This window comes from Acartia tonsa, chromosome 5 (genome assembly GCF_053477335.1).
Source record: "Acartia tonsa isolate MP-2025a chromosome 5, ASM5347733v1, whole genome shotgun sequence".
In the NCBI taxonomy this organism is placed as follows: Eukaryota; Metazoa; Arthropoda; class Copepoda; order Calanoida; family Acartiidae; genus Acartia; species Acartia tonsa.
Window position 1 is genome coordinate 32430633 of NC_137264.1, and position 1078967 is coordinate 33509599.

At 33.5% G+C, this 1078967-nt stretch overlaps 37 protein-coding genes, 12 long non-coding RNA genes, 1 other non-coding gene and 2 pseudogenes across 106 annotated transcripts in view; 23 read left to right on the top strand and 29 right to left on the bottom strand.

The window, feature by feature from the left end:
* Nucleotides 1-19900: 19900 nt before the first annotated feature.
* LOC145319309 (tetraspanin-17-like) lies at nt 19901-22330 on the bottom strand. Its single transcript, XM_080161382.1, has 4 exons — nt 21919-22330; nt 21654-21705; nt 20655-20735; nt 19901-20260 (listed from the first exon to the last, which is right to left on the bottom strand). The coding sequence occupies exons 1-4, from the start codon at nt 22009-22011 to the stop codon at nt 20211-20213; spliced, it is 276 nt and encodes a 91-aa protein (XP_080017508.1). The 5' UTR covers nt 22012-22330; the 3' UTR covers nt 19901-20210.
* Nucleotides 22331-23091: 761 nt separating this feature from the next.
* Nucleotides 23092-29942, bottom strand: LOC145319310 (CD151 antigen-like). Its single transcript, XM_080161383.1, has 11 exons — nt 29896-29942; nt 29429-29506; nt 28783-28817; nt 28258-28303; nt 27713-27770; nt 26325-26378; nt 25720-25809; nt 25286-25353; nt 24937-24985; nt 24468-24530; nt 23092-23486 (listed from the first exon to the last, which is right to left on the bottom strand). Exons 1-11 carry the CDS (start codon nt 29916-29918, stop codon nt 23400-23402), a joined length of 651 nt encoding a protein of 216 aa, XP_080017509.1. The 5' UTR covers nt 29919-29942; the 3' UTR covers nt 23092-23399.
* A 10304-nt stretch (nt 29943-40246) lies between these two features.
* Nucleotides 40247-41317, top strand: LOC145320313 (uncharacterized). Its single transcript, XR_013880157.1, has 4 exons — nt 40247-40317; nt 40774-40859; nt 41047-41143; nt 41246-41317. It is a non-coding gene; the product is annotated as an uncharacterized LOC145320313 (long non-coding RNA).
* Nucleotides 41318-43920: 2603 nt separating this feature from the next.
* Nucleotides 43921-44962, top strand: LOC145320314 (uncharacterized). The gene is made up of 6 exons (XR_013880158.1): nt 43921-43961; nt 44033-44086; nt 44418-44489; nt 44565-44588; nt 44684-44717; nt 44795-44962. It is a non-coding gene; the product is annotated as an uncharacterized LOC145320314 (long non-coding RNA).
* A 1455-nt stretch (nt 44963-46417) lies between these two features.
* On the bottom strand, nt 46418-54625 carry LOC145320111 (sushi, von Willebrand factor type A, EGF and pentraxin domain-containing protein 1-like). Its single transcript, XM_080162551.1, has 12 exons — nt 54458-54625; nt 54211-54371; nt 52685-52805; nt 52505-52611; nt 52327-52438; nt 51807-51885; nt 51460-51572; nt 51280-51343; nt 50611-50682; nt 50452-50516; nt 49107-49232; nt 46418-46524 (listed from the first exon to the last, which is right to left on the bottom strand). The coding sequence occupies exons 1-12, from the start codon at nt 54591-54593 to the stop codon at nt 46418-46420; spliced, it is 1263 nt and encodes a 420-aa protein (XP_080018677.1). The 5' UTR covers nt 54594-54625.
* A 1289-nt stretch (nt 54626-55914) lies between these two features.
* Nucleotides 55915-66079, bottom strand: LOC145320112 (uncharacterized). The gene is made up of 19 exons (XM_080162552.1): nt 66034-66079; nt 65480-65550; nt 65041-65182; nt 64811-64933; nt 62267-64717; nt 61167-62186; nt 60228-60345; nt 60031-60131; nt 59577-59741; nt 59329-59511; nt 58823-58897; nt 58620-58734; nt 58373-58424; nt 58209-58296; nt 57735-57871; nt 57486-57583; nt 57166-57403; nt 56211-56412; nt 55915-56108 (listed from the first exon to the last, which is right to left on the bottom strand). The coding sequence occupies exons 2-19, from the start codon at nt 65540-65542 to the stop codon at nt 55915-55917; spliced, it is 5565 nt and encodes a 1854-aa protein (XP_080018678.1). The 5' UTR covers nt 65543-65550; nt 66034-66079.
* A 329-nt stretch (nt 66080-66408) lies between these two features.
* Nucleotides 66409-72001, bottom strand: LOC145320113 (uncharacterized). The gene is made up of 6 exons (XM_080162553.1): nt 71981-72001; nt 71440-71538; nt 70702-70787; nt 70495-70624; nt 69815-69891; nt 66409-66511 (listed from the first exon to the last, which is right to left on the bottom strand). Exons 1-6 carry the CDS (start codon nt 71999-72001, stop codon nt 66409-66411), a joined length of 516 nt encoding a protein of 171 aa, XP_080018679.1.
* Nucleotides 72002-73455: 1454 nt separating this feature from the next.
* On the bottom strand, nt 73456-76722 carry LOC145320315 (uncharacterized). The gene is made up of 4 exons (XR_013880159.1): nt 76629-76722; nt 76486-76563; nt 74539-74695; nt 73456-73553 (listed from the first exon to the last, which is right to left on the bottom strand). It is a non-coding gene; the product is annotated as an uncharacterized LOC145320315 (long non-coding RNA).
* Nucleotides 76723-76772: 50 nt separating this feature from the next.
* Nucleotides 76773-94394, bottom strand: LOC145320114 (uncharacterized). The gene is made up of 20 exons (XM_080162555.1): nt 94319-94394; nt 93841-93859; nt 93180-93231; nt 92269-92330; nt 91359-91406; nt 90523-90639; nt 90038-90101; nt 89852-89954; nt 85620-85635; nt 83782-83845; nt 83431-83506; nt 80820-80850; nt 80610-80691; nt 80219-80295; nt 78064-78123; nt 77867-77917; nt 77709-77727; nt 77380-77499; nt 77024-77247; nt 76773-76795 (listed from the first exon to the last, which is right to left on the bottom strand). Exons 1-20 carry the CDS (start codon nt 94373-94375, stop codon nt 76773-76775), a joined length of 1365 nt encoding a protein of 454 aa, XP_080018681.1. The 5' UTR covers nt 94376-94394.
* Nucleotides 94395-106670: 12276 nt separating this feature from the next.
* LOC145319311 (uncharacterized) lies at nt 106671-127141 on the bottom strand. The gene is made up of 9 exons (XM_080161384.1): nt 127000-127141; nt 119776-119869; nt 117243-117398; nt 115825-116090; nt 112557-112656; nt 112039-112105; nt 109868-109930; nt 109527-109595; nt 106671-107199 (listed from the first exon to the last, which is right to left on the bottom strand). The coding sequence occupies exons 1-9, from the start codon at nt 127103-127105 to the stop codon at nt 107161-107163; spliced, it is 960 nt and encodes a 319-aa protein (XP_080017510.1). The 5' UTR covers nt 127106-127141; the 3' UTR covers nt 106671-107160.
* Nucleotides 127142-155415: 28274 nt separating this feature from the next.
* Nucleotides 155416-164244, top strand: LOC145319312 (sialin-like). The gene is made up of 15 exons (XM_080161386.1): nt 155416-156265; nt 156931-156999; nt 157540-157601; nt 158058-158186; nt 158399-158502; nt 158832-158948; nt 159642-159700; nt 159844-159964; nt 160121-160177; nt 160442-160579; nt 160904-161026; nt 161279-161340; nt 161642-161761; nt 162220-162340; nt 163511-164244. Exons 1-15 carry the CDS (start codon nt 156229-156231, stop codon nt 164061-164063), a joined length of 1872 nt encoding a protein of 623 aa, XP_080017512.1. The 5' UTR covers nt 155416-156228; the 3' UTR covers nt 164064-164244.
* A 13532-nt stretch (nt 164245-177776) lies between these two features.
* LOC145319313 (uncharacterized) lies at nt 177777-211415 on the top strand. Its single transcript, XM_080161387.1, has 26 exons — nt 177777-177994; nt 189980-190140; nt 190439-190576; nt 191431-191553; nt 191846-191926; nt 192793-192945; nt 196464-196628; nt 199279-199919; nt 200686-200758; nt 201183-201605; nt 202408-202494; nt 202677-202859; nt 203005-203117; nt 203503-203569; nt 203821-204007; nt 204410-204586; nt 205130-205306; nt 205693-205754; nt 206053-206555; nt 206701-206823; nt 207356-207518; nt 207826-207906; nt 208396-208482; nt 208698-209174; nt 209846-209884; nt 210665-211415. The coding sequence occupies exons 1-26, from the start codon at nt 177967-177969 to the stop codon at nt 210860-210862; spliced, it is 4710 nt and encodes a 1569-aa protein (XP_080017513.1). The 5' UTR covers nt 177777-177966; the 3' UTR covers nt 210863-211415.
* Nucleotides 184408-185291, bottom strand: LOC145319314 (uncharacterized). Its single transcript, XR_013879806.1, has 2 exons — nt 185189-185291; nt 184408-184566 (listed from the first exon to the last, which is right to left on the bottom strand). It is a non-coding gene; the product is annotated as an uncharacterized LOC145319314 (long non-coding RNA).
* Nucleotides 211416-212988: 1573 nt separating the features above from the next.
* Nucleotides 212989-214003, bottom strand: LOC145320316 (uncharacterized). The gene is made up of 3 exons (XR_013880160.1): nt 213898-214003; nt 213336-213397; nt 212989-213093 (listed from the first exon to the last, which is right to left on the bottom strand). It is a non-coding gene; the product is annotated as an uncharacterized LOC145320316 (long non-coding RNA).
* A 15793-nt stretch (nt 214004-229796) lies between these two features.
* LOC145320115 (uncharacterized) lies at nt 229797-243352 on the top strand. The gene is made up of 14 exons (XM_080162556.1): nt 229797-229925; nt 232395-232456; nt 232767-232840; nt 233216-233262; nt 233919-233969; nt 236833-236929; nt 237694-237743; nt 239015-239080; nt 240560-240602; nt 241653-241707; nt 241978-242043; nt 242481-242540; nt 243023-243065; nt 243278-243352. Exons 1-14 carry the CDS (start codon nt 229863-229865, stop codon nt 243350-243352), a joined length of 852 nt encoding a protein of 283 aa, XP_080018682.1. The 5' UTR covers nt 229797-229862.
* Nucleotides 243353-245296: 1944 nt separating this feature from the next.
* LOC145320317 (uncharacterized) lies at nt 245297-252036 on the top strand. Its single transcript, XM_080162727.1, has 8 exons — nt 245297-245442; nt 246565-246632; nt 247450-247507; nt 248996-249082; nt 249713-249797; nt 250613-250667; nt 251061-251150; nt 251621-252036. The coding sequence occupies exons 2-7, from the start codon at nt 246568-246570 to the stop codon at nt 251128-251130; spliced, it is 420 nt and encodes a 139-aa protein (XP_080018853.1). The 5' UTR covers nt 245297-245442; nt 246565-246567; the 3' UTR covers nt 251131-251150; nt 251621-252036.
* Nucleotides 252037-284228: 32192 nt separating this feature from the next.
* LOC145320116 (uncharacterized) lies at nt 284229-299994 on the top strand. Its single transcript, XM_080162557.1, has 16 exons — nt 284229-284337; nt 285493-285726; nt 286141-286193; nt 287331-287381; nt 287832-288004; nt 288732-288835; nt 289135-289224; nt 290151-290232; nt 290665-290797; nt 291126-291228; nt 291653-291703; nt 294944-295032; nt 295390-295490; nt 295939-296001; nt 296661-298693; nt 299396-299994. Exons 1-15 carry the CDS (start codon nt 284229-284231, stop codon nt 296764-296766), a joined length of 1542 nt encoding a protein of 513 aa, XP_080018683.1. The 3' UTR covers nt 296767-298693; nt 299396-299994.
* Nucleotides 299995-313234: 13240 nt separating this feature from the next.
* LOC145319315 (uncharacterized) lies at nt 313235-323182 on the bottom strand. 2 transcript variants are annotated; one of them, XM_080161389.1, is made up of 4 exons: nt 323124-323182; nt 319454-322383; nt 317625-317699; nt 313235-316695 (listed from the first exon to the last, which is right to left on the bottom strand). In XM_080161389.1, the coding sequence occupies exon 4, from the start codon at nt 316692-316694 to the stop codon at nt 313839-313841; it is 2856 nt and encodes a 951-aa protein (XP_080017515.1). In that variant the 5' UTR covers nt 316695; nt 317625-317699; nt 319454-322383; nt 323124-323182; the 3' UTR covers nt 313235-313838. The 2 variants fall into 2 exon arrangements, with proteins under 2 accessions (XP_080017515.1, XP_080017514.1); XM_080161388.1 differs by having other exon boundaries at nt 319400-322383.
* Nucleotides 323183-323487: 305 nt separating this feature from the next.
* On the bottom strand, nt 323488-326717 carry LOC145319317 (uncharacterized). Of its 2 annotated transcripts, none has more exons than XM_080161391.1 (3): nt 326660-326717; nt 324797-326175; nt 323488-324175 (listed from the first exon to the last, which is right to left on the bottom strand). In XM_080161391.1, exon 2 carries the CDS (start codon nt 326137-326139, stop codon nt 324844-324846), a length of 1296 nt encoding a protein of 431 aa, XP_080017517.1. In that variant the 5' UTR covers nt 326140-326175; nt 326660-326717; the 3' UTR covers nt 323488-324175; nt 324797-324843. The 2 variants fall into 2 exon arrangements, with proteins under 2 accessions (XP_080017517.1, XP_080017516.1); XM_080161390.1 differs by having other exon boundaries at nt 323488-324459.
* Nucleotides 326718-327545: 828 nt separating this feature from the next.
* On the top strand, nt 327546-332557 carry LOC145319318 (uncharacterized). Of its 6 annotated transcripts, none has more exons than XM_080161395.1 (3): nt 327546-330895; nt 331204-331554; nt 331975-332557. In XM_080161395.1, exon 1 carries the CDS (start codon nt 328309-328311, stop codon nt 330823-330825), a length of 2517 nt encoding a protein of 838 aa, XP_080017521.1. In that variant the 5' UTR covers nt 327546-328308; the 3' UTR covers nt 330826-330895; nt 331204-331554; nt 331975-332557. The 6 variants fall into 6 exon arrangements, with proteins under 6 accessions (XP_080017521.1, XP_080017522.1, XP_080017523.1 ...); XM_080161396.1 differs by having other exon boundaries at nt 331215-331554; XM_080161397.1 differs by having other exon boundaries at nt 331231-331554.
* LOC145319319 (uncharacterized) lies at nt 332497-338316 on the bottom strand. Its single transcript, XM_080161399.1, has 6 exons — nt 338236-338316; nt 337545-337595; nt 334952-335053; nt 334030-334047; nt 333582-333665; nt 332497-332636 (listed from the first exon to the last, which is right to left on the bottom strand). The coding sequence occupies exons 1-6, from the start codon at nt 338311-338313 to the stop codon at nt 332562-332564; spliced, it is 408 nt and encodes a 135-aa protein (XP_080017525.1). The 5' UTR covers nt 338314-338316; the 3' UTR covers nt 332497-332561.
* A 2381-nt stretch (nt 338317-340697) lies between these two features.
* Nucleotides 340698-352635, bottom strand: LOC145319320 (uncharacterized). The gene is made up of 10 exons (XM_080161400.1): nt 352465-352635; nt 351979-352025; nt 351155-351192; nt 350128-350204; nt 349679-349758; nt 348639-348712; nt 347452-347493; nt 341993-342064; nt 341443-341494; nt 340698-340800 (listed from the first exon to the last, which is right to left on the bottom strand). The coding sequence occupies exons 1-9, from the start codon at nt 352488-352490 to the stop codon at nt 341447-341449; spliced, it is 504 nt and encodes a 167-aa protein (XP_080017526.1). The 5' UTR covers nt 352491-352635; the 3' UTR covers nt 340698-340800; nt 341443-341446.
* A 3041-nt stretch (nt 352636-355676) lies between these two features.
* Nucleotides 355677-365725, top strand: LOC145319321 (uncharacterized). The gene is made up of 18 exons (XM_080161401.1): nt 355677-355790; nt 356322-356366; nt 357114-357171; nt 358256-358306; nt 358509-358604; nt 358971-359034; nt 359604-359644; nt 360273-360381; nt 361045-361133; nt 361436-361469; nt 361861-361891; nt 362612-362659; nt 362906-362991; nt 364174-364330; nt 364435-364513; nt 364953-365040; nt 365249-365335; nt 365600-365725. Exons 1-18 carry the CDS (start codon nt 355769-355771, stop codon nt 365648-365650), a joined length of 1236 nt encoding a protein of 411 aa, XP_080017527.1. The 5' UTR covers nt 355677-355768; the 3' UTR covers nt 365651-365725.
* Nucleotides 365726-373702: 7977 nt separating this feature from the next.
* LOC145319323 (uncharacterized) lies at nt 373703-387229 on the top strand. 2 transcript variants are annotated; one of them, XR_013879807.1, is made up of 5 exons: nt 373703-373879; nt 374186-375030; nt 376167-377488; nt 385107-385236; nt 385551-385681. XR_013879807.1 is itself a non-coding variant. In XM_080161402.1 (5 exons), the coding sequence occupies exons 2-5, from the start codon at nt 374187-374189 to the stop codon at nt 386188-386190; spliced, it is 1206 nt and encodes a 401-aa protein (XP_080017528.1). In that variant the 5' UTR covers nt 373703-373879; nt 374186; the 3' UTR covers nt 386191-387229. The 2 variants fall into 2 exon arrangements, 1 of the variants encoding a protein (XP_080017528.1); XM_080161402.1 differs by lacking the exon at nt 376167-377488 and adding an exon at nt 386090-387229.
* Nucleotides 387230-392643: 5414 nt separating this feature from the next.
* Nucleotides 392644-396401, bottom strand: LOC145320318 (uncharacterized). The gene is made up of 8 exons (XM_080162728.1): nt 395678-396401; nt 395266-395465; nt 394984-395087; nt 394479-394628; nt 394283-394306; nt 394144-394176; nt 393699-393769; nt 392644-392896 (listed from the first exon to the last, which is right to left on the bottom strand). The coding sequence occupies exons 1-8, from the start codon at nt 395742-395744 to the stop codon at nt 392775-392777; spliced, it is 771 nt and encodes a 256-aa protein (XP_080018854.1). The 5' UTR covers nt 395745-396401; the 3' UTR covers nt 392644-392774.
* A 1405-nt stretch (nt 396402-397806) lies between these two features.
* LOC145319324 (carbohydrate sulfotransferase 11-like) lies at nt 397807-409907 on the bottom strand. Its single transcript, XM_080161403.1, has 12 exons — nt 409680-409907; nt 408978-409015; nt 407885-407967; nt 406861-406965; nt 406393-406449; nt 405887-405981; nt 405540-405638; nt 405053-405142; nt 404388-404469; nt 403306-403358; nt 400849-400955; nt 397807-399379 (listed from the first exon to the last, which is right to left on the bottom strand). Exons 1-12 carry the CDS (start codon nt 409766-409768, stop codon nt 399231-399233), a joined length of 1047 nt encoding a protein of 348 aa, XP_080017529.1. The 5' UTR covers nt 409769-409907; the 3' UTR covers nt 397807-399230.
* A 2-nt stretch (nt 409908-409909) lies between these two features.
* Nucleotides 409910-411867, bottom strand: LOC145319325 (mannose-P-dolichol utilization defect 1 protein pseudogene; annotated as a pseudogene). Its single transcript, XR_013879808.1, has one exon. The product of XR_013879808.1 is annotated as a mannose-P-dolichol utilization defect 1 protein pseudogene (transcript).
* Nucleotides 411868-422289: 10422 nt separating this feature from the next.
* LOC145319956 (uncharacterized) lies at nt 422290-434371 on the top strand. The gene is made up of 11 exons (XM_080162355.1): nt 422290-422344; nt 422504-422602; nt 423058-423118; nt 423554-423589; nt 424164-424266; nt 428619-428698; nt 431408-431485; nt 431798-431858; nt 432638-432692; nt 433205-433267; nt 433916-434371. Exons 3-11 carry the CDS (start codon nt 423070-423072, stop codon nt 433955-433957), a joined length of 567 nt encoding a protein of 188 aa, XP_080018481.1. The 5' UTR covers nt 422290-422344; nt 422504-422602; nt 423058-423069; the 3' UTR covers nt 433958-434371.
* Nucleotides 434372-452985: 18614 nt separating this feature from the next.
* On the top strand, nt 452986-507806 carry nompB (intraflagellar transport protein 88-like protein nompB). 8 transcript variants are annotated; one of them, XM_080162358.1, is made up of 37 exons: nt 452986-453122; nt 453905-453980; nt 454638-454726; nt 455508-455580; nt 460032-460136; nt 461870-461956; nt 462667-462714; nt 463243-463310; nt 463576-463632; nt 467292-467392; nt 468010-468058; nt 468676-468746; nt 471012-471081; nt 473179-473250; nt 474254-474335; nt 475297-475385; nt 476450-476519; nt 476957-476989; nt 477248-477339; nt 477884-477929; nt 478221-478312; nt 479249-479328; nt 481002-481089; nt 484229-484295; nt 484702-484804; nt 485984-486055; nt 486742-486805; nt 493643-493730; nt 495969-496072; nt 496908-496986; nt 497946-497997; nt 502657-502735; nt 503667-503714; nt 504015-504156; nt 506341-506393; nt 506811-506871; nt 507179-507806. In XM_080162358.1, the coding sequence occupies exons 5-37, from the start codon at nt 460040-460042 to the stop codon at nt 507247-507249; spliced, it is 2475 nt and encodes an 824-aa protein (XP_080018484.1). In that variant the 5' UTR covers nt 452986-453122; nt 453905-453980; nt 454638-454726; nt 455508-455580; nt 460032-460039; the 3' UTR covers nt 507250-507806. The 8 variants fall into 8 exon arrangements, with proteins under 8 accessions (XP_080018484.1, XP_080018485.1, XP_080018482.1 ...); XM_080162359.1 differs by having other exon boundaries at nt 453905-453976; XM_080162356.1 differs by lacking the exon at nt 452986-453122 and adding an exon at nt 453157-453311.
* Nucleotides 507807-511288: 3482 nt separating this feature from the next.
* Nucleotides 511289-539313, bottom strand: LOC145319966 (tRNA (adenine(37)-N6)-methyltransferase). Of its 2 annotated transcripts, none has more exons than XM_080162379.1 (14): nt 539241-539313; nt 538747-538801; nt 537753-537791; nt 536578-536627; nt 533767-533793; nt 533495-533570; nt 530862-530915; nt 528140-528213; nt 527281-527494; nt 526112-526212; nt 525798-525826; nt 519286-519321; nt 514120-514194; nt 511289-511407 (listed from the first exon to the last, which is right to left on the bottom strand). In XM_080162379.1, exons 1-14 carry the CDS (start codon nt 539295-539297, stop codon nt 511350-511352), a joined length of 945 nt encoding a protein of 314 aa, XP_080018505.1. In that variant the 5' UTR covers nt 539298-539313; the 3' UTR covers nt 511289-511349. The 2 variants fall into 2 exon arrangements, with proteins under 2 accessions (XP_080018505.1, XP_080018504.1); XM_080162378.1 differs by having other exon boundaries at nt 528125-528213.
* A 22-nt stretch (nt 539314-539335) lies between these two features.
* Nucleotides 539336-577450, bottom strand: CLS (cardiolipin synthase). 5 transcript variants are annotated; one of them, XR_013880069.1, is made up of 15 exons: nt 577402-577450; nt 576560-576596; nt 569555-569664; nt 569060-569266; nt 565736-565776; nt 563043-563115; nt 561592-561649; nt 554830-554932; nt 553275-553388; nt 548813-548949; nt 548330-548446; nt 547759-547841; nt 547234-547414; nt 540553-540663; nt 539336-540424 (listed from the first exon to the last, which is right to left on the bottom strand). XR_013880069.1 is itself a non-coding variant. In XM_080162371.1 (13 exons), the coding sequence occupies exons 1-13, from the start codon at nt 577446-577448 to the stop codon at nt 547348-547350; spliced, it is 1194 nt and encodes a 397-aa protein (XP_080018497.1). In that variant the 5' UTR covers nt 577449-577450; the 3' UTR covers nt 546247-547347. The 5 variants fall into 5 exon arrangements, 1 of the variants encoding a protein (XP_080018497.1); XR_013880068.1 differs by having other exon boundaries at nt 539336-539410; nt 540014-540663; XR_013880067.1 differs by having other exon boundaries at nt 539336-539434; nt 540014-540663.
* Nucleotides 572401-574986, top strand: LOC145319968 (uncharacterized). The gene is made up of 2 exons (XM_080162381.1): nt 572401-572898; nt 573484-574986. Exons 1-2 carry the CDS (start codon nt 572536-572538, stop codon nt 573760-573762), a joined length of 642 nt encoding a protein of 213 aa, XP_080018507.1. The 5' UTR covers nt 572401-572535; the 3' UTR covers nt 573763-574986.
* A 4-nt stretch (nt 577451-577454) lies between the features above and the next one.
* On the bottom strand, nt 577455-589837 carry ScsbetaG (Succinyl-coenzyme A synthetase beta subunit, GDP-forming). Its single transcript, XM_080162366.1, has 10 exons — nt 589355-589837; nt 589189-589263; nt 588883-588963; nt 588361-588503; nt 586900-587012; nt 586457-586620; nt 586166-586303; nt 585703-585831; nt 583048-583182; nt 577455-578344 (listed from the first exon to the last, which is right to left on the bottom strand). The coding sequence occupies exons 1-10, from the start codon at nt 589532-589534 to the stop codon at nt 578210-578212; spliced, it is 1293 nt and encodes a 430-aa protein (XP_080018492.1). The 5' UTR covers nt 589535-589837; the 3' UTR covers nt 577455-578209.
* Rrp45 (exosome complex component Rrp45) lies at nt 589510-939759 on the bottom strand. Of its 10 annotated transcripts, none has more exons than XR_013880064.1 (15): nt 939719-939759; nt 597804-597854; nt 597413-597462; nt 594993-595068; nt 594340-594431; nt 593909-594026; nt 593547-593647; nt 592767-592944; nt 591841-591903; nt 591195-591286; nt 590787-590965; nt 590456-590550; nt 589994-590144; nt 589744-589776; nt 589510-589649 (listed from the first exon to the last, which is right to left on the bottom strand). XR_013880064.1 is itself a non-coding variant. In XM_080162369.1 (14 exons), the coding sequence occupies exons 2-13, from the start codon at nt 597849-597851 to the stop codon at nt 590019-590021; spliced, it is 1218 nt and encodes a 405-aa protein (XP_080018495.1). In that variant the 5' UTR covers nt 597852-597854; nt 939719-939759; the 3' UTR covers nt 589510-589776; nt 589990-590018. The 10 variants fall into 10 exon arrangements, 3 of the variants coding, with proteins under 3 accessions (XP_080018495.1, XP_080018494.1, XP_080018496.1); XR_013880065.1 differs by having other exon boundaries at nt 589990-590144; XR_013880063.1 differs by having other exon boundaries at nt 589744-589790; nt 589960-590144.
* LOC145319970 (uncharacterized) lies at nt 595228-596859 on the top strand. The gene is made up of 4 exons (XR_013880091.1): nt 595228-595775; nt 596127-596305; nt 596441-596606; nt 596811-596859. It is a non-coding gene; the product is annotated as an uncharacterized LOC145319970 (long non-coding RNA).
* LOC145319969 (uncharacterized) lies at nt 597863-599434 on the top strand. The gene is made up of 2 exons (XR_013880090.1): nt 597863-598847; nt 599359-599434. It is a non-coding gene; the product is annotated as an uncharacterized LOC145319969 (long non-coding RNA).
* LOC145319967 (uncharacterized) lies at nt 601667-876325 on the bottom strand. Its single transcript, XM_080162380.1, has 10 exons — nt 876307-876325; nt 659211-659308; nt 658344-658443; nt 657911-657951; nt 603656-603706; nt 603481-603548; nt 603342-603403; nt 603023-603163; nt 602694-602850; nt 601667-602278 (listed from the first exon to the last, which is right to left on the bottom strand). The coding sequence occupies exons 2-9, from the start codon at nt 659299-659301 to the stop codon at nt 602742-602744; spliced, it is 663 nt and encodes a 220-aa protein (XP_080018506.1). The 5' UTR covers nt 659302-659308; nt 876307-876325; the 3' UTR covers nt 601667-602278; nt 602694-602741.
* LOC145319959 (uncharacterized) lies at nt 603779-718304 on the top strand. Of its 4 annotated transcripts, none has more exons than XR_013880057.1 (24): nt 603779-603804; nt 692227-692324; nt 692925-692981; nt 693475-693759; nt 696375-696464; nt 696786-696866; nt 697116-697227; nt 697664-697790; nt 705819-705920; nt 706298-706353; nt 706816-706863; nt 707228-707311; nt 707545-707700; nt 708011-708120; nt 708407-708543; nt 709101-709183; nt 709438-709678; nt 709924-709966; nt 710458-710528; nt 711007-711232; nt 711371-711440; nt 711715-711902; nt 714880-717523; nt 718057-718304. XR_013880057.1 is itself a non-coding variant. In XM_080162365.1 (24 exons), the coding sequence occupies exons 2-23, from the start codon at nt 692280-692282 to the stop codon at nt 714958-714960; spliced, it is 2493 nt and encodes an 830-aa protein (XP_080018491.1). In that variant the 5' UTR covers nt 603779-603804; nt 692227-692279; the 3' UTR covers nt 714961-715000; nt 718213-718304. The 4 variants fall into 4 exon arrangements, 2 of the variants coding, with proteins under 2 accessions (XP_080018491.1, XP_080018490.1); XR_013880058.1 differs by having other exon boundaries at nt 714880-715083; nt 718107-718304; XM_080162365.1 differs by having other exon boundaries at nt 714880-715000; nt 718213-718304.
* LOC145320416 (small subunit ribosomal RNA) lies at nt 623697-625487 on the top strand (annotated as a pseudogene).
* On the top strand, nt 625903-629225 carry LOC145320417 (large subunit ribosomal RNA). Its single transcript, XR_013880202.1, has one exon. It is a non-coding gene; the product is annotated as a large subunit ribosomal RNA (ribosomal RNA).
* LOC145319963 (uncharacterized) lies at nt 673437-675091 on the bottom strand. Its single transcript, XM_080162372.1, has 2 exons — nt 674355-675091; nt 673437-673969 (listed from the first exon to the last, which is right to left on the bottom strand). The coding sequence occupies exons 1-2, from the start codon at nt 675019-675021 to the stop codon at nt 673650-673652; spliced, it is 987 nt and encodes a 328-aa protein (XP_080018498.1). The 5' UTR covers nt 675022-675091; the 3' UTR covers nt 673437-673649.
* On the top strand, nt 718303-820003 carry LOC145319964 (ELMO domain-containing protein 2). Of its 21 annotated transcripts, none has more exons than XR_013880086.1 (14): nt 718303-718504; nt 745914-745996; nt 749331-749560; nt 766317-766394; nt 766833-766923; nt 778523-778617; nt 782454-782522; nt 785081-785113; nt 790329-790400; nt 795167-795226; nt 815383-815491; nt 815857-816452; nt 816720-816922; nt 817191-820003. XR_013880086.1 is itself a non-coding variant. In XM_080162373.1 (12 exons), the coding sequence occupies exons 2-12, from the start codon at nt 745916-745918 to the stop codon at nt 815905-815907; spliced, it is 969 nt and encodes a 322-aa protein (XP_080018499.1). In that variant the 5' UTR covers nt 718303-718504; nt 745914-745915; the 3' UTR covers nt 815908-820003. The 21 variants fall into 21 exon arrangements, 3 of the variants coding, with proteins under 3 accessions (XP_080018499.1, XP_080018502.1, XP_080018501.1); XR_013880089.1 differs by having other exon boundaries at nt 816720-816918; nt 819028-820003; XR_013880073.1 differs by having other exon boundaries at nt 815857-819497; nt 819833-820003.
* On the top strand, nt 821609-828616 carry LOC145320319 (uncharacterized). The gene is made up of 11 exons (XM_080162729.1): nt 821609-821736; nt 821992-822088; nt 822199-822265; nt 822964-823104; nt 823468-823537; nt 824422-824536; nt 825364-825411; nt 825900-826012; nt 826354-826448; nt 827961-828034; nt 828478-828616. The coding sequence occupies exons 1-11, from the start codon at nt 821649-821651 to the stop codon at nt 828497-828499; spliced, it is 930 nt and encodes a 309-aa protein (XP_080018855.1). The 5' UTR covers nt 821609-821648; the 3' UTR covers nt 828500-828616.
* Nucleotides 846047-854551, bottom strand: LOC145320321 (uncharacterized). The gene is made up of 9 exons (XM_080162730.1): nt 854447-854551; nt 853653-853746; nt 852647-852725; nt 852100-852167; nt 851591-851632; nt 849445-849518; nt 848950-849003; nt 848207-848252; nt 846047-846456 (listed from the first exon to the last, which is right to left on the bottom strand). The coding sequence occupies exons 1-9, from the start codon at nt 854488-854490 to the stop codon at nt 846445-846447; spliced, it is 513 nt and encodes a 170-aa protein (XP_080018856.1). The 5' UTR covers nt 854491-854551; the 3' UTR covers nt 846047-846444.
* On the bottom strand, nt 910785-912371 carry LOC145319326 (uncharacterized). 2 transcript variants are annotated; one of them, XR_013879809.1, is made up of 4 exons: nt 912211-912371; nt 911921-911970; nt 911272-911671; nt 910785-911021 (listed from the first exon to the last, which is right to left on the bottom strand). It is a non-coding gene; the product is annotated as an uncharacterized LOC145319326 (long non-coding RNA). The 2 variants fall into 2 exon arrangements; XR_013879810.1 differs by having other exon boundaries at nt 910800-911021; nt 911531-911671; nt 912211-912328.
* LOC145320322 (uncharacterized) lies at nt 920281-926851 on the top strand. The gene is made up of 6 exons (XM_080162731.1): nt 920281-920362; nt 924050-924188; nt 925316-925424; nt 925606-925651; nt 926302-926390; nt 926694-926851. The coding sequence occupies exons 1-6, from the start codon at nt 920331-920333 to the stop codon at nt 926789-926791; spliced, it is 513 nt and encodes a 170-aa protein (XP_080018857.1). The 5' UTR covers nt 920281-920330; the 3' UTR covers nt 926792-926851.
* A 12579-nt stretch (nt 939760-952338) lies between the features above and the next one.
* On the bottom strand, nt 952339-953830 carry LOC145319328 (uncharacterized). Its single transcript, XR_013879811.1, has 2 exons — nt 953780-953830; nt 952339-953399 (listed from the first exon to the last, which is right to left on the bottom strand). It is a non-coding gene; the product is annotated as an uncharacterized LOC145319328 (long non-coding RNA).
* A 5333-nt stretch (nt 953831-959163) lies between these two features.
* LOC145319327 (transcriptional enhancer factor TEF-1-like) lies at nt 959164-969449 on the top strand. 3 transcript variants are annotated; one of them, XM_080161405.1, is made up of 11 exons: nt 959164-959416; nt 959717-959911; nt 960326-960390; nt 961038-961100; nt 962055-962114; nt 965169-965406; nt 965867-966147; nt 966376-966542; nt 967135-967230; nt 967518-967656; nt 967864-969449. In XM_080161405.1, exons 1-11 carry the CDS (start codon nt 959299-959301, stop codon nt 967975-967977), a joined length of 1536 nt encoding a protein of 511 aa, XP_080017531.1. In that variant the 5' UTR covers nt 959164-959298; the 3' UTR covers nt 967978-969449. The 3 variants fall into 3 exon arrangements, with proteins under 3 accessions (XP_080017531.1, XP_080017532.1, XP_080017533.1); XM_080161406.1 differs by having other exon boundaries at nt 962055-962096; XM_080161407.1 differs by lacking the exon at nt 962055-962114.
* A 2204-nt stretch (nt 969450-971653) lies between these two features.
* On the bottom strand, nt 971654-973739 carry LOC145319971 (uncharacterized). The gene is made up of 4 exons (XR_013880092.1): nt 973627-973739; nt 972873-972946; nt 972355-972804; nt 971654-971876 (listed from the first exon to the last, which is right to left on the bottom strand). It is a non-coding gene; the product is annotated as an uncharacterized LOC145319971 (long non-coding RNA).
* A 78813-nt stretch (nt 973740-1052552) lies between these two features.
* Nucleotides 1052553-1078967, bottom strand: part of LOC145319972 (uncharacterized) — a 172549-nt gene continuing 146134 nt past the window's right edge. Inside the window, exons 19-45 of the mRNA XM_080162382.1 lie at nt 1077720-1077818; nt 1077176-1077314; nt 1076739-1076847; nt 1073187-1073232; nt 1072442-1072530; nt 1072044-1072137; nt 1069279-1069332; nt 1068811-1068889; nt 1068326-1068443; nt 1067480-1067566; nt 1067264-1067346; nt 1062687-1062733; nt 1062171-1062313; nt 1061364-1061474; nt 1060674-1060808; nt 1060028-1060243; nt 1059565-1059655; nt 1059067-1059133; nt 1058374-1058471; nt 1057724-1057821; nt 1057196-1057280; nt 1056447-1056543; nt 1055867-1056008; nt 1055390-1055523; nt 1054901-1055050; nt 1053504-1053570; nt 1052553-1052759 (exon numbers count right to left, since the gene is read on the bottom strand). Of these exons, the coding sequence (XP_080018508.1) occupies nt 1052692-1052759; nt 1053504-1053570; nt 1054901-1055050; nt 1055390-1055523; nt 1055867-1056008; nt 1056447-1056543; nt 1057196-1057280; nt 1057724-1057821; nt 1058374-1058471; nt 1059067-1059133; nt 1059565-1059655; nt 1060028-1060243; nt 1060674-1060808; nt 1061364-1061474; nt 1062171-1062313; nt 1062687-1062733; nt 1067264-1067346; nt 1067480-1067566; nt 1068326-1068443; nt 1068811-1068889; nt 1069279-1069332; nt 1072044-1072137; nt 1072442-1072530; nt 1073187-1073232; nt 1076739-1076847; nt 1077176-1077314; nt 1077720-1077818 (2746 nt within the window). The 3' untranslated portion in view covers nt 1052553-1052691. The remainder of the gene's footprint in view (nt 1052760-1053503; nt 1053571-1054900; nt 1055051-1055389; nt 1055524-1055866; nt 1056009-1056446; nt 1056544-1057195; nt 1057281-1057723; nt 1057822-1058373; nt 1058472-1059066; nt 1059134-1059564; nt 1059656-1060027; nt 1060244-1060673; nt 1060809-1061363; nt 1061475-1062170; nt 1062314-1062686; nt 1062734-1067263; nt 1067347-1067479; nt 1067567-1068325; nt 1068444-1068810; nt 1068890-1069278; nt 1069333-1072043; nt 1072138-1072441; nt 1072531-1073186; nt 1073233-1076738; nt 1076848-1077175; nt 1077315-1077719; nt 1077819-1078967) is intronic.
* On the top strand, nt 1066492-1067119 carry LOC145319329 (uncharacterized). Its single transcript, XR_013879812.1, has 2 exons — nt 1066492-1066865; nt 1067068-1067119. It is a non-coding gene; the product is annotated as an uncharacterized LOC145319329 (long non-coding RNA).
* Nucleotides 1074704-1075779, bottom strand: LOC145320323 (uncharacterized). The gene is made up of 3 exons (XR_013880161.1): nt 1075545-1075779; nt 1075172-1075221; nt 1074704-1074868 (listed from the first exon to the last, which is right to left on the bottom strand). It is a non-coding gene; the product is annotated as an uncharacterized LOC145320323 (long non-coding RNA).

The following is a 1078967-nucleotide window of genomic DNA, read 5'->3' on the forward strand; positions in this document are numbered from 1 at the left end:
CTGACTCACTAAAATTAGTGGGACTCGCTAAATTTTTTTGTGAAAAATCATCAAAAATCGCAAAAAATCTACAAAAATTAAATAAAATCATAAAAGGTTTATTAACATAAGATTTTGTTTAATTTTTGTAGATCTTTAATGCGATTTTTCACAAAAATTTTTATAGCGAGTCAAAAAGTTTTTTAAAAATCCACATCAGAATGACAACGTCCATGAAAAAGCTCAAAAAATCTGAATAACAAACGAGCATTACCAACTATTAAGTAACAAAACATTCATTTCAATATGCACATTATTTAATTCCATAAATCTATTAAATATGTTAATTATATCATACGAAAAATGCATTTAAAAAAGTAAAAAAAATGTACATGTTTATAATTGATAACAGAAGACTTATCTGATAATACTCGTAGAGTTGCGACGTTTAAAAATGTACCTTATGGTTACAAGAACTATAATGTAAATTTTGAAATCGATAGGACAATTCTAACATTAACATATCAAAGCTATTCGTTAAGAACGGACCAACTCTTATTTTAGAAAAGCTTCGCTTTTTAAAACTGTGAGGCTTAACTTTATCTTGGAAATCTAAATGGATAAAATCATTCTATTGTTCTCAAGTTTGAAGCTGTTATTCCTAGGACATATAAGGCTTTTTGCTTCAGTAAAATGAAAAATAAATTTTAAAGATTCTCATCTTGAGTCTTTTTCATTATATTCAAAAATATTCATAGGCCTAACTCATACTGACGGACGAACCCTAATTGTAAATTAGCTTCGATACTGAAAACAAAAACACCTTTATTTAGTTATGCAACCATGCTAAATATGCCAAAAAAGAGAGAAAATTCAATATTTACCATAATTATAACCAAAGAAAACCAAATTTCTAGGTTAAAACGCCCTTTTTTATTTTCCTAATATGTGACACTTTAAAGAAGGGCGGCTCACAGGGGGTATTAGCCTTACCCGGGGATCTAAAGGGATAAGACAATAGCCGATAAATTGATGTACGTAACAAATGATGATACACAAAATTACCCCTTCTGTAGATTAAAATTAGTGGTTTAAACGTTTAAACACTCAACTTAATTAACCAACCAATCAAAATTCAATAAAGTCGTTAAGCCAACTAATAACAAAACTTATTATAAAACTTTAGGGGCTAGTGTAATAAACAGTCCCTCTCTCTCAGGGCCAAACCACACTTAAAAACATCCTTAAAAAAAGCTTTAATATCAAAGGGTTAATTTACGCTATTTTAAAAAATATCTGAAAATTTAAATGTAAATACAGATGCTACGCTCATGACACCATTCCTAATAGTCATATTAATCACAAAATATAATATTATCTAATAATAAGATCAGGAAGGGACTGGACAATTTCATTTTAATTTATACTTTATAACTTCAAAAGGCAGAATCTAATTATTTTGAAGAACCAATCCCCTTTTTTAAAAGCGAAGCTTTTCTATAAGTAGGATCGGTCCGTCCGTACGTTCGTCCGTAACGGATAGCTTTTTTCGTTAATTTAGGCATGTTAGAATTGTCCTATCGATTTCAAATTTTGCATGGTGATTCCTTTAATAGTTAGGTACGATTTAGAAAGCGTAGCAACTCTATTATCATCACCAAATTGTCCGTACGTCCATTATAAACATGTTGATTTTTTTTTATAGTCCTAAGTATGTCCATAAACATTATCCTGAATCAAGCAGTTTTTCAACAAATTTACTTACAATTTTGCTTCGACTCTTATACATTTATATTATGATTATTAAGTTCTGACACTATACAAGTGTTAATGTTCGTTTGTCCTACCGTTTAAGTGCTTCGCTTTTATGGATGTTGTCATCCTTGTTTAATGTTCAACTATCTCAAATGGGGTATATTAAAATAAGAACATGTATTATTTTGTGGGGGGTGGGGGTTGGGGAGGGGAGTGGTTGTTCACCTTCACTAATATTTTTTAGGAATAAAAACCTCTCATTTTTGTTTTAAGATCCACTGATTTTACAAACTAAGGGCTATGAATTAGCTGGGGCATAGAGGAAGCGCCACAAATTTTAATTTAAGAAGAAAAGCTAGTTGCAGATAATTTTTACAAAGTGTTAAGTGTAATATATTTCTAAAAATATTTACGGGTATTACCCCTTAATAAACCTGTCATAGATAGTCAGTTTTAAAAGTTAAATTAGAAATATAAATCTTTTTAAAGTTTCGATAAGAAAAAATATATGTGCATAAGTAGTGCAGTAATAACGGACTATCTAAATTTTAAATCAAATGATCTAGGAAAACTTCCCGATATATTAAGAATCATTTAGTAAAATATTTAATTTAGAAGCGCAGCAATAACAATGTAATTTATGTAAACGCTTGTCAAAAAAAACCTTTTCTTTCATAAAACTTTTTACATTCTTACATGGAAAATAGGCCTAATTTGTTATCGCTGCGCTACATAGATTCCTTTAAACGATACTCACATATTCAGCGTTAAAGTTCAACTAAAAGTCCTTCTCCGTAAACCAATAAACATTTAGAGCGGTTCCATATTTCTTGCAAACTATAACAGCTCACTAGCAAGACACCTAAGGGGTTGGATTCTATTGTTATTTGGTGGTTTTTAATTCTAGGATTCGTTGTTTTGGGCGGGAGTCAATTTTCACAAAGTCACAAAAATATCTCATGCAATGTAGCTAAAAAAAAAATCATGAAAGAGTAGCTACAAATATACCAGGGCTCGGCAGCAGTCTGGCTGATAAAAATGATGTATATTCCCATTGATTATACATAAAATTACCCCTTTTGTAGATCACGGTTGAATCTCTTAGACACTCAACCTAATAAACCAACCAATCAAAATTCATTAAAAGTTCCCAAAGTTGTTAGGCCGAAGAACAAGAAAACTTTATCATAAAACTTGGGGACTAGTGTAATAAACAGCAAAATTTTCCACCCTCACTGCATTATAGGCCTAAGTTTCATATTTTTAAAGATGCATATTTCCAATTTTTGCGTTAATTTGTTTGCATGTTCATAGGTTCAGGGATGGTTTACTACTATTTTTCAGCAAACTTTAAATCATGAGTTTTGCTACTAAAACTTTAACCTTTTTTGATTAAATGAACGTTTTTGTTAACATTGACGCCAAAAGTTACGAAGTTACGCATTTTTGTTATTGTACGCGTTCTTTAAGAGATGCGTCACTGTTTGTGTGTCTGTGTGTGTGTGTTTGTGTGTGTGCGTACTGTAATTTCAGTACACATTTTATTTGTATATAATGTAATAATATTTAGAATAGAGCAAATGTTATTAAATTTATAGATTTTTAAAAGCGAAGCTTTTCTATAATTAGGGTCGGTCCGTCCGTATGTCCGTTCGTCCGTCCGTAACGGATAGCTTTTTTCTTTTTCGGTTCCACGACAAACGTAAGAGTCCCAAACGTCAGAGTGGAAAAACATCAGAGTGGACAAACGCAAGAGTCCCAAACGTCAGAGTGGGACAAACGTCAGAGTGGACAAACACAGGATTTTTGGGACAAACGTCAGAGTGGACATTTTATAAGTAAAACGTATGAGTCTCGATTTTATAATCATTACCATATAAAAAAAACATTTATATTTTTACTTTTTTTCATATTTATTTAACAACTGTGTTAGAACGAAAATTTTACACCCTTTCAAATATATCACATATATATTATAAAGTTTAAATATTGGCATACTCAAATTTTTAACAAACATAATTTTTGTGCAGTGGAATATTACTCATTAATAACGTCATGGTTGTAGTATCCCACAATTGTTTGCATAAATATGACAGGGCTGACATCCTCGTCATATTTCTCTACTATGCTTGCCAGCTCCTTCCTTCGCATATTTGTGTAGGTGTTTCTTGCACTGCTTTTGGTTGTCTCGTTATTTTGAGGTCCTAGTAGCGCGTCCCTGAGCTTTAAATTGGCTGTTGCTTCTTCTGCTTGCAAACGAGCTACTACAGTCCAAGTACCTGAATTTGCAGGCAATGCTGATGATAAACCATAGTTATATCCTTCAGCAGAATTTGTAGTAAGAAACTCATCATTGATGACAGCATCATGCTTGTTCCATAAAGTATGTGGGAATCTTGGTTGGTTTCTTATTCCGGTCCTCCCATTTATGGCTCCAACGAAATTCTTGTCAAAGTACTCAATAAATTCATCAACTTCGTCTTTTTCTTCTGGCCAAGCTGGTTCAAGTTCTTTAATCTTCTTCTCTACAACAGTATCACGAATCTAAATAAATATAAATTTGAGAAAAAAAATTAAATGTAAATTTAAAACTATCTTATTGGTTATGCCTAACATTGTTTTGCGCCCCCCCCCCCCCCCCAAACATAACAATGACTCTGGACAAGCACAATATTTTCTTTATAATTAGGTTAGGTTAGGTTATAGGCTAGGGGGCCGAGCGCCCGCGGCTAGGCAGGCTAGGGGGCTGAGCGCTGCGGCTAGGTAGGCCAGGGTGCTGAGTGCTGCAGCCAGAGTCATTTTCTTTATGATTAGGTTAGGTTAGGTTATAGGTGTGATGTATAGTCCCTTTCTTCCTGACTTGAGAGCAATGTATGTATTTTGTATATTAGCTTTTAGTTCTTGTGTCAACTGTTTCGGAGCAAGACATTGCTCTGCAACTCGGCACGAACATAAAAGTGAATACTTGCTATCTTATTTAATATTATTATTGTATGTTTAACTTGTCTTGAATTAATACACTTTATTAGAATATTTAGCTGTTTGTTCTTGCTATTACTACACGTCATTTTGGCGCAGTAGTGTAGTACGAATCTACGGCTCAGATTTTCTTTTAATTGTATTATTTCTTTTCTTTTTAGTTTGTTCAGGTATTTTTTGTATTGAAACAATGGGCTTGACCATTGATGAGTGGAGGAAGTTGTCTCAGGATGAGAAGGACATGTATTTGATTAATGAGGTTCATGCTCTTGGGACTAGAATTGATAATGTGGCGGCGGAGCTGGGTGGGCGTATGGCGCCGCTGGAGAAGAAAATTCAGGAGTTGACGGATAATGTTGATACTAATAGTGCTGCGGTTACTGGACTGGCTACTCGGATGGACGATTTGGAAGATCGTCTTAATAAGGTGGTGGTGCCTAGTGTTGATAATGATATCAAAACCGAGAATGTGACAGTTGTGGATGAGTTTATGACTGGCCAGCAGCGAATTCTGGAAAAGATTGCCCAGCAGAATAGTTTGAATGACCAGCAGAATGGTTTGAATAACCAGCAGAATGGTTTGAATAACCAGCAGAATGGTTTGAGTAACTCTATGCCGTGGCAGAGGACGGCTGGAGGATCTGGAGGATCTGGAGAATCAGAGGAGAAGCCTAAATTGTTTGCTAGTGGTTCTCGAACTATTTTTGGTGGAATGCAAGATAATGAAGATAAGATCATAAAACTTTGGGAGTTGTCTAGGGTTGATGCTGTGGATAATATCTACAATGGAGTTCTCATGTGGTGGCCGGCCCTTTCTGAGGTTAAAGCGGAGGATTTTAATACGCTCAATTTTTTTGAAGCTGGACTGAGTGAATCGCAGGTTAGTTGGTGTAAATCTCTTGTTTATGTACCAGATAGATCTTTGTATGTTTCGCAGGGGGAGGAGAATGTTCATAGGTACAATGAAACGTGTGCTAAGCTTGATGATCAGTTCAGAAAAAATGCGCCTGAATTTTTGGTAGACGATGATGTGATTTTCTTTGATGATTATTTGGAGAGGTTTTGGATGACTACTAGACGGTACCATATGACTAATCATCAAGTGTGTAAGGAAATTCTGTTTGATAAGTGTGTGGGTGTGAGAACCGCTTGTGGTTATACGCTAAAACCTGCTGATATGGAGAATAGACGATTAACATTAAAGGGGTACTTGTGTAAGATGCGAGAGACATTTTTACCACCCGACATGAAAAATGTGTGTAAAGATGCGTATTTGTGTGTTAAGCAACATGAGAATGATAAGATTGATGCATTTTTTGATAAGATATTATCATTCTGGAAACGTGCGTATCCGAAACCAACTGATGATATGTTTATGGATTTCTATTCTCAAGTGTGTAATGTGATCTTATCTCCACTTTTGGCTAATCAGATGCGTCAATTTTCGTTGGATTTGGAGCGTGACGGACAAGTGCGAATTATAACGAAGTTTCGGACAGAGTTAATAGTTAAAGCACAACTGATTGTTAAAGGGCTACAATTTAACCAAATTTCAGGGTCAATGGCTAGAGGATGTACAACAAACCAGATGGCTTTGGCTAAAACGATGGTTGGTGGCATTGGTTCCAAGTCAAATCCTGTAACTATTGATCAGGTTAGTGATGAAGATAATTTGTCATACGAAATAAATCAATGTGAAATTGATTTAGCTGATGAATTTGGCGGACCTACTGAACTTATTCCTTTAATTGGCGCAATTCAAGGTGGTTTTATTTGTTATTATTGCAATAGAAAAGGTCACATGATGAGGGATTGTTTTGATATTAGAGATAAAAAGTTGCCTAATCCTAAAGGAAAATACTTTTTGCGGTGGGGAAACAAGCCTTTCGTTCCTTATAAGACGGGGCAAAAGAGTTTTAAAAAGAATGAAAATAGTATTGATAAAAAGAAATTGGTTGGTGAAATTGAAGGAGAGGTGAAAGAAGAGGAAGATACGAAGGAAGTGGCGTACGTTGATGGTTTAGGGGCACGCGATTATGAAGATGATCTTGTAGCGGAAGTCGAGGCATGGAATAATGCTATTATAGATGACATTTTATGGTATTAATGTTTTGTATGTATTATGATCATTAAAACCTTATTCCATTTTCTACTTGTTACGCGGCATTGTTTTGATTTATGCGCATTGTAAATAAACAACAACAAAACAAAATTAATGATAAAGAGTGAACGAAGCAACTCTAATATTGTGATAATTTATTTTGATGGTTTATTTTGAATTATGAAAAGATAACATATTGTTTATAACTGTATATGAAATTATGAGATTACAGTCGGTTATCATTGTTATAATAGAAATCAAAATAATTAATTTAGTTTTTGATTATGTTTTGTTGAAATTAGAAAAATTCATTTTTGTTTCAGACTGTTGTGGAGTCTAACAGAGATAAGAATAATAAAAAAGTGAAAATGGAAAAACGAATTAGGAATACAATTTTGTAAAATTGCTATTGAAAGAATATTAATTTGAATTTAGAATTGAATTAAATTTGATAAAAATGTGAAATTAGATATTTGAAAAGTATTAAATTTTGATGAAATGTGGAAAATTGTTTTAAAAGTTGAGTCAGTTATTGTGGTTTTAAGTATTTAATTTTAAAACAATTATATTGCGATTTAGTAATGTTGATTCAGCAAAATTTTTTATGAAGCTTAGAATTTCATGAAGCAAAATTGTTATAATGCATTAGATATAATTGTGGACTAGTCTCTCTCTATGAAGGAAGGGAGGGGTTGTCTCTCGGAGTTGGTATGCGCAAATATGGTGGAGCTGTCTCTCTTGTTTGAGGAGAAAGGGGGAGTGAACATATTTGCAAAGAAGTTTGCACTATCTCTCAGAGCTGGTATGCGCAAAATGGGGTGGTGTAGAGAGGTAGCTGCAATGATTATCAGGCGTGGGGCGTTCCATGCGCAGAAAGTTGAGCTGCGCACAGAAGCTGAGCTGCGCAAGAAGGTGCTCTCAGATTGGTCGAGAAGAGTATTTGTGGTGGTGGAGAGATACTGTTATCATTATTTATTTGATGATTGGCCGGAGAGAAGTTTTGTTGATTGTGGATTAAGAGATATTTTGGACGTTTCTGTTGGTGGAGGAAATTTTGTCGGTGAGTGATTTGTTTTATTCCGTTATTCTGTTATTTGTTGTAAACAGATAGATAGTTATTTGATAGAAAATTGGATAGTTACAACCTCATAACTGCTGGTGTTGGTTAGATAGCTGTTTTATAAGTTTCATGATGATTCTGAGATGGCGGCTGGAGCGGCTGAAGTCTACGTTCCAACAAAGATTGGTGGCATGGAAATCCTGACTTTAATTGACAGCGGAAATGCAAGAGGCTGCCTGATATCTCAAGTGTTGGCTAGAAAGCTTGATTGTAAAATTGAAGAGACGGATTCGAAAGCAACAGGCGTGCAGGGTTCCAGCATCAAGATTGATGGTGTTGTTCGGAATGTTGAATTTCAGATTGGAGGCCACAGTTTTCAAGAAGATTGCTTTGTGATTTCTGGCATGACTGTACCTATGAATCTAGGCAGTCATTGGCTGAACAAAAATCACGTGAAGACGATATTTGCCAAAGATGGCAACAGGATTGAGATGCATGGAATCAGTGTGAATTTGGTAGCTAAACGAAAAATTGTAGTGAAGAATTTGGTTCATACGGTTCTGGAGAAACTGGAGAAGGCAAGAACTAAGAAACCTGAGATTAATGTAGCTGAGTTACAAGACCAAAAATGGATTTGTTCATTGAAAAATCGAATAGATATTCCAGCATTAAGTACAGTGGTGGTAGAAGTTTCAACTAAGGGAAATATGTCTGAAGGACAGTTGTGTTATATAGCTCCTAGACAAGGTTACTGTAGCCGGAATAACTTGTTGATAAATGAAGGAATTACGGAGGTGGGAAAGAACGGTAAAATTATGACTAAAATTACGAACTTTGAAACTGTTAAGAAATCTGTTCCTGCTGGTACTTTGGTTGGAAATTTGTTTTTAGCAGAGAAGATAGCGATGTTGCAAGAGAATAGAGTTAAAGAAGATGTGTCAACAACATTAAAGAAGATTCGTTTTATTAAAGATAAATTGAAGTTGGATAAAGTTCCGTTTTTAAAAGATAATGTCTCTTTGAAAGGTAGAATAGTTGGTTTGTTTTTAAAGAATTTTAAGGCGTTATCGATTGATCCTACGGATATTGGATCTTGTACTTTGGAGGAGTATGACATTCAGTTAGTTCCTGGAGCTCAACCTTTCAAAAATAGAATGATTAGACTTAATCCTCATCATGCAGAGAAACTAAAAGAACAGATTGATTTATGGTTGGAAACAGATGTGATAGAAGAATGTAATTCACCGTTTAATTCTGGAATCTTTGCTGTTAAGAAGAAAGTGGGAAACACTAACGAGGTGAAAGTCAGGTTTGTTCTGGACTACCGCTCGTTAAATGAGATAACTGAGAAGATATGTTACCCTTTGCCTAACATTGGTGAGCTATTTGACAAACTTGGAGGAAAGAAGATTTTTACGTCTATTGACCTTACTTCGGCGTATAATTCAATGCACTTGAAGGAATCTGTCAGGAAATATACAGCATTTTGTTCTAATGGACGGCAGTATTGCTTCAAGAGGCTACCATTCGGATTAACCAATGCTCCAAGTGCGTTTGTAAAATTGATGGATAGAGTAATGGATTTGAGTCCTGAATTAAGAGCATTTTGTCTAGTTTATTTGGACGATGTTCTTGTGTATAGTATGAATGTGGAGGAACATCTGGAGCATCTGAATACACTACTACGAACATTCTGTGAAGCAGGCCTCAAGATTAATCTTGGAAAATGTACATTGTTTGCAGAGGAAGTGAAATTTCTGGGCCATATTATAAATGCAGAAGGCATATTCATGGACAAAGCATATATTGAAAAAATTAAGAATTGGCCAGTACCTGAAACAGGTAAAGATATTCAAAGATTTACTGGTTTCATAAATTATTATGGTTCATATTTCAAGACTTTTTCTGATATTACGGCACCATTGAACAAATTCAGAAACAGTAGTAAAATAGAATGGGATGAAAAAAGTATGGAAGCTTTTATAAAGACTAGAGAATTGTTCTGTGAAGAAATAAGTAAATCATTTCCAGATTGGAGGATGGAGGCTGAACCATTTGTGTTGGATACAGATTGGTCATCTACAGCTATGTCTGCAGTGTTAAGTCAAAAACAAAATGGTCAAGAGAAAATGATATCGTGTTGGTCACGTGTTTGTTCAACTCATGAAGCCAATTATGCAGCGCATAAAGGAGAATTATGTGCATTAGTAAATGCTGTTGAAAGATTTGAATGTTATTTGAGACACAAGAAATTTATCGTGAGAACTGATTCAGCTGCACTGAAACATCTATCTACTTGGAGACAGAACGGATATTTTGTTGGCCTCACCATAAGGTGGATAAATTTTTTATCCACCTTCAGTTATGAGGTTGTACATAGGCAGGGCAAGATGCATACTAATGTTGATATATTGTCACGTACTGCATTAGAGGATAGTAAAGATAGGATATCTAGATTATCGACGGACGAACAAGGAGAGTTAATATTGGATACTGTATATCAATTAGAAGATCCTAAATTATGTCTTATTGCAGGAATTGGAGCAAAGACGGCCAGTCAAATAGCGTCCAGATTGAAGGCGAGAGAATTCAGTCGTAGTCTGGAGAAGGATCCTGTTCTAGTTGAGGTGAGGAAATTTATTGTAAATAATGTCAAACCCACGTCCAGAGAATTGTCTCAAATGCCTTATCGTGGTAAACAAATATTAAGGTTTTTCGAACATTTGAGTTTTAAAGATGGTTTAATTATTTTGACTTCACCTATGCGGCTCCAGAAGGAATTTCAATTTATTGAACGGGTAGTGGTACCTATTGGAATGTACAATAAAGTTTTTTTGTTAGCTCATGCAGATGTTACAGCGGGACATAGGGGTTATCTGGAGACTTTGAGCAGGATTAACCGTCACTTCATTTTTCCCTATGTGTCTAATATGTAGCGGCGGCAGTTGCAAATTGTGTTATTTGTTTGAATAGACGTAAAAAACCAAAACATAATCATAATATAGAATTTTCTCCTTTGGCTGGGGAGGCTATGGCAGAGTTGGCCATAGATGCTATAGGTCCTTTGAATGAGTGTGAATATAATGGAGTCATTTGTAAGCATATTTTAATAGTAGTTGACAGTTGTACTAGATATGTGTGGTTGTTTGCTATTGAAGATGTTAAAGCTGAAACAATTATTGAATGTTTGAAGTTTAATTTATTTTCTGTTTGGGGATTGTGCGAGAGAATCAGGACTGACAATGCACAAAGTTTCAAATCGAAAGTTTTTAGGGAAGTTTGTTTAAGGTTGGGAATTGAACAAATTTTTATTCCTCCCAGATCAGCTAATTCGAATTTTAGTGAAAGATACAACCAATCGGTGTATTCGTTTCTTAAGACTGATTTACGTTTTCAAGATGGAGATTGGGCTCATAAACTTAAAGCTACACAATTTTGTATGAACACTTCTTTTAATCGGAGGTTAGGATGTTCCCCGTTTTTCAAGATGTTCCTACGAAACCCTAAACTTCCGCTTGACGTATTTGATCCTTTAACACGCACGAAAATTAAACATATGAATTTTTCAGAGTTATTGGAGTGTCTTGATAGAAATTGGAGAACTGGACAAGAGAGGACTGAGAAGTATTTACAGGTAGAAAATACAGAAAGGATAGGTAGGCCGATAGCTATAAATTCCTATTGTTATATGTATTATGACGTCACAACGATTGGTGTAGCTCGTAAACTCTGTTCGTTATGGGTGGGTCCGTGTCTAGTGACAAAAGTAATTTCTGACAGTTTGTTTGAGGTTCAACCCCTAGAAAAGTGTAGATTGAAAGACAAAGGGGTAAGAATTGTGCCAAGGGATAAAATATATGTTATTGAGAGTACTCTAGACTTGACTCCAGATGAAAAGATTGACTTAGTGATTACAGATGAGTTTTTCTCTGTGGACAATAACTTGAAAATAAACTATGACTTTCCCAATACTTTAAGAAATTTATCTTGTTCAGGCGTTTCTGAAGAGGAGAATAGTTGTGGCGCTAGTCCAGAGGTGGTTGGAAGGCGGAAGGATGGACAGGTAACACCAGATTTTTTGGAGAAATCTTTTTTGGGTGTTGGGTTGTCACAGCAAAGGTCAAATGTATCTCAGGATAATGAAAATTTAGATGATTTAGTTGAGGATCTTAGTGATACTTTGGAGAGTACTCATATTTCTGACAGTGTAGATACGAATGATACGACTGACAAAACTAAGTTAGACTCTACATATTCTACTATTAGTAAAGATAGTGTTTTTCATGGAGATTATGCGTCTGATAATAGTTTAATTGACAACAGTTTGGGTGTAGAGGATATTAACATGGAATCTGCTAGAGAATTAGAGTCTCGAATGAGTATTTTAGAGGACACTTTTCCAAAACTTCAGAGTAAAATTGTAAACTTGGAGCAAAGAAGGGGAAGTGTTAAACGAGGTAGGGATGTTGAGGAGGATGAATTAGATAGATCGTTAGATAATGCAAAATCGCAAAAAATGTCTGAAACTATTCCTGTGAAAGGTCGTCCTAAAGGTTCTACAAATGAAGTACAATTACAAAAATTGGATGAGGATAGACAGAATAGAGATAAAGATAGATTAGAACGTTATTCTGTAGCAGATGTAGTAACTCGGAACCTCGCAAAATTGATTAAAAAATAATATTTGTAATAATTTGTATAATATTTGCAGGAGAAGAGATTACCATGATAACCGTCGGGAGCGTGACGACAAGCGAGGAGGCGGCGGTGGTGACAAACATGACCGGAATAGACGAGATGGAGATCGTATGCGAAAGAGGTCACCTGACGCCTGTAGTTCAAAAAGTGGACGTTCTGGACCAATACCTGTGAAGAAATCCAAGGATGATAGAGGAGTCAGGTATTTGGATATTTTGTTATTTGTTGTTGTGATGCAAACCTATTGTTGTATTATTGTTGGTGGTATGTATACGTCACAGGATCCACGGTTAGCGGCTTATGATTGTTCTCAAATAAGTGATGTTGAACTTAGATCAGCTGCCTGTTTGCATGATAGGATGGAACCGGTCAGATCTGTGGAATTACTGGGGTTAGCAGAAACCGATTTTATACTGTCGGAGGCTATTAGTTGTGAGGTTAGGCTAAAATTGGAGCGCTGGTTTTGCGGCACTGCGAGTCATGTGCACGTATTAGACGTGCCACATGAAAAACAGGTAGAGTTGAGTATGGATGAATGTAGAAGGGTTTTCCATTCTGGCAAGTATCAGCATGATGGTATTAGTTTCAAAGTGAACATAGATTTGCCAACTGTTCACAGCTTTACAGTTAATGGAACATTGTCACCTTTCTGGGATGTTGGTGGTGAAAATATCCAATGCAAGACACTGGGAGTATACGCGCATAACATGTGGTTCAACTTAGGTTTTGCTATTGGGACTTTGCATATTCTAGTAAAAAATACTCCAGTTTTGATCAAGGGAAATGTTGTTATGGATTATGATAAAAAGACGATTGTGGCGAACTTTGAAGAAAATCATTTGTGGGCAACATCAACTTCACCTTATTTTCCGTATGTAGTACGAAAACCGGCCAGTAATTTTAAGGTAGTTTTTCAAGATACATTCAATTTAACTACGTGGAATGATCAACTTTTTGTTTCTAACTCGGAAAGAAATATTTTAGTTAAAGTTATGGGAACAGAGAAACTTACTTTGCAGCATCTGGATTTTAATATTTTTGTAACAGAATTGGAGGGTATCAAGTTTTTGGAGGAACCGAAGGCAGCTGTTAGAAGTTATTTTGGGGATTTGTTAAAACAGGAGGCCAGGTTTGATTTGAATGCTATGTTTTTAGCTAGTAGAGAAAGGAATGAGAGAATGATTGAATTTTTTAGTATTTCTAGATGTGCTCAAACAGAAGTTAGATCAAATGTACAGTTGCATCATGGGTTCAGAATTATATACCTAGGAGAGATTGCTAAATATGAAAAATGTACAGCGGTTGAAATTCCAGTAAAGTTAGGTGTGGATTATGGATGTGCAGTAGGACATTTGTTGGTGGAATATAAAGGTGAGACAGTTGGGATACAAGAATATAGTAGAATGATTGTTACAGAAGAGGACATAAAATTGTTGAATTGTTCGCAAAGTCCGGTATTTTTGAAGTTGACAGCTAATTTGTTCATTGGGAATCAGGGGCAGGGACTCGAAATTCTTCACATTGCCAATGAGAAATCTGAACATGTGGGACAAAAGATTTTTCTGAGTGATGAAAAGGTGTTTATTGCTGATTTTAATAAGACTATTAGATATCAGGGCTTAGAGGATTTTGAGGATTTTAATGGACAAGCTTCTAAGTTGGATTTTGTTGATCATAAGTTGTCATTTTTCGAACAGGTTACAGGTTCTTGGTTTGGCTTAGAACATTTGTTTAAAGATATACTACCATTGTTTGCTAAGTTTGTATTGATTGTTTTAATGTTGTTGTTGGGTATAATTCCCATGTTGGTAGTTTTGTATTGTTGTTGCTCATGGTGTTATAAAAAAAGATTTACTGAGGAAGAATTTAATGCTAGATTTTAAATTCTTATGCTGAATTTTAATTATATTGTATTTTTTGCAGGTTGGTTACGGCGGCAACAATGAATTAAAAGTTATTGAGCAACGAAGAAAATGGTCGCCACAAACAATCTGCGAATGAAGGAAATCAAGTCAAACCTGGTCTACCGGTATCTGCGTTGGTCAGCAACTCTGCATCCCGGCTGGTGTTGGTAATGTCGCGCGTCGAGCTGCCGACGTTGAGTGTGGGCAGATCGACGAGGAATGTGTTTTTGAGCAGTGAGGACATGCCACTTGCAGATTTAGCTCGTCTCATTGATAATGAACCAAGGTTTAAATTGAACTTAATAAACATGCTTTCGTTGCAGTTAGAGATGGGGAGATGCATCAACTCAATAGACTGGGCTGTGGACAGGATCCCTATCTTCACCAGCCAGAACTCAAGACACTTAAACCTGATGGCGGCTGGTGAGCATTCTAAAGCTATAAACAGAAAGTTGTCCTGGAATGAGACAACTAGTTTGAATAAATTGAGTGCAACTATATTTCTCTCTAAGCTTGTTTGCGAAATGTTACCAAGTTTGGTGTTGCTTGCCAAGATTGAATACCTGGATGGAGATGAGAGAAAAAGCTGCCAAACGTTGGGAGAATTGTTACCCATAATCAAACATATGGGGGAACTAGATGATTGGCATCAACTTTCAAAAATTGACGTCATACCTGCAGATGGTCGAATGAGTCTTCAGACGGTGCTGAGAACGGTGGGTAATAGCATTGATGCGCGGTTGAAAACGCAGGTTGTGTCAGCTATCCGGCTCCTGGCACATTGGAGAGACGTTGTGAATAAAGTCTCCTTTATTCTGAAACAGATGCCATCCACAACTTTGTTCGAGTTACAAAAAGATTGGCTTGAAGGAAAGTCTGAACAGGATTTAAGTGCTAAAGTGTTTATTGACTCTATTCAGGTGAATGAATACATGAACTTATCGGTTTTCATTCCCCGCATCGTTAACGTGAATTCGGTGAGTTTAATCACCAGTGGAGAGATGCCAGCTGAGATACGTTATGTTAGATTGGATGGACAAAGAGACATAATTGAAAATCTTGTGAGTGCTACATATACGGGTAGTTTGGTGAATGATAAAGTAGACGCCAGAGTTTTGACCTGGGAAATGCAGATGCGCTGCAAACGTCTCCGTCCGACTCTAGCCAAGCAGATATTGTTATGTGATCCAGATACTACTTTAGAGAATGTAGTAAAGGAACTTAGATTGGAGTTGGATGGAAAAGTTCATACAAGTTTGTTGACAACCAATCTTGAGTGGAAGTTTAATCCTGAACACAAAGTAAATGAGTGGTTTGAGGGTGATTTCAAGTTGGTTACTCGGTTTGGGGGTCCTGTTTGTGTTCAGCAGGATCAGCCTTTGGATCCGAACATTCCTGTTTGTCTGGACCTTGAATTGTCAGGTCAGCAATGGCGTGTTGATGAACAAGCGATGGAGGAAATGAGGATGGAGCACACGCCTGGAATATTGATGATGCTTGATAAATTTGGGGAGGAGGTTAGTCGTAAGCATCAAAAGATTTTGGATAATCAGGAGGAGGTTGATAACGTTGCAACCTCGATTTCAGTTGCGGTTAATACCGGATTTGAAAGATGTTTACATATGCTTGGTGATACTGAGGCAAGGATGCCTCAAGACGGCTTGTGTGATGAGACCGCAAAACTTGGAGTGAATGATGATGAAGCTATCATGCCTATGGACATTGAAGAATCTGGCAAGAAAAGCAGAGCGTCTGGAAAAAGAAAGTAATAATTATAGTTTACTGTGTATTAATTCATATTCATTTTATTTTATGTATTAAATATTTGTTGAGGCAGTAGTAGTCTCGAAAAGGTTTAAAATTAATGCTTTATATTAATGCTCTATAATGCCATGTTTTAAATCTGATGGTTATATGTTAATCAGTGTTTTTATATCATGCATTTATAATAACTATGTTAATCAATGCATTTCAATGTTTGTATGTTAATCAATGCATTATATGTTAATCAATGCATTTTCAATGATTATATGTTAATCAATGTTTTTTTTAAAAAAAAATAGTAAAAAGAAAAAAAAAAAAAACACATAAAGAAAAAAGGAATATAAAAAAAACACAAAAGAGTTCTAAGGAACCAAAATAATAAAAAAATGATTATGAAGTGTTTAAAGATCTGGAAATAAAAAAAAAAAAAAATAAAAAAAATATGGCAGGTGTCATACCAGATCAATTATTATCTATTTTAATAAGCATTCAATGCTACTTATAATATATATATGATAATTAACATGTAACAAACATATTGTTATATTCAATCTGAAATATTACAGTTTCGAAATCCATGTGCATGTTAAAGCCAGGGAGAAATGTGATGTATAGTCCCTTTCTTCCTGACTTGAGAGCAATGTATGTATTTTGTATATTAGCTTTTAGTTCTTGTGTCAACCGTTTCGGAGCAAGACATTGCTCTGCAACTCGGCACGAACATAAAAGTGAATACTTGCTATCTTATTTAATATTATTATTGTATGTTTAACTTGTCTTGAATTAATACACTTTATTAGAATATTTAGCTGTTTGTTCTTGCTATTACTACACGTCATAGGCTAGGGGGCCGAGCGCCCGCGGCTAGGCAGGCTAGGGGGCCGAGCGCTGCGGCTAGGTAGGCCAGGGTGCTGAGTGCTGCAGCCAGAGTCATTTTCTTTATGATTAGGTTAGGTTAGGTTATAGGCTAGGGGGCCGAGCGCCCGCGGCTAGGCAGGCTAGGGGGCCGAGCGCTGCGGCTAGGCAGGCTAGGGTGCTGCAGCCAGAGTCATAGTTTTGTCAGGAGGTTGGGGGGGGGGGGGAGGGGTAGGGTGGTATTAAAATTTTTTTTTTTTTTCTTTTGTTCAAATAAATTGAGGTCAATATATTGAAATTAATTGTTTACACCTAAATTACTTTGTTTATAAATTCAATACTGTATAACTTTACCTTATGAATATCATCTATTGGCACCAGAGAAAGAGCCCATATGTACCGGATTAGTATCTGCTTATTTTATAAAATATTTGAAAGATTTTTTGCAAAAAATTAGAAGATTTTTTGTCATATAATTAAAATAGCATAGACTCTGATGTTTTACTTAAGCAATGTCCACTCTGACGTTTGTCCACTCCGACGTTTGTCCCACTCTGACGTTTGTCCACTCTGACGTTTGGGACTCTTGCGTTTGGGACTCTTGCGTTTGTCCACTCTGACGTTTGGGACTCTTACGTTTGGGGTAGGACCTTTTTTTCGTTAATTTAGGCATGTTAGAATTGTCCTATCAATTTCAAACTTTGCATGGTGATTCCTTTAGTAGTTTGGTATGATTTAGAAAGCGTAGCAACTCAATAATCATTAACAGAATGTCCGTTCGTCCATTTTAAACATGTTGATTTTTAAAAATTTTTAACAACAAATTTTAACCCTTTACAGTCGGGCCCCTAGCCGCACCTTAATCGGTCGGGGGGGGGGGGGGGGCGTTCAACGCCCCCCCTTATTATCTCAGTTCCTATTAGAGCTAGAGGGCTAAATTTTTTTGTGCAAGTCCCTTGTTTGATAATGAATTTCCGACCTTTTATAAGTCTAAGTCAATTTTCGCTTCCTTCACCCTTTTATTTAACAACCTTTGTTTTTAGGTCTTTTTTTACCTAAAAATTTCAAACGGCTGTAATTTTCTTATTTTTGAAGCTAGAAGAAAAATTTTTTTCCAGAAAATGTTTAACTTTATGTAAATTTTACATTTGAAATATCAAAATATAAATTTCAGCGGCCGCAGCTGTACTTGGCAGCTGCCAGCCGCCGCAGTCGGCGGTCGGCAGGAAAACGGCGGCGGATCTTCATGAAATTTTGATACGTTATGTACACATGCAAGAAAAGCTTAAGTTTAAAATTTGAAGTCTCTAAGTCAAAAATTGCGGCCACTGGAGCCTTTTAAAGATTTCTGGAGACCTGGAGGATCAGGACCTGCAGGATCATACCTGGAACCTGAAATTGACTTGAACACCTGTATTTCATATTAGGATGTACTACTAGAGGATTTTTTAGTATTTTGGTATGATAAAATGCTTTGTTTTAGTCAAAAAAATATTTTTGCTCTTTACCTGGATGACCCTGCCAGGTTTGCTGGCATCCTGTGCCCGCCAGGATGGAGATATTCAAAAAATTCCAACTCTCAGTTATGTGTCATACCCATACTTAAAAAGTAAAGCAGTTTGGGCTCTTTTTCTTTCACACACAGAAAATGAGATAGAAAAAACCGGATGGGGGGGCGTTCAACGCCCCCCCCCCCCGACCGTTAAGGGTTAATGAGATCTAATTATCCGATTTATCAATTTTTTTGCATATTGACTCCTGGAACACAACAAAGTATACTGTTATAAGCGAAGCAACTCTATAATCAAGTCCTAAAAATGTAAGTATGTTCATAAACATTATCCTGTATCAAGCAGTTTTTCAACAAATTTACTTACAATTTTGCTTCAAATCTTATACATTTATATTCTGATTATTAAGTTCTGACACTATACAAGTGTTAATGTCCGTTTGTCCTACCGTTTCAGTGCTTCGCTTTTATGGATGTTGTCATCCTTGTTTTGAAAAAATTAAAATAAAAACCTAGAGAAACATTGAAAAAATAACATTAAAAAAACATTGAAAAACGCGAAAAACATTAAATAACTCTCAAAAACAATGAAAACATTTGTTTAGAAGTCCTAACTGTGCATGGTTTAGGTCAAGGCATTCCCCCTACTCGTCCTATTAATGCCGAAAATCTTACATAGTTGCACTTGGTACAACTTTTTAAGTCTTTACTTATGTCACAGCTTGTGCTGAAATTCGAACCTGTTACTTCCCAACGACGAGCAGAATCGCTAAGTGTTTCACTACAATCGCTGGTTAGAGCTTTATGATGACAAACATGGACATTTAAACCCTGATGACTTATATCTTTGTCATTCTAATTGTTGTAATTTAGAATCTGTTTTACCATCATCCCAGGTCGGGTCGGGTCATGAGAAAATTGAGTTTGTGCATGTATCTTTATGTGTGTGTGTGTGTGTGTGTGTGTGTGTGTGTGTGTGTGTGTGTGTGTGTGTGTGTGTGTGTGTGTGTGTGTGTGTGTGTGTGTGTGTGTGTGTGTGTGTGTGTGTGTGTGTGTATGTTTGTGTGTGTGTGTGTGTGTGTGTGTGTGTGTGTGTGTGTGTTCGGCCTAGAAATAAGGTTGTGAGATAAAAAGTAATTGAAAAATAATTTTTGCTCTAACAAGAACGATAACATATCAACAAAACGTAACGCATCCTATAGATATAGGAACATATATTGTAAGAGAAGATGGAATGCCTTAGCCCAAAACAGTTGAAACTAATTTCCATGCTTATGTAGAGCCTAAAGACAATATGATAATATAATATATATTTGAACATTTTACAAGTATCGTACATAAAAAATAACTAAATTTAAAACAAGAAGGACAACATACATAAGTAGCAAAGTACAAAAACAGATGGATGGACACACGGTAAAAGTGAATTAGAGAGCAAATGTTCAGTGGTCATTAAACAAGAGGAAAAGAAAGGAAGAGAAGGATATCTTGACAAAAAGCAGAAATATTAAAAAACAGCAGAAAAAAACACATTATATGAGTCAAAGATATAATTTTTTTGTTGGATTGATTTTGTGGTAAGTTATTTGAAGAGCAGCTACGCTTCTAGAAATTGAGATAATTTTTTCTCAGCAAAGTCCATGTCAAAACAACACCTAAAATAATAAATGTATTAATAGTTATTTCTCGCATCTTATTATAAACAGCTTTCCGCGGATATAAAATGTAAAATTACAAGATTAAACCAGTTTTTTTTGTGAATATAATACTCACATTTAAAGTTATAAAGGGATAAGACAATCGAGAAATTGATGTTTTCATTAATAATGAGAAGCAAATCTCTCTGTCTTTAGGTTGAACAGTGTGGGTACTACTAATTTGAACCAATCAATCAAGATTTAGTAAAAGTATCCAAAGTTTGAGAGAGCATATCCATAAAACATTGATAACCAATATAATTTACAGTGAAATGACCCCTCCGTTCTTAAAACTTCGTATATTTGGAATTTTTTAACAATACTAAACAAAAAGTACATTTTTATTTTTTACCTATAACATGAAGAAAAAGAGAACCAATCGCAATACCCCCGTACCCAAGTAACTGGTGGGACACCCATTTCATCAGCTTGTCTAAATATAAAGTTGTTAAATAGAACTCAATAAAATGGTGATTTCTATGTTGATAAAGAATATTTCATTTCTACACTATGACTCAATACACGTTAATTTTAATTAATATAGCTAAAAAATTGTAAAATTAATAACAATATTTTTTAGATTTTAGAATAGTGTTCTGTTTCTTTAGTTGGTGATCTTAAGAGAAAGGATAATGGACTAAAAAATTCATACACCCAATTATGTAAAAAAAATTACACCTGTTAGTTTGTCCAAACCATTAAATTTTCAAGGTGACGAAAAGCAAAATAAGTTTATAAAATTTTGGAATCATTATGATTTACAGTCAGGTTTATATGTGTGATTTGTTGGGATTCGCGTTTATAGATATTTTAATCCTATTTTTTTTAGAAATTGACCTAAACATCCAATTTTTATTCATATTACCACGTATAACGTATCCTATAAAGCTTGGAATCCCTCACACTGTCTCTATTTGTGATTGTTTATCATTAATGAGTTACATGTAACCAGTGGCATGCACAGCGATAAAATAGGGGGTATGAAACCTTGAAGGGGTGAAAAAAGAGAAAGCCAGGCCTTCTCAATTTTAATCTAAATGGGGGTGTTGACACCAAGGGCGTTCAAGCTTTTTGATTGTGGATGGGGGGGGGGGGGGGCTAAAAAATTGAAAAATTAAATATTTGGGGGGGGGGGGATGGGTAATCTTTATATCATAGAGGGAAAGACGTCCAAGCTTTTTTAATTGAGGAGGGGGGGGGTGAAAATTAAAAATCAAATTCATTTTTTTTGTGGGAGGGGGGTAATCATCTCTTTACCCCCCATCCACCCCCCTATTGGACGTCCCTGGTTGACCACCCCTACTACACCCTTCTGGATGCTTATGCATGTAATGGTTTTTTCATAAAATACCTGAACATCCAATTTCATTTCTATACATGCCAGATATTGAACTTTCGGAACTCTAAAATACATAAAAGATATAAAGGTAAGGGTGAAACCACTGCTATTAAATGACCCCTGAAGCGAGAACTAGTTTATAAGAATTAATTAATTAATCTTATCGGCTGATGTTCAAAATAGACAGAATGTTTTATTTGTGAATATTTCTATGAACAAAACGGATCTATTGTATATATCAATATGTACGTCTGTACGTATGTTTCAACTTATTTACCTGACATTTTGCAGCGTTAGATGGCCTAGGATCCAAATATGCTTTTTCATCTTTATCATTGAGAAGTATACAGCAACTTTTTGGTACATTCATAACTATTTCCTCTACATAATACAAAACTATTGTTTTTTTTTTTTAAAAATAGGGGACCTCTCTTTTTTACAAAAAGGATGAAAGCGTACTTTTATTATCAGAACGACTTTGTGATATTAATGTTCATATGCCCGTTATAAACGTTCTTGGGGAAACATAATTTTCTCAGCTACTATTTAAGGTGAATGGCTGATTCTTTTTTTTGCAAAGATTCCCTTTGTCAATTTTGTATTTGAATTACTTGGTCAATTTGTCTTTCAGAGGCAATGGAGTATTTACTACCAGCGGCTACGCCCCTAGAGGCCTCTAGGGGCACTTGTGGGGGGGGGAGTCGAATTTAATAACCCAATTTCTTATTTTCGATTTTAAAAGAAAAAGTAGAAATTTTTTTTTTTTTTTTGGGGGGGGGTATTTTCATTTTTTGGGGGGTTGGGGGTGTCCCACCTTCCAAGAAAATAGTTATAAACCTTCCCGGGACCTATGAGAAGCTACCCTGTAAAGGAGAACCCGATCGGTTCAGCGGTTAACGAGATCCTTCGGTACAAACAAACACACAGACACACAAACAGACAAACAGACATCCTTTAACGTTAGTATAAGGATTTGAAGGTTTTGATATTATCTCTTTATTTATCATCCCCTTTTCTCCTTTTTTCTCCATTTCTGTTTTATTTCTAATGATATACAAAAAAACATCTGAACAGAAAGACAGATTTCTTACTGATATTTATATTTGGTTCTTTCCCACAAGTTAAAATTCTCTTTCCCCCCCCCCCCTCATCATTACACTTTATTTCATACTGGCGGCTAAGCCCCTAGAAGCCTCTAGGAGCACTTAAGGTTGGAGGGGGGAAAGTGGACCCCATCCCACTTTAGATTTAAATTTCAAAAGAGCAAAAAAAAATTTTAGGGGGGAGGGGGGTGAAGACACCCTCCCCAAAAATAGTTTAAAACGGTCCCAGGACCTATAAGAATCTTCACTGTAAAGGAGACCAATATCGGTTCAGCCGTTAGCGAGATCCTTCGGGTCAGACAAAAAACACTTACTACTTTATATAATAGGAGGATTTAGGAGGGGTTGAAGTTATCATAAGTGCTTAAGAGGGTACTTTGTGTAATAGCGCCCAATGATTTTTCAGTATCGCTTCGAAACCGATCAATATCCGGTCGATTAGTACCGGTTTTCAGTTCTGAAAAATTATGTATAGAATCGTATCATATCCAGTTTTCAACGAATAAAAAAATGTACAATCAGGCTAACCAAACTGGTTTTAATCTTATAATTGTACATCTTTATATCCGCGGAAAGCTGTTTATAGTATGATGCGATAAATAATTATTACTTCGTTTGTTTATGATAAAATCTTTCAGTTGTCCTAATTGTCATATTATGTTTTGTATCCTGAATTAGTATTAACATTTAACCAGGTTGAATTTTTATAATCATCTGATGAGATAAACCCACAACAATCAAACTAAATAGATAAATATAGATAGACATATGGGTTGATTTATAAGGGATACTAGCAGCTGCGCTCCTAGCATCTAGGATCTCTGTATTCTAAGGAGTTAGGAAAGTAGGAAAATAGCCTAAAACCAAACTTTGAAGGAAAACTAAATAGCCTAAAACTTATAGGGACCTATAAGAATCTTCCATAAAATAGAAACTCAACCAGTTCAGTAGTTCTTAAGCTACAGACAAAAAATCGTACTACTTAAATATTAGGATATATGTATCTATAGTTAAAAGGAGCGGGTTCTTTGCACGAGGAGGTATTATAAAGTAAACCGTGATAAATGAGTTATTTTATCAAACAAAATTTAGCATAAATGAATTTTTAAATCCCATGGTAATAAATGATTGAGCGATAGCTCATCATTTAATACCGAATATTAAAACTTGAATTTCTTTTTTCACAGATTGAATTTTAAAAACCGGTCTGACAGTTTTTTCCAAAGTTGGTATGATCTATCAAATGGAAAAGGTTTGAAACCGATAGAACATTTCTTTATACTAAAACATATTTTTTCTCCTGTTTTTTCCCACAGTTCCAAAAAATGAAATTGAATGAAAATTAAATGGTTCTCATGGTCAAAAAATTTCCCCACGGGTTAAAAATATGAAATTAAATGAAAAATAGATGTGCCTTTTAAATAAAATTCGAAAATTTTTCCCACATTATCAGTTAAATCACAATGTTTGAAAAAGGCTATATAAATGAATATGTGAAATATCGCCTTTTTTTTGCAATGGAATGATTATTTAAACCCTATATTTGCAATAACTCTTACTATACAAAAACTGCCAAAAAGATCCCCTTTTGGACGGGTTTAAATATGTAACATCCAACATTCTATGGTTGATGAGCTATGAGAGACACAAAGAATTATTCGGAAAAAGATAGATTATTCAATATTTTAAAGTGATTAAATTAGGTTTATTGTAAAGATATTACCTTAACTTGCATTAAATCTATGGCTCTTGTATATGATTCTTTATACACAGAATTATAGTTTTCCTAAAATTGTTTGAAAAAGTAAAATTTAAATTTAAGTTAATTTATAGCAAATCTATCCTACATGTGATTTCTTTGTTCGATTAGAGTAGTGAAGCTATACAAAAGTATGTCAGTCAGTAAGTATAAACTATATATCTTTATTACTACGACAAAGTATTTTAGCTTACAAGGTTTCGTGATTTTTGAAGTACTCATATTTAATGATTACATATTTAATTTTTAATTTAAATAACTTCCTTTGAAACAATAGATTATTGTACCTTTTTATCCAAGATATTGTTACTTACACTTTCTAAAACTAAAATTTAAGGTTGGTTTGGTAAATTTAAATGGATATCCTTAGTTGCAGACAGACTCACAAACATCCTGTTACTTTTAATAAGGATATTAAATTTGTATTGTGTACCTTTAGATTTGTTTGGTATTCAGAAATCTTTACACTCGGCAATTCAGTTCTAAAATAAAGAACTGAATTAAATTATTGAAAAGTACACATTTGTGAAATGAATTGAAAATAAGGATAGTAAGAGGTGGGGGGGGGGGGGGGTATTCTTTTGTTTGTTTACCTCCTAAGATCAGTTTAGGATAGGCTATGTTGAGTACTCCGTAGGTATATTCCGCTTAAGTTTTGGGCCCCCTGCAGGGATTAGCCATAAAAAAAAAAACTATGCCACCCTATTTTAAATTTATTAAAGAAATCATATAGGGGAATCAGTGCTCGATGGACACTTTGAAGGAAAGCATGGTAAATTTACCTGATGTGGATGATCAAAATTCCAATGAAAGCTTCTGTAGCACACAGTATCAACAAAAGTATCAAATACTTAAAGAAAAGAAAATGTTGTTATACAAGGTTTATCTATTACATTATGTATGTTTCTTTGTACTATTATTAGATTTTGATTGGTTTGTTCTAATTTTTTCAACCAATAATGTTACTCATCATTGAGGACCATAGACGTCCAAGGTGATTATGATTATCCCCTTCAAGCCTCTAAAAACCATAAAAATTAAGTAAAACACATAAGATTACCCCTCTTCAAACCATAGAAACCCATTATTTTAACCCCCTTGGACATTAAAAAAAACCTTGGACGACCCTGTTGGGAACGTCTATCAAGTTATCGTCCATTGTCTTATCCCTTCAGATTCTTGCTTGCAAATATTTTTTCAAAATTCATATACTTACAGACTTTGTAACATTTCTGTTATATTGGAGAGAAGTCCAACAGCCAAGGAAACCAGTTAGAAACACTATTCCACCATGCGTTAACAAAAACTAAAGTAAGTAGAGGTTGAAACTAACGGTACTTTCCCTCTAAATGCCTAGCGAGCACAGAAACAATAAATAATTGAGGGGAGGAAATGGTTTATTTTATTTTCTCAATGCCCAACACCTTCATTACCCAAACCCCGTGGTTCTTCCCTGTACCCAATGTAAACTAAACCAACAGGGGTCACTGTGCTCACTAGGCACTCTCAGGGTAACCAACACAATAAACATGTTTGCATTACAAGTTCACTTTTTAATCCTTTCTTTGAAAAAATCACACTATGACGTCAGATCCTTAAATTCAATTCATATTTCGCCTTTTCTAAAATAAAGAAATGCGTTTGACGTAGAGAATATCTGAAGGGTGATTTTAATGTGCTTTGTATAGAATTTGTTTGGAATGATTTTATGCTATTGACCATGCCCCTTCCTGTAGTTGCTACTATATAAGCTAGGGGCGTATCCGCTAATAAAATATTAATGCTTTAATAACATTGTATTGACAACAATTAAAAATTAACCTGGTTTAACCAGAACAATACAGGAAATGGTGGATTATAGGCTGTCAAACTTATCTAGGAAATTAAGATAGTATCAACCTTTTATTCACTTAAATCTTTCTTTTTAATTAAAAAGGTTCGAAGCCTAGCAGAATATAAATTATCTAAGAAAAATAGGATTTTTTTGTTTAGTTCCAAGAAATTTTCAAAAAAATAGCCTGACATTCTTAATTTTAGTTTTATAAAAATAAAAAGGAAAAGAACATTTTTTCTAGGGGAGATTTTTCTTCAGGGTGGATGTACCCTCCATTAAAATATCATAAACATTCCTAGACTTATGAGAAGCTACATTAAAACAGGAGAACCATATCTATTCAGTTATATCCTTCGGTACAGACACACAAACACACACACATACAGATAGACATCCTGTTACTTTTATATAAATGAATGAATTAATCAGGGATAAGGGATAGGAAACCTGGCCATTAATTAGGTCCCGGCCTAGATTCTAAAGGGATATTGCAACTATTACAAATTCCTATCAAACTGGCGGACGCTCCCAAGTAGCTATCGCTCTAAACCAATAAGAATCGGCCTGTTTTTAACAACCAATCACCAATTGGAGGAAATTTTAGAAGCAGACAATTCTAGAAAAATAATGATTTCGTCTGCTACTAAAAAATAAATATAAATGGTGTTAGATCACATTAGCTTAATTATTAAATCTGCTTAGAGTTAAACATTAAAAAAGGGCCATATAGAAAAAACAAAAATAACGGGATTACTTTTTGGAAAGAAGGTAGCTACGAATTTTCATTTGGTAGTTTATAAATTAGATGTTGTATTTTGAATTTTAAAAATTTTATACGGAATTGATACAACACCTTAACCCTAATATATGTACAATACAACACAGTACAAATATATCACTACATAATAGTATCCAAAGAACTTGATAGAATGTTACCCAAGTGCATATTAATTTATTTATTTTGAATTTTAATTAGCAATGAAATTTTCAAATAAAATTTTTACTCATTAATAAAAATGCAAATAATACAAACTAAAATCTGTCTGAGGGAAACCCAACGATAGCTTTCTGACAGTTCAAATTACCAAAGTAAAAAATAAAAAAAATTTTGGGAGGGAAAAAACTTCATTTTAACAAAAGCAATTAATATATAGGTTTATAAAAAGTTATGTTTTTTACTTTAAACTAGCTACCTGAATTTGATTCTATACTTTATCTACACACACACTTAGCGTTTTATACGAACGACTGCACCATCCCAAAACTGGTTTATTAGGCTAGAAATAGGCCTAGGCTTGAAATAGGCCTGAAAAAATATTTTCCTACGTTTCCCGTCCCTTATCCCTGGAATTAATGAAAAAATGTAAAGAATTACCTTAACTAGTTGTGATAATTCTATGGCTGCTGGCTCCAAATAGTTGATGATTCCAGTGCTAACAATAAAAAGTAAAACAGCTAATTTATTTACAGGAATGAAATAATAGAAGATAAATTGACCTTCCCTGTCAAATGAAGTAATTGTATGTATGTAGCTCTGATTCTATGTATATGAGAATCATTATGCCAATCTTAGATTGATAAGCTTCACGCACAGCTGATTGTATTCTATATTACATTACAAGCTGACCCACAATTGTCATAAGAGCTACTTAATTATTACATCACCCTGACCTAGAGTTTTGGTAGTAGTACTATATCATGCCACCCTAATCAATTAAACTCTCATTTGAATGAAGAGAATGGAAAGTGGCCTCATAAGTAACAACCAATAAAAAATCATTAAAGTCCCCAAATGTGTTAGACTAACGAACAAGAAAACATTATTATAAAACTTTGGGGACTAGTGTAATAAACAACCCTTTGTCCCATCTCTCTCTGGAGCTAACCACTATTTTGTTATTTATACATTATTCTTTTTACCTTAATACGGCTGCGCCACAAATCCAAAATATCACATTATAAAGTCCTGCACAAAACAAAGAAAATCAATTTATAAACAAGAATAACAAAATTCATAGGTAGCGAAGTTGTGTCATATATAAGATAATTTACCATTTCAGCCAAGCAGATGGGGGGGGGGGGGGGAAATGTAAAATAAGTAATGGAGTAATCGCATGGGCAATAAAAATATTAACATTAAATTTGAGACGTTTCTCTTTAATAGCAGCCGAGTATATAGATTAGATAAGGAATAATGTATAGCATTAGCCAACAAGCACAATAAAGCTGAAATAATATTTGGGGGCAGATGAAAAGGTCGTCAATTCTAGTGTTGCCCCCCTCCCCCTCCCCCCTTTTGCATTAATTTCTTTGTTGGTATAAGCTGATGATATTACATGCTCAATATTCATGAGAATCTTTACAAGAAATTGCAGACATTAATTATCTTTAGTAGCAAACTAGAAAATATATTTTTATTGCCTCAATGTATCACTAAAATATTACCTATTAAAGCCCTTAAAGTTTTATTCTCTGGTTTCCTAATAAAAAAATATTATTAGAAAAATTATGATCTCGCTAACCGCTGGACCGATATGGCCTTTTTTACCAAAAGAGATTCTTTAGCAGAAAAAAAACACTTTACAAAAAAATGTGATAGGATATCTTATGTTTGTTTTTTTACTTTATGTCAGGTTAGGTTACGTTATATTGTATTTGGTTACACCGCAGGGTTAAGGCACTGCAGGTATAGGCCCTGCGTGGTTAGTTCCCCCCGAAGGGTTAGGATATAATGTACCTCAATCTTAAACTCAGAGAAAAAAAAACTTAATACCTTTAGTAATATGACAGAGAATTCAGATTTTTTTTTAATCAGTTACAACCTCAGTAGCTTTAAGAAGAATACTATTATATTAAAGTAACAAGATAAGTTTGTGTCTGTCTGTCTGTACCGAAGGATCTAGCTATTCGCTGAACCGTTATTGATCTCCTTTACAATGTAGCTTCTAATAGGTCCTTGGAAGGTTTATAACTATTTTGGAGGAGGGTATGACCACCCTCATAAAGAATACTTTTTCTTTTAAAACTAACTTCAACTTCCCCCACCTCAAGAGCTCTAGAGGCTTCTAGTGCTTGATAAAATAAAAGTTACATTTGATAATGGCTGCACGGCCTGATGGTTTGAGTATAATGGTTGGAGATATTGTGCTCATATTTTCCAGTTTTACACCTAGATAAGAAGCTCTTTATGGTGTCTATAACAAATAATGACGTCATACAATATAAATGACTGACGATAGGACAAATACACAGTCTAAATTACCAATGGCAGGCCAGTATATATTTCAATTGACCAATGGTAGGCCAGTATGACGTCATTTTTTATAGGCACCATATAAAGCTTCCCTAAATAAACACAAATATTTTTTCGGTATTATTTTACCCCGGATGGGGTGGGGGTGGTAAAAAAATAGGGATGTCAAACATCCAGGGGTAAATTAAATTGGGGTAGGAGATGGAGTAATATTATAAATTAACACCTCCAACACTGAAAAAAACTGGAGATTCAAATCGCAATAATAAAACATATCTTTTTTTAGATAATAGTATAAAAGATACCTTTTTAATTCTTTTGATGCCATTGTTCATTTTTCATGCTGAAAATATTAAAAAATATATTAATGGGTTTATCTAGATCTAGTGGAGTTCACGGGAAAAGTTCTTAGCAACGATTATTTCCGAAAGGGTATGTATGAACTTTAAAGGCTGCTAGCTGCCAAACGCGGAACGCACATGTCATGTCACATCGTGTTAGGCGGTATAAAAAGTCTTACAAATAATCTGGAATAGCCAAGATCCTAGGTGTACCTGAAAAGCTTCTCTGAAGAAAAAAATGCGTAAACAAAGATGACAACATACTTAACTATAAAAAGAAGCTCTAAAATCAGAAGGTAGGACAAACGAACATTAACTCTTGTACATTATTATAACTTAATAAGCAGAAAAAGCATACAACCAACGCTTTGATTGCACGACTGTAAGTCCTAACTGTACATAGTAATAGCAATAATAAAAAACATTTTTAGTTATGACAATGTTGAGATTCGAACCTAGATTCTACCCGACAACAAGCGGACTCGCTACTTGTTATGACACAGCCGCTGGCTAGACAGATAAACTTAGTTATAGAGTATACACATTAAAATTGTTTATATTAAGAGAGTTTAAACAATACTAACATTCAAAGACAAAATAAGATATCTAATTATAGAAACAAGGATCACAAAATGCAAAGAATAAAGAAAATTGTAAAAAAACCTACATTCTAAAGTGTGTGTGTGTTTATGGATTCCCAGTTAGATCATGTAAACGACTAAATCGATCGCTTTTAATTATCAGGAAAGTTTTAGATTGGTCTTTCACTTTATATACTATTTCATTTGGTGTTGAGTGTGTGTGTGTGGGGGGGGGGAGGTGAAGTTTTCATACCATCCTAAAGTTAAGGCCCAAGGAAAAAATTCACCCTCTAATTTAAAAGAAATGTGAAGGGTTACAATTGAAATTATTGAGTTTTTTCCCCCTAATAATGATATTACTAATATACATATGTACAGGGTGCACCACATAAATCCGGACTTTTTCTTATTTTTAAACAAATAAACATAAAATCGTCAATTTTAAAGATTTCATTGAATTTTAAAAACTGGGAAGCAACCTAGGTATATGAATATTAGATTATTTAATAAAATCGCCGCCAGCCTCAATCACCGTCTCTACCTGCCTCCTGAACCGCCCGCCGACCCTGGTCACCATGTCCCTGTTCAAGCAGGCGAAGTTCTCCATGATAAGAGCAATGAGAGAGGTCTTTTTGGTATGGGCGCGTCTATTGGTTCATGCTTTAATGGCGCTCCAGACCCAAAAGTCCATTGTATTAAGATCGGGGCTGCTGGGAGGCCACTTCTCCTTAAGGAGTGAGTAACAGCAGGATCCAAATTAACCCATCTTTCAAGCTACCCTTTGACACGGCGGCTCTCATTTGGGCCATAGTTAAGCTAGAACAACGTTTTATACCTTTTTAAAAGTGGCACGAAGATTAAGATAGGGTTATCAGCGCACTACATAGTCTAAAACGAGTTTCAAGTTTCCATATGGGCCCCTGAAGTCAAGAACCGAGAAATTTTCAAGATTTTTGACGTTTTTGACATCTTAAAATCTACCACAATCCACTTTGTCAGAGTACTACAGCCAAGTCAGCTGGAATAGAGAGCTCTAGTCTTTTCTAGTGTTTTCACTAGGTATCTGATAGTATCTCCAGCAAGTTTCATTAGTCCATCTCACCTACAGATGGGTTGAGGTCAGATTTAGTAGGCCCAAGTCATAAATCCACGGTAATTTATCTGCGCGATTTGAATCTGCCTTGTTGAACATATGTGCGGCCAGCTTGGAGTACTCGTCCTCCATCGTCAAAAGATTTTCATGGGCAAAAAGGTCATTACCTAAGCTTTTTATAGTGGGGTCAAACGTCCTGATTGGTCAAGTAGTTTTGGCGCTATGGCCGTTTAAAACAAGTCCGGATTTATGTGGCGCACCCTGTATATAGAGTTGCTACGCTCTAGATAGTTTGATAAATTATTATTTCCACGCTTTAAACATCTTCTCAGAGAAACACAGATAGATAGATACGAACATAGGTTATTAAGGTAGATAGATTGATAAGATAGATAGATTGATAAGATAGATAGATTGATAAGATAGATAGATTGATAAGATAGATAGATTTATAGGATAGATAGATTGATAAGATAGATAGACTGATAATTTAATCAAACTGAAATAGGGAAGTACTGAAAATTTGAAGATACACAACGAATCTATTAAGGTGGGAATTGGGGCCCGAGCTGTAAGGGTTAAACCTCTAAAGTATACTTTTTAAAAGCGAAGCTTTTCTATAATTAGGGTCGGTCCGTCCGTACGGCCGTCCGAGATAGATAGCTTTTATTCGTTAATTTAGGCAGGTTAGAATTGTCCTATCGATTTCAAATTGATTCATGGGACAACAAAGAACAATAGTATAAGCGAAGCAACTCTATAATCAAGTCCTAAAAATGTAAGTATGTCCAGAAACATTATCCCGTATCAAGCAGTTTTTGAACAAATTTACTTACAATTTTGCTTCGACTGTTTCGATTCTTTTATATTCTGATTATTCAGTTCAGACACTATACAAGTGTTAATGTCCGTTTGTCCTACCGTTTCAGTGCTTCGCTTTTATGGATGTTGTCATCCTTGTTTTGATATCTGTAATTAGATTTTAAATCTAAAGCAGACGGACTAAAATCGTATGTCAGAATGAAAAAATCAACTGTGAAAAGTTATTTCACTAAAAAACTCTTTATAAAAATCTTACTTTAATAGCATAGCAAATGTGTAAAATCTTAAAATAATTAATTGATCTACAATTATAGGAAATACGTTCATACAAAAAAACATCAATCTGTAATTTTTTAGAAAATTTACTTTTTTTAAGAATTAATATTTACAGTTAATTAATCGTTCTTCTGTTATGGCTATGACCGTTAGAAAAGTCTAATTGGTTTTAAACCTCGTATTAAATTATCAACAAACAGTATGATTTGAAAGTTTGGCTACTCTATAACCATTACCAGAAATTCGACATTTCTTTTTTAAATCTAAGTCTTTAAATTTTTTTGGCCTCTTTCAGTCTCCCCCCTCTCTCTTAAAATTCAGAACCTGAACCAGAAAAGATAGGGGCACAGCCACAAATAAATCAAAACAGATTTTTATTTATTTTTTACTTTATTTTATTTAGGAGTATTAAAGAAATACCCTCAGCATTTATATGAAGATTTTTTTCCCACCCTTGAAATTTAGCCAATAACTCTCTAATCAATATTTAGATGTAAAGATACTCTATAGTGAAGTTCCAACATTAACAAATTTTTACAACAAAATCCAAAAAAGCATAGTCATGGATCATTAGTGATAAGACAATGGAAATTAATTTTGCACACCATCATGATTCACACTTCTAGTATGTACAATCAAAAGTCTCAAAAGTTTTAAAGTCAAGGAAAGACATACCTTGTTTTTAAAACATTAGAGTCAAAATTTTAAAGTACAAATGGACGGATTGATTTGATATCTGTTCTTTAAAACCATAGCAGAAGTCTTCATGAAGAGATAGTAAAGTTCAAGTAAAAAAATTATGACAATATTAATAAAGAAGAAGCTTAATACAGGATGTCTATATATTTTCAGGCTTAATTGAAGCACTGCTTCGCTTTCAACATTGTGTCTTATCATCCTGTGAATCACCATTAAACAAATCCTAGCTAACTAATAATATGTTGATGTCAAAAAAGCTAAAATACAACATAATTAAATGGTGGGTACTTTCATAAAAGATTAAAATTGATAGGACTATTCTATCATGCCTAAATAAAAGATGTGGGCTACACGTTAAGGACACAACATATAGAAAGTTTTTGCTTTTTACTAATTATTGTTAATGCAAACAAATTATTTAACAAATTCAAACTGAATGTAAAAAATACACCAAAAAATATTTTTAACCTTGATTAGAGAAGTACTCATTAAAAAAACAATCACATTTTGGTACCATACCTAAGTTAATCAAAATGTGGAGAAACGAACTATTGTTAAATACATTATTTTGGCCTGGTAACTTTTTTCCTTTTTTTTTTTGGGGGGGGGGGAAATTGACATTCCCTCTTCCTTCCGCTTTCACCAACAAATTGCAGGGGCTGTTATTCAGCCAATTAATTTCATTTGAAATTGCAGAAAATTAAACATTTTGTTGGCGTATAGTTGGCGTGAAATTTTATTTTTATGTAACTGAAGGAAAGTGGGTAAGAGGGAGAAATAAGGAGATAGTGTTGTGGGGAGATTTTCACTCAGAATTGTTTGTCAGAATCAATTTCCCTTTTCCTTTTATTTTTAGATTTTAATTTGAAAAGGAGAAGTAAAGGAAATTGTTTTATGGAGTGTGCATATTTTTTGTTGATTTTTCTTTTGAGAGAACCGGGTTGGTACCATCCCCCTTTTAGTAAAAAACTGTTCAGTTACCTATAACAAGCTCTACTTTAAAGGGGAGCCAACAATTACCGAGATCTTTTGCTGCAAACAGATAAACAGAGAGAAAAATATGCAGTTAATTTTATAAAAGGATAATTGTTTTATACTCATTTTTGGTACCAAAATCACAATTAGATCAAATATGAATCATATATTTTTCATATTTTTTTGTGAAACAACTTTTACTTTTGCTGCAGTTACTTTTATAAAAGGATAATTGTTTTATACTCATTTTTGGTACCAAAATCACAAATAGATTAAATATGAATCATATATTTTTCATATTTTTTGTTAAACAAACCCCGCCCTAAATATTGTCAATGAAAACGTGAAATTATATTTTTTTTTGTTTTTTCGTTTTTTTGCAGCATTGATTTTAGGTTTGAATGAATTGTCTAATTATAATGAAACTTAGTAGAATTATTTGTAAGGTGATATGTCACAACGTAATTTTGTAAGCAAATCTTCTCACTAATTAAAAATGATCAAAGTCGGATCTAAGCCTGGCACTAATTAACAAATTGGAGCTTATTTTACCCTTTATAACTGTAATCAAATCTGCATTTTTATGCTTGCTTTTAGCATAGAAAGGCTTTAATCCTTATGGCAGGTGCTTCAAACATAAAAACTAGGTCCTAAAAAGCTCATCAGAAAGACTTTTTATTGACTTAGACCTTTCATGATTCAAAATATTTTTTTAACATCACATTTTATTGTTACTAAATATTTCATATACAAATCATAAAAAGGAAATATCATAACTGACTATAAAGGCCTACCTAAGGTTTATAAAGTTATTTTTTTCCGTAATATAACATTACAGTTGCAGTCTTCTCTAAATAATAACTATATTGTGAAACCTGAAATTGAATAAATCTAGGAACCTTATATAAACAAGGTTGACTACATCCATAAAAGCGAAGCTCTGAAAGGGAAGGACAAACGGACATTAACACTTGTATAATGTCAGAACTGAATAATCAGAATGCGAATGTATAACAGTCAAAGCAAAATTGTAAGTAAATTTGCTGAAAAGCTGCTTGATACAGGATAATGATTATGGACATACTTACATTTTTAAGACTTGATTATAGAGTTGTTTCGCTTATAATGTTGTACTTTGTTGTCCCAGGAATCAGTATACCAAAAATCAGACCAATCGGATAATTAGGTCACATACAAATTTGTTGTTAAAATGTAAAAAAAATCAACATGTTTAAAATGGACGTACGGACATTCTGGTAATGATTATAAAGTTGCTACGCTTTCTAACTCGTGCCTAACTGTTACAGGAATCACTATGCAAAATTTGAAATCGATAGGACAATTCTAAAATGCCTAAATTAACGAAAAAAGCTATTTAAAAAAGTAAAAAAATCAACATGTTTAAAATGGACGCACGGACATTTTGGTAGTGATCATAGAGTTGCTACGCTTTCTAAATCGTACCTAACTACTAAAGGAATCACCATGCAAAATTTGAAATCGATAGGACAATTCTAACATGTCTAAATTAACGAAAAAAGCTATCCGTTACGGACGGACGGACGTACGGACGGACCGACCCTAATTATAGAAAAGCTTCGCTTTTAAAAAGGAAGTAAGGACAAGTGATTTACTAAAACAGAGATTTATATCATTAGGCCTGTCCACAATTATCTGTTAGCATGGATCAAATATTTTGTATGATATAATCATTCTATATACATGATTATTAAATTCTTAGTACCATTAGATAGAATATTATAAGGGAATTGATTAACAAGGATGACAACACCCTAAAAGTGAGCTCTAAAATCAAAATGAAGGACTAACGAATAACTCTTATATAGTGTCAAAAAATGATAAGTAGAACATTTATTTCTAAGTCTAAACGAAATTATACATAAATTTGTTTTCAAATTGCATAAATATAGTATACAGTAAAAGGACATACTTTTATTTTTAGGATTTGAAAATAGAGTTGCCTCGTTTTAATACTTTACCTCGTTGTCCTAAAAATCATTAATCCAAAAATCAGATGACTATGATAATCATATTAAACAAAAAAATGTTGTAAAAATGTTGAAAAACAGAATGTTTTAAATGGATGTATGGACTTTCTGGTAATTATTATTGAGTTGCTTAGCTTTTAAAAATGTAAGTATGTCTATATTAAGCATCTTAATTAAGTTATTTAAGTATAGATTTATTCTAAACAATATTGAATATTAAATGCGGTGTTACTTAATTTGTTTAGATTCCTTTCTATGCCTTTCTGATTCTTTGTTTTTTTTTAAAACTTTGCCTTTAAAATTAATCTCTTTAACATAAACGATTGGTTTTGCACCCCCCCCCCCCCCTCCTACGCTTTAACACCCCCCCCCCTCTACGCTTTAACCCCCCCCCTACGCTTTAACCCTCCCCCCTACGCTTTAACCCCCCCCCCCCCTACGCTTTAACACCCCCCTGACTGTTTTGGTTTTATTATTGGAACCATATATTTAGAACAAAAAAAACATTTCATTTTATTAGTATCAAATGTAAATCTAGTTACCTTTCGAAAAGATACAAAAGATACAGAATTTCTTTGATAATAAAGAAAACACGCTTCCCTATAACATGTGACTCCCCAATTTTCCCCCTTTCCATGCGGAAATACTGCAAAAGTAAGATGGTAAGAAAGCTCCCTAGTATACATATGTTCATACAATAATTTAATTATTTGAATAAAATTAGCAAAATCTTAGATTTAATGTCTATTTCATCGGCCACTTCAGAAAGCCTCTAGTGTAAAAGTAGGAAATAATATTTCTCAATTTCGGAGGACAATTGTCTAAAATACGATAACAGAAATACACAATTTTATATAAGAGAGGGTTAGGTTTTTATTTGACCGTTAAGATCTTGCTAACTTATTAATTTCTATAATTAAGCTCTTCTATAAAAAAGGTGATAAATTTAATAGCTTTTGGCCAAAGTAACCCGAATCTATTATTCTAATATGACGTTAATTGGAAAATTTCGGCCTAAAGTTTTCAAATTTGTTCTCTTTTTTAATAGACTATGACCATAACTATAAAGATCTTTTTCAAAGAAAGACTCACATAAGATCGTAGATGGTTTTTGTATTAAGTCTTGGTTGATTTTACTCTAATTAAGATGAGTTTTTTAAACAGCAAAACTTTTTATGTTAATATCAGTGAACACTTGCAGCCTCCAGAGCTGTTCTGTCCTCCCGTCCAATTTCCAGGCCTTTTCCCCCAATTTTGTACACATAGCCATCATCAGAGGTTTTCAAATAATAAACCTTTTTATTTCAGCATAGCAGCACACCTTACTTTACAATTTTCACTGTGATACCATACGTCAATTGCTGAATTAGTTTTGAGTTTTTAACACTATCATTTTCACTAAATTTTAACACTATTTTCTATTCTAATGTCATTTAAAAAAGAAAAAAAGTTTCTTATCTCACTTTAGGTCAGGTTAGGATAGGTTTTATTGGGTATCCCCGCAGGGCCCCACAAAGGTTTGGCATATAAAGAAAAAAAAACCGAACCCCATATTTTTATTTATAACTTTTAGATTTAACACTAATAAAACTAATTTTAAAATTAATCAAAATTTTACTTCTTTTGTGTAATTTCATTCTTGTTCTATCTTTTCTTAGACATAATTTTCCCCACTTTCTGGAAATTTTTCTATGCCTTTTTGCTCTTCAAATTTCCATAAAAATTGCTATTCCTTTGATCTTAAAAATAATTTAACAAAATGCGATTGCTTATGCGATATTCTTTCTCTAAATCTATATTATTCCATTTTTATATTTATCCAGCATCAATCTGTTAATCTATACATATATGTTTTCATTTTCCATTTACTATAATACAAAGTAGAATGATGTCTGTACGTCCGTCTGTCTGTCTGTCCGTCTGTCCCTTAAGATCTCGGTAACCACTGAACCGATCGGATTCTACTCTTCAGGGTATATACCTATTGGTCAAGTGGTGGTTTTAAGCTATTTCCTAAGGGGGTGGAACACCCCCAACCCACCAAAATGAAAATCCCCCCCCCCAAAAAAAAATTCACACTTCACATAAATTATTGGCAGCAGCACCAGAATTTTTTTATTTTTTATTTTTTTTAAAATTACCTAATGGGGCAAAGCCCCTAGAGGCTAGGGGCGAATCCGCTAGTGTTTTTATAAGATGCCTGGCTGTTTAATAAACTTAACAGGACTCATTTTTGATCTATCTATCTATCTATCTGTCTGTCTGTCTGTCTGTCTGTCTGTCTGTCTGTCTGTCTGTCTATCTATCTATCTATTTCCTCCTGAATGAAAATTTCAACTTTCACTTGTGAACCGAGCGCAATGCTTCCCAGAGACAACGGAGAACAGAACAGTGTCGGAGGTTTTGTGAGAGGCATAGAAGTGTTATGTGTGTGTGTGTGTGTGTGTGTGAGAGTGTGTAAGCATTTGTTTGTCTGTGTGTTCTTTTATGAGAGTGGGCGTACATGATTTCATTCTTATTTTTCTATAGGAAGGAGCTGCTTATAAATATTCTATTTACTTTACACTTAAACTTAATGTTTGGTAAAAATCATATTTCCCTTTTTTGTTTGTTTTTAGTAGCAAAGTTTCAATTCATTTTTTCTATTTGTCTGTTTCTTAGTTGGTTTTAAAGATAGACAGATGTAATGTAATATTTATCTTTAGTTATTTCATCATTCACTCCTATAGAGTTCATATATCTAGGGAGTAGTAGTAGGGACTAGTAAAGAAAGGCGTAAATTTCTCAGCTGCTATTAAGGATAAACGACTTAATCTATTTTTGGCTATTCTCTTATGGGTAATAATGAATATTGTCATCCTTGTTTTTATGAAGATTAACCCATTATATAAATAGATATTATATTCCCTTATTTAGTAAGAAAAGGGAAACATTAGAAATATTTTATTTTTAAACAAATTTTAGGAAGAATTTTTTTTTCTTGTAGTTTTGATAAAATGGCATTGTACCTGACTAGCTAAAATCACGAAAAGAAAAAAAGAGGGTTACCAATAATCAAAATAATGTACAAGAGCACTTGGATGGTAAAAAATTCCCCACTTTTGTTGTTAATATTCATATTGAGTGGTTAATGTATTGAAGCTGCTTTTATATTTTATTTTGGGAAATACTTTAGGACAGTGTAGTCTATCTGAATAATAGTTCGAAATTTCAATTTCAATAAATATTTATGTACAGTTAATCAAAAAAGATAGTTACAATATGAACAACTAGCGGCTTCGCCCCTAGCCTCTAGGGGCTTTGCCCCAAGAGGTAATTTAAAAAAAAATTGGAAATGCAACCACTTATTTCGAACATATTTAAAAAAAACAACATATTTTGGTGCTGCAAACCATAATTTATGGGTTTCCCATAATGCTTTCTTTTCAATCTTTTAATAATTTTTTTTTTTGAAGGGGGGAGTTGGGGGTGTCCCACCCCTCATGAAAATAGCTTAAAACCACCACAGGACCAATAGGTATATACCCTGAAGAGTAGAATCGGATCGGTTCAGTTGTTACCGAGATCTTAAGGGAAGGACGGATAGACGGACAGACATCAAGCTACTTTGTATAATAGATAAGAGTGTCTCTTTCTTGTTTATGGACAGCTTTTGAAATTATGTTCAGTTTCACACTTTCTAAAAAATGTCAAACTCTCTTTATGTAAATACACAATTTTCCCTCTTTAAGTGTAAAAAATGTACAATACTGATTGACTTTAAAATCCGAAGTTTGTGTTTCCAGATGGAACAAACAAAAATAATATATACATGATATATATATGTAAAGTACTCAAATATTATATTATAAAAAAGGTGGATAATCAAATCAGTTTTGTTGAATATTATCATGAACACAGTTATAGACACTGCTAGCTTTGTTAGAAAGGGGTAAGATTTTATATAAATAGTTGAAATAAATTATTTTTTTTCCAATTGAAATAAAAAAAAAAGGATAACAACATCAATAAGTAGCAAAGCTTAAAAAATATCTTTAACAGGAGCCGGGAAAATCACATTTTCCCCATAGTGTTATTGACTGACTGACAGACAGACATGTGAAATATAGAAATAAAGGTAGAGAAGGGGTGATCAGTTTTATCCAAAGATTCTTAACAAAAACCTTTTTAAGTGGCAAATGTAGACAATTAAAAATATTCATTTGTATCCAACCATCTTGTCAGAGAAGTCCCAAAAGTATAATATCAAATAGTTTTTTGTTTGTTAAATAGACAGGAAGGTTCTGAAATTATAAATTAAAAATGCAAAATTATGGATTACTTGTTAGTTGTTAGATTTGAATAAAAAATGCAATCTAACGGCTAATAACATTTTATCTAATTTTAGTGGTAAGAAGCATGGTAACAATTTTATTTATGAAGAAATGAGAAGATTAATAAAACAAAGAGAGAAAAGAATTAAGATATTATCAAGTAAGAATTTTTATTTAAGTTTTATTATTTAAACCTTTCCATGAGATAACATGAATTTTAATGCATCCTAACCTACACGATTAAAAAATATAGTCTTATTTTAAAACTATCTATATGTGAAAATCTTTAATTATATTTTGTTAATCATTTTTTGATGTAAATTATGACAAGTCAAAAAAATATTTAGAGAGTAAGCATCAGCCAATGGACAATCTATATGTTGACAAAGATAGGTGTATAGCCATCAAAACAGTTGCTGATGTTAAGGATATTGCAAAAGAACAGTAAGTCATTTGCTTCAAAGAAGTTTTAAAAAAATTACCATTAAAGCTTAATGTTTTAATGGATCTAAACGATTTCAAACATGATAAATATAACATTTTAAGAGAGAAAGCCAAAAAGGATCTAATGAAGTCTGATCATTTTGTCAAGGAAATCATATACATTAGCATTTGATTTTGAATTTTTTTATAAAAAAAAACTATTTTTTGAAATTTTAAATAAATTAAAAATGGAAGTAGTTGGGCTAAATCTATTTTTAAATAGCTTAAATAAGGAAACAATAATGTAGTGTTAATACATAATAATACAACATTAAATAGTTGCATTACAATTTAGATATTGTATTTTCCATGTACTTATGTGTACTTATGTTATAGAAAGTTCTTGATTTATAAGTTTAAAATAATCTATTATTTGTTGAAAAACTATAGGTAAAATAACTGTCTTAACCTCTTTTCGAGGAAGCTTTGTGTTTATCAAGATCGAAATTAATTTCCTTATTCACAATTCCAATTCAGCGCAAATGTCGTCTTTGTTTGACTTTCCTTTCCTAAAGAGACGCGGCATGGAATGTTGTTTATGTTTTGATGTCTCCACGTTCTTTACTTTTGAATGATATGTGAGTGGATGAAGATGTCGGAGAATAAAGTCGGGCCTATCATTGGTCTCATAGTGCGTGAACAACCCTAGTATACCAGGTGCTTTAACCATAAGAACTTCAGGTAGAATTTCTTCGTTTTATTTAAATTGAATGGCGTATAGGACGGATTTATTAAGTTTAAAAGCCTTAGCCAGCTACACATGAAACTTTATTATGATTCAATTATTATGTTTTAGTAATTTTTATGTGCCTTTATTTTTGCATTTAACAATGATCTATTAAACCAAATAATTTTCCTTTAAAGCCAAAGTACCCAAAGATTCTTAACCGTAGAAAAAAAGATTTTAAAAGCAAATAATATTACGTGGTTATAAAAACTGGAATTTTGTATTAATTGATTTTGTAATTTCAGGACTTTGAAATAGTTTGTGTCAATAAATCTATACTCAAACCTGCTGTTGAAACTTGATGGTTCCTGGTGTTGGGGGATTTGTCCGTATGATTAAGATCTCTAGAACTTCCCACAAATTCGGAAGTCATACTTAACCAAAGTGTTATGGTTAAGACAATAACAAAATATACTATTTCTAGGTAATAATATACATATAAAGTATATACACGTATTAAAAATTTAAATTTTTATTTTTGTTTAATCCAGCTGAATGTGAATTTCCACCGAAGTTTTCAGCTATATAATTATACAACTATACAAAATTAAAAGATTTAAAGCTATCTTTTTGCATTACTTAATGTAGGAAATGTATCTGTTTTCTTTAAATATGAAAAATAGCAAAATAATAATGACTTTTTAAAAATAATATGAATTAAATTAACAGATTAAAGTTTGCTATTATACTGCCTTAAAGTAAAAAAATAATTAATGCTATTTTATTTTTTGTTAGATTGATAGAAACTATTTAAGAATAATTTGAATATTTCATGATAAACCACATTTACAACAGGATTACCTTTCTTTTTAATATCATAAATATTAACAACCTATATCATTGCAATGCTTTCAATAAATATAATTTTATAACTTGCATTAAAGATGGATGTTAACTGAAATAAATGATTTTTATCTACCAACTTATAAAGAGGTATAAAACAGAGAATATTTCAAAACATATTACAGTTAGGGAGTTGAATCCATTTTTATAGAAGCAGAAATATAATCTATGATTATGGTTTGGACCCTCTAAAACTGTAATCTACCCTTCCACTTTCCCCTCTCTTGGTGAAGATATCTTTAACACCGATACGAATTTTGAAATATAAGATTCCACTTTTGTCTCTCTTGTTGAAGATATCTTCACCAAGAGAGGCAAAAGTGGAATCTTAAATTTCAAAAATCGTATCGGTGTTGAAGATATCTTCACCAAGAGAGGGGAAAGTGGAATCTTACATTTCAAAAATCGTATCGGCGTTGAAGATATCTTCACCAAGAGAAGGGAAAGTAGAATCTTACATTTCAAAAATCGTATCGGCGTTGAAGATATCTTCACCAAGAGAGGGGAAATTGGAAAGGTAGATTACAGTTTTAGAGGGTCCAAACCATAATCATAGATTATATCTCTGCTTCTATAAAAATGGATTCAACTCCCTAACTGTATTAGAAAACTGTTTCCTTAATATTTTTGTTTAATGTATATGATTTGCCCAAAGGGATACTTAACCCAGGCAAGTAATTGTAATAAAAATAAGAAAAACATATTTTTAATAACTTTTATTAAAAAACCTTGTACAAATGTCTAATAAATAAATTTCAAATTTGTTAGATAAGGCTTCTAAAACTGAAAAACAAGCCAGACCTTGCCCTGAAAAGATTATTCAACTTGTTACAGTAAGTTTATTTAATAAATTTTCTCAAAATAACTATATTAATTATCTTAAGCAAATATAAAGCTACTCTATAATTTACTATGTCTGTGTGTCAGTCAGTCTGTAATGCTATTGGGGAAATGTGATTTTCTCAGATGTTAATTAATATAGGAGGCTGAAACTTGTCAATATTCCTATCGTTATATAAACTAAGCATAAATAACTATAAAACATGACAGTCTGACTGCTTTTTAAGAGGTTTTTGATTTCAACAAATGGTCCATAAATCTCCTTTTACGTTTTCTTATCTATGTTTTTTATATGCTGTACTAATTATGGATGTTGTTATCCTTGTTTTTAGATATGATATGAGTAAAGATCTGAAAATACAACTTCAGGTTAATTATCAAGCAATTAAATTTACTTTTAGGACAAAAAATGTATGATGATAAGATAGAACTATTTTTAGATTGAGCTTGCTCAAGCATATTTCCAACAAAGTAGATGGATGTTTACTCTTAGAGTAAGATTTAATTTAATCATCAAAAAATAATAAATAAATATTGAAATGAATAATGTAACAAATAAATTTATGTTTGATTAAATCTTTTACAAAAAAATTACTAATTTTTATTTCTATATGGATCCATGAATAAGACAATCAAAATAGATAAATATTTTCCCATTGTTGTACAGTACAAAAAATATTGGAGGAAAAGTTTGCAGATTGTTTCTTTTTAAATTCTAATAAGGAGCTTCCCCTCAACAATTTTAAGCTAACAAATAGCAGAACGTGTATATGGAGTTTATTTTCTTCTCTCTTAAAACACAATGACCAAATACAAGTTATTTAGGTAACAGAAGATTTACTAAGAAAGAAGAATAGTATTCCTTCTCAAACAGTATGTAGCATAATGTTTTTGAAGGTAATTGTAAATTTTCTTCCTAAACATCCTCCAATTGTAATCTAATATAATTAATAATTAATGTCCATTATTTAGGCAGAATGTTACTGGCAAATGAAGGTATATTTTTTACTGCAATTTTTTTTGAGATAAAATACTAAGAAAATCTTGTACAATAATTTGGTTTAGTTAATCTATTACTTTTTTTCTAATAGAAGATTGAAACATCTCTTATGTGGTACTACAGAGGTAAGATTATACCCAGTAATTATAGCAGGATTAAATAATTTTTTTATGTATATCTTTTATTTATACATGAATATCAGGTTTACAGCAAGCACCTAATTTTGAAAAGGAGTCCTTCAAGCAAGGAATTAACAGGTGAAATAAGAAAACAAATTTGGAATGTCAATTATTATTCCTTCAAAAGATTTCATAATTCAATCATTGAAAATTTATTACCTCTGTCATTTTTTAACATAACTCTGCAGGGCATCTATTCTTAACCTAAACAAAGAGAATCATAATGAATATATATTCATATTAGAAAAAAAAGTCAAAAGAAATTAATATTATGTGATCAACCTTTTGTCTTCATAGAAATATAGAAGTTATAATAAATTTCAAAGGTCTTAAAAGAGTATTTTGAATAATAGAATAAACTATTGATTGAAAATTTAAATTTCAGATGTATGAAAGAAATAACAAATATTCTAAATAATTTTACTTTTCCTGCTTGTAATTACAAACAGCTATATCTTATTTCTAAATAAATGTATATTGATTTAATGTGTCATTCCATAACGTGTAAGTATTGTCTTTCATATTCCATTTCCCCTCATCTGAAGTAAGAATTTTTATGAATAGAAGCTCAGCAAATCTTTTAAATGGAAAATTAATTCACATTAGTTATTTATGATTTTTTTTCTTCATGTAATTAAATTTACAAGCTATTAAAAAAAATAATAATAGTTATAGAACTATTCTTAATTTTTTTTTGCATAAAAGCTTAAAACTAATTTATTTAAAGATCCTTAATTTGCATAAAAATTTTATTTACATAGAGTGATCAACACAGTTTAATTAAACATGTTATTTTTATTTTAAAAAGAAATTACATTTACTTATTAGGGTTAATTTTAGATTTAAATTTATTTGAAGTTTTAATTCATTGTAGACTTATTTAGGGAAATGTTAAAAGTTTAAATTTAACTTTTGGTGTGATATCTGCTGATTTATCCCTTACACTGAAGATCTTGAATACACCTTTAATTTCGTCTTAAAAAAAAATAATAAATATCATTTGAAATCTAAAAGAAGATCCTAATATTTTCGTTTTGTTTCATTAAAGGTTTTTTTTCATTTCCAGCACATCACAATTTACTTTCCATAAAATGAGGTCCTTTTTATAGTTTAATATTCACTGTACTGACAAACATGAAAGTTCAAAAGAAAATTAAATTTACAGTGTTTATCTTTTCTTTTATTATGTTTTGCATTCAGCTTAGGATTGCTATAATGAACTTGATAGATCCACCTTTGGTTGATAACACCTATGAAAAAGAAATAACTAGAAATGACATGCCTCTGATTACTATCTGCCCAAACAACCAAACTAATGTTGCAAAGCTAAAAGAAATTGGATATAAACTAACTGATAAGATGATGGTAGGAGAGATGAGTAAACACCTATGTTCTGAGAATTCAAGCTGTATCACATCCTGGGGTATACATATGAATCTTACCTTCAAAGATATCATAAGTATAGTTTATGATAAGAAAATGATAACATCCTTGTGGATTAAAAGTGAAGTAAAAACAGTATTTTTGCCAATGATGGGACTCTGTAAAGAAATTTCAAGTTTTAAATCTAGCTATCAAGTTCCTATTTTTAAAGCAGTAGATAATGATGAGATGACAATGTTTGTTACAGATAAATCTTACAGAAGCTATTTCTTGCCAGATCTTTCATCACATGTTGGTAACAAAACTATCCAGAATTCAGCTAGAGCCCAGTTTTTCAATGTAAAAGTGCGAATAATATCATCTTGCACTCCTAAGGAAATAAAATTTTCAAATTCTGATTATATCAAATGTATTGAAGATAAGATTGAAAATAAGATAAGAAAAGTCTTGGGTTGCAATCCTCCTTGGATGAGTCCTGAAAATCACTGTAGTAATGTCTATTCAAAAGACTCTCTTGATATCATTCCCAACTTCTTTGAGAAATTTGCTAAGCCTATTTTTACATTTAACAACATCAAACTTGAGGAAGAGTGTAGAAAAACCTGCCTAACTACAAAATATTTTGTAAATGAAAGAGGTGTCTTACCTGCTGGTATGATTTTACATTTGATCAGAAAGTACTGGCTACAGAAAGAGTTGCTAATTGCAGCATTTTCCAGTTTGTTATTGATGTTGGTAGTAGCCTTGGACTCTGGTTAGGATTTTTAGTGCTTGGGCTTCATAATCTGGCCACTGAGATTGTCAACTTTCCAAAGAATAACATGAATTCATTTTATTGAATTACCTTATTGTGACAGGATATTTTGTCCTTAATCTAAATTGCTTATATATTAATAGTCCTGAGATATTGGTCAATTCGTTCCTCCATAGTCAGGGGATTGGATTGGATAAACTCATAAAGGGGATGGGGAATTACATTAGCCAGCTTGGAGCAACATTTTATCAGGGTAGGCGAGAATATCTCACAATATTGCAAATTCTATATCCATTATTAGTGATATTTTCTTTATTATAATCTAAAAATGTTACATGATAAATGCAATTAATTTAACATAATTCATATGATAAAATTACAAAAAAGCAGTATAAGATATATAAGTAGTACATCATTGTAATATAAATGTAATATAAAATCATACTATGATTAACATAGATTATTGATATACATATTTTCTTCAATGTTTTTTAAACTTTTGAAAATATATTAGTCATGTGTAACAAATTGATTTATAATACTTGAACATTAATACATTACTTACAATGGTCATTGGAAAATGGTTAAGGATACATGGACTGGACATACTTTATATTTTAATTACTTTTACCTTTTATTTCGACATTTTATTATGGTTGTGAATTGTTGTAATGGAACAGAATAGAAAAGTGAGTATAAGTGAAATAGTAATTATAAGATAAACTTGTTTGATTCAAACATGTTTATTTAGTTGATTATATACACAGTAAATAAAATGCCTCTATAATGTTTTCAATTGTTTAGTTAGGTAGAAATTAACTTAAATAATGAAAAAATAGTAATACATACCTATTTAATTAAAGTATACACCAGCTTTCTAACCTAAATTCTTTAGCATGCTTTTGTGTAAAACACTTTATTAAAAATGAAGAAATACAACAGCCAACTCATGATTATGTGAACAAACTAATAGGGAGTTAGTTAGGTAAAGTGAAATGGGGGGGGGGGGGGGGGGGGTATGGGTCATGTGAAATATTGATGCCTAAAAAATAAACAAAAAATAATAATGTCATTCAGCAGTTCTTTATGTATTAAATGTTCAGTGAAGGGGAAGAGAAGGGAAAAAGGGAAAAGGGAGGGAGGGTACAGTAATTGGTCCAATTTAAACAATTATTTATTCATTACTAAAAAATAATATCAATTTGATACCAAAATTTTTACAGGGTGCGCCACATAAATCCGGACTTTTTTTAAACGGCCATAGCGCCAAAACTACTTGACCAATCAGGACGTTTGACCCCACTATGAAAAGCTGAGGTAATGACCTTTTAGACCATGGAAATCTTTGGACGATGGAGGACGTGTACGCCGAGCTGGCCGCGCATATGTTCAACAAGGCAGATTCGAATTGCGCAGATAAATTACCGTGGATTTATGACTTGGGCCTACTAAATCTGACCTCAGCCCATCTGTAGGTGAGATGGACTAATGAAACTTGCTGGAGATACTATCAGATACCTAGTGAAAACACTAGAAAAGACTAGAGCTCTCTATCCCAGCTGACTTGGCTGTAGTACTCCGACAAAGTGGATCGTGGTAGATTTTAAGATGTCAACAACGTCAAAAATCTTGAAATTTTCTCGGTTCTTGACTTCAGGGGCCCATATGGAACCTTGAAACTCGTTTTAGACTATGTAGTGCGCTGATAACCCTATCTTAATCTTCGTGCCATTTTTAAAAAGGTATAAAACGTTGTTCTAGCTTAACTGTGGCCCAAATGAGAGCCGCCGTGTCAAAGGGTAGCTTTAAAGATAGGTTAATTTGGATCCTGCTGTTACTCACTCCATAAGGAGATGTGGCCTCCCAGCAGCCCCTATCTTAATCCAATGGACTTTTGGGCCTGGAGCGCCATTAAAGCATGGACTAATAGACGCGCCCATACCAAAAAGATCATTCTCTTTGCTCCTATCATGGAGAACTTCGCCTGCTTGAACAGGGACATGGTGACCAGGGTCGGCGGGCGGATCAGGGAGCGGGTAGAGGCGGTGATTGAGGTTGGTGGCGATTTTATTAAATAATCTAATAGTCATATACCTAGGTTACTTCCCAGTTTTTAAAATTCAATAAAATCTTTAAAATTGACGATTTTATGTTTATTTGTTTAAAAATAAGAAAAAGTCCGGATTTATGTGGTGCACCCTGTATTAGTCTTTCATTTAATTTAATTTGACCTGTACAGTCCATTATTTCATTAGGCATCCAAACCATAGAATCGTTGTATCCATTTGCAAGATCATGGATCCAGGTACATGTTACTATTTGGTCTAAATAGATAAATCATCTTTTAGAATACCTCTGATTAAACTGTTTTTAACCTATTTTTGAAAGGTATATCAAAAATATACTCTGACACTAGTAGAATCATACTGCAGAGCTAAAAATTATAATAATAGCCCACATCGATTTTTATTAGGATTTTAAAGTTTTTTTTTTACTATGAATTAAGTAAATTTTACTGAATCTTGATGTGTCTTTTCTTTTTGGGTAATATTCTTGCTTACAAATAATTTTTTCTTCATAATATGATAAAAGATAATGATAGTAAAAAATAGCACTTTTGATTTTATATTTATAGTATTTCATTAAAAGTTAAAGATGTAGGAAATATCTTTGAATAAACATAAAAACTATGAGGATTCAGCATTAACCAATGACAAAACTAGAAATCTTTAAATTTTAAATATAGTGTTTTAACAAAGTGACTTATTTCCTATATAATAGAATAATTTTTATTTAATTAAAATGAAAAGAATGAAAACTATACACATTAAAGATACATACTTTTTAAAAATATTTAAAAAAATAAGTTTGAATAATCTTATTTTATATCATATTTGTAAATGCGATAAAGATAAATTTGTTGTATTGCATAATACATTTACTTTCAAATTACAGATTTAGCCCTCTACAGCTGACTTATATGTGTTTTAAATAGATAATAGACATAAAACATTTTTATGTTAATTCATTGATATATTGTAAAGAAATAATTTTTAATTAGTTTTGATAGATGAAATCAAAAGACCTAATTTTTCTCTATACTAGCATACAATATTTATGAAGAAAAACACTCTAAAAGCTGAGAATTTCTCCTACAAAGGAAAGACACATATCATCACAATTCAGCAAAATTTACTTAATCCACAGTAAAAAATGAACTTTAAAATCCTAATAAAAATCGATGTGGGCTATTGTTCTCATTTTTAGCTTTGCAGAATGATTCTACAGGTGTCAGAGTATATTATTGATATACCTTTCAAAAATAGGATAACAGTTTAATTGAATAATCCTCTAGAGAGATATTGATCCCTTCATGGGGGGTAGTAAGGGGGGGGGTGTTACTAACTCTACAAGGCTCTTCTAAGGCTAAATAACATATTGTTTAAAAGTGTATTAAAAGTATATTTGTAAAAATGACTTTTTTTTGTCTTTGGCACTCATTAATTAAAAATAAATATAAATAAATAATAAACTGCATCTAACCTCTTTGTGGATGTTCTTTAGTACCATATTCAGACCAAGACTTTCCATCTAATGGTTCCCAACCCCTAAAAATTCATGCTATTGAAGATTACAAATATGATAAAAAACTGCTTAAAATAAGAAAAAATGTTACAGAAAGGCATGTAAAAAAACTAGTACCATGGTAATGGAATTTCAAGCATTTTACCAGCAGGACATCTGTACAACACAGAGTCATCCAACTCATTCACTCTGGAAATTAAGTAAAGATAAACTATAGACATACTGTCAAATCAGCCAATAGGAAAATACTAAAGGTACATTCAAGACATCTCATTGGTGAAAACAGATCTTGGTATCAAAGGGGAAAATTTTAAATTTTGTTTGCATTATGAGTCAGATATAAATTGTCGCTTTAGGATAAAGCTTTCTTTGGGTAAATTAATTTGTGTAAAACATTATTCCCTCATATAATGTGAAGCATAAAACAAATCATACAATAAGCTTATTATGAATAATAGAGTTTCTTTAGAGTAAAGTTAAATTTTTAAAAATTATATTGTTAAAATTTTTCTTAAATTAAGTACAAAAAGTAAACAAATGTTTTTATCTGCAAAAAATTCCTTATTAAGTTTAATAAAAAAAGGGGTCGGATGGACAATCTGAATATGTTATGGCTATGGGAAATAACAAGAAATAAAGAATTAGCACAGCTTTACAGAGCCTCACTTTCAGACATTCCCAGGTTCACAGCACAAGATCAACACATTTTCTTCTGCTAAACTCACCAATATAGTTGTTATTAGTCAACTTTGCAGAAAAGGAAGACATAATTGTAACCAACTTTACCTGTAAGGCCAAATAACCTCCATTTTAGGGTCAGCAAATGGAGGTGGGTCTAGACATCTTCTCTCTAAAATTCAAATTTAACTAGGTTAGTTAAAAGTGTAGTCTTCATAAATGTATACACTACTATTTCAACTTTAAAAAATTTGGATGTAGATTTATTTTAATAATTTAGTATCTTACTTTTGCATGGTACAATTTCATCAGGTTCAGCCCATTGTCTGTTTGGTCTGCACTCATTGTACCAATAAGGAAAGTCATCATTTTCAAACATGTATCCATTTTGACATCTATACCTACAGTTTAAAAAAAAAATAAAATGAGATTTTACCTTTTTAAGAGCCTTAAAATCTAAATCTTTATGTAGTGAAAAAAGGTGAGTGAGGTGTGGCTGGAGTAATAATAATCACAGGAGTGTTATATTTTTTAAAATAAGTACATGGCTCTGCAAAGCCAAAGTTGGCTGGGGATAAGGGAGGGTTTTTCTTGATCCATGAAATATTTCATAAACTTGAATATATGGATATTACCTTGTAGCCAGTAATCCATATTTCCTGGATGCACCTGGCCCGTCTGGGGCTGGTGGAGGTTGGTCTGGACAGTCTAGCTCTAAAAGTTCTTATGTATTGTTCTTGTCACATTAAATAAAAAGCCAAATAAAAAACAGGTTTTCCCACAGTATCCTAACTAGTTGGTCTAAATTTCAAATACCTGCAGTATTAATTTAGAAAAGAAATATATGTAATATACACTCCACAACTATGAATTAAATATTAGGAAGCAGATTGTTTTTGACAATAAAAAAAGAAACTTAGATTAAGCCCTTTGATTATGGTAGGGGATTTTTATCCCAATATTTCTATTTAAAATTGTATTGTAATTTTCATCTGATAAGCAAACTTTTCTGATTTGTCTTGGTTCTACTATTTTCAAAAAGCTACCAAATTAAGTCATCTATATATATTAATTTAAGGAGACATCTGATTGATATATAGAAAGTGTTCAGAAAGTCCATAAGTACATAGTACAAGTAAGCATATAAATACTTACTAACACACATTTCTACAGTTGGAACACTCCATTTTCCATTACTCTGACACTTATTGATGGTTGTATTTAGTCCGGACGAGGGGTAACCCCATCCTTCTCTTGAGCAAGAGTACTGAAATAATAATTCACTTTATTTCAAGTATTTATTGAATAACCCTTTTTTGTATTTTTATTATACCTGAATGAGTGTATTAAATGGACGAGCCATACCAACTTCTTCAGTCCAATTCATTAAAGATAATCCAGTGGAATCAACTTGGAAGGGGGCATCAGTGCAATTGATAGCTAAAATAGAGAAGGGTTTATAAAATTTTCTTGCAATATTTAAATAATGAAAAATTTTTATTAAGATTATTACCTATGCATCTTGGCATTTGTGGAGGATCTGGATATGGATTGTGTGGAAGAACAGGTCTCCAGTGTTTATCTGCATCACATCTAACCATGAATTCTGTTTCAGCTGTTGTTTGCTCTCCAAACTGAAAAATAACATAACTTTGAACAAGAAAAAGTTTCTTTGGTAAAGGAATAGTTATTTTTTTCATTGTATTATTAACAGCTTTCCGCGGATATAGAATGTACAATTATAAGATTAAAACCAGTTTTTCAGCCCCGAAGTGCCGAAGGCATGGGCTAAAAAACTGGTTTTAATCTTATGATTGTACATTTTTATATTCACAGAAAGCTGGATATAATACTATGCTATACACAGTTATGGAATCTCGACCACAAAGATTTTTTTATCCAATCTTGACAAGTGAGGAATTTTTGGAAAGAGGAATATACATAGAAAACGCCTATGTAAATAAGAAAATCCGCAGAAATCATATTTGCAAGTTATTTGCAAAAATCTGCAATGTTAATTTGCAAAATTAATTTCTTGCCTTAAATGACTTATTTATAAATAAATCTTTTATGAAATATGTTTATCTATAAGTTTAGAACATACTTAAGGCAAAAAAGTTTTCTTTAGTGTTACTTTTTTCACCCTATGTATGAAAAAAGCAGTTTCTCACAATTTATGATAAAAAGAGGTATAGGAACAAAAAATGTGTTTTTTCTTGATGTAAACACAATAATTGGCATAAAATCTATCATCCTGAACGTAAAAATCATATATAGAATCCTTTTTAGAGGAAATATAGTTCAAAAAGTAACCAAGACATTTTTGCAAAGTATGAAAATCTTTAGAAAATAGTTCTTTTTGATTTTGATATACATATCAGATAAATGGATATAAAATTAGTGATCAAAAACTATAAAACAAGTTAAAACTTTTTTCAACCCTATCAATAATTAAAATGCACTTTTAGGTTTACTCATTACCAAAGTTGCACATAAAAACTCTTTTTATTAAGTTATTAAACAAAATAGATTCAAATCAACAATTAGGCGTTTTTTATAATGCAGTAGACCATTATATAGTTGGTTTTTTGCCCTTTATTTTGTTTAATTACTTCATAAAAAGAGTTTTTATGCACTACTTTGGTAATATGAGAAACTGTTTTTTTCAGATATAGGGTGAAAAAAAAACACTAAAGAAAATTGTTTTGCCTTAATTACGTTGTAAACTTATAAATAAACATGTTTCATAAAAAGATTTTTTCTTAATCTGTCATTTAAGGCATAAAATTAAATTTGCTAATTAACATTGCAGATTTTTGCAAATAACTTGCAAATATGATTTCTGCGGATTTTCTAATTTACATAGGCGTTTTCTATATATATTCCTCTTTCCAAAAATACCTCACCTGTCAAGATTGGATAAAAAAATCTTTGTGGTCAAGATTCCATAACTGTGTATACATAGTTTTATCGTATGGATGACAACTGGTTCCTATCCACCGGATTTGATTGAATATGAGAAAAATATTTTATTGATACCTCATTAGGATACTCTAAAACTGTTCCTTCAGGACAGGTATACTTTATAACCCTTGAGAAACTGTTCCAGTCTGTGTCATTGGCAGCTCTTTCTTCAGCATCATGCAGAGCTTCAATAGAATCTTCTGGAGAAGTGGGAACTGTTCGGCTGCAATACACAGCTAAAAATATAATTTCAATCAATATAAAAATTTAAATACAGGCTAAAATTATATTTTAAAAAGTGTTTAAAATTCTCTGTACTTACGTATACATTGCTTAGTTTCATCAAATTCATAAATCCAAGTTTTGTTATAACATGTTGCTTTGAATATGATATCATGGGTTCCATTGAAAATATATCCATCATCACAAGTATAGGTTACATTGTCTCCTTGATACATTATTGGATACAAAGCAGATATGTCTTCAGCATTACTCTATCAAAGATAAATAAAATTTATTATTTCAATACATTTAGACTTAAACAAGGATGACAACATCCATAAATAGCAAAGCACAAATAATCATGGATGGGAATACGTACAAGTAGATTTAAAGTGTATTTGTTAAAATCAAGAATAAATTTATTGGAGAAAATAAACATGAAACCTTGTTTTATTTTGTATAATGATGACGGTCAAAGTAAATTTGGTAGGTACATAAAAGATGCTCATAACAATGGAAAAAATTAGTTTGATACTGGTATCCTAAAAAGTTTTAAAATTGGACCAGAAATACCAAAGATATGGGGAAATAAGTAAAAAATATAAAAATAGCCAAATACCTACTAAAAGTCGGACTATATACATAAGCGAAATGGAAAAATAAGGGAAAAATCTAAGAATAGCCAGGAAACTACAGGAAATTTAATTTGATATCTATAATTGAAAATAATATCGGACCATAAGCATCAAAGATATGAAGGAAAATGTGAAAAATACAAAAATAGCCTAAAACCTGCTTAAAGGCAGTCTGACAGTCATAGTTGTTTTCTTTAAACAAGAGGAAATTTGATTTTGATATCTATAACTGAAAAAATTTTGGAAATCGGACCATACACACCAAAGATATGGAAAAAAATGTGAAAAATACAAAAATAGCCTAAAACCTGCTGAAAGGCAGTCTTACCGTCATAGTTATTTTCTTTAAATGACAGGAAATTTAATTTTGATATCTATAGCTATAAAAAATTTGAGAAATCGGGCAATATACACCAAAAATATGGAGAAAAATGTAGAAAATACAAAAAATAGCCTAAAACCTGCTAAAAAGCGGTCCGACCGCCATTGATGTTTCATAGTTAATTGTGCTCCTTAATAATAGGAATGTTGTCAAAAAATTTCAGCATTTTATCATTTATAGGAGCTGAGTAAATCCCATTTCCCCCATAGTGTTACGGACTGACTGACGGACAAAGTAAATTATAGAGTAGCTTCGCTACTAAAAACTAAATGTTTTTTAGTTTAAAAGTTGAACAGATTTACTCAAATAGCAGCTAATTTATAAATATTTTCCTTGATTAGTATTTCGATATCATCTGTAGAATTGGCAGGATCATAAGTCCAGGTAGGATAGTGAAGTCTTTCTCTTGTGTTCCACAATCTGTACCAGGGTTTCCTACTTTCAATTTCAAACCAACTTGATGTAAAGTGAACCTGTGCACTGAACATTTTAAATATTGCTGATCATACTTTACATGAAGCTTTAATATTAAACATTTATTTATAGGCTTTCAAATATAACAAAATTATATTCATTTTTTAAGCAGTAAAGAAATAGCAATAATTTCCTATCAAAAAGAGGAAAATTTGGAATTGGTGGTGGAGTTTCACAAGCAGGAATAAAATCTTCAACTGGACAGTCCTTCAGACAAGATCCCCACTTTATTATATCAGTACCAGTTGTTCCTCCTAATTCTAAATTATACATTTAATAAAAATCATTTAACATATAACAAAATTTACAAAATATTATTTAAAGACAAATGATATAACATTATAAAATTGCTTAATAATAACCTGTAGGGCACCAAGGGTGAAACACATCATCCATGATACAATTTTTAAATTCAACTCCTTTGTATGTAAAAGGAAATATACACTCTCTTCCTTCAATAGTATAACACGCTTGGAATTCACATAACACATGGTTTGTATCATCTTTACACCTTTTACCATCTACAGCAACAATTCTTCCATTTGAACCAAGTTTTAGACAACTCTAGATTTATAAAAATAGTTATTTAATCATATTGTATCGACAGGGAAGCTGTTCTTGTGTACTTTGTGTTGTGTACTATTGTGAAAAGTCCTATGCCCATTAATCCTTATTCCAGAGGTGGTAACAACGACATCTCCTAACCACCAGAGAAATCCTAAGTGCGGCATTGCTAGCATATGCGCGTGTGGCTCCTTTGAGCGCCTTTTCCCTTGTTGATCAGAGAATCCGTGCGCTGTGAGATGTATGTTGATTGTTGATGAAAGAATCATACTTTTATGCTAAAATTCACCTGTAAGACTGTCATGCTTGCACGGATATTGACCAGGTAACAATTTATTCCATGCATGATGAATATAGGGCTTTAATCGCAAAGTGTTTTAATTTGGCAGAGAAAAAGCACATTATTTTCTTTTGTTTTGTTTAATAAAGACCAACCATCTATGTAATATGTTAATTATTTTGTATTACACTTAAATGACCTTTTTTTTATTCGTCAAAACAATTTATGATTTTATTACGCTAAACCAAAATTGATTATTGCATTTGTATGTATTTCTTATCTCTTGTTATTTTTATTTTTTATGCAAAAAGTTTTCATTCTTTGAAAAAACAAATTTGTAATCCCCGTGTCATTCACTCCATCGGACAGTGCTAAGGTGCTTTTCTGTCGCCAGTTCATTGCTGATACAATAAGATCTCTATTTCAGTCGCCTGCTGAAGCACATAAACTTATAAAATTGCTTTATTTATTACCTCCTCTCCAGTAAATCCTGCAGATAATATATCAATACTTCCAAGAACTTGAACTTGTTCTGTGTTACCAAGTAATGTAGGATCATAGTTTATCTCAGCTTCATCAATGTCATCAAAAATTACTTTGAATTTGTTTGAATTCTTTGTACATTGGATCTTTACATTGAATGGTAGAGTAAGATCTGTAAGATTGGTAAGGGATTTTTCAATCTCATCTAATGTTTGTTCATCAGCAACTCTGAAATTAAAAATGTTTTGAATCATTTACAGTTCAATCATAATATAACTAAAAAATTATGAAAATCTGATAAATTAGATACCTAGATAATGTAAAACTGTGTGGCTGCCCATCTTCACCTGTCATTCCATTCATATGAAATGTCCATTTTAAAAGAGCATTGGAATTGTCAATCTTCATCTGAAAAAATAAAGTATTGTTTACTTAAATAAAGTCAGGGGTGTATATTTTTAAACCAAAAATAATCAAACTGTTAAATGATATAATTTATAAGCAGTAAGTTACAGATTGATTATTGTATAAATTTATATGTTTAATTTGTAACTATTACCTTGATAACAGGTTTTTTAGAGGATAATCTTCTAGTACCAAAGAGACCAAACAATGCAAACATTTGTTTATCATCCTCACAAATGTTGTGTTTAAAAGTTACTTTAGCAGGTGTTTTCTCATCTTCTAACAAATATCCTAAAATACAATTGATTATAAACTTTTATATTAATATAACCATCAATATAACTATTGGTTATTTTCTTTTTTTAATTCATGTTTTTAAAACTAATATATATGAATCCATTAAGAAAGAGATATTTGTATTTAAAAAAAAATAAATATGTTGAATTCTTTCATAGATTAACTTTTAAAGATACATTAGTTTATAGAGTAATAGCTTCATATTTGTCCATAGATAACTCATTAAATCTCTGTAGAGTAATAGCTTTTTGCACAGATTTTATTACATATTCGAACAGTTATTGCCAATTTTTGACAGTTTTATGCCATTTTTAAATAGCCTATTACTTACCGATACTTTTCAATCCTGCTATCCAGGATCTTTCTTTTGATGTGTCAACAATTTCATTTGGTATATTAAATGAATACTCTCTTGCTACCTGAAGCAATTTTATAAATTAGATTTATTTCTCAAATATTTTTTGAAAAATATAAATAAACTAGAATTTATCTCACCTCAGGTTCATAATCTAAAGATCCCTTAGCACTTGCATCAATCCAAATATCCCTAAATCTTGTGAAAAAGATGTTACATTTGTTAATTATTAGTTATTTTATATTCATAAAACCTTTTATCCACAATTCTCAATGGGATTTTTGAAGCAACATAAGGGTAAAATTACATTTTATCTTTTACTAAATTCCTGTGATTATCATAAAAAAATCCCAAACTTCCATTCACTTTGCAAAGATTAAATTTTACCTATCACTCAGTTTCATAGCCTCAATATCAGTTAATGTTCCAGGTAACACTGGTCTAACCAAATTGTGTTCATTGATCTTGCAGGTTGTTACAATGTCAGAAAATTTAACAGGAGCTATATAAGTAAATAGTTGATATAATTTTAGAAAATTATAATGAACAATACTAACCCTATTTTTGAGCTACAGTTAAAAATTAGATACCTAATGATAATCCATAGCATGTTCTTCCATCCTCCTCATGATTTGCCAATAAATAATTTGTAGGACAACTAGGAGCTGAATTAATCAGAGTATGATTTTTAAAGTTTAGTTTTACATTTTATCAGAATAACAAAATGTGAGTGGGTAAAATTATTTCTCGTATTCATTCGAATCTGGTGGATAGGAACCAGTTCTTATCCATACGAAAAAACTATGTCTAGCATCATATTATATCCAGTTTTCTACGAATATAGAAATGTACAATCATAAGATTTAAACCAGTTTTTTTAGCTGGTGCCTTTGGCACCACGGGGCTAAAAAAACTAGTTTTAATCTTATAATTGTACATTCTATATCCGCGGAAAGCCGTTTATAATACGATGCGAGAAATAACTATTCCCTACTCTTTATAAATATGTATATGTATCAAATTATATATATAATAATTATAAATGGTATATATATGTATGTATAAATATAATTTTATTGATTTACTAAAAACTTACGGTTCCAAAGGCAATAGTAATTCATGTTTTCTGTACATGTAGTTCCTCTTGGTTTAAATCCTATTCCTCTTTTGGCATATACACAATCTTTGCCAACAAATTTGATGTTATCTCCATCAAAATCATAGCTATCAGTATTGTATTCAGAATCATCAGAATATTTTGATGTAGACATATTTATACCTTAAATAATATATGTAGTTAAAACCTTAAAATAGTTTTTTTTTAAATTTTAGTAGACACTTTACCTATGTGGAAATCAAACATTTTTGTAGATACAGCATGTGATTTCAAAAAGAAGAATAATTCTGTTGACTTGATTGGTACAACTAAACCTCCTTTAAATGCACATGATTCTTTTGCTTCTGTGATATTCACTAACTCCTGTGGGCTACTTGCATAAAAACACTTTCCTAAAATACAAAATAATAACTAAACCCTTGACTTTTAGAGTATAGGAGTTCTATTATGTCAAAAAATCATTGTATTAATGATTTTGTTTAATAAACTTATACACAAATAAGTGCCGCACACAAAATTGATATCATTACATTGATTTCTACACTGTGTTAAGTATCACAATATCTTTTTTTTCACATAAAATTTAACCTTGTTACTATATTTGATTCCCAAAACTTTTATAAAATTGAAAATTGTACTTACATATATTTAAATTTAGAATTGCAGTAATTTTGATATTACCTTTATGATAGAAATAATTGATTGGACAAAGAGATTTTTCTTCTTGAGGAGTTCCACAGTAGAAATAAAATTTCTCATTACAGTCAACACTTCTCAACATACTTCAGTATAATATTCAGATATTATATAGTATTAGCTGCATATAATGTATTTAATAAAATCTAAATATATATCAAACTGAAAATGAAAATGTTTACTTGTCAAGATTATAGTCAATAACAGCACAGTTTCCAGATGATGGTTCATTTTGGGCCCATGCAATCTTCTCATGAATATTTCCATCATTATCAATCCAGTTACCTCCAACTGGTTGCTCTAGATATATTCAATGTTTATACTTTTTTGATGTCATATCCTTATACTAAAGTAACAGGATGTTTGTCTGTCTGTGTGTACTGAAGGATCTCGCTAACCGCTGAACCGATCGGGTTCTCCTTAACAGGGTAGCTTCTCATAAGTCCCGGGAAGGTTTATAACTATTTTGGGGGAGGGTACCACCACCCTCCCAAGAGAAATGACAAAAAAAATCGAAATTTTTTAAATTTAGGGGAGACTTCAACGTCAAATAAGGTGGTATCGTACATAAAAAATTAACTTTAACAAACAAAAACATTTAAAGTGCCACTAGAGGCCTTTAGGGGCGTAGCCGCTAGTGTAATCTAAAGTAATTGTAAGAAAAGAGTGCTAACTGCTACAAGAAATACATCACTAGTTTTTTTTCAATAGAAAATATCATTTTTGTGTTATTTATGGTTTAGGAACTAGTGCAAGAAAAGTTGAAAAATAAAAAAAATTGTTCAGTTAATTTAGAAATTTTATGATATGAAAATTTGACTCAACAAAGTCAACATTTAAGAATATATTAAAGTTATAGAATTAGGAATAATTGTACTAAATCTGATTTTATTTTAATTTTCAGATAAAACAAAACCATAAAAAATAGTAATATATTGTAGAAGTTTTTCACTGCATTTTATTTCAATAACACAAGCTGCACATTTTAAAATTGTAAATATATACTTCGATCACTCATTAAAAATAAATTTTTTTTTGTGTTATTATACTCAACAGTCAATAACCAGCCATGATGCAAATACAGTTGTAAATTGAATAAGAGTAACGTATTAATCAATTACCTGACATTCTGTCAATTCCAAGGAAAATAGATTCAACATCTTTGGATCTCTTTGCTAAAATCAGTAAACTTTGCTGAAGCTGATACTTTGTCGGATATGCAAATCTGGTTATTTGAATACTATTAGGAGGAGATGTACACGTTAACTGTGCTTCAGAATAGGTCATAGGTTTATCTGATAGTTTGTAACATGTGTCATCTATATCAAAGAATTCTTCAGGACATGATTTTGCTCTCTTAAAGTCTTGAGGTACATGGCAAACTTTAGACATCTGATATATCTGTGATTTTGTCAATGGTTTATTGTAATATTGGAAACATGACATTTTACCAACAAATGGCTTGTCTCCATCTTTATTTTTACCAAACAATATTGTAGGAGAACTGTTTTCATATTCAATATGGAAATCAATATCTTGTTTAACATTGAAGGAACTTTCACCTTTATCTTCTGTTCCATAGGTTTCATTGACAGTTATGAATGTTCTGTTTGTATTTGAATCAAACACAAATGCTAGAAATTGCCAGGACTTAAGTTTTAATTCTATATCTACAATTTGATTTTTGCAGGGAACTAAATTAGTTGCATCAAATGGACAATATATAAAGTTTGGTTTCTTATTTAAGATAACAATATGTAATATATTATCTATGCTTAGCACATATGGATTACCATCAAGTGTTCCAGGATTTAACCATAAACCCATTGTGAAACCTTTAACTGTTGAAAAACCTATAGGTAGGATAACATCAGTCATATATGAAAAGATATCACCCATGAAATTAGCAGATGAAGGAAGTTCTGTTTCTTTTACAGCAATGTTTGAGAAACCAACTAAAGATTCAGAGCCAGTCAATGTTACATTGTTTAAAGGGTGAACATAAGTAGGCAATTTCATTTGTTCAATTTTATCAGGATGTGGTTCCTGTTTTACTTGACAAATAAACCCCAATTCATTTGAACATGGAGCAAATTTTATATCTGATGTTGTTTTGTCAATAGCTAAACATTCCCCTGAACCTAAAATAACACAAAAAAATATTTACAAATTACCATTCAAATTTCTTTTCAAAATTTAGTTGACCTTTAAAAAAATTTACCTGAAGCAGAAGTAAATGTAGCTTTGTCATACAAAGTAGAATGATATATCTGATCAGCATCTGTAGCAAAGTTAGCTGGATCTTTTCTATATCCAGTCCATATCTCTGTAATTTCATTATTCAATTTTTTTATTATTTCTAGGAGAAAAAGCTTGTGAAAGTCAGTGGAAACTTCAGTTAAGACACCCCCTTCATCTCGGCAATGAATCAAGGCATCACTAAACTTTGAAGGTGTTTCAAATAGTTTGTAACAATCCTCTTGAAACATGAAGTAACCTTTTGGACATACCCAATCAAACTCTTCTTCACAAATATATCCTCTCTTATCTGGTGTATCTAGACTAGCATGCTTTAGTGTCATTGTTGGTTTAACATACTCAAAGTATCCAATTTCAGCATCAGTGCCTGCTGAATCTGGTAGACTTGCACAGTCTTTTATAGATGCATATCCATCTGATCTAATAACAGGGCGAGACATTTTTGTTTGTTTAGTAAGTCTTCTTGGGAAAAGATTATCTAAGCCATTTGAAAACAAGCCAATCCAATATTCATCTGACTTTTGGGTCAACATTCTTTTTAAATCTCCAGGAAGGTTAACTGATTCATTGCAGGTTTCGAATTTTACTAATCTAGAATTCAGTTTAGAGCATTGATAAAAGGCATCTGATATACTAGCTTGAGCCTTCTTTCCAACAACCTTTAAACATTTTTCTGCTCTCCTAAACCATAGAAAACCTGATTGACACTTGGATTCACATATATATGGTTTCTCTATATTCTTATCTGCTGCTTTCCATGCATACTTTTTATTTACATCAAGCATAAGCCTGTAGTTGTCTGTGCATTTATTCAGAAGACAACCTTCATTTTCTTTCTTGTCTAACCAATCTGAATACAGAGAAAAGTTTTTGCCATTTGACTCCCAAGTCCAAAGTGAATTTTCAACAACTCCACCCACCCAATATGTTGAAATATCTGGAGAATAATTTGGAAGAAATTGAACCCTGCTATTTGAAATGATATCAATGTGTGTTTTTAATTGTGGAATAATTGTATTATCAAGAATTGTCAACAAGTAGGAACCCTCAGATCTACATTTGTCAGAAGCAGCTTGGAAACTCTCAGCAAATGGAGAAACTCTTACACACTTTCCTCCAACAAGATCATAATTAGCATTACAATTTGGATTCGAGCTTGCCAGGTATCCAGTGCAATAGCCATATTCATCATTTTCTTCATCAAACATTCTATTTGTATCTGATAAAATAGTTGGACACCAAATTTCCTCCCTTGGATCAATAGCACATTGGTCATACCACACTCTGTCAGATAAAAATGGCAGGTAACATTGTTTTCCGCCTCCTGGTCCATCATAGGTTATTTCTCTTTCATCGGGACAGATACCAGTCTTGTGAGTTATGCCAATATTATCAGTATCAAGTTCAGTAAAACACCAAGAATACCTTGCAGTTTCATTGTAGATACAAGAATGATAAAGATCTGATTTGTCAGCTTTTGTGTGAAAAGGAAAATGACAAGATTTGCCAATTTCATTGCCATCAATTGTAATTAAAGGTTTAGCTTCACAAATATATCCTAATGGTGTGTCTCTTGTATAATCATTACATTTTTCAGCCTGAATAACACCTTTGTTAGAAAGATATATACAAAGTGTGTCTGTAGTAGCAGAGAGATCTGCAATAGTACCCGACTGAAGATTTCCTTGAGCAGTAATTTTAGATTCCAAGAAATAAGCTCTTGTCCCATCATTGTAAAACACTTCACCTGTTGTAGGATAATTTGTAGTTTTAGCACCAATTGCTATGAATTTTGGTGTGCTTGTTGCATAGTTTAGAAATAAATTCACAAAAAAGTTATTTTCAGACTGCATAAAATCACCATCAAGGTTATAATCTCTTGGCTGATACAATCTGGATCCAAGGTCATTGCATATTTTTTCAGCTTCTTCTTCATTGCTGACCATGTCATGTCTTGTCATGGCTGATATGTGATAACAATTTACATTTTGATGAAAGAATCCAATTGGACAGTTGGTGACAAGGCAAGTTTCCTGACATTCTCCTCGACTGGTTCCATCATCAATATGAGTTTCATTGTCATCTGTGTTTAGACTACACCATGTGTAATCAGAATCAAGTGTAATACAGGAAGAGTATAATCTTCCTTTGTATCTGAAGGGAAATCTACACAATTTAGAGTCAGTGGTTCTACACTCAGCCACATGACATGCAATGCCTTTATTAGAATCGTCACTCCTTGGGTTACCCCTTGACATAAATACTACATTACCAGATTGTGAATTTTTAGTAACTGACATTGAAGGATGTGTAAGCTTAAGGGAATTTATGACCTCAGACTCGTCCCAAGTTTGACTAGTACTACTTGTACTGTAGTAGATTGAACCATTCTTTCTTTCTGATCTTTTCCATCCTAATTATGAAGAGAATATTGGCTCGTTTAAACAGATAAAATTTCTTCTTTACTCAAATTTATATGCCTTATAATATTAATTCCATCAAATACCTGTTATAACATGATATTCATGAGGAAGAAAAACTGTCATGAAATTAAGAATAGCATCAAAATATTCTTGTTCAGGTGAAACATGAAGCAGTTTAGCATTTTCTCTCATACAAATCTTTTCATCTTAAACATGATTTTTGAATTAAAAGATGTTTACATGTATTACCTGAAATTTTAATTAAAAAATATATAAAATTAAATAAGATAAAGATTTCAACAATAACTTATACCTGAGTACATGCTAGCAAACTTGCGTACAACATCATTTCCATTTTCTGGTTTAATTTTATCATGAAGTATGGCTACACATGATCTTGTAGGGGGCATCCAAATAAAATCTTCTTCACATATTGGTCCTAACTTACAATATGCCTGCAATATGAATTATTGTAAGATTGAATTTCTGAAATGGGTTTTAGTTTTACTAATCAATTATATTTATTCTGTCATCTTTTTATTGAACAGTAAGGTAATAATGTCTTAGAGATAGCTGAATAAGAATGGTGTAAAATATTAGGAAATTTAAATAGGGAAGAAGAAGGCCTGCTGATAAGTACATATACCTATTCAAAAATGAGTAACACACTCTTGTATTTAGTTGTATAAAGATATTTCTTTATTTATAATGTTAATTTAAAATAATATTTTCAAAAAGAGCAAAACTTGTACCTTTACTTTTGTATTACAAGGCACAATTTTGCCTTTAAATAAGTTATTTCCATCAGCTATCATACAATCTCCTATTAATAAAAGTAGCAATTCAAAATTGTTCAAGATCACAAACACCTTTTAACACTAAATGCAAAATGTTTGAATAAATTAATCTACTTAATTAGTCTGGTAGATAAATTACTGATTAAAACATATATTTAAACTCAGATATTTTAGATGAAAGGCCCCTCTTTATTCATCAGCTTATCAGCCATCAGCCCAATCGATCTGTTTCTCAGTAAATATTGGCTGGGGAATTAAAATCTCAATTCTATTTAAATTTCCCAATCATTGTAGGTATACATAAACATATTTAAATTTTTGAAACTTTCCCACTATAATCAAAAATCATCAATCCATTACTGGGGTTCCAGGTTTGAGAGATTTGTTAGTTTATCTAAGAATTATCATTTTTGATTCTTATAATTTATGTAAAATTAATCATATCTCTTAAATCATAGTTCTTTAGAATAAATGACATATCTAGCTAATTTAATATTTGTAAAAATAACCTGTATCTTCAGGATTTATAATTTCTACATCAACAGGATGAAGTATTTTTCTAATTTTAACAACAAAATTTAAACAAATTGCAAATATCTGAAGTTTTTGTTAGAGTGAGATTATTTCATTTATTCTTAGTGACCAAAAAATTTGAACTTCTCCCTTTTTATTTTTTTGTTGAAATTTGTCTTGTGTGAGGTTATATTTTCTCAAGGAGCAGGAGTTTCAGCCCCCACTACATTAAACCTTAATCAATGAAAAAATCCCTGAAAATTGTAGAATAATGTTTTTAGCTGTTTTGAAGATCTTAGTTGACATATAGTAAAAAAAGATATTCTGTGACTATTAAAAGAATGTAGAAAATTGATAATTATGTTCACAAATTAGTAGAAAATTATGTTGTTCCTGTCCAATCTTCTCCATTCACCATTTATTTTTCTTACTCCTAGCCAAAATGATCCCAATGATGAATGAATAGAGTAAGAACTAAAATAAAATTTAGAAAAATAGAAATAATCACAATTTATTTCAAAATGTTGCATGATAATATTAATACCTGCAACGTTTAGGCATAATTTAAAATGGAAGAAATTCTATCAGCTTTTCCTTTTGTAAGCATTTTTTATTTCATTTTAATTCATTAATCATTTACTAAGTATATTTGCGATTACTTTTATTTAATGAAATCTTCCAATTTTTAACATGTACAAAACGGCCTGTGGTATTGCATCAAGATCCATGACAGATCTATATAGGAAATAAACGTCTATAATCGAGCTCGAATCTTCCAACCTTATGGTGTATAAAACTCATAGTGCTCCAATAATCCCTATTAAATTCTCATTGACCAGAACGTTAAGACCCATTATTCTACTTTTAGCATCATAAATTCAGTTTTTTAATTCATGTTGCTATTTAAATAACATTGAAGTATTTGATTTCTATTCATAAAACAGAAAACTTAAATTTATAATTGAGTAAATCTAAGAAAACTTAGTTTTAAAATGAAATGATTCATGCGACACTCCCATAATATGGTCAGATATTAAACTAAACATTTCAACCCTTTGAGGATGATAAATTGAAATGAAGAATATTAGGATTTCAATCTTTAAAATAAGGTAAAAAAATGGAGCAAAACGTTAAATCATGTATTGTTACATTGGGTGTAAATTTAGAACTAATAATTACTGATTAAATATATATTAAACAGATATTCTAACGTAAAATGTTAAAGTCGAATCATTATGTGTAATCTATAATACAAAGTAGAATGATGTCTGTCTGTCTGTCTGTCTGTCTGTCCGTCTGTCTGTCTGTCCGTCTGTCTGTCCGTCTGTCTGTCCGTCTGTCTGTCCGTCTGTCTGTCTGTCTGAAGCTTAAGATCTCAGTAACCACTGAACCGATTGGGCTCTACTCTTCAGGGAATATACCTACTGGTCCTGTGATGGTTTTAAGCTATTTTCCTGGGGGGGTGGGACACCCCCAACCCCCCCAAAAATGAAAAATAACCCCCCCAAAAAAATTTTTTTTACTTTTTCTTTTTCAATTTAAAATACTAAAAATTAGGTTGATCAAACCTCTAGAGGCTAGGGGCGAAGCCGCTAGTGTATATATGAAGAGAGAGAAAAAGAGAAGGAGCAAGAGAGATAGAAAGAGAAAGGGGGGAGACCGAGAGCGAACGGGGGAATGAGAGAGAGAGAGACAGGTTGGGGGGGGGGGGGGGGAGTGAGAGAAAGAAAGAGAGAGAGAGAGAGAGAGACGGGGGGGGGGGGTGTACATAATGAATCATAGGCATTCTAATTTTATTACAAGCTGAATTTGAAGAGATGCTAAAATGAACATTTAATTGAAGAATAAGAGAATAAAATTTGTAAGGCATAGAGCGATAGTATTTAAAAAGAGTTATTATCTCTGATAATTAATAACATTAACAAGGATGACAAAATCCGTAAAAGAGAAACATTAATCAATTCTACTAAAGAACATTTAGATTTCAGCAAAAATTTAAGTAAATATGTCATTTAATAGCTTAAATAAAAGTTATTTTATTTGGACATACAAACGTCATGGTGATAGGGCTATCAGAACTATTTGTTAGGGACGTACGGATGGACAGATCAACCCCCACTGTAGAAAAGTTTGGCTTTTAACAAGAAATAGATCATTAACATTATACAACCCTTTTACCCCATTTCCTTCCCTCTTACTGGATGAATTAACTGACCAATAAATGAGGTCCATACTGTCAAGCTATAAAGGGAATATTAACACAATTTTCAGCCATTGAATAGCAAATGAGAAAATTACTTTTTCCTCTAATCCTAGCCAACAGACGAATGGACGGACATTTTGAATTATAAATAAGCAATAAGCAATTATAATAACAAATGTCTATTATAATCTTGATTAAAAATTTAAGCCATCTAATTTTTAAAGCAGCTGAGAAAACAAATATTTTAGAGTGAATTATAGAGTAAGAAGGATAATTTCAATTCCAAAATTTTTTTCCTCAGGGAAGGAGGTAACATATGACTGTAAATTACACTGTTAACCAAAGTTTAGTAACCACTTTGACTAAAAAACTTAAGCAGTGTTTAGTCAGTTCTAAACAAGAAGATCCCTGAGTTTAAAAATCATCAACAAGGATGATAATATCCATAAGTAGCAAAAATCCTAATTGTAAAAGTAAAAACACAAAAGCAAAAAGAAGAAAACGCGGCATAACCGACAGACAGACGAACGATGATCAGTGCAGTGGTCATACAAATCTTCACACAAAATATTAGTAGTCTATAGACAGAATAACGGACTAAGTAAGGAATAAAACTTTTAAAGTTTAAATTAATTGACTTCGCTACTAACACTTAACAGGTAAATAAGGATGACAACATCCATAACTATAGAAGCTCTTGAATTTAAAAAAAACAAAAGGCAAAGCAAATAAAAGCAAAAAGGGTGCACAACAGACAGATATATAAAGTAATGATGCATAGTGAATCTTTACACAAAAAAGATCTTTGATAAAAGCTGGGAAAATTATTTAAGAGCATTACCGATAGACCGACAGACAATGTTATTTTTAGAGTAGAGGTGCATTGGTCAGCAAACATAAAATAAGTCTTTTGTCTAAACCCTGAAAGATCGGGCCCTCTACAAATTCTTAACTGATCGGATTTTATACCTTAATAATTGCATTAGCCTTCTACCTTTCCAGTACGGATATTTAATATTCTCAAGAGCATTACAGACCAGCGAACAACGTGAGCTGTAGGCTAGTAATGTTATATGCAAAACGTCTATATAAATAAGTCTTAGGATTTACTTACAGTATCAAAGTTCAGATTCTCAAATAATAAATGATTTGTTAATATTCATTTGTTCAGTTTTACTTTTATGTATGTTGTCATCTGTGGTATATGTGCAACTACAGTTTATAAGAAAGTAAGGGGAAAGTCCGACTACAAAAATAGAACTTCACACAGAATTTCCCAAAAGTGTTTAAACATGCATTGTTTCGCTGCGATTGAGGTTTACGAGATCTTTTAAGCAATCTCACAAACAATCCAGTACTTGCTGTCTAATAAGAGTATCGGGATAAATTGTTTTTAAACGAATGCAAACATTATTTTTAAACGGATGTTGCGTGCACTCTGGGAGGTACCTCTGGGGTAAAATGTCGTCGTCTCTGATTTTGGAGTAAGGATTAAGAGACTTAGGATTTTTTCATTTAGTGCATGACACAAAGACTCAAAGGACGCTCATGCGGCTATACATGCATATCTTTACCCATATGATGCAAGCATAAGGTCTCCATGAGGTACAGGAATATGAGCTAGATCTTTATCACATTCAGTTACAGCTTCCTAAAAATTTTAACTTTTTATTTATTAAAAGCCCATTTCACAAAAGGCAAAGGTCGACCTCTAGAAGCTTTAGGTTGACCGATTTTATAAAGGTATTTGTGGCTTCTACTTGTTTAGGTTGACCTATATAAAAAATCAGTCGACCTTTAAACATTATTTGTGAACTGGGCAAAAATCCATGTTTACTTTAAGTGTTTTTTTCCTATTGGTTTTCATTGAATCAAGAAATGTGTAAATTCCAATTATACATAAAATTAACAGGAAATGCAAACCAGTCAGAAACATTCTAGCAGTTTTAGGGCTAGTTGCATTTAAAGTTTTTTAGTCAGAATAATTCTTGGATTTTTCCAAAATCATATGCTATTGAAAAACAAGAGGCATAATGTTGAAAACTGCTAAATATTTTTTTATCCAAAACTCCCATTAAAGAAAATAGGGTTCTGTTTATTAATTTCTGTGATTGGTGAGTGAATTAAATTAAGCAATACTTTTGTTCCACTAAAAAAAGCACTGTAATATGCCTTTGATAAAATAAATAACAGTCAACTTGATATTTTGAGATATTTAGTGGATATATATATTTTACTCAGTATACCAACTTACATCAAAAGTCATCTCTGTGTTAATTAGTTTGAGACAATGATGTTCTATACCCACAACTGCAGGATCATCTGGACAAACTGTTTTAGAATCTGGTAAAACTGGTTGGTTATGCTGGTCCCTCCAATAATTCCTAAATAATGAAATAACAAATAATATATTCAGAATCAAAGAATAGAAAAGATATAATTCTAGTCCAATTGCTCTTACCAATGAACATGAGCATGATTACATTTCAGGTTGTTTGTAACAGTTCTGTGGCAAACAACATTTGGATGTCCTTCTACTACTTTTATCTGAATTATAATTAGGGTATATGATAATCATTATTCATTTGTGATTACATAATAAACACTATGAAACCTACCTTGTTTGGTGTTTTTTCATAGAGCTGAATTATTTTGTATAGTCTCTCGAGGCCAAAAATACAGGATGAATCAGCTAAATCATCAGATAAAGATATTAATAAAAATCAAAGAATTTTTCTAAAAGTATAATGTGATACTTTTATGTGCTTAGCCTAATTACTAACCTCTACATCCAATCCAATGCACAGCAAAAGTATCCCCAACTGGAACAAGCGGTGTATAGCTTTTTCCTACAGAGTCAAGGACCCATTCCTTAAAAAAATTATGTTATGCTTTATATAAAACTAGCGACTACCCCCCTAGGGAAATGTAAAATTGTCTCGTTTAATCTATTTTAAAATCAGCTATTTACCAAATTCTATGGGAAGGGCGGTGGTACCCTACCCCAAAATAGTTATAAACCTTCCCAGGACCTATGAGAAGTTACAATGTTAAGGAGAACCCAATCGGGTTAGCAAGATATTTTGTTACAAACAAACAAACAACAGACAGAGATACATCATTCTACTTTGTATTATAAATATAATTTTTTAAAAACTTTGAATTTCAATATTAATTAAACTTAGTAAACTGCATTTACCTTGGCAATTGTGGGATCAAAAGATATATCTACAGATCCTACAGATGGAGCTGATCCTGTGTGAGCTACAGTTCCAATCAAATTGTTTTCAAAGTAAATCTATGAATATAAAATTTTAGCGTGACATTATATCATGATGTTTACTAGAACTAATTACAAATCTAATACCTTAAAATCAGCCAAGGAGCATTTAATATGAAGATGAACAATTCTAGATTTTGTATCAAGAATAGCATCAGCATAATTTGATTTTGTTCCATCAATATTGAACTTAAGATTATTACCACTACCAGGATATTCAAATGATATTTCAATTAAGTTAGATCCATCTTTGTCCTTGATTACAACTTTTAGACCTTATTAAAATAATAAAATATTTAACTACTTAAAATCTATATTCTTTTAATTTTAAAAATTACAAGTTGTGTTTACCCTCTGTTGCAGTAGCTGGAAGATTTTGGAGAATTGAGCCTAACAATCAATGTTAATTATTATACAAATTGTAATTGTTAAAAAACAATCTATTAGTTATGTTTCATACCTGATAAATGAACTCCCCCATTTTGACAAATATCATTTAAAGCAGTTGTAGTTGTTGCAGTGTTTAGTATCGTTTCTAGAAAATTTACAAATTAAGATTTGAATTCTAATTTGATTTATATATAAGATTTAAGAAAAATTAAAAATACTTGTTGTCAAAGGCAGGGCATGCACATTTTTCTTATCTACAAGATCTGATAGCAGAGCACCATACATTTCAATTCTGATATCTGTTTCAACAGGTCCATAAATTGTTAACTCCAACCTTTAATTTTACTGGTATAATAATAAATCTTAGGAATTTTCTAAATTTTTATTAACATAGAACTGATATGAAATTGCAATAGCTGTTCATATCACTATCATCATATTTGCAAACTTTATAAAATACCTGTGAGTTACATATGGAGTTTTAGTTCTATGTTTTACTGTAATTGTGTCATCATTACTTGTGTCATGGTCTATAGTTTTCCAATCTACCCAATAACTAGATCTGTGGTCTGGATTTGATGGTGAGAAAGCAGGAATATGATACAGAATTCCCCAAACTGGCTTTGACTATGATTAATACAATTTGGATTAATTTCACGGTGTAAAGTAATCAACAATACTAAAGTTACAATAGGCTACCTTACTGTAAACAAACTGAAATCCTTCCAGTACAACTGCCTGATCAAGTTGAAATTTCAATGTAATAGTTTCATCATTTCCCCTAGTTAAAAACAAAATAATAGACCATTTAAGATTATTAAATTAAATCATAATAGATTAATTTTGATATTAACTTACTTTGTTCTTCTTATTCTGAATGGTACACCTTGATGACCTAATTTAATTAATTATTATAATTAAATAAAATTTTGTTAAAGTCAACACAAAATTTTTTTTATTGTGTAATAGTTTGGTTTACCTGGAATTATATTTTCATCATTGACATAATATTCCAAGTTTGATTTACGGTCAAACTTGTATTTAATCACACCAGAGGAAAGTAAAGGTTTTCCAATACCTTCTCCTGATACTAGAAAAAGTTAAATTAAATATGCAAATTTTGTTACATTATTTACGAAATAAAAATATACCTATTGGCTTTTCACATATTACTTTTCCAGTTGTAATTGGTCCAAAGGCCAATGCACCATTTTCAAGAACATATCCATTACCATTATTCTAATTAATTTATATTTATGTGGTTTTCACAAAATATGAAAGAAATATATTAGTCTAATCACAATTAAAAATATCCTATACTTACCACATTAGCAATTTGATTCCAACCAATAGGATTTGGAGATGGACTTTCATCCCTTACAAAAGGAATTGAGTCTAAAGTAAATAAAAGTTAAGTTGAAATTGTTAGCATTAAACAAAAAGCAAGTTGTATGAGTATTTAATATAAAAAATTCATATTATTGTAAAAATCTTTCTAATCAAATATCTACATTTTAAAAAATAAATTATTTATATTCTTACAATAGAAGGGACTATAGCCAGGTATAGCTTCTTCATCTATGAAGTAAACACCCTGATTATTTATGTTGGAAATACCAAGGATGTACTTTGCAGCAGTATCACTGAAAAAACATTCGATAACAATAATTAAGACCTTTTATTCTATTTTTATTTTTTAGATGGTTTTTTCAGAAGCTGTAGATTTACTAATTTGCACAGCTTTGGCTGACAAATCTGCAGATGCAGGGCTGCTTTGAGAAGGCTAAGCAGCTTGGAGAAAGGATCAGCTGCGCTAAGAAGCTGTCACCATTACATCAGCCATGATCAACCATGATCGGCTGCCACACTTAGTTGCAGCTGCTATATTTGAATTTAGACATGTAGATTCGTGGAGGTATAGCTAATAAAGCTTTTTATATTCTTTCTTTATCACACAATTACCCTATGCAATTATAAGATTAGGACACATATCGTGAATTTTTCTTTAAGTAAGTTTCAGATTATTATTATCTATAATACAAAGTAGAATGATGTCTGTCCGTCTGTCTGTCCGTCCGTCCGTCTGAAGCTTAAGATCGTGGTAACCACTTAACCGATTGGATTTAACTATTCAGGGTATATACCTATTGGTCCTACGGTGGTTTTAGGCTATTTTCTTTTTTAAAAAATTTCTTATTTAAATTTTTTTTATGTTTTTAAATATTTTAATACATTTTTATATTTTTTATATTTTTTTAGGTATATTTTAAATTTTTTTCTTTTTAAATCTCTTTTCTTCTTTAAAACTTTGTTTTGTGAAATTAAAGAAATTGTGAAACCTTCCTTCTCCTGTAGGGGCGAAGCCCCAAAAAGGCTAATGGCAAAGAAATTTTTAAAAACATTAAAAAAGAGAAAAAATTCGAAGGTTTTAAAAAATATAAATCAATATAAATAAATATAAAAGGTTATAAAAAGTTATAAAGAGTTTAAAAATGTTATAAAATGTTATAAAAAACAGAAAACAGAAAAAAATGTAAAAAAAATTTAAATTCTCTCCTGAACCTTTAGGGAAAAAAAGCCCCTAGAGGCAAGGGGCGAAGCCGCTATATTATATAAAGAACAACTTACCCAAAAATTTCCGGAATGGCTACTTCATCTCCTTGTCTTCGTGGTGCCCACAAAATATCTCCATTTGTTCTGCATACCCTTACAGCATCTGCCAGAGAACTGTCTGTTTCTGACTTGTAACAACTTCCACCATATCTGGTGTAGCCATTTTCACATTCTGAATATTTTAAAGAACTTTGATTTGAAATGTCATCTACTTGGGTTGTAGCACATTTCATAAAATATGTCATAATGATTACACTAAAAGCCTGCAAGCATTCCAAGAACTTCAATTGTTATCCTTCTACTAAAGTAACAGGATGTCTCTCTGTCTATGTGTTTGTATGTTTGTAAGAAGGATCTTGCTAACCGCTGAACCGATCAGGTTCTCCTTAACAGGGTAGTTTCTCACAGGTCCTGGAAAGGTTTATAACTATTTTAGGGGAGGGTACCATCACTATGTTAAGAGAAATCACAATAAATCGAATTTTTTTTCATGCTAAGAGATTCTAACACAACATAGCTAGGTATCGTAGTGACTTTAAAGCAACATAGTTAGGTATCTAAGAGACTTGAACCAAAAAAAAAACATTTAAAGTGGCACTGGAGGCCTCTAGGGGCATAGCCGCAAGTCATTAATATTTCTAGGTAAGTTTGGTCAATAAAAACCGTGTTAGAATTACACAACATGGGATTTATTGAATGCATTGCTGACTGATGATCTTTTGTGATCATAGCAAAGTAATCTTTAATACAAAGTAGAACGATGTCTGTCTGTCCGTCTGTCTGTCTGTCTGTCTGTCTGTCCCTTAAGATCTCAGTATTCACTGAACCGATCGGATTCTACTCTTCAGGGTATATACCTATTGGTCCTGTGGTGGTTTTAAGCTATTTTCTTGGGGGGTGGGACACCCCCAACCCCCCCAAAACAAAAAATCCTTTAAGGAATTTCGCCTTAATTTTTTTTATCACCTCTTGGGGCAAAGCCCCTAGAGGCTAGGGGCGAAGCCGCTAGTCTATAATACATAGTAGCTTGATGTCTGTCCGTCTGTCCGTCTGTCTGTCCGTCTGTCTGTCTGTCCCTTAAGATCTCGGTAACCACTGAACCGATCGGATTCTACTCTTCAGGGAATATACCTACTGGTCCTGTGGTGGTTTTAGGCTATTTTCTTGGGGGGTGGGACACCCCCAACCCCCCCAAAAATTAAAAAACCCAACCCCCCAAAATTTTTTTTTTTACATTTTTTGTAAAATCTCAGTAACTGCTGATCAAATTGGGCTCTACCCTTCTGGGAATATACCTACTGGTCCTCTGGTGGTTTTAAGCTATTTTCTTGGGGGGTGGGACACCCCAACCCCCCCAAAAATAAAAAATCCCCACTTCCAAAATTTTTAATTTTTTTAAATTTTTGTAAACGAAAACCAGTAATTGGGGTGGGGGAACCCCACTGCAACATGGGGCGAAGCCCCCATGAATCCACCCCCCAAAAAAATAAAAATATATTTTTTTAATTTAAATTTTTGTGTATGTGAACAACCTAGGTTTAATTTTTACGAATTGAAATTTTTGTGTATACGGCAAACAAATTTGGTTAAATTTGTACAAATCAAAATTTTTGTGCATAAAGCGCACAACCTGGGTTTAATTTTACCACAGAGTAATTAAACAAAGAATATTTTTTTTGAATATTTCTATTAAGAAGGGTTGACTTCCCATAACTACATAGGGCGAAGCCCCTAGAGGCTAGGGGCGAAGCCGCTAGTTGATTAAAATAGCAAGACTTGAAACACCCCTAAGATATATGTAATGCATTTAAACTTTGTCTTGGAATTGATATTGGTAAATTATATGATTTATTTTTACAACCAATATAAATTATTGTGTAATTAGCTGAAATAAATGCAAATCAACAGATGTACAACATTTTACTACTTACAGAAATATAAATGAGGTAATCAATACTCAACCTGCAACATATGCTGAAAATGTGGTTTCACCACCACACAGTTGAGAATCTATTCCGGAGCAAGGAAGATTGCATTTGGCTGGAAACAAAAAATTATGTTCCTATTTTAGTATTTGAATTAATATTTTTAAAAAAATTTCTTACAATTAGGGATATTTTTCAATTGCAATGGATTAAACTCATTTCTACACGAACATTTTCTTCCACCAGTTATCAGAGCCAGTCTTTTACCATTTTCCTAACAAAACAATGATTAGTGTTAATATTACAATTTTTCTTGTCTATTTTTCATCTGAGTACCTTGCAGTGGACTAAACAATCAACAGATGAAACAACATCAATTTCATGTTCTCCTTTTTCTGTTTCATAACACCCGAGGTAGTATGGGACATCTATGTAAATTGTAAATGAACAGAGAAGTAAAATATTTAACTTTCTATTATTATATTAAAGATTTTTAATCAAAAGTTTTTATTTTTATTTAACATGTATTATCATATTTAATTTTCCATAAATATTTTTTAAAAATAGCTTTTTACCTATATTGTATTCTATAGGAGAGAGAAATACATAGCCCCAAACTTTTCTTTTACTTTCTACTTTAATATTAATTGGAAAATTTGTTGGCATGGGTTTTGTAGCCATAAATGGTAGGCTTTCAGCATTTATATTTCTTCTAAATTTCTTTTCAGCAACAAGATCATCTTTCATGTAAACTTGTACTGTATTTACATCTTCATTTTCATAATTCTTGTAAGTAAATCTTAAAAGAAAAGAAAAATACACCAATAAGCCATTACAAGGTAAAAAAATGAAATTCTACCTCCAAAATGTTAGTTAGAGCCGTGTCATTCCTATGGGCTTCCTTCAATCAACTTTATTTGTATCGTAATACCTGTGCCAGAATTTGATCATTCCATGAGGTTGAAATAAGTCAACATATTTTTGAGTTAATCCTATGTCTTCAGGGCTCGCTATACTGGTCTCAATTGTCATGGTGGGGATTGGGTCTGCCCTGCAATATCAATTTGATAGAATCTATTTCAGTTTTAAGTTGATATAGGAAATTGGATTTTTAGTTTCAATAGTTTATTTTTTAGTATTTAATATTGTATTTTCTAAGTTTTCTAATTTGATTGGGATAGAGTAAGTTTGAAATTTTAAAAACTTTAAAACCAACATTGCAGCATTGTAAAATTAAGATTAATTAATTTGTAAACAAACCCTTCAACTTCACAATATCCTAAAAAAAGGTAAGATTATCATTTATAAAAATACAGGATAAGATAAGCATGAAAACAAAATATCTGAAAATTTTATAAAATGATTTTAAATAAAATAAATTAAATCAAGAAGAGCAGAAGGAATAAGTATATGATTACCAATATGTTCAACATAGTATCCATCCACCATTCCCCCTAAACCTACACTGTCTGAAATGATTATATTTGCAGAATTAGTTTAAAGGGAGAAATATTTAATGATCTTTTCAAAAGGTTATGGTAGATGATTCAGATATAAACAAATTTTAATTATATTTTTATTATTTTAAAATGCTTTGTAAAACTTGATCACACACCTCTTTTACCCTGACACAAAATTCTTCTTTGACTACGACAACTATAGTCAAACAGTTTGTCTGAAAATATGTGGTAAATTTTAAGTATAGGGTAACGATAGTTGACTCTCTTTAAACAAAATTAATGTAATGAATAACAAAAGTAACAGGATGTATGTTTATCTTTATGTTGTGCGTACAAAAGGTTTGGACTAATTACAGAACCAATATGGTTCTCCTTTACAATGTAGCTTTTCATGGGTCCTGGGAAGGTTTATAACTGTTTAGGATACTACCACTTTCCCAAAAGAAATAGCACCCAGAAAGAAATGCCACCAAATCCCCCAATCTTAGGTCCTTATAAAGTAGCAAGCTCTTTGTCTATTTGTTAGGATCTTGCTAGGCATTAAAGGGCGAATATAGGTTGAATATGATATGGGCTCAAAAAAACCGTGCCATTCCATAGATTATATATAACTAAAAGATATTGACATATCTAATTGTATAAGTCTGTTTATAGCTTAAAACCTGTCAAACTCAAGATAACATTATGTAATTAGTGTGGTTCCCTAAGAACTCAAACACCCTAGCATCACACAAGGCTTCATGGCAAGGTTGAATTAAAAAGCTTTCGTTAAAAGATAGTCGTAATAACTTGGAAACCAATTAATCAGGGGTAAATATACCCATCTTCTACCTTCATACAAATTATATAAAGTAAAATATTCAAAAATTTAAAAAAAACATCAAATAATGTAAAAAGTAAAAAAAAATAATCGATAAAATTTTCTTGGAGAAAGAATGATTTCAAATCCCTGTTTTTTTAAGGTTAGTGTGTGTGTGTGTGTTGAAAATGCGTACTTCAGGATATTTATATTTTCCAGAATTAACCAATGATCTTTGTACAGAAAATAAACTTTAAGACGTATTATTTACCCTAGTCAATACTATCGGCGCACTTTTACGCAAATTATTTTTACGCTTTTTAAAAATTTAATTAAAGAGTATATAATCTAAAATAATAAACATTTAAATTATCATTTAAGATGCGTGCCATTGTAATAGTCAATCAAACTTAAGCAAAATAGTCAAAAAAAAGTCTTGTAAAGGGCTAAAATAAATGGTTTGTCGTCAATCTGATTTATCATATGTTCAATTGAAACAGAAAATTGCAAAATCTACTTAAGGATTTTTTTGAATTTTTAAATTTGGCATAGATATTCTAAAAGTATGAAATGGCACCTTTTATATAAGCTCATATCATATCGAACCTATATTCGCCTTTTAAACTAATTAATTATGGGTCCCAGAATAATTTTCTGTCCACTTTTCCCTACATGCTAGAATCACAGCCGCTATCTATAATACAAAGTAGCTTGATGTCTGTCCGTCTGTCCGTCTGTCCGTCTGTCTGTCTGTCTGTCCCTTAAGATCTCGGTAACCGCTGAACCGATTGGATTCTACTCTTTCGGGTATATACCTATTGGTCCTGTGGTGGTTTTAAGCTATTTTCTTGGGGGGTGGGACACCCCCAACCCCCCCAAAAACAAAAAAAATTCCCCCCATTTTTTTTTTTTTTTTTTTTTTTTTTTTTTTTGTAGAAGAATTCTTTTGTAGAAATATTCTTTTGTAGAAGAATTCTTTTGAAGAAAATTTCTTTTGTAGAAGATTTCTTTAATTCTTCTAATTTTTTTTTTGAATTTTTTGTTGTTGTCATCTCTTGGGGCAAAGCCCCTAGAGGCTAGGGGCGAAGCCGCTAGTCTATAATACAAAGTAGAACGATGTCTGTCTGTCTGTCCCTTAAGATATCGGTAACCACTGAACTGATCGGATTCTACTCTTCAGGGAATATACCTACTGGTCCTGTGGTGGTTTTAGGCTATTTTCTTGGGGGGTGGTACAACCCCAACCCCCGCAAAAATAAAAAAAATCCCACCCAATTTTTTCTTTTCTTGCGTAGGTACCTATTTTTCTCCAATTTTTTTTTTCTTATGGGAAAGTTAGTTCACATTTAACTACTGGCAGCACCAGTAGTTCTTAATTACCTCTTAGGGCAAAGCCCCTTGAGGCTAGGGGCGAAACCGCTAGTATTATATAAGGTAGAAAAAAAACACATTTTTGTAAGATAACCTAACTTTTTTCAAAAAATTAACTTAAACATTAAGCTTTTACTTACTTTGATAAAAGCAAACACATTGTTCATGTTCACCCCGATGACGAGCATTATTCGGCTCACCTGGATGCCACCATTCACTGGAATTTTATAAAAAATGAAACACACCTTTTTTCCTGGGTATCTATAAAACAAGCAATGTCCCTTCATAAAACTTATCTTATATTCATAAAATGATAATAAGCATTTTTTTCTTTAAAAATACTAAATTATAAGATTAATATCAGTTTTGGTAGCCTCAAGGGTCTATAAAACTGGTATAAATATTAATATTTTTTTATTTGTAGAAAGTTTCTTTAATACAAAACAATACATGATTTTTCAGTTTGGCTGACAACCGGATCTAACTCGGTGGATATTAATCGGTTGCAAAGTTGTACTAGCTGGAAAATACCTTTTCCATCTGTCATCATACGAAGGTGTCCAATACCATAGATCATACATAAAGTAGAATTTAAAGTTCTGGACATCGTTTGCTAAGACATAAAATTTATTAAATATCATTTTGATTAACTACAAAAATTTGTTGGTTTTCTTAAATGAAATATTTCTTAATGATTATGAGATATTAACAAAACAAATCAAAAAAAAAATGTTTACTTACATCCTTTATCATTCAGACCTACGTGGTAATCCTAGAAATACGAAAAGCCACAATTATTGATATTTCTAAAGTGTGAGAGTCTTATTGAGATATTATCCCACACAAATAAATAATATTTTCTTTTTTTCAAATGATTTTGTTTAGAATTTAAGGTTGGGCCAGATATATATTTGGCCGGATAACGTATGCCGGATACCCGGCCAATTTCTAATGTCAGATAACCGGTTATTAAAGTAGCAAAAAATGTTGATCATAGACTGGTGTTTTGATATATAAAATCAGGTTAAAACTTAAAAATTAAGTAAATACTTATTAAGTTGCCCTTTCTTGAAAGCAATATTGTAATGATCTATTATTACTGTCAATCTGTAATATTTACCCTCAATGGTTGTTTTTTTTCTTTCTCATTTTCTGTGTATGAAAGGTAGAAGACTGTAACTGAGTGACTTTTTAAATATGGGTATGACACATAACTGAGTGAAAAGCAATACTATATTTTTACTTAAACAAAGCATTTTATGTTACCAAAATACTGAAATATCCTATACTAGTACATATTCATATGAAATATAGGTGTTCAAGTCAATTAGAGGTTCCAGGTATGATCCTGCAGGTCCTGACCCTGCATGTTCCCAGAAATCTTTAAAAGGCTCCTGTGACCACATTTTTCTTTACATAAACTTAAGCTTTTTTTAATATGTCTCCATTACATATTAAAAGAAGTTGTATCAACTTTTTTGCTTTTTATTTAAGATAGCTAGCCGGTTCTTTCAGTAAGTAGTAGATGTAAAATTTTTCATAGAATTCAGATATGCAATCGGTTTTTTTTGTAGACCTCTTATTTTTTAAGTAATTTAAGTTTTTTAAAAAAATAATTAAGTCGGTTTTAAGGTACTAAAACGCAACAAAATAAAAGAAGAAAATGGCCAGTATGAACAAAAATAGTAAGATCTTTAATTTGACACCTTACTTTTAAAATTCTGTTGAGTAATTATTGAAAAAATCTATTTTTTTAACCTCAGTTTAATAAAAACTTTAGACCTAAATATTTTCTCAAACAGACATAAAAAACATGGGTTCATATATACCTTTAGAATCAGAAAAATATTATGAATCTATTCTAAGCAAAATTGAAAAAGTTTTATAAAACTATAATAAAAAAATAAGTTTATTTTAAGAATCATAATTTTCGGCTTTAAAGGGTTAGCTTGAACTAAACCTGAACAAAACCTAAACAAAAGACAATGCAATGTAGCAGATATTTTTTAAACACAAGAAACAATAATGTATTTTTAACGGCATTGTTTTGAAGTTTATAAACAGACTGATGCATATTTGTTCATAATTTTTCATTCTTTACATGTTCTTTAATATCACTATATTTATTGTAGTATCTATTGTATATATTGTATGAACGTTCTCCTTTTTTTCTGGCAATTCTATAGGTTAGTTTTATAGGTTAAGCTTCCCGATTCGTCAATTTTTGCGATTTGTGATTGGCTAGTTTAGTAGTTACAATTCTTAAAATAAACTTTTTATTTTTTCTATTTTTTATTACAATTTTTTAAAACTTTTTCAATTTTGCTTAGAATGGATTCATATTATTTTTCTCATTCTAATGGTATATATGAACCCATGTTTTTGATGTCTGTATGAGAAAATATTTAGGTTTAATGTTTTGATTAAACCGAGGTTAAAAAAATAGATTTTTTCAACAATTACTCAACAGAATTTTAAAAGTAAGGTGTCAAATTAAAGATCTTACTATTTTTGTTCATACTGGCTATTTTCTTCTTTTATTTTGTTGCGTTTTAGTACCTTAAAACCGACTTAATTATTTTTTTAAAAAACTTAAATTACTTAAAAAATAAGAGGTCTACAAAAAAAACGATTACATATCTGAATTCTATGAAAATTTTTACATCTACTACTTACTGAAAGAACCGGCTAGCTATCTTAAATAAAAAGCAAAAAAGTTGATACAACTTCTTTTCAAAAAAATACGTCAGCATTTACCCGCCAGCCGTAGTGGCTGGCAGCTGCTAAGTACAGCTACCGCCGCTAAAATTCATGTTTGTGATTTGTAATATAAAATTTACATGAGATAAACATTTTCTGAAAATATTGTTCTTCTAGCTTCAATAATAAAAAAATTTAGCCATATAAAATCTTAAAAAGCCCAACCCTAAGATTACCCCAATTTCATCCAGCAGGGCTCCATGATTTTAAACTTACCTTGACAAGAACCCCTCTTTATCTAACACTAGAGGAAACGACTGATAGATGACTTTAGGGGCACTTGAGGAGGTTTTTATTTTATTAAAATTAAAAGAAGAGAGATTAAAATTTGAGGGTTTTTTTCAGGGGGAGGGGGAGTCGACCATCCTCTATTAATATTAATGGGAAAATAAAAAATATTTTTGGGTGGTTAATTTTTTTCTTGGGGCGATTTCTCTTTGGTGGGTGGTGGTACCCTTCTCCCAAAATAGTTATAACCCTTTCCAGGACCTATCAGAAGCTACCATGTACAGACAGAAAGACAGAATCCTGTTACTTTTATATTAGGATAGAAATATCTATATGATGATAAATTAATGTAAAAAAAACATACCCCAGATCCAAATGTTGATACAATCCATTGAAATTTTTCATTGTTCTCAAAGTTTGCAGGTTGTGAATGTTGCATACTAAAGTTTTTATTTATTTATTTTAAGATTAGTAGGTACTATGATGACATTCATGTTTAAAAATCAGGATATGTTAATTTACCTTGTTTTACAATGAGACCAATTACTATCACCATCTAGTTTTTCACTAAAGAAATACAAAATCATTTAATGTTGATAATATTTTGGAGTGATTTATATTTCAAAATCTAAAATGCAAGAATATTTAATTATGGTAAAATTTTGGAGAGGTTATATTTTAGATTTGAACATGCGAAAAAATGTTATTGTCTTACCGATTTGCATTTGACAATTTAAGACATTGTTTTCCATCATAATCTTTCCAATCTCCTGGACAAGCTAAAACAAAACAGGTTAAACAAAAGTTTCTTTGGGTAAGAATCAATAGATTTATTATTCCAGTTTGGCTACGAATTAATATCCGTTGGATTATAACCAGTTCTGATAAATTATGTATAGCATCTTATCATATCCAGTTTTCTACAAATTTAAAAATGTACAATCATAAGAATAAAAACTAGTTTTTTAGACTGTGCATTAGGAATCTTGGGGCTAAAAAAACTGGTATTAATCTTATAATTGTTCATTTTTATATCCGTGGAGAGCTGTTTATAATATGATGCAATAGATAACCATTATTGCATTTACAATTGGCACATACCTATTTTTTGGATCAAATGTTTAAATTAGAATAATGAAAACCTGGGAAATTATTATCATAATATTTAATCTGTCTTGTGCTGATGTAGGTATCCGTTTTCATTGTTGATGTACTATAAAACAAGGATGACAAAATCCATAAGTAGCGAAGCAAAAAAATATGAATGGATATCAGGAAAAAATTACTATAAAGCAGTGACATAGTAATACAATAAACATTTATCTTGGTGAAATAGGGAAATCATCAAACCTTTAAAATCACGCAACCTTATAATCATGAAAACTTGAAAATCTAGGAATCGATCTAGCACCGCAATTAATAAACAAATATTAATGAAAGTTGATGGAAATATGTAAAACACGAGCATATCCAATAGGGTGGGTCGATTTTGGAATTTCACATTAGTAGACATTGGCAAGGGTTACTGGGCCAATATAAAACCCTGTGAAACTTGAAAAAGGTTTTTTAATCCAAAAACAACGGTCGCGCTGGGGGTATAAAATGTGCCCGCCCCCTTATAAAACCAAAAATTGAAATTCCTTCAAATACAGGCATGTTGCACATCAAAAGGACCGCATTGAAATGCTGATATCAGATCTGAAAACCGTTTCGAATATTGATTAAGTCTGAAATGATTTTTAAATAACCTACCAAAATGAACAATTTTGGCTAAATCAGCTGTGTTTAGGTACTTAATGAGATTTTATTCGAACTAGGAGAAATATTTTTCAAAACGGTTTTCATATTCGTAATCAGCATTCCAATGCGGTCATTTTGATATGCAACATGCCTGTGTTTGAAGAAATTTCATAAGAGCCATACGAGCCAAGTCACTTTTGAAACTTGAATTGGACTTATCATACATATATATGACTTCCACAACTTAGGACAACAGTAAAATCTAAAAAAAAGGGGGGAAATGGACCCACCCTAATATCCAATCTCTGATAATTTCAGTCGTCAATCCTAAATAGGAATCGAGAAAACCATAAAAACCTAAAAGTCTAGGAATCGATCTAGCACCCCAATTAATAGAAAATCTTAATCTTTGCGAAAATATGTAGAATATTAAATTAATTATTCTCTGAAAATTTCAGCCCTGTATCTTGAAAAAGAGTTGAGAAAATCACGAAAACTTGAAAATCTGGGAATCGATCTAGCACTCCAAATAATAGACAGTTGGACTAAACAATGTAAAGATTAGATGGGCATAAGTAATGAGAATATTCACTAAAATTTCAGCTGTCTATCTTGAATAGGAGCAGAGAAAATCACGTTTCTTCCATAGCGTTACGGACTGACTGACTGACGGAAAGACAAAGTGAATTATAGAGTAGCTTCGCTACTAAAAATATTGTATTTATCAAAATTTACATTGATCTAACTTTAATTTAAAAAAAAAGTTTTTTTACCATGTTTGAGTTAGTGTCCAGGAGGGAGGAGGATTTGTACCTGGCCAATCATTATCCTTAACATTAACAATTCAACCTTGACAACAATATTTATAAAAAGGGGTGTAGCCCCATCTCCAATTTTTTAAAACTGAAATTAAAAGTGGGAGATGGGTCTACATATATCTCTTTGGAGGGTGGTGGTACCCAAAATAATTGTAAACCTATTCAGGATCCATGAGGAGAGGAGCTACATTGAAAAGTAGAACCATATTCTGCCCAGCAGTTCGCGAGATACTTCGGTACAAAGAGACAGACAGACAGACTATAAGACATCCTGTTACTTTTATATAAGGATAGAATTAGGTAATTTTGAAAAAATATACATTACAAACCTTTAAAATATTTGCTTGGCTTTCATCACATTCCAGAACATATGTATTTAGGTTGTGACTGATGAATGTCTTAAATATAAAACAAGGATGACAACATCCATAAGTAGCAAAGGTCAAAAATTACAAATGGATATTAGGAAAAAAATTACTACAGAGCAGTGTCATACAATAAACATTTAACATGATAAAATAGGTAAAACAAGAAACCTTTAAAATCACGCAACCATTAAAATCACGAAAACTTAATAATCTAGGAATCGATCTAGCACCCCAATTAATAGACAAATCTTAATAAAACTTGGTGGAAATATGTATAATATGAGATATTCATAATTCAATCCCTGATAATTTCAGCCGTCAATCCTGAATAGGAATGGAGAAAATAAAGAAAACCTAAAAAACTAGGAATCGATCTAGCACCCCAATTAATTGAAAAATATTATCAAAACTTCATGAAAATAAGTAGAATCTATAATTAATTAATCCCTGAAATTTTCAGCCCTCTATCTTGAAAAGAAGCTGAGAAAATAACGAAAACTTGAAAATCTAGAAATTAATCTAGCACCCCAAGTAACAGACAGATGGACAAAACAATGTAAAGATTAGATGGGCATATGTCATAGGAATCTTCACTAAAATTCCAGCTGTCTATCATGTATAGGGTATAGGAGCAGAGAAAATCACGTTTCCCCCATAGCGTTACGGACGGGCTGACTGACGGACGGACAAAGTGAATTTTAGAGTAGCTTCGCTACTAAAAATAAAATGTATAACTTTGCACAAATTTTCTAAAACATATTATTATGATGGCAGGCAAATTTGGAAAGAACGTGTCCTAACTTTTGTGATTTTTAAAATTAGCTAGTCGGTGTTTTTAGAATAGATGTAAAATGATCCATACAGAATTTAGATAAACAATCGTTTTTTGTAGACCTCTAATTTTTGAAGTAATTTAAGTTTTAAAAAAAAATTAAGTTGGTTTTAAGGTACCAAAACGCAACAAAAGAAAATTGCCATTATAAACAAAAATAGTAAGATATTTAATTTGACACCTTACTTTTTTAATTCTGTTTAGTAATTATTGAAAAAATCTATTTTGTTGGACTCCGGAGAATCAAACCTTTGAGAGCTCGTCACGAATGGTTTAAATAAAAATCACAAAAGTTAGAACAACTTCTTTAAGGACTTATCTTATCGTACTTAAAACATGTAAAATAATGTATGTATTACTAAATACTGAAATAATAAAATATATAATCGTAATGATTCCTCATAATCTTATATATTCATTTTTGTTTAAGATACGACAAATTGTATATCACAATTTTGTAATTTTGCACTAATGGAAATAGGTTGGGAAAATATTATTTAAATGTAGTGATCACAACAATTTCTACCCCCTTTGTTCATGAAGGGTAGAGAGAAATTTTAAGTTTTGCTAAGTGATCACACCAGTGGCGTGCGAACCGAAGGGGGCATTTGGGGCAATCGCCCCCCCCTAGCGACCAAAACGCCCCCCCCTGCCCCCCCCTAGCAACCGCCCCCCCTGCCCCCCCCTAAATGTTAAAAAATGCCCCATTTTGCCCCCCCCTGGTCAACAAAAATGCCCCTTTTTGCCCCCTACCCTACAAAAAGCAAAACTATCCCAGTTTCCAAAAAAAAGATCAAGAAATACTCAAAAAAACAGACAGTTACTATTCATTTAACCTTACCAAATTTTTTAATTAGTGTACAAATTAGGTTATAATCTTATTTCACTGAACATAACAAACCAGGTTATAGGAAGTATTTTATTTTGTATAATATAAACTTTTTACCAAAGAAATTTTGTACATCCCCAATGATGATACACAAAATTACCTTATATAGATTACAATTAGTGGATGAAATGTATTGAAACTCGACTTTATTAACCAACCAATCAAAATTCCATTAAAGTCCCCAAAGTTGTTGAAATTTTATATGAAATATTGGGGACTAGTGTAATAAATAGCCCAAAAACCCCTCCCTCCTTGCATATTTGAAGAAAAAAATTTGCGCTTCGCTCCCTTCCAAATGGTTTCTGCTATGAAATATTGGGGACTAGTGTAATAAATAGCCCAAAAACCCCTCCCTCCCTGCATATTTGAAGAAAAAAATTTGCGCTTCGCGCCCTTCCAAATGGTTTCTGCTATGAAATATTGGGGACTAGTGTAATGAATAGCCCAAAAACCCCTCCCTCCCTGCATATTTGAAGAAAAAAATTTGCGCATTGCGCCCTTCCAAATGGTTTCTGCTATGAAATATTGGGGACTAGTGTAATAAATAGCCCAAAAATCCCTTCCCCCATGCATATTTGAAGAACAAAATTTGCGCTTCGCGCCCTTCCAAATGGTTTCTGCTATGAAATATTGGGGACTAGTGTAATAAATAGCCCAAAAATCCCTTCCCCCATGCATATTTGAAGAAAAAAATTTGCGCTTCGCGCCCTTCCAAATGGTTTCTGCTATGAAATATTGGGGACTAGTGTAATAAATAGCCCAAAAACCCCTCCCTCCCTGCATATTTGAAGAAAAAAATTTGCGCATTGTGCCCTTCCAAATGGTTTCTGCTATGAAATATTGGGGACTAGTGTAATAAATAGCCCAAAAATCCCTTCCCCCATGCATATTTGAAGAAAAAAATTTGCGCTTCGCGCCCTTCCAAATGGTTTCTGCTATGAAATATTGGGGACTAGTGTAATAAATAGCCCAAAAACCCCTCCCTCCCTGCATATTTGAAGAAAAAAATTTGCGCATTGTGCCCTTCCAAATGGTTTCTGCTATGAAATATTGGGGACTAGTGTAATAAATAGCCCAAAAATCCCTTCCCCCATGCATATTTGAAGAACAAAATTTGCGCTTCGCGCCCTTCCAAATGGTTTCTGCTATGAAATATTGGGGACTAGTGTAATAAATAGCCCAAAAACCCCTCCCACCTGCATATTTGAAGAAAAAAATTTGCGCTTCGCGCCCTTCCAAATGGTTTCTGCTATGAAATATTGGGGACTAGTGTAATAAATAGCCCAAAAACCCCTCCCTCCCTGCATATTTGAAGAAAAAAATTTGCTCTTCGCGCCCTTCCAAATGGTTTCTGCTTTTTATCACAATGAAAGGACAAGTAATATTCTTTTTATTTTTTACACAGTTCATTATATCCTTGGTTTTTATGGTACAATAGATTTTTTTGTGGATTATAATATTAAAAAAAATAAAATTTCTTGCTGTTTTTTTTAATGGGGTTATTCATCCTTCCTGCTGAGATTTTATAACATCCCCTTCCACCCATTAAAAATGTTTTGTGGTGGAGGGGGGGGGGGAAAGGTTAATTTATCTTCTGTACTATAATTTCGAAGATGCTTTCTAGCTCCCTTATCTTCGGTCATTGCAGGGTGGGGAGAAGGGATGGGGGAGAGGAGATGGGGGGAAGAGATGAGGGGGGGAAGAGAGGGGGGGGGGAAGAGATGAGGGGGGGAAGAGATGGGGGATATAAATGGGAAATAGGGATGGGGGAAGGGATGGGGAAGAAGGGATAAGGACTAGGAGGCCCATAATCAAATTATCCCACCCCTTAAAACGCCCTTACTTAAAATTAGTAAATATGATCAAAATGCCCCCCCCTAAAGCAAAGTGCCCCCCCGGGGCACTTTGATTTAGGGGGGGGCAAAATTTTACAAAATCTTCAAAATGCCCCCCCCTAGACAAAGTGCTTTGCACGCCACTGGATCACACATTACAATCTTCGGAATGTTCATTACAGCATGATCGATATTATGAAAATAAGATAAATAACTATTACGATCTTATTTAATTCTATTGATTTTCATGAAACAAGACAAATGTAAACTATTTTTCAGACTAACTAAATAATTTAATACTACCTGATGTATATATTTTCCCTTTTGTGCTGAATATGGATAAAAGAAGCAATAAACCCCATACCACATGTGAAACATATCACATGCAGGGCTAAGAAGGCATCTCCTAGGCATTTGAAAATTAGGATTTACATTTTTCAACAAATTATTCAGGTTTTCATTGCTGTTGTCAGTTATTATTGAACTAACCTTGCACAGTCATCAATATCCTTCATTGTATACATGTAAGCAACATTTGCAAGAGCATTGTCACCTACAAATTTTAAGGTCATTATGAAACGATGTGAACATCTCAATTGATTATCTCTATTAGCGTAACAACCGAATTTACGGTAACAAAGACACACACCACACACACACATACACACACACACACACTGACAAACTTTTAAGCTACTTATATCAAATAAGTCCTCAAGGCCATAGAAATAACGAGAAAGCATTAAATTTTTTTAATTGGTGGAAGAAGTGAACACTAGATGACTTTTTTTCAAAAAGGCATTAAAATATGCGAGAAAGTTTACATGATTTTTTTCTCCAATATTTTTGGTTTTAACAAATGCTATATACATATCTTTGTTCGAATACAGGTTTTTTTTATGCTTTACTGCTGATAGATGTTGTCATCCATGTTAGAAATTTTATTATTAAACAAGTTATTCTAAAGAACTTACGAACATCATAGTCGACACAGCCCAGATTGACACAATTACAGTCACTGGTGCACACATTATCAGCTGAACAACATTTCTTTCCAGCTGATTGATCACAGCTAGCAGGAATTTCAGTGCCTGATTATATTTTAATGCTAAGTTTTTTCATTCTTTGCTGAAGGAAAATTAATCAAAACAGTGGCGTGCACAGGGTTACAACCTTGCAATTTTTGATACAACAAAAAATCTAGGGGAAGAATTAGCGACAACTAGAGGGGTGCAATTTTATGGTCAGAGGGGTCTGAGTTGCTATTAGGGTATTTTTATGTAAAGTACTGAAAATTTGTCTGGTGGTTCGTGGAATATACAACAACAGTATAAATAATAGGATATACTTAAGAAGATGATTAAAGTCCCTCCACAAATTATGACGTCATACGATAGAATAGCCAATGAGAGGTCAGTATACACTATAATTGACCAATGGTGAAATTTATGCTGGCTTCTCATTGGTTATTTAATCGTCTGACGTCATAATCTTTAAGGGACTTTTATCATCTTCTATACTTACATATGGTGATTTATTCAGAAGAACCGATAGTTGTGAGGAAAAAAATAGATAAATGTTCAGACTTTCAGAAACGGATTGGTATAACGGCGGGGAAAAAACGTTCAAATATTTTTATTTACACATCTTTTATTTCAATGGGGGGTGGTGGAATGTTTTACTTGATAACCACCTTAGATGCATCAAGGGGGGGGGGGAGTGTAGATGGGTGTATCAACTTACCTTTAGTTTGTCAGGGGGGTGGATGCACTCCCCTACTGCACGCCTGTGCTGTGACAAAGAATTGTACCTGGAACGGGAAACCCATATCCACATCTGCCATCATCTCTGTACATTCCTGGACAAACAAAGATGACAATATCCATAAAAGCGAAGCTTGGAAACGGTAGGAAAAACGAACATTAAAAATTGTGTGTCATAATTCAATGAGCAGAATATAAATTTATATAAAGTCTAAACAACATTGTAAATAAATTTGTTGCTAAACTGCTTAATTAAAGAATACTGTTTAAGGGCATTATATGATTATAGAGTTGCTAGTTGCTACGCTTTTTTAAATGCACTAACTGTTATAGGATTCATCATGCAAAGTTTGAAATCTTTATGACAATTCTAACATGTATAACTTAAAGAAAAATGCTAACCGTAAGACGGACGGACAAACGGACGGACTGACGATTATTTTAGAAATGCCTAGCTAATAACAACATATTCAAAATGAAAGGTATTTATTAAACAAAATTTCTTTTATTCTATGAACGAAAAGACCCTTTAGAATGTTGTACTGATCGTTCAATTATTTTTAGGAAAGTTTTCCTTTGGTAGAGTAAAGGTATAAGGCTATTAAAGAGGAGGGGGCTGGAGTACGACACCTCTTCTTGAAGATATAGTACTCAGAAAAAAATGATTCTATTTTTAAAAACAAAAACAATCTAAGGGGGGGGGGAGACAAAGCTACTAGTTTATTTTGAATGAATAATAAAGTTGGAGACAAAGCTACTAGTTTACTTTGAAATAATAATGAAGTCTGTCTTTCTGTCTGTCCATTTGTCCATTCGTTTGTCCCTTAAGATATCATTAACTGTTGAACTGATTTTTTCTTCAACTTATTCTAAATTGGGTTCAGTTACAAAGCCCCTACCGGCTAGGGGCAAATTTATTGGTCTAATATAAATTGTAACCTATAAAAAGAAACTTACTTTGTTTAGCCTGAAAGTTGAACTGTGTAAGGCCATGCCAGTACAAACTTATTCCAGGTAAACTGAAACATTTTTTAAAAATAAGAGTTTTTACACATTTTTTGGGTTTTAAAATGACAAAACTACCTATATTTTATGTTTTATGAAAAGATTATCAGCAATTAAATTTTAAAACTTAATAAATATTCGAATTTAGATTTTCTTTATAAAATTTTTTTGTGAATAAGTTGCTGACATTTTTACACCTGTATTGTGTTTTTTATCAATTTTAATATTAGTTAGTCATATATTTTGCATTATTATTTTTCTTTAAATCAGCAAAAACACAAATATTTCATTAGTATATTTTTTAGTAGCGAAGCCGTTCTATAATTTACTTTGTCTGTCCGTCAGTCAGTCCGTGACGCTATGGGGGAAACGTAATTTCTCGTCTCCTATTTAAGATTGACAGCTAAAAATTTTTGTGAATATTCCTATGACATTTGCTTATCTAATATATACTTTCTCTGTCCATATATCTGTCTAGATTGAGATCCTAGATCGATTCCTAGATTTTTTCGTTTTGTAATTTCTCAACTACTTTTCAAGACAGATGACTGAAATTTTCATTCTACATATTTTCTATAAGTTTCTCTAATATTCCTATATTGATTGGTGGGCTAGATTGATTCCTACATTTTAAGTTTTCGTGATTTTTTCGAACCTTATTTAAGATAGACGGCTGAAGTTTTCAGGGATTGAATAAGTTTTGCGAGAAATCTAAAAAAAACATAACTAACCCCATCTAGCGGCGAACAATTTTTTTTGTAAACAACTGATCTTAACATAGATTGAAATGAAAACGTTTTCTTGCCCCTAGAGGCCTCTAGTGTCGTAGCCGCTGGTAGTGCATGTAAAGTGCATAAGCTTACTTTCTCCATTTAGGTTTACATCTTTGTGTCTGTGGTGGATATCCAACATAACCTGAAATCAATTAACTAAATATTTATAAATCAATTAATACATTGGTATAAGCTTTAATAGTTGAAGAATGGTCATTATCGCATCATATTTTAGACAGCTTTCCAATATTACTAAAATAAAAAGTTGTAAGGTGAAAAACAGTTTGGTAGCCACAAGACACTGTGGAAAAACGGTATTAATCAGTTTGGATGCCATACTGGAGTAGTTATTTATCGCATCGTAACAAAAACAGTTTTATATAAAATGTACAATAATAAAATCAAAACTAGTTTTGTTAGCCCCGAGTTGCTAAAGGTACAGGCTAACAAAACGGGTTTTAATATTATAATTGTAAATATTTATATTAGAGAAAAAATTAGATATAATACGATGCTAGACATAATTTTTCTGTATGGCTGAAAACAAGCGGATATTAATCGGTTTCATAGCCATACTGGAAAAACTGCTATAGAAGCTAATCAAGCATCTTTAATTTAAAAACAAATTTGTATTACTGGCCAACAAAAATTTAACATGTTCTAATTTTTATTTTCACAATGGCTGAGAACCAGTTTCGATCCAGGGGAATAGCAACAGATTCGGAGCCATAGTGGATATCAAAATAAATACCTTGTCCAAGAAGATCTTCCTAAAAAACAAATTTTTATCAATAATATGTCATAATAATTTTGAAATATGCGGGATGCTTTTAAGATAGACAGCTGAAATTATAAAGTAATGATCCCTTTAAATTTGTGTACTCTTTATAATAAAGTAACAGGATGTCTATCTGTCTGTTTGTTTGTACCGAAGGTTCTCGCTAACTATACTGAACCGATATGGTTCAGCAGTTAGCGGGTAGCTTTTCATAGGTCCTGGGAAGGCTTATAACTATTTTTCGGAAGTGTATACCATTCCCCCCCCCAAAAAAAATAAAATATTTTTTTAAAACTAAAACTTAAATTGAAAATTGAATTTTAAAATTTTTTTTACTTTTTCTTTTAAAAATCTAAACTAAAAAATCGAGTTAAACTTCCCTCTCCTCAAGTCCCCCAAAGGGCCTAGAGGGGGCGTAGCCGCTAGTTATAAATATTATAAAAACTGTCACCTGAAGCATATAATCAAGATTTGAGGCAGATTGGTTGATCATTATTCCAATAGACATTATCTCATCATATGCATAATGGTCGTCCCATAAACTAACATTTGAAAAAAAAATTTTATTTTTTGTTTGAGGAGTTTTATTGAATTTCGTTGAAAATTGAGAAAAAAAATTATTCAAAGTATTCGCTGAAAGCAAGATTATCTTAATAGGGTCCTTCTCTTTAAAGCACTTTTTTCATACTAAAAACGTAGATAGTTAGAAATGTGAAACTTACCCATCCTTTCTAGAACCTAGTTCTAGGGGAGAAAAATGAAAGCTCCCCGCCAAACAAAGACCAATTAAGGTCCATATTATTAAAAATATTTTAAACATTGTCTTTTTATATCATTTTTACATTTTTTTCAGTCCATCTTCTAAAAATGTATGGATGAAATATTCATTTCATTCCATGTTAAAAATCATTAAAGTTTTTATATAAAAAAACGATTCAAACTTAACTATCTCACCAATAAGAGCAATAGTATTTAATACACATTATATTCATAACTCTAATAACTCTTGTACCTAACAGGATTAGAGCTGTCTGCTATAAAAAAATACATGTCCCTGCCCCCTCCCATCTTTATTCAGTCTGCATATATCTTTTAAAATAATGGTGAAAGATACTTATAATAGAGGTTTTACACAAGGGGCGTCAAGGGGGGGGGGTGTAAAGATAGTCTAATAAGTTTTTTTCAGAAGCTGTAACTTCCTTTGTTTTTTAGCTACATTGACGGGAATCAAAAGATATTGCACAACCCAATTAACACTGTTTGTTAACCCTTAACGGTCTGGGAGGAAGAAATAAAAAGGTATAATAGTTCAGATAAAAGCTTAGACATTAATGGATAATTTTTTATTTGATTTTAAAACTTTTCTTTACTTTAAGTTTAATTGAATAGGTGTTTTCAATAATAAGAAATATATATTACTTTTATGTCTTAAAAAATAGTAATTTTTTTGGTTGACCCTAGTTACTTAGGAGCTTAAAAAAACAAACTTCTGAAGATTTAGGAAGAATAGGCTAAAGTTCTTTTTTATTATACATAGTTCTAATTTACTCATACGAGAGGATATTATTGCCATTTTTAGTTCTGGACCCAATCGTAAATTTTTCATTTTAAGAAAATTGTTTATCTTACAAGAAAAAGATATGTCTAGAAAAGTACCTACAATTACAACAAAAAATAAAGATTTTACTTCTTTTAAAGGTTAAACGTTTAAAGCATTGCATATCGAATCCAAAAATGTATAATACTTAACAATAGCTTAAAAATTGAACCGTCCACGCTTATTTGAAATGTAGTTTAGTTGACCGAAAAAATAGTAGTCTGCTATGATGCAAAGGAACTTAATTCCAAACCTCTGGTATAATTACACATAAAATTCTTATTTTTTATCGTAAAGACGTAATTCTTTCGGTTTTATTTCAAAAAACTTGTGTATATATATTACTAACCAATTGTTTAAAAGCGTATTTTCCAAAATGTAAAAATCAATTTTTTTTCACTGTCTGGAACATAGTGTGCCAAGCACACCTAAAATTTATGCTTTTCTCTCATTGGTTATTTTTATCGTATGACGTCATAATCTATTGAGGGACTTTAATCATCTTCTCTTAAATGTAATCCATTATTTTCTAGATGCTTTAAAGAGGACGGGACGAAGAGAATGCCACAAGATGTTCAACTTAAGTTTATAGGGTGAATACCTAGGTAAGGGACCAGTCGATAATGATCCTTCATTTATTCTCTGGCGACCCTTGTACCTAACAGGTTTAGAGCTGTCTATTGTCAACATACCTGTCCCTGCCCATCCCATCTTTAGCCTGTCTGCCAAGCACATGGTAAGATGTAATCCATTACTTTTTTGGAGGCTTTTAAGATGTTGGACGAAGGGAATACCACCGGATGTGGAAATCGGTTTTTAACCAATATAAGTTTTAAAGGCGAAGCTTTTCTATAATTAGGGTCGGTTCGTACTTCCATCCGTCGGAAACGAATAGCGTTTCCGAGCTTCGCTTTTATGGATGTTTTCATTCTTGTTAAATATTATTTATATTATATGTGTACAAAAACAATTTTTGTCAAACTAGAATATTTTGTATTACTTTTAAATTAATAGTGTTATAATATCTCTGTAAATACTTAAGATGTAAACTATTTATGTAAAAAATTAAGGCAAACAAAGAATCAAATAATAATAATAATGTTTCTCGTATTCATTCGAATCCGGTGGATAGGAATCGGTTCTCATGTCTAGCATCGTATTATATCCAGTTTTCTACGAATATAGAAATGTACAATCACAAGATTAAAACTAGTTTTTTTTAGCCGGTGCCTTCGGCACCACGGGGCTAAAAAAACTAGTTTTAATCTTATAATTGTACATTCTATATCCGCGGAAAGCCGTTTATAATACGATACGAGAAATAACTATTCTTGTATTCATTCAAAATTGGTGGATTAGAACCGGTTCTCATCCATACGAAAAAAATATGTCTACCATCGTAATATATACAGCTTTCTACGAATAGAATGTACAATCATACGAAGAAAACTCGATCACTTCTTTAGCTTTTGAAATCTATAGATTCAGATAAAAACCTGATTTTTTTTATAATATAATGAAGGAAGGTAATAGTTATTTCTCGCATCGTATTATAAACAGCTTTCCGCGGATATAGAATGTACATTCATAAGATTAAAACCAGTTTTATTTAGCCCGTGCTTTCGGCATCTCGGGGCTAAAAAAACAACTGGTTTTCAAAAGCTTTTAGATTTCAAAAGCTAAAGAAGTTATCAAGTTTTCTTCTCAGGAAAGCTTTATAAAGGTCGCTAGATAGTTTCGGCTATTGTATTTTTGGGAATGGGGACAAAACACCTAATTTAAAAATGCCTAATTTTAAAAATGCCTAATGTGACAAAACACCTAATTTTAAAAATGCCTAATTTTATAAATACCTAACTATAAATACCTAAGTTTAAAAATACCTAATTTTAAAATACCTAATTTTAAAATACCTAATTTAAAAAAACCTAATTTTAAGAATATCTTTAAACTGTTGTGTTAAATGTATTAAACTGGCGGCTACGCCCCCTAGAGACCTCTAGGTGCTATTGCAGTGCAGAGGGGAATTTAATTTAATTTTAGTCTTGAGGTGGGGGGGGGGGGGTTACAACCCCCCCTACACAATTTCAAAATATAGTTAATTTGCAATTTCAATGTTTACGATGACTAAACTGACTATAACAAACAGTGATTATAAAAAAAAAAATTATGATTAGTTTGTGGCACTTGAGAAATAAATTAATTAGTAAAATCAAAGGTTGAAGGACAAAGAAAACAAATTAATTTTTATTTTTTATTGGTTTCTTCCCTAACCTAAGTAGCCGAAGCGTCGCTTTAAAAACTCGTCAAGGGGATGGTCAGTCAGGGTTAATGGAGGGAAAGGTAAGAGTAGGTTGATTTTTTGGGGATGGTAGTTGACCATCCCCCATTTTAATGGCGTTGCTACAAAAGACCAACTTTACAAAACACCAACGCCTACAAAAGACCAACAAATATATATTGTTATATAAACATCAAATTTATTAATAAAATAATACATAATCAATACATGGCTGCAGCGCTCGGCCCCCTGGCCTGCCTAGCCGCGGGCGCTCGGCCCCCTTGCCTTTAACCTAACCTAACCTTACCTTAATATTATAGAAAAATATTAAAAATTTGAGAAAAAAATTAACCAACCACTTTTGGTAAAATCAACAAAATTCTAAACTATAAATTAGTTAATGTACATTAAAAATTCATACGTAAGTTAGGTTAGGTTAGGTTATAGGCAAGGGGGCCAAGCGCCCGCGGCTACGCAGGCCAGGGGGTCAAGCTCTGCGGCCATGACCTTCTAGCATTACGATTTTTTGAATGTTGGTCTTTTGTAGGCGTTGGTCTTTTGTAGAGTTGGTCTTTTGTAGGCGTTGGTCTTTTGTAGAGTTGGTCTTTTGTAGCAACGCCATTTTAATTCTAGTTTTATAAAGAATGATTGAAGAGATATAAAAAAAAATAGAGGGGAGGAGGATTTTTTCAAAGGGCAATTTCTCATTGGAAGGTGTTGGTAACCTCCCTAAAAGCGTTATATACATTATCGAGCTCCTTCAGCAAGAATCATTAGCTAATTGTATTAATGTTATCAAAATTTTAGGTATTTTAGTGAAAAAATTATATATTCTAAAATTAGGCATTTCTAAATTAGGCGTTTAGATAGTTTAGAATTAGGTATTTTTAAATTAGGCATTTTTAAAATTAGACATTTTTAAAATTAGGTATTTTTAGTTAGGCATTTTTAATTAGGCGTTTTTAAATCTCTTAGAATTAACGTAATTAGACAAAATAACTTCTGATGAGTCATGCATTACATACATTTTGACAGTATAAAAGAAAAAAACACAAATTGAAGAAATTAGTCCTAAATAATTCTAGTTGAAGTCAAGATTTTAGTTTTTATTTGTTTGTTTTTTAATCAACATTTAAGAAGACAGTAAGAGGAAACATGTTTTCACCGGTTGCCACCGGCTAAAAAAACAATATTTGATTACCCAAAGACATATTTTAATCGCCAGTATTGGTTTCTTTTACCCCCCCGCGCCCCCGTAGGAGTTTTTAGCCCGTTTTCTGAACGTGGGTGCACGAAAAGCTTGTAAGAAAAGGCGTTTAAATGCGCTTTTAAAGTCAAAACTTAAGATATAATTCAAATAAATAAAAGACACAAAAACATAGACATATTGGGAAATATTTATTCTGACTTAGAATTAAAGTTAATATTAAATATTTTCAAGTTCTATTGCACTAAATGATGGTGAGGAGAGGGGGGGGGGGGGCTAAACCTAAATCTAAACCTCTTTATGTTTGATGTTTTAATGTAACTAAATAATCGTTTCTATAGATTATTACAAATTTAAGGGATCTAAAGGGATAAGACAAAGGTCAATAAATTGTTGTACATCCCCAATGATAATACACAAAATTACCCCTTGTGTAGATTAAAGTTAGTAGTTAAAACGTTTGAACACACAACTGTAAAACTTTGGGGACTAGTGTTATAAACAGCCCAATGTCCCCAAATAACGTGAGGTTCTTATAATCATTCTAAATTGGAATTAGCAAGTAGTCTATCTGTCTGTCTATTGGTAATGCTTTGTTTTTAAATTATGTAGTTACAGGGTATTCATGTTTAAAGTCAGCAGTTTTATTTAGAAAGGGAGGGGACTGTTAATTACACTAGTCCCCAAACTTCAAAGTTTTATAATAACGTTTTTATATTCGTTAGCATAAGAACTTCAGGAAATTTAATTGATTTTTTATTGGTTGATTCATTAAGATGAGTGTCAACACTTTTCAACCACTAATTGTCATCTACAGACAAATAATTTTGTAATATAATTTATTAAATATGTATTTATTAAATATGTATCATTATTGGGGATGTACATATTAATCGGTTATTGTTTTGTTCCTTAGATCCCTAGGTGTTAATATATAATACAAAGTAGCTTGATGTCTGTTTGTCTGTCCGCCCATCCCTTAAGATCTCGCTAACCACTAAACTGATTGAATTCTACTCTTCAGGGAATATATCTACTGGTCCTGTGGTTGTTTAAAGATCTTTTTCAAAAATAAAAATTCCCCTCAATTTTTTCATATTTCTATAATTAGGGTCGGTCCGTCCGTACGTAAGTTACAGTTAGCTCTTTTACTTAACTTAAACAGACTAGAATTGTCCTATCGATCTCAAACTTTTTATGCTGATTTCTACAACAGTTAGGTACGACTTAGAAAGCACAGCAACTCTATAATCGTTACCAGAAAGTCCGTATATCCATTTATAACAAGCTGATTTTTACTTTTTTGACAACAAATAATGGTTTTGAATGTTAAAAATATCCTATTCATCTGATTTTTTTTAATACTGATTCCTATTTCAATAACGTCTATTGTTATAAGCGAAGCATCTCTATAATCAAGTCCTAAAAACGTCAGTATGTCCTTAAACAGTAACATGTATTTAATCAGTTTTAATTACAATTTTGTATAGACATGCATTAATATTCAGTTCTGACACTTCACAAGTGTTAATGTTCGTTTGTCCTTCCATTTCAGAGCTTCGCTTCTTTCATGGATGTTGTCATCCTTGTTTAATTACCTCTTGGGGCAAATCCCCTAGAGGCTAGGGGCGAAGCCGCTAGTATACATATAAACAGTAAACAAGAATCATAATATCATTATAAATATAGATATTAGTTAATAAAAATTTATGTTAATCATGCCCACTTTTATAATGAATTTATTAAACATAAAAATAAAGTGAAACTTGTAGCTTGCTAAAATAAGGATCCCCATCCACCCTTATTTACACCATCCCCTCCCCTCCTACTGAAATGAATTCCATGACCCCAAATTTGACACTTTGAACACTAAAATCGGACTACAATTAACCTAGTTACACTTTAAAGGGCCCAAAAAGCTAGTGATAGGGTAGCTGCGCTACTAAAAAATTCTCATATTGCTCTGATAACCAAAACCCCTAATTAGACATTTTAAACACGAAATTCAAGATAGTTGATGGATAGATAGATGGATAGGTAGATGAATAGATATATGGATAGATAGATGGATAAGTAAATGAATAGACAGATGTATAGATAGAGGGATAGATTGATGGATGGATAAATTGATAGTTGATGGATAAAGAGATGAATAGTTGATGGATAGATAGATGGATCGATATATAGATGGATAGAGAGATGGATAGATAGATGGATAGATAGATGGATAGATAGATGGATAGATAGATGGATAGATAGATGGATAGATAGATGGATATAGATGGATAGATAGATGGATAGATAGATGGATAGATAGATGGATAGATAGATGGATAGATAGATGGATAGATAGATGGATAGATAGATGGATATATAGATGGATAGATAGATGGATAGACAGATGGATAGATATATGGATAGATAGATGGATAGATTGATGGATAGATAGATGGATAGGGTATGGGGGGGCCATTTTCGGGAGGGGTTAATCTGGTAATTTTCTATCTACCTTCATAAAATGACCTTTATCTCCATGTTCCTTTCAAATGACAGAAAAAAACATAAAAGCGAATTTGTTTGTTGTTAAATTACCTACAAAAAAGTATAAAATGAAATTTTTGTGAGATGAATTTTAAGGGTACTAAATAATTAAATCCCCTTTTTGGTTGATTTGCCCCAATGTGCGTAGGTGTTTTTAACATTAGGTATTTCTAAACTTAGGTGTTTTTAGTTAGGCATTTTTAAATTAGGTGTTTTGTCCCCACTCCGTATTTTTGTAAGTCTTGGGTTGGTTTGAGGCTATTTTTCTGCCTATCTCTCCCCCCCCCCCCCCTTTGAATATGAAATGACGCAGCCGCTAGTATCTTTCTAATTTGGACTGTAGACATCCGAGACCTAAAACTGAGGTTGCTAAAAAATGGGATGTAGGCAGCAAAAATTTACTATTACTATTATTCCTTATAAAACAAGGATGACAACATCAATAAAAGCGGAGCTCTGAAACAAACATTAAAACTTGTGAGTGTTAGAACTGAATAAGTCTAAACATAATTGTAAGTAAATTTGTTGGGAAAAATTGTTAAATACAGATATTGTTTAAGGACATATTTACATTTTTAGGAGTCGATTATAGAGATGCTTCGCTTATAACATTGTAACTTATAATAATGGGAATCAGTATTCCTAATATTAAATAAATAGGATAATTGTAACAAACAAAAATTTGTTGTCAAAGAAGTAAAAAATTTAATATGTAATAAATGGACGTATGAACTTTTTGGCATAGATTATAGAGTTGCTAATTGTTACAGGAATCATTATGCAAAGATTGAAATTGATAGTATAATTCTAACCTGTTTAAATTAAAGGAAAGAGGTATCTGTTCGTGACGGACGGACCAATCCTAATTATAGAAAAGCCTCGCTTTCACAAAGAAAACCAAATCAAAAACTTGTAGCCTTAAAGCTCTATCAGAAGATTAAGGGGATTTTTTATATGTATCAAATATAGGATGAATAGATTATTAAAGACCATTCCAACATGAACTTTCAGTAAAAACTAATCAGACTGTACAATGTACAATCTATACGTTAAGAAAGTGTCAAGAAAGTTTTCAACAAGTAAAAACAAATATTTGAACAGCAAACTTATTGATTATTATTTTACAGTAAAAAAAACCGCGATTGTGGCTCAACTCGTTGCGCATCAGCTTGTTGTCGGGGAGGTGATACATTTGAATCTCGGCTTACCACCGCGTCATAACTAAAGACGTTAAAAATTGTTCCTACTGATACTATGTCAGGTGCACGACATCAATAGTTATGGTAGGGGGAATGCCTTGGCCCAAAACAGACGCAATTCAATTCACTGCACAGTTATGACTTCTCAGACAAAGGTTTTTCAATCAAATAGAGTTGGTTGTCTGATGATTGTTACCTAACTTAATACAGAAAAGAGTCATGGACGGCATCCCCGCCCCAATGAGGTAATTGATTACAGTAAAAAAAAAATTGTGAAACAGAGGTTGGAATAGATATTTCATAGAAATTCTGTTTGCAAGATCATATTAGAAGAGTACATATGTATATATATATATATATATATATATATATATATATATATATATATATATGTATATATATACATTATACAAACTTTTTAGCTTTTTTGAACAATTTTTATTTTGGCTAGAATGAATGAAATATTTTTTAACGAATTAATTCATTTATATTTTATGAATAATTTTTTAATACAATCAAACAGTCAAACTTATAAAAAGTACTTTGGGACTTCATGCACTGGTCAGTTGTGGTTGAAATTATCTTGAAATTAAGCCTATTAAGTAGTTTGGATACTCAATAATTAAAACTACCCTCATTCCAAGCTCCTCTTCAAAGAGTTTCATTCATGGTGGTGACATGATTTGGACACCTGCCATTCTCGGCGAGGGTGAGGCAATAATGAGGAGCTCTCATGCTATAGCAGGTCAAGTCATAATGTGCTTGAAGCAGCCCTAGGGGCTGTACAAATGTGTCTTAATCTACCATATGACACCTTAGGGCCTAAGAAAAAGAAACTTAATTAATCAATCAAGTTTAATGCTGCTCTACTTATGGACATTCCTGTCCTTTCTAATAATGTATTAAATTATTTCATTATATATTCATTAAAAGAATGATTAAAGTTATTGATACGTTTAGCAGTCAATATCTAATTAACAAGGACAGTTATGTCGACAACAATTAGCACAGCAATGATCGAAAATTTTTGAAATATTTAAAATTTATACAGGAAATTAAAGTAGGCTGCAATAAAGTAATAATATTGTAAATTAGATGAGAGGTGGTGAGATTTTATTTAGAGTCTTAACTGTGTAGATGCTAAATAGAGTTTTAAACTTATGGTAATGATTAGACAGTTAGATGGTAGATATTATTTTCCAGTATGGCTTCGAAACCGGCTAAAATCCGCTGGATTAGAACCGTTTCTCAGCCACACCGAAAAATCATGTATAGCATCGTATTACAGACTATTTTCCACGAGTTTAAGAAAACTGGTTTCAATCTTATATTAAATATTCGCGGAAAGCGGTCTGTAATACGATGCGATAAACAATTATTTCATAATTTAAGGAAAGCTTTGCTCTTATAAAAACAAATACACATTAAAAGAAATTGAAAAGGTCAAAAGGAATTTATAATAAAAATGAAAAAATTACAATAAAACATAAAACACAGAATATCAGGATTAAAGTGGTGAATGGGGATAGTTTATTCAACCCTATAATCTAGCTAATATTTTTTTTAAGCGAAGCTTTTCTATAATTTGGGTCGGTCTAACCCAGGTATAAGGTATAACCAACAAGCGAAATAAATAAAAAAATAATATTTGAGGGGCAAATTGAGAGGTCGTCAATTTTACGATGTGTTGCCCCCCAACGACAGCTGAAAAACAATATAGGTTTCGTGATTTTTTCCCGAATTAATTTTATTGTAGGTATAAGCTGGGTCTAACCGTCCGTATGTCCGAAGCGGATAGCATGTTAGAATTGTCCAATCGATTTGCAATTGCAAGGTGATTTTTAGTTTACTGATTCATAGGACAACAAAGTACAATGTTATAAGCGAAGCACCTCTATAATCAAGTCACAAAAATGTAAGTACGTCCTTAAACATTATCCTGTATTGAAGCAGTTTTTCAAAAAAAATTACTTAAATATTGTTTCGGCATTTATACATTTGTAATCTGATTATTTGGTTCTGACACTCTACAATTGTTAATGTTCGTTTGTCTTTCCGTTTCAGAGCTTCGCTTTTTTGGATGTTGTCATCCTTGTTTTATACAAAAAGGCATACATATTGATTTCTCTACAAGACTTTTGCGTTATTTTGGTATGTAAAATAGTTGTGTTAGCCTATAAATTTGAAATAATTACTAGTTTTATGACAGACCCTGATGAACAGGAAAATATATTATAAAACATAAATAATTGGCGTTAAAAAGGTTAAAAATCAAGGGCGTTATCCTTTTAGAAATTTTTTTTATATTTTGAAAATTTTAGTACCCCCCTCCCACTCCCCCCGACGACGAACGAACAATTATTTTAGGTTAGGTTAGGTTTTATGCTAGGGAGCCGAGCGCTGCGGCTAGACAGGCAAGGGGGCCGAGCGCTGCGGCTAGACAGGCAAGGGGGCCGAGCGCTGCGGCTAGGCAGGCAAGGGGGCCGAGCGCTGCGGCTAGGCAGGCTAGGGAGCCGAGCGCTGCGGCCAGAGTTCATAGTTCGCTGTGGGGGGGGCCGGGGGGGGGGGGTACTCAAATTTTCAAAATTGAAAAAAAATAAGAGGATAATACCAAATCAAGATGTTTTATATGGACGTACGGACTTTCTTGTAACAGTTACAGAGTTGCTACACTTCCTACGTCGTACATGACTTTCTAAAGAATCATCTTGCAATTTTTGAATTCGATGGGACAATTCTAACATGTCTAAATTAACCGTTACGGAAATACGGACGTACGAAATTATACAGTAATTATAGAAAAGAATTATAGAAAAGCTAGGCTTTTAAAAAGAATATTCTCAGGGCCTCCTTGGAAGATTCTGTAATTAAAATGTATAACTTATGCAAATTACATGCTCCATAAATTATTTTTTGGCCCTTCATTTAAAAAAATAATTGTTACGTTTAGTTGTGTAACAAATCTTTTAGAGGTATATAATTTGTCAGGATTTATCTACCCATAATGAAAACCTAAAAGTTAGGGGATCAATTCATTCTACTCATCAGAAACGATTATTTTGTCGTTGGATAGTACGTACAATTTTTTAAGTATCTTGTATGATGAGCTTTCGGCATTTCTTCAGACATTCAAATTATTTTTAAATATTGATTAAGATTGATTTGTATGGAATATCTAATTCGTTTTTAATTACATATCAAAAAATACAAAACAATAAAAAGAAAATAAAACAGGTAGAGCAAAAGAAATAAAATAAATTTTTTATTGAATTTTAGGTTTAGTATTTTTTCTAAAAATACTGGAAATTATAAAAGTACAGATATAGTTATAAAAAAAGCCTTAAAGCAAAGCAAACTTATAATTTTTATGTCAAGAATTAAGAATCAAATTAGATTTTGAAAAGCGATTTAGGCCTTTATTTAGGCCACTCTAATGTTCAGGTTTAAAATTGAATAGAAAAAAAAATAATTTTCTTTAATTAAAAATGTATAGAAAAAAAAACAAATTGACATTGAATAGTACATATTCAATCTATAGAAATCATATTTTTTATTGGTTTCTAATTTTATAATTTCTTTGTCAGGTAATATAAGATTTAATAAACGTCTTGGCTGTTAAATCATAATTACTCAATAAAGCATTAAAATAAAACTGGATTATTTAATATTTAAATTGCTTAATATTGCATATTTTAGGAGATTTATAATTATATAGTGACTTCGCCACTAGCCTTTAGGCTCTATAGCCGCAATAATATTATCTTTTTGGGGGTCGGAAGGGAAGGGTAAGTGTCATACCCCCCAAAAAAATATTCCCTGAAAAGCAGATCCCAATCAGTACAGTGGTAAGCGCTTTATCCTGGCAGACAGGCGGGTAGACATCATTCTACTTTACTTTGGTTTTGTTATGAGAGCTTATTATTACTGCGCTACTTTTGAAGTTGATCCTACGCTTGGTTACAAATAAATAACATAAAATTGGATAAATAAATATATTTAGTAATTTAGTTACATTTTAGATTATAAATCATAATAATTTCCATGGCTAGCCTAAGAGTTAGAATATGATATTCCTTTATATCTATGTAAGGCTAATACATATTAAAAATCTCCAAGCTAGCTTATGAAATTTCATAGGATTTTGCCTATTATATTTATTCAAATAAATCTACAAACATAATCTAATTATTGGCAATGAATTAGGTATTACGATATAATAGTCCATGAAAATAGGTAGTAATTTAATTTAATTTAAAGTTTCCTTTTGAGAACTTTGATTTCTTCTTTGAGCAAATACAATTAAAATAACATTAATTAAACAATAATAAATATGATATAAAATAAAATAAGTTCTATAATACTAAAATTGACAACCATTTAAACACTTACATTTATAGGTGAAAAAGTTGTTTAAAATATTTTATTGAAAACGGCAGTTTTTATATTAAAACAAAATATGTTTGTTTGTTTATAGTTTGATTGTGATTCTTTCTGGTACCGCAAATCCCTAAAAAAAATAACATACATTTTAGTACTAATCTAAGATACAAAACATGGATGACAAACGGAAAAAATGAAAGACAAAAGCATGACCGATAGACCAGCAGACAAAGTATTTTCTACACCGGATACAAAAAAAATCAAGTAATTCATCTTGAAACTTGACTTACAAGCAACCATAAATCATTTCGCTTAGGTGAAAGGGTGTTTTAATTTGACTTTAAGTTGTAACTTCTTATACTTATGGATGGTTTTGCCTTTTTGTCTTTGAGTGTGAAAATATAAACAAAAACAAGAATGGCAACATTCATTAGTAGCGAAGAACAAAAAAACAATAATCATAAATATTATAGATAATCTTAAACAGCAACTAAGAAGGTCACATTTCCCCCATAGCGTAACGGACGGACGTTCAGACAAAGTGAATTATTAAGTAGCCTACTACTAAACAAGGATGACAACATCCATAAAAGCGAAGCACTGAAACGGTAGGACAAACGGACATTAACATTTGTATAGTGTCAGAACTAAATAATAATTATAATATAAATGTATAAGAGTCGAACCAAAATTGCAAGTAAATTTGTTGAAAAAATGCTGGATATAGGATAATGTTTATGAACATACTTACATTTTTAGGACTTGATTATAGAGTTGCTTCGCTTATAACATTATACTTTGTTGTCCCAGGAATTAATATACCAAAAATCAGATCAATCGGATGATTAGATCACATGAAAATTTGTTGTTAAAAAAAGTAAAAAAAAATCGACATGTTTAAAATGGACGTACCCGGACATTCTGGTAATGATTATAGAGTTGCTACGCTTTCTAAATCGTACCTAACTACTAAAGGAATCACCATGCAAAGTTTGAAATCGATAGGACAATTCTAACATGCCTAAATTAACGAAAAAAGCTATCCGTTACAGACGTACGGACGGACCGACCCTAATTATAGAAAAGCTTTGCTTTACAAAATAGGGTACGCTTCGTAGAAATAGTTTTCTTTACAAATTTCTTCATTTTAAGTTTTTTGCACAATTTTTTTTCTGGAACAAGGTGAAAGTCATTAATCTATTTAACAGGCTATATATCTGTCTATCTATCTTATAATATTCATATCTTACTATTTATCTATACTAGCGGCTTCGCCCCTAGCCTCTAGGGGCTTTGCCCAAAGAGGTTTGATCAACCTATTTTAAAAATTTAAATTTAAAAGAAAAAGAAAAATATAAAAAAAAATTTTGATTTTATTTTTAAAAAGTAACTTTTTTGGGGGGTGGGTATTTTTCATTTTTGGGGATGGTTGGGTGTGTCCCACCCCCCCAAAAAAATAGCTTAAAACCATCACAGGACCAGTAGGTATATTCCCTGAAAAGTAGAGTCCAATCGGTTCAGTGGTTAATGAGATCTTAAGCATCAGACCCGCGACCGTGGCTCAACACGTAGCGCATCCGCTCGTCGTCGGGAAGGTGAGTGGGGGGAATGCCTTGGCCCAAAACAGGCGCAACTCGCTACCATGCACAGTTAGGACTTCTCAGACAAAGGTCGTGCATCTCAGAGAGTTGGTTGTCTGATGGGTAAATGGACGCCTTACACCGCAATCATAAGTATTGTATGTATGTTTCAAGGTGCGTGGAGAGAGAGGTCTAGTTATCTAGTACCCGAAGCGACACCTAGCCCCCTAGAGTCTTAACTCTTTAAGCATCAGACAGACATCGTACTACTTTGTATTATAGATATACATTTTACTATCTACATAACCAACTACTATCTATCTAATCATTTATTTATCTGAGTATCTATAAATTAAATTATTGAAAATGTTCTAATATGTCTTTCTAAATTTTATAAACATAAATTCCATTAATGATAGACCTAAAGTTAATACAATTTTTAGTTAATTATTTAAACCATCTTGAAATGCATTACTAAATTTATGGGTATTTTAAATTCGTGGCATAGCCCTGAACAAATACGTCCAAGCTTTTTTATTTGGGGTTGATTAAAAATTTTAAAGGGGGATTGAGGGGTAGGGGTAAAAAGGCACAGTAAAATTTTTTACCCTGGAGTAAAATTTGTTTGGTGTGAGGGTAATTCCCCCTTCAAATCTATTTGGGGGGGGGGGGGGTAAATACCCCCCATGATCTGTTGGGAGGGGTAATGGTTCAAAACTGTTTTTATCTGGTGGAACTATACTGTATTTGATCAAGAGCATCTAAGATTTTTTAATTTTTCGGGGAATGGGGTTAAAAATCTAAATATATATACCTTTCCTATTTATGGATGTTGTCATCCTTGTAAGAATATGTATCTATCTGGCCCACCCACCTGGTATTCAATGTCTTTGATCATGGAGACAACTTTCTTCAAGGCATCGCTGTTCATATCGCCACCATCCTTTAAAGGTTTTTGTGTGTTTTGTATGCTTATTATTAGTAGCAAAGCTACTCTTTAATTTCAAATGTCTGTCTTTATGTCCTTTTGAAGCGGTATTTCTGGGGAAACTACATAAAAAATTTTGTGATAAAAATTTGACTAATTCAGCTGCTAGTTTGGATAGAAGTCTAGCGTTTATTGTACTCTAAAATTCACTTGGTCTGTCTGTAATCTTTTCTTTGGAAAAGAGGTCTTATAACCAGAGAAACATTTCTAAACACAAATATCCTCGCCTCTGGCATTATTTTCCATCCTTTTCTTGATCCAAGAGACCTCTTGATTATGAAGGTTACCTCCTAAATGGATAAAAATATAAATATGATAAATGCCATTGAGTATTATTATGGATAGATAATAGATATGTAGAATGTAGATAGTCAATTAGATATCTGAACCTACTAGCGGCTGAGAGATAAAGAAAAGGAGAGGAAAAAAGCTAAAGATATAAAAATGAAATAGCATAAAACCTTCCCAGGACCTATATAAGCTTCCTCAAATGGAGAAGGCATTAAGGTCTCTGATTAGCGATATATTAACGGACAACCCAAAAAAAATTAGTTATGACTAATATAATATCATAACAGGATTAAGAATTAATTTTGGAAGAGTTAAGCTTAGAGCTAAGTTAGAGACTTGGCAATAATTTAAATCCTAAGTTGGCTGAATACCAGAGTAGTTATTTATCGCATCGTATTATAAACAGCTTTCCGCGGATATGAAATGAACAATTATATGATTAAAACCAGTTCTTATATTCGTAGAAAACTGGATATAATACGTTGCTAGACACAATTTTTCAGTATGACAGAGAACCGGTTCTAATCCACCGGACATTTATCGGTTTCGAAGCGATACTGAAATAACTAAAACACGCCCCTTAAAGTAACCTTGGATTGTTTTGAGCATAAATGAAGCATTCATTTAGCAAGAAACAAACATAACAAAACATTTAAAAGAATAGAAAATAAATCTTCCATATCAATATCTGTCCATCCAGAACTAATAGATAGATAGATAGATAGATAGATAGATAGATAGATAGATAGATAGATAGATAGATAGATAGATAGATAGATAGATAGATAGATAGATAGATAGATAGATAGATAGATAGATAGATAGATAGATAGATAGATAGATAGATAGATAGATAGATAGATAGATAGATAGATAGATAGATAGATAGATAGATAGATAGATAGATAGATAGATAGATAGATAGATAGATAGATAGATAGATAGATAGATAGATAGATAGATAGATAGATAGATAGATAGATAGATAGATAGATAGATAGATAGATAGATAGATAGATAGATAGATAGATAGATAGATAGATAGATAGATAGATAGATAGATAGATAGATAGATAGATAGATAGATAGATAGATAGATAGATAGATAGATAGATAGATAGATAGATAGATAGATAGATAGATAGATAGATAGATAGATAGATAGATAGATAGATAGATAGATAGATAGATAGATAGATAGATAGATAGATAGATAGATATAGATAGATAGATAGATAGATAGATAGATAGATAGATAGATAGATAGATAGATAAATAGATAGATAGATAGATAGATAGATAGATAGATAGATAGATAGATAGATAGATAGATAGATAGATAGATAGATTTATACATTTTTGTCTTGATGCTAAACTTTAGCCTCAACATGTGAAACTAATAAAAGCTATAGAACACAGTGAGTTTTATTTTTCACAATAAAAACTGACATTGCTACTGCGATAAAAAGATAGATGGAATGAGATATATATTTTTTTATCAAACTGAAACGTAATTTCAAATTGAAAAGATAAAATTTGCAAAAAAAAATTTATTTATAGTTTTTTTTAAAGATATACAACAAGCACAAAATAAAAAAAAATAGAAAGATAGATTTAAGTTTTGAGTATTAAATTTCTGTAATATAAAACATGCATGAAAAAAATTCCAGGAAAAAATTTGGGTGTGAGACAACTTGACCTTTTTTACCAGCGTAGCTATTCTACAATCAAGTTCTTGATTCATTTTTTTGTAGATGCATGTTCTGTTTTTTTGAAAAAATTTTCAGGGATCAAAGGATAAGCCAATGGATGATAAATAGATGTACTACATCACCAAAAAGTTTGGACACTTCTAGTTGGAAACCAACCAATTTATACTCAATAAAAGCCTTTGAGCCAAGAAAAAAATTTACCGTCTCCACCCTCCTTGCAATTATTTTTCAAATTGAAAAGATCTAACTAGTGGCGTACACAGGAATTAACAGTGTTTTTAGGAGGTGTAGACCCTTGTCAAGGGAGATTATGAGAGGTGTACGGGTTGACACCTAGGAAAGGGGTGTATCCACCCCCCCCCCCCTCCCTCCCTTCGGCACGCCTCTGGAACTACCTTATTAATGTTGGTGTTGATTTTGATTGGATTTACGTTTTCAATTTCAGGTTCAGGGCTTCCACATCTGAAAAAATCCAAGAATAGTTATTTATCGCACCATATTAGAAACAGCTTTCCACAGTTATAAAAATGTACAATTACAACCCCGAGATTCCAAAGGCTCGGGCTAAAAAAACTGGTTTTAATTTTATACTTGTACATTTTTATATTCATAGAAAACTGGATATAATATATTGCATAAATTTTCAGTATAACATACATATCTGTGTGTGTAGAAAACGATCTTGCTTACCGCTGAGCCGATAGGGTTCTCCTTTACATTGAAGCTTCTTATAGGTTAATCGAAAATTAACAACTATTTTGTATGATTGTATTCCACTCCCAAAGATAAATCGCCCATTGAAAAAATGCCTAGTTTAGGGACATAGCAGATAGTAGTGAATAGTGTATTTACTTATTTACAATGCGAAAGAGATTATTTAGACCACCCAATCGAATAATCTATTTATCTGTACCTGGAATTAACTCTGGAGCTATTCCTGGAGTTATTTCTGGAGCAGGATCTCTCTCTCTGCGCGCGGAAGCTACGTGCACGCAATAGTTCTTTAGTGAAACTCCTGATTGGCCAACCAAGCAAATTATTTTTATTCCCGAAGCTATTCTATAATTCAAAATGTCATTCTGTCTGTCCGCAATGTTTTTGGGGAAACTAATTTTTTTGTTCAGCTGCTATTCAAGATTGACTGCTGAATTTTGTGAAAATTTCCATTATCAATGTGCATCTTAATAGTATATAACTATATGACCTACATGGTCGATCTATTGGTCATAAATATATAAATGTTTTTATAACCACTGAGCAATAAGCATCTGCCGTATAACTCTTTTGTCCGTTTGTCCATGATAATCTTTTGATTCTTATTCCAAAAATAACCAAAATATATCAGAAAATTTGATAAAATATTGATTCCAATAAAACGGACACAATGTATATTGTGTATGTTTAGAATATTTAACATTTTATTTATAGAAATTGCAAAATTTAATTGGTTTAAATTGAGCTAAAATGAAATTTATTTAAAACAGCAAAAAAAAAATTTATACAGCAAGAATTTAGTCTGTTTCTTTTGATAAAATAGCTTTTTTGGATAAAATATTTAATTTGATTACAATGATTTAACGCATCGCATTATAAACAGCTTCCCGGCCGCGGATATAAAATGAACAAATATAAGATTAAAACTAGTTCTTACATTCGTATAATACGATGCTAAACATAATTTTTCAGTATTGCTGAGAACCGGTTCTCATCCAACGGATCTTAATCAGTTTTGAAGCGATTCTGTAAAGCATATTCTTGACATGTGTAATCACAATTTTTTTTAAATACTATATCATGGCAAAGTTGTGGGGATAATTTTAAAACTGCAATCCATCATCAATTTGCTAAAAATATGTTCAAATTAAATATAATTAATTTTTAGCTGAAATCCTTGCATTAGCACAAAAAGGTGATTTTAGTTTTGGTAGACCAGCATCGTAACTATTCTATAACTAAGAAATTTCTGTTATTCTATTATTTTGATTTTCTCTGCTGCTATTAAAAATACTAGCAGCTACGCCCCTAGGCCCCTAGGCCTCTAGTGGCACTTCAAATGTTGTCTATAATTTTCTAATAATTGTCTATTTTGCGTTCAAGTCTCTACGTAAATTTGTTTCTCGATCTTTTTGTGATATCTCTTGGGAGGGTGGTGGTACCCTCCCTAAAATAGTTATAAAACCTTCCCTACCCTGTTAATGAGAACCCGATCTGTTCAGCGGTTAGCGAGAACCTTCGATACAAACAGACAGACAGACAGACAGACATCGTTCTACTTTGTATTATAGATATATTACTTTTTTTGTTTTGCTTTATCTCATTCCCTTAAGCATCTAGAATTACTTTGTCTGTCAGTCCGTCGGTCATGAAACAAATATTTTTATGACGGTTTTGAGTTGTCCTTCTTTTTTTTATTTCTTGCTGACTACTCAACATTTCAATGATAATTTACTTTGTCTGTGTGTGCTTTGCTATTTATTGATGCAATCATGCTTGTTTTTATTTATAGATAGTATAGAACGTATAAAAATGTACAAATATTACCGGTATAAAACCAGAGTGGGTTAAACGTGATCATTATAATTATTGATCATGTGACATGAAAAAAAATTCCTTTCGCGTGGAGATATTGGTCATTCAAATTTTCATTCAGTGGTTGGTTGGTCTGTACAAATCATGCACATTTGTGAGAGAGGGGACAATGGAATGTTTATTACACTAGTCCCCAAAGTTTTATAATAACGTTTTCTTATTCGTTGGATTTACAACTTTGGGTAATCAAGTGAATTTTGATTTGTTGTTTCATTAAGTTGAGTGTTCAAACGTTTCAACCACTAATTTATATCTACATAAGGGGTAATTTTGTGTATCATCATTGGGGATGTACATTGTCTTATCCCTTAAGATTCGAAATATATTTGCTTATACCCTTCAATTTCAATTAAATTTATTTCTTACCATATTCCGTATTTTAATAATCTACTATAGGCCTATCTTACTATCACTAAAACTCAGGGATATTAAGGGATAGGACAAACAGCCACTTCTTTCACAAGCTGAATTTCAATTTAAATTGGGTGTCCCATAGTGTAGTGGTTAGCGCACTACGCTGTGGTTGGGAGAATTTGAGTTCAAGTCCCCACATAGACTTTGCAATTGGTTGACAAATGCTGTCGCAATTTGTCAGATTATGATCACGCAACCTTCCCTAAGATGCCCTAGGGTTGTAGGGGGGAGATTTGTAGGAAGTTAGGATTCTACAAATTAAGCATCTCTAAATATGCTTTCCCTCATCCATGCTCCTCCTATGAGAGTGTCATTAATTAGGGTGGCTTAATATGGAACACCTGCCAAAACTCTAGGCCAGGGTGATGTAATAATTGAGTAGCTTCCACGAGAATTGCGGGTCAGCTTGTAATGTAACATAGAATACAATCAGCTGTGCGCGAAGCTTACCAATCTAAAATTGGCCAAAGGATTCACACTTCCAGTCTCCGTGTGCATCTGAGTCCTAACTTCAGAGAATCATGGCTACAACAACAACAAGCTGAATTACTGTGTGACTTCTCACAAATTCTCAATTCTTAAGAAGAACCTCTATAAGTATTGTATGTATGTAGCCCTGATTCTCTGAAGTTAGGCTTCAGATGCGCACGGAGATTGGAGGTGAGAATTCTTTGATTGGTAAGCTTCGCGCACAGATGGATGTATTCTATGTTACATTATAAACTGACCCTGTCCCAGAGTTTGGACAGGTGTTCCATATTGAGCCACGCTAATTAATGGCACACTCAAATGAATGAGGAGCATGGTCAAGGGAAAACTTGGTATAAGTTGATTTATAGAATCCTAACTTTCTACAATTCCTCCACCTTACAACCTTAGGGCATCCCAGGGAAGGTTGCGTGATTACAATCTGACAAATTGCGACAGCATTTGTAAACCAAATGCATAGTCTATGGAGGGACTTGAACTCGGTTTCTCTCAACCAAAGCGTAATGCGCTGACCAATACACTGTGGGACACCCTTCTCTATAAGTATTCACATCTCTCGCTCACTCCATCCCTAAGGAATACAGCATTTATACTTATACATACATAAGGAATCAATATGCCTACAGTAAACACAGAGTTTGATGGTATTCTATTCAATAAATCAATCAATCAATAATTTGCTTGAATTTTCCTAGCACGCTTCTGTGCGGGGCTTATAGCGACGGGGGACAGAAGGGGAGAACCAGGGGGAATGGGGGAACCACACAGGGGCCGGGGAGAGGGGGATCTGTTGATATTCAAAGGGGCAGGGGACGGGGAACGGTTGATGTTCAGAGCGCAGGGGGAAGGGGATCGTTTGAAAGGAGAAGGGGAAGGTGTTCTGGCGGGGGAGTCCTTGGGCGATGTGGCTGGGGTGGAAAGGGGAGACAGCTCTTCGATATCATAGAATTCCAACCTAAAATAGAAACAAAAATAAGCTAAAATAGTAGAAAAGAAAAAAGGTTAAATAATGTGCAGTTTGCCGTTTGTTTACCCAGCATTTGATAGCCCGACTTTTATTGAAGTAGGTCATTAAATGCTACGCACTTAAAGTTAACTAAAATATTTCTACAGTAAAATCATAGTAAAAATAATCAATCTTAACTTGTCATTCAAAATTTAGAACATTTTTGAGATATGATATCACAAAAAAAAATTTTATGCACTTCAGGAAGAGATAGTACATCAGAAAATATTTATTCAAGGAGGGAAGGGCATTGAACTTGAAATGATACTGGTATCCAAAGTTTTAAAGGCACGTTTTCTAATTCATTATCTAATTATTGGTCCTTTTATTAAAAATTTTTAAGTTGGTATAAACTATTTGTATTCAAACTTTTCAACCGATATTCTACAGGAGTGTTTGTTAATAACTCATGTAATTATTGTTGATAAGAGGCTGTACTACTAAATTATATTTGAATATTTCAGCTGCTGTTTGATGTACTTGTCCTTGTTTTCACTTAATGACACTTTTTTCAAGGTGATAAATGTAAGTTTAAAGATTTTCACTATTTTTGGAATTATAAAAATTCAGGAAAATGTTCAACTTTTTTGTCAATTATTTTGACACTTAACCCAATTATGAAAAAACAAGGACAGATTTGTTGAAGCATCAAATAAAACATTACGTCATACAAAACAAATGACCAATGATAGTCCAGTCAGTATACATTTATATTGACTAATGGTAAAAAATAAGAAATTCGAAGAAAGTTTGAAAATATATTTAATATTTTGCATATAACTTTGAGATAAAATGCTTGAAATTAATCTGAGATAATCCAGAACAAATTTTAAAATAAATCAACTTTTTTTCGATTTTATCTGTCATTTTATTTGATTTTGATAAAAGTCAATGTCTATTCATATTAAAGTAAATCTTTAACTCAAGGTCTTTTCTTTCAGTTAAATATAACATTATTATGAAAGGCTAGAGGTTTCGTCCCTAGCCACTTTAAAGAGAATTTTTTCGGGGAAAGAGGATAAGTTTATAATATATTAGCGGGTAAATTTTTTATCATCGTAGGAAATATTATTGTTCATTGTCTTATACATTAAAACCTACCTAATATCAGGTGTAGAAGCTTTGCTGTTGTGTCCATCTGTGTGTCCATCACTGTGTCCATTATTGTTAATGATGTTAGCCACGTTGTCCAGGGCAATCTTGGCAGGCTCCAGGGCTCGAACTGGGGTACATCTGTTGGATATGGGAGGTGTCATTCTGAAAAAAATGTAGTTGTCTATAGTGCCCTAGGAAATTGGGGATAGATGTAACTGCTTTTGGCCTACCTATTAAATTGACGCCAGGAAATACCCTATACCCAAAATCATTTCTGAGGGGTTTCTTTCTCTCTTCCCTTTCAATTTCCCTCTACTATGACGTTAATAGAATAAGTAGGCCAAAAGCTGTGTCATCTATCCCCATTTTCCTAGGGTACCAAACACAACTAATAAAAAACACTACATATAGTATTCTCTTTAATTTTCATTGTTAAAATCTACATTAGATCCTTTTTTTCTTAAATTTTAATCACTAATTGGAGCGTGATGAAACCCTCCATCGAAAATAGTTATAAACCTTACATGGACCTATGAGAAGATTTACTGTAAAGGAGAACCATATACTTTAAGTAGTTATCGAGATCATTCGCTACACACAAAGATATTATATAGACACATAGACATGTTGTTATTTTTATATGACGAGAGTTCTTTGTAAATTTAAAAGATGTAAAATCGTATGTGTAATAGTTATTTCTCGTATCGTATTATAAACGGCTTTCCGCGGATATAGAATGTACAATTATAAGATTAAAACTAGTTTTTTTAGCCCCGAGGTGCTAGTCATAGTTTTTTCGTATGGATGAGAACCGGTTCCTATCCACCGGAATCGAATGAATACGAGAAAACTTATTCACGTATTCATTAGAAACCTATTATTAATATCCGGTGGATTAGAACCGGTTCTCATCCATACGAAAAAGGTATGTCTAGCATTGTATTATATCCAGTTTTCTACGAATATAAAAATGTACAATCATAAGATTTAAACCAGTATATTAGCCTTGAGCATCTCTGGGCTAAAAAAATGGGTTTCTTACAATTGTACATTATATATATGCGGAAAGCTGTTTTTAATACCAGCGAAAAATAACTATTAAATAACGTTTATTCAAGGTTTACTGTGTAATATAACTGACTTTAAATGTACTCTGATCTGTACTTGAACTATGACATATATGTACATTTAAAACATCTTAAACAAAAAGTTGGAAACATAAAAAAAGTAAAAAATATTCAATTATTTAATCAATTACCCTCTTCCTTATTTTCAATTTATTAAAAAAATATGGGGGGGGGGGGGGATACTGTGCTCGACAAGGCACTTTTGCTAATTAACCTCTCAATTTACATCATTGGCTGTTTGAATTTTTTGCTGACTTATCTTTGTACCCGCATGTAAAAGGCTGAATGTATTTAGTAAATTAGGTATGTAAATACATCTGACATATTTAGAATACACTGTCATTAACAATTAACACTCAATAATGCAATAATATACAAGAGTGGCTTCGCCTTTACCGTAAACTTAATTTTGTATAAGGATAGAGTTTTTTGAGATTGTCCGACAGCCTTAGTCACAGCAATTTAACCTAATCTTTGTAACCAATTTTAAACCTGAGCAACAATCAGTCACAACCACCCTTAGCCGCAGCAAGCCTAAATCACCATCAGAAGCTGCTATTTAAATCCGCAGCTGCCGATTCATTGTATTTGTAGTTTCTTATGAAAATGAATCACAAAAAGTCAGAAATCTAAAACTTTTTGTGTTTTTGACATAGAGAAAAAAATAAAAGAGAAGAATCGAAGCAACTAGAAGACGAAAATAGGCAGTGGGCCTAGAGGCCTACTTAGCGCTGTTGAAATTTATTGCTATTCCACTACTTTTCAAATGGGAGGATTAAAAATTATTTTTAAAAAATATTTTTTTACTTTTTACTATTTCCATATTTAGGGCAAGAATATTAGATTAGATATTTTCGTTTTAATGTTTTAATTAAAAATTACATAGAATTTTATTTCTATTTAAAAAAAATTGTTCATGAAAGATGAATCCTTCTATTTCTAAAAAGGGAGAATTTTTTTCATAATGAACATTCAGCTGATTCTGACCGCCCACGGCTGTTTGCTAAATATCGCTTTTCTTTTTATTCACATTATTATTTATGATTGACTTACAAAAAGCCCTGGGCGGTTTTTGATTTTCGTCTGCTTCTAAATTTAGGGATGGGGAAGTAGTATTTTACCATGAAAAAGGGGTGAGTATTCATCCTCTCATCCTTTTTCCTTATGGTTTTTGAAGATTAAATCTATCCCTTGAACAATTTAATCCAATCCATGTAAAGTAGCTATAGATAAAAACTAGCTAAAGTTTCCACAGAAATAATTTAGGTATAACTTTCACAAGAACGGAAATAATATTTCGTAGTTTAGATTAAATTATATTCAGTAGTCGTAATCTTAACATAACAACATTTAGCTTATCTGCACATAAAAATTATAAAATGTAGCTACGAATATAATGTACTGAAACCTACCTGGGCGGAGTGAAACCTTCCCTTCTTGGAGGAGTTAGACTGTCTCTCTTCTTCAGAATATTGGGTACCACACGGCTTGGCGGATTGGGAAAACCTAAAAATCATCAAGATAATTGGAGGTTTCACCTGAAGTGCCTAGTCAAGCAAAGACGCCCTCTTTAATTTAAAATGTACTGAAAATAAGGGGGTAGGGTGGATATTTTTTGTTTCTTTTTACTTTGGGTAAGGTTGGGCTAATTTTTGTTTAAGACTGGTTAATCTTGTAGAGAAAGGGGACCGCAGACATAAAAAATCACCCCCCCCCCCCTTCTTATTTTCAATTTATTTGAAAAATAATTTAAAGGAGTGGGGTGGTTCTATGCTCACTTAGACAAAGTATCAGATGGTAGGCAACAAAATAATTTACTAAATAGACTAAAAATGCAATGTTAATTGATGAAGAATATACAAAGATATTATTACAGAAAAAAAAATTTCGCCAATTTAGGTTGCTATTTACCCTATAATTTATTGGTCAGTTCGTTTATGCAGTAGGAGGGTAGGGGTTGGGTTAGAGGAGGGGGGGGGGAGATATATATTTTAGCACGCTACTAAGTTCACTATAATAGAGAAAATGAAAATCTGGTGCAAGATCCAAGTAATAAAAAATCCATTAAATGTTATCATTTAACTGTAATGTATATAAATTTGACCATTTTGTATCTTAAGTCAGTTTGAACTTAACAAAACGTTTGATTAAATAAATATTTTTACATTTGATTATTCAAGAGACCATGGGTTATAAATCTGAAAACGTTTAGAGAATCTTTTTTGCAGAATTTTCGTATTTATATAAAAAAAAATTAAAAGTGAACTACCTTTATTTTTATTAAAATTAACACAATTATAAAACAACTATATCACTTTTTATAGTTAACAAGTTTGTATTACATGCACTTCTACTTGAATTAGACTATTAGACATGCACAATATAGCTAATCATATCAGACTGACGAATAGATAGATAAATATCTAGATAGATAGATAGATAGCTAGAAATATCTGCATGCGCGCAGAGTAGGCTAATCATATTATACTGGGACTGCATATGTGTTTGTGTATGTGTGTGTGTTTGTGTGTGTGTGTGTGTGTGTGTTTGTGGGTGTGTTTGAGTTTGTTTTTTAGACAAACATATGAAGGTTTAGCCCTAAGAAATTTGGTGGATCAAAATTTATCATAAAGTTAAAACAATAATGTAATTTAACAGATTTTTGTCTGTTTATCCGGTAATATCTAGCTTATCAATGAACAGATTGAATTAATCATTTATTAGAAGCTGTATAATGGTCATGGGATGGCTTTTTTTAGTCTTGGGATGGTTTTAGGTCATTTTATTCCCCCCCCCCCCCACTTTCTCACTCCAAAGCCAAAGCCCCTAGATGCGATGGGCGTCTCCACAAATAAGTCCAAAACTTATTGAGAAAAATAAACATATTTTTTTATTTCATCAATTTAAAAAAAATCAACCAAGAGGGTAAAAAATGAAAAGAAAAAAAGAAAAGTTATAGTGAAAAAGAGATAAAAAAAGATAGTATTGTATGCGAACTTTTCTAATGTGTTTGTATGTCTTTATGTACAGCATGAAGATTTCATAAGCTATAGAACCAAACGTTTCACATATATATTTTAACGAAGCTCAGTAAAGACTATTTTTTTAGGTAGTAGGTAAACCTTCGGCACCTCGGGGCTAAAAAAAAACTGGTTTTAATCTTATAATTGTACATTCTATATCCGCGGAAAGCCGTTTATAATACGATGCGAGAAATAACTATTCCCGTATCGCTTCGAAACCGATTAATATCCGGTGGATTAGAACCGGTTCTCAGCCATACTGAAAAATTACCTATTATATGATCGTATTATATCCGCGGAAAGCTGTTTATAATACGACGCGAGAAATAACAATTCCCCTGTATTGTCTAGGTCGAGTTTAGTTCGAGAAATGTAGATATATTATTTTCCAGTGACTTTCTTTCGCTCCACCCAGGCTTGGGATTTGAATATAACGTGCTTCATGTTTTTGTCGCCGCCCAGTCTGACCGAAACTAACAAAGTATGCCAACATATTCGCCAATTATTTAAAGCCTATATTTAGTTTTGCTTAATTGTAGGAAAGTTGCGCTGACTATGAGTGCAAGGACGTCCAAGCTTTTAATATTTTGGAAGGGTGAATTTAACTTCTAGGTGTAGAGGTTAAGAAATTTTTTTTTTAAATTATTAAATAATTCAAAATTAATTACAAATGCATCACTTTTTAATTCAAATTTAGTTTTTAATCTTTTAAATATACAGCTAAAGACAACAGTTCAAGTGTATTTTTGCTCAATTGTTCTTATTTATAGTTTTTATAGCACATGTTTATACCCATACTTAGTCTATTTTCTATTAGACCAAACAATTTTATGCTTTGCACTTCTATTCCCTTCCTATTCTGTAATTTGAATTTGTAGTCTTTTTTATTGCCATACTCTATAGGCAGTGTTGCAACGATAAGAAAGCTCTTTCTTCCTTCTTTATCTATAATTTCTTATTCCTTTTTGTGAACCTACCCTTTTAGAGCCTATCCCACATCCATACTCCCCCCCCCCCTTTTTTTTAGACGTTGATTTTTTCCAAGCGATATTGTTAAAATAGCAAATTTATTAAAAACGCAGCTTTTCTACATTTATGAATCAAAATGAATGTTCAAAATCGTACTTTATATTTCTTACTTTACAAAATTGTTCCTGTAAATTTAGGTATTTAGGTATTACTTGCATGGCTTAGAAGCAGCGCGTCAGCCGCATGTAAGCTAAAGGAAAATCAACTTTTTAGAATTTAAAAAAAGCTGGAAGTCTAAACCTGATCCATTTATGGCAATTCCCTTGACGCGCGGCTGCCGAGCCCTGATAATTAGTAATTAGAAGAGGGAGAAAAAAGGGAAGGTGGTTGAGGGTAAATTTTCTCTTACAATTGTTTGTCAGAATCTCCTTCCTTTTTCACTGAATAAAGTTAAAGGATGTATGTGTGTACCGAAAGATCTTGCTCAACTCTGAACCATTATGGTTCTCCTTCACAGTGTAGCTTCTCATAGGTCTTTGGGAAGGTTTAAAGCTATTTGTAGGAAGGGTACCACCAACCTTCCAAGAGAAATCGCCAAAAATAAAATTAATCGCCGCCCAGTGGATATTTTTGGTTAACGGCTGATTTTAACAAAGATTGAAAAGAAAACATTTTACGTGTCCCCAGAGGTATCTATGGGCGTAGCCACTAGTATTGAAATTATGGAGGTACTTAATAAATTTTGGAATATTGTAAAAACTTCCCCCCAAGTTTACCTTGACCTGTACTAGTGCAGTTTCATTCGACAACGAGATTTTTTTCAAGAATTTTACACCAAAAATTATAGAAAAATAACAAAACGTTTTTAAGTAGCAAAGGTACTCTATAATTAATTTTTTCCATCCTTCCATCCATGATCTGTCAGTCCGTTCGCCAGTATGTCCGTTTGAGGGAAATACAATTTTATCGGTTACTTTTTTTTTGTGAAAATTTCTCTGTCCATAGAGAATACAGTTGACAACTTACTTGGACAGGCAGTAGGATATATAAGTTGGAAAGAATTTTAATGTTAGGGGGAGATTTGAAATCTGCATCAAATTTTAAGGATTTTTTTTATAAACTTTGTTTTTTGTATAATTCCTTATCTAAAAGCGGAAATTCAATTTAAGTTAAATAATTTTGACCAATAGGATAGGTGGATTGGAAACTACCTGCGCTCTAATTGGGTGAATGATGTACGACACTTTAGCTTCTCCAATCAGAGTGCAGATTTTTAAAATCCACTAATTACATATGTCAAAATTGATTAACATAAATTATATTTCCGCTTTTAGATAAAGAATTATACAAAAAACTAATTTTATAAAAAATCATTAAAATTTGATGCAGATTTCAAATCTCCCCCTAACATTAAAATTCCTTCCAACTTATATATCCTAACCGTCAGTCTGTCGGTCATACTACAAAAGACATTACTATATATTGTTGTAGTTTCGTGATTTTTTATTTTTGTTATTAGTGATGTAAAGAAGAAAAAATTATAATTTTCTCTGCAAAAACATTAATTTATAGGTAATGCTCTACCGTTTTAATAATTTTTTTATTGCAATACAGTTAGTACAGTTTACTGTTCTTTTCTCATTTTTGCTATACTACTAAATAACCATATTATTCTTGTTTTATTTTATTAAAAACAAATATCTCTATCATCTGCAAAAGCACATGCTGTATACATCTTTCAAATAAATCTTGTTCATCTTTTCACCTATATGCCCACTTTTTTCAAGACTTGGATTTTTTACACATGTTATTAATGTACTTTGGGAATACAAAATTAATAGGAAGACTGGGAGCGCGCCGTGCACGTTAACGCGCAAAAAAACGCTTCCTGTGTATTTTTAAATCTAATTTCTTGATGGGTAGAGAGTATTTTTTAATATTTCCAATGCAAAGTTTAATGATGGCATTTATTTAGTTCGACTGTCTGCTCATAAAATTGTCTTATAAATTCTTTTTTCTGTCTAACAAGGATTTAATGAAATGATAGTTATAACAGTTAATTTAAGTAAAATAAGTCATTAAAAAAAATAAAATGATAACATAAATGATATTAAAAGCCTTAGAATTCTTTTTTGATGCATCTATAGACTATGGTAAAGAAATAAATGTCATATTCGATAAATATTTATAGGATTTAACTTTTGAGTAAATAAAATAAAGCTTGCTTAAGCAAAAATCACAAAACCTTCAAATCTTTTTTATGAATTTCTGAAATAATTCAAAGCTTTGCTGCTTTATATATTTTGGGTAAATATTTTGAAAGTACAATGAATTCTTAAATTTCTTAGTATTTTAAATGCATTATACACTTTTGGAAAGAAACATATTTGAGAAAAACAGATAAAAAGGGACACATAATATTTGTGCACCATTAGGGCCAAACCTTGATAGTAAAGTGATTGAATATAGACAACCAACACTTTGATTGTCCGACCTTTGTCTGGAACTTGTAAATTCGCATTGTAATGAGTTTCGCTAGTTTTGGGGCCAACCTGTTATAAATATAATTGTCGAGCACCTATCTTAGCAGCTGTAGAGGGGCGTCCAAGCTTTTATATCTGGGGGGGGGGAGTAAAAATTTTTTAAGGGGGGGGGGGGGTAAAAGTGCGTCGCAAATTTCCCCTCCCCCCAAAATTTTTACTCCGGGGGTAAAATTTGCTTGGGGGAGGGTGTAATTACCCCCCTAAAATCTGTTGGCAGGGATAAATTTTTTTACCCCTCCCAAAATTTACCCCCGGGTAAATTTATTGGGGGGTAATAATGTAAAAAGATACCTACCTACTATTGATAGGGATTTTTTTATTTCGGGTGGGGGTATTTACTCCCTTAAAATTATTTGGGGGGGTTATTACCCCCTCCTAAAAGGTTGGTAGGTTAGGGGTAAATTTTACATGGGGGGGAGTTAAAATTAAAAATATTTTTTTTTTGGGGGGGGGGGGGGTAATCACTCCTTTACCCTCCCCACCCCTTGGACGTCCTTGCAGCAGTAAGTACCTCTTAACGTCTTCAGTTATAACGTTGTGTTGTACCGATATTCGATCCTTCCCGATAACAAGCAAATGAGCTACGTGTGATTCCAAAGTCGCGGCCACAATTTAAGGATGAGTTGTCCCTAGGATCATGTACTTACTTAATCAAATATGATTATGCATAAGAATACCAAAATAAGATCTAGTGTTGTCCTTTGATTGACAATTTTTAAAATTGCATTGTGATTCCTTTAACAATTAGGTAAGATTTAGGAAGCGTAGCATTTCTAAAATCGTTACCAAAGAGTCCGTGTGTCTATTTAAAACTTATTATTTTTTTACTTTTTTTGACAGCAAATTTTTGCATGTTATAATTATCCTATTTATCTGATTTCTATAATTTGAATTTCCATTATCACAAGGTACAATGTTTAAAGCAAAGCATCTCTGTAAAAGTACGTTCTTAAACAGTATCCTTATTTTAAGAAGTTTTGCAACAAATTTACTTACAATTTAGTTTAGACTTATGCATTGATATTCTTACTATTCAGTTTTGACACTCTACAAGAATTAATGTTCGTTTCTCCTACCGTTTCAGGGCTTTCATTTTTTTACATCCTTGTTAAGCTGTATATTGATACAGTCTTACCAAAAGAAAATATTATCACACTTTGAATTAATATTGAAATAAATCTAAATCTTCGTAATTCTGTTTTAATATTAATTTTGATCAAGAAGGAAACACAAAGGAGAGTTTCTAGGGACTATTTTGAAGGCTGCTTAGCCATACGGCTAAACGACCATCAACGTCATTAGAAAAGACACAAACTGATATGAATTAGAACTGCTTGGCTAAACAAAAACAAAACAAAAACGCGCGAAAAACGGGCAATTTTCGCAGATTTAAATAAACTTTAAGTTTCATTTGTAGAAAACTTATTCAAATTTGTGCATTTTGCACTAAATATTTGAATGTTGAAAACCTCAATAAACTTTCAGTGTTATGTTTCTATAGTATACATATAGAAATATTTTCACCTAATTTTAGAAGAAACAAGGATGACAACATCCATAAAAGCGAAGCACTGAAACGGTAGGACAAACGGACATTAACACTTGTATAGTGTCAGAACTGAATAATCAGCATATAAATGTATAAGAGTCAAAGCAAAATTGTATGCAAATTTGTTAAAAAAGTGCTGGATACAGGATAATGTTTATGGACATACTTACATTTTTAGAACTTGATTATAGAGTTGCTTCGCTTATAACATTATACTTTGTTGTCCCAGGAATCAATATACCAAAATTCAGATCAATCGGATGATTAGATCACATAAAAATTTGTTGTTAAAATATTCTTAAAAATCAACATGTTTAAAATGGACGAACGGACATTCTGGTAGTGATTATAGAGTTGCTGGGTCTTAGTCTTGCGTAAGGATAAGCAGCTGTTTATTTAACTAGTGGTTCCGGCTATAGTGATAAACGTATTCTATTGGAGAGGGGAGAGAGAGGTGAAACAAATAGCCATAAACCATCCCTAGAACTATTTGTTATTGGCGTACAGACCTATCCTAATTATAAAAAGCTTCGCGCTCAAAAATGGTCCGACCTGTTTCAGTGATAGAATTTCTCTTCTCAATCTTAGTGGCGGAGAGACGCCTTTTCTGGTTTTTAATTGCCGTCCTAAAACTCTCCTCTCGCTGAATATCCGCCATTTTTATCTGTTTTAAAATTTCTTTAATTAACTCAGAAATATAAATTTGAAATATCCAATAATATAAAGTAGTAAGGGTTTTTTCTTGTATGAAGCTTAAGATTTCAATAACTTCTGAACCGATTGAGTTCATTTTTTTGGGAAGCTTCACCTAGGTCCCAGCATGGTTCTAGACTATTTTATTTATAGATACAAGAATTTGTGCGGTTTTCGCAATTTTTTACACCTTTCTTACCCCTTCGAATACAGCACCTCTAGATACCAGGGGTGCAGCTACTTTATATCTATTGTAAATTAATAATTAAAGTCCAGTGTTCATCCTTCGTTTCTATTGACAATAAAAGCAAGTAGACCCTCAACTTTAACAGGGAAAGTAAAAAATGGAAAGGGGGGTATTTTTTCTAGATGTGATTTTTATTTTATGGACGAAAGTAAAAAAAAGGTATAAACCTAAACTGCTTACATAAAAGCTGTAAAGGAGAATCCTATCAGGTCAATAGTTAGCGAGATCCTCTGCTGTAGACACACATATAGACATTAACTTTTGTATAAGGATACTTTTCATGGTTTATAGTTTATTGTCGTTTTTCTTTTTTAAAGTAAGCTATGATTGTTAGTACTACTCTTCTAATGTAGAGAAATATGATTTTAAATTAATGTAGAGAAATATGATTTTAAATTTTTTTAACAACTAGGCTTCGAAACCGATTAAAATTTGAACCGGTTCTCATCCACATGATGAAAAATCATTTATAACATTTATATTTAGGACAATTTTCCCAGATATTAAAATAAAAAGTCCTAAAATTAATACCAATTTTGGGCATTTGTATACCTCGGATAAAACTGGTTTAAATCCTATAATTTTTTATTTTAATATCCACGGAAAGCTGTCTATGATGCGATGCGATAAGTAACTATAACATAATTTAAAAATCAAAAAACCTAGAAGAATATAATTTTATGTTTCTGTGATATTAAATGACAACTTGACCTTTGCGTCGCATTTGAAAAATCTAACATTTTATTTCAAAGCTAAGACTTATTAAAAGTGTCCTATCAATACCAAACTTTGTAAGGGGTTTGTCTTAAACAAATTTTTATAGATAATTAATACAATAATAATGCTAAATAAATATATGAGTTTAACAACCCAGCTTTCAATTTAAAATCTTTAATGGAGTAATAAAAATTGACAATTTTAAAAATGGCCTTGAAATTTGCTAATCAACCTTAAAGTTGCAGTATTTTATCAGGGAGTAGAGGGGAGGGACAATGGACAATGAAATCTTAATACCCCCTAAAAATTAATTAACTCGTTCTGCAATTAGAAGCTTAAAAATTAATAAAAGAATAAATCAGTGTGGAAGCTTTTTATAGTGCCTATAAAAATATCGTCATAATGTTCTACCATTAGTCAATTAAAATGTATACTATCCTGCCATTGGTAATTTAGTCTGTATATTGGCGTATCATTGGTCATTTATATTGAATGAAGTCATTTTTATAGGCACTATAAAGAGCTTCAACAGTGTGTAAAGTTTTCTACCAATAATCTTAATATTCATTAAGCCATCTGGCTGCTAATGTTATTAAATGGTCCGTTTAGAAAAATCATACCTATAGCGTTTTTAACCCCCACGAAAATCCTAAAAGAGCAAAAGAGTGAGATTTGCGAGATCTTTATAATCTAGAAGGAAACTGTTGTCATGTCATGTCTGCATATTTTTGCTTTCATCTTTCTCCCACAAGTGCAAATATGTCGGCTCAGAGGACAAGTGTTCAATAAAAAATATCAGAAATAGAATAAGAAGCTCTTTATAGTGCCTATAAAAGCAGGATAAATCTGATTAACTTTTGGCCGAAATATCCGAATGACGTCATATTAGAATAATGTATTATTATAATAGGACGTAATTCGGGATACTTTGGACAAAAGTTTTTAAACTTATCCCCTTTTTTTAGGCACTATAAAAAGCTTCTTAGAATAATGTTTTGTTCATTAATACGCCAACCTTCTAATCTTTTTTTTATTAAAGTCGTTTATAGCACACTGCAGGGCTCCAGGAATCCAAACATCCCCAATGATGATACACAAATTTACCCCTTCTGTAGATTACAAGTTTTGGATGAAATGTTCGGACACCCAACCAATCAAAATTTAATAAAAGTTGAAAACATAATTATAAAACTTTCGGGACTAGCGTTATAAATAGCCCAATGGCAGGGCTCTTCAATCCTAAATTAAGCATAAACAATATTGTTTGTTTAATTCCTTCATCTTACCATCCTATATCATAAATTAACTGGATGTTTATCTGTCTGTCTGTAAGTTTGTATGTGTAAGAGGTTCATAAAATTTAGCAGAATAGAAACCCTGCGGGCCTACCAAGTATCAACAAACAAACTAAAAAAACTATCCCCCTACTGCCATTATTTTCAATTTATTTAAAACATGAAGAATGTGGGTTGGGGTTTTGTGCCTGATAGAAGGGAATAATCCAGATTCATATTACTAAGCTATTCAATTTACGTCCAATCTAATCCAAGAAAACTATAATATTATGAGTCATTTGTATTGGAATTGTTTTTCTTTACAGTACTTTTAGAAATAGTTTACATGTAAATCTAATTTTCTAGATGCTGTGAGTATTGGTGCAAAAAATATGACGTAACAAAAAAAATAGCCAATGAGAGGCCACTATAAATTTTACCGTTGGTCAATAACGGCCTCTCATTGGCTAATTTTTTTTGTTACGTCATATTTTTGCACCAATACTCACAGCATCATTTTCTAGAATACATATCCATACCCTGCAAGGGCAAATATTTGAACATTTTTGATGATTTTCACAAAATTTTTACAATTTTTAATCTTAAATTTGTTGTCTAGTTTTTTAGCATTCTTGACCTATGGAATATAATAGCTATTTTTGGATTTCTTATATCTTACAAGAGAAGCTGCTCTATAATTCATTTGTGATGGTTAGTTGGTCAGTAAAGCACTTGAAATGTCGCGATACCGGATACACAATTATAAAATATTAAGATAAGGTTACTTTTAATAATAAAAAAAGGATGGTAACATCCATAAAAGCGCAGTTCAGAACATTTTTAAACGAAAATATCCCTCCAAAATTTATTATGTTTCAATTAACATATTTATTTTCTGGTAATTAATTTGACCGTATTATTTCACAATACATGAAGAAATAAGTATTGTTTGTTGAAGAATTTACATAAATAGATGCTGTGAGTATTGGTGCAAAAAATATGACGTAACAAAAAAAATTAGCCAATGAGAGGCCGTTATTGACCAATGGTAAAATTTATAGTGGCCTCTCATTGGCTAATTATTTTTGTTACGTCATATTTTTTGCACCAATACTCACAGCATCACATAAATAACCACGCAAGTTTTCTTTATTTCATAGACCTTGTTATAACGTATTTCAAATCTAAATAGTCCAGTTGTTGCTTCGCTATTTGTTGATATAATTGCCCTTGTTGTTTTACATTTTGGCCATTTTTCTTGTTCTTGTGTATTTATACATATCTTATACTTTTTTTTGTAAAAAAATTAATATGTTTTTAGACCATAATGAATTTTATGCTAATAAATGAAATATATTCTCTATTTTTTATAACAAATAAAAATTCCAATTGTCAATGGCGAACTATAGAAAAGTTGTTTTTAATATAAAAAGTATGCTAATACTTCTATTGGGCTAGCCATAGCAAAATAGATGAAATCCTACCCAAAATCAATATAAAACGCATCTAAAAATAAATTGTAATGAAGTCAAACAAAATATAAGAATAGTGGTATATTACAATAACAATATCATATTTAAAATTCATTCAATTGTCACTAACGTGCATGTTAGTTGCGCATTTCTATGTGGCGCGCCCCTTTCCCTGCCGTCACTAATGTTTACAAGCAACTACTTACTTTACTTCTTTCTTGACCCACACAGCCGACTATTAGAGACCTGTTTCAAAATCTTTTTTGGAAGCGTAATCACAGTACAATTTCACGTTGATGTAGTTTTATATTCTAGTGTAATATTTTTATATTCAATGACTTCAAATACTAAATTTTGTCTGAAAATAGGTGTTGTTTCATTGTAGAAAAAATGGCAGAAAATTAAATCATCAGAAAGTTGTCATAACATTTGTCTTAAGAGATAAGACAATGGACGATAAATTGATGTACATCCCCGATGATGATTAACTAAATATATAACTGAATATTACATAATTGGTTGAAAAGTGTGAACACTGCTTGTTTGGAACAAACTAATCACAATCCAATAAAAGAACCCTAGTTTTTAAGCCAACGAATAAAATAACGTAATTTAAAACTTTGAGTACTAGTGTAATTTAAATTCAATGACTCCAACCTCAGAGCATAACAATGAATTAAATTTAAAAGGGAATTTTTAGGGTTGGGAGTTTTGAGGCCAAAAAAAGAAAAAAATAAACAAAAGTTGTGCAATCAAAGTGCTTTCAATATTTTTTTCCTTTTTGGCTCACAAGATATTTTTTTGCCGTAAACATTTTATAAAAATTTGTTATTTTGTGAAAGTACCGTATCATTAAGGCATGAACGGGGGGAAGAGCATCTACCTATACACAGCGAGCGGTCAATTTCTAAGCTACATGTCTGTAAGTATGTGTGTATGTGTTTGTGTGTTTTAATGTATTTTATCCTATTATGTAAAGTTGTAAGGCTTTTTGTCTGAAGCTTTGGATTTCAATAACTACTAAACCGTTTGATTTATTAATTTTCAGGTAGCTTTGTATAGATATAGGGAAGGTTTTATGCTATTTTAAAAACTCCTTACTCTCCCTTTTTAATATAGAACCCCTAATTGATAGGGGTTCTATATTCGTTGGAATATGGAAGGACAGAAGAATAGCCTAAAACCAAACTCAGCTATTCTATAAAATAAGATATCTTAGAGCCATCTTGGGAAAATATAAGAAGCTAAAAGATAGATAGATAGATAGATATATTTATCTAAATATTTTGACAACAGAAGACAAACCTTGGTAATATTTTAAAGAAAAAATCATTAGTGAACAATACTTCTTATTATTCACTGTGTTCGGCGGTTTCCCTTAAAGTGCCCAGACAAGCCCCCCTCCACCCAGCCCCCCATTATTTTGAAAAAAATTGAAAATAAATAGGATAGTTTTTTTTTGTTTTTCTGTTTTTAATTTAGGTCATAGGTTAGGTTATATTGGCGGTATTGGGTAGACCCACAAGGTTATGGCACTGCAGGTATAGGCCCCAGAGGGTTACAGCCCTCGGAGGGGTTCGTCAAAGGGAAAAATACATCCGTTATTTTCAATTTATTTAAAAATGAAATAAGATTCAGTGCTTGATGGATATTTTAAGGGGAAAGACCCTATGTCCTGACAAGGATTGTTTTATTCAAAAGTAGAGCTGACTTAACTTAAAAATTAACAATATGGATCTAGAATAGTATTTTAAAATAACATAAAGAAAACTCCAAGATTTGACAAGGTTGTAAAGAATGAGGCGCGCACATTGTCTTCGCTTCCTTACACAACAAGAATAATAACATTCAAGCCATCCTAAGAATCCTACATTCATTGTATATAGATTTAAAGTTACCTTTCAGTCAACTGCCAAACCTAAGATTTTAGTTTTCGAGATTTATTCTATGGATTGTTAATAGTGACTGCGTCCCTAGAGGCCGCCTGGGTCTCTTTAAGGAGGTAGGTGATTTCACCTACCTCCATCTTATCAAATGGGTACCCGCTGAATTTTAAAGCCAATGAAATATAAATATTCATCAGCATCAATTTGAAATGAATTTAAGAGCATCTTTGCTCGATTTAAAAGACAGAGCATTAGCCTTATTTTCTTTTTACAAAAAAAAGAATTGTTAAATATATGTTTCTCTAACACCAAAGCTTTGTAAGCTTCAATTTTTCAACCTTAATGCTATACAAACAGATCCATAAATAGACAGATAAAAATTATTGCCTTGCAAATCCTATTATATAAAGTAGTAAGCTTTTTTTGTCTGTCCCGAAGGATCTCGCTAACCGCTGAACCGATATTGTTCTCCTTTACAGTGAAGCTTCCTATAGGTCCTGGGAAGGTTTTAAACTATTCTATGGGAGTATGTTTTCACCCCCTCCCCCCCCCCCAAATTTTTTTTTATTCTCCTGAAACTCAAATTTAAACTGGGATGATATCAACTTTTCCCCTAGAGGCCTCTAGGGGCGTAGCCGCTAGTACTTATATAAAGTAACAGAATGTTTGGCTGTCTGTAGCGTAGGATCTCGCTAACCAATAATCAATTAGGGTTCTTCTTTACAGTGAAGCCTCTTATAGGTTCAGAGAAGTTATATAACTATTTATTGAAAAAAAATATCCGTTTAAAACTAGTGTATAAAACGTAGGGGAGGGGGGATGCTTTTATATTGATACTTAAAGGGAGTACATGTATATTAGTTCAAACATAAATTTATAAGGATGTTTTACTTTTTGTCTGTAGCAAAAGATCTGGATAGCTATCATTTACCAAAAAAAGCTTACTTTGAAAAAAAATAGCGGCTTCTCCCCTGGCCTCTAGGGGAGAGTGGAGGAGATTAGTAAAATAGACTAAAATAGACTAAAAGCATCCCAGGGCATTTATAAAGCTTCACGGAAAGTATATCCAATTTTGACCAGTTTCTTCCGAGATCTTTAGCTTCGGACAAAAAAAAACATTATATTACAGATACCAGACAGATTTATTATATTGGAGGTGGATTGACCTCCCAGCCCCGTTACTAACCACATAAAGGTGAACCTAGGGGTATATCAACCAGTTGATAAATAAAGTAAAAACAATAATAAAATTGCTAGTTAGATAAATTGATAAAATTTCAATATTGTTGTTGAATCTGGGACATAAGGATGCAAAATTGCACATTCCAACAAGAAAAGCAATGACAGGTATACGAGAAAACAGGATGATTTTTATAAGGGCTCGGCAGTCAGTATAAAACTTTAAAATTCAGCTTGATATATATTTAAACCTGTTCCAAAACAGACAATCCATCCATCCAAAGCAAGCAGCTAACTCATAACGGTTATCTATAATACAAAGTAGAATGATGTCTGTCTGTCCGTCCGTCTGTCTGTCTGTCCGTCCGTCTGTCTGTCTGTCTGTCTGTCTGTCTATCTGTCTGTCCGTCTGTCTGTCTGTCTGTCTGTCTGTCTGTCTGTCTGTCTGTCTGTCTGTCTGTCTGTCTGTCTGTCTGTCTGTCTGTCTGTCTGTCTGTCTGTCTGTCTGTCTGTCTGTCTGTCTGTCTGTCTGTCTGTCTGTCTGTCCGTCTGTCTGTCTGTCTGTCTTTCTGTCCCTCTGTCCCTTAAGATCTCGGTAACCACTGAACCGATCGAATTCGACTCTTCAGGGAATATACCTACTGGTCCTGTGGTGGCTTTAGGCTATTTTCTTGGGGGGTGGGACACCGCCAACCCCCCCAAAAACAAAAAATCCCCCCGCCATTTTTTTTTTAATTATGTAAAATAGTGGTGGAGTGGGGGATATTCAGGTAATAAAAGATGTAATTTTACCTCTTTGGGCACAGCCCCTAAAGGCTAGGGGCTAGGCCGCTAGTAAATGTATTATTGTAGAAGATAAATTGCATTTAAACTTACAATGTTTGGAAACTATAAACACATGCACTATTTACTATTTCTATGTTAAGACTACTTGTCCCACCTCTTTGGCATGCAAAAATTTGCACTAATCCTTTTCACAATGTTGTTAATAGCGGTATTTTCTTTCCAGCTTTACAAGAAGAAGGGGTGTATACACTTGAATGCAACCTACATTTTACTTAAAACTTCATCTCTGTGTGGATATTGTCAGAGAGAGAGGGGACAATGGGATGTTTGATACACTAGTCCCTAAATTTTTATAATTACGTTTTCTTATTGGTTGTCTAAACAACTTTGGGAACTTTTACTGATTATTGATTGGTTGATTTATCAAGTTGAGTGTTTAAACGTTTCAATAACTAATTTTAATCTACAGAAGGGGTACTTTGTGTCTCATCATTGGAGATGTATATCAATTTATCAGCCATTGTCTTTTCCCTTCAGGTCTCTGCGAATTTAATCATAATTCGATAGATTTTTTGTCATAATGTTTGTAAAGCAGCTACTTATAAATGAAATATTCAATTGTAATAAGTTTGTAGTTTTCCTCAAACTACCTAGCGAGCACTTAACCCTACTCCCCATATTTTTTAATAAAAAATTATGGAGGTATTTTTTCTATATGGCATACCCCTGCGGTGCTGCCCTTTATATAATACTACGCTCATTGAGGCCTCTAGTGGCACTTTAAATGTTTGTTTTTTATTTCAAATCTGTAATTATTTTCTATGTTTCGTTCAAGTCTACGTTTTTTTTTCAATTTTTTGTGATTTCTCTTGGGATGTTGGTGGTACCCTCCCCCAAATTAGTTTTAAACCTTCCTGAGACATATGAGAAGCTACCCTGTCAAGGAGAACGCGATCGGTTCAGCGGTTAGCGAGATTCTTTGGTACAAACAGATAGACAGACATACATCGTTCGGGTATACTCCTTTTCACGACATCCCTCCATATGGAGCGATGATTTTCTATAGCTCCTTCAAGGAGCTATAGCATAGCCTCTCATCATATGGAGTGATGTGAAAGCCCCTTTTAAGGAGCGTTCATATCGCCCCTTATGATAAGAGGCTATGCTATAGCTCCTTCATAGCCTCTTAATAGCTCCTTTAAAGGGGCGTTCATATCGCCTCTTATGATAAGAGGCTATGCTATAGCCCCATGATGGCTCCTTTATAGCCTCTCCATCGCCCCTCCGTAGTCCCTTACCTTTATTTATATAACAACCCACTTGATGGCCCCTACATCGCTCCTCCATCGCCCCTTCTCCAAATTTATATTACATTGTACTTTGATGGCCCCTACATCGCTCCAACATCGCCCCTTCATCGCTCCTACATCGCTCCTTCATCGCTCCTTCTCCAAATTTATATTAAATTGTACTGTGATGGCCCCTACATCGCTCCTACATTGCTCCTTCATCGCTTCTACATCGCCCCTCCATCGCTCCTACATCGCTCCTTCATCGCTCCTTCATCGCTCCTTCTCCAAATTTATATTAAATTGTACTGTGATGGCCCCTACATCGCTCCTACATCGCTCCTTCATCGCTACTACATCGCCCCTTCATCGCTCCTTCTCCAAATTTATATTACATTGCAACTTGATGGCCCCTACATCGCTGCTACATCGCTCCTTCATCGCTCCTACATCGCCCCTCCATCGCTCCTACATTGCTCCTTCTCCAAATTTATATTAAATTGTACTGTGATGGCCCCTACATCGCTCCTACATCGCTCCTTCATCGCTCCTACATCGCCCCTTCATCGCTCCTTCTCCAAATTTATATTACATTGTACTTTGATGGCCCCTACATGGCCCCTCCATCGCTCCTACATCGCCCCTCCATCGCTCCTTCATCGCTCCTTTTCCAAATTTATATTACATTGTACTTTGTAGCCCCTACAACGCCCCTCCATCGCTCCTACATTGCCCCTCCATCGCTCCTCCATCGCTCCTTCATCGCTCCTTCTCCAAATTTATATTAAATTGTATTGTGATGGCCCCTATATCGCTCCTACATCGCTCCTTCATCGCTCCTACATCGCCCCTTCATCGCTCCTTCTCCAAATTTATATTACATTGCAACTTGATGGCCCCTACATCGCACTACATCGCTCCTCCATCGCTCCTTCATCGCTCCTTCTCCAAATTTATATTACATTGCAACTTGATGGCCCCTACATCGCTCCTCCATCGCCCCTTAATAGCCCCTTACCTTAATTTATATAACAAAGCTCCTATATGGCCTCTCTATCGCCCCTTAATAGCCACTTAATTTAATTATATAACATTGCCCCTACATAGCCTCTCCATCGCCCCTTAATGGCCCCTTACCTAAATTTATATAACAAAGCTCCTATATAGCCTCTCCATCGCCCCTTAATAGCCCCTTACCTTAATTTATATAACATAGCCCCTACATAGCCTCTCAATCGCCCCTTAATAGCCTCTTACCTTAATTTATATAACATAGCCCCTATATAGCCTCTCCATCGCCCCTTAATAGCCCCTTACCCTAATCTATATAACATAGCCCCTACAAAGCCTCTCCATCACCCCTTAATAGCCCCTTACCTTAATCTATATAACAAAGCTCCTACATAGCCTCTCCATCGCCCCATAATAGCCTCTTACCTTAATTATGTAACATAGCCCCTACATAGCCTCTCCATCGCCCCTTAATATCCCCTTACCTTAATTATATAACATAGCTCCTACATAGCCTCCCCATCGCCCCTTAATAGCCCCTTACCCGAATTTATATAACATAGCCCCTAAATAGCCTCTCCATCGCCCCTTAATAGCCCCTTACCTTAAATTATATAAAATAGCCCCTACATAGCCTCTTCATCGCCCCTTAATAGTCCTTTACCTTAATTTATATAAAATAGCCCCTATATAGCCTCTCCATCGCCCCTTAATAGCCAATTTATATAACATAGCCGCTACATAGCCTCTCCATCGCCCCTTAATAGCTCCTTACCTTAATTTATATAACATAGCCTCTCCATCGCCCCTTAATAGCCCTCCATCGCCACTTAAAAGCCCCTTACCTTAATTTATATAACATAGCCTCTACATAGCCTCTCCATCGCCCCTTAATAGCCCCTTATATCCTCCTTCAAAACAGTTATACACCTTCCCAGGATCTATTGGAAGCTACCCTATAAAGGAGAAACATATCGGTTCTGCAGTTAGCGATCTTCTTTGATACATACAGACAATGATCCTGTTACTTTTTATAAGGATTAAAAATAAAATGGCCTAAAGCCATCTCATTACCCATAGGAAACTTCACTGTAAAGGAGAACCATGTCGGTTTAGTGGTTAGCAAGGTACAGACAGACATACATACAGACAAAGATCCTGTTACTTTATTATAAGGATTAAAATAAAATAGTTATTAACCTCCCCAGGACCTATGAGAAGCTACCCTATTAAGGAGAACGATCTCAGGACCTATAGGAATCTTCACTGTAAAGGAGAACCATATTGGTTCAGCGGTTAGCAAGATCCTTCGGTACAGACAGACATTCATACATACAGACAAAGATTCTGTTAATTTATTTTAAGAAATACAGATAAAATTGTTATAAACCTTTCCAGGCCTAAAACCATCTCAGGACCTAATTTCTGCCGTTGACAACTCGAGTTAAGTTACTATATTATTTTTACAATGTTTAACTTATCTGTTATTATTGGCTGACGAAAAGTTCGGGCAAAAAAAAAGATTTATTCTTCAATGAAATATCTCTCCAGTATAATTTTGGCAAGTGCTAATTTATTAAGAATAAAGTTTGCCACAAATTTACCAAAAAATCTCATTGTCATTTCGCCAGGGAGGATTGGGATAGTTCCCAAAGTGTTATAAGTTGGCTTATCCAAGAGTGCTGTCTAGTCTCCAAAGTTTTATAATACCGTTTTCTTATTCGTTAGATTAACAACCTTGGGGACTTTTTATTGTTTTGTGATTGTTTAGTTCATTAAGTTGAGTGTCTAAATGTTTCAACCACTAATTCTAAACTAAAGAAGGGGTAATTTTGTGAATCATCAATGGGAATAATTAATATATAAACATACATATATATACAGTGTTTTTTTTTATGAGAACATTTTTGAAAGCAATTTTACCCTACTTATAGTTATCAGAATTTAATGATTAATGGCTTATTCTCTTCGTTTTTTATAACCATTAACAGAAAAGCAAAAAATATTTCAGTTTTTATTTAAAAAGTACAGTAAATTCAAAATTTCAAAACATGGGTGTCAACATCTAAAATAGTTATTTCTCGCATCGTATTATAAACGGCTTTCCGCGGATATAGAAAGTACAATTATGAGATTAAAACTAGTTTTTTTAGCCCCGAGGTGCCGAAGGCACCGGCTAAAAAAACTGGGTTTAATCTTATGATTGTACATATCTATATTCGTAGAAAGCTGGATATAATACGATGCTAGACATAGTTTTTTCGTATGGATGAGAACCGGTTCCTATCCACCGGATTCAAATGAATACGAGAAATGGTTTTAGCGCATTTTTCTTATGCTCAAATCTTCTACCCTTTCCAAGAATGGAGGGAGTACATTGGGGGGCCAGTATTCCCTCCCTGGTTGAGATATGGCCTTCAAATTTCAAAATGTTCTAGTACATGTCACAAATAGTATCTATATAAATTTTTAGCTCTATATCTCAACTTTGAAGCGTTTTGCAGCCATTCTTGCAAAGGTAGATTATAAGAAAAATGCACTAAAACCATTTTTAGATGTTGACACCTAAGTTTTAAATTTTTTAATTTACTGTACTTTTTGAATAAAAACTGAAATATTTTTTGCTTTTCTATTAAAGGTTATAAAAAAAGAAGAGAATAAGCCATTAATCATTAAATTCTGATAACTATAAGTAAGGTAAAATTGCTTTCAAAAAAGTTCTCATAAAAAAAACACTGTATATATGTATATATATCATTTTATCGACAATCGTCTTATCCCTGTAGATCTCTGATTATCAGAGCATTTTTGAAATATTTGCTGCTTATTTTTTGGCTGCCTTTGGCAAAATAATTTTTTTTCATAAAAAATGTATACAAAATTATCGTATTAATTTGGTAAATATATCATTGCACTTGAATTATTTTTAAGTCACTAACGGCTAATCCCATAGATGACCCTAGGAGTACTTTAATGAATAGATGTGGTGGAGAGGGGGGGGGGAGGGGGAAGGTTAAGAATTTAAGGGAAGTGATACCTTCCGGGGGCTGAAAGTGTTGGTCCCCTCCCCAAAATGAAAACTTTTCCTGCGAGTAAAATAAGCTTCAATGTAAAGGAGAAGCATATCGGTCAGGGGCGTCCAAGCTTTTTTTTTTGGGGGGGGTAAAAAATTTTAGGGGGGGGGGTAATTCGTGTTTGGGGGGGGTAAAATGGCGCGCAAAGCGCGCCGAAATTTTTTTTTACCCCCCCCAAAATTTTTACCCCGGGGGTAAAATTTGATTGGGGGGGGTAATTACCCCCCCTAAAGTCTGTTGGGGGGGGTAAATACTCCCCCCAAATCTGTTGGGGGGGGGGGTAATTACCCCCCCCAAACTAATTTACCCCGGGGGTAAAATTTTTGGGGGGGGTAATTTAATTATGTAAAAAAAGCACCTACCTAATCTATAAGTACTATCCTATAACATAAAGTAGTAAGTAAGGTTTATTTGACTATAGCTTCAGATTTCATTACTTTTAATACTGAGTTCTCCTTTTTAGGAAAGCTTCACATAGATCCCATGATGGTTCCACACTTATATAGGTCAATCCTTTGAGTGGTTTTAGGCTATTTTTCTCCTCCCTTTTTACCCTTTAGAAAACACGAGTTCTTAGATGCTAAGGGCGCCACTACTATTCAAATATATAGTAGTATCTCATTCTTTAGAACATAAAAATACAATAATTAACTCACTAACCAATTAACTAATATGATTATACTTTAAAGTGAAGCGTCTTTTAGGTCCTGGTAAGTTTTATAACTAGTTTTGAGACACCCTGACATCCTCCCAAAAGAAATCGCCTATAGAAATTCTTTTTCATTATTTAATGAAATATTTAATTAAGTTAGGTATCTATTTTATGGAATCTTCAGTGCTTTACAATTACATCATAGATCCCCGGGATGGTTTTAGCCCTTATAAAGGCCCAAGCAAATAAAACATGATCAAACTATTAAATTTTTTGTTATCATGGTTAAGAACTGTTTTAACTGGTTGGACTATATTGGGGTATAGTCCCTTTTGTGGCAACGCTCTTTAAGGGGCGTTTCTTCGTTTTTTTCACACAAGCTTCTCTCCTATTTCTAGCCCCTGCGGGGCGCCAATTGCTTAACCATGTGGGGCAATCACCTAAACCAATATAACCTATCCTAAAATAAACTATCAAAAGCCATTTAGGATATACTTTTCATTAACTATTAGGAGACCAAACGAGGAACATAAAATATATTACACCTCAAGGCTCGAGTCACACTATGACTTTTTTTAGGGGGGGGCGGGGATTACTCCCTCCCCCCCCCCAAAAAAAAATTTTCAGTAAAATTTTTTTTAAAGAACATTCAATTTGGGGGGGGGTAAATACCCCCCCAAAAATTTTTTTTTAAAGAACATTTATTTTGGGGGGGGTAATTACCCCCCCCAAAATGGTTTGGGGGGGGGTAAATACCCCCCCCAAAATCGTTGGGGGTGCCTATGGCACCCCCAAGGTAGGGGTAATTTTTTTTTGGGGGGGGTATTGTTCACAAAATTTTGGGGGTGCCTACGGCACCCCCAAAATCGTTTGGGGGTGCCAAATGGCCCATTACCCCCCCCCTTGGACGCCTATGATATCGGTTCAGTTGATACTGATAAACATCCTGTTACTTTAATGTAAATATTAGTTTAAGGATAGTCTGTATAATCTCAGGGAGAAAGGAAACATTAGGCAATTTTTACAATAGTCTCCAAAGTTTTATAATGAAGTTTTCTTATTCGTTGGCTCAAAACTTTGGGGACTTTTGTCATATTTTGGTTGTAGTGTTGCAATTTTGTGTATCGTTATTAGGGATGGATAAAAATTTATCGGCCATTGTCTTATTCCTTTAGATCCTTGGTATAATCAACTGAATAACAGTTCCAACAACAAAAATTAAGATATTGCTTCGCTTCTTATGGACAAATATCCTGTTATTTTATTATAAGGAAAAAAAATAAACTATCTTAAAATCATCTCAGGACTCAGCGGGTAGCAAGATCCTACGGTATAGACAGACAGACATACATCATATCGGTTTAGCACCAAACGAGATCCTTTGCTACAGACAAAAAAAACCTTTGTATATCGACTAGCGGCTACGCCTCCAGCATCTATTGGCTCTGTATTCAAAGGGGAATGAATAAAAGCCTAAAACCTTCCCAGGACTTAAAATAGAATAGCCTAAAACCATCCCTCGACTTAAAATAAAATAGCCTAAAGCCATTACAAGACAAATATTAAGCTTACCTGAAATAGAAAGCCCAATCTGTTTAGTAGTTATTGAGATCTTAAGTTTCAGAACAGAAAGCCTTACTAACGTGGACAAACGCAGGATATTTCGGACAAATGTCGGAGTGGACATTATATAAGTAAAACGCAGAAGTGTCTATAATATCTTAAAAATTAGGTTTCAACAACATTTGTTTAGTTATTTCTACACAGGTTAGGTTAGGTTAAGATATAAATATACAAATAAGCCCCCTGCAGGGGTTAGGCATATAAAAAAACATATTTGACAGTTGTAAACAATGTGAGAAAAAAATATGTTTTAGTTTAATGAAATGTTCTATCTGTTTCAAACCTTTGCCTTTCGATAGAACTTACCTACTTTGGAAAACTGTCAGACTGATTTTAAAATTTCAGTCTGTGAGAAAAGATATTCAAGATTTTTTTTTTGTTTTGAAAGATTTTTATCTTATAAATAAAATAAAAGACACTCCTGCGTTTTACATAAGCAATGTCCACTCCGACGATTGTCCCATTCCTAGGTTTGTCCACTCCAACGTTTGTTTATGTTTTACTACTTTATATAATAGGATAATATGTATTCTTCTTTTATATTTCTCTTTTCTTATTCACTTGCAGCTGCGCTCTTTTTAATGTAAGGAGGCAGAAAAATAGCCTAAACCAATTAGGGGCTTAAATCTGAAAATGAAAAAGCAAAAAACCATCCCATGACCTATGTGAAGCTTCCCTTAAATGGAGAATTTAGTCAGTTTATGAAATTTTTAAGCTTCAGACCAAAAAAAATACTTTTTTTTGTTAAAAGAGAAACTTTTCTACAATTAGGGTTAGTCCTTTCGTCATTGCTCTTCTCATTAAGTTAAGCATGTGGTTTTCTCTGCTATTGTTAAAGATAGACTGTTGAGATTTTTAGTGAATATTCCCATGACATATGTATATCCAGTCTATAAATTATTTTGTCTGTCTCTCAATTATGCTTCAAAAGACTTAGGTTTCGTGATAATCTTTGAGTAATAGCATATTCTCTTAAAGTCTGCTCTATAACTTACTTTGTCTGTTTGTCCATTATATGATCCTTATTCAATATTCTATTTAACTAAAAAATTTCATTCTCTTAGTTTATTTTTTTTTCTTTATTTCATTATGTTATTATATTATTTATATTTATTTTATTAATTCATTATATTTTCATTATAATTTTCCTTTTTAAATGCGAAACTTTTCTATAGTAAGGATTGGTTTGTCCGTACGTCCAAACGGTTAGACGACATTTTCTTTAATTTAGACATGTTATAAATATCCTATCGATTTCAAACTTTGCAGAATGATTTCTATAACAGTTGGGTACAATACTATATTCATTACTAGAAAGTATGTACATCCATTTTTTTGTATAATATCATTGTCCCATTCATCTGGGTTTTGGAGTAATGTTTCTTAGGACAACAAGGTTTAGTATTATAATCAAATACTAAAAATAAAATTATGCCCTTTTACTATATTCTATACTAGCAGATTCGCCCCTAGCCTCTAGGGGCTTTGCCCCAAGAGGTGATAAAATTTTTTTTTGGCGAAATTCGTAATAGGACAAAGAAAATCTTCAGCAAAAAAAAAAAATGGGGGGGGGATTTTTTTGTTTTTGGGGGGGTTGGGGGTATCCCACCCCCCCAAGAAAATAGCCTAAAACCACCACAGGACCAGTAGGTATATTCCCTGAATAGTAGAATATAATCGGTTCAGTGGTTACCGAGATCTTAAGGGACTGACAGACGGACAGACAGACGGACAGACAGACAGACGGATGGACAGACATCATTCTACTTTGTATTATAGATTTACGCTAATTCTAACAAAATTTATGTTTGACCTCCTGATTTTAGAGCTTTGCTTTTGTGAATGTTGTTATCTTGCTTTTTTTTCCTTTTTCATAACCTATTATATAAAGTAGTAATCTTTTTTTGTCTGTAGAAAAGCTAACCGCTGAACCTATATGGTTCTCCTTTACAGTGAAGCTTCTTTTAAGTTCATAGAGGGTTTATAATTATTTCGAGGGAGGGTATCTTCACCCTCCCAGAAAATTCACCCCAAGAAAAATATTACCCCATCCCCTCAAAAAATCTTTTTAACTTTTTAAAAGCAAAGCTTTTCTATATTAAGGATATGTGATTCCTGTAGTAGAAAGGTACGATTTAGAAAGTCTATAATCATTATCAGAATATCCGTACGTCCATTTTAAGCATACTAATTATTAACTTACAACAAATTTTTATGTATCAAAATTATCCGATTAATCTGATTTCTGGGATACTGATTCCTAGGACAACAAAATAGAATGTTATAAGCGAATCATATCTATAATCAAGTCCAAAAAATGTGAGTACGTCCTTGGGCATTTTCCTGCATGTAAGCAATTTCTCAATAAATTTACTTACAATTTTGTTTCAAATTTTAAATTTATGTTCTGACTATTCAGTTCTGACACTCTACATTATTAATGTTTATTAAACTTTTTTCTACCGTTTCAGAGCTTTGCTTTTATAAATGTTGTCATCCTTGTCATCCTTTTAAAACTTAAATTTAAAACTGTAGAGGGTCACATTCCTTCCTTACCTTAATGCCCTACCTTCTATAATGAAGGGGCAATACAATTACAGAGGCTGTACAGGAGCCATAAAGGGACTATGTTATATAAATTAAGGTAAGGGGCGATGAAGAGGCTATGAAGGGGCTATGTTATATAAATTAAGGTAAGAGGCTATTAAGGGGCGATGGAGAGGCTATGTAGGGGCTATGTTATATAATTAAGGTAAGGGGCTATTAAGGGGCGATGGAGATGCTTTGTAGGGCCTATGTTATATAAATTAAGGTAAGAGGCTATTAAGGGGCGATGGAGAGGCTATGTAGGGGCTATGTTATATAAATTAGGGTAAGGGGCTATTTAGGGGCGATGGAGAGGCTATGTAGGGGCAATGTTATATATATTAAGGTAAGGATTATATAAATTAAGGTAAGAGGCTATTAAGGGGCGATGGAGAGGCTATGTAGGGGCTATGCTATATAAATTAAGGTAAGGGGCTATTAAGGGGCGATGGAGAGGCTATGTAGGGCTATGTTATATAAATTAAGGTAAGGGGCTATTAAGGGGCGATGGAGAGGCTATGTAGAGGCTATGTTATATAAATTAAGGTAAGGGGCTATTAAGGGGCGATGGAGGGGCGATGGAGGGGCTATGTTATATAAATTAAGGTAAGGAGCTATTAAGGGGCGATGGAGAGGCTATGTAGGGGCTATGTTATATAAATTAAGGTAAGGGGCGATGGAGAGGCTATGTTATATAAATTAAGGTAATGGGCTTTTAAGGGGCGATGGAGAGGCTATGTAGGGGCTATGTTATAAAAATTAAGGTAAGGGACTATTAAGGGGCGATGGAGAGGCTATGTAGGAGCTTTGTTATATAAATAAAGGTAAGGGGCTATTAGGGGCGATGGAGAGGCTATGTAGGGGCTTTGTTATATAAATTAAGGTAAGGGGCTATTAAGGGGCGATTGAGAGGCTGTGTAGGGGCTATGTTATATAAATTAAGGTAAGGAGCTATTAAGGGGCGATGGAGAGGCTATGTAGGGGCTTTTTTATATAAATTAAGGGGCGATGGGGCGATGGAGGAGCGATGGAGGAGAGATGTAGGGGCCATCAAAGTACAATGTAATATAAATTTGTGGAAGGAGCGATGAAGGGGCGATGTAGGAGCGATGGAGGAGCGATGTAGTAGCGATGTAGGGGCCATCAAGTTGCAATGTTATATAAATTTGGAGAAGGAGCGATGAAGGGGCGATGGAGGAGCGATGTAGGAGCGATGTAGGGGCCATCAAGTTGCAATGTAATATAAATTTGGAAAAGGAGCGATGAAGGGGCGATGTAGGAGCGATGTAGGAGCGATGTAGGAGCGATGTAGGGGCCATCAAGTTGCAATGTAATATAAATTTGGAGAAGGAGCAATGAAGGGGCGATGTAGGAGCGATGAAGGAGCAATGTAGGAGTGATGTAGGGGCCATCACAGTACAAATTAATATAAATTTGGAGAAGGAGCGATGAAGGGGCGATGTAGGAGCGATGAAGGAGCGATGTAGGAGCGATGTAGGGGCCATCACAGTACAATGTAATATAAATTTGAAGAAGGAGCAATGAAGGGGCGATTTAGGAGCGATGGAGGGGCGATGTAGGAGCGATGGAGGGGCGATGTAGGGGCCATCAAAGTACAATGTAATATAAATTTGAAGAAGGAGCGATAAAGGGGCGATGTAGGAGCGATGGAGGGGCGATGTAGGAGCGATGGAGGGGCGATGTAGGGGCCATCAAAGTACAATGTAATATAAATTTGGAGAAGGAGCGATGGAGGAGCGATGAAGGGGCGATGTAGGAGCGATGTAGGGGCCATCAAGGGACTAAGATATATATAATAGTGAAGGGGCCATGAAGAGGCGATATTTAATTAAATAGCCCCTTGGGATAAGAGGACATATCATCTCCTCTTTAGAAGGGGCGATAAAGGAGCGATAAAGTATCATTTAATCGCCTCTTAGGGCAAGGGGCTATTAAATCGCTCCTTTCAAGGAGTCATAACATCGCCTCTTGTTATATGGGGCTATTAAATCGCCCCTTTCAAGGAGCCATTACAACGCCCCATGTCATAAGAGGCGATCAATTAAAATCATCGCTCCATATGGAGGGATGTCGTGAAAAGGAGTATACCCCATCGTTCTACTTTGTATTATAGATAACCTAATCTAACCGTAACAAAAGTAAATAAAAAAAGAAGCAGCTTATTTTGCCTATACAAAAATGTATCATATACAATACAAATTATCAATTCTAAACCAGTATACTTTTCGATTTGCCAATTACAATGTATACTGGCCTATCATTGGGCATTTTTATTGTATGGCGTCATTTTTTTATAGCACTATATGCTGCTTCAAAAAACACAGAAAACTACCCTCCCTCCCCCATTTTTAGTTTATTTTTTTGTTCTACAAGCGTATTTAGGGAAACTGCACACATTTTTTAATGCCTCTTTTCCCTTCTCCCTGAAGTAAATGCAATATCTTTGATAGAACAATGGCCGCAGCTTTTTTTGTAAATTCAGATATTTTTAGCGTAGCTACCCTAGTACTTTGTTTCTATGAGTCTGTTCGTCTGTCAGGCCATTTTAGGGTAGATTTTAAAACCATTTTTCGGGGTGGGAGGTGACAATGGACTATTTGTTAAAGTAGTCCCCAAAGTTTAACGATGACGTTTTCTTATTCGTTGGCTTAACAACTTTGATGAATTTTGGTTAGTTGGTTCATTAGGATGAGTGTCCAAACGTTTCAACCAATTAATTGTAATCTACAGAAGGGGTAATTTTCCATATTTTTAGTGAAGTCTTTCAATAGATTAATGGGCATTTTGCTTTTATTTCATATCTTTGCAGTTTTACATCAAAGGGACAAACGGACAAAGGGAATTATGTGATGAATATGCCATAGTTCATATAAATCACTAATCCTTTCTGATTTTTTTCTTAAAAATTATTCTCTTTTGTTGCATGACCGACAGACCGACGGACTCAGTAAATTTTATCATGAATGATCATTAATACAGAGAATTTTCACAAAATATTTCAGCCGTCTATCATCAAAGGCATCCAAGAAAATCTCATTTCCCAAAAGGCGTTACGTACGGACTGACGGACGAAAACAATCTGGTTAATATAGTTTAATTCAGCAGCTTGAACTATTATCAAAAATAACTATTTCTAAAGCATTCTATTTATCTATTTAATCCCTTTCACCTTTAAATATTTTATTTATCTATAAATTCTTATCTAATTGAGACATTAGAATCAGATAGAGAGGGGACAATGTGCTGTTTATTACACTGGTCTCCAAAGTTTTATAATAACGTTATCTTGTTCGTTGGCTTGACACCTTTGGGACTTTAGTGAATTTTGATTGGTTGGCTTATTAAGTTGAGTTTTAAATGTATCTACCACTAATTTTAATCTACAGAAAAAAATTTTGTGTCATCATTTTGGATGTATATTAATTTATCGGCCATTGTCTTACCCCTTTAGATCCCTGTATTAGAATGCAATTTTCCTGATATTGTCTATCTACATATCACAGTGCGTATGAAGGTGCTTTGACTTTTGTGTCAGAACATAAATTGGGACATAGTGCATTTCATTACCCTAGGTTAGGTAACCTAATTTCACTTTTCAAAATAATCTAAAATGCAGCCGTTTTTGAGAAAATTAGATTTGAAAATTTCAAGTTAAATTTTTATCCACTAGGAGTTACCGCATAATCATGACAAGAAAAGCAAAGATTATTTTTTTTTAAATTTGAACAACTTTGATTTTATAAAGTCTGTCATAAAACCTCTCTGTATATGATTGATTTAAGGCTGAATTTCCGTGACCTTAGCAAAGCAACTGATAAAAATGGCCATGAATCAACTCACTTAAGGAGTGGTTTTATGAAGAACTTTATAAAAGCAAACTTGTTCAAAATTTTAATTAAAAAATCTTTGCTTTTCTTGTCATGAATATGTGGTAACACCTAGTGGATGAAAATTGAACTTGAAATTTTCTCCAAAACGGCTGCATTTTAGATTTTATTGAAAAGTGAAATGAAATGCACTATGTCCCAATTTAGGTTCTGACACAAAAGTCAAAGCACCTTCAAACGTACTGTGATATATTTATAAATATTTTCATGCATCTGTCTATCCATATTTATACAACGTAAATAGACTACGATACAACACGAGATATGATTTTGGTACATTTCTAAACCAAATCTTGCTTAAAAGCTGTGCATGATTATATGGCCACATGCCCTTTTGACAAAATACCCTTTGATTGTATGAACTTTGTATGGAAGTCCTGTATGATAATAAATTGCGCCTGTTTTGAGCCAAGGCATTCCCTCCAATTCAACTATTTATGTCGCGCACCTGACATTGCAGCAGTAGGAACCACATAAACCTTAACTGGACCTGTAACAAGCTACCCTGTAAAGGAGAACCATATCGGTTCAGTGGTTAGCAAGATCCTTCGGTACACACGCACAGACAGAGATTCTTTTACTTTATTATAATGATATTCATATTTATCTTCCTGTCTGTCTGTCCGTCCATCTTTAGTCTACATGTCTATCTGTCTATCTATCTATCTATATCTATTAATGAATAATTAAAAAAATGGGTCCAAGGCCACGAGGACAAATATTAGGACAATCTATTTTCTAGTTGTTAACTCAAGTTATTTGTTCTCAATAATTGACATTACAGCGACATTAAAAGAGTCAATCACCCCCCCCCCCCCACAATTGAAATAAAAATCCGTAGATATTGAGCTTCGAGAAAGCGGGGACGGGAGGTAAATTGTTATTGCTGGGGTGATTTATCTTGATTTACTCCCCAAATTAGTAATAACCCATTCCTGGATCTATGAGCGGAGAACCATATCGGTTTAACGGATAGCGAGATTCTTTGCTACACACAGTAGGGCACACTGACAGACATCCTTTAGTCTTTAGTTTGATACAGTTTTCCAGCATTTTATCATTCCTCTGTTCGAAATACGGGCGGTACTATTGAAAGACAAAGTTTCCTAATGGGATACTAAATAATGTTTGATCTCTTGTGTTGAAATCTGAAAAATATTCCAAATTCTTTCACATATCTAGGACACATAATCAATTATAGATAGATAGATAGATAGATAGATAGATAGATAGATAGATAGATAGATAGATAGATAGATAGATAGATAGATAGATAGATAGATAGATAGATAGATAGATAGATAGATAGATAGATAGATAGATAGATAGATAGATAGATAGATAGATAGATAGATAGATAGATAGATAGATAGATAGATAGATAGATAGATAGATAGATAGATAGATAGATAGATAGATAGATAGATAGATAGATAGATAGATAGATAGATAGATAGATAGATAGATAGATAGATAGATAGATAGATAGATAGATAGATAGATAGATAGATAGATAGATAGATAGATAGATAGATAGATAGATAGATAGATAGATAGATAGATAGATAGATAGATAGATAGATAGATAGATAGATAGATAGATAGATAGATAGATAGATAGATAGATAGATAGATAGATAGATAGATAGATAGATAGATAGATAGATAGATAGATAGATAGATAGATAGATAGATAGATAGATAGATAGATAGATAGATAGATAATGTGAGGAGGAGAGAAAGAGAAAGAGAGAGAGAGAGAGAGAGAGAGGGAGCAACGCTACATTATTTAATAGTCAAACAGGCCCAAAAAAAGAAAATCAAATATGTATCTTTAAAGCCTTTTTTGTTTTTTTTTACTTACTTTGTTTTACTTTTGTTTTAATTACTACTAAAAATTACTTTAAAAACAAAGAATGGGCGGGACCGAAATTGGCGTGGCCATGGAGGATGGAAAATCCACAAATCTGGGAGGGTTGGTTAAAGGGGGGGTTAATTGGGAGGAGTTAACCATTCCCTTTATTCCTTTTTTCTAAGAATATCAAGATTGAGTGTTATTAATTCACGGTTCTATTTTGTACAGTATATATAATTTGTGCATACATTAATTACACTTTCAGAAGCCAGGGATCTAAAGGGATAAAACAATGGCCCATAAATTTATGTACATTTCCAATGATGATACAGAAAATTATCCCTTCAGTAGATTACAATTTGTGGTTGAAACGTTTGGACACTTAACTTGATAAACCAACTTATCAAAATCCGTCAAATGTACCGAAGAGAAAAATATTTTTACTATATGCAATTCGTGATTAAACACCTAATTGAACAAAAAAAGGCAAGATAGACTAGGGATAACGCCCCCTAAAAGCCTCTAGGTATTTTTAATAAGGTGGGAGGGGGATAAGTCAACCGCCCTTCTACTTTTTATTTTAAGTTTGAATAAGGATGAAGGGTAATAAATATCTGAAAATAGAAATGACGCAAATGATACGCAAATTCTCATGTTTATCTAAAAATGCAACATATAATAATAGCTATTAAAACAATTTTCAAGCATAACTTTTATCTTATTAGGATAACAATTAAATAAGAAAAATATTTTTACCATATAAAATTCGTAATCAAACACCTAATTGAAAAAAAATGCAAGACATAGCTTTTATTTTAAGAAAGACTAGGGGCAACGAACGCCCCCAAGAAGCCTCTAGGTGTTCTTAAGGTGGGAGGGGGATAAGTCAACCGCCCTTCTACTTTTTAATTTGAGTTTTAATAAGAAATATTCAGAAAAAAAATTTGGGGGGGGATTTTAAAATGGGAGAGTGGAGATACGCTCTCCCAAAATAGTTAAAAACCTTCCCTGTACCTAAAAAAAAGCTTAACCCATTAGTGCCGAGCGCCACTTTTATGGGCCGATCAAGCTGAAAATCTCAGGGAAGCTTTATAATGGTCAAAACAGAATTCCAATTTTTTTGTTTTGCTCTAGTGGTGTTCACAGGAAAGTTGCAAAAAAACCCGGTTCGGCATGGCCATAAATGCCCTACGGGCATTTAGACCCGTTTTGGGCAGTTTCCATCAGTATTAAAACCCGGTTTTGTAGTAAAAACCTGTTTTTTTCGACAAAAAAATTAAAAATGTAATTTTTGAACGTCCAAAGTGAGATGAACAGTTTCTAATACTACGATACGATCCGTAATTGAAAACTACATAACCTCATGTAATCTATAGAGCTACAAGTAATATACGCAACGATTTATATCACATTTAGTGTTTTGGCTATAGGTACCACCCTTTTCGGTTAAAAAAGCCCATTTGTCAAAGTTTTAAAACACACACACTACAAAAAAAGAACATATAAAATTTGGGTGATACATATCAGAAAAAGAGCATAAAAACATTGGAGGACACATATAGAGATTACTAGGGTATACTTATTAGGGTGGCTCAAGAATAATAAATCATAAACAAATATTTAATGGTTGAAAAGTTAAAACCGGGTAATAAAACCAAAGCCGAGCCGGGTTTTAAAACTGTCAGGCATTTATGGCCATGCAGAACCGGGTCATAACAGGGCGTAAAAAAATGATAAAAAAATCATATAAAAAATAATAATTTGAATAAAACAAATTCACAAATAGATGTACTTGTCAATAAACTTTAGATTTCACGAAAAAAATCAGCAACTTTACTATAAAAACAAAAAAGTTAGAAGGGGTATTTTAAATTCACCAAAATTTTCGTGGTTTTCAAATTTTGTTGAGCTATACTGGCAAACGGAAGTAAGCAAAACTGCCTGCTCCAGGGGGAAATGAAAACCAGGGTAGTAGAGGGGGGATTTATACTGAGAATGATGCAATTATGAAGCTGGAAACCGGTTATTTTTGTGATTTTCTGGAACCGGGCTTTAAAACCTGGTTCGGCACTAATGGGTTAATTGCAAAGGAAAACCAAACAGATGTCATTTTTTAACAATTTTATAATAAAAAAAACATTGGCACACTTGTATAAACACCTTATCACATAATAGATAATCCAGAATTATCCACTTCAAAGGGAATGTAAAAAGAGAGGGGGTAAATCAAGTTTGAAGATATCCGAAAATAGTTATGATCACCATCTTCTACCATCTTGAATAAGAAATATTAAAAGATTTTTTGAGGGGGGGGGATTTTAAATTGGCGCATTTATTTGTATAAACACTAGTTAATGTAGAAATAAAAAGGGGAGGAAAAAAACAAGTTTTAAAAATTCCGAGAATCCAAACTTCTTCTAATAAAAATAGGGGTGGGGGGTGAATAATTTTTATTGTCATGGAACGTTTGAGAGTATTACCCATTTACCCTTTAGACCATACACATTGTATAAAGAACAAGACATCAGTTTCTAGTAATATCATATTATACATAATTATGATAATCTATATCTATTGCCCGATATATTTTTTTGCAGGAAATTAATTTCGTTGTTGGTATAAGCTGTATCTTTTGTTGCAATTAATACATATATAATTATATACAGATTTATTTCGAAGCGCACACAAAATTTTGACGCCTCCCTTCAAATCAAAATTAATAGGGTTTGAGCTGTAGGAAAGTGTAATAACGACAATGAGGGGAGTGATTTTTAAGTGTCCTTCCTCCTCCCCCCCCCCCCCTTACACACACTTTTCTAATGTGCTTTTTTTTTACTTGACACCCTCCTTGGCTGTTTTAGGGGGGTGTAGTAGAGGGATAGACAGCTAGTGGGGTGTATCCACCCTCTATAATTTTTTCATGGGGTGGTGGAAACCCCCCCTTACATCACGCCTTTGTGTATATATAAATATATCCTTAAAGCAAAGTAAACAAGTAACAGAGTAGCTTTTCATAGGTCCCGGGAAGGTTTATATCTATTTTGGGTGAGGATACCACCACACTCCCAAGAGAAATCGCCCCTAGAAAATAATTAACCTAAAAAAAAAAAATTTCCCCCACCCCAAATTTTTTTTATACTTTTTCTTTTAAAATCTAAAATAAGAAATTGGGTTATCAAATTCGACTTCCCCCTCTTCAAGTGCCCCCTAGAGGCCTCTAGGGGCGTAGCCGCTGGTTTAATATAATGTAGATTTTACTAATTGGAAAGTAGAAATCAAAACTATATCTTTATATGATCCAGCTGATTATAAGATCTTAAAGAACATACTCACATACCTTACATACGATTACTTTTAGTAAAGGAAAAGTAAAGTTAGTTAGTAGCATAAATCATATAAAAGTTATGTATGCATAATAACTTATAAGGGGAAAATTACTAGGTATAATTGAGATATCTATATAAATACTTAAAATACAATATTCTAACTTTTACTACAATTAAATTTTTTTGAAATTCTAACTCTTTCCTTTATTGAGTGGGTTAAATTAACCATAGAGGAAGAACGAAAAAAGGGAAGGGAAGTGGAGTGGTACAAATGCTAGTATATGTAATGTTAACCCAAGCATCTATGTAGAGGGGTAGGGGAGGGGGGGACGCAAGGTCAGTATGACTTAGTGTAAAATGTTAATCCGGATTGAGCAAGAAATTTCTGGCTTTTATATAGTTTTGTGGGGGGGAGGAAAGCTCCACAAGTTTCGGGGATTTCAATGATGATCACTGCATGGTTAAATACGTTCTTGTATGTTCGCAAAAAATCCTTTGAAATTTTAATATTTCTATAGAGAAGCTTAAAGCTCTTTGAAAATTTATAGAGAAAAATTAGACCCAATTGGACCAGTGTAGCATACAGACAGTCGTAAATATTAAACATCTTACATATTTTGTAATTTAATGCCTATAAACACCTATAAGAACTTAATAAGCAGAACATTAATTTGTAAGTCTTAGCAAAATTATACAAAAATTGTGTAAATACAGGATACACTAAAAGGACATACTTTTGCTTATAATATTGTAACTTGTTGCCTAGGAATCACCATTCCCAAAATCCTATAAATACTGATATTATATAACACAAAAAGTTGTTGTCAAAGATCAGCATGTTGTAAATGGACGTACGAACTTTCTGGTACAGATTATATAGTTGGAACGCTTTCTAAATCGTACATATCTGTTACAGGAATATTCATGCAAAGTTTTGATTCTAAAGGACTATTATAACATGTCTAAATTAACTATAAGAGCTAACGGACGGATGGACCTACCTTAATTATAGAAAAGCTACGCTTTTAAAAATAGAGTGGAAATTATAATATAAATGAAAATCAGTAGAATCGCTGGAACAACCATCCATAGTAAATGGGTAGAAAAATTAAGAGAGAGGACAAACAATGAAATTTGTCGATGGTTAAATGGGGTAGGGGATGTGGGGATTGACGTCAATGCAAAATACCGGTCAATTTTGGGAATCCAGATTTTTCTAGAAAATTCGAGAAGTACCTATAACTTATAATTTTAAAGAAATATGTTTCTATGGAATTACAAATGCCCCTAAAATTTAAAAAAAAAAAAAATAAATAAATTCGAATTATGAGCACCATAAACCAATAATTTTGATATTATAATGTAAAGGTTTTGCATTTTTCGATATTTTACCCTACAAACCACTTAAGTATTCAGCAGTACGAATAAAAACGATCTTTGAACTTTAAAACAGCACTTGAAACGTATTTTATTTAAAAGCTTTTGTAGCCGTTGTTAGAAGCGATGTTACCTTATTTTACACATTACACATGTCTATTTTATTTATCAGAGAGGTAAAAGAGGAAATTTTACTGGCACCCAAATCTTTATGAACAAGCTCTATCATTCGTTGGCTTATAACATTGGGTACTTTTATAAAATATTAATTGGTTTGTTTAAACTTTTACCAATAACTATTCTAATGTGCAGGTGGAGTAATTTTGTTTATCTTCATTAGGGATGTACATCAATTTATCACCCATTGTATAAAAACATGAATAATTTAGCTATTTTTATATAATTTTGGTTATTATAAGAACAAAGCTGGGATAACTGATGCAATAACCAACCCTCTTTTTGTAGTTCAATAGTAAATTTAAATAATGTATAACAATATAATTACAGTTGAAGTATACTGTGACATTAGCCTCAAAAGCTTTAAGGAATCCCCAATAACCAACTCCCCTAAAGGGTGTAAATGTCAATAACTTGGGCCGATAACCAAAATATGTTCAGTAGTTAAACGTCTGCAAAGGAGCAAAGTCATCTTTCGGGGTGTAAATACCCTATTATAGGGTCCGGTCAACTTAGACCTAAACTGACATTATACTTTTAGTGGTAGCTAGTCAAATATAAAAACTAATAGTTTTTTATATATTTTTAGTGAAAACTTTTGGTTTTAAAACTTAATAAATTTTGTTGGTCTACTTGTCAGGAAGGAAAAATGAAGATTTTGTGTAGATATATTTTGGCTATAGCAGGTAATTTATTATTTATTTTCAATTGTATTTTTAAAACCAGAGCTATTCTAAATTTAAGATAGGTCCGTCGATCTGTGATGTATAGTTGTACATAATATGTTCGTATTGTCCTAAATATTTTAAACTTATGACATCTGTAACTAATTTAGAACTAATTTATGAACAGCGCTATTACAATATGTTTTAGCTAGTATGTGTGATAATTGTTCAGGACTTTCTCTTTAAAACGTTTTTAGATCTTTATTTAAATATTTAATTTATTATTATCTTGGGATGGTTAATCTAATGAAAACTTGTTTGCATTTTTAATAAATTACATTTATGATATTATTAATTTTCTGTTGGTTGGTAAAAAAAAAAATTCAATGTCAGATAAACCATCCCGAGTCCCTGACGATAGTATTCATCATATGATGTACGAATTTTCAGTATGGCATCGGAACAAATTAATATCAGATGGATTAGAACCGGTTCTCGGAAATACTGAAAAATTCTGTATAGCATCTTATTACACACTATTATTCAAGAATATTTAAATAAATATTAATGTCAGTTTTGGAAGACCAGGCCTTTGGGTGGTTGGGTTAACTAAACTGGTTTTAAGCTTAAAATTTTTCATTTTAATATTCGCGGAAAGCTGATTTATTAAAACAATCATATTTCAGGATTTTTCTCCATTGCTTTGGATTATCTGTGTAGAATCAACATTTCTATGGCCCTTGTTCCTATGCTAGGCAATTACAAACTTTATTTTATTGGGGGAAATATTTTAATGTTTGCAATTGACATTTCCATACATTCCTTTGTATATCATCTGATAAAAAAGAAATAACATGATATATATTTGTGTGTCTGTATGTAGCTTAACTGTACGACTGATTGGACTCTCCTTTATATGGAATCTCCTTAGAGGTCCAGGGTCGGTTTTTGGGGAGAGCACCTCCACCCGCCTGGAAAATAATCTCTGCCCAAAAAATGAAATTATTATTCTCCATTAACCCATCTCTAAACCCTTGGGTTTCAAATATTGAAACTGATAATATAAAATTTAGTTTATCAAATTAGCTGTAAGTGTTTCTTATAGGATCTCAGAAACGGTTCGACTATTTGTCTTCAATATCCGGGAACGTTGAACTCTATGGCAAGTTTTAGGCAATTTGATTGATGAGGGCTTAGGTTATCCCAGGGGAGGGAGGCGAATCCCATAGAAAACTAGTTTCATAAGTAATTAATCTATTAAAACTCATTTTATAAAGTTTGTAATTTAATTGAAGGAGATAATGGAAAAAATGTTAATCAGAGCAAAGCCCTCTTTCCAAATTTTAATGAGACAATAGTAAGTACATTTTATATCTTTAAGCAATTTTTGTACTAAGTAGTGCAGCTACTCTTCTATTAAAACAATTACGTACGTCTTTGAGTCCGAGCATTCTAGATAGGTAAATAGTAGGTAAAGTGTTTTTTAGTCTAGTGTTTGAATTAAATGACATTATCAACTAAAGAAATAATCCTCATAAAGTAACAGGAAGTCTGTCTGTCTTTTTGTACCGTCCTGGGAAGGTTTATTCCTATTTTGGGGAAGGGTACAACCACTCTTACAAGAGAAATCACCAAGAAAAATTACCCCCCCCCCAAAAAAAAAAAAAAATATTTTTTTTTATGAATATAAATTTAAAAATTTGATTATCGATTTTAACTCTTCCCTCCTTTAGGTACGTAGCCGCTAGTATATTAATAAATTGGTTTAAATTTAGCAGGAATAGATACATTTTAGATACATACTTTTCTTTAGGATTTAGAAGAATTGGGGTGCAACGGAACTGAGGACCTAACCTATACCAAAACTGTAACATTTGATTGGACTCCGCAGGAAAGAGGGTTGATTCTAGGAGCTTATTACTATGGATATACATTCTTTACGGTAAGATATCTTATTCATGTATATTTTTTTATAAACCTTCATCGATCGATGAGAAAGGAGAGCCATATAGGTTCAGCGGTTACCAAGTTCCTTCGCTAAACACACACACACAATATCTTTTAGTATTTATCTTGCTATTTCATTTTCTATTTGCATTTACAGCAAATTGAAATTTTCTATCCATCTTGCTATCCCCTTTTCTGTCTGTTTAGATACCGGCAGCATCTGTAGCCAGCAGATATGGATTTAAGAGGACGTACGGCTTCTCTATGTTTGTAGCTTCACTACTCACCTGTCTTTTCCCTACATTAGTCAAGTAAGTGGATCTTAAGTATTTCTTGGTGCTTTACTTTCAAGTTCCTATTGAGCACTGACACGTCCCCTCACCCCTATTTTTGGACTAAATTTATAACATTTGAGTGGTAGTTTTTTCTTATGCCCAACCCCTTCGGGGCCTTCACCTGCTATACCCAGCATTTTGGAGCTACCATGTACCTAATATTGCCCAAAGGGAAGGGAAAATGTCAAACTGAAATATACATTATTCCGCATGAAAGCAAATGTTAAGGATGGTTGTGCCTATTTTGAAGGAAGGGGTATTAACTTTTTCCTGCGCTTCCAAAATTAGTATATTAATCTTTTTAGGTTAAATTTATATCTGGGTGTAGTTGCCAGAGCTTTGCTGGGCGTCTTTCATGCTGCTGGTTTTCCAAGTATGGTTGGGGCTATGGGTATCTGGGCTCCTCCAGGAGAAAGATCCAGGTATAGATATTATTTCCAAGTATGGTAGGAGCTATGGGTATCTGGGCTCCTCCATGAGAAAGATCCAGGTATAGATATTATTTCCAAATAAGGTAGGAAATATGGGTATCTGGAATCCTCCAGGAGAAAGATCCAGGTATAGATATTATTTCCAAGGATGGTAGGAGCTATTTTTAATTGGACTCCTCCATGAGAAAGATCCAGGTATAGATATTATTTCCAAGGATGGTAGGAGCTATTTGTAATTTGACTCCTCCAGGAGAAAGATCCAGGTATAGATATTATTTCCAAGTATGGTAGTAGCTATGGGTATCTGGAATCCTCCAGGAGAAAGATCCAGGTAAAGATATTATTTTCAAGTATGGTAGGAGCTATGGGTATCTGGAATCCTCCAGGAGAAAGATCAAGGTATAGATATTATTTCCAAGGATGGTAGGAGCTATTTGTAATTTGACACCTCCAGGAGAAAGATCCAGGTATAGATATTATTTCCAAGTATGGTAGGAGCTATGGGTATCTGGAATCCTCCAGGAGAAAGATCCAGGTATAGATATTATTTCCAAGTATGGTAGGAGCTATGGGTATCTGGACTCCTCCAGGAGAAAGATCCAGGTATAGATATTATTTTCAAGGATGGTAGTAGATAAGTTTTTTATTTTAACAAAATTCAGAATAATATTTTATCATTTTCAGACTGATTGGTATAACAATCTCTGGTTTGAGCTTTGGCTCTTGTATTATATTTTTCATAGGTAAGACATTTTTTATTCATTTCACTAATGTCAAAGTTTTGATTTTTTATACTTTTTATCATTCTTTAACATTTATTATGTTAATTGTCTGTTGGGCATTATGACTTTTCGAAATTTTATTTTATCTATTATTATTTTTATAGCTGGTGGAGTAATTAAGCACTTTGGTTGGGAGGCCATCTTCTACCTGACAGGAGCTCTGTCCTTTATTTGGGTCAACTTCTGGTTCTACCTGGTCTATGACTCTCCTGAAGTGCATCCCAGGTAAAAATCTTTGGTTCCATCTGTTTTTTAGTAGAATTGCTGGTTAATCTATTTGAGATTATGCTTTTTTTTAAATTAGTGTGTTTTTATTGATTAATTTATCTTTATTTCTAGTTATATTATTTAAGTTCTGTATCCTATTATTTGTTTTTTTAGAATCTCCACTGAAGAAAGAGAATATATATTAAAGAGCTTGGGTCAGAATGGAGAGAGGTTGGAACAATTTTATCACTCCTATTAAAACTCAAACTAGTTTAGATATATATATTTATATTTTTTTGGAAAGAATGGTTGTTTCCTCCCCCAAAACTTCCCTGGAAGATCAATAAATTATTAGTGAAAAATTTGAATTTTGATATTTTTAAAAACCATCAGATAGACGTCTAAAGTTTTCAACTGTGAATGAATTAACTTACCAATATAATTTCCATTTCAATACCTTATCTCCTGAGTTTTATAGAATTAACTTTTATTCAGGAAACGTCTGTGCGTACCATGGAAAGCAATCTTGACCTCAGTGCCAGTGTGGGGCATTGTGCTGGCTCACACAGCTTTCAACTGGGGCAACTACACCCTCAATCAACAATTGCCCACATATTTTACCAGCATTTTAAGGTAATTTAACCGATAAACAACCCTTTACACACGCGAGATATTTAAATTCAGGTTTTTAAAGAAGTGCCTGTTACATTTTAAATAAATTGGAAACAAGGGGGCCTTTTCCTCCTTTGTATAACCCCTTTGGGGGCACAAACATTGTGGCTACACCTAACCTGAGATAAAGTAATAAACAAGGAACCTAAAAATAAGCCCTCCATTATTTTTTTTATGTTTAAATCCTAACTGCTTTTATGATACATTTAGAATATTTATTATTAAATTTTTCTTTGCAGCTATGATTCGGCTTTTTCATTTGCTTATGGTTTATATCTTGTTTAGATTTGATCTTGAGATGACTGGGTTGTTGTCCTCCATGTGCTACGTGCTGCAGTGGATAGTGTGCATAGTTGCCAGCTGCGCTACAGACTGGCTCATCAAGAAGCAATACTTCTCTACAATCAGGTAAAACCTTAGTATTTCTTTGAAGGAATGTAGGATAATCAAGGATGACAACATTAATAAGCATAAAAATACAGAGAATTAAGGATGGACAACACTGTGAAATTGAGCAGATGTTTAGTTGTTATAAGAAAGACTATCACGAATCTTTTATAAAATAATAAGTATTTATGTAATTTAAAGATGTCTATCTTAAATAGAAGCTAGGAAAATCACATTTCCTCATATGTTGTATATAACCTAAATTTATTTTAGAATTAGGAAAGCGAACACAATGATTGCTATGTGGATTACTGGCGTTTGCTTTGTTTTGGCAGGTATAAACATTTAATTTTCTGTACACAAATCCGTGTTATTTGTAAATGTTCTGCTGCTATGTCAGATGTGCGACATTAATAGTAAGACTAGGTGGTGAAGCCTTGGCCCAATACAGGTCATGATTTATTACCATGACTTCCAGGAACAATCAGGAAGGGTTGAATAATTTAATGATTGGTTTTCTAGATTAGTAGTGATGTTAGTTACTTCTGACGTTATTATCATGTATATTAATCTATCTGTCTACTTATTTGTTATGACCGTAGCAAGTTTCATTTATGTATTCATTAATCTATTTAGGTTATGCTGGTTGTAACACAGCCCTGGCCATATTTATGTTGCTGGTAACCTCTGGTTTGAACATCCTTGTTACTCCTGGGTGTAAATCTAATGTTGTAGATATTGCTCCAGCCTATTCAGGTATATATTTTCCAGTATGGATTCAAAAAAGATTAATATCCGGTGGATAAGAACCGGTTCTTAGCCACTCTAAAAAATCGGGCATCCTATTTTATCAGTTTTCTACGAATATGAAAATATATGATCATAAAATTAAAACCAGTTTTGTGGTATCCGCGGAAAGGTATGATACGATGCGATAAGTAACTGTCCTTATATTTAGTTACAAATCCAGGGATCTTAGGGGATAAGCCAATGACGTACTAATCAAATTACCTCTCTAGTAGATTGAAATTAGAAGTGGGTAACTTTGGACAATTAAGAGTTTTCCGTAAGTTTTAAACAACGAATTTGAGATCATGTTTTTATAACTTTAAAGGCTAATATCTACTACTTTTACTTATTATACTGTAAAGTCTGCTGGTGTTTGATATTGTTCTGTGTTATTAATAAAAAAAAATTCAAATTATACATTTTAGGCATCGTGTTCGGACTGTCCAATACAATTGCCAACATCCCTGGGTTTGTGGCTCCGCAGGTCGCGGGTTTTATCCTCCAGGAGAACAGTGTGACTGAGTGGCAATATGTCTTCTGGCTCAGGTATACATAGATAGATACTCACAGATATATACAGTAGGGCGAGTTGATTTCCAACTTTTTTGGAATTTCATTTTTTCACATTGGCAAGGGTTTTTGGGCCAATATAAAACCCTATTGAAATTCCTTCAAACACAGGCATGTTGCATATCAAAATGACCGCATTGAAATGCTGATTACAGATCTGAAAACCGTTTTGAAAAATATTGATTCAGTCTAAAATGATTTTCGAATAACCTACCAAAATAAAATTTTTTGACTAAATCAGCCTTTTTAGGTACTTGATGAGCTCTTATTCGAACTAGAAGCAATATTTTTCAAAACGGTTTTCAGATTCATAATCAGCATTTCATAATTTTTGGTTTTATAAGGGGGTGGGCACTTTTTATACCCCCCGCGCGCCCGTCGTTTTTAGATTAATAAACATGTTTCAAGTTTCACAGGGTTTTATATAGGCCCAGTAACCCTTGCCAATGTAAAAAAATGTGAAATTCCAAAAAAGTTGGAAATCAACCCGCCCTAATATACAGTATTTAGATAGTAGGCAATAGACTTATATCTAATTACAAATTATAGCCAGAAACATGCATGTAAACCAAGACATAGAATAGAATCAATTTGCATTCTGGCAGACTTTAACAATATTAAGATATAATAAGAAATCAGATATATGATTACACATAGATAGAAATAATCAAAATTTTCTTGACCAAAACTTACAATATAGTTTTGATTTTCAAGATCTTTAAATAATTAAATTTAGAATAAGATAGATTAATATAAAGATATTAGTTATTTATCGCATTGTATATATTGAAATTGAAAATTGAAAGCTGTCTGAAATACGATGTTATACATGATTTTCGAACACAGTAATAGTGTCTGACTGATTATGACGTAACAAAAAAAATAGCCAATGAGAGGCCGTTATTGACAAATGGTAAAATTTATAGTGGCTCCTCATTGGCTAATTTTTTTTTGTTACGTCATAATCAGTCAGACACTATTACTGTGTTCATGATTTTCAATATTGAAGAGAATCGGTTTTAATCCTGCTGATTTTAAACTGTTTCAAAGCTATATTGAAAATATTATCTTTTTTCTCACTTTCCCTTCTCGCAATATCATTTTTTTACAGTTTAGTTTCTTTCCTAATGTTCATTTATATTATAGTGCTGGTGTTCAAGTACTTGGATCTCTGCTCTTTCTAACAACTGGTACTGATAAACTTCAAGAATGGGCCAAGGTTGAAAACCAGAAAGTTGCTGAGAAAGAAATCACCAAAGAGGAGAGTGGATACAATACTGATAATATTATCCCCAATAATTCAGCTGATTATAATGCTTCTCCTGAGTTTACCAAAGATAACGGAGATACTATTACTAGCCAAGAGAGTGGATATTTCACTGCTACACAAAATACTCTTCATAATCTTAGCAACATTATTCTTGCTAATGATGGAGAAATTAATAAAACCTTTACTGGAGAAGATGTTGAAAGTCAAGTTTGTGTTCAGGATCTATTTGAAAATGTTGACTCGACTGAACTGCCTGCAGTTACCCACGCAAATGCTCCTAATATTGATTCGTCTGAACAAATTAATGCAGACCATTCTAATATTTCTAATGTTCCAAATGAAACTAGTAAAATTTTTGAAGTAACTGAAATTATTGAAGATGAAAAATTTGACAATGTAAATAAAAAAAAATTATTGAAATTATTTTAACAGATTCTAATGATAGAGAAAAAAGTATTTAAAATCAAATTATTCTTTATACAATAACTAATGTAAATAGAAATATTGTGTTTTTATGTGAATACATATAATTTTTTTATAATTCTTAATTATCCTAATTTTAAATTCATTCTGATATCAAATATCAAAAAATATTGTTTATCACATTGTTTTTTACTTTGTTAATAAAAATAAAAAAAAACATATATTTTATTTACTTTTTAATCATTTACGTAAGATTTATTATTAAAGAAATAATTATCAATAACATAGTTTTACAGATCACAATTAATTCGCTTGATGGTTTTGCCTTTAACCTGAATATTCGTAAATGATAGTTTACAACTGAAAAATATTTAAACTTATGCCTAGCTTATATATTTATCTAGCGTTAACGACTCTAGAGGCCTCTAGGGGCTATCACAGGGTGAAGGGGAGGAAGTCGGCCCATCCCCACTTTTAATTGTAGTTTTTATAAAGAAAAAGTTAAATAAAAATTGTTTTTGCAATTTTTGGTTACACTCTCCCAAAATAGTTACAAACCTTCCTATAACCTATTAGAAGCTTCCTGGAAAGGAGAACCATATCGGTACACACATGCAGTTCCTTTTACTTTATTACAAGGATTCTCTCGGGTCAAAAAATTGCACAAAAGGTGTTCTTAAATTGGGTTGCAGTACATTACATTATGCTAACTCCAAGTTTCTAAACAATTCTAACTTTTGTTGACTTTAGTTGTCTTATCCCTAAAGACAAAGTTTTGTTTAAAATTGCGGAAAAATACATAACATAACCTTTATTTAACTTCGTTCACAAAAAAAAATAATTCTTTTATACGCACAAACCTGTAAAAAAAAGCTTCACTTATCAATTTAAATAAATTACGTGACGAGACAAACAACTATTTCACCTACTTTCAAATAATTCTTAGACAAGTAGACAACAAGTATTTTTTCAATTAATTTTAAGAATGTTAATGAGTTTTACATAGAATAAATTCTTTCTTACGTTCTTTTAAATCAATAACAAGCTAGAATTACAGAATTTCCTAAACATTTATTTATTTAATGAATTAACAAAAAAATTGTTGCAAATTTGCGTAAACACACGATATGGTAAACGAACGAGCATTGTACCTTGTTGTCATAGGAATCATTATTACAAAAATCAGATAAGAAGTATAAATAATAAATATATCATACATAACTTCGCTGTCAAAAAAGCAAGTTTTAAATGGACGTACTGGCTTCCTGGTAACGATTACAGAGTTGCTACGCTTCCTAAATCGTGTCAAAGGAATCATCATGCAAAGTTTGAAATCTGTAGGACAATTCTAACATTCATAAATGATAAGCGCTATCTGTTACAGACGTACGAATGGACCGATCCTAGTTGTAGAAAATCTTCGCTTTTAAAAATTAACTCTAAGCATGGTTTAATATAAAAAATGTGTATTAGACAGTAGTTACCAAAAAGGTGTTAATTACAAAAAAGAAATGAATTAAGATTGTCTTAGGACAACTTGATATTTTTATAACTTTTTTCACCTTCTATCTTTCACGTATGCTGATTTTGAGTTTAGCTGATTATTTCACTTCTATTGGATGTAATTGTTTACTTTAAATTATCTATTACTAGCGGCTGCGCCCCTAACACCTAGGGGCTTTATATTCGAAGGACAGAAAAATAGCCTAAAACCCTACCCATTTAAAAAAATAAATAGCCTAAAACCATCTCAAGGCCTATAAGAAACTTTACTGTAAAGATGAACCATATTGGTTCAGCGGTTAGCAAGATCCTTCGCTACAGACAAAAAAAGCTTATTACTTTATATTATAGGATGTGTTACTGTACATTTCAATTAAATTGTACAAGAATAATAACATATGTGAGCAGAGTAGCAAGAATACTGAGTAACAGCCTCTTATTGATATCAAAGAATCCTGCAGCGTTTATAGGTCGAGCTTCTCTCAATCTCTTTATTTGAGGTTTTAGATAACATTTTATCCCTCTGGAAAGTCCAGAGTAATTATTCCTAAAACATTAAAATACATAAATTTACAAAAAAAAATTTAATTTTCTAACATTCAAATTAGATTATTAATATGTCAATAAAAGTTCAGCTAAGAAACTGTAGTGGGACTGACCGAATTATAGAGTAGCCTTGCTCCCATGGATTATAATGTTCTTGTATATAATTTGCTTGAATTCATTATGCTTATTTGAATGTAATCTTTTTTGTAATTCTCCCAATTTCTTCCCCAAAAATCTAATTAAGGGAAGGAACCATTATTATTCTGTTTAACCCATCGTAAATATTTCAATCAGTATTGTTTTACTTTTATTTGCCCATAAACGTATATAGTGACTCTGTGTTATTGGAGATTGAAGCAAAGCTTCTCTGCAATTTTTTTTACATTAGTGAATAAATCTGTCGTTTCCACCGCTCATGGCCTGTACACTAAAAACCACCAACCACTTACCAAAGATCGTCAACAAATTGAATTCTTTCTTCATTAACATCATCATGGACAAGAGCAATGTAGATCAGAATGGCTATATTGTTCAAATTCCAAAATAACATTTCAAGGTTTCCAAGATGGGTTATGTTCAGATAGATAAATACTGCCAAGTTGACTGTTTGTAAGGAGAAAATGATAAACAGGCCAATATTGACTGAATTTTGTATAGATTGATATTCTTCAACTGCAAGTTTGACAGAAAAAAATGATAACATCATCTCTGTCAGTAGCAATTTCTTTCAAATATAATTTGTAATGAGTGATAACACATCCAAGCATAAATAAGAAGGATAAGATTTGTAGTTCTGAGATAACAGAACATAAGATTTCACAAACCAATCCAACTATTTTCAGTGGAGGAGTTTCATATCCTTGTAGTTGAAGAAGCAAATATATAACCAAATACATAGAAAAACAAAAGAATGCCATCAATATCATATAACTTTTGGTTGGACCCTTTAATAGATTGTTTGAAAAAATATGTTGAAAGTGGGTGTATAATTTTGTATTCATAAAAATGCATGTGAAACCGGTTGTACTGAAGGTAAAATTTGTGAAAACAGCTCCCCATCCCAGGGCAGTAGGGCCCAAACCAAAGTATAATATGAAGGATGAACCAGCAATAATGAATAATAAGATAGCAGAGAGGATTAAGTTTAGCCACTTGCTTCTTCTTGATGAGGGAATTAGACCAACATATTTGAGAACAAGAAATAAATTATATGAAACAAAATTTTTCATATTATTATTTAAGGTATATGCACAATCACATGCAGGGATCTAAAGGGATGAGACAATGGCCGATAAATTGAAGTATCTCACCAATTATGATACACAAAATTATCCATTTAATAGATTACAATTAGTGGTTGAAATGCATTAACACTCAATTTACTGAACCAACGAATTAAAATTTAATGGAAAAGTTGTTAAGCCAACAAATAAGAAAACTTTATTATAAGACTTTAGTGACTATAGTATAATATACAGCTCAATGTCCTCTCCCTTCCTGGGTATATTTGTATGACTGAAAACTATAATTTTAAGTATATGATACTTTCTATCAACTCAATGTACATACACAAACTGTGTAATATATTATTGTACCATAATATCAGTGTCATTCATAAAAAAAGGCATAGGCTTTTAGTAGGGTTGTGGGGAATAATCCCTTTGTGGCAACGCCTCTTAAACTGTTTTTAACCTATTTTTTTATCATATATCAAAAATATACTATGACACCAGTAGAATCAGACTGCAGAGCCCAAATTTGAATTAAGTCCCCAATAAACTTTTTTTGGGGGATTTAAAAATCAATTTTATATGTTGCTGTGATCATTTTGATGGAAGCAAAAGCATTTTTTAGTTTAGGGTTAAATTGTTTCTTACAGAACAATTTGATGTGATTCAGATTATATCAATACAATAATAAAAACTCTACTCTGTTCGATGCAATTAATTTTTTTCTAAAACAATAATTTATAAAGAAGAAATTTAACATTAAAATAAAACATATTATTCTGAAGTCTGAACCAATTAGAAGCCTTGTTTCATTTCAGTTTTTTACAATTCAAAAAAGAGTGTTTTCACAAAGTGACTTATTTCCAATGTAGTTAAATAATTTTTATTTAATTAAAATGAAAAGAATGAAAACTATACACATAAAAGTTACATGCTTTTTAAAAATATTTAAAAAAATAAGTTTGAATAATCTTATATTTTATCATATTTGTATATGTGACAAAAAAAAATTTGTTGTATTGCGTAAACGTTTGTTGTCATCTTTCACTATTTAACCCTTTACAGCCAATTTTTTGTGTTTTAAATAAGTGATGGAAAACAAGCACGATAAAGTTAATTCATTGATATATTGTAAAGAATTAAGTTTTTAATGAATTAATTTAGATGAAATCAAAAGGCCTAATTTTACTCTATACCAGAATACTATATATATGAAGCAAAACACTCTAAAAGCTACGAATTTTACCCAAATAAAAAAAGACCTTTTGCTCTGATCAAAAATGACCACAGCAACAGTAAAATTAATTTTTAAATCCCCTCAAAAAAGTTTATTGGGGACTTAATTCAAATTTAGGCTCTGCAGTTTAATTCTACTGGTGTCATAGTATATTTTTGATATATGTTTTAAAAATAGGTTAAAAACAGTTTAAGGGACGTTTCATCGTATTTTCACAGTAGCTTTTGACAGGTTATTTTAGGTAAGATTAGGTTATGTTTGGTAAGGTGACGGGTTAGAGCCCCCTGCAGGGGATAGAAATAGGAGAAAATTTACTGTGAAAATGCAAAAGAATACCCCTCATGAGGCGTTGCCACAAAAGGGACTATTTCCCACAACCCTACTAAAAGCCTATGCCTTATCATATTTGTACAACTCAAAGCAATACATTCATATTTTATAGCCAGGGAGTATTTTATTACCCTATATTTGTTAAAGGTACACAAAGTAAATGTCTATTAAAAATGGTTTAAGTAAATATTGAAAAACTGTGACATTTATTAAAGCTTTCAAATCATATATATATATATACATTTTTCATGAAAATTTAAGTATTTTATTACACATTGCTAAATTAATGTTCAAAAATAAAATTATTATTTTACTGTTAATAAAGAAAATTATAGGAAAATTGCTGATAATTTAGAAATTTTGCAATCTAATAGGAGGTTGTATAATATCACAGACAGGGGCATACTCAGAATTTATTCGTCTATCAATGCAACAGCTTATTGAATATGTTTAGAATGGGGATTAGAACATATATGAGACTTAAATGAAACTCCTATTAAAAGCTTTAATACAAACTTGAGTCACTTAAAGGATATTCTGTTTCACAGGAGGTAGGTTGTGCTAAAATTCCGTAAAGGTGTGAGTTTTAAGGCTTAAAAACAGTAGCAGAACGATAATATTCACAAAATATAAATTTATAAAAACTTTTGTCTATGGTTTTTCAATAAGGAATACACATAATTAGTGAATATTATCGTTCTACTTCTGTTTTTAAGCATTAAAACTCACAACTTTGCGGAATTTTAGCACAACTTACCTCCCCCTTTTTATTGTGCTTTGCACATTCCTCTTGTAAAGACCTGTGTACGCCACTGAATATGCAAATTAAATTAGTTATCCAATAACAATTTAAATTTTCGGATTATCTAATAATACAAAGTAGCTTGATGTCTGACTATCTGTCCGTCTGTCTGTCTGTCCGTCCGTCCGTCCTTTAAGATCTCGGTAACCACTGAACCGATCGGATTCTACTCTTCAGGGTATATTCCTATTGGTCCTGTGGTGGTTTTAAGCTACTTTCTTGGGGGGTGGGACACCCCCAACCCTCCAAAAATGAAAAATGAAATTTTTTTTTTTTTTTAAATTACCTCATGGGGCAAAGCCGCTAGTAAGAATAAAAAGAAGGTAAACACTAAAGTATTTTAATAGATAGGGGTTAGCAGGACATCAAATTGTGCAATTCACTCACACACCTTGTTAAAATTCTTTTCTTTTCTCTACACATCATTTTTGGAGTACAAAGAATAGTCATTAATCGCATTGTATTATAGACAGCTTTCAACGTATATTAAAATAAAAAATTATAAGATTAAAACCAGTTTTGTAAGCACGGGGGGAGGGCCGAAGGCACAGGCTAACAAAACGGGTAATAATCGTAAGATTTTTCATTTTAATATTCATGAAAAATTGTCTGTAATATGATGCTAACATTATTTTTCAGTATGAATGAAAACCAGTTCTAGTCTACCAGTAATCGGTTTCGAAGCCATACTAGAAAAATAAAAGCTCAATTGTTGGACAAATCATTCAAGACCATTGGGACAGATCGAGCCGTACTTATGTGTGTACTAGAGGTGGCGGGCTATAACTATTCCGCAATTGGCTAGATTTATTTATTGTTTATTTACTTTTTTTTGGTTTTACAATATAAAAAAACCTTAATCTTCAATTAAATGTTAGTTTTTTTTATCTCATTCAATTGCTTATTCACATTTCTCTCTATTTTAATTTTTAATTGATATATTAAGAAGCTGTTTCATTTATTAAATATGTATATTGCACTTTTTTATTCTGTGTAAATTGTGATAACTTATATTTTTACATTTTTGGAATTTGATATTTTCTTCCCCAAAGGGTTAAATTGTTTATTTTCCGTAGCTGCCGCAAAAGACTTGTGTCGCTACGGTCTACTTCTTCAAAATATCTGTTTCTTTAAAATTACATGATTAAATACTAATAAATTTTTTTAAAAATAATCAAAATCATATTCATTAGGTCATTTAAAATAGCAACATAAAATTAAAAACTTTATCTAGTCCGTGGTAAATAGTATAATTGGATTTAAATAAGCAGTCAATGAGAGTTATAACAGAATTTTATTTTTAACCACTATGAGTTTTTAACACTAATCCTTTGGAAAATTTGAGCTCATTTATAGACATTTATTTCCAATATAGATCTGTCATGGATCTTGAAGCAGGCCGTTTTGTACATGTTAAAAATTGGAAGATTCTATAAAACAAAAGTAATCGCAAATATAGTATAGAATGATGAAGCTCTTTAAAGTGTCTATAAAAATGACGTCATATTAGAATAGTCCATTTTTATGTCATATTAGAATAATTCGGGATTTTTCAGCCAACAGTTTTTTAAGATACTGATTTTGAAAAATTTTGGCAGAAAAATCCCGAATTACGTCATATTAGAACAATGAACTATTCTAATATGACGCCATTAAAATAGGCACAATAAAGAGCTTTGGCCATGATTAATGATTATGCTTAATTTAATTAAATAAGTTACAAAAGACAATGTGCATTAATCACGTACTGAATAGACTAACTTGTATCTTTAGTAGCAAAACTACTCAACTATTAAAAATGTTCGTCAGTCCGTCTATCTGAAAAATGGGATTTAGGAAAAAATAATTCATCAGCTGTTATTTAAGATATACAGCTAAATATTTTTGTGAAGATTTTCTGTACTAATTTCTTTGTCAGTCGATCTCTCGGTATCGCCAGAAAATACATATACAATACATATTATATATAAAAAGGTTCCGTGATTATCTACTATCAGTAGCCAGTACCTTTGGCACCTCGGGCCCAAAAAAAACTGGTTTTAATCTTATAATTGTACATTCTATATACGCGGAAAGCTGTTTATAATACGATGCCAGAAATAACTATTATTATCTGTTCTATAAATACTCATAAAAATGGATGGTGTCAAGTCATCCTTTTTGAACAGATTGTTCGAATATTTTTTTATGATGTTGTTTACAATTTTAAGTTTGGTTTGATAGAACGATTTATAGATAAGATAAAGACTGATAGATAGATAGAAAGACTGATAGATAGATAGAAAGAAGGATAGATAGATAGAAAGACTGATAGATAGATAGAAAGAAGGATAGATAGATAGAAAGACTGATAGATAGATAGAAAGAAGGATAGATAGATAGAAAGAAGGATAGATATATAGAAAGGCTGATAGATAGATAGAAAGAGGGATATATAAATAGCAAGATAGATAGATAGACAATGCCTAACCTCTGTCTAGCCATGCGTCAGTGAGATCATTGTAAATTGTAAAATGTTTTACACTTTTAAGTAGCATTTTGTCCTCGACACATGGCACTCATGTCTTGTTAATGAGTGATTTCCTCAAATTTTGTTAGTAGTACTATTATCCAGAGATCTCAAGAAATAAGACAATTGCCGATAAATTGATGTTCGTCCATATAAATTACCTAGTGAACCAATCAATCAAAATTCAATTAATGTCCCTAAAGTTGTTAACCCAACGAATATGAAAACGTTACTATAAAACTTGAGGGACTAGTGTAATAAACATCCCAATGTCCCCTCCCTCCTCCATGTTTATTATCGCGGCAAAAAGCTTTTTTTGTAGTTAAGGGAGAGAGGGGGGGGGTAAAAAAAGGGAGGGAGGGGAGGGTGGAACCCTAAAATTTAAGACCATAATAAGTAACTTTCATAGGCGGATTTTGATATGAACTTCTTTAAATAAATTTATTGACAATTATTTGAAAATAAATTTTTGTCATGATCCCAAAACAGACTTGCTTTAATAAAACTATGAAAGAGAGAAATAATAGCGAAGAGGGATAAAGTTTAGGGGGAGCAAGGACAATTGTATCCATAAGAGGAGTAGAGAAAGCGAAATTTTTTTGTTGAAAATAAGAAGAAAAAAAAGAAAAACCATACAGACAAAATTACATATTATAGTACAAGACATTTAATTAGTAGCTTGGAATTGATAAGAAACAAATGTATTTTGTTATAATAAAATCAAGAAAATCTGAAAAATTGGGTTAAGAGAAATGTATAAGCGTAGAGGTTGTTTTCATTCCAATTTGAAATACAGGCCTATCTTTAAACCTATTTTTAAATCTTACAGAATAACCTAAGTTTGGATAAGTCGTGCTACTAAAGAGGAAAGGAAACAAGGATAACACCATCCAAAAAAGGAAGCTCAACAAATCAAAGAGTCATAAAAAAACATTCAAAAATTACGTAAATACAAGATTTTTTATATGAGTTTACTTACATATAAAACATATTTATAGAGATGCTTCGCCTGATCGTTCTGGGAATCAAAATTTCATAAATCTTAACCCTTACAGATCGGGCCCCAATTCCCACCTTAATAGATCGGGGGGGGGGGTCATATTGACCCCCCCTCTATCTCAGCTTCTGTTACAGATAAAGACGTAAAATTTTTTTCTGGTGGTTCATGTGTATTTTTAGAGAAAATTACTTTTTCTAGTCATAGCGGCCAGGCCGCTCCTTAGCCGCTTTTTAGTGGCCAACCGCTAAATTTTAAAACAGCTGTAGAGCGGCCAATTTTGCAGCTAGGATGACCAAATTTTAGGACGAACTTTTATTTTTCATAACAAAAAAATTACTTTTTCTGATCATCGCCGAAAAACGGCAAATAACGGAAACCGCCATTTTCGGCGGTTACGGCGGTAAAACGGCGGTTGGCGGCGCCAATTAATATTTTTATCTGTTTATTGTTGCTCAAGAATTTACCAAAAAAAATTTCAGGTCTCTAGCTGTAATAGAAGCCACGATATTCAGGATATATGTCTGTAGTAAAAGCCGGACAAAAATCGGTCATAAAGTCGGTCAGGGTGCGGTCAAACGGTCATAACACCACTTTTCTCATAAGGTCATTGATATCTTAGTATTCACCAAAAAAAATATAGGTTTCTACCTTATACACAACACTATTTAGAATTTTTTTTAAATTTTGGTGCTACCCAACCGACTTTGACCGGACACCACGACCGACACAGACCAGATATCCTAATAAAATCAACTCTTGCCGACGCATAATTACTAAACTTAAAAAGTCATGAAGTCACAGCTCTCCATCTTACCTACAAAAAAAATGACATTGAAAAAAATAGAGGGGGGGTCAATATGACCCCCCCCCCCCGATCTGTAAGGGTTAAGTTAATGGGATAATCATATCATAAAATTTGTAAAATATTTACAGGGTTGTAAACTAATAAGCTTGGAATTGAAGAAAATATTCTACATTGTCGTAAATTTTTTTTTGTAAGTTTGTTGAAAAACTGCTTAGATACAGGATAATGTTTAGGAACTTGGACATACTTACATTTTGATTATACTTGATTATAGAGATGGATCACTTTTAATATATTATACTTTGTTGTCCTAGGAATCAGCGTGCCAAAAATCATACCAATCGAATAATTTTATCACATACATACCTATAAGGTTGCAGTAAAAAAAAGTTAAAAATCAACATGTTCAAAATGGACGTACGGAAAGTATCAATTATAGAGTTGCTACGTTTCTAAATCATACCTAACTCCTATAGGAATAATCATGCAAAGTTTGAAATCGAAAGGACAATTCTAACATGCCTAAATTAAAGAAAAGAGCTATCCGTTACGGACGGACCCTGATTATAGAAAAGCTTTACTTTTAAAAATTGAGAGAAACAAGAAAAAAATGTATTTCACAAATAACTGGGTAAAAATTTCAAGGTTAAAAAGTGACAATTAAAAACACTGCTTGTGTCAAATTTGTCTGTTTCACTTTGTAATATAGACAGAAGACAAACTATGGATTTACACATACAGATGGCTAAATGTTATCTATCTATTTCTTTAAACATATTTATCTATCTATTTATTCATCTATATATCTATTTAACTACATATTTATCTAACTAAACATTTCTAATGATCTATCAATCTATATGCTTTATTTCTATCTAGCTATCAATCTGTCTTTTTATCTCTATCTATTTATCTATCTATAAGTCCATCTATCTATTTATATACATCTATCTTTCTAAATTCTATTTAACAAAATAAAGTAAGAAATACTAGATAACAAATTTTCTTAATTATTACCTAAAGCAAAAAAGTTGGAAGAAATATTTAAAGAATTGAAACTTAACAAGAAGTATTTCAAGAATTGTGTTAAAATGAATAATGAATTAAAATTTTAATTTACATGTAAACAAGTAAGATAGAACAACAGAGTAGATATTTTATATAAGTGCTTTACATTAACTTTCATTTTTACAGCAATGATATATTTTTGAAGAATAAGGAAAAGCTTTCATCTTCTCTCATCCGCCTCCGACCCCCTCCCAAAATACAAACAAACTACAAACCACGTTTAGGTTTAGTCCAGGGAAAAGGGAATGATATTCTGACAAACAATTCTAAGGGAAAATTTTCCCACAACCACCTTCCCCTTTTCCTCCCCCTTCTTACCCACCCCTCTTTAGTTACATGAAAAAAACAAGATATACCCCCAGCTAAATTCCAATGGTTTCGTGATTTTTTGTGTAATTGATTGTTACAATAGCTAGGCCTGGGTTTAGTCTATAAGTAGGTTTGTCTGTCCAAACTTTTCCACCAATAATCTTTAATCCTTAAATATCCATGAAATAATTATTTAAATGTTGACATTCTAATTATATTGGGGAAGGGGGGGGGGGAAGAGGAATGCAGACATTTTCAAAGAAATAGATAAATATTCCATTAAACAATTTTCAGCTAAATTATAAGTCTTAAAAGCTTCTAAATATTTACATTATAATAGCATGTATGACAGTAGAATTCCTGTTTGTTAAAAATTAACAATAAAAACTCCTTATTATTATATATTAAACTAGAGGCTTCGCCCCTAGAAGCCTCAAATGACACTTGAGGGGAGAGTTGAATCCCAAACCTCATTTTTTGGAGGGGGCTGCCCCCTTCCCCTCCAACCACATTTTCTAATTTTAGTTTTTTTTTAATATTATTTTTTTTTTTTGGGGGGGGATACTTTTTTTTCTAGGGTTGATTTCTCTTGGGAGGGTTGTGGTTCCCACAAAGTAATTATAAACCTTCCAGGGATCTATGAAAAGCTACCCTGTTAAGGAGAACCCGATCGGTTCAGTTGTTAACGAGATCCTTCAGTACAATCAAACAAACAAACAGACAGATATCATCTACTTTGTATCGTTGATTACCTATTCTTAAAATTAAAGTTCTTGGTAAGTTCTTGTAAGGTTGAACACTACTAGTTTAAAAGTGTTGTAACTTATCAAGATTTGATAAAAGTACCGATAAATTTAAGCTAACTATTGCTAGAACGTGTTTCTACAACTTTGGATTATGGAATAATTTACGGTTTTATATCTTCTCCTCCAAGCATATTCTATAATCTAATTATATTCTATGGGTACTTAATCTAACAAAGTGCCTATTGAACATTGAACCGAATTCTCCTATTTTGAAAAGTAAAAATGAGAGGAAAATTTGCTATGCATAACCCCTCCTCAACCCTGTAGGGCCTATATACCTGCTGTGGACTAAACCATTGGGGCCCAGTACCCAATTATATAACCTTTTCTATCTGACCTAAAGTGATAAACAAACAAAAGACAAGGATGACAACATCCATAAAAGCGAAACTCTAAAACGATAGGACAAACGAACATTAACATTTGTAGAGTGTATAACTGAAACATCAGAACATAAATGTATAAACGTTAAGTAAAAAAAATTATATTTAAATTTGTTGAAAACTACTCAAATACAGGATAATGTTTAAAGACATACTGATGTTTTTAGGACTTGATTATAGAGATGCTTCGCTTTAAACATTGTACTGTGTTGTCCTATGAATCAGTATTCCAAAAATCAGATCAATCGAGTTAAAAAAGTAAAAAAATCAACATGTTTAAAATGTACGTACGGACATTCTGGTAATGATTATAGAGTTGCTACGCTTTCTAAATCGTACCTAACTACTATAGGAATCACCATGTAAAGTTTGAAATCGATAGGATAATTCTAACATGCCCAAATTAACAAAAAAAGCTATCCGTTCCAGACGGACTGACGGGTGGACGGACTGACCCTAATTATAGAAAAGCTTCGCTTTTAAAAAAGAATAACACCCTCCCCCCCTCCTCTCCAGTTTCAGTTTTGTCTCTCCTACATTTTTTTTACAGTATTTGTCTTTGCAGAAGAATTATTTCTGTGCCTTGTTAGGTTTTTTTGTGAGGAGAATTTACAATTAAAAATAAATTAAAATGCATCGAATCTATCATAAAATTGTTCTTTTTGTGATATTAGAGGCTTCGTCTATAGCCTTTAACGCTTTGTCCAAAGAGGAACATGGGAGTATATACTATAGTCGCTATGATTTTATATTTAAACAAAAAAATTCATGAAAAGACAGAAATTTTTTTTTACATAAAGTTTCATGCGTGTATCTAGTGAATAGCATAGCTTTGTCTCTTGCGGACGGACGGACAATTGTAATTATGAAATTAAAGTAGCTTCACTACTAAAATGATAGTATTGATGTATAGAACATAGAATGCTAAAAAAACATATAAATAAAGCAACAAGAAATATTTACTTTTCCTTATTAATATTCTTTTAGCCAATCATAAGAAAGTAGAATTTTCTTCGACCAATAAGAATCCTTAAAACTATAAAGTGTAGCATTCCTTGTAAATACAAGTTGCCAACTTTAAAAAAAATATATATTTATATTTTAAATAAAAAGAAATTGTATTTGTTTTGCTTATCGAAAAAATTTAATTTAAAATTATTTAATTTCTAAACTTTTAATATTTATATTTTATTTGGCAACCTTGTTCTATTTTTGAGAGATGTTACCAACGCCATATTGAAATCAAATTGCACCACGACTACAACTTACTTTCCAAACATTCGTAAAATTAATGCAATAATTTCACAAGAATGTGCAATTTTGAGGGCAATATGAGATCTTGAGACTTGCAGGGAAGCCTCTGGGTGTTGTCCTGTACGGTGATGGCCGTGAAAATGCAGGCCAAATTAGGTAAAGTTTTATTCTTGAAATTGTAACGTATTTGACTTATAATATTTCAGAGTTTATTGAAATTTTTTGGACATCTTACCTGGATTTTGACTGTTCTTCGTACTTCTAAGGTTCACTGGCAGTCTCCTAACCCTAGCTGATACAATTTGGCTGAAAATCAAATGTTACTTGCTTCGAAAACGAATAAGAAATAACCTAAACTAACTTACGGATTAGGGAGGAAAAAAGTGCGACGCCCTTGTGGCGTATAAATTAATTCAATTGTCTATACCATTATTAATGGTATTTAATCTAAAATTTCTTTAAATTTTTTCCTCCCTGATCTAATTCTTTAATCCCACTAACAGGGTGGGCGGGTATGGGTCATTTTGACTCGTTCAGAATAAAATCTGGAATTATTAAATTACACCTTTTGAATATATTGGAATTCACTACATATAAAGGTGAATCTAATACGTGTGATGATCACTAGTCAAAATCCAGGAAATCCCCAACCTCCTTGAAACATTATTGGTCCCAAGCAGGCCATGGACATCTTACCTGGATTTTGACTGTTCTTCGTACTTCTAAGGTTCACTGGCAGTCTCCTAACCCTAGCTGATACAATTTGGCTGAAAATCAAATGTTACTTGCTTCGAAAACGAATAAGAAATAACCTAAACTAACTTACGGATTAGGGAGGAAAAAAGTGCGACGCCCTTGTGGCGTATAAATTAATTCAATTGTCTATACCATTATTAATGGTATTTAATCTAAAATTTCTTTAAATTTTTTCCTCCCTGATCTAATTCTTTAATCCCACTAACCAAAATTGCGAAGCATCCCCTTCTTTTATTAGTTTAGGTCTAAATTACCGAAGCAAGTATTCCCGTAGTTGGATTCTTTCTTTTTGCAGCCTTCAATTGAAATAAGCATATTTTTTTACATGTTACATGTTACTTTTTTTCTTGTGTTAAAATGACCAACAATTCAGGTGGTGACATTTTTATAAATATATATAGATAATACTGAAGAAACTATTTACGAGATTTATGCTTTAAGTTTACCCGTAATGGATAAAATCACAACTACCTCATTGTTATGTTTTGTAAAAGTTAAAAATACAAGGTATAGCTTGTTTTGAATTTGAAGGTATTGCTATTTTTTCCTAAAATCATCAAGTATAGCAAAGCATCAATTGTAGTTGTCATTTCCTCATTTACAAGATAAAGGTCTTAGCTCTGATAAAGAACAATAGCTTTAATTGCATGTTTAATAATATTCTAATAAGATGTGCTATACATCCCGGTGGTCATGGGACGCTATAATCTATGCTAAGACATTAAAATATATAAATATATATAAATATATTGTTATGATCATTAGTCCCCACATGAAACTTTGGACAGTCCTTGTGACTTGATTTTTTAAAACTTTGAATTTCTAGCATTGTTTTATTGTTTTTTTTTTACATTCACAACCAATTTCCTACAAACGTTTGGCTGTTGGTTGCTAATTACTTGAAAGTAATTCAAGTCTTGAAAATTTTGATAAACAAAATGGTTTTGGGAAACTTATAATATTTAAATTAACAATTATCTATTATTGCTAAGGTTATAACTTCGATGAATAACATAAATCTAAAATATTAACTTATTTATTATTAAGCTAAGTACTTCGAATTATTGAGATTTGCAGGAAGAATGAATTTTAACAATAATATTGAAAATTTCATTTATCTATATCCAAGTAATATTTGTGCCTTTTAGTATCAACTGCGAGAAAAGAAACTTTTCGTCAATGTTTGGTGTAAGATTTACTAGTTTTTTAATTTTTTACTTTGTTCGCTTTACTAAAAGGCCTTACTATAATTAAGAAATGTCTGTATGTCCTTCCGTTACGGTTTGCTCTTTAGCTGAAACTTGTTATAAGTTGTCCTCTAGATTCAACTTTACATGATCAGTTCTGTAACAGTTTCGTTTAGACAGAGTAGCAACTGTATAATCAATACCACAAAGTCTGTACGTTGATTTAAAACATGCAGATTTTTTACTTTTTAGCGACATTTTTCTTCTTATATAAGTATTTATCCTATTTCTTTTTGAAAATGATTCCTAGAACAGCTAGGTACAACATTATAATCACAGAATCTCTATAATTAGGTCCTACAAAAAATAAGCATGCTCTTAAACAGTATTTGATATTTCATCAATTTCAATACATACAATTTATTTTTGACTATTGAGTTTTCAATTTTAAGGATGCATCCCGTAGGTAATGGTATAGTTTATAGGTATTATATTTAAAAAGATCTAAGCGTTAATTTTTTTTTTGTACGACAAAAATCCTCAAAAACAAAGAACTCCTGCATTTTGAAATGAAGGACGGAATTTAAGATATAATTGAAGTGTCCTATCTGTTTAAAACTCTGTGTGAGAATTAGTAAAAGGCAAGTAGATTATACATAGGTAATCTGACAGGGGAAAAATTGTTGACAATTTAAATTGTTAACATAGATATCATCTTTTGGTCAGATCGTTCATCCAATAGGAAGGGGGGGGGGGGAAGGTTATTGTCATTTTAGCCAGCTACTACTTTTAATTTTGTTTCTGTTGCAAACTTTAATTTATCAGAGTGCATGATAATCTGGTGTAAGATCCAAATAAAAGGTAACTTCATAAGCATTAAAAAGTACTATACACAAAGAATAAGGCAATAAATTCGTACAGTGTCTAATATTTTGTCTTATAGTAATATACTTCTGTTATAAGCTTCTTGCATACTAATCAATTTAACTCGACTTATTGTTAATATGGTAGAGTAATATCTATGGTTTAAGTTTCATTTCCAGAGATATTCTGCAGTCTAAAATTCACAGACATCAAGATTTTACAAATCGTATTTATAGGGTGTATGCAACAATTAATTTTGTCTAAACATGTTTCTATTAATTCCTTACATCATACTTAGTGCTGTAATAATACTACATGTTCCTCTTTTTAATGTGAGTTTAATTAAAACTGGGATGAAAACCAAAATTCATGTGTATTTCTGAAAAGATTATGATAGTTCTCAACTTATCTACATTCTGATATTAAAAAGTTGATCTACAGCTATATTTACTAAATGATTTTAGAAACTTGGATATCTATTAAATTTTGTGGGATTTGCCGTCTATATAATAGAGAATTAGACAGATAATTAATTACCTATACAAAATAGAATCCGAAGAAAAATCTAATAACTGCTCGAAAATTAGGTTGTACTTTTTAGGGATAAACTACCAGTCCTCTTATGATATTAACTGATGGTATTGGTTAATATTAATATATCCCTTTATAGACATATGACTTCAAATTAATATTATACTGCATTAACTTTGTTCTAAATACAAGAAAATAAGCCTTTCCGGCCAATATATTATTTCGGGTTATGGACTTACATATTACCTGTAACATAAGTTAAAATTCTACCAGTATAGAATATATTCTAAGGTAGTTAGAAGTAAGTCTTTAAAGACATGCAATATTTATCTATTTCCAAAAGAACAATACTTCACGTGAAATGAATTAATCTTAATAGGGTAAAGGTTATCATTATCCAAGTGTCTATAAATAATTTATATTGCCAAATAATGAAGTTTTTTTATAAACTTCATAAATTTAAGAAAAATTGACAGCCTGCATATCAGTGGTAATTAGTCGATAAACAGGCAAAACTAAAACAATATGCATATTTAGGTCAAGGGACCTTCAAGCTTTTATGTTTAGGGTTATTTATTTGCCAGTATTGTCCTAATGTGTCATTGTGTTTTGATCATTTTAAATGTTTTGATTTATCTTAGAATACAGGATATTAGGAGTGACTATGCACTTAATATTTGTAGCATCATACTGAGACGTTCACCAGATACCTATATTTCCGTACCAAAATCTCATCCTAATATGGGCTTAAAAATTAAAGTAGATAAAACCAAAACTTATGAAGCATCAGGTTAGTTGTAAAAAGAGTTCTTTATGAAAAGGCAAAATATTTCTATACTTAAATTGGAAGGTGCTGGAAATATATATTTTTAATAACTTAAAATAAAGGGAGAGGCAAAGGTTTTCCAACAAAAGATAAGGCAAAATTCATCGATATTTAGTAACTAAGCTACCCTATATCTCGAATAGTTCGTCCTTATTTCTTTCCATAAGAAACGAGGAGGGGAAACATTACTTTTTTTAAAAATTTCCTATTTAATATAGGAAAATTCTTGTCTCATAATCATGAACAATATTTTAGTTAAAAAATATCAATTGCACATCTTTAATGTTTTTTATCCCATTATGTGGAGAAAAGTTAGGGGGAAAAAATTTACTTTCAACAACAGAACTTAGCTCTAGTTATTTTCAGAGTTGTTTTTTATTACATAGGAATTTTTGTCACAAATTATTTTGAATAATGTTTTTTTTTTTGTGTTTTGACTTTTATGGGCGCTTTTATCCTTGTTTATATCATATTCTGGATGAAACATTTAAGGAAAAATGACCTTGCTCTAAATTGTTACCCACCTTCCTAAACAATAGGTACACATCTTGCCATTATCCAAATCAGTCAAATAAAGGTTTCTTCTAAAAATACTTATTATCGATCTTTTGTAAATATTAGTATAGGATGCATATCAATAATTTAAGGTATCCGGTCTACCAACAAGTAAAAAACAATAATATTTGTGGGGGCCAATGGATAGGTCGTCAATTTTACTAGGTTGACCCCCAACAACAGCTGAGAACCACGTATTGGTTTTATGATTTGAAAGAAAAAAAAATCATTTCGTAATTGGTATACCTAATTGATCCATTTATCAATATTTCATCGCTTATTAGCAGTTATTCGAATAACTTCCAATCATCAAATTAGAATCCTTATTTGAAAAATTTGTTTTCAATAAATGGTCAGTAAAAGGATCTGATCCCAAGAATAAATAGAGCAGGAAACTATTTCCTGAATAGTAGGTACCTACCTAATGTGTACAATAATTTATGAATTACCTAATGCAATTCTAAGTGAGAAAAGAATATAAGCGATTGCCATTAATCACTAAATCTTAATATCTTCCAAAAAGTCAGAAGTTTTGTTTGTATATTTTATTGATTGCTATCAGAAAATTCACCCTAAGATTGTATAGGTAAATACTAGTAGGAGGAAGCATATATTTAAAAAAAAACAAAATCGGAAGGGGGGGGGGGGAATGGGTAAACTTGGATTTATTTAATGTGGATAAAGAAAATAGTGACATTGAGGAATCTTCTAATTACTCAACTATCAAAAATTTGTTAGCTTAGTAAAAACAAAGCTTTTCTTTAAGTCGGGTCCTTCCGTCCGTACGTCCTTCCGTACGACTGGAACGGATAGCATCTTTTGGTAGGTAAATTAGCATGTTAGAATTTTCCATCAATTTCAACTTTTGCATGGTGATCTATTAGATTAGGTATAATTTAGCCGACGTAGCGACTCTATAATCGTGACCAGAAAACCCGTATGTCCATTTTAAACATATTGATTATTTACTTTCCAACACAAAATCCATGTGATATTATCATCCGACTGATCTGACTTTATGGAACTGATTCCTAGGACAACACAGTAAAACGTTATAAGCGAAGCATCTCTATATCAAGTCCGCTAAAATGTAAGTATGTCCTCAAAATTTATCCTATATTTAGCAGTTCTCAGCAAATTAATTAACACTTTTGATTAGACTTTTAAAAATTCATATTCTGATAATTCTCAGTTTATAAACAGTACGGGTGTTAATGTTCGTTTGCCTATCGTTTTGGAGCTTCTCTTTTATGGAGGTTGTCATGTTTGATTAATTTTTGTAGGAAGAATTTCTCAATGATAAAGATTTGTAATGCTTAGAATCTTTAATATCTACAATTGCAGTTTCTCTATAATTGGATCTCTGTGAATATCTGACTGAATGGAAGAAACCACAAAATAATTGGGAGTTTCCAGTGGTCCTTTAAGAGTAGACCGTAGCGTATTTATTACTATAGATGCATTTAGCTCTTAATAAGGAGAATTCCTAAGCATTAACTTTTGGTTGATTATATTTCATGTGCTATTTCGGTATCATGTTTCATAGAAACTGGCATTTTCAAGTTATGAGTAACTCATTGTTACAGCATTATCAATCTAGGGGGGGGGGGGGGAATCATTTTAAATTATATTTGATTCAAAATCCAGAACTTTATAATTTAAAACCAATAGGTAAGTCTCGAAAGGCACTGTACTTAATAATTGTCTTGATACCTTTTGTTTCCATAAAGATATTACAAGATGGTAAATATTGCAACCAAAATTCAACAAAAACAATAATGGTACTTACTCTGAGGACTTTCAACTTGATAAAAGAAATTTAATTTTACTCAAATTTTGAGAAAAATGTGACTAGTAACGGGGGAAAGCCAAATCCTTAAGTGGTGGTTTGAAGATCATATTGCGGGTTTTTAACTCTATCTCCGTGAAATATAACTGAGAGCCAATTATCTCCTTCCATTTCTGAGTCATGGAATCTCGTTGTTCATTGATACATCTCTCCATATGATCTAGTTTCCAAAATAAAATTCTTTTTCTTTGATGAATTAAGGAAACCATAAAGGGGTAGATTCCCAAAGTGCATTTAAACTGGAATCTAGTGAACTGCATATTATTATTTTTTTTTTTTTAATTGTTTAAACTACCTCTATAAGCCTAGGTATGGTTTTAGTCTATTTTTCTGACCTTCCATATCCCTACTAATATAGAGGCTATAGATGCTAGGGGCACAGCCGTTAGTGCAACATAAATGGCTGTCTTGTTTCCATGATGACTTTTTTGGTGGTGTCTATTTGATTGCTATTTGTTGTAATATAAAATTATTTATGTTAAATGGCATTCTAGTAAAGTATGCATGCAAACAAACTTTTTAAATGCGCTTTATGCAACTATCCCTATATTTTATCTGGATAGTATGGATACTTAGTTTAAACTATGAGTAGGGTCTTGAAATTTAACTAAAAATTATTAAGGGAATATTCAGACATAAAGGAAATTGCTTTCCAGAGGAAAAATAAAACGAGATAAATAAAGAAGGGGTGAGGGAAGGTAAGGGGGGGGGGGTTTCAAGGGTTGTATTAAATTGGGTATTACCAGATAAAACAAACCAAATTACAGCAATAGAATTTAAACCTGAGAAGTGGCTTAAATCAAAGAATCATTCCTTGTTCTGATAGAATAGGCATTATCTTTACCCAGTCTTTCTGGGTATCCATAGATTTCGGCTTGAAAGTTGGTCATCCTTGCTTTAGGTTATCTCCAGATTTCGTCATATCTAGAATAATAGAATGAATGTAAGGTAGCTTGTCTTAAACTGGCATCTGACAATACAGGTGATTTAAACAAAATATCAATGTGCTTTGAAAATTATTATTTCTTTATTGATATCACTCAATGAGGTCCATAAATTAAAATGTAAACAAAATACTTTTAAGGGTAAACAGAATAAAAGAGGGAATGTATTGGGGAGGGAAGGGGGCTCTAATAGACCTCCAGAATATTACAACAGTCCAATCATTGATTAAAAATAAAATTGTCATCCTAATGCCAGTTTTCAGGTATAAATTGTCATTTTCGGGAAGTCCCTTCCCTTCATTTTAGGGATGTCATTTCCCTTCATTTTAGGGAAGTCACTTCCCTTCATTTTAGGGAAATCACTTCCCTTCATTTTCGGGAAGTCACTTCCCTTCATTTTAGGGAAGTCACTTCCCTTCATTTTAGGGAAGTCACTTCCCTTCATTTTAGGGAAGTCACTTCCCTTCATTTTAGGGAAGTCACTTCCCTTCATTTTAGGGAAGTCATTTCCCTTCATTTTAGGGAAGTCACTTCCCTTCATTTTAGGGAAGTCACTTCCCTTCATTTTAGGGAAGTCACTTCCCTTCATTTTAGGGAAGTCACTTCCCTTCATTTTAGGGAAGTCACTTCCCTTCATTTTAGGGAAGGCACTTCCCTTCATTTTAGGGAAGGCACTTCCCTTCATTTTAGGGAAGGCACTTCCCTTCATTTTTGGGAAGTCACTTCCCTTCATTTTGGGAAGTCACTTCCCTTCATTTTAGAGAAGTCACTTCTCTTCATTTTAGGGAAGTCACTTCCCTTCATTTTAGGGAAGTCACTTCCCTTCATTTAGGGAAGTCACTTCCCTTCATTTTAGGGAAGTCACTTCCCTTCATTTTAGGGAAGTCACTTCCCTTCATTTTTGGGAAGTCACTTCCCTTCATTTTAGGGAAGTCACTTCCCTTCATTTTAGGGAAGTCACTTCCCTTCATTTTAGGGAAGTCACTTCCCTTCATTTTAGGGAAGTCACTTCCCTTCATTTTTGGGAAGTCACTTCCCTTCATTTTAGGGAAGTCACTTCCCTTCATTTTAGGGAAGGCACTTCCCTTCATTTTGGGGAAGTCACTTCCCTTCATTTTAGGGAAGTCACTTCCCTTCATTTAGGGAAGTCACTTCCCTTCATTTTAGGGAAGTCACTTCCCTTCATTTTAGGGAAGGTACTTCCCTTCATTTTAGGGAAGGCACTTCCCTTCATTTTAGGGAAGGCACTTCCCTTCATTTTAGGGAAGTCATTTCCCTTCATTTTAGGGAAGTCACTTCCCTTCATTTTTGGGAAGTCACTTCCCTTCATTTTGGGAAGTCACTTCCCTTCATTTTGGGAAGTCACTTCCCTTCATTTTAGAGAAGTCACTTCTCTTCATTTTAGGGAAGTCACTTCCCTTCATTTTAGGGAAATCACTTCCCTTCATTTTAGGGAAGTCACTTCCCTTCATTTTAGGGAAGTCACTTCCCTTCATTTTAGGGAAGTCACTTCCCTTCATTTTAGGGAAGTCACTTCCCTTCATTTTAGGGAAGTCACTTCCCTTCATTTTGGGGAAGTCACTTCCCTTCATTTTAGGGAAGTCACTTCCCTTCATTTTCGGGAAGTCATTTCCCTTCATTTTAGGGAAGTCACTTCCCTTCATTTTTGGGAAGTCACTTCCCTTCATTTTTGGGAAGTCACTTCCCTTCATTTTAGGGAAGTCACTTCCCCTCATTTTAGGGAAGGCACTTCCCCACATTTTAGGGAAGTCACTTCCCTTCATTTTTGGGAAGTCACTTCCCTTCATTTTGGGAAGTCACTTCCCTTCATTTTAGAGAAGTCACTTCTCTTCATTTTAGGGAAGTCACTTCCCTTCATTTTAGGGAAATCACTTCCCTTCATTTTAGGGAAGGCACTTCCCTTCATTTTAGGGAAGTCACTTCCCTTCATTTTAGGGAAGTCACTTCCCTTCATTTTAGGGAAGTCACTTCCCTTCATTTTAGGGAAGTCACTTCCCTTCATTTTAGGGAAGTCACTTCCCTTCATTTTAGGGAAGTCACTTCCCTTCATTTTCGGGAAGTCATTTCCCTTCATTTTAGGGAAGTCACTTCCCTTCATTTTTGGGAAGTCACTTCCCTTCATTTTAGGGAAGTCACTTCCCTTCATTTTAGGGAAGGCACTTCCCCTCATTTTAGGGAAGGCACTTCCCCTCATTTTAGGGAAGGCACTTCCCCTCATTTTAGGGAAGGTACTTCCCTTTATTTTAGAGAAGTCACTTCTCTTCATTTTGGGGAAGTCACTTCCCTTCATTTTAGGGAAGGCACTTCCCCTCATTTTAGGGAAGGCACTTCCCCTCATTTTAGGGAAGGCACTTCCCTTCATTTTAGAGAAGTCACTTCTCTTCATTTTAGGGAAGTCACTTCCCTTCATTTTAGGGAAGGCACTTCCCTTCATTTTAGGGAAGTCACTTCCCTTCATTTAGGGAAGTCACTTCCCTTCATTTTAGGGAAGGCACTTCCCTTCAGTTTCGGGAAGTCATATCCCTTCATTTTAGGGAAGTCACTTCCCTTCATTTTTAGGAAGTCACTTCCCTTCATTTTTGGGAAGTCACTTCCCTTCATTTTGGGAAGTCACTTCCCTTCATTTTAGGGAAGTCACTTCCCTTCATTTTAGGGAAGGCACTTCCCCTCATTTTAGGGAAGGCACTTCCCCTCATTTTAGGGAAGGCACTTCCCTTCATTTTAGAGAAGTCACTTCTCTTCATTTTAGGGAAGTCACTTCCCTTCATTTTAAGGAAGTCACTTCCCTTCATTTTAGGGAAGGCACTTCCCTTCGTTTTAGGGAAGGCACTTCCCTTCATTTTAGGGAAGGCACTTCCCTTCATTTTAGGGAAGACACTTCCCTTCGTTTTAGGGAAGGCACTTCCCTTCATTTTAGGGAAGGCACTTCCCTTCATTTTAGGGAAGACACTTCCCTTCATTTTAGGGAAGTCACTTCCCTTCATTTTAGGGATGTCACTTCCCTTCATTTAGGAAAGTGACATCCCTTCATTTTAGAGAAGTCACTTCCCATTCTTGGTGTACTTTGGTCCACTGAGGTTTTGTTTTAGGGAAATCACTTCCTTTCCCTAGTGGACTCTGGTACATCAAATCCCCAGCTTTGTTTTGAAAGGGGTAAATTAACAAAATTTCTAACTTTTGAATTTAAGAGTTGTGAGAAGATTCCTTGATTGAAAACATTTTGCGATTATATATGAAATCCATTTAAATGGGTTTATTATAGGACAACATAGTAGGGTATATGTATAAAATTATTTTACATAGACGACAAAGCTGCAGATTTTAAAATCAATTTTGGAGAAATATCTTAGGTACCTTATTTAGGGGACTCAGGTCCACCAAGATATTGAGATGAATACTTACTTTCCTTGGAGAGCCCAAAGATTTGCAATGGTTTTAAATTAAAATCGGGTTCATTATATATATATATTCATATCACAGTTTCATTATATTCCTCGATTTCAGTTTACTACCACTGCATTTTAAATTAATATTAATCCGTATATATTCTGCGTGGCCCGCCGGCTTCTATTCATAATAATTTTTTTAAAAATAAAATACCTACGTGACTTCTTCTTGTCCTCTTTCTCGACGCATTCCAGTCCCTCTCTATCCCAGGCGCGCGGGGCATGCAGACACTCATTTTGACTCGTTCAGAATAAAATCTGGAATTATTAAATTACACCTTTTGAATATATTGGAATTCACTACATATAAAGGTGAATCTAATACGTGTGATGATCACTAGTCAAAATCCAGGAAATCCCCAACCTCCTTGAAACATTATTGGTCCCAAGCAGGCCAATCATTTCGTTCCTATTTTAATATGATAAAGCTACAACTACAGTATTGTTAATGTTATTTTATTGTATTCAGTATTGCTTGAATATTCAATTCTACAAAATATGGATAACAAAACTAGATTTTGATCCTAATAATTTTTTACCGCTATTATGAACTTTCTTTAATTCGAATTGATGGACGGACGTACAAAATATGTTATTGCACAGATGTAGAAAAAAGGTCTTAAAATAGAGGAAAATAAAGATATAGAAAGGATGGACGACAAATATTTATATCTGATCGAAACTAAGAAACTTTCACAATTATAGATTTCTTGATTTGTAATATTTGTCTTTATAGCATGCATAATCCATCTGACAGACCGATGGACTTAGTAAGTCATATAGATGATGCATATTGTGATTGGGTAGCTGCACTGTAGAGGAGAACCATATCGGGTTGCGTTTAGTGAGATCCTGATTCCTTCGGTTCAGATCTTTTTACTTTATTATAAGTAAAATAGCTCAAAAATTTACACGTTTGCCTATAAGAAACGTTTCTAACGCGACGGACTTAACGATTCTCAAGAATTGCCTATCTGCTAACCTTTGACTTAAAACTTTTAAAGTTAATTTAGTATTCGTCGTAGGCTTTATTTGTAATAGGTTTAACATGTCCAATCTACTCAACAACTCCTTTCAAGAAGAAATAGAAATTATAGTGAAATTAATTTGGGATGGGTTTTTAATAAACTACATTAGCTATATATGTTAACATATGTTTCAGGAATGGCAGATCAAAGTAATTTTACCCGCAACTATGAGAAGGAGTTGTCGAGATTGATGGGCAATGACAAGAACGTCATCAACGCCCTGACGGAGCTCGCCAACGTGAACAAGCCACGGGCCAACGAGATTGTCGGAGTGATTGAGAGCACAATCAGAAAGGTGAACATGATATAGTTTAGTACAGTTTTTAATATAGGTGAAAATCAAAGGATGGTATTAGACTTTAAAGTTTCATAATGCAACCAGGGAGGAAGGGATAATGGTCTGTAAATTACACAGGTATCCGAAGTTTATAACCACGTAGACTTTAAAACTTTGGGTACTAATATTAGCTTGATTGGTTGATACAAAATATTTTATCCAATAATTTAAATTAATAGAAGGGGAAGAGTTAATTTTGTTTTATCATCATTTTAAAGATGTATACCCATATAATCTTACCTTTTTTATAATTAAGATTCCAAAAGAACGGCATCTGTCCCACATATACTTGATGGATTCAATCTGCAAGAACCATGGAGAACCTTATATCACTTACTTTGGTCAAAATATAATTCAAACTTTCTGCTTTATCTTTAAATATGCAGATGAAGAGGTAAGGTTTTTATTAAATTGGACCATTAATAAGAATACAGTGTAGAAACAATCCGGACATACTTTGAATAGAAGATTTATTCTTTTTGACGAAAGAACGTTATAATTTCAATTCATCAATATATAAAAAGTCAGCTATAAATAGTTGAATTTCGTAGTATATAGTATAAATCTAGCTTTCGGGAAATAATTTAGCGAAAAAATTATGTTGCTCTTATTATTGAAATGATTCAGTGTGCTCTATTAGTTCCTTATGAAGTTGGACGATTTGACTTTTCAGCGCATCTAGGGTGACAAATCTATTCGGATATATTCAAGTCACTTTTGTTACATCGCCGCTTGAGGGGCGTTTCGCCGTATTTCTAACCCTTTCGCGGGGAGCTCTACATCTGCGAGATATTTACCTATCAAAGCTACTGTGAAAATATGAAGAAACGCCCTTAAGAGTCGATGTCACAAAAGGGACTATACTTACCCATCTATACTTTTATTCAGTGTTTCGGAGCCGTTTGATTTTGGTGCGGCTCCAGCTCTGGCTCCGGCTCCAACCTAAAATCAAGAAAAACTCTGACATATTTTTCCCCATAAAAGAAAAATTTTATTTTTTACTTTTGAAGGTTTTAAAAGTTCAATTTTTGATAAAAATGGACTTGAAAAACTTAAAAGGGGCATTTGCACATGACAAAACAGAGTTACTAAATTATAATTCTTAAAAAAATCTCTTTATTTATCTAGTCCGGAGCCGGAGCCGTTTTTTAACGAAAATTACGGCTCCGGCTCCAGCAAAATATGGCGGCTCCGGCTCCGAAACACTGTTTTTATTCATTTTGATAAAACAACCTAAAATAATTTCAGATTCGCAAGAGTCTGTACAAACTGCGGATGACCTGGAACGATGCTGAAATGTTTCTGGACAAACTTCACGATCTTGATACAAAAGTAAAGAGTACGATAGACCCGGCATGGCCGATACTAAAGGTAATCTAATAAGGTTAAAAAAAACATACAACGAATTAGGTAACAGAAGAGTAACTTTACTTTTAATAACAAGAATTACAACATCCATAAAAGCGAATCTCAACAAATCAGACGGACAGACATAAAAAGATTAAGTAACCACTCATTTCATTTTCAATCAACGTTAGGTATTCAGAAGTCTGAACGAAAATTCCGTACAAATCTATTGTGTGTGTGTAGCCATTGTACGTACAGACCTACCCTAAGTATTGAAATCTTCGCTTTTGATTTGACAATACTTTTTTGATTGTAGGTAAAACCAAGATCAAGCACGAATAATAAAATCATAATCAATCCAAAGAAGCTTCCCGGCGGTATGAACAGTATACCACAGGTACAATTAACGTTTCTTTCCCTCAAATGCCCACCGAGCACAGAAATCCACTCCCCTTATTTTTATTAAATATGGTAGGGGGTTAATTTTATGACTAACCCCTGCAATGGCTCCCCCCCCCCCCCCCGGGCCCCTGTCAACTGACCTGTACGACTTTATGTTAATTCTATTACGTCCTATAGTAGCATAGCCTTTTAATAAAATGGGTTAAAGTTTAAACAAACATTGGGAAACTCGAGACATGATAAGTCCTAGCTTCTAAGCCTTAATAATCAAACAATACCTCTTTTTTTTTTTATTTTCATCGATTTTTCTGATATTCTTTACGCTTGATTGATTTTATGACACATCTAATCAGTTGTATGCCAGACAACAAACGTTTTTTATTAATAATTTATTATTATAAAGAAAATTTACATTGTACATCTGGAAAATGCGTAATAAATGTCTTTTATAGAAAATAAAGAATCGCAGCTATTAAACATTAATTAAGTGTTTCAGTTAAGTTTATTTGATATTGGCATAAAAAGTAAAGAAGCAGTCTTTGTGTGTGTGTGTGTGTGTGTGTGTGTGTGTGTGTGTGTGTGTGTGTGTGTGTGTGTGTGTGTGTGTGTGTGTGTGTGTGTTTGTTTGGTTTGTTTGTAACAAAGGATCAAACCTGCCCCTGGTGAACAGATATTGTTCTTCTTTACAATGAAGGTACTTATGGGTCCAGTGAAGGTACATTCCTTTTCTAAATGAGGGTTCTACAAGCCCATAGAAAAAATACCCATCTTCCACCTTCCGTTAAGTAACCCTAGGTTCCCTATGTGTGTAGCCGCTAGTTTAACAATAACAATAAAATAAAATAACTAATACGTTTCTAGGGTACCAGAAAGTCTGCAGATAGAGACAGACAGAAGGAAGCAGAGGAAGAGACAGAAAGAATAAGAATGGACTTATTAAGAAAAGAAAAAGAATTATTAGAGCTTAAGAGAAAACAATTGGATAAAGAACTCCACGAACAAAGGAATAAAGAGGTAATGTTTGAGATGTTAAATAAAGGGGGCGGGTGGTGATTACGTCTCGTAAAATAAAGTATATTTATTCAATTTGTGTATAGGGAAACATTTAAAGATTATTCTTTTTATTTGACCTCGGAATACCCAGGGATCTAAAGGGATAAGCAGGGTTTCGGATCCGCATTGATTTTATGCGGATCCGGATCCTCAAAATTTGGTCAGTGCGGATCCGGATCTTTGACAATAAAAATAAAATCACCAAATTTTTCAAAAATATTTATTCTTTAATTCGAAGTCAAAAATACTTTAAGTTTTCAAGTCTGAACCTAAACCTTAAAGATTGGCTCTCATCAAGAGAATGTCTGAGATTTTATATAAATTTAGGTAGATTTTTCCATTTTTTCCGCATTTTTTGGAGTCTAAGGATCCGGATCCTTGGACTCAAAAATATGCGGATCCTTGCGGATCCGGATCCGAAACCCTGGGGATAAGTTAATGGCTGATAAAATTTTGTACATCCCGATGACGAAACTCAAATTATCCCTTCTGTAGATTAAACTGAGTCTTTAAAACATTTGGACACAAAACTGAATGTATCAAACTAATCGATATTCAATAAAAGTCCCCAAAGTTGTTAGGCCAATGAATAGGTAAACGTTATTATATTATGGACTAATGTAATAAACAGCCCAATGTTCCCTCCCTCCTTGCGTAATACATATGATTTCTAGGAAGTGCTCCTATACCCTGATTACATGATATTTACATTATAGGCTGTCAGACTTACGAATATACCTATTTAAAAGTAGTTTTTATTAGGGTTGGCAATCCGTCTAATTTTTTACAAGAATCCGCCCATAAATCACAGCTATCTTAAGCCAGGTACAGGTTTACCTGAGCATACCAAAGAAACTGACTAGCAGAAGTGTTCTAGGAAGGTATTGTGAGTTCATAACCATTCTTACTTAAATCGTAGCTGTAGCTTCCCTACTATGATTTTTTTTCAAAATACATTTTCTTGGCTGCTGGGTTTAAATTTTTCTTTCTACAAGAATTATGAAATGGTTTGTTTGTTTCAGCAAGCTAGTTTACAAATATTAAAGAGTAAATCTGACTATTAACTGGATATTTCAATCATATAATTCAATCCACCAATGAAAAATAATTAAAAAATTCATATTCTTTTACTAATTATAAAATTTTAAAGTAGATACTTTCAAAGTTATATAATCTACATTTAGGCTAATAAACCATCCTTATCTTTCATTTAATTGATGAAAGCAATGATAAAAGCCTGGTGAATCTGTATCAGATTGTCCCAGAATATTTCTGAGACAATTCTGAAACACCAAGTCTATTTTTCATTTCTTTAGTGCAAATTATATCTTTGAAGTCAAAGATAAATACGATTATTTTAAACTTAATCATCTAAACTATAATATGTCTGAAACAAGTAAACTGAAATAATCCTTACACTAACATTCAAATATGGCATGGTCTGTGTCCATTGTGGCAAAAAATATAAGGAGAGTAGGTGATACTGAAATAGTTTACATAGTATATTTAATTCTCAAAAAAAGCGCGGTTAGAGCTATACTACACAACTAGAACAAACTTCTTGATAGAAAATATATTTCACTTTATTCAAGCCTTCTCAATTTTAATCATTTGATAGTTTCTGTATATTTAATGAAGTTGAACTATAACATTAACAATCCTGTGTTTCCAACTGGCACATGCAGTACTGCCAAAAAAAATACTGGTAATTTAACTAAATTACTTGCTATGCTTAATTATGAAGATCTTATTCTGCAAAGAAATACATGTTCAGGTGATAAAATAGAGCAGAAATGCAATTGTAATATTTGTTTGATTGCAAGATCCCAAAGATTGAAAAAAAATACAGGTCTGTATAGATCATCTGAATTAGTATATCAGATTCTAAATAATAAAACACCTTAAAAAAAGAAGAGACCTTCTTTAATAATTTGTTCAGCAAACAAGAAAAAGGTTCTGGTATCAATCATAAATGTAATTTGTGTCAATTATCTGATCATATTGTTAAACATGTACTGATATCACCTGTCAGAAACTCTTAAATGATTAAAATTGAGAAGGCTTGAATAAAGTGAAATATATTTTCTATTAAGAAGTTTGTTCTAGTTGTGTAGTATAGCTCTAACCGCGCTTTTTTTGAGAATTAAATATACTATGTAAACTATTTCAGTATCACCTACTCTCCTTATATTTTTTGCCACATTGGACACAGACCTTGCCATACTTACCTGATAGTGTAAGGATTATTTCAGTTTACTTGCTTCAGACATATTATAGTTTAGATGATTAAGTTTAAAATAATCTTATTTATCTTTGACTTCAAAGATAAAATTTGCAGTAGAAAAATTAAAAATATACTAGGTGTTTCAGAATTGTCTCAGAAATGTTCTGGGACAATCTGATACAGATCAAAAAGGCTTTTATCATTGCTTTCATCAATTAAATGAAAGATAAGGATAGTTTATTAGCCTAAATGTCTATTATATAACTTTGAAAGTATCTACTTTAAAATTTTATAATTAGTAAAAGAATATGAATTTTTATTATTTTTCATTGATGGATTGGATTATATGATTGAAATATCCAGTTAACAGTTAGATTTGCTCTTTAAACTTTGTAAAATAGATCGCTGAAACAAACAATTTATTTAATAATTGTAGAAAGAAAAATTGAAACCCAGCAGCCAAGAAAATGTATTTTGAAAAAAATCATAGTAGGGAAGCTACAGCTACGATTTAAGTGAGAGTGGTTATGAACTCACAATACCTTCCTAGAACACCTCTGCTAGTTAGTTTCTTTGGTATGCTCAGGTAAACCTGTACCTGGCTTAAGCTAGCTGTGAAATAAAACGGATTCTCCGCGGATTACGGATTCTTAATTTTTGACGGATTCCGGATTTTAGCAATATTTTAAAATGTTTGAATAAATAAGGGATTAAATTATACCGGGTACTGCGTTTTTTCATATTTTCTGATCTCTCCACTTGATGGTGTAGGTGGGGAGAGAGGGAGGGTGGTGATCTTTGCCTTCAAAGAGGGGGGGGGGGGGGTGAAAGAAAAAACTCAAGACACTAGTTTTAGCCTAACAATTAACTATTAAGAATCCGAATCCGCTATAAAAAATACGGATTCCGGATTCGGATTCTGGATTCTAAAATTGACCAAAAATTGGACGGATCTAGTTTTTATACTTACATTTATTTCTAAACTTTAGTAATTTTTATGTAATGATTATTTCACAATTGTGGTTAGAAACTTTAAAATGAGAAGTTATCAGTAAGGAAGAGGGCATTTATCTTAAATAACAAATCAACAACTCTTTCTTTCCCTCATCTACATTGGTTAAAATTTAATTTGAAATTTAAAAATAAAGTGGGAGAGGCAGATTTGGTTTGGTTCAAAAATAGATTTGAGTAAAAGCACCAGAAGTTTCATAAATCAATCCATTACAATAAATCTAATAATTTTTATATCTTTCAGAGGAACAAACGAGCAGAGTCGGCTGGGGTGACCAATAGCAGCAGCAGCGGCGGCAAATCAACGAGCAGCTCCACCTCCTCGCACCGCGACAGCTCATCCAGCAACCACAAATCTGAACGAAAATCTGAACCGCCTCCACAAACATCGTCGACGGAAAGTGAGAAGGTTCGAGCCAGAATACTGAACGAAATTCCTTACTTGATTAGTATTAAGTATTTTTCACCTCAAATATACAACTTTAGTTGTAATTATAATTCTTTCTTTTTAATAATTAATCCTTTTAATAATGATAACTATTTATGTTATGATAAAAATAAACTGTTACATAACCCAGAGAATGTAACCTATGCTATATTATGGAAGTTAGATGATCAACTACACAGCTTAAAATTAATGTTAATAATTGCGCTATCTAATTTGATGATGATGATTGTTAATCTTGCATTAATTCTGACTGCCAATAAATATATATTTTTACCTTGGCAGTTGGTGACGGTTATGCAGTTAACTTATTGTTTTTCTTTTTAACATTGATCATAATAGGAGAAGAATAGTAATGGGTAATTTAAGTATTTGATTGCCCCTAAAAAGGATATAAATCCTTATAAAAGTAACTGGATGTCTATATTTGTCTGTTTGTGCCAAAGGGTCTCGCTAACCGTTGAACCGATATGATTATCCTTTACATTGAAGCTTCTCGTAGGTCCTAGTTTAACCTCCTTAATGAAATTCCCCCTGAAAAAAATACCCCCCCCCCAAAAAAAAAAAAATACTAGGTATTCTTTTTTAAACTAAAAGGGATAGTTTCACGAAATGCATTTGAACTTAATTTAGTGAACCGCATATTTTATCCTGGTTAAATGGTTAAACTACATTTATATGGCATATATTTGAAAAAATTTCAATTTTCTACCACGTAGTTTTTAAAATATCAAGACTTGATAATCGTCTTTTTAAATTGCATATATCACAAAAAGACAATTTTCAGGTCTTGATATTTTAATAACTATGTGGTAGAAAATTAAATTCATTTCAAATATATGCTATTTAAATGTAGTTTACCCCATTAACTAAGAAAAAATAGGCGGTTCACTAAATTAAGTTCAAATGCATTTCGTGAAACTACCCCTTTAAAGTAGAAAGGTCATAGAGGCCTCCTCCATCCCTATGTGCCTCTAGTGGCGTAGACGCTATTAAATACTAAAAATGGTTATTCTTTATAAGGGATCTCTGTATTTAATTCCTATTACTTATTCTTAACTCCTATGTAAGATGGTTCCTTTTAGATAGAGAAAATTTAGAAATGGTTTTATGTAGCAAGAAGGTCGGCTCGATTAATGTCCCTAGTTGTAGTTTAGGTTTCAACATACTAAAGATATTGAAAAGGAATATTTTGCTGCTGTGTCAGAATAAAATCAGTTGAATTTAAACGTTGCCGTTTTGACAACATACAAGTTTTTTATAACTTTGGTTCAATTAAGATTCATTGAGGAATTAAAGTAGTTGTTTGTATTCAAAGTAGTTTAATGTCTGTCAGATTGGAGCTTAAGATCTCGGTAACAGCTGGATGTGGTTTTCCTTTTCATTGAATATACCTAATGGTTCAGTGGTTGTGTTAAGCTAGTTTCCGAAAAGTTGTAAAATTCACCTCGTATAAATTGTCCCCACGACAAAAATGTGTTTAAATTGGTTGGGGTTTTCATTAAAAATTATGGAGGGGGGGGGGGGAGCCACTAGAAGTTTAAATAGATTAAGGGGGAGGGGGGTGTAAGTAAGGATATATCTATAGGTAACAATAATGCACGAAAATGTAAAGTTGAATAAAAGGTTAGGTATGTAGTAATGTACTGTTAATTTTGAGCGTGTTTTACTAGGTGTTGGAAGTAAAAATTCGTTTAATATTCATCCTTATGAATATAAAGCATCTCTACAAGTGTCGCTTCCCTGGCTCACTGTTAGTCTTCCTTGAACGGTTTGGCTCTTGAGTTATTTTTTATAGATGTAAATCTAGCTTTTATATTATGTTTATAATTTCTTTATTTTATCTTTTGTTCTGTTTCACAAATCTCAAGTTATAAATCCCCAAATATTTATGTTACAAACGAAAGTAGATATCCATGTTTTGTTGGGGCTAAAAAAAAGTTTTAACAAGGGGCTCGGCAGCTTTGGGATATTTTTGAATACTCATATTTTCTTTTTTAGCGTCTATCTTGCCTTGTTGCGACAGTAAATATGTGTGGTCGTTTACGTCCTTGTCCTATAATGTAGATTGTCCTTCCTTATGGAAAAGTAACTGGATGTCTGTTTGTTAAAGGATCTCGCTTAACCCAAAAATTATCCACAATACGACGTACCCCGAGGAAAAAATATTTTTTTGAAACTCTTGTTAAAAGTAGGGGGGTTAATTTCCCATCTTGAGCGCTCTAGGGGCGTAGGCGCTAGTTGATGTGAATTTAATTATCATAAATGGGACGTAAATTAATACAAGCCGTGTCATACACAAGATAGATATTTTATTAAATAGTAATTTCTCTTGTTTGTTATGGATTTAAAAACTATTTTATTGTTTTTTTTAATGCTTTATTTATTAAATACAGAAATTGTAAATCGAAATTTGACACCAAAGAAATTAATCAATGTTCGAAATCTATTTTAAAAATATTTATAGAAGATTATATTATTATGTTGGTTAGGTTAAGAATAGGTTTTACAACGAAAGATTTTTTCCAAATAAAACCACAAATTTTTTTAGATACTTTCGTTAATACAAAAATTTACAAGTACAGGAATAAACAAAGCAACGGATTAATTTTAGGAGTCCACCGAAATTAGAGACCCAAGAAGACGCAAAAAGCATTCCTCCGACGATAAAGAACAGTCTAAATCGAGCAGCGGCCATCATTCATCCTCGTCAAGTAGCAGCAGCCGTAAAAAATCCACCAGCGATAAAAGCAGTCCCAAAAAATCGTCCAAATCTGACAAAGACAAAGATAAGAAGAGTAGCAGCAGCAAATCTAGCAGCTCAAAAAGTAGCTCCAGAGATAAGGATAGGGACAAAAGCAGTGGCAGCAGCTCTAAACGGTCATCTGGCAGCCACAACGACGAGGTTAAGAAAGATGGCACAACCGCCAAAAAACGGGAGCGTGAGTCTAGCCCCAAATTTTCTCGAACTCCAAGTCCTGTCCCACAGAATAGTAGCCAAGAATCGTCGCAAGACAAAAAGAAATCGCCGGTTGCAGTTGATGGTGATGGTGGTCGAATTTCGCCGCTACCACAACCACCCGCCAAAAAGATACCCAAAATCCCAAAGAAAGTTGAACAAGACCGAAGGGGAGAGAAACGTGCCCAAGAGGCGGATTCCTGGGGGGATAAGGAAAATGTTGGCGGGGACAATAAACAGGAGGGGGTAGAGTTCACCCCGCCGCCAGATAAGAGACCACGCCCCTTGATGATTGAGTAAGTATCTTATCAAAAGTATAGTTTTGTTAAGCGAAGGTACTTAATAACTATTGTCTGTTCATTCGTCAATAACACCACAGAGTCAATGTCATAATAAATCCTTCAAAGGGATGGTTCCACGAAATACATTTTAGTGATTCACATATTTTTCATATTATACATTTTGGTGGGGTTTTAGGTTATCATATTGCCCCTTGTGTGAGTTTGTGTGTGTGTGGCCATTGTTTCTTAGTGTTTGGACCTAAGAAGTCGTTACTTATAAAATACCGCAAACCGTTAACGCTTTGGTTAACTGTTCATATTTTTTTCTAGATGTCAGGGGTGTATATTCTACATGGGATCCCCTGCTCAGGGGGGGGGTTGGGGGGTTAATAGAAAAATAAATGGTTGGAGGTAAAAAAAATGAAAAAATTAAGAAAACTGAAAACATTTTTTCCATTTCCCCCCCTCCTTGGTGAAAAAAAACTTTTAAAAATGTGTGGTAGGAGGGATAAAATAAATAAAATATAGAGTTCATTAAATATTTTTCCATTTTCTCCCTACTTGGTGAGGAAAAACTAGGGGGGGAAGAAAAATAAAAAATTTTGTAGCAGGGGAAAAAATAAATCTTGTGCAGAATATACACAACTGCTAGATGTTTCTAAATGTAATTTATAATTAATTTACTAGATTTCTTTAAAACCGAATAATATCCGCTGGATTTGAACCGGATTTTTAGTATACTATCCGCGGAAAGGTGTCTATAATACGTTCCTATTTCTAGTGTTAGCCACCGAGACGGGGAAGGGGATGGGAAGCACCTGAGTCCTGTGGTCGCTGGATGGGCCAAACACAAGGTAGGAACAATAACTCATGCCTAGGGAAAGGGGGGGGGGCTGGCACATTGGCGACTGTAAATTACACTGGTACCCAAAGTTTATTTGTCGCCTCAAAGACTTTAGGTACTTTTAAGAAATTGTGATTGGTTGGTTCAAAATTAGTATTGTCAAATCTTTCCAACCAATTTCATTATTCATTATCGGGATGTTTTTATCCTTTAAGATTCTTGGGTATTAAAAGATTTCATGATATTAGAACTAAGGCAAATATAATTTCATTAGTTTTAATAATATACACATAGAAAGTTATTTTTTAAAAACTATATAGGTAATAATGAATAGTGCAGTGCTAAATAATATACTTGAAACGATTATAAAAAGTTCAAAGTAAAAGGTTTTAATCGATGACTTAAAAATGTTCCTAATACAAATTCATTTTTAGGAATCAAATCCTGATCAGTTTCGCACCCCGATTAAGGAGAACGAAAACTTTTTTGGCGACCAACAATATCCAATGCAGCAAGACGAGGGCTTCAACAACCGTGGGCCACACTTCAACAATCACCCGCACCACAGATACAACCGTGATCGGTGGGGCAGCTCGCGTGGCGGAAGCTATCGCCGAGGCGAACGCGGCGGACGAGGAAATGGTCCTCCAATGCCGCCAGGAGCTATGCGTGGCGGTTTTCATCCCGGGCCATGGGCAGATAATGTTCGGTTTGGCGCCCCGCGTGGCGGCAGGGGTGGCGGATTTGATCACCGTGGTGGGGGTGGCCGTGGCGGTATGGGAGGCCCTGGTGGCGGAAATATGAGGTTTGACCAGGAGTTTAGTCTGCCAGGTCTTCCTGGCCTCGATTTCACTCAGGTATTTATATATTTTACTATTCATGAACCTGTGATGAATTAAACAAGCTCTTACATTTATTATCGTGTTAGCAATTCAAATTCGAATCAGATTGGGTTGGCATCTCTGATTCTATTCTAAGCAGGGAAAGAAGGGACATAGGAATTTTTATTACAATTGCATTAAATATTTTACCCGCGTTATTGTATAACTTAGCTAAAATATGTTGGGTACTTAATTGTTTGTTCCTAACAAGTATATTCTAATTTTTTCAACCACTAATCATCAGAATGGGTAATTCAATTTTATCAATATTATCAACGTAAGGGTGGTTTATCAATCTGCCGAATTTTTGGGTCGTATTCGGATTCTTACAAAAATCCGCCAAAAAGTAAATCTGATTAATCCGTTGATTGCGGATTCTTTTTTTTTGGTGGATTGCGGATTCTAGCAATATTTTAAAATCAAATGTCTTTTTTAGCCCCTACAGCTGACATTTTATAACACTTACTTAACCTAACCTAAACTAAGCATGAAAAGCTACTGTAAAAATAAAATATAAAAAAATCTTTGTTTCCGCCATTTTACTTGTAAATAAGAAACAATAAAATACTTTGTTTGGGTTTTTGTCTGTCACATTTTAAATTAAAAAATGTAAAGTGCTACAAAAGTCATAAAAATTATCAATCCGAATCCGTTATTTTAATTGCGGATTTTGATTCTGGGCTCAAAAATTGGAAGGATTGCGGATTGCCAACCCTAGTTTATCATTTTTGTCTTATCCCTTAAAATCCCAGATTCTAATAATGATTTTATTTCCTAGGCTGATCCTGAATATATCCGCAACGAGGTTGTCCCAAAGTTGACCAACCTGGCACATGAGTGTCTCAAACAAGGATCCATCAACCAGGTAGGAGTTCTATTTCTTACTGTGTCTGTTGGTCTGTCTCTCCTTTTGTCTGTAATGCAGCCATATATTAGGTTCTTAATATATAAAGATTATAAAGGAAATACAAGAGAAATCTAGTAAAAGTAGAAATAACATAATTTTGCACAAACACACAATCAAGTAAATTAATTTTTACTTTTTAGGTTCAATTTAACGAGTTTGTTAGCAAGCTGGAGGCCATGAAGGGCGAGCAGGATGGACCAGGATCACGTAGACCTCCCGGTCCTGACGGACCACGTGATAACTTGGCGCCAAATGCTGACCGTCCGCCTGGCTTTGGTCCGCAGCAGAAACAGCACAAGAACGACCTCCCGTTCGCGGACCAGGTATGTATGATTTTAAAATAACAATAAAACTAAGACACTAGTGGAGGTAATCTTCTCCCAAATTGATATACAAAATGATTTGTTATCATATATTAAATGAATTTTATGGAACATTAATAATAATCATGGTATTACCTGCTTCTAGGGCGAACTCGAGAAGATCAAGATGGACCCCACGGTCTCCCTAGAGATTGACGAGGTGCCCAGGGACATCAGGTGGTATGGATACACAGCAACTATCACTCAGGATGATAACAAGTAAGTATATGATATCCTGGGATAACAGGGGTATGGATACACAGCAACTATCACTCAGGATGATAACAAGTAAATATATGATCTCCAGGGATAACAGGGGTATGGATACACATCAACTATCACTCAGAATGATAACAAGTAAGTATATGATCTCCAGGGATAACAGGGGTATGGATACACAGCAACTATCACTCAGGATGATAACAAGTAAGTATATGATCTCCAGGGATAACTGAGATAAGCAAATATAAATTTGGAATGAATCCTTCGGTATTTGAGCTAGATTTATGATGGGAAGATACCAAATTTACCTAGGTATTAATAAATTCTTAAGCAAAAAAAAACATTTCTTTAACAAAAATCCACCTATTTTTTTGTTATTTAGATTGTATGAAATCTCATTCCGAAAAGAAATGGACACAAGATGTATTCTCATCGATGATCATATAAAGGTAGGCAATTCAAAATTTTTACAATAATCTTTTCAAGCATTCTGTACGTCACATTTTAAAATTTTTGGGTGGTGTAATTTTTTGAGTGATTTCTCTTTGGAGGTTTGAGGTACCTTACCCCAAAATAGTTGTAAATCTCCCCACTAAGCTTTACAACCATTTCGTAACAGCGGTTAGCGGGATTCTTAGACACAAACTTAGATAGACAAACATCCTGTTACTCTTATATATTAATATAAGATTATCTATAGGTTTTCTGTGGTGTGGGTGCTCCCAACTGGACAGATTTCCGGCTAGACAACAAAGTTTACAAGCTGCGCATCGGTGGACCCACAAGGGAGATTTTTATCGACAATACGCACCACTGGCACAACCTGCAGTTCAACAGTATGAAGAAAATTATGCTGGGCGGCAGGATGCATACAATCTACCTGCCAGGTAATGTAATAAAATATTTGCAGTATCCTACCTATGGCGGTTTCCCACGCATTCCCTCCCCTTTATTTGTAAGCGAGCGAAATGTAAGTTAACTTTATCCTAAAAAAAAACTCAACTATTTAGGTATTGCTTATTAAATGGATGAAATGAAACAATCAATTTCTACGTACCAAAATTTGTATAATTTCTTACCATAAATATGATCGGATTGTTCGTACTATTGGTCCAAATAAAGAATTACAGGGTTATATTATATTCTGCACAAGATTCATTTTTTTTTTCCTGACACCAAAAATGTTTCATCCCCCCGCCCACATATCTTTAGCAGGGGATCCAATGCAGAATATACACCCCTGAAGAATTAAGGATCTAGACTTTCTATATTTATTTCTAAACTTATAGGTGACCCCCCAAATGTGGACATAGGACAGGAACGCAGCGACCTCTGTCTTGGCAAGGTAGAAGTCAGCATCTATAATTCCCAGAATGGACCTGAGAAGAAGAGCAAACTATTTCTGGATGAGAGAGCGCAGCTTCTCATAATTGATAGAAAACCGCATGTCTGCAAGTTTGTTGAAAGTAAGTTGGATTTGCATCCTTCATTAATATTCTGTTTTATAGATTAGCAAGGTTATTTTTTGCCCGTTTAGGTCTCTGGAAAGTTTTAGGCCTTTAATTTACTTAGGTCTTGAGATGGTTTCAGACTATTTTTTGGGGCCTCTATTAACATTGATGCTAGGGGTGCAGCCACTTCAAGTATATTTATAATTTACATGAAGTATGATATTTTACCAAATCAAATAAAGAAATTAATCACGTTTCAAATTAAAATCGTGCTAGGTATATTTTGATATATCATGATATGAGTTTAGTTCAGATAGATTTTGTGTTTTTAAAAAGATTGCATAGTTAGTTATTTAAGGCATCGAATTATAGACAGCTTTCTGCGGATAGTAAATCGAAAAATTATATTGTAAATTCCAGTTATGATGGTTAAAGTTTGATTTATTCGTGGAGGATTGTCTATAATACGGTTCCATACATGATTTTTCAGTATGGCCAAGAACAGGTTATAATCAATCGGATATTTTTCGCTTTCCAAGACATAATGGTTGTTTTTAGATTATTCAACACTTCTGATCAACGGCCACCCGTTTAAAACAAATTTTGGCGGATTTCCGATGGTTATCTCCGTGAATGGTAACAAACATTTTGTCAAGTTGCATCTACCTCCCGAGGGTGTGTATATCAGTAATATCACCCGCCCCGCCTCCGTCAGACCGCCCTCAAGCAACAAAGGTTTTATTTGTTTTTGTTAAAAATTAAGCTTTTCCACATTTAGGGTTGGTCCGTTCGTTGTATCGTTAAGTTAATCATGAAATAATTTTCCTATAGATTCCAAATGTTACATAATGATTCCTGTATATATCAGTTAGGTAGGTACAAACTAGAAAATTTAAAATTCTAGCCAACAATCTTATTTTTTTTTAACATTTATTTTCTAGGATTAATAATTTATATGATGTTACATTTATTTTAATTAGTTGAATTTGTAGTACAATTTGATCTCTCTTTCTCTATTTATATTTATCTAAAAATGGATCTCGATATAGCTTTAGTTAAATATGATAACAACAAAAATAGAATCTGCCAAATCTTAAATTGTATGTAAATATTTAATTTAGAAGGATTTGCAGTACCTCCGGCCCCCGCAGGACCAAAGCTTAACCTAAACAGTGACACTCAGGTAAAACTTAATATATTTGTATATCTCTCTGGAAGAAAGGGGTCAATAGACTGTAAATTACACTGATACCAAATGTTTTTATATCACGTTTTTCGTTTACCTAAAAATGTGGATACTTTTAATGAAAATTGACATGTTGGATCCAAACTTACTCACTAATAATTTAAATCTACAGAAGGTGTAACTTATCATAATTTGGAATGTGCACCAATTGATATTCCATGGTCTTATCCCCTAAGATCCCTGCATTAACTAGGAGGACTTAAAGCTCAAACATAAACATTTTTTTATTGTTTAGGATGCCGGAACCACCCATGACAATGAAACACCTCCCCGCATGGCATCAACCCCTCTACCTCCCCAACACAGTATTGAAGACCCCACTTCTACACCAAAATCAGCCAAAGTTGATGAGCCGTCGCCAGTAGATCAATCCGCCAGTGAGCCGTCACCACCACCAGCTGCCGAAACAGCAGCACCCGCGCCGGACATTAACGACTTGTGGGCAAAGCTACAAGATTCTGGCGTCCTATCCATGTTTGCCAACACAACGTCTGGCAACACTAACGGCGCAGCTGCAGGTTTCATACCTGGACTGGATCCAGTGCTGGCAAGTGCTATTCAGCCGCAGCCAGCGGCTTCCTCAAACCTGCCAATGATGTCCGTTCCTCCGCCCGGCTTTCCCACTCACCAACAGCAACACGAGTTGGAACAGCAGAAAAATAGGGCTTCGCGCCTGCGCAGACATTCCGTTGGCATTAAAGATGTTGTGCTCAAATCTCATGATCCCTCACTAAAAGAGTAAGTTTTCTTTTAAATAACTATTGATAAAAATTTTTAAAAATTGATAATTGATATTTAACTATTTTTTAGGAAATACAGACAATGATTTTACCTTATTTCGACTTTTTTTCCTGATAAATTGTAAAAAAATTTCTTTGTTTAGACGTCAACAAGGTATTGTGGACAGTCTGTACGGACCTAACGACCTTCAATGCAAATCCTGTGGCCACAGGTTCACTAGGGAAGAAATGAACAACTACTCTTCCCATCTTGATTGGCATTTCAGGTAAGCTTCATAATTTATTGTGGCATTTGTGCACACATTTTCTGCCAGATCTAAACTAACAATGGTCTCTTTTCCGGACATTTTGAATAACTAAAACCAACTTTTCATAAATTCTTTAGGAATACGGTAAAACCATCAAGCAAAATAAATAGGAAATAATATTTTTGGGGAAGATAAAAAGGTCTTCAATTCTTCTATTGTGTCCCCCCCCCCCCCTCCCCCCCAACGACAGCTGAAATTCACGTATTGGTTTCGTAATTTTTGCAAATTAATTTCGTAGTTGGTGTAAGCTGTAAATTCTTACACAGGATGATTTTTTTGGTTTTGTTACATATAACAACCTTTCTTTTTACAAAACTATTTGTTTATATCTTAATTTTGAAAATTACTTTTACTGTTAAATGATTTGTTTATACCCTAGTTCAAAGCTGCTTTCAATTTCATGAATTATGAAAAATTTGTAAATAAAACAAAGCCTTATAAGCAAAATAATATGTATGATTATTGATTATTGATTATTTTATTTTTTTAGAGCAAAGCGTCGTGAACGTGATAACGCCAGAAAGGCGCAGAGCCGACGCTGGTACTACGAGAAGGCTGACTGGATTGTCTCCGATGAGATTGAGGACGACGAGCTCGACCTTTCGGAGGAGGAGGTCATCCTGGAACAGAGCCTCGAGGTTCCTACAGTTAAGGTAGACAGAGTTTTAAAAATAACAGCAAAGCAAAACTTTTAGTGGCGCAATATTGTTTATTATCTACTTACCTATGAAATACTAATGTATTTTATGATTAATGCCTGCAATCATTTTTCGGAAATTGTAACCTAAACAATCACAAATTCCCAATTTTTAAGTGTATCCCAATACCTGTCTGGTAAAATTAAAGATATTTTTGAAACATCTTTATTGCCAACCCGTAACCAAATATTCTACAAAAAATGATAAGGTTCACTAAAGAAAATGTCTTAGGTGGAGTTTTACTTCAATTTATCTTGTCTAGGTTGTTGCTAAGGATTCTGGTAGTAATGAACATGAGACCTGTCCTGTTTGTATGGAACAGTTCAACCAAGTGTTTAGACAGGTAATATTTTATAATTGCGGCACTTCCCCCATACCCCCCGCCCAATATTTAAAATAAGGGGGGGTGGGATTTTTACTTCATCTGAAGCTATGATTATTAAATGAAGTAACACCCTTTAGTAAGATAACAAACTTGATTGCACTAACTTTTCTGTAAGTCCTTACGTAGCAATTAGTTGATTCTGATGGCATTTTTACTCATATGGAATAGAATTTTACTCAATGGAATAGATTTGATACTCCTGGTGATCAATTGACTGACAAGCCAACATAAAAAAAAATTTAGCAGACTAAGATTTTTACTCAACGCAAAGCTTTAACGAATTTATTTTTTTATATATGACTCATTGCACGAATGAAAAAAAAATAACTGTTCTTTCGTATGGCTGTAGAAATTTTAACCAATAACATGGTCATATTTTTCCAATATGTGTTCCTATTTGTACAATAAATAAATTGAGGATCTATTCTTTATATATTTATTGTTCAGGGCGAGGAGGAAGAGGAGGGTGCCTGGCATCTCCACAATGCAATGAGAGACCCCAACGGGGTTCCATACCATCCTGAATGCTTCAAGGTTAGAACTTTTCAGTTTTATTGAAAGTTTGAATTCTAAGTTTCACATTTTTTGTATTACAAACTGTCATAGAAACTGTGTATTGTGTCTTGTTGTTCACAGAGAAAAATGTACAGTAATGGCATTTTTAACGGACGGCCGGACATAAATTAGATTTACAATAGCTGCACTGCTGGAATAAGAGATATTTTCTTAATAAAGATAAACTGTTTCAGGACAAGGAACTACAAGACTCCAAGTGGGAGGATGACTCTATGGACACCTCAGCTACTGACATCAAAGTTGAGGCGGAGGGCATCGTACCACCATCCACTGACACTGTCAACCTTGATGACGACACGGAAATGACCGAGGTTAAACAGGAGGAATCATCTGATGGCGGTGACACCAAACCTGCTGCAGCCATTGAAAACGACATGGCTAAAGTTAAAATTGAATCCTCAGAAAATGGCGCTGAAACCGTCGTAAAAACCGAATCTTGTGACAACAGCGAGACAGTCCAAGTTAAAACTGAGCCGCCAAGTGGTGCAGAAATTAAAGAAGAAAAGGCTGATGGTGATGATTCTACTTCTGGAGAAACCACTGGAGATACGGAAGATGCCAAAGAAGGAGATACTGAGGATGGTAATAAGACTGTGAATCTTGATTCCTCTGACCAACAACCAGCACCTGTACAAATGCCAAAACCTAAGGCAAGCTTTTTTTTTAATCATGTGAAAAAATAAAAGTTTTTTTGCAATGGGGAGGGGGGGGGCAAAAATGTCGCAATCCAAGTTTATATTACACACTAGCGGCTACGCCCCTAGAGGCCTTTAGGGACACTTGAGGAGGGGAGAGTCGGATTTGATAACCCAATTTATTATTTTAGATTTCAAAAGAAAAGTTGCCCCCCACCTCATTTTTAATTTAAGTTTAAAAAATTGGGGGAGGGTAATTTTTTTCTAGGGGTGATTTCTCTTGGGAGGGTGGTGGTACCCTCCCCCAAAATAGTTATAAACCTTCCCGGGACCTATGAGAAGTTACCCTGTTAAGGAGAACCGGATCGGTTCAGCGGTTAGTGAGATCCTTCGGTACAAACACACAGACAAACATCCTGTTACTTTAGTATAAGGATAGAAACATCTAATTCTAGACAGCTATATTTAAATATCATATGGAGCAAACCTTTCAACTCATTTATTTATTAAAGGAATAGAAATAAGGTAATTGATTGTTTTTCAAGGATCTCAATTGATAAGACAATGCATGATAAGTACATCCCTAATGATAGTAAACTAAATTACACCTTGGACATTCTTCAGGGTTTGAAATAAAGTAGTAAGCAATGAGGTATATTAATAATATTTTAATATTTATATTTCAGATTGATATCAAAGTGTCTATAACAACATCGATGAAACAGGTAAATTTACATTTTTTACACACAATAATTTAAAAAGTTTGATCATGGAAAGAAAACGAAGTTGCGGGTTTCTTTTTATTTTTACAGTAGCTTTTCTCCTATTTGTATCATTAACACTCACTTAACCCAACCTAAATTGACCTTTCAAAAGCTACTGTGAAAATACGATGAACCCCGCAACTTCGTTTTCTTTCCATTGCCCAAAAAGTTAAATTGAATTAACATTTTGTTATTAAACTTTTAGCCAACACGTAAAAGTTATCTTATGATAGTCAAGCGGTTTGTATATTTGATTAAAATTCATAATCACCCTGTAATATAAAGTTCCTTGTAAGGTTTTTTTTGTCTGAAGCTAAAGATCTTTGGAGGATACTTGTTTGTATGAAAGTAGCTGGATGTTATTCACATTTTATGAGACGATGATAATACACCCTAATTAAAAAAACTTGGCTTTTATACACCAAGGGTTGGTCCGTAGGTCCGTCCGTAACGGATAGTTCTTATTAATAATTTATGCATGTTAGAATTGTCATATTGCTCGTTTAAACTTTGTCTGATTTGATGTTTTAAACCTTTATCTTATTCGTTGTCTCTAAAAATGTGGGTAATTTTATTAAATCTTAATTGGTATGTTCCAAACTTTTTAAACTAATAACTTTGAACAGTAAGTGAGATTTTGTTTTTCATACTTGTTAATATACATCAATTTATCGGCCATTGGATTATCCCTTAATCAATAACCCCCGTCATTTTTTCCAAACCTAATAATTATCTGAGTAGGAGGTGACTCGTCAAGAGAGCCAGGCGTCTTCGACAACTGACGAGGAGACGGAGTTCGACAAGGACAGCATCGTGACCAAGTGTCCCAGCCAGGAGGAGATAGACAAGGCCAAGCCGAAGCTCAGGGGAAAGGCGTTGAACGTGGTGCCAATGGCCTGCAAGGACCAGGGCATCTCTGGGCTCTGCAGTATTATGTAGAAACAGTAGCTGCGCTACTTGTAAAAAAAACATTGACTTTGTAGGTAGTTTCTAAAGTTATTTAATACCTTATTGTCACAGTAATTTCTGTGGCAAATAAAACGGTAACAAAATGACCTAAGAAACAGCCCTATCTAAAAGTGATCTTGGAATTAGATTATTAAAGAGTTGATCTAACTCAAATGGTGAAAAATTTACGTTAATTAAATGGGTAATTAAATTAATAATAATGTCAGCTTAATATATTAAAAATATAAGTGTCACATTTCAAAGATTGTAAAACGAACAAACATCTGTGATCTTTTTCAATATTTTTAGTTAAATTGTTCATATAAATTGCTTGAAATTCAACAAGAATTTAAAAACAGAAATGCGAGAAAGAAATATAAATTCATCCAGCTCGCTTAAAAAAAAAACATAATACGGCCTGCATAACTTTAATGTTATTAATTTGATAATATTTATAAATTCTATTAATTATTGTATTAATGTATAATTATTATTATTATTATAATTATCTCTGTGCACACTAAATACATTCTGCTGTTGAAAAGAGAATATTCAAGATTCGAATAGCAGTTGTTTAGTTCATTTCATGTGTTGTTGTTTATAGACAACGGTTGTGGTTTATTTTTATGAAGAATTGCGCAATTTTAAGAAATCGAGGTATTGATATAAATAAATTCACGTAGGTATATTTATTGTTAAGGATAAGGTTATAAATAAGTGGTTGAAAAGTTTGAGGCATAATTAATTTCTGTCTTTAAAAAAAGGTTTTATATTTATTGTAAAATTTACTGGTTGGTATTTAAATACGGTTAGGTTATAGGTTGTGCTATTGCCTCAAGGTATTAAATTTAGAAAGAAAAAAACGAAAAATCGTCAAAAAAATATTTTAAGTGGTAGATGGAAAAAATATCGTGAATCCGTAAATTGGACGTTCGTTGTTGCGACATTCTTAAATACCTTATAAGTTTTTGTGTTTCATCATTTTAATTCAAATGGAAATTTAAGGTTTTTTCTAATAAATTATGAAATATTAAAATGTGTTTTTAATTTTAGTATTTTAAAAAGCGAAGCATTTCTATAATTAGGGTCGGTCCATCAGGGACAGATAGCTTTTTTTATTATTTAGACATGTTAGAATTGTCCTATCGATTTCAAACTTTGCATGGTGATTGCTGTAGTAGTTCGGTACGATCTAGAAAGCGTAGCAACTCTATAATTACGAATACAAGAATATCCGTACGTCCATGTTAATTTTTTACTTTTTTAACAAAAACATTTTATGTGATCGAATTATCCGATTGATCTGATTTTTGGTATTCTGATTCCTGGGACAACAAAGTACAATATTTTAAGCGAAGCAACTCTATGATCAAGTCATAAAAATGTAAGTATTTCCTTAAACATTATCCTCTATCAAGCAATTTTTCATCAAATTTTCTTTCAATCCTGAAACCACTTGAACCATAAAGATACTTTGGACTTAGGCTTTTCTGGGTATAAAGAAACTATTGTTGAAAATTTATGTTAGGTTCATTTAACGATAAGAGGTATCCGTTACGAACAAACGGATTTTATTAAAAGCTTCGGTTATCCAAGATTTTCATAAAATCTAATATAAGTGTATAATACTAACAAATCCCAGGCTCCTCTGGGGAGAGTGTCCTTCATTAGGGTTACTTAATCTGGTACGTCTGCCATATTCAAAATCGGCAATGGCGAGGTAATAACGAGGAGATACCATAAAACAGCATGTTAAGTCATAATGTACTTGAACGTGGAGCATAAGCTGGCCCTAGTGACTATACAAACCCTAGGACTCTTAGGTCCAAACTCTAAGAAACTATGGCTAATCGCACATACTTATGAACAAACCAATGTTATTAGCTAGCTGTGCTGTTAAAATGATAAAAGTCAAATAATATTTATTTTCATAATTTTATAATAAGCTAATTAATAAATTCTACTTGTTCGATATCAACCTGTATTCTAACATCCCCTAAACATAAAAAAAATGGATTTAATTAACAAGAATGACAACATACATAAAATGACAATAAAAAAATGGACAAACGGATGAAATGAATTAAAGGGTTTTTTAAACTCTCTTCTCTGCTTTACCTGAAGATTTACTTTTCATTCTGATTCTTTCTTCCGTCGGTATTATCTTTAAGGTGCATTCTGAGGAATCTGCTTCAAAAGTAAAAGCATTACATACATTAGGCCTGATAAGAAAACATTCATCATTAAGATTTAGTTTTGAAATTTAATTTACTACTTTGATACAGTGGACTAGCGTCCTTCTAAGGCCATAGAAAAAGGGTAGGACTTTTAATATTTTACCTAACACCCCTTAAGTTAAGAATTTTGGATCATGGAAAGAAAACCAATTATTGCGTTTCGTCTTTTTTTCACTAGCTTTTCTCCTATTTCCTCTCCCTCCCTGCAAATATTCTGCAATGATTACCGTCCTCCAAAAGAATTTGCCAAGGCCAGACATCTCTCAGCGCAATCTTCATCATTATCAGTCTTAACAATAGATGGGGAATGGGTTAAATAACTGTATGTATGTCTCTACCCCGAAAACCCTGTGCCTTTCAATTGGACCTTTGAAAATTAACCAATAGCGTCAGAAATATTAACACAGCCAAGTCGCCACAATAGAGCAGAAAGCAATTTGCCAGCAGACGAAAAAGGTCCCCAACAGTGAAATCCAGGTATAGTTATCTGGTAATACATTTATATTTATAGATTTACTGTCATAACGAAGTTATCTATATAGCTCAAAATAGTATGACTGTCTCTTGAGTTTACCACCCACTGGTTCTACGGAGGTTTTAAGCTATTTTCTTAAAAATTTTAAAAGATATTTTAATAATTTTAATGAATTGATTGTTAAAAAAACACAAATTCGGAAGGGGGTTGGTGGGTGGGTGATTGACTTAAACCAAGTATTTAAAACATCCTGTCACTTTAGTTTTTTTAAAAATAATGCCTCCCCCCGCATTCCTCTATCCTAAAGAAATTACCTTAAAAGATTTCCACGCTCTAAATCTCCTATCTTCGCCTATGGATACATATGTAACCACAAAATTGGTTGACCGGATATGGGCTTCCAAGAACAACACACTAAAACATGTATTAAAAGTGATTACGCCACTACAGGCCTCAAAGTTCACTTAGGGAAGGGTTGGGTACTGGTGTAATAAACAGCTCAACTCAATGTCATCTAACTCTCTGATTTTATAAGCATATAAAGTTTGGTTATTTTCATTTCACAAGAAAACAATTTTGAATTAAATCCTAAACTAATAGAAACAGTACAATAGATTTAGATTTAGCCTATCTTATCCAATTGACTATGAAACGCTTGAAGAAATATTCAATTTCTAGTAGCGATACTGCGTTATAATTCACTTTGGAAGTTATTCTGTTAGGCCACCGTCTTTAACTCTATAGGGAAAATCATACTGAAGATAGACGGCTGAAATTTTGATGAAGATTCCTGTATATAATTTACTTGGTCCTTCGTTCTATTTGTCATGAATCGAAAGACTTTATTTCATAACATTTCTATGTTTTATTGCATGATCGCTTTCTTTTTATCATCTGAGCATCTTCTCTATTATTGACTTTGTCCTTTCGTCCATAGACGTCCAAGGGGGGGGGGGGGGTAAAGGGGTGATTACCCCCCACCCAACGAATTTGGGAGTGCCGTTCATTTTACCCCTCCCATTTTCAAAGTTACCCCAAACCATTTACGAGGGGGTATTTACCCCCCCCCCCAAATAATTTTAGGGGGGGAATACCCCCAAAAATAAAAAATCCCTAACAAAAAAAATTTGGCGCGCTTCACGCGCATTTTTACTTTTAAATATTAATATATTATCAAATTACCCCCCCAAAAAATTTTACCCCGGGGGTAAATTTTAGGGGGGGGGGTAAACAAAATTTACCCCTGCCAACAGATTTCACGGGGGTTAATTGCCCCCCCCTTTTTAAAAAAAATTTTACTCCCCCCAAATAAAAAGCTTGGACCACCGATTAATTTTTGTGCTTCGCTACTGAAGGATGTTGTCTTCCTTGAGTATTTTTTACTTTAAAATAATGAAGAAGATTATTTTGAAGTGCTTCATTTTTAATTGGTTTTTAAAGACTGAGCACAATTTCAATTTCTTTCTAATTTTATATTAATTAAATTAACTTCTTTCTAATTTTATATTAATTAAATGTAAATAATTTTCTTTGCATTTATGCAAATTTAAATAAATTCTAAGAAAAATTCAGCTTGGGACTAGAAATTGGACTATGAATTATAAATCTACCCAAAGTTTAATAGCAATGTTTTCTTATTCGTTGTCTTTCTGGTATGGTTGTTGAATTTTATTTATTTTGTTCCAAACTAGTAGTGTTCAAACTTTTCAACTAATAATATAATTCTGCAGAAGGAATCATTGAGAGGATGTCATCAATTTAACTCCATTCTCGTATCCCTTCCTGAGGTATTGCAAATTTCGGATCAAAACCAGTTCACGGTAAAATATTCCTGGTAACGAATATTTCCAAAAATCTATGAATTTTAAAGACTGCTAGCTGCCATACGGCTGAACGTACAGATCATGCCCACACACTGTTTTAAGTGGCATAAGAAGGCCTACAAATAATCTTGAAATCAATAATGCATAATTATCTTGCAGTGCAGAGAAATGCGCGATAAAGACCTATTTTACGCGTTTTTTTCTTCAGTGAAGCTTTCCCTGTGCATCATTGGATCTTGGCTATTCCAGATTATTTGTAGGCCTTCTTATGCCGCTTAAAATGGTGTTCGGGTATGATCTGTACGTTCAGCCGTTTGGCAGCTAGCAGTCTTTAAAATTCATAGATTTTTGGAAATATTCGTTACCAGGAATATTTCACCGTGAACTGCAGTTGATCCTAAATTTCAAACATAAAATCACCTGGTTTTTCCATTCGTTGGCTAAAAAAAATCTTTTTTAGAATATTGATTTGTTAGTTCAAATTATCAGTGTCTTAATTTTTCTACCAATAATTTATGCCCACAAAAGGAGCAATTATTTATAAATCATTGAAGGTATGTACATCAATTTAAAGTCAATTGCCCTATCCCTTAAGATCCCTGAAATGATTCTTTCTGAGAATTAAAAAAGTATTTTTATTGCACAGCTGTTCTACAATTTACATATAGGTTGTTTAAAACGACGAAGCCCAATCGGTACCACTTTAACTTTTGCACCACTTTAATTCCTGTTACGTCATAAAATGAGGGAGATCAGAGGAGAAGTGGGAAAGAAAACCCCTAGAAAAGAGATGGAGAATATGACGTCACAGGAATCAAAGATGGTAGAGATTGGGCTTTGTCGTTTATACAACCCTTGACTTAAATAATATGTGCCATTTACATCTATACTGAAGCCTCTAAAGTCAACAAGGATGAAAAAATCAATATAATGGAATCTTAACAAATCATAAAGGGTGTTAAAAAAAACCGATCGCTTCACACTTTTCATTATAAACCCTACAGTTTTGGTCAAAAAATAACAAAAAATGAACCAAATCATGTCCAAGCAATGACAATTAGAAAGCATTATTGATTTTGATTTCTACTTACCTCTCCTAAGCACTACAGCTCGATTCCTAGCCCTCGTGGAGAATTTTGCCTTACAGATAAAATGGGCATATATCATAGGAATCTTCACTAAAATTTCAGCAGTCTATCTTGAATAAAAGCCGTGAAAATCAAGTTTACCCCTTTCCGTGTCTGACGGACAGACAGCTGGACGGACATTTGGAATTATAGAGTAGCGTCGCTACTAAAAAGGGAAGCAATAGAATATTTTAATTTATATTTGTTAACGTTAAGTGGTTTTGTGCAGGGAACTAAAGGGATAAGACAATGGCCAATAAATAGCTGTACATTCCACATAATGATACATGAAAATTACCCAAAAATACCCAAATATGTTAATAAATTAGAAAATGTTATTCTAAAACTTTGGGGACTAGTGTAATAAACAGTCCAATGTGCCCTTCCATCCGTTGGTTTTGTGACTTTTTGCTCACATTTTATCCCTCATCCCTGTAAGTGAGTTACATTGTTTTGACTAAATATTTATTGGAAATTATACAATATCAAATATTTATATTGCTAATAAATCTCATTAAATCACAAATTCCTTTTTGAATTAATAATTGAAAATATATAAATTTGCGGAAATTAGTAGAATCAAAATTATGAAAAGTACATACAATTATCAAATTTTTCAATATTTTGTTTATTAAAGCGAAGCTTTTCTATAATTAGGGTCGGTCCGTCCAACCTTAACGGTTAGCTTTTTTCGTGGAACGGATAGCTCTTTTCATTGATTTAGGCATGTTGGAATTGTTCTATCGTTTTCAAACTTTGCATGGTGATTCCTGTAGCCGTTATGTTCGTTTTAAACAGCATAGCAACTCTATAATCGTTACCCGAATGTCCGTACGTTCATTTTAAACATGTTTCAGAGCTTCGCTTTTATGGATGTCGTCATTTTTGTTTACAATTGCTCTCTCTTATGTTCAACTAAAACTTTCAAAATGGCTTGCTGATATTGAACATAATGGTTCCATTTAATCTTACCAAAGCAAAGATGTCTAAAGAACACAGGTCTCCTTAACAAAACCTTAGATTTTAAAAAATCTCCAAAGAAACGGACAACGGGGCCTTCAAATAGGGTACAGTGGTGGTCAGAATCCGTTGGAGATTAAATCTTAGCTGCTCCTTCTTGCCAGATATTGCAATTTGAAGTTTTGTGGTAAAAATGCCTAAAATTCCAAGGATATATGCATAAGTGAATACCTTAATTCATCAAATAAAAAGGGTGAGTTTAACTTTTGAGGAGTTTATATGTCTCTGCATATGTAAACTACACAGTCCCTCCCCATTTAGAAAATTTAAAGACTTTAAAGAAATTATTTAATGAAAAAGGTACATAGTCCAGTTTACAACTTTAAGCTAGAGGCTGTTACCCTGTAACCAGTAGAGATATTTTCAATCCAAGTTTACATATACCTTAAGTTAATTTTTAAAATACTCTCAACACCCCCCCCCCCCCACCCCTTCAACCCCCCCTTGCAACCCATAAATTCTAGGGGGAAGGGGTTGGGCAAAGTAATAGTATTATGTTTTACTCAAAACTACTTGAAGTATTGTGAGAAAAAATTATATGTAAGATTCTGAGGCCTAAAGTTTCTGGAAATATTGTTGACTACCCCCTCCCCCCCTCCTAATGAAATCTAATTAGAAGGTGGTGAAGAGGCAGACAAGTTCTTTAGATATCATTAAAGAAATATATAAGCTTTAGTACTTAAACTTTAGAAGGCATCAAAATCTCTTACAAATATTGCTGCACCCAACCCCCTCCCCAATGGAAAATACTCAGTAATATCCTCTTAGAAATTTTGAAAATTAAGTACACCCCCCCCCCCCTATCCCCCAACAACGCACAACTCTGGTTGCAGCGCTCAGCTCCCTAGCCTGCCTAGCAGCAGCGCTCAGTCCCCTTGCCTGCCTGGCTGCAGCGCTTGGCCCCCTTGCCTGCCTAGCCACAGTGCTTTGCTCCCTAGCCTATAACCTAACCTAACCTAAATTAGTTGTTTGTTGTTGGGGGGGGGGGGGGACTCAAATTTTCAAAATTGGAAAAAAAGTTCCCAAGAAGAGAATACCAAATACTCTTGTGTTACTTTGAAATCAATGTTTTTTATAAAGCAAACTTTGGATTTAAGCTTTTTTAGGATACTTGTCACTTTTACAAATACTAGCGGCTTCGCCCCTAGCCTCTAGGGGCTTTGCCCCAAGAGGTGATAAAAAAAATTAAGGCAAAATTTTTTGTTTTTGGGGGGGTTGGGGGTGTCCCACCCCGCAAGAAAATAGCTTAAAACCACCACAGGACCAATAGGTATATACCCTGAAGAGTAGAATCCGATCGGTTCAGTGGTTACCGAGATCTTAAGGGACAGACAGACAGACGGACAGACGGACAGACAGACACCGTTCTACTTTGTATTATAGATTGCTGAATCCCCCCCCCCCCCACCCTCCATCTGTTGGTAATAGTAGCTAGTGGCATAGGTAAATAATATTGTATATTATTTAGAAACCTCTGGAGATATTCAGGGTTAATATTTTAACTTACATAGGCACATATTTACTTTTATAAATATCTATTCCAACTACAACCCTCCCAATCTAATACAATTATTTTGCTGCATAATCTCCTCCAACCTATTGAACTAATAAAAGAAATATTGTCAACCCATTGCTCCTTCCCCAAACATTGAATAGGTAATACATATAAAGTAATTTGGAAATCTAAGAGCTTTATTCCAAAGTTTGCTTCTTATTGCTATAGTGGTTCCTGAGTAAAACACAGGTGGTGAGGTTGTAAGGAGGGTAGCTGGAGGGGGAGGGCAATCAATATTTCAATATTTTTTATGGGGATAGAGGAAATTGAGCAGCAATATAATTTTTCTGGATTGGGTTGGTTCAGGTTGGGAAAAGGTCAGCAATATTTGTTCAAGTATGAAGTAATTATGGACCTACTAAAGTTTAAATCCAAAAGCCCTCTATATCTTAAGTAATCTCAAAGTAAATCACATCGGTATTGCTGTACTCCCTTCTATTACTTAATTGGAGGAAGGGGGGGGGGGATTGTAAAGCAATAGGGAGGGAAAGGGAGGATGGAGGGAGGATTCAGCAAAATTTGTAAAAGTTACTTTTAACTTAACAAAGCATATCTCAAAGGTTTGCTTTGCTGCTATAATTCTATTGGTTTTTTAGTAACACACCATAGTATTGCCCTTTCAACTGCAATTCCCAGGGGAAAATGGGTCAGCAATATTTGTAAAAGTGCTTTGGGTCCCACAACAATACAAATCCAAAAGCTTATATAAATAGTTTCTTAAAACACATTTGAATGATATTCTGCCAACCCCCCCCCCCCCCCAAATTTGTTAGGACCAGGGGGGGAGAAGAAGGTGGTCAACATAATTTCTACAAAATTTTGGCCTAAAAACCTTACATAAAAATTTTCCCACTATACTTCAATTAGTTTTTGAGAAACACATAATAGTATTACTATGCTCCCCCCCCCCCTCCACCCTAAAGTTTGCAGGTTGTGAGAGTATGGGGGGGGGGGGGCAGAACTACTAAAAGTAACTTGGGCCATATGTAAACTTAAACTGAAGTTTTTCCTACTGGTTCTAGGGTAACAGCCTTTATGATCAAGTTGTAAATTGGGAAAACCTCTTTAAACTTATAGTACCTTATTTATTACTCTTATTGGAGTTAAAAACATCACTTATAGAAGTAAAAATTGTTCTAAATGAGGATGAAGTGTGTACTTTACATATGAAGAGATATCTAAACTCCTCAAATGTTAAACTCACCCTTTTTATTTGATGAATTAAGGTGTTCCCTTTTGCATATATCCTTGGAATTCTTGTAATTTTAGGCATTTTTACCACAAAACCTCAAATTGCAATATCTGGCAAGAAGGAGCAGCTAAGATTTAATCTCCAACGGATTCTGACCACCACTGTACCCTATTTGAAGGCCCCGTTGTCCGTTTCTTTGGAGATTTTTTTAAATCTAAGGTTTTGTTAAGGAGACCTGTGAGAATTCAAGGAATGATGTGATGGGACATTAAGCTGAAAATTACACGGGTGCCCAGAGTTTTTTAATTAATCTTATTCGATATCTTAATGATTTTTAATTGGTTGGTATGAAACTAATAATGTTTAATTTTAACTATTCAACCAATGATTTAAATAAAGCAAAGATGTTTAAACTTTAAAGAAATCAATGGGACATAAGACTGAAAATTACACGGGTACCCTGAGTTTTATAACCACGTTATCCTATTCACTAGCTTAAGATATTTTTAATTGGTTGTCTTGAAACTAATAATATCCAAACTTTTCATCCAGTTATTTGAATATCATCATTGTCTTTTCCTTAAGATCCTTGGAAGAAACAGATTTTCAATTCAAAGTTTTTGTACAAATAACCAAATTGTACCTTGCAATTTTGTTTCAAATTGCCCAACGATATTAAAGGATAGAACAATGGACAATGAATTGATATACGTACCTAATAACCAATCTAACCAATCAAAATTCAGTAATAGGACTCAGGGACGTATAAGAGGGGGGGGGGTGTAAATAAGTGATACCCCCCCCCCCCCTCCCAAATAAAAAAGCTTGGACGTCCTTGCCTCTATGATATAAAGATTATTCCCTCCCTCCAAAAAAATCTTGGACTTCCTTGAAAGAATACAAGGCTTTTGGTAACGGGGTTTTAAACTTTGGGTACAGCCCAATATTCCCTCTATCCCTTGAATAACTTGTATTATTTGCCATTTTATAAATATTAATTTTAATTTAGATTGCCTAATTTATTAATGGGGAGGGGGGTGGAGTAATGCAATCTCGTAATCAATGCGCAAGTGGCACCGAATTCCATAGAAATGTCAAAAGCCCTATCTACAAATCATACTCTTGGCCTCTCCCAGCCGCTTTCAGCCGGTAGCGGCTGGTACTAGAAATTGAAGAAAAAAATAGTAATTGTTATCATTTAACATGAAAAAAAAGCAAAAATATGTATGAAAAATTGATTCCTATGTAATAAATGATGCATTTGCCCTAAAATAGCCAAAAAAAAAGACTAAACGGCTAAGCCACCTACCGTTACTTTTAAAACTTTTTATTCAATTTAGGAAATAACTAACTCAATATCAATAATCAAATCTAAATATTGAAAGTATGTCCTTTTATATACTCTATCCTATGTTTATGTGGTAATACGACAACCAGACGGACAGGCAGTTTACAGAATTGCTACGCTGTGACTTATCATAACAAACCCTCTGCACTAATCTTATTATATCACCATTTATCTCATGACCGATGTTGACCCCGCTATCCAGCGGTCAAACTGGCCTGCCTAAATGTGGGGAGGGACTCAAACACGCAGCTATCACGCGCCCCTCACGCGATTATACAACCGGGAGGCGCTGCCTCCCCTTTTACCACCGCTGCCCCCACAGCCTGTCTACCGCCGTGAGCTAAGCCCTTGCGTCCCACACCCCCTTCAAACCTAACCATTGTTATAATCTGTTGTATATATATAGTAAACATTCATTGTAAATATTATTCAGTTAAATATATAATTTCTGTATGACTAAATCCTGCTAGTTTGTTTTGGTAGAATAATTCAAGGCTAAGGCTCGTTGAACTCGAACTCGCAACCCTGTGAGCTGAAACGTTCGGCTTACCATAACTTGGTGTCAGCGTGTTTCAATCGAGCCTTACAGAAATTAGCCTATTCTACCTCTGATTGGACCCTTTGGCAAGTAAGGGGACAATCAGCTGCCAACTGAGAAGCCAACTGACCCGTGAGACGGCCTTTTTAGGTCGAATTTCCATCATTTTGAACGCAATATGTGGGCCTTTGGCCTACGGCAAGCAAATTTAGCCTGCTAAAAGCGCCAGTTAAGACGCTTTTTCCGTACCGTGTAGGAGTAGCGCTAGGTGCGCAGCCACGGTAATCGGACAATTTAGATCAAACGGCTACAGAACTGAGTCTAAATTGGCAAGTGTAGCTGGGACAAGCCCCAGGACACCCAGGCCAAACCTACGAGACGGACAGCTAGGTGCTGGTCTCCCTGAGAAGGCAATGTGTGGCTGCGAAGCTTCAGCACACAAGTAAGGCCTACCACTGCGACGGATAGCAGAATTTGAGCCACAGGCACGGCAGGACGGGACATTCCCTGCCGCTGCCTTCCAGGATTCGAACCCGAGGCGCTGTAGGACGGGCCATTCCCTGCCGCCATCTTTCGGGATTCGAACCAGCGGCGCTGCAGGACGGGACATTCCCTGCCGCCGTTACCCCTCTGAACCTTGCAGGACGGACATTCCCTGCTGCCAGTGCTTCCAGAATCACACCTAGAGCTCCTAGTGATAACAACACAAAAGTGTGTATAAATGTCAACCAAGTGATAAAAGAAATATAAAATTGTTGACCCAGTGATAATTAATAAGCTCTAGTGATTCGAAGCTACAGTCTAAGCCACCATGGTAAGCGATACCACCATAGCTGCGGTTCGGCCACCACCAACGTTTCTGCCAACCCCAGCCGAACGGGAGGCCCCCTTGTCTCAAGGGCAGGACCTCCACTTCCCCTGCCATATCAGGGTGAGGTTTCCTACTCCTGACCCTGCCCAGCATGTACAGGTTGATGCCATGATCGATTCTGGCAACCGTGTACCAGGGTCTGCTGTAATTTCTGAACACCTCATGCACGCAATGGGCGTGCAACGCATGTTGATTCCGGACAACACCCAAATCCTGACTGCTAACGAGGAAGGCCAGCCCCTCCAGGTAATAGGAAAATTGAAAGAATTATATATGGCAGTCTCACACACCCTTATACTCCATCTGTACCACGTGACTGTGGTCCGGAATCTCTCACACCCTCTGAACTTAGGAGGGTATTTTCTCAAGGAGTTCGGAACTAGGCTCTGTTTTGACATGCAACCACCTTGCTTGTGGGTGCGTGGGGAGTTTATCCCACTCCGTGGCGTCCCCATTGACCGGGAGACAGCCGAGAGAGAGTTGAGTTACGAGGGGCCTCTGCCAGGCCCACTGCCAGAGCAGCCGCGTGTGGTCGAGAAAGGCACGCACTGGGTGGACACTGCGCTCAACGCCCATAGGGGGACCAACCTGCTAGCCATGGGGTTGCCCCCAGTGCCCAAGGTGCCGCTGGAGAACCTGCCAACAACGTTCCCTGAGATTGCCAGCCCTCCAGAACCAATCTTCTCCGCCGACACCTTTATCAACGGCCAGCCGTGTCCACCTGGCCCCCTCTACCTGGGACCCCCAGCCAGTCAGCCAGCCAAGTCCGAGTCCAGACCCGTCAAGTCGCGGTCTGATGCACCCGGAGCCACACTCAACTCCCAGGAATCAGCCTCTCCCGGCGCCGTGCCCGTCAAGTCGTGGCCGGCCGCCTCCGGAGCCACGCATGGCTCCGCTGCCTCAGCCTCTCCTAGCGCCGAGCCCGTCAAGTCGCGGCCGGACGCCCACGGAGCCCAGGCTGGTCCCAGCGCCCCGGCCTATCCCAGCACCGAGCCCGTCAAATCGTGGCCGGACGCCCTCGGAGCCACACCTGGCTCCGACACGTCAGCCCCTCCCGAGGCCGAGCCCGTCAAGTCGCGGCCGGTGGGTCCCGGAGCCGAAGCTGACCCCGCACCAGCCACGTATAGGCTAAGCGCTGTCACTCCAACTGACGGCCAGCCACCCCAACTCCGCACGGCCAAGCGGGTGGTCTTGCCTGGCCGCGGTGTCATGGCTGTCCCTGTTGAATTAGTAGGACACCGCACCAAGGATGCCATCCAACTAGCTGCCCCAGAACAGAGGTTTGGGGAGGATCTTGTCATCCCAGAAGGCCTGTATGCCCACAGGCCTGGCTCCGCCAGTGTGTTTCGAGTGCTGGTGGTAAATGAAGGGGAGATGCCCCTCCTGCTGGACGCTGGCCTCCCAGTGGCTGGGGAGCTAGTCAAGCCAGACATTTTAGAGGTTTCGGATAAGCCTCCCCCGCGTCTCCACTCGTTCCAAGAGCCTGTTGAGCCCCCAGATATGCAGGAGTTGTGGGAGGCCCTTGAGATGGAAGACAACGAGTTCCTGCGCAAGGACCCCTTGCTCAAGAAGGAGGTTTGGACCCTGTTATCAGAATACAGGGACGTCTTCTCCAACTCTACCCCCGGCTGCACGGACGTAGTTGAGCTGCAGCTGCGCCTCAAGCCAGGGACCCAGCCGATCCGCCAGAGATTTAGGGATCAGGAGGCTGAGCTGGAGAAACAACTGGACACCTGGCTACAAGAAGGAGTCATAGAGCCGTCAGACTCCGCCTGGAGCAGCCCCCTGGTGCCCATCAAGAAGAAGGACGGGAGCACCCGCTGGGCCGTCGACTACAGAGCCCTCAACAAGTGCCTGGAACTGGATAGCTACCCTCTGCCCAGGATCCAGCAGTTGGTAGAACGAGCTGGAGGACACCGCGTCTACAGTGCCCTAGACGCGGTGGCCGCGTACTACACCATCCGTGTGTCCGAGGACAGCCGGCCCTGCACCGCCTTCACCACCCCCAGGGGCTTGTATCAATGGAAAAGGATGCCCTTTGGCCTGGCTACGGCACCGTCTGTCTATTCCAGGTTTATTGCAGGGGTCCTAAACCCACTAGGCACAGCCAACCTCCAGTCATACCTTGACAACGTCCTGACCTTCCACCAGGATACCTGGGCCCACCTGGCTAGGCTCCGGGAGGTCTTGGAAGCCCACCGCAGGGGAGGAATCCGCCTCAAGCCAGCTAAGACCAAGCTGTTCCGAGCCAAGGTGGATTATCTGGGCCACACCCTCAGCCGTGAGGGGATAGCCATGCAAGAGGATTATATTGACCGTATCCTGGACTGGCCGGCCCCCAGCACCCCCAAGGATTTGCTGGCGCTTCTGGGGTTCTTTGGATACTACCGCCTGTTCATCCCAGAGTATGCCGACCTCACCTACGAGATGAATCGGCAGAAGACGGCCAAGACCCTAGCCTGGACGCCTGAGATGGAAGCCCAGCTGCTACAGCTCAAGGACAAGTTCCGTCAAGCCCCCATCCGAGCGCCGCCCAGGTTTGACTTGCCGGCAGTATTCCAGCTCACCACAGATTTCAGCAGCCGCGCCATCTCTGCCATTCTGAGTCAATGCCAGGACGGCAAGGAGAGGCTGATTGCCGCCGTGGGGCGCAAGACAACCGACCCCGAGACTCGCTACCCGTCCTGGAAGGGAGAGATGGCCGCCATTATGTATGGAATCCGGAAATTTCACGGCATCTTGTCCTACCGCAGCTTCCAGATCAACACTGATTCCTCAGCCTTGCTGCAGATGAAGTCGCTGAACACATCCACAGGGATGGTGGCCCGCTGGCAGGAGGAGCTAGCGGCCCTAGATTTCACTGTCTGCCACCACCCTGGCACCCAGAACACCAACGCCGACGCCCTCAGCCGCCGGGAGGACGCCAACATGCCTACGGCTACCGCCGAAGAATTAGCAGAGCAGGCTGAGTATATCCACAACCTTTGCCAGCTAGGGGAGTCCGCAGCTAGCCGGCCCCCTGCCGCACGACTGGACCCAGCTAGAGTATTAGAAGCCCAGACACAGGACCCTCTCCTGCTCCGTGTCCGCCAGTGGGTGGCTGATGGCAGAGCCCCAACTAAGGCTGAGCTGCGCGGCAAGGAACGAGACGAGCAGCAGTACGCCAGCCGCTTCCCAGCCCTGGGACTTGACGAGCATGGCTGCCTCACCACCACTGACCAGACCCTGACAGGGGAAAGAACCAGATATCTGCTGCCTTCGGCCCTCCTTCTCGTGTCCAGAAGGTTACCAAGGAAAGGTTGAAGCAAGGGATACATGTGCCCTCCCGCCAGGGGTATCCCCAGCAAGTCCTGTTTATTGACCTGGTGGGGCCACTGCAAGAGACCCCAGCCGGGAACCACTATATCCTCACCTGTCAAGACGGGTTCAGCCGGTTTGTCAGCCTCTACGACATCCCCAACAAGCGCACCCTCACGGTGGCTGAAGCCCTGCTGCACCGCCACCTGGCCACGTTCGGATGCCCCCTGAAGATCCACTCCGACAACGGGATGGAGTTCACCGGCCAGGTATTCCAGGAGCTGGCCTCCAAGCTTGAGATTGGCCTGACACATCCACCACCCTACAACCCGCAGTCCAACCGAGTGGAAAGGTTCCATCGGACGCTCAACACAGGCATGCGTCTGTTCTTAGACAGAGACGACAACAACTGGGAGCCACACTTGCCTGCCATTGCCTTCGCCTACAACACCAAGGCCTGCAGATCCACCGGCGTGACCCCGTTCCTGGCCTACTTTGGGAGAGAGGCCAAACTTCCGGTGGACATGGTGCTCCGGCTGCCAGACACAGAATATGCCTCGGTTCCAGCCAACGTCCAAGCTCTCCTGCAACGCTACCATGCAGTGTATGACGCCATCCAGCAGAAAGAGGAGGGAGCCATCCGGAGGAGCGCGGCAGCCTACGAAGGCACGGCCAAGTACGAGGTTGGAGACTTGGTCTGGTACCTGGCCCCCCGCCTGGTGCCAGGGAAGGCAGCCAAGATTACCAAGAGATGGACTGGCCCCTGGAAGGTAGTGAGGCAAGCTACAGAAGTCCATTATGTCATCAAACCTGCCTCTCCAATCGCCAGGATCTCGGAGGTTACCGCGCATGTAGGCCGACTGCGCAAATATACTGGAGATGTGACTGCCCACCAGATTCCAACAGACATTCAAGGCGACCTGGACGGCGACGAGGATGCCACCGAGCTGCCGGTTGGAGCTGCAGCGCCCCCAGCTGGTGACCCAGGACAGTTCCCAGTGTACCAGCCGACCGCAGCCGCCCCACAGCCTAGCGGCCAGGATCGTGACCCAGTAGAAGAGAACCTGCAGGAGCAACCCAACGAACCACCGCCGCCGCCGCCAGCTCCAGAGCCACCCAGAGATGCCATCTGGAATCCTGATACGGACATGGAGAACCTGCCGGCCAGCAGCGAGCCTGTAGGAGGAGAAGCGGCCACTGCAATGGAAGAGGCAGCCCCAGAGGACGAAGCTGAAGCCATGTGCCCCCTGTTGATGACAGCCATCCCTATCCGGGTAGGAGCTAGGAGGCCAAGCAACCTGGATCAAGCAGGCGCCCCCATGGAATTTTATGCGCCTTCCTCCATCATCATTCCCCCCTTGGGAACCACCAGAGTTAGCCTAGGCCTCCGTGTTCAGCTACCCGCTGAGGCAGAGTTAGTCCTGCAGACGAGGCAAAATTTCCAGCGGCGGGGCTTGGCCGTCGCCAACCCATGCCTGGAAGCCAACCAGGAGCTGACAATGCTGATATCCAACCACAGCCAGACAGAGCAACGAGTGTCCCGTGGAGCCTGTGTAGCCCGAGCTGTCCTCCATCGAGCTGTGCCCCAGGAAGAGCCTGTCCTGCGCAGACATAGGTTGTCGTATCCCCAGGTTCAAGGCCTGGTGGCTCGAGAGCCCCGCAACCCTTGAAGGGGAGGTTGTGGTAATACGACAACCAGACGGACAGGCAGTTTACAGAATTGCTACGCTGTGACTTATCATAACAAACCCTCTGCACTAATCTTATTATATCACCATTTATCTCATGACCGATGTTGACCCCGCTATCCAGCGGTCAAACTGGCCTGCCTAAATGTGGGGAGGGACTCAAACACGCAGCTATCACGCGCCCCTCACGCGATTATACAACCGGGAGGCGCTGCCTCCCCTTTTACCACCGCTGCCCCCACAGCCTGTCTACCGCCGGGAGCTAAGCCCTTGCGTCCCACACCCCCTTCAAACCTAACCATTGTTATAATCTGTTGTATATATATAGTAAACATTCATTGTAAATATTATTCAGTTAAATATATAATTTCTGTATGACTAAATCCTGCTAGTTTGTTTTGGTAGAATAATTCAAGGCTAAGGCTCGTTGAACTCGAACTCGCAACCCTGTGAGCTGAAACGTTCGGCTTACCATATTTACGTAATTTTGCTACAAAAAATATGTACACTTTCGTTTCGACTTAGAAATGAATGTTTTGTTTATTAAGTACTGACACTCTAAAATAGTATTTTTTGTTTGTTTTTTCTGTCCTTTAGATATTATAGCTTCGCTTTTATGGATGTTTTCAATCTTGTGCTTTTACTTCCACTAAGATATGGGTAATTCAAATTAATTTTAAAACTACATATTAGATTTAATTGAAAGATTAATTACATGCACAATATATTGATATACAGTGATGGAGGGATGGGCCAATGATAAATTATTTTACTACCAAAGTTCAATAATTTTCCAACCATAGGAAATAATTATAAGTGGAAAGAAAGAGGGGCGTAAATTAATTGAACCACCATTGCCACATCCCTCCCTGGTAAATAAGAATCGGTAGGCACTAAGAATAAGGCACTAAGGTGAAGCAACTTATAGTGCTTAATAAAAAATGACCAAATGACGAAAAACAGGCCATTGTATATTTTACTATTGATCAATATAAATGAATACTAGGCTATCTTTGGTTATTAGTATTATATGACGTCATTTTCTCTTAGGCACTATAATTCGACAACTTAAAAAGGGATTCCAAGAAGACGAACCTCTTTTGTTTATCTCTAGTTATTAACGATTCATTCCAATAATATCGAGAGAAAATTTGTTGATGATATACATTTTAATCAAGCTTATTCCTAGGCAATTGACTATTCATAGCTGACTTATTATGCGAAAGCAGCGAAAAAATAAATATCTAAATCTGTACACTTTCTAACCAATAATATGGCCGAACTGTTGCTCCACTGTTTTCCTATTGGCAGATTTAGAGAGTATGTATCTATATTTTCTATACCTATTTTAATATGTATGTTGTATAATTGATATTGCAATGTTTATATATTGTTTTCCAAAACTAACAACTATGTCATTCTATTCAGAGACATTGCCACGGTCAGATATTTGTGTTTGTTTCTATTCCTTCTATAAAAGCAGCAGGATGTTGGGCTGTCTTTGTGTTTGTACTACTGGTCCAATATGGTTCCCCTTTACAATCAAACTTCTCATAGGTACAAAAATAGTTTATATCTATTTTGGGGAAGAGTAACCAAAAAAACACAAAAACAAACGTTTTAATACTTTCAAATAAATTATTGAGTAAATATCAGCGCTTTTACTAATACACAGGTATCTGGAGGGGTAAAGTCCCCCACAGGGGCTAGGCATAGGGGAAAAAACTCCTACCCTTTTTTTATCAATGCTCAACCAGCAATTTGCAGTAAAGCTTTGTATTAGTCCTAGGAACCAAAAAATATCAGTTCTAGATGTAAGAATGTTGCCCACAGAACAAACATCTGCAAGGGAAAGATTTCAAAACATATCTTTCATTGAAAAGGTAAATAAAATAGATAGATAGATATATATATAGATAGATAGATAGATAGATAGATAGATAGAAAGATAGATAGATAGATAGATAGATAGATAGATAGATAGATAGATAGATAGATAGATATAGATAGATAGACAGATAGATAGATAGATAGATAGATAGATAGATAGATAGATAGATAGATAGATAGATAGATAGATAGATAGATAGATAGATAGATAGATAGATAGATAGATAGATAGATAGATAGATAGATAGATAGATAGATAGATAGATAGATAGATAGATAGATAGATAGATAGATAGATAGATAGATAGATAGATAGATAGATAGATAGATAGATAGATAGATAGATAGATAGATAGATAGATAGATAGATAGATAGATAGATAGATAGATAGATAGATAGATAGATAGATAGATAGATAGATAGATAGATAGATAGATAGATAGATAGATAGATAGATAGATAGATAGATAGATAGATAGATAGATAGATAGATAGATAGATAGATAGATAGATAGATAGATAGATAGATAATGATGAAAATTGAACAATAAACTGTAAATATAAATAATTAATGAGGTAAAATTAGAATTATTAGTATTACCAGGAATCTAGTGGGACAAGACAATAAATTTAATTACATCCACAATTTTGATAATCATAATTACCCCTGAAACCAAAAGTATAAGTAAAAAAGTCTTATAGCCAACCAAGCAGAAGTTGTGTTTATAAAACTTTGGGTACTATTGAAATTAACAGTGTAATGTCCCCTCCCTCCCTGTTTATTACCTTGTATTACTGACTTTGAATACTTACCAGTTCCAACTAAACTTTATAGTACTCAATAATACTTTTTTTGGTCAAATTTTAACTTTTTTTCTAAAGCGAAGCTTTTCTATAATTAGGGAATTAGGGTCTTTTCATCAGTACGTTCGTAACGGATAGCCCTTATCGCAATATATATGCAGGTTAGAATTGCGATGTCGATTTTTAACGTTGCATGATGATTCCTATAACGGTTAGGTACAATCAAGAAAACGTTACAACTTTTTAATCGTTACCAGTAAGTCCGTACATCCATTTAAAACATTATCAACCTATATATTTACTAGCGGCTTCACCCCTAGCCGCTAGGGGCTTTGCCCCAAGAGGTAATTAAAAAAAAAATTAAGTATTTCCTCTGCTGCCACATATTTTAAAATTACTGCCTAAATAAAATAACTGCATAAAAAAATGGTAGGGGGATTTTTTTGTTTTTTTTCGGGGAGGGGGGGGGTGTCCCACCCCAAAAAAATAGCCTAGACCACCACAGGACCAGTAGGTATATCCACTTAAGAGTACAATCCAATCGGTTCAGTGGTTACCGAGATCTTAAGGGACAGACATCATTCTACTTTGTATTATAGATCAACAAAGTTCTCTGTATTCTCTGAATTCAAGTTCTAACAAGGATGACAACATCCATAAAAGCGAAGCTGTGAAACGGTAGGACAAACGAACAGAACTGAATAATCAGAATATAAACGTATAAAAGTCGAAGGAAACAAAATTGTAAGTAAATCTGTTGAAAAACTGCTTAAATACAGGATATTGTTTTGAAGGACATACTTACATTTTTAGGACTTAACAATTGAGATAATGTACTTTGTTGTCCTAGGAATCAGTATTTCAAAAATCAGAGCAATCTTATAATTTAATTTTATCACATAAAAATTTGTTGTTAAAAATTTGAAAATCAAATTGTTTAAAATGAAGCACGGTCTATCTGGTACCGGTTATAGAGTTACTTTGCTTTCTAACTTTTACCTAACTGCTATAGGAATCATCATGCAAAGATTGAAATCGATAGGACAATTCTAACATGCCTATAATAACGAAAAGAGCTATCCGTTACGGACGTACGGATTAATTTTCAGAAAGTGAATTAGAATGAATAATAGTTCAGATTCAATTAAGAATTCAGCTGTTAAAAATGTAAAGATTTTTCGGTGATTAGATAGGATATACCCTCTATTATATTTAAATTTTTTAATGAACTATCATTTCTTTGTCAGTTTATTTTTCATTTTTGAGGGTTGGGGGTGTACCACCCCGAAAGAAAATAGCTTAAAAACAATCACAGGACCAGTAGGTATATTCCCTAAGGAGCAGAGCCCAATCGGTTCAGTGGTTACTGAGATCTTCAGACAGACAGACGGACAGATGTATATTTTCATGCCGTCCAATTACGATGTCAGAATATTTGCAGCTCTGTATAATTGGGCGCTTTCACAACCAGTGCCGTTTACTGATAACCTACCGCTTGAAAAAAATGTTTGTTCATTACTTTATGTCAGGTTAGGTTTGGTTATAAAGGTTACTTGGAAATCCAAAAAGGTTACTCGGAAAGGTTATGGCACCGCAGGGTTAGGGTGTGCTAAACCGGCCATTTCTGAAAAAGCATCCATGATTGTTCTTGTTTTAGTGCAAGAGCGGAAAGATTTTTGACTTCTCCAACATGGTAGGAGAACCCTTGTCTCCTGAAAGGTATTGGAACTGCAGGTTTACGAAAGTCAAGCTAATCTATAAGTCTGTATGTATGTATGAAGCTCGATATCTAATTTCCCATCCATTTAACCACATTGTGACTTTTGTTTTTTTAATGTAAACCCTGAACTTATTACAGTTGTAAAATGATAAGGATCTACGCTTCCATAATTTCTACCAGAGTTGGAGAGGCAGGCCTACAGACTTATCCTACAGATAGAAAAGCTTTACGTTAAAAATCAGACGATGGCTCAAAAACTTTAATTTTCAATAAAATTTTTATGAATTGTAATTCCAAATTTTGTTTTAGAGAAAGACAGTATAGGAGTAGAATTAACCATCTATCCTTCCTGAAATCTGCTCAGTACGGCCTTTTCCTCTCAGGTAAGTTGTTAAGGTACAGTACGGACAAGTACTATTTAAAGGATAGCTAAATACCAGGGTTCGGCAGCCGTGCGTCAGCTGCTTGTAAGGCCCAGGGAAATTTACAATTATTTAAAATCAGCTGAATGCTCGACCTGACCCATTGCTGAGAAATTGTTAAAACCGCCGTGCTACCTCTTATCTGTTTATTTTTTAGAGGCCAGGCTAGTTAGCCAGTAGAGATAGAGAGATAAAATTTTGTACATACATTTCTAGGCTCCTAAAGAAATTTTTTAGGTCAGCAGAAGAATTAATATCGAAAAAGTGTATATTGAGTAACACGTTTATTATATAATAAACATATTTCAATTACATATCTATATTATTGTTTTGCAGTACTGTTGTTGATAACTGTTATACAAGTCTATCATTGTATTTCAAAGGTAAAATTAATTTACATATATTTTCAACTGGGTGCAAACCGGCTTTTGGCCGTGAAAAAATGTCATAGGTTGAAAGGAATAAAAGCAGGGATCTAAAGGGATAAGACAATGGCCGATGAATTGATGTACATCCCCAATGCTGATATACAAAATTACCATTTCTGTAGGTTAAAATTAGTGGTTGAAACGTTTGAACACTTAACTTAATGATCAAACCAATCAAAATTCATTAAAGTCCCCAAAGTTGTGAAGCTAACAAATAAGAAAACGTTATTATAAAACTTTGGGGACTAGTGTAATAAATAGCCCATTGTCCCCTCTCTCTCTCTGAAAAAAAGGAATTTAGCTGATTAAGGACACAATAAGATCCTAATAAATAGAACAATATACAGTTTACCACAAAGTGTCTAGCGAGTACAGAACCCACTTTATTTTGTTTTTAAATAAATTCAAAATAAGGGAATAAGGGTTAATTTTTGTACGATTAAGGTTCCTTATATTCCATTCATTTTCAAACAAGATAGAGGGGGGGGGGGGGTTCTGGGCTTGCTATGCTCTTTGAGGGAAAGCATAAAAGTATAAAATACATGTATGTATAATGTATATTGTATGTTGATTTATTATCTTGAAATCTATTTTAAATTTTTTACTTTTAGTATTTTGCTGAGCCGACATTTATTTCAAGCAGAATCTCAGATCAAAATGATGTAAGTTTTTTTTATAGTACCGTAGCTTCTCTATAACTCAATTTAGATGCTGTCTAAAATGGTGCAAAAAATGGGGACAAATTTCAAATTGATTTGACGGGGCTGTTTATTTACGTCACAAGTGAGGGAAAAGAAAAGGGAAGGAGGAAAGAAACCCCCTAGAAAAGAGATGGGGGTATGACGTCACACGCCAAAACAATTTGAAATTTGTCCCCATTTTTTGCACCATTTCAGACAGCATCCTCAATTTAGTAATTTCATTAGTGTCTGTACGTCCGTCACTAAAAGATCGTTACCCAACACAACTAAAACAGTCTGTCTGAAGCTTACGATTTCAGTAACCATTGAACCGATTGGGCTCTTCTCTTCAGGGAATATAACTACTGGTCCTGTGATGTTTCTAAGCTATTTTTTTTTTAATTTTTCAAATCAAATTAAAAAAGGGGGTGGCAAAAATTTTGTCAAGGAGGGGGAATTCCCATTACCTCTTTGGGTTAAGCCTCTAGAGGCTAGGGGCGAATCCGCTAGTTAGTTGTGAAGTAGCTTCGCTACTAAAAAGACAAAAAGATTTAGAAAAAAAGGGAGAAAAAAGGGAAAACCTAAACAGGAGGGAATGCATTACAAAATCTTATTTTGGTATATCTATGAAATAAATCTTGATAATGAAGTTCATGATTATACGGTCAAACGCCATTAGGATAACAGAGCCTTTAATTGCACGCGCTTTATGCCTGGGCATGGTAATGGGTTACGTCTGTTTTGGGCCAAGGTATCCCCCTGCACATCCGACATAGCAGCAGAAGGAACCATTTTGAACGTCTTTAGTTATTGCTCGATGTTGAGCCAAGATTGGAACCTATCACTGTTAAACCAACGAATGGAATTTGTTATGCTAGAGTCGCGGATTGTGTGTTAATATATCTATGAGAATAGTTAAAATTTTATTTATAATTATATTTATCTTTATTCAAAGTATTGCGTACACAAATTATGATAAATTATCAAATGCTTTGCTCTATTCAAAAAGACATTAACTACTTTGTTTCTATTCTATTCATATATTTTGATTTTGATAGATTTTTGTTGTCATTGTATTACTATTCCAGTTTACACTACAAAATATAACATGTATGAAAAATAATTAATCAAGAACTGTAAAAAGGATAAAAGCAAGTGAAACACTTAAAATTACTTTCAGTACAGTTACCCATAAAGGAAGTACAAGGGTTCAAGTCCCCCCCGAAAATTTTGATTTATAAACTTTAACCCCCAAGTTAGGGGTGTCTAAGAGCCCTCCAAAACATTTTTTTAAGTGGACACCATTTTACCGTCTCCCCTAAATTTGAATCAACACCTTTTTATAGCTTTTTTACCCCCTTGCCAAAAAACTATAAGCTTGGACGTCCTTGAACTGTGAACCCAAAGCCCTAATTATCCTTATAATAAAATAACAGAATGTTTGTCTGTCTATTTGTCTGTTCCGAAGGATCTTGCTGAACCACTGAACCGACATGGTTCTCCTTTACAGGGTATCTTTTCATAGGTCCCGGGAAGTTTTATAACTATTTTGGTTGAGGGTACCGCCACTAGGGTGGGTCGATTTTGGACATTTTTTTCTGAGGCCAAAGCGGGGATCTGCAAATGATTTGTATGAGTATAATACACCTCTGGATGATTTAAAATTTATCCTAAGTCTTAAAACCACTGACGACCAGACATTCAATTGTATTGCTATTTGTAAATGGGAGTCAAAAATTTATTGAATCAGAACTATGGCTTCATGGTGCTCCCAGGAAAGGCATTGACTGTTTCAAAATATCTCGTTCCTAGCCTGAGAAAATCTAAAAAAACTCTATAAATTAGACAATTCTCAATAAACCTTAAAAAAATGTGTTTTTTAGTGATTTTTAAGGCTAGGAACAAGATATTTTGAAACGGACAAAAGTTCCTGATTCAGCTCCTCGAGGCCTTTCCAGGGAGCACCATGAAGCCATGGTTCTGATTCAATAAATTTTTGACTCCCATTTACAAATAGCAATACAATTGAATGTCTGGTTCAAAAAATAATTTGAATGTCGTCTTTGCATATTAATAAGTAATCAAATAAATTTTTTAGTGGTCGCGTTCGAAAACTCAATTTTTTAAAATTCTTTTTCGGTCATAAATGTTTTAAAGGTTAATTTTATCTGTTGCATATCCCCTCTTTGTCTAATTCCGATATGAACCCGCCCTAACCGCCACCCTCGAAAGAGAAATCGCCCCTAGAAAAAAACTATATTTTTTTTGAAAAACGAAAATCAAAAAACTACGATTTAAAAAATTCTAAAAAAAAGAGTTGGGTAATCGAATTCACATCCCCCCTTCTCAAATGCTCATAATAAGAGGCCTCTAGGGGCATAGCCGCTAGTTTTGCATAAAAGAGTACAATAGCAATGTTCTTAGCATAATAAAAAAATCTTCAAAAAGAAAAAAAATACAATGATAACCCTGAAAAGCAAAATTCAATCCCAAGTTGTAGCAGAGATCTTTTGCTTTAATCGGACACACAGACAAACATCTTATTACTTTGTTTTATAAATATATCTATAATACAAAGTAGAATGATGTCTGTCCGTCTGTCTGAAGCTTAAGATCACAGTAACCACTAAACCGATTGGATTATACTCTTCAGGGTATATACATATTGGTCCTGTAATGGTTTTAAGCTATTTTCTTGGGGGATGGGACACCCCCAACCCCTCAAAAAACAAAAAAATCCCCCTCCATTTTTTTGTGTATGGGAAAGTTAGTTTTTTTTTAAATTACCTCTTTGGGCAAAGCCCCTAGAGGCTAAGGGCGAAACCGCTTATATATATATATTTAGGCTGAATTTCCCGAGATTACTGTCTGTATTGAGGGTGGTGGATTCAAAGAGAATGTTCTTTATCAACATGGATTTATAAAAGAGGGCGACTATAGAAGTATTATTTCTTTTCTTTATATAAAACAAGGATGACCACATTCTAAGTAGCTGGAAGGGAAGTTTACAATTTAGATACAAAAAATAATATATCACGTGTACCTGCCTGGCGGACATCCAAAATTCTTCTGGGAAATATAAAACCTGCACAATTAATTTAAATTTTATTACCTGTGGCATTAAAATCAGTATTCTATAAGTAAAAGTAATAAGAATTCTGCCTGTTTATCTGTCTGTAGCTTACAGATTTGCAAACCGCTAAAGTTCTCCTGTAGAGTGAAGCTCTATATAGGTACAGGAAAAATGTGCATTTATTTTTGTTGTTGAGGGGGGTCGGATATCTCCACCGTCCTAACAGAAATTTGTCCTAAAAAAACAGTCAACATCAATCAAGTCATAAGTTTCATTTTTAGAAAAATTTTTAAAATCTTTACTGAACTACCCTACTCAGTGATTTAAGTTGTTGCTGTAATTTAAACTAGCGGCTTCGCTCCTATAGGACTATACGGGCACTTGATGTGGGGGATCGGAAGTGAGTCGAGCCCCTCCTCACTTTCAATTTTAGTTTTTAAATGAAAATGTACAAAACATTGTAAGGGGGGGGGGGGAGGGATGTCTTTTTCTCGAATTTTTTCGTGAGGGTTGTGGTACCATTCCCCAAAATAGTTATAAACATTCCCAATATCTAATACAAGCTACACTGTAAGAGGAAACTATAATGATTCAGCGGTTGGAGAGATTCTTTACATTTAAATTTTATTTTAGATAGAGGAAATCATACCTGGCAATCCAACGACACCTCAGTTACTCCTCAGGTAATAATATTTCCAGTATGGCTTCAAAACCAATTAATATTCGCTGAATTAGAACTGGTTCTTATCCATACTTAAAAACCATGTAAAGCATAAAGATATAAAAAGTTTTCCACGAATATTAAATTTTGTTAGCCCGGGCCTTTATCCCCTCAGGGCTAACAAATCTGGTTTTAATCTTTTATTTTTTCATTCTAATATCCACAGAAAGCTGTCTATAATACGATACCATAAATAACTATTACTTTTCCTTAATCCTTAGCTTTTCTATAATTAGGGTCTGAACGTCAGTACATCCATCCGTAAGTAACGGATAGCTTTTATCGTTGATTTAAGCTAGAATTGTCCTAATAATTTTAAACTTTCCATGAGGATCCCCATAACAGTTATGATTTAAAGTTTATAATTGTTATTAGAAATTCCCCATGTCTTTTAAAAACTTGAGAATTTTTTTGACATCAATTTTTTGTACGATATAATTTGATTATGTTAAGGAACTATTTGATGAAGCTACCTATACAGCAACAGATATTATCAAATATAATTATGTTAAGGAACTATTTGATGAAGCTACCTATACAGCTACAGATATTATCAAATATAATTATGTTAAGGAACTATTTGATGAAGCTACCTATACAGCAACAGATATTATCAAATATAATTATGTTAAGGAACTATTTGATGAAGCTACCTATACAGCAACAGATATTATCAAATATAATTATGTTAAGGAACTATTTGATGAAGCTACCTATACAGCAACAGATATTATCAAATATAATTATGTTAAGGAACTATTTGATGAAGCTACCTATACAGCAACAGATATTATCAAATATAATTATGTTAAGGAACTATTTGATGAAGCTACCTATACAGCTACAGATATTATCAAATATAATTATGTTAAGGAACTATTTGATGAAGCTACCTATACAGCTACAGATATTATCAAATATAATTATGTTAAGGAACTATTTGATGAAGCTACCTATACAGCTACAGATATTATCAAATATAATTATGTTAAGGAACTATTTGATGAAGCTACCTATACAGCTACAGATATTATCAAATATAATTATGTTAAGGAACTATTTGATGAAGCTACCTATACAGCTGCAGATATTATCAAATATAATTATGTTAAGGAACTATTTGATGAAGCTACCTATACAGCTACAGATATTATCAAATATAATTATGTTAAGGAACTATTTGATGAAGCTACCTATACAGCTACAGATATTATCAAATATAATTATGTTAAGGAACTATTTGATGAAGCTACCTACTCAGCTGCAGATATTATCAAGTCACTGCGTATAAGAACAATAAGGAATTGTCAATAGTAAAATATTCAACTTTTCCCTTTTTTATATAAAAAATTTAATCGTCATAGGAATCATAGACGTCCAATTTTTTTTTTTTGGGGGGGGGTAAAATTTTTTTAAGGGGGTGATAATTCGCTTTGGGGGGAGGTAAAATGGCGCGCGACGCGCGCCGCAAATTTTTTTACCCCCCCCCCAAAAAATTTTTTTTTACCCCGGCGGTAAAATTTACTTGGGGGGGGGGTTAAATGGTTGGGAGTGAATACGGCACCCCCAGGGTAGGGGTAAATTTTAAATGGGGGGGGGGGGGGGGTGATCGCCCCATTACCCCCCCCCCTCCTTGGACGTCTATGATAGGAATAAACAAACTAAATAATTATTGATTATTCTATATCAAAATCGGGTAATGTCAAATTATGCTTAAAAGCACAAATAATTCAAAGTAGATTGATGTCTGTCTGTCCACCTGTCTGAAGCTTAGATCTCAGAAACCACTAAACCACTTGAGTTTTACTCTTTAGGGAATATATATCTACTGGTCCTGTTGTGATTTAAGCTTTTTTTCTTTTCGTTTTGTAAACAAAAACAAATAAGCGGGGTGGGGGAACCCCCAACGCACTATGGGGCGAAGCCTCCGCGAAAAATACCCCCCCCCCCCTTAATTTGTTTTTTCTCGTTTTTTTATTACGAATGAACGATTCTATATAGCATGGGGACTTTCCAATACCTCTAGGGGCGAAGCCGCTAGTATTCAATAAGACATCACCATACATAGTTCCATAATTATAAAGTTACATAATACACAGTTAGGGAGAGTAAGCTTTATAAAACACACATTGTAGGTTAAAACTCAATCTAAAGTCTATTTAAGTCTATTAATCAAGTCAATTGACTTTTTAAGTACATCATTAAATGACAACATCCATGAAAACGATAGCCCTGAAATGGTAAACAAACGTACATTAAAACTTTTATAGTGTCAGAACTGAATAAGCTGAATATTAATGCATAAGTCTAAACAATTTTGTAAGTAAATTTGTTGCAAAATACAGAATACTGTTTAGTGTTTAAGAACATTTTTAGGGCTTGATTATAGAGATGCATCTCTTATAGTAGTGTTCCTTAAATGGTAATAGCAATTAGTATTCTAAAAATCAGATGAATATAATAATAATAACAAACAAAACTTTGTTTTTTTTTAAAAGTAAAAAATCAGCACGTTTTAAAAGGACGTAAGGACTTTCTAGTAACAGTTATAGAGTTGCTTTGCTTCCTAAATCGTACCTAATTGTTATAAACATCATCATGCAAAGTTTAAATATTATCAATAGTACAATTCTAACATGTTTGAATTAAAGAAAATAGTTAACTGTCCGTGACGGAAAGACGTAAGGAAGGACCGATTATAATTATAGAAAAGCTTCGGTTTAAAAACAAGTCTAATAATGGTATGATTACTAAGCTATTGATAAATTAACTGTATGTAGGAGTAATGCGGAGGATAATTACAATTTCTATGCTAATCCAGGTATATGGTACAATCACAGGAATCTAAAGGGATAAGACAATGACTGATTTTTCGATGTACATCCCAAATGACACACAAATCTACACATTCGGTAGATTAAAATTATTGGTAGAATTTTTTGAAGACCCAACTTAATGATCCAACCAATCAAAATTCACTAAAGCCTCCAAAGTTGTAAAGCCAACGAATAAGAAAACGTTATTATAAAACTTTGGGGACTAGTAAACAGCTGATTGTCCCCTCTCTCTCTCTCTGGTACAGTCAAGTTATATCAGAGATAGGTAAATAAAGACAAAACTATAATAATCATTATTTGCATTAAAAATGTGAACAAAACTGGTATAAATTTTTATGATATTTAAACCAGTTTTCTTTTCTGTAAAACTATACGATACATGATCTTTCTGTATGGCTTATTGCATTGTTTCTCTTGCTTTCTTTTTTATATCTTTCTTTTTATTTCTTTTTTTCTCCTATTTCTTTGTTTAAAATGTTTTCTTTCTAATATTATTTTAACAACTTTTTTCTATTTCTTTCTTTTTTCTTTCGCGTTCTTTCTTTCATTTTCTCTTCCTTTCCCCTTCCTCCTCTTTCTTCCACTTTTTTTCTATTGCATTGTTTCTCTTGTTTTCTTTTTCTTTCTTTCTCTTGCATTATTCAACCTTACTTCTTTTTTCTTGATTCTAATTCTTTCGCTTTCTCTCTCTTTTCTTTTTTGTTTATCCATGAAAAGAAATTATTCATGATGTGGTAGAGTGAATGATTGACTTTGAATTTAATGATTTTATAAATAGTCATAATTGTTTAATTTTTTTAGTAGAAAAAACTGTACTGGGTTTTTAATGTATTTACAAACAATTATTTAGAAGCTATTTACCTATTAATACTTTTTTGTTTGTTTTGTTGTAAAAAAAATCAGTATGATAAATATAAAAATTTTAAAGGGAGTGCAAGCTTTATAGAACTCGTTTTGCATGTTAAAAATTATAATAAATAAATATATAACAAAAGAAATTTTAAAAATATTTGACCACATGATTATGACTATAGGTGTAAGCGATGAAGTAGCTGATTGGACGCCCCAATATCATCGAAGTTTTGGAAGGTAAAGGAATTTATTTTGAACAGTAAAACTTCTCTTCACATAAGTCTTATGTTTGGGTCTCTCTATCTACACAATCTATATCATTACTAAAAAATTTTTATTCGGCGTATTTGCTATTTAACTATATAATGTTTTAAAGAAGAATAGTTTTTCGGAAATAAGAATATGAAAAAAAGTTTTTCTGTTAGGAAAGGTAAAAATAAAAAATCTAAAACCTTTCCCTGTGTGTTTGTAATTTTAATTGTACTGATTTAATTTATCTGCTTGTAGGTGTCATTCTTTCTTTCCAGCAAAAGAATTGAGACAACTTGGAATATATTACATCAAGATGTATGGGTAAGTTTAAAAGGATCTTAACAATTTATAACTAACGGATACGCCCCTAGCGGCTTTTAGGAGGGGGAAATATCGACCCCTCCTCAGTTTCAATTTGAGCTTTAAAAATTAAATTTAAAAAAAAACTTTATGAGGGGGGGGGGTCTTCTTTTATTGGGAGGTGAAAATACCCTCCCCAACTATATTTAAAAACCTTCCCTAAACCAAAGTTAAATAGGTTAAACAGTATTTAATGAAAGGATGTACTTACTGTTATTTTACTGATAACACGAATATAATATCTTGTCTAACAGTCCAATAAATATCTCAATTTAAATATTTGTAGTTTTTTGGGGGGATGAACAAAGAAAAATACCTAACTCTCATTTTATTGGGGAAGAGGGGGGAATGAGACCCACTTTCAGCACGCTATTTTACAAAAATATAATTTTACTCAGATACGAAGATTTGAAAGTATATCTTCATCACCCAGGACAATGGCTAGATCTTTCTGGCAGGTAATTTATATAGATAGATATATAGATGTTCACCTCTTGGGGTCTCCTCTCCACGTCACCTTCAACATGCTCTGCGTTTGGAATTGCAGTGTAACGCTCAATTGCCCAGGGTATTAAGTAAGGTAACACCCATTAGACAACCAACTCTTTGATTGCAAGACCCTTTGTCTAAAAGTCCTAACTGTGCTGGGTAATGCGTTGCGTCTGTTTTGGGCTAGGGCATTTCCCCTGCTCTAACTAATCATGAACAACACCTGAAATATTTAACGTCTTAGACATGGTGCGGTGTCTGGACAAGTTTTAAACCTATCACCTTCCCGACAACGAGCGGATGCTGTCTTACGCCACCGATAGATAGATAGATAGATTTATATATATAAATAGATAGACTTTAGATGTAACTTAATAGATGCATTGTAAATTATCCTGACCTAAAAGATGCATATAGAGATACAATGACCTATAAATTTGAATTCTTATAGAATGGGATACAAGATATACAAGAACGATGTTATACAAATGCAGGTAACCAGTGCAGTGGCGTACACAGCGATTCACTAAATTGTACCTTATTGTTACAGAAATCACCATGCAAAGATTGAGTGCGATATGACAATTATAATATGCCTAAATTAACGATAAGAACTATTTGTTACAGACGAACTTATGGACCGGCCCTTGTTATAGAAAAGCTCTGCTTTTTAAGATATTTTCCATGAAACTAAAAATATTTTTAGGTTACATGGCAATCTGTTAAAATGTTGGATGAAGATACTAAGACTATTGAAAAGGAAAATATTTTTAGCATTTAAACGTAATTATAAAAATAACAGAGTACAAACAAATCTAAATTTAGATTTTAAAGAAGTTTATCGTTTATCATTTTCATTGGTTTAAAAGTATTTGAAAATTATCTATTAATCATATAAAAACAAGGATGATAACTTCCACAAAAGCAAAGCACTGAAACGGTATGACAAACGGACATTAACACTTGTATAGTGTCAGAACTGAATAATCAGAATATAAATGTACAAGAGTCGAAACAAAAATTGTAAGTAAATTTGTTGAAAAACTGCTTGATACAGGATAATGTTTATGGACATACTTACATTTTTAGGACTTGATTATAAAGTTGCTTCGTTTACAACATTATACTTTGTGTCCTAGGAATCAATATACCAAAAATCAGATCAATCGGATGATTAGATCACATAAAAATTCGTTGTTAAAAAAGTAAAAAAATCATCATGTTTAAAATGAACGTACGGACATTATGGTAATGATTATAGAGTTGCTATGCTTTCTAAATCGTACCTAACTACTAAAGGAATCACCATTCAAAGTTTGAAATCGATAGGACAATTCTAACATGCCTAAATTAACGAAAAAAAAGCTATCCGTCACGGACGGAAGTACGGTCGGACGTACGGACCTAAGAAATTACGGAAAAGCTTCGCTTTTAATTATTATACACTTATTGTCTTCAGCCCCAAACCCCTTCCCCCATAAAAGGACTATACTTTAAAATGAAAATAAAAACTGCAATTTCTCATTAAAAGTTTACCAAACTATTTTAACTTAATTTAACTTGTTTTCATTATTGTTGAAAGCACATTAATATGTAAACAGTCATTTAAAATTTATTGAACTTAACTTTAAAATTCAGTACTGAACAAATACGTATAAATTAGGCAATATTTTATAGGGTTCGTATACATATTTGGCCAGAGTCCGGATATCTGGCTGATTTCTAATACCGGATATCCGGCTGAATAACCAGGTATTGTCATATATAAAAACAAGGATAACAACATGTATATAAACAGCACAAAAAAATTGAAAATCACGAAACCTTTTTAAAAGATGTCTTTTATAGCAGGACTGACAGACGAAGTAAGTTATATTCTGGATACCCCAATGAAAATGAAAATAAGCAATCTATCTTAAATCGCAGCACATTTCCCACATAACGTTACAGAATGATATAAATACAAACAGACAAACTGAATTATGCAGTAGCTTTGCTACTAATCAAAGTGTTCTTACTTATGGTTATGTCACTTTGAGTTTTCACGCCGGGAGAGTTATGTTTTGCCTCAAGGAGCTGGATACACGTTTGATTAAAATTATAATGCAAGAGGGGTCATTTGGTGTTTACTAACAAAATTAGGGATTTTGCTACAAAACTTTAAAAGATTTTGTTGCAAAGATTCTGGCTATGAAATAAAATTAGGCGCTAAATTTAATCAAAAAAGTTGAGGACTAAAATTATAAAAAAAATACTCTGTTGGTAATGCAGAAAAATCAAAAATTCAATTTATAAAATAAATATCATTTATTATTAACAGAGCTATAACGTAATTTTGCATAATTATAATGATATTTACAATTAGAAAAAATGTACAGTTCTTTATTTTGTTTCAAGGCGTGCGGAAATGGGAAAGGTGTAGACACCCACCTGACAAAACGGACATTACGTACGTACAGTAGAGTGTCAATAAGTTTTTCTCTTACCATAATTAAAAATTCTTTAACTTACTAAAAGTATTTTTTTATATACCAAATGTACCAAAGTTTATAAGTCAACAAATAATAAGAGATTGTGTTAATTTAACTTTGGGTCCTATATAATTTAAAATCTTATGCCCCCTCTTTCCAGGAATAATCAATAAATATAACAACGTCCAAAATAAAGATAACAAAACTAGGTTTCCGTAAGAACCCTTATAATTTTATAAATACATTAGTTTACTCTCCCCCCCCCCCTTCTTGGACGTCCTTGTTCAATACAGAACCATCATCTACAATCAAAAGCAAAAATGTTTTTTTTTGTAAAAAGGGATTTAAATGCAGCAGAAAAGAGAGGTACAACGATTGTATCTACAGAAAACTTCATCAGGTGACTTTTTTTTAAGGCTCAGTAGCCGCGAGCCTGCGACTGGGGCTAATGGTTATGGTTGCGTCTGGTTGTGACTTAGGAATAATTAAAATTAGTTGTCTGTGGCTGCCGAGCCCTAATTTTCAAAACTTAACATATCTTCTCTACAATAACCTAACATTTTCATATCTAATTTCTGCACATCTGCCGCGTGTAAGCCTCAAATTTAAAGCCGCTGGTGAGACAAATTTTTGTTTCAAAAAGATTATTGTCTGCGTAGGAACAGTTTTAGACATTCAATTGAATTTTAAAGTTATGAAATGACGATTGCATTGAGGCTAACACGCGGCTGCCGAGCCCTGGTTTCATGGAATAATCTAAAATTAAATATCTATAATGCAAATAATTTTTATTTTTAAAACATTAGCAAAAATATTGTATAGATTTGGTGATTATTTTAAAAATATGAACACAATGATTCACAGCTTTTCTACCTATAATGAAGCTAGTAAAAGTGACTGACTCAGATTATGACGCCAAAAAAATTAACTAATGAGAGGCCAGTATACACTGTAATTGACCAATGGTAAAATTTATAGTGGCCTCTCATTGGTTAATTTTTTTGGACGTCAAAATCTGAGTCAGCCTCTTTTACTAGCTACACATTATCACAATGATTCAGAGCTTTTCAAACATTTTAACATCTAATTTCATATACGCCATTTCCCTATAAATATGTCTCAAAGGGTAAATGTGGTTTCTTTATTGCTATTGTACGTTTGTTTTTTGCCCAACCAAGATGAAATTACCATAATGGGCCAAATTCTAAAAAAATACTTAGGCTATACTAAGAGTTAGAGTTTCCTTAGCCTTACATAGATATAATTTGTCTATGTAAGGCTTAGGAAACCCTAACTTCAAGGCTAGCTAAAACCCGCGACCGAGGCTTTTGATGTAACGGATTAGTTATTAGTCGGAAAGATTATTGGTACGAATCTCGGCTCATCATCTTAGTTATCCTTGTTGAGGGACTAGACGTTAAAGTGTCGTGGACAGCAGCCTCGCCTGTGTGTGATAATTTATTTGGTAGGCATGCATAAAAAAGTTTTATAGAATATGGCCATTATATAATGATTATTGTAGAGAATGGTTGATGAAACAAAGAGTAAGTGCACTGTACCCTACCTTCCTGATAATACCCAGATTTGCAGGTAATGGCATTTAATGGAAAAAAATCTAACCTGAGCGGGAGGGAGTTGTTATTTGATTAAAACTTAAGCTGGTACCCAAAGCTTTATTAAACCTACACTTGAATTGGATCAAAAACTTTGGGTTCTTTTGTTAAATCTTGTTTGGCTGGTAGAAATTTGTTTAGATTATATAAACACTAGCGGTTTCACTCCTAGCCTCTAGGGGCTCTGCCCCAAGAGGTATAATTTCATTTTCTATTACCTACCCAGCTGAAAAAAATACGAATGAATCGGAAATTTTCGCGAATAAATAGCAAATTCGTAAAAATTTGGGGGGGGGGGGGTGTCCCATCCCCCAAGAAAATAGGCTAAAACAATCACAGGACCAGTAGGTATATTCCCTAAAGAGTAGAATCGGTTCAGTGGTTACCGAGATCTTAAGGGACGGAAGGACAGACAGACGGACAGACATCAAGCTACTTTGTATTATAGATTTAAATCAATAAAAAAAATGATAATCTGGCGCTTTCACACAAAGGGAGCACTGACACCGCCAACCCCACCTCTGTATTTTAAAAAATATTTAAGAATGGAGGGAAGGGGGATAGTATTTAGTTGGTTTGTTAATTAAATTAGTTCACAATAAGTTGGATTATATTGAGTACTAGGTATCCCCCGTGCGGTGGTTAACACTGCAGGTATAGGCCCCGCAGGATTAGAGTATATTTTTAAAAAAACTTTTGCCTCCCCCCCCCCTTTTTATTTAAAAAATAGGTGGGTGGATGGGGAATGTCAGTGTTCAACCAGCACTTTGTGTGAAAGCACCAAAAATATTCAGTGCTGAAGAGGAAAGAGATATAGTTTTTAATATTCACTATACAAGAGTTACTAATCAGGTATTTATTTGCACCCTACTATAGACACTTTTCCATGGATATAGTAAAATAAAAAAGATACATAAGATTGTTTCCAATTTCTCTTTTCTCTGAGGGGCCACAGGCTCTGGCATTGATTTTGTGACTATTATTTTATTATTCGTGGAAATTTGATTGTAATACGATGCTAGTAGTTTATCGCATCATATTATAGTCAGCTTTCCGTGGATATTTAAATGAAAAATTATAAGATTAAAAAACCAGGCTAGGCCCATTATTTTATGATTTTTATTTTAATATTCGTGGAAAATTTTCTGTAATACGATCCTATACATGCATTTTCAGTGTGGCTGGGAAATGGTTCTAATCCAGCGGATATTAATCGGTTTCAAAGCCACAGTTGAAATAATTTTTCAAATTGGTTTGGAAGCCGAACTGGAAAAAGATTTTCTGAAAATTACATGAGATATGTAAGCGCAAAATAGATTGTGGTTGGAGGAAACTTTTTATAGTGCCTATACAATATGACGTCATACTGGCATACTACCATTGATCAATTAAAATGTATACTGGCCTGTCATTGGTAATTTAGTCTGTGTATTGGCCTATCATTGGTCATTTCTATTGTATGACGTCATTTTTTTAGGCACTATAAAGAGCTTCTGGTTGGAGATAGAGATAAACATATAGAAATATAGATTTAAATTCAAATTGATAGATAGATCTTTTGATCAAACATTGATGTCTCCCAAGAGAAATCACCCTTAGAAAAAACACCTCACACTTAATCTTTTTCAAACCAAGATTTTAACTGGTGTGTCGATTTTATTCTCCTTTCAATGGCACCTAGACTCCGGTAGGGGCATCGCCGCTAGTAAATAATGAAATATCAAAATGATAGATAGATAATGAATGGATGGTTACAGTAATAACAAGGATGACAACATTCATAAAAGCGAAGCTCTGAAATGAAAGGACAAACAAACATTAGCACTTGTAGAGTGTCAGTACTAAATAAGCAGAATATTGATGCATAAGACTTGATTATAGAGATGCCTCGCTTATTACATTGTACCTTATTGTAAGAGGAATCAGTATTCAAAAAATCAGACGAATAGGATAATTTTAACATACAAAAATCTATTGTCAAAAAGTAAAAAATCAACTTGTTTTAAATGGACGTACGAACGAGTTGCTGCGCTTTCTAAGTCGCGTCTAACTGTTATAAGAATCAGCATGCAAAGTTTGAAATTGGTAGGTAAAATCAAATTAGATTTAAATTAACGGAAAATGCTAACAATTATGGACGTACAGACGGACCCACCCAAATTTAAAAAGATATTTATCCTTATATAAAAGTAACCGGATCTGTGTCTGTCTGTCTGTCTGAACTGATATGATTTTCCGTTACAATGTAGCTTCTCAAAGGTCCCAGGAAGGATTATAACTATTTTGGGGATCCCATTACATCAAACTAGCGTATGACTAAAATAGATAGATAATATTTAGATGGGTGATTGTCCAAATCCTTGTGATTTTCTCATCATTAATCTAAGCGGACAAAACAGGAAACAAGATACTTCAAACAATTCATTGGTAAGCAAAAATATTCAAATAAAAAAGAAATTTCAAATCCTTAAAAAAACGTAACAGGATATCTATCTATCTTTCTGATGTGTGTACCAAAGGATCTCGCTAACTGCTTTTTTCGTTACAATGTAGTTTCTCATATGTTTTAACTATTAGGGGGGGGGGGGGGTACAACCATCCTCCCAAGTGAAATAGTCCCTAGAAAAAATGACCCCTCCCCCCTAAAAAAGTACTCTCTTTCTTTTACTTTTAGAACTAAAATTAAAAATGAAGGGTCAACTTCCCTCACACCACTATCCCTCAAGCCTATAGGGGCGTAGCCGCTAGTTAAAAGGCAAAGAATAGTTATTTCTTTCACCGTATTATAAACCGCTTTCCGCGGATATAGAATTTACAATTATAAGATTAAAACCAGTTTTTTAGCCCCGAGGTCTTCACCCCCCTCCCCCCCCAAATTTTTTTTTACTCTTTTGAAACTCAAATTTAAAATGGGATGAGGTCGACTTTTCCCCCTCCTACCTTATGTGCCCCTAGAGGCTTCTAGGGGGCGTAGCCGCTAGTATACAATATAGCCGCAATCTTTCACTAGTTTTCTTCTGAAACTAAATCCCTGAATCTGTTATATGAATATTTCAGTTGTATTTCTACTTTCAATCTCGAACAATGACCAGCGAAGAAAACCTCCTGTATACGCCACTCAGTTTGTTTGCTGAAATTGGAGGTAATTATGGGGGGAGGGTGGTAGTAAAGGGGTGATTATCCCCCTCCAAATTAAAAAATACATAATAATATTTCATATTTCACCCTCCCCCCCTCTTGCAAAAAATGTTACCCCCAATTTGAGATAGGGTTTAAAATATTGCCACGGTCGTAGTGCAGTCATGCGTTTTGCGTTTTGCGTATGGGTGACGCAAATTTCCGTTTGATTTACTATTTTTCTCTATAAGATAAAAGCGATGCTTGCTAGATTATCTAATTTGCTATAATATAAAGATAAAATTTTCTCAAATCGCCAAATCTGGGGTCTGAAATTTGCGTCACCCTTTCAATCTGAAAGTGGGGAAGAGAATAAGGGATGGGGCAGAACCGGTTATCAAAATGTTTTATTGTCTTGACTTTAATTTAAACTTCACCCAATTTGACCTCCAATTTTGGGAAAAGGGGGCAATTACCACTCAAAAATCTTGAAACACAAAAACGAATTATAGAGTTGCCACGCATCCTTAAACGTTCCTTACTATTGAAGGAATCATTACGTCCAGTTGAAAATCGATAGGACAATTCTAACATGCCTGAATAAACGATACTAAATGAATACACTTATTTTTTTTCTCATTTTATTTATGGAATACAATTGTTTCACTAATCAATAGATTATCAGTTCCAATTAAGATGTTAAAAAATAAGAGTTAAAAAATATAGGGGGTAACCATATGGACTGACAGACCCATCTCATAGAAAAGCTTTGCCTTTAAAAAGAGGGGATAGACAGACCGTCACACCCATTTTTTTTTTATTATATTTGTTAATATCTAGGTTATGTTGGCTTGTTAATGGGATTCTCAATTTTTCATTTGGCGGATTTCTTCAGGTTAAAAACAGTATTTATGTAAAAACCACGAAACCTCTTATTTCATTATACAAGGATTAACGATGTTTTTTTGTCAACCTGGGATAAGTAAAATAAGGAATTTCAAAGTTTGAAGGGGAAAACATCCATTTAACCCCACCCTTGGACGTCTATGCACTTGCTTTCAGCTGTATGTTCTGTCCGTATGTTTGACTGTCTTAATGATCACTGAACAATATAATATAATAACTGTTACTGTATACAGATAGGATTCTGAATTATTTGTGCTGATTTCTCAAAACAAACATAACATTGATGAACAACAATGTGAATTTATTAGCATAACCTACAGACTTAGACAAATTAAAAATTGATGTTTACCTTAAATAACAGCTGAGAAAATGCCTTTTTCAGTGCCTTGGTTGACCGGAGAATTGTCAAGTATCAGAGAATTCTGGATAGGAAAGTTGTTGCTACTCAGTAAAAGGCAAATCTTGAAAAAAGGTTCTGTTTGTTTTGTTAATATTAGTAATCCTTATACAAATGGGGAAATGACTTCGCCCAAAACAGGCGCAGCTCATTACCATGCACAGTTAGGACTTCTAAGTCATGGGTCGTGAAATCAAAGGGTTGGTTGTCTATACGGCGAATTGACGTTTTACACCGCAATTAAGACACGGAGTATGTTTAAATGTGCGTATAGAGGTCTGGAACGTGAAGCGACACCAAGCCTCCAAGTGGTCAACCAATCCTTATAAAATAGTAACAAGATGTCTTGGTCTGTTTTTTTACTTCTCCTTTAAAAAATGAAATTGAATGTGGAGGGTCGACTTTCTACAATTGTCCATCGTATTCTTAACTGATATTAATAGGATGTCTTGTATCAATCTGTCTGTAGCAAAAGATCTCGCTTCCCGCTGAAAGCTCCAAAAACTTGACAAAATTTTTATCCAAATAAGTTTTCTTTTTTTCAGAGATGGAGAGAATAAATATGATTTTTACATGAAATATCTAGATATTTTATAATATTTAAGAGTGTTTTATTTATATTAAATGTAATCCAGGGAGGGAGGGGACATTGTGCTGATTATTATACACTAGTCCCCAATTTACATTTTTTAATCGTTCACTTATCAACCTTGGGGACTTGGATTAAATTTTGATTGGAGGGTTCATTTAGTTTGGTGTCCAAACGTTTGTGATCTACAGAAGGTATAATTTTGTCTTTGTGTATCATCATTGGGGATGTACATGAACTTATCGGCCATTGTCTTTTCCCTTTAAATCCCTGTAAAAAAAAACAATATTACAGTTTTATTCTTTTTTTGCACTTCTGTCTTTAATAAATTATGTACAAAGAAATAAAATAAATTTTAATAAAACCCTGAAATATTTTCAATCTTATTATAAAAAGTAGTGAGGTTTGTTTTTGTCGTAATCTTAAGATTTCAATTATATACATCTACAACAGATGGAGGTCTGCTTTAGGAACCTTCACATAGGTCCTGGGATGGTTTTAGGCTATTATCATAAATTGCATTCTTCATTTCTTTCTTATCTCTTTTCCCCTTTTGAATGCAAATCCCTCTACGCTAGGGGTGAAGCAGCAAGTCTTCTTACACAGTATTATAAAGTACTGTAGTATTCCAATTTAGTATTGTAATTATCCTCCTAATATATAAAGAAGTAAGCGTTTTTTGTTTGTCCCGAAGGATCTCGCTAACCGCTGTACCAATATTGTTCTCCTTTACAGTGAAGATTCTTATAGGTCCTGGGAAGGTTTTAAACTATTTTTGGGGTGGGTGTCTTCACCTCCCTCCCCCAAAAAAATATTTTTAAAAATCTGTTACAACTTTTAAAATAAGATGAGGTCGACTTTTCCCCCTCCTACCTTAAGTGCCCCTAGAGGCTTCTAGGGGGCTGTATCGGAACGCAATCCTAGCCGTTCTCGATATCTTAATCTCAAGCCCTCCGAATGACCAACATGTGAAGTTTACAAATGTGTATTTATTACCATGAAAACAGTGAATCTAAAACAAAAATATAAAAATTAATTACATAATATTAATGGTTTATTATTTTTGTAGATCGAGGTTGCGTGATTTCAATTTAATTAAAAATATAAAATTTCTAAAAAACTTTAAATTGGCACGAAACATATTAAATAGCATCAGAAATTGATAATTTTAGATTCAAATGATCAATAAAATTAAGGAAAATATTCGTATGTCAAAAGTTAGCAGTTAAATGGTCTATTTGTTGAAAAATTAATGTTTTAAATTTCTTCGTAAAAAATATACCATACTACACTTATTATTAAGAATTAAAGATAAATTCTTACCACATTATGATGTCAAACTAAGCAGAAGGCTTATTTGAGATATTCCACACATCAGAGCGCATGTATATTCAAGCAATACATTATTTTCAATCACGTAGCTCCTCATGTGGGACTAATCAAAGGAAAAGTGCGCGTTTCTTTTGTCCGTTTACAAGCCACGCGCCGCGCGGAGATAGTTAGGAATGCCGCGTAACACACTCATTCTCTAGGAAATTTGGTGTAAGGAAACAGGGATTAATGGGTTCGAACTTGCCAGGGAATACAAGAAATACATACCGAAACAGGGGCGAAGCCTCTAGTATTTTATAATTCACTAGCGGCTACGCCCCTAGAAGCCTCTAGGTGCACTTAAGGTAGGAGGAGGAAAAGTCGACCTTATTCCATTTTAAATTTAAGTTTCAAAAGAGTAAAAAAAATATTTTTTGGGGGGAGGGGGATGAACACACCCTCCCCAAAAATAATTTAAAACCTTCCCAGGACCTATAAGAAGCATCACTGTAAAGGAGAACAATATCGGTTCAGTGGTTAGCGAGATCCTTTGGGACAGACAAAAACGCTCACTACTTTATATAATAGGATAACATATGATATAATTGAATGAGAGAGGAGGGTGGGGGGGGGGGGGTGGGGAAGTTTACTTGTTAATTACACTAGTACCCAAAGTTTTATTATCACCTTTTCTTATTGCATTGCTTAAAAACTTTGGGTACTTCTATTAAATTTTGATTGGTTGATTGAGTAAATTACTAAACATAATATTGTCCTGGAATATGTTCTAATGAATGCCATTGAAGGAATGGGTTTATTATTATTAATTATATCCAAGGGCAATTTTAATGCAACAGTAACTTTACATTTGTTGTGGCTTCAATACCAATTGATATAGAAAGCCTTGATCCACAATTATTTGTTTATCAACAAAATTTGGTTACAAAATTCTGTATTCCAAAACTCTATTGCTTAATATTATTTAGGAATTTAATTATATACGAATAGATAGAAATAATACTTATGAAGTTATGATCAGCAAGAAAATGTACGGAAAATGTACGGATTGTTGTGGTAATTTATCATCTATGGTAATAGATTTACTTTGAACATCCAGTAATATAAAAGTGGACGGACACTTACATAGAAACGGGGGAGAGCGGCAGAGAAAGGGAAGTGGTGAATTGTTAAGCATAGAGTAAAAAGAAAATGTACACTAGATCTTTTCATGAAAATACCCTTTCTCGAATTTCATTCTTCTGCTAACCTAAAAAGTTACTTTAGGGGCCTAGAAATACATGTACAAAATTTCAGCTCTTTATCTCTACTGGCGACCTAGCGCCAGGCATGTAAAATATCAACAGATAACGGTAGCACGGCGGTTTTAACAATATCTCAGTAATGTGCAGGTTTTAAGCTCTTCTGCATATTTCAATTTAAACACATAAGGCCAAAGATATTATATCCAAAAAATCTTTTGTCAAAGTCTACTCTACACCTAGCGCCAGTCAGTTTTCTAAAATCATGCATTTTATACCTGTGAAAAATGAAATCGCCAGCGCTAGGTGTAGAGTAGACTTTGACAAAAGATTTTTGGGATATCATATCTTAGGCCTTATGTGTTTAAGTTGAAATATGCAGAACACCTAAATTCACCTTCCAAGCCATTCTCTATGCATTTTAAAATTTTTAATGAATAACGGGATTTCAAAACTGCCTTTTGAAAAGGCCTAAAAAGTATCTTTTTTTGTCCCTTTTTTCACTGTTTATAGTTACAACTTATTTAGATATTATTCTCAGTTAAAAAAAAATTGGCGCTTCCAGCACCAAAACCGGCAAAAACAGGCAGTTAAACTTCTGTACCCCTACTTAACCCCCTAACAGGCCCCCCCTCTATTTCGGCTCCTGTTACAGATAGAAACGTAAATTTTTTTTCTGGTGGTTATGTCTATTTTTAGAGAAAATTACTTTTCTATTCATAGCGGTCAGACCGCTCCTTATCCGCTTTTTTAGCGGCCAGCCGCTAAATATTAAAACTGCTGTAGAGCAGCCAATTTTGAAGCTAAGAAAACCAAATTTAATGACGAACTATTATTTTTTATAACAAATAAATACCTTTTCTGACCATCGCCGAAAAACGACAAATAATGGAAACCGCCAATTTTGGCGGTAAAATGGCGGCGCTAAATAATATTTTTATCTGTTTATAGTTACAATTTATTAAGGTATTATTCTCAGTTAAAAAAAAAATTTGCTCTTCTAGCACCAAAACCAGCAAAAACAGGCAGTTAAACTTCTGTACCCCTACTTCTAGTCATAGCGGTCAGACCGCTCCTTATCCGCTTTTTAGCAGCCAGTAGTTAAAACTGCTGTAGAGCAGCCAATTTTAAAGCTAAGAAAACCAAATTTTATGACAAACTATTATTTTTTATAACAAAAAAATACCTTTTCTGACCATCGCCAAAAAAGACAAATAATGGAAACCGCCAATTTTGGCAGTAAAATGGCTGTTGGCGGTGCTAATTAATATTTTTATCTGTTTATGATCACTATAAAAGACTTCATACAAAAATTGGCTTGTTAAGGTCCAGAAAGGGGCAACACAGTTAATTGTTGAAACTAATGTAACAGATTTTTATTTTAGTCAGATGCCAGACGCAGGCAATTAAATAAATTAACATTTAGAAATAGGAAAGAAAACAAAGTCATTCCTAATTAGGACAGAAGTCACTGGAAATTGATCTAATTGATCTAAGGAAGGCTACTTATGTCCTTCATCTAACAAAATCTAACTTAAGGGAGGTGACTTATGTCCTTTGTCTGACAAATTCTTACATTAGGAAGGCTGCTTATGTCCTTCATCTTGCAAAACTTAGCTTTTCTGTCCTTCACATAGCAAAACCTCACAAAACATAGCTTTTCTGTCCTTCACATAGCAAATTCTTGCAAAACATAGCAAATTCTTGCAAAACATAGCAAATTCTAGCTACAAATAGCAATTTCTTGCAAAACAGAGCAAATTCTTGCAAAACCTAGCAAATTCTTGCAAAACATTGCAAATTATTGGAAAACTTAGCTTTTCTGTCCTTCACATAGCAAATTCTTGCAAAATATAGCAAATTCTTACAAAACATAGCAAATTCTTGCAAAACATAGCAAATTCTTACAAAACATAGCAAATTCTTGCAAAACATAGCAAATTCTTGCAAAACATATCAAATTCTTGCAAAACATAGCAAATTCTTGGAAAACTTAGCTTATCTGTCCTTCACATAGCAAATTCTTGCAAAACATAGCAAATTCTTGCAAAACATAGCAAATTCTTGCAAAACATAGCAAATTCTTGGAAAACTTAGCTTTTCTGTCCTTCAAATAGCTAATTCTTGCAAAACATAGCAAATTCTTACAAAACATAGCAAATTCTTGCAAAACATACCAAATTCTTGCAAAATATAGCAAATTCTTGGAAAACTTAGCTTTTCTGTCCTTCACATAGCTAATTCTTGCAAAACATAGCAAATTCTTGGAAAACTTAGCTTTTCTTTCCTTCACATAGCATAGAATTTGCTATGTTTTGTAAGAATTTGCTAAGTTTTCCAAGAATTTGCTATGTTTTGTAAGAATTTGAAAATCTAGGAATTAATCTGATTTGACACACAAAAAGTGTAGAAAAGTATGAATAAATATATATGATTGATCACATGGTACCTTCTGATTAAATTTAGACAAATAAAATAAAAATGAGGGACAACAAAACTTATGTAGTACAATAAAAAAATATGGATTTTTTTGTTATAAAAAATAATAGTTTGTCATAAAATTTGGTTTTCTTAGCTTTAAAATTGGCTGCTCTACATCAGTTTTAATATTTAGCGGCTGGTCACTAAAAAGCGGATAAGGAGCGGTCTGACCGCTATGACTAGAAAAGTAATTTTCTCTAAAAATACACATGAACCACCAGAAAAAAGTTTTATGTCTCTATCAGTAACAGGAGCCGAGATAGAGGGGGGGGGGTCTGTTAGGGGGTTAAGTAGGGGTACAGAAGTTTAACTGCCTGTTTTTGCCGGTTTTGGTGCTGGAAGCGCCAATTTTTTTTTTAACTGAGAATAATATCTTAATAAATTGTAACTATAAACAGATAAAAATATTATTTAGCGCCGCCATTTTACCGCCAAAATTGGTGGTTTCCGTTATTTGTCGTTTTTCGGCAATGGTCAGAATAGGTATTTTTTTGTTATAAAAAATAATAGTTCGTTGTTAAATTTGTTTTTCTTAGCTTCAAAATTGGCTGCTCTACAGCAGTTTTAATATTAGCGGCTGGCCACTAAAAAGCGGATAAGGAGCGGTCTGACCGCTATGACTAGAAAAGTAATTTTCTCTTAAAATACACATAACCACCAGAAAAAAGTTTTATGTCTCTATCTGTAACAGGAGCCGAGATAGAGGGGGGGGTCTGTTAGGGGGTTAAGTAGGGGTACAGAAGTTTAACTGCCTGTTTTTGCCGGTTTTGGTGCTGGAAGCGCCAATTTTTTTTTAACTGAGAATAATATCTAAATAAGTTGTAACTATAAACAGTGAAAAAAGGGACAAAAAAAGATACTTTTTAGGCCTTTTCAAAAGGCAGTTTTGAAATCCCGTTATTTCATTAAAAAATTTAAAATGCATAGAGAATGGCTTGAAAGGTGAATTTAGGTGTTCTGCATATTTCAACTTAAACACATAAGGCCTAAGATATGATATCCCAAAAATCTTTTGTCAAAGTCTACTTTACACCTAGCGCTGACGATTTCATTTTTCACAGGTATAAAATGCATGATTTTAGAAAACTGACTGGCGCTAGGTGTAGACCCAGCTAACATTTTCATTGAAATTCATCTAATTTTCATCTTTTTCGCTTACATCTATTCATTTAAAATCATCATGCCAGAAAAATGAAAATCAGGGATATTTCAGAATCAACTCCCTTCTAAAATGGCACCGATTTTGATGATTATAGAAATGAATTTTAAATGACAATCATTTTTGTGGAGACCTGACTTTTAAATGACAGTCATGTTTGTAGAGAAATGAAATTTACATGCCAGGTCATCTTTTAACGGAAATAATATATAATGTAAAGCAGCATCCAAGGACTAGCCACATGTACCTAAGTATGATGGCCAAAGATATTACTAAAATAAATAATGTGTTGTAGTCGAAGTCGACACTGAATTTAGTCGTTTATATGACTAATTGAAATTGTAATTCAAATAAGATTTTTTTATTTTAAATGAATGTTAAAAATTCCTTTCATGTTAAAAAATATTTCCGTTATATTTTCTAATAACATAATAATTACTCAATTTTAATTAAATTTATTTTTACTTAACTTTTCCCACTTTTAAAATTTAAATTTGAGACCTCTAGCGGGATTTTTTCTAACAATGTAATATAGAAAAAAAGAATATCATGAAAATTAAATGAAAATCATTTAGATGAAAAAAAGATGACAGGAATGTTTTTTTCATGAAAAAAATGAAAAGTAAATGACCAGCATTTATTTTTCATCTCTTAATGATATGAAGATTCTTGGCATAATTTGGAAAAAGTCAAACATGAAAATTTAATGCCAGGTCATTTTTCGGAAAATTACAAAAATGAAAAATAAATGCTGGTCATTCACTTTTCATTTTCAATGAAAAAAACATTCTTTTCATTTTTCTGGCATTTCGGGGAAAAATACAAAAATGAAAAAAAAATGATTGTCATTTATTTTTCATTTTTAATGAAAAAAAGATTCCTATCATTTCTATGAATTTGAAATTGTAATTTTATTTTTTTGGAGAGATGACGCATGTTTGACTGGGGAGTAGACTTTGACAAAAGATTTTTTGGATATAATATCTTTGGCCTTATGTGTTTAAATTGAAATATGCAGAAGAGCTTAAAACCTGCACATTACTGAGATATTGTTAAAACCGCCGTGCTACCGTTATCTGTTGATATTTTACATGCCTGGCGCTAGGTCGCCAGTAGAGATAAAGAGCTGAAATTTTGTACATGTATTTCTAGGCCCCTAAAGTAACTTTTTAGGTTAGCAGAAGAATGAAATTCGAGAATGGGTATTTTCATGAAAAGATCTAATGTACACAGTAGTACCCTCAAGCGTTGTGAGGGACGCGAGAGGGGGAGGAGGTATTCAAGCAAGTGTACTCAATAGTTGCCAAATATAAATAAATGTAAAATAACATTTTTAAAAATATTCTACAAAAATGATGAATATTCATCTTGAACTAAAAAGAATAACATTAAAAATCTACATAATATATAATAAAAATTATTTAAAATTGATTAAATAAATCTGGGAACCATGCCTAATGTTTACTCTTGAAGCTGCGTAGTGAGGCGTGTGTGTGAGTAAGAGCGAGAAAGGGAAGAGGGTTATGCGATAGCTTCACAGTAAGAAAAAAATTCTAAAAAAGGAAATTTTAAAGAATATAACATATTTTTAATTGAACTAGTATTTTTTTCGTAATTCAAAGAATGATAAATTGATATAAAAGATTTATAATACTTATATTTTAAACTCGAACTTTATCTAACTGTGTTCAAGCCGATTTGAGAGAGAGAGAGAGAGAGAGAGAGAGAGAGAGGGGAGGGGGGGTAATGAGAGATGAGTTTTACTTCTAGTTGCTTTAAGTTTAAAGTTTAGTGTTTATTTATCTCTGGACGAAAGATAATTTGACAAAGCTATATTATAAGGCCTAATATTCAAAATTACGTTTTTTTCTTCAAAATTCATGTATTTACGCTGATATTAAAAATGATTTATTTATAACAGTGATCCAAATCCAATATATTTCTTAATATAAGTGACTTCAATTATATATAGTGATTAAATATCAATATTGAATATTTATAATACGCTATAAAAACAAGTTTAATTTGTACTTATATTCTCAGTGATATTTTGAAATATAAATGTTTTCAGTTGAATTAAAGTTATGTGTGTTGTTAAATGATTAAAAGCTCCCAATAAAGCGAAGCTTATTAATTCAGCTATCCTATTTATAATAAGTAACAGGATGTTTGTTTATATATATGTGTAACGAAGGTTCTCGCCAACCGCTAAACCGATATGGTTCTCCTTTACAGTGAAATTACTTAAAGATCCTGGGAATTTTGTAATTAACCATTTTGGGGAGCATACTATCACCCTCTCAAGAGACATCACTCCTAGAAAAATGCCCCCCTTCCCAAAAAACAAAAAAATTCTTATATTTTTTTGATTAAGATTAATAGTGGAATGTCTCGAAAAACCTTAATATACCAAGGACTAGCAGCTACGCCCCTAGAAGCGCGCGATTACACGGCCGTTAAGATCTGGCTAGCTAACCACTGAACCGATTTAGTTCCCCATTATAGGCTAAAATCATGCAAGGAGGAACTACGTAAAGCTTCCCGTAAATGGAGAACTCAAACTGTTCAGTGATTACCTAGATCTCATTTTTCAGTAGAGATTTATCTGGGGGAGGGTGGAGGTACTCTCACCAAAATAAGGGGGGGGGAAGTTTTGACACATTTGCGTAAACAGTGAGTATAGGCTTTATCTTTGGACTGAGAGGATAGGTTATTGGGGATAAAATCATTCTTATATGATGAACTTCCCCCAGATTTAAGATTTTTTGGATAGGCCTCCAGGTTCCAGAGCTCCAGGCCTCCAGGTCCTCTCTGTACAGGTAAAAAAAAAAAAAAATTTTTTTTTTGAAGAGTTAGAAGTCAACCTATGAAACAAAATATGTATATTTTTGAATGTTATTCACATATTTGAAGAAAAAAAAGAATATTTTGTTTCATAAGTTGACTTTTAACTATTCAAAAAAAATTTTTTTTTTAAGTTTTACCTGTACAGAGAGGACCTGGAGGCCTGGAGCTCCGGAACCTGGAGGTCTATCCAAAAAAATCTTAAATCTGGGGGAAGTTCATCATATAAGAATGATTTTATCCTCTCAGTCCAAAGATAAAGCCTATACTCACTGTTTACGCAAATGTGTCAAAACTTCCCCCCCCCCCCTTATAATCCTTCCCAAGGTCTATAAGAAACTTTTAAATAAAGGAGAACCATATCGGTCCAGCGGTCCAGGCAATCTGTTACTCTTACTTATGGATACCTAATAATGAAAATTTAGCTTAGCAACCGCATTTTTTTCGTATCGTTTTGTATGACTCATTAAAAAAAATGAGCACGTTGAATCTAGTTTAATTTTTCACACTTAATTTATGTGAATTTTTAAACCGAAGCTATCCTTATTTTGGTTAGGTTGTCTAGCTGATCCTTCTTAACGGACAGCTTAGATTGCTTATTGGGCATGTTAGAATTATCCTAACAATTTAAAATTTTGTATCCTATAATGTTGTAGCTGTAGATTTCGATAACAACTGAACCGATTGAGTTCTATATTTTATTAAAGCTTCATTAAATCTGGAGATGGTTTTAGGCTATTTTTAGTTATTTTTCCAACCCTTTGAATACAGAATGATAGGGGCACAGCGACTAGTTTATTATAAAGCAGCTTACTATTCTCTTCCTTTTTGTATATCGCTATTTATTGATGTTTACATCTTTGTTAGAAGGGAAGCTACTTTATAATTTACATTGTCCGCACGTCCATAAATCTTATCAGTGCGTAACGCTATGGGGGGAAGTTTATGCTTTGCTACTCGTGGATGGTGCCATGCTTTTTTGTTGTTGATAACAACATTGTTTCTTATCAATATACATACAAATTTTGCATTATAATCTTTTTTAGAGTTATTTTTTTCCTTCTAGCAATTGTAATTCAGTTAGGTTTTTTTGTAGCACAGCTGCTCTATAATACGCCGGAATTTATATATTTTTTAGAGATAACTTTAAAAAGCTTAAAAAACGACTGCTTGCTAACAACCAACAACGAAATTAATTCGAAAAAAATCATGAAACCTATACGTATTTTCAGCTGTCGTTGGGCAACATATAGTAGAATTTATGATATCTCCATCTGCCCCCAAATATTATTTTAGATTTATTTCACTTGTTGGTTTTAACTTATTCCGGGCACCCAACTCTGGAGCACTAATGTCCACCACACCCTCCTCAATTTTTAACAAAATTTAAAATAAGGTGGGGGATTGAAGTGCAGCCATGGTCATGAAGGTCGCCTACACGTTTGCCAATAAGGTGGTTATGAAGTCCAATAAGCAAGTCCATAAACTTTCTTGCTGAAAATAAGTTTTATTTTTCGTTGGGTATTTCTTAGGGGAGATTTGTATCTACCCTACCCCAACATAGTTATAAACCTTTGCTGGACTATTAGAGTAAAACACTAGAGAAAGAAAGAGTTAAATAACTGTATCTCCCCATCGCATCAACCTTGTGCAACCTTTCTATTGGGTCATGGAAAATCAACTAATGGTTTCACTTATATTAACAGTAACACAGCCAAGTAGCAAAAAATAATTTAGTAGCAGACGAAAAGGGTCGTTGAAATAGGAAGGGAGGTAGTTGTCAGTATATAAATCTATACTCTGGATCTGTTACTGGACCTGTAAGATTAAGTAGAACCATATTGGTCCATCGGTTAGCAAGTATTTATGCTAGAGTCAGACAAACATCCTATTACCATAGACTTTCTAAGAAGTTTCACTGAAAAGTACAAACCAAATAGGTAAACCATAAAGGTTTGACTATTTCAAAATTATTTTTTTTTCTTCAGATATTTTGAAATGAACATTGAATGCTATACTAAAGTTGTTTAAGAAAAAGTACCACTAAGAAATTAGAAATGGCAGCGGTTAAGGTAAGACATACTTTTTATTGCAGCGAAGCTACGCTTACAATTTTTCATTAAGTCTGTCAGTCAGTCAGTTCCTTTTTCGTCTCTCTTCATTTCATTAATTTCTTAATTGCTTAATAACACAGCAATTCCTACAAATTAAAGGATTAATTGCAACTTTCAAAAAGTTTTTGCTCATATTTGAAATAACAAGACGTTGCAAAATTCAACAACAGTAAATAGTTTTATGGCATGAAAGGAAAGAAATCTGAGGGGATAAGACAATGGACGATAAATTGATGTACATTCCCAATGATGATAATCAAAATGATTCCTTCTTTAAATTATGATTTAATGTTTATGCCACTTTACATTTGTTTTTCCTTAAATTTCCTAGTCTAGTCAGGATAGGTTAGGTTAGGTTATATTGGGTACTGGATAGCCCCGCGGTGTTAGGACCCCATAGGGGTTATAAAAAAACTCCCCTTTCTCTTTTTTCACTGTACAAAAATAGGGAGGTGGCCTGGGTTTCGGTGCATATAAGACACTTTGAGGGAAAGAACCAGTGAATCTAAAATACTTATTTGATAGTCACAGTTGGGTAGAGACAATATTCTAGGTTTAGTTTTTGCTAAATTTTTTTAGAGAACAAAGATGACAACATCTTTAAAAGCGAAGCTCGAAAACCATTTGGTAGGATAAACGAACTTGTGAAGTGTCAGAAAACTAACATATTTTAAATGCACGTGCAATTTTTATAGAGTTGCTACGTTGTCTTAATTTTACCCATCTGTTACAGGAACCATAATTAAAAGTTTAGATGGATGGGACAATTCTAACATGCCTAAATTAACGATAAGAACTATCCGTTATAGACTGGCGACGTACAGCCGAATAGACCAATCCTGAATGTAGAAAAGCAATGCTTTTAAAGAGAAGGATTGACAATGGCGTCTAAATAATCTCCAATTTTTTTTGTCCTTTTTTTGTCCTTTTTTTACCCTTTAATCCCTGATATTTCAATAATTTGCTTGTGAAAAATAGATATAGAATATACGTGGATATTATATCAAAGGGGAAAAATAGTCGTAAATTTAAAATGCTAACTTGGTCAATTATTTAAATCTACAGAAGAGGTTATTTTGTTTATCATCATGGGGATACCAAATTGTAGAGTAACACTTGGATTGCTTGAAAAGTAGTTGTATAAATACAAAAAAACAACGCTGCATGGTCTAATGGTTTCATAACGTATTATTACAAACACTTTTTTGCAATAATAATTTGTGATCGTTTATAATTATTTCAGCTTTCTACATTTTTTGCCACCCCCCTCTCCTCTCATTGGGATATTTACATACATTTTGGCTAAATTAGGAGAGAGAGAGATAATTGTTTTACAACAGGGAGTTGCTAGAGAAATGTCTTTTTTAAAAACTTAATTATGCACATCAAATAACACAATTATATAAAATGCTTTAGGTATATATTTGGAACCTTTATGTTTCAAATATTTAAAAAAGATTATTTCAACAAATTATACCTTAAAAACCGGTGTTTCCAAAGGCCTTATTTTTGAAGATTTTTAGATTTAAAGGTTGTGCAAAAAATGCGCACATTTTTAAAATTCAAATTGCGCGGCTTGTATTAATAGTAGAAGAATGTTATGCATACTGTTAGAATCTTCATAAATGTGAAAGAAGGTTGAAGAAAAGTTGGAACATTTTGTAGAACCAAGGAGTAAATTTCAACATTATCTAAAATTATTAATGTTTTTTCACCATTTGACCCCAAAATTATTTATTTAGCTGTTCCGCTCCTTGCTTGGGATAAGCTACTTTTATTTTTTAACCCTTGATGTTCATTAAATGTACACCATAGACTAAAGGTCAAAAGTTACCATTACTTACCATATATAGCTTTATGTACTTGCCATTCTCATAAATCGAAAACTTTCCCTTTATGTTGTTGTAAAATTGCAGGGTTATTGTATGCTCAATATTTGCATCCCAACTTAATATAATTCCAGCAGTTTGTACGGTTACGTCTCAGAATAATGGTCATTATCAAGTGTGCTTCCCATGGATGCAAAAACATGGCAAACAGAAGGGTTAGTTAATTTTTAAAAAAGTGTTTTCCAATAATCTCTGTAATCTCAATAACTTTAATTTTATAAATAGACATGTTGTACCCAATACAACCAACTTATATACAATAAATTGCAATGAAAAAAAAACAGGAAATTTTGAATCATGATTTTAAAAGTTCGCCTGTAAGTGACTGTGCTGAGTAAAAGATAGTCCTTTTAGTGAAAACTAGACCTCTCTGTAATAAAATAATCTAGTTTTAGAATGTTTAGCAAAAAATGCATATTTTTAGGATTGTAACATAGGAATAATGATAGAATGGCCAACTTTGAATAATATAACAATGCTTTGAAATTAAAGCAGTGATAATTAAGTGTCAGAATCGCCAATTCCGTAAAATATCGCCGTAAAAAACACTCAAAATATCGTTTTTTCTTTAATTATTTTTTTTGTAATAATTTACTCCACGCAAAATTTCGTGAAAAAAGACTAAAAACATTGTTTTTTTCATAACTAGTTGTTTGGCAAGAATTTATACTAAAAGCTCCTAATCGAAATAAATGGCTGAAATATTTTTAACATTGCGATCATTATAGAGTATTTATAATTAACCTAAATTTCGTCCATGGAGGTCGGACTACTTTTAAGCTGATTTTCACATATATTTTGACATATTTCCCCATATCGGGTGCTTTAGTCCGATTTTAAACATTTTTTTAGTTAAGGATTTCAAAATTTTCCATTGTTCTAAGGGATTTTTGTGTCTTCAAATAAAGGACAAGTATTTTTGTTTTATTTTTACAGATTTCTCCATATTTTTGGTGTTTTTGTTCCGATTTATTTTTTTTCTTAGTAAAAGCATGAACATTAAATTTCCCGTTGTGCTACGATACTTTTGTGTCTATAGGAAAAAAGAGAAGTAGCTATTTTTAAAGTATTATTATGTTTTTTGGTCCGGTTGTTAAATTGTAGATAAGAGGGCCGGTAGCTTTATTGAAGTATTAAATAAGCTTCTGGAATTATTTCAGATGGTTGATCTGATTTATTATCATCCAATCTACATATATGTTACTTTGTTATTCTGTTTGTTTTCTAGACGCTACTTGTGAATGTTTTTGTTTTTGTACAGAGCTCTAAATTGAATGCGCAGTATAATTATTTGATTTTTACGAACCCTTTGAAAGATGGGTTGGGGCGAAGTTGCAAGGGGCTCACATTAATACTAAATCTCTACAAAAGCTCCCCTCCACGCCTCCACCCTTTTAATTTACAGAAATTTGCAAAACAGTCCACATTTGTAGATGTATTAGTGCATTAAAAGCCTACGTAACTTTTCATTTATTCCCTAGTTGCTACTCTATAATTCACTTAGTCTGTCCGTTAGTCCATCAGTCCGTATTTTATTGATATGATTTTGAAATATTGATTCCTAGGATAAGGAGGTAAATAATTTGATGAGTACAAGAAAGTTAAGAACAATATTGTAAACGAATCCCAACAAGGATCTAACATCCACAAAATAGAGCCGAAGCTTTATTATTAAAACTTTAAAAAACTAATTGCACTGCCTAAAAGTGGCCATAATTAATTATATTTCTTTTACTAATGCAATGCATAAAACTTTAATTAAAATTCTTTAATTTATATAAATTTTATTTATCAAAACTGCATTTCTTTAATTGTCTACGAAACAATAATGACAATATCCATAAAAGTGAGGTTCTAAAATCAGACGATAGGACAAACAAACACTGGTAGATATAAAGTAGTAACAAGAGTAGGGGAATGCCTTGGCCCCGAACAGGCGCAACTGGTTACTATATATGTACAGTACATTTGGGCCTTCTAGACAAAGGTCTTTACAATCAAAGGATTGGCTGTCAATAATTGTTATTGCCATTGGAACAACGTTAAAAGTCTTACCTTATGTCTTTATCAACTTTCACTATGCCTGTCTTCCCGTTTGTAAGTCCGTAACGCTATGTGACAAATAATATTTACTTAGCTGCTATTTAAGCTAGGCCTGAGTTTTCTTGTCCACATTCCCATCATTCTAGAGCATATAATAGTATATAACATCTATGGCAGCTTGACTGCTTTTTAGCTCTTTATCCGCTTTTATTCATACTATAACTTTTATTTCAGCCTTATCCAGAAATAATCCTGCCAAACCAGACTCCATCAGTGATAACCAACTCTGTGGCCATAGGACACCATCAAAACAACTATGAAACTATTTCGGTCATCAAGTCTGGCGGTCAACAACGAACGATCAACAGCCGCAGCGGCCCATCGGCGATTGTCACTAGTGCCGCCCCCGTTATCGCCAAAAGAAGTGTTATTAATACTACACAAGGAATTAAGAGTTAACTTTTGGATTTGATAGAAAACACTTTTAAGAATATTATAAATATGGGATTTAAGTTTAAGCTGTTTACGTTTATATATATTCCAAATAAATTGTGAATTAAACGGGTACTTTTCCTCAAAGTTACTTAAGAGTACAGAACTCCCCCTACCCTGTCATTTAATGATTGAACCCTGCGGGGCAGTAACTACGGTGCCTTAACTCTGCATGTCTATTCTGCATAATATAGCCTAACCTAGCCTAGCAATTATTATTTAGGGGGCAGATGGAAAGGCCGTCAATTCTTCTATGTGTTGCCATCCAACGACAGCTGAAAAACACGTATAGGTGTCGTAATTTTTTCCTGAATTAATTTTGTTGTCTGTATAAGCTGCAAAAAAAACATCAGTTATCTTACTATGAATTTGAAGTGGGAAGCAATTCTTCATCTGTATTTTCCTACGGTGGAAATGGACAACAACATCAACAACAAGGACAAGCACAAACCCAACAACAGCAGGCAGTTGTAGTGGGTCAGCTGGCAACCACAAATGCCAAGGGAGAAATGGTCCTGGCAAATCTGGACCTGAACAGCCAACCTGTGTCTTACCAGGTTAGTCCATATGTTCTAATATTAAAGTAACAGTATGTTTGTCTGCCTTTTGTTTGTTTGTACCAAAAGGATCTAGCTAAACCGTTATGGTTCATCTTTACAGGAGAGGTTCTCATGGGTCCTGGAAAGTTTATAACTATTTTGGGGGAGGGTACCACCAACCTACCAAAAAATTGCCCATAGAAAAATTACCTCCCTGTAAGGGCATGGCCGCTATTATAATACAAAAGTTATATAATTTTGTCTGTTTAAGCTTTCAAAGACTTCGCTTGAGTTCTCAGTTTAGGGGGGGGGGGGGGGTGTTGGAGGGAGGATACACAGTTGGAAACAAATTTTGACATAAAAAAAACTTGAATTTCATCACATATTGTTTTTAAAATACAAGGGAATCCCATTTTTCTGTTAGATACAGAAACATGATTTTTTTGTTTATTTATTTTTCATCATACGTACATTCAATTTAAGTTCATGTTATCGTAGAAAAAGGATTCTTAAAAAAACAAAAAAATCTTAGGTTTTTTTGGTTCGTTGAGATCTTTGGGAAGCTCTCTATAGAATCTGGGTTGGTTTTAGCCTATTTATCTATAAATGTTAGCCTTGGATTAAATTTTTGTTTGAAAAGATAAAATATTTTTACGATATTAAGAAATTCATTCAAAAAATTTTATCTCTTTACTTCTTTTCTTAATGGTGATTCCTGTTACAAACATGCACAATTTTTTCACTAGCATAACTATTTGTTTATCCCATATTTCGCTTTGACGTCATAAGTAAACATGTTCAAAACATTTCAACTCACGGAGGGAGGGGGACATTGGTCTGTAAATTTCACTTGCACCTAAACTAACTCCACTATCTTATTTGCTGGCTCCCAAAATTTGGATCTTTTTATTTAATTTGTAATTGGATATTCCAAACTTGAAATGTCTAATTTTTCAAACAATACTTTTAAACTCCAGACATGGTTATTTCGTTAAACATAATTGGGATTTATATAAATTAGTCTTCCATTGTCAGATCCCCTAAGATCCTAGGTTTTAACTTAAACTAAAGCCCACGTAAAAATGGGTTGATAAGAAAAACTTAAATTACGCTTTTCGCAGATATAAATATCAAAAATATCCACATAGATCAAATTAAAGTAACAGGGCGCTTGACTGTATGTTTACTAGATAAGATTACTTTAAAGAAAAAAAAGTCGAAGAAAAAACACAAAACCCAATGCAATTATTTTGTCGGTCAGTTCTTTTGATTCCTTTTCCAGCATGGCTTGCAAACAAATTAATATCCAACTGGAATAGAATCGGTTCTCAGTCAAACTGAAAAATCATGTATAGCATCGTATTTCCAATCAATGTTAAAATAAAAATTTTAAAATTAATTATTTAATTTTCATTTCATTATCCGCGAATAGCTGTCGGTAATTTGATGCGATACAAAACTATCATAGCTTTAATCTAGGACTAGAAAATTAGACTTGACATGTAAAATATGTAGATTTGATACTATTAAAATGGTAAGTACAGGAAGAGAATAAATGCATATTTGATACAAGCTTAACCAAATGGTTGTAAACTTGGGAAACGCATGAACTCACAAATTATACAACCGGATATTTAATGGAGTACGTACAGCTACTCTATACAATGGTATGTTATTGAGTGAAAGTGGTTGAAAAGTTTAAATACTACTGGTTTAGCACAATTCAAACAGTACCCACAGTTTTTTAATCCTCGAATAAGGTGACAAGGTTACTAAACTTGAGGTATCAGAGCAATTTATAGTCCATTGATTTCTCCCTCCCTGGTTAGGTTTATAATTGCATTGTCTGCTAAAATAATTGGATGTTTTTTTTAAAATCCTATTGTTTTAGAATTCGAAATTTTTAGATATGTTTAAAATTAATTCTTGTAATCTTTTATTTAATTTTGTTAAAAAAAAGGCTTTTAAAGAAAAAAGTTCATCCAACCCCCCACCCTCCTTCCTTGGAACTTTCTAAGTACATTTTACATAAAAGAAGGCGTCTTAACTTTTTTGCTTTTTATTTAAGATAGCTAGCCGGTTCTTTTAGTAAGAAATAGATGTGAAATGGTCCATAGAATTCAAATATGCAATCGGTTTTTTTGTAGACCTCTTATTTATGTAGACCTTTTGTAGTTTTAAAAAAAAAATAATTATATCAGTTTTAAGGTACTAAAATGCAACAAAATAAAAGAAGAAAATTGCCAGTATGAACAAAAATAGTAAGATCTTTAATTTGACACCTTACTTTTAAAATTCTGTTGAGTAATTATTGAAAAAATCTATTTTTTTAACCTCGGTTTAATAAAAACTTTAAACCTAAATATTTTCTCAAACAGACATAAAAAATATGGGTTCATAAATACCTTTAGAATCAGAAAAATATTATGAATTCATTCTAAGCAAAATTGAAAAAGTTTTATAAAACTATAATAAAAAATATAAGTTTATTTTAAGAATCATAATTTTCGGCTTTAAAGGGTTGACTTGAACAAAACCTGAACAAAACCTAAACAAATGTACATACACTGTAACAGATATTTTTTAAACACAAGAAACAATAATGCATTTTTAACTGCATTGTTTTGAAGTTTATAAACAGACTGAAGCAAATTTGTTCATACTTTTTCATTCTTTACATGTTATGTAAGTATCACTATTTTTTATTGTAGTATCTATTGTATATATTGTGTGAACATTATCCTTTTTTTTTTTGTCAATTCTATTGGTTAAGTTTTGAGGTGAAGCTTCCTGGTTCGTCAATTTTTGAGATTTTTGATTGGCTAGTTTAATAGTTAAAATTAAGTGTTGCCTGTAAAAATATAATATTTTAGGCCATTTTTATTTTTTTTAAGTTTTAACTTTTTTTCAATTTTGTTTAGAATGGATTCGTAATATTTTTCTGATTCTAAAGGTATATATGAACCCATATTGTTTTTGTCTGTTTGAAAAAATATATAGGTTTAAAGTTTTTATTAAACCGAGGTTAAAAAATAGATTTTTTCAATAAGGGGGGGGGGGGAAGTTCTGACACATTTGCGTAAACCTGGTGTATAGGCTTTATCTTTGGACTGAGAGGATAGGTTATTAGGGATAAAATCATTCTTATATGATAAATTTCCCCCAGATTTAAGCTTTTTTGGATAGGCCTCCAGGTTCCGGAGCTCCAGGCCTCCAGGTGGTCTCTGTACAGGTAAAAATTAATAATAAGATTTTTTTTTGAAGAGTTAGAGGTTAACTTATAAAACAAAATATGCTTCTTTTTGATTGTTATTCACATATTTGAAGAAAAAACATACATATTTTGTCTCATAAGCTGACATCTAACTCTTAAAAAAAAATTTTTTTTTTCATTTTTACCTGTAGAGAGACCACCTTGAGGCCTGAAGCTCCGGAACCTGGAGGCCTATCAAAAAAATCTTAAATCTGGGGGAAATTCATCATATAAGAATGATTTTATCCCTAATAACCTATCCTCTCAGTCTAAAGATGAAGCCTATACACCAGGTTTACGCAAATGTGTCAGAACTTCCCCCCCCCCCCCTTACTCAACTGAATTTTAAAAGTAATTGTCAAATTAAAGATCTTACTATTTTTGTTCATACTGGCAATTTTCTTCTTTTATTTTGTTGCGTTTTAGTACCTTAAAACCGACTTAATTATTTTTTAGAAAACTTAAATTACTTCAAAAATAAGAGGTCTACATAAAACCGATTGCATATCTAAATTCTATGGACAATTTTACATCTACTACTTACTAAAAGAACCGGCTAGCTATCTTAAATAAAAAGCAAAAAAGTTAAGACGCCTTCTTTAGAAAATTTTCATGAAAAGTGCACTTGTTTAATTTACATACATACCAGGTTATATGTTCTCTTTTAGAAAATACTAGCGGCTACAAGAGGACTCTAGGGGCAATAAAAGATTGGGTGGAAGGGGGTAAGTCGACCCTCAACATAATTATAGTTTTAAGACGAAAAATTAAAAAAAAATTTGGGAAGTTCTCTTTCCCAGGGGCGATTTGTCTTTTAAGTGGTGAGAGGTACACTCTCCAAAAAATAGGTTTAAACCTTCTTTGGACATAAAGAAGAAACTATAAAGGTTCATCAGTTTTCGAAATCCTGGGATACACACAATCTTACAAACATCTTGTTACTTTTTATTAAATTATCGGCTACGCCCCTAGAAGCCTCTAAGGGCACTTAAGGTAGGAGCGGGAAAAGTTGACTTCATCTAATTTTAAATTTGAGTTTCAAAAGTAAAAAAATAGTTTAAAACCTTCCCAGGACCTATAAGAAGCTTCACTGTAAAGGAGAACAATATCGGTTTAGCGGTTAGCGAGATCCTTCAGGACATACATAAACGCTTCTTTATATAATAGGATATATATCATTTTAAAACGTGATTTTTTTTCTATAAATAATAATAATATTCCTTGCCAAGGCATTTTTTCAAACATGAAACAATCGTTTACTTATTAATGTAAATGATTATAAGCAGAAGCGGAAAAAATAAAATTTTCTATGAGAAAAATATCATTTTCTCATAAACTTCGTGAGAATAATTGGTCTTATTATTATTTTAAAAATATACCGTTGACAATCAGGTAGATATTTTTAGAAATTATAATTTATTTTAATCTTGAATGTTTGTCTTTTTAATCTCTCTTCTCTTCTACCCTAAAAATAGGGTATGAATCCTAAGAAACCATGATTCCTTCTAAAAAAGTAACAGGATGTCTACCTGTCAGTGTGAAGCGAAGGATCTTCAAACCCCCCACCCTCTTAGCCCTTCTTTATGTGTCTAAAGTAAGAAAAAGTATCTTTCTATTTTATAAAGTAGAAAGTTGTGTGTATATTTGCTCAGAAAGATCTCATAAACGGAATGGCTGATATTAAAGAGACTGCGCATCATCTCATTTATGATATCACAAAAAAGTGGCTAAACGGTATCTCGTTTCCTTAAAAAACGGCTTTTCCGCCTATTTTTACCAAAGCAAAGATTGGAAGAAATTTTTCTGGAGTATATAAATGAGAAGTTAATTGTTTTTTTTTCGTTCTATAGCTATCTTCACCACCTTTTTAGCGAAGCTACAAATAAATATAAAAAAATACCATCGTAGGCTAAACTTTCACTGATCTATCTACATACTTTTTAAAAATAATGTAAGCCATAAACCAGCCTCATAAATTAAATGCAGCTATACGCTCATAATAATGCAGACAAAGTTTTCAGACATTTTTACAAACAAAAAGTATAAATATTACAAAATTATACTCACAAAAGCCTGAATATAAAGTCAATTCACATATTTTTAAAGTAATTTTTTAGTGAGAGAGAAATGTTTTCTTATTTAGAATGTTTATTTAAAAATGTTAAAAATATTCATACCTAAGTCAAATGGAAATTTAAAAAAAAAAATCTAATGAAATATTTTTTATATTGAGACATCTTTTACTGATTTTGAAAATCTATTAGTACGTGCAATTTGAAATTGCTAAAATGATAAAATACCTAAATTTTATTTTAAAAATGTTCAGACTAGCCTATTACAAGTTTTAGTGAAACCAAGTAATTCTCAACACCCCCCCCCCCCCTTTAAGTTATTTTTCCCTCGTTCAGAACACTTTTCTATATGGATTAGTATATAATACAATGAATTAGAATTCTTGACAAAGAATAGCAAACATAAAACTTCATCGCGTGTTTTTTTTTTAAATTTGAATTCTGATTAAAAAGTTCACATTATATTCATTTAAATAAAAATTAGGTAATTTTTATTTAAAAGAATATAATTTTTTGACATTTTTTTATCATGTGCTGAAATGTAGGGGAACCTACGTCACTTCTAAAGCCTCTTCCCCCTTACTTGAGTACATGATGAAGCCACTGATTTTTTTAAATTTTAATTCTGATTAAAAAGTTCACATTATATTCATTTTAATAAAAATTAGGTAATTTTCATTTAAAAGAATATAATTTTTTGACATTTTTTTATCATGTGCTGAAATGTAGGGGAACCTACGTCACTTCTAAAGCCCCTTCCCCCTTACTTGAGTACATGATAAAGCCACTGATATTTAAGAAAGACAGATTCACACACCCTCACACACACAAACACACACACACCCTACACACACACATAACTATCTTGTGTTGGTTGCATACCAATAGCTAGAGGTCAATGCTCTGGCTCTAGTTACCCATAGACATCCTAAACATTTGATTCCCAGGAACCATTTTCTTAGGTTTCCACCCCATTTTTTCATTTTTTCTTAATATAATATTTTTTAAATGCTTCTAAGGATTTATTTTAATAAAATAGAAATAAACTTTCATGCAAAAATGTGGTAAAAATGAATATTTTACAATAAATGCTTAGTCACATAATGCTAGCTAAAATTGATTATACGTAAGGGTAGGGTCAGGCAGCCTGATGGTATATTGAGAAATAACCTGTATCAACTAACTTGATAATTTCTCTTTTTTCAACCATAAGCTTGGTAAACAACAGTTTTATCGTTCACAGAATATTTTAAAATTTCACGATTGCGTTATATACAATGTTATAGACATACACAAATTCTAATTTTTAGGAAGGAAACAACAATAATGCAATTTAAGTAAAATTTTACTTTATTGCAATACATAATTTTCACATAAAAAGTTTAGTAATAATAAACTACCCTAGTAACAAAGTTTTATATTAATGTTTTCTTATTCGTTGGCTTAACAACTTTGGGGAATGTAGTGAATTTTTATCGGTTGATACATTAAGTTGAGTATTCAAACGTTTCAACCACTATTTTTTAATCTACAGAAGAGGTAATTTTGTGTATTATCATTGGGGATATACATAAATTTATTATCCATTGTCTTATCACTTTAGATCCCTGAATAAACTAAATGATCTCAATACAACTATTTTCAATGTCTGGATTTATTATGTTTCTTAGATCCATATATCTAATTTCTATGCCTCTCAAAAAAATGAAACATATTTAATAATTCAATTTAACAACTATAATCTTTTTAAAAATTTGAAAATGATGACAGCAGTCGTAAAAGCTAAGCTCTAAAATTAAAAGGAAGGACAAACAAACAATAACTCTTGTCAGAACTTGATAAACAGAACATTTGTAAGTCTAAACAAAATTGTAAATAAATTTATTGGAAAATTGTGTAAATATGGTTTGTTTATAATATTGTTCTTTGTTGTTCTATAAATCATTATTCTTAAATCAGATGAATAGGATTATTATATCATACAAAAAGTTGTTGTCAAGAACCATAATGTTATAAATGGACTAACAGTCTTTCTGGTAACTGTTTAAGTGTTGCTACGCCTCCAATATCGTACCTAACTGTTATAGAAATCACCATGAAAATTTTAAATCAATATGATAATTTTAACATGTCTATATTAGCTAAAAAGAGCTATATGTTATGGATGAACCTACCCTAATTATAGAAAAGATTCTCCTATAAAAATTCGTAAAAACGCTATTAAAACAAGAAAGCAGAAGGCGAAATTTAATTTCTTTATTTTAAGCAGGGAACTTAAGGGAGATGACAAAGGAAGATAAATTGATGTTTATTCCCAATGATGGTGAACAAAATTACCCCTTCTGTAGATTTAAAATTTTAACACTGCTAGTTTGTAGAAGGAACGGACAGACAGACAGCCGGACAGACATCTAGCTACTTTGTATTATAGATAAAAAATGGTAAAATTGTAGGTTTTGGAAATTTCTTATTCTTTATTTCTTAAAATTGCAAAAAATGTTAGTTTCAAAAGCTATAAAAGTAAGAATTTCAGACTTGTACGCGATTTTATGATTTGAATACAAACATTTTCTGTGGTTACAAAGAGTTATCTTCTATTAGCTAACCTACTCAACAGGTCTGTCCAGGTCTGTCATGTCTGTCAACGCTAAATTGATATTATTTATCGCGTTGCACGTAGGAAAGAGGATGGGGGGGGGGGGGGACAATGGGCTTATTTTTCACTGGTACACAAAGTTTTTTAACCACGTTATATTAAACATTGATTCAAAACCTTGGGGACTTTTACTGAATTTTGATAGTTCAAAACTGATAATGTCCAAATGTTTCAACCAATTAATTTAATCTACAGAAGGGTAATCTTGTTTGTTCTCATTGGGGATGTATATCACTTTATCCTCCATTGTCTTATCCCTGAAATTCCCTGCATGAAAAGCCTTCAATCCAAACTGGTATAGTTCAATTAAAAACAAAAGCTTAATTTTTGAGATGCTACGCTTTTAACGTTGTTCCTAATCATCATAGGAAACGTCAGTTAAAAAAAAATAATTCAGAATATGAAAATTAAGTATTAAAATACATAAAACAGATTAAAGACAATTCTTTGTCGTTTTATTAAAAATTCTACGCTGTCCGCAGTAAACCTTATCGTTTCGGGAATCTTTAAGATCTACAAGGGAATTTTAAAGTGCTTTAATTAAATAGTAATGATATACTAAACGTCACATGCGGACTGACACCTGCTAAATATAGAAACACCGTGCTACAATTGGACATTTTTATTATTATTGTTCTTGATTGTAAATTACTGGATTTAAGGGTGAATAAACTTTAAACGAATTCGCGTACTTTCTGCATTAAATCTATTTTTAATTGTCGCTAAAACTTGTAAACATAAGCTTGATCAAAATAATTGCTTTTATAAAAAAAAATATTAGTGCGGTTTGAAATAAAATTAGAATTGTTTTGCTAAAAGTGAAAACATTAATGTGGATATTTCGTAATCCAAGTATCTAATATACTAGCAGCTATGCACCTAGAGGCCTCTAGGGGGCATGTAAGGTAAGTGTGGGGATGATGAGGTAGATGGAAAGCCGACCCTCTACTTTTATTGTTAGTTTTAAAAGAAAAAGGAAAAAAACTTCTCTTGGGAGGATGATTTTACCCTCCCCAAAAGAGTTAATAACCTTCCCAGGACCCATGAGAAGCTTTACTGTAAAACAAAGAGCCATAAGGGTTTAGTGGTTACCAAGATCTTTTGCTACACTCTCACGCATAGACATACTGTTACTTCTATAGATAAAATTTAGAAACACTTTTCAGCAAAACATTTGATACAAATTTGATGAAATTAAGGAAAAAATAGACAAATTAAAATATTGTAAAGGCATCTAGGGGCTTGGTCGTTAGTCAAAGATATTACAATAAGAAATTTTAGATATAATTCACCAAGTTCAAATGTTCAACGATGCGTTGATTTTACAGTGGTATTTATATCAATTTTCTTAATCTTCAATTTATTGTTAATTGAAAAGGGGAGAAAATGTCCAATTTAGCAAAACGTTCCGCTCTGTAACAATAGGAATTAGATTATTATTTAATTCTTTGAAAAGACATAAATTTTTTTCTAGTACCTATTCATTCGAATCCGGTGAATAGGAACCGGTTCTTATCCATACGAAAAAACTATGTCTAGCATCGTATTATATCCTGCTTTCTACGAATATAGAAATGTACAATCATAAGATTAAAACCAGTTTTTTTAGCCGGTGCCTTCGGCACCTCGGGGCTAAAAAAACTAGTTTTAATTTCATAATTGTACTTTCTATATCCGCGGAAAGCCGTTTATAATACGATGCGAGAAATAACTATTCTAGTATTCATTTGAATCCAGTGGATAGTAACCGGTTCTCATCCTTATAAAAAAAACTATGTCTAGCATCGTATTTTATCCAGATTTCTACAAATATAAAAATGTACAATCATAAGATTGAAACCAGTTTTTTTAGTTAATAATTGTACATTCTATATCCGCGGATAACTGTTTATAATACGATGTGAGAAATAACTATTTTCAAATGGTTGACTTATCTGTCTCATACAATAGAACTTGAAAACATTATTATGACCCATATTAAGATTCCCTGATATTTTTAATCATTTTGTTGTTTGTGAGATCTTTTGATACAGATATAAAGAAAGCATATTTTTTCAGTTTCAATTTAATACACACACACATTATTCGCACAAAAGCAATAAAAATCTGTATTTCTTCCTGTTGATGTTAATTAATATTCCCCAATAGAAGAACTCACTAGCGGTTAACGAGATCTTGATTGGTGGATTGAAAACTACAAGGGGGGGGGGGGGGTAGGTTGTGCTAAAATTCCATAAAGGTGTGTGTTTTAAGGCTTAAAAACAGTAGTAGAACTATAAAATTTATACAAACAAAAAAAAGTTATCTATATTTTTAAAATAAGGAATACACATATTTAGTGAATATTATTATTATTATTTTTTACTTTAGTATACGATTAGGCAGTAAGGTGTATTGGAATGTAAATTATTCTGGTACCCAAAGTTTATCATCATTGAGAATATATATTAAACTATCGTCCATTGTCTTGTCCCATAAGATCACTGGCAATAATATTTTTTGTTTATTTAGATTCTTGAAGTACCAGTAACCAGTGGTGGCGAGGTCAAAAATTTTCAAATATTAGCCGAGGTACTTTTTAGATATTTTAATTTTCACAATTTTTCATTGATTTGGTTCAAACAGTTCAAATTAAGATCAAATTATTGTCCCTAGATCCAAAGCTACCTCCGCTCCATCAACGCCTCTCTTTCTCTCAACTTCCCATCCTGCCCCTACAATCCCACCCCTGAAACTATCTCAACAGTATAATCCCATTGACCTCTGGCAAAATCCCAACCTTGTAGCTGCCTTCCTTTCCTCTCACCCAAGTTTTAACAGCCTTGTTCCTTTTTAACGCCCACCTTCAGAGCCCTCGTCAAAAGCCTTCTTCCCCTGAAGCTTCTGATGACGACCCCGGATACGAAAATATTGATTACGAGCAGCAAATACAACAACAACAACAAACAGTGGTGGTATTATAACTTACATAAATTGGATAACCACTTGCTAATGAAATGTCTGATTATACAGCCTAATGTCATACAGACCCTTTAATTGCACAACCTTTGTCTGGAAGTGCTAACTGCGCAGTGCATGGTAATGAGTTGCACCTGTTTTGGACTTAGATATTCCCCCTACTATCAATGTTGCCCATTTGACCTGGCATTAGTAGGAACCATTTTTAATGTCTTTAGTATCACCTCCCCAACGACTAGTTGTTGGGATAGGGTGAAGCCAATGTGATTGTTAGCTCTCTAGCTTCTCTAGCGGTTTTCGAGATATTTTTGACACATTGACAAATTAATTAAACACCTTTTGTTAGTCTATAAAAGTCAAATTAGATCATTAGCCATTAGATCATTTAATTTTTGAAATTTGACAAAAAAGCAGTTTTGATTGTCATAAATTAAATGTGTTTTATTTAAAAAGATAATAAAATTTTAACATATGCCGCACTATTTCTTAAAAATAAGAAATAAAACAATAAACAAGTTTTAAAAAAAAGATGTTTATTCATATAATAAATAAAAAAATTTATTTAATAATTTAAAATATTATTTAGAATGTTTCCTTGCAATCAACTGATGGTGGAATTTCTGTTAATGTGGACAGTAACTCACAGGTGCGTTTCCAACTCATGCAGGTGGTTTCCTCATAAGCGCCTGTTGAGCAATGGCACCCTACTACCTATTTGGAAATATTTGAAACCAAGGCGAGGGGTGGGGGGTTGGGGCGGGTTATTACTTTAGATCAGGTTAGGGTACAGGGTACTGGGTAGACCCGCAGGGTTGGACAATTTGCAGTTTTTAAAAATAGAAAAGAAAAAATGTACTCCTTTCCTTATTTCCAATTTATTAAAATGTATTGGGTGGGGTGGGGGGGGGGGGGGTTGTTTGCTTAGTAGGCAATTTAAGGGAAAGTACCCTAATGCATTTTAATCGAGAAGCTACTCTACAGGTCTAATACTAAGTTTTTAAAAGCAATCTATCTGTACTCTTAACCAATTTGATAAGACTCTTTTTTTTTCTTAATTCCTTTTATTTTATGCTTCTTATGTTCAGTTAATAATTTCCTCGCTACTGGATGTAATTATCCTTGTAAACGATAAAAGCGACAAAAGCATGGAATTTTACCATTATTTTTTATGATGAGCTTATTTTCCATTAATCATACTTAATCGTCCTAGCTAGTTTCGACTATTGTTTTAAGAAAAGAATTTTTTTTTGCATATTGTAACTAAGAAATAATTAAATAGCCAGTCTTGTGCGGTTAATTATTATAGTGCATTTAGGGACTTCTGTTCATAAAAATAAAAGGACTCAAAATTTTCATTAATGTGCATATTTTATTGGTATATGGTTGGAGTAAACTTTTTAGGGGTTTCAAGAAAAGATATTTTGGGTGCTTTCCCTCCTAGTGCAAATTCGAGAACTGAACTTCCCCCCCATCCCACCCATTATTTTTGGGAAAAATATAAAGTTTTTTTCCTATGCCTAACCCCTGCGAGGCCCTAAACCTTTCGAGGTTCCCGATATCCAACATACCCTAACTTAATTTCAATAAACAAACACACAAAGAACATCCCCAAGTTATTTTCAATTTAATTCAAAGTAATAAAAGTGGGGGGGGGGTTCTGTGCTCGGCTAGGCCCTTTGAAGGAAACGACCCCAGTTATTGACATGAAGGAGAGAAAAAAAGGTAGGAGAAAATCCGGCTACTCAATAAAATATCTGAATTCCCGTACCTATCCCCGAATGCATCAATCAATTTAAAAGATAAATAGAATGCTTTATTTTTCCTCTGGGCTAAGAAAGTAAGAAATTTAAATAAATTTAATTTTATACAGCAGATATTTGTATCTAACGAAGGTGCAATAAGAAAATTAACTGCCTTGGTTTCGGTTCAAATGATAGGTAATCCATGTATGATAGGGGAGAATTAATGGCGAATATGCCAATTTGCCAAAAAATCGGCAGTGGTTTAACTATCATCTCTTTCATAATGATGGTTCCATGCAAAACCTTCAGAAATTCTCATATGGGCAACTTCCTTTGTGTGTTAAGTTTCGGTTTGATAAGTTATTATTATTTGATTCTTTATTTGATAAGTGATAACTGACTTATTTCTCTCCCATTGTACTGTCTTACATTTTTTGATTACAAATTCAGAGATTGTAAGGGACAAGACAATGACCCCAATGATGATAAATAATTTCCCTTTATGCATATTAAAAAGAGTTGTTGGAACGTTAGGACTTGATAAGTAACCAAAGCTTTTATACAAATGAAAAATTAAACGAACTTTGCAAACATGTGTAAATATTAATTAACAGTCCAATGTCCCCTCCATCCCTGGTAATTATCGTATTTTGATTTCAGGGTACAATTTCCTCAGACGAGAACTCACAGGACACGGATAGTTTAGATCTGGAGGTTGTCACCAGTTCTGTTGATAGTGTTCTACTCAGAAACATTAAGAATGGTGCTCTATACAGGTACATACTAGAGAGAGAGGGGGGACAATGAACTGTTTATTGCACAAGTTCCCAGAGTTTTATAATAACGTTTTCTTGTTCGTTGGTTTAACACCTTTTGGGACTTTAATGAAATTTGATTGGTTGGTGTTCATACATTTCAACCAATAATTATAACATACACAAGGGGTAATTTTGTGTATTGACAATGGGGTTGTACATTAATAAGGCGGCCATTGTCTTATCCCTTTATATCCTGTTATAATATCCACGTATATTCTATATCCATTATAGAGACAAACTGATAGTTTTTAGTATTTAATTGAAGATTGATTTTTCTTTCACTAAGCTCTGTTTTCTATTACAAGCGGAACGCTTCTTGAGGCCTTTGGGGCTCTTGTGGAAGGAAGGAAGGAAGGGGGGGGGGGGGAGTAGGTTTACCCGCCACTTTCTATTTTAGTTTTAAAAAGAACTTATTTTTTGGGAGGGGGGGGGGGGAGTTTATTTTAAGAAGCTTCTCAAGCGGTCAGCGAGATTTTAAGCTACAGAAAGACACACAGAAGACAAACATCCTGTAACTTTTTATATTAGGATACAACAAAGAAAAGTTAGCCATTAAAAATTCCATTTAGAACTGAAGTGATAAAGACTATGGTATCTGCAAACGGTCACGTGCTTAAAACAGTGAAGGGCAAAGCTATTGGAGAGGTTCAGATTGTAGATGATAAAGCTAATGTTGCTGTTGAAAGAGGTGACAAGGTTTTTTTTAATCCGTTGCCTTATTTATCACACAAACACATATTTTGCAATTTAGATCTCCCTTTTGATATACGCAGGAAAAAAATCCAAAAATGGATGTAGAATACGTAGAATTTGTAAGAGATTCTCGCATAAAGTGATAAAATGTTTCTCTCAACTGGCTAATATACTCCCATCCCACCTCCTTATGAATTTATCCTATCACCTACCCTGACCATAGAGGAACGTATTGATCCATATCTCATTTCTTCTATATTCATTACTAGCGGCTACGCCCCTAGAGGACTCTAGTGGCACTTTAGATGTTTTTGTTTATTAAAGTCTCTACGTTACTTCTTTATGTTACGATTCTCTTTCTGTCACGTTGAAGTCTCCCGTATATTTAAAAAATTTTCGATTTTTTTGTCATTTATCTTGGAAGGGTGGTTATACCTCCCCCCAAAATAGTTATAAACCTTCCCAGAACCCATGAGAATCTACCCTGTTAAGGAGAACCCGATCGGTTCAGCAGTTAGCGAGATCCTTCGGTACAGACAAACAAACATCCTGTTACTTTAGTATAAGGATTCCAAAATCTTTTGTTTTCTTCATTGTCTAGCGGCTACGCCCTTGATTTAGGGGGGGGGGGTACAAACAGACACAGACATCCTGTCACTTTTATATAAGAATATTTTGTTGTTGTTTTGACTTAAGTCGTCTTGGAGTAGGTCTATGTTCGTCTGTTAATTATGTCAATTTTATTAGCGTTTAATAATTGGACTTTATCAATGTTATTTACGTAGGACAAAATAATGAAAACATGTTTGAATTATTGCACCATGTCTAAGTAATTTTATTATTTTCTAAGTATATTTGCGATAACTTTTATTTAATGAAATCTTCCAATTTCTAACATGTACAAAACGGCCTGCCTAATTGCTTCAAGATCCATGTCAGATCTATATAGGAAATAAATGTCTATAAACGAGCTCAAGTTTTCCAAGGAATATTTGTTTAAAACTCATAGTGCTCCAATAATCCATAATAAACTCTCATTGCCCAGAACGATAAGACCCATTATTTTACTTTATTAAAAATAAATTCCTTTTTTTAATTTCATGTTGCTATTTACCTTATATCAATGTATTTAATTTCTAATCATAAAAAAGAAAATTTAGATTTATAATATAATAAATTTAAGAAAACTCTGTTTTAAAAGAATTCGATTGTGGCGACACTTTGTGTGTTCAAATATTAAACTAAAATTGTAATCATCATCATTAACCCTTTGGTGATGGTAATGTAAAGAAAAAAATATAATTTAAAAAATCTTTTTAAAATCATTTAGATTATTAAATATTTACTTTCTTTTAGATAGTAATGCCGGGTGAGGAAAATAGATTTATTGAGAAATAGATATGCATATAGAAAACTAGCCAATAGGGAGATAACTATATCGAGCCAACTCTAGTATTTTAAATTCATGTGTTTTTAATGTTCATTCAAACTATTTAGCTAAATAAATACATAGAAATTTTTTTGTCTAGTTTTAAACACAAGACTAGTCTAGCCCCGATCTAACAAAACTGGTATTAGTCTTGTGAATTTTATTTAATAATTAGTGGAAAATTGTCTTTGCTACGATGCTATACATGACTTTTCAGTATGGCTGGGAACTGGATCCAATCCAGCGGATATTAATCGGTTTTGAAGTCATACTGGAAAATGTATCATAATTTTTTTTTTTACATAATTTATGTTTTTTAGCACACCTTGAGGCCAAGAAGAGACAAAAGACAGGTAAAATTATTTTGTAGTTATTTCTTGCATCGTATTATAAACATTAAACAGCTTTTTGCTTTAAGTCTTATGAGTGTACTTTTTAAGAATTGCAATTGACTTTTTTTATAATTTAAGGTCAAACCTCGAGTATCTTCAGCCATACCAGTCAGCAGCAACAATTTAATGGAACACCCACCATAACCTCCATCAGTCAGTTGTCGCAAGATGGAACAGCTGTTATCACCTCTCTAAATCAGCTGATAACTAACAGTGGATCAGCTGATCAGAATACAACTATCAGCACAGCTGCCATGAATAATCTCAGTTTGACTACTCTAGATCCAGGGATGCTTACAAAGTTTTTATTCTCTTTATTTATACAAGTTCAATTATGTTTTAAAAAAACCAATGAATTTCTTAAACAGAAAAAGTCCTTGAAAGTGATTCAATTTAAAAGAAAATTAATATTGTATGTATATGTGTAAAACAGTGAACCTTGATTTGCCTGTGTTTACAACGCTTACACCATCAACTACTACAATAGAGTCAGATACAGCTTTTGTAACAGTCACTGTGGGTGCGGCAGGTATGCTCACAGTTAGATAGGTAAACTTACAGAAACAAACAGTATTCCTTAAAGCTTAAAACAGTTAAATATTTAAAAAGCTCAGTCTACTATCTAGGTATGAATTATGTTTTTCTTTTCAATCTAAAAAAAGGATGGAAGAGACATTGCCAACATAAATGAACCCGTTAAAAATAGTAGATTAGTAAAACCCAGAAATCTAAAGGGATAAGAGAATGGACGATAAATTGATGTAAATCCCCAACGAGGATATAAAATTAACCTTTCAGAAGATTAAACTTATTGGCTAAAAGGTATGGACACTGTTAGTTTGAACCAACATTAAAGGAACTTTGCAAGAAATACCTCGCTTTAATTGCTGAAAGCTTGCCACAAGTAGACCCAATACCCAAAATTTGAAGCCTCCAACTTCAATAACAAAAAAGTTACAGACACATGAAAAATGATTATTTTAGTACAATGAAAATTTTGAAAGATTTTCATTCCTTATGATGGAAATTTCAATATTAAATTACGTCGTCTGGAAGCAAAATTAAAAGCTTATCTTTGTCAGAAACTTAGACTGCCAGTAACTGATAACATTTTTACAATAAAAACACCCCCTTTTATAGTCAAAATGTCTTTTAAAAATTCGGTTTAAATTGCGTTTGAAAGCGTAAAATCATAGCGGGGAAAAATTAAACTAATGTAAGTAATACAGATGCTCAGCTGTGATTGGTTGTTCAGCGGACTTAGCGTGGACTCAGACTTATGATTGGCTGGAAATCCTAAAGGCTGGCATTCTCACGCTACAGTGCTCTCAATACAACGCAAATTAAACTGATTTTTTAAAATGATTTTGACTATAAAGAAGAGTGTTTTTATTGTAAAAATGTCATCAGTTACTGGCATCCGAAGTTTTTGCCAAAAATAAGCTGAAAATTTTGGGTATTGGGTCTACTCGTGGCAGTCTTTCAGCAGTTAAAGCGGTATATCTATTACATGGTTCCTTTAAGAAGTAAATTTTTTTAGGCCAATGAATAAAATACTGTTAATAAAATGATTTGGGCAGTTTACAGTCCAAATGTCGTCACTTCTACCCTACTAAAGTCACAAAGACAAACTGACATCAAGCTTCTAAAAAAAAATAATTGTAAAACAAAAATGTTTATTTAGGTGATACATTAATGCAGCCCTCTGTGCTACACCACACAGCTGACATCCAGAACGACGACATACCTGAGAGTCACGTGACCTCTGATGATACCAGGCTAGCCACCCCCTCCCTACCCTTGAATCTCTCCATGGGGGGAATGAATAGTGTGGAGAGCCCCATAGTTCAGTTTACTTACCACCAGGAGGATGGCAGTGTTGTCCTCACACCTTCGGTTAATTTTCATGGACCTGAAGGTAAATTATTATTAGCTTATTATAATGAACCTTGTTGTTATATGAATCATCATACAAAGTTTTAAATCGATAGGACAATTATACTATGTATACATTAAAAAAAAGAACTATCTGTTAAGAACAGACGTACGGATGGACCGACCGTAATTATAGAAAAGCTTCAGTTAAGTAGTAATTTAAATAAAAGATATTATCTCTTCTTTTTACCTACGTGTTCAGGTTTGACATTACTTTTAGTAGGGAAGCTACTCTATAATTTACTTTGTCCGTCAGTCCGTAATGTTATTCTATATGCTATCCCCTCCCATCTACATGAACGATCTGACAAATAATTGATGTTCATGTTAGCAACCTAACTTGAAGACAATTTTCCTCAGTCAAAATATCCATGTATATTCTTTATTTATATTTTAGATGATATAGCTGCAGACATGTCCCCGGCTGTGAGCCCAGTACCTGTACCTAAGGTAAGTGTTGCCATGCAAATATGTCCTTGGCTATGTGCCCAGTACCAGTACCCAAGGTAAGTGTTACCATGCAGACATGTCCTCGGCTATGAGCCCAGTACCTGTACCTAAGGTAAGTGTTGCCATGCAAGTATGTCCTTGGCTATGTGCCCAGTACCAGTACCCAAGGTAAGTGTTACCATGCAGACATGTCCTCGGCTAAGAGCCTAGTACCAATACTTAAGGTAACTGTTGCCATGCAGACATGTCCCCGGCTATAAGCACAGTACCTAAGTTAATTGTTGCCATTCAGACATGTCCCCGGCTATGAGCACAGTATCTAAGTTAATTGTTGCCATACAGACAGGTCCCCGGCTGATAGCCCAGTACAAGTACCTAAGGTAATTGTTGCCATACAGACATGTCCCCGGCCATGAGCCCAGTACCCAAGTTATGTCACGTGTTGCCATGGAAATATGTCCCTGGCTGTGAGCCCAGTACAAGTACCTAAGGTAAGTGTTGCCATATAGACATGTCTCCAGCTATGAGCCCAGAATAAGTACCTGAGGTAAGGGTTGCCACGTAGCCTGGAATAAGGTATAGCAAACGAGCAAACTAAATCTAAAATAATATTTGGTGGACAGAAAATGAAGGTACTCTGTGTTGCTACCCCTGTTTATAGCAGGGATAAGATTATGAACGATATAATGATGTACACACCAATTATGCTAAACCAATTAAACCCTTTAGTAGATACAAATTGTTGGAAAGTTTGTACTACCTATCAAATCAAGATTTAATCAAAAGTCCCCATTAAAGTAAATAAATGAGACATAAAATAACTTCGACACAATCAGAAAAGACTACGGTCTAAATAATTTCCAGCATTGCTTCGAAATAAAATAATATCCGGTGGACTAGAAACTGTTCTCAGCCATACTGAAAATGATGTATAGAATCGTATTATATCCAGTTCTCTTAAATATATAAAAATGTACAATCATGACATTAAAACCAGAATTTTTAGCCTATGCCTACAGCATCTCGGGGCTAAAAAAACTGGTTTTAATCCTATAATTGTACATTTTTTAATCTGCGGAAAGCTGTTTATAATACAATGCGATAAATAACTATAATAATACTCATAATTTTATTCAGGCCAAGAAGAAAAGAAAGAGTGATGAAGATAATACAAGCAGAGAATGTCAGGTAATATATTCATAAACAAAGACACAGAATTATGAAACAATGTAGCATTATGATTTACTCAAAAATGTGTTGTGTATTGCTTAATTTTGAACCCTATTTTTGCTATGTAGGACCTATTATAGGTAATTTTTGTTAGAATATATATCATTCTTTCCAGTATTGTAAACCGATTAATATCCGCTTAATTAGAACCGGTTCTCACCCATCCTGGAAAATAATATTAAAATAAAAACTATAATAATTACCAACAAATTCCAGCTTCGGCCCCTCGGGGCTAAGACAACTGGTTTTAATCTCATAATTTTTTATTTTTATATCAATGGAAAAGTGCCCACTTTCAGTTATATGATAGTGTCCTAGGTGTATGTCTTTACACTAAGCGATAGTCCATAATAATTTTTATTTAAAAAAGACCTCAGTTTTCACAAAAACTAATCTTGTTTGTCCTAGGTTTGCAAAGGTGTGGCTGGAAGACATAGCTACTATGGAGGGCAGGCCTGTACATCCTGCAGAGCTTTCTTCAGGCGGTCAGTGATCTCTGAGTCCAGATACACTTACTTCTGTGTGAAGGAGGGCAAGTGTGAGGTCAATTTCAAGACTAGGAGACAGTGCCAATATTGCAGGTAACAACTTTTTAAAAAGACAAGTGGCTTTTTATAATATATCATCTATTTATCACTTGTTTTTTAAATTGAACAATAGCATACTTTCCTTCTATATAAAATTTCTTTTCATCTGCATTGTCCCTAAGACCTATAAAACAATTGTCTCCGAAAAATTTGCCTGTCTTGTTATAAATTCGCATTTCTTGGCCGAATTTCATAAAAAAAAAATTTTTGAGTGTTAAATGCATTTGGAAATAATTACCAGTCGTTGCTTGGATGTATTGTATAATTTATAATTATATCTGCCAAAGTAATATATATATTTACATATGTATATGACCATATTTCTTTGGATCTACAATTTTCTCAGCTTAAAGCATCAAAAAATAATTTGCAGTCATTTTCTGCTTTAATTAATATCAAAAAAGAAAAAGTTTACAAGAAAAATAATCTCGTAAATATTGATTGTTATAGTTTTTTTTTGTCCCTCATAGCTCACCAATAGAATGTTGAATACTTAACCAATATGCAGCAGGTTTAAACCTAATCGAGGGATCATTTACAATTGTTGAAAATTGGTATATAGTTCATGTTTAATATAAGTTGTCGCTAATATAGGTATTGCATAACAGAAAAAGGTTTTGGGTGGTCCACTATTATTACATGTGATTCTGCCTTTTTTCTAGATGCTTTTTTTCCGATTCCTCATTTAAACATGAGACCAACCTCCTAATTATTAATACAGGTTTAACCGTTGCCTGGAAGCAGGTATGCGTCCCAGCTGGGTGGATCCCAAGGTTGGAGATAAACCAGAGGATCCGGATGAACCTCCAGAAAAAAAGCCAAGAGGTAAGTGCAAATTTTACTTTTACATTTTTATCACCTAAAATTTTTAACTTAAAAAATGTTAAATGCATGTCTATTTCATTCTATTCAGTATTATTGTCAATTTTTGTACCAACTAGAGGCCTTTTTCGGTAATTGAGGGAAGAAGGGAAGGGGGTTAAGTTACCATCCCTTGAAATATAGTTATAAACCTACCCTGGTCCAGCGGTTAGCGAGATCCTTCACTAGGAATCACTACACACACACCCACATGCAGACAGATAGACAACCTGTTACTTATATATAAATATTTCCCTGTATAGGTACTGGTGGAGACTCTGAAGGAGATATGTCAGATGCTGAAGGCGGAGACAAATTAAAATTCATCACTGAGAGTGAAATCAATTTTATTGAGGAAATTTCAACATGTTAACTTTGTTTGCCACTATTCAAAGGGGTAGGGAAAGGCAAAAAATTGTCTAAAACTATTTCAAGCCTTACACTAAAAAATAGCTTGAAACCATCCCGGGGTGTATGTGAAGCTTCCTACATAGGGAGCACTGAATCGGTTCATTAATCGAAATCTTATACTTCAGAGCTTGATCTTTAAATCATTTTAGGGGTGATTTGGATCGGGGCGCGCCAATTTTTCAGCCAATCACATTGCTGCATTTTCAAAATGCAGCGCTGTGATTGGCTGAAATTTTGGCGCGCCCCGATCTGAATCGCCACTAAAATGATTTAAAGATCAAGCTCAGATAAAACATTATTATTTTATATAAAGGGTGTTTAAAAAAAAAACAATTGCTTCACTTTTTTCAATATAAACCCTACAGATTTGGTAAAAAACTAACAAAAAATGACCCAAATCATGTCCAAGCAATGACAATGAGAAAACACTATTGAATTTTGATTTCTACTCACCTCTCCTGAGCACTACAGCTCGATTCCTAGCCCTTGTGGAGAATTTTTCCTTACACGGAGATTAAAAATCAATTAATCGTTTTAAATACTAGAAATCTTGTAGGTAAATCACATAATGTTCAAAGTTATTGATGGGGCATAAAAAGACCTTTCTATAGACACCTTAACCAGGTTTCTAGCTCAATCCCAGCCAATTTGGTATGAAAAAGACAGACCCATCAAACATTGTGACATTGTCATTGTCATCGCTTGTACATGAATTGAGATGCTTAATTATGGCTGTTTTTTACATTCCTTAATCTATAAAAAGTATTTTAATATTGACAGGTTTCGTGATTTTCAACATGCTAATAAGTAAAAAATCTTCCAAAATTTAAATTAAAAATCGTAAAAGTTCATGTTGAAATTCTTAATCAGTCTCTTGTCCAATCTTGGGAATATTCAACGCCTAACAAAGCAAATGATATTGATACTGGACTTATCAGAGAAATTATTACGTAAGTATAGCAGTTTTTTTGTTGTTGTAAATTCAGGATCGTCTTGTATGTTTTTCACCCTTAATTTTGTAAAGATAAGGTTTTGTCCTTGCCTATTGAGAATTTACAATAAACAAATAACTTAAGGGATTTAGTAAAAGGACATGTCAATTGATGATAAACAAAATTATCCCTCCAGTTAAATAAAATATTTGGTCGAAAAGTTTGAACACTGCTAGCCAATGATCGACAAAACTTTTGGGATCAGTACAAATTGCAGTCCAATATCCGCTCCCTTCCTTCATGAAATAGTGAAACTAATTTTTTTTCAGTTACACACTAAAAACGAAGCAAATAGTTTTAATTTATTAAATAAAATTTGTAGGCTATCAACGGGAAATTCTAGGCATAATATAATTAAAATCAAATATACATCATTTTTTAACTTTTTAGATTAGTGGCATTCGATTACAACCTAAGCAAAGTTGGTTTTGAGCATCTGATTGGCACTCTAAAGCGCCGACTTAACAAAGCTGCAGCCAAAATAGGAGATATGAACAAGATCATTGAGAGGGATAGAGTAGAGGTAAGTTTTTTCCGCAAAAAATCCCATTTGACAAAATATTTTACCTTGAAATTAAAAAGTTGTCTAAATCCCAATAATCAGCGGATAAAAATTCGTAGGATATAAAAGTAACAGGATGTCGACTCTCTTTTACAGTGAAGCTTTTTATACGTCCAGGGAAAATTTATAATTATTTTAGGGAATGGTACCATCATGCTCCCACTAGAAAAGAATTTCCATCCACAAAATTAAAAGTTGAGGGTTTACTCCCCCCCCCCCCTTCACTAAAGTGCTTCTACCTAGGCGTAGCCTCGGGTGAAAGATATTTAAACAAAAAAAATCTTTTTAGATTTTGGAGCATAATGTTCCGTTGTTGGTGAAACTGTGCCTCTCCCTAATCATCAATCCAAACCTCACCTGGGATAAACAACTGGAAGGATTGTTAGGAACAGGTAACCTTTACTAGCTGCTATTATAAGAGTCACTTTTCTGGTATCATTTTAGTCTGTTTTGGCCAATGCCGTTCGAGGTGGGGAAAGTGTAAATACATTTAAAAAATTAGATTTAAAAAATTTTAGATTAACCCCCGGCCCCCACCACCACCCATCTATTGACATTTTAAACTTAACTAATAACAGATTTAGTTATTTAGTACCTAGAGGAATTAAAATATAAATGACTTAAATTTTTTAAATGTTTTTAAATTGTTTTGTTATAGTGATTTTGAATTTATTTTATCCCTGGCCCCAACCCCCTTCCTACTAAAGAGATAGTACACCTAACTAATACTTAGTGATTTGGTCATTTAGTAGAGCAATTAAAATATAAAGTTAGTTTTTGAGTTGTATTTTTATATTGATTTTGAATTTATTTTAGACGCAATTATCAAGCTAAAGGAGAGTTTCGCCCAAAAGAAGGGATATAAAGGTAAGTTTTTAAAAACTTTACAACTTCGTTGCATATGCATTGGGGTAAAGTAATAATCTCACATTTTTAAAAGCGAAGCTTTTCTATAATTAGGGTCGGCCCGTCCGTACGTCCTTCCGTAACGGATAGCTTTTTTCGTTAATTTAGGCATGTTAAAATTGTCCTATCGATTTCAAACTTTGCATGGTGATTCCTTTAGTAGTTAGATATGATTTAGAAAGCGGAACAACTCTATAATCATTACCAGAATGTCCGTACGTCCATTTTAAACATGTCGATTTTTTTACTTTTTTAACAACAAATTTTCATGTGATCTAATCATCCGATTGATCTGATTTTAAGTATATTAATTCCCAGGGACAAGGGAAGGCTATTCTGGCAAACAATGCTTTAGAGCTGATTTCATAGATTTCCAGTTAAAACTAGATGATGAGATTATGCAACTTTTGGCAGAATTTGATAAGAATCTCAAGCATTATTTTATTAGTTTTTGCTCACTTTACTACGAGCCATGCAAAAATGATAGTCAGAGATTAGTTCCATGTTCAGTTTTGAGATGAACGAGTTGAATAATGCTTTTTACAGATTTTATATATTTTATCTAAATCATAGACTACTCGTAAATTATATGTTTAATAGTGAATAAAATTTATTGAAAATCCCAAAGAGTGGATAGCTGTAATATTTTCAAAAATATTTAAGATTGTTTAGATATTTATCTCATCAGAAAATTTTACATAAAAAAAGTTTTTACGACACCTATCAATAAAATTCTGAACTACATAACTATTCTTTTCCAAATCCTAAATTTTATAATATATGTTGTGGTTTAATTTGGTATTTCTTGACAACATCTTGCCTCTAATTGCGAAACAAGTTGGAGGGAAGTGTCGAAATAGGAAATGTAAATAAGGAGCTTCCCTGAAATCATAAAATGATTTATCATGTCCTGCAATATTGAACATAAAAACAACTAATCTTCTCGAATATTAACAATTTACAAACTTATTACAGAATTTAAAAATGGGTAATTTTCCCCAAAGTGCCTTGTAGAGCACAGAATCCCCCCTTTCCCCACCATTAACTTAAAACAAATTGTAAACGATCAAAGGGGCGGGGTCCTTTTGGTAAAGCATTAAGGAAACCAAAAGATATAATCTTAATAAGGAGGGGGATCAGTGCTTAATAGGCAACTTTGTGGTAAGGCACCAATATATATATTTTTTATGCTTATTTGTTATTAAGGTGTTCGTCAAATAGAATTTAGTATTTTATGTTTATTTATTTTTTAAAAGCGAAGCTTTTCTATAATTATGGTCGGTCCGTAAGTCCGTACGTCTTTCCATTACAGTTAGCTGTTTCCGTTAATTTAAAAAGGTTAGAATTGTCCTATCAATTCAAACTTTACATGCTAATTCCTATAGCTGTTAGGTACCACTTAGAAAGCGCAGCAACTCTATAATCGTTACCAGAAAGTTCATTCGTTCATTTAAAACAGGCTTATTTTTTACTTTTTTTACAACAAATTTTTGTATGTTAAAATTATCCTAGTCATCAGATTTTTTGAATACTGATTCCTATTACAACAAGGTAAAGTGTTATAAGCGAAGCATCTCTATAATAAAGTCCTAAAAACGTCATTATGTCCTTAAACAGTAACATGTATTTAATCAGTTTTGCAACAAATTTACTCACAATTTTGTAGACATATGCATTAATATTCAGTTTATTCAGTTCTGACACTCTACTAGAGTTAATGTATGTTTGTCCTTCAATTTCAGCGCTTCGCTTATGAATGTTGTCATCCTTGTTTTAATAAGTAATGAACAATGAATTTTATTTTTGAGCTTTAAAGTAAGATGTATTTTAATCATTGAATCAATATGAAACTTTTGTCTTAACTTGCTTTAAGGGGTTAATAAAAGTGTTTAAAAATGCATCAAAGTAAAAATTTATTAAAATATTTTGTTTGTTGTCTTTAATCAGTTACAAATATTATGGAAAAGAAAAAAAATTAAAGATTTAAATTTTACGAAGTAATTAAAAATATTTTTTTAATCTCCCTACTTTTGAATTGTTTGGTAGGAATTCTTTTGTTTGTTTTGAAAAACGGTCTGCTAATTTCTTATCTAATAGTGAGGTTTAGTGATGAGATTTAGCGAATTTAAACCCTTATCTACTTTACTATAAACCCTTTTTTATAATAGTTGAATCATCCCAAACATTCAAAACTTTTAAAGGTTTCGTGAATTAGTTGCGTGATTTTAATAGAATTGTTGATCAGAAAGAACTTCCCTTGTCCCTGATTAATTCCTGGGACAACAAAGTAAAATGTTATAAGCGAAGCAACTCTATAATCAAGTTCTAAAAATGTAAGTATGTCCATAAACATTATCCTGTATCCAGCAGTTTTTCAACAAACTTACTTACAATTTTGGTTCGACTCTTATACATTTATATTCTGATTATTCAGTTCTGACACTATACAAATGTTAATGTCCGTTTGTCCTACCGTTTCAGTGCTTCGCTTTTATGAATGTTGTCATCCTTGTTTTATATGCTCTACCTCTATATAGCACTGAAATTTTTATCGGAATAATGTAAATAATAAGTGTAATAGAGGGGAGTTCTTCGGGGAAACCTAACCCTGCCAGGCCACCTAGTATCAAATATAAACTAAACTAATCTGACCTAAAGTATTATACATACAAACTTAAAACTACAAAAAGATACTGCTTTATAATATTAACTAGCGGCTTCGCCCCTAGCCTCTAGAGGCTTTCCCCCCAAGAGGTAGGTAATTATTAAAAAAATAAAAAATAAAAAAAATTGGAGGTGCCCTCGTTAATTTCAAACTTTTCGGGGAAAAAAATTTAGGGGTATTTTTTTGTTTTTTTTTGGGGGGGGGGTGGGGGTGTCCCACCCTCCAAGAAAATAGCCTGAAACCACTACAGGATCAGTAGGTATATTCCCTGAAGAGTAGAATCCAATCGGTTCTGTGAAATTTTAAGGGACGGACGGACAGACAACAAGCTACTTTGTATTATAGATAGCAAATCTCTTCTTGAAATCAATCGGTACATATCGTTCATGATTTAAGACTTAGTTTTTATTAGGTAGTTTTTTTATAAAAGTTCGGGTTTTAGCGGGCATGCTTAACGAAGAAGGAGAATCCTTAGTTGCATCCCTATCCCTCCCTTGTTAATCTCTGTGCACGCCTCTAATTTTACTTAATTCTAGACGTGATGAAGAAAAAGTTGAAGTATGAACAATTCTTTTCCTGCCTTGGTAGTGAACATGATATGGAGCGGGAAAAAGAATCTTTAAAGGTATTCAATAATCATCATCATCCTTTTATAAAAGTAACAGGTTGTCTGTCTGTGTGTAGCTGGCTGCTGTGCTAATTATGTATCCATGTATAATCAAGAATCCAGAAATAAAACAATTGACGTTAAATTCATGTACATCCCCAATGATTAATAACAAAATTACCCCTTCTGTTTGTTAAAATTAATAGTTAAATTTTTTGACACTTCTAGTAAGAACAAACCAATCATAATCTAATAAAAATACCTAAAATTTCTGAGCCAACAAACAACATAACGTGGTTTAAAACTTTGGGTACCAGTGTAATTTACAGTCCAATGTTCCCTCCAATTTATCTAACCTGTATAATGTACCTCTAGATAATGGAGAAGATAGCATCCTGGCCTGCAGATGAGAAAGAATTTGTTTTGATGTCCATGATGATTCTCTTCAACTCTCATTCACTAAGTTTACAAGACAGGTAGGGTTCAGGGATCTTTAGTAACAAGACAATAGCAGATAAATTTATGTACTCCCCCAATGATGCCACACAAAATTACCCCTTCTGTAGATTAAAATTAGTGGTTGAGACGTCAGAACACTCAATTAAATAAAACAACAAATCAAAAGTCCCTAAAGTTGTGAAGCCAATGAATAAGAAAACGTTATTATAAAACTTTGGGGACTAGTGTAATAAACAGCCTATTGTTCTCTTTCTCTCTCTCTCTGGGTATGATTAATTTTTAGGGTTAAAATTGACAGGGATAAGACAATGGGCAATAAATTGAAGTTCATCCCCAAATTATGATAAAGAAAGTTTATGAAAATTATTGGTGGATGATTTTAATATCACTGGTTTGTGCAACCTTAATACAAGTTTTTTCAAACAACGAATGAGAGAACGTGGTTATTTTATATTTTCGTTTTAGTTCCAGAATCGATGACATTCAAGCCTATATAGGAGAAGTAATGCACAACTATTTAAGTCACAGGTAACCATTTTGGTGCTTTGTCTCAGAGTGCCTGTTGAGCACTGAACTTCCCTTATTTTTAATATAAGAAGGGTAGTTTTTTCTTATGCCTAACATCTGCGTGGAGCCGTATCCCTGATGGGCCTATACCTGCGCGGCTACCCAATACACAGTTTAAGTGAATGGATTTCTGTGATTAATAGACTCTTTTAGGGAAAACGCCAACATTTTATTATGAAAACTCAGTTTTTTAATTCTTTGACATACGTACGAAGTAGTCATGAAGTAGGACAAGATAATTCTGTTTAGCCACTAGGGCCAGTTCAAGCTTAACGTTAAAGTTTTTTTGTGACTTGACACGCGACTATGACAGGTGTCCCAAATTTAGCCAACTTAATGAATAATGCTCTCATGGATGTATTGTAAATACATTACTAATAAATGTTCAAGTTACTAAATTATATCTCTTGTTGTTACATTACCAGTTCGATTAGTTAATATCCTGAAATGCTTTATCTGTTTGAAATGTTTCTAAGGAATTGATTTATTTTAACTGTTTGGTAGTTTTTCAAAAAATTATAAGAAATTATAAAAAACTTTAATTGTCATTCACTGTCAAACAATCGTTTTTATTATGTAGTTTTAAAGTCTTTTTAAAAGCTTTTTAACTTTTTTTTCAGATGTGGAAAGCTGGCAGGAAGATCCAAGTTTGTGACTGGTGTATACCTGATTAACAAATGCCAACACCTACACTCACTAACATATCATAAAATACTCATAAAATAAAGTATCGATAAAGAGTTGTAATAGGGGTGTATGTTTTTAAACTAGTTGAATTTTATTTAATTCGTCTAAACCCCCTTTCTATTTCTTTCCCCAAATTAATACAAATATAAATTGAAAATACGGAATATTTCCTTATTTTTGTGGTGAGGCGGGAACTTTGCATAATATTCACCCCTCATAAGTAATTCAAAAGGTTTTTACATAAAAGAGATTTGAAGAAAGATACTAAAACCAAAAATTATTTGAATTACTGCATGTTTGTAATAAAGCAATCTCTTTTATGAAATTCTTTTAATTAAAAAATGCATCACATTAGAAAATTCATTACTCTAGAATTATTGACACAAAAGACGGCCTTTTTATTAGATGTTAGTTGTATATCAAATACGTAAAAGAAATTAAACTAATTAAACAAAACATCACTTTTTTACTCAAGCGGACAGGGATAATAGACATTGTAACCAAACTTTTATAACTTCGTTATCGTATTCGTTGGCTAAAAACTGTTGGTTCTTTTAATAAAATTTGATTGCTGGGAACCAAACTTTTAAACACAAAATTTTAATCATCATTAGTGTTGTTTATTATGTATATTGTACATCAATTTATCGTCCATTGTCTTGTCCTTTTAGATCCCGATTTTATGTTGCGATGGTCCTGTAGTAATTAATGATAAATAAAAATTAAATTTTAAAATAAATGGATCATAATACTTTATAAAGGGAGGAGTAGGTTGCGCTAAAAATCTATAAAGGTGTGAGGAGTTTTAAGGCTTAAAAGTGGTATTAGAACGATAATATTCACTAAATATGTGTATTTCTTATTGAAAAGAACTATAGACAAATTTTTTTTTAAGTTAACATAATTTTTTATCGTTCTACTACCTACTGTTTTTAACTTAAAACTCACAACCTTTACGGATTTTTAGCGCAACCTACTCCTCCCTTTATTATTATATCAACTTTTTTTTCTAAATTTGTTATTATTATCCTAATCATGAATACCATTTTAGTTCAAATTATCATCCTGCTCACTTTTCCTTAATCACACTGAATTTCAGGTGCTTTCACAAAAAGTGCCGGGTATAGTCCTTTCCACGACATCCTTCCATAAGGAGCGATTCTTCGTATTTTTCACATTAGCTTTTCTCCTATTTCTAGCCCCTGCGGGGGGCTCTAACCCTGCGGGGCCAATTACCTAACCCTGTGGGGCAATCACCTAACACAATATAACCTAACCTAACCTAAAATAACCTATAAAAAGCCATTTTATAAATACGAAGAATCGCTCCTTATGGAGGGATGTCGTGGAAAGGACTATACCCAAAGTGCCTGTTGAGCACTGATAACCCACCTCCACTTTATTTTAAACAAGTTGAAATAATTGAATGGGTATTTTTTCCCATGTCTAATCCCTGTACCCAGTAGGTACCCAATAGAACCTAACCTAAGGTATAAACATTTATAAGAAGAACTACCCCGAACATTATTTTCAATTATTTATAAAACAAATTATTTATGGTGTTATCAGAGCTTAACAACAGAATACTTTGTAAATATAATGCGCCGAATTTTCGGTATTGTTAAGTCTCAAAATAATTTTTTTTACAATAAGCTTTTACAATGCAATAATGTTGATTTATCGTATGGTATTTCTAGTACGGGATTAATCCTATGATTTATACTTCTTTAAAACCATACTATTTATGTGTTTTCTGAATGGTGTGCAGAACCGGTTTTAATCCAGCGGAAAATAAATCCGATACTGAGCCATACGGAAAGTTGAACCTTGTCTTCCGAAACTTGTAAAACCAAATGCCTCAAACTTTCTGTTATTGTTATTCACTCTTTCTAAGCACTTTCTTGATGTATTTTTGTTTATAGTTAAGAGGGTGGAGCAAATGAAGAAGTCTCGTAATCCAATAAAGGTACTAATAAAGAGAGGTAATGTCTGATTGAGCCAATAGGAGAATCGCATCGGTACATACATTTAATCTCATTGGTTGAAATTGTGTACACATTTTGTTACTAACGCATGTTTTTTTTCATTTCATGCATAGCTAAAAGTCAGCTGTAAACAGTATATTTTCTTAGTAGAAAGCTTTGCGAAATCAGAATTAATTGCCCAAAAATTTCGTCTTCAATTTGAAGACTTCAAACAGAGGTGGATTCTTTAAAAAAAAGTTAGGCTGGCTACTCCCTGGTAAGGCAAAATTATTTTTGAGAAAAATCCTCCAAAATCGAATAAAAAAATTTACAAAAATTAAATAAAATCTTAAAAGGGTAATTAACATATGATTTTGTAGATTTTTATTGTGCTTTTGGATGACAAAAATAATTTTGCTTCACTATCGAGTAGCGAGTCTATCATTTTTTAAGAATCCACATCAGATTGAGTCGAAAGTAAACAATACTTTTGTCTGCTAGAAATGTTCTTTCTTAGATTTGACGAAAAAAGGGTTCAGAATATGCTTCTATTCTTATATTTCTATTCGTAATCCAAATCACATGACCCTTTTTTCTCTCGGGAACATACAAAAAAAAAATTTAATTATTAAGTTTTCATCGAATAAGAATATGTGATCTGATTTTTTACCACACTGATATGTTAAAGTTTCATAATTGTTCAGATTACGAGATCTCGACAAGTGTACCTACCTTCATTATTATTTTAGAAATATGTTCTAACTTGATTACTATTAAACAATTTTGCAAGGTTATACTACTTCAGCTGGGAATTTAAAACCGCTCCAAATTAAATCTATGATCATTTACAGTGTGTTAACAAATATTTGTGTTTATACTCCTAATACCAAGTGAGCACAGAAAAGCCCCTCCCGCAACCCCTGATTTTTAAAATATATTAAAATGAAGAGGGGAAAGTTTTCTAAACCTGCGGGTCTACCCTGTACCTAATGCAACCTTACCTAAACTACCTAAAAACTTACCCCCCCCCCCCACTTTTTTTTTCAATATATAGATGGGGAAGGGTTTCTATGCTCGACTAAGCACTGTGGGGGAAATCACCTAAATATTACATAATTAAAGTCACAAATTATTAAGTTTATTTTAATACTCTTGTTCCGAATTAGTTTATATGTTTTTGCATTATTTCTGTTGAAATATAAGTATTTTATGTATAACTCATGCCAGTTCAAAACAGTTTTATAATATATTGTATTAAATGTTATTGATTGAATTTAAAAATCTAATATATCTTTGAAACATATGTTGTTTAATTTTCTTTCTAGTCGAACATACCTAGATAGTGTAGGCGTGTGAAGATCTTAAAAAAAATTCATGGTTTTTATCGTAGCAAAGCGCTTTTATACCTGCCATTAAATTATTTATGAAAACTGATGCCCTTTTGATCTGAAAAAAGTACTATACTTTCATAAGATAAGATAAGATAAGATAAGATTTATTTTCCTCAAAGGTACAACATATTTTATTAGATATATATCATAAATTAGGTTACTATGCTTTGATTGGTTTGATTGTTCTGGTTTGTTATGTTTGATGCAGGTTTGAGAACAATTTACATAGTAACTATTATTAAGTACCTAGCATGGAATTGACCGAACTTCGTCTCCACCTAGTTACCAGGCCAGTTCGAATAGAATAAAGATAACATTTTACAAGAAAAATTCCATGCAACATTGTACCAGATAGTTGGCATAACCCTTTAAGGGTTGTGGAGCCACTGGTGTACTTTGACGCTTGCCAAGCCGATACAATGTTATATGTGTAAATAAATAATCTTAACAGTAATGATAATAAAATACAATATCTTGCTGTGTATTTCAGACATCCTCCTACTATCAGTTGCAACTTCTCCAAGCATAAATTCGGAACAATTAAGGAACCAAAACCTTCAAAAGAAGTCGCTATTCCCGTTGTGATCCTTTTTCAGCTCTACCTAGACAGTTTCCTTTGTAACAAATTATTCTCATTACAGAGTGGAGTTTGTCCGTGTATAAGGACATCTCCACACCAATAATTACAGGGTAACGATAAATATCGCGACAACGCTGGTCCAATCCAAAAATAAAATAAAATAAGATAAGATACTCCAATGATGTGTCCATAGATAATAAACCGTACCTATATAACGTATTTAGGTACCTAAGTGAACAAGGTGTAATGATTGGTTTCGATTCCTACGGAATCTGATTTTTATTTCTTGAGAATGGATATAATAATCCACTAATGTACAAAATAAAATAAAATATAGGTCATATGCGATTCCTACGGAATCTGATTTTGGTATTTTGAGGTAGTGGGAGTGTGTCCCTAAATGTGTAATGTTCGATTCCTCCGGAATCTGATTTTTATGTTTTGAGAACTTGTCACAGCATAGCTGTGTATGGGGCATCAATATATAGTGAGAAAGGAAGAAAATAGGGGGGGGGGGTGGGTGGGAGAGGGGAGGTGAGGGGAGAGTGGTTTGTGCTCAAAAAATGTTTATATTAGTCTCACTCTTTTTTTAAAAGAGAAGGGTGAAAGTGGGTCATGGTAAGATTAAAAAACTGTGGCGTGCTGTCGCGCGCTAAATTTTGGTCATAGCTTAGCTTTTAGTGGAGTTTTAATCCTACTATTGTTTAGACACGAAAATGTTCGGAGAGGAAGAATACCAACAAATGTGGCAGCCGCTACGCAATAGATTGACAATAACATATCAACGACTTCTCAATATAGTTAATGGTGACAATGTCAGTGAGGAAGTGCGTCGTGAGGTAGCCCGTCTACTATACCAGCAAGGTTATCTTGAATGATTAAAATAATATAAAAGAAACAAACTAAGGGTAAAAATGTAAAAACGATAAAATGGATAAAAAACAAACTATGCCAAGCTACTCTATACTTGGGTATGTGTGTCGGTTCCTACGGAACCTATTCGTTGTGATTTGAGGTTAAGGAAATGCTGTTTTATTGAATTTTAACAAAGAAGTTTAATGCTTACAGAAAGTCGTGGGCTAAAAAATAAGGAGTACGGATAGAAACTTGGTTTGAGCAAACAAAAAAAACTCAGAAAGAACAGAGATTTTTAGCATTAGCAAAACAAATGTTGAGTAAAAAGAAAGAAAAGTATTTGTATTTTAATTAAAACTCAATTTTGTTTATGTAATAAGTAAAACATTTTTTCTTAAAAATATTTTTATTATCAATTAATTTAATTTCAAGTGGAAGGTTGTTAAAGATAGTTGGAAAAGAGTTAAGAGGGGCGTGCAGGAGAAAGTTTCTATTGGTGCCCGGTTCGTAAGCAAAGTTGTTCCTGTTCCTTGTGCCATACGTATGTCTGTCTTGAACAAAGTTCCAAGTGTTTTCAAAGATTTTAGGAAAAGTGCCCAATTTATAGGCGTGCATGAATTTACAAACATTGAATTCAATTAATAGGTTGAATGGAAGTATGCCATTAGATTTAAAGAATTCAGCTGTGTGAGCTCTGCTTGGTAAGTTTTCAATTATTCTTATGGCTTGCTTTTGTAGTTTAATAATTGGTGCTAACAGATACATAGGGCAGGCAGTGAACAGGAGACAACAATATTCGATATTCGACTTAATGTAAGAAGTATAGAGTAGCTTTAGGTGTTTTTTGTCCAACAAATGACGCATTACTTTCATACTATAAATTATTTTAGAGACTTTGCTATAGACTTTTTCAAGATGATAAGAAAATTTCATTTTCTCGTCTATTTGAATCCCTAAGTGTTTGATACTACCCTCGTTGGTACCGCTAACAAGATCCAACTTAGTAATTTTTGACTCATCATTTTCATTGTTGTTGTTCATATTTACATAAACTTCGAAGTTGGTCTTAGCTGCGAGCTCAGCGGGGGTGAGTATCTCTCGGGGGGAGGAAAAGACCATACATTTGGTCTTGCGGGGGTGTATGAGAAGCTTATTGGCATTGTACCATTGGGTCAGTCTGGGGACAAGCTCCTTTGCAAGGTTTATTAATTGGATAATATTCTGCTTTTCAATGAAGCCCACTGCATCATCAGCAAAGAGATTGATTAGGATCTCTTCACTGCATGAAACAAGGTCATTGATGAAGATCAAAAAAAGAATTGGTCCCAGGACTGACCCCTGGAGTACGCCAATGATAATGAATTCAATAGTAGAGGAGAAAAGGCCCTTAAAAAATACACGCTGCTTTCTATTTGCATAGTAACTACGGAACCACTCGAGTGCAACCCCCCTTATCCCTGAATTCTCCAGTTTGCTAAAAAGGATGTCCCTATTTATCATGCCGAAACACTTTCTTATGTCCAAAAATATGGCCATACAGGAAGCATTTCGACTGAGTGCTTGGGTGATCATTGTACTTAAGTTCAATACATTATGAAAGGTTGAGATCCCTTTCATGAAGCCAAACTGGCGATTGCTAAAAAAAGACCGATCCTCTAAAAACTTGACCAGCGTATCACAGACATATTTTTCGATGGGTTTAGAAAAGTTATCAATGAGACTAATGCCTCGATGATTATCTGCCTCGCTGAGTGAACCTGATTTGTGAAGGACAACTATTTTGGAAGTTTTCATTTTTTCAGGAAAAATGCCATTTTGAAGTGATAAATTATAAACATGTGTTAGGGGAGTGGCAATGGTATCAGCACAGCGAGACAGAACAAACATCGAGACATCATTGATGTCTGTGGAACGCTTAGGTTTAATGCTACGGATAATATTAATAACCTTGAAGGGGTACAATGGTTCAAAAAAGAGGGAGTCTTGACATGGGGGTGGTAAGTATTCAAAAAAATTTTTGGGTGTGGAAGGAATTTCAGGCCTTAGGGAAGACCCAATTTGACTAAAATAACGATTGAATTCGTTAGCTATTTCTTGGTCATTTTCAATTTTGTTTGGGCCTACTTGAAGGTATGTGCACTCAGGGGAAGATTTATTAAAACCAATGACCTCTTTAAGAGTTTTCCAAAGTTTTTTCCCATCTCCATTTGCATCTCTTATTTGTTTTCTGTAATAATCAATCTTTGCTCTTCTCACTTGCCTATTATAATTATTCCTATAGACATTGTAAATACTTTCATTTTCAATTGTTTTGTCTTTTAAAAAGTTACTGTACAAAATGTCTCTATGCAATCTACAACGCAATAAGTAATCTGACATGAAAGGTTGCTGGGGCTGGGTGCGTTTGTTTTTACGTTTTTTCCTAACTGGACACTTTTCATTATAAAGTTTCAAAAAGGTTGAAATAAAGTTATCATAAGCAATGTTTGTGTTGTCCTGACTTAAGACATGATTCCAGTTAGTGTGGTAGAGTGCATAGTTTAAGGCATCAAAGTTTTCATCATTCAATTCTCTTTTTTCAAAAAAATCTGGAAGTTTGGGTTTATTTACTTTGTCTATTCGGAATGAATTAATAATTGGCAAGTGATCGGAGATTTTTGAAGTTAAAACAAAAGATGACATTAGGTTTTGAATAAAATTCCCCACCCCGAATAAATCAAGAAGGGTTGCTGTGGTTCTAGTAACTCTAGTGGCTCTGGTAACAGTATTTATGATACCGTTAAAAGAAAAGGATTCAATAATTCTCATGGAATTGCTATTTATGTTACTTATTTTGAAAAGGTCAAAGTTGAAATCTCCTACAATGAAGTATGGTATGTTTAGTGCTGCTATTCTATCAATCAAATCTAAAAAAAGCTCAAAAAATTCTTCGATTTCAGCATTACTTTGATTAGGTGGGCGGTAGCAGTTTAATAAACAAAACTTTAGACCATTGTAGGAAATTTTTAAGCAAATAGATTCAAGAATATTTTCTTTAAATGAGAACTTATCAAATAATTTATCTACTTTATAGTATCTGCTTACTAAAATACCCACCCCTCCCCCCCTATTATTTGCTCTAAGTTTAACATGCCAATCATAATTATTAATCCCATAGCAATCCATATTTACATCCTTATTTAGCCATAATTCTTGGAAGCACAGAACATTTAAGTGGATATCGTGTTGCTTGAAGAAGTCTACGGTTGAGACAATATCGTTATATTTAGAATGTAATGACTGACAATTAATACTAAAAATATTGAGAAGGTTTTCGTTGAATGTTTTCAGTTTTTGTACAATACCTTGTTCACTTGAAAAGACACAATTTATTCCGAATTCATTTTCGAAATCATTAAAGTAGTCACCGTAAATCGGATTCATAAGATTTAGACCAACGTTATCGTTCAAGTTACCGTTATCCTGGTTAATTTGTTCATTAGGGAGGTTTGTCATAGTAGAGCTGGTCCAGGAGCACCGCAGGAGGAGTCGCCTTAACGTCAAGTATGGACATCTGAAACACAGTAGATATTAATGAACAAATAAAGATAGTTAATATACAAAATATTATCGTTGAAACGAAAAAAAATACTATATTTACTATATTTATTCCGATTGCGTTTAGTTTATGTGTGTGTTGGGGGTGGCAACACATTTAAAAGCTAGTTTAGTTCCCCCTACTCATTTTCATACAAGTTCCATATATTTTATATGCTAATCAACAAAAAATAGAGATATGATTGAGACAATAGTTTAAGATTAATAGGCGACATTGACGTTCGAACAATTATAAGTTAGGTAATATATATATAGTATTATAAAGTTCACGTCAACTAAATAATAACTATGCTGAATGTCTTATGTTAGGTACCTTTTTTCGCCGTTCAAGATACTTAACTTCATGTTGAGATTACCGCCTTTGTTGCTATACGTTTTGTTTTATTGGCGGTGTCTCTCACTTCCTTGATTTCTCTGGATTTGGCCCTCGTGGCAACAGGATCAGAAGGTGCTGAGTCAACGGTAAATGTCCTCGTGGCAACAGGATCAGAAGGTGCTGAGTCAACGGTAAATGTCCTCGTGGCAACAGGATCAGAAGGTGCTGAGTCAACGGTAAATGCAGAAGATGCAGAACATGCGGCGGCAGATGCGGCGGCAGACGTGGCGGCAAGTGCGGCGGCGTGTGCGGCGGTAGGTGCGGCAGTAAATGCGGCAGGTACGGCGGCAGACACGGCGGCAATTGCGGCAGTAGATGCAGGTTCGGCGGCGGTCACGGCGGCAGGTGCGGCGGTGAGCGCGGCGGCAGGTGCGGTAGTGAATTCAGCGGCAGCGGCGGCGGCGGGTGCGGCGGCGGGTGCGGCAGGTGCAGACTGTGCGGCGGCGGCAGGTGCAACGGCGACATGTGCGGCACTAGGTGCGGCGGTTGCGGCGGTTGCAGTTGCGGCGTTACGTGCGGCAGAGTCTATGGGAGGGAACACAGCCAGGTCCTCAAGAGCTGGGGCAGAGGCAGACGTTGAATTATGTTGAACCGAGCTGGCTGGATGGGCAGTGATTGTGCTAAACTGTCTGGGGAAGTCATCCTCTGTTAAATCAGTTTGGTTCAAGAAGAATGTTTTCCTTTCCTCAGGCGTTAACTTGTTGAAACGAAGGATCGGCGGTGCTTCAGACAGAAAAAAATCCTCACTTCCAGGTATGGGTTGAGCCATTTCCTTCAGGTCTTTGCCGAACGGGTTAAGGCAGCGTATCCAGCGGCTGCCGTTCTTGAGCTGGAATTGTACATATTGGCCAGCGACTTTGGCCCTCGAAATCTGGTTGGTGGCATATACAAAGGTCATTGTCTTCCTGTTGAGGTCTGACATATCTTGTTTGGCTTGCACAAATCTGTTGGGAAAGAACGGGACCGGTGACGCGTTATTCCTGGGGTTGAACCTCTTGATCTCGGCGTTGTAGCGGTCGAGCACAGCCTTCTTATTGTTCATCCACGCGTCGAGGTAGGATCTAGACATAAAACGAAAGATAAAAACGGGGATCTGGCCCTTTGTATATGGGAGCATATGAGCACGCTCAACGATATCACTAAAATGTGAAGGGATATATTCTAATTCCCCTCGTTTAACGGCGGTTTCAAGGGTGGGCCTTATAATGTTTCTGAATATGACAAACTCAGTGATATTTTCACGGTTCCATGGCTGCTGAAAATTCACTATTCTACAACTCCAATCGCGACATCTTTGCTCTCTTATCGAGTTTTGTAGAAGTTGAAACTTTACGAAATTTTCTCTCGACGACTCGACAGAGTTTAAATAGTCCTTTTGTTGTGTAATCGTGGTCCTAATCGCTTTTTGCTCACTTGCGACTGATTTAGCGTCGACGAAATTTTCAATGCCTTCGATAGATTGTAATTTAACATTTAAATCTGAGACTCTCAATTTAATATCATTAATTTCGGTTTTATGACTGGCAAAAGTACTATGGATAAGCTCATCCCTTACCTTGGCTATATTCGCATCGTATTCACTAAACTTAACATCCAAAGCTGCGTCCAGATTTGTTTTAAATTTTGACCAATATTCTGGGTTGTCACACGTACTACAGGCCATGATGAAGTGAAGATGGCGGATCCGAGGGTGCTGAAAGAGTGTGGGTCAGCTGACCAATAGTGGGACGCGAAAAAATGTTAGCCAATGGGAGAGCTTATTTGTCGGGAGTACTTTGCGCCGGTAGAATGTTGCCAGACCGATAAATTATCAAAAAGTTTTAGAGAGTGTCTTCACTATAAATTGTTCATTAAAGCGATTAGGTTACACATAACATAAATTTTGATTTTTTAATTCATTTATTTAATGTTTTATTTTCACTTTTTGTGTTAACAATTGACCGATACGTTAACACAAACACATTGCCAGGCCTAAATACGAGGTGCCCTCTGGCTACAGTGTCTTCCCTTTCCTCCAACTGCGGAGTGACCACGGGCAGTGGGGAGAGGGGAACTAGTTGAGAGAGAGGGGGAGGGTAGAACTGAGCTTAACACATGGGGTAGGGCGGGGAGAGCTTGCAAAATGCGTGTTCTCAGCACGACTCTCTGAACTAAACTTGACAAACCTTGAAAATTTATAAATTATTTTCAACTAAAAAAAACTATGTCTAGCATCGTATTATAAAGTTTACTACGAATATAAAAATGTACAATTATTAGATTAAAACCATTTTTTAGCCCCGAGGTGCAGATACATGATTTTTCAGTACGGCTCAGCAGACATTAATTGGAGTTGATGCTATACTAGAATAAATATTTATTGCATTGTATTACAACTACTAACTAGTCAATGTGTCCCAAACTCAATGAGATCAGTAGTTATTAAAATCTTAAGCTACAGACTAAAAATCCTTATACTTTATAAGATTAGCTTTCTGCGGATATTAAATGTACAATTATAAGATTTAAACAAGTTTATTAGCACCGAGATGTCGAAGGCTTGGGCTTAAATAGTGATTTTAATATATTCGTAGAAAACTTTATAAAATATGATGATATACATGATTTTTCAGTATGTCTGAGAACCAGTCCTAATCCACCGGATATTAATCGATTTCCAAGCGATACTGAAATAGATTTTACAATAACTTTAAGCTTGCTACCTTCACTGCTTTATATAAACTAATCCAATTGGGTTTGCGTTGACAGAACAATTGATTACGTAGCTGGTTTTATCACTAAACACAACAATAGAACCCCGTTTTCATAAAATATATTAGCCCGTTTTCTTAAACAAGCTGCTAACTGATCTAAAATAAGTGTGGTTAGGTTACTAGACTCAGTTCAGTTACCAATGATAAAGTACGCAAAAGTTTTATTATGGTTTCTTAAATAAACTGATGTGGACAATGCGTCATTTTTAACATAGGTTATAAGCTGTCGCAGTTAACCGATGAAAGGCAGGGTTGCCATACTAAAATTCATTTAAATTAGCATAAAAGGCCTATTTGGGACAAATGTCGTCTTATAAAAAAACCATAATACATCTTGGTATTTATTTTATTAATGGTATAAGTAATGAAAATATGCAAAGAGTATAGAAAATAAAGAAAAAGTAAAAGGAAGAAATTTTTATTTAAGTTAAATAAATATAATATTATTTAGGATAAAACAATTTTTTTTTTAAAATCCCTTGTCAATTAAGATCTTCAAAATAGGCGCATGCTGAATTTTTTCAATTTTTTTTTTGGAGGAGTGGGGGCAGGCAGGGGTCTGGACGGACCCAACCGCAGTCCTTTATTAAGTAATTTTTAATGTTGAAGAGTATTTTTTATTTTTTTGGAAAGCTTTGTTTTGGTATGGTTTACAATTTAAGAAAAGAAAATTTTCTTCCTTCAAAAACTTTATTTTTAAATCTACAAAATCATCATAGCTATTTACTAATTTACAAAATTAATGCCACCCCATTTCTTATTTATTTTTATTTTTTTCTTCTGAAGTACAAATGCCCCGTACGAATTTCGACAGCTTGCTTTGGTTAAGCTGTTTTAATCACCTTCGGTTAAGTCTTAACTGATGTGAACATTGGTTTAGCTTTAACTTATGTTATGACGTCACACATCGGTTATCATGATCAGTTAAATTTACTTCAGTTTGGTCTATGAAACACTTAACAGCACCCTAAACTTATGTCTAAGCTGCTAACCGATGTCAATTTATTTTATGAAAACGGGGTATTGACATTGGTTAGCAGCTTAGACATAAGTTAAGGGTGCTGTTAAGTGTTTCATAGACCAAACTGAAGTAAATTTAACAGATCATGATAACCGATGTGTGACGTCATAACATAAGTTAAAGCTAAACCAATGTTCACATCAGTTAAGACTTAACCGAAGGTGGTAAAAACAGCTTAACCAAAGCAAGCTGTCAAAATTCGTACGGGGCATTTGTACTTCAGCCTATAAAAAATAACAACAAACAAGAAATGGGGTGGCATTAATTATGTAAATTATCAATTAGCTGCGATGCTTTTGTAGATTTAAAAATAATTTTTTTTAAGGAAGAAATTTGTTTTCTCCCATTACAAACCATACCAAAACAAAGCTTTCTCGGAAAATAGAAATTACTTTTATACCTAAAATTACTTAATGAAGGACTGCAGTCCCGTCCAGCCCCCTGCACCCCCCCCCCAAAAAAAAAAAAATAATAAAAAATTAGTAAAAATCAGCATGCGCTTATTTTGAAGATCTTAATTAACACGGGATTTTAAAAAAGTGTTTTATCATAAATAATATATTTATTTAACCTAAATTAAAAAATTTCTTTGTACTTTTTCTATATTTTCTATACTCTTTGCATCTTTTCATTACTTATACCATTAGCCCGTTTTCTTAAACAAGCAGCTAACTGATCTAAAATAAGTGTGGTTAGGTTACTGTACTCAGTTCAGTTACCAATCATAAAGGACGCAAAAGTTTTATAATGGTTTCATAAATAAACTGATGTGGAAAATGCGTCATTTTTAACATAGGTTATAAGCTGTCGCAGTTAACCGATGAAAGGCAGGGTTGCCGTTTTAAAATTCATTTAAATTAGCATAAAAGGCCTATTTGTGACAAATGTCGTCTTATAAAAAACCTAATACATCTTGGTGTTTATTTTATTAATGGTATAAGTAATGAAAAGATGCAAAGAGTATAGAAAATGAAGAAAAAGTACAAAGAAGAAATTTTTAATTTAGGTTAAATACATATAATATTAGTATGATAAAACAATTTTTTTTTTAAATCCCTTGTCAATTAAGATCTTCAAAATAGGCAAATGCTGAATTTTTCAAAATTTTTTTTTTTTTTTGGGTGGGGGCAGGGGGCTGGGCGCGACCGCAGTCTTTTAATAAGTAATTTTTAATGTTTAGAATTAATTATATTTATTGGATAGCTTTGTTATGGTATGGTTTGTAATGTGAGAAAAAAAATTTTCTTCCCTAAAAAAATTTTATTTTTAAATCTACAAAATCATCGTTGTTTGCTAATTTACTAAATTAATGCCACCCCATTTCTTATTTGTTTTTATTTTTTTCTTCTGAAGTACAAATGCCCCGTACGAATTTCGACAGCTGGCTTTGGTTAAGCTGTTTTTATCACCTTCGGTTAAGTCTTAACTGATGTGAACATTGGTTTAGCTTTAACTTATGTTATGACGTCACACATCGGTTATCATGATCAGTTAAATTTACTTCAGTTTGGTCTATGAAACACTTAACAGCACCCTTAACTTATGTCTAAGCTGCTAACCGATGTCAATTTATTTTATGAAAACGGGGTATTAATAAAAAATACCAAGATGTATTATGGTCTTTTATAAGACGACATTTGTCAGAAACAGGCCTATTATGCTAATTTAAATGAATTTTAAAACGGCAACCCTGCCTTTCATCGGTTTACTACGACAGCTTATAACCTATGTTAAAAATGACGCATTGTCCACATCAGTTTATTTATGAAACCATTAAAAAACTTTTGCGTACTTCATGATTGGTAACTGAACTGTGTCGAGTAACCTAACCACACTTATTTTAGATCAGTTAGCAGCTTGTTTAAGAAAACGGACTAGTGTTATTAGTGTAGATTAACAAATTCAAAACTTCCATAAATGAAGTTGTCAAATTTTGTTCGATAATAGAAAGGTATAACATAAAGAGAGAGGAGACAATGGGCTGCTATTACACTAGTCCCCAAAGTTTTACAGTTATAGGGAAACTGCAGGAAATTTTTATTTAATTTTAAAATTTTTTATATTGGTTACCTAATTTTTAGATGAATGCTATTTCTCGTAGAACTCCTTCTCATACTGTAACTTGAGTTTTCTACATTTGAAAAACATAGCACTTGCTATTTTCTTCAAATTTTCTGGATATGTTTGGTTTTAATGGCCTATCAGCATAAACTATTCAATTGAATTGTCCAGGGTGTCGGAGCCGTTTAATTTTGATGCGGCTCCGGCTCCTACCCCAGCTCCGGCTCCTACCTTAAAATTAATATATCAATTTTTGTTCATTATTGAATTTGATAAAATGGTACACCGACAAACGTCCTACTACGACAAACGTCCTAATGCGACAAACGTCCTAAACCTGAAAATGCGACAAACCTCCTAATGCGACAAACGTCCTACTGCGACATCTCTTAAGTAAAACCTCCTCAAATATTAAAGGTCGAATTTTGTAATGCAAGGATGCATCGGGTTCAAAACCATGCCATTGGATAGCCAACACAGACTTTGGAAAAACTGTCAGGACAGATTTTCAAAATTTAGCCTATGGATAAAGTTATTCAAGAAATAAATTTCAGTTAAAAATTATTTCCCTGTGTTTTAATCGCCATATTGGTTTTCATTGTTCAAATGTTTTTTTTGTTAGTGGATTTTGTTCTCAAATTTTAGAAGATTTTTTTATTTCATAATTTAAAAAAAAAAATTAGGACGTTTTACTTAAGAGATGTCGCATTAGGACGTTTGTCCCTTTAGGACGTTTGTCGCTTAGGACGTTTGTCGCTTAGGACGTTTGTCGCTTAGGACGTTTGTCGTTTAAGACGTTTGTCGCATTAGGACGTTTGTCGCATTAGGACGTTTGTCGTAGTAGGACGTTTGTCGGTGTACCGATAAAATAAAATAAATAATATAAAATATTTTGCTTTTATTTGATTAAAGCTATATAAAAGTAGAAGGATGTGTGTCTATTTGTTAAGTAACAATAGTTTTTCAGTTTATATTATGGAAATAAACCGTTGCCAAATTATAATATTACTTAAAAAAATAATTTTTAGCTAATCTGGAGCCGGAGCCGTTTTTAACGAAAAATACGGCTCCGGCTCCACCAAAAATGCTGCTGCTCCCGGCTCCGAAACACTGGAATTGTCCCATTACTGAATCCCTGATCAAGATTACTAAAGAAAGAGAAAACAGAAAAAGAAAGTTTTTTTTAACTCTGTCATTGATTAAATTAGGTTTAATAATAACTAAAGTAGTCAAAACTCATCTTAAGTAATTAAACAAATTAACGGCAAAAAAAAATGTCCACCGCATTATAAAACTCACCTGATTGTGGATTCGAGTTTATTTTGTTTAATTACTTTATAAAAATAGTTTTATTTGCTGCTTTGGTAATTAATAAACCTGAAAGTGAATTTTAATCAGTGATAGGGTTGAAAAAAAGTATAACTTGTTTTATAGTTTTTGATCACTATTATTATATACATTTATCTGATATGTATGTCAAAATCTAAAAGAACTTTTTTCTTTAGATTTTCATACTTTGCAAAAATGTATTAATTACTTTTTGCATTATATTTGCTCTAAACAGGATTTTATATCTGATTTTCACATTTAGGTTGATAAATTTTATGCTAATTATTGTGTTGACTTAAAAAAATCATCTATTTTGTTTCTATGTCTTTTTTTCATAAAATGTGAGAAACATAACTGTGCATGATAATGAGTTGCGAAATGACATTCCCCTTACACTAACAGTCAATGTCGCGCATCTGACATAGCATCAGTAGAAACCATATCTAACGTCTTTAGTTTTGACGCAGTGTTGAGCCGGGTCGATCCCATCACCTCCTCGACGACGAGCGGATGCGCTACGTATTAAGCCACTTTCGCGGTTTTTTTTCTTCATTATTATAGTGCAGGCAAACAATCAACATTTTATACATCAGCTAATATCTTTATTAACAATAAAATTAAATATTAACAATTTATTAGACATAATAAAATAATTACCATATTTATTCAGGTTTCTCATGATCATTAATTGCATTATTAGTGTAAGAAACAAATTAATATATTTCAAGCATTTTGTGTAAATAATATACATAATTAAATTATCATCATTAATAACTACTTTTTATTGAAACTTAGGTATACCTAATAACTTTGGTAGTTTGTAAAAAAAAGGATGACGAATGAATTAAATTGATGTTGTCTCACTCCTCACTTGAAAAAAAACATCATGTTATTGATGGATGTACTATTGAAATCTCAAACAATTCATTTTAGAGAGGTTGGCATAAAAATAGCTAAAAACCTGCCCCGGTATACTTTAATGCTATCTGACAATAGGATTTCAAATATAATTATACTTACTATGTATACTTATCATTTTATTTTATATTTTCATAAAAACAAAACCGAACAAAAAATTTTAATAAGAAAATAACTAGACAGGTCAAAACATAAGAAACACAAAATATTCTACATGAAAAATATAAAATTTTAATATCTTGGAATTATATATATGTGTAAAGATTTTATGATTGAGAATCATTATTTTCAGGTTTAAAGTCATTTGCAGAATGATAATCTCCGTTGATAGATGATTCTTCTTTCATGTCCAAACTTTCATCTGATTTTCCGTGGGAATTTATCAGCTTTCCGTGTCCAGAGGTTCTCAAGTGATAATTCAGTGCATTGGTTTGTTTATATGCTTTCAGGCAAATCTTACAAGAGAAAGGAGTTTCTCCGGTGTGAATTCTTCTGTGTGTCAACAGTACACTATTTGTTATAAATGATTTATTGCAGATATCACATGTATGCAGATTTTCTCCACTGTGAAGCCTTTTGTGAAGTGTGAGTTGGGCATTTGTGTTGAACGCCTTTTCACATTCGTCACACGAGAATTGCTTTTCCGCTGAATGGACATGCTTGTGGGAAAACAAGCCACTTCTAGTAACAAATGCTTTATGACAAACATCACAAGAGAAAGGCTTTTCTCCTGTATGAAGTCTTTTGTGTTCTTCCAAAGTTCTGGCCTGTGCAAATGATTTGCCGCATATTTCGCACGAGACTGGCTTTATACCCGAGTGAGTTCTACTGTGCTGTTTCAGTTTGTTACTTGTTATAAATGTTTTTCCACATTCCTCGCAAGAGTATGGTCTCTCCCCCGTGTGTATTCTTATATGCAGAACTAATCTATGGTTTGTGGTAAAGGCTTTCTCACACATGTGGCAGGCATGTTTCCGTTCAACTGTGCCCGTGTGTGTCTGAATGTGTGTTCTCAATGTTCTCAGGTCTGCATACGAGTTCCCACATTCTTCACATGAGAATGGCTTCTCCCCTGTATGCGATCTTCTGTGCCTTTCCAATAAACTAGGCACAGAAAAAGTTTTGTCACACAAGTCGCATTTAAGATTATTCTTGTGGACTTTACTCATATGACCCTTTAACAATTTTTCAAACTTAAATGACTCGCCACATTCACTGCAAACATGATCTACACAATAATGTCTCTTCAAATGAGTTTGATATAAAAACTTTTCATTACAATGTTCACATGAGAACTGATAATCTTCTTTTGGAATACTATCTTTGGGATCTTCCCACATGCCCAACTTTTTTAGATGCCATTTGGACTTTTCATGCCTTTTCAAGTCATTTGCCTCAATGAAAGATTTCTTGCAGATATCACAATGATAGGCTTTAACACCTTTGTGAATTTTTCTGTGCGCAAAAAGGTTACCCTTCTGTGAAAATTTCTTTTGGCAAACTTCGCATTGAAATGGTTTCTCTCCTGTATGAACTCTTATGTGTTGTCTCAAGTTCTTTCTTTTATAAAATCCTTTTCCACAATAGGAACATGAATGTGGCTTGTGTGGCTCCTTAATTTCAAGTTTAACCACTTCATCTAAATCAACCAATTGATCCACAAACTTTTCAACTTCATCTTCCTCTTTCTTTAGTTGAACAGCATTATAATGTTTATCATCTGTTGAATCATACATCTTCTCTGCAGTAGTTTCATTAGTGTCAGTCTCTTTTTTAACAGGTAAAGATTCATTTTTCAGGCTTATTTCTTCGTTTAGATTAGATTTATCTTGCTTTTCTTGCTTGACAATACTTGCAGCAGCATCATTCTCAAAGTTTTCAATATTTTCATCATTTTCTGTATAATCAAAACAGTCATTAACTTCATGGAATGAGAGAGAATCATCATAAGCTTCTCCTTTGATGTCTTGTTTGGAGTCAGCTGCAGCTGCTTCTGTGTCAGAGTCTTCATTTTCTCTCTCCGGAATTTCCACCTTAATACCTGCTGCCATATTATCTAAATGTCCATCTGTTTGCATGTGATTGTTCAAGTCAGCCAAATCACTAAATGTTTTATTGCATACGTCACATTTGAATATTGAAAAGTCACTTCCTGAGGTTTTCAAGTGTCCGAATGATTTTTTATGTCTGTTTAAAGTAGATATATCACAAAATGATTTGTTACATGTGTCACATTTAGGCAGCACTATCTCCCCCGAATGAATCTTTTTGTGCTTTGCCAAATCTTCTGCTTTGGCGCAAACCTTATCGCATTCGTCACAAGGAAACTTTTTCTCATGACACTTTTTTAACAGTTTATGTCTTGTCAAATTACTATTCTTTGTAAAAGCTGTTCCACATATATCGCAATTGAATGGTTTAACGCCTGTATGTGTTATAAAATGTTTGTCTAGAGCATACTTGAATAAAAATCGTTTATCACATAGCTCGCATGCAAACTGTAAATCTCCAGCATGTCGCTTCTTATGATACATCAATTGACTAGGTTCCCTGAAAGCCATTTCACACTCGTCACACTTGTGGGGCTTTTCTGTCGAGTGGGTTTTTATATGCACTGCTAACTTTTGTTTTATCTTAAACGCGCTGGGACAAACGTTACATTTAAAAGGTCTGACGTCCGAATGACACAATTTATGCCTCGTCAAATCACTATTATTCGTAAATGCTTTACTACATTTATCACATGCAAACGGCCTCTCGCCTGTGTGACTTCTTTTGTGTTTAATAAGATTGCCACTGTTTGTATATGACTTACCGCACAAGTCGCAATTATATGGCGTATCGCCCGTGTGCATCCGCATGTGTATTGTCAAATCATGTTTGCGAGAAAACAATTTTAAACAAATGTCGCAAAAGAATGGCTTTTCGCCCGAATGCACAATCTGATGTTTCATCAAGCCAGACTTGCTCGCAAATGACTTGTGGCAAGTATCACATGTATTGCCAGGCGGTTTTTCCTCAGTAGTTTCAGCTGTTGTTTGTACAATGTTTGTATTGGCAGGGTCAGGGCCTCCAGTTTGGAACTGGAGGAAAGCAGAAATGTAGCCAGGTTTCAAATCCATTCTGAATAATATTATTAATAATTAATTAATATTATTTAAAGATTTGACAGGTAATTATTAATTTTTAGATTGGGGAAGATTATAAATGTGATTTAATTATGATCAAAAAATATAAAGCCGGAAGTGACACTTTATAAAACCAAAACTAAAATTCAAAGGAACTCAACTAAATAAAAAGTTACAGCTCTGAGAAATGACATGACAGTTGCTTTGTGGAGGTACTATATCGAACTGTGAAGAAACGGCGGTGGAGCCGCCGCTCTCGCCGAAATTTATTTTTGCCTTTTCTCGCCAAATTAGACAATTTTCAATCATATGAGATAAACTTTTTTTCATAAAAATTTACCTTCTATTTTCATTTGAAACTTTTTTTATTTCAAACATTTCAATATTAAAGTAGCAAGTGTCAAGTGCAAATATATTGTACGGCATCATACTTCTAGTAAAACCGCACTTCTCTTCTCCTGCATTAGCAGCCTTCCACTTTCCTGTCGTTTCCTATATTTGCATTTGGCGAGAAAAATTCGAGGAAAAAAATTCGGCGAGAAACAGCGGTTTTAGGCGGGAGCGGCGGTTCCGCCGCCGTTTCTTCAAATTTCCATATTATACCTCTTTAAAGCAACTGCCATTTCAAATCTGAGAGCTGTAACACTTTATTTAGTCGAGTTCCTTTGACTTTTAGTTTTGGTTTCAAAAATTAAGTGTCACTTCCGCCCTTTAATATAGGCAATTCAATAAAAAGAAAATCCCGTAAAATCAGGGTCCGACAGGTATTTACATCCTATTACATAATTAGTATTTAGTAAGGTTATATCTTTGTGCGTTAAGATCTTATAAATGATTAAAACTTGTAATATTTATTGCCTAGTATGAAAATTTGGCATACACTCCCCCATCATTTTTTAAAGATATTAAAATACGAATAATTACCTGATTCTAACTATAAAGCAGAGACATACAAATACAATATTCTTGGGTCAACAATGGCGTTTCATTTCAAATTTTCTAAAATAAAAATACTTCATCAATTTATAGAAAATTAGCATTTTAACAATATAAAGATTGTTAAAATCAGGGATGCGGAGCCGGAGCCGCCATATTTTGCTGGAGCCGGATCGAGCCGTTATTTTTAGAACGGCTCCGGGGGTAGCCAAAAAAATATCTGGAAATTTTTTTTTTTTTATACCTTGATCAAACTATATGTTTAAGGGGGGGGGGGGGTAAAATGTGATGACTCGTGCCACGACATACCAGCAGTTTTATTTTGGATGCTACTCCCTTAGTTTTAGAGATAATTGGGTAAAATTTTTTGGGCTGGGTCACTAATTACCCCAAGTTTTGGTATCTTTCAAAAAAACGGCTGCGGGACCGCCGCTCCCGCCGTTCACCGCCGTTTTCCGCCGCCCCCAAAAATTTTTTTTATTGCATTTCTCGCCGAATTAGGCAATTTGGAATCATTTGAGACCATATGCGGAGCCGCATCTAAAAATAGTGGCTCTGGCTCCTACCTAAAATCAAGAAATCTCAAAAAAAAAATTAAGTCTATTTTTGAAGGTTTTAAGTTCAATTTTTGAGAAAAATGGACTTGAAACACTTAAAATGGTTTCCAAGTTATAAAAGGGAGGGGGGGGGGGAAATGTGGTGACTCGTGTCACGACATACCAGCAATTTTATTTTGGATGCTACTCCCGTAGTTTTAGAGATAATTGGGTAAAATCTTTTGGGCTGAGTCACTAATTACCCCAAGTTTTGGTATCTTTCAAAAAAAAACGGCGGCCGAATTAGGCAATTTGGAATCACTTGAGACCATGTTATTTTTTTCAAAAATTTTTTCCCTTATAACCAACCCTGCGTGGGGATTTTTTCAAATTCTCGTTTATCCAAATATCATTCAGTGCCTCTCCTAAGCTTTTAAAGATATTGGAACAAAATCTTTTTAGGTAGGTCAGTAAAAAATATTTGAATAAAAAAATGGCGGCGGTACCGCCGCCCACCGCCGTTTTCCGCCGCCGCCGCCAAATATTTTTTACTGACCTACCTAAAAAAATTTTGTTCCAATATCTTTAAAAGCTTAGGAGAGGCACTGAATGTAAGATATATTTGGATAAACGAGAATTTGAAAAAATCCCCACGCAGGGTTGGTTATAAGGGGAAAATTTTTTGAAAAAAATAACATGGTCTCAAGTGATTCCAAATTGCCTAATTCGGCCGCCGTTTTTTTTTGAAAGATACCAAAACTTGGGGTAATTAGTGACTCAGCCCAAAAGATTTTACCCAATTATCTCTAAAACTACGGGAGTAGCATCCAAAATAAAATTGCTGGTATGTCGTGGCACGAGTCACCACATTTTACCCCCCCCCCTTTTATAACTTGGAAACCATTTTAAGTGTTTCAAGTCCATTTTTCTCAAAAATTGAACTTAAAACCTTCAAAAATAGACTTAATTTTTTTTTGAGATTTCTTGATTTTAGGTAGGAGCCAGAGCCACTATTTCTAGATCCGGCTCCGCAACAAAAATCAAACGGGTCCGCATCCCTAGTTAAAATACACAAAAATAAAAAGTGCACTAAGTAAAAGTAGGTATGTACTTGGCTAATTATCATATCAATGACCCCTATACCCAGTTGTTACTGAAGTTCAGACAGACCGACATTTAGACCCTTATTAAATAAAAACTTTGCTTTGGATCATCTAACAAACCTACCAGTATTTTCCAGTTTCATTTTTTGTCATACATAATCTTTCCTAGTAAACATACCTAGTCATTTTATTATTTCAAGTTCATTTTCAAAATCTGAAAAAATATGTGAATTATTCAAGGAAATACGCAGTACAAAATTAGTTCTTTATATCTTATTTTAAAGATCTTAGTTAAAAGTTCATGAATTAAAAAGTTTTTAAAGATTTAGGTTTATGAAAGGTTTTGTATAATTATTAATTCTACCTAAATAAACGAAAATGAACTAAATTATTTTTGATAGGATATTTAGAAGAATCCTTATTTTCTATCATTTGATCATAAATATAACAAGGTTTAATAAAAATCACCTCCCCTTATTTTGCAGAATAAAGGAAAAATAAAACACAAAAGATCTCAATCAAAAAAGAGAAACAACATCAAAATTTTGAATAGCAGTTGCTTTAATGTAATATAAAATAACTCAAAAAGAAAAGGCGACCGAACCGCCGAAATTTTTGTTTGAATTTTGAATCATTTGAGACAAGCTTATTTTTTCCGTGAAATTATTCCTAACAATTCCACATTGTACATCATTAAAGCAACTGCAATGGCAAATTTCAGTTCTGTAACTCTTTTTGGGGGTTGGTTACAAAAAGTGTTTCATCCGCCTCTCATCTTTTTTCAATAAATTAGGAAACATAAAAAATATGATTATATATCTTTATTTTAGGAATTAAAATCTGTAACTGAACTATTATCACCACTGCTAGAGCAATCTGCTTTCATTTCTAAAACTTGGTCAATATACCCGTTGGTTTCCAGCTTCCCATGTCCAGAAGTTTTTAAGTGAAGATTGAGTGTAGATTTTTGTATAAATGTTTTATGGCATAACTCACAAGAGAACGGTCTTTCCTTTGAATGACTCCTTTTGTGTATATCAAGGACAGTGCTGTTTATAAATGCCCTGTTGCAGATATCACATGTGTATTTTCCTGAATGAATTGATTTATGCTTTGTCCGTTGTGCATTTGTGTTAAAAGTCTTATCACATTGATCACAGGGAAATATTTCAGCTGAGTGTATCTGTTTGTGAAGAGCCAAATTACTACTAGCTGCAAACTTTTTGTCACAAACATCACATGAGAATGGCATTTCTCCTGTATGAAGTCTTTCATGTTCTCTTAAAGTTTGGGGACTAACAAAACATTTGCCGCATATTCGACAAGAGAACGGCTTAATACCCAAATGAACACGTTCAATGTGGTTTTTTAGTACGTTGCTTGATATAAATGCCTTCCCACATTTCTCACAAGAGTAAGCTTTCTCACCTGTGTGCCTTTTTATGTGCAAAACCAATTTACCTTTATCGATAAATGCTTTTTCGCACAAATGACAGGCATATTTTTTTTCAATTGTTCCTGTGTGTGTCTGTATGTGTATTTTTAAAGACTTTGGGTATCTATATGAAACTCCACATTTGTCACAGGAAAATGGTTTCTCACCTGTATGAATTCTTTTGTGTGTTTCAAAGTCTGAAAGTTTTTTAAATGTCTTGTCACAAATCTCACATTTTAGTTTAGATGTGTGTACTTTATTTATATGTTTAATTAATTGTATTTTCTTAAGAAATCTTTCACTGCAATGTTCACATGAAAATGGATAATTTTCTTCTGGTATTTCGTGTATTTTGACGTGTGTGTTAAAATTTTTCAATGTAGAAAATGATTTTCCACATTCTTCACAGAAAAATGACTCCTCACTAATTTTGTGCATTTTTTTCATATGAAAATATAACATTTTCTCAAACTTGAATGATTCGCTACATTCACTACAAACATAATCTACACAATGATGTCTCTTCAAATGAGTTTGATACAAAAACTTTTCATTACAATGTTCACATGAGAACTGATAATCTTCTTTTGGAATACTATCTTTGGGATCTTTCCACATGCCCAGGTTTTTCAGATGCAATTTGGACTTTTCATGCCTTTTCAATTCAATTGCCTGTATGAATGATTTCTTGCAGATATCACAATGATAGGCTTTAACACCGTTGTGAATTTTTCTATGCGCAAACAGGTTACCCCTTTGAGAGAATTTCTTTTGGCAAACTTCGCATTGAAATGGTTTCTCTCCTGTATGAACTCTTAAGTGTTGTCTCAAGTTCTTTCTATTATCAAATCTTTTTTCACAGTAGTTGCAGGAATAAGGCTTTGGTAGTTCCTTTGCTTGTTGTTGTACAGTCTTATTCAACTCATATTTTACATCTTGTTTCACATTTTCTTCCAGCTTTATATCATCAATAACTTCGGCAAAGTTAAAATGATTTGATTTTAGATTTTCTTCTTCATTGTGATTATCAATGTCTTCAGAATTTTGATTAATATTTTGAAAGTCTACTTTATCATAAGAATTTTCTTCAATTTCATCACCAATGCCATCATCAAAACAATCATTATCTTCATTGAATGACAAAGTATCTTTGTTTCTTGAAATTTTTGTTATTTCCTCTTCAACGTAATCTAAATCAGTATCACAATCAAAAAAATTGTCCGCTTCGAAAAAATCCCATTTGTCAACTTCTTCTTTAATAGAAATAGAAGTATGAAATGAGTCATAATTACGAGAAGTTTCCATTGTTGATATATCTATCTTATTTAGCCGAACTTCCACAGCTCTAATAATAATCCTTTTTAAATAGGTCCAATGATCCAAACTTTTTTCAGCATTTTCAATCTTATAACCAATGTCATTTCTAGACAATTTCAAAGGTTTGATTGTTTTATTATTCATTGATTCTGAACTCTTATCACGTGAAAAGTTTTTCTTTTGGCAAGTTTTTGCTGACTTGTGTCGGGTTAAATTACCCTTTTTACTGAAAGCTGTTCCACATAAATCACAGTTGAAAGTTTTTGCGACATTTTGGGTTACAGTCTGGTGGTTAATCTTGTCAGTTTCACAAGCAACTGTAACAGAAGAATCCATCTTTATTGCAAAATTAAATCCTAAAATAAAAACAACCTATGAGTAAATTATACAGGCAAACCTTTTAAGGTAGTAAAATCTATTTATTTCACCATTCATGAGTAACAGAACCCCATAAACCCACACACCAAACAAATCTGATTTAATTAAGACAACATAAATAACAGAAAAGATAGACAAAGTCAGTTACTAGGCAGATGCTCTGGAAATTACACAAAAAATTTCAGATGATGAGTAGAGCATGCCTTTATAATAGAAATCCTGTTTCTCCCATTGACAGATGTACAGACTTTCTAACGTACAAAAGTGTTTTAGAGCAGATGCTTGTTGGTGAAATTATTTTTAAAAAAGCATTTCCACATCTAAATAGGTAGTTTTACGAAATGTATTTTATATTTTATCCTGGTTAAATGGTTAAACTACATTTATATGGCATATATTTGAAAGTATTTCAATTTTCTACCACGTAGTTTTTAAAATATCAAGACTTGAAAATCGTCTTTTTAAATTGCATATATCACAAAAGACAATTTTCAAGTCTTGATATCTTAAAAACTACGTGGTAGAAAATTGAATTTATTTCAAATATATGCTATATAAATGTAGTTTAACCCATTAAATATCTACGAAAAAATATGCGGTTAACTAAATTAAGTTCAAATGCATTTCGTGAAACTACCCCTTTGCTACTAACAACAAAGTTTAACATGACAGCATTGAATTTTTAAAAAGGTTAATAGTGAGTTATGTTGATTCTTACCTGAAATCAAATACTACAGCTGAGTAATGGTTTTTTGTCCTAATTTCTCATTTTTATCTGAAATCATTGCAGTGAATTTAATAAGTACCTAAATATTACACATAAATTTAAGAAACTAGATATACATACTTAATTAAAGACATTATTAAATATTTTACAATAATAATTTATATTTTCTAGGTATCTTTACAAAAAATAAGCAATAAATATCTTGTTATCAGTTGTACCAAATAAATTTCTTCTTAAAAATAAAGATATCTCGCTATATGTTTCGGGAAGGTTCTTTGTTCTTTGCCTATTTTTAGAAAGGATACAATCCCTGAGGAAAAATATTTCAGAGTTGGCGAGTTGGGGGGGGGGGGGGAGTTTTGACATATTTGCGTAAACCTGGTATATAGGCTTTATCTTTGGACTGAGAGGATAGGTTAAGTTTTAAGATTTTTTGGTTAGGCCTCCAGGTTCCGAAGCTTCAGGCCTCCAGGTGGTCTCTGTACAGGTAAAAATGAATTTTTTTTTTAAAGGGTTAGAGGTCAGCTTATGAAACAAAATATGCATATTTTTTCTTCAAATATGTGAATAACATTCAAAAAGATGCATATTTTGTTTTTTAAGTTGACCTCTAACTCTTCATTTTTACCTGTACAGAGACCACCTGGAGGCCTGGAGCTCAGGAGCCTGGAGGCCTATCCAAAAAATCTTAAACTTGGAAAAATTCATCATATAAGAATGATTTTATCTTTTATAACCTATCCTCTCAGTCCAAAGATAAAGCCTATATACCAGATTTAGGCAAATGTGTCAGAACTCCCCCGTCCCCCCCCCCCTTTTTTTTAAAAGTGAAGGTAGGTATCCTGTTCAGTAAAAGGTTAAAAACATTTACGAAACATATTAAGATATATCCTTTAGATTTTTCCTAGTGTGGATTTATAAAGTAAAGAATTTTAAGAGAAATAACAATTATCAAGAAATAGACATTTTAGGCAGTGTTTCGGATCCCCATTGTTTTTTTGCGGATCCGGATCCTCCAAATTTGGTCAGTGCAGATCTGGATCCTTGACAATAAAAATAAAATCACCAAATTTTTCAAAAATATTTATTCTTTAATTCGAAGTCAAAAATACTTTTAATTTTCAAGTCTGACCCTAAACCTTAAAGATTGGCTCTCATCAAGAGAATGTCTGAGATCTTATATAAATTTAGGTAGATTTTTCCATTTTTTCCGCATTTTTTTGAGTCCAAGGATCCGGATCCTTGGACTCAAAAATATGCGGATCCTTGCGGATCCGGATCCGAAACCCTGATTTTAGGTCATAAATATTGTTTTTCTTACAGATTCCTAGATAATTAAGATTTTGATATTTATTTGTGTATACACTACATATACATGTTCGTGGATGTGTGGAGTGTTTATGTGCGAGTGTAATGTAATAGTAAAGTGTTTGTGCAACATAACTTCATTGGTAACACTTTCACTTTTCCAAACTTTTATGAAACAAACAAAACAAAGAAAATGTTTTTCAAATTGATTCAAAATATCTAAAAATCTACTACATAAAACATTAATAATCAAAGTAAAAGAAGTAATCTTTAAAACAAAAGAAATATTCAATATTTCATTTGTTGAAAATTTAGAAACTTAGGTATTTTATAAAAGTAAAAATTATCTTAATTACCTAATCTTTTTTTTCAATTATGCAAAATCTAGGATAATGTTAGCAAATCAAAAATCTATTTCTTCCTTAATATTTATATCACACGTTATACTTTCATTTTCACTTTCATATTTCTCTAAATTATTTTCTTCTGTAATATTTTCCATAGAGGGATAATGAATATCAGGACTAACAGTAACATTCTCCATATTATCTCTGTCTGTTTCTTCTTTGACATAACCAAGAGAAAGATAATCGAAATTTTGTCTACCAGTATTGTTTTCACCACTAGAAATATCATTCTCTTGTTTGACATTTGTAATGAAGGGAAATTCAATATCTGGAGTAATAGTAAAGCTCTCAGTATTCTCATCATCTTTCTCAACTTTAATATTTTCTATAGATGGATAATCATTATCCATTATAACTTCAGTTTTTATAAAATTATTGACCGGCATTCTTTCATTACTGTCATGGCCTTCCTGTACTTCAGTATTTTCAATAGAAGGAAGCTTTAGATTCCCATTGCCTTCAGTTAATATCACACTAGGCTCCTCCTTGACTGAAGGTACATCATCCATTAATGTAGGATAATTGCTAGACATAGTTTCGTTTTCTATTTCTTGATTAGGATCAGGTTCATTTTCCAAAAATCCAATTTCATAATCGGACGGCTTTGTTGAATCATCTCTAACTTTATGGCCTGATCTTCTGGCGTGATTTGATAAGGCAGAGCTTGAAGTATAGGGTCTAAGACATTCAAAACAAGAGTATGGTTTTTCTCCTGTGTGAACCCTCATGTGATTTCTGTAGTGAACACCTTGATAAAATGTTTTTTGACAAAGTTCGCATGTAAACAGGGGGACGCCAGTATGCTTTCGTTTGTGTATTGCCAAAGAACTGCATTCTGTAAATTTACTATCACATACATCGCAAGTGTACAATCGTTCCCCTGTGTGACTTCTTTTGTGCCTTCTCAATGAACTACTGTCTGAAAAAGCTTTGTTACATTCATCACAAACATAGGGTTTCTCTCCAGTATGAATTCTCTTGTGCACAATCAATTGACCACTTTGGGAGAATCCTTTATGACAAAAGTTACAAGCATAAATCTTTTCACCTTTATGAGTTTTATTGTGTTCTGCTAAAGCTGGAATTCGCGCAAAAGTCTCCCCACACACCTTACATGGATATGCTGTCTCAATATTGTGTATTTTCCTATTATGTCTTGTCAATGTTGTTTTGTTTGAAAATGACTTGTCACATTTTTCACAATTATATGCTTCTCCCATGTGAATCTTCTTGTGATCTCGCAATACATAGATATTGCAGAATGCCTTGTTACAGATATCACAAGTTTCCATGTTTATTTTATATCTATCACAGCATCAGTTGGTCACCTGAAAATAAAACAAAAATATTAAATAAGTGTCAATAAGACAGAAATCAGTTTAAGGCTTCGCACCTATTATCTTGAGAATTCATCCCAAAATTAAAAGGGAAATAACCTCCACAGATTTGTAGATTTTTCATTATTCTTTCTCTCCACTTGGCGAAATAAATTACAAAAAGGAAATAGTCCGTATTTTTTAACATAAAAATTGGATAAGGGTGGGGGTAATAAAATTTAACTCGGTTGGAAATTAAAAATGCACCTCTATTCCACAGCTTCAATTTTAAACAAATTACATTTAAAAAGATGCATAAACAAAAGCAAAAAGTGATATTCCTTGAAAACATGACCCTCATCATTACAAAATCAAGATATCTTGAAGTAGCTTTATTCAAACAAACGGGCAAATAATGATACAAGAAAATAAGCTAAAACATTTTCTATTGGCAAAATCTTAACGTAAAACTATAATCTAAATCTGTTATTTTTACCTTTTTATAATTAAACTGAGTAAATTTACTGAATTCATACATGGAACATCGATATTCTGAATTAAAAAATAATTTAACATATAACAAAATTTACATTTTAAATGAAAATTTTTACCACCTTACAACATTGAGTAATGTTATTTATAATCTAATCTTAAGCAATGTTATTGGTAATCTAATCTAATATAAGAAAAAAAACTATTCGATAACATACTTTTCGCTGTCAAAATTATTCATATGTAAATCAATGAGGCTACAGCAGAGGTCATTAATTTTTACTGGCTAGAATTTGGCACAGAATATTATTATACTTAATATTTTGATTATATATTGATATTAAAATTGTGTTCTCTTCATGAAATTTTCTCTGGGTACAATTCATTAAATAAATACATTATTTATGTATAGAAATAGAATTATTTAATGAAAATCATAGAAACAACACCATAAAGAACATTAATAATAACTTAATTTAAGAAAATCGATAAATAATAGAAATATTATTTGGAAAGGAAGCTATTAGTAAACAATGCACAAATGCCCCACAACTTTTTACAAGACAAATGTCGTCGTTCTAATTTGTAATATATTTTCTCTTTACAAAACTTCCAATTTTTTGGAATAAAACTGTGTCCCTTTCAGAAATATAAGCTAAAATATAAACTAATAAATTATATTTCAATCTTAAATATTTTAAGGTATTTTTAAACATATTATATCAAACACAATAGGAAAAGTTGAAATAATAATTTTTTTGAGGGGACTTTGTATAGATAGTATTTGTCCAGTTGAAATCGGATTTTTTTATAAAACAAAGGCGACATTTATTATTTGAAAATCGGTGCGGCATTTGAGAAATACAAAACAAAATAGTTTTGTTAGAAATAATAATAAATAGACTTTCGTTCATTCATCTATGATAATCTAGTGACTTCTCTATAGTCTCTAAGTGCACTGTATTCAAAAGGAGCAGAAAAAGGCTTAAAACTATTCAAATACTTAATTATCCTTAACCATTTCAGGGGCTAAATTTAATTCCTAAATTGGAAAACTCGATATATAGAGTTAATTTAATTCAGGGGTAATCCAGATCTTAACAAACAGACAATAAATCTTAATACTTTTTATAATAGGATATGATGCTGGATAATATAAAAAAGTGTATTGAAAGCTTTTGCTATATAATACAACATGTATTGACTCCCAATTTTTTTCATACCTACGTTTTGATTTTGTATAGAGATGTTAGTAAAATATCATTTAAATTGTAAGTTATGTTTATAAACTATTGAACTTTAACTTTCATTTTTTATCCCAAGTACTTTGAAATTTACTTTAAAAGCAAATGCTTTAAATTTAGTTGTCATGTTTTCAAATTTATTTAAAATCTTGAACAATGTTGTTTTTATTTCAGATACACGAAAGCATGAAATTGACACAAAGGACAAGTAAACATTACAACTGTACTTGGAAGCTAACTGAAAGACATTCCTTAAAATAGATTTTATTTAGAATTTTAATCCTTTTAATCAAATAACATACATAAAAGAAAGTTGACTTTTGTAAGTTTTACAATCACTCCTTTCTTTTGATCTAGTTTAAAACATGAAAGTTAAACATTTGAACATTTAAACACAATTGTAACTAAAATGGAAGATATTAATGAAATGACACTGACTGTTGAAACTCCTATTGATTTTAAAGAAGAGAAATATGAAAGTGATAACATGTTTCCAAATAGTTATAATAGTGATTTGAAATGTAGATATTGTGGTAAGGAATGTAAAACAATAGACAATCTGATCAAACATGAAAAGACGCACATTTGTGATTTTTGTGGTAAGGCTTTCTCACAGAGTAGTTCTTTATCAGCGCATAAAAGAATTCATAACAATGAGATGCCATTTTCTTGCAATTTTTGTTCAAAGTTGTTTAGATCAAAAAGTAATTTAACCAAACATGAAAGAACACATACTGGAGAGAGGCCATATCCTTGTAATTACTGTGGAAAGCGTTTCTCTCAGAGCAGTATTTTAACTAAACATATAAGGATACATACCGGAGAGCGGCCATATGTCTGTTCTTTCTGTAATAAAGGTTGTAATTCCAGTTACAATTTGAAAGTGCATATGAAGGTCCACAAAGGTGAAATGCCTGCTCCAAATAACGAGAGTGATACAAATTTTTCAAATTATATAGTTTTCAATTCCGAAGAAAAACATGACTCTAGTGAGTTAGATAGCAATTCCCTTTATTTTGATCAAAATGAAATAGTTGAAAATAAAAACACTGCTGTACCTACTAGTGAGGTTACACATGTGATGCTCCAAGCTGAATATAGTGATGATATAAAGGAGGAGATAGATGAAATGCCACTTCAAAACATTTATAGCAAAGAAAAGCTTTCAAATTACGATGAACACTCTGGACTTCATTCTGTGGAAAATCCATACTCTTGTGAAGTATGTAACAAGTCTTTTTCTCTGGAATCAAATTTAAAGTATCACAATGAAACTACTGAGCATTTGAAGATGTGTGAAACAGTAATGAAAGATATGCTTCAGATACCTCTGGGCGTTGAGTGTAGTGTCGAGATAAAAGAGGAGGTAAATGAAAGACCTTTTCAAAGTAATGAAAGTGAAAAAATGTTTCCAATTATTAATGAAACAAGTGAACAATTTAAAGTCTCTAAAATTTTGAAGCTTCCAAAGAAATGTAGATTTTGTTTCAAGGAATGTACAAAAACTAACTTAGCTAAACATGAAAGAACGCACACGGGTGAAAAACCCTTTTCATGTAATATATGTGGGAAGTCATTCTCACAGAGCAGTCCCTTATCCATTCACAAAAGAATCCATACCAATGAGACGCCTTATTCTTGTAATTTCTGTACAAAATCATTCAGATCTAAAAGTAACTTAACTAAACACGAAAGGACACATACTGGTGAAAAACCTTTTTCTTGTAGTTACTGTGGCAAGTGTTTCTCACAAAGCAGCATTTTGACCAAACATAAAAGGATGCATACCGGTGAACGGCCATATGTATGTCGTTTCTGCAACAAAGGATGCTCGTCAAGTTACAATTTGAAAATGCATATGAAGGTTCACAGAAGTGAAATAGCCGCCCTTCAGGACGAGAACATTGTTCGCAATAAAGAGGACCTTAAAGAAAATCCGGTTCAAAGTGATGAAAGCGACTCATGGTTTTCAAATTCTGAAGAAACAGGTGACACTTCCCTTTCGCTTGATTCAAGTTTAAAACATGTTAACACAGTTGAAACTTCAATTGGAGACATGATTGAAATGGCCTCATCTCTTCACAACAGTGTTGACATAAAGGAAGAGCTTGGTGAGAATTCTTATGATTGTCAAGAAAAATCAAATAAAAGTAATTTAAATGAACACTCTAAAATTCACTCTGACAAAAATCCACACAATTGTGAATTATGTAATGTTTCTTTTTCGTCTGAGTCAAGTTTAAAATGTCACAATGAAACAGCTGACCATTTAAAAATGTGTGAAAACATAATGAAGGACATGATTGGAATGCCTCTAAACATTGAGTGTAATGTTGAAATAAAGGAGGAGCTTATTGACAAGCCTTCTCAACTTGATGAAAATGAAGAAATTTTATCAAATAACAATGATTTCAATCAAACATTTGAGCATTCAAATATGGGTAAAGCTCCAATAAAGTGTAGATATTGTTTTAAAGAATGTACAACAATCGACATTTTGAAGAAACATGAAAGAACTCACACGGGTGAAAAGCCATTTTCATGTGCTTTTTGTGGAAAGTCATTTTCACAGAGTAGTTCTTTAGCTATTCATAGAAGAATTCACACTAATGAGACTCCTTATTCTTGTAGATTCTGTTCAAAGACTTTTAGGTCTGGGAGTAATCTGACAAAACATGAAAGAACACATACGGGTGAAAAGCCATTTCGTTGTGATTACTGTGGTAAGACTTTCACACAAAACAGTAGTTTAACTAAGCACAACCGAATTCATACTGGAGAGAAACCATTTTCTTGTGATTTTTGTGCAAAGGCATTTTCATCAAAAGACTATTTGAAATCACACATGAAGACTCATAGAAATGAAATAGCTGCAGATGTTGAAAGTAATGTAGATGTTAAAGAGGAGCTTGATGAATTTTATTAATATTGATTTATTTTTTATTTTATTGAATGTTCAATTATTTTTTGTAACTCTTTAATAACATTTACAAAAGGTGTAATACATAAATCCGGACAAAACTTGGAAAGGATGCAAAAAAAACCTGGGATGAAATCTATTAAAGTGAAACATTAAAAAAAAACTATGACAGATAAACATAGAATGATTGAACGTTTATTACTAAAGTAACACTATTTTATTTCGTAATCGAAGCAATAGTTTATTTTTGATGCGAAATCGTCGTCAAATAGCCTAAATACTGGGATAATTAATATTAATTCAATAATAGAAGACTTTTATAGAAAGGTACCACATAGTTTCTTAGATTTTTATTTTGTTTGTCTAATGGTGACATTATTAAAGAAATCCAACAGCCAAAAACAAGTACAGGTTAATTTACATGAAAATGTTTTTTCTCATAATTTATGTTACCCCCTGTGTTTTAATTTACGATTAAATTGTGCTGCAAATAATATAGGATGTATGTATAGTTTTATGTTAGAAAAAGAAATTTAGTAAAATTTTTATCTGAACAAAATCAATGTTGCACTGTTTTAAAATTGGTATTATAAATTTTAATTTGTGTCTATTTTCAGATACAGATACACAGAAAGATGTCATGAGACATATCTTAGCCAATGTAATAATAGGTATAATGTCAAGATTTCAGAGAAAGTTTGGAATAGATAGGAGAGATGTTTGTTTTATCCTGAGGTAAAATAGCGTAACCCGTAGCGCTTACGTTCGTCGTTGGGATAGTTATGGGTTCAAATATTGACCCAAACCTCGTCATAAGTTACCTAAATAAAGGAGCTAAAATGTAGTGTTTTTTTATTCGACTGTTTTTTTACTTTAGTACTAATTAAGTAGGCCCGCAGGGTTAGGGCCCCCGGTATCGGTAAGGAAGGGGTAAAAAAAACTCCACCTAGTCCTACCCAACATTTTCAATTCATTTTCAAAATAGAGGGGGGGGGGGTAAGTGTACAATAGGCATTTTAAGGAAAAGCACTATAATTTTCTTAGTTATACAATACATACATCCTATGGTTGTATCAAACAGTATATTATGTAGTCAAATCAACAACAATTTATTAATAATTATTAGCTGTGCATTTTCTATTATTTTATTTTTAGGACTTATATAGAAGTAAATGAAAAAAAGAAGAACACAAAACTGTGAAAATAAATAGAGATCTGATAGTGTCTGAGAATGACACATAGAAAAACAACCACATAGACAATGTAAAATCTTTACAGAATCTTTATTCTTTCAAAATATGAGTATTAAAACAGTGATATAAACAGCCTTATAAATTGTTTGACTGCGCCCCTAGCGTCTAGGGGCTCTGTATTCGAAGGGGTAGGGAGGAAGTAGAACTACAGCCATCTAAAGCCAAAAATTTTAAATGAAATTGCCTGAAATCATGCTGGGATCTATGTGAAGCATCCTTTAAAGGGAGAACTTTTTCAGTTTTTTCGCTATTGAAATCAGTGATAGCATTTTCTCGCAGTAAAGTTTAGATAGACCTTAATTAAGTTACACGTGTGGAAAACCATTAAATTGTGATGTAAAAATTAAGATAAAATTACTATTTTTGATATGATTTGCTAACAAATGAAATTGTAATTGATACTTTTTATTAAATATTAGATAGGTATGTATATAAATTCTTAATTATATTAGTAACAAAAATAAATAAAAGTTAAGATTAGGTAATACGTTATTTTTCTTCAACATATTTTTGAATCCATTGCATTAAGTCTTTTATCGCTTGGTCTACAAATTCTGGTAAAACCTAAATAAGATACAGATTTTTTAATACGATACTTTTCTGAAATTAGGGTCGACTCGGTCCTGACGTCCGTCCATCTGTAAGGGTTAGCTCTAATCTTTAATTTTAGCATGTTAGAGTTGTCATATGGATTTCAAACTTTGCATGAAGATTATTGTATTCCTGTATTAAGTACGAAATATAGAAAGATTAACACCTCTATAATCATTAGATTATTGGATCTCAGTCTTCGAATAGAATAAAAGATTATAGTTTTTATTAGGGTTGGATTATTCGGATTCTTAATTGTTAGGCTAAAATTAGCGACTTGAGTTTTTTTTTGTCCGAATATATATTTTAATTTTTAACAGTCATTTTGGCCGCTGTAGGGTCTAGAAATAGAAGAAAAGCTATTGTGAAAATATGAAAAAACGTAGCTTTAGATTCTGCCCAGTACCCGGTAAAATTGAATCCTTTAATTTATTTTTTTATAAATATTGCTAGAATCCGGAATCCGTCAAAAATAAGTATCCGGAATTTGCAGAGAATCCGTTTTATTTCTGGATGGATTCTTGTAAGAATCCGAATCCGGTCCAAAAATTAGACGGATTGCCATTCCTAATTTTTATTCTTTATATTGGGTTTCTGAACCCAACCAATGGCGTTGGTTAGGTTTATTTTTAGTAGCGAAGCTTCTCTATAATAACATTTTCTATCGGCTGCTATATAAATTAGACTGCTGATTTTTTGGTGAGGGAACTCTAATCAAAGAGCATCCATTAAACAACTTACTTTATTTACCAGTGTGTTAGTCATGCAACAAAAAGACATGGATATTTTATTTTTTATCCTATTTTCTTTTTATGACCACAGAACATCTCTATAAATTACATTGTCTGTTTGTAAATCCATGATTTTATGTGCTTCGCTACTTATGGATGTTACTATCCTTGTTATTATTGTGTTTACCATATTGCCTGTGTCATTGCCTCCAGCAGGTCTATCTTGATCTGGATCGAAGTAATCATATTCATAGTCATATGTTTCTTCCTTCTGAGACAGATTAAAGCAGTAATAAAGACAGTTTAATAAACTAAAGTAACAGGATGTTTGTCTGTGTGTATGTAAGTTTAACTGCTAAGATCTCGTAAACAGATTAACCAGTCGTCCCGCAATTTCAGGGAAATTTTGCATTGGTCTGGGTTAGGTTTTATCCTATCAAGCCAAGAGGGAGTGGGGCTGTAACACCCCTCCCTCTGAGAAACCCCGATCCAAATTTATCAATTTGCCACTATTGAAACCGATAGCATAATCATAATGTGCCTAAATTAACCATCAAAGCTATCCGGTGTGATCGTACAGACTGACCTTAGTTATAGAAAAGCATTGTGGTATAATATTTATTTATTACTGAAACCTTGTTTGGACTTGGAGTCTGAAAAAAATATAAAAAACATCAGAATAGCAGAATGAAAAACATACCACTTTGTATTAAAGGTGATCCCAAATTTTAAAGTCATAACTGTAATTAATTTTACTTTCCACCTTCTTTTAATGAAAGATTTAGTTGGGTATAAGACAATGGACAGTAAATACCCCCCCAAAAATAGAAAATCTCTAACAAAAAAAATTTTTGCGCGCTTTGCGCGCATTTTTAATACTACATTTTTGATAAAATTTAAATTACCCCCCCAAAAATTTTACCCCGGGGGTAAATTTTGGGGGGGGGGAAACAAATTTGACCCCTGCCAACAGATTTCAGGGGGGGGGTAATTACCCCCCCAAAGCAAATTTTACCCTCGGGGTACAAATTTTTTTTGGGGGGGGGGGTAAAAAAAATTTGCTACCGCCATTTACCGCCGCCGCAAAAAAATTATTGCATTTCTCGCCGAATTAGGCAAATTGGAATCATTTGAGACCATGTTATTTTTTTCAACAATTTTTACCCTTATAACCAACCCTGCGTGGGGACATTTGAAATGTCGATTTGACCGCCGTTTTCAGCCGCCGCCGCCAAATTTTTTTTTTTTGCATTTAGGTGATTTGGAATCATTTGAGACAATGTTGTTTTTTTTTGTCGGCGGAAAATAGAATTGCTGGTATGTCGTGGCACGAGTCACCACATTTTACCCCCTCCCTTGATATACCCATCTCCAACAAGATTACTATTTCTGTATATTAAAACTATTTATTGAAAGGTTTAAATATTTTTAGTTTGGAACAAACCAATCACAATTCATTAAAGATGCCCAAAGTTTTGGAGCCAATGAAGAAGATAATGTTGGGTACCAATGTAATTTACAGTCCAATTTCCCCTCCCTCGCTGCAAATACTCTTACCAGATTTTTTTGGTAATTTTCATTTTCCTTTGGCTTCTTCTTTGTTTCTTGTTCTCCTCTGTAATCTTCTGTTTCTAGGTACTCGTAATCATCTCCATAATCCTACACCACGGCTGGACCCTCAGATGTCAAAACTTTATTTTAGTGTTTGGCCAAAATGACTTAGCAATTGTATCTGTAAGTACGTCTAATAACACCCTTTGCTATTTTTAAAATCCTAGAAAATTTTGTTTGCAAGAAAATTGCATAAATTCGCAACCTTTCTTAGAACCACTACATAACTCGAGTTTTAAAACTTTTTATATAAAATCCTTTTTACAAAAAATATCAATAATTACTTAAAATTAAACCTGAAAGAAAAAAAATCTCATTACACGTGTTAATTTGCATGTTTTAGGTCTTTTTTTGAGGAAAGTATAACTTCCACATTTTTGACAATAATATATTTTTTTAACATTTCAAAGTAAAATATAATAAAACTTAAATGATTTTTCTTGAATTATCAGTTGAAAATTTCATCAAACATGCAATTTAAGTGATGAAAATTTAATAAAATCATTTTTTGAATGTTTAGAATTACCAATTTTCTACATTTAAAACAAAATGTTAACAAAATTTAAAAACATTCTAATATATAACTTTAAAAATCAATAACATTTGATAAAATGATGTTTTAAAAAATAAATCATTAAAAGGTATTAAAATGCATTTTAAGTTGCTTAAAATTAAAACGAGAATATCTTTTTACACTTTATTCTTTGTAATAGAGATTAATCGTCATTTGCTGAAAATGAAACATTTAATAAACTAATTGAATCTTTTTGTGACCATGTTTAAACTTTTTAATTTTTACACTAAGGTGTTTTTTAATGAAAATCTTTGTTGAATTCTCTTTTGCGACAAAAAAAGAAAGGGAATTTTTTACTATTTCTAGGTTATCTTATGTAATTTAAACTATATAATATGAAATAATTTTTAATTGTCTTTCTTTTGAGCCACAAAACACTGTAAAATGTAACATATATGCAAAAATAACAATTTTTTTAATGAATATTATAATATCCTTATATGACATTGCGTCAGAGCTTATTCTTTAAATCATATGTTCATGAAAAGTAGTCATAAACTTGGAGGGTTGCGCTATTTATTAGAATATTAAATAAACTTTAATGGTAAAAATATTAGCATAGCCTTTGTCAATTCAAATGCTTCAGGTATATTATTCGGAAAGTTAGTTAAAAAAGAGAGAATTTGCTGTGTATACTGTTGAAAGACTTTCAAAAATGTAAATTACAAAGCAATCCTAAAAGATCGGGTCGTAGGCGAGTCTTAGTCGGGGGTTTTCTGATAGCAAATATTGCGTTATTGGTATACAATGTAAAAAAAAAAACATTTTAAAGAAATTTTTTAAATAAAACCCAACGTGTATTGGCAGTACAAACATCTTAATGCTAGCAGACATATGTTTATCAACATTTGCAGAAAACTATTTCCACAAGAAAAATTATTCAGGTTTCTACTTCACAATTTTAAATATTTCTTTCTGATAAAATGTTTGACATATATCGTATAATCATTTACCAAAGAAAATATTTTGATAATTTAGATTTCAGAGAAGATTAATCCTTTCAAAAAACTAAGACGACATTTTGCATCTTCTGTCATGACATTTTAGAAAAAAATATAAAAAAACAAAATTTAGTGTGAAAACTATTTTCATCGATTTTTCTGAAGGTATTATCGTATTCTGTGGCTTTGTTATTATCATTTACTTAAATCGAAAGTGCCAAACATTGTACCCTAACTTATTCATTTAATAAAAAACCAAGCGTGACACATATTTTAATAATAAAGTTGATGATTATGTTTTCCAAAGTCTTACAGATAGCCGACTTTTTGAGTTGGGCCTGTTTTGGGCATTACCCATACTAGTTCAGTGTAAATTGCAGAAATATTTGATAAAAGTGAACTTTTGGTGGTAGTTCAAGGAGGATATTTAACCATTGGATTGTGTTATAGAGGGGCGTCAACACCCCCTCTCCCCCTGTAAAATATTAAAGGTTTGTATCCAGGGATGTGGTGCCGTTTGATTTTGGTGCGACTCCGGGTCCGTCGAGCCGCCTGTGAAAATAACGGCTCCGGATCTGATCTAAAATCCAGAAAAGCTCAACATTTTTTTGGCCAAGTGTATTTTTGACTTTTGAAGGATTTAAAAGTTCAATTTTTGATAAAAATAAACTTGAAAAACTTTAAAAGGGCATTTGCACACTACACAACAGAGTTACCAAATTATTATTAATAAAAATTATTTTTTAGCTAACCCGGAGCCGGAGCCGTCTTTTAAAGAAAACAACGGCCTCAGCACAATATGGTGTCACCGCAACCATGTTTGTATCCCCTGGCAATAACCTGTTAACGCCACTGTATTTGGCTTACTGTGATTTTCCTTTTCTACCTAATTTTATAAAATTATGCATATTCGTCTTTTGTATTTCTCTCTTTAGTAGGTGGTAGGGTGTTCTAAGTGTCAAAGTAGTAGGTTGTCTGTATGTTTCTAGTAATGACGACATCCCCTCCAATGCAAAGTATTTACATGATTTGCAGGAATAATATCTCCATCCTCTTCCTGCCAGGCCCATTCTGATCCTGTTACAAGGTTTTAAACCAAAATTGGCGCTTTTCCTCAAAGTACTTATAGAACACTGCCCCCCCCCCCCCCCCCATTTGAAAGAAATAAAGGGTATAGTCCCTTTCGTGGCAACGCCCCTTAAGGGTTAGAGCCCCCCGCAGGGTCTAGAAATGGAAGAAAAGCTACTGTGAAAATACGAAGAAACGGCCCACAAGAGGCGTTGCCACGAAAGGGACTATACCCAAAAAAATTCAAAATATTAAGGGGGGGGGGGGAGATTTAAAATTTAATGGAATCACGATCAACACCACATTTATAATATAATTAGTCTTCACATAAAGAAATAGCGTTCTCCTCTATTTTAGGTTAGGTTAGGTTAAAGGCTAGGGAGCCGAGCGCTGCGGCTAGGCAGGCAAGGGGGCCGAGCGCTACGGGTAAGCAGGCAAGGGGGCCGAGCGCTGCAGCTAGGCAGGCAGGCAGGAGCCGAGCGCTGCGGCCAGAGTTGTTTGTTGTCGGGGGGGGGGGGGGGGGGGTACTCAAATTGGCAAAATTGAAAAAAAAAAATTTCTAAGAGGATATTACCGAAAACTTGGAGCTGATAGCTTTTAAATACTTTTGAAAATAATAATTAGATAAAATGATTTGTTTAAAATTTTCCTGTCCAGATGTATTCACTGAAGGCAGTTCTGTGGAGGATAAACATAATTAAAAGCCATAAGAATGGTATTCTCATTTTGATTCTGTAAAAAAAATTTTGGTGCTTTCCCAAAGGGTGTCAAACAATCCCAAGAAACATTAGATATTGTCATCCTTGTCTTTTTTATTTATTTTTCTCACTATACTTGTTAAAAGTTTAAAAGTCAAAGCAAGAATATTAACAATATATTGCAATTACTGTAAAAAATTTACTCAATGAAAAATGTGTAATGTTATATTTTTTTGTATTTATGTTGTATTTTAAATATATATAGTGTTAAAATACGACTAAATTATTATTTGTTTTACTTTTTGTTTGTTTGTCTGATTGTTTGTGCTTAACCCATTTAAAAACAAATGTAATAATACAGGGATGGAGGAGACATTGGGCTGTTTATTAAACTAGTTCCCAAAGTTTAATGATAAAGTTTTCTTATTTATTGGTTTAAAAACGTTGGGGACTTTTATTTAATTTTGAGTGGTAGGTTCATTAGGTGTAGTGTTTAAATGTTACAATCACTAATTGTAATCTACAAAAGGGGTAGTTTTGAGTATTATTGGTTATCAATTTAACGGCCATTGTCTTATCCCTTTTGATCCCTGAATAATTCATGCATAGTATGTGTTAGATAGTATGTTCTGTTTTTAGTAGCGAAGCTACTATGTATTAATCCAATTTGTCTGTCTGTTCGTCAATATCGTTGTGGACTGGAAATCTGATTATCTCGGCTGCTATGTAAGATGTACTAATTTTTTTAGAAATATACTCTTTACCTAGGAGAATCCAGTATACAACCTACTTGGTCCGTCAGTCTTTCGTTCATGCTATAAAACAAAATAACATCTGCTCCACAACTCTTGCTTTGTTCATTTGTCGATCCATGATTTATTTTGTGTTTCCCTCATAAAGGTTGTTGTCGGTCTTCTTTAATATGTGTTTGTGCAAAAGAACATCTTTTTACAATTCATTTTAAGCATTTTTGGCTCCTTTTATTTTTAATATTGTTTTTTTTTAATCTTTACTCGAAATTCTATGCCTTTTTAAAATTACTCCTCATTGTGTAAAGGGTTGCTTTATAATTGAGCTAAGATTCGAACTCATTACGACAGACGTCTGATCTTTTACTTCCTTTTTTCCTTGCAATATTGTAGATTAAGGTGTTTTATAGTAGCTGCAAGAGCTATAGAAAAAGTTGTATGGAGAATTTGTTCTTGAAGAACTGGGTCATATAATATCAAGTATTTTAGCTGGTTAAATGCGGATTCTTTGAAACAAGTAAAATCCCTTGCAACGTTAGTAAATCTTGTTGTAACCTCTAAGTAATATTATGAAAAATATTAGTCACGAAGGGAAAAAGGTTGGATTGTAAATTACCTAAGGTTGAATATTTTCTTAATTTAAATGAGTAGTACTTTCCAGGGAGGGAGGGGACATTGTGCTGTTTATAACACCAGTCCCTTAAGTTTTTATTATTCGTAGGTTTAACAACTTTTAGGACTTATATTGAATTTTGATTGGTTGGTTCATTAAGTTGAGTGTCTAAACGTTTCTACTGAAGAGGTAATTTTGTGTGTCATCATTGGGGATGTAAATCAAATTATCAGTCATTGTCTTATCCCTTTAGATCCCTGTGTACTTTCACTGAAAGTGAAGGCACCGCTTCTTTGTTGAATATTAATTGACTTTGAAGTCTAAAAAATTATTTAATTATCAGTAGACTTTGGGAATAAAGATTCCTCTACTTTTGACCTATGTTTCTTATCCTATGTAGTAGTATTTCATTATTTAAGTTTGTTTTATAAATGCTAATAAAGTATAAACACTGTAATGTAAGATAATGTATTTTTTAGGAAATGGAATTTCCAATTGGAATGTCGAAAATGAGCTAGGAAGTTCAGCCTCCTAATATGACATGATTTACAATAGAAATTATTCCCCTAACGTCAGTAAACTAAACTAAAATCTCTAAGATTATTGTGCAAAATTTTTGGCAACTTGCCATTTCATTAAAATAAAGACAAGAATACAAACATCAATAAGAGCGAAGTTTTATTTAAACCCTATATAGATTTCTTTGTAACTCACTACAGTGAATGCACCCCCAGATCCTAGGGGCTCATGATTCAAAGGGGACAGAAAAGTAGCCTCAAACCAGCCCAAGACTCAAATCTTAAAAGAAAATAGCTCAAAACCATTCTAGGACCTATATAAAGCTTCCCTGAAACAGAGAACTCTATTCAATTCAAGCTTCAGACAAAAACTTTTATTATTGAATGACAAAATATTAAATATATATATTAATTTTTTGTAGCTATAAGAATAATTTTCCTTATATATTTAGAATTATATTAAACATATGCTTATTCATGAAACATTGTCAGTACATATATTATACTATGTACAATTTAATTAAAATGAAATACTGAAAGGTCTAAAATTTATTCATGTCAAATAACAAAATTATTAATTTTAAAAATAATTTCTTCTATATATTTTTCCATTTTGTTTCAGATATGTAGAAATCTGAAGAAAAAAAATCTGATTTAAGTTATACACATATTAAAAAAGGATGAAAACATCCAAAAAGCGAAGCTCTGAAATGGAAGGCTAAACGAACATTAACACTTGTAGATTATCAGAACTGAATAAACTGAATATTAATGCATAAGTCTATATATAATTGTAAGTAAATTTGTCGCAAAACTGATTAGATACATGATACTGTTTAAGGACATACTTGCGTGTTTAGGACTTGGTTATAGAGTTGCTTCACTTAAAACATTGTTCCTTGTTGTAATAGGAATCACTATAAAAAAATCAGATGAATAGGATAATTTTAAGATACAAAAATTTGTTGTCAAAAAAGAAAAAATCAGCTTATTTTAAATGGACGTACGGAATTCTGGTGACGATTATAGGGTTTCTACGCTTTCTAAATTGTATCTAACTACTACATATATCACCATGCAAAGTTTGGAATCGATAGGACAATTCTAACTTGTTTAAATTAACGAAAAGAGCTAACTGTCCATAGAAAAGCTTCGCTTCTAAAAAAGGTAAAAACAGTGAATTTTGCACTTGTAAGAAATTGTGAGGGAGGTAGGGGACAGTAGACTGGCTGTGATTATCATTTAGAGTAGTTTTGCTTCTAAGATCAATAGTTACCTAATTATACACACTCAGGCAGAGAGGTGGAAATCAAAGAATTTTGGTATCCCTAGAAATAAAACAATCTTAAAAACCAAAAAAAATATATTTTTCTGTTATTATTATCAAAATGAGCACAGAAATCACCCCCGCCCTTTTTTTTGAAATAAATTGAAAATAATGGAGGGTGGTATTTTTGATTGTTTATAACATTAAATATGATTACCTTATTTTCAACTAGCAGCTACGCCCCTAGAAGTCTCTATGTGTACTTATGGTAGACGTCGACTTGACTTCCCTCCCTCCCATTTTCAATTTTAAGGCTTTAACAGTTAAAGTTAAGAAAAAATTTTGGGGGTGGGGGTTGAATTTCTACTTGTTGCGATTTTTCTTTGGAGGGAGAAAAATACCCTCACCAAAAATAATATGTGAAGGAGAACCATATCGGTTCGGTGGTTAGCGAGATTTTTCGCTACAGATAAGAAAATGCCTACTACTATATCCTACTTACTAATAGGATATATTTCAAAACTTTACGAACATGTCGAATCCATGTGTCATGACTAACCTGCCAATTTGGGAAGTATTGAGCAGCACAGTAAATAGCATAATCAGCAGAACCATTGTATCCAGAAATAAGCTGAATATTAACATTAATACATTTTAGTAGCGAGGCTATTATATAATTCGAAATGTTTGGGGGGAAACGTTCTTTGACACTTCTTGTCAACATTCCTATCTCTAAGGATTATATTAAACACATAATATGACGTATGATTGCATCTGAGCCGCTATTGTCAATTACATCTGACATAAATGTTTGTGTGTGATAATATCAAAATTTCATTCCCTGTCGTTTTCGTGGATTTTTATGTTTATACTGAAAGAAAAAGTAACATTATCTTAGATTCTTGGCACTTTCTGCTATTGAAGATAGATTGCTGTTTTTTTAGTGTAGGTTCGGCTATATTGGGCACTGGATGGACCCGCAGGGTTTGGCATAGGTTAAAAACTACTTAACCCTTTTTTTTCAATTTTATGTCAAATTGTAAAGTGCAGCAGGTACTTAGGAGTAGCCTGTTGTTCTATTGTATGTACTGCTACGATAGTGCCCGGCGAAATTTCGATCATTAATAGTGTTTAGTTCTCATCCTATAAACACATGCATTTGTAATTCATTTCCTATACAAGGGATCAAATTAACAAAATGTCAAAGTTTAACAACTTAAGTGTAGAAACTACAGTAACAGAAGATATTCGGGATATCAGGGATAGATTATCTAAATTAGAAGTAATTGAGAGTCTGTCTGCCCGTATTACTGCAAATGAAAATGAATTGGTTTCTCTTTCTAAAGCCATGAGTGATTTGCAGGACGCAAATACTGATTTGAAAGAGGAGATTAAGAAGCTTAATGATGATCTTGAGTCCAGGCCTAAAAAGGCAGATTTAGATGCTTTAAAAAGCGAGCTATCTGCATTTAAAGCAGAAATTAATGATAAGCATATACTTCCTTTAAAGGAAGGACTTGAGACTGTCAGAGAAGGAGTGGATGCTAGAGAGCAGGCATCAAGGAATTACTGTGTGCGAAAATGGTCTATTTGTTCCAGAGGCGCAAGCCAAAAATATCTCTGAATATGACCATGCTAAGCTTTGTATGGCTGCTGTGCATGAAGTGCTTGAGCCTGTGTTGATCAAAAAGAAAGATTCCATTGGGTTCAGCGTTGAACAACCATCAGATTACATTGAGACAGCACATATATTGCCCATCCCAAAGAGTGGTAACTATATGTGCCCACCTATTTTTGTGCGTTTCAAAAACCGCAACCTTCGAAATCTTATTCTTGCCAACAAAAATTTTGCCAAGGTTCGGAAAAATGATAGTGAAAAAGGCACAAAGAGCTATCGTATTGCTGCGGATTTAACCAAACGCCGCTATGCTGTCATGCAAAAATTGATCCAATCTGAGAAATTTGAAAAAGTTTGGCATCTAGATGGTAAAATTGTCAAATTTATTACTAAAAAGAGTGAGAAAGTATTTAAAGTAAAAATGTTTGAAATCACACCCAATCAAATAATTGAGAAATATTGTTAAGAGATAAATATATTACAAAGTGAATTTTATGTTAAATATCCTATCATATGTAATACTTTGATTTTTGACTAAGTTTTATCTTCTTACATTATATTTTATAATATTTAAATTATAGAGTAGCTACGCAACTAAAAATTGCTTCATGTAAATATAATTTTATACCCTTGTTATGAGATCTGTTTATGTCAACTAATAATACCCAATTTCCGTTTGTTTCATTCATTATATATAACCTATTTTCCCCTTCATTATACCTTCTTAATATGAGTCACACACTGTGTTGTAATTTTAATTTTCGATAGAGTGGGTAGCATCTGTCAGATTTTAAATAATATTGAATATGATTTCTTATCTAGATATAAAGATTCTACATTAAATGGTAATAATTATGAAAATCCGTATTATGAAATTGATCTGTCATGTTCATATTTTAATAACAAACAATTTATTGAAAAATGTAAGCAATTTCAAACATTAAAATTTCTTTCTTGGAACATTCAGAGTCTTAATAGTAAATTTATTCAGCTTAAAGAATATATAGATCATTTAAAAGAAAATAAAGTTACAATAGATGTAATATCTTTGCAAGAAGTCTGGACTATTTATGACCAAGATATATTTAAAATAGATGATTATATCTTTATCTATAAGTGTAGAAAGAATAAAGGGGGCGGCGGGATAGCTTATTATATTCATAAAAATCTAAAATTCAAAATATTCAATGAATTGTCAACATTTGAAGAAGGCTTATTTGAGTCACTCACAATTCAACTTGAATATAACAAAGAAAAATTTATTTTGAGTAATGTCTACCGGCCTAATACTTCTATAATGGGATTTACTGAATCTCAACAAATGGATTTTTTTATTGATAATTTTTCTAACCTACAAAGTAAATTAATGTCTTTTAAATGTGCCTCTTACATTTTCACAGATTCTAATTTTGACATTTTAAAGTATCATTCTCATGAAAAAACAAATGATTTCCTTGAAAATTGCATTGCAAATGGTTTTTTATCTTTGATAACGAGACCAACAAGAATTTCTAGGACATCAGCAACATGTATTGACCAAATTTTTACTAACGCAAAAGATAATAGTTTTCATTCAGGAATTTTATTAAATGATATATCTGATCATTTCCCAATTTTCACAATAACACCTTATTCATAAAAAGCAAGTAAAGAATCTTGTATTTTTACAAGAAATATTAATGAAGAAAAAATTACTGGGTTTATCAATCTATTAAGAAATGTTAATTGGGAAAATGTAACTAACAGTTTAGAACCTCAACGTTGTTTTAATAAATTTTATGAGCTTTTTAATGAATTTTATGAACTTTCTTTTCCTTTACAAAAGATTAGAATTAATAAGAACATACATAAAATTGAAAAATTTATGACTGATGGTTTAATGAGATGTAGAGATAAAAAATTTGAATTGTCAACGTTAAGTATTAATGAACCAACTGCTGATAATATTAGGATGTATAATAGATATAGAAATGTCTATAATCGTGCAATAAAAACAGCTAAAAAATTGTATTATTGTAATGAGCTAAAAAAATGTAAATCTGACTTGAGGAAAACTTGGGATATTATTAGAGATGCAATCCGAAAAACAAAAGATAAAGCAACATGTATCAATGAACTGAAGTTTAATGATGCTATATATTTAGATAATGCAGAAATTTCTGAGAAATTGAATGAACACTTCACTTCTGTAGCAAGCAAGATATCTTCTAAAATAAATCCTTCTAACATTGATCCGTGTAGCTATATACCTAATTATAATTCCAGTTTTAAAATGCATACAATAAACCCAAATATAGTCACAGATATTGTTAAAAAAATGGGAAATAAACAAAGCATGGACATTTTTGGCCTGTCAAATTCTTTTTTAAAGAAAATAATTTCTGTCATTGCCCTTCCTCTCTCTCATGTCATTAACCAAACTATTTTAACTGGAAAAATACCTTCTGAATTAAAAATTGCAAAAGTTATACCTATTTTTAAGTTAAAAGGGAATAATTCTAATGAAAAAGCTGATCCATCAAATTATAGGCCAATAAGTTTATTAGCTATTTTCTCAAAAGTTTTAGAAAAAGTCATTTATCAACAACTGTCGTGCTATTTGATTAGAAATAATATCATTTTTGAACATCAGTATGGATTTCAATCAAAAAAGTCTACAATACACCCTGTGAAATACACCTCTTAAATTATATAGCTGAAGCAAAAAACGATAATAAAACTGTAATTGGAGTCTTCTGTGATCTTGCAAAATGTTTTGATACAATTCCACACTCTATTTTAATTAAAAAGTTGTCAAAAATTGGCATTAATGGCGTTGAACTTGAATGGTTTAAAAATTATTTAAGTAATAGACAGCAATTTGTACATGTAAACAATACTGACTCAACAAAGCTGAACATAGATAGAGGTGTCCCACAGGGCTCTATTTTAGGACCAATTCTATTTTTAATCTACATAAATGATCTTAAAAACTGTACTGATTTATTTACCCTATTATTTGCTGATGACAGTAATTTTTTAATTTCTGGTAAAAACTTTACAGAGATTAAACTGAAATTAAACAATGAACTTAAAAAGATATCCGATTGGTTTAGGAGTAATCAAATGAGCTTAAATCCTGATAAAACTAAAATCATGATATTTAATAAAAATGAAAATACTATTGATTGGAATGCTCTTAATATTAAGCTAAACTTTAACAATGAAAATGAGTTTGATCCTGAGAAAATAAAAATCTTAAATTATGTCAATTCAATTAGCAATATTCCTGCAATTAAATTCCTAGGTGTATTTATAGATCCTTCTTTAAATTTTAAATATCATGTAGAACATTTACGTAAAAAGATTTCTAGTTCCTTATTTCTTATAAATAGAGCTAAACATATACTGAATTTAGATAGCAAAAAAATGCTTTTTCACTCACTTATAAATAGTCATTTACTTTACTGTTTACCTGCCTGGAGTTGTGGTATTAAATCTACTATGGAACCATTAATTAAATTGCAAAAAAAGGCAATAAGAATTGTTTTTAGTAAGAAACACATCTCACACACAATGCCTTTATTTAAAAAAATGAATGTCCTTCCTTTACATGAATCAGCTAATTATTTGAAATTATTATTTATGTATGATTTTATAAACAGTAAGCTACCAAGTTCCTTTCAAGGTACATGGCTTCGCCGTAATCAATTACATACCAGAAATCTTAGAAACTCTAATATGTTTGATGTTAAAAAACCGAAGTTTAAATCTATTGAAAGATTTCCTAAGTATCATTTTCAAGAATTATGGAATAACCATTGTAATAATGATTTATTAACCCACAATCAATCAAGAAAAAAATTTTTAAAAAATCTAAAAGAATCTTTGTTATCAAGCTTAACTTTAGTGTGTAACAACCCATTATGTCAAGAATGTAGATAAAATTATATTTCTTTTCAATATTGTTTGAAATCTGATAAATCAATCAAAATCTATTTGTTGAAATGTTTTTTTAAAATTTCTATTATTGCAATAATGGTGTGAGACTTGTATGCCCTAATCAATCCTTCCTATTATCATTCTTTCCTCTCCAATATGACTTTATTTATTGCTTATTATCTTTTTTCTATTTTTTTGTCTTATCTATATGGCCTGTATGAAAACAATGTGTGAATACACATTACTGCATACTTCCTAGTTTTTAGGAAACTGCCATTTGGGAAGAAAATTTTTTTTATAAATTAACCATATCAATAAAATTTGACTGTATATATAAATGTATATAATATTCATTTAATTCATTTATTATTTTGTTGTTTTTTTTTTCTATGTATGTACACCCAAGAATAATAAATCTAATCTAATCTAATTAACATTGGTTTCCTATATCTTGTAAAGTTGTTAATAACTTTCTTTACCTTAGGAGGATTACAGGTGTAAAGCACACTTGAACCAACCAACTATAATAAACAAATCATAATATATATATGTATAATAAAGTAAAATGATATCTGTCTGTCTGTGTGTATCGCAGGATCTCGCTTACCACTGAACCAATATGGTTCTCTTTGACAGGGTAGCTTTTTATAGGGTACCACCACCCTCCCAAAAGAAAAAAAACCCTAGAAAAAATAATCTTTCCCTAAACTTTTTCTTTTTAAAACTATAATGGAAAACAAGAAGGTAGATTTTATATCTGGCAACTAGAAAATCCAGCAAAATCTATTTTTTGAAAAATCTAAATTTGAAAATTTCTATTATGTATGATTATTTCTGTAAATCAAATAAATCATTTCATCAACAAGTTGAAATTTCATCCCCTAGGAGCTTACACTCAACCATGATAAGAAAAACAAATATTCACATTTTTCAATTCTTTACAACTTTTTTTATGAAGTCTTTCATAAAACCACTCTATATATGATTTATTTGAGGCTGATTTCCGTGACCTTAGCAAAGCAACTGATAAAAATGACCATTGATTAACTCCCTTCAGGAGTGGTTTTATGAAGAACTTTATAAAAGCAAACTTGTTTTAAATTTTAAATTAATAATCTTTGCTTTCCTTGTCATGATTGTGCCGTAACTCCTAGGGGATGAAAATTAAACTAGAAATTTTCAAATAAAATTTTCTCAAAAATTAGATTTCATTTGATTTTCTGGTTGCCAGATATGAAATCTATGCATCTTGTATGGCTATATGGAAGTGGTCTGGTTAAGATTAGGAATTTCAAACTAAATTTTTATAGTAATGAACTATGCCACATGAACGACCTCTAGGGGTGTAGCCGCTAGTATGTATTCAAAATAAACAAATTTCATTATATTTATGTGGGCGCTAATATTCGGCGCTTTATCCCTAAAATAAATCTTTTTAAAAGGAGGGAGATTTATTGGTCTATTACTTTATATGTTAGGTTATATTTTCTACCTATTGTTTAGCCCAAGAGGATTAGGCAATGGGTTTCATTGCTCTATAGGCACTTTGATAGAATGCACCAAAAAATTTGTGCAACCCCTGGCAAAACCCTGTGCACGCCACTGTGTAACATAGGAAAGACCGATAAAGATAAAGACTTGTAGAGTAGCCTGGCTACTTGAGTACCTGTGTACCATCCCAGGTCCTGCTGTCATATCCGAAAGTGGCATAGGCCGGGGGTTCAATACATGTGTTGGGAGCTACAATTAATAAAAAAAAGGATGACAATATACATAAATATTAAAGCACAAAAACAATGGATGGACAAACTGACAAAGTAAATTATCGATCAAAAGTTAAATGTACATATTAAGAAGAGAAAGAAGGATAGAAGATTGAAGAATGATTGAAAATCACGAAACCTTTAAATAATATATGTCTTTTGTAGCTTTATTGATGAACCATGTAAATTGTAAATAACATTTATCACATAAAATCGAAACTACAGAAGGGATAATTTTGTTTATTGTAATTTGGAATCCCATGGGATATAAAATATCATTAAAGTTTGCAGTCAACTAATCCAGGGAAAAGTTGGGGCGGGACAAGTGAAAGGTCTAAAACGGGAATAGAAGCGTGGAGAAATCCCACGACATCGGTAACATAATTGTACTGATCTCATTCTTGGAAACCCCGAAATTAGTTAGGTGGGTCAATTGTCAAGGGTATTTTAGCGAATATTATATTGTAGTATTTATTTATATGTAATTATAACTAATATTCATGCAAAATCCTATTATAAGCTTTGTCATGATTTGGTAAGCGCTGCAACGACACCTAGCAGTTCAACAACCCTGAAGGGTTAAGCCATCCACTCGTGTCACAGCTGTTCAGTGTTCATAGTTAAATAAATCATGTAATCCTATTTTTAAAATGTATGTGAATATAGGAGTAGAAGTAATGTTCAGTACAGCCCTGAGCTGGTACATAATTAAAGATAAATGTGTAAATGAACTAAACTGATATACTGATTAAGCCACATTCCTGAATATTAATCTGTAAACTATATTAATATTATATTAATATGTAATTATTATATAAACTGCTATCTTTTTCAGGAAAGAAACCATAGTAAAAACATTGTAAACCTTATCAGTAACTCGCCCTAGTTGTATGCACCTTAGGAAATAAATCTTATCTTATCTTATGTTTATCAATAGTGATACCTGTTTCGAAGCATTGTTGATATAAAATAGATCCAAGATTGTTTCCACATGAACGGATCATTTTTCCATTTTGATAATTCCTAGATTTATGGTTGAATTTATTTTAGTCAGGCATAGTAGCTCAATGGTAACGCACTTAGTTATAATGATGATAGTTCATGTTCAAGTCCTGTGGGACAACTTCAATTTCTCAGATACTATACGATATAATAAAACAATTTCTCCCTGATGGTCCTACCATTGAAAGGGGGGGGGGTGATTGGAATGTAACTGGTACCCAAAGTAATAAGTATAATTTTTTATCATCATTGTTAATATACATCAATTTATAGTCAATTGATTTTTCATTATGGCTTGTATTCAAAACTGGTTTTAATTCCAGCGGAAATGAATCGGATTCAGTGCCATACTGTAAAATCATTACATTAATGAACTGGTATTGTGCATACCTGTACAGACAGCCTCCAGTTTCCACTTCTGTACCCATAGTAATCCAAGTTCCAACAAAGCTTCCTGTCAAGATTGTCTAAAAAAAGATTGATTTGAAGGTTGTTGCTTCATAAGACCAACACTCATAAGACCTAATATGACAAAAGGCCTACACTCATAAGACCTAATATTACATAAGACCTACACTCATAAGACCTAAAGACATAGTACGTATAATTTATTATAAAACAAAATAAACAATTTAACAATGTCAAAAACGGACAAATGCTGGTTTCCGACAGCTTGTAGGGATCAAGTCTCTGCTGCCTGTGGAACTCCAACAAATCGGCAATCACTCTTCCATGGGTTTTAGTTGTTGCGGGAGCGCGCGCTTCTGCTATTAATTGTGAATCTCTAACTTGCTGCTGTGACAAGTTAAATTGGTCCAGAACAGTAATACTTCTCAGCGGACCGCGACGGTTTTTGAATGCATTCCCATTAAGTCTTATGAGATTAAGTTTTATGTCACATTAGGTTTTTTCAGGTCTTATGAGTGTAGGTCTTATGTCATATTAGGTCTTATGTCACATTAGGTCTTATGAGTATAAATCTTATAAAGGTTTGCAGGACTGTTTTTGTTGCTTCCATCGAAGTGCCTATCAAGTTAAGGATTCCCCCCCCCCCCAGTATTTTTTGAAGAAGGATAGTTTCTTGTTAGTTTGTTTATTACTTCAGGGCAGATTAGGATGGGTCTAATGAAATCCCTCCACTTTAAAATATTGAAAATAGGGGTAAGGGAAGTCTTTTATTTGTATGCTTCTTACTTAAGAATAGATTAGGTTTGGTTATATTTGATACTGGGTAGCCCCGAGGGGTTAGTGCATAGAAAAAAATAACCCCCCCCCCCCACAATTATCTTCAATTAATATTAAAAATGGGGGAGGCGGGGGGTGTTCAGGCTCGATAGACACTTTAAAGGAAAGCCACTTGGAATAGATTGAAAGATGCCTCATAGATAAAAAATGTTTAATCATGGTGTAATTATACCTGACAATCATAGCAAGTGCATCCAAACTGACTGTCACCTAGACAAACAGGCGCAACATGTTAGAAAACATAAAACAAGGATGACAACATCAATACGTAGCGATACACAAAAATATCACCAAATAACGGACAGGGATAAAGAGTAGAAGTGAGTGGCCATAATAAATAATTACGAGACCTACCTTCACATATACATATAAGTAAATAGTTATTTAGCATAACCGACAGACTGACGGATCAATTAAGTTGTATAAAAGATGCTGGTTGCAAAAAGGACAAAAAAAATATCAGTCTGCTTTTAAAAGCGGTAGAGAAAATCAAATTTATCCCAAAGCGATACAGACGGACAGACAAAGTTATTTATAGGGTTCCATTGAAGATTTGTATTAAAAATAGAAATCCAAGATGTTAAAACCATTTCATTTATTTATTTCCATATTTGAAACCCTTCTTCTGTTGATTATAAATACACAAAAACAAATCATAGCATTGAAATACAAGTTGATTTTAAATGCAAGAAAAGCACAGACAAATATTTATGTTTCCAAAGTTACGTTTTGTAAACACTAGACAAAATACTTCCCCGCCCCCTTTTTTTCGAATTAGATTGAATTGAAAGAGATGTGTGGGATTTTTTTTTCTTACAGGTTCACTTTAGATTAGGTTTTATTAGAGTAGCCCCATAGAATAGGCACCGTAGGTATAGGCCCTGCAGGGCGATTCCCCCTTCCTTTTTTCAATTAATTTTTTTGGTGTGGGTTGTCTCAGCATGCAAGGCACTTTGGGTGTAAGCACTTAAAAATTTGATTTGTTGTTAATCTTACCATGTTGAATTAAACAGAACAGTAGAATCACACCAAGCAGTGGAAAACTAAATAAAAAAATGGTTATGCTCTCTACTATAGCGTTTCACTGGAGGCTAGTGTGGAGAAAGGTAGGGGGTGTAGTCGATCTTCCTATTTCAATTTTAGTTTTAAAGAAAAAAAGTAAGAAAACATTTACGGCGGATTTTTTCAAGGAGCAATTTTTCCTGTGAGATTAGTACCCGCCAACAAAATAGTTATAAACCAATGCCATGGACCTATAAGAAACTTCACTAATTTATAGTAGATTCATATAGATTCAGTGGTCATTAAGATTCTTTGGTTTATTTTGTATAAAGATTAAATTTCAAATATAAAATAATTACACTATTAGTCTCTTGCTGAAAAAGTGCTATATTTTTTATGTTTTATTCTTTTATCATTATCAAAATTATTGATAAATTACCCAATTATTACATACAAAATTTATAATATGAAAAAATTTACCATATTTTGTTATTCAGCGCCTGCATGATGAATCCAACTAATTGAGTTGAAACACCTGTGCAAGTGTTAAAGCCTTTGTTTCAGTCTAAAGAACAATAATTTAAATCTTTAAAATTTTGGTTTTCCGTTTGATTTGAAATAGCCCCACTTTCGATGTGCCAATACTTTTCTTAATCGATAACATTTAATGGAAATTGTAGACTTTCATTCCATTAGAGTATCATTGCCAATATGGCTTCCAAACCGATTATATCCGCTGGATTAGAACTGGTTCTCCGCCATGCCGAAAAATCATGTAGTGCATCGTATTGCAGATAATTTTTCACGAATATTAAGATTAAAACCAGTTATGATAGCTCGGGCATTAGACCCCCCAGGGCTAACAAAACTGGTTGTATCTTATAATTTTTCTTTTAATATCTGTGGAGAACTGTCTATAATACGATGCGATAAACAACTATTCTCATACTTGTTACAAAAACTCTGTCATTCGTTGGTTTAAAAACTTTTTAAAAATCTTGATTGGAGGTCGAAGTTAATATAATTGGAAATATATAAGCCTTTTACTTTTTGCACTTATAACAACAAGGATGACAACGACAATAAAAGAGGAGCTTAAACAGACGGACAGACGCACATAAAGCAATAATTAGATATAAAACTTCCATTAAAGATTTCCAAATAGAGGATATTTAGGGTATAGTCCCTTTCGAGACAACGCCCCTTAAGGGGCCATTTGTCGTATTTTTAAAATAGCTTTTGATAGGTTATTTTAGGTTAGGTTATATTGGGTTATGTGATTGCCCCGCAGGGTTAGGCAATTGGCCCCGCAGGGTTAGAGGGTTAGAAATAGGAGAAAAGCTATTGTGAAAATACGAAGAAACCACGAAAGGGACCATACATGATATTTGGGCCACAGTAAAAGTGTCTGACTATGACGTCAGAAAAAATTAACAACTAACCAATTGTTAATTTTTTCTGACGTCATAGTCAGACACTTTTACTGTGGCCGATATTTGGTAATACTGTATTAAAAATCATGGTAATAAGATAATTTACACTCTAACATGTCAACGTGCTACAAATAAATATATGAACTTTTGGTAACCTATTATGAAAAGTAGTAAGGCTTTTTTTGTCTGAAGCTGTGGATATAACTGAACCGATTGAGTTCTCCATTTTCAGATAGCTTTACAAAGGTCCAGGGTGGCTTAAGACAATTTGATTTTTATATTTAAGTTTTGGGATGATTTAGCCTATTTTTCTGCTCCATACTTCTTCACTTGAATATAGATCCTTTAGATGCTAGGGACGAAGCCACAAGTAGATAATTTAGAGTATCTACACCTTAAAAAATGTTTCTAACTGCTGCTAAATGCAAAGTTTAAATTCGGTAGAGTAATTTTAACAGAACTATATCATCTACTAGCGGCTACGCCCCTAGAGGCCTCTAGTGGCACTTTAATTGTTTTTATTTATATTCAAAATATAGCTATTTAACGCTTGACGTTTATTTTTCGTTGAACTCTCTTTCTAAAATCGATAAATTTAAAAAAAAATTTAATTTCTCTAGGGAGGGTGGTGGTACCCTCCCCCAAAATAGTTATAAACCTTCCCGGGACATATGGGAATATACCCTGTTAAGGAGAACCCGATCAGTTCAGCGGTTAGCGAGATCCTTCGGTACAAACACACAGACACACAAACACACAGACACACAAACATCCTGTTACTTTATTATAAGGATGAGAAGTTTTCGTTGCGGATCGACTGACCATAATTATAGAAAAGCTTTAATTACAAATGTTATATTTTTACCGACGTATACAAAGCCATCAGACTAGGTCGTATAGACTAATCGGTATAATCCTCTTAGGAATTTTATACCTTGGCCCTTTCACCTGCCTAGCCGCGGTTGTTGTTGTTGTAGTAGCCCTGATTCTCTGAAGTTAGGATTCAAGTAGTCAACCCCCCCCCCCCTCTTTAATTATATTTTTAGTGAAAAAAGCATAAGTTTAAGTTGGCCCTTACCTTGAACATAAAGTTTACAACTCCAGTAGTCAGTAATACTCACTGAAAAGACATACATATTACATATATAAAGGTTTCGTCATTTTCTATAATTTAACATATTCTTTAAAATAATCCATACAAATAATTTGTACGGAACTTTTATCAAACAAATTATATATATTACATATATAAAGGTTTCGTCATTTTCTATAATTTAACATATTCTTTAAAATAATCCATACAAATAATTTGTACGGAACTTTTATCAAACTTTTAAATGATATTTGATAATAAATAAGATTTTACTCTATATTTGTTTATGTTAGTTTGTCGGACTTTCTGATTTGTTGCCATCCTTGTTTGATTTATTCTGAATATTAAGCATTAGAATGATTAATCCAATAACCTGTAAACTCTTGGTTATAGAAACTCTTCATAAAGAAAGATAATATCGTTTTAATTAAACAAGGATGACAACATCCATAAAAGCGAAGCACTGAAACGGTAGGACAAACGGACTTGTACACTTATATAGTGTCAGATCTAAATAATCAGAATATAAATGTATAAGAGTCGAAGCAAAATTGAAAGTAAATTTGTTGAAAAACTGCTTTATACAGGATAATGTTTATGGACATACTTACATATTTAGGACTTGAGTATAGAGTTGCTTTGCTTATAACATTATACTTTGTTGTCCCAGGAATCAATATACTAAAAATAAGATCAATCGTATGATTAGATCACATAAAAATTTGTTGTTAAAAAAGTAAAAAAATCAACATGTTTAAAATGGATGTACGGAAAATTTGGTAATGATTATAGAGTTGCTACGCTTTCTAAATCGTACCTAACTACTAAAGGAATCACCATGCAAAATCGATAGGACAATTCTAACATGCCTAAATTAACGAAAAAATCTATCCGTTACGGACGGACGGACGTACTGACGGACCGACCCTAATTATAGAAAAGCTTCGCTTTTAAAAAGAAACATAAAGTAAAATTTTATTTTGTGTTATTTAATGTTTTTTTTTGGACATTTCAAATAATCAAAATTAAAAGTTTTAATGAAGAAATTAATCCTGTTATAAAAGTAACAGAATGTCTGTCTGTATTAAAGCATTACAGACCATTGTACGACTTGTAAAGTAGCTACGTTATCTATATAAAGGAAGCTACAAAACTTAGTTGATAAGCTTTGTTATTGGACAGTAGTAACTATGAAACATTTTGATCATAAGTTATTTTTGTAAACATTTTGATAAAAAGTTAATTTTGTTTAATTAAAATGCCTCTCCCATTAAGAACTGGTAATTACTTTTTTTATATAGCTTAAGATATCATCCTCCTCCTCCTTTTTTTGTCTGTAGCGAAAGATCTCGCTAACCGCTGAACCGATATACAGTAAAGCTTCATATATTTTCTGAGATGGTTTTAGGTTATTTTTGTTTTTATAAATAAGTCTGGGTATGGTTTTAGGCTATCTTTCTGTCATTTCATATCCCTTTGAATATAGAGCCCCTAGATGCTAGGGGCAAAGCCGCTAGTATTATATAAAGCAGTACTATTTTTTTCCTTTAAGATCTTGCTAACAAGTGAACCAACTAGCTAGGGAAGCTTAACATATGTTCCGGGGTGCTTTTAGACTTTTTTTTATTTTTTGAGTGACAATTTACGTTCATCCCAAATAGCAGTCGAAAAAATCTCATAACCCTCATATCGTTACGTTACGTACGGAAAGACAAAGAGAATTAAAAAGTAACTTCGACATTAAAAATCAAGGAATCTTGTTTTGTTATCTAATTTAATGGATTAACAAAATAAAAAAAAAACATTTTCAGTTGAACCAGTTCATTTCCGACAAAATCGGATATTTGACGAATTTGAAGGAAATGTGTTTGAATATTACTACATCTATACAAGATACATCCATTTACAGGGGTCGGTCTGATTTTGAAAAACAGTTTTCCTCTTAATTTTCCACTAATGTTTTAATTTTCCTTAATAATGTTGTTTTATGGTAATGTGTTTGTAAGATATATTTTTTGTTTATTGCTTTTAGTCAGGTTAGGTAAGGTCATATTGGGAACTAAGTAGCCCCCTAGAGATGATTTGTAAGATTTGTTGTTTATTGTTTTGTTTATCATTTTATGACAGGTTAGGTTAGGCCATATTAGGTACTGGGTAGCCCCACTTGTTAGGAACCCCTAGGGTTTAGCAGTCATTAAGCAACTAGCAGCTGTTTGGCAGTTAGCAGCCTTTAAAAGTGCAGAAAAATGTTTTAAAATCATTTCAAGACTTTGATTAAAAGCTCTTAGAAGCTTTAGGCTCAGTCGCTAGTCTTCCTAATATATAAAGTATTAAGTTTTTTGATATATTCACTGATGCTAACAGAGATTTCTAGAGGCGTAGCCGCTAGTGTTAAATAAAGTAGTACGCCTTTGTCTAAAGCTAAAGATTTCTATAACTATTAAACTGATTGAGTTTTTTTTATAGGGAAGCTAAATAAAGGCCCAAGAATTATTTTAGGCTATTTTATCTTAAAATCAAAGTCTTGGAATGGTTTTGAGCTATTTTTTCTCCCTCTCGTGTTTGGTGCGTGACCGCTAATAGCAATATAAAACACATGGGTAAAGATGTTTCTGCTGCTCACTGTATTACACTCATCAGACAACTGGCAGATTTATCCAGGTAAATAACACTCATCAGACAACTGGCAGATTTATCCAGGTAAATAACACTCATCAGACAACTGGCAGATATAACAAGGTAAATAACACTCATCCAACAACTGGCAGATTAATCCAGGTAAATAACACTCATCCAACAACTGGCAGATTTATCCAGGTAAATAACACTCATCCAACAACTGGCGGATTTATCCAGGTAAATAACACTCATCAGACAACTGGCAGATTTATCCAGGTAAATAACACTCATCAGACAACTAGCAGATTTATCCAGGTAAATAATACTCATCAGACAACTGGCAGATTTATCCAGGTATATAACACTCAACAGACAACTGGCATATTTATCCAGGTAAATAACACTCATCAGACAACTGGCAGATTTATCCAGGTAAATAATACTCATCAGACAACTGGCAGATTTATCCAGGTAAATAATACTCATCAGACAACTGGCAGATTTATCCAGGTAAATAACACTTATAAGACAGCTAGCAGATTTATCCAGGTAAATAACACTCATCAGACAACTGGCAGATTTATTCAGGTAAATAACACTCATCAGACAACTGGCAGATATAACTAGGTAAATAACAACTGGCGGATTTATCCAGGTAAATAACACTCATCAAACAACTGGCAGATTTATCCAGGTAGATAACACTCATCAGACAACTGGCAGATTTATCCAGGTAAAAAACACTAATCAGACAACTGGCAGATTTATCCAAGTAAATAACACTCGTCAGACAACTGGCAGATTTATCCAGGTAAACAAAAATAATCATGTAACTGGCAGATTTATCCAGGTATATAACACTCATAAGACAACTAGCGGATTTATCCAGATAAATAACACTTATCAATTAACTAGCAGATTTATCCAGGTAAATAACACTCATAAGAAAACTGGCAGATTTTTGCAGGTAAATAACACTCATCAAAAAACTGCGGATTTATCCGGGTTAATAACACTCATCAGACAACTGGCAGATTTATCCAGGTATATAACAGTCATCAGACAACTGGTGTATTTATGTGAATGAATATGAGTACCACCCACCTAACAGTAAATATATTTTCAGGAAAGCTCAAGATATTTTCAATGTTCTTCAAAGTGAACTTTCATCGTACAGGTGAATTAAAAATATTTAATTCAAAAATACAAAAAATACGTTTATCTACGAGAATAAAGATAGAAAAATTAAGCAATTAATTGGTACTCAACATTTTTTTTATTTAAAAGGAATAGATGCATATATTTAACAAAGTTCAAATGCATTTCGTGCAACTAACCATTTCACCATACAGTTTTAATATTAAAAAACTTAATTTTAGTTCAAGATTTGAATCACTGAGTGGTCGTGTGAACAATCTTGAAGTTTTTATAACTTCTCCTGATGAATATATTCAGCCCAAACAAACCAATTATGTGTGAGTATTTCATACATCCATTGATTTATTGCATGATACTAATATTTTATTATTTGGATTAAACTATGCAGCTAAAAGAAGAATCTTTACGAAGTGTCTAAAACAATCTCCATAAAATTGAGGGATTATATATCTCTTTTTTAGGGATTTCTTTCCCACTTCTCCTCTCATACCTCATTTTTATTACGTAACATGGCGGATTTTTTTAGAAACTTTGTAAATAAGGGAAAAGCTACTGTGAAAATACGACAAAACGCCCCTTAAGAGGCGTTGGCACGAAATGGACAATACCCGGTTTTTTTTTTATAAAGAATAGAAATATAAATCAGTGAAATGGCAAACATGGTAATAGTTATGTAATTTTAGTGCCCCAAATATGCCCTTTGACAAAAACAACCGTCCAAAAGCTTTGTTAGACTTGTATGTTAAGGTAATATTCTTTTTATTTGTAAAATTTATGAATAGGGGGGACACGAACTTTTCAGAGATACCTTATGTAACGAAGTATGTTGTACATTTAGAAATATTAAGAAAGGTAAAAATTTATATATAGCTTACAATCATGTCAAAAAGATGCCGATTAATTGATAATGCCCCTGTAGGACGCACTGCCAGACATACTCAATTATAGTGTAGCTTAACTGTTGACAGAAATTGTGAATTATAGAGGACCTTTGTTACTTTAACAAGGGGTGATTTGGCATTCTTTAAAGGGGATGTAGAGTTGCAAATAGCAGGTATATAAGCAAGGATATAAGGATAAGATAGCTTTAACTCTGGGAGCACTCAAATAACAAATTGTATAACAGCGTTACACGAATTACAGACAGACAAAACCTAATGCATAACATAAAGTAATGAACAACAAACGAATTTTTGAAAATTAATTAAGGGAGGGGGAGAGGAGTAATTAGTACAGGTTACTTTGAGTAAAAGTGCCAATTTTTATCTTTCCCTAATTTTTACGAAGCTTATTATCGTTGTTTTTTTTATTTTTAGGCAGATCCTTTACCGAATGTTGGTCTTTGGAAAGATTATGGGTAAAATTTATTTTATTCTTGGTGAGAGGGGACATAAGACTGGTACCCATAGTTTTTATATAAACATGCTATCTCATGATAAATTAAAACTTTGGTTACTTTTTATACAAACTTAATTGGTTGGATTCAAACTAGCAGTGTCCAAACTTTACAACAATACGATTTTAATCTTGAGAAGCATGATTTCAGAAAGTTTTTACACTACATGGCCCTGTCACTACCCATAACACTTGCGCAATATTACTTAACCTAAACTAAGATACTTCCGTCTTTTCTTACAAAGTTTGATTGTGTTCTACTTTACTAGTAAGGAAGTTCAAAATCAGTTTCTTGAAACCTAGAAAGCTATCTACTATAATTCTTATTTTAAATGTATCATTGTCTACACCCCTAGAGTCCTCTAGGAGCATCTGAGGAGGAAGGAGAGGAGGTGGAGTTTTTGTAAAGGGAGGGGATTTTTTCTAGTGAATTTTTTAGATACCCTCCACAAAAATAGTTCTGAACCTTCCTTGCACCTATAAAAAGCTTTACTGTATAGATGAACCATGTATGTCAAGCGGTTAGCGAGATATAAGGCTACAGACAGACACATAAACATCCTGTTACTTTTCTACAAGGATTGTTTTAGATCGTATAAGAAGACTCCAGAAAGCCTGGTCTCTGATCCTGATTATTTCTTTGATGAATGGAGAATTCAAATTCTTGAGAAAGCCAGCAGAGAAGAAAAAGAATATAAGGTACATACACACAAATAGAGAAAAAATCCAGCCATGTGACGACATAAAAATGAAGGATTCGGATTATCAATCTTTTTTTCAGGGGTTTTCCTTCCCACTTCTCCTTAAATCCCTCATTTTTATGACGTTACATGGCTGATTTATTGATACACTTTGTAAAGCTTCCAAATAGATAATACATTTAGAAGCGAAACTACTCTATGATTATTTCCTTTGTCTGTCCGTTCGTCTGTCAGTCCGTGATAATATGTAGAAAAATGATTTTCTCGGTAGCAATTCAAGATAGAAAGCTAAATATTTTTGTGAAGATTCGCTATATCAATGCAGAGAAAGATGGGACAATGGACTGTTTATTACACTAGTCTCCAAAGTTTTATGATAACATTTTCTTATTCGTTGGCTCACCAACTTTGGGGACTTTAGTGCATTTTTTATTGATTGATTCATTAAGTTGATTACAACGACTAATTTTAATCTACAGAAGGGATAATTTTTTGTATCATCATTGGCGTTTTACATCAATTTATCAGCATCTCGGGGCTAGAAAACTGGTTTTAATCTTATAATTGTACATTTTATATCCGCAGCAAGCTATTCATAATAAGATGCGAGAAATAACTATTATAAATGAGGGTAATTCAATTTTAAAAGTATGAAATGTAGGAAAGAAAAAGTAAAAGCAAGAAACCCAAGAACAATGAAAGAAAGAATTTTAAAAAGAAAGCTTATGTTACTCATAATCAGAGATTAAGGTAATTATTAAGATACAATTTGAATTGACAATAGTAAAAAATTTAAAAATTGAATAAATAACACTTTAACCATGGATGACAACATCAATAAGTAGTGAAACATAAAAAATTATGGATTGACGGACAAAGTGATCTAAAGAGCAGATAACAAAGGTATCAATTTGAGAATTCATTTATATATAGTAAAAAGCAGATGAGAAAATCATATTTCCTCCATAGTGTTACTGACCGACTGAAGGACATTTACAGTGTATTAAAGATTAGCTTCGCTACTAGAAAAATATATATATTTTTTAATTTAGGGAACAAATGATGAATAAAGGAGTCATTTTTACGGTAAATTTAGTTATCATATCTTAATAAAAGCGTTTACGCCCCTATAGAGGCCTCTTGAGAGAAATGGCGGAGGGGAGATAGTCGACACTCCACATTTAATTTTACCTTTATTTTGGTCAAAAAGCAAGTGTTTATCTTTATACCTCTCCAAAATTAGTTATAAACCTTCCCTGGATCTTTAAGGACAAACATATCGTTCCAGCAGTTCCTGATATTTTGATAGACATCCTGTTACTTTTAAGATAAAAGTTAAACAACACGTGTTATCATCTTATACAGACAGTACAAAGGCCTGAATACTGTTAACTGTCCTTTTTCACCTACTCTAATATCGCTTGTTATGGATATAAATGTTCTTCTTATTTATATTTTCTAATTTTTATGCTTTCAGAATTTAAATGAAGAAGGCACTGAAGAAACAGGTTTTACACCATTAATTTTAAAATTTTCTAATTTTTTCCTGAATTTTTTTGGTTATAGTCTAAAAGGATAGAATAGAAAAAGATATCAGTTTATACATCCAAATAAACAAATAAAATAAAAAAAAACTGCTTTACTGATATGTAGGCTTTCTGAATCACATATTTGCCGCTTTGTAAATTTTCGTAAAGGTTTTGTGACTTTTGTGATATATATATATATATATATATTATCCATTTATTGTTAGTTTGACTTTAAAGAGGCCTTTGATAGGAAGATGACATTTTTTCATGGTTATTTAAAATAGAGAGCATTACGTCTGATTAGCGTGACAATAGATTATAAAGTCTAGATGAACACTCTCTTAATTGTACAAATAGTAACACTGTAAAAAGGAAAATTTGACTACGTTAGTTTTATCTGTCCGACAGTCCGCAATGATATGGAGAAAATGTGATTTTCTCGGCAGCTTTTTAAGATAGACGGCAAAAATTATATATCAATGAAATCTGCAGTATTTTATTTACTTTGTAAATCAGTCTGTCAGTCATGTAAAAAAATGTTAAACACTCCTAAAAAGGTTTCGTGATTTTCCCCGAATAAATATCTTAATTTATAAACACTGAACATCTGCTATCTAAATATGTATATCCATCCATGATTTTTTTGTGCTTTGTTACTTATGGATGTTGTCACTTTTGTTAATCTTTATTTGTTATGAGATGGAAACAAAGAAGAAAGAGTCCACTCCCCTGATATGAGCATTGAAGGTATTATTTTTTGGTGCTTTCCCTCAAAGTGCCATGTCCAATCTTCATTAAGATTCTACATTATATTTACCTATTCAATTATACCATAAAGAAATAAATAATATCCATGATGTAATGAACAGATTGACGGTTGGACGGACAGACATAGTGCATTATAGTGTAGCTTTGCTACTAAAAAGAAAAGTGTAATCCTTTAAAATTTCATGGGAGAAAGCTAAAACTAATACATTGATTTTATAATATTAGGATATCCCTCATCCCAAGCATCTACAGAGGATCTTCCTTCCATTCCTTTTCCTGCGCCAGAACAATCATTTTCATCCTTCATCCAGGTATATACAAGTAACAGGATGTCTGTCTGTGTGTCTGTCTGACTGTATCCCTCATCCCAAGCATCTACAGAGGATCTTCCTTCCATTCCTTTTCTTGCGCCAGAACCATCATTTTCATCCTTTATCCAGGTATATACAAGTAACAGGATGTCTGTGTGTGTGTCTGTCTGACTGTATCCCTCATCCCAAGCATCTATAGAGGATCTTCCTTCCATTCCTTTTCCTGCGCCAGAACAATCATTTTCATCCTTCATCCAGGTATATACAAGTAACAGGATGTCTGTCTGTGTGTCTGTCTGACTGTATCCCTCATCCCAAGCATCTACAGAGGATCTTCCTTCCAATCCTTTTCCTGCGCCAGAACAATCATTTTCATCCTTCATCCAGGTATATACAAGTAACAGGATGTCTGTGTGTGTGTCTGTCTGACTGTATCCCTCATCCCAAGCTTCTACAGAGGATCTTCCTTCCATTCCTTTTCCTGCGCCAGAACAGTTATTTTAATCCTTGATCCAAGTAACATGATGTCTGTCTGTGTGCAGGGAGGAAGGAGACATTGGATTGTATATTACACTGGAACTCAATTTTTGTATACATATTATCATATTCGTTGCCTCAATAACTAACTAATATTTTCAATATACAGGATGGGTTATTTAGTTTATAAGTATTGGAGTTGTACAATTATTTATCGTTCAATATCTTGTCCATTAAGATCCCTGGTTTGTTTGTCTTTTATTTGCCAAAGCGAAGAATCGTTTAAACCAGTGACCTGTATGGTTCTTCTTTACAGTGAAGTTTCATATAGGTCCAGGGAAGGCAAATATCATTTTTTTAAAATAAAATAGAAAGTTGTGGGTCACTCTTCCTTTAAACACCCTTATTACATAAAGTAGTTGGGTATAGAATAGATGTTCGATAAGATCTCTTTAACCACCAAACTGATTCCTTTTCATATTTGGGAAGCTTCAGGTTAGTTTTAAGCTATTTTATTTCAGAAGATCCTAGAGACAAAGCTAAATATTCGTAATATAAAACGTGCCAAGATCCTCTGGGAAGCTGAAAATCTATAGGATAGTTCTAACATGTCTTTGTGAAAAATAATAGCGGTACGTTACGGACAGACGTACAGACTGACCCTATTTATAGAAAAGTGTCGCTTTTAAAAAGTTATCTGTACAGGATGATCTGAAGGACTTATTACCCTTACCTCCACCCCCTTCCCCTCCCCCACCACCTCCTGCCCCCTTACCACCCCCTCCTCCCCCTTTCATTAGCCGCGTTATTGGGGAAGAAGATGGGGAGGATCTACCCCCACCCCCGATATTGGAAGTGTCAGGTAAGATTAATCCTTTCATTAAATAAAAAAAAGAGTTTATTTTTTTTAAATGAAACCTCTTACAAGAAAAAAAAATAGTTACTCACAAATTTAATTATTTTCAGGTGGCCTAGCATTGGATTGTTCTGCTTTATCAAATAAGAGAAAGTTACTCAAGAAAACAGAACCTGTTCAGAAAACAATGTAAAATTTTCAAAAACCTCTTATTTGCAAATTTTAATTAGCCACGGTCCCGGGATTATAAGTAAATGGTTTAGTTGTATATTACACAGCTAGCGGCTACGCCCCTAGAGGCCTAAGGGGTACGTAAAATGTTTTCTTTTCAATCTATGTTAGAATCAGTTGTTTACAATAAATATTTATTTCGCCGCTAGTTGGTTTTTTGATTATACCGAAAATATCCGCTAGGCGGCGATTTAAATTTATTTTATTTTAGCGATTTATCCCTACAGGAGGTGGTACCCTCCCCAAAAATAGCTATAAACCTTTCTAGGAATTAAGAAGATATACCGTAAAGGGGAACCATATTGGGTTAGCGGTTAGAGAGATCTTTTGCTACAGACAAAAAAGCTTACATCTTTTATAATAGGATATTATTATGATTACAAATTAATTTGTTTAGAAACCCAAGGGATGAATTAAACAGAAAAATTCAACAAGGAGCTTTTGGATTAAAGAAGATAAACTTAAGTGAAACCAAAGCAGCAAAAGTGAGTGAAATTTTTTGTCAAGATTTCTTATAATAATCAGTATCCAGTATATATTTCACTTTGTTCGTCGGTCTGTCAATCATGCTGCCAAAATATAAATGCAACAAATAAATATGAAATTTATCTTTTTTTTGTAACTCTTATTCATATCTAGATTTAATTTAAATTATTTGAAATTAAGTCCTGGTAATTTTAATTATGTCCCCAGGTAAGACGACCAACAGAGCCAGCGTCAGAGGCAGAAAAAATTCTAATTGATATGGAAAACAGAAGGCTGGCTTTTCAAGGATCAGAGGTCATTTCTACATTTCATTAGGCCTTTCCTCCAGCGAAACCACAGAATCCTCCCTCCCCCAAAATTATCTTAAATCAGGGGCTTTAACTCACCCAGTATCCAATATAAACTAACCCAACCTGACCTACAGTAACCCAAACACATAAAAAGCTACCCCTCCTTAATTTCAATTTATTTCAAAACAAGGGCAGGAGTATTGTTCTCAATTTGACTCTCTGAATAATTGTATTTGACGAATTTCACAAATTTAATTTTAATTTTCAGACTGATTCTTGGGACTCTTCAAGTGAATATCAATCTGAGTCGGATTTTTAGATCTTATTTTACTGTATAATATCATAATTTATATACACAGACAAGAAAAAGATTACAATTAAATAATCCAAAGAACATTTATTGTTGTTTTATAATAAATACAATATTTATTTTAATTTTAAAGAAGCTTCAATAATTTATCCAAAAAGAAGGATATTGTGATAATTTCTTGCACCAAACACTCATTAATTTATAAGTCTATTTTTCTACTTACAACTCATAGTACCTTTGCATGGCTGCAAGAAATCCTTCCATGACTATGTCAAAGATGCTGAGTGCAGACAGACCCAACCAAAGACCCAGTGCAGATCCAAGATCAACTATGAGACTAAATGCATCATAAGCATTGATGTCTGTAAGAACTACCACCTCATTTTTAGCTATGATTTCTACTTTTGAGTTGTCAGGCTTGTTGGAATAGTAGGCAGTTTTTCTCATGTCGACTCTCATTTTTGTGCAAGGTGGGAGACAAACCTTAAAGATATCCATATCCTGGCCATTCATGAAGGTTACAAATTCATCAGTGATGTTGGTTAGAATTGTTTTGTTAAGAATCATGTTGTCCTTGCACTCTTGTAGTTGAGATGAGGGGAACCAAGGAGGAGAACAGTTGTACCAATCCTTTAGTTTGTTTGCTAATGTATCTTCAATACAAGATCCATAACTGGAATGTTTATCATTAACATAATTTGTACAAGTAATACCATCGTGCAAATCAGAATTGTGCAGAGTAAATGCTAGTTCATACTTGTGTCCATCAAAAAGACCCTTTCCTGTTGGACCAAATGTGATCTTGGTATTGTCCATCTCAGAAATTCTTATTCTAGTATCAGTTTCAGGATCAACCATGAGAATACTGGTCTCCAGCATTGTTCTGAATATTACCTGCAATTTGGTTTCTTCCATTTTCTTGCAGTAGCCATAGTTGGAATCAAAAATTTCCTCTGTAACTGCAGGTTTAAGCTCAGAGATCCCAAAGGTACTGGAATCTTCAATTTTCAGTGATTTATAATCAACATCAAACAAATGTTCTTGGAGTTTGATAGCTGATCTATCATTGTTAAGTCCTGTCCAAGAAATGTTTTCTGTATCCTCTAGTTTTCCAATGGTATAGAAAGTTTTTCTTGTGTATCCATTTTCTATGGCTTTTGTATAGTTGAATTGATCTTCTTGGCAGATATAAATGACAGGTTTATCAATTTCACTGAAAGGCCTAGTAGACTTCTTTTGGATTACAGGTTTCTCAATATATTTTTGTATTGAGATGGACATTTGACAGATAAAACAGAAAAGTGCAATTCCTTGAACCAGCAGGCGTATAAGCTTTACTCCTGATATGTTTGGGCATAGTAAAGAACACCTTTTCATTTTATCAAAAAGAAACTACTAACATAAGTTTTACATCAACTAAAAATATAGGTTTATTGAAAATACTTTTGTTTGTTTTATCTTTAATAGAATTGGTTAAAATGTTCAAGTTACAAAGTAAGAATGATAAACCCGTTATGACTAATATCTCATTTAAATATCTTTTAAGTTAGGTGATCCTTACAAATTCTAGTTCAAAATTTTAGGTTTCAACTCCATTACCCTTGATGTCAGTAAAGCACCATGTAAATGACAAATACTTTATTGCATACAATTGAACTAATTTTTACCAATTAGAAGTAATAATACAGTTGCTAATTAAGTAATATTTATCATGTTGTTTGTGTTGCTACAATATTTCAAATGGTTATAATATTAAATTTAATGTTCAAGGGTTTTATTACAGTGTATGTACAATCATGAGAAATTGGAATACAATAAATGAAAGAGGAACATGTTTACTCAAGAAAAACATAAGTATTGGTGCTTACATATATATATGAGTGCACTCTTTATTTAATAAGGTAAAAGGTTATAATTCTATTTATTATATAATGAATCTATTAAAGTTCTGTTTACTTTGGTATTTAGTTCACTTCACTTGATAATATTAAAGTACTTTTAATATTCACACTTAAGTTAGTTCATATTTTATGTATTTTTCCACTTACTTTAGCCACATTCATTCTTCAGTTTTACAATTGATACACAAGAACTTATTTAATTGCTATGAAATGGAAAATATTTGCTCTTAGCAACGACAATTCCTTGGCTTATGTAATCAAATATACTCAGAGCAGACAGTCCTAACCATAATCCAAGAGCTGATCCAAGATCAACTATGAGACTGAATATATCATAGGCATATAAATCTGTAAGAACAAGTACCTCTTCTTTTGCAATAAAATTAATTTTAGCATAGTTAAGTCTGTTAGATATGTGAGCCGTTTCTCTCATTTCAACTTTCATCTTTTCACATGGAGGTAGGCATGCTTTGGATATTGTCATTTCTTGACCATCAAGAAAAGGTACAAACTCATCAGCTACTTGTGCCAACACTGCTCCCAATGGCCTAGTATTATCCGAATTACAAACGGCGCTTGACTCATTTTGTGGAAACCAAGGTGGTGTACATCCATACCATTCCAGAAGATGAGTTTTTAATACTTGCTCTAAACAATTTCCATAGCTAGAGCCTTGCTTTTCATAATTTGTACATCTTTTGCCATCATTAAAGGGACTGTGAACGTAAATTTTTCTCATCTTAATATCAAATCTTAACATTATCTCATTCATAATATCTCACAGATAGAGCAAAACGCACTTTTGTTTGCTTAAAAAACGGCTTTTTCCGACGATTTTTATAAGGTACGGGGAAAGGAAGAAATTTTTCGTATTATATAAAATGTGCATTAAATTGCTTTTTTCTCCTATTATAGCTAAAATTAAACTTTTTCACATAGTTCTAGATTTTTCCTAACAGTTAAGCTGACTTTTAACATAATCCTTGCTTTAATCCAATGTATAGTTACTTAGAAATTGATAAAATAAGCAATATTTTTTATTGAAAACCAAATACAATAAGAAAGCCAGAAACAGGTTTTTTATTAGTATCCAATTAACTTTAAATGGCCCATCTCTCGCCCACCTTTAATTACAAATTTGTAAATAATAAAGACGCAATATTTCTTTATAAACAGTCTGATAAAAGTGTAAACTAATTCTCCAAAGTGGGTTATTTATTGTTCAACACAATAAAAAAGGATATTATTATTTTATATAACCTATGAGATTCAACCCTTTGTAGACAGTGAGGTATTTTTTTTGTCAATAATACGAATTTAAAATATGTCTTTATTACCTAATTACTACGTTATAAAAAAACGAATTGGCAATTTTATAGCATAAAATAAATCCTTAACAGTAAGTAAATTGTTTCAACTATATATGACAAGTTAAATATCCCTACAAACATTATAAGAAACAAAAACGTTCAGATTTTCCCTGTTTTTTCCATTTTCCCTCTCAAAATACCATAAAATCAAGGCATTATTTCTGGATATTTTTGTGAATAGGACATTTTTGGTTGATCAGTGTAGTGAAATGTGCTTAGTAAATGTTAAGATTTGATAATCAGATGAGAAATTTTTACGTTCACACTCCCTTTAATGTTGGAGTTAATCAAAGTTATTTTTAGTTCATAGTTGGCCCCTTTAAACAGATTTTCTGTAGTTGGGCCAAATGAAATTTTTGTGTTGTCAATTTCTGTTATTTTTATGTTTGAGGTTGTTTGAGGATCAACTATAAATATATTCAAATTTACAGTTGAGTGAAATTGAACTTGCATTTTAGTTTCGATCAGCTTATGGCAAAATCCATGCATATTGGAATAAATACTTCCTCAGAATGAGAATGATTAAGACCAGAGATTCCTCTAAAATCAGATCCTTTGATCTCCAATGATGCATAATCAAACATATATACTGCTTTTCTGAGATCATCATAGGTTTGATTAAAATTTTTTCCATTCCAAGAAATATTTTCTGTGTCCATGAGTTTTCCCATGGTAAAAAAAGTTTTTCTGACATATCCATTGCTTTGGGCTTCGTCATATCTAAATTGGTCTTCCTGACATATATAGATAACTGGTTTCTTAGAATCAGCGTATGACTGTATATTTTCTTTTTGAAAAATTGGTTTTTCTATGTATTTTCTCAAAGAGTTGACCATTTGAAAAACAAAGATTCCAAATGCCAACACTTGTATTACAGTTCTTATAGATACTAAATCTCTGATATTCATTATAGATTATAAATTACCTGAAATAAGATATTTGTTAAAAAAAAATTCCAGTTAGAAAAAAATCACTTCTTTTGTTACTAACTTCCTCTTATTTTAACTTACTGTTGGTGTAACTATAACCATATATTATTTTACCACTACAAATAGCTTAATCCAGGGACAAGGTACAGGGATAATGAAAAACATCCAAGTGAAAATATTCCAACAACCCACTTCCTTTTTCCCCCCATTTCTTACCCACTTACTTTAGTTATAGCACAAAATAAGTGATGAATTACAGAACCTGACATAAACATACTTGTTTTATCATTATAGAAAAACATTAGCTTCATTAACTGTATGCTAATTATGGTAAATAAAATGATTAATGCTCGTAATAAAGTCTGTCTGTGAATAAAGACTAAACCAAATTTAAACTAATGCCAACAAAGTGCCATTTAATTGTTCCAGTAGTTACTAGTACTAATCAGAGAGTAAGGGAGGAGACAATGGGCAATTAATTCAATTTAAGAGTTTTCATTGAAAGGACATGAAATCCAGATTTATCCAGAAAATTTGAAGATAAATTTAAAGGGTGTGTTAATAAAATTTAGAAAACTATAAACTAAGTAAAGAGTTCCAAGAAAAAAAGCGTTTATTTGAAAGAATTAAATATTCGATCCATTGTCCCCTCCCTTACTCCCTGCGTACTAATGCCTTACAATGTGCAGTTTATCTACTAATAAAATATTTAATCTTTGGTCAAAACTATTTAGAAAGCCATCATAGAAATAATTTGAGTTTTTGCCAAATAAAACTTTTTATGTTTTTATAGTTTATCATAAATTCCAAATTTCAAAACAATGGCGAATTTAATTAAAAACTATGAATATGATATTCATAAAACAAGTTTTTGACTTAATGCTCATTTAGTTACCAAATAATTGTTTTTATGCAATCACTGACTTTACCCTACATATTAATTAACTGAATATTATTGTCTTGATGTCGAAGTTGGATCAAATAAGGGATGAAAGGATACTTTTTGAAAGGAATAGTGAAGGTTTTCAAAAATTATTATTTTTATATTTTTATTTACTAATAATTTATAATTCTATTTTTTTTAATATCTAAATTATTTTATTTTTTAATAACTCGAAAATTCTTTAATTTACATTGTTTGTACAGTACAAACAGTAGTTTTGAGTCATTTAATAATTCATAATTGAAATTATTGATGTACTATTGTAATTTTAGTTTAGTAATTTAATGGTTAATGATGTTAAATTTTTGTGTAAATGCACATTATAATTTAAATAATTTATTTGTATATCAAAGTACTTGGATTTTGTCATGGATAATTTAAAATAATTGAAAATTTATATGTTTTGATGTTAAAAACAAATTAGGTTTGCTTATGATTTGTTTTAAAAGAGAGAAAAAGAGGGTTTATCAAAATTTGTCCAATAATTGGAGTTCTAGATCGATTCCTAGATTTTTAGTCCAAGATAGACGGCTGTAACTTTCATGGGTATGTTCATATTCTACATATTTCCATCAAGTTTCATTGAGATTTGCTCATGGGTTGGGCTGCCAGATCGATTCCTAGATTTCGAAATTTTCATGATTTACTCTACTCCCATGGAAGATAGATGGCTGAAATTTTCAGCAATTTAAGTTCATATTCTACGTATTTCATTAAGATTAATGCGGTACTAGATCGATTCCTATATTTTTAAGTTTTCCTGATTTTAAAGGTCTTGTTATTATTAAGTTTTAAGTTCTTTTTTTATGACTCTAATAGTTAATTTTTTCCCGATATCCATTCATAATTCTTGAGCTTCGTCACTTATGGATGTTGTATAAAATGTTCTTGTGTTTGCAGCAAGGTAGGGAATATTGAACAAATTCTTTATTTTATAAAGGAATATTGTATCAAAGGTATATTATTATCCAGCTCTACCAGTATAAAGATAATTGTGATAAATTGCTAGTGAGTTAAAATAAAAAAAAGGAAATAGCAGCAACATTAATCATTTAATATGTTTTTCTATCATTTTCTCATCCATCCACTGTCTATGTTCATAATTTGTTTGTTATTCCAAAAAGATATTTAAATGGACATATAGGTCTTTATTAAATGCATGCCAATTAAACATAAATTTCTCTATATTCCTACTATAAACGAAAATTTAAAGCAAACCTTGTCTGGACATAACTAATTATATGAGAAAATAGCAAAAATAGTTAAAAATGTATCAAATGAATTTGAGTTTAATACTTTAGAATGTATTTCTTCAAAACAAAGCAAAAATGCAAATAAAACTATTATGACAATGTCATTTAATTCTCCTTCGATTTTTGCCCTTTATTTTAAGCAAATGCACAAGAAAAAGATTTGGTCAGCACATCCTTCTTTGAATTCACGAAAAATTGACAAAAAATGGTTTCCAGACATGGAAAGTTTTAAATATAGTTTTAATATTATACTTAACTTGCCCATAACTATGTATTTTAAGAGTTTTCTTTTTGAACAATTTACTCGTACATTAGTAAGCTCTAACAATTCTTTTAAATGGAATATTATAGAAAGCAATTTATGCAAATCATGCAAAGTTATAAATGAAACTGAGCATGCAATTTTTGAATGCAAGTTTGCAAAATATTTCGCTCATTGTATGGCCACATTTTTGGATAAAATATACAATAATGAATGTCCTGAATTTATTTTTCTAAAAGAAATTTTTTATTTATTTAATATTTATTATGATTGTTTTAAAGGGGATGACTTCACACAAATAACTTTACTTATACTTATAGCAAAGGATAGGGCTATAAAAGCAAGCAAGGAAGAATGCATTATAAGGTGGAATGAGGATAACTTTTTCTCACAAACTTTACTGTTGACACAATTTACCATAATGTAAACTTAAAGGAAGCCTGCAAGAAATACCCCGCTTTAACTGCTGAAAGACTGCCACAAGTAGATCAAATACCCGAAATTTGAAGCCTTCGGCTTCTATAACAAAAAAGTTCTAGGCATTTTAAAATGACATTTTATGTACAATGAAAATTTTGAAAGAATTGCAATGCTCATGTTGAAAACTTTGAAATTAAACTACGTGGCCTAGAAACAAAATTATAAGCTTATTTTTGTCATAAATTTAGGTTTCCAGTAACTAATTATATTTTTACAATAAAAATACCCATTTTTATAGTCAAAATCATTAAAAAAAATTAAGTTTTACTTGCGTTGTACCGAATGTACTGTAGCCAATCAGAAGGATGAATCAGCTTAACAACCAATCACAGCTAAGCTTGTATTAGTTTACCCCTTTGTTTCCGCCATGATTTTCGTTTAAAAATGCAATTTAAATCGAATTTTTTTCTTAGATTTTGATTATGAAATGTGGTGTTTTTATTGTAAAAATGTAATTAGTTACAGGCAATCTAAATTTCTGACAAAGATAAGGTTATAATTTTGTGTCTAGGCGACGTAATCTAATATTGTTTTTTCTTTTATGAGCATTGGAAATCTTTCAAAAATTCCATTGTACATAAAATGCTATTTTGAAATGCCTAGAACTTTTTTGTTATTGAAGCTAAAGGCTTTAAATTTGGGGTATTGGGTCTTCTTGTGGCAGTCTTTCAGCAGTTAAAGCGTGTTATTTCTTGCAGGCGTCCTTTAAGCTGCTCAATATTATGAATAATATTCAAGCGGTTAAGTATCTTAAGGATGTCGGCTGAGAAGGGCTAACCTACAATAAGAATTAAATTGAATATTTTTGAATTTAAAAAAAAGAACATATTGTCTCCCTCCTTACAATGATTAATTGTTATACATTTCCATTGTAAGAAATTATTTAAATAAATTTTTATTTTGGACAGTACAATTTTAGTATTGAAGGTTAAGGGGGAAAGGAAATGTATCCAAGGGGCTGGGGTGCATCAAGGGTGAATTGTAGGGGGGGGGGGAATAATGATTATTCTAATTGTACCCCAGTCGTAGAGAAATCTTTTAGCTGGACGCGTCTGTTAAAGAATATTTTATCATTTTATGTTTTGGTGAAAACTAAATAGGTAAGCTGTTAAGTGTTTTCTTTTCATATTTTATTTAATGTTGAGAGTATTATTTACTTAGCTTACTTGTTTACTTCCTTTTTCATATTTGCTGTTGCTATTTCAACCATTAATTGCTTTATAATCTGGATGCAATTGTTTTGTGTTTAAAATTTATGGAAATTTGATCAAATATTTAATATTAATTTAAAATAATAGGTGCACCCTTTAATTTGATGGGGTGACAATATAATAAGGAAAATAAATGATATCTCCTTTTCTCTTGTCATTAACTAAAAATTTTTTGATATAGAAAATTATTTATAGGATGCCTCCAATCCAAGGGACAAGCTTTAAACCCGTATCCCCGCTATCAAATGCAGAAATTATTAATTTGTGTGTGCCAGGCACAGGCAATGTAGCGGCAAGGGCGCTTCAAGAAAAAAAGTTATGGGATGCGTCACCAACGTTTTTCTTTTTCACACATCTGGGCTCTGATAACAAGAAAATTAACAGCTGCTATTTATCCATGTTGGGTTCTTGGCAGTCAGATATCATTGTATCTACCCACAGATTCTGCCCAGCGCTGGATGAAGAATCCTTTTTAACTATAAAGGATCTGGACCTTTCACAGTTCAGATTGGACGAGAACCTAGTGTCACAATGTATTCCCTTATCATCTCTAGAACCGGTCATCAACCTAGAGGGGGAAAAAGTTTCTTGGGAGGATTATGTGGAGCAAGGAGGAAGAGAAATGTGTATACGCGCGCATGTCACACCAACGACCGACCATTCTGCTAGGCTATCTCTTATGCTGGTCCCGGAATCGTTAGAAGTCTTGAATACCTTGTCCTGTGTAGCGGGTTTAGTACCTGGGTTTGCCTTTACTAGCAAAGAGCTGGCAATTTCACCAGCGGCAAGACTCCCTTGGGGCCTAGCTTTTGTAACATTGCTAATAAAAGGGGACACAACAAAGGACGTGGGGCAGATTGACCAACTTGAGCTAAGACGAGCAATTCACAAAGTGTTACAGGGGTCAATTGTCATCAAAGCATGCCGCCAGATGGAGTCTTACAAGAAAAGACTGGAGAAGCTAAAAAGTGGTGAAGTCAGCGATCCTATAGCTACAGAAGTATGGCCAGAAGTTCAAGGGGCTACTAATTACAATTCAGGTAAGAGTTTTAAAGGTTCTACTAGTAGTTAGTTTGCCGTCATAAGGTTACAACAATTTTCTAATATTTATGCTTGACTAACCCAATCACCTCTATTCAAACATGTGAGTTGCTAACTATTAAGTATAGTATTTTAATTTTATTCAAAAACAAAAGCTTTTATATATTTAGGAAAGGGTCATGTTTAATCATGTTGAAATTTGCCTTTCCAGTTATAACTTTGCAGGGTGATTCCTAGAGTAGTTAGGTGCAAATAAAAAAAGCCTAACAGCAATATAATTGTTATTTCAAGTTTAGTGTTGACTTGTATACACATATATCTTAATTATTCAGTTCTGACTCTACAAGTGTTAATGGGCGTTTGCTCTCATGTTTCAAGGCGTTGCTTTTATGGAGTTTGTTACCATTGTTTGTTTGTTTGTTTTGCTCTTTGGTATTTCTTTAATGAAACTATTTGGAAAGATAGAGTAGCTGCGCTAGGAAAGAAATATAGGGGGGAAAAACCTTGTGTTAGTAAAAACATATTTAAGTGCTGCATTTTGTTTACATAAGAATTGCGGAAATTTATATTTCTCATTATTTCTAAAAAGAATATTTTTTTTGTAAGAAGAGAAATGAGGTAGTTTTAAAGCTCTTTTCTAAGATTTGTTAAGTGGTAAATACTCGGCAGATGCATATAGGCACCTAATTATTTGTATTTTTATTTGGGACAAGTTATGTCTAAAATATTGGAATTGCCATATTTTCATATTGGTGGATTATTTAGAGCTACAACAGTGATGACTATAATCTAACAAGAATTTTTTTTTTTTTTTTTTTTTTTTTTTTTTTTTTTAATAGTTAATTTCATATTTGATTTATTGGCTAATTTTAACAAATTATTTATTTGTTATTTCAATATTTGATTTCTATGGAAATGTCACAGAACTTGACTCTGTTGAATTAATGTTATTTGATTTTATAAGAAAGCTATTAAAGAATTTGTTTTATAGCTACATATTATTTCTCACACATTTAGAAGTTAAAAAGACAATGTGTAAAATTATTAATCACATAAGGTTTACCGTTAAGGAATTCATCAATTTAAATCTATGCTTCATTTATTTATAATGCTATTTCATTGTTAATATTTACAGGGCGAAGAATTTATAAACCTGTGGCAATAAAGGGTAGCGCCAAGTACAATGGAAGAGGACTGTACACTAAAGAATCTTTTAATTTTGCCGGATTAAAGCCAGGCATTGCCTACATGTTGGCTAATGCAGCAAATCACAGCCTGAGCGTTAACACTTGGAAAACTTACTCAACTGTAAAAACCCATATTGAAAGTTGTAGCAGATTTTATAATAATCAATTTAAGTTTCCCATGGATCAAAATGACGTTATAAAATTTATTGGTTGGCTCATGCATGTAAGACAAGTAAAAGGTTCTACCATAGATGTGTATGTTGCTGCATTGCGACAAATTCACATGGCCAGCGGATATATAGTAAAGAATCTGCGACCGGACATAGTTTCGTCCATTATAAACGGCCAGAAGAATGTTGATTCATTAACTGTTAAAAAAAACGAAGCTAGGCTACCAGTGACTTTTTCTATCCTCAAACTGCTAAAAATAGAGATAAATAATCTAGAGCTTGATATTGGCGAAAAACGGCTAATTTGGGCTGTTTGCTCCATTAATTTCTTTGGAGCTTTGAGAGTTCACGAAAGTTTAGCCAAAAATAAAAGTTATTTTGATCCCATAAATACACTCTTGGGGAAAGATTTAGTATTAAAGAAGATTAAAATCAATAAAGAAGCAGTTTGGGTGATTCAAATGCGCATTAAATCTCCAAAAGAAAGCAGAGCTGTTAACAACCAAATTGTGGATATATACGAAAATAAGGGCCCTTTGTGCCCAGTAAGAGCTTTGAGGTTCGAACATTATGGATTATTTGTGTAGGCTATATGTTTATTTTATATATTAGTTTAATGTAAATTCAAGTAATTTCTATCTATTCAAGTTTAAGTTATTTTTTTGTATGAATGTCCGAACATTTCTCTATAGGAATTTTCTGTGTTTTTTATATTGTTGGGATATTTCTATGTATTGGTTTAAGAATTGATCAAAACTCCATAATGTTATCGATTCAGGAAATGGTTGGAAACCAACCCGCCCCGCAACCGTAACCTTCCTTTTTTCCGAAAGCAAGACGGGTCCCCCCTGACGGGAAAAGATTTGAACAAATTTCTTAGATTATGTCTAGGAAAACACATCCCTTACAGGAAGGGTTTTATTTCTTCTCATTCCTTCAGAGCTGGAATTGCCAGTCACATGGGTATTTTAGGCTATTCGGATAATGATATTATGGCTGTTGGCAGATGGAGCTCTAGGTGTTTTGAGCTTTACACGAAATTACCACGCACAAAAAGATTGGAAATGGCTAAGAAAATGGCCAATATTAAGTATTAAAAAGTGAGTCTGAAAATTTAGTTTTCTTTTAAACTTACATGGGTTTATTTCGTTTACTTTGGTTATCCTTTTTATTTAAAGTAGTGAGGCTTTTTCTTCTTAAGCTTAAGATATTGGAAACTGCTGATTTGATTTTATTACACTTTTCAGGGCAGTTTTATAAATGTCTTTGAGAAGTTTTAGATTATTTTCCTGATTTTCTTACACTGTCCCCGAGAGGCTAGGGGCGAAGCAACTAGTAGTAGATAGTGTAGATATTTATATTGCATATATTTCACATTTTATTTTCCCGACACGGAGTTCCTTCACACATAGTAAAAAGGGGGAAGGTGTATCAATAAAAAATATTTAATATGGAAAGCTTGAATTTATATCATAGGGGTACTGGGGCTGGGGGGGAGGGTGAGGGGGAGGTTTGGGTATCAATCTTAATGTGATTGTTTGAAAAAAAATGGGAAAATTGGAATCTAATTTGTAACCAAGCATAATTTCAAATTATTCATTCTAGTGTGGTATTCGGCAACCGTGAGCCATGCCTATGGCAACCCTGACCTGGGTTCGGGGAAGGGCCGAGGGCCCTCCCCCGAGTCCTGGGGAAGGGGTCTGCCGACCCCCTCCCTATGCCTAAAATTAATGATAGATTCTGACAGCCTTATTATGGTTAAGCTGTATTGTTAATTCCCCCCACCCTTTCCAGGGATGGGGGATCATTATTGCCCAAACTGACTATTGTATATGTATTATATTGATTCTGTTTATGATTATTTATTCCTATCTGTGTAATTATTGTTTGTTGTATATAACTTTAGTAAACCTTAGACCCTGAATAAAGGAACAACTGAATAGACTCTGTTTATTATTTAGTGATTGCTAGAGAAGCGTAGCTTCTCTATAGTATAGGTGTCCACGTCTGTTCACACTGCCGTAGTCATTTGAACTCTGGTGTCTGCCATTTGTCCTAGGCGGATACCACAACTTTTGGTGACAGCTGTGTGAGATTACGGCAAACCACAAGTGTAGAGCAGACGCGCAGCTGAGGCTAAGGTACTCCCAGCAGTGAAACTGGCAAAACTGACACAAGCAACCTGAATTACCCACCCTGGATAGCAAGGTCTAACTCTGCATCCGGCAGTTGTGGAAGCGAAACCTAGCGAAAGACCACTAAGTGTGGCGGAACCCGAGCTGCGGAGAGTAGCGAAATCGGACGAGAGACTGCGGAGAGCAGTGAAACTTGACGGAGAACCGCGAGAAGCGCCGACATCTAACGGAGAATTGAGCGCTCAAGGGCTGAAACAGGCCTGCAGACGGGCTGAAACAGGCCAAATAAGTGCAAACGGCTGAAAATAGGCCAACATTTACTGCAAGAGATAGCAGGATCCGAACCAGCGGCGCTGCAGGAAGGGACATTCCCTGCCGCCACCAGCCGGATTTGGTTACACGGCGCTGCAGGACGGGACATTCCCTGCCGCCGACAGGCTGAAACAAGCCAAATAGCTGCGAGCTGCGAGCGAAAATACGAGTGTAGTGTACCAAGCAGAAGAAAACTACGTTAACTCCAAGTATCCTGAGAGGCTACAGCGCAGCCACCCATCTAGAAAAACATATATTATATCACATTTTAGGGATTACCACCCTAGTGTGAAGGCTGAACAATAGATTTATGAGCAAGGCTTGGTAAACAAATTTGTTGTGTATTGTGATAAAGCTAAAAATAGAACAGGCTTGGTAAGCAAATCTGTTGTGTCTTGTGATAAAGCCAAAAATAGAACCTAGATGTAATATAACAATGCATTGATAAACAATCTAACCCCCCAAGCCTTCAGCACAACAAATACACCCCTTATCCCAACGGAAGGGGAGGGGCCCACCATCAATTGAAGAAAATACAATCGAGGTGACATAACAATAAGCTCAGGATTAAGGAAAGGGGCACAATTACCTCACCACACAGTTACTTCAAACCTACAGCACCCCCCCCTCCCCATAGGGGGGAACGGACGGTTTTACCCCGTCCCCTCACGCGCTCCCCCTTCCTACCCACACTTGAATAAGTCCGCCCACGGTGTGGAGATAGCGACCGGGAGAACAGCGCGCCATTTACGGGTCGCGCAGCAGAGCTCGGGACGCACAACAAAATTCAACGGACGAATAAGACAAAGCGGACCAATGAGAGAGCGGATTGAGGGATAGGTGCGCGTTTTACCTGTGTGCGCGAATCTGACGGTGCGTAAGCGCGTTGCAAGGAAAGGATATTTCACGCACACACACACACACAGGAGCGGAGCTACTCCATAGCATCCAACAGAGATATTTTTAGAAAAAAAGACTTGCAAGCTCCTCCCTCCTATCTATAGTGTGATAAGGAAAACCAAATCAGTTCCTGACAGCAGTTCAGACCCTCAACAGCTATCTACACCTACTAGCCTACTCTACAACTCAGACAACTAGTGACAAGTACTTTAGGTACACCTAATTTAAATCTTTGTAGTTAAACTACCAACCTAGTGATAAACAGTGTTGGCTGCTAGGCTAGAAAGCCTCAAGTGTAAACTATTTATAGTATTGACTTAAAAACTTCGTGTCCCGCCGCTGAACCTTTGACCCGATGGAGCAGCCACAAGCGCCAGGAGGCGACCAGCTCCAAGGATGGCTCCAGGATGATCCCCAGCCGAGTACCGCAAGCTGATGCTGAGTAACCTGCCGGAGTATCGAGGACCGCCCAAGCAATCCTGGAATTCCCACATCCGGAGACTCGAAATGTCATGGGCGGCTTACCGTGTGCCCCCCCATGACACACTAAACCGCCGCAACGCCCTTTTACTATCCCTGGCGGAGATGGCCTCTCATCTGTTTGGCGAGGCAGGCCAAGCCTTGACATACGAACAAGTCAAGGCCGAGTGTGAAATGTTATTTCGTCCAGCCTATGAATCCCAGACCCTGAAGCAAGCCTTCAGGGATTATAGGCAACACTCGACAGAACCTATACAAGCATACATATCCACAAAGTGTGCATTGTATAGGGAGGCCTATAGCCATGAGGACCTTGAATTATTGATAGACGAATTAAATCGTGGCATTCGTAACGCTAATGTGAAACGTGAAATGATGGGTCATGAGATCGCCTCGGTACCTGAGTACACGAGGCGAGCCATGTTTACCGTCACAATGATCACCAAGCAGCTGAAGGAGGGTGTGTGCCTAGTGGACGCCACCGACGGCTCACGGGATCCGCCAGCGTCCAGTTGCCCCAATATGACGAGTCGGAGCCAATGGAGATTGGCGCCTTGGCTCTGGGTCTCCACCAGATGGGGAAGGTCGCCCCAGATGACAAGATTCCAGGCCGCTGCTATCGCTGCCATGGGAAAGGCCACCGAGTCCGAGACTGTCCTACACCTATGGAGGTCAGCCTAGAAGAGAGACGCACCCAGCCACGCCGTGACCGTCCTGCCAAATGTGACCGTTGCCATTACGCAGGCCATACGGCAGCCGAGTGCAAGGCCGACTGGGACCAGGTAGCCGGCCGGAGACGCGTCGCTGACAAGGGCGCTCCCTCAGGAAAGCCCAGCAGAGTAGCCAACATGGAAGGGAGCGCGCCCCCAGCAACACTCCAGCAAGCAGCCGCCCCCAACGCAGCGGGCCGAGCCGACGGAATGCCGCAGTTTGGAACCGTCCCAGCTAGGATCAACGTGCTGGGAGGAGCGGCTGAACCCAACCGGGTTGGTCTGGGCTTCAGCCTCAATCACCTGGGGCTGGAGTTCGTGCAGCCCACCAACATTGCAGAGCCAGAAGTCCTGAGGCCTCAACCCTTCAGCCTCAACATGATGGGGCCTGCCAGACCGAGTCTACCCAGCAAGAGTGGAGGGGCGCTACCCAGCGCCACTGAGACGGTGTACGGGGAGGCCCTGGCGGCCGCTGAGCGAGAGAGGCAGGAGGCGCTAGCCAGCGCAACGGAGTCGATGTATGGGGCGCCATCCGGCGCCGCCACCTGGGAAGGATGAGAGGTGCGCCCCCGCACCCCCAAGCTGATGTCTGGGGCGGCAACCGCCGCCGCCACCTGCGATGATTGGGGGGTGCTATCCAGCGCCCCCACCCTGGTGCCTGGGGCGACAACCGTCGCCGCCACCGAGATACCTGGATCCTGGAACGAGCCAGCAGTCCCAGAGGGAGGGGTGACATCCGTCACCCCCAGTCAGCCAGCGCCACCAGCCAGCAGGGAGGGTCCAGCGATCCATCAGCCAGCGCCCCCTGCCAGCCGAGGGAACCCAGCTGCCCACCATTCCCAACCGAGCCAGGATAAGATAAATTTGACAAATGTATTGTATCCAAAGCATTGTAACCCTCCAGCCTTGCCTGTGCCTCCCGCACCAGAGTCTGGGGAGATTGAAATTTGGGGATATAAGGACTTGCCTGTGCCACATGCACCTGAGTTCCTAGGGCAGGGGAGGGACGTAATACAGGGCGAGCCTGTGCCACACGCACTCCAGCCCCATGCCACTGGGCATGCCATGGACAAGGGAAGGGACCCCTTGGGGCTAGGGGAGCCGACACCCAGGCAGGCGCCAGTCGCCTGTCAGTCTGTCATTGGGGAGGGTATCGGGATGCCCCGGGCACCCAAAGATAACGCTCAATGGAAATTTATATCTAGCCAGGAGCAACCTAGCAGTGTCCAGCCCCAAGAAGCAGCCGTGGCCCGAGCCGAGGATCCCCAGACCCGCGTGCGAGGTCGATGGCTGTCTGGTAGATTCTCACACTGGTGGATGGTTCTGTGGGGACTACTGCTCGCAGCCGTGTGGCCTACAACTAGCTACGTCCTGGTAGGGTGGGACTGTGCCAACCCCACCCATGTCACAGCCTACAACAAGGAGAAGATGTGTAGCACGGAGCCACTACACCAGGAGGTGCCCTTGGGCCATGAGGTACATGTCCTGCAACAAGTCAAGATTAGGGAAACAACGGGATATAGCTGTCAACTCACCGTGTCCCAGTGGACATTTAGGTGTGGAGTATGGGGCCACCTCAAGGTGACCTCGGTCCCCACCCTCATGCGGCCAACCAAGATTGATCCAGAAACGTGCCGAGACCTGGCCAGGAACCGAGTCTACACGCTGCCAGGCAAGACCCAGCCACTGACGTTTCAGCTGAACCATCCCCTGTTCTTCACCCTCGATATGGTGGGCGCCTTGGTCAACAGCCCCGAGGGGGTGGGTTGTGAAGGGGAGGACGTCCATTTCGAGGGCCAGCTGTACCGCAATGAATTAGTGCTCCAGGAGCGACGGCTGCTGGTCAAGGAAGAGACCTATGTAGTCGAGAATGGACGGGTGGAGTCCCAGTCTGACCACCTGACCCTAGAGTGTCCCCATTCTGAGCTGTCCTGCATCACTGGGGAGGCCACCTACGTGTGGGACCACCTGGGGAGAGATTGCCCCTTGAGGCTGATCCGCAGCCTCCAGCCTAGCCTGGTGATGGATGCGTTTCTGGTTGACCATCAAGCCCAATTCTTCATCAACATGACTACCCCCACCTCAATAGTGAACTGCGACTTTGAGGCCCATGCCACCAACCACCCAGCATTGTTCGTGGCAGCCGACCCGGCCGCGGCAGCGCTGCCCAGAGTATCGGCCAGGGACGTGGATGTCCCCCTGCAGGCCCAGATACATGCAGGTTACATCGGATTTACCCTGGAAACTCGAATGAGAAACACCGCAGCAGAAGAAGTAGCGGCCAATTGCTGGAAGCTCCAGCAACTAGACCCGGCCCATCCGGTGCGTGTCCAGGGGAGCACGTTCTCTGTGCTGAGGGGAGATGTACTGCTCCAGCTTACCTGCCAACGCAACAAATATGTTGTCAGGGAGAGCAATGAATGTTGGGACAAGGTGCCAAGGTGTATAGCGGCCACGCCACCAAAATTCCCTGCTCCTCCACCTACCCCCTAACTGTACACGCTGAGGAAGGCTGGATAGAGCTAACCCCCGCACCTAAGAAGAGGCCACCCCCGCTGGATACACCCAAGCAGCTGCTGACAGAGCCCTTGGATGACTTTAGTTCGGGAGGCTTGTATTCGCAGACTGAGCTGAACGACTGGCAGCAGCTGCTAGCGTTCCCAGCGTATAAGGCCGCCATGCTGACCGGCCTGTCATATGGCTCATGCGTTCAGCAAGGTAGCTGTTCAGCCACCGGAGACCATGGGATCGTGTCCTACGATATTGACCGACTGGCGGAGGAAGGAGAAGCAACCCTGGATGTCTGGGCTGGGTTCAGACAGGCTATTCACGAGTGGGGAGATGGCGCAGCCATACTGTCTTTGCTGCTGTTGATTCTCAAGCTGCTGGGAGACTTAACCATCATTTCCCTGGCAGCCGCACAAGGAGGTGTACGGGCCGCCATGAACGCGATGTCACAAGTGTTCCTGTACCACCCAACCTTGTATCGTAAGGCCTTGGCCAGAGCCAGGCTCACCCATGCCAAGTCCCGGGACTTTTCAGTAGACTGGGATGCCATTCCTATCGGCCGGGAAGCAGCCGAGGAAATGGTATCCATGCAATCAGCCGATAGTGGGAATGACCGCCCAGGCAGGCCTGGGCCACACTCTGGAAGGCCCCGCGGCCCCTCGGGAGGCCAGGCTGTCGCTCAGACGGTCAACCTGGTAGCCAGTGCCCCAGCCGCTGCCAACAACAACCAGAATGCCCCGCTACTGACCGGCCCCGCAGCGGCTGTGCCCCACGCCAACCTGACACCTGCTGGCGCCGAGCTACGTGTCCAACAAAAGCCAGCCTCTACCTTCTATCCCACGTTGGGAGCCCATCAGCCCTGAAAATCACCACTAGGATTCCATTGAATCATTATCGCTTGTATATAAATTAGCCCTAAGGAGCGGGCCGAAGGCCTCAACCACTGTCGGAAGTCTGGCAGGGAGACCCCCCTCCCAGCCTTCCGAGGGGAGAGTTGTGGTATTCGGCAACCGTGAGCCATGCCTATGGCAACCCTGACCTGGGTTCGGGGAAGGGCCGAGGGCCCTCCCCCGAGTCCTGGGGAAGGGGTCTGCCGACCCCCTCCCTATGCCTAAAATTAATGATAGATTCTGACAGCCTTATTATGGTTAAGCTGTATTGTTAATTCCCCCCACCCTTTCCAGGGATGGGGGATCATTATTGCCCAAACTGTGTAATTATTGTTTGTTGTATATAACTTTAGTAAACCTTAGACCCTGAATAAAGGAACAACTGAATAGACTCTGTTTATTATTTAGTGATTGCTAGAGAAGCGTAGCTTCTCTATAGTATAGGTGTCCACGTCTGTTCACACTGCCGTAGTCATTTGAACTCTGGTGTCTGCCATTTGTCCTAGGCGGATACCACACTAGCAGTAAATGATTTTGTTGTCATTGATTTGTTTGTCTCACATTTTAATGTTTTTTTATTATTAAAGAATTGCCAATTTTTATATAGAAACTTAGCAGGGGTGCTAGGTTTAATTCTACATTTTATTTTTAAAGCTGCGTAGTTTATAAGCACGATTAAAATTTAATTTGGATTTACCCATTTAATTATTTCATATTGAAATTAGGTAATTATACTTAATGGTTATCTGGCGGCATATAAATATTCATGGATTTATTATTTAGACCATGACAACGACAACGCAACCTCTAGCGACGAGGATCTCTCTGACCCGGGCCAAGATCAAGATTCTATTTTAAGACAAGTGGGGAATGATTTGGACTTGAATGACTCTTCTAACTGTATGCCTAAAAGGTGATGTTTATTTTATGTAGGGTAGCTAGTCTTCAAGCTTAATGTGGAAATTATCTAAGCTAATATGCAGATTTATAATCAAATGACATAAAGAGTAATTTTTTCCAGTTTAATAATTTTAACTTTATCTAAACTAGATATTAATCTAAATAAATTGGTCAAATGCATTCGGACAGGAGTCTTTAAAACTTATTTATATCTAATTTATCGTTGAAATTGAGAAAAATCAATTGTGTTAAAGATCAAATTGTTTGGTTATTTGTTTGTATTTACATACAATGTTAAATTTTGGTTTGAATATGATTTTTTTACAGGAAAGCTCTTTGCTCTGGTAGTTCAGCCACTCCAAGTGCGAAACACCACAAATTTTCCGAGTCAGCTGAAGTCTACTATGCTAACTGGGACCAGCTGGAATTGATTTGGCCTTTAGATGAGAGACCAGAAGGTATATTAAACATTTGGATTTATAATGTGCCTCCAAGGGCATTTTTTCGGAGTGGGTAGATTTTTTTATATTTTTTTTTGGGGGGGGGGGGGGGTGGAGTCATTTTATTGAACTAATAAAAAAAAACCTTCCCAAAACATATAAGAAGCTTCACTGTGGAGGTGAACCATATCGGTTCAGTGGTTAACAAGATACTACGCTACGGACAAAAAAAGCTTACTACTTAAATATAATAAGATATCATTAGGAAATTTATTGCATCAAAGGAGAAATTTTTATTCATAATTAGTTCTAGTTATTTAGATAAAAGATTTAATCTTATTTAGCTATAAGATATGGTCTTATTTAGTTTGCTTTCAAGTTGATAGGTGTCTCATTTATTGAAGAGTCATATATTTATTTATTTAGGGCATTTGAGAGACAAGAAGTGGATTAATTCTACCCCCCTTGATACAATTCTCCGATTTTATGAAATTTATGAAAAAAAAGCAGAAAGATTTGTCTTCTAATGATAGTATGCGAGAAGATAAGAAGCCGAGGACGGTTATGTTCGAAGCAGGAGAAGACAATTATTTTGATTGCTTGCATCCGGCCAGATTCTTGCGGTTTCCTCTTTGTACTTTAGATGACATCTGGAAGAAAGTCCCAGTTGAAATAATGGAGAAATATCGGAATCTGGATTTGGCTTCAGTTGGAGCAGATTATCAGCTCAGTGAGAAAACCATTGCTAAAATGCATTCTAGAAGAGAAATTTTACAACTTCGTTATTTTTACTCTGGCAACGCTGGTGTATCAAGAGGACCAATGGTAGAAACTAAAGTTAAAGATGGGAAATCTCTAGGGACTATTGCAGATTTTAATTGGTCTAACATTTCAAATATTAAGAACCTACAGGACAGCATTATCAACTACGGTTTGACGAAGCAGATGTTGTTTCCGTACGATCAGACAGGATATCTTTTTATGAAATTATACAATCACTACAACTGGCTTCAAGGTGCGGGTAATGACCTTAAAAGAATAAATTTAATGCAGGAACATTTTAATTATGTAATGGAGGCCAATGCATCGAGAGCAAGTAAAAAACAGTCTCCATTTGATTTTGATGAGTTGGAGAAATCTCTTAAAAAAATGTTAGACAACAAAGGATTACCAAATAGTCCTACAGCGTTATTTGAAAAGAGCACGGATATCGGATTTCAAAAGAAAGTTGTGAACAGTCAGAAGTCTAGCTCTAATAGTGGATTTGGTCTAAACAAGAACAAATTTAGTTCTCCTCAATCCAAATCGCGATTTATTTGTTATGATTTTAATAATCAAGGGAAGGGTTGTACGAGGTCCAAATCAGCTGGAGGTTGTAAAGATGCCAATGGGAAAGAATATGCCCACAATTGTTTATTTTATGATATGGTAAAAAAACAGTACTGCTATGGGCCACATATTCGAATCAGAATCAGAATCATGTTTAATCATTTTATCTAGTGATTATGTCGTAGTTTGTGATATATTGTTATGGAATGGAAATATATTTGATTTATAATTTTTAAATTTTTATTTTATTAAAGAGCTGTTTTTCTATGATTAAGAGTAAGGGTTTCGTCCGTAGTTTGTTAGATATGTCCTAAATATCCTTTTCTTTAAAACTTGGGGATTCCTGTAGTAGTTAGGTATGATTTTCAAACATTGTTACGCTATAGCTATTACAAGAAGTCTGCATTATAGATTTTATTTAAAGTACGTCATTTTTTGCGAACCATCTTTATAATAAAAAATTTGAGTATACACTTAAACATTACACTGCATTTCAGCAGTTATTTTTTGTGTTAGTAAATAATTTTTCAATTTCTAAATTTTTATTATATCCAGATAATTTTCTAACAATTTATTCACTTTAATAATTTTGGCATAAGGTTTATTTCTGAGTTATATATTGTTTAAAGCGAAGCTTTTCTATAATTGGGGTCCGTCTGTACGTCCATTTGTAGAGGATAGTTTTTCCGTTATATTAGGCATGTTAGAATTGTTCTACCGATTTCAAATTTTGAATGGTGATTCCTTTTGGTAGTTAGTTACGATTTAGAAAGCGTAGCAACTCTATAATCATTACTGCACGTACATTTAAACATGTTGTTTTTTTTGATTATTTTTTAACAACTAATTTTTTATGGGATCTAATCATCCGAGTGATTTATGTTATATAGATTCTTGGGACAACAAAGTATAATGTTATAAGCGAAGCAACTCTATAATCAAGTTATTAATGTGTAAGTATGTCCAAAAAACTTTATCCTATATAAAGCATTTTTAAATAAATTTACTTACAATTTTGCTTCGATTCTTATACACTTATGTTCTGATTATTCAGTTCTGACACTATATAAGTGTTCATGTCTGATTATCCTACCGTTTCAGTGCTTCGTTTTGATGGATGTTGTCATCCTTGTTTCATTTCTATTTATATGGGTAAAATAGTAAAAAATATGGAGGCCTCGATAATTAGTTAGTTATTAAAATGGTTCTGGTTAGAATATTTTGCTGGTATTTGCAAGTTTTATAAGCTTATTGATTTCCTATCAATTTAAAATTTGGGGTGAGGGGTTGCCATTATGTGAAGTAATTCTATAATTTGATTTATTTACTTTATCTATCTTAGTTTAGGTATACTATTTTACAGTTGTTTAGTAATATCATTCTGTCTTATAATTGTTGTAACCGAATTGTTGAGGAGCGATAGGTTTAGAGGATTTAAACAATTAGATTTACAGATATTTTCAGTATTTATTTTATATTTGTTTAATTAGTTTTGTAAATTAGGTTGGAGGAATTTGGATAGTGAAAAATCAGCTCTTTGGGGAATATTCTCAGACGTTTCACAGAAAGGAAGACCAGATCCTGTTAAGAAAAAACAATTTAAGCCAAAGTTTGATCTTCCAATATTAAACAATTATAAAGACAATCCTGGGAAAGATTTCTGGGATAAATTTCCTTCTAACTATAAATTTCCAGGAAAGTCTATGATTAATCACAAAATATTGCGAAGTCTTCTTATTGACAACAACATTACCCCTGATGAAACTGTTCTGAAAGATTTAGAATTTGGAGCTAGTATTGGTTGCACTGGTGATGCTAGGTTACCTTCTTACAGTTCTAATTCAAAATCTGCTTTAGAGTTTGGCCACCAAGTTACAGACGCAATTGCTGACTGGATATGCAAAAAATTAGCGTTTGGCCCCATAAGCAAAGAAAAAGTACCTAAAAATGCCAAAATATCTGGCATAATGTGCAGACAAAAACCAAATGGTTCTGCTAGAGTTATTCTAAATCTTAGTGCTCCTAAAGGATCATCTGTTAATGATGGCATTAACAGCGATGATTTTCCAACAGTAATGTCATCCACAGAAAAATGGCTTAAAGTTTTGAATAAAGCTGGACATCGTTGCCAAATTGTTAAAATTGATTGGAGTGATGCTTATAAACATATAGCAGTTTGCCCAGAAGATATTGAGTTACAGTTTTTTTTTTGGCTTGGCATGTATTTTGCTGAGCTATGCCTAATATTTGGTGCAAGCAGTAGTGCTGGCATTTACGATAGGCTTGCTAAATTAATTCTATCATTAGTCTTAGCCATATCTAAATTCCCTAAAGATATGGTCTGTCAACATCTTGATGATGTAGTAGCTGCTGCTCCAGAAGATTGTTCATCAATTTATAACTTTGATAAAACATACACAGATGTGGCGGATAAGATTGGAGTCAAATTGGCTCCTAGAGATGACCCTGATAAAGCTTTTGCGCCTAGATCTGAGGGGATAGTTCTAGGTATTCATTATGATACTATTTCCTGGAAGTGGAAAATACCAACAGAAAAACTCAACAACATGTTACTGTTGATCTATGATATTCTAGAAAATGATATAGTTGATGGGGATTTAATTGAAAGCTTGTCAGGGAAATTAATTCACATAAAAGCTTTGATTCCAGAGTGCAGATTTCATATAAGTGAACTAATGAAAGCAGTTAGAGAAGTGCGTGCTGGTTTGCAGAAAATTAAAATCAATGAAAAACTTAGACAGCAGTTGGACTATTGGAGACTTATGTTACCTGTATGTAATGGTAATATGAATATTCCCAATCCTGACTTACCTTTTCCAGTTTGGGCATTGGATTTCTATACAGATGCAGCTGGAGGTACTGACATAAGTCCCTGGAGAGGCCTTGGTATGGTTTTTTCTCAAGGGTGGAGCTACTTACCTTGGCCTAGAAATGTGAATTTTGGCAAACGTGATCACAATGGTAGGCAGTTGGGGAAAAATTATCATTTCTAGAGTTACTGGGACCTTTATTAGTACTGTGCTGTGCTCCAGACATATGTAGGGGTAACACAATAAAAGTCTGGATTGATAATATTGGAGGAGTTAAAATCTGGCAGAAAGGCTACAGTCCTACTTGCGAATTGTGTACTTCAGTAGTACGTGCTATAGCTTTTATTGCTAGTCATCTACAATGCAGGATAGACATTGTAAAGATTACTCGTTGTTCAAACAGACATGCACTGATGGCAGATTGTCTGTCCAAAGGAGACATGAAAGGATTTGTATCCATTTGGGGTGAAGGTCTCCCAGATTCACAACCAATCCCTCAAGGTCTGATTAAATGGATAAACAATCCCAGAACAAATTTTGAACTTGGTACTATGTTATGCAAGGAAATAGATAATAGAATGAAACTTTAATTACTCAAAATGTATGGTTTATAGTATTTAATTAATATACAAATGATATTATTTTGTTTTTGTTATTAGCAATTTATCATTAATAAAGAAATCATTTTACACACAGTGTTTTATTTAGGTCGTACATCTATTTATCATTAATATATAAATCATTTCACACACAGTGTTTTCTTTAGGACATACAGGACACTACGTTGACTAGGACTCTGCTATGCAGGTTTGGGGGGTTATAAGTTGTTTTTTTAAATTTTGCTACTAAAAATTTTTAAATATTTAAAGATATTTATAGGCTTTAGGAATTTGTATAGCCACCTGGTATGTAATATTGGGTGATAAGGGGAAATTAAGGGTTTGATATATTATTAGAATTCCAATAAAAAATAAACATTTTATTGGAAAAATTAAATTAAACTTTGCAACCTAGTCAGTTATCCACTAGTCCTTGTTTCCTAGTTAGTCTGGGTAAGTAGGGTTAAAAAGGGGAAAATAAATTATATGGGTTTTATATTAGCTGGGTAGGTATGTTAAGAAGTGGTTTCAGAAGTAAGGGGAATATTTTATAATTAGGTAAAATCTAGTGTAGGTTTGGTTCTGATCAGGTAGGACTGCTTATGTAAACTTAAGCTGCTCAATATTATGAATAATATTCAAGCGGTGAAGTATCTTAAGGATGTCGGCTGAGAAGGGCTAACCTACAATAAGAATTAAATTGAATATTTTTGAATTTAAAAAAAAGAACATATTGTCTCACTCATTACAATGATTAATTGTTATACATTTCCATTGTAAGAAATTATTTAAATAAATTTTTATTTTGGACAGTACAATTTTAGTATTGAAGGTTAAGGGGGAAAGGAAATGTATCCAAGGGGCTGGGGTGCATCAAGGGTGAATTGTAGGGGGGGGGGGGGAATAATGATTATTCTAATTGTACCCCAGTCGTAGAGAAATCTTTTAGCTGGACGCGTCTGTTAAAGAATATTTTATCATTTTATGTTTTGGTGAAAACTAAATAGGTAAGCTGTTAAGTGTTTTCTTTTCATATTTTATTTAATGTTGAGAGTATTATTTACTTAGCTGTCCCACCCACCTCTCCCATTTCTTCTTATTGATTTTTCGTGTATATTTATTTATTATTCTTATTCTTTTGGGGGTTATAAGTTGTTTTTTTAAATTTTGCTACTAAAAATTTTTAAATATTTAAAGATATTTATAGGCTTTAGGAATTTGTATAGCCACCTGGTATGTAATATTGGGTGATAAGGGGAAATTAAGGGTTTGATATATTATTAGAATTCCAATAAAAAATAAACATTTTATTGGAAAAATTAAATTAAACTTTGCAACCTAGTCAGTTATCCACTAGTCCTTGTTTCCTAGTTAGTCTGGGTAAGTAGGGTTAAAAAGGGGAAAATAAATTATATGGGTTTTATATTAGCTGGGTAGGTATGTTAAGAAGTGGTTTCAGAAGTAAGGGGAATATTTTATAATTAGGTAAAATCTAGTGTAGGTTTGGTTCTGATCAGGTAGGACTGCTTAAACTACTTAATTCCATTGGATTAAATTACAGTTTAGTAACTAATTTTATAGACTTTGTTTTAGGATATAAGGACAATACAAAATATTTTAGTTGTTAGATAACGTCCGATCTCCATTCTTTTTAAAAAAGTAAAATGATATCAAAATAAATCAAAATATAACATTATGTTTTAACATGTATATATATAAATATGTTTATAATATGTAATATTATCATGTTTAATTTATTTATGATTTGTCTAATAAGAACAATAAATCATTTAAAACACAATTCTCTTGGAGGTATGGTATTTATTTAGGTTTTAGGATATTTGGCGAATGGCTAGACCAACTGGACAAGAATTTTTTTTTTTAAAACCTTAATTACTAGATTTGATTTAGAAAGGTTAACAACTATGTAATTGGTACCAGAATGTCCTTACATCATCTGATTTTTAACTTTATAAACAAAGATTTTTATCTTCCATAATTTATCAATCTGATTTCTTGAACAAAAAAGTACAATTTTATAAGCAAGACATCTCTATACTCAAGTTATATAAATGTAATAAAAACATCTATATTTCGTTTATTAAGTTCTGAAACTGTAAAAATGTCAATGTTTGTTTGTCCTAACATTTTGGAGCTTCATCTTTATGGATGTTGTCATTCTTGTTAAATCTAGATTACTCAATAAGAAAAATACATGATGTCAGTTTGAATTAATGAATATTTAAAAATTAAAAAATTGAATGCATATAAAATTATCAATAACAACTTTCTGCATATCAAACAATAAAAATATCTATTTTTCTTTAAAATAATTATTTATAAATCTTCTAATTAATTGCAATAAATTCTGCATACAAATAATTGAGGTCTGTCTATTGGTACCCTTCCATAAGCATCCCATTGTTGTGAATACACCAAATATCTCCATCCGGGTTGGGAATAAACAAGTTTGTCTGAAATATACATAATTTTAAATTTGTTCAAATAAACAAAACTTTCTTTACAAAAATATTACATTAATAATATATTATACAACAATGATATAAATATGACTGCAATGTATCAGTGAGTGTTATACAGTTGGGGAGTTGAATCCATTTTTATAGAAGCAGAAATATAATCTAAGATTATGGTTTTGACCCTCTAAAAAACCTATTCTACCAGTCCACTTTCCCCTCTCTTGGTGATGATATCATCAACGACGATATGATTTTTTTGTAATCTGCTATTCCAATTTTGCCTCTCTTGGTGATGATATCATCAATACAGATACGATTTTTGAAATGTACCATTCCACTTTTAAGAGAGGCGAAACTGGAATGGTGGTTTATACTTTTAACATTGACATAATTGAAATCATAGATACTATTTTTAAATTATGTTAATCGTAGGAATGTATAAAATACTATTTATAATTGAAATTTTTTTATGTAAAATAAAAATAATAACTAGAATATACCATTACTATTATGTCGATTTAAATAAGGAAATCAATGTTTATGAATACGCTGATATGTAAACATAAATGTACCATTCAAGTTTTTCATGTATTGAAAGTGGAATAGTACATTTCAAAAATCGTATCTGCGTTGATGATATCATCACCAAGAGAGGGGAAAGTGGAATGGTAGATTACATTTTTTAAAGGGTCAAAACCGTAATCATAGATTATATTTCTGCTTCTATAAAAATAGTTTCAACTCCCCAACTTTTAAAGTTTGTTAACAAAAAGTTTTAATGAAAAAATATCCGTACTAGAATCTGCACCCCAGGTTAAAGCATGGTCCCAGGGACTTCCATCATTCCATTTCATCACTTCATGGTTTCTTAAATTAAAAACAATGCTAATTCTTGATCTGTTTAAATATTTTAAAGATATTTGATTTTTTATATATCCTATTATATAAAGTATTATGCGTTTTTTGTCTGTCCCGAAGGATCTCGCTAACCGCTGAACCGATATTGTTCTCCTTTACAGTGAAGCTTTTTATGGGTCCTGGGAAGGTTTTAAACTATTTTTAGAGAGGGTGTCTTCACCCCTCTTCCCCCCCCAAAAAATATTTTTTTTTACTCTTTTGAAACTCAAATTTAAAATGGGATGAATGAGGTCGACTTTTACTCCTCCTACCAGTGTCCCTAGAGGCTTCTAGGGGCGTAGCCGCTAGTATAATATATATATAAATTAAATAATAAAATTTACCCTTCTCCACCAAATGAGTAGTCCTGCCATGTCCTATAAAAGACTATATTTGGTTCAATAAAGTTTTTTAATTTATATGGCAGGTAAAATACATTAATTTTTAAAGAAGAATAAAAGTCAAAAATAAAAAAAAACTTACTTCACTTCATTCAGTAATGTTTCTCTAGAATAAAATAATGATATAGGTAATGCATGATATCATTAAAAAAATTTGTTTTAAGCATGTTTTATATTTAAAAAGTTTATTTTTTTCCTTTAGTACAATATCTTTTGGCCATTTTTAAAATCTCAAAACCCATTGTAAGGAATAAAATCTGTAAAAATTTAGAGCTGACCTAATCTTTTCTTCTTCCTCAGCAGAGTGTATAGAGGCCAGATGAGCTCCAAACCAATCCTTGCATTTTTGCTCTGCCTGAGCCCAACCAACCTTTTCAGTTGATATATCATCAGCAAAGTAAAATAATGAATCCTCAATCCTTTTCAACCTGAGAGAAGTAGATAACTATTTGATACATATCCTAAACATCATATTAAATACTTTCATGTAGTGATTTATTCAGACATACATAGTATACAGTTATGAAAAAGAGAAATGTTAAAGCTTTTTTAATTAGAATGGCATTTTGTACTCTTAATTTCATTTGGTGTAACTAATTTTCTTGACAGCACCTCTTGGCTGTAATAAGGGGGTTTAGACCCTGTCAAGGGTGTGTGGTCCTCTAGGAACAAGGGGTAAAACAACCCTCCTTAATTTTGCAACTTGATGGATACTCCCCCATTCTGCATGTCTCTTGTGGTACTAATTCATAAGTGCTTAAAAAAATATTCTTAATGATTTACCTTACAGTTTTAGTTCCATCTACAGTTTTGACTTGCTTAGGACAGAAACCATAGCAACCTTCACATGTTTGACATGTATCACATTCTATTATTTGATCACCAACCTAAATGTAAATTTAAATTTTATATTTGTGATTCTTGACCAAAAATAGTAAAAACAATCAAAAGAGTCAAATCAGAGAGATAAATCATCTAGAAATACATGACTTGTAAAGCAGCTTTTCTTCCAAACAGTTTTAACCTAAATTATCTTGTGTTCAATTAAGAATTGTATGCTCTTACCTGTGCATATTTGGTAGCTTCCCCTTCATTTCCATTCTTTGCTAAACCTTTCAAGTAATTGTGATACCAATACCAATATAATTGATTTGAAGGTTGCACTAGATGATTGGGAAACTGTGCATGATGACTGTGTGATGTTGATACAGACAGTGGATGATGTCTATTTTGCATCCATATAGAATTAAAACCTGATATTCTTCCTATAATTATCATGGTACAGATGAGATCATGATTGATAAAGTTGAAAGCTCTCCATGTTATTATCATATTCAACAATAATAAAAAAGTATCACTACTTAAAGTAACAAAGATGTTACAAACACTTCATGAAACTTTGATGTGATAACCCAAAAAAAGGTGTAGTATAAATCTCTTTGTGTATAACTTATGTTAAGAACTAAAAAAAACATACCTAAAGTAAAAGAGAATAGACAAACAATCTTCAGTATAATCTTGAAATTTAACCATTTTCGTATCATAATCCTGTAAATAGCCTGTAATTTATTATTAAACTCTTATATGACTCTTGTATGATGACTTTAAAACTCCTTCTAGATAATAAGCTTTGGCATCTAGTAGAATAACTTTCTATAAGCTATTGCCCAAAGTAAAAGAAGCCAAAAGTATGAATTTAGATCTTTGTCTCATTCTATATTCTTGTTTAATTCCTACTCTAAGCATTGGGGGAAAAATGAGCTTTTAAGCACTAGACTTAAAGAGTGGGATGTAATTGCCATGATTTTAGATTAGTAAACTAAAAATTTCACTTGAGTGTCAAAAAGACTAAACTTTTCTGTCACATAGCATTATCAGCGGCTACGCCCTTGAATTGGGGGCGAGGGAAGTGGATCCCCACTCCCTGCCATTTTTTAAAAGTAAAAATAATTTAAAGGGAGGGGAGAGAGGGTCATTTTTTCCAGGGGTGATTTCTCTTGGGAAGGTGGTGGTAACCTACCCAAAAATCGTTAACCTTCCCAGGACCTCTGTAAAGGAGAGCCATATCAGTTCAGAGGCTAGCGAGGTCCTTCAGTAGACATATACAGATTGACAGAAATAGATCCTGTTACTTTTACGTAAGAATGAATAAGAATAAAATTTTGTTTACAAAGTTACTTTATTAAAAGCTTGTAAATATGCAACTATATCAATGTTCTTACAGATATGTATTATGTAATCTGATCTTTCAAATTATAATCAAAATAAAATTATTTAAAATATCAAAGCATGTGATCGGACACATATATTTTAATAAGGATGAAGATGTAAGTGTATATGCTTTGTTAAAGGAGTCCTGCTAAAAATGCTCGAGTTTTAAAAACTGAAATTCAATCATTCATCCAAGAAGAAGACGAAGAAAGTAGCTCAAAAAATCAGCATGTGACGTCATAAAAATAAGGGATTATCCATCTCTTTTTTAGGGGTTTTCTAGTCCACACCTCCTCTCCTCATCCCTCATTTTTATGCCGTCAGAATTCGTCTTCTCCAAGAAGATTTTGTTAATTAAGTTCAAGGGTCTGCTGATGATTATAGCTTAGGGTTGGATTAGGCTTAGCAGTCCAGCTTTCTCGAATCCTGCTACTGCAACATAGGTATGGCTGCGAATTAAAGCGCGTGGATGAGGCTTATTGGGTGGCATCGCGCAGCCAACAGTAAGGCTTATTATACAGTTTAGTGAGCCGCGTGGCTGGTGGTTGAGGCAAATTCAGCGTCGCATCTGGATGACCCATCCAGGTTTGCTGGCATCCCGTGCCCGCCAGGATGGAGATATTCAAAAAATTTCAACTTTCAGTTATGTCTCATACCCACACTTAAAAAGTCAAGCAGTTTGGGCTCTTTATCTTTCACACACAGAAAATGAGATAGAAAAAACCGGATGGGGGGGCGTTTAATGCCCCCCCCCCCCCCCCCGACCGTTAAGGGTTAATAAAACTTGATGGAAATATGTAATATGTGAATTTATTTAATCCCTGAAAAATCCAGCCGTTTATCTTGAACAGGAATCGATAAAATTATAAAAACGTAAAAATCTAGGAATTGATCATGAACCTCAATTAACAGACAGACGGAAAAACCAATTTATAGATTAGATGAGCATATGTCATAGGATTTCTCACTAAAAATTTCTGCTGTCTATCTTAAATAGGAGCCGAGAAAATCACGTTTCCTCGTTACGGACTGACGGACGGACAGACAAAGTAAATTATAGAGTAGCTTCGCTACTAAAAATATAGTCGTAATATTTCTGTTTGACTAGCAATTTACAAATATATTTTCTTTTAAACAAGGATGACAACATCTATAAAAAACGAAGCACAAAAAAAAAAATAAAAGGAAAAACGGAATAGTTAGAGCAAATGTTCAGTTTTACTTGGACAAACCAACTAAACATGCCCACCCACTTGGTCCCTGCGCTCTTTATGGATGTTTTCATCCTTGTTTTTTTTGTAACCGTTCAGGTAAGGTATGACCTTTTCAAAACAACTTAGTCGTTTGTTTTAAAAGCAGCCGACTGCCAAACCCTGCATTAAGAAAAAAAAAGCATAAAAAATGTAATTTTATTTGATACTTAAAATCATTAATAACATGGAATGTAAATGAATGAAACAAATTTATTTCTATACAACTAAGTATCTAAATGTCACAGCTTTGAATCATTGTTACAGCTTAATAAATATTTTGGATCAAGTTAGATGGGCAAAGAAGGTTAATTTATCGTATTTAAAACGACAATGTATGTATTACTGTTTTAAAAACTAGAGGCTACGCCCCCTAGAAGCCTCTAGGGGTTCTTAAGGTAGGAGGGGGAAAAGTCGACCTCATCTCATTTTAAAAGTTGAACCCCCCCCCCCCCCTTAAAGATAGTTTAAAACCTTCCCAGAAATTCGTTTTAGCAACTTTCTCCAAAATTTTGACTATTTACAAAATATATACAATTTTTACGTACATTAAAACAAAAATTATTAATTTAAAACTAAATAAAAAAAACAATAAAGGTATTAAATATAAACATCGAAGTCAAAAGTTTAGTTTCATTTAATGATTGAGTTTTAAAGTTATTTGTGTGGATTTTATTGATCAGTATAGCCTCGAAACCGATGATTAGAACCAGTTTTGAACAATACTGAAACATCATATGTCATATCGTATTGTAGACAATTTTCCGCGGACAGTAAAATAAATAATCAAAGGATTAATTTTTATTTTACTATCTGCGGAAAATTGTCTATAATACGATGCTATTGTTAACCATTCTTTCAATATGAAAGTTTATGTTTTTTATTGTCTTTTGATGGCTAAATTAAACTAAATTATTAAATCGATTTTGTACAATAAAACAATATAAGAACAATTATATTCATAATCATTACATTAATATAAGTAAAGTAGCAGGTATTGTACATAAATCACATATTTAAAAAAAACTTTACAATAAAAATGGAAATCAAAGATAATTTTCTTCAGACAAATATACAGTTTTAGTTATAGAGTAGCTCTGCTCGTAATAACTGTATGAAACCTTTTTAACAGTATTTGTTTTTCAGTCTGGCTTTCTAACCGATTAATATCCGATGGATTAGAACCGGTATTGAGCCATAATTAGAAAAAATATTTTGTGTTATAGACAATTTTCTAGTAAATGAAATAAAAATCATAAAATCAATATTCTGTTGGCCCAGACCATCGTCCCCTTTGTGCTAACAAAACTAGAATTAATTTCTTACATTTTCATTTTCCTATTCGTAGAAAGCTGTCTTTAATACGATGGGATAAATAACTTATATCCTAAGCACAGAGACGGAGGAGACAATGAACTGTTAATTACATACAATTGTACCTAAAGTTTTGTAATGATGTTTTCTTATTTGTTGGCTTCATAATTTTCTTTTCAATCAATAATCTTAATCTACAGAAGATTTAATTTTGTTTATCATCATTGAGTATGTAATGAATTAATCGTTTAATACTTAAGCATCAAAAGCCAGATCATAATATATTTGTGGGTCATATCCATACAGCTCAAAATCAAGTTTATATTTGTTGTAGACTTTCTTCATTTCTGCCTGAGATAGCTGCCCATAATATTCCCGCTGTAAATCGCCGCTCTGGCCTGTTCCTGAACATTACACTTGGCTATTATTGGCGTTTATTAGAAGATTTTCATAGTGCCTATGAAAAATGACGTCATACAATACAAATGACCAATGATAGACAAATACCAATGCAGACTAAATTACCAATAACAGGCCAGTATACCTTTTAATTGACCAATGGGAGGAACGTATGACGTCATTTTTATAGGCACTATAAACAGCTTCGGTTTTTTACGTTAGACGCTTTCTGAGATAAGTGGTTTTTTTAAGGTGAGCGTTTTCTGAGATTATCCTTAAACTCCAGTATGGTTCAAAATTCGATTAATATCCGCTGGATAAAAACCGATTCTAAGCCATACTGAAAAATTCTTACATGAAATACTTTTGTTTGTCCATTAAGATCTCACTAGTTAATTGATTCTCCATTTCAGGGAAGCTTTAAGCCCTTGCAAGTTTTGTCTATTTTTTTCGAAATATAATATTTCCCCTAAAAGCTAGTGGCGTAGTTGCTAGTAATTATGTAAGTCTTTTTAGAAGCGAAGCTTTTCTATAATTAGGGTCGGTCCGTCCGTCTAAGACAGATAGTTTTTTTTCGTTAATTTAGGCAAGTTAAAATTGTCCTTTCGATTTCAAACTTTGTATGGTGATTCCTGTAGTAGTTAGGTAAGATTTAGAAAGCGTAGCAACTCTATAATCATTACCAGAATGTCCGTACGTTCATTTTAAACATGTTGATTTTTCTACTTATTTAAACAACAAATTTTTATGTGATCTAATTATTCGATTGATCTGTTTGTTGGTATATTGATTCCTGGGACAACAAAGTACAATATTATAAGCGAAGCAACTCTATAATCAAGTCATAAAATTGTAAGTATGTCCATAAACATTATCCGACACACAGAAAACTGTCCCGAATTCGTATTAATTTTGAGGAACAAGACTCCAGTGACGTCATATTTTTCTTTCCCGAAAAAGGGAAGAGGGGAAGAAAATCTCTTCAAAAGAGATGGGGAAAACCCCCTTTTCTCCCATCTCTTTTTTCTTCCCCCCTTCCCTTTTTTTCTTTTCCCCTTCCCTTTTTCGGGAAAGAAAAATATGACGTAACTGGAGTCTTGTTCCTCAAAATTAATACAAATTCGGGACAGTTTTCTGTGTGTCACATTATCCTGTATCAAGCAGTTTTTCAACAAATTTACTTAAAATTTTGCTTCGACTCTTCATTTATATTCTGATTATTCAGTTCTGACACTATACAAGTGTTAATGTCCGTTTGTCCTACCGTTTCAGTGCTTCGCTTTTATGGATGTTTTCATCCTTGTTTCTTCTAAAACTTTAAAATTTTGAATATTTTGGACTATTTGACCAATTGTTGAGCTGATATGTCAAATTTACCATATTCAGAGGGTGGGGGGGAGGAGTGAAAGTAAGATTTCGTGGTGCCGGGAAACAGAAAAAAATTGAAATGGAGGACAGGAAATGAATTGTATACCTGTATGATGCTTCCATTCCACCTGTAGTTCATCATCCAGACCTCCTTCCTCCAGGATAAACTGGGTGTCCACTGCAAAGCTTTCCATCTTTGCTATCACGTTGTACCTGTTTTTCATAGATTTCTCATAATTAGGATTTTTGTAGATGTTAATCATCCCATCAAATCAAATTAATTGTGATAAATGATACATATACTAGAGGCTGCGCCCATAGCATCTAGGCGATGTCGGGGAAATAGCTTAAAGCCACTTAAAGAAATGTATAAAGCTTCACTAAAGATTTAAATTCATTCTGACCAGCAATTTTCAAGATCTTTTGTTTTCAGACAAAAAAGCCTTGCTACGTACTTTATATTGAACATAATGTGTTTGAAGAGGAGGTTCCGTGATTTTTCACTCGTAACGAAAGTATCAGAACGACGTTATCTTATTCCTTGCTCCAAAAACTTTGGGTACATTTATTGATAGATTTATTATTACAAGAACCAGATTATCATTTACTATTGTCAGTGGCGTGCGAACCGAAGGGGGCATTTGGGGCAATCGCCCCCCCCTAGCGACCAAAACGCCCCCCCCTGCCCCCCCCCTAGCCACCGCCCCCCCTTCCCCCTCCCTAAATGTTGAAAAATGCCCCATTTTGCCCCCCCTGGTCAATAAAAATGCCCCTTTTTGCCCCCTACCCTACAAAAAGCAAAACTATCCCAGTTTCCAAAAAAAAGATCAAGAAATACTCAAAAAAAAATTTTTTGGCGCTTCGCGCCAAACAGACAGTTACTATTCATTTAACATTACCAAATTTGTTAATTAGTGTAGAAATTAGGTTATAATCTTTTTTCACTGAACATAACAAACCAGGTAAGAGGAAGTATTTATTTTGTATGGTATAAACTTTTTACCAAAGAAATTTTGTACATCCCCAATGATGATACACAAAATTACCCCTTATATAGATTACAATTAGTATTTCGAGCATCCAGTATGTAATTTACTTTGACTGTCATCACACAACACACAGGAAAAAGGATTTGTGTCTAAAATAAATATTTATTTCAACAGATGCTCTTTAAATCTACTTGTCTGTATTCTTATTAATGATTTTTTGTGCTTTGCTACTTAAAGATGTTGTCATCATAGACGTCCAAGGGGGGGGGGTAATGGGGCGATTACCCCCCCCCCCCAAACGATTTTGGGGGTGCCGTAGGCACCCCCAAATTTTTTTCTTTCATTTTACCCTCCCCATTTAAAATTTACCCCTACCCTGGGAGTGCTGTAGGCACCCCCAACCATTTAGGAGGGGGTATTTACCCCCCCAAGCAAATTTAACCCCCGGGGTAAAAATTTTTTTTGGGGGGGGGGGTTAACAAAATTTGCGGCGCGTTCTGCGCGCCATTTTACCCCCCCCCCCCAAAAAACGAATTACCACCCCCTTAAAAATTTTCTACCTCCCCCCCAAAAAAAGCTTGTCATCCTTGTTGTCATACAATAAAGAAACATTTATAATCAGTTTTACATATTAGGTTAATTTTTGGTAAATTATCTCCAAAATGAGTGTTTTATCTCCCCCCCCCCAAATTTTTTTTTATGGGGTTATTCATCCTTCCTTCTGAGATTTTATAACATCCCCTTCCACCCATAAAAATGTTTTGTGGTGGGGGGGGGGGGGGAAGGTTAAATTATCTTCTGTACTTTTTTTTCGAAGATGCTTTTTAGCTCCCTTCCCTTCGGTCATTGCAGGGTGGGGAGAGGGGATGGGGGAGAAGGGATGGTGAAGAAGTGATGGGGAAGAAGAGATGGGGGTGGGAAAGAGAGGGGGATATAAATGGGAAATAGGGATGGGGGAAGGGTTGGGGAAGAAGGGATAAGGACTAGAAGGCCCATAATCAAATAATCCCACCCCTTAAAACGCCCTTTTTTAAAATTAGTATATATAATCAAAATGCCCCCCCCTAGAGCAAAGTGCCCCCCCGGGGCACTTTGATTTAGGGGGGGGCAAAATTTTATAAAATCTTCAAAATGCCCCCCCCTAGACAAAGTGCTTCGCACGCCACTGACTATTGTTAAGTGAAACTTGTAGCTGGATAAAATAACGAATTCCCCAACTCCTTTCCCTCCTACTGTCTAAAGTAAATTACCAATTGACGACATTTTTCCCCCTGCCATGATATCCACGTTTGTTATATATATATTTGTATACACATTTCTAATCCATTGTCTTGTCTCTTGAGATCCCTGGATACTTACTTGATATTGCAAGGAGTATCCCTTGAGATCCCTGGGTACTTACTTGATATTGCAAGGAGTATCCCTTGAGATCCCTGGGTACTTACTTGATATTGCAAGGAGTATCCCTTGAGATCCCTGGGTACTTACCTGATATTGCAAGGAGTATCCCTTGAGATCCCTGGGTACTTACTTGATATTGCAAGGAGTATCCCTTGAGATCCCTGGGTACTTACTTGATATTGCAAGGAGAGCAAAGAGTCCATATTGGGATCCAGTGCTTGTCAAACTGAAATGTTTGTTAATAATTATTTTTTCTGTCGTATTATAACTAACGGTTACGTCCGGATATGCCTCTAGGGGCACTTGAGGGAAGTCTTCACCCCCCTCCCCATTTCTAATTTAGTTTTAAAGTAAAAAGGAAAAAAATGTTGGAGGGGGGTCATTAGTTTCTAGGGGTGATTTCTAAATAACCTTCCAAGGACCTATGAGAAGCTACATTGAAGAGAAGAAGCGGTTAGCTAAATCCTTCGGTACAACGAGACAGACAAATAGACTCTTAGACATTCTGTTACTTTTATATTAAAGATTAAAAAATTATATATAAAAACAGCCAAAAGTATTAATATATTGTTTTATGGACTCTTTTCTGTGAATATTGGGATCCGAATATTGAAATTAAAAATTTTAGACTTAATTTCAACAGTCATGACAACATCCCTGGTATGTTGGGAGGCTAAACAAAATTTGAAGATGATTAAAGCCCCTCAACAGATTTAGATGTCATACGATAAAATAACCAATGAGAGGCCAGCATATATTTTACCTTTGGTCAATTACAGTGTATACTGGCCTCTCATTTGCTATTCTATCGTATGACGTCAAAATCTGTGGAGGGACTTGAATCATTTTCCAAAATTTTAATCAAAAAAGGCAAAGTCGTGACGAAAAAGGGAAAATTATGAAATCTTTTTATATAAGATATGTACAGGTCTTTTTGTAGCATGACCGACAGATTGAAAACTAATTAAATTATGTGTAATGGATGCTCATCTTCACAAAAATTTCAGCTTTATTTTTTAATAATATTTTTTATCCATTTCTTACAGACAGACAGACGGAAATATATTTCAAATTCTGGAGTAGCTTTGCTACTAAATTTTTTTGACTAATTTTACCTTTGAAATGGGAGTATCAATAACATAAGCAATAAACTCTCTCCAACTTTTTTCTTATTTCATTTCTTGCGACAGGCAGACGGAAATATATTTCAAATTCTAGAGTAGCTTTGCTACTAAATTTTTTTGACTAATTTTACCTTTGAAATGGGAGTATCAATAACATAAGCAATAAACTCTCTCCAACTTGGTTCCTTTTTTTCTATCTCATCAGTGGGGTCTCTAAAACATCAGCAAAAGATCAAAATAATCCTATAAAAGTTATTTATCACATTATATTATAGACAGCTTTCCGCGGATATTAGAATATTAAGATCAAAACTGTTATTGATTTTATGATTTTTATTTTAATATTTCTGGAAAAATGTCTGAAATACGTTGTTAGACATGATTTTCTAATCTAGCGGATATCAATTGGTTTCTTGGAAAATTTACAGAATTTTGTCGAATATTTGTTTATTTAGGTAATTAAACATAATATTTTCAAAAATATTTTTTTTATGTATCAAAGTCAAACCAATAACTAGATATTATCAAAAAATAGCAAACATAACCTCCTCTCTTCCTCTAATTTTAAAATAAATTAAAAATAATTTTTCGTTTTGTTTGTTTATTACTTTAAGTAAGTTCAGGTTATATCAGCCTGCTATGGTTAGGACACTGGAGGATTACACCTAAGAAAAAAAACCACCCATTTTCAATACATTTAAAAATAGGATGGTGGGGTATCACTACTCAATATGAAATTTGAGGGAAAGCAGCAGTATGCATAATTTCTATAGGGAGATTATAATATTGACTATACCTGTATTTTTTAGCAATATATTTTCCAAAATGTTCATAGTAATATCCATCTCTGTATTCTTTATCTCGAGAGTAATCTTCCAATTTATCTCTAAAATAATTTTAAAAATTACATTTTTATTTTGTACATTAGTTATGTTACATGGACGGACATTAACCGTTATCCTCCTTCTAGTAGTAGCGAAGCTTCTTTTTTACTCACTATGTCCGTACGTCCGCCTGTCTGTGTGGCTTAGGGGAAACGTGATTTTCTTTCTTTGCGGCTACTTAAAATACAAAGCTGAAATTTTGGTATAGATGGCTATGACTACTTTGAGTGAACTTGAAGTGGGGCGACCCTCCAATTTTAATAATGGCGGGGTCATATATTCTATGTGCTATTTCTCTTGTGAGGATCGTGTACATAACCTAGGGAATCTTCACTGTAAAGGAGATCCATATCTACTTAGTGGTTACTAATGCTACTAAATTATATAAGGATTTCATACCTGTAAGCTGACAATATTCTTTCAAACGGATGTCTAACAACCATGAATTTAAAGGTTCCGCGAAAGACTGATTTGTTCTTCGGCTTCGGATAGTAATCCCTAAAAATTAGAATGAATAAGAATTCCAGGGATCTTTTAGGGATAATGAGAAAATGGATATAAACTAATATACATCCCTTATATTGATAAACAAAATTACCCCTTCTGTAGATTTAGATTATTGGTTAAAAGATTTGGACACTGCTAGTTGGGAAAAACCAATCAAAATACAATGAAAGAAAACCCAAAATCCTAGGCTAGAAAAGTTAATTTTTATAGATTTGGCCCATTTTTTGTATTTAGGGTACCTGAGAATCTTATGAATTTTTGTAGAATTGTTGGTTTCGGTGCCAGCCAGCTTTAGCAGGTTATAGGTCCAGGTGGATGAACCAGCTTTGGGAACCTGAACATTGGGGGAAACAATATATTATTGTACAGAAGTAGCGCAGCAAGAAGGATTTATTCTTATATAAAAGTAGTTTGATGTCTGTCTGTTTCTTAGGATCTTGGTAACCCCTGAACCTATATAGTTCTTCTGTACAATAAAGTTTTATAATATAGTTCCAGAGAACTACTTTTTTTTTGGGGGGGGGGGGGTCATAACCTCCACCCTCCTAAGAGAAATCTATGGAATCCCATCTTAATATAATGTTTTAAGATCTATTTTAATTGGACACAAAAAGTTTTCAGATTAGCTATTCTACAGAAAAGCGTATTGCATAACAAAGAAAACATGCATTTCATACATACAGACAGACATAAGGACATAGTAAGGAAAGCTTAAATATAATATTATAAATATCTTTAAACTTACCCCACACCAAACGAAATTCTGTTCCTTTGCATGGTAAATGTAAGGAAAATTCGGTGTCTAAAAATAATATAATAGTAAATACAGTATTTAAAGAAATATGATATTCATTTTGCATTGTTGGTTAAATTAATTTATATAAAATTAGAACTCATCAACAGAATAACATTTTAGGTGATTTAGATGTTATTAGAAACAATAACTAAATATTAATAAGATATGTAAAGGTGCTTTCGTTCATAGAGCATAACGACCACAGAATCCCTCCCGTCCCCTCCTTGAATTTAAATTTAAAATAAGGGAGGGGGAGGGAGTTTTTTTTTGGGGTAGGAAAACAACCAATAAGACTTGTATATGAGGCCATAAGGACGATAAACCATTTTTAATAAATTAAGTTTGTTGTGGCTTAATTCTTTAAAAGTTTCAAAAGAAAGAACATTTAGATAGGGATAATTAAATAAAAATATATACCTTTAACTTTGCTAGCTCATTTGGAGTCAAATCTAATGATTGAGATATTTGTTTCAGCTCTTTTTTAGATTTGTCAATCACATAGTCTTCACACACTTTCTTGATCTAAACAAGGATCACAACATACACAACAGTGAAGCTTAAAAAACAGTCAGAAGACAAACGAACATATATTAAATCTGTCTCAATACAGGATTTTTAAAACGGACATACATACAATTTAGGATTTGATGATAGAGTTGCTTCGCTTAAAGTGCTCAATTGTCATTGAATTATTCCAAAAATAACATAAATGTATCCTATATGAATTAAGATTAAATGATAAAGGGGGTAGGGGTTCAATAATTCACGTCCTCACTCCGTGGACACAGTGACGACTTTCAATTGGGTCTTTGAATATTGGCAAATAGCGTCGCAATTATTAACACAGCCAAGTCGCTACAAAAAGCAGAAAGCAATTTGATAGCAGACAAAAAAGGGCCTCTACACTGGATCCAGGTAGTTTTCTTGATTATTATCTAGACGTCTACATTTGTTATATAAAACACTAGCGGCTTCGCCCCTAGCCTCTAGGGGCTTTGCCCCAAGAGGTTTGATCAAACCAATTTTTCGTATTTTAGATTTTAAAAAAATTTTTTTGGGGGGGGATATTTTTTATTTTTTGGGGGGTTGGGGGTGTCCTACCCCCCAAGAAAATAGTAATATACCTTCCCGGGACTTATGAGAAGCTACCCTATAAAGGAGAACCCGATCGGTTCAACGGTTAGCGAGATCCTTTGCTACAAACAGACAAACAAACAGACAGACATCGTTCTACTTTGTATTATATAAAACATTGTAACAAAAGAATAAAAAAATTAACAAATTTTAAATAGACCAACGGGCTTTCTTTTAATAATAAATGAGTTGCCATACTTTTAACTATTACAGGAAACATATCAATAGGAAAATTCTAACATGACTGAATTAACAAGTAAAGCAGTGACTGTCGTACAGTATAACGGACAAATTATATTATACTTACATGTAATTTTCTATCATTTTGTTGATCTCTGATTGTATGAATATTATTTCTAACATATTCTGTAAGCTCGGCTCGGTACTTCTCTGAAAACAGTAAAGTGTTAGGGCAAGTTTCTTCAAAGTGCCTTGTTGATCAATGAACAGTACCCCTCCCCCTTTGTTTATACTAAAGGTCAGATGAAGTGCAGGACCCCACGCAGGGGTTAGGAATAGAAAGAAAGCTACCCCTTTCCTAATTTTTATTTTTCAAAATAATGGGGGGAAATCAGTGCTCAATAACCTCTATAAGTAAAAGTACCAATTTTATAAATCTGTAGACAAGTACGTCCAAGCTTTTTTATATAGGCTGGGGTGGGGGGGAGAGGTAAAAATTAAAAAGCTTTGAATGTACGTGCGGACTTTCCGGTTAACGATTATGGAGTCGCTACGCTTTCTTATTCTTACCTTGCTGTTGAAGGAATTATCATGCAAAGCTTGAAATCAATAGGGCAATTCTAACATGTATAGATTAACGAAAAGAGCTAACCATTGTGAACGGACGGACGCACTAACCCTAATTACAGAAAAGTTTCTCTTTTAAAAGGTTTACAAATCATGTAGTCATTTTAAATAAACGTTCTTTTTCCTCAAACTTATTGCCCACAGACTTCAAAACTAATTCATCATAAAGTTTATTATAAACAGCCCCTGAGCAAGATTTCTTTAGGGGCTAGATTTTGTAAGCGATGCTTCTCCATAATTAGGGTTGGTCCGACCAGAATGGTTAACTTTTTTAGGCATGTTAGAATTGTTCTATCGATTTCAAACTGCACATGATGATTCATTTAATAGTTAGGTACGATTTAGAAATCACAACAACTCTATAATCGTTACCAGAATGTCCGTACGTTCATTTTAAACATGTTAATTTTTAACTTATTTGACAACAAATTTTTATGTGATATAATTATCCCATTGATCTGATTTTTGGAATACTGATTCCTAGGAGAACAAAATAAAATGGTTAAATTAATCGGTTTAGAAAAGAACAGAATTTATTAACTAATGCATTACAGTTAAGTTTCGAAGCCATAATGGAAAGGAAAATGTATTACCTATATTTTCTGGATCCACTGATAGGTCGGAGTTAAAACTAAAATAAAAATAAAATATTTTTAAAATCAACGGATTTTATGTATGCGTTAGAACAATGGATGATAAATTGATGTACAAGTAACAAGTACATCCTAAATGATTACAAACAATATTATCCATTCTTAATATCAAGTTATTGGTTAGAATGTTGAACCAACGAATAAACCTGTAAAATATTTGGTTATCAGTATATTTTTGTCTGTAGCTTAAGATTTTGATATCTACTATATATGAAAGGGCATCAAGGTGCTTTTAGATTTCCCATTATTTTTTAAATAAAACAAAATTATTGGGATGTTAGTTTTTTTCCTATGCCTAACTCCTAGGTGAAATTTTACAGTACCCTTCCGTCCTGAGTATAATTGATAATTCGTGGTAACAAAGCTTTTAGAACACGCTTTGCGAGTGAAAATCTAATTTCCATTCTAAATACGAGACCGTTTAATATCCGGTGGATTAGAACCAGTTCTTATTCATACTGAAAATCATGTAAAGCATCGTACTCTATCCATTTTTCTACGAATATGTACAATCATAAGATTAAAACCAGTTTTTTAGCCCGAGTCGCCCTCGGGGCTGACAAAACTATTTTTAATCTTACAATTTTTATTTTAATATCCGTGGAAAACTGTCTATAATACGATTCGCTAAATAACTCTTACCTGACTAGACAAACTAGATAAACTAGAAATAATAGTGAATACGTTTTTATAAAATTCTTTATATGTAAACACTTTTTAAATATCTCCATGATGGGGCTGTGTGCAAAGCTTCTCTACAATTCTAGGTCCTCCTATGCACAATTCTTCACTTGAGACTAGCACACCGTTAAGTTCTAGATCAGGTTTTGGGATATTTTTCATTCTCACTACATCATATCATATCATTTTCTTTTCATTTTCTAAAATAGCAGTTTTAAGCAAATAAACATTTAAAATAAAAACATATATTAGATAATAATTTTTCTCGTATTCATTCGATAGGAACCGGTTCTCATCCATACGAAAAATCTATGTCTAGCATCGTATTATATCCAGCTTTCTACGAATATAAAAATGTACAATCATAGGATTAAAAGCATTTTTTAAGCCCCGAGGTGCCGAATTCTATATCCACAGAAAGCTGTTTATAATACGATGCGAGAAACAACTATTATGTCTCTAAGACTTTTATAATATTTTTATGATATAATTATAATATTATAAATGATATAATATGAAATAGATAAAATTATTAATAACAAGATTCTTTTTCCCTATGATTAAAATTTTATAATTTTATTGATGATTTTTATAAAAGCTCTTGTGACTAATAATATCATAAAAAAACATATAAAAATTGTCAACAATCGAGCAATTGTAAAAAAAATATTTATCACAGCCAAAATTGATTATTTCTAAAATGAATAACTAAAAAGACAATTTGAGAATACACCAAAGATTTTAACATTCAAAAGAAATGAAAAATAATACAATAGGTTCGAGACAACGCTGCGGACTTCAGAGGACAGGGGAAAATTTTAAAATATAATAAAATTTCTTAGGCCAGCTTGGGAGTTTCCTAAGTCTTACATTTACTTTATATGTATGCAAGGCTAGGTGGAAACTTCTAGGCTAGCTTCGAAAATTTGTATGGAACCCAGACAAAAAATATAAAATGCGAACAATATTGGTAAAAACGTATTTCTAATCATGTTGAAAACATTCCTCTTTTCAGGGATAAATAATTTTGCCTTCCATCAAAGTGCCTATCGAGTTATGGAAGGGGGGAGAGAAATTTTTCCTATATCTAATTTTAATGCCAATACCTGCAGTGGCTCAACCATAAGGGGCTACCCAATATCCACTACCCTAAACTTCTTATTTTCGATTTAATTCAAATCAGGATGTGGGGGGGGGGGGGTTATTCTCTGCTCAACCAGGCACTTTGAGGGATGACGCCTAAATAATTGTATAGATTGATGATGTTTGACTACTCTGTCTTGGTCTTGTTGGCCAGAGCCTTGTTAGTTTCCGACCAGTACCACATGACCTGCAGTGCAATCATACAATGAAGAATACTTGCCACGATGTAGGTAACAATAACAGCTTCGTCACCTGTCTCCATAATGCTGGTGAAGATCCTAGCGCAAGTGCCGAGGGCCACAAGAAAGGTTGTTATGGCGGACAGCTGACCGGTGTGGCCGTTGCTAAAGTTGGCCCATATCTGCATAGACTTGCCCACAACCATCATGGGGATGTTGATGGCTTGACCGTACCACAATACTTCTACAGGGCACAGATGAGGATCAAGACCTAGGAAGACACCAGCGCAATAGACAGCCAGAAAAACAATGGCGGCAAACCTTCCAGTTGAAAACCATAATACCATCATGGCAATCAGGGCAGTCTGGGCAGCAAGGAAAACAGATTCACCATAGGCAGAGAAGGGGAACTTCATGGCATAACTGTAGAGGCCAGCTATAGTGATGCCAAGCAACTCTAACAGGACGGAAGTGAAACTAATCCCCTCGGCGCTTTCTCCAAACATGATCTTAAAGAGCTGAGGTAGTTTAACCAGACTACTGCAGACAACCATACCTAGACCCATCACCTTGCTGATTAATGACGTCATACAATCCATGTTACCAAGATCTCCCTGCACAACCAGGCTCTCAAAACACTGCGGGGTCATGAGGTTGTATTGCTTGACTCCATCTCTTACGAGTTCAATGATATCATTCTTTTCCAAAAGTTTTCCAGCCATTTTGGATTCTAGATAATCACTTAGAAATAAATCATTTAGCAATATGTCTTAAAATTTAACCGGTCATTACCTCATTTAGCGGACAGACCTAATGAAGGCTAGCTTTGCTCCGATTAATAATGATTTTCTTGTAAAAATTTCCTAATGTTGAAACTATTTTGATTTGAATGTTGTATAAAGTTTGATTTCATATCCCAAAATACATAAAAGTTAGGAATCTGCTATTAGTGTACTTAACCCGCCCTAATTCTTTTAAAAATGATGCATTTTTGTGGGTGATCCCTCTCCCCCCCCCCTCCGAAAAAAAGGGGAAGGAATGTATTACATCATATTTTTACACACTCTAAATCTGAAAATGTAGTCTTTGTTTGATTCCTTCCCTATTGTTATCACTTTTAACCTACCCTATTAAAGCCTGACTATGTATATATTATAGTTAGTATTGTTTTGACCTTAGTTCAGAAACTTGTACATAGACCTTTCAGTTGTCCATCACACAAACTCCCTTACCTCCTGGGCTCCTATAAACTCAAGGATTATTTTTTTATGTTTAATTTGTATAAGGTCCAGGAATCCCCTAACGGAATGTTCTTCCGACGATAATATATGACAAGAGCGGATCAAGGATGACAACACCAATAAGCTGAGAAGCACAAAAATAAGTATTAATGGAAAAACGGACAAAGTCATTTATAGAGCAAAAAGGTTACAAAAGCTTTTTACATAAAATATGTGAAGGTCTTTTGTACCGACGGACTAAGTAAAATTATACACTGGTTGCTATAAGGGGCGTCGTAGCTCAGTGGTAACGCACTGAGTTACGGTGATGAGAGTTCGAGTTCTAGTCCCCATGTGACAACTCGATTCTCAGTTGAATACATTCACGCAACTTCCCCTGGTTGTGTAAGAAGGGGATTATTGAGTAAGTTTGGATACTTGATAGTCAAGTACATAATATCAGTACTACCCTTATCCCAAGCTTCTCTGCGGAGAGCGTCATTCATTACGGTGACTTAATTTGGGACACCTGCCATACTCGGCGAGGGTGAGGTAATAATGAGTAGCTCTCATGAGATAGCGGGTCAAGTCATAATGTGCTTGAACGTGGAGCTTGATAGCCCTAGTGGCTAGACAAAAGTGTCTCAGCCTACTCCATGACTACTTAGGTCCAAACCCTAAGAGACTATGGCTAATCAATCAAAAAATCAATACACTGGTTGCTCACTGGTGCAGGAAATCTACACAACAATTTTCAGCCGACTAATCTGAAAAGCAGCCGAGAAAATCACATTTCTTCAAATCTGTTTTTTACTAACGGACGAGCTTTTCGAATTATTATTGAGTTGCTTTCTCTAAAAAAACAGTGTATTTTCAAAGTTTTTCTTTTTCTAAATAAAGCTATCCTTATATAAAAGTAACAGGATGTCTATCTGTAGCTTAAGATCTCGGTGGACTTATATGGTTCTTAGTCACATTGAAACTTCTTATAATTAAAGGTGAGGATAGAACCACCCTTCTAAAAGATATCAACCCTGTAAAAATCACGCCCCTCGAATTTTTCTTCTTCATTTTTTTTCTCATAAAAACTAAATTACTAGAAATACCCTCTCCCTCTACACACAAGTGCCCTTAGAAACCTCTGGGGGCGTAGCCGCTAGTGTATGGATAAATTTTGTCATAACAAATGCATAGAAATGCGGAAAAATAAACTAAAAATGAGCTGATAAGGTCAAAAGATAATAAAATAAAAACTAGTTTGAAAAATACTCATTATTCAACTTTTTATATTTCACAATAAAAGAACACTTTTTCACTTAATCTATCCTAAAAATGTCTTTAAATTAAATAAACTTTAGTAATTAAATGGTATTTTTTAAATAAATAGATTATATTATTAAGATGAATTCAAACACTTTTAATGGCAACTAAAAGACTTCCTGCTTTGAAAATGTTAGGTCAATACTAAAAGTGCGTGTGCGTGTGTGTTACACGTTTGGTTAATGGTTGCTTGCGCGCTCGTGTGTATGTGTGGCGATTTGTCAGTGTGTATGTGTGCTTGTGTGTGTGTGTGTGTGTGTGTGTGTGTGTGCCCCTATGTGACCCAATATACGAGTTCAACCAAAAAAATTTCACTCTTATCAACTTTTAGCAGTATCCACTCATTTTAGCTAATTTTTTTTAATACAGTTTTTTTAAAATATGGCAAGACTGTAATATTGTCGAATAGCTAAAGCTTTATAAGAAAGAAAAAGTAAAGTTATTATAATATAAAAGTATTACAATTTCAAATAATACAACATAGCACGGGATAAAATATATATATCAAATAAATCAATATTGTAGTATAATGTTTACTAATAAATTTTACAGTTTTCTCAATTAATATTTAGATCGTAGCTGTTTTGCTGGGACACATTCCACATTCAACAACAAAAACCTCACTGCCCATTTCTCTCCCTTACACACACTCTCACTTTTTAAAAGCGAAGCTTTTCTATAATTAGGGTCGGTCCGTCCGTACGTCCGTCCGTCCGTCCGTCCGAGATAGTTAGCTTTTATTCGTTAATTTAAGCATGTTAGAATTGTCCTATCAATTTCATACTTTGCATGGTGATTTCTGTAGTAGTTAGGTACGATTTAGAAAGCGTAGCAACTCTATAATCATTACCCAAATGTCCGTACGTCCATTTTAAACATGTTGATTTTTTTACTTTTTTAAATAGCTTTTATTCGTTAATTTAAGCATGTTAGAATTGTCCTATCGATTTCAAATTTTGCATGGTAATTCCTGTAATAGTTAGGTACAATTTAGAAAGCGTAGCAACTCTATAATCATTACCAGAATGTCCGTACGTCCATTTTAAACATGTTGATTTTTCTACTTTTTTAACAACGAATTTTTATATGATCTAATTATCCGTTTGATCTGATATTTGGTATATTGATTCCTGGGACAACAAAGAACAATATTTTAAGCAAAGCAACTCTATAATCAAGCCCTAAAGATGTAAGTATGTCCATTAACATTATCCTGTATCAAGCAGTTTTTTAACAAATTTACTTACAATTTTGCTTCGAATCTTATACTTTTATATTCTGATTATTCAGTTCAGACACTATACAAGTATTAATGTCCGTTTGTCCTACCGTTTCAGTGCTTCGCTTTTATGGATGTTGTCATCCTTGTTTAGAAGCAAAGCATTTCTGTCTGACAGTCCGTACGTCCGTTTTTAGTGCTCTCGTCGTTAATTTAGGCATGTTAAAATTGTCATATCGATTTCAAACATTGGATAGTGTTTCCTGTAGCAACTTTATAATAGTTATCAGAAGTTCGTTTAAAATATGCTAATTTTAAACTTAAAAAAAACAGCTTTTTGTTTATATTATAAGGTTTCATGATTTTAAGTTTTCGCATTTTCTCCCTCTTTTCTTTGTTATGATAACAGATAACCTGCTCCATAACTCATTTTGTCTGTTTCTTCTGTTTCACAATAGATTTTGTTCTTCTTTACTTATGGATGTTGTCATCCTTGTTTATATAGAATTTTCTTGATTTTCATTACACTTTTAACTAAACATAATAGCTAATTCTTTTTTTATGAAATAACAAAATAAAACAATAAAAATAAACTAAAAATATATTCTCACATATAATTGTAATTTATAACGCTCGCAAAATAAGATGCATAACTATTGCGTAGCAACCATTATGAAGAACTAAATAAAGAAAAAATTCTGAAAGAGAAAACCAGCTCATATAATTGTAATTTACATCAGGGATTTAAAGAGATAAGACAATGGCTGATAAATTGATGCACATCCTCAATAATGATACAAAATTACCCTTCTGCAGATTGCAATTAGTGGTTGAAACGTATGAACACCCAACTTAATGATCAAAAATTCACTTTGGTCCCCCAAAGTTGTTGAGCCAACGAATAAGAAAACTTTGGGGACCAATGATTCTTCCCTCCCTGAATTCACATCATAAATCAAAATTTAATACGTTTCTTGTTTCTCATTAACTAATACACCCCTAGCATCTAGGCACTCTGTATTCAATTCGGCTAGAAAAATAGTCTAAAACCATCACACAGCATAAACCTTAAAGATAAAAAGCCTAAAACCATTCTAAAAAGACCAAGAGCTAGAAAGACAATTTACTTCGCCCCTAGCCTCTCGGGGAGAGTGATGGAGGTCAGAAAAAATGCTTAAAACCACCAAAGACATTAATAAAGCTTTCCTGAAAAGTACAACCTATTTGGACCTGCAATTTCCGAGGACTTTAGATTCAGACAAAAAACTTTACTTATTAAAGAGTTGCTACATTTTCTCAATTGTAATCATCATTCAAGGTTTGAAGTGTAAATTAATTAAAAAACAATCTTTTACGCCCGAATGGACAGAACTACCTTGATTGTATAATAAGCTTCGCAATTCAATAACTAAATGTAATTGAGCCTTTTTAAACGTGCAGTTACATAGAGCTACGCAAAAATACCTTTAGAACAGCCAAGCTGCTCGTTAATTACAAATTTTCGTTGTTATGTCCATATCTTTGTAGACAAATTTTGAAGAATTTGGATAAAATATTTATTATATTAACAAATAAACATTTATATCACATTTAATGTAAGTGTTACATATATACTTATCATATTAATAACATTAAGACACCAATAAATTTTTATTTTTAGTATTTAATTTACAACAGAAAATTACAAATATGATTTAATATTTTAGATTTAGGTATTTCAAAGTAGCATTACGTCATACTAATCTACCAATACACACACCTTTTAACTTTAAAAAGTAATGACAAAAATGAACACATCCATAAAAGCAATCATCAACCAACAATAAGACAAACAATCAAACATTATCATTAAAAGGATAACAATAAATTTTATATCAGCTCATAAAAAGAATATTGGTCTTTAGAGGCATTTAAGGGAAAAGGTGAAGTAGTTTATTTTAAAAAGAAAAAAGGTATTTGGGGTTCGGGGTAGAGGCGATATTGACATGGTGGTGGAAGATAACATCCCTAAAAATAGCTGTAAACCTTCCCTTGGGGGTAGGGGAGGGGGTAAATAACAAACCATTAATTATTTCTTTGTTCATTGAGGTGTTGTGTAAGTACGAAAATAAAAAAGATTAAGGATCCTTATGTTTGTCATCTTGATCAAAAATCTTGATGGCGTTGCCACTGGACTTGACAAGCTTGCCATACGTACCTGTGTTGATACAGGTTACATCAAGTAGATCTTTCTGTTTCCTTCTATCCTCAGCTTTAGCCTTGCAAGCCTTTGGTGTGACCGGAAAGCCAGCAGCACTTACAGGAAAAATAGACTTTGCTGATGATGCATCAGTTGGTGTTGACACTGTGCATGTCTTGGGTGGAATTTCAGCAGTCACAAAACAGGCGTCAATATGCATTTCACGTGCACTGGTGCAGGTTGTCTTGGCTACAATGGCCTGCTGGGCGCTGCTGGCTGTGGGGATTACTGACACACCAGTTGGCGTCACTGGAAAGGCTGGAAAATCACGTGAGGTGCTGGGGATAACTGGTCGGACGGGCAGTTTATGGGGCAAAACAGGGACGCCGTGTATACGCTTTTCATGGAGGTCAGATGAATTTTCTTTTATGACAGGCAATCCATGTATTTTTCTGCCAGGAGTAGGATGACTGTCTGACATCTTACGCTCAAGGATAGAAACAGGAACACATGGAATCTTATCTGATATGGTGTGTACACCAGGATGGACAGTAGTATCATCTTCATTCTTTGCAGAAGTGTCATCGAGAGTTGAGGGGTTGATAGAGGTAGCCGAGGATAGTCTGGCATGTTGGCCAGAGTTTTCTGTAGATACCTCCATCCTGTTTTCATCCTACTCAGCAAAAATTTAAAAAGCATATTTAAGAATTGTTTATTGTAAAGTACAAGGGGGTTAAGGGTTATTAAACCCCACTATTTTTAATGGTCCAAAACCCTTAGTTTTACAAATGAGGTAAATTTCTTCATTTCACACTCAAAATGATGGTTATTACCTCCAAAAAAAATCCCCCCCCCCCCCACCAATAAAAATACTTACAAGCTTTTTCTGTGGAGTAGTGGAACGATTAATCCTTCTGTTATTTATCTAAAACAAAACAAGAATTACCAATTTGATAGAAATATACAATAATTTAAATAAAACATCACGAAACCTTTCCTTAAAGATTGTGTTATTCTTTACACCACAACCGTAGATGTCTCTTGGGGCAATTGAGGACAGGAGGGGGGGGGGGGGGAGTAGATCCTACACTTTCAATTTGATTTTATAGAGATAAAGTTTTTAAAAAAAAATTTTGGGTGGAGGGGTATTTTTTTCTATTGCTATTCTTAGAGGGTGGAGGTACCTTCCATAGAATCTATATCGGTACACCGGATAGCGAGATCCTTCTTAACAGACATACAGACATATAGACATCCTATTTCTTTTATATTAGAACTACCTTGTTAAAACAGCAGACAATTGCAATAAATACAATGCACACAAGCACGATTATAAGAACTATTAAAACATGTCCCATTTTTAATTATCCTAAAATCAAAATACTTTATTTGATTGGACAAGGATGACAACATACACAAGTGGCAAAAAAATTGATTGATTATCTGAGTGAGTTATTTAACAGATATTCAGTGTTATAATAAATAAACATATACCTAGATAGTAAAAAATCAAAGTATAAGTTATGAATTGGTCTCTCATGACTGATAGACCGCTGGACCAAGTAAATCATACAATGGATGCTCATTAATACAGGGAATCTTCACAAAATTCTAGACGTCCATCTTGAATAGCTGCCGAGAAATTAATGTTTCCCCCTAATGATTTCTTACAGACGGACAAATGGACATTTCAAATTATAGAGAAGTTTCACTACTAAAGTATTGAAATAAAAAAGTATTGAATTGAAATAAAAATAGCACAAAGCTGCCATTAAGTTACACGCTATAACCAAATTTGCAATCTTAAAATTAGCTAAAATCATAAATATATTAATTTTACGTCAACCCATCTCTATAAATACATTTTTATCCATTAAAGGCTTGTCGACATTAAAGAATAATAATAATAATCTAAAAAAGAAAAAAGATAAACCAAAAAATGTAAAGAATTTAATTACTCTTTTTAATTAGATTAAGATAAAATGTTTCATGTTTTGTAACAGTGAATATTAAGCAAATGTAATTATTATAGAAGATTGTTTTTGACTGATCAGTAATTAATCCTATAAAAAAGAGAAGAATCATTATTAATTTCTTACAAATAATACAATAATATTTATGTAGGCACAACATGTCAATTATTTAAGGTAAAAAAGTCTAATTTGGAAAATATTTCTATTATTTGCTGAAAATATTATAGATAATTTTTAAAAAAAGAATTAAAAAATTATGCCTTTTTATAAAGTATATATAAGAAATAAGGTTGATTCATGAAAAGAATTTACACTCTTTACAAACAACAGAATTTATGTTATATGAGAAGTAAGAAAGTACTTACAATATGAGAAGGATTTCAGTTAGGAACATTAATAGGACTTTAACTAAAGTTGTTATAGTCAATTCAAAACGAGAGCCTAGAAAAAGCTAATTATGATATAATGATAAAATCATTTGATATCAGAAAGAAATAATTCAAAAATGTTTGTAATTGATTAAATAGTTAGTTCTTAATACCTATCATTAGGCAGGGTTTATAAGACACAGCTTTAGCTGCATTCAGATCAAAGAAGCTTTACAGTCAGCTTATATAAACTAACTACAGGGTGTTTCAAGAGAAATGCATTTTTTTAAAACTTAATTATGCATAGAAAATAAAACAATTATATAAAATGCTTTATAGCTTTGGAAAAACTGTTCTGGGACATTTATGTTTCAAGAAATTATGCCGGTTTTTTCAAAGGCCTTATTTTTGAAGTAGTAAACTATTTAAAGTAATATTTTTTGTAGTAAACTAAGCTGCATCCACCCTAGGCATCACTCACTAAGCCACAGCAACCCCAGACCTTATTCAAAGCCATTTGAGCTGCAGCCGCAATGCTTATTAGAAGCTGCAGCTGCACTCATTTGCTGTTAGATGATACATGCCAATACCTGTTTTTTTATTTGTTAAAATGATAGAGAGCAATTAAAAAATGTGAAAGGTATATCATCAAGGCAAAACTGAAGAAGACCCCTAATATAACCAAATAGTAGCTAATGCTGGTAAAAATGCAAAATAGATGATACTAGAAATACAAACTGTTACACAACTTAACCCATATTTTAATTCTTGAGACCCTATGCTTCAAACAAAATACTTACTACTTTACATTGTAGATAAATATATAAAAGAAAGTTTTTGAAACTCCAACTGTAATAAGATTATGTATTTAAAGACAGACTTCTCATTGTTGGATCCGGTATACATGACATACATTACAATATTTATTTTCATCATTATTAGTTTATTATCTGATATTTGTATTTTTTTTTTTTTTCATTTTCAAGGATCTTAAATTTTTCCTATACTGCCCAAAAAATATGCTTCTTTTTTATCCCAAAACTTTAATCAAATTACATAAAACATTCAAAATTTATTATTTTAAAAATATCAAGTTTTGTCAAGCTTTTCTGTTTTGAATCCATTAAAAGATTGCAAAAGTCATCAGTTTTTATTCAAAAGAAACTGCAAAAGTTTTTGAACTTCTTAACAAGTTAAACAAAATGTCAGTATAACAAGAATAAGAAAAGATACAAAAATGTGTCAATTCTTTTCTACATTTAAAAACTGCAATTCAAATATGACAGTCTTATTTAATAGGTTTTGCAAATATAAATATTATGTTTAAATATAAAAAAATCACAATAATTTTATTTTTAAGCTTAAATGCCAATTATTTATTAAATACATTAAACCACAATCTATATGATAACCATAAACTTTAAATAAAGGTTGTAAAAGTTAGTAAATGGCAACTCTGTGAAATGGCTCCCAATCCTTGTTAAAGGGATCTCTCTGATCAGTAAAGTTTTCCTTTTGATTAAAAGTTTTCTTTTTCCTTCCTTCCTCCTCTTTATTCTTCAACTACAAAAGATATAATGAAATATAGATGGCCAAGAAATATTAATTTGTCAATGATTTAAACGAACACAGTAATAGTGTCTCACTGATTATGACGTAACAAAAAAAATAGCCAATGAGAGGCCACTTTAAATTTTACCATAAGTCAATAACGGCCTCTCATTGGCTAATTTTTTTTTGTTACGTCATAATGAGTCAGACACTATTACTGTGTTCATTTAAACTTTCAAGTTTTTGTAGTCAAACATGAATGATTAATTACACTTTATAGAATTACTAGCGGCAACGCCCCTAGAGGCCTCTAGGGGCACTTGAGGACGGGGGTAGTTGAATCCCAAAACTTATTATTTTAATTTAGATTTTTTATTTTAGTTTTAAAAAAAATAATTTTCTCTTGGGAGGGTAGTGGTACCCTCCCCCAAAATAGTTATAAACCTTCCCTGGATCTATGAGAGGCTACCCTGTAAAGGAAAACCCGTTCGGTTCAGTGGTTAGCGAGATCCTTTGGTACAGACACACAAACAGAAATCCGGTTACTTTATTATAAGGATAATATTTTACAATGTAAGCAATTAAAAACTGTAAAATTAACATTGTTTTATCAAATTATACTCAACAATTGGCTATGCCCCTATAGGCCTCTAGTGGCACTTTAAATGTGTTTTTTTTATTTTTTTTATAATGCATTAAAGTCTCTTGAATATTAAAAATTTTCATGTCTATGTTTTGTTCAAGTCAAAGATTTTTTTGTGATTTCTCTTAGGAGGGTGGTGGTACCCTTCCCGAAAATAGTTATAAACCTTCCCTGTACCTATGAGAAGCTACACTGTAAATGAGAACCCTATCAGTTCAGCAATTAGCGAGATCCATTGGTACAAAAAAAAAAAACTCCTTTTACTTTATTATAAGGATAACATGTTTAAATTTCATAAAATCAAAAATCTTGTTATTTACAGATAGTTTTTCATCTAAATTGCCTTTTTGTAAAATGCATTTCAATTTGTTATATATATTTACATTGTACAAAGGGCAGAAATTCTCCGTTTATTTTGTCCACCTCGGAAAGGAGTTTTGGCACACTCTTAATCTGTCCGGAGCCAAGGGCCCATCATCATCTACCTCCGCTCATTTACCGGAGGATTATTCACACACCCAACTCTTCCGAGAGATATAGGGAGATCAGAGAAAAAGGGTATTGGAAGCTGGACGGGGGGGGGGGGGAGGGGGATTATTTTCAAGATTTTTTTATTTAAGATGGGATAAAGTGGGGATGATATGAGATTGGGGTGTTATAAGAGGAGAGGCCTGCTATACATATACATAATGGTTGATTGTTTAAGATTTTAAGAGGATGGAGGGGAGGGAAGGGGATTGAATCTTTGCCAATATCAACACTTTCAAAGTTATCTTAGTTCATGACAATACAGCCAGCTGTCAACACACAGACTAAACTGTTCTTGATACGGTATTCTCATGTTCATTTTAAGTGTTTCAGTGTGGTGTAATTTTAAAATCTTATATCAACTAAAAATCAAATAAATATATCATAACTAAATGTAAATTTTTTTAATTTCAAAAACATACACATAAAAAGTTCGATTTTTTCTATAATCTACTTTTTTAGATAATGCTGTGAGAAGCAATTAAAAGATCATTTCAATTAAACGTTTTATTTGTATGGTGTAATAAAAATGTGATCAAACTTAAACTTGAATTATTTAAGGTATGATATACTGTTATTTATATAAAAATAATTTTAAAATTTATTTGTAGCTTGGAGCTTTAAGGGCAGAAATATTATTATTAACAAATAGTTATAAATAGGGAGAGAGGGGGCATTGGACTTTAAATCATACTTATACCCAAAGTAAAAAAAACACAATTTCTCATTACTTTCTCTAAAAACTTTGGGTTTATATATTCAATGATCTATTTTATCATATAAACTAGTAGTGTCCGAATTTTCAACCAATAATTCTAATCGACAGAATCAATAATTTTGTTTATCATCTTTTGGGATGTACATTATTTTATCGTCCATTGTCTTATCTCTCAAGATCCCTGACTATAATATTTATGTACAAAAATAACCAAAAATATCAGCAAAAAAAACAATTATCTTAAATTCTATAAAAGTTTTTAAAAAATCTGTAAAAATCTATTCCATAAACTTTTTAGGCAAATGGCAACATGTTTAATTTAAAGGGCAGACTACTACAGCTTTGTGTTACTGACTTAGGTAAATTAATTATCCCTCTATAAAAGTAATAAGATGTTTGTTTTTGTTTGTGTAGCAAAGGATCTTGCTGACCGCTATAATGATATAGTTCTCCTTCAATGTGTAGCTTCCTATAGGTCCAAGAAAGATTTGATACCATCACCCTCCGAAGAGAAATTATTACTAGAAAAAGATGCAAAAAGAGGCCTCTAGTTGCATAACTCTTAGTATCATATCAAGTTAAGATTTAGATATCCTTTGAATTGATGGAATTTTACATTTTAGGAAAGCTTTCTATTGTTCCTAGACACATTTTTATTTATATCATAAATTTGGATATGTCCCTGGCTAAAAGTCAACTGCTAATATATTTTAATTTAATGTATAATTGCTAAAAATAAAATTTTCTTGTTGACACTTGTAAATAAAATATCTAATAATTAATTTGTATTTTAGAAAAGCTTTCATCAAAATCACATAATTATGAAAAAGGTAAGATTTCTTTCATCTGTAATAAGGTTATTTGATAAATAACATGGATGACAAAATCCCTAAAAGTGAAGCTCTAAAACACTAGGACAAACGAACATGAACTCTTGAAGTGTCAAAACTTAATAAGCAGAATATAAATGTATTTCACAAAATTGTACGTAAATTTGTTGCAAAAATGTTAAATACATGATACTGTTTAAAAGACATACACTTTTAGGACTTGATTTAGGCTTATAATATTGTACTTTGTTGTCCTAGGAGTCAGTATTCCAAATATCACATAAAGAATTAGGTCAAAAAAGATCAACATGACATTTTGGTAACGCTTTCTAAATCATACCTAACTGTTAAAGGAAACACTACGACAATTCTAATATTTCAATAAAAACGATTAGATCCAACTGTTACGGACGGACAGAGTTAAATACGGACTGACCCTAATTATATAAAAGCTTCGCTTTAAAAGATTTATTTTAAGGTTTTGGACTTTGTTACTGAAGAAAAATAAAAAAAAAGTAAGGGGGGGGGGGGTTATGTCTCTTGAATAATACACTACAAAGTACAAATTATATAGGTCAAGTAGTTGGTTATATTGACGACACAGTTGGTGAGAATGATTCTGGAACAGAAGATATCGAAGAAAATGAGTCTGATTATGATGCTTCAGAAAATGAAAGGTAAGAATTCTTTTAAATTAATATTTCTTAGTATAAATTATAAATTAATACTAAATTTATACTAGCGGCTACGCCCCTGAGGCCTCTAAGGCCACTTGAGGGAAATGGAAAATGACAGCTTTCCACCTTCAATTTTTATGAAACTTTGGGTACCAGTGTCAATGATAGTACCCTTTCTACCTGAACTTGGATAAATAATCTTTTTGTTGCATTTATCCTGGAAAAAAATAAGCCACCCAAATTCCATGTAAAGCCAATCATATTTCAACTTTTTAGAGGAAAAGCTGCTCCATAGTCTTTCCGTCTGTCCGCCTGTCTCTAAGAAATGCCAATTTCTCAGCTGCTGTTCAAGACAGACGACTGTAGAGATTCCCTGTCCTACAGAGCATTTTTTATATAATTTTATTGATCTGTCGGTCTGTTGTTCATGCTACAAAAAAAAATTGTTTAATATAAAAAGGTTTATAGGTATTTCATGATATTGACGTTTGTCCAGCGATATTTTTGTTTCTGCTTCGTTGCTTATGGATGTTTTCATCATTGTTAGAGGTGAAGTTGCTCTATAATGTTCCTTGTTCTGTACATTTTGGGCGGTGTTTCTGTGCTTGCGAGCCACTTTGAAGGAAAGCAACAGTGAATCTGTTCTAAATGGCTTATGTTCAATGGTCTGGAAATTTCAGCTGTACTTGAGAAATGTTATTTTTTCAGCTGTTATAATATTACTTTAGCCATTAAGTATCTCATCTATCTGTGGTCTTTTTAGATATTATGATATTTTCTTCCACTTGCAATGTTGTGCAACTTATAAATGTTGTTTATTTTATATTTCTAAATATAAATATGACAGAATAATCCTATGGTTTCTAATCTTTAAAGTTGAATAGCTACTCTATAACTCGAGTCTGTCTATCCGCACGCTTGCTAGGTATAGAAATCAGGGAGGGAGGGGACATTGGACTGTTAATTGTACTGGTAACCAAAAATAAAGAAACACGTCGGAGAAAATTATTCAATTTTGATGTTTTGATTCTGAACTAGCATTGTTAAAAAAATTTCAACCAATGATTTTAATCTACAAAAGGAGTAATTTTGTTTCTCATCATTGGAGATGTATGTTTATCAATTTATCGTGTATTGTCTCATCCTTTAGTGTTCTTTATTTTACCTTACTATAATTAAATTACTCTTTTAGCTACTGTATAATTTATCCTTTCTTGTATTTGCTGTGCTACTGATGTACAAAAGATTTACTAGTTATTTTTGTATCTAAGATAATTTTGCACAATCTAATTAGCCATGGCAGCAAGCTTATATGTAGATAAAAGGATAACTGCATCCATATGTAGCGAGGAACAGAAGTATAAAGTGAAAAATAATCAATTTGGAAAGCCATTCGTATGGACGAACAAAATAAGTTACAGAGTAGATTGTCATTTCAGACGAAATTATCTCATATTGAAAAAGTAATCATTTTTTTCAGCATTGCATTGCTTTGAAACATTTTAATATCCGCTGGATTAAAACCGGTTTACAGCCATTCGGAAAAATCCCGTGTAGCATAGTATTACAGAATATTTTCCACAAATATTAAATTAAAAATACCAGTTTTGTTATTTAGGGGCTTCGGCCCCACAATGCTCATAAAATAGTTTTAATCTTAAAAGTTTTAATTTTAATATCCGCGGAAGCTGTCTTTTATACGATTCAATGAATAACTATTTTTCTACAAAGTTTTATTCAGACAAAAACACAATAAGATATAGAATAGATGCTGAATTGTTATAAGAATCTTCATATGAAGTTTATCTTATATCAGAAGAAATCCGAGTGTTATGGATATACGGATGGAGTGTTAGGGTGCTACGGACATTTTGAATCATAGAGCACCTTGGCTCCTACTAAGGGCCGCCAATTGGACCATAATGAATCTATTTGATTTCCACTTATTTTTGTATAATCTTATCAGAAGCGCTGCTTCTCTATAACTAGGGTACTTAATAAGGTGTTATATGAACATCAAAGTTTCTATCGAGTAATGACTCCCTTTGTTATTGAAGAAATTGGAATCAGTGAAGGGTAGTTTGTTCATATATGTACCTGTGGAATGTCCCATACCCTGCGGGGCCTTTGCTTGTAGATTCATAATCCTACGGGGCTATAGCTAAACAGTACCGAAAATAAGTTAACCTGACCCAAAGTGATGACAAAAAAATGAAAAACTAAGGAGTGTTTCTGTGATAAACTAGGTATCTATATTTAGAATAAACTACAATTAGATAAAAATCGTCAAATATGTATTTGCTTATACCTAACTTCCTGTACGAATGCAAAAACCTTTTGAATTTAGCTTCGAGGGGCCAGGATTGATTAGGAACTACCCTTTTCATATACTTACACATCACATCCGCAATACATTACACATTTGCCATCAATAGAATAGCAATTCTTCAGAATGTCAAATATCAAAACATAAAACTTTTAATGCATATCAATTCACAAACAAACAAACAAATGATGATGAACATGTTAGCATTTTGAACAAGAACATAAGACGAAATTTATAGCACATATTTCCCATTCTATGCATAATCATAAGAAAGAAAGACTCTGTCCTATAAATTGATTAGTTTTAAGGTTATTCACATTAATTATGATTTTAACCTTAGCTTCTAATCAGTTGAGTATGTGTATTTATGTCAGTTAGTAACGCTAAAGGAAAAATGCTATTTTCTCGGCTGCTGTTTCGCCAGGCGGGCGAATGGAGATCTTATACTGCCAGCAACGTAGTGGCGATTCTTTTACAGATGAAAAACACACATCGTACCACGTTCTTTCTCCGATAGACAAAGAAGCTCGCTCCGGGAGACACGCACGCTTCCCAAACAATGCTGCACTTAGGATTTTGCTTGGTTCACCGGTTAAGGTCGTCGTCAAAACCTCTGTATTAGAGATTAAACAAGGAAAAGGATTTTCAAATAAGTGCACAACAAAAAGACACAAGAAACAGGTTCCCTGTCGATACAGCTACTATTTAAGATAAATTGCTGTTTTTTTTTGTAGAGATAACCCTTTCCTAATTGAGCATCCAGTGAACAACTTACTTCGTCCGTCGGTCTGTCGGTTATATGACAAAATGTGGAAGTGAATGCACATTAAAAAAGAAATGAATTCAGAAGATGAATAAAACAATATTTGCATTTCAGCAAAGTTTCAAAAATAAACTTTTAAAATTTGTCAAGTCTAAAATAACTTTTCTGTAAAGATTTCAACAATTGTTAGAAACTTAAAAACTGTACTTTATTTATATTTTTAAAGTAATTTAAATTTTCCGCATGGCTTCGAAATCGATTAATATCCACTGGATTAGAACCGGTTCTAAATTATACTTAAAAATAATGTATGGCATCGTATTACAGACAATTTGGCACAAATATTAAAAAAATATCTTAAAAGTTATACCAGTTTTGTTAGGACGGACCTTTGGCCCCTCAGAGCTAACAGATCTGATTTTAATCTTAAGATTTTTCATGTTAATTTCCGCGGAAACCTGTTTTTGATACGATGTGATATTATTATGCTGGGATCCTAATTTACAAAATGTTTTTATGATTTTTGAAAGTTAATATTAATGGAAATCAAATTAAGGAAAGTAAAACTAAAAACGTTTTGGTATAAAATCAAACTATTCTGGAGAAGCTTTTCATACAAATATATTTAAAATTTTAAAATATTTTTTTTATAAAATTCATCGTTGAGATATTTGGTAAGCATTAAATATTAATATTCGTTTTCTCTAAAATCTAAATTTAAAGAAAATTTTCTTGAGTTATTTAAATTTATTTTTTCTTTCAACTAATGGCTCTAATTTCAAAAAAAAACTAGTTGAATTTTTTGAGGGGGCTTTTATTTTTAAATAGTTATTTAGATATACTGACTTTCATCTAAAATATATATAACCTACCAATGATTAAAAAGATCCAATAAAATATTATAATTGGTCGGACTAAATGGATTTACTTTACTTGGATCTTACACCAGTTTATCATGTACTGCCACAAATCACTAAAAGCTAACAAAATACTAAAATATCTTATATGTAATAGTGAAATATAATACAGATTATAAGTGTTCAAGCCAGGTTTAATTTCCAGGTATGATCCTCCAGGTCTACAGGAAACTTTAAACGACCAGCGGCAGCCGGTGACTGCCTTATATCGCTGCCGCAGAAAATTAATGATCATGAAATTTTAGATAAAAGTTTTATCTAAAATAAGTTTAGGCATTTTTAAGGTTTACTGATTAATTTTTTATGCTTGCTAACTTTGGATATTATCTTTCTTGTTTTGTTTTAGTGAACGGCGCTACGTGCCCTGGAGGTCTCCGTGCATTGCCAGAAAAATCGTTCAAAATGTTAAATACAGTCCAGCTTTAGGTAATATTTAGTTTTCTCCATTAAAAAATTATAATTGGCGATTTCTCTCAATAAGAAACCCCCTTTCCCTTTTTTTCAAATAAATTAAAAATAAGGAGGACCGGGTTACTTTTTCATATTTTTGTTTTACTTCAAATCTGGGTTGGTTAGGCTCTGGTGGATCCTCGGTTACTAACCACTTCCCTTCCCCCCCCCCCCCCCCCCCACGCTTATGTCCAATTTATTTTAAAGATAAGGTATGAGTTTAGGGTGGCTTGGCACAAATAGGGAAAGCACCATATAGTTTTTATGTTAGATTCTTTAGAATCTGGAAATGTTTTGTATTAAATTTCGTATGTCCAAATTCATTGCATTTGGGATAAAAAAAAACATCATAAAAATGATCTTTTAAAAAACCTACAAAATAGATTAATTTTTTAACTTTTTAACCAATTATTTCAATCTACATAAGGGATAATTTTGCTTTTCATCATTGGGGATTTATGTGTATTATCTAATTCATTGTTACAACGTTTTAAGCATTTTTAAACATGTGTAACCATAGCCTTCATAAAAAATATCAAAACACGTTTTTAAAATGAGCACAAATCCCAAAGTTATGGACAATCCTGCATTTTGAGAGTAAGCTACACCACTAAATAAAGTAAGGGAAGATATTCCTGAATTGATTAGGTAAAGCAAAAATCAAGTTCTAATTAAATTAAAACTGTTAGTTTATTGTGTTAGGGCACTTGAGAGTATGACGTAGGGTCAATCCTCCACATATGTTTTCCAAGGACGATCGAAAGTTTGGATGTTTTTTTTTGGGTGGGGGGGGGGGGGGGTATTAAAACACCCGAGAAAAGGAAATTCTATCCAAATTTTGGTTGATTAATTTAACATTTCAATTTTAATTCTGAGCAAATTTGAATAAATTTAGAGTTCAAAAGTATTTCAACAAATTGACTAATATGTTCTAGCTTCAGGGAAAATATCAACCTCATAAGAAACTCTTAAAACCCCTTTGAATAGAAAGCCCCTAAATACTTGGGGCGCACCCGCTAGTAATCCTTTTAATAAATCAACAGGATATGTGTGTGTCTGTGTGAGTGTGTACCGAAGTATCTCGCTAAACACTGAACCGATATGGTTTCTCTTTTCATGGTAGCTTCTCATAGGTCGTCCTGGGAAGGTTTATAACTATTTTGAGGGAGGGTACCACCACCCTCGCCAGAGAAATCACCCATAGAAAAAAAATGACCCGTTCACCAAAAAAAATTTCTTCATTTTTTCTTTTTAAAACTTCAATTTAAAGAGGGGATCGACTTCCCACCCAACCCAAGGGCCCCTAGATGACTCTAGGGGCGTAGCCGCTGCAAGTATATAATATAAATGAGTATAACTATAATATAGTCAATTTATGATAATATAGGTTATATAATGAAATGAGAATATAATCAAGCCAGGATTATTTTTACATTTTTAGTCATAAAAGGGAAGCTTCTGTTTAATAAGGAAATGTGCGTACATTTTTAATTTTTCTAAATAAGATAATAAAATAAAAGTCTAATAGAAAAGTAAGACAATTTTTAATAGATTGTTTAATTTTTTACTATATTTTGAGCGCTTCTACTTTACAGCTATCTAAAAGTATTACATGTTAGAAATAAATATTGGTACAAACTCCAGGCTAGCCTACGAGATATAGTTTCCTAAGGCTTTTCCTTTATATCTTGGAAATATATCTAGGAAATTCCAAATCCTAGGCTAGAAATTTAATAAGATTTGGCCTATAGTCTCTTTTACTTGAAAAAATAGCCTAAAACCATTCCAAGACTTTGATCTAAAAACAAACAGCACAAAACCATCCTGGGAAATATGGTAGAACTCCATTGGCTCAATATCTATTGAAAGCTTCAGACAAATAAAACCTTAGGGATTTTACTCAAGAAATACTAGTAACGCCATTATTTATTTATTAGTTTCGCTATATATAATCAATAATCATACTTGTTTTGTTTACATATAACTACAATATGATATTCTTATTGATAACATTTACATTTATTTATACAATGTAATATACTAATATCTTACATATAGGTAATAGTGATTTACAAAATAATATATTTTCGGAAGCGAAGCTACTCTGTAATTTACGTTGCCTCTCTGTCCGCCATTCTTGAAGGATATGAAGAAAATAGGATTTTATCGGCTGGTCCGTCGGTATGTCATAATAAAAAAAGACATTTTTATGTCATGATTTTCTATTGTGTATCATATCATTCTTGTCATCATTTTACTCTCTTTCTTTACGATCACTGAACATCTATTCTAGTACTAGTCCTGTGCAACTTTTAGACTATTTAGCACCGAGATAAAAATCTCCCCCCCCCCCCAAAAAAAAAGAAAATATTTGGTGGTAAAAGCCTTTCCTCTTCTATAAATCTGTAACATTTATCTGAAGCCTAAGATTTCAATAACTACAGAATCGATTAGGTTTTCCAATTTGAGAAGCTTCACATAGGTCCAGTGATGGTTTTAGGCTAATTTATTTTTAGATTTAATTTTTTAAAGATGGGTTTTAACCATTTTTATAGCCCCTACGTACCCCTTCCAATGACGTATTCATCAAGATTTCTGACATACAATATCTTGTGTTGCAAAATCATTTATTATACCTTTGATTTGTTCTAAAGAATAAAATAAAAGTATTTTGTTTATTTGTAGTAAGAAAAGCTATCGAGCGACGAAGAAAAACTCCAAAAAAGAAGGAAAATTCCGTAGAAATATTTTCTTTAGCCTTAGGTAAATATCACAAACATTCTTTTCTTTAGATTATCTATAATACAAAGTAGAAAAATGTCTATCCGTCCGTCTGTCTGAAACTTAAGATCTCGTTAACAACAGGTCTATTTTGGTCATTCTTTATAGAAAAAATTATCTTAAGGACATGTAATAGTTTTCAGCTTTTTGACCCCCTTGAAACAAAATATTAAACAAAATAATATGCCGAAGGAGGTAGCCTCCATCACGCATGGAACTGAGCCCTTATGAGAAATTTTACCTAAAAAACTTCCACCAAAATAATAGAAATTTAATAATTGAATTATATTTTAGCTGTAGCTCACCATAGTGGCCATGCCCGCAGCCCTTTTCATACTGATAGAATAGATGCATGGTAACTTCTAATTTTATTATGCAATTTAACAAAGATGCCAACATCCAAAAAAAGCAAATCACAAAAAAATACTGAATGGACAAACGGACAAAGTGAATTGAAAAGCAAATCACGAAACAAAAACAAATGTTATTTCAAGTATGAACAACATACTGACGTACCAAGTAAATTATATAAATCAGGGTTCGGAAGCCGCGCCTCAGCCGCGCATAAGCCTCAGTTTTAAACCTGCTTGTGAGCAGAAAAAGAAATTTTTGAAAGAAGGATTGTCTACTAAAGAGACAGTTTTATACATCCAGCTAAATTTTATAGTGATAAAATGACGATTTCACTGAGGCTTACACGCGGCTTACGCGCGGCTTCCGATCCCTGTTATAAATGCCCTTTGGTAAGGGGTATCTTTACCAATAAAATAAGCTGTAAATCTTAAATAGCCGCTGATGAAAATACATTTTTGCCATAGCAATACGGACGGACGGATATTAGAGTAGCTTTGCTACTTACAAGAATGATAATAAGTCCCAAAATATAAAAAAATGGATGCAAAAACGAATATTATTTATAGAACATATTTTCGGTGGAGAGAGAGAGAGAGAGAGAGAGGGGGTGAGAGTGCGTTGTTGAACGGTAGATCTATTATATATAAGTTGTATACTAATAGCAGCTGAGGAAATGGCATTTTCATTGCGTTACGGACTGAATGACAGACTGACGAACGGACCGACAAAGTAAATAATAGCGCAACTTTGCAACCAAAATTTCCAAATTAATTTATGTAGGACAAGTATGGGAGAAGATATGCAACAATATTTATATGAAAGTAGTGATGAAGAGGTAAACATAATTTTTTATGGCGGTTTCTCTCAAGGTCCCCACTGGGGTTAGATAAAAAAAAAAGCTACTACAACCTCCGCCTCTATATACATTTCATTTCTTATAAAAAAGGGGAGGTCTGTGTTTGCAATTAACTATCTGATACTCAAATAATCATCTTAATCATCTTGAAATCAACTTTCCAAAAATTATAAGATAATTATATAGTTGTTGTAGAAAATCAAAGGAATATAAATTTAGTACAGGCGTCCTTATGCTAAATTCCAAGCCCTGAAATCCCAGTGTACCCCACTGTTTGTATCTCATCCCTAACCACCACAACCATAATTCAATACAATCTTTTAGTATATGAAATAGAACAAGATACTTTTAAAAAATACACCAAGCTACATAATTCATACATTCGGACATTCGTGCAGTTAAATGGATGAACTTAGGATGAACATAGTAGATGCTAGATGTCTAGATGCTGCGCTGCAAAAACTGTTTTGTTTTAATTGTCCTTGTTTTAGGATACTGATGAAGATAGTTGGTGCCAAGATGAAAATAGAAGTGATAACTTCAGACAATTAAAGGTATAGATAGATATTTATATAAAAGTAACAAGACGTTTGTCTGGTTGTTTCTTCCGAAGGATCTCGCTAACCGATGAACCGATCGGGTTCTCCTTTACAGGGTAGCTTCTCATGGGTCCCGGGAAGGTTTATAACTATTTTCTTGGGGAGTGGGACACCCCCAACCCCCCCAAAAAATGAAAAATACCCCCCTCAAAAAAAAATTGTAAAATTTTTTATCTAAAATTAAAAATGAGGGAGGGGGGCAGCCAAATTCTTTTTTTACTTTTCTTTTAAAATCTAAAATAAGAAATTGGGTTATTAAATTCGACTCTCTCCTCCTCAAGTGCCCCTAGAGGCCTCTAGGGGCGTAGCCGCTAGTTTAGATAAAAGTAACAAGACGTTTGTCTGGTTGTTTCTTCCGAAGGATCTGGCTAACCGCTAAACCTATATGGTTCTTCTTTACAGTGAAGCGCTTTGAAGGATAGACCATAAGTATTTTTTTTAAACGGTTCCACCACTCTCCGGCTCTAGTAAAAAGATATTTTTTCTTTTTGTAATCAAAATTAAGAGAGGAGGGTGTCTTCACCCCTCCTCGAAGTGCCTCAAGAGGGCTTAATCGCTAGTTTAACATAAAAAGTTTTATTTTAAATTTTCTTTTTTTCTTAGGAAGTAACAAGTGAGAGTGAGAACTCGGATAGTCCAGAATAACAAGAATTATAAAAATGCCAATAAACAAGAATTACAACACGCATAAAAAGCGAAGCTCAAAAGATAAGAAAATTGAGCAAATAAATTTCTGGGATTTTAAGGGATAAGACAAATGGCGATAACTGATATACATTTCCCAATGACGATGAACATAATTACCCCATTTTGTATATTAGATTATTTGTATGTGGTAAAGTTTGGACACTACCAGGTTGAAACTAGTCAAAATTCGTTAAAAAATTTTGAGCTAACGATAAGAGAATTTAGTTATACAAATTTGGAGGCAGTGTAATTTAGAGTCCAATGGCTCCTTTCTCAGTAAAAATAGCATTAATGAGAGAAATATTTTAAAATTGGTGTCCCAACATTCTGATAATACCTGTTAAATTATTACTATTCCATATCTACAGAGCTGTGGATGGACGGTCACACCATAAATGTAGAAATTATTACTATTCCATATCTACAGAGTTGTGGATGGATGGTCATACCATAAATGTAGAAGTTATTACTATTCCATATCTACAGAGCTGTGGATGCACAGTCACACCATAAATGTAGAAATTATTACTATTCCATATCTACAGAGCTGTGGATGGATGGTCACACCATAAATGTAGAAATTATTACTATTCCATATCTACAGAGTTGTGGATGGATGGTCATACCATAAATGTAGAAGTTATTACTATTCCATATCTACAGAGCTGTGGATGCACAGTCACATCATAAATGTAGAAATTATTACTATTCCATATCTACAGAGCTGTGGATGGTCATACCATAAATGTAGAAATTATTACTATTCCATATCTACAGAGCTGTGGATGGTCACACCATAAATTTAGAAATTATTACTATTCCATATCTACAGAGCTGTGGATGGTCACACCATAAATGTAGAAATTATTACTATTCCATATCTACAGAGCTGTGGATGCACAGTCACACCATAAATGTAGAAATTATTACTATTCCATATCTACAGAGCTGTGGATGCACAGTCACACCATAAATGTAGAAATTATTACTATTCCATATCTACAGAGCTGTGGATGCACAGTCACACCATAAATGTAGAAATTATTACTATTCCATATCTACAGAGCTGTGGATGGACGGGCACACCATAAATGTAGAAATTATTACTATTCCATATCTACAGAGCTGTGGATGGACGGTCACACCATAAATGTAGAAATTATTACTATTCCTTATCTACAGAGCTGTGGATGGTCACACCATAAATTTAGAAATTATTACTATTCCTTATCTACAGAGCTGTGGATGGTCACACCATAAATTTAGAAATTATTACTATTCCATATCTACAGAGCTGTGGATGGACAGTCACACCATAAATGTAGAAATTATTACTATTCCATATCTACAGAGCTGTGGATGCACAGTTACACCATAAATGTATAAATTATTACTATTCCATATCTACAGAGCTGTGGATGGACGGTCACACCATAAATGTAGAAAAGCTTCGCTTTTAATAAAAATAAACTTGTACATTCAATAGATCCTTTATATGAGATTAAAACATTGTGATTTATTCATATTTTAGCATTTTGAGCCTTTTTTGTTAGTAAAATACTTTTATAATTTCTATATATATTATCAAATGCCTTACTATAGTCAAACCTACATTCTTTTAGGGAGTTTTCCATAATAGTGACTTGTTGAGCACGTATAACCCCTTAATAATTTTTAAAATTTTAAATAAAGGGAAGGGATATTTTTTTCGTTTATTTGTTTATTACTGTAGGCCAGCACCTAATGGTTAGCCCCACATATTTTGGTTAGATATAGGGAAAAAATCTTCCCTCCACCCTTTTTTTAATGTACATATTCAAAAATCAGGGAAGGGTGTTTTTAGTGCTCGACAGGCACTTTGTGGAAAAGCCTCCATTTTTATGCAGAGCAATATTTTTAGAGTTTAGTTTATGATTAATTTTTGAAGTTTAATATTGTAAATAGAAATGTTGTATTACATTAAATTATACCTCTTTTATATGTTATAAAATATTATTAATTGATAATTGTGTTTTCCTTTGAAGATTAATAAACCCTTTTCTTACCTTAATCTTAATTGTTTTTTTTATTAGCGAAGCTACTCTATAATAGTTTGTGTCCTAATGTCTGTCGGTCATGATGGGGTTGTCCGATTTGTGGCATTGTCATAAAAAAAAATCATGTGGAATCGAATGTTTTTTAAAACCAGGTCGGTGTTTCTAACAAGTGGCGGTTGAGCCCCCTCCCTCACCCCCGTCTATTTTTGAAAAAAAAATGAATATCACTCTGTGGGAAACCAAAAAATAAGACTGCAACTAGTGGATGTATGTATGTATGAAATAAAAAAAAACTGAGTTTCTTTTCAAGTATTTACATGCATACTCTTAGTGGCCCTGACTAGGATAATCGGAACAATCCCGTAAATGGATCATTAAACAAACAATAACCCCTTCCTCCCCCCTCCCAAAAAAAATATAAATATAGATGGGGTATTAATAAATGCTAGTTTTTTTATACTAGCGGCTTCGCCCTTCACATCTAAAGGCCTTTTTCCAACAGGTTTAATGAGATTTTAAAGTTTTTTTTTTAAAAATTTATAATTTTTTTGTAGGTATCTTTAATAATTTTTATAAATTTTTATAAACTTTAATAATTTTTATAAAGGGGGGGTTTTTAATGCAACCATCTCGTAATCAATGTATAAATGGCACTTATAATTCGAATTTTGATCTAAAATTTTCCATGAGTTATCCTTGGTAGGTCTATTTTTCCTAAATCGAACAAAAAGTTGGAAAAGTAGCGGCTAACGGCTGGCGGCTCATCCGTTTAGCCATTTGTTGGGTATTTTCAAGCGAAATCCATCACGAAACCTCTCTCCACATAATGCTCTTTTCCGATCCAAAACGTTTTCAAACGGTTCTAGCCGGTAGTTGCTGGTACTAGAAATCTAAAAAATGTTTATTTTTATCATTTCACATGATTTAAAGCAAAAATTTGTTTCAAAAAGTTGATTTCTACGTAATTTATGACAGATTTGCCCTAAAAATAGCCAAAAAACGGCTAAACGGCTGAGCCGTTAGCCGTTACTTTTTCAACTTTTTTTTCGATTTAGGGAAAATAGACCTACCAAGGATTACTCATGCAAAATTTTAGATCAAAATTCGAATTTTAAGTGCCATTTATACATTGATTACGAGATGGTTGCATTAACCCCCCCATTTCTAAAACTTAGAAATTATAAAAGATATAAAAATATGTAATACATTTTTAAAATAAAAATATATTTTTTTGGGGGGGGATTTCTTTTTTGGGGAGGTTAGGGGTATCCCACCACCCAATAAAATAGCTTTAATCCATCGCAGGACCATTACCTATATTCCCTGAAGAGCAGAGCCCAATTAGTTAAGCGGATACTGAGATCTTAAGTTTCAGACGGACGGACAGACAGACATCAAGCTACTTTGTGTTATAGAAAATTACAAGTTTAAAAAGGTAAGTAATGTAGCCCGATTGTTAAATCAATAAGTCCAAACATTGCAGGGCTACTCCTCCTGCAATTTAACGACCTAACCAAAAACCAACAGCTAAAAATAATACATATGGCCAAATCCTATAAGGCTAGCCTATGAGTTAAAGTTTACAAAGTCTTACATATATACCTTTATACATATGTAAGACTAATGAAACCAAAAATCCTAGGCTTGATAACCTAAGCAAAACAATTCAAACAAATCTTCCGCCTCTGAGGGAATGATATTGATGGTTCACTATAGGTTTAAAGGATATTACCGGCTAATCTGTCTTATATTCACTTACAGATATGTAAGCACCGTTTACTAAGATATGGTTTAATATATAGTAGACTATAAAAGTTTGAAAGATTTTTAATCAATATAATAGATTTGAAATCTGCATAAAATTTTAAGGATTTTTTATAAAATTAGTTTTTTATATAATTCTGTATTTAAAGGCGCAAATACAAATTAAGTTAAATAATTTTGAGATCTGTGATTGGTGGATTGAAAACTATCTGCGCTCTGATTGGAGAAGCTTAAGTGACGTACATCTTTCAACCAATTAGAGCGTAGGTAGTTTCCAATCCAGCTATCCTATTGGTCAAAAATTATTAACTTAAATCGTATTTGCGCCTTTAAATAAAGAATTATATAAAAAACGAATTTTATAAAAAATCCTTAAAATTTTATGCAGATTTCAAATCTATTATATTGATTAAAAATCTTTAAAACTTTTATAGTCTAATATATAGTGCAGGTTTATATTTTTACTAGCGCAGCTACACTAATATCATCAGGGCCAACAAAACGCGAATTAATTTTACAAGTATTTGGTTTACTATTTGCGTAAAGCTGTCTATAATACGACGCAACAAATATCTAAAAAATTTCCTTATTTGAGCTTAGTTTTTTGCTGATTTTCTCAGCTTGTTTGTCCACCTGTCATTCTTGTTTTTTTTTGTTTGTACATGCTGTGCTTTTTAAAAAGAAAGTTTAAATGTTCAATTTATATATTTTACGCAAAAAAAGTGCATAAAAACTGAATTTATGTTATATTAATAGAAATTTGGCGCTTTTTGAAAAAACAGCTTTACGCGGTAAGTAAGGGTTATTCGTTTATCGTATGTTACCCAAGGTTAGTTTAGGCTATATTGGGTAAAAGGTAGCCCCAGGTATTGGGTATTGGGCCACTTGGGATTAGGGCCCTCTCTGAGGGTTAGTTATAAAGATTAAACCTCCCTCCTATGTATCTTTTTGTTACTAGGCACTTTGATGAATGGAATGTTTAAAAGTTGATTTTGTGCAGAAATTGACTATCCTGCAATTGACTATCCTGCAATTAGAATGGTATTAGTCTATGTTTTTTTTGTGTAGTTATGAATTTGAACTTTGTTTGCCCAAAAGCATAGTATGATTAGATATATATTTGATTAAGGTTTGTGCCAGCGGTCTGAAGAGATAAGAAAATGGACGACTTACAATTATGATAAACAAAATACTAAAAGTTTTAAAGCCAACGAATAATATAAAAATCTGGGTACCGGTGTAATTTACAGTCCAATGTCCCCTCCCTCCCTGGGTTTGTGCACGTAATTACCTTTATTTGGATCTAAGTGTATGAAATTACGAAAAATATTAATTACCTCACACAGAAGCAAAGCTTATTCATATTAATAGGTAGGCGTTTGAGAACTGAATAGACAAAAGAAAAAATGAATCAGGTTTTTGCATTTGAATGTTTTTTTTTAAATTAACCCATTTTGACATGGTGAAATTGGCCTATTTTATGAAGATGCCTACAAAGATAAGGTATAATCTATGAAGCGTTGCTACTCTATGTCCGTTGCACCCTTAAAACAAGTTTATTTTAAGCTAGTTGGATATCAAAGAATTATTTACTTTATTTTATAGTTAAAATTGTGAATTCTGAAATGATAAGGTTAGCATAATAACAAAAACTATTTTAAAAAGTAATTAAGATTTATTGTCTTGTTTTTGTACTCAAACACAACAAAATTCCGTGGATTCTTAAGTGTTTATAAGTATGTATTGTATATGATGCCAGGAATCTTAAGGTACAAGTTAAATTATTATACATCCAAGAACGTTCAGTGGGAGGGGGGGGGGGGTAAAGTGGTGATTACCCCCCCCCCCCCACCACCAACCAAACAATTTTGGGGGGAGAAATACCACCCCAAAATAAATAATCCTTACCAAAAACATTTTTGGTAAGGATTACGCGCATTTTTACTAGGGTAAGGGCGATCTCTGTGTCGAGGTGAAGTCGGTAATTTTTGACACACTTTCATTAAATGACATGTTCTAATCAACTGACAGAAAAAAACATCAAATCAAATTTGTTCCTTATTATAAACTAGCGGCTTCGCCCCTAGCCTCTAGGGGCTTTGCCCCAAGAGGTGATAAAAAAAATTAATATTTATTGTTATTAGTGAGAGAATGTTGCTATTCTTTCATTCAAAATAAATGCTGGAATAAAAAATAATAAAGGGCAGCCTGCGGCAGCCTGTAGCAGAGCAAAATAAAAAATAAGGGGGGGATTTTTTTGTTTTTGGGGTGGTTAGGGGTGTCCCACCCCCCAAGAAATTAGCTTAAAACCACCACAGGACCAATAGGTATATTCCCTGAAGAGTAGAGCCCATTCGGTTCAGCGGTTACCGAGATCTTAAGCTTCAGACGGACAGACAGACGGACAGACGGACAGACGGACAGACAGACGGACAGACATCGTTCTACTTTGTATTATAGAAGATTGCCTACAGAAAAGTATAAAATGAAATTTTTGTGAGATGAATTTTTAGGGTACTTATTGGGTCTCAAAGTCGGACGAAACAAATTTTTTTTTTTCGATTTTTTTTGGGTCGGAAAAAGAGTAAGTTGTACAAAAACTTGTTAGAGCTAGAGCTTAGACGTCTTCAGGGGACTTAATAAGCATCTAATGGGCTATCCATTTCCGTTTAAAACTTAAAAAAAGCTTGTATAGTGTTTTCACAAATTGACCTTTTCTGAAGCGGGGCGAACTCGGTTTTGGACTTTTTATACTAACTTTTTCAATTTTTTATAAAAAAAGTGAAATTTTCGAGAAAAAAGTCAAATTTCGCGTACTTCGGAAAAATTATTTTTTTCAGTAGAAAAATTGAAAAAAAATTTGTGCATGCTCTTTATTACATTTAGCAACTTTTACCTTTAGGGCATGCTGTAATAAAATCAATACGTTATCAATTTTTTGAACCTTGAAAATGCTATACTGACTTCGCCTCGAGGCGGGACGAAGTCTGTGCCGTTTTTTAGATCAATTTTGACAAATTTCCCAAAGTCCTACGATAACGTCCTTTTAGGACCTGTTAGACTTTTCCGAGATCTTTCTAATGGTCCTGGTCACATTTAAATATAACAATTTTTACCCCCATTTTTTTCAAAAAACCGAAAAAACACCCGAGTTCGCCCCGCCTTACCCTACTAAATATTTCATAATTAGGTAGGTACTTTTTACATTATTAAATTACCCCTCCCCCCCAAAAAAAAAATCCCCAATGATTATAGAAATATTACCCCTTATGTATATCAAAATTATAGGTTTGAAGGTTGGACACCACTAGTTTATAACCAATCAATTCAATAAAATAGCCTAGTGTTTTTTTAAGCTTACCAATAAGATTACGCGGTTATAAAACATTTGGTACTTTTGTTATTTACAGTTAACTATCCCCTACCTCCCTAATATATTGTATTACACATATATAGAATATAGATAAAGGAATCCATTACAATATACACTTGAGAGACAGAATGGGAAGAATAATCGGAATATACTTGATAAAACACCTTTCACTTAGGCATATATACACATTAGGCTTGTTCATTATTGTAGGTTTTCTGAGCTAGCATGTATAAACATTAGGCTTGTTCATTATTGTAGGTTTTATGAGCTAGCATGTATACACATTAGGCTTGTTCATTATTGTAGGTTTTCTGAGCTAGCATATGTACATATTAGGCTTGTTCATTATTGTAGGTTTTATGAGCTAGCATGTATACACATTAGGCTTGTTCATTATTGTAGGTTTTCTGAGCTATCATATATACACATTATGATTATTCATTATTGTAGGTTTTCTGATCTAGCATGTATAAACATTAGGCTTGTTCATTATTTTAGGTTTTCTAAGCTAGCATATATACACATTAGGCTTGTTCATTATTGTTGGTTTTCTGATCTAGCATTATAAACATTAGGCTTGTTCGTTATTGTAGGTTTCTGAGCTAGCATATATGCATTATATATATACATTAGGCTTGTTCATTATTTTAGTTTTTCTGTGCTAGCAGATATACACAGCAGGCTTGTTATAGATTTTCTGAAATAAATTATCCTTCCAGATTCCTACAGTACTATGACCCCCTCCCTTATGCTTTAATTTTTATAAACAATATAAACTTTTTAAATCTTCAACAGAAAAAAAATCTAACACTTAAATAAATACACATGCTCATTGCTCAAAACAGAATTCTTCAAAATATTTAATTTATAAATTATTATATTTTCTCAATAAAAACTATTATACATTTTAATTATAACCCTGTATCCATGGGCACAATACAACTTTCAAACATTTGATTTATATTGTTTTGTGAGATTGGATTTTTAAGGAGGTAGGAGCCATTGGACAGAATAATACGCTAGTTCCAAATTTTTTACATACAAGTTGTGATACTGTTTATCGAATCTTGATTTGTACAAATTACCAGCGTCCAAGCTTTTCAATAATTTTAGTTTACAAAAGTGGTAATTTTATTATTATTTATCTCAAATGTCTTATCCCTGAAAATCCTTGGGGTTTTTTAATATCTACTAACTGAATAACATTCAGCAGTTAAAAAATAAAGAATATTTTGATATGAGATTATGGAACAGATTTAATCTGTTCCAAATAGAACTGGGATATTAAACAAATATTTGAAATCTAAAATAATGCACACCTGGCTGGAGCAAGATTTAGGTTTTCAGGTGAGTAGATAAATATTTATTATAGAGTGTTTTACAGTTTTATTACATTGTTTGTGTTACTAATCTCTAATTATCATCTTTTACATAGATTTTAAATAATATACACAATATTTTTGAAGTCTAAATTTTTAAATTTCAGTAGAAAAAAAAATAAATTTTCTATGTTATTGTTCATATGCCTTTAGTAGGGAAATAATCAGCTTGATCTAACCATATTAATCAGAAAATTGAACAGATAATACAATGTTTAATAAATTAATACACGATACCAATTATGTCCAACTAAATTACCTTTTTTGTGGATTAATGTTATTTGTGGAAATGCTTGGACAATGCAGGTGGTAGGTACTATTCAAATAAGGTTTGATTAGATACAAGTTTTCAAACTAACAAATAAGAGAATTTCTTTAGATAACCTTGGCATGCAGTGTCCTATGACTTAACAATCTTTTATAGTTAGATTTAAATAAAAAATTTATAACTCTTAAAAACTACATTTGCTTTGAGGGGTGTGTGTTTATTCTCTTATGATATTCTCAAATCATATGCACACAAAGAACACAAAACTTGAAATTTAAATTTTGTTCTAAAAATATTAAAATTTGTTGAATGTTTGTGTAGACTGAGAACTGTGTTGTCAAGTTTCATAATAAGTGCTAATCATCATTGGTTGTGGGACCTTTGTCTGGAAGTACTTATAATCAGGGGATTTCTGCATTGTTTAGAGTTCATAGAACAAGGTATGTTCCAAATATGAGTATGATATATCTAGTTATATTAAAACTTAATAAAAAAAGAAAACATAAGACAAGGCTTCAAGCTTCTTTATAAGCAAAGCTCAATTAATTGGCCAGTCGGACAAATGAACACACCCACAAGTATAAGGTCACAACTCTTTGAATAATGAAGAAAGAGATTATGATAAAGAAGTCCGGATAAAAACTGATTGCATGTACAGTTGCTACGCATTTAATTGTTAATTATACTAAATTGTTACAGGAATCTTCCAACTTAGGCAGAAACGTGCTATAAATGTGAATATAACGTAACTGAAAAAACAGATTCATAAAAAGCAAAAAAGTGACAATGTATTTTCTTTAATATTATAGCAAAAAGCACTGAGAAAACTTTACCAGTTGTCAACTCTAAGATTCTAAAGTTTTATAAAAGTTAGAAAAGGGGTCCAGACTGAATGTTTAATATAGAAAATAAGATTTATTTGCGCCTAATATTTTTGAATTCAAACTTTTAAATTCAAAATTTTTTATCTAAAGACTATGTAGTTAAAAATATATTTCTTCAATATTTGAAAAGTATTAATATAATAGGTAAAATCTATTAAATTGTAAGCAAAACATTTTATTGCAATTAACAAAACCTTAAAACTAAAAACTGACATATTATTAAAATGTTTTTTGTTATTATGCCTTTCTTGCATTCAAAATTTAATTTTTTTTTTGTTAAAATACCACATAAAATATAAAATTGAGTAATTTTTTTTCTCATATATTTTAATCTAAATTCCCCTATTCTGGACATTAAATGAATTCACATATGATTCATACTAACAAAGGAATTGCAACAATTTAAAATTATTTATCTACTTAATTCACATTTCGAATACATAGCTCCAAGATGCTTGGAGCCCAGCCTCTACATAAAACATTATATGGTAGATGTAGGACAGTTTAGATAATGCTCTCATGTTATATTTTGCTGTTCTAATCGCTTATAAAAATGTGATATTAATATATTTGGGAATGGGATAGAACATAATGCTGGAGCAATGAATGTTTGTAAAAAGATGTACCATCATTTTCACCCAAATTTTATTTACTTCTAAAATCAGAATAAAAAACAGGGAGGAGGGAGGGGGAAATTGGACTGTAAATTAAACTTGTACCAAAAGTTTGCTAGACAAGTTCTGACTTTAAAACTTTGGATACTTAAAATAAATCTTAGTTGGTTGGTTTAAACTTGCGATGTCAAATGTTTCAACCAATAATTTTATTCTACATAAAGATTATTTTGTCTACCATCATAAAGTATGCACAGCAATCTATCATCCTTTGTCTTGTCCGTTAAGAACCACAGGTTCTGTGAAACTAGCTTTAATTGTGGGGAAATGATGGAATCCTTGTTGAATATGCTGTATAATCATATTTTATATTTTAACTATAAAAAGAAAACAGGTGATTTTCCTGAAAATGCGTGTCGAGCACTGAACCCCTCTCCCCAACTATTTTTTTAAAAATTCAAAATATGGCGGTCTATGCCTAATCCCTGCAAGGTGGGCCCTTATCCTGCCGGGCCTATGCTGCGGTGCCCCAACCCTGTGAAGTTTACCCATTACCTAAATTGACCTAACCTGAATTAACCTAAATTAATAAAAAAAAAGGAACGTTTGTCAGTCCGTGGATTTTTGTATTATATTGTGTTAAACCTATAGTATTCTTTGTGTACAAAAAATAGTTTATTAATAAATTCTTAATGCAATCTAATTATCATTTATAAATGTTGATATTAAATGTATATGTTGTTTTGTCCCAATAAATATTTGAATTTGAATTTGAAAAACTACCCTTCCCTTTTTTTTCAATTTCATTAAATAATGAGAGGGGTTTGGGTGTTCTTTGCTCAACAAGCCACTTTGAGGGAAAACGCCAGAAAACAACATGCTGTGGAAAGTGGAAAAATATAAGCTAAGGAATTTTGAATTTTGTAAAGAATTTAATTTTTTTCAAAGTATTGATGATATCTTACTTCAACATCCATATGTAGCGAAGCATAAAAAATCGTAGATGGGAATACGTACAAGTAGATTTAAAGTGTATCTTTTAAAAATAAAGAATAGATTTATCGGAGAAAATAAACATGAAACCTTTTTTTATTTTGTATGATGACGACGGTCAATAAATTACATAAAAGATGCTCACACAACAATAAGAAATTTTCTTTTGATACTGATATCCCCAAAAAATTGAAAATTTGACAAAAAACACCTAAAATATGGGGAAATATGTAAAACATATGAAAAAGCCAAAAACCTGCTAAAAGGAAGTCTGACCGCCATGTTTGTTTTCTTAAAAGGGCAGAAAATTTAATTTTGAATATCTATAACTTCAAAAATTTTGAAAATCGGACCATAAACACCAAAGAAATTAGGAAAAATGTGAAAACTATAAAAATAGCCTAAAACCTGCTAAAAGGTAGTCGGACCGTCATGGTTGTTTTCTTTAATCGGCGGGAAATTTAATTTTGATATCTATGACATGATTTTTTTAATCGGACCATAAACACTGAAGACATGGAGAAAAATGTTAAAATATAAAAATAACCTAAAACCTGCTAAAAAGCGGTCCAACCGCCATTGATGTGTTATAGTTAATTGTGCTCCTTAATGATGGGAATGTTGTCAAAAAATTTCAGCTGTCTATCTTTAATAGTAGCCGAGAAAATCCCGTTTTCCCCATAGCGTTACGGACTTACTGACAGTCTGACTAATAGAGTGAATTATAGAGTAGCTTCGCTACTAAAAATTTTGTAGTAGGCCTTCTATAACTATTTAAATTTAGACTGCGGATATTCGATTTTTTTTAAATGTTAGAAATTGGTAGCTATTTGAATTTGTGAATATTATATTACACTATAACGCGCAGGGATCTTAAACTGTTTTTAACCTATTTTTAAAACATATATCAAAAATATACTATGACACCAGTAGAATTAAACTGCAGAGCCTAAATTTGAATTAAGTCCCCAATAAACTTTTTTGAGGGGATTTAAAAATTAATTTTTACTGTTGCTGTGGTCCTTTTGGATCAGAGCAAAAGGTCTTTTTTTATTTGGGTAAAATTCATAGCTTTTAGAGTGTTTTGCTTCATATATATAGTATTCTGGTATAGAGTAAAATTAGGCCTTTTGATTTCATTTATTTTTTCACTTATTTAAAACACAAAAAAATTGGCTGTAAAGGGTTAAATAGTGTAAGATGGATGAACTGAAATTAGTTTCCGAATGTGAACACATTTTCCTAGGTGTTTCCCAATCCTATCTCAATATTTGCTACTAGCTAAAAAACCTTCAAACTTCAAAAAAAAATCAAAATTTGAATGTATTAACGATTTATACATTATACATTCAAAGTTTTAATTTTTCAAATTTAGATTTTTTTTTGGAAGTTTGAAGGTTTTTTAGCTAGTAGCAAATATTGAGCTAGGATTGGGAAACACCTAGGAAAATGTGTTCACATTCGGAAACTAATTTCAGTTCACCGTAAGATGACAACAAACGTTTACCCAATACAACAAATTTTTTTTGTCACATATACAAATATGATAAAATATAAGATTATTTAAACTTATTTTTTAAAATATTTTTAAAAAGCATGTATCTTTTATGTGTATGGTTTTCATTCTTTTCATTTTAATTAAATAAAAATTATTTAACTACATTGGAAATGAGTCACTTTGTGAAAACACTCTTTTTTGAATTGTAAAAAACTGAAATGAAACGAGACTTCTAATTGGTTCAGACTTCAGAATAATATGTTTTATTTTAATGTTAAATTTCTTCTATCTAAAATATTGTTTTAGAAAAAAATTATTTGCATCGAACAGAGTAGAGTTTTTATTGTTGTATTGATATAATCTGAATCACATCAAATTGTTCTGTAAGAAACAATTTAACCCCAAACTAAAAAATGCTTTTGCTTCCATCAAATGATCACAGCAACATATAAAATTGATTTTTAAATCCCCCAAAAAAAGTTTATTGGGGACTTAATTCAAATTTGGGCTCTGCAGTCTGATTCTACTGGTGTCATAGTATATTTTTGATATATGATAAAAAAATAGGTTAAAAACAGTTTAAGATATAAGATAATCGATAATAAATTGATAAACGTACTCAATCATGATGTACAAAAAAACATAATGTAGATAAAAATTATTGGTTAAAAAGTTGGGACATTACTAGTTTGGAATCAACAAATCAAAATCCAATACAGTATCCAAAGTTTTGAGTCAATGAATAAGAGAATGTGATTATAAACTCCTACCTCCCTGATAATGTGTTACAGTCAGGGATGAAAGGGACATTGGACTGTAAATCAAACTGGTACCCAAACAAATGATCGTCTCATTCCTTGAAATCCCTGATAACAGGACGCGTGTTGAGAAGAAAATGGATGATAACATAAAATATGCAAACCATGTACTATGGAATATTCAGAAAGAAAATTATTAAATTTTAGTTTGCGAAAAAAGTGTTTGGGAACTTCCTCCACGTTTAGCGGCATACGAAACATCCTGAAAATGAAAGCAGCTTGTAAAAAATTACCTCATGCAATACAATGACCAATGATAGGTTCGTTTGTTCTAGTGTTTGATTTCAAGGCTTCGTTTTAATTGATGTTGCTATTCTTGTTTTTAAAATCATTTTGAAAATCTTCCCTAAAACCAAACGGTAGCGGAACCAATTAGAGACGTTAGTCAATGGTCACCATAACTTTAAAAGCAAATAATGTTAGACTTTGAAAAAAATTTAAATTGGGGGAAAAAATTTAACATTTTGTCCTAGTGTGGTCTTCCACTTTGCTGACTAATGAAGTATAAAATTGTATAGGCCTGTGTTATATCTCAGGGATACAATATGTACAACTATAAACTAATACTATACTAATCAAGTATAATATCATATATGTGTTATATCTCAGGGATACAGGGATGTACAACTAGAAACTAATACTATACTAATCAAGTATAATATCATATATGTGTTATATCTCAGGGATACAGGGATGTACAACTAGAAACTAATACTATACTAATCAAGTATAATATCATATATATGTTATATCTCAGGGATACAGGGATGTACAACTAGAAACTAATACTATACTAATCAAGTATAATATCATATATGTGTTATATCTCAGGGATACAGGGATGTACAACTAGAAACTAATACTATACTAATCAAGTATAAAATCATATATATGTTATATCTCAGGGATACAGGGATGTACAACTAGAAACTAATACTATACTAATCAAGTATAAAATCATATATATGTTATATCTCAGGGACACAGGGATGTACAACTATAAACTAATACTATACTAATCAAGTATAAAATTATATATATGTTATATCTCAGGGATACAGGGATGTACAACTAGAAACTAATACTATACTAATCAAGTATAAAATCATATATATGTTATATCTCAGGGATACAGGGATGTACAACTAGAAACTAATACTATACTAATCAAGTATAAAATTATATATATGTTATATCTCAGGGATACAGGGATGTACAACTAGAAACTAATACTATACTAATCAAGTATAAAATCATATATATGTTATATCTCAGGGATACAGGGATGTACAACTAGAAACTAATACTATACTAATCAAATATAAAATCATATATATGTTATATCTCAGGGATACAGGGATGTACAACTATAAACTAATACTATACTAATCAAGTATAAAATTATATATATGTTATATCTCAGGGATACAGGGATGTACAACTAGAAACTAATACTATACTAATCAAGTATAAAATCATATATATGTTATATCTCAGGGATACAGGGATATACAACTATGTGCGTTCGTAACGGATAGCTCTTATTGTTAAATTAGACATGTTAGAATTGTCCTATCGATTTCAAGTGTAAAATGTTAGAACTTATACCACAATGTAATATAAACTATTTCTAATTCTTTCCCTATTTTACTATGATGATACTATGGGAACTATACAAAAATTAAATTGCACTATTTTTAATACCAGTTATATATCCATTTATCCCTTTTTCTCTCAACAAGAATATAAATTTATGCTCTATGAAAATTTATGATTTTCTCCCTTTTCGTACAAAACGGTTTATTAAAACCGCCGAACTTAAAATTGCAAATGATTACATAAAAAGGATAAATTATCCGGAGGGGGTGTTCCACCTTGTAGATTTAGCAGTTACTGAGATCTTAAGCTTCATATAGACTGATGTACAGACAGACAGTAGGACAGATAGATATCCTACTACTTAGCATTATTAATAGAAAGTCGATTTTAGCAATCTTAAGTTCTTAAGCTTTTCAGATTTTGGCGGTTAAATTAATTTCGTATGTTGCTGTTTAGGTTGAAATTATGGCACCCAAAAATTTAAACACATTTATTTTAAATAATCTCTTGGGAGTTTAATATTTCTTGTCAGCAGGCATCTACAGGCATCTTGTAACATTAAAGGTATCCTTATATAAAGTAACAGGATGCCAGTGTTTTATTTCGGAAAGATCTTGCAAATATGTGATTTTCCTTTACAGTAATGCTCTAGATGCCTCTATTCAAGGTAAAAAATACTTAATTTCAATAAGTAAATAAGTCTGTTTTTTTTTAAATATTTCTTAATTAAACCGATTACGGTTGAATTTTTATTTTCAGCTATTCTGAAAAATCGTGTATCATATTGTATTACAAACAATTTTTCACGAAAAATAAAATTGAAATAAATAACTATTTTGTGTTTTTCTATTATGTATTTGTTTTACATAATAGTATTTGTTTTGTGATATAACTAACCACTTTAGATAATATGCTTTTATGTTTTATATTGTATTTTTAAAAGCGAAGCATTTCTTTATTTGGGTCGGTCTGTAACGGATAGCTCTTATCGTTTTTAAACTTGGCCTGACGACTTCACGTATAACCAATACCAGAAAGGCCGTGTATCTTTTTTTATTTGATATTATTATCCCAGTGACTTTTTAGTAGCGAAGCTACTCTATAATTCACTTTGTCCGTCCGTCAGTCAGTCCGTCCGTCAGTCAGTCCGTCCGTCCGTAACGCTATGGGGGAAATGGGATTTACTCAGCTCCTATAAAAGATAGAATGCTGAATTTTTTTGACAACATTCCCATCATTAAGGAGCACAATTGACTATAAAACATCATTGGCGTTCGGACCGATTTTTGGCAGGTTTTAGGCTATTTTAATATTTTTCACATTTTTCTCCATATCTTCAGTGTTTATGGTCCGATTTTCAAAATTTTTTCAGTTACAGATATCAAAATTAAATTTCCCGTCGTTTAAAGGAACAACCATAAGGGCCAGACTGCCTCTTTAGCAGGTTTTAGGCTATTTTTATATTTTTCACATTTTTCTCCATATCTTCAGTGTTTATGGTCCGATTTTCAAAATCTTTTCAGTTATAGATATCAAAATTGAATTTCCCGTCTTTAAAAGAAAACAATCATGATGGCCAGACTGCCTTTTTAGCAGGTTTAAGGCTGTTTTTTATATATTTAACATTTTTCTCCATATCTTCAGTGTTTATAGTCCGATTTTCAAAATTTTTCAGTTATAGATATCAAAATTAAATTTCCCGTCTTTTAAACAAAGTAACCATGACTGCCAGACTGCCTTTTTGGCAGGTTTTAGGCTATTTTTATATATTTAACACTTTTTTCCATATCTTCAGTGTATATGGTCCGATTTTCCAAATTTTTTAAGTTAAGGATTTAATTTTTTTGTCGTTTTAATAAAACAACCATGACGGCCAGACTGCCTTTTATCAGGTTTTTGGCTATTTTTTATATGTTTTACATATTTCCCCATATCTTTGTTTTTTTTTTATGCAATTTTCAAACTTTTATGGGATATCAGTAACAAAATAATCTTTCCCATTGTTATGAGCATCTTTAATATAATTTACTTTGACCATCGTCATCATGCAAAATAAAACAAGGTTTCATGTTTATTTTATCCAATAAATCTATTCTTGATTTTAGTAAAAACCTTTTAAATCTACCTGTACGTATTCCCATCAACGATTTTTTGTGCTTCGCTACTTATGGATGTTGTCATCCTTGTTTGGAATACTAATTCCTTGAACCATTAGGTAAAATTTTGTAAGCAAACAAGTGTTAAATTGTAAATATTTTGATAATTTTTGAATAAATTTTAATAAAATTTTTGTTTAGACCACAAAATGTTAAATACTAATTGGGTTGATACTCTATATGTGTTATTAAATTTACTTGAATGTATTTTTTTTATCTTCGCTTTTATGGATGTAGTGAGTTGTCATCCTTGTGTTATATCAAATAAAAACAGAAGAAAGTGTACTTATTAGATAGCATAGCAACTCCATAAATAATTTTTATACCCGTGAGTTCACTCAAACATCTTTCAGTACAATTTAATGACATGATTTCTGGTTAATTGATAATATTAACATTGCCTTTTTTAAAAAGGATGACAACATTTCAAAAGGCAAAACTCTAAAATCAGACGGTTGGACAAACGAACATTAACACTTGTTCGTGTCAGAACTTAATAAGCAGAATATTAATTTGTAAATCTAAACAAAATTTGTTGCAAATTTTTCCACCAGTTGTCTTGTTTATTGTACTTGGCAATATTCATCAATTTATCATCTATGTCCTATTACTTAAGATTCCTGATATGAAAAGATATTAAAACTTTCAATAGTCCTCAAGTTTTTAATATGTTCAAATTTGTAGACCGATGCATTGCTAGTAAACGCGGTGCGTGCACAGGAATTTAAAGGGGGACTGTTAAAATCTAAGAGAGAGGGGAAATTGGGAAAAAAAAGTTTATTTCTGAAATGTTTTTCTCCATGGGGGTATTCAAAAATTCCCATTAATCCCCACACACACACAAGTTTTCCGTCTGGCTGTCTGTACTGAAGAAACTCTCTAACCACTAAATCTTTATGGTTAGCCTTTACAGTGAAGCTTTTGTAAGTCCGGGTGAGGTTTTGAACTTTTGGGGGAGAGTACCTCAACCCTTCCAAGAGAATTTGCTCTATAAAATATAAGAGCATGCCATATACAACAAGCTATTTAAACGAAAAGAAAAAAATTTAGATCAGACAACCCAAGGGCCTGAAAATAGCTAATTTGGAAAAGCATAAATATTAAACTTATGTCTATAATTTTTCTTAAAGGTCATTTTGTATAAATATTAGACATATATTATATAAAAGGATGATAACTTACATAAGAAGCTAAGCACAAAAATTATGGATGAACAAACGGAACAAAGCAGATGTTCAGTGATAAAAAAAGAGGAAAGGAATAATAAATATAATAGTATAAGTAGTAATTACCGACGGACTCACGTACAAAGTAAGGGTTATACTAGATGCTTTTTTTATTTTAGGAGTATTTTAACATAAAAAATCATCAATTTATCTTAAAAAGCAGCCATTAATGTCACATTTCCCCCATAGCGTAACGAACAAACTGACGGACGGACAAAGTGAATTATAGAGTTGCTTCGTTTCTGTTAAGGGAATTTACTAAGAACGTCTGTAAATATTATTAATAGAATTATTCGTCAATGCTAAAAAGAAAGGAAAGCCAGGTAGAAAACCAAATCTGTTTGAATGTAACTAATGTACATATAGTTGGTTTGTTGACAGCTTTCTAAATTCCATGCAATTATAGAGTAGCGGCTGCATGCTTCACAGTGATAAAAAGGAAATACTGGTCTAACTTACACACGGGTGCCTCATTCTATATACATAAACATAATTGGGCACTCTTATTAGTATAGGTAACTCTTACGTTTTCATACCAACTTATATTCTGCATTTTTAGGAAAGCTTATTAGTTTCAAGTGTTTAATGTAATGCGTAATGTCAATTTAATAAGTTAAAATGTAGTTTTAACGCAAAAATTATTTAACATGTTTGAGTATTTGAAAATGGTAACTAATGGTGTTTTACCCAGGTCTTATTCAAAGGTATTCTAAAAGGAATTATAATTTTATTATGATACATAAAACGTTCATTAGTAATCGAATGATTAAATATTGTATTATGTCAAAGTAATTTAATTTACGGTAATATGTTCCTAGTAACGATTATCTACACAAAAAAAAACTATGAACATTAAAGGTAGCTAATTGCCAACGCACAAAGTTTTAGGCATTAGACGGCCTGTAAATTATCTGGAATAGCTAAAATCCAATGAAGCACTGGGAAAGCTTCACTTTAGAAAAACACATAAAATAAGTCTTTTTCATGCATTTATGTGCACTGCGAGATTACTGTGCATTATTGAGTAATGACTATTCCAGATCATTTGTAGGCCTACCACCGTTTGGCCGTTAGCAGTTAATTTATTTTTGGAGATAAATGTAAACAGGAACTAGTAGTAAAAAGTCTATGTCTAGTTAATCTAAAATATTTTATATTATTTGTCTGAAAATATGTTTTTTTTTAAATGCAACTTTTTATCCTAGCCATAGTCTTTTTATAGTGATTATTTGTAAACCATATATATATATATAAACCATATGTCAATGAAAGGATTTAGATAGCTCATTATGTCTAGGAAACTGCCCGTAAGAAGCTCAAGAACAGAGATAACAGCACAGATTCAGAACCTGATATAACACAACCACAAGTAGGTAAGATAAAGAGTACATATAGTACATATTCAGAATATGATACAACACAACCACAAGTAGGTGAGATAAAGAGTACAGATAGTACATATTCAGAACATGATATAACACAACCACAAGTAGGTAAGATAAAGAGTACATATAGTACATATTCTGAACATGATACAACACAACCACAAGTAGGTGAGATAAAGAGTACAGATAGTACATATTTAGAACATGATATAACACAACCACAGATTCAGAACCTGATATAACACAACCACAAGTAGGTAAGATAAAGAGTACATATAGTACATATTCAGAACATGATATAACACAACCACAAGTATGTAAGATAAAGAGTACATATAGTACATATTCAGAACATGATATAACACAACCACAAGTAGGTAAGATAAAGAGTACATATAGTACATAAGCAGAACATGACATAACACAACCACAAATAGGTAAGATAAAGAGCAAATATAGTACACATGTCAATTACAGCATATAACCAACGCATTGATTGCACAACCTTTCTCAAAATATTATACGTGCAATAATTAATTGAAACTTTTTTGAGCCAAGGCATTCTTTCTAAACTAACTCTGTGTTACGCTTGATATAGCAGCAGTATATAAATTTTTTTTATTAAAAATCCATTTTTTTTTTCAGTCCAAGCTCGAACATACAAAAGGCCGAGCCTACCTCTATTCAACAGAAGTAAGAGTGAGAGCAAACAAGACAAGGACAATCATCTACAAAGGAAATTATTGACATTTTGAAAAACTTGAGTTCATCTAAATTCTTCTTATTACATGTTTTATTTCATATTCTTGTATGCAAATTTTCTTCATTAATTATCATTAATTTAAAATATTTAATCTTTTTAAGTTTAGGACATATGTGTAGATATATATTTTCAAAACATTTACAAAAAATTGCATTCATAATACAGTCAAAAGCCTTTGACAAATCGAACTAAATACAAATTGGTATTAAATATTCATCTATGCTATTTATGTTTGATTAAATAACTCATTTGAAATATGCTTGCTGATTTTAAAAAGTATTTAGAACAATTTTTTCATAATAAATTATTAAATTATAAATTAATTAAACTTGACTTTTTTGCACGGTGATACTTCGGATGATTAAGCATAAAACTAAAAAAAAGTTTATTTCCAATTCAGTTGATTACGTTTATGTTAGGCGTCCTGTGTTAGAGCAATTTTGCATTAGATTCAGAAAAAGTAGCTTAATTAGCTTCTAAATAATAATAATGTTTCTCTTATTTTTAATGTACTGACTTGTTGAGCTTCGTTTATATAAATGTTGTAATTCATGTTTTTTGTTACTTAAAATCAAATTTGCATAAAAAAACACTTGAGGAAAATTAATTAAAGATTTTTTTTTAAATAGAATAAAATTTTAAGTCATAATTCTTTTGGTCGAACTAACCTATAAAAATCTTGCATACAGTCATTTCTAACAGACTAACCAACATGAAAGACATAAAAAAATTCTCAATAATGAAGAGACTTTAGTCCGCTAGTTCTGGCAAATTCTGTTTCAGTTCCGGAATTTCAAGAACCAACACAAGCCGGGCAAAATCAAGGTTTGTTGAAAAGCGAAGCTTTTCTATAAATAGTTTCCGTCCGAACGCATCTTAGGATAGCTCTTATCGTTAATTTAGAATTGTATTATGATCGGTATCAAGCAGTGAGTAAGTCTATTTAAAGGATGTTGTTTGAAATCTTTTTGGAAAACCCCTTTTTTCTCTTTATTTAATTTTTCTAAAAAGGATTCCAAATAAAACAAAGCAAGGAACAACGTTATAAATGAAGCAACTTTATAATCTAGTGCTAGATATTTTTATCTTTTAATTTTTTGAACTAATAAGCTTTGATATGCTGGGTAGAAAATAATAAGAAAATAATGAGACGGCCTCAAATTCCAGTAAAATGATACAAATTTCGGTGTGAAATTGACTAAATTTAATATATTTTGAGCGAAGATCCCTCCACAGATTATAACGTCATACGATAGAATAGCCAATGAGAGTCCAGTATACACTGTAATTGACCAATGGAAAAATTTATGCTGGCCTCTCATTGGTTATTCTATCGTATGACGTCATAATCTTTGAAGGGACTTTAATAATCTTCATTTTGAGCGATTAAAAAAATTACATTTTCTGTTTATTCTAAGTTAGCACCTTTTGTTAATAATAACCCATTTCTCCTAATCTCGAAACCCCTAATAGATCCTAAAATAATAAGCGGGTTATAAAAATTAAAGTTATTATTTTCAGACTCTAGCAATATTTTAAATATAATATACATATGCTGCCATCTTCTCTGCTATTGTTCCATATTTTCTTGTCTATAAACTTTATTTCTTCTTCCCGATTCTTGCTGTCTTGCTAATTTTCCAGGGAGGCTGGGGACAATCATTCAATTAATCTAAAAATATCTACAGTTTACAGAGATTGTAAGGTATAAGCAATGGACGATAAATTGATGTAAAGGCAAAATGATGGATTTTCTTTAGGTAGATAAAAATTTTGGTTCAGAATTTTGACCACTGCTAGCTTCAACTAAGTATCCAATGTTTTAAACCGTCCAGTGTATGAGATGTTTATCAAAATATGTGTAATATATCATTTTACAGTCCAATATCCCCTCCCTCCCTTAATATTATCAGATATCAAGGCAGAATGTCAAACATTTCGTTGGTCCTACCGTCTGATTTTAGAGCCTCGCTTTCAAGGGTGTTGTCATCCTTGTTTTTCTATTGTTTAATTTTTCCTCGTCTAACAATTATAATTCTATCTGTGTTTTTATATATTCTTAATGTATTTTTAGTCTACTAATAATAGAGGTATCTTATCAATACATAGAGTGCTCAAAAACTAAATCATCTTGCAGGAGAAGGACAAGGACGTCCAAGGGTGGGGGTAAAAAAATGTTTAAATCAAAATTAATTGTCTAGCTTTAATAAAATTGATAAAATAACTTAATCAAACATTTCAGTTAATTTAAAAATCTTTTAATCTAGGGGCAATTTATCTTGGCAGGCTACCGGGGTGGTGGTACCCTCCCCATAAATAGTTAAAAACCTTACCAGGACCTATTTGAACCTACAATTTAAAGAAGAATCAAATTGGTTCATCAGTTAGTAAGACTTGTAATTTGATTATTGTGTTTTCATGTATAGGAATGAGATACTGTACTAAATATCTAATAGTACTTTATTATTAGGTAGGTACTTTTTTACATTATTAAATTAAAATTACCCCCCCCCCCCCACAACAGATTATGGGGGGTATTTAGCCATCCCAACAGATTTCAGAGGGGGTAATTCCCCCTCCACCAAGCAAATTTTACCCCTAGGGTAAAAAATAATATTGGAGGGGGTTAAACATTTTAAGAATTGACAGAATATTAATACCTAAATTACCCCCCCCCCCCCTCTAACAAAAAATTTACCCCCCCTCCAAATAAAAAATATTGGACGCCCTTGGATAAGGATATGAAAAATTGATGTACATCCACAATAAACAAAATTAATTTTATGTTGATACAAAAATTCATATGTAAACTAAATAATCCAATAATGTGCACGGATGTTCCTATATTATGTTCCTGTCGGCCCAATTAATGGATTGGCGGTTAAATTAAGTACAGGGTAGACCCTCAGGATAGGCATAAGGGAAAAAACTACCCCCTTTTTTATTTTCATTTTTTTTTTCTCCAAATAATGGTGGGATTGGGGTTGTTCTTTGCTAGCTAAGCACTTTGAGGGCAATCACTGCACCAATATGTTGAAATGATGATTTTATTTCTTATTTGTCTAATATTGGTAAAGAAATTATGTCTGAGTTGATAATAACTTTGTTATATCAAGGCTCAGGGTAATAGGTAAGGGTTGATTATATAAAATAGTACTAAATCTTTTTAAGTTTTTATTTGGTTGGAATGTAATTAAATGATTGTATAGCAATAAAGTAATTTTGTGTGTCATATTTTTAATAGCAAACCTACCCTTTAACTTACTTTTTCAATAGTAAACCTACCCTTTGAATAAGTTAGTCCAATGGTCTGGGTGTTATGCTGGTATTTTATCTACATTCTATGCCACACGCTTAAAGCTTATAGTGCATTTAAAAAAATTACGCCATACAATACAAATTATTAATAATAGGTCAGAATACATTTTACCATTGGTTAAATAAAATGTAAACTGGCCTATCATTAGTCATTTGTATGACGTCATCTTTTAGTCACTATAAGCTGCTTATTAAATCATATATCTTTCAGTCCATTTTCAGAATTGTTGAATACATGACTTAGAAGAAATGTATAACATAATGTAGATGCTAGGATTCCATCAAAACTTTGTGTAGCCATCACAATTAGTTACCCATACACACACACACACACATACACACAAAAAAAATACATCAACGAACACACACATAGACTTTGCCCCCCCACACACACAGACACACACATACACATACACACACACTCACACATCAACGAAGGCACACTTAGACTTAGCGGTTAGCCCCCCACCCCACACACATACACACACACACTCACGCTTAATTATCTTTATTTAGTTCAGGACAAAGCTAAACTAATCAAACAGATAAACGCACATTGACTTATTTTAGTAGCAATATCTTGAAGTAAAAACAGAAATTTCTTGTAGATCTATCCTAAAATTACCTGAATACAGGATGCTTAACATTAACATATTTACATTTATAAGACTTGATCATAGAGATGCTTTGTTGATAACATAGTACCTAATTGTACCAGTCATCATTCCCTAAAAATTAGATGAAGAGGATAGGAAAATTATGTTTTATAAAATATAATATAAAAATCAACATGGATCCAACGGACTTTCTGGTTATAATTATAGACTTTCTAAATTCTACCTAACTGTTACAGAAACCATCATACAAAGTTTGAATTAAATATTTCTAACACTTTTAATTTTCGGCTTGATATGAAAACTGGTATTTTTTGGTGGTATTGACGACTCAACGCTAATAGGGAAAATATAGTTTTTAATGTGAAATTGAAGTTGACATAAAAGTTATTTTTAGAAACATACAGATACAGTTACGTCGTAATCCTTATACTAAAGTAACAGGATGTCTGTGTGTCTGTCTGTGTGTCTGTGTGTACCGAAGGATCTCGCTAACCGCTGAACCGATCGGGTTCTCCTTAACAGGGTAGCTTCTCATAAGTCCCGGGAAGGTTTATAACTATTTTGGGGGAGGGTACCACCACCCTCCCAAGAGAAATGACAAAAAAATCGAAATTTTAAAAAATTTAGAGGAGACTTCAACGTCAAATAAAGAGGTATCGTCATAAAAATTAACTTTAACAAACAAAAACATTTAAAGTGCCACTAGAGGCCTCTAGGGGCGTAGCCGCTAGTTGAAAAATAAAGAGTCAATCGCAATAACCTTGTGAACTTGTAAAGGATAATGTTGACTGACAAATACAGTGTTTATATAGAACTAGGGGCTATGCCTCTAAAGGCATTTATGGTCTTTGAATAAAGGGGGAGGGTAAGTTAGTCCATTCATGACAAACCCCGAACTGTCCAGTTTTGAGGAAGACGTTCCAGTTACGTCATATACGTTTCGGGAAAGAAAAAGGAAAGGGGGGAAGAAAATCTCTCCAAAAGAGATGGGAGAAGGGGGAAGAGATTTTCTTCCCCCCTTCCCTTTTTATATGACGTCACAGGAATCGTCTTGCTCAAAACTGGACAGTTTGGGGTTTGTCCCATCCATATTTTATTTTAGTTTTAAAAACTAAAATAAAAAAGTTTGGGTTGGAAAACTATAGGAATTCTAAATCTAGGGGCGACTTATCATCTAGGGTAATAATTATATTTTCAGTATGGCTTCGAAACCAATTAATATCCGGTGGATTAGAAAAGGTTCTAAGCCATGCTGAAAAAAATTTTATTATATCTAGTTTTCTACGAATATAAAAATGTACAATCAATACGATGCGAAAAATAACTATTATAATTTGACAGGCGCCAAAATGATGGCAAACATCCACCTGGCAGGCATGGAGGAAGATCTTTACTCTGGGTATGACAAGGAGGATATGGCACCACAACTCAACACTGAAGATTTAGGTACAATTATATTCTTCTGTACATTCAGGGATTCTAAGAGATAAGACAATGGCCGATGATTATTATAAAAACTTATTGTGTAGATTACTTAATTGGTTCAAATACTTAATCTTATATAGGTGGATTTTTGTCAGGAAAACTGTTATATTTGACAGCCTCATTAAATTTCATGGATGTGAAAATAAAGTTGTGCTTATGACAGTGGTAAAAGTGTAATTTTGACAGTGGATAAAAATAATGCCTAAAATACAGGGAAAAAATTGACAAAAACACATCCACTCTGTGTCAAAAACACAGTAACAGTAATTTTGCTAGTGGTAAAAGTGCCAGTACCCCCCAAATATCAATTCTGTAGATTAAATATTTTGGTGGAAAATAATTAACACTTAAGGTTTGCAAAATGAATTTCTTGGCAAATTTATATATGGCAACTCTTTGTTTTATAAATTTGAGGGAGTGGGTGTGTTATTTCTATTTAATTGTTGCTTCATCTAATCATACTATATCCAAAACAGAAATTTTCTTCTATGGCTTTGGGTGTTTACAACACATTAAACCTTAAAGCTTGTTTTTAAAATATAAATGGATCAAGAGTTATTTTGATCTTTAATGTACCAACTCTGAAGAACTGTGAAATAATGATTCCCAATGCAATGAAGATATTAATGGCTAAACTCTGTCAAGGGCAAGAGGGTGAAATTGAGCAATGATTTTTATTGAATAAAGAAAGAACACAGTACATATATTATGTCTATCTAGTTATAAATTATAGAACATATGTTCATAATAAAAGCACATACCAAAAAAAATTTATTTTGATGACTGTCAAAAAAAGTTAGTAAAATCCCCTTTTAGAATTTTGGACCTTACAACCTCATCCCCCCCCCCTCCCATCGCCCCTACACTATATATACCTAAATTCGGTTTTGCTTAAAGTGCCCAGTTACCACAGAAAACACCGCCCGTCCCCCTTAATTTTGAATTCAAGCCAAAATATGGGGAAAGGTGGGGTTCTATACACGTTAATGAGGGAATGACATTTTATTTTAAAATCACACATCCATGAGAACCTCTAGCCCTCCGAGAACACTAACTTGTCCATACCTGATTTATTAGTCAATTAAAAGTTAGAAGGCGGGAGGGAATTTATTTGGTTCACTAACAATTCTGGGGAACTGCCAAATAAGTTTTTCTCATAGAAATAAGCAAAGGATTCTTTGTATTTACAAAACATATAATAGAAAGTTTAACTTAATGTAATAATGTAATATCTGTGTTCGAATAAGGATAGCAAAAAAAAGGAAGCTAAACTAATTAGGCAGTCGAACAAACAAACATTCTAGGGATAATAACTGAATAAAATTTTGCAGTGTGATAAAAATCGACACAAATAATTTTGAAAAATACTTGAATATATAAATTTTATACTTTGCATTTAAAATAATTTGGTGCTATACCTCAGCGAGCAAACCTTCCCCCTCTCCCCTTTATTTTTAAAATAACATGAACCTACAGAGCTCTGAACCTTCGGGACTACTAAATATCCATTCAAACCTAATCAAACCTGACTTAAAGTAATAAATAAACAAATTTAAAAACTATAATCATCTCCCATATTTTGAACAAAATAAGGGGAGGTTTCTCTACTCAACTAGACACTTTTAGGGGAACAACCAATCAATGTAAATTACTTGAATAGTGAATGTTTACTAATCATTGAAAGTATTTTGTAGAATATGATGAAAGGTTCCAGGAAGCAGTGAGAACTTCACATGGAAGACGACCCCCAACATCATCCAAAGGTGCAGCTGGATTTGCCGGTAATATTCTATATAGATCAGGGATAAAGGGATAGGACACTGGAGTGGACAAGAAATTCCTAACCCCTCTCTATTTTGCTTAATGATGAAATATTTATATAAAATGAAAAAATTTTATTAATAGTGCTTTATTTAACACTAACACTAACATTAGAGGCCTCTAGAGGCACTTGAAGTGAGAGGAGAAAAGTCAACACTGTAAACATATTGGTTAAGTGGTTTGCATCTTGTTACCTATAAAAGAACAAGATTTTCTTCATAACTACTTGTTATAGTGTCAATATTCTATTTTCATATTGTTATACTAGCGGCTTCGCCCCTAGTCTCTAGGGGCTTTGCCCCAAGAGGTAATTAAAATAAACAAAAATGTAGTACATGTAGTGGATCCTTATTTTCATCATCTGCATCATAAAAAAAATTGAGGATCTTCATCATCTGCATCATCAAAAAAACAAATAAGGGAGATTTTTTTAATTTTGGGGGGGGTTGGTGGTGCCCCACGCCCCAACAACATAGCCTAAAACCACCACAGGACATGTAGGTATATTCCCTGAAGAGTAGAATCCGATCGGTTCAGTGGTTACCGAGATCTTAAGGGACAGCCGGACAGACAGACGGACGGACGAGAGACATCAAGCTACTTTGTATTATAGATAAAATACGCTACTCACGATTGTGCCTATTTACATTTAAATTTTTGTAATATCTAGGACGCCTAGGCACAGCAATGACGTCAAGCATGGGACGACCAACTACAGGTAGGAATATTCACAAATTTATAATCAAGCACACAGTATTAGGGTAAAAATATATTAATAGGATGTTATTATTTGTAAGGCTAAATTATCATTTTTCGAGTCAGAGAACTTAACTTTCACTTTTTAGAAACCTTATAGTAAAATTTCCTTGAAAAATATATCTTTTGTAAAATTGAGAAATGATGTCCTAGTGTATTTGGCATTTATGTCAACATTGATGACATTTAAGGTTTAGTTAGTCGATGTTTAGGATAAGTTTTTGGCTACTCGCAGGATCTATGGGCTTAGGTGATCATCTTAGGCATTGATAAAATTACCCTTTATTGAGTTAAAAAAAATTCTGTTCTATTCTAAAATCCCGATGGGGGATTCTAAATAAAAAAAAATATTCTTTGTTTTAATATATAAATTGGGGAAAGACATAAAGAGAGGGGGGGGGAGAAATTGAACTAGGTTGGAAAATATACACCCCTGGTTTATAGCAGAATAAAATTTTAGTTTTACTAAAAAAATGTATTATGTCATCAGGCATGACTGATGGACCAGCAAGACCCATGACTGGAATAAAAGGCGCAGGATTTCCTGGAACTGCTCAGGTAGATAAACCTTTACAACTCATTTTAAACCAGAAGTGGACCCAAAGTACCCAAAGTTTTATAACAGCTTTGGCTTAAAAACTAGATCTTAATTTGTTTATACATACAATATATTGCCATTTTATTATCTTTAAATTTCTGATTTAAATCAAATATATAGAAAGTCAGAAAATTAGCTCCTCATCATATCAACATGTCTACTATCTATCTAATAGTCCTATGTTTTAAATAACAATATGCTAATAACATGGTTTGCTATATTAAGGGTAAGCGGGGGATGTTTGATCCTTTGAATCAGGCGGCTAAAACACCAGAAACACAGGTAATGAAAAATTACTGATGCTGCTATGTCAGATGCATGACATTTACAGTAAAAGTGTGTTAGTATTGTGGCCTTTTGTATGTCCGTTAAGATCTCAAAAAACACTGAAATGATCTAGTTTTCATTTTTATGAAAGCTTCACATAGGTCTTGCGATAGTTTTAGTGTATTTTATGTATAGATTAAAGACTGCAGAATATTTTTTCTACCCTTTTCTTAACTTTTTGAATACAGAGCCCCAAATGCTTGTCATTAGTTAAACATATGGAGTGGGGACAAAACACCTAATTTAAAAATGCCTAACTAAAAATGTCTAACTAAAAACACCTAAGTTTAAAAATACCTAATGTTAAAAACACCTACGTTAAAAACACCTTATTTAAAAACACCTAATTTATAAATGCCTAATTTAAAAACGCCTAACTAAAAATGTCTAACTAAAAATACCTAATTTTAAAAATACCTAATTTTAAAAACGCCTAATTTAAAAATACCTAATTCTAAACTATCTAAACGCCTAATTTAGAAATGCCTAATTCTAGAATATCTAATTTATTCACTAAAATACCTAAAAGTTTGATAACATTAATCCAATTGGCTTATTGTTTTTGCTGAAGGATCTCGCTATTCGGTGAACCAATATGGTTCATCTTTACAATGAAGCTTCTTGTAGATCATGGGTAGATTTATAACGCTTTTGGGGAGGTTACCAACACCTTCCAAAATGAGAAATCGCCCTTTGAAAAAATCTCCCCCCCACCCAATTTTTTATTTTTGTAATTTTTTCCACTCCTTTTCAAGACAGACGACTGAAATTTTGTATATTGATTGGGGTGCTAGATCGATTCCTAGTTTTTTCAAGTTTTCATGATTATTTCAACTCCCGTTCAAGATAAAGGGCTGGAATTTATAGGGAAAAATTATGTCAACATTCTACACATTTCTATAAAGTTTTTTTTTAAGATATGATAATTGGTTGGGGTGCTAGATCGATTCATAGTTTTTCAAGTTTTTATGATTTTTTCGACTCCTGTTCAAGATAAACAGCTGGAATTTTTAGGAATTAATTAAGTCAACATTATACATATTTTCACCAAGTTTAAGAAAGACTAGCTATTGGTTTTGGTGCTAGATCAATTCCTTTTAATTTTACATTTTGTTTCATAATGCTTAATGCTTCAAAAGGTATTATACATTTTTAAAAGGTTTCGTGATTTATTTCATTTATGTCTTTTTAACATTCTCAAAAGACTATTTTTTCCTGATGTCTATCAATAAATTTTGTGCTTTGCTACTTATGGATGTTGTCATCCTTGTTTTATTTTCATATGTAAAGAAAATTTTACATTATTAGCAGCCTAATGATTAGAAACTAATGATAATTAATTTTAAAAAATGGACACTTGAGTAGCTAATAATTTCTAAAAAACATGTATAACTTTTAAAAACCATAGGTCTTGGTATAATTTATTGTTTATGACTATTTGTGTAGAGATTAACACCACCTTCCTAAAAGAATTTTCTACTTCATTTTTGTTTTTCAAACTATATTTTGAAATTGTGGAGGGGTGGTTCTGAACCCCCCCCCCCCCCCCAAGACTAAATTGAATTTCCCTCCGCACTGCAATCGCCCCTAGAGGCCTACAGGGGGTGTAGCCGCCGGTTTAATATATTTAACAACAGTTTTAAGATATGCTTAAAATTAGGTTTTTTTAAATTAGATATTTTAAAATTAGGCATTTTTAAACTTAGGTATTTATAGTTAGGTGTTTATAAAATTAGGCATTTTTAAAATTAGGTGTTTTGTCACATTAGGCATTTTTAAAATTAGGTATTTTTAAATTAGACATTTTTAAATTAGGTATTTATAAATTAGGTGTTTTGTCATATTAGACATTTATAAAATTAGGCATTTTTAAATTAGGTATTTTTAAATTAGGTGTTTTGTCCCCACTCCAAACATATAGCGAGGAAAGCGAAGGCTTTAAAAACAGAAAAAAATAGAAAATATGAATTAAACTATAGAGTAACTTCACTACTAAAAATTTTTGATAATAGTGCAGCAAAGGAGAATTTATGTCTGTACTTTTATAATTCAGAGTTAAAACAATGAAAAACAACAATAAATTTTAAAACTTTCCTTCTTTAGAATTGTTTTGTAATGGGGTTTAGTAACATTTATCATACAAAATGTGCAATACAATAAGATAGTTTTGATAAACTTTTATAAAACAAAATTAGTCTTTATAAAAACTAATGCCTCTTTAAAATGAAAATAGTTAATTATCGCATCGCACTATAGACATCTTTCCGCAAATAGTAAGATAAAAAATTTTAAGATACCAATTTTGTTTTTGATGAAGGCCGAGCGATAAAAACTCAATATTGTTTTTTTTTATTTTAGTATTCGTGGAAAATTGAAAAAATACGATGCTATACATGATTTTTTAGTTCTAATCCATCAGAAATTTTTGAAGTCATACTGAAAATTATTTTGATGAAAAATGGCAAAGCTACGCAAAAATCGTTAAAAAGGATTCAATTGGTAAAGATCAGTAGAAAATACAGTGTTATTATATCTAAATTCCATGGATTGATAGAGTTTTTCCAGGGGTGAATTTCTTGAGGGGGTGAAAAAAGAGAATATCCCACCTTCCAATCTTTTATTGAGGTGATTATTGATACCCTACCACGCTTATAACCACATTATTTCATTTTGGGACAGTCTTTGCATGAAAAATTACGTCCGCCATTTCATTAAACTTTCACAAACTCGGAGAATAATTAATTTTCTTTCTAAAAGATAAAGAAATATAAAATAAACAAGGATGACAACATTCATGAGTTGAGTCTTGAGGCACATTTTGTGACTAAACATTGGTACCTAAAGTTTTATAAAATTAAACACGTTCAGTCAATCGTTGGCTACTTTTTGTCAAATCTTGACTGCTTATTGTAAACTTTTAGAGTGCAAACGTATCAACCAATAATTCACATCTTCACAAGGTTAAAAATCTTTCATAACCATGGTGCATTAAAATAAATTTTAATATCACTGCAAAGCAAAGAATTGCACTACACAGGGTTGATTTTCATGAGTTTGTGGAATCTTTGAAAGAAATATTAAAGGCTATTTTAAATAGCAGCCAAGAAAGATCATATTTCACTCACAGTGTTTGGGGACACTTAGATGCTAATTTTAGTTGTATAAAAACTATTAGCCAGGAGAATCTACTAAAGAATATCAGAAGCCTAAAGTTTTTCAAGTTGTTTCTTATTGGGAATCTTCACAAAAAAAGCTTGCATATTAGCCGAAGAAATAATGGACAGGCGGACAAATTAATCTATACAGTAGCGCTTTCGCTACGAATAAACTAAAAAGTTTAATAATTCTTTGAACAAATATTTATGATATATGCATAATGGGAAAAAATTTTGAAGTTGAATCTTTTCTCAATAAAAAAGATATTTTTGAGAATCTGTCTAGAAGTACATTTAAATAAAAGTACGAGTAGAGAAGAATCCCTTTAAGCTTTGTTAGATCATACCCATTTAGGGTTAGGATTTGATGCTGCAACCTTTGCCTTTAGGTTTCATTTCAGGATAGGCATGAGTATCGAGTCTTATCCCTTGAGATCCCTGCTAAATACATAAATTTAGGATTTGATGTTAAAACAAGAAGAGACACCTGAGGACAAAATCAAAGGTCTTGAACAGAAGGTGAACAAGCTGGTTGAGGAAAGCTGCATGGCAGCTTCCAGGTAAGGTGAATCATCTGCCTGAAGACAGCTGCATAGCAGATTAAAGTAAGGTGAACCAGCTGGTTGAATACAGCTGTATGGAAGCTTCCAGGAGAGGTGACCTCGCTGTTTGAAGACAGCTGAATGGCAGATTCAAGGTAAGGTGAACAATCTTGTTGAAGAAAACTGAATGGCAGCTTACAGGTAAGGTGAACCAGCTGGCTGGTGACATCTGCAAGGCAGCTTCCAGGAAAGAATGTATGGCAAGTTGGGTAGCCGACAGACAGCTGTAAGGGAGCTGCAAGGTTAGTAAACATAACTTGGCGGCTAACATACAGCTGCATTTTTTGGGTTTTTGTTGTAAATAGTCTATTTAAAATTTCGATTGTGGAAACGTTCTACTATGACAGGCGCCTTACGTAAAACTAGGAGCGGCCCTGACCAATGTATTTGATTACAATCAGCTACCGCACATTTTCATAGTAATAGCTTTCAATTAACGTTCTGCAAACAAAGGGTTGGTTGTCGTAAAACTACACAACAATGCAATTTGAAATTAGCTAATAACGCAAGAACTAACAATTCAGTAAGTTATATTTTTTACTTTATATTGTTTTAATAATCTATATTTTGTATAGGGGAGAGAAAAAGGTTGCGTTAGACAGAGCTAAAGAAGCATCGGCTAAGGTAAACTTAATTCCAAGGAAAACAAGAAAAAAGTGTCCATGAAGAGAGCAGCAATAACAGGCTAATACAATTTATGATGAGAAAAAAATTATGAAAGCGTGAGGCTAAAAAGGCATATAATTTTTACTTTTTCCACCAAGTAAAAATATTTTTTTAACGAAACGATATGGGACTTTCAAAACTGAAGTCCCCTAAATGTTTGTAAGTGTGTGTGTCACAATTTGGGGTGTTACAGGGATGTCTCCTTGGACCCGTGGTAATTGAACCAGTTACAAGATATAAACAAGTGAAACAAATCTCAAATAATATAGGGGATGGGGGGGGGGTGGAATGGAGAGGTCGTCAATTTTACTGCATGTTGCCCCCCCCCCCCCAACAACAGCTGAAAACCATGTATAGGTTTCGTGATTAAGCTGTAACTGACCTATTTGTAAGCTACTCTTTAACTAGAGTTGACCGTCTGTTCATAGAACACTACGACCTCTGCCTCTGGTCCATTCGTAAGTCAAATGTTATAGTAAAACTTATGTTATATACACTTTTTTTGAACAATTAAAAAATTTATAAAAACATATAAAATAAAATTTAATCATTAATTAATTTATAATTTTTTGTAGGAACGAAGTCTGATAAGAATGAGAGAACAAGCAGCTTTATCTGACACGCATAATCTTGACCTCACTTTCAGGTAATTATACAAAACAAACCTTTTCCCCAATGTTTTATTGCAGCTCTTCTTAACAACCATAACTGTTCTTGTTATGTCTTGGTTAACTTTAACTCTGGAACAAACCATATTTTTGGGCTAACTTCCCATTCAAAGTATTGGTTGTCTGCAATGGTTTGGATATTAGTGCCTTATCATCATCATCCGGCGAGTCAGAGAATACGGACACCCAGTTCCTCCATGAAGTCTCCTGTCCTTGGCATGTGCTTCAGCTTCTCCCCATGTCAGTTCCAATTTTATTAGGTCCTTTTCAGTCCTGTGCCTTATACGTTGATTTCAACCGTTCCCTGGCGGTTTATATGATGTGGATTTAATATATTTCATAACTAAAACATAAGATACTTTGTTTGCTTGGCATAATCCCTTCAATCACAAATAGAGTTTGCAAAACCCATTACCCTACACTAACAATTAATCAGTAAATCCATCTGAAAAAAATTATGTAATGCTTCTTTAATATAATATTAGGTAAGGTTAAGTTACGTAATGCTTGAGCTGGCCGCAGGGTATTCTAATTCAGAGACGTAGGGGTTGCATAATATGTGATCTCCAAAAGGGATTCTGCTGTTTGCTTTATGCATTAATTAATATTTTATCCATATGTAATAAATGTTTCTAAGATAATGTAATAGATAATAAGATGAATAGATTAGATTAGAGGAAAGATTTTTCCAGTATGGCTTCGAAACCGATAAATATCCGATGAATTTTGTAGGATTTGGTCCATTACCATAAAATCCTTATTTAAAAGTAGCAAGATCTTTGTATTTCTGCCTGTCCGATATGGTTCTCATTTACAGTGTAGCTTCTCATAGGCCCTAGGAAGGTTTACAACTATTTTTGGGGAGAGCATCATCACCCTCCCAAGAGAAAAGCCCCCCACCCACAAAAATAAAGTTTTGTTACTTTTTCTTTTTAAATCTAAAATAAAAAAAATGGTAAATTTGAAATTAACCCCACACTTCCCTCCTAAAGTGCCCCTAAAGGCAACTAGGGGCGTAGCCGCTAACATTATATATAGTATTTTCCTTTAATAAACTTTTCTGAGATCCTATGTTTATTTATTCTATTAATCTTTATTTTATTTTATTTCGGAACAAAAAAAGTTTTTAGAATATTAATTCAGTTTGTTGTCGCTAAAACTTTTGCTACAGTGCAGTGCAGTGTTAATACTTCTAAGCAACCTCTATTTTATTTTTCACTACCGGCTAAGCCTCTAGAGACCTCAAATAGCACTTGAGGAGGGAGGGGGATAGACGAAACAAAACCTTTAAAAAGGAAAAAATAAAAGAAAATTTTGAGTGGGATATTTTTTCCTAGGGGCATTTATCTTGAGAAAGCGGAGGTACCCTCCCACAAATAGTAACATCTGTTGCTTAAACTTTTTCTATAGTTTCTATTCATCGTCCACTTATCATATTTTTACTTTGACTTGATCTTAATCATATTTTATTTAATTGGTCTGCGGGGTATTCCTCTACCCAATGCAGTAACCTAACCTATCATAAGCCAAAACAATAATTCATTTAGGTCTTATATCTTTTGGTATCATTTCCAAACACATGTGAATCGATTAGCAAAGAAATAAGCAAATTATTTAAGATAAATCTTTAAAATTAAATTTGCTATTCAATTTTGTATAAATACCTTTTTTATACTCAGCGTGCGTTTTTTCAAATCAGGATTTTGTCTTTTCAACTTGTTTTCACCTTTTGGGGTTAAAACTAATAGCAATGCTACTTTTGGATACAAATGGTCCGTTATCTGCACGCACGACTGAAATATTTTGACGAAAACAACATCATATCAACTGCCATTTAAGATAGATTTCAAGGAATTTTTTAAGATTATTTTTTTTCTTCGCTACTTATTAAAGTTTTATTTTTGTGTTCTGTTTAATCAAGTACAAAAAATTAGACTTTAGTAAGATTCTTATCAATGTTACTTTATACTTTGTAAAAAGATTGCATAAAAAAAGTACTTTTTATACACTTGTTTGTGTAGCCACTGAAGGTCACACCAAGAACCGCTAACTGGTAGATATCTCTTCAGGTGATTCCCTCGTCAAGTTTTAAAAAGTTAGCGGCCTGATGTGGCGTTGTCCAGAGGCTGATGGGTGTTAGGTCAGTAGAATTTTCTGTACACTTGGATCATCTTGGCTTTTATTTGATAGATTAATGGTCCTCCAGCTATACTTGTGGATATTTTTATCCTTGTTTTTTTTAGTGTGCTGTTTAATCTTGCCATCCAGTACGAAAATAATGAAATGTATACAGAAGCTTTGAATACGTATCAGGTAATTAATATTCCAGTATGGCTTCGAATGCAATTAATATCCGCTGGAGGAGAACCGGTTCAGGGCATCTCGGGGCAAACAAAACTGGATTTGATTTTTGGATTTATATTTTTTTCTTTGTAAAAAAATTGTCTTTTAGACGTTAAGTTATATGATTTTTCAGTATAGCTCGAACCGGTTCTAACCCTGTGGATATTATTTTCATTTTACTATCCGTGGAAAGCGATAAATAACTATTCTTTGGTCATATTATGACAGTCCCAAATATAGGAGGGATATGACATTTGACTTTACATGAAACTGGTAAATAAATTTTAATAAACAAGTTTTTTTATCTGTTTACTTAAAAGCTTTGTTTACTTTTATTAAATATTGATTGGTTGGTTCAAACTTGCAATGTTTAAACTTTTCAATCAATACCTTGACTCTACAGAAGGGGGTATTTTTTTATCATCATTGTGTACGTGCATCAATTTATCTTCCATTGTCGTATCCATTAAGATCTTCGCATTTATAAAATAATTACACTAAGAATTTTGTCAGAAACTGTACATGAAAATTTATTGACATGCGTCTGACTTTGCATGACAAATATAAATCATCTTATAATCCTAAGTTATGACGCGATTTGAGCCGCTAATCACTAATCACTAATCAGAATCACCTTTTAATATGATATTAGTTGTTTAGCCCCTATCCTCTAGGATAGGGCAGGGGATGTCAGAAAAATAGCCTTAAACCACTCATGACAATTATAAAGCTTCCCTAAAATATTTAACCCATTCGGATTAGCTAAATCCAAGATCTTACGTTTCAGAAAAAAACCTTACTACTTATATAGTTAATTATCGGGTTTTAACTTCTGAGATAATACATAAAAATATTTTTTTTTAATTTTAAAAACTAAGAGAAAACTTTGTAATCTTTAAAAGTTTGGCAAGTTTAGAATTTTTGTGACAGCATCGATATTTGAAATTTAATATTGATTAGCAAACCAATATAGGATTTCTTATATACATAAAGGAATAGTTAAATTAGTATTTCTCTGCCGAAAGTGTCAAGGACGTCCAAGCTTTTTTTACTAAACACTTTCTTCTGGTGGTGAAAATAAAAAAATGTAATACTCCCCCTTCCCCCCCCCCCCCACAAAGGTGATAGGTGGATATTTGTCAATCATTGAAGTATTTTTCTTATCTTTTAAAAATGAGCAGATATAGTTTTTTCTTCAAACATACCTCTAGCTACCTTAGTGTCTTGGATAACAAAGAATTGACTTGTTACTCTATCCTTGAGTTTAATTTAACTAAATTGGATTTTTAAGTTTTGGCAGAATTTTGGTATTGATACAGTTGGTTGATATTTTATATTGACAAGGATGACAATTTTCTTGACTATGTAATAAAGAAAATTTATGAACACAGCCTTCGAAGACAAATCTAAAACGGACTCAAAATTTAAAAAGGCCATACAAAATGTTTGCCTACCTAAGAACGCATCTATATAGTAAGCACACTTTTTATATCGCTACATTTTCAGTTTTAGAACACATAAATTTGTTTATTTGAAGAAAAAAAGATTTACAAAGTTTTTATGCATTTCTGGAGGAAGGTATACAACAATTTATTCTTAATGAAAGTTTTAGAAAATAATTATATAAAAACTAATCTTATTAAAATATTATTTTTAAATTTTAATTATACACAGTGTTTTCATTAAATTATACAAAAAATTATAAATCATTATTCATTATCAACGGTTTATCAAAAAAACACATTAGTCAAAGACATTAATGCAAAAAAATATCTTTTTACATATCAATATCTTTACGATAAAAGTTGTTTTACAATGAGAAATATGCAGAGATCTAAATAGATAAGACAATGGGCAATAAAATGGCAAAATTACACTTTTGTAGAATAGAATTATTGAGATGGTTGAACACTAATAGTTTTGAACCAACCAATCAAAATGTTGTTAAAAGTATCTTTAGTTTTTAAGCAAATGAATAATATAAGAGGTTGATTAAACTTTGGATACCAGTGTAATTTACAGTCCAATGCCCCCTCCGTCCCTGGAAATATGTGTGTATGTGTTCAGGTTATAACCAAGAACCGGATGTTCAACAATGCTGGAAGATTAAAAGTCAACATGGGAAATATATTTTTCAAGGTAAATGTGAACATTAGACGGGATCACAATTCCAGTTTTTGGAACTACAGAATATTTAATTATTGGCGGTTTCCCTTCGAATGCACAGTCGAGAACAGAAACTCTAACACCCCCCCCCCCACTCTACATATTTTAAGACAAATTGAAAATAAGGAGAATGGTGAATTTTTCGTTTATAGTTTTAACTTTAGGTCGGGTTAGGTTAGGTTAGGTCAGATTAGCCCCGCATTGTTAGGGCACCCCAAATGTAGGCCCTGAGAAAAAAAAATAATCCAACCCCATCTTATCGACCGCCAACGTCAAACTAAACTCTAAATTATATAAGCAGTTTCTAATCCTAAAAAAAATTTTATTGTAATACTGTATTAAAGCTTATTGCTGTTTTTTTTTTAGATAAAATATTCTTCTCTTGTTGTTGAAACACTGCTTAAGGACATTATTGTTCTTGTATGTATATACAATAAAAACAATATACATAAATTATGTTAAAAAGATTTAACAAAAACAAAAATCTTTTTCTGTCTCCATCTAAAGTGTATTAAATATAAATTTCCTCTCCAACCTTCCTTAATTTTGCAACAATAGATGTAAGAAATTACTTAGAACCTATAAAATTTGGCTTTTTAACTATCGAACCCTGTGTATATAAGCGCTTTTTTGGAGCCTAGTTACTTTGTAATTTTAAATTTCCAAGTGTCTTTAGAGATTTTTATTCAACTAAATTCTTAGGGGAATAGAAAGTAATAAAAAGTAGCCTAAAACCATCCCACGGCTTAAATCTAAAACATAAAACAGTTTTAAACCATTCCAAGTCCTATTTCAGGTCCCCCTCCCCCCTGAAATGGAGAACCTGGTAGATTTTAGTTATAGAAATCTTAAGCTTTATTTGGCTCACATGCATTATATAAAAAGTGTGCATAGCTAACATAATATCGATACATCGACAATATATTACCATTGTAACTATGTTTTTTTAATGATTTGATTTGATATTTAAATTTAGACAGGAGAGTACAACAGAGCTATTAAATTTTATCGTATGGCCTTGGATCAAGTCCCAAACACACAGAAAAATCTTAGAATCAAGGAATTCATACTTTTTTTATTTAATTGATGAAGTATTTTTAGTTGCAAAGCTACTCTATATTTTACTTTGTCAGTCCATTAGTCCAGAAGGAGATATGTGACATTTGCTATTTTCAGGATTTAGTGCAGTTTTTTTAAATGAAGATACCACTTCTCATAAGCATCCAATATACAATGTACTTGGTCTGTCAGTTTGTCAGTGTGTTATTCATGCTACTAAAACATGTATGTATATTTAAATGTTTCGCGATTTTTATTTTAAATTGTATCCTTCTTTTACTGATAATGTACATTATAACTCACTTTGTCCGTTTGGCCATACATTATTGTTGTTCTTTGCTACTTACAGATGTTGTCATCATAGTTTTAGGTTAAGGCTGGAGTGAAAAATTATTCTTTTATATCTAAATTGTCAGTTAACACTTAATTGTACTTAGAAAAGAAATTATCTCAGATAAATTAATTGAATTGATTAACAATTTACTTTCTATAGGACCCACGCTTTTTGCCATGACGGAGTTTAGAAATCAGATTATATAAAATTATATTAAATATTTTTAAAGGATTTGAAATAATGTACATATATAAATCTTAAACACAGTTATTAATAATAAAAGAGTTAAAATTATTTGTAAGATAATTGCCGAAATTTGCAATTTACTACAAGATAAAAAGTGTGCAAAAATGCGTATTCACACATTGTTTCCATACAGGCAATTAAGTAACAGAGCTAATTTAGAAGCACTTTACTTAATTTTGGTTCCTTTCATATTTATATGGACTGCTTTATGTGCTTAAATATACTGAAATCTATGGTTCCTGTTTTAATTGCTTTTTGCCAATTGCAAATTGCAATCAATGTTTATAGAAATAATAAAGCTCATCATGCAATATTGAGGCAAAAATACAGTTGTTATTAATATTATTATTAAATGTGTTGAAAAGTGTGAATTTTTTCATAGATAATGCATAATATTGGAATACTATTTGTAAAGATGGGACAATATTCTGATGCCTGTACCTCATTCCAATGGATCATGTCAGAACAGGTACACAATTTTTTCATGTGAAAACTCAAACTTTCAAAGATTAGCTGGCCTGCATCTTCTCCTAATATATTAAATAATTTACAGGGTGATTATAGAACTGGCCTACATCTACTCCTAATATATTAAATAATTTACAGGGTGATTATAGAACTGGCCTACATCTACTCCTGATATATTATACTAGAGGTGGCGTTCTTAAATTATTCCGCTATTAGCTAGATTGAATATTAATCTTTTTCTTCCATTGTCCTATCCCTGTTTAAAGTATTTCCTCTTTCTTTAAAATATTGTAGGTTCCTAATATTTTTTATTTCAAATTATCGTCCTGAAAGGGTTAAAATGTTTTGTTAACTGTTAAATTTTAGTTCAATATCTGACCACATTACGCACGTATCGCTAGTATCAAATTATTTTAAAACTAAGTTTTCTTTTATTTACTATATTATAAATTTAAATTTTCTGTTTTATAAATATAAATTTAATACTTCAATATAATTCAAATAGCAACATGAAATAAAAAAAAGAATTTATTCTTCAAGCAGTAAAATAATGGGTCATATCGTTCTGGTCAATGGGAGTTTATTATGGATTATTGGAGCACTATGAGTTTTAAACATTTATTCCTTGGAAAACTTGAGCTCATATATAGACATTTTTTTCCTATATAGATCTGACATGGATCTTGAAGCAATAAAGCTGGCTGTTTTGTAAATGTTAAAAATTGGAAGAATCTATTAAATAAAAGTTATCGCAAATATACTTTAAATAATATCTACTACTATTATATTATATAATTTACAGGGTGATTATAGAACAGGTCTACATCTACTCCTAATATATTATATAATTTACAGGGTGATTATAGAACTGGCCTTCATCTACTCCTAATATTAAATAATTTACAGGGTGATTATAAAACTGGCCTACATCTACTACTATTATATTATCTAATTTACAGGGTGATTATAGAACTGGCCTACATCTACTCCTTATATATTATATAATTTATAGGGTGATTATAGAACTGGCATACATCTACTTTAATTATATTATCTAATTTATAGGGTGATTATAGAACTGGCCTACATCTACTCCTATGCTATTTTGCACTCGGGGATAAAGAGAAAATGATTCAGGAATTAATTCATTTTATTAAAGTTTTTTATCATTGCTACTCTATTATTTAACAGCGCACTTTTGTATGTCCGTCTGTTTGACTGCTTTAGTATTTTAACTGCTTTTAGTTAAGGATTATTTTAAGACAGAACCAGCCAAAGTTTCATGTTTTTTTCCCCAGCATGTTGACATAATTGTCCTAGTTATACATTTTATACTAGTGGCTATTCCCCTTGAGACTTCTAAGGGCACTATTTTAAATTTTTTAAATTGGGGGACCATTTTTTCTAGGGGATAATTTCTAGTGGAAGGTTAGTGGTATTCTACCCCCCAAAAAGTTATACACCTTCCTATGACCCATGAGAGGCTATATTGTAATTTGTAAGATCCTTCGGGAAACACACACACAGATGTTACTTTTATATAAAGATAGCTATAATGAATTACTACTTAATAGGGATTTCAACAACTTTTGGAGATTCCCTTAGGTGAGTAATTTCAAATATTTATTTTATTTCATTTAATTACTTTTTAAAATCATAATTTTTTAATATCTTATCTTTATTCGTTGGCTCAATATCATTAGGTACTTTATTGAATGTGTATTGGTTAGCTTTAACATATTACTGTCTAAACGTTTCAACCAATTATTTTAATCTTCAGAAGGGATAATCTTTTTAATCATTTCAAGATGTATATTAATTTATCGTCTATTGTTTTATTCTGGTTATCTGGTTTTATTTTAGACATAGAAGATGAGGATAAATATTTGGCAGTAAATGATGACCCTACTTCAAATCTTATTCTAGAAGCTATCAAAAATGATGAACTTAGAAAGGTAAAAAAACTGCTGAGAGGAAGGGGACTATAAAACTTACTGGTACCCCAAGTTTTAAACCACCTGACTTATATTAAAACTTTGAGTACTTTTATGGAAATTTTATTATATGGTTAGTTTCAGAATAGTGTGTCCACTTTTTGACTAATGATTTCAATCTACAAAAGTGAATATTCAGTTTATAATCATTAAGGATGTATAACAATTAATCGTCAATTGTCTCATCCCTTAAGATCATATAAAAAATATAATAATTAATGTTTGTTTGACTTTGGTAAAGTGTTTGATATTAAATGATGTCACCGCCCACCTAAAAAAAATATTAGGAAAGCCAGCTACCTTTCCCATTTTTCAACCCCCACTCCCTCATGGAAAATTACTCAATAATTTGCAACAAAAAGCATTATTACCTAACTTAAAACTATGTATATAATTGATTGTAATGTTTAATTGCTTCAATTTAAACAAAAATAACATCAATTACTTATGATTGGTTTACAGTAGTAATATTTAATATTTAATTATTCATTAAAACATTTTTTAGATTGAAAGACAAAAGAAGGCCGAAGCTGAACATTGTATTTTAATGGGTATCGTTTTAATCATTTTATGGTGCAAAAATAGATAATATTAAAATATACTTAATTTTTAAAACTATGCAAAAGAAGATTTTTTCATTTCATCATAAGGTTTACTTTCAATAGATTAAAATTTCTTCATAATTTTGATTTTTTACTAGCAATTGAATCCAATAGGACTCTACTACGACCATTAGTAATAAACACTAAGTAAAAGTGCATTCTAATGCTATCAATTCAGCTGAGTTTGAAAAATTAATATTAATCTGCCATTGTCCTATCTCTTTATCTCTACTTATTTAGGCGCCAAGCTAATATCCCCAGTTATAATGGATACATTTACAGCTGGTTACAATTGGTGTGTTGATACTATCAAGATGTCCACACATTCAGAGGTAGTAACTGATATAATTACTAATGATTATAGTAAGTGTGTTGATACTATCAAGATGTCCACACATTCAGAGGTAGTAACTGATATAATTACTAATGATTATAGTTAGTGTGTTGATACTATCAAGATGTCCACACATTCAGAGGTAGTAACTGATATAATTACTAATGATTATAGTAAGTGTGTTGATACTATCAAGATGTCCACACATTCAGAGGTTATAGTCATATCATTAATCGCTCTTAAGAACAGTTATAATTGAACATTTGAAAATTAGGAAAATGAGTTAGCTGGCTACAAATCAAGCCTTTTACCCTAATTTTCAAGCTACCAAATGACAGCTAATTGGTAGCTTTTGACAGCTTACAGGGGGCTAATAAAGCCGTTTAAATAATGTTTTACTATAAATGAAAAAAAAAACATTAAATATTTTCTCAGCTTAAATGCCATCGCTTAGCTAATTTGATTAAACGACCCTTGTCTTATGGTCGAAAATATTTAAAATGTGTTTTTTTTAGACTTATATTATGTTCATGTGTCTGGCATAGCAGCAATATGAATTATTTGTAACGTCAAATGAAAACCTGGCCTAAAAGCAAGAAAAAAAAAGCATTGTAATGAGTCGACGTGTACAAAAAATAACTTAACTCGAAATAATCCTTATATAAAGGAAAAAGACGTAAGTCTGTAGCAAATGATCTCGTTCACCGCTGAAACGATATCGTTCTCCTTTACAGTGAAGCTCCATATAGGTCCATGGAATATTTCTATCTTTTCTCAAGAGAAATACAGTAAGAAAAAATAACAATCCCCCAAAATATTTACGAAAAAACATTAATCATTAGAAGTGAAATGTTAACCTCCATCACTTATGAGTTTTTAGGCCTCTAACCGCCAGGAAATGCATACAAATATATATATTTTTTTTAATTTTTAGTTGGCGAATGATCTTGAGATCAACAAAGCAGTCATGTTCCTCAAGCAGAAAGATTTTACACAAGCTGTTGATACACTCAAAGGAATTGAACATTTTATAGTTTAGAATCGAACCGCTGAACCGATATGGCTCTAGTTTACAATGTAGCTCCTCATGGGTCCTGGGAAAGTTTATAATTATTGTTGTGGAGGGTACCACCACCATCCCAAAAGAAATCGCCCATAGAAAAAATGATCAAACTAAAGTTTGTATTAGGGTTGGTTCGACTTCCCCCCGCACCCTTTAAGTGCCCCTAGAGGCGTATTCTTTAATAAAGCAATACAGTTTGTCGGTCGCACGGACAGGCCATTATAATGGTGAAGCTATGTTATTAATAAAAATATACATTAGTGTATAATCTATTTCATTTAATCCATTTTAGCCAATTATATTTTTTTAATGTTAGACTCTTACATTATACGCTATAAAGCTGTTTCCACTTACAAGACAAATAAGTTTTATTAGCAAATATAATTTCTACGCCTTAAAACATTTCATCACTAATTTTTTTAGCAAAGCTTCTTTATTTTTTTCTTTGTCTGTTAGTCCGTCCTTCAAGAACGTGATTTTATCGGTTGCTATTTGAAAATTATTTGGAAAATAGTTCTTGTGTATTTCCTTTAATCTTCTTAATGCTGATGACAACTGAAAATCTGCTCTATAAGTTACTTTATCAATTGGTCCATCCATCATTTTTTTGTTTATTTTTCTTATGGAGATTGTTATCCTTTACAAGTTCACATAGACATTTCCATTTTTATTGCTTCGGCACGTACTTTAATTTTTTTGTCTTTTTTAAAATGAATACCAATTATATAAATTTAGCAAAGTAGTTTGTAGTAAAAATTCTATTTTATCATGAACACAAATTAATATTACAACTGAAGTAAAAAAAGCATATCGTAAAAAATATATGTATGTAATATTTTACTATTTATTTGAAATGGTAAAATTGTATCAGAATTTATCGTTTATAATAGTTAGCTATTCTGATTTTGAAATATGAAGTTATGCTGTTCAACTCTTTGCTATTGTTAAAGCACTAATTATTCTGATTTTTGCGATTGTAGTAAATGATTTTCATGCGGCAGTGATTTTTCAGCGCAAAGTTGAATATTTTCAGGGATATAGGGGTAAGAAAAATAATTCTTGCTAATTTGTCTTGAAAACAAAAAAATTAAGAAAATAGCCAGGAAAAAATTTATTAAATTTGAAGTTCAAAATGTTAAAATAGTTTACTGGAGTGAAAAAGCATGTAATATGGCCCAGTACCCAAAGTCAAAAGGCAACCAAAAGAATGATTTTTATATCCATTGCCTGATCCCTATATCCCTAGATATATTAAACTGAGAAACTGGAAGAAGTAGAGCAATAAAATTTAACAAGATTAGTCCCCCGTAGCATACAGATAGATTCAACTAATTTTTTGTTGTAAAGAAGTTACTTTATAATTCACTTTGTCTGTCTGTCAGTCCGTAACGCTATGGGAGATTTTTTTGGCTGATATTTTAGATATTCTGCTAATTTTTAAAAAAATATACATTTTATAGAAGAGTATTCAGTATACAACTTACTTAGTCCGCCAGTCTGTAGGTCAAAAAATTAGAACCCATTATCCCCCCCCCCCCCCCCCCACTGTAAGTGGATGCCCTACGCGTTTTGCGACAGTAACGGGTTATATAATTTAGAATAGAAAAATGTTTGATGTGACTGCAGGATTTGAGAAGCAGGATACAAAGGTTGCAAGCACTGCAGCTACAAACCTTTCTTTTCTCTATTTTCTACAAGGAGAAACTGATCAGGTAATAATATTTTTGTAATATCCCTCAGAGTGTATTGTCAAGCACTGAACTTCTCCCCCCTTACTTTAAAATTTTTAAAATAAGGGATGTGGGGGTATTTTTATATATGCCTGACACCACTGCTGAGGGCCTCTTTTTTTCAAAATAAGTAGGAGGGGGGGTTGCTCCACTAGACACTTTGAGGTAAACCGCACCTTAGGTGGTTGAAGAAGTAACTATCGTCTATTTACAGATTTCTTGAAGAAAATTTAGGATAAGTTTTAAATATTTTTTAAAGACTTTTTCTATTAGAGGGAAAGAGGTTGCTACCAACCCTTACTGTTATCCCCCCACCCCCATACTATAAATTTCGGACACAACCCAATCTTTCCCGATTTTGTATAATTTTTGAGGAACACGATTCCAGTGACGTCATATTTTTCTTTCCCGAAAAGGGGAAGGGGGGAAGAAAATCTCTTCAAAAGAGATGGGGAAAACCCCCTTTTCTCCCATATCTTTTTTTCTTCCCCCCTTCCCTTTTTCGGGAGAGAAAAATATGACGTCACTGGAATCGTGTTCCTCAAAAATTATACAAAATCGGGAAAGATTGGGTTGTGTCTAAATTTCGCGCATCTGGTATAACAACAGTACAAATTTTTTTTATTTTATCTGATGGCAAGCCGGTTTTGAGAACTTACTGACTAATGGTCAGACACACTCTGTGTTGTTTTTAATGGTGCGATAGCTTCTGTAAAGTAGTTTACTAACAAATCAATTTCAAATAATTTGCTTTCCTATTTTGAGCATTTTTTTTTTATTTTCATCTTTTTCTTTTTAGTGTATTCTCTTTCATTAATTCTGTTCTATTTATTATCAATATATTTACTATGTTTTTTTGAGTACAGAAAAAGAAAAGTTATAAAATGATTTTCCTTTAAAATCTTATTTTTTGCGGAAATGTGATAGGTATGTTTTCTGGCATGATATAATCTATCTTGTATTCACAGAAATAAGTGAAACTAGATATATTCCTCCGGGGCTCAGCAGCCTATCAGCGTTTAGTTGTTTAGTTTTTACTAGCTGCTTTGCTTCTAGATTTAGAGGCCCAGGAGGCTATACTCAAAAAACGCCCATCTCAGAAAACGCCTATCTCAAAAAACGCCTATCTCAGAAAACGCCTATCTCAGAAAACGCCTATCTCAAAAAACGCCTTTTTCATAAAATGCCTACTACATTTTTAAAAATTGTCTTGTAGTGAAACATGTCAGTCTAAGGTATTGTGAATATTGTACAATATGTACATTATAAATCTTCTTATTAAAATATCTATTCCTGAAGTATAATATCACTCTTACATTCCTTAGGCACTTTTTATTTATTAAGAATTTTGAGCAACAACATACTAAAGGTTTGCTGTTTGAAAATTGATCACAATTGAATACCTAACAAAAACTTTTACATAGTTAATTCATGTTTTAAGTTTCTTTTCTTCATATATCTACTGCAAACAACCCAGTTTACTTTTCAGTTATTACAATAAGATGAACAACCATTAGCTCTATAAAACATAATTCTTATTTATTATGTTATCATTTGACCTAATATCTTGAATTAACAGAATATCAGGTTGAAATGTTGTAAATATGACTAAGCCTAGTATATTTGTTAAGAGACATTCATAAAGATGTTGTGTAATTTTGTTCTAGTTTTTATTATGCTTAAAAGAAATTTTAGATTCATGTATATAAGGGGGGGGGGCGTAATGACATTTATTCCTAATCCGTGAGCAAAATGGTCTAAATATTTAGCTATACCCTTCAAACTTGGTATATAAGCCTAGTCCTATAGGTATTACATCTAAATGGCAAAAAAATCCAAAATTTTTTATTTTAAGGTTAACCCCATTTCCGCAGGGTTTTTCTTACCTAACCTAACCTTAAAATAAAAAATTTTGGATTTTTTTGCCATTTAGATGTAATACCTATAGGACTAGGCTTATATACCAAGTTTGAAGGGTCTAGCTAAATATTTAGACCATTTTGCTCACGGATTACGAATAAATGTCATTACGCCCCCCCCCCCTTATTAACATACACAAATAATATATAAAATATTTTTTGAGTATAATATGCTTTAAGATTATCAGAATTATATAGCTGTTCCTCAAAATAAAAAAAAATAGTTTAGAATAATTATCATAAATTATAAAGCAATTTAACATTTTGTTAAATCTTACTTTCCATAGATGATGAATTTTGGGGGGAAAATAGGGTGAGGGTATTTTAATGTCTTTTCCCTATATTCCTTCTTATTTTTATTAGATTCAAAAATGATGTTCTTTTGAATAAGCTTCAATAATTAAACCCTTTCCTTTAATGAGTTCTCCCTCCAATAATTTTCTCCAATCCCCCATTTTCCATTTATTTAAACCTTCTCTATTCTCTTAAAATAGCAGCTACTCTTAAGTTTACCATTTTACCCATCTTTCTACATATTTTATTGACTGGTTTAAATTAGGCTTTATTTTTTAAAAATGTAGTAGGCATTTTATGAAAAAGGCGCTTTTTGAGATAGGCGTTTTCTGAGATGGGCGTTTTTTGAGATAGGCGTTTTCTGAGATTGGCGTTTTTTGAGATAGGCGTTTTCTGAGATAGGCGTTTTTTGAGATGACCCGCCCAGGAAAATTGTCAAAAAAAGCATGAAACCACCCCAAAGACTTTTATAAAGGTTCTCTGTTAACAGCCATTTACGAGATCTTATCTTTAAACTGAAAAACCCTTTTTTACTACTTTTTATTAAACTAATAGTTTCGCCCCTAGCCTCTAAGTGCTTTATCCCTACAGGTTAAGGGGTTTTGAACAAACTTTTATTCAAGAGTTAAACCCTATCATAATTCCTAGTAAAATTAAACCGCAAAATAAAACACCAAGCGCAGCTTAGGCACATATTGATTTGTAATTTGTAGTTGAGTTAAGACTTATCCAAACACCGCTTTTTTTTCTCAATAACTTGTTGCCACAGCCATACTAGCATTTAATTCGCGTTTGTTAATCCCTGCAATGCAAACTTTCCCACAAACCTAAGATAGGAATTGTAGTATTATAGTTTTTGAACAACAAGTTTTGAACTGTGAAAAATTTTAACATGTATATTATTTTAGGCCGAAAAGTATGCAGAGATGGCAAGACAGGCAGATTCTTATAATGCTGCAGCTTTTGTTAACCTAGGTAAATATATTCACTAGCAGCTACGCCCCTAGAGGCCCCTTTAGGGACAATGGAAGAAAGGGGAGTGGGTCGATACTCCATTTATTTAGGGATTGGCGAGATCCTTTGCAACACACACATATACAGACAGATATCCTGTTACTTTACATAAAAACTTATGACTTAAATTTTTTTGATTCATCAATATATTAACAAACTAAATCGAGAAGAAAGTATACAGGGTGATTCAAATAAAACTGCGTTTTTTCGGTTTTCTGACACAACCATAAGGAATACAGAAAAAAAACAATTATAAGTACTAAATCTCTATAAAAACAACGTATAAAAGGTGTTTCTGAATATGATGGACCATTTAGATATATTTTGTCTATTTAATCTGGGTTTCAACCCAAAAAAAACTGTTCAGGAAACTGTTGTTTCAAGAAGGATGATATTGAGAAGGCCAAAGAGATTTACATGGTTGCTCTGGAGAATGATGCATCCTGTGTTGAAGCTCTTTACAATCTCAGGTACAAAAAGGCAGGGATATTAAAGGATAAGACAGTGGACGATAAATTGAATACATTTTGAAGCACCTTATGACATTTAATTCTTATTTTATTTTGTCCATTTTTGTCCTTTCTTTTTCTTCCCTTTTTTTTTATAGAATCTTTTAATTTTAATTGTATTTGATTAAAACACATTATGCAGTATGAATACTGTTGGGAGGAATTTAATGTCTTTTAGCTACACAGAATAGATTTATTACCCTAGATGGTCAATCAGCCACATTAATCCGCCAACATTTTAGCAAACGAAGAGTTTGTTCAAATTTAGAAACCAACATTTCCAGACAATTTGCTACTGTTGGTCCAAATAATATATTGATCATCTAGTCTTTCTATATATTTCGCATTGCGACTCTATAATAATGTCCTTACGCCAATATACGACGCGAAGGTTACTAATTTACTAAAAATGTTATCTACCAAAAATAAAACCAAAAGATGTTTCTTGGCTAGTGTACAGTGATTTTTTTTATTCCAATATTTTGCGAATTGATATTGATCGGCTGAATATTTTTTCAGTAGATTTGTTATTTGTGCATAAAGGGTAAAGTTGTTGTCGCCGGGCTATCTATGGATTAACTGTTCTTGTTTTATATGCATTGCTGTGTCATTGTCACTGTTTAATTAAAATGCACCATTCTTGCTTTGTTCTAATGAAAAAGTATTAAGATAAGCAAGGAGATGTAGGGGGGGGGGGGCTTTGAACCATTGATATGGTCGAGTCGAACCTCCACTTTAAATTTTTGTTGAATTATAGGGGGGGGGCCGGGGGGTACCTTTTTCTAAGGAAATTTTTTTAAAATGAGGAGTTATCCTCCACAAAAATATTTCTATATGATAGTTAGAGGCATCCTCTTAAGAACTCAATGGGCACTTGAGGTGGGTTTGGAGGAAGTCGACCGCCCCCCTTTAAATATCAAAACCTTTTTGGGGAGGGGATAATTTTCTTTCAGGGACGATTTCTCATGGAGGTTGGAGTTCCTTTCTCCTAAATAGTTTTAATCCTTCCCTGGACCTATAAAAGGCTTCACTGTAAAGTACAACCATATCTAGATCCTTTGCTACACATAGACAGATATCCTTTTTTATTTTTTTTTATTCTATGCGGTTATCTTTATTTATGAAAATAATTTGTTTTAGTCTTTGTAACAAGAGGTTAGGACTGTATGATGAAGCCCTGGAGGGTTTCTTCAAGCTTCACAGTATTGTCAGGTACATACCATTCATCGCAACAACAGGGATCTATAGGGATAAGACAATGGACTATACATTAATTTGTATCCCCAATGATAACACACAAAATTACCCCTTCAATCAATAAGCTTATTGGTATTAAGTTTTTCACTATAAGTTTGAATCAAGATTTTAAAAAGTACTCAATGTTTTTGAGCCATCCAATAAAATTAAGTGGCAATGAAACTTTGGGTACCAGAATAATTTACATTCCAATGTCATGTCCCCTTCCTCCCTGATCTTAAGTAGGTACAGCTTTAAAAAAATTGTTTTATGATTTTACAATCAAAATTTTTAATTATTAATTATAAGAAAATATATCAGAATTAGTCTAAAACTATCTCTGGACCTATGTAAAGCTTACATAACATGAAGAACTGATTGGGTACAGCAATTATCGAATTATCAAGCTAGAGACAAAAAAATACTTTTTATGATAGATATGAATTATTCACTAAAACAAAACAAAAAACTGTTATTATAGCAAAATAAGAACATAGTAATAGTGTCTAACTTTTTATCTTTGTGACGTAACAAAAATCGAAGGATGAGAGGGGAGGTGGGAAAGGAAAACCCTAAAAAGAGATGGATTTTTGTTACGTCACAAAGATAAAAAGTTAGACACTATTACTAGGTTCGCAAAATAAACATTCTTATTTATTTAGAAATTACAGCGAGGTTGTGTACCAAATTGCCAACATTTATGAGTTACTTGGGGATACGGATCAGGTGAATTTTAATTGTTCTTGTTTTAAAATTTTAGCGTTCCATTCTAACCAGTAACTTTAAACCTGGATTTGGTTTTATCTCTCAACAAAATCTATAGATAACCATACTCTAACTAGTTATGTCTTGCACCTTACATAGTAGCAGTAAATTTATACAAAAAGTGGGTCAGTAAATAATTAATAACTTAAATACATTAAATATACCTTTTAACCTTATTAAGAAAATAAAAAATGTATTTAAAATGAACTATATAATTTATCTATTCATAAAATTTTGGTACAAAATGTTTCTTTTATGTTTATAAAATTTCCAGATCAAGTAACAAATACGACGAAATGCTATTAATTCGGTAACTTTAAAAGCTGCAAAGCAATAGCACATCAACCATTACACCAAGGCGTACAAATAATCTGAAATAGCCAAGTGCACTTAAATGTGCAACCCATGGGGGGGGGGAATATGCATAGCATATATCCCCTGCAGGGAGTACTATCCTAAAAGGGGTCTCTTAAGTTCTAGGGTTGGGCCGGATATTTTTTTGGCCGGATACCGGATACCGGATATCCGGCTGATTTCAAATGCCGGATATCCGGTACCAGGCCGGATATCCGGCCAACGCCGGATATCCGGCAAATATCCGGTTATCCGGCCAAATTACCGGATATCCGGCCGGATAACCGGCCAAATTTCTACATAATAAAGTATCAAAAAAGGATATAGTCCCTTTCGTGGCAACGCACCTTAAGGGGCGATTCGTTGTATAGCAATAGGAGGAAAGCTACTGTAAAAATACGAATAATCGCTCCTTAAGGGGCGTTGCCACAAAAGGGACTATAGCCATAAAATTTTTTTTCTTCATAAACTGGTGTTTTATATTATACTAGCGGCTGCGTCCCTAGTATCTAGGAATATTAGAAGGGACATGAAACCTTACAACGACCTGTAAGAAGCTTCACTCTAAAGGAGAACCATATCGGTTCAGCGGTTAGCGAGATCCTTTGCTACAGACAAAAAAAGCTCACTACTTTATTTAATAGGATAAAATTAAGGTTAAAATTTAAAAATTAAGTAACTATTAAATAATCTTTCTTCTTAGCAAATAAATCTAATTAACTATTACTACCCTCAATCTGTAATATCAACCCCTAACGGTTGGAGGATGGGCGGGGAGGTGGCGTTGAATGCCTGCCCCCTTCCCCCCCCCCCTCTGTTTTTTTCTATCCCATTTTCTGTGTATAAAAGGTAGAGGGCTATAACTGACTGACTTTCGAAATATGGGTATGACACATAACTGAGAGTTGAATTTTTTTTAATACCTCCTTCCTGGCGGGCACAGGATGCCAGCAAATCTGGTAAGGTCATTCAGGTAAAAAGTAAAAATATTTTTTTACTTAAACAAAGCATTTCATGATATCTAATACTAAAATATCCTATAGTCGTACATCCTCATATGTAATATAGGTGTTCAAGTCGATTTCAGGTTCCAGGTATAATCCTGCAAGTCCTGAACCTCCAGGTCTCCAGAAATCTTTAAACGGTTCCTGTGACCGCAAATTTTTACTTGAAGATTTCAAATGTTAAACTTAGGCTTTTTTTATATATCTTTATGACATATTACAATTTCATAAAATCCGTTGCCGTTTACCTGCCAACCGTCGGTTTGCGGCTGGCAGCTGCCAAGTGCTGCTGCCACTGCCAAAATTTATTTTTTAAGATTTCTAATATAAATTTACATAAAGATAAACATATTCAGAAAAAATTGTTCTTCTAGCTTCAATAATAAGAAAATTACAGCCATTTAAGATTTTTAAAAAACTGATATTTTTGTTGTAAAATATTAAAGATTATATTGCCGGATATCCGGCAGGATAGTTTTAATATCCGGTATCCGGCCGGATATTGAAAATGGCCGGATATCCGGCCATACCGGATATCCGGCTCAACCCTACTCTTAACCCTTACTTACCCTAGCATAGCCTGAAATAAAATCTAAAATTGGTTAATATGCGAAATGAAGTAAACTGCACAAAAAAAAACTTTCTTTCTATTTTCGATCTCATCCAAATGTTTTATCCTTTACAGAGATCTTAAGGGATAAGTCAGCGGTCGATGAATTGATAAAATTACTCAATCTTGATAAGCATCTATTCTGTAGATCATAAGTATTTGTTGAAATTAAACAAATAAGATTCGATAAAAGTACTCAAAGTTTTTAAGCTAACAAATGAGATTACGTGGTTATAAAACTTTGGGCATTAATTTATTTTCCAGACCAATGCTCCCTCCCTCCCCTGAATCTTTATCATCCGTTTACATTATATGAAATATTAAATTGTGTAAATTTATAACTTTGCTGTTTCATATTTTAACAAGGATCGTTTTATACATAAGTAATAATGCAACGCAACAAAGAATGACAAAAAATGTAGCAAAGCAACAGCATCATAATAAAATGGACATCTGGCTATGATTTTTTGAAGATTATAGAGTTGCTACGCATTCTAGATTGTACTGAATGGTTTTTGGAATCATCTTGAAATTAAAAATGATAGGGCAATTATAACATGCTTTAATTAACAATCAGAGCTATCCGTTACGCACAGACCAACGCTAATTATATAAAAGCTTCGCTTTTAAAAATGGTATTACGACATACCTGTCATAGGATAAATGCTTTCTTTGATCCTGAAAATTATATTCCATTCCAACAGGATATTTACATAATGGATATACAATACGTGGATATTGTGACAGTGACATTTTTGTCGTCAATTTAGGTTGCTATTATAGTTCTCAGATATTGGTCATAAGGTTCCTCCATGGTCAGGGGATGGGATGGGACAAAGTCATAAAGGGGAGACAGGGGTTATCCATTTATTAGTATTGATTTGAAGAAACATTTTATCAGGGTAGGCGAGAATCTCACACAATATGCACGTATTTTTATCGACACAACCCAATCTGTCCCGATTTTGTATCACTTTTGAAAGTGCGATTCCTGTGACGTCATATAAAAAGGGAAGGGGGGAAGAAAATCTCTTCCCTTTTCTCCCATCTCTTTTGAAGAGATTTTCTTCCCCCCTTCCCTTTTTCTTTCCCAAAACGTATATGACGTAACTGGAATCGCACTTTTCAAAGTGATACAAAATCGGGACAGATTGGGTTGTGTCATTTTTATCCATCATTTACATATATGTAGGATAATATTAATTTTTGTATGCATGTTGCATATTGTCAATATCTGTTAGATGTTTGGTTTATAAAGAAATTGATGCCTACATGTCTAATTAGTGGAATGTATGTTAGTCTATCTTTAAAATAAAATTGCTTAATTTTTCCATTTTTCATTAGATCTTCAATTATTTGGGCTAAATGTATAAGAAATAATATCTATAATAAATTTAATAATTGTTCTATGCAGTACTAGGTTGTCTGTCTGTCAAAGGATCTATATTTGTCTGTTTAAATAAAATTTTGTCTTTTCTCTTTGACTCTCATTTTTTAGCTTGTTCCTCTTATAATATAAAGTAGTAAGGTTTTTTTCTAATGCTTAAAATCTTGGAAATCAATGGTCCGAATTGGTTTTACTTATCAGGGAAGCTTTATAAATGTCTTTGGATGGTTTTAGGCTTTTTTCCTAGACTCTCTTGGATTTAAATATAAATCCCCAAGTAAAGAGCAATGTTTCTGAAAGATATAAGCAGAAATTATAGATTTTATACAATTCACCTGAAGTAAACCTAGTCTTCATCATAGAATATATTAAATACAATTATACCATACAATATATTTTAGGAGAAAAGGAGAGGTTAAAACTCTCCCGAAAGTTTGAAATTACCTAAAAATATTACCTTAAGTTTTTTGATACTTAATCATTAAAAAGATATTTTGTTGAGGCCTTATTTTTAACAATTCAGGTATTTTTTAGCAATTTTCAACCACATTAAAATCGAAAGGCCAGTCCCAAAAATGCATTACATGTAAAATTTGAAATCGATAGGACAACTCTAACATGCTTAATTTAACGAAAAGAGCTATCCGTTCCGGACGGACGGACCGACCCTAATTCAAGAAAAGCTTCGCTCTTAAAAAAGAAAAACATATCTAATAAAATTTTGTAGTATTTGTTAATATGGTTTTACATGCAGTGTATGAGGTTTTTTAAGATCAAATATTCTTGGATAATAGATATAATCTAGATACATACTTTTCCTAATCAGCCAATAGGAAACATGGAAACAGTGGAGGAACAATTTTGACCTATTGTTGTTTTGGATTCAAAAGGGCTCGTATATTATTAGCCACTAGCGGCTTCGCCCCTGGCCTCTAGGGGCTGTGCCCCAAGAGGTTTGATCAAACTAATTTTTCGTGTTTTATTTTTCAAAGAAAATTTTTTTTTTAAATTGGGGGGGGGGGGGGTTAGTCGACCACACTATTTAAATTTTGTTTTTTTTTGGGGGGGTAATTTCATTTGGGGGGGGGTTAGGGGTGTCCCATCCCCCAAGAAAATAGTTATAAACCTTCCCGGGACCTATGAGAAGCTACCCTGTAAAGGAGAACCCGATCAGTTCAGCGGTTAGCGAGATCCTTCGCTACAAACAAACAGACAGACAAACAAACAGACAGACAAACAAACAGACATCGTTCTACTTTGTATTTTAGATAAATAGTTGCAATTATTTCAAGATAGAGTTTTGCTTTGGTAAATTATATCGTGAGAAAATGTCTTCCTTCGTTTATTGTGAAGCATATGCAATAAGTTAGCTGACAAAAAATCTCTTATAATTGGAATGAATCGTATATAAATAAACAAACGGGTTCGTCTGTCTGAATATTTCTTTTTAAGTTTGGAGGATATAAGTCCAGATTGACCATTTAGAAGGTCTTCTATATCTATTACTAGTGGCTTCGCCCCTAGCCTCTAGGGGCTTCGCCCCATGAGGTAATGGAAAGTCAATCCTCCAGAATAATTCTATAGTTATATTTTCAAAAAAGTTATTCTTTGCCGAATTACTCTTTGGTAAAATTAAACCCAGGTTGTGCGCCGTATGCACAAAAATTTATTCGTAAAAATTAAACCCAGGTTGTTCATCGTATATCTCGTACAGGGTGAGCATAAGCGAGTACCCTGTATGCGGCGCAAGCTCTGATAGTCCCACCGATTGGACCACATATACACAAAAATTGAAAACTTACCTCTGTAAATTTTATTTAATACCTATAATTGCAACAACTTTTTAAAGATGTCAATTCTTAAAAGTTACCAAAAGCCCAAAAAAATTTTTTGGTGACATTTTTTTTTTTTTTTTGGGGGGGGGGGTTCATGGGGTCTTCGCCCCATGGTGCAGTGGGGTTCCCCCAACCCAATTACTGGTTTTTGTTTACAAAAATGAAAAAAAAATAAAAAATTTGGAAATAGGGATTTTTTTATTTTTAGGGGGGTTGGGGTGTCCCACCCTCCTAAAAAATAGCCTAAAATCACCAGAGGACCAGTAGGTATATTCCCAGAAGAGTAGAGTCCAATTTGTCCAGCAGTTACTGAGATTTTACAAAAAATGTAGGGAAAAAAAATTGGGGGGGGCGGGGTGGTTTTTTTAGTTTTTGGGGGGGTTGGGGGTGTCCCACCCCCCAGGAAAATAGCTTAAAACCATCACAGGACCAGTAGGTATAATCCCTGAAGAGTAGAGCCCAATCGGTTCAGCGGTTACTGAGATCTTAAGCTTCAGACAGACAGACAGACGGACAGACGGTCAGACGGACGGACATCAAGCTACTTTGTATTATAGATAGGATAGTTATGTAAGATTACAAAATATGTTGCTTCAGTTTCTAAGTAACTTTAAGTACAACCTGGATAAAAACTTACATAAAAGCGAAGCTCAACAATAAGATTTTAGGTTAATATATTAGTTTTTTCGCCACTAACCTCTGGGGAAGATTATTAAACCACATCTATAAAGTTTACCTGAAAAGTAAAACAAATTAGTATTAGCATTTTCCGAGATCTTTAGCTTCAGACAAAAAATGATATTTCATAATAAAGGATAATTTTAGTATGTAATATGTATAGTATCTAATAAAATAATTATTGAATTATACTAATATTCATCAAAATGTAAAAGTTTTATTTTTCAATGAACTATACAGACAGACAAAATAAAATAAAAAAAGCGTTCATATTCTTTATCTTACAGGATTATTGTGTATATTTTATGTGGCATATTATGTATTTAATATGGACACAAATTTCATGTCTTGGCAGCCGCAAAAGCGGTCACATTTACTCATACCGTACCATACTATGCACATGCAGCCGCTTAAATACTATTAGTCTTATGTCGCTTGGCGATTTTTATCCAAAAATCCGCAGCTGTAGGTAAAATTTTCCTTGCTGGGAAGGTAAGAAAGCCGCCGAAGCTGCAAAAAAGTAGCAACAAAATTGCGCGGCTGCCAAGCCATCACAAAATCATAATTTTACAAATATCATGTTTTCTTCAATAAAATATAAATATCAGCGTAGCAATAACATTTTAAAGTGTATGTTAGTATTTCAAATAGACGGATTTTTACTGTCAAAAAACTTTGTCGGTATTAAATCAACATAGGTATGTTTGTAGTCAAAGCTGTTAATGTTTCGAAATTATGTCAGCCATGAACACTTTTTAATAAAGGCATATAGTCAACCTTAAATATTGAGTATCAATAAAATGACAACAGTATATCATAACTTTTTTTTCTTACATCTGCTTTATGTCCTTAGTTCATCAATAATTATTTTATTGCTTCGCCACTCATGTATGTTGTCATCCTTGTTAAAATTAATTTTACTTTAATTAGGCAACTGAATGGTATCTACAATTACTTGGCCTGGTACCAACAGATCCGACAATTCTTCAGAAAGTTGGCAACATATTTGATACTGAAGGTAAGATAACAGAACGGTGCTTTCCCTCAAAGTGCCTGGAGAGCACTGGACCCCCCCCCCCCACCATTATCTTTAAAAGAAATAAAAATTATGGAAAGTAGTTTTTTCCCCCAAGTAACCCCTGCGGGGCCTATGCCTGCAGCGCTACCTAGTAACCAATAAAACCCAATCTAACCTTCTATTTAAAAAGTAAAAAAACAACCGGCCTTATTTTCAAAATGTTTTAAAGATATAGGGGAGGAGAGTTTTGATGCTTAATAAACACTATGAAGGAAAATGCCAAGAGAACATTTGATAATAAACTTATCAATGAATAATTCCTTTTCTAAATAGATTGATTAACATATCTGCATATGATTATGAGCCTAAAAGTATTTTTTCAATTTGTCAATGCTCTTTGCTTTCTTCAACACTTAAAGTGAAAATATGTAAGCTTTTTCAATTTTAAAAAGTACGCAGCAAATTTCCGTATATATTTGGTAGTTAGGGGTACCTAAAAGTTAAAATTTCTTTACAAATCAGAACTTAATTTTTGACAGAATTACAAAGATAATTAAAAGTCAAGTTTTAATTGTATATCCTATAAAATAAGTAATAAGTTTATTTTCTGTCTGTATGTAGCTTAATATTTTGATAACTAGTGACCTGTTTGAGTTCTTCATTTTGGGGAGCTTCACACAGGTCTTTGTATGGTTTTAGGCTATTTTGTGCTCTTCTCTTCCCCTTCTCACGCCTATGATAGTAATCAATAATTTTGCCATTAATTCCAAATTATGTAGAGAAGAGATTGTTTAGTTTTTGCATAAATCCTGAATATCTTGGCACAAACTACATACTTTTAATACTCAAGGATAAAGGAATTAATAATAAAGAAATTTGAAGGGTGGGGAAAATGGACTGTAAATTATATTGATCTTTCAAAGTTTTTTTAATTAGTGGGTGTTTACTAAATTTTGATTGGGTTGTACAAAATAGCAGTGTCAAAACTTTTCCACAAATTTCTTTATAACAAACACTCATTCTACATGTTATTACCTCTCACGAGATTGTTTAGTCCTTTGACACTGTACATAATTATTATTTGATCTGTCCTTAATATTTTATTCATATTCAATTTTTTTGTTTGTATATGAATATTTAATACCTGTATTATAATACTGTTATCATTTTTACTTGCCATCTGACCTCATAAAAATAAGGGATTATCCATATCTTTTTTAGTGGTTTTCTTTTCCACTTCTCCTCTCATCTCCCTCATGTTTATGACGTCACATGGCTGATTTTTGAGTCACTTTGTCCCCCTACCTGGCAAAACCATTTGCATACACAAGAACTAATTTATATATCATTAAATTGTGAAATATTATTATGCATAAGAAAATAAAGCATTTTCCTCAAACTAATGCAAGAACACTTTGATTGGATATAATCAGGGATCTATAGGGATAAGACAATGGCCGATAAATTGATGTACATCTCCAATTATGATACACAAAACTACCACTTCCGTAGATAAAAATTAGAAGTTAAAACGTTTGAACACTGAACTGCACCAAACAATCAAAATTCACAAGTCTCTAATGTTATTAGGACAGCGAAAAAGAAAACGCTATCATAAAACTTTGGAGACTAATGTAATAAACAGCCCATTGTCCCCTTCCTCTCAGGATTTGTGAGGACAATAAACAAAAATTCTGCACTCCAATCATAATTATTTTTTTGGAAACTAGAAAATATTGGAGGAGACTTGAATAGATTTAAAATCTACTCTTTTCCCCCTAATAATTAAACAGAATTTGGAAAAGATTTAATTATGTTCTCGTCGTCCTTTTTGATAGACTGGGGAGGTTTTTTTTTCTCTTGGTAATTTCTATTGGGAGGGAGGAGATATAACCTCCCCAATTTAGTTAAAGACCTTCCCTGGACCCATGAAAGGCTTCACATTGTAGTAGAACATAACGGTTCAGCTGTATCGAGATACTTTGCTACACACAGACAGACACATGGACATCATGTAACTTTTATATTAGGATTAAAGTAAAGAATATGTTTACAATGATATAAAATTGGTGTTTAATATTAATTAAATTCCCTTAATATTTTTGTATGTTTAAAAAAGATAAAGAATCAAAATTAAACACGTATGTTGCCCCTAAAGACAGGTTTTGTGACTTTTTTAGAATTAATTTTGGTTTAAGCTGATCCCTATATATGTAGCTTAGTATTTGATATATTTAGGAGACAAACAGCAAGCATATCAATATTATTATGATTCATACAAAAACTTCCCATCAAATCTGGAAGCAATAGACTGGCTTGGATCTTACTTTATTGAGATGCAGGTACGTAACCAGGGATCTAAAGGGATAAGACAATGACCGATAAATTGTTGTTCAACCCCAATGATGATACACATTATTAATTTTTGGACAATCAACTAAATGGACGAGACAATCAAAGTTGTTAAGCCAACAAATAAGAAAACATTATTGCCAAACTTTCGGGACTAGTGTATTAAAAAGTCCAATAACCCCTCCCTCCCTATATGTAGCTTTGTATTTTGAACTGTTCGTTTTCTGACTGCTTTTCTAATAACAGACAAACTAACACACAATTCTTGAAAAGTAGCCTGTAAAAACGTTAAATTTCTATGAATCACTTTGTCTGTTAGTCAGTCCGTCTGTCTGTCCGTCAATCCCTAACACTATGTGGGAAAAGTAATAATTTTCTTGGCTGCGATTGAAAATAGACTTCTGTAATTTTAATGAAGATATCCCACTAAAGAGCAACCATTATAAAAATACAACAAATCCATAAGTTAATCGGTCAGGCAACAATAGACTTTACATTTAGATACGGAACTGTTTCATCATTATTTAACTTATTCTTCTCTTTTTTTCTTTTCGTCTCATTCTTTTTTATATCCACTGAACATCTGTTTTAAATATAACGTTGTCCGTTTGTCCATCCATGATTTTTCTTTGCTTCACTACTAATGCATTTGGCATCCTTGTCTTTTCAATCATATTCACAGTTACTTGGGGATTGGCCAGTCTGTACCAACCCAACAAAATTTGATAAAAGTCATTTTTGGGGCTCTATTAATCCTTTAATTTCTAATTTCCTTATCCACGGAAAACTATCTATAATACGACAAATAAATTTATAATTATGTAGGTGGCAGAGAAGGCAATTGTATACTTTGAACGTGCCGCTCTCCTCCAACCAGATGATGTTAAGTGGCAACTAATGATTGGTGAGTCAGTGAAAGAACTTGTTTATATATAGTTTTTAATTTTGACGCTAGAGCTCGCATTTTTATTCTTTTGTCATTTACAGCAAATACAAATGAATTAGGAATCACATATTTTAAAGTATATTAAAAATTTTATAAAGTTTCCGTGATGCTGTGATAAATAGAAATTTAAAATATATGCTTTATGAATCAAAATACTACTAAGTAATTAAATATAAATGTATAAATTGTATAATTTTGGCCCCATCAGTGTGATAACATGTCCCCTTGAGAACACACTATCTCATGTAACATGGCAGACCAAATGCTTGATGCTCCTCCAGTCTCGAGGGATTAGTTGGGCTTGTCTGCAATGTGCAGTGACAAAGTTGAATAAATGAACGATAATCTCATTGTTCCTTAATTCGTATGTTGTCGTTGCTTAATTTATTGCGCGTTCAATAAAGAACTCACTATCCTTATACTAATTAACAGGATGTTTGTGTGTACCGAAGGATCTCGCTGAACCGATCGGGCTCTCCTTTACAGGATAGCTTCTCATAGGTCCCGGGAAGATTTAAAAATTTTTTGAACTAAAATAAAAAATGAGTGGGGGAGGGGCACCTATGACCTCCCCCCCTTAAAAAAAAAATGTCCACCCTCCAAAAAATTTTTTTTTACTTTTTAAAAAATCTAAAATAAGAAATTGGGTTATCAAATTCGACCTCCCCTCCTCAAGTGCCCTTAGAGGCCTCTAGGGGCGTAGCCACTGGTATTACTAAAAACAATGAGAAGAAGTTTCAACTATTTTTAATGTTCTTTGTTCCTCATAGACTTAATTGCCATGGATAGATTTATGGGTGGGTTTCCTTCAATTCAGTTTTGGGTTACAACTGATATATAAAACTCCCTAAAACAGGCATTTTTATTAATTTGTGTGTTTTTGTAAATTGCTAGTGTATCATTTATATTTATTTCAGCAAGTTGTTATCGCAGATCTGGAAACTATCACAAAGCTTTGGAGACTTACAGGTAAAATTCACATCATATAAATTTTAATAATACTTTAACTTTTCTCTAAAAGGGACAAAGCACTCTCAGATATTTTAATCAGAACTGCCAAGAAAGTCAATAATCAACACAGCCGTTTCCAACCAGTTTACTAACCAAAATACACTTATTTGATTTTGGAGTATGTTGATTATGTAGGGGGGGGGGTGGAGCTACTTATAGTGGGTGGGGGATGTGTCGTCCAGCCCCCCCCCCCCCCCCCGATTGTTGTCTGTTTGTTTACACCTCCCTCGATTTTGGTTAAATGGAGTTGTCAAAATTTGCGGGTATGCTTCATGCTCCCTGAAAAAAAAACCTGTGAACGCCACTCTGATTATGATTTTAAATTTTGCATAATTTTCTGTTGAATAGTGAATGCTGTACTTTATAAACTTAAATAAAATTTGATGATGTGAAGGACATGGTCTCAAGTACCCATACTCAGGGACAAGGAACGTTAAATCAATCCTCCAACCCAAATCCAAACTAACTTGAGTAATTTCTGCCTTTGTTAGATAATAAGACACAAATAGATTAGAACGCTAGTAACCTCTTCCTTCCTGATTAAATATTTAAATGTTAACACATACAAGAAAATATTTTGTTGATAATAAGCTAAGCAACAAAAAGTTAAAAGTTTTTTATTTAAAAAGAGATTATGAGGGATAAAAACCCTCCTAATTTTAATAAACAAAATTAACCCCTATGTGGGAGAAAATTATTGGTGGAAAAGTTTAAACCTTCTGATTCGTACGAACTTTAGGATTTAAGGTTTCTGAACCAACTTAGGGGGGGAACAGGTGTAAAAAACTTTTATAATTTGTATAATTTAAATATAATGAACAACATCAGATGTAGAATGAGAAATAAAGAGCTTTACAAAGCGTATATTTTGTAGGTCTTTGAAATCTCTTAAATACTTTTATGAAGGACAGATGGATGTACATACATAATCAAATTCTTGAATATCAATTATACTAACTATTTTATTTATCTTGTGTGATATTGTATAAACATACTAGAACCTTGAACCAATCTTGAAGTATCCTTTTAAACTTTTTTACTCAGCACAAACCAACATTTAGGTGAAGTTCAAGCTTACAAATTTGCAGGGATGATGAGGATATTGGATTGTAAATTCAACTGGTACCCAATGTTTTCTAACAACGTTATCTTATTTATTGGCTTAAAAACTTTGGGTACTTGAATTGAATTGTGATTAGTTACTTCAAAGCTTATAAACCTATAATTTTAATCTACAATGGGGTTAATTTGTTCATTATTATTGAAGATTAATTATCTTCCATTGTCTTATCCCTTAAGGTCCCTGAAAAATTTTATTTGGGGAGTAATAGACAGTAAGCAAGCGCAACTCATTACCATGCACAGTTAAAATTTCCAGAGAAAGGTCATGCGATCAAAGGTTTGGTTGTCTGTTGGGTAATACTTAACATAATACCATTGGGGGATAATTCTAATAATAAAATATTTATTACATGAAATCAAATTGACAATATGTTTAAAAATAAAAATATTTTTATTAAGGGGGGGGGGGGGGAGTTTTGACACATTTGCGTAAACCTGGCACCTAGGCTTTATCTTTGGACTGAGAGGATAGGTTATTAATTATAAAATCATTCTTATATGATGAATTTCACGAATTTCTAAGATTTTTTAGATAGGCCTTCAGGCCTCCAGGTGGTCTCTGTACAGGTAAAAATGAAAAAAAAAAATTTTAAAGTTACAAATCAACTTATAAAACAAAATATGCATCTTTTTTCTTCAAATATGTGAATAATATTAAAAAAGATGAATATTTTGTTTTATAATTTGACCTGTAACTTAAAAAAAAAAAATTTTTATTTATTTTTACCTGTACAGAGACCACCTGGAGGCTAGGAGCTCCGGAACCTGGAGGTCATCCAAAAAATCTTAAAACTTCGTGAAATTCATCATATAAGAATGATTTTATCATTAATAACCTATCCTCTCAGTCCAAATATAAAGCCTAGGTGCCAGGTTTACGCAAATGTATCAAAACTTCCCCCCCCCCTTATCATTATTGTTGTATGTTGTAAATGATAATGATTATGGTCGGGTTCATAAAATGTAATCCCTTGGGGGATAGATTCAGTTTAAGTAAAATATACACAATAACTCCTCCCTCCTTGGAAATTAATATAGTCCTTCTGGTTCTACGTATAAAATATCAAATTATTGCCACTCATTTTTAGTAGCGAAGCTACTCTATAATTTGAAATGTCCGTCTGTCTGTATGTCCGTATGTCCGTATGTCTGTCTTAGTTTGGGGGAAACGTGATTTTCTCGGCGCCTATAAAAGATAAAAGGCTGAAATTTTTTGACAATATTCCCATTATCAAGGAGCACAATTAACTATAAAACATCAATTGCGATAGGACCGCTTTTTAGCAGGTTTTAGGCTATTTTTGTATTTTTCACATTTTTCTCCATATCTTTGGTGTTTATGGTCCGATTTCCAAAATTTTTTCAGTTATAGAATCAGAATTAAATTTTCTGTCGTTTCAAGAAAACAACTATGACGTTCAGACTGCCTTTAAGCAGGTTTTAGGCTATTTTTGTATTTTTTACATTTTTCTCTATACCTTTGGTGTTTATGGCCCAATTTCCAAAGTTTTTCAGTTTTATATATCAAAATTAAATTTCCTTTCATTTCAAGAACACATCAATGGCGGTCAGACTGCCTTTTTGCAGGTTTTTGGCTATTTTTGTATTTTTCACATTTTTCTCTATACCTTTGGTGTTTATGGCCCAATTTCCAAAATTTTTCAGTTTTATATATCAAAATTAAATTTCCTTTCATTTCAAGAACACATCAATGGCGGTCAGACTGCCTTTTTGCAGGTTTTTGGCTATTTTTATATTTTTCACATTTTTCTTCATATCTTTGGTGTTTATGGTCCGTTTTTTTTTAATTTTTGTAGTTAAAAATAGCAAAATTAAATTTCTCGTTGTTCTGAGCATCCAGTATTTACTTTGACCGTCAATTTGTTAGTCATAGTACTGAAATATAAATAAATATTAAGAAATTAAAAACAAATGTTGAAAAGGTTTCGTGATTTTTTCCTAATATACATGCTTTTGTCAACTAATATCTAAATTCTTATTTAATTGTTTATGCTTCGCTACTTATGGATGTTGTCATCCTTGTTTAATTATTTTGTAATAATGTTTTGGTTAGAATTCTCAGAAATTTTCCCTATTTCTTTATTAAATGGAAAAATTCATGTTTTTTTTTAGTCGCATTGCTTTCTGTCTTTGATGTATGATTATGTCGAAAATATGTCAGTTATGATAACTCGTTCATAGTAAAATAAGGACATACTTCATGAGCTATACTGTCGGGTATTGTCCCTTTTGTGGCGACGCCTCTTAAGGGCATATTCGTCGTATTTTCATAGTATCTTCTGAAAGGTTTTTTTTAGGTTGGTTTAGGTAAAGTTAGGTTAGGTGATTGCAGGGTTAGGCAATTGTCCCCACAAATTAGGGGCTAGAAATAGGAGAAAAACTATTGTTTAAATTCGATGAAACACTCCTTAAGAGGCGTTGCCACGAAAAGTATTTATAAATTGACATTTTTAAAAATTAATATAATATTCATTTTTACAATAAAATTTGCAATATTAAAATACTTTTATATTGTATTTTCCTTAAACTCAAATTAGAGTAAAACAAATTGCGGCTCTTTTTTATTTTTATCTTATGAATGTTTTCATCATTGTTATGATTAATTATTATGTTAATGAATTCTATAATGAAGAGTTAAGTATTCAAAATTACTCATTAACTTCACAAATATTCAGGGACCTTAAGGGATAAGACAATGAGAGATGAATTGATAAACGAATTACTTTCACAATGATAAATAAAACTACCCCTTCTCTAGATTAGAATTATTGGTTGACAAGTTTGAACACTACAAGTTTCAATTACCAATCAAGATTTGATTATAGTAATCCAACAAATAAAAAAAACAGTTTATAAAACTTTGTTTACCTTTGTATTTTAAAGGCCAATATCCCCTCCCTCCCTGTCAAATTTTACTATTAGTGTTTAGAAAATACAACCAATCAAAATATAAATTTATACCATTTTAACAAAGAGAAACTGTATAAAAGCTGACAAATTATATTATAGGCACATTAGATTTTAAGTTTTAACTTCGCGAATAAACAAGAAAGGTATATTTATGAATCATTAAAACCATGCCTTCTTAACGGACATACTTAGTTATAGAGTAGCTGCGCTATTGGTATTAGTTTTATCATGTTAATATTTGTTAAATCGAAGGCTATCTCAAAGTCAAACTTACAATAAGTTGCACACAACATTTCCCTTTACTCGATTCTGAAAGATTATGTTTGTAAATAAGGCATATGAAAGTAACATGATGTCAGTTTGCAAGGATCCTTTGAACCGAAATAACCCCTTATAAAAAATTTACTTTTTATTTTTAAAACCAAAAGTGAAAGTTAAGGTTCTTCTTACCGCCCACCTTTTGCTACACATAGACACACACAAATAAAGACATCTTGTTACTTCATAAGAATAACTAATTAAAAAGAATGAATCAAGAAAATCCACTAAATTATAAAATTTCAGGTCTGTTCACCGAAGATTCCCCGAGAATGTTGAATGTCTCAGATTTCTTGTAAAGCTTGCTTCAGATATGGGACTCAAGGTAACTATCAAACCCGATCAATATCCACAGGATTATAACCGCCGGTTCTGAGCCATACTGATAAATCATGTGTCGTATCGTTATATCGACAATTTTTTACAAATAAGAAAATAAAATATCATAAGATTAATAATAGTTTTGTTGACTAGGGATTCGGCTCTTCTGAGACAACAAAACTGGATTAGTCTTATGATACTTCATTTTACTATCCGTGGAAAGATGTCTATAATATGATACGATAGAAAATAATAAAGAAATTGTACCTTGTACTGTTACTTAAAACATTGAACAATTTATTACAAATTTATTTGCCGAATTCCCTATGGTATAATTTAATTTCTTCTTTATATAAAGAAAATATCTTAAATTTGTCCTGCGAGCTCAAGTATATAATACCAGAGGCTGCTTTCCTAGCATTTATGGGCTCATAACCTAAAATCACCCCTAGACTTTAAATTTAAAACATTTTAGGTACCACCCCTCCCTTATTTTTAATTTATTCCAAAAATAATATAAAGTGAGTTTTCTGGAGTTGCTTTGAGGCACTTTGAGGGAAACTGACAACAAAGATTTTCATCTACTCAAAAAAACATCAAAAAAAACCTGTTGTGAACCCCTGAAATAATAGGGATTAAGCTGATTATATCCAATGAGCTTTCCTTTAAAGTACCTGTCGAGCAAAAATGTGACCTCCCCCTTACTTTTAATTGAATAGTAAATAATAATAAGGGTTTTTTTCCTTTGCCTAACCCATACTGGGCCTAAAACTGCGGTTCCCCAACCCTGCGGGGCTACCCAGTGCACAGTATAACTTACCATAAATAATAATAAAAATCAAATAAATCCCTTCCTCCATTTCAATTTATTTAAAAATAAGGGGAATGGAAATGGATCCGTACCTTAAAAGGCAGTGAAATCTTTATTAATTTAGGAAGCTGCTGATTATGCTATGGAACTAAAGAAAGCCGAGAGAGCAAAGGTATTTTAAAGCATTTCATTATTAGGGTTTGTACGATAGTACACCCGTACGTCACTTGTCAATTACATTATAAAAAAACAAAAACGTTAAAAAACTAGGGAACTTTCTCAACTTTTTAAGTGTAAGCTTAATAAGAAAGCACAGAGATCAAAGATAAAATGCTAAAACTCTGGAATTACATGGGATAAATGATAAAATGGAATAATGCAACCTAACTTAAAAAAAAACATCGAAAATGTGTTTCAGATAGTTTAATCTTGTCCGGTAAAACATTTCTTTATTAATACTATTATGTTAAAGGATTTACATGAGCAAAGAGCCATGAGTTCGCGTCCCGGGTCCCGCCGTAGCTCCAGCAGAACCTCCAGGCAGGGGTCAGGTGCCAGCAAGTCAGAGGGTATCCACTCCGCAGGATCCACACCTCCGTCACGTGGAGGTACAGGTATTCAGGAAACACCTCTTTCTGCAACATGAGTTTGAGAACAGTGAAATGACCTGGGTAGATTTTATTTTTTTTTCAAGGGATACGAAGATAAATTGACGTACATCCTCAATGATATTAAACAAAATTACTCTTTTTGTAGATTAACATAAATAGTTTTAAAGTTTGGACTATGATTGGTTGGTTAAAACAAGCAGTGACAGATTTTAATCTTTAAGAGGGTAAATTTGGTATCATCATTTGGGATGTACATCAGTATATCGTTCATTGTCTTGTCCCTTAAGATACCTGGGTTTTCACTGTTTCTAAACTTAAATTCCAGAGGCTGGTATGAAACAGAAACAAGAGCTGGATCTTTAAATCGTTTTAGTGGTGCGCTAGATCATCGCGATCCAGAGGTGGTCCAGAGGTGGGCCACTGCTAAAAAACTTTGATTTTTAACAGATTTTTGGCGCGGTCCGATCCGCGCTTGTACAACTTTCTAACTTTAGCCGTGTCAGTACGATATTTTATATAAAACTTTTGGATCTAATGCAGTTTACGGTAAAATATTGCTGGTAACGAATATTGACAAAAATTTATGAATTTTAAAGCCTGCTAGCTGCCAAACGGCTGAACGTACAGATCATACCCGCACATCATTTTAAGCGGTATAAAGAAGCCTACAAATAATCTGGAATAGCCAAGATCCAATGATGCACTGGGAAAGCTTCACTGAAGAAAAAACGCGTAAAATAGGCCTTTTTCGCGCATTTCTCTGTACTGCGAGATAAGTATGCATTATTGATTTATGGCTATTCCAGATTATTTGTAGGCCTTCTTATGCTGCTTAAAACAGTGTGCGGGCATGATCTGTCCGTTCAGCCGTTTGGCAGCTAGCAGCCTTTAAAATTCATAGATTTTTGACAATATTCGGTACCAGCAATATTTTACCGTGAACTGCAGTAGATCCAAACTTTTATATAAAATATTGTACTGACACGTCTAAAGCTATAAAGTTATATATTGCTTTATAATAAACTAGCGGCTTCGCCCCTAGCCTCTAGGGGCTTTGCCCCAAGAGGTTTGATCAACCTAATTTTTCGTATTTTAGATTTAAAAAGAAAAAGTAAAAAAAAAATTTTTTTGGGGGGGTATTTTTTATTTTTTGGGGGGGGTTGGGGGTGTCCCACCCCCCAAGAAAATAGCTTAAAACGATCACAGGACCAGTAGGTATATTCCCTGAAGAGTAGAGCCCAATCGGTTCAGTGGTTACTGAGATCTTAAGCTTCAGACGGACAGACATTGTTCTACTTTGTATTATAGATAATATATAATTTATTTTAAAAATAACTATAAAAATGTTTTCACGATATTTTTGCAATAAAAAATTAAACTAATTGAAAAAAAATATTTATTTATTAAATACAGTTCACCCTAGTTTGGCGCGGCAATGACACTCGTTGAGTGCCATTGCCTCGCCAGTACTGCGCCACTGGGCGCGCTGATTCGCCCACGCCATTTTGATTTTAAGATTGAAATCTAATAATATCTAGGTGCGCCGAACTGGATCGCCCCGATTTAGCGCACCACTAAACGATTTCAAGATCCATCTAAGTATTCTGATAAACATAAATAGAAGAACAGCATGGCCACAATTGTTATTGCAAAATAAAGAGTATTTTCGGTGCTTTCCCCCAAAGTGCCTAAAGCACTGACAATCGCGTCCCGATATTTTGAAAATTATATAGAAAATAAGAGGGGTGTGGACTTTTTTATGCCTTTCTTATGCGAGGAACCTTAACCTTGCGGGGACTAAAAAATATAAGTTTATCAAACTAAAGAAAAACCATTGAAGTCATGTTACATTTTTTCAAATTGAATGCTCATTCTTGTTCCAACAGTTATTGTTCACGATAAATTAATATTTTATTTTCTAAACATTTTGTGGAAGAATTAACTGCAGAACATTATAAGCCTGTCCATACCAGAGCGCGGCAGCTGCGTGTAAGCCTTAGTGAAATCGTCATTTTATTACTTAAATTCAGCTGGGTATCTAAACCTGTTCCTAAACTCACAAGCAGCTTTAAATTTTAGGCTTATGCGCGTCTGCCGAGCCTTATATCACACCCTTTTCTATTGATTTGGAATCTCTTCATAAAAAGAATAACATTTTCTGTCTGATCTAAATAACTTTAATTTTAGGTATTCGAGGAATGGCACTAGATGAAGAATCTGGATATTCTCCACAGGCAAAGGTGAACAATGTTTACTAATTTTCATTACTTTAATACTAATAAATATAGTATATCTAGAATCTATATAGTATATACTTGATCATTAAATTAGAACAATAAGAACACAGTACAAGAACAATCCAGCTATAGTATTAGTTTGGACGTGTACATAATTTGTTACGAAAAGGCAGCCATTCTCTCATTTCATCAATTTAATAAGTCAGCTTTGGTTGGTTGATTTTTTTTAGACAAAGCTAGCTTTCAGGAAATTATATTTTTTAAGTTTAACGGATTATTGTGTTTAACAGCTCATATAGGGTATTAAACCTATAATAGTGGATTGTAGTTATATAATTTAATTGCCAGGCCTTAGTTTCTTCTTTCCTTTTCCCCTCCTAATGTCTTCATTATATTTCCTAACTATTCATAATTTGTCAGGAAATTGATGGAAGTTATTCCGACCCGCTTGGACCTATGCCAGAAAGACCAAAAACTTCAGGTAACCTCTCAATTCTTATGCCTTTTTAAAAAAAGGCATCTAGTGTTCACTTCTTCCATCAAATCATAAAAAATAAATTTAACCTTTTTTTAAAAATAAGAACTAGATTACATGATTAGGATAAAACTTTTGGTACCAGATTAATTTACAGTCCAATGTCCCCTCCCTTGATATCTAATATAAACAAATAGCTCATACTAAAAACATTGCTCTATTCCTGCTTTATTTTTGTATCCATGAAGATCTCGATAACAACCAAAACAACTGAGTTATCCATTTTAGGTAAGCTTCATTTATTATTATTTAGGTGCTGTTAGACCAGGTATTGATGATGGTTTTGATGATGAAGAAATTGGTGATGATCTCTTGCCAGAGTAAATCCTTTTCACCATGGTTACTCTTTTAAACAGTTGTAAACAAAAAATTGGAAGATTTCTAGCAAATCAAATCCATTTTAATCATATAAAATGTGTTATTTTATATTACTTGTTTTAAATTGAAAAGCATATTTAGGTTATTTATTTGATATAGTTAAAAACAAATCAATATTTGGGTATTACCAGTTTCTTGACATCGCCTCTTAAGTGGAGTTTCATCGTATTTTCACAGAAGCTTTTGAAATGTTATTTTAGGTTAGGGTTATGTTAATGATTGCCCCGCAGGTTCAGGGCCCCTCGCAGGGGCTAGAAATAGGAGAAAAGCTACTGTGAAAATACGACGAAACACCCCTTAAGAGGCGATGTCACGAAACCAAAAATACCCAATATTTTCTTGATTTAGATGTTACTTCTCAATTTGTGAATCTAAAGAATTTTTGCTGAAATTTATACAGTAAAATTCATTTAAAAATTAATAGTACTTATATGCATTGCTGTAATGTTTAAATTTATTATCCTTATAAAAATGACATTGAAATAGATTTTATGAACTACTTATATATTTATTACTAGAGTTGGGCTCGATATAATTATCTCGCTATTGGCTAGGTTTATTCAATGTTTTATTTACTTACTTTTGGTTATCTGAATTCTGACTATTAACCCTAAACTTCCATTTTCTTCTCCCTGACGATTTCTTTCTTTAAACTATTTAAGGATCTTAATATTTTTTATTTCAAATTATTCTCCTGAAAGGGTTAAAATGTTCTTTTAACTGTTAACAAATTTTAGTTCAATATCTGACCACATTACGCACGTATCGCTAGTATCAAATTATTTTAAAACTAAGTTTTCTTTTATTTACTATATTATTAATTTAAATTTTCTGTTTTATGGATAGAAATTTAATACTTCAATATAATTCAAATAGCAACATGAAATAAAAAAATGAATTTATTCTTCATACAGTAAAATAATGGGTCTTATCGTTTTGGTCAATGAGAGTTTATTACGGATTATTGGAGCACTATGAGTTTTAAACATTTACCGCTTGGAAGACTTGAGCTCATATATAGACATTTATTTCCTATATAGATCTGTCATGGATCTTGATGCAATAAAGCTGGCTGTTTTGTAAATGTTAAAAATTGGAAGATTTCATTAAACAAAAGTTCCCGCAAATATAAGTATTAAATGATGTATATTGATATTTTTTATCTCTGAAAATACTGGTTCAAGTTTGTTTTACTTTTCAATGAAGCTTTGCATATGTCCACCCAGTGATGGTAGTTTTAGTTTCTTGAACTTTCAAACCTAGGGAAGCAGCAACTAGTAAGTAAAATGACCACAACTTTGTAATTTTATGAATATTATTATTATTAATGATTTTTAAAGCAAAACAGACACATATAATATTTCTACATGAAAATAGCACAGAAAATTATATACATAATTAGCACAAAAAAGAACTGAAAAGTGTTTAATAGTAAAAAAAACCTGTTTGGCAGGTATTGTCAATAATCACTGAATATGAGATGTTATGCAAATTTATAATTATAACTTTGATTACATTGTTGGATGTTTGGTCTGTGGGACATACATTAGTTATATATTAGCTGCACTATAGGAATACCATGTTCAACAAATCCAAAGTTAGTAGAACCTTGAGGTTACACTTCAAATGCACCAACAAATTAACCAATATACCAAGCTACCACTCTTCAGGGTTCTATTAATTTCCAATCCGACAAGAAGGTTGCTTCATAACAGGGTTCAGCAGCCGCGCCTTTATCTGCGTGATTGAGAAAGGCAAGATCTTCTAAAAAAAGTGGCTGCGGCTAAGTGAAACTGCAGCTGATTAAGACTTATTGTGTGGTTTAGTAAGCCGCGCAGCTGAGACTGTCAAGCACTGCACTGGTTTAAAATACACACACTAAAATAAAATAAAGTTCTGAAGATTAAGAATTTATGATAGCCTAAACGAGTTTATACAAATTTTCACAGAATATAAAATAAAAATTTTAGGTTTGTAAAAGTTAATCTAGAAAATAGAATTTAATAAAAACCAGAGAAAATTGATTTTGTCCACACATCTCTGATTTCTTACAGGTACAATTGTTTTCACAAAACCAGGAAGGGAGGGAGGGGACATTCGTCTGTAGACAATTCTGGCCCCAAAGGATTATAAACACAAACTCTCATTCGTGATCTCAAAAACTTAGATTATCGACTGTTTTATTCTAGAGTAAGATACGGATTTGGAACCATCCTGGAAAATTAATGACATACAGTTTTACTTTTTAGTAGCGACGCTACTCTATGATTTGAGTTGTCCGTCGTGCAGTCTGTAAGATACGGAAAGAGAGAAAAGTAATTTGCTTGACTCTTATTCAATATAGACGGCTGAAACTTCTTGTCAATAATCTTTGTCTATACATCCATGGCGGTCAGGCTGTTATCTTATCTTATCTTTCGAAATATCTGTTTTTAGTTTAATACATTAAGTATTAAATCAAATTTCTCATAGTTATAAGGGCTTTAATATTTTAGTGTCATACTAATTATGGATGTTGTCGTCCTTGTTTGCAAAGTCAATTAAATGCTGAGTTCTGAGCTGGAGCACTAGAAAAAGTTTAATAAAGATAATGTAAAGAATAAAGATATATCTTTCACTCTTTCTCTACAGGTATAAATAGGATTTGGAATAATCAAATTAAGAGATTTTTTTTAATATTAGTAAAATAGAATACTAGGAAATTCCTGTATAAGTCTACGAATATTTAATTAATTTTTGCAGTTGATTGATATGCCTTACAAGAGCAATGTTCAAAACCACCAGAGAACCTGTAAGAAATCTTTGGAGGAAAAAAACTTATTTAGTTCAGTCATTTTTGAGATATTTTGCTTTATATGTACAGTCGTCAAAATACATACATTTAACTGCGCAATTAATTAAAATCAATGGTTCAAATAAAACAGTTTTTAAAAAGGCACATAGTGCCACCCCTGTTTGACTTTTAATAATGTGTGGGCTAATATACTTAGATGCGCTAGGCGCACCCTCTTAGCAAATCCTATACTCACCTCTGAATCTAAATGATCTGCTATGCAAAAGAATATTACCTTTCAAATTCTAATATTTTCAAAATACCTTATGCCCTGAACTAAGTACCTGGAGGGACTAAACTGAATGGTACTTAACAGCATAATAATGTGAAAATCATATTGTCTTTACACAGCAAAATTATATAACTTCCTTATGCTTGGCATTAAAAGAAGATGGATCTTAGAATGTCTGTCTTTTAGTATTTCTAGATTCTTCAAACCTAAGCAGGTTTTCATTTGTTTTTGGGACAGTCAGTAAGGAACATTCTCAATTAGCTTAAGGGAAGGTCTTAAACTGTTTTAAACCTATTTTTGAAAGGTATATCAAAAATATACTCTGACACCTGTAGAATCGAACTGCAGAGCAAAAAATAAGAATAAAAGCCCACATCGAATTTTATTAGGATTTTAAAGTTTATTTTTTACTATGGAATTTTACTGAATCGTAAACTGTCTTTTCTTTTTGGGTAAAATTTATGCTTCATAATATGATAAAAAGATAATGATAGTAAAAAAATAGCTCTTTTGATTTTATATATGTAATTATTCATTAAAAGTGAAAGATGTAGGATATATCTTTGAATTAATGTGCTTTCATTATCAGATATTAAAACTACAGAGAACGAATAGAAATTATATCCCACTCTGGCTTCGAAACTGATTAATATTCCATGGATAGAATCGGTTCTTAGCCATACTGAAAATTCACGCATAGTATCGAATTACACAAATTGAATATTAAACCATACCAGTTTTGTAATCTTGGTTTTAATCTTATTTTTTTAAATTTTAATATCTATCTATAATACGATGCGTCAAATAACTATTCTTAAGCTGTTAGCTACCTATATAAAAGGAATTAGTGGAAAAAGTAAAAACGGAAGTAACTTTTTAAGTTGCAAAATAAAATGAAACAGAAAAAAAACACACAGGGAAAAGATATTTCATATTTTATTGAAGAATCTAAATACTAGAACAAGTAACAAAAATAAATAGTTAAGAAACTTCATTTTCTGTTGTATTTCTGAGAGCAAGTACCTCCATCAAATCATGCCTAGAAATATAGATATATTTATACATAGATCTTACACCAGATTTTCATGTTGTCCGATAAAGTTTAACTTGCAGCGGGCTAAAATAATAATTCCCCCTCTTTACCCTATTCCCTTCCATCCTACTGGATGAACGAACTGACCAATAAGGGGTTCCATGTTGCAACCTAAATTGACGACAATTTTTCCCCTGTTATAATATCCGCGTATTCCCGGAGGGAAAATAACAATTTAAATACAATAGACATTGAATTTTTATTTATCCATTACTCAAAAGTCTAATTAATCAGGGAGAAAGGGGAAATTGGACTGTATATTTCACTGGTACCTAAAGTTTTTTTTAAGTTAGCTAATTCGTTAGCTTAAAAACTTTGAAGAAGTCCACTTGAACTGATTCTCTACATAGTACATACATCATAAAGAATTTTCCTAGGGGGATAGTTGCATGAATGCATTCAACAAGTTTGTTTACTTGTAAAAAAAAAAAGTTTACTAATTTACATTCAAATGTATTTCGTGCAACTATCCCTTTGTGCGTTTTATAAAATATTGTAACCATTACTTTTATCATAGGTATTGCAAAGCTGACAAAACTGCTGGAACCCACCCAGAGTAATCCTTTTATTATCCATGCTATAGGCTTTCTGATAGATACATTTATAATACACATACAAATATAAAATAACAAGGATGACAAAATCCATAAGTAGCAAAGTACGAAAAAAATCATGGATAGACACACAGAAAATGTGAGTTATAGAGCAGATATTCAATTGTAAAAAAAAATAAAAAATAAAACCAAAATATGAAAGAAAACGCATATAATAAAATTTGTTTTTAGGTCTTTTGAAGCATGATCGACAAGACATACGGACAAAATGTATAGACTAGATATGCACATTTAGGAATCTTCACTGAAAATTTCAGCTGTCTGTGTTAAATATTTAAAGAGAAAGTCACATTTCTCCCATAGCTTTACGGACTGACAGACAAACAGACAAAATCGATTATAGAGTTGCTACTTTACTAAAAAAAAACTTGTATCGTATGGACTATATGGCAGCGTAGATACTCTATACTTTACATTTTTATTGGATGTGTTAGTAGGTCCAACAGTAAGTCTAAGATCGTCAACAATACCTGCCAAAATTTAAAGTCTTCTCTTATGTTTACATAATAGTTGTTTGTTTAATTTGTTTGATTAGCCATAGTTTCTTAGGGTTTGGACCTAAGACTCCCGGAGTATGTTGATAAACTTTTGTATAGACTCCAGGGCCAGCTTAAGCTCCACGTTCAAGTATGACTTGACACGCTGAGTGAGAGCTCCTCGTTATTACCTCACCCTCGCCGGTTTTGAGTATGGCAGGTGTCCCAGATTAAGTCACCGTAATGAATGACGCTCACCTCAGAGGAGCCTGGGATTAAGGGAAGTGATGGTATTGTACACTTGATTATTAGGCATCCAAACTACCTAACAATCTTCCTTCCAACGCAACTGGGGGAGGTTGTGTGAATACACATTGGAGAATTCGAGACAACATGTTGTGATTGCAAAATGCATGGGTTTGAACTCGAATTCTCATCACCGTAACTCAGTGCAATACCACAGAGCTACGGCGCCCTCTTTCATAATAGTTTTTTTTATTGCTACGCAACTTATGTATATTATTGAAAAACTTTTATGAGCATAAAATACTTTTTTATTGATGGAAAACATTGTATACTTATAGTAATGAATATTTTATAAACACAGTATACAACATATAAGATAAAAATTATATTATGATATAGAAATTCTCTTTTTGTGTTTTTTGTTTATATATAATTTTGGGTTAAGTAGAGCTATTGTCCTTCAAATTGAGGGCAAATCACGGGCCAGCTAGCAACCTTCTACCTCAGCAACATCCATACAATAGAAATATAAGAATAGAAGCATATTCTGAACCCTTTTTTCGTCAAATCTAAGAAGGAACATTTCTAGCAGACAAAAGTATTATTTACTTTCGACTCAAGCTGTTGTGGATTCTTAAAAATGTTAGACTCGCTACTCGATAGTGAGACAAAATTATTTTGTGAAAAATCATCCGAAAGCACATTAAAAATCTACCAAAATTAATCAAAATCATAAGTTAATAACCCTTTTAAGATTTATTTAATTTTTGTAAAATTTTTAAATTCGATTTTGGAGGATTTTTCTCAAAAATAATTTTGCCTCACCAGCGAGTAGCGAGCCTAACTTTATTTTTTAAGAATCCACCTATATTTGAAGCTTTCAAATTGAAGACGAAATTTTTGGGTAATTAATTCTGATTCCGCAAAGCTTTCTACTAAGAAAATATACTGTTTACAGCTGACTTTTATCTATGTATGAAATGAAAAAAAAACATGCGTTCGTTTCAAAATGTGTATACAATTTCAACCAATGGGATTAAATGTATGTACCGATGCGATTCTCCTATTGGCTCAATCAGACATTACCTCTCTTTCTTAGTACCTTTATTATCCATATGATACGTCTGTCTATATTTCCTATATAAAGAGTTCCTATATATTCCTATATTTCATGTAAAACATTTCATCTACTTTGTTCATTTACAATTTTCAAAAACAAACACAAGAAAGAGTATTAATGTCTTTTGTGACCGACAGACAGAAGAACAAAACAAACTGACGTACAGACAAAGTGAACTATAAATTAGCTTCGCTACTTCTACCTTGAATCAAACCAGGCTGTGACATGAACATTATCCACAGTTGTGTAGTACAGACGGTCGGAACATCTATTCTTCCTAAACAAGAATGAAAACATAAATAAAAGCTAAGAAAAAAGATAAAATTATTCTATGTGCGGAAGGGGCCGGGGGTGTGGGGTATGTCAAAAACTCCCTAAAACAAGATATTGGAAAGAATAGGTAGTCTTCCACTTTAAAAGTATTACACCCCATTGGTGTATTGCTGTGAACTCTAATGTTTTAGATGTTGTGTTATTTCGAGTTTTTTTTTACTATTTAGAATTGTCTACTCTGGCGGTTAATGAATATTACTCTCAATTCTGTCGTACATCCTTTTATATAAAGTAGTAGGTAATTTTTTTTTTGTCTGAAGCTTAAGATCTCAATAACTACTGAACTAATCAGGTTCCCCAATTTATTTAGGCTTCAAATAGGTCCTGTGGTTTTAGGCTTTTTATTTTCAGACTTATTTATTTTAGCACCCCCCCCTCTTTGTCCCTAGATGCCAGCGGCGTAGCCGCTAGTAAATAGAATAAATAAATTACTTTCCTAAAATATAATCTTAAACATTTAGAATTAAACTGATAGAATATTAAGTAATGGCAAAACTGTTTAAACAATAAATATACAATATTGTGAAATGTTTTGCTAAATCAAATAAAAGAATGTTATCCAAGTATTATTTAATTTCTAACAAACAAAATAAACAAGATACCACAAAGAAAGAAAGAAAAACACACTTCTTAAATATAAGAAGAATTACGGGTAAATTTTCCTCCAAGTTCTTCGAGCAGACCCCATCCCCATCCCCCGCCCCTCATCTAATTTCAGATAAGTTGAAAATAGGGGAGGATGTTTGTTTCTTTAGGTCATTTTGGGTACTAGGTAGCTTTGCAGGAAGAACCCCGAAGGGTTATATCTTCCGCAGGGGTTAGAAATAAGAAAATAAGTAAACCCTCCTACCCTTATTTTCAATCAATGTAAAAAAGAAGGGTGGTGGGGAGTCTAGGTCAGTGCTCGATAGGCAATTTAAGAGAAAACGCCGACTTACGTTTTGCCAAGTTTATATAAGTGTTTATTTTTACAAATAAATTTGGCCATTGTGGAGTTTGGTTTCGCAAAAATAAGATATTCTAATACAGCATTATTATTTTATAGCTTTTTTCACTCATAGATAGGGATCTTAAGGGATAAGACAATGGACAATAAATTGATACAAAGTCATCCCTAATGATCTTAATCATAATGACCTAAAAAGATTATTTCTTGTAAACTGTCATTTTGAACCAAACAATAAAAAATCCTTAAAAGTACCCAAATTTAAAAGCTTACGATACATAAATAAATGTTCATAAAATAGCTTTGGGTACCAGTGTAATTTAAATTCCAGTGTCCAAATCCTGTTCAAAATTCAGTATTTGAAGTAGCAAAGCTATTCTGTAAGTTGAAATGACCTAGATTTTTTGGTCAGAAATTCTGTTCTAGTTATTAATTCTTCTAATTTGATTTTCTGTTTTATATTTATAAGAAAAATTAGTCATATTTAAACGCCTAAATTTAAATACCTCACCATCTTCCCCTTTTTTATTATGCAAAATCACCCCCCTCCTTACTCCTTTCTTACCTCAACTGTAGAAAAACAGTCTTGATTTAATAAGCAGAATATAATTTTGTTCATTTAAGCATCATGTCTTTTTATTTAAATTAACTAAACATTTTTAGATAAACTGTGTTGATCACTCTATGATTTTTCTATAGGGGAAGAAATAATACTTTCTTGGCAAATAATTTCCCTTTGAAAGCAAACCTTTGTTAAGTAGAGATAATTAGAGTGCTTGACAACTACAAACAGGTTTAAAACTTTCCTGCAAACTACACCTATTAATTTAATCTTATACTAGTAGCTACTATGGGGGTGGAGGTGATGGTATCCTCCCCCAAATTTAATTAGCTATAAACACGTTCACTAGACCTTTAAGAAGATAAACTCCCTTAAATATAAAACAATATAACTTTAGCTCAAATAAGAGCTTAAGAAAGAAACTGTTTTTATCCGAATAAGGTATGTAATATAAGGGTCTTATTGTCAAGTTTTATAATAAAACTTTGTTTTGGTCTGGAATATAGAAAAGCTGATCCGAATAGTCTTGAGATACTTTTCCGCATTGTTATAAGCGAAGCTACTCAACAATTCGCTCTGTACGTCCAACTCTGTTGGGAAATGAAGCTATTTGTTGGTTACGCGGCTATTTTTTTTGTGTGACATCTAAAGATATAGGTATATATTTATTTATTTTTAAAAAGATTGTAAATAATTACAAAAAAATAAACCAAATATTCCTTTTTTATGACCAATGAACATCAGCTCTATAGATGACTTAGTCCAGTTGTATGATTTTCCATTTGTTTTTTAGTGATACACTACTTATGAATACTATCATCCTTGTTCTTTTTTATATAGAAATACTATGCTTGCACATTTTTAAGCCAGGATAAATACACAGAAAATTAAGGGAATAAAAGCATTATTAAGACAACTTAAAATAATTTACATAAAAAACTAAGAGTCACACATTGTGATTTTTTGTATCCCTATATATAAATAGTAGAATCTATATATGTCTGTACATCTGTTTGACTACCGAAGGATTTTGCAAACCGCCAAACCGATATGGTTCTCCTTAGCTTTTCATAGAACCTGCGAATTATAAGGAAGTATAAGTATAAATTGATGTGCATCCCAAATGTAGATTAAATCTATATGTTGAAAAATTGGATAATACTTGCTTGGAGGTAACAAATCACAATTGAAAGACCCAAAGTTTTTGAGCCAATGAATAAGCTTTTGGCATCAGTATAATTTACTATCCAATGTCTCCTCCTTAAGATTTCAGAGTCCTAAAATAAAAATAAATCTAAGAAAGAGTACTGACTTTTAATTAACTTAAAATGCATTTCCGCTTTTAGATAAAGAATTATACAAAAAACGAATTTTATAAAATATCCCTAAAATTTAATGCAGATTTCAAATCTCCCCCTAACATTAAAATTCCGGAAAACTTATAAATCTTAATATTCATAGCTAATACAAATTATTACTACTGTATGTATAAATGTGTGCAATGAAAGGTTTTGACGATGATAAATAACATGTCAAAACCAAGTCATTTATTAACCTCAGGAGTGAGGAATACGAGTAAATTTGTGTATCATAATTGGGAATGTCTTTCCTTTAAGGTCCCGGGTTCTTTCCCATATTAGCCAATATTTATTTTCTAAATAAATTTGTTAGTTGAGAATTCCTTACACCTGGTTTGATTCATAAACAGAGGTGGGTTCTTAACAAAATAGATCATGAGAATCGGCTACAGGGTAGCTGCAAATTAAAAATAATTTTCTATTATCTTCTTAAAAATGCTCTAAAATTAAAGTATGATTAGAAATACAATTTTTAACGATTTTTTGGTATTATTTTAGAGCTTTTCTTCAAGTGGCCCATCAAGCACAGACACCCGCCTCCCCTGTATTTTTAAAATCAATTTAAAATAAGTAGCAGCATTTATTTTCTTTGTGCCTCACCCCTGCATGGGGCCCATGCGGTTCCACCCTATACCAAATATAACCTAACTTTAAAAAGATAAAATACAAACACATTAAAAACTACCCCTCCTATCCCCATTACTTACAATTAAGTTCATAATAAAAGGAGGAGGGGGTTGTGTTTTGTGCTCGACTAAGCCCTTTGAGGGAAACCACCAAATATTTGTGGGGTAAATAATAAGTTTTTTTTCAGTTTTTTTTCTTTTAAAAACTCACCTGAGGTAAATTACATTTCCTACACACAAAGCATCCAAATATAAACACAAATTAAATTTTATTTGAAATAACACAAAACTATGAAACTTCATGACCATTTCCAAAGTTAAGTTTTGATTAATTTAGAATAAAATTAAATTGAAAATAATCACAAACCTACAAAGTTAGGTAGTACCTTTTTGTGTTTAATATAATTTTTATTTATTGCACTAGTAAATAGTATAAAATAAAAGAGAATCGTTTAGAATATTTACATAATATGACGGTTTTCATCAAACAAACTTTTGAAGAAAAAGTATTTTTTATGATGCTTATTTTAGGTTAGGTTAGTTTAAGTAAGCGAAGAGCCCCGGAGAGATAGTTACAAGTGTTGAAATGTATCTTACAAAATATTCTAATTATCCTTATTTGAAAGATCTGTGTCTGCTTGTATGTACCGAAGGATCTCGCTAACCGCTCTGAACCGATATGGTTCTCCTTTACAATGTAGCTTCTCATAGGTCCTGGGAATTATTATAACTATTTCTGGGGTTGAGGGTTCTCACCACCCTCTAAAGAAACATAATTCCTAGAAAAAATCTCCCCAATGTTTTTTTTTACTTTATGTTTTTAAACATAAAATAAAAACAATAAAACAACAAATAAAATAAAATAAATAATAAGGGGGGTCAGATTAAACACCTCACATGTCACTTGAGGCCTCTGGTAGCTGGTATGTATATATCTTAATATTACTTACCCATAATTACAAAAAATTGTTGTGGGATCATTATTGCTGCGCTACTTATGAACATAAATATCTTTGTATTACTATTTTATTTTTAAAAGCGAAGCTTTTCTATAATTAGGGTCGGTCCGTCCGTCCGTCCGTCCGTAACGGATAGCTTTTTTCGTTAATTTAGGCATGTTAGAATTGTCCTATCGATTTCAAATTTTGCAAGGTGATTCCTGCAGTAGTTAGGTACGATTTAGTAAGCGTAGCAACTCTATAATCATTACCAAAATGTCCGTACGTTCATTTTAAACAAATTTTTATATGATCTAATTATCTGATTGATCTGATTTTTTGTATACTGATTCCTGGGACAACAAAGTACAATATTATAAGCAAAGCAACTCTATAATTAAGTCCTAAAAATGTAAGTATGTCCACAAACATTATTCTGTATCAAGCAGTTTTTCAACAAATTTACTTACAATTTTGCATCGACTCTCATACATTTATATTCTGATTATTCAGTTCTGACACTATATAGGTGTTAATGTCCGTTTGTCCTACCGTTTCAGCGCTTCGCTTTTATGGATGTTGTCATCCTTGTTATAATAGCTGACCTGTAAATTGAGCGTGGGTCTGATTTTAACACTTCTCTGGAAACCAAAACAAAATTATAAAAAGCAAAGATTTTTTTACATTTAAAGTGGACCCCTCCGTCCCTAACGGATAACTCTGATCGATTATTTAGGTATCTTTAAATTATTTTTTTTCGTAAACTTTAGAAATTATTACAATTTAGAAAGTATAGCTACTTGGGGGTTATATTTTTTTCTAGGGACGATTTCTCTTGGGAGGGTAATGGTACCATCGCCAAAAACATTTATAAACCTTTACAGGACCTATGAGAAGCTACCCTGTAAAGGAGAACCCGATCGGTTCAGCGGTTAGCGAGATCTTTCGGTACAGACAAACAGACAGACAGACATCCTGTTACTTTATTATAAGGATAACAGAAACTCCGTATGTCCATTTTAGACTTTTTGAACCAATTTAATATATTATAATATCTACTTCCTTTTTGGAATATTACGTATCATGTTTTATGCAAAGTTTCTTTATAATCAAGTACAAAAATGTAAGTATGTCCATTTTAAACATCCTGTATATAAGTAGTTTTTGAGAAAGATTTATGGATGTTATCCTCCTTGTTCTAACACATCAATAATTGGAAAAACAAACAAAAACAGTGTCCATACTAATGAGGATAACACAGGGATTAAAACATCTAATAAATGGGAAGCAGTTGAATTTGACGATTTTGATTTTTTATAAGAAACTTAGGCTAAACTTTAGGGCACGTAACCTACCTAACCGATTTTTTTTCCATAAACTAGATTTAAAATCGTAAAGTAGATTAGATTTAATCATAAAAATTATATTTCAAAAATCCTTATATATCTAACAGATTAAGTTCTTACTGACCGCTGGACAGATATTGTCCCCTTCACAGTGAAGCTTCTTATAGGTCAAGTGAAGGTTTGGAACTAATTGAGTAGGATACATCCACCATCTCTGGTGGTGTAGCTACTAGGAATATCCAAGCAAATATTTAAGAATTTAATCTTTTCATAAATTAAAAACAAAGAAACCTAATTTTCTTGAAAACAAAAATAAAACTTCCAGGTCTAAATATTTGAAGTCTGTGTTTTATTTGTTTTTATTTTCTGTTTTATGTGTGTAAAATGGGATGGGACATTGGATTATTAATTGCTCTTAGAAGTGTTATAATCACGTTTTCTTATTGGTGTTGGATTAAAACTTTAGGTAATTTATTAAAACTTATTGTATTTTTATTTTGGTTTATTATGCTGAGTGTCAATACGTTGTCAACAATAGTTTTGATCTAAGGAAGGGATAATTTAGTTTATCATCATTGGATATATATATTTTTATTGTCCTATCCCTTAAGATCCCTGGTATATAAAGTGGCCATTTTAGGTGAACAAACAATATTTAATTCTAAAACAGAGTTATTGAGATAAGTAAATTCAACAAGAACCAAACAGTAAAAAAAGGATGGAAGCATTTGCTCAATGAATCAGACGATCGAATATGAACAGAAATAGAATAGGATTAATATTGAACAAACAGAATAACATTTCAATAGATCTTAAACAGTAATAAAATTAATGCTTATTTTTAACACCTCGTTTAATTTTGATATGTTTCAACAAGGTTTTAAAACGACAAGAACATTCTAACATATATATGATGGAAGATACACTTTCAGTATACAAACACTTAATAAACATCTAATTTTAGCTCAACTTACATGTCCCCGAACTATGGAATTTAGTGGAAAAGTATCAGGGAGGAAGATAACGCTAAATTAAATCAATCAAAATTTACCAACAAGCCAAGCAATGACAAATATATACCACTAAGATTTCGGCAAAAAATTAATTTCTTTTCCAATATACAAACTCTAACACCGAGCAATTCTAGAGATGTTACTACTGCTGATATGTCTGGCATGTGGCACTATTTGCGAGATTAGATGAAATACCTTAGACTGTTAACAGGCGCAACTTAATATCATGCACAGTTAGGACTCTTAGAAAAATACTGTGCAATCATAGAGCTAGTTGTCTTTTTCTTATCCTAATATCCTATAGTGGGCGTTCGTGTATCGCATCCAGTTTTCTAGATGATGTCTTGAAATCTAAGGAAAATCAAGCCCCGACGAGATAATTATTTAACCAGTGATCTCTTTATATCCCTGAAAGAATAAATCCAAGAAGAGAACCAGACAGAATTTAATTTACAGTTTAGTGCTGACCTCAAACACACACAAATCAAAAACATTTTCCTTTCTTAGACCGGAGTGGAATATGAGTGTATTTCTGATTATTTGAGTGGCTATTTAGCAAATAAATTACCTACCCTAATTATCATTAACCCTAGAAATAGTAGAACATTATTTATCTTTAGAAATTGGGGCTTTCTTATTAAGCTTATTTTTGGAAGAGAGTGTAATATAGGTGTATTTCTGATTAATTTAAATACTTAACAAAAAATTTACTTGTATAGCCTTACCACTCAATAATAAAGGTTTCATTCATCTAAGGATGTTAAAGAGTGTTCGGTCAAATCTCCTAATAGTTTTAATCATATATCAGATTCTCAGCCCTGTAACAATTGTATCACTAAGTTGGAACTGCCATAAGTACCCCAAACTTATCATAGAAAACCCCCAAACTAAAATTAAAACTAAAATTTAAAGTGGATGGTTGACACACCCGTCCCCCTCCCCTTCTTATTTGAAGTGCCCCAAACAGGCATGTAGCGGCGTAGCCGATAGTATATAATAAAAGGTATGGATGTCTGTCCATTTATTTATTATAAGTATTAAGAATTCAACTCAGAAACCACACTAAAGATCTAAAATAAAATATAAAACAAATTGTTTTCTTTATTTTATGAGGAAAGCTTAAATTGGAATTAATGTATACATTATTTTCCTTTGTTTATGAATGAAATTTCAAACAAAATTTTGTACAGAAATGACCATCAAACTTGAGCTAGCATGTTCCAATGCATATCGAGTAATAACTAATTTACAATGAAATATTTTTTTTTCAGGAGCATATTTTCTGTCTACTATTCATTCAACAAGATAAACAAAGCTGGAATAACTTTTCTCGTATTCATTCGAATCCGGTGGATAGGAATTGGTTCTCATCCATACGAAAAAACTATGTCAATATCCGCGGAAAGCCGTCTATAGTACGATGCGAGAATAACTATTCCAAAATCGAGCTTTACCTATTCACAAACACATTTTGGACTTTAAGAAGAAATCGTACAATTAAAGACTGGTTATTTGTTTCTAGTTTTATTAGATATTTACCAGAGTTCTTTAATGGCCAATAATCATTTAACATATGGTTTTTTTGTTGAATTATTTTCTTTATTTTTTAAGAATAAACAAGAACTATATGAAAACAAAAAATTGAAGGTATTTTGCGTAGCAGTAAATACAAAATTCAAGGCCACAGCTTTGAACAGTTTTGGGTAAAAATTTCTTTTCTTGATAAAAGATGCATTTACTTGAACATATATTTCCAAATCCGTCATGTTCAAATATCAAATATAAAACTTTGTCATAAAGTCCAAAATGGATCATCACACAGGAATATTTACTTATTTATACAGGGGTGGTAAAAACTCAGAACTTTTAGGCCCAACCTGCAAAAAAAAAACCTTTGCTTTTTTGTTTCAATCCGTTTTTTTTGTGTTGGTTAAATAGAAATGTTAAATTAAAGGCTTTTAAATAGAGCAGTAATGAGTAAAACTGATTGTTTCAGGCGTGTTATGGCTTACTGACATACAATCAGATTTATGAGATACAAGGCTGACAACATCCATAAGTAGAGAAGCATAAAACAACATGGAATGAAATTCGAACAAGAGACTTAAAGAGCATTTGTTAAACTCAAATATTGATTTTTGTAGAAAAAAATCATGATACCTTTCACAATTTTAATTTTTTTGACATTTATATTTGTATGATGACTGACAGACCGCGCCGGTAAAATAAACAGTAAATTTAGTGTGTATCAATACCAAAAAGATTGAATTTATCAAGTTTTACTCTGTGTATGCATTTTTACTACATATTCCCTCACAAATCTTGCTGCATATCCACAGAGAAAACAATAAAAGAGAATACTTGAATTAGTTAATTAAATTAGATACATCATTTTTCAGTATGGCTGAAAACCGGTTCCAATCCAGAGGATATTAATCTGTATCGAAGTAATACTGGAAATTAATGCTCCTATTTCTAAAATTGACAGAATACAAAATCATGCCAATTAAGCTTAATCACGAGACTTTTTTTCAAGATTGTTTATGGTGATTCAGAAACATCCATTTTTTGTGCTCCCTTTTTATGGGCCTTCAACAAAAAATGGTGAGCTGATTAACCTCTTATTGTTTTTCCTCATAGGTATACCAGTATACCAGGACGAACAAACTTTTATGCTTTGTGTAAAATTTAACAAATATATTTATGCTATAGATCAGTTTACATAAAATTGCACTTTTTTTTTAAATTAAAAATAATGTTTAGGACATATATGTGACTAAATATAGACACAAAATTTCGTCTTCTAAAAATTCTTTTTAAATTGGCCAGATCATTTTACCCTTCAAGTAATTGTAATTGTCTGACAGCCCATTTAGGGGGTAATAAATCTATAAGCTTAATTAATTCTGGTTTCCTTCTTCTTTGCTTTGATCATCAAAAAATAATAATAATCATTGTGCCTACATCCACGGATATAAAGGGATAAGACAATGGCCAATAAATTGATGTACATCCCAAATGTCAATAAACAAAATTACCCCTTATAAAAATTACAATTAGTGGATGAAACGTTTGGACACTCAACTTAATAAACCAATCAAAACTCATTAGTCCCCATAGTTGTAAAGCCAACGAATAAAAACCGTTATTATAAAACTTTGGAGACTAGTGTAATAAACAGCCCATTGTCCTCTCTCTCTGGTCTACATTCTTACATTCATAAATAGGACACTCCAAGAGCAAAGAATAACGGACTGATTTGGTTCTTTTGGTATCTAGCTAACCATTAGTAAGACGCACGGATATTTTAGGATAGCACAATTGATGATAAATTGATTTATTAATGATGATTAACAAAATTTTCCAGGTATAGTTCCTTTCGTTGAAACGCCTCTTAAGGGGCGTTTCGTCGTATTTTATCAGTACTCTTTCCCCTATTTATAGCCCAAGAAAAAAGGAAAAAAACAAACCTCAATATTTTAATTAATTTTAAAAATATAAAAGAACGAATAATATACAGTAGGGTACATTTAATATATTTATTTCTATATATATGATATCAGCAGTTCTATTGTTTAATCAAGACAAGGTTAATTATACTTTGGGAATTTCCCTCAAAGTGCCTAGCAAGCATAGAATCACCCTCCCCCCTTATATTGTTAAATTAATTGAAAATATAAGGGGGACGAAGGCTATAGTTTTTGGTGCCATAACCCTCCTGTGCTAAACTGTATCCAATATAACCTAACCTAACCTAGCCTAAGGTATAATACAAACACACAAGAAAACAATCCCTTTTCCTTCTTTTCAATTTATTTTGAAACTAGTGGGGAGGGGCGGGGTTTTCTGTACTCGACTAGAAACTTTGAGGGAAACAGCTTTTACTTTTCATGTGAAACAACAAACGTCTGGGTCTACAGAATTTTACAGTCAAACTTTTCCTAATTTAGATTATGTCTGCCTGTCTGTACATAATACTTAATAGATGAAACGGATTGAAAATTAAGAAATGTTGTTCTAAGAATAGTCATTTCTTTCATCGTATTATAAACGGCTTTCCGCGGATATAGAATGTACAATTATAAGATTTAAACTAGTTTTGTTTAGCCCCGCGGTGCCGAAGTCACCGGCTAAAAAACTAGTTTTAATCTTATGATTGTACATTTCTATATTCGTGGAAAACTGGATATAATACGATGCTAGACATAGTTTTTTCGTATGGATGAGAACCGGTTCCTATCCACCGGATTTGAATGAATACGAGAAAGGTATTTACTTCATAATCATAACAAAATTAGTTTTTCTATATGAAACATATTGAATTAAACTATTTATGAAAAGTTCTTCAATTTCTTTAGAAATTTAAGAACTTATAAGTAACCATCAATATTAAATACTACTTACCAAGTAATTTTTTAAAATCCTTTCTTGAATTTTTTTCAAATAGTCTTTTAAAGAAATAGTTTTTACTTGTTTTATTTCATTCATCAAGTTAAAGGTAGTAAAAGTACAATTTAGATGAAATTGTTTATAAGAAAGAATGGTCTTTCAATGTTTAGTTTTTACAGAGACACTGTTTCGTTTTTAGAGGGGGGGGGGGGGGGGCTGTTAACTTACCCACTCGCATAAAACCTAAAAGCTGCCCTAGACGAATAAAATTTCTCTAAACTTTTAGAACGGTCTTTCCTACCATTAACGAGATCCTACTGGACATGCAGTATATCGCTTTATCATTTTAGAATTATAATAATTTTGTTCCTGATTATAGATTTCAACTCAGCTTTGTCCTAAAATAAATAATAAAAATCTAATAAAATAAGAGCAATTTGATTTTAGTAAAACATTTGATAGTAATTAGGTAGCCAATTCAAATTAACACAACAATTTATAAATCTGTTAAACTTTGGGTACCAGTATAATTTACAGTCCAATGTTCCCTCTCTCCCCACTGTCCTGGCTTACTTACCTTTACTAATTGAGACTCAGATATTTGTATAGTTTGTAAGTATGTTAAGCTTTGGGTACCAGTATAATTTACAGTCCACTGTCCCCTCCCTACCTGGCTTGCTTACCTTTACTAATTGAGACTCAGATATTTGTATAGTTTGTAAGTCTGTTAAACTTCTGTGTGTGAATGAAACTTGTAAATCATCTTCAGGGTCTCCTATCCAACCTAGATTTAAATGGTGTTCCATCATTGTAGCACAAGATTAGAATTTAAAAATCAAGGCTAGGGTAGGTCTATTCTAGTCTTTCAATTTTAATCTTAAAAAGAAAAAAAATATTTCTTATAAACCTTCCCCAAACCTTGAGAAGTTTCATGTAAAAGAGAACCATATACATTCAGCGATTAGCGAGATCCTTTGCTGTACAGACAGACATATATCTTGTTACTTTTATATAAGACATAAATTTGTTAACTAAAAGATGTATTGTAGGAACAGTTTATTTCAGGGATCTTAAGGGATAAGACAATAGATGATTAAACATCCTCAATGATGATAAGCAACAATTATTGGTTGGTTGAAACGTTTGAACACTACTAGTTCGGAACCAACCAATCAAAATTCAATAAAAGTACCTTCAGTTTTTGGGTCAACGAATAGGACAACGTCTTCATAAAACAAGGGTGCCAGTGTAATTTACAGTCTCCTGCTCCCTCCTCCCTGGTTTGTTTACACTGTGTGTTTCCAAAATAGTTTGTGCTTGGGTCTGACATCTAACAATAGTACTCACAGGGAGCCAAGGGATATAAGCGTCTGAATTGATCTACACCCTATCTTCTCCTCATTAATATAAGCTCCCAACGGTAGAATTTAGAGGGAAAGGAAAATGTCAGGAAAATTAAAACGACTAATTCTCCTAAATATCTAAATATTCACAATCTATTACATTTCATTTAGAAACTGATTTACTGTCCATTTTCCTATCCCTGCTACCAACAGAATTTTACACTTAAGACAAAGAAGGAAGATTTAATTACTCAATTATCCATCCCCATTCCTGAATTACTATAACTACATAGACTGAAGACATTGTCAGATAAAAGGCAAATAAGATAAGGCTTTGTAAATATTTATGAAATGCTTTTATTGGGAGGAGAAGGGTTAAATCCACATTTTGTAGATTAAAGATGAAATTTTTGCCCGATCTCTAAAAACTCAAAAAAAACATCCTACCTTACGGAGTCTTTAAATGAAGGGTTCCAACTTTTAATAATTGGAAATAAACAAAATCAAACCTGGCGTGAAAGAACTTTCTTGTAATCTTTTTTCAATACTGTCACGGGTAAATGATTTACTGATAGCATTAAGATTATCTGCCTCATCCTCACTATCATAATTTTCTTTCTGACTGGTGGGATCTTCAGTTTTATCGTTGACTTCATTTGTTGAGTTGGTATTATCTATTTCATCTTTTTCAACGTCTTGAAGGTCGTGTTCAACAAAGGAACTCTTAACAACTTCATGAATTGATTTATCTTATTTTAAACAATCAGAAGTTTCAAGTGTTGAAAATTGCAATTTGTATTGCATTTGTAATTAATCTATAATAATACTTCCCCCAAGTGCCTGACAGGAATTGCTCTCCCATCTCTTCTTATTTTGAAACAGAATTGAAAATAATGGGACTGGATATTTTTTTCCCTGTGCCTAATTTATACGGGAGGGTCCTATCCCAGCAGGACCTATACTGCAGAGTTTAATCCTGCAGGGCTAATCTGTACCCCAATATAACCTAATCTAACCTGACCTAAAATAATAAACAAACAAACGAAAATTTAGCTTCACCCCATAATCACCAATTTATTTCAATATAAAGGGGGAGGGGGATCTTTGCTTGACAAGACACTTGAGTGACAACACAAAAATGAGTCTGGAGGCAAAAATTAAATTAATTAGCCATCCTATTATTTTGGTAATCCGATGGAGCTGAGACCTGCTTGTGCTTAATAATTAGCTGCCTGTTAAATTTTTATCTTTTAAAGGAAATTCAATAATTTGGATAAGAAAATGTAAAAAATAAGTTTTCTTTAATATGAAGTAAATTCTATAAAACTGTGTAAATATTGATAAAACAATTACCAATTCATATTTTGCCTGGGATGGATTATCATAGATGGGAATATATGGTTTCACATCCAATATAGGAGTACCATCAATCATATCTACACCTAGTACAGGAATATAGAGATAAATAAATATATAGTTTCATATCTACCCCTAGTACAGGAATATAGAGATATATAGATATATAGTTTTATATCTAAAATAGGAGTACCATCAATCATATCTACACCTAGTACAAGAATATAGAGATAAATAAATATATAGTTTCATATCTACACCTAGTACAGGAATATAGAGATATATAAATATATAGTTTCATATCTACACCTAGTACAGGAATATAGAGATATATAAATATATAGTTTCATATCTACACCTAGTACAGGAATATAGAGATAAATAAATATATAGTTTCATATCTACACCTAGTATAGGAATATAGAGATATATAAATATATAGTTTCATATCTACACCTAGTACAGGAATATAGAGATAAATAAATATATAGTTTCATATCTACACCTAGTACAGGAATATAGAGATATATAAATATATAGTTTCATATCTACACTTAGTACAGGAATATAGAGATAAAAAAATATATAGTTTCATATCTACACCAAGTACAGGAATATAGAGATAAATAAATATATAGTTTCATATCTACACCTAGTACAGAAATATTGAGATAAATAAATATATAGTTTCATATCTAAAATAGGAGTACCATCAATCATATCTACACCTAGTACAGGAATATAGAGATAAAAAAATATATAGTTTCATATCTACACCTAGTACAGGAATATAGAGATAAATAAATATATAGTTTCATATCTACACCTAGTACAGGAATATAGAGATAAAAAAATATATAGTTTCATATCTACACCTAGTATAGGAATATAGAGATATATAAATATATAGTTTCATATATACACCTAGTACAGGAATATAGAGATATATAAATATATAGTTTCATATCTACACCTAGTACAGGAATATAGAGATAAATAAATATATAGTTTCATATCTACACCTAGTATAGGAATATAGAGATATATAAATATATAGTTTCATATCTACACCTAGTACAGGAATATAGAGATATATAAATATATAGTTTCATATCTACACCTAGTACAGGAATATAGAGATAAATAAATATATAGTTTCATATCTACACCTAGTACAGGAATATAGAGATATATAAATATATAGTTTCATATCTACACTTAGTACAGGAATATAGAGATATATAAATATATAGTTTCATATCTACACCAAGTACAGGAATATAGAGATAAATAAATATATAGTTTCATATCTACACCTAGTACAGAAATATTGAGATAAATAAATATATAGTTTCATATCTAAAATAGGAGTACCATCAATCATATCTACACCTAGTACAGGAATATAGAGATAAATAAATATATAGTTTCATATCTACACCTAGTACAGGAATATAGAGATATATAAATATATAGTTTCATATCTACACCTAGTACAGGAATATAGAGATAAATAAATATATAGTTTCATATCTACACCTAGTACAGGAATATAGAGATATATAAATATATAGTTTCATATCTACACTTAGTACAGGAATATAGAGATATATAAATATATAGTTTCATATCTACACCAAGTACAGGAATATAGAGATAAATAAATATATAGTTTCATATCTACACCTAGTACAGAAATATTGAGATAAATAAATATATAGTTTCATATCTAAAATAGGAGTACCATCAATCATATCTACACCTAGTACAGGAATATAGAGATAAAAAAATATATAGTTTCATATCTACACCTAGTATAGGAATATAGAGATATATAAATATATAGTTTCATATATACACCTAGTACAGGAATATAGAGATATATAAATATATAGTTTCATATCTACACCTAGTACAGGAATATAGAGATAAATAAATATATAGTTTCATATCTACACCTAGTATAGGAATATAGAGATATATAAATATATAGTTTCATATCTACACCTAGTACAGGAATATAGAGATAAATAAATATATAGTTTCATATCTACACCTAGTACAGGAATATAGAGATATATAAATATATAGTTTCATATATACACCTAGTACAGGAATATAGAGATATATAAATATATAGTTTCATATCTTATACAGTTTTACTTTATTTTGGCCCTATTATATAAACTTTTCTCCTTTCTTTGCAGACATTTAATATGTATCAAATCCACTTTTAAAAGAAGAGAAAATTTATATTTTATTTTATTTTGAACATGAGTAAATATTTGTATCAATAATATTAACAAGATAGTACAGTATATAAATGTAGAGGTTTAAAATAATCATAAAATTGTTTTTGAAATTTTGGTTATTACTGAGTTATCATTGAACATTGCAGGTAAGGAAAAATAGTAAAAATGAAGATAAACAAGGATGACAACATCCATAAGTAGCAAAGCACAAATAATCATAGAATGTTCAAACCGTCAAAGTGAGACATAAGGCAGAAACAAAGAAAATTAATAGAGAAAATAATAATTATTTATATCTTTAGAAGCATGACCAACAGACAGACGGCAAAAACAATGTATAGAAACAAATATGTCATGGGAATCTTCACTAAAAATTTATGCTGTCTATCTTCAAATATAATTTCTCCCATACTGTTACGGACGGACTGACAGACTAAGTGAATTATAGAGTAGCTTCGCTACTAAAAATGATTTAAAATTACCTAGAAGGTACAGGGTATCATCAACAATCTTCTCTACTCTTGCTAAAGACAATCCTGAAAATAAAATAAAACATTAAAACTTTTTCTGTGGATTGTAACTAGAGTAAAAAAAATTAGGGAGGAAGGGGACATAGGACAGTAAAGTACACTGGTAATCAAAGTGTTACAACCACATTATTGTGTTTTATAGGTTCAAACATTTAGAATACAAATATTTAAATAAATAATTTAATTACATATATTAGGGATATTTTAGTTTACCATCATTGGATAATGATATGTAAAATGTATAAAAATTTACAGAAAATCTCTTCAAAACATATTCTAAACATATATTGTTATGTAAATGTAAAGCATAATGCAGAAATTTTTGTATATTTATTGTATTGCAAATTATTAAAAAAAATGCAGCATCTACGTGCATAAATAAATGATTCAAAAGTTTAATGTCTTATTTTTTTGGTAGTGTAGCTACTATATTATTAGGAAATGTATGTACGCCTTTTAAATTCACAATTTTTAGCCCTTTAATTCTACAGTATCCACGCAGAATAGACTTTTACAGTAAAAATGCAGTTTTTTTTATACAAACAATAAGAAGTTTCTTATTCATTTTTATTTCTTTATATATTCACGCTTTATCATAGTTTATTATTATTTATCACTCTTGAAAGAAATTGTTAATTAATTTTCATCCCCCAAGAAATTAAAAATAAACCAGCAAAACTTGTGTAGGTAAACACTGAGAAAAAAAAACAATGAAATTGCACGCTCAAGAAATCTAACAAAATATTTAAAGTTGTGCAAAAAAAAAACTAACTTTATATTTTTGTTGTAAGTGTATTGTTCAATATTGTGTATGTGTATTTGTTTTCAGGGATAAAGTGCTTTAGTATACATGTAATTGTGAGAATAGTAAAAATCTAAATTATAAAAGAACTTTGGTACTAAGACCAACAAAGGAGTGAAAAATGTAGGATTTTAAAAACGTTGATATAGGACAAACACATGGGGGACAAACGCCAGAGTGAGTTAAATTCTAAGTTGGCAGCCGCGCGGCTGAGAGTGACTGAATTTAAATTTGCCTAATCAATTGAGGACGGCTGCGGTTTAGGAAGTTTAGTTCTTTCTTTAAGCTCCAAGACTTTCTGTTCATTCCATAAAAGGTGTATATGGGGGTTGCTTAGGCTGAGGTAAGAGTTCCTAAGGTTTTGAGTGGCTTATTTTCCACCTAAGGAGTGCTGCAGATACTTAGAGTGGCTTAATCTATCTCCATGCCATGTATTTGCGTCAGCTGAGACGCTGCTAAGCCGGCTAAGGCTACATCTGCCAAGCAAGCAATGTTAGAGTACATCCCGAAATTTATAACTTGTTATTTCTAGCATATCTATTTTTGCATGAGGTCTTGATGAGAAACTAAAATTGCAAAACTATATAAAAAATATTACATTGATAAATGTTTGCAGGTAAGATACGTATCCGCTATAAATTAGTTTTGATGAAAACTGATGCCTTTTTAAAATAAAAGTAAAAGATTACAGTTCCTTCACGAATAATAGAAACCCATGAAAGTCCCCTAAAATTTATACCGATGAAAATCAGCAAAGATATTTGAAAAGGTAAAAAAAAAAAAAAAATTCAAACCAACTTTTTTATTCATTGCCGACCTTTGTCTGGAATTCCTAAAGGTGTATGGTAATAAATTGGGCCTGTTTAGGGTCACATCTTAGTTAAAGAGGAGCTACGAAAATATTTCTAGGTAAAATGGTTAAATATTTATGTTTACAGCATAAATATGAAATATATTTGAAATATTAGACAATTGTACAATACTGCAATCCTTGTTTAACTGCAATAACATACCTACGAACATAAATTTTTGGATCATGATGAAAATAATATCTAGATGATGAGTTATATAAATGAATTGACAAATTGAAAAATAGAACTGAAAAGAACATTTGGGAGACAAGCGTTATTTCTCTTGTATAGTTGTCCCTTATGATGACCATTTTTAAAACAAAATCGTCCTTTTTACGCTTAGTGTCTTGATATTATACACACTTAAAAATGCCTTAAAATGTTTATTTTTATCATCGATTAAAAGTAAATCTAATTATAACGTGGGAATGGTTCTAAGAAAGAAAATAAAAAGCTCCTTATAACAATATTGGTAGCTAAAATTAGATAAGGCCATTTATGAAGATAGTTAACATGAAAATACAATAAACACAATCATAAAAAAGTACTTGTTTGTGAAAGTTATAAAACTATTTCATTAAGACTAGCAGCTACGCCCCTTGTTGAGGCCTCTATGTAAATGAGTAGAGGGGGGGGGGGGGGGTGAGGAGAAGTTTTAATAGAAAACGCAATCAAATCAGCTAGGCTATTGGCGTGATATTAAGGGGTGAGCATATGGAAAATCATACACACAAACAAACATTGTTCAACTTTGTATAATGCTAGAACTTCACCCCATGATAGGAGAAATCAAAGAAATTGCACCACATGATATCAGGACCAGTAGCTATATACCTGTAGAGTAGAGTCCAAACGGTTTAGCGGTTACCGAGATCTTAAACTACAGACAGACAGACAAACATTATTTAACTTTGTATTATTTGATGTGTTACCTATAGGATTTGGTCTGTGTGGAGATCTAGTTGAAAAGAGACCAACTCGCTTGCCTGACAATCTTGGTGGAGCTACCTGGAACAGTTGATAGTGCTTTCACTCAAAGTGCCAATAGAGCACTAATATCCCCGCCCCCCCCCATTTTAAAAATAATTTATAAATTTTTAAAGGGGAACCTGCAGGGGCCCTTACCTGCTGGGCTACATGTGCTAACAAAACCTGACCTAATAAGGGCTCTGTTCTATTTTACAAAATAAACATGTAAAATTACCTTTGCCTTTACTGCATCTTGTCCATTCTAAAATAAATATTATTACGAATTAGGGAGACGAATAATGAAAAAATCCTGTAAAACAGTAAAACAAAATGTTAAATTTTTTTTTAAACATCTTAGAAAGCTAAAAATTATACATAGCTTGCAAAACAACCCCCCTAAAAGCAGATAAGTAATAAACGTTAAATTGATATACATCCCTAATGATGATAAACAAAATTACCCCTGCTGCTGATTAAAATTATTAGTTAAAAAGTTTGAACTCTACTAGTTTGGAACCAACCAATCAAAGTTAGTAGAAGTACCCAAAGTTTTTGGGTCAACGAGTAAGACCATAATTAAGGGACATTAAGCAAGAAACATTATAGAGAACCCTCGCTCTAAAGCTTTATCTACTAAAATTTTAGAAAACCACTGAAAAGTTTAATTACTTTCCAACAATCTCTATTAAGTAAAATGTAAAAATTTAAGACTAACTATCCCAGTTAAGATTGAAAAGTTTGCAATTCTTGAGACCACTTTAAATAAGGGATAAATGGATAATTGTGGATTTTTAAATTCTCTAAATTTTTGTGTAAATTGATAATAAAGGTAATACATTTTTTAACACACTAAACATTTAGTCAGAAAAGTCATAAGTCTTCCTTAAAATATCTAAAAATAAGATTCATTTTCTTAAAAACTTAAAAAAGGTATGATTTAATGAAATAAAGAAAAAAAAGATTACTGTTAAAAGGCCTACAGACATTAAACCCAAAATACACTCTGAAATTTATGTTCTAAATGTTCCAGGAATAAAATTTAAATCTGGTGGAAAAACGCCAAGATATGAAACAGTTCAAATAAACAAACACAGATACATTCTAACTTCGTGATTTTTATTATACTCTAGGGGCACTTAAGTTAGAAGGGGAAAAAGTCGACCTCATCCCATATTAAATTTGAGTTTTAAAAAAATAAAAATAAATATTTTTTTTTTTGGGGGGGGGGAGGGGGGTGAAGACACTCTCATCAAAATTAGTTTAAAAACTTTCCAGGACCTATTAGAAGCTTCAATGTAAAGGAGTACAATATCGGTTCAGCAGTTAGCGAGATCCTTCGAGACAGACAAAAACACTTACTACTTTATATAATAGGATAAGTCAAAAACTATTGTTTTGGAGGTCACTTAGACCATACAAATTATACGATGCAATAAATTTTTTTTAAAGAAGTAAAAACTATAGGTATGCCTTTTTCTCGCTCAAGAAGGAATAAAAAAAAATTTATTCTATTCTCTAAGGGGAACTTGATATACCAATCCTTTCACGCCATATAATTCTCATCAGCAGTAATTAGGATTCCAGAAAATGTAAAACTTTTAAAGAGTATTTTATCATAAATTCAACTTACATAACCACCAAAGTTTATTAATAGAACTAGAAATATTTTCCAATTTTCATAAATAAACTCTCTAGTTTTAAATTAATAATAAATACGACACGCATTAAGATTCGTTATATTGAATGAATGAAGAAAATCAGCATGTTGTCGCTGTTTTAAATAAAACAATGATTGTCCTTGTTTGCTATCAAATTTTACACTTTAGGGAATTTGACTTTAAAAAATATATATATATAGTCTCTTTCGTGGCAAGAGGCGATTAGTAGGTTTTTGATAGGTTATTTTAGGTTAGGTTAGGTTAGGTTATATTGGGTTAGGTTATTGCATCGCAGGGTTAGAGCCCCACAGGGGCTAGAAATAGGAGAATAGCTACTGTGAAAATAAGAATAAACGTCCCTTAAGGGGCGTTACCACGAAAGGGACTATACCCTAAAGTTGTAACTAACCTATGTATCTAGCACGTTATACAATGCAAGGACAAGTTTTCAGAACAATAATTTTGTCAAGTCAGAAATGTGTAAAAAGAGCAACGAATTTGAATCATCGAAAAATTAGCTGCAGCTTAATGGAAAATTTAGAAAAATTTCATCAGGGAATGCGAAAATCTTTCACAAAATCCACGTATTCTATATCCTTTACTGTATAAAATCATTTTGTCCAAAAGGCTTATTACTGTCGCGGCGGTGAAACTTAAAGTTTTGAAAAGTAAACTTAAATTTATGATCATTAGACCGAAAATAATATTGTTTACACACAAATTTAGTTCGGGGATAAAAAGGTTAAGTACATTATAAATAAAAAGTTTAGTATGAATTATTTTATTTTAATTCCTTTTGAATGTCAAAAATGGCCAGAAAATGCCGTGTTTGACTTATGTTGATTTACTAACAGTATAGAACTTGATATAGTAATAGTTGCTACGCCTCTAGCTTTTAGTAGGGCTTCGTCCAAATAGATGGTAGGGTAAGTCCGTACATTCAATCTTTGTTGAATAAATCAATTTCATGAGCATCATGTGTTGGAAGAGCTTTTTCCGCATTTTTTCAGGGGGGGGGGGGGGTGTCAAACATCCCAACCCTCAGTTATGTAGCCTAAAACCATCACAGAACAAACAAACATAGTATTTTGTAAATTAGATATACCTACATTAGTACATTTTTCAGGTAGCAATCAATATATTTTTACTTGGATGTTGCACCAGATTTTCATGTACTCTAGTAAAGTGATACTCGCAGCTGGCTTAAATAACAATACCACATATCCATCCCCTTTTACCCCATACCCATACCTAATAATGAATAAACGAACTGACCAATAAATGAAGTCCATGTTAGTAACTTAAATTGACGTCAATTTTTTCCTTGTTAATATCCAGGTATATTCTATGTCCATTGATGTATCCATTAATGCTAGGAATAAGTTTACCTTATGGAAGACCCAAATAAGCCACACGTGAGAGAACTCTTCCAAGTTTTCTAAAATAGAAAATATTCTCAATCTCTAGATTGATTGATCACCCATCTACTCAAGGAGGGATATGTTATCTGGAGAAAACCATTCTACCTAAAAAATTTCTTACTCAAACGAATACCTAGTAATTTTTGTAGAAAATATTATTAAAAAATCATAATTAAACATAGATAGAAACTTCCATTAGTAACTTATATTATAAAAAAAAATGTAACCGTCAAATGGGCAAATAAAGTTATTGGGGTAGGCGGTCGTTGTCATACATGTCCAAGGGTGGGTGTAAAGGGGTGTTTACGCCCCTCAAAATAAAAAGCTTGAACGTCCCCGGTCATTGTTTATGGGATGCGCTCAAAAATTTCAGATGAACCGAAAAGTAGAAACACGTAAACCACTTGAATCTTAGCAAGCAACTTTTAAAATTCTTCTTATAATAGCATCCAACTCTATTATCCCTTTTTTTTCTTATTCGCTTCTTAATGTCTAATATAAAAATGTACATATAGAATAGGTACTAGGTTTGCTTCGCTATTTAAAGAAATATATAAATAGGTGCCGTTAGTACTTAGATGGAGGCAAAACAGTCTTTTCTAGATAAAATATCACATCTTTAAACCTATTACTCTAAATCAATCATATTATAAAATATAAAAATATTTGTACCTATACTTTAAGGTTGAAACAAGGATGACAACAACTAACGAGGCGATGTTTAAAATGTTATTGAAATGGGCATACGGAGTTTCTGGTTTTATACAAATTATATACAGGAATAAATATGCCAAGTTTAATCGATGAGACGATTTTAACATTGTTAAATTAACAATCAGGGCTATCCATCAGGCTAGAATGGACAGAACCTTAATGTAGATAAGGTTTTAATATCAGTCATTTAAAAGAAAACTTTTCTAGGTTAAGTAGGAAATGTTGAAATATTAAAATTTATGTTTTCTATTAACCCTGCGGGGCTACCCAGTAACCACTACAACTTAACCTAACCTAAAGTAATAAAAAACTAATCGAAAACTACTTAAACCAAATCTATTTTTACTTTATAGTAAATCAGGATATTGGGGGGGGGGGGGGTTCTGTGCTAAAATTGGTACTTTGAGGGAAAACACGCAACTACCTACCTAGGGCGTGCCCAGGATTATTGAGAACATTCTTGTTTATCCTGGAATCATAGAAATGTGGCCAAGGTCAGGCACCAATTTAGTTATGTACGTGTCACAGGAATAAGATTAATTAGGCATCAACCTCATCATTTTATTATATATTCTCAGAAATCTTAAGAGATATGACCATGAGCAATGAATTGATGTAAATACCCTTCGATGAAAAACAAAATTAATCCTTCCATAGATTAAAATATTTTTGTTGAAAGTTTAGACACTTTTAGTTTGAACCAGCCAATCCAAAATGAAAGAACCCAAAGTTTTTGTTTAACCAATGATAGAGAATGTTTACAAAACTTTGGTTAACATAATGATTTACAATACAATTTTCCCTCCCTGATTAAAACTCAATGGGGTAGAATTAATAGAAATAAGCCTTGAGCAGTAAAAGGAAATAAGTACTATTATTGACACTTTGATATTAGTAAAGCCTTTGATACTTATTAATTTGATGAGGTATGGAGGAGGCAGAAAAATAGCCTGAAACCTTAACAAGATTTAAATTTAATCCTAATGCCACCCTAAATGAACCTAATACAGAGAACTCCAACGGCATGGTGGTTAGTTAGATCTTAATGGTCAAAAAGAACTATTTTATGTTATAGGGCTAGCATCTTTAGGCTTATATTCAAAGGAATATGGAAGGGCATAAAAATAGCCATAAACCATATCCAGACTTATTTACAAAAAAAAAGCCTTACACCATCTCAGGATGATGGATCTATATGAAGCTACACCATATAGGTTCAGCCATTAGTGAGATCCTTCGCTACAGACAAGAAAAAGCTTACCTACCACTTTATATAATAATATTAGAAATATTCTGCACAGACTGCCCAAAAAAAGCGAAACAACAAAGTTATATTGATATTATATAAAATTACTGAAAATAAGTAACTATTAGAATTTTACACTAAATGATTCAGAGTGTCCTCATGACCAAGACCAAATTTCCTGAGTAAAGCTCTTCCTTGATTTGCTAGGCCACTTTGTCGAGGAGTTCCATTCTGGTCAATAAGAAATATTTGAAAATTGTAATGATTAGGTATAAAGTACGGTACACCGACAAACGTAATAGGGGGACATTGCATCTTCTAAGTAAAACGTTCAAGGACTATTTTCAAAAAATAGATTTTATTTTTATCGTTGGAAGTTTTTTTTCTTTCTTTCAACATAAATATTGGATAAAAAAAAATAATGTAAAAAAACTATTTATTGCATTAATGCTTGAAATATATATTATTTGCAAAAAAAATAACAATAAGCATTTTCATTTATACCCTGGACAATTGTTATGAAATATAAAGCATCCAATAACGTTTTTCTTCAGAGAGGTTCCCTATATTACAATAAAATGAGAACAGATTTTTGTTCTTTTAAAGGGGATAGTGGAGGGGTATTTCATTGTTTATTAGAGAAATATCAAACTATATTTTCTATGTTTTCCTTTGTCTTAAAAACAGACTGCAGATGACCAATCGGCTGCATTTTATATTCATCCATTTTAAATCTGAAATCATGTTTTTGAAAGAAAACAAAAATACGTTTGGTTAATTTATTTTTGTAAAAAATACATTAGTTAGTTACATTACATATTATAATAGACTTGACTATGCCTATACACAGTGCGTATGAAGGTGCTTTGACTTTTGTGTCAGAACCTAAATTGGGACATAGTGCATTTCATTACCCTGGGCTAAGTAACTTCATTTTACTATTAAATAAAATCTAAAATGCAGCCGTTTTTGAGAAAATTAGATTTGAAAATTTCAAGTTCAATTTTCATCCACTATGAGTTACTGCATAATCATGACAAGAAAAGCAAAGATTATTTATTTAAAATTTTGAACAACTTTGCTTTAGTAAAGTCTGTCATAAAACCTCTCTATATATGAATTCTTTAAGGCTGAATTTCCGTGACCGTAGCAAAGCAACTGATAAAAATGGCCATAAATCAACTCACTTCAGGAGTGATTTTATGAAGAACTTTAGGTATAAAAGCAAACTTATTCAAATTTTAAATAAATAATCTTTGCTTTTCTTGTCATGATTATGCGGTAACTCCTAGTGGATGAAAATTTCACTTAAAATTTTCAAATCTAATTTTCTCAAAAATGGCTGCATTTTAAATTTCATTGAAAAGTACAATGAAGTTACCTAACCTAGGGTAATGAAATGCACTATGTCCCAATTTGAATCTGACACAAAAGTCAAAGCACCTTCGAATGCACTGTGTATACCTATAAGGTTATGAAAGGGGACTATGTATAAACGAGAGCAAGTTATGTTAATCAACCTTCCAATTGTGATGTAAGACATGATTTTCTTACTTTTCTGGTAAATGAACGGTAAAATTTAAGGTGTACCTAAATTCAAATATCTAAAAACATAAAAGAAGTTTTAAATACACGTTGAACTCAACAAAACATTTAATAGGTACTATTTAAACAATAAATATCATTTTTGAATTTCTAGTTCATAAATTAAAAGTAATCTAGTAAACATGCTCAACATGTTCGCGCATAGTCCCCTTTCAACAAATCATAATATTTGTATCATATTTAGCCTTATTTAGTTTTCTAGTTTTATCACAGTTCTCTATAGAGTTAAGCAGACTTTCTTTTAATGGCCTATTATTATAGTGCGAAAAAATATGAAGCTTGTCAATATTTAGCTACAAAAAGAAGGCATTTTTATAAAAAGATTCTCTTAAATTATGCTTTAATTTTAACTTTAAACACGACACTTAAGTACCTACTACATGATTTTTCGTTCAACCATAATCTTATTTAATTTTTCTTTTGCATTTATGAATGTTGTCAACCTTGTTATTACTGAGGTTGCATTGGAAGAACTATTAATATTCTATCTAAAACAAAATTACATTTTGCATGAGTAATCCTTGGTAGGTCTATTTTCCCTAAATCGAACAAAAAGTTGGAAAAGTAACGGCTGGCAGCTGGCGGCTCAGCCGTTTAGCCGTTTTTTGCCTATTTTCAGGGCAAATTCATCATTAATTCACTGGTCGCCGGAAGGGAAAAGCAGTTTTTTGAAAGGGGCTATCTGAGATTATTACAGATTCTGATATATACATATACAGACTAATGAAAAATGCAAACAACGAAATTTAAAGCGTTCCTTCTTGGGAGAAAATCCGGGAAAATTTTTTTAGCTATTTTTAACCTAAAATTCACATTAGCAAGCCTGCAAAAAAATATACAGATATTTTAGACATGTCATTGCTCAGCACCTAGAAGTGGTAGAAAATTGTTATGCATACCATTTGAAAGCTCATAACCTCTAGCTTTTAAATTGGTATATAACGTTTTTGCACTATTGTTAGTTTTTGAGCTATCCTCTGAAGTATACACAAGTTTTAAAAATGCAGTTTTTTTTCTTGAATTTTAAGTTTGATACTTGTTACAAAACCTTTTTAAAATTGTATTGCTTAGCAACCAAGAGTTATATAATTATTTTATAGGTATATTTGTATATTTTGGGTACATTCAGCTTTAGCTTAATTAGAAATAGTCTTTGAAATGTGTACAGTTTGTAGTAAGAACCAAGGCGAGAGGGGGGGGGGAGGAGTATACACAATTATAGGCAATGAAATTCAGTATAAAATTTTGTCCTGGATATTTTTGGGCTTGTTGTTATAGTCATTAACCTGATTCTTTTTGTAAGATCTCTTATATAATTAAATCTACCAGTAAAACTTTGAAAATTGAATTTTGGCACTTTCCTTCTAGGGGCTAGTGGGTTAAAACAGCCCCCCAAAACACCAAAATTTAAGGTATGAGCTTGTTATGTTTAGAGATATCAAGCTAATTGTTTAATGTAAACTTTTTTTGCATAATTGAGCTAAGTAGCCACTAAAGATTTGATTTTAACACTTTCTTTCTAGGCGCTAGTGGGGTGAAACACCCCCAATTGTAAAGTTATAAGATCCAAGGATCCAAAATTGTAAGTAAATTTGTTGAAAAACTGCTTGATTCAGGATAATGGTTATCGACATACTTAATTGATTATAGAGTTGCTTTGCTTATTACATTATACTTTGTTGTCTTAGGAATCAATTTACCAAAAATCAGATCAATCAGATGATTAGATCACATAAAAAGGGATAGTTCTACGAAGTGTATTTAAAGAGTTAAGGTACTTAGAGTAGTGAACTTTTATATGTCTTAGTAGAATATATTAGGCATTGGATAGATATGATTATATGTTAAAGAATTTTTAACATTGACCAGACCAATTTTTTTTATTTGACAATATCTAAAAAGTTAAAGTGATTTGCCACATAAATTACAGTGTTCTTGCTAATGTGAATTTTAGGTTAAAAATAGCTAAAATCTTTTTCCCGGATTTTCTCCCAAGAAGGAACGCTTTTGATTTCGTTGTTTGCATTTTTCATTAGTCTTTATTTACTAAGTATATTTGCGATAACTTTTATTTAATAGATTCTTCCAATTTTTAACATTTACAAAACGGCCTGCATTATTGCTTCAAGATCCATGTCAGATCTATATAGGAAATAAATGTCTATATATGAGCTCAAGTCTTCCAAGAAATAAATGTGTAAAACTCATAGTGCTCCAATAATCCATAATAAACTCTCATTGCCCAGAACAATACGACCCAATATTTTACTTTATTAAGAATAAATTCATCTTTTTTTATTTCATGTTGCTATTTACATTATGTTGAAGTGTTTAATTACTATTCTTAAAACAGAAAATTTAAATTCATAATATAGTAAATTTACGAAAACTTAGTTTTAAAATAAATTGATTCTAGCGCCACTTTTAATGTGTTCAGATTTACAAACAAAAATTAAAAACATTTTAGCCCTTTCGTGACGGTTATATAAAAAAATATATATTGGAAAATAAATTCCATAATTCAAATTGCATTTTTGAAAGAATGAAAAAAACATTATTGTAAATACGTATCTGAAGATCAATTTAAAAAAATGGAAGAAAAAGCAAGTGTGAGAGAGAGGTTTAAAATAAAAGAAAACTCTAAGGCAGAATGTTATTACGTTCATAGTATCAAAGGCTTTTATTGTAAAATAAATAACTAAAATCAGCCGGACAGAATTTTTAACGTAAGTAGTTGAACTTGAAGTAATCTTTATGTGCAAGTTGATATATTTATATTTATTTTCTAATATTTCCCCTGTGAATATACAGTGAACCACCCGCCCCCCCCCCCAAAAAAAAAAGGGCATAGGAAATGTCAGGGAAATTTTAACAAAATCCATATTTCTAATTCTGAATAAAAAAATGCATACCTAGCGGATGCGTACCTAGCATCCAGGGGCTCTGTAATTAAAGGGGCAGAAACAGGCTAGAAAAAATAGCTTAAAACCATCTAAAAATGAAATAGCCTAATGCCCTCATGGGACCTATTTAAAGCTTACCTAAAATTGAGAACCCAATCGCTTTAGTAGTTATTGAGATTTTAACCTTCAGACAAAAAAAAACTTTATATATTATTAGCGTTTGCCCCTTTATTATCTACGGAATAGAGAAAAAGCTTAAACCCATCCCAAGACTTAAATCTAAAAATTAAATAGCCTAAAACCATCACGGGACCGATGTTAAGTTTATATAAAATAGAGAACCAAATCAGTTAAGTAGATTAGATATTAAGAATGAGACATTGAAATCAAATTGACAATATATTTACAAATAGCAGATGAAGAATTATGTTTTACCCTCAGACGGACATTTCTAATTATAGAGGTGCTTCGCGTAAAAAATATATTTAATAATAATTAAGCAAGTGAGGTTTAGGGTGCTTTCCCATATCGAGTACATATCAAGCATTGAAAATACACTCCAATATTTTATAAACTAGCGGCTTCGCCCCAAGAGGTTTAATCAAACCAATTTTTCGTAATTTAGATTAAAAAAAAATTTTTTTTTTAATTTTGGGGGGGAGGTATTTTACATTTTTTGGGGAGTTGGGGGTGTCCCACTCCCCAAGAAAATAGATATAAACCTTCCCGGGACCTATGAGAAGCTACCCTGTAAAGGAGAACCCGATCGGTTCAGCGGTTAGCGAAATCCTTCGCTACAAACAGACATACATCGTTCTACTTTGTATTATAGATAAATTGTAAATTAGAAGGGATAGGTTTTTCCCATAAGCCTATTTATGCAAGGGGTCCTAACCCACCGAGGTTTACACTTTATGTGCCTCTACTCTTGATAGGATTAATTAAAAGAATTTCTAAGAAATTTTAAAGCTTAACAAGGATGACATTATTTATAAGTTCTTAGTAAAGCTAAAAAACATGGAAAGGTTTACAATAGATTTATACAATATCTTTGATAGTAGATGCATATCAAAGCTTTCCAACAGACGGACGGACAAAGTAAGTTATATACTGGATGTTCATCAGTATGGGGATGTTTTTTTAATTCCAGCCATTTATCTTTAATAACTAAAGAGAAATTCACGTTTACTCCTTTACGGTTTCTTACTGACAGACAGACATTTCAATTAGAGTACAAAGAAACATATGATAACATCCATAAACTTTGTGAAGTTAATAAAAATCTAATAAGATAGACAATGTGGTTAAAACATTAGATTTCAATAGAAATATATACAGTAAACTTTAAACATACATCTCTAAAACCATAAAATCTAATTACTAAAACTTTAGCATAATGGACGGACGGACTGACAAAGATAATTGAATATATGATGCTTTTTAGTCAGCGAAATCCTCACAGACAAATGTGCTTTCTATTTTTATTTTAAAGTAAATCATGATTCTGATTGTGTACCAGACAGACATATAAAGTTCATGTAAGATTTTCTGCTAAAATATTTTTTAGTAGAGAAGCTACTCTATAATTTGAAGTGTCCTTCTGTTTTTTTCTAATAACTCGGACCCTAAGGCGGCCTAAGGCCGCTTTCGTCACTAGTATGTATATATCAGAATCTGTAATAATCTCAGATAGCCCCTTTCAAAAAACTGCTTTTCCCTTCCGGCGACTAATGAATTACGTAGGAATCAACTTTTAAAAACATATTTTTGGTTTAATTCATGTTAAATGATAGCAATAACCATTTTTAAAATTTCTAGTGCCAGCTGCTAAACGGCTAGAATCGGCTGAAAACGGCTCGGAGCCGCCAAGAGTATGATGAGTAGATAGGGCATGTGACATGTCTAGGGGTAAGTTTTTATAGTTGCTGAGCTCAAAAATGCTACCAAAAATAGTGGCAGCCCATCCATATGGCAGCTGGGTAACAGCTGCAGCTCAGCTGGTAGCGGCCAAGAGTAGAATAAATAGATGGGGCTTGTGACGTGTCTAGGGGTAGGTTTTTAGGGGTGCTGAGCTCAAAAATACTACCAAAAATAGTGGCCGCCCATCCATATGGCAGCTGGGTAACGGCCGCAGCTCACCTTGGAGTGGCCAAGAGTAGAGTGAGTAGATAGGGCTTTTGACATGTTTAGGGGTAGGTTTTTATGGTTGCTGAGCTCTAAACTGCTACCAAAAATAGTGGCGACTAATCCACGTGGCAGCTGGGTAACAGCTACAGCTCAGCTGGAAGCGGCCAAGAGTAGAATGAGTACATAGGGCTTGTGAGGTGTCTAGGGTTAGGTTTTAATGGGTGCTGAGCTCAAAAATACTACCAAAAATAGTGGTGGCCTATCCATATGGCAGCTGGGTAACAGCTGCATCTCAGCTGGGAGCGGCCAAGAGTATAATGAGTACATAGGGCTTGTGACGTGTCTAGCTGAGCTGTAGCTGTTACCCAGCTGCCCTGTGGATGGGCCGCCCCTATTTTTGTTAGTATTTTTGAGCTCAGCACCCCTAAAAACCTACCCCTAGACACGTCACAAGCCCTATCTACTCATTCTACTCTTGGCCGCTCTCAGCTGAGCTACAGCTGTTATCCAACTGCCATGTGGATTGGTCGCCACTATTTTTGTAGTAGTATTAAGCTCAGCAAACATAAAAACCTTCCCCTAGACACGGCACAAGCCCTATCTACTGATTCTACTCTTGGCCGCTCCCAGCTGAGCTGCAGCTGTTACCCAGCTGCCATAGGGATGGGCCGCCCCTATTTTTGGTAGTATTTTTGAGCTCAGCACCCCTAAAAACCTACCCCTAGACACGTCACAAGCCCTATCTACTTTTCATACTCCTGGCCGCTCTCAGCTGAGCTGCAGCCGTTACCCAGCTGCTATATGGATTGGCAGCTTCTATTTTTGGTAGTAGTATTAAGCTCAGCACCCGTAAAAACCTACCCCTAGACACGTCACAAGCCCTATCTACTCAATTTACTCTTGGCCGTTCCCAGCTGAGCTGCAGCTCTTACCCAGCTGCCATATGGATGGGCCACCACTAATTTTGGTAGCATTTTTGAGCTCAGCACCCATAAAAACCTACCCCTAGGCAATAGACATGTCACAAGCCTACCCCTAAACATGTCACAAGCCCTATCTACTCTTCATACTCTTGGCCGCTCTAAGGTGAGCTGCGGCCGTTACCCAGCTGCCATATGGATGGGCTGCTTCTATTTTTGGTAGTAGTATTGAGCTCAGCATCCATAAAAACCTACCCCTAGACACGTCACAAGGCTTATCTACTCATTCTACTCTTGGCCGCTTAAAGGTTAGCTTCGGCCGTTACCCAGCTGCCATATGGATGGGCGGCCACTATTTTTGGCAGTATTTTTGAGCTCAGCACCCCTAAAAACCTACCCCTAGACATGTCACAAGCTAAACCTACTCATTCTACTATTGGCCACTCCCAGCTGAGCTGCGGACGTTACCCAGCTGCCATATGGATAGGCTGCTTCTATTTTTTGTAGTAGAATTGAGCTCAGCACCAATAAAAACCTACCCCTAGACACGTCACACGCCCTATCTACTGGTTCTACTCTTGGCCGCTCCCAGCTGAGCAGCGGCCGTTACCCTGCTGCCATATGGATGAGCTGCCACTATTTTTTGTAGTATTATTGAGCTCAGCACCCATAAAAACCTACCCCAAGACACGTCACAAGCCCCATCTACTTATTCTACTCTTGGCCGCTACCAGCTGAGCTGCAGCTGTTACCCAGCTGCCATATGGATGGGCTGCCACTATTTTTGGTAGCATTTTTGAGCTCAGCAACTATAAAAACTTACCCCTAGACATGTCACATGCCCTATCTACTCATCATACTCTTGGCGGCTCCCAGCCGTTTTCAGTCGGTTCTAGCCGTTTAGCAGCTGGCACTAGAAATTTTAAAAATGGTTATTGCTATCATTTAACATGAATTAAACCAAAAATATGTTTTTAAAAGTTGATTCCTACGTAATTAATGATGAATTTGCCCTGAAAATAGGCAAAAAACGGCTAAACGGCTGAGCCGCCAGCTGCCAGCCGTTACTTTTCCAACTTTTTGTTCGATTTAGGGAAAATAGTCCTACCAAGGATTACTCATGCAAAATTTCAGATCAAAATTCGAATTCTAAGTGCCATTTATACATTGATTACGAGATGGTTGCATTAACCCCCCCCCCCCCACTTAGTTAAAAAATGTTTTATCTTGTAGATTTGATCTGTTTTAAATAATATTGATTTGATCTTTCACTGTAAAAATCCTTTTCGTCCTTTAATTAATGATTAATATTAAAGGATATTTCCCATAAAGTGTTAGTAGAACACTGAAACCCCCACAAATTATTAAAGTTAATTGAAAATAGGGAGAGAAGTAGTTTTTCGTTAGTTTGTTTATTTCAGTAAAGAGGGTTATGTTGGATACATTAAAATTATTTGGTGAAAAGTTAGGACACTTCTTGATTAAACCAATTAAATAAGATTAATAAATGTATCCAAAGTTTTGAAACCGACGAATGAGCAGACACTTTAGGTAAAAGTATAATTTACAACTCCCTGCTATAATTTCTTCCCTGCTAGTATATAGTTATAAATAGAGTGTATTTAATCATTATTCCTGATCTTCAATAATAGGACAGTCTCCACCCTTAGTTCCAGTCAGGGGACACTCCTTCTCTTCTCCAGGTAAGGTATCTATCTACAAAAGTTTAGTAAATAGAAAATTTTGTTCAAAAGCCGAAAAACCTAACGATATTTTAGATAAAAAAAGAACAGAAAGGATTCTATAAAAGAGTCTGTATGCTAAGATCTCGCTAACCAGTAACCACTATTCAGGTGAAAATTACCCTTTTGGGGGAAATTGTAATTTAACCTAATGCCTCAAAATAAAATAAATTGATTTTATCTAAAAGTAAAATCGCTTCCTCTCTCAATGATATTTCCTAAGAGTACAAAAATGAAACGGCAGTAATCTGTAATATTTTAATACGTAAGATTTTTTTTATAGAAAATATTATGTTTAAACAACAATAAACAAAAACGAATTAATAAAAAGCTTCTAGGCCTTAATTTGCATTCATGTAATGTCAGTTTAGTATATATGTGTATTTTTTTCTGAAAAAAGTTTTTTTAGACAATTTAAATTCACAAACTAGTTAAGTTCAAAAGTTCACAATTATATTATACCTTTTGAGTTGGAAATTTGATGGTAAAAATAACATTGAATAGAATAAATAGGATGAAAGCTGTCAACTTCTTGCCAAACTGATGGTCATACTCCCTATGGGCAAATTTGTACGTGTCCTAAAATGTAAAATTAACATATTAGAATGATACGAGGTATAGATCCTTATAGTTCAGTTACAACTTACTTTACAAAAAAAATCATCGCAATGGAAAAAACTTTAAATCTAATTTCATATTGTCTAAAATATTGTAAAGGTATATTTTTACTTTAAAAGATGACATAAACTCTTAAGTCACACAAGCAATCATAAAATCCTATGATAAAAACTAGATGGCAAAAAAGATGATTCGGTGATTTTAATCAAATTACGTAGTCGAGCAATTTGAAAAAAAATGAAAATAAGGGGGTGGTGAGGTAATTTTTCGTGTTTGGTTTATACTTTTTCCCCCCTAGATGAAAAAAAAACGGCAAAATGTAGCAACCTTCATGAAAGCATAGCTGACTGCGGAGAGGAATGTTGTTGTTCCTGTGGCCGCCCAGAGGTAGTGCAGGGCGGGATGACCAGTATAACCAAGTACAGGACCTCCAAGTGATACTGTTATCAACAGAAATTGCAGTGCTGAAATAAGATTTGTTCTCATTAAAACTTGGGACTTTTAAAAAAGGGTGTTTTGGGTACTTTTATATGATTTTTATTATTTGGTTCCAAAGTATTATGGTTAGAAGGAATAATTATATTTTTAAGGGGGAGGGAGGAGGTCTGACAATTTTGCATAAACAGGGAGCATAGACTTTGTCTTAGGAGTGAGAGGAAAAATTATTTGGCAAAAAATTTCCTTTTGGGGTGTAGTTTCCTTATACAGTGTGTTTTTTTTGAGAACTTTTTTGAAAGCAATTTTACCCCACTTTAGTTATCAGAATTTAATGATTAATGGCTTATTTTCTTCGTTTTTTAAGGCAATTTATAGAACAACAAAAAAATATTTCAGTTTTTATTTAAAAAGTACAGTAAAATCTAAAATTCAAAACTTAGGTGTCAACATCTAAAAATGGTTTTAGCACATTTTTCTTATGCTCAAATAATCAACCTTTTGCAAGAATGGCTGCTAAACACTTCAAAGTTGAGATATAGAGCTAAAAATGTATACAGATACTATTAGGGACATGTACTAGAACATATCTAAGTTTGAAGGTCATATCACAACCAGGGAGGGAGTACTGGCCCCCCAAAGTCGACTACAGAAAATCCATTTTTTAAAGAAAAATGCGCTAAAACCATTTTTATATGTTGACACCTAAGTTTTGAAATTTAGATTTTACTGTACTTTTTAAATAAAAACTGAAATATTTTTTTGTTGTTCTATTAATTGCCTTAAAAAACAAAGAAAATAAGCCATTAATCATTAAATTCTGATAACTATAAGTGGGGTAAAATTGCTTTCAAAAAAGTTCTCATAAAAAAAAACACACTGTATTTTTAAAAAATTGGATTTTGGCCTTCAGTTTGTTCTCTGGACAGATGTAAAAAAAATTTAACTTTTTTTTTTGAAGAGTTGGAGGTCAACTTACTAAGCCAAATATGCATCTTTTTGAATGTTATTTACATATTGTAAGAAAAAAGATGAATATTTTGTTTTATAAGTTGACTTCTAACTCTTGATATTTTTTTTTATAATTTTTACATGTCCAGAGACCACCTGGTGGCCTGCAGCACCATGTAAAGGGAAAGGGATTTAGATGCTCGACTACGCCGATTATATTCAATGTGATCATCTTTATGTAATATCAGGGATATATGTAATGTACATTGATATTATAGAAAATCTTTGTTGTTAAAAAAGATAAATTGATCATTAATTAACACCTTAAATTAATCTTACATTAACCTAAATTGGTAAAAATTAGAAATAATTATCAGTTGTGCATTTCTGGTCGAAAAAATGAAAATAAATGAACCAAAATCTTGATAACTGCATTTTTAATAAAAACATTCTCCTTATAACAGGGGGGGGGGGGGGGGTAATGCAACCATCTCGTAATCAATGTATAAATGGCACTTAGAATTCGAATTTCGATCTGAAATTTTGCATGAGTAATCCTTGTTAGGTCTATTTTCCCTAAATCGAACAAAAAGTTGGAAAAGTAACGGCTAACGGCTGGTGGCTCAGCCGTTTAGCCATTTTTATGCTATGTTGAAGGTAAATCCATCACGAAACCTATCTCCACACAATACTCTTTCCCGATCAAAAACGTTTTCAAACGGTTCTAGCCGGTAGTTGCTGGTACTAGAAATTTAAAAAATGATTTTTTGTATCATTTCATATGATTTAAAGCAAAAATATGTTTCAAAAGTTGATTAACTCTAGGGGCTAGGTGTCGCTTCGGGTACTAGACCTCCACGCACCTTGAAACATACATGCAATACTTATGATTGCGTTGTAAAGCGTCCATTCACCCATCAGACAACCAACTCTCTGAGATGCACGACCTTTGTCTGAGAAGTGCCAACTGTGCATGGTAGCGAGTTGCGCCTGTTTTGGGCCAAGGCATTCCCCCCACTCTAACTATTTACATCGCGCATCTGACATAGTAGCAGTGGGAACCATTTTTAACGTCTTTAGTTATGACGCGGTGTCGGACCGAGATTCGAACCTATCACCTTCCCGACGACGAGCGGATGCGCTACGTGTTGAGCCACGGTCGCGGGTATTTTTTTGTACCTTTCTATACTAACCATTAATTAAAGTAAAATGTAACCTAAAGTTTAATTGTCCTTTATTTCAATTAAAAAATGCCATAGATTTTTTTTCTTATTTATAGTAAATTTTACTTAGTCTGAGCACCATCCCCAATCAGTCAAAATAAGAATTATATAATAAATATTTTATTTTAAATTTTCCAACACTAATAGCAAGTTATTAAGCATAGTTTAAATTAAATTTCAGATTAAAATTAAAACATTTAAACATTTGGTGCTTTCCCTCGTGGATGTGCCTATCTAGCAATAATCAAAATTTGGTGATTTTATTTTTATTGTCAAGGATCCGGATCCGCACTGACCAAATTTTGAGGATCCGGATCCGCATACAATCAATGCAGATCCGAAACTCTGATAATCTCTGTCCCCTTAATTTAGAAATATATTGAATAATAGCTTTTCTATGTCTACATTCGGTAGGCGGCAAAACCCTGTTGAGTCTATACCTGCAGTGGTGCCCTTGCCTTGTGGGGCTTCTCAGTGTCCAATCTAACCTAACCTGAAGTAGTAAAAGCAAAAAAACTCCCCCTCCTAACTTTTTTCAATTTGTTACAAAAATAAGAGTTGAGGAAAGGTGGGTTATGCAATGCAATTAGAGGCAGGGATCTAAAGGGATAAGACATCGACTGATAAATTGGTGTACTGTACATCCCCAATGATGATACACAAAATTACCCCTTCTGTAGATTACAATTACTGGTTAAAACGTTTAGACACTCAACTAAATTAACCAACTACCTAATCAAAATTCAATGTAAGGCCCAAAGGTTGATAAGCCAACAAATGAGAAACCGTTATTATAAGACTTTGGGGACTAGTGTAATAAACAACACTGTGTTACCTCCCTCCCTGAATAAGAAGGGAAATAACAAAAAATTGCCAAAAGCAGTCGTTTGATGTCAAAATACATTCTATTGCACTGAGTGGATGGGCCTAACAGAAACCAACATGCTACGCCCCTGAAAACTATGCATAGGAATAAAATTAATGATCGTGAAGAGAGAATCTTTGCACAAAAGCCAGCAAATAATCCTTTCAACAAAAGTAATTAATTTCATTCAAACAACTCTCCCTCCTACAGAAAAAAAAATATTTTTTATAACCTCAGAAAGAATACAAAGAATGAATAATAGTTATTTCTTTCATCGTATTATAAACCGCTTTCCGCGGATATAGAATGTACAATTGTAAGATTAAAACCAGTTTTTATATTCGTAGAAAGCGGTTTATAATACGATGCTAGACATAGTTTTTTCGTATGGATGAGAACTGGTTCCTATCCACCGGATTCGAATGAATACGAGAAAAGTTTTTAAAAGCGAAGCTAGTCCACAATTAGCAGGAAGAGGGGACATTTGACTGTAAATTAAAAAATTAAACTGGTATCGGAGGGTTTATAACCACGTTATCTTATTCGTTGGCTCAATACTTTGGCATTTTCATTGGTTGGTTCCAAACTAGTATTTTTCAAATTTTCAACCAATAGTTTTTATCTTTAGATGTAGTAATTTCGTTCAGCATTGGGAACGCACATTAATTTATCATCCATAGTTTTAGCCCTGACAAAACAGGTTTTGAGCTATTTTATTAGTCTTTTAATAGATTCGGCTGTTTTTTGTCCCTCCCCCATCCCCACGAATCCCCACTATATGCTAGGTGTGCCGCCAATGCTATTTTCTACACCAAAGTATACTAGAAAAACAAATATATTTGCTAAAAATAACTCATCAAATATTAAACTCGCAATTTAGGCCGCAGATTTGATACACGTGAAAATATTTTTTTTAATGTATCTGTATAAAAGATACAAATTGTTATCTGAATTAAACAGGACCTACTAGAAGCTTTACTGTAAAGAAGAACAATATCGGTTCAGCGGTCAGCGAGATCCTTCGGGACAGACAAAAAACGCTTACTACTTTATATAATAGGAAGGATTGTATCGGTAAGAAAGGCAGCTACCCTGGGATTTTAATGGATTACGCAATTGACGAACTCATTATGAGAAACAAAATTAACTCCTCTTAAGTTTAAACACTGCTAGTTTACAACCAACCAATTAAAATTAAATTAAGAGTACCTAAAGTTTTAGAGCCAACGAATAAAAATACGAGTTAGTTGTAACTATGGCTGTAACGTCCCATCCTTACCTGGTTCAACCTTTGGGCTAAGGAGAGATAAGTTACCTGTATTTATTTTGCTAATTGTGGTGGGCTGGACCGTAGCTGTGGGGAGGGACACGTCAAAGTATTTTTTAACTGTAAACGGAGGTGGCACAGACATGTAGCGGATATATAGTCCTGAAAATTAGTATAAAACAAGATTAGTTGGCATAAAAACTGCAGCCTTTATGAAATAAAAAAAAAATATTACTGTCCTTAGTCCTTACGTGTTTAGACATACCAAGGAGACTATCTGTGCGATGGGCACACATGGAGACCACTGTTTTGGAAGTCCCAAGGGCAATACAAATGACGAAAAAGTATTAAAAATTTTAATTGGTAGAAGAAGTAAAAACTTTATGCCTTTTTTCCAAAAAGTAATAAATACTCATTAATATTTGTTTTCAATGTAAAATCTTGTGAATTAAATGTGGTTGTAATAAGCTTTTTTCTGTCTGTAGTGAAGGATCTCGCTAACTAACGAACATATATGGTTCTCCTTTACAGCGAAGCTTCTTAAAGGTCCTAAGGTGGTTTTAGGCTATTTTTTGCCCATCCATATCCCTTTGATTATAGAGCCCCTAGATGCTAGGGGCGCAGCTACTAGTATTCAAATAATGCGATGGAAATGGGAGGAAACTTGTCACTTTTACACAAACTGTGAAATACTCTGCAATTTGTAAGCTATTTTATTTATTGCATATTGTCAACACTCATTTTAATATTGAATTTGGGAGACATACCTTTCCATTTTTAACCCTTTCAAGATTTACCCCCCCGCTCTGAAAAGAATCCTGTGCACTCCACTATTTTATTATGTCTCTTCTTTAGTTGAAAAATTTGCCGCGTCCATAGAAATATATGAAAGGACAAAAATCATATTTACGAAAAATTATTAGGTATTCCTAACCAATAGATTCTGACGAAATGGAATGGAATAAATGAATCGCTTTTAATTAAATGTAATAGTACAATTTACCAATTTATAATGACAACAACAAATTGGAACAAAATAAAGCATCTGTAAATCTGAATTTATTCATACATTGAGTTGTCTAACCCATACAGGGAATGATATAAAACCCATACGGGAGATATACAATACAGTCTTTCCACTTATCCTTATAATAAAGTAAAAAATATCTGTTTGAGTATCTGTTTGTCTGTGTACCGAAGGATCTCGCTAGCCACTGAACCCATATGGTTCTCCTTTAAAGGTTAGCTTCTCAATAGGTCCTGGGGAGGTTTATACCTATTTTGGGGGAGGGTACTCGATCCTACACTCCTTTGAGAAATCACCCCTAGAAAAAACAACATCCAAAAAAACAACCTTTTCTTTTTGGAAACGACTATTGAAAGTGGGAGAGATATTTTTAAAATAAGTAAAAAATACGGGTTGGGGTCGTTAGTATTTTTCTATACCTACCCAGTAAGTAATAAACAAACAAACGAAAATCTACCCATCTCTTAGTTTTAAGCTATTCTTATGAACGAGGATTCTGAGCTCGATTAGGAATTAAAGAAAACCTGCCACTAACATGAAAAAGAATAAATACATAAGCGCGGCATATTGTCTCACCTGCATAAACCAGAAACAAATCTCTGGATACAATCAAACTGCACAGGGATGGAGGGATCAGATTGGCGAAGGTCAGAGACAGGTACAGTGTGCAAACCAAAATCTAAAACATCAAACAAAAATGACAACATCCATGAGTAGCTTAGCACTAAGATAACATGGATAGACAAACAATGTGAGTTATAAAGCAGAGGTTTTGTTGACTTTCAAAGCTTGACAGACATATCGACGGACCATGTAAATTATATAATGAACTAGCGGCTACGCCCCTAGAGGCCTCTCGCAAATTGTCTTATCCTTTAAGATCCCTGACAACGTTATAGCTATTTGTAGTGTTGCTTTGTTTAAATTATCTGCGACCCAAATACAAAGTTGTAATAAAACTATAGAATATTCATAATCCATCAAAATACTAGTAGTCTAAATAGTTGGTATAATATGCATATTTTATGCAGATTCTTTAGGATTCATTAAATCCCAATGATAGCAATGCATACCAAGGCGGTGTTCCAAAGTATACAATCAAGCAAGCAAAAACTCCCTCCCCCCCTCTTATTTTAAAATAAGTTGGGGAGGATTGTTTTTCGTATCTTTGGCTACTTCTTTAGTTCAGGTTAGGTTAAGTTATAATGGGTACTGGTTATCCCCTACGGGATTAGTGTCCCCCGAAGGGGTTAGACATATGAGAAAAATAACCCCTCCCCTTTTAATATAAAAAAGGGAGGCGGATTCAGTGCTCTATGGGCATTTTGAGTGAATGCACCCATGCCACAAAATAACAGGCATAAAAGAATAAAATCTAAAAGATTTCCTAAATCAATAAAAATCCTAGGTAAGATTTAATTTATTTCAATCATTATAACCCCCCCCTAGATATACCACACTTTTCTGGGATCTTGTTGAGTCAAGTATCAACTGTTGGGAATATCAAAGGATGACTCCATGCAAAATTTGAGCCGGATCCGGCCAAAACCGGCCGTGAATTTTATGAAAAACCGGTTTTCTCCGGTTTTTAAGGGGTATCTGTAAATCGATTCAGCTGGAGCAAAACCGGTTGGAGGTACAAAAAATTTTACTTCACATGAAATTTATCCAATGCAATTGCCTACAAAGATGTACTTCATCATCAACTTGATTGGACAACTCTCTCCCCTCCTAAATGTCCATTAAAACCTCGGAAACGGCAAAAATCGCCAAAAATCACGCCTTCGGCGGCGAATAACGGCTAAACGGTCAGCCGGAGGCGAATGAAACATATATAAAGAAATGTCCGCCTCAAAAAGTTGTTCAATATCAAAGAGATGCTTGAAGTCTCTAAAACGACTCCTTCCCCTCCTTTAAGGGGATAAACTGAAAAAACATGATTTTCAAAAGTATGCCCACTTCGTGGGTGTGGGGGGCACTGAACCCGTCACCCCAGGGTCACCAAATATAAAGTCTAGGCGGCCCACAATGCTGAATTTTCACCAAGTGAAAGTCTTGTGTCATTATATCTTATGAGAAAAAAGTTATTAATTAATTAAAATTTCAAATTGTGATTTTTTGATGGATTTCTTTGATGAAATGACAGGCTGGTCAATTTTTAGGCCATTTTTTGCGGTTTTTGGGCTGTCATGTCCAAACGGTTTGATATAATCTCACGGGACCTTTTGCCCAACCTAAGTCTGGTTATTTGTGAGGTCTAGGAAAAAAAATCAGACTTATGCAAAAGATTATAATTATAATCTTTACACAGAAAAATGGCACGAGGTGAGGGTTTGAGGGGGCAAAATGAGCCAACCAGCGATTTTTGACGGCGCACAGCGACGGTGTGCTTCATCCAATCCGGGATTTTTTTTTCTTAGACCTCACAAATAACCAGACTTAGGTCGGGCAAAAAGTCCCGTGAGATTATCTCAAACCGTTTGGGCGTGACGGCCCAAAAACCACAAAAAATGGCCTAAAAATTAACCAGCCTGTCATTTCATCAAAGAAATCCATCAAAAAATCACAATTTGAAATTTTAATTAATTAATAACTTTTTTCTCATAAGAGATAATGACACAAGACTTTCACTTGGTGAAAATTCAGCATTGTGGGCCGCCTAGACTTTATATTTGGTGACCCTGGGGTGACGGGTTCAGTGCCCCCCACACCCACGAAGTGGGCATACTTTTGAAAATCACGTTTTTTCAGTTTATCCCCTTAAAGGAGGGGAAGGAGTCGTTTTAGAGACTTCAAGCATCTCTTTGATATTGAACAACTTTTTGAGGCGGACATTTCTTTATTTATGTTTCATTCGCCTCCGGCTGACCGTTTAGCCGTTATTCGCCGCCGAAGGCGTGATTTTTGGCGATTTTTGCCGTTTCCGAGGTTTTAATGGACATTTAGGAGGGGAAAGAGTTGTCCAATCAAGTTGATGATGAAGTACATTTTTGTAGGCAATTGCATTGGATAAATTTCATGTGAAGTAAGATTTTTTGTACCTCCAACCGGTTTTGCTCCAGCTGAATCGATTTACAGATACCCCTTAAAAACCGGAGAAAACCGGTTTTTCATAAAATTCACGGCCGGTTTTGGCCGGATCCGGCTCAAATTTTGCATGGAGTCATCCTTTGATATTCCCAACAGTTGATACTTGACTCAACAAGATCCCAGAAAAGTGTGGTATATCTACCCCCCACCCCCCCTCGACACATAACTGGCATAGGCAATCGACTTTAAGAATTCCAGGTAGCATATTCTGTTTTTAAAAGCGGAGATTTCCTTTAATTAAGGTCGGTCAGTACGTCCGTCCGATACGGATAGCTTTTTTCGTTAATTTAGGCATGTTAGAATTGTCCTATCAATTTCAAACTTTCCATGGTAATTCCTTTAGTAGTTAAGTACGATGTAGAAAGCGTAGCAACTCTATAATCATTACTAGGCGTCCACTTTAAACATGTTGATTTTTTACTTTTTTAACAAAAAAAATTTTTATGTGATCTAATTATCCGATTGTTATGATTTTTGGTATACTGATTCCTGGGACTCCTAAGTACAATATTATAAGCAAAGCAATTCTATAATCAAGTCCTAAAAATGTAAGTATGTCCATAAACATTATCCTGTATCAAGAAAATTTTCAACAAATTTACTCACAATTTTGCTTTCACTTTTATTCATTTATATTCTGATTATTCGGTTCTGACATTATAAAAGTGTTAATGTCCGTTTGTCCTAACGTTTCAGAGCTTCGCTTTTGTGGATGTTGTCATCCTTGTTCAAAGAAATTTTTGTTAAATATTAAATAACATTATTTGAGAGTTCACTTAACTGATACCTTATTAGTGAACAGTATCAAGTTTAAGAATATCTTTAGATCCAGGCCGAACTAAACTTTTAAATTCAAACTTTTGATGAAAGAGACAAGATATGTTAGTATTAAAACATTGCATCAGGTCTATTCAATATTATTAAAGTAGCTAGATGTATGTGTGTTTGTTCATTAAGATCTTGCTAACTTGAAAGAAAAAAGACAAGTTTGGTTGGATTGGAAATAGAGATGGAACATTGGACTGTAAAATATACTGGTACCTTAAGTTTTAAAAATAAGTTATCGCGTTCGTTTTATTAAAGAATGTGCAAAAATAACGATAAACAAAATTACCCCGTCTGATTACCAACCTATATTTTTATCTACTGTAGGCGGGGGTGGGAGGGGGTTAGTTTATCGTAATTTGAGCATTGTCTTATCCCTAAAAAACCTTCGGATTGGAAGATTAGCCTTCCACTGCTCCAACAAAACATAAAACGAGGAAAAGCTTATCCAAAATAATATTTTTGATAATTTGTAGGCACACTGGAATCTGCCACATATTAGAGATTTTAGAGATGTAGAGAGAGTAGAGAATATCATACACAAGGATAAGAAAACTCAAAGGATAATAAGTGAAAAGGCAATAAATGATGATATACAAAATTTCCCCTTCTGTTGTTACAATTATTGGTTGAAACGTTTGGACAGTCTAGCTGGAACAAACAAATTCAATAAAATATCTAAGGTTTTTGAGCCAACGAATAAGATAACGTTGTTTTAAACATTGGATACCTGTGAAATTTACAATCCAATTTCCTCTCTCTCTAGAAAAGGCAGACTTTTAGATGTAGTAGGGGGGGGGGGGGCTAATGAAATAATATGTGAGGTGGAAACAGAAAGATCTTTAGTTTAAAGCTATCAATGGAAAAAGATACCTTTCAATTAATTCAAAATTTTTGTCAATTAAACTATTAAATTAATACAACTTCTTATAAAAAGGAAATGTCATAGAGAATCAAATAGAAATACTGGAATTACAAATAAAAAGAAAATCTTAAGAACTTTTAATGTGTCCGACAGACACACTGACAAGAATGAGTTGTAAGGTCTTCACTATTAAATTTTGAAAAATTATTAAGAAAGTTTTGCTACCCGTCCTAGTGCCATTGAGATATCCAGGGAGGGTGGGGACATTGGACTGTAAAATAAACTGGTACCTAAAGTGTTTTAACCACGAATGATATTCTTATTTGTTCAAACTTTAATCAACGAAAGGTAATTTTTTTCATCCACATTAAGGTTTTTTTCGTCCATTGTGTTATCCCTTGTAATATCTTATCAAAGAAAGGTCTAGTCAGGGATACAGGATCAGGACATTGGAAGATTAAGAGAAAAGTAGGTTGCTGGTAAATTCTGTAATGGTGTGTGTTTTAAGGCTTAAAACCAGTAGTAGAACAACAATATTCTCTAAATATGTGTATTCCTTATTGAATAGAGCCATACCTAGACAAATTTTTTTTTTAAAGTTAATTTTTAACATATACCTAATACATCACTGTGGGCAAGAATTGAATCAAGACAAAAGTAAGTGCCGAGCCCTGGGACCTATGTATGGTGAAAATAGACATAAAACCATGATGATTCCAGGTAAAACCAAAATATTTCAGCGGGGACTTTTTGAGAAAATTAGATTTGAAAATTTCAAGTTCAATTTTTACCCCCTAGGAGTTGCCGCATAACTATGACAAGAAAAGCAAATATTATTTATTTTTAATTTTGAACAACTTTGCTTTTATGAAGTCCTTCTTAAAACATCTCTATATATGATTTATTTTAGGCTGAATTTTCGTGACCTTTGCAAAGCAAGTGATAAAAATGGCCATTTATTAACTCCCTTCAGGAGTGGTTTTATGAAGAACTTTATTAAAGCAAAGTTGTTCAAAATTTAAAATAAACAATATTTGCTTTTCTTGTCATGCTTATGCGGCAACTCCTAGGGGGTGAAAATTGAACTTGAAATTTTAAAATCTAATTTTCTTTAAAAGCCCCCGCTGAAATATTTTGGTTTTACCTGGAATCATCATGGTTTTATGTCTATTTTCACCATACATAGGTCCCAGAGCTCGGCACTTACTTTTGTCTTGATTCAATTCTAGCCCACAGTGACATAGAATTACCATTGACAATCAAATAATGCTTTTAAAAATTTATATCTTTGAAATAATTGACATTATTTGTAATTTTTGAAACTCTTTCCAAGTTTTTTTTATAATTGTCAATTTTTTTCTTATGTCAGTTTGACATGAGCGAAGCATTTGATGAATTTTTCTGTTTAAAAAAAAAACACATTTTCATATATTTAGTGAATATTATCGTTCTACTCCTGTTTTTAAGCTTTAAAACACACACCATTACGGAATTTACCCGCAACCTACTTTTCTCAAATTTATCTTCCCAAAATTCTACCTTAAATTTCTTATAATCATTGGAAAGAATAATGTGTAGAAGATTTGTTTACCCGCGACATTAGCACAAATGAGTCTGGACCACACCGTGTCATAATAGAGACGTTATAAATTATACCTGCTGCTGCATTGTCTGGCACCTGACTGACACTAATACTAAAAGTAGCGCGAATTCCAAGGCCCTTAAACAGGCGCAATTTATTACTATAAACAGTAAGGACAAAAGTCGTGCAATTAAAAAGGTTGTTTGTCTGTTGAATGTTACTTAACCTAATATCCTACAAAGGGCGATAAAGTATTGCATCCCATTACAACTGGATGATACCCTTGGTGAAATCGAAGCAGAATCACAAACCCATTGGGTAGGAGAAGAATATTTTTCCCACTACAATCCACACCTTCCCTGGGATTCATAAAGTTTTAAACTATCAACGCCTTTGAGACATTATCAAAGTTTTGAGAATATATAGGTGAAAAACTAATAGGTATAACTTTTAGTAAAATATATCAGTGTTTCCTCTTAGAAATATAAAGATTAGTTAGAGTTTAAAAGCCCTCGAGACATTCTATCAAAGAAAGGTTAGATAAACTGGGTTAAACATTTTGTTTCTCTGTAAATTTTTAGTGTAATAATATTTTAGTTTAATCGATTCTTTTATAATTATCTAGACCTCCTTAAACACTAACAGGAGCTATAGAAAAAGCCTTAAACCTGACCAGATCTGGTATTGAAATGTATATAGAATACGTAGATTCTTGCATAATCTGATAGCCTAATATAAAGATAGTCCTCTGTTCCCTTTTACTTTACCCCATCCCCATCCCCTCCCCTTTTCTATTGACCAGCATATGAGAACTTTATAAGCAACCTAAATTGACGATAAAATTACCCTGTCACAAAATCCATGTTTGGTACGTCCATTGGTATCCAATGGACAGAAAACACAGACACACAAACATTCAGCTACTTTAGAAAAAAGGATTACAATATTTTAAGACATGTTGTACATAATATTATACCTTATCTGCCAGGGGATCAAGGAAACTGCCTAAACTTGAACTCTGTCCTTTGAAATTCCTAAAAATATCAATGATGGTTCGTATCAGAATCAAAAATAAAGGAATACTTCTAAATGATTTTTGTTTTATCAAAAACTAGCGGTTACCCCCTTGGTTCTTTGTATTTAAAAGGATACAAAAAAGCAAAAATAAGTCCAAACTATCCCAAGACTTAAAGTAAAATTGCATTAAACCATCCTGGGACCTAGGTGAAGGTTATATAAAATTAAGAACCCAATTGGTTTAGTGGTTAGTAAGAATATAAGCTACAGACAAAATACCGTTCTACTTAATAAAATAACTAAATAACTGTGTGCACTATTACATGTAACCAGTAAACTAATTAAAACTCCGTTATTATTCCCTAGTGGGTGAAATTAAAAGTAAACTTAATTTTATTTGTAATTTTATATCAGGTTCAGGTGCACTCAATGAGGTTAATCTATTTTTCTTCGTATCGTAGCTCCTCTAAATCATTTTGATTGTTCGTTAGTTCGTTTCGCTATGGCGAAAATGTTGTTTTCTCTGCTGCTATTTAATGTAAACTGTTTATTTTATTAGGTACTAAGATACCCTTTATCAAAGTAAATCTAATAAACAATTTACTTGTTCCGTCAGTCTGTCGATTATGCTACAAAACTGAAATAAATTTTATATTTTTTAAAGGTTTCGTTATTTTACAATTTTAAAAAATCACATATTTGTTAACACTAAACATCTGCTCTACAACTCTCTTTATCCGTTTGTTAATCAATGTAATTTTTTGTGCTTGGCTACTAATTGATGTTGTCATCCTTTTGTTTATACTTTTCAATGGGCAATCGTAATGTCAAACTTTCCTTACTTCATTTTAATAGCGAAACTTTTTCTAAATTAGGGTTTGTAATCTAATCTGATCATGTTGTAGAATAAAGATAATATGCATCATATATACTCTCTAGTCAAATCAAAGGTCTGCATGTCTTCTTTAGAAATATTTAATCGATTATAGCTTCCAAAAGGGTTGTACGACTACGTTCATATGGTTATGTATTTTGGAATTCTGCATTTTAATAAGAATTTTTTATCTCAAAAGAAAATGCTGTTTCTTTTTAGTTTTAATACTATTCTTTAATGTCACTATTTAATCATTGGTGGAAAGGTAAGAACGTTCGTACGTCTCATAAGTTTGGCAGAGATTGCTAGCGCTGTATCGTAAGATTGATAAATAGTGTCTCTAGTTTCGAAGGGGATGGGACAAAAATAGTCTAACACCATCCCAAGACTTACTTTAAAACTTTAATATCGTAAACCCATTCTGGAACTATGTGAAGCTCTTTAAAATTGAAACCTAAATCAGTTCAGTCGTTAGCAAGATCCTAAAGAACAAAAACTTACTTCTTTATATCATAGGATTAGCAATATGTTATTACCTAGCAATCCATCCATCTAGAAGATCTGTAAAACCAGCGGCCATAAATAATAATGAAGCCTTCTCAAATTCACCTGTAAAATAAAAATCTAAGATACGGTGCATTATTTGCCAAATGTACCACTTTTCTGCACTACCTCTCCGATTTTGTTAATACTCTATATTTTGGTCCGTTGGGTCATTCAAGGATGCTGGATGGCCAAAAAAAAGTTTCAGAGTCCCTGGATGTCTAGATATCTAGCTATCTATGAAGGTAGGTAACAAAAATGTAAAAAACACCCATTTTTTCACAATTTTAAAAATTAATTTTTTCATCAATCTTACATCCAATCTATACATTTTATACACCAAAATGATCGTTTATTCATGTAAAAAGCGCACATAATGCTATTTTGGCCAAAACTCTAATTTTACAGGGTGTCCAACAAAAAGTGTATTTTGGATATCTAGCGTAATACCCAAAATACCTGTCCGAAAAAAATCATTTTTTTTGGCTTAAATCCTGTGTTTTATCTGTGTGCATATGTGGTATATAACGGTTCGGACCACCCGGGACTATAAGGTTGTCAAATTTCACTTTGGGACACCCTGTAAATGTGATTTTTGCGTCTGTAGAGCTAAAACTTGGTCCAAATTGGCTATTTTTTTCAAATTACTCTAATATGAGTCTTAGTATGTTTGGCCATAGTGTTTTCTGACCAGATCAATATTTTCATATTTTTTGGACACCCTGTATTTTCAAAAAAAGAGAAAAAAAATTTTTGTTTTTTTTTTAATTTTTTTTCTATTTTTAAGTTACTTAAAACTGTCATATAGATACAGATTTTGACTAATAACAATAATATTTGCCTATTTTACAATTTTTTACACTTTTGGGACACCCTGTGCATGTTTTTGAAAAATGATGGTTTTTGCCCATTTTTGGGGGGAAGGAGTCGTTTTAGGGCCATAGACTATTTCTTCATTTTTGTAGAACTTTTCAAGACACATCATTTGTTATTTATGCAAAAACCGCAAAAACCGAACCGTTTTGCCGTTATTCACCGCCAAAGGCAGAATTTTTTACGTTTTTTGCCGTTCCCGAGGTTGTAATGGGCATTTGTGGTAAGAAAACGTTGATTTATCAAAATCCCTTTTAAATACTTTTATTTAGGTAATTTAATTTACTAAATTTCATATTAAGTAAAATTTTTTGTGCAGCTAACCGTTTTTTGTCAAGATGGATTTCAATTGTTAAAACAAGAAAATTAAGTGAATATAACATAAATAATTGCTATAACATAAGTGATTAAAGAAACATAAATCATGTGCATTTGAAATTCCTTTTGACAAAAATCGGTTGGATATACAAAAAAATTTACTTCACATGAAATTTAGTAAATTAAAATGCCTAAATAAAAGTATTTCACAGTTATCTTGATAAATCAACGTCTTCTTACCACAAATGCCCATTACAACCTCGGGAACGGCAAAAAACGTAAAAAATTCTGCCTTTTGCGGTGAATAACGGCAAAACGGTTCGGTTTTTGCGGTTTTTGCATAAATAACAAATGATGTGTCTTGAAAAGTTCTACAAAAATGAAGAAATAGTCTATGGCCCTAAAACGACTCCTTCCCCCCAAAAATGGGCAAAAACCATCATTTTTCAAAAACATGCACAGGGTGTCCCAAAAGTGTAAAAAATTGTAAAATAGGCAAATATTATTGTTATTAGTCAAAATCTGTATCTATATGACAGTTTTAAGTAACTTAAAAATAGAAAAAAAATTTAAAAAAAAACAAAAAAATTTTTTCTCTTTTTTTGAAAATACAGGGTGTCCAAAAAATATGAAAATATTGATCTGGTCAGAAAACACTATGGCCAAACATACTAAGACTCATATTAGAGTATTTTGAAAAAAATAGCCAATTTGGACCAAGTTTTAGCTCTACAGACGCAAAAATCACATTTACAGGGTGTCCCAAAGTGAAATTTGACAACCTTATAGTCCCGGGTGGTCCGAACCGTTATATACCACATATGCACACAGATAAAACACAGGATTTAAGCCAAAAAAAATGATTTTTTTCGGACAGGTATTTTGGGTATTACGCTAGATATCCAAAATACACTTTTTGTTGGACACCCTGTAAAATTAGAGTTTTGGCCAAAATAGCATTATGTGCGCTTTTTACATGAATAAACGATCATTTTGGTGTATAAAATGTATAGATTGGATGTAAGATTGATGAAAAAATTAATTTTTAAAATTGTGAAAAAATGGGTGTTTTTTACATTTTTGTTACCTACCTTCATAGATAGCTAGATATCTAGACATCCAGGGACTCTGAAACTTTTTTTTGGCCATCCAGCATCCTTGAATGACCCAACGGACCAAAATATAGAGTATTAACAAAATCGGAGAGGTAGTGCAGAAAAGTGGTACATTTGGCAAATAATGCACCATACCTAACTAAAATACAATAAATATTATACTAAATACATATATTTAATTTAGGAAACATCTACTCTATAACTAACGTTGGCCGTTTGTTATTCATTTTTTTGTGCTTCGCTACGTATGAATGTTGTCATCCTTGTTAAATTCAAATCGACTAATACTTTAGAAACTGCTTTTCTTTCAAATAATGTTAACTGTTTTGAGTTCAATTTTCAAGCATCAAATTCATATTGGTATATAAAAAAACATTTACCTTGCACTATAAGATTTGTCAGTATAGGAGCCGCAACAATCCTAAAAAGTAAAATCAAGGTATAAGTATGGCATACTAAGGTTAGGTTACATTGGGTACAAGGTAGCTCACCTAAGGTAAAGGCCCTGCAGGGGTTAGGAATGGTAAAAACTACCCCCATACAACATTATTTTAATAAAAATAAGGGGTTGAGCTTTATGTGCTCTCTATGCATTTTGAGAGAAAGCACCAGGCCAGCTTTGCTTAAAGGTTGAAAAAAATTGTAATTTTGTAGAAACGTCCTATCATGAATCCATTGGTTTGAACCATTGAATACTCTTCATGCCAAAACCTGACACTATCGTTTAATTACACGTAATTCTATTTATTAGAGTTGTCCAAAATATATTAGAAGTAAAACTGTAGGGTTTTTCAAAATATTATTTGAATTAAGTTATATATTCTGTATCAAACTATTTATATTCATTCTGGTTATCATTTTATTTACTTTCCAAAGTGTAGTCATTTTCTTCCTAGGCTCTAGGGGCCCGGCTAGCCCCCAAAATGATGTGGTTCCCCAATAACCCAGTAGGGGATTGAGATATTCCCCCTATTCCCACCGGTTACCAGCTTAAAATCAGCCAATGCAAATCTTCCCTAAACTAGAGTTACAATTATTCTCAATTGTTATTTAATTGTAGGAATAAAAAAACAGGATTTATTTAATATATCGACGTAAAACCATTGTATGATTATATAAACGTTAAGATCTGTTATAAAAGTGACCCTAAAACAATGTATTTGATTTGGATAAGTAGATAGGTAAAGAGTTTTAATATTCATTGAAGTGGGAGTTATGAAATCGAACTACAGAAGATAGACGAAGAAATCTAAAAATATTTTTAGAAAGACAATATATCTTAAGTGCTTAAACTTTTCAACCAATACTTTTAATTCGATGTATGGCAATTTATCGCCCATTGTCTTATCACTTGGGATCCCTGCAGAAAAGACCAATATTTTGTTGCAAATATCTATCCTTTATCCCTGACACTTAAATGAACTTGAGTTACAAAAGGAAATCTATTTTTCTAGTTATTGCAAACTTTGTTACTAACAAAGTTTCAAGAAAGAGGGGACATTTCATCAATCAAAATAAAATAAACTATACAAATATTAAGTACCATAACATGTACCGTCTGTCGTCTGAAGATAAAGATCTCAACAACTGTCTAAATATTCAGAAAAGGTCCTAGATTTAAAAATGCATTTTTAAAAAAAAAGGAATAAAAAAACACCAAATTTTGTTCCAAGATAAAAATAAGTCAAACACCCAATTTATTTCAGTCTTATGGTGACTTCCAATGAGTTAAAGTCAATGTACGAAAAATTTTAGACGACACACATAAAAATATATGGAGTTAAGTTAATAACACATAAATCTTTTTTTCCCTATATGGGTAAAAACATTGCAATAAAACTTATTTATTTTTAAAAAAATGTATTATAATCTTGCAACTATGGTATATAATATTATCAGACGTTTGTCAATATCATTAAAAAAAATTTAAGTTGTAAATTGACTATATATAATGGGCATCACCAAACAGACCCGATAAGAAAAGAAAGCACAGCAATGGAATCTGTATAGGTCTCCAGCCACACAGGTATACAAAATCTAGATACTAAGACATTAAAAACTTAGTGTTAGAATAAATTCTACCCAAGAATTTTTTGAATTCTTAGCCAAAGAAATATCTTTGAAAACAAACAGGAAAATTAAAAAATATCAGAAAAAGCAAAACTAATTTTGCCCTGCAATTGCACAAGACATATTATATAAAATGTGGGAAGAAGTTGTCAAATTGATTGTGGTAATCAAGACATCTCTTTTCCATCTAAAGCACCGCTCAATCACACCTAGTTGTCCCAGTTTTTAAAAATCATTTGTTAAAAAAACCTAGGTACCTTAGTCATATTTGAATTCTAAAAAGCATGTTTCGATAAAAATGACAATATTACAAATAATTTAGCAACTATATAGCCTTGCATCTAACCACTGAACGAACAGCTAGGTCTTTTATATCTTACAAGCGGTAGTGCCCCTAATGACACTGTTTTCATACGGGTAAGTGAGAATAGGGCATAAAATAGCCTAAAACCATCCTAAAGCTTAAATATAAAAAAAATCTTTATATAGTAAGATACTACAATTTTAACTTTTAAACATATTTTCCAGTGGGTCTTCGGAACCGAATAATATTCACTGGTTTGGAGCTATTTCTTAGTCATACTGAAAAATAAGCCTCTTGGAGCCAACAAAATTGAAATTAATCTTTTAATTTTTCCTTTCCCATAATGAAGAAAATAAATTTAAAGACTGAACTTTTAAGTCCTCACTGATGAGAGGACAAGAGTACAGTGGTCGAACATACACGCTCACAAAGCAACCAAAAAAGGTCACCAAGAAAATGAAAAAGTCCAATTTTGGAATAAAACAAACTACCTATTGAGACATTTTTGGATAACACGATGCTTCTAAAATGATTCAAATTACGCGTGAAAAATATGTGAAATTTTTTTAACGAAAAGCCGTGTTAAAGTTTCACATTAGTTTTCGCATAAAAATAAATTAAATACGAAAACTAACAGGTTTAGGCTAAAAGGCCAGCATGAATTCCTCTGGATACACACACAAAGCTTCCATTAAAAACAAAATAAGCTTTTCTAAGAAACTATTAGAAACCCAAAATGTTTACATTCTTTAAAGCTTTTAATAACAATTTTTATAGCTTTAATACAACCAATATACCAAGTAGTTTTACAAGGACACTCAATGTTAGGCAGAATTTGGCCAGGAATACGAAAGTTATTCCAGGTGATTGATTGATCGCTCTGCCCTCTCTCTTTGGATGTTTACCAGGGATCTGTAGGGATAAAACAATGGACGAAAAATTTATACACGTCTCAAATGATGATAAACAAAAATGCCCCCTTTATCGGTTGAAAGGCTTAGAAATTTCTAACTTGGAAACTTAATGAAAATAAAAATAACCAAAGGTTATGAACTGCAATGAAATAGATTAAGTGGTTATAAAACTTTGGGTACCAGTGTAATTCACTGCCCAATATCCCCTCCCTCCCTGGATATTTACACACAGCCTGTTCTAACAGGAAAATTAATCAAGGACAATTTTTTTTCTTGCATTTTACATAAAAACCAAAAGATATATCTTATTATATAAAGTAGTATAAAGTTTTTTTTATTTGTCTGCCTTAATCGCTATCCATCAAGCCGATTAAGTTCGCAATTTTAGTGAAGCATCTCATGCAACAAAAAATTACCTAGAAACACAAAGCATATTTGGAATGGTGACAATATTATCTTTTTCTTGAAACAATTTCTCTTCTGCAGCAGTTCTTGTGATATCTTGTGCTGTACTCTTTGTATTATCTTGCACTGTACTCTTTGTACTTTCTGTTGTTGTGTTATGAAGTACAGCTGAATTTAATAAATATTTTCTGTGTAGGACATCAGTTAAATAAAAATTCCTAAAATTAAAAATACAAAATATATTTGGTAGGTATTTCAGATAGAGCAAGAACGAATAAAGTTATAGAGCATACGTTCTGTTGTCATGAAAAAGAGAAAATGAAGGTTATGAAAACAACAGAACAACGGACAAAATAAGTTGCATATTGGATGCTTGAAAGAAAGCTATGTTTCACCATAAATTTCTGCTGTCTATCTTCAATAGTAAATCTGATTTTTCCGTTAGCATTACGGACGGACAGAATAGGTTAATTATAGAAAAGCTTCGCTACTCAATAGTTACTTACCTTCGACTAACAGATTTTGTTTGGATGAGGTTGGAGGTGTATATTTGAGCTGGCTGACTATTAGAACTTGTAGACATGCAGAGTTGTCGTAATAAATTCGTTTCAACATTCTAATGATGATATTACAGTTAATTTTATTTCAAATTATTTGGTACATTAAGTTACTATTAAGCATTAGTAGGGGTTTAAGCTATTTTAACTTCCATCCCTTATTTTTTCAATGACAAAGTCACTAGAGGCTTTGGTCGAATCTATTATTGTATAATATATATATATTCGTCTTTCGGTTTAAAGTCGAAATCCATTGAACCGATATAGTTCTCTATTAAAGGTCAAATATTTAAAAGATGTTTCTTCACAATTCAACTTTGTAACTTGGGGCCGGTGTCCTAAAATTACGCAAAAGTGTGAGTTTTAGAGCTTAAAAACAGTAGTAGAAGGATAATATTCACTAAATGTATGTGTAATGTATTCCTTATTAAAAAGAACCATAGACAAATAAAGGGGGGGGGGGCGAAAGTGACACTTTTTGAAACCAAAACTAAAAGTCAACAAAGGAACTCAACTAAAAAAAGAGTTACAGGTCTGAGATTTTGCATGGCAGTTGCTTTATAGGGGTAAGATATGGAACTGTGAAGAAACGGCGGCGCAACCGCCGAAAACCGCCGTTTCCCGCCGAAATTTTTTTTTGCCTTTTCTCGGCGGTTTTCGGCAGTTGCGACGCCGTTTCTTCACAGTTCCATATTGTACCCCTATAAAGCAACTGCCATGCAAAATGTCAGACCTGTAACTCTTTTTTTAGTTGAGTTCCTTTGACTTTTAGTTTTGGTTTCAAAAAGTGTCACTTTCCCCCCCCCCCCCCCCCTTTATATATTTATATCTAGTGAATATTATCGTTCTACTAATTTTTTTTTAAGCCTTAAACCTCACACCTTTACGGAATTTTAGCACAACCTACCTCCCCCTTTAACTTCAATTGTCCTATATCTGTATTCCTGTGTTCTAGGAGTATGTTATTAATTTAAAGTGAGGAGGCTTATCTCCATGAATTCAGGGAAGGGATAATGGGAGCTAAATTAACCTTCCCCCCAAAAGCCTTCGCTTCTGCATTTGGAGGATAGTAATTGTGGTGTGAAGTTCAGGTGAAGGGGTAATTTAACCACCATTATCCTCTGCCTCCCAGCTTATCTCTGTTCAAAAGAAACCATGATGAAAGCTAAGTCAACCCTTTTGTCTTTTCCTTAGGGAATTCATTACATTATCAAACACAAAATTTACAATTTGTAAGAAGACTAGAAGGTGGAGAATGTATGTATAAGTTACCAGGGAGAGAGGGGACATTGGACTGTAAATTACACTTGAACCTATAGTTTAATATTTTTTTATTTGTTGGCTTTAAAACTTTTGGCACGCCTATCAAATTTTGATTGGTTTTATCATTAACTAGCAGCGTCCAAACTCTTTAACCAATAAAGTAAGAGTAATTTTGTTGGGCATCAATGGGTATGTACAAAATTCTATCGACTTATCCCTTAAGATCCCTGATTAGTAAGGCTTAATAAAATAATTCATTCCATGAAGTTTTAATTTAGCTTTTGACTTTGACTTAATACTCTTACTTTGACAAAAGAAACAAAATTATAAAGCTGCATGTTGAATTTTTTCCCAGTTTGGCTTCGAAATCGATTAATATCCGTTGGATTAGAATCGGACATAAGCCATAATAAAAAATCATGTATTGTATAAAATTTAGAAACTTTTTTTACGAAAATAAAATAAGAATCATTATATTGATTCCTGTTTTGTTACTTTCCTTATAATTTTTTATTTAATATCCGCGGAAAGCTGTTATTTGTCTATGCTTTAATGGAAGTCCAAGGGTGTGCTATCCCTTCAGCATATTGTGATATTCTCTAATAGTTTTAGTTTGCAAAACTAATAGCAAATAAAAATGAAAACATTAAACTGTAAGTTCCACAGGTACTCAAAGTCTTATAATTGCGATATCTTAGTCAACGTATCAAAAACTTTGGATACTTTTATATACTTTTTATTAAATGGTTCAGAACTAGTAATTTCCAAACTTTCAACCTATAATTTCAATCTACAGTAGGGGTAATCGTATTTATTATAATTTCGGATATTTATCAACTAACGGTGGAAGTGATGGGATACTGCCAAGGGTAGGTAATAGGCACCAGAATGACAAAACGAACCTTCCCTAATCCCAAAATGTTTAAAAATATGCTTCTAAAAGCAGGTTTGACAAAAAAGTAACAATCAGACGAAAAAGAAAATTGAAAAGTAGCAGCGCTTTTAATAAATCAGGGAGGGAAGGAACATTGGGCTCTTTATTACACTAGTAACCAAAGATTTATAATTATATTTTTTTATTAGTTGGCTCGTGGACTTTAATTGAATTTTTATTGGTTGGTTCATTAAGTTGAATGTCCAAACATTTCAACCAATAATTGTGACCTACAGTAAGAGTAATTTTGTGTATCATCAATATATCGGCCTTTGTCTTATCCCTGCAACAAATTGACTTTAACTTGCTAAGAAAAATTTGCGTAATTCATTGAAATAATAAAAATATATGTATTTGCAGGGGGATTTACATGCACTTACTACTAAGCACTGCGCATCTAGTAGGATAAAATAGATAAATATAATTAGAGTGCGCAGAAGCCTGTCATTCTTTTGTACACTTTTATAAAATAGATTCTAATCAAATAATATTATAGTACATTATTTTATTATGTATATTGAACATTATGAAAAATTTCACTTATAGATTATTTATAATTTATATAACACAGAATTTCGACCCTGATAATAGATTATCATCATTCTAGTTATGTTTAACTTTCTACTAAAGATGCAACCATCGCAAAACTTGATTTTAGCGCTCAGTTGAGGCACGACTTTTCCACAGTGAGGTGTAACAATATTGCGCAGTAGTCTGAGAGTAAAATAAACTTATGAATGATTTTTATGGCAGCATGACGTTTTCAGGCATTTGTCCGTCGGTGCCTAGAAAAGTTGGATTACTAATAGTAATCGCTGGCTTTGAGACCATAGTCTGTTTAAGTTTACAATTCCTATGGACTACGGAGTTTAGCCATCTTACATGTGGAATTTTCCTTGGTTTCACCCACCATCTCATATTCATGTTTATATTCGGTTCCGAGATATTGTTCTGGAACATTAGTGCTATAGTGATATCTGCGGTGCTATTGATGATAATACCAGCGGCTGCTGGCACCCTCACATATATGAACTATATTGGACTTGTCTTCAGCTGTTGGATACCATTCTTTATGGTCAACTGTTGGCTTATACAGGTTTGAGGATTGTAGTGAAGCTACTCTATAAGTGTTAGTGCCGATCCCTCTTCGGCTAAACTGTTCTTTATATAGTTGTTTTATCTATTGGACTACTCTAAATAAACGGCTGATTTTTTTGTGAAGATCCTTCTGACTGATAAGTTACTACTCTATAATTTAATTAGTCCGTCAGTCTAAAAGTATTCTGCTAAATGGCATTGAATGTCTAAAAGTAAAACGTGTTTTTCTCTACTGCTAGATAAGATACAATACTGATTTTAGTGATTCATATCACCAATGCACATCTACTCTATACATCAATTAAACCATCGTTTTATATCGTTACTGATCTGGATTACATAATTTTAAAAAGAAATATGTTTTTCTCAGAAAATACCCTATTCACACACCAAAACTAAAGTACCTATTACATATAAACTTTTTTTAAACTGAAGCTTTCCTGTAATTAGGATCGGTCTTAGATAGTATCCTGTATTTAAGTAGTTTTGCACGTGTTAAAGTTTGTTTGTCCTACCGTTTCAGAGCTTCGCTTTTATGGATATTATCATCCTTGTTTTATACTACGTATTCTTTCTATTTCAGGCGTGCATTACTAAATGCAAATCAAATTTAACCCGTAATTCAACCATTACTGAATCAGAAGTACGTCAGAATACAAGTTTAAGTATTTCATCATTGGTAACTACGATGTTTAGAATGACTAAAAAAGAACTACCTCCCCCCAGCTATGAGCAAGCTATAGAGAACATGAAACAAACCAACCATGAACTTACTATATTCCCTCCAAACGTGAATGAGGAAAGAACTGTTGAAAATGTTCTTTTTCCCCCGCCTGCTTATGAAACTGTTGTGACAATGTGAGCTTATGCATGGATCCTAAGGGATAAGACAATGAATTATAGATTGAAATACATCCCGAATGATAACAAACAGGATTATTGGTTGGAATGTTTAAATATTACTAGAATTGAACTAGCCAAGAAAAATTCAATAAAAGTACCCATAGTTTCTTATCCAACGAATAAGATACCTAAAGTGGTAATTAAACTTTGGGTACCAGTGAAATTAACAGACCAAAGTCCCCTCCCTAGAGCTTGTGATAAAGGGGGGGGGGGGGACGAAAGTGACACTTTTTGTAACCAAAACTAAAAGTCAACAAAGGAACTCAACTAAAAAATTTTGTTTTGCCTTTTCTCGGCTTTTCGGTTGCGCCGCCGTTTCTTCACAGTTCCATATTGTACCCCTATAAAGCAACTGCCATGCAAAATGTCAGACCTGTAACTCTTTTTTTAGTTGAGTTCCTTTGACTTTTAGTTTTGGTTTCAAAAAGTGTCACTTTCGCCCCCCCCCCCCCCCTTTTAATAATTGTGATTAGAGTCTCTTTTATTTTGGCCAGTAATACGGGCGCTGTAAACTTATCCTGTGTGTCTAAAAACATAGGTTTTCATTTTTAAAAGCATAACAAGAATGACATCATCCATTAAAGCGAAGCTAAAAAAAATCAGACGGATAAACATACGAACATTACCTAACAAATATGGAGAATTAATGCTTTTAATATTTATTATTATTAGATGTTATAACAAAAATTCCTTTAAATCTATCCCAAAATTACATAAATGCTTCTTGTGTCTTAGAACTTAATTATAGAAATACTTCGCATGTACCATGGTTCCTAATCATAATATATCAAAAAACAATAGTTATATAATACCTAGGTATTATATTACAAATATCAATGGGTTTAAAAAAATCATTATGTATTAAATGCACATACGGACCTTCTGGTAATATTTGTAGAATTGCTACGCTTTAAGATGTACCTTAATTGTTGTCATCAAGACTAAGTTAAAAATTAATAGGACAGTTCTAACAGGCCTAAATTAACTATGGGGGATATACGTTACGGACAGACGGACAAACCGACACTAAATGTAGAAAAGCTCCGCTTTTAAACGAAATTTTGTTATTTATAATAAAAAAATAAAATAAAAATTGTGATGCAATATTTGAGTAAAATCTTAATTTATACAATTGTGATAGGTAATAAAGTAAAAGTTGGTTAATAAAACTAAACTAAATTTCCCTTACTGTAGATTAAAATTATAGTTTGGACACTGTTAGTTTGAAGTTTGAACCATCCAACAAATGAGAGGACGTGTTCAAAAAACTTTAAGCAAGAGTATAATTTATCAGCTTATACCAACAATGATATTAATTCGGAAAAAAATCACGAAACCTATACGTGTTTTTCAGCTGTCGTTGGGGGCAACTTATCGTAAAATTGACGACCTCTCCATTTGCCCCCCAAATATTATTTTATATTTATTTCGCTTGTTGGTTATACCTTATACCTGATAATTTTTAGTCCAATATCCCATCCTCCCTGCATATATATTAACTCGATTAACCAGATAATATTAGAAATATCCTAAATATTTCGGTTATGGTAAAAAAATGGCCTAATAAGTATTTGTTTAAAGTGCAAAAAAAATCTACATAGTACTAAAATCAAGTTTTGACTGTCTGTATTACATAATAAATGGTTGAATGAGCGGTGTATAATCGTTTCCGCAAAAACAACCGACACGACAAATTATTACAACAGCACAAACTGTCTCCTAGCCTTCACAACACTTAAATCAACAACCCATATGGTTATTACTTATTAATATTCATTGCTATTTTCACTTCCACGAATATGAAACTTTTTAGCAGTTCTGACTTTTTTGTGGAGTCGATGGTACACCAATTAAAATAGGTTTGTGTAAACTGCAGCTTATCCAGGGATCTGAAGGGATAAGACAATAAATTGAAATACATCCCCAATGAAAATTTACAAGATTATCCCTTCTATAGATTAAAATTATTGCTTGAAAGTTTCAGACTACTAGTTTTGAAACACCCAAGCAATATTCAATCAAAGTGTCTATAATTTTTGTGAGCAGACGATTAATATAAAATTGTTATAAAACTTTGGGAACCTGAATTAATAACCCCCCAAAACAATTCTTTTCGGTACTTTTTTCTTTAAAGACTAAAATTGAAAACGTAGATTCCACTCCCCCCCCCCCCTTTCCTTCATGCGACTTTCCGAGGGGCCCCTATGGGCGTAGCCGTTGGTGAAAATTACAAGCAAAGTTTTCAACAGTTTAAATATTTTAATTTAATGTTTATTTTCGAGTTAAAACATAGGAAGGAATTTTGTATAAAAATTCTAGAAAACCAATTTAAATTCTTAGGAGATCTAGTAAATATTTTGTAATGTGTTGAGAATGGGGACTTGTTAAAAGCATAGATTTTCTATAATAAGGATCTGTCCGTAACAGCTCTTACCGTTAACCCGGTCTGTACGTCCATTTTAAGCATAATGCCTATTAGCTTTTTTACAATATTTTAATCAAAGAGTCATAACCAATTAACTTGATTATTGGGTCATTAGACATAATAATAAAAGAAGCATATCTATGTCTTAAAAATAATATTGTTCCACATTTAACATCCTAAATTGAAGTAATTTCGGGATAAATAACTACGAGTTTTTGTTAGGTTTTCTAAATAATGTTGAATACGTTTATATTAGTTTGTCAGACCTTTTAATATGTTATCCTTCGTTTTTATGGAAGCTGTCATCCTTGTTTAATTAAATTAACTGTTCCTTGTAGATAGGTGGAAATTGTTTTGCTGCTAGCACTCTGATTAGATATAAGATCATTGTTTTCATTTATATGCTCTGATTAATATATCCTTATATATCTATGTAAAAGAGGAAGGATATCTGTCTATAGGTCTTTCATCTCAGGATAGGATTTCCTTCAATAGGTATATATACATTACTTTTTTGGACTGTATTTTCACAGAGATATGACAACGGACGATAAAAAGAATTACTTCTTTAGTACCCAGAATACAAGTAATCAATGAGTAAATGGCAGTTTCGAGTAATGAGTAATCCTTGATTTGTCTATTTTCCCTAAATCGAACAAAAAGTTGGAAAGTAACGGCTGGCGGCTCAGCCGTTTAGCCGTTTTTGCCTATTTTCAGGGCAAATTTATCATTAATTACGTAGGAATCAACTTTTTAAACATATTTTTGGTTTAATTCGTGTTAAAGGATAGCATAAATATATTTTAATTTCTAGTACCAACAGCTACTGGCTAGAACCTTTTTATAACGTTTTGGAGCAGCAAAAAGTATTATGTAGAGATAGGTTTTGTGACTAATCTATAGATGGCCAAAAATTGGCAAAACGGCTGAGCCGCCAGCCGTTAACCGTTATTTTTCCACCTTTTTTTCGATTTAGGGAAAATAGACCTACCAAAGATTATTCATGCAAAATTTCAGATGGAAATTCGAATTCTAAGTGCCATCTAATCACTGATTACAAGATTGTTGCATACCCCCCCCCCCCCCCCCCCTTTATATAATTTCTGAAGATAATCGATCTCAGCACTATTTTACTGTGAACTGCACCAGATCCGACAAAACTAAGATCTTTGCCTGCCACACCCCAAGCAGGAGACAACTCTATGCATATTAAAAAACATTTTCACCTGAAAAATAAATTAAAACTATTTAAAAATGACTAATATTTTAATTCGAGCTGCTTTTTAATAAATGTAACACTTGCAATAAAAGATTAACAATTATTATTGATTTTTATAAACAGTTTTATAACAAAATACTTTTAATCACATTTGTTGATATCAAAAGTTTAGGAACATTGTAAAATGTATCAAATGCAAAGCTGGTCAAATAAATGCTTTTACTATAAAAATATCCAGGAATATTTTAATAAATGCTTTAGTATCAAAATTTCATCAGTATTGATTGGGAACATTTTAGGTATAAAAATTGCATAAAAAATACATTTGTGACGGTATAAAGTTATGTTTTCTGGAATTTTAGTAAATCAATAAAGATGTAATATAGTTTTAAATAAAAAGGTAGGTAGGTAACAAGACACAAAACTCCAGAAAACCAATATCACATGAATTATAAATTTGGCCATTAAATAGAAATCACTGGTTATCAGGTCCAGATATGTATTGAAGACACGCGGAAGGATAGGATATTTTAGACTGGTAAGATAGTGATGACGCAGTAGGCAGGGATCTTAAATGATAGGACATTGGACAATAAATTAAAACACATCCCAAATGAAGATAAACAAGATTTAAATTAGTTTAATCAAAATTCATTTTAAGTGCCCAAGGTTTTTGAGCAAAGAAATACGATAAAATGGCTATATAACATTGGGAACCAGTGTAATTTATAGTCCAATGTCCCTTCCCTCCCTGATGAGCACTTAGTTGAGCATGCTGACGGCCTTTCTGGCGGCATCGTCCAGGTCGTTGGCGGAGATGATCTTGAGTCCTGACTCGGCAACAATCTTCTTGGCGTTGTCCACATTGGTTCCCTCCAACCTCACAACAAGTGGTACCTGAAAAAATTTTAAGTTTTAGTAATTATTAGACAAAGTAGAATACTATTATATAAATTAGTAAGGTTTTTTTGTCTGCAGCTGTTGTTGTTTGGATTCTCTATTTTGGGTAAGCTTCACATAGCTCCTATGATAGTTTTAGTCTATTTTTCTAGCCCCTCCTACCCCTTCAAACACAGAGATTGCTTGTTGCTCAAAAATAAAACTTTAACCAGCAAAAGAAAACCTAACTTTGCTAAGAGTGAGGGCACATTGGACTGGACAGTACTCAAAGTTAACAAACACGATTTATAAATTTTTATAAAATTGTAATCTTATTAAATGTAGATTCGAAAATATATATTCATTCATTTATTTCAGAATATAATCTATGTCTCTGATTCCAAGTCCAATATGCTATAAATATTGTGGGACGTCAGTTCCTTTTTGTCTAGTAAGGAAATGAAATTTGCTTTGTTAATATTAAATATCAGATAATGTCAGATATCATTAAATAGCTTTTGATTTTAAGTGAATATCTAAATAAAATATTTCCTCAATATGTTAATATTTTAGGTCTTAAACAGAATAATTACCAATTTTTAGAGTATCTTTTATTTAGGGTTGGCAATCCGAATCCGGAATCCGCCGTCTTGAGTCTTTTCTTTCAACCCCCCCCCCCTTCCTCTTTATAGATCCCCACCCCCCATCTCTCCCCACCTACACCGCCAAGAAAGGTAAGTATCCGAATCCGGTCCAAAAATTAGACGGATTGCCAACCATACTTTTATTACTACAATAGGAATCCTGAAAACTACATGATATGGTTCCGACCTATTTACAAGGTCTCTAGAATAGTTCTATCCTCATTTTTATCAGATATAAAAACAAGATAATGTGTAATTAAAAATGCACCCTGAGCTAGCCAGGGATCTTAAGGGATAAGACTGTGAACATTAGATTAATTATTGTATATTCCCAATAATGATATACAAAATTATCTCTTCTGTAGGTTTAATGATTAAAAAGTCTGGAACCAACCAATTAAATAAAAAAAAAGTTTTAGAGGCAACGAATAAGATGCTGTAGTTATAAAACTATGGATACCAGTGTAATTTACATTCTAATGCCCCCTCCCTCCCTGAAGCTAGCCAAAGCACTGTGTCGGAAATGCAAACAAACTTTTATATGAAAATCTACGCATTTTGGATTCTCTTACACAAAGTTAAATGAACATAGAAAACTGTTAGAAATAAAGGTGCTTTTGCTAACCCTGAGGGGCTACCTAAGACCAAATAGAACTTTACCCAAAATAAAATGACCTTTAGTTCTAAACAAATCCTGAGGAACTCTTATCAAACTTAACCTAATCCGACCTAAAAAGCTAACAAAATAATTTCTTAGCTAACCATTACTTTTGATGTTGTGGGGAAGGTAGGATTGGACTTTGAACAGACTCAACATCTGATTATTAAGTGTAACAAGGATGACAACATCCATAAGTAGCGAAGCACAAAATTTCGTGGATGGGAATGACCGTCATGGTTGTTTTCTTCAAACAACGGGAAATGTAATTTTGATATCTAAAACAGATATTTTGAAAATCGGATCCTAAACACCAAAGATATGGGGAAAAATGTAAATAATTTAAAAATAGCCAAAACCCTGCAAAAAGGCAGTCTGACCATTATTGTTGTTTTCTTTAAACGACGGGAAATTTAATTTTAACATCTTTAACTGAAAAAAATTTGAAAATTGGTCTAAAAACACCAAAGATATGGGGGAAAATGTAAAAAAATATAAAATAGCCAAAAACCTGCAAACAGGCAGTCTGACCTTCATAGTTGTTTTCTTCAAACGACGGGAAATTTGATTTTGATATCTTTAACTGAAAAAATTTTGAAAATCGGTTCATAAACACCAAAGATATGGTGGAAAATGTAAAAATAGCTAAAAACCTGCAAAAAGGCAGTCTGACCGTTATTGTTGTTTTCTCCAAACGACGGAAAATTTAATTTTGATATCTTTAACTGAAAGAATTTTGAAAATCGGACCATAAACACCAAAGATATGGGGGAAAATGTGGAAAATCTAAAAATAGCCTAAAACCTGCTAAAAAGCCGTCCGACCGCCAGTGATGTTTTAAGGTTAATTGTGCTCCTTAATGATGGGAATGTTGTCAAAAAATTTCAGAATTCTATCTTTTATAGGAGCTGAGTAAATCCCATTTCCCCCATAGCGTTACGGACTGACGGACTGACTGACTGACTGACGGACGGACAAAGTGAATTATAGAGTAGCTTCGCTACTAAAAATAGGTATGGACCAAAAGGGATGAAATAGTGGCCGATAAATGTATGTACATCCCCAATGATGACACTCATAATTACCCCTTCTGTAGATTAAAATTAAGAGATTGAAACACTCACCTTAATAAACCAACCGATCATAATTCAGCAAGTCCCAAAAGTTGTAAACTTAAAGCCAACGAAAAAGAAAACGTTATTATAAAACTTTGAGGAATAGTGTAATAAACAGCCCATTGTCCCCTTTCTTTGAAAAATAAGCGTCTATTCTTTGGGTTGAACAAAATTTCAGAAACAAGATCTTCTATTTTAATTTATCTCTGTTGCCCTGGCAAACTTGTAATTCCTTACACATTCGTAGGGTTGGTGATAACCATGAATTTTTCACAGGATATTCCTCACTATGGGCTATCTTGGGATATTGGTATTATCCTCTTAGAATTTTTTTTATATATTTGGGATATTTTAACAAATTCACCCTATCCTTTAATAAATTAAGGAAAAAATACAGGAAATTTAATGTTTATGAATTGCAATTTAATGAGCTATAACATAAGAATTTTAAATAATTTTTTATGCACTTCTTCGGCAAATTATTTTTTAAAAATTCTTTCTCATCATTTGTATACCACTTTGGACCTGCAAAACAGAAGTCTCCAAAAAGATATGTAGCATCGTATTACAGAAATTTTACACAAATATCTTAATAATGCTGGGCCTTCGGCCGGTATTGGCTAACAAACTGGTTTAACACGATGCGATAGATAGCTATTACAGCTCTTTTATATCAATAATATAAACAAAACCCACTACATTCTACAAAATAAATTGAATATCAAAGTAACCCCAAAATAAATTATTTTGGATCACTGTGGAGTATATAAGTGTAGAAACTGCACTATACCTAAAAATAAAAGAATATTTGCATTGCAAATCCAGCAACATTCATATACATTGTACATACATTCTAAAAAAAAATATAATTTTTTTGTTGAAAAATTTCCTAAGCCCAAAAATTATGTTTCGATTTTCCAAGGATACCAAAACTTGGGGTAATTAGTGACACAACATAAAAGATTTTATTCAATTATCTCTAAAACTAAGGGAGTAGCGCCCAAAATAAAATTGCTGGAATGGCATGGCAATAGTCACAACATTTTAACCCCCCCCCCCCCTTTTATGTAATAAAATTATCCGATTGGTCTGATTTTTGGAATACTTAGGTATTCCAAGTACAACAAAGTACATTGTTATAAGCAAAGCATCTCTATAATCAAGTTCTCAAAATGTAAGTATGCCCTTAAACAATATCCTATATTTAAGCAGTTTTTCAACAGATCTACTTACAATTTTGTTTCGTTCGACTGTAATACATTTATATTCTGATTATTCAGTTCTGACACTCTACTCAAGTGCTAATGTTCATTTGTCCTAACGTTTCAGATTTTCGCTTTTATGGATGTTATCATCCTTGTTTTCCTTATTGTAACCATCACAAAGTACTAACCAAGAATTTGAAATTGTATGGAAATTTTGTTTTTCACAAAGTTAATTTAAATTTGGTAAAGTGAGATTTTTCCTCATTTTAACCAGAAGGAAAATTAAACATGGACCATGTCATTGTAAATATTCACAAATGGAGAAATCAATAAAAAAACTAGGGCTAGCAATCCGAGTCCACAATCCGCTTTTTTGGGTGGATTATTGTAAGAATCCGAATCCGACCCAACATTAAAAAAAAACATATTTATATTTATATCAAAGAGCAAATGTATTCTATAATGCATAGTTTTACTAACTCTTTCTGTCTGTTAAGATAGATTACAAAAAATTCGTATGTTGTATTTGAATTTAAGTTTTTACATCTAGTAGGTATTCAACTTCCAATCCATTCATCGAAAAAATTGTGTACCTTGACCCTATGACTTGACCTTGGCTTTAATTCATTATCAAGAAAGAAAAGCTAAAAATCTTGATATTTGAGAAATCGGTGTTTTCCCTTATTTTATTTGAAATAAATTGAAAATATGGGGAGTGAGGTAGTTTTCTTTCTTTGCCTAACCTCAGCAGCAGTCCCCATACTTCCTTACCCCAGGGGTCTGTCCTATACCCAATATAACCTAACCTAAACCAGTAACAAACGAAAAAAAAAACCTTTTTAATTTCATTTCAAAATGAGGGGAGAGCGATCTGTGTTTGGCTCTCTGGGCAATTAAAGAATAACCCAGCTGCAACAACCATTAAATCAATTCGAAATAATGTTAGGTAATTTCAGCGACTTTTTGGGGGGCAATGCTTCTTAGTAGAGACGACCATTTATCTGTCCCCAAAATATTATTTTAGATTGATTTCGTTTGTTGGTGGCTATACCTTATTCATGATGGAAAACACCTTAAACTTTTTTGTTTCAAGGCTTACCTTCAAGTCGATGCTCTTGCAGGCATTGACAATTCCATTGGCAATGGTGGCACAGTTGACAATACCACCAAACACATTCACAAGAACAGCCTTCACCTTGTCGTCCTCAGTGATGATACGGAAAGCCTCTTTTACCTGGAGAAAATATATAGTATCAAGAATCATAAAATGTTAAGTAAAATATCTGTCTGAATCAAAATATCACATAAATATTTGGTTGAGGAGAGGGGGCGGATGTTCCACTGTTAAAACTAATTCTAAAAGATATTGCCAAAAAGCAAGTGAACTTTGTTGTCGTTGCTTTAATTTGATAAAATATCTGAAACTGTTGTAAAGAAACGGAATCACAACAGCATAGAACTACTTTCAGCCGAATTAAAGCAGTTATCATGCTTCAAATTTAATGGGTTAAATAACTTAAAGTTGTATGATACATTATATAAAGTGACAAATGTCCCCACCATTACCTTTTTAATGGCACATTAATTAGCTATCAAACTGTAGGTTTTGAGAAGTACAAGTTTTTGAAGCAGTAACTTTTTAATTTAAAGTTTTAATGATCTGAGGTATTAAAATTGAAACAAGGTAGAGATTTTGCAGAAAGAAAATAACCATTTGATGTTATCAACCTTTCAGCTGAAACAAAGAAAGATTGCTTAACAGTTTCCCAGCTAGATTTTAAACCCAATTTGTACCATTTTTAAAATCTTTTAGAAGCACAGTCTCGGGAGTAAAATAGTTATTTAATTGTCAAAAAATAGTAGTATTGAAATAAAACTCGTATTTATTATATCCTTATATTCAAGTAACAGGATGTCGGTCTTTCTGTAGCTTAAGATCTCGCTAACCACTTGACCGACATGGTTCTCCTTTATAGTGAAGGTTTATACGTTATAACTGTTTGGGGGGAGGATACTTCCACCTTCACTAGACAAATCGCCCCTGGAAAAACCTAAAATTTTAAAAGGTTGACATACCCTCCCCCCTTTTCCCTATATAACCCCATAGTATTACATATAACTAACTCATAAAAAAATAGGGGTTCAAATGAAAAATCTGAAGAAATTGCTACTAACATATCTTTCCAAAGTTTTGCCTTCATGCACAACAAATATAAAACAACACAAACAAAGTTTTTGAAATAGATGAGAATTTTCATCAGAGGCTATTATTTATTTATAAGTTATAAAGAAAGTATATGATACCATGTATAGACGTGAAGATAGATTTATCTAATTCCCCCCACCCCCCCAAAAAAAAATCGTATATGTGAGAAATTCTGCCTTTATGAAACATTAACATTAAATACCCCCACCTACCTCTCTAATTTAAGCATTATATATATTTTTAACTGTTTGATTTGGCGAGAAAAGGCAAAAAAAAATCGACAGAAAACGGTGGTTTTCGGCAAGACCGGCGGTTCCGCCACTGTTTCTACAATTCTACAAATACACTATACCACTTTAACGCAACTGCCATGCCAAATTTCAGTGCTATAACTCTTTTTTTGTTGAGTTCCTTTGACTTTTAGTTTTGGTTTTAAAAAGTGTGATACCTGCCCTTCCTCTTTTAAACTTTGATTCATAGAATCATTGAAATATTAGAAAAGGGTTAAAATTGGATTTAAGAATAACTTTTCAATATTAAACATTCAAAAATTATTTTTTGGAATATGAATCAGCATTTTCTCACCCTTATTATTGCATAATAATTTTAAGAGTTTCATGAATTCATGTATTTGAAAATATTTTTAAAAAAATTACTTCTTTAATTTTTTTTATGGGAATTAAGCAATTGTTTCGGGAGGGAGGTGTCCCAGTAAGCCCGTACCCCCCCCTCCGGGGAAAAGGGCTTAAAACCACCACAGGACCAATAGGTGAAAAGCGCAAACTAATTTGCGAAATCCTAAACTTCAGACAGACGGACTGACATAGTTCCACTATGTATTATAGATAGTAAAGGATACATGTTTTTAAAGCAGGGCGAGAAATACTCGAACTTTCTATGTGTTAACGGTTCATACAAAATTGTCTAAAAGTTATGATGCATCAAACAAGTATTTAAAAAAGGGGGGGGGAAGTTCTGACACATTTGCGTAAACCTGGTGTATAGGCTTTATCTTTGGACTGAGAGGATAGGTTATTTGGGATAAAATCATTCTTATATGATAAATTTCCCCCAGATTTAAGCTTTTTTGGATAGGCCTCCAGGTTCCGGAGCTCCAGGCCTCCAGGTGGTCTCTGTACAGGTAAAAATTAAAAATAAGATTTTTTTTTTGAAGAATTAGAGGTTAACTTATAAAACAAAATATGCTTCTTTTTGATTGTTATTCACATATTTGAAGAAAAAACATACATATTTTGTCTCATAAGCTGACATCTAACTCTTAAAAAAAAAAATTTTTTTTTCATTTTTACCTGTAGAGAGACCACCTGGAGGCCTGGAGCTCCGGAACCTGGAGGCCTATCCAAAAAATCTTAAATCTGGGGGAAATTCATCATATAAGTATGATTTTATCCCTAATAACCTATCCTCTCAGTCTAAAGATGAAGCCTATACACCAGGTTTACGCAAATGTGTCAGAACTTCCCCCCCCCCTTATTTTGTGTTAATTCATTTCATAAACTATCCTCTTAGGACCTAAATAAATTATACCTGATCTTCCTGGACATTGCCACCAACGTCCAAGAAGTTAGCAGGCTCACCACCATACAGCTGGATGATGTCCATAGTAGCCATGGCCAGACCAGCTCCGTTAACAAGGCAGCCAATGTTACCGTCCATCTTAAAACGAGGATTATGATGTTCATATGTAGCACAGTCATACTAAACTAACAAGGATGGCAACATCCATAAGAAGAGAAGCACAAATATCAAGAATTAGCAAACAGACCAATGCCCTCGATCCTTTTTTCAAAGCTCAAAACCTTTGTCTAGAAGTCCTAACTGTGTATGGAAATGAGTTACACCAGTTTACGGGCCAAGGCATTCCCCCTACTCTTAACTATGAATGTAACATGTCGGACATATCGGCAGTAGGTACTATTTTTGCGTCTCTAGTATGATGAAATGTGTTCCAAGACTCGAACCCAAGAACTCTCCGACGGATTGTTTGTACCTGGACATAGTTGAGGTTGTACTTGCCAGCCTCAACCTCTCTGGGATCACTCTCTGTGGTGTCCTCCATGTCAAAGATGGCCTTCTGTCTGAAGGAGGCGTTGTCATCAAATCCCAACTTGGCATCCGCGGTATAAACCTAGAAAATATTACAATTGATAGAGAAAATATTTTTTATGTTTCTTTTTTAAGGGTGGTGGGTCCATAATCCCCCCCCCCCCCCCTCTTGTAAGTGCTCCTAGATGCATATGATATTGGATCGTGTAGTCACTAGAATCATTTAAACTATTACCATGCCCTGAGGAGTCTCAGCGAGGGGGTTGACCTCCAGCTGGACACAGTCGACCTCCAGGAAAGCCTTGTACAGGTTTTTGATCTGTTCAGCACACTGGCCAACAAGGGGACCCTTGAATCCAAGGAACTCAGCTACCTCAACTGCCATCTTGTCAGTTACACCTAACAAAACAATCATGTCACAAAAAAAACCCCAACTTTTTGATTGCACAACAGTTGTCAGTAAGTTCTAATTGTACATGGCAATAAACTACTCCTGTTTTTGGACCATGACATTCTCCCTACTATAACATAATATTAATGTCGCGCATCTGACATCAAGGCAGTAGGAATCATTTTTAAAGTCTTGAGTTATGATGCGGTGTTGAGCCGAGATTCGAACCCATTAATACCGTCCCAACGACGAGTGGATTCATTTCTTGTTAAGCACGGTTCTGTCACCTGTCTTGATATCAACTGGAAGCTTCATAATTCTCTCAGGTGTTTTCTCAGCAACCTCTTCAATGTCAACTCCACCGTCGGGGCTAGCAACAATAACAGGGCCCATATACTCTCTATAATAACAGATAATTCAACATTGGATAAGATGGGGGGGGGGGGGGGTTGACACATTTGAGTAAACAATGAATATAGGCTTTATCTTTGGACTGAGAGGATAGGTTATTTACTAAGTATATTTGCGTTAACTTTTATTTAATAGATTATTCCAATTTTTAACATTTACAAAACAGCCTGCTTTATTGCTTCAAGATCCATGTCAGATCTATACAGGAAATAAATGTCTATAAATGAGTTCAGGTTTTCCAAGGAATAAATGTTTAAAACTCATAGTGCTCCAATAATCCTCATTAAACTCTCATTGACCAAAGCGATAAGACCTCTATTCTATTTGTTTATGGAATGAATATAGTTTTTCAATCCATGTTGATATTTGAATTACATTGAAGTATTTAATCTTGATTTAATAAACAAAAAATATACGTTCATAATATAGAAAATCTAAGAAAACTCTGTTTTAAAAGAATTCGATTGTGGCGACACTTCCGTAGTGTTCAAATATTAAAACTAAAATTTTAATCTTTTTAACCCTTTGGTGATGGTTATGTAAATAAAAAATATAATTGAAGAAATCTTTTAAAAATCATTTAAAATATTAAATATTTACTTCTTTCTTTTAGATAGTAATGGCGAGGGAGGAAAATTGAAATGGATAAATAGATATGTACTTATAGAAAACTAGCCAATAGTGAGATTATTAGTTATATCGAGCCAACTCTATTTAAAGATAAAATCATACTTATATAATGAATTTTTCCAAGTTTTAAGATTTTTTGAATATGCCTCCAGGTTTAGAAGCTGCTTTCTAAATGTTATTTACATATTTGAAGAAAAAAGATGCATATTTTCTGTAATAAGTTGACCTCTATCTCTTGAAAAAATATTTGATTCTTATTTTTACCTGTCCAGAGAACACCTGGAGGCCTGCAGCCCCCGGACCTGAAGGTCTATTCAAAAAATCTTAAAACTTGGGAAAAATTATGATATAAGAATGATTTTATCTTTTATAACCTATCCTCATTCCTCTCAGTCCAAAGATAAAACCTTTATTCACTGTTTACGCAAATGTTTCAAAACTTCCCCCCCCCCCTCTTGTCCACGTTTTTTTTATTTTAGTTTTTTAACTTTACATCCAGCTCGGCTATTATACGGGCAAGGACCCTTTAAGAAGGGGGGGGGGGGGGTTAGAAAGTTGTAGGGGGTTGGATTCAACCTCCTACACCCTTCTGTACGCCTCTGAATCCAGGACGTGAACTAAAGATAAACACTACATTTAACAAATTGCAAACAACATCGCAGTGTTTCTAGGCCATCTAGGCTAAGATTGGTATAAATATATGTTACCTGTCCATAAGAATGCAGAAGTAGGTCTCCCTGGTGATGTCAATGGCCTCGGCCACCATGACCTTGCTGACGGGGATACCCTCGGGAGGGGTCTGCTTGGTGATCAACTTGTGGCCAATCATTGAGGTACACAGATTGGAGATCTAGACACACAGAACAACAAGAGTTAGTTTCATGGAAACTGTAGCTTACAGGTATCAGCAGAATAGCAATTCAAAACAAGATTAGTTTTTAAAATTCTATTAAAAATTTTTTGCCCTGAAATGGATAATATAAACAAATTTTCATTAGTCAGGCATCCTACTACTTTGGAAATTTTTTTATTGCCGAAAAAACAAGTTACAGATAATACACATACAAAGATTTGAAGGTCCTTAAGGCCATACAAACAAAGAGAAAGAATCATTTTTTAAATTGATAAAAAAGGGGTAAAAAACTGTACCTATACTTTTTTTTTTTAAAGAAGCTTACAAAAGGCGGCTTAGTCTGAAACGGATTCTAGTGGTCACACTTGGATTTTACCTTAGAAGGGTCCTTGGTAAGATGAACACCTCCCTTGAAACCATTGTCAAAGTGTCCTTTGCCTCTACCACCAGCTAATACCTAAACATGTAGAATTGTGTCCATAAGCAGCATATTAAAGGGTAAATTGTGTAAATATGATTATTTGAAATATCAACATATTTAGTTCATCTTTATTCTTTCTCTCTTTTTTAAGACAACTGAACATTTTCTTGGTAACTCACTTTGTCCTATTGTCCAACAATGATTTATTTTCAGCTTTGGATACTTACGGATGTTGACATCCTTGTTTAGATTATGTTTTACCTGCGCCTTGATGACATACTCTGAGCAGGGGAAGTCGGATGCAATCTTCTCTGCCTCACTGGTGTTAGTAGCTACCTACATTTTTAGATATATAATATATGTCCTATCAAATAAAGTAGGTAGTATTTTTTCTTATCTGAAGCTTAAGATTAAACTTAAATTGTACCTTAAACTTCTGAACTGTAACTCCATAGTTCTGGAGCAAGCCTTTAGCCTGATATTCCAGCAGGTTCAGGTTTCTGATCTGCTGCTGGGAGCAGCCAGTCGCAGCCTTCAGGAACCTGGGGGCCAAGCTGGTCGTAGCCTTCTGCATCAGGGACATTTTGAGTCTGAAAAAAATGCACATTTCTGTGTAATTATGGTTTTTCTACAGGATGAATACATGAATTTTAATAAAAAGAACTCACAGCCCTTTAGGTAATTTACATAAAATAAGAACAATGCTGGTTTATTTGGTTCAACTAAAATCAATTTAATGACAAAATGGCATTCAATTAGACTTTTGGAAAACTTCATAAAATCCCACTCAAATTGCCATTAGAAAATCAAATTAACCAATGATGAATTTTAATAATAATTTTTAGGGATCTTACGGGATAAGACTATGGACGATAAATTGATAAACATCCCTAATGATAAAAAGCATAATTACCCCTTTTAAAGATGAAAATTGATAGTTACAAATACAAAGCTCAACCAATGAAGATTTTAAAAGTAAGCAAAGTTTTTAACCCAACGAATGAAAGTTCATGTTTATGAAACTTTGGGTACCAGAGTAATTTACAGTCCGATGTCCCCTCCCTCCCTGTAATGAATTTAAATTACAAAAATTAAACTTTATCAAGCATAACAACTTCCTCCTCTTCACTGTCAGATGCGGAGTCAGAGTCTTTCAGTTCTATCTTCTCAGTCACCTTGCTTTGCAGAATCTGCTCCTTACTCATAACTCCAGTCACCTGAAATATCACATGGATCATTTGGTACTTTCCCTCTAAGTAAGTGCCTGTCGTGCACTAACCCAAGCTCTTTTTCTTTAAATAAAAATGAGAGGGGGTTCGTTTTAACACCTGCAGGGTTATCTAGCACCGAATAAAACCTAACCAATGTTATTAAATTAAAGGGTGGGGGACTTCTGTGTAGCACTTAGAGGAAAAGCGTATAATTTTGTAATTTGACAAAAACGTCTATTTATACTAGTAAAATTAATTGCTCCTATTAATTTTCGATTCTGTTGACAACATCTTAAAAACAAATTCAAATCGCCTACCTCAACGTCAGAATCCTCTTCATAGCTGGATCCTTCCTCCTGGTCATCCTGCTCCATGTCAGCACTGGCCACGTGCACTATGTCACCATCATTACCTTAACATTACCCAGTTAAATTCATTTTAGTAGCGCAGCAACAACTTAACAAAGAAACAGTTACTCGACGATTTAAAAGCTAAAAATCTTAGGTTTTGGTTGTATGATAAGGTGTGCTTTCTGGGAATTTTAAAAATTGCCTAGAGGTGGTTTTAAACCATTTGTCGACTTCCGCCTCTTCCAATAGGGATATAGCAGGTACTATTATATATAATACAATATTATTTTAAACTTACTTGTGACTGAATCATCGGCCTCCATATTCTTGTTAGCATTTATGACCGCTCTGGCTAGCGGCACCACGCGGACAAAATCAAAACTACTTTTTGGCGCGGATGAGTGAAGCAGAGAATCTGATCTAGTTTTGGCGGCAAAGCCACGTGGATTTTTACTTTGTCTGGTGGCTTCATCTTTCCTGAGGACAAATTTTGTAGGTAAATATGTAGGTATGTATTAAGCTTTTTTTAAAACTATATTTGATTAAATAGATGTATTTTAAAATCTACACAATATTTTCTGTTTTATTTCATAATCTAAAATATCCTTTTGATAAATACATAACGAGATATCTAAGATAGCAACCTACCCCCTACCCGATCCCCTTTTTTGAAACAACGTTATTTTTAAAAAGCAGTTTATCTTACTTTAAACTTTCTTTGATTTTATCGACTGCTTTCTTAGACTTTTCAGCAGCTATGTTGGCAAGTCTCAAAATCATTTTCTTGTCAACAACAACCTAAATAGTTTTTTTAAAAATCCATAATTCTTACATAATTGATAATTACTTGCAACTTTTTTCCTGATTTAAAAGTAACAGGATGTCTATCAGTAGCCAAGATCTCGCTAACCGATGGCACGAAAAGCTTCTAGAGTTAAGCTTCTTAAAAAGTGAAAGGGCAGATTAATAACTGTTTAGGTAAAGAGTATCTCCACCTTCCTAATAGAAATCACCCTTAGATAAAATTAACCCCTAAAAAATAATATTAATTTTCTTTTTTTAAAACTAAAATTGAAAGATAGTTGAGGGTCAACTCCTCCAACCCCTCTCCTGGCGTGTAAGAAACAAAAATAATTATGCTCCCGGAAGTTAAACTTATTCATTTTCAATGGATTGGAACCGGTTCTGAGCCATACTGAGAAATAATGTTTCGTATCATATTAAATTTTTCACGATTCTAAATAAAAATCATAAACGAATAGACTGCGATAAAAATTAATAAGTGACGTAGACTTAGAGCCAGCTAAAATATGGACATTTTTAATAGCTGCGCTACTTAAAACAAGGCATACCTGTCCAGCAAGATGTAGTGTGCACATTTCCTTGTAACCATTCACTCCTAGAACCATCTTTCCCTGAATAAAATACCTGATGAATACGCGAAGGGAGGGGACAATGGAGAATTAAGGGGGGGGGGGGGGGGAAGTTCTGACACATTTGCGTAAACCTGGTGTATAGGCTTTATCTTTGGACTGAGAGGATAGGTTATTAGGGATAAAATCATTCTTATATGATAAATTTCCCCCAGATTTAAGCTTTTTTGGATAGGCCTCCAGGTTCCGGAGCTCCAGGCCTCCAGGTGGTCTCTGTACAGGTAAAAATTAAAAATAAGATTTTTTTTTGAAGAGTTAGAGGTTAACTTATAAAACAAAATATGCTTCTTTTTGATTGTTATTCACATATTTGAAGAAAAAACATACATATTTTGTCTCATAAGCTGACATCTAACTCTTAAAAAAAATTTTTTTTTTTCATTTTTACCTGTAGAGAGACCACCTGGAGGCCTGGAGCTCCGGAACCTGGAGGCCTATCCAAAAAATCTTAAATCTGGGGGAAATTTACCATATAAGAATGATTTTATCCCTAATAACCTATCCTCTCAGTCTAAAGATGAAGCCTATACACCAGGTTTACGCAAATGTGTCAGAACTTCCCCCCCCCCTTAATCTACAACCCTTTTAATCCAACTGACAGTTTTAGACAAAACAATTCAAGAAAAGATTAATTTACAGTCCAATGTCTTATCCCTGGGTTAAATATAAGTTTTAGCGTAGTACTGTTAGACTTTTATCCAGTCAAAACTTATATTGTACCTAACTGTTACATGAATCCACATGCAAAGCTTGAAATCGCTAAGTAAAGTCTATCCATCCTAAATTAACGATACGAGCTATACGTTATGGATGTATGGACTGACAACAAATTGAATTAGACTTACCAACATAGCCTCCTCCTCAATCTGGGACGGATCAATAACATACAAGGTCTCCCCGCCTGGGTATTCAAACAGGCCAAATGTTGTGGTTACAGGGTGATGTTGGATACCGAGGGGAACAGGGTCTCTCTCAGATAGAGGATGGATTGTTACCATGTCTCCTTTCAGAGTAACATCGGGTCTGTAAATAGAATTAATAACATCATTAATAATAAAGGGAGGAGTAGGTTGCGCTAAAAATCCGTAAAGGTATAAGTTTTAAGGCTTAAAAATAGTAGTAAAACGATAATATTCACTAAATATGTTTATTTCTTATTGAAAAGAACTATAAACAACAATTTTTTTTAAAGTTAACATATATTTTTATCGTTCTACTACCTACTGTTTTTAATTTTAAGCTCCCAACCTTTACGGATTTTTAGCACAACCTACTCCTCCCTTAATTTTAACATCAAATATTCATTTCAGGGATTTTAAGGGATAAGACAATAGACGATATATTGATTTAAACCCCAGATGATGATTAACATTGTTACCCCTTCTGCAAATTAAAACTACTAGTTGAACATATTGGAAACTGCTAGTTTGAACCAACCAATCAAGATTTAATAAAAGTACCCATAGTTTTTAAGCTTAAGAGAGACAGACACCCAATTTCCAACATATGATGAACAGAAAATTAATATATTATAGAATCTTTACCTACATGAAATTCTAGAATTAGAATTTAGAAATGTTGGAGTTGCGTCTCAACTAAAAAAAAACAATATTTGACCAAAATACCTGCGAAAATGGCACAAAGCACAGAGTCCAGCAATACTGGCGGCATCGAACATGTTACCCTCATGATTAAGAATGTGGATATCCAGTCTGATTTCCCAAACCTAAATAAGATAGAAAGTGGACTAGGTACCTATGTATAGATGTATAGAATAAATGGTAATAAAATAGGGGGATCCTTAACATAGTTAAAAATAGTAGGTAGATGCTCATTGGTTAGGGAAATCTACACTAAAAATCTCAGCTGAGAATATTACCTACGCAGTCTAATTTTTTTTTTATCAAAACAGCAGACAAAATTAAGATTTCAGACGAGTCGACAATACAAAAAGCAAGAAGGCTTCAATGCCAAAAGCTTGAACTACCTTTTCTTCTGCCACAATACACAGAGACTCTAGATCCATACATCTGGATTCTTTCAGAGTTCTTTCAAGAAGTCTGCCTATCTCAACACCATCATCGCTGTTGCGCAGACCTTCAAACCTACAATAATAAATACAGTAAGTCTAAATCCCTAAGCAGTGAAATGAACCAATAGGAACATAGTGTAGAAACAATTCAACCATTGATTATCCACTTTCCATTTTAGTTTTTGACCCCTTCACAAAAATAGTTTAAACCCTCCCTGGACTGATCAGAATCTTTACTGTTAAAGATAACAATATCAGTTCAGCAGTTGGCGAGATCTTTAGCTATACACACAGACAGGCAGATAAACATACATCTTGTTACGTTTATCTAAATACCTTATAAACTAATCTTATATCTTATTTGTATAATATTAAATTAAACTTACTTAGGGGCTGCTAAAGATGTGAGTTCAACATTTATGGTAAGAATTCCTTCATTGGGACGACTGAAGGTTGGCTCTACAACTTGACAAGAGACCTTTTAAAAATTATAAAATACTTTTGGATGTATATGATATTATTCTAAAAAATCATTCACTTCCGAGAATCGAACCAGATTTTAAAAGATATTATATTAATATAATGATGAAAATCTTTGCCTTCAAAGAGGAGGAGTTGAAAGAAAAAACTCAAGACGCTAATTTTAGCCTACCAAATAAGAATCCGGAATCCGCTATTAAAAAACGGATTCCGGATCCGGATTCGGATTCCAAAATTGGCCAAAAATTTGGCAGATTCCGGATCCGGATTGCCAACCCTATTGGGTATAATATATTTGAAATAAAAAAGAACTCCCATTTATAATAAAACTAAGAAGAAAATGTCTGGGTTCTTTAGGGATAAGACAATTGATTATTAATAAACATCCCAAATAATGATAAACACAATAACCCTTTTATTAGATTGAAATAATTGAATAAAAAGTTTATATACTACTAGTTTGAAATTAACCTATCAAAATTCAATAAAAAGTTTATGAGCCGCCAACTATTTAGCTAACGTGGTTATAAATTAATGATACTCTACTTAACATGGTTACCTGGGCCAAAGCCATTGTCTTTCCAAGGGTAACTTGAACACTTCCCCAATCTAGACCATATACTATCTCCAAATCCCTGCCAGAAATTTAAGTTAATATTGGAAATAAAGTTGATTATTTCCCATTGTTCTCTCCCTCCCTGTTAAATACATGTTATAAATAATCTTAAGGTAAAAGACAATAAAGGGGGAGGTGTAACGGACGTATGCTAATCCTAACTATTTAGGAGTTATGAGCCACAGTTGAGATGTTGACACAAGCTTTAGAGTGCCGAGTAAAGAGTAGTAATGTTGTGGTGTAGAAACAAGTAATTTGATGAAGAAAAGGGGCGAAGATTTACTGAAGAAAGGGGCGAAGACATTGTAAAAGATGAACAAGTTAACTGTTGAAATCATGGAGAAAAAGTTAAGAGGAGAAAAGAGTTACAACATGAGTCTGAGAAAAGAGTAGACCTGAGCCTACAAACTGCTTTGTCGACAGCTTATCTTCACATCACGCCACCCAATTATAGTACTAAATATTAATTTCTAAATTACTAAATTTCATTCCCACTCTTAAATACTTATTCTATGAAAATTGTGTCCAAAGTAATTAAAGTAAAGAAAATAAAGACAATTATGTCCAATAAGAATTTAAATCTGTATTTGTTCATAGGAAATCATTGTAAAGAATATATGTGCACGCAAAATCAAAAGCAACTTAAAGTTTTAAAGCCTTTTTCTTATTTCAGAAAGTAAAAGTAAGTGAATAAATAAATATTTAATATAACGGGTGGCTATCTAGGTGAGAAAATTTTTATATTTAATTTGTAACAGTGAAGTCGTTGAAAGGATATATCACTGCAAGATAAATGAACAATAAGGTGAAAATATTTATACAGTATCAAATGTTTTGTTGAAGTCAAACTAACACTAAATCATATGAAGATTGAATTTAAATTAAACAACGTTTCAAATGTTTTGTCAAAGTCAAACTAACATCAAGTGACTTAATGAACTTTCTATTGAAGTAGACTTAATGTATTAAATGTTTTGGTAAAGTCAAACCAACGTAAATTATAAAAAGAATAAAGAGCTAAAGTACATAATTTAAACCTCCATTATAATGGCCTCCAATAATACTGTTCCATTTTAGGTGGATACCCAAACGGAGAACAGATCTGTGTTGTGTGAAAGACCCCTAATGCTAGAAAGACCCCTAACAAAAGACCCCTAAGCAGAACTAATTTGATTGGCGGAAAACCAGCCTTGGATAATTGGAGAACTAGTGTGCCCTACCTGTAAAGGGATTTGCTTATCACACTGAAATAAAAGGTATAGAATATTATACTCTTTTTAATTCCTTTATTGTAGCAAGGATTCAAGTAAATGTTCAAAATAATGTTTAAATAATCTGACGTCAATAAGGAAATATAATCTGGCCTTGTCTAACAATTGTTATCTTTGCAGGAAGTTAACAAGAACAGCTACAACCAAAGCTAATGAGAACAAGTCAAATAACTCAAAGCTAAATACCATCAAGGAAAGAACACCAACCCTAACAACGCAACTAGGGGATTAATTGGATATGTACTATTCTGCTGGAACCAAACTTCAAACCTAACAGAGAGCCAATGTAAGTACTTTATAGCTCATATTCTTTAATACATTAAGTAGAATGAAATTTAAGTGAACAAAGACTTTAGTATGGAATGTAAATTGTAAATTTAATTCCTTTTTATTTTTTATTCTTTCATTTCTTTATTTATAAGTGCACTTTTATTAGCCAACCCGTTCTTATTGTAACTACCTAGAATTAATATTGTTTTTTTTATTCTAGGTTAATTTTACCGAACATTCGAGTCAAAATAACTGCTCTACTATTTCCAGACTACATTGAAAGAAACTGATAAAATGTCAAAACCACAGAAATGAAATTCCAGCGGACCAAGATTGAGTGGCTCTGAAAAGCAAAGGTGAGCCGTCCGCTACAGGAGGTAGTTTGTGCTAAAATTCCGTAAATGGGCGAGTTTTAAGAATCTAAAATATAAGTAGACATCTTTCTAAAATTTGGCATGGCAGTTGCTTTAATTCAACGTGGATATGTACTATATTAGAGCAAATGCCATACAAAATTTTAGAGTTCTACTCTTTTTTTAAAGTCTTAAAACTCACACCCTTACGGAATTTTAGCACAGCCTTCCTCCCCCTTGATATAAATACATCCTCATGATGATAAAAAGGTAAATATAAAATTACTGGTTGTAAAGTTTGAACAATAATAGTTAAGAACCCAACCAATAAAATTCGATAATGTACCCAATGGTTTAGCAAACGAATAACATAAAACTTTGGGTACCCCACGGCACTGTAACATATACAGCATAATGTCCCCTCCCTCCCTGCCAATAATATGATAGAGAAAACATTAAAAATCTTCACCTGTTTTCAAGTGTTCCTCTACCATCAATTCGCTTACCTTCCCACAAAGCCTAAAATATATATAAAAAAAAACATTAAAATGTTCCAAATTACACAGCAAAATGAAATTGGTTTTTTCCTTGATTCGTACCGAAAAGCAAAGATCAAACTATCTATTTTTTAAAAAGAAATTAAAACTTAGGGTTTGTTTTTACTTTAGGCCTGTTTTGGTTAGGATATAATGGGTACTGGGTAGGGGCAAGGTTAGGACCCACCGCAGGGGAATTTGAATAAGAAAATATACTTAATTTATAAAAAAAAAATGGGGGTGGCTTATCAGTGCTCCGACAGACACTTTATGGGAGAGCACCAATAAAAAGGACATACTAAATCACATAAAAATAATGTTTACCTCCAAAAGGAAACTTTTCTCACAAGTAGAAATTGGCGTTTCCCGCATTTTGTCTAAAAAAATAACAGGTCATTATTTACACACCAACAAAAATAGATAAGGTATTAATTAAAGTAATATCATAAAGGTTAGGGTTGGCAATCCAAATCCGGAATCCGCCAAATTTTTGGCCAATTTTGAAATCCAGAATCCGGAATCATTTTTTTTATTGTGGATTCGGATTCTTCATTGTTAGGCTAAAATTAGCGTCTTGAGTTTTTTCTTTCATTCCCCCTCTTTGTAGGCAAAGATCACCAACCCACCATCTCTCCCCACCTACACCACCAAGTGGGGATATCCGAAAATATGAAAAAACGCAGCTTTAGATTATTCCCAGTACCCGGTATAATTCAATCCCTAAATTTTTTTTTAAGCCTTTTCAAATATTGCTAGAATCCAGAATCAGTAAAAAAATTAGGAATCCGGAATCCGCAGAGAATCCGTTTTATTTTTGGACGGATTCTTGTAAGAATTCGAATACGGTCCCAAATTTAGACGGATTGCCAACCCTAATAAAGGTACAAATAGTTATAATAATAAGCGTATTGGATTAGTTCGGGAACTATGCTTTTTAAAATCAATGCTTTGGATTCTTGTATCAATGCATATACATATGACAAGACAATTTGACAGGTTTTTTTCAGAATCTTAATTGACACATGATGAAGATAATACCTATATCATTATAAATTGTAAAAAAATGGTTAAATTAAACTGGTTTTTAAAGTTCATTTAAATTGCATTGTTTTTTTTTCTTTCCTTGAAGAGAGATAGCTTTAACTAAAGCCTACAAATGTCTTTGTAATTATGTTTTGATTTAAGATTGTCTGGGTCTTCGTTTGTAATTATTTCTTGGCGGTGGGTTGAAGATCCAGTTTTTTTGTTTCTCCGTGGTCAGGTACCACCTGGGATGCTGGACACACTCGACAAATCTCTTTTTGTTTTGTGCCGCCATGCGCTTGACAATCCTCTGGCAAATTTTGGCGTTTTCCAGTGCGTCCTGTTGTAAATATTAAGGTCATAAATAATGCATTAATTTATTTTGAAAAAAACTAAACAAAATTATAGCTTCAAACCACTGTGTCTTAATTGTATTAAACTTTGCAATAACAATCACTGCCATCTCAAACCACCGTCTTTCGATAATGATACGAGGAGAAAATGATAAGTATTGGTAATTCACAACGCCGTTACATAATAGTTTCCAATTGCATTACATTAATTAAATTGTCACGCAATAGAAACAGTCTTATTCAATAATGATAGATGCCTCATAGTTGAGTTAATCCCTATAAAAAATCAGTTGCCCGTATTCATTGCAGGTGATTAATTTTATTCCTATTTTTGTTTACATAATTATACAAACAGACGGACATAGACTAGCAGGATTTTCAATATTAACTAAAAAAATCTTAATTATCTTATGTTAAAATATTTACCTAATGTTATACCTATTCATCCCTGACAGACCATTTATAGAGTAGCTACTCGTACAAAACAAATAAACTTGCCTGAGTTTCATATCTCCTGAGTCCAACATTGACTAACATGTCGGGTAAACGGTGGGATATATCTCTACCAGGGAAGAAATACCTAAATGTAATTGCCCATTAACATTTTTAAAAGCTTTTAGGTGAAACAGCTTAACCATTCAAAAGTTTTAAAACATTAGGTAGGTACAAAAATACCTAGTAAAAAAGGTCTACGATAGAAGTACAAAAAATAATAGATACTGGAGGCGCACCAATTGTTTATTAATGTTTGACTAATAGAGAACAAAACCATACCTGCTAGCAATGAGACTGTCGCTAAAACCAATAATTACATCTTCATAAGGTACACTGAAATCCTAACAAGAAAATATAAGTATTATACTGGGAAAAGAAGGGGACATTGTTAAAGTTAAACAAATATGCTCACTCATTCGATGACTTAGTAGTATTTGATATTCTAATTTAGTATAAGATTTTCTGGATGAAACTAAAAGTGTCCCAACATATTAATAGGGGGGTTAATGCAACCATCTCGTAATCAATGTATAAATGGCACTTAGAATTCGAATTTCGATCTGAAATTTTGCATGAGTAATCCTTGGTAGGTCTATTTTCCCTAAATCGAACAAAAAGTTGAAAAAGTAACGGCTAACGACTGGCGGCTCAGCCGTTTAGCCATTTTTGGATATTTTCAAGGCAAATCATCACGAAGCATATCTTCATATAATACTCTTTGCTGCTACAAAACGTTTTCAAACGGTTCTATCCGGTAGTTGCTGGTACTAGAAATCTAAAAATGTATTTCTGGTATCATTTCACATGATTTAAAGCAAAACTATGTTTGAAAAAGATGATTCCTAAGTAATTAATGACAGATTTGCCCTAAAAATAGCCAAAAAAAACGGCTGAGCCGTTAGCCGTTACTTTTTCAACTTTTTGTTCGATTTAGGGAAAATAGACCTACCAAGGATTATTCATGCAAAATTTCAGTTCGAAATTCAAATTCTAAGTGCCATTTATACATTGATTACGAGATGGTTGCATTAACCCCCCCCCCCCTTTAATTCTACAGAAAAGGGGTAATTTTGTTTATCAAAATCTTACCCTGAAACATTGCAACAAAACTCTGGCATCATAGTTTCGCATTGAATGTGCAACTAATATAACTTTACCTAAACAAGGCTTTGGCTTAGTCTTAGAACAAACAAGGACAATTATGTCCATTGGAAATGATGCAAAATATAGCAAAAGATTTTAGATAAAAGAGATCAACTAAGGAAATTCAATGGTGGTTTACATTTTTGAGATTTTTATTAAAATATCAAATCAATTTAATTAGGTAGGTACTATACATACATGAAAATTAAATTACCTCCAAAGTTTCTTAACCAGTTGACAAAATTCATAAGCCCTTCTCTCAAATCTATAACAACAAAGTTATCAATAATTAAATTGAATATCAGTTCTTTTTTTTCTATAAAAATACACTTAAATGTCAGGGTACAATAGATATGAAACCTAAACTTTGATTGAAAAACTTGAGACCTAAAAAATTGTATTAAATAAAATGGAATTGAGTTAAGCCTGTTTTAAAGCCAAAGCAACTCCTAACCCTTTTGGTAATAAGGAGTCTGATTTAGTATCAGCAGTAGGAAATTCACTAACGTTGACACTTTGTAAAAATATATATACCTGTTGAGTCCAATGCTTGGTGGTGTCGGCAACAAAGGGTTTCACTAAAAATATCATTTTATATTATTCATCAATTCACTTACATTTTTAAAAACATAATAATCTTTATGTACCTATCTAACATTAGAGCGGGATCAGAATAAAAATAGTTTTTTTATCGCATCGCTTCGTATTGTACACAGTTTTCCGCGGATATTACAGTAAAAACCAGTTATAATTGTTATCCTACTTTTAATTTAACGTGTTTTGGCTTGTAATTGCTGTCCTTGTCTAGTATACAAATTACTTACTTTTCCTTGACAAAGCCGTGTCTTGCAGTGGCATATTTGTCAATAGGTCTATCTGGAGTTAAAAACTTGTTGTACTCCTTCTTTCCCCAACTGTCTAAACAGTTTGAAAGTAAGAATTTCTCAATTAAACCAATATTAACAATTATATTCGATGATATTTACTTTTAATTACAGGAATGTTTTGTACCCTCTTGGCACTTTAAGGGAGCACCAAAATTATTAAGATGTCTTAATGTCAATACAGAAGAGGTATTACCTATTGCTCCAATTTGAATTGGTCTGATCGGATTTTCAAAACCCGTTGTTTCCATGTCAAAAAATATTACATTCACGCCCCCCGTCTCACCCATTTTGTCTGAAAAAATATTAATTTATCATTCAGGATTGAGTATAAAATAAAATAACATATAATATTAATATTCATTTATATAAAAGTTTTATGATAATCTAGCCTATTACCACAGCCTACTTAAGCTTAATAAATAACATTTAGGAGATTTTGCTTTACTGTATAATATGGATACATTTTGTTTTACAATAGAAACAGTATTTTGTAATTCATTTAATATCACAATTTTTATTTATTACTGGGATTCCTGGACTTAGTTAAGTTTAGCAATCGTGTATTTTTTAAAAATTTTGATTCATACAAGCGCTTTTAAAATAAAAATATTTTTACATTTTTTTGATGCATCCAATTCTTTGAATACCTATTTAATGCTTTTTAAAATCATTTTTATGATCACTAGTTTAAACTTGTTTTTAAGTTAGCAAAATACAAATATGGCAATGATAATGGAAAAAAAATAATTTTCTTAGTGGTCTTTAAGAATCTAGGTACTTACTGAATTAAATTTCAGCTAAAAAACCTCAGAAAAGGATTGTAGTATAATGTGTTTGTTTGTTACATTGCATTGTTCGCATAAGAGCAAATTTTTCTATTTTTGTTTTCTTCACGATGCTTCAATTTAATTTTCTATTCATCTATAATACAAAGTAGAATGATGTCTGTCCGTCCGTCCGTCTGTCCCTTAAGATCTCGGTAACCACTGAACCGATTGGATTCTACTCTTCAGGTTATATACCTGTTGGTCCTGTGGTGGTTTTAAGCTATTTTCTTGGGGGGTGGGACACCACCAACCCCCCCAAAACCAAAAAAATCCATCCCCTATTTTTTTTTTTTAGGAGATATCCTTGGTCCTTGGTAGAAGATTTCCTAGGTCCTTCTTATTTTTTTTTTTACAAATTTCACCTTACACTTTTTTTATCATCTCTTGGGGCAAAGCCCCTAGAGGCTAGGGGCGAAGCCGCTCGTGAATTTATAAAAGGTCATGCTGCAAAAAGAAATTTAGAATATTTTGTAATTTTATGCATACATTATCATAATAATCTAATTTAATTCGTTTTTTTTTGTCCACCAACTACTATTGTGCCCCCTTTGCTGTGGGGGGAGGCCGGTTGAATGTCCAGGTCTTCTGTTGACTTGTGGTCTTATACCACTGAGGATTATACACAAAATTCATGAATCTTATCCTAAAACAAAAGAAACTTAACCTTAGAAAAATAGAATCGACGTTTATAGGTAAAAATATTGTTTAATTACTAAGAAAATTCAATTTTAAATATTTGATTAAATGACACTTGGAATAGACAGAAATACACAAGTCCTCGTATATATATATTAGTTGTGCTACATGATTATTACCTATTTTTAGCTGCCATCCTTCGGACGACTTGCCGGCAATCATGTGCATCCTGCAAGGCATCGTGTGACTCCCTCCAGCCGATTCCAAGCTCCTCCATCATGTCGGGCAACCGCCGAGATTCCAAATGCGGGTAAAGTACCCTAAAGAAAAAGAAAAAAAGAGGTAAATTTATAGATCTTTCAGTGTTTATGTATCTTTATTTAGTACCAATAGGTTATCATACATGCTATTTCTCAACGTTCATTTGAGTATCTGACTTCATTATTATAAACTTAAATGATAAATAGACTTCAATCATGACAGAAAAAAAATCTTTACCGGCTTGCAATTAGGCTATCACTGAAACCAGTTATCACATTTTCGTATTTGATATTGAACTCCTAAAGTACAGATTATTTAAATAAGGCACTTCAATTCTAATGCCTTAATAATAGGCAATATTTTAAAATTTCATTACCTTAAAATTATAAAGAAGGACTTTTCCGTCATAATTATGACATTTGTGAGCTACCAGAATTACATTTCCTAAACATAACTGAAATACTCTTTTGTAAAACAAGTTGTAGTAAAAAGGAAATTAAATAATACGTAATATAATTAGAATATTGTGTTGATTTTTTTTTATAACATACCTCCAATCGATCTCAACCAATCCATAAAATGGTTTAAACCTTCTTCAAGATCTAAATAATAAATAACATTTAGCTAAAAATATGTACATAAAAAAGTATAGATTTCTAAAACGACCGGGCTAGTATTGCTTGATTCACTTCTACAAGAGGTCTTCCCCGGCGGGTGCCGGAAAAATGTTCTGTTGAGAATTGGAGAAACAGTTGAGGCGTAATAAATAACCCTCCTGTGCTACTATAATACCCAGGAAAATTATAATAAAGAATATATTGTGAAATGATATATCGGAAATTATAATTTATGTCACTGTTTGAATATAACCTAACACACTAACAATTATATAACCATTGCAGGATATTTGTTCCTGTTGCTAACACCTTAACCCTGATAACACAGAGCCTTGCTAATTGTAGCAAAAAAAGATTGTCTTAATATATTCATAATACCTAATGTAAAGAAAGAAAAGAAAAGATAGCTTTATTAATACTAAGACACGGTATAGGGACTAGGCATCCTATACCGTGTCTTAGGCTCCCTATACCGTGTCTTAGGCTTGTCTACCCTTACTGTAGGCGACCGTAAGCTGGATTGGGCACCCTATACCGTGTCTTAGGCTCCCTATATAGTGAGCCTTGAGATGCATTGCACATTTAGGCTCGAGCCAAAAAGTGCATGCACCTTTAGGCTCGAGCCTAAATGTGCATATGCACTTCGTGGCTCACTAACTACAAGTCAAGGCTCAGTCCTAGGAAAAATTAGACAGTGAGCCTTGAGATGCATTGCACATTTAGGCTCGAGCCTTGAGATGCATGCACTTTTAGGCTCGAGCCTAAATGTGCATATGCACTTTGTGGCTCACTAACTACAAGTCAAGGCTCAGTCCTAGGAAAAATTAGACAGTGAGCCTTGAGATGCATTGCACATTTAGGCTCGAGCCTTGAGATGCATGCACTTTTAGGCTCGAGCCTAAATGTGCATATGCACTTTGTGGCTCACTAACTACAAGTCAAGGATCAGTCCTAGGAAAAATTAGACAGTGAGCCTTGAGATGCATTGCACATTTAGGCTCGAGCCTTGAGATGCATGCACTTTTAGGCTCGAGCCTAAATGTGCATATGCACTTTGTGGCTCACTAACTACAAGTCAAGGCTCAGTCCTAGGAAAAATTAGACAGTGAGCCTTGAGATGCATTGCACATTTAGGCTCGAGCCTTGAGATGCATGCACTTTTAGGCTCGAGCCTAAATGTGCATATGCACTTTGTGGCTCACTAACTACAAGTCAAGGCTCAGTCCTAGGAAAAATTAGACAGTGAGCCTTGAGATGCATTGCACATTTAGGCTCGAGCCTTGAGATGCATGCACTTTTAGGCTCGAGCCTAAATGTGCATATGCACTTTGTGGCTCACTAACTACAAGTCAAGGCTCAGTCCTAGGAAAAATTAGATAGTGAGCCTTGAGATGCATTGCACATTTAGGCTCGAGCCTTGAGATGCATGCACTTTTAGGCTCGAGCCTAAATGTGCATATGCACTTTGTGGCTCACTAACTACAAGTCAAGGCTCAGTCCTAGGAAAAATTAGACAGTGAGCCTTGAGATGCATGCACTTTTAGGCTCGAGCCTAAATGTGCATATGCACTTTGTGGCTCACTAACTACAAGTCAAGGCTCAGTCCTAGGAAAAATTAGATAGTGAGCCTTGAGATGCATTGCACATTTAGGCTCGAGCCAAAAAGTGCATGCACCTTTAGGCTCGAGCCTAAATGTGCATATGCACTTCAAGGCTCACTAACTACAAGTCAAGGCTCAGTCCTAGGAAAAATTAGACAGTGAGCCTTGAGATGCATGCACTTTTAGGCTCGAGCCTAAATGTGCATATGCACTTTGTGGCTCACTAACTACAAGTCAAGGCTCAGTCCTAGGAAAAATTAGATAGTGAGCCTTGAGATGCATTGCACATTTAGGCTCGAGCCAAAAAGTGCATGCACCTTTAGGCTCGAGCCTAAATGTGCATATGCACTTCAAGGCTCACTAACTACAAGTCAAGGCTCAGTCCTAGGAAAAATTAGACAGTGAGCCTTGAGATGCATGCACTTTTAGGCTCGAGCCTAAATGTGCATATGCACTTTGTGGCTCACTAACTACAAGTCAAGGCTCAGTCCTAGGAAAAATTAGATAGTGAGCCTTGAGATGCATTGCACATTTAGGCTCGAGCCAAAAAGTGCATGCACCTTTAGGCTCGAGCCTAAATGTGCATATGCACTTCAAGGCTCACTAACTACAAGTCAAGGCTCAGTCCTAGGGAAAATTAGACAGTGAGCCTTGAGATGCATGCACTTTTAGGCTCGAGCCTAAATGTGCATATGCACTTTGTGGCTCACTAACTACAAGTCAAGGCTCACTACTGCTTAAGTAGGGTGCCCTTACGCCGGCATACGGGTGTCCTAGTGTCTTCAAGCTGGAGTAGGGTTCCCTTAGACGAGTCTACGTGCCCTCTACCTTGGTATACCGTGCCTTGAAGCGGGATAGAGTGAGGTACCAACACGAGCTTGAGTGTCAAACACCATTCCTTAGTCAAGGTGCCCTTAAGTCCCGCTAGAGAAGGAAAAGTGTAGGCGAGGGTTGACAACGGAGGTCTAGACTGGGCCACAGATGAGCTACAAGAATCGTTTTGGTGTCTATAGAGAGCTTATACGATCCAACTATCAGTTACCATTTCAACCCATAGTCTAAAGTCAGTCTAAGTATACGTGCGGGTGCCCTAAAGTCAGGCAACCTTAACCCGTATAAGGAGTCGTCCAATCTCAAACTGTCTTTAATAAAAGATGCTCTAAATGCCCTCAAGATCATACACACGAAGTTTCATTCCATTATCTCTAACCGTTCTCCGCTTGTAGGGCGCCAAAGTCGAGTAACCGGAGAGAGCAGTCTCCCAACCCATCCACCCGTATACGCAACCCCCTATACTGACTCGCTCCGGTACCTCGACTTTGGCGCACTACCAACGGAGAACGGTTAGAGATAATGGAATGAAACTTCGTGTGTATGATCTTGAGGGCATTTAGAGCATCTTTTATTAAAGACAGTTTGAGATTGGACGCCTCCTTATACGGGTTAAGGTAGCCTGACTTTAGGGCACCGTAACCCGATCTTAGAGTGCCCCAATCTCAAACTTCCTTTAATAAAAGATGCTCATAATGGTGTCAAGAATGTCCACACTAAGTTTCATTCCATTATCTCTAACCGTTCTCCGTTGGTAGTGCGCCAAAGTCGAGGTACCAGAGCGAGTTTGCGTATAGGGGGAGTATAAGCGGGTGGATGGGTTGGGAGACTGCTCTCTCCGGTTACTCGTCTTTGGCGCCCTATAAACGGAGAACGGGTAGAGATAATGGAATGAAACTTCGTGTGTATGATCTTGAGGGCATTTAGAGCATCTTTTATTAAAGACAGTTTGAGATTGGACGACTCCTTATACGGGTTAAGGTAGCCTGACTTTAGGGCACCGTAACCCGATCTTAGAGTGCCCCAATCTCAAACTTCCTTTAATAAAAGATGCTCATAATGGTGTCAAGAATGTCCACACTAAGTTTCATTCCATTATCTCTAACCGTTCTCCGTTGGTAGTGCGCCAAAGTCGAGGTACCGGAGCGAGTCAGTATAGGGGGTTGCGTATACGGGTGGATGGGTTGGGAGACTGCTCTCTCCGGTTACTCGACTTTGGCGCCCTATAAACGGAGAACGGTTAGAGATAATGGAATGAAACTTTGTGTGTATGATCTTGAGGGCATTTAGAGCATCTTTTATTAAAGACAGTTTGAGATTGGACGACTCCTTATACGGGTTAAGGTAGCCTGACTTTAGGGCACCGTAACCCGATCTTAGAGTGCCCCAATCTCAAACTTCCTTTAATAAAAGATGCTCATAATGGTGTCAAGAATGTCCACACTAAGTTTCATTCCATTATCTCTAACCGTTCTCCGTTGGTAGTGCGCCAAAGTCGAGGTACCGGAGCGAGTCAGTATAGGGGGTTGCGTATACGGGTGGATGGGTTGGGAGACTGCTCTCTCCGGTTACTCGACTTTGGCGCCCTATAAACGGAGAACGGTTAGAGATAATGGAATGAAACTTTGTGTGTATGATCTTGAGGGCATTTAGAGCATCTTTTATTAAAGACAGTTTGAGATTGGACGACTCCTTATACGGGTTAAGGTAGCCTGACTTCAGGACACCTTACCTGGGTATTGGAGTGCCCCAATCTCAAACTTCCTTTAATAAAAGATGCTCATAATGGTGTCAAGATCATCCACACCAAGTTTCAAGTCAGTATCTCTAACCGTTCTCCGCTGGCAGTGCGCCAAAGTTGAGGTACCGGAGCGAGTCTGACTTACAGTCACCTTGACTACTGAATAGCGTTTGACACTAGCGCTCGTATTGGTACCTCGACTTTGCCGCTCTACCAGGCTGCCTACAGTCAAGCCAGCTTAACCAAACTTTGTACAGGGCACCCTCTGGCATCAAAGAGCATATCATCTCGAAGTAAGGGGTCCGTTTAGACGACTATAGAGGGCACTTAGGGCGCCCTGAAGGAGGGTAGGGTGAAATCTTGAAAAATCTTGGTTTCACTCTACCGCCTTCAGGGGGTCATAAGTGCCCTCTAGAGTGACTTTAGACTATAGGTTGAAATGGTAACTGACTTTCATTTGCCAAGACGAATCCATAGACACCTTAAACTCCTTTCTAGCTCATCTGTGGCCTGAGTTATGAAAATTTAGGGTGCCCTTTCGGTAGGTTGAGTGCGCCAAAACCGTAACCGCATGAGTGGAAACATCGACCTTTGAACCTGGGTTCACTTTGGATAGCTGTAACTTTGGCTAGGATTGAGCTACATAAGACTTTAAGTACTCAAATTAAACATCTTGGCAAGCCTAACAACTTTTATTAAAGGTTTTGGACAAGATTTTGACTTCCTGGGGGGGTTAGGGGGCGCCAAAGACGAGAACCGAAAAAATTTCAAGATTTGAGTTTGCGTAAGATTTTTTTTGCACGTTTTTGCCCATAGAATCAGTTCTAGGCATCCAAAATCACTTTCAAAGGTGTTTTTGGTGTCAGGGGACTATGCTGGTTCATATTAGATCAAAAAATCGCGATGTCAAAATTTTGACCCAAAACCCAGATTTTGAGATTTTGAGTCCTCGTCTTTGGGGGGGCACCCTCCCCTTGAAAGTTGTCCAAATGCCTTCCCAAGCTAGTATGTGGTCAGACACATGCCCAAGAGTATCTGTACTCAATTTGAAGTCATTATCTCAACTTTGAAGCATTTTACAGCACTTCTACCAAAACCCTCGAAAATGGCCATTTTTGGCAAAAACGGTAAGGGTATAGTATGGAAAAATCATCGATTTTGGTCAAAATTTTGATTGACCCAAAAACCATCCTAAATCATCCCAATGGACCCCAAACTAAGATTAAATGCCTTTGGGCCGCTCAAATAGCTCATTTTTGCATAAAAAATCGACTTTTTTTGATTTTTGCAACATCGCGTATTTCCAGATTTTGACGGTATAGGGTCACTCTGAGTGCCCTCAGCGCCTTGAAAGTTGAGATATGACCTTGTCAAGCTAGGATATGATAGTCAGATGCCTACTGGACACTATAGAAAAGACTAGAGGTCGATATCTCAACTGTAGCCTGACTGGTGGAGTGGCAAAGTCAAAACTTGGATTTAGCGCTAAGCTGGCGGCAGCCTTCAGATTTGACCTGGGTTGCTTCAGGGCGCCCTAAGTGCCCTCTAGAGTGACTTTAGACTAGCTAATGTGTAGAGTTATCTCTTCAGCATGCCAAGACGTCTCTGTAGACACCTTAACCTCGTTCCTAGCTCAACTGTAGCCCATTTGGTGACTTGCCAAAGACGAGGAACCGTCTTGAGCACTGGATTTGCAGATCTTCGGTTACCGCTCTCGTCCTGCTGAGACGGGTTGCGTGTGGTAGAATCATCCTAACTCCACTCTCCGTCAACGTAGAAACGAGTTTAAGGTGTCTATGGATTCGTCTTGACATGCTGGACATCTTTTACGACCATTATAGGGGTCTTGCGCCAATATAGAGGGCACTTAAGGCGCCCTGAAGTCGGGAGACCCGAATCCAAGTTTTGGGGTACCAGGCTTCAGGGCGCCTTAAGTGCCCTCTAGAGTCGTCTAAACGGACCCTTTACTTCGAGATGATATGCTCTCTGATGCCTAATGGTGCCCTGTACGAAGTTTGGTTAAGCTAGCTTGACTGTAGGCAGACTGGTAGAGCGGCAAAGTCAGACGAGCGAAAAATGTGGGACACCTGTAAGTGGAATGACCCCAGGGGGGTATACCTGGGTACTTTTTGGTAAAGGAGATCACTTTAAACCTTATAAACGTTGTCCCTATACCCAATAGACTTGATTAGAAGCATTAAAACCAAAATCCAAGACACAAAATTTTTTGACTCGATTTTCAAAATCACGCCAGGGGGGTGCGGAGGATGAAAAATTGGAAAAAAAAAAAGTTGTCTCCAAATGTGGTTTTAATGGTTCTAATCAAGTCTATTGGGTATAGGGAGAACGTTTATAAGGTTTAAAGTGATCACCTTCACCAAAATGGACCGACCCTACCCCCTGTCAGGACATCGATTTTTGAGATTTCACAGTACTGCCCAGGGGGGGTTACCTGGGTCCATTTTGGTGAAAGCGATCACTTTAAACCTTATAAACGTTCTCCCTATACCCTATAGACTTGATTAGGACCATTAAAAGCACATTTGGAGACAACTTTTTTTTTTTTCAATTTTTCATCCTCCGCACCCCCCTGGCGTGATTTTGAAAATCGAGTCAAAAAATTTTGTGTCTTGGATTCTGGTTTTAATGGTTCTAATCAAGTCTATTGGGTATAGGGACAACGTTTATAAGGTTTAAAGTGATCTCCTTTACCAAAATTTCCACTTCATACCCCCCCTGGGTACCATTCTCGTTACAGGTGTCCCACATTTTGCGCTAGCCTGACTTTGCCGCTCCACCAGTCAACCTACAGTCAAGCTAGCTTAATCAAACTTTGTACAGGGCACCATTAGGCATCAGAGAGCATATCATCTCGAAGTAAAGGGTCTGTTTAGACGACTCTAGAGGGCACTTAGGGCGCCCTGAAGGTCGCTAGGCTGAAATCTTGAAAAATCTTGGTTTCACTCTACCGCCTTCAGGGGGTCATAAGTGCCCTCTAGAGTGACTTTAGACTATGGGTTGAAATGGTAACTGACTTTCATTTGCCAAGACGAATCCATAGACACCTTAAACTCCTTTCTAGCTCATCTGTGGCCTGAGTTATGAAAATTTGGGATGCCCTACCCGTAGATTGAGTGCGCCAAAACCGTAACCGCATGAGTGGAAACATCGACCTTTGAACCTGGGTTCACTTTGGATAGCTCTAACTTTGGCTAGGATTGAGCTACATAAGACTTTAAGTACTCAAATTAAACATCTTGGCAAGCCTAACAACTTTTATTAAAGGCTTTGGACAAGATTTTGACTTCCTAGGGGGGTTAGGGGGCGCCAAAGACGAGAACCGAAAAAATTTCAAGATTTGAGTTTGCGTAAGATTTTTTTTGCACGTTTTTGCCCATAGAATCAGTTCTAGGCATCCAAAATCACTTTCAAAGGTGTTTTTGGTGTCAGGGGACTATGCTGGTTCATATTAGATCAAAAAATCGCGATGTCAAAATTTTGACCCAAAACCCAGATTTTGAGATTTTGAGTCCTCGTCTTTGGGGGGGCACCCTCCCCTTGAAAGTTGTCCAAATGCCTTCCCAAGCTAGTATGTGGTCAGACACATGCCCAAGAGTATCTGTACTCAATTTGAAGTCATTATCTCAACTTTGAAGCATTTTACAGCACTTCTACCAAAACCCTCGAAAATGGCCATTTTTGGCAAAAACGGTAAGGGTATAGTATGGAAAAATCATCGATTTTGGTCAAAATTTTGATTGACCCAAAAACCATCCTAAATCATCCCAATGGACCCCAAACTAAGATTAAATGCCTTTGGGCCGCTCAAATAGCTCATTTTTGCATAAAAAATCGACTTTTTTTGATTTTTGCAACATCGCGTATTTTCAGATTTTGACGGTATAGGCTCACTCTGGGTGCCCTCAGCGCCTTGAAAGTTGAGATATGACCTTGTCAAGCTAGGATATGATAGTCAGATGCCTACTGGACACTATAGAAAAGACTAGAGGTCGATATCTCAACTGTAGCCTGACTGGTGGAGTGGCAAAGTCAAAACTTGGATTTAGCGCTAAGCTGGCGGCAGCCTTCAGATTTGACCTGGGTTGCTTCAGGGCGCCCTAAGTGCCCTCTAGAGTGACTTTAGACTAGCTAATGTGTAGAGTTATCTCTTCAGCATGCCAAGACGTCTCTGTAGACACCTTAACCTCGTTCCTAGCTCAACTGTAGCCCATTTGGTGACTTGCCAAAGACGAGGAACCGTGTTGAGCACTGGATTTGCAGATCTGCGGTTAGCGCTCTCGTCCTGCTAAGACGGGTTGCGTGTGGTAGAATCATCCTAACTCCACTCTCCGTCAACGTAGAAACGAGTTTAAGGTGTCTATGGATTCGTCTTGACATGCTGGACATCTTTTACGACCATTATAGGGGTCTTGGGGCAGTATAGAGGGCACTTAAGGCGCCCTGAAGTCGGGAGACCCGAATCCAAGTTTCGGGTGACCAGGCTTCAGGGCGCCTTAAGTGCCCTCTAGAGTCGTCTAAACGGACCCTTTACTTCGAGATGATATGCTCTCTGATGCCTAATGGTGCCCTGTACGAAGTTTGGTTAAGCTAGCTTGACTGTAGGCAGACTGGTAGAGCGGCAAAGTCGAGGTATCAATACGAGCGCTAGTGTCAAACGCTATTCAGTAGTCAAGGTGACTGTAAGTGAGACTCGCTCCGGTACCTCGACTTTGGCGCACTACCAACGGAGAACGGTTAGAGATAATGGAATGAAACTTCGTGTGTATGATCTTGAGGGCATTTAGAGCATCTTTTATTAAAGACAGTTTGAGATTGGACGACTCCTTATACGGGTTAAGGTTGTCTGACTTTAGGGCACCCGCACGTATACTTAGACTGACTTTAGACTATGGGTTGAAATGGTAACTGATAGTTGGATCGTATAAGCTCTCTATAGACACCAAAACGATTCTTGTAGCTCATCTGTGGCCCAGTCTAGACCCGTTTTGTCAACCCTCGCCTACACTTTTCTCTCTCCCAACCCATCCACCCGCTTATACTCCCCCTATACGCAAACTCGCTCCGGTACCTCGACTTTGGCGCACTACCAGCGGAGAATGGGTTGAGATAATGGAATGAAACTTCGTGTGTATGATCTTGAGGGCATTTAGAGCATCTTTTATTAAAGACAGTTTGAGATTGGACGACTCCTTATACGGGTTAAGGTAGCCTGACTTTAGGGCACCTTAACTGGGTCTTAGAGTGCCCCAATCTCAAACTTCCTTTAATAAAAGATGCTCATAATGGTGTCAAGAATGTCCACACTAAGTTTCATTCCATTATCTCTAACCGTTCTCCGTTGGTAGTGCGCCAAAGTCGAGGTACCAGAGCGAGTCAGTATAGGGGGTTGCGTATACGGGTGGATGGGTTGGGAGACTGCTCTCTCCGGTTACTCGACTTTGGCGCCCTACAAGCGGAGAACGGTTAGAGATAATGGAATGAAACTTCGTGTGTATGATCTTGAGGGCATTTAGAGCATCTTTTATTAAAGACAGTTTGAGATTGGACGACTCCTTATACGGGTTAAGGTTGCCTGACTTTAGGGCACCCGCACGTATACTTAGACTGACTTTAGACTATGGGTTGAAATGGTAACTGATAGTTGGATCGTATAAGCTCTCTATAGACACCAAAACGATTCTTGTAGCTCATCTGTGGCCCAGTCTAGACCCGTTTTGTCAACCCTCGCCTACACTTTTCTCTCTCCCAACCCATCCACCCGCTTATACTCCCCCTATACGCAAACTCGCTCCGGTACCTCGACTTTGGCGCACTACCAGCGGAGAATGGGTTGAGATAATGGAATGAAACTTCGTGTGTATGATCTTGAGGGCATTTAGAGCATCTTTTATTAAAGACAGTTTGAGATTGGACGACTCCTTATACGGGTTAAGGTAGCCTGACTTTAGGGCACCTTAACTGGGTCTTAGAGTGCCCCAATCTCAAACTTCCTTTTATAAAAGATGCTCATAATGGTGTCAAGAATGTCCACACTAAGTTTCATTCCATTATCTCTAACCGTTCTCCGTTGGTAGTGCGCCAAAGTCGAGGTACCGGAGCGAGTCAGTATAGGGGGTTGCGTATACGGGTGGATGGGTTGGGAGACTGCTCTCTCCGGTTACTCGACTTTGGCGCCCTACAAGCGGAGAACGGTTAGAGATAATGGAATGAAACTTCGTGTGTATGATCTTGAGGGCATTTAGAGCATCTTTTATTAAAGACAGTTTGAGATTGGACGACTCCTTATACGGGTTAAGGTTGCCTGACTTTAGGGCACCCGCACGTATACTTAGACTGACTTTAGACTATGGGTTGAAATGGTAACTGATAGTTGGATCGTATAAGCTCTCTATAGACACCAAAACGATTCTTGTAGCTCATCTGTGGCCCAGTCTAGACCTCCGTTGTCAACCCTCGCCTACACTTTTCCTTCTCTAGCGGGACTTAAGGGCACCTTGACTAAGGAATGGTATTTGACACTCAAGCTCGTGTTGGTACCTCACTCTATCCCGCTTCAAGGCACGGTATACCAAGGTAGAGGGCACGTAGACTCGTCTAAGGGAACCCTACTCCAGCTTGAAGACACTAGGACACCCGTATGCCGGCGTAAGGGCACCCTACTTAAGCAGTAGTGAGCCTTGACTTGTAGTAAGTGAGCCTTGAAGTGCATATGCACATTTAGGCTCGAGCCTAAAAGTGCATGCATCTCAAGGCTCACTGTCTAATTTTTCCTAGGACTGAGCCTTGACTTGTATTTAGTGAGCCTTGAAGTGCATATGCACATTTAGGCTCGAGCCTAAAGGTGCATGCACTTTTTGGCTCGAGCCTAAATGTGCAATGCATCTCAAGGCTCACTATCTAATTTTTCCTAGGACTGAGCCTTGACTTGTAAGTAGTGAGCCACAAAGTGCATATGCACATTTAGGCTCGAGCCTAAAAGTGCATGCATCTCAAGGCTCACTGTCTAATTTTTCCTAGGACTGAGCCTTGACTTGTAAGTAGTGAGCCACAAAGTGCATATGCACATTTAGGCTCGAGCCTAAAAGTGCATGCATCTCAAGGCTCGAGCCTAAATGTGCAATGCATCTCAAGGCTCACTATCTAATTTTTCCTAGGACTGAGCCTTGACTTGTAAGTAGTGAGCCACAAAGTGCATATGCACATTTAGGCTCGAGCCTAAAAGTGCATGCATCTCAAGGCTCACTGTCTAATTTTTCCTAGGACTGAGCCTTGACTTGTAAGTAGTGAGCCACAAAGTGCATATGCACATTTAGGCTCGAGCCTAAAAGTGCATGCATCTCAAGGCTCGAGCCTAAATGTGCAATGCATCTCAAGGCTCACTATCTAATTTTTCCTAGGACTGAGCCTTGACTTGTAAGTAGTGAGCCTTGAAGTGCATATGCACATTTAGGCTCGAGCCTAAAGGTGCATGCACTTTTTGGCTCGAGCCTAAATGTGCAATGCATCTCAAGGCTCACTATCTAATTTTTCCTAGGACTGAGCCTTGACTTGTAAGTAGTGAGCCACAAAGTGCATATGCACATTTAGGCTCGAGCCTAAAAGTGCATGCATCTCAAGGCTCGAGCCTAAATGTGCAATGCATCTCAAGGCTCACTATCTAATTTTTCCTAGGACTGAGCCTTGACTTGTAAGTAGTGAGCCACAAAGTGCATATGCACATTTAGGCTCGAGCCTAAAAGTGCATGCATCTCAAGGCTCGAGCCTAAATGTGCAATGCATCTCAAGGCTCACTATCTAATTTTTCCTAGGACTGAGCCTTGACTTGTAAGTAGTGAGCCACAAAGTGCATATGCACATTTAGGCTCGAGCCTAAAAGTGCATGCATCTCAAGGCTCACTGTCTAATTTTTCCTAGGACTGAGCCTTGACTTGTAAGTAGTGAGCCACAAAGTGCATATGCACATTTAGGCTCGAGCCTAAAAGTGCATGCATCTCAAGGCTCGAGCCTAAATGTGCAATGCATCTCAAGGCTCACTATCTAATTTTTCCTAGGACTGAGCCTTGACTTGTAAGTAGTGAGCCTTGAAGTGCATATGCACATTTAGGCTCGAGCCTAAAGGTGCATGCACTTTTTGGCTCGAGCCTAAATGTGCAATGCATCTCAAGGCTCACTATCTAATTTTTCCTAGGACTGAGCCTTGACTTGTAAGTAGTGAGCCACAAAGTGCATATGCACATTTAGGCTCGAGCCTAAAAGTGCATGCATCTCAAGGCTCGAGCCTAAATGTGCAATGCATCTCAAGGCTCACTATCTAATTTTTCCTAGGACTGAGCCTTGACTTGTAAGTAGTGAGCCACAAAGTGCATATGCACATTTAGGCTCGAGCCTAAAAGTGCATGCATCTCAAGGCTCGAGCCTAAATGTGCAATGCATCTCAAGGCTCACTATCTAATTTTTCCTAGGACTGAGCCTTGACTTGTAAGTAGTGAGCCACAAAGTGCATATGCACATTTAGGCTCGAGCCTAAAAGTGCATGCATCTCAAGGCTCGAGCCTAAATGTGCAATGCATCTCAAGGCTCACTATCTAATTTTTCCTAGGACTGAGCCTTGACTTGTAAGTAGTGAGCCTTGAGATGCATGCACTTTTTGGCTCGAGCCTAAATGTGCATATGCACTTTTAGGCTCACACCTGGGTAGTGAGGGTAGTAGGTGTCCTAAGGTCAAGTTGACATCGACTGGTATACGTATATATATAGGGGTCCCAATCTCAAAAACGGAAGGACAGCGCTCTCAGACCACCCGTTCTCGAGATACGGACACCTTACGTCAACGTCAACCCAAAACGAGAACGACAACGAGTCACCTTGCCTTGCTGCCTGGCTACCTTGCTTGGGAGAGAGGGCAGGTGAAGCGGCATGGCGCCTAGTCCAGCTTACGGTCGCCTAAGACACGGTATAGGGAGCCTAAGACACGGTATAGGGCGCCTAGTCCAGCTTACGGTCGCTTAAGACACGGTATAGGGAGCCTAAGACACGGTATAGGGCGCCTAGTCCAGCTTACGGTCGCCTAAGACACGGTATAGGGAGCCTAAGACACGGTATAGGGCGCCTAGTCCAGCTTACGTCAACGTCAACCCAAGAACGAGAACGAGAACGACAACGAGTCACCTTGCCTTGCTGCCTGGCTACCTTGCTTGGGAGAGAGGGCAGGTGAAGCGGCATGGTAACCCGTAAGGTAGACCTGGTTCGATGTCTTAGTATAGGCAAAGCGCTATCTCCACCCGCTTGGAAGGTAAGCCAGCTTACGTCAACGTCAACCGCTTACGTCAACGTCAACCCAAAACGAGAACGACAACGAGTCACCTTGCCTTGCCTTGCCCCCTTGCCGGTCTGAGATCCCCTAATTTTTGCAGTCAAATGCATGGAAATCCAAAATTGGGAAAGTTTGGGTCCCCATAACCCCCCTTAAAAGTCAAAATCTTGTCCAAAACCTTTAATAAAAGTTGTTAGGCTTGCCAAGATGTTTAATTTGAGTACTTAAAGTCTTATGTAGCTCAATCCTAGCCAAAGTTACAGCTATCCAAAGTGACCTTGGTTTCCGAGATTTTCATTTTGGAGGGCACCCTTGTCTTTGCCAAAATTTGGATCAAATTTTACATTTTTGCAGTCAAATGCATGGAAATCAAAAATCAGGTAACTTGCGGTCGTCATAACCCCCCTTAAAAGTCAAAATCTTGTCCAAAACCTTTAATAAAAGTTGTTAGGCTTGCCAAGATGTTTAATTTGAGTACTTAAAGTCTTATGTAGCTCAATCCTAGCCAAAGTTACAGCTATCCAAAGTGACCTAGGTTTGCGATATTTTCATTTTCTCATTTTTCAACTTTGGACTTAGAATAATTTGCATAAATTTTTGCAGTTTTGCAGTCAAATGCATGGAAATCAAAAATTGGCAAAGTTTGGGTCCCCATAACCCCCCTTAAAAGTCAAAATCTTGTCCAAAGCCTTTAATAAAAGTTGTTAGGCTTGCCAAGATGTTTAATTTGAGTACTTAAAGTCCTCTGTAGCTCAATCCTAGCCAAAGTTACAGCTATCCAAAGTGACCTTGGTTGCCGAGATTTTCACTTTCCACTTCAAAAAAAAAATTTTTTAATAAGGTAAAATTAAAATTTTTTTTTTCAACTAGTGTTCCCATAAGCGGAATTTTAAAAGTATATAGGGGAGGAAGGTTGGTTATAATCTTACCTTCGTACAAGTGGCATGCGCCAGAGAATTTTTACGCCAAAGAATTCTTGTACGAAGGTTTAGGGAGAGCATGGTATGTCGTTCTCCCTACCTCCCCGACCCGACCACTAGCGGTTAGCGCCCGCTATCATAGAAACCGCTTGACGGATTTGAACGAAAATCTAGATACGGTTTCTTGGACCCTTACTGAAGGTAGACACCAAAGGTAGGGTCACTAGAACGCATATACGGTCGGGTTAACGCACAGCGGGCGAGCTTACGTCGATGAAGACAGTACTACTGACTGAGACAGCCGCCCTTAAGGTAGAGTAGGGTAGACTAGGCATCAATCTTGGATGTCTGCCCTTACCTTACTCTATACCAAGCGCTAACGCACAACGAGGTGCCTATCTTGGGAACCCGTATAGATAGAGCTTTGACCTATAGTTGGGAAATGGTTCGAATCCTTTACCGAAGGCGCTCTATCTTGGGAACCCTTATAGATAGCGCTTCAAGAACGCAACACGGGTCACTCTATCGATGAAGACAGTACTCCTGACTGAGATTGAGTGTCCTTATAGTAGGATTAGGCGGCAAGTCTTCTGCTTAAGGCGCCCTTAGTGTCCCTCTAAGGAAACCTTGTGTCGGGAGCCTAAGATTGGGTAACGGTCTTAGTATAGAGGAGGTTGAAGGAGCGCTCAATACTTGGGTGACTGACCTGTTAGAGTCACACCCAAGCTACTTACGGGGGTCATAACAATCCCGCAAGTAGACTACTGGTAGCCGAAAGGTCTGGAATGGATCTTGGTAGGTGGTTGGTTATAGTGTTCCAATATCCAAGGGCAGGTTCTCGCCAGTAAGGGTAACCTTCCTTAAGGTAACCCGAGAATGTCGCTTGGGTGCACATCGCTTGGAGTCGGGTAGGCAGCGCGAGAATGACGGGCTGCCCAATACCCTAAGACGGAACATCTTGGTTCACTCTTAACCATCCAACCAGTAGTAGAGTATTGGTAGTGACATTGGACAGTTGCTTGAATACACCTGGGTATTCAAGGTACCAATACTTGAGCAAGGCGGCAAGTCTCCTGACAAGGTGCCCTTCTAAGGACGTTACCACTTAGAGAGGGCAGCTTTAGGGAGCCTAAGCTTAGCGCTTAGCGCAAGTCTCCTGCTTTAGGCATCCTTCTTCAAGGATACCTTGTGTCAGGAGCACAGTGTAGAGTTGACGGCGGCATGGATCATAGCCCTAATACTTGGGTGACTGACCTTATAGAGTCACACCCAAGCTGCTTACGGGGGTAATCAATCCCGCAAGTAGACTACTGGTAGCCGAAAGGTCTGGAATGGATCTTGGTAGGTGGTTGGTTATAGTGTTCCAATATCCAAGGGCAGGTTCTCGCCAGTAAGGGTAACCTTCCTTAAGGTAACCCGAGAATGTCGCTTGGGTGCACATCGCTTGGAGTCGGGTAGGAAGACTACCCTAAGACGGAACACCTTGGTTCACTCTTAACCATCCAACCAGTAGTAGGAGTGTCAAGCGACAGTAGACAGTTGCTTGAATGCCTTAAGGGTCACTTCGGGCGGCAGTTAAGGAGATATCTGTAGGCTGCCTTCTAACTTTAGCGTTTGCGGGTTAGTGCACTAACCGAAGTAGGTGGTCCCACTCTACTGGTTCAACAGACTGGTATCTTGGGCACCATAAACCAAGGTCTAAGGCAACTCCCTTAAGGGACAGTGGACTCCCAGTGAGGGAGTTGGCTGTCGAAGCGGGTCTGCCCTTAAGGAAAGGTACAACGTATAGGCAACGTATAGGGCCGCCTAAGACCTTGGTAGAAGGTGCCCTGGTGAGGCTTGGTTGAGAACCACTAGAGTGGAGGAGCGAAGGAAGCCTGAAGGATGGTAACAAGGTAGACACTTAGTAGAAGGCAAGCTAAGGTCACCAAGGTTGCCTACAGATTGGTATTACAAGTCAGGTTCGCATAGCGAGTGTACCAAAGAAGGTTGATAAGGCCTGGCTTAAGGGTTGAGAAAGGCACTGTAACCGTAAGGATGAGGCACGGTGTAACACCCTTAGATAGAGTGCACCTGGGTAGCACTCTGAAGGATACTCTCTCAACAGGCTCGCAAGTGTAGGAGGGTGATCCTTGCTTGGGGTGAGAGATGAGATAAGCGGTCTAAGTTTCCGTGCCTACAGCCCTCAACCCTTATACTTAAGGTGGCAAGTGCGGAGAGTCCTTCACTAAGTAGAACGGGTAGTAGGCCGTGAACGCCAGCGGTCCGCCGTAGTGACTGAAACCTTAGTAACTTAGTCGGGAAGTAGACTCGTGGAAGAAGGTGCAGCGCCTCCGTCGGGAGATTAAGCTGTATACTTAAGGCGTCACCTTAAGTAAGTGTAGTGTGCGGGTTGCTTGACACTTGACTCCCTCTAAGTAGGTGGACCCCTTCGGTGAGTCAAAATACCTGACTTGGGTTGGCGCTTATAGTATAGGGTGACAGTGCGCCAAGGGTTGAGGGCTATAGTAGTCAACCAGACGCTGCCTGCCGAAGTACCGTGTGGGCAGAGAGTCGATTCGACTATAGTCTAACATATCCTTGGTTCAAGGTAGGAATTGTTCCGCTTGCTTGCGGCATAGCTCCCTTAGTACTGCACTCTTGCTTGAGTGTTTGACCTGGGTATGGGTTGAGGCCGCTATGCAGGGTAAGGTATGCTGGACGAGGGTGATTGGGAGAACCTAGATTGGACGGTTTAGCTGCCCTTAGAGCAAGGAACCAGAGGGGGAGTTCTATACGAGCAGAACCGCACCAAGCATGGTAACACAAGACACGTCGCCTCCCTCTGGAGATTAAGACGTGGTGGTGGGGGGCATTCATTCGTGTTTCCTCTTGTCCTTTACTTAAACCGGGGTTCGACATACGTACCATACTAAGTGTCAAGAGTTAACCTGGGTAGGCGCCTTCGTTGGTATACTAGTGCGGTCGGTTATAGTACTAAGGTCAGGTGTTCTGCCTGACTGGAAGACTATGACCTTGCTTTGACTTTAGTATTCTTAGTCTACTGACTTTAAACATCTTCAAGTTTCAGGGGCAAGCTTCCCGAGACGTTAACCTTCCTTAAGGAGCGTACGGGTGACATGAGTTGCCTCATCTACGTCGTGCACTTAAGCTACCCTGAGTAGGAGTGCGGGTCGTATTAGATCTCTTCATCTCCACCTCAACAGTACTGGTTGGGGGCGGTAGTTAACGTGAATTAACGTTCACAAGGCTGCCCCCTTAGTCCAGTCTTTAAACTCGGAGTAAGAGTCTATCAGTAGTGTAAGTGATCTTGGTCCTTAACTTGGTTCCTCCTTCATATAACTTGTTGGATAAAGGGACATCGAACTGGGAACATGGACTCGGTAGAATGCTATTCTTGGGAAAGGTCGCCTACTGGACTGGTGATGCGCCCTCCGTCGACTAGGGTAGCAACCATAAGGGAAGCGGGCGGGCACTTCGGGTGCCCTGGTAAAGAACCAAGATAGAGTGCTCCGACTCCCCTGGATAGGACTTTGCCTGTTTGGTAACCGACATGGTGTGACATCGATTGAAAACTCTTGACTGCAAACTCGAGAGGACGCTTAGTGACTACAAGGATCATCGATACAGTAGTATGGATGTTCTAGAGTAGAGTACTACTAAGCTATCCGCGTAGAGTCAGTCATTATGCGAATTCAAGATTCACTCCAGGGTAGGCTTAAGGATTACTACTACTGGGTGGGGCCTAATGGGCGCCGCTGGGCGCCCAAAAACTCTGCAGCTACCGGTGAACGGGGGGGGAGACGTTTTCAAAAAAAATTATTAGGCGTTTTATACTATAATAATATAGGGTATTTTTTTTCAAAAATTTTATTTTTTAATAAGGTAAAAATTTTCAGAAATTTTCAACTAGTGCTCCCATAAGCGGATTTTCAAAAGTATATAGGGGATAACATATTTTTTCGTAAGAGGGACCCGCGCGCGCGAGGCAAAGGACACCATGGACACCATCCATGCCCTTGTCAAGCGCTAGCGGCTTACGAGAGCTATGTTAGGAGAACCGGCACCCTAAAGGAGTAGGGGAAGATAGTTGGACAGTAGTAAGACGGTGAAGGTGACACCGTAAGGAAGGAGACTGTGGTGAGGCGAACACCAAGTCAAAGAAAGTCGGGAGAGATAGATGCTGGCTATCTCTAGGCACCCTTGTTAAGGGAGAAGCCTGGTTAAGTAAGACGGTGAAGGTGACACCAGTCAAAGGAAGGAGACTGTGGTGAAGTGGACACCACAGTCAAAGGAAGGCACCTTTAGTAAGGGAAGCCTGGTTAAGTAAGACGGTGAAGGTGACACCAGTCAAAGGAAGGAGACTGTGGTGAAGTGGACACCACAGTCAAAGGAAGGCACCTTTAGTAAGGGAAGCCTGGTTAAGTAAGACGGTGAAGGTGACACCAGTCAAAGGAAGGAGACTGTGGTGAAGTGGACACCACAGTCAAAGGAAGGCACCTTTAGTAAGGGAAGCCTGGTTGAGTGAGAAGGTAGACTAAGATAGAGCGCCCGCTATCTTAAGTCAAGCTGGTGAAGGTGACACCAGTCAAAGGAAGGAGACTGTGGTGAAGTGGACACCACAGTCAAAGGAAGGCACCTTTAGTAAGGGAAGCCTGGTTGAGTGAGAAGGTAGACTAAGATAGAGCGCCCGCTATCTTAAGTCAAGCTGGTGAAGGTGACACCAGTCAAAGGAAGGAGACTGTGGTGAAGTGGACACCACAGTCAAAGGAAGGCACCTTTAGTAAGGGAAGCCTGGTTGAGTGAGAAGGTAGACTAAGATAGAGCGCCCGCTATCTTAAGTCAAGCTGGTGAAGGTGACACCAGTCAAAGGAAGGAGACTGTGGTGAGGTAGACACCAAGTCAAAGGAAGTGTGTTATAGACCTGGGTAGAAGGAAGGGCACCTTCAACCGTGGTGAAGTAGACACCAAGCCTAAGGTTAGAAGGGCGGGAGAACCATAACCAAGGAGACTTTAGACTGTCCCACTCAAGAGGTTCCCGTTTAGAGCTTAAGGGCAGCGCTAGGCTTAAGACTGACTTCAAGAGACCCAAGTTGAGGGCTACAGAAGACAACCAGACGCTGCCTGCCGAAGTTACTGTGTGGGCAGAGAGTCGAGTCGTCTGTAGTCTAACTGTGGGTGAGAGGTTGGTTGAGAGTCTTAACCAAGGGGTCTATAGGAAGGTAGACACCTTAAGAGCGGGCTGGCTTGCGGGTGAGAGTGGACAGTCAAAGAGTGTCTTAGGAGGGTAACCTTGACTACGTCCAAGGTATCCTTTGAAGGAGGATAGAGAGGTGCCAGCTATTGTTAACCCAAGCAAGGGCACCTCAAAGCAAAGCGCTGTGGTAAAGGAAACGAAGGAAAGGAATACTAAGACTTAAGACTGGTTTCAAGAGACCCAAGTTTAGAGCTAAAGGGCAAGCTAGGTTAAGGGTGTTGCTGGCTTGCTTGTGGGTGAGAGGTCCAGTCAAGAGTCTTAACCAAGGGGTCTATAGGAAGGTAGACACCTAATCTGGTTGATTCTGCCAGTAATATATGCTAACGTCAAAGCCTAAGCCATGCATGTGCCAAAGTGAGAGAGACTACGAAAGGCTCATTAAAACATATCAACTTGATTGAAAGGAAAGAACAGCGGAAGGATAACTTTGGTAATTCTCAAGCTAATACATAAGACAAGGCAATAGGAGTTGTGGAAGGTAAGCGCTTGAGAAACCAAACACGGAAGTGTACTAAAGTTGACCTGAAGCCGTTCTTGATAGTTCAGTTAACCTGACTATCAGTTCATTCATGGTATGACCTATCAACTGTAGACTGGGTGCCTTAGGCGCACAGTTGTTGTGACGGGTAACAGAGAATCAGGGTTCGATTCTGGAGAGGGCGCCTTAGAAATGGCTACCACATCTAAGGAAGGCAGCAGGCGCGCAAATTACCCATTTGTTAAAGACAGAGGTAGTGACGGAATATAACAATACAAGACTCTTTCGAGGCCTTGTAATTGGAATGATGTTAATCTAAATTAATGTCAAAGGATCAATTGGAGGGCAAGTCTGGTGCCAGCAGCCGCGGTAATTCCAGCTCCAATAGCGTATACTAATGTTGCTGTGGTTAAAAAGCTCGTAGTCGGAAGATTGTCAAGTGGGAGCCCTGGCGCAAGCGCTAGCGGTTCTTATTGATTGGTTGGAAAGGACAAGTCAATTGACTTTCAAAGGTTGATTGAGCTGGGTCTGTGTTTACTTTGAAAAAACAAGAGTGCTAAAGGCAGACCAGTAGTCGGAATAGTTGTGCATGGAATAATATAACAAGGAGTTGTGTATGTTATGTTGGTCTCAACCATAACTTGATGATAAATAGAGACTGACGGGGGCATATGTATTCAAGCGCTAGAGGTGAAATTCTTGGACCGTTTGAAGACATCCAAAAGCGAAAGCATATGCCAAGTATGTTTTCATTGATCAAGAACGAAAGTTAGAGGATCGAAGGCGATTAGATACCGCCCTAGTTCTAACCATAAACGATGCCAACCAGTAATCTATCGCATGTCTATTGACGTGGTGATAGGCGACTTTTGGAAACTAAAGTTATTTGGTTCCAGGGGAAGTATGGTTGCAAAGCTGAAACTTAAAGTAATTGACGGAAGGGCACCACCAGGAGTGGAGCTTGTGGCTTAATTTGACTCAACACGGGAAAACTTACCAGGCCAGAACACTAGAAGGATTGACAGACTAAGTGCTCTTTCTTGATTTGGTGGTTGGTGGTGCATGGCCGTTCTTAGTTGGTGGAGTGATCTGTCTGGTTAATTCCGATAACGAACGAGACTCTCACTTACCAATAAGGACACTGTTTCCAAATTGAAGTCGGGTGGAAACATTAACTAACTTGAAGATGTGTGTCTTCTTGGAAGGGTTAGTTGAACGAAGTAGCTAAAGAAAGAGCAATAACAGGTCTGTGATGCCCTTAGATGTTCTGGGCCGCACACGTGCTACAATTGAATATATAACCCGTCCCTGGTTCGAAAGAACTAGGCAAGCGGTTAATATATTTAACAGTCGGGATTGTCGCTTGAAAGTGTTCGACATTAACCTGGAATTCCTAGTAAAGGCAAGTCAATAGCTTGCCTTGATTGAGTCCCTGCCCTTTGTACACACCGCCCGTCGCTACTACCGATTGAATGTCTTAGTGAGAACCATGGAAGGCGCCCTAACACTTGACCTGGGTACCTGAAGTAGTTCAAGCTGTGTCATTTAGAGGAAGTAAAAGTCGTAACAAGGTTTCCGTAGGTGAACCTTCGGAAGGATCATAGTGGAGTTGTATTGTCGGGAACAAGGAATCGTAGAGCTAGTCTTAACGAATCCATACCAGGCCCAAGGCGCCTGCCAAAGAGAAAGCGCAAGGAGAAGGCGCTAAAGCAAAGCTAGTGGACAAGGGAACACTAGGCTTGTAGCTTGAAGAAGATAGTAGCTAAACACTAGAGTGAATGTGAATCGCTGGTCACATGAACATAGCTTGGTTGAACGCAAGCGCAGGAAACAAAGCAAGGCTTTGGTTTCGTATTCCTTGTCAGAATGTGGGCATAAGGAGGCAAGGCACCCGTCCATAGGGCGGTTCTTCCTACCCTTCGTTTAGAAGGTAGGAGAGAGGACAGTAATATATGCGACGGATCCAAAGAGCTACGTAAAGGTCTAATTTGAGAATTAGCGGCAGTTTGACTCAAGAAGAGTGTTTGATAGGGAATGAAAGACCCGCTTGACTTAAGCATATCAATAAGCGGAGGAAAAGGAATCCAAGGAGACCGTCTTAGTAATAGCGAATGACAAGACGGTAGCTCTAGGCTGAGTCTCTCTGTAAGAGGGACTGTGAGGCGCAAGCAAGCGGGTAGTCTAGGCTTCCCATGGCAAGGTCTCTCGTGAATGTGGTTCGTTCATAGGAAAGGTGAAGGACCAAGAGAGCTGGGAAGGTCTAGGCACGCCCGCTTGAGAGTGGAGTAGGAATATTTGGAATTGTATTCTGAAGCTTGAGGTAAACCATTCACAAAGCTAAAGACTGGCGGCAAGGCCAATAGCAAACAAGTACCGTGAGGGAAAGTTGAAAAGAACTTTGAAGAGAGAGTCAAAAGTATGTGAAATTGTCCTTTGACAAACGGTGTAAGGGTCTCAAGCTGGTATTCCTTGTGTTCATAGGAAGGTGAACCTGGGTACCAGTTAGAGTCAACCTTGAAGGAGAAGGAAGGAGGTGCATTAGACGGGAGAGCTAGCACTTCAGTTGTGTGTAGAGGGCGGCATAGCGAGCGCTAAAGCACTCGTTGTTGAAAAGTAAAGACGGTGACATCGACCCGTCTTGAAACACGGATCAAGGAGTTTAACAGGCGGACAAATAGAACCCAAGTAGAGGGTTGATGTGAAGGGAAGTCAAGTGGGAAACCAAGGCATGTGGTTTCGTTGAAGGCTTGCTATAGTAGTAGCGGCAAAGTCAGATTGAGTGAATCTGTTAAGACCCGAAAGATGGTGAACTATGCTTGATCAGGGTGAAGCCAGGTGAAAGCCTGGTGGAGGCCCGTAGCAATTCTGACGTGCAAATCGATTGTCAGAGTCGAGTATAGGGGCGAAAGACTAATCGAACTATCTAGTAGCTGGTTCCAGTCGAAGTTTCCCTAAGGATAGCTGTAATTCACAAGGATAGTTTCATCTGGTAAAGCAAATGACTAGGAGGAATGGGATTGGAACGATCTCAACTCATTCTCAAACTATAAATGGATGAGAATAGCTTGGCGCTTAAGTAGAAGGCCTTGCTAAAGTTGGAAGGAATATGAAAGGACGTGTGGGCCATTCTTGGTAAGCAGGACTGGCGCTGTGGGATGATCCAAACGCAGAGTTAAAGTAACAAAGTCATAGTTCATAAGATACCACAAAAGGTGTTGGTTTCTTAAGACAGCAGGACGGTGACCATGGAAGTTGGGACCCGCTAAGGAGTGTGTAACAACTCACCTGTCGAAGAAAGCAGTCCTGAAAATGGATGTTGCTAAAACTATAGAAGGACTTATACTCCAGCTGTGCCTAGAGGTTGGCTAGGCACAAGTAGGCTGGTAATAACGTGGCAAGAAAGGGCCAGTTAAAGTAAAGTCGGGAGCAACGTTGTGTGCAGATCTTGGTGGAAGTAGCGAATAATCCAAGGAGGGATTGGATAGTCGAAGTGGAGAAAGGTTTCGTGTGAACAGTAGTTGAACGCGAGTCAGGCGGTTCTAATCTAAAGTTGAAGTATGTACAAGGCACAGGCAAGTGCAAGCGGAGAAAGGGAAACTTGTTAGAGTTCAAGTTCCTATACCAGTCTCATCCTAGCATATAGGCCTGGGTAACCAGGAAAGTGGATTGGGATTCCTTCTAACCCCAGAGAGAGAGTTGTCTTTTCTATATAAGCGAAAGGTCACCTTGAAACACTGTCAGAGTGAGTAAAGGTAACCCTAGCTAAGAACACGTCCGTTCAAGACGTGTCTCTGGTGGAAGCTGGACCTTGAAAACCAATCTTAAGGCTATGGTTGAACTGGTGTAGGCCGTACTCATATCCGCAGCAGGTCTCCAAGGTTAAGAACCTCTGACCAATAGAATAATGTAGGTAAGGGAAGTCGGCAAAATGGTTCTGTAACTTTGGGAGAAAGAATGGCTCTGAAGGCTAAGCTAGTCGGGTTTAACGTGGAAGTGCCCTTGGATTGGAAGGACTGGATGTGGTTCGGACCTTTAATCTTGAAGGCATGGAAGCGCTAGGCTTCATATACTTACGTATATACGTCTAGCTATCAATAGCTTGATCAGAACTGACACGAGCAGGGGGAATCCGACTGTTTAATTAAAACAAAGCATCGAGATAGTCAAAGGGTGACATTGACTCGATGTGATTTCTGCCCAGTGCTCTGAATGTCAAATGGAAGAGGTCCCATTAAGCGCGGGTAAACGGCGGGAGTAACTATGACTCTCTTAAGGTAGCCAAATGCCTCGTCAGATAACTACTGACGCGCATGAACGGATTAACGAGATTCCCACTGTCCCTATCTACCATCTAGCGAACCCGCAGTCAAGGGAACGGACTTGTGGATATTAGCGGGGAAAGAAGACCCTGTTGAGCTTGACTCTAGTTTCGCTTGGTGGAGAGGAATACTTGAAGTAGGATAGAGAGGAGGTGTAAAAGCCAGTCTTGAAATACTCTCACACGTATGTCTTCTCTGCTTAAGAAGTCGGAAGGGAAAGACAGCTTGGCTTAATGCCTTGCTTCAGTTGTAGAAGGAAGTTGAAAGGGCAACCCTAACCTCAGAGAGAGTGAGGCAGGGAGTTTGACTGGGGCGGTACATCTGTCAAACGATAACGCAGGTGTCCTAAGGTTGGCTCCTCAAGGAAAGAAACCTTGAATAGAGTAGAAGGGCACAAGCCAGCTTGAGTTCTCCTTTCAGTACAAGGAGAACCTTGGAAACAACGGCCTATCGATCCTCTTTAATTCGTGGTTTGAAGGAAGAGGTGACAGAAAAGTTACCACAGGGATAACTGGCTTGTGGCTGCCAAGCGTTCATAGCGACGTAGCTTTTTGATCCTTCGATGTCGGCTCTTCCTATCATTTTGAAGCAGAATTCAGAAAGTGTCGGATTGTTCACCCGTCAAAAGGGAACGTGAGCTGGGTTTAGACCGTCGTGAGACAGGTTAGTTTTACCCTACTAATAGGGAGGACTAGTCTTGAGTAAGGCTCTTTAGTACGAGAGGAACCAGAGCCTGGTACCGCTGGTGTTTCTGTTGTTTGACTTGTCAGAGCAGATGCGCTAAGTACTTTGGTTAATAGCTGAACGCCTCTAAGCTAGAGACCAGTCTTGAGAGCTATCTATATTAGTGTGAATGTCGGGAAAGGAGCAGCTAGGCGCAAGCCTGGTAGAACGAAAGCTATATCTATCTAACGCTCCCAATCACTGTGTCCCATGGACACGACTTAGGAGGAAGGCCCCGTTGTTCATCATTAGACTCATACAGAGTCGAGTGACTGAGACGGTGAGCTGTTCCTGACACCCACCTGACGACTTAACAGGTGCCCACCAACCTTTGACACTCGGCAGATGAAGCCGTTGTCACCAGCTTGGGAGACTGAATTTTAGCGCTAGAGAGAGCGCACCTGGAGGGAGACCCCTACCGCTGTGTAGGGTGAACCCTGAGAAAGGTGCCCTCTCTGCGCTAAAATTCGTGTTTTTTGAGCTGGTGGTGGGGGATGAGGGATCCTGGTCATATTGAGAAATTATTTGGCGTTTTTGCGCTTAAAACTTGCGCTTAAAGTCGCGCCCTTTCGGGCGCGAAGAATAGGCAACAGTCAGAAAGCCAAAACAAGCTTTGCAGCCCTGCCGGCGGCACACGACTTTTTGGTTTTTTGAGAGGCCGAAAATATTGCGTGGTCTGTGTTAACTCACGACTAGAATGCGCCTCAAGAGGAGATGAACCTGTTTTTTATTGGTCGAAAATTGTGTGTGTGCAAGAAATTTTTTGAAAGTGAGCCTAAATGTGCATGCACTTTTTGGCTCACTGAATTTCGGCCTCTCAAAATTGGGTTTTTTTGATTTTCCTAGGGTTTTTTTATGGTTAGACGCAGATTTTGCGCTGCTACAGGCTGGCGCCTTGGGCCGAAATAGACAGTGAGCCTCAAGATGCATTGCACATTTAGGCTCGAGCCAAAAAGTGCATGCACTTCAAGGCTCACTAATTACAAGTCAAGGCTCAGTCCTAGGAAAAAATAGATAGTGAGCCTCAAGATGCATTGCACATTTAGGCTCGAGCCAAAAAGTGCATGCACATTTAGGCTCACTAATTACAAGTCAAGGCTCAGTCCTAGGAAAAAAGAGGCAGTGAGCCTTGAGATGCATGCACTTTTAGGCTCGAGCCTAAATGTGCATATGCACTTCGTGGCTCACTAAATACAAGTCAAGGCTCAGTCCTAGGAAAAAATAGATAGTGAGCCTCAAGATGCATTGCACATTTAGGCTCGAGCCAAAAAGTGCATGCACATTTAGGCTCACTAATTACAAGTCAAGGCTCAGTCCTAGGAAAAAAGAGGCAGTGAGCCTTGAGATGCATGCACTTTTAGGCTCGAGCCTAAATGTGCATATGCACTTTAAGGCTCACGAACTACAAGTCAAGGCTCAGTCCTAGGAAAAAGAGGCAGTGAGCCTTGAGATGCATGCACTTTTAGGCTCGAGCCTAAATGTGCATATGCACATTTTGGCTCACTAAACATTATAAAATGTAAAAAATATAGATAAATTTGAATTTTATTGTTAAAATAGAAATTTATGTTAAATATTTAATTTTACAAATTAACTCTAGATTCTTAAAACCTTCACCAAAGTAAGTAGGAATCAACGTAGACTTTCGTGGGTAGACACACATCATAGTGCCCCTAAAAATCAATCAATAGAGGAATTATATGGCGCAGACACTTGTATTTAAGACACGGTTAGACGGATTATCTTAGGGTTAGACGTAGATTTTGCGCTGCTACAGGCTGGCGCCTTGGGCACCCTATAAGGACACTTAAGACCGTAAGCGAGGACACCAAGCCTGGACACCACCCAAACCGAAGATAGATGCAATTTTTTAGCATTTTTTTGATATTTCACTCTTTTATTCTCTATTATCCACTCTATTGGTACCCTCATTCCTATGTCCCGATAAGATTCTACGCAGTCGGGACATTGGAAAGCGGGTCAAATCTGCTTACGGTATGAAGGTTCCCTTATACCCGCTATAAGGACACCAAGCCTGGACACTAGCGCTCGTATAGGAAGCCTATATTCTTGTGGTTAGACGTAGATTTCGCGCTGCTACAGGCTGGCGCCTTGGGCACCCTATAAGGACACTAAGACCGTAAGCAAGGACACCAAGCCTGGACACTAGCGCTCGTGTACCTGGGTAGAATCTTTGAACCCCCGTATCTAAGGAACGGGTAGACGGATTTGAACGAAAATCTAGGATGACTCTTGTATATAGACGTCAAGTTTGCGCTGCTACAGGCTGGCGCCTTGGGCACCCTATAAGGACACTACGACCGTAAGCAAGGCACCCAAGCCTGGACACTAGCGCTCGTATAGGAAGCCTATATTCTTGTGGTTAGACGTAGATTTTGCGCTGCTACAGGCTGACGCCTTGGACACCCGTATACCAAGCCTATATGTTAGGGTTAGACGTAGATTTTGCGCTGCTACAGGCTGACGCCTAGGCACCCAAGCCTGGACACCAAGCTTGGTATACCAAGGGCTTATGTTAGGGTTAGACGTAGATTTTGCGCTGCTACAGGCTGACGCCTAGGACACCAATCCAAAGACAGTGAGCCTTGACTTGTAATACAGGGTAAGGCTCACTGTGTTACAAGTCGAGGCTCGAGCCTAAATGTGCATATGCACTTCAAGGCTCACTGTGTTACAAGTCAAGGCTCGAGCCTAAAAGTGCATGCATCTCAAGGCTCACTACTTACAAGTCAAGGCTCAGTCCTAGGAAAAAAAAGACAGTGAGCCTCAAGATGCATATGCACATTTAGGCTCGAGCCAAAAAGTGCATGCACTTCAAGGCTCACTACTTACAAGTCAAGGCTCAGTCCTAGGAAAAAAAAGACAGTGAGCCTCAAGATGCATTGCACATTTAGGCTCGAGCCTTGAGATGCACTGCACTTTTTGGCTCGAGCCTAAATGTGCATATGCACTTCAAGGCTCACTACTTACAAGTCAAGGCTCAGTCCTAGGAAAAATATACAGTGAGCCTTGAGATGCATATGCACTTCGAGGCTCGAGCCAAAAAGTGCATGCACATTTAGGCTCACTACTTACAAGTCAAGGCTCAGTCCTAGGAAAAGAAAGACAGTGAGCCTCAAGATGCACTGCACTTTTTGGCTCGAGCCTAAATGTGCATATGCACTTCGAGGCTCACTACTTACAAGTCAAGGCTCACTGAGAGGGCACCCAGGCACAACCACACGGTGCCTTGAGATTCTGCTGGACCCCTAGATTGGTCATAACGTGCAACAGTCACCCGAGCGAAGCGAGGGTAACAGTAAGGGGAGATAGGAAGGTAGGGAGACCCGTAGATAAGCCATAACGTGTCCGTGCCAGGGGGGAAGCCGAGCGAAGCGAGGCTTCCCCTAGTGTCTTGAAACCCGAGCGAAGCGAGGCGTGATAGTAAGGGGAGATAGGAAGGTAGGGAGACCCGTAGATAAGCCATAACGTGTCCGTGCCAGGGGGGAAGCCGAGCGAAGCGAGGCTTCCCCTAGTGTCTTGAAACCCGAGCGAAGCGAGGCGTGATAGTAAGGGGAGATAGGAAGGTAGGGAGACCCGTAGATAAGCCATAACGTGTCCGTGCCAGGGGGGAAGCCGAGCGAAGCGAGGCTTCCCCTAGTGTCTTGAAACCCGAGCGAAGCGAGGCGTGATAGTAAGGGGAGATAGGAAGGTAGGGAGACCCGTAGATAAGCCATAACGTGTCAGTGTCACCAGTCTTGAAAACCCAGGTAAACCACCTCGTTGACAGGGTAAAGGAAGGCATCCATCCAAAACCATTTCAATCTCTGAAGTGCCTTCAGTTGCAACCGTTTTAGAGGGAGCCCTTACTCGCTCCGCTTAAGAAGAAGCTGCACTCGTGGTCACCCTCTAAAACGGGTGACTGAAGGCTTGCTTCAGAGATTGAAAGGTTGATGGATGGATAATAGCGTTGTCCGTGTCCCCCCTATACACGTCGCTTCGCTCCGGTTAAAGACACTTGAGGTATGGGACCCAAGCCAGCGTTACGTCGCTTCGCTCCGGTTAAAGACACTTGAGGTATGGGACCCAAGCCAGCGCACACAAGGTCTGTGTCTCGCTATCGCTCGAAACAGACACCTCACTGCGTTCGGGTTTCAAGACACTTACGGTATGGGAACCAAGCTGCCACAGTCACCCAAGCTGACTTAAGGGCACCTTGACTACTGTAGAGTGTTTGACAGTCGACTATACCAAGCTAGCGGGCACTTATACTCGTCTAAGGGGACCCTAGTCCAGTCTGAAGACACTTAGACACCCGTAGTCTACCCTACTGGCGCCCTTTACCAAGCCTAAGTATCCTTAGTCAACCGTAAGCAAGCCTAGAGTAACCCTTGTCAAGCGGGAGAAGGTTACCTTCCTCTATCCTGGTCTACTGTCTACTTATACCAAGCTAGAGGGCACTTATACTCGTCTAAGGGCACCCTAGTCCAGCCTGAAGACACTTAGACACCCGTAGTCTACCCTACTGGCGCCCTTTACCAAGCCTAAGTATCCTTAGTCAACCGTAAGCAAGCCTAGAGTAACCCTTGTCAAGCGGGAGAAGGTTGCCTTACTCTATCCTAACCTTCCTCTACTTATCCCTACTTAAGCGCCCTTAGACTGCCCTCTACTACCCTAAAGACAGTCTTACTTAAGCCAGGACACCAATACCCAGGTTAGCTAATACCCAGCTACCCGTAGGTGACCCCCAAGTAGCCCTCTCGAAGCTAGAACCAAAGATAATTAACCGTTGTTAAGTTATAACCAACCGTTGTCCACTTATAAGCCTTCTATACTTCGCTATCTTCCCTCTATCTGCCCTCTATCTACCCTCTAGAGGGCCTATTTACATCGTAGACTGCCTTAGTAGACACTTTTGTGTTGCCATTAGACACTAAAACCTCCACCGAGTCCATATAGGGTCTACGTAGACTTTCCGGTGAAGACGCACATCATAGTTCCCCAAGAAAATACACTAGAGTTCAAAATTACACTTATAAATGTTTAAAAACATTAAATACCAAGTTGACAAAATCCATGTTTCTTCGATAACTAGCGAACGGATTGAGCTAGAATCGATGTTAAGGTGTCTAAATGACCGTCTCGACCCCAGGAACTCACTCACAAAGTTTGAAGAGTCTGGGACAATTTTAAGATAGGCGGACCAAACCGTTTGTGTTTTGACTTGCACATTTTGGCTCACTTTTTTATCCAAAATTTCTAAAAAATCAGTTTTTCCTAGGAAAACTTTTTTGTTTCTTAACCGATTTTGGACTTCAAGGTGGCAAAATGTCCGTCTCAATATGCTGGATTCACCCTATCAATTTGACGGAGCTGGGTTAATTTTAAGGGGGGCGGACCAAACCGTTTGCACTTTTAGGCTCACTGAAATAGTGAGCCAAAAAGTGCAAACGGTTTGGTCCCGCTATCTAAATATTGTCCTAGCTCCGTCAAACTTTGTGAGTGTGTTCTACTCATTGAGACGGTCATTTAGACACCTTAACATCGATTCTAGCTCAATCCGTTGAGAAATGGTGAAGAAAACTTACTTTTTTCAAATACGCGAGCGGCGTCTCTAGGCGTCCTATGCGTATTTGAAAAAATCAAGTTTCTACTCTCATTTCTCAACCAATTGAGCTAGAATCGATGTTAAGGTGTCTAAATGACCAGCTCAATGAGCCTGACATATTTTATTACAGTCTTTGGGAGATTGGGGCAATATTTCGATACGATATACAGGGTAAGGCTCACTTTGCACTTTTTGAAAAGTGAGCCTTACCCTGTATATCGTATCGAAATACTGCCCCAATCTTCCAAAACCTTTAATAAAATATCTCAGGCTCATTGAGACGGTCATTTAGACACCTTAACATCGACTGTAGGTCAATCCGTTGAGATATGAGGGCAGAAACTTGATTTTTCAAAATACGCGAGAGGCCGAAAATCTTAGGATTTTCAGTTTTAGTGAGCCAAAAAGTGCAAACGGTTTGGTCCGCCCCCCTTAAAATTGTCCTAGCTCCGTCAAATTTTGTGTGCTTATTCTACTCATTGAGACGGACATTTTGCCGTGTTTAAATCTTATGTAGCTCAAAAATTGACCAGATGGTGGACAAAACTTGATTTTTTCAACGCCGTAGAACTGAACTTTCGCCACGACTTGTACCTTATACGGCGTCTTCGCGTATTTTGATAATTCAAGTTTCTGCCCTCATTTCTCAACGGATTGAGCTACAGTCGATGTTAAGGTGTCTAAATGACCGTCTCAATGAGCCTGACATATTTTATTACAGTCTTTGGGAGATTGGGGCAATATTTCGATACGATATACAGGGTAAGGCTCACTTTGCACTTTTTGAAAAGTGAGCCTTACCCTGTATATCGTATCGAAATATTGCCCCAATCTTCCAAAACCTTTAATAAAATATCTCAGGCTCATTGAGACGGTCATTTAGACACCTTAACATCGACTGTAGGTCAATCCGTTGAGATATGAGGGCAGAAACTTGAATTTTCAAAATACGCGAGAGGCCGAAAATCTTAGGATTTTCAGATTTAGTGAGCCAAAAAGTGCAAACGGTTTGGTCCGCCCCCCTTAAAATTGTCCTAGCTCCGTCAAATTTTGTGTGCTTATTCTACTCATTGAGACGGACATTTTGCCGTGTTTAAATCTTATGTAGCTCAAAAACTGACTGGATGGTGGACAAAACTTGGTTTTTTGAGCGGCACCCCTCGATACTTGAAAAATCCTTATTTTGTCCACCATCTGGACAGTTTTTGAGCTACACTCGATGTTAAGGTGTCTAAATGACCGTCTCAATGAGCCTAAGACACCCACAAAGTTTGACGGAGCTGGGTCAATTTTAAGATAGGCGGACCAAACCGTTTGCACTTTTTGGCTCACTAAAATATCAATTTCCTAGGATTTTCGGCCTCTCGCGTATTTTGAAAAATCAAGTTTCTGCCCTCATTTCTCAACGGATTGAGCTAGAATCGATGTTAAGGTGTCTAAATGACCGTATCAATGAGCCTGACATATTTTATTAAAGGTTTTGGAAGATTGGGGCAATATTTCGATACGATATACAGGGTAAGGCTCACTTTACACTTTTTGCAAAGTGAGCCTTACCCTGTATATCGTATCGAAATACTGCCCCAATCTTCCAAAACCTTTAATAAAATATCTCAGGCTCATTGAGACGGTCATTTAGACACCTTAACATCGACTGTAGGTCAATCCGTTGAGATATGAGGGCAGAAACTTGAATTTTCAAAATACGCGAGAGGCCGAAAATCTTAGGATTTTCAGATTTAGTGAGCCAAAAAGTGCAAACGGTTTGGTCCGCCCCCCTTAAAATTGTCCTAGCTCCGTCAAATTTTGTGTGCTTATTCTACTCATTGAGACGGACATTTTGCCGTGTTTAAATCTTATGTAGCTCAAAAATTGACCAGATGGTGGACAAAACTTGGTTTCTTGAGCGCCGTATAACTGAACTTTCGCCACGACTTGTATCTTATACGGCGTCTTCGCGTATTTTGATAATTCAAGTTTCTGCCCTCATTTCTCAACGGATTGAGCTACAGTCGATGTTAAGGTGTCTAAATGACCGTCTCAATGAGCCTGACATATTTTATTAAAGACTTTGGAAGATTGGGGCAATATTTCGATACGATATACAGGGTAAGGCTCACTTTACACTTTTTGCAAAGTGAGCCTTACCCTGTATATCGTATCGAAATATTGCCCCAATCTTCCAAAACCTTTAATAAAATATCTTAGGCTCATTGATACGGTCATTTAGACACCTTAACATCGATTCTAGCTCAATCCGTTGAGAAATGAGGGCAGAAACTTGATTTTTCAAAATACGCGAGAGGCCGAAAATCCTAGGATTTTGATTTTTAGTGAGCCAAAAAGTGCAAACGGTTTGGTCCGCCTACCTTAAAATTGTCCTAGACTCTTCAAACTTCGTGGGTGAGTTCCTGGGGTTGAGACGGTCATTTAGACACCTTAACATCGAGTCTAGCTCAAAAACTGTTGAGATGGTGGAGAAAACTTGGATTTTTCAAGCGTATAGTGAGCCTCGACTTGTAATTAGTGAGCCTAAAAGTGCAAACGGTTTGGTCCGCCTACCTTAAAATTGTCCTAGACTCTTCAAACTTCGTGGGTGAGTTCCTGGGGTTGAGACGGTCATTTAGACACCTTAACATCGAGTCTAGCTCAAAAACTGTTGAGATGGTGGAGAAAACTTGGATTTTTCAAGCGTATAGTGAGCCTCGACTTGTAAATAGTGAGCCAAAAAGTGCAAACGGTTTGGTCCGCCTACCTTAAAATTGTCCTAGACTCTTCAAACTTCGTGGGTGAGTTCCTGGGGTTGAGACGGTCATTTAGACACCTTAACATCGAGTCTAGCTCAAAAACTGTTGAGATGGTGGAGAAAACTTGGATTTTTCAAGCCTATAGTGAGCCTCGACTTGTAAGTAGTGAGCCAAAAAGTGCAAACGGTTTGGTCCGCCTACCTTAAAATTGTCCTAGACTCTTCAAACTTCGTGGGTGAGTTCCTGGGGTTGAGACAGTCATTTAGACACCTTAACATCGAGTCTAGCTCAAAAACTGTTGAGATGGTGGAGAAAACTTGGATTTTTCAAGCCTATACTGAGCCTCGACTTGTAATTAGTGAGCCTAAAAGTGCAAACGGTTTGGTCCGCCTACCTTAAAATTGTCCTAGCTCCGTCAAACTTTGTGGGTGTCTTAGGCTCATTGAGACGGTCATTTAGAGTACTTAACATCGAGTCTAGCCCTCTCCGTTCGCTAGTTATCAAGGAAACTTGGATTTTTCAGTATACGTAGTGAGCCTTAGTACGTATTACAAGTCAAGGCTCACTAGTGTACCTCAATACTCGCTTACGTACATCAATACTCGCGTTCATACTTCACTCCAACCCTTCTCCCCCGTGTCTTAGGCGCCCTATACCGTGTCTTAGGCTTGACTAACCCTACTCTAGGCGCCCTATACCGTGTCTTAGGCTCCCTATACCGTGTCTTAAGCGACCGTAAGCTGGATTGGGCACCCTATACCGTGTCTTAGGCTCCCTATACCGTGTCTTAAGCTTGTCTACCCTTACTGTAGGCGCCCGTAAGCTAGACTAGGCGCCCTATACCGTGTCTTAGGCTCCCTATACCGTGTCTTAGGCGACCGTAAGCTGGACTACCGCTTGGTAGAGGGTTCGAATCTTGACTTAGGCTCCCTATACCGTGTCTTAGGCTTGTCTACCCTTACTGTAGGCGCCCGTAAGCTAGACTAGGCGCCCTATACCGTGTCTTAGGCTCCCTATACCGTGTCTTAGGCGACCGTAAGCTGGACTACCGCTTGGTAGAGGGTTCGAATCTTGACTTAGGCTCCCTATACCGTGTCTTAGGCTTGTCTACCCTTACTGTAGGCGACCGTAAGCTGGATTGGGCACCCTATACCGTGTCTTAGGCTCCCTATACCGTGTCTTAGGCGACCGTAAGCTGGACTAGGCATCCTATACCGTGTCTTAGGCTCCCTATACCGTGTCTTAGGCTTGTCTACCCTTACTGTAGGCGACCGTAAGCTGGATTGGGCACCCTATACCGTGTCTTAGGCTCCCTATATAGTGAGCCTTGAGATGCATTGCACATTTAGGCTCGAGCCAAAAAGTGCATGCACCTTTAGGCTCGAGCCTAAATGTGCATATGCACTTCGTGGCTCACTAACTACAAGTCAAGGCTCAGTCCTAGGAAAAATTAGACAGTGAGCCTTGAGATGCATTGCACATTTAGGCTCGAGCCTTGAGATGCATGCACTTTTAGGCTCGAGCCTAAATGTGCATATGCACTTTGTGGCTCACTAACTACAAGTCAAGGCTCAGTCCTAGGAAAAATTAGACAGTGAGCCTTGAGATGCATTGCACATTTAGGCTCGAGCCTTGAGATGCATGCACTTTTAGGCTCGAGCCTAAATGTGCATATGCACTTTGTGGCTCACTAACTACAAGTCAAGGCTCAGTCCTAGGAAAAATTAGACAGTGAGCCTTGAGATGCATTGCACATTTAGGCTCGAGCCTTGAGATGCATGCACTTTTAGGCTCGAGCCTAAATGTGCATATGCACTTTGTGGCTCACTAACTACAAGTCAAGGCTCAGTCCTAGGAAAAATTAGACAGTGAGCCTTGAGATGCATTGCACATTTAGGCTCGAGCCTTGAGATGCATGCACTTTTAGGCTCGAGCCTAAATGTGCATATGCACTTTGTGGCTCACTAACTACAAGTCAAGGCTCAGTCCTAGGAAAAATTAGACAGTGAGCCTTGAGATGCATTGCACATTTAGGCTCGAGCCTTGAGATGCATGCACTTTTAGGCTCGAGCCTAAATGTGCATATGCACTTTGTGGCTCACTAACTACAAGTCAAGGCTCAGTCCTAGGAAAAATTAGATAGTGAGCCTTGAGATGCATTGCACATTTAGGCTCGAGCCTTGAGATGCATGCACTTTTAGGCTCGAGCCTAAATGTGCATATGCACTTTGTGGCTCACTAACTACAAGTCAAGGCTCAGTCCTAGGAAAAATTAGACAGTGAGCCTTGAGATGCATGCACTTTTAGGCTCGAGCCTAAATGTGCATATGCACTTTGTGGCTCACTAACTACAAGTCAAGGCTCAGTCCTAGGAAAAATTAGATAGTGAGCCTTGAGATGCATTGCACATTTAGGCTCGAGCCAAAAAGTGCATGCACCTTTAGGCTCGAGCCTAAATGTGCATATGCACTTCAAGGCTCACTAACTACAAGTCAAGGCTCAGTCCTAGGAAAAATTAGACAGTGAGCCTTGAGATGCATGCACTTTTAGGCTCGAGCCTAAATGTGCATATGCACTTTGTGGCTCACTAACTACAAGTCAAGGCTCAGTCCTAGTAAAAATTAGATAGTGAGCCTTGAGATGCATTGCACATTTAGGCTCGAGCCAAAAAGTGCATGCACCTTTAGGCTCGAGCCTAAATGTGCATATGCACTTCAAGGCTCACTAACTACAAGTCAAGGCTCAGTCCTAGGAAAAATTAGACAGTGAGCCTTGAGATGCATGCACTTTTAGGCTCGAGCCTAAATGTGCATATGCACTTTGTGGCTCACTAACTACAAGTCAAGGCTCAGTCCTAGGAAAAATTAGATAGTGAGCCTTGAGATGCATTGCACATTTAGGCTCGAGCCAAAAAGTGCATGCACCTTTAGGCTCGAGCCTAAATGTGCATATGCACTTCAAGGCTCACTAACTACAAGTCAAGGCTCAGTCCTAGGGAAAATTAGACAGTGAGCCTTGAGATGCATGCACTTTTAGGCTCGAGCCTAAATGTGCATATGCACTTTGTGGCTCACTAACTACAAGTCAAGGCTCACTACTGCTTAAGTAGGGTGCCCTTACGCCGGCATACGGGTGTCCTAGTGTCTTCAAGCTGGAGTAGGGTTCCCTTAGACGAGTCTACGTGCCCTCTACCTTGGTATACCGTGCCTTGAAGCGGGATAGAGTGAGGTACCAACACGAGCTTGAGTGTCAAACACCATTCCTTAGTCAAGGTGCCCTTAAGTCCCGCTAGAGAAGGAAAAGTGTAGGCGAGGGTTGACAACGGAGGTCTAGACTGGGCCACAGATGAGCTACAAGAATCGTTTTGGTGTCTATAGAGAGCTTATACGATCCAACTATCAGTTACCATTTCAACCCATAGTCTAAAGTCAGTCTAAGTATACGTGCGGGTGCCCTAAAGTCAGGCAACCTTAACCCGTATAAGGAGTCGTCCAATCTCAAACTGTCTTTAATAAAAGATGCTCTAAATGCCCTCAAGATCATACACACGAAGTTTCATTCCATTATCTCTAACCGTTCTCCGCTTGTAGGGCGCCAAAGTCGAGTAACCGGAGAGAGCAGTCTCCCAACCCATCCACCCGTATACGCAACCCCCTATACTGACTCGCTCCGGTACCTCGACTTTGGCGCACTACCAACGGAGAACGGTTAGAGATAATGGAATGAAACTTCGTGTGTATGATCTTGAGGGCATTTAGAGCATCTTTTATTAAAGACAGTTTGAGATTGGACGCCTCCTTATACGGGTTAAGGTAGCCTGACTTTAGGGCACCGTAACCCGATCTTAGAGTGCCCCAATCTCAAACTTCCTTTAATAAAAGATGCTCATAATGGTGTCAAGAATGTCCACACTAAGTTTCATTCCATTATCTCTAACCGTTCTCCGTTGGTAGTGCGCCAAAGTCGAGGTACCAGAGCGAGTTTGCGTATAGGGGGAGTATAAGCGGGTGGATGGGTTGGGAGACTGCTCTCTCCGGTTACTCGTCTTTGGCGCCCTATAAACGGAGAACGGGTAGAGATAATGGAATGAAACTTCGTGTGTATGATCTTGAGGGCATTTAGAGCATCTTTTATTAAAGACAGTTTGAGATTGGACGACTCCTTATACGGGTTAAGGTAGCCTGACTTTAGGGCACCGTAACCCGATCTTAGAGTGCCCCAATCTCAAACTTCCTTTAATAAAAGATGCTCATAATGGTGTCAAGAATGTCCACACTAAGTTTCATTCCATTATCTCTAACCGTTCTCCGTTGGTAGTGCGCCAAAGTCGAGGTACCGGAGCGAGTCAGTATAGGGGGTTGCGTATACGGGTGGATGGGTTGGGAGACTGCTCTCTCCGGTTACTCGACTTTGGCGCCCTATAAACGGAGAACGGTTAGAGATAATGGAATGAAACTTTGTGTGTATGATCTTGAGGGCATTTAGAGCATCTTTTATTAAAGACAGTTTGAGATTGGACGACTCCTTATACGGGTTAAGGTAGCCTGACTTTAGGGCACCGTAACCCGATCTTAGAGTGCCCCAATCTCAAACTTCCTTTAATAAAAGATGCTCATAATGGTGTCAAGAATGTCCACACTAAGTTTCATTCCATTATCTCTAACCGTTCTCCGTTGGTAGTGCGCCAAAGTCGAGGTACCGGAGCGAGTCAGTATAGGGGGTTGCGTATACGGGTGGATGGGTTGGGAGACTGCTCTCTCTGGTTACTCGACTTTGGCGCCCTATAAACGGAGAACGGTTAGAGATAATGGAATGAAACTTTGTGTGTATGATCTTGAGGGCATTTAGAGCATCTTTTATTAAAGACAGTTTGAGATTGGACGACTCCTTATACGGGTTAAGGTAGCCTGACTTCAGGACACCTTACCTGGGTATTGGAGTGCCCCAATCTCAAACTTCCTTTAATAAAAGATGCTCATAATGGTGTCAAGATCATCCACACCAAGTTTCAAGTCAGTATCTCTAACCGTTCTCCGCTGGCAGTGCGCCAAAGTTGAGGTACCGGAGCGAGTCTGACTTACAGTCACCTTGACTACTGAATAGCGTTTGACACTAGCGCTCGTATTGGTACCTCGACTTTGCCGCTCTACCAGGCTGCCTACAGTCAAGCCAGCTTAACCAAACTTTGTACAGGGCACCCTCTGGCATCAAAGAGCATATCATCTCGAAGTAAGGGGTCCGTTTAGACGACTATAGAGGGCACTTAGGGCGCCCTGAAGGAGGGTAGGGTGAAATCTTGAAAAATCTTGGTTTCACTCTACCGCCTTCAGGGGGTCATAAGTGCCCTCTAGAGTGACTTTAGACTATAGGTTGAAATGGTAACTGACTTTCATTTGCCAAGACGAATCCATAGACACCTTAAACTCCTTTCTAGCTCATCTGTGGCCTGAGTTATGAAAATTTAGGGTGCCCTTTCGGTAGGTTGAGTGCGCCAAAACCGTAACCGCATGAGTGGAAACCTTTGAACCTGGGTTCACTTTGGATAGCTGTAACTTTGGCTAGGATTGAGCTACATAAGACTTTAAGTACTCAAATTAAACATCTTGGCAAGCCTAACAACTTTTATTAAAGGTTTTGGACAAGATTTTGACTTCCTGGGGGGGTTAGGGGGCGCCAAAGACGAGAACCGAAAAAATTTCAAGATTTGAGTTTGCGTAAGATTTTTTTTGCACGTTTTTGCCCATAGAATCAGTTCTAGGCATCCAAAATCACTTTCAAAGGTGTTTTTGGTGTCAGGGGACTATGCTGGTTCATATTAGATCAAAAAATCGCGATGTCAAAATTTTGACCCAAAACCCAGATTTTGAGATTTTGAGTCCTCGTCTTTGGGGGGGCACCCTCCCCTTGAAAGTTGTCCAAATGCCTTCCCAAGCTAGTATGTGGTCAGACACATGCCCAAGAGTATCTGTACTCAATTTGAAGTCATTATCTCAACTTTGAAGCATTTTACAGCACTTCTACCAAAACCCTCGAAAATGGCCATTTTTGGCAAAAACGGTAAGGGTATAGTATGGAAAAATCATCGATTTTGGTCAAAATTTTGATTGACCCAAAAACCATCCTAAATCATCCCAATGGACCCCAAACTAAGATTAAATGCCTTTGGGCCGCTCAAATAGCTCATTTTTGCATAAAAAATCGACTTTTTTTGATTTTTGCAACATCGCGTATTTCCAGATTTTGACGGTATAGGGTCACTCTGAGTGCCCTCAGCGCCTTGAAAGTTGAGATATGACCTTGTCAAGCTAGGATATGATAGTCAGATGCCTACTGGACACTATAGAAAAGACTAGAGGTCGATATCTCAACTGTAGCCTGACTGGTGGAGTGGCAAAGTCAAAACTTGGATTTAGCGCTAAGCTGGCGGCAGCCTTCAGATTTGACCTGGGTTGCTTCAGGGCGCCCTAAGTGCCCTCTAGAGTGACTTTAGACTAGCTAATGTGTAGAGTTATCTCTTCAGCATGCCAAGACGTCTCTGTAGACACCTTAACCTCGTTCCTAGCTCAACTGTAGCCCATTTGGTGACTTGCCAAAGACGAGGAACCGTCTTGAGCACTGGATTTGCAGATCTTCGGTTACCGCTCTCGTCCTGCTGAGACGGGTTGCGTGTGGTAGAATCATCCTAACTCCACTCTCCGTCAACGTAGAAACGAGTTTAAGGTGTCTATGGATTCGTCTTGACATGCTGGACATCTTTTACGACCATTATAGGGGTCTTGCGCCAATATAGAGGGCACTTAAGGCGCCCTGAAGTCGGGAGACCCGAATCCAAGTTTTGGGGTACCAGGCTTCAGGGCGCCTTAAGTGCCCTCTAGAGTCGTCTAAACGGACCCTTTACTTCGAGATGATATGCTCTCTGATGCCTAATGGTGCCCTGTACGAAGTTTGGTTAAGCTAGCTTGACTGTAGGCAGACTGGTAGAGCGGCAAAGTCAGACGAGCGAAAAATGTGGGACACCTGTAAGTGGAATGACCCCAGGGGGGTATACCTGGGTACTTTTTGGTAAAGGAGATCACTTTAAACCTTATAAACGTTGTCCCTATACCCAATAGACTTGATTAGAAGCATTAAAACCAAAATCCAAGACACAAAATTTTTTGACTCGATTTTCAAAATCACGCCAGGGGGGTGCGGAGGATGAAAAATTGGAAGAAAAAAAAAGTTGTCTCCAAATGTGGTTTTAATGGTTCTAATCAAGTCTATTGGGTATAGGGAGAACGTTTATAAGGTTTAAAGTGATCACCTTCACCAAAATGGACCGACCCTACCCCCTGTCAGGACATCGATTTTTGAGATTTCACAGTACTGCCCAGGGGGGGTTACCTGGGTCCATTTTGGTGAAAGCGATCACTTTAAACCTTATAAACGTTCTCCCTATACCCTATAGACTTGATTAGGACCATTAAAAGCACATTTGGAGACAACTTTTTTTTTTTTCAATTTTTCATCCTCCGCACCCCCCTGGCGTGATTTTGAAAATCGAGTCAAAAAATTTTGTGTCTTGGATTCTGGTTTTAATGGTTCTAATCAAGTCTATTGGGTATAGGGACAACGTTTATAAGGTTTAAAGTGATCTCCTTTACCAAAATTTCCACTTCATACCCCCCCTGGGTACCATTCTCGTTACAGGTGTCCCACATTTTGCGCTAGCCTGACTTTGCCGCTCCACCAGTCAACCTACAGTCAAGCTAGCTTAATCAAACTTTGTACAGGGCACCATTAGGCATCAGAGAGCATATCATCTCGAAGTAAAGGGTCTGTTTAGACGACTCTAGAGGGCACTTAGGGCGCCCTGAAGGTCGCTAGGCTGAAATCTTGAAAAATCTTGGTTTCACTCTACCGCCTTCAGGGGGTCATAAGTGCCCTCTAGAGTGACTTTAGACTATGGGTTGAAATGGTAACTGACTTTCATTTGCCAAGACGAATCCATAGACACCTTAAACTCCTTTCTAGCTCATCTGTGGCCTGAGTTATGAAAATTTGGGATGCCCTACCCGTAGATTGAGTGCGCCAAAACCGTAACCGCATGAGTGGAAACATCGACCTTTGAACCTGGGTTCACTTTGGATAGCTCTAACTTTGGCTAGGATTGAGCTACATAAGACTTTAAGTACTCAAATTAAACATCTTGGCAAGCCTAACAACTTTTATTAAAGGCTTTGGACAAGATTTTGACTTCCTAGGGGGGTTAGGGGGCGCCAAAGACGAGAACCGAAAAAATTTCAAGATTTGAGTTTGCGTAAGATTTTTTTTGCACGTTTTTGCCCATAGAATCAGTTCTAGGCATCCAAAATCACTTTCAAAGGTGTTTTTGGTGTCAGGGGACTATGCTGGTTCATATTAGATCAAAAAATCGCGATGTCAAAATTTTGACCCAAAACCCAGATTTTGAGATTTTGAGTCCTCGTCTTTGGGGGGGCACCCTCCCCTTGAAAGTTGTCCAAATGCCTTCCCAAGCTAGTATGTGGTCAGACACATGCCCAAGAGTATCTGTACTCAATTTGAAGTCATTATCTCAACTTTGAAGCATTTTACAGCACTTCTACCAAAACCCTCGAAAATGGCCATTTTTGGCAAAAACGGTAAGGGTATAGTATGGAAAAATCATCGATTTTGGTCAAAATTTTGATTGACCCAAAAACCATCCTAAATCATCCCAATGGACCCCAAACTAAGATTAAATGCCTTTGGGCCGCTCAAATAGCTCATTTTTGCATAAAAAATCGACTTTTTTTGATTTTTGCAACATCGCGTATTTTCAGATTTTGACGGTATAGGCTCACTCTGGGTGCCCTCAGCGCCTTGAAAGTTGAGATATGACCTTGTCAAGCTAGGATATGATAGTCAGATGCCTACTGGACACTATAGAAAAGACTAGAGGTCGATATCTCAACTGTAGCCTGACTGGTGGAGTGGCAAAGTCAAAACTTGGATTTAGCGCTAAGCTGGCGGCAGCCTTCAGATTTGACCTGGGTTGCTTCAGGGCGCCCTAAGTGCCCTCTAGAGTGACTTTAGACTAGCTAATGTGTAGAGTTATCTCTTCAGCATGCCAAGACGTCTCTGTAGACACCTTAACCTCGTTCCTAGCTCAACTGTAGCCCATTTGGTGACTTGCCAAAGACGAGGAACCGTGTTGAGCACTGGATTTGCAGATCTGCGGTTAGCGCTCTCGTCCTGCTAAGACGGGTTGCGTGTGGTAGAATCATCCTAACTCCACTCTCCGTCAACGTAGAAACGAGTTTAAGGTGTCTATGGATTCGTCTTGACATGCTGGACATCTTTTACGACCATTATAGGGGTCTTGGGGCAGTATAGAGGGCACTTAAGGCGCCCTGAAGTCGGGAGACCCGAATCCAAGTTTCGGGTGACCAGGCTTCAGGGCGCCTTAAGTGCCCTCTAGAGTCGTCTAAACGGACCCTTTACTTCGAGATGATATGCTCTCTGATGCCTAATGGTGCCCTGTACGAAGTTTGGTTAAGCTAGCTTGACTGTAGGCAGACTGGTAGAGCGGCAAAGTCGAGGTATCAATACGAGCGCTAGTGTCAAACGCTATTCAGTAGTCAAGGTGACTGTAAGTGAGACTCGCTCCGGTACCTCGACTTTGGCGCACTACCAACGGAGAACGGTTAGAGATAATGGAATGAAACTTCGTGTGTATGATCTTGAGGGCATTTAGAGCATCTTTTATTAAAGACAGTTTGAGATTGGACGACTCCTTATACGGGTTAAGGTTGTCTGACTTTAGGGCACCCGCACGTATACTTAGACTGACTTTAGACTATGGGTTGAAATGGTAACTGATAGTTGGATCGTATAAGCTCTCTATAGACACCAAAACGATTCTTGTAGCTCATCTGTGGCCCAGTCTAGACCCGTTTTGTCAACCCTCGCCTACACTTTTCTCTCTCCCAACCCATCCACCCGCTTATACTCCCCCTATACGCAAACTCGCTCCGGTACCTCGACTTTGGCGCACTACCAGCGGAGAATGGGTTGAGATAATGGAATGAAACTTCGTGTGTATGATCTTGAGGGCATTTAGAGCATCTTTTATTAAAGACAGTTTGAGATTGGACGACTCCTTATACGGGTTAAGGTAGCCTGACTTTAGGGCACCTTAACTGGGTCTTAGAGTGCCCCAATCTCAAACTTCCTTTAATAAAAGATGCTCATAATGGTGTCAAGAATGTCCACACTAAGTTTCATTCCATTATCTCTAACCGTTCTCCGTTGGTAGTGCGCCAAAGTCGAGGTACCAGAGCGAGTCAGTATAGGGGGTTGCGTATACGGGTGGATGGGTTGGGAGACTGCTCTCTCCGGTTACTCGACTTTGGCGCCCTACAAGCGGAGAACGGTTAGAGATAATGGAATGAAACTTCGTGTGTATGATCTTGAGGGCATTTAGAGCATCTTTTATTAAAGACAGTTTGAGATTGGACGACTCCTTATACGGGTTAAGGTTGCCTGACTTTAGGGCACCCGCACGTATACTTAGACTGACTTTAGACTATGGGTTGAAATGGTAACTGATAGTTGGATCGTATAAGCTCTCTATAGACACCAAAACGATTCTTGTAGCTCATCTGTGGCCCAGTCTAGACCCGTTTTGTCAACCCTCGCCTACACTTTTCTCTCTCCCAACCCATCCACCCGCTTATACTCCCCCTATACGCAAACTCGCTCCGGTACCTCGACTTTGGCGCACTACCAGCGGAGAATGGGTTGAGATAATGGAATGAAACTTCGTGTGTATGATCTTGAGGGCATTTAGAGCATCTTTTATTAAAGACAGTTTGAGATTGGACGACTCCTTATACGGGTTAAGGTAGCCTGACTTTAGGGCACCTTAACTGGGTCTTAGAGTGCCCCAATCTCAAACTTCCTTTTATAAAAGATGCTCATAATGGTGTCAAGAATGTCCACACTAAGTTTCATTCCATTATCTCTAACCGTTCTCCGTTGGTAGTGCGCCAAAGTCGAGGTACCGGAGCGAGTCAGTATAGGGGGTTGCGTATACGGGTGGATGGGTTGGGAGACTGCTCTCTCCGGTTACTCGACTTTGGCGCCCTACAAGCGGAGAACGGTTAGAGATAATGGAATGAAACTTCGTGTGTATGATCTTGAGGGCATTTAGAGCATCTTTTATTAAAGACAGTTTGAGATTGGACGACTCCTTATACGGGTTAAGGTTGCCTGACTTTAGGGCACCCGCACGTATACTTAGACTGACTTTAGACTATGGGTTGAAATGGTAACTGATAGTTGGATCGTATAAGCTCTCTATAGACACCAAAACGATTCTTGTAGCTCATCTGTGGCCCAGTCTAGACCTCCGTTGTCAACCCTCGCCTACACTTTTCCTTCTCTAGCGGGACTTAAGGGCACCTTGACTAAGGAATGGTATTTGACACTCAAGCTCGTGTTGGTACCTCACTCTATCCCGCTTCAAGGCACGGTATACCAAGGTAGAGGGCACGTAGACTCGTCTAAGGGAACCCTACTCCAGCTTGAAGACACTAGGACACCCGTATGCCGGCGTAAGGGCACCCTACTTAAGCAGTAGTGAGCCTTGACTTGTAGTAAGTGAGCCTTGAAGTGCATATGCACATTTAGGCTCGAGCCTAAAAGTGCATGCATCTCAAGGCTCACTGTCTAATTTTTCCTAGGACTGAGCCTTGACTTGTATTTAGTGAGCCTTGAAGTGCATATGCACATTTAGGCTCGAGCCTAAAGGTGCATGCACTTTTTGGCTCGAGCCTAAATGTGCAATGCATCTCAAGGCTCACTATCTAATTTTTCCTAGGACTGAGCCTTGACTTGTAAGTAGTGAGCCACAAAGTGCATATGCACATTTAGGCTCGAGCCTAAAAGTGCATGCATCTCAAGGCTCACTGTCTAATTTTTCCTAGGACTGAGCCTTGACTTGTAAGTAGTGAGCCACAAAGTGCATATGCACATTTAGGCTCGAGCCTAAAAGTGCATGCATCTCAAGGCTCGAGCCTAAATGTGCAATGCATCTCAAGGCTCACTATCTAATTTTTCCTAGGACTGAGCCTTGACTTGTAAGTAGTGAGCCACAAAGTGCATATGCACATTTAGGCTCGAGCCTAAAAGTGCATGCATCTCAAGGCTCACTGTCTAATTTTTCCTAGGACTGAGCCTTGACTTGTAAGTAGTGAGCCACAAAGTGCATATGCACATTTAGGCTCGAGCCTAAAAGTGCATGCATCTCAAGGCTCGAGCCTAAATGTGCAATGCATCTCAAGGCTCACTATCTAATTTTTCCTAGGACTGAGCCTTGACTTGTAAGTAGTGAGCCTTGAAGTGCATATGCACATTTAGGCTCGAGCCTAAAGGTGCATGCACTTTTTGGCTCGAGCCTAAATGTGCAATGCATCTCAAGGCTCACTATCTAATTTTTCCTAGGACTGAGCCTTGACTTGTAAGTAGTGAGCCACAAAGTGCATATGCACATTTAGGCTCGAGCCTAAAAGTGCATGCATCTCAAGGCTCGAGCCTAAATGTGCAATGCATCTCAAGGCTCACTATCTAATTTTTCCTAGGACTGAGCCTTGACTTGTAAGTAGTGAGCCACAAAGTGCATATGCACATTTAGGCTCGAGCCTAAAAGTGCATGCATCTCAAGGCTCGAGCCTAAATGTGCAATGCATCTCAAGGCTCACTATCTAATTTTTCCTAGGACTGAGCCTTGACTTGTAAGTAGTGAGCCACAAAGTGCATATGCACATTTAGGCTCGAGCCTAAAAGTGCATGCATCTCAAGGCTCACTGTCTAATTTTTCCTAGGACTGAGCCTTGACTTGTAAGTAGTGAGCCACAAAGTGCATATGCACATTTAGGCTCGAGCCTAAAAGTGCATGCATCTCAAGGCTCGAGCCTAAATGTGCAATGCATCTCAAGGCTCACTATCTAATTTTTCCTAGGACTGAGCCTTGACTTGTAAGTAGTGAGCCTTGAAGTGCATATGCACATTTAGGCTCGAGCCTAAAGGTGCATGCACTTTTTGGCTCGAGCCTAAATGTGCAATGCATCTCAAGGCTCACTATCTAATTTTTCCTAGGACTGAGCCTTGACTTGTAAGTAGTGAGCCACAAAGTGCATATGCACATTTAGGCTCGAGCCTAAAAGTGCATGCATCTCAAGGCTCGAGCCTAAATGTGCAATGCATCTCAAGGCTCACTATCTAATTTTTCCTAGGACTGAGCCTTGACTTGTAAGTAGTGAGCCACAAAGTGCATATGCACATTTAGGCTCGAGCCTAAAAGTGCATGCATCTCAAGGCTCGAGCCTAAATGTGCAATGCATCTCAAGGCTCACTATCTAATTTTTCCTAGGACTGAGCCTTGACTTGTAAGTAGTGAGCCACAAAGTGCATATGCACATTTAGGCTCGAGCCTAAAAGTGCATGCATCTCAAGGCTCGAGCCTAAATGTGCAATGCATCTCAAGGCTCACTATCTAATTTTTCCTAGGACTGAGCCTTGACTTGTAAGTAGTGAGCCTTGAGATGCATGCACTTTTTGGCTCGAGCCTAAATGTGCATATGCACTTTTAGGCTCACACCTGGGTAGTGAGGGTAGTAGGTGTCCTAAGGTCAAGTTGACATCGACTGGTATACGTATATATATAGGGGTCCCAATCTCAAAAACGGAAGGACAGCGCTCTCAGACCACCCGTTCTCGAGATACGGACACCTTACGTCAACGTCAACCCAAAACGAGAACGACAACGAGTCACCTTGCCTTGCTGCCTGGCTACCTTGCTTGGGAGAGAGGGCAGGTGAAGCGGCATGGCGCCTAGTCCAGCTTACGGTCGCCTAAGACACGGTATAGGGAGCCTAAGACACGGTATAGGGCGCCTAGTCCAGCTTACGGTCGCTTAAGACACGGTATAGGGAGCCTAAGACACGGTATAGGGCGCCTAGTCCAGCTTACGGTCGCCTAAGACACGGTATAGGGACTAGGCATCCTAGGTTCTAAAAAAAAGAAAAGAAAAGGTTCTAAAAAAAATAAACCTACAAAAAAAAATAAAAGGTTCTAAAAAAAAGAAAACCTAACATCCTAAAAAAAAGATAAGGTATTTTAAATAAAAAAGTTATTAATTAGTTACCTAAAAAAAGATAAGAAAAAAGACACCCAAGCTCTGTATTGTCTTGTAATTTAATTGTGATTGTTTATATATTCACTCTCACAGGTTCCGCGAGGGCCCCCCCCGTACGTACCACATCTCGGTAGGGTAGGGGGAGAGTTGAATATATTGTTTTATTGTATGTAATATTGTCTGTGGAGTGAACCAAGCAAAACTAGCCGTGTCGAGATGTCGGGAAATAAAAAGTACACCTGCCTAGCCTGCAAACAGCCGTTGAAGAGATCTGTGTGTGTACCCTGCCATGTGTGTGAAGAATACACACATCCAGAATGTTCTAATATCAGTAAAGATCTGCTGAAATACTTGATAGAAGAAACAAGAGAAGGAAATTCCCTGTCCTGGACCTGTGATCATTGCAAAAAAGTTGGTGTAATTTTCGATAAAAAGATCAAACAATTGAATAAAGATCTTACACAACTTAGAAAGGATGTCACTGATAACAAAACGTCACAAGATGCCCTGGCTGAGGAGGTTAAAATAGTGAAAGAAAAAAGTAAGAAGAACGAGGATATGATTGCTAAAAATGTGGAGACAACACAGCAAACAATTTTTAGTGAAATTAGAGAACGAGAAGAGAAGAAATGTAATCTTATTATACACAACCTGCTTGAATCATCTGGAGCTGGATCTGGATTGGACAGGAAGCAGTATGGTATTGATTGTATTATGGAGATTATGGAGGAGATATCTGTCACTTTTGGCAAGGATGATATTAAATTTATAAGAAGACTGGGAGAAAAAACAGACGATGACAAAATTCGTCCTGTTCAACTTGGTGTTAAAGCAATAACAACGAAGGAAAATATTCTGTCTCATGCTAAAAGATTAAAGGATTCAGCTGATTATTATGAGGTAAATATTGTTCCAGATCTTACCAAACAGCAGAGGAAAGAGGAGGACGACCTATCCAAGGAGGTAACAAAAAGAAACCTTGAACTTGATCCTGAGGTTTCTTTAAACTCGGAATGGAAGCTAGTGGGTCCAAAAGGGCAGAAAAGAATGATCCTAGTCAAGAAACAGGACGGACAAGGGGCAAGGGGCGGCCCAAGGGGCGGCCCAAGGGGAAGGAGCAGAGGCAGGGGATCGAGAGGAACCAGTCAAAAAACACATATGGAGAGAAGTGTTTCAATGAAAAGAGCCAGAACACCAGAAAAGACAATAAGAGAAAAAAGGATGAGAGGAGTGAGAGGAGAGGAGATGAACAACAGAACGGAGCCAGAGGAGGAGGAGGAGGAGGACCAGGTGGAGACGGACAAGGAGTAAAATGTGGAGGGCTTACAGTACTCTATACCAACGCCCAGAGTATTCTTAGTAAGCTTCCAGATTTAGAGGCTACAGCTCACAATTTTAAACCTGATATTATTTTAATAACAGAAAGTTGGTGTAGCAAAACTATAAGTGATAATGTTCTTAAAGTAATTGGATATGATTTAATTTCGGATTTAAGAAAAGACCGAACTGATACTACAAATGGAATTGGAGGAGGAATTTTAGTTTATGCTAAAAATGGACTAGCAGTTTTATCTATTGACAACCTTAGTGATTTTAACCAGTATGCTCATTTTAAAATATCGACTTCACTTTGTGATATGAACATTTTTCTTATTTACAGACCTCCAAGTAGTAGCAAAGCTAACAATGAAATGTTATGTAACCTGATTAAAAATGCACCAAAAGACTCGTTGATTATTGGTGATATAAATTTTCCTAAAATAGACTGGAACAATTTAACAAGTGATACTTTTAGCAGTGATTTTTTGATCTCTTGTATTGACAATAATTTTAGTCAATACGTTGACTTTCCTACACACAGTAAAAATAATATCCTAGATCTAGTTCTCTGCAATAATGACTGTGTTTAAAATGCTGAAAATCTGGGACCTCTGTCCAATAGTGATCATGTTATGATTTTAATTAGAACATGTTTTGACTTTGTCTCTACTAACAATAATGATGTGAAATTAAACTGGTCTAGAGCTAATTATAGTGAATTAAAAGATGAAATTGCAAATGTTGATTGGCCTAACCTTTTAAGCAATGATGACGTGAATTTAAATTGGACGAATTTTAAACAAAAGTTAAATACAGTGATCTATAAGCATGTGCCTTTAATAACTACAACAAGTGATAATTCTAAACCTATATGGATGAACAATTATATAAAAAGAATGCTACGAAAAAAATCCAGATTGTACAAGAAAATGAAATTGACAAAAAGTGAAAGTGATACTAAAAACTATAAAGATGCTGAGAAAGTGACCAAAAAAGCTATTAGAAATGCCAAGAAAAAAGTTGAAGTTCGAATATCTAAACAAAATGGAAATGAAGGTAAAAATAGCTTTAATAAATATGTCAAGTCTAGGCTTGGCAAGCAGACTGGTATTGGTCCACTTTTAGATGAACACAACATAGTGACTAGTGATGGAAAAAAGATGGCTGATATTTTAAATGAACATTTTAGCAGCGTTTTCAGTAAAGACAATGTCAATGTTAATAATATTGAGGATCTAGTGTTTGATTCTCCTATTGAGGATCTGATAATAACTAAACAGGATATAGAAGATAAAATTGACAAACTGAAACCTGGTAAAGCTCCTGGACCAGATGGAATATCAACAACCTTGTTGATTAAACTTAAAATTGTGATAAGTATACCTCTACAAATCCTTTTTCAGGAATCTCTCAGTAAAGGATGTGTTCCCACAGAATGGAAAAAGGCAAAGGTGATACCTATTTTCAAAAAAGGATCAAAAGGCAAGGCTTCAAACTATAGACCAGTTTCGTTAACAAGTGTGGCCTGTAAACTGCTGGAAAGTATCATCAGAGATAAAATAACTGAACATCTTATAAGAAACAAACTTATCAACACTTCTCAACATGGATTTACAAAGAACAGGTCCTGTCAAACTAATCTGCTTGAATTCATGGATTTTATCACAAAATGTATAGATCAAGGGGACCCAGTAGATGTCATTTATCTGGACTTCAGCAAAGCTTTTGACAAAATTTCCCACTCCAAGTTGGCACTGAAACTCAAAGCTCATGGCATACGTGGTAACCTGTTAAGCTGGATAACAGACTGGTTAACAAATCGATCACAATGGGTCTGTGTTAATGGCTCTAATTCAAAAGAAACAGAGGTAGGCTCAGGTGTACCACAAGGATCAGTACTGGGACCATTGTTATTTGTCATTTTTATAAATGACCTGGATGATTGTGTTAAACTGATTATTGATTTGATCAAAAAATTCGCTGATGACACAAAGGCTGGTAAATGTATCAAAAATAAAAAAAATACCCAGGAACTTCAAGATCACTATGGTCTATTTAAGGGGTTTAGTGGAAATTTGGTATAGCTTTAATCAAATTTAAATATTTACACTTCTACCAGTCCGAATTCATTAGAATAAAAAGTTATGAGTAATATATTACATTAGGCAACTTTTTAAAGTTGGTCATGTATAGGTGCGTGCACAGGAATGTGATTGGGGGGTAACCAAAAAGGGGTGATTTTTAAAATATAATTTTTGTTACTACTCTGTTATTTTTAAAGATAATTGAACCAAATTTTTAACCTGATTCAATTACTACCCTAGATAAACGATTATTAATAAATAAAAGGGATTTCCCGCCGAAACCGCCGTCTACCGCCGAATTCCGCCGTGTTATTTGCTACCTCATTTGGCTGTTTGGAGTCAATAAAAAAAGTGATATATTTAAATAAAAGTATTATAATACACCTTTTACTATCCACTTACAACTGCTTTTTAATATTTATAATTCATTTAAGAGAGGTTAGGTCGTTTTAAACTTCAAGAAAATGAATATTGAGACTGGATAATCGAGCTTCCCATTAAAGATATTGTTTAACTTTTTTTTGTAAAGTATCTTATGTGTATTTTTCTACTTGTATAGTTTACCATTATAAGTATCTATTTAAATTTAGTACTGTCCCTCAAGGGCCTACAGGGGCCAACACCGCCACCCCCCCCCCCCCACCCCTTTCTACTACCAAACCAGAAGTTAAAATTTTACTGTTTTTAAAGGTATTATACTGAGTTTAAAAGGAAAAAAGTATTCTCATAACTGACCAAAATATTTTTTTTGTATCTATGCCCCCCCCCCCCCCTCCTCCTATCTAACCAAAAATAAGATAGCCATCATAAAATTGATATCAAACAAAATTTAATTCATTTTAGAACAGTAAAGAAAAACCGGTAGACCAAGTAATAGACTAAAACAGTATTTGCCAGCTAAATCATAACATATCTTACAAAAAAAAGACAGAAGAAACGAACACATTTACTCTTTGAAATCTTAATGTTCTTAGAGTTTTACAGACAGATGAGGGGACCAAGTGATGCTTGTTGGTGAGCTTAACCATCACCAAAAAATTAGCTTTCTTACAAAATAAAACTGCTTAGTAGATCAAATTTTCCCTACAGATATCTTATGTCTGTAAGAGAATTAACAACAGTCCGACGGACCAAATAAATCTTACAGTAGATGGTTGTTTGTACAGATAATGTTCATAAAAAGATTTTCTTTCAACCGTCTTGAGTCGTAGCAAAGAAATTCACGATGTTTACATATCGATTCATACAGACTGACGGACTTTGCAAATTTGAAAGTAGCTACGCTACTACAAAATTTATTTTTGCACTTTCCTTCTAAGGACTAGAGTTGCAAACACCTTCACTAAACACTAAAATCAAAAAAGAAATGACCTATATGCAATAAATGTTTTGTTTTTTAAAATCTGCGGGCGGCGGCTTTTTTTGCGGGAACTGCGGGTAAGTCGCAGTTTTCCTTTAAAATTATTGTTCCTCTAGTAATTACTGATTAATTTTAAAAGGTTTTACTCAAGTATCTTTAATAGAAATGGAATAACATAGAAATTAAGATTGCTGTTATGGTTTGTAATTCCCCCCCCCCCCCTCAAATTTAGGTTTTACAGGCAATTTTCAGATTAAAAATTTTTAAAGTTGCGCTACCGACCCCACTCTGGAAACTTCACTTAAAGTTGTATTATATTCTCAAAATTTAGAATCATATATGGTTTGGTATGGGGTCGGTAGCGCAACTAGGAGTAAAATGAGGAAAACAAATTTTTTTTGCTAAATTTTTCAGTAAAAAAATGACGAAATTTTTTTCATAAATTTACTTTCAAAGCATAAAATTAACACTTTTAAGGTAAAATATATAATAAAAATGTTTTTATTTATTGATTTGGTATATATATTTGTAAAGAATATGAACGAAATTAGTTTTTAATAGATGTTTATGCAAAAAAAACTTATTTTTCCTATTTAGGTAGAAAATAAAAAGTAGATTTTTGACCTTCAAAAAATATTGATTTGATCCAACTTTGAAGTAAAAAAAAACTTAGTTCCAAACGTTATTTTTTCTTTTCCTTGTCCATTATGCATGGGCTGGGGTATGTAAATCAATAATATCAAGTTAAAATAAGAAAATTTGATCATGACTTTTTTGCCAAATTTCCACCCTTAGACCGTTGTGAAGATGGATTAAATAAACTTTATGAATGGAGTGAAAAGTGGTCTATGGCTTTTAACATTAAAAAATGTAAAGTTATGCATTTTGGAAGAAACAACCCCAAAACTAAATATTTCATAAATGGAGAAGAATTGGAAGAAGATGAATATGAGAGAGACATTGGCGTTAAAATATCATCTGATCTAAAACCATCAAAGCATTGTCAAGAAGCTGCAAACAGAGCAAGAGTTGTATTAGGCCAAATTTCTTGATGTTTTCATTACAGAGACAAAGTAGTGTTCTTGAGGTTGTATAAACAATATGTCCGCCCACACATGGAATTCTCAAGTGTAGCCTGGTCCCCCTGGCATGTCAATGATATATCTGTTTTAGAAGAAGTACAAGTTAAAGCTGTCAAAATGATTTCTGGACTTCAAGGTAAAGATTATGTTGAAAAACTGAAAGAGCTTGGTCTTTGGAGTCTAGAAAAAATGGAGACTTATGTTCGATCTTATTCAGATGCACAAGTTAATCACAAATATTGGACATGTCAAGTGTAATTATAGGCACCCTGAAATAAACCCAGAAAGAACAGTCACAAGATCACAAACAGACTCTTTAAACATAATAAAAGAGAGATCTAACCTAGAAACTAGAAAAAACTTTTTCACAGTGAGAACGGCAGATAATTGGAACTCATTACCAAGTGACATAAAAAGTATCAGACAAGTGACAAAATTTAAAAAAAGACTAGTTCAGTGGATGAGCGAGAAAAAATTAACCGGCAGAGACTGAATTCTTCATCATGGCTTTACGAGCTTACCGAAGAAAACACATACAAGTAAACAAGTAAACAAGATTTTAAAGTTAGATGATTAAAGGGAGAATTCATTTAACAATTTCTTACCTAAAGTATCTAACTGCTCACCATTTCTGTATAATCGTTGCCTAAAACAAAAAGTTAACTTTGGAATCAGCAAAAAAAATTGCCTATATTTTCCTAATTTTAAACCATTAGGTAGGTACAACCATACTATGAAAAGTATAATATTCTTTGATAAAAAATTAAGTTTAAGGTTACCCTAAGCTTTAACCGGAAGGGTGGATAGACATATTTTTACTTTTTTGTTATGAATATGAAACTTGAATAAAAGGCTAGGCAATTTTTTTAAGACATCCAAAAGCTTAGTTAGTAATCCCTAATTATGCTTAGAAATACAATGGGCATACTAATTGGATAGGAACCCTACACCTATCCTCAATACTAGTCAAGCGTCTGACACAACAGCAAAAAAAATTAAGACTCCAGATATGACTTAATAAGCTAAAATCCAAATTACATATGTCTATCAGTTGTGAAACCATTTGTTTTTGTGGCGAGTGGATGGATCCTTCGGTCTGGTAGAATAAAGGCATTGTATTCCTCTGATCCCCAACTATCTAAATAAAAATAAAATTCAAATATTAAACACTAGCGGCTTCGCCCCTAGCCTCTAGAAGCTTCGTCCCAAGAGGGGGGAGAATTTTTTTTTTTTGGGGGGGGAGGGGTTAGTCGACCCCACTTTTTATTTATAGTTTGTAAAGGAAAATTTTTTTTTGGGGGGGGGTGTATTTTTCATTTTTGGGGGGTTTGGGGTGTCCCGATCCCGAGAACCCGATCGGTTCAGCGTTTAGCGAGATCCTTCGCTACAAACAACCAAACAAACAAAGAGACAGACAGACATCGTTCTACTTTGTATTATAGATTATACATGCTTTAAATAATTTGTCATAACAATAAAGTTAAATTTACAAAAACCTTTGTAAATACTAAATACACGATGAGTGTTTGGAATAAAATTCGTTGGAAGATCAAATGCAATGTACAGTGTTCATATTCAGACTTTGGCCTAGTTATTCAGACCTCTTACTATGCATGATCCTACTTGGATGTTCTTAAGAGTATACAAACAATAAACAATACAGACCTTTACCAATCAACCAAACTTTTAATTGAACGACCTTACTCTGAAAGTCTTTACGAGGTATGTAATGTAGGAAAGGGAAGACAAATAGCCCATCATTTCAGTAGTTTCAAAATCATTAGCTATAATAATACAAACCAAAAATCCTTACTAATACGTACTTTATTTATATTGAAAAGAGCGCATCGCGAAGAGTGCATCTCTATAATAGAATCATCATGATATCAAGCATGTTTATGTTACCTATGGCACCAATTTGGACAGGCTGGATAGGTTTGTCGAATCCTGTGGTCTCCAAATCGAAAAATATAACGTGAGCATCTTGGTGTGGCATCTGATAGCTGAAAACAAATCTGATAATTTTAAGTGGGATTGAAAATTTATGCAGTTTGAATAAATATAAAACGTAAAGCATTATTTATAATAAATTCATTACAAAGTAAATGATAATTTTCACATTGAAGCTGTCATGATATATTTATTTATAAAAATTTATATTTGCACATGAAGTTGAAGAGAAAATTTTGAAGAAATCAAATTACAGGACAGCCACAGATAGTTAAATTTTTAAAATTTTTGCTTAAAAACAAATTTATTACGAAATTTTGCATTATCAATCAATTTTATTATTGATTTAAGGGATAAAGAGAAAATATTAAAACTTAAAGTAGTTTCATTTTAAGGAAATAATTTAGATTTAAAATTTCATTTTTAAAAAGTTAACTGTTCTGTTATTGTAATCAGCGGCATTTACTAGTTTTTGCGCACATGTATAAAATTTTCTCTAACTTTTTTCCCCCTGTTAATTTGTTGTTAAAAAAGTTTTATAACCTTACATGGTCAATTAGACATTATAACCCGACTATCATAAGGAATTTTTATTTTTATTCATATCAGTAAACAATTACACAATCTAATAACAATTAAGCGGCTAAATAATTGATTGCAATATTTCCATTTAGCTTAGGACTGATAAAATCAACTATTTTATGCGACTTTTGAAAAATTTATAAAAAATCTGCCATATAAAACCATAATCACGTACACTTTCTAACCTAATATGTGGTGGGATTGTACCTTTGTTGTTTTATTTCAATTGGTCGGGGGGAAAAGTCAACATAGAAAAAAACACAATACATATTTCCTCATTTTTCATAATTCATTTCGGCAAGTGATGAATCGTAAACAATAAAAATGCAAAATATTGGTTACAACCAGTTTGTGAAAATGTAATTTATATTTTAGTCATGTAATTTTTATGCACAGTTTGTTATTTTTTAATGAAATATTTAAAGTGTTAGGTTAAAATATTTTAAATTTCTATCTTTTTCTGTAGTTTGAAACTTTTCAGCAAGTGAAGGTTCGCTTTTTCCATAAACGAACTGAGATTAAGACTGATTTGTTATCTTATTGTCATACTATAAAAAAAGCAATAAATCGTTTATGATAAAATGTCCCTAGGTATGTGTAATACCTAACTTTCATTAAATTTTTCAGATTTTAAGCCAGAAATTATCTTTAAAATTTACCATGGATTGGATAGATGATATAGTTAGTGAAATAGCTGTTTCTAATGCAAATATCTTCCAAAACCTACAAACTTTTGTCATCCATAACCAGTATCTGGAATGTCAAGACAAATGTAAAGCTGTTGAGTCTTATTTTCAACTTATGACTGAAGTTAATTGTAACAATGAATTGATTGCTAAAATTTATTCTGCTCTGAAAGAAAGTTGTATGAAATTTAAACCAAGTGATACTAATTTTAATTTTGAAACTTTGCTACAAATGCTAACAGACAGCAAGATGTTTAGTGAAGCTGAACTTTTTATAAAAGATTCTGAAGAATTTTTGAAAGCAATTAACTTCATTAATAAACAAGTACAAAAAGACCATAGTGATAAAATACAGTTATGTAACATTAGACGTGAATCATTCATAAGTTATTTAGCCCTATTAGACAATGAACACAAAAGTCTATCATTAGATGATGTTATAAAAAAGTATTACCCAAATGAAAATGTGCGTGGACTCGTTGTAGTTGACCCTGCGGGGACAAAGGGTTTGAAAAATGGAGTTATACACGTGACAGAGTTGCAAGCTGGACTACAAATGTGTAAGAATGGAGGAATTCTCTTCTTGAGAAATCATAGCTACAACGCTGATAATTTTGATGTTATTCATCTGAGCCCAGATAAGGTAAAAAAAAAATTTGGGATCTACTGCAGTTCACGGTAAAATATTGCTGGTAACGAATATTGCCAAAAATCTATGAATTTTAAAGGCTACTAGCTGCCAAACGGCTAAAAGTACAGATCGTGCCCGCACACTGTTTAAAGCGTCATATGGAGGCCTACAAATAATCTGGAATAGCCATAAATCAATAAAGCCTAATTATCTCGCAGTGCAGAGAAATGCGCGAAAAGGCCTATTTTACGCGTTTTTTCTTCAGTGAAGCTTTCCCTGTGCATCTTTGGATCTTGGTTATTCCAGATTATATGAAGGCCTTCTTATACCGCTTAAAATAGTGTGAAGGTATGATCTGTACGTTCAGCCGTTTGGCAGCTAGCAGCTTCTAAAATTCATAGATTTTTGGCAATATTCGTTACCAGCAATATTTTGCCGTGAACTGCATTAGATCCAAATTTTGTATCGAAGCTACTCTATAATTAACTTTGACTGTCCGTCATTCTGATACGCTTTGAGGAACTTTTGTCCGTTTCAAAGTGCTTGTAACGTCGCAAATTTTTGCATTACAGAAAAAAATATTTTGCATGGGTCGTTTTTGGGGGCCAAAATTTTAACAAAACTTTTCAAATCCGGAACACTGTAATATATAGGTATGTTCATTATTTATTTATAAAATATTTTCACTGTTTATTTATTTCCACTGAGCATCTGTTCTATCAAAGTAAGTTATAGTCTTTATAACTCACTTTGTCCGTTTGTCTATTCTTGATTTTTTTTGTTTTTCAAGAGCCCCCATTTCCTCTTTAAATTCTCAAACATCTTTATATTAAAGATGTAGGAAGTATTCTATCTGTTTAGTCACTATTTTTAAAATTAATTTTTTGATCTATTACATTTTTTTCAGGAATTGAAAATAATAGGAGAAAGCTGTGACGAGTGTAGTGTTAGCAGCTCTCTTCGTATCATGTCAAACAGTAGAATAACATTTCATAACATTAAATTCGAGATTGGTGACAGCCCTGAAAGTCAACAAGCAGTCAATTTATTTTCTGGACGAGTCATATTTGAAAACTGTGTATTTGAATGTTTCGTAAACACTTCATTCTATATCTATCCTTCTAAGTGCGAGCAAAAGAAAACAGATGTCATGTTTTCTGAATGTATTTTGGAAGGTCTAGGAAGTTGTCAAAGATTTTTGTCAATAGAAGATGGACATAACCTAAGTTTAGAATTTGACACATGTTATATGAATGAAGCTTATTGTGTGTTAACAGTTCCTCCGAACAGTTATGATTGGAAGGATATATCAATAGTTGTTAAAAATTGTTCTGTAAATGATGTTCAAGATGGCTTTAAAGTTATTTGTGATAAGATAGGAGTTATATCTATGCAAGTTATTGGTTGTGATTTTGATTTGTGTCTCTACTCTGAAGAAGAACCATCTATTGCAGTACAATGTGATAATTCATCTAAACTTTGTATTGAGTATAGTATTGCCAAGTTCAGCCATTCACAAGGTACTGCTTTTAGCGCAAAAAATGTGAAAGAATTAATGTTAACAAACTGTTCTGTTTATACAGACAAAGAAGTAGAAAAGAAGTTGTCGACAACAACTTGCGCATTTATTCAAAGTGTCGACACCACTGTTATGGATAATTGTAGCTTTTCTGATGCTAGAATTGGCGCAACTTGTTTTGGATGTAATAATATTACAATATTTAATTCCAGTTTTAATAATTCTTCAGTTGGAATCTATATACCAAAACAATCATGTATTTCGAACTTTAATGTGAATAAAACTAATTTTGATATTTGTTTTAATGGTGTTTTATGTGAAGGAGTTTGTGACAAATTTCAGCTTAGTGACTGTCAATTTGTAGATATATTAAGTCCGGGTTTGATAAATAAAGCCATGGACATATTATGTAATAATTGTCAATCAAAGAAAAGTGAAGAATTTTTAGCTTTAAAGAATTGTAATCCTGACGAAGTTAATCAAGATATGAGTGAGCTTCTTGATTCAAATGATTATGAACAAGACTACAGCTCTGCACCTGTTCTTCATATTGATGAAGATGACAAGAACAAGGATAAAAGTAATGATACAAATGGTGAACATTCTGATAATCATGAAGCTGATACAAATATTAAAAATGGTTCAGAGGACTTGAAAGTATATCTTGCAGTAAAGAAACAACTACCCTATCAAGTTGCTGTAGAAAATAGAGATTTGCTAAAGGATATTATATTGTGATAGCTTTTTTATATATATTTTTTTACTTTCAGATAGCAGTTTATATATTTAATAATAATGCCCGAAAGTGCTTGTGACCTATTGGGTATTGATGACATCGAGGATTTGATTGGGCAAGACACAATAACTCCAAAAGAAAGATATGAAAACAAGAGCAATATAGTTCCAAGGGTGAGAAAGAAAAAGGAGAAAAAAATAGATAAAATTGAAAAGCAAATCGAAGATGACAACCAAGATTCTCTCGTTTTAGGTAGAAAAATTCATCCCAATATTTTCTTTTTTATTGCAGCAGTATCTTGGCATTTCCTCCCCTCTGAAAATATGTTCATGATATTCGTATCTACGCAGTTTCTCGAAGAATTCATCATCTAAAATAGAACTCTGCAAACACAAAGGCTATCATGCACGCTTTTAATGCATTAAAAGTTCTTATTCATCTTTTGAACATATACTGAATATTCTATAAGAATACTTGCTGATTTCTGTAATATATAGATTAGTTTTCTCATATCATATGATAATATAATATTTGTTTTCTGTAGAAAATCGTCTAACCAGCAATGAAGTTGAAAACATTGTTCCTGGAACAGCCAGTGTGTTTGTTAATACCTGGGGCTGTGCTCATAACAGTTCTGACAGCGAATATATGGCCGGTCAGCTAGCTGCACAGGTAAACTATACAATGATGTCAATATCCTTAAAAACAACGCGCTATGAAACTAAAGAAACATTTTAAGTTTTGATTGTAATTTTGAATTTTGTTGTAAATTGCTGAAGATCAAGATAGTAAAATTATCAAATGAGTGTTAGTTATTGATATGCTACGCTTGTAATTTGATGCCCAATCGCAACTTAACTCTTTAATTAGGTTTGGAAGTTGTAATTCTTAATATTTGTATTAATATAATTTGTTCACAGGGTTACACAATTACAACAGAGAAAGAGAATGCAGACTTGTGGCTGTTGAACTCTTGCACAGTTAAAAACCCGGCGGAGGAACATTTCAAGAATGAGGTGAAGGCAGGGTTAGAGAAAAATAAGAAGGTTGTGGTCGCTGGCTGTGTCCCTCAGGTATAATGTGTTCAGGCATAGCTTAGTTTTGTAGTAGCTGCACTACTAACAAGGAAAAGTATGTTCGTACCAATAACAGGCTTATTATCCATGATCGATAATGTAGCGTTTATAAAGCTCCAAAGCTTCAGTCAGACACACAACGTTCTACTTAGTGTTTTAGATAATGTATAGGTACCTATATTTATCTTTTGTAAAAATTATAAACGATTTTTTTAAGGGGAAGGGGTCTCATTTTTTATGGGCGATTTTTATATTGGGAGGGTTGTGTTTCTCTCCCCCAAACGACAATTACATCCTGTTACTTTTATATGAAGATTACCCTTACGGTTTCTAGACACCAAACTAATCTTAAATAAAAGCCCGCCACCTTAATTTTATATTATCTTTACAGGGAAAACAAAATGCTGATTACATCAAAGGCCTCTCCGTCATTGGTGTCCAACAAATTGACAGAGTCGTCGAGGTTGTTGAGGAGAGTCTGAAGGGAAATTCTGTCCGAATGTTTGGCTCTAAGCGAGCAGAAGGAAAGAAAGTTGGTGGTGCAAAGTTGGATCTGCCCAAAATAAGAAGAAATCCATTGGTTGAAATAATTGCTATTAATACAGGTAAAAATGATATTTATAAATGTCCCTAATAGGGTAATAATATAAATTAAATAAGTTATGATATTTACTCGAATTCCCTCTTTGTAGTTCAGTTTGTATCAGTTATGTGCTATATTTATATTTGATGACTACTTTGTAGAAAACTTAAGTTCATATTTCAGAAGCTTATAATTTTGCTTTGCATAGATCTAACATTTTGTTATATTTCTTGAAAGGTTGTTTGAATCAGTGTACATATTGTAAGACCAAGCATGCCAGGGGAGAGTTGGGCAGCTACCCACCCGAGGAAATTGTTGCCAGGGCTGTTCAAAGTTTTCAGGTAATGCATCTGTGTTAAAGGGAGATTAAGGGTTTCATACGCTATTGTACTTTTAAAGAATTGCACACAGGGACAAGGGACCTATCTTTTGGGGTTAATGCGTTCCATCTACTTAAAGTTTTTGTTAATTCTTTGAAGAAGCAGCACTAATATCCTTTTAACTTAAGGTGCTGTTTTGGCATGGCCATACAACTTAAACCTTTATAATTATTACAGATAATATATGTATATATTACAAATCAATGATATATGAACTTTCATTATTTTTATTTTTCTTAGGAAGGTGTTTGTGAGATATGGTTGACCTCAGAAGACACGGGAGCCTATGGCAGAGATATTGGTACATCTCTGCCAGAACTTCTATGGAAACTAGTCGAAGTCATCCCCGAGGGGTGTAGACTTAGATTAGGTAATCTTTATACGTAGAAGGAAAGGATATGTATAAATCAGTTTTCGTTATTAGCTAGAAAATATTTACAATGATTAACTTTCCATCCAATAAGCTCTCCAGTAAAAAGAGAATATTATATTTTTAGTTTGTTAAGAATCCTTTAAAAAAGAATTTACACTTTTTTTTGGAGAAATCTCATTGCTTGTATTATTGGATTGAATCAAATGGGACTAAATATGAACAAAATAATTGTACTAGGTAGGTAATAAATAATTATTTTTTTAGGAATGACAAATCCACCATACATCATGGACCATTTGGATGAAATGGCTAAAATATTAAATCACGACAGGGTGTATTCCTTCCTTCATGTACCAGTACAGGTAAAAATATATTTGGTATTTTTTCTCAAAAATTAAAAAATATGTGGTTGGGGGTAACAAAATGTAAACATTAAGAGAACTGAAAACATTTTTTCCATTTTTCTCCCCAACTTGATGATAAAAAAAACTAAAAGAATATTTGAGAAGGGGGATAATATGAATAAAGGGGGGGGGGGGGGGGGTTTAATGCAACCATCTCGTAATCAATGATTAAATGGCACTTAGAATTTGAATTTCGATCAGAAATTTTGCATGAATAATCCTTGGTAGGTCTATTTTCCCTAAATCGAACAAAAAGTTGGAAAAGTAACGGCTAACGGCTGGCGGCTCAGCTGTTTTGCCATTTTATTACTATCTTAAGAGCAAAAAAATCACGAAACCTATTTTCACATAATACTTTTTCTCACTCATAAACCTTATCAAACGGTTCTAGCCGGTAGCTGTTGGTACTAGAAATTTAAAAATTGGTTATTGCTATCATTTAACATGAATTAAACCAAAAATATGTTTTAAAAAGTTGATTCCTACGTAATTAATGATGAATTTGCCCTGAAAATAGGCAAAAAACGGCTAAACGGCTGAGCCGCCAGCCGTTACTTTTCCAACTTTTTGTTCGATTTAGGGAAAATAGACCTACCAAGGATTATTCATGCAAAATTTCTGATCGAAATTCGAATTCTAAGTGCCATTTAATCACTGATTACGAGATGGTTGCATTAAAAAACCCCCCCTTAAATAGTTCTGGAAATATTTTTCCACTTCATTGCTGGAAAAAACTAGGAGAGGAAAAAAATAAAAAATTTTGCTGCTGGGAAAAAATGAATCTTGTGCAGAATATACACCCCTGAAATATATATTTGACAGGCTGGATCGGATGCAGTTCTAGCAGACATGAAAAGAGAATATACCACAGCTCAGGTGACTATATTAACATTAATATTGTTATATTTACTTGGCACTTTAATGTGCATGCAGTGATGTTATTATATTTATCTAAAAATTAAAGAATGCTGCGAAATTTTGATTACCAAACTATTTTATAAAAGGGTTGTTACATTTAATTTTGTTTTAATTGAATGTATCCTCTACATTTAGTTTGAAGAGTTGGTTACATATTTAAAGAACAGAGTTCCTGGAATTACCATTATTACTGACATTATTTGTGGATTTCCTACAGAAACTGATGAGGATTTTCAGGTGATAATTTCCACACGTTTTCCAAAGATTTTGTACAATTCACTCCAAAATGTATATACCTAAACAAGAATGAAAGGAATAAAGAAAAGTTTGAAAAAGTAATACCTATAGAAATTGCTATTTTAGTAGGTATGAAATAACCTTGGTTATTGCCAAATATTTTCGCATCTTTTGGACTTGTAATTGTACTTGATAATAATGTAATGCCACATTTTAGGAAACAATGGAGCTTGTAAAAAGACATAACTTTCCCAGCCTTTTTATTAACCAGTTTTTTCCAAGGTAATCTTTTAATTCATTTCGAGTTTTAGATTATTAGGTAATTTCTTTGTTGTTGTTATGACCTTAGTGATCAAATGAATGGGGATGAGATACAGCTATAGTGAGGCATTAATAGCTTTTAGTTTAAGCGTTATATCCTGATTCTAAAAAATTTCCAACACCTGCTGTATTAAAATCGTAAATACCTAATCCTGGCATAAGTATGTCAGGTGTTTTACATTAATGTTGAAATTAACTTATCAGTGTAATTCTATAATATAGGGTTTTTATGTCAGAAGCTTAAATGTCAGAAAATGCTGATCTGAATGGGTTGTAACTTTCAGGGGAGCAATTTAAATGTCTTGTGGTGGTTTTAGGCTATTTCCCTTACCTCCCCGCCCTCACCTGGGGGCAAGGGGCGAAGCAACTAGTTATAAATACATTAAAAATTTATTTGATTCAGACCTGGCACCCCAGCCGCTAAAATGAAGAGAATTCCCACTCAAGTAAGTTTAAATTAAAATATTTTATGGAGGCAACTTCTTCTCTTTTTGCATTCTATACATTTTAAGATCAAGGGGGAGGGAAGTTTTGACACATTTGCGTAAACCTGGTACCTAGGCTTTATCTTTGGACTGTGAGAATAGGTTATTAAAGATAAAATCATTCTTATATGATGTATTTCACGAGGTTTTAAGATTTTTTGGATAGACCTCCAGGTTCCGGAGCTGCAGGCCTCCAGGTGGTCTCTGTACAGGTAAAAATGAAAAAAAAAAATTTAAGTTACAAATAAACTTATAAAACAAAATAGGTATGCATCTTTTTTCTTCAAATATGTGAATAATATTGAAAAAGATGCATATTTTTTTTTATAAGTTGACCTGTAACTTAAAAAAAAAAATTTATTCATTTTTAAAATCTTAAAACTTCGTGAAATTCATCATATAAGAATGATTTTATCTTTAATAACCTATCCTCTCAGTCCAAAGATATAGCATAGGTACCAGGTTTACGTAAATGTGTCAAAACTTACCCCCCCCCCCCCCCCCACCCTTGAAATGTCTTTCTTTATAATTCTTGAGTTCTCCTTTTGAGAAAAGTTTTATATAGGTCCAAAAATGGTTTTAGGCTATTTTATTTTTGGATTTTAGCATTGACTGGTTTTCTACCCACCTTCCCCCTTCTTATCCCCTTGAATACACAGCCCCTGTATGTATGTAGCCTTGATTCTCTGAAGTTAGGATTCAGATGCACGAGGAGATTGGAGGTGAGAATCCTTTGACCTATCCTAGATTGGTAAGCTTCGCGCACAGCTGAGTGTATTCTATGTTACATTACAAGCTGACCCGCAATTCTCGTGGAAGCTACTCAATTATTACATCACCCTGGCCTAGAGTTTTGGCAGGTGTTCCATATTAAGCCACCCTAATTAATGGCACTCTCATATGAATGAGGAGCATGGACGAGGGAAAGCACGATTACAGTTGCTTGATAGGTAGGATCCTATCTTCCTACAAATCTCCCTCCTTACAACCTAAGGGCATCACAGGGAAGGTTGCGTGATATATTCTGACAAATTGCAACAGCATTTGTCATCCAAGTGCAATATCTATGAGGGGACTTGAACTCGGATTTTCCCAACCACAGCGTAGTGCGCTAACCACTACTCTATATACACAGCCCCTGGATACTAGGGGCTAAGCCGCTAGTTTATTTGTTAAATTACAGTATCAGAATAAACTTTTTCACATTATACAGACGAACATTCGAAATAAATACTAAACTCCCCTTTTATTCTTTGCATTTATTTATAATTTAAATGTATTTCCTGTAAATATTAGGTATAGCTTCTTTATGTTACAACTTAACTTATTAAAACTTTAAAATAAAATATTATGTTTTAGATTGTAAAGGGGAGAACAAGAGAATTATCTGAGTATTTTCAAACTTTTAAACCATATGATGGTAGAGAGGGAAAAATTTACAGGTAAATAATTTTAATAATATATAATTATTTAGCGTAGCCACTCTTAAACTGGAGTATGTACGTATTTCTAGGTATACAAAAACGCCTAGGTAATTTATAGCCAAATTAATGACCCAATAACTTACACATATATAGCAAGATTCGTTGCGCTTTTAACTAAATAAGTTGCTATAACAGGAATGGAGGGGTCACTGGACAAAAAAATTCATTTGCAACCAAAGTTTTATAACCACTCTGCCCTGTTTTATTTTGGTTCTAAAATTTTGACCATTTTTATTGAATTTTGATAAGTTGTTTCTAAACTAGCAGTGTGCAAACTTTTCTACCGATAATTTTTATTTTAATTAACTTATTTCTATTAAATAAATTTCAGGGTATTAGTAACAGAAACTTCGCATGATGGAAATTATTATGTTGCTCACAATGAGTTTTATGAACAGGCAAAATTATTTTCATGTACTCCTCACAAATTTAAGACTGTTTCTGTAGTATTATTTACTAGCTGATAGGGGCACCAAGTGAAGGGGGGGGGAGGGGGTTGTAGGGATTAGAAAAAATTCTCAAGGAGCCACCCTCCCCTTAAATAGGTAATCAAAACCTTTCCATGGGCCTGCGAGAAGCTTCGCTGTAAATGAGAAATATATCGGACGAGCGGTTTGCGAAATTATTCGATATAACACACAGACAGAGAGGCAGATGTTACTTTAATATAGGGATTATTATTGGCTAGTCTCTGGTTATTAAAAACTTGGGACATCAAGTATCCAAGAACATCATAAAGATTAAGAAGTATAAAGAATATATGTCCATGCAGTGGCTAGCTAAATATAAAGGACAGAGTGTTTTTTTTTCTCCAAATGTACATGAAAATGATTTATTATCAGGTTTTGGTACCAAAGCTACCAGAGCTTATGGGTAAAATGTTTGATGTAAGTATTATTTTTTAATTTCTTTATGGTGATTTATATAACAATATTCTGAAGCATCTTCAAGTCTAAAACAATAGTAGTACTTTTTTTGCTACCAGTAATCCGCGTTTAATATATCTTACTCTGTATCTATTCTATTATTATGTAGTCATATGATGTATGTTGCAAGTTTTCATTTTATTTGAGGGAGAATGGTAACATTGAACTCTAAATTACACGGGTATCCAAAGTTTTATAACAACAATATCTTATTAGTTTTCTCCAAAACTTTGGTTATTTATACAATTTATAATTGTTGGTTCTAAACTAGCAGTGTCCATACTTTTCAACTTTTTAATTTTAATCTACATAACGGGTGATTTTGATTTTCATTAGGTATTAAAGATGATTAAACATCGTCCATTGTCTTATCCCTCAAGATCCCTGCTTTTATTATATATAACAATCTATTATTTATCAACTGTAATTTTAATTCTGAAATCATTGATTTATTAAAAACATTAATGACACAAGTGTTATTTTTGTAACGGTTTGCATTAATCATACTTTGACATTGCAGGTGAGAATTACAAGCACTTCAAAGTTTTCTATGATTGGAGAATTAATAAATTCATCACAGGAAAGCATTTTATATTTTAAAGTGAAAATAAAAGTTAAAATGAGTAAAAGTAAAAAGATTAAAAGAATTAGTAGATTATAAAGATTCGGGAAATTTATTGGTTGACTTGTTGTTGTTGGTTAATGAATTTTTAAAACTTATAGGTAATAGTAATAAGGTTGGAGAGTTGCAGATATATAAAGGATAGCCAACAATCGAAATAAAGAGGACTATCCACGAACAAGAGCAAGTGATTCTAAGCATCTTCCAGCATTGACCCATAGTATTTTTTTAGTATATATACTAGGTTTATGTTTAATATTTGCTTTATCGACTAAAAAGTTAGGTTTCACCATGGTTTGTTAAGCATTGTTTGGTGCAATATCATCGAATGTTTTGATGAGTTCAAACTGTCGTTTAAAAGCTTTGACACAAAATTATATTGTTGTGATTAAAAATGTATATTTAGAAAAAGGGTTGGTAACTTGTAAACAGTTTAATTAATGTACATTTGCAATTTACAACATTTGATGCTTTTCTGCAGTGTTATTTTATTTTGTTCTTTGAACTCAACAAAGCATTTGATGATATTGCTTTTAAAATTGATTTACATTTCAAAGTTTTTTTCATATAAAACCATGGTGAAACCTAACTTTTTAGTTAATAAAGCAAATAATTAACATAAACCTAGTATATTCACTAAAAATATACTATGTGTCAATGCTAGAAGATGCTTAGAATCACTTGCTCTGGTTCGTGGATAGTCCTTTTTAAAATAATTTTGGGGTGCAGATAAAAAGGTACCTACCTAGTCTTTACTACGAAGCGTTGCCTATTAAATCACGGAAAAATCAGCTGAAATTACTAAATGTTTTTTCGAATTGATTCTCATGTGGGTTACAGCTGGGGGAAATATGACACTTTTGAAACAAAACCTAGAACACAAAAGGTCCCGACTAAAAAAGTTTCAGTACTGGGATTTAGCATAGCAGTTTCTTTAATGACTGTTGTTTGTTATTTTTAAAAATCTGCACATCCGCCTCCTTCTTTTAGAGTTGCTAAATTTCTTTTTATATGTGTAACAGTATATCTAAATATGATTGAAAATTAAAATGCCCACAAATGAAATAGGTTATCCGACCCTCTTTAGCAGAACCATATGAACAAGGAGAGGTATCAGGAGCCGCATGTATACCATCACAAGAAGCTACATCCATCAATCAACAACAATCCAATGATATAATATTACTACACAAGAATTCCTACTTTAAATCCACTTTTGTGATAGTTCTTATTGCCGCGGTTATATTTAGATTATTACAGATTGTTAACTTTTTGTAATGACCCAGATTAATTTCAGATAATATTTTGAAAATTAACAATTACTTTAGCGTAAAGGTTATTTTCTTCTAAACTGAAAAATAACTAGGGGGTGGGTGGGTTTGAATTGGTTTTACAAAATATGTTTGTTTGAAAGCCCTCCACTGTTTTGTTCAACCAGATTATGTAAATCACTATGACAGTTGCTGTGATATTGAACACGTTATTATTTCAGAAATAAAAATGTCCCTAGGAGCATAGACAAAGATATATAGGATGTTGTTATCCATGCTGTATCCTGTGGTTGGGCTGGTTGTCCTGGCCCTACCAACACCCGCACTTTCTAATGTTGATGGCAGATGTAGTTGCAAGTAAGTTTTGTTTAATTAAATAAATATTATGGTTTATTTATTGTTTTTTTCCGATAAGATCTCAGTAACCTCTAAAAGTCTTAGGATAGTTCTAGGGTATTTTATTTTTAGATTTAAGTTTTGATTTGGTTTCAGACTTTTAGGGTAAAACAACCCCCCCAAATACAAATTTTATAAGTTTTGAGCTTGCAAGCCCCTAGAAGTAAAGTGCAAAAATGTAATATGGGGTGGCTAATCAACTCATTTATGTAATGAAAGTTTCCATTTAATAAATCAGCTCGATATCTAAAAAAAATAAGCTCATAACTTAAAATTTTAGTTTTTGCCCAACTAGCCCCTAGAAGGAAAGTCCCAAAATTCAATTTTCAAAGTTTTACAGGTAGATCCAATCATATAAGAGAGTTTACAAAAAGAATTAGGGTTATAACTATAAAAACAAGCCCAAACGGCCAGGGCAAAATTTGATACTGAAATTTCACTTCCTGTAAGTGTACAAACTCCCCCCCCCCCCCCTTGATATAAATATATTATAATATATAGAATATATTAAAGTCTTGAAGACGAAGAAAGTCGCTCAAAAAAAATACTGATGTAATAAAAATGAGGGATGAGGAGAGGAGGAGTGGGAAAGAAAACCCCTAAAAAAGACATGGATAATCCCTCATTTTTATGACGTCACATTGAGCGACTTTCTTCGTCTTCTAAAGTCTTATAAAAGAAACAGTAGAAAAAAGAAAATATATTAAAAGCTATTTAATTAGAAACAAATAAACTTTCATTTGTATTATAAACAACATCAAAATTCAAAATATTCTGATGATCCAAACAACAGCCATATTGACAGGTCTGGTCTCCACTGCTGCTTTGTCAGAGTCCACACCACCTAGACCAGACATACTAGCCACAATGTTAGCTGAATTAGTTGTTAAATCTGCATAACCACGTGGAATATAATATTTCCATAATCCTCCCCACCTATCAGTGCAACCAGCATAGCAAACATGATTACCGCTTTCTCCATCAATCTTTGTAAATATTGTTGAGGATCCATTCCATTCTTCATTCAGATGGTGTTGGTGGCCTTGATCAGTATGCGTGTGACCAGTATCGTCGTGGGAATGCCCTTAAAGATACAGATAAAGAAAAAATAAAATTTTTTTAATTTTTTAAAAATATTATATTTAACGATTGTTCATTGATGGGATTTTTCTAACTGTACCACCATTTTATTTTCAATTTGAAATTGCAATAAAAGTTTTTTTTGATGGTGCAAATATTGTTTTAACTTTGTCTTGAGTTTTAAGCAATATGATGGTGGGTTATGTAAGGAGAAAAATAATGGAAGTGGATTAAACAAATCCGTTAATCCAGACAATCAATGATATGTAAAAAAGAATTAACTTGACAACTCGAAATAAAAAGTCCTAACAAAATGCATTAGCAAAACTATATTGCAAAAAAATTAAATGTTTAAGTGTCACTTTACTGAAATATTTTCTTTTATCTGCCTTTATCTATATGCTGGTGATCTTGTATGGCATCAGATTGAAAATGGCCAGCATTATCATCCAGTGCACCCCTGAGGAATCTACCCTCAGTGTTCAGATCAGGAGTAACCTCTCCAATCATAGGTCCTTCATTAATAGTTGATCCATCACATCTTTGCCAACCTTGCGGGATTTCTTTCTTGTCTGATAGCTGAGGGAGCCATGCAATAATACTTCCAACAGGAGGCCTGGTTTCATCAATAAATAAAATTGCTTCTTCAAATGTATTATTAAGATTCTTAAGATCTGTACTTACACGATTAAGGATGTCTTCTTGGTGATAGACTTCAATCCTAAGCTCTTCAATGTCTTGAGAGTTTTGTTGGACATCATCTTCTATTCCTTCAGCTTTCTCATTATCCATAGCATCTTTATTATTGGCCTTATCATAGTCAACTATTATGTGCTGTAATTTTTTCAAAATTCTGTCTTTTTCCTCATTGATATTCTTCTGTTCTTGAAGCTTATTTTCAAAATAAGCTTTTAGGTCTTCTATTTGATTCCTAAGTTCTTGTATCTCATTAACCGGGCAATCACATCCAGAGTTTTTCCCCAAAGATTCTGCCCTTACTTCTAAAATTAAAATGCATAATAAAAAAGCAACACTGTGATAGCTAATAATTGTCATTATTTGAAGTAAACTGATTAAGAAATAAAATCTGCAAAGTCTTATCTTTTACATTTTTTGCCGTCAAAAGTAATTTTTAACATTGTGATAACAATTTGGCTTAATGCACTTTTTAATAGCTAAGATGTTCTATAATTAGGGTCGTTCCGTCCTTTAGCTCTTTTCGTTAATTTAGACATGTTAGAATTGTCTTTTCGATGTCAAACCTTGAATGATAATTCTTTAACAGTTAAGTACGATTTAGGAAGCGTAGCAACTCAATAATTGCTACCAGAAAGTCCCTACTTCCATTTTAAACATGCTGATTTTAAATTTTTTTACAACAACTATTATAAATGTCCTATGTATTTGATTTTTTGAATAATGATTCCTAGGGCAACAAGGTAAAATAAAATAAGCGTGGTATTTCTGTAATCGAATCCTAATTATGAAAGTATGTCCTTTTATTGTATCCTGTATTTATGCAATTTTGCAACAAACTTATGTACAATATTTTGACTTACAAATTAATGTTCTGCGTAATAAGTTCTGACACTTATGATAGTGGACCTTCGCTTTTACGAATGTTGGACTTAACAACTTTTAACGTCAATTAACCTAGGTTTTTTTTTAGAAAAAGCGAGTTTTTAAGTCAATGCGTAATTTTTTAAACAAACACAGTTTTCCTTAGGAATTTAGTTAACCACCAAATATATAAATAAAATTTAGATGTCCCGAAGTTTTGGATGTATTTGGTGCTAACTCAAGTTTATCTGACAGCCTTGATTTCCCCCACCGCAAGATCTATATAAACAGCACAGTGGATGCCAAAGATTGTGATTGTGAACATGTCATCCAGCCGGTTCTTGATCTGGATATTACTCAGGTGACATTTTTATAAAAGCAGGGATGTTAAGCGAAAGACAATGGACAATAAATTGATAACCATCCCTTATGATGACAAAGAAATCATCCCTTTTTTAGATTAAAATTATTTATTGAAAAGTTTGGACACCATTATTTTTTTAGCCAACCAATTAAAGTTCATTAAAAGGTATTTAAAGTTCTTGCAGGCCCAATTTTGAGAAGTTTGGCATATTTATAATTAAGATAAATGGCATATTTCTTACAGAAAATAGATACGATTTTTTTTTCTAATTCCAGTTGATAACAAAATTGACAGTTTTTCCTGATTAAAATAATGTTTAGATGGAGAAATTATGTCCCCGGTGTAAATGCACCCACGAGGAGAGATCAACAATGACCATCAAGGTTGTTGTGATAATGATTCTGTGGATCCTGGCCATCCTGTCCATATACCTGGTCTACCTGGTCTGTGTAGATCCAATGTTCAAGGGTAAACAAATTCAGGTAATAATATCTTTGAGAAAAATTGACACTTTCCCTTAAAGTGCCTTGTCAAGCACAGAACCCCCTTTATTTCAAATAGATTGAGTTGTTAGGTATAGGAAAAATTCCCCCCCCCCCTTTTTTTAAAGATGCTCAAAAGGAACTTTGTGGGTAGCAAAAAAAATTAATAAATACTCTTAACACGAAAGGGGTAGTTGCACGAAATGTATTTAAACTTGAAATTAGTTAACTGCATATTTTTTCCTGTTCAATCATTTAAACTTCATTTATATGGCATATATTTGAAAGAATTTCAATTTTATAATATGTAGTTTAAAAATATTAAGACTTGAAAATCTTATTCTTGTGATATATGCTGGCTTATTTTCACAGAAACATCACAAAACGATTAATTTAATGATGGCTTACGTGTAACTTATTCTTGAAATTATTTTTCTGAAATGCACATCATGAAACTATCCCTTTTATTTGGATCATATTGTCAAAAGCCATTTATGATACTTTGGAGCCTGGAGATTATTAACTGTATAAAATACTTTATTCTGCTGTTTTTTTTAAAGTGATTCACATTGTTATCCTCCAAACCCTCTATTGTAAACATATTAGATGAAGTAGTCAGGTTTTTTTTGTATGAAGCCATCTCAGAAAATGCTGGTCCGAAATGGTTATACTTATTAAGGAAGATTGTGTCGGTTGGTTTTAGAATATTTTTCTGTTCTCGTCTGTCCTCGCCTAGAGACTTAGTGTTAAGCAATTATTGGTTAATAATACCGTATACATTAAATAAACAACTTGATGAATAATTGAAAGTAGTCTTCTTTTTCATTTGAGATGGTGCGTCGTGGCCTGAACTCCAGCAGCCTGCCCTACCAACAGCAAGAGAACGATCACGGCGGGGCCATTGACAATGACGTCACGGCCACACCGCTGCGCTCCTACCAGCGCGGATACGGGGCGGGGGCAGGAGACACGCGTGGCGCGGGAGGAGGCCCAGGTAGCGTGGTCAACAGGCTGGGCAGAGAAACTGACCGTTGGAAGCGCCAGGTGGAAATTCAACGGCACAGTGTCTATGATAGACATACTATGTTGAATTAAAATTAGTTGTAAAATTCAAACTTTAAGAAAAACAATCCAAATTACTAGAAAATTAATCTAGATAAAAATTATTCTTAAAAACATTTAACCCTCCATAAACTTTATTAAATAACAAATGCATTTAGAAAATTGAACAAAACAAAATTGTAAACTTGGCCTTTAGACTTTTAGTATGATTCTGCCAAAGCAAATTCTATTACTCGTTGATAATTTGATGTCCATCTAAACCAGTATGACACCGAAGGTGCTTTAAATCTAATTCTTATTTTATTATATGAAGTTTCTTCGTATAGAAATACTCCAGTAAGATAAAAATTTAATTATTGTAATTGTATATTGATTTTCTGTATCATAAAGACTATTTTATTTAATCAGACATTATATAATTTATCCGTAAATATCTTTTAATATTCTTTTATATTTTATTCATTTATTTATCATATAAGATTATTATTATTAGTTTGTCTTCCTTATGACCACTAAAAAAAAGTACCAACCGATTTTAAGGTGTTTAAAATTTTTATTTTTATTTACTTTTCTTTTATGATTCCTTTGATAAAGATTTAGTCTTATAATGTCACAAATAGTGCATTTTATTACTCTATTATGTGATCAAAAAATTTGTTCCATTTGATTCTAGAGGATTTTTTAATACTGGTGAAAACTTTATTAAAACTTGATATTTCAGTCTTCGAATTAGGTTTTATTAAATTTTGAAATTTCTATTGAATATTAGATTTTAAACATACTGTATTGTAAATATTAAAGCAAAGATTTCAGAATTTTATGTAAATAATTGATATGTAGGTAATGTAATATTATATATTTTACAGAATAAAAAATGGGCGTGGTCAAGGCTGTCATACTGATAGCTGGCCCACAAAAAGGAACAAGGTAGTATAAAGTTTGTTAAAAGGCATAAGTATAGCTTGTATACATATTTTCCACCAATTAAAAATGCGCCTAATCGTAACTTGTACGGCCCTAAGGATCTGCAAAACAAGGGACTCTATAATGTTTAATTGTCTGTCACACTTTTCAAAAGTGTCCAGTTCCTTTGTCACATATGATCATTAACGAATTTTATTATTCTTATATTGTTCTTAAAATTATTGGTTACAAAGTGGAAACACAAAGTTTAATTTACAGTCTTTTGTCTCATCCCTTCATGTTTTATGCGCTGCTTGTGGACAAAATTTTTTTGTTTAGATTCCGGCCCTTGTCCCTGGATGTACCTAAACCATTGTTCCCCGTGGCGGGTATACCCATCCTGCAACATCACATAGAAGCTTGTGCAAGGTTAGCTATATAACGGTACTCCGACAAACGTACAAAGAGAGTGTTAAGAGATGTCCCCCTAGAGAGTTTGTCTTTTAGATGGTTTATTGCACTAGTTCGTTTGTTGGTGTACCCTTTGGGAGAGGGAGTAAAAGTCGACTCTCTTCTTATTAAAATGGAGGTATCTTTTTTTCTAATGCAGCTTTTTCTTGCGAAATGGAGATGTCATCTTTGTAAATTGTTTTCCCTTTCCCTTGACCTTTATAAGCTTCCCTGTAAAGAAGAACCCTATCGGTTCAGCTGTTAGCGGGGTCATTTGCTAGAGACATACACCAAGTTAATGTAATGTAAGGATTGTTTTTTTTTAGTGTAAAAGAAATCAAAGAGATTCTAGTTCTTGGATTTTATCCAGCAAATGAAATGACCTCCTTTATCCAAAGTATGGAAGCTGAACATGGCGTTAGCATCAGATATTTGCAGGTTTGAATACAGGCTTTAAAAAAGATTTATGTTCACACGTATTTTAACTTTTTATAAAGAAGGATAGCTTTAATTAGCGAAGCCACTATATAACTAACAATGTCCTTCACTGTGTTGGAAATTGTATTTTATCAGCTGCGATATCAGATAGAGTTATGAAATAAGGTTTGAGGATTCTGCAGACAGTTTATATCTATGGGTATAATTGTCTTTATCCGTCTAAAAGTGCCTCTAGATGGGTCTCACGTATAGGAAAAAATTAAAGTGTTACTAGAGGCCTCTAGGGGCGTAGCCGTTAGTATTTTAATAAAATATCCAAAAACAAAAAGTGTCATCTTTGTTAAAGTAACATTTTAATTAAAGACTAACTCCCTTAATATTTTTTACTTCTCAAATTTTTTAGGAGTATGCCCCTCTTGGTACAGCCGGAGGAATCTACCATTTTAGGTTTGTAAATTATAACATAATTTTTATGCATGTAACAATATGATAGACAGTAAAACGTCCAGTTTGATAAAAAATAAGTCTCAATATTTTCAGTAACATTTATATTTCCTATTTTATTACTCAAAATTGCAATTATACATGTTGTATATTGTTTTGACAATTTAATAGTTCATAACCTTATAATAACATTAAACACTTTAAAAAGTGAGAAAATATACACCTATTTAAATGTTAATTTCAACTAATCTTTATACAAATCTGTTTATACTAAGCAATGAATGAATTCATAGCTTTCTTGGATTTCTAAAAATGACCAAAACACTTGGTTTAAATTTTGGATATCTTTATAAATCTTGTCCCTTTGTTCAAATCAATTTTAAACACAACTTTATTCTTTGCTAACAGTGCATTCTTCAATATTATTTTGTTTAGGGATCAGATTCGAGCTGGCAACCCTGAAGCTTTTATAGTAATGAACGGGGACGTGTGTGCTGAATTTCCTCTGACTAGTATGCTTGACTTCCACAGGTCACACAGCAATGCTGTGGCAACCATGATGGCAACAGAAGCAACTAGGAAAGAAGTCGGGTATAGTCCTTTCCACGACATCTCTCCATAAGGGGCGATTAGTCGTATTTTTAAAAAGGCTTTTTATAGGTTATTTTAGGTTAGGTTAGGTTATATTGTGTTAGGTGATTGCCCCACAGGGTTAGGTAATTGGCCCCGCAGGGTTAGAGCCCCCCGCAGGGGCTAGAAATAGGAGAAAAGCTACTGTGAAAAATATGAAGAATCGCCCCTTATGGAGGGATGTCGTGGAAAGGACTATACCCAAGAAGTCTTATACAACCTTAAGAACAGTTTTTATATTACTTTTTATTAGGAAATATCTATCATTACTTGTAGATTAACTTTTATTTGCACGACATTCCAATGACCAAGGCATTTTCCTTACTATTAGTTCAGCATTTTTACGTCTATAGTATAATGTTATCCATTTAAAGCTGTTTTTTTTCTCTCTAAAAATACAAAATGAGTTTTGCCTTCATCACTTTCCATAACACGGAAAAATCTACGGGGACAGAAAAATATATTTTAAAAACTCAAATACTTACCTAAGAAAAAGAAGTATATTGATGTAAAAGTATAAAGACTTTTTATTTCTTAGCAGACAGCAATCCCTAAATTTTGGTTGTATAGTAGAGGACAAGACCAGCCACAGTATTCTACATTATGTAGAGAAACCTGAAACCTATGTGTCTCCACTTATCAACTGCGGAGTTTATATATTCTCCCAACAAATATTTTCAATGCTTCAGGTGAGAGAAAAAATCCACTTTCACACCCAAAAATTTTCTATTAATGAAAATAATCGGTCTGAACCATAAGCCTAGGGTTGATTGTTGTTGGGATATCTCTAAACCCCACCTTAAAACTTAAATTTTTGAAATCTTCCACTCTACCCCCCTCAAGAGTTCACAGTCACACTCCCAATGCAAAATCCCTGTGCACTTGGTTTGAACTGAACAGATTTTTAAAGACAAGAATCTTATATTATTAATAAACATGATACATTTTTTCGCCTATATTGGGCATTTCAATCTACACGAATCTACTAAGAATACAAAGCCTTATTAAGAAAGTAAGAATAACACATTTATTTGACTTTTTTGATATTGAATTGACCCCAATTTCTTGTACAGGGTGTGTTTGAAAGAAAGCAGAGTGAGTGGTACAACGGGTTACCTGACCAGGACACCAGCAAAAGAGATGCCATCTGGCTGGAGAAGGACGTTATTGTGCCGCTGGCAGGAACTAATACAGCTTTTGTCTTTCAGGTTAGTTTAAACTTTCTGCTTCATTACTATGAAGAAAACGTCTTCGAGAGTTATGAGCAGCGTTGCGGAGCCGTTTGATTTTAGTGCGGCTCCGGCTCCAGCTTCGGCTCCGACCTAAAATCAATAAAAAACTCGACATATTTTTTTCCCACGTCTATTTTTGACTTTTGAAGGTTTTAAACAGGGTGTCGGAGCCGTATAATTTTGATGCGGCTCCGGCTCCTACCTTAAAATTAATATATCAATTTTTTCTCATTATTGAATTTGATAAAATAAAATAAATAATATAAAATATTTTGCTTTTATTTGATTAAAGCTATGTATAAGTAGAAGGGTGTGTGTCTATTTGTTAAATAAAAATAGTTTTTCAGTTTATCATATGGAATATCACTCAATTTTTATTGGTGATTTCAATTACAGAGATATTGACTGGAAGAATTTATCAGCCAAAGGGGATCAAGCAAAATTATTCCTAGATGCTGCAAATGATAATTTTTTTACTCAAATGGTCAATTTTCCGACACATTCATCTGGCTCTACTCTGGATTTAGTTTTAACATCCAATGCCAACCTTATAGCTGATATTGAAGACTGCGGATTTATTGGAAAAAGTGACCACAAAGCCATTAAAGTTGAAGTTATGACAGGTGTTAAACAAAAAGATAAACCAAGATATGTGGATGACTGGAGTAAAGCTGATCTTATAACAATGAAGACTGAGCTTAGAAATTATGATTGGAACGAGAATTTTAGTCAAGTTTCTACTGAAGAAGCCTGGAATAAATTTAAAAATGTTTTATCAAACCTAAAAGAAAAGTATGTTCCTACAAAACAGCTTAAAAATACGAGAAACCCTCAATGGTTTGACAAAGAAACTGCTGCTTTTTATAAAAGGAAACAGCGGCTATGGAAAAAATACAAAGCTTCTAAGAACTTGAATGACTATGCCAGATATGAAGAAGCAGAAAAGAAACTGAAAAATAAAATTAGGAATTCAAAAAAAAACTTTGAAAGAAGACTGGCTGGAGAATCCACCAAAAATCCAAAGAAGTTTTATTCCTACATGAAAACTAAAACTTCGAACAAAGAAACTGTTGGCCCACTTAAGGATGATTCTGGAAAGGAAATTACTGAAGATATTGACATGGCTAAAACATTAAACAGTTTCTTTGGGTCTGTTTTCACCGAAGAAAATTCTGAAAATATACCAAATCCAGAACCTGTTCAAGTTAGAGTTCAAATGGCAGATGTTACTTTTACACCAGAAAAGGTCAAAGTGAAAATAAAAAATTTAAAACCCTTTTCTGCTCCTGGACCGGATGGCATAACTGCAAAAACATTAATTACATTTGTTGATGAACTTTCACTTCCACTTAGCTTGGTATTTCAAAAATCTTACAACACTGGAGAAACACCCTCTGATTGGAAGAATGCCAATGTTACTCCTATTTTTAAAAAAGGGAAAAAATGCAAAGCATCTAATTATCGTCCAGTTTCCCTAACTTCTATTGTATGCAAGCTGATGGAATCAATTATTAAAGATGACATGACAGAATATTTGGAAAGCAACAAAATAATAAAAAATTCTCAACATGGCTTCAGAAAGAAAAGATCCTGCTTGACAAATCTACTTGAATATCTCGAGAATCTAACAAAAGCTGTTGACTCTGGGCAAAATATAGATATGGTGTACCTTGACTTTTCTAAAGCGTTTGATAAGGTACCAATAAAACGACTTTTGTTGAAGATTAAAGCTGCAGGAATAAATGAAAAAACTGTTAACTGGATAAAAAATTGGCTGGATAAACGTATGCAAAGAGTTGTACTAAATGGTGAAATGTCAGAATGGATCCTGGTGATCTCTGGAGTTCCACAGGGCTCGGTACTTGGCCCTCTCCTATTCATTATTTTTATTAATGATCTTGATCAGTCATTAGATGAAACCAATTCCATTTTGTACAAGTTTGTAGATGATACAAAGTGTGGAAAAATAATTGTGAATGAAGAATCAACTGCTCAACTTCAAAAAGATCTAAACAATTTACTAATTTGGGCTGATACATGGCAAATGCAGTTTAATCCTGACAAGTGTAAAGTTCTTCATTTTGGTAGAAGTAACAATAAAACACATTATACCATGAATGGCTATGCACCCTCTGGTACTGTCCTTGAAAATGTCAATGAAGAAAAAGATGTTGGTGTTTGGATATCAAACTCTCTGAAACCATCAGTTCAGTGTCAAAAAGCTGCCAACAAAGCCAGTTCAGTTTTAGGACAGATGTCTAGAGCAGTTTCATATAGAGACAGAGTTACCTGGATAAAGCTTTACAAGCAATAGGTGCGTCCTCACCTTGAATACTGTGTTCAAGCATGGTCACCCTGGCTTGAACAAGACAAAAAAATATTAGAAAAAGTACAAGAAAAAGCCGTTAAAATGGTCTCTGGACTTCAAGGTAACTCTTATGAGGCTAGGCTTAAAGAACTAAAGTTACAGTCACTAGAAGGCAGACGTGAGCGTGGAGACATGATCCAAGTGTGGAAAATATTATCAAACTATGACAATGTCAATGCAGAAATGTTTTTCCACAAGTTTCAACAACCTGCCCACCAAACAAGACTTGGAGCTGACAATTTGAATCTGAAGAAGCCCAGATTTAATTCAGATTTTCGCAAAAACTTTTTTTCAATTAGAGTTATTGACAAATGGAACTCTCTTCCCCACAATATAAAGTCCGCTAGTAACCTGAACCTGTTTAAAAATCTGTATGACCGTTGGATATGGCGAGAAATACAACCCGAACCAGAAAGAAGATGAAAATGCTGACATGTTCAAAATTCTACCACAGTGGAGCTGAACATTATCCTGATTAAATTAAATAGACCGTTGCCAAATTATAATATTACTTTAAAAAATCATTTTTAGCTAGTCCGGAGCCGGAGCCGTTTTTAACCAAAAATACGGCTCCGGATCCGGCTCCACCAAAAATGTTGCTGCTCCCGGCTCCGGCTCCGGAACCCTGGTTTTAAAAGTTCAATTTTGATAAAAATGGACTTGAAAAACTTAATAATTAACAGAGTTATCAAATTATAATTTATAAAAATTTCTTTATTAATATCTAGTACGGAGCCAGAGCCGTTTTTAACGAAAATTACGGCTCCGGCTCCAGCAAAATATGACGGCTCCGGCTCCGCAACACTGGTTATAAGGAAATTATTATTAGAATTATAGGGATAGATAAGGGGGGGGGAAGTTTTGCCACTTTCGCTTACTCCGTGATTATTGGGCTAGGTATTAAAGTTAGACTATAGGTTATTTGGGATAAAAGTTTACTTTTGGGTAGTAGCTCACGTATTTTTAATCATTTTTTGGATAACCCCACCCCCTAGCCCCCCGGGGCTCAAAAACCCCCTAAAATGAACCTAACCTTAATTTTCTCAGGATCCATTTGACCAATAGAGATGATTTTTTAAACTTAAGCTTTTATGCGTGTAAACTAACTTCTAGTTTATAACTCACCCCCCTGCCGCCAACCCCTAGCCCTCCGGGGCTCCAAAAAACCCTAAAAATGAACCTAACCTTAATTTTCTCAGGAACCATTTGACCAATAGACATGTATTTTTAAACTTAAGCTTTTATGCGTGTAAACTAACTTCTAGTTTAGAAGTCACCCCCCTGCCGCCAACCCCTAGCCCTCCGGGACTCCAAAAAACCCTAAAAATGAACCTAACCTTAATTTTCTCAGGAGCCATTTGACCAATAGACATGATTTTTTAAACTTAAGCTTTTATGGTTATAAACTAACTTCTAGTTTAGAAGTCACCCCCCTGCCACAAACCCCTAGCCCTCCGGGGCTCCAAAAAACCCTGAATATGAACCTAACCTTAATTTTCTCAGGAACCATTTGACCAATAGAGATGATTTTTTAAACTTAAGCTTTCATGGTTATAAACTAACTTTAAGTTTAGAAGTCAACCCCCCTTGTGCCAACCTCTAGCCCCCCGGGGCTAAAAAAAACCCCTAAAAATGAACCTAACCTTAATCAAAATTTCTTATTTGAAGAGTTAGATGTACACTTATTAAACCAAATATGCTTATTTTTGGATGTTATTGACATATTTGCTAAAAAAATTAAAATCGGCATCCAGGTTCAGGTGCTGCAGGCCTCCAGGTCCACTCTGGAGACAGGTAAAATTAAAATTTCTTATTTGAAGAGTTAGAGGTACACTTATTAAACCAAATATGCTTCTTTTTGGATGTTATTGACATATCTGCTGAAAAAATTAGAATTGGCCTCCAGGTTCAGGTGCAGCAGGCCTCCAGGTCCACTCTGGAGACCGGTAAAAATTTAAATTTCTTATTTGAAGAGTTAGAGGTACACTTATTAAACCAAATATGCTTCTTTTTGAATGTTATTGACATATTTGCAGAAAAAATTAGAATCAGCCTTCAGGTTCAAGTGCTGCAGGCCTCCAGGTCCACTCTGGAGACAAGTAAAAATTAAAATTTCTTATTTGAAGAGTTAGAGGTACACTTATAAAAACCAAATATACATCCTTTTGGATGTTATTGACATATCTGCTGAAAAAATGAGAATCGGCCTCCAGGTTCAGGTACTGCAGGCCTCCAGGTCCACTCTGGAGACAGGTAAAAATTAAAATTTCTTATTTGAAGAGTTAGAGGTACACTTATTTTACCAAATATGCTTCTTTTTGTTTGTTATTGACATATCTACTGAAAAAATGAGAATCGGCCTCCAGGTTCAGGTACTGCAGGCCTCCAGGTCCACTCTGGAGACAGGTAAAAGTTAAAATTTCTTATTTGAAGAGTTAGAGGTACACTTATTGAACCAAATATGCTTCTTTTTGGATGTTATTGACATATCTGCTGAAAAAATTAGAATTGGCCTCCAGGTTCAGGTGCAGCAGGCCTCCAGGTCCTCTTTGGAGACAGGTAAAAATTAAAATTTCTTATTTGAAGAGTTAGAGGTACACTTATTAAACCAAATATGCTTCTTTTTTAATGGTATTGACAAATTTGCAGAAAAAAATTAGAATCAGCCTCCAGGTTCAGGTGCTGCAGTCCTCCAGGTCCACTCTGAAGACAGGTAAAAATTAAAATTTCTTATTTGAAGAGTTAGAGGTACACTTATAAAAACCAAATATGCATCCTTTTGGATGTTATTGACAAAACTGCTGAAAAATTTAAAATCGGCTCCCAGTTTCAGGTGCTGCAGGCCTCCAGGTCTATTCTGGACAGGTAAAAATTGAAATTTCGTATTTGAAGAGTTAGAGGTCAACTTATGAAACAAAATATGCCTCTTTTAGGTTACTATCAACAAACCTAAAGAAGATAATAAACTCGGCCTCTAGGTCCACTCTGGACAGGTAAAATTGAAATTTCTTAATTGAAGAGTTAGAGGTCAACTTATAAAACAGAATATGGATCTTTTGGCTGTTATTACTATTTCTGGAAAAAAATATTAAATTGGCTCCAAGTTCAGATATTCACCTGGCCAGCTGCAACCAGCGGTCACCAATACGCAGGTAAAAGTGTCCATATCAAAAAGTATCAATGAATATGATACCTAACATGTCTAAAAAAACAGCGAAAATATCTGAAAATACCCTTAAAAGCCATCTGGAAGCCTGCAGTACCTGGAGGCCGATTTTATTTTTTTCTTTAAATATGGTAATATTATCCAACAAGATGCTTATTTTCTTGTGAATTGACCTCTAATTCTTAAATTAAGAATTTAAATTTTTTCATGTCTAGAGTTGAACTGGAGGCCTGCAGCACCTGAACTTGGAGGCCGATTTAAATTTTATCTTCAAGTATGTTATTAACATCAAAAACAATGCATAGATTGTTTTATAAGTTAACCTCTAACTCTCCAAATAAGAAATTTTATTTTTACCTATCCAGTGTCCACCTGGAGGCCTGTAGGACCCGAACCTGGAGGCCGATTTCAATTTTTTCAGCAGATATGTCAATAACATCCAAAAAGAAGCATATTTGGTAAAATAAGTGTACCTCTAAATCTTCAAATAAGAAATTTTAATTTTCACCTGTCGAGAGTAGACCTGGAGGCCTGCAGCACCTGAACCTGGAGGCCGATTCTAATTTTTTCATCAGATATGTCAATAAAATCCAAAAAGTAGCATATTTGTTTTAATAAGTGTACCTCTAACTCTTCAAATAAGAAATTTTAATTTTTACCTGTCTCCAGAGTGGACCTGGAGGCCTGCAGCATCTGAACCTGGAGGCCGATTCTAATTTTTTCAGCAGATATGTCTATAACATCCAAAAAGATGCATATTTGGTTTAAAAAGTGTACCTCTAACCCCTCAAATAAGAAGTTTTAATTTTTACCTGTCTCCAGAGTGGACCTGGAGGCCTGCAGCACCTGAACCTAGAGGCAATTCTCATTTTTTCAGCAGATATGTCAATAACATCCAAAAAGATGCATATTTAGTTTTATAAGTGTACCTCTAACTCTTCAAATAAGAAATTTTAATTTTACATGTCTCCAGGATGGACCTGGAGGCCTGCAGCACCTGAACCTGGAGGCCGATTCTAATTTTTTCAGCAAATATGTCAATAACATCCATAAATGAGCATATTTGGTTTAATAAGTGTACATCTAACTCTTCAAATAAGAAATTTTAATTAAGGTTAGGTTCATTTTTAGGGTTTTTTTGAGCCCCGGGGGGCTAGAGGTTGGCGGCAGGGGGGACTTCTAAACTTAAAGTTAGTTTATAACCATAAAAGCTTAAGTTTAAAAAATCATGTCTATTGGTCAAATGTTTCCTGAGAAAATTAAGGCTAGGTTCATTTTTAGGGTTTTTTGGAGCCCCGGAGGGCTAGGGGTTGGCGGCAGGGGGGTGACTTCTAAACTAAAAGTTAGTTTATAAGCATAAAAGCTTAAGTTTAAAAAATCATCTCTATTGGTCAAATTGTTCCTGAGAAAATTAAGGTTAGGTTCATTTTTAGGGTTTTTTGGAGCACCGGAGGGCTAGGGGTTGGCGGCAGGGGGATGACTTCTAAACTAGAAGTTAGTTTATAAGCATAAAAGCTTAAATTTTAAAAATCATGTCTATTGGTCAAATGGTTCCTGAGAAAATTAAGGTTAGGTTCATTTTTAGGGTTTTTTTTGAGCCCCGGAGGACTAGGGGTTGGCGGCAGGGGGGTGACTTCTAAACTAAAAGTTAGTTTATAAGCATAAAAGCTTAAGTTTAAAAATCATCTCTATTGGTCAAATTGTTTCTGAGAAAATTAAGGTTAGGTTCATTTTTAGGGGGTTTTTGAGCCCCGGGGGGCTAGGGGGTGGTTATCCAAAAAATGATTAAAAATACGTGAGCTACTACCCAAAAGTAAACTTTTATCCCAAATAACCTATAGTCTAACTTAAATACCTAGCCCAATAATCACGGAGTAAGCGAAAGTGGCAAAACTTCCCCCCCCCCCCTTACTTTTGAGTTGAAAAAAATGGCAAGAAATCTTAATTATCTCCTTCGCCCATAGTACCTATTTAATTTGAAACTACGCAAGAAATATATATAATAGGATACCTAAACTTTAACTGTAAAATCACTTTTACAATTCATTCATCGCTTCATTAAAAGATTCTTTAAAAGTTAAAGATTGGGTCGCGTGAAAATTTAAGATTTTATTTTCTGCTCAGTAATCAGTCCTCTTTATACTTAATTTTCTTATTATTTTACGTGACGGACATGTCTCTATTATGACGCGGTGTGTTACATCCTCGAACCCGACATCTCAACGACAACAAGAGGGCAGGCTACAATTTACGCTAATACCGCGTTAATTTTCAGACGAAGAACTGGTGGAGCCAGGTGAAAACAGCCGGCAGTGCAATCTATGCCAACAGACATTATCTCAGCTTGTATAACAAGAACAACAACAAGCATAGGCTCACTCAAAATTCTGTAAGTTACTTTGATTATTATTTATACCTAAATAGGTGGCTGTGCCCCTTTTATTTAGGGGCTTATTTTTTTTGGAGGGTAGGAAAGAAGCAGAGTATAGCCCATAATCTTCTTATTCTTGGGCCTGTGTAAAGTGGTTCAGTGGTTAGCAAGATCTTACTGAAAAACGTACTTCTTATTATAGGATTTCAACGTAATTTTTAAAGATCTTACAAACTACTGAACAATTTCTGTTCTTATTTTGAAAAAAAATGTTTTTTTTCCTATAAAAAATTAAAAATCTTCATAAACTATTCAAAAAAATGCATTGATTTAAAATTTAGGATAATGGTCCCATTATTGAGGGTGATGTTTTTATTCATCCAACAGCCAAAGTTGATCCATCTGCAGTATTAGGTAAATTATAAACTAGTTTTATGAATAAAAAAATGAATTTATTATTATTTGGAAGACCAGATTGTCATGTACTTTAATAAAGTAAAACTTGAAGCTGGCTAAAATAACGATTTTCCCATCCACTCTCTTTACCCGATCCCCACCCCTCCTACCGGATGAACAAACTGACCAAAAAGTGTTGTCCATTTAAGCAACCTAAATTGGCGACAATTTTTCCAATGTCATAATATCCACGTTCATTCTATATCCATTGAAAAAAACAAAAACAATTAATATGTAGATTTGTTTACGTATTTAAGTTTTAACTTGTAAAATATATTTTTTTCTTATCCTAGGTCCAAATGTTAGTATTGGAAAGAATGTTAAAATCGGAGCTGGCACGAGGATAAGGTTAATTTTATAATGCATTACTAGTTTCATTCCAAGAAAATAATATGTCATAATTGAAATAATAGCTGCGCTCCTAACCTGTAGGGTCATTTCCTTAAAGAAGTTAAAAAGTCACACCAATGATATGAAATGTAAAATTTTGAGGGGTTGATATATTTTTGAAAATATTGGTAATTTTAGTGTAAAAAAACAACTGTTTTTAAAAATTGTAGATTACGTTTTTAAATCTATGATATTAGGTAGTAAATATTGTGTTATTTTTTTTAGAGAAAGTATTATTCTTGGAAACTCAGTTATTGGTGACCATTCTCTTGTTATTTACAGTGTAATAGGTAATGATGCAAAAATATTATGCCATTTAAAAGGAATATAGTTTTCAATTTTGGATCTATGCCAAAAAACATTAATGTTTTTTGCATGGCCCAAAAACCTTTAAAACCAAGGGCTCCATAAGGTTAGTCTGAAGCTATGTGAAGCATACTCTAGATTATACGGATCCAAATAATGTTTTTGCTAATATTAAGGCTGGAGCTCAGTAGTTGGAGACTGGAGCCGTGTGGAGGGTACTCCAGATGATCCTGATCCAAATAAACCTTTTGCTAAAATGGAGAATAATCCTCTTTTTAATAATGCTGGTAAGATATCAATTAATGACGTGGTGCAAGGGGGTGTCAACACCATCCATAAAATTGAAATTAAAAAGGCCTGTCTTCCCCTTTTTGAACCCTTTAATGGTTATAGACCTTCTGGTGTATCACTGTGCACGCCACTGATTTCAATAATCATAATTCTTAATTCATTACAAAGGGATAGTTAACTTTTTTTTTGCATTTACTAATACTGAAAATAAATTCACTGTCTTAATACATTGCATTGATGGAACAAATATATGAAACCTATCTGATTTAAATGTGTTGTCAAGGTCAATTGAATCCCTCCATCACTATTCTTGGAGGCCATGTGGTTGTACCCTCAGAGGTCATCATCCTCAACTCTATTGTTCTACCACATAAGGAAATTATCAATAATCAATAGCACTATAAGATCTTGGAAACGGCTGGATTTAAAATATTAAGATTTGATAAAAGTAAAGCTTCATTGCAGGACGTAGATTAAGTTATTATCACTATTTTCTTAAATATTAGGAAACAAAAAATTGATGTCTTTCCACAAAGTACCTATTGAGCATTGAAGACTCCCCCTTTTTTTTAAATAAAAAAAAATACTTGTCTTGGGGAGCAAAACAACCCCCCCACCACTTGTTTTTAATCTATTTTTTAAATTAGGGGGGGGGATTGTTTGTGTTTTCTTTCTTTTTTTTAATAGAAAGTCGATTATTGATGATTTTAATATTAGGAGCTTACTGGTAGTCACAAGAATCAAATTATACTTTGATTGATACCTGATTCTTTATTGGTTTGTGTCGCTAAACGTACATAAATTTGTTGTTTGTGATAGATGCACCTTGTTTTTAATATTCCGGTTTGCACATTTGTTTTATGTGTTCTATAATTAATTTAAAAGCAAAAATATCTTCGTTTTTAGCTTTGTTTGTCTATCTCTTTAAGCAAGTCCGCGACGTATAGCATTGAACGTCGGCGTGATATAATCGTTCTATAGATTTCAAACATATGAAGATAAAATATTGTAACCAAAAGATAGCATACCTATCATCTTTAGGTTACGTCTCAGAGTAAGAACGTCAATAACAAAATTTTTATTTTAAAGCAATTTTACAGAGCTGGTTGATCATGTTTAAGGAAATTTCTGTTTTATAAAGAAATTCTGATGCTTCTGTAGAATTTTATTGTCTTTTCCTCTAGCTTTGGTTTTACTGATGTTGTTATCCTTGTTTTATTTACCATACCAATATAATATTGAACTGTGATATAAACTATCTTTACCCTAGATTTAAAGTATAACTTACTGATATGAAATTGTAAATTATTGTTTTCAGAATCTTAATTAGGTTATTGTGTGTTTTCAGAAATAGAAACAATGTTGTAATATTTGTTGAGCTAAATTTGGTTGTTTACAAAAATGATGGGAAGTCAAGCACCCCCACATCCTGGTTCATTTTGGCAGGTATGCTCTTTAAATCTTACCTATTGAACCCGATCAGTATTACAGGAAAACAACATTTCTTTAATACAATATTTGCATTTTGCTTTTGCCAACTTCCCTCAACTTATCTTTTTTGTTCTTTCCCTTAAAGTGGCCATCGAGCTTGCCCCCCCCCCCCCCTCTTATTTTGATAATGGTTAATGGGAGGATAGTTTTATTTCCTTTGCTTAACCCTGCGTGGCTTCCCAGTACCAAATATTACCTAATCTAAGAAGACCTAAAGAAGCAAACAAAATACCTAACGAAAAACTATAATTTATTTGAAAAATTGAGAGGAATAGGGTTAGTGGTTTTTTTGCACAGGTTTTCTAATGTAATCGTCTAGAATTCACAATGAACAAATATCCTTATAAAAAGTTCTTGGAAGTTTTCAAACTGGCGGAGGTTATCACGATCTTCTCAAGAGAAATCACCCCTAGAAAAAATTACCTACACCCCTCCCCCCTCCCCCCCAAAAAATTAACGAATTCAACTCCCCCCTCCTTAATAGAGGACTTTTAAGGGCGTAGCCGCTAGTATTAATGAAAACACGAATTGAATTTAAATATTTCTAACTTCTAGGAATGTCAGGATGTTAATACTGGTTATGCTTATTACTGGAATACCATTAATAATCAGGTAAACCTTTATTATAATAGGAACAAAATTATAATAAGGTGAAAAAGTTGTAATGTTCAAAAAATGCTCAAAAATACATCAGATATACCTAACGAAGAAGTATGTTATATTACTAGTTAAGTAATAATTTAGTTTAAATTTAATATGTGCTTTCTATAATTAAGGATGTCAACATCCAACAAATTAAATTGTAGATTTTTTTGTAATGACCGACGGACCATGTAAGTTGTATATTGGGATTCATTATTGTGAATTTTCACAAAAAAAATCAGCTGTCTATCTCAAATTGCAGCCGAAAAAATGATATTCTTGTGTCTCTTACAGGTAGACATTACGGACGAATGTACATTTTAAATTATGGAGTAGCTTCGCTATTAAATTGTTATCTTTATTTTTCTGCTCTACTAGAATTAACATAGATATGATTATGGATTTATAATTTTTCTGTAACAACGTGTTCATATAGCCTTCAATCTTATACCTTATCCCATAGGTTGTATGGGAATGTCCACTTGAGCTAATCCAATACAGACAATCCTTACTAGCAGTGCCTCCTCCACTACCACCACCTCCAACTACTCTAACTGCTGCCTCCAACGGGGCAGGTACTGGCAAGGGACTGGTAGGACTAGTGGGAGGCTATGGTTCAGATACTGATGATGATAATGAGGAGAAAGCTGAGAAAGAAAATGGTGAAGCAAAAGAAAAGAAGTCAGGCGATGATGACGTGGAAAAAGATCCTGAGTTTATTGGACCTAAGATACCAAAGTTGCCTCAGGTTTGTAAAATAAATCTCAATAATTTTTATTGATTATATACCTATCAAATATTCACTGGTGTCCTGGATAGAAAACAGGTTTTTTTTGAGTTACGTATGACAAGACCTATATTTCTATGACCGGGCGTGTATGATGGTTCAGCACATAACTTCCATTAAATCACAGCTGATTATTTTTGTAGATTTTTTTGAAAATTACTTTTTTACCCAGATTTTCATAGTTTTTCCCCAAAAAAATCACAATCTTCTCACATTTACAGCTTAGTTAATCTAAATTTATTCAAAGAAAAGTATAATAGATGACAGCTGAACTAAAGATTATGTTATTATCAATAACAAGAATCAATTGACTTATCTAAGATTTGTAGTCTTTAAGTTGGGTAAAAGTTATTTGAAGTTGTTATTTGAATTAATGTCTAAACATTTAAACAAAACTTAAGTTTGTTTTGGTAGTTAACACAAAAAAATACTCACTTGTTAAGTCCCTCATGCATGCCTCATGAATTGTTATAGCATAGTTCCTGGCTGTAATAGGATGTTCCTCTGAGGTTCCACCAATGAAGTTTAAATTAACATGCTTCAGAATCAGCAATGATTCTGTATAAAGTTTTCCTTGTAATATTGACAAGTTATCTTGCTCAATATTGGTTCCTTGCTGACTTGATGTCTAAATAGTTCCTGTGTTATTGTTTGTTCCAGCTCATCATCATTAGAAACAGTCAGTTCAGTATTGTGGCTGCTTTTAAAGGTTTTGATGAGTTTCTGTTGCAGTTGAAATGATGGTGTTTGTGTGAAATTCTTGCAAGTGTCAGACACAAACTGCACCAGATTCTTGTTTACTCTGGCCTTTAAGGTATTCAGGTAAACATTGTAACCTGAAAGTGTATTGTGACAGGGTGATTTTAGCTTTTCTGGGTAATGAGTTTGGATCTACTGCAGTTCATGGTAAATATTGCTGATAACAAATGCTTCCTGGTTTATGATTTGACAGTAGATGGCTGTTCTCAGATCAGCTTTTCCAGCAAACAGCAGGCTGTCCCAGCTGGCATTACTAAATATGGAACTGCAGTAGAATATCAGGGACTGGCAAATTGCTTTTTATGTTTTACTATGACTTACTTTTCTTTCCCTCTGGTGGAGAGAGCTTAAAGCATTTTGTTTTTGGGGTTTAGTTTGTTTCTAGGCTCCTTAACAAGATGGGCGATATAGAAAAGATTGTCACATGTAACACCTAAGAACCTAGGATGTCTGACTTATGGTACTGTTTCAACTATGGCTACAGTACCTGCTTCATTTGAAAAGGTGGTAAAGACTATTGTAGATGATTTGGCTGGAGAAATGAATGGATTCTGACTTTTTAACCAATCATTAAGAACTGCTAAGTAAGCTTTTATGTCCTTGACATAAGGATAAATAAGGGGACCTATGCTTTTGGAGTTGTCAACAGAGGGAACTAGATGTAATTAGAGTGAGGTGTTGGCATTTATGAAATTTACAGTTCAAATAGTATATGGTATAGGACCCCTCCTTGTAGGTCAGCCTGTTTGGCAGATTTGTATGTATATTTAGATCCTCTGATAACCTCAAATTGTTGTCTACCTCTAAGGTATTCACATAAAAACGTTACATGTACTCATTCAAGTCTAGTGCATTAATATTATGCAGTAGAACCTCATTGTTTACAGTGTCAAAAGCCTTTGAAAGATAAATGGCAACTGGCACTGTTCTGATAACTGGTTTCTTATTGTTTGCAAGTTTAACAGCATCATTCAGGTAAGGACGAATCATGCATGCAGGATAAAGAAGTGAGACAGGGCAGTAGCTGGAACCCTGATTGTCAAGTTTCCCTGGTTTCAGTAATGAAATAATTTTACCAGTCCTCCATATGCTTGGTGTCTAGAAGTGATTTACTTGTCAATACTACAATGAAAACATTGTACAAAATCATTGCTGATTCTGATTTGTTTAAACTTTTTTGGTGGAACCTCAGAGGAACCTTGTATCACATCCAGGATCTATGTTTTACCTACAAATCTTAGAATAGTCAATGGAGGTTATTAATCTTGTTATAGCTGTCATCTATTATACTTTTTTGCACGAATTTAGAATAACTAAGCTGAAAATGTGAGAATATTGTGATTGTTTTTTGAGAAAAACTATGAAAATATGGGTAAAAAAGTAATTTTCAAAAAAATCCACAAAAATGATCAACTGTGATTTAATGAAAGTTATGTGCTGAACCGTCATACACACCCGGTCATATAAATATAGGTCTTGTCATACGTAACTCAAAAAAACCTGTTTTCTATCCAGGACACCGGTGTATTACATTGTTATATAATCTATAATTTTTAAAGCAATTTCGGATGCTTTTCTTAAAGCTATTTAATATTTTTTTATTATGCATAGTCCTAACGGAGGATAGGGCGGGGGGTTATAACTTTTTCTGCGGTGCCCTAACCATGCATGGATACTCAGTACCCAACGTAATCTAACCTAACCTGACCTAAAGTAATATAAAAACAAAGAAAGCAAAATAAGGTTAGGGTGTTTCTGTGCTCAACAAGGCACCTCAGGAAAAAAGCTCATTTCCACAATAAAATAATAATGTTTAGGAAGAAACAAATGATGTTGAAATGGTAGAGAACGGCAAGAACGTGCAAGTTGATCCATCTAATCATGATTTAAATCTTCCTGATATTCAGGTTGAAACTTTTATCATTATTAGAAATAGTTCTAAGTTTTTTATCTTTTAGGTCCACAGAATTAGTTTTTTTTAGATAGACTAACGGACAAAGTGAGTTATAATAATATAGCAGATGCTGTAACAATGTAATGACCAGATGCGCATATCAATGTAATAGGAATTTTCACTAAAAATTTCAACTGTCTCTCTTCAATAGCAGCCTAGAAATCACAGTTCCCCTACAGTGTTATTTAACTGACTAACTAACGGACGGGCTGGCTGACGGCGGTCAGACAAAGTGCATTAAAGAGTTGCAATTCTGAATATCAAAAAATTGCAGGATGAAAATAGTGAGCCGCCTATACCTGGGATGGAAGATTCCTCGATGCCAGAAGAACCTGTTATGTCTATTACAGAGCAGGTCAGTTTTAATATGACATGTACAAGGATAATTATGTCAAAAATGGCGCAGCAATAACAAGTTATAATTTGAATGGAATAAGAACAGTATTAATCATATTCTGGAGGCATTTTTCTTGAAAAGAGGTTGAAGATACCCTCCCCCCCTAAAAAAAAAAGTTAACTAGGCCAGACCCTACAAGTACACAATCTTTATACAAGGATATAAATGTTGATAAGTTGAGTGATTATCTAAATCAATAATTTTCAGATACTGTCATCCCTTCCCCCTCCTCCACCACCCCTGGTTCCCGCAGGACTGGCTAGCCTTGTCTCAGCTTATTCAGATTCGGATAATTCAGAGGAAGAGGATGAGAAACCAAAGGAAAGCAGTTCAGAACATTCCATTATTAATGTAGTGTGCACTGGATATGAATATTGGATCGTTCTAATAATCAAAATATCTTGGACATTGTGAAACGTCATAGAAATCCATAGTTGTATTATGATACATCGAAGTTGGGAAAATAGAATCAAAAATTACTATTCGCAAACATTTATTATGCTTTCCCAAAGAGTACAATTCGGATCATCATTTTCCGAGATCTTTAGCTTTAAACAAACAAAAGACTTTTTCTACTTTATATAATAGGATTACGAAAAAGTAAAATAAAAATTTGGCGCAATGTTTTCCAGGGGCAATTTATCTCGGGAGGATGGAAGTACCCTCCTTCAATATAGTCATAAACCTTTTTATGACCTATAAGAAGATTCACTGTAAAGAAGAATCCTATGAAAGTCTGAACTCGCTAAATCTGCAGCCTGTGAAAAGTCATTTCAAAGAGGTGAAAGGTCAGATGGACTCTTCTGGGCGGTTGCGCTTCGGAGCACACACCAGCTGGCAAACAGAGGAACAGAAGGCTGCTCTGGCCAGCTATATGGTCGAAGGAATGTATAATATGATAAAAATGTTGAATGTTTAGTATTTATCAGGAAAAATGTGCACAATTATTCAAAGTTTTGTAATTACGTTATCTTTGGGTACATTTATTGAATTTCTATTGGTTGGTTGTATAAAGTTTTCAACCAATAGGTAATTTTAATCTAATTTTGTTTATCGTTATTGGGTATGTAGTGTACATGGTCTGAAGCATAGTTGTAATTAGAAATGTACATTTGCAGCGTGTCCTCTTGTATTAATAACCCCACTTTTACTGATTATGACAAACTATTTAAGTCATAACTTAGAATGTCAATCGGACATTTATTAACAAGGCATTCCCCTTACTCACAAAATCATTGTGCATTCAATCGTTTTTAGTTATGACTAGATTATTTTGAGCCTATAGGTAACTTTTATGACAGAAAGTGTACTAGGCCAGAATAAAGAGGGCCAGTATTTTGAACTATAAAGGGGGGGGGGGTGAAAGAGACTGAAATTACCTTTGTGATTGGTCCTTCACTCGGGCATACTCCGTCAGCATATCGTAACTCTCTGAAACACAATAGAGATCAACAGTATTGATAACAAGTGTTAACCCTCCTGTTATAACTCTGTAAATAAAGAGAAATAAATGAACACAAGAATAAAGACACATTCCTTAAATTAATGAAGATATTAAAAATTATTTATATTTCAGATATCAGCTGCAAGGAAAAAGAAAGAAACAATCTTCTTCCATCATCAATCTGTACCAGATTAGTTAAAAGAAGTTTGAATAAATTAGTATATTATTCATAGTGGAATGTGTCTTTCCTGAATGAATTAAAGCTTAAGTAAACCATGGGATTTTTCTTTCCAGATTTATCTATTTGCTTGCTAGAATAAAGTAACACATGTTTATATGTTTTATTTGTATTTATTGTTTATGTTTTACATTGTTACACACAGTTGCTACTATACTGTTAAAATTGGATTTATTAGATTATACAGACTTATGAATTGTTACATACAATTGTTATAGTGGGGTTAAAATTGGTTTTGTTGGATTATAAAATCATAAAACAATGTTAAGAATATGGAAAGGAAATGGGTTTGTTATTCTTCAAACCTACACTCTCTTTACCACATTGGTTGATATTCATTGGTTTCATTGTCCTGGGAAGGATCATATGTCATGAAATATTCTGTTGCATTAGCAGCATCCATTGAGTCTCCAAGGTATCCTGTCTGCAGGGTTTGAAGAAGGTTGACCCCTGACATACCTCTTTTTGTCATGCAGTCTGCTAGCATTTCGCTTCCTTGTAACCACATGACTTTTTCAACGTGGCCATGTTTTTGCATTTGTTTGATGCAATGAATTTCTCTTCTTAATCTTGCGTTTGAAACTTGGCGGTTTGTTCTGATTGATTCATAGGACGAGTAGTTGTCTACAACACCAAAAATGGGTATTTTGATGTTGAAGCATTCCTCCCCTATTAGTTGAATCCCAATTGCTGCAGTAAGTGCTTGTTCCATTGCAAGTGTTTCAGCTTCTAGGGTAGATAAGCAGGTCCTTTTTGGTTTTCCTGCTTTCCAGGCAATTGGTGCTGCCAGTTTTGTGTCTTTGTTGGCAGCAAAGATTATGTATGCAATGACTGATTCTTGCCGGTCATTGATATTTCCATGACTTGCATCTGAGAAGCACCAGAGTTCAATGTTGTTTGCATCCTCTAGGTTGGGGATATTGATGTATGCTTTGTTTCTTTGCATATTAGACATGGCCTTTGAGGCTTGTTTGATGTCTTCAATTGAGCCGTTATGGAATTTTGAGCTGATATGTACCATGTCATAGGCCATATCTGGCCTTGTGGCTCTTATGACCCAGTTTACCTTGCCCATAATTTGTCGTAATATAGTTGTTTCTTCTGGTTCAAGAGGACTAGATGTTTCTTTCATTCTTTTTGCATCTAAGGTGGGCAGCTCTATTGACTTTAGGTAATCGTGCTGGTCAAGTTTGATTCCATTTTCTTGCTGCTCTATGTGGAATCCTGTGTAAGTGAAATTATTTACTTCAGTTTTGCCTACTACTAGGTTTTCAAGTATTCTGTGTATGATTGTTCTTTCAAACTCCTCATCTCCCGCATGTAGAAAGTCGTCTACATGTACAGCTATCATGCCTTTGAGCTCATCATTCTCTTTGTAGAGGTATAGTGCAGAATCTTGACATGAGCTGGTGAGTCCCTGGTCTTCAAATTTGGTGTCTACTTCTTCATACCATTGTCTGGAAGCATCAGTCAGCCCATAAAGACATTTGTTTAGGAGCCATAATTTTCCTTTGGCGTCTGCTTCTTTAGGAGGTTTTATGTAAACCTTTCTGTCAAGCATTTTTCCTTGGAGGAATGCACTTTTAATGTCTGTACAACAGACATTCCAATTGTTGAGAGCTGCTGTCATTAATAGAAATCTTAGTGATGTAGACTGTACTGTGGGTGAGTCAGATCTTACATTACTTTCTTCTTCATAACCCCTTGCTGTAAGTCTTGCTCTGACTTGATTGCCTTTCTTGGTAAGTACCCAAGTTGTGGTGATTGCTTCTTGGCCACAGTCTGGTATCTCAGTGTATGTGCCAAAGTTTTTGAGCTTTTCAAGTTCTTCTTTCATTGCTTTCTTTCCTTCATCTGAATTTTTACAATCAGGTGTTGCAATTGTTGCATAAATTTCTTCGTGCACCCACAATGCAAGGATGTTTTCTTCTGTAGTTCTTTTTGTTTCAACTATTTCTGTGTTTACTCCTACTGTGTCTTTTAGGTGTGGAAAAGTAATGTTGTACCAATGTTGATTAGTTTTGCCTACTTTTCCTCCGAGAGTGTGTACTTGACCCGGTCTCCATACACCATCTAGTTTGCATTCTACCAGATCACCTTTGTGTAGTTTTGGTGGGATGTAGGTGTTTGGTGTGGTAGTATCAAGATTTTTCCTCTTTTGTTTATTAGTGGCCTTTTTGTCTGTTGTTTCATTGATAGACGTTTCATCATTTAAGGTGTTGGCAGTGTTGTTCATTGGGGTATTTTCGTTCCCATTGACTGACCCGTGTAGGGGTTGCATTGAAATTTCACTGTTGTTATCGTTGTCTACTTGTGGGGTGTTCCTCGTTGTGTCATTGTGTGGCACTTGGGCTGTCAGAGAGGTTGTTGTTGTATTCATTGGGTTTTCTTTTTCTGGTGGATCCCTTGTTTCTTCAGGTTGGTTGTTTTGTGGAGCAGTCAATTCCTGAGTTGGTGTTGTTTGAGCTGCTGGTTCTGCAGGGTTTTCTTCCTGAGTTTCGGAGTCCTTGTTTGCTAGTTCAGAGTTAGCTTTGATGACTCTGTTTGCACTGCATTTGTAGAAGAAGTTGCCACAGCTGACCATTATGAGTTTGCCATCTTGGAATACAACTTTGCCAGAGAACCATTTTTTGTAGTTAGCTCTTTTGAAGTAGACTCTGTCTCCATGTTTGTAGGTTGTGTTGTTTGTTCTTACCTTAGTTTCTAGGGCTTTCTTGAGTTTCAAGGAGCTTTCCTGTTTTATAAACTCTTGTCGCGCTGCTTTCATTGCTTTAAGGTGGTTGAGTAATGCCCCTGATATGCCTTCATCATCCCATGTTGGGAGTGGGTCTGTGATGATATTTGGTAGTTTTGGGTTTTTACCAAACACTAACTGGTAAGGGCTGAATCCTTGGACCATTAACAAGGAGTTCTTAGCCACCAGTGCCCAATTCAGTAGAGTTTCTTGTGGTACTTTAGGGTTGTCTTCCTCAAGTGCTTCATAAATATTGTCACAAGTTCCATGGTTCTTTTCGCATGTTCCGTTTTCCCAGGGTGACTCCGCTCCAGTGGTGTTGTGTTCTATGTTGAACTTGTTAGCAAGGAGGAGCATCTCCTCATTGCAGAATTCTCCCCCATTGTCCGTTAGTATCTTGCCTGGGATGCCAAATACGCTAATCCATTTATCCATCAGCCCATTGATTATTTCACCTGGCTTTTTGGTGTTCACAATTTTTGCCATGGTGAACCGAGAGAACATGTCTATTATGTAGAGGATGTGTTTTCCATTTTTAAGCTTTTTAAGGTCCATAGCTATAACATCATTTACATCTTTTGCCATAGGCATGGCAACAGATGGTTTATCTGGATGTCTGCGTCGCATGACGCAGCCTTCGCATGGATCTATGATCTTGTCGAGCATTTTGCTGAAAGATGGCATCCATGCATTGGCATGTTTTAGCAGATCAATAAATGCTTGTTTGGGTCTATGACCAAATTGGGCATGAAGTTTTCTCAAAGTTTTCAGTTGAGTTGTTTCATCTGCTGATTTTAAATCAACTACGGCAAAAATTTCATCAAACATATCTTCTGTTATGAAGATGTCATGCATTTCCTTGTCTTCGAGCAGATTGACAATGTAATGTCCGGCAGTGGTTGTGCTGAGGTCTACCATTTTTCCATTTATTTTTGCTTTGTCCTCTTTCATGTATAGAATTGCATCATTGGCCTGTAGATCGGATTTTGACATAAGCATAGGAATGTCAGATGGTATGATGTATACTGTGATAAAGGTTTGTCTGTCTCCTAGGAATACTGGCAGTTCCCATTTTTCTTTTGATGTAAGTAATTGATTGTTGCCAAATCTAAATTGCTTATCGGTTTCCTGAGGACCTATTGCCGCCTCTCTGAGGTCTTTAGGGAGGGATCGTAGGTAATACTGAAGCCATTGATATCCTGCTACTGTCTGTGAGCAGCAGGTGTCTAACGCTGCACAGTTTAGAGCTTCATTTGTAAATCTGCTAAGTTCTGGTCCTTTGATGTTGTCAGACAGGCAGATGCTTCCTGGTTGATCCATGTATCTTTGATCACCCTGAGACTCTGTTGATTGCCAGTCATTGTCTTGGATATCCAGGCCATTTAAGCTAAGATCATCCAATTGGTTGTCATTCTCTTCATTTTGATCAGGTTGTTCTTCCTGTTCTTCTGTTGTGTAATTGACTTGGTATCCAGCAAATCTTCTATTGTTCAGGTATTGGGCTTTCATTTTCTTGTATGGGATACAGTCTTTAATGAAGTGTGTCTTAGATCTGCAAAAATTGCATCTCCTATCTTGTTGTCCTTGGACAGGTCTCGACTGGTTTTGTCTGCTCATTGTTGTTTGTTGTTGTTGCTGTGGTCTTGTGGTTGATGTTCCTTGGTTTGAGCTACTCCCTCTGAAGGGTCTATTTGTTCCTCTACTGTATTGTTGTCTGTTTTGGTTTTGTTGAAGCATTTGTTTCTTCTTCCATGCTTGCTTTTGGTAGAAGCTTGCAGCATATACATCATCTGCAATTTGCTCTTCAAGCTCTTCATTTGACAGTCTGTCTGTAAGAAAGGCTTGTTCTTGCCTAACTTCTTTCGATGAGTTCCCTTGAAGTTCACTAAGTCTGTCTGATAGGTGTACCATTATTGAATCTTTTATGTTCTTGTAGATTCCTGTAAGGTCATCTGATTTGTTGTTTACTGCAAGTATCAATTCGTACTGGGTTTCAGATATGTTAGCTGTCCTTAGCAGATGTAGTGCTTTGCCAAGCTCTGTTAGGGCACCTATGTGTTCTGTATAACCTTGACAGACTTTTTCAAACTGCGGTATGTATTGTTTAATTGGCTGGTCTGGTTTGCGTTTGATATCCAGGAACTTGTCCCATGTATCGGCTGCTTTAGAAAGACCAGCTTTCTCAAGGTATTTGTCAAGCACTTTGAGAACTTTATCGAGCCCAGCTTCATCATTATTTAATGTTGAAGGTTCATGTTCGGCATAGACATAGTCTTTGAGGTCATGTCCAAATTTGGAGTTGTTGGATAAGTTGTATGCAATAACTCCACCTTGTATTTTCTTTTCGACATGTGTCATTCCACTCCATGCTTGTACGTCTCTCTTGAATTCTGTATACGACTGACATTCTTCGAGATCAGGAGGGTTAACTATGGGTTTAAGAATTGACATTTTTGTCTTTGATGTCTGCTTTTCACTTGATAAGGTTTTTCTTCCTTTTATTCACTTATGCAGATGACCGCTTAACCCTGTCAAGGGTTTAATTTCACTTTTACGGATGACCGTTTTTTTTCACTTTTACGGATGACCGTTTTCACTTTCACAGTTAGCTGTTTATCACTTATATTATTTTTAGCTCTCTTTTGTATGGGTAACCATTTTCACTTGCACGGGTAACCGTCTGGATTAACGGATTGCCGTTATTCACTGGCCCTTCTTGCCACTTCTCCTTCTCATTTTTGCTTTATTCACTTTTTAGAGAGTTTAGATAGCTTATGTCAACGTTAACAAAGCTTTGTTCTTTGCTCTGGTACCATTGAAAGAGACTGAAATTACCTTTGTGATTGGTCCTTCACTCGGGCATACTCCGTCAGCATATCGTAACTCTCTGAAACACAATAGAGATCAACAGTATTGATAACAAGTGTTAACCCTCCTGTTATAACTCTGTAAATAAAGAGAAATAAATGAACACAAGAATTTAGGTATGAATATATAAAAATTACAAACATAGATATATTAGGAAAAAGGGTTACTGGGTGAGAGTGTGTCACCTCTCTAATGATTGTGAAACTGTTGCTTGTTTCTAAGATAAGTATATATTAAAAATGTTTACAGGGTGAGAGTGTTTTCTTCTCTCTAAATAAAAGGAGACTGTTTCTTGTCTCTAAGATAGATAAAGTACAGGGTGAGAGTATTTTCTTCTCTCTAACTAAAAGAGACTGTTTCTTGTCTCTAGGATAGACAAGGCTGGATGATCTTGATCTAGTCTTCTTATCACAGTGAGTTTGGGTACTAGAGATATTTCTTTCTCTACATCTACAGGTGGTTCCTAAACATTGGTGTTGATTAATTGTCAGATTACAATTAATCAATTAGGGGGAAGGAACTTGAAACAGCTATCTGTGGGAAGAAAATGGAAGACATCTTTTTCTGCAAAATCATTACTCGTTATTTGAACGGTAATATAATTTACCTAAAAAACATTACAATTAGTAAATGGTAAATTATATATAAAAAATGAAAAATTTAAGAATTAAATTTAAATAACTAAAATAATTTTAACTTTACAATGAAAATTAAATTGACTAGATTACTAATACTCTTTTCGAGGGTTTCTTATGTAAAAGTTTCTTACTTCAGACATCATGGGTTGATAGGCTCAAAGCATAGGATCTTAAGTATCGAATTCCTCATGAAGGTTATGGCATTAGACAGACCAGAAAGAGGCCAGATTTGCCAAAGGAAAGACTATCAAAAAGGGTTGATACTCCGGGGACGTCACCATAGCTTTGTCCTTTAGAATCACAAGTAAAGCATAACTAGAACATAATTAACAAAGATCTGAAACAATGTTGACTCTTAAATAAAAAGAAAATATTTGCTTTTACTTTAAAAGAAGAAACAAAATAAAAGTAAAGTAAACTTTGAATCATTTATAAATATAAAAATATTAATTTAAATAAAGAGAATTAAACTTAAATCACTCAATTATTTGATGTTGATACATTAATTGTTAAGAGACAACTTAACAATTGAATGAAATAATATAGAAAGGTAATATTACAATGTAACAGAGAGAGAAAGGGGGGGGAGGGGTAGTAAAGTACAAATGAGCTGGAACAAAACAAGTTTGAAGAAACAAGAAAAGTAAAGTACAAATGAGCTGGAACAAAACAAGTTTGAAGAAACAAGAAAATTTGTACATTTAAACTTTGGAAAAGAAAGGGTTGTAAAAACCTGAATCTTGACACAAAAATCTAGTTTGAGCTTATTTGAAAAGGGTGAATAAATATGCAGTGTTCATACAAAACATATAATATAATAACACATATGTCAAATAAGAGCAAAAAATGCAGTCAGATGTTTAACTACAAAATATTGATAAAAAAGGGGATTGATACTTTCAGTGTCATTTCGACTACAACAGAAAGTTTGTATTGTAATGTTATGCCTTTTTAAATTACATTTATTATACATAAAATAATACCCAATAGAAAAAGCATCAGTTCTAAAGGCAGAAGTGAAGAAAAGTGCAAAAACTTCTTCCAAGGAAACAGTTGTAGCACATGGCAGAAAACAAAGATTAGCTCTTCCAGGAACATACATTTAAACATCTTAATAGGTAATAGAAATAAGTTAACTGAAACTAACAACCTCTTTATTTCTATTCAATGTACATAACAAGAGCAGCCTATTTATAAGTTTATCATAATACTATCATAATAGGTATAAAACGTCCATAAAAAATCTTGGACTTTTTTTTGCTATTTTGGACTTATTCATAGTTGATAACCTTTGCCTGATATTTGTTTCTTTCCCTTAAAGCGCATAGTAAGCACATACCCACTTCCCCTTCCTATTTTGAAAATGAGAGGGGGGAGGGAAGAAATTTTTTTCTTATAACCGAAGTTAATACAAAAGCATATCAATAAAGATATATTGTTATATGAAGTTAAAATGTTTTTGAATGAAGGTGGAAAATTTAACAAATCAGATTCATCAGATAAGAAACCCAGCGTTGAACCTAAGGAAATTTTCATGTTAAATTGATTTATATGTAGCCATATGATTAGTTTAAAATACACTTATGAAAAGTAAATTACACTGGTAACTCAAGTTTTATATACACTATACATTATATATCAAAAACCTTGGGTAAGTCTAATGAATTTTGATTGGTTAGTTTACAACAAGTAGTGTCCAACAAACGTTTAAACCATTATTTGTGATTTATAGAGGGGTTAATCTTGTTTATCAAAATTGGGTGTGTATATTAATTTATCGCTCATTGTCTTGTCCCTCAAGATCCCTGGAAATGACAGAAAATGGCCCTTTTATTAAACCTGTGTGTTAATAGCCTCACCAAACTTTTTTCTAATTTGGGTTTTTATCAAAGTTTTAAATCTAGACCTTAATTTCTATAGGTAGGTAGGTAATAATACTCTTTTTTTTTATAAATTGAACCTAGATTTAAAACATGAATATTTGTAGAGTGATTATGCTCTACAATTTGTCAAATCAGACTCGGTGCTACCAGGTAAATATTTCATATCTTTAAAGTTCCGCTCTTATGTTAAATATTTCGTATTTTTATAGTGTAGTTACTCTAGCCTAGGTCCCCATATCCGTCTTTTATGTTAGCAAAATGATCCCTTCCAAAGATTATAATTATTGGTAGGAAAGTTTGGACACACTTAAGGTTAATGTTTGTATCAACCAAATAAGTTTTTTCAAATGTCCCCTCTCTCTTTAAATCTAAGCCAAATTATACAATAATTTTCTCGCCACCTCTTCGTCAACAGATTTTTTTATTACATTACAGAATAACCATTTAATGTTTAGTTTTAATCTAAACTAAAATAGCTTATTGTTTCTGGAATACTGATGAATCTGATATTTAGGATCAGAGCCACCCAAACAGGATGAGGTTGGCAGTGAAACACAAGAAGATCTTGATGCTCGTGTTCAGAGACTAATGGCTGCTCAGGAATAACGGATACTTATTCTAAAACAAGCGACTACAACCAAAGCCTCGAGGTGATGAGCCTTTGAAGGTTATTACGACATTTACACTCCTTCCCAATAATCAATTCTTTTTTAAATAGAAAAGTTATTAAAATTACTTTTTGGAGCTCCCTTTTTTGTAAAATAGCCTAAAACTTCCCCACCAAGGAAAAATGCAAATAATATTATGGAATTATAAGTATCTGTAATCGGTAGGCTAGTCTAAAAGCGCCAACCCCAGAGCCTCAAGGGGAGGGCGAGGAACGCCCCAGCCCCCCTCCAACACCACCTGCACAGGAAAAATTGCGCGAAAAGGAGCCTAGCAGGGAAAGATCTAAATCTGTGGAAGAAAAAGAGGAAATTGCTAGAAGTAAGTTTTTTTCGGAAAATATTACTGTAATAGATTTGATGGTACAAATATACTTGATCTTGTTATGTTTGGATTATAAAACATCTTTCAGATTTATATATGCATCTGTATGATCAAGTCCTTAAATTTAAGTATGTCTTTAATCTTATCTTGTATTAGGCAATTTGCAACTTTTCATACAATTTTGTTTCGACTTATAAATACAATTAATATTATGCCTTTAACGTTCTGACACTCTACGAGTGTGTAAGTTTATTAGCCTTTATTTTCATTTTAGATATTTTATTAATATTGTCATCCTTGTTTTAAGGTGATCTAAGTGAGGATGAGTTAGCTGAAGAACTTGTGGAGAAACTGCAACATTTCAAAGTTAACACTGAAAAGATTTCAGCCCTCAAGCTCTTGGCTGTTAAAATTGAGGTTTGCTTCATTTCAAAATATTCCTAAAATTAAAATCATTTTTATAAAATGTTAAAATACCTTGATTTATGCTTTAATGGTTTAAGATTTTTTTTTGGGTGGGGGGGGGGGGATTTAATCTTTCAAAGTGTTTTTTTAGATTAGGTAGGATTTTATGCTTAAAAAGATTTTTTATGGGGAGGGGGGGGGGAGTCCTGTTATTATTTATGAGATTTACTTGGCTTTCATTATAGACGGCTTATTTTGCTATGGATAATATGAAAAATATTATCCTGATATTTTTTAGACCTTGTACAGTGCTTGGTGTGCCGGGGCGCTCAACAGAAAATACCTCAAAATTTTCCTGGAAAACGCTCACCGCAAAATGATCCTTGTGGAAAAATTTGACCTGAGCACTGGGCCCTGGACAGCCAGATGGGACAGGTACAGTCCCTTTTCAATTTTTGTCACACTAGCATAGTACAAGTAAAAAAAGGAAGATGTTTCTTTTCATTAAAGCTATAAACAAAAATGCACTCCAAATGAGTGCGTGTTGTTTGTCCTCCTCTTCCAATTGAAGCATGGCGCACACACTCACAAACCGATCTACTTTCATCACTTGTGCGCGGTATTGATGCGCATGTCAACAGAAAACAGAAAAAAATGGCGGGAAACCCGAAGAAAAATAAAATGGCGGCCCATGAGATGTTTTTGCTGTTGGTAATTCTGTCAGGTAACAAAGGAGGTTGGTAAAAACAATAATAGTAATTTTTGGATAGTGTAGGAATATTTGAAGGAAAATATGTCAAAGGGTAGGAAGATATACAATTAGGAACATATTTAAAACAATGTAATATGTATTAACTATGACCATTATTTGCTAAAAAGTATCAAATATTAATTAAATCTTTATGTTTGATATTTTTTAGCAATGCTTTTTTATTGTAACCATGGGGGCAATTAGTGACTTCAGGGGCCTAATCTTGTTTTACTACATTTAGGAATGAGAAACGGTATGAGTTTACAAATTCTGAGACCGGAGTCACCACACACATCAATCCAAATTCTGGCGGCCTAGTTGTAGGTAAGTTTTGCGCATTTTACACAATTTTTGCCAAATTAAACCGTCTTTACAAGGTATATATTATAAAAAGCAGTGCGGTTTTTGTCTGATGTTAAAGATATCGGGAACAGCTGGCTCGATTGATTTTTACTTTTACCTTTTTTACTTAAGTTTTTTTTACCTAATGTCTTTATGTGGTTTTAAGCTATTTTGCGATCCACCTTCCTTTCCTAGAGGTTATTTGAGAGAACTAGTTAAACTATGAACTAATTAAGGTTTTGACGAGCCAGAATCTCCGCAGCCGCCTTCCTTCCCACAAGCGGCACCTCCACCACCACCGCCGCCAAGCGACTCTCCTCCAGCCCCCCCTCCAGCTGACTCACCGCCACCCCCTGCTGCACCCGCAAGTCCTGCTCCCCCACCACCTCCTCCTGAAGATGAGCTAGAAGATGGCGAGGTTGATAAAGAGTTGGATGAACTTATTAATCCAACACAACTGGTGGGGACTTCTGCTAGGTTAGGATCAATGGATTTGGATAATAATAGCGACTGTAATTTATTTGTGTCTAACAGGAAACAGAAAGAAATGATATGATAATGCTTTTGGAAAAACTTACACCACTTTATATTTTGGTTAGATGATAAAAATTTGCCCCTTTAAATATTTTACGTTTTCTCACCCAAAAATTTGTCTGTTTGTTGTACGTACTGAGTTTTGTTGTATTACCACCCAATTACTTATCCATTTATACTTGTATTAGATCATCAGTATCACCCTCAGCAACTGTCAACAATGAACCAGAGGCATACACAACTATATACATAACATTAATTATGGTTTTAATTAAAAACTACGCTGATTTTCTTTGAAATAAGTGTCTAAATTAGTTTCGTAAAGTTCATATTTTATTCTAGATACATAATCTAGGGCTGCTGTTATTTTAAAGACTGACTTGTTTCTAAGACTTTATTTCTCGGCTCTAATTTAAGATAAAATTTGCTGTGAAGATTTACAATACGAACAGAATTTCAATAAATAATCTACTTGGGTCAATTGTTATATCGGCCATGCTACAACAGGGGTAATGATGTATTTATATAGACCTAAAATTTCTCATCCCGTTATGACCACTAAACATCTGCTCTGTAACTTTTTCCCCTTTTTTGTGCTTTGCTACTTATGAATGTTGCCAAAAAGGCCTTATGTATCATTTTATTTAGTAGGTATTGAAGGGAAAGGCATGACATCTTTTTAGCTACTTGACTGATTACCTATAGTTATCTATGATTTGAAGGACATGGACATGTCTGAGGATGAATTAAATGAAAATGATGATGATGGTGTTCCGTTGACTCCGCCCACACCAGGAATATTCATATAAAAATTTGAAAAGCGGGGGGGGGGGGGGGGGGTTAACATCAACTCGCAGCATGCATGAAGTACCGACAATTTTATTTTGTTTGGTTCTTCCTTTCTGAAGATAATAAAGTCAAAACTTGTTTTATGAGTTTGTTTTATTACCTTAACTATATCGAACTAGACGATTTGGAATCATAATTTAAACCATGTTGTTTTTTTAATATTGTCTCTACAACAAACCCCCTTTTATTTACACTGTTGACATGCAACTTTTATAACATAACACCTTAATTTTTTTCATAAAATTTGAGAGAAAAGTACCTAAGCATTTATTTACCTATAGAATATTTACTTGATCTTATTTAGAAAGGCTTCTTACCTATATTTTTAAAACATTATAATAAGACCTTCAGTATTTGGAACTAAACAGTCATCTGAACGACAACCTTTCAAATTGTTGTGCTTTTTATGAATAAAAACTATTAGGAGGTCTATCCTCAGACCATGAGTCAGATGATGACAGGGAGGGGCTAAGCGCCACCACCCCACCCCCAGGAATGGAATCAACACCAAAGCCGCGCTCCCAAAGGGCTACGACATCGGAAGATATGATACATGCTGTTCAGAGGGGCGACCTCCCGCCTCCCCCACCTGGAGTTGTAACTACTGCGGCCCCTGGCCTCACTGTATCCGCTAAACCACAAGTAAAGGTAATAAAAATCTTAAATTTTAGACGGTAAAATCTAAGTAGAAATTTGAATTTCAAGAGAACCAAGTTGTGAAACTTTTTTGAAAACTTAAAAAATGACCTACTTTTTTTTGAAGATTATTACGAAGAAATGTTTTAGGTTCCAGCACCAGCCGAGAAACGTTCACTTAACCTTACAGATGAACTTAGCTCTTTCTACTCGGAAATAGGTAAGATAAATTTTATATCTAACTTATAATGTAAAGTAGTAAGATATTTTGTCTTTACCCTAAGATTTCGATAAATACTGATCTTAGAAGTGTTCTATTTCAGGAAGCTTGACATAGGTCCCAGGGTGATTAAAGACTATTCATTTTTTTTGTTGCTTTTATGCTGTTTCAGATGCCATTGACGCATCCGTTAGTTTTTTATTGAAGGTTTAAGCTCAGAAGGTTTGCTGAATTATTCTCTTTTTTATAAATTGTAACTTTTTATTTGTTTCAGGTTTCAGTGATCCAGTAGACGAACCTGTGGCTGGAGGCCAGGAGGATAGCTTGCCTGAAGCTGCCACTAGTCATCCTGTATCAAGTGCTGAGCCAACACCTCCCAGAGAAATTGGCTCGGGGGGAGATTCTGGACCCCCCTCCCCAACTGGGTCACCCGTCCCTAAGAAAAGGAAGAAAAAGGATAAGGTAATGCATGGGATAGTTCATTGAAAATAGCTTAAAACCACCGAACCATGAGAAGCACAACCTTGTCGGTTCAGCTGTTACCGAGATCTTAAGCTTCAGACGAATAGACAGATATTGTACTACTTTGTATTATAGATAAGCGTAAACCACTTTCATGCCAAAAATGGTATAACAATGTAAATAATCATTATTTATATCAGACTAAAATTGATATTATGTTTCAATTATCGTACCTTTTAGGATATTAAGTTTCAGTTATAAATAAGTTTAAGAAATATAAAGATATCCTTAAATAAAATTTACAGGTTGTCTGTCTGTCTGTCTATAGCTTAAGATCTCGCCAACTGCTGGGATGACGTGGTTCTTCTATTCAGTGAAGCATTTTACCAAGGTCGAGGGAAAGTTCATAACTATTTTGAGGGGAATAACTTTAACATCCCTGAAAAAATCGACCCCAAAAAAGATCAAACTCTTAGGCATAGGGTCGCCACCTTCACTTCCCCAAGTGCTCCCAGAGGCCTCTATGGGTGGGCATAGTAGCTTGTTTAAACATATAAAAATTGTTTCATAAACATAGTAAAAGTTATGTTGTAGATTAATGTTTGCTCTACCTTAATGTAGTTAAATATAGCTAAATATTGAGCAAATTTATTATATGCAAGATTAGGGTTGTTCAAATTATTCTAGTATTTTAAATTTTTAAAAGACTTTTTGGAGAGGTTTTTAAACCTTTACTAAAGCTTTGTCTAAATGATGACCTATATGTTTATATATAAAGTAGAATTTAAAGCGGTCGTATTTACTGGTCTGCTTTTTTGGTAGGAATTTAGAGTTTCCGGCGAAAGAATATAGCCTAAAACTTGGAATGGCTAGAAGGTGTATATTTACTGAAAATCAGATGCTAATCGGTTCAACGGTTATTCTATTTTTATATTAGGGCGTTGTTTTGATTGGAAAATAGATAAAACTACATCAAGATATTTATATAGCTTCCCATTAGAGTAGAATCCATTCGGACCTGGCAATTTTTGACACAAAAAAGACCTTACTACTTTATATTAAAGGATATATTATTCATGATTTGAAAATTACTTGGTTTAACCCTAGTCAGTAGTCATGTTATTATTAGCTTATGCAATATATTTATTTTTAACCTTGCCCTACTCATAACATTAGCGGCCACACAGGGAGTGAAAAGGATAATAGTGCTGAATTAATCTACAACCTTTTCTTCCCCTCTGTAGTTAAAATATACTAATAGCTCAATTTCACTAACAAAAATTTCTGGAAGATAAGATTTCTGTCCATTTACTTTTCCCTGTTTCCATGGATATTTACATTGTGCAATGCATACCAACTTACACTCACAGACACGCATACACATTACGTATTCACCCACACATACATGCACACACATTCACCCACACACACATGCACACACACAACCAATAATATGTATTATCGATCCTGGGTATGAATCCTGCATTCCCTATTTGTTTATCTTCATTCAATAAACCTAAAACAAAATTGAATAGATAAAAACTGTTAAATATATTCTAAATTTAAGCAGCGCCGCAGCCAGTATACATAATGGGTTGAGAAAATTAAGTAATAGGTGCAGTGGAGCATATCAATTTGTTTTTACATGATTCAAAATTTCAAAATTGCAAATGATTACCAATCAGCTTACGATTTTAGTGAATAAATTCTCTGATTTACATTGTACAATTTTTATTATTGTTTTTGCAGGGAGGGAGGGGATATAATACTGTAAATTACGCTGGTATTCAAAGTTTTATAACCAGTTTTTTTTGTTAGCTCAAAAACTTTGGGTCCTGTTATGAAATACTAATTTATTAATACAAAATCAATAGTGTTCAGATGTTTCAACCGATAATTTAATCTAAAGAAAGGGTATTTTTGTTTAAATTAATTTTAAATGTTTTTCATTTTTTGTCCATTGTCTTATCCCTTAAGGTCCCTGTTAATTTGATAGGATTAGAATACGGATGTATTGATTTAATTCATTAGTATCTTATTAAAATTCCGGGTCATGGAAAGAAAACGAAGTTGCGGGTTTCATCGTATTTTCACAGTAACCTTTGAAAGGTTAGTTTAGGTTAGGTTAAGTAAATGTTATATTTTCAACCTACTTTAGACGATAGGATTTTAGATCAATGATTTCTGGTTTAATATTATGCAAACATTAAATGATTGAAATCAATTCAAATTGTTGAATACATGTGCCCGTCTCTGAAGTATGGATTTGCCTGGTGGGTGTCTGCAGGGACGTAGGGGACATTGGACTGTTTACACTAGTCCCAAAGTCTTAAAATAATGTTTTCTTATTCGCTGGCTTAACAATTTTGGGGTCTTTTATTTAATTTTGATTGTTTAGTTTATTAAGTTGAGTGCCCAAACGTTTCAACTACTAATATAGAAAGGGTAATTTTGTGTATCATCATGAGGGATGTGCTTCAATTTATCGGCCATTGTCTTATCCCTTTAGATCCCTGGGGAGTCTGTCTGCTTTGTTGTGGTTACATCACAAGGTTAAACTTGTTAACCCAAATAATAAATACTTTAGTTTAGGCAATTTAATCAAATTTAACATTTTCAGTTTTAAAACAAATGCAATTAAGTTTGATGTTTCATTGAATTTGGTTATTCAATTAACATGGAAATTGGGTTTTAGAATGCTTGATTATAAAATTTTAAACTCTGTGGAAGGCCTAAACCTCCAGTTGGACCACACTGCTGTGTGTTGATTATAATTAACTTTAACTAATCTAAAGTTACACAACCTAACCTTTATCATTAGGAGAAGTTGAACCATTATTTGTTCAAGGGTTAGCTAGAACCCTTGGTACCGATAGACTAACATCCTGTTACTTTTAAATGTATATATAGATGTATGGATAAGACTTGTTTCATCATTTAATTTTTGAATCATAATTATAGTATTTTTCTATTTCAGAATGTGAAAGTGTCGAGTAGTTTATCTATGAAGAAAAAAGGACTTAATTCAATGTTAACAAAGTGGCAGAACATCAAATAATTCATATTAATCATTGTGTTAATGTTATATTTTCAATATTGTAGGTGTTCAATTAAGAATTTAAGTTTATTTTGCGTTATTTTTTAAGGCATTAAATGTTTAAGATATTGATGAGAGCATAAAGTTTTTGTTTCTAACCATATTGTCTTATTTTGTTTTCCGTGATAATAACCTTAATAGAGATTATTTTTGTAATATATAAAAGGGTTAAGCAAAAGCACTAAAAATAAGAATGTATTTTTCAGCTAGGTACAATTTTTTCATTTTTTTATTAATCGCTGGTTAAAAAAATTGGAATACTTTTAATGAATTTTGATTGGTTGATTCTAAAACTGGTAGCATCCAAAATTTTAACTTATAATTTATTATACAGAAGTTGTAACTTTGTTTATCACAAAGTAGATGTATATCAAATTATTGTCCATTGTTTTATCCCCAAAGATCTTTGCTAGATTGTAGTTATTAAGGTTATTTTACTTGGACTTTATCCTTGGACATTTGTACAAATTATTTTTTGACGAAGTTTAAGAACGCAAATCCAGAAGCAACCTTTACTTTTGTGTCACAAGAAAACCACAACACAAATAACTTTTATAATTAAATCTCTTTTTAATAGAAAAACTTTTCCCTTTGGAATGATTTTGGTTTCTGATTATCGGTCCATTGAGTGGGAATAATCATGTATTATTGTAAAATTTTTTTTAATGTACATTTTTTTCTATAAATATTTGGTTCCCTTCGTCCAATATTTTAGCATTTTCATATTATTATCTTTTCTTAAATTTTAGGATGCGCATAAATTGATTCTTGTTTTATTCACTGATTGTCTCAATAATTATCAAAAGTTTCTTTTATGGTTTTATGTTAAGAAATAATATTTCATGTACTTTTTTTCCTTCAGCAATGAATCAAAGTAAAATTCATTAAAAATAACTTTGGGCTAAATCCTAAAATTTTTGATGGAATCCTAGGCGTTAAGGTTTACCTAGCCTTACATAGCCCAGGACATAATGTGTTAGACTCAGGAATTATAAATTCCTAGGCTAGCCTAAGAAGTTTATAATGTGCTAGACTCAGGAATTATATATTCCTAGGCTAGCCTAAGAAGTTTATAATGTGCTAGACTCAGGAATTATAAATTCCTAGGCTAGCCTAAGAAATTTATAATGTGCTAGACTCAGGAATTATAAATTCCTAGGCTAGCCTAAGAAATTTATAATGTGCTAGACTCAGGAATTATATATTCCTAGGCTAGCCTAAGAAGTTTATAATGTGCTAGACTCAGGAATTATAAATTCCTAGGCTAGCCTAAGAAGTTTATAATGTGCTAGACTCAGGAATTATAAATTCCTAGGCTAGCCTAGGAAATTTTATAGGATTTGGTCTATTAATGTTATTTCTAATTGTAAAATATTCTGTTTTAGTTCAAGATACTCTGACAAATTAGATAAAGTAATTTCTAACCAGAAAGATTCAATTTTAAATTTGCATATCCATACAAGAGTTAAAAACCAGAAATAATGGAATAGGCGATATTTATAAATACATTTGCATTATTTTTAACAATATATTTAGTATAATTGTATAATTACATAAACAACATCCGCTCATCGGCGGGTAGGTGATTGGTTCGAATCTCTGCTCAACATTGCGTCAAAATTAATATTTGGAAAATGATTTCTACTGCTGCTATGTGAGATGCGCGAAATTAATAGTAAAGAGTAAAGGGTTGCCTTGGCCTAAAACAGGTGCAACTCGTTACTACATATAGTCAGACTAAAGGTCGTACAATTAAAGAGTTGATTGTCTTTTGGGGTTTTTTGAACTCTATACTCATGGTGTTTAGACGGAAAAGGCGAGGTTAACGGACTTGCCTACTTGAATTATATTATAACTCCGCTATATTTTAAACATTCTTTTAAAGTTGCTTTTCCATATTATCCTAGAAAAATTTAGCCAAAAATCTCCTTAGTATTTCACATGAATAGAACATAATTCGTATTCCTTCACAATGTCAAATATCCAACTTTGAGATGCTGGTCAGTTTGGAATCTTTGCATAAGAAAGGAGACAGTTTTTACACGCGTGTCAAAATTACCCTATTAAAATAGGGGATAAAAACAATTCGATATGTTTAACAATTCAATTTTAGAAAACTCGTCATTTGGGTATGTCTTATTTAAACAATATAAGATTCCTAGAGTATGACGATACACTTTTGTATGGATACCAGGGCTAGCTCAAGCTTCACGTTTAAGTTTAAACGGTGTAAATTACACTGGTTCCGACGTCATATAAACTCTTATCTTATTTATTTCAGAATTTTAAGGTACTCTTATTGATTTATGATTTATTGTTTTCAAACTTTTCCCCAATAATACTTTAATAACATAAAATAACCCCAAAACCGAAAGACCCCAAAAAAATCAGCCTTAATTTAGTTGGGAGAAAATTTTGCAAATTTGAGCGTATTACCTACATACATAAGTGACTTTCTAACCATAATATTTTCTCATTTCGCATCAGGTTAGATATTATAAACTGCATTTTTGTGATAAAGAGGGTAATTTTTTTGCGTGTTATCCGTTAGGTTGTGTGTAAGCGTTCAGTCAAATGTGTTTATTAAATCAAACTGTAACTAATTTCGACCAAATGTATTATATGATACTAGCGGCTGCGCCCCTAGAAGCCTCTAGGGGCACTTGAGGTAGGGTGGAAAAGTCGACTCCATCCCATTTTAAATTTGAGTTTCAAAAGAGTAAAAAAAATATTTTTTGGGGGAGGGGGGTGAAGACATATCTCAAAAAATAGTTTAAAACCTTCCCAGGACATATAAGAAGCTTCACTGTAAAGGAGAACAATATCGGTTCGACGGTTAGCAAGATCTACCCTGAAGAGTAGAATCCGATCGGTTCAGTGGTTACCGAGATCTTAAGGGACAGACAGACAGACGGACGGACAGACGGACAGACAGACATCGTTCTACTTTGTATTATAGATAGTCAAAATTAGGAACAGTTTGACTTAATAAGTTAACACACAACTTTCCGGATAACACGCGAAAAAATTACCCTCTTACTTTTTTATTATGATAAGACGTAAAACGTGTTAGGGTTGATAAAAACTTTATGTTATTACATATTTAGTTACCATTTTAGTAAATTAACATTCAAAAGAATTCTTATACTGCAAAATATTTATCTTTTTTTTTGTACACTATTGCAATATTAATTTTGTACTATGTTATAATAGCTTTCTATTTCAATTATTATTAATACCATGTTTAAAAAAGATTAAATGATTAATATGCTTCTCGTGTTCAATTATTACTTCCTGTTACAGAATATTGGTTCAAAATGTCATGATATAATTAGGTGGTTCCTTTAGTTATTTACAACTGTGATATTACAGAAGGATTCCTACCTTCGAAACCTGGAAACTGTGATGTTATGGAAACCTAACTAATTTATAGGAGCAGCTTGAAATAGTACAAAAAATTGGATCTGCCTGGTTGTGTAGATCAAGCCGCCAGGGTTAGGGTCAGGTAAGAATGAATGGACTTTCACTCAAAGTCCCTCAAAGCACAACTCCCTTATTTTTGAAACAACATATATTTATTTTCTATTCCAAACCCCTGAAAGGAGCTCTAATCCTGCGGGGCTATTCAGTACTGACCTAAAGTAATATACGAACAAACTAAACCCCTTAAAAATAAATAAGAGGTGTTTCTGTGCTCGATAAGGCACTATGAGTGAAACCGCCGGATAATTTTATGGAATTTGTTAAAATATGCTGTGCTGCTTATCAATTTTCTGTATTTGCACGGGTCTTGTTGCAAAATTGTCTCTTTCAATGATTATTTTTATTTTCACGCTTTTAGGAGATTTAAGATATAGAACCATTTGTTTAGATCATACTTTTGGCATTTCTGCGATACTTTAGAAGCAAAACTTCTCAATAACTCGTTTTTTTTAAAGTTCGTGGGTTCTATTTCTTTGTATAATCAGGAACTTTTGTCCGTTTCATAAATCTCGTTTCTTAGCCTTAGAAATGAATAAAAAATACCATCTTTACGTTTTTTGAGTATTCGCCAACTTTAGAGGTTATTTTTAGTCATTTCTAAGGCTAAAAACGAGATATTTTTAAACGGACAAATGTTCCTGACTCTACTCCTCAATGCCTTTTCAGGAACACCATGAAGCCATAGTTCTGATTCTAATTTTTTTTTTTTTTACTAAATAGCTATACAATTGTACGTGTGGTAGCCAACGGTTTTTAGACTTAAGATAAAGGGGGACGTAACTGAAGCTTTTTTGATGCTGGGGGGGGGTTTTCTCCGGAACCACTTAATGAACCGTGCAAATTTTTTGGACTTAAGCTTTTAGGGGTATGAACATCTAATGGTTTCAAAGTCAACCCCCTACCCCCACCCCCTAGCCCCCCGGGGCTCAAAACCCCCCCTAAAAATGAACCTAACCTTAATTTTCTCAGAAACCATTTGACCAATAGGGATGAATTCTTAAACTTAAGCTTTTAAGGTTATAAACTAACTTCTAGTTTAGAAATCAACCCCCTGCCGCCAACTCCTAGCCCTCCGGGGCTGAAAAAAACCCTAAAAATGAACCTAACCTTAATTTTCTCAGAAACCATTCGACCAATAGAGATGATTTCTTAAACTTAAGCCTTTATGGTTAAAAACTAGCTTTTGGTATAGAAGTCAACCCCCTGCCGCTAACCCCTAGCCCTCCGGGGATCAAAAAACCCATAAAAATGAACCTAACCTTAATTTTCTCAGAAACCATTTGACCAATAGAGATGATTTCTTAAACTTAAGCTTTTATGGTTATAAACTAACTCCTAGTTTAGAAGTCACCCCCCTGCCACCAACCCCTAGCCCTCTGGGGCTCCAAAAAACCCTAATAATGAACCTAACCTATTTCCTCACAAACCATTCGACCAATAGATGATTTCTTAAACTTAAGCTTTTATGGTTATAAACTAAATTTTGGTTTATAAGTCACCCCCCTGCCGCCAACCCCTAGCCCTCCGGGGCTTCAAAACCCTAAAAATGAACCTAACCTTAATTTTCTCAGAAACCATTCGACCAATAGAGATGATTTCTTAAACTTAAGCCTTTATAGTTATAAACTAGCTTTTGGTATAGAAGTAACCCCCTTTAAGCCTTTATAGTTATAAACTAGCTTTTGGTATAGAAGTAACCCCCCTGCCGCTAACCACTATCCCTACGGGGAACAAAAAAAAACCATAAAAATGAACCTAACCTTTATTTTCTCCGGAACCATTTGACCAATAGAGATGATTTCTTAAACTTAAGCTTTTATGCTTATAAACTAACTTATAGTTTAGAAGTCACCCCCCTGCTGTCAACCCCTGGCCCTCCAGGACTCCAAAAACCTCCAAAATGAACCTAACCTTAATTTTCTCAGAAACCATTTGGACAATAGAGATGATAGCTTAAACTTAAGCTATAATGCTAATAAACTAACTTCTAGTTTAGAAGACAACCCCCTGCCGCCAACCCCTGGCCCTCCAGGACTCCAAAAAACCCCAAAATGAACCTAACCTTAATTTTCTCAGAAACCATTTGGACAAGAGAGATGATTGCTTAAACTTAAGCTATAATGCTAATAAACTAACTTTTAGTTTAGAAGTCTTCCCACCCCTGCCTCCAACCCCTAGCCTTCCTGGGCTTTAAAAAAACCTAAAAATGAACCTAACTTTATTTTTCTCAGAAACCATTTGATCAATAGAGATGGGTGTTTATGTTATGGTTATAAACTAAATTTTATTTTAGAAGTCACCCACCCCATAGCCCCCCTGGGCTGAAAAACCCCCTAAAAAATTTACTTTAGCTTAAATTTCCAGTAATTTTTTTAAAACATGCTTTCAGAGGAATAACCTAACCTCAGTTTTCTCAGGAACAGCATTATTAAATGTGCAGATATTTTGGACTTCAGCTGTTATGGGAAAAAATTAACTTTTCGTTAATGAATTAATGATTAAAGATTTATTTTACTATTTTAAGAGAAGAAGGATGTCAATCAATTTTGTAAGAGTTGGGACTCTATATACTTTGTTTGCGGCAGGGGGATGACTTCTAAACTATAGTTAGTTTATAAGCATAAAAGTATAAGTTTAGGAAATCATCCCTATTGGTCAAATGGTTTCTGAGAAAATTAAGGTTAGGTACATTTTAAGGGTTTTTTGAGCCCCGGAGGGCTAGGGGTTGGCATCAGGGGGGTGACTTCTAAATCAAAATTTAGTTTATAACCATAAAAGCTTAAGTTTAAGAAATCATCTCTATTGGTCGAATGGTTTCTGAGAAAATTAAGGTTAGGTTCATTTTTAGGGTTTTTGAAGTCCCGGAGGGCTTGGGGTTGGTGGCAGGGGGTTGACTTCTATACCAAAAGCTAGTTTTTAGAGCCCCGGAGGGCTAGGGGTTGGCGGCAGGGGGGTGACTTATAATCTAGGAGTTAGTTTATAATCATAAAAGCATAAGTTTAAGAAATCATCCTTATTGGTCAAATGGTTTCTGAGAAAATTAAGGTTAGGTTCATTTTTAGGATTTTTTTTAGCCCCGGAGGGCTAGAGGTTGGCGGCAGGGGGGTGACTTATAATCTAGAAGTTAGTTAATAACCATAAAAGCTAAAGTTTAAGAAATTATCATTATTGGTCGAATGGTTTGTGAGGAAATTAAGGTTAGGTACATTTTTGGGGTTTTTTTGAGCCCCAGAGGGCTAGGGGTTGGTGACAGGGGGGTGACTTCTAAACTAGGAGTTAGTTTATAACCATAAAAGCTTAAGTTTAAGAAATCATCTCTATTAGTCAAATGGTTCCTGAGAAAATAAAGGTTAGGTTCATTTTTATGGGTTATTTTGATCCCCGGAGGGCTAGGGGTTAGCGGCAGGGGGGTGACTTCTATACCAAAAGCTAGTTTATAACCATAAAGGCTTAAGTTTAAGAAATCATCTCTATTGATCGAATGGTTTTTGAGAAAATTAAGGTTAGGTTCATTTTTAGGGTTTTTGAAGCCCAGGAGGGCTTGGGGTTGGCGGCAGGGGGTTGACTTCTATACCAAAAGCTAGTTTTTAACCATAAAGGCTTAAGTTTAAGAAATCATCTCTATTGGCCGAATGGTTTGTGAGGAAATTAAGGTTAGGTTCATTTTTAGGGTTTTTTGGAGCCCCAGAGGGTTAGGGGTTGGTGGCAGGGGGTTGACTTCTAAACTAGAAGTTAGTTTATAACCATAAAAGTTTAAATTTAAGAAATCATCCCTATTGGTCAAATGGTTTCTGAGAAAATTAAGGTTAGGTTCATTTTTAGGGGGGTTTTGAGCCCCGGGGGGCTAGGGGGTGGGGGTAGGGTAGATATACCACACTTTTCTGGGATCTTGCTGAGTCAAGTATCAACTGTTGGGAATATCAAAGGATGACTCCATGCAAAATTTGAGCCGGATCCGGCCAAAACCGGCCGTGAATTTTATGAAAAACCGGTTTTTTCCGGGTTTTAAGGGGTATCTGTAAATCGATTCAGCTGGAGCAAAACCGGTTAGAGGTACAAAAAATTTTACTTCACATGAAATTTAGCCAATGCAATTGCGTACAAAAATGTACTTCATCATCAACTTGATTGGACAACTCTTTCCCCTCCTAAATGTCTATTAAAACCTCGGAAACGGCAAAAATCGCCAAAAATCACGCCTTCGGCGGCAAATAACGGCTAAACGGTCAGCCGGAGGCGAATGAAACATAAATAAAGAAATGTCTGCCTCAAAAAGTTGTTCAACATCAAAGAGATGCTTGAAGTCTCTAAAACGACTCCTTCCCCTCCTTTAAGGGGAAAAACTGAAAAAACGTGATTTTCAAAAGTATGCCCACTTCGTGGGTGTGGGGGGCACTGAACCCGTCACCCCAGGGTCACCAAATATAAAGTCTAGGCGGCCCACAATGCTGAATTTTCACCAAGTGAAAGTCTTGTGTCATTATCTCTTATGAGAAAAAAGTTATTAATTAATTAAAATTTCAGATTGTGATTTTTTGATGGATTTCTTTGATGAAATGACAGGCTGGTCAATTTTTAGGCCATTTTTTGCTGTTTTCGGCCCTCCACGACCAAACGGTTTGAGATAATCTCACGGGACCTTTTGCCTGACCTAAGCCTGGTTATTTGTAAGGTCTAAGAAAAAAAAATCCCGGATTGGATGAAGCACGACGTCGCTGCGTGCCGTCAAAAATCGCTGGTCGGCTCATTTTGCCCCCTCAAACCCTCACCTCGTGCCATTTTTCTGTGTAAAGATTATAATTATAATCTTTTGCGTAAGTCTGTTTTTTTTTCCTAGACCTCACAAATAACCAGACTTAGGTTGGGCAAAAGGTCCCATGAGATTATCTCAAACTGTTTGGGCGTGACGGCCCAAAAACCGCAAAAAATGGCCTAAAAATTGACCGGCCTGTCATTTCATCAAAGAAATCCATCAAAAAATCACAATTTGAAATTTTAATTAATTAATAACTTTTTTCTCATAAGAGATAATGACACAAGACTTTCACTTGGTGAAAATTCAGCATTGTGGGCCGCCTAGACTTTATATTTGGTGACCCTGGGGTGACGGGTTCAGTGCCCCCCACACCCACGAAGTGGGCATACTTTTGAAAATCACGTTTTTTCAGTTTTTCCCCTTAAAGGAGGGGAAGGAGTCGTTTCAGAGACTTCAAGCATCTCTTTGATGTTGAACAACTTTTTGAGGCAGACATTTCTTTATTTATGTTTCATTCGCCTCCGGCTGACCGTTTAGCCGTTATTTGCCGCCGAAGGCGTGATTTTTGGCGATTTTTGCCGTTTCCGAGGCTTTAATGGACATTTAGGAGGGGAAAGAGTTGTCCAATCAAGTTGATGATGAAGTACATTTTTGTACGCAATTGCATTGGCTAAATTTCATGTGAAGTAAAATTTTTTGTACCTCTAACCGGTTTTGCTCCAGCTGAATCGATTTACAGATACCCCCTAAAAACCGGAAAAAACCGGTTTTTCATAAAATTCACGGCCGGTTTTGGCCGGATCCGGCTCAAATTTTGCATGGAGTCATCCTTTAATATTCCCAACAGTTGATACTTGACTCAGCAAGATCCCAGAAAAGTGTGGTATATCTAGGGTAGGGGGTTGACTTTGAAACCATAAGATGTTCATACCCCTAAAAGCTTAAGTCCAAAAAATTTGCACGGTTCATCAAGTGGTTCCGGAGAAAACCCCCCCCCCCAGCATCAAAAAAGCTTCAGTTACGTCCCCCTTTTAAACCATTTAGAGGTGTATTTTCTTTATAGAAATCATATGCAAGTTCCCACTATGGTCTCAGATAAAAATGTCCCAAATCGACCCACCCAAATAATCAAGTTCTAAAAATGCAAGTATTTCCCTAAACAGAATCCTGTATTTACGCAATTTTAGAACAATTTTATATATCTAAATCAAAATTATGCATATAAGGTTCATGTTCTTTTGTTCTTCCAAAGCTTCGCTATTATGGATGTGGTCATAGTTTTTTATATTTCTAGTTTGATCACATACAAGTTTTCCCTTTGAGATTAGTATAAAGCAGAAGAATGCATTGTCCATCCCAAGATTAACACATCATAAGCATAACCCCAAATTTTTAACCCTTTAGTGACCAGCAGAAAAAAATCAATTTAATAAGATATGACTTTTTTGATGGGGAGGCGGGGGGGGGGGGTTAGTATTGTAGCTACTCTATAACTAGAGTAGGTATGACTGTCACCATAGATTCTTTTTTGAATCACGGAATTAGCATTTAACGAGAGTTTCATAATCTTTTTCTTAAAACTAGTGATGGGAATCCGGATCCGGAATCCGAATCCGGAATCCGCCCAATTTTCGGCCAATTTTGGAATCCGAATCCGGATCCGGAATCCGTTTTTTATAGCGGATTCCGGATTCTAAATTGGTAGGCTAAATTAAATTTAAATAGGTTAGAAAATACCAAACACATTTTTAGGACATACGTAGCACTTAAATTTTTAAATTTACTTATGTGATGTAAATGTTTTAGTTATGCTGGAAGTCAACACTTTAAACAAATCAAGGCTTCAACCAAGTAACATAGTGATAAATTAACGAAAAAAGCTATCCCTCTGTGACGGACGGCCTTTTAAAATACTGCTAGAATCCGGAATCCGAATCCGGAATCCGCCAAAAATAAGAATCCGGAATCCGCAAGAATCCGTCACTTTTTTTGACGGATTCCTTCAGAATCCGGAATCCGAATCCGGCCCAAAAATTCGACGGATTCCCATCCCTACTTAAAACATACAGTACATGTTTCTAAAAAGTGCTTTTCATAAAAAAAAGCTACTAATGAAATAAATTAAGCTTGACAAGAACCATGAACTTAATTGGTTCACTGGTTGGCAAAATCTTAACAGACAAACAAAAAAAATCTGATGATTTCTTTATAGGATTACAAGATGCTTCACCACTAGCCTCAAGGGGAGGGCGGGGGATACAAGCCTACAACAAACAATTTCTTATAAAGCTTCTCTAAAAAGTACAAACCAATTGGATTTAACTTCAGACAAAAAAAACCTTACTACTTTATATATAGGATAGTTTGAGTTGTTCGATTTTCTTATTTTATAAGTTAAACTATACCTATTGTAAAGAAAAATAAGGTCTAGGAACTTTTAAGATTATGATATGAAGGGTTTACTTGTATGCAGTAGAGACTCGCATAGAATTTGTACCCAGATAGCTCACAACTATGTCTGTATACTATATATGTATGTATTGTCTAACACAGGCAAATAAGGATTTAAAGAGAAGGTTTCTGAAATTATGGTTATTTCATTTTTTTAAAGATGATTTCTTAAACTATAAGGTGAAAGTAAAAAAGCGAAGCATTATCATATTTGAGTTTAAAAACTTTAGCACTGCGATGTGAAGTTTCCTGTATTTAAGCGACTTATTGACATAAATAACTAACCAAATACTAAAAGATAAATTTTTATATCCATGCTGAGTGTCATATTTTTTTCATTTAAATGATAAGAATAACCCCTTCCCACGTACTTTAAGGGTCCGTTTACCCGGTATGAGAAAAGCTAATTTTCATAAATCCTAAGAAGTAAAATTTTTGTTTATATAATTTTTGTACTTTTAACTAAAGTAAAGCATTTGATTCTTCTTTTAATAAGTGCGGTTATGTATTTTGTTAAATATTACAGTTTTTAAAAGAAAGGAAAAAGATTTTGGAGGGGTGGGGGTGGGAGTTATTTTTTTCTATGCCAAAAATAGTTATAAAACTTCCCTTGACCTATAAGAAGCTAATACTGTAAAGGAGAACCACATCTGTTTAGCGAGATCCCGTGGTACACTTAGACAGACATCCTGGTACTTTTATACAATGATTACAAATCTCTGAATTCCTGGCTGACATGCCAGCCCTAACAAAGAGCCTGCTAATCATTTAATTATATCTTGGTTCACCGTTTATACAGTTCACTAACCTAGTTAATAGGATGCTAGATAGTCTCACAGACAAGATAGACAGAAAAACTGTTGCAGAACTATTATATTTGATTTCTACCAGATGTACATATAGGTTTAGTATGATTCTCCTATAAATTGAGCGACAAAATGTTTGAACGATATCATTTCATGAAAGCTAGCTTTATCGTAAGAAATTCAACTATTTATAGCTGACATGTGTATGGATGAAATAAAAAATTATCACCCTATCGTACCACAATGGTCTACTAACAAATAATATAGCCGGATTGTTTCTAAACTAAGTTTCTATTGGTTAAATTTACTAATTAGGGATCTTGATCTGATTGTATTTTCCTTTAAATATTTAATTAAATAGCTTCCGGGATGGTTTTAGGATATTTATTTTTAGATTTTAGTTGTTAAATGGTTTATTACTATTTTGATCCCCTAGATTTCAGGGGCGCAGCCTCTAAATAATGGAAAGACTGTTTTTATCAAAGCAGAAAGTTTGTAGTTTGTATTAACAACATGGATATAAACTTTTGCAATATAGCCGTACTTTTCACTAATTTCTGCTAATTCTAATTCTGCGTATACACAGACTGACAGACAGACGAACACACACAAATATAGAACACCAACAAGCACTGAGTCTGTCGCACACACACACATGCAGACATTAAATTATTAACAAAATAGTACATTTACACTAACACACATTCATAGATAAAGGTATATTTATTAAAACTAAAAAGTAGATCTCAGGATGGTGTTAGGCTATTTTTCTCCTCTCTTTTCTTATTCCTTTGAGTAAATACCCCCTAGATGCTAAGGGGCGAAGCCGATACTTTATTTATCTAAAACTTTGAGTGTTCAACCTCCTTTAATTTATTATATTTATCATTTAAACCATGTATATTTATACAGAAAACTAACCTGACATGATTATTTATTGGTACAAATACACAAACCAATGCTTTGTCCCAGGGATATAAAAGGATAAGACAATAGCTGATAAATTTATGTTATCCCCAATGTTTATACAAAAAATTATATCTTATGTAGATTAATATTAGTGATTGAACCGTTTGGACACGCAACTTAATGACCCAACCAAACAAAAAACGTTATTAACTAACTTTGGGACTAGTGTAATAAACAACCAAATGTCCCCGCCCTCCCTGGCGTTGCCCGCCTTTCTATCTATTTCTAGACAATTCAATGTCTTTTTTTTAAATTGGGGAAAGGTTCATTTTTAGCCCAACTATCACTGCCGTATTAATAATGTTCATACGAACCAACAAAGTAAAGGAAGAGCAAAAATATCATTTTTTACTTGAGTTAAATAAAAAAGAAACAAAATAAACTAACCTTTTTATTATTGTTTTCTGATAAAACAAGAAAGAAGACGGACATATATGCGCAATTATGAATTATATTCTCATTTGCTAGGGAAATTTTATCACATATTACAAGTGTCCCTTATTGCGTTATAGACTGACAAAGTAGTTTTATATAACGCCAGAGATGGCATAAAAAAAACCACGTGGTTTAAATCAAGTGGTTTAAACCAAAAAAACAAGCTTAAAAAACAAAGGTGGGATGGTTTAAATGTTTTTTTTAATATTTATACAAAGGCCTATCTTTCCAGTTATAATACGTAAATAATACAGTAAATATCTGTCAGTCAGGGTTGTCAAATCGGGCGGGCGGTTTTGGGCTGCCCTTTTTCGGGTCCTTTTGGGCCGATTTGGGCACCCCCCGTTTCGGGGGTGAGAAAAAGGGGGAAGGCGTGAAAAAAGAGGGGGGCAGGCCTATAATTTGGATATTATTAAAAAACCAAAAAACCTGGTTTTTATAAAAAACAAAAACAAAAAAACTTAGTTTAAACCAAAAAAAAAACTGTTTTTTTTTTTTTTTTTTAAAAAACCTGGGTTTTTTTCCAACTCTGTATAACGCTTTGACGGACAGACATATACAATTACAATATACCTTTATTTATAAAGTCAGTACATAGCAAAACAATAAACCCTACAAATGATTGTATGTTCTATAATTGGCAAATTAGTTCCTCTATGGCCTTTACAAAAACGTCGTGTATATAGATTTTAACTTTACAATTGTAGGAATAGAAAAAGAGAATGGAGTTAATATTACAAAGGAGAAGTAAAAAGGTAGAAAAGAATAGCAAATGGGAAGAAGGTTATCATAAAAAGCTGTAAATGAAAAATTACTATTTTTTGGCTTTTTATTTACTAAATAAAAGCTACTAAAAAGGCATTTACTTATTTACTTTCCCCTCTGATCCCAGCATAATTCTTACATACTGTAAGAATTTGTAAAACATTAATTTCCCTATTTATAAAAAGTTTACCTACATCAAAAAAGAATTATTTGTTTTATTTTATTTAAACGCGTCATTTTTAAACTTTAATGGATTTTAAGTATTTCAAGTTTTTATCAATATTAAGTGATATATTCCGTTATTTTCTGCTGTTTTGACCGATTGTGTTCCAACCATCCCGGGTCCCCTTTTCTTTCTCTTTCTCTCTCCCTATCTTTGTTTCTCTCTCTGTGTAATGGAGGGACACTGAATGGTAGAAAGAAGGTAGATAGTGACAAAATACAAGTTTGAAATACAGTTCCAAAAGCCGGCAACACCAACAACTGTGGTAGAAGAAGAACGGCGGCGCGTAAAGAGGGCTCTAGGGAGGGTGGAGTGTATACATATAGGAATGGGACACTCAAGGATTATACTTTTTTCTAAAGAATGATTTGATTTTTTAAAAACTTTTTTACGTTGATTATCCAAGAAAATTACAAATACCTTTGAACAAAACATTTTCTAGACTAGGGAGTTTTATAGTGTTAATTCTACTTTAGAAAAATTGTAATATTTTAAAATCTTCTAAGGTATCATAGTGGATAAGACAATGGACGATAATGAATTTATATAAATCCCCTTATAATTGGTGAAAAGTTTAGACACTTATTGGGAACCATCAAGTCAAAATTCAGTAAAATTTCAATTTTGAGTTAACGAATAAGATAACGAGGAAATAAACTTTCGGTACCAGTGTAATTTACAGTCCAATGTACCCTCCTTCTCTGACTCTCGCCACACTACTTATCGTTTATTTAATATAGTGTTGATATTAGATACTAGCATAGTGTCCTTTAATTCAGGGGGGGAATAAAGATAGAGAAAGAGAGAGCCTCAATTTGCTGCTTACGGAGAATAACAGTCTTTATCGGAGAAAGAAAGCGGAGGAAAAAAGAGAGAGAGGGAGAAGTAAGTGTTTTAGGAGGTGTTGATATTAAAAAAGAGTCGTTCCACCAAAGTGGAATGGTTTTAACTGCTCCCCTGCACGCTGTGCTATTGCAGATAGAAGGTTGCTCCTTATATTTCCCTCATAAACGTCATTTATTTTAAATCATCAAATTATTTACTCATGTCCTTTTAAAAAAAATTTTAAAAGTCAGGTTTATTGCTATGTTTAGGAATAATTTGAAAAGCAACACATTTTATGGACAGTAGAGAATAATATCAGGTATCTTGAGGGATAAGACAATGGACGAAAAACTGATGTACGACCCCAATTATGATAAATATCCCTTTAGTAAATTAGTTGGTATAATTTAACAGTGTAACCTAGTCCAATGTCACTAACTAATATACTTAAAATTTTTTTTTTGAGTTCATTCTACTTTTAACTTATTTTGTACTACAGCATAGTGTGCTTGTTTATTGCGCCCCTCTCACCCCACCCCCCTCCATCCCCCCACCTGGTTCTGATGTGTTTAAATACACTCTTCAGTCCGCACCCACAGAGTCGGAGACTAAACAGCTCCGCTACCTAGCAGACAAACAACTGTTCATGGTCTATAAAACATAATTTATCCAAAAGAATTACCATAACAATGTAAAATGTTTGTTACTTAGTGATACAGATCTTTTAGCAATCATGTTAAAAATACCATAAAAGTATTTGAAATAAAACAAAAACGGTGCTTTAATTTGAACGTAATAAAAAGTTAAACATAAACACAATTGTTTAAAGTCATGGCTAAAGTTATAAAACAAATCAACAGATAATTCAAATTTTTTCTAATAAAAAAAATGTGATTTTTAAGTTATTAAGACAGTTAAATACTAAAAATGAGCAGATTTTAGTGCTTTGATTATTTCTATAATAGCTGGTGTTATTTTTATACACAGGTAAACAAAGTTATTAAGTTTGACAACACGCTGTTCCTTAATTAATTAAAATATCTTGTCATGTCACATTAAAAAGACCTTTTTGGAAATAGATAAAAATAGGTAGGGTAAGGGGGGGGAAGTTTCGGTAAGGGGCTATTCTCGGTAATTTCGACCTACCTTCATTAAATGACCTTTTTCTCCATGTTCCTTTCAACTGACAGAAAAAAACATAAAAGCAAATTTGTTCCTTATTAAATTGCCTACAAAAAAGTATAAAATGAATTTTTTGTGAGATGAATATTAAGGGTACTTATTGGGTCTCAAAGTCGGACGAAAAAATTTTTTTTTCCAAAAATTTTTTAGAAGGTGTGTAAAGATTGACCTACACAAAAATTGGTAAGACCTAGAGCTGATCTGAAAAACTTTTTGAACTAGAAATTGCCCGCTTTTTCCAAATCCGTTGAGAGCTTTAAAATCGGGTTAATATTTTTTTCAAAAATGACCAAAGTTGGCGCCGGGGGAAAAATCGGTAATTTCAAAAGAAATTAAAATTCAACTTTTAAGGTCATGTTTTCATGTTTTCTTTTGTCAAATCTATTATTCCATATGGACTTTTTAAGAATTAGGCCTAAAAATGAATAGAACAGATAAAAAACAAAAAAAAAATTAATTTTATTTTTTGAATCAAAATTTTGCGAGGAAAAAATCAAAATTTCTGGTCCTTAGAAAAAAAAATATTTTTGACATAGGAGGAATAGTCCGATCTTTATGAATTTTTTTGTGGTTAATCCCAATCACCTATACTAATTATGATTTATTACGCTTGTTTGGTCGTTTGGCCTTTTTTCATCGGTTTTTTAAAGGTTAAAATGTAGTCAAGATTTTTTGCAAAGATGACACTTTTGCTTCAAATTCAATTTTTAAGGTCAATTTTTAATCAATTTTCATGTTTTTTGGGCTAAATCTATAGTTCAATGTGAGCTTTTTTAGGATCAGGCCTAAAAAGTAATAAAATACGTTTTTTTCTTATATTAATTTTAAGTTTTTTAAAAAAAAATTTTCGAAAAAAAAATCGAAAATTCGCGTCTTTCAAAAAAATTCATTTTTAACATAGAAGGAATAGTCCGATCAATATGAAACTTTTTGTGGATAATCCCTATAACCTATACTAATTATGATTATTTATGTTCGACTGGCCGTTTGGCCGTTTTTCATCGATTTTTTTAGGTTGAAAAAAATTACCGATATTTCCCCCGGTGGTGGGGAAATATCGGTAACTTTTTTGCGGTCAATTTCGGCCAACTTCTAAAAGTCCTAGGATAATGTCCTTTTAGGACCTGATAGTCCTTTCCGTAAGCTTTCTACTGGTCTTGGTTTCATTTGAAAATATTAATATTTACCCCATTTTTTTTCAAAAAAACCGAAAAAAACCCGAAATTTCCCCCCCCTTACCCTAGAAATCAACTTCTTGACATATTTTGTGTGAATTTGACTATTTTAATCCAATTTACAATTTTTCTCGGCTAAAGGCATTAGTAAATAATTTCCAATCTTTTTATGCAATAATAAGCTGGCTTTCGTTATAAATAACAGAAAGTATGTGTTTCTGTATAAAAATTTGCCTTTTTTTTCGGTTATTTAATTGTTTCAGTTCCAAAAAAAATTCTAATATTTTGTGTTTTATTTGAAATACTTTAGTTTGAGGTCTAGTTATTGCGAAGAACAGAGGAGTCTTTGGACTCCAAATTACACTGGGGTACCCAAAGTTTTAAAAACATGCTCTTTTATAATTAGGTTATTGCAATTTACCGTGTCCGAACTATATAACTATTTATTTTAATCTACAGTAGGGTCAATTTCGCTTATCATCATTGGGGATATACTTTATATACTTATCCCTTACGCGACAATTGTTCATCTATGGTGGTGCCATGACAAAATATCTTGATTGCATTGAAGGGACAGCGTGGCATATAACTTAGAACAGCGTGACGTCAGCAAAGTTAAATGCATTAAAGGTTTGCAGAGGGACGATATTACTACTTACTCAGCACTCTCACTGCCTAGCTATATAACAACATTATTACTAGCGCAGCTACTAGATATTACTACTTACTCAGCACTCTCACTGCCTAGCTATATAACAACATTATTACCAGCGCATCTACTAGATATTACTACTTACTCAGCACTCTCACTGCCTAGCTATATAACAACATTATTACTAGCGCAGCTACTAGATATTACTACTTACTCAGCACTCTCACTGCCTAGCTATATAACAACATTATTACTAGCGCAGCTACTAGATATTACTACTTACTCAGCACTCTCACTGCCTAGCTATAGAACAACATTATTACTAGCGCAGCTACTAGATATTACTACTTACTCAGCACTCTCACTGCCTAGATATATAACAACATTATTACTAGCGCAGCTACTAGATATTACTACTTACTCAGCACTCTCACTGCCTAGCTATAGAACAACATTATTACTAGCGCAGCTACTAGATATTACTACTTACTCAGCACTCTCACTGCCTAGCTATATAACAAGATTATTACTAGCGCAGCTACTAGATATTACTACTTACTCAGCACTCTCACTGCCTAGCTATATAACAACATTATTACTAGCGCAGCTACTAGATATTACTACTTACTCAGCACTCTCACTGCCTAGCTATATAACAACATTATTACTAGCGCAGCTACTAGATATTACTACTTACTCAGCACTCTCACTGCCTAGCTATATAACAACATTATTACTAGCGCAGCTACTAGATATTACTACTTACTCAGCACTCTCACTGCCTAGCTATATAACAACATTATTACTAGCGCAGCTACTAGATATTACTACTTACTCAGCACTCTCACTGCCTAGCTATATAACAACATTATTACCAGCGCAGCTACTAGATATTACTACTTACTCTCACTGCCTAGATATATAACAACATTATTACTAGCGCAGCTACTCGCGGTTCTTAAGGGATAAGACGATAAGTTGATATATATCTCATTCTCCAATTATGATTAACAAAATAACCTCATCTGTTAATTAAAATTATTGGCTATACAGTTCGGATACTACTTATTCGGAACCAATCAATCAAAATTAAATAAAAGTACCCATAGTTTTGAGTCAACGATAAAGATAATTTTGAGTACCAGATTAATTTACTCCCCCCCCCCCCCCACCCCTCCTGGCAGCTACAACACTGTTACTTTCCGAGTTACCTATCTTTTCAATTGGCGGATTTTTAGATGCTAAAAACATATAAGATGTCAAAATTTATTGTTTAATATAAATACCTGCTTTTGCCATATCGGTTAAAAAACAAAAATGCTTTGCATATTTTTCTCAATGGTTACAATTTCCTCTGTATTCCATTTTACTTTTTTGTTGTTGTTGTGTGCTGTTTATAGCTGCGCCACATATTGACATAGTTGTTATTGTTTTATTATTTCTATGCAGTATTACACTATAAGATAATACGTTGCTTTATACTTTACTAGCGGATACGCCCCTAGTATCTTAATAATCTGTATTCCTTCTAAGGGGTAGGAAAGGAAAGAAAATTAGCCTTAAACCATCCTGGGGCCTATGTGAAACTTCCGTAGAATAAATATCTTCATCTATTCAGAAGTTATCAAAATCGTAAGTTAGGCACCAAAAGTTTTACTACTGTATTTTATAGAATTAATAAATATTCGAAATATTTCACATTTTTATTTAAAAATACATAAGCCATCAATTATTATACCTAATCATAAATTTAAATGATATTTCTTTTATTTTTTTTGTAGTTCCTAGAAATGCCAATTTTTATTTTTTCACTCAAACCTATTTTATGAACATCGACCCTCTACCCCCCCCCCCTCCCTTTTTAAAATTTTTTACATGAAAAAAAAACACAATGCTAGTCAAAGTGAATGTCAGTCCCACTGCAGAGACTGATTCCTAAGGGGCCTTTCTAATCCTTACTTTACCTAATCTAAAATAAGCAGAAAAATACTCCTTTTTCTTCTAGAAGGTTGTCTGTAGTCGATACATTTGCAAAATTAGGGAAACCGCTAAAATTGTAATTGTACATAATTACTCCATGAAAATAATCGATAATTAAAAGTACACCTTACAAGTTTTGTGTTAATTAGGTAATCCTCACTTTGCTAAACTAAAAATAAGTTTCACCCTTTTTGATTTTGTTTTAAAACTTTAGGCTTGATGAAGTTTTCTTTGATGCGTAAACAAGGACACATGTATCAAACGCCTATGTTATGTCAAAAAATACATGTACATTATGGATCTTAAGGAATAAGACAATTGGCGATGAATATTCCTTTTGTGTAAGGATTTTTGTAAAGAACAACGCAGCAACTATATAAATCTATCATACATTTCAAATATTTAGATTTTCTTAGTTAATACCTAATGAGTTTTTATTTGCATATTCTGTTTCTTTAACTTTCATATACGCGTCCATACCGTAAAAGAGTTCTATTTGTTTTTCCATAGGTTTAATTTGCTTAGCTTCTTATGGATGTTTTTATTCTTGTTGAAAGTTAAAAGCTGTAAATTGTGTGTATCGGGGAGGTAGGGGACATTGGGCTGTAAAATATACAAGTACCTAAATGTTTGTCAGCTCTCATTCTTTGGCTTAGAAACTTTGGTTACTTTAATTGAATAATGATTAGTCCGTTAGATCTTCAGTATACAACTTTTTCCACTAATAATTCTAATTTACAAATGGAGTAATTTTGTTTTATTTATCATGGGGGTTGTGCATTATTTTGTCGTCCATTGTCTAATCCCTAATGAACCCTGGTTGTGTACAAAACATATATACAGGTTCACTAACTTATGTGTCATGTTTTTGTTTGAAAGCCATTGCTGCAGTAATTTTAAAAGTAATTATATTATGGTGTAAACAAGTATGTTAAGGTTTTAACTTTCAAACTGAACACGTGATGTTGGATTTTAATACGTAAAGTGGGTAAAGAAAGATTTCAATAAATCACTAAAGTTGACAGATTCGTTACCAAGTCCATATAACTGTATGCAAGTTAGGTTTGTTAATTGTTAAAAATTATGCAGTAAACTAAAAGAATACTGTCAATGTGGTTAAGTTTCTTTGTCAGACATACAGACAGTTGTTATTAAAAGAGAAGCTGTGCATTTTGAAATGTTTTGAAGCTTTTGAACATAAACAAAAAGAAAATTACATTTTCTATATTGATTAGGCATTAATTGAATCAAAATCAGTTTTTTGTTATCTATGGATTTTGTTTTAGAGATATAGAGTCTTAAAACTTTTCAAATAAATAATTTAATTTATGCAGCTCTCAAGTTTTATTATTTTAGGTTATATAAGTTATTACAAAGTACAAAGGTAGTTTATTTTAAAAATAACATGATAAACTAACAATTAGGCCATCATTAGACAGGTATAACTTCTTATACTCCTTGTAAAGTTAAAATTAATGCGTTCAAATTTGTGTTGTACATAAAGTGAATTGACGTCAATGTCTTGTTTCTAATCCATAATCCTTCCACGGAATTTTGCCCAGGATATAGGTAGATTAAAATGGATAAAAGTACGAATTTTACAGTAATTTACTTTTTAAGTTTCGTTAGTAAGATGCATTACACATTTTGTGTATTGAAAAATAAATGTTTTAGTTGAGTTTAGGTTAAATTTGGAAGAAAATAGCTCCGTAGGGTTGGGAATAAAGAAAAAAAACTATCCCCCTATTGCTTTTTATTTAAAAAGAGGGGAGGGAGAGGGTTCAGTGGTCAATAGTTACCTTATGAGAAAGCACCAATTATTTTAAATGGAATTACACCTATCCATAAATGAATCTATCCCTCAAATTTCTGATGATTGTTGTTGTTTGGAATGAGAAAGAAATATGAAATCATGAAGAAAAAACTAGTTGTTGCATTCTTTCCAAGAAAGATCAATATTATAAATGAACTTTTTGCCTTGATATTCCTAACAAGGATGACAACACCCATAAAAGCGAAGCTATGAAACAGTAGTACAAACGAACATTAACACATGTAGAGTGTCAGAACTGAATAATCAGAATATAAATGTATAAAAGTATAAACAAAATTGTAAGTAAATTAGTTGAAAACTTGCTTAAATACAGGATAATGTTTACGGACATACTTACATTTTTACGATTTGATTATAGAGATGCTTCGCATAAAACATTGTACTTTGTTGTCCCAGGAATCAGAATTTTGGTAACGATTATAGAGTTGTTACGCTTTCCAAATCGTATATATATTTATGAATCCCCGTGCAAAGTTTGAAATCGATAGGACAAGTCTAAAATGCCTAAATTAACGAAAAAAGCTAACCGTAACGGCCTAATTATAGAAAAGCTTCTATTTAAAAATTATGTTTCATAGTTAATAACTCTAATTCTTTTGAAAGTTGCGTTGCCCCATGCCTATTGAGGATGGTAAGGAAAGTCAGCAAAATAGCCTTAAACCGCCTCAAGACATTTAAAAAGCTTTCCTGTTAAATACAACTAATCGGTACCAGCAGTTTCCAAGATATTTAGCTTCAGACAAAAAAAAAACAGAGACTGTCCTTATGAATTAGCTTTTTAAGATATTATTGTTATGATTTTTGTGTTGGCGAAAGTTTATATAAGAGAGAAAAAGAGTAGCTCTATTAAAGATAATTATCAACTTTACTTCAAACTTTGTACAACTGTTTTCATTAGACTTGTACTGATAATCATTAGTTTATTAAAGAAAAATAACAGTAAAGTTGATTATGAAAATTTTAAAATATGAAAATTACACGTTTTGTTCTAATTTCAACTGATCTTCCAAGTACCTGTTCAATTTCATGCTTGCTATGATATTTCTAAATGTACTAAACACCTTATCTTACGGGATCTGTAAGAAGATCATCCTCCCTTAATGGATATTTGTTATATCTTTTTTTATCAGACAAAACTGAAACTTCGATGTTATTGCCCATACATTTGTATTGTAATATTCACATTAAGATATTATTATAAATATTCGAGTTGTCTATTAGTCTATTAATTAAGTTAAGTACCTTAAGCAAGGTATAATAAAAAATATCTGAGAGAAATAAAACAAAACAACATTAACATCCAACAAGTTTATGAGCCATAAAGTTAGATTATGTATAATCATATATATATAAACATGCTAGGATGATAACATGCATAGGTTCAACGCTTAATTAATCAAACCTGGGGTCAAGGGAACTGAAACAAGCACAGATTTCTTTTGTTCAATCATCACAGGAATTGTCATTTCAATGAAAAAAAAGTTGCTTGTTTTCTTGATTATAGATGTTTTTTTAAAAGTTTTGAAATCTGCATTGGATCTCTAACATTCCTAAGCTTACGATGAGAGCTATCCGTTATCATATGCCAAACATACGTTATGACGGACACAGCCAAACTGCAGAAAATCTGCGCAACAAGCAGCAAGGCTGACTAGTGGTATATACAGAGTAATTAAAGCAAATAAATTCGGCACATTTTATACACCAGTCCAGAGGGAAGGTAAAGTACAATGGCACTTAAATTAATATGCAACCCTTCCTTTCCCGTTATTTGCTAATTATCAAGTGTAGAATTATACGCAGAAAAATTGGGGAAAGATTGTTTTATCGTCAGTTGTCCTATCCCGGAAACCCTGGAAACTGTCCCAACAATGAATACTATCAAACAATTTAAGGAAGAAAGAGGCGGGGGGGGGGGGGGGGGGAGCGATATAAAGGAAAGAAATGATAAACATTTTTATATTAAAATGGAAGGAAAGTCAAGGGGGGGGGTTTGTCTCTGAAAAAGTTTAAAGAGGTAAATACAGTCGATATAATGGGGGTGGGGTTGGGGGGGGAATTACTAAGGGAGGGCTAGATTACAAAATAGTGCACCATTTTATATTATACCACGGTTATATTTAACTCTAGGGCGTTTCTGCGGCTTTCATTTCAATGGAAATTATTACTCGGCCCTGGCTTACCCTGCAACAAAATTAAAATAAAAACAGTTTTTACAATTATCATACACAAAATATCGAAGCTTCTCTATAAGATAATGTCCGTCTGTCGTTCAGTCAGAGACATTTTTAGGGAAACTTTATATTCTCAGCTGCTTTTAGAGGTGAAAGAATTTTTTTCTTCAGATTGTTTTTTAACTTTCTATGTTCATATGTACAAAAATATAAATTTTCATCGGTTTGAAGTCAATATTATTGTAATTTAAATAGGTACAGTTTTATAAAATACTTTGTCATTAACTGAGAAACTTTGAAGGTTAAATGGAGTTACAAATTTTTGTTTCCCAAATTATTATTTAGCCAATGTTAACTTGGTTAGTTCTGAGAACTATAGAGGTCGCTAAATTAGAGGACATTTATGTTTATAATTAGCGCAGCAATAACAATAAAAACAGTAAACGGAGGGGGGGGGCCGGGGGGGTGGAGGGAGGTGACATGTAAGAGTAAGCCGTGATCAAAATCAATGGTTTAAATATTGCGCTAAAATTTAGAAAATAAAAAAAACAAAAAGATACGTAAAAGTAAGTTTCTACACCATAATTGGCTTTTTCTGCAGGGTAGAGAACTGCGCCAGCTTGGACAGGTACATTTTGACCTGGACCTGCCGTCGGTTGAGGAGGCGGGCAGAGGCAGAGATTGAGGTTGGCGGCCATTTTTTTAATAATCTAATAGTCAAATACCTATTCTGCCTCTCAGTTTTTAAAATTCAAGAAAATCTTTAAAATTGACCATTTTATGTTCATTTGTTTAAAAATTAGATAAAGTCTGGATATATGTGCCGCACCCTGTATAGTAAGACTAAAGAAATAAGTATTTTTTTTCGTTAATTCTACAAATCACTGAATATTATGACAATTTGTGACCGAAATTCATTCTTTAATCAGCAGTACACAAAAAAAAGATTAATCATCTGTATTTTAAAAGTATTCAAATCGTAAAGTAAAAATCAAGAAATATTGAATATAAAATAATTTTAAATTGAACAAAGTTGATTTCTATAACGTTAACTATTGCCTTGATTAATCTATTCATATTCTATTTCATTTGAATAAAGGAATTTATAGAATTTCAAACAGAATCATAGATTAATCATTTTATACATAAAGATATGGTTAAAATCGAAGCTTTTTATAATTATAATCTGCCCATCCCTAACAGATAACAGTCATTTTATGTTAAAGTTGTCCCATCGCTTTCAAACTGATGATTCCTGTAACAAAAGTAAGATAAAATTATTCTTTTAAACTGGGTTTGAAATAATGATTCATTCTTGGGAAAACAAGGTACAGTGAATTCGAAATTGTATGTTCGAAAAATGTAAATATGTCCTTAAACAGTACCCAGTATTTAGACAATTTTGCTACAAATTCATACAATTTAGTTCATATTTAAAAATTAATATTCTGCTTATTAAGTTACCACACTCTACAAATGTTGGTGTTTGTTTGTCGTTCCGTCTGATTTTAGAGCATTGTTTTTATAGATGTCGTCATCCCTGTTAAATGTGAAAACTTTAATAATTTCATAATAATATTTTGTTCACCAAGTATGTTTATATTTTTAGGTATGTCTTGTAAAGTGCTAATTTTTGTTGTTCTATATCTTTTAGCGAGTTCTTGAGCAGCATACAGACAGACATTCTGTTACTTCTATATAATCATATGTCTATGGGTTTATATCTGTTTCTGTGTTTAGTATGGACCTTGCTACGCTACTTATTGGGTGTATTGTCCTTGTTACTTATCTAAAGATGTCCATAGGTATTGAATAAGCCTGGCATAACCTGTCAATATGTATTAATAACTTTTATATTATTGCATTATTTCTATCCCTCTTTCTTTCATGGGAATATGTTACTTATCAGAGAGAAAGAGGAGACAATGGGCTGTTTATTATATCATTCCCCAAAATTTTATAATAACGCTTTCTTATTTGATGGCTTCACAACTTTGGGGGACTTTAGTGAATTTTGATTTGTTGTGTCTAAACGAAGTGAAGTGTTCAAACGTTTCAACCACCAATTTTAATCTAAATTCATCATTAGGGATATACATCAATTTATCGTCCATTGTCTTATCCTTTTAGATCCCTGGTTACTTGCTGATAGTATCAAAAGCAAAACTTTTCTATATTAAGAAAATGAGCATGTCAAAATAATCCTGTCGATTTAAGTCTATAAAAAACACCAATTTTAGATGATAAAATTGCCACTGATTCCTAAAATGATAAGTCGTAAAGTAATAATTATTAACAACTTGAACATTAAGTCTGTTTGTCTTTATTAAATACGCTGCTGCTCTTTATTTAATAAGGTTCTTTTGTCCGATTGTTGAGTTTCCCTGTTTATGGCCTATCTTATCCTAGTATAATAAAAATGTATTATACGTCTTATTGCCTATATTACATTACTCCATAACTAACTTAGTTTACATGATAAAGGAAGAAATGAATATAGGATGACATGTCACTAGACTCTTTCATTTTCAGTATTAAAATTAAGGGCAGTCAACCCTTTTTTTCTTTGGGCAAATGAGGGTCCAAATCCCCAGTAATTTAAAGGGATAAGGCAATGGCTGATAAATTGGTGTACATCCCCGATATTGATACACTAGAGTTGGCTCGATATAATTATCTCCCTATTGGCTAGTTTTCTATATGCATATCTATTTCTCAATAAATCTATTCTCCTCACCCGGCATTACTATCTAAAAGAAAGTAAATATTTAATAATCTAAATGATTTTAAAAAGATTTTTTAAATTATATTTTTTTCTTTACATTACCATCACCAAAGGGTTAATGATGATGATTACAATTTTAGTTTAATATTTGAACACACAAGGTGTCGCCACAATCGAATTCTTTTAAAACAGAGTTTTCTTAAATTTATTATATTATAAATCTAAATTTTCTTTTTTATGATTAGAAATTAAATACATTGATATAAGGTAAATAGCAACATGAAATTAAAAGAAGGAATTTATTTTTAATAAAGTAAAATAATGGTTCTTATCGTTCTGGGCAATGAGAGTTTATTATGGATTATTGGAGCACTATGAGTTTTAAACAAATATTCTTTGGAAAACTTGAGCTCGTTTATAGACATTTATTTCCTATATAGATCTGACATGGATCTTGAAGCAATTAAGCAGGCCGTTTTGTACATGTTAAAAATTGGAAGATTTCATTAAATAAAAGTTATCGCAAATATACTTAGTAAATAAAATTAACCCTCCTGTTCATTACTATTAGCGGTTGAAATGTTTGGACGCTCAACTTTGGAGACTAGTGTAAAAACAGCCCACTGTCCCCTCACTCCCTGCCAAATCTCCATCTTTTATATGTACAGCAATAAATTTTTTTAAAATTTGTTTATTTCATGTTTTATCATTTTATTTATCAAATGTTGGTTTAAAGTCTAACCGTCTTTAATAGACTTTGTTAGATAGACATTATTACACAAAGTACTGAGCAATGATTACACTTTCTGATCTCTCTATTTTGAAATTGAAAATAATTGGGGTGGGGGGGGGGGGAGTATAATGGTAGATTTTCGTTTATTACTTTAGGTCAGGTTAGGAATAAGATAAACAGCCCTTTATGGGAAAGCATTTATAATTTTATCTACAACTATAACTATAAACAAGAAATATCAAAATTACTAAAACTTAATAATATTAATTATTACTTTTCCATGCTGTCGCTACTATACTTTATGAGGATAAATGTCCTTGTTGCATATAAATGAACAAACTAATGGGATTAGACAATAAATTGGGTAAAAATACAAAAAATATTTATTTAATTATTTTTTTGTGTTTGTGTGTAATATCGGGGTGTAACTCAATAAAGAAAACATATTCTACATAATTCAATAGTTTGTTAGTTAGTACAAAAATTAACATGGACAGGCATTCTTGAGAAAATAAAGAATGTACCCCTCAAAGTTCCTATTGAGCACTGAAACCTTTACTCCCTACTTTTAAATTAAGATAGTGATGGTAGTATTTTTCCTATGCCTAACCTTTGCAGGGTACTCTAAACCTGCGGGGCCTATTCTTAACCTCACCTAAAGTAATAAAGATCTCCATCCTCAATGTATTTTTTAAAAAAAATTGGGTGGGGGGGATTTCTGTACTCGCAAGTCATTTTGAGGAAAATTGCCTAAACAGTTGCTATGTAGAATAAGCGTATCTTTTTTTATATGGATTCCTATAACTATAGAGCATTAAAACAGATATTAGAACCTAATTAAAAATAAGGTCATAAATGCTTTTTTTGCAAGATTTCAGCAATAATTCCCTTTCCCTCTTTTTCACAAAAGAATATTAATCTCCCTCCCTGAAGTATACTTCCATTCTGTTGCTTGAAGGCAAAATTGTTTTTCCAATACCTACCTAGTGTGCTAAGCATTTGTGTCTAGTATTGGATACATGCTTCTCACATCTTCCTCCAATAAATTCAAGACATTTTAACATGACAATCTTTTGATAAAAGTAGTAAAATGTCTGTGTGCTTAAGATTTCGCTAACGGCAGTACTGACATGGACAATGAAGCTTCTCATAGGTCCAGAGAAAGTTTCTAACTATCTCGGGGGGAGTGCACCACCATCCTCACAAGAGAAATCGTCCCTGGAAAAAATAACCCCCCCCCTAAAAAAAGGTTTTTAATGTTGTTTAGGTATAGTAGGTCCCTTGAGACAGCGGGTCAAGTACTTGTGCTTGAGCGTGGACCTTGTGCTGGCCCTAGTGCTAGCATACAAAAGTGTCTCGTCCTACTCCATGACTACTTAGGTCCAAACACTAAGAAACTATGGCTACACACACACACACACACACAATGTTGTTTAAAACTAATATAGAAGGCGTGGGTCAACTTGTATAATTTTTGCCAATATGATACGAAATTAAGAAACACCCCCACCTACCTCTTTTAATTTTGTGTAATTGGTGTCTTTCTTATTTATTGTCTCAATTGTATTCAGGGACGTTGTGAATCTATCTATTTGTTACGAACATGACCACCTTGTTTTACAATATTCATATCTTAATGTATTAGTACAAATAATGGAACTAATATTTATCAATCATATCAGTAAAAACTAGTTGTTTTTCTTGTTTTTAACTATCGTTATATTTATAATTACATAGGGTATTGTTTATGTGTTAAGATCTCTCTGATCACTGAACCAATTGAGTTTTCAATATTTTCACTCTAAGTGCTGTACAAAATAAATTTTAGATTATATAATAGTTATTTATAGCATCGTATTATAAACAGCTTTCATAAAAATGAACAATTTTAGATTAAAACCATAGTTTCTTAGCATCGATTTTTCAGTATGGCTTAGAGCTGGATAAAATAAAAACCAGCTGATATTAATCGGTTTCGAAGCCCTACTGAAAAAAAACATTTAAATACTACTTTGCTCTTTATTGCCATTTATGAACTAAAAAAATTTCGTTAATGTTCATATCATATCATATGTAAGGTTTTTATTCTTATCTTAAGCTATTTTATTTCTTGTATGTTCTTCTCACTTTTCCTTTCTTCCAGGGCTGATGGATGGACAATAAAGCTTCAAAGTAATCTGATGCTTTACTGTTAGTCCGTGAGAAACGAAAGATCCTAATTATAACTAAAAAACACTCCATGTATTTAGTTTGAAAAGAAAAAAAAATTGTTTACAGGGTAAGAAGTTTCTAGAAGCAATTTATCTTGGAGTTCGAATGTTACGTACAATGAGGAAATTGTAATCTTACATTCGTTAACCTACGGACAGACACACACTACTTATAGAGTAACTGTGGTTTAAATTTAAAAACATTCTATTATTTTTTTATTTCCTCCAAAAAATGCCGGTAAGGTTGATAACTGAGATCTTATGGATTATACAAATGACGTTAAATTGAACATCTCCAATAATAAACAAATTAGCCAACGAATATGATAACGTGGTTATGAAGCTTTGGGTACTAATGTAATTTCAAATATCCCCTCCATTCCTGGGTTTCTGCTTGTACCTATACCTTGCAGGATTTGCAAACTTTTGCGCAATAAACAAGATTTAGCAGCTTAGCATACACAGAAAAACATTTCTCACTGAAACAAAGATATTCATACATTAAACTTAGCCTTGCAGGAACAAAGGGATAGGAAACAGAAATATATTACACCAATATTTCTCAATATAACAAGGATATTCATATAATAAACATAGCCTCGGGGATAATGCATGGATGGCAGAAAATAAGGACAATAATTACACTTTGAACCAAAGTTTTGAAAGCACGAATATTTGGGCGATTTTGGCCTAGAATTTTTAAAAATTCCCACTTCCCAATCCCCTCTGTAAATGATTTGTGTATTTATGATAAATCCTTGTTAAAACATGTTTTTATCTGCATACAAGTATTTAAATTCAGGGCTCGGCAGACGCTTTAAAGCCGAAAGTTAATTGCCTTTCATATACTAAAGAAGGGTAACAGGTGTGTGTCTTACTAAATATCTTTGGACGTCCCAATTTACTAGTTATTAACTTTTAAGGTTATGTGTGGCTTTAGGGACCTGCAAAACAACGATCTACAAAATTTTGTCTGTAAAATTTGGCATAACTATGCCATTTTTACAATGATTTTCAATTTATTTCTTACATAAAAGTATTCATTTTCATTGATGTTTTTGTTAAATTATGAAAACAATTTTGCAGATGTAGCGCAGTTAAAATAAGCTAATAATATTTCTGATTTAAAAAAGAAAATTAAATTTAGCAAGCATTCGGCAAATTAAATCGCCCAAAAAGAGAGGGGTAGGTTTCTGGTAGAATCCGTAAAGGGTGTGTTTTAAGGCTTAAAAATAGTGGTAGAACGATAATATTCACTAAATATGTGTTTCTTATTGAAAAGAACTATACCTAGACAAAAAAAAATTTAAAAGTTAACATAAATTTTTATCGTTCTACTACTGTTTTTTACTTATAACACATAACCTTGTCGGATTTTAACAGAAACCTACCCCTCTCTTTCTTACCTCATATTGTTAGAATGAATTGTGGGTAACTAAAAATAAAAAAATCTTTGTCTGCTTTAAATTTGAAGGATTATATTGTCTGACTGACCATCTAAATTCTAGAGTAATAAAATAATGGTTTTTTTTGCAGGTATGGATTGGTTGACCCGTCTGTATTCTGTGGTGCTGTGGTATGTGAGACCACTCATCAAATGGTTCCTCAGACAAACTACAAGGAGAGTTGCTCTTTCAATCAAATTATGTGACAAGTGCATGAATAAGATTTAACTATTAGTGTTTTTAAGACTTTTGACAAAAATATTTAATAGAATTTGGTGTATCTAATAGCTTTTTCAAACTTAATTTAGGGTATAGTCCCTTTCGTAACATCGCACCTCTAGGGGCGATTCTTCGTATTTTTCACAGTAGCTTGTCTCCTATTTCTAGCCCCTGCGGGGGGCTCTAACTCTGCGGGGCCAATTATCTAACCATGTGGGGCAATCACCTAACCCAATATAACCTAACCTAACCTAAAATAATCTATAAAAAGCAATTTTAAAGATACGACGAATCGCCCCTTATGGGGCGATGTTACGAAAGAGACTATTCCTTTAATTTCTTAATAAATATTTTTATCCTTATGATGATATTTTCTTATTTTGGTTCTAAAACCATGCATTTTTCGTCATCACTAAACAATAGGTGTACACCAAGAAAATAAAACAAGGATGACAACATCCATAAAAGCGAAGCTCTGAAAAAGAAAGATAAACGAACACTAACATTTTTAAAATGTCAAAATGAATAAGTAGAATTATCATTGCTTAAGTATAAACAAAATTGTAAGTAAATTTGTTGCAAAACTGCATAAATACATAATACTGTTTAAGGACTTACTTACATTTTTAGGACTTGATTATAGAGATGCTTCGCTAAAAACATTGTACTTTGTTGTAATAGGATTCAGAATTCCAAAAATCAGATGAATCGGATAATTCTAACATACAAAAATTTTGCATCAAAAATGTAAAAATCACCATGTTTAAAATGGACAATTTGGGCAATGACTATAGAGTTCCTACGCTTTCTAAATTGTACCTACTACAGGAATCACCATGCAAAGTTTGAAATCGATAGGATAATTCTAATATGCCTAAAGTAACGAAAAAGAGTTAACCGTGACTAACGGACGGACCGATCTTAATTATAGAAAAGATTCGCTTTTAATAGAAATTAACGAATAAAGCTATCCGTTACGGACGTACGGACGGACCAACCCTAATTATAGAAAAGCTTCGCTTTTAAAAAATAAGTATTTGTAGGTGTAATGTGTTTCTATTATTAGTGCTTTAGTAATCACGCCAGCTCTAACAAATTGCGCTTTAAATGAGAGATTTAAGGTATAGAGCCAAAACGGACGAAAAATGTTGATCCTAAATAGATTTATTCGAAATTTCCCTCTTTGTAAATCATAATCATTGATTGAAAAGTTTGGAAAATCCTAGTCTTAATCAACTAATCAGGATATCTTTGGCATTAAATTATTGGTTCCATGTTATTCATGTACAAACAATACATATCCCTTTATTGAATGTGCAAGTTAAAACAAATAATAGTCACTCCAGGGAGGGAGGGAGGGGGCATTGTGCTTTGTATATTACACTTGTCCCCAGTTTTTTATTACGTTTTCTTCGTGGGCTTAAAACTATGGGGAATTTTGTTACATTTTGATTGGGTGGTTCATTAATATGAGTATCCAAACGTTTCAACCGCTAAATGTAATCTACAGAAGAGGTAATTTTGTGTATCAACATTGGGTATGTCCGTCAATTAATCGGTCATCGTCTTTTCCTTTTAGATCCCTGCAGTCACTCAAACCTAACAAATTTGTGTGAAAACCTGCAATTGTTTTCTGGACACACACAATTTCTCACGGCGGGATTAATCTTTTAAAACCATTCTATTTTTATACCAAAATCAAGACCGCAAATCTTTTGTTTTTCATCTTTTCTGTTTATTATTGCAGATGCTCTACAACTAGGGCATATCCTGTTTTCACATTGTACTAAACTGTAATAAATATTATGGGTACCCAAAATTTTATAAGCACTATCCTATTCATGGCTCAAAAACTTTGGGTACTTTGATACTTTGATTGGATGGATCCAAACATGTGAACCATCAATTTATCTCTAGAGGCGGTAATTTTGTTTATTATCATTGAGAATTATATAAAACTTTGGTCCATTGTCTTATCCCTTAAGATCACTGCGTATTATCGTATTTATAAAATTTAACCATAGAAGTAGGTCAAACTGTCTTTGTTAATCGTATTTTACTAATATTCTATTTTTGTGAAAAATGCTGCGCTTCTTATACTTAAGAAAATAATTTGTAAAGAATTTATCGGATCTATACATTTTTATTTCTTGTATATAAAGTTAATGGCTTTTTTGTAAGAAAGCAATATTTATGTATATTTGGTGTATTTGTAGCCTCTATATTCTTTTGTTCGACAAATGGAAAATCGTTCAGACTTTGTTTTTATTTGACTTTTTGTACATTACTTTTAGAGCCATAAATTTTGTTGTAAATTGTTCCAACCGAAAAATGTGATTATACCACCATTTCTGTGTAATATTAGACAGTTAGAATTTAACAAAGCATTTAATGTTTAAAATATAGATTTTTTAGCGAAGCTACTATACAAAGTCAATATGTCTGTATGACAAACGGTAATTTTCTTAAGATATCCTCTCAACAATGAAAATCCATATAAAGTGTCTTTTTTTCCGTATGTAATGCTCGAAACTGCTTGACTGACTTTGTTTGTAGGACTTTCTATAATGTTATTGATGAAAATTAGTTAGCTTTAATTCTAGATAGATAGCTATGATAGCCCTTAATTTTCATATTTTTCGTTACAACTTGACGTTAGTTCTTTCCTAATTTAAATGAATAAATATTTAACTAAAGAATGATTTGGAAAAGCATTGTTCTAAGGAAATCCTTTATTTACCAAAGTTTTTTTGCACAAAAATTTCTGGTTTGTTTTAGTTTTTTTCCTTGAGCAATTATTGGAAAATAGTTTTTTTTCTTGTTCTTTAGTTTTTAGGAAATTTTAGTTGCGAGGTTGTTTTTTTTTGCATTCAATAACTTTAACAATAAGATTTAATTTAATTAGATTCAAAGGTATTGTTTTTTAAATTTAGGACATTTTTTGGCGGTTTTTTTTATGCGAATTCTACTAAAACTAAACTGTAAATTTTGTATTTATTATTAGCAAGTAAAACTCCTAGAGGTTATTAGGGGTCTTTGAGGGAAGGGGGGATGGGTTGGTCCACCCTCCAATTTTTAACTTTAGTTTTAGGTAGGAAAAAAAATAGTTGGGAGGCGTGCAATTTTTCCCAGAAGAGATTTTTCATAGGAAACTAGTTACAAACCTTTCCTTAAGAATCTTCACTGTAACGAAGAATCATGTCGGTCCAGCGGTTATCAATCTATTCTATAGACAGACAGACATTCTTTTACTATAATATAAGGATACATGAAAGAGCAATTCTCTTCCAGGCTTTGTGAGCTGCAGCGAATATGCTACGGGGAGCCGGCAGGCGCCAGCAGGACTCTGGCGGTCACACAGTCCCTCCAGGCCTCCAGAAACAAGATGATCCGCCAGATAATGCACTCACTGGACACTTGTCGTGATTGGAGTAGTGAGGATAAAACTAGAACTTTTGTCGAGAGCTCAGTTAAAACAGTGATGAAAGTTAAATTGATAAAACCAGATCTTCACAGACAGTGAGTACATTAATAGTGACGAAGCTGCTCTAAAATATTTTTTCTGTCCGTACGTCATTCAGTTCGTGAATAGTAACGCGTTAGGGGCAATTTGATTTTCTTGGTTGCTATTTAAAATAGATTGCGGATTTTTTTTTGTTAAGATACCCCTTCAGGGCATCTAGTAGGATTAAACTTGAGCCAAAAACAATAGTTTCCCTTTGTCAATAGGTATAAACCGTACAGTTTTGGTCAAAAACTAATAAAAAATAATCCAATTCATGGTAACGGGTATTTCCTTTCTCCTCCCAAACAAACTTTACGAGGTGCCGCTGGTCACTCCACCCTAAAATTTTAGGAACTATATAAGATTAACCCACCCTCTATAAATAAAAAAAAACTTTAAGCCCTATTTGCCCCCCCCCTCCCCCCCCCCCATCACCTCAAAAAAAACTTATACGTCCTTGATGAAGACTACAAGTCTGTAAGAAAAGCTGTACAGAACCCATTTTATTTGCTTTATTATTCTAAAACATCTTTGTTTTAGTATTTTATTGAACAAAACTTTCATTCTATTTTTGTTTTGGCAAAAATTTTCCACTTGGGATCGAAATGAAAAATATCTGATAATGCATCGAGATTCCGATATGCGTTGTGCCAGTCAGGGAAAAAGGGAAAGGAGCTTTTGGTGAAAAAACTTAATGTTTTTTTTTTGTAAAAAAGAGTCTCGAAATTTAATTACTTTGATTGATAGGTTTACAGGTAGACGCCTTATAAAGGATGACGGGGAAGGTGACCCTTCAATTTCAAACTAAATTTGAAAAAAATGTTTTATGGGGTTATTTTTTTCTGGTTGTGGTTAGAGGTATAGTTGTAAACCTTTGACCGATAAGAAGCTTTACTGTAAAGGAGAACCATAACAGTTTAGCAAAACATTACAGAATAGTGTGGAATAGAATGGAAAAATTTAGAATTCTAGGGACAATACAAATCATACGCAACTGAATGTGTAAAAATCATACAATAGAACATAAAACTCTATTATGTATTTTGCATATTTAAAAATAAATGATTGATTACTTGTCTTTTGAGCGCAAATTGCGCAGTAGGAATGTCAAAATTGATATCTATAATTGAAAATACCATAGTAAACATTCAAATAATATCTAAACCATAGAATTAAATCCATTGGAATTATATAAAGTAGTAAGGATTTTTTTTATTTGTTTCTTTAGATCTCGATGACCAATCATCAATATGATTTTTGAACAATTTTATATTGAATTTATGGATGGTCTAAGGCTATTTTACTACCCTCCGTCACCTAGATTGGTACAGGGAATCTCTACTAAAATTTCAGTTTTATATCTTGAAAAGCAGCCGGGAAATTCACGTTTCAATACATTCCGCTTTAAAGACGGAGAGACGGACATTTCGAATTATAGGGAGCTTCGATTCTAAAAGAAATAATTAGATATATTGCGCAACTTGTGAACTCTTCAAGTAAAGTTTATTCAATATATCAATAAAAAAAATTATTATGGTCGTAATTATCTATTGACAATATAACGTCATGGTTATGAAATAGATTTTTATTTCCATTCTTAAAAAAAAACCTTTTAGCAAAACTCGGTAGCTGCTAATTTCTAATTTTAGTCCGGGTTAGACTATGTTTTTGAATTATTAACATTAAGCCGCATCGATTTATATATGTTTTTCTTAAAAGATTTTATAAAAATCTGAACTTCGACTTTGGCTGCAGTTAATTAAAAGTTCGGCTGTTAACTGTGGTTGCGACTGGCGAAAGAGAGGCTTATATAAGAAGCAGCTGCCGACCCTTGCCTTTTAGGCATAAATCCTGTTTGACATTAGCGAGTTTCCTTTCGCTGTGTGAAACATAAACAAAACTTGATTGAATAATGTATTCAGAGCAAACACGAAACAACCTTGGTTCATGGTTCAGTAATAGATCTATAATAACTAGAATGTATAAAACCACATTTATTTTAATCTACTTTTTTATTCTTTAGTCTCTAGGGGGCTTGTCTTAGACGTTATATGGTGGTACAATAACGAATTAATGAGGCATTTTTTTATGATATTCCGTAAAGTCGGATGCAAGCTTCCAGTCAAATGCACTTATTAGGTCAGACTGATTTAATGTAAAGCAAAATGTTGAGATGGTAAGGATAATTAAATTAATATACACCCACAATATTGTCAAGCAAAAAAAAATAAAGGGAGGAGCAGGTTGCGCTAAAAATCCGTAAAGGTTGTGAGTTTAGAATTAAAAACAGTAGTAGAACGATAAAAATTTGAGTTAACTTAATTAATAAAAAATTATTGTCTAAAGTTCTTTTCAATAAGAAATACACATATTTAGTGAATATTACTACTACTATTTTTAAGCCATAAAACTCACACTTTTACGGATTTTTAGCGCAACCTACTCCTCCCTTTTACGCAAAAACTTCGTGGGGAAGATTAAAAATCTTCCTTTTTTTATTTACATTAACAATTTGTTGGTTTAATGTGCATACTTACATTCTAAGTAATTCTGTTCAACTTAAATTAGTTAAGCTTTGATTTGATTTTGTGCATTTTAAATCTTTTAGCCAAATAATTGTTGTTGTTTCCATTATAGCCTAATGGAAGGTTGTAAAGAAAGACAGACGGACATAGTGAGTTAAATGTTTATGCCTATTTATGGCCTATTTTTAAAAGAAACAAAAATTACATTTGAAAAAAAGAAAATCTAATCAATTTATAAAGATGATGGTGCAAAAGAATCTAGATCTTGGTTTTTCTGTGATAAAAAATTGTTATGTACAGTTAAACATCTAATAGTTTAAAATGATCAAATCAACATAAGTTGTAATACTTTGGGAACCAGTATAATTTACAATATAAAGTCCCCATCCCTTCCAAATTACATGCAAAAAGCATTAAAGTAAATTATTCTTTCTTCTGAACATTATATGACAATTCAATGTTCTAAAATAATTTCTCCGAGATTATCTATAAATATATTTTATTGCTGTTTATTACACTAATCCCCAAAGTTTTACATTAACGTTTTCTTATTCGTTGGTTTGAAAAATTTGGGGACTTTTTGATTGATTGATTCTCTAGGTTGATTGTCCAAACGTTTCAACCACTAATTTTGACCTACAGAAGGGGTAATTTTGTGTATTATCATTGGTGATGTATATCAATTTATCGGCCATTGTTTTATCCCTAAGCTCAAGATTCCTGATTTGATTGCCCTATAAATAACACGAACACAATCGCTTAATTAATTTTAGATAATGTTTCATGATAATTACATGGAAATCGATGTAATAATTCTTAATGCATTTGCAATTAGACTGCAATTAGACTTAACAAAGACCATTTAGGTTATTAAGTACTCTTAAATATCAATCAAAGTAATTTCTAAAAATCTATTAATTATTTATGTTAATTAGTATCAATGTTTATTTTTGTAAATTTATATTTCATAGTTTTTACTTGAGTCTTTCTAATTTTACGATATTTTATTTTTAATATTCATTTAAGTATTTAAATAAATAAAGGGTTATGTTTAAAAATATAAATTGTCCGCGAATAGGAAAATGACAAACAAAACTGATGATAAGGATAATTAATAATTGTTATTTTCATATTGTAGAAAATTATCTATAATACGATAAGTTACATGATTTTTCAGTATAGCGCAGAATCGGTTCTAATCTAATCTAAGCCATAATAAACGATTATTAAGCTTAACTGCATTTTTTGTATTGATAAAAGATACCATAAAATCAAACATAAATATATGAACATCAATAAATTTCAGTTTAAACTGGTTTCAACTCTTTTTGTTGCCCTGGTTCATCAATAATTCAGTATTTTTACGGGAAACGTCACGGTGCGGCTATCAATATTTGTTTGACCACTAAATTTGCATTTTATGTACTTGGAACCACTTTACATTTTGTCAGTTTTTGCAAGAACTTAAAGATAGATAACTAACGACTGAACTGATATGTTTCCTTTACTGAGTAGCTTATCATAGGTCCTGGGAAGGTTTATAATTATTTTAGGTGAGAGCGCCACCACATTCGAAGAGATATCGCCTCTAGTAAAAAATGTTTTCTTTAATAATTTTAGAACTAAAATTGGAAGTAAAGGGTTGACTTACCCTCAAGTGTTCAAGTAATATTACATATGATTTTATTCCTGTGATTTATAGTCTACACACTCTCTTTCTTAAAATAGGTTGGGTGCCAATGTCTAGATATGATTTGGCAAGAAACTTTGAAGGCGCATTTGGTAACATTGAATATTGTTAAGGTACTCTATCTTATTTCCAATTTTAATTGAGAAAACTGTATATAGATAAAGTAGCTTACCAGACAACATCAATCTTATCCTTTAATGTGTGAAGAACCTGAATAGTTTTAATCTCAAGACTTCTGGTGCTGTAAATCTTAGGAAAATTTCAGACATTTTGTGGTTTTACTTTACAGTGAAGCTTCTCATAGGTCCAAGAAATGTGTATAACTATTTTATTGGAGGCTACATCTACCCTCCTAAAAGAAATCGCCTCTGGAAATAAATAACCAACAGAAAAGAAAAAAACTTATTAGGTACTTTCTTTCTAAAACTAAAATAAGAAGTAGAGGGTCAATTTCTCATTTCCCTTTCCTTAAATGCCACAAGAATAAATATACCTATTGAGTCTAATATGTTGAAGATCAGGGAAAAAGCATTTATGTAAAGATGACAAATCCTTTTATTTGTGTGAAACTTTGTTGTAATCTGACTGAGTATTCAAGATTCAAAGCTCTCCTGGGATATTCTCTTTTGCATATCTGCTCCAATACTTGGTGGTTGCTTCATGTCAAACAATAGACCTCAATTAGAGATGTCACACACTCCTTTGGTCCCTATAAGTTAAGCAATTATAGTAAATCTTAATAACTTCAAAGAAAAAACTTATCTCTAATGTTGATTTGTTTGTAAAGCAATCAATTTACAAACCTAAATATAAACCTGATTGTATTTGAAAGCATATCATTTTTACTCCTTCCACCAATTGCCAGTTCAATTTTTAATGCTTTCTCTTCATTTGTATTGCTCCATAACAGGTTCCTCCAAAAAGTTTGTGTTTTGCTTTCCCAGTCTTATGACACTCAGTGAAAAAAAGAATGTAAAAGTCAGACATCTAGAAATTTTGAAAATTCTTAAGCTGCTGACACTTTGACAAAATAAATTCAGAATCCTACATATGCTTTCTAGTCATTGTATGGCCTATAAGACTTCTAAAACAATGATCTCCATTTGAGTTAGTCTGTGTTTGTCTCAAAAGAAAGTAGACTGTGGCTGTGAATGTCTATTTTGTCTTTTATGTGTTAGCTTTTATTCTTAGAAATTATGTTTCTGTATGACAATGATTGATGTCATCCTTGATACACCTGGGGAGAAAAGTAGAGAACTATCTCATTCTCATGCATATAACATCATACACTCAAACAGAATATTTTACATACTTATTTTCATACAAGCTCTGTTTTCTGTTTTAATATTAATGGATAAGGTGAAAGAGGTTTTTAAATTTAATCATTGCATTTTAATTTAATATCAAGTTAGTATTTTATTACTTATATACAATAACATTGAATAAAATCAAAATATTGCTTTCTTAATTCATAAAAGCTCTGTTTTCAAGGGGATATAATATTTATGGACAAGACATAAGTGATATTTCAATGAAATAATTTCATATTACATAAATTCAAGACTTTTCATATTTAAATTACAAGTTCAAACAAATACAAAATTATACAAAATAACATTAAATTTTTGACACTGCATGATAGATAACTGTAATAGTTTGATCAAAATTATTTTCTTCTTTGTTCCTTACAAAATTATTATTGTTGTTGTACGTTCTTATAGTTTTATGCTGTAGGGCGTAATATGATATCATATTAAAAGGTCACAAAAAATTTCAAGAAATTCAAGGTTATTTTATTTTCTTCAATACTAGGTATATGTTTTGAACATATGCAATTTTTGCACAACTGTCATTTGCAAATATTGACTGTTATTGTAAGTATAGATATTCCTACTATTTTCCTCTTTAACAATGAAGGAGGCGACTTTGAACTGAAAATTACACTAGTACCTAAAGTTTTGTAAACATGTTATTTTAGGGTCCTTTTTTATTAATTGGTTCCAAACCAGCAGTGTTAAAACATTTTATTTTTTTCCTAAGCAGCGATAATTTTGTTTAGCATCATTTGGGATGTACATATAATTATTTAATAATGTATATAAAGGGAAAGTTCTATGTCTTATTTCCAAATATCACCGTCTAAATCTACAAACACTTCTGCTATCTAATGAATTAAAAATCTTAATCTGAATCAGTTTTTTTATTAGTTAGGTTCTGCAAAGCTTGAATAATAAAGGTACTAAGAAAGAGAGGGAATGTCTGATTGAGCCAATAGGAGAATTGAATCGGTACATACATTTAATTTCATTGGTTGAAATTTTGTACACATCTTATTACGAATGCATGTTTTTTTTCATTTCATACATAGATAAAAGTCAGCTGTAAACAGTATATTTTATTAGTAGAAAGCTTTGCGGAATCAGAATTAAATGCCCAAAAATTTCGTTTAAATTTGAAAGCTTAGTAACGAGGTGGATTCTTAAAAAAAAAGTTAGGCTGGCTACTCGCTGGTGAGGCAAAATTATTTTTGTGAAAAATCCTCTAAAATCGAATAAAAAAATTTACAAAAATTAAATAAAATATTAAAGGGTTATTAACATATGATTTTGTTTAATTTTTGTAGATTTTTAATGTGCTTTTGGATGATTTTTCACAAAAATAATTTTGCCTCACTATCGAGTAGCGCGTCTATAATTTCTTAAGAATCCACATCAGCTTGAGTCGAAAGTAAACAATACTTTTGTCTGCTAGAAATGTTCCTTCTTAGATTTGACGAAAAAAAGGGTTCAGAATATGCTTCTATTCTTCTATTTTCATTGCTTGAATATTATAACTTAGGATACCTTGCTAATTATATGGAAGTAGTCTATTTGGTTATATTAGATAGATTTTCACAACATATAACTGGTTAGAGCTGGATTCTTTGTTTTGTAAAATCTGAAAAGCTTATGTAATCATAACCTTGTATTTAAAGAGATTTGTTTACAAAATAATGAGAAACATTTGCATTTTTGTTAAAAAAAATGCACACAATATTCTCTTTGATCAAAGCATTTTTTCATGAACTTGCAGATTGTGTTTACAAAAAAAGATTTTTATATTCATAATTCTTTACATGGAATTAACTTACAATTTATTTTCGCTGAAATATGTTCTTTCATTGTAAAATATTTCAAATACTTTCTGAACTCAAAATCTTAAAAGGAAAAATTTAAAAGGGAATATCTTCAGAAAGAAAGGAGAAGATAAAAAATTAATTTATAAATACTAGTTAATTAAACACATAGGTTGAGGCAACAAAAATTAAAAGCTTTAACTTTTGTGCTCAAGCTAATTTGATGGCTTTGTCATTTTAAATTAGAGGGGGGGTGAATGCAACCATCTCGTCAGATCGAAATTCGAATTCTAAGTGCCATTTATACATTGATTATGAGATGGTTGCATTTAGTACAAATTGACTCTTTTTAATCTAAAACAAATAATAAAAAAAAAAATTTATCATTATTATTTTTAATAAGTTAAATCTGCTAAATGATCATCGAGCTATTTTTCATGATTTTTGCGCTAGTATCCAAAGTCTTAAAAATCAGCCAAAATAAGATAAGTTGCATTTGTTCTAGTACCATTTGTCCTAGACAAACAGAATAATGAAATTTGATCTATTGTCCGATCCTTAAATCACGAAGTTTGTAATATTCATAAATAAAGTGACTAAACAGTTCCCTTTCTGTCTGTAATAACTTGGAAACATTTATTTTGCAGGATAAATGTTATACAATAACACTGATACTGTAACAGAAATTGTGGCTATTTATCTTGTTTACATAACAATATTTATTTATTTATGCCATCAGATAGACAAGGCTTTTTATTAATACTTTTTAGTTTTTACAAAATAATAAAAGAATTAAAATTAAAGAATAATATAAATTATATGAATAAAATAAGACAACAGTGATCCTTAAATGGATGGGGTAAATTACTACTAATAAAAATCTATCTGCCAAACAATCACTAAAATTTCAATTGCATGCAGTTTTGGCTGTCAAATGTTTTACAGGCAATCCATAGCTGTAATTTCTCCTTATAGCCTTCTTTTTTTATTAATTTTTTAACCATTGTATCCTTGAAATATTTTCATTAATAAGATATTTTCTGCTTTTTCGTCACCAATCTAAGGGGTTTAAATTTAAAAATAGAATGATAAATAAAGTTTAATTTAGCTAAAAACAAAAGCAATATCTCTAATATTTTGAGTATGAAAATTAGGTTAGGTAAGTTAATAGATAAATGAAAAGAAAATAAGCCTACAAAAACATAAACACTAACCTATATTACAAGAGCATTTATTATGATAATATTTTGAAAACTACATGGTAGACATTTAGGGTATAGTCCCTTTCATGTCAACACATTTAAGGGGGTGTTTCGTTGTATTTTCACAGTAGCTTTTCCCCTATTTCTAGCCCCTGCGGGGCAAATTTCCTAACCCTGTGGGGCAATCACCTATCCTAACCTAAAATAACCTATCAAAAGTTACTGTGAAAATACGACAAAACACTCCTTAAGAGGGGTTGCCACTAAAGGGACTATACCCGACATTTATATGATTGAATAGAAAAATAGTTCAGGAATCACTAAAACTTAAACTTTAAATGTTTTTTTGTGGAAGTATCTCTTAATCCATTTTGTTGACAGGTTATAGGAAATCTAATATCAGAACTTCATACATCAACCTCAAGTTAAAACACGGTTGCTGTGTTAAACTTTATTTTTATAAAAAATATTTCTTTTTCAAGTTTATCTTTTTCACATTGTTTACGTTAGTGATTGGCTCTAAAAAGCCAAAATCTAAGTGACCAAGCGAAAAAATATTTAAAAATTTAAGCTGATTTTTTCAAGAGAATAGAGGCAACACATCATAGTAAAGATGACTTTTATATTTATTTTTCTTGTTGGCTATTCCCCATTCCTGCTAATTTGGCATAAGATTCAGGGAGTAAGGGAGGGGACAATGGATCGAATATATTCAATTTTTAAGAGTCTCAGATTTTGGGTACTAGCTTAAAGGGAATGTGCAAGAATTCAGCAGGTTCTGCCTGACTTTGGGTACTAGCGCATCAATACCCTGCTAACTAGCTGAGTTAGTTTTGAATATAGCAGACAGAAAAATTTGTTATTAGATGGCTGGTTTTAACAAATATTTTTCCCAAGAAAATCATTTTATGTATAGAAACTCTACTGTGATATTTATGTATTTAACAATCTAAGAACCTCTTGAATTTAGGTGGCATTTAAAAATATATGAGAAGGGTTGACGAAGTTCTAAACACGATTTTTCTAGTGATTAATTACAGAATATTACTACATTGCAATGTACTGGTAATTTAATTTTCAAGTAAATGATTTTTTTCTTAGAACTAATTTTGTTCTAAATTATATTACCATGATCCCTTTACAATTTTGGTCAAATTTTCTGGATAAATCTGGTTTTCATTGCTTTTCAGCGAAAACTTTTATATTGAATTAATTGCCCATTGTCCCCTCCCTTACTCCCTGCATAAGATTCCTTCTTCCTTTTCTATTTAAGGCAAATCATAAATGGGAACCATGAATGAAAGTCTTCAGACGGTTACTTTATACATTGACTAAATTTACATTTTATATTCATTTTTCTTCCCTCCACTAAAGATAAGCATAAGTTCTATGAATAATATTGTTTTATTTTATTGTATCAAACAAGACAGTTTGTAATTTATAAAATAAATTTTTCAATAAAAAGTAGTTTGCATGATTACTACGTATTCAGTAAATGCCTTTTTTTTTCAAATTTGATATTGTAAAATTGTCCTGTAAGTTTAATTGATGGGCGGTCTCCTTGATCTAACATGTGGACCACAAACAAAATTTATGGGGAAACAATTTTTTTACAGTTCATTTTAGGTTAGGTCTGGTTAAGAGTAGAAAAGCCTCGCAGGGTTAAAGCCCCCCGCGGAGAGTAGAAATATGTTAGGAGGGGTCAAGTTATATATGTATGCGTAGCAACCCTTTAGAGGTCTTTAATCCTATGGAAAAGAAATTTAAGATATTTAAGTTGATTAGAATTTTAAGAATATACATACATAATAAAAATTAAAATTTTAGTTGGTTACAAATACTAAGTATGAAAGTGGTGTGTTTTTTTTGCTTTGTTACAAAAAATTACTATTACTTTAAAACTAACAAAAATAGAAAGTGTATTGTTACGTCATCAATAATATTGTTCAATGTCATATAATCCATTATATAACATGGAAAACAAGAACGATCACTTTCAATTATAGGTAAGCTTGCAAATTAAGCTAGATCATATAAAATTATAAAGATTTAATAGTTTTTCCATTAATACCTATATCTTTATTCGTTTACCATTTCTTAGACTTTTTCTTTTTATAGGCCTTATAGATGCAAATGACTTCTAGTATGTTCGTGCATTTTTGACAGATTAATATGCTTTATGTTTTTGGTACATTCCCTCAAAGTTCGTATTTCACCCCCCCCCCCCCCCCCACCCCTATTATTAAAATAAATGGACAATAATGGAGGATTTTATCCATTGCCTAATCCCTACGGAGATACCTAACCCAGCGGGGCTACCCAGTACCCAAGATTAACCTAATATAAAGCAATAACACAAAAATACTTATTTTAAAATTAGGGGTTAGAGCCTTCTTTTCCTTAATGGTTAATACTATTTTAATTACTTGAAATAAAGCACACGTGAATTAAAAACGTACCTACCATAAACTAGTCTTTGTGACAAGCTACGCTGCGAAATAATAACAATTGAAATAATCCTTTACTAAGCCTTTTATAGCTTTATAATCATTCTTTTCCAATTTTGTATAATTATGCTCTGTATGTAAGTAAGACGTGTCAGGATAAACTATATATTAAAAGTACACTTTTTTACTCTAATATTATGAAAAAATGCTAGCGGCTAGGCCCCTAGAGGCCTCTCAATTGTAGTTTTAAAAAGAAAACGTTTCAGCTTTTGTAGGACGAAAATCAGTAAGTTATACATTGGCGCCGCCTAGAAGGTATTTAGATTTTTTTTTTGTATTTTTTGGCGATTTCTCTTGGGAGGGTGGTGTAACCATTCCTCAAAATATCTAAACCTTCCCAGTACCTACACTGTAAAGGAGATCCATAATGATATCGTTTCAGCACGAAGCAAGATCCTTCAGTACAACTACAGACAGACAAACAGAAATCATGTTACTTTTATATAAGGACAATATAATCGGATGTGATGTGCCCCTAGCATCTAGGGGGCTCTGTATTAAAAGATTTATACATGGGGCAGAAAAAGAGCCTTAAACCATCTGACGGGTTAAATCTAAAATTGAAATAGCCTAAAACCTTCCCTTGGCATATAAGAAGCTTCACTGTAAAGGAGAACCATATCGGTTCTGTGGTTTGCGAGATCCTTCGCTACAGACTAAAAAAGCTTACTACTTTTTATAATAGGATACTAGTGGATGCACCCGAAGTGCAGTAAAATAGCCTTAAAAAATCACGGAAACCACTTAAAGATTCTCAAAAACGGAGGATACAATTGATTCAGTGATTATCGAGATCTTAAGGGACTCACATTAAATACTTTACTGCTTTATTAAGTAAGATTATAAATTTTTTGTGCGTTCTGCAGGTGGTTTTTAATCTTTTAGGAACGTTTAATTTGATACCTTTTCAATTTAGACAAATAGCATTATCTTACCATTAGAAGATTTTTTTTATAATTAATTCTTATTCAATCTGTTAACATTTTTATATACATTTTATATAACATTTCTTGGAATAGATTTTAATAGGGCAATAACCAACTTTTTTTGGTACATAATGTTAAAGATTATGATTTTCCTTTTAATAAGGACAATAATTTGTTCTAGCTTTAGCTGTATAATTCCAGTTCTATTATAGTTATTTATCGCATCATATTATGGACAGCTTTCCGCAGATATTAATTGAAATCTTTTTTGTTAGCCCCGATAGGTTGAAGGCTCGGGCTGAAAAAGACTAGTATTATTATTTAATCTTATCCCTTACGATCCCTGAATTTAGAGTTAGTTAGAGAACGCTTACAGTCAAAGCTGAAATGGTATTGTTTTTATAAAAAAAAGCACTAAAATTAAAATAAATTCATCTTAAAGAAATCTTATTTGCCATTAATATTTCCTAAAATCAAAATCTAGGCGATATAAGCTACCTAACTCATAATCTATTTTATATTTGTCTGTGGATTAACTTTAAGGAAAGAACTTGTTAATTCTTGTAATGCTTGGAATGAAACCCAAATATAGAACAATAAAGAATGTTAGAATGGTAGGATAAAAGAGGGAGGGATAGCTCTTTGGAAGGATATAAGAGGAAGGGGGTAGCGCTTGTCCTGTCTAAAGGGATTAGTTCTCTGCATAATGAGTGTAGAATACAAGAATGAAAAGCATATTATTTTATTTTCTGCCTTTTTAGGCCAAAATTTCTTTTCTTTTTGTTGAAATTTTTTATAAATTACAAATTTTCTACAATAAAGATGATTTTATTATTGAATAAAAAAAAACAATTTCTTCATTTTTAAGTGAGGGAAAATCTTCTGTGTTTCCAGTCATCCCTTGCCATCCCCCTGGGATAATGACAGTGGGTCCCAAGGGAGCTCTTCTCCAGCTAGAATTGTGTATCTTTAATACCTTTTTAACCTTGGCATTAATATACATATTTATATATACTTACTTGCTGGGTTAATATATACTAACGGCTACGCCCCCAGAGAAAGTTTAATTTTTGTTTTGAAAATTAAAAATTGAAGATAGATTTTTTGTGAGGGGGAGGTGGTCGATTTCTCTCTGGAAAATGGTGGTACCCTCCCATGCCCTATCAGAAGTTGTTTTAAAAAGGGGAACCATTTCGGTTCAGCGGTTGGCAAGTTCCTTCGGTACAGGCAGACTTCTTGTTACTGTAATATAAGGATGATGATTTCTGTTTTAAACTCGTATGATAATTGATATATAATTAGTTAATTCGTAGCATATTTATTTGGTTCTATTTGTGAAAAGGCATAATAATAAAAAGTCAACAAATTTTTGTCATATAATTTTGAAAAGTAAATAGTTTTTTTTTATCAAAAGATAAGAATTTTTATCTTTCTAGAATTTTTCTAAATGTACAAACACTTTTGCAGGGTCTTTAAGTAGTTCCCATCCCTCTTTTTGTGTTTTTCCTTTTTATGCATATTCTCTGTCTAAATGCTATACCACTAATGGAAGTAATCGTCCTTGATAAACTTATGTTAATATCAAATCTGGGTTAGATAATATTAGCAATGCACTTTGCAAAAGCTAATATTATCTGATAATTAGGGTGTGTAGAGTTGTTTCATTATAAACAGGGATCTTAAAGGATAAGACAATGGATGATAAACAAAATTACCCCTTTAGAAGATTTTAATTTGGTCCAAAAAAATTACACTATAATTTTGGAACCAACAAAACACAATTCAATAAAATTACCCAGATTTTTATATCTAAATAACAAGATAACGTTATTACATAACTTTAGGTACCAGTGGAATTTACATTCAAATGTCTCATTCCTCCAAGATCTTATGTGAAATAGGATTAAACACTTTTATAAAGTCAAAAATACATAAATAAGAATTTAATATGTAAAAAAAATCGGTGCTTTTTCTTCTAAGGCCCAGAGAGCACAAAAAAGTACTATTAACTTGTTAAATGCTTCGCCACTCATAAATTAAATTAGTCATGTTTATTAGTTAAAGCATAGAAAAGATTATGTAAAATGTTATTTCATCAGAATATTAGAAAAATTATTTCTAATTCTGATACTTTTTATCCTACACATAATGATGTAAATTGACCTATTTATCATATTGGCGATTGATGGATTTATTAGTAATAACAATATAGAACTTTTTTAGATAGATTAGTAAATGTTTTTTGCTGTTGTTTATTTTCATCTATAAACTTTTCAGTTATTACAATCTATACATAAAACTATTGATCCTTTAATATAAAGTATTAAGGTTTTTGTTAGTCCGTTTAGAACTCACGATTGACAATTAATATTTAAGTCTTGGTATGGTTTTAGGCTATTTGTATAACCCCACCGCCCTACTTTGAATGCAGAGCTGTTTGATGCTAAGGGCGCAACCGCTATCAATGTTTGAAGAATAGAAATATAGAGACTATTGTTTTCATTCCTTCTCCATCATTTTCTTGCATAATCGTTCCATAGTTTAAACATGGATAAAAGGATTTTTAAAAACTTAAATAAAAGTAACGGGATGTCTCTATCTCATAGGTCCTAGGAAGTACAATGAATATTTTGGAGGAGTGTACCACGTCCACCACCAACGCAATATAAATCGCCTACAGAAAAAATTAACCCCACCCCCCCCCCCCTCAGCAAATACTATTTTTTACTTTCGGTCAGCGGTTATCGAGATGTACATACAGACAGGCAGAAATACATCTTGTTACTTTTGTAAAAGGGTGAATCATCATTATTATCAGGCCATAATATTTTTCATTGAACAATTTACATATCACTCAATTCTTTTGTTATAATCTGAATGGCAATGCCCAGGCTTGCACAAAATTGTCTGCAAGCAAAGCTATACTTAGGCCAGGGCTCAGCAGCCGACAAACTTAGTAAGAATACGTTAGCCACCGTAGACTGTCCGATTGTTGGACAAAAAGCAGCCAAAATGCTGCCGTAGATAACATTAACAAAACAGTCGTCTTTATTTATATCCTAACAAAGCCAGTCTATTATTCTACCAATTAGCCATAACTTAAAAATCCGCCGCCCTATTTCTGTGTAATACAAAGCTAGCATCATCATAAGTGTTATATGCCAAATATTTGACTGGAGCCAACACCAGCCTTTTATCTTCATCACAAATGCATTTAGACTTATAACTAGCGCTACTGTAAAGAGAGCCACACAGTGCGATCTTTTAAAAAAAATCGGGACATCCAAAAAATTTAAAATCGACTTTTATCTATCCTAGGACTTAATAATGGCTGTAAGTAGACAGCTAGAAAAGAAATTTTTGAAAAAATATTAACTTTTGGCGGATTTATGCCATTTTTAAAAAGGGTAGTGAAAAATTTCTTTTCAGTTTTGATGATTTTCCAGATTTTTTACACAATTTTTTCAAAGCAACAAAAAATACATTTATGTTCAGCTTATGCAAATAATTTTTGATTGAGGTACTTTCAGATACCTGTACCAATTTCTAATTAAAGAAAAATTTAAAAAAAAATATTTTTTGGAGGTGTAAATTGACATTTTGTGAGAAAATTTCACCAAAAATATTAAGATTTTTTAACCCCAAAAAATCAGTTTTCTCCATATTACCCAAAAACGGCCAGGATGCCCCGGGTTTTGCAATAATAATAATAATGTGCAACATGTTTTGTGTATAAAATAGTTTTCACAACCTGGGGCCTCCTGGCCGTTTTTGAGTAATTGAGCATTTTACATTGCATGGTTTGAACAATTTCGTTCTTGTTAATTTCAAATTTTCCTTCGTTAGAGGGGGAAGGAGTCATTTTAGAGCCCAAAGTCATCTCTGCAATATTTTCAAACTTTTTAAGGCGGATCTTTCTTGACTTATGCATCATTTGCCTCTGGCGAACCGTTTCGCCGTTATTTGCCGCCGTTGGCGTGATTTTTAACGATTTTTGCCGTTCTCGCGGTTTTAATTGACATTTAAGGGATAAAGGAGTCGTTAAATAAAGATGACTTATTATTACTTTTATTTTAGCAATTAAATTTGCTAAATTTCATGTGTTCTAAAAAAAATTGTAGTTCTAACTGGTTTTGGCCCAGCAGAAATTCAAATTTGGGGATTAATTATAATTTTGCAAAAACATTATATACACATCAGAGAGAGAGAGAAATATACGTTTGAGAGAGAATATAATTTAAGTAATTATGTTTATATTCTTATACAAACTTTAAATGAAGATAGCTAGACTTAGAATAAAGGTATTAACACAAAATCAAAAGTGTTTTGAAAGATCGCACTGTGAGCCATATTAATCCAGTAATATCTTCTGTTACAAATAGATATACAGCCGACCTTTATTTAAAACTAGCGGGTTTGCCGCCCCTACATGTGTCATGGGGCACTTGAGTAAAAAAGAAAAGTAAAAAGTAAATATTTTGGTTAATTTTTTCCAGGGTGATTTTTCTAAAGAGGGTGGAGGTACCTTCCCAGGATATAAGAGAAGTTACCTGTATAGCGAGAGCCTTTGCTCCACACAGACAGGCTCGCAGACATCCTGCTTCTTTTATAAGATAATAATAGGGTTTTCGGCTGACGATGCATTTTTACTGGTGTACTTATTTTGTCGCAGTCACATAATAGGAGAGAATCAGAAATAGAAACCTTTGTTTCTTTCAACTCTTAACTATATTCTCGTATACTGCTATAGTACTTTAAAGGAAAGCACCAAAATACCTTGCTCATAATAAATATTTTGTATTTAGGTTCATAACTTCACTGTCGGCATGTTTCAAGCAGATTATCAGCTATAAGAAGCTTGTTCTAGAAGTTGAGGCGTTGAGGTCAGTATTATAACATCAGGGAGGATGAGGGGACAATAGACTGCAAATTATATGGTCTCCAAAGTTTTATACACACTTTCTCTTATTTGTTGTCTAAAAACGCTGAGTACATTTTGTTACTTCCTATTGGATGCTTTAAAAATAACCAGTGTCCAAAGTAATTTTGTCAAATATAATGGACAGAAGGATTTGTTTAGTAACATTGTTAGAGATTCTCGCATACCCGGATAAAACGTTCTTTGCAGCTGGGTGATTTAACGACCCGCCCCCCCCCCCCCCCCCATCCTTCCCTGACCATAGATGTAAAGATCAATATCTAAGTACCATATTAGAAACCTAAAATTAGCGACTAAAAACATCCCCTGTCCACGTATTATACATCTATTGTTGTCTTTCAAAGGCTTTGCTTGTTTTGAACGTAATCATGATTGTATTTAGAACAACGCCGTATAATAAGGACAAGCTGGAGCATGAGGTGCAACTTCTGGAGCTCTGGAGGCTGCTACAGCCAGACAGAGATCTAGAAAAGGCAGGACCATTTATCATCACACATGCGATATAATTAATTTTTTTCAAAATAGATTACATGACTGTTACTTTCTTTCTTAAAAAGTAATAGTCAAATATTTCCCAAAAATGAATTAGAATAACTTCGGGAAGGATGGGATATTGGACTTTAGATTAAACTGGTACCTTACAACCCTAAAAACTATGGAAACTTATATTGAATTGTAATTGGTTGTTTACAAACTAATATTGTCTAAAATTTTCAAGTAATAATTACACTACACAAGGAGTTATTTTGTTTATCATCACTGAACAAGTATTTAAATTTTGCACACTAAATTTTAAAGTTCATTCAACTTTTTTTGTAAAGTTATAAGAAATAAGAACTCCACTCTAGAAATTTAAAAAATCTAAAATCTACCAAAGTTTGTATTTGATCATCAAAAAAACTGTAGATTAGATATTAATTATACCAAGAGCCCTTGAGCTAGAGAAGCTTAGTTTGCATTTCATTAAGCTTTCTTAGAAAATCAGGAATATAGAGATTTATTTAGAATTTAAAAACCAATTTTAAATGAGATTACTAGACTAATTAAAATTATTTATTTATTTTTACTGTTCTGTATGATTCTTTCCCAGTATTTACTCATTGGGTGTACAAGACTCTCACTGTATTTGAATTTTTGGCGGTTTCCCTCTAATTGCCTTGTTGAGCACAGTAATCACCCTCCCTTTTTTAATAATATGAGGGGAGGGGCGTTAGGTTTTTTTTCGTTTTTTATACTCGGTCAGGTTAGTTATTGGTTACTGGGTAGCCCCCGCAAGGTTAGACCCTCCCACCCCTTATTTTCAATTTATTTCTTAAAAAGGGATGAGGTGTTTGTGCTTAATAGATACTCTGGGGAAATACTCAAATTTCTGTAACCATTCTATAACCATCCATGCAGTTTACCCAAGTATATGTAAGAATTACCCAACCTAATATGTCCATTAATAAGTTGTTTTGTTCAGCATCTGTGACAAACTGCAAGCATTAGATGGATCCTCATTGCTCAACCAAAGATATTTAAAGTGCATTACTGTTATTTAACAGTATCATTTCTGCTAAGTTTCCCAAATACTCTACTGTGATAGACCCAAGATAAATAACCTTAGAAATTATCTAAACTTTGCACAACAATTTTAATGTGTGGTAATTCTTTATTTTGTGCACTGTACATCTTGTAATACCAAGTGTAATATCATTATCAAAAGTTAAGAAACATAAGAACTTAATATGTAGGTGGAAAATTTCTGTTAGTGTTAAGTTGTTCTTTTACTATAAATTGACACAAACCCTATTATCATGTTTATATTATGTAATTAAGTTTAAGACTGTACATACATTAAAATGATATTTTTTAATTTTGAAAAGGGTTGGCCCTAACTTAAATTCTGGGGATTATGCAATCTATGTCATAAAGGCTTTTTAAAGAAAGACTGAATCTTTCAATATTATAGGTAATGCATTGGAGTCATAGTGAAAAGATATTTTAACCAAATGATAAATATTAATTTATAATGAACAACATATTTTTTAAATATGATAAAACTTAAGTTAAAATGTATTTAAACTGTTAAGTTTTGTAAGCTCCTATTCTTGTTGAGTGCAACTCATGAGGATTAGGAGATCTAAGAGCTTTTAATCAAGGCATACAACAACGTATAGGAGTCAGGGATAAAGGGATAATGTTATTAGTATAAAAATAACAGTGATACTGAATGATCAAGAAACTGGACTTAAAATAAAATATATAAACAAAATGCATATAATCAGAACATAATGCAGGCTTTATTATGAAGAGCATTATTCATTACATTGACTTAATGTTTGTTTTGAAACCTGAAGTTATATGATTGTCAAGTTAAGGGTGACAATAATGAGTTCTCATGAGAAAGAAGGTCAACTTATAATGGTATATGACAACTAACTATTACTAATGGCTGTAACAGAGTAGAGTATCTTACTTTACCACATGATCTCTAGGTTTAAACTCTAAGAATCCATGAATAACTTTTCTTTTTAATATTTACATTTCTTTCATCTCTGCTAGTAATAGGAGCAATTTTTTTCTGCACTATTCTATTATTGCAGGTTATTTGATTTTCCTTTTCTGTTATAGTTGAAACTTTCAGGCTTATTTACTATTGTTATATAATCAGATGGAATCCTTTGTTTGGATATTTAGAAAATACTGAAATTCTGTATTTGTACCTTTAATTCTTCCATTGCACAATCTATTGACCTTCCAGTTTTTACCTGAAAGGAAGTGAGATTGAAGAGTGTGGATTTGTTTGGAAAACAATGCAGAAACTTGTGCGCAATTAATGGAGAGAGCCAGAAGAAATCCTCATTAGTTTTTATCCTTTTTCTGGATGAATTAGCCAGGTTTTTCTATTAAGAAACTTTACCCTGCATTGCAAAGTACCCTTGCAAATGTTGCCTAATTGAGTCAAAACGTTTATGATTTATTTAGTTTACAATTAGATTAAGTATATATATATTTTAATTAAGATATTTCTAATGTCAAAAACCAAGGAAAATTTTTAGGCTAGAAATATTAAAAGAATTTTAAGGGGCTAATTTTTAAAATTAAAAAATTGTAAAAAAGTAGAAGGGCAGTACATTAACCATAAGAAACTCAAAGTTTTATGCTATGTTCCTGAAAGAGAATGCCTATTATATTGTGTTTTTTAAAGTATATAAAATGTACATATTGTATAACATAATTTTATACCTGGATCTCACACAATAATGCTCTAACCATTTAGATAATGTAAGTATTCCCAAATAGGATTACTTTTCCTTATTATATCAACATTGTGCCTGCACTGTGTTGTAGTAGTACAGTGTACACATATCCTTCAATTATGTTAACATCCATGCCTAAATCTTTTATGATAGCTATTAAATCTTATGTAAGAGAGAATATGAGGAATGAGATGGAAAACCTTGGATCAATTAAGGTTGTACCAAACTATCTTTCTGGAATAAAATTTTTTAAAAAAATTACACTTGTTGCAATTTCATTGCAACAAAACCTAAGAAACATGTACTTTATTCAGTCAAAGTTTATTAAGAGCAGGGATAAGGGATGGGAAACGTAGGAAAATATTATTTCAGGCCTATTTCAAGCCTAGGCCTAATAAACCAGTTTTGGGATGGCGCAGTCGTTCGTCCTAAACGCTAATGAAAAAGCTGTGTGTGTGTGTAGATAAAGTATAGAATCAAATTCAGGTAGCTAGTTAAAGTAAAAACATAACTTTTTATAAACCTATAGGTATATTAATGGCTTTTGTTAAAATGAAGTTTTTTCTCTCCCAAAATTTTTTTATCTTTTACTTTGGTAATTTGAACTGTCAGAAAGCTATCCTTGGGTTTCCCTCAGACAGATTTTAGTTTGTATTATTTGAATTTTTATTAATGAGTAAAAATTTTATTTGAAAATTTCATTGCTAATTAAAATTCTAAATAAATAAATAAATATGCACTTGGGTAACATTCTATCAAGTTCTTTGGATACTATAATGTAATAATATATCTGTACTGTGTTGTATTGTTCAAAAATTAGGGTTAAGGTGTTGAATCAATTCCGTATTAAATTTTTAAAATTCAAAATACAACATCTAATTTATAAACTACCAAAATAAAATTCGTAGCTACCTTCTTTCCAAAAAAATAATCCCGTTATTTTTGTTTTTTCTATATGGCCCTTTTTAAATGTTTAACTCTAAGCAGATTTAATAATTAAACTAATGTAATCTAACACCATATATATTTATTTTTTCGTAGCAGACAAATCTTTTTTTTTTCTAGAATTGTCTGCTTCTAAAATTTTCGCCAATTGGTGATTGGTTGATACAAAACAAGCCCAAATCACAGAACACTATTGGTTTAAAGCGGTAGCCAATATGAGCCGTCCACCAGTAAGGTCATTAAATTAGGCAAATGGTAAAAGTTGCATGATCCCTTTCAAAACCAGGCCGAGACCTAATTTATGGCCAGGTTTCCTATCCCTTATCCCTGATTAAGAGGATCTGAGGAGTCTTAATTGAATTGCATTTGAATTTGAAATTGGTAATCATATCATTGATCCTGTTATATTATGATTTTAAGGCATTCATTTGTAAGAATCTACTAAGTAGTCTATAGAATACTAGCGGCTTCGCCCCTAGTCTCTAGGGGCTCTGCCCCAAGATTTGATAAAAAAAATTAAGGTGAAATTCGTAAAAGGACCAAGGAAATCTCCTGCGTCTATCTTAGCATAAGACATAATTAAATTTTATATCTGCTCAAATTATATTCCTATAAATTTATTTTACAATTCATTTTTGTTTTTTTGGAGGGTTGGGTTTGTCCCACCCCCCAAGAAAATAGCCTAAAACCACCACAGGACCATTAGGTATATACCCTGAAGAGTAGAATCCAATCGGTTTAGTGGTTACCGAGATCCTAAGCTTCAGACGGACGGACAGACAGACATCAAGCTACTTTGTATTATAGATAAAGACTTAAAATCATAGTCTTGTGCTTGCAATCATTCTTCTGAAATTATAACTTTTACTATGAACACAAGTCATTTTAGGACATAACTAACCAACCGACTGGTAAAAATTTATTTTTCTTTCGACTATTTTCATTGCTTCAGATAATAGATTCTACCAAAAGAACTTCTAAAGGATCACTACTCTAGTACTCAAACTTCTTAAATGCACTTTATACCCCTTCGAAAATCAATCTTTAATAGTGTATCTTAATTTTTAAAACAAAAAATACTTCCTATTTTTGTGTGTAGAACTAAACGTATTTTAATTTAAGATTGTGCCAAGCCTAGCCTAGATAGTAAATTGCCCCTCGTCTTGATAGGATTAAGAATTAGATGTGAGCAAATTTCCTCTTGATGTTGGTTTTATGATAATGTTGAAACCTGAGGCCACTTTAGGCTCAGATATTCCATACATTGCAAAGTGCCCATCTATTAAATACGTTAAAATATGATAATGTGTTAAGGTTGGTGATATATGATGTGCCTTACAAAACTCTAGATATATATTTATTTACATTTACACTCTAATTAACATTTGAGTTTGAGATTAAACTTTTAAATATCTTAATGAATAATAATTCATTAAACTAATAATAAACAGTTTAACAGTTTGACTGAACTTTTTAAGGGAATGAAAATTTTTATTTTCAATACTTATACTTGAAGTAGATATGAAAAAGTATTGTTGTTTTATCAGGGATCTGAAGGGATGAGACCTTGGACGATAAATTTAAATACATCCCCTATGATGACAAATAAAATTTCTGTAGAATAAAATCATTGGTGGAACTAAACAATCAAAAATCAATAAATGTATACATTGTTTTTGAGCCAAGAAATAAAATATCATGGTTATTAAACTTCTATAATTTTCTGTTCAATGTCCTCTCTTTCTTTGAGTTTTATGTTGTAATAATAATTATAATAACTAATAAAAACAAGTTTTGAAAGTTTTGTTGCAAGGAACATAATATATTTCATGACCACTCAGTCCACAGCTCTGCTACACACAGTTTACGTAAATATTGGAAATCTTCCAAAAAATAAAGAAATATATTTCCTTTGTTTGCAAAGGATTAGTGGAATACAAAGTATTTATTGCCTGAATTATATAGCTTTTTTATTCTCAAATTGTCCAATAAAAGAATAAGTAAATTAAATAAAAATAGTGACAATATCTCTAAAGCATGATTCACAGACATTCACCTAGACGATTTTAAGAATAAGCATCAATTCAAAAGTTCAGCTGTATATCTTAAATATCAGCCAAGGCACATCCTCCCATCAAATCAAATGTCTTAAATTGCATTACAGAAGAAATGAAAGTCAAAGAGGAAACAGAGGAAGTACCCATCTTTAATAGAAGCCAAGGAAAGCAGTTTTTTTCTACACATTGAACATTGGGACAGATAGATTGTAAACTTAAAGCTTTGCTACTTACAACATGATCTACGAGGGCTTTAAGAAAATAGTAATATAAAATAAATATAAGATATTTTAACTATTGAACTAAATTTATTAGATATAAAGAACTCACATATTCCAATACTGCAGTATGCAGCTAAATTCAATAATACACACAAAAAATATTAGATTTCTAAAAATAGAAAAAAAGGCAGGTTGGGAAAGTTTACCAATACAATTTCATTAATTCTTGGAAACTTTTGATGTTTTTTAAAAGTAATTTATAAAGTTAGGATTGATATTTTCTACTTAAGTACACACCATTAAAAAAGGATAAGAGAGCATAGATCCCCTCTTAAGTATTAAAAAATTTGGGTACAGTCCCTTTTGTGTTGCCTCGAAAAAAATTATTCCTAAAAATTTATAAGAAGGGGTAGGATAGTGAGTAAATAAACAACTGGGCAAAAATAAACCACCTCCAGTTACAACTTCCATGCAAATTTTTCTGCATACGCCTGTATTATGCTAATGTGTAATTTCTAGACTTGTTTCAATTTACAGCTTTGTAATGCGACAAAATTGAATTGCTTTGAAGATTATGTGAGAGCAAGAAGATTGAATATTGGGATACCAAGAAATTAATCCTAACTTATCCTTATTTAATATCAAGGTCTAGTTGTTCAAATCTATATCTGTTTACAATTAGCCAGTCATTTGGAAAAGTACAATTTCCCAATCTTTAAAGATACATATCTAGTGACCTTGTCCCTAGCATCTAAGGGTTTTGAATTAAAAACAGAAAGGCAGAACACTAGCATAATACTACCCATTTCACATATAAAGCTATATACAAAGATGATGATTTAAATTGAGTGGAAAAATATTATATTGATAATATTTTCTGTAGTTTTATTATAATCATCTAAATATTTTGTTTCCAAGAGAAAGAATTTCTTAACAATTAGGGGTTCAAAAGAATTCTCAAAATCAGAAATACTAGTTTTGGATTATATGAGGTGGCAATATATACCCCACTGCTGATTGTAGTGACATTGCTATTGAATTTAAGTTAGACATAACCAACAACAAGGTAAAATCAACTTTGAGAAAAGGAATAAGTTTTATATAAAAAAAATTTCAATAATATTAAAAACTTTAATTTTACAGTATTTATGCTTCAATAAAAAAAATGTAATTTATTCTCCTTATGTTTTTGATGAATACAAGTAAATCTTGAATATTCTTATCTCTCTATGTTTGTGTTAAAGAATTTTAGCTCTGTCTAGAGTTAGAATAATGGATATAGAATACGTGGATATTGACAAGAGCTTCAAACATACCATGAAAAAATGTTTCTACCAGTTGGCCAATATAATGATACACACTCTTACCTCCCTTAGCCTTATGACTTTACCCCATCCCCTCTCCCCTGACCATGGAGGAACGTATTGACCAAAAATTTATTCAACCAAAATTGACCACAAAAATTTCCTTCACAAAATCCACGATTTTATATCTATTGTTGGAACATTTCCACTGTAATTTTACTTGAAAACAATTTATTTGCTTTCCTAAGCACTTTTCAAAGCAATTTACATTTGTAGCAAATTCATTAATGGAATCTTGGATACAATCTTATAGAATTCTTTACACAGGGGCACAGTGGGATTTTTGGTCATTTTTTAAATTTCCTCAATTTTGAGTTAAATGTCCCAGGGGCTAGTATTACCATTCAAAAGTTGCCATGCAACAGATTTTTTTATATACTACAAAATTAGGCAAAATACAGCCGTTTTGCTGAACGTGGTCAAAGGAATATTTTTAAAAAGTGAATTTTTTCATTAAAATCATCATACATTGCTTTTCCTACTTTTTCCTAGAATAAATTGGTGTAAAAATCTGATTAAATGATATATAACAATATTTCATTGATATATACAGATGTTTCTACTTTAAAATGCAAAGAAAAATAAGAAAAGTTGTCATAAATCTGTAATTTAAAATCCAAGAACACCTAATATTGCATCTTAAAATAACATGTATTTTTTACGTTTAAAGGTTTTTCTCACTTGGGGCTACGAGGTGCCAAAAGTTATTTAGGCCCTGATTAAATTCAAGTATTCATAATTCAGGATTAGTTCATAACTCTTGGCACCTCGTAGCCCCAAATGAGAAATCCAGCTTAGAAAATAGATACTGTGAAGTTGTATTAATATAAATTAAATACCATTATGAAGTCAAACTACTAAAAATTGATATAATTTAATAACACACATATTTAATCTTTAAAGGTTACCTTTCCGTTTTTAATAGTGAAGCTATTCTGTAAATGATACGTCCGTCTGTCGGTACATCTGTCCGTTAGAAACATTATTAGGGAAAACGTGAATTTCTCGGCTGCTATTTAAAAGACTTTATTACCATACTAAGAAGCATCCAGATTATAATTTACTAAGTCCTTCAGTCTATCGGTAATGGTCTGACAACCAGTTGATTTATATTTGAACAAGGATGACAACATTCATAAAAGCAAAGCTCTGAAACGGGGTGACAGACAAACATTAAGTCATGTAGAGCGTGAATATGTAAAATATATATAAATAAGTCTTGTCAAAATTTTGCCTAATTTTTTTGCAAAAGTTCTTAAATATAAAATACTGTTTAAGGGTATACGGACATTGTTAGGAATTGATTATAGAGATGCTTCGCTTATAATATTGTACTTATAATATTGTACTTATAATATAATTTAAAAATCAACATAAACGTATGGACATTCTGGTAATGATTATAGGGTTGATACGCTTTACAGCACTAATACAGGAATCAATAGAACAATTCTAACATGCCTAAGTTAACGAAAAAGCTAACGTTACGGACGCAGGGACGTACGGACTGACCCTAATTATAGAAAAGCTTCGCTGTAATTTTAGATAGACAGCTTTTTTGGGGGGGAGGTGGTAAAGATTTACCTCATTGATGATAATCTACTCTATATAAAACTAACGTCTGCGCCCCTAGCATCTAGGGTATTTGAAGGGATATAGAAGGGCAGAAAAATAGCTTAAAACAATACTCAGGCTTATTTATAAAAATAAAATAGCCTAAAACCATCCTATAAGAAGCTTCCCTCTAAAGAAGAACCATATCGGTTCAGTGGTGAGTGAGATCCTTCGCTACACACAAAAAAGCTTAGTACCTTATATTATAGGATATACTGAAAACATATATACAATGATTATTATGAAATAGTTTTAGTAACAAAGCTGCTCAATTTTTATAAATGTGCGTATGTCTTCCTTTCTGTATTTCTGAAACATTTGATTTCTAAGCCACTATTTTTTTCTGTCTGTCCTTTAACTTTGTTTGAAATACTTAATTTATATTGTTCTTTCCTTTCAATGGTCTTGGTTTCTAAATTTATATTAGTCCCTGAATCCACTTTCATTTACTGTATTACTAAAATTTTCCATCCAACTATTAAAATTTGAAAATAATAAGGATGACAACATCCATTAAAGCGAAGCTCTGAGACGGTGGGAAAAACGAACATTACCACTTATAGATTGTCATAAATAATCAGAGCATAAATGTATAAAAGTTGAACAGAAATGTAAGTAAATTTGTTGAAAAACTTAATAATTACAGGATAATTACAAAACTTGTTGTTAAAAACAGTTAAAAATTGCCATGTTAAAAGTGGACATTCTGGTTATGATTATAGAGTTGCTACACATTCTAAATCGTACATAACTACTACAGGAATCACCATGCAAAGTATGATAAGTTTGATAAGACAATTCTAACATGCCTATATTAACGAAAAAAATTATCCGTTCCAAACAGATTGACAGACGTACGGACGGACCCTAATTATAGAGAAGCTTCACTTTTAAAAAAGATTTTACAATATAATAAGGATGACAACATCCATAAGTAATAAAGCACCAAAAAACTTGGCATAAACAAAAAGGCAACTTGAGTTATAGAGCAGTTGTTTAACATAAAAAGAGAGAGATAATATGCAAAAACTCTTTTGAAGCATGACAGATAAACGGACAAGATAATGTATAGATTAGATGCACATATATTTTAGCTGTGAAAATTACATTTTCCCCATAGCGTTACGGACTGATATCATATATTATATTTTTTTTTAATGTTTAAAAAGTCATATTTGATAAGTAATAGGAGATAGTTAAAAGAAAACGATCAACAAGGAAGTTAAAAAAAAACTTTTGTATAAGTAATACCACGATACATTAAAAAAAACTCTTAGATATCCTATAGTATAAAGTAGTAAGATTTTTTTTGTCCAAAGATTAAGATCTCAGTGAATACTGAACCGATTGGATTCTCTAAATTAATCCTGTGTTGGTTTTATGCTAATTTATTCTCAAAATTAAGACTTGGGATGGGTTTAGGCTATTTTTCTAGCGCTTCGCTGTCCCTTTAAATAAAAGCCCCTGGACTCCAGAAGAATAGAAGAATATTTTTACTATAAACATCATTACTTAAAATCAGTATCGAATTGAGAATGCATATAAAATCTTGAAGAACATCACATTTTTTTCCTATTTTGTATGGTGTATGTTTGCAATGCTCGGCAGCCTGTATACCTCGGGAAACCATTTACATTTTTAAATATCAACTGAAAGTTTGAACCTGACCCAAGTATAACAATCCCTCTTATGAAAAATCTTTTAAAGCATCATAACGGGTTTAAATTTACGGCTTAGTCACAGCTGTTGCGCAGCTGCCGAGCCCTGTATACTATTTATTGATAACTTAGAATAATATATTATGTATATTAATCATATACACCTTAAAAACTCTCCAAAAGTTTTAATTGAGGTCTCAGTCGATGTTAAAATAATTTTTTTTAATATGAATAATTTCAGAAATTTCGAACTTTTAACTATATGAGTAGATTAGTTCTAGGGACATTTTTCTTATATAAAATCACAATAATATGTTTATAATATGTTATATTACATAAGCTATAACCTGTATATGAAAGGTTTTAACTTTATTTTTAGATAAAATAAGCTTTTGTTGGTATTTGTGACTCATAAAGTTAAAAAATCCCCAAAACAGCCAAAAAACCCACTGTGAGGGGGGGGGGGAGGGTGGTATGTTAGAGAGAAACAGAATGTTATATGCATGGAGGGAGGATACAATGGTCTGGAAATAACAATTTTCTCAAAATATTTATTTATAATTTCTTGACTTTAAATGTTTGGAGACATCTTGACTTAGTTGTTCAAACTAGCAGTGGCCTTTAATATACAAAAGGGATTATTTTGTTTATCATGATAAGGTGTGCACGCCAATTTAATGCACTCTTATTTTAAATAAATTGTAAGTAAAAGGGGGGGGGGGAGCTTTGTATTTTTATGTTTGATTAATAATTAAGGTCAGGTTAGGTAAGGTTAAATCGGGTATTTATTTGCCCTCTATGGTTAGGCTTCCCACAAGAGTTAGACAGGAAAAAAACCTCACCCCTACTTTTATTTTTAAATTATTCCAAAACAAGGGGTGAAGTGTCTCTGTGCTCCGCAAGGAACTTTAATGGATGGGAAAGGACCATGTATTAAATAAACAGATGGTAAATGGTGTTGACATTGGCAGAGAGTGACCAAACAGTGGCAAGACATTGGCTTCCAGGGAGAGGATCCCAAAACTGACTTCCGTGGCATGGGCATGCTAGGCCTACATAATCTAATGTAAGTATTTTTAATTGTTCGCGTTGATACTCTATAATGCACTTTGTATGTTCATCTGATCCTAATGCTATGGGGGAAATTTGAATTTCTCGGGGTCTATTTAGACATTTAAGCTAAAAATTTAGTGAATATTCCCGTATACCAATACGGATTATTTACTTTGTTTGTCTATTCATGATTTGGTTATTGTAGATCGACTTTTCAGTATGGTCCAGAACCGGTTCTAATCCAGCGGTAATAATAGGATTTTAAGCCTTACTGGAAAATGAACTACGCAACTTCAAATATTTGCAGACATTCATTTACAAAATTGTGTCAAGAAGAGCAAGAAAAAAAAAGTATTAGGGTGTTTATGCGAAATTACCAAAAATTTTAATGTATACAATAATAATATAAAGTTAAAAGCTTAGATTAAACAGATAGAGTAATACTTTTGTGTTATAAACGCAGTAATTTGAGAAAATAACGGAACTAAGATTTACAGACTAATGTCCACTCCCTCCCAAAAATTTTAAATTTTGCTATTTTTTATTAGCATTTTTGTGTGAGCACTATAATATGAGAGGAAGAAATAAATATAAAATGTTTGGCTGGTTTTCTAGCTCACACCAGACATAAAGTGTTTCTTTAAAACAACAACATTTCCCCCCTATTTTTCTCTTCTAAAAGTTAAATTTCGTATGTTTTCTAGAAAAGGTGTAACCTAAAGGCCTTTAAAGATAGCCAAATTAGTTAATACTCTATAATGACCTAAGAAAAATTCTAACGTTTAGATAAATCGCTATTTTTTCTGTGTATTTTCTGACTTACTAATTATGTAAAAACACCAAGACATTCTATATTTAAAGAATTGGCCTGAAAGGATTTTGCCATAAATTAAAGGTACAACCTTCATTTTACACTTACATTATAAATTATAAGTGGCTACCCCTCCCTCCCATCCCCCTTTAAGAAAGAAAAGACTCTACTTTTGATTTTAATTTTTTATCTTGGGAAGATAATGGTACCTTACCCAATATAGATATAAACCTCTCCTTGACCTATGAAAAGCTTCACTGTCAAAAAGAACCATATCAGTTCAATGGTCAGCAAAATCCTTCAGTACATAAAGACAGACACACATCCTGTTACTTTTAGGATGTGTTAAAATGAGATTCAGCCAAATAAATTTCTTCAATGATTGCTTATTTGATACATGTTATCTTTGAATTAAACAACTGTCGTGCTTTCACGAAGAAGGAGAGGAAAGGAGTTGGACTTTATTTTTTTCTGGTAACCAAGTATCTATTAACACCGTGTGTTCTTATTTGTTGGCTTAATATCTAATGGTATTTTTGTTAGATCTTTATATTAGTTTAAACTAAAAGTGTCTAAACAATAATTTTAATCTACAGATTTAATTTTGTTTATCATCATTGGAGAAGCAGATGTATGTAAAGATTTATTGATGTTATTACCTAAACATTTTTTTATGTCTAAAGCACACAAATTAAAAATCTAAATAAGGATTATTTAATTCTTAACTGAATTACAGATTTTTTGTGTGAACTTATTAAAAATAAAAACCTCTAAAAGTGTCCTTTTAAAAGGTTGGTAGATGAAATATAGTGTTTGTGTTTTATGTAAGTAAACATGAAAATTTCAATAAAAATATTCTACTATTTCTACTACAAAGGCTTAAAATACATTTGAACATGTTACATTCCTGTTTAGAATAAAAAAAATTTAGTACGTGAGGTTCTTTTACTTTGATCTTGAGATAAAACAACGGACAATAATATAAATTGATATACATTCCAAATGAAAATAAAAACAAACCTTCTGTATATAATAATTAAAAATTTTGAACACAGATGCTTTTGAGGGAATTGAAGTGGGGTAAGTCGACCCTCCACTTCCAATTTTAGTTTCAAAAATAATTTTAGGGACGGTTTCACTTGGGATGTTAGGGGTACCCTCTTCTTAATTAATTTTTCTGTATCCGTAAGAAGCTTCTTAATAAAGGAGAATCATATTGGTCAATCAGTTTGCTAGATTCTTTGTTAAACACATACAAACACAGACAGATATCCTTATTATCTTCAACCACACTCTCCTTATTCCTGAAATATTAGTATATGTTTGCACATCTCTATCTAGATTAATCCCTAGCCTTTGATCCAATATTTTAACAAACAAGGCCTCAAAATATTTAAATAGATTGTTTAATCTTCAATTCTGTGATAGTATGATAGCTTGCCAGTAGAGTAGTTACTCTATAATAGATTATGTCCGTTGGTTACTATGTCGTAAAAAATATAAGCTATCTTGAATTCTTTTTGATTAAAAAAATCGGGTATAGTCCTTTCCACAACATTCCTCCATAAGGGGCGATTTGTCGTATTTTGAAAATGGCTTTTTATAGGTTATTTTAGGTTAGGTTAGGTTATTTTGGGTTAGGTGATTGCCCCACAGGGTTAGGTAATTGGCCCCGCAGGGTTAGAGCCCACCGCAGGGGCTAGAAATAGGAGAAAACTTACTGTGAAAAATACGAAGAATCGCCCCTTATGGAGGGATGTCGTGGAAAGGACTATACCCAAAAAATCAATTCTATAATTGTGCTATTCCAACTGTATGCACCTTATTGAAATTCTTTGAAGATCCAACATAAATAGTTGGGGATATAGATTGGTTATTATTTATTTAAACGACTATTTCAATAAATATTTGATAGTCTTTTTCTTCTAAATTAAGTTTGTAAATGCAGGGAGGGAGAGTATATTTGACTATAGATTATTCTGCACCCCAAAGTCTTATTAACACATTCTCTTACTTAAGGGACTTTTATTAAATATTGATTGGCATGAAAAGGGGTAATATTGTGTATAATATTTTAGGGTTTTGATTCTTGGCTGTAATGGAAGGCGCGTTTATTCTTTAAGACAAAGGTTGTACAATCAAAGGGTTAGTAACTTGACCTAATAGTTAATCAAGAAAAGACCCGTCTAGTAAGGTTATCCTTTTGATTGAAACTTTAAGAATTATTAATAAAGTTGCTTTTTTCAAAATGCCTAGCTAGCACAGAACCTCTCTCTCCGTTTTACCAAGAAGATAAATTGAAAATAAGAAAGGATGGATAGTTTTATCTTTTTAGTTATTGTAGTCTTGTTTATAAAAAAAAAATCAAAAAAGATAAAAGTAGAATCGCGAACAAGTAAACATTGATCCACCTAAATTGCCAACTAATTTGATTTTGTAAAATGAAAGTTATGCCCCATCACTAAAGTGTGGATTAGGGTGTAAAATATATTTTGCATTTCAATCTCATTCATGAAATTGCCAATATTTCTTCGGAAATTTAATGAAAACAAGGATGACAATATTTATTATTGTGAAGCTCAATAAATCGGGCGGACAGATAAACGAACATTAACAATTATATTGTAACTGTTCTGCCGTGAATTTGCTTGAAATAAACGAAGACCTATATACCTTTTAAAATATACTACTTCTAAAATATCAAGCGTAACATTTAAATTGAGAGTATAATTCTAAAAAAATTGCATATTATAATGGAATTCGTACCAGGGGCTGATCAATCCCTATAAACTAGTTGAGGGATAGCCATCTCAAGACTAAAATTTAAGAATAGATAGGACAAAGAATATCATGTGGCCTATGTGAAGCTTCCCTTAAATTTAGATTTCGTGAAGTACGGTTATTTGGTAGATTCCAACGGACAAACAAAAAGAAAACTTACCACTTTATACAATAGATTTTTAAGTAGGGTTACTACGCTTTTATGTTAGATATTTTCTATATGAATTATTTCTATTCTTAATTTTGTTTATTTTCAGATATTTTGCACGTGAACACAGTAGCGCGGCAAGACATATTCTATCCCACTCACACCATCCTAAATATGGGTAAGATTTTATTTGTTGGACATAATACAAAAATATTACAGCTGATGTTTTGTGTTCTGTAATGTGAAACGTGTTCAGATCATGTTTGACTAACAAATACATGACTTTTTTAGTTTGGCTCATAACTGGTTCTTATACAGCAGAATATGAAAGATACGAAATAAATATTGTTAGTTTGGTGCAGCTACTCTACAATTAGGGTATGTCTGGCTGCCTGTCCGTCATTTAAAGCAGCAGAGTTTATCCAAGTCCGTCTGTTTCACCTTTGAGGCAGAGCGGAGTCGGCTAAAAACGTCGCCACCACAATCACATGAATGTTAATCTTGTTTCTAAATGATTCACAAAAAAAATATATACAGAGTGATTTATTGTTAATATTTGCCTAAAAAAAACAATTATTTGTTTGAGATATCCTCGCTACTAAACATTACAACTATGTTTGTTCATTTTCAAACTAAGGAAAATAAAACTGCTAGTTGTTATGCTTGTCTATTTTTAAATCTCATTTGCTGAACTTGAAACTGTCAAATCACCTTGGAAGGTCTCATGGGAGGTTGCGGAGGGGGGGGGGGGGGGTGGTGTACAATACTTCCCCCTCCCCCTTCTACCATCTATTTAATGGGGGTTAGGTTAAGGAAAAGTTAGTGAAAATGTAATGCAAAACTTGGTTAAACATTATTTCCGCAAAAAATCTTTTTCTTGATATGTCCAAACCAATTAATAACGAAATTTTTTTATCATACAATCTGCCCCTTTCTGTAAATTTGTATCATGTTTTTTTTATATTGTGTCTTTTTGCTATTGTAAAACACTCTAATGAGTCGAGAGTCGACACTTTTGTGGAAGCTAAGGTGCACCGCAAAAGTTTGAGTGAGTTTGTTTACCTGACTTTTATTTGTTTAGAGACAAACTTCTGTCACTACTATTGGAGTTAATATTTGGCACTGTCCGCTCAATATTCATAATCTCTTACCCCGCCACTCACAATGCTGCTTTTATTTGCCATTTTGGAGTCCCCTTGAGGCTCTTGAGGTGGGGATGGAGGAGTCACCTCTCCCTCTTTCTATTTTAGTTTTAAGAAGATTTTTTTTACGGAGTGTAATTTTTTTTCTATGGGCGATTACTCTTGGGAGAGTGGAGGAACCCTTTCCCACTCCTCAAAATAAAAAAGAACTGAATCTTCCAAGGACCTTTGAGAAGCTACACTGTAAAGTAAAATCATAGCGATTCAGTGGTTTTCAAGATTTTAGATTCTTATCATTCTAAATATATATAGGTATTTTTCTCTTTAAATGAAAGTTGAATTGACTGTAGCTAGTTTCTTTTTTTTTGACGGGCCTAATTTAAAAAAAAAAAACTTAATATTAGACTTTTTGTTTATTAAGATCTTATAATTTAATTTGTTCAGCCACGTTTAGTATATTAACCCACTTCCCTAGAATTTAAACAACTCATTTTAACATGTGCATTGCTGACCAACATACAGACAGAAATAATTCTTCACCTTCCAAATATTTAATTACATAAGTTAGAGCATAGTTGCTTTTAAATAAAAAAAATGGAATCGACAGCATTCAATGAAGTTAAAAGATCTTTTAAACTTGAAAGCAAAACTTTAATTAATTACGTCACCATTATACAAGTTTTTGTATTAGTTGGCGTATTTTGATACTTTAAAAAGTTTTAAAATGATAATTTAGTGATTTTACGAAATGCATCTTCAAGATAATTTTTTGCTGTGTTTTGTGTTTTATGATAAAATTAAAGACGGGGGAAGTAATTTTTTTCATCTTTGTCAAAATGAGCTTAGAATTGATATGTTTCTAAATCCATGTTTGATCACTACAATAAAAAAATCAATGCAAATGTGTTTTGCTATTTCTTGCCGATTACAATTAAAAAAGAAAAAATATTGTTGAATTGCCAATTTGTTGGTTTGTAGTAAGATTTTATTTCTATCTAATTTTAAAGTATAATTTGATAACATGGCTAACTTTGACAAAGATAATTGGAAATGCCCTCCCTCTCTCTTTTTTAAAAGTTTCATTCTCTTAGTCTCTTATATTTAAACTAAAGAAGGGATTGAGATGTTTCTAAAAGTTTTCTAAATTGATGAATTTGGCAAAAATTTGAATTCAAGTTAATTATTTTTAGACAAAAGTTTGCAGACTCTCTAATGATAAAAAAGTTGAAGGAGAAAATATCGAAGGAACATTCTACCGTTGATTTTTAGAAGCAAAGCTACTCAATAATTTGGTGCTTTGTCTTAAAATGCCTAACGAGCACCGACACCCATTCTCCCCCCTCTTGATTAATGAATTGAAAATAAGGCAGAGTAGTTTTTTCCTGTTCTATGCTCGACTAGGCACTTTAAGAGAAACTGCCATAAGTTTTAATGTAGATCAATTTGTTGATTAGGATCTTAAAATCCACACAAAAAATTATGTATGCTATGCTTTTTAAAAAATTATCTCGACAAGTTCTTTACTGCATAGCCGATACAAAAAAATGGTAGTAGCATTTTGATGCAATAAACAATAATGAAATAATTTTTCTAGCTTCTACAAATCACTAGATGACCCGCGAGTGAGGTAAGAAGGAATAAACAACAATCATTCTAAATAATTCTGTCTAGTATTACCAAAATATTATAACTCTTGAGGGGGGATGTGACTAGGGATGGAGCGGACACTAGACTCTAAATTTAATTGGTACCCAAAGTTTTATAACCACGTAGCTCACAACTTTTGGCTTCTTTTGATTAGTTTGTTCTAAAATTGGGGTGTCCAAACTTTCTAACCAATAAGTTTAATCTATATATGGGGTAATTTTGTTTCTCATCAAATCTATATAAATTTCTTGTCCATTGCCTTATCCCTCTAGATCCCTGGATTTCACTATACTTGACCAAAAAACACATGACATGATAATTGAAATAGATACAAAAGAGATCTTAAGGGATAAGACAATGGACGATAAATTGTTATACATCTCTGATAAGGATAAATATTGTTACCCCCATCCGTAAATTGGAAAAGCTTGTACACTAGTTTTGAACCAACCAATTATATTTTATAAACGTATCCAAATTTTGGGCTAACTAATAAGATAAAGTGGTTATAAATCTTTGGATACTAGTGTAATTTACAGAACAAAGACAAAGATGGTTAAAATGTTTTTTTTCTCTTGAAAATAAACCTCAATTGAAATAGTAACAATTTTGGTAATACATTCAGAATGTTAAAAATATAAAATAGTTTAATTTTATTTTTTACCTAAAACATCAATTCACCTTAAAAATTATTTTTATACATATTAATTTTGTCAAGCACCAATATCCCTTCTTTAGTTTATTCTTGTATTTATTTAAACTGTTGTGGCTATAATTAGCAAATAAAATATTAAAAATTAAATTGTGAATTATATATATCTGACAGTTAAATATCTTTAGGTATTGTAAGGAAAAGTTTTAAATTGATTTTCAATCAAGACGATATTCCAAGTTGCTAATTTTATGCCACGCCTTTTTATGTAATTTTGCTTCATTTTGCATTATTTGTATGCATCAGGGCTTTGCAGCCGCAGGCAAGCCGCCGATTTGCTGCACTCAGCGGCTGTAAACGTATTCCATATGGATTTTGATATAAAGTATATATTGCAATTTTATGCATATAGCTGACTTAAAGTTCGATTTCTTTGCATCTTAATTGCGGCTGCCGAGCCCTGATAATTTGTTTTCTCTTTTTATGTCTTCTTATTTATAATTATGACTAAATGTTTTTAGATTTTTTTTTCTCGCATATTTTAATTTTTCCCTAAAAGCATGAAATCTTTTAGTGCCAGTAAAATGAATTCCATTAAAACTATCGATAAAATACATAATATCATCAATGGTTGATCAGTTATACCACCACCCTTTTCAATTCTTCTATATTTACAATTATAAGAGTTCGAAGGGGTTGTCAACGCCCACTTGCAATTGGAATTAAATGTACCCCCTTTTTGTATACTCTCAAGGTTTACACTTCCCATCCCCCCTGTAAAACCTTTTGTTGGAATAAAAACAATGAAAGTTTAAAAAATAAGTTAAAGAATAATGCATAAAATGTTGTAAAATCAGAAATGGTTCAAGGTTGGCATGTCTGTCTTATAAGTATGTATTAGAACAATACCTATCCTAATTTAGAACATTACTCTTCTTGAAATGAGATAAAGGGAAAAATTTGAGACGAACTTTGATCTTACTCCATCAAAACTTATTATCAGACTATTATAAAATTTTGGTTTGCAATCCCATATCAGTAAGGGGGGGGGGGGGCGAAAGTGACACTTTTTGAAACTAAAACTAAAAGTCAACAAAGGAACTCAACTAAAAAAAGAGATACAGGACTGAGATTTTGCATGGCAGTTGCTTTATAGGGGTAAAATATGGAACTGTGAAGAAACGGCGGCGCAACCGCCGAAAACTGCCGTTTCCCGCCGAAATTTTTTTTGCCTTTTCTCGGCGGTTTTCGGCGATTGCGATGCCGTTTCTTCACAGTTCCATATTGTACCCCTATAAAGCAACTGCAATGCAAAATGTCTGACCTGTAACTCTTTTTTTAGTTGAGTTCCTTTGACTTTTAGTTTTGGTTTCAAAAAGTGTCACGTTCGCCCCCCCCCCCCCTTTCTATTTGGTGCCAGCATTCAAAGTAAACTCTTAGTCTTGAGCAATGATAAACCCCCCTCCATTTTTCGTTTTTTTTATTACATTATGTGAGGTTAGGTTAGGCATTAATAGCCCTGCAGGGTTAGAGACTCCCACAGTGGTTAGACATTGGAAAAAATACCCCCCCCCCTTGTTTTTAAATTTTCCTTTAAGGTTTGACAATGCTTGATAAAGTCAATTCAAGCAAAAGATTTAATATTAGCATTGCTAAAAAAGGATTTATTATTTTTTGGTATATTTACATTTCCTTTGTTGGAAACACACACATTTAGACAATTTTAGAACATTTTGTACAATTTATTCTCTGGTCGTATCTGGGTCAATCTTTTTATTGCATAATGTACTTTCAGTCAGGGGTAACGGGTTCTGTAAAATGCTTTTCAGGCAGCTGGTTGCAGTTGAGGATAGTGAGAAAGAAGCTGGTTATACACTGGTCGCCGGAAGGAAAAAGCAGTTTTTTGAAACAGGCTCTCTGAGATTATTACAGATTCTGATATATACATATATAGACTAATGAAAAATGCAAAAAACGAAATCAAAAGCGTTCCTTCTTGGGAGAAAATTTTTTTGCTATTTTTAACCTAAAATTCAAGTTGGTAAGCCTGCAAAAAATATACAGACATTTTAAACATGTCATTGCTCAGCAACTACAAGTAGTAGAAAAATGCTACGCATACCATTGGAAAGTTCATAACCTCTAGTTTTCATATTGGTATATAACGTTTTTGTACTATTATTATTATTTGAGCTATCCCCTGAAGTATACACAAGTTTAAAAAATGCAGTTTTTTCATGAATTTTAAGTTTGATACTTGTTACACAAACCTTTTTAAAATTGTATTGCTTAGCACCTAGGAGTTATATAATTATTTTATATAGGTATATTTGTATATTTTGGGTGCATTCAATTTTAGCTTAATCAGAAATAGTCTTTGAAATGTGTATAGTTTGTAGTAAGAACCAAGGAGGGAGAAAGGGGGGGGGGGTTTATACACTTATTGGCAATGAAATTAAGAATATAATTTTGCTCTGGATGTTTATGGGTTTGTTGTTATAGTTATTTACCTGATTCTCTTTGTAAGATCTCTTATATGATTAAATCTACCAGTAAAAATATTTGAAATTAAATTTTGGTACTATCCTTCTAGGGGCTAATGGGGTAAAACAGCTCCAAAACACTAACATCTATGGTCTGAACTTATTTTTAGAAATATCAAGCAAATTCTTTTAACATTAACTTTTTTTGCATACTTGAGCTAAGTAGCCACTAAAGATTTCATTTTGGCACTTTCCTTCTTGGGGCTAGCAGTTTTTAACAGCCCCCAAAACACTAAAATTATAAGTTATGAGCCTATTTTTAAAGATAGCAAGCTGATTTTTTAATTTAAAATTTATTCAAATAATTGAGATACATAGCCACTAAAGATTTAATTTTAACACTTTCTTTCTAGGGGCTAGTGTGGTGAAACACCTTCAATTGTAAAGTTATAAGATCCAAGGGGGGGGGGTTTATACACTTTTAGGCAATGAAATTTGGAGCTGTTTTACCCCATTAGCCCCTAGAAGGATAGTACCAAAATTTAATTTCAAATATTTTTACTGGTAGATTTAATCATATAAGAGATCTTACAAAGAGAATCAGGTAAATAACTATAACAACAAACCCATAAACATCCAGAGCAAAATTATATTCTTAATTTCATTGCCAATAAGTGTATAAACCCCCCCCCCCTTTCTCCCTCCTTGGTTCTTACTACAAACTATACACATTTCAAAGACTATTTCTGATTAAGCTAAAATTGAATGCACCCAAAATATACAAATATACCTATATAAAATAATTATATAACTCCTAGGTGCTAAGCAATACAATTTTAAAAAGGTTTGTGTAACAAGTATCAAACTTAAAATTCATGGAAAAACTGCATTTTTTAAACTTGTGTATACTTCAGGGGATAGCTCAAAAAATAATAATAGTACAAAAACGTTATATACCAATATGAAAACTAGAGGTTATGAACTTTCCAATGGTATGCGTAGCATTTTTCTACTACTTGTAGTTGCTGAGCAATGACATGTTTAAAATGTCTGTATATTTTTTTGCAGGCTTACCAATGTGAATTTTAGGTTAAAAATAGCAAAAATCTTTTTCCCGGATTTTCTCCCAAGAAGGAACGCTTTTGATTTCGTTTTTTGCATTTTTCATTAGTCTATATATGTATATATCAGAATCTGTAATAATCTCAGAGAGCCTGTTTCAAAAAACTGCTTTTTCCTTCCGGCGACTAGTGGTTATGATAAGACAGCTTATTGAAGCTTCTAATATTAAACACGGCTAACAGTTGTGGTTTTATAAAAAATAAACAGTTAAAGGATGCTTTATTGTTTGTTTAAACGACAACTACCCTTTTTAAATTTTTCATTTAATGAATATTCTATCTTTTACTTTAATGTATAATGTTTTAAAATCATTATAAATTTTAATGGAATAATATTGTGAAAGAAAAATTTAATTAGATGCTTTTTTTCTAATGTCCTTATGCGTGAAATTGGGTTTTGTGAAACTTGAACAAAAAAAACTATATAATATTATTTGAATAGAACATGTTGTTTATATGCACCAAATGATATAAATTGCTTGCTTATTTTATTTTTTTCTACATGAATTTTTTTTATTGTTTTTCTATTTATAGATATGTGTTTTTATTGTACATAACTTATTTTAACAAGTTGAATTGTTGCTTATTTATATGTAAGATATTTTTTTTTAATTTTCAAAATATTTATATTTCATTTTATGTATTACTTAAAGCAACTGAATTATTAAAATTAATACTATTTAAGTCAAACTATATTTTTTCTTGAATTTACCACCCAATTATGATAAACTAAATCACCCCATAATATGTAGATCAATATTATTAGTTGAAAATGTTAAACACTTTTAAATGTATAAGCCAATCATAATTAAAACTATATAGATTCTCTAAAATTTTAAGCCTACGAATAAGAGCACGTATGGTCAGTAAATAACAGTGAGTAAGATAATTAATATCTACTAAAACAAAAATGTTCTAATTATATTTTTATTCTTTTAGATTTTCGTTTGCTATTGTTGGTATCAACCTAACCCACATGGCATACAAGCTTCTCATCGATGAATCGCTCAGGTATTAATTTTTTTCTAATATTAGGGTAGGTCAGTTCATGTGTTAGTAAGTTTTCCCATACGTAACGGATACCTCTTACTTGGGGGCATGTTTGAATTATCCTATCGATTCCAAACTTGATTTGGTGATTCATTTAACAGTTAGACAGCAACTCTATAGTCGTTACCATAAAGAAAGTACACTTTCATTTACAACATGCTGATTTTTAACTTTTTTACAATAATTTAGGAGGTGTAGCTTTTGTAGAACGAGAGAAAAACTCATTTCCGCTGAGTACAGCAAAACTAAAAATCGTTTGGGGTTAGTAAGATATACAGTAGTTTCGCTATTAAAAACAAATTGCAATTTCCAAATAAGGCCTTTTGCAAAATGTAGGCATAAAAACAATAGAGCGGTATTTTAAACATTGTATACCTATAATATAAAATATTTAAAATATGTTTATCATCAAGGGATATGATTTAAATTAGATTAACCATTGAATATCCTAATCAAACTAAATTATTTGCTTTGCATTCAATATAGAGTTCCAGTTTGATTGAATTATCACGGACACGCACATATATTCATCAATTTCAATATTATGTTTTGTTTTATAAATATTTAAACTATGATGACAATATTTATAAGTATCGAAGCATAGTAGAGAATTGCTCGTATATCATAAAAAAGAGAAAAAATCACGAATACTTAATAAGTATATTTCTTTTTGAAACATGACAGGCCGACCGACGGACTGAGTAAATTATAAACTGTATGTTCATTGGCACTGAGAATCTTCATCAAAAAGATCAGCTGCCTATCTTAAAAATCAGACGAGAAAATCATAAGAGGTAACTTTGTCTTCATTTGGGATGTACATTAACTTATCTCAATTGTCTTATCCCTTATATCCCCTGATTAAAATTAAGTTCATATATTAAATTGATTTTAATTTGTGAATATCTTTACCTACCAGTGTAAATGATAGGGTCTCTCTCTCTATCTCTCTCTTTCCTTCTGTATTTAAAGTATTCTGCATGTCCACAATTGATGGGCACAAATTGGACGTTCCTTGAAACCAGCAAAATATATTATAAAAAATAAGTTGCATTTTTTCATAAGAAATGAAATTAAAATCATAAAAACTAATCATTGTTACCAAGGTACCAAAGGTAATTTAGTATGTAAGTGGTTACACATACCATTCCTAAAGATTAAGAAGTGAAATGTTATTGTTAGATTTCATTAGCTAGTGTACATTAAAGTAGGACCTCTTCGTTAATTATCAGGACTGTTATTTATTTTTGCATAGGTGGTTACGCCCCTAGGCCCAGGGGTTGGGGGTTAGTCAATACTCTACTGTACATTTTAGTACCAAAAAAAGTTATATACCTTCATTGGACCTACAGTACAAGCGGTTATTGAGATCCTTCGGTACAGATACACTGACACGTAGACAGACAAACATCCTGTTACTTTTTAAAAAGGAGAATAATTGCAGCAAGTTTGGGCCGATTTTTGATGGTTTGAACGACTATCTCTAAATTGAAATAAGTGCATCCTATTATATTGAAAATGTTGAATAGAACTTTATATTCTATTTATACTCCAATCTAAACTTTATTTATTCGGAGGTTTTTATTTGTAGTCAAGATACTCTACAATCCTTGTGTGTTGGTCCGTCAGTATTGCGCTTTTAGGCCAGGTCAGGTTATACTGGGAACTGGGTAGCCCCGTATAGTTCAGGCTATGGAAATGAAACTACTCAACCCCCCCCCCCCCTCTCTTCTAAAGGGGGGAGGCGGATGTGCCACTTTTTGAAACCAAAACTAAAAGTCAAAGGAACTCAACTAAAAAAAGAGTTACAGGTCTGAGATTTTGCATGGCAGTTGCTTTATAGGGTTACAATATGGAACAGTGAAGAAACGGCGGTGCAACCGCCGAAAACCGCCGAGAAATTGAAAAAAAAAATTCGGCGGGAAACGGCGGTTTTCGGCGGTTGCGCCGCCGTTTCTTCACAGTTCCATATTTTACCCCTATAAAGCAACTGCCATGCAAAATCTCAGACCTGTAACTCTTTTTTTAGTCGAGTTCCTTTGTTGTCTTTTAGTTTTGGTTTCAAAAAGTGGCACATCCGCCTCCCCCCTTTATTTTAAAAGTAGGTTATGGGTTTCAGTGCTCGACAGGCTCATTGTGAGAAAGCAGAAAATTCCCCTATGCATTGCTTTACATTTATACTGTAATAACTAGGCTTGGCAATCCGAATACAGAATCCGCTCAATTTTTGCCAATTTTGGATTCCGAATCCGGAATCTGTTTTTATAAGCAGATTCGGATTCTTAAATGGTAGGCTAAGTTTAGTGTCTTGAGTTTTTTCTTTAAACTCCCCCTTTTTGAATGCAAAGACTATCATCATTATATATAATATCTTTTAAAATCTGGTTCGGTTCTCGGAAGTGAATTATAGAGAACACCAAGAATATTAATTTTTAGGACATATGTAGTACTTAATTTTTTTTTAAGCCTTTTAAAATATTGCTAGAATCCGGAGTCCGAATCCGGAATAAGACAAAATAAGAATCCGGAATCCGCCATTTTTTTGGACGGGTTATTGTAAGAATCCGAATCCGGTCCAAAAATTTGACTGATTGCCATCCATAGTAATAACTACTCTTTTATTGCGTCTTTTGGCTTTTTCTGATATGACAATATGCTGAAATTATATCACATCGTATAGTAGTACTTGTGAAAATATATAGTTTGAATAAAATAATGCTTTATTCAATTGTAAATTGAACGTGTGCAGAGTGCTTTTAAATTGAATGGCTTTGCAAACCATTTCATCTAAAAATTGCGTTTCCATCTTATTTTAAAAAGAAAACCTTAATCTATACTCATATAAGAACTTTGAGGCATTGTTTTCAAATGTTTTTCCTTATTCAAAAGAGTTATATTATTAAATCACATCGATATTATATAATATTGATAAATATATATTTGATCAATATACAAGATTTTTACTCGTAGACGTACTTACCATTGCTATGTTTTATCGACATTGTGCCGTATTTTCCTGAGAATCAAAAAAACATAAAATACGTGTAATTAGTCTTACTGAGACCAACAATCAAAATCTAACTTTGAGGGGACGATTCTAAAATCTTCAATTAATTTCAAAAGTTTTCCAACTTTTATCAGACTTGCCTGTCCTTTTATATCAAATCTAATAAAAGGATAAAATTATTGGTGTTCCATCACGTTCGCATAGAGACTCTTTAGTAGCGAAGCTACTTTATAATTCACATAGTGTGTCCGCTAACTGCATTAATCCACTTCGCTAAAGGGGAAATGCTTTTCTTGGCTGCTATTGAAGATAAACAACTGAAGTTTAAACATTGTTTTATCGGTCATGCTTTAAAAGACCTAAACCTTATTTTTTACGTTTCGTGATTTTTGAGATTTAAAATATTCTCTTTTCTTTATGACAACTAAACTTTTGCTGTATAACTAACTTTTTCTATTTCTTTATTCCATAATTTATTGTGCTTTTCTACTTAAGGTTGTTGTAATCCTTGATTTTTTTTTACTTTATCTAAGTCATCAGTTCCGCAATTCAGATATACCTCTTCTTGTTATTTATCTCTTTTTACTATACATCCTTTATTTTTTGCTATTTTGTCTTTTTGGATAAAATGAAACAAGACACTCTTGCGGAAATGCCAGTCCAGTGTTATTATCAGGTCTGTTTGTGAAATATTTTCAGACAAAGCAATCTTTTAACTCAAGAGAGGAGGATTTATGATTTCCCTGAAAATGCCAGACTAGCATTGAAATAAATTAAAATTAGTTGATGGTGATTTTTGCTAACCCTGCGGTGCTACTCTGTAAATAAATATAACCTAACCAAAAGTAAATAATGAACAAAAAACTGCCCTCCCCCGTTATTTTCAATTTATTTCAAAATAGGGATGGGTGGTGGGGATCTGTGCTCGACTAGGCACATTGAGGGAAAATGCCGAGGAGTTGAAGGGCCTGACTTCATTTCAACTTTCTAAACCACTTAAATACTTCTATAATTGAACTTACTATAATTTGATTTTTTCGAGGAGATATAAGGGGGCGGGGGAGTTGATGCAACTATCTCCTAATCAATGTGCAAAAGTCACTTAGAATCTGAATTTCGCTATAAAACTTGGCATGGGTAATCCTTAGTAGGTCTTATTTCCCTAAATCGAACAAATTTTTGCTTTATCTCATGTGAAATGATACTAAAAACCATTTTTTTTAGATTTCTAGTACCAGCGGCTTTCGGCTAGAACCGGTTGAAAACGTCAGGGAGCGGCCAAGAATATGATGTGTAGATAGTGCTTGTGACGGATTTGCTTTGAAAAAAAGCCGGAAAATGGATAAACGGCTGAGCCGCAAGCCGTTAGCCGTTACTTTTACAACTCTTTGTTTAATTTAGGAAAAATAGACGTAACAAGGATTACTTATGCCAAGTTTCATAACGAAATTCGGATTCTAAGTGCCATTTGCGCATTGATTACGAGATAATTAATGTAAGAAAATTCATCAAGTGAATTTCTTTGGGAAGATCTGCCCAGAACCTTTGAACAATGAAAAAAATATTATTTTTTTATAGATACTCATACATTTTTCTTACTTATTAATTATTATAGATTTATAAGAACTATTTACTGTATGCCTTCAAATCTGTAGATTAGAATATGATATGGAAACTATATAAGATTCGATGTGAAATATAACTTTCTTTTTTGTTTTAGGACACATATGTTCAACTTGAAGAACCTTCCAGATATCAAATCATTCCATCATTTTTATTGGTGAGATTTTATTTTTTTCAACCAATTCATTTATATTATAACTGAAGAAGACGTTAGAGGCAATAACTCTATTGTGGATTGTTAAATAGCCTAAAATTTATGTACTACCGCAAGCTTGAAGTCGTCAATCGTTTTATCGTAAGGACATTATTATTTTTAATTAACGCATTTTAGACTTCAGAAAAGCGTTTGACATAATATGCATAACAAATTTTGTGTATTTGTAAAGTGTAAACATACTCTTTTTGACACCAGATAAAAAACATAGCTTGACTTACATGGCCATTTGTGAGATCTTAAAAACAGACAGACATCCCTCTCTTAATAAGTTTTAAGAGAAGCTTAACTCACAAGGAGTTAAATGTCGGTTAAGTTTAGTTCTTGGCATTGTGTAAGATTTATCTTTCTCAATAAATTCTTTATTTCTTTTAGAAATGGGCGAATAAAAGTTTGAAAGAAAGGCATTCTAAATTATATAATATGCATTTAAAACAATTTATGCTAAATTATGTAAGTAGACAAATTCTACAGGGTGTATTTTTCTACATTTAAGGGGACATTTTAAAAAAATATACAAGAGTTTGATAAACATTCTCATTTTTTGCCAGAATTTTCAACTAATAATACCTATAAATCACGGAAGGTTAATTTTGTTAGTCACTACCATGGGGATGTATATCAATTAATCGTTCATTGTCTTATCCCTTTAGATCTTGGGAACTTTAGATTTTAATTAAATTTGGGCACCCTGTGAATTGAGATAAATTGTAAAGTTTGTTAATGTAGATGCAAATTAGTACTTGCTGCACTTCAAACTTCAACATTGGCTGGCAAAATTAATTTTTCATTTTTGTACAGCATGTACATTCTAGAGGATCTTTAGGGATAAGATAATGGACGATGAATTGATGTATTGTACATCCCTTATGATGGTAAATAAAATTACCTTTTATACAGATAAAAATTATTGGTTGATTTGTTATTATTATTTCAGCCAATTAATCAAGTTTTATGAAAAGTACCCAAAGTTTTAAGACAGCAAATTTAAGAGTGTGATTATAAAGCTTTGGGTACCAGTATCAATCACAGTTTAAAATTTGCTTAAGCGTGGAACTTGAGCTGGCTCTGTGGCTATACCAAAATGTCTTAACCTACTCCATGACGACTTAGGTCCAAATACTTAATTTTGTACAATTAGTTAACTGTACAAATCCCTAAATTAAGTGACACAGTCTAAACTAAACTTTAATATGAACAAGTTTTATTTACAACTTTATTTTCTTTACAAGCTAACAGAAATATTTATTTTACACTTTAAAAGTAGAACAAACTTTCATAGAAAATGGCATAAAGAACTATTCTCATGATAAAGTCTAATGGGAGTAATTTTTTTTATTTGACTTTTTAATTATTTTTGATGTCTTGATCTTACAATTACAGTGTTGGAATTATTTTAAGCAGAGTCTAGTTTGTCTAATATATTAGAAGTGTCTCCCCACTTTCATTCACCTACATTTGACAGAAACCATTTTAGACAAAAAAAAATTAGGTAAGGTTTTAAAATTACGAGCTCTCGTTTATGCAAAGCCCGTTTTCTAACATTATTTTTCAAAAATGAGCTGTAATGTTTTTGTGATCTACCCACTAAAAGAAGCATTTAACAGGCTACTTTTGTTAAATTTTTAACATTTTAATTATATTCTCTCGTCCATTCGAAACATTTTAATATTGTTTTCGTAATGATAAAACAAATGAAGAATCTAATAATAATAAAAATAATTTTGAAGAATTTATTACCAATTATCATCTCACAAATACTCTTATAATTTGAGTTAAAAGGATTTAGATATACACAGGCCTAAACCAATATCTTTTAAATAATCCAATAATCTCAGATAAAAGGAAATGGATTACTTAAATATTTTCTCAGATGCATTGAGAAAGGGCATGCTGTCAGGGAGGGAGGGGACATTCGACTGTAAATTGCACTGGCACTCAAAGTTTTATAACTACGTTATCTGATTCGTTAGCTCAAAAAAATGACTAGTAATGTCCTAACTTCACAACCAATGAATTTAATTTATAGAAGAAATAGTTTTGTAAATAATCACAGAAGGTGTATATCAATTTATCGCCAATTGTCTTATCCCTTAAGATCCCTGACTTGTTGTTAAAAGGACATGAATATCCCATAGGATATCATAGGTACGCCGTGCTCTTCATTCGATAAGTTGATTTCACTGCCTTATCAGAGGTTTTAAGGGATAAGACAATGGAGATTAATTTATTAACATCCATTAACAAAATTACCCCTTCCATAGATTTAAATTATAATCCAACTGATGAAATAACGCGGTGTTAAAACTTTGGGTACCAATTTAAAGTATAGTCCAATATCCAGTCCTCTCTGGGTTTTCTTTCTATGAAGGAGTAGTAAGCCTTAACTTTCTTTGATGAAGAACATATCGTACATAAAGAGATGCATTGATTGAATACTTAAGTCTTAGGGGAATAATAGGATGCACAAGATTTAAGCTTTAAGAATATAATGGTACTTGAAAACTTTACAAGGCAATTAATATATTATATAAAGAATAATGTTATTAATTCAGAATTACTACTGCAATATATAACAAAAGAGAAGGGTTGGGAGGGCCCAGTCTCCTAGGGACCTGTGAAACCTTGAGGGGGGGGGGTAGATCTTTCTAATCTTGTTTGTTTAGGGGGGGGGGGGATTGACACCTCCCTTACGCACGTCCCTGACTAAGAACAAATAATTTCAAAAATATTCTTTTTCTGTCTCTTTCGAGAAAATGGATAGAAATAAGTTTTATCAAAGTTAAAAATTAAGGGGAAGGGGCAGTCCACTGGCGTTTGGAGAAATTTTCCCTTTACTTTACTGCAGGTTTACAGCTACAAACTTGGATATATTCACTTTATCCAAAATCAATATTTTTACATTATTAAGTTAACATAAACTTTGGGTATAGTCCTTTCCATGACATAAAACATAAAACATAAAAAACATTTATTCAGTGACAGATTACGCCCCGTCTTACGAAGCAGTACATACAATAGTACACCAAGCTACTGCTTAGTACCAGGTGTACTTTACAATTTTTCATAATATTTATAAATTTAAATTGCATGACTAACACTAGATGTTATGTGTGGCACTGATTAGGCTTCCCTAAAAGTAGGAATATGCGTATCCGAGATGTTTGCATTGCCTTTTTTAGGTTGGCATTAGGTTAATAAGAAAAATAAGAAATAATAATGTCAAAATAAATGTAGGTAAAATTAAATGGACAGGGGAAAAAGAGAAGGAAAGAAGGGTTACAACAAATTTTAAGGCTAGTTTTTCTTAAATTTTAAAACCATTTCTGTAATTAATGATGCAAGGTTTTTAATAAATCCAGGCAAATCAATATATTTTAAGTACATTCATTACATTCTTCAATATTACATATAGATTTAAAAAGTTCATCTTTAAGATTTAATGCAAATGTTTTTTTAGGAATATTCTCATTTAAAAGATCTTTTTCATGACAAAAATTATTCCATAGTCTTTGGAATGAAAATAATGGAAACCTTTCAATTTTTTTAAATTTGGCTATTGGAATATAAAACTCACTAGAATTTCTTAGTTGTCTCTGATTTCTTAGATTATTTCTAATCCATACACCATCAAAAGAATTTGGTAGCCTCCAGCGAATAAAATCATAAAAAAATAGTAGTTTTGTATAAATAGATAGCTCCTTAATAGGCAAAACATTAATTTTTTTAAACAAAGGTGGCGTATGGCTGTTATAAGCGGATTTGTGTATAATTCTAATAGCTTTTTTTTGTAGAACTACTAAAGGCTTAATAGATGATTCTAAGCCACAGCTCCATGCTGGCAAGCAATACAATAAATGGCTATTTATAAAAGAGTGGAATAGTGTTACTAAGGATTTTTCACATAATATATGCTTAACTCTATGGATTAAAAACAGACTTCTAGATATTTTTTTCCTTAAATATTCAATATGGTATTTAAAGTTAAGTTGAGAATCAATAAACACACCCAAAAATTTAATTGCAGGAATTTCACTCTGTTGGTTGATATAACCCAAATATCTAATTTTATCTGTATCATTCTCATTTTCATTATTAAAATCTAATTTAATTTTAATTTGTTCCCAAGTTATGGAATCCTCCCTTTTATTAAAGATCATAAATTTAGTTTTAGTTGGATTAAGAGACATTTCATTGCAACGAAACCAATCACAGATATTTTTAAGTTCAATGTTGAGTATTTCAATTATCTCATTCAAATCTTTTCCTGATATCAAAAAATTACTGTCATCTGCAAAGAGTAGTGTCATTAAGCTAGTACAATTTTTAATATCATTGATATAAACTAGAAACAAAATTGGACCCAAAATACTTCCCTGTGGGACACCCTTGCTGATTCCTAATAAATCACTTTTTTCGCCATTTGTATAAACAAACTGATTTCTATTACTTAAATAGTTTTTAAACCATTCTAATTCTAATCCATGTATACCAATTTTTTTAAGTTTTTTTAATAAAATTGTATGCGAAATTGTATCAAAACATTTAGCAAGATCACAGAATACCCCTATAGTAATTAAATTTTCATTTTTTGCTTGTCCTAGATAATTCAAAAGGTGAATCATAGGATGTAGTGTAGATTTTTTTGCTTGAAATCCATATTGATGTTCATAGATAATTTGATTAAATTCAAGATATCTTGTGAGTTGTTCAGATACAATTTTTTCTAACAATTTTGAAAAAATAGGTAGCAAACTTATTGGACGATAATTGCCAGGGTTACATTTATCCATTTTAGAGCTGTTACTATATTTAAAAATTGGCAAAACTTTAGCAATTTTTAATTGTGAAGGAATTTGACCTGTTTTAATAGATTGGTTAATAATGTGAACAAGAGGTACGGCAATACTATTTATAATTTGTTTTAATAAACAATTTGATAATCCAAACATGTCAGAGCTCTTTTTATTTTCCATTTTTTTCACTAAATTAAAAAGAACATGAATATTTATTTCTCTTAGCTTAAATACACTGTCTGTATCAGGAATAAAGTCGCACGGATTAAGTGGGGAAGGGTTAATTTGGCTGGCAATTTCATCAGCAATTGAAGTAAAATAAGTATTAAATTTGTTAGAAATATCATGATTATTACTGTAAGATGTATCATTGACAATTATTTCATCTATACACGATGTCTTGTCATTTGATTTTGAGATTACTTGTCTTAAAGTTTGCCAGGTTTTTCTTAGATTTTCTTTATTTTGATTAAGTTGTTCCCTGTAAAAAATTTTCTTTGCATCTTTTATTGCCTTATTGTAAATGTCCCTATATGTTGTATATGCAATGTTATTTTCTGGTGTTTTATTTTTTGAATAAATTGTCCCCAGCTCAAGTTTTTTCGTCTAGAAATCATAAGCCCTCCCGTCATAAATCCCTCTATTTTATGAATATTTTTATTAAATTTAACTTCTTTGATGGGAAAATGTAAATTAAAAGCACAATCAAATACTTCATGAAAGTTTTCAAAACTAATTTGTGGGTTTAGTTCATTAAGAACATTACCCCAGTTGTTCGTGTTTAACATTGCATTAAATTGATTAATTTTTTCACTTGTTATATCCCTGCTGATAAATGTTTTAGGCTTTTCTATTTTTTGTGTTTGAGAACTAACATGAAAAATAGGGAAATGATCGGAAATTGAGTTCAGAATAACGCCAGATTCCAATGTATTATTGCAAGAATTAGATAAAATATTATCAATCAATGTACATGAAGCATGTGTAACTCTAGTTGGTTTAGTAATTAAAGGCAAAAACCCATTAGATAAAGTGTTCTCTATAAAATCATTTGTTTTTAAATGAGATTCAAATTTAAGGAGATCTAAATTCAAGTCAGACATGATGTAAGAGTCACCTTTATAAGATGACATTGCTGCTTGTAAAGGGGGGGGGCGAAAGTGACACTTTTTGAAACCAAAACTAAAAGTCAAAGGAACTCAACTAAAAAAAGAGTTACAGGTCTGACATTTTGCATGGCAGTTGCTTTATAGGGGTACAATATGGAACTGTGAAGAAACGGCGGCGCAACCGCCGAAAACCGCCGAGAAAAGGCAACAAAAATTACGGCGGGAAACGGCGGTTTTCGGCGGTTGCGCCGCCGTTTCTTCACAGTTCCATATTGTACCCCTATAAAGCAACTGCCATGCAAAATCTCAGACCTGTAACCCTTTTTTTAGTTGAGTTCCTTTGTTGACTCTTAGTTTTGGTTTCAAAAAGTGTCACTTTCGCCCCCCCCCTTTGATATTTTATCAATGAAATATTCCATCTGATCATTAGAACTCATGCCTTGTATTGGAGAATTAGGACGATAGACACAACTAATTATATTGCTTTTTTTCTGTTCAGTAATAACTTTCAATGTTAAAGATTCAAAAAGATTTTCTTCAAAATATGATAAATCATATGGGGCGATGATTTTCTATAGCTCCTTCAAGGAGCTATAGCATAGCCTCTTATCATATGGAGCGATGTGATAGCCCCTTTTAAGGAGCGTTCATATCGCCTCTTATGATAAGAGGCTATGCTATAGCTCCTTCATGGCCTCTTAATAGCTCCTTTGAAGGGGCGTTAATATCGCCTCTTATGATAAGAGGCTATGCTATAGCCCCATGATGGCTCCTTCATAGCCTCTCCATCGCCCCTCCGTAGTCCCTTACCTTAATTTATATAACAACCCACTTGATGGCCCCTACATCGCTCCTCCATCGCCCCTTCTCCAAATTTATATTACATTGTACTTTGATGGCCCCTACATCGCTCCTACATCGCCCCTACATCGCTCCTACATCGCTCCTTCATCGCTCCTTCTCCAAATTTATATTAAATTGTACTGTGATGGCCCCTACATCGCTCCTACATCGCTCCTTCTCCAAATTTATATTAAATTGTACTGTGATGGCCCCTACATCGCTCCTTCATCGCTCCTACATCGCCCCTTCATCGCTCCTTCTCCAAATTTATATTACATTGCAACTTGATGGCCCCTACATCGCTGCTACATCGCTCCTTCATCGCTCCTACATCGCCCCTCCATCGCTCCTACATCGCTCCTTCTCCAAATTTATATTAAATTGTACTGTGATGGCCCCTACATCGCTCCTACATCGCTCCTTCATCGCTCCTACATCGCCCCTTCATCGCTCCTTCTCCAAATTTATATTACATTGTACTTTGATGGCCCCTACATCGCCCCTCCATTGCCCCTCCATCGCTCCTACATCGCCCCTCCATTGCTCCTTCATCGCTCCTTCTCCAAATTTATATTACATTGTACTTTGATGGCTCCTACATCGCCCCTCCATCGCTCCTACATCGCTCCTTCTCCAAATTTATATTAAATTGTACTGTGATGGCCCCTACATCGCTCCTACATCACTCCTACATCGCTCCTACATCGCTCCTTCATCGCTCCTACATCGCCCCTTCATCGCTCCTTCTCCAAATTTATATTACATTGTACTTTGATGGCCCCTACATCGCCCCTCCATCGCTCCTACATCGCTCCTTCATCGCTCCTTCTCCAAATTTATATTAAATTGTACTGTGATGGCCCCTACATCGCTCCTACATCGCTCCTTCATTGCTCCTACATCGCCCCTTCATCGCTCCTTCTCCAAATTTATATTACATTGCAACTTGATGGCCCCTACATCGCTCCTACATAGCTCCTCCATCGCTCCTCCATCGCTCCTTCATCGCTCCTACATCGCCCCTTCATCGCTCCTTCTCCAAATTTATATTACATTGCAACTTGATGGCCCCTACATCGCTCCTCCATCGCCCCTTAATAGCCCCTTACCTTAATTTATATAACAAAGCTCCTATATGGCCTCTCTATCGCCCCTTAATAGCCACTTAATTTAATTATATAACATTGCCCCTACATAGCCTCTCCATCGCCCCTTAATAGCCCCTTACCTAAATTTATATAACAAAGCTCCTATATAGCCTCTCCATCGCCCCTTAATAGCCCCTTACCTTAATTATGTAACATAGCCCCTACATAGCCTCTCAATCGCCCCTTAATAGCCTCTTACCTTAATTTATATAACATAGCCCCTATATAGCCTCTCCATCGCCCCTTAATAGCCCCTTACCCTAATCTATATAACATAGCCCCTACAAAGCCTCTCCATCGCCCCTTAATAGCCCCTTACCTTAATCTATATAACAAAGCTCCTACATAGCCTCTCCATCGCCCCTTAATAGCCCCTTACCTTAATTATGTAACATAGCCCCTACATAGCCTCTCCATCGCCCCTTAATATCCCCTTACCTTAATTATATAACATAGCTCCTACATAGCCTCCCCATCGCCCCTTAATAGCCCCTTACCCGATTTTATATAACATAGCCCCTAAATAGCCTCTTCATCGCCCCTTAATAGCCCCTTACCTTAATTTATATAACATAGCCCCTACATAGCCTCTCCATCGCCCCTTAATAGTCCTTTACCTTAATTTATATAAAATAGCCCCTATATAGCCTCTCTATCGCCCCTTAATAGCCAATTTATATAACATAGCCGCTACATAGCCTCTCCATCGCCCCTTAAAGGGCGAATATAGGTTTGATATGATATGAGCTTATATGAAAGGTGCCATTTCATACTTTTAGAATATCTATGCCAAATTTAAAAATTCAAAAAAATCCTTAAGTAGATTTTGCAATTTTCTGTTTCAATTGAACATATGATAAATGAGATTGACGACAAACGGTTTATTTTAGCCCTTTACAAGACTTTTTTTTGACTATTTTGCTTAAGTTTGATTGACTATTACAATGGCACGCACCTTAAAAGATAATTTAAATGTTTATTATTTTAGATTATATACTCTTTAATTCAATTTTTTAAAAGCGTAGAAATAATTTGCGTAAAAGTTTTGACTAGGGTAAATAATACGTCTTAAAGTTTATTTTCTGTACAAAGATCATTGGTTAATTCTGGAAAATATAAAAACCCTGATGTACGCAATTTTAACACACACTCACACGAACCTTAAAAAAACAGGGATTTGAAATCATTCTTCCTCCAAGAAAATTTTATCAATTATTTTTTTTTTACTTTTTACATTATTTGATGTTTTTTTAAACTTTTAAATATTTTACTTTATATAATTTGTATTAAGGTAGAAGATGGGTATATTTACCCCTGATTAATTAGTTTCCACGTTATTACGACTATCCTTTACGAAAGCTTTTTAATTCAACCTTGCTACGAAGCCTTGTGTGATGCTAGGGTAATTGGGTTCTTAGGGAACCACACTTATTACATAATATTATCTTGAGTTAGAAAGGTTTTAAGCTATAAACAGACTTATACAATTAGATATGTCAATATCCTTAAGTTATTTATAATCTATATAATGGCACCTTTGAAATAAGCTCATATTATATCAAACCTATATTCGCCCTTTAATAGCTCCTTACCTTAATTTATATAACATAGCCTCTCCATCGCCCCTTAATAGCCCTCCATCGCCACTTAAAAGCCCCTTACCTTAATTTATATAACATAGCCTCTACATAGCCTCTCCATCGCCCCTTAATAGCCCCTTATATCCTCCTTCAAAACAGTTATACACCTTCCCAGGATCTATTGGAAGCTACCCTATAAAGGAGAACCATATTGGTTCTGCAGTTAGCGATCTTCTTTGATACATACAGACAATGATCCTGTTACTTTTTATAAGGATTAAAAATAAAATGGCCTAAAGCCATCTCATTACCCATAGGAAGCTTCACTGTAAAGGAGAACCATGTCGGTTTAGTGGTTAGCAAGGTACAGACAGACATACATACAGACAAAGATCCTGTTACTTTATTATAAGGATTAAAATAAAATAGTTATTAACCTCCCCAGGACCTATGAGAAGCTACCCTATTAAGGAGAACGATCTCAGGACCTATAGGAATCTTCACTGTAAAGGAGAACCATATTGGTTCATCGGTTAGCAAGATCCTTCGGTACAGACAGACATTCATACATACAGACAAAGATTCTGTTAATTTATTTTAAGAAATACAGATAAAATTGTTATAAACCTTTCCAGGCCTAAAACCATCTCAGGACCTAATTTCTGCCGTTGACAACTCCAGTTAAGTTACTATATTATTTTTACAATGTTTAACTTATCTGTTATTATTGGCTGACGAAAAGTTTGGGCAAAAAAAAAATTTATTCTTCAATGAAATATCTCTCCAGTATAATTTTGCCAAGTGCTAATTTATTAAGAATAAAGTTTGCCACAAATTTACCAAAAAATCTCATTGTCATTTCGCCAGGGAGGATTAGGATAGTTCCCAAAGTGTTATAAGTTGGCTTATCCAAGAGTGCTGTCTAGTCTCCAAAGTTTTATAATACCGTTTTCTTATTCGTTAGATTAACAACCTTGGGGACTTTTTATTGTTTTGTGATTGTTTAGTTCATTAAGTTGAGTGTCTAAATGTTTCAACCACTAATTCTAAACTAAAGAAGGGGTAATTTTGTGAATCATCAATGGGAATAATTAATATATAAACATACATATATATACAGTGTTTTTTTTTATGAGAGCATTTTTGAAAGCAATTTTACCCTACTTATAGTTATCAGAATTTAATGATTAATGGCTTATTCTCTTCGTTTTTTATAACCATTAACAGAAAAGCAAAAAAATATTTCAGTTTTTATTTAAAAAGTACAGTAAATTCAAAATTTCAAAACATGGGTGTCAACATCTAAAATAGTTATTTCTCGCATCGTATTATAAACGGCTTTCCGCGGATATAGAAAGTACAATTATGAGATTAAAACTAGTTTTTTTAGCCCCGAGGTGCAGAAGGCACCGGCTAAAAAAACTGGGTTTAATCTTATGATTGTACATATCTATATTCGTAGAAAGCTGGATATAATACGATGCTAGACATAGTTTTTTCGTATGGATGAGAACCGGTTCCTATCCACCGGATTCAAATGAATACGAGAAATGGTTTTAGCGCATTTTTCTTATGCTCAAATCTTCTACCCTTTCCAAGAATGGAGGGAGTACATTGGGGGGCCAGTATTCCCTCCCTGGTTGAGATATGGCCTTCAAATTTCAAAATGTTCTAGTACATGTCACAAGTAGTATCTATATAAATTTTTAGCTCAATATCTCAACTTTGAAGCGTTTTGCAGCCATTCTTGCAAAGGTAGATTATAAGAAAAATGCACTAAAACCATTTTTAGATGTTGACACCTAAGTTTTAAATCTTTTAATTTACTGTACTTTTTGAATAAAAACTGAAATATTTTTTGCTTTTCTATTAAAGGTTATAAAAAAGAAGAGAATAAGCCATTAATCATTAAATTCTAATAACTATAAGTAAGGTAAAATTGCTTTCAAAAAAGTTCTCATAAAAAAACACACTGTATATATGTATATATATCATTTTATCGACAATCGTCTTATCCCTGTAGATCTCTGATTATCAGAGCATTTTTGAAATATTTGCTGCTTATTTTTTGGCTGCCTTTGGCAAAATAATTTTTTTTCATAAAAAATGTATACAAAATTATCGTATTAATTTGGTAAATATATCATTGCACTTGAATTATTTTTAAGTCACTAACGGCTAATCCCATAGATGACCCTAGGAGTACTTTAATGAATAGATGTGGTGGAGAGGGGGGGGAGGGGGAAGGTTAAGAATTTAAGGGAAGTGATACCTTCCGGGGGCTGAAAGTGTTAGTCCCCTCCCCAAAATGAAAACTTTTCCTGCGAGTAAAATAAGCTTCAATGTAAAGGAGAAGCATATCGGTTCAGTTGATACTGATAAACATCCTGTTACTTTAATGTAAATATTAGTTTAAGGATAGTCTGTATAATCTCAGGGATAAAGGAAACATTAGGCAATTTTTACAATAGTCTCCAAAGTTTTATAATGAAGTTTTCTTATTCGTTGGCTCAAAACTTTGGGGACTTTTGTCATATTTTGGTTGTAGTGTTGCAATTTTGTGTATCGTTATTAGGGATGGATAAAAATTTATCGGCCATTGTCTTATTCCTTTAGATCCTTGGTATAATCAACTGAATAACAGTTCCAACAACAAAAATTAAGATATTGCTTCGCTTTTTATGGACAAATATCCTGTTATTTTATTATAAGGAAAAAAAATAAACTATCTTAAAATCATCTCAGTACTCAGCGGTTAGCAAGATCCTACGGTATAGACAGACAGACATACATCATATCGGTTTAGCAGCAAACGAGATCCTTTGCTACAGACAAAAAAAAACTTTGTATATCGACTAGCGGCTACGCCCCCAGCATCTATTGGCTCTGTATTCAAAGGGGAATGAATAAAAGCCTAAAGCCTTCCCAGGACTTAAAATAGAATAGCCTAAAACCATCCCTCGACTTAAAATAAAATAGCCTAAAGCCATTACAAGACAAATATTAAGCTTACCTGAAATAGAAAGCCCAATCTGTTTAGTAGTTATTGAGATCTTAAGTTTCAGAACAGAAAGCCTTACTAACGTGGACAAACACAGGATATTTCGGACAAATGTCGGAGTGGACATTATATAAGTAAAACGCAGAAGTGTCTATAATATCTTAAAAATTAGGTTTCAACAACATTTGTTTAGTTATTTCTACACAGGTTAGGTTAGGTTAAGATATAAATATACAAATAAGCCCCCTGCAGGGGTTAGGCATATAAAAAAACCTATTTGACAGTTGTAAACAATGTGAGAAAAAAATATGTTTTAGTTTAATGAAATGTTCTATCTGTTTCAAACCTTTGCCTTTCGATAGAACTTACCTACTTTGGAAAACTGTTAGACTGATTTTAAAATTTCAGTCTGTGAGAAAAGATATTCAAGATTTTTTTTTGTTTTGAAAGATTTTTATCTTATAAATAAAATAAAAGACACTCCTGCGTTTTACATAAGCAATGTCCACTCCGACGATTGTCCCATTCCTAGGTTTGTCCACTCCAACGTTTGTTTATGTTTTACTACTTTATATAATAGGATAATATGTATTCTTCTTTTATATTTCTCTTTTCTTATTCACTTGCAGCTGCGCTCTTTTTAATGTAAGGAGGCAGAAAAATAGCCTAAACCAATTAGGGGCTTAAATCTGAAAATGAAAAAGCAAAAAACCATCCCATGACCTATGTGAAGCTTCCCTTAAATGGAGAATTTAGTCAGTTTATGAAATTTTTAAGCTTCAGACCAAAAAAAATACTTTTTTTGTTAAAAGAGAGACTTTTCTACAATTAGGGCTAGTCCTTTCGTCATTGCTCTTCTCATTAAGTTAAGCATGTGGTTTTCTCTGCTATTGTTAAAGATAGACTGTTGAGATTTTTAGTGAATATTCCCATGACATATGTATATCCAGTCTATAAATTATTTTGTCTGTCTCTCAATTATGCTTCAAAAGACTTAGGTTTCGTGATAATCTTTGAGTAATAGCATATTCTCTTAAAGTCTGCTCTATAACTTACTTTGTCTGTTTGTCCATTATATGATCCTTATTCAATATTCTATTTAACTAAAAAATTTCATTCTCTTAGTTTATTTTTTTTCTTTATTTCATTATGTTATTATATTATTTATATTTATTTTATTAATTCATTATATTTTCATTATAATTTTCCTTTTTAAATGCGAAACTTTTCTATAGTAAGGATTGGTTTGTCCGTACGTCCAAACGGTTAGACGACATTTTCTTTAATTTAGACATGTTATAAATATCCTATCGATTTCAAACTTTGCAGAATGATTTCTATAACAGTTGGGTACAATACTATATTCATTACTAGAAAGTATGTACGTCCATTTTTTTGTATAATATCATTGTCCCATTCATCTGGGTTTTGGAGTAATGTTTCTTAGGACAACAAGGTTTAGTATTATAATCAAATACTAAAAATAAAATTATGCCCTTTTACTATATTCTATACTAGCAGATTCGCCCCTAGCCTCAGGGGCTTTGCCCCAGGAGGTGATAAAATTTTTTTTTGGCGAAATTCGTAATAGGACCAAGAAAATCTTCAGCAAAAAAAAAATGGGGGGGGATTTTTTTGTTTTTGGGGGGGTTGGGGGTATCCCACCCCCCAAGAAAATAGCCTAAAACCACCACAGGACCAGTAGGTATATTCCCTGAATAGTAGAATATAATCGGTCCAGTGGTTACCGAGATCTTAAGGGACTGACAGACGGACAGACAGACGGACAGACAGACGGACGGACAGACAGACGGATGGACAGACATCATTCTACTTTGTATTATAGATTTACGCTAATTTTAACAAAATTTATGTTTGACCTCCTGATTTTAGAGCTTTGCTTTTGTGAATGTTGTTATCCTTGTTATCTTGCTTTTTTTTCCTTTTTCATAACCTATTATATAAAGTAGTAATCTTTTTTTTGTCTGTAGAAAAGCTAACCGCTGAACCTATATGGTTCTCCTTTACAGTGAAGCTTCTTTTAAGTTCATAGAGGGTTTATAATTATTTCGAGGGAGGGTATCTCCACCCTCCCAGAAAATTCACCCCAAGAAAAATATTACCCCATCCCCTCAAAAAATCTTTTTAACTTTTTAAAAGCAAAGCTTTTCTATATTAAGGATCAGTCCGTACGTCCGTAACGGTTAGCTATTTTCGTTAATTTAGGCATGTGATTCCTGTAGTAGAAAGGTACGATTTAGAAAGTCTATAATCATTATCAGAATATCCATACGTCCATTTTAAGCATACTAATTATTAACTTACAACAAATTTTTATGTATCAAAATTATCCGATTAATCTGATTTCTGGGATACTGATTCCTAGGACAACAAAATAGAATGTTATAAGCGAATCATATCTATAATCAAGTCCAAAAAATGTGAGTACGTCCTTAAGCATTTTCCTGCATGTTAGCAATTTCTCAATAAATTTACTTACAATTTTGTTTCGAATTTTAAATTTATGTTCTGACTATTCAGTTCTGACACTCTACATTATTAATGTTCATTAAAGGACGCCTGCAAGAAATAACACGCTTTAACTGCTAAAAGACTGCCACAAGAAGACCCAATACCCCAAATTATAAGCCTTCAGCTTCAATAACAAAAAAGTTCTAGGCATTTCAAAATAGCATTTTATGTACAATGGAATTTTTGAAAGATTTCCAATGCTCATAAAAGAAAAAACAATATTAAATTACGTTGCCTAGACATAAAATTATAACCTTATCTTTGTCAGAAACTTAGATTGCCTGTAACTGATTACATTTTTACAATAAAAACACCACATTTCATAGTCAAAATCTATGAAAAAAAATCGATTTAAATTGCATTTTTAAACGAAAATCATAGCGGAAACAAAGGGGTAAACTAATACAAGCTTAGCTGTGATTGGTTGTTAAGCTGATTCAGCCTTCTGATTGGCTACAGTACATTCGGTACAACGCAAGTAAAACTTATTTTTTTTTAATGATTTTGACTATAAAAATGGGTATTTTTATTGTAAAAATATAATTAGTTACTGGAAACCTAAATTTATGACAAAAATAAGCTTATAATTTTGTTTCTAGGCCACGTAGTTTAATTTTAAAGTTTTCAACATGAGCATTGCAATTCTTTCAAAATTTCCATTGTACATAAAATGTCATTTTAAAATGCCTAGAACTTTTTTGTTATAGAAGCTGAAGGCTTCAAATTTGGGGTATTTGGTCTACTTGTGGCAGTCTTTCAGCAGTTAAAGCGTGGTATTTCTTGCAGGCTTCCTTTAAACTTTTTTCTACCGTTTCAGAGCTTTGCTTTTATAAATGTTGTCATCCTTGTCATCCTTTTAAAACTTAAATTTAAAACTGTAGAGGGTCACATTCCTTCCTTACCTTAATGCCCTACCTTCTATAATGAAGGGGCAATACAATTACAGAGGCTGTACAGGAGCCATAAAGGGCCTATGTTATATAAATTAAGGTAAGGGGCGATGAAGAGGCTATGAAGGGGCTATGTTATATAAATTAAGGTAAGAGGCTATTAAGGGGCGATGGAGAGGCTATGTAGGGGCTATGTTATATAATTAAGGTAAGGGGCTATTAAGGGGCGATGGAGATGCTTTGTAGGGCCTATGTTATATAAATTAAGGTAAGAGGCTATTAAGGGGCGATGGAGAGGCTATGTAGGGGCTATGTTATATATATTAAGGTAAGGATTATATAAATTAAGGTAAGAGGCTATTAAGGGGCGATGGAGAGGCTATGTAGGGGCTATGCTATATAAATTAAGGTAAGGGGCTATTAAGGGGCGATTGAGAGGCTATGTAGGGGCTATGTTACATAATTAAGGTAAGGGGCTATTAAGGGGCGATGGAGAGGCTATGTTATATAAATTAAGGTAAGGGGCTATTAAGGGGCGATGGAGAGGCTATGTAGGGGCTATGTTATATAAATTAAGGTAAGGAGCTATTAAGGGGCGATGGAGAGGCTATGTAGGGGCTATGTTATATAAATTAGGGTAAGGGGCTATTCAGGGGCGATGGAGAGGCTATGTAGGGGCTATGTTATATATATTTAGGTAAGGATTATATAAATTAAGGTAAGAGGCTATTAAGGGGCGATGGAGAGGCTATGTAGGGGCTATGCTATATAAATTAAGGTAAGGGGCTATTAAGGGGCGATGGAGAGGCTATGTAGGGCTATGTTATATAAATTAAGGTAAGGGGCTATTAAGGGGCGATGGAGAGGCTATGTTATATAAATTAAGGTAAGGGGCTATTAAGGGGCGATGGAGAGGCTATGTAGGGGCTATGTTATATAAATTAGGGTAAGGGGCTATTTAGGGGCGATGGAGAGGCTATGTAGGGGCTATGTTATATATATTAAGGTAAGGATTATATAAATTAAGGTAAGAGGCTATTAAGGGGCGATGGAGAGGCTATGTAGGGGCTATGCTATATAAATTAAGGTAAGGGGCTATTAAGGGGCGATGGAGAGGCTATGTAGGGCTATGTTATATAAATTAAGGTAAGGGGATATTAAGGGGCGATGGAGAGGCTATGTAGGGGCTATGTTATATAAATTAAGGTAAGGAGCTATTAAGGGGCGATGGAGAGGCTATGTAGGGGCTATGTTATATAAATTAGGGTAAGGGGCTATTTAGGGGCGATGGAGAGGCTATGTAGGGGCTATGTTACATAATTAAGGTAAGAGGCTATTATGGGGCGATGGAGAGGCTATGTAGGAGCTTTGTTATATAGATTAAGGTAAGGGGCTATTAAGGGGCGATGGAGAGGCTTTGTAGGGGCTATGTTATATAGATTAGGGTAAGGGGCTATTAAGGGGCGATGGAGAGGCTATATAGGGGCTATGTTATATAAATTAAGGTAAGAGGCTATTAAGGGGCGATTGAGAGGCTATGTAGGGGCTATGTTACATAATTAAGGTAAGGGGCTATTAAGGGGCGATGGAGAGGCTATATAGGAGCTTTGTTATATAAATTTAGGTAAGGGGCTATTAAGGGGCGATGGAGAGGCTATGTAGGGGCAATGTTATATAATTAAATTAAGTGGCTATTAAGGGGCGATAGAGAGGCCATATAGGAGCTTTGTTATATAAATTAAGGTAAGGGGCTATTAAGGGGCGATGGAGGAGCGATGTAGGGGCCATCAAGTTGCAATGTAATATAAATTTGGAGAAGGAGCGATGAAGGGGCGATGTAGGAGCGATGAAGGAGCGATGGAGGAGCGATGGAGGAGCTATGTAGGAGCGATGTAGGGGCCATCAAGTTGCAATGTAATATAAATTTGGAGAAGGAGCGATGAAGGGGCGATGTAGGAGCAATGAAGGAGCGATGTAGGAGCGATGTAGGGGCCATCACAGTACAATTTAATATAAATTTGAAGAAGGAGCGATGAAGGGGCGATGTAGGAGCGATGGAGGGGCGATGTAGGGGCTATGTTATATAAATTAAGGTAAGGGGCGATGGAGAGGCTATGTAGGGGCTATGTTATATAAATTAAGGTAAGGGGCGATGGAGAGGCTATGTAGGGGCTATGTTATATAAATTAAGGTAATGGGCTTTTAAGGGGCGATGGAGAGGCTATGTAGGAGCTATGTTATATAAATTAAGGTAAGGGACTATTAAGGGGCAATGGAGAGGCTATGTAGGAGCTTTGTTATATAAATAAAGGTAAGGGGCTATTAGGGGCGATGGAGAGGCTATGTAGGGGCTTTGTTATATAAATTAAGATAAGGGGCTATTAAGGGGCGATGGAGAGGCTATGTAGGGGCTATGTTATAAAAATTAAGGTAAGGAGCTATTAAGTGGCGATGGAGAGGCTATGTAGGGGCTTTTTTATATAAATTAAGGTAAGGGGCTATTAAGGGGCGATGGGGCGATGGAGGAGCGATGGAGGAGAGATGTAGGGGCCATCAAAGTACAATGTAATATAAATTTGTGGAAGGAGCGATGAAGGGGCGATGTAGGAGCGATGGAGGAGCGATGGAGGAGCGATGTAGCAGCGATGTAGGGGCCATCAAGTTGCAATGTTATATAAATTTGGAGAAGGAGCGATGAAGGGGCGATGGAGGAGCGATGTAGGAGCGATGTAGGGGCCATCAAGTTGCAATGTAATATAAATTTGGAGAAGGGGCGATGTAGGAGCGATGAAGGAGCGATGTAGGAGCGATGTAGGGGCCATCACAGTACAATGTAATATAAATTTGAAGAAGGAGCGTTGAAGGGGCGATGTAGGAGCGATGGAGGGGCGATGTAGGGGCCATCAAAGTACAATGTAATATAAATTTGAAGAAGGAGCGATGAAGGGGTGATGTAGGAGCGATGGAGGGGCGATGTAGGGGCCATCAAAGTACAATGTAATATAAATTTGGAGAAGGAGCGATGGAGGAGCGATGAAGGGGCGATGTAGGAGCGATGTAGGGGCCATCAAGGGACTAAGATATATATAATAGTGAAGGGGCCATGAAGAGGCGATATTTAATTAAATAGCCCCTTGGGATAAGAGGACATATCATCTCCTCTTTAGAAGGGGCGATAAAGGAGCGATAAAGGATCATTTAATCGCCTCTTAGGGCAAGGGGCTATTAAATCGCTCCTTTCAAGGAGTCATAACATCGCCTCTTGTTATAAGGGGCTATTAAATCGCTCCTTTCAAGGAGCCATTACATCGCCCCATGTCATAAGAGGCGATCAATTAAAATCATCGCCCCATATGGAGCGATGTCATGGAAAGGACTATACCCTAAACTTTTTAGCCAACGCGGTAGTAGATACTATATAGAATACTATCAGCTGCTTCCCTAGTATCTAGGGATATTAGAAGGGACATGAAAGTGCAGAAAAATAACTTAAAACCTTACAACGACTTGTTTTTAAAAATTAAACAGCCTAAAACCACCCTGGGACCTATAAGAAGCTTCACTCTAAAGGAGAACCATTTCGGTTCAGCGGTTAGCGAGATCCTTCGCTACAGACAAAAAAAGCTTACTACTTTATATAATAGGATAGATAGAATGTGTAATATACTTTATTTTCCAGTATGGCTTCAAAACCGTTTAATACCTGCTGAATTAGAACCGGTTCTGGGCAATACTGAAAAATCACGTAGTGCATCGTATTATAGACAATTTCCCACTAATAGTAATATTAAGATCATCAAATAAAAACTGTCTATAATACAATGCGATAAATAACTATTATCATATTTTTGATTAAGCTAGGTTTTACATTTTTTGTGGACCATTTTTAAGGCTTTTCAAAGGTAGGAGAGGCCTTTCAATACATTAAGGAAACACAGGAATAGTCTTCAAATTATAGGAAAATACTACCCCCAAATTTGTCTAGAATTCCTAACTGTATTATGGTATTAAAAAAAGTAACTCTTTCCCAACAGAAAGAGAGTAATTTTTTTCGGGTATTTTCTGTAAAGTTGCGTGTAAGTTGTTAGTCAAATGCGCTTACTAAGTCAAAGTGTTCTTAATAAGCGTATTGGACTAAGAGCTTTCACACAACTCTACGGAAAATACGCGAAAAAATGACAAGGCATTTATTTTTTTTAGCTACCTGTTTGTTGAGTTTGACAAGTTTTGGTTGGAGTGTGAGCCCAGGGACATCATGGAGTTCAACAGGATCAGAGACATATTCGAGTCAAACCTCAGGAGCCAACTACAGGAAAATAATATTCATCTTTTTTACATTCTCATAATTTTATTCGAAAAAAAATAACCTTCTTGAAACCTGAAAATATCATTATTTTTGAGGATATTGTTTTAAAATAATTGAAAACCAGGGGGGAAGGAGGTTAGTTTCGTAAAATTTACCGTAGGCTAGGTTAGATTAGTATGGGTAAAGGGTAGCCCTGTAGAGTTTAGGAAGAGATCATGTATTTGTATAGGCCCTGCAGGTTTAGGATTGTAGGGATTATGTATAAAAAAATTATCCTTATTTTCAATTTTAATAAAATTGCACGTCAGGCAATTCGATTGGAAGCACCTATTTTTCAATTAAAAAATATAAAGATGAATTATTTTGACCAGGATACGACCACGTGCTTCAAGCTGAATCTGGAAATAGATACTGTGTAAGCTGGTACCCACACCTGGTACACAACATAAACCAACTAATTACTAACCCCCTAAGAGTCATGGACAAATTATATCAACATAGAATATATAGTAACCTCAGCATAGATAAAATGCCCACAGTTTTTTTTAAACAAAAGCTTTTTTCAGTAACAAAAAAATTTCTTTGGCAATTAATGATTTAAAAAAAAGCTGTTTATTAGTGCTAAATGCCATTTTTAAAACTGAGTTTCATTAATTCTAAAATAAAGTAAAATAAAAATGTTTCCTATAGTTGCTAGGAAACATAATAATACTAAATATAAACAAAGTTGATAATAATAATAAAAATATGTAACCTATCTTTATACCCTGCCAATAAGGTTATTCACATCAAACAATGAAATAAATAAAGCCAAAATTATGATTCTTATGTTCATGGCTATATTCATAAGCCATGTTAAATCTTAGCTTGTCCATTTTAGTGATATTAATAATCATTATATTTTGTAATTAATTTTAATTATTATGTAAAGTAAATAAGATTATGTATTTTAGATTTTGTAGGGGTGTGTAGGTATTTATTTTCATCTAGTTTTTTATAAGGGAAGGCAGAATAAGTCGTCTTTTGATGCTAAATTTACTTTTTTGATACTTTAAAATGTAGTATATTCTTCAAACATTAACTTTTTTTGACATAAAAAATTAAAATTGGTTCAAATTTGAATTTTAAATGACGTATGCCTATTTATTTCACAGAGTAAATTTTGCATCAAAATATGCTTTTTTACCCTTCCCCTGAAAAGTTAATAACATTCACCCCTAAAATCTAACAGCAATTTTGGTTTTAAAATAATTTTTATAGATAGATAAACTTGATAAAAATAAGTTATTATTGTAACATATCTAAAGTTAAAGATAAAAAAGAACCCCCCTGCTCACTATAAAACCACAGACAGACACACCAAACAAAATTGTGATAAAACAAAACAAGAAGAATAAAAACTCTTGTATGATGAAGTATATTTTTGATTAGTTTGTATCTATCTATCACTCGCCCCTTAAACCTAATCATATCCTATTATATAAAATTGTAAGGATTTTTCTCTTAAGATCTCAATAACTACTGAACCAATTCCCTTCCCACAGGTGCCGTGGTGGTTTTGCTCTTTTTCTAGCCCTTTTATGCCTCTTTGAATATAGAGCCAATAGATGCTAGGGACTCAGCCGCTAGTCTTGATATTAATAAAAAGATTTAGCCAACATTTTACATTTGTTTTGGTGCTGTTGTCTTATTATGTTATTAGTTGGTAGCTTAGAATGTTGGCTATATCTTGATTTCTTTTTAAATGTTTTGTTAATGCATAATTGGTTAAAACAAGGACAATTATGTCCATATAAGTATCGCATCAGTTTAACAACAATTTAAAAAATCATAAAAATAAAGAACTTTTAACATTTGGCTAAAATGCTAATTTAAAATTGTTATAACCACGTTATCTTATTCGTTGGCTCGAAAAATAATTGGTTCCAATCAGTAGTATCCAAAGTTTTTGTCAAAAGTTTTTGAGCAAACGAATAAGATAGTGGTTGTAAAACTTTGGGTACCAGTGTAATATACAGACCCATTCCTTTCCCACCTCACTGGTGTTGGCTCTAGTAAGATTAAAAAACTACATTCAGATCTTAAGACCAAATTTGTAACCACCTGTCATAAACATTACAAAGGGGGGAGGCGGATGTGCCACTTTTTGAAACCAAAACTAAAAGTCAACAAAGGAACTCATCTAAAAAAGAGTTACAGGTGTGAGATTTTGCATGGCAGTTGCTTTATAGGGGTACAATATGGAACTGTGAAGAAACGGCGGCGCAACTGCCGAAAACCACCGTTTCCCGCCGAATTTTTTTTTGCCTTTTCTCGGCGATTTTCGGCGGTTGCGCCGCTGTTTCTTCACAGTTCCATATTGTACCCCTATTAAGCAACTGCCATGCAAAATCTCAGACCTGTAACTCTTTTTTTATGACTTTTAGTTTTGGTTTCAAAAAGTGGCACATCCGCCTCCCCCCTTTGTTTTTACATGGAGGAATATTTATGAAAAGTGCCACATTTTTAGATACAGGTGGATTTTTGAAGAAAAATATATCATATCTTGCCATATGAAAAGTGATCAATCATTTTCAATTGGGGATGTAACAAACTAATTTCAAATAACCCATAAAAATGAGAAAAAAATAATTATAAGAAGTTGTAATCTACAAATGTAAACTAATTAAAAATTATGAATTGCTAGAATTTTATTATTTTGGCATTCGTGTGTGTCTTAGGTCTCATTTTGTTAAAATATTTTGTTTTGTTTTTTGTAGACAATCTATTCTGTTAATCCTTATGTAGAAGTATCAGGAAGTGTGTCTTTCTTTGTTCGCATTAAAAATCTTGGGTGGACTGATAGAATTCTCCTTTATGGGGAGGCTTCTCTTAGATCAGGAATAGGTTTATTTTTACTTTTAAACTAAAATGTAAAGTGGATGATTGACTCCTCACCCCCCCCCCCCCCTTCCTACAAGTGCCCGAAAGGCCTCTGGGGGCGTAGCCGCTAGAACAGTAATATTGTAGCTAATCATATTCAAAGTGAGAACAACTTTGTCATAAGTAAGCAGCAACATTTTTAAATTTTATTATGTCTTGAAGCTTCAGATTTCAGTAACTACCGAGCTGGATCTTTAAATCATTTTAGTGGTGAGCCAGATCGGGGTGAGCCAACTTTCCACCAATGAGAGCACAGCATTTTATATAATGCCGCGCTGTGATTGGCTGAAATTCGGCTCACCCCGATCTGGCTCACCACTAAAATGATTTAAAGATCCAGCTCTGTACTGATAAAGTTCTCCTTTTTTTAGAGAAGTTTTAAAAAGGATCGGGGATGGCAGTGGCGCACCCGAGAGTAAATTAAAAGAACAGTAATCTGTTAGTAATAACAATATGTGTACGACTGTACGTACTTATCTTAGAAATAGAGTAGCGGCATTACTCAAAGAAAATTAAGGTTCGCGGGGTAAACTTTTAAATTAAATTAGTGATTTGCTTTTATAGTAAAGGATTATTTTAACTATTTTTTTTAATAACGTTTAATACCTAATCAAAAGTAGTTTTAATTTTAAGTTTGATTTTGTAATTAGCAACCACTATCTAAAATTATTAGCGATTATTAAAATATGTTTTGTATTCTGATATCATTTGTTTTCTGCCAGTTTTATACAATTGTCATTAATTGAAGAGTTTGAACTTTTGGGCGATTTCTCTTGGGAGTGTGGAGGTACCCTCATATAAAATATATGTTACTCTTATCTAGACCTATAAGAAGCTATATTGTTAAAGAGAACCATATCTGTCCAGAAGTTAGAGAGTTACTTTGCTACAGACTGACAGGCACACATCCTGGTATTTTTTTATATAAGGATAAAACCTAAAGACCGAGCTTACTTTTAAGTCATTCAATATGATGAATATATGATAAAAAGCAAGTATGGGAAAAAGTATAGGTACCTATATAATACATTACTGATAACTGATAACATTCAATCATAACTAAATACTCATTACAATATGTAACAATGTAATATCTACAATATAGAATGGTGATTTCATATAAAGTCCCTATCTAGCACTGATTCCCTCCCCCCCCCCCCCACTATATGTTTGATTACATGGATTTGATTTTTCCCCTGCATAAGACCCTTACCTTGCAGGGCTACCCAGTCATTAACATATAACCTAACCTGAATTAAAGTAATAAGCAAAAACGAGAAACCAACCCCCCCCTACAAAAGTTTAGGAGTGGGGCAGGGTTCTGTGGTCGACTAGGCGCATGAGGGAGCCTGCCTGATTTGTTCAACTCGCTTCTCATTTTACAATTAATATTAGAATATTGCTACTCGAATACATTTTTAGGCGTAAATAATAATTATCATAATTCAAATAACATATGATTTTAGTTATAATTAGTTATTTTTACTATGCTTTTATTGATTTGATTTTACCCCAAGTAATATGCAATTATACAGAATTTATATATTTTTTGTAATCCTATGCTGTTAATAAATGCTTTTAACTTTAGGTCAACCAAGTGTTTTTTTGCCTTTTGGAAAAAGGCGTTTAGTTTCTAACTTTTCCACCAATTTCAAAAATGCATGCTCTTTGCATGGCCCTAAGGACCTTCAAAAGAATGGTCCTAAAATTCTAGATTTTCTTTGGGGTTGGTATGTTTGTAATGAAAGTTGGAGTAAAAGATTAGATTAATCAATTAAATTGCTCATAATTTTCGAACAATATATCAAAGTTACTTTATGCCCAAAACTCTACAGGGCCACTTTTAGCCCTCGCGTTCAATTTCTATTTGTTGTAAAGATTTTGATATATAAAGTTAACAATGACGATTACTTCCATTTGTAGCGAAGCTGTTTGAAGCTAAAAATAAGGGCATTAAAAGCTGTTATTGTTGATTTAGGCATATTAGAATTGCTTTATTGATTGATTTCAAACTTTGCATGACGATTCCTGTGAAAGCTAGGTACGATTTAGAAAACGTTGCAACATTATAGTTGTCCGTATGTTTATCAAAAACATGCCGTTTTTTCACTTCTTTGACAACAGTTTTTGTTGGTCAAAATTATCGTGATTCTTTATATCATTTTAGGACAAAGTCCTAAAAATATAAGTATGTCTAAATAAATGTAATTTGAATATTTGTTAATTTATATAACATTAATATTTTGATTTTATAGTTCTGGCACTTTTTAAGTGATAATGTTACACCGTCAGATAATAGAGCTTCGCTTTTATGTATGTTGTTATCCAGGTTAATCTGTAAAAGTCCGCAATGAGTTAAAGGGATAAGAAAATGGCCGATAAATTGATGTACATACCACCCAATGATTATAAATATCAACATTATCCCTTCTGTAGATTGAAATTATTGGTTGAAACGTTTGTACACTCAACTATATGAACAAACAATCAAAAACTTAATAAAAGTCCCGAAGTTATTAAGCCAGCGAATAATAAAACGTTATTATAAAACTTCTGGGCCAAGTGTAAGAAACAGCCCAATATCCCCTCCCTCCTTGAAAAGTACAAGCAAAAATTAATAAACCTTTGAATGTACAACTTGGTATAAATGTTTTTAAAACTTTATTATGTCAAACAGTTACAGAGTAAAGATAAAATTTTTGCAATAAATTTTGATTCTAAGACGACATTCGGAAAGTAAGTTTTTAAAATTTTACCATTCAAAACTTGAATAATATATGACTAAATATAAACAAAAAACTTCGGCTCCTAGAAATTCTTTGCAAGTTAGACGCATTGTTGTGTCTGACAGTACATCTTGGGTAATAGATCTATTATCTGGACATTAATTTGTAATTATATTAAACATGATAATAGCACGAAAAAGATATCAATGTATACAATAAATTAATAGTATAAATAAATAACAACTACCTGGATCCCCCCTTTAAGGACCTCTTTCGCCTGCCAGCAAATTGCTTTCTGCGCTTTTGTAGCGACTTGGCTGTGTTATATTCCCAACGCTATTCGTTGATTTTTAAAAACCTAATTAAAAGTCGGCACAGGGTCTTTAACCCCTTCCCCCTCTAGTGTTTTACTCTAATATGTGTACTTAAAAAAACTGTACAGAAAAATTAAATTGAGATAAGAAAAGAAAATGTTCAGTATAAAGAAATATTTCAAATCGATAACATACAAAATGCAAATTTTTTATTTGTTATCATTTCTGTGGGTAGGGAATATTTTCCAAGCTGGCATTGTCTTTGGATGTAACAGCACCATGGAAGGCAGGGATTGTCAGTAAATACCAGACAGGGACGGGACATTGGACTGTAAATTAAACTGGTTCTTAACTTAATCTCATTGGTCAATTTAAAAACTTGAGTCACTCTTATTTAATTTTGATTGAATGGTTCAAAACTTGTAGTGTTCAATCTTTTCAACCAATAATTTTAATCTACAGAAGGTGTTATTAATCATCATTTGGTGCATCGTCTTATCCCTTAAGATCACTGATTATTACTGACCACCTCTCGTACCAGGCATCACCTGGGACTTTGATAATAGTGCGGATGTGCTTTTACCTGGCGTAGAAAGTGTTGACAAGTGTCTCCAGAATTGCCAACAGGATCCAGATTGCCAGGAACCAATATCTTTATTTGCTGGCATCTTGGTAGGTGGCGGATTTTAGTCTTTTTGTCCCGTCGCCTGTTGTCCAATGATCTTGCATTTGAAAGAATTGGTAATTTCCAGGGTTTTACCTGGACTTACTCTGGCGTCATGGATATGTGCTACATCTTCAAGTTTCCTCGCAAGGTTAATTTATTTATTTTTGTATCATAATGATCAGGAAAAAGGCATAAATAATTACCAACAAACAAGATAATTTTTTGGGGGGGAGGGGGGCAGGGGTAGATATTCTAACTTACAATTCTACAAAAAAAAATCACGAAACCTTATAAAGTAAGTGGAAGTATATTTTGTTTTTGTCATGTAACTGAAGAGGGGTCGGGAAGAGGGAGTTGTGGGGAAATTTTCCTTTAGAATTGTTTGTGAGATTATCGTTCCCTTGTCCCTGGGGGGGAGGGAAGAAGGGTTGTCATTTATACTAAGGACAAAATCTGAAATATAAAAAATGTACCAAACAAATTACATTATTGGATAACTAAGCAGCTTTTTTTTTGTCTGGCAATAATTCTCAGAAAATTTTATAATTATTATTAGATTCTCCCATTAGTTATGTTTTCATCCTTGTAGTTAGCTGATCAATGAGTTTGGTGGTTTCCCTTTAAGTATCTGGTCAAACACAGATACCCCCCTTATATTTAATGTATATTACAAAGTTTGAAAGGGGGTTTCTTTTCGTGCGTTTGTTTTTTACTTTAGGAAGTTAATATTAGGTTAACCACGAAGGCATAGGCCCCGCAGGAGTTAAATAAGTGGGTTGTAGGTTTTTTTGTGCTTGCTATACAATTTTAGGGAAAGCACCATGAATTATTAATATCTTTTTTAAGATCCACGAATGTGAGAACTGTGTGAGTGGACTGATACCCCGCGAGTTGTCTGGTGGGTGTAGTGATGGAGCTGATGACATACTGGATGTATTGACAGCTCAATCTGTGGATGAATGCTTTCAGCTTTGTTCAGATAATATGGTAGCAATTTTAATCAACTTATATGAAACTACATCTCCGTTAGTGAAGCTTTATTTCATTAATGAATTTCCCAAATGGTTAGAGCCCCCCGCTTGTATTAGAGTTAAGTGATAAATTTAACAGGGAAGGGGATAGGATTGTTTCTTTAGTGATATAACTTAAAAATAAATTTTTCTATGATTCTTTATAGATGAGGTTAGATGTCTGTACAGTTTCAATCATTTATGTCGTCTATAAAGTTTTTAATATAAATGATTATGACTTTTCATCTAGAAACCTATATCTACCATGTTAATTTTTTCAAATATTGAATTTTTGACTTTAGTATTCTGTTGATAAAATTACAGCATGCAATTATGATAGGAGTGTCACGCCTACACCTGGTGGAATGAAACATCTTTGTTCCCAAACTCTTGTTTCCTACTACAAAACTGTAAGTATGCTTCTGAAATTTATCTCTACGTGACTTATTGTAATATAGGTATCTACATAGACGTACACACGATTTTGCCATTAGAGGGGGGGGGGGGGGTGAAAATTAGCCCAAAATTGTTTAATCTCCCAAGGCTTGCTCATTGGCATATGTAATTGAATAACTGGCTTCCAGCTGCTAATTCTTTGACTTTGGTCAACTAAAGGCGACTTTTTTTCATAATGAACTGACTGACTTTGGGCTTGGATATCCCTTTAACTAAGATGCTAGTAAAGTCTACGGTAGCCGAGTCTAGATAATTGTTCATTTGACTGAAGTAAAGCATTTGACTGTGTATCAATAATATGAACTATATCTCACCCCTTTCCATAGTGTACTATATATATAGTTATATCCTTATAATAAGTAACAGGATGCATGTGTGTTTGTTTGTATGTCTGTACCGAGGGATCTTGCAAATCGCAAACCGATATGGTTCTCTTTTACAATGTAGCTTCTCATAATGCCTGTGTAGTTTTATAATTATTTTGTGAAACTAAAATAAAAAAAGGGGGGTCGAATTGAACCTGCCACCACCTCAAGTGACCCTAGAGTCCTACTATGTAAAGAAATAAGGTTTTTTTGTCTGAAGCTTTAGATATTAATAAGTTAATTACCACTAAATCATTTAGATTTAGATTTTAGTCTTGGGATGGTTTTAAGCCATTTTAAGCCCCTATCTGCGTCTTCAAATACAAAGCCCCTAGTGGCTAGGAGCGTAACCGCTAGCAATCATATATACTAGGCAAGCACCAGCATGACTGTGAAGGATGTATAAGTGGAAGTATGAACTATATATCCTCCCTACCTCCACAGTGTACTAACTATACTATTCTTGATACTAGGCAAGCACCAGCATGACTGTAAAGGATGTATAAGTGGAAGTATGAACTGTATATCCTCCCTGCCCCCACAGTGTACTGACTATAAAATTCTTGATGAAGGAGACAGAAGTGCCAGGCATCAAATACATTATTTTAGTATCTTATTATAGTCAGCTTTTCACAGCTAGTAAAATAAAAATATATAAGATTAATTCCAATTTTGTTGGCCTTGGCGGTCCGAAGGCCTGGGCTAACAGGACTGGTATTAATAATATGATTTTATTTTTTTATTCTTATTAGAATTTGATAGAAATATTAAGTTATAAAATAGTACAAAAATATGAACCACATAGAGTTTTCTAAACTCTTAAATATAATGACAATAGTATATTACCTAATACAGTTAGGAGTTTCAATCTATTTTTATAGAAGCAGAAATAAAATCTTTTATTTCGGTTTTGACCCTCTAAAAAACGTAATGTATGATTTTATTTCCCCCTCTCTTGGTAATGATATCATCAAGGCCGATATAATTTTTGTAATCTACCCTTCCAATTTTGCCTCTCTTGGTTATGTTATTAAGGCCGATGCGGTTTTTGTAATTCCACTTTCAAGAAGGACGGAATAGTTGTTTATACTTTTAACATTGACATAATTATGTTAATCGTAAAAATGTATAAAATACTATTTATAATTACAATTTTTTTATGTAAATAAAAAAAATATACCATTCCAGTTTCGTTTCTTTTGAAAGTGGAATGGTACATTACAAAAATCATATCGGCCTAATTATATCATTACCAAGAGAGGGGAAAATGGAATCATATATTACGTTTTTTAAAGGGTCAAAACTGTAATCTTAGATTATATTTCTGCTTCTATAAAAAAGGATTCAACCTCCTAACTGTAATACATATTCTAGTTAATTTTCAATTTTTGCAATATGTTATTTGATGTGAATAGGAATAATAATGGAGATTGTGGCTTAAATACAGACTGCAAATGTGATTCGGGATGTCATGGAAAAAATCAGCCATTTAAAAGTACTCTATCCATTAGACTACATATTTCTTTTTTTAAACCCATGCCTCTATTTCTTTGCTAACCTGCAAATTTTTTAATTAACCCAGTGAGGGAGGGAGTATTGGACTATAAATTACACTGGTATTTAAGTTTTTTAAACCACGTTTTCTTATTAGGTGCTTCAAAACTTTGGAAACAATTGATTTTGGATTGGTTCGGGTCCAAAAGTTTTTTCCAATAATTTTAATCTACAGATGGAATAACTTTGTTTATCATCACCGGGATATACATACATGACGTTCTCATCAATAGTCTTATTTCTCAAGGTTTTATAAAAATTTTATAAGAAAAAAAGAGGTTTGTCAAGAAAGAAATGATTATCAAATTCATGTTTTTTCTACAAATACACATTAATTTTCTTGTTTCTTTTTTGTCTTATCCCTTGAGATCCCTGAATATCCATGGCAAAATCAACAGGGAAATTCTGGTAAATTCCATGGAGCTGGGTACTACAGGTTCCAGGAGCCTGCTGGGATCATCATGCCAGAATCTACTCCTGGACCAGTACATTGCCAGGCCTATGGCTCAGGTAAAGTCACGGGGAAGGAGGGTACATTGGACTGTAAATTAGACGAGTACCCAAAGGTTTATAGCCACGTCATCTTTTGCTCAAAAACTTTTGTCGAATTTTGATGGGTAGGTACCAAACATTTCAACCAACAATTTAATCTAAAGAAAGGATAATTTATTGTTCATTATCATTGAGAATTTACATACAACAATTTATCGTTTATTGTCTTATCCCCTAAAGACCCTTAGGACAGTTTTTATCTTGAATTAGGTTAAGATATATTGGGTACAGCTGGTAGAATATTTTCTTAGAAAATTTATTTTTTGGAGCAATTTCTAGTTCTAGCAAAATTTTTCTAGGTTTTCTGAAAGGCACTCATCCAACCAAAATGGGACGTGAAGAAGATATGGTTGTCTGCTTTGATAATTTCTTTGATGGTAACTGTAACTATCAGGTTAGCTTTGGATAATAATTTATTTTCCAGTATGGCTTTGAAACCGATTAATATCCGGTAGATTAGAACTGGTTTTCAATTATATTGAAAATCATGTATAGCATTGAATTACAGATAATTTTCAACAATTATTAAAATAAAATCCCAAAATTGGGTGGCAACACAAAGTAGAAATATCCCTGGTTATATTTATCTCAAAGTCACAGCATCTTATATTTTCCATAGGGATTTTATATTATTATTCAGATGATGTAATTCCTTTATATCCTAGAGAATATCATAGGGATGGAGCGTATTTTCTTCCAGCAACCTTATCATTTATGGGAGAGTTTAATTATAAATATATCCTTATAAAGATAAGGATATCATTACATTCCATTCGCTAGTGTAGGGATGGAATTTTATTTATGTAAGGTTTTAAGCAGGGCTCGGCAGCCGCGCCTCAGCCGTGCATAAGCCTCAAATTTAAATCCGATTTTGTGCAAAAAAACAAAACAAAATTCTTTATGACGGATTTTCATCCAGCTGAAATTTAAATTTATAATATTACGATTTGACTGAGGCTTTTATACGTGGCTAACGCGCAACTGCCGAGCCCTGGTTTTTTAATGAAATGACATATTTCTTTCCTTATTTTTCACGTGTATGACTATCTAAAAGAGTAAGAAAGATATTCTTGATTCTAGGATGATGTGACTGTAACCCTTTGTGATGGATATTATGTTTACTACTTACCTAATTCTAGGATGATGTGACTGTAACCCTATGTGATGGATATTATGTTTACTACTTACCTAATTATATAATGATGTGACTGTAACCCTATGTGATGGATATTATGTTTACTACTTACCTAATTATAGGATGATGTGACTGTAACCCTTTGTGATGGATATTATGTTTACTACTTACCTAATTATAGAATGATGTGACTGTAACCCTATGTGATGGATATTATGTTTACTACTTACCTAATTATAGGATGATGTGACTGTAACCCTTTGTGATGGATATTATGTTTACTACTTACCTAATTATAGAATGATGTGACTGTAACCCTATGTGATGGATATTATGTTTACCACTTACCTAATTCTAGGATGATGTGACTGTAACCCTATGTGATGGATATTATGTTTACTACTTACCTAATTATAGAATGATGTGACTGTAACCCTATGTGATGGATATTATGTTTACTACTTACCTAATTATAGGATGATGTGACTGTAACCCTTTGTGATGGATATTATGTTTACTACTTACCTAATTATAGAATGATGTGACTGTAACCCTATGTGATGGATATTATGTTTACCACTTACCTAATTCTAGGATGATGTGACTGTAACCCTATGTGATGGATATTATGTTTACTACTTACCTAATTATAGGATGATGTGACTGTAACCCTTTGTGATGGATATTATGTTTACTACTTACCTAATTATAGGATGATGTGACTGTAACCCTATGTGATGGATATTATGTTTACTACTTACCTAATTATAGGATGATGTGACTGTAACCCTTTGTGATGGATATTATGTTTACTACTTACCTAATGCATCTCACTGTAACAACAGGTAATTAATAGTAACAGGATGCCTCTCTGTCTGTATGTGTATTTATAGCTTTAAATCTCGCTAATCTCTAAACCGATATGTTTCTCCTTTACAGCTTATGTGAAGGTTTATAACTACTTTGTGGGAGTGTACCTTTTCACAGCTATGAAAAATCACCCAAACCTTAAAAAACAAGGTATAATATGTGATGCCTCTCTATTTTCAAGTCCAAATGTAAGTATGCCATTAAAAAATAACCTGTATTTACAAACAATTTTGTTTAGAATTATAAATTAATATTCTACTTAACAAGTTATGACACTCTACAAGTGTAAATGATTGTTTGTTCCACCGTTTGATTCTCAAGCCTTTCGTTTTATGGATGTTGGCATCCTTGTTAAATCAATAATTTATATGATTATGTTTGTTAATAAAATTACAAAATGATATTAAAACTATTTCAGATACTGTGGTATAACACCTTGATATGGTCTAAAATTTTGAAATGGGATTTGAAAATTGTTAATTACTTTCCTTGTTAAAAATATTGTTTAGTTAATAAATAACACATTTAGATTTTATTTAATCTAATTTTACATATAATACTTTCTATATAAAAATGATATTTAATAGTTATTAATATTCTAAAGAAGAAAATTTCTGTATGCTTCAAAATATGACCAAATTTTCCCTAAAGCTTCCCTAAAAATTGTTGACCTATTAATCCAGCAATTTTAGTTTTTTTAAAGTGAAAAAATATAGGGCGGGGTTGGTATTTTTTTTTCTTTGGAGGTTAGAGGTAAATAAATTAATTTCAAACCTTTCTTGAACCTATAATATGCTTCACTGTGTAGGGAAATCATTTAGGGTGTTTCACCGGGTAAAGAGATCCTTCTGTACAGACAGACATCTTGTTACTTATATAAAAGACCTATAGGGGGAGGGAGGAATCATCCTTCTCCAACTTTAAATTTTAGTTATTTTTTAGGGGACATTTATTTAGGGGCGTTTTATCTTGGTAGGGTGGAGGCATCCTCCCCCAAAATAATTATAAACCTTCCGTTCCCAAGACCTATGAGGAGCTACACTGTAAAGGAAAATCATTTTGTACAGCGGTCAGTGAGATCCTTCCGTACACAATACAGACAAACATCCTGTTACTTTTACATAAAACCCGCGACCGTGGCTCAACACGTAGCGCATCCGCTCGTCGTCGGGAAGGTGATAGGTTCGAATCTCGGACTAACACCGCGTCATAACTAAAGACGTTAAAGACGCTATGTCAGATGCGCGACATAAATAGTTAGAGTAGGACGAATGCCTTGGCCCAAAACAGGCGCAACTCGTTACCATGCACAGTTGGGACTTCTCAGACAAAGGTCGTGCATCACAGAGAGTTGGTTGTCTGTTGGATGTTACTTAACCTAATATCCTTGGGTGTTTGGACAGAGAAGGGTGCGTAACAGTCATCCTTAGTTCTCCTGGATTGCTGGGCCAGGACCTGAACAGTGGACAGTACAACAAGTCGATAAGTTCCTTTACTGCAATCCCGCCCGTACGAGGTAATTGAAGGTTTACATAAAGATTACGGTATTGGTTACGCCTCTATTCCTGATTTAAACGCGTATTTAACAATTTCCTACCAACATTGTAATCTTGTGTATTTAAATGGGTTTAAATGTTCAAAATTGTAAAAATTTTCATCACAGGAAAAATAAACCCAGATGTTCCTTCAAACCAGCTGAAATTTATTTTAAAAACAAAATTTACAAGAACAAACTTATTATAGAGGTGCTTTGATTAAAATATTGTACCTTGTTCTCCAAATCATTGCTCAAAAAATAATTTTAGGAAGGATTTTGATTAATTGTTCATCATAAATATATGACAATCTTTTGTAAATTAAAAATCTTTTCAAATGAATAATTTTAATTTCAAATTAATAAACGACAAATAGATATATTAGAGGCAAATTTTTTTTGTAAAAACACAATATAATTTGCTTCACTGTTGAGCTTAACTCTTAACATCCCCCTTCATTTAAAACACTTTTTAAACACCCTGCCTTGCTAATTGCACTAGATTCAAATTGACAGCTACTTTACAGGGATTCTAAGAGATAAGACAATGGCTATTAATGAATGTTTGATGAACAGATTTACCTCTTAACCCTTACAGATCGGGGGGGGGGGGGGGGCTCAAAGAGCCCCCCCCCCCTCTAGTTTTTTCAATCTCATTTTTTTTGTAGGTAAGATGGAGTGCTGTGACTTCATGACTTTTTAAGTTTAGTAATTATACGTCGGCAAGAGTTGATTTTATTAGGATATCTGGTCTGTGTCGGTCGTGGTGTCCGGTCAAAGTCGGTTGGGTAGCACCAAAATTAGAAAAAAATTCTAAATAAATCTTAATTTCTACATTATGACTTTTGTGTATAAGGAGAAACCTAAAATTTTTTTTGGTGAATACTTAGATATCAATGACCTTCTGAGAAAAGTTGTGTCATGACCGTTTGACCGCTCCCTGACCGACTTTATGACCAATTTTTGTCCGGCTTTTACTACAGACATATATCATGAATATCGTGGCTTCTATTACAGCTAGAGTCCTATAATTTTTTTTGGTAAATCCTTGAGCAACTTCAAACAGATAAAAATATTAATTGGCGCCGCCAACCGCCGTTTTACCGCCGTAACCGCCGAAAATGGCGGTTTCCGTTATTTGCCGTTTTTTGGCGATGATCAGAAAAAGTAATTTTTTTGTTATGAAAAATAAAAGTTCGTACTAAAATTTGGTCATCCTAGCTGCAAAATTGGCCGCTCTACAGCTGTTTTAAAATTTAGCGGCTGGCCGCTAAAAAGCGGCTAAGGAGCGGCCTGGCCGCTATAACTAGAAAAAGTAATTTTCTCTAAAAATACACATTAACCACCAGAAAAAAATTTATCTGTAACAGGAGCCGAGATAGAGGGGGGAATTAAGGTGGGAATTGGGGCCCGAGCTGTAAGGGTTAATTATACACAAAATAAAATTATTGGAGATAAAGTTTGGAAACTGACCTATTGCATAGATTAATTACAACTGAACCTTGGCCTCAGTTTTAACCCATATGTGCAAACGTGGCTCAACACGTAGCGAATCCACTCGTCATCGTGGAGGTGATAGGTTTGAATCTCGGACCGACACCGTGTCATAACTACAGATGTTAAAATTGTTCCTACATCTGATTGTCATAAACAGTTAGAGTAGGTGTATCGGCACAAGGAAGAGTTCTTTTAGTCTATGTGTCGTGTACTAAATGAAAGTTCCCACACCCATTAATCCTTACTCTAAAAATCAGCGATGACGACATTTCCATCAGAGATACCTCCCAGAGTGTGGCATTCATAGTGAGACGCATGTTCTCCATTCAGCGCATTTTTTCTTATGTTTATCAGAGAACACATGAGGCGAATGTATATGTCGTGAAAACGATTTATTACATGCTTGTTGAATATAAGGCCAAATCCTAAAGTAATTTCTTCAGTTAAATAAAAAAGTAGATTATTTTCTTTGTTTTGTTTGATAAAAAAAAAGACCAATCGTAATTATGTAACATGTTAATTTTGATGTATCACATTAAAAATAACATTCTGTTCTCGTTTAAACAATCTATGACCATATTACGCTTAATCGATCTGACTGTTGCATTTATATGTGTTATTTTTCTAATGTATTTTATATTTTTCTTAGATGTTTGGTTTTCATCTTTTCAATAAAGATTTGCAATAGTTATTTCTCGCATCGTATTATAAACGGCTTTCCGCGGATATAGAAAGTACAATTATGAGATTAAAACTGGTTTTTATCTTATGATTGTACATTTCTATATTCGTAGAAAGCTGGATATAATACGATGCTAGACATAGTTTTTTCGTATGGATGAGAACCGGTTCCTATCCACCAGATTCAAATGAATACGAGAAAATATCTGCATTATCTATCCTCGTTGGACAGCAAGTGTTGGGTTGATTGTCTATCAGCAATTTGATTGAGCGAAAAGATCTCGGCTCAATCATGCCGATACAGTAGGGGTAAGCATTAGCCCATAAACATGTGCACCTCTTTACCATGCACAGTTTTGACTGGTACACTTGATATACACAGGCACAAATGCAATAAATTGTTAAACTAATGTTGGTTGTAACGTTGCCTGTCCTTACACTTACTTATGTAGTTAGATGTAGAGCATATACATAATTATCTGTAGTAAAACGTGTGAAAATCCTCTTAATTTTGGTGGCAAATGTTCAGAAAAAATTGTGAAATTACCATGGACATAAAATATACGTGGATGTTATGCCAAGAAAAAAATTAGCTTGCTAACATGGAACTTATTTCGTTCATCCAGTAGGAGGGGAGGAGATTGGGTATAGAAGTTATATTGTGCTTAATCTTATTTTAGCCTTCTGCGAGTTTCCCTGTATTAAGGAACATAAAAATCTGGTGTAACATCTAAGTAATAATATATCCATTGAAATAACATGTTTCAGTACGACCAGCTGAATCTTAGTTTCCGATTTTGTACATATCAACCCTCATCCTATCTCAATATTTACTACTAGCTAAAAAAGCTCCAAACTTCCAAGAAAAAAATCAAAAGAGGACTATCCACGAACGAGAGCACATGATTATAAGTACCTTCCAGCATTGACCCTAAGTATTTTCTTTCAGAATATAATAGGTCACCATTTATTATTGATATATTGACGAGAAAATTTATGTTTCACCATGTTTTTTTAGGTATTTTAATTGATTTTGAAAACTTTTATGAAGCTAATTCTTTTAATAAAATGGATATTTGATGATACATATGCGAATAATCGTATTATATAGATTGTAAATTAATCCATATTGCATTAATATAAACATACATATGAGATATAGTAAATGTGCTTTTGACTTTTTTTTATTTTTATCATTTGACAACATGGACAATTAAAGACACCCCGAACTCAACAAAACGTTTGATATAATTTTAACTAAAAATGGTGTACATTTTTTTACTTTTCTTCAACTTGAAGTGGTAAAACATAAATTTTCTCGTCAATATATCAATAATATATGGTGACCTATTATATTCTGAAAGAAAATACTCAGGATCAATGCTGGAAGGTACTTAGAATAACGTGCTCTTGTTCGTGGATAGTCCTCTTTGAACAATTAAATTTTGAATGTATAATTAATAAATCGCTTTAATTAATTTCAGCCTTTCCCTTTGACCGGAGTAGCTGAAAATAGCTTTTGCAATGAATCTTGGACAAAGTAGCTTTGGACAAAGTAGCTTCAGGACAAAGTAGCTTTACGACAAAGTAGCTTCCGGACAAAGTAGCTTCCTAAGAAAAGTAGCCTCCACTGTTAATAAAGGTCATGGCCGCAGCGCTCGGCCCCCTGGCCTGCCTAGCCGCGGGCGCTCGGCCCCCTAGCCTGCTTGATAGATAATTAAGCAAATTAGAAATTTGGAATGGTGGAAAAATTGGCCTGTTTAAAAAAATGAGTTTAGTTTGTTTACATCCATTCAATTAGTTGCACGCAAACAAAGCAGCATAAAATGGTTTTGGAAATTAGCTATTTTCTTGTTTCATATGGAATTAAACGTCACTATAAATTCAGGGAGTAAGGGAGGGGACAATGGATCGAATATTCAATTTTTAGGAGTCTCAGACTTTGGGGACTGGCTTAAAGGGAATGTGCAAGAATTTAGCAGTTTCTGACTGAGTTTGGGGACTTGCGCATGAAATACCGCTACTCGTTATGTATGTTTTGAATATTGCAGACGGGGAGAAGGGATAAGGGAAGTGGGGGTAAGGGAAATAAACACTCGTTGTGTTAGTTTGGAATGTAGCAGGCGGGGAGAAGGGAGGTGGGGGCAAAGGGCAAGGGAAATAAACAGAATAAAAAGGGGCAGTCATATTCTTGCTAGCAGCTGGCCGGATCCAATAATCTTTTAATATAAAAATCACACCAAAAAACCTCAATATATTTCATCAAAAACAAGTTGTGATTTCACTTTACATGATGCTATGGAAATCTATTATTCAATTAACAATCCCTTTATAATTTCCTACAAATTTATTGGATTAAACTGGATTTCATGCCCTTTCTTTGATAACTCCTATATTGAATTAATTGCCCATTGTCCCCTCCCTTACTCCCTGCTATAAATTAGTTTTTTGATATTTTATTAAAAGACTTTTATTACTGATCGTCGTGATTGTGCGCTAATGAATATAAGATTTGCTAGTCTGGCCGAGGAGTTAAGTTCAATTTTGGGTGAATATTCTAAATTAAAACTTGAAATCTTGGAAGAAGTCTAAAATGTCACGAGTGACGTCATAAACATCCATCTCTTTTTTGGGGGTTGCTTTTCCCACTACTCCTCTCATCCTTCCTTTTTAGACATATTTTTATGACGTCACACGTGACATTTTAGGCTTTCTTGAATCTTGTATTAACTGTTTTCAATGAGAAACGGCCCATTCAATTAACCATAACTGAAGTTCATGACACTTGTGTAATTGAAAAGATCATACTTAACTTCTATTTAAGATAATTTTAGATGATCAACAGAGGGCACAGTTATTATGAAGTTTCAGAAGCAAGTATGCAGGTACTATTGCAGACAACGAACCCTTTTATTTTAGGCCCTTTGCATGGAAGTCCTAAAATTTCATAGTAATGAGTTGCGCCTAATTTGAGTTCTTTTATTACATTTTCATTGTTTGGTTCGAACCTAGTAGTGTATAAACATTTCAACTGATATTTTTTATCTACATAATTTGTATTCTTGTTTATTATCATTTGGTAAAGTATATCAAATTTTTGTCAATTGTCTTACCTCTATAGATTACTGAGCAAGCAAACGAGAGAGTACATAATATCAGTGCCTTGTATTACTGTTGGTTATTATAGAGCAGCTATTCTACAAAAAATAGCAAAACAGAAAGTAAATGATATTAGTGCCTTGTATTAAATTATAGAGTAGCTTCTCTACAAAGATAAGCAAAACAAAATGTACATTATATTAGTGCCTTGTATTACTTATGAAAATTATAGAGAAGCTTCTCTACAAAAAATAGCAAAACAGAAAGTAAATAACATTTGTGCCTTGTATTAAATTATAGAGTAGCTTCTCTACTTAGAAAAGCAAAAAAGAAAGTACATGGTATTAGTGCAATGTATTATTGATGATTCTTATAGAGGAGCTTCTCTACATAGAAAAGCAAAACAGAAAGTGCATGGTATTAGTGCAATGTATTATTGATGATTCTTATAAAGTAGCTTCTCGACAAAAAAAAGGAAAACAGAAAGTACATGATATTAGTGCCTTGTAGTATTGATGATAATTTGCCTGTTCTCAATGTAATGGCACAAGATTACTGGTTTGCTCTTAGTAAGTAGATTTCGCAAAGAGCGCTGAAGTATGAGTAAAGTGGTCAAAATATTTATGTACCTACATTCCATTATAACGTCTTGCCTATGTATTATACATTCAAGTTGTTTTGTCCCTGGCCTCTAAAAAGCTTTATACCACCATCAAATATTTAAAAAGCTTACCTGAACTGTGAAACCAGAATTTCCGAGATCTTCAGCTTCAAACAAAAAAACTTGTAATTACATATATATAAATAGAATTACCAATTTAACCCTATTTTTGAACAAAAAACAATCTGAATTAAAATGAAGTAATAGAACAGAATATTTTTTTGGTATAAATGAAATGTAAAGGATTAGCTAAATATTTTATTCAATAATTATTTTAAGGATTGAAAGTCCCAGTTCTGGTAAATTGTACACAAATACACAAATTTTGAGGCTAGTCTAAGCGTTAGTGATTCCTAAGCCTTATTGAGTCCATGAAATTTTATTGGATTTGTCCATCATAGCTGTGCCACTTTCAATAAAATCCTTAACATGATACATAAAAATTGCAATTATACATATTATTATGTGAAGAGTATATATATTGTATAAGGTTTTTTCTTTCTAAAAACCTGTATTATCTTGCACTTAAGTCATACATTAACGAGACTTTAAAAAGTAAAACTAAATACTCAACATTAACCCCATTTCTAACACTTTATACACAAAATGCGGATCAAGTCGGGTTGGCGATTTCCTTCATTTGTAAATGTTAGAGAAGTTCTGCAGGGTTGCCCTCTAGGTATAGAGGCCCATAGGGTTAGATCCCTCGCTAGAAATATGTTTTCTTTCAAAATTTTAAAAAAGGGTGGGGGGGGGGGTGGTTGTGGGGGTTTGAGGCAAGCTTAAACATTGGTTTGAGTGAAAGTTCCATTTGAAAATAGGAATGAAAGTATAACAAAGCTCAATGAAATGAACAACGAACTCACGCGGCTAGAGAAAACAGACGTAAAATTTATCATTTCCAAGTGTTTTTGGGCTACAATTTTTATTGTGTTTTGATTAAATGTAAATCTTTTAAGTGAAACTTCTATTAAAGGTTTCGGATTTTTAATTATGGTTTACAGAACTTTTAAAAATGTGTGCTGTTTCTAACCAATAATATGGCCGAATTGTTCATACACTTTGTTCTTATTTATAAAATTAACTGATTAACATTTAAGAACTTTTTAAGAATTTATAAGGGCCGAGGGAGGGAACATTTGACTGTAAATTACACTGGTATCCAAAGTTTAATCAAAATTTATTCGTTGTCGAAAAACTTTGGATTCTTTTATTAAATTTGATTGGTTGGTTCAAAACTAGCCGTGTCTAAAACTTTCAACAAAAGTGTAAAAATACAGAAGGGACAAATTTGTTATAAACATTGGTGATGTATATAAATTTACCGTCCATTTACTTATCTCTGAAGATCCCTGCATGTTATGTTAGATAATTATAGAGTACAATTTAAACTTCCTGTCCGCAATGGTAAAAAGCAAATTAAAAATCTTTTTTTAAAGTAAAAGTGTGGACTTTAAATAATCACTTTAAAATTATTATAATTTAAGTGAAACTTCAACATTTTTAATACAGCAGTAGTAAAATACAGTTGGCCGGTTTGAGTAATGAATCATTGTGTCAATAAAAAGTTGATAGTTTACATTTACCGAAATAGCTTCTATGTGAGAGAAGGCAATAAATAGTTTAAAACCATCCCAAGCTTTAGAATAAATATAAAATAGTTTTTAACCAATCCAGGATCAATGTAAATATTTCCTAAAATTGAGAATCGGTTCAGTAGTTTTCGAGATCTTAATGTTTAATTAACAAATTTGTTTGCTTTATTCAAAGCTTTATTCAAAGAATACAATTTTGAAAAGTTTAGAGTAGCTGCGCTATTAAATAACTATAGTCTAATTCATGAAGTAGTTCTTATATTTGAAGTACACAATTTTGATTAATTTAAATAACAAAATTATGCCTTACCTTGCTCAGTTGTAGAGCTGCTAAACAAAGGGCTTCCAGGCAGACACGAAACACTTGAAGTATGGAGCCTAGATATATCCCTTTTTCTGTTGAAATCGTAAAATTGCATAATTTTTTAATCTGGTAGAAATTGTAAACTTTGATAATGTCCTGCAGAAACATCAGACTCTTCATAGTAAAGTAGTAACATCGGGTTAGCTCTAAAGAACACATAGCTAATTACTTACACAGACAGACAAAAAAAACTATTTTGTATATTAATAGTGTTAGTTTTGACATAACAGGCAATATAAATTAATTCTTATGAATAATCAAAGGACTTTTTACAATAAAAGGCGTTTTTTTGAGATGGACGTTTTTTGAGATGGGCGTTTTTTGAGATGACCCTCCTAAACATGTGCAGCCTTTTAGGACATTACCGACAGTCTGACGGACCAAGTAAATTATAAATTGGTTGATTTCTGGGATAGGGAATATTCACCAAAATTTCAGCTTTCTATCTCGAATAGGTGCCGAAAGTTCACATTGCTGGATAGATGGACATTTCGAATTATGGAGTAGCTTTGCTACAAAACCAATACTAAAACCTTTTTAAAGTTAGTAATAAAGGTTTGTATGATCCTTAACAAGACAAAATGTGAGAAAATTTGCAATTGTAATTCTGTCTGCTTAACTCATACCATAATCTATACCCTTTGTTTTAAATCCATCCACAGTCAAATATTTGTTGAATTTATAGAAAATGGCACGCACATAAACAATAACATAGTATCAGCGACTGTGGCTTTCGTATGGGAGGTTATGGGTTTGAATCTTGGAGAAACCCCGCTTCATAATTAAAGACATTAAAAATGCTATGTCCCAAAACAAAAGCAACTCATCAACTTGCACAGTTAGGACTCCAACACAAAGGTCGTGCAAACAAAGAGTTTCTTGTCTGTTGGGTTTTGGTTGACCTCATACCCCGGGTGTTAGGACAGAAAAGGGGTTATTATCTCCCATTAGTTATCCATGGTTCTTGGAACTGATGTTAAGATGTTAAAGTATCATTGCAGCCTCGTCCGTATGATGTCACAAAACTGTTGGCATACTGTAGATATGCAAATTTATCGGTTTATGACTAACTAGCATATTTTTTACATAAGGGGGGGGGGGGCGTTGATGTGTCATTTTCCCCCATCCCTAACCCTTGCAAAGCCCCTATCTGTGGTGCCCTAACCTTGCTGGGCTAAGCAGTACCCAATATAACGTTTAATCAGAGTTACAGTTTAATTTAACCAACATCTGATCAACAAACAATTTTTCTAACGATTACCTACAGTAATAAATAAACCAAATCACACATCTCCTCTCCTTATTTTCATTTTTTTAAATAGAGGGTCCGGGTTGTAATTGTCCGACTAGACACTTTGAGAGAAACCGCCCATTTTTGGCCACTGTGTCATGCTACCTTTTCCTTTTATGGTGGTGCGTAAAGTCTATTCTTATCCAAGGATTTTAATGGATAAGACAATTAACGATAAATTGTTATACAACATAAATGATGACAATCAAAATTACCCTATAATCATAATTTTTAGTTGAAAAGTTTGGACACTTCAAAATTGTAACCAATTAATCACAAATCAATGAAAGTACTCAAAGTTATTGAGCCAGCAAAGATAATTTTAATATAGTACTTTGGGTACCATTATAATTTTCAGTCTAATGTCCCCTTCCTTCCTGATCCTTATCTACAATCAGATAATCCTTTGTTTCTTAACTTTAATTGCGATTTAACGAGCAAAACTTGTAATTAAGTAACTGATATGTGCAAACTCCTAAATATATAATAAAAAGTTAATTTTTTTTTGCAGACCATGGTTTCTTATTTGTTCCATTTTTTGAATAAATTAAATCAGAGGAAAGGATAGGCAAAAAGTTCTTTATACAATTTTAGGTTTAGTATCGGTCGGGAGGTTTTGCTAGGTTCGAATATCGATCCAACACCGCGTCATGACTAGAGACGTTAAAATGGTTCCTACTGCTGCTATGTCGGAAGCGCGACATTGATTGGTAGATTAGGGGAATTCCTTTGTCCAAAAGAGGCACAATTCATTCCAATACACAATCAAGACTTGCAGACAAAGGTAGTGAAATATTTGGTTCAGAGCTACACCAAAATAATATCCACAAAAGGCATTCCGCCCTTTTAATTTAAGATGACTTCTTTCAATGTTGCAAAAGTCGCGAATTTTTATTTACTTTTTGTTTAGGAAATGATAAAATCTTTATGTTTGATAATTTTAATGATAATGATTTTATCTTTTCCTCACAACAAATACATTTTAGTTTCTCTAATTATGCTATATACGATTATGGAATTAAGGAATAGGTTAATGGAACAAAAGTTTTACTGTTGACAAAATCAGGAAGGGAGGGGACATTGGGCTGTATATTAAACTAATCCCCAAAGTCTTTTAATAACGTTTTCTTATTCGTTAGCTTAACGACCTTGAATTTGATTGATTGGCTAATTTACTTTAGTGTCTAAACGTTTAAACCATTGATTGAAATCTAAAGAAGGTGTAATTTTGAGTATCATCATTGGGTATGTACATAAATTTTTCGGCAATTGTGTTATCTTTTTAAATCCCTGTGACAAAATCCAGAAGTAGCGAAGCTTATATATATAAAGTTATCGTATAAATATAAACAGAAAGCACATGAAATGATTTATTTAGATATTCACTCTTATATAATTGCTTAGCTTAATAATCTAATACAACTGAGGTATGGACAGACAGGCAAACAGATAAAATGAGATATACATAGTAAGTACACTTTGATTAAGGAGAATCTTCACAAATCTGCCACTACTTTTGGCTTTATATCAACATGCAATTACAGAGGAAAATGGTCGTGGCTGACATAATAATTTTTGACAATATTTGTGTCGACTAAATGGCTTTAATAAAGAAAGAGGTAACGACTAACATAATATCGATGTAATGACAGGGGTTCATATTTTCCCATTAATGCACTTGTTCCTTTTTCTGTGGTTGTGCTACTACTAGATTTTAATTAATTAATATTATATGCATTCATTTCAGGGAGGAATAAGAAATTAGACGGTAAATTTTAGGGGATCTAAAGGGATAAGACAAGCCGATAATTTGATGTACATTCCCTATGATGATGCACAAAATTAATGATTAAAATTAGTGGTTGAAACGTTTGAACACTACTTATTGAACCAACCAAAGTCCCCCTAGTAACACTTACAATCAATTGTGTTCTTCTCTGGTCACCTAAAAATATATGTATATCCACCTTATTTTATTGGTTGGCTAAAAAAGCTTTTGGTACACTTATTAATTTTTTTTTGGTTGAAACTCAAACTAGCAGTGTCCAAACTTTTAAACCAATATCTATTAAATACATAATAGTATTGTTTATCATTACACATATATCATTTTATCGTCCCTTATCCCTTACAGACATGCATAATATTATATACAATGGTTTAATTATATTAATGATATGTGGATAAATATAATAGTGGTGAGAAAGTTTGATAACATCAGGGTGTTTAAGGAATAATACAATGGACGATAATTTAAATATATACCCAATGATTGAAAATACAATTACTTATTCTGTTGGTTTAAACTATTATTTACTGTATATTAGTTTAGTGACGAAGCCCAATCTGTCCCACTTTTGAGCAAGACGATTCCCTTTTCTTCCATCTCTTTTGAAGAGATTTTCTTCCCCCCCCCCCTCTTCCCTTTTTCTTTTCCCTTTATATGACGTCATATAGGAATCGTCTTGCTCAAAAGTGGGACATATTGGGCTTCGTCAGTTTAGTTCCAAGCAATCCAATTTCAATGGAAACCAGGTAGACCAAAAACAACCTGGAGGAGGGAATTCCAGGATGAACTGAAAGAAAAGAATCTATCATCTTTCAATGATGCCTCTACTGAGGCCCAATACAAAGAAAAATGGAGAACCATTGTGTGTGGCCTATGCTTTGAAAAAAAGAGATAAATGATGATGACGAATCCAATTTCTATAAACGTACCCAAAGTTTTTAAACCCACGCGGTAATAAACTTTGGGTGCCAGTATAATTTCAGAGAACTTAGGGGATATACATTGGACGATAAATTAATATACATACACCCCCAATTGTGATCAACAAAATTACCTTTTATAAAGATTAAAATTATTTGTCGAAATCGGACACTACAAATTTGGAACCATCCATTCAAAATTCAATAAAATTGTTCAAAGTTTTTGAGCCAACGAATGATATAACGTGGTTATAAAAATTCAGGTACTAGTGTAATTTACAGTTCAATATCCCCTCCTCCGTGGAACCATGGATTATAATCAACAAGGTGAAAATAACGTTTATCACTTCCTACAAACTTTTTTTTATATTTTATTGAATGAAGAAAAAAAATATTTCTTTAAACCTTTTTAAAAGCGAAGCTTTTCTATAATTAGGGTCGGTCCGTACGTCCGTCCGTCCATCCGTCCGTCCGAGATAGCTTTTATTCGTTAATTTAGGCATGTTAGAATTATCCTATCGATTTCAAACTTTGCATGATGATTCCTGTAGTAGTTAGGTACGATTTAGAAAGCGTAGCAACTCTATAATTATTACCAGAATGTCCGTATGTCCATTTTAAACTTGTTGATTTTTCTACTTTTTTAACAACAAATTTTATATGTGATCTATATATCCGTTTGATCTGATTTTTGGTATATTGATTCCTGGGACAACAAAGAACAATAGTATAAGCAAAGCAACTCTATAATCAAGTCCTAAAATGTAAGTATGTCCAAAACATTATCCTGTATCAAGCAGTTTTTCAACAAATTTACTTACAATTTTCATTCGACTCTTTCGATACTTTTATATTCTGATTATTCAGTTCAGACACTAGACAAGTGTTAATGTCCGTTTGTCCTACCGTTTCAGTGCTTCGCTTTTATGGATGTTGTCATCCTTGTTTAATATAAAAATTAAATACTAATACTCTATTTAGACAGCATATTATTATCTTCTTTAACTTTCGGAAATACCTCTTATTTTAAATATTTTTTACAGGGATAAGGGATGGGAAACGTAGGAAAATATTGTTTCAGGCCTATTTCAAGCCTAGGCCTATTTCTAGCCTAATAAACCAGTTTTGGGATAGCGCAGTGGTTCGTATAAAATGCTAATGAAAAAGCTGTGTGTGTGTGTGTAGATAAAGTATAGAATCAAATTCAGGTAGCTAGTTTAAAGTAAAAAACATAACTTTTTATAAACCTATATATTAATGGCTTTTGTTAAAATGAAGTTTTTTCTCTCCCAAAATTTTTTATCTTTTACTTTGGTAATTTGAACTGTCAGAAAGCTATCGTTGGGTTTCCCTCAGACAGATTTTAGTTTGTATTATTTGCATTTTTATTAATAAGTAAAAATTTTATTTGAAAATTTCATTGCTAATTAAAATTCAAAATAAATAAATAAATATGCACTTGGGTAACATTCTATCAAGTTCTTTGGATTCTATAATGTAATGATATATCTGTACTGTGTTGTATTGTACAAAAATTAGGGTTAAGGTGGTGTATCAGTTCCGTACTAAATTTTTAAAATTCAAAATACAACATCTAATTTATAAACTACCAAATGAAAATTCGTAGCTACCTTCTTTCCAAAAAAATAATCCCGTTATTTTTGTTTTTTCTATATGGCCCTTTTTTAATGTTTAACTCTAAGCAGATTTAATAATTAAACTAATGTGATCTAACACCATTTGTATTTCTTTTTTCGTAGCAGACGAAATCATTATTTTTTCTAGAATTGTCTGCTTGTAAAATTTCCGCCATCTGTGATTTGGGCTTGTTTTGTATCAACCAATCACCAATTGGCGCCGCCAATTGGTGATTGGTTGATACAAAACAAGCCCAAATCACAGAACACTATTGGTTTAGAGCGGTAGCCAATATGAGCCGTCCGCCAGTAAGGTCATTAAATTAGGCAAATGGTAAAAGTTGCATGATCCCTTTCAAAACCAGGCCGAGACCTAATTTATGGCCAGGTTTCCTATCCCTTATCCCTGATTTTTTAAAAGTGCAATTTTGTTAATTCTCTATCCTCAACAGTATAAAAGTAACAGGATCTGTGTCTGTGTGTGTACCAAAGGATCCCTAAACGCTGATATGGTTCTCCTTTACTGTATATTTTCTATTTAGTAGGAGGGGGGTCGACCTCAAATGCCCACAGAGTCCTCTAGGGGCGTAGCTGCTAGTTTTACTATAAAGTAAAAACACTTATTATAGGATTATTATATTTATATTTGTCTTATATTACTAATACATTAGTCATTGATTATTTGTATGATCAAGAAAAATTTCTATTATTAGGTAGATTCTTTATATTGACTAGCGAATGCGTCCCTAGCCTCTAATTTTTGTGTTAGAAAATTGTAATTTTATTCTTTCAAAAGTGAAACATGGAAAATATAAATAATACTTTTTTATCTTTTTGTATTATAGACAATTTCCCGCCGATAGTAAAATGAAAAATTGTTAAAGTTTTGTTAGCCTCTTAGGTGCTGAAGTCCCGGGCTGACAAAATAAGGATCATTTTATTATTCGTGGGAAATTCTATATAAAACAATACGTGACATGATTTTTCAGTATGGGCCAAGACCGGTTATAATCAAGCGTAAATTAATTAGTTTCTTAGCCATACTAGAAATTTATGTTAAAAAAACACAGAGAAGGCTATTATCTCAACAACAAAAAAACGATTTGAAGAACATAATGACAATCCTTAGCATAAAATTATTCCAACTAAACATTAGCACACCACATTTTTCTATATAAGCATGATATTTGAATTAAATTGGGGTAAATTATGTTGATACAATAGCAGTCATTATTATACAATCTTTATTCAGCATTTTCAAAAGAGATATGAAGCAAAATTTCGCATTGTAAGGGTTGGTTTTTAATATACAAGAATTAATTTTTAAATTTTTTTAGTTAGCCGTTGGCTTAGAAACTTTGGTACTTTTATTGATTGTTGGTAGTGTCCCAATGTGTCAACCAATAATTTTAATATACAGAAGAGGTAATCTTTTTTATTTCCATTGGGGATGTATATCAATTTTTCGTCCATTATCTTATCCCTTAAGATCTCTGATTTTCAGTAACAAGTCACCTGTAAACCGCTAGATACACATGTTTAGACCTGGTCTAATATGGCAATTCGACCACCCTGAAAATTTTGTTAAGCTAGTGCGCGGCAGCCGAGCCCATATCCAAAGACACTATTTTTTTCTTTATTTATTTGACTTCTTGGTACCAAATTAAATAATAGTGTTCAAACTTTTCAACCAATATTTAATCTACAGAAGAGTAGTTTTATTTTATCATTTTCTTTGGGTGGGTTTAAAAATGTTTATAAAAACTGTTCCCCTGCTTAGGAAATATGAATGGGCATAAAAAGTGAAGTGGCAAAGATTTAAATTGTATTCATTTTCTTGGAAAATTATGCACCCAGTCAGATTGTGCGTGTGTAAAATAGGTGCTTAACCCTACCTCTGAGATCTGGAGATTCTGGATAACAACAGGGAGGGAGGGGGACATGGGACTGTAAATTAATCTGGTACCAAAAAAGTAAAACAAACCCTCTTAATCGTTAGCTAAGAAACTTTGGTTACTTTTTTATCAAATCTTGATTGGTGGGTCTAAACTTCAAGTGTCAAAACTTTTCTACTAATTGTTTTAATCTTCAGAAGGGGTACTTGGTTACTTACATCAATTTAGAGTAATAGCATTATCCCTGGAAAACAAGCTTAAAACTAATCAAAAAGGGGTTGAATGTTCAATTTGTTGAATAAAATTATTTATTGAAAAGTTTGGGCACTAATAATAAGGATACACAATTCAAAATTAGTTAAAGAAAATATATGGATCGAATTACATATTTATAAAACTTTGGATACCAGTGTTATTTGCAGTCCAATGTCCTCTCCCTCCCAGTCATTTATTCAATTGTTTTACTTGTTTTTATACGAAACAAGGATGACAACATCCATGAAAGCGAAGCAATGAAACAGTAGGACAAACGGACATTAACACTTGTATAGTGTCAGAACTGAATACTCAGAATATAAATGGATAAGAGTCGAAGCAAAATTGTAAGTGAATTTGTTGAAAAACTGCCCAATAAAGGATAATGTTTATGGACATACTTACATTTTTAAGACTTGATTATAGAGTTGCTTCGCTTATAATATTGATGTCCCAGGAATCAATATACCAAAAATTATATCAATCGGATAATTAGATCACATAAAAATTTGTTGTTAAAAAAAGTAGAAAAATCAACATCTTTAAAATAGACCTACGGACATTCTGGTAATGATTATAGAGTTGCTACACTTTCTAAATCGTACCTAACTACTACAGGAATCACCATGCAAAGTTTAAAATAAATAGGACAATTCTAACATGCTTAAATTAACGAAAAAAGCTATCAGTCTCGGACGGACGGACGGACGTACGGCCCAACTCTAATTATAGAAAAGCTTTGCTTATGAAAATATAAGTTTACGAGCAAATTTATATTACAAACAATCATAAATTTATTATCAAAATTTCATAACAAACTTTTCATTAAAATCAAAAATGTTATTGTCAGAAAACAAAATAATATATGTTATAAGTTTTACAGTAATTTAAAAAAGAAGTTTAAATCAAACATATTTTGAGAACAGAAGCAAAATCCCGCAACCTAACAAAACCAAATAGCGCCAAACCATAAAATTTCTGACCAATGAGAGAGAGTCTCCCACACCCGGGCCAACCAATGAGAATTCGCCTTGCCGTAAAGAGCGGGAGAACATTCTTTGTGTTGAATAGGAAACCATAGAAATGTTGAATTTGTTAAGAATTATAAACATACATATTATATGCATAGATATAATATTCTGCTTTACATATTTTCTTTTCTCATATTTACATGCTTTCCTAAAAAGAATAAAATCAAATCTGAACATTTTCCATTTATTTGAAAGTGTCATCTAGGCCCCCCACTCTTCCATGTCCTTCGATAAAGTTTATTAATGTAAAAAAAGTTAATGTCATATGTACTTAACTAATTGTCCATATATAAAAGTAACATAATGTCTGTCTGTTTGTAATTTGGACCGATATGGTTGTCTTCAGGGAAGCTTTTAATAGGTCCATAAAAGGTTTATGCATATTCTGGAGTAATCACACCTGGAAAAAAATAACCGCCCCCCCCCCAAACATTTTTTTTACTTAAAACTTTGGGTACTCTCATTGAGTTTTGATTGGTTGGTTCCAACTAGTGGTAACCAAATTTTTCAACCAACACTACTAATATAGAAAAGGGGTTAATTTTGTTTATCATCAGTAGGGATGTACATCATTTATCATCTATTGTCTTATCCCTTAAGAACCCTGATTAACTTTCCAATCCAATATAGCAGAGAAAATTTAAACCAAACGAGACAATACGTCTCATTTGATAATTTAAATGCATTTTAAATACAGAAACCTTCCTGGATTTAATTACTTAGCTGGCTTCAACTAAATATTTATAACTGTATGTAATCACTAATCAACAAAGACATTATTAATTTTATAATATTATTTCAATCAATATTTAAATTTAGATTTCTGTATCCTGAACTCTACTTTCCCTTAAAGTGCTGATCGAGCAAAGAACATCCCGTCACCCTTATTTCCGAAATAAATTAAAATAAAGTGTGGGGCCGGGTGGGTAGTTTTTTCTTTGTGACTAATCCCTGCAGAGACTGATGGACTACCCTGTATCCAATAAAACTAACCTAAAAACTATTTCATTTATTTTTGACCTTTCATCCTAAAGGATACTACAGTACTTCAATCTATATATCTTATTACTAGCGGCTTCGCCCCTAGCCTCTCGGGGCTTTGCCCCAAGAGGTGATAAAATTTTTTTTGGCGAAATACGTAAAAGGAAATCTTCTACAAAAAAAAAAAATGGGGGGGGGATTTTTTGTTTTTGGGGGTTTCCCACCCCACAAGAAAATAGCCTAAAACCACCACAGGACCAGTAGGCATATTCTCTGAAGAGTAGAATCCGATCGGTTCAGTGGTTACCGAGATCTTAAGGGACGGACAGACAGACAGACGGACGGACAGACAGACAGACAGACGGACGGACGGACAGACAGACAGACAGACAGACAGACATCATTCTACTTTGTATTATTGATAACACTTACTAGAATCCAAAGTAGATTTTGTTGATGGTCCATATGTGATTACTAGGTTTATTAGTCATTAAACAGAAAAAAACGAAAGACTGAATAAAATATCAAAGAATTCTGTATTTTGAAAGTGGAGCAAATAACACACTCCGGTCCAGTTTGTGTTTCGCTACTTGTTGCCATGTTGCCATCCTTGTTATCCAAGGATTAATGAAACCCGTTATGGAAGCTTCAAATGGGAGCGTCAATAGCCCCTCTACCTGAAGGCTAAAAGTGTATAAATATTTTTAAAAATAGATTGAAAATAAGGAAGGGTTTGATTTTTTCATTTTTCTATGTTGGGTTAGGTTTTAGTAGATACTGGCTAGCCCAAGGGGTTAGTCGTAGAAAAAAATACCTCCTCCTTTATTTTCAATTGATTAAAAAGGGGGAGGGGGTCCAGTGCTTGATAGGCACTTTGTGGGAATGCCCTAAAAATGTATTTTTTCTTCTAAACTTACCTTTGAAGAGGATGTTTTGGAGTCAACAGTTTCAGGATCAAAATATCTACAAAATTAAACTAAATTCAGTTGAATAAATATAATTTATTATTTTTATCCAGTCAGGGACAAGGGAATGATAGTCTGACAAAGAACTCTAAAGGAAAATTTCCCTACAACCCCCTTCCCCTTTTCCTCCCCTTCTTTCCCATCCCTCTTCAGTTACATGACAAAAACAAAATATACCACCACATGCTTTATAAGGTTTCGTGATTTTTTTGTAGAATTGTTGGTTAGAATAGCTACCCCTCCTATCTAGTATTTGCTCGATTTAGCCAGACTTATTCAACAATATCTATTTTAAACAGTAAACTTTAATTAAGTGAAAGTATAGAAAATAATTTTACATATATCGTAAATGTTTTATTTTTTATTTTTTGTTCGTTCACGGAATTGGATAGATATAATATATCTAGATCCCTAATCAGTAATTTTAAGCAACAAGAACACAAATTTGGAACAATCCGGCTATATCATTGGTTAGAACTTTTCCACCCTGGTAAGAAAGGCTGTTTTTTATGCATGTTTAGTACATACTAAGTCAGGTATAATTTTTAAAGCTATCTTTAGCTATCGTAAAAAGTTACGTCGCTCGTAATAATGGAATAAAAGTTAGAGTAGGGGTAATGCCTTAACCCATAAACAGACGCAACCATGCACAGTTAAGTCATCCAGACAAAGGTCTGCACTACCAAAAACCTTGCCTGACAAAAGGATATTTCCAGGCACCAGGTGGGGAATAATTAGACTTGTTCTCTCTAAAAAATAATAAAACAAGGATGATAACATTCATAAAAGCAAAGCTCAATAAATTATCAAACAAACGTACATAAAAAAATATAATAACGCATTATTCAGAAATCTGGGGGGAAATTTTTTTTATATTTATCCCAAACTTGCTCAAATACAGTAAATATGTTTAAGACTTGATGCATAGATGTTATTCTTATAACTTTATGTAAAATCGTCATAGGAATTAATATTCTAAAAAATATGTTTCAAAAAAGACGAAGTGACACCTTGGTAACCATTTTAGCCAATGTAACCTTTGTGTGAATACTGAGTATTGTGATTACTTTAGCTCCATAAACTTGTATATTTCTGCTTTTGTTTGGATTCAAAGCAAAGCTTCTCTACAAATCAGACATCAGAATCTGTCCGTCCGTCGTGTCAGCTTACGTGCAACACACTAGATATACCTAAGTTGATTATTCCATCCTTGATCCTGGAAAACTTCTTGCGGAGTTATCCTCTCTGTCCGCTCTGAAGTATTCTTAAACAACAATAATTCAAACTCATTTTTTTACATCTACATAACTAAGTGGTCCTGTCAAAGTTTTAAGTAATTTCTTCGGGGGATGAGAAAACTCTACAAAAAAAATATTATATTTGTGAACCAACAACCCACCTTGAGGCGAAAAGTCCCCCACCACCACTAAAAAACGTTTTTCTTAACACACAGATATATAAGGGCTAAGAAGCTAAGGGCACAATAAAGTACCAAAGAAATTATAAGGCAAAACTACTATTTCTAGTGTAATCTAGGCTTATCATTATTGACAATAACCTTTTTCCAAGTAATTCCATTATTTTATGTGAATTACATGGCATTGGAAATAAAATTAGTTACTGCATTGATAACAAGTAAGAGCTGTTTATTATTATTCATTTAATAGTTTATTATATCAATATAGGGCCTAAACCTATTATTTTTTTAGGGATAGCCTAGGGTTAGCTTTTTCTTAACTCTTACATATTCCTTTATATGTTTGCAAGGCTGAGGAAACCCTGACTTCTAGGCTACGCTAGCCCAGCAAATTTAATAGGATTTGGCCACTTATGATTAGGTATTATTACTCTTGTTATCATATTATATTTACAATTTAACGCTATTCTAATAATAACGTTATGTTAAAAGTTTTTATTGTAAATGTCATACTTAAATTCATTGGTATAAAATGAGGCACTTTTTAATTTAAAGGTTTTTTCTATTAGCAAAACGATTTTAGTAGATCTTAAATAATATGATGTATGTTATTTAGTATTTTAAGATAATTTGTGAATCAAACTATTCAAATCTTTTGAAAACAATTTGTTAGAAGCTTAAAAACATTCACATATTTCTGTTTAAATAATTTTTAGGGTTTCCTTCATAGTTTTCATTTTTAAAATCTTTTACAATTTTTGTATCAAATCGTTTACAGATGTTAAATAATCTATATGTACATCATTAGAAAAGTCTTGAGATTTTTAACCTACGAACAAATAGACTATGACAACTTTTCTAATGAAATAATGATATAATGTTTAGTTAAATTAAGTACTAAACCGATTGAGTTCTTCATTTAGTACAGTTTATCATAAGTCCTGGGATGGTTTTAGGATATATTTCGGAAATCCTATATTTCTTTGGATTTCAGCTTGGGATGCTTTTAAGCTATTTTTCTACCCATCGCTACCCCTTATACAGAAAGAGCAGGAAAAAATAACTAATAAGTAAAGAATTTTTCAACAAGATTATTACTCTCCATAATAAGCGTTGCGAATTTATACTTATAGTTACAATTTTCTGAACGCCCGTCCGTCTGAAGGAGTCAAAATATTTGTCAAAAAAACTACATTGTAAACTTACAATCTATAATACAAAGTAGAACGATGTCTGTCTGTTTGTCTGTCTGTTGATCGGGTTCTCCTTAATAGGGTAGATTCTCATATGTCCCGGGAAGGTTTATAACTATTTTGGGGGAGGGTACCACCACCCTCCCTAGAGAAATTAAATTTTTTTTAAATTTCTCAATTTTAGAAAGAAAGTTCAACGAAAAACAAACGTCAAACGTAAATTTTTTTTTTTACTTTTTCTTTTAAAATCTAAAATAAGAAATTTAATTATTAAAGTCGACTATCTCCTCCTCAAATGTAGCCGTAGTAACTTAATAAAATGATTGACGATTTTAGCTTTTTATAATGACAATATAGTAACATACAAAACTAAGGTCCTTTCCCTAGCTTAATGTATAAACTACACATGATAAAAGGGGTTCTGTACTCGCTAGGCACTTTGAGGGAAACTGCTCTAAATAATTACAAAGTTTCAAATTTCCTCTATAAATAACACTTGTATTTAGACCACGTGTCAGCCACGACTATGCATCAAATCAAAACCCGTTTTGATGCCTTGAAAATTGTTTTTACCCGGTAAGGTTTGGACTTCTAGCTGATTTTTAAAATTGTAAAAGGTTTACATCCCTGAGGCTTACCTGCGGCTGACGCGCAGCTGCCGAGCCCTAATATAATGACTTTATCTAAACTAATGAATATAATTGTACTTGTTTTTATATTGATTACCTTGTCTATAATCTTCTTTATATCCTTCAAATCTTCAATTAACTGAAAAAGTAAATAGTAGTCAGTTATCGCATTGTATTATAGACAGATTTCCGTGGATATTAAAATAATTTTTTTTTAGATTAGCACCAGTTTTGTTAGACTAAGGGGCTGAAGGCCCGGGATAGCTGTATTTACTTATAAGTATTTGGAAGGTTCATAACTATTTTAGGGGAGTGCATCACCATCCTCCCAAGAGATATGGCCCATAGAAAAAAATCTCATCCTAAAAAACGGCAGTAGAGTTTTTTGAAAGATTATTCTGTCAATATGATGAATACATGGCAAATATATAAAAAGATGAGAGATATTTCAAATTTTGCCATGTGATCAGAATATTTGGAAGACCCAATAAAGCATGATCAATAGTAAGAAAATACGATGAATAACTATCATAGGTGTTAATTATATCAAATATATAATATAATAATTACTTGATTTTTTTTCTTCAAGTTTCTGAAATATTATACCTGATCTTTAAGCTCATCAACTCTTTCATCAATCTCTGATTTAGTCACTTCTACACACTTATCTTTACCTATAGATTCATTATTAGTGTGATCTGCTTTTTTAAAAAAGCTTTTCTACAGTTAGGGTAGGTCCGCCCGTCCGTCCGTAATGGTCAGCTCTTATCTATCAGTTTTCCACAAATATTACAATAAAAATCAAAAGATTAGTACAAGTTTTGTTGGCCTTGGCCTTCGTCAATATAAAAATGTATTGTAACATAAGGCTAAAATATTTTTGATAAAGTCAGTGGTGACTAAATGAAAGTTTGATTATCAAAGCTGCTTAATTTAACCAGGGCTCGGCAGCTGCGCGTCACCATGTAAGCATCTATGAACTTATAACTTTTAAATTCAGTTGGATGTCCAAACCTGTTCCCACACAAACAATTAACCTTTTCAGGATTTAGTGTTATACACTCAAGCGGGTTTAAAGTTGAGGCTTATGCGCGGCTGCCAAGCCCTATATTTAACCCACTTATCATTGACAGAAATTAATAATCTTACTAACCTATATATGAATCCTTGACAGATTTAGCAGCAGACTTCATTATTCTCTTGGTATTGGGACAACGCAGGTACACAGATCTCTGAAAAGTAAATATAATAGTTATTTATCGCATCCTATCATAGACAGTTTTCCGTAGATGGCATAATAAAAAATTATAGTAGTTTAATTATGATTGGGCAAAGGCTAGTGCCAACATAAAAGGTATTAAATGTATAATTCGTTTTGGTAGGTAAATGTTTTTTTTCTGTATGGCTCTGAAACGATTCTAATCCTGAGCTGGATCTTTAAATGTGTAGCCGTTGGCGTGGCTGTAGCCGTGGCCGTAGTCATGGCTGTGGCTTTAGCAACGCTTTAGCCACACTAACGGACTGTGGTCACTTTTAGCGTGGTTAACCACGCTACGACTACGACCACGCGTTGCCAATATGATTTAAAGATCGCATTTTTTTTTTGTGGCCACGGCAACGCGTGGTTAATATGATTTAAAGATCGCTATTAGGTTGGTGGCTGTAACTCTGACCACGACTACGGCAACGGCTACGCTTTTAAAGATCCAGCTCAGCAGATATTAAATACTGGAAAAAGTTATCTGATGAATTTAGACAGCCAGGTTTTATTCGACTGGTTTTGGGCTTTAAAAAAGTTTTAAAAATATTTTTTACTTATTGGTTATCTCTCGCTTCACCAATCTGTTTCTGCTTTACATTGAAACTTCCAGGGAAGGTTTGTGACTATTTTGGGGTAGGTTACCTCCACCCTCTCAATAAAAATTGCTACTGAAAAAAATACCCCTCTACCAAAAAAAATCTTTAGGGGCGAACCCGCTCGTTAGAAACAAAATATTGTGCAATTTACAAATGATTTTATGCTATATTATTACCTCAATACACTTTTTTCATCAAAATTGTTAGTAGCCTGTTATTACTTCGCTGTTTATGGACATGTATGTTCTTTGAATAAAATAAAATTTTTGAGATGGGCACACAACCTTTGAACATTCCTTTACCTGTATCCTATGAGCAAAATATTGTGTGGTGAGTGCAACTATTCCTATACAGCTACCAACCAACAAGAAACAGAATAATCCAAGCAGCGCTAACCTACATTTGTTAAATTTGGTTGAATGTGATTCTACGTTCTCTATCTTATATTTGCTAATCGGACAGCGAAAGTGTTATGTGTGACGTCATAAAAATATGTCTATTATCAATCTCTTTTTTAGGGGTTTCCTTTCCTACTTCCCTCCTTTCCTTTCAGACGTATTTTTATGACGTCACACATTTCCGCTGTCCCTTTACAAATACATCGCTTTCAACATGTTGATTAGTAGCTATTTTAACACTAAATTTAGTCATATTAATCAAAATAATATTGTTTGGCGATTCCTAAGACCTATTTGGTCTAAAATCTTAAGCGATAAATTTATGACAATCGATGCTTATTCATCAAATTTTGAAACAAGATACATTTCTCTCCATAGCGTTATAGATTGACAAATTGTACCTAAGACGGACAAAAATAATTGTAGAGTAAATACTCAAAATATTTCAGATTCTATCCTATCTCTAATAGCAGCCGGGCAAATAAGATGTTTTCAATAGCATTACCAACAAACAGACGAATAAAGTTAGTCTTATGCTGAATCTTTATAATCGAAAATCTTCACAAAAAATTAAGTCTTGAAGTTTCTTTTAATAGCGGCTGAGAAAATCACGTTTCCGCCATACCGTTTCTTACAGACGGACAGATAATTAAAGTTTTAGAGTAGTTTCGCTTATATAAAAGTATATATTAATTTACCTATTAAAGTTCCAATATTCAATAGTTGTTGTTCTTAAAATCATTTTTGATTGAATTTAAATTGGACGATTTTTAAAATTTTTTTGAAAGATTTTTAAAGTTGAATATTAAAATATTTTTAAAACGATATCATAATTCAATAACTTCGCAACTTACAAATATGAATTTTCTTGTTTGAAATTAATTTAAAATTTTGGTTTATGCATATGACACCTTAATTATTAAACCTTTGTTTTTATTTATTTACCGCGCACGCACCCAACTACATGTGTATATCAGGGATCCTAAGGTATAAGACACTAAATTTATGACCATAATGATGATAAACAAAATTACCCCTTTTTTTAGATTAAACCAATTAGTTAAAATGTTTAAACAATCAACTTAATGAATCAACAAATCAAAATTTAGGATGAGTACTTAAAGTTTTAAGCTAACGAATGAGAAAATATGATTATAAAACTTTGGGTACTGTTGTAGTTAATAGTCAAAAGTCTCCTCCCTCCCTGTGTGTGTGTGCGCGAGGCTGCAACTAGTCTTGAGTTTTACAATAGGAAAAGTTTAGGAAAAATAATCTCAAAATCATTATCAAAAGTTTATTCAAAATCACTGTGACAGTACGGAGGTAAGAGGGGGAATTAGACTGTAAATCACACTGGTACCCAAAGTTTTATAACTACGTTTCAGGTTCATTGGCTGAAAACTTTGGGTAATCTAAAAAATTGTTGGTGTGATTGGTAACTTCCAAACTAGTAGTTTTCAAACATTCTAACCAAAACTTTTTATATATAAGAGGGGAGGTATTTTCTTATTTATAACTCCTGCGGGAGCCCTGACCTACCGGGTCCTATACCTGCAGTGCCCTAACCCAGCAGGAATACCCAGTACCCAGTTTGATTTTTAAAAATATGGGTGGGGGGAGGTTAGCTGTGATCAAGAGGGCTCTTTGTGTGATAGCGCCCTGTCAAATTGACTTATGGTTCACAAAAAGTTATTTTAAAAATGAGAATACCAGTGTCTGTTTGTGAGTAGGAGTGGGCCTGGGCCTAATTTAAAGCACGCTAGTCACTCAGAACACGGCAGGGCACTGTGACCCAAACTTTGCCCTTAACTTCGGTTTTTTAAAGAAACTGCTAATGCCACATTTTATAACAAGCTAGATACCCACAATAGCGAAGCATACAAATATCACAAGCATAGAGTAAATGAGTTTCAAATACATACTCATAATATTACTTTAAAAGCAGATATTACTGTTATTTACTTCTCATTATGTATTTAGACTGTATCTATTCTTGTAATTTTACAGCAAAATTAATGAAGGAAAATTTATAAAAATCTTTAATTTACTGTTTTGCGGGTGAACTAATTTGTTATCTTGCAAACCGCAACATTGCCCCCCCCCCCCCCCCAACTAGGCACTCACTCAACCAGTGAGCTGAATGACCCCATGGACCAAGGGTTTGACCCCTAAATAATACAGGGAAGAAGGTGACAATGGATTATAAAATATACTTGGCATCCTTCACATCCATTGGTATGAAAACACTGGGTACTTTTTAAAAGTCTTGGTTAGTAAAACATTTCCACTAATTATTTTGATATACATGTGTGGTAGCCTCGTTAGGGGATGTGCATAAATTTTTCGTCCATTGTCTTATCCCTTAAGATCCCTGGAATAATCATATTTTCAAATTTTGCGGTGGTGCGTTTGTTTAAGTAGTTGCTTGATGAGGGTAAGAAGGGGGGGGGGAGTTTAGGGAGGGTGATTTAATCAAGACAGGAAGGAGATTTTTAACCAAATGAGATTTATATATTAGAGTAAATTTAGACTGTTTTTCTTTGTTTTTGCGCAATTTAAGGAATGAGCTAATCAGAGAGACAATTCCCCCCCTAAGTGGTAAAAATAGATACATGAGTTTTCAATATGGCTCAGAACCGGTTCCCATACAGCAGATATTAATCGGTTACAAAGCAATACTTTAAAAAAGTGGATAACCAATATAGTAACAAGATTTATCCCATGTGGTACAACCCCCTGCAGAACTACCCTACCTAACCTGACCTGAGGTAAAACACAAAAACACCCCCCCCCCCCGGCCCCCCAACACCGCTTACTTTTAATCTTTAAAAAAAAGTAGAGGGAGATTTCTGTGCTCGACTAGTGCTTTTCGGGAAACTGCTGCTTAAATGATTTAGGAATTGGTCTGCTAAAATAAACTATATCTCTAATTTACCTCTGATATTTATCATGTTTTAATTTTTAGGTAAGGAAAATAAAGAGTTGGTTTTCTGAAGAGTGGAAGCTGAAATTAACATGATTATGTACTTTGTAATTAAACTTTTAACATGCTTCAAACTATTTACTAATTTTTATGGTTTTTTTGGGGCCACGCATTTTGTGGTCAATTTTAATTTGACCTCTGTTGTTTGTTAGTTTAGATTTTGAAAATTATAAAATTGGATAGAGTGACGTGCACAGGGATTGCCAGGAGGGTGCACGAATTTTGCACCCTCCTTAAGTCCTTAAACCAAAATCAAAACGAAAGTAGAATCAAAATCAATATAACCCAAAATTGAAACCAGCGTCCTTTGATTGACAAAGTTTTATCCTCCCCCCACACCCATATTTAAAGGGGTTTGTGTTTTTTCATTTGACATCAACAGCGGTGCAGAGCAGAGGGGTGGACTGAACACCTTGGTTGATACACCCCCTACACCCCTTTTTTGCACTCTTCTCTTTCGATATTTTAACCATTTATTCTCAAACTCTCCAATGGCTTTAAAAAATCATAAAATGGATGCCGTGTATATGGAGAAAAAATGCTCCAGTTACCTGGTACATCTGTCAACCAACAGCCATGCTAAGCTTAACAAAAAAAGTGATATTTCTAACAATAAAAAGACAAACCAAAAACTTATGTAAAAGTATTTTTGTAAAATTATATTCTTCGGACACCTGAAATCTTTTCACAGGTTTTATCTGTGTTGAATTTAAAGATATAACAAACTAATTCTAAAATTTTTATATCTTAGTGAGTAGTTTAATATATTTGAGTTACTGTTTGTGTTAGTCCTGGGCAGGTTTGAGTCTTTTATTGGCTGGAGGTATAATGTATACGTACAAAAAGCTTCTTAGAAATATACAAAGTATGTTTATGAATAAACTCATACATGGCATTATTTAAATTTCATAATTTTAATTAGAATCTAATTATTTTTGAATTATGTTGAACTTTTGAAAACTTTATTGATCTTGGCTGTGGATATTTCCTGTTGCGCGCGAGTCCTTTCACAGGGGCTAGTGTTCTAGAAAAAAACTTTATAGCTTCTCATTTTCCTGCCTCCCCCTAACCCTACAGGGCTAACCTAATATAAGTATCAAAATGCGTTCCCAAAAAAATGCTTTGTAATCTAGATGTAATATGAGGGAAACAACTCAAAATGTTACCTTCCACTGTATGTTCTATAAGGATATGCTTCCTGCATGTTTTAAATCTTTTGTGCCTTGATTAAATATTCAAATATATAGGTTATTTTAAAAAAAATTAACACAATATTTAAAAATTTCTTTATAAAAACTTGTCCCTGTTCTTGTGCGCGGCATTTGTGCTCGGACACACGCGACCTCCATGGGAATTTTCCCGCGCAATTTCCTGGACTGGACCATTGTTCCACGCGACTCCAGGTCAAAGGTTTTGAGAGTTTTGAATTCTCATGGAGATCTTTTGAATTTGTGATTGTGATTTAGGAAATTCGGAAATTTATCTTTGTTTGGTTGATAGTGGATTTTTATATCTAGTATCCTCAGACTTCATTGTATCAGATTTGAAATTTCATAGAATGTAAGATTATCCCTAAATTAAAGTAGCAGGATATCTGTCTGTCTATTTGTACTGAAGTATCTCGCTAACCTCTGAAGGTTTATAGCTATTTTTTGGAGAGGGTACGCCACCCTCCAAAGAGAAATTGCCAAAAATACCAAAATATTCCATAAGGTGCCAAAACTTTTTCTTTTTAAAACTATTATTAAGAGTGAGGGGGGGGGGACTCCCCCCACCCCAATGGCCCTAAAGGCCTTTAGAGGAGTAGTCGCTAGTCCTATTTTTAAAGTATTAAAGTTTTATTTGTCTGAAGCTTAAGATTTTAATCATTACTGAAGTGAATGAGTTCCCTTTTTTAGGAAAGCTTCCTGGATGTTTATATTTAAAACTTGGGATGGTTTTAGGCTATTTTTCTATCCCCAGCCGCAAGTTGTGCATAAATTGTTAAATGATTTCAACTAACGACACTTATTGATTTGTGAATCTAAGAAGATAGGTCTATCAAAAAATTTATTTCTAGGTTATATTAAGTGCGAAATAACTGACCAACTGTATAATATTATAAAAAAAAGTTTCAGCCTATCAACGTTTTCTTTCTGTTTGTATGTTTTTAGTGAAAGATCTTGCAACCAATATACCTTTCGAGTGTTTAATCGACATATATTAGAGGAGCGTACGTCAAACCGTCAAAGAGATTTACCTCCTTAAATTTTTTTGATCGACATATATTAGAGGAGTGTACATCCATACATCAAGAGGATTTACCTCCTCAAATTTTTTATCACCCCCCTCCACCTATTTAAAATTTAGTTTTCGGGTTTGCCCTTTTATTCCCCCACCCCATCCTTTGATGGTTTTCCTAGAGGCTCTAGTAAAAAATCTAGTAAAAACAAAACAAAAAATCCACGGTTCAAATATCTAAAATTTGTATTTGAGATCAAAGTTTATAGTATGAGTTTGAGTATTCTTACCAAGTTCTCTCAAACATTGGGAACATTTTTATACATTCAACACATTTCAAAACTTTACTTCAAAATCAAACTTTTTGTGTTAGGTTAGTTATATTAGATTTTTAGTAGCAAAGCTACTTTATAATTCATAATATCTGTCTATTTGTCTGTAAGAAATATATTTTTGTTTGGAAACGTGATTTTCACAGCAGTTATTCAAGATAAACGGCTGAAATTTGTTGTAAAGATTTCCCTTACCAATAAGCATCCAGTATGTAATTCACTTTGTACATTGGCTTTTGTTAATTTGTTTTATTTAAAGGTTTTGTGATTTTTTATTTATTATCACTTTTTCTCTCTTTTTGGTGACAGCTGATTATCTGCTGTATAGATTAGTATGTCTGTTTGTTATACTAGTGGCGCTTTAGGAAAGGGGGGAGGAAGTCGACCCTTCACTTTCAATTGTAGTTTTAAAACTCCCTCCATAAATTAGTTACAATCCTTCCCCGGACCTACAAAAACCTTTAAAGTACTATATCAGTTCAGCGGTTAGCGAGATCCTTCGCTACATACACATAGATATTCTGTTAATTTGATGAATGCATATGCCTCAACATTTCATACGATACTAGCGGCTTCGCCCCTAGCCTCTAGGGGCTTTGCCCCAAGAGGTTTTATCAAACAAATTTTTCGTGTTTCAGATTTTAAAGAAAATAAAAAAAAAATATTTTTTTGAGGGAGGGGGTATTTTTCATTTTTTGGGGGGGGTTAGGGGTGTCCCACCCCCCAAGAAAATAGTTATAAACCTTCCCGGGACCTATGAGAAGCTACCCTGTAAAGAAGAACCCTATCGGTTCAGCGGTTAGCGAGATCCTTCGCTACAAACAAACAAACAGAAAGACAGACAAACAAACAGACAGACATCGTTCTACTTTGTATTATAGATTATTCCTGTATTCAATTTATTGTTATTTTTCAAATTTGTTATCCCTTTTTGTAATGCAGAAAAATCTTTTATAAAAAAAACTTGGGGTAATGAAAGTTAATTGCATATGATTATAAAGTTTAGGCCTAGTGTACAGATACTAATATCTCAGTAATTATCGTGAAAAATTACTTTGTTTTTAGGGAGTAAGGAGCTTCAGCTTTCATTTCAGTGTTTTATCCTATTTCGTAAAAGCGAAGCTTTTCTGCATTTATTTTGATATGATTTATCCTTGATTTTTGAAATACCGATTTCATAGACGATTTTGTACCATGTTAAGCATCTTGTATTTATGTAATTTTGGGATATATTTATGCAAATTAATATTTGTTATTACTTTATCCTAATAACTAGCGGCTTCGCCCCTTGGGGCATCAAGAGAGGGGAGTTAAATCCCAAAACCAATCTTTAAAATTTAGATTATTTTTTTAAAATTAAACTTTTTTTTCATTCAAGATTAAAAAAATAGTTATAAACCAATCATGAGAAGCTACCCTGTTAAGAAGAACCCGATCGGTTCAGCGATTAGCAAGATCCTTCGGTATAAACAAACAGACAGACACCGTTCTATTTTGTATTATAGATAAAGTAGCAGGATGTTTGTACCAAAGGATCTTTCTAACCGCTGAACCGATATGGTTCTCCTCTAAGAGATAGCTTTTCATATGTATTGAGATGGTTTAAGCCAACTTTATTTTTATAAATAAGTCTGGATAGGGTTAACTTTTTTGCCCTTCCATATTACCTTCAAATATAGCTGGTGGCGCAGCGGCTTGTATTTCACAAAGAACTTTGTTTTACATAGGCATGTTAATCCTTGATAAGAATTAAGTATTTCTCTCCCTTGTCCCTGTAACAACATAGAGTAGATCGGTAGCTAAATTACAAAGTAAACTTGAGAGTGGTTGTAATTATTTTTCATATAAAAGCATATCAAAACTGTCTTAATTAGTGTGTATAGAAAATTTATCAAAACACTTTTAGCAACGAATTTGGACCAGCTTATTTTAAAAGATATTTTCAATTAACACAAATGTGACTTTACAAAGGATTTTTAAATGATTTGATTGCTGTTTCATAATTCATAAGATCTTCTGTTTATGAATATTTTTACTTTAAGTTACCTATTTCTTCTTAAATGAAATAAATTTTTTTTTAAGTGGAGCTATTCTATAACTCAATTTGTCCGCCCGGCTGTCCATGACGCTACAAGGGAGATTTTAGTGTTGTAGAAAAATATTCTTGTGAGATCGGATTTTCAAGATTCTTAAGAAAATCACTTTGATTAATGTGCACTTACGTATTTTGACAATTCATTTATCTTTTTTTTTGATTTTTCATGCTTGGGCTCATATGGATATTATCATCTTTTTTTCATTACAAATGGAAAAAAATGTCCTTTTTTGAGTAAAAAAGCGCCTAAAAACTCGAATGCACATTTTTGAACCAACTCCATAATTACCAAATTTCAGACACTTGCCTAAAAATCCCTTTAGTATGAAAATTAAAATACTGGCATGTAAAAAATGAAAAACTTATTCAGCATGAAATAATTTGAGCTTATAAGATGCTCAAAGATCTTTGTGAGCTTAAAAAACAGTCTTATATATTCAGGGGTAGGGTATTCTTTTCTTATAGACAATTATTGAAAGTACATTTCTACAAAAATAAACTATCCATATAAACTATCATAGACGAGCGACTACACCTCTAAAGACCTCTAGGAATTTGGGGGGGGGGGGGGGTGATATTTTTTTTTTGGGCAATTTCTCTTTGAAGGATGGAGGTAGCCTCCTTTGAAATAGTTATAGACATTTCTAGGACCCATAAAAACCTCACTCTAAAACGATTACAATATTAGACCAGCGGTGAGCTATAAAACAGTTCAATAATTTATACTCATGATATAATTTTTTGTAAAGTTAAAGCGTATATTAGCAAAATATAAATAGAAACACAACATTGTTATTTCATTTATCTCAATTTGAAAAGAAAATTTCAAAGTATATTATAATATATGCATTGCAGATACCTATTCCCTGTTTGAATTTTGCATCTTGAGTTAGTGGTTTAGGGTGCCTAGATTAGACTTATGATTAGTAGACCACTTTGCATCAGGAATCTTAAGGAATAAGACAATGGTCGATAAATTTAAATAAATCCCCAATTATCATACGCTAAATTACCCCTTTTGTAGGTTTTAATTATTTGTTTAAAATTTTTTGCTCTACTATAACTCTATTGTGTACAGGAAAGGGCTTATGGTCTTTGCTCTACTATAACTCTATTTTGTAGAGCAAAGTACTCATGATCTTTGCTCTTCTATAGTCATATTATGTAGAGCAAAGTGCTCATGGTCCTTGCTCTACTATAACTCTATTACGTAGAGCAAAGTGCTCATGGTATTTGCTCTACTATAACTCTATTGTGTACAGGAAAGTGCTCATGGTCTTTGCTGTACTATAACTCTATTATGTAGAGCAAAGTGCTCATGGTCTTTGCTCTACTATAACTCTATTATGTAGAGCAAAGTGCTCATGGTCTTTGCTCTACTATTACTCTATTATGTAGAGCAAAGTACTAATGGTCTTTGCTCTACTATAACTCTATTATTTAGAGCAAAGTGCTCATGGTCTTTGCTCTACTTTAACTCTATTATGTAGAGCAAAGTGCTCATAGTCTATGCTCTACTATAACTCTATTATGTAGAGCAAAGTGCTCATGGTCTTTGCTCTACTATAACTCTATTATGTAGAGCAAAGTGCTCATGGTCTTTGCTATTGTTCTCAGTTCCTTACAAACCTTTTAAAATCTAGCCTACTGTTTCAGGGGTGTATGTACTCTTTTCAGAAAATTTACAGGCGGTTTACCTCAGGTGCCTAGTCGAGCATTGAAAAACACCTTCCCTAATTTTGACATGTATTGAAAATATGGGGGTAAGTTTTTCGTGTATTGTTTTGTACCTTTGATCATGTTAGGTTAGGCTATATTAGATGCAGGGCCCCACAGGATGAGTTTTTTTTGTGCCTACTAGCATTTATATATACCAGTTTTGTTAACCCGGGTCTTTGGTGCGAATTATAATAGAATTAATATTTTTTAATTTTGCCATCCGCGGATAGCTGCCTATTATAGGATGGGAAAAATAACTATTCCAAATTTCCAATGATGATTTAAGCTTTTGATTTGTTTTAACAAAAAATAGTATATGTTTTAAATATTGTAAATAGCACATCTACTATATGTATAACTTTCTATCTCATGCATAGAGGATCTATTTATTTCATGTAAATAGTATTTACCCCTGTGCGAGTATCTCAGAAGCTAAACTAAAGTATATGCACATCTACCCAGGGAGGGAGGGGACAGTGGCCTTAAATTATACTTGTACCCAAAGTTTTATAAACATGTAGTTTAATTCAATTGGTAAAGATATGGGTACTTTTATAGATCTTGATTGATTGGTTAAGATTTTCAACTATTAATCTTCATCAGCAAAAAGAGTAATTTTGTTTATCGTCTTGTCCCTTAAGATCCCTTACATTTACCCTGCACAAACCCTTTACCCCATACTTTTATCATTAAAACCCACGGACACACAGTGATATGCCAATAGAAGATAAATAATTCTTCCCCTTAAGTCTTGATTGTGAAATACTGCCTAGAGTAGCTTAAGGAAATTAAAGAGGAAAATGGTAAAAATAATTTTGACGTCATTGCCCCCTCCCTTCCTGATGAAAACCATATATATGCCCTAATGCCTCCTTCCCAATTTTATTTTGCTACTGCTTACTATGTATCAAGTGTTTTAACACAAAAACAAGGATGACAACATCCATTATTAGCAAAGCACATAAAAAAATCATGGTTGGTCTAACGGACAAAGTTAATTATAGAGCAAATTTTAAGTGATTTAAAAAAAGGGAGCAAGAAAACTTTTATTTAAATTTTATAACAGTTCCCTGTTATCTTTTCTTTTATTTGTTAGCTGATTGTTGCTATGTTTAAGGAAATAATTGTCCTTGTTTCATCTTTTTGGTATGTTTGTAAGCATGTATGATATAAGGCAAGGTAGTGCATGAAACCTGGCCAAATTAAAAGGCAGTAGAAAAAAAGAGTTCCCATCGTCTCACGACTGCAAACTTACAACCCGCCACCCCCGTCCCCTATTTCAATTCTGAGAATAAAGGATAGATAAGTAGAGTAAAAGAAACTTTACAAGTAAAGCAAGCACAGTTACCCCTCCCCCTTATTCTCAAATATAATTTAAATAAGGGGGGTGGGTAGTTTTCGTGTATTTTCCCTTGGGTTAGGTTATATAGGTTACAGGTTAGCCCCGTTAGGGTACAACATGTATATGACTCGCAGGTTTAGGCCTCCCTGCTGGTGTTGGGCATTAAAAAAAAGACTCCCCCTACAAACTTTTATTTAAATATTTGAATATATTAAAAATTTTCCCAATGTACATATCTCTAAATTTCTATTTTCTACATTGAACTGTTTAAACTTTTCTACTGTCCATGCCTTCCTTCCTCTTTTATTTTATCATTTACTCATTTTAATAGGGACAGTACAATCAAAATATAAAAAAATATGTTATTTGTTTTATGGTTGGCCAAACCGCTAAATATGTCAACATTTCAAAGAATAAAAAATATATCAGAAAATATTTAATAGGTTTTTCGAATTTTGAAGAAAAAATATAAACCTTCAAGGCAAAATGTTAACCATTAAAAATTATAAAAAAATATTTAAGCAAATATTTAAAATGTACAGTCCCTTTTATTTGTCTGCTTACTACCCCTTGTTTTATGCCTAACCTCTTTTTAAGTAGTACAGCTTCTTTATAAAAAGGGTATGTCCATTTAAGACTAGAAGCATAAGAGACGGTAACTTTATTGTTTATTGATGGATTTTAAATATTCAAAAAAATAATTACCTAACTAACATGTCATATCATAATCAATGATTTATTGGTAGAATTGATTTAGTAACTGGACAAAGTGTCTCAAAAATCAGCCATGTGACGTCATAAAAATGAGGGAGATGAGATGTGAAGTGGGAAAGAAAATCACTAAAAAAGAGATGGATAGTCTCTCATTTTTATGACATCACATGGCTGATTTTTGAGACACTTTGTCAAGTTACTCAATTAAAAAATCAATTAAATCTGTTATTAAGAAAAAGCTTTTATATGTTTTTATTAATATTATTATTAAAACTATTGCCCAGTGATGGACATAAATTTCCCTGTTTTTATAAAGCGTGGGATAGATGGATGGATGGCCTAAATTTGCAGGCCCTCTTCACGCGATACCATTTCATTTTAAATGTTCCGGTGCTGTTTTTAAATTGCATTGTTTATTTGTTTTGCAGCGCAACTAATTGAGAAATTACCTGCTTAAAAAAAAACAATCATTGCTAATTGTATTTTTTTGCTTTTTTTTACAAATACAAAATGGAAAATGCAAATGGTAAATAAGCAACAAAATACCTTTTCATAACCGCTGCGGTTTTTACGCCGCAATTTATGTTGCAGCTGCTTACTTGGCGCTATTTTTAAAAAAATCAGAGCAGCACTTAACCGCTATTTTTCAAGCGACTGGCCACCTTAAAAAGCTAATTCTTAGCCAAGACAAAACAAAAATCAGCAGACAATTTGGATCAGATGAATGTTCTAAATTAAAAAGCAATATACCAGTCGTTTTCTCAGCAGCTGTCAAATATAGACCTACTCTATTTTTTATAACAAAACCAGCAGAGCCTAGAGACTCAATTACTTCAAGTCTCAAATAAAATTAACTGGATGTCTGTGTGTGTGTGTGTGTGTGTCTGCTGTAGCTCAAGATATCGCTAACCGACGGACTGCTATTCTTTTCCTTTTCAGTAAATCTTCTTAGATGTTCAGGGAAGGTTTATTACTATTTTGGGGAAGAAGGATACCTCTATCCTCTTAAGAGAACTAGCCCCTGAAAAATCCTTTTGTTTCCATCATTAGAGGATTTTGTAAGCAAATTCAAAATTATATATCTATAAATTTCTGTATTGAATTTTTGAATCTTTTAAAATTTTCTCTATCGTAAATTCAAAATAGCAAAAAATTGAGCAAAGTAGTAAAATAAGGTTAAAGGGCCTTTACTTATTTTAAAATTTTGTGTATTTATAACTCTAACTGTAAGAGAGAGAGAGAGATACACAGTTTATTATGGGGAGTAAATCTTAAATATGAGAAAATTTATTCAGATCGTGACTGTGTAGTAGCAATTATATCATAATCATACCCTTACTTAAGTTAACCACTATAAACTATATTTATGAACAATAGCCGGTGTCCTCACAGTATTACACACAAACAAGGGAACATTTATAGCAAATCCATATATCAAATAACTTTGAATAAATTAGTTTTAATAATCTAAATATTTGTATTGTAAACAAGCATTTGATAAATTATACTTAGATATAAAGAATATTATCATATATTTGTATCTCGATAAGTTTCAAACCTTTAACAATAATTTACCCTTTGTGGTGAACTCATCCACTAGAGTATATCAAGTTCTACCTTGTTAAGAGTAACAATTCAGATATATTTTACAATCAAATTAATGGGGGTTGCCTTAAATTTTTAAAAATAAATTTGATAAAGGCGATGGGGGAGGGGGGTTGGAAGTTTTTCGTTTTACTTAAGTTCGGTCATATCGAGAACCACAGATTTAGGCCCAGCATGAATATGACTCTTGCACCTCCCACCTCATATTTTCAATTTATTATGCAAATATGAAGGAGGAAGGGGATACTTGTTCTGTGTTCGCTATGTATTTTAATGCAAATTAGTTTTTACATTGTAGCAGCGCACAAAATTATTGTGAAAGAAAAAAAGAGAAAGAGAGGTTGAGTTTATGGAACATAAGTCAAGTAAAAAATCATTACAAGCTACTGTTTTAAATATGGTCAAAAAGTCTTTTTTTTTAAAGGGAGGTTGCCATAAATAATTCTTTATGGTAGCTAAGATGCTCTACAATTGTTTGTATGTCTGGTCTGTACATTAACAAATAAAATTAGATCTTTAGATTAATTCTAACATTTTCATTAATCATTTTTGAAAGTTTATACCTGTAGTGGCGTTTCCAAGGGGTGTATATCCGACCCCCTGTTAAAATTAAATGAGATCCCATCCCACTATACCCCTTTATAAATAAATCTAAAATAGATAAAATAACTTATAGTTTTAGTGATTTTTTTCCGAATTAATTTCGTTGTTGGTATAATTTGATAAATAATTGCTATGTCACAAAAATGACCTTGTATTATCATACTCAAACCCACAAGCTTTATGATTGTAATCATCCTGGTTTAAAAGCTAAAAAATAACCTTTTAATAAAATAAAGTAATATAAAAACAAAAAATATCATAAAAAGATACCATATATGTTATAATAAACAAAATTTCTTATTAATTTAGCTTTTGTGAGAAAGAGGATTTTATTCTTTCATAAAATAAAATAAAAGAAAGAATCTGTTTCTTCTTACAAAAACATTATTATATCTATAAAGATTTTTTATGTTTTCATTAAAAATGAGGCCAAACTTAAAATAAAAACAAGAATGACAACATCCATAAAAAGCGGAGCTCTAAAACCAGACAAACGATCATGAACACTTTTAGAGTGTCAAAACTTAATAAGCAGAATGTTAATTTGTAATTCTAAACTAAAAAGAATATATTTGTTTTAAAACATAATTTCATTTTTAGTACTTGATTATATAGATGCTTCATTTAAATATTTTACCTTGTTGTCATGGAAATCATCCTTTAAAAAGAAAGATGCCAAAAAATGTAGTTAAAAAGGAAAAAAACAGTATTTTTAACGATTATAGAGTTGCTTGTCTTTTTAAATTGCACTCATATATTATATGAATCATCATGCAATTAAAATCGATAGGACAATTTCAAATGTCTAAATCAGCGACTTGAACTATCAGACTTACGTACGGACTTACCCTAATTTTAGAAATATCTTGCTTTGAAAAAAATTTGAAATAGCTTGATATAATTTATAAAATTGATAAAATACCTATAGATAATTTAAAAATATGCAAAACTATATATAATATCAGGGCTAAGGAGCTATTTTATATAAATGCAAAATTACTTTAGTACTAGTGGCTGCAATTGTAAAAGATAGCTGAAAACTTTTATTTTTAGCTAAAAACCTTTTCATTTTGATTAGTTGGTTCCAAACTAAAAGTGAAAATTTACATCAATTTATCATCCATTGTCTTATTATCCCTTTGTTAATGTATTAATATAGATCTTTTTAAAAACTAACATGAAACACATTTAACATTAAATAAACTTAGAATTGGCTGACACATTGTCTACATAACAATAAATGTATAAGAATGTATGTATAGACAACTACCTAGTGTTGGGGACCTTTTTCGTCTGTTAGCAAATTGCTTTCTGTTCTTTTGTACCCACTTGGCTGTGTTAATATTTCTGACGCTGTTGGCTGATATTAATAAACCTTATAAAATTCGGCATCGGGTCCCCACCACAGGGACACACAGGTATTTAACCCCTGCCCCCTCTATTTTTTACTTTAATTATATAACGAAATCCAATTGACATTATGGCTACATTTATATGTTAATGTAAAATGTAACGGCTGCCCTATATATTAAGCATGCTTTCAAACTATTTAAATAACAGTAATCTAGCCACCTATCTTCATAGGCCTAAATTAACGTTTTTAACAATTTTCATTAGGCAACCTTTTCAAAAAAAATTTGACATATTTTTTTGCAAACACCGAATTAACCACTTTTTCACAGAGAATCATTTATGTATATTAAGACCGTTGGACGGCTCACAAAACCTATATACAATTATCTGTGTTAATTATTAAATCGAAGAATATAATTATTTTATATGATAAACGATCATACAGTATCATTTAAACTTTACGAGAAAACAATTTACAATGTCATTTAACGAAAATGGTTCTTTCACTCAAAGTGAATATTTTAAAAATAAATTGAAAATAGTGGGAGTAGGGGATATTTTTTTTTCTTTATAACTAACCCCTGTAGGAGCCCTAATCCTACCCCATACCCGATATATCCTTATCTAACTAGTCCTAAGAATATAAACATAGGAAAAAGAACTCCCATTATTTTCAATTTTTTTCAAAATAAGCAGGGATTGTTCTGTGTTCGAAGAGGCACTTTGAGGGAAACCACTGAAAATTTTAAATAATTTATTCACAAACAAACAAAAAAATACAACAGCCTATTTTTAAACAATCAAAAATAGCCGAAAAAAAATAACATATTTAAAGAAATAATTTTCATATAGGTATTGTGAGCTTGTGTTAAGGCAGAACAAATTAGAGTTTGATAAACGGGTGCCTTTCAACCTTAACACATGCAACAATTTTAGAGAGATGCAAATTAAATTTCTACACTAGGTTCCAGGGAGTAAGGGATTTGTCAATGACAGGGTCATTATTCTTTTCCTCAGTGTATAAACTTTATCATTAGATTATATGATAGAATAGAATGCCGGCTTGCACTAGGGGAGGTTTTGGGTTCGAGTCTGATCCACACCCCTTCATTTAAATACCTACTGCTGCTTAGTTAGGCACGGGACACTTCTATTGAGAGCATCGGGAATGCCTTTGCCTGTAAGCATTTGCAACCCATTACCATTCACAGTTAGGACAAAGGTCGTGCAATCAATAGGTTGGTTGTCAATTGGATGTCATGAAACTTAACTTAATGTAAACTAATATTTTATAGTGGGCGTTAGATTACTGCATCCCATGCCAAACGAATGAGGTAGCTAACTAAATCATTGATTATACTCATACTCAATGTTCTAAGCTTAAAAAGGCAGAAATTTTTACTTTTCTAGATGTGTAAAATATTGATTGACCTATCCTTGCCGCCATGACTAGATATAGGCCCAGCGTTCACACGATATCAAAACTTTTGATTAACACAAAAAGAAACATTCAATTCTTAGATTTTCCCAAATTAAAATACTAGAAAAAAAGTCTTCCGAATACAAATATTTCAAAAAAAGAAAGATTTTTATGATTTTTAGTAGCGCAGCTACATTGTTATATGTTTCTTCCGTACGTACGTGACACAGAGACACACTTAAGTTACTCCGTGCTGTGTTATAGCGTTTGCTTTCTTTGTTTTAAACCAGCTACTTTAGAACATACTTGTCCTTGTTCTATAAACATTGAAAACAAACCAAATATCAAAAAGTTTTCAACACAGAACTCTAAATTTATTTCCCCCCAGAAAAACTGAATAGTTTCTTTGAAAACAAACTTATAAACTTTCCCATCATAGGGTTTATTTGTAGTAGCGAAACTACTTTACAAGAATTTAAAGTCTGGTGGTCTGTCTAGTTAAATTTATTAAACATTTTAGATGATGAAAAACAAAAATTACCCCTCTTCTAGATCAAAACTATTGCTAGTTTGAGCCAGCCTATCCAGATTTAGTACCTGAAGTTTTTAAGGCCACGAACAAGAGAATGTACAAGTATAATTTACAGTCTAATGTCTCATCCTTTCCTAACAATGATTTAGAGTTTATTTTGCCTTTTACATATTTAAACCCAAAACAACAATTGATCTCATATTAATTAGTGCAATTTTATTAGCCTTATGTTTACATCGTCATTAGAACCATTATTTCAACTAAAACCCCATCACTTTTAGATAACTTTTTATCAGCGAAGCTACTCTATAATTTATTTTTTCTTTCCGTAACGCTAGGGGCAAAATGTGAGTTTCTCGGCTGATATTTAAGATATACGTCAGATTTTTTGTGAAGATTCCCTATTCCAATGAACATCCAGTATGTAATTAACCAGTATTATAAAAATCATTCTTTCTTTAAACATCTACTATTTAAATCATTTTGGTTGTATTCATATTCATGATTTTCTTATGCTTCGCTACTTATGGATGTTGTATTCCTTAAAATTCTACGATTATTCGAGTTGGTAAATTTAAGATCTTTAGAATAGCACTTGCGTGAATAACAATACTTTATATTGTCAGGGAAGAGAGGGAACATTGGAATAATATTATATTGTTACCCAATATTGACTTTAAAACATTGGGTATTTTTTAAATCCTGATTGATTGGTTCAAACTGCTAGTGTTCAAAATTTCAACCAAGAGTTATTGGGGATGTCATAAATTTATCGTCCATTGTCTTATCCCCCAAAATGCCAGTAAATCGTAACTATATTTAACAATAAAAACTAGGTATGATTTCTAGAAGCTTTATTTTGATAGCTTATTATATGCAAATCTAGAAATATAAATTTTGAATTCAATTATACAACGGTTAAAAATATTACAGCTTGGATTTTAGTCTATTCATATACGTTAGAAAACATAAAGATATTAGTAAAAGTTTTAATAATTTTAGTGTAATAGCCGTTTTAAAGATTTTAAATAACAAAAGCTTTTATAAAATGTAATTGAAACGTCCTAACTATTTCAAACAGAAAATAATTTCTACATAAAAATAATTTCAATCACGGGTGGTTACGCCTCTGGTATAAAGTTCAGGGTCAACTTCAGCCCCCCCCCCCCTCTCCACTTTCCTCAAGTACCCAAATAGGCTTCTAAGAAAATAAAATTTCACTTTATTTTCTCTTTCCTTTAATTCCTGATAAATAATGATGTGTCAATTTATTTTGAATATTAAAATTTGCCTCCCCTTCCCCCTCTTGAGTAAGTCTTCAACTCCGCATATATATCACATTATCGCAGGAAGGGAGGGGACTTTGGTCTTTAAATCACACTGGTACCCAAGGTTTTCTTTTAGACCTTGGGACTTGTATTGAATTTGATTGGTTTGTTCCATACTAGCAGTGTCCAAACTGTTCCACCTATAACTTAATTCTCTGGAAAGGGTAATTTTGTTTATCATTTTTGTTAAAAATTAACCTATCAATTTCAAACCAAGCATGATGATTCCTGTAGCACTGAAGTATGATTAAGGAAGTGTAGCATTTCTATTACTAAACAAATGTCTCATGTCCATTTTTAACATGTTGATTCTTTTTAGCTTTTTTATAACAATTTTTTATATGATAGATTAATCCTATTTAAGCCAATTTAGGATAAATATTTTTGCGGCATTTTTGTTTAAACTTCAAATAATGTCTTGATACTCTATACTTGTTAACTTTAGTATGTTGGATTTGATGAGCTTCGCTTTCATAGGTTTAGTTGATCTTTGTTACAACTATGAATCACTTGCAAATCAAAGAGAGGGGGGACAATGGGCTGTTTATTACACTAGTCACCAACGTTTTCTAATAAAGTTTTGTTTTTCGTTTACTTAACAAATTTGGATACTTTTATTCAATTGTGATTGGTTTGTACATTAAGTTGAGTGTCCAAACGTTAAAACCAATAATTGCAATCAATTTTTCGGCTATTGCCATTTCCCTTTAGATCTCTGCTTGCAGATGGTATTATGCGGAACTGTAGACCCACCCTATCTATGCCAATATCAAATTCTTAGAAATATTTGATGTAGTCCTGATACGCACTTATGGAAAATCCTTCATTTACATTTCAGATTTCGGGTCTTTCCCACGTTTTTTTGGTGGATTTATATAGAATACTATGAGTATGGGGTCTTGTAGCTTTTTTAGTACCTTTTAAAAATAAATTTTTGCAGTAAAATTAGAAATTTTTTTATGCTAATATTTCCAAAAATTTCCCCTGTATATCCTATCCCTATCTATCTTATTTTCCAACTATCCTTCTAATGCTTGACCTTTCTGTTTGTAAATCAATCTATATAACACTTTCTCTCTCCTTATAATTCAATCGTAAGCAAACAAATTTTAATTGATGTTCAAATAGCAAGGATAATTATGTTCCAAAAAAAGGACCAGATATCAGAAATGGTTCTCCTTACAATATAGCTTCTCATAGGTCCATGTAAGTTCTTAACTATTTTCGGGATGGTACCTAAATCCTTCCAAGAAAAATAGCAACTAGAAAAAAATTAACTCCCCCTCAAAAAAAATTTAATTTTTAAAATCTAAAATAAAAAATGGTTTATTGAATTAAACTCTCCCTCCTCTAGGCCTCTAGGGGTGTAGCAACTAGTATTGATAAAAGTACATAAAGTGATGAAAAATCAATGAATGCACTCTCATTAAATACTCTGACGAACGAACGGACGTACGGACATATCAGTTATGGGAGAAGGTGTGCTACGAATAAAAAATGACTAAAGATCTAGATGAGACGGCAGGGCAGGTCTGGCTATAAATCCATTATACTAATCACATGCAACTAACTAGAGTTAAACTTCACTCCCGCCGGAATTATGATAGCACAGCCTCATAATTATCAACAGCAATTTAATCGCCCAACTCAAGCAAAAGGGATAAGATATTAAATGTTGCCAAAAATCGATTAATAAGCCTACAATCAGAATAGCAAAATGCTGATATATAAAAATGATTCTTAATAGCAACTTTGCTATTTTGATAAGGGTGTGCTTTTCATGATTATACTTTGATTTTCATAAATTTGTCAATTCTAATCAAAAATAAAACTTGCTTTGGCAAGTGCTATTAGACGGTATTAATGGCATACATGAACAATCATATTTTGCAACACTTTTGCACATATTTATTCTATAGTTATAGAGTAACTTTGCGCTTACAACAAGGTCTGTTTCGTCCAATATTAGCGAAGCTGTTTGAAACTGTAATAAAAATAAACGGAAAAGGATTTTTTAAAGTCCTAATTTTATAAATACATAAAGATTTGTATGTTTAAAAAGAAAATAAAAGGAAATAAACACATTACTGTACAGGAATAATCGCATTTGCTTGCCATGTCCTGATTACCACACATTTATTCCATTTACCGATTAGAGTGTAGATTTTAGAGTGCTTCGTAAGAGTAGCCTGTGTCATTTTCTCCTTTTTATACATACAAATGTTTATATGTGAAAAAGTTTGTAAAAATACGGTCAGTCTAACATAATAGAAAGACATACAGCCACACTAACAGAGTAACGTCGCTTCTAGAAATCAATTTGTAGACAGTTATATGAAACTAAGTGCATTAAATACAGGGAGTGAGGGGACACTGGGCTTTAAATTACACTGGTACCCAATGTTGTATTACTCTGTTATCTTATTTGTTGACTCGAAACTTTGGGTACTATTATCAAATTATAATTGATGGTTCCAAATTAGTATGGTACAAACTTTTCAACCAATTAGTTTATTCTACAGAAGGGACAATTTGCTTTTGATCTATTCGGATGACTTTATTATCGATTGTCTTATCCCTAAAGATCCCTGATGATATGATGGACTCTCTTTATATCTTTCTAATCAGATTATGTGAAACTTCACTGTCATACAAAATACTATTAATGGTACCTTTTAAGGATCTGCAGGGATAGGATTATAGACAACAATTCGTATACATCCCAATGATGGTTAACAAAATCAACTTTTCTGTATATTTAAATTATTGGATGAAACGTTTAAAAATATTAAATTTGGAACCAACCAGCTAAAGTTCAAGACAAGTATAAGTTTTTGAGCCAGCGAATAAGATACACGGTTATAAAACTTTGGATACAAAATAAGTAAACAAAATTTCTAATGATCTATGCGTTATCTTAGATGTGAAGTTTCTCTATACAACTAGAGTATGTCTGTACACTAGTTACCTTCTCAGTTCAGTGAATCTTTTTTTGTATGTGGATTTTTGACAGATTTGAAGAGCTTGAACCTGTGATTGTTTAACTCTGTAAGGTGCGATAGGAGGGGGAGTGGTGGTATCCCACTCCCAATAAATTGAAATTTGGAAGGCCTTTTTACACCCCTAATAATACACCCTCTTTATGCTTAAATTTATTAGGATATCTGTAGAAAATACCAAATTTGATGTTTTGTTAAGAATAAATAAAAACAATATTTCATAATTCCGCTATTACTTTTTAAATGTTTTCAGGTTCAGAATATATGGTGAAAACTACCATCGAGTTGTTTGTTTTTAAATCACCAGTAGGAGATGGTTTAGCTATCAATGTACCAAATAGAAGATTCTTCTAGTAAGTGTGGTCTGCTTGTAAGTTAGACCTGTAAACTACCAATGCTAAAGTGTTCATGCCTTCCCGTTAAATTTTATTCTTTTAATTTCTATAAAGGATTCTTAAAAGCAAAGCATTTCTTTAATCTCCTTTCATACGTAACGGAAATCTTTTATACAGGGTGTTTTTTTTTAATAAGTTAAAAGTATTGCTTGATTTAACCCACTTGCCATTGACAGAAATTAATAATCTATATCTTAATTTCTTCATTGATGTGGGACATTTTGTATGAGAAAAAAATATTTGGCGATTTTCAACAAATTTTCAACCGGTTTTTCCAAAGTACCTATTTTTGGAAGATTTTTGGATCATGACAAATTTAAAGAGTGTGCAAAAATGCGTATATTTTTAAAAATCAAATTGCGCGGCTTGTGTTAATAGTAGAAAAATGTTACGCATACCGTTAGAATTGTCATAAACTCTAGTTTTTGGAAATATATGTACAAATACATACAGGCTATTTGTAGTATAGAAGCTAGATTGGAAAATGTGAGAAGTGTTGAAAATTTTAAGTAAGTTGGGACATTTTACCACGTAGCTCCTAAACTATACGTAGCACAGGAATAGTTCTTAAAAACCTAAAAACTAGAGTTTATAACGATTCTAACGATATGCATAATATTTTTCTACTATTAATACAAGCCGCGCTATTTTATTTTTAAAAATGTACGCATTTTTGCAAACCCTTTAAATCAGTCATGATTCAAAAATCTTCCAAAAACCGGTTTTTAAGGCAGAATTTGTTGAAAATCGCCAAATATTTTTTTCTCATACAAAATGTCCCACATCAATGAAGAAATTAAGATATAGATTATTAATTTCTGTCAATGTCAAGTGGGTTAAATTAAGCAATACTTTTAAGTTATTAAAAAAAACCCTTATTTATTTTTAGGCATGTTAACCTGTTTTAATTCATTTTGTCTCTTGTAGAAGTGAATTAAATAATATTAGCTTGGTCGTTAAAACTGTCAAACTTTGTATGGTAATTTTTATGCTTTGCAAAAACATTTTTTTGGTACTAGAACAGTTAGGGAGTTGAATCCATTTTTATAGAAGCAGAACTATAATCTATGATTATGGTTTGGACCCTCTAAAACTGTAATCTACCCTTCCACTTTCCCCTCTCTTGGTGAAGATATCTTCAACGCCGATACGATTTTTGAAATATAAGATTCCACTTTCAATAGAGGCGAAACTGAAATCATACATTCATGTTTACATATCAGCGTATTCATAAACATTGATTTCCTTATTTATATCGACATAATAGTAATGTATCATTCTACTTTCAATAGAGGCAAAACTGGAATGATACATTCAAGATAACATATCATATATTTTAATCAACATGGTAGAAATGGTACATATTAGTTAGTTTTTTTTATATATTTTTATTAGTTTGAAGTTTTTAAGAAAAAAAGGACCTAAAAATAAAGGTTGCTAACACTGAACATTTCCGGACCTTAATCGTTCAACGCTCCCCCCCCCCCACATATCATCTCGGCTCCTATTAGAGTTAGATGGCAAAAAAATTGTGCATGTTCCCTGTTAAACAATAAATTTCCGACTTTAAGTGAGACAAAGTCATTTTTCACTTACTTCACCCTTTCATTTAACAACTTTATTTTTTAAGGTCAATTAAAATGTTAAATGGATGTAATTATCTTATTTTTGAAGCTAGAACAATTTTTTCAGAAAATGTTTATCTTAAAGTAAAATTTATATTAGAAATCTCAAAACATAAATTTTCTTTTTCGTTGGCTTAACAACTTTGGGGACTTTTACTGAATTTTGATTGGTTGGTTTCACCACTACTATAATACAAAGTTGAACGATGTCTGCCTGTCTGTCTGTCCGTCCATCCATCTGTCCCTTAAGATCTCGGTAACAACTGAATTGATCTGATTCTACTCTTCAGGGTATATACCTATTGGTCCTGTTGTTTTAAGCTATTTTCTTGGGAGGAGGGACAACCCCAACCCCCCCCAAAAATGAAAATTCCCCCCCCCAAAAAAAAAAAATTCTGGTGATGCCAATAAATTATGGGCGCAGCACCAGAATTTTTTTTTTATATTTTTTAATATTCTTTTAAAAATAACCTCATGGGGCAAAGCCCCTAGAGGCTAGGGGCGAAGCCGCTAGTACTTAATAACCTAACCATTCAAAATCCAATAAAAGTCCCCAAAGTTGTTAAGCCAACCAATAAGAAAACGTTATCGTAAAACTTGTAATAAACAGTCCATTGTCCACCTCTCTCTCTGCTAGTTCCCAAAGTTTTTACTGAATTTTAATTGGTTAGCTTATTTAGTATAGTGTCGAAATGTTTCAACCACTGATGGCAAATTACAGTAGGGGTATTTTTGGGAGTGTACATCCATTTATCGGCTATTGTCTTATCCCTGGTGGTGATAAACTTGAATTAAAGTACCTAGAGGTTTTGGACCAGCTAAGAAGGTAATTTTAGTCCAATGTTCCCTACCTCCCTGGGTACAATAAAAGTTGTCAACAGGGAGAGAAAAATGGACGAAAAATTAAATAGATTATGTCTATAATAACATGAGAAATCATAATGAGAAGGACAGTAGCACCCTGTAATCGTTATCAGAAAGTCTTGAATGTCCATTTAAAACATTTGACGAAGCTTTTTATATTAAGAGTTATCTATAATACAAAGTAGAACGATGTCTGTCCGTCTGTCTGTCTGTCTGTCTGTCCGTCTGTCCGTCTGTCTGTCCGCCTGAAGCTTAAGATCTCGGCAACCACTGAACCGAATGGGCTCTACTCTTCAGGGAATATACCTTCTGGTCCTGTGGTGGTTTTAAGATATTTTCTTGGGTGGTAGGACACCCCCAACCCCCCCAAAAACCAAAAAATCCCCCCCCCCCCCAATTTTTTTTTTTTTTATTGCAGAAGATTTCTTTGGATTTTTTTTTTTGCAGGAGATTTCCTTGGGCCTTTTGCGAATTTCACCTTAATTTTTTTTTGATCACCTCTTGGGGCAAAGCCCCTAGAGGCTAGGGGCGAAGCCGCTAGTAACAATATAAATTGATAAGATACATATAAAATGTTATTGCTTCTAAGCGACATTTTCTACAAAAAGGGTTGGTAGAAGTCTGTATGTCTAAAAAAATCACTCTTAGGTTTGCAGGGTTCTATAACTATGTCTTTTTAATATGTTCAATCTTAGCAAAATAAGGGAGGGTTTAAATTTCAGTAGTACCCAAAGTTTTATAAACATTTGTTAGATTTATAAATTTGTTTACTTTTATTTAATCTTAATTGGTTGATGAAAACTGGCATTGTCAAAACTAAACAGCCAAGATTAGTTGTTTATTGCATCTGTTTTTCCAGTTTTGTTAATCCCGAAGGGGCGAAGGCCCAGTCTAACAAAACTGGTGTTCATATTACAACTTTTTACTTTACTATTTGTAGAAAAATGTCTATAATATAATACAATACATGGTTTCAAGTATGGATTAGGCGGGTCTGATCCAGCAGATATTAATAAGTTTCGTAGCCATACTGGAAAATCATAAAAAATCATGGCCAGAATGATGGACAGGCAGAAAAGTGAATTGTAGAGTACCATCACATTTTATTCTTTCTTAGTTAGTATCCAGAGAGGGAGGAGACAATTGAATGCTTATTACAATAGTACACACAGTTTTACAATAACGTTTTCTTATTTGTTGGCTTTGGGGATTTTTACTGAATTTTGATTGGTTGATTAAATTGTGTTTATAAACGTTTGAACCACTAATTTTAATCAACAGAAGGGGTTATTTAGTGCGTCATCATTATGGATGTGCATTAATTTATCGGCCATTGTCTTATCTCTTTAGATACCTGATATGTTTCATAATTTTATTAGTTAGCTTTGCTTAAGTGAAAGCTTTTCATTACATTAAGTTTTAAGTCTTAATATGTGTTATCTATAATACAAAGTAGCTTGATGTTTGTCTGTCCGTCCGTCCGTCCGTCTGAAGCTTAAGATCTCGGTAATTACTGAACAGATTGGATTCTACTCTTCAGGGTATATACCTATTGGTCCTGTGGTAGTTTTAAGCTATTTTCTTGGGAGGTGGGACATCCCCAAACCCCTCAAAAATGAAAACTTCCCCCAAAAGAAAAAATTTTTTTAAAATTTCTTTTCTTCTTTTAAACTTTCTTTTATGAAATTAAAAAGATTGAGAAACCTTACTTCTCCTGTAGGGGCAAAGCCCTAAAAAGGCTAATAACAATTTTTTTTTAAAAACATTAAAAAAGAGAAAAAATTTGAAGGTTTAAAAAAATATAAATCAATATAAATAAATATAAAAAGTTTTAATGAGTTATAAAATGTTATAAAATACAGAAAACAAAAAAATGTAAACAAATTTTTAAAATTCTCCATTGAAACTTTATGTAAAAAAGTCCCTAAAGGCTAGGGGCGAAACCGCTAGTCTATAATACAAAGTAGCTTGATGTCTGTCTGTCCGTCTGAAGCTTAGGATCTCAGTAACCGCTGAACCGATTTGGCTCTACTTTTCAGGGTTTATACCTTCTGGTCCTGTGATGGTTTTAAGCTATTTTCCTGGGGGCTGGGACACCCCCAATTCCTCCAAAAACTAAAAAACCACCCCCCCACAAAAAAAATTATTCACATTATTTATAAAATCTTAGTCACTGCTGAACAGATTAGGCTCTACTTTTCTGGTAATATACCTACGGGTCCTCCGGTGGTTTTAAGCTATTTTCTAGGAGTGTGGGACACCCCAACCCCCCTAAAAATAAAAAAATCCCAATTTCCAATTTTTTTTTGTAAACAAAAACCAGTAATTGGGTTGGGGGAACCCCACTGCACCATGGGGCGAAGCCCCCATGAACCTCCCCCCCTAAAAAAAATTATTGAGCTTTTTGTAATTTTTAAACATTGACATCTTTTAAGAGTTGTCGCACATATAGGTATTAAATAAAATTAACAGAGGAGAGTTTTCAATTTTTGTGTATATGGTGAACAACCTGGGTTTAATGTTTAAGAGGGTTGGCTTTCCATTACCTCATGGGGCGAAGCCTCTAGAGGCTAGGGGTGAAGTCACTAGTAACATATAACATAGGCCAAAGTCAAACTTTATCTGAGAGTGATAGGACAATGGCAGATTGGTTATCACACCTTTTTACATAAAAATGAAATGGTTTGACAAGGATAGTTAATATTTCATCGTCCTTTACTATTATTTACAACTTTAAAGAATCCTGAGATAAGAATTACCTTTACATAAATTCAATCCACCTACAATGAAAGCCAAAATAGACAGGCAAAATTTCTGAATTCTATTTTGTACTTCAGTTTGAATTTTCATTGGTTTGAAATAAATGCACATTTAAAATAATCTTTGTCTAAGAAAAGATAAATATACCATGCCTGATTTTATTTTACTTATTGGGCTAATTATTATCGCTGAGAGAAAAGTAAAAATAAGTATTTTCTATGTTGATTATTTGGTATCTGTGCATATAAAAGGAAACTGCATTATCCTCTTAGGAATTTTTTATCAATTTTGAAAATTTGGGTACCCCCCCCCCCCTCCCCCGACAGAGTCTGAATTCAATCTAAGGCAAAGTCTTGGTGAACTAGACTTTCCTTTAACCTATCCTTCCTTGCCCCGTCCAAACATACAAAGGCAATGGTAATAGAAGGGGGGGATTTAGTGTAAAGGGGAAGAAAAGGGCAAGGCGGAAAAGGTTTAATTTTTGAGTACTGTGGCCAGAGGTGTTCGTTGTTGGGTGGGTACTCAAATTTTCAAAATTTCAAAAAACTATTTTAGGTTAGTTTAGGTTTTAGTTCTCTCACGCTCCTTCCATGCGCTCCATCCACTTCAACCAATGAGAGTGTGATTCTCATTGGTGGAGTTTGTTTTAGCAAATAGCATAGCAGATTTTTTTTCAGATGCATATAAATAAGCTGAATGGACATTTTATTGTCAGTCGCCCGTGGCTTGTGGTGCAGAACTGTGATTCTGTTCACTGGTTGCCATGCTAGACTAATGAGGCTTATGTCTCCACTTACCCTCCCTCCGACCCCTCCCTTCCTTCCTGTCCAACATAATAATATTTTACAGAAAAATTATTTTGTTATTGGGAGGGAGGGTAACCAAATTTTTAAAATTGATAAAAAAAAATAAAAAAAGAGGAAATTACCAAGGAAACACCCAAATTTTTTTTGGTATTTTTTTGAAATATAAAGATATCTTAAAACTGATTGATTGAGCTTGTAAAGGAACCATTTGAGTATCTATGGTCAAAAAAGGTCTGATTTGTGAGCATTTTTGACCAAAATGTGGCCAAATAATATTGAAACATATAAAAAGGTAGCACACTTTAAATACTCAGTCATTTTTAGTAAAAATGGCTTATATAATTTTGAAGTGAAGAAAAAGGAGGAGGAGTAATAATTAATCCCTTCCTTCCTGTAAGCAGTTTATGAAAAAATTAAGGTTTGACTGATATAAGCCAAATAAGCAATGTTTTTCATTGATTACTTGTAAGTAATTTATCAAAAATAGCATAATTTGTTATATAAGCCAAATAAATAATAATTTTCATTGATTGCTTACAAGTAACTAGCAGCTTCGCCCCTAGCCTCTAGGGGCTTTGCCCCAAGAGATAATAAAAAAAAGGACTACTGTAAACAACACTGACTCAACAAAGCTGAACATAGATAGAGGTGTCCCACAGGGCTCTATTTTAGGACCAATTCTATTTTTAATCTACATAAATGATCTTAAAAACTTTACTGATTTATTTACCCTATTATTTGCTGATGACAGTAATTTTTTAATATCTGGTAAAAACTTTACAGAGATAAAACTGAAATTAGACAATGAACTTAAAAAGATATCTGATTGGTTTAGGAGTAATCAAATGAGCTTAAATCCTGATAAAACTAAAATCATGATATTTAATAAAAATGAAATTACTATTGATTGGAATGCTCTTAATATTAAGCTAAACTTTAACAATGAAAATGAATTTGATCCTGAGAAAATAAAAATCTTAAATTATGTCAATTCAAGTAGCAATATTCCTGCAATTAAATTCCTAGGTGTATTTATAGATCCTTCTTTAAATTTTAAATATCATGTAGAACATTTACGTAAAAAGATTTCTAGTTTCTTATTTCTTATAAATAGAGCTAAACATATACTGAATTTAGATAGCAAAAAAATGCTTTTTCATTCACTTATAAATAGTCATTTACTTTACTGTTTACCTGCCTGGAGTTGTGGTCTTCAATCTTCTATGGAACCATTAATTAAATTGCAAAAAAGGCAATAAGAATTGTTTTTAGCAAAAAACACATCTCACACACAATGCCTTTATTTTAAAAAAATGAATGTCCTTCCTTTACATGAATCAGCTAATTATTTGAAATTATTATTTATGTATGATTTTATAAACAGTAAGCTACCAAGTTCCTTTCAAGGTACATGGCTTCGCCGTAATCAATTACATACCAGAAATCTTAGAATTTCCTAGTATCATTTCCAAGAATTATGGAATAACTATTGTAATAATGATTTATTAACCCACAATCAATCAAGAAAAAAATTTATTAAAAATCTAAAATAATCTTTGTTATCAAGCTTAACTCTAGTGTGTAACAACCCATTATGTCAAGAATGTAGATAAATTTATATTTCTTTTCAATATTGTTTGAAATCTGATAAATTAATCAAAATCTATTTGTTGAATTTTTTTTTTAAATTTCTGTTATTTTTAAAATTTCTATTATTGCAATAATGGTGTGAGACTTGTATGCCCTAATCAATCCTTCCTATTATCATTTTCCTCTCCAATATGATCTTATTTATTGTTTATTCTCTTTTTTTCTATTTTTTTTGTCTTATTTATATGGCCTGTATGAAAACAATGTGTGAATACACATTACTGCATACTTCCTAGTTTTTAGGAAACTGCCATTTGGGAAGAAAATTTTTTTATAAATTATACATATCAATAAAATTTGACTGTATATATAAATGTATATAATATTCATTTAATTCATTTGATATTTTTTTGTTTTTTTATTCTATGTATGTACACCCAAGAATAATAAATCTAATCTAATCTAATCTACCCTGAAGAGTAGAATCCAATCGGTTCAGTGGTTACCTAGATCTTAAGGAACAGACGAACAGACAGACGGACAGATAGACATCATTTTACTTTTATAAGTAATTTATCCAAAAAAAGAAGCATGATTTTGTTTATTAGCAAAATAAGCAGTAATCTTGATTGAATGCTTATAAATAAGTTATCAAAAAATAGCATGATTTGGTATATAAGACAAATAAGCAATAATTTTCATTGTTAGCTTCAAAGAAGAAAAAGTATAAGATAGAATCCATGTAGAAGATTTTGCCTAGCTAGCTTGAAAAAAATTGGAACTTTTGACAGACCCAAAAGTTCATCTAGCTTTTAGTAAAATTGCATGATTACATACATTATCTAAGTTACCAGCAATAAAGAAAGATTGCTGGCCAAATTGACTTAAACCTCATCTTTATTACCAAATGAATTTCTGTTTCTTCTAGAAATTCATGTTTATTAAAGAAAGCTTTAACTTTAAAGTTGTACCATGAAAACCTTTTGAAAAAAAACTATGTTAGAAAAGGGGTCTTTAACTACAAGACTTGCTTTTGCTGTGCTGTGGCAATGTTTACATGATTGAGATCTTCAATGAATATCTGGGTGTCTGAAGAACTGAAACAATCAAATTGCTAGACACTATCCAAAAAAAATTTACTTACTTAGATCAAATATAAATCAAAAGTTGCTGTTTGATTCAACCATATCTGGAACAAGAACTTATAGATGCTGTAGGTTGGGGCTTATTGTCATCAAACATACCAGCTTCAGGATTATTATTCCAGTTAAAGTCTTGTGAAAGTATAGTAGAACACACTTAGAAGAATCTATACCTCCATATATTAAGATTCATATTCCCACACTGTTTTTGTTTTTAAGTGGAAAGCTTTACAGTAGTTTAATATAGAAGAGAACGTTAAATAAGAAAAAGTTACTTGTAGCAAAGGCAAATTATTACCCTTAAGGAACCATGCAAGAAATAAACCACTTTAATTGCTGAAAGACTTCCACGAGTAGACCCAATACAAAAAATTTGAAGCCTCCAGCTTCAAAAACAAAAAAGTTATAGACATTTCAAAATAATATTTTTAGTACATTGAAAATTTTGAAAGTTTTTCATTGCTAATATCAAAATTTTTATTATTAAAATACGTTGCCTAGAAAATTATAAGCTTATTTTTGGGAGAAACTTAGGATGCCAGTAACTGATAACATTTTTACAATAAAAACACCTTTCTTTATAGTCAAAATCAATAAAAAAAATTCAGTTTAATTTGCGTTGTATTGAGAGTAATGTAGCGTTAGAATGCCAGCCTTTAGGATTTCTAGCCAATCAGAAGTCTGAGTCCATGCTAAGTCTGCTAAACAACCAATTACAGCTGAGCATCTGTATTACTTACAATAGTTTCATTTTTTTCCGCTTTGATTTTCCGCTTTCAAACGCAATTTAAAACAAATTTTTTAAAAGACATTTTGACTATAAAAAAGGGTGTTTTATTGTAAGAATGTTACACAGTGGGATCTTTTGACAAAAAGCGGGACATCTAAAAAATTTAAAATCAACTTTTATCTATCCTAGGACCTAATAATGGCTATAAGTAGACAGCTAGAAAAGAAATTTTTAAAAAAATATTAATTTTTGGTGGATTTATGCCATTTTTAAAAAGGGCAGTGAAAAACTTCTTGTCAGTTTTCATGATTTTCCAGATTTTTTTACCCACTTTTTTCAAAGCAATAAAAAATACATTTATGTTCATCTTATAAAAATATTTTTTGGTTGAGGTACTTTTCAGATACCTGTAGAACTGTCTAATTAAAGAAAAATTTTAAAAAAAATTTTTTGGCATGTAAATTGACATTTTGTAAGAAAATTTCACCAAAAATAAAAAGATTTTTAACCCAAAAAATCAGTTTTCTCCATTTTAACCAGGAGGGCGGGGTTTTTGCAATAATAATATTAATATGCAACATGTATTGTGTATAAAACAGTTTTCAATATGTGCGCCCTCCCAGCCGTTTTTGAGTAATTAAGCGTTTTATATTGCATGACTTGAATAATTTTGTTCTCGTTAATTTCAAATTTACCCCCATTAGAGGGGGAAGGAGTCATTTTAGAGCCCAAAGTCATCTCTGCAATATTTTAACACTTTTGGAGGTGGATCTTTCTTTACTTCTGCATTTTTTGCCTCTGGCGAACCATTTCGCCGTTATTGCCACTATAACTATATTTGCTGTTCCCGTGGTTTTAATGGACATTTAAGGGATAAAGGAGTCGTTAAATAAAGATGCTTTATAAATACTTTTATTTTAGCGACTAAGTTTGCTATATTTCATGTTTTCTTTAAAAATTTGTATTTCTAACTGGTTTTGATCCAGCAGAAATTCAATTTGGGGGATTTTTTATAATACTTGCAAAACCTTGTATATGCGTGAGAGAGAAAGAGCAATATGCATTTTCTGAGAGAAAATAATATAAGTAATTATGTGTATATTCTTATACAAACTTTAAATAAAAATAACTACACTTAGAATAAAGGTATTGCACAAAATCAAAAGTGTTTTGAAAATTATGTTATTGTTGTTTATATCTGTAAAAAAAATATTTAAAAACATGCCTTACAAGTCTCCTATTTTACTTATTCTGGGCCTACCTAAAAATGCCGGGACTCGAACTGGGTGCACCTGCCACTATATTCTTGTTTACAAACATTGTTTGCATTGAAGAAATATTTACATAGACGTTGATTTTGTTAAAAAATTCCTATCCTAACCTAAGTTATGAAGTTTATAATTTTTCCAAAACAGCTAGACATAATTACCAAATGCAAATTAGAAGTTAACAGGAGCAAAATTTAAGTTATTTCTGAGTTAAAGCAAAAGAAATTACACCATTACTTCAAATACAAGCCTATTTATTGAAGTTTACTTTTGTCTACTCTTAATGTCCAAGTATTTGTCATTTGATCCCACTGTGTGTTATCAGTTACTGGCAGTCTAAGTTATTGACAAAGATAAGCTATTAAACTGTTTTTAACCTATTTTTGAGGGGAGGGTCAAAAATATACTAGGACACCTATAGAATCAGACTGCAGAGCCCAAATTTGAATTAAGTCCCCAATAAACTTTTTTTGGGGGATTTAAAAATTAATTTTTAGTGTTGCTGTAATCATTTTGACCAAAGCAAAAGCTCTTTTTTTACTTCGGGTAATATTGTGGCTTACAGAACATTTTTATATAATTCACTTTATATTGATACAATAAAAAAACATTACTCTGTTCATTGGAAATAATTTTTTTTCCCAAAACAATTAATTTCATTGATAAATCTAACATTTACAATAAAACAAATAATTCTGAAATCTAACCAATAAGAAGTCTTGTTTTATATAATTCTTTACAATTCAAAAAAAGAGTGTTTTCACAAAGTGACGTATTTCCAATGTAGTTAAATATTTTTTATTTAATTAAAATAAAAAGAATGAAAACCATACACATAAAAGATACATACTTTTTTAAAATTATTTTAAAAGATAAGTTTGAATAATCTTATTTTATAACACATTTGTATATGTGACAAAAATAAATTTGTTGTATTGCATAAACATTTGTTGTCATTTAACCCTTTACAGCCATTTTTTATGTTTTTAAAATAAGTGAGAGAACACAAACATGTTAATGTTGATTCGTTGATATATTATAAAGAATTAACTTTTTAGTGAATTTTTATAGTAAAATCATAAGGCCTAATTTTACTCTATACCAGAATACAATATTTATGAAGCAAAACACTCTAAAAGCTACAAATTTTACCCAAATAAAAATAAGGCCTTTTGCTTTGGTCAAAATGATCACAGCAACAGTAAAAATTAATATTTAAATCCCCCAAAAAAAGTTTATTGGGGACTTAATTCAAATTTAGGCTCTGCAGTCTCATTCTACTGGTGTCATAGTATATTTTTTATATACGTTTTAAAAATAGGTTAAAAACAGTTTAATTTTGCTTCCAGACGACGTACTTTAATAATGAAAATTTTATTATAAGCAATGAAAAACTTTCAAAATTTTAGTTATACTAAAATAATCATTTTGATACTTCTTTAACTTTTTATTTTTGAAGCTGGAGGCTTCAAATTTTTGTATTGGGTCTACTTATGGCAGGCTTTCAGCAGTTAAAGAGAGGTATTTCTTGCAGGGTTCCTTTAATAGTTGGTCTTCCATTTATTAATGAATTTAATTCAAAAATTTTAATAGAAATAGATTAATTTTAATTTGTTACTTAGCAGTTTATTAGAAATATATAGAAAATTATAGAAATATTTATCCTACAGTCAAGAATCAGATAACCTGTAGAGTCATATATTAGCACAATTGAAAAAGGATATCGATTTGGTCAAACTGGTCCTATAATCCATCAACTTAAAACTTAAATCTAGCAGATAAACACCTTTGTTTATTTTTTGTTATTTATGAATCATTCCAGTAATACAGCAAAGGAATTTTTCAACCATATGATTTCTAAAAAACTATCTTTGTCTTAAGAAGTGCAAATTTTATCTCTTTCCTGTCAAAATTTTTACATATTTCTACGAATAACTTAGCTAGATTGTTAAGAATTCTATACCTTAATGTTTAAGATCAAAAAGAAACCAAATAAAACACAAAGACAAGTTAACCAAATTCGAGTCAAATCACAACTGCTGCATTGATTTCACATTAATAAGTTTTTATTTTTGTTACAAAAGAATCTAAAAGTATACTGAGCACAATTTTCAGAAGCACATCTTATCTTCCTGTATTCAAAGTAGAACTGCCTTGTATATTTGTTAAATTTGGTGTTTTCACCTCAAATCTTGAAAATGAAATATCTGCCAAGAAGGAGCAGCTAGTATTTCGTTCTCAATGGATTCTAAATGACTCTTGGTTTTATTTGAACGCTGCATTGTCTGTTTTGGTAAATTTTTTTATACTTTAAATGAGTAAATGAGAGATTACTAGGGAAATATCAAAATGAAATAAATTGAACAAAAAAATTACAAATGTATACAATTGAATTAATTAATAAACGACTTTTTAAAAATAATTTTGAATACTCATTTGATACACTTTTCAAAGTATTTTTTTAAATAAACAAAACATCTTTTATATACGCTCTTTGTATGTTTTGTTTATTTAATTAAGAATATACAACAATGTTTAAATTATATATAAAATCTATGCTTTTTTCCACAATTGACATAATTTTAAAATAGTATGGTACATTTCTATTATGTCGATGTTAAAAAAGTAATGGAAGATTACAGAAACTTAGATATTAAAAATGTAAACCATGATTCCAGTTTCGCCTCTATTGAAAGTGGAATCTTATATTTCAAAACTCGTAAGGGCGTTGAAGATATATTCACCAAGAGAGGCAAAAGTGGAATCTTACATTTCAAAAATCGTATCGGTGTTGAAGATATCTTCACCAAGAGAGGGGAAAGTGGAAGGGTAGATTACAGTTTTAGAGGGTCCAAACCATAATCATAGATTATAGTTCTGCTTCTATAAAAATGGATTCAACTCCCTAACTGTAGAATAAGACAGAGATGAAGATTTACAACTTTGTGTAAACAATAGGATAATCAGGCAGGGCAGGGACAGTGCACTGCAAATCATACTACTATCGAAAGTTAAAAGATGTATCATGATCATTTATTGTCAATTGTCTTATCACTTAAGCTCCCTGAAGATGATAGATGGATGGATTTTATTACCTTCCAACAGTTAGTATGGGATCATTTTATTACACTTTATTCATTTAAAATAAATATTTGCCTCGCCCATAGTCTAAGGGTGTTATCCTGGTAAAAATTATAAGTCAAACAGATAAAAAAATATTTTTAAAAATTTATGTTCAGAGTTGATATCTTATAGTTTATTTATTGTACCAGCAAAGCTGATTTAAACAATTTCAACAAACATAAATCCTAATATATAAAGTAGTAAAAGTTTTTTGTCTGTCCCGAAGGATCTCGCTAATCGCTGAACCGATATTGTTATCCTTTACTGTGGAGCTTCTTAAAGGTCCTGGGAAGGTTTTAAACTATTTTTGGGGTGGGTGTCTTCACCCCCCTCCCCTTCAAAAAATATAATTTTTACTCTTTTAAAACTCAAATTTAAAATAAGATGAGGTCGACTTTTCCCCTCCTATCTTAAGTGCCCCTAGATGCTTCTAGGGGCGTAGCCTCTAGTTAAAGATAATGTAACAGAAACAAAGATGGCTGCGCTATTATTTACTAAGTATATTTGCGATAACTTTTATTTAATAGATTCTTCCAATTTTTAATAATTACAAAACAGCCTGCTTTATTGCTTCAAGATCCATATAGGAAATAAATGTCTACATATGAGCTCAAGTTTTCCAAGGAATAAATGTTTAAAACTCATAGTGCTCTAATAATCCATAATAAACTCCCATTGACCAGAACAATATGACCCATTATTTTACTGCTTGATACTAGCGATACGTGCGTAATGTGGTCAGATATTGAACTAAAATTTAACAGTTACCTAAACATTTTAACCCTTTCAGGACGATAATTTGAAATAAAAAATATCAGGATTCTAAAATATTTTAAAGAAAGAGGAAATACTTTAATACTTTAAACAGGGATAGGACAATGGAAGAAAAAGATTAATATTTAATCTAGCTAATAGCGGAATAATTTTAGAACGCCACCTCTAGTATATTTATAACAATAAACATACTATACAATAGGCACTTTAGACTTTATTAGCAAACGTCGATGTTTGAATTTATATTTCATCTAATTTCTAAGGCACTTTTAAAACTTACTTCTATTTATACTACTATCTATGAAAATCCTGTATTTAAGTAATTTTGTTTAAACTTCTGAATTAAATTAATTGAATACTAAATGCTTTGTTTATGTTCGTTTGTCTAAATTTCTGATTTGTTTACTAGCTTCGCTTTTATGTCATCCCTGTTAATTTTTAAACTTATAACTATAACTTTTTAATGTTTTCAAAGTATCATTTACCTACATTTACAGTGAATAAAGATAGATAATTTGACATTTAGAAATAGATGGAAATATAGAAAAGTAAACAAAAAAATAGTTAAAAACTAAACGGATAGATGGATAGATTGAGAAAGAGAAGAAAGAGAGAAATCAAACATTTCAATGATTTGGACGAGAGAAAGTTAGAGCCAGAGAGAGAGAGAGAGAGAGAGAGTGAGAAAGAGAGAGAGAGAGAGAGAGAGAGAGGGAGAAAGATATATATATATATATATATATATATATATATATATATATATATATAGAGAGAGAGAGAGAGAGAGAGAATTAACACATTTAAATGATATGGTGGCAAAGATAGAAAAATAAACAAAATAAACAGATAGATAGATAGATAAGTAGATAGAGAGAGAAGAAAGAGAGAAATCAAACATTTGAATCATTTGGGCTAGGGAGAGTGAAAGAAAGATAAAAAATGGGAGAGAGAGAGAAATCACACATTTAAATGATTTGGTAGCATCAAGTAGCAAACCCAGGGATCTAAAGGGATAAGCTAATTGATTAAAAAAGATATTGCATCTCAAATAATGATAAACAAAAAAACCTTTTTGTTTTGGTTTATAGTTTTGATTACGAATAGTTTGGAACCAACCAATTAATAAAACCATAGTTTTTGAGCCAACAAATAAGATAATGCTGATATAAAACTTTGGATCCTAGTGTTATCTCCAGTCCAATGTCCCCTCCCTGTGCAAACAAACCCGGGAACCAATTAAAGCCTTAACTACTGTGCATGATTAATATTGTTCTTGTTACCATTCTGACTGACAACCATTTTTCATACGCCAAATTCAGGGAGGGAGGGGACATTAGACTGTAAATTACACTGGTACTAAAAGTTTTATGCATGCTATTTTAATCGTTGGCTGAAAAACTTTGGGAAGTTTTATCAATTCTAATTGGTGTCAACAGTTTTCAACTGACAATTTTTATGTACAGAAGGAACATTTTAAGAGTAATCATTAGGAATGTGCAAGAAATTATCGTCCATTGTCTGTTCCCTTAAGATCCCCGGGTAAATAGATCATTTAAATCTCTATAGAGTAACAAATCAAAGAAGGGGAGCTGAATATTCATATTCAGTGATTTCTTGCAAGGAGGGAGGCGAAATTGGACATTAATTTATACTGTTCCACTCCATTTCTCCATACTCTCTCCTGGTTTTTCTCAAAAAAATGTTGAGACTACATAAAAATCTTAATTGGGTAATAAAGCTTACACTGCACTGTCAAAACTTTCCTACCAATAATTTCATCTAAACATGTTTAAATTTTGTTTATCATACTAGGGTTGTATATCAATTTATCGTCCATTGTCTTATTCCTTATATACCCTTTCAGAAGAGAGATAACTTAAATCCACTTCACATGGTTTAAAACTCGGCTAAGACCATTAATAAGCTTCTAAGTAAATACGCACATTAATCCAGTTCTTGATGAAAATAATTATAATAATGTAAATCATGGATCTAAAAAAAATATTCATTTATGGATATTTTACTATTACAAATTTAAATGGTTGAAATAATGATTTTTGTCTCAGGATCATTAAAAAGGTAAAGTGTTTATTTGTCATTAAATGGTATTTTTTTCATTTGATGTTCTTAATAGTTAGCTTCATTTAAAAAGATATATAAGACTATTGGACCAAACAATAATATGCTCATTTAGGACTTTATGACGAAAGTCCAGCGTTGGATATATAATAATATAGTTCTTAAGTTTATAAAAGCTGACTCTAAAAATCAGATAAAAAAATCCTTGTTAATCCCCATGAAGGGAGTAGACAATGAAGTTTAGATTAATCCACAAACCATTTTCCCCCACAATATTTAAAATGAAACTTTTACAGTATTTAACACTTAGATATTGTGGCAAAGATAAATTTATTACCAATTGACATTTCCCTGTATGTTTCTTTACTCTAGCAGGGAGTAAGGGGACATATGACTGTAAATTACGTTGGTACCCAAAGTTTTATAATTACATTATCTCATTCGTGGCTTATTGAATTTTTATTGGTTGGTTTAAAGTTAATAGTATCTAAAACTTTCAATTAATAATCTAATCTAAAAAAGGGATAATTTTGTTTATCATCATATTGGATTGATGGATATCAATTTAACGTCTATTGTCACATCTCTTAGGATCCCTGGCATGCTGGAGGCTTGTATTGACGGCGACACGCCCCCTAATGCGCCAACCACAAATGACATGGAAATCAGGTTGAAATGATATGCCAAGCATCCTTAAGTCACAAGTTTCACAGATGTCCCTACAATGAAGTAAAAATAAAAAATAGCTATTGGTGTTTTTAAGATAAGCAAAAATAAACTGATATCTGTTTTGAAACAACTGACCTACAGTTTTTGGACGGAATTCTTGCTTTTGTGGGATTAGTAAAGTAAGTTTTTGAGGTAAGGAACCGAAAAATATAGGTATCTAGTTCTTAATCTAAAAATATTTTTAAAAAACATTTTGTTATTAACTGAACCCAATGATTTTTTAAAATTGCGTAAAGCTTCACTTGGGGTCCGGAATGGTTTTAGACTTCATTATTTATATCAAGTCTTTGGGTAGGTTTTAGGCTATTTTTTCTGAATTAATTAGTTGATTATTAGTCCCCAATTTAAATATCCTACAAAAAAATATTGGCTGTTTTGTAAGCTTGTGCTACATCATATGTATATGGAATCTTATTATCCACATAGACAAATAACCAACCTACATCATTAAAATACACAATTACAGTAGAATGCTGATAATAATGGGGATATTGTATCCACGTATTTATACTTAATGCCATCAATTATTAAGGTATATTATCGTATCTCATCCATTAGAAAAAAATATACCTGGTATAAATTATATCCCACTTTCTACGAACATAAAAATGTACAATCATAAGATTAAAACTAGTTTTTAAAAAAAATTAAATTAAAGTTTCCAGAGTCTATAGTAACAATAACACATAAAGATATTTTTGGGGGGCGATAGATTAAAGAAAATAAGAATTAAGCAATCTACAAAACTCTGTATTCAGACCATTACGGATATTGGTTTCAATATCTTAAATTGTCAATGTTAATCATATGTATTCTCTAGGTTATTAATTCAGTATGTACCATTTATATTTTACTGTGTTCGCTGAATATATGAACGATAAATTGATTTACACAATTATGACTGATAAGAATCTGTTTATGGTGCCTATAAAAAATTACGTCATACAATACAAATGACCAATGATACAAACTAAATTACCAATAGCATGCCAGTATATATTTTAATTCACTAATGGTAGGCCAATAATTGGGGTTCAATATAATTGATATTCCAATGTACCATCTCCCCCTGATATATTTGAAAATATGAAACAATAGGTTCAGTCATTAGCAAGAACTTATTAGCAAACTTACATACTTCAATAAAAGATCTTGAAATTTAAATGTCGCACAATCAATAAATATAGAAATTCTAGATAATCAATCACATTATTGGACCAATATTATCACAGTAAAAGAACAATACGAACACACAATTGGTTAGACAGTGTACACATTTGATACTAAAGTGCACTGAAGTCAAAGATTTTCGAATTGGCTAGGCTCATTCTTGGCTTGGTAAAATTTTAGATAAATTCGTTGTGAATAAATAAAAAATGTTCGTCTGCTAGAAATTCCTTTATAAGTTTGACGGATTTATGTGTGTCTGATTGACCATCTAGGATAATAAATCTATTGTATCATTAAATGATCAATTTCTGGGAGGAGAAAAATACTGCTGCGCTGTGATTAACACCATTTCAAACTTTTTATAGTCCTCAAACATTCAAAAATACCATTAACCTTTTTTTCTCATGGTAATTTAAAAGTTTATTCAAATGATGTTTTGTTTTAGAGGTTGTTTGTCTTTTAGAAGGTTATTTTACCAAAAAGTAGTTATTTAGATCAAAAAACATAATACATCTGTTCGTCGTCGTAAAATTAACAAGTTTGAACTGCGTCATATCTGAAGAAGTTAGAAATATATTTGCATTCATAGAAGAAGAAAAAGAATGCCTTGGCCCAACAGTTGCAATTCATTAACTTAACGCCCACCTCAACTAAAATTTGGAAGGTCTGTCTTTCCTCAAAGCCCCCCCCCCCACCCCCCCATCCCCTACTGAGAAATTCTAAACACGTCTCTGTATGAACTTGTCAGAGATCTTAAGAGATAAGACAATCAATGATAAAATTATGTACATCTCTAATGATGATGTACAACATTACCCCCTGTAGAATAATATTAAAAATCAAACATTTTAAACAATGCTAGTTTTAAATAACAAATCAAGATTTAATGCTTTTAAGTCAATGAATGAGACAATGAGAGAAAACATTAGGTACCAATATATTTTATACTAGTGGCTAGTGCTACGCCCCCTAGAGGCCTCTTCTAGGGGCACTTCAGGAAGAGAGAGTAGAATTTGATTTATTATTTTAGATTTTAAAAGAAAAAGTTAAAAAAAAATAATTTGGGGGGGGGGGGGTAATTTTTTCTAGGGACGATTTCTCTTAAAAGGGTGGTGGTACCCTGCCCCCAAAATAGTTACAAACCTTCCCGTGACCTATGAAAACCTACCATGTTAAGGAAAACCCGATCGTTTCAGCGGTTAGCGAGATCCTTCGGTACAAACACACAGACACACAAACACGTAGACAAACATCCTGTTACTATAGTATAAGGATTCCAACTTCCACTTTCTTCCTGGTGCCTGCACAATTTAGAAAGAAGATTTTTACATGCTATGCTAACATATCTACACTTCAAGCTGCAGAGCAGCTGTACTACTAATAATTGAATTGTCAATGGTATATATATAAACACTGCGCCGGAAAAAATGCAGTGAGGGAGGGGACATTGCAATTTAAATTATAATGGTACCCAAAGTTTTATAAACATGCCCTCTCATTCTTTAGCTCAAAATCTTTGGGTACTTTTATCAAATCTTGATTTATTGGTTTAAATCTATACTTTATTTATAATCAATGAGTTTTTTCTTGAAATCAGCGTCTATTGTCCTATCCCAGCAGATCCCTGGGTCAATTGTGGCGGAAATTTGTTATTTGTTGCGACAATTACAGCCAGCGTCTTCAAATATAAACCATAAAGTTCACTAATTGTTACAAATAATCGCCCGGAGCATAAACCAATGTTATTATTTGAATTATGAATAATATCTTAGAATAGTTTTCTAGAAAATATGCGATGAATCACGAATTTTTTTAATACCATATATCATACTAGAATCTAGGGGCACTTAAAGAGGGGAGTAGAGTCAACGTTCCCCATGTTTTTAAAAGAAAATATTTTTTTTTGGAGGGGGGGGGGGGCAATTTTTAATTGGGAGGGTAAAGATACCCTTCTCTTACATAGTTAAAAACCTTACCTGGAAGCTGTACTGTAAAGGAGAACCAAATCAGTTCAGCGGTTAAAAAACCGCCTAAACAAATGCAAAGCTTGCCTAAAATAGAAAAACCTTCAAACGCTCAGACAGAAATCTTTACTACTTAATTTGATAGGATACTGTTTTTTTGTTACTTTTTAGCGAAGCAACTCTATAGTTTAAGTTGTTTGTACGTCCCCCATGTCGGAAATATTATTTTATTGTTTGCTATTTAAAACAGACTTATTTTGAGATTGTTATAACCTGCTATTTATATAATTCGAATGGGGAGGAGTGGGCAGAAAATTGCACAAAATTGTCCAAAGACTTTGTTTTAGAAATTAAATAGCATTAAACCATACCAGTAGTGAATTTTTGAAACGACCTGTTTTACCTTCTATACCACAAAATTGTTCTATGATATTTGCATCGATGAAACCAATCTGTCTCATTGAAGAACAACACAGAGCAATAACTTTTTGATCATTTAGAATGTGATTATTCTTGGGGCTTTAGATTAGCAATACGTCTTTTAGGAGTTGAGTTACTCACCTTTACAATAGCCTTAAACTAACGGTTAGTCCTTAGGGAGGGAAAGGAAATTGGAATATAAATACTGGTACTCAAGGATTCCTAGATGCGTTGTTTATTGGCTTAATAACTTGGAATATTTTTATTAAGCTTGTAATATTCTAAAGTTCCAACCAATAATTCTAATCTCTATGAAGGATAATTCAGTTTAGCATAATTGGGGATGTATAATGTATATCAAATCATTTCCATTTTCTTATTCCTTAAGGTCATTATTATATATTTATTAAAGTTTCTTGAAAACTTTATGAATTGCACAGCACAAAGTATACAAATGTTTGCTGGGTGAATGTTGGTCCTCGTCTGATGGTCTGATGCGTAGTTGAGTGGTTACAATTTTGTCAGGATATTACCTAACCATACAGACCAGTAATATAGGGATAGTTAATTTTACAATAAAAACCACTAAAATTACATCTTTTAATAATAATTTGAACCGGTTATGAGCTATGTTGAAAAATCATGTATCGTATCGTATTAGAGAAAATTGTTTCAAATAACAAAATAAATATCATAATAGTTATTTCTCGCATCGTATTATAAACGGCTTTCCGTATTATAAACGCGGATATAGAATGTACAATTATAAGATTAAAATCAGTTTTTTAGCCCCGAGGTGCCGAAGGCACGGGTTAAAAAAACTGGTTTTAATCTTATAATTGTACATTTTTATATTCGTAGAAAGCTGGATATAATACGATGCTAGACATAGTTTTTTTCGTATGGATGAGAACCGGTTCCTATCCACCGGATTCGAATGAATACGAGAAAATTTTTAAATTTTATTCTTTTTCTTTTTATTATCCACTAAAAGCTGTCTCCAATGCGATGCGATGAATAACTATTAATTATAACCCACAACCAAAAATTAAATAAACAAAACATTTATCTATCCATAAATCCCTGATTACAAACAGACTTTAAAGCATTTAAGAAGTTTAATGAATGATAAACACTCGTTGAATATGTTTTCCGATGAACTGAATTTAGTTTCCGAAAGTGTGCGTAGCTTTCGCGTCCTATCTCAATATTTGCTACTCGTTAAAAAAGCTTCAAAAAATCAAAATTTTAAAAATTTAAATTTTTTAATGTATAATGTATAAATCGTTTATACATTAAATCGCTTTTCCATTTGACCGGAGTCGCTGAAAATAGGGTCTGCAATAATTGGGTTATCTGCTGTACACTTTAGGAAACTAGGGCTCGAATAGGAAATCATTTTCAGCTGATCTGTTTTCCAGTATCTAGTGCTATAATATGAACTTTATCGTATTGATATGTTTTCCAGTATCGATTAGAACCGATCAATATCCGGTGGATTTGAACCTGTTCTCATCCATACGAAAAAAATATGTCTAGCATCTTATTGTCTCCAATTTTCTACTAATATAAAAATGTTTATAATACGATGTGAGAAATAACTATTCTTATATCAAGTGGAAAAATGTTAACTTTATCGGATGCATATGTTTTCTCGTATTTAGTAGTTTAATATGAACATTATCGCATGAAATATCTTATAAAGCATGGCTTGTGATTGGTTGAAAAAAACCTACATTTAATCTTACAGTTTATATCTGCGGAAAGCTGTTTTTAATCAGGTTATAAATGCGATAAAATAACTATTATGATATTTGGAAAAATAACAGGCATACGATAAATTTATTTTATATGGGTCAAACCTTACCTAAATAATATCACCAAATAACCACGAATAATTAAATATCTAAATGGTCAATTTGATGATTACTCAAGGAAATGATAATACACAGGGAGGAAGGGAACATTGGACTGTAAATTACACTGGTACCCAAAGTTTTATAACCCCGAAACTTATTAGCTTACTGAAATAAGTTGGCTGCTTTTATTAAATTTTGATTGGTTGGTTTTAAACTAGTAGTGTCCATATTTTTATGTTTGATTATAATCTACTCATTTTTATAGATCATTGTCTTATCCCTTTAGATCCCTGTAAAATACAGGAAAATTGTTAAATAATTGCAGGATATCATTTCAAGTTTTTGTTTATGAATGCAATTTTTAAAGTCCCTACCAAAGAAAGTATTCTCTTTGAAACAAAGCTTTTCTATAATTTTGTTTGTACACTGCAACTTTAGTTCAACAGGGATAGTTGGATGCTACATAGCATTTTCTTAACTTGATATATTTAAAACAAACTTAATATGAAATTGAACCGAAAAGGTCTGAAGGTCGATTTGAACAAGAAAAATAGAATAGTAGCCTAGGAAACGTCATAAAGCGATAATTGACGGAATTATAAACTAGTGTTTTCTAATAAAGTATACTTCAAATGGAGCAGCAATATTGCTCACACTTACTAATTTAACTGCATGTTTTTATATAGAGTAGCATACTAAAATTATACTAAAAGGATGTTAAAAAAACGATCGCTCACAATTTGAACCACCTTAAGTACTTTAAATCTTGGAGATAGACCCCATAATGTTTAGAGTTTTTAATGGGGCACGTGAAAACCATTCTAAAGACACATTAACCAGATTTCTAACTCAATCTCTGCCAATTTGGCATAAAAAAGACATACCCATCCAACTTTGAGGCATGGCGGCTCTCTCTATTCCTAGTTCTTAATGTTTGCCTGCCAGATCTTTCATTTTTATGCCAAATTGGCTAAAATTGTGTTAGAAACCTTGTTTGGGAGTCTATAGAAAGGTCTTTACATGTCACATCAGAAATTTCAAACATTATGGGGTATATCTACAAGATTTCAAGTACTTGAGACAATTTGTTCTTTTTGAAAAAAGATAAATTTGTCCTAATTTGTAATAAAATATTCACTTTCGGCGTGGGGCAAATTTCTCTGCAAGGGCTAGGTCTTGAGCTCTAGTGCTCTGGAAGGGTGAGTAGATTCAAAATTCAATATTGTTTTTTCATTGTTATTGCTGTGGCATGAATTGTATTATTTTTCATTAGTCTTGGACCAAAACTGTAAGGTTTATATTGAAAAGGTGAAGCGATTGTTTTTTTTTCACACCCTTTATAAATGTAAGACAGTTAAACTGTTTTTAACCTATTTTTTTTTCATATATCAAAAATATACTATGACACCAGTAGAATCAGACTGCAGAGCCCAAATTTGAATTAAGTCCCCAATAAACTTTTTTTGGGGGATTTAAAAATCAATTTTATATGTTGCTGTGATCATTTTGATGGAAGCAAAAGCATTTTTTAGTTTGGGGTTAAATTGTTTCTTACAGAACAATTTGATGTGATTCAGATTATATCAATACAATAATAAAAACTCTACTCTGTTTGATGCAAATAATTTTTTTCTAAAACAATAATTTATATAGAAGAAATTTAACATTAAAATAAAACATATTATTCTGAAGTCTGAACCAATTACAAGTCTTGTTTCATTACAGTTTTTTACAATTCAAAAAAAAGTGTTTTTTCAAAGTGACTTATTTCCAATGTAGTTAAATAATTTTTATTTAATTAAAATGAAAAGAATGAAAACTATACACATAAAAGATACATCCTTTTTAAAAATATTTAAAAAAATAAGTTTGAATAATCTTATATTTTATCATATTTGTATATGTGACAAAAAAAAATTTGTTGTATTGCGTAAACGTTTGTTGTCATCTTTCACTATTTAACCCTTTGCAGCCAATTTTTTTTGTGTTTTAAATAAGTGATGGAAAACAAGCACGATAAAGTTAATTCACTGATATATTGTAAAGAATTAAGTTTTTAATGAATTAATTTAGATGAAATCAAAAGGCCTAATTTTACTCTATACCAGAATACTATATATATGAAGCAAAACACTCTAAAAGCTACGAATTTTACCCAAATAAAAAAAGACCTTTTGCTCTGATCAAAAAAGACCACAGCAACAGTAAAATTAATTTTTAAATCCCCTCAAAAAAGTTTATTGGGGACTTAATTCAAATTTAGGCTCTGCAGTTTAATTCTACTGGTGGCATAGTATATTTTTGATATATGTTGTAAAAATAGGTTAAAAACAGTTTAAAACCCTATCTGTCATCTTACATTTATAAAAGAGAAATAAATAATAAAAATATAAACCCACCCATCCTAAGGCGAAGCAATCAGAAGCTAGTAGCACAAAATCAATCATTGTATAGACTGCACATATGCCATTGGAATGTTCTTTGAAAATTTCAGCTGTAAATCTTCAATAGCAGCCGAGAAAATGGCATTTTGACTGACTGACAAAAGGAATTATGAAATAGTTTCGCTACTAAAAAGAATAATAAGTTTATGGGAAAATTTTAGTTAATAAATTCATGGGATTAAGTGAGAGAGTTAATGTGAAATGTTAGAAAAATGTTAAATAATAAGAAAGACAATTAGATAGATTATAGACAATAAAGGTAAACAAGGAATATAATATTATTAAAAAAACCAAAACAAAGCATTTAGCAATTGGATGACTGTGTGTTTAAAGCAATAAGTAACAAATGTTTTACACAATTATATTTATGAATCAATGCGTGCACAGGGTTTGTTAGGGGGGTGTAAACTTTTGAGGGGGTGCGGAAAAGAGACAAGATATTCCTACTAAATTCAAGTATTAAGGGGGAGGGGATGTTGAGTTGACAACTCTCTGAGTCTAGATTCCCCCCCCCTCTACCGCACGAGTATACTTTACCTAATATCTACTTTTGTTGAATGCCAATTAGACGATATAGTTTTATTAAACAGTTTAATAATGATCCTATAAAAGCTATCCGTTAATAACAAACAGATGACCATATGCTAATTAAAGAAAATCTTCGCATTTTGACGGAGGGAATATAAATTCTTTTACTATGAGAGAATTATAATATAAGGAATTATAATGAAGTGATAGTTACATGGATCTTAATGGATAAGACAATGAATAATAAATAGAAGACCTCCGCAATGATGATAAACAAAATTACCCCTTCTATAAAAGAAAATTATAAGAGACAAAGTTTTTTTACTACTAGCTTGTAGCAATCAATCCTTAATTATTGAAAAAAATTATACTCAACGAATAAGAGAACGTAATTAGATAAACTTTGGGCACCAGTGTAATTTAATCCATTATCCCCTCCCTCCCTGGATATTTATTGGGAAAATCTTTTATAATACAAAATTATATTGGGGGGGGGGGGGGGGGGATTTTATAATATGCTAGGGAAAAACTTAATTAGAAAAGAGAATAAAGAATTATTCAGATTAACTTGCAATATTTGGACGGTTCAACCAATCCCATCATTTTATTATATAAAGCAGTAAGGTTTTTTTTCGTTAACATCTCGTTAACCACTAAACTGATCGTTTTCTCCGTTACAGGGAAGAATTATTCATGTCCTGAGCAGTGGCGTGCAAAGCACTTTGTCTAGGGGGGGGGCATTTTGAAGATTTTCTAAAATTTTGCCCCCCCCTAAATCAAAGTGCCCCGGGGGGCACTTTGCTTTAGGGGGGGGGGGGGCATTTTCAATATATATACTAATTTTAAATAAGGGCGTTTTAAGGGGTGGTATTATTTAATTATGGACCTTCTAGTCCTTATCCCTTCTTCCCCATCCCTTCCCCCATCCCTATTTCCCCCTCCCCCATCTTTTCTCCCCACCCTGCAATGACCGAAGGGAAGGGAGCTAGAAAACATCTTCGAAAAAAAAGTACAGAAGGTAACTTCCCCCCCCCCCCCCCACAAAACATTTTTTTTGGGTGGAAGGGGAGGTTATAAAATCTCAGTAGGAAGAATGAATAACCCCATTAAACAAAAAATTTTGGGGAGGGAGATAAAAACACTCATTTTGGAAATAAGTTACCAAAAATTAACCTAATATGTAAAACTGATTTTAAATATTTCTTTATTGTATGATAACAAGGATGACAACATCTTTAAGTAGCAAAGCACAAAAAATCATTAATAAGAATACAGACAAGTAGATTTAAAGAGCATCTGTTGAAATAAATATATATTTTAGATAGAAAAAGTCACAAATCCTTTTTCCTGTATGTTGTGTGATGACAATCAAAGTAAATTACATACTGGATTCTCGAAACAGCGAGAAATTTTTTTTTTTAATATTATAATCCACAAAAAAATTTATCGTACCATAAAAACCAAAGAGATAAAAAACTATGTAAAAAAGTAAAAAAAAATTACTTGTCCTTTCATCTACAGATATAAAAATCTCTTAGAAATATGGAAAACTTTGGGGTATAGTCTCTTTTGTGGCAACGCCTCTTAAGGGGCATTTCGTCGTATTTTCATAGTAGCTTTTGATAGGTTATTCTAGGTTAAGTTATGTCAGGTGATTTCCCCGCAGGGTTAGACAATTGGCCCCGCATGAGCTATAAATAGGGAAAAAGCTACTGTGAAAATACGACGAAATGCACCTTAAGAGGCAATGTCACAAATGGGACTATACCCAAAATTTAAAAGATACAAAAATAGCCAAAAATGTCCTGAAAAGCAGTCCGACCTCCATGAATTTTTAATAGTTAATTATACTCCATAATGATGGGAATATTAACATTAAGTTATAGCCTTCTATCTTTAATTGCAGTTGGAAAAATCACATTTCCCCCTTAGCATTACATACTGACAGCCATAGTGAATTATAGAGAAACTAAAAAGTTATATCAACATATCCTACCCTCTTTAAATGGCACTTTAAAACTCTGTTAATTTTTCATTAATTTGTGTTTCCAAGGATTTATAAGGGGCGGTGCGTGAAGCGCACCTAAAAATATTTACTCCCCCTTTGAACTAAAATCAATTAAAAACAACAAGAGTGGCGTATTTTATAAAGTTAGGAATATAGAGTGTAGTTAGTTTTCAGGGTTTTTAATGAAAATTGCCATAAAAAACATGTCTTTTTGTAATGGTATGTACACAAAAAATGATAAACTTATCATGAAAATAATATGACATCATATATAGTTATTCATTTAATTTTAGACAGACATACAGAGTTGAGAAAAAGGCTTAGATAAATATCAATGCTGTTTCTTTTTATATAAAATAACTTTTTGATTAAATATTTGTTGTTTACAAATATTTTTATAGAAATAAAAACAAAATATACGATAAAAAGCAGAAACCATTTGGAAGGGCTTGAAGCGTAAATTTTATTTTTCAAATATGCAGGGAGGGATTGGGTTTTTGGGCTATTTATTACACTAGTCCCCAATATTTCATATAAAATTTTCTTATTCGTTGGCTCAACAACTTTGTGGACTTTAATGGAATTTTGATTGGTTGGTTAATTAAGTCGAGTTTCCATACATTTCATCCACTAATTGTAATCTATATAAGGGGTAACTTTGTGTATCATCATTGGGGATGTACAAAATTTCTTTGGTAAAAAGTTTATATTATACAAAATAAAATACTTCCTATTACCTGGTTTGTTATGTTCAGTGAAAAAAGTTTATTACCTAAGTTCTACACTAATTTAAAAATTTGGTAAGGTTAAATAAATAGTAACTGTTGCCTGGCGCGAAGCGCCAAAATTTTTTTTTTTTGAGTATTTCTTGATCTTTTTTTTTGGAAACTGGGATAGTTTTGCTTTTTGTAGGGTAGGGGGCAAAAAGGGGCATTTTTGTTGACCAGGGGGGGGCAAAATGGGGCATTTTTCAACATTTAGGGGGGGGGGCAGGGGGGGCGGTGGCTAGGGGGGGGGGCAGGGGGGGGCGTTTTGGTCGCTAGGGGGGGGCGATTGCCCCAAATGCCCCCTTCGGTTCGCACGCCACTGGTCCTGAGATGGTTTCAGGTTATTTTCTACCCCATTCCCTAGAAAACAGAACCCTCAGATGGCAGGGACGCAACCATCAAATATACCAAAGACGTGTTACCTCAAATGGCACTTTGGATTCTAACCGGATAAAAAGCACTCAAAAATCATGAAATATGTAAATAACCATCACTGCCATATCCCTAATTGGTAATCCTTATACTAAAGTAACAGGATGTTTGTTTGTCTGTGTGTGTATCTGTGTGTCTGTGTGTCTGTACCGAAGGATCTCGCTAACCGCTGAACCGATTGGGTTCTCCTTAACAGGGTAGATTGTCATATGTCCTGGGAAGGTTTTTAACTATTTTGGGGGAGGGTACCACCACCCTCCCAAGAGAAATCACAATAAAATCGAAAAAAAATTGAAATATTTCCGCCGCATAGTGTCGCTAGCGTAGTCTCGCTAGCTTAGTCGCGCTGCGTAGACTCATGAATTTAACAATTGATAACATAGACAAGTTATTTCTCAAATTAGATATTTTAAATAAAAAAAAACATTTAAAGGCCACTAGAGGCCTCTAGGGGCGTAGCCGTTAGTTTATTACTAAAGCACCAAAAATTACCACAACGAAAGTGATTGCACACAGCATATAAGAAACAATACCTCTCAGAGATGGATGGGACATTGGTATTCTTTCATTTGTTGGATTAAATCTTGATTGGTTGGTTTATTGCCCCAAACTTTTCAACCAATAAATTTTACTAAAGGAGGGGTAAATTGTGAATGTGTGTCTATTTATCGCCCATTGTCTTATCCCTTAACAACCCTGATACAACTGGTCAGAGATTTTATTATCAGTGCCAAATTAAATTGTGTATCCATCATTCTTCTGATAGCTCACATTTATACAATTAATTCTCATTTTATTTACTCTCATTTCTGGAATAAAGGAACCTGTACTACATATCATAGAGGATCTAAAGTTGCACTGGTACCCAAAGTTTCAAAAACGCTCTCTATGATTAGTTTGCCAAAAAATTTGGGTACTTTTAAAAAGTCTTGGTTGGTTGGTTCACATATGCAGTGCGTAAACTTTTCAACCTTTAATTTTGATCATTAAAAGCAATATTTTTTTTTATCAGCAATGGGTGTTTACATCAGTTTCTTGTTTATTGTCTTATCCCTTTGAATCCCTATGATTATGTCTTCTTTGTTTATCACTTCATTTGCATATATTTTGAATTATAGTTTTAAAAGAATTTTTTTTTTTGGGGGGGGGGGAGTTATTTTTTTCTAGGGGAGATTTCTTGGATCTACTGCAGTTCACGGTAAAATATTGCTGGTAACGAATATTGCCAAAAACCTATGAATTTTAAAGGCTGCTAGCTGCCGAACGGCTGAACGTACAGATCATGCCCGCACACTGTTTTAAGCAGCATAAGAAGGCCTACAAATAATCTGGAATAGCCATAAATCAATAATGCATAATTATCTCGCAGTGCAGAGAAATGCGCGAAAAAGACATATTTTACGCGTTTTTTCTTCAGTGACGCTTTCCCTGTGCATCATTGGATCATGGCTATTTCAGATTATTTGTAGGCCTTTTTATACCGCTTAAAATGGTGTGCGAGTATGATCTGAGGGTTCAGCCGTTTGGCAGCTAGCAGCCCTTAAAATTCATAGATTTTTGGCAATATTCGTTACCAGCAATATTTTACCGTGAACTGCAGTAGATCCGATTTCTTTCAGTAGGGGGTGGTGGTATCCTCCCCCAAAATAGTTACAAATCTTTCCAGGACCTATGATAATCTAAATTGTAAAGGAGAACAATATCGGTTCAGCGGTTAGCTAGATTCTTCGGTACAGACAGACAGACACATATAGACACAGATCCTGTTAATTTTAAATACGGATTTTATTTTTTGTTCAATATTTAAGGAAAAGACAGACATAAATACATCATACTACCTTTGTACAAGAATATCTAACTATCCTTTATTGGCTGATATATTTTGTGCTTGATTTGATGGCTTACATTTACATCTTCTTATACTCACTTAGTATTGGCATAGCGGATACATACATTTCTTATAATAAAACAAGGAAAAGTTTGTCTATAGACAGCACAGCTAAGAAAAATCTTGACGGAAATTACTTTTCATAGAGAAGAATTATATCCAAAAAGGAGGGGGGTGGGGGCGGTTGATTTTTCAGTTGCTTTATCAAAGAAATTCTTGTGAATAAAACTTTGACAATTGAGTTTCTTTGTACGGTCCTAGTTGACTTTGTGATTCCTTACTTTTGTATTATAATTAAAGGGTGTTTAAAAAAAAACCAATCGCTTTACTCTTTTTAACATAAACCCTACAGTTTTAGTCAAAAACTAACAAAAAATGACACAAATCATGTCCAAGCAATGACAATGAGAAAGCACTATTGAATTTTGATTTCTACTCACCTCTCCTGAGCACTACAGCTCGAGTCCTAGCCTTTGTGTAGAATTTTTTCCTTACATGGAGATAAAAAATCAACAAATCGTCTTAAATACTTAAAATCTTGTAGATAGACCCCATAATGTTTAGAATTTTTGATGGAGCATGTAAAGACCTTTCTATAGACATCTTAACCAGGTTTCTAACTCAATCCTAGCCAATTTGGCATTAAAAAGACAGACCCATCAAACATTTAGACATGACAGGTCTCTCCAGTTCTTGATGTGTGACAGATCTTTCTTTTTGATGTCAAAATGGCTAAGATTGTGTTAGAAACCTGAGTAAGGTGTCTATAGAAAGATATTGACATGCCCCATAAAAAATTCTAAACATTATGGGGCCTATCTACAAGATTTTAAGTACTTAAGACGGTTTGTTCTTTTTTTTAAAAGACAGAGCAGTCATGTCTCAATGTTTGATGGGTCTGTCTTTTTAATGCCAAATTGGCTAGGATTGGGTCAGAAATCTGATTAAGGCGTATATAGAAAGGTCTTTACATGCTCCATCAAAAATTCTAAACATTATGGGGTCTATCTACAAGATTTCAAGTACTTTAGACAGTTTATTCTTTTTAAAAAAAGATAAAACTGTCTTAATTTGTAATGAAATATGCACTATCCACGTAGAGAAAAATTTTCCACAAGGGCTAGGACTCGAGCTATAGTGCTCAGGAGAGGTGAGTAGAAATCAAAATTCAATAGTGTTATCTCATTGACATTGCTTGGACATGATTTTGGTCATTTTTTGTTAGTTTTTGACTAAAACTGTAGGATTTATGTTGAAAAGAGTAAAGCGATTGGTTTTTTTTTAAACACCCTTTAATAATTTCTATTTTTATTAAATGTATTTAACCATGCTAAAGTTAAAGTTAAAATGAATGTTAAAAAAATTGAGTTTCTATTCTGTAACTCAATTTGTCAGTAGGCCTTTTTTGTTTTGTTTATAATAATTCAATAGTTTTTGTTTAAATTTGTGTGCTTCGCTACTTATGGATGTTGTTATTATTTTTTATTTGTTTTATTATTAAGTACTATTATATAATTATATGTTATCAAAACATTGAAATTTAAATATGAACTTAATAATTATGTTTAAATAATGTAAATGTATTTAACACCATTAATTATTCAAATATTATGACGCCAGGAAATACCCTATACCAAATCTCTTTTCCCTTTCTCTTTCCCTCTACTATGACGTCAATAGAATAGGTAGGCCAAAAGCTGTGACATCTATCCCCATTTTCCTAGGGCACTTAACACAGCTACAAAGAGCTGTAATAAAAGACTAATGAAGTTCATATGAAAACAGGGATTGGAACATCAATTATTAGCAAAACAAAAACAATATAGGTTGACAGTGAAAGTTATACAGCAGATGTTAAGTGATCATAGGAAATATAGGACGTAAAAGAAATGGAATATATATTAAATGTACACATATATATTAGGGTTGGGCCGGATACCGGATATCCGATCAAATTATCGGATATCCGGCCGGATAACCGGCCAAATTACCAGATATTAAAGAAGCCAAAAAAAAATTTCTTTATAAACTGGGGTTTTATTATGTAAAGTTAAGGTCAAAACTTTAAAATTACGTAACTATTAACCCTTACAGATTGGGGGGGGGGGGGGAGGGTCATATTGACCCCCCTCTAGTTTTTTAAATGTCATTTTTTTGTAGGTAAGATAGAGAGTTGTGACTTTATGACTTTTTAAGTTTAGTAATTATACATCGGCAAGAGTTGATCTTATCAGGATAACTGGTCTGTGTCGGTCGTGGCGTCCGGTCAAAGTCGGTTAGGTGGCACCAAATTTATAAAAAATTCTAAATAAATCTTAATTTCTTCATTATGACTTTTGTTTAAGATAGAGACCTACATTTTTTTGGTGAATACTGGGATATCAATGAACATCTAAGAATAGTGGTGTTATGACCCTTTGACCGTTTGACCGCTGCCTGACCGATTTTATGACCGATTTTATGTCCTGCTTTTAATAAGGACTTATATCATGTATATCGTGGCTTCTATTACAGCTAGAGACCTAACAAATTTTGTGGTACATCCTTGAGCAATAATAAACTTCCGTGAGTAGTAAGGTCATGACCGTTTGACCACTCCTTGACCGATTTTTGACCGATTTTCTATTTTCTACCTTTAATTTTGCCGTTTATAAGCTGCCAGCCGCCGAATTTCAAAAGAGCGACATACCAACCAAATTTTTTATGTAGTCTTTTATTGTGATCAGAAACAGATAAAAATATTAATGGTTAACAGTTGGAGGATGGGCGGGGAGGTGGCGTTGAACGCCCGCGCCCCGCTCTGTTTTTTTTCTATCTCATTTTCTGTGTATGAAAGGTAGAGGGCTATAACTGAATGACTTTCGAAATATGGGTATCACACATAACTGAGAGTTGGAATTTTTTGAATACATCCTTCCTTGCGGGTACAGGATGCCAGTAAACCTGGCAAGATCATTCAGGTAAAAAGTAAAAATATTTTTTTTTACTTAAACAAAGCATTTCATATTATTATATACTAAAATATCCTATAGTCGTACATCCTCATATGAAATATAGGTGTTCAAGTTGATTTAAGGTTCCAGGTATAATCCTGCAAGTCCTGAACCTCCAGGTCTCCAGAAATCTTTAAACGGTTCTTGTGACCGCAATTTTTGACTTAGAGACTTCAAATTTTAAACTTAGGCTTTTTTACATATTATTTTATGACATATTACAATTTCATAAAATCCGTTGCCGTTTACCTTCCGACCGCTGGCTTGCGTCTGGCAGCAGAGATTTTTGTTGTAAAATGTAAAAGATTATATTGCCGGATATCCAACCCAACCCTATTATATATCTATTGTAGCATCTATTGTAACGACAGACCGATATAACAAGTAAGCTTTATGTTTACCGGTATAGAGAATCTTCACCAACAATTTTAGCTGTCTTTTACGGACGAGCGGAGAGACCATTATTATAGAAAAGTTTCGTTTTAGATTGAATATTAATTTATCCTCAATTATCCTGTCCCTGAATCCTTGATCAACATAAACTGGTGTTTTACAACTTCAAATATGGATTAACAATTCATAATTCTTACTTTTCTTTAATTATTTTAGTAATTAGAAGCCCCACAAAGGTTGTGTGTGTGTGTGTGTGCGTGTGTGTGTAGATGTGTGTATGTGAAGATTATAGATTCTTATATAGTGCTCATACAAAATATCTTGCTAACTGCTTTTTATTGTAAATTTCATCAATTTATAACATCTAAAACTTGCTTTTTAGGGGGTTGATCTATCCCTCCGGGCTCCATTTACCTTTCCTTAAAGCCTAAATTTATAAATAACCAACTAAATGCTGTCTAAAATGTGGAATTGAGCAGGGAGGAAGGGGACATTCGGCTGTTCATTTCACTATACAGTCCCCAATGTGTTATTGTGACGTTTTCTTATTCGTTAGCTTAAAAACTTTGAAGACTTTTTTAAATTTTTTATTGATTGGTTCATTAAGTAGAGTATCCAAACTTTTCAACCACTAGTTGTTTCCTACCAAAGTGGTAATTTTGTGTATTATCATTAAGGATGTAAGTGAATTTATCGTACATTGTCTTATCCCTTTAGATCCCTGGGAAATTTCTGATTTCGAGGTTTTTTTTTTGGTAAGAGTAAATTTGGAAATGGAAAATACAGAAAAATGTAACGAAGGTTTAACTAGCTAAAATTTAAAGTTCTAATTATTATGAAAATACTTATTTAGATACCTAATGAATCCTAACTGCTGTGCAAACTTCAATACTAATTAACCCTTCAATTAAAAGAAGGTAGAAATATTTTTAATAGGTTTTTGTTTCAGCTAATCATACGATGAATGTTGGATGAATCCAGTAATTCTAGGTTTAATTGGACGAATTTTTATAGAATAATCAGAGTAGCTTCAACCAAACTAAATAATGCAATAATTTATAGATTAATTTAACATATATTTACAGTTAGGAACATTAAATAAGTGATATGATGGATGAATTGATTTAATATACTATCTGGTCTTATTTTTACCAGCTTACTATGATGATCAGTAGACTCTTGACTGATAGAATCAATTACTGCATACTAGAGACGGAGCATCTCTTCAATAACTTCAACACCAGAACAGTTGGGGCACTGGAGACTCTTTGTTGAAACTAGAATAAATAGAATTATTATTATTTCATAAATAATTATGGATATAAACCTATAAAAACTAAAGGTTTAAATTAGCTCAATAAGTAGAACAGAGCAAACAAATCTAGTTAACTTTTTACTAAATCAAAGCAGGACAGACTTTGCTATCATCTAGTTGCTTTTACTTTCAATTTAGCCTAAATAAGTATAAAGTTTAGGGCTAAGACAACTAAACACTTAATGCATTTAAGTAAAAATATATATAACTACCTTAAATTGCAGGGATAGGCTTCGTCCACAACATCTAGGGGGGGCTTCTCCTTTTGGTAGCTATTTTAGTACTAGGGTGTACTAGGTACATATTAAGTATTATGTACTGTTATATGTAAAGTACAAGCTGCTATTAGTACCTACTAAGGTAACATATCTAAAGGTACTGTTCTATTAGCTAATATAACAACAAGTAGCTAGTTAAACTACTGATATGTAAACTATGTATATTTATACTATACTGTTAGTATTTTCTTACTATTTGTATTTATAAAGCCTGGGATTAGTGTAGGTCAGCATTCAATTGTCAGCAGCAGCACAAATCTCGGAAACAGCCATCCTGGCTTGTCATCCTCTACTGCTGGCATCTAGGAGTTTCTCTAGATTCAAGGCGCTGCACCTAAAATAATAACAATTTTATTTCAGTGCAATTATAAAGGTAGTCTATGCTAATAAGTCTATTATTTCAATTAATAAGTCTGTTATGGCCAAAACTTTCAAATTATTTAATTCTGACCAGGCTAATAACATTGTGCACAATGGAACACATCTAAATATATAAACGTCCAAATAGTTCATCTTTCTATGGTGTTTATTAAATTTAAGCTAAAGGACATTTTATAGTATATTCTAATAATTAAAGACTTACCCGATCACTAATCCAAGGGAGTCAAGCTATGCACTGTGGACCACACCGGCCTAAAACATGATTAAACATTATATATAATTACTATGGACTTTATAAACAAAGTAACTGAGCCACACTGGCTTAAAACATGATTAAACAATATATATGATTACCATAAACTTTATTAATAAAGCAGCTTAAACTTTTCTTTAATAAAACATTTTCCAAGACATTTATATTAATTCATATTGGATACATTTTATTGCATATCAATAACATTTACATTTTAATTAATCAAAAATATAATTTACCTCACTGTGACTGTACATTTTCCCTTATATGTACTATGCCAATTTTGACACAATCTACGCCACCACACAGCACAGAATCTAAGCAACGACTGACGTTAAATTTCCAAAATGTACATATTCGAGTCTCCTCTTTTTGGCCTATTTTATACATTTTGTAATTATAAACCAATAGAAATTTATCATAAACTATTTTAATGCAATAAACTATATTATTTTTTATACATAAATCTAATGAAAATTAATTTCTGCAGTTTGTCGACATCTCCTAGTAAATCATGCAACAATGAATTTTGAAATTTATTGGAACCTATTTCTTAGCTCAAAAAACTATGGGTACCTTTACTGATATTTCATTGGTTGGTTCCTATCTTTTCCACTAATAATTTAAAACTACAGACGGGGTTATTTTGTTTATTACCATTGGGGATGTGTATCAATTAAACGTTCATTGTATTTTCCCTTAAAATCCCTGCCGTTAATAAATAACGAAATAATAATTCATTTTCTAAAAGACAAAGGTAGGACATAACATAAATAATTGTATTGCTGATGTTGCAAAGGGTTAATTTTGGAATTAGAATCCTTGTCTATACATAGATAGAACTAAATACTAATTCAAATAAACTAAATAGAAACAACACAAGCACTAATTAAAATTTTACTAGTCAACATTTCAATGGTGTTCTCATGTTTAAATAAATTTGATATGCTTGTTAGCTTCCATGGAGATTGTGAACTAGTTTGTCAAGTAATTAACAAGATCTTATTGGGCAAACATTATTCATCCAACTGCTTTAACTTAATGACATATAATTAACCTTTCCATTAAGAGATTATTTTTATGTACAAAAAAATTATCATAATTTCACAATGAAACAGCTATGTTGATTGTTTATTAAAGTATTCTTATGATCCATACAACAGACATATTAACTGGTCTTGTTTCCTTGCCCTCCTTGCCACTGTCAACTCCACTGAGACCAGAAAAACTGCTTTGAATATTGGCAGAGTTGGTTGTTATACTAGCATATCCAGTAGGGATGGATTCATGCCATTTTCCATGCACTGAATTTGAATTTATGCATCCACCTTTGCAAATTTTACTGTGGTCATCAGGGCTTTCATGGGAGAATATTTGAGAACCAGAGTCCCATTCCTCGTTTAGAATATGTCTGTGGCCATCATCCTGGTGGGAATGACCTTTGTCTTGGTGAGAATGTCCGAAATCAAGATGTTCATGATTTTCCAAGTCATCGTCTTCATATATCTCAGCAGATTCATCAGTCGATCCTCGCAAAAATCTTCTTGACCGGTTAAGATCAGGTGTTGTTTTGCCTGCCAATGGCCCATCTTCTATACCTGAACCATCACACCTCTGCCAACCCTTTGGGATGTTTTTAGCCAAAGAGTAACTAGGCACCCAGGCAATTATAGATCCAGTTGGGGGTTGAGTATCAATGAGAAATGAATTCATTCTATCAACTTCTTCAAATAAAGTAGAATTTATTTTATTAACTTTTTCCTCAAATGTAGAATTTATATCACCAAGTTTTCCTATTAGAGATCTATTATCTTCATTATGAACAAACTGTTGTTGATAGAATTCAATGCTTAGTTCCTCAATGTCTTGAGTATTCTGCTGAACATCTTCCTCAATACCTTTGGTGATATCATCTTTGAGATGATTTAGCATTAAAGCAAATGAAGTCTGTTGATCTTGCAATAGTTTGGCTAAGTTCTCCTTGTCTTCTACTATTCTCTTCTCAAACTTATCTTCTTGGTCTTTAAGACTTTTCTCAAAGGCCTCCATGGTATTCTTGATGTTGTCCTGAAAACTTTGAAATTGTGCAGAAAGTTCTCTACAAAAATTCTGCTGGGTTTCTAATTGAGAAGCAAGTCCATTACAATCACAAGAATTTCCTTCCACAGATATAATTAAAAATAACATAAGTATGTAAACATTCAATTTTCTAAAAGTTGACATTTCCACCAATTATAAAAGACTAAATTAACTCTTATCTCTTATATTTTTCCATTTTTGTATTATTCAATTAATATTTGATTACATAACTTGAAGTTAAAGAATATTTTTTTCTCGCATTGTATTATAAACAGCTCTCTACGGATATAAAATGTTCAATTATAGGATTCAAAAAATTGGTTTACGTAATAGTTTTAAAAAGAAAAAGTAATTTTAAATTGGCTATTTCTGAGGGGAGGATATAGGTACCCTCCCCTCAAAGTAATTATATATTTTACCAGGCCCTAAGAGGATAACCATATCGGTCCAGTGGTTAGCACTTTCATTTGGTTCACACAGACAGACAGACTCTAAGACATCCTGTTACTTTTATATTAGGATTGTAGGCAAATTTTCTTAAATGGTTTTGAGGCAACACTTTATTAAATAATTACAACTATTTAGTTGTATGATACAGGGAATAAAACTTTACACAAATAATACATTTATCATTAAAACAGAACAATCAAATACTAAAATCTTTTTACCTTTTAACAGATTTAGATGTGTTTTTTTTTGTGAATCACGAAACCTTTTAGCTTATTGAACTTTAATTTTTAAATATTTTATAAGCTATTAGTTATTTATCGCATCGTTTTAAAGACAGCTTTCCTCGGAAAATAAAATGAAAAGTTATAAGATTAAATCCAATTTTGTTAGCCCCTAGGGAAAATTGTCTGTAATACGATGCTATACATGATTTTTCAGTATGGATTATAACCGGAACCATTCTGGAAACTTTTAGGTGGATCGCTATGTACGCCATTCTGTAAATTTAGTTTAGAATGCCATTGCATGTTTTTGCTATTTGAATAAAAAATAATATTTTTTACAAAACAATGAAGTTTTTTTATTACATCAATAGTAACATCTTAAAAACTGATTTAGAATAATATGTATCTTAGATTAATCTTAAGTTGAGCGTTGCTTTATTTGATGGTTTCGTCCTTGTTTCTGATTATGTTTAAAAACAAAAGCTTTTTGTATGAGAATATTGTTATTTCAGATTCATACATAAATATAATAGGTTAACAAAAATATACATATTATATTCATAGTAAAAAAACACATTATGTTATAATGCAAGAATAAAGGAAAAAAGATATTTTTTATTGTTGAATCATTTATATAAATTGATTTAGAAACAGTTCGGTTTTTTTTCTGGGGGGGGGGATGTGTGTGCGGGGGGGGAATTTCTTCGTTTGTCTGTTTATTGCTTTAGGTCAGGTTAGTTGGTCCCTGCTGAGGTTAAGCTTAGAAAAAAAACCTTTACTTTCAATTTATTTTAAAAATAAGGGGGTGGGGGTGGTATCATTGCTCAATTGGATCTTTGTGGGAAAGCACCACCATAAACAGTAGAAATAATAAATTTTTAATTGTTTGTTAATAAGTTTTTATAACAAATAGACTATCAAAAAAAAAGGTTTTAGCGACCGACAATTTTAAAGCTTTTTAAGTATCCCTTTCTTACTGGTTAATATGTAGGTATATATATAGATTCTAAAATGACATGCTATCTTTTCCACTTAGCCTAAAATTGCTCCATTTTACACCTTTTTCCCATAATAGCTGAAAACACAGAGATGGACATATATACTGAGAATTTTTTTTTAAATTTGTGGTTAGACATAAAGAATCTGTTTTGATCTATTAGTAAAAGTAACAGGATGTCTTAAATCTGTCATGTGTTTGTACGGAAGGATCTCGATAGTTGTTGAACCGATAATATAGCTATATATAGGGCTTGGAAAGGTTTATAACTATTCTTGGGTAGGGTACCACCACCTTCCCAATAGAAATCGCCCCTAGAAAAAAGACAATCATACTTTTTATTTTGACAATGTAGCTTTATTTTCCTTTTTTGTTAGCCTAGGCCTTTGGCCCCGATCTAGACAAACAAAACTGGAATTAATATCATAATATTTATTTTACTATCCACGGAAAGTTGTCTACATACGATGTGATAAATAACCAATAATTTCATAATTACTCACATAAAATTTGTCTGCCTTGTTTATAAAATATATAAAAAGTATGTTCCCCACCCCTGGTTGTAAGCAGGCATAATTTCTGCTTAAAAGTTAACATTTTCATATGATTTTGCTCAAACAGCGGATGTTGAAAAAACTGGCGCATTTGGTTGAATAAAAATGGTATGGGATAAATTCAATGTATCTCTAGAATTCTACATTTGAGGAGAGTTGCCAATTTATAATATTTTGTATCGGTCGTTTGGATGTTTGATCTACTGGTGATTTGACAAATGACGTCGGTCAGTCGGTCAAGCTTCAAAAGAGACGCATATTTTTATTTTTATTCTTTATGAAAACAGAATATATGCTCTATAACTTTGCCCCTTTGTCCATGTATGACTTTTTAATGCTTCGCTACTTATGGATGTTGTCATCCTTGTTAATATAATATTTTGTCCACTTTTTAAATATTCTGTTACGGGATGAACTTTGGACTGAAAATTAGACTGGTCCCAAAGCATTCATTGAATCTTGATTGAGTTGTACACATCAGCAGTGTCCAATTTTATCCGCCAACAATTGTAATCTACATGAGGTGTAATTGATTTTTCATGGAAAATAAATTTACCGTCCAATGTCTTTTCCCTTAAGATGCAAGATTTTAATTAATCACAACGTCTTATAAAAATGGCCCAATAGTTTAACAGGACTGGTGGGGCAGAAGCCCCCCTTTTTCAAGTGAGCAAAAAAAGTGAGAAAGGGGAGTAGCTAACCTTCTGTCTGTATCTTCCATGACTTGAAACTTTTTTTGTGCATCTTTGTAGAATTTACACAATCATAATTTACTTTTTACAAAAAATTCAAAATTTGCATCTAGTGTTTAATATTTAGTGTGAAAATCAATAAAATTTAAATCAAATAATTTTCATCTGTCTACTATTTATTTGAGAATAGCGTGCACGGTGATTTACCCAAGGGAAGTGCTAAGCCATGAGGGGTTAAAAAAGAGTAACAGGGGCGTTGACACCCCCCTTCGATCAATTAAACGATAAAAATGGGTACTTCTATGCGCTAAAGGCTGTTATGTATTTAAGAAATTGGAATGTTCAACTCGGGGATCTTAATGGATATGATAAATTAATGTACATACCCAATGAGAATAAAAAAGGTTATTGGTTGAAAAGTTTGAACCAACCAACCAAGATTTGATAATAAAAGGTTCAAAGCCAACGAGTGAGAGAACGTGTTTTAAAATCTTATGAACCAGAATAATTTACAGTCTAATTTCCCATTACCCTCCTAGGATTGTCTTACTATTTTGATTATTTGTTTTCATTTTTGTGAATTGCCTCAAATGGATTATGGCATCCTTGTTATACAGATTAGTATATTCTGACATGGGTTGAACCATTTATCTAGAGGAAGAGAGATATTCCATAAATTTTGTAGCACTTTTCTCATTCATATTCTAAATTTAGATATTTACATACAATATATATGTATCTGTATTTCTTCCATCATATTATAAAAAGTTTTTTTTTAGCTGGTCTTCATAGATCTCGCAAACTAATAAAAGTTCTCCTTTGAGTTTTAGTAAAGCTTCAAAGGGGCTTCAATTTGTTTTAATCTATTTAATTTTTATACCAAAGTCTTTGGATGGTTTTAAGCTATTTTTTTGTAATACAGACACCCTAGATGCTAAGAGCGCACTAGTAAAAAGAGGTGTAGATTACCTAAAAAGAGAACTCAATCGGTTTAGTTGTTTGTGAAAGTTTAATAGACAAACACAAATATACCGGATATATAATATAATTAGAACCAGATCTCAGCCATACTAAAAAATCATGTATAGCATCATATTACAGTCAAGTTTAGCCCCTTAGGACTAACATAACTTGTTTTAATTTATAATTTTATTTTTATTATTGCGGATGCTGTCTATAATACGATGCGATAAATAACTATTCTCATTGTTATCTTATTTGTAATGCTATAATATAAAATGATTATCAATTACTTATCTAAAGTATCTCTAAACTAATTTATGTAAAACAAGTAATGTTATATCCATAAGTAGCGCTGTGTTGCAATACTGATAATTGTTTTTCGAAACTTTTTAATACAGTATGGTATAGTAGTAATATATTCTTTGAATTCAATTCTAAATTATGAGTTTTAAAGACGTTTAATCAAATTACAATAGAACAAGGATGACAACATCCATAAAAGCGAAGCATTGAAACGGTATGACAAACGGACACTAATACTTGTATAGTGTCAGAACTGAATAATCAGAATATAAATGTATAAGAGTTGAAGCAAAATTGTAAGTGTAAATTTGTTGAAAAACTGCTTGATACAGGATAATGTTATGGACATACTTACATTTTTAGGACTTGATTATAGTGTTGCTTCGCTTATAATATTGTACTTTGTTGTCCCAGGAATAAACATACCAAAAATCAGATCAATCGGATGATTAGATCACAAAAAAATTGTTGTTAAAAAAGTAAAAAAAATCAGCATGTTTAAAATGGACGTACGGACATTCTGGTAATGATTATAGAGTTGCTACGCTTTCTAAATCGTACCTAACTACTACAGGAATCACCATGCAAAGTTTTAAATCAATAGGACAATTCTAACATGCCTAAATTAGCGAAAAAAGCTATCCGTTACGGACGTACGGACGGACGTACGGACGGACGGACCGACCCTAATTATAGAAAAGCTTCGCTTTTAAAAACCTTAAAATAATAATAATTGTTAATGTCCGTTTTTGAGTCAAAGCATATAAGAAAAAAAACCTGCTACAACTAAAAGTGATGATGTGTGTGAGACCAAATCAGACAGACATACAGACTCAATCACAAAGTAGCTGCGCCTTCGCTAAGCATATCATTGGGGGTCCAAATTATCCAGGGATCTTAGGGGGGGAATAGGACAATAGAAAATAAATCGATATACGAACCCAATAATGATAAACTATCACCCCTTCTGTAGGTTAAATTATTAATAGAAAATATTTAAATTCAACAAAAGTACTATAAGTTTAGGGCTAACGAAGAAACGTGATTATAAATTTTGGGTAACAGTGCAATGAAGTCTAATGTCCCCTCCCACCATGGGGTTCAAGAGTAGGGGGTACTAAACTAATATTAAACTGTAGTAAATGACAACTTTTAAAAGTTTCCCATGCTCCCCACACCCCACCTAGCCTACATAATATATCCTTTTAATGTTTTCCAAATAGATAACTTTTTGATAAAAAGACGGTTTTAAAGATTCTAATCTTATCTATCCCAAGCTTGTTATTCTTAGGGTGACCACAAAAAGATATGCAACTTTTTACCACAAAAATGTTCCAAAACAATTTTTAAAGTAACATTTTATAGTTTTGATGTTTGTTTATGAAAAGAGACAGTTTTATAGACACATAAACATTTTTAAAACACCGTAACTTTTATTTTTAGTAGCCACATTTACTCATAAAATAAACAATTACAAATTAAATTTATTTTTGCAATACCTTTAAAAGCTTTTTTTATGAGTGGGTTAATATGTTATTAATTCATATTTTTTTTGTGTAATGATATATCAAAGAGTATATTATCCCCTGTATATTTGTAGAGAATATATAAAGTAGGACCTGGATGCCTCGCATTCCTTGTATAGTTTATATTTTGTGCTTGAGAATGTTGAGAATTCAGGATGGAATTCAACTAAACACAGCCAGCATACCGAGGAATAGCAATGTAGGACAAAATCCCTCAAAAAATTTACCCCCAAAAAATCATTAAAATTGTAAATTTACCTTTAAAATCAGCCCTTTTGCTTGTCTTAAATGACCATTCTTTTGCTTTAATTGTTATCAAATTACTAAACACAGCAAGCGTACCCAGGAATAGCAATGTAGGACAAAATCCTCTAAACAATTTACCCCCAAAAAATCTTTGAAAATTGTAAAAATACCTTTAAATCAGCTCTTTTGGTTGTCACATCAAGTTACTTTTAAATAAGTATCTGTCAAGGCCCAAAAATGCACCGTATGTATTCAAATGCGCTAAAAACGCTTGGTATGGTTACATCTACTATTCAACACAGTCAAAAGAGGAAGGAGAGAAAGAATGTATATACTTACTGAACAATGCTATTCCAAGTAATTAGAAAATTTAATATCAAACTTAATATCATTTAGGGCTAGTTTATCTAGCCAGCCTCAGGAGGTAAAGCAATTTTGGATAAGACAACTTGAATTTTAAAAAACATCTTCAAGGAAGGGGCTTTTCTGGATTTTAAACTGGCGGCTTTAGCTTGTTCAAAAATGTAGACAGTTTTGATAAGTTTTTAGCTATCAGCTGCTAATTTTTAGTAAAATGCTAAAATAATATTAGTTGGGTAATTGCGATTGACGGGGCAGGAGGTACTTCTTGAAGTATTGGGGGATATTGACGTCCCTCCCCTTACCAGTCACCCATCCTTCCAGGGATATGGAAGGTTTGCGTAGGACTAACTATCCTACCTATAAAACCAAAAAGTTCAAGAAAACACCCACAGAACCTCAAACACTAATGGCTTTCACACAGCCAGAGGTGTGTATGAAACAAGAACCGTTGGAACTGATGCTCAGTTTACTGAGAATATGAAAGATGATGGTGAAATCCGAAAGGAAGCTATCAACTTGATGACAGGACCAATAAGTTCTAAGCAAAGCTGTAAGATAGGAACCTGGAATGTTAGAACAATGTATGAGTCAACTAAAACAGCCCAAGTAGTTAAAGAAATGACAAGTTACAATATTGGAATACTTGGGATTGCAGAATGTAGATGGACAGGACAAGGACAAACTACAACCAAAGATGGCCACCTAATACTTTATTCTGGCCATGAAAGCCAACATATGTATGGTGTTGCTATAATTATTCAAAAACGACATGTCAATTCACTAATAGACTGGAAACCTATATCAGACAGAATAATTAAGGCTAGATTCCAATCAAGGCACTGCAAGTTGACCATTATCCAATGCTATGCCCCAACAAATGACAAAGATGAAGAAGTAAAACAAGAGTTTTATGATCAACTGCAATCAATCAGAAACTCAGTACCCAAACATGACATGTGCCTAGTTCTTGGAGATATGAATGCTAAAGTAGGAACTGACAGGACTGGAGTGGAGAATGCAATGGGACACTTTGGCATAGGTACAAGAAATGAAAATGGAGAACTTTTACTTGAATTCTGTTTAAATAATGATATGGTTGTAGGAGGTACATTATTCCAACACAAAAACATACACAAATATACCTGGACAACACCTGATGGACAAACAAGAAACATGATTGACCACATTATGATCAATAGAAAATGGGTCAAGTCAATGCAAGACTGTAGGAGCTATAGAGGAGCCGACATTTTTAGTGACCATGAACTAGTTGTCAGTAAGATTAAATTAAAGCTGAAGCGTACTGGCCATGATAAAAAGAGTGAGATTGGTAGACAATATGATTCTTCAAGATTAAAGGACCCTGTGATAAAGAATGAATTTGTCTTAAAACTCAGAAATAGATTTCAAGTCTTAGAGGACCTAAATGACAAGACTGAGATCACATGGACTTCAATTAAAGAAAACTTTCAATCTACTGCTAAGGAAATCCTAGGACACAAGAAACCAGATAAAAAGGACTGGATCTCTGAAGAAACATGGATCAAAATAGAAAAGAGAAAGAAGCTCAAAAACAAAATCCATAATGCTCAACATTTGGCTGACATGAGCAATTTAAAAGCTGAATATACTGCTAAAGACAAAGAAGTCAAAAAGTGCACAAGGAAAGACAAGAGAGATTACATTGACAATCTGGCTGAAAAGGCCCAGAGAGCAGCTGGCTTTGGTAACATGAAAACAGTATACAACATAACTAAGCAATTAAGTGGCAAATATAGCAAAAAGAGTGGTGAAACTATCAAGGCTAAAGATGGTAAATTACTCACTACAGAAAAAGAAATTGCTGAAAGGTGGAAATCACATTTTGAAGAAGTGTTGAACAGACCTGAACCAGAAATTACTGCTGAACCAGAACCAGGACATGAAATAGACATAGATATAAGACCACCAACTATTCAAGAAGTTAAAGCTGCTATACATAGCCTAAAGAATGACAAAGCACCAGGACCTGACTTGATAACTGCCGAAATGCTTAAGGCAGACATAGATCTTTCTGCTAGGACTCTAAACTGATCTTTTTGATAAAATTTGGAGGCAAGAAAAGATACCAACGGACTGGTCTAAAGGTATAATCATAAAACTACCTAAGAAGGGAGATTTGTACAATTGTGATAATTGGAGAGGAATTATGCTGCTTTCTATCCCAAGCAAGGTCCTATGTAAAGTTATTTTAAACAGAATTGATGAGAAAATTGACAATAAACTGAGAGAAGAACAAGCTGGATTCCGTGCTGGAAGGGGCTGTGTTGACCAAATTTTCACCCTTAGGACAGTTATTGAACAATGTGTTGAATTTAACAAGCCACTTCACGTAAATTTTGTTGATTTCTCTAAGGCCTTTGACTCCATACACAGACAAACACTCTGGAAAATACTAAGAAGTTATGGTATACCAGAAAAGATGATAATTATGATAACTAAATTTTATGACAACTTCCAAGCCTGTGTTTCAGTTAGAAACAATAAGACATCTGATTTCTTTAAAATAAGCACTGGAGTTAGACAAGGATGCATTTTATCACCTATTCTATTTATATTGGTCATTGACTGGGTAATGAAGAAAACCACAGAGGACAAAAAACGTGGTCTCTAGCTGGGCATACTAGGACACCTAGAAGATCTGGACTTTGCTGATGACCTGGCACTGATTTCAGAAACAATTAAACATCTACAAGCTAAGACAGATAGACTATCAAATATGCAGGACAAATCGGGCTCTTTGTTAATGTCAAGAAGACTGAAATTATGAATATACCTACAAACCCTGATCAAACTATAACAATAAATGGTGAACAATTGAAACAAAGCAACAAATTCACCTATCTGGGGAGTGTTATCAGCAGTGAAAATGGCTAAAAAGCTGATATTAAAACCAGGATTGATAAGGCTAGGGTTGCTTTCAACAGTCTACACAACGTTTGGAATTCAAAGAAACTTGCTCTGAAAACAAAAATCAGACTTTACAACAGTAATGTGAAATCAGTTCTTCTCTATGGAGCGGAATGCTGGAGAACTGTGAAAACTGAAACAAATCAACTTAATGCATTTCACAATAGCTGCCTAAGAAGAATTTGCAAAATATTCTGGCCAAACAAAATATCAAACCTTGAGCTGATGCTAAGACCAAGTGCAATAGTATTGAAGCAGAAGTGAAATATAAAAGACTAAGGTGGCTAGGACATGTGCTCAGAATGGAACAAAATAGGTTTCCAAAAAAGTGCTTAAAATGGAACCCCACCACTGGTAAACGTATTCGGGGACAACCAAAAATGACCTGGAGGCGGAGCACTGAAAAGGACCTCTTTAATTTGGAATTAACATGGGGAGAAGCTGAGAAACTTGCCAAAGACAGCAGGAATTCATGGAGGAACAAGGTGTCCGTATTCTCTGGCCTTCACAGTCAAAAAGAGAGATGCGTGTGATGATGATGAATTGCGATTGACTGAATGCGGCTTTTATGACTTATGTAGGAAGCAGCTCTTTGTGCTTTGTACTTTGATTTGATCATTTGATGACTGTTGATGACTAAACATGAACATTATTAATGATTAGCGATGTCAAATTTTATATAAAGTCTGTAACATCCTAACATCGTAACATCGTAACATGATCTTTGTTTAGATTTATAGCTGTAACGGCCGGTCAACTTGAACAAATAGCCAGGGGAAACCAGGGATTAACCTTCCTACAGTGCATCAAGTGTCAAAGCAAGTTTAGTCAGGATAATTTACAAAATAGATCTAGAAAGAAGACTTTAGAGGTAAGAAACTTTATGTTTAGTCAGGGAGGGAGGGGACATTAAATTGTAAATTGAACTGGTGCCAAAAGTTTTTAAACCACGTTACCTTATTTGTTGACCCAAAAACTTTTGATACCTTTTTAGTAGCGAAGCTACTCTATAATTCGAAATGTCCGTCCGTCTGTCCGTCCGTCTGTCCGTGTAAGACAGAATAGGGGAAACGTGATTTTCTCGGCTCCTATTAAAGATAGACAGCTGAAATTTTTTAACAGCATTCCCATTATTAAGGAGCACGATTAACTATAAAACATCAAGGGCGGTCGGACCCCTTTTTTAGCAGGTTTTAGGCTATTTTTGTATGTTTCACATTATTCTCCATATCTTCAGTGTTTATGGTCCGATTTTCAAAATTTTTTCAGTTATTGATATCAAAATTAAATTTCCTGTCGTTTACAGAAAACAACCATGACGGCCACACTGCTATTTTGCAGGTTTTAGGCTATTTTTGTATTTTTCACATTTCCACCATATCTTCAGTGTTTATGGTCCAATTTTCAAAATTTTTTCAGTTATAGATATGAGAATTAAATTTCCCGTCGTTTAAAGAAAACATCCATGACGGCCAGACTGCCTTTTTGCAGGTTTTAGGCTATTTTTGTATTTATCACATTATTCTCCATATCTTCAGTGTTTATGGTCCGATTTTCAAAATTTTTTCAGTTATAGATATCAAAATTAAATTTCCCGTCGTTTAAAGAAAACAACCATGGCGGTCAGACTGCCTTTTATCAGGTTTTTGGCTATTTTCATATGTTTTAAATATTTCCCCATATATTTGGTGTTTTTGGTCCAATTTTCAAACTTTTTTGGGATAAATACACTTTAAATCTACTTTTACGTATTTCCATCCACGATTTTTTGTGCTTCGCTACTTATGGATGTTGTCATCCTTGTTATAATTTTGATTAGATGGGTCCAATTTTTTTAGATGATAATTTCATACTTTTCTTTATCATCATTGGGGATGTATGTAATATTCAATTGTTTTTTCCCTTTAGTTCCCTGTATCTAGCACTTATATTATTCTCCAGTCAATAAAAAACTTTTTCCTGCCCCTAGAAATGTTCTAATAAACACTTCATTTATAGGTTTGTTGTATAAACTGTGGGTCCAACATGGTGATAGAATGCCGCGGTCCAAATTCTTCCCAGCCAGAGGAAGAAGCCGACATTGGTCTTCCGGCCGTTGAAGCTTTAGGCAATAAATCAATCACAATTAGTTTTTGGGAAAAAATAACGAGAGGAACTTATTTTAGGAACTAGAGCAAGGTTCAAACAGCAAAAAATCTAAAATTACTTTTTAGTAGCAAATCTTAATTTTCTTTTTAATATTTGTCATCCTAATTTGGAATTTTAAAGATGATTGAATAAATATTTAGACATTGCTTCCACTCTTCAACTTCCAACTTCAAGATCGCCAAACAAGTAAGATTTTATCTTATCTTAGGTTATGATAAGTATTTTAGGGAGGGATTGGACATTGAACTGTAAATTACAGTCGTGCCAAAAGTTTGATAATCGCGTAATCTTGTTTGTTGACATAAAACATTGGGTTCTTTTATTGTATTTTGATTGGGTGGTTTCAAACTAGTGGTCTTCAAACTTTTCAACAGTAAATGTAATTTAATCTTCAGAAAGGTTAATTTTGTTGCTTGGGGATGTATATTAATTTATTCTTTATTATCCCCCAACATCCCTGAAACATGTATTTGCACAAAACATGTCAAATGCTTTCCTTTGTTCAAAAATACAGTAAAATATACTAAATCAGCTAATTCATTGATTCAAGTCTTTGACATATAAATTCATTTAGGCACTTTTTTATTATTCAATGTTTTGTCAAATAATTTTGAATTAAGAAATTTATGCGCATCTATACTATAGATTGTTTTTGTCTGACTATTTGTATTGCTTTTAAAGACAAAATGTTTTGAGATTTTTGTTTGAGGTTTTGCATAGGTATTCACTTCTCACTTTCTTTTCTTTGTTATGACAACTGAAAATCTGCTATATAATTCACTTTGCTTCGTTTGTCAATTCCATGATTTTTGTATGTATATATCCTTGTTTAATAGGGGCGGAGACTCGATCCCAGAGCAATCTTTGCTAACAATGCTAGAGAACAATCAGCTGGAAAGTACGAACAACAGAAAAGTAAGCTCAGGTAAAAAAAAAGTTAGTTTTGGCAGCAACTACTCACAATTACTTTATTTGTCAGTTCGTAACTCTCGGTATTTTATTTCTCAGGGAAGGAGGGGACATAGGACTGTAAATAAATTACAAGATTAGATTGACCGATACACTGACGGACGACCTATTGAATTGTTAACTGGATGCTCTTTTGTAAGTCTTCAAAAATACCTAAATTGGTAGCCGAGACAATTACATTGTCCATGTAGTGTGTCGCACAGTTTGACGGACAGACAAAGAAAATTATAGAGTAGTTTTGCTAATAAAAATTATTTAGGAAGCATAATGAATGTGCAAGCTGATATCCACGACCATGAGGTTAAAGAATCTGTATCCAGCCTTCCTGACCTAGTACCTCCACAAGCGTACAGGTAGACAAACATACTTTTTTTTTTAGCGCAGCTACACTACTTGGTATGTCAGTCTGATTGTCTGACTTATCAACGCTAGAACTCAAAAAAATAACTAATTGTCTTTGTTTTAGAATAAAATGTAGGTATTCCTGCCAATTGTTGCCAAGTCCGTTGCAACCACAGACTATAAACACCGGTGTCCTGGATAGGAAACAGGTTTATTTTGAGTTACGTATGACAAGACCTATATTTCTATGACCGGGTGTGTATGGCGGTTCAGCACATAACTTTCATTAAATCACAGCTGATCATTTTTGTGGATTTTTTTGAAAATTACTTTTTACCCATATTTTCATAGTTTTTTCCCAAAAATTTACAATATTCTCACATTTCCAGCTTAGTTATTCTAAATTCATGCAAAAAAGTATAATTGATGACAGCTATAACAAGATCAATAACCTCAATAGACTATTCTAAGATTTCTAGGTAAAACATAGATCCTGGATGTGATACAAGGTTCCTCTTAGGTTCCACCAAAAAAGTTTAAACAAATCAAAATCAGCAATGATTTTGTACAATGTTTTCATTGTATTATTGACAAGAAAATCACTTCTAGACACCAAGCATATGGAGGACTGGTAAAATTATTTCATTACTGAAACCAGGGAAACTTGATAATTAGGGTTCCAGCTACTACCCTGTCTCACTTCTTTATCCTGCCTGCATGATTCGTCCCTACCTGAATGATGCTGTTAAACTTGCAGACCAACATTATGGCTTTTACACAGGCAGGTTTACCACCACTGCCTTACAAAGTATTAAAACCTTAATCAACAACAGCCTAAACAATAAGAAACCAGTTATCAGAGCAGTGCCAGTTGCCATTTATCTTACAAAGGCTTTTGACACTATAAACAATAAGGTTCTATTGCATAATATTAATGCACTAGACTTGAATGAGTACAAGTAACGTTTTTATGTGAATACCTTAGAGGTAGACAACAATTTGTTGTTATCAGAGGATCTAGATATGTATACAAATCTGCCAAACATGCTGACCTACAAATGGGCGTCCTATACCATATACTATTCGAACTGTAAATTTCATAAATGCCAACACCTCACTCTAATTACATCTAATTTCCTCTGCTGACAACTCCAACGGCATAAGTCCCCTTATTTATATTTGTGTCAACGACATAAAAGCTTACTTAGCAGTTCTTAATGATTGGTTAAAAAGTCAGAACCCATTCATTTCTCCAGCCAAATCATCTACAATAGTCTTTACCACCTTTTCGAATGAAGCAGGCACTGTAGTCATTTTTGAAACAGTACCATAAGTCAGACATCCTAAGTTCTTAGGTGTTACATGTGACAATCTTTTCTATATCGACCATCTTGTTAAGGAGCCTAGAAACAAACTAAACCCCAAAAACAAAATGTTTTAATCTCTCTCCACCAGAGGGAAAGAAAAGTAAGTCATAGTAAATACATAAAAAGCAATTTGCCAGTCCCTGATATTCTACTGCAGTTCCATATTTAGTAATGCCAGCTGGGACAGACTATTGTTTGATGGAAAAGCTGCTCTGAGAACAGCCATCTACTGTCACATCATGAACCAGGAAGCATTCGTTACCAGCAATATTTTACCATGAACTGCAGTAGATCCAAACTCATTACCCAGAACAGCTAAAACCACCCTGTCCCAATACTTTCAGGTTACAATGTTTACCTGAATACCTTAAAGGCCAGAGTAAACAAGAATCTGGTGCAGTTTGTGTCTGACACTGGCAAAAATTTCACACAACCACCATCATTTCAACTGCAACCACAACCCATCAAAACCTTTAAAAGCAGCCACAATACTGAACTAACTGTTTCCAATGATGATGAGCAGGAACAAACAATAACACAGAAACTATTTAGACATCAAGTCAGCAAGGAACCAATATTGAGCAAGATAACTTGTCAATATTACAAGGAAAACTTTATACAGTATCATTGCTGATTCTGGAGTTTAAACTTCATTGGTGGAACCTCAGGGGGACATCTTATTACAGCCAGGAACTATGCTATAACAATTCATGAGGCATGCATGAGGGACTTAACAAGCGAGTATTTTTTTGGGTTGACTACAAAAACAAACTTAAGTTTTGTTTACCTAACTGTTTAGACATTAATTCAAATAACAACTTCAAATAACTTTTACCCAACTTCTAGATTACAAATCTTAGATTAGTTAATTGATTCTGAAAGATCTTGTTATGGATAACTAGAGTTGGCTCGATATAATTATCTCCCTATTGGCTAGTTTTCTATATGCATATCTATTTCTCAATAAATCTATTTTCCTCACCCGGCATTACTATCTAAAAGAAAGTAAATATTTAATAATCTAAATGATTTTAAAAAGATTTTTTAAATTATATTTTTTTCTTTACATTACCATCACCAAAGGGTTAATGATGATGATTACAATTTTAGTTTAATATTTGAACACACAAAGTGTCGCCACAATCGAATTCTTTTAAAATAGAGTTTTCTTAAATTTATTATATTATAAATCTAAATTTTCTTTTTTTATGATTAGAAATTAAATACATTGATATAGGTAAATAGCAACATGAAATTAAAAAAAGGAATTTATTTTTAATAAAGTAAGATAATGGGTCTTATCGTTCTGGGCAATGAGAGTTTATTATGGATTATTGGAGCACTATGAGTTTTCAACAAATATTCCTTGGAAAACTTGAGCTCGTTTATAGACATTTATTTCCTATATAGATCTGACATGGATCTTGAAGCAATTAAGCAGGCCATTTTGTACATGTTATAAATTGGAAGATTTCATAAAATAAAAGTTATCGCAAATATACTTAGTAAATAACATAGTCAACTGTCATCTATAATTTTTCTTTTTGGGCCGATTCCTAGATTACTTCAGAACCTTCTGCACTAAAGATAGAAGAGAGAGAGAGAGAGAGAGAGAGAGAGAGAGAGAGAGAGAGAGAGAGAGAGAGAGAGAGAGAGAGAGAGAGAGAGAGAGAGAGAGAGAGAGAGAGAGAGAGAGAGAGAGAGAGAGAGAGAGAGAGAGAGAGAGAGCTAAATCTAGCTTTAGCAATGGATTTTAACGAGCCCTCTCTTTCTCTCCCTCTATATCTCTCTCTTTCTCATTTTCAGGGATTTTTAGAAGGACCAATAGAGAAAAACTACATGTTCTTAATTTGCATCATTTCTAGTCTCTAGGGGATAAGAAAGGGTTATCCCAATAACCTAAGAAAAAAAACTGAATCGGTTGTTTAAGTGATCTTACAGTACACATTTATATATCTTATAAAATGGACTTTAGTTTTAAAAATCTATGAAAATCCTCATTCCCTGCTATTTCTATACAATGTATCTGTATAAGTATTCAGGTATCTTAATGGAAACAACAATTGACAATAAATTGTTTCACATCCCCGATGATAATAAACAAAATTGTCCATTCTGTAGAATAAAGATATGAACACTGATTGTTCAACCAAGTTTTAAAAAAAGTTCCCAAAAGTTTCTAAGGCAACAAATGAGAGACCGTGTCCAATATAACTTACAGCCTAATGTTCCCTTCCTCTCTGACAAGAGTCTCTCTATTTCATTGTCTTTCTCTTTCTCTTGAGACAAACAGATTAAAACAAAAGTTAATGCATTTCTCTCTCTCTCTCTAATTTTAGTACAGTAGCGCATCTACACTATAAAAAGTGTATGTTCGCAAGTCTATACTATTGAATCTCAAACATAAGATTTTTTATACTAGAATTTTAAAACATTAAATCATAAAATAATTTACATTTTTGTATTCCAACCAAATAATATTTTTATGTATTGTTGGTACTTTTCCACAAAATGCCCGTTGTGCACATATATCCCCCCTTATTTTGAAATAAATATAAAATAATGTGAAGTAGTTCTTTCTAGCCTTAACACTGCGGAGTTTATACTTGCAATAAATAGCAAACAAAATAAAGCATATCATTTTTTTTAAATAAGGGGTGGTTGGTTGTTTGTGCTCAACAACGCATTTTAAGGGATAATGCCTTATTAATTGTTGGTGCTGCGCTACTTACAGACCTAATTGTCCTAGTTTACTCTCTCTCGATCTTCTCTCTCCAAATGGTTATAACCAGAAGCAAATGTAGGGGTTGTAAAACTTATTTGAATGCTGGTTTTATTTGAAGGCTCGGCAGCCGCGACTGCAATTATAAACAAACCGCGAAACCAGCCCTTTGCTCAATCATAATCTAGCTGCAACCGTCATAAAATAGACTAATTGCTGCCGCAGCCACCAAACTAGCAGCGACTTTTTTTTAAATAAGGTGCTGCCATTTTGTACGACTACCAAAAATAAAATTACTGCGTTTTTGACAAACATTGAATATGTTTTCAAAAATTTTATTATGAGGTATAATTTACTATAAATCTTTAGTCATTATAATATAGACAGTTTCATTGTCATTTTAACACTCATGAAGCTCAATTAGGCTGTGAATTTGAAAACAAAACTGTGTCGTATAATTTTGTCATATTCCCAGTTCTAAACAATTTTGCCAGTCGTAAAAGTTACCTATACCCCCAAAAAATTAGCAGTACAAGTAAGTAAAAAGGTCGCATCCTGGCCGTACTTCCTGTGTAACTGCGAATGACGAGCCCTGGTTTTAATAGAAACGACACTCTATACTATACACTTTCCAATTAGCGAAAAAAAGGGTTGTAGACACACACACACACATATAGTCACACACACACACATATACAGTCACACACACAAACATTCAGGGATTTTAAGAGATAAGACAATGTAAAGTGATTAACTGCCCTATTTATGACAAACAAAACTAACCCCTGGCCTGTGTAGATTAAAATATCGGTGGATAAGTTGCAAAGCCCAAATTAAAAATACCAAAGGTTATTTAGAATAACATAATGCAATTATAAATCTTTCGGCAACAGTCGTATTTGCAGTTCATTGTCTTATCCCGTAAGATCCCTACAAACATCCAATTTGCATTATCTCATTCTTATCATAGAAAATAATCACGCAACCTTGTAAGTGCAAAGTGTATCAGGGAAGTGGGGGGGGGGGGGGGTACATTGGGCTATTAATTACAAAGTTTTATTAATTTATTATAACGGGGAACTATTATTAACTGTTGCATATTTTTTTCTCAAAATAATTAATCAATCGATGGTTTTATTCTATAGATAATTATATTTTTCATCATTGGGATTTTACATCAATTTGTTTTTTATTGCCTTATCCCAAAAAAATTATGCATGACAAAATTGCATTGAAGCTTAAAAAGGTCTTTGTTTAGTGTTGATTCAGTAAACTAAATGAGATAAATGTTTGTATTTGTTTACAACAACCAATGCAATGGACCAAATTTTCTTCCACTTGGTACTGTTCATATTCAGGTTTTCAGTTTATTTTTTGCAAGGGTGAGGGTATTTCATCCCTCCCCCCCCCCCCAAAAAAAAAAATACGCAGGTAGTTATTTCTAAACCTTCCTTTCATAGAGCTAATTTTTAATTCAGTGGCGTGCACCAGGGGGTGTGAAACCTTAGGGTATAAAAAAGTGGAAGTCATACATTCAAAGCTTTATTTTCCGGAGCTTTAACGGACAAACAACCAAAAATCCGACTACTTTACATGTATCCAAAATTGATGATATTGAAATATTTTTTTCATCAATTTAATATATTGTATAAGATCGATCCTAAAAAAAAAAATTTTGCAACTTAAACCGTTTATAAAGCGAATAAATTAACATTTTATTTCAAAATGCCTGAAATTCTATTTAATCCATTATGTTGAGGGTAATTTTAAATTTCTCCTTTTAATTAAATGTATAAAAATATACAGAATCGGTTTGACAGGTAAATTGGTTGAGCAACTCAATGTTGCAAAAGGCAAGTATACACACACACACACACACACACAACATATGAAAACGTTTTCGCCAGCAACTGGCAGAAAATAACTGCATAACAAAGAGCAAAAACGTAAACAAGTGCGAAAAAATCTTTAAAGAAATTATTTGTGCCGTTTTGAAAAGTTTCTACGTTTTTGGATTTGCAGATATTTGGCAGGTCTCTTTTAATCCTTAAAAATTTAGTAAATATTCTTTTGTTATTTACTCTTTAATTTATTCATTTAATCTACATAAAGCAACTTAGTCAAGAATTTTAGTAGTACAGCTACTCTATAGCTAGGGTTTATTTTTCTGTTAAAAAATTAGTAGAACTCTATATTTTTAAGTGATTTAAAAAATTCAATTCCAATATTAAATTTATTAAATAGTTAAAAACATCCAACATCTAAATGATATTTGGGGGGAAAATAAAAGATTGTCTTACAAATTCAATTTTTGGTTACAGCTACAATTATTCATCATAAAATTTTAAAAACGCCAATTGCTTTTATGGGTTTTAAAAGTATATTATTTTGTTTTTTGTTTGTTATAGCTGCACTGCTAAAATTATTAATATAACTGTCCGTGTTAATTAGTTATCAATGTTTGTGTCAATTTAACTGATGTTCTAGCATAATATTTTGGCTGGCAATAGTATCTATGTCAAAGTTAATCCAGCTTATAATTTCCCTCTTGAGATAATATACTAATATGTAAAATTGATCCTTTTAGAGTAATGCAGCTTCTCTATAACAAGGGTGTCAATTTATGTGTACTTTTCTTAATAAAAGTATGTTGTTTTCATACATTGCAGACAAGTGCAATCTCTCTTTATCTACATCTGTATTAAGGACATTTTAGGTTATAGTCAGCTTATATCAATAATCAAATTAATTCGGAAAAAATCACAAAACCTATATGTGGTTGTCAGCTGTTGTTGGGGGGCAACATATAGTAAAATTAATGACCTCTACATTTGTCCCCCAAATATTATTTAAGATTTATTTCACTTGTTGGTTATACCTTATACCTGGTTCTAAGTGGCTTCCTCTAGTTCCTGCATGCAAATTTTTCTTTTTTACATTACTAGATTCCGCGCTTGAACTGGTTGATTGGTTCTACAGCTTCATTTAAAAAAAAAAATATATTTTAAAATGGGGTTGTACAATAATATCCTTAAATCTTCCCTGCACCAAGGTAAAACTTCTCTAAAATTCTTAAATGATTTGTCCAGCATTTTACAAGATACAACAGACAGTAGAGTAGACACCCTGTTAGTTTAGTTATAGATAAGTTATACACAAAACAATATTGAGTTCTGCAGTTTTTTCCAGAAAAAATATAAAATTACAAATCTGCGCTACTAATGGTCTTAAATGTCCTTGTTTTATTATCTGTAATAATCCTTTATGGTGGTTTTCCATAAACATTTATAAGATTTATTAGTGAAAATACATACTTTGAGGTTTATATAAAAGTAACAGGATTAAGATCAAGTAGGATTAACAATAATGATATTTCAGTTTTGCCTCAATTATATAATCTGTTGAATCTGGAAACTGTTATCGTCATGTTGACATGTTTTATCAATTTTTTCATGTTGACTCTATGGATCAAATCCTAATTTACAGGCTATACTAAGAGTTTCGGTTTTCTTTTGTCTTACATATTATTGTTTATATATGTAAGGTTATGTCTACATAGCCCAGGAAATTTGATAGGATTTAGCTTTATAATGTTTGCTTTACATTTGATGGATTAAAAAATAATTTTACTGATATATAAAGGTTTCCTTCATATTGCCGGCCTTGTCATGCAAAGAAACCAAACCCCCTTATGAAAAAAAAGTTATTTTATTATATAAGTCCAAGGTAGCCTAACAGGAGAAAAGGGTAAAGACACAAACTATTCCCCTGTTTTGAACTTTTTGTTAAAATGGGGGTTAGGAGTTTGTTTTCGAGCTAGGTATTTTACTCCTGGTATGAACTGGCGAATTAGCTCACTGTGCCTATCTTCCATTTTTTCTAGAAGTCGGTTGATTTGAAAATTAGCATTTTTTCAAGCGAAGTTATTATGTCATTAAGGTTTGTCTGTATGTATTGGATAATATTACATTCAGAGAGGGATAAGCCATTGATAAATTAAAAGTTAGAAATTGGTATTTTTTTCTTATTCATAACCCCTGGTGGGGTCCCTAACCAGCGGTACCCTAACCCTTCAGGGCCACCCAGTACCAAATATAACCAAACCTAACATGACCTAGTGTAAAAAAAGAAACGAAAAATAACCAATCCAATTATTCAAATTTATTTCATTAGAAAACATTCAAATATTAACCCTTACAGATCGGGGGGGGGGGGGTCATATTGACCCCCCCCCTCTAGTTTTTTCAATGTCATTTTTTTTGTAGGTAAGATAGAGAGTTGTGACTTCATGACTTTTTAAGTTTAGTAATTATACGTCGGCAAGAGTTGATCTTATAAGGATATCTGGTCTGTGTCGGTCGTGGCGTCCGGTCAAAGTCGGTTAGGTGGCACCAAATTTAGAAAAAATTTCTAAATAAATCTTAATTTCTACAACATGACCTTTGTGTATAAGGTAGAAACCTAATTTTTTTTTGGTGAATACTTAGATATCAATGACCTTCTGAGAAAAGTGGTGTTATGACCGTTTTACCGCTCCCTGACCGACTTTATGACCGATTTTTGTCCGGCTTTTACTACAGACATATATCATGAATATCGTGGCTTCTATTACAGCTAGAAACCTAAAATTTTTTTTGGTAAATCCTTGAGCAACAATAAACAGATAAAATGATAATTGGCGCCGCCAACCGCCGTTTTACCGCCGTAACCGCCGAAAATGGCGGTTTCCGTTATTTGCCGTTTTTCGGCGATGATCAGAAAGAGTAATTTTTTTGTTATGAAAAATAAAAGTTCGTCTTAAAATTTGGTCATCCTAGCTGCAAAATTGGCCGCTCTACAGCTGTTTTAATATTTAGCGGCTGGCCGCTAAAAAGCGGCTAAGGAGCGGTCTGGCCGCTATGACTAGAAAAAGTAATTTTCTCTAAAAATACACATGAACCACCAGAAAAAAATTTTACGTCTTTATCTGTAACAGGAGCCGAGATAGAGGGGGGGGTCAATATGACCCCCCCCCCCCGATCTATTAAGGTGGGAATGGGGGCCCGATCTGTAAGGGTTAATGAAAGTGCGTTTGTTCTTTCGCCAGGAACATCCAAGGGATGGAGGAGGGTTGAGGGGTATTTCCCACTTTCAAAATAAAAAAGTCTTTGCCTACCTTATATCCATGATTATATTGCATGTATGTAATACAGAAAGAACTCAAAGATTTTGGTTTAACTGCAATCCTAAAATAGTTTTTAAACCTTATAATAATTTCATCTTTAAGTTTGACAATTTAAAAAAAAACACCCGCGTATCTGATAAAAATCAGGAGTTTCACTATTATTTTTTTTGAGGGGGCAATTATCTATGACAAAATTATAATGTTTTAAAAAACTATTTACCCCAAAAAGAAAGACAGCACCCAGCAGCAGGTCATTTTCAAATGAAATTTATTATCTCATTGGAAGATTCCGTGTATGATAGGTGGGCAAAAACAAGTAGCTGCGCTTCTCAAGTTGTATTTTCCATACCTACAGTGTTGGCAGCAAGGGATGGGATGTAAATTTTATAGCCCCTTCTATTTGACTGACCGTCTGTCCTTCGGTCAGTTTATCAATCTATTCAATGTCCTTCTGTCCATCTATCTGTCTGTTCACCTATATGTCTGTCCGTAAAACTTTATGTTGTAGATACGTCTTTTCGTCAGTCTGTTTGTCAATCTTTCAGTCTGTCAGTCTTACTGCTTTATGATATACATATCTCTTAATAAAAATAAAGCTTCTTATTGGTCCTGGGATAATTCAACTTTTTAGGAGGAGGGCACATCCCCCCTCCCAATAGAAATCGCCCTTCAATTTCCATCCCCCCCCCCCCTTATTTACATTTTCGTTATAAAAATAAAATTGAAAGTGGACTTAAGTCCCTCCAACTCCCCAAGCTGAAAGACCCATCGGAGCTAATATTATAGGGAGAGAATAGTGAGTGTAAAGACCGAAAATATATTTGAAGCCTGCTCCTTCTTGGGCATACTATTACTTACAATGCTTTGGTTTTTGTCTTTAATTTGGATAATTATTATTAAAAAAAAATAAAAAACATAAGTTCAAGATACATATTTGATACAACCTTTTTCCTTTTTTTGCTCATGTTTTTTTTTGTATTTTTGTCATAACGGATAGTGAATAAAGGCAGTGAATTTAAGCATGTCAGAATTTTTTATATTAGCTTGATTTTTTTAGTAGCGAAGCTACTCTATAATTCACTTTGTCCGTCAGTCAGTCCGTCAGTCAGTCCGTCAGTCAGTCAGTCAGTCCGTAACGCTATGGGGGAAATGGGATTTACTCAGCTCCTATAAAAGATAGAATGCTGAAATTTTTTGACAACATTCCCATTATTAAGGAGCACAATTGACTATAAAACATCATTTGCGGTTGGACCGATTTTTAGCAGGTTTTAGGCTATTTTTATATTTTTCACAATCTCTCCATATCTTCAGTGTTTATGGTCCGATTTTCAAAATTTTTTCAGTTACAGATATCAAAATTAAATTTCCTGTCATTTAAAGAAACAATCATGAAGGCCAGACTGCCTTTTTAGCAGGTTTTAGGCTATTTTTATATTTTTCACATTTTTCTCCATATCTTCAGTGTTTATGGTCCGATTTTCAAAATTTTTTCAGTTATAGATATCAAAATTAAATTTCCCGTCTTTTTAAAGAAGACAACCATGATGGCCAGACTGCCTTTTCAGCAGGTTTTAGGCTGTTTTTTTATATTTTTAACATTTTTCTCCATATCTTCAGTGTTTATAGTCCGATTTTCAAATTTTTTCAGTTGTAGATATCAAAATTAAATTTCCCTTCTTTAAAGGAAATAACCATGACGGCCAGACTGCCTTTTTGGCAGGTTTTAGGCTATTTATAAATATATTTAACACTTTTTTCCATATCTTCAGTGTATATGGTCCGATTTTCCAAATTTTTAAAGTTTTTAAGGATTTTTTTGTCGTTTCAAGAAAACAACCATGGCGGCCAGACTGCCTTTTATCAGGTTTTTGGCTATTTTTATATGTTTTACATATTTCCCAAGATCTTTGTTTATTTTGATCCAATTTTCAAACTTTTATGGGATATCAGTATCAAAATAATTTTTCCCATTGTTATGAGCATCTTTAATATAATTTACTTTGACCATCGTCATTATACAAAATAAAACAAGGTTTCATATTTATCTTATCCAATAAATCTATTCTTGATTTTAGTAAAAACCTTTTAAATCTACCTGTTCGTATTCCCATCTACGATTTTTTGTGCTTCGCTACTTATGGATGTTGTCATCCTTGTTTATTTTTATATAATTGGATATCTGATTCGTTCATAAAATTATCCAAATTTCTATATTTATAGTTCATTCTTCCCACTTTAAAAAGGACCCTTAAATGTTGCTGCGCTTCATTTTCCAATGTTATTCTATGTCCTTGTTATTAAGTATCCCTAGGCGTATAAAAAAGCGTATTGTTCACTGATCTTGTCAAAATTTATGCGGACACAAAATTACCAAAATCTCCACGTAGGTAAAAGTAAGACAACCATTTTTTTTATTCACAGCCTTTGTTTATGGTGATATATTTTAAGCGTAAAATCATAGCCCTTCAAATTACCTTTAATATGAACAACCTAACGCAATTGTAGTACAGGCTATTTTTAACGTCTTAAGTATGATGCTGTAGGGTGTTAGGGGATAAAACAATGAACAATAAATTGATGTGCATCCTCAATGATAATAACCAAAATTACCCAATCTGTTTATTAGAATTTTTGGTTAGTAAGTTTGGACACTGCTATTTTAAACTGACCATTGAGATTTAATAAAAGTACCCAGAGATTTATGCAAACGAATGATAGGGCACGTTTAGAAAACTTTAGGTACCAGTATAATTTACAGTCCAATGTGCCCTTCCCTCCTGGGTTTTTCGTAACCCATGATGTTTTCGTGCTAATAAGTTTGAAATGTATTAACATACGTCTCAACATCTTTTCATAACAAGGATGACAACATGCATTTAGTTGAAGCTTCAACAAATCAATACAATTATATTGCAACGCTGTTTAGATATAAAGATTAACATATCTAGGGATGATTTAATTATATCAACGTAATCCAAAGACTTTATCTATTGCAGACAAACGACCCTTTTGATTGTAAGACCTATATCAGCAAGTCATAGGTTTGCATGATAGTGAATTGTGCCTATTATTTAGTGCAGTGCTTTAATGTATCACCTAACCGTATCAGGAATCATCATTCCAAACATCAACATAGTTATAGAGTCGATGTGCAACTGTTAAATGGTCGCATTGTTACAATTTTAGTGAAAAGCATTTTGTTAATACCTTACAGGTGGGTTCTTAAAAAATATAATCAAACAATCGCTATTTCAGTTTAAAAAAAACAAGGATGACGACATCCATCAAAGCAAAGCGTCATAATGTTAGATAGTCATACAAACAAACATTGACAGATAAAGAGTAAGAATGCATTAAACATTCAACATAGAAGTATGAACAAAAAAATCTTTCCAAAAATTACTTAAATAAATACCTACCGGGTGATTTTTATGGACATCATGCGAAGTTTTTTTATGGTGCCTATAAAAAATTGACGTCATACAATACAAATGACCAATGATAGATCAATACACAGACTAAATTACCAATGGCAGTCCAGTATACATTTTATTTGACCAATGGTAGGCCAGTATGACGTAAATTTTTATGGGAAGTATAAAAGGTAAATTCACTGAGTGAAAAAGTCTTTGATACTTCCCAGCTATTTATTGAAATATATTTCGGTGGACATTGCACCCTCTTCAGTCTCTTGTAGAAGTGAATCAAGCAATATTAGCTTGGTCGTTTATAAAAGATTCACATCATGCAAAGTTTGAAAACAATAGTTTCTAACATGCCTAAATAACAAAAAAAGCTATCCGTTCTGGACAAACTTAAATATAGAAAATCGACGTTTTTAAAAGCGAAGCTTTTCTATAATTAGGGTCGGTCCGTACGTCCGTCCGTCCGTCCGAGATAGTTAGCTTTTATTCGTTAATTTAGGCATGTTAGAATTGTCCTATCGATTTCAAACTTTGCATGGTGATTCCTGTAGTAGTTAGGTACGATTTAGAAAGCGTAGCAACTCTATAATCGTTACCAGAATGTCCGTACGTCCATTTTAAACATGTTGATTTTTTTACTTTTTTAATAGCAATTTTTTATGTGATAAAATCATCCGATTGATCTGATTTTTTGATTACTGATTCCTATTACAATAAGGTACAATATTAAGAGCGAAGCATTTCTATAATCAAGTATTAAAAATGTCAGTATGTCCTTAAACAGAATTCTGTATTTAAGAAGTTTTGCAACAAATTTACGTATTATTTTGTCAAACCTTATATTTTTATAAAAACAAGGATGACAACATCCATAAAAGCGAAGCACTGAAACGGTAGGACAAACGGACATTAATACTCTTATAGTGTAAGAACTGAATAATCAGAATATAAATGTACAAGAGTCGAAGCAAAGTTGTAAGTAAAATTGTTGAAAAACTGCTTAATACAGAATAATGTTTATGGACATACTTACATTTTTAGGACTTGATTATAGAGTTGCTGCGCTTATAACATTATACTTTGATGTCCCAGGAATCAATATACCAAAAATCAGGTAAATCGGATGATTAGATAACATAAAAATTTGTTCTTAAAAAAGTAAAAAAATCATCATGTTTAAAATGGACGTACGGACATTCTGGTAATGATTATAGAGTTGCTACGCTTTCTAAATCGTACCTAACTACTACAGGAATCATCATGCAAAGTTTGAAATCGATAGGACAATTCTAACATGCCTAAATTAACGAATAAAAGCTATCTATCTCGGACGGACGGACGTAAGTCGGACGGACGGACGTACGGACGGACGGACGGACCGACCCTAATTATAGAAAAGCTTCGCTTTTAAAAATCTTCAAAATTTTATTAATATAATAGCATATCTTACGCTAATAACTCTTTAAAATTTTAAAAGAAAACTTTTTGGGACGTCGTATATCAAGTGCTGCTTTACGTTTGTTTGTACTTTAGGTTAGGTTAGATTAGGTAATTGTGGGCACTAGGTATCCCTTTAGGAATATAGCACCGCAGGGGTTAGGCATAGGCAAAGGAAAAAAGTAATCCACCCTCTTTTATTTACAATTTTTGAAAATATTCAAGGTTTGCTCGATTACCACTGTAGGGGAAAGTACAAAAAGAATCATGAAAATATAATTTAGTGGTATGGCATATTTGACGATTCTTTTTTTAAGAATCAACCTATGGTTAATATATTCTTTACAGTTTTCAGCATTTTTAGGTAACGATCATGAAATAATCACCAAAATCAAACGTTCATGATTGCATTACAAAGAAAATTTACTAATATATAGATAATCGTTGAACAAAATAAGTGTGTTGGATGTTTTACAAAAGATCTTAAGAATTGCTAGAATGTTATAAATGTTGCTTTTTTGTGTAGCTTTCCTTTGGTTCAGACAATTTTGGGATATGTGAAAAAAAAATGTAGGTAGCTTAATTTTTAGCAGCCCATTTATACGAAAATAAGCCTTTAACGTTATTAGAACAACGTTGCAGAATAGTTATTTATCGCATTATAGACAGCTTTCCACGGATATACAATAAAAAATATAAGGTTAAAACCAGCTTTTGCTAACATTACTGGTATAAATCTTATGATTTGTGTGGCTGTAATATGATGCTATACATGATCGTTCAGTATGCCTAAGAACCATTCTAATCCAATAAATAATAATCGGTTTCGAAGCCAAACTGAAAACACCGGTTTAAATCTTTATATCAATATAATATTAGATTTTCATTTTAATATACGCGGAAAGCTGCCTTTAATTAAGTTTTGATTGGTTGGTTTAATAGGTTATGTATCCAAGTGTTTCAACAACAAATTGTAATCTACTGTATTGATAATTTTATGTATCATCGATGGAGTTTTACATTAATTTATCGGCCATTGTCTTATCCCTTTAGGCTCCTGGGGCTACTTACAATTTTAGAATTTTAAGAAGTGCGAACTGTGCAAAGAATTACCTTTCTCAATCAGAAATTTTATAAAAAAAAACTTTTTCCAACCAAAAATATTTTTATTTATTAAATATCAAAATCCCACTTCTTCCATTTTAACCTCTTTTAAAATTTTCCAGTATGACTTCGAAACCTAATATTGTCCGCTAGATTAAAACTAGTTCTTAGCCATACTGAAAAATCATTTATTGTATCGTATTGCAGGCAATTTTCTGATAATATTCAAATATAAATTAAAAAATCCATTGCATTTTCCTATAAGATCTAGCAAACATCTGTTCTGATGAGTCTGTAATTATCAAAGTAGCTTCATATTGGACATGAGAAGGTTTTCAGCTATCAATAAATAAAATGTTGATTAAAAAAGGGCGCGGGTGAGAAAAAAGGTTTGATGTAAAGTATGATTTTGTTGGTAAGAATTGAATTAAATGATTCCAAATATTCTTGGTCAGAGTTTTTGTTTGTCTTTTAAATCAACAATTTTCAAAACCCAAAGATTTCTTAAAACTTTTTTTCTTTGAATAAATTGATATTATCTATTTCCAGTATGTCCTACAAACCAATTATAATTCGCTCAATTAGAAACGATTCTAAGCCATACGGAAAAATTATGTATCGTTTCCTATTGAAGATAATATTCTGACTGTCCGAGTAAGTTGTAACTGGATACTTTTTGATCAGAAGTTTCTTCCAGTCACTATCAGCCTCAGCCAACCTCAGAAACAGCCACAATTATTAGCGCGGCTGATGTTGGCTGCAGCTGCCGAGCCCTGGTATCTTCCATCAGAAAAATCACGAAACCTAAAAGCATTAACTATTTAGTGACTAAAAGATTTTTGACAATTCTTAATTTTTGAGAAACTTCAACTGTAGGTTTTGAAATAGAGAAGCTAAAAGTTACATTAACTTTGGATAAAATATACAAAAAAATTAAACTCGCATAAAATTAAATATCCGTAGTAAGGTTTTTTTTGTCTGAAGATTAAGATTTCGATTATTGATGTTCCGAATGAGTTTTCAGAGAAGCTTCATAAATATCTTAGGGTGGTTTTATGATATTTTCTTGACCTCCACCGATATCCCCTAGACCCCAGAGGCGAACAACTAGTTTCCTATAAAGTACTTTAAATAGATATTCAATGATTTTGACGATATTTGAAAAAAAGTCATAACAATGTTGATATTTTACTTTTGTTAATTTTGCTTTGAAAACACATAAAAATTTAAGAGTTTGTTGCGTATTTGAAAAAACTTTTAAGCTAAAAATAAATAAATATTTTCATGGTGTTTTACTTTTTTATTCTGCTGAAGATCGTCCGTAGACAAGAGAGCAATGTGCCGGCGATTCCCACGACGAGAATTTGTAAAATTTACGGAGATATTGCAACTACATTACCCCCACACACATCTAGCTTTACATACAATACATACATAGATAGATATACAAGTTAGAGGGTCTCAAAAAATTTTAATTTTCGATTTTTAAAAGATAAAAATATTGCCACGATTTTGAGGTAGAACAACAAACGCAATTTTAATCGGTGATTTTCCTTAAAGTGCTTTTGATCATTAAAACGCCAAATTTTAGAATTTTCTAAAAATAATAGGGGGTTTAAGTGCTCAACAAGTGTAACAGTAAAAGTTTTGGATATTTTCTCAGCTCAATGGGTTTAGTTGGTACAGTTTGTTTCATGTTTACCTAGAAAAAAATTCTCCAAAAACAACTGATATGCAATGGTAGATTCAGTTTTCACTACAGGCAATGCAGGTTGTCTTAGTTTGCACTGTAAAAACTGTTGATATTCTATTTGGCTTTACAAACAAGTGGATTTTTCCAAATAATCATTTTGACAATATTTTACGCTATCTATATGACAGGAAAACAGTAGTTTAGCTGACTTTATGATATAGCTAATAATATATTATATTGTTACATTATGAATTGTACTTATATATTTTGATATAATACCTAGCAATTATTTGACATCATTTTTATACCTAGTCTGAATAAACCCTAGCTGAAAAAAACTACTAATTCAATTAAAAATTAAATTTTTTTTAAAATTCTGTTTAAATGTTTAAAAAATGCCTATAATCTTAATATTAAATAAAAAGTTAAACTATATAAAACAACTAAAGAATTCTTGACCTGTTTGTTTTAGATCTTTAAAAAATTATTGAAACACTCTAATACACGTACATAGATGGAATACACAAACAACAACTCAAATGGAGAGTGAGAGGGTTATGCAAATGTAAAGGGGAGGGGGGGGGGGGTGAGCACCGCATTCCGCCGAAATTTTTACCCGCGTAATATGAGCTCACTTGCGGTTTCACTGCACCATCACTTACCGGGCTTCAATAAATGTTACCGGGGGGAATTTGGGGGGGAAATTTTAAGCACCAAGGGGGGAATTTAAAAAGTGTAAAGGCTTAATTAAAAAAGAGAAGAGAGAGACTGAGGAGGAGAATTTTACTATTTCTCATTGAAGAAAGGGAAATTATGGAAAGAAAAAAGGGAGAAATATTGTATGCGGGGAATGGGGAAGAATAATTCTAAAGATTCTAAACTTGTCGTATTTCGGCGCTAAGTTCTTAACAATCTTTAGACGTGACAGGAGGACATTCTTAAAACAAAAGTGAAATCTAGTTCAATTATTTCAAACAAATATATATATATTTCGATATATAATAATAAAAAAAATCAGTGCTGGTTAATGATTATTTGATTTGGTAAGTTTTTAAAAATTATTTTATTATGAAAATTAAAGGAAATTAAAAATGGTTTATTATTTTAAAGAAAACTTTAGTTTTCAAAAGTGAATTTATTGTTTAAATGTTTTTTAAAATTAGCGTCTTTTGTAGTTTTTTTAAAACAAATAATAGGATATGTTTACCTAGCTTTGTGAGGTTACTACTTAATAATTATAAAGAAAAAAAACAAGAGTTTAATTATCATATTTTATAAAATTTTTAAGCTTTGATCAACTTTTAACTTTTGAGCAACAGCCATGAAAATTTATATTTGAACAGTGAATAGAAATTTATTACAAATATTTGATTGAATTTCCCATTGTTTTAAACCCCAATCCATCATTTAGAGTTCATAACCCCAAAGTTAAGCTTCCATTTTAAGTCATTTTGAGATTTTTTTAGAATTTGATATCAAAGAAACTTATTTTAATTAACCATTTTCAATTTTGTTTGTTTTATATTTCTTAAATTAGATGTTTTAATTGATTACTGATATACAATTAAAATTGTTATATTTAAACAAAGTTTATTGAATTTGAAGGTAGATTTTTGTCAATAAATCACTGAATGTCTAATAAGAGAAGAATAGTTATTTATCTCACCGTATTATAGACAGTTTCCGAGGATAATGAAATGAAAAATTATAGGAGTAATTTAGTTTTATTTTATTCTACGTGGAAAATGCTCTAAAGTACGATACGATCCATCAGGTTAAATTAGGGGAAAAACTGGTTTTAATCCAGCTTAAATGAATCGGATTCGGAGCCATAATTTTCCTCTTGGTTTCTCTGTATTAATTAGCGCGCAGAACTCCCAGAGGGTTTCCCCTCAACCCCCTTGGGATATTTTAATTAAAGGAAAAATAGAAGTGATTTGATAATGGTTTATTTACTATTCGAAAGGTATTTTTTTCTACATTTATGATGTTTCTGTCAGTAACAGATATTTTTGTCAATTAAGGCATTTTAGAATGGCCCTTTTAGTTTTAAACCTTGCTGATGATTTCTTTGACAATATGGAATATTCTTGAAGCAGTATTCATGTTTCATCAAATGGATTTCATGAGCTTATACTGACACTAAAGTTTCAAAAGATATAATTGTAAATTACACTTGTACCCAAAGTTTTATAAACACTTTCTCTTTTATACATTAGCTGAAGAACTTTGGGTACTTTTATTAGATCTTGATTGGTTGGCTCTAACTAATAGTTTTCAAAATTTTTGGTGTTATTGTCATATTTATAAATTTATGTTATTTGTCTTATCCCTTAAAACCCCTGACATTTCTAAACAATATTCTGAGAAAAAATACCATTTAGATTAATTACTTAGTGACATAAATAAATCCCCCGACTATTTAATTGATTTCTACTAAACTAATTAATTACCTTTAATCGACGATATACAATATACATACATTTTTTAGAAGCGAAGCTACTCTGAAAGTAACTGTATCCATTTATTGTCTGTCTGTGTGTCCTGGGTATTTCTAATTTCAACTTGCAATAAGTTGAAGTTAAGTTACATTGACGTTAACGGTTCGAAACCATGTCCCCTTTACATTTTATTTAGGTTTTACTATGTTAGGGTAGTAGATCTACTCCATAGACTGTAGAAAAAAATGCAATGGACACAAAAAAACGGAGCATAATGTCAAAAATTGTCCAATTTTGATGCAAGACCTTTTGGTATTTATTTTGTATTTAAATTTCCTTTACTAACTTAATATTAAAAGAATCAGTATAAGTAAGATGTCGAATGTCTCATATAACTCACATGTGACTTGATTCTTAATAAAATACAAAACTCCATAATTATAAAAAACTCTAAGGTATCAGTAACCTTATAATTTCAATATTAAGTAAAAATATTAAAATTGTGTATGTTTGTAAAACTTAGCGTAATGTAAAATTTGTAAAGGATATGCTTTACATTATTCTTTTTAATTAATTTATGATTAACATACAAGGAAATAATACATCTTTATGTCTTTATTATAGAGATGCTTCGCTAATAATATTACTCCTTGTTGTTCTACGAATGAAAAATCAGATGAATAGGACAATTCTAACATGCTCAAATTTACGAAAAGAGATATCTGTTAAGTACGGACGGACGTATAGACCCTAATTATAGAAGAGCTGTGCTTTTAAAAATAAAATCATATCTCCCTCAAAGATTTTTTTAATGGGGGTTGTCATGAATTAATTATTTTAAGTGTAGGCAAAGCTTTCTTTTAATTGGCCCATGCAAAGATATTAATAAATTTAAATTTATATCTTAATTAGTTTTATTCTTGAATTCAAAATTTAGATATTTGAAAGTATTGTCTGATAGTTGTCAAACATTGTTTAATTCAAATTTGACTCCCAAAGAAAAACGTCACTTTTAAACAAAAAATCTACCAACTATTTTTAAAAATGTGTTTAAAAAATCACGTAAAATAGCAGAGTGCCTACGAGAGTGTATTGTCAAGAGTAATATTTAAAAATCTAAATCATGTAAAAATTGATTATTTTCAAAACAGACTCATAGATTTTGATCATTCCAAATTCCATAAATAACTAGAATTTATGCTGAAATAGCATAAATACTTGAATTTTTAATACGTAAATAGTATATGTATGTGAGTTACTTTTGACTTTCACTTATAATTAGGCCTAGATTAAATTACTTATCACTTATTTATGGATTCAAATTTAATTATATAAACTTTAAAGTACAGTTTTTAAACTTTATGTTATTATATCTCAATGAAAATTTAATTTGGCATTTAAACTAAACTGAAATATATGATATCATGTAAATAATCAGATTTAAAAAAATAGTTTTAGGTTTAATGATAAAAACTTTCATTAAAAATAAACTGCGACACTAGACTAAAGGGGCCGTTTTAGCGATATTGTTTATTTAATTCATTTTTTTTTAAATTATAACCTCATTAGAATTTTAAGATATAGGCAGTTTTATATGGAACAAGAATTGAAAAATTAAAAAAGTAAAAAATAACAGGATGTCCGTGTATCTTTGTATTTCACCGAAGGATTTCGCTAATTGATGGTCAAATATGATCCTCCATTACAGTGAAGCTTTTCATAGGTCCTGGAAAGGTTTATAACTTTTTTAGGGGCTGGTACCACTAATTACCCAACCCACCAATTTTTTTTTATATTTTATTTTTAAAACTAAGATTAAAAGGAGAGGGTCAAGTGCCCCTTGAGGCCTATAGGAGCGTAACCGCTAGTAACAATTATAAAGTTGCTGCGCTGTATAAAAAGCGACAGTGATTACTAATATAATAAGGGGGTGGTTACAATTTTCAATGCCAAAATTCCTAGAACTGGAAACTTGCAGCAAAAAAATGTTCTCAATTCTTTTCATGTTGAAAATAAAAGCAATTATTTGATTATATCAAAGGAGTTACAGTAGATCATTTAAATATTGGATGAAAAAAGTATACCAAAACTTAACAATCATATTTTTTTTTATAATTTTACTATGGATGTTTGTATTATTAAACTTGTTTTGAGCCATACTGAAATATCATGTATCACATCGTATTATAGTGTCGCCCTTTTGGCAAATAGAACTGGAATCAATTTTATTGTTTTTCATTTTACTATCCGCGGAAAGATGTATATCATATGATACGCAGAAAAACTTCAAGTCAAGGAAAGCATTATATATTTTATCAGAACAAAAATAATATGCCTCAAAATGAATTAGTCTTATATCAATTTTTCAATTGTATTATAAACTATCTTTGAAATTATCATGAAAGCTTCCTTGAGTTCTAAAATGCATTTAGTAAGAATCAAATTAAATGTTTTTGTTATTAATAAAAAGAAATAATGCAATCTCTATTTTTCCTTTATTTTGATACTTTTGGTTTTAATTAATTAAATACTTTTTTTTGAAAAGTAATATACCTAAAATTTAGTTCTAATAAAAAAGTATTTTTTTTTCTCTTTTCAAACGTAATTCCTTATTAAATTGTAGCTACAAATACATTCTACATCCATTTGTAAGTATTCTAAATAAGACAAACTGCTGAATTTTCATATTTGAGTCGGCATTTCAAAGGCTTTAGAGTTACAGGGGCTAAGTCTTAAATTATCTATATTATTCGCTCACAGAGGAAGTATTATTTAGAAGTATTTAAAAGCGTTAAGAAACAAGGGGTAAAGGTATATTCAAGTTAATCAAAATTAATTTGGATAGAAAATGGTCTCCTATTGTTATTAGATATTTAGATAATGATAAGTTCATATAATTTTAGATCATATTAATTCAAATATTTTTTTCATTTTTTTGGGAGGGGGGGGGGAGATTTTTTTAATGAAAATTATATGAAATGCAGCTCTGCAATTTTCTAAGATATAACTCTTCTGATTAACTTCTAACTTTACCTCTGGGTAGGAGACAATATATAAATACTTTCTCTCGGAAACTTCGGAGAAACAAAGAGGAAAGGGTTTATAATATAAATAGCAAAGGAATTAAGAATCATTAATAACGGAAGGGAAAATTGATATTTTTATTGATCCATCTGCTTATTTAATTCATTAAGAAGTTCACCTTTATATGTATAAAAGTAATAGGATGTCTGTCTCTTTGCTTGTGTAGCGAAACATCTTACTAACCGCTGAACCTATAAGGTTTCTTTACGCGAAAAGTGCTTTAAGGTACAGGTAAGTTTTCAAACCATTTTGGGGAGGGTACATTATCCCTTCCAAGATAAATCAAATCTTTTTTAAGTGAACTGAGCTAACGTGACCTTAAGAATAAAACAAAATAAATGACCTTCTCTTTATTTTATCTTTCTTAAAAATAAGAGGGATTCTGTCCTTAACAGAAAAACAGCCAATTGTATTTTTTAAAACAACTGCAACCAGTTAATGCTTGTATACAGTAATGTATGTGAGTTGTCTAATTGATATTTAGGCCACAGATAGTCAGATGCTTAGTTTATGGGGACAGGGAATCTCGTTCATAACAAGGACAATTATGGCATGTCCACAAGTAGCGCAGCATCAATAAGCTGTGACAAATATTTGTGCCAAAGAAAAGGAAAACAATTCAATTTTTGTGGGATAATTATTTTTCAGAATTTGTGATTTGACATTTTTTTCTATCTCTATCTCTTTCTCTGTTAGTTTACTTTAAGTACTTTGAATTATTGTGATCACAGAGATAGAGACAGAGAGATAGAAAGCAGGGATCTCAAGGGATAAGACAAAAGATAATAAATTCATGTACGTACCAAATTATTATAGATAAGATTACTTCTTCCAAATATTAAAATTATAACTTGAACTAACCAATCAATATTTACAAAGGTAACCAAAGTTTACAAGCTAACAAATAAGACAATTTAATTATAAAAATTTGGGTACCAGTGTTATTTACAGTCCACTGTCCCCTCCTTCCCTGAAGAGAAAGACAGATCAAGACAAGAATTTCAATTCAGATTCTCTAAATGTTTTGCCTCTCAGAGAATAATACAATATTAGAATTGTCAATGCTTTTTCAAACCAGGACAGTTATGTCCATTATTAGCGTACAGCATTATGGTAATTAATTGGCAAGTTATTGGCAATTTTAGACGGTTAAATGATATGTTTATTGACACATAGCCATTTCGAATTCAGCGGACATACATTGAGTATAGAGTAGTTACCTAAGGGTCATTTAAGATTTTTATTTATAAATTACCCTCTACCCCATCAAAAAATTACCTTTTTTTTTTGAAAAGTTTAATTTAAGGTGCAGGAGGGTCTTTCGTCTTTACCATGTCAATCAAGGCCTGTGTTCTAAAAAGTTAAAATTAAAAACAAACGAGATAATGAAATAGACACAAAATCTATTCTTACTTTAATATTGTCACCTATATACTTCTGATATATACACTATACAGCTTCTAGCAGGAATCTTAAGGGATAAGACAATGGATAACAAATTAATATTTATACCAAACACTGCTCAACAAAGCTACCCTTTCCTAAAAGTAAAATTATTGGTTAAAAAAATGGACTAGTTTGGATCGAACCAATCAAAATTCAATAAACATATCCAAAGTTTCAAAACTTTAGGTACCAGAGTAACTTACAGTCCAATATCCCCTCCCTCCCTGACTACTCTAGTGTAAATACCTCCTCCCAACAAAGACATAACATCAATTAAACCCAGAGAGTACCCAATATCCTGGCAAAACTAACAAAATTCCATGGCATACATTTGTGTACAGATGTAGAGACACAACTTTGTTAGAATCATTTATCAAATTAAATAGTGGAGAGATGTAATATTGTATAATGTATCTCTCTTAAACTTTTTTTTAACCCCATCTTAGTGTCTTTTTTAGAAGTAAAGCTAACCCATAGCTTGAATTTGTCCGACTGTCTTTAAATTTATAGTTACGTAAATGATTATGTTCAGAACAATTTGTTGCTCCTAACTTTTAAAAATCTGCATTGCTATCTAAATCATTGAGCTACTTATGGCTCTTATTTTCCTTGTTTTTTTTTTATGTTATGATGTTTTAATAGGTTTAAATTCATAAAACATAACATTTATTGTATTGTCTTCAAAACAGAAGCATTAAGCATACATGGTACTTCTAAAAAAAGACAATATAAAAGTTAAGACTTATTCTACCTTTTTTAGTTTATGACTTTTAGCGCATTCGAGAAAATATTGCCTTTATGAAATTGAGCACAAAATAAACTTGGACTTTGCATTATCCCACATTTTCACCAGTAAAACAAGTAACCCTCCCTTTTGAAAAAAAAATTGTCAAGAACCAATGCGGATTTTATGAACCATACTTTAACGAACTTATCCCTTTTTAGCTCTGTTTTTAGAACCTATGATAATATACAAATAGGAGAGGGGATGCATATTAGTGTTTCACTAACAACTCAAGGGATATTACTCTCCACTTTTTTTCCTCCTGACGTAAGAAACAAATATTAGAACAAATTTGTCCCTGGGTAAAAAGTGGAGTGTAATTACAGTAATTTCTTAATTTTTTTTTTTTTTTTTTTTTTTTTTAAAATATTTATTTCATTTTGAAACAATATACAAGAAAAAATTAATAGTAAGGTTATAGATTTTGGGTTAAGTTAATAAGATAGTTTTACAAATGGTAATTTTAATAATATAATATTATGACTTATGCAGTTAGGAAATTTGAAAAATTGGATATGAGATCGTTTTCTAGGCCTGCTTTCTCAAGAAGTTTAAAGGTAAATTGAGTTACTAACAGAGAGTGTGCAAACAAATTATTTTCATTCCAATTTAAAAATTTTTCTTCTTTACTGATTTTCATTGATCTATCTTTAGCAGCTAATATAAGGTGTGATAATTGAATATACTCATTGGTTGAAAAATCTTCATAGTACATATTATACAGATAAAATGTATCTTTAAGAAATATAAATTCTGGCCTGCTTTCATTATATTTAACGTCAAGAAACAGTGCAAGTTTATGGCTAAAAAATTTTGGAAACAGGCATTCAAAAATTTCGTGTTCAGTTGTGCTTTCTGTATTACATTTTAAACATAAGTTTGTGCTGGATAATTTAAATTTGAAAAGTTTATTTTTACTTATTAAAGTACGGCTGATTTGCTCAATAAAAAAATTTTTATAATGTAACAAGATAGGTAGGTTGATGATTTTTATAAAGCTTTTCGTCAACAGTTCTTGGTCAGGTACAAATAGATTATCTCTTATTCTTGTTTTGAGCGCAGGGTGTTGTTGGCAAATTTTCTCTCTGTTTATTTGTTTGAAGAATAGAGAGTAGATACTCTTGTTCTCGTTATGGATGGCACTCAAAGGTTTGTTCAATTTCCGGATGTGTTTTTTTTCAAAGCTTGTAAGTGGTACCAATGATCTGGCAGCTTTGACAACTTCGTTCAACTTATTTATTAGAGCTAGGTCAGGGATTGTTTGAAATAGATCGGCTTTAAGTTGGGGCAAAAAAATAGTTTTGTTGTTAATTTCGCGAGTCTCAAGAATTGATGCAATGGTTATTTTGTTGGCCTTTTCTAAGATATTTACATCTTTTTTATTGAAAGGAGTTGAAATATTTGAAAAGTGTGAAGTTAAAATTGGGGAATGAAAAAATGTTTTTTTATTTGTTTCAATGTCGTGGAAATATGCAATTGCCTTTTCAAAATATTCTCCACCATTACAGGGGTAAATTGCTTTAAATATACTCAAATGTTTTAATAAGGTTTGGTAACTAAAGTTTTTTAGCAGGGAGGAGATAGGTAAATGTTTATGTGCAAATAAAATTCCAATTGTGGTATCTTTGTGTATGGCAGAGTATTTGAGGCAATTCATGAAACTGTTAATAAAAATAGAAAAGGACTGTTGTTCTGGTCGCAGCAGTTTTAGCCCACCATTAACCAAATCTAGCTCTATCCTGTGTGAAGCTATCTTGTATCTGAATGCTAAACTGCCATCAGGTTTCTTGATACTCCATAAAAATTTATTAGAAATTTTCCAAATTTTTTGGCAAATTTCTTGTCCTGGTGGAAAAACTCTATAGATGTGAAATGCCAGGGAGGATAGTAGGGAGTTACACAGGTTGCGACGTTTTAAGATGTTAAATCCAGATTGCATAGGCATACTGCAAGCTTTTCTCTCAAGTTTAATGCATAATTCTTTGTAAGTTTGTTGTCTTGCATATTCAAGGTCAAAACTTAAAAATATTCCCAAGTGTTTTATTTTGTCTACAATTTGACCGATTGAAGAAAGGTTTTCTGGAAAAGTGCCAAAAACTAGGATTTTGGTTTTGTTAAAATTGATACATAGACCGAGACCTTTTTCTAATTTAGAGAGTAAACACTTGAGTTTTAAAACGTCTGTTGAAGTTTTAATTTGAGTAATTGCAAGGTTGTCGTCTGCATAGCTTTTAGGCCTTAAATGTGCATTGCCAATTTTAAAAAAAATATGTTTCAGACTTTTGCTTTCAAGTAATGCAATAAATATATGGTTTAGAATTATGAATTTTGACCCTGATGGTGGATCCCCTTGGCTAACTCCACGTTTGTACTTAATGTACCCTGAAAAAAAACCATTAATACAGGAACGAAACCGGCCGTTTTTTGTCAAAGTTGTAAAGGCTTGAGCGAAATTACCTTCAGGGAATATAAAAAATAGAATGTCATCCATGACACAGTTAAGAACTGTGTCGAATGCACGATGAAAATCAAAACTTATTACTTGGGCATCTTGTTTAACTTTGACAATTTTATTAATAGCTGTTGTTATATTTAATGAAGCATTCGCCATATTTCTCTTAGGAACGAATCCAAACTGTTCACTGTGCACAATTTTATCTAGATGCTTACAAAGTTTCTTATTTAAGGCTTTAGAAAGAATTTTGTAAATTATTTCAAGCAGGGCTATGGGGCGAAAATGCTCCGGTAAAGATAAATCAAAACCTTTTTTGGGAATATAGATTATATTCCTATCCTTAATGTATTTAAATGGACTAGAATCTATATCTATAAGATATAAATTGTTCAGTGCTTTAGTGATAAATTTCGGCAAAAAGTTGATTAAAAACCAAAATAGTTGTTTTGGCTCAGAGCTATTACCAGGAGCTGACGTGCTTTTCATGGAATTTATGCAATGTTTAAATTCTGCAGCATTAGAAAAAGGATTAGTTAATGATTTAATTTTAGGAAAAATTTTGTCTAATGAAAGGTCATATTCATCCAAGAGTTGTTCTAAATTTGAGCTAGGCAAAGTTTCTGGACTTACAATGTTGGCATAGTTATTGGCAAAAATTTCAGAAATTTCTTTAGGACATGTAATATTTTTACCATCAATTTTAAATTTATAACTTTTTGACCTAGTTTTCCTAATGTGCCTGAATGTATAGCTATTATTTCCGCCGTCTGACTGAATTCGTTGCATTATTTTAAATTCTGAGTTTGAATATACTAGAATTTTAAAATATTCCTGTTGTTCTGTTTTAATATGTGTGATTTGTTCCGCTGTTATGCTGCTTGGATTGCATTTGATTTTGTTGATTAGCTCATCGATTTTTTTCTCAAAATTTTGGACTTTTTCACAATTTGCAAGTTTATGTTTAGAAAAGTATTTATCATGTTGTTTTTTTAAATGAACTATTAAGTTAAAAAAAGCAGAGGTTTCATGATATTCAAGATGTGAAAAATCTAATTCATTTTCTAGTAATGTTGGATTATTGAGATAAAAATCCTTGCTGTTTGTAATTTTTCCAGGCTTAGCATTATCTATGAGAAAGGATATTGTTTCTTTTTTTAATAAATCAATAAAATCTGCTTTGTTGAATAAAAACGTCTTCCACTTAGGTGGACTATAAATAAATGGCTTTTTAAGGAAAACAGTTGCATGTTTATGGTCAGAGAAACTATTGTGTTGAAATTTGATAGTTGAAAAGCCATCAATGTTAGTAAAAAAATGATCAATTGTACTAGTATGAAGCTTTCCATTGCGTAAGGCATGCCAGGTGAAATCTGGTTTGCAATTTAGTTTTTCTGTTAGATCAAAAAGCCTGAATTTTTCAAGAACTTTAATTAATTTTTTTGCTTTTGTTATGTGATTTTTAGACTGAAAATCGATATTGAAATCGCCATACAGGCAAAAAGAAACAATATTCTCTCTATCCAAGAATTTTTCAATGTTGTGTAGCACTTCTAGACATTCTCTTATATTATTAGGTAGATAGACTATTACATTGTTTATGACCCTGTTTTTTAAGTTTAACTTAACAAAAACGGCATGTTTAGAATGAATAACATGAAATGAGTTAAGATCTAAAGTTTTGTGTCCATACAATAGTATGCCTCCATTAGTGTTGCTTGTTTCTCCTACATACTGAATGTGATTGGGTAATTTAGGGGTTTTTTTGTCAGGTTTTAATTTTGTCTCAAGTAATGCATACAGCGTAGGGGTTCCATAATTGCAACTTTTACATAAACTTTTTGTGCCCATACCAGGGCTATTATTATTATCTATCAAGTAATGATAAATATTCATGTTTGCTTTTGAGTACTTTTTTCTCATAGTATTTTTTTCATAAAGAATGAAGGGCTCGACAGTCATAAGCAGTGGCCCTTTTTTAACATTTATTATTATAATCAGTCCAACCGCCATCTTTTTAAAGGGTATCTAAAATGTTAAAAGTCATTTTCTGAACGGTTTACACAACAAGAAACTTTTGGTTTATTATTGATGTAACATTGAATGGGCTATATCCACAACAATATCTAACATTTATTTTTTAATATCCATAACACAACTTAGACAAAGTCTTTAAACTTTAAAAGCATTTAAACTTAACATATTTTTTAGATGAATGTAATGATCTAATTTTAAACATAAATCAAACATAGAAGAAGGCAATTATGAAGTTGAAATACAAAATTGATAATAGTTTATTTTGACGCCAAATATAGTAGTAACAGCTGACATATTATCGACATGCCGTTATAGGTGCTAATATTTATTGTTTATCAACTTTTGTGACTATTGTCCCTTGAAATGTTTGGTCGGTGTTGATGATTTGATCTGATTGTGTATCTGTGCACAGGAAGGAAGGGGACTATGGGTTTTTATTACACCAGTGCCCAAAGTTTTTAATACGTTTTCTTATTCGTTAGCTTAGTAATTTTGGGGACTTTCAATAAATTTGATTGGTTGAATCATTAAGATGAGTGTCCAAACGTTTCAACCAATAATTCTAAAATACAGAAGAGAGGATTTCTTGTATCATCATGGGTATGTCTACCAATTTAACGGCCATTGTCTTATCCATTTAGATCCCTGATCTGTACGGCCTGTGAGCATAACAATGGCCAGAAATTAGCGCCAGATTCCAGAATGATACAGCAAGTTCCAGAAACAGTGATAGCTTTTCTGGAATATTTTTTAGTAAATTAGGATAGTTTCCTAGACATATATCCTTTAATATAAAGTAGAATAATAAGTTGTCAGAACTTTCAGAAGCTAAAGATCTCGTAAAATACCGAATGTGCAGGAAGATTTATAAACATATTGGGCTGGTTTTAGGCTATTTTCCTCACTTTCCCTGTACTTTACTATTGGTTAAGGGCGAAGAAACTAGTAGCATTTAAATTAAAGAGCTTTGTTTGAAAAATCCATAAAAGAATGTTTTGTCTTAACTTCATAAAATATTTTTTTGTACAATAAATTTTAAATCAAAATACACTGAGAATATAATTTAATTGTCCAAAATAATTTATAAATAATCTAAGATAATGATTCAAAAGTTTTATAAAACAATCTTTAAGTTTAAATATTTTTAAAAATAATTAGAATAAATACATACAAACTATTTTTTCCTTGATTTTTAAGGTTAAAGAATTTATTGTTTTGTTTTTGTAATTAGGTCAATGTTTTTATATTCATCAGCATTGCATAAAAACTTAAATTCCAAAAAAGTTTATAATGTTTAATTTGGGCCTTTTTGCAAATTTTGAAATATCAAAGTAATATTTTATCATATTCTAACAGATCGGCAAAGTTAGTCGTATGATAGATGTCTATATGGCTAAAACATCTTTACAAAAACTTCAGCCGGCTATATTAAAACAACCAATCAAATTTTCACTTAATATTTCAGTCTACAGAGTGCGTTTTAGAGTAACTTACATACAAGAAAGAGGATGGGAAGTGAAATATAAATGGTCCATGACATATAAAAAGGGAAACTGTTGAATTCTTTAGCTAGCAAATAAAGACCCAATAAAGACAACAGAATTGCGTTTTTTCCACAATATTAACTTAAATTACAAACACAAAGAAAACGGAGTAGCACATAAAATTTTATTACGTTTAATCAGGGCTCGGCACCCGCGCGTCAGCCTCGTGTAAGCTGTAGAAAGCAGTCGTATATCTAACCCCTTCGTAATATTGCATTCCGTCGTTTGGTTCAAATTTTATAAGCACCCAAATGTATACCAAGCCATGCTCTTATATGAAATCATTTGACTTATACAAAAAATATAATTTCTTAATTGTTGTAAAAATGCTTTATTTACCAATATAAATATTGAAATACGTAAAAAGTTATGTTGATTTAGTTGTTTTTTGGCATATCTAATTTGCATAAACGGGTTTTTTCTCTGTAAATTAATTTCTTGAAAAGAAAAGGGTTAGAGTTGTACAATAAAATAAAAATTAGGCTACTACGCAGTTGTTTGCAAATATCGGGTTCTTAAAAAATATGAAAAATTATTTGAAAAATCACGGCCTATTAGGTTTTGCTGTTCTGGGAGTCAATTCGTTGGTCTTTAGATGTTTTTTGGCTATTTATCAACGCAAACCCTTTTTTAGAGGATAATTTTTTTTGTAATTAGATAGGCATAGCAATATTCTTAATAAAAAATAAAGAAATTACCATTTTGACTTAAAAACTGATTTGAGCGCCTCTGGGCATTTTGTCCTCAGTCTGCCCTATGGTGGCCTTTTCCTGTCTGCGGGCAATTCACAATGCTATACAAGTTTTACAATTTAGGACAAAATCAGAAAATCGTCATAAAAAGTATAGTATAAATGACTCTTAAGTTTGAATTTTTAAATGTGTATAAAAATGAATTTCTTTTAGTTACATAAGCTATTTCACATTCAGTGTTTTAATGAGAATTATAACTGTAAAAAATTTTCTTTAAATCTGAACAAAAAAAATTGAATGGTGCACCAATGTTGGTTTTTTGGAACCACCTGTCTTTTGACTCTTTGTGTGTGTGGTTGTGTGTGTGTATGTGTGTGTGTATGAGTTATCTAAGTTTTGAGTACCTATTCTTTATGAAGTTCCTTCATTATATCCTAAAAATTTCATTAAATAACAGCTAATGTTGAATTTATGTTATCTTTTTGGAAAATTAAAAACTTCGATTGCTTAAATGGGCTATTTAATGTCATACTTATTGATTTATTTACAATACCTGCCAAAAATAATTTTGTGAAGGTAGCAGTTTTGTTAGAAATTAATTTTGAACATTAGTTGCCTGGGGCTAAGCACCTGCTAACTTTTCCAAGCAATTCTAAAGTGTAAAACATTGGTATACAGTATTCACCCTTTTTTTTTACTCAACCATCATTTTAAATAGTCAAGCTTCGCTATAATTAGGGCATGTCCGTACGTTTAAAGATGTTTTCGTGCTATTATCTATTGTTTCAGATCTGTTTTGATTTAGAATTTGATTATTATGTGTTTTTTTTTCAGGTAAGCCTGATTCAAAGACAGTTATTATTTGAATCAAATTAATGATGATAAGTTAAGAAGAACAGTGATAAATATAAGTATATTGATAAATTAACCAATGAACTCTAAAACAGCTGATTTCTAATCAATCAATCAACTTTTAGTTCGGGGGCAGCAGCTGCACGCCCCGCCAACACCCCGCACCCCAGAGTTTAACTTTTTTTCACACAATTTCCCTCTCAGTAGCCGGGCTGGATTGGGGGGGCCACTCCCTCTCGCTGCGCCCCCCTCTCCCACCGTGGGGAGGCGCAGCAATGGCTGCTGCGTCCGCCGGTCAGGATGCGGCCGGCGGCATGGAGGGCAACGGTAACTCTCGGTCTCCGCAGCCAATGCCGTACACCATGCATGGTACAGATGTTGTTAGAATACCAGGTACGAAAAAAACCTTTAGTCATGAAAATATAGAAAAAATGCTTTGTTTGATAAATAAGGGCAGGTTAGGTTAGTTTACATTATATCCTTGCGCGGTTTACTATAAACGAGTTGAAAGTGGTGGTCTTTTCTTAATATTTTCATAGCCACTAGACCAATGGTCATTTGCTGGAAGGGTGTTCACCTTGCTAAGACAAATGGCCTCAAGAAATATTTATCCTATTAGAAAAATTATCATCGTCCAATCATTTTAAAAGTTTGCAAAAAATTGCATTTTCATTGAAGTCAATTATTATTCAGGATTAGCCGCCGACATATCCCAGCAAATCGCCAAATACGACTCCAGCGAGTTCGATGATGACAAGGAGGTGCAGGGTGGCGATGCCGAGGGTGTCTGGGCTCCAGAGATTGAGCAGAGTTTCCAGGAGGCCCTGGCAATATACCCGCCTTGCGGCAGGAGGAAGATTATTCTTTCAGACGAGGGCAAGATGTATGGTGAGATTTTAGATTTGTTTTACTTAGTACAATTATAAGGGATAAGACAACGGACTATAAATTGATGTACATTGTACATTACCAATGATTATAATCAAAGTTACTAGTTTGGAATCAATCAATCAAAATTTAATGAAAGTACCCAAAGTGGTTATAAAACTTTGGGTACAGGTACAATTTACAGTCCAATGTCCCCTTATTCCATAACAAAGTTGTGTATCTCGGCCATTGTAACATCTTTTTTTAGTAATGTAGGCATGAAGCTGCTTCAGAACAGTTTTAAAGATAGTTTACTGCATACAGACTAAGAGACATTATTCTACCTTATTTAATATGATTGCAGCAACTTTTATTACTTATTTTCGGTTATTAATTATTTCTATTTATAAATGTTGTAATTGTTTTTACTTGTAGGAAGAAATGAGTTGATTGCCAGATATATTAAACTTAGAACTGGAAAAACAAGAACAAGAAAACAGGTTAGATATGTCATATTAAGACCACATTAATGATCAGCGTACCTTTAATTCTGCTCCTGGATGCTAGGGGTACCCTCCCTCCTCGCACATATAATTAAATTTTTAAATAGGAAAAACTTATTATGAAAAAATAATATTATGAAGAAATAGCATTACAAACTGAAACCATTTAGCAATATCTTTTTAATCTCACTTTTACGCAAGTAAGTGAAAATTAAAGGTTTAACATTTAAAAATAAATTACATAAGATTATCAAAATTGTATATTAATAAAGACTTTAAATAAAGCTTAAAAGTTTTTATGATTTATAAATTTACGTCATTATTTTGTAATAATTTATATCCTGCATATGATTATGGACCTCAAACAAACGTTTTAAAAAACTTGTTTTAGGTTAGGGTAGTTTGGCCCCTAAGAAAAATACTCAGAAACAAGATACTTATTTTTTTTTCTCTAAAAATTCTTAATTTTTATATAAGTTTTAGTGTAAGCACCTTTGTCTTTGTCTGTAGTAGTTTTGCTGATTAATGTGAAGAGCACCAGATCGCGTCAATTCCCTTAATTTAGGGAATGGAATTGTATTCAATAGTTTGGACTCTAATGTTTAAATTTTAAAAAAATAAAAATTATTTTTGATAATGTTTAGGTCAGCTCACATATCCAAGTATTGGCGAGAAGAAAATTAAGAGAAATCCAAGCAAAGTTGAAGGTAATATTATTGTGTTCATTTTTTTGACAACATTTTATTAAGTACTTTCTATAAAATCTTTTTCAATACGATGTACTTTTAGATAAATAACTTAGTGTGTTCTTTTCTTCATAACTAATATTTTTCCAAAGTTTTTATCAATTCATCGATAATAAATTATAGAAAAAAACAATGCATTAAAATTTGACTGAAGTATGCAATTTAAATTGTTTATGTAAGAGAATTTATGAAATTTATCTGGTAGATTCATCTTATAATTATTTTTGTGTGAAATCAGCACTGATAATAATAGGACTTGTCAGTCTTCCCAATTATTTGGCGGTTTCACCAAAGTGCCTGGCGAACACAGACCCCTTCCCCCCATAATCTAATTTTATTTGAATAAAGTTTCCCGTGTTTTACCTTAGGTTAGGTTATATTGGTTACTGGGTACATAAAAGGAAAAAAATAACCCTTAATTTTTTTTTAAAATAGGGAGGGGGTATTTCATTGCTCACAAGGCACTTTGAGTGAAATTGCTCGATTTTTTAGAATAGATATATTTATCATTATAAAACTTTTTGATATCTTCAGCATTTGTTTTAATATTTGGAGATTTTTTTTATAAAAAACGTTCCATTTCATAAATCAAAAACTTGGTACTTAGCGCATGAAATAAACATTTTATATAATCTTACATCAAAAATATATTTATATTCACTTAAAAAGAAAATAAGTTTTATAATTCTATCAATTTCATACGTTAATTACCAGAAAGATATTAAAGAGTTAAAAAAACGGATTCATGAAAAAAAAAATAAAAACTTTATTTAATCATTAGCTTATGTTACAAATAACTTATTTGTTGGAATTTTGTGCAATAAACAATTTGTGAGATAATCTAATGAAAACTCTGCCAAACAAACTAAATCCAGTTTGTGCTATTGGAATGAAACCGGTTTTCTCATGTTTCAGACCCACCTACCCACGCTCGGAGAGGACAGATTGTACCACGGGGTAGGATTTTGGGATCAGGTCTAGTTTGTAACTTAATATCTGCATGAACAAACACCAGGAATAAAGGGACATGGCATCAAAATATTTTTAACAAGTCATATAAATAATATTAAACTATTCAATATAAATATTTAGTCAGAAGGGAAATTTTTCATTATTTCATTTGAGATCCCTGTTAAAAATGATCTGAAATTTTGCTGCCATATCCCTTATTCCCATGGTACAAAAGAGTTGCTATGTTTAAAAATTGCCAAAATATTCTAGATTTATATTTTAATTTTTCAAAATTTCCTCTAATCCATTAAAGATTATACTTATTAATTATTTTTTGGTGCCCTTTTTCATATCAACTATAAAAAAGTAATCATGGCTAATCCTTAAAAACACATTTTAAAACATGTTTTAAGAATTAGTCTCAAGTGTTGTCATAAAAATGCTGAACAGAAAAAAAATAGCTTTAGTTTTTAACATGGCGTTTTTATTGCAACACTTGATATTGTAAATTTATTGTGTGGTAGTTTTTGCAAAAGTTTTAATTGCAAAAGAGGTGTTATACATGTTTTCTATGTTTATGCTTTGTTTATTTAAGTTTTTGTATTGTGTGTGTATGTCCTTTTATATAGTTTCTTTGTATATAGTTTATAGTAATACTAGCGGCTTCGCCCCTAGCCTCTAGGGGCTTTGCCCAAAGAGGTATAATTACGTCTTCTATTACTTACCCAGCAGAACGGATCGCAAATTTTTGCACCTACCCAGCAGGAAAACATTTTCTCGATTAAATAACGAATTCGCAAAATTCGTAAAAAAAAAAATGGGGGGAGGATTTTTTTTTGTTTTTTGGGGGGTTGGGGGTGTCCCACCCCCCCAAAAATAGCTTAAAACCACCGCAGGACCAATAGGTATATACCCTGAAGAGTAGAATCCGAATCGGTTCAGTGGTTACCGAGATCTGAAGCTTCAGACGGACAGACGGACGGACGGACAGACAGACAGACAGACAGACATCAAGCTACTTTGTATTATAGATATAGTATTGATTATGAATCTTTAAAGAAATATTTTGTCAGTAAGTTGCGCAGATATAACAAGCTAACAAACTTTAAATCAAATAGTAACAAACGGATAATTATGCCAGTGCGAAAATTTTCAAATTTAGTTTGATTTACTTGTGTAGCAACCAACATACAAATCTTTTTTTTGTAGAGGGGTTGAAACACTTGGGGAGAGAATAAGTATACAGACCTCTCCAAGAGACTCATCAGTTGGCTTTAAAAACTTTTGGTACTTTTATTTCATCTTGATTGGAGGTTTAAACCAATAATCTTAATTTTCAGAAAAGGGTATACATCCATTGACTTATCACTTAAGGTCACTTTAGAGTTTACAAAGATCTTTATGTGATTTTCTCCTAGCCAATCCTCCAACCCCCTCCCTTTGAATCTTCCCTGAAAGAAAACCCATTTACGCGCCTGCAACCAAAACCATTAACTCTGAGAAAAAACTTTATTGGCATAGTTTAACAACAACTTTTCTTCACTAAATGTTCTCTCTAGAGGGCAGGTATCTTAACGGATAAGACAATATGTACATAGAGGTAATATTTAATGATAAAATTACACCTTTTGTAGATTAAAATTATTGTTTTGAAAAGTTAGAACTCTGCTAGTTTGAACCTACTTATCAAGATTAAATAAAATACCTAAGTTTTTTTAAATAATAAAGAGAGCATGTCTATAAAAAAAACTTAAGGCACCCAACCCATGTAAGTTCAATGTCCCCTCCCTCCCTGGTTGCGAGTTGTCCTGCAAAATAACTGTTTTAAACTTATTAGTATCGTAGCTGTTCTTTATATAGTCCGACTATCTCATCTGTTAGCTGAAAAAATTTGGCTTTTCTTGTTACTTTCTAAAACTCGGGATGTAAGAAGTTCATTGAATATTTTTAATGATTTTAAGAAGTAAACAAAAAAGAATTCTCCAATGAAATGTTAAAAAACTCTCTTCAAAACTTTGAAATTACAATTTTAACATAGTTGGGCAAATTTTTCCTATAAATTAACAGATAAATTATTTACATTCTGTTAACTAGAACAACATCAAGTTTTTACAAACTTTTTTATTAAATTGCATTGATTTTAAAAAGTTTTTTTTTGCAAAATTTTGCATGAATTACACTGACAGTATATTAATATAAAATGTGATTTGTTGACATCTCTCTCTTTGTTTTTTTAATTGAAAATTTGAATGGGGTTACAAGTTATAAATATCAAATGTGTATTGGATGATGGTTTAAAATTGTTTCATATAACAAAGAAAGTTAGTTGGATATTTGTGGTTAAGAGTATGAATTCCATTAAACTATAGAAACCATGTATTTAAATGAATCCTTCCAATAAAAATGGTCTAAATTTTTACAACCTAAGATACTAATTTAATGTACTTTAGTATAATACATTATTCTATTGTTATATGTATTGTATTAAATACCACAAAATCACATATCACATAGAAGACATAAGTCATAATTGGCATAAGTGACCAAATTTCGAACTAAAGGGGTAGTTTCACGAAATGCATTTGAACTTAATTTAGTTGACCGCATATTTTTTCCTGGTTAATTGGTTAAACTACATTTATATGGCATATAATTGAAAGAATTTCAATTTTCTACCACGTAGTTTTTAAAATATCAAGACTTGAAAATCGTCTTTTTAAATTGCATTTATCTCAAAAAGACGATTTTCAAGTCATAATATTTTCAAAACTACGTGGTAGAAAATTGTAATTCTTTCAAATATATGCCATATAAATATAGTTTAACCCATTAACTAGCAAAAACTCTGCGGTTCACTAAATTAAGTTTAAATGCATTTCGTGAAACTACCCCTTTTAATAATAAACATACATGTCAGGGACAGGGGGAACTATAAATTTCACTTGTACCCAAAAGTTTATAACCATGTATAGCATGTATTGTATTATGCACAACAAATCATATATCACATAGAAAACACAAAGTAGTAATTTTAATGAGAAAACCTGGCGACCAAATTTTGAACTAAATTTTGTTTAGGTGCCAGGTCAGGGACCTACCAGTTACCTGGACGCTGCACAGAGAGAAAAAGCCTTGCAGAGCATGCAGCAGATGTCCAGTGCACAGATTGTGTCTGCCACACAAAATATGCATTCCAGGATGGCCCCTCCAGTTACCTATGGCGGATTTTGGCACCATCCAGGCCTGGGTCAGGCACAGGATGTCAAACCATTCCCACAAAATCCATTCCTTGGCGATAAGTCTCCTTCATCTCTAGGTAATATTTATAATCATAAAGGAAAAACAACATTGTTTCATAATTTAATTCAGAAAGTGTTTTTTTTTATCTTCAGCTGATTCTCTTTTGAAGAATTTTTTACAAAGATAATTTACACTTTCCTTCTTTACCCACTTTTGAGTATTTCGAATTTAAACTATGGACAATTAATCCAACATAATACATATTCAATCATATTAATGCTACTAGTACATAAACTCTTAAGTTTTCCTTCTAAATCTTTTATAGTAACAGTTGTAATTACAAAGTCTTAGTATTTGAGTGGTTCATTATTTAAATAGTTTAACGCCATTTCATAACAACTATAAAGCTTTTCTGAAAGACACAGCATAGTTGTAATATTTGATTTGTTCTTTTGTTTGACTATTTAAACTTCTTTTTATCATCTAAAAATATTTTTTTAAATTTCTTGATTAATTTATCTTTCTAATCTGTTTAGGTCTTGGTATGGGCTCCTCAGCTCTAGCCTCCCAGTCGGCATCCGCGTCAGCGGCTGTGGCTGCAGCCGCCGCAACTGGCGGCTCCTCGCCAGCCTGGCAGGGCCGCAGCATCGCCACACAGAAGCTGCGCCTTGTTGACTTTTCCGCCTTTGTAGAGCAGCAGCGCGGCGGGAGTGCGGGCGGGAGCAGCGGCAGTAATGCAGCCAGTGATGGAGAACAATTTAAACATATGTTTGTACAGATAGGTGGACCTGCCACTTATTCAGATCCTTTGTTAGAGGTATGTATGACAATCTAATATAATATTAAATGTTTTCATTACTAATTCTAGCATATGTTGTTTTACCTAAAGTTAAGTTAGGTAATATTGGGTACAGGGAAGAACCGCAGGGTTAGTTTTTACAGGTGTTAGAAAAAGTATCCCCTTCCCCCTTTATTTTCAATTCCAAGGAAAGAACTAAAATACCTTTCTAGTGTATTAATTTTACAATTCATGTTTTATTTTTAGTCTGTTGATGTGAGACAAATTCAAGACAAATTTCCCGAGAAGAAAGAGGGGCTGAAGGAGTTGTATGAGAAGGGTCCACAGGACGCTTTCTTCTTGGTCAAATTCTGGGCAGACCTCAACACAAACATTGCTGAAGACTCGGGAGCTTTCTATGGGGTTAACACTACGTAAGTTTTAGTACTTTTAAATCAGCGAGGGAGGGGATATTGGACTGTGAATTACACTGGTACCCAAAGTTTTATAACCTTTTATCTTATTCGTTGCCTCAAAAATGAATTTTGAATAGATGGTTCCAATAATTCTGATCCGCAGAAGGGGTAATTTTGTTGATAATTATTAATATGTACACATATTTATTATATTTTGTCTTATCCCTAAGATTTCTGATTTTGAATCCAGTGACTTAATATCCTTAACTGTAAGTCTTTATTGAAGGAGCTTCCTTGAAAAAAATGTATTCACTAAAATTTAGTTTAGTTCGAGATAAAATACTAATTATCTTGTAATGTTTAAAGATATATCAAAGCATACGCCTAATGCTTCAAACTAAAATCTATGTTTTCTTTCCTATATTAAAAGACAAAAATAATATTTTTTTAACTTAACCCATTTAAATGCTTTTATATTATAATATAAAATGTTATAAATTAGATTAATAAACTTGTGTATTCAAAAATCATTTTGATTATTATAAATGCCAAACAAAGATGCTTTTAAAAACTAGAAAATGCAAAATGACCTGCAAAATGATTTCTTCAGGTATGAGAGCTCTGAGAACATGACCATCCAGTGCAGCACTAAAGTTTGCAGCTTTGGCAAACAGGTCGTGGAGAAGGTGGAGACAGAATATGCCAGGTCAGTTTCAATCAATACTTGAAGGGTGGATATAAGGATAGGACAATGGAGGTGAATTAATAAGGAGCTAAATTAATTGCAGCTTTAGATAATTGAAAGGAGATTGATTAGATTGATCCTTTTAATAAATATTTCATAAAACGATTTAGTCATTAGATTATTATTTTATTCACAATTATTTATATATTCTTGTTTTTAAAGATAATTTATAAAAAAAACTTACCACTTGATATTATAGGGTGTCAAATGCTAAGTTAAGTCAAAATGTAAACCTCAATTTTCTTTAGAATGGAAGGAGGCAGATTTATCTACAAGCTGAACAGATCCCCCATGTGTGAGTACATGATCAACTTCATCATGAAGCTGAAGCACCTCCCAGAGAAATATATGATGAACAGTGTACTTGAGAACTTTACAATATTACAGGTATGACTTTCTCTTTTCATTTTCTGAAATAAAATGGGCAATTACACAAAAATAAAGCCTTTCCAAATTAAGATTTCTCTCGTTTGAAACTACATTTCTATTCATTCATATCTCACTGATTATGATGTTTTTTGTTTATACTAACAAAACTGTCCAAATAACCGGCCGCATAGCACATACTAGATGTTTAATTAAATAAAATTTCAGGTGATCACAAACCGCGACACTGGAGAGACTCTGCTTTGCATTGCCTATGTCTTTGAAGTTTCCACAGCTGAACATGGCACCCAACATCACATATATAAACTTGTCAAAGAATAAACAACAACTACACAACATGTGGCCTAAGTGTACATCAGAATACTAAGTGTACACTCTTAACAGGGTTAGCAAAGATTATTGTTATTTTCTTTCTTGTGGACCAATACAAATTTTGTTGAAATAAAAGTTATTTAGTTTTAAGAGAAACTATAAAGACATGAACTTGTGAATATTTAAATTATTTTAGATATTTTATCAAGAAAATAGCTAAAACTAATTGACATGGTGACCAACTTATTGTAGAAAGTTAGAAATTATTATATAGAACCATATGTCAAGTATAAATTGTATGGTGTTGTTGACATTTTTGTGCATATCAAGTCTTTAATTACCGATATATTTAGTCAATTTAGAGTTATGGTATATTTTATTAATAGGTCTAATTTAAAAATTTTGAATAAAAAAAGAAATTTAAGGTCTTTGATGTTAATATAATCTCAAAAAAATATTATTTTCTTTAAAAACCTATGATATTTGTGATATTGATAATAAAATTTAACAAAAATGTGTTGAAAGCTATTGAAAAACACCAGTATAAATTTTCAAAAATGTCTTTAATAAGATTGTTATAAAATTTTAAAAAGAATAATATCTACCAAATGTTATGATGATCTCCTAGTGAATTATTTTAAGGTATATGTATATCAATGTTTGATATATATCATAAAAATTATTATTTTTTCAAAAGATGAATTATTCAATTCAATATACAAATATAAGATACTATAAACTTAATATCAGTAACATGTACTGTAAATCAAAAGGTAAAGTAAATAGGTCCTTCAACTTTTTAAGTATTAATCATTTCTAACGCGCCGCTGCTGAGCTCTGAACTAAGTGACTTGTATAATTTCTCCCCTCCCCCAAACTTTAAGTAAACTAATTATCTAATTCTAAATCTTAACTTTGTCTAATGAAATATTTAGGAATTTTAATTTACCCATAAGGATTGTACACAACGGACATATTTACAATTTCTCTTGAAAATTTAAATTTAATGAAGCATACTAAAGTCATGAAAACAGATATAAAATTTATTTAAAATAAAAATAAAAACATATAATTGCTCTAAACAGGTTGTTAATAGTTTTGAAAAACATATTTTTATCCAAGTTTTCTTTTAAATATGCTAGTAAACTGAAAAACATTTATTTACTTTTTAGGTCTTCTTAATCTATTGATATATTTTTCTTAATTTTGTGAGGTTTCCTTTTTAAAAACACTTAAAAAATAGCAATTTTCTATAATCTTATATATTTTGTTTTTATATCAAATTCTATATGGAAAGCCTGACAACAATATTTTAATTTTAATTTTTGATTATTTTCTTACTTTTATCTATTTTTTTTGGATTGTACATTGTTTATATTTTATTTTCTGATATTAACTTTGTTATTTTGTTAAATGTGTTTAGTATTTATATTCATACAGTTGTAGAAACCGTAGTCTCAAATATAGCTGTTACACGTTAATAATTTTTTAAAATTTTTTTTAAAACGAAGCTTTTCTATAATTAGGGTCGGTCCGTCGTCCGTACTTTCGTCCATTCAGAACGGTTAGCTCTTATCGTTAATTTAGAATAGTCCTATCGATTTCGAACTTTGATGACGGTTCCAAGATTCTATTTAGGAGGCGTAGCAACTTTATAGACATTACCAAAAAGTCCATACGTCTATTTAATCTTGATTATTTTAACTTTTTTGACAACTATTTTTTATTATGTTATAATTATCCTATTCATCTGATACCTATTACAACAATGTACAATGGTAGAGGCTTAGCATCTATAATCAATTCCTAAAATGTAAATATTTTCTAAAACAGTATCCCGTAGTTACGCAAACAAATTCACTTACAGTTTGGTTTAGTGTTATTATTCGTTTGTCCAATCGTTTCAAAGCTTCGTTTTTATGGATGTTGTCATAATTTTTTTTATTTATAAAAACCAAGCTTGTCTATAATTAGGGTCTGTCCGTCCGTAACAGCCGGCAGATCTTATTAATTTATTAACTTGGCATGATTATTCCTGTAACAGTTGTAACAGTTTAAAAAGCGTAGAAATCAGGTTGTCGGTTGCAATCCCTATATTTATAAGTATAAGCTTCCCTCCATGACTTACTGTGTGTGTTTGTGTGTGTGTAGCCATAGTTTCTTAGAGGACGAGACACTTTTGTATAGCCACTGGGGCTATCAAGCTCCACGCCCAAGTACATTTTGCCTTGACCCGCTGTCTCAAGGGAGCTACTCTTTATTACCTCACCCTCGCCGAGTATGGCAGGTGTCCCAAATTAAGTCACCGTAATGAATGACGCTCTCCGCAGAGGAGCTTGGAATAAGGGTTGTACAGATATTATGTATGTGACTATTAAGTATCCAAAACCACTTAATAATCGCCCTTTCCAAGAGAAATCGCCCCTAGAAAAAAATTCTCCCCTTGAACTTGGACCCACCCCCTCATAAAATATTTACTCCCCAACTTTTTAAAAAACTTTTTCTTTTAAAATGTAAAATAATAGATTGGGTTATCAAATTCGACTCCCCCTTCCTCAAGTACCCCTAGAGGCCCCCAAGTGGCGTAGCCGCTAATAAAGTATAAAAATAACAGGATGTATGTCTGTTTGTCTGTATGTTTGACGTACCGAAGGATCTCGCTAACCGCTGAACCGATTAGGTTTTCCTTTACAGGGTAGCTTCCCATAGGTCCTGGGAAGGTTTATATTTTGGGTGAGGGTACCACCACCCTCCATGAGAAATCGCCCCTAAATTCTAATCCCCTAATTTAAAAAAAAAACTAAAACTGGGGTGGAGGCGACCCCTCCCCCCCAAAAAAGATTTTTTTATTCATTTTTTCTTTAAATAATCTAAAATAAACAATTATGTTATCAAATTAAACTCCCCTTTTCTTTAGAGCCCCTAGAGGCCTCTATGGGCGTAGCCGCTAGTAACGTATACTACTTCTACGCATTTATAATCGTTTTTGGGATTTTTTAAAATTCTATTAGATTATACATTGTAACAATATCTGGAAAGTCAACATGGACTTTCTGATAATAATTAAAGAGTTGCCGCGCTTCCCAAATTGTACCCATTCGTATCAGGACTCATTAATATTATATCAAGCTTGACATCTATATGAAAATCTAACATCTAACTTATTACAGCTATTCCTTTGGATCTACTGCAGTTCACGATAAAATATTGCTGGTAACGAATATTGCTAAAAAATTATTAATTTTAAAGGCTGCTAGCTGCCAAACGGCTGAACGTACAGATCATGCCCGCACAAAGTTTTAAGCGGCATAAAAAGGCCTACAAATAATCTGGAATAGCCATAAATCAATAATGCAGAATTATCTTGCAGTGCAGAGAAATGCGCGAAAAATACCTATTTTACGCGGTTATTCTTCAGTGAAGCTTTCCCTGTGCATCATTGGATCTTGTCTATTCCAGATTATTTGTAGGCCTCCTTATGCCGCTTAAAATGGTGTGCGGGTATGATCTGTACGTTCAGCCGTTTGGCAGCTAGCAGCCTTTAAAATTCATAAATTTTTAGCAATATTCGTTACCAGCAATATTTTACCGTGAACTGCAGTAGATCCATTCCTTTCGAACGTACGAACTGACCCTAATTGTAGATAAGCTTCGCTTGTACATAAAAAGGTAAGAGAAAAAAATGTAAACATAAAAAATTTATTAAGCTAATATGAAAAGCAAGTTTTATTTTGGTTCGAGCCCATAGCATCATGATAACTATATTCTGTTTCACACTCCTCTCTCCTGTTGTATAGTGACACAACTTTTCTCTCGTGTTTGTCGATCAGCTTCTGAACTGCCAGCAGCTGCCGCAAGCAGCCGCGGAAGGTCTGGGAAGTGCATGGCTGCGTAGCCATCAGATTTTCCTAAAACATTATCTTTAAACATGGTTGATTTGATAACATCCATAAAAACGAACCTTAACAAATCAGACTAACAGACAATTATAAGATTAAAACCAGTTTTTTAGCCCCGAGATGCAAAACATATAAAAATTGTTGTCAAAATGTGAGGAAATTAATATATTTAAAATTCAAATGCGGGCTATCATATAATCATTATAGATATGCTAAACTTTCTAAATTGTACCTAATTGTTACAGGACCCATAGCGCAAATTCTATTTTTCAAATATCTTTTTAAAAATGTTTGAAGAACAGAAACTAGGGCTCGGCAGCCGCGCATAAGCCTCAACTTAACACCTGCTGGTTTGCCAGAAAATAATCTTATTTTTTTTTGTTTTTTAACAGGTTTATACATCTAGCTGAATTCAAAAGTTACACTATTAGGATTTTACTGAGGCTTACACGCGGATGACGCGCAGCTGGTCTAAAAGGAACTGTACCTGTAGCATGCCTTGTTTAAGGAGACAAGAGCCAGCTGACCGTCGGGAGTCTGCTCCAGGCAACAGGCTCACCAGGTCAAGAAGTTTATTCCTGTTTTTTTTTGTTATTTGCTGTATTATATATCCAGTGGCTTGGCCCCTAGAGGCCTTGTGGTGCACTTGAAGTAAGGGGGGTGGGGAGAGTCGACCATCTGTAAAATTTGGGGATGGAAAGGGGGGAGTTTTTTCAGGGGCGATTTCTTTTGGAAGGTAGCTGTTACTCTCCATTAAAATACTTATAATCAGGACTCTGCACTGTGCAGCCCTAGTCAAAGCCGCACTGCTGGAGCCCTTCAGGTTCGATAAGGCTAGTTGAAATAAAATTAGAAATAATATAGCAATATTTTCCTTAATTTAAAGAGTCTAAGTTCCATTTTGGTGTAAATCTGATTTGCTTCTTCAAACTCATTTCTAAATTTATTTTTAAGATTAGTGTAATTAATAATTCATTAACTGTTAATTAATCTATTTTTCGTTACCTATTCATTGATGTATTTCTCTTTTCGTGGTTTTCTTTTAAAGGCTTCTCGGTTCTATTTGGATAAAGGAGTTCCTATAAAAATAAAATAAGGTTACACATCAAACTAAGAAACGTGATTTTTTTTAAAGCGAAGCTTTTCTATAATTAGGGTCGGTCCGTCCGTACGTCCGTCCGTCCGTCCGTAAGGAATAGCTTTTTTTCGTTAATTTAGGCATGTTAGAATTGTCCTATCGATTTCAAACTTTGCATGGTGATTCCTGTAAAAGTTAGGTACGAGTTAGAAAGCGTAGCAACTCTATAATCATTACTAGAATGTCCGTGTGTCCATTTTAAACAGGTTTTTTTTTACATTTTTAACAACAAATTTGTATGTGACCTAATTATCCGATTGGTCTGATTTTTGGTATACTGATTCCTAAGACAACAATGTACAATATTATAAGTGAAGCAACTCTATAATCAAGTCCTAAACATTATCCTGTATTAAGCAGTTTAAAAAAAAATTTACTTACAATTTTGCTTTGACTCTTATACATTTACATTCTGATTATTCAGTTCTGACATTATACAAGTGTTAATGTCAGTTCGTTTAACCGTTTCAGAGCTTCGCTTTTATGGATGTTGTCATCCTTGTATTAGATAGAATTCTGGAATAATTCGGGTTTTACTCAAAAATGTATCGGATTTGGAGCTATACACGAAAAATCTAACTGATATTAAATAATTATAATATTAAAATAACTACAAATTACCTTTATAAGATATATTAAAGCAGCTGTAAGCACTAAAACAGCGGGTAAAAGGATTAGATAATACATAGCTCCAGCCACGTCCGGTCAACTTAACAGATTTAAATAAACTAAACTTATGAATGAAACAAATAGGACATAGTTCATTATGTGATAAATATAAATACTATTATTATAAGGGGCGGAGTTATCATTTCCTTAAGGGTCAACAGATAAAAGAGGGGGGGGGGTGGGGATTCTTGATAAAACAAATGCGACTCCGCCCATTTCCCATACAAGAAATACTAACAAATAAATGCTATGATTAAGGTTTTTAAAGTTTAAAAAAGGGAAAAACTTTCGAGAAATTGGAACAAGTTATGGCTAAAGGACATAATAATTGTAGTATTAGTTCAAATTGTGTACATTATTCTTTTACATTGTTAAATTCTTCAAAGCGAAGATTTCTGCATTACGGACTGTCCGTCCATAAGTCCATAATAAATATATCAATTATCGTTGATTTATGTATGTTATAATAGTTCTATCGATTTCAAACTTTGCATGGCGGTTCCAGTAAAAGTCAGTTAGTGTTTAAAAAAAATCTCATAAAATATATTTTTTCTGAAAATGGTCAAGTCTGAGAAAATTTAGATTGCCCCCTACAAGTCCCCCCCCCCCCCCTGAAAAAGAATATAAATAAAAGACTGATGAAAACGTCAGATTTTTTTTGGGGGGGGGGGTTAAGAAATATGATTAGAATAAGTGTTAATATCACGGAGGGGGGGGGGGGAGGAAGAGGGGAGAGGGTTATAAAGGTAAAGAGTAAAATAAGAGAATAAATGGGGAATAGAAACTTCCTAGTTTAAATGTGCTTGTTGTTTATACAAAAATGCTAATATTAATTTCTCTTAAAAATGAGAATTTTGGACAGCTACACAGATTTATAGCGGCTGCAGATTTAATGACAGTTCAATTAAGATATAAAGGTCAGTGAATAATAAAAAATCTTATTACATTTAGTCGCCGGCCGCATGAGTATCTAAACAGCGGCAGCAATATTTTATCTGATTACAAATGAGGCCAAACAATACAAATGACCAATGATAGGCCATTACACAGAACAAATTATCAATGATGCCAGTAAACATTTTAATTGGCAAGTATGACGTAATGTTTTATAGGGCCTAAAAAAACTTCTTCAAGACATGAAGATATATCTAAATTTAAATTATTGGCCGTAGTCTTCCAATGTTTCCACCGTTTTGTGTAAACACCCGCATCAAATATGACATGAAAGGGTTACCGTTTTTGACAAGTTTATGAGAGCGTATCTCCTCTCAGAGTCCAAGTATAGAGTATCTCCTCTCAGAGTCCAAGTATAGAGTATCTCCTCTCTACCAGGGATTTTAAAGGATAGAACAATAGAGGATAAATTTGTATACACTCTTACTAAAAAAAAAGAAGATTACCCCTTTCTGTAAATTAAAATTATTGGTTGAAACTCTGGGCACTAATAGTTTTGTAATAACCAACCAAAGTAAAGTTTCTGAAGCGACGAATGAGATAAAACTTTGGGTACCAGTGTCTCTCTACCCATGTGTAGAAACTTTGGGTACCAGTGTCTCTCTACCCATGTGTAGAATGAGATAAAACTTTGGGTACCAGTTTCTCTCTACCCATGTGTAGAAACTTTGGGTACCAGTGTCTCTCTACCCATGTGTAGAGACTCCCATTGTGGGTACCAGTGTCTCTCTACCCATGTGTAGAAACTCCCATGGTGGGAGAGGAAACTGATCTGGAAATTATTTTAGCACCCAAAGTTTTAAAAGCAAGTTTTCAAAGGTTGGCCCAAACACTTTGAGTACTTTTATTAAATCTTGATTGTTTGGTTCAATCTACCTAGCCTGTGCCAAACTACCAATAATCTTAATCTACATAATGGATAATTTTGTTTACAATCATTTAGGATGTATAACAATTTATCTTATCCCTTTAGATCCCTGAAAAATTGCCCTCTCTTTTGAATTTCTCTTAATACATGAACAACTATTTAGAAAAGTAAATGGGTTAAGATAAAGACAAAAAAAACTTGAAAATTGGCATGTTGTTTAATCCACAAATCTATAATTTTTCAAATGTTTTCTTATCATTTCATCAGCTCCAAAGACCACTAATACAATGCCCTCTAAAAATGTTTGCCTGTCTGTCTGTCTGTCAGTAGGATGCATGCATGTCTGTCTATACGAAAGTGCTATAAAATAATTTCCATACGTTCTATTCGGTTTATAAGAGTCTTTTTTTCATTCGTAAAGGTTTTCACAAAAATTATATTTTTGTGTACGTACAGATGCGTCGGTAATATGAAGGAAAAAAACAGCTTATAGTACATTATAGTAAAAAATGACATTTTATCATTGGCCATTTAAAATCTATACTGGCCTCTCATTGGTCAATTGTATCATATGACGTAACTTTTTTCATAGGCACTATTAGCTGCTTCCAAAGGAAAATTCTTCTTTTTTCAGATTCATTGTCCCTTTCTTCTCTTCTGAAGGATTTTATTTTTCCATAACGTTTAGGCTCCCAAGCTTAAATAAAACATAGTTGCCAACTTTCTAATAAAAGTAGGTGCATCGTTAAATTACGGAAACTTTTAAGTGCCAAAGTTCGCAAATAATATATCTTTATGTTACTCAGGGATCTTAAGGGATAGGACAATGGATGTTAAATTAATATACATACATCCCCAATATTGTTTGAAAATTTTTGACAATCCTAGTTTGGAACCAATCAATCAAAAGTTACCCAAAGTTTTGGAGACAACGAATAGGATTTCGAGCTTATTAAATTTTGGTACCAGTGTAATTTACAGCCCAAAGTCCGATCCTTCTCTGATAATTTATGAAAACTTTTGATTGTTAAGTAAGATTTTAAAAAAGTTTTTTTTTTAAACTTAGCTGGGGGCTAAGTCAGTAGTTTGAAACAATTTAACAATAACCTTTGCATTTATTAATGTATTCATTTTAATTTTAATGAATTTGATAACATACATTACTTGCCCTAAAATCCGAACATTTTTGGCATCCTTGAGTAAAAATTTCGTTAGGTATGTTAAGTTCAATCTAATAATAGCTTTACGCATTTATGAATAAGTTTTTAGATATTTTCTAAATTTTTAGGAATGTTTAAGATTTTTAGTGTCTCGATGAAATGAGTTATTCATTCTTATTTCTGTATTATAACTGAGTTTTTTTTTCAAAATCTAGAAGTACATTGAAAAAGGATGACAACATCCATAAAAGCGAAGCTCTTAAACGGTGAGCCAAACGAACAGTACTTTTTGAAGAGTATCAGAACTGAATAATCAGAATATAAATGTAAAAAATTTGTGTAAAACTACTCAAATACAGGATATTGTTTAAGGACATACATACATTTTGCGGACTTGATTATAGAGATGCTTCGCCCATAGATAAAATGAGATCAATATGATAATTTTATCACATAATTATTTGTTGTTAAAAAGTTAAAAATCAACATGTTTGAAATGAACGTACAGACATTCTGGTAACGGTTATAGAGTTGCTACGCTTTCTAAATCGTACCTAACTACTACAGGAATCACCATGCAAAGTTTGGAATCTATAGGACAATTCTAACCTATTTAAGTTAACGAAAAGAGCTTTTGTCTGTGACGGACGGACGTACGGACGGACGGACCAACCCTAATTATAGAAAAGCTTCGCCCTTAAAAAGTCCTATTATTTTCTATAAAGCCTAAGATATTACAATAAAGGTTTATAACAGGTTCTACTCCCCAAATATTTTAAATAACTTTCTCTGTGATTATAGAGTTGCTACACTATAAAGAATAATTTGAAAAAAATATTGATAACAGATATTTTTAACGCATTGGCAATTTCCGCGGGTAGTAAAATTTACGATTATAAGATTAATTCGAATTTTGTTAGCCCCGAGGAAGTGAAGGGCATGATTTTTCAATATGGCTAAGAATCGGTTCTAATCCTTTGTAATCATATTTGTAATTGTAATTATCCTGCGGAAATTAAGCCGTTTGGAATCCATACACGACAAAATTTAAAGTTGGTAGGGCAATTTTAACACACATTGTTTTTTTTTTTTATCTCTGGCGGCATCAGTACCAAAATCAATGCAATCGATATATTATTACTTGGATGTCAATATATCCAATATGACTGCAAGTCGTTTAGTACTTAAGACGGTGTATGTTTATGTGTATGTAACTTCTGATTTTGGTACTTAGGGTTGTTCAGTTAGAAGCCTTTGACCCTTTACATTCAGAAAACTTTTATGATTCCCATTCATATGACAGATTCATTTTCACCCTCTCCCTCCCCCTATACCTATTTGATTTAAATTAATATAAAAATATGATGTATGCAAAATAAAATATGTCGTCACTTTCAATGTAGAGATAGTTTGGGTCTGGTTTTGATTAGATGAACAAAAATAGAAAAGAAGAGACAGAAAAGAGAACAATTGGAGAGAGTGAGAGAGAGATAAGAGAATCACGAAAAGAAAACAATTGAATCAAAATGGGGAATGAAAAAAAGTGTCCGAATTTCGGCCATTTTCAGCATACTTGTACCTCTAAAGGAAAGATTGTTAGGAATCCGCGGCAAATATGTTTGAAATCCACGGAATTCAAGACCCAGCAGTAAATTTCGTCATTTGGACTATTCTTCCCGTAAATTCTTGCGGATAGGCACTAATTACATATATGAAAATGTTTCTTTTCATGAAAATATTTTCTTTCTTATGAATATTATTATAAAAATGATGTTCTTGATAATACTCATACTAATATTTGTAGAATGCTATGGCTGCGATTCCATTCTTAATTGAGAAAAATTGGTAAATATGTAGACAATTTCAATAAAAAATATGGCATTTTTTTTTATATTTTAACGTTTTGTTTTCTGGTCTGTGAAACAAAAAGAAATATTCCTATATAATATGTTTTAAAATCATTGGTTGAAAAGTTTTGACACTCAAGATTTGACAAAAGTACCAAACGTTTTTGAGCCAACCAATAAGATAAGGTTCGGAAACTTTTGGTACCCGAGTAGTTTACAGTCCAATGTCCCCTCCCTCCTTGGTCAAAATGTAATCTTGAAATGATCTAGTTTATGAAAATGTGTGTACCCAACATTGAATCTCCTTTTTGCGTTGGTGCCCTGCCTGGCCATTTCAAACACAGGGATAATTATTATGAAAAATAATTAACACCCGCGACATTAAAAAACCGCGACCGTGGCTCAACACGTAGCGCATCTGCTCGTCGACGGGGAGGTGATAGGTTCAAATCTCGCTCCGACACCGCGTCATTACTAAAGGCGTTAAAATGGTTTCTACTGCTGCTATGTCAGGCGCGTAATATCAATAAGATATTGGGGAATGCCTTGGCCCATAAACAGGCCTAACTCATTACTATTCACAAGTATAATTCATTGTTTAACAACATATTTTTATTTCATTGTCTAAGAAAATGACTCTAATAAATAAATGGAGTTATCAAGCAATTTTCAGTAGTACTTTTTCGTAAGTGCAAATTTGTTATTTAAGATCTTATAAAGCGCCGATGGGTCTCAAATTTTTTGGATAGGCCTTTGGCAGGTTTAGGTATCTTTTACGAGATATGTGGCTTCTGAATTTATTGTTCTTTAAAATTGAACAGATATTTTTGTTATTAAATGTCCCATTCATTGCTATCGTTGTCTTTTGGGTCAATAAATTTTGGAAAGAAAATATTTGTGAAGCTTAAAAGTGCATGTGATGGTGACTGTTCTGTTTCTGTGTGTGGGTGGGTGCGTAATGGGGTAAAAAGAGGTTTTACCCCCTACCGGCCCTTCCTCTGCCATTAGAGATTCCTGTACGATAAAGCATATTCTAGAGAGGGCGGATAATTCTAAAGACATGATTAAAAGACTTGCAGGAGAACTTTTTAATTTACATTTAGTTACCATTGACCTAAAACTTTTAACGGTGATTTCTAGGACGATTGGACATGTTAAAAATTATGCAGAATACGCCCTTACATGTATTGTGTAGAATCTGCTCTCTTTATTTCTACTCTCAGCAGACATAACACCCAGGAATCTCAAGGGATAGGACTATTTACGATGTATTGATGTACATCCTCAATTAAATTTCCCCTTCTTAAGATTAAAATCATTGGTTCGAAAGTTTAGACACTGATAGCTTAAAACAAAATCATATTCAAATAAAGAAACCAAATTTTTGTGCCAACGACAAAGATAATGCAGTTATAAAACTTTAGGTAAAACTTAAAAGTATAATTTACAGTCCAAGTTTTTTATACAATTCTTTTATTTGTTGGCTTAACAACTTTGGGAACTTTTATTGAATTTTTACTGGTTGGTTCATAAAGTTGAGTGTCCATACGTTTCAACTACTAATTGTAATCTACAGTATGGGTAATTTTGTGTATCATCATTGGGTCTGTTCATCAATTTATTGGCCATTGTGATATCCCTTTAGATCCCTGGCTAGCCAGAGAGAAAAACAAAAAGCAACGACAATTCCTGAGATGAAATAAATCTATTTTAGTGTAATTTAATGGGAAAGTGTGTGGCTTCAAGAGATTTTACAAGAATCAAAATTTCCACAAAAAATGACAATTTTGTCAAAATTTATCAAAAAATGACAAATTAAATATCCTATTATATAAAGTATTTTTTATCTGTAGCGAGGGATATCGCTAACCGCTGAACCGATATAGTTCTCCATTGACTTTACAACAGTAATGTGAAATCAGTTCTTCTTTATGGAGCTGAATGTTGGAGAACTGTGAAAACAATAGCTGCCTAAGAAGAATTTGCAAAATATTTTGGCCAAACAAAATATCAAAGATTGAACTGTATGCTAAGACCAAGTGCAATAGTATTGAAGCAAAAGTGAAATATAAAAGACTAAGATGGCTAGGGCATGTGCTCAGAACATAACAGGATTCCAAAAAAGTGCTTAAGGTGGAACCCCACCACTGGTAAACGTAAACAGGTACGACCAAAAATGACCTGGAGGCAGAGCACTGAAAAAGACCTCATTAATTTGAAATTAACATGGGAAGAAGCTGAAAAACATGCTTAGGACAGGACATCATGGAGGAATAGGGTCGCCGTATTCTGTGGACTACAGAGTCCAAAAGAGAGACGCGCCTTAACTAAACTGAACTTGTAGGTTAAGAGAAGGTTTTTAACTGTTTGTGGGGAGGGTATTTCCACCCTCCCAATTAACCCCCCCCCCCAAAAAAAAAAAGAAACCCCAAAAATTGTACTTTTTATTATATAATTGAAAGAAGGAGGATCAATCTTTTCCCCCTCCTACCTTAAGAGCCACTGGAGTTTTTAGGGACGAAGCCGCTAGTTTGATAAAAATCTTCAGTGTATTGTTATGCAGAAAAAAATTGCCGACAATGACATTTAATTAACCTATTTTATCTAATGTTAGGTGTAAATATACAAGGCTAGTATTAACAATCCGTCAAAAAATAAGGAATAGTAATGGAGTTGCTGCGCACCCTAAAAGTAGGGGAGAAAGGGAAGCAAATAAATTTTAAATTATGTATGTTTAAATTTACATCAGCTTAACTAAGAAAGAATTGTCGTTTTATGAATTTTTATACTTCTAATGTGTTTTTTTTGTGGCAAGGGCGACTCACTTTTTGTCCGTATAGAGTTATGTTTTTCTCAACTTTTATCACAGATAGACCGCTTTTTTACTGTTCAATTAGTATCTGTTTTATAATTCATTATATAGTCCTTTGGATTGTCTCTTGTTTTATATCTAAAATGATTTCTATCCCTCCGAGGAGCCTAGCAACCTCATAATCCCACCCTTAAAATTTTAATTCATTTCAAAATGATGGGGTTTTGTTGGCGTTAAAAATTTGATGGAAAATGCCAATGAATGTGTTTTACTCAGCTGATATTTAAGAAAGACGGCTGATAATTCATCTATAGATTTAAAAAAACTTACCATCTACTCTATATCCGACTGTCGGTCATTTACGACGAACTTACTATATAATGTTTGTTTCTGTCTTTACATTCATAACATATGAAAAGTTAGGACTTGTATATGTGTGTATGTAGCCTTGATTTTCTGAAGTTAGGATTCAGATGCACAAGGAGATTGGAGGTGGGAATTCTTTGGCCAATCTTAGATTGGTAAGCTTCGCGAGTATATTCTATGTTACATTACAAGCTGACCCGCAATTCTCGTGGAAGCTACTAAATTATTACATCACCCTGGCCTTAGGACTTCCAGACAAAGCTTGTGCAATCAAAGAGTTGGTTTTCTGGAGGGTGTTGTTTACCCTAATACCCCCGAAAGAGAAGGAGGTATTTGGCTTCTCTTAGTTATCCTTGGTTGGTGCACATGACTTTAGATTTTAATGGACAGCAGCCTTTCCCATATGAGGTATGGTAGATCTGTCCTTCCAATGATCTAAAAGGGAGCACAATAGCAAATGACAAAATAATCTTCTTTTTTTCTAATTCCTTCAACTGTCCCAATGACTGAGAATATATTTTGCCTGAATATAAAAAGACTCCACTACCATTGAACGTAATTGACCTTGTTTATATCTATAACTATACTACTAAAGGATTTTTTTATGTTACTGTGGTAGTAGGGAGGCAAATGCATTGTAGAGACGCTACACACCCAAATAATTCTGTAATTGTTACGTATAGTTATCAGATAGCTAAAAATTGAATGGTGATAACTGACAATGTCCCATAAGCGCTATCACCTGTCCAAGCCTAATGAGTGGAGGGGCGATGTCTTCCCCCCTCCCCCCAACCTTCCAAGGAGCCTTTCCCCAGCTAGGCCTCTAGATTACATTCAAATATTAAATAACTAGAGGCGGCGTTATAAAATTATCCCGCTATTGGCTAGATGGAATATTAATCTTTTTCTTCCATTGGCCTATCCTTGAATATTAATCTTTTTATTCCATTGTCCAATCCCTGAATATCAACCAAACTACAAAAAAAGTTACTACACATAAAGATTACTACAACTTTAGGTTCGTTTTTTTCATCATTTTTAAAGATTAAATGTCCCTCTCTCTCACTTCCCTTTCCTTCCATCTTTTTAAAATTTCATTATTTTTATTTAAAACCGTATTTATAATTTTGTCTCTCTTTGTTTAAAATTTTTTAGGATCTTAGTTTTTTTGTTTCAAATTATCGTCCTGAAAGGGTTTAGTTTAGTTAAATGTTAAATTTTAATTTAATATCTGAACACATTACGGACAAATTATTTTAAAACTAAGTTTTCTTTGATTTACTATTTTATAAATTTAAATTTTCTATTTTATGAATAGAAATTCAATACTTTAATATAATTCAAATAGCAACATGAAATAAAAAATGAATCTATTCTTCATAAAGTAAAAAAATGGTTCTGGTCATGAGAGTTTATTATGGATTATTGCACTACTATGAGCATTAAACACTCTTCTATTGAAAGACTCGAGCTCATTTATAGACGTGTATCATTGGAGATATATAAAGTAGTAAGCGTTTTTTGTCTGTCCCGAAGGATCTCGCTAACCGCTGAACCAATATGGTTCTCCTTTACAATGAAGCTTCTTATAGGTCCAGTGAAGGTTTTAAACTATTTTTGGGTAGGGTTTCTTCATCCCCTACCCCCAAAAAAAAAATATTTTTTTTTACTCTTTTGAAACTGAAATTTATAATGGGATGAGGTCGACCTTTCCCCCTCCTACCTTAAGTGCCACTAGAGTCTTCTAGGGGCGTAGCCGCTAGTTTCCTATATAGATCTGTCATGGATCTTGATGCAATAAAGCAATCCATTTTATAAAAAATCGGTCGAAAATAATTCATAACGTAAAGAACAGAAAAAGTAGTCGCTCATATAGGTATAGAATAAGCTGATTCCATGTTAATGCTCTTTACATAATAAGAATCCTTTTCAGATATTGAGAAAAACAATTCTTTGAACTACAAAAATACTCCGTAATAGACAAAAGGACTTAGTAAGAATACAGGTTTATCAGCCGCTTTTTGAATAAGGTGGCTGCGGCTCATTTTAATCATTATTACAGCTGCGATTATAACATAATAGCAAAATATCAAAAAATATTCTTAGAGGAGGAGGGGAATGTTCAATCGGACAAGGCTATCATTACAGACCAACAGAATAAATGAGAGAAAGAATTTTGCTACTAAAGATATTAAAAATTTTGGCTGCAACTGCCGATCCCTAATCCTTTTAATAAAGTAACAGGATGTCTGTACCTAAGGATCACGCTAACCGCTGAACCGTTATGGCTCTCCTTTACAGGATAGCTTCTCCCGGGAAGGTTTATAACTATTTTAGGGAAGGGTACCACAGTCCACAACCCTACCAAGAGAAATCGCCCTTAGGAAATAAAACTAAAATTTAGATATGGTTGAAGGGCTGGTGTTGGTAGACCACCTCCCTCCCCACAAAAAAAACAATTTTAGAGTAGCTTCGCTAATAAAGATATTCCAAAAATACAGCTGCGAATGGCGATCCCTTTATAAAAATATAACATTAAGTTTTAGAATTATTAGGCAAAATTAATATCTTAAGGCAATTTGAACCTTACACTTTTACTTTGGAATTTCCGGACAAATGTTTTACTGGGGCTTTTTCTGTAAGTGTCTATCAAGCACTGACCCCCCTCCCATTCTTTTTTAAAAGTAAAAAATAAGGAATTGTCTTTTCCTATGCCTAAATCATACGGGAAATCCTAACCCACAGGGGCCAATACCTGCGGATTCTTAAACCCGCAGGGCTATCAGGTTATCTAAATAAGGGGAGTTCTATACTCGAATGGGCACTTTGAGGGAAACTGCCGTTTTACTTTTGTTTAATACCATATGACTTTTTAGAACCGCAGCTACACTATTTTTAATGTTTGTAAGTACGTCTTTTTTTTGAAAATAGGATAATATTATTGTTTAGATTTATGATCTGATAGTTCTTTCCCTCAATGTTTAAATCGGAATATACCAAATTCCTGTGGAGGCCCTAACCCTTCGAGGCATATATATTGCAGAGCTACCTAGTACTTAATCTAACTTAACCTAACCTTACCTAAAGTAATACAGTAAACTAAACAGTTATTTGTTTATAAATGAGAGAAACAGATGTAAAGACCGTTGTTCTGTAAAAAAAGGATTTTTTTTTAAATGTGGGTTTTTTTAGGTACACAGCTACCATATTTTTGTTACTCGTGTAATCTGGTATGTACGGACATTAAATTTATACAGAGTGGCTGTGCTGTAAAATTGTTAAGTACCGAATCATTGAATTTTACAGAAAGAAAAAGATAAAGTTTTACAATTACAATTAATAACATAATACCTTTTTTACGCGCCTACTCTAGATTTTAGTAAAAGTTTGGTTTCAACAACAGCAACCTTTTGCAGCCGCCACTAAATTCACAGCCAAACAGCTATTACACTACAAACAGGGCTGCCTCATTTCCAACAATATGTAGTAAAGCTTTTCTATGCTTAGGGTCGGTCCATCCACCTTATGGCTTTTATCGCATATTTAGGTATGTTAGACTTGTTCATTTTACAACTTTGTATTATGATTCCTATAACAGTTATGTGCAATATAGAAAGCGTAGCAACTCTATAACCATTAACAGAAAGTCATTATGTCCACTTTAAGCTTGATGATTTTTAGTGTTTTGGATTATCTATATCTGATTACGATACAATACAATATATTTCTTTTTACTTAAAATTTGGTGTGTTGATTCCTAAGACGTTTAGGCATAATTTGTATTCATACTCCTAATAAATGTTGATTATTAAATGCGTTGTTACTCTATAATTGTCAATGTTAGTTTGAATTACCATCTCATTAGTCAAGTTTTGCACTTATGGATGTTGTCATCTTTGTTTTATTTAATATCATCTTGGTAGTCGTCTCCCTCTATTTACGCTATTGGTTTTGACCAATTGAACCTAGTAATCAATATAGTGTTTTTACAATTATATAAATTTTACAATTTTGTAAGAATTCCTTATTTTTATTACTCTCCAAATTTATTCTATACATGAAAAATATAGAAAATTGAACCTAATAGTATTTTGTTACTTTAAAGTAAAAGATGTACAATTATAAGAGTAAAACCAGTTTTTAAGCCCCGAGATACCAAAGGCACGAGCTAAAAAACTGGTTTTATCCTTATGACTGTACATTTTTATATTCGTAGAAAACTGGATATAATACCATGCTAGACATAATTTTTTCGTATGGATGAGAACTGGTTCTAATCCACCGGATATTAATCGTCTTCGAATGAATACGAGGAAATATATTCTTGTAACTCTTATCTAAAATATTGCTATTTGCAAAACAATTAATTGGCTAAACTACATTAACACTGAGTTATTAAATCAATTTTGCAAGGAAAATTGCGTAAAAGCCAGTAATCTTAAGGGATAAGACAATGTACGATAAATTCATGCACATCCATAATGATGATAGACTTAATAACCACTTCAGTATATTACAATTATTGGGGGGAAAAGTTAGGTCGCTGCTAGAGTATCCAAAATTTGTAGGGCAAGGAAGAAGATGATGCGATTATAAAACTTTTGGTATCAGTTTAATTTACAGTCATTTGTCCTCTCCCTCCCTTCTAAAAGCAAAAATCCCTCTCTCTCAATTCTGTTAATAATTGTATCATAATTTTAACTTGCTTCGTTGACTTTAGGCATTTAAGTCATTTTTTTCTCATTACGTCACAAAAATGTGGAAATATTTAGGATGTTTTTTAAAGCAAGGATTTTCATGCATTTACTATGGAATGAAAACTGTGGCTTTTTTCGGGCGAGTAAGCATTTTTAGTGACGAAGATACACTATAACTCACTTTGTCCGTCAGGCTATTTTACTTGTCTCAGTAGAACTTTTCTATAACTTAATTTGCCAGTTGTCAAATCTTTACACCGCGCTGCAGTGGAGATTGTTAGAGTATTTGAGATATTTGATTTTCACGGCCACTACTAAAGATAGTATTATGAGCATGGCTCGCTTTTTTTATATGGCTAAGGTGACGTGCGGAAAGACTTTCTCAGATGATATTAAGTATATAGATATAAAATTTATTGAAAAAAATTCCATTGGCTGATAGGCATTCTCTGTATCTTACTTTGTCTGTTTGTCTGTCGATTAAACTAAAGAAAAATTGCAATTCTATGGCTTTTCAGTGATATTAAGATACAGATTTAATTCAATCTGTGATATATCCGTTTTGTCGTTTTTTTTATCTTTGAGCTTCGCTACATATGGATATTTTCATCTTTGTGATTCCTTTAAAATGTTTGTGAAATATTTTTAAAACATAACTTAATGCTGTTTACTGCTGTTAATATGTGTGATTGAAGTTTTTTGAATTTTTTCACAACGTAGGCTGAATTTGATACGTTTATTTATAACTTTAGGATGTGCATTTTTTTTGTATTTTATAATTTTAAAGTATGAAATAAATATTTATCGGCTCAGTTACTTTATAGTTAGGGCTAGTTTGTTCGTCTTACACGTTCATGTACGTAAATTTGTTTATAGACCATTATAAGTAATTCAAAGAAATAAAATTTGATATTTTACTACATTTTGCGAATTAACTAGTTTATGGATGGAACATACAGCAAGAATAACAACATCCATAAAAGCGAAGCTAAACAAATCAGAAGAACTGTGTCAGGAAACAATTTTGCAAAGTTTAATATCGATAGGACAATTCTAACATGCTTAAATCAACAATAAGGTCTAACCGTTATTGATTAAAATTTTCTGTTATAGATAAAACTACAATTGTTATATTCTATGGAAGGAAAAAAGAAACTAGAAACAAGAAAGCTCAGCATTATATCTCTAATAAGAGCAAAATAATCTGCATTTTTCCAATAAAAGTTCCCTGTCTCGCATTGCATAACATACAGACCGTCAGACCAAGAGATTTATATTCTTGATGCGTATTGTTCATGAAATTGTTCACAAAATATGTCCTCTACTATTAATGGCAGCTGAAAGTTTACCTTAGGCTAAAACACTATAGACAGACAGACATTCAAAATAGGAACGTAGCTTCCTATAATACAAAGTAGCTTGATGTCTGTCAATCTGTCAATCTGTCTGTCCGTCTGTCCCTTAGGATCTCGGCAACCACTGAACTGATCGGATTCTACTCTTCAGGGAATATACCTACTGGTCCTGTGGTGGTGTTAGGCCATTTTCTTTGGTGTAGGGACACCCCCAACCCCCTAAAAAACCCAAAATCCTCCCACCATTTAAAAAAAATTTTTTTTTACCTATTTTAAATAGTAGTGGAGTGGGGGCTCTACAGGTAATAAAATATGTAATTATACCTCTTGGGGCACAGCCCCTAGAGGCTACGGGCAAAGCCGCTAGTACTATAAAAAGCTATAATGTTTAAGGAGGCATAATCAATTAAATATCTAAACGTCGAAACTTGAATATATTGATAATGTTGTGTTTATAAAAAAAATATTGCTTGGCCAAATTTTTGTCACCGGAGTGTGATCCTAGTTGTGGGGAGTGGGGATGGGAGGGGGCAAGTGCATCTTGAAAATATTCTTTGTAGGATTTTGACGGGTATTTGTACCGTTGCACAGAGGGACTTTGGGTACTTTCATTGAATTTTAATTGGTTAGTTCTAAACAGTGTCCAAACTTTTTAACAAAAATTTTTAATCTATATAATGTTTATTGTTTTCATAATTATGAATGAAAAGGGTGCTTTCCCACAAAGTTCCTGTCGTACCAATTCTCAAATAATATTATTGATAATATAAATCTTACCATTTTTTACCACCTTTCCATCCCTCCAATAGAGCCCCCCTAAGACCTTTATTCTAAGGATGCAGCTATTAGCAAATATAAACATACCTGACACAATCCTTACTTTTTTATTTTGTGCATCTTTGAATTGTAAGACAAAATATTTCTGCATTAATGCATGAAATAAAAAATACAGGGTATCACGAAGCTAAGTCGGGTTTTCAAACTAATTTTTATCCTTTTTTTGGCAAGGGTAGGAAAATAGTGAAGTAGAGAATTGAGTTGAGGCGTTGTGGGGTTACCCTTCTTAAAGATAGATATAAACCTTTTCCTGAACCTATAAAAAGCTTCAATAAATAGGAGAACCATATCGTTCCTGCGGATAGTGAGATCTTAAGATACATTCTTGTTTAAATGTTTCATTTGATTATTTTCCCTCAGGTAATAAGAAGTCCACAAAAAGATGAGATAAACTTTTTTTAAAAAACTGATTTTTAATCGTTTCCTCAAGATTTTTGAAATTCTGTGCAATATCGAAGTTTAGCTACCACCAAGATCCTGCTGGGATTGTAGGGGATAAGACAATGGATGATAAATTGATGTACATTACCATTTGGTAGGTATAAAAGATTAGTTGAAAAGCTTGGACACTAGTTTTAGATTCAACGAATAAGATAATTTGTTTAAAAAGTTTGGGTACCAGTTCAATTAACAGTCTAATGTCCCCTTGCTCCCTGAGATCATGGTAAGGTTTGTGACAATAGATTTAGAGATTATAGATCAACAACACATCACTGGTCACCAAAGGTGTCTTTTAAATTATAAAAATTACTAGTACCGTGTATTGATATGTAAAAATTAAAATCTGTACAATAAGTTATACAATATAGTATTAAATGGCCCAATTTTTCCTCCCGAATTTTCTCCCAAGATGGAACGATTCGTGTTTTGTTTTTTACATATCTAGCATATCCATAAATCAAAAGACAACCTGAGTAATTTTTGTTAAATATAAAAGGCACCTTTGGCGACCAGTGTTCGTAACACAGTCATTAACAATCAGACCATATTATTGGTTAGAAAGTGATCACATTTTTTTAACAAAAATAACTTTATTTCTAGTTTACATATTTTGTCTGATACACCATCGAGCGTAGTAAATCTAGTTTTGTGCCATTATATCCTTGTAATAATTGATATATTATTATTTGGATCTTACACCAGATTATCATGAACCCTAATAAAGTTAAACTTGTAGATTGCTAAAATAGGATCCCCCCTCCAATCCCTTTACTCTATCCCATTCCCTCCTACTAGATAAACGAACTGACCAAGAAGTGATGTCCATGTTAGCAAACTAAATTGACGATAATTTTACCTCTGTCATAATATCTACGTAATTCTTTTCTACATCCATTATTCTGTTACATTGTTATTTGAGTGTAGTCATTCTTTAATCTTGGTTTATTAATGTTCGTTAGTCCGTCTCATTTTTGCTTTTACTAACATTGTCGTCCTTGTTTTTTTACTTTTAAGACGACTTAAAACCTATCACCACCTATCATTAAGCAAAATCAATCTTGTAAATATTTTTTCAAATTTATTTTCAAAATTTATAAGACGTTGTTTTCTGATGAAATCGAACAAACAGAAACCTTACTTTTATATTTAAGTTTTTAAAAGCGAAGCTTTTCTATAATTAGGGTCGGTCCGTCCGTACGTAACGGATAGCTCTTTTTGTTAATTTAGGCATGTTAGAATTGTCCTATCGATTTCAAACTTTGCATGATGATTCCTATAGGAGTTAGGTACGAGATAGAAAGCAAAGCAATTCTATAATAGTTAAAAAAAGTCACTTTTTTAACAACAAATTTTTATGTGATCTAATTATCCGATTGACCTGATTTTTGATATGTTGATTCCTGGGACCACAAAGTATAATGTTATAAGCGAAGTATCTCTATAATAAAGTCCTAAAAATGTAAGTATGTCCATAAACATTATCCTGTGTCAAGCAGTTTTCAAACAAATTTACTTACAATTTTGCTTTGATCTAATACATTTATATTCTGATTATTCAGTTCAATCACATTATAAGTGTTAATGGCCGTTTTTTCCTACAATTTTAGTGCTTCGCTTTTATGGATGTTGTCATCCTTGTTTTATATAAATTCATCCAAATTAATTATCAGAAAATCAAAATATTTTATTAATCGACTGGTTATAAATAAAATTTCAAAAGGTACAAATTAACATTTGGGGGGTTGTGATATATTCACTGAGTTGTTTCCCTCAAAGTGCCTAGTTGAGCATAGGTCCCTAGGATTGATTGGTTGTACCTAATGGCCTAAACCAATTTCCATAGCCTACTGACTGTGTATAAATAACATAACCTAACTTATCTTAACTTAACCTAATTCATAAACTACTCTTTTGTTGAATGAGCGTATTTCCATTTATGATGGCAATAAAATCCCTTATATTCAAGAATGAAGTGGACAACGATTTAATTAAATCTGCCAAATGATTTAACACAAAGGAATTTGGAGCAAGATTTATTTTTCTCCTATGGTCGCATCCCTGCCTATTTTTCTGGTCGCCTGGACGCATGCTTTACATTTTTATCAAACAAATAATAAACTAGGCTTATCAAGAATATTTGAGATTTATTTAAATGATAAAAGACAAAATTCTTTTAAATTTTGTGAGCTAGCATAGTAGTTTTTTCAGTGTTACATATTCCTTTACATCTATGCAAGGCTAAGAAAACCATAACACCAAGGCTAGCCTAGAAAAATTCTACAGGATTTAGACCATGTATACTTATAGCCTATACTGTTGATTCAAATACATTAGTGGATGTAGAAAAAAATGTCAGATTGCCGACAAATTTGCAACCATAACTTTTCTATAAGTTAAAGAGCTTAATGGCGGCCGAGCGAATTTTGACAGCTGATTGCAAATTCGCAGAATGTCTAATATAGAAATGTTAGCGTAAAGTTTTGTTTTGAATTAATTTGTATATGATGTAATTCCCCTGTTAACTTGATTTTTAAAGTATTGATACCCTGGATGATTAGGCACAATCATATGAGCAAAGCATCTCTATATTAAAAGTTAAAATGTAAGTATTTCCATAAAAACATATAAAAATAAAGTTTTCTCTAAGATTAGAAATTTCTGTGGCAACCCTAGTCCATCTTTATCCCTGCCATGTGACAAATTTTTTCTCCATGGTTCGCAAAAATTTTGCAAGATCAATATTTGCAAGCAGAAATGTCACTTAAAAATTCAAGTATATCATCATTTGTAACTTGAGAGTGGTCTATCAGTTTCTTTTATTCGACTCTGGATTAAAACGTGGATAAAAAAGCCCGTTGTTTGATAGGTTATTGTTTCGATTCCAACGAAGACGTTAAAATTGGTTCCAACTGCTGCTATGTCAGATGCACAAAATTAAATGTTAGAGTTAGAAAGTGCATAAATCGTTGTCATGTAAATATATGACTTCCAGAAGAAAAGGTCTTCTAATAAAAGAGTTGATTGTCTATAGGATGTGTAACTATATCAATTTATCAAGTCATTTAGTTAAATCAACAAAAATGTTAAAAATATTAATAGACCTGTCTCCAGTTAGTGAAATGAATTTTTAAAAACTGGTGAAAATATTGAAACTTGTGCATCAAAACCAATGAATCATCACAAAATTGACCTTCAGGCGAAAAAATTGTCGTTTGAATCTTAAATTTCACTAAGATCACTAATGCATCTTTTTATTTTAAATAATTTTATCAAAAACATTGATTTTAATAAAGCTAAACAAATCAAAAGCTTGGATGTCATTGTTCATAATTTAGCAATATCTAGAAGTGAAATTTCGTGAAAATTTTCCCCAAAATTACTTGTATAGCAAATTCATAATACAGACATAATTAAATTTTAAAACTTGATTATGAAGATGCTTCGGTAACAACGTAGTGCCAAATAGTCTTTAAAATCATCATTATTAAAATAATGTAATTATATCCGCTATAATATTATAGACAGCTGGTCTTATCGTTTCATCATTTTAAAATACGTTTTTGAAAAGTAAAATGGTTTTTGTATTAAAAAAAATTACCTATAGCTCACTTGTTTGTCTAAAAAGTATGCTGTCATCTTAAATCATTTATATAGACAAATTGAAAAGAAAAGAGTGAGCATTAAAAAAAAAACTTGTCATCCATAGGTAGCGAATCTCAGAATTAAAAAGGATATCACTAAAATGCAATTAAGTTAGAAAGAAATATTTACAAAAACTTTCAGAAGCCTATCCAACATCGTTTGATTAAGCTAATTATGTGTAATAGGTGAATTATTTATAGTGTAAATGTGTTCATTATTTAGGGAATCGGCTCAATAATTTTCAGAAGCTTTGCATCAATTAGTTTTCCTCCATTAGAGGTCAGGAAATAGGCTAAAGCCACCCCAAGGCATTGATAAGGTATTCAAACTTACAATATTTAAGATTTTAAGCAATCTATCTCTTAATTTAATTCTAGTTCTTAAGGTACCAACTGTGTATGAAATGGACATTTCAAATAACGAGTAGCTAACGCCACTAAAATGATGACAACAAAAAGGGGTGTTTTCTAAATTGTTAAGATTCACAAAAACATTGTGTAAAAGAGTAATGATTACAGATCTGGAAAATTACTTCCTCTCAGCATAAAAAAAAAAACAAGGATAGCATAAAAATTAAATTTAAGTAAAATTTTTGTGGAAAAATTGGCTTGGAAGTTAAAAAAATTCATTTTAACTTGTTTTATAAGCGCACTTAAATCACTCTTTTCTGACCATGCAGCTATTTACTGTGAATACTTCCTTTATTGACGAGAATTAATGGTAATAACCAGTCAAAGGAATAATTCTACAGTAACTTTGCTCATAAAGTTTTCCATTGAAATGTCATTTCTTCTTATTTTGTTTTTAAACCAGGGAGTGAGGGGAAAATATGGACTGTAAAGTACACTGGTACCCAAAGCTTTATAACAATGAAACGTTATTTCATTCATTGGCTAAAAACTTTGGGTGCTTATATTGTATTTTGATTAATTTGTTCAAAACTTAGCAACCAATGATTTAAATGTACAGAAAAAATAATTTTGTTTATCATCATTAGGAATCTAATTAGGAAAACTATCTTCATTGTCTTATCCCTTATAAAGATCCCTGTCTTAAAACCTAGTTAAAGTGTAAACCAAACTTAACAATTGAACTAATGTTTATGATTATTATAAATGCATGCAAAGCCTTTAAAAAGCTTGACACCAATTTCACGCATTTTTTACTCCAATTACTACGGGTGAAAGGGTTGACAAAAGATTTGCCGCGCAAAGTACTCCACTCACATCAACAATGCGAGGATGCCGCTCACCAATTTATAATTGAAAAGCTTTTCCGCATTAGGTTAACTAAATGACACTCCCTTTAGGAATAAGAATAATAGAGTGGTCCTATTTTAAACCTCAAAATATTTGAATGGTATAAATATTTTTGGTTTGTTGTTTCTAAATATCAAAGCCTCTCTATAATTCTAGATTAGATTCTTAATCTGTCAGAAACATTCTAGATGAAATTTATAACAATCCCCTAAACAATGAGGATTTTTTTGTCTGTCTGCTCTTGTTTTCCATTTTGGGGAAGATTCATAAAGGTCCCTGGATGGTTTAGGCTATTTTTTAGATTTACTTCAAACTGCTCTAATTTTTGTTCAGAAAACAGAGGTGGGTTCTTAAAAAACATTTACCCCACTAAGATCATTTTGGAACATTATAACCAGTGGGGCAAATAAAAAATTTGGTAATATTGATTCTTAAAAAACTTTTACCCCACTGGTTAAAATGTTCCAAACTGATTTTTTAGTGGTCCAAAATTATCCTCTCTGGACCACTATTTTCAGACAAAAAATTACTTGACAAAAAATCCCAAGCTTGAGGACAGCTTCACATTGTAATTTTTTAAAAATTAAAACTAATAAATCGAAGTAAAAGGAATTAACTGCTTACAATTGACTCAAAAAAAAATCGCTCTTAAAAAAGGGAACAAATTGCTGAGAAAAATTGTCTTCACATGTGATGTATAGGCCTATACAAAATGGCGGCAAATAATAAGTATCAGGGGTGCCAAATTTTATTTGAATTAAAATTTAATTTTTTTTGTCCTTGTTGGTATTTGGTTTTTTAGACATGTTTTTTATGCTTAATTTAGATATTAGAAAATTTGAAAAATCTCTGAATAAAAAAATCCAAATTTAATTGTGGCTACCTAACTTAAAAAACCTTACCCCACTTAACTTTGGAACACTCTTTGGAACATTAATTTGCCCCACTATTTTTCTCTATTAATTTTTTTTAAGAATGACAATCACATTTACCCCATTGGATGTTCCAAAAAAATGGGAAAAACAAGGGGGCAAATGAGTGTTCCAAAGTTCAGTGCACCGGTGTCCTGGATAGGAAACAGGTTTTTTTTGACATACGTCTCACAAGACCTATGTAGCCATGACCGGGAGACAATGACGGTTCAGTACATGACTTTCGTTAAATCACAGCTGATCATTTTTGTGGATTTTTTTGAAAATTACTTTTTTACCCAAATTTTCATAGTTTTTCTCAAAAAAATCTCAATTTTCTCACATTTGCAGCTAAGTTAGCCTAAATTTACGCAAGAAAAGTATAGTAAATACAGCTGAACCTAAGGACTGTGTTATCATCAATAACAAAATCTTTAAGAATCAATTGAATAATCTAAGATTTGTAGTCTAGAAATGAAATCAGAGTTATTTGAAGTCAATATTTGAATTGATTCTAAACAGCTCTTGTAATTATCTTTAAAAAAATATTTCATGTTCCTGTTGCATGCCTCATGATATATTATATTGTTAAAACATAGTTTCTGGCTGTGTAAAGACCTCCCTCTGAGGTTCCACTAATGAAGTTAATACAAACATGCTTCAGAAATAGCAATGATTATGTTCCATGTTTTCCTTGAAATATTAACAAGTTATCCTGGTCAACATTGGTTCCTGGCTGATTTGATGTCTCAACATCAAAACAATATCTGCTTTGGGTATAACAGATGTCTATAACCAAAGTTGCCCTGTTCAAAGTCCTATAATACCATATATACAAGGCTACAATTGAATATACAACCAGTCCCTGGTTCAATAGAGCTTGCAGAAGGTTAATATAGCTGGTCTTGATTAAGTCTCTGCCCTTTGTACACACTGATTTTCTAGACTACTGATTAAATGTCATGAGAACCATGGTAGACACTCTTGTTCTTTGAAGCAAGAGATTTTCAAGTAGTTCAAACTGTGTTATTTAGATTAGGTAAAAGTCATAACAAGGTTTTCATAGGTGAACCTACAGAATGATTATAGATACATATTGGATTCTAAGCTGGATAGATAATTTGTAAGTTAGTGTATTCAAACATTGTGTTGATATGACTCATGAATGTAAGAGCAGCTAAATGACTAAAAAATTCTTGGCTTCTAGCTTGAAGAAAATAATAGTAAATTATGACTAGAGTGAGTGTGAATGCTGGTTACATGATCATAACTGGATTTCATTTAAGTGTGTGTTTCAATGGTGACTTTAAAAACCAATTCAAAAATAAAACACAGGCAAGGAAGGTGTTAAACAGGAAACCACAATATAGGATTAGCAAAGCAAGAATAAAAGGCAGTTTGTCTTATCAAATGGTGTTAAATTTGGAATCATAGATTCACCTGACTTTAGCATATCAATCAGCGGAGTAGGCGGAAACTATGTTGAATTTCTGAGTAATAGAGAATGAGAGGACAGGAGCTCTTAGCTGAAGTAACTAAGGCAAGGGAGTCTTAAAGACCATGTAGCTAGATGCATGGCAATCTAGGCTTTCACCCATGGAAAGATCTCTTATGACAGTAGCTGGTTCATAGGAAACCAAAGGAAGTAAAACGTAAGAATACTTGAAATTTTATTCTGAATCTAGAGGTAATCCCTTCATATGGCAAAAGTCAAGCCACAAGTTCAATAACTAACAAGTACCAGAACAGGAAGTTGAAAGAAGAGTCAGAATTCTAAACTAACTTCCATCAAGATTTAAAGGCTGGGTGAATCATGTCAGCCAGCTAGAATAGAGGTCTAGCTATACCAGGGTGAAGAGAGAGGTACCCTGTTTAGTGGACAGTATTATGAGGCATACTTGTTAAAGTTGAAGGACAGGGACGGTAATTTCAACGTCTTGAAACATGGATCAAGAAGTTTAACAGGTGGATTGACAGGAGAGAAAGTTTTTGTGAAAGAAATTTAAAGGCAAAAACATAATGTTGCTTAGTCAAAGTCAGATAGATTGAATCATTTGAAGCCAGTTGAAAGCCTATGGAGGCCAGAAGCAGTTCTGACGAGCAAGTTTATTGTTGAACATTAATTCAAAGTAAATAACTCTTACTCAATTTCTGACGACAAATCTTATTCTATTGATTCTGAAAGATCTTGTTATAGGTGATAGCCCAATCTTCAGTACAGCTGTTGCTTATTATACTTTTCTTGCCTAAATTTAGGCTAACTAAGCAGCAAATGTGAGAAAATTGAGATTTTTTGGGGGAAAAACTAAGAAATTTTGGGTGAAAAAGTAATTTTCAAAAAAATCCACAAAAATTATCAGCTGTGATTTAAGGAAAGTCATGTACTGAACCGTCATCATCTCCCGGTCATGACTACATAGGTCTTGTGAGACGTATGTCAAAAAAACCTGTTTCCTATCCAGGACACCGGTGAGTGGGGTAAGGTTTTTTAAGAACCCACCTCAGGTCCATTCTAACTGTGGAAAATTAAAGAGTTGAGATTTGGAAATGACTTATACTTTCTATTCTGTCTCCATCAAAAATACACAAACACACATAAAGACACACATACTCAAAATTTAAATCCATGCATAGACAGAGACAAAGAATAATAGACAGATAATTGTAAGCAGGGAGGGAGGTGACATTGGACTGTAAATAACACTGGTAACCAATTGATTTTGAACACGTTATCTTATTTTTTTGCTTTAAGTTTTGGGTGCTTTGAATGGTTTGTTGCAAACTACCAGTATCTACCAAAAAAACTTGCTTTGGATAGCCAAGCAGGGTCAGGACACTGCAGGTACCGGAACCCTGCAGGATTAGGGCCGTTTGCAGGAGTTTGGAGTTGAAATAAAGGATCAATCTCTTATTTTAAAATAAGGGGGGTTCAGTGCTCGATGGGGACTTTAAGGGAAATCACCAGAACTCCCCCCCCCCCCCCTCCTCCCAAATACCTCATTAGTCAACATATTATCAAGGGAAAGAAGAGCCCTGTAGCCTACAGTGTTGCGGAGCCTGAAGCCAAGGAGCCGCTTTTTTTTGCCAGAGCCGTAATTTTCGTTAAAAAACTGCTCCGACTCCGGACTAGATAAACAAAGAGATTTTTTAAAAATTATAATTTGGTAATGTTTTGTCATGTGCAAATGCCTCTTTTAAGTTTTTCAAGTCCATTTTTATCAAAAATTGAACTTTTAAAACCTTTAAAAGTCTAAAATAGACGTGGGAAAAAAATATGTCGAGTTTTTCTTGATTTTAGGTCGGAGCCGGAGCCGCACCAAAATCAAACGGCTCCGCAAAACTGCCTGTAAGGACTGATGCCAAGGGCGCCGCAGGTTAAAAAAAGACCTTGCAGGGTCTAAAAACATCTTAAAACTTTCTTCTTTAAGCCATAATGACTAGAGAGATGGAGGGCGTATCAAGCCCCCCATTCCAACCGATTAAGGTTCGGAAGCAGGAATAAGGTATAGCCAACATGAGAAATAATCTAAAATAATATTTGGGGGGCAGAATGTGTTGTCCCCCAACAACAGCGGAAAATCGGGATTTATTTCAAAATTGATATCGTAGTTGGTATAAGCTGGTTCGGAAAGGCCCGACTTTTATGTGTTAAGGAAGTAAACTTAAAATGGTTGAAAATTATTTAAGAATCTCCTTCTGTCCAGATGCAAACATATTCTAATCCTGATTCAAATTTTGGTTACAACTTCCTATTTGCATAAAAGCATATTATACTTTTTTCTTGAACTCATACAGTAAAGGTTTATCATTTTTACACGGAAAAAAATTCGGGTATAGTCCTTTCCATGACATCGCTCCATATGGGGCGATGATTTTAATTGATCGCCTCTTATGACATGGGGCGATGTAATGGCTCCTTGAAAGGAGCAATTTAATAGCCCCTTATAACAAGAGGCGATGTTATGACTCCTTGAAAGGAGCGATTTAATAGCCCCTTGCCCTAAGAGGCGATTAAATGATCCTTTATCGCTCCTTTATCGCCCCTTCTAAAGAGGAGATGATATGTCCTCTTATCCCAAGGGGCTATTTAATTAAATATCGCCTCTTCATGGCCCCTTCACTATTATATATATCTTAGTCCCTTGATGGCCCCTACATCGCTCCTACATCGCCCCTTCATCGCTCCTCCATCGCTCCTTCTCCAAATTTATATTACATTGTACTTTGATGGCCCCTACATCGCCCCTCCATCGCTCCTACATCACCCCTTCATCGCTCCTTCTTCAAATTTATATTACATTGTACTTTGATGGCCCCTACATCGCCCCTCCATCGCTCCTACATCGCCCCTTCATCGCTCCTTCTTCAAATTTATATTACATTGTACTGTGATGGCCCCTACATCGCTCCTACATCGCTCCTTCATCGCTCCTACATCGCCCCTTCTCCAAATTTATATTACATTGCAACTTGATGGCCCCTACATCGCTCCTACATCGCTCCTCCATCGCCCCTTCATCGCTCCTTCTCCAAATTTATATAACATTGCAACTTGATGGCCCCTACATCGCTGCTACATCGCTCCTCCATCGCTCCTCCATCGCTCCTACATCGCCCCTTCATCGCTCCTTCCACAAATTTATATTACATTGTACTTTGATGGCCCCTACATCTCTCCTCCATCGCTCCTCCATCGCCCCATCGCCCCTTAATAGCCCCTTACCTTAATTTATATAAAAAAGCCCCTACATAGCCTCTCCATCGCCCCTTAATAGCTCCTTACCTTAATTTTTATAACATAGCCCCTACATAGCCTCTCCATCGCCCCTTAATAGCCCCTTATCTTAATTTATATAACAAAGCCCCTACATAGCCTCTCCATCGCCCCTAATAGCCCCTTACCTTTATTTATATAACAAAGCTCCTACATAGCCTCTCCATTGCCCCTTAATAGTCCCTTACCTTAATTTATATAACATAGCTCCTACATAGCCTCTCCATCGCCCCTTAAAAGCCCATTACCTTAATTTATATAACATAGCCCCTACATAGCCTCTCCATCGCCCCTTACCTTAATTTATATAACATAGCCCCTACATCGCCCCTCCATCGCTCCTACATCGCCCCTTCATCGCTCCTTCTTCAAATTTATATTAAATTGTACTGTGATGGCCCCTACATCGCTCCTACATCGCTCCTTCATTGCTCCTACATCGCCCCTTCATCGCTCCTTCTCCAAATTTATATTACATTGCAACTTGATGGCCCCTACATCGCTCCTACATAGCTCCTCCATCGCTCCTCCATCGCTCCTTCATCGCTCCTACATCGCCCCTTCATCGCTCCTTCTCCAAATTTATATTACATTGCAACTTGATGGCCCCTACATCGCTCCTCCATCGCCCCTTAATAGCCCCTTACCTTAATTTATATAACAAAGCTCCTATATGGCCTCTCTATCGCCCCTTAATAGCCACTTAATTTAATTATATAACATTGCCCCTACATAGCCTCTCCATCGCCCCTTAATAGCCCCTTACCTAAATTTATATAACAAAGCTCCTATATAGCCTCTCCATCGCCCCTTAATAGCCCCTTACCTTAATTATGTAACATAGCCCCTACATAGCCTCTCAATCGCCCCTTAATAGCCTCTTACCTTAATTTATATAACATAGCCCCTATATAGCCTCTCCATCGCCCCTTAATAGCCCCTTACCCTAATCTATATAACATAGCCCCTACAAAGCCTCTCCATCGCCCCTTAATAGCCCCTTACCTTAATCTATATAACAAAGCTCCTACATAGCCTCTCCATCGCCCCATAATAGCCTCTTACCTTAATTATGTAACATAGCCCCTACATAGCCTCTCCATCGCCCCTAAATAGCCCCTTACCCTAATTTATATAACATAGCCCCTACATAGCCTCTCCATCGCCCCTTAATAGCTCCTTACCTTAATTTATATAACATAGCCCCTACATAGCCTCTCCATCGCCCCTTAATAGCCCCTTACCTTAATTTATATAACATAGCCCTACATAGCCTCTCCATCGCCCCTTAATAGCCCCTTACCTTAATTTATATAGCATAGCCCCTACATAGCCTCTCCATCGCCCCTTAATAGCCTCTTACCTTAATTTATATAATCCTTACCTTAATATATATAACATAGCCCCTACATAGCCTCTCCATCGCCCCTGAATAGCCCCTTACCCTAATTTATATAACATAGCCCCTACATAGCCTCTCCATCGCCCCTTAATAGCTCCTTACCTTAATTTATATAACATAGCCCCTACATAGCCTCTCCATCGCCCCTTAATAGCCCCTTACCTTAATTTATATAACATAGCCTCTACATAGCCTCTCCATCGCCCCTTAATAGCCCCTTACCTTAATTATGTAACATAGCCCCTACATAGCCTCTCAATCGCCCCTTAATAGCCCCTTACCTTAATTTATATAGCATAGCCCCTACATAGCCTCTCCATCGCCCCTTAATAGCCTCTTACCTTAATTTATATAATCCTTACCTTAATATATATAACATAGCCCCTACATAGCCTCTCCATCGCCCCTAAATAGCCCCTTACCCTAATTTATATAACATAGCCCCTACATAGCCTCTCCATCGCCCCTTAATAGCCTCTTACCTTAATTTATATAACATAGGCCCTACAAAGCATCTCCATCGCCCCTTAATAGCCCCTTACCTTAATTATATAACATAGCCCCTACATAGCCTCTCCATCGCCCCTTAATAGCCTCTTACCTTAATTTATATAACATAGCCCCTTCATAGCCTCTTCATCGCCCCTTACCTTAATTTATATAACATAGGCCCTTTATGGCTCCTGTACAGCCTCTGTAATTGTATTGCCCCTTCATTATAGAAGGTAGGGCATTAAGGTAAGGAAGGAATGTGACCCTCTACAGTTTTAAATTTAAGTTTTAAAAGGATGACAAGGATGACAACATTTATAAAAGCAAAGCTCTGAAACGGTAGAAAAAAGTTTAAAGGAAGCCTGCAAGAAATACCACGCTTTAACTGCTGAAAGACTGCCACAAGTAGACCAAATACCCCAAATTTGAAGCCTTCAGCTTCTATAACAAAAAAGTTCTAGGCATTTTAAAATGACATTTTATGTACAATGGAAATTTTGAAAGAATTGCAATGCTCATGTTGAAAACTTTAAAATTAAACTACGTGGCCTAGAAACAAAATTATAAGCTTATTTTTGTCATAAATTTAGGTTTCCAGTAACTAATTATATTTTTACAATAAAAATACCCATTTTTATAGTCAAAATCATTAAAAAAAAATAAGTTTTACTTGCGTTGTACCGAATGTACTGTAGCCAATCAGAAGGCTGAATCAGCTTAACAACCAATCACAGCTAAGCTTGTATTAGTTTACCCCTTTGTTTCCGCTATGATTTTCGTTTAAAAATGCAATTTAAATCGATTTTTTTTCATAGATTTTGACTATGAAATGTGGTGTTTTTATTGTAAAAATGTAATCAGTTACAGGCAATCTAAGTTTCTGACAAAGATAAGGTTATAATTTTATGTCTAGGCAACGTAATTTAATATTGTTTTTTCTTTTATGAGCATTGGAAATCTTTCAAAAATTCCATTGTACATAAAATGCTATTTTGAAATGCCTAGAACTTTTTTGTTATTGAAGCTGAAGGCTTATAATTTGGGGTATTGGGTCTTCTTGTGGCAGTCTTTTAGCAGTTAAAGCGTGTTATTTCTTGCAGGCGTCCTTTAATGAACATTAATAATGTAGAGTGTCAGAACTGAATAGTCAGAACATAAATTTAAAATTCGAAACAAAATTGTAAGTAAATTTATTGAGAAATTGCTAACATGCAGGAAAATGCTTAAGGACGTACTCACATTTTTTGGACTTGATTATAGATATGATTCGCTTATAACATTCTATTTTGTTGTCCTAGGAATCAGTATCCCAGAAATCAGATTAATCGGATAATTTTGATACATAAAAATTTGTTGTAAGTTAATAATTAGTATGCTTAAAATGGACGTATGGATATTCTGATAATGATTATAGACTTTCTAAATCGTACCTTTCTACTACAGGAATCACATGCCTAAATTAACGAAAATAGCTAACCGTTACGGACGTACGGACTGATCCTTAATATAGAAAAGCTTTGCTTTTAAAAAGTTAAAAAGATTTTTTGAGGGGATGGGGTAATATTTTTCTTGGGGTGAATTTTCTGGGAGGGTGGAGATACCCTCCCTCGAAATAATTATAAACCCTCTATGAACTTAAAAGAAGCTTCACTGTAAAGGAGAACCATATAGGTTCAGCGGTTAGCTTTTCTACAGACAAAAAAAAGATTACTACTTTATATAATAGGTTATGAAAAAGGAAAAAAAAGCAAGATAACAAGGATAACAACATTCACAAAAGCAAAGCTCTAAAATCAGGAGGTCAAACATAAATTTTGTTAAAATTAGCGTAAATCTATAATACAAAGTAGAATGATGTCTGTCCATCCGTCTGTCTGTCTGTCCGTCTGTCTGTCCATCTGTCTGTCCGTCTGTCTGTCCGTCTGTCTGTCCGTCTGTCAGTCCCTTAAGATCTCGGTAACCACTGGACCGATTATATTCTACTATTCAGGGAATATACCTACTGGTCCTGTGGTGGTTTTAGGCTATTTTCTTGGGGGGTGGGATACCCCCAACCCCCCCAAAAACAAAAAAATCCCCCCCCATTTTTTTTTTTGCTGAAGATTTTCTTGGTCCTATTACGAATTTCGCCAAAAAAAAATTTTATCACCTCTTGGGGCAAAGCCCCTGAGGCTAGGGGCGAATCTGCTAGTATAGAATATAGTAAAAGGGCATAATTTTATTTTTAGTATTTGATTATAATACTAAACCTTGTTGTCCTAAGAAACATTACTCCAAAACCCAGATGAATGGGACAATGATATTATACAAAAAAATGGACGTACATACTTTCTAGTAATGAATATAGTATTGTACCCAACTGTTATAGAAATCATTCTGCAAAGTTTGAAATCGATAGGATATTTATAACATGTCTAAATTAAAGAAAATGTCGTCTAACCGTTTGGACGTACGGACAAACCAATCCTTACTATAGAAAAGTTTCGCATTTAAAAAGGAAAATTATAATGAAAATATAATGAATTAATAAAATAAATATAAATAATATAATAACATAATGAAATAAAGAAAAAAAATAAACTAAGAGAATGAAATTTTTTAGTTAAATAGAATATTGAATAAGGATCATATAATGGACAAACAGACAAAGTAAGTTATAGAGCAGACTTTAAGAGAATATGCTATTACTCAAAGATTATCACGAAACCTAAGTCTTTTGAAGCATAATTGAGAGACAGACAAAATAATTTATAGACTGGATATACATATGTCATGGGAATATTCACTAAAAATCTCAACAGTCTATCTTTAACAATAGCAGAGAAAACCACATGCTTAACTTAATGAGAAGAGTAATGACGAAAGGACTAGCCCTAATTGTAGAAAAGTCTCTCTTTTAACAAAAAAAGTATTTTTTTTGGTCTGAAGCTTAAAAATTTCATAAACTGACTAAATTCTCCATTTAAGGGAAGCTTCACATAGGTCATGGGATGGTTTTTTGCTTTTTCATTTTCAGATTTAAGCCCCTAATTGGTTTAGGCTATTTTTCTGCCTCCTTACATTAAAAAGAGCGCAGCTGCAAGTGAATAAGAAAAGAGAAATATAAAAGAAGAATACATATTATCCTATTATATAAAGTAGTAAAACATAAACAAACGTTGGAGTGGACAAACCTAGGAATGGGACAATCGTCGGAGTGGACATTGCTTATGTAAAACGCAGGAGTGTCTTTTATTTTATTTATAAGATAAAAATCTTTCAAAACAAAAAAAAATCTTGAATATCTTTTCTCACAGACTGAAATTTTAAAATCAGTCTAACAGTTTTCCAAAGTAGGTAAGTTCTATCGAAAGGCAAAGGTTTGAAACAGATAGAACATTTCATTAAACTAAAACATATTTTTTTCTCACATTGTTTACAACTGTCAAATAGGTTTTTTTATATGCCTAACCCCTGCAGGGGGCTTATTTGTATATTTATATCTTAACCTAACCTAACCTGTGTAGAAATAACTAAACAAATGTTGTTGAAACCTAATTTTTAAGATATTATAGACACTTCTGCGTTTTACTTATATAATGTCCACTCCGACATTTGTCCGAAATATCCTGTGTTTGTCCACGTTAGTAAGGCTTTCTGTTCTGAAACTTAAGATCTCAATAACTACTAAACAGATTGGGCTTTCTATTTCAGGTAAGCTTAATATTTGTCTTGTAATGGCTTTAGGCTATTTTATTTTAAGTCGAGGGATGGTTTTAGGCTATTCTATTTTAAGTCCTGGGAAGGCTTTAGGCTTTTATTCATTCCCCTTTGAATACAGAGCCAATAGATGCTGGGGGCGTAGCCGCTAGTCGATATACAAAGTTTTTTTTTGTCTGTAGCAAAGGATCTCGTTTGCTGCTAAACCGATATGATGTATGTCTGTCTGTCTATACCGTAGGATCTTGCTAACCGCTGAGTACTGAGATGATTTTAAGATAGTTTATTTTTTTTCCTTATAATAAAATAACAGGATATTTGTCCATAAAAAGCGAAGCAATATCTTAATTTTTGTTGTTGGAACTGTTATTCAGTTGATTATACCAAGGATCTAAAGGAATAAGACAATGGCCGATAAATTTTTATCCATCCCTAATAACGATACACAAAATTGCAACACTACAACCAAAATATGACAAAAGTCCCCAAAGTTTTGAGCCAACCAATAAGAAAACTTCATTATAAAACTTTGGAGACTATTGTAAAAATTGCCTAATGTTTCCTTTATCCCTGAGATTATACAGACTATCCTTAAACTAATATTTACATTAAAGTAACAGGATGTTTATCAGTATCAACTGAACCGATATGCTTCTCCTTTACATTGAAGCTTATTTTACTCGCAGGAAAAGTTTTCATTTTGGGGAGGGGACTAACACTTTCAGCCCCCGGAAGGTATCACTTCCCTTAAATTCTTAACCTTCCCCCTCCCCCCCCTCTCCACCACATCTATTCATTAAAGTACTCCTAGGGTCATCTATGGGATTAGCCGTTAGTGACTTAAAAATAATTCAAGTGCAATGATATATTTACCAAATTAATACGATAATTTTGTATACATTTTTTATGAAAAAAAATTATTTTGCCAAAGGCAGCCAAAAAATAAGCAGCAAATATTTCAAAAATGCTCTGATAATCAGAGATCTACAGGGATAAGACGATTGTCGATAAAATGATATATATACATATATACAGTGTGTTTTTTTATGAGAACTTTTTTGAAAGCAATTTTACCTTACTTATAGTTATTAGAATTTAATGATTAATGGCTTATTCTCTTCTTTTTTATAACCTTTAATAGAAAAGCAAAAAATATTTCAGTTTTTATTCAAAAAGTACAGTAAATTAAAAAATTTAAAACTTAGGTGTCAACATCTAAAAATGGTTTTAGTGCATTTTTCTTATAATCTACCTTTGCAAGAATGGCTGCAAAACGCTTCAAAGTTGAGATATTGAGCTAAAAATTTATATAGATACTACTTGTGACATGTACTAGAACATTTTGAAATTTGAAGGCCATATCTCAACCAGGGAGGGAATACTGGCCCCCCAATGTACTCCCTCCATTCTTGGAAAGGGTAGAAGATTTGAGCATAAGAAAAATGCGCTAAAACCATTTCTCGTATTCATTTGAATCCGGTGGATAGGAACCGGTTCTCATCCATACGAAAAAACTATGTCTAGCATCGTATTATATCCAGCTTTCTACGAATATAGATATGTACAATCATAAGATTAAACCCAGTTTTTTTAGCCGGTGCCTTCTGCACCTCGGGGCTAAAAAAACTAGTTTTAATCTCATAATTGTACTTTCTATATCCGCGGAAAGCCGTTTATAATACGATGCGAGAAATAACTATTTTAGATGTTGACACCCATGTTTTGAAATTTTGAATTTACTGTACTTTTTAAATAAAAACTGAAATATTTTTTTGCTTTTCTGTTAATGGTTATAAAAAACGAAGAGAATAAGCCATTAATCATTAAATTCTGATAACTATAAGTAGGGTAAAATTGCTTTCAAAAATGCTCTCATAAAAAAAAACACTGTATATATATGTATGTTTATATATTAATTATTCCCATTGATGATTCACAAAATTACCCCTTCTTTAGTTTAGAATTAGTGGTTGAAACATTTAGACACTCAACTTAATGAACTAAACAATCACAAAACAATAAAAAGTCCCCAAGGTTGTTAATCTAACGAATAAGAAAACGGTATTATAAAACTTTGGAGACTAGACAGCACTCTTGGATAAGCCAACTTATAACACTTTGGGAACTATCCTAATCCTCCCTGGCGAAATGACAATGAGATTTTTTGGTAAATTTGTGGCAAACTTTATTCTTAATAAATTAGCACTTGGCAAAATTATACTGGAGAGATATTTCATTGAAGAATAAATTTTTTTTTTGCCCAAACTTTTCGTCAGCCAATAATAACAGATAAGTTAAACATTGTAAAAATAATATAGTAACTTAACTCGAGTTGTCAACGGCAGAAATTAGGTCCTGAGATGGTTTTAGGCCTGGAAAGGTTTATAACAATTTTATCTGTATTTCTTAAAATAAATTAACAGAATCTTTGTCTGTATGTATGAATGTCTGTCTGTACCGAAGGATCTTGCTAACCGATGAACCAATATGGTTCTCCTTTACAGTGAAGATTCCTATAGGTCCTGAGATCGTTCTCCTTAATAGGGTAGCTTCTCATAGGTCCTGGGGAGGTTAATAACTATTTTATTTTAATCCTTATAATAAAGTAACAGGATCTTTGTCTGTATGTATGTCTGTCTGTACCTTGCTAACCCCTAAACTATGTAGGGGCTATGTTATATAAATTAAGGTAAGGGGCTATTAAGGGGCGATGTGGTTCTCCTTTACAGTGAAGCTTCCTATGGGTAATGAGATGGCTTTAGGCCATTTTATTTTTAATCCTTATAAAAAGTAACAGGATCATTGTCTGTATGTATCAAAGAAGATCGCTAACTGCAGAACCAATATGGTTCTCCTTTATAGGGTAGCTTCCAATAGATCCTGGGAAGGTGTATAACTGTTTTGAAGGAGGATATAAGGGGCTATTAAGGGGCGATGGAGAGGCTATGTAGAGGCTATGTTATATAAATTAAGGTAAGGGGCTTTTAAGTGGCGATGGAGGGCTATTAAGGGGCGATGGAGAGGCTATGTTATATAAATTAAGGTAAGGAGCTATTAAGGGGCGATGGAGAGGCTATGTAGCGGCTATGTTATATAAATTGGCTATTAAGGGGCGATAGAGAGGCTATATAGGGGCTATTTTATATAAATTAAGGTAAAGGACTATTAAGGGGCGATGGAGAGGCTATGTAGGGGCTATGTTATATAAATTAAGGTAAGGGGCTATTAAGGGGCGATGAAGAGGCTATTTAGGGGCTATGTTATATAAAATCGGGTAAGGGGCTATTAAGGGGCGATGGGGAGGCTATGTAGGAGCTATGTTATATAATTAAGGTAAGGGGATATTAAGGGGCGATGGAGAGGCTATGTAGGGGCTATGTTACATAATTAAGGTAAGGGGCTATTAAGGGGCGATGGAGAGGCTATGTAGAGGCTATGTTATATAAATTAAGGTAAGGGGCTATTAAGGGGCGATGGAGAGGCTATGTAGGGGCTATGTTATATAAATTAAGGTAAGGAGCTATTAAGGGGCGATGGAGAGGCTATGTAGGGGCTATGTTACATAATTAAGGTAAGGGGCTATTAAGGGGCGATGGAGAGGCTATGTAGAGGCTATGTTATATAAATTAAGGTAAGGGGCTATTAAGGGGCGATGGAGAGGCTACGTAGGGGCTATGTTATATAAATTAAGGTAAGGAGCTATTAAGGGGCGATGGAGAGGCTATGTAGGGGCTATGTTATATAAATTAGGGTAAGGGGCTATTTAGGGGCGATGGAGAGGCTATGTAGGGGCTATGTTACATAATTAAGGTAAGAGGCTATTATGGGGCGATGGAGAGGCTATGTAGGAGCTTTGTTATATAGATTAAGGTAAGGGGCTATTAAGGGGCGATGGAGAGGCTTTGTAGGGGCTATGTTATATAGATTAGGGTAAGGGGCTATTAAGGGGCGATGGAGAGGCTATATAGGGGCTATGTTATATAAATTAAGGTAAGAGGCTATTAAGGGGCGATTGAGAGGCTATGTAGGGGCTATGTTACATAATTAAGGTAAGGGGCTATTAAGGGGCGATGGAGAGGCTATATAGGAGCTTTGTTATATAAATTTAGGTAAGGGGCTATTAAGGGGCGATGGAGAGGCTATGTAGGGGCAATGTTATATAATTAAATTAAGTGGCTATTAAGGGGCGATAGGGAGGCCATATAGGAGCTTTGTTATATAAATTAAGGTAAGGGGCTATTAAGGGGCGATGGAGGAGCGATGTAGGGGCCATCAAGTTGCAATGTAATATAAATTTGGAGAAGGAGCGATGAAGGGGCGATGTAGGAGCGATGAAGGAGCGATGGAGGAGCGATGGAGGAGCTATGTAGGAGCGATGTAGGGGCCATCAAGTTGCAATGTAATATAAATTTGGAGAAGGAGCGATGAAGGGGCGATGTAGGAGCAATGAAGGAGCGATGTAGGAGCGATGTAGGGGCCATCACAGTACAATTTAATATAAATTTGAAGAAGGAGCGATGAAGGGGCGATGTAGGAGCGATGGAGGGGCGATGTAGGGGCTATGTTATATAAATTAAGGTAAGGGGCGATGGAGAGGCTATGTAGGGGCTATGTTATATAAATTAGGGTAAGGGGCTATTCAGGGGCGATGGAGAGGCTATGTAGGGGCTATGTTATATATATTAAGGTAAGTATTATATAAATTAAGGTAAGAGGCTATTAAGGGGCGATGGAGAGGCTATGTAGGGGCTATGCTATATAAATTAAGGTAAGGGGCTATTAAGGGGCGATGGAGAGGCTATGTAGGGCTATGTTATATAAATTAAGGTAAGGGGCTATTAAGGGGCGATGGAGAGGCTATGTAGGGGCTATGTTATATAAATTAAGGTAAGGAGCTATTAAGGGGCGATGGAGAGGCTATGTAGGGGCTGTGTTATATAAATTAGGGTAAGGGGCTATTTAGGGGCGATGGAGAGGCTATGTAGGGGCTATGTTACATAATTAAGGTAAGAGGCTATTATGGGGCGATGGAGAGGCTATGTAGGAGCTTTGTTATATAGATTAAGGTAAGGGGCTATTAAGGGGCGATAGAGAGGCTTTGTAGGGGCTATGTTATATAGATTAGGGTAAGGGGCTATTAAGGGGCGATGGAGAGGCTATATAGGGGCTATGTTATATAAATTAAGGTAAGAGGCTATTAAGGGGCGATTGAGAGGCTATGTAGGGGCTATGTTACATAATTAAGGTAAGGGGCTATTAAGGGGCGATGGAGAGGCTATATAGGAGCTTTGTTATATAAATTTAGGTAAGGGGCTATTAAGGGGCGATGGAGAGGCTATGTAGGGGCAATGTTATATAATTAAATTAAGTGGCTATTAAGGGGCGATAGAGAGGCCATATAGGAGCTTTGTTATATAAATTAAGGTAAGGGGCTATTAAGGGGCGATGGAGGAGCGATGTAGGGGCCATCAAGTTGCAATGTAATATAAATTTGGAGAAGGAGCGATGAAGGGGCGATGTAGGAGCGATGAAGGAGCGATGGAGGAGCGATGGAGGAGCTATGTAGGAGCGATGTAGGGGCCATCAAGTTGCAATGTAATATAAATTTGGAGAAGGAGCGATGAAGGGGCGATGTAGGAGCAATGAAGGAGCGATGTAGGAGCGATGTAGGGGCCATCACAGTACAATTTAATATAAATTTGGAGAAGGAGCGATGTAGGAGCGATGGAGGGGTGATGTAGGAGCGATGGAGGGGCGATGTAGGAGCCATCAAAGTACAATGTAATATAAATTTGGAGAAGGAGCGATGAAGGAGCAATGGAGGGGCGATGTAGGAGCGATGGAGGGGCAATGGAGGGGCGATGTAGGGGCCATCAAAGTACAATGTAATATAAATTTGGAGAAGGAGCGATGAAGGGGCGATGTAGGAGCGATGAAGGAGCGATGTAGGAGCGATGTAGGGGCCAACACAGTACAATTTAATATAAATTTGGAGAAGGAGCGATGTAGGAGCGATGGAGGGGCGATGTAGGAGCGATGAAGGAGCGATGTAGCAGCGATGTAGGGGCCATCAAGTTGCAATGTAATATAAATTTGGAGAAGGAGCGATGAAGGGGCGATGTAGGAGCGATGAAGGAGCGATGTAGGAGCGATGTAGGGGCCATCACAGTACAATTTAATATAAATTTGGAGAAGGAGCGATGTAGGAGCGATGTAGGGGCCATCACAGTACAATTTAATATAAATTTGGAGAAGGAGCGATGAAGGAGCGATGTAGGAGCGATGTAGGGGCGATGTAGGAGCGATGTAGGGGCCATCAAAGTACAATGTAATATAAATTTGGAGAAGGGGCGATGGAGGAGCGATGTAGGGGCCATCAAGTGGGTTGTTATATAAATTAAGGTAAGGGACTACGGAGGGGCGATGGAGAGGCTATGAAGGAGCCATCATGGGGCTATAGCATAGCCTCTTATCATAAGAGGCGATATTAACGCCCCTTCAAAGGAGCTATTAAGAGGCCATGAAGGAGCTATAGCATAGCCTCTTATCATAAGAGGCGATATGAACGCTCCTTAAAAGGGGCTATCACATCGCTCCATATGATAAGAGGCTATGCTATAGCTCCTTGAAGGAGCTATAGAAAATCATCGCCCCATATGGAGCGATGTCATGGAAAGGACTATACCCAAAAATTCTAGTTGATTTTGTTAATTCCTTTTCATAGCTGCATATTTAAATTCAACTAAGGCTATTGACTTTGCTCTAGCATCTACGAACCCTTTATAAAGTTAGTTTTCTAACACAAAGAAAATCGAACAGGATTTTCAAAAAGATTATTAAAAGCAAAGCTTTTCTACATTTAGAGTTGGTCCGTAAGTACGTTTGTTACGGACTGAAAATATCCAGAAATTCAGAATGTTTTTCAAAATGCTTTTTGACTCAGATGAAACTCTTTTGGACAATTTGTATCTAACTATGTGAGACTTACAATTTTTTTCATAGTGTACATGAAAAGAATCAGTTTCTAGAACCTGTAAGTTAGGTTAAGTAAAGGCTAGACAAGCCCCGCAGGGATATTAGCCTGTAGTAATAGGGCTTCAAAGTGCTGAAACCCTGAATATATAGAAAATAATACGTATGTACATAAAGTTTATTTATTTATAAATTAATTTATTTCAATATAATTACAAAGAACATGAAATAAACTATAATATTTTTGGATTTTTTTATAATAAAAATACAGTAAAATATTTCGCATTAATGAAACAATATGTTTAATATTTTGTTTGTATTAACAGTTAAAATTTTACTTCATTGAAAAAAAAACATTTTTAGGTTTGAAAGTAAGTAATATTATCTTTATATTGTAAAAGAAAATTCAAAAATTCAGATGCAATGTTAATATATGAAGAAGTTTTTTCTAAAATTTTTATGGCAAATTGGGCAACAAAAAGAGTTTGAGAGTAGCAATTATTAACAGTCCATTTTTTATAGCTTCGTCCTTGCTAGATTTCAATGCTCTGTCTTTGGCTACTAAAATGATTGTTGAAATTTGAAGAAAATCTTTATCATTGAATTGAGGATAAATGATGTTAAAAAGGAAAAAGTTTTCTTTTAAAAAAATGAATTCTGGATTCCCATCATTATATTTTTGGTCTAGAAATAGTGCCAATGCATGAATAAAGTACTTAGCAATGTACATAAAGTAATTATAAATATTAGCAAATATATTACAAGAAAGAAATATTGATAATTTACAGTTTAAAGGTGGGGGGTGGGGGGGAATTCAGAGAGATGAGACATAAGAACGATTTTATTCAGAGTCAGTGCAGATAAGATAGGCTAATATATTTGGTATAAAAGAATTAAGTCGAAATTTTTAACTGCAGCAAAAGATCTTAATAACAGCGAATCAGTTTATGCTTTGCTTGTCAAGGGTAGCCTAGAATAATTTTCTATTTAGATGTAAAGCCTGAAAAATAAAATATAAAAAACCTTTAAAATTTTTTTGTTTTGTTTGTAAGTTATATTAGGTACTTAATAACCTAGCAGGGTTAGGGCATCGCAGGCAGAGACCTGGCAATATCCCTCCCTTATTTTAAAGATATAATTCCAAATAAAGGGGGGGGGGGGTTAAGTTCTTGATAAACATTTTAAGGAAAAGCACCAAAAAGTTGCATTTTGCATTAACCTTGATAAGATTAGAACTATAGAGAATCTACGCAACTAATAATAGAGACAAAGGTTATTATGAAGGAGACACGAAGGGAAAGGTAAAAGGATAAGAAAATAGGTCCAAAATTTAAGGTTTTCAATATTGTCGGTTGATTTGTAGGTCATCCTGTAATCAAGAAATAATCCAGTAGTAAGAAAGGGTTGTAAATTACTTAATAACCCTTCCCTCCACTATCTTAAGGGATATTATAATTGGGGATAAATTTGTTTACATCCCCAATGACATTAAACAAAATTAATCTTCATCTATAATCATTATAATTGGTTAAAAATTTATGATACTTCTTAGATGATCTAACAAATCATAATTTAATAAAAGTTTTAAACTCTGGGTACCAGTATAATTTACAATCCTCTCCCTCCCCGACCAAAGACATAGATCTACACTTATTGTTAGAATATTATTTTATTGTCCATTGTCCTATACCTACATCCCTACCCTATAACAGAGATAATAAGGGAATTTTCATAAGTTAAGCGTCTCTCTCTACTTGCCTATAAATTTAAAGATTATGTATTCTTTCAGAAAAACAAGAAATTTTTATACTAAAAAATACCAAACAGGATTCTTTTTTTTTTATAAAAATCAATTGTGCTTTATTTCAATTAGCCCTTAGAAATTTTCATAAGTAAAAGATTAAAAGAAAGAAAATTATAACCCACCCCCCCCCCCCCTTTTTCGATGAAAAAAACTTATTTCCAGCACCTAATGAGGCTCTAACATTGGGGTTAACCATTACATCCATACGGGGAACTATCCCTTTAGGGCTACAATGCTAACATAATTAAAAATAAACATTAAAAACCCACAAGTATAATTATTCCATGTTATATAAAAATCCACGAATCAATGTTCTCCAAAAAATTTTGCCGGCAATAGATTAGCATAGGATATAAATATCTCATTTAGTGATGGGACATCTGTACAAGAGTCATGTTGGTGTTTCAACGGTGAAGCCGTTTTTTTAAGCAAAGCTTTTTCATATTTAGGGTCTTACGCACGTCTGTACGTAACTGATGACTCTTTTGATTAATTTAGGTATGTTAGAATTGTCCTATCGATCCTTTATCTAGGCAATTTTGCAACGAGTTTATAGTCAATTTTGTTTATATTTAAATTGAAATGAGGATTATTCAGTTTGGACATTGAACAATTGTTCATGTTCATTTGTTCTACTGTTTGATATCAGAGCTTCGCCATTATGGGTTATTGTTTTACATTAAGATTTTCAAACAACCGTTTTGTATTTTTAAAATTTTATGTAATTTTTAATATAAATCATTGTCAATTCATTAAACAAAAAAAGAAAGTAAAAAAATATGCCAATCTTTTAAAACGCTATGTTTATTGTTTTGCTGCTTCAAAATCTAATTATACATTATGCTTTTTTAAATGAACACCTTATTAACTGATGTGTGTGTTTTTAGAAGGAAGGGGAAATAACTCTAAAATTGCATAAAATTAACATCAGCAAAAAAGGTGTAATCCAAATTTTTTCAGATGCAAAAAATCAATTTATAATTATTTTCTAAAACATGGATAGCGTTGTCCGCAGGAAGCAAATTAGTAACAATTCATGCAATAAACAAAAAAAAGTTAAACTGCCTTTAATTTAAAGACCAAAACCAATTTTATTCCTTGGTTAGGAGAATATACACAAAGAAAATGAAGTTAAGTTAAATGTTTTGTAACATAAAGATTATCAGAATTATCCCACTTATATAGTGGATAAGCTTCTAACTATTGGATTTTTTAAAACAATCAAGAAAAAAAAGTTACTTTTTTAGTATTCTTTATTGATATTAGAATTTCCTTTCATTAATATATTTATTGGAAAAAATATTGACAAAAAAATAACTTCTCTATTACATGAAACTAAAAGAGAAAGGGAAAATAAATAGTTTTCAAGTATTTAGGATTAAATTAAAGAATTTTGAGGATGTCTGTCCACTTCTGCATATTATCACATCCAAACAGTGTTCTTATTTGCAAAAAAAAAACACAAGTCAAGGATGACAATAGCGAAGAACAAACAAATCCTGAATGAACAACAAAAGTACAAGTGAGTTATAGAGCAGATGTTCATTGGTCATAAAGATGAAAAAGAAAGAAAGAGAATATACTGTAATTCAAAGAAAATCACGAAACTTTTGTAAAGAAATCAATATTTTGTCTTTCCAAGAATGACTGACAGACCTACGGACCAAATCAATTAATTTCTAGATGTTTATTGGTAAAGGGAATCTTCACTAGAAATATAGTTTTTCTATCTTAAATAGCAACCGAGAAAGCAAATGTCTTCCATAGCGTTACGGACAGCAAAAGCTAGAGCAGATTTTTGATTTAAAATTGTAATGATGTGAATGAAGCATATCGGAAGGTGCAGTTTATGTAAAAATATTCGTTGCTGCTGGTTTAAAAATTTGCAACCTGTGCGGAAGTGAAAGCACACCGAAATAAGATAAGATGTTATTCATCACTAATTTTCAACAACTTTAAATTACTTTCAAATATAAGTATTTTTAGTAGCGAAGATTCTCTTTTCTCCACCGCGTTTGCCCGTCAGTTAGTCCGTAAAATCGGCTGATATTTAAATTAGTTAGACTGCTGAAGATACTCCATACCAAAGAGAATCTAGTATATAGCTTACTTGGGCCGCCAGTTGGACGGTAATGCTCTCTTTCTTTATCCAGTAAGGACCAGTTTATGACCAATGGACATCTTCTCCGTTTGTTTTTCCAAGATTTTTTTTGAGCTCTGCTACTTATGAAGTTGTAATTCTTGTTAAAATGAACTATTTCTCTATTTTAATTGAGATAATCATATACATTTTTAAAGAATGGAATTTTCATTTACTTTATATTTCTCAAAAGTTATTACCCAATAATCAAATGAAATTAATATGATAATCATATAAAATTTGAAAGCTTTGTTCTTATAACTTAGAAGTTTAGGGTTTGTTGCGTCAAAGGGACGACAATATTAACAAGGATTACACCATCCATAAGAAGCGAAGCATTAGAAAAATCATCTACAGACAAACGGATAAAGTTTGTTAGAGAACTTATGTTTAGTAGTCATAAATAGGTTAAAGAGTAATTATTGTTAAATAATAGAAAATCATGAAATCTTTTCAAAAAAATATAGATATATCTTTTGTAGCTTAACCGACAAAGAACGTTAACAGTAGATGGTCTTTGGTAAGGGGTATATACACTAAATAAAAATCAGTACTAGTAGTCTATCTTAAATAGCTGTTGAGAAAATCACATTTTTCCCTTACCGTGCGGATAGACAAAGTGTATTGTAGAGTACCTACGCTACTAAAAATAATCAGAATATAGCAGCCGTCTGTTCATAAATAATCCCAAACTTCCCTTTTTAGTGAAAATAAATCAAATTTCTGATTTCAATGACTGCGTACAGACAGACAGATAGACGGGTGGACGGACACACAGACAGACGGACTGACAGACAGGCGGACGGACGGACGTACTCATTTTACAACAAAATATTGCTGACAAACGGACAGAACACACTGTCGCACAGTGGAATATTTTATTCTAATTATAGATCTTTAAAAATAAATCCTATCCAATTTCTTAGGCTAGCCTAAGGATTAGGGTATCATAATTCTTATTCCTATCTATGTAAGGCTAAGGAAACCCGAACACCAAAACCCTTATATTTGTCAGTTTGTCCAAATATAGTATTTTTGTCTAAGAGAATTAACTAATAAACCACACAGGCAATATATTTGTCGTCATAAGATAAACCTGACATTCAGACATCATATAAGACTTTCTAGGCTAGACTAGCTAGGAGTTTTCTTTACATTTATTAAAGTATTACGCCTATGAAATTATTTGATTAAGGTTTTGTTCTATTATATAAAGTAGAAGTGTTTTTTTTTATTTGAAGCTTAAGATTTAAATAGCTACAGAACTTAAGTTCTACCTTATAGGGAAGCTTCTCAATGTCAAGGGATGGTTTTAGGATATTTTTCTGTCTCCTTTCTACCTATTGAAAGGCGGATTCCCTAAATGCTAGGGGCGCAGCCGCTAGTTTATTTGTAGAGGTACTTATTGACATAATTGTCATTTTTACTCATTCAAGAAAAAATGTAAAATGATTTAACAGTTTGAATCTGGGTTGGGTTACTAGATAATGTCTCATATACATATATTTAATGTACGGTAACATATATGGGTAAATAATATGTTTTAAAAATATATTTATAGACAGAATTAATTCTTATTATTTATATCATGGTACAAACGGGCCCATTTGACTTACTTTTGTCTGAAAGTCCTAACTGTGCATTGAAAATGGTTTTGTCCAAGATTCGAACCTATCGCCTATCCTACAACAACTTTATATCCATAATATTTCTTCAAAATTCTAACCTTATATTTACTTATCACTTTAAACCTGATTTGAACTAATAGGGGCAAGAAAAAGTCTTCCCCCTCCCCCCATCATGAAAAGTCAAATTTCTAAGGGACCGGGGGGAATATGCATTGGTCAGACTTTTCCTAAAATGAAACTTGATAGAGGGGAGGGAGGGGGAAATAAAAGGTTATTTGACTTAACCTTCCCATTTCTTGAAATTTTTCTGCCTGAAACTTGTTTTCTCCTTTTTCTTCCATCAACTTTTCTTCCTCATTACCTCTTATTCCCCTCACTTTCTTTCCCCTTTTCTCTCAAACTTCTTTCCCTGCCCCCCATTTCCCCATTCTGTTTTTCCAGTTAGGTGGACACTATTTGAGTAAAATGAGAATTGTCGGAATTCCTGACATTCCAGAAATTCTACTCTAAATTGGATTCCACGGGAACGTATTTGTCCCCCCCCCCCTTCTTTTCTATATCCCGGAGCCTTTGTTCACCCCCCCCCCACATTCAGGTGACTCCGTTATCTCCGGGAAACTGCGTGTACGTGTGTGTGTGTTACGGAGAATTGTGGACAGAGGGCGGAGAATGTTAAATTGAAAAAGGGTGGAGATTGGATGCGAGGGACAGTAAGTGCCATGGATTCAGGAATCACTATCAAATACGATTAGGCTTCGACCCTAGCAAGGCAGGGTAAGAAAAACTTCTTAAAACTTAAAATATTGAACCTATAGGAATCTTCATTAAAAATAAGGTATTTCCTTGATTTAATTAATTGCTATAAGAAATATAATTTTCATGTGAAGATTCCAATTACCCACCTTGTTTATTGGTTTGTCTAAAATGCTTTCAAATTTCTTATTAAAGACAAATATATGAAGTTTCTTGTTTATTATATACTCATGTTTTTCCTATTTTGTCTTTATTCTTAATTAAGTCAAACTCGAGGCTAACCTGAAATTTTTACCCACTAACAAAAGAAGTTAGCTGCTACTTTATAATTTTTTAGTTATCTCTTAACCCTGATAAAGTGCTCTCTCTCTCTCTCTCTCTCTCTCTCTCTCTCTCTCTCTCTCTCTCTCTCTCTCTCTCTCACTCTATCTCATAAATTCTGTTTTGCTAGAATTTAATAGAACAAGGATGACAACATTCATAAAAGCGAAGCTCTGAAACGATAGGACAAACGGACATTAACACTTGCATAGTGTCAGAACTGAATAATCAGAATATAAATGAATAAGAGTCAAAGCAAAATTGCGAGTAAATTTGTTGAAAAACTTCTTGATACAGGATTATGTTTATGGACATACTTACGTTTTTTGGACTTCATTATAGAGTTGCTTTGCTATTAATATTGTACTTTTATGTCCCAGGAATCAGTATACCAAAAATCATAACAATCGGATAATTAGATCACATAAAAATTTGATGTAAAAAAGTAAAAAATCAACATGTTTAAAATGGACGTACGGACATTCTGCTACGCTTTCTAAATGGTACCTAACTATTACAGGAATAACCATGCAAAGTTTGAAATCGATAGGACAATTCTAACATGCCTAAATTAGCGAAAAAAGCTATCTGTCTCTGACGGACGGGCGTACGGAGGGACGAACCGACCCTAATTATAGAAAAGCCTCGCTTTTAATAAATAAAAAAATCGGATCATGTTACTTGTAGATGCAGCGCTGCACTTACAAGTAACATGTTTAACTTTGCTGCACTTACAAGTAACATGTTAAAAGGAGAAAAAAAAGGAGATAGGCAGACAATGTTAGTTATATTTTTTATTGAAAATAAGCTTTTTAGTCATTTCTAAACACCCCTGTCCTGGATAAAATGTTTATTTAAAAAAACATGCGCATTCAGTTTTTTTCATTTCCTGATTTATTTTTGTCCCCCGATTCCAAAAATGTCTTTCCTGAAATCCTGGCTGTTCTGTAAGATCTCCAAAAATGCAAATTACTTTTGTCACTAATTTTCAATATTTTTTCCAAATAGCTACTATGAAATTTTGTCAAAACATGTTGTGGTGAACATCTTAGATTTTACATTCCTTGAATGCCAACAAGACCTGACAGAATCAATAAAAAATATCTGCTGTTTTAACCTAAATTAACTGTTAAACATAGCCATTTTTGGTTTTAACCAGAAAAGACATTGAAGGAGCAGTTTTTCAGACTTGACTAAGAAAAACAAAGTTGTAGAACTTGACAAGCCTAACAATAGTTGTAAGAAGGACATATACCTAAAGCACACTGTTACAGCAGTGGCAGTGATTATCTGCATCGCAAATAGATAAAACAGTGCATAGCAACATTGTGACCATTTTTAGACCGGAAGCTCATAATAGCGGGACCTTTACATCAGACACAAAAAAATCCAATAAAGACCTAACAGATTATAAGCCAAAAATTTGAACCTACCAATGACAGTTTTGACCGTATTCAACTGTTAAATGTCAGGACTTTCAGTTTTTCCCCAAAAAAACTTGAGTAATTGTTTTTTTGTGCTTTACCAATTAATACAAAGTTGTAGAATTTGCAAGGCCTAACAATAATTGACATGTATGTATGTATATTAAGGGATATAAGTTTTCCGGAATTTTAATCTAGGGAGTAGATTTGAAATCTGCATCAAATTTTAAGGATTTTTTATAAAATTCGTTTTTTGTATAATTCTTTATCTAACAGCGGAAATACATTTTAAGTTAATTAATTTTGACCAATAGGATAGGTGGATTTTAAACTACCTGCGCTCTAATTGGTTGAATGATGTACGACATCCAATCAGAGCGCAGATTTTTTAAATCCACCAATCACGGATGCCAAAATTAATTAACTTAATTTGTATTTCCGCTTTTAGATAAAGAATTATACAAAAAACGAATTTTATAAAAAATCCTTAAAATTTGATGCAGATTTCAAATCTACTCCCTAGATTAAAATTCCGGAAAACTTATATCCCTTAATGTATATAGCCCTGATTCTCTGAAGTTAGGATTCAGATGCACACAGAGATGGGAGGTGAGAATCCATTGACAAATCATAGATTGGTAAGCTTTATGCACAGCTGAGTGTATTCTTTGTTACATTACAATCTGACCCACAATAATCATGGAAAGCTACTCAATTATTACATCACCCTGGCCTAGAGTTTTGGCAGGTGTTCCATATTAAGCCACCCTAATTAATGGCACTCTCATATGAATGAGGAGCATGGACAGGGGAAAGCATGATATAAGTTGCTTGATATGTAGAATCCTTCCTATAAATCTCACCCCTTACAACCCAAGGGCATCTCAGGGAAGGTTGCATGATTACAATCAGACAAATTGCAACTGCATTTGTCAACCAAATCATAGTCTATGCAGGGACTTGAACTTGGTTTCTTCTAACTAAAGCATAGTGTGCTAACCACTACACTTTGGGACAATAATTGACATTGGTATTCAACTAGGACAAACTTTTCTTGAGAATACTGAAATTTGTGAAGTTTAACAGTGAATAACGGTTAAAATTTTCATCTAATTCTGTTCTCATTGGTTTGTTCAGATCACAATAATATGAGTCCTTCCAGTCAAAAAATGGAGAGTATCATTGAAATGTTTAGTTTTATTTACTATTGACTCAGATAATCTCTGCTGGCAGTGGTCTGGGAACATTTTTGAATCCTGGATGGTCAGGTTGATGACTGTAAATAGGTATTGTTTTAATTTCAACAGACAATGTTCTTTGATTGGTAAAGTTTTTGTTTCTTGATGTATATGTTAATTAGGTCACCAGTAGTGGGTTTGAGAGCTTGGTTCTGTGATCTTTGTATCTTTTTCTAGCTGTTCTCTGAAATGACAAAACTCCATACAGGACAATCATATTCCAACAAACTTATTGCAATGGCCTTGTAGGTCGCTGTCATGGTCTCCTTGTCCTAGCCCCAGTTGGAGCCACAGAGTGATTTCATGATGTTCATTTTTGTGTGGTACGTAGTAGAGATTATCTGGGTTGAAAGTAACTGAAACCACAAGTTTCAATGATGTTCTTCATCTTTTTAAAAACAGGACTCATATTAGCGTGGTCTGGAACAACCCAACAAACCAATGAGAACAGAATTAAATGTAAATTTAAACCAATGAGTCCTTCTGGTCTAAAAATGGTCACAATGTTGCTATGCACTGTTATATCTATTTGTGCTGCAGATAATCACTGCCACTGCTGTAACAGTGTGCTTTAGGTATATGTTCTCCTTACAACTATTGTTAGGCTTGTCAAGTGCTACAACTTTGTTTTTCTTAGTAAAGTCTGAAAAACTGCTCCTTCAATGTCTTTTTCTGGTTAAAACCAAAAATGGCTATATTTAACAGTTAATAACGGTTTAAACAGCAGGTCTTGTTGGCATTCAAGGAATGTATAATCTAAGGTGTGTAAGACCCTTTTAACTGTTCACTATAACATGTTTTGACAAAATTTCATATTAGTTATTTGAAAAAAATATTGAAAAATAGTGACAAAAGTAATTTGCATTTTTGGAGATCTTATAGAACAGCCAGTATTTCAGGAAAGACATTTTTGGAATCGGGGGACAAAAATAAATCAGGAAATGAAAAAAACTGAATGCGCATGTTTTTTTAAATAAATATTTTATTCAGGACAGGGGTGTAAAGAACTTCAAAACCCCAAACAACTTCCTTCATCTTGAACCAAATTATACAAGGAAAACTCCTCCCACTCTTTTTCTCCTGAAAAATTTCCACCAATTTCTAAATTAAACCTTTGATTTAAAAAACATATCTCAGGGCAATTTCATGTACAACCCCCTCCCTCCCTTCTATTCCAACCAAATTAAACCAGAAAAACTCCTCCCACTTTTTACTAATAAATGATTAGCTAACAAATTAATCTTAATTGTTTCTATTTATAATTGTATTAGTATCTTAGGGAATGGAGGGGGGATATTGCTGCATCTACAAGTAACATGTATGAGTTTGCGGCATCTACAAGTAACATGTATGAGTTTGCTGCATCTACAAGTAACATGTGATAAGCGCTGCATCTACAAGTAACATGATCCAAAAAATTTTTAGGATTTCTAAAAATGAAATACATTTCTTCAGAACTATTATTTCAAAATGTTATGTACGAATATACCAAGAAGAAAAATTCTTATTCTTATAGCAAGATATAGTACCTTGCATGAGAGGGTCTCAATAGATGAATAAAATGAGTTAGTACAGAAATCCAACAAACAAACAAACATTTTTGAGTAGCTTTACTCCTAGATGTTGGATAATTTGACTGGCGGGGATTGGATAACAGTTATGAACCTACTAATTTATAGATGGACCAACAAAAACGCAATTACAAATTGTATTGTAACTTTGACTCTGAAAAATAGATAAACTGGCGATTTCCCTTAAAGTGCCTAGTCGAGCAAAGAATACCTCCCCCCCCCCCCTAATTTTAAAGTTTATATAAAGTGATAATAGGGGGAGTAGTTTTTGGAGTGTTATTTTTTTACCCTATGATAGGATAAGATTAGGTTAAATTGGTTACTGAATAGCCCCGGAAGGTTTAAGGATAAATGATGGATAGACTGACAGTCAGGTGCAGCAATTGTTGAGCGGCTTCGCACTTATGAAATTTTGACTATCGGAGAAGAAGGGATTACGGAGAATGACTCAGGTTGACATTCCATTCTCTCAGAAGTAATAAAAGAGTATTCTTACAAACAAACGGATATAATATTCTATTCTCTCAGAGGTAATACAAGAGTATTCTTACAAACCAACAGATATAATATTCTCTAAGAGGTAATAGAAGAGTATTCTTACAAACCAACAGATATAATATTCTATTTTCTCAGAGGTAATACAAGAATATTCTTACAAACCAACAGATATAATATTCCATTCTCTCAGAGATAATACAAGAGTATTCTTACAAACCAACAGATATAATATTCTATTCTCTCAGAGGTAATACAAGAATATTCTTACAAACCAACAGATATAATATTCTATTTTCTCAGAGGTAATACAAGAGTATTCTTACAAACCAACAGATATAATATTCTATTCTCTCAGAGGTAATACAAGAGTATTCTTACAAACCAACAGATATAATATTCCATTCTCTCAGAGTTAATACAAGAGTATTCTTACAAACCAACAGATATAATATTCTATTTTCTCAGAGGTAATACAAGAGTATTCTTACAAACCAACAGATATAATATTCTATTCTCTCAGAGGTAATACAAAAGTATTCTTACAAACCAACAGATATAATATTCCATTCTCTCAGAGATAATACAAGAGTATTCTTACAAACCAACAGATATAATATTCTATTCTCTCAGAGGTAATACAAGAGTATTCTTACAAACCAACAGATATAATATTCTATTCTCTCAGAGGTAATACAAAAGTATTCTTACAAACCAACAGATATAATATTCCATTCTCTCAGAGATAATACAAGAGTATTCTTACAAACCAACAGATATAATATTCTATTCTCTCAGAGGTAATACAAGAATATTCATACAAACCAACAGATATAATATTCTATTTTCTCAGAGGTAATACAAGAGTATTCTTACAAACCAACAGATATAATATTCTATTCTCTCAGAGGTAATACAAGAGTATTCTTACAAACCAACAGATATAAAATAATATTCTCTCAGAGGTTATAAAAGAGTATTCTTACAAACCAACTTATATGATATAATATTCTCTCAGAGGTAATACAAGAGTATTCTTACAAACCAACAGATATAATATAATATTCTCTGAGGTAATACAAAATTATTCTTAGAAACCAACATATAGAATGATATAAAATAATAGAGGTAATACAAAATTAAGTCTTGTGCGCCATTTTGCAACTAATTTTTCAGTTTATTTTAAGAAAGAGGGATTGTGATTCTTTTGAAAGGGATGAAAACCTATTTTGTGGGGTATGTTGATGTTGGGAGTGCGAAGCTGCTTGTATTACTTGGATTTAAGGTGAATACAAACAAGAGAAACAAATTGTTTTCTGCATTATAGTTTATTGTATTGTTTTTTATGAAGAAAAATAATGAAAAATATTTAAAGGAAAATTTTAAAACCCATTATGATTATTTTAAAACATGTAGGTTTGATTTTAAGAATGAACTGAGCTAAATTTTTCACTTCTGTAGAATATTCATAGAATAGTAAATTTCAGTTCCCAAAGTTGCTTGGTAATGCATTTTTGATCAATTACCTATATTTTGAAAGTAACTAATCTTGACCTGATTATATACATTTCTTGGAAACATAGTCTCTTGGAAAATCATCCTTGTAATCGACTTCACTGGCCAAGTACTTCAAGTACAAAAATTATGAAGAGGAGATATTCCGTGATTATAAAAAGTAAGATTTCTCCCATTCTGTTTCTTACGGATAGACAGGTGTACGGACGAAGAATGTAGAAACTATAATAGAAAATAGTTAGGTCTACATTAAATCAGCCATGTCTATACTTTTAATTAACCGATAAAGGTGCAGCGAGGGGCCTGACTGTTAAGGGTTAATGCCAAAATCATTATCTCTATAGACTATGAATGTAATCCCTTTTGTCATCAAAAGATTGAGAACAAAAAAACTGCAACTTCCTCATATATTAACCCTTACAGATCGGGCCCCAATTCCCACCTTAATAGATTGGGGGGGGGGGGGGTCATATTGACCCCCCTCTATCTCGGCTCCTGTTACAGTTAGAGACATGAAATTTTTTTCTGGTGGTTCATGTGTATTTTTAGAGAAAATTACTTTTTCTAGTCATAGCGGTCAGACTGCTCCTTAGCCGCTTTTTAGCGGCCAGCCGCTAAATATTAAAACAGCTGTAGAGCGGCCAATTTTGCAGCTAGGATGACCAATTTTTAGGACGAACTTTTATTTTTCATAACAAAAAAATTACTTTTTCTGATCATCACTGAAAAACGGCAAATAACAGAAACCGCCATTTTCGGCGGTTGCGGCAGTAAAAGGGCAGTTGGCAGCGCCAATTAATATTTTTATCTGTTTATTGTTGCTCAAGGATTTACCAAAAATATTTATAAGTCTCTAGCTGTAATAGAAGCCACGATATTCATGATATATGTCTGTAGTAAAAGCCGGACAAAAATCGGTCATAAAGTCGGTCAGGGAGCGGTCAAACAGTCATAACGTCATTATGTAGAAATTAAGATTTATTTAGAATTTTTTCTAAATTTGGTGCCACCTAACCAACTTTGACCAGATGCCATGGCCGACACAGACCAGATATCCTTATAAGATCAACTCTTGCCGACATATAATTACTAAACTTAAAAAGTCATGAAGTCACAACTCTCTATCTTACCTACAAAAAAATGACATTGAAAAAACTGACCCCCCCGATCTGTAAGGGTTAACAAATTTTCCAAACTTTATCCGTAATTATTAAAAAATATTATTTTTAGTAATGTTATAGAAATGCCTGCAAAAACATTTACTTACAAAAATGTTGTTAGCTTAATGTTGCCGCTTTTTCTGTTTAAATTTGCTATTATCAATTGTGTGTTGGTTTCTCGGTTAACCTATAGATTATATTACACAAATCGGGAAGCGTTAATAGAGGGAGGAAGATAATCCCCCATTACTAAATTTGAGAAGAAAGGGTCACAAATCAGGGGAAAATTGATTTATAAGGCCAAGGGGAAATTTTCAGACGCAGAATTGGAAATTCATTGTGTAAAGTATTTGATGGTATTTTTGCAGCTTTTAGTACAATTTTGCAATAGCTTCTCAATAGCCTTGACACTTTTTTTTTGTTGTTCTTTGGTTCTAAAAGTAAACTGTCTGCGAAAAGAGAAAAATCAAAACAAGAAAGTTACATTTGAGAAATAATAGATATTTATCGCATCATATTATAGAAAGCTTTTTGCTGATTTCAAAATGAAAAATTACAAGATAAAAACAAGTCACGGCTAACAAAACTGGTATTGATTTTAGGAATTTTATTTTACTATTAATTGAAAATTTCTTTGCTTGATTTTTCAGTATTTTTGAAAACCGATTATAATCCATCGGATATCAAAGCTATACTGGAAAAATGAATTTAAAAGTGTATGGTATTGAGGTATGGGTATACTGGTAACGAGAAAATTTTTCAGAAATCACCATTGTCAAGTTTGAAATCTATTTGAAAATTCTATCATGCCTAAACTATCGATGAAGGCTCTTCGTTTCGGACAGACGGACAGACCCTAATTTTAAAAGATAAATCATTAAATTAAATAAGAAAGGAAGAAGAATATTTTTTGTTAAAAAGAAAACGTAAAAGATTTTGAAACTAACAGTTTTTTTAGATTGTATCCTAACTGAGATCTTAAGGGATAAGACAATGGGCAATAGATTTGTTTATTATTTAAAATAATGACAAATAATATACCTTTCTGTAGATTAAAATTATTGTTTGAAATCTTTGGAACTAACCAAACTAAATTAGAAATAAGTATCTAAAAGTTTTTGAGTCAACGAATAGGATAACATGGTTATAAAACTTTGGGTACCAGTGTAAATTAAAGTCCATTGAACTCTCTCTCCTTGCATCTTAGAGTCTCTTTTGGTTAATTAGCTTATATAGCCAGATTTTAAGTTAGATTAACTTATTTCAAGAATGTCACCATGGACAAAGGATAGTTTATGGACTATAATAACTTTTAATGCAGGAAAAGAACAATAGACGATTATCTATTCTATTATCTTTGGTATAATTAACAAAGAAGAAAATATTTGGGGGAAGTAGGGGTTGTTATTTAATTACAAACTCCATTGTCACCTCCCGTCTTGAATATAATTATCTAAAACTATTAAAACAGCTGTAAAATCTTGAAGAATTATGTCTCCTGAACATTGGTTATTGGCATCCTTTATAAGACCTGAGGTGGATTCTTAAAAAAAACTTTGCCCCACTAATCGCTTGGTGGGACAAAATTGTTTTCATGATAAATCAACCAAAATCACATTAAAAATGAACAAAAATAACCAAAATCATAAAAGGGTTATGAACATAAGATTTAATTTAATTTTTGTGTGATTTTGGAGGATTTTTCACGAAAACAATTTTGCCCCAATTTTTTTTTAAGAATCCACCTCTGTTTTGCATGTTATTTACTTTGTCATTATGAACATATATTGCTATTAGATTGGCGAGGTAGATAATAAATTTTAGTAGTTTCTCTACGAAGACTTTATTTCTCTTTTATATAAATATGTCCTTCTATTGATAAGTGTTTTAGCCAGGAGTTCGGACAGACAGACGTTAGGACTTTAGCTACATTACTATCAAATATGCCTTATCCATGAGCGTTGAGTGAGTCCATTGTAGCATCACTAAATTAATGCCTTGGTTTTCATAATCAACTAATTACACTTAAATCACATTAGATTCTCAGCCTAAATACAGCTTGAATTTTTAACTCAATCTACAATTTGAGTCTTTCTTAAACCCGGACATTATCGAGAAGCCTATTTTTTGTCTGAGTTGTTTTTAAGTAAAGTCAATAAAAGTTAAAATTTGTCAACTCTTTTAAACAGGGTTTTAAGAGTTTTATTATCCTAAACACTAAAGTATCAGGATGCCTGTATTCATGTGTGTGCTGAAACATTTTATACATAATTTTCATAGATGCTTTTACTACACATAACATGCTATTTTGAAGGTATATGAATTCGGTCCCCAATCAAGTGTTTACCCCAAACTAACATTAGAATAGTTTGGAATCAAAGAAAAAATCTTGACTTATGTATTTGTCAGGGAGGGAGAGATCAATGATAAATTAATCTACAACCCTTTTTTCCACCAAATATAAACCATATTCAACAAGCACAAGTTACGACAAAAATAATGATTTACTGTCCATTGTCCCATCCCTTTCTCCCTGGTATTTGTCTATCGTGGGAACCATTATTTGTACGTCTACAAGATGCACAGTATAGTATTGTCCCATCCCTTTCTCCCTGGTATTTGTCTAGCGTGGGAACCATTATTTGTACGTCTACAAGATGCACAGTATAGTATTGTCCCATCCCTTTCTCCCTGGTATTTGTCTATCGTGGGAACCATTATTTGTACGTCTACAAGATGCACAGTATAGTATTGTCCCATCCCTTTCTCCCTGGTATTTGTCTAGCGTGGGAACCATTATTTGTACGTCTACAAGATGCACAGTATAGTATTGTCCCATCCCTTTCTCCCTGGTATTTGTCTAGCGTGGGAACCATTATTTGTACGTCTACAAGATGCACAGTATAGTATTGTCCCATCCCTATCTCCCTGGTATTTGTCTAGCGTGGGAACCATTATTTGTACGTCTACAAGATGCACAGTATAGTATTGTTCCTTTGAATATTAATAACTTAGATTTATATAATTTAACAATACCATCGGATTCGTTCTTAGAAGACACTAGGTGCACTTGAGGAAAGGGGAAGGGTTGATCAACCACATCATATTTAAGTCTAAATTTATCCTTGGTGTGGGGGGGGGGGGTGAGGTAACCTCCCCTAAAATAGTTACTAACCTATTAGATTTTTTTATAGTTAGCTAGATCCTTTGCTGCCCACAGTTAGACAGACATTACTGTTCTTAATGTACCTAAATCTGTTTTGTGCTTTCTGTTTTCATATCAATAAATTCAATAAGTAGTTACTCATAGATTAATTTTCTATGTAAATTTTGCAATTTTTCCCAATCTATGATCTATGTAGTATAAGTATGTTATATAGTAGATGTGGGGGTCAGATATAATTTTCTATGTAAATTGTGTAATTATTTCCGATCTATGATCTATGTAGTATATGTATGTTCTCTAGTAGATGTGGGGGTCAGATATAATTTTCTATGTAAATTGTGTAATTATTTCCAATCTATGATCTATGTAGTATATGTATATTCTCTAGTAGATGTGTGGGTCGGATATAATTTTCTAAGTAAATTCTGTAATAATTTCCTATCTATGATCTATGTAGTATATGTAGATGAGGTCAGATATAATTTTCTATGTAAACTCTGTAATTATTTCCAAACTATGATCTATGAAATATATGGGTGTCCTCTAGTAAATGTGTAGAGTCTGATAAAATTTTCTATGTAAATTGTGTCATTATTTCCAATCTATGATCTATGTAGTATATGTATGTCCTCTAGTAGATGTGGGGGTCAGATAAAAACCACTGGTTGAAAGTAATACAGGCTCTTAACTGCAGTGTTCGTTCAAACAAACTGTATTTAGATTTTTTAAAAGCGAAGCTTTTTTATATTTGTTAAAAGTGAAGTTTTTATTACGGTTTGTATGTCCGTCCATACGAACGTAATGGGTAGCTTTTTTCGTTAATTTAGGCATGTAAGAATTGTCCATTTAAAAAAATACTTTGGATGGTAATTCCTGTTACAGGTATAATCTAGAAATGGTAGCAATTTTATAATCTTTACTAGAAATCCATACGTCAGTATTTTTTTTGAAAATGCGGGAAGGGAATCGACATTTGACTGTAAATAACACTGGTTCCCAAAGTATTAGAACCACATTATCTTTTTCGTTGGCCTAAAAAACTAATAATATTAATTTACAGAAGAGATAATTGTATATTGTCATTGGGGATATAAATCAATTATTTGTACATTGTCTAAATATCGTTATCATTCTTATAATTTTCTGCTATTTATGGACAATATTTGTCCTTATTAGAAATTTTTTATGTTTTCGTAATGCTAATTTTCATACAAATATTTGTACTTTTAAATAAACATAATACACTAAGACAAACCATTCTCTTAGAGAAACTAAATAGAGATTAGAAAAATACAATAAAATTAAATTTAAATCAAACTTTAAAAAATATATCTTTTTAAATAAATCATCATCGCTTTTATCCTAAATCATGAATGAGATAATATAAAATTCTTTCATTCTATTCTATTAGTTTAGTAGCCTAAAACCATCCCAGTAAAAACTAGCGCTTCCCTGGAAAGCTAAATCCCAATCATTAACTTGTTACAGATTTATTTTGTCTGATATTTACACTTTACAGTGTAAACTAGAATTCCCTCTTACGCCAATGTCCCTAGATGCTTGGGGCAAAGCCACTTTTAGAAGCAAAAATAGTGATTATAAAAATTATTTACTTACATAAATACATACATTTCAAATATGTTAAAATGCTAAACTTTTATTGATAATTTTTAGAGTCAACATATTCATTTCTTAAAGAAAAGTTTGGACGTTTTAGCTAACAAATCAGGATTTAATAACCAAAGTTTTTAAGCCAACAAATGTGAGAGCTTTTTTAAAAATGTTAGGTACCTCTTTTATCTACACCTACAGTCCAATGTCCCCTCCCCTTTCATGATTGTCTAGCTGTTATAGCAAGTAAATGCAGTTGTGTGCGCAGGGTTTTACCTAAGGAGTTGAAAATAGGGGAAGTTGTTGATTTTTTAATCTGTGTTGATACATGTATATGAAAATTAAACTTAAAGAATTAATTGCTATTTGCTGATATTAGACATAATCGTAAATATATTAATTCTATCAATGATCGGTCTAACACTCCTTAGTCGGTTATGCTAATAAGTAGAGAACTTTGCAAATTGTAAAAATGCCTCGGATTCTTTTGATCCTACTACATGGTATTTTGGTCAATTTTACCATACTTTACGATTTTGTATCCTAAAAAACTAAAAAATGAACTATTTCCTAATACTTAAATTAGGTATCTTATCTACTAGCTAAGGAGGTAGGGTACAATGAGATGTTTATTACACTAGTCCCTAAAGTTTCATAAATACGTTTTCTTATTCATTGTCCTAAAACCTTTAGTGACTTTTAAAGTTTGATTGGCTGTTTAATTAGGTTGAGTGTCAAAACATTTCAACCACTAATTGTATTCTACAAAAGGGTTAATTTTGTGTATCCCCATTGAAGATGTACATCAATTTATCGGATCGGCCATTGTCTTGTCCCTTTAGTTTGCTGGTACATAAAAGTAAATCTCTTGTATTTTACCTAAATATTTTGTTTTGTTGCCTGTATTAAATTTTTACTTTTGTCTGGCATTGGTTACATTTTTATGTAAATAGTTTTGTCAGAGGCAGTTTTATTGACAATACCTGCAAATAAAATAAAAATAATATAGTGGCGTGCACAGCGATTTACCTGGAGTGGGTGAAATCTTGGGGGGGGGGGGGTTAAAAACGTGATGGCATTATCTATTACGAAATGACTATGACAGACGTACAGATGGATACCCTATGTACTTTTTTTGGGGGTGTGGGTGCGGGGGGGGGGGACAGAAACTCACATTTTGTGTGTGAAATGTAAAAATTCACCATGGCAAGAAGTGGCAAATTTTTGTTCAGATATTTTAAAATTCGCACACACCTTTAGCCCCTTCCCCCCCCCCCCCTCGTAGATGTCACTGCGTTTGGACTAACCCTGTTTGCAGAGTAGCCGCGCTTCTTATACTTAGGAACTGTTTTACCGACAAGCCGATTATAAAATTTGTAATTCATAGACCTATTTACAAAATTGAATATGCCCTCAAGGCCCTGATAAGTGATAATCCGTTTAGCCGTATAACATTGACTAGAGATCATAGATAAATCTAAATAATCTACCTTATAGACAAACATATTCCATCATTAGCGGGTAAGTTTGGACAAAAAGGGTATGTTAGAAAATTATAAATATTAAATAAAGTGACTGCATAAATCCTTATATAAGTGTACTATAAGGTCTCGCTAACCTCATAGGTTCTGGGAAGGATTATAAATATTTTGGAGAAGAAATCTCCCCTAAAAAAATCCCCAAATCCCAACTCTTCTTTAAACTTAAAAAAAACTAAAATCAAAAAATCAATTGAGGAAATCCTTAATTTACAAATTATATCTTTCAGATTTTTTTAATTATCAATTAATATTTTAATTTATTTTTTCAAATTTAGTTTGTCCGAAATGATTAGCATTTAAAGGATACTAAACCATCAATGGTCAATGATACGAAATTTGCCCAAGATCAACTTGAACAGCGTAAGATTTGAATTACATTAAACATTAACAGGGATGACTACATTCATTAGTTTTGAAGCGAGTAAATAAAAACAACTTAATTAGATATTGGTTAGAAGAATCCTAATTAGAAATTGGTAAGCCGATGGCGTATAAATACCACAGATTGCTACCAAACAGACTGCAAGACGTGCAAATAAAGTGAGTTATAAAATAGCTTAATGATGAGGCGAATCTTTCCAGAAAATCCAAACCCCTATCTTTAAATTTTGAATTATAATAAACTTTTATCTTAACGGGTAAGACAATGAAGGATTAATTGATAAACAAAATTGATTATTATTATTTGATATAGTTTGAACCAACTAGTTTCATGTTCCCCCCCCCCCCTGACTTCTTAATTCCTAAGAATACTTTCCTTGTGGAAAATTTTATCTTCACATCTCTCATGTCGAGATGGTCTCTGTGATACAACTTGATACAGAGTATATTTCATAGTTTAGAAATAACAGTACCTCTCTCATGTAGAGATGGTCTCTGTGATACAACTTGATACAGAGTATATTTCATAGTTTAGAAATAACAGTACCTCTCTCATGTCGAGATGGTCTCTGTGATACAACTTGATACAGAGTATATTTCATAGTTTAGAAATAACAGTACCTCTCTCATGTTGAGATGGTCTCTGTGATACAACTTGATACAGAGTATATTTCATAGTTTAGAAATAACAGTACCTCTCTCATGTTGAGATGGTCTCTGTGATACAACTTGATACAGAGTATATTTCATAGTTTAGAAATAACAGGTCCTCTCTCATGTTGAGATGGTTTCTGTGATACAACTTGATACAGAGAATATTTCATAGTTTAGAAATAACAGGTCCTCTCTCATGTAGGTATGGTTTCTGTGATACAACTTGATACAGAGTATATTTCATAGTTTAGAAATAACAGGTCCTCTCTCATGTAGGTATGGTCTCAGTGATACAACTTGATACAGAGTATATTTCATAGTTTAGAAATAACAGTACCTCTCTCATGTTGAGATGGTCTCTGTGATACAACTTGATACAGAGTATATTTCATAGTTTAGAAATAACAGTACCTCTCTCATGTTGAGATGGTCTCTGTGATACAACTTGATACAGAGTATATTTCATAGTTTAGAAATAACAGTACCTCTCTCATGTTGAGATGGTCTCTGTGATACAACTTGATACAGAGTATATTTCATAGTTTAGAAATAACAGTACTTCTCTCATGTTGAGATGGTCTCTGTGATACAACTTGATACAGAGTATATTTAATAGTTTAGAAATAACAGGTCCTCTCTCATGTTGAGATGGTTTCTGTGATACAACTTGATACAGAGTATATTTCATAGTTTAGAAATAACAGGTCCTCTCTCATGTAGGTATGGTTTCTGTGATACAACTTGATACAGAGTATATTTCATAGTTTAGAAATAACAGGTCCTCTCTCATGTAGGTATGGTCTCTGTGATACAACTTGATACAGAGTATATTTCATAGTTTAGAAATAACATTACCTCTCTCATGTTGAGATGGTCTCTGTGATACAACTTGATACAGAGTATATTTCATAGTTTAGAAATAACAGTACCTCTCTCATGTTGAGATGGTCTCTGTGATACAACTTGATACATAGTATATTTCATAGTTTAGAAATAACAGTACCTCTCTCATGTTGAGATGGTCTCTGTGATACAACTTGATACAAAGTATATTTCATAGTTTAGAAATAACAGTACCTCTCTCATGTTGAGATAGTCTCTGTGATACAACTTGATACAGAATATATTTCATAGTTTAGAAATAACAGGTCCTCTCTCATGTAGGTATGGTCTCTGTGATACAAATTGATACAGAGTATATTTCAAAGTTTAAAAATAACAGGTCCTCTCTCATGTTGAGATGGTCTCTGTGATACAACTTGATACAGAGTATATTTCATAGTTTAGAAATAACAGTACCTCTTTCATGTTGAGATGGTCTCTGTGATACAACTTGATACAAAATATATTTCATAGTTTAGAAATAACAGTACCTCTCTCATGTTGAGATGGTCTCTGTGATACAACTTGATACAGAGTATATTTCATAGTTTAGAAATAACAGTACCTCTTTCATGTTGAGATGGTCTCTGTGATACAACTTGATACAAAGTATATTTCATAGTTTAGAAATAACAGTACCTCTCTCATGTTGAGATGGTCTCTGTGATACAACTTGATACAGAGTATATTTCATAGTTTAGAAATAACAGGTCCTCTCTCATGTAGGTATGGTCTCTGTGATACAACTTGATACAGAGTATATTTCATAGTTTAGAAATAACAGTACCTCTCTCATGTTGAGATGGTCTCTGTGATACAACTTGATACAGAGTATATTTCATAGTTTAGAAATAACAGTACCTCTTTCATGTTGAGATGGTCTCTGTGATACAACTTGATACAAAGTATATTTCATAGTTTAGAAATAACAGTACCTCTCTCATGTTGAGATGGTCTCTGTGATACAACTTGATACAGAGTATATTTCATAGTTTAGAAATAACAGTACCTCTTTCATGTTGAGATGGTCTCTGTGATAAAACTTGATACAAAGTATATTTCATAGTTTAGAAATAACAGTACCTCTCTCATGTTGAGATGGTCTCTGTGATACAACTTGATACAGAGTATATTTCATAGTTTAGAAATAACAGGTCCTCTCTCATGTAGGTATGGTCTCTGTGATACAACTTGATACAGAGTATATTTCATAGTTTAGAAATAACAGTACCTCTCTCATGTTGAGATGGTCTCTGTGATACAACTTGATACAGAGTATATTTCATAGTTTAGAAATAACAGTACCTCTCTCATGTTGAGATGGTCTCTGTGATACAACTTGATACAGAGTATATTTCATAGTTTAGAAATAACAGTACCTCTCTCATGTTGAGATGGTCTCTGTGATACAACTTGATACAAAGTTTATTTCATAGTTTAGAAATAACAGTACCTCTCTCATGTTGAGATGGTCTCTGTGATACACCTTGATACAGAGTATATTTCATAGTTTAGAAATAATAGTATCTCTTTCATGTAGAGATGGTCTCTGTGATACAACTTGATACAGAGTATATTTCATAGTTTAGAAATAACAGGTCCTCTCTCATGTAGAGATGGTATCTGTGATACACCTTGATACAGAGTATATTTCATAGTTTAGAAATAACAGTACCTCTCTCATGTAGAGATGGTCTCTGTGATACAACTTGATATGGAGTATATTTCATAGTTTAGAAATAACAGTACCTCTCTCATGTAGAGATGGTCTCTGTGATACAACTTGATACAGAGTATATTTCATAGCTTAGAAATAACAGTACCTCTCTCATGTTGAGATGGTCTCTGTGATACAACTTGATACAGAGTATATTTCATAGTTTATAAATTAGGTCTGCTTTATGACCTCAGCTGGGATGTTATCAGGTCCAGCGGCCTTGTTATTTTTCAAACTTTTAATGGCCTCCTTGATTTCCATTAGATTTGGTGCTCGACAGTCAATGTCAAGTGCATCTGAGGGTGGAATCTCAGCTTCTTCCTCTAGAACTGGAAGATTCAGCAGTTCAGTGAAGTGCTCTGCCCATCTATTTAGTTTAGAAATAACAGTACCTCTCTCATGTAGAGATGGTCTCTGTGATACAACTTGATACGGAGTATATTTCATAGTTTAGAAATAACAGTACCTCTCTCATGTAGAGATGGTCTCTGTGATACAACTTGATACAGAGTATATTTCATAGTTTAGAAATAACAGTACCTCTCTCATGTTGAGATGGTCTCTGTGATACAACTTGATACAGAGTATATTTCATAGTTTAGAAATAACAGTACCTCTCTCATGTTGAGATGGTCTCTGTGATACAACTTGATACAGAGTATATTTCATAGTTTAGAAATGACAGTACCTCTCTCATGTTGAGATGGTCTCTGTGATACAACTTGATACAGAGTATATTTCATAGTTTAGAAATAACAGTACCTCTCTCATGTTGAGATGGTTTCTGTGATACAACTTGATACAGAGTATATTTCATAGTTTAGAAATAACAGGTCCTCTCTCATGTAGGTATGGTCTCTGTGATACACCTTGATACAGAGTATATTTCATAGTTTAGAAATAACAGTACCTCTCTCATGTTGAGATGGTCTCTGTGATACAACTTGATACAGAGTATATTTCATAGTTTAGAAATAACAGTACCTCTCTCATGTAGAGATGGTCTCTGTGATACAACTTGATACAGAGTATATTTCATAGTTTAGAAATAACAGTACCTCTCTCATGTAGAGATGGTCTCTGTGATACAACTTGATACAGAGTATATTTCATAGTTTAGAAATAAGAGTACCTCTCTCATGTTGAGATGGTCTCTGTGATACAACTTGATACAGAGTATATTTCATAGTTTAGAAATAACAGTACCTCTCTCATGTTGAGATGGTTTCTGTGATACAACTTGAAACAGAGTATATTTCATAGTTTAGAAATAACAGTCACTCTTTCATGTAGAGATGGTCTCTGTGATACAACTTGATACAGAGTATATTTCATAGTTTAGAAATAACAGTCACTCTTTCATGTAGAGATGGTCTATGTGATACAACTTGATACAGAGTATATCACATAGTTTAGAAATAACAGCCTTCTCTCATGTTATGATGGGCTCTGTGTACAACTTGATATGGAATATATTTTTTACAGATGCAGTTCCACCCTTACAAGGATGTCCAATTGTGTGGTTTGTATTTTTTAACTGTAAAAACATTTGACTTTACAAGCCTACCCATTGTTTTCTCACAAAGAATTGTGTGACTTGAATTAATAAACTGTGACAAAAGTTGACTTTCCAAGCATACCCATTGTTTTCTCACAAAGAATTGTGTGACTTGAATTAATAAACTGTGACAATATTTGACTTTCCAAGCCTACCCATTGTTTTCTCACAAAGAATTGTGTGACTTGTATTAATAAACTGTGAGAGCATTTGTCTTTCCAAGCCTACCCATTGTTTTCTTACTAAGAATTGTGTGACTTGTATTAATAAACTGTGACAGCATTTGACTTTCCAAGCCTACCCATTGTTTTCTCACAAATTCACAACTATAATTTCTTCCTTCTCAACATATTTTTAGACAAGTTAGAAGGTAAGGCTCGTCAGTCGCAGTCGCAGCCACAGCCACCATCAACCACCGCCATTGAGAAGGCTCAATAATTATCCACGCGGCTTTCAATGCCACTCAATACGCAACGCCTTAACGACAGCCATCTGTCAGCCGCGCAGCTTCAGCCTACTCAGCCAAGACTCTAAGTCGCAGCTAACCCCAGCGCTGAATCTTGATTTTTTGTGATATTTGTATTCCTTTTAAGCAAAAGCCAATCTTTCAATAAAAAGTTCAAAATGCCCTAGGTCTTCCAAGAATAAAAAAAAGAGATCACAATCTCATAACTGACCAAATAATCGGCAACTGAGAATAGTTGAATAGCTTTGCGCCAAAACAATAAAATAAAATTTTAATTTCTTCTTAAAAGAAGACACCCTCCCCAAAAACCATCCCAGGACCTATAAGAAGCATCACTGTAAAGGAGAACAATATCGGTTCAGCAGTTATTGAGATCCTTCGGGACAGACAAAAAACGCTTACTACTTTGTATAATAGGATAAGTAATAGGGCATACATTAATAGAGAGAGAGCTAGATAATTGTGCGTTACAAACCGACAGAAGAACAGACACGATCACTTGTTGAGTAGCTTTACTTCTAAGAATATCTGAAAATGTTTCCAAAAACATAAAGCATTAAATCCAGGGAGGGAGGAAGCATTGGGCGCTTAATTAAACTAGTACCCAAAGTTTTATGACCACGATATCTTATTCGTTGTCTCAAAAACTTTGGGTACTTTTACTTAATTTTGATTTCTGAGTGTCCAAACCTTTCAACAAACGATTTAAGTATTTAGTTTACCATCAAGGATGCATATCAACATATCTTCCATTGTCTTATCCCTCAATATCCCTGATGAAATCTATATTATTTCAGCTATTCGTTTAATTGTAGCGTGGCTACTCTTATGAGTTAGATTATATCTGTACGTTTGTCTGTCAGTATAGAACATTACGATTTCTAAAATGTCAATTGAATTTATTGGCACTGGCCATATTTTTATTTTATTTTATAAGCTTTGTTTGTTGCGCTTCTTATGAACAGAATAATTCTTGTATTATTATGATATAGAGTTTGACTAAGCATACACTTTCAATGTCCATCAAATCAATTACCCAAAATCGTATAATAAGCCCCTTCGATTATATCACCCTACAAGTTTTCAGGGACTTTGAGGGATAAGACAAGGGGCCGTGAATTTATTTACAACCCTCTTAGATAAACGTTATACTTGAATGCCATAAAAGGAGTTTGATAACTACTAATAGAGAGGGGGGGTAGAACCCCCCCCCCCCCTAAATAACAGGGAAACTATCCATATGTCAGCATATGTAATTGTACAGGGTGTCCCAGCAGTTTTGCCCCCATGTTGTTTCAAAGTTTACCAAGCCAGTATTATCTCGTAGATTTTTTTTACTTTTAATTTGGCGGATTTTTTCATCAATATTTCATAACATGTACATAGATTAGTCAGTAGTTTGATTCTTATTCCTTTTTATTTTTCTAAGAATTACTTGAATGAACGAAGACATAAGCGTTTTGAAGAAACAGTTTACTTGTTGTGTATAGAACCAGTCAAGTAGAAAATATACTAATAGTTTACTTGGGACACCTTGTATATATATTTGTTGTATAATGAACCAGTCAAGTAGAAAATATACTAATAGATTACTTGGGCCACCCTGTATATATTTGTTGTATATTGAACCAAGTGAGGTAGAAAATCTCATCAGACAAGTTGCCAGACAATCACGAAGGAAGGGATACAACCATGATTAAGAAAACATATATTTGTTTAGATTTTAAGTTAGAGCAGCAGGAATGCTGTTTAGGAAGAATCCGACCACGTTTTGGTATGAAATGCCTGTTTTATTCTACATTTTTTTCAGAGGTCGAATTTCTAGAATTGTATTATTCAAACAATTTCATTTTCAGTATGGATTTGAAAACGAATAATAGCCGGTGGACTAGAACCAGATCTCAGCCATACTATTAAATCATGCGTTCGGCCCTTTGGTTTTTTTTTATTTTAATATCCACGGAAAGCTGTTTAGATTATATATATTATTCTTGGGTGTAGTTTATAATATTAAATATGTAAAATGTATGGGATTATGCCGTTTTTTAACCACTAAATTTGATAGTATCCTGCGTTAACAGGACTCCAGAAAATACTACTAAATTAGGGCGAAGCCGCTAGTATATATATAATAAATAAATTATATAAAGTAGTAGGATGTTTGTCTATCGTTAAGATCTCATACTTGATAAACATGTAGTTTTGCAATATATTTATTTAAAAATACAATTTTTTGATGCTGTGGATTATAATTTTAATTTCTAACAATTTTTATTCTTGATATTAGTCTATTATTGCAATGTACACAATGGTTTCCTTGCACGTGGCTTTTCATCAATAAAAGGTTTCTTGTTATGAACGTATAATGAAATGCCTAAAATCTAAATTGCAAGCAACTTTGTTGTCGTTTTGAGAGTCAATTTGAATCAGAAAATAGGTAAGCTATAAAAAACTTTATTTGTATGGACATTTAAGCCAGATTTGTGATTAATAATCCAACATTTAACTCCTCCCCCTTTGCTCTTTTGGTTCGGAAAAGAGGGAGGAGTTCAAAATGTCTCCAAATATAATTAGTTAATCTTTTTTACAATGTATTATAATAACTCTTGTTATTAACAATTTATGTGCTATTTTTTAAACTGTATATATTTATATTTCAAGACTGTGTGATTTAATTATGTATAGTTTGTTCTTAAAGGAAAAAAATATTAAATAAGTAAATAGGCAAAAATTAGGGGGGTGGAGCGTAAAAATTCCATTTAAGTTTTAAAAATAAAAATTCGATGGGGGTGTGGGGTATATTTCTTCCTTGCTTAGGTCTGTTATACTGGTCAGCGTTTATTATTAAGTCCTTCGCTCATTTTATTATAAAAAAATTATACAATTTAATTTTTTTTTGGGGGGGGGAGGTATTATTTTCCATGGGCGATATCAAAAGAAAAAAGTATATTTATATAGAAAAGTACATTTATAAAACTATTTTTATCTAATATTGAGTGCATTTAAGAATATTTTCTATGATATTTCCTCCATTTTTAAAAGCGAAGCTTTTCTATAATTAGGGTTGGTCCGTCCGTCCGTCCGTCCGTACGTCCGTCCGTCCGTCCGAGATAGATAGCTTTTATTCGTTAATTTAGGCATGTTAGAATTGTCCTATCGATTTCAAACTTTGCATGATGATTCCTGTAGTATTTGGGTACGATTTAGAAAGCGTAGCAACTCTATAATCATTACCAGAATGTCCGTACGTCCATTTTAAACATGTTGATTTTTCTACTTTTTTAACAACAAATTTTCAAGTGTTTTAATTATCCGGTTGATCTGATTTTTGGTATATTGATTCCTGGGACAACAAAGAACAATATTATAAGCGAAGCAACTCTATAATCGAGTCCAAAAAAGTAAGTATGTCCATAAACATTATCCTGTTTTTAAGCAGTTTATCAACAAATTTACCTACAATTTTGATTCGACATTTATACATTTATGTTCCGATTTTTCAGTTCAGAAACTATACAAGTGTTAATGTCCGTTTGTCCTACCGTTTCAGTCCTTCGCTTTTATGGATGTTGTCATTCTTGTTTCTGAAGAAATAAAGTATTTTTTGTAAGCTAAGTAAAGAATGAGAGGAATTATATCAATTAAGTTTAATTATTAAAAGCTATTCTATCACTGAATGGGAAGGCGTGCCTTCTACGTACATTAATTTTTATTATTTTGAGGGCTTAAAAAATTATGTGGAGGTGGTAATACCCTCTCCTATAAACTCTTGGTTGTTCCCACGTAATTCTATTGTATTTAATCTAATATATTTATAAAAAACTATTCAACTTTAACCCCCCCGGCTCCCCCTGTCTGTTCATACTTGCTACCCTACCATAACACCCGTAAAGTTCACGTCTTTCTGGCAAAACCCTGTGCATGCCACTGCACTAAACAATCCGATCAACCAGTTATGTTGTTTTGAACGTACAGAAATACCATGATTATATTATAGATGCACTTCGTTTTCTTACTTTGACGGACGAACGGATGGACGTGCAATGCCTAGTTATAAAGTAGCTGCACTAGTGATATCAAAATATACTTTCATTAAGAAAAATTTCTCTTTTCTTGACATATTCTAAATATTTACATTAATTGCGAATCAGAAAATTTTCCATTTCATTATTGAGCATTATTTAAACAGAAATGCTATAAACAATTGTTAAAAGCGAGGCTTTTCTATAATAAGGATCGGTCCGTATATCCGTCCTTAACGGATAGCAATTATTGTAATTTAGATATGCTATAATTGTTTATTGAATTTGCATGATAAATAACATATTTTATGTAATATTATATCATTTTTAATCATTTTTAATAATTTTTAATCATTTGTAATATGAATTCCTCTGACTATTTGGAATAATGTTATAAGCGAAGCATCGCTATTATCAAGTATTAATGTGTAAGTATGTTCATATTAAGTAATTTTGGAATAGTTTTTTCGTTTGTATTTCTAAATAGACGAATTCTCTAAATTCGCATCTCATTGTCTGTCCGTCTGCTTGTTTGAGCTTCGTTTTTATGGATGTTGTCATCCTTGTTTTTTTTGTTAAATTAATCCTTTGCTATAAATTTGTCATGGTTCTTTTCTTGGAATATTCCCTCTACATATGGTTGCTAGGCTTGTAACGAAATGTCAGTTAGACAAAAGTAGATAAGTATATGTTTTTGAATCCAGTAATCCTATTACATAGAGTAATAAGCTCTTTCTGTCTGTAGCGAAGGATCTCGCTAACTGCTGAACTGATATAGTTCTTCCTTTGCAGTGACCTTCTAATAGGTTCAAGAAAGGTTCTTAACTTTTTTGGGGGGAGGGTAGGAATCTTCATCCTCCCAATTATAGATGACCCACCTACCCATTTTTTTTAAATGGGCGGGGTCGACATTTATTCCTTCTACCTCAAGTGCCCCTAGAGGTTTCTAATTGCGTAGCCGCTAGTATCTTAAAAACGGCTAGGTAATTCGTTCTTTAATCTTCTCAATTATTCTATTGGATAGAACAATGGATAAAGAAAATACCTCTGTTTATAGATCAAAATTTATATTGTTTGGACAATAAATGTTTGTATATGTATGTGTGTTCAATAAGATCTCGTAAACACCCAGATGATTCTGTCTGTATTCTTGAGGAATAAAACAATAGATAATACATTGATGTTCACCCACAATTACGATAAACAAAAATTACCACTTCTTTAAATCAAAGTTTGGAAACTAAAGATTTTATCAACCCAATCAATATTTCATAAAAGTACTCAAATGTTTTAAACCCAGAAATGAGAGATCGTGTTGATAAAAATTTGAATTAGTCTATACAGTCTACTAATCGATGTCCCCTCCCTCCCTGAATTAAGTATTTAGGTTTTAAGCTATTTGGCGCAAGGGTTGAGCCTCTGTGAACAAAATGAGAGTAAATTATTTGCCAAATTTTTTACCTAAAATATTCAAAATATTTTTGTAATAAAAACTGTTATGAATATTTGTATTAAAAGAGAAAGCACCTAGAGTTACCCTTTGACCTGACACTCATATTTCTCAAATCTTCAAATATTTATAACTCTTAATAACAAGAATGTTACAATGCATAGATTATTACAGGATGCTTAAGTTAAACAAAAAAGACCACAGCATACTTTAAACTATCGTTGATTTTAAAAAAACTTAGATAACATTCTTAACAAAATAATTTTGTGGAAAGGAGGTTTAGGGTGGACTCGATACCCCCATAATAAAAGTTTGGAGCGTTATTTTACCCTCTTGTCAAAAACATTCAGAAAAAGCATCATAACTAAAGACGGTAAAATTCTTTTAACTGCAGTATATTATTCGGGCATCGGCCGTAACTTAATAGATCGAAGGAGGCGGTAAAATGAGTGAAAAAATACCCGCCCCCCTTACTATTTTGATCTCTTTTAGCTAAGGGTGAGAAAGTTACACTAAAAATGACATAGAAACACATGGAGGGGGGATGGCTTGATTTTGACCTTTTCAATCACCCGATTTTCAGAGTTATTAGAAATAGTAATATAAATCAGATGGAAGCAGCATATAAACTATAGAGTTTCTGCTCTTCTATTAACAGTATCTACAGATATCCGAGAGGTATCTGTCTAACCCTCTCTTCATATTATATCCTTCAGTCCAGGGATAAAGATATAGGTACATATATATGAAATGTATTATTTCCTATTAAATAAAGTATTAAGGTTTTTTTTATAAAGCTAAATATCTCCGTCTAAAATTGTTGCACTTTTCATGAAAGATTTTTAAATGTCTTGGGGTGGTTTAGGCTATTTTCTTATCTATTAAAGTAGTAACTTTTGGTTTGTGCGATTTTGTTGAACCACTGAATCGATTGGATTGAGTTCTTTATTTGGACGTTAGTCCTGTGATGGTTTAGGCTGTGTTATTTTAAATGTAATTAACTTAATTTGAGTATTTTACTAACCTCCTTAGCCAACGAATAAGATTACTTAGTTACCAATTGAGTACCAAAGTAATTTACAGTCCCGATGTCCCTTCCCTCCCTGACTCTGAGAGTCCTCTGGTGAGATTCCTCAAATAGTTTCCACATTCCTTTCTTGATTACTCCGTTCTCAGGGAGGGGGAGGGAGGGGTATTGGACTGTAAATATTACACTGGTACCCAACGTTTTAAAACTACTTGATATATCTTTGTCTGGACTTTAGGTACTTCAATTTTGCAAAGGACAAACTTTTCTACTGAAAAAGTTTTTTATCTCAGCTTATAACAACAACGAAATTATTTTTTTTTTAAATCACGAAAGCTATCAAATTTCAGCTGTCGATTAGGGTCAACACATTGTAGAATTGACGCCTCTACATCTGCCACCAAAATGTTATTTTAGATTTATTACGCTTTTTGGTTATACCTTATTCCTGTTTTTATCTACTGTACTCAAAATAGATGTACATTAATTTATCGTCCATGATCTTATCCCTTAAGATCCCTGTCTGTTGTAGAATATTATAATATACACAATACACAGAGACCAGAGAGTTTTATAGGGAATATTATTTTATGTAGCGCAGCAACTCTTGCACTAAAAGTGTCCGTCAGGTTTGGCTGATTCTACGGTTGGGTAGCGTTATTACACTAGGTTAAATCTAAAAATTATTTGATCTTTGTAGAATTTTACGGCCTAGATGTTTAATAATAAAATGGTTGATCTTAAAGTTTTTTATCTATAATACAAAGTAGCTTTATATCTGTCCGTCCGTCCCTTAAGATCTCGGTAACCACTGAACCAATCGGATTCTACTCTTCAGGGAATATACCTACTGGTCCTGTGGTGGTTTTAGGCTATTTTCTTGGTTTTTTTTTTACGAATTTTTCAAATACTCCCCTCCAATTTTTTAAACGAATTTCTACGAATTTTGCAAATTCGCGAATATTTGCGATTCATTCACTTTTTTTCGCTGGGTATTGCGATTGGATCTACTGCAGTTCACGGTAAAATATTGCTGGTAACGAATATTGCTGAAAATCTATGAATTTTAAAGGCTGCTAGCTGCCAAACGGCTGGACGTAGAGATCTTACCCGCACACCATTTTAAGCGGTATAAGAAGGCCTACAAATAATCTGGAATAGCCAAGATCCAATAATGCAGAGGGAAAGCTTCACTGAAGAAAAACGCGTAAATTAGGCCTTTTTCGCGCATTTCTCTGCACTGCGAGATAATTATGCATTATTGATTTATTGCTATTCCAGATTACTTGTAGACCTTCTTATGCCGCTTAAAACAGGGTGCGGGCATGATCTGTACGTTCAGCCATTTGGCAGCTAGCAGCCTTTTAAATTCATAGATTTTTAGCAATATTTGTTACCAGCAATATTCTACCGTGAACTGCAGTAGATCCTTGCGATTAATTCGCATTTTTTTCCGCTGGGTATTGCGATTAATTCACATTTTTTCCCTCTGGGTAGATTATAGTAGATGTAATTATACCTCTTGGGGCAAACCCCCCTAGAGGCTAGGGGCGAAGCCGCTAGTTAGTCATAAGATAATTCAAATTTCTTACGTTTTTATTTTTGTGTTATCTGTCAGTTTATTATAGCTGTCATACTCATGGACAATGAAATGCTTATTCTTCCAGAGAAAAAAAATTAAGATAGTCTAAAGATTTTATTTTATATCTAATTTAGTTTAAATGTAAAAAATAAACACCAGTTTCCATCAAAGTGCTTCGTCGATCCCAGTAACCCCCCAATCCTAATTGTGAAATAAATTTTTAAAAATCAGGGTAGTTTTTTTGTTTACAATTTTAGGTCAGGTTAGGTTAGGTTGTATTGGGTAGTGAATAGCCCCGCAGGGTAATAGCTCTTTTCAGGGATTAGGTGTATAAGGTAAAAACTAATTCACTTCCTCTTATTTTAATATATCTTAAAAATAAATAATAAGAGGGTTAATGTGCTTTAATAACAAAATTTTACATAATCTTCTTATTTAAGAATATTATTTTTCTTCTTTATTCCAAAAAACTTTCATAATTTTTATTTACAAAATCAGGCGGTTTCCCTCAAACTGCCTGTTGAGCAATTCCACCACTCCCCTTCCCACCAACATATTTTGGAAATAATTTGAGAATAAGTAAAGTGTGTGGTTTGAAGAAATCATTTTAGACAGAAACATAAAGTGTGTGATTTTTTTCCTTCACTTTTTAGTTTGTATATTTGCAGGTTAGGTTAGGTTATATTTGGCACTGGATAGAGTTGGGGCACGGGATGGGGCAGGGATAAGGCAGGCCACTCTCTTATATTCAATTTGTTTAAAAAATAAGGGGTAGGGGTTTCAGTGCTCAACAGGCACTTTAAAGGAAAGTCCGCAAAAGTTTATATTTTTTATCAGAGTAAAATAAGAGAAACTAATTTCTCATTAACTTTTTAAAGAGACAAAACTTCCTATAATTTGTATTACCCTCACCTTCCTTTTTAGATCAGAAAATTAATAATCATAATTTTTTAAGCTTTTTAAAGACGTTTGAAGGGCCTAAACTCCCATATGTAAAAAGTTTTTTCAAAATAACCTAAAAAATTGTTTTTTGACTATCAACAATAATGTATAAACAGCTTGACTTCTAAATACTAATTTTATTCTACAGTATCTATACAGCATAACCTAATCTTAAATACTTTATCTATAAAAGTAAGCTTTAATTTTGAATGATAATTTAATAAAAAAGAAAAAAGTTTTTTTCATATAAAAATGTTAAATATTAAAATCTATGTATATTAATGTATTTCAAACACCCCCCCCCCCTGCTGATATTGTCTCTTGCTAAAAAAATCCCTTCCAGTTTACTTTTAACATTCAACTAAACTCAAGGTTGATCATAATATTTTCTTCTTTTTTTAGCAACATTTTCTGCCTTTATAGTTCTACAAATTTCTTTATTTTTACCTATCTTTTAATATGTAAATTAAATTAATATGATTTATGTCATTTAGACTGATGAGGGTGCAATGTCCACCGAAATATATTTCAATAAATAGCTGGAAAGTAGACTTTTTCACTCAGTGAATTTATCATAAAGCATTCTTGTTTAATTCAAGGGCTTTCAAACTTTGGGAGAAGGTAAATATCCCTTTACCTCCCCCCTCATTTAGAGTCTATATATAGGGCAGTATCTTCTCAATAAAAGGAGGTGTATGGCCCAACTACCAAAAAGTCTAAAACTTACCCAAGATCAAAACAAAACTTTCCTAAATTGAAAAATTCAGTTCAACCGTTCACGATATCTTACTGGATATAAAAACTCGCACAATTTATAGCTGCTTCGCCGCTAAACTTTAGGATAAGATGGTTAAAAGTCAGAAAAATAGTCTAAAACCACCCCTAAGGCACATTTAAGGTTTTCAGAAAAGCACAATCAAACGGAATTGTAATCAGAGATCAGACATTTCTGAGATCTATAACTTAAGACAGAAAAATCTTACTACTTTTTAGTATAGTAGATAGATAAATAGATAGATGTATTTGCTTTATCCTGAAAATAAAGTGGAAGGATCTCTGTCTGTTTGTACCGAAGGAATTAGAAAATCATTAAACCGATATGGTTCTTCTTTAAAGGTTGCTTCTCATAGGTCCTGGGAAGGTTTATAACTATTTGGGTGAAGTGTACCACCAACCTGCACAGAAAAATCAACCCTTCCTAATTTTTTTTTTCTATTTAAAACTAAAATTTAAAGGTGGGGAGCCACTTCCCCTCCCCACCCTCAAATGCCCCTAGAGGCCTGTAAGGGCGTAGCCGCTAGTAAATAATATACTAAGGTGAGAATTAAGTTTTAATAGATTTTTTTTCAAGAATTAGAACCGGAATTATTTTTTTTCTTCTAAAAATGGAAAACTTATTTTTATCTTTACCATAAAATTCATTCATTGTTTTTTTAACTAAAAAAGGAGAAATTATAAAGAGAGAAGGACAAATATATCCTGTTATAGACCAAGAAGGGTTTTAAGCTATTTATTGTCCATCACCTTTTTTTTGTCTTTCTTTATATAAACTAAATCATAAAATCACAATTATAATAAATAAGATTTTTCTGAAATAAAAAACTTTTTCCTTTTCTAAGCATTTGATGCAAGGTGACCTAAAACGGCTAGCAAACATAGTAAGGACAAATTGAAACCATACGAATCGAGTACAAATTAATTAGACACACAAAAAAGTTCTGTTTTATCTCCTTCAATCAATAGACACAATTACGTAATCAACTTGATAACAAATTAACACCTAAATTCTGGGCTTTTCTAATTAGGACACTTGTCTGAAAGTTCCACTTTCTCAATGTGCTTAGAAGGCAAGGATAAAGCGGAAAATCCGCCAAACATTTCAAGTATTTCTACAAAAATTTCGAGGATTTCTTGGAAAGGTTGCGTGAGTTTTGAACGGAGTCTGGCTGCAATATTTTTGTGAGAGGTTTGGTGATATTTTCTGTTGCTAAAATTAAACATGCTTCATAAGTTTTTAATTATTGAAGGATGTAAAAAAGGCGTACGTAAAAAAAATAAAATTGCGCACTTTGTCATAATATTAGTAGTAAAATATTATACTTACCGTTAGATCAGCTATAAGCTCTAGTTTTTGGAAATATACAAAACATTTGTGTGCTTTAGTTTAGGAGCTTCGTATATTTTTTTTAATTCAAACTGCGCGGCTTGTGTTAATAGTAGAAAAATGCTATTCATATCGTTAGAACCGTCATAAACCCTAGTTAAAAAAATATAAGTACTAATTTTGAGCTATTTGTACAAACTTAAAAAAATGTGAGTAAAAGTTAAAAGATTTCATTAATCAAGAAAATGTTTTAAAATTGGAACAAAAATTAAGGCAATTTTTCTTGGTAAATTGCATGTATAGCATGATTTAATTTTGAATTTGTGTGCCTATGTGTTAAATCTTTAATTGCGCTACCGGGAGCTTTTATATCTAAGGGGAAGATATAAACAGTAAAGTTTTATAGTGAAACTTTTCTATCATTTAATTCGGTCCATACGTCCTCTCTTTTAAAAGCGAAGTTTTTCTATCTAGGTTGTTCTGTATGTCCTTGGGTAGCAGAACGCTATTATTTTTTTTGTAAGGCATGTTAGAATTGTCCTATTTATTTCATACTTGGTTTGATGATTCTTGTAAAAGAATGGTAAGGTTTAGAAAGCGTAGCAACTCTATAACTCTATATGTATTATAAGTTGTAATCATTATTTTTGAAATGGGAATCCTAGAATCTTGATTAGGCATAATGTTATAAGCGAAGTATCCTTATTATAAAGTAACAGGATGTCTGTGTAACGAAACTCCCCCCATAAAAAATTACCTCAAGTGCCCCTAGAGGCCTCTAGGGACGTAGCCGCTAGTATAAAAAAAGTATAAAGTCTTTAAATTAAGAAGTCCATATTGTTCCTATTATTTTAAGCTTCTCTTTTAATGAATGTTGTCATCCTTTTTTTTATCAGCCTTTTCTTTCAATTAAAGTACTTGAACCTATGCTGGGAGGAAAAGAACATTATCACGGACAGGGTACCCAAAGTTTTTGAATCTCTCCCTCTAATTTCTAAAACTTTGGTTACTTTTATAAAAACCTGCTTACTTATTCCAAAAAGCTTTGATGTCAATGTTTAAACTTTTCACCCAATAATTTTAATACATGCAAAAACGGTAACTTTGTTTATCATCAATGTGGAGTACTTAAATTTATCGCCCATTGTCCTATCCCTTAAGGTCGTAAATATTGAGCCCTGTAACAAAGCAACTACTGGACATTGAGGCCAAAACTTTTGCATGCAGAAATCCCTTCGCAAATTTGTGGTACAATTAGAGATTATACACATATTATTACATCTTAATACTACGTAACATATACATATTATTATAAGAGATGAAGGTATTTGTATTAGACAACCTTTTTCTAGTACCGAAACTTCTCTATATCTGAGGGTATCTATATATGTCTGTGATATTAACAAAAATTATATTTACTGATCAATCATCTATTTTTGTGCGCAGATTCCTATAGCCATGAGGCATACAATATTGTACTCATTTTATCTGTAGCTTAAGATTTCAAAAATTTCTGAATCGAGTGAGTTCTCCCTTTAGGGAAAGTTTCAAATTGGTCTCGGGGTGGTTTAAGTCTATTTTCAGTAAATTATCATCAATGCACATTTATGCTGCGCTACTTATGACAGCATTGTCACTGTTTTAACTTAATACTGACGAACGTACAAACCCTTACTACAGCAAAGCGCCGCTTTGTATAACAGCTTGAATTTAAACAAAACAAGGATGACAACATCCATAAACTAATCCATCATTAAACTCGTAAAGTTTCAGAACTGAATAAGCAGAATATAAAACTAAAAGTCTTAACAAACTGTTAAGTAAATATGTTTCAAAACTGTTTTAGGACATACATACAATTTTAAGACTTGATTATAGAGATGTTTCGTCTTTAACCATTGTAATAAGTTGCCTTAGGAATCAGTATTTCAAAAAAAAACAGTTAAAATTCCACCTTTTTAAAATTGACGTGCAAACATTCTGAAAACGATTTAGAGTTGCTACGAATTCTAAATCATAACTAACTACTGCAGGAATCACCATGTCAAGTTCGAAATCTACAGTACAAATCTAACATGCCTTAATTAACGATAATTGCTATCCGTGACCGGCGGATCAACTATAGATATAGAAAAGCTTAGATTTTAACAAAGACAGGTGAAATGTACAGCGCAAAAATTACTATATTTTACAATTCCAGTGCAGTAAATTAGATTCCCTTCTCACTTTCAAACTAATTTGTTATACTCATAACGTAAACCATTTTAATAGTAGGTCCGTACGTCTCTGTAAGTCACTCTAACGCATTGCTATAATTGGTTTAATTTAATTGGTAGAAAGTTTCAAACGAGCATTTAAAACTTTTGTGGAAAAGTTTGCTTTATTAAAAACACGTAAAAGTTCATATATATATATATAAATCAGTTTATTTAATTAATACCTACAATATAAATATTATCTTAATAAAATATCTAATAATTCTTTATATAAAAAAATCAATTAATTTACAATAATTAGTTCATACTTTATAAAAATTTCAGTTTATTTATAATTTTATTATATACATAATTATAGAAAATTATTTGGTGAAGGTTATTCATAAAAAATCTACAAAGCCAATAAATAATCTGAATAAATTCAGAAAGGGAAAGAGCAATAGCGGTTAATTAATTAAACACACCCCCCATATAAATTTATGAAGGGGGGGGGGGGAATAAATTATTATTCTATCTATGAGCGTATAAAAAAATTTTCAAATCAATTTCATCAAAAAAGTATAAAAATCATATAAACTTTAAATGATGCATAAAGACAAAGAATATAATGTAAGCAAATGAATAAAAATAAAGATTATTTGTATCTGAAAATAATGTACATAAGCAAATATAAATCAAAGCGTAAATTTTCAATAAAAATTCAATCAAAATAAAAGAATGTAATCATTAACAATCATAAAAATTTACTTCTATAAGATATTAAATAGTCTCAAAATAAAATAAAAAATAGGCAAAATACAGTTTTATATTTATTCCTTTTCATACTTATATTGTATTAAAATATATTCTTTATAAAATCAAGGTTTCCTTCAGATTTGATTTTTGTGACTAAATGTTTAAATGTATAAATTTCTTACAAACACCAAAAATAATATAGCCATCATTTATTAACTGAAAGTTGGAGGTAAGTCATTTTTTCTTCAAGTACTATATCATTGTCCAAGATGTGCATTTTTTCTCTTGATGTGTTTTTTTGCACAAAAAAATAATAGGGGAGAATTTAATCTAAAGATTTAGGATATAAATTTTGATAAAACCTAGGTATACTTTTCTTTTATTTTATTTTCTCGTTTGTTCATCCTTTCATCCCTGTAACCAGTATCAGCTCTCCTGTTTGCTTGATGTTACTTTGATCCATTGTGAGAAATCAAATTGTTTGAAACTAACAGATTCCTGGTGTACAATAATTTGTTAAGGTCTTTGTATTAGTAATTTAATTCATGAGGTCAAATCCTACAAAATCCGTCGGGCTAGCATTGGAATTAGGGCTTTAATAGTCTTACATATTCTCTATATAAGGCTAAGGAAACCTCTAAATCTTAGACTAGCATTGGAGTAGGGTTTCCTAAGTCTTACATATTCTCTGTGTAAGGCTAAGGAAACCCTAAACCATAGGCTAGCATTGAAATTAGGGCTTTAATAGTCTTACATATTCTCTATATAAGGCTAAGGAAACCTCTAAATCTTAGACTAGCATTGGAGTAGGATTTCCTAAGTCTTACATATTCTCTGTGTAAGGCTAAGGAAACCCTAAACCATAGGCTAGAATTGAAATTAGGGCTTTAATAGTCTTACATATTCTCTATGTAAGGCTAAGGAAACCTCTAAATCTTAGACTAGCATTGGAGTAGGATTTCCTAAGTCTTACATATTCTCTATGTAAGAAGAAGGAAACCTCTTAATCTTAGGCTAGCATTGAAATTAGGGTTTCCTAGTTCTTACATATTCCTCTATATCTATTTAAGGAAACTATAATCTAGCCCATGACGTTTCGTATATAAAAACACGGGTTTGACGATATTTTCGATGTTTTTTGATGGTACTGGCAATATTTACATTTCCACACAAACAAGAAAGTTTTAGCGATTCCCATAAAGATTGGGTTTTCAATGTATTTAATTAAAGACCTCAACATTCCTCCATAAGATCATTCATTTTGAGGACAGTTTTACAACCCGTGGGATGGAAGCTTATTATATCCTGAAACAAAATATAGCGGTTTCCCTAAAAGTGCCCTCTCCGTATTTACAATTTATTTGTAAAAAATGAGGGGAGGGGATAGAGTTTCTCTGCACGCTAGGCACTTTAAGGTAAAGCATCAATATATTTATAATGGTTATTATTTATCTAAACCTTAAATAGGACAATTATGATCCTTTATTAATTAAGAAATATAAGCAGATAAGAATTTGCATTTGTTCTATGTATTTTACAATGGACTGAAATTTGGAACGGCTGCGGCTTATAGCCAGTTTGGCGACTGGCGGCTATATCGGTCACTTGGTGAAATCACCAAAAAATAAAGCATCCTTGGATATATTTCTGCTGATTTTTATCTGCTGTCATCACCCATCAGCAAAGTAAATAGTTCTATACGACTGTGGATAGTCGAAAAATGCAAACTGCTGCGGCTTGATAGCAAAGAAGTACGGATTAGCCGTGGCTGTTAATATCTTTTAAAAAGCGCGGCTGATGCTATAATATTTATTACGTCGTTTTATATACAGCTTTCCGCGAATATTATATTGAGAAATTTTGACATTGACTCCAAGTGTTTTCTTAATTAAGAAAAATTGTAAGAACAATTTTAAGCATGGTTTTTCAGTAAGTCTAATCAATTGGATATTAAACGGTTTAGATTTCATACTGGAAAAAAACTTTTAATTAAGAGATTATTGTATTTGTTTATTTCTTTTTCTATTTAAATATTTTTCAATTTTTTCAAATAAAAATAGATTTTAAAACAGGATCTATTCTATAAAGTGTTTACTTTTAGGAAAAGTTTTAAAAAATAAAGTTGTTTATTCTCAATTTGATACTGATCTTTTAAGACTAATATGCGATGTTTATCATGTTTTATAATTACTTGAGTTAACGAGGTTGATATTATCCATTAAAGAGATTCTATGCTTTTACATTATTTTAAATTGTACAAGGATACACAAATGACAATATCTAAAAGTAGCACAAAAAATAATTCAATGGACAAACTGATGTTCATTGCCATAACAAAGAAAGGAAAAAGATATCATGAAACTATTAAAAAATAAGGTTTATGTACTTTGAAGCATGACCGACTTACAGACGGACAAAACAATGTAGAGCTAGATTCGCTACTAAAATATACAAAGGAGCATAATATTTTTTTAAAATTTACACACAAGCACAGACAAACTTTTTGATGACCAGTTTTGGAGGCCCATAGGGCCATATAAAATATAAATGACGAGAAAGTTTTAACAAAAAAACTTAATTGGTGGAAGAAGTGAAAACTATATGCCTTTTATTCAGAAGGCATAAAAACCCTAACCTCAAGTTTGCCCCCAGTCTCTAGCTCCCACAGTGCCCTGATAACTCTGACAAACTTCTGTAGGCCCGACTCTGACTGGAAGGTCAGGTGAAGACAATGCTCTTCATCCAGCAGCAGGGTCAGGCTCTCCAACATGGATTCATAAATGTCCTAAAAGGTAGAACATTTTTAAGTGTTTCAGATCCTCGATAATGGCGATTTTTTTGATGATAACCGTTTCAAATTATGGTTTTGTGTATCATCAAACCAATTAAAATTAATTTAACATAAAAAAGGTTTTCTATTGTCAGTTGCTTTGATGTACAATATAAAACTTTTGATAATAATTGCACGGCATCATACTAGGTACAATTATGCAATTACCAGCCAAATTCAAATTGCTAGATCTCTGTGGCTGTACACTGTACAGTTTTGGTTTATAAAATTGGCAAATACAACCTACCCCCATTCCCTATAAGATGTTACATACTCATACAACAAAGATCTTACCATTCCAATTATATCCTGAATAGGACATCTAACTCTGATATTAAGGTTAGAGGCCTGACTAAGCAGCAGCCAGGGAAACAGGTTTTCTGCCAGCACAATTTCTTCTTTGGTCACCACTAATGAAACTGTTTCACCTAAAAATGTAATCAAGTAAAAGCAGGGACGGAGCTACATTGGACTCAGGGAAAAGGGAATGTGATTCTGACAACCAAACTAAGTGAAAATTTCCCAACAACCCCCCCTTCTTACCCACTTCTCTTCAGTTACACCAAAAAAAACAAGTTTTACGCCAACTCTACGCCAACAAAATATTTAATTTTAGGAAATTTTAAATGGAATTAAATGGCTGGATAGTAGCCCCTGGGCCTGCATGCATTGTACTTATTGGTGGGCTTCAAAACTTTTTATTTTTTACCTCTCGGGGACTTATTTCAATCAAACTTTATAAGCACACTTCCAACAATTGGTTAAGTTTACCTTTTGTATTAATAACCAGATGGAACGCTTGTATAAAATTTTCATGTCCTGCTTCTGATTTGTCAGTCTTTAGTTGGTTGTAAAGCAGCTTCTTTTCCTCCTGGTCCAGCTCTCTCACCACGGGGATAGGCTGAGATCTCACCTAATATAATACAAAATCAGGGAAGGTTAAAGGAAGGGAGATAAATTCTTTTGGACGAATGAAAAAAATACACTTCTGTTAATCAAATTATTGGTTGAAAAGTTTGGAAATTTTCAATTTAAACCAACAAATTTCAATAAATATACCCAAAGTTTATTACCCAAAAACTTAGGCACTTTGGATAGTGTAATTTACAGTCCAATGCTCTCTCCCCCCCGCATAACCTTAACTTGGGAGGAAGGGGACATTGGAATATCAATTTTATTGGTACCAAAGGTTTTTAAAATCCCGATTAGCTGGTTCATACCTAGTATAAGTGTTCAAACTTTTCAACTTATAATTTTAATCTGCAGAAGGGTAATATATTTTGTTTATGATTATTAGGGACCGACAACAAATTATCGTCAACTGTCCTATCTCTTAAAATGCTGTTCTTACCCTTTCCTGAAGAATGTCAACAGTTTGGTCGATGAACATTTTAGTTCTTTTTGAGTCCGCCAGGAGTAGGTAGTAACAGTCCTCCTCAGTTGCTACACCTAAGGATTATCATTCTCTTGCTTTATAAGGGTAAGGGGACTGCAAATTAAACAAGAATGTCAACATCAATATGTAGCGAAGCACAAAACAATCATAAAGGAATAATAGGACATAGAAAGTTTTAGAGCCGATGCTCAGTTCTCATAATAATGTAAAAAAAGGAGAATATTAAAAAAACTCTAGAAAATCACAAAACCTAAAAACTAGCGTGTATTTCTTTTTAAGCATGACCAACAGACAGAGGGACAAAACTATGCATTGCATATATGTCATAAGAATCGTAAATACAAATTTCAGCTGTCTTTCTTTAATAGAAGCTAAAAAATCACATTTCCCCATAGCGTTACGGACTGACTGAAGGACAGACAAAGTAAAATATATAGTAACTTCGCTAGGTACTAAAGAAATACAAATTATCACAAAAACCTAAAATTACAACACCAAAACTAAAGTGTGAATGTAAATATCTTTAATTTTAAGCTTTTATTGTCATAATTTTTCTTTTAATTAATAAGCCCCTTTGCAGTTAATAACTTTATACTTTAAAAGCTTAAGTCTAAAAGATCTTCCTTTATTAAATCTACGTTGATAAACATAAATAACAGATTGTTTACATCAAGACAAAAAATGCTAAGTGAAGTGAATAAATTCCTGAAATAGTACCGACTCTGCTGAGATATGGTCCAGCTGCCAGGTAGGTTGGGGCTGCTGCCTTACCCTCTCCATGTCCAAGCTCTGTAAAAAATATTTATTAGCAACACTACTGTATCATACAAGAAATAAGTGGCCGTTTTCCCTTAAAGTGCCTTGTACAACACAACTCCTAGCTTTAGCATGTCAGGTTAGATTAGGTTAAATTTGGTAATGTGTAGCCTAACAGGTGTTAGGCTTAGTAAAAAAAAAGACTACTGCTTTTTATTCTCAATTTGTTTTTTTCCAAAAAAAAGGGGGTGGGGGGTGAGGTGATGGTTACGTGCACTTTGTGGTGTTTTTCAAAGTTGGTAATAAAGTTCTCATTAATAATATGATTACAACTTTAAATCGCATTCAAAAACAGAATTTGAACTACTTTTAAGAATCGTAAATGAATCTTTATGATATGATATGTATGTAAATATTAATATAATCTTAGACATTAAGGTGTAGTACAGAATTTTGTTTAGTATGTGATAACTAACCTAATGCTAAGGCTTGAGCGCCAAGTAGCTGAATAATTCTCTGTAGTCGTGTGATAGATGCTGAACAACAAACTGTCAACCAATCACTAGGCTCATCACTAAAAAAATATCATTGTTGCTGAGATGCATCCTAATGATAGGCCAAAAATCCTATTGTATTTTTAGTGTATTTCTAAGTTAAAGTCTTGGAATGTTTTTAAGTTATTTTTCTCCTCAATCACCAATAATAACTAGCTAAATTTTTTTCAGACCTTCCAAATTTTCATTTGTTTATTAAAAACTAGTTAGTTTGCCCATCTAGGCGAGGTAAATCAGGTAAACAGCTTAAAATCATCCCAAGACATTTAAAATGTATCTCAAAAAAGTAAAATCCATTCGGGCCTGCAATTTCTTATATCATTAACTTCAAACAAAAAAACCTTACTACTTTATGTTACAGGACTAGCGGATGCGCCCCTATCATAGGGGCTCTTTATTCGAAGGGGTAGGGATGGACATATCTATAGTATAAAACTATTCAAAGACTTGAATGGAAAAATGAATTATCCACCCTGAAACTTTCCTGAAATGAAGAACCCAATCGGTTCAGTAATTCTAAGGTACATACAAAAAATCCTTTGGTAGTACTTAATATAATAGGATAAAAATACCTTTCTTCTCTTGTAGCTTTCAAAATGTAGATATTTTTATTACTAAGCACAAGAAGTCCATTCAACAATTTCTCCAGAGATTTTACAATCAATTTTCCCTGAAAATAAAGATTCTTTAAATGTAATCACTTTTAACAGTTATAAATCAATCTCAACCATGTGAATGTAATGTTTAATTTTCATAATTTATCAAAAGCTTTTTGGCATACTTAATCCTAAAAAGACCCTTACCAAGCAATAAGAATTTTTAAAAACTATTACTAAGTAGGGATCTTAGAATAAGACAATCAATAAGCATCCCTAATTACCATAAACAATACTAGGTGCCCTTTCATTTGAAAATCATTGGTTGAAAAGTTAGAATACTAATAATTTGTAACCAACCAAACAAGATAAAATAAAAGTATCCAATGTTTTAAAGCCAATGAATTTATACCGTGATGATAAAACTTTGGGTACCATTGAGATGTAAATATTTCTTCTTTATATTATTTTCCCTAATCTCCCTTCCCCGGGGGGTAAAAGCAAGAAATTTTATATCAGAGGATGTATTCAAATAATTTTACTTTATAAATTGGGGAAAGACATTGAGAGAGGGACAGTAAATTCGGCTTGTTTGGAAATGAGACACCCCTGCCTTTTTTTTTCATATTATAAATATATTATACACCCCTGCTATTTTTTCTATTTTACCTTTGCAACTAAAAGTAGCTCTTCGTCATGTTGATGGAACAGATTAATCTCACAGAACAAACGAATTCTGATACAAAAAATTTAACTAAAACATAAAATATCGGCTGTGCCCCTAGCATTAGGGGCTTTGTTTTCAAAGGGGTAAGAAGAGGGCAGGAAAATAGCTAAAAACCAACCCAAGACTCATATGTATTCTAAAACCATCCCAGGACGTAAGAAGTAAGTATGGGAAGCTTTCCTAAATAGTTTAGTATTTTTTGAAATCTTAAGCTTCAGATAAAAAAATACTGATTATATAATAGGATTAGCATGTATGTATATTATAATGTATATGTATTATGTATATGAAGTGAAGGTAGTAGATTCAGATCCTAAAGATGTTTATTTTATAACCTTTAAATGTTACAAGCAGACAAACAAACAGACAGACATCGTTCTACTTTGTATTATAAATAGGCAAGTTAAAATTTTAAGATTTAAAAACATATGTAATAATACCTGTGATCAATTTGACTAAAATCCTGATAATCCCAGGTCATAAATCCTTTGTCTGGTCTGTAGGGCCTTTCAATCTCTTCACTCACCTCACCTGTTACAAAAACATTGAAGGTGAAGTTCAGAAATATTTAAAAACATGTATTAGTCATTGAAACAGTAAGAAGACTTAGGTCAAAACACTAAGAGACAATGGTTAATCAATCAATGAAAATGTCAATGGACGTTAAATAAATATACAACTCCAATGATAATAAGCAAAATTACCCCTTCTATGGATTAAAATTACTCGTTGTACTACAATTTGGACACCACTAGTTTGGAACAAAAAAAAGTCAAAATTTTGAGTTAACGAATATATAACGTAGTTGTTTTTACACGGGATCTATAGGTCACAAACCCGAAGAAACATTTAAATTTCAAAAACTTAAAAAAGTTAAGCAAATTTTGTTAGGTAAACATTTACCAGTAACAGTTGAATTGAGGGAGGTCTGTGCAGAGAAGAATCTGTCAGATCTGATGCTCAGATCACTAGGACATGTCTTCAGCCCAGCCACACCCCCACCAGATGTGGAATCATTCAGATCACTCACACTCCGCTTCATCGACCTTGTGCCTCCTGCTGATGATGATGAGTTTGAATCCCGGCCAGGCGACCTCTTCTCTGAGGATGATGCACTTCCTATACAGAAGTAGGTTAAATGCCAAACATTTCACAAACCGATTTACTGATATGTTTCCTCTTTTCAGTGAAATCTCTTTTAGTTTTAAGTCACAAGAGAAATCGCATCAAGAAAGAAATACAGCACCCCAGCGCATTTTTGAACGCTTGTGTTTAAACACTAGTTGGTTCGATCCTAGCCTCTAAAGGGAGGGCTGGGGAGGTTGGAAAAATAGTCTTAAACCAATCCCAATACAAAAAAGGCTTCACTAAGAGTATGACCCATTCAGTCTAGCAGTTTTCGAGATCTTAAGTTTCAAAAAAAAATCTTACTACTTTTTATTAAAGGATTATTTTTATTTAAGTGCCTTTTGAATCCTGAAAGGGCTTAGTCATTAGTTAAAATTGATTGTTTGGGAATAAAAATTATATTTTACAAAAATATTTTTACCTGATCTTTTCCTTGGAGAGCCTTTTGGTGTAGAACTAAAGCTACTGAAAAATCCACGAACTGAACTCTTTCTTTTTGGTGTGCTTGGGGCAGGGGGAGATGTGGAGCTAGATTTATCTGGTGATTTAAGAAGATCTAATTTTTTATACGTTTAGACTTTAGTTTCAAAACACAAGTTAAATCATTACATATGAAAATAGAAGTCAGATATATGATTGATTTAAAAAGCTTAGTTTGATCTAATGATTTTGGTAAGTAACCAGAAAAAAAAATATTCATTGTATACCTACTTCCTCAGTTTAAATAGCAAATATAGTCAAATGTTTTGTTAAGTTTAAACGTGCATAAATTAAGAAGTTAATTGAAGATTAAATCTTCAATAATATTTTAGACTGACAACAAGTCATCTGATACCTAGTCTTTTATTGCAATTCGATTATTACAAGAAAATCAAACATAGGTTTGAAACAGCTTCAATTCTCGTTAGTGAATATTCCCATTTTGAGACATAAATACTTGACGGTAAATAATAATGGTAACCAAAGCATTAAAGTCACGATCTCTCATTCACTAGCTTAAATTTTTTTATAGACCTATTAGTTGATTAAAAAGGGTAATTTAAACTTCAACAAGTTCAACTTATCGTTCATTGCCTTATCCTGAAGATCCCTAAAATTAAAGTCTAAATTCCTGCGACAGGAGTATCTTCTCTGTCATCTTTGTTAGTTGGAGTTGTACCAATTAAGCTGTCATCAGCCACAGCTGTAAGCTTGCTGTCAACAACAGCTGCAGTCATATCGCCTGAAATATAAAAATAAAAAAAAGTTATCTTATAAAGTAAGCAAGATTTTTTCAGGGTTTCGGATCCGGATCTGGATCCGGATCCGGATCCGCAAGGATCCGCATATTTTTGAGTCCAAGGATCCGGATCCGGATCCGCAAAAAAATGCGGATCCGGATCCTTAGACTCCAAAAAATGCGGAAAAAAAGGAAAAATCTACCTAAATTTATATAAAATCTCAGACATTCTCTTGATGAGAGCCAATCTTTAAGGTTTAGGTTCAGACTTGAAAATTAAAAGTATTTTTGACTTCGAATTAAAGAATAAAATTTTTTTGAAAAATTTGGTGATTTTATTTTTATTGTCAAAGATCCGGATCTGGATCCGGATCCGCACTGACCAAATTTTGAGGATCCGGATCCGGATCCGCATAAAATCAATGCGGATCCGAAACCCTGGATTTTTTGCATAAATACAGAGCCCCTAAATGCTAAGGACGTAGTAGAATATATGACAGTATTTATTGAAATTAATTTAGGTTTTAAAAGATAAAGTAAAATATATTTTGGGAGGGTTATTTCTTTCTAAAATAGTTTGTTATAAAACTTCCCTGAACTAAATATGAATTTTTTCTGTAAAGAAAAACCATATCAGTTCAGCAATAAACACATATAGACATCCTGTTATTTTCATACAAGACATGTTACTATACCAACCTGACTCGTGGCTATCTGAGCTGGTGATATCAAAGCTGGCAGCTGTGTCCTGGCTGGTGCTGCTGCCATCATCCTGTCCTGTGCTGGCAGTTGTGTCTGCTGATGGACATGTCAGGTAGGCAGAATAATCATCATCACTTCTTCTAATCATAATATATTTATTAAATTTAAACTTCTTTTTTGTTGTTGCAAAACTGCTCTAAGACTATGGTATGACGATTACTTGCGACTATGGCGTAACACGTAGCGCATCCTTTTGCTGTCAAGAATGTGATAGGTTCGATTCTCGGCCCTACACCGTGTTATAACCAAAGACGGTAAAAGTGGTTTCTAATGCTGCTGTCAGGTGCGCTCCATAAATAGTTATAGTAGGGGGAATATAGCTATTTGGAGAGAGGGTACGACCATCCTCCCAAGAGAAATCACAACTAGATAAAAATGACAACACACAAATATTTCTTTTCAGTTCCCCTAAGGGCCTCTAGGGGCGTAGTCGCTAGTATAATATATAATCACCTTTGACTTTGCTTGGACGGGGATGACTGTGTCTTTTCCATTGACTTCTAAAATAGTTTATTTTATTTTCTCGTATTCATTCGAATCCGGTGGATAGGAACCGGTTCTCATCCATACAAAAAAACTATGTCTAGCATCGTATTATATCCAGCTTTCTACGAATATAAAAATGTACAATCATAAGATTAAAACTAGTTTTTTTTTAGCCCCGAGGTGCCGAAGGCACCGGCTAAAAAAACTCAATTGTACATTCTATATCCGCGGAAAGCCGTTTATAATACGATGCGAGAAATAACTATTATCATATTGCTAAGAACAATGGCGTTAAATCATGAAAAATCGGAACCGGTGCCCAAAGTTTTATAATCAAGTTATCTCATTTACTGGCTTAAAAACTTTGGGGGCTTGTATTGAATCATATATGGTTAGTTCATAATAACAGTGCTAAACCTGTCAAACAATAATTTATTCTACTAAAGGGGTAATATCGACTTAGGAGTCACTTTATATAAATACAAGGGGGGGGGGGGGGGGGGGTTAATGCAACCATCTAGTAATCAATGAGCAAAAGGCACTTAGAATCCATATTTTCGTTATGAAACTATCCTTATGAATATTACGATATAAACCTGGAAAACACTATTTGTTAGGGAGCCACTACTAGAACTTTGTTTATAAATGTTATATTTACCTGGATAACACTATTTGTTAGGGAGCAACTACTAAAACTTTGTTTATAAATATTACATTTACCTGGATAACACTATTTGTTAGGGAGCCACTGCTAGAACTTTGTTTATAAATATTATATTTACCTGGATAACACTATTTGTTAGGGAGCAACTACTAAAACTTTGTCTATAAATATTACATTTACCTGTACTACAACCCACTAGTTAGAGATGTAGCACAGTTTTAAACAAGAGTTCGCTACCCAGAGCAACCTATGAGCTACACGAGCCCCAGAGACGCCTCCTCATCGCCGCCGGAATTCCATGGTTACCGCAGTTCGAGTATAGCACGAGCTGAGGGAGTGTACGAGGAGACAGACTCCAGAGTAAACGATTTGATCAACGGGATCAGGGACAGAAGATCATATACTGACCAACGCCACCAGAACGATGTTGATAGAGACACGAATTGGAGTTATGGAGACCTGAGTGTGGCTGGTATTCAACAGCTGCGAACCTCCACAGAGCAATCAGTGTTTAGAAACGATAGTTTGGCAACGGTGTTTAGTCAGCATCACAACCTTCGAAGGACCAGTGAATGTCAGTGCCCGCCAGGACAAGCCTGTGACTGCGAGGTGTTTGCGACTGGTGACGAGGAACGGCCGGAGTCACGTGTAAGTCAGGCAACTGTTGTGGCGGCGTGTGACCCAACACAGCCGTTGGTGCCACCAAGGACGCCAACCCCGCCGCCAAGAGTGCCGACACCGCCGGTTGGAGTGCCGACATCACCAGCTAGAGAGCCGCCACCGCCGGTACAGCTGCAGGCAGGCCTGCAACCTTTGCCGCCGCCAGAGCAGCAACAGCCGCCGCCGAAGGCCAGTGATAAACGCCGCAGTAAAATGGCAAAGGCTCAAATAAAGAAACATATTGATGTTATTGAAAGAGTGACTTTCACCTGGGACAATAATCTGGTGTTTATAAACCCAGCTCATGTCCCAACAGCCCAGGCTGAAACAATAAACAGTGAAGTTCATACATTAGTGAATGAGTTATCAAATGCTGTAGTGTTTTTCAAAAGCAATCCTTGTGATGAGTTCACCGAGGATGACAGCATCAATTCAAGCGAATGTCTGGCACACTTAAACGGCCTCAGGAAGCAACTGTGGGAAGCCCAGGAGTTAAGGAGGAAGGAGGATGCAAGGATACAGCCGCCCCAGCCGCCGCCGCCATCTGAGAATGTCGCCGCGGTAAATCAGGCGTCCTCTGTACACCGGCAACGCTTAGATTATGGTTTGAAGAATTTGAGTGACAACACTATGTATGTGACCAGCGCATACAAACAGTTGATGAAGTTAAAGACGAGAGCCACCAACGAGATCAAAGGAGGGGAAACCTTGTTCAAGCAGGCTTCGGAGCAACACAGAGACTTCCAAAAGAAGATAAGTGACCTGTTGAAGTGTGCAACGAGTTGCGGAGATTGCAGTGCCGTAGAGATGTTGGACGAAGCTGAGCAGAGCTGCATAAATGCCCAACGAATGGCCAGAGCCCACCTTGATGTGCTGTATGACGAAGCTGGACTTGCGCCTGGAACTAACGATGCTGGTGTCAACAAAGTCAAGCTCAAACCTCCCACTTTTAGTGGTGAGTCGGGTCACGGCAACCTTGACTTTTACAACTTCCAAACACAGATGGATCTATTCTTTGAAACAATGGGTGGATTCAACGAGCACGAGAAATACCTAAAGCTTAAATTTGAATGCGTGGTTGGCATCGCAAAGGACTGTATCCTCAACCTAGAGACGTACAAGGAAGCCATGGATCACCTGAAGGTAGTGTACGGCAAGCCTGAACTGTTATTTTCCGCGAAATCAAGCGAAATCAAAGCCTGTGGATCCTGCCCGGATAACTTGTTTGAAAAACGCAGCTGGCTAATAAAAGTTGAGCAGAAGCTTGTAGCACTCACCAAGCTAGCTACACAACATAAGATCCTGGATATGTATGAGTCGTCACCGGTATTGGCTGTCCTGTCAGGTGCATTGTTGAAAGATGACCTCATTGAATTTCACAAGATTCTGTTGGCTGAGAAAAGAACTGACCCTGGTACCAGACAGACCAAGTCTATGATGATCAAGACCCTGACACAATTTCTGCAGACCATGCTGTGGGAGGTCACGGCTAAAATAGATATCATGGTGACGTCTGGCACACGTTACTATGACAGCAGCAAGTCAAGGAAACAAGTCACATCCAAGTACAGTGTGATGCCAGCAGATTGTGAGTTGAGCAGTGATGGTGAAGGAGTTGTTAATACGGCCGCCCAAGCTATTGAAAGTTCCGCCGGTTCCGCAAAAAGCTACGTTACCGCTGAAGCAAGTTCAGCTGGTGCCGATCCGGCTGCGGCCAACAACGGGTCCGTGTCCCACGCCAACAACAAGGAAAAGAAGAAGGCTAAAGATAAAGACAAGAAGACAAGTGGAGATGCTGCTGCCGCCATTATGATGAACAAGAGCAGACAGGCGAAACAAGTTAAGTGTAGATTGTGCCCAGGTTCACATACATCCCTGGCGTATTGTGAAGTGTTCCAAGAAACTCGTGTCAAGAGAAGGTTCGGTAGGACGGTGAAAGCAGAGGCATGCTACAGATGTCTGAGATTAGATGCCAAGTTTGACATGAAGAATAGGGAGGCCTGGTTCAAAGAACACGAACCGTACTGTGACAGCAAGTGGATCTGCAATGAAGGAACCTGTAAGGACAAGCCAGATGTGTGGAAGAACCATATCGCCATCTGCACCTATCACCTGGAAGCCAACATGGAGAAAGAGGCAGAATTTAAACGTTCCCTGGATGAGAAGCTGCTACCAACCGATGTCAGGTTTTTCTTTGCCAGTTATCATGCTTTGCCTGACAAAGGTGACAGAGATGTATACGCGAGTTTCGCCGCCAGCGGCGGCCGAGGTAAAGTTGATGACGTCATAGTGGAGCCAAGTATACAGAACCAGCCCATATACATGTTGCAATATGTAAAAAGAACCAATAAATGAGTACCGTAACGGCCTCCAAGTTAACTTTAAAAGCATTGTAGTCCATTAAAAGTTTGGGCTTAATTTGATATTATTAAGGCCTGGAATTAGCTGAGCCTGTTGAGAGTGGATCTGCCCTCTTTATCTCTAGTGGAGAAGCTTGTTGGTGCCCCTCGTGACGGATCAGAGGGAAAGCTTGAGCACAAAGAACCATAGGATTCACCAAGTGGAGCAAAGAACTTGGAACCAATAGCGAAAAAGGAGATCCTTCGCTAAAATTAAGACTGAAATTCTGCCACTGTAACACCGATTCATATGGAGTTATCCTCAAATCTGGCTTGTGGTCTGAAGTATTAAGTCCTTGACTGCCGTGGAATTGTTCTGTATTGATTACTGCTGTGGATATTTGCTGTTGGTTATGTTGATGAGATGATCTGATAAGCCTGTAGTTCTGGAAATTATTAAGTGGAAAGAGCTGGATTCGAGAAGTAAGTTTTACATTCTTTGACTAATGAACCATTGGATTGTTTTAATGAAATGCACTATTCTGAAAAGCCCGAAATCAAAATAAAAGACTTTAAAAAGAAACTAACAAAGCAATGCAAATTTTAGTATTTTAACTCTGTATTATACTTTATTGTTTTATTTGTAGTTCATTTATAACAACCTAATTCTGTGATTTTATTTTAGGTTGTTTAAAACCGCTGTATTCTACCTGAATAAACGAGTATTGAAAGCTTCATTGATTGTTTTAATGGCAGTTGTTCATTCTGGGACACCTGCCGCACTGCTACATCTCTAACTAGTGGGTTGTAGTACATTACCTGGATAACACTATTTGTCATGGAGCCACTGCTAAAACTTTTTAAATAAATATTATATTTACCTGGATAACACTATTTGTTAGGGATCCACTACTAGAACTTTCTTGCATCATTGTACTTCCACTACTATGCATTCCTTCTTTACCTAAACAAGTAAAGATTAAGATAGCATATTTTTACCCTCCTTCCCTAAAATCAAAAAAGGATTGAGTGACAGAACGACATTGATATTTTTTTAGATAAGATTCTAAGAATTAAAAAGATCAAACTTTACTTGCCTTCATCTTGGTTGTCAGCTGTTTGTTGATCAGCTGATGTTACCATGACGTCATCGTCAGCTGTTATAATGCTGCTATTTGTGCTGTCTGAATATAAAGAAACTAATATAGAATTTCTATATAAACAAGGATGACAACATCCATAAGTAGCGAAGCTCAAAAATTATGAATATATATCAGGAAAAATTACTATAAAGCAGTGTCATACAATAAACATTAATGTTGATAAAATAGGGAAATCAGAAAACCTTTAAAATCACGCAACCTTAAAAATCATGAAAATTTAATAATCTAGGAATCGATCTAGCACCGCAATTTATAGACAAATCTTAATGAAACTTGATAAAAATATGTAGAATATGAGCATATTCAATCCCTGATATTTTCAGCCGCAAATCCTGAATAGGAATCGAGAAAACAACAGAAAACCTAAAAATCTAGGAATCTATCTAGCACCCCTATTAATAAAAAAAATCGTAATAAAACTTAAGGAAAATATGTAGAATGTAAATTTAAGCAATCCCTGAAAATTTCAGCCCATTATCTTAAAGAGGAGTTGAGAAAATCAGGAAAACATAAAAATGTAGGAATCGATCTAGCACTTTAAATAAATGTTATGAGAATCTTCGCTAAAAATTTCAGCTGTTTATCTTTTATAGGAGCCGAAAAATTCACGTTTCCCCAACTTTGTCTCAGACAGACGGACAGACATTTCGAATTAAAGAGTATCTTCGCTACTAAAAACTGTTGGCCATTGTTCCTTTTTATAAATGCCTGCTATAAGAATTTAAGTATTTTGTAATTTAACGCGAAAAAAAAATAATTTTCAGGAAAGTGGTTGCATACCTTGTTCTAAAGCTGCTATGCTGCTGTTGCTGCTTTCTTCCGCAGTTCCGCTGCCGGTTCCTACCAGCTGCAAAATCTCTATGGAACTTGGACTACTTGACCGCTGACGTTCGCTGCCCTGAAAAAATAAAATTAGTAAAGTATATCTATAGGCTGTATGAAAGGTTCGAACGAATTTTTTACTAATCTTTGTGTTTACTTCTCTTTTACACATTTTAATATAATTGTTCTTTTTAAAACTAAAATGAAATTAGATTAATATTACTGTGCGGACGTGATTGTCCATGTTGATAGCACTTTGCAAGTTTCACAATTTTCAGATTATCGAACAATGTGCGTTAGTTCGTTACCACAAAGTACATAGCATGCACAGTAACCACTTCAAATTTTTTGTATATAACAAAAAAGGGGTGAAATGGCCCATCTAGATACATTATGTCTATTTGCTTGACTAGGCACTTAAAGGGAAACCGCCGTATGTTTACCTGTGAAGATTTATCTTCATGTTGCAGTATGTCAATGCTATTGTCAGATATCACAGATATATCACTACTTGAGTCAGATCTAAAAAAAAACAATTTTCAACTTTTTTTTTGTAAAACTTGTGACTTTGCTCCTAGCCATCTAGAGGCTATGCCATTAGAGAATAAACCACATGTTACAGCCAAGTTGCCCCACATGCTACCCCTTTTTGTTTTTGTCATTTTTCTTTCGTTGAGAGTTGGGTAGTCTAAACCCCCAATAAAATAGTAGAACCAGTCTTTATATTCCATGAGAACCACAATCCTGTCGGTTTAGCGGTTACTGAGATCTTAGGCTTCAGGCAGACAGGCATCGTAATTCTTTGTATTAGAGTTTATGTTTCTCGATTTAAAGAAAACACTTAAAAATAATAAAAAATTTACTTTCGTAAGTAGGTCCTCCTTCCTTCCAAAAAATCATATAAAACGTACCTTTGATTTGAACCAGATTTCTTTCCCTTTCTAGAAGATCCTGTACTTCCTTTCCTAAGAAATACTTATAATAAAGTATCCATTGAGATAAGAAAACTTTTTATTATTTGTACTTATATAGTATATACCTAAGAATAGATAGATATAATAATAGGACAAAACAAAAAATGGGGTGAAATAAAAATAAAAGGGAGTGTAAAATAACTTTAAATGTAATGCAGAATTTTAAAATAAGAACATCTATACCTAGATAATTTTACCTAGATAAATGTTTTTAAGAGATATTTTAATTACAACACTAAAAGTTTTGCAAAAAGTTTTAAAATACCAATTGCGCGGATTGTGTTAACAGTAGAAAAATGCTACCTATGCATTTCGATAGAACCATCAAAGGCTTTATAGTCTGTGGTTGCAACGGACCTGGCAACAATTGGCAGGAATACAATTTATTCTTAAACAAAGACAATTAGTTATTTTTTTGAGTTCAAGCGTTGATAAGACAGACAATCAGACTGACACACCAAGTAGTGTAGCTGCGCTACAAAAAAGCACACAACGGTCTAAGGGTGGAAATTTGGCAAAAAAGTCATGATCAAATTTTCTTATTTTAACTTGATATTATTGATTTACATACCCCAGTCCATGCATAATGGACAAGGAAAAGAAAAAATAACGTTTGGAACTAAGTTTTTTTTTACTTCAAAGTTGGGTCAAATCAATATTTTTTGAAGGTCAAAAATCTACTTTTCATTTTCTACCTAGATATGAGAAAAATTTTTTTTTTGCATAAATATCTATTAAAAACTAATTTCGTTCATATTCTTTACAAATATATATACCAAATCAATAAATAAAAACATTTTTATTATATATTTTACCTTAAAAGTGTTAATTTTATGCTTTGAAAGTAAATTTATGAAAAAAATTTCGTCATTTTTTTACTGAAAAATTTAGCAAAAAAAATTAGTTTTCCTCATTTTACTCCTAGTTGCGCTACCGACCCCATACCAAACCATGTATGATTCTAAATTTTGAGAATATAATGCAACTTTAAGTGAAGTTTCCAGAGTGGGGTCGGTAGCGCAACTTTAAAAATTTTTAATCTGAAAATTGCCTGTAAAACCTAAATTTGAGGGGGGGGGGGAATTACAAACCATAACAGCAATCTTAATTTCTCTGTTATTCCATTACTATTAAAGATAATTGATTAAAACTTTTTAAAATTAATCAGTAATTACTAGAGGAACAATAATTTTAAAGGAAAACCGCGACTTACCCGCAGTTCCCGCAAAAAAAGCTGCCGCCCGCAGATTTAAAAAAAACAAAACATTTATTGCATATAGGTCATTTCTTTTTTGATTTTAGTGTTTAGGGAAGGTGTTTGCAACTCTAGTCCTTAGAAGGAAAGTGCAAAAATGAATTTTGTAGTAGCGTAGCTACTTTCAAATTCGTAAAGTCCGTCAGTCTGTATGAATCGATATGTAAACATCGTGAATTTCTTTGCTACGTCTCAAGACGGTTGAAAGAAAATCTTTTTATGAACATTATCTGTACAAACAACCATCTACTGTAAGATTTATTTGGTCCGTCGGACTGTTGTTAATTCTCTTACAGACATAAGATATCTGTAGGGAAAATTTGATCTACTAAGCAGTTTTATTTTGTAAGAAAGCTGATTTTTTGGTGAGTGTTAAGCTCACCAACAAGCATCCACTCATTAGTTCACTTGGTCCCCTCATCTGTCTGTAAAACTCTAAGAACATTAAGATTTCAAAGAGTAAATGTGTTCGTTTCTTCTGTTTTTTTTTTGTAAGATATGTTATGATTTAGCTGGCAAATACTGTTTTAGTCTATTACTTGGTCTACCGGTTTTTATTTACTGTTCTAAAATGAATTAAATTTTGTTTGATATCAATTTTATGATGGTTATCTTATTTTTGGTTAGATAGGAGGGGGGGGGGGAGGTGGGACATAGATACAAAAAAATATTTTGGTCAGTTATGAGAATACTTTTTTCCTTTTAAACTCAGTATAATACCTTTAAAAACAGTAAAATTTTAACTTCTGGTTTGGTAGTAGAAGGGGGGGGGGGGGGTGGCGGTGTTGGCCCCTGTAGGCCCTTGAGGGACAGTACTAAATTTAAGGTAAACTATACAAGTAGAAAAATACACATAAGATACTTTACAAAAAAAAATAATCAATATCTTTAATGGGAAGCTCGATTATCCAGTCTCAATCTTCATTTTCTTTAAGTTTAAAACGACCTAACCTCTCTTAAATAAATTATAAATATTAAAAAGCAGTTGTAAGTGGATAGTAAAAGGTGTATTATAATACTTTTATTTAAATATATCACTTTTTTTATTGACTCCAAACAGCCAAATGAGGTAGCAAATAACACGGCGGAATTCGGCGGTAGACGGCGATTTCGGCGGGAAATCCCTATTATTTATTAATAATCGTTAATCTAGGGTAGTAATTGAATCAGGTTAAAAATTTGGTTCAATTATCTTTAAAAATAACAGAGTAGTAACAAAAATTATATTTTTAAAATCACCCCTTTTTGGTTACCCCCCAATCACATTCCTGTGCACGCACCTATACATGACCAACTTTAACAAGTTGCCTAATGTAATATATTACTCATAACTTTTTATTTTCATAAATTCGGACTGGTAGAAGTGTAAATATTTAAATTTGATTAAAGCTATACCAAATTTCCACTAAACCCCTTAAATAGACCATAGTGAAGCATGTTTGTCTACCTGTACGCTTGTGGAGGTACTAGGTCAGGAAGGCTTGATACAGATTCTTTAACCTCATGGTCGTGGATATCAGCTTGCACATTCATTATGCTTCCTAAATCATTTTTATTAGCAAAACTACTCTATAATTTTCTTTGTCTGTCCGTCAAACTGTGCGACACACTACATGGACAATGTAATTGTCTCGGCTACCAATTTAGATAGGTATTTTTAAAGACTAACAAAAGAGCATCCAGTTAACAATTCAATAGGTCGTCCGTCCGTCTATCGGTCAATCTAATAGTGTTATTCACAGTCCAATGTCCCCTCCTTCCCTGAGAAATAAAATACTGAGAGTTACGAACTGACAAATATAGTAATTGTGAGTAGTTGCTGCCAAAACTAACTTTTTTTTTTACCTGAGCTTACTTTTCTGTTGTTCGTACTTTCCAGCTGATTGTTCTCTAGCATTGTTAGCAAAGATTGCTCTGGGATCGAGTCTCCACCCCTAGGTATTAAACAAGGATATATACATACAAAAATCATGGAATGGACAAACGGATAAAGTTAGTTAAATAGCAGATGTTAATTTGCCATAACAGAGAAAAGAAAGTAAGAAGTGAATACCTATGCAAAACCTCAAACAAAAATCACGAAAATTTTGTCTTTAAAAGCAAGACAAATAGTCAGACAAAACAATCTATAGTACCTATAGATGCGCATAAATTTCTTAATTCAAAATTATTTGACAAAACATTGAATAATATAAAAGTGCCTAAATGAATTTATATGTCAAATACTTGAATCAATGAATTAGCTGATTTAGTATATTTTACTGTATTTTTGAACAAAGCAAAGCATTTGACATGTTTTGTGCAAATACATGTTTCAGGGATGTTGGGGGATAATAAATGATAAATTAATATTATTCATCCCCAATCAACAAAATTAACCCTTCTGAAGATTAAACTTACATTTACTATTGAAAAGTTTGAACACCACTAGTTTGGAACCACCCAATCAAAATACAATAAAAGAACTCAATGTTTTATGTCAACAAACAAGATTAGAGCTACGCGATTTGGTACGACTGTAATTTACAGTTCAATGTCTCCTTCCTCCCTGACATATTTAAAGTAACTCCAAGTTTTAATAAAATCTTACTTATTTGGCGATCTTGAAGTTGGAAGTTGAAGAGTGGAAGCAATGTCTAAAATTTTATTCAATCATCTTTAAAATTCCAAATTAGGATGACAAATATTAAGAAGAAAATTAAGGTTTGCTACTAAAAAGTAATTTATTGTATTTAATGAGATAATGTTGCTATTATCATATTCAAAATAAATACAATAATAACCTTTAAAATATTTAAACACTAGTCTCTTATTGGACATAAAATGACATCCAATAAGAAATAGGAATAAAAATATGGGAAAGAAAATTATTTTTTTTCAAAATTAATTCTAGGCATATTGGAATAATAAATATAGGGGAAAGAAAATTATTTTTTTTCAAATTTATTTCTCTTCATACTGTAATAAATATTATTTTTTTTAAATTTTACTATCAACCAATAAGATATAGGCATGTTATCATAAAAATTTAGAAAACAATAATTTTTATTCCAACATTATCAAAATTAAAGGAATTGACAAAGAAATAATATTTTTTTCCAAACTTTTACTACCTCATGCCTATTTCTTATTGGTCAACATCAGAATTTAAAAAGAATAAAAAATTTTCCAACATTTTCATAATTATAAAGTCTCACGTATTGAAAAAGGAATTTAAAAAAAAAAATAATTTTTATTCCAAAATTTACTACATCATGCCTATTTCTTATTGGTTGACACCAGGATTTTAAAAAAATAATATTTTTTCCAACATTTTCATAATTATACAATTTCATATTTTAAAGAAAGGAATTGATAAAAAAAATTTTATTCCAAACTTTTACTACATCATGCCTATTTCTTATTGGTTGACACCAGGATTTAAAAAAAAATAATATTTTTTCCAACATTTTCATAATTATACAATTTCATATTTTAAAGAAAGGAATTGATAAAAAAAAATTTTATTCCAAACTTTTACTACATCATGCCTATTTCTTATTGGTTGACACCAGGATTTAAAAAAAAATAATATTTTTTCCAACATTTTCATAATTGTACAATTTCATATTTTAAAGAAAGGAATTGATAAAAAAAATTTTATTCCAAACTTTTACTACATCTTGCCTATTTCTTGGTTGACATCAGGATTGTTAAAAAAATAATATTTTTTCCAACATTACACAATTAGGAAATTTCTTATTTTGAAAAAGGAATTTATACAAAAGAAATAATTTCTATTCCTAACTTTTTCTATATTATGCCTATTTCTTATTGGTTGACTAGGATTAAAAGAACATAGTATTCCAACATTAAAAAAAAGATGCAGCTAAATTATTTTGGGGTATATTTTTTGTTACAGACAAAGCCCAAGCTTTTTCTGAGGGGGGAGACCCCCCTCAACCCCCCCTTCCCCTGAGGGGGGAAACCCCCCTCGACCCCCCCCCCTGACGCTCACAGAATCTTTTAAAACATTACACTTAAAACTAACATAAGTTTAAACATTCAGGAAAACTCGACTTATAGAGTAGGTTTGCCAAACAAAAATTTTATAAATACACAAATAAGTCAAATTAACATTTATTTTAGGGTAAACATTTAACAAAATAGATATAAAATAACCAGTTGATTTCTTCATGTGTAATTTTGCAAGCAGACACCAAAATCGTTGCCACATCTCCAAGTGACTTTTACATAATCAATAACAGGCAGAATGGAAGGAAGCTAATTCTCCTAAAATATAACAATTATTTTGATAGGTTGGTAATAAAATCTATTTGTCTTTCTATTAAAGCATTAATCTTTGCAATTTTAAAAACACAAGTTTAATATTTATAGGACAATTATAACATGTCTAAGTTTGTTAATATTGATGTACTTACCAACAGAAAGTCCGTCAGGCAGACACACGGACAGACAGACTTACGGACACAGATTTACAAACAGACAGATGTGGATAAACAGTTGTGAAGTGACATACAGACGAATGAACAAACGGGCATTAATTATAGAGAAGCTAGATTTAACAAAACTTACCATGCAAACTCTCGCAGCAAAAAATGGTAGATTCAAGTTTTCTGACAAGCCTAAAATATTTTATATAATTATATTTCTTATAAAAATATTGATAATAATAGCTGCGCCCCCAAGCTTCCATGTACAAAGAATGGACAGAAAAAAATGGCCTAAAACCATCCCAGGACCTATGTAAAGCTAAACTGAAAAAAAAACCATTCGGACCAGTAATTTCTGAGATCATAAGTATCAGACAAAAAACATTAATACTTTATGTAATAGTTCAAGACATTAATAAAGCTTCCCTGAAAATTACAATTTAATCGAACAAGCATTTTTTTTAGATAATTAGCTTCAGGCTATATAATAAAATAACACTGAACAAAATACCTACGTTTTATCTGACATAACCTCCGCCTAAATTAATGTTCAAATGATTACTAAGTTAGAAAATATTGTCGTACATTAAATTAAAGAACTTTATAGGTCAGCTGAATCTTAGTTTCCGATTTTGTATGTGTCACCGTCATCTTATCTAAATATTTACTACTAGTTTAAAAAGCTTCAAACTTCTAAAAAAAATCAAAATTTAGTTTTCACAACTATTTTTACGTTTTATTAAATGGAGTTCCAATTAAAAAAAGGGAGGACTTATTTTGGGCAGGGGGGGGGGGGCGTTGGGGATTAATAGAAAAACTATTATACCCCCCCCCCCCTTTCTTTTCAGCTTTTCCCTTTGACTGAATTAGCTGACATTAGCTTTTGCAATAGTTAGGTTATCTGTCGTACAACTTTGGAAATCAGGGAACAAACGGGTAATCAATTTTTAGTTTATCATTTTATTTTCAGAAAAAAGGGGTAAATATAAAGATTTCAAATAATTAGCTAAAATGAAAAATTAAGTTATTTTTATAAAACAGAAAAATTTCATTGTTACAAAAAGGAAGGTATAAAAAATATATTTTTGAAGAAAATATTTATCTTTTGAAGAGAAAGAGGGGAAGAGATAGAAATAGCATGTGAGTGAGTGAGAAAAAAAGAATTAGATGAAGTGGGGGGGGGGGGGTAAATATATAAGTGAAAGAAGAGAGAATGAGACGGGGTATGGGGAGGGAGGGGAAAAGGAGACAGACAGAAAGAGAGAGAGGAGAGGGAAAGAAAGACACAGAGAACCAATGAACGTACAGTATAATTACCCTTGTAATATGTATTATTTCAGTTTTGAGTTTTTAAGACAGAGTTTTAAATCCAACAAACCCAAGTATCGTATTTTAATAATATTGTTAATACAATAAAGGTCATTTAAAATCATTTCATCAATATTAAGGTCAAGTGACAAATATTTTAATTTCCACCTACTTCGCCCCCACAGGGGGGGGGGGGGCAACAGTAGACGGACAATTCAAATTTTTGATCACATGACCAAATTGTTGAAATGATTTTAAAATCCTTTATCGCATTCACAATATTACGAAAATATGATAAATAACTATTATAGATTTTTTCTCTTTGAACCTTGCTCTAATTCCTAAAATGTAAGTTCCTCTCGTTATTTTCCCCAAAAAACTAATTGTGATTGATTTATTGCCTAAAGCTTCAACGGCCGGAAGACCAATGTCGGCTTCTTCCTCTGGCTGGGAAGAATTTGGACCGCGGCATTCTATCACCATGTTAGACCCACAGTTTATACAACAAACCTATAAATGAAGTGTTTATTTGAACATTTCTAGGGACTGGAAAAATCTGATATGGATTATTTAATTTTTACTGTGAACTTAATTGGACCAAAGGTTTGCAGAAGGAGAAAAGAACAATGGAATATTACATAAGTACATCCCCAATGATGATAAAAAAAAGTATGAAATTATCATCTAAAAAGTTTGGACTGATCTAATCAAAATTTTAAAAAGGTATCAAAAGTTTTTGGGTCAACAAATAAGATAACGTGGTTTAAAAACGTATGGCACCAGTTCAATTTACAATTTAATGTCCCCTCCCTCCCTGACTAAACATAAAGTTTCTTACCTCTAAAGTCTTCTTTCTAGATCTATTTTGTAAATTATCCTGACTAAACTTGCTTTGACACTTGATGCACTGTAGGAAGGTTAATCCCTGGTTTCCCCTGGCTATTTGTTCAAGTTGACCGGCCGTTACAGCTATAAATCTAAACAAAGATCATGTTACGATACACAGACTTTATATAAAATTTGACATTGCTAATCATTAATAATGTTCATGTTTAGTCATCAACAGTCATCAAATGATCAAATCAAAGTACAAAGCACAAAGAGCTGCTTCCTACATAAGTCATAAAAGCCGCACTCAGTAAATCGCAATTACCCAACTAATATTGTTTTAGAATTATACTAAAAATTAGCCGCTGATAGCTAAATCAAAACTGTCTACATTTTTGAACAAGGTAAAGCCGCCAGTTTGAAATCCAGAAAAGCCCCTTCCTTGAAGATGTTTATTTAAAATGCAAGTTGTCCTATCCAAAAATGCTTTACCTCCTGAGGCTGGCTCGGTTAATTAGCCCTAAATGATCTTTGATATTAAAATTTCTAATTACTTGGAATAGCATTGTTCAGTAAGTATATACATTCTTTCTCTCCTTCCTCTTTTGACTGTGTTGAATAGGAGATGTAACCATACCAAGCCATCCACACATCTATAATAATTATGTAAATATAAGGGTGTTGAAAAAAACTAATCTCTTACAATTAAAACCGTCTTAAGTAATTGAAATCTTGGAGATAGACCAATCTACAAAATTTCAAGTACGTTCTTCATTTGTAATAAAATATGCATTCTCTCGGTACAGCAAAATTCTTCACAATGCACATTGGGGCAAATCAACCAAAAAGGGGATTTAATTATTTAGTACCCTTAAAATTCATCTCACAAAAATTTCATTTTATACTTTTTTGTAGGTAATTTAACAACAAACAAATTTGCTTTTATGTTTTTTTCTGTCATTTGAAAGGAACATGGAGATAAAGGTCATTTTATGAAGGTAGATAGAAAATTACCAGATTAACCCCTCCCGAAAATAGCCCCCCTTACCCTATCCATCTATCTATCCATCAATCTATCCATCTATCTATCCATATATCTATCCATCTGTCTATCCATCTATCTATCCATCTATTTATCCATCTATCTATCTATCTATTTATCCATCTATCTATCTATCTATTTATCCATCTATCTATCTATCTATTTATCCATCTATCTATCTATCTATCTATCTATCTATCTATCTATCTATCTATCTATCTATCTATCTAAACCCCGAACCACTTCATTATGCAATCTACATTTTCCTGGATATTTTGTCTACGGTAGACCATAAGTGTACAGCTTTACAGTACATTGTTTCTATTTGTTAAAGCAACACGTATGATAAAAGAAAAAGATTCTGTTTAAAGTAAAATGCTTATATTTCAATCAAAATCTATATTTTTGTATTTTTTACCGATCCACTTCATTATGCAAATCAAAAGAAAATCAATGAGAAAACGTTTGTTTTGCCCTTTTCTCCACTTTTAAAAAATAATTCTGATAAAATAACAATTTTTTAAGGGATTTATGCATTAATTATAATGAAAAACAGTTTAAGGTAGATTTTATTGATTTTTCTAAATAAGAAATAATTGAAAAAAAGAAATTCTATCCCTATCACTTTAGAGGACAGCTGCCGACCCCCAGTCTTATGGATGAAGCTAAATACATGTAAAAAATATAAATTTGCCTGAAAAGTATACAAAAATGTTTTTTGATGTGTTAAAAAAATCCATTTTAAAATCTTGATTTTGAG

Bases quoted from the DNA above. Each gene is read 5' to 3' on its own strand.
- LOC145319309 (XM_080161382.1), bottom strand. From the start codon at position 22,011: ATGAATGTACCAAAAAGTTGCTGTATACTTCTCAATGATAAAGATGAA. The intron at 21,706-21,918 runs GTAAATAAGTTG...TATGTATTTTAG, and splicing joins CTAACGCTGCAAAATGTCAG to AGTTCCGAAAGTTCAATATC. The intron at 20,736-21,653 runs GTATTTTATGAA...CTTTATATTTAG, and splicing joins AAATGAAATTGGATGTTCAG to ACAAGCTGATGAAATGGGTG.
- LOC145319310 (XM_080161383.1), bottom strand. From the start codon at position 29,918: ATGGCATCAAAAGAATTAAAAAG. The intron at 29,507-29,895 runs GTATCTTTTATA...CTTCTTATCTAG, and splicing joins GCATCAAAAGAATTAAAAAG to GTGTAAAACTGGAAAATATG. The intron at 24,986-25,285 runs GTAAATTTACCA...TCTTTATTTTAG, and splicing joins ATTTTGATCATCCACATCAG to AACTGAATTGCCGAGTGTAA.
- LOC145320111 (XM_080162551.1), bottom strand. From the start codon at position 54,593: ATGTATCAAGGAGACAATGTAACCTATACTTGTGATGATGGATATATT. The intron at 51,886-52,326 runs GTAAGTATTTAT...AAGAACTTTTAG, and splicing joins AACTGTAGAAATGTGTGTTA to AGCTAGACTGTCCAGACCAA. The intron at 46,525-49,106 runs GTGCACCACATA...TTATTTCCTTAG, and splicing joins AAATGAAAGACTAATACAGG to GAGTGCAAGATGATATTATT.
- LOC145320112 (XM_080162552.1), bottom strand. From the start codon at position 65,542: ATGATAGCTGATGGAAATAACTTATTTAAAGGCAAAATTGTGCCTTGT. The intron at 62,187-62,266 runs GTAAATTTTTTT...GTGTTATTTTAG, and splicing joins TACATTTACTTCTGCTTCAG to GTTCAGGGGAATGTTTAGCT. The intron at 60,132-60,227 runs GTAAACATTTTC...ATTATACTGAAG, and splicing joins ATTGACTATAATCTTGACAA to TATGTTGAGAAGTGTTGACT.
- LOC145320113 (XM_080162553.1), bottom strand. From the start codon at position 72,001: ATGGGGGAGTTCATTTATCAG. The intron at 69,892-70,494 runs GTAAGTTGGTAT...TAAAATTTTTAG, and splicing joins ACACAGAGATGACTTTTGAT to GAAGCTGTAACTGAATGTGA. The intron at 66,512-69,814 runs GTAAAGATATGC...ATTTTATTTTAG, and splicing joins CTTATGCTTGCATCATATGG to TTCTTACTCTATTCATTCAT.
- LOC145320114 (XM_080162555.1), bottom strand. From the start codon at position 94,375: ATGTCTATTGGAATAATGATCAACCAATCTGCCTCAAATCTTGATTAT. The intron at 80,296-80,609 runs GTATTTTCCAGC...ATAAAATTCCAG, and splicing joins TATGATGACAGATGGAAAAG to TGAATGGTGGCATCCAGGTG. The intron at 78,124-80,218 runs GTAAGTAAAAGC...ACATATTTTCAG, and splicing joins ATGTGTTTGCTTTTATCAAA to ACAAACTGTTTGACTATAGT.
- LOC145319311 (XM_080161384.1), bottom strand. From the start codon at position 127,105: ATGGCGGATATTCAGCGAGAGGAGAGTTTTAGGACGGCAATTAAAAAC. The intron at 112,657-115,824 runs AAATTCAAGCAA...GGCCAATCAGGA, and splicing joins CGCACAGAAGCGTGCTAGGA to GTTTCACTAAAGAACTATTG. The intron at 109,596-109,867 runs GCGAGGATATTT...AAACCTTTAAAG, and splicing joins GATGGAAAATAATGCCAGAG to GATGGTGGCGATATGAACAG.
- LOC145319312 (XM_080161386.1), top strand. From the start codon at position 156,229: ATGAAGATTTTGTGTAGATATATTTTGGCTATAGCAG. The intron at 160,580-160,903 runs GTAATTTAACCG...TATCTTGTTTAG, and splicing joins TATTTTACCAGCATTTTAAG to ATTTGATCTTGAGATGACTG. The intron at 161,762-162,219 runs GTATATATTTTC...TATACATTTTAG, and splicing joins TATTGCTCCAGCCTATTCAG to GCATCGTGTTCGGACTGTCC.
- LOC145319313 (XM_080161387.1), top strand. From the start codon at position 177,967: ATGGCCGTGAAAATGCAGGCCAAATTAG. The intron at 190,577-191,430 runs GTAAGGTTTTTA...AAATAATTTCAG, and splicing joins TTAAATATGCAGATGAAGAG to ATTCGCAAGAGTCTGTACAA. The intron at 207,907-208,395 runs GTAATATTTTAT...TTTATTGTTCAG, and splicing joins TCAACCAAGTGTTTAGACAG to GGCGAGGAGGAAGAGGAGGG.
- LOC145320115 (XM_080162556.1), top strand. From the start codon at position 229,863: ATGTTGCCCACAGAACAAACATCTGCAAGGGAAAGATTTCAAAACATA. The intron at 229,926-232,394 runs GTAAATAAAATA...TTCTTGTTTTAG, and splicing joins ACATATCTTTCATTGAAAAG to TGCAAGAGCGGAAAGATTTT. The intron at 233,263-233,918 runs GTAAAATTAATT...TTTTACTTTTAG, and splicing joins TCTATCATTGTATTTCAAAG to TATTTTGCTGAGCCGACATT.
- LOC145320317 (XM_080162727.1), top strand. From the start codon at position 246,568: ATGGTTGATGAAACAAAGAGTAAGTGCACTGTACCCTACCTTCCTGAT. The intron at 249,083-249,712 runs GTAAGCAAAAAT...TGAATATTTCAG, and splicing joins ATACTTCAAACAATTCATTG to TTGTATTTCTACTTTCAATC. The intron at 250,668-251,060 runs GTTAAAAACAGT...TGCCTTTTTCAG, and splicing joins CATTTGGCGGATTTCTTCAG to TGCCTTGGTTGACCGGAGAA.
- LOC145320116 (XM_080162557.1), top strand. From the start codon at position 284,229: ATGTGTAAAACAGTGAACCTTGATTTGCCTGTGTTTACAACGCTTACA. The intron at 290,798-291,125 runs GTAAGTTTTTTC...AAATCTTTTTAG, and splicing joins TTGAGAGGGATAGAGTAGAG to ATTTTGGAGCATAATGTTCC. The intron at 295,491-295,938 runs GTAGGGTTCAGG...TTTTCGTTTTAG, and splicing joins TCACTAAGTTTACAAGACAG to TTCCAGAATCGATGACATTC.
- LOC145319315 (XM_080161389.1), bottom strand. From the start codon at position 316,694: ATGGATTTGAAACCTGGCTACATTTCTGCTTTCCTCCAGTTCCAAACT.
- LOC145319317 (XM_080161391.1), bottom strand. From the start codon at position 326,139: ATGGAAACTTGTGATATCTGTAACAAGGCATTCTGCAATATCTATGTA.
- LOC145319318 (XM_080161392.1), top strand. From the start codon at position 328,309: ATGGAAGATATTAATGAAATGACACTGACTGTTGAAACTCCTATTGAT.
- LOC145319319 (XM_080161399.1), bottom strand. From the start codon at position 338,313: ATGAGAATACCATTCTTATGGCTTTTAATTATGTTTATCCTCCACAGA. The intron at 335,054-337,544 runs GTAAATACTTTG...GCCGTGGTGTAG, and splicing joins ATATTATTCCTGCAAATCAT to GATTATGGAGATGATTACGA. The intron at 332,637-333,581 runs GTAAACACAATA...TATCTTATTTAG, and splicing joins GCAATGACACAGGCAATATG to GTTTTACCAGAATTTGTAGA.
- LOC145319320 (XM_080161400.1), bottom strand. From the start codon at position 352,490: ATGCAGGCGCTGAATAACAAAATATG. The intron at 351,193-351,978 runs GTAAGATTAACA...CTGTTTGTCTAG, and splicing joins GTTCTGTTTAATTCAACATG to GTGACAGTCAGTTTGGATGC. The intron at 342,065-347,451 runs GTAAAGAAAGTT...GTTAATATTCAG, and splicing joins ACACCTGTAATCCTCCTAAG to CTTATTTCTGGATACAATGG.
- LOC145319321 (XM_080161401.1), top strand. From the start codon at position 355,769: ATGCCTCTCCCATTAAGAACTG. The intron at 362,992-364,173 runs GTATATACAAGT...TTATCTGTACAG, and splicing joins CATTTTCATCCTTCATCCAG to GATGATCTGAAGGACTTATT. The intron at 365,336-365,599 runs GTCATTTCTACA...TTTAATTTTCAG, and splicing joins TGGCTTTTCAAGGATCAGAG to ACTGATTCTTGGGACTCTTC.
- LOC145319323 (XM_080161402.1), top strand. From the start codon at position 374,187: ATGCCTCCAATCCAAGGGACAAGCTTTAAACCCGTATCCCCGCTATCA. The intron at 385,237-385,550 runs GTGATGTTTATT...ATTTTTTTACAG, and splicing joins TCTAACTGTATGCCTAAAAG to GAAAGCTCTTTGCTCTGGTA. The intron at 385,682-386,089 runs GTATATTAAACA...TTATTTATTTAG, and splicing joins TTTAGATGAGAGACCAGAAG to GGCATTTGAGAGACAAGAAG.
- LOC145320318 (XM_080162728.1), bottom strand. From the start codon at position 395,744: ATGATACGAAAATGGTTAAATTTCAAGATTATACTGAAGATTGTTTGT. The intron at 395,088-395,265 runs GTAAGAGCATAC...ATTTACATTTAG, and splicing joins AAGCTACCAAATATGCACAG to GTTGGTGATCAAATAATAGA. The intron at 394,307-394,478 runs GTCAGCTCTAAA...ATTTTATTCTAG, and splicing joins GAGGAAGAAGAAAAGATTAG to AGAAACATTACTGAATGAAG.
- LOC145319324 (XM_080161403.1), bottom strand. From the start codon at position 409,768: ATGGAGATATTTAAAAAGTGTTTACATATAAAGAATTTTATAAAAACG. The intron at 404,470-405,052 runs GTATAGTCAATA...CTGATGTTTTAG, and splicing joins TATATTGCTAAAAAATACAG to AGACCCCACTGATGAGATAG. The intron at 399,380-400,848 runs GTATACAATTCA...TGTAATGTTCAG, and splicing joins GGAATGGAAGCATCATACAG to GAACAGGCCAGAGCGGCGAT.
- LOC145319956 (XM_080162355.1), top strand. From the start codon at position 423,070: ATGTTTAATTTAAAGGGCAGACTACTACAGCTTTGTGTTACTGACTTA. The intron at 423,119-423,553 runs GTAAATTAATTA...TTTGTATTTTAG, and splicing joins GCTTTGTGTTACTGACTTAG to AAAAGCTTTCATCAAAATCA. The intron at 432,693-433,204 runs GTAAACATAATT...TCCTTGTTTTAG, and splicing joins ATGAAAGTAGTGATGAAGAG to GATACTGATGAAGATAGTTG.
- nompB (XM_080162356.1), top strand. From the start codon at position 453,255: ATGTTTGAGTATTTGAAAATGGTAACTAATGGTGTTTTACCCAGGTCT. The intron at 468,747-471,011 runs GTAATTATACAA...TGTTTTTTTTAG, and splicing joins AATCTTGACCTCACTTTCAG to TGTGCTGTTTAATCTTGCCA. The intron at 476,990-477,247 runs GTGAGTAATTTC...GTTTTATTTTAG, and splicing joins ACTTTTGGAGATTCCCTTAG to ACATAGAAGATGAGGATAAA.
- LOC145319966 (XM_080162378.1), bottom strand. From the start codon at position 539,297: ATGGATGAATATAAAATGCAGCCGATTGGTCATCTGCAGTCTGTTTTT. The intron at 530,916-533,494 runs GTAACACATCAA...TTTTATTTTCAG, and splicing joins ACACAGACCAAATCCTATAG to GATTGTCTTTAGCAAGAGTA. The intron at 519,322-525,797 runs GAACAAAATTAT...TTTGGTTTCCAG, and splicing joins GAGTTGAAATCTATAATCAG to AGAAGTGTTAAAATCAGACC.
- LOC145319968 (XM_080162381.1), top strand. From the start codon at position 572,536: ATGAATGATTTTTATGGCAGCATGACGTTTTCAGGCATTTGTCCGTCG. The intron at 572,899-573,483 runs GTTTGAGGATTG...TTTCTATTTCAG, and splicing joins TCAACTGTTGGCTTATACAG to GCGTGCATTACTAAATGCAA.
- CLS (XM_080162371.1), bottom strand. From the start codon at position 577,448: ATGTTTTTTAATATGCATAGAGTTGTCTCCTGCTTGGGGTGTGGCAG. The intron at 576,597-577,401 runs GCAAAGATCTTA...ATATCTAATCAG, and splicing joins TCCTGCTTGGGGTGTGGCAG to AGTGCTAGCAGCAAAACAAT. The intron at 547,842-548,329 runs GTATAATATAAT...AAACTTTTGTAG, and splicing joins TCAAATTTCCAACTCAAAAG to ATAGATACCTTACCTGGAGA.
- ScsbetaG (XM_080162366.1), bottom strand. From the start codon at position 589,534: ATGTGCATTTTTTTCAGACTCAAAATGTCCCTGATGCAGAAGGCTACG. The intron at 588,964-589,188 runs GTAAAACATAAT...CTACATGTTTAG, and splicing joins AGTATGTCATCAAGGCGCAG to GTATTAGCTGGTGGTAGAGG. The intron at 585,832-586,165 runs GTACAAACAATC...CCTCGTTTTAAG, and splicing joins ACAACCTCAACTATGTCCAG to ATGGACGGTAACATTGGCTG.
- Rrp45 (XM_080162369.1), bottom strand. From the start codon at position 597,851: ATGCGGGAAACGCCAATTTCTACTTGTGAGAAAAGTTTCCTTTTGGAG. The intron at 594,027-594,339 runs GTAAGTTTAATT...TTATTATTGTAG, and splicing joins ACATCTTTAGCAGCCCCTAA to GTTTGAAGGTCTGCGCAACA. The intron at 590,145-590,455 runs GTAGGCGATTTG...GTGATATTTCAG, and splicing joins AAGAGGATTCTGACGTTGAG to GTGACTGGAGTTATGAGTAA.
- LOC145319967 (XM_080162380.1), bottom strand. From the start codon at position 659,301: ATGCCACACCAAGATGCTCACGTTATATTTTTCGATTTGGAGACCACA. The intron at 657,952-658,343 runs GTAATTTGGATT...TTTTTGTTTTAG, and splicing joins TTCACAACTGATAGACATAT to GCAACGATTATACAGAAATG. The intron at 603,549-603,655 runs GTATGTTATAAA...AGTTATGTTTAG, and splicing joins TTGGTTGAGATCGATTGGAG to GAAATGTAATTCTGGTAGCT.
- LOC145319963 (XM_080162372.1), bottom strand. From the start codon at position 675,021: ATGACAATTATTAGCTATCACAGTGTTGCTTTTTTATTATGCATTTTA. The intron at 673,970-674,354 runs GCAGATAAAAGA...TGTATCTTTAAG, and splicing joins TCACCAGCATATAGATAAAG to GGCATTCCCACGACGATACT.
- LOC145319959 (XM_080162364.1), top strand. From the start codon at position 692,280: ATGATGGGAAGTCAAGCACCCCCACATCCTGGTTCATTTTGGCAG. The intron at 692,982-693,474 runs GTAAACCTTTAT...CTTATCCCATAG, and splicing joins GGAATACCATTAATAATCAG to GTTGTATGGGAATGTCCACT. The intron at 709,679-709,923 runs GTTAGGATCAAT...TACTTGTATTAG, and splicing joins CTGGTGGGGACTTCTGCTAG to ATCATCAGTATCACCCTCAG.
- LOC145319964 (XM_080162373.1), top strand. From the start codon at position 745,916: ATGGATTGGTTGACCCGTCTGTATTCTGTGGTGCTGTGGTATGTGAGA. The intron at 766,395-766,832 runs GTCAGTATTATA...GATTGTATTTAG, and splicing joins CTAGAAGTTGAGGCGTTGAG to AACAACGCCGTATAATAAGG. The intron at 782,523-785,080 runs GTAAGATTTTAT...TAATTTTTCTAG, and splicing joins TCACACCATCCTAAATATGG to CTTCTACAAATCACTAGATG.
- LOC145320319 (XM_080162729.1), top strand. From the start codon at position 821,649: ATGCAAATTTTTTATTTGTTATCATTTCTGTGGGTAGGGAATATTTTC. The intron at 826,013-826,353 runs GTAAAGTCACGG...AAATTTTTCTAG, and splicing joins TTGCCAGGCCTATGGCTCAG to GTTTTCTGAAAGGCACTCAT. The intron at 828,035-828,477 runs GTAATTAATAGT...AAACTATTTCAG, and splicing joins GCATCTCACTGTAACAACAG to ATACTGTGGTATAACACCTT.
- LOC145320321 (XM_080162730.1), bottom strand. From the start codon at position 854,490: ATGATTTTAAGAACAACAACTATTGAATATTGGAACTTTAATAG. The intron at 852,726-853,652 runs GTAAAGGAATGT...TTTACTTTTCAG, and splicing joins ATTTTGCTCATAGGATACAG to AGATCTGTGTACCTGCGTTG. The intron at 849,004-849,444 runs GTATATCTAGTG...ATTATTTTTTAG, and splicing joins GGATGGAATAATCAACTTAG to AGAGAACAAGTCTAATTATT.
- LOC145320322 (XM_080162731.1), top strand. From the start codon at position 920,331: ATGTATATACTTACTGAACAATGCTATTCCAA. The intron at 924,189-925,315 runs GTAAGAAACTTT...CTTCATTTATAG, and splicing joins CTAGAAAGAAGACTTTAGAG to GTTTGTTGTATAAACTGTGG. The intron at 925,652-926,301 runs GTAAGATTTTAT...CTTGTTTAATAG, and splicing joins ACTTCAAGATCGCCAAACAA to GGGCGGAGACTCGATCCCAG.
- LOC145319327 (XM_080161405.1), top strand. From the start codon at position 959,299: ATGGCTGCTGCGTCCGCCGGTCAGGATGCGGCCGGCGGCATGGAGGGC. The intron at 959,912-960,325 runs GTGAGATTTTAG...TTTTACTTGTAG, and splicing joins AGACGAGGGCAAGATGTATG to GAAGAAATGAGTTGATTGCC. The intron at 962,115-965,168 runs GTCTAGTTTGTA...AATTTTGTTTAG, and splicing joins GGGTAGGATTTTGGGATCAG to GTGCCAGGTCAGGGACCTAC.